The sequence below is a fragment of the Schistocerca americana genome, chromosome 2, assembly GCF_021461395.2.
Source record: "Schistocerca americana isolate TAMUIC-IGC-003095 chromosome 2, iqSchAmer2.1, whole genome shotgun sequence".
In the NCBI taxonomy this organism is placed as follows: Eukaryota; Metazoa; Arthropoda; class Insecta; order Orthoptera; family Acrididae; genus Schistocerca; species Schistocerca americana.
In genome coordinates this window covers 305,611,198-306,761,324 of record NC_060120.1, presented here as the reverse complement: position 1 = coordinate 306,761,324, position 1,150,127 = coordinate 305,611,198, and the positions used below count along the sequence as shown (strand labels likewise).

Sequence of the window (1,150,127 nt, the reverse complement as noted above, 5' to 3'; positions counted from 1 at the left end):
GTTTACTATTGTTTATGCTCTGCTGGAGAATTCCGGAAACAAATCCCAGTTTGATTGCTCTTTTTCCATAAGGGTATCTCACAATCACATCTTAAAAATTCCTCGCAGAGGTATAATGTTAACATCGATTGCCTTTTGAAGGTGGTCAGTGTTAGCATTACAAACCAAACTTTGCATATAATCACAGGAACAATCAGAAACATTAAAACTTTCTGGTTGCCTATTGTCAGCAATATAGTTCACCCATTTTTGCAGTGAGAATCTACTCTCAAGCACTTGATTACAAAAATAACTGGTGATCCTTACCTCCCTATATATGAAGACGGTCTTGAATTCAATAAAAACTGACTTTGCTCCCATCATAAACCTCTGAAAGATGCAAACTTTTTAGTGGGCAACACAGCAACAAGTACAGACCGATGGGCAGAAATATGGCAGAAAAACGTTACCCCAGAAAATCTGAAGATGGCCTGCAATCCAACGAGGCCACCAGGCTTTGAACAGCATCGCTAGATCTTGTCTGCACTGGACAGAATAAGGACAAATTGTGGATGATGTGCTGATTCAATGCACAAATGGAGATTAACAACATCGCCCAGCTGTGACCGTGGCGCAGAACGATACACTGTTCAGCACATCACAGGTGCCCAAAACCATCCCTTCCTGGCGACCCAGAGTAGGTGTGTTGGCAACAAAGATGTCAGCTGTGTACGTTCAGCAGTTGGATATGTTTCTGTGACATGTGCTTTGTAAATACAGTAAACTGAATTAACTTAAAATTTTGATTATTTCTTATCTGTTAAATATGCAGATATGTATTGTTAAAAAAGATGTTTTGTTGTGTGATGTGATGCTGGCCATAAGCTAAATCTATACTAATAATAAACTTCTAAAACCTTCATGTGTGTCTGTTTGTCTTTGACATCCTAATATCCAAAACCACTAGACGAACCTTGAAGGGGTTTTCGCACAAAATGATGAAAGGAAAGAAGTTTATCGCTTACTATATTTTCGCTGTTCACTTTCGCGCCAGGCATGATATTTTAATTTATTACTTGTTTGGTAAAGCGTCACGCATTATCTCACTCCTCGAACCCTCGCTCACAGAGAAAATCAAGGAAGTTCTCAACGTGTCCACAAAGCTGCTTCACGGTCTCCTGACAGCAGTGATCAACAGGTAACGCAACTGGGCGCTTACCGTAAGTACCATTCATTATCTCGCGCTTCAGAAACGTTTGCGCAGTGTGAGGAACGCTTGCATCGTGATCGGGATCGTCACAATATTGCTAAAGTTTTAATACGTGATGACCAATACCAGCGGCGTTTAGAATTAGTAAGGTGGGAAAATGAATGCAAGCGTCAAGATAGTGAGAATATTACAGTGAGTGAAAGGGAAAGAATAATATGAAATACTACAGGAAGAGACTAAAGAAGTTTATCCCTTATCGACGCTTATCGACTTCGACACTCGCTAATTTCATCTGAAAATTCAGAAGAATCTGAAGAAATAATTGCAGAGCATGACCAAGGATGATAAGGAAAACACTGCATTTACATATAACCCTATGACTGATAATGCCACATTTGCTTCATTTGGTGGAATGGTGGTAGTGTACTGTTGATTTTGGAAGGCTCAATGGCGAAAAGAAATGGCTGGAATGTTTTACTCGAATGGAAAAGTGCCTACTGAAATTTTCCGGAACCCTCCTGAGTTTTTAAAATCTGTACAGAATGGTGACCATCCACAACCAAAATACTTTTTAGATAACGTCCCTGCGTACAATTATGCGCTTCAAATGACCTCTTTTGGTACAAAATACATAACGGAAGGACATTCATGTCTACCTTTTAGGTTTAGGGCCAGGTTTACCACCTTATCGGTACTTTGCTACCACAAAATGTTCCCAATTTTCTTCATATATATTTTGTTTCCAATTACGAAGAACAGGCAAGTTTTAGCAACCGAAACTTTCCACAACTTATCAATGATCTGACTGATCTGCCACAAAACACGCTGCTACAAGTAAATCAATATATATTTTAAAGCTGCACTAGAGTCCATTCCGCAGCGGCAAAACAATGGTTATATATTTGTCATTGGTGCAGATAAACGACCCACTGCTGGATACGGCGGCAGACTCTGTGTCCCTGTCACAAATGAAGTCGCAGCTGTTTTGGTAAATCAGGAATGGGAATAGCGTGATATAGTATTGCCCACTCGAGGCGATCGCTTTCAACGCATTTACGAGACGTGTCGATCTTACGGCGCTCTACAATACTCATTAATTTATTGGCAAGGAGAAGATGGACATGATTTTGGATTGTATCAATTCAATCCTACCTAGAACGAAAACAAAAAAGTATCATCCCAATAATTTTATGCTCATGAGCTGCAAATAGATGAAATCGTTTTGTCTGCTTGCAAAGATTTCGTGGACTGTTTAGCCACTTTATCGTAAATATGTACTGGAAATAGAGACCGAGCACTCAGTGTACTTGCGCACCAACCAGAGATGGTTGTAAGCATTAAATATTATTTGCTAGTGGTAGTAGTTTGTTCATCAACAGACAATTTACATTGCACAGATTCCATCAGAAAATACATAGTATATAAAAATAAATTTACAGTCACACATACATACACACATAAGAATGTACAGTATGCCACAAATGCAATTATGCATGGTACCCTACACGAACTTGCATTAAAACTGTATATACAACTTTGATTAATTGCATAAACGATATTTTTCGTGGATTATTGTTAAGAATTAGATAAAAAAACATAATAGTTGCAACACTTCTGTTCAAAATACTAATTCAGATCATAGCAAACTTCTGACTGAAAATTCTGTTGACTTTGACTATCGTGTATAGTATCAACATAGTTCATGAATATATTTTCTAGCTATTAGGTTGTTGAAGGTACCTGATTACACTGTAACAGCAGTTGGTGAACTTGAATACTGCTTCTTTAAATGTAGACAATTTTTTCGTTCCTTTTATATGCACTGGAAGTTTGTTATACAATTTTGTACCTTGAACATTTGTTCGTTTCTGTGTAATAGCCTTGTTTACTCTTTTTAAATGGATATTCTTGTATTATATGATTGCAGATCTGAGTTGGTTTCGAAATTTTCAATGCACCTTTCTATGTTAGTCACACTTTTTTGTATGTTGAGACATAGTAAAGGTAGAATATTTAGCTGTTGAAATAGCTGCTTGGATGCTGTTAGCCTCGAATTGTTTGTAATTATTCTAACAGCTCGTTTTTGTAGTGTGAAGATTGTTTTTAGATTTGTTGTATTATGATCCCAGAGGGTGAGGCCACAGGTAACAGCAGTGTGATGTGAATGTAAGCAAAGTAGATAGTTCTGTTACACTGTTACTAGACACATTACTAATTACACAAAGTGGAAAGCAAGCAGAACTTAACTTGTTAGCGAAATAGTGGATGAGGGCTTTCCATTCTAAATTTTCATCTTCGTGGACATCTAAAAATTTTGTGACAGCTGCTCTCTTAACTTCTTTATTTTGCATTCTGAATTCCAGGTGATTTTGTGACTCTGTTTTCCTGTAATGAATTAATTAGTTTTTGAAATATTTAAAGTTAACATGTTCATTTCAAACCAATTTTGTAAATATTCCAGAACTCTAGTTGCAGATGTTGGCAAGATTTGGTTTACATCAATTACAGCAACATTTGTATCATCAGCAAACAGGGTTGTATGAGTACCACTGATTGGAAGTTCGACATCATTTACATAAATTAGAAATAACAAAGATCCTAGAGCACTTCCTTGTGGTACCCCAATTGTTACAGTTCGAAAATCAGATCTGTAAGGAACACTTCGGCTTTTAATGTTGACTGTGATAATTTCTGTTTTCTGTCTTCTATTATGGAGATAAGACTGGAACCATTTTTTCGCAAGTCCTTGTATACCAATAGCTTCTAACTTGTTTAGCAAGATGTCATGTTGGACAATATCAAAACCCTTCGATTAGTCCAAATTTTTTCAAATTGTATTGTTGTGCCTATCTAGCATCATTCGATATTTTCAGTGAAATGGGAAATAGCTGATTCTGTACTCAATCTTTTCCGAAAACTGTGCTGGTTTACAGAGAAGAGATTGAATGTTTCAAGGAAATTTGTAACTCTGTGTTTCATGACCGTCTCTATTACTTTCGAAAATACAGATAACAAAGCTATTAGTTTATGATTTCCCACTTCATATAGACTGAAGTGCCAAAGAAACCTGTATAAGCATGTGTATTTAAAGACAGAGATATGTAAACAGTAAGAATACAGCGCTGCTGTCAGCAGCGTCTATATAAGACAACAAGTGTCTGGCGCTGTTGTTAGATTGGTTACTGCTACTACAATGCCAGGCTTTCAAGATTTAAGTGAATTTGAACGTGGTGTTACAGTCGGCGTACGAGCGATAGGACACATCATCTCCGAGGTACCGATGAAGTGGGGATTTTCCAGTACGACCATTTCACGAGTGTACCGTCAATATCAGGAATCTGTAAAACATCAAATCTCCAACATCGCCGCGGCCCGAAAAATATCCTGCAAGGATGGGACCAACGACGACTGAAGAGAATCGTTCAAAGTGACGCAAGTGTAACCCTTCCGCAAATTGCTGTAGATTTCAATACAGGGCCATCAACGAGTGTCAGCGTGTGAACCTCCAACGAAACGTCATCGATATGGGCTTTCGGAGCTGAAGGCCCACTTGTTTAGACTTGATGGCTGCACAACACAAAGCTTTACGCCTCACCTGGGCCCATCAACACCGACATTGGACTGTTGACGACTGGAAACATATTGCCTGGTCGGACTAGTCTCGTTTCAAACTATATCGAGCGGATGGACGTATACGAGTATGGAGACATCATGAATCCATGGACCCTGCATGTCACCAGGGGACTGTTCAAGGCTGTGGAGGCTCTGTAATGGTGTGGGACGTGTGCAGTTAGAGTGATATGGGATCCCTGATACGACTAGATACGACTCTGACAGGTGACACGTACGTAAGCATCCTGTCTGATCACCTGCATCCATTCACGTCCATTGTGCAGTCTGATGGACTTGAGCAATTCCAACAGGATAATGCGACACCCCGCACGTCCAGAATTGCTACAGAGTGGCTTCTTGAACAGTCTTCTGATTTTATGCACTTCCGCTGACCATCAAACTGCCCAGATGTGAACATCATTGAGAATATCCAGGATGTCTTGCAACGTGCTGTTCAGAAGAGATCGTCACCCCCTCCTACTCTTACGGATCTATGGACAGCCCTGCCGGATTCAGGGTATCAATTCCCTTCAACACCACTTCAGATGTTAGTCGAGTCCATGCCACGTCGTGTTGCGGCACTTCTGCATACTCACGGGGGTCCTACACTATATTAGTCAGGAGTATCAGTTTCTTTCGCTCTTCAGTGTATATTGTCCTTTTTATACAGTGGTTTTATTTTTGAAATTTTTAATATTTGAGGAAACACGTCTTCCGATAATGACATATTTATAATGTGTGAGAGTGGTTCTGATATGATGCTAGCACATTTTATTATGATTGAAGCAGGTACTTCGTCAATCACTGAAGCCATTTTATTTTACATTGTTTTTGTTATCCTTAGAACTTTTGCTTTTTTGTGGGGCATAGCAATACTGAATTGACACTTTGTTCTCTATTCGTAAGGCAATTTTTTCTCAGGTTGACTGGAGTATTTATCAAATAGTGATTTATGTAATTTGCATCTTTTAAAACAATATCCTCTTGACTTTTTATAGTTTTGTTTATTTCTTTTTTCACTACATTCCGTATTGGTTTTGATGTCTTTGCTGACCCTAAAATTTCTTTGTCGTTGTGAACTGTTTTAGCTTTTTTAATCATGATCCTATATATGTTCTTATACGCCTTAACATAGTCTGCGAGGTGTTGTCTTTTTTTATTTGACTGAGATATTTTAGAGTTTGACTAGATGCTCTGATAGAAGGTGACGTCTACTGGTTGTTGTTCCTTGGCATGACACTGATTTTTGTAACCTTCTTTGGAAAACACATCTCAAATAGGGACATGAAAGTACCAGAAAAAGCATTGTTGTTTTTGAAAATACATTGTCCCAGATTTCCTTTGCTAACATCTAAATAAAAGTACTTACTTTTTCTGTGCAGAAGTGTCTTTTACTTTCCTACTTGAATTTTAGTATCTTGGGTACAAAAGAATTTATACACGTGACGAGTGTGTTGTGATCTTAAAGGCCTAAGTTTACATTTTGTGCGTCAGTGACGCGGTTTTCCATGCTCGTGAAGATATTATCTAATAGGGAAGATGAAAACTCTGCTATGCTACTGGGGTTTGTAAAGAGCTGTTTCATGTGAAAGCTGTTTAGGACACTCAGAAGCTGTCTCTTTTCTTCACTTTCAGTCAACGTGTTAATGTTAAAATCCAGACATAAAAATAATTTCACTTCTTCATTATATAAATAGGTACAAAATCGTTTCAAGACAACATAATAATTTCTTCAGTGTGGATATTCTTGATTATCTCAGAGAGTCACGCCCCAGGCTCGACGAAACTAATGGATTTCACAGTTGATTCGTCATTAACACGTGAAGCAATTCCGCGTCCGTAGCGATCAGCTAGGATGTAAAGCTTCCCTAGGTGATTATGAATCTTTTTTCTGTGACACGGGCATATTTAGAAGTGGTTTTCGAAAATTCTGAGGAACAGCAACAGCTGAATCGCATATCTGTGAACATTCAGTAACATTTTCTGAAGCACATTGATCACTTATTTCGTTAGAAATCTGTTTTTTTAGTGGAACAGTTGTGTTTAGTTGATTTCTGCAGTTCTCACATGTCCACTTTGATAAACCGAAAATGGAACCTAATTCCGCGGATAATGTATATATTGCCATTTCTGCCTAATCTCCGTACTTTTTGTACACGCTATAACTTGAATTTTTGGTACTAAAAGTTCTAGTGCAGTTCACTGTGTGATCCATATGCGATCTCCGCGTTCTGCTGTGTGAATTTACTCTTTTAGTAACACTGCAATAATTTTGCTTGTACAACAGTTCTCCTTGTTTAGTCTATGATCAAGATAGTCCCTAATACATTTTTTGCAGAACCACACTTAACGTTTCGGATCTGCATTAACACATTTATAATAATATATAGTTTTACATATCGGGCACATTATAATTGCATGTTTCTTGCAGTGGCGGGGATCCGAGCCTAATAGTTCACTCGATTCGTCGTAGGACGATGTAGACGTTCCACTCGTGTAATTCTCTTCACGTCTTCTTGCTGATTCTTCACGTTCTGTTGCTTTTTTTGATAATGTAGCATGACAAGCACAAATTATCGCACTACACATCGATTACATTACAAGTTGAACACTTATCCCGCATTCGGCACCATCTTGTGGGACGCTATGCAACATGATGACAGCACGGACAACTTAGGCCGATTATTGATTCTTCTGCTTTCTGTTATGTACGAAAATAGAGAAGGTCTGATTTGCTTATTAGATTCATAACAAATCCAAAGTGGAACGAAATCACTCAAGAACTTTTTGCTGGACAAGGGTGGTATGATTGGCATGATATAATGGCCAGGATTTTCCACTTGAAACTGAAGTTGCGCATCCACCTGGCCACAAAGAAAAGCGTCTTACGGGCATCTCCAGATACATTTTGGAGAATAACGTGTTGTTGTTGTTGTGGTCTTCAGTCCAGAGACTAGCTTGATGTATCTCTCCACAATGGTCCACCCTGTCCCAAGCGTCTTCATTTCCGAACAACTATTGCAACGTACATCCTTCTGAATTTGCTTATTATATCCATCTCTTGGTCTCCCTTTATGATTTTTACCGTCCACACTTCCCTGCAATACTAAACTTGTTATCCCTTGATTTCTCAGAATGTGTCGTGTCAACAAATCCCGTCTTTTAGTTAAATTGTGCAACAAATTTCTTGACAAAATATTACGACTGCTTGCTTCATAGTCTGTCTGCCCGCCCGCGCATCAGGTACACGACAGTTCTTTGGTAGGTTTTTATAGGTATGTGGCATTAGACGTCTACCCACAGGTCATGTAATTCGCGTACATAACGGGCCTCTGATTTGAGTACGAGGTGATAGCGCCCGTTAGCGGCCCAGATGGGTTCCATAGGATTTACATCAGGCGAATTTGGTCGATGAGACATCAACGCGAGTTCACCATAATGTTCCTCAAACCACTGTAGCACGGTTATGGCTCCGAAACACGCACAATTACACTGCTGAAAGATGACTTTGCCGTCGGGGCAGACATCAGGCATGAAGGGATGCAGGTGGTTCGCAGCTGTCAGCGTGTCTTCGATTACTACCACAGCATAATACTCCCATAGCATAATACTACTCCCACCAGACTGCGTCCGTGGCGCCTGCACATTTCCAGCCACCATTCAACTCGATGACGGCGTTTGTGGAGATGGCCAGTTACCTAGTGTAGCACAAATAGGATTCACCCAAAAAGCCAACACGTCCCCATCGATCGAAGGTCGAATCCCATTGGTCCCGCGCCCACTGCAATCGTTTATGATGATGTCGTTGGATCCACATGTGAACACCCAGGGGTGGTCTGCCGGGAAGCTCCATGTTCAACAATGTACGATGAACGATGTGCTCCGAAACGCTTGTGCGTGCACCAGCATTGTGCTCTTTCGACAGAGATGCCACAGATCATCGTCTACCATACTTTACAGAGCAGAGGAGCCTCCGAACCCCATGTTCTGTGAAGAGGCGTGGAAGTTCAACTATTTAGGACCTAGTCGTTTCACTGTACTTCTACCTCTTTCCGTAGATGCTCACGGCAATAGCACATGAACATTCGACTAGCTTCGCCGTTTCAGAGATATTCGTTCACAAATTTTCTGCGTGATAGTAACCTGCCCTTACCACGTATCCTCGCCAAGGTGATTCCCTGTCAGTTTCTGCTCCGCTTTCATACTTTTGTTATCGTGTCATGTGCCTGCAACACCACCAGGTGGCATCCATTGTCGCGGTGGCAGTGGTCACAATGTTTTGGCTTATCAGTGTTCATTGTTGGTAAATAACACACAAATGTCGTGTGACTAGGGTCCATCGTCTGGTAAACTGTTCGCCGGGTGCAAGTCTTTCGATTTGACGCCACTTCGGCGACTTGCTCGTCGATGGGGATGAAATGATGGTGATTAGGACAACACAACATCCAGAGCGGAGGAAATCTCCGACCCAGCCGGGAATCGAACCCGGGCCCTTAGGACTGACATTTTGTCGCGCTGACCGCTCAGCTACCGGGGACGGACTATTGTTGGTCATTTAGCTATTAAATTACAACATTCATCATCAAGCAGAAATTAGTCAGTAGAACTCTTTTGTTGATGGTAGCTTCATGCTTTTCTATGACAGTACACGTTTTTTATATATGGCAGTGAACATTTGTGCATAATTGTCAATAATCCACGTCTTTTCAACAAGTGGGATAGTTTCATATCATAACGAGTTAACGATCAGAGTAACAGCACACCGATAGTCACGAAAGAAATACGAGGAAAAAATTTCTATCCTGTTCAGTGCCGACAACACATGCGCTGTTTCCATTTTGGAGACCCGTCGATCGGCAGCTATGGTAGAAGTAAGGAAGTAAGTTTAGTGTTTTATGTCTCGGTAGCTAAGGTCTTTAGAGACATGGACTTTTTAATATTAGAAGGGAAGTAAGGGGTGCGGCCTTTCCAAAGAACAATCCCGGCATACGCCTGGAGTGAACTGGGAAACCACGGAAACCTCAATTCTATATGGCTGGCTCTGGGGTTGATGCCGGGGTCTCTCGAAACCTAGTCTAGTGCTTTAAGCACAACGCACCCTGTTCTGTGCTATGGTGGAAATGACACACGAAAATTAAATAGTTTCGTAAAAGCACAGAATAGAAAAGTTAATGTTCAAATGTAATATTTATTAAAAGTAGTGAATATGAAATTAAATTAAGCGTATTGCAACAATGTTAGATAGCAAAGGTTGCAATGACGATATTACCGAATCAGACACATTTGGCCTCTTTATTTCATCTATTACTTGTAAAAGTTGTACTGGTAATTTTCTGGTCGATAATCGTCGACAGAAGTCGGCAACTGAGGTCCCTGCCAACCTTAGCAATCAGCTGAATAATTGTAAGTGTTAAAACAGGATTTCATCCTCATTACTGTAAATAAGCACTACATTTGAATGTGCAGATATCTATAGTACCATTTCACGAAACAATTTAACTTCCACACATTCCACGCTACGTCAGAAAACACGTGTTTTACACCTTCCCATAAGCACTGTTTCAAGCAAACATAGTTATTTATTAGTTTTATGGAAATCACTTGATTAACGAGCGTCAGCATTTTTTCCTTTCCATTCAAAGTTTCTTTTCTCAATATTCGTACTCGTCATTGCATTTATTGGTCAGTAAAATCATTCTCTGTATTTTGTTGCTCCGCTGTCATAAACGTGTGCTTCCTGCCGGCTGTTTTATTGACCACTGTTACATCTGACAGTGTGGGAGACGTCAATAGTAAACCAAACACAGTTCAGCAACTTTAGTCAGTGGAAGACAGCGCGACGGCTGAATGTTTTATTTATAGTGAAAGTGTTACAGAAGAGGTACGTCTGACACAGTAAAGGAAAAAGGTTTACGTACGTTTATTAAGAGGATTAAGACGAGAAAGAATAGTAAACATCTTGTTTTGGCGGACTGTACCGCTCCTGTTTTTCATGAGACGTGGCGGAAATCCTTTTGAAAGGGACAATATTCTAGAATGGGCACAGAGGGAAATGAGCCCCACGTTTATCGTTCGTAAGTTGAGAAAATTTACGTTAACAGGAATTTTTTGTTTTTTGGTGAAGAAGCATTACAGGATTACACGAGAAACGAGGTGAAGAAACCGATATAAAAGAAGTTGGTAGTGCCGTTACAAAGTCATTTTCAAAATCAGTAACGGAATGGTGGAAAAAAACAGAATAATTATGGGGGCGCTCAACTAAAAGTTAAAGTAAGACACATGGAAGATTCTCTTGTTGAAGGTAGACACCACAGGAATTCAGCTAAAATCTTTTTCAAATCTGACAGTAGCGCTAAACGACCAAAAGATAATGAGGTATCTGTTTAGGTGAATTTCATTGGTGAGCATTTGGAAGCAAATGAAAATGAATGGCAGTTCGCACTCTTAATACATTCTAAAGAATTGTAATGGATACTTCCCGAAGCTCGAGACGATACAAAAACGGCTATTCTAGAAGTTATATGAAGATCTGTAATTCGTTGGAAAAATAAATCAGCATAACAAAACCACGATAAGCTTTCGAAGCACAAGCTATTTCTTTTTTTTTCCGAAATACTGTATAAGACTAGAATCAAAGGCCAGCAAGAGGAACGGGACTGAGTTGTTGAAACTGCTGCTATAATCGTAGAAGACATTAGATCACGGCTTTATGAAGTGCAGACTTATCTCCCTGAAAGAAAAGGTGTTGGATAAAGTTGAAAATAACATAGAGAATCACTAATTTCTTTATGGGAATGTTCATTTGCCCAAAAATGAAAATAGACGGTTGAAGTCTAGGCGGCAACTAACTGCCTTCCATATTCTGTTATTTCAGTTGCAAAACTGAGGTCCTTCGTTTCTAATACATGACTAGGTAGCCGGCCGCTGTGGCTGAGCGGTTCTAGGCCCTTCAGTGCGGGACTGCGCTGCTGCTACGGTCGCAGGTTCGAATCCTGCCTCGGGCATGGATGTGTGTGATGCCCTTAGATTAATTAGGATTAAGTAGTTCTAAGTCAAGGGGACTGATGACCTCAGATGTTAAGTCCCATAGTGCATAGAGCCATTTGAACCATCTGAAGTAGGTACGGAGAAAAATATGGATGAAGAGAATTTGTCTATGTGATGTCAGCTTTTGAATTAACTCTATAATGGTATCAGGGAGTCTGAAGTATCCACAGCAATAGAAATCTCTCAATACAGTTCTTTTGTATAGTTTGTTGTTCAACAATGCGGGCGTTCATATTGACCAAATTAATAGTGAAATAATCAGCTCCCGTGTAAATAAACTTTTTGTCCTCTATTTAATGAATACTGCTAATTTTATTGTTTCCAAATCGACAATGGTGTACAAAACATCAGAACGAAAGTAAATTTCGGATGATGTGTCACTGCCAAGCAACATAGCTCGCAAAAGTTGTATCATGCACAGGAAGTACAGCTACAGTATAGGGGAGAAGGTAACCGAAAGAAATGCGTAATGAGAGGAATAGAAATGAAACTTTTGTTGAAAGACAATAATTACACTGAAGTCACTGCGATTCGTGATGGTACGCTGGACATTACAGAAGGGGAAAAATCAAATGGCTCTGAGCACTATGGGACTTAACTTCTGAGGTCGTCAGTCCCCTAGAACTTAGAACTACTTAAACCTAACTAACCTAAGGACATCACACACATCCATGCCCGAGGCAGGATTCGAACCTGCGACCGTAGCGGTCGCGTGGTTCCACACTGAAGCGCCTAGAACCGTTCGGCCACAACGTCCGGCACAGAAGGGGAGGCATGGTTCTTAATAGGAGGTGTGATGACCACAGACAGCAACGCATGCTCTTCAACGCTCTCTCATGATGGCCACGGTATTGGCAAGGAATTCTTTGACGTTCCACTCTTCGACCAGCGATGTTGCCAAGTGCTGGATGGTAGTTGCTGTATGTGAACGTATTGCAGTACTTCTCCCCTACGTATCCCACACGTGCTCGATGTTTTTGAATCTGTGAAACGGGCAGGCCAGTCGATTCACCGAATGTCCTATCGTTCGCTCTCCACATGCGCTGTTCGATTTGGTCGAGCATTATCATCCATAAAAAAAAGTCAGGACCGAATTAACCCCTGAAAGGACGCACATAGGGAAGCAGTACACTGTCAGATTTGGCCAGCACGTCCGTTAAACATTATACCACCGACAACGTAACATCAGGGCCAGCAAAACGATCATGTTCGACGATGTTCCTGGGTGCATTACACGTCCCCACTCTCGCCATATGATGGTACGTTCAGCACTGTCGAACATAATCGTTTTGGTGGAACAGGCGTCAGGGTGTGCAGAAGCGTACTGCCCTCCAAGTCTTTGAACACGGGAGACTCACCGATCAACATTATTGTGACAACAACCTTCCCCATACGCGTCTTTTCAGCGGTGCATTCGGCCATGGCGTAATTTTTGTGGACGACAATGCATGACCCCATCGAACAGCGCAGGTGGAGGTGCTCCTGGAACAAGGGGAAAGTCGGCGAATGGACTGGCCTCCATGTTCCCCCGACTTAAATCCCATCAACCATGTGGGGGATCCTTTCGGAAGGGATATCACAATACGTCCACTTGCACCGACGACCATCCTGTAGTTTTCAGCCGCGCTTGTCGAGGAATGCAACCCCCAAGAGTTACTTACCAACCTCGTGACCAGCATGGGAGCACATTGCGGAGATGATATTGCTGTCTGCGGTGATCGCACACCTTATTAAGCACCATACCTCGCCTTCTATCATTATGCAGGGAACCATCATTAAATTCAGTGACTTCAATGATATTATTGTCTTTGAATAAAAGTGTTATTCCTGGTCGTCTCATTGCTCATTTGGCAACGGCCTTGCCGCAATGGATACCCCGGTTCCCGTCAGATCACCGAAGTTAAGCGCTGTCGGGCGTGGCCGGCACTCGGATGGGTGACCATCCGGGCCGTCATGAGCTGTTGCCATTTTTCGGGGTGCACTCAGCCTCGGCATGCCAATTGAGGAGCTACTCGACCGAATAGTAGCGGCTCCGGTCAAAGAAAACCATCATAACGACTGGGAGAGCGGTGTGCTGACCACACGCCCCTCCTATCCGCATCCTCAGCTGAGGATGACACGGCGGTCGGATGGTACCGATGGGCCCCTTGCGGCCTGAAGTCGGAGTGCTTCATTGCTCATTTCTTTCAGTTAAGGTCTAAACTATACTGTAGAAGTTCTTTCTACGTATGTTCAATGTTTCATAGAGCTATGTTACCTGGCAGTGATGCATCGTGCGTAAGTCACTTTCGCCCTTACATTTTGCACACCGGCGTCTTACCTTGATGGATGCGGTTAATTCTACTCTGATGAACGGCGATAATTACCTATCAACTTTGTTTCCGTCACTATCATAGATTATTTGAAAATTTACTTTGATGCTCTACAACTTTTCTCTTCTACAGTCATTTCTCACGTATTGCACATCATGTTAATATACACTCATGCCCATAAATTAAGGATAATGCTGATACATGGTGAAACAACGATCTGGTGTGCGGTTTTCGGGTTTAAATCACCTCGGGGTATGACAATGTGGTGCATTCGACCTGCGGTCGTCGCACGGTGGCGCTGGCGGCAGTCCACATATGCAGAGGTGTTTTGGTGCATGTCAGACTAGGGTGCATCGAGTAAGTGTGCAGACTTTATCAGACGTGCTAATGGTGACTGTGTGTTGAAAATGGCTCAAAGAACACAAACTGATGACGTTGTGAGGGGTAGAATACTAGGGCGACTGGAGGCTGGTCGAACAAAGCAGGTCGTAGCACAGGCCCTCCGTGTGCCACAAAGTGTGATCTCAAGATTATGGCACCGACTCCAGCAGACAGGAAACGTGTCCAGGCGCTAGACTACGGGACGTTCACAGTGTACAACACCACAAGAAGACTGATATCTCACCATCGTTGCCCACAGACGGCCACGGAGTACTGCAGGTAGCCTTGCTCGGGACCTTACCGCAGCCACTGGAACAGTTGTCTCCAGACACACAGTCTACAGACAACTGAACGGGCATGGTTTATTCGCCTGGAGAACTGCAAGGTGCATTCCTCTGACCCCTGGTCACAGGAGAGCCCGTAAATCCTGATGTCAAGAACACAGTACATGGTCATTGGAACAGTGGTCCCAGGTTATGTTCACAGACGAGTCCAGGTATAGTCTGAACAGTGATTCTCGCCGGGTTTTCAACTGGCGTGAACCGGGAACCAGATACCAACCCCTTAGTGTCCTTGAAAGGGACCTGTATGGAGGTCGAGGTTTGATGGTGTGGCGTGGGATTATGATTGGTGCACGTACACACCTGCATGTCTTTGACATAGGACCTGTAACAGGTCAGGTGTATCGGATGTCATGTTGCACCAGTATGTCCGCCTTTTCAGGGGTGCAGTGGGTCTCACCTTCCTTCTGATGGATGATAACGCACGGCCCCACCGAGGAGTACCTTGAAACAGAAGATATCAGGCTATTCTGCAGATATAAACCCCATTGAGCACGTCTGGGATAGTCTCGGTCGACGTATCGCTGCACATCTTCAGACCCCTACGACACTTTAGGAGCTCCGACAGGCACTGGTGCAAGAATGGGAGGCTATACCCCAGCAGCTGCTCGATCATCTGATCCAGAGTATGCCAACCCGTTGTGCGGCCTGTGTACGTGTGCATGGTGATCATATCCCATATTGATGTCGGGATACATGCGCAGGAAACAGTGGCGTTTTGTAGCACATGTGTTTCGGGACGGTTTTCTCAACTTATCACCAATACCGTGGACTTACAGATCTGTGTCGTGTGTGTTCCCTATGCGCCTATGCTATTAGCGCCTATGCTATTAGCGCCAATGAACCATGGACCTCGCTGTTAGTGAGGTGGCAGCATGCCTCAGCGATACAGATAGCTGTACCGTAGGTGCAACCACACCAGAGGGATATCAGTTAAGACCCAGGCAGAAGTATGCTTTCTGATCAGGGGCAGCAGTCTTTTCAGTAATTGCAGGGGCAACAGTCTGGATAGTTGACTGATCTGGCCTTGTAACATCAGCCAAAACGGCGCTGCTGTGTCGGTATCGCGAAGAGTTGAAAGCACGGGGAAACTACAGCCATAATTTTTCCTGAGGGTAAGCAGCTCTACTGTACGGTTAAATGACAATGGCATCCTCTTGGGGGAAATTATTCCGGAGATAAGTCCCCCCATTCGGATCTCTGGATGGGGACTTCTAAGGAGAATGTCTCTGTCAGGAGAAACAAAACTGATGTTATACGGATCAGAGTGTGGAATGTCAGATCCCTTAATAGGGCAGGTAGGTTAGAAAAGTTAAAAAGGGAAAGGGACAGGTTGAAGTTAGGTATAGTGGGAGCTAGGAAAGTTCGGTGGCAGCAGGAAGAGGACTTCAGGTCAGGTGAATACGGGGTTATAAATGCAAAATCAAACAGGATTAATGCAGGAGTAGGTTTAATAACGGACACGAAAGAGGAATGAACGTATTATCGTAGCCAAGATCGACACGAAGACCACACCCACCACTACAGTATAGGTTTACAAGGTTGATTGATTTGTGGGGATGGGTCAAACAGCGGGGTCATCGAGCCCATCGGATTAGAGAATGATGGAGAAGGCAGTCGGCCGTGCTTTTTCAGAAGAACCATCCCGGCATTGGCCTGAAACGGTTTAGGAAATCGCGGAAAACCTGTCAGGATGGCAAGACGCGGGTTTGAACCGTCGTTCTCCAGAGAGCGAGTCCAGTGTGCTAACCACTGAACTACTTCGCTCCGTTCAAGTTTTATGGCAAATAGCTTTGCAGATAATGAAGAGATTGAAGGAATGTGTGACGAGGTAAAAGAAGTTATTCAGATAATTAAGGGAGACGACAATTTAATTGTGATAGGTGACTGGGATTCGATAGGAGGAAAAGGAAGAGAAGGAAAAATATCAGGTGAATTTGGACTGGGCGAAAGGAGCGAAAGAGGGAGCCGCCGGTTAGAATTTTGCACAGAGCATAATTTAATCGTCGCTAATACTTGGTTTAAGCATCATGAAAGAAGGTTGTAGACGTGGAAGAGATCTGGAGACACCGGAAGGTTTCAGATTAATTATATAACGGTAAGATAGTGATTTTGGAGCCATATTTTAAATTGGAAGAGATTCCCGGAGGTAAATGTGGATTCTGACCACAATTTATTAGCTTTGAACTGTAGATTGAAACATAAGAAATTGCAAGAAATGGGACCTGGAAAAGTTCAAAGAAGCAGAGGTTTTTACGAGTTTCAGAGCGAGCCTTGGGCAACGATTGACTATTACAGGGGAAAGGATTACAATGGAAGACGAGTGGGTAGCTTTGAGACATGAAATAATGAAGGCATCTGAGGATCAAATAGGTAAAATGACAAGGCCTAAATCCTTGGATAACACGGGAGATATTGATATTAAGTGATGAAAATATAAAAATGTAGCAACTGAAACATCTAAAACATGAGATTGGCAGGAAGTGCATAATACCTAAGCTGGAATGGCCAGAGGACAATTGTAAGGATTCAGAACCGAATTTCACTAAGGGGAAAGATAGATATTGACTACAGGAAGATTAAAGAGACCTTTGGGGAAAAGAGAATCAGCTGCATGAATATCAAGAGCTCAGATAGATAACCAGTCCGAAGCAAAGAAGGGAAAACTGAAAGGGGGAAGGAATATATACAGAGTCAGTACAAAGGAGATGAACTTGAAGGCAATGTTATAGAAATGGGCGAGGACGTAGATGAAGATGATGTGAGAGATACGATACTGCGAAAAGACGTAAGTCGAAACAAGGCCCCCAGAGCACACAACATTCAATTAGGACTACCGATAGCCTTGTGAGTTCAGCCTTTATAAAACTCTTCCATCTGGGGAGCAAGGTATGTGCGACAGGAGAAATACCCTCAGACTTCAAGAACAATGTAGTAATTCTAATTCCAAAGAAAGCAGTTGCTGACAGGTGTGAATATTACTGAACTATCAGTCTGACACGTCATGGTTGCCAAATACTAACACGAATTCCTTACAGAAGAATGGAAAAACTGGAAGAAGCCGATCTCAGGGAGGATGACTTTGGATTCTGGAGAAATATGGACACAAGTGAGGCAATACTGATCTTATGACTTATCTTAGAAAGAAGGTTTTTTTTGGTTTAAAGAAAGCTTTTGACAATGTCGACTGGAATACTTTCTTTGAAATTCCGACTGTAGCAGAGTTAAAATACAAGGAGCGAAAGTCTATTGTTTTACAACTTGCACAGAAACCAGGCGGCATCGAACGAGGTAGCGCAGTTGTTAGCACACTGGATGCTCATTCAGGAGGACAATTGTTCAAACCCAGGTCTGGTCATCCAGATTTAGATTTCCAGTGATTTCCCTAAACTGCTCGAGGCAACTACCTGGATGGTTCCTTTGTAAGGACACGGCCCATTTCCTTCCCCATCCTTGATACAATCCGAGTTTGCGCTACGTCTCTAACGACCACAGTTATAAGAGTCCAGGGCCATGAAAAGGAAGCAGTGATTGCGAAGGGAATGAGCCTGGGTTGTAGCCCATCCTTGATGTTATTCACTGTACGTTGAGCAAGCAGTAACGGAAACCACAAAAAATTTTGAAGAAGGAATTAAAGTTCAGGGAGAAGAAATAACAATCAGTTTAAACAAGATGAGAATAGAAGCCTTTGAAATGCGGTGCTGCAGAAGAATGCTTAAGCTGAAATGGGTAGATCATACAACTAATGAGGATGTACTGAACAGAACTGAACTGAAGTACTCGTCACAAGAATAACAATAGTAGTGGGACAAAGAGAGCGTCGCACCAAGCTGCATTGTTGCCAAATTTATTCAAGATGGCGGATCCAAGATAGGGTCAGCGGCCTCAGTGAGGACTTCACAGACCTTAATTACCCTCCCAACCTTGTAAAGAAACAGATCTCCCATGCCTTATTTCTCCAGCCACCCACCACCTCCCAAAGTCACACTGTCTGGCCACAGTGCCACCCAGGACTGGAACAACTGAATCACATTCTCTACCAGGGTTTCATCTACCTCTCGTCATGCCCTGAAATGAGGAATGTTCTACCTACTATCCTCCCCACTCCTCCCACGTAGGTATTCCGCCACCCAGTGCACCTATACAATGCTCTTGTCCATGGCCCATATAGACCTTGATGCAAGACCTGTCCCACTGATCCTCCCACCACCACCTACTCCAGTCTGGTCACAAGCACTGCCTATCCCGTCAAAGGCAGGGCTACCTGTGAAACCAGTCATGTGATCTACAAGCTAAGCTGCAATCACTGTGCTTCTTTCTATGTGAGTATGACAACCAATAACCTGTCTGTCTGCATGAATGGCCACTGACAAACAGTGGTCAAAAAATAGGTGGACCACCAAGATGCTGAGCATCGCTGCCCAACGCAACAGTCTTCATTTTAAAGACTGCTTGACGGTTGGTTGGTTGGTTTAAAAGAGAAGGGAGGGGGAAAGGGACCAAACTACGAAGTCATCAGTTCCTTGTTCCCAGTAAAATAATTACACAACGGAAAGGAGAAAAGAAAGGAGATGTACTGCACAATAACAAGAGAAAGTGTTATAACCAGGAATAACACAATAACCTCTTCAGTCTGGTTTATTAAATCACAAATCACTTTTTAACAATTATGTTAGCCAAGCGACTACCCAGGCTCACACTCAGAAGTAATGCATAATTAAAATTTGGTTATACCAATGTCCAAATGTGCATGGTGGGGTGCACGTCCCGTAATTATTCCCAAGTCCAGTGACGTTCAGTCTCTCCGAGTGAAGTCGCAAGATTTCCGCCAAGCAGCCAGGTAACCTCGAGTGGGCGGTGAGTCATCCACAAGCAGCTGGAACACGGCGTACTGCACTTCCCGATGAGAACTGTCGTTTGCGGCGGCGGCCGGGTTTATCTATGGCTTGCTAGTTAAAGGAACCGTCGGCTGGGGTCGCTGTTTTCCAGGGAAAACCAATCGCAATGTTTCCTGGCGTAGCCAATTGCTGTGTGCCGACAAACGCGCGCGCGCGAAGGCGGCCAGCGATGGTAGCCGCGAGCCGCCCGGAGAAGTGCGGCCAACGATGTATTTCTCGGCCACGTAAGGGAGCGTGCGTGTGAAGACGGCCAGCGAAGGAAGCAGCGGGCCGCCCAGAGAAGTGCGGCCAGCGATATATGTGGCGGCCGCGTACTGGAGCGCGTTGTTCGGTGTTTGTTAGAAGTGGTGTATACCACAGAAAGGAAGAACCAGAAGAACGCAGAAGGACAACAAACACTACTATGGACAAAAACAGGAAAAGAAAACCGTAGAGAGAAGCAAGAAACAGGTAGAAGGGGTAAAAACAAGAGAGCAGATGACCGTGGCTGGCCGACCACGAGAATAAAAAGGAAAACCCGCCACTCTGCAACACATTAAAACATCCACCCTAAAAGCATTAGAGCGGAGAACACAAAGGGACAAATGACATGCGCTAAAACTTACCTACTGTCGCATATAAAACGTAGCTGATGAGGCGTTGTCAGTTAAAATTAATGGCAACAAATCCGGTAACTGAAGAGTCCATCGAAGGGCAGCCAAAGAAGGACAGCTCACCAAGATATGGGTCACTATCAGCCAGGCGCCACACCAACACCGAGGTGGGTCATCACGGCGCAGGAGGTAGCCGTGTGTCACCCAAGTGTGGCCAATGTGGAGCTGGCAGAGAACCACAGGGTCCCTTCGAGAGGCCCGCATGGATGACTGACACACATTTGTGATCTCCTTAATGGCACACAGTTTGTTGTGTGTGCTGAGGTTATGTCATGTCGTCTCCCAAAGCCACAAAACCTTGTGGCGTAGTACTGAACACAGGTCAGTTGCGGAGAAGCCGATCTCCATAAGTGGTTTCCGTGTAGCCTGTTTGGCCAGCCTGTTGGCAACTTCGTTTGCCGCGGATTCCGACGTGACCTGGGGTCCAGACAAACACCATGGAACGAACAGGCCGTTATAGGGCATAGATGGACTCCTGGATGGTCGCTATCAAATGATGACAAGGGTAGCACTGGTCGAGAGCTTGTAGGCACTGAAGGAGTCAGTACACAGAAGATACACCTCCCCAGGTTTATGAACGGATGTACTCAAGAGGATCTGAAGTGGAATGATCACATAAAACAAATAGTGGGAAAAGCAGGCGCCAGGTTGAGATTCATAGGAAGAATTCTAAGAAAATGTGACTCATCGACGAAAGAAGTAGCTTACAAAACGCTTGTTCGTCCGATTCTTGAGTATTGCTCATCAGTATGGGACCCTTACCAGGTTGGATTAATAGAAGAGATAGACATGATCCAGCGAAAAGCAGCGCGATTCGTCATGGGGACATTTAGTCAGCGCGAGAGCGTTACGGAGATGCTGAACAAGCTCCAGTGGCGGACACTTCAAGAAAGGCGTTACGCAATACGGAGAGGTTTATTATCGAAATTACGAGAGAGCACATTCCGGGAAGAGATGGGCAACATATTACTACCGCCCACATATATCTCGCGTAATGATCACAACGAAAAGATCCGAGAAATTAGAGCAAATACGGAGACTTACAAGCAGTCGTTCTTCCCACGCACAATTCGTGAATGGAACAGGGAAGGGGGGATCAGATAGTGGTACAATAAGTACCCTCCGCCACACACCGTAAGGTGGCTCGCGGAGTATAGATGTAGATGTAGATGTAGATGAAGAGCACGAGATATAGCCACCAGCTCAGCAGTGAAAACACAGCAGCCATCGGGAAAGGAATGCTGTTCAGTATGTCCTCCGTGGACATACGCAAAGCCGACATGAGCATCAGCCATCGAGCCGTCAGTGTAAACCACTTGTCATGAATCGAGAGTAAGTGGCAGTGGAGAGCCGCAGAGTTAACTGAGTCCTTAGGGCCATATGAAAGGTCCATGAGAAGCTGCGTTTAGTTGTACACCATGGAGGTGTACGTTAATGGACCTCAAGTATAGGTGGTAAAGGCAAGGACTCCGGTTCAGAACGAAGGAATCTGACATGAACTACAATTGGAAGCCCTGACCAGGGCCGCTGATGCGAGAGATTAACCGCCGTGGGTGGGAAAAGGAGTCAGTGATTCGGTTGCACAGGAGAACTACGAATGTGTGCTCCGTAACTGGCCAGCAGTTGTGTACGCCTAACCTGCAATGGAGGCAATCCGGCTTCCACACGGACGCTGGTCACTGGACTCGTCCTAAAAGCTCCTATCGATAGGCGAACGCCACAGTGGTACACTGGGTCGAGACACGCAACGCTAAGGGCGCCACCGAACCATAAACCCAACTCCCATAGTCAAGGCGGGATTGAACAAGGGCTCTGTAGATCTGCAGCAGCGTAGAGCGATCTCCACCCCAGTTGGTGTTGCTCAGGCAGCGGAGGGCACTGAGGCTCTGCCAGCACTTCCACTTAAGTTGATGGAGGTGAGGAAGCCAAGTCAATTGGGCATCGAAAACCAGTCCTAAGAATCGATATGTCTCCACTATGGTGAGTGGATCGTCATTAAGGTAAAGTTATGGTTCCGGATGAACGGTACAATGCTGACAGAAGTGCATAACACACGATTTTGCAGCCGAAAACTAGAAACTGTGGTCAAATGGCAGACTCGAGGGTCACAAGATTATCAGTGGTAGAGCGATCCTGGCGGAAGCCGCCCTGACATGGAGCCAGTAGGTCACGCGACCCCAGGACCCAACCCAACTGCCGACACACCATATGTACCAGCAGCTTATAAGGAACGTTGGTGAGGCTGATGGGCCGATAGCTATCCTAATCAAGTGGATTTTTACTGGATTTGAGCACCAGAATGATGGGAAGACGCACGTGATCTAGTTGAAGATGATGAGGAGATGCTTCTTGTAGTCAGATGAGATACGTTTAATCATCTGACTTTGGCTCTGATCTGGTCCAGGAGTTGTATCGGGGCAATGTTCAAGGACAGTGATGAGCTCCCACTCTGTAAATGGGGCGTTATAGGATTCACTGTGGCATGTAGTAAACGAGAGGATTTTCCCTTTCAGCCGCCGTTTGAGAGTGCGAAAGGCTTGGGGGTAATTCTCCAAATGGTTCAAATGGCTCTGAGCACTATGGGACTTAACTTATAAGGTCATCAGTCCCCTAGAACTACTTAAAACCTTACTAACCTAAGGACAACATACACATCCATACCCGAGGCAGGATTCGAACCTGCGACCGTAGCGGTCTCGCGGTTCCAGACTGTAGCGCCTAGAACCGCTCGGACACTCTGGCCGGCGGTAATTCTCCAAAACAGAGGCTCGAGCATAGTGCTTGGCAAAGTGCTCGGCAATCGCCGTTGGGTCGGTAGATAACACACCATTTACGTTAACACTGGGAACACCTGTGGGGGGTCTGGTACACGAAAACACGTTTGATCTCTGCCCAGACTTTGGAAGGTGACGTTTGACACCCAATGATGAAGTCATATCTCTCCCAACATTCCTGCTTCCGTCGTTTGGTAAGATGGCGAACGCGAGCACAGAGTCGTTTAAAGGCTATGAGCTGCTCCAGGGAAGGGTGCCGCTTATGCCGCTGTAGAGCTCGCCGACGCTCCTTAACTGCTGCAGCGACTTCTGGCGACCATCAAAGGACTGTCTTTTGCCAGAGGCACCCTAAAGAGCGAGGGATCATGTTTTCTTCCACAGAAACGATTGTTGTAATCACCTGATCAACCATCACATCGATGGTCCTATGTGGGGGAGATTCAATGGTGACAGCAGAGGTGAAAGTTTCCCAGTCCTTCTTGTTTAAAGCCCATCTGGGCAGGCGTCCGTGGGCTTGACGCCGGGGCAATGACAGGAAGACGGGGAAGTGGTCACTACCAGGTCGTCATGTTCCCTCCAGTGGATCGATGGGAGAAGTCCTGGGCTGCAAATTGATAAATCAACGGCTGAGTAACTACCTCGAGCCACATTGAAATGTGTGGCGGCCCCAGTATTTAAGAGGCAGATGTCGAACTGAGACAGTAAAGTTTCGTCATCTCTACCTTGGCGAGTAAGCACAGTGCCACCCCACAAGGGGTAATGGGTGTTAAAATCTCCCCAAAGTAGGAAAGGTTTAGGGAGTTGATCAATCAGTGCAGTTAATACATTCAGGGATACTGCACCATCTGGAGGAAGATATACATTGCAGACAGTTATTTCCTGCGTCGTCCTTATTCTGATAGCCACAGCTTCAAGAGGGGTTGGAAGGGGCACAGGTTCACTACAGACTGAGTTTAAGACATAAACGCAAACTCCATCTGACATTCGATTACAGTCACTAAGGTACCTGTAGTATCCCTTACAGCTGTAGAGTGCAGGGGTCCACATTGCTGGGAACCAGCTTTCCTGGAGGGCAATGCACAAAGCAGGTGTAAAGATTAACAGTTGCCATAGCTCAGCCAAGCGGTGGAAAAAACCTCCGTAATTCCACTGGAGGATGACGTCATCGTGAGACTAGGAGGGCATGGAACATTCAATGAGACAGTTTATGCCTCATGGTCACCAGCTGCCACCGGCTTATTGCCTGAGCAGTCTATATCCATTTTGTCTGAGGGTCTGGCGAGATCTAGGTCCTTAGCGGACACCAAAATCTCCACCTCATCCGCAGACACAGAGCTTGGAGGTAGCGGTTGTGCCACCACGATTCCCTTGGTCTTGTGGACCTTATTTTTGGATTTCTCAAGCTGTTCCTTGGGTTTCCATGGCTGGAAGGACTTCACTGATTCAGTCTCAGGGACTGAGGATGAGCATGAAGCCCCATGACGAGCTGCTTTTGGGCTCTTCAGCCCCTGGCAGGTGTCATCTTTCCCACTAGCAGAAACCTGGGAAGGGAGTGACCCAAGGGACCGCTTTCTAGCGAGAGCAGCCGAAGAAGTTGTACACATCTCTGTCTTAGAAGTGGGGACGGATGTCCCCGATGGTTGGGGGGGGGGGGGGGGAGTTGCTCCTGAAGTAGGAAGTAGATGGTGCAGGAGCAAAAGGGAGGGAAGTTCCCCCCCACCATTAATGGGGCTGGTGTAGTCTTCTGGCTCTGAGAAGTGACTGGGTTTGGTGGAGCTGATGGGGCTAGAGCTGTTGTAGTGGTGGCGTAAGAGGATGTCATGCGTACAGGATGTAGGTGTTCAAATTTCCTCTTAGCTTCAGTGTAGATCAGTCGGTCCAGGGTCTTGTACTCCCTGATTTTCCTTTCTTTCAGGAGAATCCTGCAGTCTGGCAAGCAAGGCGAATGGTGCTCTCCACAGTTGACACAGATGGGAGGCGGGGCACATGGAGTATTGGTATGTGATGGGCGTCTGCAATCTCGACATGTGATGCTGGAAGTGCAGCAGGAAGACATATGACTGAACTTCCTACATTTAAAGTACCGCATTGAGGGAGGGATATAGGGTTTTACATCACAGCGGTAGACCATCACCTTGACCTTCTCAGGCCAAGATGAAGGCACCAGTGGCAACCTGATTATCTCTTAGACCCCAGTGGACACACTGAACGAAATGTACACCTCGCCATTCTAAATTGGCTTGCAGCTCATCATCGGACTGCAAAAGACGTTCCCTGTGAAATATGATACCCTGGACCGTATTTAAACGCCCATGACTGGGCAGAGGATGCTGTCTTCTTCAAGACTGACCCAGATCTCATTTTGGACAAGCCTCCCAACTCCCCAAACTTGTCCTCTAAATGCTCAACAAAAAACTGAGGCTTCATCGTCATGAAAGATTCCCCATCAGCTCTCGAACATACAAGGTACTGGGACGAATAAGAGCTGCTGCCATCCTTAGCCTGACGTTCCATCCATGGTGTGGTCAGGGATTGGAACAATTTGGGGTTGTACTTCCATCTGTTGAATTGAGCCCGTGAACGCTTCGAGACTGCTGGTATTTGACCACCAGCAAGAGATGATGTACTATGCTTCATCATGTGTTGTTCACCCTGATGCCACCCACTCTGAACAGGAGCTCTCACCACAGGCACCACCCAGCTGCAGCAAAGACCACCTGGCAGGATGCCCCAGGAACATGGTGCGTGCGAACTGTGTTTGCATGAATGTGTATGTGTGTGTTGTGTATTTCCAAAGAAGGCTTTCTCCTCGAAAGCTTACATGTTTAGTAATCTTTTTGTTATGTCTGTCTGCATTTCAACATCTCCACTATACAGTGAGCAGCAATCTATCCTTTTTGTACTGTTGTCATTATTCCATCCCGGATTTTCCATTGTTGGATTAAACCTCGTAATATATATATATATATATAGTGCCTAAAGAAGCATTTTGCATAGGGTGGCCTTTAGCTGTTCGAAGGTATGGTGCATTTCGGTAGTTCATCTCAGTGAGCTGTGACCAGTGGTGTTGTAGCCTTCTAAAGCTGCAGTTGGGCGTGCCTGAGATGCATCTACTTCTGGCATGTGTCTCTGGTAAAAACTGACTGTTCCTAAGAGCCTTCTTATCTGTAGAGGGGTAGCAAATGGAGTAATTGCACCTTGCTGCATTTCCGGCCGTGTCACTTTGTGTAACCAAACATTGAAAACGTGTGTCATACGATACATGAAATTTGTTTGTAGTGTGTTAGCAGGAGACGAAATTTGGATACATTTGTACAGGCAGAAACTAGGAATAAATCGACTGTCTGGTCGTTATACGAGTAAGATGAACTCAAATCAACATAAATGATTTGTTCGCGAAACATTTCCAAGAATAGAACATCTGATCAAAATGAACCTTACACCCATATGGAATGTGAAATTGACCACTAGATGTCATGAGAGGCAGACCCATGAGTGTAAAAGGAAGTGTGGAATATTGTCTTGTCAGGAGTGAAGCAATAACAACAGAATGGGTAGTCAGGGGAACTCACTGACTTCGAACATTGATTAGTCATAGGATATCATCTGAGGAACAAATCCATCAGGGGCATATCAGCACTTTTAAAGTTGCCGAAATCGGCTCTTGGTGATGACCGTCGATCATTGCGGAGGTAGGCTGTAAAAAGTCACATGAAATCAGCAGAAGGAATCACCTCTGAATAGGCAAGAGCTGCCAGCATCCAGCTAGCACGATAGGGAGTTAAAAAGAATGGGTGCAATGGTCGAGCAGCTCTTCAGAAGCCGCCCTTTTCTGTAGTCAGTGTGAAGCGACACTTGAGGGGGCCACTGGGATGTCAGTGACTGCAAACGAGTAATTTGGAGTGTTGTTTCACGTCATACCCTGTGGCAATCCGGCTGAAGGGTTGGGGTTTGGTGAATTCCTGGAGAACGTTACCTGCCATTATGTATAGGTGCCAACAGTGAAGTACAGAGGAGACGGTGTTACGGTATGTTTTGTTAAACAGTTATACCTATATCTACATAATTACTCTGCAATTCACAATTAACCATTTGGCAGAAGGATCATGGAAACACTTTCAGACTATTTCTCTACCCTTCCAATTTCGTATATCACGTGGAGAGACTGGACCCTTCAATCTTTCTGATTCATATTACATGGTGTGTCTAAAATGTTCGGTAAATGCTATCAGACAACAAACAAAACAAAAGATACAAGCGCAATAGTCGCCACCCGCTACAACACACCTTTGGCAACGCTCGTACAGTTTCTGGAAACTATCAGCAAAGGCCTCCTGCGGAATCGATCGCAGAACGGCTGTCACACGATCTTTGATGGCATTCTCGTCCGCACAAGGTCCACCTATCATGGCCACCTTCAAGCGGGGAAACATGGAGAAGTCCGCAGGAGCTGGATCAAGGGAGTATGGAGGGAATTCAAGAACGGTTACCAACGTCTGCGCTAGAAATTGGAGCACATAGATCGCGGTGTGTGCAGGGGCATTGTCATGGAGCAGCACTCATTTTCAAGTCTTGTGCAACTCTGGCCGAACCCGCCGGATAGGCTGTAGCAATCGGTACAAAACGGACTGGTAAAATGCAGCATTAATGGTTTGAGCTGCAGGAACAAATTCCTGTGGATGATGCCGTTGTTGTCGAAGAAGGCGATCAACAGTGTTTTCACCTCGGATTTTTGCAGATGGCTCTTTTTTGGTCGTGGGGAAGACGGTAAACACCATGACATCGATTGCCGTTTTGATTCCGGATCGAACTGGTAGCACCATGTCTCATGTCCCGCTACGATGGTGTTCGGAAGCAATGGATCGTGGTTACACATGGAAATGAAATCACCAGCAGTTTCCATCCGTTTTTCTTTCTGCTCGTCTGTGAGCTTGTGCGGCACAAATGGAGAGCAGATCTTCCGCTTACCCAAATCATAGCGGACGATAGTGTGCACCGTGTCCTTGCTAATGCCCAATTCCTCCGCAATCAATCTGAGAGTCCGATCTTGCTCCAGCATTTGTCGCACTTTCTCGATCTTTTCTGGGATTCTGCTTGCCGATGGCCGACCTGAACGTGGCTCATCCTCATTTGTTTTCTTTCCTTCAAGAAGGCGTTTAAACCATTCGTAAACACATTTGCTGCTCACGGCTTCCCTCCCGTACACTTGCATCAACATTCCATGTGACTCCGTTGGAGTCTTCCCCAATTTGTAGCAGAACTTGATGTTTACACGTTACTCCATTGCGCTGTGACACTTCCTCTCACGCTGACTACGTTCAACTGGTCGCAGTCTGTATACACACCCAGCCACTTGCAGTGCATGCCGTGTATCGATTCTCCTCAAGTCTCTGAAGACCCATGCGCATGGACGCACACATGTGCCAAGTTGCCATTCAGATCTGACACCATCCACCGAACTTTTTAGACACACCACGTATTTTGTCACCACGGTAATTTCCCCCTGTGTAGCGGAAGTCAACAAAATACTTTGACATTCGGAAGAGACTGATGGGAAATGAAATTTCGGGAAAAGACCTCACTGCAGCGAAAACATCCTTTGTTTTAAAGATTGTCACCTCCATCTCGCTTATCATGTCTATGGCATTCTCTACATTATTTTGTGATAATACGAACGACTCGATGCAAAAAGAAAACGTTTTCCCGTCATTGCTTTTTTTAAACACATGCTCTTGACCTTTTAGTACGTATCCAGGATATCATGTGGATCTCGATCGCAATCTTGTGAAACTGGTGTGACGGTTGCATCGTAAAAAATATCCATGACATAACCATGAATGTGTCAATTGAGCGCTAATGGCTATCGGTTAGCTAATATCTTTTGAGTGGCTGTGATCTACCGCCCATAGCTGCGTTTGTGTGCCTGCTCTGATAGGAGTTGCGCAGCGATAAGTCACACACACACACAAATATATGTAGGGCGCGCTATCGACACTGACCACATAGCGGCCGCCATCCACGTCGCCACCACATCCATCACACACAGGTAGGAAGCGCCCCCTATATCTCTCGTGTGTTCAGCTGATGTTTTGCTCGCTAAGACAACCAACAGAACCTACGGGAGTCGCGGAAATAGTGAAAGAAGATTTATGCCTATGGTGTCTGTTCTTTCGGTTCAAATGGCTCTAAGCACTATGGGACTTAACATCTGAGGTCAAGTTTAGATCTACTTAAACCTAACTAACCTAAGGATATCACACACATCCATGCCCGAGGCGAGATTCGAACATGCGACCGTATCGGCCGCGCGGTTCCGGGCTGAAGCGCCCAGAGCCGGCTGGAGTGGTTCTAGGCGCTACAGTCTGGAACAGCATGACCGCTACGGTCGCAGGTTCGAATCCTGCCTCGGGCGTGGATGTGTGTGATGTCCTTAGGTTAGTTATGTTTAAGTAGATCTAAGTTCTAGGGGACTGATGACCTCAGAAGTTAAGTCCCATATCCCATAGTGCTCAGAGCCATTTGAACCATTTGAAGCGCCCAGAACCGCTCGGTCACGGCGGCCGGCTGTTCTTTCGGACGTGATCCCACAGTCCTATATATACATGACGAAAGAGAAATTCTGACATTAGCTGCAGTCAGACATTGACATCAATAAAAGGCGAAAAGTGGAAATTTGCCCCCGACAGAGACTCGGATTTCCCGCTTATAGCAAGGTATCACCTTAACCACTTCGGCTATCCGAGCATACTTTCCGTCGAACACAAATTCTCATATGTTCCCCGTTACATACGTAGTGTCCCCTGTCCATTACCATCATTGCTTGTAGCCTCATCTGATTCCTGCGAGAGGTCGAACGAAGAGTGTATCCATGCTGAAAGTCTCATTATTTGCCATCAAGGTGCATATATTGTCCGAAAGAACAGACACCACGCATATAAATATTTGCATTCTTGACGGCAACTAATGATACCTTCCGTGCGGACGCATTCTTCGTTTAATCTCTTGTGGGAACTCCGAGCAGAGAGGGTAATGGATAGGGGGACTCTACATACGTAGTGTGCGACATGTGGGAATTTGGGTTGGACGGGACGTGTGCTCGGATAGCCGAACTGGTTAAAACGACCGCTAGTGGTAAATGGAAGATCGAGGTTCGAGTCCCTGCATGGCACAAATTATCAGTTGTCGCCAGATTGCAGTTGACGTCGAAATTTCTCTTTCTCTTTCTTACAGTATTCTTCTTTAAGCTTTATATACTTTGAGATGCGTACGAATGAACTCCAAACATTTCTTCAGCTCTGAAGTCAGTGCACCATAAAGATGGTTTTGAAATGATTGAACAATTTCTTGAGGTGATGAAAATCGCTGTCGTTTCAAATGACGGTACAAAAAGCAGTTGTTAAGCAATAAATCTGGCGAATAGGGCAATGAGACATTGATTCAATTTTTATCTTCGGCAACAGCTGTAATCAGTCGTCTGACGTGCTGTATCACATTGCCACGTCGTGGCGTTTTGAGTTTTTTTTTTTTTTTTCATTATCTCATCGACCACTTGTGGTAAACAAGTTGTCGCAACCTTACCATTCAGTATTAACTGTACTTCGATCCTCTAAAGCAATGATCGTGACATGTCTACCGTTGCCAAAGAAACAAACTACCATTATCTTGGAAATGAATTACTTTCGTTGATTTCGGTTCACCTGAAGGAACGAAACAGTCGATTACTGCGCAGGCTCCGGCTCGTTCGGATAGATCCAAATTTCATATCCTGTTACCTCGCTTGTATGTTTTGAGCATTTCCGTAGGTGCCAACTGACACGAACCAGTCTTGAGCTACCGTCAAATGGAGCGGAGTTCATCGAGAGCAGATAATTTCCACAGGTAAACATTAATGGAAATCGAACATGCCTTCAATATCCCTAAGGATCCCTCCTTCTCGTGGTTAGCCACACACAGTCTTCTTGAATCACGTTCCACACGACATAGTTCTTTTGTTTTGTTTTGTTGAACAACAATCGGATTGGTAGCGCTTTATCAAATTAATCTCGGACAGTAGTACGACCACGACGAAATCCCGCAAACCAGGCGTAAACATTTCTAAAGATGACTGATGACCAAAAGTTGAACGAAGAGATTCGGGACTAATCGGTTTATGCTTTACGAAAATGTACAAAAATTATTTAACGGAAGTCTTCATGTTACACAGTCCATTACTTCAATTTTATCACATTTTTTTCTTTAAACGCTCACAATAAACCGAATACGAGATCAGTTTCTGAGATGCGATAACAAATGACATATTTTACAGTAATAATGTCACCGCTCAGTAGGACTACCAGTGGCACCCTGTAAAAAGGCGAGCTTTGTAATTTAAGGTTTTCGACGTTTGAAAACTAATCTCCAGATTTCCAATTTTATAGACAAGTTGCTATAATTGCTTTACACGATGTTACGGCAGATGAGGAGACTGTTGTAATGTTGCGTAAAACGACAATATTAGCTAGGCTGCAAACTCGAATATTTAGGAGGTTACCGGTTTCGCCGAGAAAGTCTACAGTGATCCACATTGTGCAATATTGGTTAATAGAGATATTGCCATGCCTCGCCTGTTGTGCCGATACAGAGCAATCTGAATCCTTCCGTGATAAAGTCCAGTTGTTCTCCTGTCTTGCGATATTACCTTGGTCTAATCTAAAGTCAAGGCTGCAATCACTTATAATTATTGAAACAGTTTGGCCGTTCTGAAGGAAGCTCTTATCTATCACGGGTGTACTCGAGTGGAAAATATGTCGTCATACAGGAACAGCAGGAGCAATGTACGAGCGGCGTTCAATAAGTAATTAAACACATTTTTTTCTCGGCCAATTTCGGTTGAAAAAAATACGGAATTTGCTGAGGGACATCGTGGAATATTCTGCTTGAGCCCCTGCAGTTTCATGACGTTCCGAGAGGTGGCAGTCCTATACGTAGCGTCTGTAACGGACGTGCATTCCAAGCAGAGAACTGTCATTGAGTTTCCTTTGGGAAAAACCAGAGCGTCGCAGATATTAATAGGCGATTGCAGAATGTTTCCTGAGAATCGTTGGGCTAGGCTCCTGCCATCATCGCAACAAGGTTGCGTGAACCGGCCCTATCTCCCGCATGTCGGCCGGCGCACACAGCTGTGACTCCTGCAGAGCTGGAACGTGCGGACACTCTCATTTGAGGTGATCGGCGGTCACAATTAAACACCTCACTGCACAACTGGACGTCTCACTTCGTAGTACTGACGCACTCGTCCACAAATGGGGGTACTCAGCGTTGTGTACCTGCTCGGTTCCTTACCGCCTAACGGAACATCATAAAGAGCGAAGAAGGAGCATTGTGCAAAATTGCTTGCGCTTTACCAGGCTGATCGTGACAATATTTCGTCAAACATCGTCGCAGGCGATGACACATGGCTTCACCGCTTTGACCAACGAGCGAAACGGCGATCCGTGGAGTTGCGCCATACCACCTCTCCTCCGAAGAAAAAGTTCAGAGCGGCACTCTCAGGCGGTAAACTGAAGGCGACGGTCTTCTGGGACCCTGAAGGAATTATTTTGTTTGATGTGCTTCCTCGTGGTGCAACGATCAACTCGGAAATATATTGTGCAACCCTCAGAAAATTGAAGAAACGACTTCAGCTTGTAATTCGCCACATAAATGCAAACGAACTTTCCCTTCTCTGTGACTATATAAGGCCTCACACAAGTCCGTGGACCCGAGAGGAGCCCACAAGACTTTGTTGGACTGTTCCTCGTCATCCACCCTACAGCCCGGATCTCGCACCTTCCTTCTGTTTGCCCCAATGAAGGATGTACTCAGCGAGAACCAATACATGGATATGGGGAGGTTATTGATCCAGCAAGACGTCGGCTCCGGCGTCGGCCAATAGAGTGGTTCGATACGGGCATACAATGCCTGCCTGTAAGGTGGCGTAAGGCCGATGCGTTGAACGAAGATTGTGTTAAAAATAGGGTTTTGTAGGCAAAAGGGTGGGGAACCTTGAATAAAACCAACCTGCTTTCAGAAAAAAAGTGTTGTATCACTTGCCGAACATCCCTCGTACAATATGGCATCTGATATTTCTGCTGCTGTACAGTCCATTACTTTTGGTAACGTCACACTGAGGGTTATGATACAGTAAAAATTAAGCTTTTACTGAAAAATGTGACGATGTCTCCTCAGAATGTGTCTTCTATCCTTCTATCTGATACTTACAGATTTTAATTACTTGCAGATCTTTGGATATTCCTATTGTTAGATTGCAATTAAGTCCTTAGCTCTGGCACGTCAAAGATATTCCGAAAAGTATACAGAGGATGCATTTTGGATGCTACCATTTGACTTTTTGCCATTGAGTAATGTAAACTGTGTGTGTGAGTACCTAAGGGACAAAACTGCTGAGGTCACGGTCCCTAGACTTACACACTACTTAAACTAAGGTAAACTAACTAATGCTAAGAACAACACACACAGCCATGCCTGAGGGAGGACTCGAACCTCCGGCAGGAGGGACCGCGCAGTCCGTGAGAAGGCGCCTCAAACCATGCGGCCACTCCGCGCGGCGTAATGTATGCAGTCTACTGTGTAATAATGGTTGGCATGCAGCTATTTACGGTTACACACTAAAGTGATCTACTATTGCTAAAGATGAATTTTTCTTCCAAATGTGGATTTCGTCCTTGATGGAGGGGAAAGATTCCTGATATCTGCTTTCTTTTTTGGGAGTTACACAAATAGTAGTAGATTAGCACAAACAAAAAGATATTGGAGAAGCTACCTGAAGTATTAATCATTAAAAATGTTTGGTGATGAGAGCTCCTCAGTGTCTGGTGGTGAAAACATGCTCAGTTTACTGTTGCAGTGAAGGAGGGAAACGGGAAATGTGAGAATTTCCCCTCGTTTTCTGTATGACTTTATTGCACTGGTTCTGGGTAACTGAATCTATTGGTATTTATTTAACTGATTACAGTAGTTTTCCAATAGCCTAACTTCTTTCTGTAGACTTTCGACATTGTTCCTCACAAGCGTCTTCTAACCAAACTGCGTGCCTACGGAGTATCGCCTCAGTTGTGCGACTGGATTCGTGATTTCCTGTCAGAAAGGTCACAGTTTGTAGTAATAGACGGAAAGTCATCGAATAAAACAGAAGTAATATCCAGCGTTCCCCAAGGAAGTGTTATAGGCCTTCTATTGTTCCTGATCTATATTAACGACATAGGAGACATTCTGAGTAGCCCTCTTAGATTGTTTGCAGATGATGCTGTCATTTTCCGTCTTGTAAAGTCATCAGATAATCAAAACGACTTGCAAAATGATTTAGATAAGATATCTGTATGGTGCGAAAAGTGTCAGTTGACCCTGAATAGGGAAAAATGTGAAGTTATTCACATGAGTACTAAAAGAAATCTAATAAATTTCGATTACGCGATAAGTGAGATAAATCTGAAGGCTGTAAATTCAACTAAATACTTAGGGATTACAATTACAAATAGCCTGAATTGGAACGATCACATAGATAATATTGTGGGTAGAGCAAACCAAAGACTGCGATTAATTAGCAGAACACTTAGAAGGTGCAACAGGTCTACTAAAGAGACTACTTACACCACGCTTGTCCGCCCTATTCTGGAGTATTGCTGTACGGTGTGGGATCCGCATCAGGTGAGACTGACGGATGACATCGAAAAAGTACAAAGAAAGGCAGCTTGTTATGTATTATCGCCAAATAGGGGAGATAGTCTCACAAACATGATGCGTGAATTGGAGTGGCAATCATTAAAACAAATACGTTTTTTCGTTGCGACGGGGACTTCTCATGAAATTTCGATCACCAGTTTTCACCTCCGATTGCGAAAACATTCTGTTGGCACCCATCTACATAGGGAGAAATGATCATCACGATAAAACAAGAGAAATCAGGGCTCGTACAGAAAAAATTAAGTGCTCGTTTATCCCGCTTGCCGTTCGCGAGTGGTACGGTAGAGAGACAGCTTGAACCCTCTGCCAGGCACTTTATTGTGAATAGCAGAGTAATCACGTAGATGTAGATGCAGTAACAAAAATATTATCATTCTTCTACATGAGATGAGATACACAGGGATAGGACAAAGATATGAAAACACTAAAAACACAACACAATACAGACTAAAAAGGTGTAGGAGACAGACTGGCATTGAAAACAGCTTCCAGTCCCCTCTAAATGGATAAATGCAGGTCCTGTATGGTTTTCTAGGGAGTCTTATACGATTCTTTCTGCAAAGTAGTGTCAAGTTAAGGTAACGATGATGGAGGTGAATAGCGATCACGCACCCTTCTCTTCAAAGTAGACCACAGACGCACAATAATATTGAGATCTGGTGACCTTGGTGGGCGTGGGAGATGCGACATTTCATCCAGGTGCTCACAAAACCAGTCCTAGACGCTGCGAGGTGCCTTGAGCAGGGGCCGTGTAGTTTTGAAACACAGCATTACTATTTGGGAACAAACATTGTACCGTGGGATGGACCGGCTCAACCCAAATGGTCCCTAAAACCTAACCGTGGGGCCCATGGGATACCATACTATGGCTGTCCAAATCATCACCGAATCCCCGCGATATTTCACTCCCGGTACGTAAACTCCCTTCGTTTTGTTTTGGTGCCGAAAATGTTCTCAAGTGTAACATTCGGGCCGGCCAGAGTGGCCGAGCGGTTCTAGGCGCTACAGTCTGGAACGCGCGACCGCTACGGTCGCATTCACGAGTACACAGAACACTGCTCTGGCCACGACCGAAACTTGCAACTTACTGGGGACCTCGTACAGGCGCTGTTTGTTGTCAAACAAAAACAGCGCAGTCTGCAGGCTTGGCTGGAACCTACATGTATATTCAAGCATGCATTTCTCACGGCTTTTCGAAATTTTTGTCCAGCCCCTGTATAAGCTACAATTGGGCACTTTTAAGTATTGCACAATGTCCCGTATTAAGAGTACTTCGTCTCCACACTTCGCTATTTCACATATGTACTCCAAGGTAAGATGCCCACTGCTTATTGGTGAACCATCTCCCACAACCATCCGACTCCATCTCCTCAAATTCTTTTGTGGCAACAATTCTCTGTCAAGAACGTCAACAAGATATTTGCAGTTCGAACAAAAAAGTGCAGAATAATACACTACTGGCCATTAAAATTGCTACACCAAGAAGAAATTCAGATGATAAACGGGTATTCACTGGACAAATATATTATACTAGAACTAACACGTGATTACATTATCACGCGATTTGGGTGCATGGATCCTGAGAAATCAGTACCCAGAACAACCAGCTCTGGCCGTAATAAGGGCCTTGATACGCCTGGGCATTGAGTCAAACAAAGCTTGGATGGCGTGTACAGGTACAGCTGCCCATGCAGCTTCAACACGATACCACAGTTCATCAAGAGTAGTGACTGGCGTATTATGACGAGCCAGTTGCTCGGCCACCATTGACGAGACGTTTTCAATTGGTGAGAGATCTGGAGAATGTGCTGGCCAGGGCAGCAGTCGTGCATTATCCTGCTGAAATGTAGAGTTTCGCAGGAATCGAATGAAGGGTAGAGCCACGGGTCGTAACACATCTGAAATGTAACATCCACTGTTCAAAGTGCCGTCAATACGAACAAGACGTGACCGAGACGTGTAACCAATGGCATCCCATACCGTCACGCCGGGTGATACGCCAGTACGGCGATGACGAATACACGCTTCCAATGTGCGTTCACCGCGATGTCGCCAAACACAAATGCGACTATCATGATGCTGTAAACAGAAACTGGTTTCCTCAGAAAAAATGACGTTTTGACATTCGTGCACCCAGGTTCGTCGTTGAGTACGCCATCGCAGGCGCTCCTGCCTGTGATGCAGCGTTAAGCGTAGCCACAGCCACGGTCTCCGAGCTGATAGTCCATGCTGCTGCAAACGTCGTCGAATTGTTCGTGCAGGTGGTTGTTGTCTTGCAAACGTCCCCATTGTTGCCTCAGGGGTCGTTACAGCCATGCGGATAAGATGCCTGTCATCTCGATTGCTAGTGATACGAGGCCGTTGGGATCCAGCACGGCGTTCCGTATTACCCTCCTGAACCCACCGATTCCATATTCTGCTAACAGTCATTGGATCTCCACCAACGCGAGCTACAATGTCGCGATACGAAAATCCGCAATCGTGATAGGCTACAATCCGACCTTTATCAAAGTCGGAAACGTGATGGTACGCATTTCTCCTCCTTACACGAGGCATCACAACAACGTTTCACCAGGCAACGCCGGTCAACTGCTGTTTGTGTATGAGAAATCGGTTGGAAACTTTCCTCATGTCAGCACGTTGTAGGTGTCGCCACCGGCGCCAACGTTGTGTGAATGCTCTGAAAAGGTAATCATTTTCATATCACAGCATCTTCTTCCTGTCGGTTAAATTTCGCGTCTGTAGCACGTCATCTTCGTGGTGTAGCAATTTTAATGGCCAGTAGTGTAAAAATAGTAACTCTTAGCAGGTTGTGGTGGTTATTAACAAGAATTTTTTTAAAGGTATGATACACAATTTTAAAAGTACTTTAAGACGACCCAGTATCTTGTAAATTCATAGCCGTGGCGACGAACTTCTTCCAGTCAACATGACATCTTGTCGCCAACCTTTTTTTATGTGTATTCGTTCGCCATTCTGTCCATGCGAACCTTAAACGCAGTCGGCATATTCTCGTAACGATTAACCGTCCTGGAGAAGCATTCATAAATAGTGTGCAGCGGTAAACACGGCAGCGGACACAACTATGTACTATTTTTCAGGATAGCGTCAACAACGCCGATGCGACAGGCAGTTGTTTGTAGCAGATTTAAACGCGTATTCCACATGCAGTGCTCATTTTGGAGTTCTTGTACGGACCAACACTTGCTAATCTCAAAATGCTCTGTTTACGATCCTGTGCGTTTGGATAATTTATAGCCCACAGATATGGGACTCCATACATGTGGACATGGGCCATACAGAGTAGAAGGGAGAGTCGTTCCACGATTCTATATTCATGATATGTCTCTTATCATCTGTGGGAGTCCAACTAAGGCCTCACGTCACGGATTTTCTCTGATGCACTTCATACTTGATGATATTGACAAACACACTGTAGATATCTGACATGATTTTTTAAAAAATAAAGTTGATCGTGCTGATTTCAAATCCGTAAACCGTTTTGCTCTATTACTTCAGTTTTTTTGGATATGGCAAAAATTGTGTAATGGACCTGTTCTTTGCATACGATTTTTTGTACGTGGAGATATATTCAAGTTTAGGTGTGCGATAAGCGTCGAAGTGCTGCACAGCGTTCAAGCAAGACGAGTATTCATCGATTCATCTAAACTAAGTTTGAAGACCTGCTTTGTCACACAAAGTTTTTTTGGGAGGGAGGGGAAGAGTCATTACTCTTGATGCGGCCCACCACGAACTTCTCTCCTATGTCAGCCTCCTTATTTCAGAGAAGCACTTGTAACCAACGTCCTCAACTATTTGCCGGAGATACTCCAACCTCTGTCTTCCTCTACAGTTTTTACCTTCTATAGCTCCCTCAAATGATATGGAAGTTACACCTTTATGACTTAACGCACGTTTTCTTAACAGTGTTTTCCACACGATCCTCTCCACATTTCTTGTTTATGTAAACAGTTCTGGTTAGATATTTCACTCACTTGAAAAATACGTATGAAACGTGTCACTTCTTCTGGCACACACTCGTGATAGCGTATCTGCGACGATAATAAAAGTAATAAGCTCTTTCACAGGAATACACTGCTGTTTTATCTGCAAGTGGGACAGCTCGGGTGCAAACACCACCACGTACATATATTTTTTTCGAGTCATCAGACTTCTAACTGGTTTGATGCATCCCTCCACGAATTCCTTTCCTGTGCCAATCTTTTCCGTCAAAGTAACAATTGCAGCCTACTTCCTAAATTATTTGCTGGATGTATTCCAATTTCTGCCTTCCTCTATAGTCTTTATCTTCTACAGTTACCTCTGCTATTTAATTTTAATTCAAATGTGGCCAGGGATTAGATAAATAATTAACTGTTGTTACTTGCTTTACTACTCCTACACTTGAAGGAAATAACTAAGTAATTATGAAGTTAACTAATATCAAGTTCCTTGAAATTAAATTATTTCGTGGCAGGGGAGGTTCTGATTAAAGTTCAGTTGAGTTAAAATCGTTCGTTATTATCTGTTCAGAGAAAATACAGATTCCCTTCACTGCCTTAAATGCTCTTCATTAGACTCCTTCCTGTATGTCGTTGAAAATTCAACACCCCCGGCCGAGAATTGTAAGGCAGTAAGCTACGTTCACTTGTGTTAACGTGCCACAGCAATGCCTCTGCGACGTGCGTGGCGTCGTCGCTGGCGGCGCAGTGTACCAGTGTATCGCAGTTTGAAGGCGATTGATATTGACTTGGCTGGGCAGTTTAATAAACAGCAGTTGATTGGAGGTCCAAATGTTTTTCGTGGACTCCATCTGCACTTTACCTGTGATGTACAAGCAGTGTTTGGAGGTAGTACCTGGTTGACACTTGCAGTTGTGTGGGGCAATCAAGCAGATTATGGTGGCCTTGAAGCATTTCCAGATGCTAACATTTTGGCATGGAAGACGTGGAGTATTGCTGAGACCACAGGACTGTTGGCTAAACAGCCTTATGGTACGCTTGTTCCAATCGATCTTGTTGTAAAGGAGGAGCAGCAGCTGTATATTGCTGGTAGATTGAGGACTTCGTATAGAAGCTTCGAAAACTGATCCAGTGCAATTTAGTTATCAGGTAGTTCGACGATGCGTAGCCGGACAGCAAACTACTTCAATCATCTCTAAAAACACCTCCGTAGGTATCCGAAGACCGTGATGCAGATTCGTCAGCAACATCACGAACCAAATGTCCGAAGGTTCTATAGAAGCCTTGCACATATGTTCAATCTTGTAAATGCAGGGTTCGTAAAATAAAACCTATTTAAATACCATATAACATCCTCGAGGAAAATTACTGTCTCTTCTCATCAATACTTTGAACACATTCGTCACAACAGCAAAGTAAAATAAAATTGCCTTTAATGGCGGACAACAAGAGTTGCAATTCTGTTCGAGATTTGTACATGTCTATTCTCAAACGCAGATCGTAACAGACCGTGTCATCTAACTCTGCTTTTTGCTTTACATTTAGCTCTCCAAGAAGCAACTGCAGTCCAAAGAGCAAACACATCCTTCTCGCACGTGGGGTAGCGTTAACGCTGCAGAGAGTTCGTTGAATCCATTAGCTGATCGATTTGCTGTACAGACATTAAGTACAACATCGTGTGGTAGCACAGTCTCCAGTCTCCAGGTATTCTATGATGTCTTAACATCCTGTCCCTTCCTCTTGTCAGTGATTTCTCTATATTTATTTCCCCGCCGATTTTGTGGAGAACCCCCTCATTTCTTACCCAGCTTTCAACATTCGTCTGTAGCACCACATCTCAAATGATCCGATTCTCCCCCGTTCCCGTTTCCCCACAGTCCTTGCTTCACTACTATACAATGCTGTGCTGCAAACGTACAGTCTCAGAAACGTATTCATCAAATTAAGGCCTTTGTTTAACACTTGTAGATTTCTCTTGGCCAGGAATTCCCTTTTCTCCAGTGCTAGTTTGCTTTTTATGTACCCATTGCTCCGTTCGTCATGGGTTACTCTGCTGCCCACCTAGCAGATCACCAGTTCTAATATTATGTCTCTCGCTGTTCTCATTTTTGTTGCTTTTCATTACTCTAGTCTTTCTTCGATTTGCTCATTAGACTGTACATTCCACTCAACAGGTCCTGTAATTCTTCTTCACTATCACTGAGGACAGCAATGTCATCAGCGAATCTTATCACTGACATCTTTAAACCTTGAATTTTAATCCCATTCTTGAACCGTTCTTTTGTTTCCGACATTGCTTCTACGACCTATAGGTTGAAAATTAGGTGCGAAAGACTATATCACTGTCTCAACACCCATTTTAATTCGAGCACTTCGTTCTTGGTCTTCCAGTCTTATTCTTCCCTCTTGGTCCTTGTACACGCTGTACATTATCCATCTTTCCCTATAGATTACTCCTATTTTTCTCAGAATTTCGAACATCTTTAGATTGTCGAACGCTTTTTCCAGGTCAACAAATTCTATGAACGTGTCTTGATTTTCCTTAAATCTTGCTTCCATTATCAACCACAACGCCAGAATCGTCTCTCTGGTGCCTTTGCCTTTCCTAAGGCCAAACTGAGCGTTATCTAACATGTCCTTCATTCACTTTTTCATTCTTCTGTATATTACTTTTGTCAGCAACTTGGATGTATGAGCAGTTAAGCTTATTGTGCGCTAATTCTCCCACTTGTCAGTTCTTGTTATCTTCGGAACTATTTGGATGATGTTTTTCCGAAAATGTAATGGTACATCGGCAGTCTCATACATTCTGCTCACCGACTTGAACTGTCGCTTGGTTGCCACTTACCACAATGATTTTAGGAATTCCGATGGAATGTTATCTATTACTCCTGCCTTATTTCATCTTAAGTCTTCCAAAGCTGATTTCTGAGTGTGTGTGTGTGTGTGTTGGGGTTTATGGGCGCTCAACATCGAGGTCATCAGCGCCCTGACACACAGTAAAAGGAACGAATGTGGAGAAACCTAATAAAACTGAAAAACACACTCAAAGCAGGAAAAGAGGGAAAATACGACCTGAGAAGGTAAAACCTAAGGTAAGGGATAACATAGCGACAAGAATGACATAGGAAACCGTCAGTGTCTGGCCACTTACATAAAATATGGGCGAGCTTGTCACACAGGAAACAAGTTAAAATCCCCTAAGATTTCTGAGTCAATCAATGGATCCCCTATGTCTTCTACACAGACTCCTGTTTCTTCTTCTATCAGACAAGTCTTCCTCCTCATACAGGCCTTCGGTGCGCTCTTTCCAACCATCCACTTTCCCTTCCGCATTTCACAGTACACTCTCAATATTAACGCCCTTACTTTTAATTTCACTGACGGGTTTTCTTTTCTGTATGCTGAGTCAGTCGTTTAGACAATAATTTCATTTTAACTTCCTTCACATTTTTCATGCAGCCATTTTTCCTCAGCTTCCCTGCACTTCCTGTTTGTTTCATTCCTAAGTGACTTGAATTTCTGTATTCCAGAATTTCCCTGAACATTTTTGTATTTCTTTTTTCGTCGATCAACTGAAGAACTTCTTCTGTTGTCCACGTTTCTTCGCAGTTACCTTCCTTGCACCTGTGTTTTTCTTTCCATCTTCTGTGATTGCCCCTGTTTGCCTGTTCCTCTTCAACTGAACTGCCTACTGATCTATTCATTCCTCGCATTAGCTATGGCCTCAGAGTACTTCAAGGGTGTCTCTTCATTCCTTGGTATTTCCGTATCCCGCTTCTTTGTGCATTTATTATTCCTGACTAGTCTCTTAAACTTTAGCCTACACGTCATCATCACTAAATTGTGATCTGAATTTATATCTGGTCCTGGGTACACATTAAAATCCAATATCTGATTTCGGAATCTCTGCCTGATCATGGTGTAATGTATCTGAACTCTTCCCTGTCTTCCAGCTTTGTCCAGGTATTCCTCTTTTGACTCTTGAAAAGAGTATTCACTATTTTTTTATTTTTTGTCATCAGTCTACTGACTAGTTTGATGCGGCCCGCCACGAATTCCTTTCCTGTGCTAACCTCTTCATCTCAGAGTAGCACTTGAAACCTACGTCCTCAGTTATTTGCTTGACGTATTCCAATCTCTGCCTTCCTCTACAGTTTTTGCCCTCTACAGCTCCCTCTAGTACCATGGAAGTCGTTCCCTCATGTCTTAGCAGATGTCCTATCATCCTGTCCCTTCTCCTTATCAGTGTTTTCCACATATTCCTTTCCTCTCCGATTCTGCGTAGAACCTCCTCATTCCTTACCTTATCAGTCCACCTAATTTTCAACATTCTTCTATAGCACCACATCTCAAATGCTTCGATTCTCTTCTGTTCTGGTTTTCCCACAGTCCATGTTTCACTACCACACAATGCTGTACTCCAGACGTACATCCTCAGAAATTTCTTCCTCAAATTAAGGCCGGTATTTGATATTAGTAGACTTCTCTTGGCCAGAAATGCTTTTTTTGCCATAGCGAGTCTGCTTTTGATGTCCTCCTTGCTCCGTCCGTCATTGGTTATTTTACTGCCTAGGTAGCAGAATTCCTTAACTTCATTGACTTCGTGACCATCAATCCTGATGTTAAGTTTCTCGCTGTTCTCATTTCTACTACTTCTCATTACCTTCGTCTTTCTCCGATTTACTCTCAAACCATACTGTGTACTCATTAGACTGTTCATTCCGTTCAGCAGATCATTTAATTCTTCTTCACTTTCACTCAGGATAGCAATGTCATCAGCGAATCGTATCATTGATATCCTTTCACCTTGTATTTTAATTCCACTCCTGAACCTTTCTTTTATTTCCATCATTGCTTCCTCGATGTACAGATTGAAGAGTAGGGGCGAAAGGGTACAGCCTTGTCTTACACCCGTCTTAATACGAGCACTTCGTTCTTGATCGTCCACTCTTATTATTCCCTCTTGGTTGTTCTACATATTGTATATGACCCGTCTCTCTCTATAGCTTACCCCTACTTTTTTCAGAATCTCGAACAGCTTGCACCATTTTATATTGTCGAACGCTTTTCCAGGTCGACAAATCCTATGAAAGTGTCTTGATTTTTCTTTAGCCTTGCTTCCATTATTAGCCGTAACTTCAGAATTGCCTCTCTCGTCCCTTTACTTTTCCTAAAGCCAAACTGATCGCCATCTAGCGCATTCTCAATTTTCTTTTCCATTCTTCTGTATATTATTCTTGTAAGCAGCTTCGATGCATGAGCTGTTAAGCTGATTGTGCGATAATTCTCGCACTTGTCAGCTCTTGCCGTCTTCGGAATTGTGTGGATGATGCTTTTCCGAAAGTCAGATGGTATATCGCCAGACTCATATATTCTACACACCAACGTGAATAGTCGTTTTGTTGCCACTTCCCCCAATGATTTTAGAAATTCTGATGGAATGTTATCTATCCCTTCTGCCTTATTTGACCGTAAGTCCTCCAAAGCTCTTTTAAATTCCGATTCTAATACTGGATCCCCTATCTCTTCTAAATCGACACCTGTTTCTTCTTCTATCACATCAGACAAATCTTCACCCTCATAGAGGCTTTCAATGTATTCTTTCCACCTATCTGCTCTCTCCTCTGCATTTAACAGTGGAATTCCCGTTGCACTCTTAATGTTACCACCGTTGCTTTTAATGTCACCAAAGGTTGTTTTGAATTTCCTGTATGCTGAGTCTGTCCTTCCGATAATCATATCTTTTTCGATGTCTTCACATTTTTCCTGCAGCCATTTCGTCTTAGCTTCCCTGCACTTCCTATTTATTTCATTCCTCAGCGACTTGTATTTCTGTATTCCTGATTTTCCTGGAACATGTTTGTACGTCCTCCTTTCATCAATCAACTGAAGTATTTCTTCTGTTACCCATGGTTTTTTCGCAGCTACCTTCTTTGTACCTATGTTTTCCTTCCCAACTTCTGTGATGGCCCTTTTTAGAGATGTCCATTCCTCTTCAACTGTACTGCCTACTGCGCTATTCCTTATTGCTTATTGCTTATGGTGGAAAGATGACTTTGTCACTCTCACGCTATTACTAGCTGAAATTTGTTACAGAACTCAGGTAGTCTTCCTCCTCTCTCATTCCTAACACCAAGCCTGTATTCTTCCGTAAGCCTTTCCTCTATTCCTTTCCCCAAAACAGCGTTCCATCCCCTATAGCTGATAGATTGTCCCGTCCAGTATCCTCATATATTTTCTCTATTCCTTCATCCCCTGTTTTGCGACGTCGGTACGTATACCTGAGCTACTGTTGCCGGTGTTGGTTTGCTGCGAGAACAATCCTCTCGCTGAACTGTTCACAGTAACATTCTGCTCTATCTTCCTATTCGTAACGAATCTTAGTCTTGTTATACCATTTTATGCTGCTACTGATGTTACCCTATACTTATCTGATCAGAAATCTTTATCTTCCTTCCATTTACTTCACTGACCCCCACTACATCTAGATTAAGCCTAAATATTTCCCTTTTCAGACATTTTAGCTCCCCTATCACATTCAAACTTCTGACATTCACGCCTCGACTCGCAGAACGCCTGATGCCGTTGATCACCACTAGTAAGGAGGAATAAATGGTTGATTAGAGGGGAAATACAGCCAAGAAATAGAAAACATCCGGTGGCTGAGAGTGACAAAGTCATCTTTCCACCATTTCTTACAAAGCCGAGGTACTTGAAGGATTCTGTAAAGAATCCAGACAAAGAGTCGGATGTTTTCGGCACGTGTGCAGCCATTGGCTGGAAATGAATTGTACGAGAGAGACAAAGGCGTGTTCACAGGTCCACAAATAAGGGAGATCTCCGCCGAAAGCCACTTACATGTTAGTGAGCGGTGCTGAAAGACATTCGCGGGTAGCATTCAAGTCAGTCGCAGGCAACTTCTCGGAAATTATAAGGCTGCTGCTACATCTTCATCTACATCTACATCTATACTCTGCAAACCACCTTAAAGTGTAGCGGACTGTATTTCTAGTAACACTAACTGTTTCATTTTCACTGCTCCAGTCACAAATGTTGAAGAATTGCCTTTAAACCTCTCCAATTCCTTTGATTTTCTCGTCCTGGTAATTTGGTGAGACATATGTGACAGGAGCTAATATCCTGTTACAGTCTTCTTGAAGGTTAGTTATCCCAGAATGCAATTCCGTACGCCATTACTGAATAAAAATAAACCAGGTATGTTAGATGTGTCCCTCTCCAAGGCATGCAGTAAGACAAAATAGAAAAATGGCCGAACAGGTTTGTTTAAGAAGATGTGAAATATGTTTTTTTTAATGTGTTTTCGCTCTCATTAGTATGCACACTTCTGCTCTTGGTTAAAATTTGTCAGTGCTTTAGTTCCCTTTGATTACCAGAACACAGGCCACGTCTTCTTAAAACTAAGAGAGAGAACGTTTGTGGAAAACTAGTCTACAATATTCTAAACACAATAATCACAATTTTTCTCTCGTTTTTCTCTATTGGTACTAACAACATCTTGTAACATCTACAAAAAGAACTAATCCTTCTTTATGTGTTATATGGAAGATTCCTCACACGTATGAGAAACAACAGTTGATCCGAAATGAACTCTGTGCAATTCCAGTAGAGACTTCTCCCACACCTCCCCGAACCCAGTCAGAATAATATCCCTCGTCTACAGCTGATGAATTATCCGTGCTCGACGTGAGACCATCCTCAATACCTTTCAGCAATCTAGAAAGACGGAACCTATAGTACCTGTTCAGCTGTGTCTACTGCTTGCAAGGTCCCGTCGTTGTTGATGACTAATTCTGTATATAAAAATAACTGCGTTGTAGTTATGGAACAGGTTTTTCAATCTCTCTCTCTCTCTCTCTCTCTCTCTCTCTCTCTCTCTCTATATATATATATATATATATATATATATATATATATATGAGTGTGTGTCTATGGTGAAGAGCTTTTAAAACGCAGACACACAGTACGTGATGCGTTCTTCAGTTCCAGGATGGATCCCTCCGGACGCGTCTGCCTGGTGACTGGAGCGGCTGGAGGCCTGGGGCGGGCCTTCTGCAGAGCATTGATCGCAGCGGGAGCCAAGGTCAGTATCATCAGGGCTGCGATTCTACTTCTCCCCTTGCAACCACAGTGACGCAGCACTCCAAACCTAATTAGTGATATCGACATTCTGATTCGCTACCAAAAGCCAAACGTGTGCTAAGGAGGCATTATTACGAATTTTATACATGTAGATGACAAACATCAGTGGCGTGGTCGAGGAAGGAAAACCATAGCACACCTTTGGCAACACTTGATTCTCGATTGCTTGGGAGGACAATTGTGCCCAGCAGCCGCATCTGGGGGAAGAAAGTGAGAGTGTACTGACACTCAGAACTCGGTCAAGAAGATGAACGTGAGATGAGACTATAGATGTCCTTTTCGGATACACTTGGTTAAGCGGATCCTATTCATGGTGAGACGACAGCAAACCGTTCTCGGTAATAGGACCACATGTCTAAATTTTACTTGGGAATAAAGGTCTTGGGTCTACACAGCTTCGAGAGGGTGGAAAGTCACTTCGATGACTTATGGCATACACTGCGCTATCACATTAGTGTGAGTGCCTATCAAAGGCCTGAATAACCACCTTTCGCAGCACGCACCGCTGTGAGACATGTGGGAAGAGAGTCAGTCAGGTTCTGGAGGGTACCAAATGGGATATGGAGCCTCGTCGACTCCAGTGCCGCAGCCAGCTGCACTAGGTTCCTCGGCTGAGAACCAATGACGCCAACAGCGCAATCGAGATGATCCCACAGATTATCGACTCGGATTAAACCCGGGGAGTTTGGTGGCCAGGGGCTACGGTAAACTCATCCTGGAGTTCTTCGAAACACGCACTTACACTGCGAGCTGTGTGGCACATTCCATTGTGCTGCTGGAAGATACTATCGTACCGAGGAAAAACAAACTGCATCTAAGGGCGGACATGGTCCCCAAGGATAGATTTTTTACTTGTGTCAACCCGCTGTGCCTTCCCGAACGACAAGTTCACCCAGGGAATGCCACGAAAACGTTCCACAGACCATAACGCTCCCTTCTCCAGCCTGGACCCATCTGACGATTGTTGCAGAGTGTTTGCTTTCAGACGTTCCACGCCGATGGAGCACAAAACGTGATTCATCTGAAAAGGCCACCTGTCGCCACTCAGTGGACGTCCAGTCCCGCGGTACTGGCGTGCAAGTTCCGATGAACAGCTGTCAGCAAGGGTGCGTGAAGCAGGCGCCTGATGCGGAGATACATACTCACAAGGGAACCTCCCCATCGCACCCCCCTCAGATTTAGTTATAAGTTGGCACAGTGGATAGGCCTTGAAAAACTGAACACAGATCAATCGAGAAAACAGGAAGAAGTTGTGTGGAACTATGAAAAAAATAAGCAAAATATACAAACTGAGTAGGCCATGCGCAAGATAGGCAACATCTAGGAGAGTGTGAACTCAGGAGCACCGTGGTCCCGTGGTTAGCGTGAGCAGCTGCGGAACGAGAGGTCCTTGGTTCAAGTCTTCCCTCGAGTGAAAAGTGTACTTTCTTTATTTTCGCGAAGTTATGATGTGTCCGTTCGTTCATTGACGTCTCTGTTCACTGTAATTAGTGTCTGTGTTTTGCGACCGCACCGCAAAACCGTGCGATTAGTAGACGAAAGGACGTGCCTCTCCAATTGGAACCGAAAACATTTGATCGTAAGACCGATTCCTCCATAGGAAAACACGTCTGATATATTCTACACGACACTGGTGACGGCATGTGCGTCACGTGACAGGAATATGTTGTCGACCCACCTTAACTTGTACACTTGGCGAATGGGTAAAAAGATTCTTCTACCTTGCCCGATTTAGGTTTTCTTGTGGATGTGATAATCACTCTCAAAAAAGTGATGAAAACATAAAAAATTAAACTTTTCACTCGAGGGAATACTTGAACCACGGACCTCTCGTTCCGCAGCTGCTCACGCTGACCAGGGGACCACGGCACTCCTGAGCTCAGGCTATCCTTGATGTTACTTATCTTACGCATGGGCTACTCAGTTTGTATATTTTGCTTATTTTTTCGTAGTTCCACACAACTTCTTCCTGTTTTCTCGATTGATCTGTGTTCAGTTTTTCAAGGCCTATCCACTGTGCCAACTTATAACTAAATCTGAGGCGGGTGCGATGGGGAGGTTCCCTTGTCAGCAACGTGTGGTGAATGGTCGTTGAGGAGACACTGATGGTCGCCCCTCGGTTCACCTGGGCGGTCAGTTATTCAACAGTTGCACGTCTGTTCGCCCGTACACATCTTCGCAGCCGCCGTTCACCCTAGGACTGGTGGCTATCACGGAAACAACCGATTTGCGATTATATCGTTTTCTTTTTATTTCACAGCAGTGTAAACTAGCTGCAAAAACAGGTCAAAGTAACAGATTTCCGAAATAACCGATTTTCGATTTTTTATTACCATTATTTCCTTTAATAAACATAGAAATCGAAGATTGTAAATTTTTGACTCGCACAGTTTCAAGGTATATATGAGGTGCGACAATAAAGTAATGAGACTGATGTGAAAAAGAAATGTTGCTTACCGTTTTAGTCAAGTTTTAGTGTTGTCTCCTTCAAAGTAGTTCCCTTCTGATTGCACACACTCTTTCCAGCGCTTCTGTCGTTGATGGTAACATTTCTGGAACTCATCTCCTGCAATATTCTCCAAGACCCTCGTCACAGATTTTTGGACATCTTGTGTTGTTTGAAAATTGTGTCCCTCGACCGCCGTTTTGACTCTTGGAAATAGAAAAAAGTCGCACGGAGCGATATCTGGTGAATAAGGTGGCTGTGGTAGTACTGAAATTTGTTTTGAGGTTAAAAATTGCTGTACTGGCAGAACAGTATGGGATGGCGCATTATTGTGATGCAGAATCCAATTATCAGCATTGTTGGCACGGACACGAAGAACTCTTTTTACGAAGTCTTTCTAAAATTTCTTTGTAGTAATATTGGTTCACTGTTTGTCCAGGAGGCACCCACTCTTTATGAACAATTCCCTTGGAACCAAAGAAGCACACAAGCATGATGGTCGTCCACTGCGGTCTGCATCTTCAACATTCGTTCTGCCTTCGCTAAACATTTTATGCCAACGAAAAACTTGAGCTCTTGACATAACCTCCTCTCCAAAAGCCTTCTGAAGCTTACTGTAAATTGTCGTCGCGTTTTCACCCAATTTAACGCAAAAAGAAATGCCATACCGTTGCGCAGTATTATGCAGTTCCATTTCCGTGACGAGAGACACAAACACGTGTGAACTTATTACAGCATAACTCACGACTGATCAGTTGCATCAATGTGACGCTTGGACTAGAAGCAGCTTATAGACCAAGGTCAAAGATATTGTGCCTTGCAAGCCTGCTGGGTTGTCACATCGTTTATAGAAAATCAGTCTCATTACTTTATTGTCACACCTCGTAGAATCAAAATATTAAATTAAATAAGCAAATAAACGAAAATTTAGCCCACCCGTTGTAATCGGAAACTGTAACACTATTTGGGCATAACGAAGAGTCAGTGCTAAAGGGTGAAAACTGAGGTTGGAGAAGTCTGTTTTTTGCGTTGATTTGTCCGCTTTCAAGGGCTATAAGCAGCTAAAGGCATATTGTGAAGGCAGAGGTAGTGGATGCGCTACTTTCTATTTTTATTGCATATTTTTATTGTGTGCTATGAATGAGTTGTTAAGTTTTTAATTTATTGCTGTTACCATAATTTCCTTCCTCTTTTATTATTTCATAGAAATGGCAGACACACCACTTCACAAAAATATTTGCATTTTAGGGTTGGCGCTATTCCGCAACACAAAGATGTCTGGTGATGACCACATAGGCCAGGGGTTGTCAACCTTTTCTGCCTACCGCTGACTTTTGTATATCTATTAGCGGTAAAATTTTGTAACTGCCCACCGGTTCCACAGGGATGGAGAGTTAGAAAATAGGGAAATAACATTACTTTATAAAATTTACAAAACAGAGTTACAGGAAGTTAAACAATATAATAACAATTACTTACAAAAAACTTTTTCAAAATTTTTTGGAAACTTAATGAAAATGTTTTCAAAACCCCTTATGCTTACCGCCCACCTTGATAGCTGGAGCGTCCACTAGTGGGCGGTAGGGATGTGGTTGACTACCACTGGTACAGACCATGCGGGAGCAGATCTCCCACACTGCACATATGTGCATATCTTAAGCCATGGCATACAGCCAACAAGGACAGTATTGTCTCAGCAATGTTGTACCAGTTCTTTTCTCAAGTGTTTGTTGCTCGTTTCTGTTGGCATTGTTATTAAAAAAGCCGTGGTTGCTTTTCCCATTTTCTATAATAATGCAATATTTCAAACCAATGTAAAATAGGTTTATTTAAAAAAGAAAATTTTATACTGCTACTATGGCTAATTGATATTTCGGTTTTTTACACATTTATCAGTAAAATATAAAAGCTACCTGTTTACTGAGACCAAACAAATAATACCGGTTATTCAGAACTCATATACCGGAATCGGTTTTAACCAGTCGTTTTTATCCCACCCATAGTTCACCCCTGTCATCTCTGTCCCATAGAGCACCACCGTTGCTCCTGCGCCAGTTTTAGATAGCGCCATTTTGCCATGCACAGTTTGCTTTAACTCAGAGATGTATCGAGAGGTAGGGGTGGCGAGGGGGTCTATCATCGCCCAGGCGCCACCTGCAGAGGGGCGCCAAATAGCCTCTAAGACTAACATGATTTCCAGTAAATGTGTTACTATTAGAGTAAATTCTATATATCTTATTTGCTGTATGTTGACATCAATAAAGTGTAGTGTCATACCCTGGGCACTGAGGATTTGTGTTTTTATTGCGTATGTGACTGCTCTATGTTTTGAAATTTTGGAAAAACCTTTCTAACTAGAAAGGCTCAGTCGACGGTGTCACATCCAGCTGTGGTTGATAATTCACTGGGTGAGATTCCTACAGTGACTGCTCTAATCAAAGAGGAACATCAATCCTATATTGAAGTTAGACTCCTTGAAGACATCATTGATGACCTGATTCGTAACATTAATGGGACTGACCATCATTAAAGTGTGCTGTGATAGTAAAATATATGCTTGAACTGGCATTTAACTTCGATGGTGTCGAAAATTGTTTAAGGTACTGTTAGTTCATCTACAGGACAAGAAACGGAAAAGACGTTCGGGGCTGTCAATGTCAGTAATGTTACGACTCACCTGTTCACATTCCCACTGGACGGCTGATTTTCAGGTGGTCGCATCGGACATTGATGAGAAGAATGGGGAGAAGTTTGCTGCCGAACTGAGGAAGGAATTTGGTGAGGGAACCGCCATCTTTGTCAAGGCTGACGTTACTAGCTCCGAATCGCTGGAAGGTAAGTGTCAACTGTAGCCTAGTATGGTCTAGCTTAGCCTAGTGCAGTTTCTTAGCAGCTCACAAGTTTGGACTGGATGAGCCTTCCTCTCATGTCCCACGTGGCATCAGATGCCGTTGCCTCAGCATTGAGAACAACCTTGACCCTAGCTGTAGGTTACTAGGTCTGAAAGATGGAAAGCTTTATATTGACACTTACGTTTATATTCCGCAAGTCATTCTATGGTGTGTGGCTCATCTCTCTCTGAGCATGGCAGGCAGCTCAACACCGGCTCTACGGAGAAGTTTCTCTAACCCAAAGAAAATGCACATGCCTCGCCACACACACTGCGCCACCCAAGTAGTTGCTTCCTTCATGTAGTCCTCCTTCTCCATTGACTATTTGAGAGAGATTACGGTTCTCCACATGAGACAGGAGGTCAAAAAATTCCCATTTGAATTCGTCGCAAGATCGTCCAAGAACTTCCACATCAACCAGAGGCCTCTCTTGGATGTATCACATTCAGGATGTCGTGCAGATACCAAATTCTGCTGTCCTTCCTATAAGGATAATCTCCAGTTCTCTGGCACTAAGGCGCAAACGTTGGCTTCCATTTCTTAACCTCGCTCCCTGTTGTGGGCGACCATGAGCGCTCACAGGGAACAATGACAGCCCAGAGTCAGCTGCGGTGCCAGGTCGCACCCTTGCTGCTGGTCCACAACTAAGCGTCCTGTTTCTGACGGCAACTCCTGCCTAGTGGCACCTTCATTTATGAGTTCCAGAATGAGATTTTCACTCTGCAGCGGAGTGTGCGCTGATATGAAACTTTCTGGAAGATTAAAACTGTGTGCCGGGCCGAGACTCGAACTCGGCACCTTTGCCTTTCGCACTCTCCGCTGCAGAGTGAAAATCTCATTCTGGAAACATCCCCCAGGCTGTGGCTAAGCCATGTCTCCGCAATATCCTTTCTTTCAGGAGTGCTAGTTCTGCAAGGTTCGCAGGAGAGCTTCTGTAAAGTTTGGAAGGTGGGAGCCGAGGTACTGGCAGAAGTAAAGCTGTGAGGACGGGGCGTGAGTCGTGCTTGGGTAGCTCAGTTTGTAGAGCACTTGTCCGCGAGTCTCGGCCCGGCACACAGTTTTAATCTGCCAGGAAGTTTCTTCATTTATGAGTTGTTTCATTCTGGCTGTTTAGTGTAGGCTACACTTTTGCTATCGTGGGCATTATCCATGGTAATTCTAGTGAAGCTCTTGCTAATCTACACCAGTTGTTAAATAATTTGTCACTAGTTTTCACTAAGTCTTTCTCTCACACTGAATGTTGCTTTGTGAATATTTTCAGTCTTTTATTTGCAGTTTAAGAGTCTTTAACTGTATTGAGCTCCTCGTCCAGACCCGGAAGCGCAAAGGGTGTCGATCCTGTCATCCTCTGTCATTCAACCTCATGCGGATGTGGTGTAGAACAGCATGTAATCAGCATTCCGGTCTTCTGACTGTTTTGGCGACTTACCAGATTTTGGAGCAGCTACTGATTCAAGTAGTTCCTCGGTTGGCATTATGAGGCTGGGTGTTCCTCCCTGTCAGTCCTCTCACCAAGGAAAAATCTTTGACATCGCAACGAATCGAACGCTGGTCCTCCGCATTTTATCCATTGATGCTGACCACTCAATTACCTAGGCTGGTTACTTAACTGTAACATTCAGTTTCAATAAGCAGAGTGCAAATGTGATCTGAAACATTATGATCACTTCCCTTCACGAGATTGAATGTCATCTGGTGGCACTGTGGTCACATGACACGGTAAGGCAAGCATACAGGGTGAACATTAATAAAACCGACAAGCTGAAAGGACAGATTCATGACTAGAAATGGAGGAAAAAGATCCTATGAACATGTGTCCGCAAATGCATCGTTGCCATGGTAGACAGCGCTGACGAATGACTGATCATGTGCCGTGTGTTCCTTGCGTGTTGCAGGCTGTGTGATTGACAAAGCATACTGTAAGCAGCAGAATGGTCCGGCGTTCATGTTGGTAACAAGCCGAGATGGTGATTCTGTATGGTCAAGCAGATGGAAACGGTCGAGAGACAGCACAGCTGTACCAAAACAAGTACCCTCACAGACACCAACCACATCACATACCATTTTGAGCCCTTTTTGGGCATTCGTGTGATCATGAATCCTTCAGACAGACGAACATGCAGGGAGGTGATGAACTTTGTATACTCCAGATTCAGAGGACCAGGCTCTACCGGGTATGGAGACAAACCCTAGTATAAGCTCCGGCTAACATGGTGTAAGACAAAGTACAGTACTTGTAACATGCATGACAACTGCTACTATACCTATCATGTGCAACGAGTGCAAGTTTTATCGGCAGTGCATTTCCCTTTACGGAAAGGATTTTGTTGGTGGTTTTTGCACCAGACCATCACAATTATGCGATTTCTGTCAACAGTCCTCTGTACCAATGAAGCACCCCTTATTAGAACTAACATCGTCAGTTTGCATAATCGTCATCTGTGGGCTACAGACAATACTCCAGGAATGGCTGAGGCATCTCATCAACAACAGTACAGCATCAGTGCGGGGACAGTGATTCTTAGCGACCACATACTTCGACCAGTTGTTCCACAACGCCTCAGTGGAAGAGTGTATCTGGACTTCCTACAAAATACTCTGCCTGGGCTGCTTGAGAATGTGCCTTTGGAAATATGACGTGTTATGTGGTTTCTGCCTGGTGGAGCACCAAACCACTTTTGCATTATAGTTCGCTGACACCTCAACAATGTCTTCCCCAGACGGTGGACAGGATGTGGAGGCCCTCTAGCATGGCCTGCTAGATCACTGTTCTTAAACCCCTGGATTTTTTTCCTCCGGAGGCATCTGAAAAGTGTTGTGTATGATGAACCGGTTCCTGACGTACAGCCCTTCAACAGCGTGTTCACGACACCTGCGAAGCCATTTGATGCCATTAGGAGAGAGGCTGTAACATACGAGTGCGTCAACCCATGAAGCGACGTGTGAACGAGTGGATAGCGTCCCATGGAGTCCACTTTCAACATTTGTTGTGACATGGATGCGATGCAACCCTCTACTGTGTTTCGGGATACGTGTTGTCGTGCATGCACACCTTCCATTTCTGGACACATGTTCGGGAACATTTTTCCTCCATTTCCAGTTCAGGTTCAAAATGGTTCAAATGGCTCTGAGCACTATGGGACTCAACTGCTGAGGTCATTAGTCCCCTAGAACTTAGAACTAGTTAAACCTAACTAACCTAAGGACATCACAAACATCCATGCCCGAGGCAGGATTCGAACCTGCGACCGTAGCGGTCTTGCGGTTCCAGACTGCAGCGCCTTTAACCGCACGGCCACTTCGTCCGGCCTTCCAGTTCAGGGATCCGTCCCTGCAGTTTGTCGGTTTTACTAATGTTCACACTCTATAAGTGGATCAGAGACGAATGAGTAATCATTATAGCAGTGATACAAGCAGAAAATGGTGAATAGCTCAGTGTCTGCTAATAAGCATCTCGTAAATGGCATAGCTGGTTGGCTGATCATGCGCTACAGTCGTGAGCGTCTAGGGAAGTGACTGAAGGATGGTGAAACAACGATTGGACTGTGAGGTGTTGGCGTTCGTGCCTCATCACAGAACACAGACGTCAGAGGCTTGCCTGCTCTACAAAGAAAGATAGCCAGCCATTTGTGGCAGATTTGGCGACACAGTACAGTGCAAGGCACGTACAAATGTTTTGGAGCACACTGTTCTGCACACAGCAGTTGATCGCTACATATTTCCACGTTGATCCAACAACTTTGCCTGTTACATGTGCATAGGGCATGAGCTCATGGAGAATGGATTGTGGAACAATGAAATTTTTTTATTTATTTTATGTTAGGAAGGAACTGGTAGGTCCGTCTCCCTGTTTCTGCCCTGTCCCAGATTTCGCTGCAGTCTGGAACCGCAAGACCGCTACGGTCACAGGTTCGAATCCTGCCTCGGGCATGGATGTTTGTGCTGTCCTTAGGTTAGTTAGGTTTAACTAGTTCTAAGTTCTAGGGGACTAATGACCTCAGCAGTTGAGTCCCATAGTGCTCAGAGCCATTTGAACCATTTTGTCCCAGATTTATTGCCATTCTGTATCAAAGCATGCCTTTATTTCCTTATTCGATAAGGCTCTTGGGCCCAGTCTAATGAGTCAAACTTCTTACTACACCAGGCGAATGGCTGGTCAGAATGTGCACTGCACCACAGATGCAGGCCGGTAGTGGCAGTATTGTGCTACGGGGGTCATTTAACTGGGCTTTTTGGGAGATGTTCAAAAATGGTTCAAATGGCTCTGAGCGCTATGGGACTTAGCATCTGAGGACATCAGTCCCCTAGAATTTAGAACTACCTAAACCTAACTAACCTAAGGACATCACACACATCCATGTCCGAGGCAGGACTGTAACCTGCGACCGTAGCAGTCGCGCGGTTCCAGACAGAAGCGCCTAGAAACGCTCGACCACAGCGGCCAGCCTGGGAGATGTTACAGGAATCGAAGGCATCATGGTGTCTGCCGACTGCGTGAACATTTTGTGGACGACCTGAATACGTTCATGCCTGACATCTTCCTCTACAGCGATGGTCTCGTTCAGCAAGATAACTGTCGGTACAAGGCTAGAATCACGCTACACTGATATGAGGAGCATGATAGTGAACTCATTGTGATGTGATGGCCACACAGTTCCCTGGTACGAGTCTGGCAGAACATGCCTGGGACATTATTGGTCACCAGCTTCACAACGAGAAACTACCAGCCTATAATTTACAGGAACTGTGAGACCTCTCCATAGACATGAGGTTGCATATTTCTGGAATCCCACAAATGCCTTCCATGCTATGAAGAAACGCTGCTGTATTGTGTTCCAATCGATTATTAAGCAGGTGATCATAATGTTTTGGCAGAACAGTGTACGTACACACACACACACACACACACACACACACACACACACAGACACACACACACACACACACACACACAAAGTTACTGGTGGGCAGTTGAGCAAGCTCATACGTATGATGGAATATGCGCAGAGGAATGGCAAAAGGTTACAAAAGTCTTGAACAACGGTCTGTACAATGTCCGCGAAGTGACATCGCAGATCTTCCTGACCATCCCTTCTTAAGCTTAAAACAACTGGTCTAAACAAGTCTTCACGTTTCAGTGATAGAGAAAGTGGATATTCTTATTATTCTAGTGGCGACAGTAGCATTAAATTTCTGCCCAAGACCTAATATGTTATGTTAATAATTTTTTTAAATCCAGTCCTAAGAAATTTCGCTTCTACGACAGTTGCCCGTCAGAAACTGTGTGCATTGCGTTTTTAGTGTTTCACCCATCTACAGAAGCTTCAGTTGTATACAGGGTGATCGAAAAGTCAGTATAAATTTGAAAACTGAATAAATCACGGAATAATGTAGATAGAGAGCTACAAATTGACACACATGCTTGGAATGACATGGGGTTTTATTAGAACCAAAAAAATACAAAAGTTCAAAAAATGTCCCACAGATGGCGCTTCATCTGATCAGAATAGCAATAATTAGCATAACAAAGTAAGACAAAGCAAAGATGATGTTCTATACAGGAAATGCTCAATATGTCCACCATCATTCCTCAACAATAGCTGTAGTCGAGGAATAATGTTGTGAACAGCACTGTAAAGCATCTACGGAGTTCTGGTGAGGCACTGGCTTCGGATGTTTCTTTCAGCATCCCTAGAGATGTCGGTCGATCACGATACACTTGCGACTTCAGGTAACCCCAAAGCCAATAATCGCACGGACTGAGGTCTGGGGACCTGGGAGGCCAAGCATGACGAAAGTGGCGGCTGAGCACACGATCATCACCAAAGACGTGCGCAAGAGATCTTTCACGCATCTAGCAATATGGGGTGGTTCTAACAACACCCCATGTCATTCCAAGCATGTTTGTCAATTTTTACCTCTCTATCTACATTATTCCGTGGTTTATTAAGTTTTCAAATTTATACTGACTTTTTGATCACCCGGTATATCGAAATAATCAGCAACCAGCTGTATGAAAGAAATTTATTTTCTTCGCTGGCTTCAGGCACATAATGCCCTTCTTCAGAAGGTTGTACCTATCGCATTATTTGCCAGTGTCAACTGACACTCGCAAGTAATGCGATGGATATAATGTTCTGAAGAAGGGCACCAAGTGACTGAAACTCGTTAAGATATTCAATTTCGTTTATGCAACGCATTGCGTTTTGTTGTAGTTTCTATATAGGTAGTCAGATAATGTAGCAGGGAGACGGGCCTAAGTCGCGGCAGAGCTCACGGACGGGGCAGAACACGCGGCTGCTACTCCTCTTGTGTTGCAGAGGCCTTCAAAGCCGCCAAGTCGACGTTCGGCCGGCTGGACATCTTGGTGAACAACGCGGGCATCCTGCAGGAGGACGGCTGGCAGAAGGCGGTCGACATCAACGTGGTGAGTCTCGCCTCGCCCTCTCCTTTCTCGCCTTCACTTCCTTTCTCTCCCCATCGCCTCCGCACTCCGATCTGGCAGCTCACTGTGGCTGCAGGTCAGACCCAGTTAGATGCGGCCTGGATAATCCAGCGTGGCAGGCTGGCGCCGACGTCACGAGAGACTCCTAGCGGCCAGCCGTGACTGTCGGGGGGAACCACTCCAGCCTGACATTCGTACTCTTTGCCATAAGTAAACGTATGTTTTGGAATCAACTATCATTCTTGGCGACGATCTATAAGAGAGGTGTTTATGGTAAGAATATCCTTAATTTATTGACGTGATATTTATGAAGTACTGGAGAAAGCTTGTCAAATGGTTCAAATGGCTCTGAGCACTATGCGACTTAACTTCTGAGGTCATCAGTCGCCTAGAACTTAGGACTAATTAAACCTAACTAAACCTAAGGACATCAGACACATCCATGCCCGAGGCAGGATTCGAACCTGCGACCGTAGCGGTCGCTCGGCTCCAGACTGCAGCGCCTAGAACCGCACGGCCACTCCTGCCGGACAAAGCTTGTCAACCGACATATAAGGCGAGGAATGTAAGACATATCATCTCTTTTATTTCAAGGCTTCGAAACGAGGCTTTCGTCAGACGATAGTAGGCAGAAGGACGCCTAAGTTTGTCGTGTGTTTAATTCTCTTTAATTTGTGTATCAACCGAGATACTAAGGCAAGTACAATTATTTTTAATTGCTTGGTGTACCAGTTTTAAGTCTTAGAAAGACCTTGTGAAGACAAGTACGATAATTCAGCACTTGTTAGTATTGGCTGCGAAACTATTAAAAAAAAGTGTCTGAGAAATGTGCTGCCGGCCGGGGTGGCCGAGCGGTTCTATGCGCTACAGTCTGGAGCCGCGCGACCGCCACGGTCGCAGGTTCGAATCCTGCCTCGGTCATGGATGTGTGTGACGTCCTTAGGTTTAAGTAGTTCTAAGTTCTAGGGGACTAATGACCTTAGAAGTTAAGTCCCATAGGGCTCAGAGCCATTGGAACCATTTGAAGAAATGTGCTAACATTCAATCAAAGCTTTCTTTGCGCTGCAGACACCGCTTATGCAGCAAGAAGACACACCTGCACTACTAAGACGAAACGTATTTCCTCTTGATCCTACTTTATACGACACAAATTCGAGGTCAGCTACGTTTTTGTAAAGGAAATACTGTATATGCAAACTTTTTTTAAAAAAAAATTATTTGCTATTTTCTTTTAGGCCGTTATGTATGTAAAAGAACAGACCGAATGATGCACATGAATTGGCATGAATGTAGCACATATCATTTTAACATAATTAGTAATAACTAAGCATTATGTGTTTGAGAGGGAAAAAAACCTACATAAAGTATCTACATAAAATAATAATAATAATAATAACTTTGAAGAAGTTTGTAGCTTGCTTGATCGGAGGGAAGTATATCATTCTTTTTATTTATTTTATGTTAGGAAGGAACTGGTAGGTTCGTCTCCCTGTTTCTGCCCTGTCCCAGATTTCTTGCCATTCTGTATCAATGCATGCCTTTATTTCTTTGTTCGATAAGGCTCTTGTGGCCAGTATCTCCTGTGCCTTATCATACTCGCGCTTTCTAAGTCAATATTGTGCACCTCTCTTTCTTACTGCTAGGTCTAGCACTAGCCAGCCTAATATCACGAGCACGCTTAACTGCGTGTAACGTGCTTGGTTACCATGCAGCGGGCTCCGGTTCGATTCCGTGCCGGATTGGAAATTTTCTCCGCTCGTGGACTCGGTGTTGACTTTTGCTTTCATCGTTACATACTCATCAATGGAACGTAAGTCGCCCAATGTGGCGTCGTCTGAAATAAGTCTTGCACTCGGCGGCCGAATTTCCCCAGATGGGGGCTCCTGGCCAACGATGCCACACGATTATTTCATTCTTTTTTGTGAGATGCAGGAGTACACTACCCTGTGCTCGCCGTAGAGAATGTGGTGTCATCATCGTTTTGGCTCTATGATCCCAAACGCTCGACCCGTAACCCACAATAGTAAGTAAGATTCCACCGTGGTACGTTCTTAATGCACTTAGTGGCAGCTGAAAACTTCTTTCGCCAATTGTTGCTATTTTATTCAAGATATTAATGCCTCTCTGGCAGACGTTTCCTACATGTGCATGAAAGTTTCGCTTTTCGTCGATGTTAATTCCAAGGCACTTATCTACTGCTTTTTATTTCACAGGTTGGTCATTTACTTTGATTGTGGGATTTCTCGTTTTTGATAACTTTCTTTTTAGTAACATATAAACTGTTTTGTGACCTCCTATCATTAGTTTGTTTCCTACACATCAGTTAATTAGTCTTTCAAAAACGTACCCTACTATTTTCCTCTAAGTTAACCCTTGCGTTGGCAGATACTATAGTTAGCAGATCGTCTGCGTGAGTGATGCAGCCTCTAGTGTTCTTTATACTCTGAAGATGGTTCAGTAATGGCTCTATGCTGACACCCCAGAACTCTATACGAGTCCTGTGGGCAGCCATTTGGGATGTCCTTTACAATTTTCTTTCCAGGGCATACTAACTACAACTGCCTGTGTTTGCAATAACTTCGTAGTTTTTAGAGAGGCACTTAGGACAGTCTACCTCCCTCTTTTGAATAGAACAGGCCACCACAAATTATCAAACGGCCTAGCTACACAGGTCATTATGCCTATAACATACTTGTCGTCTGAGGTGTTCACAGTACTCATTGCGTGATTTATCGCATCTTCCGTGGATTTTCCTTTCCTGAAACCGTACTGCAGGGGGCTCATACCTACTAACTGTCTGTGGTGCCTTAGGCGGCGACACAGCTTTTCCTGTACTGTGGTTGGAGCATTTACCAAACAAATCGGCCCGTAAGATTCCGGTTCTCTTGAGTCTTTGTCGTCCCCTTTTTTGAGTATAATGATATTCGCTATTTTCCAAATTCTGGGCACCCGACCCTGCAAAAGAAATTGGTTTAATAACACTGTTATATAATTTGGTTCACTAGCTGTTGCAGCACTTCTGCCAGTATTTCGGCAGGACCTGGTGCTTTCTTCTTCTTTAACTTCATTATGGCCAGTCTTACTTCCTTCTGGACAAAGAGAATCAAAACACTGTTATTCTCATGCTGCTCTAGTAACTCAGAGCGAAGATGCTGATGGTACTCAGTGTCTTCCACCGTTATATCGTCTGGCAACAAAGCTCTGAGTCTCCCAGTCTGTTGTCATCGTGCTGACGCATTGTCTCAGTGTTGACAATACAGTGGGTGATATATCCTTGTTTGTTGCGAGTTTGTATCGAAATCACCAATATCTGTTTCCATATGGTCCTTTAGGTACACCTCCGATATTACTCCTGTTGTTTGCTGTAGCAGTTCTTTACATTGTTGTTTGAATTTTCGACAGGAAGCTTGGCCTTCTTTGTGGATCTATTTCCCCCTAAGGATCTTTGGTAGTGTCTACTCACCTGCCTTGCTCTGGGTCTTAAGGACTATAGGGCGGACTCTAGGGAATTTTAAACCATTTTGACTTCCTAACAAAATTTGGAATCGCCTTGTCTTGCGCTGTCTGCAACGTTCGCAACAATTCGTCCGCTTAGGCGTCAACATAAAATCCGCTTTCTTGTGGTGATTGTCATCTTTAATTCTGCCTTGAAAAGTTCCCAATTCGCCTTGCGTACACCGTATAATCACTCGGGCTAGATGTTAGCGTCTAAGCCATTATGTGCGTTTGTAATTGTGAAGTAAATGAGACTACGGTCACTTGTAACTCCTTCACAGACCTTCCAGTTGGCAATGTGGACTCTGACTTTCGAGCTTGTGAGGCTGATATCTACATTTGCTGCCACACCTGTGCGATTTTGAAAAGTGGGTGAGTTGAGAGGCCTATTCATGACATGAAGGCCACGTTCTTGTACAGCATCGTGAAGGCAGAGTCCTCTTTCATCCGTGATTCTATTATGTTGATTTCGCGTTTGCATCGAATACGAAAATGTCTCTGTCGTGTCGAACCAGTACTGCTGCTGTTCTTAAATTTTTTATGAGTGGGTGTATCTCCTGACTGTATTGAAAATATTGATTAGTTACAAAAATTTTTCCCAAGGCAGTCATTATTTCTACTGTCACCGCGTGTTCGTCACAAGTTAAAAATCTTTGTCACTGTTATTTCTTTATGTGGTACCACAACTGCGGCCATTGGATGCTGATGTTACGATCTGTGCTGCAAGTGGCATGTGGTGTAACGCCTCGTTTCTGGAATATGGCTCTTGTATACCTCGTATGTGTAGATTCAACTCTTCAAAGTTTCCCTAATTCTTACATCATTTGTCTCTGTTTCATTGCCGTTGGCGAGCGATTTGACTGTAAGTGAAATCTACGGGAACCTAGTGAGCACTTAGCTATGGTGCCAGACTTACCTGTTATCATATACATCGACCATGTGTCATCACTAGTTGCCTGTACAGATGCTCACTATTAGGTGCGTTCTACCTCCTCTTGAAGACGACGCAAGAAGAGCCTGCACTTTCTTTGTATATGTAGGCAAGCAACTGCTACCAAACACTATCTGATCAAAAGCACCTGGATACTAATATGTATTGCGAAATTGACCACTAGGTGTCACTAGAGGCATACCCGCCAGTATATATTTATTTATTTATTTAACCTGATCAGATTAGGGCCATCAGGCCCTCTCTTACATCGGACCAGTGTTCCACACGTGCAGCATTTCACACATCAGAGTTACATCATGAACATAGTTTAAATGAGAAAATTAGCTTACTCTAGTGACAATATGAATAAAGAGTAGTGAGTAAGACCTAATAAAGTAAATGCAGAAGTATTTTTACAACAGGTGCTATACATACAGATTATGATAAAAGCAATAATAATAACAGTAAAACAAAAAATCAAATAATAACGATAAACATGACTAAGACCTAATAAAGTAAATGCTGGCAGTATTTTTACATCAGGTGCTATACATACAGATTATGGTGAAAGCAATAATAATAACAGTAAAAAAAATCAAATAATAATGACAAACATGAGAAAGATTGGCAATAGTAATGAAGGTTTGTGCAGATGTACATTAATATCTTTGTGTGTAAAGTAGATGTTTACTAGTATAGCGAGTTTTGGGTAAGGGAGATTTAAGGAAGGGGAAAGAGGGAAGTAATGAGTTGAAGTGCACTCATGTACAGAGGAAGGCATTACTGTTGCTTAAGTAGATACGTCATTAACTGTTTTTTGAAGCCGGTCATGTTTTTAAGTTCTCTAACATAACGAGGGAGGTTCATCTACATCTACATTTATACTCCGCAAGCCACCCAACGGTGTGTGGCGGAGGGCACTTTACGTGCCACTGTCATTACCTCCCTTTCCTGTTCCAGTCGCGTATGGTTCGCGTGAAGAACGACTGTCTGAAAGCCTCCGTGCGCGCTCTACTCTCTCTAATTTTACATTCGTGATCTCCTCGGGAGGTATAAGTAGCGGGAAGCAATTCGATACCTCATCCAGAAACGCACCCTCTCGAAACCTGGACAGCAAGCTACACCGCGATGCACAGCGCCTCTCTTGTAGAGTCTGCCACTTGAGTTTACTAAGTATCTCCGTAACGCTATCACGCTTACCAAATAACCCTGTGACGAAACGCACCGCTCTTCTTTGGATCTTCTCTATCTCCTCCGTCAACCCGATCTGGTACGGATCCCACACTGATGAGCAATACTCATGTATAGGTCGAACGAGTGTTTTGTAAGCCACCTCCTTTGTTGATGGACTACATTTTCTAAGGACTCTCCCAATGAATCTCAACCTGGTACCCGCCTTACCAACAATTAATTTTATATGATCATTCCACTTCAAATCGTTCCGCACGCATACTCCCAGATATTTTACAAAAGTAACTGCTACCAGTGTTTGTTCCGCTATCATATAATCATACAATAAAGGATCCTTCTTTCTATGTATTCGCAATACATTACATTTGTCTATGTTAAGGGTCAGTTGCCACTCCCTGCACCAAGTGCCTATCCGCTGCAGATCTTCCTGCATTTCGCTACAATTTTCTAATGCTGCAACTTCTCTGCATACTACAGCATCATCCGCGAAAAGCCGCATGGGACTTCCGACACTATCTACTAGGTCATTTATATATATTGTGAAAAGCAATGGTCCCATAACACTCCCCTGTGGCACGCCAGAGGTTACCTTAACGTCTGTAGACGTCTCTCCATTTATAACAACATGCTGTGTTCTGTTTGCTAAAAACTCTTCAATCCAGCCACACAGCTGGTCTGATATTCCGTAGGCTCTTACTTTGTTTATCAGGCGACAGTGCGGAACTGTATCGAACGCCTTCCGGAAGTCAAGAAAAATAGCATCTACCTGGGAGCCTGTATCTAATATTTTCTGGGTCTCATGAACAAATAAAGCGAGTTGGGTCTCACACGATCGCTGTTTCCGGAATCTATGTTGATTCCTACATAGTAGATTCTGGGTTTCCAAAAACGACATGATACTCGAGCAAAAAACGTGTTCTAAAATTCTACAACAGATCGACGTCAGAGATATAGGTCTATAGTTTTGCGCATCTGCTCGACGACCCTTCTTGAAGACTGGGACTACCTGTGCTCTTTTCCAATCATTTGGAACCTTCCGTTCCTCTAGAGACTTGCGGTACACGGCTGTTAGAAGGGGGGAAAGTTCTTTCGCGTACTCTGTGTAGAATCGAATTGGTATCCCGTCAGGTCCAGTGGACTTTCCTCTGTTGAGTGATTCCAGTTGCTTTTCTATTCCTTGGACACTTATTTCGATGTCAGCCATTTTTTCGTTTGTGCGAGGATTTAGAGAAGGAACTGCAGTGCGGTCTTCCTCTGTGAAACAGCTTTGGAAAAAGGTGTTTAGTATTTCAGCTTTACACATGTCATCCTCTGTTTCAATGCCATCATCATCCCGGAGTGTCTAAAATGCTGTTTCGAGCCACTTACTGATTTAACGTAAGACCAGAACTTCCTAGGATTTTCTGTCAAGTCGGTACATAGAATTTTACTTTCGAATTCACTGAACGCTTCACGCATAGCCCTCCTTGCGCTAACTTTGACATCGTTTAGCTTCTGTTTGTCTGAGAGGTTTTGGCTGCGTTTAAACTTAAAGTGAAGCTCTCTTTGCTTTCGCAGTAGTTTCCTAACTTTGTTGTTGTACCACGGTGGGTTTTTCCCGTCCCTCACAGTTTTACTCGGCACGTACCTGTCTAAAACGCATTTTACGATTGCCTTGAACTTTTTCCATAAACACTCAACATTGTCAGTGTCGGAACAGAAATTTTCGTTTTGATGTGTTAGGTAGTCTGAAATCTGCCTTCTATTACTCTTGCTAAACAGGTAAACCTTCCTCCCTTTTTTTTATATTCCTACTAACTTCCATATTCAGGGATGCTGCAACGGCCTTATGATCACTGATTCCCTGTTCTGTACATGCAGAGTCTAAAAGTTCGGGTCTGTTTGTTATCAGTAGGTCCAAGATGTTATCTCCACGAGTCGGTTCTCTGTTTAATTGCTCGAGGTAATTTTCGGATAGTGCTCTCAGTATAATGTCACTCGATGCTCTGTCCCTACCACCCGTCCTAAACATCTGAGTGTCCCAGTCTATATCTGGTAAATTGAAATCTCCAACTAAGACTATAACATGCTGAGAAAATTTATGTGAAATGTATTCCAAATTTTCTCTCAGTTGTTCTGCCACTAATGCTGCTGAGTCGGGAGGTCGGTAAAAGGAGCCAATTATTAACCTAGCTCGGTTGTTGAGTGTAACCTCCACCCATAATAATTCACAGGAACTATCGACTTCTATTTCACTACAGGATAAACTACTACTAACAGCTACGAACACTCCACCACCGGTTGCATGCAATCTATCCTTTCTAAACACCGTCTGTACCTTTGTAAAAATTTCGGCAGAATTTATCTCTGGCTTCAACCAGCTTTCTGTACTCTGTTATTCCAGAGTCGGGTTCCCGGTACTGTAAAGGACTTAGAGAAGGTGACTGAGTGATGCAGTGGAACGGAGAGGATTTTATTATAATGGGAACGTGTGTATCTGTCATGTTGTTCCGACATGAGCGTTAGGGACGAGGAGAGCTATGAGGGACAGTGTACATATAAGGAGCAGGGAGTATCCTGTGTCAGTAGAGAAGCAGTAAGAACAGAATGGATCACTCAGGACAGCTCAGTGTCTTCGAACATGATCCAGTCATTCGATATCACCAGAATAAAAAATCCATCAGAGACATTTCAACCCTCCTAAAGTTGCCCAAGTCGACTGTTGTTGATGCGGTCTTGATGTGGAGATGCGAAGGAACAACACCAACTAAACCGAGATTAGGCAGACCTCGTGTACTGACGGACAGGGCCCATCGAGCATTGCAGACCGTGTTCGTAAATAATCGCACGAAATTAGGGGAAGGAATCACTTGAGAGTTCCAAAGAGCTGCTAGTGATTCATCGAGCACAATGACTGTCTGGGTACGATGGTCGAACAGCTCGTCATAAGGCACGCATTTCTGTTCTCAGTACTAAGCGACGCTTAAGGTGGAATAAAGAGTGGCTCCATTGAACAGTGGATAATCCCCTCTCCTCTACCTCCTGTACACGGCAGATATGCCCCAACCCCCCCCCCCCCCTCCAGTACACCTCTTGCAATATGCTGATGACACCGCATTCCTCGCCCTCACTCCTACCCTCCAACATTCCCAACGCCTTCTCCAGAATCACCTTGACCTTTTTGCTGCATGGTGTAACCAATGGCTCCTGAAACTCAAACCTTCCAAGACCCAGGCAATCATCGTAGGTCGTACCACTCGCTCCTTCCGGCTACTGGATTTCTCCCTTACTGTCTGCGCCCATCCTGTCCGCCTCACCCCCACCCTCACCTACCTTGGCCTCACCATTGACCGTCACCTCACCTGGATACCTCATCTCCGCTCCATCCAATCCAAAGCCCACAACCGCCTCCGACTCCTCAAACTCCTCTCTGGCCGGACATGGGGGTTGCACCCCTCTACCATCCTCCACACCTACAAATCCTTAATCCGTCCCATCCTCTGTTATGCCAGTCCTGCCTGGATATCTGCTCTCCCCAAATTCTATCAGTCCCTCCAGATCCTTGAGCGTCATGCACTCCGCCTCGCCTTCCGTATCCGCCTCCCGTCCCCCACGCAGATCCTCTATGATCTCATTCCTTTCCCCCATCTGCTCCTATTCCTCGAACATATCCGCATCCTCTACATCTCCCGCTGTCTTGAACCCCCTCACCCCCTGGTTGCTCCTCTCCTCTCCCATCCCCGCCCCCTGCCACGTCTTCACCGTTGTGTCCCCCCTACCCTCCATCTCTACACCCTCCATCTCCTTTCCCAAGGTGGCTTCCGTCAACTCCCCCTCCCGGATGATGCCCTCTCTCCCTCCATTTATCCTTCCTATCAACTCTGATCCTCAATCCCCCTCCTTTCCTCCGTCCTTTCCCTGGGCTCCCTCTTCCCCCCCCCCTTCCGTCCTGTTTTTCTCCCCACTAAACCTCTCCCTACCTCCCTTCTCCCCCCCAGTCCTTTTGTATTCCCCTCCTCTGCCTACCCCACTCCCTGTCGCGTCTGCCCCCCACCCCTCTTATGGGTCCTCATCCTCCTTCAGCTCCCTTCCCGGCTCCCCCCTTCGCTTTTACTCTCCTTTCCCCCCTTTTTTGTTTTCCCATCTTCTGTCCAGTTTCCCCCCACCTGCTCTCGACTGTGGTGTCACATTTGCCAACTTTTTAGTGCAGTGTTCCAGTGACTATTCAGTGTTGTTTGTCTTTCTCGTGTTGCGAACAGAAACCATGCTGTCGCTAGGTGTGAATTTTATGTCCTTTGCGAACAGAATCCAGCCTGTCGCCGTTATTTTTTTTTTTTTTTAATTGTCTATTGTTTTTCCTGTCTGCTTCGTATGTATTTTTATTAGCGTCATCATCCCTGTGTTGTTGTTTTAAGTTCCACGATTTCTTTTCGCCTTGTTACTCTCTAAGTCTCCGATTTTATCGCCTGTTTTTTATTATTTGTTCTCTTGATCTTTGTCACACAATCTGTCGGCTGAAGAGCGGCATACTAAGCTGCTGCCAGCCCGCCCCCTTCGGGGGGAATTGAAATTCAATAAATGAAAAAAAAACAGTGGATAAATGGAAATGAGTGATGTGGATTGATGAACCTCGCTATATCCTGTGCTAACCTGACGTAAGGTTTTGGTTTGGCGAATGCCTGGAGAACTTTACCCGCCATCATGTTTAGTATCATAAGTGAAGTACGGAGGAGGTGGTTTTACGGTGTGAGAGCGTCTTGTGTGGTTAGGGTGTGACTTCCTCATTGTACTTAAGAAAACATTAAATGTGGTAGGATATGAACACACTGTGTACAGTAGAGGAACAGTTCAAAGACAATGATTGCATCAGCGTGACTGTATCCTATTATAAAGCAGTATCTGTTATACAATGTTTTGTGAATATTAACGTTCATGAAATGGACTGGCCTGCCAAGATTACCGACTGAACTCAATGGAAAATATTTGGGGCGAATTAGAACGTCGACTTCGCTCCAGACCCTAGCATCCAACATCGCTGCGCTCTCTGCTTCTGGCTATTGAGGGAGAATGGGCAGCCATTACTCCACACACAGACATCTCACTGAAAGTTGCGACCAGCAGAGTTTTAGTTGTCATAAAGACAAATCGTGGACACATCCTCATAATACGTGTCAGGATGTATTTGATCTGGTAGCATAACGGGTTTCGGAAAACTATACCAAATGTCTGAACGTCCTCGACGATAAGTGAAGAGCTGTTGGGGAAATAAGTAAATGCTTTACACAACGCGGAGCGCAGCCTGAAGCGGTACTTGGCAGTGTTTTCTCTGATTCTGAGCAACAACCAATTCCGGACGCCTTCCCTTTCAAGGCTACATTGCGATGTAGTGCAAGATACTCTTGGACGTCAAAACTCAAGTATTGAGTCGTGTTCAGAATGCACCCCTTTAGAAAGAATCTGGACTCAGGTACACATCAATCCTGAACAGCAGTCTGTACAGGACATCACTTTGAATCTATGTTCGTTTGTAAGTAAAGTATCTTTTGATAATTTCGAGTAATTTTATATAAATATTGTGTAAATGTGTCTGAAATGTATATTTTGTCTATATTGTTTAATTTCTCATGGCTGCAAAATATTGACAGGAATTACGTATAGAAGACCGAAAAAGCTGACAGAAGCCAAACTGGCGGAAGATCACTTTCGTTTCCAAAGAAATCTGGAAACATGTAAGGCACTTCTCACGCTTACAAGGAACTCCTTGAGCGCGAGGCCGCAGAAGGGCAATGATGTTTACGGCATTCGACGCCCCACATATTGTTCACCACGCAACCACAATATTGACTACTAATGGAAACACGGGCGGGACCGGAGGTATCTAATGGTGAGCACAGCATGAGGCTACGGAGCATACATGAACTGCTTAATCGACGAGCAACTCACAGTGCTAGAGGTGTTGACAGAAGCAGAGCAACAGCAATGATAAACAAGGCAAACATTGCATTATGCCTACAGCAACAGTTGCCGAAGTTGACTTTTCTTCGGAAAGGAACCCAACGAATTTCGCAGACTGAGAAAGAAATGGCAGATGAAGTATCAGCGTTTCTGCAAGGTGAATCAGTGGAATTGTGGTGTCGTATGTACATGAACAGTACAATGATGACGATACGTGCTTAATAAATGTAGGTGATACTTAAAACAGGTGTCGGGTCATGTAGTTCATCGTCCTTGTTGCACAGGGAGGCACAAATCCCGTCTCCAGTGTAACGTAGTGAACGACAATCGTTGTCCAACTAATGGATGCTAAACATAATTACGTACATGCAAGATCATCCGCAGCATAGTAAGAAAAATTATCAACAGATTTCGAATAAGTGCTTAGCATTCAAATAACTTCCGGGAATTCAGCCAGGTAACACTTTCAGCGACCGCCGATATTTCGGCGGGAGAACACCCCGCCATTTTCGAGGCAAACTGCAACGGACAGGCGGCGTACATGCAAATTTAAAACCTCGGTTCTTGGACTGAAGCAGGAAAGATAACACACACACTGAACACTAGTGCCACCAGAGATGACCAAAGTCAGAGCTATCGATAGTGAGACTATGAATTCGCAGGTGAGGTAGCATTGACTCTGTCCCTCTGTTTTTTGACAAGAGAGAGAGTCGGATTCCAAACAGAGTTTAAACAGAAACCTCCATCCCTGTTAACGAGGTTGCTCGCAAATTTAATCTCAACTGCCTCCCTAATACTCTACCAATAGCTGGACGTGCATGCCAATATCTCGGTGTTATTATATAACATGGGGTGACCAGTATCCAAGCAATGTTCGGCAATAGCAGATCTACTTGGCTGATGCAATCGTGTGTGCCGTTTATGCTCAGTACATCGGTCCTCCACGGTCCTGATAGTTTGACCAATATATGCCATGCCGCAGCTATAAGGAATACGATGCTGTGCACTCCATCGCTCCATATTACTGTCACACTCGAAATGGCAGCTCATTAGTACACAATTGCGGCAAGAGTTGGCGCGCATTTCTGCAGTACGTCATTGTACTACGCAAGTCAAATTACGTTATGGACGCTGCCGCACAGTACATATATTTGTAAAAGAAGACAACGCAATGAATTTTAAATAACAAACCCCTTCAAAATTTGTGAATGGCTAATAACCGACCAACACGTCAATGACAATTGCAAATAAAGGACAAACTTTTCGGATAGAGAGTTTTGCACACTGACAAGCCGGGTGTTATTTTCAGAACAAATTATTAACACCATACAAAGTAATCTTGACCTGGCAGAAAATTTTTGAGAATAATGACAATTTAACTGACCCCCAAAAGTTCATTATTAAACGCAGAAACAATAATAAAATACATTGATCAATATCCAAAACAAGAGACTTAGCTGTATCACAGAGAGGAAGCTGTTCTTCTTGCACCTCTCGAATTTACAGACTTGGCCAAGCAACGCTGGAAACTACACCTTAAACGTGGCCGGGACAATGATGCATAGAACATCAACAGGTTTAATCACGCGCATGCCCGCCCAACTAGGATCCGGGATGTAACGATTTTAGTGCGGCCTATCTAACCTAAGGACATAACACACATCCATGCCCGAGGCAGGATTCGAACCTGTGACCACCTTTACAAATAACTGTTTAGGTGTGACCCAATACATCAGTTGTTTTGCAGTTCCATTGATTAATAGCCAAAGAAGTTGCCCGTGTACTTGCTGACGGGTTCTCTTCAACCTGACACAGTACGGCCTCTTCCAGTTCGGGTGTGCGGCATCTCTTGGAACATTACAGTCACGCCTGCTGACGGTGAAGGTACCCTTTCTCAAAGACGTGGCGTAATTGTGGCGGAAAGGTTACGCGATGGAGTCAGATGTTGTGAAGAACGAACTTGATAAAGGCGACGGGCAGCTCTTCCATTAACGTGAACTTCGCCATTCAGAAGGACAATGTCGTCGTATTCTGCGAACGTGTACTCAACCATGTTGTCTAACACCCACAGACCGACAAGTGAATGAGGCTCGACCCAGGCCAGAGAGGTAGGATAGACGTCAAATGGCATCAGCCGATCCGACTTAGCCAACTCTCCCCCCCACCATGACTATCCTACTGCATACCTACCTAGCAAAAACCTCGTTTCAAACGGCCTGTAGCACGGAAGTGGCACGTCTAGGGATATGGGTTCCTATTCAAAATATTATGAACCCACTCCTGTCTACAAGTCCTTATAGGTTGTAATGGGAATTCCAGAACATCCTGTATTATGTTACTTTTCTTACCCTCGTATTGCGCAACTAGGACCATACAACAACATCAACTGCTCACCTTACAATGCTAAGCATGAATTTGAACTTCATAGATCTTGAGAAAACACGTGCTGCTGTCGGGGAAACAGCTAATAACTTATGTTAGAACTATCGTGAACCTTTACAAGTTGGCAGAATGTGTCATCAAAATGGGGAAAGAAATTTCTAGGGAGGTATTTAGAGTAATTGATGGTTCAGATGGCTCTGAGCACTATGGGACTTAACATCTGGGGTCATCAGTCCCATAGAACTTAGAACTACTTAAACCTAACCAACCTAAGGACATCACACACATCCATGCCCAAGGCAGGATTCGAACCTGCGACCGTAGCGGTCGCGGGGTTCCAGACTGAAGCGCCTAGAACCGCTCGGGCACACCGGCCGGCAGAGTAATTGAAAGCCTGGAACAAAGATGCTGCCTAACTTCCTCACTGTTTAAGATGCATGTGCAGAAGGCGCTGGATGTGTGATATAGAAAGTGAATCGGCATGGGAACGGAAGTAGGGAACCTGTGTATGACACAATTTTCTATACTGTTAATCAGGTCGTCGCAGCAAACGATGAAGATCTTACACGCTTAGGAAGTTGTTGAAGGAATATAAAAAAGTGGGGTTTTGAAAATTAATTTTGAGAAAATGGAATAGCTACGTTGAAGAGACAAGGGAAGTAAAATGCATACGGGGGACATCAAATTAAAGTGTGTGAACAGTTTAAATAAGTGGGTAGTATCGTACCACGTGGTGAAGACAGGGATCCCCAACGAAGGATCAGGCAAAAGGGGGATTACACAAATCCACTGTCGAACTAATAAAAATTTATGGAAGTGAATGTTAGTAACTCACAGAAAGAAAGGGAAATAGACCACTTGAGAAGAGTATGTAGAATTTCGCGGATTGATTGCGTATAAGATGAGGAAATAAGAGAAAAGACGCAGACCCATTGTAGTATTACGGACAGAATAGAAGAAAGACAGCTAGGATGGTTAGGAATGTCAAGAAATGAAATAAGACAGATGGCCAAAGAGAGGACTTTCATCGCAACCTACTAAGAGCAGAAAAGAGGAAGACTGCGGAAACGGCGGCTAAGGGGTATCCAAGAAGCGATGGAGAAAAGAGGAATAGAAGAGGCTGAGGAAGAAGGTGAGATCGAAGCGTTTGGCGACAGAGATGCGTTGACAGCTGTAGGGCCCTCGCGACAAGAAGACGTTGCGTTTTCGTATTTTCCCAGTACTATTCATCTTGTCCTCTTATTGTCTTTTCCTTTACTCCGTCCATGTTGTTCCTGATTTCTTCCTTCTTTAGGTCTAGAAAAGCGTTCTAATTTGTTTCTTTATTCATAAAATATTTTCTTTCTCGTATTTGCGATTACACTGTTTTACATTTTGCTGTATTATTATGTGGTGAGATACAGCGAGGATTTGTCGCGCTGTCCACAGAAAGGCACGGTGCACGGCGTGCTGCTGGCTCTGAAGCACATGGGGAAGGCGGCAGGCGGAGATCCCGGGCTGGTGGTCAACCTGTCGTCCATCGCGGGCCTGCACCCCACCCCTCACGTGCCCATCTACTGCGCCACCAAGCACGCTGTGGCCGGGCTATCTCGCTCCTACGGGGTAAGCACCTCACTGTGACTTGTAAAGCTAAACGTCAACTAACTCCCAGCTAGCAACTGTTTGTGGGTTCAAGCCTGTGGCAGCGGTTCTGCGTGACGTGCATTCGACAAGTCCTTTCCAGAAATATGTGACACTTGTGTCTACACACAGGTCACACAATACTCGTAGATTATGGAGTAGTGGTTTGTGAGCATGGAACTGCCATCCGATGGCAACCCGACTGTGTTCATCGCGTTCAGATCAGCTGCAAAACGTGCGCTGAATGGTTTGCTCCAAAACACTTGTGCCTGTACCAGCGCTGTACTCTGTCACCAGGTATTCCACAGATCTCCACCTATCCTTCTTTACTGAACGGGCAAGTCGACGCCATCAACATTCTGTGATTGGATGTGGACGTCCAATTCCCTGTCGCCCACTCGTTGTTTCACGGTCCTTCAACGAAACGAGCAGGGTACCAGCCCCGTTATGTCCAGGATGCTCATTTCCAGATGCCATTTCATAACAAATTTCCCATCAATGTATTTCGACATTGGCAGCCAGTATCTTTGACAGAATGATTCCCGATTTGTATCTGCTCCACTTATATCGACTGCAACATTACCAGATGGTATTCAGTCTCGCAGTGGGAATAATGTTTTGACTATAAGTCTTTTCCTATGGCTCCATCCACGTATGCACTCAACACATATACTGAGCACAACTCCTCCTCTGCGTCCACCTTTTCATGCCTCTGTCTTTCCACTTCATCCTCCCACCTGTCTATCTATCACCTACTACCCACTCTCTCCATCTCTTCATCTGCTCCTCCTGCTCTCTTTGTCCATTTCCTCCACTCCCTCCATCTGATGATATCTTCCACTCACCTCAACAAATGTGTGTGAAATCTTATGGGACTTAACTGCTAAGGTCATCAGTCCATAAGCTTACATATTACTTAACCTAAATTATCCTAAGGACAAACACACACATCCATGCCCGAGGGAGGACTCGAACCTCCTCTGGGACCAGCCGCACAGTCCACTCACCTCCCTCTGACCATATCCTCCTCTTCCTCTATTTTTCCATCTCCACCACTCCTCTTCCTTTTCACCCGCCTCTACATCTTCCATCTGCCTCATGCGTCTACCCCTCCACCCCACTCTCTGTCCATTTCCTCTTCCCCCTCGCTCTGTCCATTCCCCCCTCTATCATCCCATCTCAAACTGTCCCCAGCCATTTTTGTCAGCATGTATAGCCTCTGTAACACAGTTCAACAAAATAAGCTGATGTTAATCCCACAACATGCCTGTCATCAAGGGCAAGCTATTCATCAGAGGCTTGGAAATCACTTATTTATCCTGCATCTACAGGCTACCATGCAAAGCAGATCGACAAAGCAGGCTGATACTTCTCCAAGACAACTTGCCTCTCATGCAGGGCAGCCTCCATGCTGTGGTCAAGAAACCCGTTTCCTGCCTCTGCCACGTAGTCTACCCTGTGAAGCAGGTTGTGGTAGAGTGCTATTGTTCCCACACAACATACCTGCTATGCAGGGGAGCCTATATACCAGTGGCTGGAAAAACACAGTTTTGCCCATAAATCTTCTCCTATTGGAGCTAGGAATTTATAAACCCTACAATACTAATACTCATAAGACTTGGTGTTTCTATTCCAAACTTGGCTGAAACCAATACAGAGGTTTGGGAGCTAATCCTTTTGTGTATATATACACTCCTGGAAATGGAAAAAAGAACACATTGACACCGGTGTGTCAGACCCACCATACTTGCTCCGGACACTGCGAGAGGGCTGTACAAGCAATGATCACACGCACGGCACAGCGGACACACCAGGAACCGCGGTGTTAGCCGTCGAATGGCGCTAGCTGCGCAGCATTTGTGCACCGCCGCCGTCAGTGTCAGCCAGTTTGCCGTGGCATACGGAGCTCCATCGCAGTCTTTAACACTGGTAGCATGCCGCGACAGCGTGGACGTGAACCGTATGTGCAGTTGACGGACTTTGAGCGAGGGCGTATAGTGGGCATGCGGGAGGCCGGGTGGACGTACCGCCGAATTGCTCAACACGTGGGGCGTGAGGTCTCCACAGTACATCGATGTTGTCGCCAGTGGTCGGCGGAAGGTGCACGTGCCCGTCGACCTGGGACCGGACCGCAGCGACGCACGGATGCACGCCAAGACCGTAGGATCCTATGCAGTGCCGTAGGGGACCGCACCGCCACTTCCCAGCAAATTAGGGACACTGTTGCTCCTGGGGTATCGGCGAGGACCATTCGCAACCGTCTCCATGAAGCTGGGCTACGGTCCCGCACACCGTTAGGCCGTCTTCCGCTCACGCCCCAACATCGTGCAGCCCGCCTCCAGTGGTGTCGCGACAGGCGTGAATGGGGGGACGAATGGAGACGTGTCGTCTTCAGCGATGAGAGTCGCTTCTGCCTTGGTGCCAATGATGGTCGTATGCGTGTTTGGCGCCGTGCAGGTGAGCGCCACAATCAGGACTGCATACGACCGAGGCACACAGGGCCAACACCCGGCATCATGGTGTGGGGAGCGATCTCCTACACTGGCCGTACACCACTGGTGATCGTCGAGGGGACACTGAATAGTGCACGGTACATCCAAACCGTCATCGAACCCATCGTTCTACCATTCCTAGATCGGCAAGGGAACGTGCTGTTCCAACAGGACAATGCACGTCCGCATGTATCCCGTGCCACCCAACGTGCTCTAGAAGGTGTAAATCAACTACCCTGGCCAGCAAGATCTCCGGATCTGTCCCCCATTGAGCATGTTTGGGACTGGATAAAGCGTCGTCTCACGCGACCTGCACGTCCAGCACGAACGCTGGTCCAACTGAGGCGCCAGGTGGAAATGGCATGGCAAGCCGTTCCACAGGACTACATCCAGCATCTCTACGATCGTCTCCATGGGAGAATAGCAGCCTGCATTGCTGCGAAAGGTGGATATACACTGTACTAGTGCCGACATTGTGCATGCTCTGTTGCCTGTGTCTATGTGCCTGTGGTTCTGTCAGTGTGATCATGTGATGTATCTGACCCCAGGAATGTGTCAATAAAGTTTCCCCTTCCTGGGATAATGAATTCACGGTGTTCTTATTTCAATTTCCAGGAGTGTATGTCCGTCTGTACACCAGGGCAAAAATGGCGGTCATACTGCACACCAAAGGGGCGAGATCACGTCCGCAGTCCCGTGATGCCCGTCAAGAATTGTTGAATCGCACAGGATGTGACAACAGTGCCAAAGGTTGTCAAGAATGTCTTCTTGTTGCTCATCGCGCTGTGAACTCTCGTTTTCGACCACTAAACGTGTGCGAATTAACGTCCCAAGGAAAGGAGTGGTTCCATTGACTCCATTTACTGTACTCCCTGAGGCCTATTCGTTTGGATTCTGAGCGGTGGTGTGTCTGAAATGTTTTCCTCGCCGACCCATATGAAAAACGCATGTTTTCAACGCTGAAAGTCGCGGTTCTGACCTCCACCGCGGAGATGTCAGAAGAATGGGTGAAATGTGCGTATGAGGACCTGTGATGACCTTTCCATTGTGTGACACGTACATGGTGACGTTGGGAAGAATAGTGGTGAAATCTGGTGCCAATGTGACGCCATTAATCCACTTTACACGTGACTGAACTTCTGAGCTGAGGCCTTTCTTTCGCAAGTGACGACACTTTGCTGCTTTTAGTGTCGTCGATCCCAAGGCTGCCGTTGCAGTGTGCCACATCTTTGCTCCATTGTAGAGGAAGGTTCTATGCACCTTTGAGCCAAATTTCGAATTTGTGCGTCGAAATGAGAGACAGTTAGGAGGTTTCGAAAAAGTAATTATTTAATGCTGTTGCGCAGTGTAGTTTTAAGAGATTATAGATGCACTTAAGTATAACATCCCCAATAAATCTGCCACGGCTACAGACAACGAAACAGGACATGCTTTTGACAACACAGGTAATAATCTGATAATAATTCACAGACTAAACAAATGCCAAAAACTCGACCTCTATGAAGAACTTGAAATTTTTATTGACAATACAAAACATGGGTAGAACACACCCAATGACAAAGCTGAGGTAGTGAGAATGAATTTCTTTACGAGTTTCTCAAATGAAATACACTGTGCACCATAACTTTCGCCACTCTCTAGTTTTGAATGGTCTAGATCATAAAACAATTCCCAAACCACCAAACTGAAATATAACGAATAAATGTGCTGAAATTGGGTTTGTAAGTTTTTTATTTTTCATATTTTTATTTCTTGTAATAATAATATTCGTAACAAAAACGGTTGTAAATAATCAAGCAATTATATTTTTGTTACCTCTATCTTTGATTCGCAATATAAGCTAGTAATGAATGCTCTCTGACTTACAAGATATTGTTTCTCTACAATATTTGTACTCTGTACACGTTATTAGGTCGTGTTTGTGTGGTATTTAAAAATGAAAAAGAGTATTTATGAAGAACCACAGGGCTAGTTTTGATATGGAATATGCTGTAAATAGCTTTATTATTGTTTAAAATATGTAATCCTAGTGCCATATTTCACCTTATTTGTGGCAAATGAAACTCAGAACAAACAAATCACTACATCCGGAAGACAAAACCTAATGATCTATCTCAAAATGAGGGTGTAAGCCCTCGAAACGCGTCGTGGGGGTATATAAAAAGTAACTGACAAAGTTAATTGTGTTTACTTATCTTTTATTGTCATGTATAGTTTGTTAACCACAGTGCAACAAGGACGACTTAAGAAAGCATGACTTCTTAAGCACCTCCGTCTAATAATTAGAATAACTTTATCTTCGCGACCCTTAGTGAGTGTACTAACATAATCCTAAATTTCTCACTTAAAGCTGAATCTTTGTAAGCAGGTTTTCGCGGAACTGTTTGCTTCTATCTTCAACCGTTTGCCATTTCAGGTTTTCAGGCTTCTCCATGATATACTCCCGTGCGTCAAAGAACCTATGAGCATTCGTTATCCCCCTATTTGATATCTTCAATATGCCCTGTTAATCTTTATTTGGTAATGCTATCGGACACTTGAACAGCACTCTAGCATGAATAGGTTGAGTGATTTGTAAGCATCGCTAAGGCAGAGCTGCAACGTGACTGTGCGTGGAACTGCATCCCAAACAATTATTCAATATTTTTCGACTTTTACAGCAATTGAGAGCAGACTAGGAGAGACTGCAAAGTAGGATAATATATTTTCCACCCAGAACTTTCCAAAATCATAACGTGTTCGCACAGCATAGTGTACGCTGTTGAGCTTGTTAAATTTCCCTGCATAGCAGTAGTGAGTGGAAATCAGAAATCTACTGTACGTATTTTATGTATTCTTAACACTGAACCAATTACCCTGCTATTCTGTCCAGTATTACGAGCTGTCCAAACTGGACCCCAGATATTCACTCTCGGTTCAAACGCTTGTCTCTGAAGAGGCACTTGGGAGACGAGCCGCCCACTAGCAGCTGCAATTTGGCACGAGCGTTGAGCACGTGCCAAGCTGACGTTTTGGCCGTTGCCCGTGAGCAGCAGCTACATGTGTGCCATCTGCAGGAAGTTCGGGCCATATCAGCGGGCGCCTAGCCACAAAGAGAATGCTATGTACGAGGAGCATTGCATAAGTAACCCAACACATTTTTCTTCTCTGCCAGTTCAGGTTAAAAAAAACGCGGAATTTGTTGTGGGACATCGTAGAATATTCTCGCTTCAGCCCCTATAGTTTCGTGAAGTTTCGATAGCTGGCGGCTCTACACGTAGCCTTCAAAACTACGTCTGTTCGGTGGTGCGTTCCAAGCTGTCACTGAGTTTTTTGGTGGGAAAACCAGAGCACTGCAGATATTTGTAGGCGCTTGCAGAATGTCTAAGGAGAGCTGGCAGTGAACGAAAGCACGGTGAGTCGTTGGGTGGGACGTCTGCCATCGCATTAAAGTCGCGCAAACCTGTTCGATCCCCGTGTGCCAGCCGGCCGCAAGTAACTGTGACTGCTGCAACATTGGAACGTGCGGACACTCTCTTTAGAGGTGATCGACGGATCACAATCGAACACCTCGCTGCACAACTATACATCTCTTGTCGTAGAGTTGACACACTCGTCCGCCGGTTGGGATACTCAAAGGTTTGTGCCTGCCGGTTCCTCGTCGACTAACAGACCATAAAGAGCAACGAAGGGGCATCTGCGAGGAATTGCTTGCGCGTTACGAGGCTCATCGTGGCAATTTTTTGTCCAACATCGTCACAGGCTATGAAACACGGCCTCACCACTTCGAATCGAAACAAAACAGCAATTCTCCACCGAAGAAAAACTTCGAAGCGACACCCTCGGCCGGTAAAGTCGCGCGACTATCTTGTGTGCCTCTGAAGGAGTTATTCTGTTCGATGCCCTCCCTCATGGTGTCACGATCAACTCTCAAGTATACTGTGCTACCCTCAGCAAACTGTAGAAACGACCTGAGCATGTTAGTCGCCACAATAATGCACACGAACTTCTCCTTCTCCACGGCCTTGCAAGGTTTCACACCAGTCAGTGCAACCGAGAGGAGCTCACAAAACGCCAGTGGACTGTTCTTCCTCATCCACTCTACAGCCCGGGTGTCGCACCTTGCGACTTTCATCTATTTAGTCCAATGAAGAATGCACTCTGCGGGAAGCAGTACGTGGGTGACGTTGAGGTCATTGATAAAGCAAGATGTTGGCTTCGACGTCGACCAGTAGAGTGGTTCCTTGCCAGTATAAAGGCCATCCCAGTATGGTTGCGTAAGGCCGTCGCATTAAACGGAGATTATGTTGAAAAATAGAGTTTTGTAGCTAAATGAGCGGTAAATAATATGGTGTACTGGAATCCCTCTTAAAACCATCCTGCTTCAAAAAAAAAAAAAGTGTTGAATTACTTATTCAACGCCCTTCATACAACACTACGACTTATCTTAGAAAACAGATTAAGGAAAGGCAACCCTATGTGTCTAGCATTTGTAGACTTAGAGAAAGCTTTTGACAATGTTGACTGGAATACTCTCTTTCAAATTCTGAAGGTGGCATGGGTAAAATACAGGGAGCGAAAGGCTATTTAAAATTTGTACAGAAACCAGATGGCAGTTATAAGGTTCGACGGGCATGAAAGGGAAGCAGTGGTTGGGAAAAGAGTGAGACAGCGTTGTAGCCTATCCCCGATGTTATTAAATCTGTATATCGACCAAGCAGTAAAGGAAACAAAAGAAAAATTCGGAGTAGGAATCCATGCAGAAAAAATAAAACTTTGAGGTTCGCCGATGACATTGTAATTCTGTCAGAGACAACAGAGGACCAGTCCATCCCGGTTGGTGAGTGGTCAGCGCGACAGAATGTCAATCCTAACGACCCGCTCAGGAACTGGGTGTTGTGTTTTGTTCTAATCATCAGCATTCCATCCCCATTGACACGCAAGTCGCCGAAGTGGCGTCAAATCGAAAGACTTGCACGCGGCGAAGGGTCTACCCGACGGAGGCCCTAGTCACACGACATTTACTTTTTTTTTTTTTTTTAGCTAAGGACCTAGAAAAGCAGCTGAACGGAATGCACAGTGTCTTGAAAGGAGGATATAAGATGAACATCAACAAAACCGAAACGAGGATAATGGAATGTAGTCGAATTAAATCGGGCGATGCTGAGGGTATTAGATTAGGAAATGAGACACTTAAAGTAGTAAAGGAGTTTTGCTATTTGGGGAGCAAAATAACTCATGATGGTCGAAGTAGAGAGAATATAAAATGTAGACTGGCAATGGCAAGGAAAGCGTTTCTGAAGAAGAGAAATTTGTTAACATCGAGTATTGATTTAAGTGTAAGGAAGTCGTTTCTGAAAGTATTTGTATGGAGTGTAGCCATGTATGGAAGTGAAACATGGACGATAAATAGTTTAGACAAGAAGAGAATAGAAGCTTTTGAAATGTGGTGCTACGGAAGAATGCTGAATATTAGATGGGTAGATCACATAACTAATGAGAAAGTACTGAAAAGAATTGGGGAAAAGAGATATTTGTGGCACAACTGGACTAGGAGAAGGGATCAGTTGGTAGGACATATTCTGATGCATCAAGGGATCACCAATTTAGTATTGGAGGGCAGCGTGGAGGGTAAAAATCGTAGAGGGAGACCAAGACATGAATACACTAAGCAGATTCAGAAGGATGTAGGTTGCAGTAGGTACTGGGAGATGAAGAAGCTTGCACAGGATGGAGTAGCATGGAGAGCTGCATCAAACCAGTCTCTGGACTGAAGAGCACAACAACAACAACAACAACAACAACATACAACACTGCACACACTGGCCACAATTCCTGATTTTGGCTTTATTCACCGACGTCGCATTCTGAGAAAGTGTGTAAACTCGCTCTACACTCACATCTGGGTAGACGAAATCTGTTATGTACGAGCTGAGAAGAGAAATCAGAGTACACAATTAGCATAAGTAAAGCACAGACGCTTTATTAATTAAGGAACAACTTATCGTTCGTTACTCTCCCCAGCTGTGCATTCACTATAACGCGTGGTTGTTTGATACTTGGTGACCGAATTGTTTCAAGTATACAGGGTGTTACAAAAAAGTACGGCCAAACTTTCAGTAAACATTCCTCACACACAAATAAAGAAACGATGTAATGTGGACATGTGTCCGGAAACGCTTACTTTCCATGTTAGAGCTCATTTTAGTACAGTATGTACTGTACTTCCTCGATTCACCGCCAGTTGGCCCAATTGAAGGAAAGTAATGTTGATTTCGGTGCTTGTGTTGACATGCGACTCATTGCTCTACACTACTAGCATCAAGCACATCAGTACGTAGCATCAACAGGTTAGTGTTCATCACTAACGTGGTTTTGCAGTCAGTGCAATGTTTACAAATGCGGAGTTGGCAGATGCCCATTTGATGTATGGATTAGCACGGGGCAATAGCCGTGGCGCGGTACGTTTATATCGAGACAGATTTCCAGAACGAAGGTGTCCCGACAGGAAGACATTCGAAGCAATTGATCGGCGTCTTAGGGAGCACGGAACATTCCAGCCTATGACTCGCGACTGGAGAAGACCTAGAACGACGAGGACACCTGCAATGGACGAGGCAGTTCTTCGTGCAGTTGACGATAACCCTAATGTCAGCGTCAGAGAAGTTGCTGCTGTACAAGGTAACGTTGACCACGTCACTGTATGGAGAGTGCTACGGGAGAACCAGTTGTTTCCGTACCATGTACAGCGTGTGCAGGCACTATCAGCAGCTGATTGGCCTCCACGGGCACACTTCTGCGAATGGTTCATCCAACAATGTGTCAATCCTCATTTCAGTGCAAATGTTCTCTTTACAGATGAGGCTTCATTCCAACGTGATCAAGTTGTAAATTTTCACAATCAACATGTGTGGGCTGACGAGAATCCACACAGATTTTCTGTGTACGTTTGGGCAGGCATTGTTGGTGATGTGTTGATTGGGCCCCATGTTCTTCCACCTGCGCTCAATGGAGCACGTTATCATGATTTCATACGGGATACTCTACCTGTGCTGCTAGAATATGTGCCTTTACAAGTACGACACAACATGTGGTTCATGCACGATGGAGCTCCTGCACATTTCAGTCGAAGTGTTCGTACGCTTCTCAACAACAGATTCGGTGACCGGTGGATTGGTAGAGGCGGACCAATTCCATGGCCTCTACGCTCCTGACCTCAACCCTCTTGACGTTCATTTATGGGGGCATTTGAAAGCTCTTGTCTACGCAACCCCGGTACTAAATCTAGAGGCTCTTCGTGCTCGTATTGTGGACGGCTGTGATACAATACGCCATTCTCCAGGGCTGCATCAGCGCATCAGGGATCCCATACTACGGAGGGTTGATGCATGTATCCTCGCTAACGGAGGTCATTTCGAACATTTCCTGTAACAAAGCGTTTGAAGTCACGCTGGTACGTTCTGTTGCTGTGTGTTTCCATTTCATGATTAATGTGATTTGAAGAGAAGTCATAAAATGAGCTCTAACATGGAAAGTAAACGTTTCCAGACACATGTCCACATAAGATATTTTCTTTCTTTGTGTGTGAGGAATGTTTCCTGAAAGTTTGGCCGTACCTTTTTGTAACGCCCTGTATAGGGGCCAACAAACAACCGTGTTGCGAAGTAACGGTGGTCTGACAAGTTCGTCTTATTGCTTCAGATGAGTAGGTACGTTTCAGCTAGGACAGTCTGTGATGAGATCACTGGGTCATGTCTCAAGTCAACCAGACTAACAAGACAGAACTACGTCTTTTTCAGAAGCGTTATTCCTACCATATGTGATGAGATGCCACTGGTTATTCGGCAGGTAATGTGGCTGCAAAATGATCGACCTCCAACTGTCTTGATACGATTGTACGGAACCGCATATTGACGGAGTGGTTGTGGGGTGAGGGGGGAGGGGGAGAGGGGGCGTGACACCTATTCCACGACCACCACGGTTATCAGATTCTACACCTCTTAGCTGTCTTCTGTGGGGACTATGACATCAGAGCAAGAACTTATTGAAAGGACTATTTCGCTGCGTATGGCAATCCTTACACTTTACAAACAGTGGTCATCAGCAGCTGCAGAATGAATTTTCACTCTGCAAGGGAGAGACGCAATGGCTGAACTAAAATTATGAGAGTTGGTCGCAAGCCGTGCTTCAGTAGCTCAGTCGGCAGAGCACTTGCCTGCGAAAGCCAAGGATTGTGGGTTGGATTTAAGTCCTGGCACACAGATTTAATCTGCCAGGAAGTTTCTTGGTGAGTAGTTGTTCCACTTTGCGACAGACCTAGGCATAGTATTTCGCCCCTCTCCGAGTCTTGTGCTTCCTCTTTAGTTCCACGTAGCCATTGCTTTCATTCCTGACACTGTCAGTTAGTTGGCATTTTTTTCTTCCTCTCTCTCTCTCTCTCTCTCTCTCTCTCACTTTACCAACCCTTCAATTTCTTATTTCTTGCTGTAGTAAGAATTGGCGCGACAGTATGACGTCTACCCAATTGCTCTTTCTTTTCCTTTTGGAATCAAGTTCATGGTATAAATTTAGAGCCTATGATCAGATGTAAATGTACTGCAGATTGTTTTGCACTCGTTGAGTTACTTAGCAATACGTGGAATGGACACTAATCACCGTTTTCCAATGATGACATCGCACGATGCAAACTGTTACACTCTGGAGACAAGTGCCACCTCGAAAAATTATCAAATTACCATCCTGTGGAACACGGTAAACGTTTGGGAGTGCATTACAACTGGGATTCCACACACAGTCCAAAGAAGCTTTGACACCAGCATTCAGAAAGGTCAACCCACACAGTGTCCAAACTACGCATTACCGACCAGGATTTACCCTCTAAAATTGACCAGTTTCCCATCTTACACAACACACCAAGTACTGAAAATGTTTTTTTCTGTGCGCACTCTATGTATACATTACGAATATTTTGTTTTTCTTACTCATCAGACTTCTGACTGTTTTGCTTCATCTTCTGATCAAATTTTTTCATCTCAGAGTGGCATGCACATCCAATGATTTGTTGTTGTGGATTCCCCTATAACTTTTGCCTCCCGCAGTTCCCAGTAATACGCTGGAGACTTCTCCCTCAGGCCTTCTCTTCCTACCCCTTCTCCTGTTTCCCACACACTCCCTTCCTCTCCTACTTTCCCAGTTCATCATTCACCCAGTTTATTGAATGACTTTGAGTGAAGGCAGGATGATAGCACCCCTCCACTGCCAGACTGCATGCAGTGGTGATATGCGAGATGTAGAGCAGAGTATGGTGTTGCAGGCCGTGATGCACTTGGAGAACACAGGAGTGTCTGTGGTGGCGCTGTGCCCTGGTGCTGCCGACACGCCGCTCACACACAACTCGGCCTTCAACTACCAGCATCCCTACCTCAAACCGTACATCGACCAAATTCTCAAGAGCATTCCCATCTGCAAGTAAGTAGCCATCCAGTCCGGTCGCACAGCCGCACTTGTCCATTGCTCTCGCCTCCTGTTGAGGGAGGTCGGGGGTCAGCCTGCAAGAATGGATGAAAGAAAATTTGAGCACAACAAATGATTTTTCGCCATGCTCTCACCATCAGCGTCATCCCCTTTCCTTCTCCCACCTTCCCAACGTCAACCCTTCCCCTCAAGGTTACCCTCTTCCCACTCCTCCTCTTTCTCCTCCCATGCAGAGTTCTCGTATTCCTGACAAACCTAACCCACTTGCGCAACTTGATAAATTCAAACTATCAGAAATAATCCACTTAAAATGGCAGAATTTGCATTCTGCATCTACTACCTTTTGAGAGATAGCTAACTTGTGCCACTTAAGAATGCAGTTCTTTGAGATTGTGTCAGGATGGCACCGTATCACCTCATATGGATCGAAGTCCTTCACCAAGTAAATGAAGGTACATGTTCCATATAAAGCAGCTTTGCGTCTTCAGAATGTGTTTTTGCAAACTCACAATGAAAACAGTAAATGTGGAACTTTGATAGGTCCAGTACACACTTTCCAACATAAACATGTTTCGTGAATTGTATCGCAATCTTTCCCATCTCCAGAGCCACAAATTTTTTGTGGAAGCTTGTGGCCCATTAAAAACTTGGCTTAGGTATTAAGGCGATTCATTATTTCGCTCACCTCTTCCTCTGTCCCAATAGCTGACTAATTTAATGCCGTGGTGTTTTCGAATTATCTTCATTATTTTTCCAAAAATCGTGTTGTTCACTAATTTATAAAAACATTTCACAAATGCACACTATACAGATTATCCTTTACCAGTGTTTAAATCTATGTATCACTTCAACCAGGGGGTCTGGCTGAACTGAATAAAATGAATGAATATAATCACTTTCATAGTCAAACTGAGACATTGCCATGTACATTTTGTCACCCAGCTTTGTCATCAACTTGTAGATGGGAACACGTCGCGGAAATAGATGCTCTGGACGCAGCAGAAAATCACTACGCTTGTCATGTATATCATTAGGATAGCCAAGCCTACCTTAAGACATATCCTACAACAGAATCGTCTAGACATCTGAAAAATCCATTCCATCAATTTCAGCATGAATCAGCCACCAAAACCCTCCAATCGGTTGAAATTTTTAACGTCAAAGTAAAGGATGGATGGTGATGTTGAACAAGTCACCCACTAATGGGCTATTTACCTTGGTGTGTCTATGAATACACTAAAAAATCCCCCATGAATCCTGCGCTCAAAGAGGAACAATATGTTGACATTGGTTAAAAGGTTGAATTCGATACATTTGATTTTGTGCGTTGCATGCCGCGATAACTCAGACGACAGTGTGACTGTAAGTAAGATCCAAACTGTATGTTGTAAGGCATTTGTTCTGAAACTGTTAAACACATCTGAAAGCAGGTGCACATCGGTGTCCAGGTAAATCTTGCGTATTCAACTGTGTCGGAGATAGAAAATTCCTGAGACACACACATTGGGTGCTCATGTTCTGCATCCATTATGGCATCATAGGGAAGTTTACTAGAGAATGTGGATATATCAGGTAACACAATTTCAAAGAGTCTTTATGCGAAACCAGATATTCTTGTGGGAAGATTTCTTTCTTTGTAACGTATCATATTTTTAACGGATTTTTCATGCTACTCTGCTACTGGAGCACCTCACAATATCATACCAACCTGCCCACACTAGCATATGGACACTGTAACGATACCATTCTTTGGGACAGCAAAGTTGCAATATATTGTAGCAATACACTTTATGGTAGGAAATCATAAGTCATCATGGATCTTGGAAATCTTTCATTTGCAAATAGATTGAAATGCTCTGAGAAGCAGGACTGGATCTTGATACCCAGCCGAATTCTGGATCCAGAGATGCAAGAACTTATCTCTAAGTGTACCAATCACTGTAAATGGTAATTCTATCCATCACATACCTGGTGCACTTAACTGTTGTGACTGTTAGGGCAGGTGAGAACGCCCTGTTGGTCGATGGAGGTGAATTACTATAACAAGCGCCTCTAGATAATGAGGTGAGTGTCAGTTCTAAATTTCAAAGTGACCTGGGTGTGGGCTCTGGCGTCTGTGATGAGTTTCTGGGTGACGAACCTGAAGCCCTAGATGAATTGCTGCATGCCAATTCTGAAGCCTAGTATAAATCAGATACAGACAATGGCATCCGTCCTGGGTTCTTGTCACAGAGGCCACAGCAGCAACTCATCATCCAAAATTCCTGAAAAATAAAAATAGATAAGTGTTGTGTATGCATATTTTCTTTAGGTAGTAACAACAATAACAGCACTGTTACTTATGGAGACATTCTTCATGGAGCAGTGACGTTTACCCTACAGGCTCATCCATTCCCATGCTCTCACACCCAATAAATGTTCTGTTTATAAGGTCACAGGCGCCTCATTCAGCAGCTATCCCCTCCCTCAGCAGAAACAGCTGATTTTCATCGTCATCTGTAATGCATGGAAAGAAACCTCAAATCATATTTATTACTTATCGGAATGCAATTCATAGCCTCTGGCTCTCGAATTGCAGTTACGCAGGTGGCAAGAGGTATGTATATGTGAGCTGTTGATATTCTCAAGGTCCATGTTGTGGACCATTTGTGAATATTACACGTCCACAAAGCTTTCTTAGAACCTTTTACATATGGTACACAATTATTGTACCTGCATGGTCGAAGGTTCTGAGCGCAGTGATCACGTCCACGTAAGTCATCCCAGAGCATTCCAGTTGATAATTACATGTTAATCGTAGGGCTGTTCTCCACATGTTGCATCACTTCAAATCTCTGAACGGTTTCTGCGACGCAACGTTTATGGAGACTTTTGTAACAACATGTCTCACATTTGTGAATGCAACATACCCTATATCTAATGTAATTACGTAGGCTTCCACGGCCAGAGTCAGTCGACATAAAAGTTTTCTGGATATGGTACCGCGTCTTAATGTATAGAACTGCTGCTGCTGTAGTTTTACACATTATGGCGCGGTTCCCTACCCAGAAAACTTTTATGTCGACATACCCTATATCCTTAAATATGAATTATCCACATTCACTGTAGAAACCTTGAGTATCAATACCAATGTTTGCACTTTGAGATATCATATTTAAACGCTTTGGAGCTGCTGCTAGACGTACACATTCATATGAGATTTTGTACAGTTCCTGTAAGCAATATCTATTTAACACACGGTCATTTAGTGTAACACATATCCTGCTGTATTTGATGTGAAGTTTCCTGAATGTTCGAGTTCTACAAAAACTTTGACGGGACCCAGTTTTACACATTGATTCTCGTTCACAATCTACACTCCTGGAAATGGAAAAAAGAACACATTGACACCGGTGTGTCAGACCCACCATACTTGCTCCGGACACTGCGAGAGGGCTGTACAAGCAATGATCACACGCACGGCACAGCGGACATACCAGGAACCGCGGTGTTGGCCGTCGAATGGCGCTAGCTGCGCAGCATTTGTGCACCGCCGCCGTCAGTGTCAGCCAGTTTGCCGTGGCATACGGAGCTCCATCGCAGTCTTTAACACTGGTAGCATGCCGCGACAGCGTGGACGTGAACCGTATATGCAGTTGACGGACTTTGAGCGAGGGCGTATAGTGGGCATGCGGGAGGCCGGGTGGACGCACCGCCGAATTGCTCAACACGTGGGGCGTGAGGTCTCCACAGTATATCGATGTTGTCGCCAGTGGTCGGCGGAAGGTGCACGTGCCCGTCGACCTGGGACCGGACCGCAGCGACGCACGGATGCACGCCAAGACCGTAGGATCCTACGCAGTGCCGTAGGGGACCGCACCGCCACTTCCCAGCAAATTAGGGACACTGTTGCTCCTGGGGTATCGGCGAGGACCATTCGCAACCGTCTCCATGAAGCTGGGCTACGGTCCCGCACACCGTTAGGCCGTCTTCCGCTCACGCCCCAACATCGTGCAGCCCGCCTCCAGTGGTGTCGCGACAGGCGTGAATGGAGGGACGAATGGAGACGTGTCGTCTTCAGCGATGAGAGTCGCTTCTGCCTTGGTGCCAATGATGGTCGTATGCGTGTTTGGCGCCGTGCAGGTGAGCGCCACAATCAGGACTGCATACGACCGAGGCACACAGGGCCAACACCCGGCATCATGGTGTGGGGAGCGATCTCCTACACTGGCCGTACACCACTGGTGATCGTCGAGGGGACACTGAATAGTGCACGGTACATCCAAACCGTCATCGAACCCATCGTTCTACCATTCCTAGACCGGCAAGGGAACTTGCTGTTCCAACAGGACAATGCACGTCCGCATGTATCCCGTGCCACCCAACGTGCTCTAGAAGGTGTAAGTCAACTACCCTGGCCAGCAAGATCTCCGGATCTGTCCCCCATTGAGCATGTTTGGGACTGGATGAAGCGTCGTCTCACGCGGTCTGCACGTCCAGCACGAACGCTGGTCCGACTGAGGCGCCAGGTGGAAATGGCATGGCAAGCCGTTCCACAGGACTACATCCAGCATCTCTCGATCGTCTCCATGGGAGAATAGCAGCCTGCATTGCTGCGAAAGGTGGATATACACTGTACTAGTGCCGACATTGTGCATGCTCTGTTGCCTGTGTCTATGTGCCTGTGGTTCTGTCAGTGTGATCATGTGATGTATCTGACCCCAGGAATGTGTCAATAAAGTTTCCCCTTCCTGGGACAATGAATTCACGGTGTTCTTATTTCAATTTCCAGGAGTGTATTATAAGAATGTGTGTTAACTTCTTAATTCCCATAGATTGAGCATGTATTCAAATTCCTGTTCTTTCAGTCAATCATATAAGAAAAGAAAAATCTTTTAGACATATCAAACAGCAAGCTATGTTATAACTCTATCTTGTTGTAAATTATCATATGAGCGCAACTCTGAATTAAAATAAACTTCGGCATTTGTTAGTTTACAATTGTTGAATCTGCTTGAATCATATTTCATGTTTGTCTTCCTGACAGGCTGCAGAGCGTCATGAATTCAGGCATTTCTATCTGGTTTCTGTTTTAATAGTCGACACTTTTCAGGAGGTAATCGGTAGTGTGGGGTATTCAAACAGTTCCCATAAATGGATATTAAAGGTAATTGAACTGCCCTACCCAATATGTTTAAAAGGCTTAAGCATTCCTCATAAATTACTGAAATGTGAAGAATTTTCAATACAGCGTTACCAATCACAAACTTTATATCTTGGGATGTAGGCATTGTTTGAATGTAAGCACTGCTATAAGTTGCACTTTGCACCAAGATGAATTCTCGTTTCACATTGACGATAACACCGTTCATGTCTTCAAAATATCCCACTAGTGGCCTAAGTGGTGTACATGGGAAGATGCTTTTTCCATCCTGGATTTTCTAAGCTATTCAGGTCCGAATTAGAAGTGGAAATATATGTTTTAAGGGTTAATGTGATCCCTACATTTCTCATATGACTGATTTCAGTACCATTCACTTCATATCTTATTTCCCGAAACACGAATCTGAAGGCATTATGTATAAGATATGATGCTACTGTTGGAGCCCCATCTGTTTTAACAAATGTTCCTTCCAAGCTTAGGAAACTGCTGCTTGGAATTTTTAAAGCACCCTCGGGCTGAATGAGAAACCTTATTCCGTCTTTGTTATTAAATGTTGTTGAAGCAAAGGACTGTGCAAGAAATATTCTTGTTACATAATCCTTTCATCATAGTCCACTGGGGTAATTATATTGAGTGATATCATCACATGTCTTCAGGCTTTGTCATTTAATGAGGCTGTAGTTATTCTGTGTTAGAACATTTTATTTTCGCTGTGTGGCGGTACACTAGTGGTTTTTGTATATCAGACTTACACTGTACCCCCTGCTGCTACAAGTCTAAACATATTATGATTTCTTAATCATAGAAGTCCGCATTATGTCCATATTAGTGTACAGTATTCAACTCGAGACTGTGTAATGTATGAGCAGTGACTGGAAGGTAGATGACATTGACTGGTGTCTCAACGAAATTATATCCTGGACCAACTGTCGGGCAGAATACATAAAATGTGTGAATCAATTTATAATTGAGATATGCATTTGTTGCAATATTGCATTTGATGCAAATCGTGTTATTCGGCAGTATCTCTACTAGGGGTCCTATAGAACTCTTCTGTCCAAAGTCTATTATCTCTTGTGATGTTCTTATTTCAGTTTTAAGTGTAATGATACTTGCATATATCTTGAACCCTTGTAGAATCTACACAAATCAAAAAAAGTTTTGCATCAGATGGCTCTGAGCACTATGGGACTTAACAGCTATGGTCATCAGTCCCCTAGAACTTAGAACTACTTAAACCTAACTAACCTAAGGACAGCACACAACACCCAGCCATCACGAGGCAGAGAAAATCCCTGACCCCGCCGGGAATCGAACCCGGGAACCCGGGCGTGGGAAGCGAGAACGCTACCGCACGACCACGAGATGCGGGCTGTTTTGCATCACCCCGGTTCCCAGAAGTCCTGAAGACAGACGTTGGCTGTGGATATTCTATCACAGGCACAGTCCCTTTGACTGTTCAGAGATGTCACTAAACCCGCCCAAAGATGTAAACAACCTTGCATGAGCAGCGCCTATTGCACGGAGGGGGTCCGACAGCCAATCAGTTCCAGCCATTCCACCAGGAAGGAAGTACATAGCTCCTGTTGCCTGTAGTTCAACCATGCCTAGACGGTAAATACCGTGGTTCGATCGCGTCCGCATTGTTACTTTGTGCCAGGAAGGGCACTCAACAAGGGAAGTGTCCAGGCGTCTCGGAGTGAACCAAAGCGATTCGGACATGGAGGAGATACAGAGAGACAGGAACTGTCGATGACATGCCTCGCTCAGGCCGGCCAAGGCTTACTGCTTCAGTGGGTGACCGCTACCTACGGATTACGTCGGAGACGTGTTTAGAGGCAATCCGGTCAGGCTGAATGCCTTAGACACACTGTCCAGCGAGAGCAGCAAGGTGGAGGTTCCCTGCTGTTTTGAGGTGGCATTATGTGGGGGCGACGTACGCCAATGGTAGTCATGGAAGGCGCCATAACGGCTGTACGATACGTGAATGCCACCGTCCGACCGATAGTGCATCCATATCGGTAGCATATTGGCAAGGCATTCGTCCTCATGGACAACAATTGGCGCCCCTATCGCGCACATCTTGTGAATGACTTCCTTCAGGATAACGACATCGCTCGACGAGAGTGGCCAGCATGCTCTCTAGACATGAACCCTATCGAGCATGCTTGGGATAGATTGAAAAGGGCTGTTTATGGACGACGTGACCCACCAACTACTCTGAGGGATCTACGCCGTTGAGGAGTGGGACAATCTGGACCAACAGTGCCTTGATGAACTTGTGGATAGTATGCCATGACGAATGCAGGCACGCTTCAATGCAAGAGGACGTGCTACTGGATATTAGAGGTACCGCTGTGTACAGCAATCTGGACCACCACCTCTGAAGATCTCGGTGTATGGTGGTCAACAACCAATGTGTGGTTTTCTTGAGCAATAAAAAGGACGGAAATGATGTTTATGTTGATCTCTATTCCAATTTTCTGTACAGGTTCCGGAATTCTCGGAACCGAGGTGATGCAAAACTTTTTTTGATGTGTATATGTTTAATTCATCGAAACTGTATGCATCATAGAGTGTCTGCACAGCTGTCTAGTTTACAGTTTGCTGATTTGATACTCAGAATGCTATTGTATGTCTCCAGACGATTCAATCTGACACTCCCAACTTCTTTGCTAAAATCAGATTGGGCAAAGTAATTTGTGCCTAGAACTGAAGTTTACCCTTTTAAATTCAGAGTGTATGACGTCATACCTAAAGCTCAACTAGTGAATGGAGGTGTGCTGATTGTTTTCTTATATATGGTTCTTCGTCTTCCTTTTTGCAGCTATCAGGAGGAACGTGAGATATATTTGTCAATCCATGTATGTACTGAAGTTCTGGTAGCATAAGAAATTGCAGAACACGTGACTGTTGGTACAGTAATAACTCAGTTATTCACGTGGCTTAAGTCTTCAAATGAATCGAAGTAGTAGACATTATTTCAGTTTTTAACATATGGGAAGCACTGAGTTCAGATCTTCCCAAAACATCCAAATTTACATTTCGACATTCCTTCGTTATTCTCATGATTTGGAGCAACAGTTTTCGTATAAACACTCAAAGAATGAGGACCTTCTTGACAAATTTAAGCACGTCGTTATTTGGAAGATATCTATTGGGTAGTATAGCTAGATGAGTTTTTTTGTCACTCAGAAGTAATGAAAAATCCCAATCCACGTCGGTATAGTTTCAAATAACTACATATCCCATCATCCCATTATGTCTTTTTTGTCTCCTCAAGCTGTTCTTGAGGGCTTTTTGCATTTTTCGCCGTCCAGGTGAATGACCCAACAGCTGGAAACCTTGCCACTGCGGGAATTATGAATGGAAGAATTCCAGATAATCTCATTTGAGGTATCTATGGGACCTGTGGCGTTTTAACAAGTCTTCTTCTTTTTATCTTATTCTTTTCTGTTTCAGACCACGTTTAGCTTCTAACAATAATGATTGAATGCATGATTTTAAACGCTCTTTCTCTCTCTTTCTAGTGGATGATGATCAACGTTCTAAGCTACCGGAAATTTATCTCAGCACCACGTTTAAGTTTGTCTTGTGTTGTTTTATCAATGGCAAATTCAACAATAAGTTTTCCGTTATCAGTATCTCTCCTTGCACATATTTGCTTACCTTTATCAGCTGAGAGTGGATCTGTAGCGTGACATACAGCTTGATCTTTATTTGTGGCACATGCAATGCCGCGTTCTCTGCACGCTTCAATGAATATATCAATTCCTTTATCACCAAAAGCTTGCCATTTTTTCAGCAATAGTTATATATATTGGAATCTGTAACTGTAGAAGTAGTTTGTCGAGAGTACTGTCACTACTGTGGTGTCAACGTTAGACACCACGCTAGAGGTTGCTATAATCGATAGCGGTCCAGCACTTGCAACCTCCCTGGATTCGCTGGCGCTTGCAGTGCCACCGTGTGGCAAGTACAGACTTGCAGATTGCACCGGCCAAGTCAGCTACAGGTCATGAACGAAGTCAGATTAGAATAGCCTTCAGCTCACTTGGTTCGCAGCCTCTAGTTCCCGCATGTATTATGCACGTAATACCAGAATTGAGTTATCTTGCTTGTTGTATAATCCAGTTAATGTTTGTTAATGAGTCATTTGTATTCAAGAAAGAGAGTTGTTATTAGTTATGTTACTCGAGTGCAGTAGCAGGGCAAGTTAAGTAAAAGTTATTTACTAAAGTATTCCAGTACTAATTATTATAGGATGTTCCAGATTCCTACAACCACCCCACACATGCTAGCCTCTATCATCCCACTGCAAATCCCAGGGGTACCGATCGAAAAGCATCCTGCATTTGTGTGAGGTCATGACATGTTGCCATCGACCTTCACATCAACTACCATGTATGACGCACTTCGGGGGTTTGCGAGCTTTGTTAGATACCACGTTTTTGACATTGACCCAATTGTTGTGTGATGAAGCTACAGAAACCATCAGACCACCACCTTGCTCACTAGACGTCTAGTTACATGCTCTTGAGAGACATGTCTGATTTGATGCTTGTATGTAGTTATTCCTGCTGTTTAATTGCCTCTGCTATCCTTTAGAATGTATGTTCTCAGATTTGTCTGCTGCACCTTGGATATTGTAATTATCTGTGTTGACCACTCTGGCAGCCATGACTTCTTGGATGCAGTCCTATATTTTGAAATACGTATCAAATAATCTCAAATTAAATTTCTGTTTGCACGGATCCTGCATTTCGATATGACTGTTTACAGTATCTAGAAGCTCAGTATAATGAATGTCAATTTAGTTCATATTTATTGTTTGGTGTATGGCTAATTTATTCGTGGACGAATGTCTGTCTATTTGTAAGACACACAAATTATTGAAACTCATCTGCACATGGATTCCTATCATTCTTTTGAAATGTTCCACGGTACTTGCTTCATAAGCGGAAATGTTGAATCGTGGTGTATGTCACATCACTCCGATGCTACCTTTAGATGTTTATTATAAAACCCACTCAGAACTCACATGCAGGAGGACAAGTGTTCTAATCCGCGTTTGGCCATCCAGATTTAGGTTTTCCATGATTTCTCCAAATCGCTTAAGGCAAATGCTGATATGATTCCATTGAAAGGGAATGGCCGATTTCCTTCCCCATCCTTCCTCAATACCACATTGTGCTCTGTCTCAAATGTCCTTACTGTCAATGGGACACTAAACTCTAATCCTCCCTTCTTTTTAAGTCCATCGCCTCTACAATTACCTTTCCCATCTTTGCTTTTTACAGACAAGTCCAAACAAATCTGGAATGTGTATCAGTGGACATTGATACGTTTGAAACCTTTATTTTCTCATGAATATTACTTCATATATGTAAGATCAGCTTTCCATAACTCTTTCAAACTTTATATCGTAACACACCTGTTCAGGACTGTTCAGCATGCTGGTCGGGGGCTTCTCAAACGACTATCTTCGTAATTATTCGATAACATGTTTTTCTTTGAGCTCTGAAATGACCGATACAATTTCGTTGATATGAGCAGTATTTCCTTTACATTATACAATACACAGTGTCCCCCAAGAAGCCTCGGCTGAATCAGTTAAAACTAAACTGTATCTGTGAAAGAGGACTAATTGGAAATGCTGTGTACTAATATATGTGAAATGGCATGTTAAGCACCTGATAATGAGTCTTAAGGACTCAAAATAGTCTTGCTTTTGTAGATGAGTGGCTTTCGTTTGTATCTTAGAAGTGGACAATCAGTCACAGATCGAACAAGCAGGTGTTATAGGTAAAGCTTAGATTACTGTAGCCAAGGTCTCACGTGGTTTGAATTTTGCATTGTGCAGTGTGATGATCATACGGTTTGCCTAAATAAAATAAAGCCGGCCTCTGTGACCGAACGGTTCTAGGCGCTTCAGTCTGGAACCGCGTGCTAAGGTCGCAAGTTCGAATCCTTCCTCGGGGATGGATGTGTGTGTTGTCCTTAGGTTAGTTAGGTTTAAGTAGTTCTAAGTTCTAGGGGACTGATGACCATAGATGTTAAGTCCCATAGTGCTCAGAGCCATTTGAACCAAATAAAATAATATGGAAAGCAGGAGCGAAGCAGCTGTGTGTAACTGGTGTCGTCGACGTGTTTGCAGGCCCGAGTTCATGGCAGAGGCGCTGCTGAGGGTGATCCGGGAGGCGAAGTCCGGCTCTGTGTGGCTGGCGGACGACGGTCTCATCGAGGAGGTGGTCTACCCTCCAAACCTGCAGTGAGGGCGCCCGCCGCCTGCTCCATTCTCTCAGGCCTTCCACTGAATCCAAGTTTGCACCAACACTGGCTGTGTACACACACACACACACACACACACACACACGCACACACACGCACGCACACACGCACACACACACACACACACACACACACACACACTGATTTTACGCGGCTCATACTGAAAGTCATCAGCCATCCAATGATTTTTTGGACAGAATACGTACATGAGCATAATCGACAGATTTTTCTGATACTTTTTAATGCCTTCCCAATTTCTCTGCATAAACTTTCCTAATTATTGTGTAAGTTCTAAAATCCTTCGTGTCTGAGGCCATTCTGGCTGCCAGAAGACAGTGTCACACTACTTTCTGGATGTCAGGTATTTCGTAGCGTCTGCCTTGCAGCCAGTTGTTCATGGGACCGAAAAGCTGGTAGACGGTAGGTGTCGACTCAGAAGGACCTAGCTTTGGAAAACTTTCACACTGTGGCACGATTATTGTCCCACTAGTTTGTTTACGTTAATTTGAGCTACGAACCACTTCCTGCACTGCACCGTGCCCTGCAGGCAGTCACAGGTGCTCGAGGACGACCTGGTCAGAAACAGTCTGAAAAGCTTCTAAGGATGTTGCGGGGTAGGTTGCGCAGAGAAATAATTGTGAAGAAAAAAATTCGATACGTTGTGCCGCGGTGGTCAAGGTCCGAACACTACAGAGATGTAAAAGTGTCCGTTTGCAGCTGACGATTGTACCGATCTGTCGAGGTCTGATCATATCGGCCACAATGCAACCCAGAAGACACTACCTCGCTTTTCTTTTTTTATGACGATTCCAAACGGTGCCATTCCCTAATCTGGCGTTTTGTTTCAGACTGGTAATAGCAGAGCCCGTTTTCTTCGCCAGTCTTATGACACGCCAAAAAATCGTCTCCTTAATCCCAATATCTCTGAAAAACAAGTTCATATGACAGTTCACGGAACTTGTCGTCTTTCATCAATAAACATGGGACCATAGGGGTAATAAATTTTCATTAGTCTGGGCTACGAACCACTTCCCGCACTCCCGAGCTACTGTCGCAATTTTCCAGTTTCATGGCCAGTGACGCAACTGTATCCTCAACTCGTCCCTCGCTCAGTGTACCCTGCAGGCAGTCACAGGTGCTCGAGGTCGACCTGGTCAGAAAAAGCCAGAAAAGCTTGTAAGGGTGTTGCAGGGTAGGTTGAGCAGAGAAATAATTGTGAAAACAAAATAATTCGATACGTTGTGCCGTTTCCGAGTTAATTAGCGTTAAAGTTAGCCAATCAGACCACAGCGCGCGCAGATTCAAGCGGCCCGCCAGGTACAATTACTGTCAGTTGTTTTCAAAGCGTAGATGATAGAGCTAGAGTCTGCTCGGCCTTTGGCGCGGGTTAGATTCTCACTACCGTCTCATGTCTAACTGTTGTATCATTGTCTTTTTCGATTTTAGGAAACCAAATGAAGAAGGCTTTTGGGGACAGTGTCTCTGGTAGGTCGCTTTAATTTGCACACACAACATCCTGATTGCCTAACTTCAGTGCTAGGTATCTTTGATACGGCGCACTTGTATCGATTTGTTTTCTTAACAGTTATTTCTCAGTACAAACTACTCTGTACACACAAACACACACACACACACACACACACACACACACACACAGCCCCACATCGGGGGGTTCGTGTTCTGTCCCTCGCATCACAAGTGTTCCCTCACACACATCCGCATGCTCGATCAACTTTCGATTATTATTCGGAGACCGCACCCCTACACCAATACTTGTATATGCTCATTGACATCTGAGGCGGATCTCAGCTGCTCGTTTTTCCTCTTTAACAAGCAGTTCAGGTACAGCACGGTGGCTAAACGAAACACTGATGTCGGCCATTTCGTAAACATAGCCTATGTTAACGTGAAAGAAGTTAATGACATACAGTGTGTGAGCGCAGAGTCTGAAGTCTGAAGATTATCATAACACAGTGGTTTTTATTTCGTTGTAAGAAATGTAGTTGCAGCAAACGGCTGCTTACGACTTTCAGTATGAGGCTCCAATGGAACCGTTATTAGTTCTGTATCTCAATGCAGAAACCGCAGCACAAATACCGATTCTAATTTGAAAAAGTAGCTGTCACTAACATTTGTTTTGTGTTACTTGTCGACTAAACACGCAAGAGTGTAGCAAATATTGTTTTGGTTTATAACATTGCGAAAACTATTATTAATTTTAGTGCCAAAGGTACATGTAGATTAGTTTCAATAAATAAATAAATAATACGGTGTATAGTAATAATACTAACGTTGTGAAAACTAGTATTAATTTTAGTGCCAAAGGTACATGTAGATTTGTTTCAACAAATAAATAAATAATACACTATATAGCAATAATACATGTCTAAATGTCTTTATCTCTACCCTTAGGTTACCCAATCAAATATAAACTAGTAAACCAATTAGCTAAATGTTGCGCAATCATGACCTATATGACTGCCTGAAGCGCTGTTTGTCGCCAGTTGAAGATATTGTCGATTGATATGATACTATTATAAGAGATTTCCAAAATTTTCAAGGTTTAGAGGCTAAATGGATGTTCCAACCGTACTTTTACATCATCTTCCTAAGGTAATTTCTTACAATCACATCCACACGCATTTTCTTCTCCGTAAATAGACGCTCGTTCCTATATCGCAAAAAAAAGCTTGTTTTTACGTTGAAGCGATCGCACCCGATATTTTCGGCGTATAAGCAACTATACGGTACCACAAATAATTCGAATGTTAAATGCTTGAAATAAATACTCGTAAGAGCGAAATTACAAATGAAATCTCACATCTTTGTATTAATCTGCTATCGAATTGATGGCAGAAAAAGAGCGATTTCCGGAAGCATCAGTTTGCTAGCAATTAGCAGACCGAGAACCCACAATCCCGTAACTTGTCTACTGCGAACACCAGGCAGATTGACTAGCGCCTCGGCAGCCTTTGTGATGGTGAACGCACCTGCAGGTCTGTCACTGATTAAGTTTTTTTCCCACTTAGAAAGGCTTTGGCTTGTAAATCGGTTACTAGCTGCTTTAAACACTGTTCTCTGTTCTTGCCTTCACACTTCACTTTCATTGCATACAACTGTTAACGTACGACTTCATACACATGGTAAGAAGAGGTGGTCTACTGTATGATGCAGCTGGTGTACTTCTTTGGGGTGTGTGAGGCTAACAAGTGGAGGGTTTGCTTTGCAAGGACGTTTGACGTTGAAAATAAAAAGACGTGTGTCAGTTGTTTGCTAGACACTCCCTAGTTTTTTAAAGAAATGGATGTCGAAGCTGACGAGGGAAAATAGTATTTTCAATGCTGTACATCGAAAAAACGTCGAAATGTATACGTTTTTTGTTAATATAACATAGGGTCCAAATTTAATATTGTTCGTGTTTACCGTTTTTGTGTTCGTGCTGTAGGTAGGGTACTCATCATTCTATGTGTCTAGCAGAGTGAGTTCGACGGTCGAGTGCTCCCCGGCACGATAGATTATTGTGACCGGTCAGAGGGCTGGTAGTCAGCTGCACGAAAAAATAAAAAAATAAAATAAATAAATAAATAGCGGTCTAGGCTGCTGTTTCTTGCTCGGTTCTTCCTCCATTCGATATTTTTTTCGATATATCTGATAATGTTCTGATAATCGGAATACATTTCTGTCTTTTTTTAAGTAAAACGTCCGGAAGTGTTATTAATAATTAAATAAGTATGTACAGTGTATTGACAGCTAATAATTAAATAAGTATGTACAGTGTATTGATAGCTATTTTCATCGTGATACATGGTGCAAAAATATATCCAAAGTATATTGTTGCGTAATCCAAAGTGACCGTCTATTCGTGAGCGTTCTCGCAGTGTGGTGAAACTTATAATGGAAACAGGCAAACATTAATATTTCTCTCACCATGTGCAACACACGAACGAAATCTCTCTGCATTGCCATGTTTTCTGGTACATTGTTCATGGAAAACATTTCTATTTCACACTGCTAAAAGTAGATCTGTCACATATTAATTTGGATGCTTACCAAGGATATAACAGTACATCTTGAAAGACAGGCGTGGACATTTGGTTAAGCCCCATCATGAAATTCGCTGCTTGCTATGACGTCGCATGATTTTGAAGTTGTGCGATGAAATTCTTTACCTGTTCGAAAAAGTAAATGTCACGCGACTGAAAAATAGAGGTACGTTTCGGTGATATCACTTTCACTGTGCCGGTCGGCTATCATCGTCCACGAAAGTCCTACGTAGCGCGTTATATACCACTATGAAAATAACTGTCAGTACATTACATGTACTTGATTATTAAGGAAAGAAAGGTATGCCCATTGTCAAAACACTATCAGATATACCGGAAAAAATACAGAATGAAAAAAGTCACCGCCAATAATCCAACATGGACCAGCAGTTTGGTAGTTTATTGCCTTGACCGCTCAACTTTCAATCTGGCTCCGCTAGATACCCACAATGAGCATACCCAAGCTACAGCATGAAAACAGGAAAACTTCAATAACTCGAATATTATTAACTTTGGACCCAGTATTATATTAATAAAAGTGTTTAGCTTCACACGATTTTTCAATGTAAAGTATTGATAATATGATTTTCCGTCATTAACTTCTAGTTTTTCGAAAACTAGAGAGTGTCTAGCAAAAGGCCGAAACATGTGTCTCTTTGTCTTCAGTATAGAAGTCCTTGCAAAACCTGACCAAAATCGATGACCCACACGTCACACCCTCCCCTTGTAAGCCAATGAGAAGCGACTACGCGCATACGTTAAGTTTGATTTCCAAGTTTAGAAGGATAACAAAATTGTGTCTTCTTCCTATTCTATTCCTTGTTGTGCTAGTGATAATGTGGATTTTCTTATGATGTCAAATGGTGCGCCATTGAAAGTGGCTGCATTTATTTATACATACTGAGGAAAAGAAAGAGACCTGTATATATGAAAGGAGCAATGATTTGTATGTGTGAAGTGTTTTAGTCCCATATAACTATACACGATCAAAAGGTAATACTTTTCCATTGTCAAATGTGGGGCGAGCCATGTTGGCTTGTCGAGATTTATGTGCCTCAGACACTGAATGTTGTGACGGGATGGTTTCGTGATTAGCGCTGGAGCAGATTACATTCTGTGTATGAACAGTATTTAATTCCGACCGAGACTCGAACTCGGGACCTTTGCCTTTCGCGGGCAAGTGCTCTACCATCTGAGCTACCGAAGCACGACTCATGCCCGGTCCTCACAGCTTTACTTCTGCCAGGTTCTGCAAGGTTCGCAGGAGAGCTTCTGTAAAGTTTGGAAGGTAGGAGACGAGATACTGGCAGAAGTAAAGCTGTGAGGACCGGGCGTGAGTCGTGCTTCGGTAGCTCAGATGGTAGAGCACTTGCCCGCGAAAGGCAAAGGTACCGAGTTCGAGTCTCGGTCGGGCACACAGTTTTAATCTGCCAGGAAGTTTCATACCATCGCACACTCCGCTGCAGAGTGAAAATCTCATTCTAGTATTTAATTCCGTGCCAGGATTAGCAAGCTGGCACTTCATTCACCAGATAGATTATGCATCTTCCATGGTTTTCAAATGTATGTTGATGAACTGATCTTTGTATGACTATGCTCAGGGCAGTACACGTTTCATGTAACTCTAATCGGTTTCGTTTATGTATAACGTTTGTTTTCTTAAGATAGAAAAATAAAGTTAGTTCAAACTTATGTCTTTATTTCAAACTGACATCTTTCGTAAGTTCAGTTAAAGGAAGTACCAAGGTTGTGAGATGATAGATGTGAGCAACGATAAGGCCTTGCATGAATGCCTTATGCAGATGAAACTAAGCTAAATATTTTCGGGTCTGATTAAATCAATATATCACTCTGTATCACTTCTGCTCGTAACGAATATTACTAAGTTATTTTCGGATCATCGGAAGTAAGTTTGCCTCGAGGTCTTCGAGAAGGCAGTTGCGCCACATATTGATTACATATTTTGTGTTACTTTGGTATTACGAGTTCATCACAACGAAATTTGACAATTTTCTATATGAATGCACAAATATAAGTTTATATCTTGCTAATCAGACGAAAATTAATGTTGTTAGGAGGATTCGATTTTCATTCAGTAAAAGGGAACTTAACCGTTCCCATCAAAATATTTCAGTTATTAAATGTAATGTTCATCGTGTTATTTAAGTATTGGTGTCTGAAGAACCAGAAAGGTAAGTCTTACTAATTTTCAAAAGAGGGGCAACCTTTATGTGGACCTAATAGCCATTGGGCGTTGGAGTTCAGTACACAAAAGAACAACAGATACTTAACAGACACTATACAACCAGTACACCCACAGACAGACTAGAGCTGGGTTTGGCGAAAGGTCCATCAAAAAATCCTATCGTTAGATGTCAAATCCACTTGATTGGTTGTAATCTATAGGAAGGTTCCAACTAGAGTGAAGTGAATCCTAACTTCAGATTGGAATATTTATAGTAAGGACAGGTTAGTCGCCAATGGTGGCCCCATGTTTGTTGTAGTAAAGAATACCATAAAATCTTGTGAGGTTATTACGGTTTCCGATTGTGAATTACTCTGAGTGAACTTAAGTATCAAAGATCGGCCAAAAGTGGTAATCAGATGCACGGCCCAGGAGCTCTAATGGTAGAGCGCATCAGACAGAACTTGCAAAACATCGTTAATAATTTTTCTGATCAAGCCGTTGTAATAGGGGTGACCTCAACTAGCCATGTATAGATTGGGAGTGTCATGCTATCAAAACTGGTGCCGAAGACAGGGATTCATGTCACGTAGTTCTCGATGTCTTGTCCTAAAATTGCTTTTGAGCAGATATTTAGAGAACGCGCTAGTGAGGGTAACGTCTTAAACCTCCTGCAGCACGCAGACCTGAACTTATGAAACCAGTTAAAGAAGAGGGAGGTATCAGCGATCGTAAGGCTGCGATAGCGACTATGAAAATGGGTCTTACAAAGAATATTAAGAAAGGTAGGAAGATATTTTTTCTTAGCCAGAGTGACACGATACAAATTTCAGAGTATCTGAGCTGTCAGCGTCAAATATTCGGCGATGAGGACGAAGGAGTCGAGAACAAATGGAAAAAAATTCAAAGGCGTCGTCCAACATGCTCTAGACTATTGCGAGTAAGGTCTTAAGGGATTAGAAAGACCAGGCTGACAAATAAAAGCTGAGCGAAGCGAAAAATGAGCGTAAGGAGAGCAATGAGGATAGCGTTCAATGAGTTTGAAAGTAAAATTTTGTTAACCTATCTGAGTGAAAACCCTAGCAGGTTTTTGTCGTATGTAAAATCAGTAAGTGGGTCAAAATCATCTAGTCATTCCCTCAGTGACCATATTGTCACCGAAACAGTGGATATAAGAGAGAAGACCGAAATACTGAATTCGTTCATCCGAAATCGTTTCACGGCGGAAGATCATAACACTATCCCTCCTTTCAACAGTCGTACGAACGTCGAAATGGCAGATATTGCCATAACCGATCGCGGAATAGGAAAACAGCTATAACCGCTTGGTAGTGGAAATGAGTCAGGACCCGATGTGATACGTAGAAGAGCCTACAAAGATTTTGCGAAATATCTTGCTCCCCTTCTAGCAGTAATTTATCGTAAATCACTTGATCAGTCAAGGGGACCTGGGGACTGGAAGAAAGCACAGGCCATTTTCGTTTTTAAGAAGGGCCGCAGGACAAATGAACAGAATTACAGACCTATGTCCTTGACGTCAATCTGTTGCACAATTATGGAACATGTTCCATGCTCAAGAATTATGACGTTTTTGGAGAATGAAATCTGCTCTATAAATATCAACATCGGTTCCGCAGGGATGCCGCGAAACTCTGCTCGCTGTGTTAATGCATAGGATCCACAGGGCCGTGGACAACGGCGCTCAGGTTGATGCCATGTTCCTTGACTTTAGGAAGGCGTTGGACCTGTCCCGCCCTGCAGTTTAGTGGAAAAAAAGAGCTTATAGAGTATCGGAGCAGATTTGCGATCGGATTCAAAACTTCTCTGCAGATAGAATACAACAAGTCGCTCTTAACGGAACAAAATCGACAGATGTAAAGACAATTTCCGGAGTACCCCAAGGAAGTGTGATAGAACCGTTACTGTTAAAATATGTGTAGTTAAATAATCTAGTAGAAAGCATCGGATGATGCGATAGTCTATAACAAAGTAGCAACGCCAGAAAATCGTAACGACTTGCAGAATGACCTCAGATAACTGATGGATGGTGCAGGCTCTGGCAGTTGAGCCTGAAAGTAAGTAAATGTAACATATTGCGCTTACGTAGGGGAGGAAACCCACTACTGTAAAGCTACACTTTTGATGACAAACCGCTGGAAACAGCATCTACCGTAAAATATCTACGAGTAACTATCAGGAGCGGCCTTAAGTGGAATGACAACATAAAACAAACAGTGGGAAAAGCAGATGCCAGACTCGGACTCATAGGAAGAAGCTTAAGGAAATGTAACTCATCGACAAAGGAAGCGGCTTGAAAGGTGCTTGTTCATCTATCTGGGATCCCACCATGTAGCACTGATAGAAGGGATAGCGAAGATCCAAAGAAAAGCGGCGCGTTTCGTCACGGGATCGTTAAGCCGGTGCGAGAGCGTTGCAGAGATGCTCAACAAACTCCACTGACAGGTGTTACGAGAGAGGTGTTGTGCATCACGGAGAGATTTAGTACTGAAACAGAGGGCTACCGATAATAATTCTTCTCATGCGCTATTCGCGAGTGGAACAGAGTTGGAGGTCTCAGTTAGTGGTATAAAAGTACCCTCCGTCACACACCATTAGGTGGTTTGCGGAGTGTGATGTAGATGTGTAGATGTACACAACCTCTATCGAACACCACATCGTCTCTGCAGAAAGTGTCAGTTACAGGATATCCTAAATTCATTTCTTCAGATAAAAAAAGCAATTTGGACGTGGACAAGAAAGAAATTCACTTTAATTACCGGAACGAGCCCTACCACCATCGACTTGAACATTATTTGCGACCTACTCTGGCACGTGATCCCAGGGACAAATCACCGTTTTTATACTTGCTAAGTGGTTCATTTGACACACTATTCGATAACCAAAGCTACTACGGACATTGGAATTTCAATATTATCTGCAACAGCAACGTTGAGTAACCCGATAAAGGTACTGCAGAAATTATTTTCAGCGGTTCCAAATGTTTATAATCATCTCTCTTGGTTTGCATTGATGAGGAATACAAGTTGGAATTCAATGAGGACTGACGATGCTCTTGTAATGTTAAAGCCTTTACTGGATCAGAAAGACTATCATAATACCTTAGAAGAGGCATTATTTTATTCTTTTTTTCCGTTGTAAACATAAGCATAGTTTCGAAAAATTAAGATTAAAAAAGAAGAAAAGAAAAAAGGGGAAAACCAAGCTGAAGAATGTAGAATGGAAAAAAAGGAATAGCTCAGTCGATAGAGCACTTGCTCACGAAAGCCGAAAGTTCCAAGTTCGCGTCCCGATCCAGCACACAGTTTCAATGTGGCAGGAAGTTTCAGATCAGCGAACATTCTGCTCCGGGATGAAAACAGCCATGTTGGTGTAATGGACAGTTAATTGAGGGTACTCTAGTCTTCACCCCATCCAAAAGGCGCCCCTCCCTCTTCCAGGATAACGCTGAAATGGTTCCTTTCAAAGGCCACGACCAATTTCTTGTCCTGTTCTTTCGATATCTGAGTTTGAGCTCCGTCTCCAAAAGCCTTGTCGTCTTCCTTCCTTCCTCCAGTGCGTCCCAGTTCTTCAAGTTGCTCTTCGTTCTCATGGTGCCTGTTCACAGTCGGTTGAGCGATTTCCATGCAGTCCAGGATTCTTCGTGACCACGTGATGTCAAATAGCGCTAAAAATCACCAATGAAAACAACCCCTGCATAGTCTCAGGCAAAATACTTTTCGACGTTGTAGTCTACATCTGCATGTATACCTTCACACATACTCTGCGAGCTACAATACGGTGTGATGGTGGAGGATAGCTTGTACCACCGCTAGTTACTCCATTTCCTGCGCCACTCTCAGATGGAGTGAGGGATAAATGGCTGTCTATGTTTCGTGCGAGTGATGTTACACGTACGTCTGGATAGGATTACTCGCTGATACGGTCGCATCGATGAGATAGATAGTGGGCGAAAAGCGGACGAAGGGTAGCGGTTTCAACAGCAGAGAGAAAAAAGTGCCAAGACAAGGGCCACGACAAAAGAAAACAACCTCCGCGACAGTTTGGAAGGGTAGTAAGAGCAGTAGCGGATTTCTTGTTGCCTGCCACAGATCATGCAAGAGTAGGTTATGTTAGTAGTGGATATCACGCATCGGTAAGTGAAGTTCTGTGTACTGACTTGGCAGAAAATCCTAAGAAATTTTGGTCTTACGTCAAAGCGGAAGGTGGATCAAAACAAAATGTCCAGACACTCTGTGACCAAAATGGTACTGAAACAGAGGATCGCTCAAAAGAGGAAAGGCCGCTGGACCTGATGGGATACCAGTTCTATTTTACACAGAGTACGCGAAGGAACTTGCCCCCCTTCTTGCAGCGGTGTACCGTAGGTCTCTAGAAAAGCGTAGCGTTCCAAAAGATTGGAAAAGGGCACAGTTCATCCCCGTTTTCATGAAGGGACGTCGAACAGATGTGCAGAACTATAGAACTATATCTCTAACGTCGATCAGTTGCAGAGTTTTGGAACACGTATTATGTTCGAGTATAATGACTTTTCTGGAGACTAGAAATCAACTCTGCAGAAATCAGCATGGGTTTCGAAAAAGACGATTGTGTGAAACCCAGCTCGCGTTATTCGTCCACGAGACTCAGAGGGCCATAGACACGGGTTCCCAGGTAGATGCCATGTTTCTTGACTTCCGCAAGGCGTTTGATACAATCCTGTACAGTAGTTTAATGAACAAAGTAAGAGGATATGAACTATCAGAGCAATTGTGTGATTGGATTGAAGAGTTCCCAGATAACAGAACGCAGCATGTCATTCTCAATGGAGAGAAGTCTTCCGAAGTAAGAATGATTTCAGGTGTGCCGCAGCGGAGTGTCGGAGGACCGTTGCTATTCATAATATATGCAAATGACCTTGTGGATAACATCGGAAGTTCACTGAGGCTTTTTGCGGATGATGCTGTGGTATATCGAGAGGTTGTAACAATGGAAAATTGTACTGAAATGCAGGAGGATCTGCAACGAATTGAAGCATGGTTTATGGAATGGAAATTGAGTCTCAATGTAGACAAGTGTAATGTGCTGCAAATACATAGAAAGAAAGATCCTTTATCATTTAGGTATAATATAGCAGGTCAGCAACTGCAAGCAGTAATTCCATAAATTATCTGGGAGTAGGCATTAGGAGTGATTTAAAATGGAATGACCATAACGGTAAAGCAGATGCCAGACTGAGATTCATTGGAAGAATCCTAAGGAAATCCAGTCCGAAAACAAAGGAAGTAGGTTACAGTACACTTGTTCGCCCACTGCTTGAATACTGCTCATCGGTGTGGGATCCGCACCAGGTAGAATTGATAGCAAAGATAGAGAAGATCCAACGGAGAGCAGTGCGCTTCGTTACAGGATCATTTAGTAATCGCGAAAGCGTTACGGAGATGATAGATAAACTCCAGCGGAAGACGCTGCAAGAGAGACGCTCAGTAGCTCGGTACGGGCTTTTGTTGAAGTTTCGAGAACATACCTTCACCGAGGAGTCAAGCAGTATATTATTCTCTCCTACGTATATCTCTCAAAGAGACCATGAGGATAAAACCAGAGAGATTAGAGTCCACACACAGGCACACCGACAATCCTTGTTTCCACGAACAATACGACACTGGAATAGAAGGGAGAACCGATAGAGGTACTCAAGGTACCCTCCGCCACACACCGTCAGGTGGCTTGCGGAGTATGGATGTAGATGTAGATGTAGATACTGTGTCAAAGCCAAATGTGAGAGCAATCCAGTGCGCTGCTGTGAGCCTTCCGCTGGCGACTTGGCGCAGCATCCGGTTCAAGTTGAACGGCGGCAGCTCGCTGTTGTGCGGCGTCTCTTGTTTACTGCATAGCGCAGTTCTGCTGCAGTTGACCCTCGAACAGGGCTACCTGCTCGACGAACTGCGCTGATGATTCTACGGGGAGCTGCAGGCCGTTCTCTCGCGCTTTGGCGATGAATGCTGTCTTCTTTTTCTTCTGCCTTGGCACGGTTCAGACCCGTGGTTTTCGGCATAGCCGCCGTTGTCGTTGGAGCGCCCTTCTCCTGCGGTGGTGCTGGGGCAGGCACCCGCTCAATCTTCTGCTTATTGGCGATGCTCTTCTGCGTGGGTGCAGGAGCGTTCGCTGTGGTTTGCCTCCCTATTGCTGAACGTAGGCCTTGGGCGAGGACTGCACGCAGTTGCCTCATGGCCTCCTCCATCTCCACAGCCAGGGCGGCTGCGAAGGCGGCCCTCTCTGCTGCCACGACGGCTTCCTCCACGACAACTCGTACATCGCCTCCGCTGCTCTTCTTTGTAAGCCTTACGCGAGATTTATGTTGGCGACAGTAGGATATGCGTAATCTGTTGCAAATGGTGATCCTCTAAACTCCTCAATCGCGTTTCGCAAAAAGGACGTCTTCTTCTCTCCGGGGATTCCGATTTGAGTTAAGGGGGGTAGGACGTCAAACGGGCCGACTTGGAGCAGGAGAGGCACCACAGGACATTTTATTTTCTACTGTCTATACTTTTACAAATAAATTCATAAAACTTTGTCAGCATGACTAGGAAGGATTCGGGATTCACACTCATAGCAGTGAAAGTTCAAAAACATAACAAATTTTTTTTACATGTGAAATTTCATCATTGTTTCGCCTACTATTGGCTGCATTTGTTGCTATAGGTACATTTTTCTTCACGAGTAAGAGAGAGTCTTTGATGAATTTTGCACAGCATACAAACCATACTTACAGGCGTATGAAACTCTAGAATTTTCTAAATTTATTAAAAACTGTGGTAAAAATTGAGATAATTAACTACAAAATTTGATTTTTTTCTAAACATAAAGTTTAAAACGTAACAGCTCATTCATTTTTTCATAAATTAAATAGATTCTAAAGTTTCAGACACCTGTAAGCATGGTTTGTATGCTATGCAAAATTCATCGAACAGTGTCTCTTATTTATGAAGAAAAGTGTATCTATAGCAACAAATGCAGCCAATAGTAAGTGAAAAATGATGAAATTTCACGTGTAAAAAAATTATTTTGTTATGTTTTTGAACTTCCGCTTCTACGAGTGTGAATCCTGAATCCTTCCTGGTCATGCTGACAAAGTTTTATGAATTTACTTGTAAAAGTATAGACAGTGGAACTTAAAATGTCCTGTGGTGCCTCTCCTGCTCCAAGTCGGCCCGTTTGACGTCCTATCCCCCTTAACGTGCTACTTCCGTAATACTAGCTTATTTATCGAACCTACCGGTAACACCTCTGCAGCACATCTCTGAATTGCTGTGCTGTCTTTCTTTGTTCCTACCTTGTAGATATACTATACACTCCAGCATTACTCAAGAATGGGTCACACGAATATTCTGTACGCGTTCTCCTTTACAGATGAGCTCCACTTTCCTAGAGTTCTTCCAATAAACAGAAGTCGACTATTGGCCGTCTCTACAACCAACCTCAGGTGCCGAATACAAAGTTCTTGGGTTTCCAGCCGCGCCAAGTGATTAAAATTGTACGAGCTTTCGATCGAGCACTCCTTAACTTTCGTCAAGTGGTATGAAAATGGCCAAGGAGTGCTTTGAAAGCTCCTGTAATTTTAATCACTTGATGCAGATGGAAACCAAAGAATTTTATATTCAATTTTATCACCAAAAGACTCCGCATTCTTACAAATCTAAGGTGTTCACGCCATTTTATGTCTCTTTCCTACATTATATTTAACAGACCTGACTGTATCAAGCAGCACCCCACTAATACTGTGTCCGCACATTATAGGATCGTCTTTACCTTCTCATCTGCTTTAGTTTACATTTTTGCACATTTAGAACAAGCTGACAAAGCTTTTGACACAGTGAATGACGAATGCCTTCAAAAAATCATGGTACAATTGGCTTTTGGCTCACGGTCTCAACAACATTTTTTGATCGAAAAAATAACTCGATAAGAAAAGAAGAATAAGAATGAGAAGGTCGTACACGTCACCCTTATGCTTTAAACTTGACCCCCTGCTTCCTTCCTAATCGGAAAAAAATGCCAAAATCTGTGGCTTTCTTGTCCTATATAGCTGACTGTCAGCGTCTGAGGAATTTTATAAAATAAACTTATCAGAATGTCTGTTTACGTTTCCTTTACGTGAGGTCTAGGCTTTTTCTTTATTAATGTATTGTAAAATGTAAATACTACTTTGTTTTCTACTATTGTATCTCTTTCATGGGACTATAGCTGCAGAAAAATATTAAGTCCTCATTCGTATCTCGCAAAGGGTCACGAAAATATAGCAAAAGAATCATTAAACAGCAAAAACACAAAATCCATCGATTTATTATGGGGAGGATTTCTGTACCCTTTTCTCAAGGATAGTTTGTGTGACATGATTACTGGGATAACTACACATTTTTGCCACTATTTAACTGATTATTTATTGCTTTTGCGACCTAGTTTTCGGGTTGCTGGCCCATTACCAGGAACTATAGACAGACGGCTAACAATCCCAAAGCTAAGTCACAAAAATATTAAGTAATCAGTGAAACCGTGACTAAAAAGATGTTAGCAGGCTCCGGGGCTGTGTTTGATCAGTTACGTGTCATTGTCATATCGCAGAACCATTCTACTGCCGCCAACGTACATTTTACGCAAGGACTACGACCAAAAGAGAAATTAGGGCTCGTACGGAGGCTTTTACAGGGTGGTACATTGATAGCGACCGGGCCAAACATCTCACGAAATAAGCACCAAACGAAAAAACTACAAAGAACGAAACTCGTCTAGCTTGAAAGGGGGAAATCAAATGGCGCTATGGTTGGCCCGCTAGATGGCGCTGCCATAGGTCAAACGGATATCAAGTGCGTTTTTTTAAAATAGGAACCCCCGTTTTTATTGCATATTCGTGTAGTACGTAAAGAAATATGAATGTTTTAGTTGGAGCACTTTTTTCGCTTTGTGATAGATGGCGCTGTAATAGTCACAAACGTAGAAGTACGTGGTATCACGTAACATTCCGCCAGTGCGGACAGTATTTGCTTCGTGATACATTACCTGTGTCAAAATGGACCGTTTACCAATTGCGGAAAAGGTCGATATCGTGTTGATGTATGGCTATTGTGATCAAAATGCCCAACGGGCGTGTGCTTTGTATGCTGCTCGGTATCCTGGAAATCATCCAAGTATCCGGACCGTTCGCAGGATAGTTACGTTATTTAAGGAAACAGGAAGTGTTCAGCCACATGTGAAACGTCAACCACGACCTGCAACAAATGATGATGCCCAAGTAGGTGTTTTAGCTGCTGTCACGGCTAATCTGCACATCAGTAGCAGACAAACTACGCGAGAATCGGGAATCTCAAAAACGTCGGTGTTAAAAATGCTACATCAACATCGATTGCACCCGTACCATATTTCTATGCACCAGGAATTGCATGGCGACGACTTTGAACGTCGTGTACAGTTCTGCCACTGGGCACAAGAGAAATTAGGGGACGATGACAGATTTTTTGCACGCCTTCTATTTAGCGACGAAGCGTCATTCACCAACAGCGGTAACATAAACCGGCATAATATGCACTATTAGGCAACGGAAAATACACGATGGCTGCGACAAGTGGAACATCAGCGACCTTGGCGGCTTAATGTATGGTGCGGCATTATGGGAGGAAGGATAATTGGCCCCCATTTTATCGATGGCAATCTAAATGGTGCAATGTATGCTGATTTCCTACGTAATGTTCTACCGATGTTACTACAAGATGTTTCACTGTATGACAGAATGGCTATGTACTTCCAACATGATGGATGTCCCAAATATAGCTCGCGTGCGGTTGAAGCGGTATTGAATAGCATATTTCATGCCAGGTGGATTGATCGTCGAAGCACCACATCAAGACCCGCACGTTCAGCGGATCTGACGTCCCCGGATTTCTTCCTGTGGGGAAAATTGAAGGATATTTGCTATCGTGATCCACCGACAACGCCTGACATCATGCGTCAGCGCATTGTCAATGCATGTGCGAACATTACGGAAGGCGAACTAGTCGCTGTTGAGAGGAATGTCGTTACACGTATTGCCAAATGCGTTGAGGTTGACGGACATCATTTTGAGCATTTATTGCATTAATGTGGTATTTACAGGTAACCACGCTGTAACAGCATGCGTTCTCAGAAATTAGAAGTTCACAAAGGTACATGTATCACATTGGAACAACCGAAATAAAACGTTCAAGCGTACCTACGTTCTGTATTTTAATTTAAAAAACCTACCTGTTACCAACTGATCGTCTAAAATTGTGAGCCATATGTTTGTTACTATTACAGCGCCATCTATCACAGAGCGAAAAAAATGGTCCAACTAAAACATTCATATTTCTTTGCGTACTACACGAATATGTAATAAAAATGGGTGTTCCTGTTTAAAAAAACGCAGTTGATATCCGTTTGACCTATGGCAGCGCCATCTAGTGGGCCAACCATAGCGCCATTTGATTTCCCCCTTTCAAGCTAGACGAGTTTCGTTCTTTGTAGTTTTTTCGTTTGGTGCTTATTTCGTGAGATATTTGGCCCGGTAACTATCAACGGATCACCCTGTAGATAGTCGTTTTATCCTCGCTCTATTTGCGAATGCTAAAGGAAAGGGAATGACTAGTGTTGGTACAAGCTACCGTCTGCCATGCACCATATGATGGCTTGCGGAGTTCGCGTGTAATGTAGATGTAGATATCATTACAGTCAAAGCTTTCTTGCAGAGTGCTTGAGGTCATAGAACATTGAAATTTCCCTTAGTCGACAGCTAATGTGAACGGCGTCCTTTCAAATACTGAGTGCCATGTTTAGACGTGAGAAACTGGCTCCATTTTGTTGTTATAATCCGGTTAATTGTACCAGATGGCCCATCGCATCAAATGATTATACTTCGCTGACTAAAAATAACTGCGAGATCGAATGATCGAATGTTGAGAAATATTGTATCTTTGCGTAAGAAACTTTTTCGTTCTTAGTCAATGACGCCATATGAATAGAACCAGCTATTATTTTAAAGTTATTTAGAACACAATACATGATCTCACTGGATGCGAATTAATTGGCTGTGTGTGAAAATTGCTTAACTGGTGGTATAAACCGCTATCGGCAAGAGCGGTCTATGCGCCTCTACTAGCATGCCGACGTGTTTTGTAAGGGACTTGTCTGAGATTGGACGCGTATCGTGAGAAATTGAGCTGATTTCGGCGCGGATGACTGAACACATACAGGACCTCCAGTAACGTTTCTGGGAAGTTGCAAAGACGTAGTTGGTTGTTACATCTCCCTACACAATGGATGTCCCATTTTGTGGTGGGAATGTACACCAGTGTTTGAGCGACACAGAAGCGATCGACAACTTACGATCTGGAGAAAAGCCATTACCTCTTTCCATCAATTGTGAAACTAGGTGGACAACACAACAGTGAACGTCTGTAGCACAGATCGGAGAGTTGAGAATTGTAGGAGATTCTCCACTCATGAAGGGCGAACGTGATTAAGAATATGACAGCAGAAAATAAATTGGTAGAAATGACCATTTATGGCTTTATAACGCTTTCAGTAACTCTAGCCTGTTGTGAAGCCGTTTCATAACGCAACCCCCCCATAATTTAATAGAACACAGACTGAGCAGCGTAATCAAGTGTAGCGGAAAATCTAAGAAATAACGGTAGATGATTCTATTCCCCATAATCAAGAACTAGTGATCTCTATGCTGTAATGTCGCAAACAAACGAAATGTTTTTGCATTTTGGCCTCAAAAGCCTTAAGCCAGATCTATTCCAGATGTCAAATGCAATTAAGAAACTTTTTTTGGCGTCATGAGTCTTCTGACTGGTTTGATGCGGATCGCCACGAATTCCTCTCCTTTCAATCCCTTTCAATGCCTTCAATTATTTGTTGGACATATTCAAATCTCTGTTTTCCTCTACAGTTTTTACTCTCTGCAGTTCCCTATAGAATCATCGAGGTTATTCCCTGATGCCTTAACATGTGTCTTTCTCATCCTCTCCCTTCCTCTTGTCATCTCAAACGCTTCTGTTCTCTTCTGTACGGTTTTTCCACTGTCCCTGGTGCACTACTATGCAAAGCTGTGCATTAAAAATAAAATAGACTCTCTGAAATTTCTTCCTCAGATTAAGGCCAATGTTTGATACCAACAAATATATACAGCTGAAAGCTGTTTGTTTCTGAAGTACGAATATTTCGATTGCGGTTGCCTTCAATAAGATTCTGTTTGTAGCAGTAGACTTCTCTTGGCCAGGAAATGCCCTCTTTGCTTTCAAGGCAGCAGAATTACTTAACTTCATCAACTTCGCGTTCCCCACTTTTGATGTTAAGTTTCTCGCTATTCTCATTACTGCTACACCTCATTACTTTTGTCTTTTTCCCGTTTACTCTCAATCCATATTCCAGCGAATCCTTTCACCCTGATTTTTATCCCACTCTTGACCTATTTGTTTTTTTTTTTTATTTCTGTCATTGCTTCTTCGATGTATATGTTGAACAGTAGGGGCGGAAGACTGCATCCCTGTCTTACACACTTTTTAATCCTTATTATTTCCATTTGGTTCTTGTACATGTTGTATATTACCCATCTCTCTCCAAAGCTTACTCCTATTTTTCCCAGAATTTCACACATCTTGCACCACTTTACATCTTCGAACGCTTTTTCTTGGTGACGAATGGTATTAGCGTGTCTTAATCTTGATTCCATAACCAAGGGTGTAAGAACTGCCTTTTGGTACCTACCTTTCCTAAAGCCAAACTGATCTCTATGTAAATGATTCTCATGTTTCTTTTCCATTCTTCTGTATATTAATCTTGTCAGCAGCATGGATGCACGAGCTGTTAAGCTGATTGTGCGATAGTTTTCGCACTCTCCCAACCTCGCTGTCTTCTTAATTGTGTGGACGATATTTTTCCCAAACTCCGATGGTACGTCGCCAGCCTCATATTCTACACACCAACTTGAATAGCCGTTTGGTTTGCACTTCCTCCAATGATTTTAGAAATTCCGATGGAATGTTATTTATCTCTTTCGCCTTATTTGATCTCTAGTCTTTCAGAAATCTTTCAGATTCTAACTCGAGTACTGGATCTCCTATGTCATCCCTGATGACTCCTATTTCTTCTTCTAATACGTCATCAGACACGTCCTCCCTCTCATAGAGGCCTTCAATGTACTCTTTCCTCATATCCCCTCTCTCTTCTGCGTTTAACAGAGGAACTCCCATTGCACTCTTAATGTTACCACCCTTGTCATTAATTTCAAAGAAGGGTGTTTCGAATTTTCTATATGCTGAGCCAATCCTTCCTACACTTATTTCTTTTTAGATTTCTTCACATTTTTCCTGCAGCCATTCAGTCTTGACTTCCCTGCACTTCCTATTTGTTTTGTTACTAAGGGATTTACTCGTGTCTTTCCCTAAACATTGTTGTACGTCATTCATTCGTCGATCAGTTGAAGTATTTCTTCTGTTAGCCGAGATTTCTTCGGAGTTGTCGTCCTTGTACGAATATTGGTCTGTGAATACCCTTATTATAGATGTCCACTCTTCTTCAACTGAACTGCCTACTTTGGTATTCCTTATCTTAGCATCCACATCTTTAGCGAACTTCAAGCACGCCTCGTCATTCCTCAGTGCCACTTCCTTCCGCACTGATTCTTTAGGATGATTCTCTTAAACCCCAGTCTACTCCTCACCATTACTAAATTGTGAACCAGGTCTATATCTGCATCTGGAAATGCCTTACAATCCAATATTTAATTTCGGAATCTCTTTGTGACCATGATGTAATTCAGCTAGAATCTTCACGTCTGTCTCTGTCTTTCCCAAGTATACTTCCTCCTCTTGTGGTTCTTGAACAGATTATTCGCTATTACCATCTGAAATTTCTTGCAGGACTCAACTAGTCTTTCCCCTCTCTTATTCCTGCTGCCAAGTACATATTCTCCCGTAATCCATTCTTCTGTTCCTTCTCCTACAATCGTGTTCCAGTCACCCTCGACTATTAGGTGTTTATTTCCCTTTACGTACTGAATTACCCGTTCAATATCCTCATATACTTACTCTGTCTCTTCATCTGTTGCTTGCGACGTTGGCATGTGTACCTGAACTATCGTTGTCAGTGGTGGTATGCTGTCGAATCTAATTAGAACAACCCTATTACTAGACTGTTAACAGTAACTCAATCTCTGCCCTATCTTCCTATTCTCAAAGAATCCTACTCTCATTATATCATTTTCTGCAGTTGCTGATGTTACTCTACATTCGTCTGATCAGAAACCCTTCTTTCCCTTCAACTTTAGTGAACCCCACAATATCTAGATCGAGCCTTTGTATTTCCTCTTCCAGATTTTCTAGCTTTCCTTCTACGTTCAGACTTCTGACATTCCATGCCCCGAATTGTAGAATATTATCCCTTCGTTAATTATTCCATCTTTTTCTCGTGGTCATTTCCCCCTTGTCGGTGCCCTCCCGGAGATCCGAATGGGGGACTAGCCCGGAATTTTTTGCCACTGGAGAGAGCATAATGACGCTTTTTCAGTTTCAAGACAGACGCCCTGTGGATACACATTACGTGTTTTTAGTGTAGTGGTTTCCTGTGCGTTGTGGGTCCTCATGTCGTTGATCATTGCTGATTTGGGGGCTGTTTCCCACCTCAAGGACATTTTGATGAACCTCTGTCCGCTTCTACGCTATCTTGAAAAAGTCGTCGGTAGAACGTGGGTGACTCCTTATGCCGGTAGTCTTCGGCCACCATTGCTGAAGATTTTTATTCACAATTTAAGGGGTGGCTAGGTTTGAACCCGAGACCAAGAACGTTTTGAGTAGTATTCAGGCACACTGCCACCCTCCTTTTCTTGTTTGTCATTGTTCTCTGCATTTCGTCTGTTCGGACGTCATATTACACCATTTCAAGTTCATCTTTGATTCCTTCACTCACTTTTTTTTGTTGCGAGTAATATTCACGGCAGTTTTGAAGGGGATCTGCCCGTATTGATAATATAATAACATTAAAATCTGCAAGGTACTTACCCGTACAAACCAGCAGTGTCTCAAAGACGCGTGATCAGATCCGCAAAGTATGTTACGAACTGAAAATCCTATTCTATGCATCCGAATGCTCATCCGAGTGATATTTCTGCTCTATGCAAAGTATCAAAGGATGAAAAGAGGACTTCTGATGTTGGCGGAGCGCAACGCAAGGTCCCGCTGATAATAGGACTTTTACTAGAACTGAAGTGGGCGCACACTGCTGCTACCTAGCCGAAACCATGTAAAACTCGAGAGTTTGTTCTTTCCAGCAGTACATTGGTCTCGCCATCGTCAAATGCTCTGTGCTGTAGGAGAATCCACACCACACCTAGTACGAAACTCATGCTGAGCAGGTATTACTGACCCACACTGCGCAAAACGTGTGTATATAGTACGAGGAGAGGATACCGAACTTTTATAAGGACTTTCACACTCTGAGGAGGGGCTGTTGCTCATTGCCTGTTCTAAGTTTCTCCTCTTCTCTGCTCTACCGTAAGTCCGACCCGGCTAGATATTAAAAATCAAAGTACAGATACATAGGATGAGACCCGAACCGACATAGAAAATAGCAAAACAAGAGGCGAAATATTTAATTTTTCTAATGTCCCTTATCACACGGAAATCAAGTAGTGTTGTCAATCTTCTGTAACCACATCGCTGCAAAGATGAGTGACCCTAGAAATATTCTTTCTTGTTGGTGGTGTGTTTGTGCTGGTGCCGTGTTGGGCTCGGCATTGCTGTGTGCAAACTGTCTGCTACACTTTGGCACTCAAGGCAGAAACGTAATACAAGCTAGTGTACTTGTACAAAATTAAACCAACAAACTTCACAAGTTACAGCAATGAAAACTCTATATCTCAACACTGTGGTAAATGAAAATGATAGCAATATTCTCAATAATCATTAGTTATGTAAATGACACAAATTTTCTACAGCACACATTAAATGTTGCAAGTAGGGGCACCCATTGTACAATGGAACACCTCCACAGTGAAACTACAATTTAGATATGCAAAAGAAGCCGGTCATATTTTTATTTTTTAAATTGGGTTCGCCTGTCCAGGAAAATTGTAGGACGAAAGTAAAAAAACTGTCCTAAACTTCAACGTATGAGGTAATTTTTCTGAACACTGTACCACAAGTAAATAATTAACACTTAACTATTTGAAAAAAAGATGAATATAAATTCACGTAATTATGTAGAAAACGGTAGCTTACTTGAAGCTCACAAATATGATGGCACTCAAAATTAGTTTACTACACTCGAAATTTTTTGTGAATCGGAGTTGATGGATTTATAAATTCAATTCCACGACGGAATATACGTTGATGCACGCCAAACCAAGACGAATGACTTCTCAAGTGAAGCTCAGCTGGTACGGAATGTACTGTTAACCACTGGTAGGTGCTTCAGACTATATGGAAGACAGCTACTGAACCGCAACTGGCTTTCCAAATCTGTGCAGTCGCATACGCAAGTTAAAAAGGATCGAAGATCCAAATAAATGAAACCACTCAAGAAACAACAGGAGTTGTGGAACAGACCTCGCAAATTGTGAGCTGCTCAGAGCCAATTACAGGCCACATGTCCTGTGAATAAAACTTTTTAATGCAGGGGTTTCCATTGACTTCTGTATCCTCATGCCGCTGAAATACAAATTTGCGTGTGACTAGTCGACCAGTCGTCTGTTGCAAGTCTTCTTAGTTGACGCCATTTCGGAAACTTGCGTGTCGAGGAGAATGAAATGATGATGAAGACGAGATCGCCGGATTTCACTCCAATTAAGGAAGTTTGGAGCATTCTGTTCAGGGTCCTGCCACCATGTCGGAATTTTGACAATCTAACACGCCAATGGGACAGAATTTGGCACGATACCCTTCAGGAAGACATCTAGCAACAGTATCAATCAATGCCAATTGCTTGCATAAGGGCCGAAGGTGGGCCAAGGCGTCATTGACTCGGTTCAATTTTTGAAGCTCTTTGCCTTGAATAAATCATCCAATTTTTCTGAAAGTGTTATCATTTATTTGTCTGTACATGTACGAGTACATCGCATCTGCGGATTTCCGTCCCATTCCGATAATTCCTTCGTCGTGCGCCTTTCTTTCGTATTAGAATGTACATTTATCCTACTGTGGACAAGACGGTCACTGGCTCTATAGAGAAATGTTTGCTTTTGCCCGTCATCATCTTGTCAAGGTTGTTTCGACTATGCCATAGATGTTTCGCTGGCAAGCCCTTACATCCTCCATACAGACCTCTCCCCATGCGATGTCCATGTTTTTGGACCCCTGAAGAAAGACATTCGTGGTCGTCGATTTGCTTCGGACGAAGAGGTGCGTGGCTGAGGACAAATATGGGTCCGTTTTTCCATGAAGGCACTGATGATCTTGTCTCACGGGATGTCAAATGTTTTATCAGTTACTTTTGAAATAATAAAGAGTTCACTGACTTTTTTTTCAGTCTGTCTGGTTTTCATTTGATTGTCCCTTCTTCTTCATGAGATATGACATCATAAATATAGAGAGTTCACTGCCTTTTTTCAGTCTGTCTGGTTTTCATTTGATTGTCCCTTCTTCTTCATGAGATATGACATCATAAATATAGAGAGTTCACTGCCTTTTTTCAGTCTGTCTGCTTTTCATTTAATTGTCCCTTCTTCTTCATGAGATATGACATCATAAATATAGAGATGCGTCAAAAACTAAATTCTGCTTATAACGGAGTGCAAATTACCCAAACTATACGCATCTGACGTTTGATAGCTAAAGCACTTAACGTCTTTCAACAAACCCGAAATATAATTTTCGCCTTTTCTAAACGTTTTCCCGCTTACAAAATACTAAGGTCAAATATTTAAGGTATTAACTGTTTTGTAAAGTAATCAGAAGTTTTAAGCTGATTTATACACGATAGTTTGATCCTTCACTGAATCGAGGGTTAACTTGTTTAATACAAGTAAGTACTTATTAGTGGTAGCACAAGCAGACAGATCGGGCCGATTAGCGCACTGTGGTTGGCTGGTGCTTACCTAGTAGAGCGTTCCATCACTCTGTCCATGACTCCCTCATTTCCAGTACATACATCCTGGGGAGACGTAGTAAAGTTCATTTCCAGCAACTGAAGACATTCATCTCTCACGGAGACTTGGTAAATTGAAGAAGACGGAGTGGAATGCAGTCTTCGAAACTGATGGCGGTGCTGGAACTCGTATCTGCTCGAAAGACTCAAGATACATTTATGTTTCTGTTATAATTGTGAGGTGTTTGTTCATAAATTTACTATGAAATGTACATGTTGTGACGAGCAATTTATCAGACGTACTGACGTTTGCGATGTTGTAATCTCTGCTAATGCTTTATTAAAAGTGTCACTAATGAGGTTGTAGTACTCTTTGATGAATGTAATCAAATGTTTCATTTGAGTGTTCACACTGCTGTCGACCCGCTTATGATATGAATATTACTTTAATTGTCATACAGTCAGTCAGTTTCTCCTCGTGGCATGAACGCCGCTGCGTACAGGGACCGACCCAGATGCAAGCATGTGTAACTTTGCAACATACTTCTGTCCCCAACAATGTTCACAGTGATTCGAAAAGAGCATAACTGATTCGCAGACTGCCATCCCGTATTACATCTCTTTGTAGAAATATCTTACAACATATCCGAAGTTCAAACATTATGACCTTTCTCGAATAAAGCAACTACCTTCGTGAAAATTGGCATGCGTTCCGAAAAATCGATCAAGTGGGACTCAACTATCGTTTTCACAGTCCCGCGGGTAGAGAAAAGCACGTTGATTCTGTGCTTCTAGGCTTTCAAAGACGGCTACCAAAGAAAATACGTACCCCTGGGATTTTTAACAGATTTACGACTGGACAAAAAATTGTTCACAGATTCGAAGATCTTATACATCTTTCCTGGTCTACTATGAAAAAGAAGTAATTAAAAATACGCTAAGATCTTACAATATACAACGAAGAATGTACATGATCTGGGAAATTGATGATGTACTTTAAACTACACGGTTCAGTCACATGAAAGTGACCACCGCCTATTTTCGACGTCAACGTGTGTTAAACACACACAGATGGTAGGTGGCAGCACTGGCAGTGGAGGGGGTAGAAAACGTTATCGTAATGTGGAAACGGAGCGATTTATCTCAAGTAAAAAAGGGCATGATCATTGGCTTTGACGCCAAGGCTGGTACCATTTTCAAAACGGCTATGTTAGTAAGCTCTTAGAGCGTCGTCGGGATCAAAGTATACGGTGCATAGCAAAATGGCGCTGAGGCAACTGTACTGCACTATGGGCCAGAGATGACAGGGGTGAACAACGCCTGCTGTGACGTCACAAGTACGTAGGCGAGCTGATCCGCCGTCCATATTGGTACGAGGTAAGATGAATTTATTGTACGGCTGAAGTCTAGCGGGCCAAGAGCTCAGGGCCCACCGTGGCAGATCCAGCTAGGAGACCGGTACGGGCGAGTCCAGGTACAAAGACTAGCAGCGCCTTCGGAAATGGGTAAATCCCAACGCTGGGAAATTGGATGACACGTCGATCGCTTAAGAGGGCAGGCTATTCTCCAGCCAATGGCCTAGTGTCTGACAAAGAGAATGACGGCTTCCAACAGCTCTTTCAGAATCTATAATAATTCACAATCAAGTATTAATGCAAATCTGAATACATTTGAGGTCTCAGAAAAATGAGGCACGTCCAATGACTTAACAATATTTTCAATATCTTTAAAACAGTAGGAGTTAATATTTCACAGTAAATAAACATTTTCACAATGAACCTCTGAATTAAAATATTTTAAACGCCTCATGTGATGTCAGCATGCAGAATCTCTGATGATAGCAGTGCACTATAGTTATTATCTATGAAAACTGTGTTTCCGTATCTATTTTATCTCCTGATTTATTACGCTTTTTATATCTCTTCATAATTCAAACGTTTGTCAGAACAGTGTATCTTCAATAATTACAAATGAATACTACTTGAATAGCCGGCCGAAGTGGCCGCGCGGTTCTAGGCGCTGCATCTGGAACCGCGAGACCACTACGGTCGCAGGTTCGATTCCTGCCTCGGGCATGGATGTGTGTGATGTCCTTAGGTTAGTTAGGTTTAACTAGTTCTAAGTTCTAGGGGACTAATGACCTCAGACGTTGAGTCCCTTAGTGCTCAGAGCCATTTGAATACTACTTGAATACCTCACATTTTGTCATACTTGTGTATTTATTTACAGAACAGTTTACTATTTTACCAGTAACTTTTTTTAGATATTAATTACAACTGATAAAACAAAATCATGGTAATTTAAGAGGTGGTCAATCGTATGTGCTAGCTGACACCACCACTGTAAAAGAGTGACAAAAGATGCTTCTGATAAGCAGACCTAAATAATTGTCTAAATAATAGTTAATGACAATCTGATGTCATTTATCATGAGTACACTTACTTAAGAATTGTGGCTTATATATTTATGGACAAATCTTTATTTGTATCTATTGTGGATGGTTTGAGTGTGACTCAATGTTTATAACAGTTCTCTATTTAAATTCTGATGTAATATACACACATCACAAAAAAAATTTGCATCATTTCGGTTCCGAGAGTTCCGGTACCTGTACAGAAAATTGGAACAGAGATCAACATAAACATCATTTCCATCCTTTTTATTGCTCAAGAAAACCACACATTGGTTGTTGTACCATCATACACCGAGATCTTCAGAGGTGGTGGTCCAGATTGCTGTACAGACCGGTACCTCTGATACCCAGTAGCACGTCCACTTGCATTGATGCATGCCTGTATTCGTCGCGGCATACTATCCACAAGTTCATCAAGGCACTGTTGGTCCAGATTGTCCCATTCCTCAACGTCGATTCGGCGTAGATCCCTCAGAGTGGTTGGTGGGTCACGTCGTCCATAAACAGCCCTTTTCAATCTATCCCAGGTGTGTTCGATACAGTTCAAGTCTGGAGAACATGCTGGCCATTCTAGTCGAACGATGTCGTTATCCTGAAGAAAGTCATTCACAAGATGTACACGATGGGGGTCACGATTTGTCGTCCATGAAGACGAATGCCTCGCCAATATGCTGCCGATATGGTTGCACTATCGGCCAGAGGATGGCATTCACGTATCGTACAGCCGTTACAGCGCCTTCCATGACCACCGACGGTGTACGTCGGCCCTACATAATGCAACCACAAAACAGCAGGGAACCTCCATCTTGCTGCACTCGCTGGACAGTGTGTCTAAGACGTTCAGCTTGACAGGGTTGCCTCCAAACACGTCACCGACGATTGTCTGGTTGAAGGCATATGCCACACTCATTGGTGAAGAGAATGTGATGCCAATCCTGAGCGGTCCATTCGGCATGTTGTTGGGCCCATCTGTGCCGTGCTGCATGGTGTCGTGGTTGCAAAGCTGGATCTCACCTATGGACGTCGGGAGTGAAGTTGCGCATCATGCAGCCTATTTCGCACAGTTTGAGTCGTAACACGACGTCCTGTGGCTGCACGAAAAGCATTACTCAACATGGTGGCGTTGCTGTCAGGGCTCCTCCGAACCGTAATCCGTAAGTAGCGGTCATCCACTGCAGTAGTAGCCCTTGAGCGGCCTGAGCGAGGCATGTCATCGACAGTTCCTGTGTCTCTGTGTCTCTTCCATGTCCGGACAACATCGCTTTGGTTCACTCCGAGACGTCTGGACACTTCCCTTGTTGAGAGCCCTTCCTGGCACAGAGTAACAATGTGAAAGAGATCGAAGCGCGATATTTACCGTCTAGGCGTGGCTGAACTAAAGACAACACGAGCCGTGTACCTCCTTCTTGGTGGAATGACTGGAACTGATCGGCTGTCGGACCCCTCAGTCTAATAGGCGCTGCTCATGCATAGTTGGTTAAATCTTTGGGCGGGTTTAGTGACATCTGTGAACAATCAAAGGGACTGTTTCTGTGACACAATATCCACAGTCAACGTCTATCTTCAGGAGTTCTGGGAACCGGGGTGATGCAATACTTTTTTTGATATGTGTTTTAGTTTAGTCTGGGAAGTGGTCATGTTGAATCAAATCATGTCTGTAGAGCTTAAGAACGTTGCATTTTTGGTGGGGAGGGTTTTCAGCCAACGGAAAAGCAGACAGTAGTGGAAGACTATGAGAATCAAGTGGAGACTGGGATTTTTCGAATACTTCATTCTAGGGAGCGATTCTGGACACTTTTTTGCGAGTTCTGAAAGGAGGCAGAGTTGCCTGTGGTAATGAGAGGTAATCGATCATGAAGCTGGTTGATTATGGGTTGTGAATGGCCACAACATACTTTAAATTATGAGGAGACTTTATATTTCAAGAGGTCTGAATGTGCTCCAGAGCAGGACTCCAACGTTTTCTGCTTGTATTACGTAACTGAGGAAAGATTGAGTATGAGTTACTATTTTTTGTATTGTGCATGGTAATTTGTAAATCATCATGTTGAACTCCTAACTGTTTTGAGCTGCTGAATATTTTGTGTACTGTGTTTACTAAATTGACTTAGTTGCCGTGTATCTTTTATTACAGTTTAGTTGGGGACTTCGTTATCATTCTCATACCGCTCTCAACGTAATTTTGCTGCATTTAATAAAGGTATTTTATGTCTTCATTTTAAATGAATATCGTAGTACCACTTCCCGTTTATTTGAGATGTCATTTCTTGAATAAACATTAGTCAACATAATTCACTGTCGTCTATATAAATTAAAGATGTTAGAATAGAGCCCTTGCTATTAAATTATTCATTTAGCTTCTGTTTTATATTTATTTGTATTTTATTAACTCGTAGTTCTAGCCATGCATACACTATTTAACTGCTGGATCACAGCTACACGTTAATATTTCAACAAATCAGCTGCGGGCCATGAAATCAGACAGTGAAGGCACGACCCTGTGACTACACCGAGCTATTCTTTACACACAGAGCCGTGCATGGCCCAGGTGCCTAAAGTACGATTAAGTGCAGGTATACATGTAACTGGTTTGCTTATATTGGTTGCTGTTTGGAAGAGTATCTACACTAGCAGTAACAGTTAGGTACCGTCGCACTGCGGACAAGTGAACAGGCGAACAGAGGTACAACTGACCGCCCAGATGAACGACAGAGTCTCCTCAACGACAGTTCAGCGAACCTATGCGTATGGGCCTCCACAGTATGAGCCTGGTTGGTCCACCTTTGCTGACTGCTGTTCATCAGTGACGAAGGCTGAAATTTGCACGCTAGTACCGTAACTGAACATCCATTGACTTGCGACAGGTGGCCCTTTGAGATAGATCACGTTTTATGCTTCATCGGAAAGAAAGTCGTTGACGTATACGGCATGAAACGTCTGAAAGGAAACACACTGGAGGAATCGTCGACAGGGTCACGCTGGAGGACATTTTCTGCTGCCTGCTCTCTTGCGGTGAGGTAACAGCACCAGACTGTCTTCTCACCGCGTCAGGTTTCCACACGCCACAGCAACCTACGTGAATCGTTCTAGGAGGGCCTCTCTTAGCCGACACAATTAAAAATTCACGCCATAAACCTCAAGTAGTATGTTTTAAAGGTGGGATGACTGATGTTATTCACTGCTCACCATTAAAATTACAACACCGTGGACGTGGCACGCAACAGACGTCAGTCTGGCATGATTCCAAGTACGTGCTTATGTATGCAACTGATTAGCAATCCAATACAACCGCACAAGCAGAAAGAGGTAAGCTATTACATTCTGTCATAAGGAAACATTACGCTGCAAGTTTCTCATTCAGAAACCGTATTTAGTGTCACCAAGATGTCGACGGCCCCACACAACTAGCGCCAGAAAGGCTCGTGCAGCTATCTCACATATCTTGAGACAGAAAATGGGCTAAGCGTAAAAGCGGATAGTGCAGTGAGTTCTGGAACACCATGGAATGTCAGTGCGGTGACCATTGTTGTGGCTACCCTCGACGCGGCAGCAGAGAAGGGTTCCCCGACAATGGAGCGGTCAGCGCCGACAGTGGACACAGGAGTAGCTCCATGTCGTCTTTTCAGACGAGTTCCGATTCTGCGTACAACATTAAGATGGTCGTATCCGTGTGTGAATGCTCCGAGAAGAGCAAACGTTGTCAGAGTGTACTCGTCATCGTAGTATGGGTGGAAAGGTATGGGAGTGCTGTCGGGTATACAACACGATCACCTCTGGTTCCCACATCCGGACAAATGAGGTTACATTTCTGACGTTTTTAAGCCCTGTGGCTGTGCTCTATCTTCGTGGTGTCCATAATATTAGCTTTCAACAGAATAACACAAGACCGCATGCTGCTTTCGCTGTCGTGTCAGAGAATGTGAACAGTTGGCCCGGTCAGCACATTTCTCATCTCACCCACTGAAAACATCTGGTTTATGAGACTGGCACAGCGTCACTCAGCAGTCAGAACGATCTATGAACTCTGGCATAGAGTTGAACCGGGACGAAACAACCCCCTTGTGTCTAGTACCCAATCTCATTTCGACTTGATGCCTAGCTGGATTAGAACAGTTGTTGGTACCAAAGGCGGCTGCTCTGTATACTGAGTTTCGCATCCTGTGCACACCCAGACAATCTGCAAATTTGCCGGCCGCGGTGGCCGTGCGGTTCTGGCGCTGCAGTCCGGAACCGCGGGGCTGCTACGGTCGCAGGTTCGAATCCTGCCTCGGGCATGGGTGTGTGTGATGTCCTTAGGTTAGTTAGGTTTAAGTAGTTCTAAGTTCCTAGGGACTTATGACCTAAGATGTTGAGTCCCATAGTGCTCAGAGCCATTTGAACCATTTTTTGAATCTGCAAATTTAATAATTATTCAATAACCTCCTCTGTATCAAAATTATAAGGGGCAGCAAGTGTTTTTCGTGATAAATACTCGATGAATTGTTGGCCTGACCAGTGACGCTTTGTTGACGGACGATGACAACATCGAAGCTGTGGTTGGAGAAATTTAAGCCACATCCAACAGAACTTTCGAGTATGTGTTTTTATTACTTATAAAGCCTGGATTCATTATTATATCGTATAAACCAAGAAACAATCGGTACCTTCCGATGAACCAGCTCTAAAGAAGAAGAAAAGCGGCCCTATCGGTCATACAAGTTATAGTGATCGTATTTTGGAACACGAAAAAGGATGAACGATCTCTGGAAAATAGTAAAATGAGATACTGGATCATTTCGATAAGGAATTGAAGGGAAAATGTCCTCATGTGCGTAGAAGAAAGTGCTATTTCACCATGACAGCGCTCCAGTCAATGCAGCAACATGGGAGGTGACATAGTCACAATGTAGGTGATAGCGATCCAGTGTTACGAAATTCTGTAAAAACGACACCAGTCACTGTTCGCAAATATTTATTTATTCAGTTACCGGTTTCATTCATTACGATCGTCTTTAAATTGACTAACTTCATGAAGTTAAAAGATGTAACTTTCTGTCACGTGAAAGGTTAACTGTTATAAATTTCCTGAGTTGGTATGATGCAGGATAGGACTCATTATTTCATCCCGAATCCAGTTATTGTATGGAGATCTGTGTCGAAAATTTCGTTTCAGAGACAAGAAATAATCTCGATGAACTGCTTTTATTATTATTATTATTCATTTGATCCAATTATTCAATTCAATTATTATTATTATTATTACTGATTCAAGGAATTAGTTCTTTAGTATTCAATCTCTCTAAGAAAAAAGTTTAGGTCTTTGAAATGAATAAATAACCACAGATCTCACTAGCTATGTTCAAAGGATTGTGCATGGCTGGCTGTAAGCTGTTCTCGCTGTCTCTGCCGGTCGTCGAACTGCGTGCTGGATCTATAGGAAGCCTAGTCTACGTTAACGACAGTCCAGTTCTCATTTCGAAGCCTGTCCGTCGAAGTGAATTTGTTTAAAAGCCTTTAAATTAATGATCGTATAGAGCTTGCAGGTTCGAGCTTCCACAGTCCAAAGAAACATCTCGTAGGCATGCACAAATATTTGAAAATGTGAAACCATAAGATGAAGAATAATTTACACAATACACACTTTGTTTAAGCTGAGGATAAATTGGTTTATTGGCTTATTATTCTCGTACAAAATCAGACAAACCCTTTCAATTAAAGATGGCGATCTCGCAACAATGCCTTCTCTCTTAAGCCGTAATACATTCGTCCACACTCATCAAGATCAGAAACTAGACCATATCTTTTCACAATAGTTAACATCGAACCGAAGCTTTCCTTTGTTCAAGAAATAGCGAGAGCGTCAGCGATAATGTAGCTTTCTCGCAGTCGGTTAGGCAAGGGTTCGATTCAAATACGATCTTGTTTAACCGCGTGTGTAAAGTTCTTGCGTGGTAAGAGCATAATAAATAAATGTTTGAGTTGGTACGTTATTTACGAATATATATTGTTGAATTCGTTGATTAAGTTTGCGAAGACATATCAATCTGAAGATCACAATAATGGCTGAACGCGCTTATAGAATGAACCCCGGCTGCATCGGCTAATTTCATAATTATAAGCAGAATTCTAGTAAAGCTCAATAACCTGAGTTGTCAGTTCTGGCGCACCCCGCTTATTCATCCGTCCTAGATGCCTGAGGTTTCTTCTTGTTCCTAAACATGAATAAATTGCTCGCAAGTTAAACAAATTTTCCTGAAATAATTAGATCTTCTCCGAGACAGAGACAAATTTCTGGCAACTCGGTGACTCTTATTTTTTGGAAGTATTAAAAATTGTGAGCGAGAGATTGAGAGACATGTACATTCCTAAACTAATACAACTTCGAATAATTCTTTTTTTTTTTTTAATGGCATTTTCGTTTCCGACACGGGTACTCACTGAAACGCCTTGACACGTATTACATGACAGATCAGTTAAGGCGAGTTCCGAGATGGTTTCTCTAAAAGAACACGGCCGATTTCCCTCCTCATCTTCGTTGCAGCTGAACTTTTGGCCTGTCACAGTGACCTCGACCCTTTCGTTCTTTCCCCCCTTCGCCGACCGAAGCGTGTAGAAATGGGAGTGAGAGAAAATTTTCATCCAGTTTCAAAAAATTACAAAGAGGGCGGTCAAACGAAAACGAGACATATGGAAAAAGAGCAATTAAAGTGATTGTTATTTCAAAGTTATCGCCATAACTGTAAATACACACCGAGGTGACAAAAGCTTAAAGATAGCGATATGGTCATATACAGATGACGGTAGTATCACGTACGTCAGGTATAAAAGATCAGTGCATTGGCGGAGCTTTCATATGTACACAGGTGATTCCTGTAAAAAGGATCCCGACGTAACTATGGCCCTTCGACTTTCAGCCCGGAATAGTATAGTTGGAACTACACGCATGGGACATTCCTTTTTGGAAATCGTTAGGGAATTCAATATTCCGATATTTACAGTGCCAAGAGTGTGCTGAGAGTACTAAATTTCAGGCATGACTTCTCACCACGGGCAACGCAGTGGCTGACGACCTTCGCTTAACGACCGAGAGCAGCTGCTTTTGCGTGAGTTATCAGTGCTAACAGACAAGCAGCACTGCCCGAAATAACCGCAGAAATCAATGTGGGACGTACGACGAACGTATCCTTTAGAGTAGGGCGGCGAAATTTGGCGTTAATGGCCTATCGCAGCAGACGACTGACGCAAGTGACTTTGCTAAGCGCACGAAGTAGCCTGTAGCGCCTCTCCCCGGTTCGTGACCATATCGGGTTGGACTCCTAGACGACTGGAGAACCGTGACCTGGTCATATGAGTCCCGATTTCAGTGGTAAGAGCTGGGGGTAGGGCTCGACTGTGGCACAGACCCCATGAAGCCATGGACCCAAGTTGTCAACAAGGCACTGTGCGATCTGTTGGTAGCTGGGCTGTGTTGACGTGGTATGGACTGAGTCCTCTGGTCCTACTGAACCGATCATTGACTGGAAACGATTACGTTCGGCTTCTTGGAGACCATTTGCAGCCATTCATGGACTTCACGTTCCCAAACAAAGATGGAATTTTTATGGATGACAATGCGCTATGTCAGAACAGTCGAGCGAATAATCTGGCCACCCAGTTCGCCTGACATGATCCCACTGAACAATTATGGGATGTAGTTGACAGGTCAGTTTGTGCACAAAAACCTGTAGCAACAAAACTTTCGCAATTATGGACTGCTACAGAGGCAGCATTGTTCAATATTTCTGCAGAGGACTTCCAACGACTCGTTGAGTCCATGCAACGTCGAGTTGCTGCAATACGCCGTGTAAAAGAAGTCCTTTTTTTTTTTACTTTATTGTTATTTTGACACCTGAACAACCAGGTAGGCTGGCAGCGGCACAATACGCCGCTCTTCAGCCGAAGAGAGTGCATGGAGATAAACAAAGAAGAGACATCACTGTGAAAAACGGCGGGAAAAAACAGGAGACACAAGAACATAAAAGCACAAGAAGCCGTTCACACTTGATGACAATTTGTCACGTCACCGTAGTTATCCAGCTGTGAGACAAGACGGTCAGTGCTTTCAGTGAAAACTGTTCGTGGTTGCCTAAAGAAACATGATTTATCCAGCGGTGCACCTCTTCGAGCGAGGTAAATCGACGGCAACGAATGTCTCTCTCCGGAGCTCCAAAAAACATGGAAATCGCATGAGGAGAGATCAGGACTGTATGGCGACTCTTCTTCACCACAGACGAGACAAGCTTGACAACACGTAGTTCCTGGTGAAAGACATTGGTGACCGTCGATTTGCCTCAGAGGAAGAGGTGCATGCCTAGATACGATCATGGTTGTGTAGGCTACTGCAAACATTTTTCCATGAACGTATTGACAGCTTGTGTCACAGTGGGACAAATGTATTAGCAGTCACCGCGATTACTTTTGAAATAATAGACAGTTTTCTTGCCTTTTTTCCCATCTGCATTGTTTTCATCTGATTGTCCCTTATAAAATCAAAAATGAAGTGATCTTATTGGCCACGAAACATCACGTGGTGGAAGTCTTTCTATTTGACGTCGCTTCGGCAACTTGCCCGTTTTCGTGATAAAGATAAGATGAAATGATTGGGGCAACACAAACATCCTGTCCGCAAGAGAAGAAAACTTCCGACTCAGTGGGGGATCGAACCCAGGATGCCGCTATGTACAGGCAGCGACGCTAACACCTAGGCCACGAGCTGGGCACACCAGATCCATGTCTTCTATGTGAATGAACATACAAACTTCTGACAAGCTTTAACTTACGATCCGAAACTAAAAGTGATGTCCCGCACTACATTCGTAGTGCCCCCGCCCATTATACTCATTACTTGCGGCGCTTTGCCGGTTCCCGTAAGAGTTCGGGCACTATTTGTGCATTCGCACAGAAGAAGAAGATGGTCAAGTGGCCGGTGAGCCTTACCTATATATATACTAAGATGGTATCTGTTCTTTCGGACATGTGAGTTTCGCAGGAGGCGTGCCAGAGATAAATCCCTGCAGTCGCGCTATCCTCTGTGTCCTCGGTGGCTCAGATGGATAAAGCGTCTGCCATGTAAGCACGAGATCCCGGGTTCGAGTCCCGGTCGGGGCACATCTGTCCGCCTTGACGTATGTCAACGACTGCAAGCAGCTAAGGGTGTTCATTTCATTTTAATATCATTCTAACGAGCTGCGTGGTCACCGATGGTATCTGTTCTTTCGGACATGTCCGAAAGAACAGATACCATCTTAGTATACTGAGAGAAAATTTGGAATACATTTCACATAAATTTTCTCAGCATGTTATAGTCTTAGGTGGAGATTTCAATTTACCAGATATAGACTGGGACACTCAGATGTTTAGGACGGGTGGTAGGGACAGAGCATCGAGTGACATTATACTGAGAGCACTATCCGAAAATTACCTCGAGCAATTAGACAGAGAACCGACTCGTGGAAATATCTTGGACCTACTGATAACAAACAGACCCGAACTTTTCGAATCTTTAAGTGCAGAACAGGGAATCAGTGATCATAAGGCCGTTGCAGCATCCCTGAATATGGAAGTTAATAGGAATATAAAAAAAGGGAGGAAGGTTTATCTATTTAGCAAGAGTAATAGAAGGCAGATTTCAGACTATCTAACAGATCAAAACGAAAATTTCTGTTCCGACACTGACAACGTTGAGTGTTTATGGAAAAAGTTCAAGGCAATCGTAAAATGCGTTTTAGACAGGTACGTGCCGAGTAAAACTGTGAGGGACGGGAAAAACCCACCGTGGTACAACAACAAAGTTAGGAAACTACTGCGAAAGCAAAGAGAGCTTCACTTTAAGTTTAAACGCAGCCAAAACCTCTCAGACAAACAGAAGATAAACGATGTCAAAGTTAGCGTAAGGAGGGCTATGCGTGAAGCGTTCAGTGAATTCGAAAGTAAAATTCTATGTACCGACTTGACAGAAAATCCTAGGAAGTTCTGGTCTTACGTTAAATCAGTAAGCGGCTCGAAACAGCATATCCAGACACTCCGGGATGATGATGGCATTGAAACAGAGGATGACACGCGTAAAGCTGAAATACTAAACACCTTTTTCCAAAGCTGTTTCACAGAGGAAGACCGAACTGCAGTTCCTTCTCTAAATCCTCGCACAAACGAAAAAATGGCTGACATCGAAATAAGTGTCCAAGGAATTGAAAAGCAACTGGAATCACTCAATAGAGGAAAGTCCACTGGACCTGACGGGATACCAATTCGATTCTACACAGAGTACGCGAAAGAACTTGCCCCCCTTCTAACAGCCGTGTACCGCAAGTCTCTAGAGGAACGGAGGGTTCCAAATGATTGGAAAAGAGCACAGGTAGTCCCAGTCTTCAATAAGGGTCGTCGAGCAGATGCGCAAAACTATAGACCTATATCTCTGACGTCGATCTGTTGTAGAATTTTAGAACATGTTTTTTGCTCGAGTATCATGTCGTTTTTGGAAACCCAGAATCTACTATGTAGGAATCAACATGAATTCCGGAAACAGCGATCGTGTGAGACCCAACTCGCTTTATTTGTTCATGAGACCCAGAAAATATTAGATACAGGCTCCCAGGTAGATGCTATTTTTCTTGACTTCCGGAAGGCGTTCGATACAGTTCCGCACTGTCGCCTGATAAACAAAGTAAGAGCTTACGGAATATCAGACCAGCTGTGTGGCTGGATTGAAGAGTTTTTAGCAAACAGAACACAGCATGTTGTTATCAATGGAGAGACGTCTACAGACGTTAAAGTAACCTCTGGTGTGTCACAGGGGAGTGTTATGGGACCATTGTTTTTCACAATATATATAAATGACCTAGTAGATAGTGTCGCAAGTTCCATGCGGCTTTTCGCGGATGATGCTGTAGTATACAGAGAAGTTGCAGCATTAGAAAATTGTAGCGAAATGCAGGAAGATCTGCAGCGGATAGGCACTTGGTGCAGGCAGTGGCAACTGACCCTTAACATAGACAAATGTAATGTATTGCGAATACATAGAAAGAAGGATCCTTTATTGTATGATTATATGATAGCGGAACAAACACTGGTAGCAGTTACTTCTGTAAAATATCTGGGAGTATGCGTGCGGAACGATTTGAAGTGGAATGATCATATAAAATTAATTGTTGGTAAGGTGGGTACCAGGTTGAGAGTCATTGGGAGAGTCCTTAGAAAAGGTAGTCCATCAACAAAGGAGGTGGCTTACAAAACACTCGTTCGACCTATACCTGAGTATTGCTCATCAGTGTGGGATCCGTACCAGATCGGTTTGACGGAGGAGATAGAGAAGATTCAAAGAAGAGCGGCGCGTTTCGTCACAGGGTTATTTGGTAACCGTGATAGCGTTACGGAGATGTTTAATAAACTCAAGTGGCAGACTCTGCAAGAGAGGCGCTCTGCATCGCGGTGTAGATTGCTCGCCAGGTTTCGAGAGGGTGCGTTTCTGGATGAGGTATCGAATATATTGCTTCCCCCTACTTATACCTCCCGAGGAGATCACGAATGTAAAATTAGAGAGATTAGAGCGCGCACGGAGGCTTTCAGACAGTCGTTCTTCCCGCGAACCATACGCGACTGGAACAGGAAAGGGAGGTAATGACAGTGGCACGTAAAGTGCCATCCGCCACACACAGTTGGGTGGCTTGCGGAGTATAAACGTAGATGTAGATGTAGATACATATAAAAGCGTTCCCTGGCGCCACGTGTTTGCCGGTATCTTCTTGGTTTCTTCTAGCTCACTAGCTCGTTCGTTCATTAGCCAATGCGCGTCGAATCTAGACGGTGGTACAACAGCAATGAAATGCGTTTCGCGTTTGCAATGAGACTTGCGCACTAAACGGTTTCTTAACGAGTCGCCTCAGCGACGGATCAACTGCAAGGGCCGTACGGATCTCGCATTGCTCCACTGGCCTCCAGTATCGCCTCATCTCACGGTAGGTGATTTATTTGTGTGGTAGTTGATGGAAGACTCCACCTTTGTACCTCCTATTCCAACAACTTCGTGTGAAATGCGACGCCGCGTAGCAGCAGTAGAGGAAGCAGTTAACGGCAGACATGCTCGCAAATTATCGGCCGAGTCTGACTCTTGTCTGGATTGTTGTCGAACGTCCAGTGGAGGACACTTTTAACACTTGTGAAAGGTAAATGGAAGTTTTGATTATAAACGTAGATGTAAAAAATATCCCACGTTTGAAAATAAAAACTCCGTAATCCTACAAGGAAGATAAAATTTACCCCTAGTTTCTGTCTTTATTCATGTGTAAGATCAGCTCCTATGAAGTGCACTAAATTTTTTTTAAAGAGCCTGGACAGCAACTCACCTTGAACTAAAACGAAAGACTATAGGTGATGTGGCGTTACTCGCACCTGGCCCCATTTGTCGTGGCTGATTGGGAAAGGGGACAGTCACACAACCAAGGTTCTGACGTATTTTCTACTACATAAAAATTGATTTTTTTCTTTAGATGTAACCCCCTTCCAACATTTTACTTATGATCTAGAGTATTTTTCAGTCTTAATTACATTACAAGCAAAGCAGTTTCTGTGTCAGTCACTTGTTTATTTTGCCACTACGCGTTTCGATGGTTCACACCAACACCATCAAGTGAAGAATTTTTTATTTATATAGCTGGTGTCGGTGAGGAGTACAGGCGTATTTTCGCAGAAGTAGATCAAGGGCAGAGTAGGTCATGTTCCGTCTTTTGTTAATGATAAAAATTATTTATTTAGTAAAGGCACATTTGAAGTTAAAAAAAAATATGAATTTGTGGCAGCGAATTATACTTACAAGGGTAGTAGAATCTAAAAAAGTCTGCATAGTGCTCCTTCTAGTACGCCCCCTCCACTGTACATTTCCTTTACATTGTCAGTTCAAAGATATTGATCTTACAGATACGCTTGTTTACAATGTATAAAAAGATAAAATATTAAATGGTTTCTACATAATAATGTTCTTTCATCAGAATATGGACAAGTGCACAGTTCAATATTATAGTTGGTAATTAGATATACAAGGATAAGAATATGAAAAGGCTGTAGCACTGCACACAAAAATAAGAGATGAAATGGTTTTGTACATAAATATGTTTACCTCTAGAAAAATATGAATGGGATGCTCCAGAATATGGAAATGAGCACAATTAAATTATTGTATTAATTCCTTGTAAAAAAAATTACAATAGTTCATACATGTGCATTGTAGGTTGTACTTATCGAGAGATGAAAGGGAGAGGTTACATTAATCGCTGCGGAGTGAACGTGTAAATTATGAGAATGCTTTAAGTACTTTGACAAAGCTTTCGAAAAAGATGGTTGAGCTTGTTTCGCTTCTGTCGTTAGGTAGATGTTTCCCAAGTTTCTTCCAATGGATTTCTAGTTCTTTATATAAAGACATTCTGTGTTCTTTGTTCAGTGTATGTAATATTTCAATGTTTCTTTCTACATTGTTAAATGGATTTCCTGTATCTTTTATATGGGAGGCTATTGTAGATTTATGTGGCGTGCTGTATTGGAAAGTGCTGATGTGTTCTTTGAATCTGGTGTCCAAGTCACGACGTGTTTGACCTATGTCCTGAGCTGAGCATTTACTGCATATGACTTTTATATATGCCAGAGGATGAAAATTTCTCTTGACTGTCTTTTAGGTTATGAGAAAGTCTTTGGTAAATTTTATTGTTTCTTTGGAACGCAATTCTTCCTTTGTGTTCCTTGAAGATATTGGCAGTTTGGGAGATGTTATGGAAGAAGGCGATGCATTTTGTTGGGTATTTTACTGATTCTTGGTCGTTATTTTGGTCATTTTTAACTAAATTGTTTATTAGTGTGGGTTTATGCCTGTTATCTACAATTATTTGTTTTTTTTTATTTTTTATTCATTCTGGAAGTTATCATCACTCAGTGGTATTTTTAGAGCTCTATGAATCACATAGCGGTATGCTGCTAGTTTGTACCTGTTGGGGTGGCAGGAGGAAGCACGTATGTTTATGTCTGTCACCTGTGAGGAGAAAATAAGTAATACCATTAACTTCCTTGATTTAACTGTCTGCAACCAAGATAAGAAATATGTCTTCCAAACCAACCACCACTGAGAAGCCGGCCGGAGTGGCCGAGCGGTTCTAGAGGCTTCAGTCTGGAACCGCACGACTGCTACAGTCGCAGGTTCGAATCCTGCCTCGGGCATGGATGTCTGTGATGTCCTTAGGTTGGTTAGGTTTAAGTAGTTCTACGTTCTAGGAGACTGACGACCTCGGATGTTAAGCCCCATAGTGCTCAGAGCCATTTGAACCACTGACAAACATACATACTAAATACTCATGACGTCAGCATGTCACATCAAATCAATTTTAGTCATTTTCCCTGAATTCAACAGTTACCCAGTTTAATGTAGTAACAATGAAATCAATACAACCTTACAGATGTGTCTTGAAAACTGATTCCTTTAAATTAAGAATATTTTATCCTCAGTCATCAAAATAAAACATTAAAAATGGCTCAAATATCTCAGGACTTCAGGAATTTGCAAAATTTGATTGTATTAACAAAACACATCGAATCATTACATAAATTATAACAACATACTGCATGAAACTGTATCAAATGTGAATCAAACTCATTCAGCCCAGCTCATTGTCATTACCTCTCCTCAGTGTGTCTCTGTCATTGTTCCCTGGCTCACAGTCACAGTCTCCTCCGTTCTGTCCCACTACTGCTGTGTCCTCTCACTGCCACTGTGTCCGCCCCCGGTAGCTGCGGCTGCGTGGTCACCGCGACGGAATGTCAATCCTAAGGGCCCGGATTCGATTCCCAACCGTGATGGAGATCTTCTCCACTCAGGGATTGGGTGTTGTCCTAATCACGATCATTTCATCCCCATCGACGTGTAAGTCGCCGAAGTGGCGTCAAATCGAAAGACTTGCACCCGGCGAACGGTCTAACCGACGGGAGGCCCTAGTCACACAGTCACTGTCTTTCTCTTGCTCTCTCCTGCTGCTACTGTCTTGTTCATTCCTTCTCACTGCTCCTGTCACTCCACACTGTCACTATCTGTTTCTTCCCCTTTGTCATTGTCATATGCTCTGCCTCCCATTATCACTGGCTCTCATCCACTTCCATTTCCTCCTTCTCTTTATTCCTCTCACACTGTCACCGTCTCCTTCACTATTTGACTGTCAACTATGTTCCTCCTTCCTCTGTGTACCTCTGTTTCTCTCACACTGCCATTGTCTCCTTCGATCTTTCTATACTCAAAGGAAGGAAGGAAGGAAGATTGGATTTAACGACTCTTCGACATCGAGGTCATTAGAGACGGAGCACAAGCTCGGATTGTGTCACGGCTGGGAAAGGAAACAGGCCTTGCCCTTTCAAACGACCATCCTGCCATTTGCCTGGAGCGATTTAAAGATATCACGGAAAATTTAAATCTGGATGGCCGGACGTGGGTTTGAACCGTCGTCCTCCTGAATGCCATTCCAGTGTACTAACCTCTCCTCCCCCACGCTCGGTTTTCTATACTCAACCACTGTCGACCGACTTCCAGTATTTGTTACTTTTCCGTCTCTTTCCCCACTGCCACAGACTCCTCTGTCGATATGGGAAAACGCAAATATGTTGTGGATGCCATAATTTTTAAAGATACTGAGGAAAGTATAATGAGACAGCTGGTACTCCACTTTTCAGTCAAAGTCCTAAGAACACAGTGTTATATTTTGTGCTCCGTTAGAAGCATTCTTCCGCTGGCTCCCATCTTTTTCCTGCCGCTACAGGACTTGTCACTCACATGAAAAGAACTTTACGATTAGTAAAATATGATATTTGACTTACGTGAAATTGAAATAAAGCAAAACTTATTTTGTTTCTCAGACCGAAATTTACGTGCGAAAAAATTTTGCGTATGTTTTAATACTACAACATGGGGTTCCCAGATGATAACGGGGAAACTTCACACGATATTTCTCCGTGCCACGTCACTTTATAAACTACATTTTAGCATCACACAGTATTTTACGTCTTCAAGTAGGCTAACTACGAACTTCTGTATCTCGGGAAATAGATAAAGATACGAAGATAATTTTCAAGTGTGTTCGAGATCGAGACCTTAGGAAGACATCTTAAAAATTTCAGCCATTTGCTATGAATAGCCGTCTTGGAATTCTCGGCTGGATTTTAGTTTGCTGGTAACAACGAAAATATAGCATAAAACCCTTTTTTGGGGTTTCCGGGGAACCAGATATGAACTAACGGTACCTTCAGAAGCCCCTTCAAGCCCCCGTTGACCACATCAAACGCATAAAGAACCAACCGTTTGCTGCATTTGCCTAAGCAGGAGGAAGTGTGTAATATTTATACTCTGACCGTTTACTGTCGCATAGTGGCACTAAGACGATGCTTCCGTTGGGTAGACAAATGGTCCCTAGCACAAGGGCTATGCAAAACACTTGACCCTACTATTTTATTACCAATAGAACGCGAGTCATGAGCACCGGAAAATTCTGTTTTTATGTGCTGCATTTTGGAAGATATTACGCACGCATGCTGTCGCATATATACTGAATATACTGTATGAACACACTGTCTTCTTCTCAAATGCGGGTAGTCCCCTGAAACACAAATATATTAAACACAGCTGTACGGCTGTCCACACACACACACACACACACACACACACACACACACACACACACACACACACACAAGTTAACTCGGTTATACAACCAGCACTTGCTTCGGTAGATCGAACGTAATTCATAGCACTCCTCAGAAGAAAGCACTGTCTGGAATTCAGTCTTTAAATAAGCAGAAATGATTTCTACCAATTTTTTTAAACTGACGACGTGGTATCAACCTTGAACCGTCAAACTGTGCTATGCCGTACGACGTGAATTAAAAAGCAGTAATGTTTAGCAAGAACGTACCGTAGGGATGGAGAATCGAATCAGATCCGCATCACAGAAACATGCGTCAGTAAAGGAGTGACCTGACAACCATCATGCACGAGCGGTCACTCTCCATTGTGCTCCTCTCTACTGCTAGGTCTTTATTCCAACCAAACACAGCCCCGCTTAGCAGTCCTCCGTAATGTGTGTCTGTAAAACTGCTCCCGACCTGCGGACACTCGCCCTCTGTTCCGCCAGTTACTTGCTGGAACATGGGCTAACAGGGTAACGGCCATGCTGCCTCACTGTCCCGAAGTACTGCTTCTTTCTCCTCGAGCTGTCAGTCCGCTCTAGACTCTACTTAAACGATAGACGACTAGCAATCTACACTCCGTCACCACTGTCGGGAATGTACTGACCGTTTCGGCTGTCTGTCCGTAACTCAACGCCCGCGCTCCGCGCACACCATGTGCCCCGTGTGTCACATGATACCGCAGTATCCTTGCCACAGAGTTGATATTTTTTTTCTTTATTGTCATTTTAATACCTTATACAAGGTAGGCTGGCAGTGGCAAAACTACGCCGCTCTTCGGCCACAGATAATACAAGTAGAACATGTAAAGACATAGAAAACACAAAACAAAACGATGGATAAAAGTCAGTAGACACACAAAGCAAAAAACATGGAGCCGTTCACAGGCGTAATAAACATAAAAAAACGTTCAGCACTGGTACACGAACATAGGCGACGGAAATGACACATGTGAAGGATGGTGAATGGATGGTGAAACACTAAGGCACTAACACGATGGCACACAAAAATCCGATGGCGATGATCTCCGGGCGCGAATGTGTACGAGTCCAGGGACCTGCCAAAGGGGTAAAGGTGGGGCAGGAGGGTGAGGGGGAGGGTGCAGATGCAGTGGCAGAGGAGTGGGAAGGGGGGGAAAGAAGGTGGGGGGGTACGGGAAGCCCGGAGGGAGAAGAGGGAGGGAGGAAGAGAGGAAGGAGAGAAGGGAGAGATGGCGCCCTTGGGAAAAACACAGTGGGTGGAAGGTGAGGATCAAAGTTGGTAGGAGGGGTAGACGGAGTGGATGAGGGCATCATCAGGGAGGGGGAGTTGGCGGAAGCCACCTTGGGCAAGGGTATGGAGAGTGGAGAGATGGAGAGTGGGTGGGATGTGGGAATACAGGTACAGCAGCGGATGGGGGTGGGAAAGGATGGGAGAGACAAGTGAATGAGGGGGATCAAGTTTGCGGGAAGTGTAAAGGATCCATATCCGTTCGAGGAAAAGGAGGAGGTGCTGGAATGGAATGAGATCATACAGGAGCCGCATGGGGGAGGGGAGGTAGAGCGCGTGGCGTTCCAGGATTTGAAGGGATTTGTAAAAGGTAGGAGGGGCAGAGATCCATGTTGGATGGGTGTAGCAGAGGATAGGGCGGATGAGGGATTTGTAGGTGTGTTGGATGGGGGGGGGGGGGGTCCAGACCCCATGTGCGGCCAGAAAAGAGCTTGAGGAGATGGAGGTGGGAGCGTGCCTTGGCTTGGATTGTCTGGAGACGGGGGGTCCAGGAGAGGCGACGGTCAAGGGTGAAGCCAAGGTAATTGAGGGTGGGGGTGAGGCTGATAGGACGGCCATAGATGGTGACATGGAAGTCGAGGAGACGGAAGGAGACGGTGGTTTTGCCTATAATGATCGCCTGGGTCTTGGAAGGATTGACCTTGAGCAACCACTGGAAAAGGAGGTCACCAAGTGGTGAACCGGTCAAGATGGGATTGGAGAAGGTGTTGGTGAAGGGTGAGGGCGAGGGCGAGGATGGAGGTGCTAGACCACAGCAGTGTCAAATATCAGCACAACGACAGCAGCAGGTACTGTAATAATGAACCAGTAAGCTTAGCTTTGCTGTTTTGTTATAGATGCGTGCAGACTCCGTCGTATATTCTTGTTTCTTCTTTATTCTGTGCTCAACCCATCTATTCAAGGAGTCGGCACGTAACCATGGAGTTGACAATGTTAGTATCGCCATCCCTTAACCCCCGCTCTTCCCTCCCCTACCCGCGGAACGGAGTGAGAACGTGTTCGAAATGTTCGTGAATCGTGTAAATGAGGTGAGATGTCGGTACCAGCCGGCATTCACCTTGTTGGATGTGGGAAACCTCCTAAGAACCACATCCAGTCAGGCCGGAAAACCGGCCCTCCGTCGTCAAATCCACCGAACGGATGCCATCCAGGGCCAGCACGCCTCCCCGAATCCCGGAAGCGGCGCGCTAATACACGCGGCTATCCTGGCGATTTTCTGACTATCGTGTATGTGCTTCATATCCATCGCGCTACCCCAGTATTAAATATCAGCTGCAACATAAGCAAACAATCTCTCAACTGATTTTCTGTTTATGTTTCAAATTTCCAACTATTGAAAGTTGGACGTTCATCTCTTTTTGGAAAGTTGGCTACTGATTCTGCTGTTACGTGCATACACAGACTCCGATCGCGAGTGACTGCGAGCGAACAGCTGTTGAGAGGAGACGGACGCAGCCTGGCGTGGAGAGAAGTCGCGCGTCGGGCGAGGTCGCAGCCTGCCCTGCTCGTGCTGGTAGCGCCGGAGAAGATTTTGACATTAATCGATGATTTTTGGTAATTTATCTGTTTTTGGTGCGTGTAGTTGTTGCTGGCTTGCGCACTGAAGGGATTTTGTCAGATTTGTGTATGCGTCCATTGAGAGTCATATTCGTATCTTTGTTCTGCCCAGAAACGTGATTATTGATTATAGACTTTGTGGAATAATTGAAGTTTCCAAACAGTTCAAGGAAAAGAAAGATCTGAGTAAAGTTTGTCAATGGATGAATCTTCATTTTCAGAATATGGTAAATTAAAAGTTTTTATTGGTTCCTTTCATTTTTTACACTGTTTGAGGCTTGCGACCAAACCCCTACTGATCATTCAATTTCTACACAAGAAACATAGGAATAGTTGCATCAGTAGCTGTAACCATGAATTGATCTCCGCTTGGATCATATTTCTTTTGAATTATTTTAGGATGTTTCTGGTCACACAGTTGCAGAGGCAAGACGAGGTAAGTTGTCTGTTCCGTACAGGAGCATTGCAGTATAATTGTTAGGGGACGTTAGAGAATATCATAAAATTCGCAGACAGGTACTAGAGAATTGATTTTTCCTGATTTGTAGGAAGAGCAATTAAATTTTGTTTTTGTTCTCTATCAGAATACTGACATGTCCGATGGTAAGAGTTTTCAGACAATTTTTGAATGCTGACATGTCGGAATAAGGGTTTTCATAATACTAGTTGTATGGCTGTATATCAGATTTTATGATAACGATAATAAAATTTCACTATACTGCCATGCAATTTTAGAGAAACAGTATAGGTAACGATAATATTGCCAGAGACAGAGCTTTACACATTTCCGTGCGTCTTTCACCAAGCTAACAATAATTATTACAATTTTTGATAGTTAAAACTAACAACTTTGACTATTAGCGCAGTAAGTACAAGGTAACGATTGTACATCAGTGATCCATTTATTAGAAATACATAGAAAATTGTGCTGCGCCAGGACTCGAAACCGAATTTTCCTCTTGTCGCGAGCGGTCGCCTTAAAAAATGGTTCAAATGGCTCTGAGCACTATGGGACTTAACATCTGAGGTTATCAGTCCCCTAGAACGGCGTCCACCTTAAACACTTCGGCTATCCGAGAATGCCTCCAGGACAGACCCAAATTTCCATTTGTCCTAGTGCCTCTTCCCATATTGCTCGCACATTATGTGACTCCCGCTCAGGGAGGGAGAATGTTTTTCTCGTCAGTTTGCCTTTCCTTTGGTATGAAATACAGTTACTGTAGTACCTGTATTTGACACTGTCTGTGTAGGTTGATGCAACTGTCCTTCACACATGCACGCCTGTCTGAAGAACCGGTCGTGAAGGCGTGCTCAGATAATGAAGTTGAAGGCGACCATTCGCGACAAGCGGAAAAATCCGGATTTCAGTCACGGTCTGGTAAAAATTTTGTTGTGTTTCTAGTAAATGGTAACGCTCATGTGTAATTGTATTCGCAATTTGCGAATACATTTCATGTATTTAACGTGGCTGCAGATCGTCAGCATTGTCTGTTGTAACCAAGGACATTTGCGCCGAACTAGAGAGACACTTAAAAATAGAAAAAAAATTTCAAATGTGTGTGAAATCTTATGAGACTTAACTGCTAAGGTCATCAGTCCCTAAGCTTACACACTACTTAACGTAAATTATCCTAAGGACAAACACACACCCATGTCCGAGGGAGGACTCGAACCTCCGCCGGGACCAACCGTACAGTCCCTGACTGCAGCGCCTAAGACCGCTCAGCTAATCCTGCGCGGCCACTTTAAAATAGAGACAAATGCAATACGGTTATACTGTGCTACTGTTTTTTTTTGGTCATCAGTCTACTGACTGGTTTGATGCGGCCCGACACGAATTCCTTTCCTGTGCTAACCTCTTCATCTCAGAGTAGCACTTGCAACCTACGTCCTCAATTATGTGCTTGACGTATTCCAATATCTGTCTTCCTCTACAGTTTTTGCCCTCTACAGCTCCCTCCAGTACCACGGATGTCATTCCCTCATAGCAGATGTCCTATCATCTTGTCCCTTCTCCTTATCAGTGTTTTCCACATATTCCTTTCCTCTCCGATTCTGCGTAGAACCTCCTCATTCCTTACCTTATCAGTCCACCTAATTTTCAACATTCGTCTATAGCATCACATCTCAAATGCTTCGATTCTCTTCTGTTCCGGTTTTCCCACAATCCATGTTTCACTACCATTCAATGCTGTACTCCAGACGTACATCCTCAGAAATTTCTTCCTCAAATTAAGGCCGGTATTTGATATTAATAGACTTCTCTTGGCCAGAAATGCCTTTTTTGCCATAGCGAGTCTGCTTTTGATGTCCTCCTTGCTCCGTCCGTCATTGGTTATTTTACTGCCTAGGTAGCAGAATTCCTTAACTTCATTGACTTCGTGACCATCAATCCTGATGTTAAGTTTCTCGCTGTTCTCATTTCTACTACTTCTCATTACCTTCGTCTTTCTCCGATTTACTCTCAAACCATACTGTGTACTCATTAGATTGTTCATTCCGTTCAGCAGATCATTTAATTCTTCTTCACTTTCACTCAGGATAGCAATGTCATCAGCGAATCGTATCATTGATATCCTTTCACCTTGTATTTTAATTCCACTCCTGAACCTTTCTTTTATTTCCATCATTGCTTCCTCGATGTACAGATTGAAGAGTAGGGGCGAAAGGCTACAGCCTTGTCTTACACCCTTCTTAATACGAGCACTTCGTTCTTGATCGTCCACTCTTATTATTCCCTCTTGGTTGTTCTACATATTGTATATGACCCGTCTCTCTATATAGCTTACCCCTACTTTTTTCAGAATCTCGAACAGCTTGCACCATTTTATATTGTCGAACGCTTTTCCAGGTCGACAAATCCTATGAAAGTGTCTTGATTTTTCTTTAGCCTTGCTTCCATTATTAGCCGTAACTTCAGAATTGCCTCTCTCGTCCCTTTACTTTTCCTAAAGCCAAACTGATCGTCATCTAGCGCATTCTCAATTTTCTTTTCCATTCTTCTGTATATTCTTCTTCTAAGCAGCTTCGATGCATGAGCTGTTAAGCCGATTGTGCGATAATTCTCGCACTTGTCAGTTCTTGCCGTCTTCGGAATTGTGTGGATGATGCTTTTCCGAAAGTCAGATGGTATATCGCCAGACTCATATATTCTACACACCAACGTGAATAGTCGTTTTGTTGCCACTTCCCCCAATGATTTTAGAAATTCTGATGGAATGTTATCTATCCCTTCTGCCTTATTTGACCTTAAGTCCTGCAAAGCTCTTTTAAATTCCGATTCTAATACTGAATCCCCTGTCTCTTCTAAATCGACTCCTGTTTCTTCTTCTATCACATCAGACAGATATTCACCGTCATAGAGGCTTTCAATGTATTCTTTTCACCTATCTGCTCTCTCCTCTGCATTTAACAGTGGAATTCTCGTTGCACTCTTAATGTTACCACCGTTGCTTTTAAGGTCACCAAAGGTTGTTTTGACTTTCCTGTATGCTGAGTCTGTCCTTCCGACAATCATATCTTTTTCGATGTCTTCACATTTTTCCTGCAGCCATTTCGTCTTAGCTTCCCTACACTTCCTATTTATTTCATTCCTCAGCGACCTGTATTTCTGTATTCCTGATTTTCCTGGAACATGTTTGTACTTCCTCCTTTCGTCAATCAACTGAAGTATTCCTTCTGTTACCCATGGTTTCTTCGCAGCTACCTTCTTTGTACCTATGTTTTCCTTCCCAACTTCTGTGATGGCCCTTTTTAGAGATGTCCATTCCTCTTCAATTGTACTGCCTACTGCGTTATTCCTTATTGCTGTATCTATAGCATTAGAGAACTTCAAACGTATCTCGTCATTCCTTAGTACTTCCGTATCCCACTTCTTTGCGTATTGATTCTTCCTGACTAATGCCTTGAACTTCAGCCTACTCTTCATCACTACTATATTGTGATATGAGTCTATATCTGCTCCTGGGTACGCCTTACAGTCCAGTATCTGATTCCGGAATCTCTGTCTGACCATGATGTAATCTAATTGAAATGTCCCCGTATCTCCCGGCCTTTTCCGAGTATACCTCCTCCTCTTGTGATTCTAGAACAGGGTATTCGCTGTTACTAGCTGAAACTTGTCACAGAACTCAATTAGCCTTTCTCCTCTTTCATTCCTTGTCCGAAGCCCATATTCTCCTGTAACCTTTTCTTCTACTCCTTCCCCTACAACTGCATTCCAGTCGCCCATGACTATTAGATTTTCGTCCCCCTTTACATACTGCATTACCCTTTCAATATCCTCATACACTTTCTCTATCTGTTCATTTTCAGCTTGCGACGTCGGCATGTATACCTGAACTATCGTTGTCGGTGTTGGTCTGCTGTCGATTCTGACTAGAACAACCCGGTCTCTGAACTGTTCACAATAACACACACTCTGCCCTGCCTTCCTACCTTGCTACTGTAGAATCCAATTTACAAATGAACTTTTCTCCGTCACTTAGTGAAGATCAATATTTGACAGGAGAGAGGTAATTACATTTCTTGTGATACGAGCTCCCTCAACGGCTTTATGTTGCAGCGTTAATGACTCCGTATCGCATGTACTCCCAGCGTGATGGAGCACCGCCTCGTCAACGTAGCTGTTATCCATCACCTCTAACGAACGCGCGCGGCCTTGGCTCGCCTTGGCTACGCCGATCCTTAAGCAACGTGGTCAACGGATCTGACGCTATCGTATTTCAGTATAGCTGCTACTCCGATGGCCGAGTTTCACTTGTAAAGAAAATACGTGTGTCACATCAGCTACTTAATAAATATCGTCGCACGAAAAAAATATTAGACTGAATTTGTGTTAGCTCATTAATGCTAGGTGGAAATATTTCAGTGCCCCTCGTCATACAGCAAAGGTGAATATTTCACTGTTACAGGAGCTCCTATGTCACGGAGGTGCTGATGTAGTACCCTCCACTCAACTGCGGAGCCAGGCTTTCATCGTTCAGACAAATACCGCCTTCGTTCCTACTAATTCGACACGGCCGATTACCTTCCCCAACTTACTTCAGTCTGAACTATACTTCACCTCCGCTGAAGAGACGCAAACCCTAGTCATTCTTGCTTCCTTAATAACAACAAAATTTAAAAAGAATACTGAGATGTAAAGCACTGGACTTCTTTGTCTATTTCCTAAACGGATATTCCCTGGAGGTACCATACGTATAGCTTCATGAATCCTCCGCAGCCTATAGTTCACAGTTAGTACAGCAAGAGGAGCAGTTGTTACGGTTAGTGTGTAAGTTTCTCATTAATACATTTACGAGATCTGTCAAATAGTAACTTATCATTTAAGGTGTAAGAGAGAGGAACGTTCCTGAGCCATATCCCAAGGTCCCTGTCAATATGAAAATAAGTGTTCTGGCTAATAAATAAGCCTGTTAGCCGCTTTAGCTCGCTGGATTAGTTGCTGGAATGAGAAACAGCACACGTTTACACTGTGTAGTTTGTAATACAGAGTGATTATAATTAAAGTTAAAGTTTCAAACCGCTGTAGGAATAACTCCACTGGTGACAGTGACGTCAAATTGCAATGAATATTACAGGAGAAAGGGGAAAACGTATGGTAGAAGAAAAATACTTACAAAAGGTAGCAATAGATGGTGCTGTAAGCATAACAATGTGATAGGGGTCGACTGCAAATGACAAATGAATCATACAGCAATGCCTAAGGTGTACGTTTGACGTTAAAATAACTGTACTTCTGAGTGTCCACGAGTGTACAGGTGTAATACTGTTAGTTACTTAAGCCCATCACACTGGCAAGAACATATCACATTGGATGGGAAAACTCCCCCACCCACTATCAAAATGGTGGAGTGTTGTGAACACTTACAGTGAAAAATAGTCAGTCACCAGCAAAAGACCACGACGAAAAAGTCTATGAATTAAAATTCTACAAAAGGAGATCTCACAAATAGAAAGCCCACAAATGGAAAAACCACAAACGACAAGACCACTAAAGAAATACCACAAACGAAAAGGCCACAAACGAAAAGGCCACAAACGAAAAGGCCACAGACGAAAAGGCCACAGACGAAAAGGCCTCAGACGAAAAGGCCACAGACGAAAAGGCCACAGACGAAAAGGCCAAAGACGAAAAGGCCACAGACGAAAAGGCCACAGACGAAAAGGCCACTAAGAAAAACCCCAATATGGACATACCACAAACGAAAAGACCACATACAAAAAGATCACAAACAAAAAAACCATAAATGAAAAGACAAGAAAACAAAAAGACCTCAGATGTCAATACCACAAATTAGAAGACCACAAACGAAAAGATCAAGTATGAAAAGAGTGAGAACTAAATCACCAAGGGTAAAAGAGACCGTAAATGAAATGACACAAAACAAAAGCCCTCAAATGAAAAGATGATAAGTGAAAAGAACATAAATAAAAAGATAACAGTGAGCCGTGGCTGGCTCATGCTATGCGCTGGATTAAACCTTCGTTCCGATTCTGTGTTTAGTCTCCCGCAGTTATCGCGATTATACTGTTATCCTCCCCTTCCGTGGGTGACAGCAGCAGTGTGTATCGATATTCGCATCTTGGACTATCTTAGACCTGGCGCTTATAGTTTCCGGCTGGGCGCTGTCGGTTGGTTGGCGTGGAGCAACGAGGAAATCTCCGTGGGACGTAGTTTGGTCAGGGCCGCTGGCGGTCTCTACATAGTGTTGGAGTGTGTGAGGCTGTTCCCATTGCTACGAGGTCCGTGCTTCACCGACCCTGGACACGAATGTTGAGATTGATTTAATCTACCAGCAAGTCAAGACTGTTCACACTGTGTCGTTTGGAGTTCGTTGTCGGCTGTTGTGATATTCCTGCGAGCAACAACGTGGTTTTCAAGTTCGAAAATTCTAGCCACCCTTTGGTGGAGTTTCACTGTATTTGGTTATTTCAATTGAAGCGCACCAGCGGAATCTTCTGCCTTGTGGCGTTAACATTCCAGTTACCTGCTCTGGCCGTTGACGTAAATGCCAGGCAGTCTAGTTTCCTCATCGGTTTGTTGCTGTCCAGCACGGTGTGTAGTTTGACAGCTACATGTATGATTGGTTGTGGGCGCCAATATCTTCTACGTTGTTCCGTTGATCTCCCTGTTGTGCCCTGGTCGGGCGAAGTGGAAGTTATCTTGTCAGTGGGTCCGTTGAGTTGTCGTCGGATCGTGAATGGTTGGCCAGACTGCCTGTTTCACCTAAGCGAGCGTTAGTGTTTGAATTCCAGGCCGACCCTCGAACATCTGAGCGCCCTTGGGTGTACTGCCTTTTTTATTTTTTCTTGTTGTTTGTACTTGTAAGGCTTAAAGCCGATATTTTTCAAAATAAGGTTGTTTTGCCCTTAAGCCATAAATTTCTTTAGACCTTCAGCCTAATTTAAAGAACTGTTTCACGTAAGGCTTTTGGTATTTAAAAAAGAAAATTATGGAGTTTTAAGTGTTAGGCCTTCAGCCGATTTTAATTTAACTTGTTTGCTGTTGAAGTGTCTGATTCTTTGGGCCTTCAACCTAGCTAAAGAACTGTTTTAAGATAAGGCTTTGCCTTTTAAATTTCTGGTTTGGTTGTGTTTTGCCTAATTAAGAACTGTTTTACGTAAGGCCTTTGTTTTTTTATTTAAAAAAATGTTATTTAGCCTTAAATGTTGGGTTTTCAGCCCATTTTGATTTCAAATTGTTTGCTCTGAAAATCTCAACTTTTTTGGCTCTTTAGCCTAAACAAAGAACTGTTGTAAGATAAGGCTTGCCTTTTAAATTTCTGATTATGCTTGCGTTTTAAGTTATTGGCCTTCAACCGTTTTTAAATCAAAGTGGCTTTTAGGCGGTAATTAAGTCCCAAAGATTAAAGCTGTGTGTTTAAAAAAAATTTTTTTTGGGTTCTTGTAATGTTTGATCAAATAATAAAGTTGTATGTTCGAGTATAACTGACAGTCCATTATTTTGGCCCTTTTCCACAATGTAAACTACCTGTCCTGTCCTGCGGGTTTAGCACGCCGTCTCAAACAGTCAAAATCCCACAAAAAGAATATCTCATGAACAAAAAGGGATGAAACATCCTCGACCGATACGCTGTTAAAAGCCCATGAATATAAAAACCAAGAGTAAAAAGACTGCAAACAAAAAAATCACATAAAACGCTACAAATGAGAAGAGTACAAAAGAAAATCCCACTGTCATAAAGAAGCCCACTAACAAAAGCCACTAAACAAAAGCCCACAAACGAAATGACCAAAAACAAAAATCCTATGTGCCAAAATCTTACAAACGACATGACTGCAAATGAGATTTACACAAAATTAAAAGCTCGTGAACAAAAACCCTATGAAGGAGAATCACATAGAAGGCCACGATCGAAAAGCTCAAGAATGAAAAGACTAGGAATAAAAAGACCAAAAACAAAAAGACCAAGTACAAGAACGTAAACCCAACATTGTAAACACCATGAAATATAAGCCTTGGAAGGTAAGCCCACAAACTAAAAGCCCAGAAATAGAAACCCCATGAACTAAAATCACACAAAAAGCCACTAACGAAAAGACCAATGACAAAAAGGCCAAAAACAAAAACGTCAAGGACAGAAAAAGACCACAAATCAAAAGCGCATGAAAAAAAAAGACAACAAACGAAAACACAACCACTGAAAACACCTCAAACAAACAGCTTACAGTGTACTTGGGACAATATTTAAATACACTCGGTCGAACCCTACCTTTTCGTTTATCAAACAGTTTTACTTTAAATAAAAAAATTGTTCCTCATTTACAATCTACAAGAAGTGAATTCACAGCGCTATATTGCAAGTATCCTCTATTTCCATCGATCGTTATTCGAACTCACAAAACAGACGCATGTCCACAGGTTAAGTACCTACAATTAAGAAACACATTTACTACTCGCATGGTTAGAAAATGAAACAATAAAAATATGTTGGGAAGTTAATGAGCTAGTTTGTGTGTTCCGCTCTTCTAAAACGCCTGTATGCGTTCTTTTTAAAGGCACACTGAGACTTTACATTTGCTGCGCCATTTATTAATTACTGACGATTATATTAAAGGCCTCTTCTTGGATCCGTGAAGGAAAATTTGTTATTGTGAAATAAAAGAAGGCTATTGGAATTCAGTCGAATGAAATAAGGTGATGTGGAGGGAATTACATTAGGGCTAATACACTGTAACACCTGAGTTTTAGACGGCAAAATGGCTGACTACATCTGAAGCAGAGAGAGGATATAAAATGTAGACTGGGGTTAGCAGGAAATGAATTTCTGAAAAAGAGTAATTTCATAACAAGTAACACAAATTTAAAGTTGGGAGGGGGGGGGGGGGCTTTTCTGCTGGTGCCATTAAAATCGAATTTTCAAAGAATCTAACTCCCAAGTATAAAACAGTTTCAAACGTCTGATTTCCTTAGAAACGATATGCGAGTTACATGATGTGGTAGCCCTCTATCCCTCATCCATGAACAACGTTCCTGTTTTTGCCAGAAAGGCGCACTTTTAAAGATATAAGGGCGGGAAAGTTTCGCCCTCTAGAAATTCGAGAGTACGTGGGACCATTCAAGAACATTCGAAAGTACTCGAGAGCATTCCACAACTTTCCAGAATCTTCCGGAATGTTCCACAATGATGTGGGATATTCTGGAATGTTCGGGAATAGTCTTGAACATTCGGAAGATTCCAGGGGTTTGGATGTGTTTATCATTAATGTGTATTTTGTGTTGGACTGTTCATTACTTTGTTACATTTTACCTTTAAGCCTTCATAGAATTTTTCAGATGTTCTATTACTTTTGTATATATCCTTGCACATTCTTGTATTATTATAAAGGAGGCAATTGCGCTTTCAGATATTATTTACATATTTTGTTGTCAAAAATATCGCCTCTTGTATACTTTATTTCCTCTTGGGTTTTGGTAGCGTGTGCAGTCTCTCTGTTTCTTTCACCCATTGATATTAAATGTATAAAAATATAGTTGATACAAAAGTAAAATACGAGGGTTATTCGGAAAGTAAGGAACAATCGATCGCAAAATGGAAACCACACTGAAAATCTGATGAAGTGTTGCACAGTAGTGTTGGGCAGTGTCTCTAGTATGCCCGTCGATCGCGTTACGTCGTTCTTTTTAGCTCTGAGTACACAGGGAGCACATAATGATACCTAGAACATTAGTGTCTCCCGCCAAGTACGAGGGCCTGGTGAGAAATTTCGCCTGAAGCTATGCAGCCAACATTACATAACTGTAGTGCGTATTTTTCTTCTAGACAATTCTCAACCGCATTCTCCAGGGGCAATGAAGATGCTCCTGCATCGTTTTCGATTTGAAATGTTTGATTACCTACAATACAGCTCGTAATTGTCTCCCTCTGAGTTTCATCTCTGCTCACATGAAACGCTGGCAATGAAGACAAAATTTTGGCACAGACAACGAGCTGTCGGCCAGTGTAGAGAATTGGCGGAAAGCACTGGCGGCTGCCTTCTATAACGAGGGTATTGGAAAGTTGGTAGAACGCTGCGACAAACGTCTAAGTCGGATCGGCGACTATGGAGATAAGTAGCTGGAAGTTGAGTTGTAGCTAACTGTTGCAAATAAAACAGTTTTAATTTTCACAGTGGTTTCCATTTCGCAATCTGTCGTTCTTTACTTTCCGAACAGCCCTCGTATGTTAGTGTGTAAACAATATTATGAGAAGGAAAGTTACTACTCACCATATAGTGGAGATGCTGAGTCGCAGATGGGCATAACAAAAAGAGTTTGACAAATCTTTCGGCCAGTGGCCTTTGTCAGCAACACACACACACACACACACACACACACACGCACACACACACACACACACACACACACACACACACACACACACACACAAATACACACACAGTTGGCCGAGGTGGCCGAGTGGTTCTAGGCGCTACAGTCTGGAACCGCGAGACCACTACGGTCGCAGGTTCGAATCCTGCCTCGGGTATGGATGTGTGTGATGTACTTAGGTTAGTTAGATTTAAGTAGTTCTAAGTTCTAGGGGACTGATGACCTCAGAAGTTAAGTCCCATAGTGCTCAGAGACTTTTGAACCATTTTTTTAAACAAACAAACACACACACACACACACACACACACACACACACACACACACACACACACACACGCACGCACGCATGCAAACGCAACTCATACACACGACTGCAGTCTTAGGCAACTGTTGTGCCTATCTGCGACTCAGCATCTCCGCTATATGGTAAGTAGCAACTTTCCCTCTCATAATATTGTTACATTCCATCCTGAACTTTCCATTGTTTAATGTGTAAACATTAATTATGTTCCGTTTAAAAGGTTGCTCCATCTATGGACGAGATTATTTGTAAAAGTTTTGATAAACTTTTACGCTATTAATATTTACGCATTTTATTTTTATATCCATTACACTGAAGCGCTAAAGAAATTGGTACAGGGACGCGTATTCAAATACAGAGATATCTAAACAGGCAGAATACGGCACTGCGGTCGGCAACACCTGTATAAGATAACCAATGCCTGGCGCAGTTGTTACATCCTTTACTGCTACTACAATGGCAGATTATTACGATTTAAATGAGTTTGAACGTGGTGTTATAGTTGGCGCACGAGCGATGGGACATAGTATCTCTGAGGTAGCGATGAAGTGGGGATTTTCCCGTACGACCATTTCACGAGTGTACCGTGAATATCAGGAATGCGCCAAAACATCAGATCTCCGACATCACTGCGGCCGGAAAAACATCCTGCAAAGACGGGACCAACGACGACTGAAGAGAATCGTTTAACGTGACAGTGATGCAACCCTCCAGCAAACTGCGGCAGATTTCAATGCTCGTCCATCATCAGGTGTCAGCGTGCGAACCATTCAACGAATCCTCGATGACTGCACGACACAAAGCTTTACGCCTCGTGTGGGCCCGTTAACATCGACATTGGACTGTTGATGGCTGAAAACGTGTTGCCTGGTCGGACGAGTCTCGTTTCAAATTGTATCGAGCGGATGGACGTGTACGGGTATGGAGACGACCTCATGAAATCATGGACCCTGCGCGTCAGCAGGGGACTGTTCCAGCTGGTGGAGACTCTGTAATGTTGTGAGGCATGTGCAGTTGGAGTGATATGGGCCCCCTGAGACGCCTAGATACGATTCTGACTTGTGACACATACGTAAGCATCCTGCCTGATCACCTGCATCCGTTCATGTCCATTGTACATTCCGACTTGGGCAATTCCAGTAGGACAATGCGACACCCCACACGTCCAGAATTGCTACAGAGGGGCTCCAGGAACACTCTTCTGAGTTGAAACACTTCCGCTGTCGACCAGACTCTCCAGATATGAACCGCAGGATTCATGGTGTTAATTCCCTCCAGCACTACTTGAGACATTAGTCGAGTCCATGTCACGTCGTGTTGCGGCACTCCTACGAGCTCGCTGGGGACCTACATGATATTGGGCAGCTGTACCAGTTTCTTTGGCTTTTCACTGTATATCCATAGACATTATAGAAATGGATTTTGTGTGTCATATCACTTGTTGTCTGAAAAGAATCGCTATGGGGCGATGGATGAAAAAGAAGCATAGCCCGCGGCACGTGAATTCCCAGAATTTGTTGATACAGTATTTGATAATGAGAGTACTTAGCGACTTGTAAAAAGCTTTACACACAATTTGAAAACTTTACACACTTTCTTCTGCTGACTTCCTCAAAATGATGAAAGGAAAAATGTTTTCAACTTACCACTTTTCCTATGTTCATGCAGTAAAACTACCGCATGACGCATGACGTTGTAATTTTTTACTTCTTTATTGCTGACTGTATTTGTGACACATTTTACAGACACCTCTTAATGTAATGCAAAATTACATCATTGTACGACACATAGTTCCGCAGATACGACGTCGTAGAATGAGGTGCATGGAAGACTGCCGCATCGTGCACGACGTTTAATTTTATAACTTTTTTGCTACTAATGCTATTTGCAGTGTATTTTGCAGACAGTATCCACGTATGCCGCTGAATATACCTACTAAATTATGTCACCGCATGACGCATAGTTCAGGAGGTATGACGTCATAAACACAAGGACAAACGCTGCATGGTTCGGACGTGGAAGCACAGTTATAAATACATATCTGACAACCCTGAGTTTCCCCGCTAGTGTGCCATATATTCGACGTTAAGCACGTAACCGAGAAAAATGTTTAGGAAACAATTGAAATGGGGCTTAAAGTTTGTTGTAAGTCGATAAATCCTCTCACTATCATACGCAGGATGAATATAGTCTGCGTAGTTTGCGCTCTGTTTTAAGCAAAAGTAAGTTTTTCACACATCTTAATGTTTATGACCTCATGTCTAGCTATATGTACTACAATCATATAATTTTGCAAGTGTGTTCAGTGGTATACGTGCATACAGGCTGCAAAATGTGATGGGAATAGATTTATTAGTAGTAGTAAAGAAGTAACAAATTAAAATGTTGTGCCAGATGTATAAACTTTACTGCGCGCTATTTTAAGCAAAAGCTACTTTTCCACGCATCGAAATGTTGTTGCCGTATCTCGTGAATCATGTGTCATACGATGATATAATGTTGCAGTTATATTAAGTGGTGTATGCGGATACTGTCTCAAACTGTGTTGTGAATAGATTTAGTAGCGGTGAAGAAGTAATAAATTAAAATGTCGTGTCTGACACTGACGTTTGACTGCACGAACAGTGAAAATGTAGAAAACGAACAACTTTTTTTGATTTCATTATTTTATGGGGGTGGGGGGTGGGGGTGTCAGCGATGAATAGTTTCGTAAAAGTTTGAAATTATGTGTAAAGTTGACTGGAAGTCGCTATGTGCTCTCATTCTCAGTTACCAGATGAATAAAGTCCGGGTATCTGCGCGCGTTGTTAATAAAGGATGAAAAGATAGAGTGGTTGGTGTCAGGTTTGTTAAGCTACCTAAAGACAAACATGCTGTTTCTAGCCGTAATTCTTGTCTTACTGTGTTAAACTTTTAACATACTCTTAAATGAGTAGATTATGAGAGCATTTAAAATTTTTTAATTCTGTCGATAATTACGCAAAGCAATGAAAAATAACTTCTGTTGCCCCTACGCTAGAACTGATACCGCGTTTCGGGTCCCGGGATAGTATTCTAGCACGTAATATAAATCTGACACGAGTGTGGCCTTCTAGAGTAGCGAAACGTGACGATAAACAATTCAGATAAAAGCAGTATAGAAGCTTTTAAATTTTAGTTCTACAAATAGATAGATAGATAGATCGACAGATCGGGTAACTAATTAAGAGGTACTATATCTAATTGAGAAAAATTTTTTTTTTCTTTATGGCAAAACCTGGCTAAAAGAAAGGACCAGTTGATAGGACACTTCCTGAGGCATCAAGGAATCATCAGTTTGGCAATGGAGAGAAGTGTAGAGGGTAACAACAGAAGAGGGGGACCTAGGCATAAACATAATAAGCAGGTTTAAATGGATGTAGGTTGCAGTAGTTACTAGGAGCTGAAGAGGCCTGCACAGGATAGAGTAGAATGAGGAGCAGCATGACACTGGTCTCGGGACTGAAGACAAGTGTGCTAGTGTTGAGCACTGTTCATCTACCGGGCGTTCAATGGAGTGAGATACAGCAGCAATTTTTGTTACTGCTCCATCCTTTTGGGATTCGATTATTACAGAGTCCACGGAGAGACGCTTGGCGGAAACCCTCATTCGCCGGAAAGGCCAACGATGACCATCAGGCCACTGGACAAATGGCTTCAAATGGCTCTGAGCACTATGGGATTTAACTTCTAAGTTCATCAGTCGCCTAGAACTTAGAACTATTTAAACCTAACTAACCAAAGGACATCACACACCCCGGCCGGCGGCACTGGACAGCGGAGGCGCGCACTCCCGAGGCACTGCTCGTTGACAGTGTGGACGATCTTGCAGTTAAGATCTTAACTCTAGCACGTACAACATACAGTGAGCTAATAAACTGCGCCGCACCTACAAAACCATCTAATCAGTCTACCCTTATGCTAGCGTAGATTGATTTTCTACTACAACAAAATTTTACTCCCCTCCCTCCAAATCTTCGAACGCCATACACTCCAAGTCACCTTCCAGTTCCGTCTACCAACACCCAATGCGATCTTATATGAAGTTATTATAGTCCCCTCTCTCCGCGCCGGTTTTCTTACACTTCCCACAAACCTGACACCAACCACTCAATCTTTTCATCCTTTATTAACAACACGCGTTCTCTGCTGCGTCTGTAAGAAAACATCTCCGCAACCTTCCACCTAATACTCTCCATATCCTGTCCCAATGAGACTTCAACCGCTTTCCCATACCATCCGCCCAGAGATCCAACCAACTCTGACAAAGTGCTCTTATTTCGCACACCAAGGCTCCTCATTCCCTCAATTCCCACCTCTCTCCTGCCAAAAGCTTGATTCTGGTCTTCCTCTCCAACTCTTACATCCCACTTTTTTTTTACAAAACACACTCCCTCCAACATCCAACACCCTCTTCACCTACAGTTCACTTCCTGTAACTTCAGTAAAGTGAAGTGCTCCATTTTTAAACACTATCGTCAGTTGACTGTATTTTTTAATACCTTTACTTAAAATCTGACAATTACTCAAATCTTTTGGAAAAAATAGCCAATAAGACTGGCACCAGAACTGCAGTTGGAGAAAAAAATTCATGACAAATATAAAACAGACAAGGGCGACTAGGACTCATGCTCTCAGTATTCCGTACAAACTTAATTTCATGTGGCTGAATAGCCTGTTGCGTTTCTGTCGGACGCCACTTCTGCGACTTGCGTAAACCTAACCTGCCGTAGCTACCCAATCGGGGAAACGGGACATATATTTGACGTGGAATCCGAGCCATATATTCTTCCTGGCAACACTTCACATCATTGACACGTAAGTTCCCCACTATGTGTTTCTGTATGGAATATAGCCCAAATTTACCTCCTTCTCCATAAAAAGTCTACGAATTGTCAAAACGATGTACCCACAAACTGTTATCCAAACTCGTATGCTAACCTTTAACTAAACAGAACCTAACTTGAATTGATCTGTAACTTGTCTGAATACAACTTGTCTTTATATTAAATGCGCAAATGAAGTGAAACAGTTACCTGGCTTTAATCAAAATTTCCACTTACCCCCGCTTCTTGACAACACTGTTGCAGATTTCTCGAAAGCACAACAGCCGACAGCAAGCAGGCAGAGGCCAAACTAGATTTCTATTTTTTAAATAAAATTTCCAAACAGTATTCAAACAGTCGCATACCTTATGATGCAATCTGATAATACGTAATGATAAACCTTCTTTAAACAATGAGATGATGAGAGTAACTATTCCTGTGAAATGATATTCCACGATAACGATTTTAGGATGAAACATGTATTCAAAAAAACAGAGTAAAAGTTCGCGTGATATTCACACGTAACACTGGTTGGCCAATACTATGCTTAACAAAGTGAGCAATGCTTAAAAAAAGTACAATGTTAACAGAGAAATTCCATAAAAATCAAACAGTTCTCATATGCAGGTAAGTGGGATGGCCTTTCTCTCAGTTCTGAGCAAGTGAACGAAGTTAACTAGCCGCAATAAACATTCCAACAAACTAGCTACGCAGTGCTGCTACCTTACTTCAAACTTCCTCTCTTTTTTTAAAAAAAAATTCAAAATTTATATTCTTTTCGCCTTTTAATATACCGTATACATCATATTCACCCCTGCTATCCTTCTTCATCTAGCAGATACCGTTGCAACTCAACACAGCACTACTGAATACGTCCATCACCTACCACACTTCAACTAAGAATATATCAGACTACGCAGAGGTGAAGACTGTGTCACAACAAAAAATTGGAAATATGTGGTAAGTTCCTATGGGACCAAACTACTGAAGTCATCGGTCCCTAGCCTTACACACTACTTAAACTAACTTACGCAAAGGACAACAAACACACACATGCCCGAGGGAGGACTCGAACCTCCGACGAGGGGAGCCGCGAGAACCGTGGTAAGGTGCCTCAGTCCGCGCGGCGTGCCACAAGACCAAAGATTGTTTAATAGTAACACAACTTGCTCTCTCTCTCTGATATACACATCGATAACTTACAAAAATTAAAATGACATGCCGGTCTTACAACGTGAAGGCTACATTAAAACGAAGACTGAAAAATCCAAAAATCCTTGGTCCGACCGTTCCCCGAACGTCGGGGTTTTCAGGCACTCACTTTATCCATATACAATCGGCGCCAAGATGTATGTAGATAATTCATCTATAGCTTTCGATGACTGAGCGTGCGATTATCAAAATGTGTGACATTGATGGCCGTATATTTTGATTACATTTACTTACAAGCTTAAATTTTTCACACCGCCAAGAGACCATAGAGTTTAGTATTTGATATAAATTTCAACTTCATATCACCACCAATTCCTGAGAAAAAGGGGTGTTAAGTGACAGACTGGCAGACAGACATCATAGTGATCCTGTCTGTAAGGGTTCCATTTTTCCCAATTGAGGTACGGAACCCTAAAAATGCAACACAATACGCAGAGACACAAAAAGATAAAACAGAACGAGTTAGTAAAATAAAATATCTTGGAGAAACTTTACAGCATGAAGGACTAGAAAAATTTGCAGTTGATGTAAGAGTTAATAAAATGGAAAGAGCATATGGTTCGACAAAAGAATCTACATTAAGATAAACATATCTAAAAAAAACAAAACTAAAACTCTGTATTACAGTGGTACCGCCAGACGGTTTATATGCATGTGAGTGCTTGACGCTGAACTATAAGCTGACAGAATAGAGGTACTTGAAAGACGGATTATAAAAAAAACGTGGGTGCTATACAAACTACTGGTGGTTGGAAAATGAGAAGTGACGACATCGATAGAAAACGCAGAAAAAATATGAGAAGTAATGGCAAAGTGAAGATTAGTATTCTTTAGGAACGTATGCCGCATGAATGAGAACAGATTAACGAAACAAACAGAAGAAATGAAAAGAAAATACGGAGAGCCGATGAAGTACTGGAAATACAGGTAACAAGAAGGAAAGAAGGAAAACTGAAATTGAAGTTTGTACGAGATGCAAGTTGGTCAAGGTGAAGTATTCTTTTTTTTGTTTTTGTTTTTGATATGTCACCTGAAGAAGTCTGGCAGGTTTGAATAAAATCATTTTTAGTGTCAGGTTGCGTCGTAACTGAATACTAAAACTACGCACCGCAGACGTTTCTGCCGCCTTTCGAGCGGTTTGTCATATGCGAGGCAGGTGAAAAATCCTACTTGATGGTGAACGACGATCGACATACAATCCTGGAACTTCGTCGAACATTTATTTTACTTTCAGTGTGTTCTACTGTCAATCCTTAACGCATGGTTTCGTGTCTTACATTTTTGAGGCGTTCTGCATTGCCTCTCTCTCCACTTGATTACAACGCACAGGAAGTTTATACAACTATGTGAAACTGTGAGGAAACTCCTTCTTTGGGATGCTCTTCAGCTTGCGCTTCTCATTCGCTTCTTCTTCGGTCTTGGCGAACCATCAGAAATCTATTTTGCAATCTCTCGTTTTGTGCTAGGTCCGTACAGATCACAAAAGTCTTGTTAGCCGTGATGATTTTACCAGAAAAAAAAAATTGTTCGCGTCTCATTCAAATAGCGCCAGGCGTTCATGCATTATTGTTTTTGTGCAGGAGTCAAGGTGTGCGCGGCAAACTTTGCATATACATTTTTCTTCTTCGAAACATTCTGGGGAATGCCTTGAGCACTTGACTTAGAGATGTAGCTCCAACGCAATTTGTGACACAACGACTGTGACACACTACGGTCAGACATCCATTACTTAACACTGTCTGCTCAAAAATGACCGCTCGAAAGCACATCTATAGTTTACAATTGTTAGTTTCAGCTGTCCCGTAATTGTTGCACTGACGTCGGATGTACGCCAGGAATAAAAACAGTCTGTGAACTTTATTCTCTTGGATAGCACTAACAGGGCAGCTGAGCTTATGATATGGAACTTTGCGCCGCCAGCTCTCCTTTTCTTGCCGGCCAAATATTGGCAGTGAAAATTTCTTCTGCCACGAGCAGATGTAGCATTCGAACAGGCTCCCTCGATTCGAGTGCCACCGCACAGGCGTCAGTTAGCGACCTTAGCTACGGAGAAGAATTTTCTTCTACTTGTCTGATACTTATACAAGCGTGACAGCTGCAGTACAATATCTAGCGGCATTTGCGAGTGCGCCTGAAACTGCCTCTACCCGCCTGCCTCGGGCGCAGTACGCGTCAACCATACTAACAGGCGTTTCCCAAGAAGTGGCTCTTCGTCGCGTCTAATTTTTCCTCCGAGTAATCGCTTTCTGCTTCTCATTTGATACCGAGAAACCCATCTCAGGCTTTCACAGAGTATCCGCGTGTAAATGTCACCAAAGTACGCTTCCAGCTTACTGTTAATAGAGAAATGGGTGAATCAGAAAATACTCACACTCGTGAGAACGTGAAATGACTTATGTTTTGATGGAACGTCTCCTCTTTAGTTTCTCTCCAACTATTTGTTTTTCCAAGTTTAACTCCGCCTCTGCTCTCTTGCAACAGTGTTTGTTACTTCTACGAATGTACACGGTCTGCTTAGATCGCTATGCAACATATCGCCCTGTTTTCAGAGTGGCGGGTTGCCCACTAAAAGTGTGTACAAAGTATCTACGCGTTTTTAACCGCCTGAAGAGGGAAGTAAAATCCTCTGAAACGTGCAGTGGGAAGAAAAATAAAAGTGGCTTCTTACAGAAATTTGTAGACGGGTGTGAAAAACTTAAGGACGAAAGTAACTTTCGCCTGGTGTGTCACTGGCAAGTACAATTCGATGAAGCTTGGAACTTACATACAAAGAACTGCTACTGTATATTTCTGAAGGTAGCTGAAAGAAATACGCAACGAGACGAATATAAATAACATTTTTATTCAAAGACAATAATTACGCCGGTGTTAACTCGATTTATGACGGTTCCTGGAACATTATAAATAGTAGGATATGGTTCTTAATAGGGTGACTGACATGTGTACCACTTGTTTCAAGGTTACTTGGAGCACGCTGCAGAAGTTTGCGGGGAAGCCCTTACAAATTCTGCATGCAGTCCCCATCTCTTCCCATGCGATTTCCACATTTTTGCAGCCCTGAAGGAAGACATTCGAGGCCGTCGATTGGCTGCAGACGAAGAGGTGCACGCCGCTGTACAAACATGCTTCCACAGGCAAAAACTTTTTTGTATGAAACTACTGATCGTCTAGTCTCAAATTGGGACAAACTTATAAACAGCTTTGGCTACTGCTTTTGAAATAATAAAAAGTTTACTTACATCTTTTCAATCATTGTCGTTTTCATTTGACTGCCCCTTATATACTTCCACTTCCTACTTCTTGGTTTTAAACAAGATTTTGATAGTGTTAACAGAGTAAAACTGTATAAACACTAAAGGAATTACATGTTACAGCTGAAGAGCATTGATTTACGTCAATGGGGAAGTTGAAAATTTGTGTCATCCGGATGGCTCAGTGGTCAGAGCATCTGCCTTGTAAGCAGGAGACCTAGCTTCGAATCCCGGTCAGGTACAAATTTTCAACTTTCCCCGTTGATGTAAATCAATGCCCTCCGACTGCAACGTGTTATAATTCCTTTTTCTCTTAATTAACAATGGCTGATGCATAAAAATGGTGTTTGTTCTTTCGGGTATGTTCGAAAGAAAAGCCACCACATAAATAACTAGAGGAAACGGCTATTTGTGACAAGTTAACAAGTTAGTTGTATAAACAAAGAAGGACACAAAGTTGAAAGTGAATAAGACATTTCTGGAGGCCTAAAATCTGCCCTGTAGGAACCAACATGACTTCTGAAAACAAAGATCGTATGAAACCCAGCTTATTCTGTTCGTCCACGAGGCCCACAAGTCAATAGATGCAGGCGTCCAAGTAGATGCCGTGTTCCTTGACTTCCTGAAGCCATTCGACACAGTTCCGCACTGCCACCCAATGAACAGAATAGGAGCGTGTGGAATATCAGACCAACAGTGGGACTATATTGAAGAGCTTCTAGGCAACAGAACACAGCATGTCATTCTGAACGGAGAGAAGTCTTCAGACGTAAAAGTAACTTCGGCATGCTCGAGGGAAGTGTTATAGGATATCACTTTTCCAATATACTATATAAAAATAACATAGTAGATAACATCGGAAGTTCTATTAGGCTTTTCGTGGATGCTGCTGTTTACAGAGAAGTGCGACGCTAGGAAATTGGAGGAAGACCTGCAGAGGATCAACGCTTGGTCCGGGGAGTGGTAATTGATTCTCAGCACAAGAGAATGTATAGTATTGCGAATACATAAATAGAAGGACCCTCTACTGATGATTACGCAATTGCAGAACAATCACTGGAAGCAGATATTTGTGTAAAATATATAAGAGTATGCGTAAGGCGTGATCTGAAATGGAATGCCAAATAAAATTAATCGCAAGTAAGGGAGGTACAAGACAGATTCATTGGAAGAAGAGAAAGTAATCAGTCAACAAAGGAGTAGATTAAAAAAATCTCGTTGAGCAATACTTGAATACTGCTTGTCAATATGGCATCCGTACCGCATAGTACTGATAGAGGTAATAGAGAAGATCGAAGGAAGAGCAGCGCGTTTAGTTGCAGGTTCATTTAGTAGACACGAAAGGGTCACGGAGATGATCAACCAACTGCAGTAGAGGCGTTCTACATTACGGTGTCATTATTGTTAAAGACCCGAAAGTGTAAGTTTCTAGATGATCCCTTCCTCCCACGTATATCTAGCTATCTTCTCGCGAACCATACGCTACTGGAGCAGGAAAGGGGAAAGTGACAGTGGTACACAAAGTAAGCTCCGCCACACACCGCAGGATGGCTTGCGGAGTACAGATGCAGACGTAGAGGTAGACCAAGTGCTTTACCTTTACAGATGGAATGAAACAGGGTGATGGTTTGCTGCAGTCCTGAATAGATTAGCACTCCATAATCTGACACAAAAGTTAGGCAGGAACGATACAACATGAAACCCAGTCAGATGTCTGCATATGCAGATGATATTACAATTATAAGAAGAGGTATAAATGCCCTTAAAGGAATGTACGATGCAATGGAAGCCGAAGGAGAAAATATTGGACTAACTGTGAAAAATAAGATAAATACATGATAATGTTCAGTTATAAGGCTAGAAGGACACTACACGACCCAAAGGAGACTAATAAATGTCCATTTAATCACTTACACTAATATGGGACAATTTGTTAGATTTTTTGGTTGATTTGGGCGGAGGGGACCAAACAGCGAGGTCATCGGTCCCATCAGAGTAGGGAAGGTTGAGGAAGGAAGTCGCCTGTGCCCTTTCAAAGGAACCATCCCGGCATTTGCCTAAAGCGTTGTAGCGAACTAACGGAAAACCTAAATCAGGATGGCCGGAGGCGGGATTGAACTGTCGTCCTCCCGAATGCGAGTCCAGTGTGCTGACCACTGCACCATCTTGCTCGGTACAATGTATTAGAGACAGGATTCAGACAGGAATATTACGAGAACTTACTGTTTGTTCTTTGGGCTGCTAGGTTACAGTGATGCTGTTTTAACAAATTTCATAGCTATCTTCCTTTGTGCAGACTGAGAAAGGTCTCAGTCTCATGTATAGGCTGAAATCCATGTTCGTGGTCTCTGTGTTTACTAAATATATCCCATATCTTAATTTTATAATAGAGGGGGAAAAATGTTTTCAGTGACTATTCAATCCCCTGGATCCAATTTAAAAGTTCAGTAATTTTACTTTTTCGAAATTTGGAGAGTGCCCGCACTAGCAATTCTGCACAAGGCCATTGAATATAATTCATGATGGTAAATCAATAAATGGGACAGAAACATCTAAATTAACGGGCTGTTATTCTCATAGGAACATGCCCTGAAAGTCACATGCTACAGATTTTCTTAAACGTCTAAACTGTGCAACATTTGCGTTACGAATACTCACGGACTGTGGAGATGAAAATGTCCAAAAATTAACTCACTTTTTGTATTTTCATTTACTAATGTATTGTGGCATCATATTCTGTCAGAAAAAAACGTGTTTATTGCACAGAAGCTGGTAATAACGATAATGTTTGGTGATCACTCCTGAACCACTTGCAGGAAACTGATTAAACAATTGCGCAAGCTGACAACAGCCTCACAATATATTTACTCTTATAATTATGAAGTTTGTTGTCAACAGTCAATCATTTTTCGAAAAACAACCAGTAACGTTAATAAATATAATAGTAAAAGGATCAATGACCTATACTATCCATCACGCAGCCTTAATATGCCACAGAAAAGAGTGCCATAAACGTCTAATAGCAATAAAATAAAACTGAAACACCAAGAGAAAGTTTATCTGCTTGCCTCTCACTCAACTGCATGGAGCAATTTCTTATTGAGTAATAATACAACGTGTCTGTGTGTGTGAGTGTGTGTGTGTGTGTTGTGTGTGTGTGTGTGTCGAGAGGCGTCCACGTGCCTTGCTCATACTGTGGCATCAAGCAGTCAGGCCTGCAAGATGAGTGGTCTGCCAAGCGAGTGGATTCATTCTTATTTATCGAGTAACATGAACTCTCGTACTCACAATTTAGTTACAAATTATCCTCCTGTATGAATAATACGCAACGGAAACACGCATCTGACTATCAGTAATTTACAGAACTCTGACTGTTCACTACGCACTGGCATTACCACGTTTTCTTTCCTTTTTATTTAACGGCTTTTATCAACACGTGGCCATCGCACTGAATATGAGCGGCGCACACATTATAAATTCTGGATATCATGACAACATACAATTCGAAGGAAAAGGCCACCAATCTTTTTCTTTTCACTATCTTATTTATTACGATAAATTCTATAACCTAAACACACAAATTCTATAACCTACAACAATAACACATGAGAAATTCCGCCCAGTGGGCATGGCTTAACATTGGTGATTCTCTACCTTATGGTCTCGTAATTATTTAACGCTACAGTGCACTCTCTGGATAGGATGGTGGATCTTTTATTGTCTCTCACACTTCGACTCTCACAATCATCATCACGAAACTTTCCTCCAGACCCAGCAGTACAAAAGGAACACGCATAACCCACTAATCTTTTGAAACTACCTCGCTACTCTCCCATGCAAACCACACATACCCAAATTACATGACATACACCACACTACAATATGAAATACTACACAGGGAATAGTCACAACATTATCACTTTCAGCTTTCCCACTTCAATTAATATTTATCCCAGTTTCACACGACACTGCCCCACTTCGTAATTCTACTTTCCTACTATGAACTCTGGGGATATATGAACGTCTTCCTGTGCAATGCAAGCCAAGTGGCGTTGCTGGATAGACGGCCGACTCACCTTGCTTCTCTCTCAGAGTTTGAATCTAGCGTCACACGGAATCATATCACGCAAAGTAATATTAAGAACGTATTCATCACACACGCGAGTCCTCAACTGATACCATGGACGAGTACTTCTCTTTATCTTTTGTCTCATACACAGTTTGAGACTCACACAGTACTCACCATGTGGAAGTACTCGTCTCTAATTTCAAGTCCTGCACACGCCATTTCTTAAATATTTCAACTTATGGTACACACGCTATTTCTTAAATATTTCAACTTATTGTACACACGCTAGTAATTCAGCTTAACTTAAGCACATGGAAGTATTTCAACTTATTGCTACACGTGGTTTCATTGTGACCGTTGGTCACTACCGAAGATTACTACAATCCCATTAATATTACCTGCCTGACATTTAATTCTTCCCACAAAAGTTCCTGAAATAGAGAAATTATTATTTCAAACTACTCTTAAATATTCCACATGCATACCATGTCTCCACTCTTTTGTCTTTACGGAGCACAACTAAGACAGGTCTTAACAGCAAAAGATCCAGCGGCAGAGTGCTGAAACATGGCCGTTCTTCAGGTCATCTCGCACCTCTGTCGAGGTGGGGGAAGACCATGCTACCGTATTGGTCAGCCACATTTCAGGCGCTCAAAGCTCAGGTAAATTTCATTTCTTTGGTCCCACCAAAGGTGGCCAAAGTATCGTCTCAAAGATGATCATATATTCACATTCACTATCTGTGGTTAGCAGACGACCATACCTTCATTCATTTCACAGATCTCACCAAACTGGATGTAGGGATTTATTTTGTGGGAGTGCACATGTGATCAATTAAATAAATAAATTGTCATTCTTTCCCACACTAGTATCCGGCTTCGCTGTATTAATTGAAATTGAGTTATTTTACAAAAAAATGTGTTGTTCTGACAAAAATAATGAAGTATGTTGTACCTATTTTCAATGTCGGGCGGTACTGTACCCTTTCAGTGTGTGTGTGTGTGTGTGTGTGTGTGTGTGTGTGTGTGTGTGTGTGAATGAATACGTAAGAGAGACAGAGAGATAGATAGATAGATAGATAGAGAGAGAGAGAGAGAGAGAGAGAGGGAGGGAGGGAGAGAAGGCCAGTCAAGCATAAATCATTGTATAAAACAAAGTTACTTAAGACAATCATTATAAGTTCTATAACGAATCTCTGCTATAGGGGCTGCTGTTCAGTAGCATACGACATTTTCTGCTTAATGAAATCTCCTATTCCATTCAGCTTCTACCTATGTTCATTCGAAAATTGCATACGTTCAAGAAGAAAGCTTTTGAAACCAATGTGTTGTTTGGAGACATTCTTTTGAAAAGTCTTTATTTTTTTATATTTCTTCTATAATATCTTGGAGCCGGCCGAAGTGGTCGTGCGGTTAAAGGCGCTGCAGTCTGGAACCGCAAGACCGCTACGGTCGCAGGTTCGAATCCTGCCTCGGGCATGGATGTTTGTGATGTCCTTAGGTTAGTTAGGTTTAACTAGTTCTAAGTTCTAGGGGACTAATGACCTCAGCAGTTGAGTCCCATAGTGCTCAGAGCCATTTTTTAATATCTTGGAAATTCATTTCTTGTAGTTTTTAACTTTTAAAGTCGTTAATTAGCGTTAATATTCCAACTGTTTCTTTCATTAGAAACTGGCAGACAGTTATGTAGTTAGCGTTATTCAATCACCAAAACTTAACAACAAAATTATATTTAAGACAATATAGTTGTTTTGTCTTTATATTAATTTCTTTATGTCCTAAGTATTATTTTCTTGATAAATGTTGACTTAGGCTTACTGTAAGAAAGACATCGCTGACTCTTTGAATCAACGAGTTGTGATATCTTTGTTTAATTTTTGTCCGCCACGGTAGCTGAGTGGTCAGCGTGACGGAATGCCGTCCTACCGGCCCCGGTTCGATTCCCGGCTGGGTCGGGGATTTTCTCCGCTCAGGGACTGGGAGTTGTGTTGTCTTCAACATCATTTCATCCCCATCCGGCGTGCAGGTCGCCCAGTGCGGCGTCGAATGTAATAAGACCTGCACCAAGGCGGCCGGACCTGCCCCGTAAAGGGGCCTCCCGGCCAATGACGCCAAGCGCTCATTTCCATTTTGTTTAATTTGGTAGAGGGGGCCTTTATAGAGTAGTAAGTGTGAAGGGATGTGAGAAGAAATGACTGGGACATGTTTTTCTGTAAGACAAAATGAAATTGCTTCTTGTGAACTGTGGTCAAAACCGTATGTAACGAAAATATCAGCTTTTGAAAATTATCATTTTTGAGGAGAAATACAAATTCATATGTGATAAAGCCAGCATTGAGAAGTAGATGCATGGTAATGCTGAAGCTGCAAACATACATGATAACTTACATTCTGAACAAAGTAATATCTTTTCGGGCACTTGAAAAGTTTGAGTCTCTTCAAGAATCGTATCCCGAAATGTACTGGAGACGAGCCACGAATTTCATCGAATGTTCCAGGTGAGTATATTCATTGTTTTCTGAGTTATGCAGCAACTAACTTTGGAAGAGATTCTACAGTGTCGTCTTTCAACGAGCACGATGTGTGAGAAATGTAATGAGACTGATTTCTTATCAGCCAAATCTTTTATTTTTATTCAAACAACAATATTGTTCCCTTCGATGTAGCTTCCTTCGGCAGCTGTACGCCGGAAGAGTTGTTACCAGTCTTGGAAGCAGCGCTGGAAGGCTTCAAATGATAAGGGCATTGACATGTCGGTCACATTCTTTTGAATGTTCTCCAGAGTGCGAAAATAACATCCGTTAGATATTTTTCAGTTTTACGAAGAAAGTCTCAGGGGCTCAGATCAAGTGAATAGGGTGACTATGGAACAACAGAAATGCCTTTTGAAGTAAAAAATTCCGTGTTGAAAGTTGCTGTGTGACACGACTGAACCATTCGTGGTCATTGGCCATCCTCACAAGAAGATCAACACACAGGTTGTCGTTCTGCTCAGTTGTGAGGTTTTTCGGCAGCATTTTGGCACAAACATTTCGCATGTGCAAAACGTCAGTCACAATTTGATGTAAAGTGAAAGTGTCTGAGATTAACTGGTCACCCATCTTCTTTATTGTTAAACGTCTGTCTGATCTCTCAGGAGCACGCACACGTTCGACGTTTTCGTCGGTTTTTGAAGGTCTCCCTAAGCGATCTTCAACGTGTTCTCTCCCTTAAAAAACTGTTCTGTACCAGCGAAAAACTTACGCTGTTGATAAGGAATGTTCCCCATGGGCCTTTTTCAACTTTTCAAAGGTCACACTCACGGATTTTCCAAGTTTAACACGGAACTTGATGATGTTACTCTAAATTACGCTGTTCCATTTTCGTAACACACAATAAAAACACAACTTCACTGACGGGGCTCTCAAAAATCATAGCTACATGCAGCTGCAAACTCGGACTGAACTCTAAAAGGAATGAACACACAGGTGTAGGCAAGTAGAACAACACAACGTTGCCAGATCGCTCGCAATGTTGTCAGTGTCATTACTTTTCTCGCACACCTTGTATACTGATTAATATTTATGTGTCTGCTTAATCAGACGAAGATATACTACTTTAAAACTTAAATTTCATCATTTCGTTATCTTCGTATTTTTTTAACGAGGCGACAGGGCTGATTAGAGTCGTCAGTGTGTTGACATATTGTTCATTGTGAAAGTATACTTTAATTATAGTAAAACTGATTCGTTCCGGGTCATTGCAGTTGTTCGCCATAAGCTAAATAAATAAATAACAAGAGATATAAATTACGATAACTGGAATATACAAACAGCTACACTAAACTCAACCTGGTAGTTCTCGGCTCAGGTTATGTTTAGGTAAAGATTAGGTAACAGTTTGAAATTGCGAATCGTTTTTGACTATTATTCGCCTTTTATCGACAGGAAGGTGGAGAAAATAACCCAGTGTTTTGATGGTCTGTTTTACACAAGACTTCTGCTTTTTCATTTATCCAGCCGATCATTTTCCAAGACTGCGAACTACTAAACGAAATGGCGTTAATTGGTTAGATATTGGTTACAGCCACACAGGAGATCATTTCGTACGCGGGAGTCTTATTATTGGACTTTGAAAGCCTGCAGGCGAAACTGTCGTTGATTATTTCGCATCCGTAATTGCACAACGGGTCCGTGGCCAGCGGCCGTGACGCGCGCCGTCCTTGGGTAGCGGCCGCTCGGCGCCAATGGGCGCTGTCGGAGCTGCCCCGCCCCCGAGCCCCACCAATGGCGCGCCGGTTACGCAACGCCGCCAGCGCCACATGCGGACAAAAACAGACGCATCCCGATACGCGAGTTACAGCTGGACAGACGCCAAAGCGGCTCCCAAGCCGAAGGTTGTGTGGCGTGACGTAGGCACTGCGCAGTTAACGCCTCGCGATACTGGCTTGCGAACACTGACCGCACCCTTACAGAAAATTCCATTGAGGAGCACGTGCAACATAATTAGCTGCGCGGAACAGAACGACCTGCCCCCCGCCAACTAGCATCAGTTCCGAAAATACCGATCGTGCGAAACCCAATCAGTGCTTTTCTCACGTCACACCCTGAAAGCCTTGGGATCAAGGCAGTCATGTAGATCCTGTGTTTCCTGACGTCTTAAAATCATTTCACCCAGCATCACACGGCTATCTGGGGTATCACATGAAGACTTCTTGATAGGGAGGTTCTGAAAGTTACCATGGCTACAGAGGCATCAATAGGTAGAAAAAAACTTACGGCTGCCTCAGGGAACTGTTGGAATCTCTGTTCATGTTATACAAGGGTGGGCAGAAATGTGGAAACACCAGAAACACAAGACATAGATTCCCAATTTTTGTTTTTGTTCTTTTTTGTCATCAGTCTTCTGGCTGGTTTTATACGGCCCGCCACAAATTCCTCTCCTGTGCCAACCTCTTGCAATCTACGTCCTCAATTATTTGCTGGATATAGTCCACTCTCACCCTTCCTCTTCAATTTTTGCCCTTTAAAGCCCCTCTCGTACCACGGAAGTCATTCACTGATATCTTAACAGTTGTCCTATGGTCGTGTCCCTTCTCCTTGTCAGTGTTTTCGACACATTCATTGCCGGCCTCAGTGGCCGAGCGGTTGTAGGCGCTTCAGTCTGGAACCGCGCGACCCTTACAGTCGCAGGTTCGAATCCTGTCTCGGGCATGGATGTGTGATATGTCCTTAGGTTTAAGTAGTTCTAAGTCTAGGGGACTGAAGACCTCAGATGTTAAGTATAGTGCTCAGAGCCATTTGAAGTACACGGAATGAATTCGCAACGGCTTTATGCCCTGATATCGACATGTCCTGTACTTAATATCCTATAGCAGTTGGGTACAAACTTGATTGCGCCATACGGCCCGAAGACCAAGAGTCATTTCTTATCTACATCTACATCAATACTCCGCAAGCCACCTGGTGGTGTGTGGCGGAGGGCACTTTACGTGCCACGGTCATTACCTCCCTTTTCTGTTGCAGTCGCGTATGGTTCGCGGGAAGAACGACTGTCTGAAAGCCTCCGTACGCGCTCTAATCTCTCTAATTTTACATTCGTGATCTCCTCGGGAGGTATAAGTAGGGGGAAGCAATATATTCGATACCTCATCCAGAAACGCACCCTCTCGAAACCTGGACAGCAAGCTACACCGCGATGCACAGCGCCTCTCTTGTAGAGTCTGCCACTTGAGTTTGCTAAGCATCTCCGTAACGCTATCACGCTTACCAAATAACCCTGTGACGAAACGCGCCGCTCTTCTTTGGATCTTCTCTATCTCCTCCGTCAACCCGATCTGGTACGGATCCCACACTGATGAGCAATACTCAAGTATAGGTCGAACGAGTGTTTTGTAAGCCACCTCCTTTGCTGATGGACTACCTTTTCTAAGGACTCTCCCAATGAATCTCAACCTGGCACCCGCCTTACCAACAATTAATTTTATATGATCGTTCCACTTCAAATCGTTCTGCACGCATACTCCCAGATATTTTTCAGAAGTAACTGCCACCAGGACTTTTGACAGGAGGACCCCGTTGGCTCTCATTCGCGGCTTGCTTACAGCACGTACTGTTGCCCTTCAATGCAAGCCATCATGGGCTTACATTTCAGAAACATAATGCTCGCCCGCAAACGACGAGAGTTCCTACTGCAGGTCTTCGTGCTTGCCAAGCCCTACTTTGGCCAACAAGGTGTCCGGATTTCTTCCCAATTGAGAACGTTGTTTGAAGCATCGTGGGCAGTGTCTTCTAACCAGTTCGGGATTTTGACGATCTAATGCGCCAATTGGACAGACTTTTTCACGATCTCTCTCAAGAGGACTCGACTAGTCAATGCCAAGCCGAATAACTGTCTGCATAAGGGACATAGGTAAATCAATTCGATATTGACTTGATCAATTTGTGAAGCTCTTCCTCTTTAATAAACCATACAGTTTTTCTGAAATTGTGGTCGTTTGTTTGTTTGTATGTGTACATCTCGTCTACCGTCCCATTTGGATAATTCGTTCGTGGTGCGTCGTTTTTCTTGTCTTATAGTAGGGGAAGGCGCGGCAAGATGGGGAAGCTAACTTTAAACCCTTACAAAAGGGACAAAAATAAACAAATTCAAGTAGGTTTGATTATCATTTGTTTACTTAACCATTGAATTACAATAGCATGCAAAGAAACCTGCAGACTTGTTACATTTAGTTACAAATATCTCGATTTGAAACATAAACTACCAATTCCCCGATTGCCCCATGTGCGGGTTAAGATGGGGAACTACCATGAATTCATCTCTAAAGCTCAAATAAGGAATGGAATAACGAAATCATGTGACAGTAAGGCTTCGAAATATGGTTCTGCGAATTGTAGAATCAGGTATTACGTTTTACTTAGGCCTCTTACTTTCACATAGTACACAAGTGTGGACAGCCTCCTCATCATTACTTTCTGTCCCTGCACAAGTGTCGTGGGCCCAGCGTCCGCAGCTAATACACCGTATCCAGCCTCCTTCAGAGAAGTCATAGCAGTATAAACATTCTTCACTCTCTTCCTCGTTGTCATTCGACCTCAGTTTATTATCCCTTGAACATGAGGGGGTGGTTAAGAGGTCAGTAACGTTCGTCACTCTTTCGTTGTCATTACGTCCTTTTGGTTGTATCCCAGGTTTATTAAACGTCTATGAAAAGAGTTTTCGCTTACATGCAGCACGTTTGGGGACTCCTTTTCGTTTAATTTCTTCAGATAGTTCACTCCTATAAGGAGATTCGGTTAAAACAGCGGGTTTTCCACGCCTGTTGGATGGTTTCCTTCAGGTTTTTTTATCCACCTTTTGAATAGCTAACACCATTTCAGGGCTGGTAACCTGAAAGACGAAACAGAGGCTTGATCGTCAATTGTTAATTGTTCAGGTGTTTTACGTCTTGAGAACATATCTGATATTTGGTCTTCCGTTTCTGTAACTTCAGATGTGTGAGCTGGATGAATGTCTGTAGTTGAACAGGGAAGGTAATCACTTTCTTGAAACACATTTCTGTTTACAGGGCAAATGCCTGTTTTCCGAAACCCGTTCACTGCTGTGGACATTGTAGCTGAATGAATGAAAGCTTTGCCGAATAAACTTGCGATCTGATGCAGCGTAACAACTTTTCCAGGATGGGTGCGAAGCCACGATCTTACTTCATCTGGGTAAAATTTACTGAGAGGTTTCATAAAGGCCACGTCCAATGGTTGAAGACGGTGTGAGCTGTGTGGCGGCAAACACAGCAAGACAACCCCTTTTTCGCGGGCCACATCTATCAGTTCTAAATTCTTGGTGTGCATTTTGTGCCCGTCCAATATGAGAAGTATTGGTCTTTCCTTTGACGCTCCAGTAAATGCAATAAACTTCATAAACCAAGTCAAAAATAATTCCTTTTCGAGGATAAATTAACATAGGTGGTACGTAGCACCCCGACGCTGAAACACAGATTTCTGCAGTCACAGTCTGGCCTCTTTCTGCTGAAGTAACTGTTCCCACCTGTCAGCCCCCTTTCAAAGCAACCACCTTTGTGTGACCTTTTGGAATGACTGTTAAACCAGTCTGATCGCAATTGAAAATTCTGTCTCTCGTAAACTTGAATGTGTCTAATTGACTTTCTGACAGATCGAAAAACCGATCTACAGCATCTCAATTAAACCCCATTGCTCGTGCGATTGATGTGGCCTCTGGTTTTCGTATTGTTAAGGTAGGATTTCGTGCAAGAAAGCCTTTTAACCAATCTCTTCCAGTAGATTTGGAGGCAGTATTAAATGGATGTTTGATGTTGTTTCGTTCAGCTAGCTGAAAAGCAAGTTCACAAAGTTCTTTAAGTGTTAGGCCAAAATACTGTCCTTCCATCTGTGTTAAGTAGTCTTTAAGTTCTGCCTCTTGTTCTGGGTAAACACACTAGTGATTGGTCCTAACCTTTTCACAGCTGTACAGCCAGGATTAGCAAGTTTCTTTGCCACATGTCGTTCAATCGTTGTCTGTGGCACGTTGAACTGTCGAGCAGCCCTGAAAGAACCCATATGACCTTCTATAACAGCATTTACAGTGCCTTCCATTGACTCCAATGATCAATCTTGCCTAGACGTTTGTCGCCGATACTTGCGAACCATCTGAAATAAAACACGTGGAACGTACTATTGAGTCAGATCATTCCTGGTAATCTATATTATATAGTAAATACCATATTTCCAATAGTCAGTCGTTAAAGCATAGCAAGAATACTGACTTTGCACGTTTTGTGTATTTTTATTCACTGTATAGCCTAAGACACAGTTTTGTAATTAATTAGGAAACGTTGGAATAACGAATACCATTCTATTTACAACTGTATTCAACGTATAATGTACGTATAATTGCGTAGGCTTCCGCGGCCATGGTCAGTCGACATAAAAGTTTTGTGGGTTTGATACCCCGTCATAATGTAAAAACTACTGCTGCTATAGAAAAGCCAACGTTTCGGCCACGATTGCAGCGGCCTTCTTCTGGGTCAGAAGAAGGCCACTGCAATCGTGGGCGATACGTTGACTTTTCTATAGCAGCAGTAGTTTTTACTTTATGACGCGGTACCAAACCCACAAAACTTTTATGTATTAATGTACGTGTTCAAAAACCGCAGCGAGGTAAACACATGAGACGATAAAAACGTAATGGTTGTACAAATAGCAGGGGCAAGACGGGGAAGCTCCCCATCTTGCCCTACCCCGTCTTGCACCCTACCATGCTGTCAGGTTATGTTACGCCTACATGAAGACTATTTAGTGAACATTGACTACTGACACAGCAGTTTACTGTTAATAAGACGTACTATTCAGTACTATATATACAGTCTGGACAAATGTTCACGAAACACATGTTTTAGGTCCTTAAAATTCTGCTTATGCGGTCAGTGACCCAGTAACGACCGGTAACCTGACGGAGTGAGAAGGCGGTTCCGAGGAAGACCCTGAGGAAGATCCCAGCAGAGGGGTCGAAACGTCGATCATTTTAGAAGAAACATGACGTGGACTAATAACCCAGAAGATTTTAACTTCAGTGTCAACAGCCACGAAAGCCTGCATACATAAAAAGTGATCTTACTGTTACTACGAAGAAAAAAAATCATCCAAAGGCAAGCTTCAGTACATTTTTATATGGAGCTATGTTTTAGACAGCTGGAAGTATGCCTGTTGGGTTGAATGCGTGGTGTGGCGTGAATTCCGGAGAGCTGCAACAGGCACGCGGGCGTGCATACGCCTGGTACGGCCTGCCAGAATGCTGGAGGGCAGTCCAGAGGCGGAGCCCTGGCGGCCACTGCTGCTGACCCCACGCGACAGCCGCCTATGATAAGCACTGGCGCTCGTGATAAACGTGAAACGTTTAGAATAGCGAGTCCAAACAAGTCGTCACTCCGATATCGTTTTTCGTCATTCCGCTTCCCTCAATCTCGTAACAGAATAAGTTTTCGCAGCCTTCTAAGTTCATAATGTGGTGTGTTAGTTTTCGGGTATAAAGACAATAAATTGCGTCGTGTGGTAGCTATGAATTATTGAAGCCAATACTGGCATTGTGAAGCGACACATGAGCGTATGTACCTATCTGATTACTTAGTTTTTGATAACATACCCGTATTAGTACGTTATGAGCCCCCAGTACACTAGCTGTAGTAAGAGTGCGTTAAGGTGGCCACCGGCCCCCCCAGAAACACAGTGTTAAAAGTCGGCAACATTTGGAACACATCGTGTCGACAGTTCTCTGTTTCAGATTGCTGCCATCCTCAGCAATCTCAAAGTTGTGACACTTTAATCGCCTGGCCAAGTGTTGTTGCGTGCTGTGTGAGCTAATGATTGATTAATTACAGTAACTGCACTTATCTCCATCATGCAGTACGAGACGCAATCACAGAAACTTACTAAAGGTTTTCAATCTCATTTTTCTTCTACTCACTACGACGTATTGGAATACCCTTCATTGATATTCATTGCTATAAATAAGTACCGCATTTGATGAAATGGTTCAAATGGCTCTGAGCACTATGGGACTTAACAGCTGAGGTCATCAGTCCCCTAGACTTAGAACTACTTAAACCTAACTAACCTAAGGTCATCACACACATCCATGCCAGAGGCAGGATTTGAACCTGCAACCGTAGCAGCCGCGCGGTTCCGGACTGAAGCGCCTAGAACCGCCCGGCCACAGACGCCGGCCACCGCATTTGAAAATGACTGTTTCTGTAAGACGCATTCACGAATCCACCTTACTTCCGTGTCAAAATTTATTCCATAGCACCTGATCGGTACGAGTTGCGCAAGCCCCTGGCTTGCCAGTAGTGGAAGACAAACAATAAAACATTTCCTCTCTCACATTCTCTAAGTCCGCAGTGGCAGGGCTGAGAACACTTTGGCCCTGAAATAAGCGGCCAACTTTACTTAGCTCACGACCGAATTCATCAAAGCCAGTTAAAATTAAGCACATCTTAAAATATTACTATTTCTATAACTATATTCGTTTGTTACTGGAATCTTGTGTTATCTGCAAGGTGCCTATTATTATAAAATACGGCTGAGAGCCACGGGTCGCACGAGTACGTGATTCGGACCGCATGCGGCCCGCGAGCCGCAGTTTGACGACCATTGCTCTAGTACACGAAGTGTATTCGCATTTACGGGTATGGACAACCATCAGCTGTATAACGGAAAGGGGACAATGAAAATTTGTGCCGGACCGGAACGCGAATCCAGATTTCCCGCTTATTGCGAGTGGTCCCTGATCCGTGCTCTCTCCCAAATATGCGTTTTCGGGAACTTCGCTGTGTATCTGTGTTTGGTTTCCCACCCTTGTTGCGGTTACGTCGAAGTTCTTCTTCCTTCTACGTGTGGCAGCAGTGATGGGTATAGATATTTGCGCCGTGTACCAGCTTTGGTTTGGTGCATATAGTTTCCGGCAAGGGGGTCTGCAGGCAGTCTGTCGGTTGTTGCGGACGAGGGTAGCTGCCTCCGCGCGGTGCAGACTGCTGGGGCCGCTGGCAGCCCCTGTGCAGTGTCGGAGCGGGTTTGGAGCTGTCCAATCGCTACCAGCTTCTTGGTTCACCGACCCAGGACGTCAAAGTTGAGTATTGGTTTCAACTACCCAAGCCACGTCCATTCATGTTTTGGTGGTTCGTTTCGGTGTGCAACACCGAGTGTTTCTACTGCTGAAATTTAGCCGCCATGCAGTGCAATCAACTATTTTCGTTGACTACAATTCGAGTGCATCAGCGGAATTTTCTGCCTAGTAGCCGTTAGTGTTCCGATTATCTGCCCTAGTCGCTAACGTAATTTCAGGCAGCATCGTTTCCTCACCTGTTGTCGCTGTCCAACATGGTGTGTAATTTTGACAGCTAATACATACTGCATTGTGGATTATCACGTTTGTAACCTTCTGTGTTTGAGTTCTCATGTACTGATTGACGGGAAGCAAGTTGTTGTGTCGGTCGGTCTGTGGCTGTCCCCTGGTTGGGTTCCGATGGATCAAGTGTAGTTGGGCTCACCACCTGTCTTGCTTAAGTGAACGAGGGCAGACAGACCTCCCTGGAGGCTTCTGAGTGCCACCGGTGTTTAATTATGTTTTCAGCTACTTAAAATTTAAGGCTTATGGTTATTTTTTCTTAAAAATTTTGCAATTAATTCTTAAATTTATCTTTCAAGCTTAAACATTGCGGCCTTCTGCCTTTAAAAAATTATCGTAATATATTTTAAAAATTTGAAACTTAATTGTGGCCTTCAGCCATTGGTATTGCACCTAGCATATGCTTGTTCTACCTGCTTTGCCTTAAGGCTTTCCACTTAGCCGTGATATGTTTTTTATTTATTTTATTTGCCTCTTTAATTGCATTTTTATCTTGTCGATTTTTAAGATTTCTTGTTTTTAAACATTCTGGCCTTCTGCCTTTAAAGGTCTATGTTAATATATTCTAAAATTTTGAAATTTAACTGTGACCTTCAGCCATTTGTATTGCACCTTGCTAAGATTTCTTGTTTGGAGGCCTTCAGCCGTGAAAGAGTTGCATTCGGTGAAGGTCCGGCTATGTGCCGATTTGATTGTAAAAGTTATTAAATTACAATGAATTTCAATTAGAAGGAGAAACTGACAACCTATTTGGCTCTTTCCAGAATCCTATTACCTGTTCTGCCCAGCGGGTTTAGCTGGCGTATCAGTCCCCCTTACCATTTGGTTACCCTTACTCGACTCACGGCCAAACCCAAACTTCCATATGTCCTCACCCGCGTCTACAGCCGGTACTCGTAGATCCATTATGTATATTCCCGTACGGGGGAGACATTTTACTTGAAAGTCGCTTGCTCAGAGTCGACGGATAAATACAATATTGCAGTACCTGCATAATTTCGAATTACGCTGCAACAGATAATATTACAGCACAATTCGGAATAACACAGGCACTGCAATATTGTATATTGCTCTAGTAGGTTGTTGAAGAAATTAACCGATAGCGACTCCCGAAGTCTAAGGCGTACTGTACAAAGCTGTCGCTGAATATCACTGAGCTGTTGTGTGAGCCGTGCCGCCTTTCGTTCTATCGATTCTTCTCCAGAGATTGTACCCTTCCTGCGCTCGTGATGCGGTCGCGAGGTGGCGCGCACGAGAGAGGCGACCGACCGAGCGAACGTGCGGAATCGTAGTAAGAGCGTGTGTTTGGTAGTGGACACGAGAGGCAACGTGGGCGGCGAAAACTGTAGCTACGAAATCGTCCATTCGGGTCGGCGCCGGCTGTATTGGGAGCGTTTTGGGATAGACTGCGTAGCGAAGAATTTGTTGGTCGCCAGCCGATTACATGTAGTTGGGGGTCTTGACTCGTGACCTACCTTTCCGATTCTGTTGGACATGGACATCAACTGACGTAATAAGGTCATATCATTGTATTTATGTTATTCGTTGGAGACATATTTTCTGCCCCCCGTGTTGCAGGTGTGATGAACCTGAGAGAGAGTACTGGTTGATTTTCAACCACGAAACTCTGTGCGCAGTATATCTTGTGGCTCGCCACTACGAAACTTATTGTGCCGTTCTGGCTGTAGTAATTCGCGCTGGCGTCTGACGGCGTCGATATTCTGGTTTATCATTTAAACCTTGTGGCTTACTGTGTGTTATTTCTTAATCTTAGTGCTTAGTCTGTTTCAGAAAGCACTGTGTATCACTGAACAGACTGATGCATCAGTGTGTGGTCATTCCGCCAGATCTCTTTGCAGAGTCTTGAATGCTTGGATCCATTACGGACGTGTAATTATTGTACGGCTAATGTATGATTGTATGCCTTTCCTTGAGGCAATCTTATGTTAGATTTGAATTGCTTTTTTTAAAATACCTAGGGTTTGAGTGCGATTTAGTTTCTGCCAGGAGGCAGTGACAATTTGTTTCACGTGTTTAGGTACTAATTTGATGTTGTTTTATCTAATACTGTTCTAAGTGCACTACCTTGGGTTTATTAGGATAAGATTATTTATTTAAGGAGTCTAAGTTATAGTGGGTTCATTATTGTATGGGATCGTAATTTCTTACGATCTCTAAGCCTGGGTTGAGCGTTTGACCTACGCCATCTGCCACTTGTGTGTATTTCTTATTTAGGAGACTCTAACGTTCCATTTATGCTCCTGGTACACTCAATATCAGTTGTCTGTTTTGAAGTTAATACCGTTTGAGGGATATTTGTCAGACAAAGTCGGTCTGAGAGTTGTATATCTCGCACTATTGGTCGGGCCGACGATTGCTGGTCAAGCGGGACAACTGGCCGTTTTCCACGCTGCCTATTGTGTACGACGTTCGTGTACGTACCTGGTTGGCGCCTGGAGCTCAAATATATTTGTAAGATAAGTGTCGCCTACTGGTCAGAGGTTCTCACACTTTAAAGGAATTTCTCTGTATGTAATTATTGCCCGTCCTTTAAGGACGTCAATTAAGTTGTGTTTCAGATGACAATGAAATGAAATGTCGTGTGGCTAGGGCCTCCCGTCGGGTACACTGGTCGCCTGGTGCAAGTCTTTTAGCTGGCGCCACTTCGGCGACTTGCGAGTCGATGGGGATGAGATGATGATGATGAAGACAACACAACATTATTCTGTTTATTCAGTTACGAATGCATACTCCAAGTGTATCATTTAGTGTCTGTAAGTCAATTTTGTACTTTCCAGTTTGTCTTCAATGTCGTCCTAGAGATGCTTAACATCGAAAGCATTTTATTGCAGTCGCGTTACTACAATCCCATGGAATTTGCATTAACGTAAATTGGCTTCTGCCGTTTGTCCAAGGTCCAGTCCTTCTACTTAGACCTTGATGGACGTTTTATGAGGCGCCGATGTATCCCCTTATCATTGTTTACAGAACATGGATAAAAATTCTCTGGTTCCAGCACACCAAGGCGTCCAACAAACAAATAGAGTACGTGGACGTCCTCACAAAGGACGCAGTGCTCAAGGTTCACATACTTATCACTCATTCCATAGCTTCCGCCAATATCCCTGATCTTAATGCGAGGAAACATAACGCATGGAAAGAAGAGCGGGTAGACGGTAACCTACTGTTTGCCAACGATCGTGGTTTACGCATCCGACATGCGTTAGACGATACCTAGCGCCCATCACAAGGGTCACTCACACTGACCTCCACAATATATGAGTAACAGATTCGCCAAAACGCAAGCGTGACCCAGTGTCAGAAGGCAATATAAATAGCATAATCTCTCCGAGTGAACGATATCGCGAACAGCGTGTACTTCGTGCAAAAGACTCTTCAAGTTTTATCGCCAACTTCCATCAATACCACCACTATTCTCCATTCAGAAAATGCAACACATTACAATTAAATAAAAAATGAATTTTGCAACTTTGGTTGTTTTTATATCGAACTTGCAGAGTCAGCACGAACTTTCTAAGAAATTGTACCTTACACGTATCACTGTGTTTCCACGGAGAGGTGCTGCACCATCGTATCCATATCGTTCCATCTTTACCCTATGGAAGTCATTGTGCAACCAGAACATAATGTCGCTATATAGCTTCAGAAGACATTAGTGAATTTGTACTGTTCCTTTTTTAATCGGCCTGTTCATCCCTTCCAGATGCTTATTCCAAGTTCCGCAAAGCCATCACGTGATTTTTTTAGAGTGCCATCAGTGAAGTTGTGTGCTACGAAAATGGAACAGCGGAATTTGGAGCAACGTCATGCCATCAAGTTTTGTGTTAAACTTGTGGAATCTACGAATGCAACTTTTCAAAAGTTGAAACAGACCTATGGGAAACATTCCTTATCAAAATTCGCTGGTACAAATCATTTCTGGAAGGCCGAGAACACCTTGAAGATGCACCACGCTGAGGGAGACCTTCAACCTCAAAAACCGATGAGAACTTCGAACGTGTGCGTGCTCGTGAGCGGTCAGACTGACTTTCAACAATAAGGAAGATTGGTTACCTGTTAAACACTTTCACCGTACATCAAATTTTGGCCAAAGTTTTTCACATGCGAAAGGTTCGTACCAAAATGGTACCTAAAAAGCTCGCAACTGAGAAAAAGACAATCGAAGAAGATTGCCAATGACCACGAATAGTTCAGCTGTGTGATCACAAGTGGTAAACCCTGGACTTTTGTGTACGGTCCTGAGACAAACCGACAAAGTGAGGAGTGGCACACGGAGACATCTCCCCGACCGAAAAAAAGTCGAATGAGCAAATCAAAGATCAAAACAATGCTAGTATGCTTTTTTGGCAGTAGGGGTACTGGGTACTGTACATAAACAATTAGTTCGTCCAGGACAAACTATCAATCGAGTGTTTTACAAAGATGTCCTTGAAAGGGTTAGGAAAAGGGCGAATCGACTGAGACCAGATATTACACACAAGTGGACGCTGCATCACGACAACACCCCATGCCACATGGCCAATTCCATCACGGGATTTTTTACCTCAAAAGGCATTCCTGTTGTTTCACAATCGCCATACTCACATTATCTGAGTCCCTGTGACTTTTTTTCTTTTCCAGAAATTGACAAATACACACATCAAGAAAAGTTTTGCATCACCTCGGTTCCGAGAGTACAGAAAATTGGAATAGAGATCGACATAAACATCTTTTCCGCCCTTTTTATTGCTCATGAAAACCACACATTGCATGTTGTACCACCATATAGCGAGACCATCAGAGGTGGTGGACCAGATTGCTCTACACACAGCTACCTCTAATATCCAGCAGAACGTCCTCTTGCATTTATGCATGCCTACATTCGTCGTGGAATACTATCCACAAGTTCATCAAGGCACTGTTGGTCCAGATTGTCTCATTCCTCAATGGCGATTCGGCGTAGATCCCTCAGGGTGGTTGGTGGGTCACGTCGTCCATAAACAGCCTTCATGTCTGGAGAACATACTGGCCACTCTAGTCGAGCGATGTCGTTATTATGAAGGAAGTCATTCACAAGAAGTGCACGATGGGGGCGCGAATTGTCGTCCATGAAGACGAATGCCTCGCCAAAATGCTGCTGATATTGCACTGTCGGTCGGAAGGTGGCATTCACGTATCGTACAGCCGTTACGACACCTTGCATGACCACCAGCGGCGTACGTCGTCCTGGCACAAAGCAGCAATGTGGACGCGATGGAACCGCGGTTTTGACCGTCTAGACATGGTTGAACTACAGACAACTCGAGCCGTGTACCTCCTTCTTGGTGGAAGGACTGGAACTGATCGTCCATCTGACCCCCTCCGTCTAGCACGTGCTGCTCATGCATGGTTGTTTACATCTTTGGGCGTGTTTAGTAACATCTCTGAACAGTCAGCGGTCTAAGGCGCTGCAGTCATGGACTGCGCGGCTGATCACGGCAGAGGTTCGAGTCCTCCCTCGGTTCAAATGGTTCAAATGGCTCTGAGCACTATGGGACTCAACTGCTGTGGTCATCAGTCCCCTAGAACTTAGAACTACTTAAACCTAACTAACCTAAGGACATCACACACACCCATGCCCGAGGCAGGATTGGAACCTGCGACCGTAGCAGCAGCGCGGCTCCGGACTGGAGCGCCTAGAACCGCACGACCACCGCGGCCGGCACCTCCCTCGGGCATGGGTGTGTGTGTTAGTCCTTAGGATAATTTAGGTTAAGTAATTTGTAAGCTTAGGGACTGATGACCTTCACAGTTAAGTCCCATAAGATTTCACACACATTTGAACATTTTTTTGAACAGTCAAAGGGACTGTGTCTATGATACAACATCCACCGTCATCGTCTATCTTCAGGAGTTCAGGGAACTGGGGTGATGAGACGTCATTTTGGGACTCGGGAAAACATTCAAAACAATGCGACCGAAATGTTAAAGTCCCTACCAGCCTTTCAGCGCTGCTACCGGACGGTGCATAGCTACCGAAGGAAGCTACCTTGATGCGGACAATATTGTTGTACGAAAAAAATTAACTTTTCTCATGCATCTTTTACCTTACCCCTATAAGTTCCCAGGACCAACGTATTACAAATGTCTGTAGGTGAATATAATAGACATTGTTGATAACTTATAATTCTGCTGCTCTCTCCGTCGATCGCTCTCGTTATGAATTTCTAATGCTGTATGCATAATGCATAATAAAAATATTCCATCTTAGACATCTGTAATTTTTTATGAACACAGCGTGTACTCTTTAACGAGAAGAACAGATTAAGATACCTGATTAAATAAAACTAAATTACGGTCATTGTTCGTCTCTGTTTCCCGAGCTGGCAGAACTGCGTCGTATTCAGATCTGTGCAGCATTCCGATGTTGCAATGTCCCGATGTTGGGGACAACATGTGAACGTGAGGGCAGGCACACTTGATGTCAAGTATACATTTGACCACGTGTTATCATTAGAAGCGAGGATCGCCGTTACATTGTAACTCCTTCACATCTGCGCATGCCATCCAAGAACAAGTAATGGACACCCAGCAAAATTTTGTCTCCTCTCTCACCGTCCATGCGTATGTTGCCGTTAAGACCATAATACGAACAGCTGCGTCTGGATTGGGTCCATGAGCGGGAAGCATGGACAGTTGATGATTGACCTCGAATTGTCTTCAGCGATGAATCGCAGTTCAGCAATACTACGGATTACCATAGTCATCGAATATGGCAGCGACCTGTGGATGGGTCCCGTTCTTCCAATGTTTTGGAGAGCACAGCGGTGCTGGTCCTGGCGTCGTCGAGTTGGAAGTGATAGAGGAAACTGGACTGCACAAAGATGCGTCATGGACATCCTGCTTTCCCGTGTGTTACCTGTCATGCGACAGTACCGTGCTGACATTTTCCAGTGTCTCTGTGAACTGTCTGCGTGATATTGTGGTCTTCCCTTGGCCAGCAAGATCCCCAAATCTATCCCCGATAGATCATCATATGTGGGATCAGCTTGGGCATTCACTCCGTTCCAGTTCCATTATTAAGTGTCAATTACAACAGTTGTGCCGGCCGGAGTGGCCGAGCGGTTCTAGGCGCTACGGTCTGGAGCCGCGCGACCGCTACGGTCGCAGGTTCGAATCCTGCCTCGGGCATGGATGTGTGTGATGTCCTTAGGTTAGTTAGGTTTAAGTAGTTCTAAGTTCTAGGGGACTGATGACCTCAGATGTTAAGTCCCATAGTGCTCAGAGCCACTTTTTTACAACAGTTGTGTTGCAATCCCCTTCCGCAAGGCTAAAGGAAATTGACCTTAGAGCCGGTCAAGCTAGGAACTAGGAAACAAGATTGCTAGATTGGAAGCGGCAGAGAAGTTGCAGCATTAGAAAATTGTAGTGAAATGGAAGAAGATCTGCAGCGGATAGGCACTTGGTGCAGGGGTGGCAACTGACCCTTAACATAGACAAATGTAACGTATTGCGAATATATAGAAAGAAGGATCCTTTATTGTATGATTATATGATAGCGGAACAAACACTGGTAGCAGTTACTTCTGTAAAATACCTGGGAGTATGCGTGCGGAACGATTTGAAGTGGAATGATCATATAAAATTAATTGTTGGTAAGGTGGGTACCAGGTTGAGAGTCATTGGGAGAGTCCTTAGAAAAGGTAGTCCATCAACAAAGGAGGTGGCTTACAAAACACTCGTTCCACCTATACTTGAGTATTGCTCATCAGTGTGGGATCCGTACCAGATCGGTTGACGGAGGAGATAGAGAAGATCCAAAGAAGAGCGGCGCGTTTCGTCACAGGGTTATTTGGTAAGCGTGATAGCGTTACGGAGATGTTTAGCAAACTGAAGTGGCAGACTCTGCAAGAGAGGCGTTCTGCATCGCGGTGTAGCTTGCTCGCCAGGTTTCGAGAGGGTGCTTTTCTGGATGAGGTATCGAATATATTGCTTCCCCCTACTTATACCTCCCGAGGAGATCACTAATGTAAAATTAGAGAGATTCGAGCCCGCACGGAGGCTTTCAGACAGTCGTTCTTCCCGCGAACTATATGCGACTGGAACAGAAAAGGGAGGTAATGACCGTGGCACGTAAAGTGCCCTCCGCCACACACCGTTGGGTGGCCTGCGGGTAGATGTAGTATTGGCTTGCTGACTGCACGACACAAAGCCTTACTCCTCGCCTGGGCCTGTCAACACTGACATTGGACTGTTGTTGACTGGAAACATGTTGCCTGGTCGGACGAGTGTCATTTCAAATTGTAACGAGCGGATGGACGTGTGCGGTCATGGAGACAACCTAATGAATCCATGGACCCTGCATGTCAGCAGGGGACTTTCCAAGCTAGTGGAGGCTCTGTAATGGTGTGGGGCATGTGCAGTTGGAATGATATGGGACCCTTGGTACGTCTAGATACGAGTCTGACAGATGACACGTACGTAAGCATCCTGCCTGATCACCTGCATCCTTTCGTGTCCACTATGCATTCCGACGGAGTTGGGCAATACCAGCAGGACAATGCGACACCCCACACGTCGAAAACCAAAATTGCCCCAGCGTGGCTCCAGGAACACTCTCCTGAGTTTAAACAGTTCCGCTGGCCACCAAACTCCCCAGACGTGTACAACATTGAGCATATCTGGGATGCCTTGCAACGTGCTGTTCAGAAGAGATATCCACCCCCTCGTACTCTTACGGATTTATGGACAGCCCTTCAGGATTCATGGTGTCAGTTCCCTCCAGCAAGAGTTCAGACATTATTCGAGTCCATGCCACGTAGTGTTGCGTCACTTCTGCGTATTTGCGGTAGCCCTACACGATATGAGGCAGGAGTACCAGTTTCTTTGGCTCTTCAGTGTAATTGCCCCACTATATGCCATACGCTCTCCAAAGCGACACACGGAATCGTCACAATTTTAGACACACAAGGGTACCTCAAATTAATAGATTGATGAATAAAGAGCCAGAACTTCTCACCATATTATTCTTTTTAAAGGTCTTTGGAAGTAAGGCACAGATGCAAATCCCCTCTCAAGTTGCTCATCAATCCGCCAAACCCTGGCACGCAAACAAACAGCTAGCCGCGCAGCTCGCTTCCGCGCTGCTGCCCGTCCTCGCCACAATCGACTGTCTCCACGCCGACGGCTCCGCACTCGTTCACGTGGTCACCGACTTCCTCCAGGCCACCTCGTCCCAGCTGCCGCCGTCACTCCTCTTCCATACACATCAAAATCACGCGGCAGCCGCGGTGCGCAAGCCCCGTGGGCAGAGACAAGAGAAATCGAATAGCGCAAAATCGACCCGATGCTCGATGGGCAAGCATCACTTACCACAAGAGAGAATACAGCCGCTCCGCTTTATGACACCCTTCCCAATCGAATCAGTTCAAGCACCTAGACCAGTCGGGGTGCAGCCTCATACTGATAAGTGGTTTCATACTGCCAAGTTATATGTCAGATTGACTCGATATTGTAATCTCTGCAATAACATCACATACCCTCTCAATACGTGACGTAACATTTCGTTTCCTACTCCACTTCTGAGATTCATTTGTCTTCCTCTGGCAGAGTATATCAACAATGTAGTCATTTTCCAGATACTGAATAATATACAAAACCTAAAAAAATATTTACTATAACGTCATCAACGTGCATGGCGTAAATAAAAACATTGGTGTATTTGATGGCGGGGAATATTCCCTAATTCGTGACTTCAAGCGGTGGCCTGACCAAAATTGGTTGACTGTGAACAAATATTATTAGCTTTTGGTGGTACCGTTAAGCCATTCTTTAAATGTGTCGATGCCTTACCACTTTTAACTGTGGCTGTGAAGTACGAGTATAAAGGAGGCAATGCTGGTGCACGTTCTTATGGTGATACAGTGTGTGCTGGTTTCGTGCAACAAGATGATAGTGGCTGACAACACAGCGTTAATCTTAGACAGCTAGCAGTTCAGCGCATGACGTCGCCTCTCCGATTATCTCACTTGAAACCCTCAGAAAAAAGAATCTTCTCGGGAGAAGGGGGGGGAGGGGGGGGGGGGGAGACTGATGTGCTCAGTCGTCATGCACTTTTACCACACTAAGAGCTGATTTGCAGGAAGATAGACTTTCACTTTCTATTGACCTCACAGACATCACAGTTTTCAACCTCGTTTACAACTGTATAGTTGAAATCGGAAAATTCGAAAATTCCTTCGTGATGCGTCGTTTTATGCACTCATGCTCATAAATTACGGATAACTGCAGAATGTGGTGCCACACAACGTGACACTATACAAAACTGCCGCTAACAGCATAGGCACAAAATGGTTCAAATGGCTCTGAGCACTATGGGACTTAACATCTATGGTCATCAGTCCCCTAGAACTTAGAACTACTTAAACCTAACTAACCTAAGGACATCACACAACACCAGCATAGGCACATAGGGAACGCACACGACACAGATCTGTAAGTCCACAGTATTGGTGATAAGTTGAGAAAACAGCCCCGAAACACAATGTGCTACAAAACGCCACTGTTTCCGGCGCATGTACCCCGACATCAATATGGGATGTGATCACCATGCACATGTACACAGGCCGCACAACAGGTTGGCATACTCTGGATCAGGTGGACGAGCAGCTGCTGGGGTATAGCCCCTCATTCTTGCACCAGTGCCTGTCGGAGCTCCTGAAGTGTCCTAGGGGTTTGAAGACGTTTAGGTTTGGGTCTGGAGAACAGGCAGGCCACTCCATTCACCTGATATCTTCTGTTTCAAGGTACACCTCCATGATGGCAGCTCGGTTGGGCCGTGCGTTATCATCCATCAGGAGGAAGGTGTGACCCACTGCAACCCAGAAAAGGCGGACATACTGGTGCTAAATGACGTCCCGATACGCCTGACGTGTTATAGTTCCTCTGTCAAAGACGTGCAGGGGTGTACGTGCACCAATCATAATCCCACCCCACACAATCAAACCACGATCTCCATACAGGTCCCTATCAAGGACATTAAGGGGTTGGTATCTGGTTCCTGGTTCACGCCAGGTGAAAACCCGGCGAGAATCACTGTTCAGACTATACCTGGACTCGTCGGTGAACATAACCCGGGACCATTGTTCCAATGACCATGTACAGTGTTCTTGACACCAGGCTTTACGGGCTCTCCTGTGGCCAGGGGTCAGTGGAATGCACCTTGTAGGTCTCCTGGCGAATAAACCATGTCTGTTCAGTCGTCTGTAGACTGTGTGTCTGGAGACATCTGTTCCAGTGGCTGCGGTAAGCTCCCGAGCAAGGCTATCTGCAGTAATCCGTGGCCGTCTGCGGGCACTGATGGTGAGATATCGGTCTTCTTGTAGTGTTGTACGCTGTGGACGTCCCGTACTGTGGCGTCCAGACACGTTTCCTGTCTGCTGCAATCGTTTCCGTAATCTTGAGATCACATTTTGTGGCACATGGAGGGCCCATACTACGACTTGCTGTGTTTGATCAGTCTCCAGTCGCCCTAGTGTTCTACTCCTCATAATGTCATCAATACGTGTTCTTTTAGCCATTTTCAACACACAGTCACCATTAGCACGTCTGAAAACGCCTGCACACTTACTCGCTGCACCGTATTCCGACATGCGCCAACACACCTCACCGTATGTGGCCTGCTGCCAGCGCCACCGTGCGACTACGGCAGCTCAAATTCACCGCATGGTCATACCCCGAGGTGATTTAAATCCGCAAACCTTCCATCAGAGCGTTGTTTCACCATGTATCAGCATTATTCTTAATTTATGAGCATGAGTATAGTATTCACAATACTATAAAATACGACGCACCACGAAGAAATTTTCCGAATGCGACAGAAATCAGTAGATTTGATGTACATGTACAGACAAACAAATTATTACAATTTCGGAAAAATTGAATGATTTGTTCAAGAGAAAGAGGTTCACCAGTTGAGCAAGTCAATATCGTGTTGGTCCACCTTTGCCCGTTATCCAAGCAGTTATCCGACTTGGCATTGATTAACAGGGTTTTTGGATTTTCTCCTAAGGATATCGAGCCACTTTCTATCCAACTGGTGTATCAGATCGTCAAAATCCCAAGCTGGTTGGAGGGCCCTGCCCATAATGCTCCAAACGCTCTCACTCGAGGAGAGATCGGGCAACCTCGCTGGTCAAGGTAAGGCTCGGCAAATACGAAGACAAGCGGTAGAAACACTAGTCTTGTGCGGGCGGGCATTATCTTGCTGAAATGTAAGCCCAGGAGGGCTTGCCATGAAGGGCAACAAAACGGGGAGTAGAATGTCTTCGACGTGGCTCTGTGCTGAAAGGGTGCCCCAGATGATAACCACAGGAGTCCTAGCTTGAAATGAAATGGTGCCCCAGACCGTCACTCCTGGTCGTCGGGATTTATGGCGGGCGACAGTCAGGCTGATTCCCCACCGCTGTCTAGCCAGCCGCTGTGGCCTAGCGGTTCTAGGCGCTTCAGTCCGGGACTGATGATCTCAGATGTTAGGTCCCATAGTGCTTAGAGCCATGTGAACCATATAAACCCACCGCTGTCTGGAGCGCCTCCAGACAAGTCTCCGCCGGTCACCGGGGCGCAGTTTGAAGCGAGGCTTATCACTTAAGACAATTCTACTCCAGTCAATGAGATTCCAGGTCTAAGACGTGTCTGGGGACGCTCCAAACAGCGATGGGATACCAACCTGATTGCCACCCGCCATATGGCCTGACGAATGGGAGTGATAGTCTGGGGAGTGATTTGTTTTCAAAGCAGAAGCCCTTGGTTGTCATCCACGGTACACTTACGGCACAGTGGTATGTCGACAATGTTCAACACCCCGTTTTGTTGGCCTTCATAGCAATCCGTCGTGGGCTTACATTTCAGCAAGATAATGTCCGTCCGCACACAAAGATAGTTTCTACAGTTTGTCTTCGTGCTTACAAAACCGTACCTTGGCCGGCAAGGTCGCCGGATCTCTCCGCAATTGAGGATGAGGGAAGCATTATGGACAGCGCCCTCCAACCAGCTCAGGATTTTGACGATCTAATGCACCAATTGAACAGAATTCGGCACGATATCCCACAAGAGGACATCCAGCAGCTCTGTCAATGCCAATCCGAATAACTGCTTGAATAAGGGCCAGAGGCGGACCAAAAAGTTTTTGACTTCCCAATTTGTGAAGCTCTTTACTAAATCACCCAATTTTTTTGAAATTTTAATCATGTGTTTGTACATGCACATCTAGCGATTTCCTTTGTATTAGGATAATTCCTTCATGGTACTTTTTCTGTCTTAGAGTGTATACATGATGTATTGTGACTCAAATGGTTGAAATGGCTATAAGCACTATGGGACAACATCTGAGGTCATAAGTCCCCTAGACTTAGAACGACTTAAACATAATTAACCTAAGGACATCACACACACCATACCCGAGGCAGGATTCGAACCTGCGACCGTAGGAGCAGCGCGGTTCCGGGCTGAAGCGCCTAGAATCGCTCGGCCACAGCGGCCAGCTATTGTGACTCAGTGTCATCTTATTCCGTACTGAGGATTCTTATAAAAGTAATACTGTGGTGCCTCAATCTGAACTAATGGCGATAGAACTTCAGAATTGGTTGGACTAAATAAAATATAATCGAGGCTAAAAATTAACTCATAAATTTCAGCAACTAATGAGTGGGAAAATTTTTATTTCAATTTTATATGTGATGCAATGGCGGCTAGAGATGATAAATAGATAATGATATTGCATACGTAGATATATAGATATTTTCCTCTGATTTCGGCGAATAGACAACTAGTTGCGTTAAGAAGTTACTAATTATCGCCAAGGAGACCATTTCCATTAAAACCAAGTCGTTTTATGGACGTGAACGCTTTTATGTGCAGGGATCCATCCGCAACGTACAGTTGGCCGTTAGGAAGATGCCAGAGCCCAACTTATCTTACCAGAGTGGTCCCACCTGAATTACTGCAGAAGACATATTTCAATTGGCCACAATAATCAGCGCCATTTCTGTCTGCCGACTGTTAAATTCGGGAGAAGAAGTTTTAAATAGTACCCAAAGTGAGCCATCACTTGCTAAATCTGTGGATCTCTATGAAGAAGACAACACGTGTTCCTGCTATAGGTGCAGTCAGCCTCCTAACCACATTGATCTACAGTTTGGGCTTCATGTAGCTGCAGTATTCCTGAGTGCTGGGGACTCCAGCAAATCATTTTAGCATTTTGTTGTTTGTCGCGACAGCTCTATTAAGAAATGGATTCTAAGGGAAAAAAAGGCGCACCACTAATGGATTATCCAGAGGGGACAGAAATCGTTAGCCGCGCGGGATTAGCCGAGCGGTTTAAGGCGCTGCAGTCATGGACTGTGCGGCTGGTCCCGACGGAGGTTAAAGTCCTCCCTCAGGCATGGGTGTGTGTGTTTGTCCTTAGAATAATTTAGGTTAAGTAGTGTGTAAGCTTAGGGACTGATGACCTTAGCAGGTAAGTCCCATAAGATTGCACATCCATTTGAACATTTTTGAGCAGAAATCGTTAGATATGTACAGACAAACAAATGATTACCATTTCAGAAAAGTAGGATGATTTATTCAGGAGAAAGAACTTCTCAAGCTGACCAAGTCAGTAACGAGTTGGACCACTTCTAGTCATTATGAAAGCAGTTATTCGGCTTGGCGACGATTGGCAGGGTTGACGGAAGTCCTCCTGTGGGATATTGTTCAAAATTCTGTCCAGCTTATGCGTTAGAACGTCAAAATCCCGAGCTGGTTGGAAGACCCTGCCCATAATGCTCCAAACGAGAGAACAAAACGGAGCGTAGAATATCGTCGACGTATCGGCATGCTGTAAGAGCGCCGCGGCTGACAACCAAAGGGCTGACGAATTCTTCTCGGGTTATCAGCCGAGTCTTGTCGCAACGTTTCCGTCGGTTTCGTACCAATCTTCTGGCGAAGATCATGGGTACGAAACTCGTTGAAACATTGCGACAAGACGACGCCACCACTCGGCTGATAACTCGAGAAGGATTCATCAGTGGAAAACGCCCAGAAAGACTGCAATCGCATAAACCAAAGGGCTCCTGCTGTGAAATAAAATGGTACCCCAGACCATCACTCCAGGGTGTCAGGTCGTACGGCAGGTCATAGCTTGCTGTCCCACCGCTGTCTGGGGCGTCTCAAGGTATGTCTTTGCTGGTCATCAGGGTCTGGAGTCTCATTGTCTGGAGTAGAATTGTCTCCAGTTATGAACCCCGCTTCGAATTGAGCCCCGATGACCAGCTAAGACGTATCTGGTGACGCCCCAGTCAGCTACCAAACTAATCGTCAGGAGCCATACGGCACAATAACCAGCAGTGATGGTCTGCTGTGCCATTTTATTTCGTAGCAGGACCACCTTGGTTGCCATCCGCGGCACCCTGACAGCTCAGCGATACGTCGACGATATTCTGCTCCCTGCTTTGTGGCTCTTCATGGCAAGTCATCACGGACTCACATTTCAGTAAAATAATAAAAGTCGCTAGGTCTCTCCCCAGTCGGAGTATTATGGACAGGACCCTTCAACTAGATCAGGCTTTTGACGATATAATGCACCAATCGGACAGAACTCGGCACAGTATCACACAGGAGGATATCTATCAGCTCTATCAATGCCGAGCCGCATAACCCCTTGCATAAGGGCTAGAGACGGACCAACGCGTTATTGATTTTCTCATTTTGTGAAGCCCTTTCTCTTGAGTAAATCAACCAAATTTTCTAAAATTTTAATCATTTCCTTGTATAGACATGTTCATCATATTTAATAATTCCCGTCACATTTGGGTACTTTCTTCGTGGTGCTTCTTGCGTATTACGACGAGAGCTCGAGTGTGCTACCGGAACTGAACCCCAAAGACGTACATGCTGTCGCTTAGGTGATGCTAAAGGTTCTACTTCCACCGCAGCGTCACCGAACAGAATCTCTCACTCATCTGTTTTCATTTTCTCCCATTTATTGTCCACGATTTTCTCTTGTTGAGCGAGCACTGACTACCATTACAGTAACCTGTAAAAGTTGAATTGTTTAATCACGCTTTTTCAATCGTTTCAGTGCTGTCACGTCAATTAATAAAGTGATTTTCGTGTATCTGGATCTGACGGTTTCGTTCATTATAATTGTTTCTTTGAGTCTGTCTATTACCCACATAGCTTTGTGATCTCCCAACCTGTACTTAATTCCGATTAATAACTTGATCGTAACAATAATGATTAACGAAGAGGCCGGCCGCGGTGGTCTAGCGGTTCTAGGCGCGCAGTCCGGAACCGCGCGACTGCTACGGTCGCAGGTTCGAATCCTGCCTCGGGCATGGATGTGTGTGATGTCCTTAGGTTAGTTAGGTTTAAGTAGTTCTAAGTTCTAGGGGACTGATGACCACAGATGTTAAGTCCCATAGTGCTCAGAGCCATTTGAATCATTTTTTGAATTTGATTAACGAAGAGCCGCAGGTTAATAACGCCTGCCAGTGCGAGAGGAAGCTAATGCGCAGATCACGGTCAGGATAGACTGTTGTAAGGTCGGTGTCCATTTGTGAACAGAGGGCACCAGGGTTTGCTGATACAATTTGCCCATTTTTTGTTGTTTTTGTTTCTGAAATATGCTCTTAAATTGCGTACACAATATCACTATGCTTTTGCACATCATGTTTCATACACGCAGCGCTATTTGTTCCAGATACTGGCTATTTTTTATCACGTTCCACACAAGACTATTTAGGATAACTGCTAAGAGTTTTCCTTGATTTGTGGAAGCAGTATATTAAAAAACTATAAACCTAGAACTATATCTTCCCTCAAGACGTTTGCTGTGTGCATTAAACCTCACTAAAATACTCTCCGCCCGAACAGGCCTTGGAAGGCCCAACGGTACCGACCGGCCACCGTGTCATCCTCAGCTCACAGGCGTCACCGGATGCGGATATGGAGGGGCATGTGGTCAGCACACTGCTCTCCCGGCCATACGTCAGTTTACGAAACCGGAGCCGCTACTTCTCAATCAAGTAGCTCCTCAGTTTGCCTCACAAGGACTGAGTACATCCCGTTTAATAACAGCGGTCGGCAGACCGGATGCTCACCCATCCAGCCCTACAGCGCTTAACTTCGGTGATCTGACGGGAACCGGTGTTACCACTGCGGCAAGGCCGTTGGTTATGAAACCTCACCACAAAAATATCCTTACACGCACTACAGGTGAAGCTTCGCAGCAGTAGGGTGGACTTGGGTAGCGATCTGCGCTGATTACAGAGATGCCATTTTCATGTACGTCAGATCTGCAAGTCACTTATCCTAATCCGCATTCGTAAGTCTGTTCTGAATATTTTGAAAATCACTTTAATGTGTCGGTGCACCAGATTTCTAAAAATAGGCATATGCTTTGCCTGAAGTTTCTGCTGCTGAAGTTGAAACGTCTCTGTGGAGTCGTTTCATAAGACATTTCTCACTGGATTCTATACATCCTATTCTGTCCACCACCTGATTGCCATTTAATTTGTTAAATCTCCCAGAAAGACTGAGCAAACAAACTAAGGCTTATTAAATGATATTATGTTTGATTTTTTTTTGTGTTCCATAGGAAATCATGACCTGTATTTATTACGTTTTTCCCGTCACCCTACCCTATGTGTGCGTGAATGTGACTGAATGAGTGTTTTTATGAGTGGTTTCGGGTTTCTTTTGTGGGGGACGCTGAGTTGGTTGTCGTCTGCTAGGAGCAGGTGATGTTTGCTTCTCGTTTGGAGGGTATAAGGATGACCAACTTAGGATCCCAGTATCTGGACAGAGAGGTCTACCCCTTTTAGTCTGAGTTTGGTTTGTCTGTCAGATTGGTAGGCGAAGCCCACCCCTCTGGTAGCTTCTGTTATGCCGGTAGTTAGGCGAAGCTCGGTGGAGAAAGGACACACTGCAACTAGCGGTTGGTGAGTACAGTTCGTAGCTCCTAGAGAGGGTGTCTGCTGATAGGAAGTAGGTCAAATTAGAACTACCCTACGGTAAATTCATGCATATTTAAGTACTTCAGCTTAACTGAAGCGTGTGTAGTTATGTATTTTCGGAATGTAACTAGTTTGTTAAAAATCGGCGATGTGGAAGTTGCTTTGTTCCTTTCGGACAGTCGTGGGTTTTTCCCTTTTAATTGCGCGATTCTACAATTTTTTGCGAATTATTTAGCTAAACTTTTTTATTCAGGCACCAGTCATGAGTATTCATAGGATGTGCATCAAATTCAGTAATGAAATAAATGTGCTACGTGAAAGATAAACTCTGCGGCCTTCATATTTCTCATTGATGCCAGTTTTCAAATTAATTCTCTATTCCCTGACTTTTTTAAGCTAACCTGCTTTCTTGTGATGTACAAAAATGGGAAAAGAATCAAAGTGAACGGTGTACTGTCTCAAAATTAAGAAATTGTCACATTTAATTAAGCACATTGATATACGACATACAACACTGTTCATCTTGTTAGTTTCTTTAAAAAACTGCATTCTTATAATTACATTCTTAATTTAATTAAACTGATAATTTCCAGTTCGGTCTTTTCTTAATTGTTAGGAAGGGCTTGGGCTGGTGGTGACCCCGTAATTTTTAAATTTATAATTATCCTTGTGAGGTGGCTTAACCAGAAATTGCGCACAAGGGTTACAGCTCCATTATTCATGGTACGTAACGATGTCGAGCCATGGCTACGATCCGTTTACAGTTCTACAAACATACTTTACAAAGTAGGATATCCTAATTTACATTTCACTGACTAAGAACGTAAAGACAGATTGTGATTTAAATACAATGTATCCTGTTGTATTGATCACATGTCCCATAAGTTACACTTTTCTGTCGTAATTGCTTAAACCGATTTTGCGATTCTTTTTCCTGCGAAACATTGGCAGGTAAAATGAAGTCGTTGCCATTTGCCACGTGAACACTATAAAAAGGCAGGCAGAATGACCCACCCGGTAGCGAAGAGTTCGACGACAGAACTCAGTGAGCCTGCGTATTGGGTCAGACGGCCTCCGCCAACCAGCAGATGACCACGCTCCTGGGAGTCCGAAGTTTGAGGCAGCGGGACTGTCCGTGGGAACTGTGGACGCGGGGATCCTTCGACGAGTTTCCGCCAGTTGTGCCATAAGCGCCACTCCTGCTTCACGGTCGGAGCATGCGCTCCAATTGACGCCACCGGAGCGCTTCGTCAGCACGCTGCCACCAGGTCCTACAGCCTCTGCTACACCTGGTACGAAGACACCAGTCTGCGTCCACCAGTCGTGGGCTCGCAGCTGTATCTAATCCAGCTTCATGTAACAATTAAGAGTTGCACTGTAATACATCTGTCTTGCTGCAGCCACCCACACCTTCGACTGATGCCTAACTACCTCGCCCTAGTGATCGAATCCACAACGTCATCCTGAGAGACCGAAGCAAAGCTCCACCACTTCGCACCAACGAATCGTCATAATCAGTCCGTTACATTGTACACTGTCTGGCAAAAATGGGGAAACAAAATGAAACTTCGTGGGTTGAGAGGGTATATGTTGTTATTACAGTTTTTACAAAATCCAGTCCCATTTACAAATAATTTAGTAGTATGAGCCAACTTATCAGTATGGCGTTGCATCCACTCTGGGCTCGATGAGTGCACTGGTTCTGTTATAACTAGACCTTGGTATCCTGGACACTGGCATTGCGGTGGAGTTGACGTCTGAGCAGGTGGCCCACATGTGTTAGTTGGTTGCGTGTTCCATTGATCAATCGCAAGGTACGGTAGCTGTTATGATGTGGAACCTGTCAAATGCACAAGAAATACACATATGAAACAAGATTTTTAATATTAATATTTCTTTTATTTACCCCATTCCCTTAAATGGCACAAAATGCATATACTATATTTATAGATTTATTTGTTCCTATTCAAGGACTCATCTATGGTATAGAAGGAGTACTCAATTTATTTTTGAAGCTATTACTGCTGTCTGTCAGACATTTTATTTCATCTGGGAACCTGTCGAAAATTTTTATAGCAGCATATTTTACCCCTTTCTGAACCAAAGATAGGTTGAGTGTAGGATAGTGTAAGTCATTCTTTTTTCTGGTATTATAATCATGAATGTCACTGTTGTTTTTAAACTGGTCCATGTTGTTGAGAACAAATTTCATTAGTGAGTAAATGTGCTGTGGTGCTGTTGTAAGAATTCCCATACTTTTAAAAAGATGCCTACAAGATGTGGGACTATGAACCCCACACATTATTCTAACCACTTTCTTTTTGTCTAAATGTTGAGTTACCCCAAAATATTATTCGGTATGGCATCAGAGAGTGAAAGTATGCAAAGTATGTTAGCTTACTAATTTCTGTATCCTCAAAATTGGCAATTATTCTGTTTGCAAAAGTTGCTGAACCTAGTTGCTTTAGAAGATACAAAATACGAATTTTCCAACGAAGATTCTCATCTATATGTACACCCAAAAACTTTGTATGCTCTACCCTGTCAACTGACTTCTGTTGATGTGTTATATTTATTGAAGAAACTGTACTTTTGCAACAGAAAATTGAATGTACTGATTCTTTTTACAAAGTTTAGAGCAAGCCCATTTGCAGAAAACCAATTAATGACTTTTCGAAAGACCATGTTTGTATCAATTTCAATTGGAGTTTCTTTTACTGGATTAATTATGATGCTTGTATCATCAGCAAACAGTGTCACTTCAGCTTCCTGTTTCAGATATGAAGGGAGGTCGTTCACATACATCAAGAACAGAAGGGGACCCATGATTGAACCCTATGGAACACCTAATGTAATTTCACCCCAGTTAGATGAAGTGGCAAACTTATTTAAATCACTTGACCCACATAAGGAAACTTCTTGCTTCCTGTTCTGTAGGTATGACTTATACCACTCATATGCTATTCCATTTATACCATAGAATTGTAATTTCTGTAACATAATGTCATGGTTCACACAATCAAATGCTTTGGACAAATCACAGAAAATTCCTATTGGTGACATTTTGCTATTTAAAGACTCTATTTTGTGCACAGTGAAATTGTATATTGCTGTCTCAGTGGAACAGCATTTTTGAAATCCGAACTGTGGTTTACTAAGTATCTCATTCCTGTTGAGATGGCTAACCACTCTTACGTACATTACGTTCTCGAAGATTTTTGAAAATGCTGTGAGCAAGGATACTGACCGATAATTATTGACATCTGTGGTGTCCCCCTTTTTGTAGAGAGGCCTGACAATGGCATATTATCGAGGACACACATGAGGATGTTGCTGATCACAGGAGTACCACGACATTACGCAGACAACTCGTATAAACTCGTGCCATGTGTGGACGAACAACTGTTCTATTGAAAGTTGGCACCACGATGTTGCCTTATGGGTAGTTACACAAGAGGATATAGATGTAGATGCAGAGGACGTAGAATGTCTGTGGCATGAGGGATGGCAATTCCCTAATCAGACCAATGATGCAGGCACAATACGATAATCCTTCCCTTGCCGTAGTCAGAAGTAGTCACCGGAAACTTGCCGGCCCTCACGTTTACATGTAGTCCAATATCGGGCCAATTCCACATTCGCATGCGGCACAAATCTGCATATTGCAGGATTCGAGCAACTACCCAAATGGAGACCCACTATGAGGAGCCTTTCAAATTCTGTTAGCTGCCGATAACGCGTCCTCACAAGAGTACGAGGCATCTCGGTGTCCTTCACGTGATCATTCAACATCTGGTGCTCTTCACGACCCTTATGCACTCTATTATCGCAAAATAGGGGAGAGATTGTCAAAGATATGATGAAAGTGTCGGAATGGCAGTTCTACTCTGTAGGAATCAGTTTGGGTTTCGAAAAAGACGATCGTGTGAAACCCTAGCTCGCGCTAGTCGTCCACGAGACTCAGAGGGCCATAGACACAGGTTCCCAGGTAGGTACCGTCTTTCTTGACTTCCGCAAGGCGTTCGATACAGTTCCCCACAGTCGTTTAATGAACAAAGTAAGAGCATATGGACTGTCGGACCAGTTGTGTGATTGGATTGAAGAGTTCCTAGATAACCGAAAGCAGCATGTCATTCTCAATGGAGAGAAGTTTTCCGAAGTGATTTCAGGTGTGCCGCAGGGGAGAGTCGTAGGACCGTTACTATTCACTATATACATAAATGACCTTGTGGATAACATCGAAAGTTCACTGAGGCTATTTGCGGATGATGCTGTAGTATATCGAGAGGTTGTAACAGTGGAAAATTGTACTGAAATGCAGGAGGATCTGCAACGAAGTGACGCATGGTGCAGGGAATGGCATTTGAATCTCAATGTAGACAAGTGTAATGTGCTGCAAATACATAGAAAGAAAGATCCTTTGTCATTTAGCTACTATATAGCAGGTCAGCAACTGGAAGCAGTCAATTCCATAAATTATCTGGAAGTAGGCATTAGGAGTGATTTAAAATGGAATGATCACATAAAGTTGATCGTCGGTAAAGCAGATGCCAGACTGAGATTCATTGGAAGAATCCTAAGGAAATGCTGTCCGAAAACAAAGGAAGTAGGTCACAGTACACTTGCTCGCCCATTGCTTGAATACTGCTCACCGGTGTGGGATCCGTGCCACATAGGGTTGATAGAAGAGATGGAGAAGATCCAACGGAGAACAGCGCGCTTCGTTACAGAATAATTTAGTAATCGCGAAGGCGTTACAGATATGATAGATAAACTCCAGTGGAAGACTCTGCAAGAGAGAGGCTCAGTAGCTCGGTACGGGCTTTTGTATAAGTTTCGAGAACATACCTTTCCCGAGGAGTCAAGCAGTATATTGCTCCCTCCTACGTATATCTCGCGAAGAGACAATGAGGATAGAATCAGAGAGATTACAGCCCAGACAGAGGCATACCGACAATCTTTCTTTCCACGAACAATACGAGACTGGAATAGAAGGGAGAACCGATAGAGGTATTCAAGGTACCCTCCGCCAAACACCGTCAGGTGGCTTGTGGAGTATGAATGTAGATGTAGATTAAAACAAAGGCGTCTTTCGTTGTGGCGCTGTCTTTTCGCGAAATTTCAATCACCAACTTTTTGCTCTGAGCGTGAAAATATTTTATTGTCGCCAAACTACATAGGGAGAATTTATCATCATAATAAAATAAGAGAAACCTGAACAGAAAGATTTGTGTTGATTTTTTTTCATGCGCTGTTGGAGAATTGAACAGTAGAGAAATGGTCGGAAGGTGGTTCGAAGAACCCTGTGCCACGCACGTAAGTGTGAATTGCAGTCATGGAGATGTAGATGTACTGGCCCTGGAAACAGCATTAAACACGTGCAACACTATTTCAATCTGGTGACCGTTTTACCAGTCAGAAAGAGTTGTGTGATCATTAACATATCCACCATTGACGTATAGACGTCCAAGTTATGCTGACATCCGACCGTAGCTTCTGGCTGTTTTACGTTATTTCTCAGGCATTGTCTATTTAAGAGTAATGTTGAGAAATTTACTGATTTTGTACCATACATTTTTTTGTCGTAAATGCAACAGAACCAGGTGTCAGATCACGGAGTGAAGGTCACTCACTTTGTAGTAGCTTTCGCTGTGGCTGTCAATATCCGAAGCCATGCGTTCTGTAGGAGGCATGAGTTCGGCCGAAATTACAGCAGGCAGCTGGCAGATTTGGCACCGACGTACTTCTGAGACTGTGGGTGGAACCAAGTTCGCAAATGAAGCGAAACAGTCATCAGTTATACTGATATATCCTCGTTTCCTCCCGACATGAAAATCGGCTCACTCTGGGTGACCTGAAAATTAACGTGGCATCTGAACCAAAACGTAAAATCCCACTATTGTCACATTTTCTGCTAGACAAAAATGAAGAAGGGACTGGGATTCGAAACTGTAGCTTTTGAATTACAGCTAGACAAACCAAACGGAAATCATGTCATACATATATAAAACGGAATGTGTGGTGTCTTTACAAACGGTGGGAAGATTAACATGAATAAACATAAAATAAGAATGATGGAATGTAGCAGAATGAAAAATTAAGTGATCGTATGGCATTGATGGCCGTGAGTTCCCACCTGGGGTAGTTCGGTCCCCGAGTGACAACTCTTTTCATTTGACGCTACGTTGCACGTTGATGATGTTAAGATGATTGAGACTACACAACAGCCAGTCCCAGAGCGGAGAAAATCTCCCAGGAATCGAACCTGGGCCCGCTGACCACTCAGCTAAGGAGGGCGGACTGCAAGTGCATTAAATCAGACGATACCGAGAGAATTACATTAGGAAATGACGTACTGAAACTAGTAAATGAATTTCACGATTTGGGCAGTAAAATAACTTACATTGCCCTAAATAGAGAGAATGTAAAATGCAGACTGGCATTATTAAAAAAATGTTATCTGAAAACGAGAAATTTCTTAATATAGAATCAAAATTTAAGTGTTAGAAAATCTCTTCTTAAGGTGTTTGTCTAGATAGTGCCCTTTTACAGAAGTGAAAGAATACAACAAACGTTTAAGACAAGGAGAGAACGAAAAATTTTGAAGTGTGGTGCTACAGATGAATTTTGAAGATGGGCACATTAGACTGCTAACGAGAAGGTACTGAGTCGAATAGGAAAAAAAAATTACCACATATCTTGACTAACAGAAGTCATCGGTTAATAAGACCCATGTGGAGCCATCAAGAACTAGTTCATTTGGCAATGATGGGAAGTAAGAGGGCTACGAAATATTAGAGGAAGATCAAAGCATGTGAGCAGCCTCAAGTGGATGTAGGTTGCAGTTATGAAGAATCTTGCTCAAGATAGAGTACTGTGCAGTGCCACATCGAACCAGCCCTCCGGATGAAGGCAACAACAACGCGGTACAGCCTACACAAAATACACTGCCTGACGTAGAATACGGATCACCCATACGGGGAGAACGAAAAAAAAAAGTGTCTCGTGTGGAGAGGGTATGTGATGTTACTGCAGAGATTACAAAATCCGGTCAAACTGTCAGAGAACTTATCTGTATGACGTTGCATCCCCCTCTGGCCTCGATGCGTGCGCTGATTCGTATGTGAAGGGCCTCATAAGGCCATTTATCCTCTCCTGAGGCAAGCTGCCCCACAACTGTTGTAAATGGTCCTTCAAGGTTTATATTGACGGTAACATTTATAAATGTTGATTGTATTAAATGACACACTAAGAAGAGATAACTTTCATTTCATGACGCTGCTTTTTGCTAATGATCACCTTATAGTAGGAGAACCTGAAGAGAAAGCTCAAATTGCAGATGAGTCAAACTGCCACTAAATACACAATGAGAATATCGACAGATAAAACAAAAGATATGGCGTTTCAAGGATTGGAAAGACATAAGAGCTAATACTGTTATAGTTGAACAAGTACTTGAAGAACCCGCTGCGCCCTTACAGCACAACGGTACGTCGACGATATTCTAAACACCGTTTCGTTGCCGTTCATGGCAAGCCACCCTGGGCTTACATTTCAGCAGGATCCCGTACGGGGCTAGAGTTTCTACTATATATCTTCGTGCTTGTCAAATCTTACCTTTGCCAGCAAGGTCGCCAGATCTCAGTTTTGGAGCATTATGGGCAGGGCCCTCCAACCAGCTCGGGATTTTCACAATCTGAGTAGTCAATTGGATAAAATTTGGGACGACATCCCTCAGAAGGACATCCATCAAGTCTATCAATGAGTGTCGAGCCAAATAACTGCCTGCGTAAGGGCCAGAGATGGACCATCACACTACTGACTTGCGCAGTTTGTGAAATTCTTCCTCTTCAATAATTCATCCAATTTCTGCTGAAATTGTCATCCTTTATTTGTCTGTAAATGCGCAGCACATCTACCGATTTCTGTCCGTTTAGGATAATTCCTTCTTGGTGTGTAGTACTCTAGGGCGCAGTTTTGAATTTCCCAAGTCAGATGATGTAGAGCTAACACTGGTCAGATTCAGATATTTTTGTGGAACCATACAACGTACATTAAGAACGTACATTAACACATAATGTACGGAAAACGACATTAATTAAACTTTACAAAGTAACACCCTTGACATTGCTGTTTTATGGTAGCGAATTTCATACCCTAACATCTGATCAATTACGACGAATGGATTTTTAGTGACGAAGTTCCTCCGCTTTGTTGAGAGATGTTCATTATTTACCGCTAAAATAAACACCGATATTAGAAAATACAAAATGTTAAACCAACTATAATTGAAAAATAGAGATTGGACTGCTAAAACTATGTCTAGCATATGTCTAACAATAGGATAACTAAAGTTGCAATTCTATGTAACCCCAGCAGGAAAGAGAAACGTTAGACCTCCCTAAAAGAGATGGTGTTAGCGTCCGCAGACGGAACTGTAGCCCGTTAATGTTACTGGCCGACCATGAATTTAGAAGGATTATAGAATGGTTGGGGTCCATTCGAACTGTAATGAATGAAGACAGCTGTTACAGAATCACTTATTACTGGCATTAGGTTAGTATTCAAAAAGTAGAATTTTCATATTCGCTGTTTAGTGTACATGGCGCGCGGCCTATGAGCTTGCGACAACCGACCGACTGGATTCTTTTATCTATTCATAATTGTTATCCTCCCCAGCGGCAAGTATACCGTTAGGCGCCATCGAAGGGGTGGCCTGCTGGCCATTGTCCTTCAAGCACAAATATCGCCAGACTCCAGAGAGGGCGGCACCCTCCAGTGACTCGGTCGAATGTAGTGACCGAACATACCAGTCGCCAAAGGAAAATGAATTTCTTTCCAAAATAATACAAGTAGCGCTAGTCGGAAAAGAGCACAAGGTAATACACACATCATTGCGTGTTTCAACTGGGTATTCTGTCCACCTTGTGGACCTGCAAAAAGCATTCGACAGTGTACAATGGTGCAAGATCTTCGAAATCCTAAGAAAAATAGGGGTCACCTATAAAGAAAGACGAGTATATATAGGAGCCAAGAGGGAACAATGAGACTGGAAGACCGAGAAGTAAGTGCTCTGATTAAGAAGGTTGTAAGACAGGGATGTAGTCTTTCGTTGCTACTTTCCGATCTATATATCGAAGAAGCAATGACGGAAATAGTAAATAAAAGAAAGGCTCAAGAATATGATTAAAATTCAAGGTGAAAGGCTATCAATGATAAGATTCGCTGGTAACATTGCTATCCTCAGTGAAAGTGAAGAAGAATTACAGGATCTGTTGAATAGAATGAACAGTCTAGTGAGTACACAATATGAATTGAGAGTAAATCGAAGAAAGACGAAAGTAATGAGAACAGCGAGAAATTTAATATCGGAATTGGCGATCACGAGGCAGAAGAAATTAAGAAATTCTGCTACCTAGCTAGCAAAATAACCCATGCTGGACGGAGGAAGGACACTCCTGGCCAAGAGAAGTCTACTTGTATCAAAAATAGTTCTTAATTTGAGGAAGAAATTTCTGTGAATGTATGTTTTGACCACAGCACTGTATGGTAGTGAAACAAGGACTGTGGGAAAACCGGAACAGAAGAGAATCGAAGCATTTGAGATGTGAGTGCTGAAAATTGGGTGGTCTGATAAGGTGAGAATTGAGGACGTTCTCCGAAGAATCGACAAGGAAAGGAATATATAGAAAACACTGATAAGAAGAAGGAACAGAATGATAGGAAATCTCTTAAGACATCGGAGAAAAACTTCCACGGCACTAGAGTGATCAGTAGAGGGTAAAAACTATAGGGGAAGACGGAGACTGGAATACATCCAGCAAATAGTTGAGGACGTAGGTTGCAAGTGCTACTCCGAGATGAAAGATTGGACAGAAGGCGAATTCGCGGGCGTCGGGAACAAGCTAGTCAGAAGACTGAGGACGCAAATAGTTTATAACTGGTGCCTGAAAATCACAATCACATAAAATGTACAGTGAAACAAAAAATGACAAAATGCACTCTGATCATACAATGTAGGCTTTCACGATCGGTATAAACTTCATTTGAAACTTCTGGGTTCACAGGCCGTGATCGATATGTACTACTTTCTCCTAACGTTTTCCCGAGTTCTGACTGCAGTTCGCAGCTTCACCTCGGAGGATATCTCCCGCAACCGGTTCAAATGGTTCAAATGGCTCTGAGCACTTTGGGACTTAACATCTGAGGTCATCAGTCCCCTAGAACTTAGAACTACTTAAACCTAACTAACCTAAGGACATCACACACATCCATGCCCGAGGCAGGATTCGAACCTGCGCCCGTAGCGGTCGCGCGGTTCCAGACTGTAGCGCCTAGTACCACTCGGCCACCCCGACCGGCCCGCAACCGGAAATGAAACCTTAGGGGAAAGTTTTACATATCGATCACGGCCTGTTACCTCGGAAGTTTTAAGTGAAGTACACTGAGATTGCAAGGTACACACAGAACAAAGAAAAAGAAGCATATAATGTAAAAAAAATACATCTCTGTTCAATCTGAGAGATTAGTTCGCTCCATTGTGTAAAAAGTTGCCTAACTGACTTGGTTCAAATGGCTCTGAGCACTATGGGACTTAACATCTGTGGTCATCAGTCCCCTAGAACTTAGAACTACTTAAACCTAACTAACCTAAGGACATCACACACATCCATGCCCGAGGCAGGATTCGAACCTGCGACCGTAGCAGTCGCGCGGTTCCGGACTGAGTGCCTAGAAACGCTAGACCACCGCGGCCGGCCAACTCACTTGGCTCTTCGCAAAATGGAAAGGAAAGAACGAATCTGTCTGTGGAATCTTTCGTCATATGTTCCGCAAAGCGTGCTTCGTACTATTCCTCTTCGTGATGTAATGTTATAACCCCCCCCCCCAGAATTTCTTCAAGTGTTTAAACATCTGTGTCTGTTTTACAAGCACGACACTAACGGTTGCCGTGACGAAATGGTGCTCTCTGCCGTTTGATACGGGCCTGATATGATCCACCGTACTTCTCTCTCCAGAAATACGGGTGAACAACTCCTGTGAATATTGTATGAATCTGCGGGCAAAATTGTGCTCCTAAAGATACATCGATATTACCAGGTGACCAAAACTGTGTATCAGTGAGTTACACATTCGGAAGGTTTCGACAAAGTGTCAGTTACCTTCGGCTACGCTGAACAAGCGACAGACAAGACAGAGTTGCTTATGCAGGAGCCCACTTGTGCAGAGAGGCAGCGCTTTGTTTATGGAGGGTTGTAACTGTTGCCCGACTCGGTACTGTGCTATGCCACCTTTGAAGTCTGAGGCGTTGAGTACACGTTTCCGATGTGAAGCAAGCCTGCGACACAGAATCTAACGGAGCACGGCAGGTCTGCCATTTGCCATGTCTGACTTGGCTGCCTTATTCTCTCTGTCGCAAGGAGCATTCGTTTGCCTGGGCTGACCTTCAGTGAACAATAACACAATGCACTCAATTGATGTTTGCCATTGTGCTCGTGTTGCATGTCACTTGGACCATCGTTGCTTGTCCCATATTGTGCGCACTGTGATCTTGCATGCAGCAGCGTGTGGTGTCGTTTTCCACAAGTTTGATGTATAACGGAGTTGTAATTAAAAGCTGTGTGGTCACTCTTCAAGACAGCAGAGCAAGTTGCTGCGCATCACAATTGAACTGCATTCTCTACATGTGGCTAGTTTGAATTTGCTGCACTAGTGCAATACGTGAGGCTTGTAGCACACGACATATGCAGCATTGTAGAGACGTAAGTCTGCCTCGAATGCCCAAATTCCTTGATGTTAGACCCATTCTGATGTTTATTACCAGATACGCCGTGCCGTGATGGTACTGTAGCCTTGACAGTTTCTAAGGATTTGAATTGATTTTTGGGAAAAGCACACGTTTCTTTGGATGCCGGAAAGCTGATGGAACTCAGACCGGCTTCAGACTCTGCTCTTATAGACTGTTCAGCCCTTTCTAGTAAATTTTCATTGGACACGAGATGGCAGGTATGCGTAGCAGATAGGTGTTGTAGGTGTAAGGAATTTGAACCTTCCGGCAATTTCCAGTAGGTAGTACTTGCTTCAACCGGTGTTGGAGACGAACGTATTCAGTTGTCTACAACTGTCATAAATAAACACGATTAAAGTGTTACGCTTACCATATACCGCGTCACGTCAACTAAGAGACTCATAAAGTGCTAAATCAAGTACTTCAAGTAACAGCCATGCAAGGCAGCGGAAGAAATACAGTTTTGGTTTAACATTAAATTACCTTGAAGTGATCTGACACTGCTGTCAAGGCAGTTGTTGTTGTTCAACGATACCTGTGATTCATGTTGCGAGGCGTTTCTTTGTGCCATAACACATTTCGAGCGTCGAAGCTCATCGTCAGATAACATTAGCACATTACTACTCTCTTCATGATGCGTGACGCAAATGTCGTTGGAAGATGTTTGATATTTGGTATTTAAGTTCTACAGCACTAACTTAAAATATTTCTTATACTCGTTTGGGTACTTGTAAGTCGAGTCATTTTATTACTGCCTCGTGTTTAATTGATGAAGAAGAAAGGAAATTAGGTTTTAACTTGTCGTCATCTGCAAGGTGAACAGAGCTGGAGCATAACCTTGGATTGGCGAATGAAATCGGCGGTGTCGTTTTCACCTTAAGCGATTTGGGAGGGGGAATAACAGAAATGACCGGACGGAGGTCTGAGGCGCCATCCTTGTGAATGCGAGTCTGTTGTCTTACCCGTGCGCCACCTCATTCGGTTTTCATCTTTTGTTCTTTATTCAGTCTAGCACGGGGTCTGCTTTTTCAAGCTTTCGCAAATTTTGCTTTATTATTTAACTTCGTGAAACTTGATAGAATGGGAAAATGACAGCCAGCCAGTTGCAGAATTGGAGATATATTAATCCTTTACCGTGGTTTCGACAAATACGAATTTGTCTTCTTCGGAAGGAAAATGGACTCGTATAATCACATATTGACATAAATGGATGTTGAAGTCATGAGACTCCTGTCTATGGATTTTACGAGTCTATTTTCCTTCTGAAAAAGACAAATTTATGTTTGTCGAAACCATGGTAAAGGGTTAATAGACATTGAATTCTGCACCTGATTGGGTGTTATTTTCCAGTCCTACCAAGCTTCTACGTGCACCGTTGCTGAGGTGCATCCACTTTTAAAATTTTATCGCTGTGACCAGATACGATTCCTGATACTACAGTCGTCAAGGTGACCATACGGCAATCGGTCTTTTGAAATATTTTACGTTTATGGTACGCGAAGTTTTCCGACCGTCCTTAATATGCTAAAGCAAGGCCGGTCAGTAGGTCGTGTGGCTTGGTGTGCAGTGCTCTCCTGCCACATAGGCGTTTTAGATTCGTTTGCCGGCTGAGGAAATGTTTTAAACAGAGTTGCATGTTCTACTAGTAATTCAGCAAAATTTAAGATAAATAAAGATGGAAAAATATCAGTAGCGCTTGAGACTGGTAATCGATGGTTCGAGTCTTGTTTCGGTAATCATTTTTTTAGGTTTTTCGTTCATTTAAATATATAACTCATCAAATATATGCTAATTAACATGTATCTTATTGCTATTTATGCACGTCTTTTTATTTCTAGTTGTAAATCGCACACAAAAATCGAGTTTACATTGCAAACCTAAGTTCTTAACTACTAATCTTTTATAAATGACAGTTTAAAGTTAAAAAATTACAAATTAATTTTTTTTCATCCTTACGTACTTTACTCTTCATGAAAATGTTCATAGAACACGCATATTTGTTTAAAATTTTGGGAGGACTGGGAATCGAACCAGAGAGACCTACGGGGTAGGCGAGCATTCTGTCACACAGTCACACGACCTGTGGAGAAAAATAGACATTGCTTCAGCATATTAAAGGCGGTCTGAAAACTTTAAAGTCGATTTTCTCGAGAATTTTTGAGAGTTGCATCGAAGTATTTTGGCAAATTAATATTTCAGTTATGAATTTGACGTTCCGTAAACAAAACAATAAGTTCAAAAATTCGATTGCCTTGTGGTACCCTTGTAAAGGAGTGGTATGCTCTATCTGGTTGTGAATCAATCCTGTGTGATCGTGCCTTTAACTGTTTGTGTATCGTATTCTTGGAGGAGGAGCTTGAAGACCAGCCGAGCATTTCCCTGAACGAACGTGAGAAACTGTCTTAAAACCCACTCAAACTAATCTGCGTTCCAGGCCATAGTCGTTAATCGGGCGCGCAGATTCGATCCGAGTCTGGCCTACCTACCTGTCTCGGCTGCTTGGGTGTTGAGCGTTACGCTACACGAGCGACTCACTCGTTTTTCACATAAGGAGTTACTCATTTCTTGTCAGTATTTCTGACTGTTCAACAACTGTTTTCCAATGTTTGACATCTCTTACGTCAATATATGTATCGTGTCGTTGCGTGGGATGCCAAAAGCGCCTTTATATGCATCAGGCCCAGTTTCTTTTGTGCATTATGTCGCAGGCAGTCGGATGAGTGCCATGTCCCCTTCTTAAACAATGTGATAGGGCAAGAACTGACCTTGAGCCAGAGAGAACGACTGACAGGTTTTGTCCTTCAGAGGAAGCGTACTGTAGAGCCTTTAGAATGGCAGTCATATCTGTGGTACCACATGGGAGCTTAAAGTTCTGTCCAAGCCGACTTGCGGGTTTACAAGACGTACTGCCAAATCCCTACTCGCTCTTTGATACATCCGTGAATGATGTTTGTGCGCTGTAATCTGCTTGGGAGAAGTGTGGTCGATCTTTCTCGAATGCAAAACCGAGCACATCTACCTCCAGAGTCAATGCAACGCAACTTCTCAGTCCATTTGCTGTTAGTGATATACGCTGTCTTTTCCATAATTTCGGTGATGAGTCGTTGGAGGTTCGTATAAACGCAACAACTTTTGTGTCGCATAGCTTACAAGAATTTGTCCTCTGATAAACCACATCATGTTTGTGTTCCTCTTCTGCTATTTGTATCCCGTATTTCTAAGACGGAAAGGAGTGAGGACGATAAGAGTTTAACATCTTGTCGAAGTCACTGGAGGTGGAGCACTAGTTAGGTGGGAGTGGGTGGGGAAACGATGACTGGACGAGATTCGAAGGTCGTTCCTCGTGGATTTCAGCCGTGTCTGACCACTGTTCCACCTAGCTCGCTCCGGAGACAGCTTGAGTACCAGTCCGCATTCCCCTACAACGTTGTGAGAAACTACAATAAGCTTTCTATAAAAAGTTGTCTGTGTGTGAGAAAACTGAACATATTGATTTCAAAGACTTCCTCCTCATGTAACCTGTACTTTACATATCGTATTCAATTGTTGGCTCAGTGTTGCTGATGTCAATAGTGTCGTGAAATAGAACTTTAAACTTCATGAAATGCAAACTTTGAAGTAAAGAAAATGAATCTAATCAAATCCCAAAAGAAACTAACTGTATGCTCAATGTAGAGTATGTAACTGAAACTCATTACCGAAGTACGTTATGAACATTGCGTGGTGTGAAGTGTAATGTTTGACCTGGAATGTTCATAAATAAATAAAAATTAATGCTCTACTTAGAAGAAGATAATTGCTTGACATTACCAGAACTGTTCGCTGAAAATCAAATTGTTCGCCAGCACGACACCTGACAATCCCCACTACAAACTGTGTGCTCAAGAATGCACGGTGGTATCTGCCCCGAAGTAAAAGTGGCTTACCTCTTGTTCAGCACGCTGTATTTGTTTGTGTAGTACTGACGATCTCGAAAGCAAATACAAATTAGAAGATGCAGCAGCTAAAGGAAAATAAACTACAGACTATTAATTTATTTCTCTGTGATTGTCAGAAAAAATTTGTGACTTCGGGTGGCGTAAGGTGCAATGCACATACGACAAGATATTCATAGAGGTGGGTTTTACTTTAAAGATCGTTCATGTGAAATGAAACTCTGATTATTGACAAAAAGACTGCACAACATGAGGAGACTCTAACAATTACAGAATTCTCTCATTACAAAAAAAAAGGACTAGAAACATTTCAACCAGCTGAGTTATTTGTGACATAATGAAAAACGAAGAGATCAGTTTAAAACTAATCATGAAAGTTCCTAATTATCTGAAGGGCAAAGATTTCATTTAATAGTTCTGACAAACATGTCATTCTTGTGCATGGATTCGTTACCTTTAAAATTCCTCCAAAATCTTCTCCATCGACATAAAGACATAAATGAGCTTTCATCTCCATAACAATGTATTCGAAATGGCTTGTCCCAGAATCATAAAAGACAGGTATCAAAAAATGGTTCATATGGCTCTGAGCACTATGGGACTTAACTGCTGAGGTCATCAGTCCCCTAGAACTTAGAACTACTTAAACCTAACTAACCTAAGGACATCACTCACATCCATGCCCGAGGCAGGATTCGAACCTGCGACCGCAGCGGTCGCGCGGTTCCAGACTGAAGCGCCTAGAACCGCTCTGCCACTGTGGCCGGCAGCCAGATATCGTTCTCTGAAAAACACAATTGCTAGCTACAAAGCCTCAAATAAGAATGCCCCATCATTGACTGACTAGCAAATCAGCTACATATAAAACTAAACACAGAGTCAATGATCTTCTTCACTACTCATAGAGTGCGCTCATTCATTTTCGTCCCAGTACAGTAAAGATAAATTATTTAATATAACAGAAAATATGTGACAACCTTACATGACTTTAAAAATGCTCCGAGGCTCGTTGACTTTTCTTTTGGGGTGATCAGATTTCTGAATGGTTCGATGCGGTCGGCTATGATTTGTTTTCCCGTGCCAGCGTCGTCAACTCAGAGTAGCACTACCGCCAACGTCCTCTGTCAACTATTGGACATACATTGTCAAAAAAAGGTAAATCATCCAGAACGGGAAGAGGAAAAGAAATCACAAATTGAGAGGGTGTGTGATGTTATTTTAGTGACTACAAAATGGAGTCAAATTTATAACCAACTTGGCAGTATGAGCCCGACTCGGCTGCTCTTCTGAGGCAAGTTAGTCCACAGCTGTCGTAACTCGTAACTGGTCCTCGATATCCCGGATGCTACCACTGGGTTGGTGTTGACGTCCAAGACGGTCCCGCGTAGCTATTGGGGGACAACTCTGGGAATCTTGCTTGCCATGGGAGCACCTCAGCACCATGCAGACAGTTCATACAGAAACGTGCCATTTGTGAACGAGCATTGTCCTGTTGAAAAATGCCATCAAAATACCGTCGCGTGGAAGAAAACACCTGAAGACGCAGGATGTCCGCGTATTACCGTTGTGCCATTAGTGTTCCCTCAATCAATATCTGCCCTGACCTAAAGTAACATCCAACGGCTCTCCACAAGACGACGCCAGGACGAACAACACTGTGCCTCTCCAAAACGCTGCAAGAATGGAACCTCTCTCCAGATCGCCGCCATACTTGCCAACAATGATCATCAGGGGTGGTGCAGAACCACGATACATCAGCGAATACAAAGCGACGCCATTCGTCAACAGTTCATGCTTCCCAGTGACGGCATCACTCCAGACGCAAATGTTTATAGCGTGGTGTTAACGGCAGCCTAAGCAATGGACGGTAACTCCCTGCTACTCTCCGACCAGTGGGTGTGGCACGACACAGAATGTAGCAGAGAGCCCGTTAGGTGTTCACGGATGGCAAGCGCAGATGTGAAGAGTTTACGTTGAGCTCGTTGCACAATACGGCCATCCTCCTTCGTCGTAGTCAGACGGGGTCGATCAGAGCTTTACGAAGAGTATGCATGCCCCAATGTTATCACGCAGTCCAATATCAGGCCACTGTCACATCGGAATGGCCCACAAATGTGGATATTGCGCAATTCGACCAGCTGGTCAAATAGAGACCCACAATAAAGCCCGTTTCAAACTCTGTGTTGACAGTGTTATCTCACACGGGTACACTTTATCTCCTTGAACATCACAATGATCACTCAACATCTAACGCTATTCGCGCCTCTTATATAGAGTGAAGAAAAATTTGGACACTCTGACTTCGTTCGTATTGCGATTCCTCACATGTTGGCAATGCAAAAATGTATCTCAGAAATTTTCTTTGTGCACATATTACGTGCAGCAAATGGACGTTAATGGTTGGCAGTCTGGTAACACTGTTATCACGGTGACTACCTCTGTCAGCAGACACAGCAGTGATGTGCAGCTGTTGCAGTCGACAGGTAGCATGTAGGAGGTCGAGGGTTCGATTCTGGGTTTGTTTTTATTTGCTAAAAGTAGTTTGGTGATACGATGTCAGACATCTTAATCGTCATACAGAGATTACAGTGGGTCTCCTACAAAACATTTAGTACCTATCGATAAAACGAACATCGGACTAGACTAATGTGGAACTGCTCTATCGAATGGTCACGTAAAAGTCCGCTTTAGAAACAATTCTGTTTGAAAACAAACCGATACTTTCCGTGGACACTGGTCGTCGCATGAAAGACGTGATGACCACAATTCATCTGGGCTGACTCCAGCTACACAATGCAAAAATGAAATTGCAGATATCTGCTGAAGCACCAGAGAAAATGCGCCTGAGGACTTTGAAGAGAGACACCCTGTATAAACATAGCCTTGTTGACATGATGAATCCTGGTCATGATTAAATATTTCTTCACTTTCTAGACCGCAGATTGGTAATGAAATCAAGTAACAAAACTATAGCTACAACAGACCGTGGACTAGTGTATGACACATGCCAACAATAACACTGAAAACCAGTAACGATGCAGAAAAAATATTTACGGAACCATTGATCATTTAGTAAGAAAAGGCGCTTTTTTTATTTTTGAGCATAGTTAGGCGTTTCTTTTTCTGAACGGATATTGTTACCGAAAATAAATTCTATATTTCACGCGAAAAGAAATAACACGCGAACATTCGTCGTTTAAACATAACGATTAGCAGTAATACGTACTTCTAACTGAACCAGTACCGGTTCAAAGTCGGTATCCAAGAAAAGAGGTACTTTATTTAGTGGCCTCTGCTCTCGTGGTGTCTTCCACGATAGCTGAGAGGTCAGCGCGGCGGTCTGACACGCCAAGAGGCCCAGGTTCGATTCCCGGCTGGGTTGGAGATTTTCTCCTCTTAGGGACTGGGTGTCGTGCTGTCCTCATTATCACTTCATCATCATCAGTGAAAGGCAACGGGAAACCACTACTGGCATCACTTCTCTAGACGCTCATGCGGTGGACCTCTCTAACGAGACTTCCCCCATGAGAAGACCTGCCATAAGGCAAAACACAAAGTTATATATTAGTTCTCGTGATGGGTCGTGCGTCCGTTCGCTGGCACGTATTTTCGCGCACAGCGCAGCTCGCTCGCGTTGACGACTCCGCATCACGTGAGACTAAAAAAGCGGTCGGCACACAGACCGTGCATCCGAACGTTGACCGTTGGGCGTGTCGAGTTTTTCACGTCATAGCGTGGAACAGAGCGTTGGGAAATCCTTCCGAACGTGCAGACCAATATCTAGCATGTCAGATATTCTGAACGTGTGGTTGAACGTTGACCAATGAGATGGCAGAACGCCACTTACGTCACATGCACGCCATCTTCCCTCGGTGCAGAGTTGTAAGGCGCCGTATTGGGTTGCAGTTGAAGCCCGCATGTGTATATGCCATTTCTGAGCACCAGCAAACCGCTTAGTTCCCAAAAACACTCCTTTAGTTGCACGATTCGTTGTAGTAAAATGATAAGAAACATCATATTCGTCGGAAAAGTATTATTGTAACTTGCGCATTATGAGAGTAGGCCATTTGAAATCAACAGCATGTTGAGGATCCATTAACAATGCATAGTTCTTGGTACAGCATGTTATAATTAAATTTCAGTTAGTAATATAGCTATAACAAAATTTTCAGGGTGTATTAATAAGCTAGTTACGGTCCTTAAACAGCCGTAGTCGCGGTAGTGTTGGTGGTTCGCATACAAATACACCTAAACATTTTTTTCTGACCTTCACTTTTTTAATAGGTTCTGATACTTTCTTATTAGTTTAATGTAAGTATACACTATAATACTCGATGGTATATAAATATAAGTGTGAGGGATGAGTTTGTTCGATTGGCTTAATCTATAGAGCACCTTCCACTACTTGCTGTAAGATATTTTGCCCTTTTCTCTTTTAAGTTTTGTAATTCACATGTAAAGATTCTGCTACCGAGTAGAAACAGTAATCAAATAAGAATGATCTTAAGGTTTTACTAAAAAGGGGGAATGATGAAATAACTTTTATCCTTTGCGGAGAACTACTGTAAATTTGTGTCGCACTACTTGTAGTGGAACTATTATAAGCCGATGTCCTTACTGACTGGACGTGTTACTTTCCTTTTTGGCTAATTTTCACGGATATTGGAGTTTTAATTTATATATACTGCAGACAGTACAACCTGACTAGCATATGGACAAGGGAGAAAAGTACGTTTTAAAAGAGCTGATATGGGAATTTTACGCCCGTCCATTTCGTAAACAATGTTATTTACGAGCAAGATATGGCCGACAACTGCTACTGGAGCGCGTTGCGGTCGCGTATACCACGGTGGGGCCCACGCACCGTATGCACAAGTCGCGTCGTTTCTGAGCTGTCAGCAGAATGTTGAACTCGGCACGCTCAACGTTGACGTGCGACAGCACGGTCCGTGTGCCGACGGCTTAAGCGTGCGACTATGGCTGGGTGTAAATGTATTAACTTGTTCTATTACACTCTTCATCATCATCAGTGTTCTGCCAAAAGGCAGGTTTTCACACGGTAGTTCTCCAGGCTGTTCGGTCTTCTGCCATCCCCTTCAGGTCTGCATAATTTCCTCTTCCCTTTATGTCGCCTATCATCTTGTATCTCCTTCTTCCTCTCATTCTTCTCCCACAAACCAATCCTTCCAAAGCATCTACTAGCAAGCACTCCCTTCTCAATGAATGTCCCAACCAGTTCTTTTCCTTTCTCTTACAAACTTCAGCAGACATCTTCTCTCACCAACCCTTTCCAATACTCTTTCATTACTCACTCTTTCCATCCAGCTTATTCTCTCCGTTCTCCTCCACATCCACATCTCAAATGCTTCTAAACTTTTTTCATCCTCTCGTCTCAGCGTCCATGTTTCTGCCCCATATAGTGCCACACTCCAGACAAAACATTTGCCTTTTTCTTAGTCCTTTATCTAATTTGCCACATAAGAGTCTCCGCTATCTGTTGAATGCCTCCTTCGCTATGGCAATTCGAGTTTTCACCTCCTGGTGACATCTCAAGTCTTCAGTTATTGTGCTTCCGAGATATTTAAATTCACTTACTTGGCTAATGGTTGTTGTTGTGGTCTTCAGTCCTGAGACTGGTTTGATGCAGCTCTCCATGCTACTCTATCCTGTGCAAGCTTCTTCATGTCCCAGTACCTACTGCAACCTACATCCTTCAGAATCTGCTTAGTGTATTGATCTCTTGGTCTCCCTCTACGATTTTTACCCTCCACGCTGCCCTCCAATGCTAAATTTGTGATCCCTTGATGCCTCAAAACATGTCCTACCAACCGATCCCTTCTTCTAGTCAAGTTGTGCCACAAACTTCTCTTCTCTCTAATCCTATTCAATACCTCCTCATTAGTTACGTGATCTACCCACCTTATCTTCAACATTCTTCTGTAGCACCACATTTCGAAAGCTTCTATTCTCTTCTTGTCCAAACTGGTTATCGTCCATGTTTCACTTCCATACATGGCTACACTCCATACAAACACTTTCAGAAACGACTTCCTGACACTTAAATCTATACTCGATGTTAACAAATTTCTCTTCTTCAGAAACGCTTTCCTTGCCATTGCCAGTCTGCATTTTATATCCTCTCTACTTCGACCATCATCAGTTATTTTACTCCCTAAATAGCAAAACTCCTTTACTACTTTAAGTGTCTCATTTCCTAATCTAATTCCCTCAGCATCACCCGATTTAATTTGGCTACATTCCATTATCCTCGTTTTGCTTTTGTTGATGTTCGTCTTATATGCTCCTTTCAAGACACTGTCCATTCCGTTCAACTGCTCTTCCAAGTCCTTTGCTGTCTCTGACAGAATTACAATGTCATCGGCGAACCTCAAAGTTTTTACTTCTTCTCCATGAATTTTAATACCTACTCCGAATTTTTCTTTTGTTTCCTTTACTGCTTGCTCAATATACAGATTGAATAACATCGGGGAGAGGCTACAACCCTGTCTCACTCCTTTCCCAACCACTGCTTCCATTTCATGCCCCTCGACTCTTATAACTGCCATCTGGTTTCTGTACAAATTGTAAATAGCCTTTCGCTCCCTGTATTTTACCCCTGCCACCTTCAGAATTTGAAAGAGAGTATTCCAGTTAACGTTGTCAAAAGCTTTCTCTAAGTCTACAAATGCTAGAAACGTAGGTTTGCCTTTTCTTAATGTTTCTTCTAAGATAAGTCGTCAGGTTAGTAATGGTAGATTGTCCTATTTTAATATTGTCCTATTTTAATATTGGACAGTCTGCGTCTTGTACTGATGACCATACTCCTTGTTTTTGCTGTGTTTATTTGCATCCTGTATTTCACACAAGCTTCATACGGATCTTTGACCATGTTATTCACTGTCCGCTCACTTTCTGCCACTAATACCATGCCATCAGCAAATCTTATACATTCTATTCTCTTTGCACCAAAACATATTCCTCTTTTCCCATCTAAGCTTTTCGCAATAATCTCTTCAAGGTATGCGTTAAACAACAGTGGGGAAAGGCAACAACCTTGTCTAACACCTCGTCCAATGCTGCTTCCTTCTGACATTTCATTTCCAATCCTTATCCTTACTTTCTGGTGTAAATATAGATTCTGTATCAGTCGTCTCTATTTCCAATCTGCTCCTTTTCTCTTCAAAATACCCATCAGCTTGTTCCACTGAACTCTGTCAAATGCCTTTTCTAAATCTATAAAAACAGCAAAGGTTTCTCTACCCTTTTCCATATATCTTTCCCCTATAGTTCTTAGCAGGCCAATAGCATCTCTTGTTCCTTTTCGTCTTCTAAATCCGAACTGCTCCTCTGCAATCCCTCTATCCAGCTTGCCATATAACATTCTATTCAACACACTCAGCAAGACTTTAACTGCATGAGAAATTAGAGTGGTGGTCCGGTGCTCTACACATTTTTTAGTGTTTCTCTATTGGCATCATAACTGTTGCAACGAAGACCTCAGGCAATTCCCCTTTTTCATAAATCTCGTTACAGAGGTAGACTATCTCTTTTCTTGCCTTGTTTCCCAGACTCTTCAACAGTTCTGCTGGCAAATCATCTATTCCACATGCCTTCCTATTCTTCACCTCCTTCAGCGCCTTTTCTACTTCTGCTTCCAAGACGGTAAATCACTTTCCATCTTCCGGCACATATTGCTCCTCTTCAACCTTAATTTCGCTTTGCATTTCATCCCCCTTATACAGACATTCAATATATTCTTGCCATCTGTTCAAAACCTCCTGTGGTTCTTCTGCTAGAGTACCATCCGCTCTTTCTATTTCCATGTTATTCCTCTTTCTTTTACGTTCAAAAACTATCTGACTAGCCAGTCTATACATCATTTCATACTTTCCCTCTCGCTCCATTTTCTCTATTTCGTCACATTTCTGTTTCATCCATTTTTCTCTTGCTTCTTCAGTTTCTCTTCTTAATTCTAATTTCTCTTCTTAATTCTAATACACTAATGGAAAAAAATCGCGATACCAAAACACAATGTAGAATAATGGAACTTCGGGAATGTGTGTGTCTAGGCAACATATTTAAGTGATTAACATAACAAGATCACTGGTTAGTGTAAGAGCGAGATACGCCACTACAAATGTGAAATGCTGATACATTTATAGCCGGTGTAACCGCCAGAACGTTGAATGCAAACATGCTAACATGCATGCATTGTGTTGCACGGGTGCCGGATGTCAGTTTGTGGAATGGAGTTCCATGCCTGTCGCACCTTGTATGTAAATACGGGGACGGTCAATGCTGGTTGTGGATGGCGCTGTAGTTGGCATCCGGTGCTGTTCTGTATGTGCTCGATTGGCGATCGAGTAGGCCAAGGCGACACGTCGACACATTGTAGAGCGTGTTGGATAACAACAGCAGTATGTGGGCGAGCGTTAACCTGTTGGAAAACATCCCTCGAATGCTGTTCATGAACGGAAGCACAGAAGGTCTAATCACCAGAGTGACGTACAAATTTGCAATCATGGTGCGTGGGATAACCACGAGAGAGCTATTGCTCTCATACGATGTCGCACCGCAGACCATAATTTCAGGTGTAGGTTGTAATGGTACTTGAATTACGTAACCATTATGGTACCTCACCTGAACCTCTCGATACCAGTAATATTCTACTGTATTTCTGTTAACTACTTAACATATTTCTGAGACAACATTCAGATTTGATTTCACTTTTGATACATCGATATGTTTATATTGCAATGATATTATTCTTATGTGTATTCTTTCTTTTGTCACTGCGATCTTTGACGTACTTGTAACTCTGATTTTTGGGCGCGTAAGCGATAGTTAGTTAGTTGTTAAGTTGTTAGAGTGTCGGACCTTGAAAAGGTGAAGTCTTGAACGTCATGTTGGAAAGATGCATATTGTAGTTGGCTTATAAAATGTGAGGAAGATATTTTCAAGTGTGTTTTGTATTGTGAAGTGATGTTTTGTGTTTACGTGATATTGCAATAAAAGCAATTAAAAGGAAGTGTAACTTAATTTCGGAGTGCTGATTATTTTCTACATCACCATTGTCCACCAAAAGTGTAATCTCCAAAAGTGGTTTGTGAAGCGCATCTACAAAACTTTTGAATATAGCAGGATAAAACCTAGGCCTCTTTGCATCCGAGCTTGGAATCATAACCACCTAGATTTCCATCGATTGAGCCATGATTTTACGACGAGACCAGCGTGGGAAACACAAAAAGTTGAGTGCCTAGTCTTTTGATTATTACATGAAATGACTATTAACTGTACTCTTATGACACCTGCCACATAATATGACTGTTGTTGCCCGAAAATGCAGTATTTAGCAGCGTGAGCAACACCACAATCGTTATTAAAATTTTGACCTTTGTTGTGGTAGGGTTGTTAGAAGGTCCAGTGTGTCTAGCATGCAGACAGGTTGGTTGCAGGCCTTCTATCGGCCTTCTTCTAACCAAAACACGGGTTATTACGGGCGACGAGGTCCGCCCCCGGTAGCTGAGTGGTCAGCGCGACAGAATGTCAATCCTAAGGGCCCGGGTTCGATTCCCGGCTGGGTCGGAGATTTTCTCCACTCAGGGACTGGGTGTTGTGTTGTTCTAATCATAATCATTTCATCCCCATCGACGCGCAAGTCGGCGAAGTTGCGTCAAATCGAAAGACTTACACCAGGCGAATGGTCTACCAGTGGGAGGCCCTAGTCTCACACACACTGGCGACGAGGCAGAAGCCGGTGTCACCAAAAAACGCAACAGACCTCCACGCTGCCCTCCAGTGAGCTATCGTTTGACACCATTGAAGACGCAAATGATTTTGTTTGGTGCCAGTTGAATGCATGCAGCACGGCCGTCTGGCTCGAAGCTTTCCTTGGAGTAACAGATTTATAACAGTTCAAATAAATGGTTCAAATGGCTCTAAGCACTATGGGACTTAACTTCTGAGGTCATCAGTCCCCTAGAACTTAGAACTACTTAAACCTAACTAACCTAAGGACATCACACACACCCATGCCCGAGGCAGGATTCGAACCTGCGACCGTAGCGATCGCGCGGTTCTAGACTGGAGCGCCTAGAACCGCTCGGCCATCCCGGCCTCTGGTCTTGTTGTGGGTCGTGCTTCCGTTGGCTGGCACATTATTTTCGCGCACAACGGAACTCGCTCATGCTGACGATTTCGTATCACGTGAGGCCACAGCATGCGGCTATCGCTGCGTTTAAATGGGTTAACTTGTTCTAATATATCACTGCTGACATAGATTTTCGGTGAGAGTCTTTTCCTCGGACTGTCACGTCCTTAGAAACAAACAGCTTTCTGCACGTCAAATCTTTTGGCAGCAAGTGGCGATGAAAATATCCGCGCGGTACTGATCTGTGAAATGCCTGCCAGTGAGGCAGTCCTTTTAAAACTTGTCACAGATTAAATGCCGCCCCGGCAGGACTTGTGCAACGCTGTGAAAGTTCAGGGCTGGGCAGCCCGCGCCCTAAATTAAGACCCGGGGCTACGGCCATTAATCCGCCACGCGTGTTTGTTTTGGGCGCGAACGCCGAGGTGCGTGCGCCGGCCGCGTGGCGGCGCCACCGGCGTGGCGGGAGGGGTAGACGCGGCGTGTTTGCCGCGGCCAGCTGGCACGCCACTCAGTACACTATAGCAGCGCGCCGCGACCGGAACAGCTGCGGAGCGCGCCACAGCTCCGGACACACAGCGACGGCAGCCCGCCCCCACAGCCCACCACAGGTAAGCGCGGGAGAGTCGCGAGCAGCACCCGCGGATGCCGTAACTTTGTCCCGTCTCGTTTAGTGAACGACGAAAATTTCTTCGCTACTGAAAAGCGAGTGTATAGCGGCTGTCCGCCTGTTTCGGAGGACCACGTGTAGAGTCTTCTGATGCTTCAGTTCTCGTTTCAGACATGACGCGGCTGCAGGCTGAGAAACCTCTGAACTCAATGGAATCATTTATACGGCTTTACGACGGTACAACAGTTTCTTCGGAGTATACGTTTTGGTCATTGTACGGCACGAGTTGAAATTATGTGTCAGACCGACCCGCGGACGTCTCTACACGGCTACACTAGCGCGCGCCACGGACTAATTGAAAGCTGCAATCTGTTCTCCATTCAGTTATTTCCTCAGTAATATCTACATCTGTATACAAACTCCGCAAGCCACATATTCCAATCGCAAATAGGGGGGGGGGGGGGGGGGGGGGGGGGGAACGACTGGCCGGCCGGTGTGGCCGTGCGGTTCTAGGCGCTACAGTCTGGAACCGCGCGACCGCTACGGGCGCAGGTTCGAATCCTACCTCGGGCATGGATGTGTGTGATATCCTTAGGTTAGTTAGGTTTAAGTTGTTCTACGTTCTAGGGGACTGATGACCTCAGAAGTTGAGTCCCATAGTGCTCAGAGCCATTTGAACTATTTTTTGAAAACGACTGTCTAAAAGCCTCTGTACGAGGTCTCTCGCATTTTATCTTCATGGTCCCTACGAGACTTGAACTCGGAACCTTTGCCTTTCGCGGGCAAGTGCTCTACCATCTGAGCTACTCGGTCCAGCACACAGTTTTAATCTGCCAGGAAGTTTAATATCAGCGCCCTCTCCGCTGCAGAGTGAAAATCTCATTCTGGAAACATCCCCCAGGCTGTGGCTCAGCCATGTCTCCTCAATATCCTTTCTTCCATGAGTGCTAGTTCTGCAAGGTTCGCAGGAGAGCTTCTGTAATGTTTGGAAAGTAGGAGACGAAGTACTGGTGGAATTAAAGCTGTGAGGATGGGGCGTGAGTGCACGCTTGGGTAGCTCAGATGGTAGAGCACTTGCCCGCAAAAGGCAAAGGTCCCGAGTTCGAGTCTCGGTTCTGCACACAGTTTTAATCTTCCAGGAAGTTTCATATCAGCGCACACTCCGCTGCAGAGTGAAAATCTCATTCTGATTACATATGTTGTTTATTGATTCGTACTCTGCCGTTTTAAAATATATCTTACTTAACATACAATATCATAATCTGTACTGCTATGTACAAATTTGTTGTTTAACGTGGTTACCAAAAATCTCGGAAAGTGATTGACCGGCTTGCTTCAAGTTTTCACTCGATACTCCAATATACTCTCATGTGGGCATAAGGTATACAATGTTGTAAATAGCAATCTACAGGTTTTCTGTTAAAACCGACTGCGAGAAAGAAAATTCTGTACTGTGCTCTGCTGTGAATATCTGTGGTTTTGGTTTGTTTCTCGCAGACAGTTTTAACTACGATACTAGCGCATTTAAACCATTAGAGAAATTGTTACTCCCATACAGATTTTTCTCATATGTACACAGTGACTGAGAAGTCCATTAACATTTTAAAACACACCAATTCATAGAATAATGTAGGTAGAGACGTAGAAATTGACACGCATGCCTGAAATGACATGGAGTTTTATTGAAAACAAAAACGAGCGACAATGGCGTCGGTCAGCTACACGCCCGTGACGCCGCATGGAAATCTTGGCGGGAGAGAGGTACGCCGACATGTTGCAGAATAGCATCATTCCTAGCCTGCTGGAAGGTACGACTTTCATCCAGGATGGCTCTCTACCCCTCACTGGTGCACGTGTGAAAGATCTCTTGCGCCCATCGTTTGGTGAGGATCGCGTGCTGAACCGTCAATTCTGTTACGTTTGGCCTTCCAGGTCCCCAGACATCGATCCGTGTCCTTATTGATTGAGAGGTTATCTGAAATTGCAAGTCTACTGCGATCGTCCGACGTCATTAGAGATGCTGAAAGACATAATCTGACAGCAATTTCTCACCATATCTACTGATATGCTGTACAGTGCTGTTCGCACATTGTCCACCAACTAGAGCCATTGTTGATAAATGAAGGCCGATATGTTGAGCAGTCGTTCTAAGGAACACATTCTTTTCTAAAAATCACTTGTTATGCTAATTATTGCTTTTGTACCGTAACGCCATCTGTTGGTCATTAATGCACTTTTCTTTGGTTTCAGCAAAGCCCCATATCATTTCAAGTACGTCAGCTTTTACCTCTCTACCTATGTTATTCCATGAAGTGTTGAATTTTCAGATGTTAACGGAATTTCGGGTCAGCCCCTATTTTTAAACAAAAACTGTATCAGAACAAACTGCTCTTGTGTTTTCTTCCTTGTAGTCGGTTTTAATACGAAACAGGAAAGTTGTATTTATGGCTTATCGGTTTATGATTAGAATACTGCTACAGAATCTGAATAGTCCGAAACTACTCGTATGTAAGCCTATCAATTCACATAGCAAAAAAAAAAAAAAAAAAAAAAAAATCGTGCTGAACACTAGTTGAAGCTGCTATTCTCACAGATCCAGCAGCAGAAGAGGTGTCTCTTATGTCCCCGTATACCAATGATGCCAAACGACTTACCTATTCGTTTTCAACGATTTCAATTCCCAATCAAGATTTCGTTTGCAATAATAATAAACAAGGTTCGAGGTCAGATAGAGCGGTAAGACGATAGTGAGACGAGGGAGGGGGGGGGGGGAGGGACACACAGCACATAGGGTGCAGGTGAAAGGGGGTGGGTATATGAATGTAGGGAGGAGTGTATGGACAGAGAGAGGGGGAGCTAGCTATGCACAGGCAGAAGGGAGAAGAGGAGGGGATGAACGAAGAGAGAATGGAGGAGAAGATGGCAGAGTGAAAGAGGGGGGGGGGGTAGGAATTTAGTATGTATATCCAATTCACATACATATCTAGCAACTGACAAGCATCGTCGGGTTCGCTAGTGATCATGTATCTTCCACTTGGCAGTAACAACAATAATACGCAAAATTATAATTATAGTGAAAAGTTGTCATACTTTGAAGTCATAAATGTAGGACGTGTGCATGTAACGCTAAGAGTGGGAAGAAAAGCTACATACAGCATATACCAGCTATATATGTGCCTACCCCTGACGTTTCAGTTGTGGCAACGCATATTATATACATTATATGTATCATGCTGTACCACGAGGATGGAAAGTATTTTATTTTATATTTATTGTGAAGTATGGTTCAAATGGCTCTGAGCACTATGCGACTTAACTTCTGAGGTCACCAGTCCCCTAGAACTTAGAACCAATTAAACCTAACTAACCTAAGGACATCACAGACATCCGTACCCGAGGCAAGATTCGAACCTGCGACCGTAGCGGCCGCTCGGCTCCAGACAGTAGCGCCTAGAACCGCGCGGCCACTCCGGCCGGCTATTGGGAAGTATGCTTTGCAAGTGAAGGACATACTAGATTTAAATTCTGGGCTTGTAGATACGTTTATATGCTGTGGTTTCAGAAGATTTGCTGACTGGTAAAAATTTTGTGACAACGCAGAGAAGAGAGAATGGAGGAGAAGATGGCAGAGTGAAAGAGGGGGGGGGGGGGGTAGGAATTTAGTATGTATATCCAATCACATACATATTTAGCAACTGACAAGCATCGTCGGTTTCGCTAGATATCAGGTATCTTCCACTTGGCAGTAACAACAATAATATGCAAAATTATAATTATAGTGAAAAGTTGTTGACATACTTCGAAGTCATAAATGGAGGACGTGTGCGTGTAACGCTAAGAATGGGAAGAAAAGCTACATACAGCATATACCAGCTATATATGTGCCTACCCGTGACGTTTTAGTTGTGGCAACGCATATATATATATACTTAACGCATATATATATATATATATATATATATATATATATATATATATATATATATATATTACTTCCGATTGTAAAATTTTGACTTCCGGTTTTCCGGTTGTAAAATTTTGCCGGCCGCGGTGGTCTAGCGGGTCTAGGCGCGCAGTCCGGAACCGCGCGACTGCTACGGTCGCAGGTTCGAATCCTGCCTCGGGCATGGATGTGTGTAATGTCCTTAGGTTAGTTAGGTTTAAGTAGTTCTAAGTTCTAGGGGACTGATGACCACAGTAGTTAAGTCCCATAGTGCTCAGAGCCATTTGAACCATTTTTGTAAAATTTTGGCATTGTAGTTTTTGTTCGAGCTTCTGTGGTCATCTTCATCAGCTGAAACACCTCGCCCTCTCCTGGCCGCAGTTTTGTCTGGGATCAGTTTACAGGACGCCACACCGCAATCATAAAAATTCCCTAAGTAAAATAACTCTCCAATGAACAACATCACTAAAAATATGCAAATGTCGCATGACATTGTTGGCTGGATTCAAAGGTTCGGGGCTCAGTCCTGAACAGGGTGGGTTCAACTGCCCGTCGGAGGGTTCTTCCTCCGCACATATTGACTCCTGTTTCCGTGCGGATATGCGGTAGTTGTGCCGTATGTGTATTTGGATGTGTAGGTGAGTCTGATGGATGCGTGTGTAATGTAGTGTTATGTTTGTGTTGTATGACGACGATGAGGGAAGGGAGAGGGTGGCAGCACATAGCCTGTTACTCTAGAATAGTTGCAAGGGAGCCGTCGAGTTTAACCCACGTCCGGCAGACGGATCATGTTCGACAGTGTCATATGATCTAACTTGATGAGACACTGCAGAGAGATTTGGAATTTGAACCAGGACACTGACGCAAAGACTGTGATCAGTACATTACGTCACCACCTCTCCTACCCTTGCCAGCCAAATACCGGCGATTACAATTTCAGCCACCATCATGATTCGAACCGGCGTGCCTCGCCAGTATAGAGCGTCGTCGGCTGCGGATGTGGGTAAAAAGATTACTGATGAAATCCTCGTTCGTGCGACCAGCCTCTAAGTGTTGTTCACTAGTGTGCAACCTTTATCACGTGTGATTCACGAAAGGTATGGAGTAATTCAGAGAGCTGCGTGGTTCGCTGGCGACTTCTTTAGCCACCACTCAGAGCATCACGGCAATTCTCGAAAAACTCAGCGTGAGATGCTACTGGGAAGACGTGCCTCACAGAAGGACATACCTTGAAATTCAGAGGGTTCATTCGAAGACGAGCAAGGAAAAACGTTACTCCCTCTAAAAATATTTCGCATGCTTACCGTGAAATTAAAGTTTGTGTGGATGTTTGCAAGCTGCAGTTGTTTCCGCTAGCCGTCTGCAATGGAACAGGAAAGCGATAATCACGCCACTCCCGCCGCCAATCGCGACGCACGGCAGTTAGCAGGGAGCAGATGTTTTCCTACTGCGAAGTGATGACCAAATCAGAGTGACGGAAGTAGTAGCTGCAATGAAACGCCGCCAAGCGCGCTTGGTTGAGCCACGCCAGACACTGGCGCCAGTGTAGGTGTGGTGCCACTGGACCGCTGGAGGCTGCCGTGGCCAGCAGCCAGGAGGGAGTGGCTAGCCCACCGTCTGCGTGAGGGGAATCTGGAACGTGGGGTGCCGGCTGTGCGGTCTGGCTTCGCAGCCGGATGCGCTGTTTCAGACACACTAAACGAGGCAGTTATGCGGTTGTCGACCTTCGGAACATCTGTTACCGCCTCTCCTATTTCGTCCTCTCTCTGTCCATCTCTTCACCTCCCCCTCTGGTGCCGCCTCAACAGGTTAAGGACTGGACATGGTTGTTGTAACTACTTCAGGTACAAATGGGGCTGGATCAGTTCACCAATGTGTGAATGTAATGAAGAAGAGCAGACAATTGAACGTCTAGTCCAACGCTGTCCACTTCATTCATACCCTGCAATTCCCGACGACTCGTTCACTTCCACACCCAGCTTAATTGGTTGAAAAACACGGACTTTAAGGTTTAATCTTGTCTTATATCATATGTGTATTGTATAAAATCACTTGTCTTATATCGTATGTATATTGTATAAAATCACCATACGTTTAAATAAAAACCCTCCCCCTCCCACCTCTCCCTCTTTTTCCATATTCTCCTTCTCCCTTTCTCTGTCCACCTGTTCTATCCTCCATTCTCTGTCTTCTCCTGGCCCTCGCTCTGTACTTCTCCACCTCTCCCTCTGTCCAACTGCTCCACCCCCGTCTCTTTGTCCAACTCCTTCTCTCCCACTTCTCTACCCATTTCCTCCTCTTCCCTTTCTCTCCCCTTCTCCACGTTATCACCCCAAAGAATTTCTTTCTAGATAGTAAGTAACATGTGTACCAAGTTTGGTTGAAATCAGTCCAGTGGCTTAGGAGAAGATGTTGAACATACATACATACATACATACACACATACTCGTACATACATACACTAATAACTCACTTACATTCCATGAGATTTCAGTATTGCAGCAGGAAACGTCGACATTTTGCTGCGAACATTCAACCATCTTCTAGTGAACTGAAAATGGCCGGGTGGTTGTTAGCCAAAATATCGAGGCAAGACGTAGACATTATTCGACGTTATACGGCTGAAAGACCGAAGCCTCATGGAATACTAACTACGCATGGTAAAATAAAAAAAATCACGACAGACTTTTATCTTTGTTTGTATTGTAATAATTGTAATAAGCGATATGTACGTTCCCTTCCTAGCACGTAGAGAAGTAGGCAAAATGGAAAAAAAATCCCTAATACGTCAAATATATCATACTTACTTTAAAGAATCGGTCTCCCATGTGGAGAACGCGTCGCACAATATTATAATTTTGCAGGCATTTTCGTATGTGGATACTGTCTTCAAAATGTATTGCGAATAGCATTGCTATTAAAGAAGTGATACATTAAAACCTTGCAGCCGTTCTCTGGGGTAGCGTCTTTGATTCATAATCAAAACGTCTTCGGTCCCGGGTTCGAATCTCAGCATAGGCGGCCGAAGACGTCAGCATAAGAAGTCACCCTCATTCTGCCAACGGCCATGTCAGAGAGGGCGGAGAGAGGTTCAGGGCACTCACTTGTCCTAGGGGTGGGAAACTACCCCTAAAGGCGGAAGAATCAGCAATGATCAACGGCATGAGGATGCAGAAGGCAATAGAAACCACTAAATTAAAGACACTTGTTTCCACAGGACATGTGGCCTGTATTTGAAGAAGTGTCATGATGATCTCTCCATTGGCAAAAGATTCCGGAATAGTCCCCCATTCGGATCTCCGGGAGGCGACTGCCAAGGGGGAGGTTACCATAAGAAAAAGATTGAATAATCAACGAAAGGATAACGTTCTACGAGTCGGGGCGTGGAATGTTAAAAGCTTGAACGTGGTAGGGAAACTAGAAAATCTGAAAAGGGAAATGCAAAGGCTCAATCTAGATATAGTAGGGGTCAGTGAAGTGAAGTGAAGTGGAAGGAAGACAAGGATTTCTGGTCAGATAAGTGTAGGGTAATATCAACAGCAGCAGAACTGGTATTACGGGAGTAGGATTCGTTATGAGTAGGAAGGTAGGGCAGAGAAAATGTGTTACTGTGAACAGTTCAGTGACAGGGTGGTTCTTATCAGAATCGACAGCAAACCAAAACCGACAACGATAGCTCAGGTATACATGCCGACGTCGCAAGCTGAACATGAAGAGATAGAGAAAGTGTATGAGGCTATTGAAAGGGTAATACAGCATGTAAAGGGGGATGAAAATCTTAGTCATTGGGGCTGGAATGCAGTTGTAGGGGAAAGAGTCGAAGAAAAGGTTACAGGAGAATATGGGCTTGTGACAAGGTATGAGAGAGGAGAAAGACTAATTGAGTTCTGTAACAAGTTTCAGCTAGTAATAGCGAATACTCTGTTCAAGAATCACAAGAGGAGGAGGTATACTTGTAAAAGGCCGGAGGATACGGGAAGATTTCAGGTAGGTTGCATCATGGTCAGACAGAGATTCCGAAATCAGGTACTGGATTGTAAGGCGTACCAAGGAGCAGATATAGACTCAGATCACAATATAGTAGTGATGAACAGGCTGAAGTTTAAGACATTAGTCAGGAAGAATCAATAGACGAAGAAGTGGGATACGGAAGTACTAAGGAATGACGAGATACGGTTGAAGTTCTCTAAGGCTATAGATACAGCAATAAGGAATAGCTCAGTAGGAAGTACAGTTGAAGAGGAATGGGCTTCTCGAAAAAGGGCTATCACAGAAGTTGGGAAGGAAAACATAGGTACAAAGATGATAACTGAAAAGAAACTATGGATAACAAAATAAATACTTCAGTTGATGGATGAAATGAGGAAGTGCAGCCGGCCGCTGTGGCCGAGTGGTTCTACGCGCTACAGTCTGGAACCGCATGACCACTACGGTCGCAGGTTCGAATCCTGCCTCGGGCATGGATGTGTGTGATGTCCTTAGGTTAGTTAGGTTTAAGTAGTTCTAAGTTCTAGGGGACTGATGACCTCAGATGTTAAGTCCCATAGTGCTCAGAGCTGGTTCTCGTGCAAAAGCACGTTGTATAGCAGATTCATTGCCCCGTGTTTCCTCCACTCCGAGCTTGTGCTCCGTCTCTGATAATCATAATCTCTTTGTCGACGGAACGTTACACTCTAATCGTGCTTCCTTAAGTCGTTAGCACACGGATTGTGCCTTCCTTCGAACGTCAACGTGGAGCGTACCGATTGCAACGTGCTACTGGCCCCCATCAGAAAAGATGCGACATGTGCCTGTGGTACGTGTGCCTTAATGTTGTATACGCGATCGCAGCGCGCTCCAGCGACACTTGTCGGTTGTATCTGGCTCGCAAATCACACTGTTCACGAAACTGACGGACGTAAAATCCCTGCTTTAGCTGTCTTAAAACGTACATTTCCTCCGTTGTCCATATTCCCTCGTTGTTCTGTCTGTTGTACACACAATTAAAAACTTCGATATCCATGAACATGTTATAAGCCAAATGGGAAAGTACCATATCCAGTCAGTAAGGTCGTCGGCTTATTAAAAGTGCCATTACAACTAGTACGACACAAATTTACAGTAGTTGTCCGCGTGAGATAAAACTTATTTCATCATTCTCACCTGTTAGTAAAATCCTAAGGCCATGCTTACCTGAACTGTTCAGTAGAAGAATCTTTACAACACGAGAAATACGAAACGTAAAACAAGGAAGTGCAAATTATCTTTCGGCAAGTAGTGCAAGCTGTCTAGTAGATTATACCAATCGAACAAACGTACTCTTCAGAAAGAGCGCAATTATATTTATATAACATTTAATATTATAGAATTTACTTTTAATAAACTAATAAGAAAGTATTAAAAAGCGAGAAGGTTTATTTTAAAAATTGACTAAGTTGTTGGAAACAGTGATGTGGTCATTGACTTACCACTCCCCCCCTCCCTCCTCCCCCACTCCTGTCCCTCCCCATAGTCATTCTCGTGTGATACTACGAGTTTTTACAGATTGTTTTTATGTCTGATTTGTCAATATTATTTCTACGTCCATTGTAAGTCATGCATCACATTCATGAGCTCTCTTCTACAGATAACGCCATAGGAAAGAGTTAGCTGACGCCTTAACGGTTTACCCAGTGTAAATACTGCAAGATCTTATCGTTCGCGTCCAGTGCCACCTCGAGAGCGAGATAAAGAGACATGAATTAAACCGCTATTACCTACTGGGGGCCCGCCTCCTCCATCAAGGTCGTCGAGCTGTCGCGGAAATCGACTTCAGCAGAGCTGGTTTGTGTACGACGCCGTGGCGCCTCAATATGTGCGAAACTGTTCCAAAGTTGCAGCGTGCGTGGGAGTAGGTGGACGTACAGGGCGTACCGTCGGATTGTACTTCCACCACACAGCCTAGCATTACCGGCAAGACTTCTTATTTTCACTACCCCAAAATAGCACGTATGCAAAATATTATAAATTACTATCACAAATATAAAATGTACAACTTATCTTTAAAACCGACAGCGCAGCACACTGCTTGCCCTCCCCCCCCCCCCCCCCCCCCCCAAAAAAGTGTGAAATCTTATCGGACTTAACTGCTAAGGTCATCAGTCCCTAAGCTTACACGCTACTTAACCTAAATTATCCAAAGTACAAACACACACACCCATGCCCGAGGGAGGACTCGAACCTCCACCGGGACCAGCCGCACAGCCCATGACTGGAGCGCCCTAGACCGCTCGGCTAATGCCGCGCACTGCTTGCTCCGGTGAAGCACTTGTCCTACGGTGGGATAGGCTGGAACCGATGTGCGTTCCTTTTACGTACTCCACTAAAAATAAATCACCAAGTTGATATTTTTTCCATAATTCAGCAGCTACACTGTCATTTTCACGGTAACTTCTATTTATTTTTCTATTATAACGCACTGTGTTAAAGCACAGATGAGTAGCATGTGTATGTAACGTGTTAAGTTGATGAAAGTGTTTTGGTGAGACATCTGCCGATAAAGTACGCGTATAACTACATCGAAATCGCAGATTTTGTTCACAAGTGAAAAATAATATAGTATTTTACAGGTCTACGAAGCAGAACTTCTCGTCTCGCTTAGTTGAAATACCTAAATTGTTTAACTGCTTTAATACCTCCTACGCGCTACGAGAGTGAGTGACCATCTGTTTCCTGAGGGCTCTGTGATGATGATAAACCAAAATTAGCTTTCTCTTTTTTCCGTGTTTCGCAGGTAGCTGACCGACATAATTCTGTTCGTATTATTTTACTAGGTTGCGAAGTTAGTTCTTCACACGCTTTTCTTTTCCAATTATTCCGCATAACATGTGATTCAATAATCCTAGCACTTTTGCTTTCACGATCACGGTGTCTCTTTAACGCACTATTTCACACGTTTCCGCATTAGTCTGTATAGTTGCCACACAATTCTACTCCGTACACCTCCACGAAATGTCACCTGTCCTTATTTTACGCTGCTTTCCATATTTAAAATTGTCCTTAATAATACAATACACTCCACGATTCGTAATAGTTTTTATGAAGTCCATTCTTTAAACGCTTTAGCTGACAATAAATAGATAAATACGCTTCGATATCACTGTCGAGGCCTCGTTCCAACTACCTGCGTAAAGTAGTAACTTGCAAGTGCGTACATATAGAAGCCTAACACACCAGCGGATACAACATGCAGACTTCCACCTCGTGTAGCCCTATCTCAATAGCTATAGCCTGCGGCCATGGAGTCGACACACAATCTTCGATCTAACACCATCTACAAGCAGCAATAGTTATATATGCATAATGGGATGAAACTAATGCAGAGCTGCTAAACTTACTTAGTATGTTACATTAATTTTGCGATATTGAAAATTTATCCTTTAAGGTAATGAAAAATTATTTTTTGCGGTAATAAAAGTTAATTTTTTTCGAAATTTCTTTCACGTTTTTGCGCATTTGGTATCCAGCCCCGGCAGAAACGTCTTCTTGTACTGGTCATCAGGACAGGGATCGCAAAAGTAAGTTACTTGGTTACACCGTCGGATAGTTTCATAAAGACATGGCACCCCGTTAGCAGTCGCACAGCGCTCATCTATACCGAAAATGAAACTGTAAAACTGCGATGCCTGTCAGTTTGTCTGAACACACTAATCTCCAAAACAGCACGACGAATTTTCATGGAGTTTTGACTGCCGATTTTGGCGTAGCTTGGAGCAATGTATAGGTTTCATTTCATCAAAATCGGAGTAAGAAAAGAAGATATATTAATTTTAAGTTTGGTAAATGCGAAACTATTTTTGTCTACTTCCTTTACACACCTAAACCGCTGAACCGATCTGGTCTAATTTGGTATGGAAATAGCTTGAACGCCGAAGCAGAACATAGGCTACTTTAGAAAATGTGTGGTGCAAGATTTTTATGGACCTGTAGAATACTGCGCGAATTATGGAAATTATATTTATTCTTTGAAAAATCTATTTCAAACTATATCATACTCGCGAAATGCTTTTATTGGTTGCTACGTTCTATATAACGCTATTCAACGTACTGAATACAATGCTTACTCAATCGTCGACGCGTTTAATCCATGCGTCCGTACTATAACACGAGCGAAAGTAACGGTTACGTTTGTACGACTACAGCGCTAAATCAGTTCCGATGAAATTTTGTGTGGAGATAGCTTGATCTCTGAGGACGAACACAGGCTACTTTAGAAAGTAGAAAGGAAAGAAAAGTTGACAGTTAAGTGTCAGGTCGAGGATGGAACACATTTTTTCCACCAGTGAACATAAACCGGGTAAAATATTTATTAAATTTGTTGCACAACGCACACATTGTATAATGTATAGCTGCTTCAGTAGCACGGAGCACAGATGTGCGCCCCTACCCACGCCCCTCCGCGTGCACCGCCCAGTAGCAACAATGTATGCGTGACACGCCGTAGTCTGTTGGGGTAGTCGCACTGGGGGCGGGGGGTAGGGGGCATCTATGCATCGTGCTACACTTACCCGAATAAGCAGAGACTAGAGAGCAGCTGACGTTATTGCACTTAAAACAGCTTACTTACTTACCATCACTCATCGTAACAAGCATACTGATATCCGTGGATAGCCGCGCTGAGCAGCTAGTGTGGAATAAGAATGCTGAGCCAACGAGTAAGTTACAGAGATTAAAACGTTTCTACCAATCGGAATGTGGAATCAGTCGATTGCATGTCCGCAAGATTATCTTCGTCTCTAGCAACATCGTCATCGACAGAACGTTAAAATTCAATCTTTCTCCCTTCAGCGCACAACAGGCACTTACCACGATTTAAATGTGTCCGAGCATTTCCCCGAACTTCAAAATTAAGGGCGTAGAAACGCGCAAGAAGAAGAGCAGAAAGCAGTATAGCGACTTATTTCGGCAGCACTATGATCTAAAGATGGTTCAAATGGATCTGAGCACTATGGGACTTAACACCTGAGGTCATCAGTCCCCTAGACTTAGAACTACTTAAACCTACCTAACCTATCACACACATCCATGTCCGAGGCAGGATTCGAACCTGCGACCGCAGCAGCAGCGCGGTTCCGGACTGAAGCGCCTAGAACCGCTCTGCCACAGAGGCCGGCCCACTATGATCTACAGCCTGGTTTGTGGGTGGACATATTTTAGACGATACTGTGAAAGAAGCCGGTGTCTTACTAGTTAATCATCGGTTCTACGGAGTGCTTCTTGAGCTGACAAGGTCCCTTGTTATTTTCCCTGGCACGCCAGATCAAGTGCTGCAGGGAGCCCCATGTAACTATCAACCATCTTTGTGAAACAACTGCCTGCGTAAAGGAGATGCCTGTCAGCCTTCTAGAATTTATCGTGACCGTAATCGTTAGCTTGTGGTGAAAGAACCCGCTGCAATCAATGTAAAAGGTTTCCCCTTCCAATTATCAAATGCAGTTCACAGATCAGGCAAGACATAGTTTATTCGATAAGATATTAAATGAAAGTAATGATTTGACAGTGCAACAAAAATGAATTAGTGCAAAAAATACAGGATCGCCAACAGCGGAAGTCGCAGGACAGTTAATCTCCGAATGTTGGCGACTAAACAGATGACACTACACTAAAGTTTATAAATTGACAACTGAGTACGAAAAAAGAACAGAGGAACAAACACAATTTGAATGTTAAAGAAAAGGATACCTTCCTTTAGCAGTAATAAGTTCGAGGCTATCTCCAGCATGTGAGGTCCCTTCCCTCCTCCTTCAGTCGCCGGGAGGAGACGCGACTAGTAACGAGTTCGCCCCCGTCGGTGTGACGTGGAACAGCACCTGTAACTCTCGTAAGAACACAACTCCTCCCGTGTTTAGAAATATTCTGTTATCTGTCCGCAACTGTCTTCTCAGCTTGTGCGAACTGGTGAACTGCAATCGGTTAGTTCCCTGATGAAATAAAATCTTGATTCTTGATTTCATCATTACGGTCGTTTTTCACGTCATACATAATGAGGATGAAATTTTGCTGACTACTATTCCGTTGCTATGCCGTTGCTTCATCAAGTTATTAACAACGGTCCGACGTAAAACCAGAGATAACGTATGTTGGAGTAAATGTTTTTTTAATACGCTGTGATACTGGTTTAAACTTATCACTTTTCACTGTGCATTATTCATGTACGCACTTAGTCACTTAAAATGTTTAAAGAGTCAACCAACTTGCATTAATACACATAGTATTGTCTATGGCTCTGAGCACTATGGGACTTAACATCTATGGTCATCAGTCCCCTAGAACTTAGAACTACTTAAACCTAACTAACCTAAGGACATCACACAACACCCAGTCATCACGAGGCAGAGAAAATCCCTGACCCCGCCGGGAATCGAACCCGGGAACCCGGGCGCGGGAAGCGAGAATGCTACCGCACGACCACGAGCTGTGGACTTGTATTGTCTGTTTAATGATTTAGGCGACACGTAAGATTTATCTTTTGACTCAGATTTTATTGTTCTTTCTGTAATTAACTGTTTGTCCCTACAACACACGCACACCGACATGTCATTCAAGATTAACTTCTGTTCAGTTCAGTAATCGTGATGCTGACGACAACTTTTGACGAGTCGGCGTACTTGTTTTTCTTCGTATCTTCGTTTTATTATGTCCTACCAAGACTACGAATTGTTTTTCTGTCGTTGATCCATTGCTCTCGAGGTTTGTAACTGTTTATCAGTCCGAAGGCCAAGTCCAATAAACCAATATCACTCAACTTATGTCTAACACTCGTCTTGCTATACCGTCGCGTTGAGAACGGTAAAGAGTAACTTTCATCAGTCGAATGACTGAACAATACTTCAATCTCTATCTCACGAATTATAAAACTTCCAAAACTGAAACAATCTAATAGCGTTTGCGTCCAGACAATTATCGCAAAAGTTCTCTAGAGCGACCCAAGAGCAACTAACGAACTGAATATTTCCATATCCGAGTTGCATTGTAGTCGCATTGAATTTCCTCTTCGATGCGGCTACAACTCTCATCCATGATAAATGTTATCTTTGACTGAATTACTTTCTCGAATTTAATCTTAGTTCATATGATTTTGAATTTATTCTACAGGCGTCTGATAAAGAATCTATGATAATCCTTTCCTTTTATCTCCCCTTTTTGTATGCTATTCTCAGTATTTGAATAATATAGCTGTTAATCGAAATATTACCATTGTAGATTTTATCGTCAATAGTTGCCGTCACTGTCAAGATGACTCACTTCCCTATTTTAAGTTCCCTCAAAGTTTGGTAATTGAGATTTTCTGTCCTTGGGGCGTCACAAGCATTAATTTTTAATATGAGTGAGTATTCGATCCGTTACCCACATCATCCCAAAAGACGAAGAATTCACTGAAGCGCCAAAGAAACTGGTGTAAGCATGCATATTAAAATACAGAGAAATGTAACCAGGCTGAATACGGATTTAAGTGAGTTTGAACTGGTGTTATGGTCGACTCACTAGCGATGGGCACAGCATCTCCAATGAAATGGGGATTTTCCTGTACGAACATTTGACGAGTGTACCGCGAATATCAGGAGTCGCTGCGGCCGGAAAAAGATCCTGCAAGAACAGGACCAACAGCTACTGAAGAGAATCGTTCAAAATGACAGAAGTGCCACCCTTCCGCAAACTGCTGCAGCCCGCCGCGGTGGCCGAGCGGTTCTAGGCGCTTCAGTCCGGAACAGAGCGGCTGCTACGGTCGTAGGTTCGAATCCTGCCTCGGCATGGATATGTGTGATGTCCTTAGATTAGTTAGGTTTAAGCAGTTCTAAGTTCTAGGGGACTGATGACCTCAGATATTAAGTCCCAAGTGCTCAGAGACATTTGAACTATTTTGAAACTGATGCAGATTTCAATACGGGGCCAGCAACAAATGTCAGCGTGCGAACCGTTCAACGAAACATGATCAATATGGGCTTTCGGAGCTTAAGGCCCACTGGTGTACCCTTGACGACTGCACGAACCAAAGCTTTACACTACGCCTGGTCCTGTGAACACCGACATTGGACTTCTGATGACTGGAAACATGTTGCCTGGTCGTACGAGTCTCGTTTCAAATTGTATCGAGCGGAGGGACGTGTTCGAGCATGGAGACAAACTCATGAATCCATGGACCCTTCATGTCAGCAGGAGACTGTTCAAGCTGGTGGAAGCTCTATAATGGTGTGGGGCGTGTGCAAGTGGCCCCCGGATATGTCTAGATACGACTCTGACAGCTGACACGTACATAAGCATCCTGTCTGATCACCTATTCATGTCCATTGTGCACTCCGACGAACTTGGGCAACTCCAGCAGAACAATGAGACACCCCAGAAGCCCAGAATTGCTACAGTGTGGCTCCAGGAATACTCTTCTGAGTTTAAACGCTACCACTGGCCACAAAAATCCCCAGACATGAACATTATTGAGCATATCTGGGCTGCCTTGCAACGTGCTGCTCAGAAGAGATCTCCACCCACTCTTATGGATTTATAGTCAGCCCTGCAGGATTCATGATGTCATTTCCCTCTAGCACTACTCCAGAAATTAGTCGAGTCCATGCCACGTCGTGTTACGGCACTTCTGCGTGCTCGTGGGGACCCAACACGCTATTAGGCAGGTGTGCCAGTTGTTGAATCCTGCCGAGTCGTCTAATATGGGATGTCTCGGATCGCCAGACAAACAATTCAAGCAAATGGTATTAATGAATTTTAATACGAAAAGGAAATGACAATACCGAACTTTGAGAATTACATAGATGTGTCGCAAGCAAAGGACGACAGACAAAATAATAGAGTTTCTTCAGTATAACAATTCCAAGTTTGAGCTACATAGAATGTACGGCCGAAGTAATGAGCTTTGACGCTTCTATTCAGATTGCTGGTTTTGAAGCTTCTCGTAGAAATGTCCGCGACGAGTGAGGCTCGGCGTTTATGTTCTCTCCGCATAGAGGGCTCTGCCGTCGCGTTGTCGTTCTGGAGGAAGGTCGGTCAGCGTGCAATGGGCTGACGTCTTCTTCACAGCCCTCTGCTCTTTCGTTCCCGACTGGCGTGCCGGCTCTTGACCGTAGAACCAGTGTCTTTGGCTCTTCTGTGTTAAATAAGAGGTCTCCTGTTGCTCTTCTGAACTAGCACTCTGGATAGGCGCTGGGACCCTTCTGAGTTTAACCGACTGTAACAAAAAAATCCTTGTCCAAATTATTCCACACTCTTGCGCCATCCTTCAGCATTGCATTGCCGTCTTACCACCGCTGTATCGCGCGCGTGGAGGCCAACGGTTCGGTTGAGCTCAGCCGGAGTGTCGCACAGGCGCTGGCAGGACTGCCCGTATAGCGGCGGTGCTTGAGGTCTCCGCGCTCCATCGTAGCCGTTGGCGTCCCGAAAGAAAAACTTTAAGGCTCAAAACCTGAATGGTCAAGTCATTTGCCGTCCCGGAATAAGAATGCGCAGTCCCTTCCTCTCTACCTTCACCTCTAAACTTTGAGCAGCGCTCACGTGTCTCCCTGGCGGACGAACGTAGGGCAGCCCCAAACCCCCCCCCCCCCCCCCCCCCCCAGTTACAGCAAACAGATTATTATGAATTTTTGCGTCCACCAGAAGAGTAACTTGGACTAACCAATGTTGTATGTCTTCATTCTATTCTTATAGAATGAATTATTCTAGAAATATTTATTCTCATTTCTTCTGTTTATCTGAAAGATTCTGATGATCGCGGTGGTCGAAACGCGTTTAGGCGTATCTAACAACAACAACAAAAAAGAGATATAAAAGCGATCAAGACGGACCATTACATTGACTAACAGTTGTTTACGTATTCACTGCATTTTTGAACACTTTTTCCATTTCATTCCAGGGTTGGTAGAGCAACCGGTATGTGTGAGATTAAGAAACGAACAGTCTTGATTTGCAGCGTTAAAATTTTTTATTACTTCCCAATGACGAGATTCCCGTTTATTTAGGTATCTTGGATTGGCCTAAAGATACAAAATTTGATAATAGAGAAGTGACCCCATTTAATAAGACTGGATTACGAAGAAACTGTAAAATAACTTACTGATATTTGGTAGCAATGGGTACATGAGACATTGTCTGTCGGAATACTTTTTTCTCTTCAACTCAACTGTTTTCATCGCGTTCCTTCTGGATTCTCCGTAAAAAAAAGTAGCGTAACTAGTTTCTCTTGGTTTGTTTTATTCTTCAGACTTACCAGTTTTCGACACACGTGAACGACACAGACAAAATGAAAAGCTACATTTGCTCTGCGACAGTTTTATACAAGTATCGCGGCGGTGAAACGCTCTTGTTCACTCCTTATCCGACGTGGCGCATTTCGTTATTCGGTTATGAAATCATGAACTTCCGCGTAAGGCGTCAATCATTTTCATGTTCAGAACAGATAAATTCTAAATATTGTATCTACTCCGAATCTAACACTCGGACTTTGAAGAGTAAAAGGGCGTTCAATTCGTGTTTCAGAATTACCATACTAGCAGCATAAACTACTGACGGAAGTTTTATTTGCAAAAATGAAGTTGATACGATATCTTAGTAATTAATGTTTCTGCGAAAAGAGGCTGCTTCTTGAATGAAACAACAAGTTTACTGTTATCGGTCACTTTATTTATATCCAGAACGCGATTCAAAGGTTTAAACCTCCCCCATCAGGTGGCTTTGTTCCCGTTAATACGACGTTCATGTTTTGTGTTACGACTTTGACCTAATCTGTGGCACTGTCTCCAGAGGTTATTGGCTCCTGTCTCAGTCTTAATACACCACGTTTAAACTGTCACCCTTTGTAAACAAAGATGGTGTTTGAAAACACTTCTTTGGAAGGCACTGAAGATGCGCAAAGTAATTAGGAGAAATACATTTGACTAGAAACAAAGATAAAAATTCATATGCAAAGTACGAGTCATAGCATCCTTATCTACGACATAAACAGTATTGAAGTAGCAGGTGGGGATGAACAGCAGCGGGTATTAATAGTATTTGAGACGCGCAGAAGCACTGGCGCGGATACTACACTCCTGGAAATTGAAATAAGAACACCGTGAATTCATTGTCCCAGGAAGGGGAAACTTTATTGACACATTCCTGGGGTCAGATACATCACATGATCACACTGACAGAACCACAGGCACATAGACACAGGCAACAGAGCATGCACAATGTCGGCACTAGTACAGTGTATATCCACCTTTCGCAGCAATGCAGGCTGCTATTCTCCCATGGAGACGATCGTAGAGATGCTGGATGTAGTCCTGTGGAACGGCTTGCCATGCCATTTCCACCTGGCGCCTCAGTTGGACCAGCGTTCGTGCTGGACGTGCAGACCGCGTGAGACGACGCTTCATCCAGTCCCAAACATGCTCAATGGGGGACAGATCCGGAGATCTTGCTGGCCAGGGTAGTTGACTTACACCTTCTAGAGCACGTTGGGTGGCACGGGATACATACGGACGTGCATTGTCCTGTTGGAACAGCAAGTTCCCTTGCCGGTCTAGGAATGGTAGAACGATGGGTTCGATGACGGTTTGGATGTACCGTGCACTATTCAGTGTCCCCTCGACGATCACCAGTGGTGTACGGCCAGTGTAGGAGATCGCTCCCCACATCATGATGCCGAGTGTTGGCCCTATGTGCCTCGGTCGTATGCAGTCCTGATTGTGGCGCTCACCTGCACGGCGCCAAACACGCATACGACCATCATTGGCACCAAGGCAGAAGCGACTCTCATCGCTGAAGACGACACGTCTCCATTCGTCCCTCCATTCACGCCTGTCGCGACACCACTGGAGGCGGGCTGCACGATGTTGGGGCGTGAGCGGAAGACGGCCTAACGGTGTGCGGGACCGTAGCCCAGCTTCATGGAGACGGTTGCGAATGGTCCTCGCCGATACCCCAGGAGCAACAGTGTCCCTAATTTGCTGGGAAGTGGCGGTGCGGTCTCCTATCCGTGCGTCGCTGCGGTCCGGTCCCAGGTCGACGGGCACGTGCACCTTCCGCCGACCACTGGCGACAACATCGATGTACTGTGGAGACCTCACGCCCCACGTGTTGAGCAATTCGGCGGTACGTCCACCCGGCCTCCCGCATGCCCACTATACGCCCTCGCTCAAAGTCCGTCAACTGCACATACGGTTCACGTCCACGCTGTCGCGGCATGCTACCAGTGTTAAAGACTGCGATGGAGCTCCGTATGCCACAGCAAACTGGCTGACACTGACGGCGGCGGTGCACAAATGCTGCGCAGCTAGCGCCATTCGACGGCCAACACCGCGGTTCCTGGTGTGTCCGCTGTGCCGTGCGTGTGATCATTGCTTGTACAGCCCTCTCGCAGTGTCCGGAGCAAGTATGGTGGGTCTGACACACCGGTGTCAATGTGTTCTTTTTTCCATTTCCAGGAGTGTAGGTTGCCGGCGCACGGTCGCTTTGTCCCCCCTCAGCAGCTGGCTACGCCACAACACGCCGACTACACGGGATGGAGCAGTGCAGCAGGGTGGCGGTGGCTGCAAGCTCGTACTATAGCGGCAGAGCTTGGCCGCCACCCTGTAGCATACAAAGGGCTGGCACACCCCTGCAGACAGGAATACCGGGGGGCTGTGGCTGCACTGGTCGCACGAGTCTCAGGCCCCTCGCTGGACGTTTTATAGCCGTTTCTTTTCACTCGCTACCTAAAATTTCAACATGGGCTCTTTTAAGTCAACGGGAGCAGCTATGACGACAAAAGTATTGCACACGCCGAGAATTTTTAAATGTTAATGTGTGTGAAATCCTATGGGACTTAACTGCTAAGGTCATCAGTCCCTCAGCTGACACACTACTTAACCTATATTATCCTAAGGACAAACACACACACCCATGCCCGAGGGAGGACTCGAACCTCCGCCGGGCCAGCTGCACAGTCTATGACTGCAGCGCCGAGAATATGTAAATTAGGTAAATACTATAAATAAGAAGCTCGCCAGTTGTGAGTAAAATTTGGAGTACTGAACCGATACACTTTTCAGAGTGCTGTTTTCTTCGCCGTTGAAAGTACGAACAGCGTTAGCTGCTGCAGTCGAGGAAAATTTTCGCATACAAAAGGCCCTTGCACTGAGTAAGAAACTATTGACTGACTAAATTAATATAAATATTAATACGTTGATCATGTTAGACGTTGGAACCGTAACAAACGGAGATGCACAACAGAAACAGAGTCACAGCTGACAACTACTTACTGAGTTACTAAAATCGTCGTGGAGCAGAAACTGGAAAAATGTATGGTATGTCATTCATTGAATTAATGCAAGCTGCGGGTGCATTAGAAAAGAAACTTTTGGAATGGCTTCCATTCTTGTTGCAAGAACACACACACAAACACGCACAAAAGCGCGCGCGCACTCACGCTTACAGCGAGAAAAAGAGAGGGGGAGAGAGGGTAGAAGACAATTATGCCCCATCCTAAAAAATTGCACTCACTTCTACAGTCTCCCTTCGACTAAAGGACGAAACGTCACTTGTTTGTAGTCATCACAAGACAAACGTAATGCAACAGAAGGGCACAACGCGAGAGTTGGCAACACAACAGGCAGAAGAGACGCGTTAACAAATGTACGAATGAAGTATGTAAATTAGGAAACTCACTGTTCCACTCATTGGGCTGCATAGTAGGCAACGACATTTTAAAAAAATACTGTTATTCAGCAAAGTATAATTCCACTGCGGCACATATGTGAAGACGAGATTACACACAGTCATATATGCAACCAATAAGTTTCACAAATTCGAAAACAAATGTGTCAAGTTTTTAGCTGGATAATATAATGCTGCCGCAAAAATATATATACCAAGAAAAGCGTACAAAGAAAAGTGTAAGATATTTGTAATGTTGTGGACCTATAAGCTCTCAGTTGCTATTAATATTACATCTGTGAGTTTTGGGTTAGGATTGTCTGTATGCAAGTCAGCAAAGGAAATATTTGTTTTGCCAGGCACATTTCACCTAATTTTTTCAAGGCGTCATCAGTGGTCGCGTGTGACGATATTGTTCAACGTGCGCTCTCACTGAAATGCTGATGAACCTCTTGTTCTGTCTGTAGCACTAAAAACAATTTTCAGCATAGGACAAAGACTGCACATATTCTCTTCCACCACGATAACCGAAACAGACTGGTTTGATGCAGTGCTCCATGCGGCTCTATTCTGTCAAGGCATTTTGATACCTGCTTAAGTAATACAAGATGCGTATATTTCAAACCGCTTCCCGTATTCAGTGCCTATGCCCATCTAATGATAACCATTCTTCTGTAGCACTACATTTGAAAACCTTCTTTTGCACTTTATCATCCACTTTTGATTTGCATTTAATGTTGTTGTCCAGACAAATACTTTCAGAAAAGACTCCCTAACGCTGAAGTGTATAATTAGTAGTTTTTAACACATTCATCTGTTTCAGGAAAGCTTCCATTGCTGTTCTCTGTCAACATTGTATTCCTTCTTTGCTTCTACTGTCGTCAATTATTTTTGCTGCTTAAACAGCAAAACTTGCCTACCACTTTCTTCGTCTCATTTTCTAATGTTTCCCGCGACATTGCCTGATTTAATTCCACTACACTTCATTACCACTGTTTTACCTTTATTGATATTTGTCTTACGATTTCTTTTCAAAACACTGTTCTGCTCAATTCAGCTTCCAAGTCCTTAGCGCCCCTGACAGAATTGCGTCATCGGCAAACCTCAAAGTTTTTTATTTCTTCGCCCTGAACATTATATTTCTTTGCAAATCTCTCCCTGGTTTCCTTTACCGCTTGTTCAGTGTATGAATTGAGTAACACAGGGGATAGCCCACAGCCCTGTCCTACTGTCTTCTCTGTGACTGTCTCCCTTTCGCGTCCTCCAACTCATAACTGCAGCCTGGTTTCTGTACAACTGGTAGATAACCCTCCACTCTCTAAATGTTGTCCTTGATAACTGCCAAAGTTACCGCCCAGGAATTCTGACAAGCTGTCTAGGCAAGAATCTTGAAATATTCTGCAGCTTAATGCGTACTTTTCCACTGCCACGAGCTGGTGAATGCCCTGTGGAGCAGCAGCTGGTGTCGCCAGCTTGCGTAATACGGGGTGCCACTTTAAATCCCATTACTCCCAAACATTTGTTATTTAGTATTTGTCGTTACTGGGAATCTTTCGAAACTTCTTACGTTTGCAACGTTTGCGTATTCTGAAATATTCTACCTTTGTTTAAATACCACTCTTCGCCCGGGATTTCAGTTCTGTTCTGGCTGCACGCTGGTGTTAGGGATGGGAAATACCGACCAGATAAAACCGGTATAGGTATTTTGGTTTGGAGTAACCGGTATTTGTAGGTGTTTGTTGGTCTCGGTTATAACAGGTATTTTTCTTTTTTACTGATAACTAGGTTTAAACCGAAGTATCAATTTTCCACAGCAACAGTGCTAAAACTTTTGGTTTCAGATAAAACAGTTTTTAAAAAACGAGTCTGATACGAAGCTCTTGGCTTCTGAATGACTGGTATCGTCTTTGAAGAATATTGTTTCTGATGAAAGGAGTCAACACACAGAACAATATATTATAGAATGAATATTTATGAGAAGACTGGACAATAAATATTTGCCATTGGATTAATTCATTATTGAAATTTTAAATATTGTCCGGTAGTTGTTCCTGCTGAATGATATATTTTGTTTACTATCTAAATTGTTCATCTGATGTTTCTGAAAAGAACATTTTTTGGCTTTGTTCCTCAAAAAATTAGTTGTATTCGAATTACCGTTAAAAAATAAAAACATATATTTCACTAAAATGGCTTTTTCATTCGAAATAGTTAAAGAAAAAGAACGCTAAAAATTTTACACAAAAGATTATTATTTGCCTGCCATTTCATTTTTATTATTTCCTGTAATAAACGTAGAAATGAAACAAAGCTTGAAAAATTTTGACTCACTCAGTTTTAAAACACATAAAATCAAAATATTAAATATGTAAATAAAAGAAAACTTAATCCACCTGCCGAGGGCTGCTTCTCTGGAAAACCAGACAAGTGGTTGAACACTACAAAAAAATCACCAGTATTGAACTACTGATTCTAATGTTTTGAAACTCTGCTAGAAAATCATGTTGTAATCGGCTATTATACCATTATTTGGGTATTACGAGTAGTCAACGCTAAAGGGTGAAAACTGAACCCTGCATATTGCAAGAACGTGCGTGCCTTAAGCCACGACACCCGGCAGTAGAGGCATTATTGTCTCAGCAGTGCTGTATCAATTCTTATGCAATGTCTTTGTTGCTCATTTCTGTCGGTATTGGTATTAAAATAGCACTGATCGCTTTTCCCATTATTTCAAATGAATGGAACTTTTACGTAAAGGAATTACTCGCTTTTTGAAACAGGCTTGTATAAACCAAAAATTTTAGCAGTGTTGCTATTGGTAACTGATATTTTGATTACTTACTTGGTTATTAGTAACAAGTAAAAATCACCTGTTATAACCGAGACCCAGAAAATACAGAAAAATTCCGGTTGTTCAGAACTAAAATACTTGGTTATTAGTAACAAGTAAAAATCACCTGTTATAACAGAGGTCCAAAAAATACAGAAAAATTCCGGTTGTTCAGAACTAAAATACTGGTATCGGTTTTAATCGTTCGGTTTTTCCCATCCCCACTGATTGACGATCCTGTTTTCGGCTTTGTACATTATTAACGATCGAGCTACCGGATTTGGACTTGACTGCGGTTACGACATGACACTATTATAGATCACCCAGAGCCATATGAACACATTAGTACGCCAGCTCCATGTGTTTATGGTCCCTGAAAGGAAGGACTTGGTACAATAAAAGCTAGGTTAAGATTTTAATACCGCACACAAGATAACATGTTTCTCCCCAAGAGAAGTTTCCGTACTTTCACTGATGGTATATTTGAGGGTTATCAAGAATAAAACACATATAGCGAAAAGTTGTGTAAGGTTTTGCAGAAACCAGACTATATTTATGAGTCGAGGTACATGAAAGGAAAACAGTAATTTAGCAGGATCTGAGATAGGGTTGTATCGCTTATGTCATGTTACCTGAAATCGCGTAAACAATAAGGAATCTACGGATCGGAGCGTGGAATGTCAGATCCCTTAATCGGGCAGGTAGGTTAAAAAATTTAAAAAGGGAAATGGATAGGTTAAAGTTAGATATAGTGGGAATTAGTGAAGTTCGGTGGCAGGAGGAACAAGACTTTTGGTCAGGTGATTACAGGGTTATAAATACAAAATCAAATAGGGGTAATGCAGGAGTAGCTTTAATAATGAATAAAAAAATAGGAGTGCGGGTTAGCTACTACAAACAGCATAGTGAACGCATTATTGTGGCCAAGATAGACACAAAGCCCATGCCTACTACAGTAGTACAAGTTTATATGCCAACTAGCTCTGTAGATGATGAAGAAATTGATGAAATGTATGACGAGATAAAAGAAATTATTCAGGTAGTGAAGGGAGACGAAAATTTAATAGTCATGGGTGACTGGAATTCGAGAGTAGGAAAAGGGAAAAGGGAGAGAAGGAAACATAGTGGGTGAATATGGATTGGGGGGAAGAAATGAAAGAGGAAGCCGCCTTGTAGAATTTTGCACAGAGCATAACTTAATCATAGCTAACACTTGGTTCAAGGATCACGAAAGAAGGTTGTATACATGGAAGAATCCTGGAGATACTAAAAGGTATCAGATAGATTATATAATGGTAAGACAGAGATTTAGGAACCAGGTTTTAAATTGTAAGACGTTTCCAGGGGCAGATGTGGATTCTGACCACAATCTATTGGTTATGAACTGCAGATTGAAACTGAAGAAACTGCAAAAAGGTGGGAATTTAAGGAGATGGGACCTGGATAAACTGAAAGAACCAAGGTTGTAGAGAGGTTCAGGGAGAGCATAAGGGAATAGTTGACAGGAATGGGGGAAAGAAATACAGTAGAAGAAGAATGGGTAGCTCTGAGGGATGAAGTAGTGAAGGCAGCAGAGGATCAAGTAGGTAAAAAGACGAGGGCTAATAGAAATCCTTGGGTAACAGAAGAAATATTGAATTTAATTGATGAAAGGAGAAAATATAAAAATGCAGTAAATAAAGCAGGCAAAAAGGAATACAAACGTCTCAAAAATGAGATCGACAGGAAGTGCAAAATGGCTAAGCAGGCATGGCTAGAGGACAAATGTAAGGATGTAGAGGTTTGTCTCACTAGGGGTAAGATAGATACTGCCTACAGGAAAATTAAAGAGACCTTTGGAGGGAAGAGAACCACTTGTATGAATATCAAGAGCTCAGATGGCAACCCAGTTCTAAGCAAAGAAGGGAAGGCAGAAAGGTGGAAGGAGTATATAGAGGGTTTATACAAGGGCGATGTACTTGAGGACAATATTATGGAAATGGAAGAGGATGTAGATGAAGATGAAATGGGAGATAAGATACTGCGTGAAGAGTTTGACAGAGGGGAGAGCCAGTCATGACAAAACTCTACCATCTGGTGAGCAAGATGTATGAGACAGGCGAAATACCCACAGACTTCAAGAAGAATATAATAATTCCAATCCCATAGAAAGCAGGTGTTGACAGATGTGAAAATTACCGAACTATCAGTTTAATAAGTCACAGCTGCAAAATACTAACGCGAATTCTTTACAGACGAATGGAAAAACTGGTAGAAGCGGACCTCGGGGAAGATCAGTTTGGATTCCGTAGAAATGTTGGAACACGTGAGGCAATACTAACCTTACGACTTATCTTAGAAGAAAGATTAAGAAAAGGCAAACCTACATTTCTTGCATTTGTAGACTTAGAGAAAGCTTTTGACAACGTTAACTGGAATTCTCTCTTTCAAATTCAGAAGGTGGCAGGGGTAAAATACAGGGAGCGAAAGGCTATTTACAATTTGTACAGAAACCAGATGGCAGTTATAAGAGTCGAGGGGCATGAAAGGGAAGCAGTGGTTGTCTGTGTATTGAGCAAGCAGTAAAGGAAACAAAAGAAAAGATGGGAGTAGGTATTAAAATTCATGGAGAAGAAGTAAAAACGTTGAGGTTCGCCGATGACATTGTAATTCTGTCAGAGACAGCAAAGGACTTGGAAGAGCAGTTGAACGGAATGGACAGGGTCTTGAAAGGAGGATATAAGATGAACATCAACAAAAGCAACATGAGGACAATGGAATGTAGTCGAATTAAGTCGGGTGATTCTGAGGGAATTAGATTATGAAATGAGACTCTTAAAGTAGTAAAGGAGTTTTGCTATTTAAGGAGTAAAAGAACTGATGATGGTCGAAGTAGAGAGGATATAAAATGTAGATTGGCAATGGCAAGGAAAGCGTTTCTGAAGAAGAGAAATTTGTTAACATTGAGTATAGATTTAAGTGTCAGGAAGTCGTTTCTGGAAGTATTTGTATGGAGTGTAGCCATGTATGGAAGTGAAACATGGACGATAACCAGTTTGGACAAGAAGAGAATAGAAGCTTTCGAAATGTTGTGCTACAGAAGAATGCTGAAGATAAGGTGGGTAGATCACGTAACTAATGAGGAGGTATTGAATAGGATTGGGGAGAAGAGAAGTTTGTGGCACAACTTGACTAGAAGAAGGGATCGGTTGGTAGGACATGTTTTGAGGGATCAAGGGATTACAAATTTAGCATTGGAGGGCAGCGTGGAGGGTAAAAATCGTAGAGGGAGACCAAGAGATCAATACATTAAGCAGATTCAGAAGGATGTAGGTTGCAGTAGGTACTGGGAGATGAAGAAGCTTGCACAGGATAGAGTAGCATGGAGAGCTGCATCAAACCAGTCTCAGGACTGAGGACCACAACAACAACAATAAGGAAACCTTTTTCTTACAACAAAATAATTTGCAGAAAAGGGGTTTTAATAGGTTCTTAAAATCTGTGCCATACCTTTCAACTGTATCGCGGCACTCCTAGAGAGCAAGCTTAATTCGCTCTCTGTTTTCCTTCATTGTTTTTATTTCCTTTTTTTCCCTATATTCATAAAGCTTAGGTATTTACAGACAAATCCTTTCAAAATTTACACTGCGAACGTGTGATTTAGGTTTTTGATCGAAGTTCTCGAAGTTTTCGTCGGATCGTTGAAATAATCAACATGCCTCTCGACTTTAATTTTCCTTTAGAGGGACGTCAAAAGATACAAAAAATACCTAAGTGGAACTTTTATTCACTGTTAGCATCACTATTTCAGCAGAAAGCTAACTGATCCAGGTGGTAGCTCTTTCGCAACCTCCGCTGAAAATCGCTGTACGTTATCTTTCAGAATGACGGAAAGTGGAAGGGCCCAGTGAATCTTGAAGAGAGGAAGGCAAATACTTTTGCATATATACTCCGAAAGCCCCAGTACTGAAAGAAGGAATGATGATTATAATTTAACATACCGTTGACGACGAGGTTCGTTATAGATGGAGCACAAGCACGGATTAGGAAAGGCGGTGAAGAAAATTAAGCGGTGCCCTTACAAAGGAAATGATCCGGCATTCCCCTTAAGCCATTTCCGGAAGCCGCGGAAAACCTAAACATGGAAGGCCTTGGTAGGGATCTGAACCGCAATCCACTCTTATACGACTCCGGTACAGCACCTCCGCTTTTGGTGGTCTGCGTTGTTTTCGTTGCATACGTAATAGTGACGCGTGTAGTGTTGAAGTTCAAATTGTAGAGACTATTGGTTTCCATTCCGATGAAAGGACCTCTTCGAGACCTCACGACATCCGCTACGAACCGGATCTGTGGAATGTCTGGCTGGGGAATAGATGGAGCGGGAGAAGGCAGCTGTCGGACTGGGCGGCTATTCTCGCTTTGCTTTCGTCCTGTATTTGTACGCTGCAACAGGGCCCTCGCGTCCCAAGTGTTCTCTTTTATCCTCCCTCCCTTTCTCCCTCCCGCCCCCCACTCTCTCTCGCTCTCCTGTTCTCCTTCTCTTGTTCTCTCTCTTTCTCCTTCCCTCCCTCCCTCCCTCCCTCCCTCTCTCTCTCTCTTTCACTCTCTCTCTTTCTCTCTTTCTCTCTCTCTCTCTTTCTCTCTCTCTCCCTCTCTCTCTCGATATTATTGTCTTCCTGACCAACATTCACATTAAGTGGTACTTGACGGGACTCGCCACTGCAGATGGAATTAGTTAAGTGTGTGGAGTGTTGTTTCACTAGAGTTACAGATGGTGGCGACCCGTAGAATTCTTAGCGTTCCTGAGAATGATGAAGAGAAACGCGATCCACTTCTGGTTGGTTAGCATCGCACAATGCGTAACGCGAGATGGGCGCCCACTTGTCGTTCAATTGAGCAGACGCGACGCCACACACAAGTGTTTTCTGGAGCGCATCACCCGGTCGGTTGGTAAAAGCTTGTAACGTTCTTTTTTAAAATAAAAAAAATAAAAATAAAAAAAGAAAGAAAACTCTACGATTGCGTTGAATGAATGTCTGTACTGTGGTATGGATACAAAACTCGAATTGTCGTGTAGCGTGTAGTAACTCCATATGGTGTGTTTACTCTGTGTTATTGTTAGCAAAACTTTACACGAGTTGATTGGGCACTGCAACTCCCAATACCAATACAGAACTATAGTCACTGCAAAATACATTCATCCCCTTAGGCACTGAATTCTCTGCCCCTGTTCAAACCTGATAACTTTGGTCCCTGTGCACATCACCAATAAATTAAATGGTCTTACCTCTAAAGCAGCAACAGTGGAACGAGATATATTCTGGTCTCACACAAAAAATATAAATAAATTAGGTACTGGCTCAGCGATGTGCAGTGCTGGCTGTAATAGTTTGAAATGCACATGAAATTGTTTTGGCCAATAAATGAAAACATTTAAGAAAAATCTAACTTCTTTTAAATACATATGACCTGGACAGGGAGAGGGTACTGCTTGTGGTGAATTACTAAAATAGATTTTATAGAAATTATATTGTAAGTTAAGTTCGTCTTTTCGAAAACAACAGACAACTGATGTTACATTACTCACAACTGAATCACAAACAATGAGATTTAAACGGCAATTATTATCTAACCACACTAATCCAACATAAACGCAAATCAACAGATTACATATAGCTCTGTTAATAAGCCAGCCGGGGTGGCCGAGCGGTTCTAGGCGTTACAGTCTGGAACCGCGAGACCGCTACGGTCGCAGGTTGTAATCCTGCCTCGGGCATGGATGTGTGTGATGTCCTTAGGTTAGTTAGGTTTAAAGTAGTTCTAAGTTCTAGGGGACTGATGACCTTAGAAGTCAAGTCCCATAGTGCTAGAGCTATTTTTTCTGTCAATAAATCTTAGAACCATTACAAAAGTGAAATATCTAACTAGCCTTTTTATCAAATCAGTTTACATATGTTCTGGGGTTACTCAATAATTACAAATTACCAGCTAAGTCATCTATACTAACGCGCTGGCAAAACAAAAATCATAATTATTTAACATCTTTACCTTGCTTGTATGAAGACTTCTGCTTCCATGTTCAACAATATTGACGTACCTACATTAATCTAACACTTGGTGCCTTCACACAGAACACCACAAAAACTGCTTACTCCAGCGTCTTACGCTCACAGACAGCTACCCGGCAACTGTGTCTTTGGCTCTGCGGCCGAGCACAGTCAGCGATCCGCATTATCAAGCCTATCAGAGACATACAGTACAACGTTTATAGTATACTAGTTTCATTTTAATTTATACTAATATTCTTATCTTATTCTGGTGCCGCATGCAAGTGTGCCCCAGCAGACTCTTCCAAGCCTCTGTCTGTTTACAGCTCTGTGCAAGTACAACTTTCAATCTTACTCTCCCATTCGTTGATGATCTGCATTACATGCAAACAGTAAAACGTAATCAGTAAAATCATCCTTTTTCCTCAACTTAAGGACATGACAAGTCCTCTAGTATTGCAGAGAATAGTTATGGAATACCCTTGCCTGAATCCTGCTTCTGTACTGAATTTATCACTGTTTGATGGGAGCTTTGGCATTAATGTGCTGTGAATGAACAAAATACGGAAACATTTAGATAAATACATGCTCTAACATTAATGCAGTTTCTGGCCAAGCCAGCAGGTTGCATAGTTGTATTTGACTACGAACAGGTCCCGTACAACGTCCTAAATACGTCAGTCGTGGTTGGCACAATGTTCTGTATAGTTGCGAGTGCATTACGTCGGAGCTGCGTGAATTCGAACGTGAGCAGATTGTTGGTGCTTGTATCTGGTTGAAAGAATGTTCCACGAGCGTTCCATCCCAGAAGACACGTAATTTCTTTGAAGCCTCACGATTTCTCAGGTGGGAAGGACAAAGTTGGGATGTTGATGCATTTGGCTTGAGGTGCTTAGCCTTATAACATGTGCCAAGTTTCTTCAGAGCGGTATCAAGAGTGAGTTCTACTTCTTCGACGGCAGTGCAAGGCTAGTGCACGGTTATTTGCATAGATAAAACTTCTTGTGGTGTTAGTGTAAATACTGAACAGTAATCGAGATAGCACACTTTCTTGGGGCTGTCTATTTTTCTGCATCTCCATTTACTTTATTGACCTCGACTGTCAGTAAAAATACCTGCGATTCTGTCGCAAGCTTGGGATAAATCTGGCAAGTTTGGAGTCCTTCGTGAGGGCAAACTTCTTCTATAACAACACACTGTGGTTCACTGTGTAATATGCAGCAGTGAAGTTAATGAAGGCTACTCCTGTGATTTATCGATTTTCAACACCATCCTCAATGTGCTGAATGGCGTTGAGAACTAGTGCGACAGCACCTTTGGTTGGTATAAAGCTTACCTGTTATTGAATAATGTGTTGCTTAATAGCCTGGGTGCGTCTGTTGATGATCATCCTTTAAAAATCTTAAATAGGAGACAGAGGAGAGATATTGGTAAATTTTTTTCCTTGGGTCTCTGCTGTCCTTTCCTGGCTTAAGAACAGCAATTACATGAGCTTTCTTCTATACTTTTGGAATGTTATTAAGCTGTAAGTACCTATTCAGTCGTAGACCTTACGAATTTCCTTATTTGTGCAGCCCGAATATCATCCAAACTGGTAGCTTTACCTAACTTGCACAGGATTGTTGCATTGTCAACGAGACATGAAACGCTGATCCTGTAGCCTGCTGTTTATCCGTATCGTGCTGGACTAACAGACGACAACGGCAGCGGCGACGGCACCAACAAGCATACACGATGAAGGGCGGTGCGCTGTCATAGTGCTGTAACAGGTTCAGTGTGATTGCTATATTGCGACGCTATTACTGTAAACTATCAACTGGCAGAAATGGAATATCGCTCTGTTTTCGGGACAAAATGTGGGAATCTTCTTCATACACCCAAATATCGTAGCCGTGGAGACGGTGAAGACACAAATAGAGTGTAATCAATGATTTTTTACAACTCTGCATTCGTAAATGGAATGCGTAAATAAACGCCTGCTTTCTAGAGTAGCTGATACAAGTAAATACTCTCAAGGGTAACGCAACAAAACGCTGGTATAGTATTTCAGTGTCACCTGAAAAAATGGTTCACATGGCTCTGAGCACTATGGGACTCAACTGCTGTGGTCATCAATCCCCTAGAACTTAGAACTACTTAAACCTAACTAACCTGAGGCCATCACACACACCCATGCCCGAGGCAGGATTCGAACCTGCGACCGTAGCAGCAGCGCGGCTCCGGACTGGAGCGCCTAGAACCGCACAGCCACCGCGGCCGGCTGTTACCTGAAGAGTACGTGAATGATCTCGGCATAAATCCGGGCCGGCCGGAGTGGCCGTGCGGTTCTAGGCGCTACAGTCTGGAGCCGAGCGACCGCTACGGTCGCAGGTTTGAATCCTGCCTCGGGCATGGATGTGTGTGATGTCCTCAGGTTAGTTAGGTTTAATTAGTTCTAAGATCTAGGCGACTGATGACCTCAGAAGTGTAGTCGCATTGTGCTCAGAGCCATTTGAGCCATTTTGAACCCTAAATACGGACGCTGGCGAAGACCTCAGAACGTTTAGTACATCAAGAGTAAGCGTTGTTAGCATGTGAGATCCCAAGCTGTGAAGCAGATGCGGTAGCGTCCTTAACGTAACCCCCTCCTAACATGCTGTTTGATTCTTTTTTGTGGAGTGTGAACTTGCGATAAGAACTCTTCAGTTTATCGACAGTTCAAAGTTGTCAGCAACTGGAAAAATCCGAAGATGTGTAGACACACACTCACTCACACACACACACACACACACACACACACACACACACACACACACTGAAACAGTGCCGTTGCCGTTTGTGTCGGCCGTTGCTTCATCGCTCTGAGCCGAGGGGCTACAAAAACTTCATTTTGCGTCCAGCACACGACGATGCGGTTTCTAGCCCAGCCGGCGAGGTCGTCGATGCCACAGGTGTGAGCTGACTCCAAACCACGTGTTTCCGGTGCTAGCACCTCTGCAAAGCCGCGACGAGCGTGTTTTGGCGGTGGTCAACACGTGGTCCACGCAACTGAGAGGAGCGAGATTCAAATCTCCTTGCGGCCTCCTAATGTTACGGATTATTTCAAACGAAACTGGGAAGGTTCCTCCAACAAAGTTATTTTCGATTTTGGCTCTCATTAGTAGTCTGAGCTAATGCTCTATCGTAAATGACACCGATGTAGGAGGAGACATTGCTCTTACTTCTTGTGCAGGGTCGCAGATAGCAAATGCATCGTCATATTTCCGGCACTAGGAGACCGGGCTCAGTGTTTTCACAATTCACATTGTGCACTTTCTCTCTATATCTACATCTATACACAACAAGTATTCTTATACTCCTACCGACCGTACTTCCGCGGTCACTTATTTCCTCCCTCTCTTGTTCTATCCGGGATTGGTGAATGACAAGAAAGTGGACCTGTATACCTCCAATGCGCTCAAACTTCTCTAACTTTGCCGTTGTGGCCATTCTGCAAGAGGTATGTATGTCGAACTAATAAATTACCCAATTCTTCCTGGAACGTACGCTCAGGACGTATAATAATATATCTCTCCGTGATATATCCCTCTCGTAGCGTCTATCACTGATATTTTGATTAAGCCTCGCCGTAACATTCTTGCTCTTACTGCACGAAACCATAACGAAACGCTCCCCCACTCCTTAGATCTGTAAGGATGAACCACAATTCCACCATTAAACTTCCAGAGATGGTAGTATGGACGAAACCAAGAAAAAAGTCCAGTAAACATGGTCTCTAAAATGCACACCTTAAGAGTTGCGAACACTTGTTCATTCTCTCTAGTGTGAAGCGCATCTCATCCACTGCACAAGTGCTCATAGCTATCAAGGTATGTGTTTTAGAGCCGATGTGTGCTGGACTTTCTTTTCTTGTTACGGTCCGCACTACCTTCTTCCAGAATGTGGAAAGCAAAGAGGTTGCAGTAGAAGAAATATTTCACAGTATCGACGATGAACAAGTGCTTATAGCTCTTAGCCGGCCGCGGTGGTCTCGCGGTTCTAGGCGCGCAGTCCGGACCCGCGCGACTGCTACGGTCGCAGGTTCGAATCCTGCCTCGGGCATGGATGTGTGTAATGTCCTTAGGTTAGTTAGGTTTAAGTAGTTCTAAGTTCTAGGGGACTGATGACCACAGCTGTTAAGTCCCATAGTGCTCAGAGCCATTTGAACCATTTTTATAGCTCTTAAGATATGCATTATAGAGCTCATGTTTATTAGACATTCATTCTTCTTTTGGTCCATACTACCACCTCTGAAAGTTTGTCGGTAAAGTTCTGGTTCACCTTGTATTTCCTCTATTGACCCTATCTGGTGAGAGCCCCGGGCTTACGAGCAATACTCAAGAATCATCCGTAGTTGAGTTCCATTTGCTTAGGACTCTCCCGGTGTATCTAACCCTGATAAGTGGTTTTTATACAGTTGGTTTCATTTTTTATTTTCTTTCGCGTCTAGTTCGTTCCGCAGGACCAAATTGAGGAGCAAAAATCCATGGTCATAGAACGTATCAGTACATGAAGTTACAACAGAAAAGTAGTAATAAGTAAAATAAAATGTTTATGAATGCTAAAAGGACGACAAGCTACAAGTTTATACTGTATAAACGCAGCCAACAATGTAACGTGGGATTTAGCTTAATTTTTCAAGGAATAGAAGGAGTGACCCATGAAGAGACTCTTCAGTTTACATTTGAAAACGCATGGATTACTGCTAAGATTTTTTAATTCTAGCTTATTGAAAATGAATGCAGCAGAATACTGTACGCCTTTCTGCACAAGAGTCAAGGAGGTCGATCCAAATACAAATCTAATTTCTGTCTAGTATTAGCTGAGGGAAAGCTGCTACTTCTTTATATAATTTTCTTTTTCTTGAGAGGACAATAATGCCAGAATACCCAGACTGATGAATTATTACCCGAACCACCAGTTTCTGAGCCAAGAATACCCTTTGAGAATGGGAAAAGTTACCCCAAAATATAATACCATGTGGCACAAGAGAATGAAAATAAGGGAAGTAGACATTTCGTGTCGAGCTGTCACTTACTTCAGATACTGCTCTAATAGTAAAAATGACAGCGTTAAGTCTTTGAAGAAGATCCTGAACATGGGCTTTCCACGACACCTATATCTGAACACCTAGAAATTTGAATTGCTCAGTCTCAGTGATCATATGCCCGTTCTGTGTAGTTAGTTCGTCAAGTTTTGTTGAACTGCCTATTGGAAACTGTAAGTCTTCCTGTGATTTAGCGTTAATTTATTTTCTACAAGCCATTAACTTATGTCTTGAACTACGTTATTTGAAACAGTGTGAACGGTGCGTACAACATCTTTTACTATCAAGCTAGTGTCATCAACAACCAAGTATTTTAGAATCACCTGCAATACTAGAAGATGTATCATTTATATAAATAAGGAACAGGAATGGCCCCAGCACTGATGCCTGGGACACACCTCCCCCCCCCCCCATTTAACCATGACCTACTCCGACCCCACAGCATAGCCATTCTCAACATTGTGAATAATGACCTTTTGCTGTCTGTTGCTAAAGTAAGAGGTGAACCAATTGTGAGCTACTCCCCGTATTCCATAATGGTCCAACTTCTGGAGCAGTATTTTGGGATCAATGCAATCAAACGCCTTAGTTAAATCAAAAAATATGCCTAGCATTCGAAACTTTTTATTTAATCCAGTACCTCACAGATAAAAGATAATATAGCATTTTCAGTTGTTAAACCACTTCTAAAAACAAACTGTACATTTAACGGCAAATTATGTGAAATAAAATGATCAATTATCCTTACACAAACAGCCTTTTCAATAACTTTGGCAAACGCTGATGGCATAGAAATGGGTCTAAAATTGTCTACATTACCCCTTTCTCCCTTTTTATAAAGCGGCTCTACTACTGAGTACTTTAATTGTTTAGGAAACTGACCATTCCTAACGGAAAAATTACAAACATTGCTGTACAGGGATAACATGTGCAGCACAGTACTTTAGTATTCTGCTAGACACCCTGTAATATCCATAACTATTGACTCAGTCTCCCCTTGTCAGTACCATGGAGGAGTATTTCCGATATCAGTCTCGGAAAGCAATTTTCCAAGAGAGATATATGATTCCCTGTAGAAACTAAGTTTTTATTTAACCTACCAACTATGTTCAGAAAGTGATTGTTAAATACTGTACATGTATATGACTTATCAGTAAAAGATACCTTTTTACTAGTTACTGACTTTATATCCTCGACGTTATGCTGCAAACCAGAAACTGCCTTTAAGGCTGAGCATGTAGTTTTAATTTTGACATGTGAATTAGCTATTCCGTTTGCGTGCCACATACTCTTTGCCTTCCTAATGTACAGTACAGTATTGTTTGTAATAAGCTATTGTCGCTCGAATGTAACTACTCCTAACATTTTGATATGATTCCCATTGTGCTCTGCATGATATTCTTATCCCACTAGTCATCCGTCCAGTCTCCCTTTTACTGCTAGTATTGTTTTGCAAGTTCTAATGGAAAAACAACTTTCAAAAAGCATGAGAAATATATTAAGGAAAGCATTGTATTTGTCATCAACATTATCATCACTAAAAACATCCTATCACTCTTGTTCGTAACTAGATTTAAAAGACCTTCAAGCCATTTCTCTACTGTTCCACTCACGAACAGCGCGCGGAAAAAAGAACATTTAAATCTTTTCCTGCGAGCTCACGTTTCTCTTGTTTTGTTAAGTGAGAATTTCTCCGTGTGGGTGGATGTCAACAAAATATTTTCGCGATCAGAGGTGCAAGTTGGAGATTGAAATTTCATAAAAAGATCTCGCCGCAACGAAAAACGTATTTGTTTTAATGATTGGCACTCCAACTTGTGTATCATGTCCGTGACATTCTCACCCCTGTTTCACGACAATGCAAAACGAGATTCCCTTCTTTGAACTTTTTCGATGTCATCCATCACTCCTGTTTGGTAAGGATTCCTTTCTGCACAGCAGTACTCTAGCATAGGACGGACAAGTGCAGCATATGGAGTCTCTTTAGTAAACCTGTTGCAGATTCTAAGTGTAAAATAAAATACAATTTTTGGTTTGCCTTACCCACAACATTATTTATGTGATCTTTCCAAGTTAAGTTGTTCGCAATTATAATTCCTAGGCATTTAGTTGAACTAACAGCCTTTTGATTTGTGTAGCCGAACTTTACCGGATTCCTATTGGTACTCATGCGGATGACATCACAATTCTCATGATTTAGGGTCAAATCGAACCATACAGATTGTTGTTGTTGTTGTTGTTGTTGTGGTCTTCAGTCCTGAGACTTGTTTGATGCAGCTCTCCATGCTACTCTATCCTGTGCAAGCTTCTTCCTCTCCCAGTACTTACTGCAACCTACGTTCTTCTGAATCTGCTTAGTGTATTCATCTCTTGGTCTCCCTCTACGATTTTTACCCTCCACGCTGCCCTCCAATACTAAATTGGTGATCCCTTGATGCCTCAGAACATGTCCTACCAACCGATCCCTTCTTCTGGTCAAGTTGTGCCACAAACTTCTCTTCTCCCCAATCCTATTCAATACTTCCTCATTAGTTATGTGATCTACCCATCTAATCTTCAGCATTCTTCTGTAACACCACATTTCGAAAGCTTCTATTCTCTTCTTGTCCAAACTATTTGTTGTCCACGTTTCACTTCCATACATGGCTACACTTCATACAAATACTTTCAGTAATGACTTCCTGACACTTAAATCTATACTCGATGTTAACAAATTTCTCTTCTTCAGAAACGCTTTCCTTGCCATTGCCTGTCTACATTTTATATCCTCTCTACTTCGACCATCGTCACTTATTTTGTTCCCCAAATAGCAAAACTCCTTTACTACTTTAAGTGTCTCATTTCCTAATCTAATTCCCTCAGCATCACCCGACTTAATTCGACTACATTCCATTATCCTCGTTTTGCTTTTGTTGATGTTCATCTTATATCCTCCTTTGAAGACACTATCCATTCCGTTCAACTGCTCTTCCAAGTCCTTTGCTGTCTCTGACAGAATTACAATGTCATCGGCGAACCTCAAAGTTTTTATTTCTTCTCCATGGATTTTAATACCTACTCCGAATTTTTCTTTTGTTTCCTTCACTGCTTGCTCAATATACAGATTGAATACCATTGGGGAGAGGCTACAACCCTGTCTCACTCCCTTCCCAACAGATATCCTGTCTAAATTATTTTGGAAGCGGTATTGATCTTCTTATGACTTTACTACACGGTAAATGACAGCACCATCTGCAAACAGTCGAAGAGGACTGTTCAGACTGGCTCCTAAATATTTTATATGAAGGGAGGGCTTTATACACTTCCTTGGGGAACTCCAGATATCACTTCTGTTTTACTCGAGTTACTTTTGTTTATGCGAAAGACTCTACACAATAGTGAAGAAGTTTGTAATTTTCCATTGTTGGTCGTGGAGCACTCTCAAAAGATTCGACTGTTTTGTGGTCAGAGCTCTTACAATGCGCCGATAATAGGTGGCATTGTTGTTAACAGTCGCGAGCGATACATTGTCTTCCAGATCTGATGCTGTGGCACAAATCACACGACCAGTATCTTCCATTCGAACTGGCTTCCTGTAGGTACCTACGTGGACGAGCAAAAGTACTGTGACGTGGTTGCCGTCGCTGCAGAGAAACTCAGCGTAGCTGGTTGTACCGCTCTTCCTTTGCATTCGGTGAACCTAGACATGAGGCGTAGCACATATCGGCCAACTTTGCGTCAGTAAACCTATCCATACTGGTGTCATTATCACTGTACGATTGATGCTGCCAGAGATAAGGAACAAACTGAATGCAGGTGAGGAGAAGAGTGAAGCGGGGATTACTGTTGTCAACAGCAAGTACTGTGATTCAATGGAACAAATGTTTGCACACAAGACATACAGCGCGTGTCGTCGACATTTTGGAGTGTCGCAAACTCATTTGCGGCACTTGTATTTTCCACAGATACCGATCCAGTGTACACGGTTCAGTGACATTAATGTGACCACCGCGTATGTTCGACGTCAACGTGTAATAACAACTCACAGGCGCCAGGTGGCAGCACTAACAGTGGAGTGTGTCGGAAAAGCGCGGAAAACAGTGCAGTCGTTGTCGTAATGCGGAATCGGAGCGATTTATCAGCCGTCCAAAGGGACATGATCCTTGGCTGTCGGGCCAGGGGTGGAAGCATTTCTGGAACGCCTAATTTTGTAAACTTTTCATGTGCCGCTGTGGATACAGTATACCGAGCAGGGCAAAATGGCGCCGTCCAAACCCGGCAACTGTAACGCATCGCGGGCCAAAGATGACAGGGGCGAACGACTGCTGGGTGGATGTGTACGGGCGAATAGATGTGCAACTGTTGAGAAAATGATCGCCTAGATGAACAAAGGCGCTATCAACAGTGCCTGCTCAACGACCGTTCGGTGAACGTTGCTGCATACGAGCCACTGCAGAAGGCGCGTAGTTCATGCACCCATGCTGACTGACTGACGACGGCGAAGGCTAGAATCTGCACGCCAGTATCGCAACTGCACGTCCACTCAATGATGACAGGTGGCCTTTTGAGAATAGTGATGTTTTATGTTCCATCGCACAGACGTCCGTTGTCGTGTACAGCGTGAAACATCCGAAAGCAAACATCCTTAAATTATCGTGGTAAGGGTCCAGGCAGGAGGGCATTCCCTGGATAATCTCGTCATTCTTGAAGGCACAGTGAATCAAAACAAGTATTCATCTATCCTTGTGGACCATGTTCACCTCTATGTGAAGTTTGTTTATTCTCGGTACGATGGGATCTACCAGTAGAACAACGCAACGTGTCACGAGCTCGCAGTGTTCTTGCGTGGTTCGAAGAGCACCAGTATGAGTTTACCGGTCTCTTCTGGGCAGCAAGATCCGCGAATTTACACGCAATCGAGAATCTAGGGGACCACCTCCATCGATCTGTTGGCGCCATGGATCCTCAACCGAGAAACCGAGAGTAGCTGTACGCGGCGACGGAGTCTCCATGGCTCCAAATCCCTGGCAGTAGCTTCCAGTATCTCACTCACTTCCTGCATGCTTCGCTGCAGTAGGTGATTATTCAAGCTTTTGACAGGTGTTCACATACATGTGACTGGACGGTGTGTGTGCCAAGGATTTTATCATTATTTAACGTATTTTAAAATAGGAATATCGCCCCTTTTTTGTTACTACAAAAGATATTGTGTTCTGTTTTCATGTTACCGCCGAGTACCAGGAGAATCGGTTACGTCACCGTCGATCAAGTCAAGCAAAGTGGCCGCTAACCGCAGGAACACCAATGGCCGTCGCTCCACGGAGAAGCGCGTACACATTCGAAAGGGACGTTTCGAGAAACGCAAATAATAATGATGTGCTGTATAATTTTCCTGTTATCGAAAGGTTTATCTTTTCCGATGGGAACCAAGATTATTAGACCTGTGTAGAAGTTAATAAACGTATACATCACTCGCAAGTTAGCGCTTATTGTTTCACAAAAACTAAAGTTCATCCCGGAATGATTTGCAATGGTAAAATCTGGTATCGCAGGACAGAGCGGATCACGTTGTGGAAAGGGGCCAAGATCAATTACTGTTAGTTATACAAGAACACACACAACTTTATTCCTGGAACCAATGCACAGTTTTCTCTTTAAAACAACAAAGATCAATTCACTGCTGATGGTCCAAGTAACTTCTCCAGAATAAGTTTAAATGATTGCTTTTAAAACACCAGGATTCAGAGTAACGGCTGAAGACCTTTCTTAAGTAAAATTACAATATTTTCTCGGCTAAAGGCCGAAATACTATTCCAGATCAGCTAAGGAAATTCCTTAAAGGCCAAGCATCTACAAAGTCCGGCTAAAGGCCATATTCAAGATAATTCTTCGGCTGAAAGCCCAATAAAAAAATTTTCTTTACGCAATAAAAGAGAAGCTTTAAATATAAGTATTTACACAGTACAACAGGAAAACATCTTAAGAAAACTTGAAATATCTGGTCGGCTGAAGGCCCAAACTATTACTCAAGAATAATGAAAGACAACCTTAAGATAAACATTTACAGAACACGGCTGAAGGCCGTTTCAAGAATTCAAAATAATTAAAGAGAAATCTTACAGACAAGGGTTTACATATTAAAGCCACAGATTCTGAAACAAACGCAGCTGAAGGCCTAAATACAGAGCAACAAGAATTTTAAATGAAACACGGCTGAGAGACTAATGTTAAAATAGTTGTCATGAAGTTCGGCTGAAGGTCATATACTAAACACAAAACAGACAATATTAATACACGGCTGAAGGCCTGGCACAGTACCTGCGACCAAATAAAATGACAATCACAAGCAACAGTGGTGCTCAGAAGTGTTCCAATGGTCGGCCTGGGGAGGAAACTAACCACAGCTTACGTGAGACAGGCACCCAAGCGTAACACTAAACAATCGGGTTGCAACACGACCTACGGATGGCTGAAGAACCAACCGACAACCTAATCAATTCCACTCTGTCGCAACCGACCAACTGCCTATTCCAGTACGCAGACAGCTTTCATGTGCTCAGTGGAAATCACAGACGCTACACACTGCTCGACGTACATGCACTTGCACAAGAACTCTAACAATCGTAAAAGCAATCAATGTGGAACCACAAGGACGATCAATTCGACACAGAGAGTTTCCACAAGCGGTCGGCGACCAAATACACGTCGTCCTATGAGACGACCGACCGAACGACCAACCCAGGTAGTTCCCACTCAAGTTACGTGTCGGCGACGGTAGCGCGAGTCTTGGATGTCCGAAGCTGACTGCAACTCCAACCCGACTCAACTCGATGTCCGTTCGGAACTCGAAGACACGGCGACCCGGGCACCCTGGCTCGGACCCATCCATGCAGAGGTAACTCTTGCCCATTGGCCACGACATCTCTGCACAAGGAGGGAACCGACCCACGTCCGGCAAGATGGCCAAGTGACGAGGCGCAGAAAACGGTCAAAAGACCAAATACACGTCGCCCGATGAGAAGACCAACCATCGGTCGTCCCCGCTCAAGTCTCCTTCCGTCGGACAGTGCATGTGTTTCGCCAGCGGTCGGGCGAGTACTGGCTGCTGCTCCTTCCCCGACTGAACTCCCGCACCCGACTGACGGCAGACACACGGCGACCCGGAAATATTAGCGGTCGCTCCACAGATAGTACGACAGTGCACTTTTCGATAAGCGCTGCTGCCGCCACTCACGGGCAAGCAAACCATCAACCTAGTGACGCCAGTAAATCGAATTGAAAGAAAAACGAGGCGACAGAACCACAAAAAACAGGATGACGAGCAATAAACGGCATGTGCTCGAGCCGCGCACGGCTTAAAGCGATCTCTCATTTATTTTTGCCTGTTTCTAAGTCAGAAGAGAGCCAGCGGAATATGTCGATTGGATATGAAGAGCGATCCTCTGCTAAAGTATCAGATCATATTTTTATTCGAAGAGAATTTTTTAGTATTACTGAGAATTTTCACAAGGTGTCTCATGAACGCGTTTTGTGCCGATCAGAGGCTGAGTTTCAAGTTCATTGACGGCAGCATTATGTAAAAATCGTTGTTCCAGCATTGCTCCTATAATTTCTTTCTCTCTCGCCCTGCAGAGCAACGAACTTACAGTCGCCATTAATCACTAATTCAGGAAAGAGATTGGAGAGTAACTGTTCAAGTGGCTCGATCCGTCACAGGACTGAGAATCAACGCAAAACTGCAATTTGCACTGTTGTACAGATATCTTTAGTGCAATACACTTACAAAGCCGAATGGGCATAAAAAAATTAAACGAAATGCGTTTAGCCTGTAACGACCCACCTAATGCCACGGGTTCCTTGTACCAGGATATTCGTTCTCATAAAAAAAAAAAATCCCCTGAATAATCTCCGAAATTATGTTGATGTCGTTTGGGATCATCCTATGAAGGACGGATGCAATGGCAGAAGTAGCCAACTGCATGAAGATTACTATTCAGCCAGTATGTCGAGAAAGCAATGAAGCAAGTAAAAAATGGTTCCGAAGTAAGATTAAAATTCAGGGTGGAAAGATATAAATGATAAGATTCGATGATACTGTTGTCTTCTGTGAAAGTCAGAACTTCAGGATCCGTTTAATGCGATGAACTGTCTAATGATAACAGGATACTGATGGAGTAAACGAAATAAAGAATAAAATATTAAGAAGCAGCAGAATAGAGATCTAAACTCCTCTGCAGTTCTATGACCTTTCATCCAAATAAAAACATCTACAGCTCGACCAAGTTTTCTTACATTACGTGTAGATAACACCAGTGACATATCACTAGTATAACGTCATTTACCAAAGTACTTGTTAGCCAGCTCAGACATATGTTTTATACAGAATAAAATATCTCTCATTGAAGTTCTCAAGTACAGGTAAGGCAGCAAAAGTATCCACAATAATCCAACCGTTACCATGACCAAATGTTCCAGTACTATCAACACTGAAAGACATCCTGCGAGAAACAAGAACACAAGGACCACACATGAGAGTGGTTTGAGCAGTTCCTCTGACAGCTTTATTATTTATGCTCAATGCACCTGATGTCAAGTCAACTCTCTTGATAAGCTTGTACACTGCAGACCACTGACGTTGACGACGATGACGTACACTCCAACATCCACACTGCGGACCATAAAACTGATGATGCGAAGAAATTCTCTACTTTGGAAGCAAAATGACGTGTAATTGGCCAAGCAGACCAGTACAGGCAAATGAAGCATTCTTCCATTAAAGATGTATGCTAGTACCAAACACGTCTTAATCTGAGAAAATAATTTCTCAGGCTTTAGGAAAACCTGAAAATAACAAAATCGAACCGTTTGGATCACTATGGTGTTACAGAAGGGTGCTGAAAATTAAAAGATTGACGAGGTACAAAGAGTTCTTCGCAAAACAAGCGAGAAAGGAATATTGGGAAAACTCTGACTAGAAGCAGGAACAGGGTGATGAAGAATAACTGCCATGGCACTAGTAGGAGATGAAGGGAACGACTGCAGGAGAAGACAGAGACTGGAATATATACAACAAATCAGCGAGGTCGTTGAACTGTGGCTGTTCGGAAATCAAAAGACTGACAGAATGGAGGAAATAGTGGCGAACCGCATAAAACAAATCGGAAGACCGATTACAAAAAAATTCCTGCATTATTCAAAAATAAATGTAGCTGTATAGGTAAAGCATTCTTTCTGTTATTAACTTATTGCACCTCCCACAGACATTCTATCCTTTACGTAGGGTAGCTTAGACCTTCGCTTGTCAGGAAATGATAATTTTGCTTGGTAGATAATCGTCGCTTGTGAACAAACATTAAGTGTAAAGTACATGTCTGAAGCTACAATTGTCATGAAGAATATTGGGAGATATTTGTGCGGGACAGTTGATTGTGTAATACCTTTGCATTTAAAGGACCAAAGCGAGACAAAAAAAAAAAAAAAGCCGTTCAGTAGAACACATTTACGTGCATATAACACACACACTTTATATTTTTCCAATTGCATGCATATTAGCATTTTTTTTATATTTACAAGTAATCCACACAATAATTCTGTGCAGTACGGGGAAGACGACATGCTTCTGACGACTCTGATACTGTACTGAAACAAATGCATCTTTCTGAAGAGAGACATAATGCCACGAATCCGGTAATGCAATTAAAATGAATCTCTCTGAACAGTTTGTATCCAATAGAAAACTCGTAGTCTACGAGTTCAGATTGTTAGTATTTAATAAGGTTCGTCGTATTTCCGATGAACGAACAAAGATTAGGATTTAACCTTCCGTCATCGATGTTATTAGTGACGGAGCAAAAGCTCGAAGCGATAAATAAAATCAGTCTTGCCCTTTCAGGGCAATGATTCCGGCAGTCGCCTTAAGCGGTTCAGAAAAACCACTTAAAATCTGTATCTAAATGATGAAACTGGGGTTTTAACCGCTGTCCTACTGAATGTGATTTCAGTATCACCACCTCGATCAGTCCAGTCCATATTTTGGGTTCAAAGAAATGGCATTTTATGTTTAAAATTCTCTGCCTCAGCGCCGGATTCCATCTTCCGCCATACTTCGATGAGGCAGCTATCTGACAGTCGTAAGTGGTATATAACGTACAACTGAATGTGTTTGCGCGGGTAGTTAACCGGCTGCGTCTGTCATTAATTGAGGCAGATCAATCATGTGTGGCCTCTTTCTAGTTAACACCGATCCATTCCATGCGACCCCACCCGCTCCGATCAAGCAAACAGCCAGAGGGTCCCTGTACCATGGAAGAAGTTATTTGGCTCGAAGGCAATAATTCATTGCAGGAGATAAGAAATAAGCTGCGTAAGCTGCCAGGATTCCTAGCAGAGATGCTCTATATTCGCGACGTCATTTACAACAAGGCCGATTACCGACTGCATCTCTAGACCGTGTAGATAGATAACTGAATTTTCCGAAACTGAGCATCGAAACAATTTACCTCACAGACAGTAGATTGTCCAGTAATGTAGCTGCCTTTATAAAACCCTCAAGTAGTGTTGCCACCTTGCCTTATACTGAGCAGAGCCTACTCTTTTAGCTGCGTTTGTGTACTGTCTTTATTTAGTTGCGAGCTGTCTGCGACAGGTGACAAGTACTACAAAGAAGAATGCAATATAAAATGGCCATTGAATGTCAGTGATTTTTTAATGCACAAATTTTGGGAGCAATAGCGATCATTAAGTGTGATTCGTCTGTGTTTCACGGTGATGCGACTATAATTCAAAGAGTGGTAGATATTAACGGACCGGCCTCCGACAGTTCTTGGAAACGAAAATTGTCCCCATAGATGTTTCAACAGGTATACCAAACAACATCATTCTCACCTTATTTTATTAGGTGCTTTGATGGCTAGTCATTGTAAAGCATTTGCCAACTCCTTCACGTACAATGTAACATATTATGTAAAATTTCCCTTCATGTGCACAAATGTTTCATAATATAACATACACAACTAAACTATGTTTTCACATTTATGGAAACTGAGAAATAATTCATGGTGTAACACAAACAATAGAACTATGTGAGAATGATTATGGTGTTACACGTCCTTAAAACAAGTATATTTCTCCATGTTTCGTGAATAATGATGTACATATGACCAACAAAAATTTACGGTAAAAATAATCGTATTCCTATGACAAATCTGTTCTCAAAACCTCATACGCGGTTGGGCGAAACATTTGCTTGCCATAATTTTTACGAATTTTTTATTCTCATATGTACATTTCGTTAAGATGGAGACTCATAAACACTCCATATGTCAATACTCATGAACGGTACTGCAAGTTCGTTAAGCAAATGGTTCTAAAACACTATATTTCTTCTTTATGTTGCAGGTTAATACTCGGCTCCCATAGATAATGTCAAGTTCATTAACCGTTTTAGATAAATGGCTTACTTATTTAATAAATGAAAGGCACTATATTGCTTATGTTCTACAGGATTAAATTACTCAGTTAACCGGTTTTCGGTTACAAGGCGGCGAAGAACTTACAACATATGAAAAGATTTTCCTTATCTACTTGACAGTAAATGTCATCTTTGAAATGCAGTGGTAATGCAATTTAAAAGGTAAAAAGGTGAACAATAAATAAATATGTAGGAAGCAAACAGGAGAAACATTTACTCTAAACTCGAAAACCAGAGACTGTATAAGAGTTTACGTTAAACAAACAAACTCAAGAAAGTAAAAGAAAGTTAGTACTTGACAATAGCACATCAAGAGGTGTTATATAGAAAGTGATACAGTAACCAATCAAAAGAAAGAATTAACAATTATAACAACAGAATATATTAAGTACATGGGCAATCACAAACAAATAAAAATAAAATGAATAAATACAGGAAAATTCCTTCATTTTCGGCTGAGTCTGGAGTCGCGCACTGGTGTGGCAACAGCTGCAATCTCTTCCACGTCACTGTCTGATGGGGACAACAAATACTAGAACAGGGAGCACTTTACCGTAACGTCCTGTTCGTATAATCTGTATTGGTGCATTGTTTTTCAAGATCATTATAGAGAGCTTTAGTTGATGTGAAGTAAAAGAGGAAACATTTGCTATGCTTCCTCCTAGTGAAAAAGGTAGATAACTTTTCCACTTCGCATCATATTACGAGGTACGTTAAGTAAATTTGGGTAGGAGCACCATGAGGCCACTTAATTTATTGTTTGATCCGTTACAGTGGTCAAATAAAGTCTACTAGGTGTCTTACATCTTACGTTTTACGATTCAGACATACGTACTTTCACAGAACTAATGGCATCAGTATGTTATCATTACGTTACTGAAATAAAAACGAGATGAAATAGAATCTGGAGGAGGAAGAGGGCCGCGCGGGATTAGCCGAGCGGTCTAGGACGCTGCAGTCAGGGACTGTGCAGCTGCTTCCGGCGGAGGTTCGAGTCCTCCCTCGGGCATGGGTGTGTGTGTTCGTCCTTAAGATAATTTAGGTTAAGTAGTGTGTAAGCTCAGGGACTGATGACCTTAGCAGTTAAGTCCCATAAGATTTCACACACATCTCAACATTTTTTGGAGGAAGAGGACGAGGAGGAGGAGGAGACGAAGAGGGAGGATGGAGGAAAGGGGTGAGGATTAAATTGCGTCTAACACTTGCCTAAAAAATTTTGAGAGATTATGGTTACTGATTTACACGGATACAGAACAAAGTTAAGCGTAAGCTGTCATTATTTCTTGAGTTAAGCAATTAATTACAATTCGTAGTTTCTCTGAGGGCAGAGTATCCCACAGTATAGTGCTCGCAACACCTCTAGCATGAAAGAGGCACAGCCGATAATTGAGCCTGTAAGAAAAGTTTGTGTTTCAGTGATATTTCTTAGAGTTCACTTTTGTGTGGTACGGGGGTATGAATGGGGTATATGTTGAAACTGCCACGTCTTTAACGTTTATGTTTAAAATATTATAAATTTTATTTGAAAAAATGAAATAAAATTGAAAAAAATTGTGTGTCATTGGTATTACCGTTTCGAAAGGTTTCATTTGAGGACAAGTAAGCAGGATTGTTATCACTGAAGGGATTATGGATAAACATGCCGTGTAGCCATCTCACTTTCAGGCAGTACAGCATCTCTATGAAAGAGGGTGAAGGGGGGGGGGGGGTGATGGTAAACAGAAATTTTGAAGAGAAGGCAGTGGACGACGCAATGTTTCACTTCCCTCATTCTCACAACGGAATCGCACGTCTAAATTTAGTTCTACGTACATATCTCGCAAGCCATTATGCTGCGCATGGTGGAGGGCACGACGTACCACTATTATAATCCCTTTCCTGTTCCACTCTGAAAGAGAGCAAGGGAAAAACGACTGTCTACATACCTCAGTGCGAACCCTAAGTTCTCTCATATTCTTGGTCCTTACGCGAAATTTACGTTGACGGTAGTACAATCGTTCTGAAGTCAGCTTCAAATGCCGGTTCCCTAAATTTCCTCAGCAGTGCCTCGCGAAAAGAAGTCACTTACATATACAGCTCCGCATGGCACGCAGTACACAGGTCCGAAGGAATACAGCGCTGATAAAATGCTTACACTCAGATCATTTCAAGAAGGCGATATGGAATTCCCGCCGTGCCCCCGGAACTTATTACTATAAGAGTGGGTTTTTCACTTCCATAAACAATCCTTACGTAACTGATGATCGATGCTCTGTGATACAGAATGAACCAGAAATTCTGCGATAACTCAGAGGAATCACACACGCCTTCTGACGCAATCTGTTCTACTGTGCCATTTTGTGTGAAGTGAAGATTATAGACGGGGACAGTCTCTTCACTTACGATTTTGTTTCTTTTTATATTTCCAATGTAGAACAAGTAACATTTTGATGTAAATAAGTAGCCTTCTGCGGCATAGGTCAGTTTCATTAAAATTCTTCTATCGTTTTCGTCTGGAAACAAGACATTAGCTCGTATGTCATTCAGTAAACCACACTAGGGCATTTTGTCAGGAACTGATTGCATTCACTGCACTGTCGCAGCAGTGACCGACTGACATGACTTTAGAGATTTACATTAAATTTATTATAAGGCGTTTCCTTCTGCAAGTTGCCGTAGTGCACAGGACACTGCTGATAATCAGTTAATTAATTACGTATTTCACAATTCATTGGTACGATTCTTTTCGAAATTATATGGAGGCGGACACGGCGCTACGTACGCTGCCTCAAGGTAGACGCCCTACGCCGGCTTTTGCAGTGGCATGCTATGTTCTAGGAGCCCTGACCATCAAGCGGCATCTGGAGCTTAATGCCACTAAAAGCCAGGCTGTGATTACTACACCGCGTAGAGTGCCCTTTGACCTTCAGTGGGTGTGGATCATGGGAGTCCGCATCCTATGGTCCTGCACCGCCAAGTACCTTCGCGTAATACACGATAGGCAGTGCCGGATTAAGCAAGTACGGGACCCGTAGCAAATTCTGACACGGGGCCCTTGGTTTGTTTAGGTTGTATTGTTTAGGATATAAAATGAAACAAGAATCAAATGGCTCAAATGCCTCTAAGCACTATGGGACTTAAAATCTGAGGTCATCAGTCCCCTAAACTTAGAACTACTTAAACCTAACTAACCTAAGGACAGCACACACATCCATGCCCGTAGGAGGATTCGAATCGGTGACCGTAGCAGCAGCGCGGTTCCGGACTGAAGCGCCTAGAACCGCTCGGCCATCGCTGCCGGCTGAAACATGATTGTTACGTATAAACATTCGATTTAATTTCGGCAAATTTAAAAATAATGCAAGTTACATCAAAGTCTCTGAGGAAATCGTATTTAATGTTCATTATACTTAGGTAATTTCGACGTTCCTGTCCCATCGTATTTCTTAATTCATTTTCAATGCGCTTTAACGTTCTCCACTGCAGTTGGTGATCATTAAAGATAAGTAAATGCGTAAGGCTATTTCTAAATTTGGAAAACACGATCCTAACGAATTTCCCAATAAAAATTAGTAGTTCCAAAGCTTCGTTCTTTTTTTATGTCAATGGCAGCAGCGATATCAGTTTTCAGCAGCTCAGCGAATTGTACCAGTTCGTCGCCTAGCAACTCTTCTAAATCATCAGCGTAAGCATTCACGACATCAGGAATTCTTTTCAAGACCTCTTCTGCTGTAAGAGATTTAAAGTCCCATAATATTCCAAAAACATTAGTCAGGTGATGGTATTTGTCCATGAGTTTAACAAACGCAGCCAGTACATTATCAGTTAACACAATAAACACCTGAAATTCAAAATGTTCTCCAGGTGTATGATTTTCTATTTCACCAAGCGTTGTCGAGCCACTTCGTATTTCGTACTTCGTATTTCGCTTGTGTCGTCTATTCTTCACAGTTAGTCGCCAGGGATTTGGCTTTTGCCTCAGTCTCTGAAAATGTGAACCTCATTGCTTGGATATATTCATGTAAGGATTTATAAAGTGCATATCCGGTGCTCAGACGACTGTGGTGAAACGCTAGTTGCTTGCAAGCGTTCTAGGATTCTGTTCCATGCGACACACATTATTCCCGTTTATAACTTTCTCATTTTCTAAACCACTCCGTATGCCTGATTGCGGCACTCTACCTTTTGATGCATATTAGTAGATATGTCATTCAAAACTTGAATGAGATTTTCACTCTGCAGCGGAGTGTGCGCTGATATGAAACTTCCTGGCAGATTAAAACTGTGTGCCGCACCGAGACTCGAACTCGGACCTTTGCCTTTCGCGGGCAAGTGCTCTACCGTCTAAGCTACCGAAGCACTTGCCCACGAAAGGAAGTTTCGTGTCATTCAAAACCTATTTGATCGTATGAAAACAAGTAAAAGCGCCTTTGTAGCATCAGCTCTGGCCGACCACTTCGTCTCCGATAACCTTTTCAGAATCGGAATTTTCGTACTATCATTTATCAGCACTTTCAAAAGAATGCCCCATCGATAGGTAGAAGTGTAAAAAAAAAAATGTACAGAGGCTTTCAAGGAAATAACAGAAAGTGGGTGCTTCTGTACAACATTCTGCAGCACACTTGGCGACCAAATTTAGCAAATGTGAAAAACAGGAAATATATTCAGCGTACTTATTTACAACTTTAATTCGTGCTTCTAAGCCGGTATACCTGCCATTCATAGCTTTGCCCACGACAATCTTTGATATTAATGCCATTCTCTGTTAAAAAAGATAGTAAGCTTTGGGAGAGTTCTTCCGCAGTATGACCTTCCATATCCAAAAACTTCACAAATCTTTCCACTGGTTCGGATGGTAGGACATAGCGCACTATCAAAGTCTGTTGGCCTACGTGAGACATCTCGGAAGTAGAATCCATTGAGACTGAATAGTATTTGAATCTCTTAATTTCGCAAACAATATGATCCAGTATGGCTGATGCAATTAGATGGATAAATTCGTCGCTCATTGTTTTTCACAAATATGACGTATGTCCCTTTCCTTTTGAAACGTCCCCTTAGAAAAATTTATACATGACTGCTTAAACTGACACACAATATTTTTTAGCGCAACGCAATCTGACTTTCAAAAATCCCTACAAAAGAATGGCCCTGACTAACATTAACCTATACCTTTCACAAATCACTTACCTCACCAAAAATCTTCGTTACTCGAACTACTGCAATACAGCGAGCGCCACTACTGCCAGCTAAATAAAAGATTCAAATTACTGAAGGCACTAACTACTAATAGGCATAGTTAGCAAATGAAAGATTTTGATAGAGACCAACAATGTATTTACCTCAATAGTGTTCAAAAGTCATAATGTATATAGCAGTTCATGACATGCAGTCTTACAAATTTCAAAACTCCGCCATCTCTCTCCCCATATCCACCACTGCTGGCGGCTCACCCCCAACTGCGCAATGCTACGCGTTGTTCGCATCCAGCTGCCCAACACTACAATGGCAGACAACAATGCAAACTAGCCACAGACTGCGCACAGCACAGCCAGTGATTTTCATACAGAGCGCTAAGTAACGTTGCTAATAAGAAAACATAAACAGCCTACTTACATAGCCCCCATGCACCCCACAAAAAATTTTACAAATTGTTTCGGGCAGTGGCCAATAATGATTTGATAAAATTTTTCATAATTACACTAACAAAGATATCAAATGCACACACTTATTGATGCAATGTTGGTCAAAAGCTAAAATTTTCTCACAGTCCATAAAGACAGTCCTGATCATTCATCACAGTAAAATTGCAGTGTTTTTTTCAAAGTCTGAGCAGTAAAAGAATGCACATGGAAGTAGTGGATTTCCATGCAGTCTTGAAGAAGTAGTGTTGTCCTTCCAACGGAAAGACAGTGCTGACTCTTGACATGCAGACAGGTAATGGGCCACAACAGAGCAAACCCACCACAGAGTCAGTCGAAGTTTTGAAGAATATTGGTAGGTAAGTCATCACAGAGGAAGTGATGTAGTCCTGGTAGAGAGTATGGTATTGGTGGGCCACCAGAGGTGCAGACCCACTGCAGTCCTTGTAGAGATAATGGTATTGGTGGGCCATCAAATATGCAGATCCACTGTACTCCTTGTAGAAATAATGGTATTGGCGGTTCATCAAAGATGCAGACCCTCTGTACTCCTTGTAGAAATAATGGTATTGGTGGGCCATCAAAGATGCAGACCCACTGTAGTCCTTGTAGAGATGGCCAGCAGCCATCTATTTGACTGTGCAGGTGCACAATCACCATTGAAGAGTCTTGCGGATAATGTAGCAAGTCCATGAACCACCACTTGTGCACTCACAAAATTATTTTGAAATGTCCTCCGAACCAGCAATGCTGTTATCCAGTCCCTTGCTGAATTATTAACACACGTGCAAACACTATCAGTCCCTACTTCTCACATATTGTCCATATACTATGACCAACAGAAACGTGTGCGGTGAAATGTAACTTACAAGTTACTTAATTGAGCTGGTGTCAATTACAATTTTATAACATAAGAATACAATTACAAAGGTACAGAATACATCATTAAAGAACATAACAATACAGATAACATTTTTAGTAAAACAGGCTTTACAAAAGAGTAGAAACAAACATGTACATCACTGTTACAAGAATTATGACATAAGTACATACATAAAAGATCAGAATAACTTTTGAAACATCAACTTCACACATGAGCAACAAAACAGAATAAATAATGTCTAAACATCTTTACAAAGTAAATAACATAGGATTAGAAAAATTCTACAACATATCTCTTATCAGATAAACACATAAAGACAGGAAAAACACAAATACACAAGAGTACACAAACACATACCAGAATAACACAGGAGGAAAGGACAGGGTTCGTTTTCAGTGTAACATTTGGTACTGCAGTCCAACCCAAAACTTCATTCCATAGATCTTTCGTCTTATTTCAAACACTGGACTCGCATTCGGGAGGACGACGGTTCAATCCCGCGTCCGGTCATCCTGATTTAGGTTTTCCGTGATTTCCCTAAATCACTCCAGGCAAATGCCGGGATGGTTCCTCTGAAAGGGCACGGCCGACTTCCTTCCCCATCCTTCCCTAATCCGATGAGACCGATGACCACGCTGTCTGGTCTCCTTCCCCTAAACCAACCAACCAACCAACCAATCTTATTTCAACATTTGTTTCCACCAAAAAAATCCTATCCAAGCATGCTTTCTGTATTTATATGTTCACATATTTCTTACCTCATTATGTATTTTCCGTTATCTTACCTCATCATTTATTTCCAAGAAAATCCTACCTAAACCTGTTGTCCCTAAACCCTACTTTTTTGTTCATATCCTCTTTCAAAATACTTTTTTGGCCAAACCATTTTCTTATAGCTTCTCAATGCATTTCTTCCAATTCATCACAACTTGTTCTCTTATATAGCCTACCCCATCTTAAGCTAACTTAAATCTACTGAGCTCAGATGCTAAACTAAGGGACGAGGCAATGCAGCAGCACAAAACAATTAATACAAACAGCAATGAAAAAAATTCAAATTGGCAAAGCAAGCAGCATAAATTAGCAAAGCAAATGCAATATTACAACTAATATAAGGCAATGCGCAGCAAACAAGAAAAATAAATCCGTAGTAAAACCGGCTTAACAGAGTAATACATAGTGAAATTCAGTAGTACTATGCCTGGCAAACAGCAGCAGCAAATGCAAGAACTTATACCTAAATATGACAAAGCTCAACCGAAAGAATATTACACTAAAATGGCCATGTCTAATACCTATGTCACATCTTAACACTAGAGTGATGCATCACTGTAACTTGCTCTAGCAGACAAGTTACCAAGTCACTGACAAAAATTATGTATGCAATTGCTGTGAAGTGGAAATGTCTTTTTGTGCTCCCTCATTTTTTTGGAGTACATCCATCATAAAGTTATTTTTTACTGGATCTGTAGGCATAAAATATCTATATTAGTACATCTATAAAATTTTATTTTAACCAATGCTGCAGTGCAGCTAGAAACTAGATATTAAACAAAATAGGCAAAGCAAGGCGTGAAACGTCATTCACTAGCCATATGGCATTTCATAATGTAGTAAACAATCTTTCAACTAGCAAGACAATAGACATGAAATGTTTCTCATCATTTCATTTCAGTAAATATCATGAATTACGAACTCTACAGTGTAATCATGTTTTCAAGTTTGAGCGTGTCGTATATGCGTTGCTTTCTACAAAGTTATGTCGATAGCGAGGATAATGGCCTCCCCCTTTTCTTTTTCTTCACCTGTGCCTCTGAAAGGCACACACTAATGGCTTTTTTCCAGGCAATTGTCACGCAGCTGGGTGCCCACGACGCATTACGTGATGGTGGTCACTTAACTTTCTTACCGAAATATTTACGACAGCAGTTTCCGCTACAGTGGCAGTCTCATATAAAAATTTCACAGGTCGAGAATTTACATTACAAATGTGTAGAAACAAAATCTTGTAAATATAACAGAGTCCAAAAAATTGTCGTCGGCTTTGTGGTACATTCACGCATTTACACACATTTCATAACTCTTAAAGTACGATTCTTGGTTTCCAACATCCTTTTTCACAAACCAGAGTCCCTAACCACTACTCATTATTCCTTACCTTATTACACATATACATATTCGTCGACATTTCTTCAATATTTCATCATAATAAATACATAGCATAATCAAATTCCTCATATATCATCAGCTTATTGATCATAAACATACCTCAACAGCATAATACATATCGTCGTTGTAATAATATCATAACATCTCAGTCAATTCTCAAAATCGTCGTAGCTTCCTCCAATAATTTCAAAACCTAAAAAAAATTCTCTGCTCATTTCAATAGTGTCATCTACCTCAAACGTACTTTAAAATCATGATCCCATACCAAATGCGACATTCAAAGCTCTCATAGTATCACAATGGTTCCAAATAAAAATATGAACAGTTCACAAAATACAGACAAAATACAATTTCATAAGTGTGAAGTTATCCAACTGTGTAATTACGTAAACATGTGTCACTGACGTAGTAAAAAAAATGTTTGTTTCTCTGTTAAATAATCAGATAGCTGTCTAATTCTGTGTTAGAGAAATATGGTACCAACGTGTAAAGTTGTATAAGCAAATACCATATTAGCTAGGGCTCCTTGTGCTTGCAACACACATGGTACACAAAGTAAGCATGTACCCCCCTGAGGATTAATGTAATTATACCCTCAGGTGTTACAGATTACAGCAATGGAATGAAATGTATCACAGAAAACTTTTGTATCTTTGTAATTCCAAAATCTTTAAAAATAAATGGTTCAAGTACCAAATTAATCACTCAAATGCATAAATGGTTCAAGTACCAAATTAATCACTCAAATGCATAAATGGTTCAAGTACCAAATTAATCACTCAAATGCGTGTCCTGTAGCGCTAAATGTGCGTCTTGCTGTAAGATAATTCTGTGGAAGTGTCGTAGTTATCGTCCTCTGTAAGCAAAGTTCTGCTGAAGTCAATGTACTTACCTCATCATAAACGAAAGTGAAATGCTTTGCGTATAGATATCGTAGTTATTACGTACCTTACAGTGATCAAGAAAGTACTATAATGTAACATATTGTTGTGCTACGAAAAAGGCTGTCTCATTGTAGCTATACCACAAAAATTACTACTAAAACATGTTTTACTTTCCAGAATAATACAGAAAAACTGTGCAGATATAAAACAGATACACCGCAAAAACAACATTGTAAATTGTCGCTCATTAGTAGCGTCGTGATAAAATCGTGTAGCTGTCACATAAACTAACCACTGTGTCATCTGGTATCTCACAGAAAGTACTTTAAATCCAGAATGTATTTTCAAGTAAACCAAAATGTTGCATTAAAATCTCATTAGCAGTACTGATAAATGTTCTAAGTATGTGAGCCTTATAGTCGTTGCGTAATCGTGCAACTAACAAGCAAGAATGTACACACACAATAACACTGTGTCGTCTGTTCACAATAACAATGCATTCGTAATTTCTGTTTAAATAAGTTCTCTTGGTTCTTGACTGGATATTTAACTTCAAACATTGTTGCATGTTAACAGTTTCTCAGTGTGACAAATTGTACTAGCAGCGTGAAGTGAAAAATTTTATGGCAAAGACTAAGTTAAAAAATAGATTATCTCTCAGTAAAGTGTGGTGCAATCCTTTACTCTTCATAGTACTCAGAGTTTAAACTTGAATGCATTTATCATGCGGTATACGTCGGTAAAGAATCCTGGAATTTTTCTCAAGGTTAGCATCTATGTTATTTTTCGCTGAGCCAGCCGGCGCACGTGGCTGCCTGCAGTGCGAGTCATTGTCTGTCTCTTTGTTGGCGCGCGTCGTTATTGGGATTAGGAGACCTAACTTCTACAAATTCACCTTGTCGAGAGGGCCCTGCTCTGTTTGAATCCCGCCAGTTCTGATGCAATTCAGGTCTGTCGTTACGATCATATCGTCTGTCGTCATGTCGGTAGATTCCATAGTTTCTTTCTTGTCGGTCACGTGGTGGAGAATTTCTCCTTGAATTATCACTGCACGGTGGACCGTTGCGTCTGAAGTTATTCTGTCTCCTGTGATAATAGTAGTTCTGGTTGCCAAATTGTCTGTTTCTATGATTGTCTCTGTCATATTCATTATTACGGAAATGTGATCTTTCTCTGTAACTATTACTCTGCCAGTGGTTGTCATAAGGGTGGTGTCTGTTTTGGTCACGTTTTCCGTTGTGAGAATAGCCTTGTCGTGTCCAGTTATTATTTCTTTCATCGCGGAATTGTGATGGATGTGACCTGTAATTGTTGTGTTCCTGTTTTCGCGTTCCGCGATTGTCAGTGTCAATTTCTAATTCTTGTAAGAGTCCCTGAAAAGCTTCAATGTCGTCTTTGCAACGTCCTGCTAAAATAATATTTCTTAAATGATCGAGCAATTTCTTTAAGCAAATGCGGATGAGTTCTGAAGGGCTGTATGGGTTTGAAAGATATTGATTCTTATGCAACATGTCTTCAAAATATTTGACAAGACTGGAAAATTCTGATTGTTCAAAGTGTTTCATCATGATGATGCTATGTTTTACTCGGTCTTGTGTAGCTTGAGACCAATATGCTGAGAGGAAGGCATGATAAAATTCTCCTTCACTGTGACAATCGTGAATAACCGATCGCATTCTTACAGCTGGTTCATTCTCCAAGTAGCCACACACAAATTCTAACCTGTGCTCCAATGACCAGTTGGGAGGAAAACAATGAGAGAATTGATGGAGCCACGCTTGTGGATGAATGTCGTTGCCAGAATTCTTAAATGTTTTAAATTTACATGTAGTAATGAACAGCTTATAGTCAAAATCATCATGTCGGCGAGTCACATATCGGTCATTATTATGTCGTTTCGGCGGTTCCATTTCAAAATTCGGTGCACCTTGCCAATTTCTTTCATAATTTCCGAAATGTCCTGTGTTATTGTTTTGTGGTTGTTCCGTATTTCTATGTTCCTCTTCCCATACTGGAGCACGAGTGTCCTCTGAGATATGTAATTCTTGTATTACTTGTGCCAACTGATCTTGTACTTCCCGGATTTCTCTTTTGTACTGTGTATTGATTTGATTTTGATTTTGTTTGAATTTTCTAATTTGTTCATACTCTTCTGTGTCCATGAAGGCTACAGGTCTTGTGTCATTCAGATCATCATCTACCTTTGTAGATAAGTTAGTGAACTGATCTGAAAGTTCAGCTACTTTACCCGTTAGTGAAATTATTTCCTCTGTGTGTTTTTCTGAACCAAGTTTCAGAGTGTCCATTTGTGTTGAAATCGTATCTACTGTGTCCTTTAAGTTTTCCTGAGTTTTTGCAAGTTGCGTAACCAAATCGGTAGATGCAACTGAGTCAATTTTAGCTTGCAAGGTGTCGTGATTTTCATGAACAACAGTTTGCAGTTCTTTTATGGCTGCTTCGTGATTCTGTAATGCATTTTCATGATGCGAAAAAATGAATGAAAATGCTCACAAATTTGTGTTTTTACGTCATTACAGACTTTTTGACATTTCGATTCAATGTTATGTAACTCAGTAGTTAAATCTTCACATGTTTGTTCAAGTGTGGTGTCTAACTTCCGAAGATTTTGTTCCATTGTGTCTAACTGTTGCTGTGTTTGTCTCTGGTATTGTTCCATTGTGTCTAACTTTTGAAGATTTTGTTCCATTGCATCTAACTTTTGTAGCTTTTGCTGTGTTTGTCTCTGATTTTGTTCCATTGTGTCTAACTTTTGAAGCTTTTGTCCCATTTGTTGCATTAATTGTGATAACAATGCACTGGTGTCTGAAACATGTTCCTCAGTGCTTTTCGGCAGTGAATTTACACCGGCAACATTCACATTTTGACAAGCGGAAAATGAGTCTTGACTCATTTGAGAAAACGGTGAGAACCCAAAACCAGAGTCTACAGTATTTGCATTATTGTGTTCTGTCATTCCCGATTCCTGAGGCGAGCTGTTGCCGACCGATCGATCGATCGATAATGCTTCCCTGTTCACTACCTGTTTCACTGTCTACACCATTATTTGACGCCCTCTCCATTTCCCTATGCACAGTTACCAAATTACTACTTTGAATATTTGTTAATTCATTACATGGTGGCGCTAACACACTGCTTTCGTCTTCATTGTCATTTCTCAGTTTACTTTGGAGCCTAGTATTATTGTTTCACACGCCATTATTGTCACAATATTTCACACAACAACACAGAAAAACACAATTTGAAGAGCAAAAATAAGAGAACGCATTAACATAGCACTGAAAATAATATCTAGTTAATTGCAAGCGCAGCTGCGAAATACTTGGTGCAAATTTACATGTGTGCCACTCCTGTTTTACTGTACAACAATGAAAGACTGCAACTACAAAGGAGATTCTCTCTACAATTACGCGCTAGCAATAAACAAAATCTACACTAATTACACAAACTACAAGAAAAAATCAGAAGATTCCAGTGAGGTATCCTCGGCTAAGGGTCGACACATGAAACGTCCCCTTTGAACATTTTATACATGACTGTGCTTGAACTGACACACAATACTTTTTAGCGCAACGCAATCTGACTTTCAAAAATCTCTACAAAAGAATGGCCCTGACTAACATTAACCTATACCTTTCACAAATCACTTACCTCACCAAAAATCTTCGTTACTCGAACTACTGCAATACAGCGAGCGCCACTACTGCCAGTTAAATAAAAGATTCAAACTACTGAAGGCACTAACTACTAATAGGCATAGTTAGCAAATGAAAGATTTTGATAGAGAACAAACAACGTATTTACCTCAATAGTGTTCAAAAGTCATAATGTATATAGCAGTTCATGACATGCAGTCTTACAAGTTTCAAAACTCCGCCATCTCTCTCCCCACATCCACCACTGCTGGCGGCTCACCTCCAACTGCGCGACGCTACGCGCTGTTCGCATCCAGCTGCCCAACACTACAATGGCAGACAACAATGCAAACTAGCCACAGACTGCACACAGCACAGCCAGTGATTTTCATACAGAGCGCTACGTAACGTTGCCAATAAGAATTTGCATGAATACGTATATGTTGGGCCAGAATCACATCAAATTTGACTAGTAATTCTAATAACCCTAAATAATTTCCATATGGGGTGAACCAGCAATTTCATCACTACCTCGAAATGCTAACCCTCGCTGAGTTAAAAGACTTATAACTGCAACAATTCGTTCTAAGAGTGTTCGCCAATACTTTTGTTCCTTCTCAATTTGGCTTATAAGATTAGAATCGGCACGTGCATCCTTCTATTTTAGAATTAACAGGAAAAATTATCGCTTTTCTAAGCGAACTGCTTTCTTCATGTCTTATCAGAAAAATATCTACATTCTTCCAGTCATCTAATCTGTCTTTCGTAAACTGTGGCGAGCCGTCAGAATCTGCCACTTTGCAAACAAAACAGAACAGTCGCCCTTTGCTTTCTGAATAGCACAACCAATTTCTCATGTAAGTTTTATTCGTTTGTTTATGTTCATAGGTGAAAAATGACTTTCTACAGAATCCTGGCTTTTTTCCTTCTCATATATTTTCATTTAAGAGAAAAAACTACTGTTCATATGCTGAACTGCGCTACTTTCTTTCATAATCCAATAATCTCTGTCAAAGTTGTTTTGTCACTCACTAGTATCATTAGAATACATTTTATTTCCACTTTGTGTTCCACTTGTACAAGATGCAGTAACATCAGAAGCCTGTAACATTTTTTCGATTCTTATTTGTCTTGAAGACAAGGCCTCTGGGCTGATAGGACTTCTTATGCTTTTCAGTTCAATTTGGCTTGGAGACACTATGTCTGAAATGGGAAGACTTGGCGTCTGTTCACATGCTGTATCACGTCTGGAAAACGTAACTACATCGGAAAAAGTTGCATATTCTGATGAATCTTCTGCAGTATAACTGTCATCCTTACAAAAAGCTACAGCTTTTGTATTTTGTGCTTAATTTTCTGTATATTCGGCAAAATCATTCTGAACATTAAAAAACTCGGACAGTTTACGTGTTTTAGATATAACAGCATGTATCTTTCTCTCCTTTTCATCTCTTGCTTTACGCTTTGCACTACCAGTAGAGTAAATGGCGTCCAGGGCATTACCTAGAGCTGTGTAGAAGGGAAAATAAATCACAAAATAGAATGGAACACTACTATTTAATCGGATTGCGTAACGAGTAAGTATCATAAATAATATACGTCTATTTTCTATTGAAGCTAGTGCCAGCAAATGCTATGTTAGTTTTTCACCCATAGAGGTTTTGCGAATGATACGTGCCGTGTAAGCAGAAGCGAGAGCCTGGTCACTAGCACTATACGAAAGTGGGGCGAAACAGACAGTCGCCTTCCAAGAGTTTAGACTACTACAGCTTCCCGCCTATCGAGATCTATTGAATCTCTGCCCATAAAAATTATGCAGGAAGAAGAAGAAAGCGAGTTGAAAGTGACGTCTCAGCTGTTATCTACCCAGCAATAAAAACTCAGGCACGTCTTTAAATTATTCATAGCGCTTTCAACAAAACATCATCCACTAGGCTTCATGTTTTATATTTAACAAGGGAAGCACGTTGGTAAAATGTCGGCTCCCACAAACGACCTAGTTTGAGAAGGTGGGCAACTTAGTCAGAGTATGCAATTAAGACCTGACTATACTCGAGCGCACTGGTTAATCGTCACTCGCTCTGCCACACTGCAACCATTTTAAGCTTAAGCGCGAAGTACATAAAGTTGACTCTTGGCGCGCTGGCTTATGGGAGCGGCCGTTAAGTGGGAAACGCCTCTGCAGTCGCTCCCATCGGCGCCAAGTGTCAAATTCGTTTGCGCGTACAACACGTAACCTCGACTTACGGGCTCCCCACGAGCTACAGTGCGGCAGTTCCTGGATTTGAATGGAAAGACGGTCAAATTGAGACGGTTGACTGTAAAATAGCGAGAGCTAGTAAAGACATGACTGACTAAAATCATTATTTTCCGGCTATTTCATAAACAAATTGAAGTGTATGGGCTTTTCTTTGCGCTCTTATATATACGTTTCAGTTTCGTTGCAGATATCATAGACAACTTTCCAACTGAAGATGCTAACTATGGACTGACATTGGATGCTTCTTTACAACCTCCAGTGGAGGTAAGGACAATGGGCGCTAAAATGAGGAAGTAGGTGATAATGAAGACTCTTCTGAAAATTTAAAATCATCAGTAATAGCTTGAGATGATACCGAAGAAGTATACGAAACGGTCTGTCACTTTCTGGAAGACTAAAAAGAAGAGAATCTTTCAGGGTCTTTACGAAGGTTTTTAATTATTATAACAAAAACGATCTGTAAATTAACAGTAACTATGGTAGAAAGCGATGTGTGCGTATGCAAATGTTTTCAAAGGTCAACATAATCAATCTACATAAATTTAATATCGTATGATACAATAGCGTGACGGTACGCGACGTTAACATATTGAGCGATGGGACGTTATAGCCACGTTACAAGCGGGCCCAATTTTTTGAAATGACGTATTCAATAAGAGTTCTATTGTGGTGCGAAAGGTAACCATTCTTATTACAACAAAACAACTAGTTATCGTTACAAAACAGTCATATTTACTGTGTGTGAAGAATTTTTCAACAACACCCTAGCTACAATACCTATGTGATTTTACGATAGACAGAATATGTATAACCGTATTTTCATACTAGAAATCACGTATGATCGTCGTCCTATCAAAAAGGGACGAAAGAGGACACTCTCGTGCAGTCTGTCCATCAGTAATACTATATAACGCTAAAGAACACGCCAACGTTATCCTCAGATCGACACTTGCTGTCGCCTCTGTTTCTACACTACCGGCCATTAAAATTGCTACACCAATAAGAAATGCAGATGTAAACGGATATTCATTGGACAAACATATTATACTAGAAATGACATGTGATTACATTTTCACGCAATTTGGGTGCATAGATCCTGAGAAATCAGTACCCAGAACAACCACCTCTGGCCGTAAAAACGACCTTGATACGCCTAGGCATTGAGTCAAACAGAGCTTCGATGGCGTGTACCGGCACAGCTGCCCATGCAGCTTCAACACGATACCACAGTACATCAAGAGTAGTGACTGGCATATTGCGACGAGCCAGTTGCTCGGCCACCATTGACCAAACGTTTTCAATTGGTGAGAGATCTGGAGAATGTGCTAGCCAGGGCAGCAGTCGAACATTTTCTGTATCCAGAAAGGCCCGTACAGGACCTGCAACATGCGGTATGGCATTATGCTGCTGAAATGTAGGGTTTCGCAGGGATCGAATTAAGTGTAGAGCCACAGGTCGTAACACATATGAAATATAACGTCCACCGTTCAAAGTGCCGTCAATGCGAACAAGAGGTGACCGAGACGTGTAACCAATGGCACCCCATAACATCAAACCGGGTGATACGCCAGTATGGCGATGAGGAATACACGCTTCCAATCTGCGTTAACCGCGATGTCACCAAACACGGATGCGACCATCATGATGCTGTAAACAGAACCTGGATTCGTTCGAAAAAATGACGTTTTGCCATCGTGCACCCAGGTCCGTCGTTGAGTACACCATCGCAGGCGCTTCGGTCTGTGATTGAGCGTCAAGGGTAACCGCAGCCACGGTCTCCGAGCTGATAGTCCATGCTGCTGCAATCGTCATCGAACTGTTCGTGCAGATGGTTGTTGTCTTGCAAACGTCCCCATCTGTTGACTCAGGTATCGAGACGTGGCTGCACGATCCGTTACAGCCATGCGGATAAGATGCCTGTCATCTCGTCTGCTAGTGACACGAGGCCGTTGGGATCCAGCACGGCGTTCCGTATTACCCCCCAAAACCCACCGACTCCATATTCTGCTAAGAGTCATTGGATTTCGACCAAAGCGAGCAGCAATGTCGCGATACGATAAGCCGCAATCGCGATAGGCTACAATCCGACCTTTATCAAAGTCGGAAACGTGATGGTACGCATTTCTCCTTCTTACACGAGGCATCACAACAACATTTTACCAGGCAACGCCTGTAAACTGCTGTTTGTCTATGAGAAATCGGTTGGTAACTTTTCTCATGTCAGCACGTTGTAGGTGTCGCCACCGGTGTCAACCTTGTGTGAATGCTCTGAAAAGCTAATCATTTGCATATCACAGCATCTTCTTCCTGTCGGTTAAATTTCGCGTCTGTAGCACGTCATCTTCGTGGTGTAGCAATTTTAATGGCCAGTAGTGTACTTTTAAAAGAAGCGATGTGCATTGTAGGGGCATGAGATGAACGAAGTTTGTTTTCCGGAGATCATATTTTAGCAGACAGGTCATTTTATAGACAAGGAAAACTGACGGATGCCGCGAGAAGACGTGTTTTCTAAAATCATATAACAAAAAATGGTTCAAATGGCTCTGAGCACTATGGGACTTAACTTCTGAGGTCATCAGTCCCCTAGAATTTAGAACTACTTAAACACAACTAACCTAAGGACATCACACACATCCATTGCCGAAGCAGGATTCGAACCTGCGACCGTAGCGGTCGCGCGGCTACAGACTGTAGCGCCTTGAACCGCTCGTGCACCCCGGCCGGCAATCATATAACATTAAAGGAGATTAGTTTTCATTCCGTAATAGGTTTCATGCCACTAAACCTTGTCAATGAATGTAGAACATGGAACTAAAGAGTTTGCCGTTTCCGGAATGACGATAAAAGCAAGTGGAAGAAGATTGCCTACTGGTTTAGTGTTGTCACAAGTCTGGCTTTCTCCGGATTCGTTTTCACATAGCCCGCATCCAAGGCTGTCCATTGCGGGTAGGGACTGTCTGAGATAAGCCCGGACGTGTTTCCGCTGTCGATGAAATTAGAGTGATTGAAAACAAACATTAATAAACACTCTTTGCTAAAAATTTACTAAATGGTGACAGTTGTGTGTGCTGTTCGTTCAACGGGCATTTAAAAAACAAAAATTAATGCCACGCACACTTAACCGCTTTCCTGTACACGTATTTTTCCGCCACTTCCTGCGAAAATAGTTTTGAGACTGTTCACGTGCCTTATTAGTCTGTAATTGGTACCAGAGACGTCTTTGCTTTGTACATTTTATATTGCGACTAGCTTTTACCCGTGACGTCGTCCGCGCATAAAAAACTTTAGCGCGGACGGCGGCTCACAGAGCTTTGCCGCCCTGCCGGCACATTTGATTGTTTGCAGCAAGCGACAAGTCCTATGGTGTGTAAAAGCACATGCTTTTATGGCAAAACCGCGATAACCTTGATTCTACCCGGCGTGTCAAAATGAAAGCTGTATCACATTTTAAGTTAGATCTGCAAAAATACAACTGAAAATCGCACCAATTCCGTGCACCAGTTTTTGCGTGGTGCGCGTACAGACAAACACACAAAAATTCCAAAAATAATTTTTTTCGCTTCGATAGCTGTTATAAAAAACACCCTTATATTCAGTTTTCTTAAATACCTCCTACGTACAGACATATTCAAGCTACAATTTTATTATGTGTGTAAATTCACAGTGCAGTGGAAACCACTGAGTGTATCGTTCAAAGAGTATCGGCTTATATGCAGCAAAGCTATGTCCAACATTGAATGATTTTCGCTGCCAATGTGTTGAGTAGCTGGGTGGACGTCGCTCCAGATCAGCGTCATTTGAAAAATTGTTATAGGTACCGTTTAGGAAACACTTCCTTTGAATTGTAAAGCTGACAACATTAATGTGAAGTACACATGCAAGAGCTACACAATTTTTCAACGCTACGTATTTGTAAATTGAAAATTATTAACCTGTTATTAAAATAATTGTTTAAGCAATTAACTGTGTTCGTGCTTCATGCCTTACCATTAAGAGGATACAGTGGAGATGGGTACTGCAACGTGCTAATGCTTAAAATGTACATCACAGATGGTCAAAGTTGCGCACTATCAAAATTATTGCTCAAATTTTGACGCAAAATCGATTGCAAGGATGTTATTTCACCAGCGTTCTGTTTTCCTCTTTAAAATGACTTCAAGTCGATGACGTTCCATTACGGCATTAAAAACTCTCAAGGATATATCAACACTAAGGGTTAACAAATTCTGGCTGTTAAATAAATGTCTGCTGTATTCGAAAGCATCCAGATAAAAAGTACAGTGTTTTATGATGACATCAAACACAAATAGCTGATTCCTACATAGTTACACACCGAGAACCAACATACTTTTTTATTGTTTAAACTCCGGGGTATATATGAACAAACAAGGACCCTGCCTTATGCTTCAGTGGTTCCCTCTTTTCAGTCAGCAACTTTGGAATCACTATATAGAATCGATGTCATCGGCTTAAGAATCTTCTACTTTGTAAAAGAAGCTGCCGATTGGCTCCAAGCACCGATTGTCAGATGTCTGTACCTCTCGGGACTTGTGTCGACTGCCCTTTTTGAATCGCCTTTGCCAACGTCAACACTTCCGCGCTTTTACATTTCTGATTGTTGTGCTGCGTGGCATTGGTTTTATGCATGTTGGTTTGATGCATAAACTAAATGTCACTAAGAAACTATTGCTGGCCATCGAAGTTAGCTCCGACACATCGACTACTCTGTTCTTCATCGTGCCCAGCGGTTCTAGGCGCTACAGTCTGGAACCGCGCGACCGCTACGGTCGCAGTTTCGAATCCTGCCTCGGGCATGGATGTGTGTGATGTCCTTAGGTTAGTTAGGTTTAAGTAGTTCTAAGTTCTAGGGGACTGATGACCAAAGAAGTTAAGTCCCATAGTGCTCAGAGCCATTTGAACCATTCTTCATCGTGATGCCACAAACATTATTAATCAATTGGCAGAATGTCGCGTACTTAACCAAATGTTGATATAATTCACCTTTTTCACTAGTGTACTTGCAACAAATAAATGCTATATTTGAAATGACGATCAAAAAAAGAAAAGAAACCTCTAACTTGTCAAGAGCTTTCGCGCTCAGGCGGGAATAGTGCAATACATTTCTTCTGCACAGACAAACAGCCGAAAAGGACTATCTAATCAGGTGAAGAGCGAGCGAGGCGATGTATACGTGATTGTGTGTATGAATGCATGGTAGCCATCCCTAAACAATCACAGTACCTTACAAAAATGGCTTTGAGCACTATGGGACTTAACGTCTAAGGTCATCAGTCCCCTAGAACTTAGAACTACTTAAACCTAACTAACCCAAGGACATCACACACATCCATGCCCGAGGCAGGACTCGAACCTGCGACCGTAGCGGTCGCGCGGTCCCAGACTGAAGTGCCTAGGACCGCTCGGCCACTTCGGCCGGCCACAGTACCTTACATATAATAAGAAACGAACATACTGCTCTTTGTCACTAATCATACTCGTATCACAAATGAAGCATTCATTTAATAACAATGAAAAGTTATGTGTACTACACTGCATACGCTACCACTGTTTAACTACACATTGACTTATGGAATGGAAGGAGTTATTCAGAAAATGTGATTTACGATTATGTTTATTTGCTGTTTTTTAATTCTTGCGACCTGGGGGACTCAAGTTTAATACCGACGTGTTCTGAAGCATTGCAGGTATTAGGAGTGGATGCAACGACAATGGATCTTCTAAGCAATGTTTGGACTTTATGTATCAGGCCGTGATGCTCAATTTGCGTTTTTGCCGTTGTGGAGGGTGTGTTTATAGTCATGTGTATGTCCACATAAATAAATACTGTGACTAAAATCTTCCTGTGCATGATGGCGATTCAAAAAAATGGTCAAATGGTTGTGAATTCCTAAGGGACCAAACTGCTGAGATCATCGGTTCCTAGACTTACACACTACTTAAACTAACTCAATCTAACACACATACTCCATGCCCGAGGGAGGACTCGAACCTCCGGCGGGATGGGCTGCGCAATCCGTGACATGGCGCCTCAAACCGCACGGCCACTCCGCGCAGCGGCGATTCGTGACACTCGAAATAACAAAGAAATAGTTCATCAGGTTACCTTCCATTCAGAAAGCTGTTGCACTCAGCGACTGTTACATTGACTTGTAAATTATAGATTGCAGCGATCAGTTGTCCTTTTTAAATTTTATTGTGCAAATCTAGATTTCGGCTAGTATTTATTGGTAGTATTCATTGAACTGTGGATGAAGCCCTACCAACAGGCATTACATGCACTGAGCGAAAATAATAGTGCATTCAGAATCGCTAGCTTCTAGCCGAAATCTAGATCTGCACAATAAAATTTAAAAAGGACGACTGATCGCTGCAATCTATAATTTACAAAGAAATAGTTACTTTTAGTCTCTCCATCGCTGTTTTATCATCTGGTGCTTACCTGTTTGAAGCTCTGTCGCCCTTCTTCAGAGCATATTTGTAGCTATTGTATATAACTGAAACTGGATGTTTCATTATGTGGTGATTACCTGTTTCAGGCATTGTTGCCCATCTTCAGGTCATATTTGTAGTTACTGTATATGACAGTGAAACTGGATGTGTTTCTGTAAGACGGGTTACTGTATAACTACGTTTGATCTGAAGATTAACGACTGTGCCTAAAACCCGTAGAAAAGAGATAATAAAACAGCGCCGACAGACTCAAAGTAAGTGTGTTTTCTAGAAATGATGATCGCGATTTCTGCTTTTTGGCACGCGCGTCTACTATTGAGAAATATTCAAGGTTTTTCATAGCAACGGTAAGGGTACTATATGATTTTTTTTCAAGCATGTGGTTTGATCTTTTTAAATATTTAAATAGATGCTGTTTCACTAAGAGTAATGAAAATATTATTTTTTATTCCTGTATTTATATCACCTGCGAAAAGGACAAAATTTTCGTCTTCTGACAACCTAAATGAAAGATCATTTATGCGTATAGGGTATCACAGAGGGCCCAAAATGGATTCCTGTGGTACATCATGCCGGGCTAACTAAATTTCAAGTGGCTATTGCTATGTGATACACATGGAACTCATAGAATCTATTTTCTCTCAAGCAGAATACGTAAAAGGATATATATAGTGACCGGGCCAAATATCTCACGAAATCAAACGAAAAAACTAGAAAGAACGAAACTCGTCTAGCTTGAAGGGGGAAACTAAATGGCGCTATGGTTGGCCCGCTAGATGCGCTGGCATAGGTCAAACGGATATCAACTGCGTTTTTTTAAAAATAGGAACCCCCATTTTTTATTACATATTTGTGTAGTACGTAAAGAAATATGAATGTTTTAGTCGGACCACTTTTTCCGCTTTGTGATAGATGGCGCTGCAATAGTCACAAACATATGGCTCACAATTTTAGACGAACAGTTGGTAACGGGTAGGTTTTTTAAATTAAAATACAGAACGTAGGTATGTTTGGACATTTTATTTCGGTTGTTCCAATGTGATACATGTACCTTTGTGAACTTATCATTTCTGAGAACGCATGCTGTTACAGCGTGATTACCTGTAAATACCACATTAATGCAATAAATGCTCAAAACGATGTCCGTCAACCTCAATGCATTTGGCAATACAATTCTAACAGATCGCGATACGGATAGCGCCCAGTTACTGATAGTTGCGCTACTCGTTTCCAAAAGGTATCTCGGGCAGTTTATTGCATCAACAGCCACTGTCCACTTCCCACGTCAAGAGCCGAATTCGCAGATGTGTTGCCGACTACTGGGACCTCTGAAGGCGTGGCAGTACACGTGACACTCCCGGACAGAGCTGTGAGGCGTTGAACGTGGCCGATTAGCATACTGCTTGCGCAACCTTGCATGGCGGCCCTGCGATACGAACCAAGCACCGACTGACTCCTCAATAATATTCTGGGAGGCGTGGTAAAGGAGAGCCGGCGCGGGTGTGGCCGTCGCAAATTGTCTAACGCGTTCCAGCATTACTGCATAGCTGCTACTGGATGCTGCACAACGGGACGGGCGTTTCTGGCTGTTTTCATTGACACGCTTACCTTCGTGAGTTTCCGGAAAACCACGATCTACACAGAAGAGGCGTGTAATTTGGTTCAACGTGGTAAAGCTGTTAAAAAAACAGGCACCACTTTACGTGTCCTGATACAGAGAGGACCCTTCATCATAGAGCCAACTGAAGTTATTTAACGAAACAAGTTTTAATCTGAAATGGTTGTGCTATGTTTCTGATTTGAATAATGCATTTGTTGCTATCAAGTCCGTCTTTACACAGCTATAGGTGCGAAAACACATGTTCCCTTACAGTTTTCACAATCATGTTCACGCACATAGCATTTTCTCTCTATGGTAGTCAGTGCAAGCATAGGATCACGACCTTGTGGGTGAAGAATCACAACTTTTAGCAGCCAATAAGCGTTTTGAAAGTTCAACGACGGTTATCAGTTTTTTCTTTTTTTTTTATTTTATTATTTTTTTTTTTTTTTTTTTGCATGCCCAACACTGCATAGTTCACCGATATTCAGGAATCTGAAGTCCGGAATTACGATTGCAATTTTAAGCTCACCGGAAGACAGTCATACAATTCTCTAAAATTCGCCGTAGAACGATGGCGGCGCCATTGCAAAGGAGTAGGCATCCTAGGCTGGGACCTGGGACTGGACCTGGGACTGGAAAACCCATCCAGCCCCTGGTATGGACGGCCCAGATGTAGCCGCAAAAACTGAGGCGGGTGTGGTTGGAGCCATCTGGAGCATATCTGTAAGGAGAAAAAGGTATAGTATTGTTGTATAAAAAGACAGATTGTCATTGGCAATGGATACACAGACCAGCATGGATATGATTTTCATGCATCGATTTCTCGGAGGGAGGAATCGTGGAAGTCCAATTGGTGACCTTCTTAGGTTGGCCTGGTGCGAAACTGTAACCACCCTGCGTGATGCCTGTGGTCGTCCGTATAGTCGTCCACTTGAAGATTCTTGCAGAGCTGACCAGACAAGTGTGTTGTAGAGAGGGACCGATGGACGACTTGTTGCTGCTTGCCATGACAGTTTAGAGGAAGGAAGAGGGAGAGGAAGAGGACGTAGTCCACCCAGAAAGGAACTGATTGTTGGAAACTGCACCAGAGGGATTTGAACGAGGGTTAAGCCAGTAGTACCTGGTAAGGAAATTATTTGGAGATGTTGTGCCCAGAGGTTAGCAGGAAGGGTCGACAAGAAGCCCTGTAGCATCGGAAAAACGTCTTTGAATATGGAGTGTACATGAGCAGAAAAATTGTCCCTAGGAATAGAATAAGCTAAGGTATGAGTTTCGACTGTTGTGGTCAGCTGTCGATATAGGCAAGGAACTTCAGCACCTGAACTAGTTAAGAAGAAAGCTGGTTGATCAGTATCACATGAGCGCCCATATTTGCAGTTCCAAGTGTGTAATTGAGATGGCCGAAGGTCCTGTTACCTCGCCGGAAGTGGGGAGCGACGGAGGTGCCCTGCGGAGCCCATAGACCCTGGAGGCATTTCAGGGAAGACTGTTGGCTACCTCAAATTATGTGGCTAGCTTCACCACTATTATTTCTTCTGTTTCATTGAGAAAGATATTGTGTTGTCACATCTATGTTTAATTAAACGTTAGAGCACCAGATGCTTGAAAGATTGTCTTGTGAGCACCACCTATCTTGAAGGCTATAAGAACGCGTGACGGTACAAACCCCCGTTACTAGATGAATAGGTCTAGTATGCAAGGATTGCTTTGTGGAGAGCGAGCGCGCGACACGGTGCGCCATTCGCGAAATTGCGTCGGCGGGATGCCTCCGCTGCCAGGCGGCCACGTGGCCCGCAGCTTGGGGCATTGTTTGGATTTTCGCGCATTACGCGAAAACTATGTAACTTAACGGTGAAGAGCGATGCGGCAGTGGATTGTGCTCAGCAATATGCACCTTCTGAAAGATCGATCTTATAGTAACTTGAAAATTGTTTAATAACACGAGTACTGAAAGATTAATAAAAATAATAACAGCTCACAGGGATGAGCGAGCGCTCATTAAAAACGTCTCATCATAGCAGATCGAGTGCCGTAGTCATATGTTAAGATTCATAAATAATGAAGCTCGTGAAGAGCAATAAACAAAGTTTGATGGGAAATTGTTTATAAAATTCAATAGAAAATCCATGACGTAATGAATGGCACTATATAATATTTTGGGTGGCATCACACGTAGTTTAAACTAGTTAAGTTATACTATACACTTGCTATAGTTTTCATTGTTTGCAAATTATTATTAATATTTATCGCACGTGATTATATAATTATTATACATATGAAGATTTTGAGCAGCGCAATGTGTACATCGCTATATATTACGTCTAAAAACAGTGCTATATGCTGTTTTATGTTAAAACTTTGCAGCACAGATGTAAACAAACAAATTTGCGCTAAATGGCGAAATTTTGCAAAAACTAAAACTTGATTTACGGGCGATAGAATAATCCTAGAAATTAATGTAACATGGTAAATAAGATGTACTTTTTAGCGCGGTTCCGATGGTGTACTTATTTCTGTTGAGGGATGTATGTGTAAAAATTTGTAACCTTAACTGGTGAAATTGGTACTTGCATAACGAGGGGGGTGGGGGGGGGGGGGGGTAGACATCCGAGCCTATATAAGCGAGCGGCCATCTTGGCCAGGGGTCAGTCGTTGGGGAGTTGGCCGGTGGGTGGCGAGCGAGCCCCACTTGAGTGTGGCGCACGTGGTCGTTTGAGTAAGAATTTTTCGCGCCGATTGATTTCGATTTATTTAATAGTGAAAGTGTGCAAGCATATATTTGGTGAACTGGAAGTGCTACGATTATTTGTGTGAGTACGAATTACAAGGTATACATCGGCGATCTGTGATTTCGCCCCAAAACTGTTAGAACAAAGAGGACCGTGGGACTTGTGGTTCTGTTCGAATTGATTGAGTGATTTTCAATTATAGCAGCCTATATTACACCTATTGTCGTCTCGGAGTCAAATTATTGTTAAAGTAAAACTGTAAACCGTCTCATCAGCGCTAATTTCATTGTGTGAAAGAAAAGGACGACGCCAATAAATAGTGATTGAACTGTGTCATGAGAAATGATTTTGCTATAATAATCGCCTGATTTTTTTCCCTAGCATAAACTGTACTCATGTCTGAGTGAATATTAATTCAAAAACTATAACTAATACGCCGGTGTGGAACAGTGTAATAATGCACCAAGTGTGGAAATCATCCCCTGAGACTTATGTGAGAGCCAAAATTTGCACTAACATTTTTAACGAACATTTGTATATGCACATTCGTGTGAACGCTTCAACTGCACTTATTTTGCCGCCCCGTCGCAAACGTTTTCCATAAATGACTGAAAAACTTTCTGATGTGTCCAGGAACGGATTCACAGAGAAAGAACTGTTCCCCAGGTAGACTATCAATAGTAAAAACTTCACTATCGATAACATTAACAAAGTCACATCTTATAAACCACAAGGGATGCCGTTAATTAAGTCGCAGAATACAACAATTGTCCAGGAGAAGCCTCGGCTTCAACTGGGTCCTGATTCGACCCTGGAACTGCTGGCTCTATGGACGCTTTGGAGAGATGATTCTTGGTTACCTCAGTTAAATGAACCGTCCTGTAGTGGCCAGACGGCACCCTAAATAACTGCCTGCTGGAAGGATATCTGCTCATCGCTCAAAGGGCTCGTGATTTGTGGAGGCAAGATATGGCTCGCGATTGCAGTGCTGTTAACGGCAATACTCGCCCTGTTGCTGACGAGGCTGGCAACTCTAACGTCTAGTGTAGCATCGCACGTTTCCTTGTCAGCTTCACGTGATTCCTTTGACACAAAACCAGCCTATTGATGTTGTTGTCCGGAATGTTCCCATAGACACAGTGCAAGTGCTTGCCAGTACTTTGATCGCTCGCATGTGTGCTGGCTCCGGGGTGAGACACTTGCGGTACTGGTGCACGGCCACCCGCTGTTCATCGGTGTGTGCTGGGTAGCTGTGGTGGCACGTTAATAGCCAGGCTATAGCAGATTGATGTTTGGCAAATGACCTTTTGACCTCACAGGTCTGTTGTAATTTAGACGATCTGCAAAGAGTAAGCATGAAAGTAGGCCTGCAACAGCGAGCGAGCACAAAACAACAGATGGCACACTCACTTCTGTGAGAACCTGCTCAGCAGATTTAATATTTTTGTGGGATCTGAAATTTAAAAACCTCTCTCACACCGGCCTGATTTAGCTTCACTGATCAGGATAGTAAAAAACATGCATATATTAAGGGAATTTTCATTCACAAAGCAGGCTTATCACTTTCACACAGTTCAGTACTGTTCTATCCTGATTAAATTGAGCTTAACTTAAATTCCATAAGGCAGTGAAGCAATTTCGAAGTCTCGGTGCGACGAAAATTGTCAGTCGATCTCCTGAAATCATTTGTAATAATTATTAACTTTCGGTGATCACATGGGGAAGACCGGAGATCTGCTGGTAAGACCGTGTTAGCCCATTTATTGAAAGTAATAAACTGGATATCTTGAGCGTACAAAACGGCAGGTTCGTCCAGTGTAAATCAGACGTTGCCCATTGATCCCGTGCAACACAGCGTAGTAAGCAGACACTGTCAATAATAATCAGTTAAATAATACGCGAATACACTTACTTTAGTTTAGTCTCATAGAGAATCTCATCAAGATGGCGACTAGCTCAACAATACGTACATATACATCTTCGTTCTTTCACGGCTAATCGGCAAGATCTGAATCCTTCTTTTCATAAGAGAAAACATAGATAGCAGAGAAGCTGTTCCATGGAGTAAATGCACGCTCCAAGGAATAATAGGGCTTCAAACTACTTTGCGTTGATAATCATCGTATATTAAAGTTTAGGAATCGGTAAGATAAGAAGAGATATTTCGAGATATGTACTGAGTTATATAATTTATAAAATTTCTGAAAATATCACGGAGAGACCGTTGCAAGAGACATTACACAGAGAATCAGAAGGCACTGAGATGTATCTAGCAAATACCAATGCATCAGTGCATATTGATTCACGAGTTAGCGGTGGTTATTGCTAAGACTGACCAGGAAAGGTATGAGTGGTAGACATAAACCTTTAATTATCATTTAAAAAAATCAAGCTGCACTCATAGGATGTGATCATGGTATTAGTTTGCCTCTACATATTCACCCTTCCATGCCACACATTTTCCCAATGATGGATGGCATGGCAGAGGCGTTGCTTGTGGAAGACCACATTTTGAAAGATCATAAAACGTTTCACATCGAAAGTAAGTTACTCACAATTCCGGAAATGCGTGATACACAATGGTTTATTCATCCAAAGAAAAGAGGAGTAAATCAATAGGTACCATTTCAGGATAATGTGGGAGTTGGGTAAAATTTGAATAGCCCAAAGAAGGAGCATTTGTGATTGTGTCCTGTGCAGGGTGATCTGGGAAGGAAAAATAATCATTAGGCACATCCCATTATACTTCGTTTTTCATATCCTTCTGTAACCTCGACAAGAGATTTCGAAACTATGCTCCTGTGACAGTGTAAGTAGGCTGTTTAGGTTTTTATGTTGGTAACGCCACGTAGCGCTCTGTTTGAAAATCACTGACACTCCTGCGTGCAGTCTGTGGCTGGTTGGACTCATTGTTGGAATATTCGCTTGTGTAGTGTTGGGCAGTTGGAGGTGAGCCGTCAGCTGTGGTGGATGTGGCGAGAGAGATGCCAGAGTTTTGAGCGGACGATCTGGACGTGTGTCCGTTAGAAAAAGGAAATTTGTTTAATAAAATGTCACATATATATATAATGACTTTTGAACGCTATTAAGGTAAATACATTGTTTGTTCTCTATCAAAATCTTTCATTTGCTAACTATGCCTATCAGTAGTTAGTGCCTTCAGTAATTAGAATCTTTTATTTAGCTGGCAGTATTGGCACTCGCTGTATTGCAGTAGTTCGAGTAATGAAGATTTTTGTGAGGTAAGTGATTCATGAAGGGTATAGGTTATTGTTAGTCAGGGCCATTCTTTTGTAGGGACTACTGAAAGTCAGATTGCGTTGCGCTAAAAATTTTGTGTGTTAGTTTAGTGATGATCAGAATGAGTAAAGAGAAAACTGAGTTCGTTGAGTTTTACTCAGCTGTTTCTGTTTCAAATAACGTAAGAATTTTTCCAGCACTGTCATTCATAATTTTTCTAAGGGGACGTTTCAACAGTTTCAGCCATATGAGCATAATCTGTTAGCACCAAGCCATGCCACTCCTAAAACACACGCAGCATCACCTTACCCTATGATTTATGGGTCTTTGCCATTTACTGTGGTGGTAAAAACCACATGTTTCCATGTTTCCAATCCTTGCTTTGCTCCTTTCTCTTGAACTCATATAAATACATCCAGAACTCATCCAAAGATACAGAAATCTCCCGTACAACTTCCCTACCATTCGTTCCTTGTGGAAATTTCTTGCTATTGGGACTTCTCTCTTGTTTATGAGTATTACCTAGCATTTATCAACATTTAAGGAGAGCTTCTATATCACACGCACATGAGAAATACTGGCCAGATCATTTTACATCTTCTTACAATCTTCCAGCCACGATACATCGGATCAGACAATAATATAGTCAGCGAACAATTAGTTTGTTGGCTCCATATTAAGTACGAGGAGTGAACAGAAATATGAAAGTACGAAAAAGTCAGCACATTAACAAGATTAACACATTGTAGAAAACCCGCCGGCACTCAAAACAGCTCCCAGTCGTCTCGTAATGGATACATACAGATCCTGCAAAATTCTCAAGGAAATCTTATATCATTCCTCCTGCAAAATAGTGACAAATTTAGGTAACGATGACAGAAATGGATAGCGATCGCGCACGTTTCTTTCCAAAACACACCACAAAGGCTCAACAGTCTTCAAATCTTTTGACTGTAGTGGCCAGGGGAGACGCAGCTATTCATCCTCGTGTTCACAAAATCAATCCCAGACGACGCAGGTTTTGTGAACAGGGGACGTGTTGTCTTGGAACACAGCTTCATCACTGGGTAAAAAACATTGTACCATGTGATGGGCCTGATTAGTCACATAATCCTTGGCAGTAATGCGACCTTAAAAATGGCTCTGAGCACTATGGGACTTAACATCTGTGGTCATCAGTCCCCTAGAACTTAGAACTACTTAAACCTAACTAACCTAAGGACATCACACACATCCATGCCCGAGGCAGGATTCGAACCTGCGATCGTAGCAGTCGCGCGGTTCCGGACTGAGCGCCTAGAACCGCTAGACCACCGCGGCCGGCAATGCGACCTTACATAATAACAATGAAGCCCATGAAATACAACGCAAATCATCATCGAACCCTCGCTATGTTTCACTCTTGGGACGAAGACTCGGCCAGAATTTGGCCGACAAAATAATTTCCTACATTGCTCCTTTTCCGAGGATTTATGGGTTCGACGCCACGTTTTCCTCTTACTGGAATTTGCATCACTGATGAGTGGCTTTGGAATTTCACCTCTCCTGCAATTCCCAACCTGTGGAAACATCACACACTTTGTGCTGTTTGAGGCTTTCCCGGCGCTGCATCTGCTTGATAGGTTCCTGGGAATTACGCCGGATAATATTGTAGAAACCGCACAACATTTCAGCAAGGTATTTTGGCAAGATGATGGACTTACTACAGGATACAGCGTATCGTCGTCTCCAGAAAGATCCGACGGATGTCGTACAACGGAAGACCAAATCCAGCCAACTTCCTGACCATCTGAAGAAGAGTTTAAGAGAACGAGCACCAGTTCCGCCTCGACTTTATGGCCTGCCAAAAATACATAAGGAGAATGTTCAGCTTCGTCCTATCGTCAGTAATATAGGTGCCCAATCATACCACCTAGCTAAACATCTGGCTTCTCTTCTGAGTCCCATGGTGGGGAAATGTGAACACCATATTCGAAACTCAGAAGATTTTATACGGCGACTGAAGAACCTGCGCCTTGAATCTACCGACTTACTAGTGAGTTTCGATGTGGTTTCTTTGTTCACACGTGTGCCTCTGATGGCCTCATTACAACTCATAGAGCTAAGCTGGAAGAAGACATCTTACACCTTTTCAAACACGTGCTTACCTCGACTTACTTTTTATTCAACGACTAGTATTGTGAGCAGACTGACGGTGTTGCTATGGGTAGCCCTCTGTCTCCCATAGTAGCTAATCTTTTTATGGAAGATTTCGAGGACAAAGCACTTCAGACGGCAGTTTTAAAACCCAAATGTTTTTGGAGATTTGTAGATGATACGTTAGTGGTATGGTCGCATGGGACAGCAACGCTTCCTTCTTTTCTGGAACATCTGAACTCCCTCCATCCAAGCATCTGTTTCACCTTGGAGATAGAGAAAGATGGTGAGCTCCCGTTTCTGGATGTTTTGGTTCGTAGAAAAGGTGACGGCTCTTTGGGTCACAGTGTGTTCCGGAAGCCTACGCACACAGACTTGTATTTACAAGCTACGAGCTGTCATCATCCCTTACAGCGCAGCGGTGTATTACGGATGCTAGTGCATAGGGCTAGAGCCATCTCAGATCAGGACAGCTTATCGTGAGAGCTTAGCCATCTCTGCTATGTGTTTGCCCAGAACGGGTACTCCGAGAAGCATATCTGGAATGCATTTCGACCAGCACGCTCCAAACCTCAAGAACAGCCTGAAGAAGCAGAGAACACCATGGGATTGATTTTTCTACTGTATGTCGGTGGCGTGTCTTTTAAGATGGGCAGAATTTTCAAGAAATACCGGATTAAATGTGTTTTCCGGCCGCCAGCACGAGTGCAATCAATGCTGGGCTCTGTTAAAGACAACCTCGGCCTGAGGAGACCAGGAATATATAAAATCCCGTGCCACTGTGGGAAGTCTTATATTGTCCAGACGTGTCGTACGGCTAAAGACGGATGCGACGAACATAAACGTCACACGAGGTTCGGTCAGCCAGAGAAATCTACGATTGCTGAACACTGCCTTGACAGGGGACGCGGCATGAACTATGAAGAAACCGAGATCCTCTCGTATGCTTCCAGATACTGGGACTCCATCATCAAAGAGGCTCTCGAAATACGTATAAGCAGTGACCTAATAAACAGAGACACGGGGTTTCACATGAACAAAGCCTGGGAGCCAGCCTTGGAGGCACTAAGGAATCGTCAGCCGCAGATTAGCAACTGAACCGAGTCAAGGCAGATGGGAAGCCTTAGCGCAGATGCTTATATCGCGCGCCAACACCTCGCGCGCGCGAACGGGGTCCGTCGCTCCCGGCCGTATTTTCCCGAGCCGCGGCGCGCTTCCGCAGACCGCCACCCGTTTCTCCAGCAGAGGGCTCTGGTATTCGACACCGTTTACGATTGGTCTTCGATGACGTTATGCCCCCGCTGGCGCCTGCGCTGTTCTAGAAAGCCAACATATAAATTGGCGAGCTTCTCAGCGACGCGAATCCCTCCAAAACCCAGGCGATCATTGTAGGCAAAACCACCACTTCCTTCCGCCTCCTTGATTTCTATCTCACCATCTACGGCCGTCCTATCGCCCTCACTCCCACCCTTAAGTACCTTGGCATCACCCTCGACCGTCGCCTCTCCTGGACTCCCCACCTCCGGACAATCCAAGCCAAGGCACGCTCCCGACTCAGTCTCCTCAAGCTCCTCTCTGGCCGTACGTGGGGTCTGGACCCCTCCACCATCCTCCACGCCTATAAGTCCCTCATCCGCCCTATCCTTTGTTATGCCCATCCGGCTTGGATCTCCGCCCCCCCTACCTTTTATAAATCCCTCCAAATCCTTGAACGTCATGCTCTCCGCCTCGCCTATCACATCCGTCTCCCCTCCCCCACGCGGATCCTGTACAATCTCATCCCCTTCCCCCACCTCCTCCTTTTCCTTGAAATGATACGGATCCTGTACACCTCCTGCAAACTCGATCCTCCTCACCCGCTCGTCTCCCCGATCCACTCCCACCCCCGCCCGCTGCCGCGCCTGTATTCGCACGTCCCACCCGGTCTCCATCTCTCCACCCTCCTTACCCTCTCCCAAGGTGGCTTCCGCCAGCTCCCCCTCCCTGATGATGTCCTCCTCCCCTCCATCTACCCCTCCTATCGGCTTTGACCCTGCCCCACCCCCCACTTCTGGTGTCCTTTCCTTTAGGCACCCTCCCTCCCTTCTCTTCCCATCCCTTCTCTTTCCTTTTCCCCCGTCCCCTCCCTCCACCCCTCTACCCCCGGGCTTCCCCTCCCCCTTCCCCCCTCCCCCCTATCTCCCAGGCCCGTGGCATCTGTGTTCTCCCCTCTCGCTCTCCCACTCCCCTTCCTCCTCCTCCTCCACCTCCTCTCTTGGCAGGTCCCCGGACTCGTACACGCTCAGTGAACATTCGCGCGCCGGAGATCATCGCCATCTGTGTGTCGTGTGTGTGCCTCGATTTGTGTTTAGTGTTCTGTGACCGTCACGCATCAACTGTTCACGTGTGCCGTCGCCGTCATCCGTGTTCTGTGCGCCATGTCACCAAGTGTTTCCTGTTTTTTCGAGTCCAGCGTGAACGGCTTCATGTTTATTGTTTTTTAAATCTCCTTTTTTTGCCCGCCGTTTTTACTGTAGTGTCTGTATCACCCATATGTCTTGTTATTGTTCCGCTTAAGGCTGAAGAGCAGCGTACTATGCTGCTGGCAGCCCGCCTGTATCAGGTGATGAAAATTACAATAAAGGAAAAAAAAAAAAACAGCGACGCGACATATAGCACCTGCAGATGGCGGGCAGTTGTCTCGCTGAAATATTGTGCGGATTCTACAATATTATCCGACGTAATTCCCGGGAACCTATCAAGCACCACACACTTTGGCTGCCTTGGTTACGGAAGCATCCACCATACGAACACCGACAATTCGCCTAAGTTCGAATTCACTTAGTTCCGACAAACGCACGCACAACTACACAGAATAGTGTTCTCACCACGACTGATACTTGCTACGTACTGCGGACATTGTACAGGTGCCTCCGTGGTCAAATGCACCAGCGCAACCTGCAGGCTTGGCTAGCACCTGCATTTCTGTCCAAGCATGCATTCTTGCAGTGTTTCCACTTGCATCATTTGAATACACAAAGGGCATAGGCGTTCCCGCAACACCTGCCCTGGGCATATCTGATACTACTGTATTTTCTGCACAGCACACTAAATAACACTGTGCGTTCTGTTAATCAAAATTTCTTGTGACTAATTGCATATTTAGGACATTCAGTATAATCGCGACTTTGTTGTCAGTTGACAGTGGGATCAGTGTCTCTCGTAAGCCTAGGAAGACGGAACGTAGCTGTTTACCTGCATCTAATACATGCAAATAAATATCCTGTGTGAAGGAAGCGCGATGTTTTCCATGTGTGTTTGCTGAAACCCTGCTGATTGTTTTACAGAAATTTCGTTCTCCAGAGGAATTTCGTTAAGGTCGAGATTAGACTATAAACTTAGGTATGTAATTGCTTACACCCATTTATACCCCGCAAATAAGACTGACGTGGCGCTCTTTCCCAGACAGACAGAACTGTTACTGCACAGAATATATTCTCGAAAAAATAGAGATAGAAAAGGGACAATACTTCAACTTTAGGCAGTGTAACATCTCATAGTATGAACAATTCTTGCGTCTGGAGTTTTTTTCGCTTTGAACAGTTCAGTTAGTTCAAAAACTGGCTCTGAGTACTGTGGGACTTAACATCTGAGGCCATCAGTCCCCTAGAACTTAGAACTACTTAAACCTAACTAACCTAAGGACATCACACACACATCCATGCCCGAGGCAGGATTCGAACCTGCGACCGTAGCGGTGGCGCAATTCCAGACTGAAGTGCCTAGAACCGCGCGGCCACCCCGGCCGGCAGTTCAGTTAGTTTTTCAATCCTGGATGCTTAGATAGGTACTGTCTGTTGTATGTTGTGCAGGGATCGTGAGCTTGTAGGGCAATATAACGATGGAAAATCCATGAAAGCGCATGCGGAAGGATACGATCTGAGGACTGACATAGCATTAGAACTTCCAATGATTTCTGAAAATACACTATGTGATCCAAAGTATCCGGACACCCCCAAAAACGTTTGGTTTTCATATTAGGTCCATTGTACTGCCACCTACTGCCAGGTACTCCATGTCGGCGACCTCAGTAGTCATTAGACATCGTGAGAGAGCAGAATGGGGCGCTCCGCGGAACTCACGAACGTGGTCAGCTAATTGGGTGTCACTTGTGTCATATGTCTTTACGCGAGATTTCCACACTCCTAAACATCCCTATGTCTACTGTTTCAGACGTGATAGTGAAGTGGAAAGGTGAAGGGACACGTACAGCACAAAAGCGTACAGGCCGACCTCGTCTGTTGGCTGACAGAAACCGCTGACAGTTGAAGAGGGTCATAATGTGTAATAGGCAGACACCTATCAAGATTATCGCACAGAAATTCTAAACTGCATCAGGATCCACTGCAAGTATTATGAGAGCTAGGCGGGAGGTGAGAAAACTTGGATTTCATGGTCTAGAGGCTGCTCATAGGCCACACATTAAGCTGGTAATTGCCAAACAACGCCTCGCTTGGTGTAAGGAGCGTAAACATTGGACGATTGAACAGTGGAAAAATGTTGTGTGGAGTGACAAATCACGGTACACAATGTGACGATCCGATATCAGGGTGTGGGTATGGCGAATGTCCGGTGAACGTCATCTGCCAGCGTGTGTAGTGCCAACAGTAAAATTCGGAGGCGGTGGTGTTATGGTGTGGTCGTGTTTTTCATGGAGGGGGCTTGCACCCCTTATTGTTTTGCGTGGCACTATCACAGCACAGGCCTACACTGATGTTTTAAGAACCTTCTTGCTTCCCACTGTTGAAGAGCAATTTGGGGATGGCAATTGCATCTTTCAACACGATCGAGCACCTGTTCATAGTGCACGGCCTGTGGTGGAGTGGTTACACGACAGTAACACCCCTGTAATGGACTGGCCTGCACAAAGTTTTGACCTGAATCCTACAGAACACCTTTGAGATGTTTTGGAATGCCGACTTCGTGCCAGGCCTCACCGACCGACATCGATACCTCTCCCCAATGCACATTCCGTGAAGAAAGGGCTGCCATTTCCTAAGAAGCCTTCCAGCACCTGATTGAACGTATGCCTGCGAGAATGGAAGCTGTCATCAAGCCTAAGGTTGGGCCAACACCATACTGAATTCCAGCATTACCGTTGGAAGGCGCCACGAACTTGTAAGTCATTTGCAGCTAGGTGTCCGGATTCTTTTGATCACATAGTGTATATTTCACCAATTTCTACTGTGGAGTCCGTTGCAGCAGACAAGCTATATTAATAAATTTTCTCTTTCACTGGTTCTACATGGAAGATAAGTACTGTATTTGGAGGACACTGAATTTTCGCAACATTCTTCGAATTGTAACATTTAATCAAGGAGGGTGCCGCCTTCTTTTTTTTAACCTTATTTGACAGCTGTTTGTCTAGAACACGACGTATTATGTTGCAAGTGCTTGCTGCAACGCAGCACTCACCACGATGTTGTTAAGTGTGACATGCCAACCAGCGTGCGTGAGCCAGTGTAAAGCGGTAGTCGTGTGAGAACACAACCTGCTTCCAATCCGCGTGTCATTGTCTGCATTCATGCGTTCACTGTGAGTATTTCAGGGTCATAGGAGTTATAAGGAAGAGAACGTATGCTCTGTGTCAAGTGCAGACAGATAACTGGTTTAGGAAGTGCTGTGCCTAAGCTACGCCACAGGCGTACACGGCGTTCTTAAGGGAGTGAAACTGTCGACTGTAAAAATAAATTTTTGAGTACCTCAGGGGATTTCAGAAAGGGCCATTACAGCCCACTCTATGATCATAGTCTCCAGTATGTTAAGCTCCCAATGATTCGACGTCAGAGGATCGCAAAGTCTATCTACCTTCCAAGAAATTTGAAACCTGGTACTAACGACATTATCATCATTTCTTTTCGGCTGGAAACAGGCTGGGTTAAAACACAAAGTACCCTATGGAGTCAGACCACATGACACTATTGTGGATATGCATCAGTCGGATGGAGACGGTAAATTTGTCAAGCATGGATGCTTCTCGATAGTAGTAATTTACGTGCCGGTTCCCGCTTTCACCGTCTCCTTTCCCTATATTTCGTTACTGGCCTGTAACAACAAAAATAACAAAACTCCACAAGTAGTCATCGCAGTAATCAACACTACTCGGATAATCTACACTTCCTTTTTGAAAGGATGTGTTCCGTCCTAGAGTATTTGGAAACACACAATTTGTACAGCACTCTGCAGTAGTTACTAAAAGACTGAAAAGGAAATGAACGCAAGCAGTTTGTTACATTCAAGTGGTTTGTATAGTGATTTATGTTTCCTGTTATTAAATGAAATCGCAAAGAGGGACGGGCAGATAACAGTTGTAATCATTTCTTCGTCTTTCTGACAGTTATTTGTGCGAATGTTTCTTAAACTTTTTTTTAGAATAGTCAGGAAAGTTTGTGGCGATTTCAGAAAGCAACGATCTGACTTACTGAAATATTTACGGCAACCAAAATACGTGAAATGAAAGATAATTGTTAAAATTACGTAGACACGATGATGGGATTGCTCGTCCTATGTGACGGATTCTGTTAAGAGATGATGCCGGTAACGGCACTTTCAATGGTAGATGTGCGCCAAATTGAATAATAGGTAACATAATGGAGCTCTGAACATAGGAGATGCGGCAGGACTATGAGGCATGGGCGATGTGATGGACTGATGTGAACTTAAGCACGAACAGAAATAGCTGTTCTTATTTGTTCCATGTTGCCGGAGACTTCACGAATGTCGGTTGCTTAGTGTAGAGGAGAGACTTTTTTTTCTTTCTCTTCAGGTATATTAGCGCCAGTTTTACACATCACCGATTTCGAAGCTAGACAGTTTTATGTTTAGGTACCTCGATAGGGGGTATGTCTCATTTAACATACCAAACCTGTGGTGTCTCACGTTATACTCCCGATCTGCACGTACCTATTTTACTTGAGAAAAAAGTGGTTCAAACGGCTCTAAGCACTATGGAACTTGACATCTGAGGTCATCAGTCCCCTAAAACTTAGAACTACATAAACCTAACTAAACTAAGGACATCACACACATCCATGTCCGAGGCAGGATTCGAACCTGCAACCGTAGCGGTCGCGCGGTTCCAGATTGAAGAGCCTAGAACCGCTCGCCACCACGGCCAGCTTACTTGAGTAACAATATAACTGTAAAACTGCTGGACAATCCTGACACAAATGGTTAACACTGGGGCGACGCGATAGAACTACCTGGAGGTGGAGCTATCTAACTTCGAGATCAATAGCGTGAAAAACTAACATCAACCCATCGGAAAGAAGTAATCAAGAATGAGTTTCATCGGAAATGTTACGGGTGGTATGAAAGATACACAGGGTGAATCACCTAAAACGTGCACCGCAAACATTGCGGAAACGGGAAGAGCTATTGATGCGTGGCTTTAGCATAATTGATTGGTGGTCAGGGGCCCATATCGTTAGTCAATAAACAGATTGTAATAATGCTTAGAAAGAGTGCTTTTTGTGCCAACGTACCCTTTTTTTAATGGAACTTTGCCCATTTACATTAACAGACTGAAAGTGGGGTAAATTAAAATGTCAGTGGTATTTGTAGCGGGATTCTAGTGCGAGTCGTTTACGAGGTGTCGTATTTTGAAAAGTTTCCGCACAGGCACTTGTTTGTGCCATTCAACCTGCGTGGTTGCTAGATACGATGTTAAGTTTGCTTACAGTGTGTTTGTGTGTTCCTAGAGTGCATTGCGACTTGCTAGCCAGTTGACGTGTGGCAGTCCAAGTAGTAAGGCGTAAGCAGACGATGCGATTTACCAATGCAGAAAAAGCCGACATGCTTATGGTGTATGGAGAGTGTAGGAAGAATGCAGTTCGTTCTTGTAGTGTGTGCGACAAAATATCCCATTAGACGTCACTCACTTCAGCATTTATTTATCAACCTCTTCAACCAGTTACGTAAAAGTGGTAGTGTAACATCTAAACAACGTAACAGAAGGAATCATGTGACGACGGAAGAGAGGGAAATTAATGTTTTTGCTGCTGTTGCAATTGATCCACGAGTTAGAGCGCGCGCAATCGCTCAAGGAAGCGGCATGGGTCAGGCAAGTATCCTGCACATTCTCCATGGACATAGGTTCCTACCCTACCCGATCTCTCTCCATCAACAGCTGCATGGAAACGATTATGAGAATCGTTTTAACTTCTGTACATGGGCATTAAGGAAGGATACTCCCGCTGTGTCTTGTATTTTGTTTAGTGATAAAGCCATATTTACCAATCATGGCTAGGCAAACCGCCGAAACATGCTCTATTGGTCTGTTGATAGTCCCCGTTGCCTTCTTCAGGTGGAACGTCAACGTCCTTGGGCTGTAAACGTGTGGTGTGAGATAGTGAACCATCGGCTCCTAGTTACGTGCTTCATACATGGAACACTGAACGCGCAGAAGTATCGCAGCGCCCTAACAGACAATCTTCCCCTGATGCTCGAAGACGTTCCTCTGCAGACTAGAAGGAACCTGCGGTACCAAAATGAAGGCTGTCCAGCCCACGGTGCACGTAGTACTACAGCATGTCTTCACGAATTGTTTCCAAATCGTTGGACTGGGCGCAGAGGATATGTACTTCGGCCGACCCGTTCCGCGTATTTGACATCTGTAGATTTGTTTCTGGGGGGAAAGCTGAAAGACGCTGTCTGCAACGATACACCAACTACACCCGATGATTCACAACGACGTTTTACTGCAGCCTGCCCGGACATCTCCGCTGAAGTGCTACCACGTGTGCAGCGGTGGTTCCACGCTAGACTGGAAGTGTTAATGCCGCTGCCAGTAATCAGTTTGAACACAACCTGTGATGGTCAATAGTCTCATTACTGGTCAGAATCTACATAACCAGTGAAAGCACATGCACTGTTCTTTAGTGTGTGATACCACAGGTATTGTACAAGTGTCGGTGTTGGAACTTTTCAAGTACGATATCTCGTGAACGACTCGGACTAGAATCCTGCATCAAACACCACTGACATGCTCATGTTCCCTACTTTTAGCTTGTTAATGTCGATCGACATTGTTACACATAAAAAAGGTATGTTTGTACAAAAAATAGGTTTTCACAGCATTATTACAATCTGTTTATTGGCTAACAATACGAACGCTTTACTACTAATCAATTCTGTGAAAACCACGAATAAATAGCATTTTCCATTGCCGCAATATTTGTGGTGCAAGTTTTTGGTGATTCACCCTGTATATAACGGGACACGGGAGTTAGTTCTACACTGACGATAATAGTGAGTGGTACAGCAAGAAGCACCAGTCCGATATTTACCAAACTTTGTGGTGATATTCATCACATAACGGTTATTAAATGATTAAACTTTCACTCAACTACGTACCGATGGCCATCATCAACATCCATTTGCATTCGTTGTGGTACGCAAGGAACAAATACGGATCCTAACCACTACTTCACAATATATCTTTGCAATCATGACATTCATGCTTCACCATCCTTCTCAGTATGAAACAAATGAAATGTACCATCACCATAACACAAGGAGGAAATGTGACGCACACTGTGACCTGAAAAATCTGTCCCTGGTGCAAAAAGGTGTGAAATACACAAGCACAAAAATCTTCGATGCACTTCCAAATAATACAAAGTGTCTACGCGATAAAAAAAGCACTGTTTAAAAATAATCTAAAGGAGTTCTTGCTTGAAAAAAGTTTCTATTCTCTAAAAGAATTCTATAGCAGAGATAGCTAATTTTATTTCCCAAATACTATTGTATATTCCTACCTCAATATACCTTGCTGTGTTAATCATATTAATTGGTGATCTGTAAAAAATTGTTTGGACAAAAGCAGAATGTTGTATCCGGAACTCTGCTTGTGAATGTAAATTTTACCTTACCGATTGTGTTTTCAACTTGTATTATTAATCTTTGTTTATTGTCCTTATGGAAACTAATGTAATAATGAATTACATGTGATCTGTAAAAAGTTGTTTGGACATAATCAGAATGTTGTATCTGGAACTCTGCTTGTGAGTGTAATTTTATCCTACCGTTTGTGTTTCCAACTTGTATTATTAATCTTTGTTTATTGTCCTTATGGAAACTAATGTAATAATGAACTAAATGTTTTTGACTCGTTCCACATCCAAGCGTTAACACGCAGAACTGGATCTACAGAATACGTATTGCAATAAATAAATAAATAGACGGCCTCCGAATGCAATGTTAACCCTTTCACTGCTGCTGCAGGCGGTGAGGAGTTCTGTCACTCAGGCCTAACCCGACTACCTGCGCCCAGACCCCTGCCTGGGGGACTTCTTCCTGGTCGCTGAAAAACTTGCGCCGGCATCCTGGCCTTGTGCTGAATATTTCGGCCCCAGCTTGTGACTTGCGAGCCAAACACTGTTCAGTTCGCTCACCTGCTCTGTGCCCTTGGTACATACTAGCACAATAAGTCATTCACAAACAACCCGCAAGGGAAATGAAGTGCCTACTGGAGCAGACTTTTGATGCATCTGAATACCTTACCAGTACATAAATAAAATTACTTGTACTGAGGCAAACTTCAAAGTCAGAAATGAAAATTTTCCAACATAAAATCTGTCCTTCACTTCACAATAGTTTGACCACGCCGTAAAGAGATGAATCGGTATTATTTTTTATTATCTATGGCTGCTATTTACTTGAGTCACGGAATAGATATTGCTGCATATGGAGAACCAGGTCCACCTATAACCATCATACACTTCCTCTAGAGAGGCGCTTCAATCTCGGAATCCTTTAGCGTTTGAATGCTTTTCATAATGTGCAGTATGAATTTTCTACCGCTTTCACGTCCCTAAATAAAGTTCACGGAAAAAATTAAAAAAAAAGAATATCATTAATTTTTTACATTACTTGGGAATAATTTTGGCGTATCGTAAAAAGTTGAATATCTTCAATTTCTGTTTTATTTGAGTAATGTATTATGTGTAATCACGTCATGCACAAAATAGATATAGCATAATCTGAAACAGTAAATTTGTTTGGTTAAAATAACAGTCTAGACTGCAATGATATTATAGAACCAGATCGCTGTTCTCGTATGGACAATGCTACCTAAATTTATTAGCAAGTATTTTTGTTGTGCAGCATACTTCTTCATTTGGAGAGATACCCGAACATGCGGAAATTTAATTGTTTGAATACTTTGTACAGTACTTGTACGTAGTTTCAATTCTTGTTAACGTTCTTGGTGAGTTTTCACTGCTCAAAAACCAGGGTACCCTATCACCTTAGAATAATTTCACCACACTGGAAAAGTATTAATATTTACAACTTTTATTTAACTGGCGAAATTAATACCGTGTGTTTCCGTCATGTGCAGTATAGACATTTCGCAATTAAAAATCGGGATATCCGAATATAACTGTCTACGTTACGTTGCAATAATTTTGGCGTATCGTAAGTAGATGAAGGTGTATAAGTTCTGTTTTACTGGCGCAGTATATGCTACGTAATTACATTATGTACAGAATAGATACTGTACCTTCTGAAACACCAGATCTGTCCGTTTGCTAGCTAACTACTTTATCTGAACAGATGAAATCGGTAACTATTTCAATATTTTTAAAAACTATTCTACATATTTTCCATTCTCTTTTTTGGCGCGGGATTTCAACCTCCACTGGTGAAGTTAAAAACAAATTATATATTTTATTACATTTTTGCGTTTTTTCTTTTTTAAATAGTGATTCAGAAGTATTAATTAATTTCAGTAATCCTTCTTAGTTCCCGAAGATGCTTCTTTTTACGATAAGCTCGAAACAGGCTACAACATATAATGATAAGTTGCAAGCTCTGCATCTGTGACGGGTTTCTCGGAGCACCTTGTTTCGTGTAAACCATGCATTTGAAAGTTCACTCACAATAAGATAAGGAAAATGCCTCCCTGTAAATCATTCCTCCGCCAGTTTTTCTCTATTCTGTTGGATATTTTTCTACAATTTCCCTACCGAGAGAGAGGTGAAACTTAGCAGTTGCCAGTTTTCGCCCTGTAACCGGACTGTGGAGAGCATGAGCATTTAAAATGTACAAATCTAGAAAAACACAAAGAAAAAGTTTTGGACCGGTAATGATGAAAATAAAGAATTAAGAGAGCTTTGTAAACACCGTAACATCGTCGAAATGCTGAAGAAGAGAAAGTTGAACTGGGCAGGGCGTATAGCAAGAATGACACGCTACGGTCGCAGGTTCGAATCCTGCCTCGGGCATGGGTGTGTGTGATATCGTTAGGTTAGTTAGGGTTAAATAGTTCTAAGTTCTAGGGGACTGATGACCTCAGACGTTAAGTCCCATAGTGCTCAGAGCCATTTGAACCAAGAATGACACAAAATAGACTACCTAAAATAGCAATCGGTAGGACAATAGTCGAACGAGAAGTAGAAGAAGGTGGCGAGATAACGAGGACATAGGACGAACATGGACACCGAATGTACAAACACTGCAATATCTGATGTTCTGTACTGCGCATATAAAATTTACTGGACCAAATAAAAAAATACAAAATAGAAAAATCACTCAACAGAAATAAATGGAAGAGGCTCTTAGAGCAGGCGTATGGTCGATTAGACCTTTGCCACTTGTGAAGTAAACAAAGACGACGACCTAATGGAAGGTGCGAGGATTCGAAAACACGCTGGGTCAGTTATGTGAAGAAGGCTAGAGGAGCTCTCTATCCAGCAGCGGATGTGGAATGGCTGATGCCGATTATGAAATACCATTAAGGGCCATTGCGTTGCAGAGCGAGTGATTTATTGCTGAGTATCTGTTTCGGTATCTCTGTTCCTTGAGTCATCTGTCTCATGACAGATGTGATGCGAGCGAATATCTTGTGTCGATCTCTTCTTCTCAGAGTAGCACCTACACCAGCGTCCTCAGTTACTTGTATATATTCCAATCTCTGTCATCCCCCTGCAGTTTGACGCTTTACACCTCCGACTTGTACCATGGAAGTCATTCCCTGATATCATAACACGCGTCCTATCATCCTGTTCCTACCTCTAGTCAGTGTTTTCGACCTACTTCTTTCCTCACCAATTCCCCGCAAAAACTCATTTATTATCAATTCTTATATTTTTCAGCACCTCAGATGTTTCGATTCTCTTCTTTTCCAGTATTCTCACAACCCGTGTTTTCCTTCCACATAATGTTGTGTTCCATAAATTTTCAAATATTTGTTTCTTAAATGTAGCCCTGTCCTTAAAACCAGCAGACTTCTTCTTGGTGAAGAATGCTCTATTCGTCTGTGCTAGTCTGCTACCTTTATTCATCTTTTACACGGCCGCCGTTACCATGGCAAGTGTGTCGTTAACCTCACTTCTGTTGCTACTCAACGCTTTTGTCTTTCTTTGATTTCTTCTCAGTCCACTTTTTTCGTTATTGTTCCTTATGAATAACTTAATCAGAAAAAGCGTTCGAAGACGTACGTTATGTACAGAGAGACGGGTGTAAGGGAGGGGGGAGGCGGGGGGGGGGGGGGGGGAGGCAGGCGACAGCGGTGTTTGCAGCTGGCAGCGCCAGCCAGTTCTCCGAGTACCTGGCAGGTGTCCAGCAAGGCCAACCACCACCGCAAACAAACACAGTCTGTCGCTGCCATTTCTGGCGTGCACTTCTTGTTCTTGCACTGCAACACGTATAGTCTGGATCGCACTGACGCTTTCCGATACTTCCCTGAGCCACCTTCGACAAGTGCGAAAAAAAGTTTAAAATTAATGTCTATACTGTGCTTGTTGTTGTTGTTGTTGTGGTCTTCAGTCCTGAAACTGGTTTGATGCAGCTCTCCATGCTACTCTATCCTGTGCAAGCTCCATCTCCCAGTACCTACTGCAGCCTACATCCTTCTGAATCTGCTTAGTGTATTCATCTCTTGGTCTCCCTCTACGATTTTTACCCTCCACGCTGCCCTCCAATACTAAATTGGTGATCCCTCGATGTCTCAGAATGTGTCCTACCAACCGATCCCTTCTTCTAGTCAAGTTGTGCCACAAGCTCCTCTTCTCCCCAATTCTATTCAATACCTCCTCATTAGTTATGTGATCTACCCATCTAATCTTCAGCATTCTTCTGTAGCACCACATTTCGAAAGCTTCTATTCTCTTCTTATCCAAACTAGTTATCGTCCATGTTTCACTTCCATACATGGCTACACTCCATACAAATACTTTCAGAAATGACTTCCTAAACACTTAAATCTATACTCGATGTTAACAAATTTCTCTTCTTCAGAAGCGCTTTACTTGTCATTGCCAGTCTGCATTTTATATCCTCTCTACTTCGACCATCATCAGTTATTTTGCTCCCCAAATAGCAAAACTCCTTTAATATTTTAAGTGTCTCATTTCCTAATCTAATTCCCTCAGCATCACCAGATTTAATTCGACTAAATTCCATTATCCTCGTTTTGCTTTTGTTGATGTTCATCTTATACTCTCCTTTCAAGACACTGTCCATTCCATTCAACTGCTCTTCCAAGCCCTTTGCTGCCTCTGACAGAATTACAATGTCATCGGCGAACCTCAAAGTTTTTATTTCTTCTTCATGGATTTTAATACTTACTCCGAACTTTTCTTTTGTTTCCTTTATTGCTTGCTCAATATACAGATTGAATAACATCGGGTACTCTGCTTAGAGTATGTATATGCTACGTTTGTAGCATATCACAGGTAAAGTCATTCCAGAACCAGATCTGATACGGTTTGTAGTGCCGACAAGAAGTCCAAAACTGCGAGGATACCTCGATAACACAAGTATAACAGTATCGATACTTACAGTATCGTAAGGCATTAATTTTTAAGCTTTTAATGTTTTAAAATTCACATTTTTTAGTTTAGAGACATTTCGAGCCGTAAGAATAAATTTTCGAGTTGACACAAAAAACTTATTATACCCCTGAGAATTAATGGTTATTCCCCTGTAGAGCGGAGGGGGATGGGGGAAGCACCTCTTGTGGGGGGTTATGCTTATACGTCCATATCCTGGAAAACTAATCTGAAATCCATGGTAGAGGGTGCTTTTCAAGTACGTGTTTCTACCCATTTTATTTACGTATGGAGTGCAGGAAGAATGACTGCTTAAATACCTCAGTGCGCTCTGTAATTAATCTCGTCTTCGTGATCTCCACAAAGCGATACATACAGCGTTGAAGATCCTTCACTTGAAGTTGGTTGTTGAGACTTAACAAGTAGATTTTCGCTGTGTAATTGGCGTCTTTCTTCACGCCATTCTGGTGATGCTGTTCCACGAATCAACAAATCTGTGACCATTATACATTCAGTATCCTCCTTTAGTAATGCTTACTACGGTTTCCACACATCTGAACAATATTCTAAAATGGTAAGGTTTTTAACATGGCTATCAATCAGCGACTGTTGTATAAAACAAAATTTTGAAAAACACAGCCCTCAGTCGCGAACACAATTAATTTGTGAGCTAGGTTTCGGTGTCACAAGGGACACCTTCTTCGGACAAAATTAAAAATAAATGTTACAGCATAACGTACCAAAAAATACGAAAGCTGCGGTCATATCTGACAGCGTCAGATAGTCAGAATTAAAATAAAAAACAACACAAAACTGTAGCAGAGGACACATGGCAGCCCCTAGTGGCTTGCACCTCTGTTGCATTTTATTTTAATTCAAACTATCTGACGCTGTCAGGTATGACCGCAGCTTTCGTATTTTTTGGTACGTTATGCTGTAACATTTATTTTTAATTTTGTCCGAAGAAGGTGTCCCTTGTGACACCGAAACCTAGGTTACAAATTAATTGTGTTCGCGACTGAGGGCTCTGTTTTTCAAAATTTTGTACTCTAAAATGAGACGGACGAGCGGTTTGCAAGCAGTCTCTTTTTGTAAACGACCCTCTTTCATAGTACTTTGCAGAACGCCGCTTTACAAATATGGAATTAATTTTCTTCTCGATATGAGCCTTCTATTTTTCGAACGATGTGCTCCCTAATATCACACTGTCTATTCCATAATAATCAGATGTTGCGAGAAATGCTGTGAGTATTTTTGTTATCGAATTTCTGTCCTCAAATGGGACACAATTTAATTCTCTCACAATTGTTGGCCCTTCTAATACGAGTACAATGAAAACACACGGCGCTTCGAGATGTGTGCACTCGAAAACTTGCGGAACTCTTTCAACACTTCTCACACTTCCATTCTTGAATATTAACGCTATGAAGGACAACAGTATCTTTCCCTCTTCTTCCGATGTTAGAACTAATTTGTCGAGTTTAACTTTTATGACACTGCAGCTTGCCATTTTTCACATAAATAAAAAATTAAGTAAACTATTATTTTAGAGCATGGAACCCACAGTTTTGCAACAGTAGCACCACTGGGAGCTTATTGTTATATTTCGTAATACATATGTAAACAACGAGTATGAAGTTGACTGGATCTCACTTTCAAAGAACGAAATTGCAGTAAATGCAGCAACTGAAAATATAATGGCTTTGCTTTAATTTGTCTGCTACAGAGCTACCGCGGTTTAGAAGCACAATACCTTGACAACAAAGACATATGCCGGTACCTTCGGTAGTCCAGCTTGTCTTCTCTTCTAACTATAGTCTAGACGCCTATTGTTCCGTAGGTCCTCTCACTGCTGCAGACGATTTTAAACGCGCTGAACCACAGGTACTCGCGTACGCTAGATGTGTTGAAACGCAGGGTTGAATCTTCGACCGTTCTTCCAGATATTTTCAGAGTTCCGACTACTTAGTTCAAATGTGCGTCTACTTTTGCTGCTGTGGTCCCCCACTGCATATTTCGTCTTTGCTTTGAGGGTTTTTGTCAGTATCAACTTCACGTTCTTCTGTTCTACGAGAGAACTGTTACATCGCCGTAGTTGAACAGATACAGATATGCTAAAGTTGTTCATTAGAAGTGACAGAGAGCGTGAATTCTCTGATGCCGGTAGCAGTTATGAGTCTTCCACAGAATCTCAAAGTAAAACTTCTCAGCCCTGTACATCAGCTGGCACAGCAAACTAGTTTGATTTTTCTACAAGAAGCGCAGAATCCGAAGCTCAGGAAATTTTAGCGAAGCATTTCGGAAAAGTGCGCGCCTTTTGATTGGAAACAAACCGATTTACAGCCATTAAAGCGTGCGTTGATGGGCCGGTTTCAGGGCACAAATATCAATTGGTTAATGACTCGAACACTCTGGCATTTCTCATGGTATTCCTATCAGAAGACCTCATTATTTAGCAATGTCTGTCAGTATCTGTTATCGAAAGTCTTATTGAAATCCAGAAATAATATGTGGATATCTGCAATGAATCCCAGGCCCTCTCATCTATTCGTATTAGAGTGAAGAAATGATCTACTATGAATCTATTTCTGGGGGAACCAAATTGGTAATCACCTATTAGTTCTTAATTTATTGGGATCAGTCAGTCAAATAGTCACATCGCTAGGGTATCATCCACTAAAGAAATTCATCTTCACTTATCGCACAGAAAGGATCATTCATTTCCAGCTTGCAGGTATGGTTTCTTTCTTCCAAATCGTTTCTAATAAAGACTGTAGTTTTAATTCCGGTTGTGGTCCTCCATTTTTTAACACCTTATCGTATTACTGATGTTCATCGCAAGCTTTGTTGTTCTTTCATTTCATTATTGCTTGCTGTATTTCATTTACTGACGGTGTGGTCCTCTAGATCTTTTTTATCTCTTGTAATCTAGTAAAGATCTTCTTGGTCTGGCTTCAATTTAAGCACCTCTCTACTTGTCATACTCTAGTAGTTCCGTTTTTATTACAGGCGTAACTAAGTCTGCCACACCTTTCTTCTCCCTTATACATCGCTTAGTTTTCCTGTGTGTCTAAACGTTTCTCATCTTGTATCCTCCATTGTTCACTGAAAAACCTCAGCTTTAATATCTCTGTTGAATTTACCATGATCGTTCCAACCCAATCTTGCTCTATTGCTCATTTCTTTAACTGAATATTAACGACCTATGCAGAATCGATATCGAGGATAGGAAGGACATTCGTGATTTTCGTCCCGAAAGCCCATTCTTGTAGTTTTATTTTCATGAGATACACAGCGCCCTTTTTTTAGAGTACCTTCCAGTTAAGATTTTCAGCATTTCTGTTAGACAGTTCCACCAGCCAAACTTGCCTGTAATAACTCGCGCTTCCCCTCTTTGGTGTAGTTCCCCGTCAAGACACAGTCGCTGACCGGGTATGACCTTGCTTGTACACACACACACACACACACACACACACACACACACACACACGGTAAGACGCTTGGAACGGCGCCGGGTGTTCTGGCTGATGCAATGATCAAAGGGATTGCGCCAAGCAACGAAACATTACTAAACCCTAACTTGTCTTTCTGGGGTTGTAGATCAAATAAATCATTTCTATGTCAAACATTGTGCAGGAAACCCACCAAACACATTTCAGCTAGCTCTACCCTGCGAGATAATGAGATTCGAGCCTGACGGCGCTCGTCTATGACGACGGTAACATACTGACAGAACTGTATTTCCTAAAAAACACTTTCATTTTTATCAAGAACTACAACAAGAAGGAGATTGTAAATACGGCGATTGTACCGAATGGTTCAAATGGCACTAAGCTCTATGGTACTTAACATCTGAGGTCATCAGTCCCCTAGACTTAGAACCACTTAAACCTAACTAAGCTAAGGACATCACACACACCCATGCCCGAGGCAGGATTCGAACCTGCGATCGTAGCAGCCTGCGGTTCCGGACTGAAACGCCTAGAACCGCTCGACCACAGCGGCCGGCTTATTGTACCGAACCGTAACGGCAAGAACAGGAACCAGTGAACAGGAGATAGCCTTCCTACCTCATGTCGGTGCTGTCTCGGTGTAAAATGATCGATCCCTGACGATAGATAGGGTAAGCCTGGTTTCGTTCCCATGTGCTACTATCATTACTGATACTACAGAACTGATTTGCTTTTCAATGAAACTTCTTCCGAAGCTGGTTGAATTCTGAAATACCGGAACTTGAAGAGATGTGTTTGAAAAATTGTCTAGAATTAAAGATAATTTCTTAGATGTAAGACGTGACGAGTATGTACACGGTCCATTCAGATTAATATGACCACCCGTCAAAAGCCTGAATAACGACCTTTCGCAACGCGAGATGTGCAGGAAGAGACTCATTGAGGTTCTGGAAGATACCGACAGTGATATGGGGCCAAGCCAACTCCAGTATCGTGGCCAGATGCGCTGGGTTTCTCGGGTGAGGATCCACGACTCGAACAGCCCGATTGATGTGGTCGTACAGGTTATCGGTTGAGTTTTCATCCGGAAAGTTTTGTAGTCAGATGAGTACGGTAAATCATCCTGGTGCTCTGCGAACCAGCCACATACACTGCGAGGTGTGTGATACATTGCATTGTCCTGCTGGAAAATGCCATCATGCCGTGGTCTCCAAGGATAGATGCGCCATTATGCCTTCCAGAAAGCCGAGATCACCAAGGGGATGACACGAAAACATTCCGAAGACCATAGCACTCCCTCCTCCGGTCTGGACCCTTCTGACGGTTATTGCAGGACGTTTTCTTTCATACATTTCACGCCATAAACCCCAATGAACATCTATGGAGCATAAAACGTGATTCATCTGAAAAGGCCAACTGTCGCTTCTCAGTGGGCGTCCAGTATTGCTGTGCAAATTCCAGTCTTCATTGCCGATGAATAGCAGTCAGCGTGTGTGTATAAACGAGGCGCCTGCTATGGAGGCCCATACGCAGCAACGTTCAGTGAACGGTCATTGAGGAGACATTATTGTCAGTGCCTTGGTTCATCTGGGCGGTCAGTTGCTCAAGAATTGCACGTGTTTTCGCCCGTACACATCGCCGCAGCCGTCGTTCGCCATTGACGTCTATGCCTTGTGTTGCCCGGCGCCGGTTTTGGACAGCGCCATTTCGCCATGCACGCTATACTTTAGCCACAGAAGCATGCAAACAGTTTACGAACTTAGCCGTTTCCAGAAATGCTTCTATCCTTGGCTCAAAGGTCAAATAATTAAGCTCTTTTGCACTTCAGATAAATCGTTCCATTTCTACATTACGACGACGACTGAACCGTTCACTGCATGCCCCCAACACGCTTTACATACCCTCCACTACTAGTACTGCCACCCGCCGTCAAGTTGACGTCGAACAGAGGGGGTGACCATGTATAATAAGAACCAGCTAAATAATAGACGTCTGCCTAGCAGTAATTGCGACCCAGATAGGTCCTGTGGACGACGACCACCACGACTACATGCGGCACGGACTGAAAACGACACGGAGTGCATTGTGAAGCCATCCCATCCACGAAGTTGTTGACCACAACTCTCGGAAATTGATCGAACGTAGTTCCTTTCGTCTCATATGTTGATCTGTGGTGTCCTACATACCCTCAATGTGTCTGAGACCAGGTGGGGGTCCGTACTAGCATTCTCAGGTCCGTGGGACATTGTCTCAATGGAGGTTAACGTCGTCTGTGGGGTTCTTTCGATGAATAAATGGATGTGCATTACCGGAGAGTATGTTTCTGTACCATGCGTTGCTGAAAAATGGTGGCAGACTTGCCAGGGACCCCATTTCATCCAACGCAGCAGAATAATTTCACCACCTAAGTGACTAGCATATGCGGCTGGCGTCTCACCGTATGGCTTTCGGACTGTGCAGATCCAGAAGGGTGCGGTCCATAAGAACGCAGAGTATCGAGCTCGGACTCCAGGACAGTGGTCTGGTGAAACGCCCGAGGGCGTCAGTGATAGAGTTGGCTGTAAATACATTTGTTTTTATAATTCATACAGTGCTGATAGCTCCTCCGTGGCGTTGACGGAAGCGACGCTCGTGGCCGGGAGATACCGATTAGTCCAGCTCAGTGTAGCGTACGTCGCATGTCCTAGGTCGGAACTCGCACCTTCAGCAGGGGTGACGTCGTGCAGGATGCCGACCCGGAGCTCTGCAGGCGTCGCCAACCCAGCCGGGACGCTGGCGGCGTGGCGAGCCGACGCTCTAGAAGACATCGGAGTTCGCGCTCAGGCCATCGGCCAACAACTCCACAGAGGATGACGGTAGCCATGCACATGTATACCCTAGCCTGCCAGTAATAGACGACTAAACCCGGTAGCCGCTCACGGGTACAGCCAGGAGCAGCACGATGTGCCTCTCCCAAGCAGTGAATGTGGCTGGCAGCTAGCAAGTCACCCTCGATTGAGCCCCAGCGAAATGCTGATCTAAGACGATCAGACCTTCACAGCAGTGGCAGCAGCGGCACTGCAAGGCAGTGGAATGCTTCTGGCTGGCTGGTGCCGCTTAGTTAAACTTACCAGCCGAATATTAGGCGGCACATCATGGAACAGCCTTGATGTGAATTCTCTGTGACTCACAAGACTGTCACACAGATTGACAGCTGACTGGTGGCAGCTGAATAGAATCGAATGTGTGCTACTGATGGCACTTATCGCTGAAACAACCGGTTTTCGGTTGTATCATTTTTTCCCCAACCCAGTTTAACCTGACTGTTAAAAACGCTCAAAATAACTAGTTTCTGAAATAAGCGATTTACGGTTTGAAATGAAGAAACAATCAGACTTGGTTGCACTGTTAAAGCCTTTTATTAATCCCCTATAACGCGTTTCACTTTTATTTAGGCATCTTCGGATAGGCTGATATTTAGTAGCAATGGGTACATGGAACACCGCGCATAAAATATCCCGGCAGGTAAATGACGCTTGTCAAAGCTTTCAAAAACACTGCGTGGTGTCCTTATTACGACATGCGGTGCAGTCCAATGCAAACAAAACGGGGTAATTTTTACATCAGTAACAGACCGGAAGAATAGTGCACACTCTAGCTGCACACATCACACTGTGTGAAGAGTTACCACATACAATTATTCCGAAAAGGGTTAATGTGGGGAAATATCTAAAATATGCAAAGATTCTGATTTCTGTATTTCCAGAACTAGAAATTATGCAAAGAGCAAGCCTTGCTGGATGTAGTTCTTTGAGTAACTCAGCTATATGATTCTTCCCGTTCAGATGTTCATTGATATGTACACTCAATGGAATATTGTACCATCTGTAACAAGTCCTGTTCACTTGCTATGTAGAGGGTTTGTTACAGAGTTGTCGGTAACCAATGCAGTAACTTGTGATACACATCCTTGTGCTAAAGCAAGGCGCCTATGTGGTTGCGTTACCGGCAACACACCTGCGGAAGATGTTGTTGTTGTGGTCTTCAGTCCTGAGACTGGTTTGATGCAGCTCTCCATGCTACTCTATCCTGTGCAAGCTTTTTCATCTCCCAGTACCTACTGCAACCTACATCCTTCTGAATCTGCTTAGTGTATTCATCTCTTGGTCTCCCTCTACGATTTTTACCCTCCACGCTGCCCTCCAATACTAAATTGGTGATCCCTTGATGCCTCAGAACATGTCCTACCAACCGATCCCTTCTTCTGGTCAAGTTGTGCCACAAACTTCTCTTCTCCCCAATCCTATTCAATACTTCCTCATTAGTTATGTGATCTACCCATCTAATCTTCAGCATTCTTCTGTAGCACCACATTTCGAAAGCTTCTATTCTCTTCTTGTCTAAACTGTTTATCGTCCACGTTTCACTTCCATACATGGCTACACTCCATACGAATACTTTCAGATATGACTTCCTGACACTTAAATCAATATTGGATGTTAACAAATTTCTCTTCTTCACAAACGCTTTCCTTGCCATTGCCAGCCTACATTTTATATCCTCTCTACTTCGACCATCATCAGTTATTTTGCTCCCCAAATAGCAAAACTCCTTTACTACTTTAAGTGCCTCATTTCCTAATCTAATTCCCTCAGCATCACCCGACTTAATTAGACTACATTCCATTATCCTTGTTTTGCTTTTGTTGATGTTCATCTTATATCCTCCTTTGAAGACACTGTCCATTCCATTCAACTGCTCTTCCAAGTCCTTTGCTGTCTCTGACAGAATTACAATGTCATCGGCGAACCTCAAAGTTTTTATTTCTTCTCCATGAATTTTAATACCTACTCCGAATTTTTCTTTTGTTTCCTTTACTACTTGCTCAATATACAGATTGAACAACATCGGGAAGAGGCGGAAGATAAAGAACATCATACGGTCCAGTCACATTAACGTGTCCGCCTGTCAAAAGCCTGAATAACCACCTTCTGCAGCGCGGACCATTGCGAAACGTGCAGAAAGAGAGTAAACGAAGTTCTGTAAAGTACCGACAGAGATGTGGAGCTATGCCGACTGCATTGCAGTGGCCAGCTGCGCTAGATTTCTCGGGTGAGAATCCGTAGCGCGAACAACCCTATGGAGGTGGTCCCATCTATTCTCGACTGGATTTAAATCCGGTGAGTATCCTGGTCAGCGAACTACGGTGAACTCATCCTGGTGCCCTTCGAACCACACACGTACAGTGCGAGCTGTGTGACAAGTCGCATTGCCCTGCCAGTAGATGCCATAGTGATAATGAGAAAGGAAACCGCATGTAGGGGTGGACATGGTCCCCAAGGATAGATGCATCTCTTGGTTCATCTGGACGGTCAGTTGCTCGACAGATGCACGCCTATTCGCCCGCACCCATCGCCGTAGCCGTCGTTCACCCCTGTCCTCTATGGCCCACGTGCATCACAGTTGTCTCGTCGTCGGCTTTGGACAGCGTCATTTTGCCATACACGGTATACTTCAACCACAGTGGCACGCGAACAGCTTATGAACTTAGCCGTTTCGAAAATGGTTTCACCTTCGGCCCGAAAGCCAATGATGACGCCCTTTTAGATGCCAGATAAATCGGCCCGTTTCCGCATTACGACAACGACTGTACTTTCTCCACGTCCCCCGATACGCTTTATGCACCCTCCACTATTAGTACTGCCACCGGCCGTCTGTGAGTGGTTATTGAATGTTGCCTTGGAACATAGGCCGTGGGCACATGAATGTGACTGGACCATTTGTTATCCCACGGTCATACAGATAACCCCTATATAGGGCGTCACAAATCCTTGAGGCTATAATTATACAAAACTATAGAGTATCGTGAAATCAGTATTTCGAGATAAGGAACCAACAATCGGAAATGAAATATTCTGGCGTTACGAAGTCTTGAATCATCAATACGAGTATGAGGCACATGTTTGTTAAACTGCTAATTTTTGTAATAACCAATAGCATGTCACATCGACGTTTTTGACTTTACCTTGAAAGACAGTAAACAACCGTCTGAGTCGTGAGCAGGAGACAGATTACGACTGTTCAAACGGTTGTTAAAGACTGAGCTTTAGGCTTTGTGTCAACTTGCAGCCACGTATTAAATGCGCAGTGTAGCTTGGTTTAGTGTCAGGAAAGTCTAAAGAAGGTGCAGAGTTAAGTTTCGCAACAGGCGTCATATTAATTAGAAGAAATTTATCGCAGTGGACAGAAATTTAGGAAAAACTGGTTCCTAGAAGCCAAAGGAGGGCCGGCCAAGGTTCCCCACAAAGTATTGTTCGGGCTGTAGAATTTGAGGGGATGGTATTTGATGGTGAAAGAGGTAATTCATATATAAGCACCTGTCGTCTTTCCTATGAAATGCACAGTTCCAACAATAGTGTGAAGAGTAGTGGTGGAGTGGTTTAGTATCATAAACAAAGGGGATAAGCGATTTTGAACCAGTTTTCATTCCTCTTTGTGGATGACCCAGCGCAGTGCTAATGTGGTATACCTGCTATAGTTTTTATTGTTCACATGTGAATCCTTTTTCACCATCGGTGGGGTGGTTTCAACAGCCGTAGTAACCACGTCTGGACTGACAGCAAACTATCTATTCTCTGTCAGCTTGTGGGCTGTAATTGCGCAAGATCAGCTAATGCGATCTTATTTGCTGCCACATCATTTGAATAGTGAACGTTATGTGGTGTTCATTCAAGATATGCTTCCACAGCTGTTGGTGGCTTTGCCTCTATGACGCCCGCGAGGGGATATGGTTTCAGTACCGTGATGCACCATCCTATCTAAGTGTTAATACCCTTGCGCACCTAAACCATAATCTTAGGTTTGGAAGAGGAACTCCTATTCAAAGCTTTCACTCTTGTTAGACCGCACTTCCAGGGATTCTTTCCTGTGGAGTTGCAATAAATCATTGTTGTATGAAACCAGAGTACAAACTGGAAAGGGTCCTGGTCGCCTGTCTAATCGACCAGTGTACAACAGGCACGTCTGAGAAAGTGCAAAAAAGTTTTAATCGCCGTTGTTTACACACTGAGACTGATGCTCGTTACTGCGAACTGTTGCCCAGGCTTCAGTTGTTGCTCTACGGTATAACTCGTTTATGTCTATAAAAGGCTAAATATTAATGGTAGGCACTGAGAATCTCTAATTCCATCTGTCTGTGAAAATCTCGTTATTCCAGTATCCAACAACTGCATCATCAAAGAAAGATTTGAAAGTGCATGAATTTCTCTAATCTGTCAATAACTAGACTTCCACTATATAGTTACACATGGAGAAACTTTATCTATATTATTTATTATTACTTTTTAAAAAATGTTTTTGCTTCTCTTGTAAAATTTAACAAAACGACGTTAAGAGATTTTCATTGCCTACCATCGATATGCATTTCCAACCTTTAGTTCTGTTTAGCATCTCCAACGACCTGCATAATTTTGAGCCTTTACGTTTGTGACGCCCGTATATCGTACACTATACTTGGCAGAAAATTTATAACATTCAGCATGTGCAGTCAACTGCATTTGGAAACTAAGTGAAGCAGGTAACAAGGAAACGTAACGAAAGTTTTGGCGAGGCTCTTTCCTTAGAATGCGATGGACAAGAAGCGCTAAGCGATTATCTTATCAACTCCTACATAGTTCAGCAACGCTTTTTTGCAGAGCTTTTACCGCTCTGGAAAACTGGAACTGATTAGGACTGGTCATTCCTTCCGGGTCTTGTGTATTGCTTTCTTTATTTCCAGACATCTGTATTACAACTTGGAAAGAGTTCTAAACCGCCTGTTAGAATTAGTGGAAATTATGTGAATAATCCCGTGTTGCTGTGAAGTTGATGGGCGCACGAAAGCAGGTTGCCAGCAATACTAACGAAATGGAAAAGAACTAACAGTGAAGTTGTTGTTGTGGTCTTCAGTCCTGAGACTGGTTTGATGCAACTCTCCGTGCTACCCTATCCTCTGCAAGCTTCTTCATCTCCCAGTACTTACTGCAACCCACATCCTTCTGAATCTGCTTAGTGTATTCATCTCTTCGTCTCCATCTACGATTTTTACCCTCCACGCTGCCCTCCAACGCTAAATTTGTGATCCCTTGATGCCTCAGAACATGTCCTACTAACCGGTCCCTTCTTTTTGTCAAGTTCTGCCTGTAACCTCCCCCCTCACTTATCGACCTTAATGACAGTGAAAAATTAAACCGCGTGTACCTAATGGAAATTTGGGAAAAGCAATCGTCACCGAAGTTAATCTATCGGTAAAGAGGGAGGAAAGGGTTACATCTAAATGAAAGGAAAAATGCAAATGAAACTGGTGGAAATTAATTTTGAAATGGGGTAAAGTTAATAAAGAAAGTAAATGTGCGGCCGTTACGTTAACAATTAACTAGCGGTAATTAGATATTTGAGATTTGGGGGAAATCACGGTCGCCAGTCCTAAGGACAATTACTATAGTAACTGAAAAAGAAAGGTTATTACACATATAATTAACACTAGAAGCGTGGCAACTGAAGGTTGACACGTGTAGTGTGAAAACTGAAAGTTTGTCAGAAGTAATAAATTTCGCTACACTCTGACTTAATTTAGCAAAAGAATTAATAAAACCGGAAAATCGAAAGTTAATTTAGTGACTGAAGTTAATAGTGAGCTTTCTTTCTGAAGCACATCGAAATCCAGTAAAATACGGTTAGTCTTGGGCTACCTCAACAATCATTTCAAAAGCAACTTGACTCTACGCAATTTAGAAACAAGAGATTTAACTTTGAACTTGAATTAAATGATTCTGAACTATTAACAATAGTAAAATTTAGTACGTACCAAGCTGAGCTGCAGTCACAGGTAAGCTAAAATATGCTAACAAAACTCGCACTCTAAATTTGTGCTCGTGTAACCTAAATATTGTAGCCAGCTACTGAACTTTGAAATTAAAGCAGTGAAATCTAATTATATTATTTTAATGCTGGCGTTTGAATTTCAACGACACTCGGGTTCATTTCGGAAAAGGAAGGGACCCTGCTTGGCAATGAAATTGGGACAATGAGCAACAAAGGTTCATGCTAAGTTGCTGTAATTTTGCGAGGCAAATGGAACAATTTGAAAAGCTGAGGTCTGCCATACAGTTCTGTAACTTTACGTGATTTTAGTCTTCCTTGTTGGTTGATTGAAGGTTTGAAGCCGTCGATCGAGGAGGTGGCGACAGTCACTCATTGTCGGCCGTCGCTGTTGCAGAAGCTGGATGTTGGCGCGCCTTCTTCTCGACACGGTCACCAGGCGAAACGGACTCTTGATGTGCGCCAGCTAATGCTTCCCGTCCGCGACACCATGTCAGAAACTATCATCGCGAGTCGAGCGCAATTACATGCTGCCAAACCCCGAAAGCGCGGCAACTCGCGGGAGCGTCACACAACACCTGCTCCACTCGCTACTCCCGCCAGACTCTCACTGTCCGCGCCCCACGCGGCAGAGTTAACACTACCAAAGATCCTACACACTTTGAGTCTTCACACGACCCATCGATGTAATCGTTCGATAGCAGTTTTCCCTAGGCAAGACCCAGCGTAAAAATACAAATAATATTTACGAAACAAACCAATTATAGATCGACATAAGTGCATAAATATTTATATACAAACAGTAAAACAATTACAATATATAAAGAGACAGAAATGTCATATCTTGAGGTAACAAAACAAGGAAAAAAAATAATAGTACAATAGATGAAAATAGGAGGATATGCATTTCCGGCGTTACATGCCACATACTCTTCTTCTCCCCAATTCTATTCAATACTTCATCATTAGTTACGTGATCTACCCATCTAATCTTCAGCATTCTTCTGTAGCACCACATTTCGAAAGCTTCTATTCTCTTCTTGTCCAAACTATTTATCGTCCATGTTTCACTTCCATACATGGCTACACTCCATACAAATACTTTCAGAAACGACTTCCTGACACTTAAATCTATACTCGATGTCAACAAATTTCTCATCTTCAGAAACGCTTTCCTTGCCATTGCCAGTCTACATTTTATATCTTCTCTACTTTGACCATCGTCAGTTATTTTGCTCCCCAAATAGCAAAACTCCTTTACTATTTTAAGTGTCTCATTTCCTAATCTAATTCCCTCAGCATCACCCGACTTAATTCGACTACATTCCATTATCCTCGTTTTGCTTTTGTTGATGTTCATCTTATATCCTCCTTTCAAGACACTGTTCATTCCGTTCAACTGCTCTTCCAAGTCCTTTGCTGTCTCTGATAGAATTACAATGTCATCGGCGAACCTCAAAGTTTTTTTTTCTTCTCCATGGATTTTAATACCTACTCCGAATTTTTCTTTTGTTTCCTTTACTGCTTGCTCAATATACAGATTGAATAACATCGGGGAGAGGCTACAACCCTGTCTTACTCCCTCCCCAACCACTGCTTCCCTTTCATGTCCCTCGACTCTTAAAACTGCCATCTGGTTTCTGTACAAATTGTAAATAGCCTTTCGCTCCCTGTATTTTACCCCTGCCACCTTTAGAATTTGAAAGAGAGTATTCCAGTGAACATTGTCAAAAGCTTTCTCTAAGTCGACAAATGCTAGAAACGTAGGTTTGCCTTTCCTTAATCTTTCTTCTAAGATAAGTCGTAAGGTCAGTATTGCCTCACGTGTTCCAACATTTCTACGAAATCCAAACTGATCTTCCCCGAGGTCGGCTTCCACAAGTTTTTCCATTCATCTGTAAAGAATTCGCGTTAGTATTTTGCAGCTGTGACTTATTAAACTGATAGTTCGGTAATTTTCACACCTGTCAACACCTGCTTTCTTTGGGATTGGAAATATTATATTCTTCTTGAAGTCTGAGGGTATTTCTCCTGTCTCATACATCTTGCTCACAAGATGGTAGAGTTCTGTCAGGACTGGCTCTCCCAAGGCCGTCAGTAGTTCCAATGGAATGTTGTCTACTCCGGGGGCCTTGTTTCGACTTAGGTCTTTCAGTGCTCTGTCAAACTCTTCACGCAGTATCGTATCACCCATTTCATCTTCATCTACATCCTCTTCCATTTCCATAATACTGTCCTCAAGTACATCGCCCTTGTATAGACCCTCTATATACTCCTTCCACCTTTCTGCTTTCCCTTCTTTGCTTAGAACTGGGTTTCCATCTGAGCTCTTGATATTCATACAAGTGGTTCTCTTTTCTCCAAAGGTCTCTTTAATTTTCCTGTAGGCTTACCCCTAGTGAGATAAGCCTCTACATCCTTACATTTGTCCTCTAGCTATCCCTGCTTAGCCATTTTGCACTTCCTGTCTATCTCATTTTTGAGACGTTTGTATTCCTTTTTGCCTGTTTCATTTACTGCATTTTTATATTTTCTCCTTTCATCAATTAAATTCAATATTTCTTCTGTTACCCAAGGAGTCCTACTAGCCCTCGTCTTTTTACCTACTTGATCCTCTGCTGCCTTCACTACTTCATCCCTCAAAGCTACACATTCTTCTTCTACTGTATTTCTTTCCCCCATTCCTGTCAATTGTTCCCTTACGCTCTCCCTGAAACTCTGTACAACCTCTGGTTTAGTCAGTTTATCCAGGTCCCATCTCCTTAAATTTCCACCTTATTGCAGTTTCTTCAGTTTTAATCTACAGTTCATAACCGATAGATTGTGGTCAGAGTCCAAATCTGCCCCTGGAAATGTCTTACAATTTAAAATCTGGTCCCTAAATCTCTGTCTGACCATTATATAATCTATCTGAAACCTGTCAGTATGTCCAGGATTCTTCCATGTATACAACCTTCTTTCATGATTCTTGAACCAAGTGTTAGCTATGATTAAGTTATGCTCTGTGCAAAACTCTACCAGGCGACTTCCTCTTTCATTTATTAGCCCCAGTCCATATTCACTTACTATGTTTCCTTCTCTCCCTTTTCCTACTCTCGAATTCCAGTCACCCATGACTATTAAATTTTCGTCTCCCTTCACTACCTGAATAATTTCTTTTATCTCATCATTGTTGTTGTTGTGGTCTTCAGTCCTGAGACTGGTTTCATGCAGCTCTCCATGATACTCTATCCTGTGCAAGCTTCTTCATCTCCCAGTACCTACTGCAACCTACATCCTTCTGAATCTGCTTAGTGTATTCATCTCTTGGTCTCCCTCTACGATTTTTACCCTCCACGCTGCCCTCCAATGCTAAATTTGTGATCCCTTGATGCCTCAAAACATGTCCTACCAACCGATCCCTTCTTCTAGTCAAGTTCATTATAAATCCTGCTCCTGCATTACCCCTATTTGATTTTGTATTTATTACCCTGTATTCGCCTGACCAAAAGTCTTGTTCCTCCTGCCACCGAACTTCGCTAATTCCCACTATATCTAACTTTAACCTATCCATTTCCCTTTTTAAATTTTCTAACCTACCTGTCCGATTAAGGGGTCTGACGTTCCACGCTCCGATCCTTATAACGGCAGTTTTCTTTTTCCTGATAACGACGTCCTCTTGAGTAGTCCCCGCCCAGAGATCCGAATGGGGGACTATTTTACCTCCGGAATATTTTACCCAAGAGGACGCCATCATCATTTATGCATACAGTAAAGCCGTTCGCAGTACCAGCACAGCAAGGCCGTTTTGGTTAATGTTGCAAGGCCAGGTCAGTCAATCATCCAGACTCTTGCCCCTGCAACTACTGAAAAGGCTGCTGCCCCTCTTCAGGAACCACACGTTTGTCTGGCCTCACAACAGATACCCCTCCGTTGTGGTTGCACCTACGGTAAGGCTATCTGTATCGTTGAGGCACGCAAGCCTCGCCACCAACGGCAAGGTCCATAGTTCATGGGGAAGAACAGTGAAGAGCCTACTAAAAATTACGAAATGTTGGTACGGGCTGTTTTAGAATGAAAAAAAAAGGTCGGAAAATCTGACTTGATGGGGGTTACGTCGTACTAGAAGAAGAATAAAAGAAGAACTGAACTGAACGACATCACCATGCAGTCCAGTGACGGAACACAGCAGTTGAATCATGAGTCTGAAATTGCATCTCAGCATTTAGGGCCAGAAATGTAGTGCTTATTAACTGTGCAGTAACAGGCCAATCACTGAACAGAGTTACAGATTTTTATCAAGAGAGCGCCCTGAACTACGTCTGCATCTGTCGTAAGACACCGAAGACACCGCATGCCCACCTACAGCAATCAGGTCACAATCCACCAGAAAATGGTTCGACCGAAATGGTAAGTGATGCACACACAACTCCCATCCGTTCCAGAGAACATTTTCGAAAAAAAGTGGAGAAGGAATAATAGCTGTACATAGTAAATAAGTGACCTATGTTAAGGACATAGTACATAAAAAACTTACGTTCCAAGATGATTTATGGATGTCATTCCGTCTAGACGTAAGTATAAATAAGATAAAATCTCACAGTATTATTACAGAGACGTAGAAGAAATTGATACGTAATTGTAACGTGAACAGGAGCATTTGATAATGGCATATGTGCCGAAACAAGCTTCTCTTGAACATATGTAAACAACAAGAATCTTGCAGCAGTGACAGCAGCAACTACCACCACCTGAAGATGTCGAGCAGCTGCATCGATGAAATATTGTGGGATTTACACAATGCGATCCGGCGTCAAATCCGAGAAGTATATATGCAACAGATCCGCCGAGAAAGCTTGATAAGTCCCAAGAAATAAATTTGCAGCTAATTTTTTCAAAAGTATAAAGGAGACGTCATATTATGACCTTATATAAGCTCGGGTCCAGCAGAGAAGAAGATATTTAAGTTAGGAAGCTGTGAGGCCGAGACTGGGGTCGTTGAACGAGTGGCAGCAAACGATGCGGTCGCTCGGTGCACGGGGAAGTCCCGCCTGCTGCCGCCTGCAGTTCCTCCAGGGCGAAGAGCCATCGAGCAGAGCCGTGCTCACTTCCTGGTCTGGCCTGGCAATCGTAATATTTCGCCTGCTCCTCTCGAATAGCACCAAGAACGCCACGGAGTCGAACGTACACAACCGACAGTCCGGTCGCAAATCGTCATCCGATGAGATGCTGCAGAGAAATTTTGGATTTATTTCGGAACGTAATCCCACTGTCTGGTGGTCAGGAGCCTTACGAAATGATTTTTCCTAGCTTTATTGCCAACACCGCAATGATGGGACTGTCTGAAATGTTGTGCAAGATTAAAACGGTGTGCTCCACCGCGGCTCGGCTTTCGCGGTAAGCGTTCTTATCGATGAGCTGTCCATACACTAATCACGACCCCCACTCTCTGTTTCTCTTCTGCTAGAATTTCTTTTCTACTTCCCGAATTTCTGAATATCTTGAGCGAGCCGGCCGAAGTGGCCGAGCGGTTCTAGGCGCTACAGTCTGGAAACGCGCGACCGCTACGATCGCAGGTTCGAATCCTGCCTCGGGCATGGATGTGTGTGATGTCCTTAGGTTAGTTAGGTTTAAGTAGTTCTAAGTTCTAGGGGACTGATGACCTCAGCGGTTAAGTCCCGTAGTGCTCAGAGCCATTTTTCAACCTTGTTGCCTACTCTTGGTTTCACCATCATTAAACCACTTTCATACATGGTCACAGCAGCAGCAGACAAACAAGCGACCAGGCGCCGTTTCTCTGTTTCCCAGATGTCGTGCCGTAACATCTGCCCTTTGTCAAAGCAGCTAAGGTCTACTTCACAATTAGCGGCCGGTATCGTCGCTATAATGATCCCCCTTTCGTCTCTACTCCGTTTATATACACTGACGCAAAAAATCCCAACAGCAAGACATAATTAATGTGGACTAAGGAAATTTAGGGAGTACATTTGTCTAGGTAACATATTCAAGGCATTAACATTGCAAGATCACAGGTTAATGTAAGCGGGAGACAAACCATTGAAAATGTGGAATGCTGGTACGTTAATAACCGGTGTAGCAGCTAAAATGTTGAATACAAGCAAGCAGACGATCATGCATTGTGCTCTACAGGTGCCTCATGTCAGCTCGTGGGATGGAGTTCCATCATACCTGTGTTGCACTTAGTTGATCAATACAGGGAGGGTTAATGCTGTTGGTGGATGACGCTGGAGTTGTCGTGTGATGGTGTCCCATATGTGTCCTATTGGAGACAGATCTGGTGATCGAGCAGGCCAAGGCAACACAGCGGTATGTGGGCGAGAGTTATCCTGATGGAAAGTACCCTCTGGAATGGTATCATGAATGGCAGCGCAACAGGTCGAATCACCAAATTTACAGATAAATTTGCAGTTAGGACGCGTGGCATAACCACGGGACCGCTCCTGCTGCCATACGAAATCGCACCACAGACCATAGCTCCAGGTGTAGGTGCAGTGTGTCTAACACGCAGACAGGTTGGTTGCAGGCACCGAAACAGAAACAGTTTTGCAAATGAAATGACACAATTTCAGAGATTTTACTGATCTCAAACAGATATGATTTTATGTCTACAGACTGAAAAGGCAGTGAAAATTTGTACCAAGACCGTCAATCGAACCCGGGCCTCCTGCTTTCTAGGCAGGTGCGTTAGCCCACTAAACCACTTTGTCACAGCGGTTTACACGACTGCAGAGATTATCCTTGCACGTCTGCCTCTTCGATCCAAATTCTCACTTCCCCCCGAATCTACTTTAAACGTGTGTATGTACCGTAAAATCCCATTCTTATGTACTGCGTTTTGGAACATGATAAAGATACGCATGCTGTCGCATGCATACTGAATATATTACATGAATTCTACTTCTGATTTCTTCAACACTGTCTCAGTACTTGTCAGCCGTATACGTTCCCTCTAACGGGAAATATAGGAATCTAGCCTTGGTACTCAGTGTTGGTATCGGTCACGAGAATCATTAGTCTCACAGTGTCTCTCTTGACCTGTAACTTTGTAGTTAGTATACAACGGAACACATATTATACACTGTTGTGTATCCCTGACTGTGTGATAAATCGACGTGTTCCTGTTTAAGATTAACCAGGAGCAAATAACTATCACCTACACTGGCAGTCCTCAATACCGTGCACGGGAAACAGGCCCGAGAATCCGCCTTTCGGTTATAAACTTTGAAACAAACAGGGTGTACAGGAGCATGTATACTACCTAAAATTCTGAGGACTTATTCTGCTCGTGGAATATGAGAGAAATATTTATAGTATTGGAATTCAGGTTATTTTATGAAAAATGAAAATAGTTTCTACGAAGTAAGGAGCGAACTTGAAACTGACTCTGTAAATCAGCAGTATGGCGCAGTCACTACTCCGGCATTTCACCATCTAGCCACTTTGTTATTGTCACTACAAGATGAGAAACACCGAAAACACTCATACCTAATTTTTCAAAAGCCTGTGTACTTAACGGCGGCAAGTTTTATTCAGTGAATAACATGGCGGCAGTAATGGGAAGCGACATTATCATAATGATGTTTTTAGTTATGCCCAGATGCTGGTAGAAAAAAAGTGAGCGCAGTATAGAGGCAGACGAACTCGTGGAGGAGTTCACGATGCCGCATTCATGTTAAGCAACAGGTCTGTGAGGGCAGAGCAGGTACGTGGCGGCAGCCACAGGTTGCAGGAAGCAACAGGTGCCACCAGCTGGATGTTGACATTGGCGCGAGGCAAGGGCCCTTGCACAACTTCAGCAGGACAATAGAACCTCGAAAGATGAATTAGGGGCACGGTGAAGGCTGTTACAGGGGACTTAAAAAGTAAACATTATTATGGCAGGCCAAGTAACTTTTATTGAATGCTCCACTACACTTCAAAGTGACACAGGTACATGGCACTATTTTCCAACGTACATACATTAAAAAAAAGTTTTGCATCACCCCGGTTCCCAGAACTCCTGAAGACAGACGTTGACTGTGGATATTGTATCACAGACACAGTCTCTCTGACTGTTCAGAGATGTCACTAAACCCATCCAGCCGCGCGGGATTATCCTAGCGGTCTAGGGCGCTGCAGTCATGGGCTGTGCGACTGGTCCCGGGCATGGGTGCGTGTGTTTGTCCTTAGGATAATTTAGGTTAAGTAGTGTGTAAGCTTAGGGACTGCTGACCTTAGCAGTTAAGTCCCATAAGATTTCACACACATTTGAACATTTTTTTGAAACCCGTCCAAAGATGTAAACAACCATGCATGAGCAGCGGCTATTAGACGGAGGGGGTCCGACAGCCGATCATTTCCAGTCATTCCACCATGGAGGAGGTACACGGCTCGTGTTGTCTGTAGCTCAACCATGTCTAGACGGTAAATACCGCGGTTCGATTGCGTCCGCATTGGTACTTTGTGCCAGGAAGGGCTCTCAACAAGGGAAGTGTCCAAGCGTCTCGGAGTGAACCAAAGCGATGTTGTTCGGACATGAAGGAGATACAGAGAGACAGGAACTGTCGATGACATGCCTCGCTCAGGCCGCCCAAGGGTTATTACTGCAGTGGATGACCGCTACCTACGGATTATTGCTCGGAGGAACCCTGACAGCAACGCCACCATGTTGAATAATGCTTTTCTTGCAGGCACAGGACATCGTGTTACGAGTCAAGCTGTGCGCAATAGGCTGCATGATGCGCAACTTCACTCCCGACTTCCATGGCGAGATCCATTTTTGCAACCACATCATGCATGCCGAATAGACCGCTCAGGTCGGCATCTCGTTTTCACCGATGAGTGTCGCATATAACCTCCAACGAGACAATCGTCGGAGACCTGTTTGGAGGCAACCCGGTCAGACTGAACAGCTTAGACACACTGTCCAGCGAGTGCAGCAATGTGGAGGTTCCCTGCTGGTATGGGGTGGCATTATGTGGGGCCGACGTACGCCGCTGGTGGTCATGGAAGGCACCGTAACAGTTGTACGATACGTGAATGCCATCCTCCGACCGATAGTACAACCATATCGGCGCCCCAATAGTGCAAATCTGGTGAATGACTTCCTTCAGGATAACGACGTCCCTCGACTAAAGTGGCCAGCATGTTCTCCAGTCATGAACCCTGTCGAACATGCCTGGGCTGGATTGAAAAGGGCTGTTTATGGACGACGTGACCCACCAACCACTCGGAGGGATCTACGCCGAATCGCCGTTGAGGAGTGGGACAATCTGAACCAACAGTGCCTTGATGAACTTGTAGATAGTATGCCACGACGAATACGGGCATGCATCAATGCGAGAGGACGTGCTATTGGGTATTATAGGTACCGTTGTGTACAGCAATCTGGACTACAACCTCTAAAGGTCCCACTGTATGGTGGTACAACATGCGATGTGTGGTTTTCATGAGCAATAAAAAGGATAGAAATGATGTTTATGTTGATCTCTATTCCAATTTTCTGTACAGGTTCCGGAACTCTCGGAACTGAGGTGATGCAAAACTTTTTTTGAAGTGTGTATCAGTCCAGTCTCTGTAAACAATGGTCGGAACGTTCTACCAATCATTCAGTTCCTCGACGAAGTTATTCGAAAACCGCTGTGTGAATGTTCTCATTGTTGGAAAATTTGAGATCACTGCGCATCAGTTCCTCGATTGGCTAGACAGTGTCGTCCGTAGTCGATGTCGATGGCCTTCCTCCCCAATCAGCGTCACCCACATCTTTGCAGCCTTTGACAAATTATTAACACCATTTCACTACGGATGCGACACTGAGTTAAGTCCACATACCGTCAGAATTTCACGGTGAATCTGTGTCTAATTTCGATGTTTTGCATACAAGAGTCGTACTGTCCCGTTTACTTCAACTTTGGAGCACGTTTCCAGGTGCCATGCCACTTCACTCCCACAATGTGATGCACCTGCTATCCGTAGTGAAGCAAAATTGTGTCTGCGGGAAACCGAGAACACGTACTCTCTTGTGACAATACGCCATTCTTTTTGGGGACAATCTTAAGCGCAAGATGACATGTGTAACTTAGTTTTTGACGTCCCCTTGTTTGAATGCCGACCAAAACGTAAACTGAATTTCTTTCCGAGTGGTTGGAGCTCCGATAGTGACGAGTTGCCCCACTACATGCCTCTACTATTGAAACGGTTGATCAACCGACAACCATGCGGAAAAGTCAGTTGAGTTGTTTTCGTTAGCGCTGTTTCACGTGTGCGGTGGTTCTTGTTTCACTTCTTTTATGCATTTAGTATACTACATGAAGAAATTCTGCTGCCTTGGAAGAAAATTAACAAATTACGAAGCAAGGGGTACTTAAAAAGCAGACTTGGACAGGCAAAGAGGTCATTCCTAGACTAAAGAAGTCTACTAGTATCAAACATCGGCTTTCATCCGAGGACGAAATTTCTGACAGTGGACGCTTGGAGCACAGCGTTGTACGTAAGTGAATAATGGACTGTGATAAAACCAGAAAAGAAGAGAACTGAAGCGTTTGAGATGTGGCGCTATAGGAGGACGTTGAAAAGTAGATGGATTGACAAGGAATGAGGAGGTTCTCTGCAGAATCATTGAGAAGAGGAAAAAGTGGGAAAGTGAAAAGGGCTAGGGACAGGATGATAGGACATGTGTCACGACATCAGGTAATAAGTTCTGTGGTACCAGAGGGAACAGTAGAGGATAAAAAACTATAAGGAAGACAGAGATTGGTATATATCCAATAAATAATTGAGGACTTAGGGTATAAGTGCTACTCTGAAATGAAGAGGTTGGCATGACAGAGGAACCCGTGACGGCCTGCATCAAGGCAGTCAGATGACTGGTAACGAAAGAGTGCACTTTTAGGCCTCTTTTCCACTTTTTTAGCTCAAGTCTTTCAACTGTTTTGGCATTATTCTCCATATGTTCCAACCTTACGCTAGTCTTTTTCATCTCTATGTACGTATTACGTCCGACGTCGTCTTTAATCTGTCTTATATATTCTAGTCTTGGCCTGCACGAAAACAGTCTGGGTTGTTTGCGCTCCATCCTAAGTAGCTTTCTAGACATCTAAATATTTATGACATCGTATCTCCTGAACTGTGTGTCGTACAAAGATATAATTTAGCAGGTACATTCAATCGTATATGTGGATACTGTCTGCAAACAGGGTTGCGAATAGAGTCCACATTAAAAAAAAACTCACTTCTGATGCTGATGTTTTACTCCATGAACAGGGAAAATGTAGCAAGCGACAAACTTTTTTCCTTTAGTAATTTTGTTAAGGTGCGTCAGGGAGAAGAAAACTTCTTAATATATGAAATTACGTGCAAAGTTTGTTGGAAACGGCTGAGTGGTCTCATTCTCGAATACTGGATGGATATAGTCCGGGTCTGTGCTCCACCACTTACATTGCCTCAAGACAAACACACAGTTTCTAACTATAATTCTAGTCTTATGGTGTTAAACGTTTTAACATAAGATTATAACTATTGATGAATATGTTATGAAACGTTTTAAATTTTGAAGTTCGGTCAATAACTATGCGAAATATTTAAAACCAAATTTTTCTTTCCCCTAGAAGCCATTAAATAGGCGACGTCCAACCGGTACCAGTTCCGGATTCTGTGGTAGGCGAGAAAGTGATTTTTCTCTTATAGGGGCTTACCCAGTCTTCGAAATACACCTCTGTTTTTGCGAACTTTCTCCCTTTTACATGCTTAACGTCAGATATTTAACACATTAACTCGTTTGTAAAGTAATCAGACGTATGAAGCTGTTTTATACAAGCGAGTTCTGATCTTAAAATAATCTGAGGTTTAGTGGTATTCCATAAAGAAGACTAAATAATTGCTCACACTCATTGTCACTTGCATGGGTGCGGTGGGTGTAGAGAGATTCATGCGCTGCGGTACCAGTCTTTGGATACTCGTTCTACACAAGCACTAACATAAAAAATTCTTCTTAGCTCCACATTTTAGGTTTTCTCCCCACCTAACATAGTCACACCTTAAAAACGGCTGCTCGGCTTGCTATCTAGTACCTGAAGACTGTCCTAATCGTCAGATGCTCTCGTGAATGAAAGTTCGACTTTGACACTGACGCTTATGCACAGGATTGCGACGCTGGAGTAACATCGATCTGCTGCCGTAACAAGAGAGGTGCTAGCAGGCCTGGGCTGCCGGTAAGGCTCGTCTGGCTCAGTAACACGTCAGTCAATGACTCTGTGATTCAGAGTCCGATCATCGGTTGGCCGTAGCGTTTGTTTGCGATAATTCAATCGACCTTCAACTGCGCTAGTGTCTAGCGTATACAAAAATTATCAAGGCGCACCATTATTGAGATTCTACTTTAAATTTACATCTGACTGGTTGAAAAAGTTCCCAGATTTGAAGAAGACAAGATCGAACCAACTATCTCACTCTGATGTGTGGTAAACGGAGGAACAAGGCACCTGGAGTGGACGACATTGCCTCTGAATTATCGAGGTCCTCAGGAGAATATACCGTGACAGAACTATTCCATCTCTTATGTGAGATATACCAGACAGGGAGAATACCTTCACACTTCAAGAAGAATGTAAACTTTCTGGTCCAAAGAAGAAAGTTGATCACTGATGTGAATGGTGGCGAAGCCTGTTTACCAGTAATAAGTCATGCTTGCAATATTGTGGTATATATAATACACACAGGCAAAATTGCTAGAAGCTAATCTCCAGGAAGACCGCTTTGGGTTCCGGAGAAATGTAGGAATGCACAACGTCACTTAACTTAAAAGACAGCTTAAAGAAAGACAAACCTCCCTTTATAGGATTTCTAGATTTAGAGAGAGCTTTTGATAATGTTGACTGGAATATACTTTTCAAAATTGCGAAGGTATTAGGAATAAAATACAGGGAGTAAAACATTATCTAAAACTTTCACAGAAACGAGACTGCAGTTGCATTGTTTGAAAATCTTTTCTGAAGGTAATTCCACCACAGAAGTGCAGCCTTGTACGTAATGAAACGTGGACGATAAACAGTTTATATAAGAAAATAAAAGCATTTGAAACGTGGTACTACAGAAGAATGCCGACGATTAGATAGGCAGGTTTAATAAGTAATGAGGGGATAGTGGATCGAAATGGGGAGAGAAGAAATTTGCGGTACACTTTCATTACACGAAGAGATCCGCTGCTAGGATGCATCCTGAGGCATCAAAGGATAGTCAGTTATTTGAATTGTGGATGTTTGTCGAGGGGGAGGGGGGGGGGGAGGATTAGGAGGGGGGATGATAAAAACTGTAGAAGGAAACCAAGGCTTGAATACAGTAGGCTGGTTCCGATTGTGAGTTACAGAGGTTATCCAGAGATAGAGAGGCTTGCACAAGATAGATTTGCGTGAGGAACTGCACCAACGAGCCTCCAGAATCAAGACGACGGCGACGATGACGATAACAACAAAAAGAATATATAAGAAGCACCACAGTCGCGATTTTGTTGTTGTTGTTGTTATTGTTGTTGTTGTGGTCTTCAGGCCGAAGACTCGTTTGATGCAGCTCTCCATGCTACTTTATTTTGTGCAAGTCTCTTGATCTCCCAATAACTACTGTAATCTACATCCTTTTGAATCTGCTTACTGTATGCATCTCTTGGTCTCCCTCTACGATTTTTGCCCCCCATACTTCCCTCCAATACTAAATTGGCGATCCCTTGTTGTCCCAGAGTTTGTCGTATCAGCTGATCCCTTCTTTTAGTCACGTTATGCTACAAATTTCTTGTCTCCCAAGATCTGTTCAGTACCTCCTCATTAGTTACGTTATCTACCAGTCTAATCTTAAGCATTCTTCTGTAGCACCACACTTCGAAATTCTCTATTCTCTTCTAGTCTAAACTGTTTATCATCGATGTTTCACTTCCATACATGGCTACAGTCCATAATACTTTCACAAAAGGCTTCCTAACACTTAACTTTATATTCGATGTTAATGAATTTCTATTCTTCAGAAAGGCTTTTCTTACCATTGCCAGTTCATATTCTTTATCGTCTTTGCTTCTGCCATCATCGGTTATTTTGCTGCCCAAAACAGTAACACTCATCTACTGCTTTAAGTGTGTCGTTTCCTAATCTAATAATTCCCTCAGCATCACCTGATTTAATTCGACAGACTCGATGTCTTTGGGAAAAAAATCATCATTCTGCTAGGCTGTATTTTAAAATATTATTTTGTTCATCGCTACTAGTTTCGAACGTTGCTCATTTTCAAGTGCGCCTACAACAAATGTGGAGACACCATCCTCGTCAAAGAGGAATCACGTGCCACGCCCAAGTGGTTCTAGGCGCTTCAGTCCAGAACCGCGCAGCTGCTACGGTCGCAGGTTCGAATCCTGCCTCGGGCATGGATGTGTGTGATGTCCTTAGGTTAGTTAGGTTTAAGTAGTTCTAAGTCTAGGGGACTGATGACCTCAGATGTTAAGTCCCATAGTGCCCATAGGCATTTGAACCATTTGAACGTGCACGGGTAGTTGTGCGTAGCACGGTCGTCAGTGTGCCGATCTCGCAACGCATAGCCCCAAAGAAAATCTACACACGGATGCTCACAGTATCGCCAACCTTTGGTATCCAGTAAATCACGAATATTAATGCGGGTTATATAATAACGCCGCTACCCATCTTGACATCTAAGATCACTGTTACGGGCAATAAAATAGGCTATCAGTACTCGAAATGAATGCAGGTAACGAAAATGAAACTTCTACCAGATTCCGGCCGGGTGCCGCCACATGGACCGGAGCGCAGAAAACTGCACTACATCACAAGTACATTTGCATGGCGGCGTACTGCGTGAAACTCACCACTCCCATTATCGGTGTTCGGTAGCGGCTGATACACAAGATAGCGGGCAGGCGCCAGCGAGTTGCGAAAGGCAATATAAATTTCGGACGGGAGTGCTGAGCCAACACGTCCGTCGGGAAAAAGCAGTGGCGTGGTTCACGTTGTGATAAACTGCTATCTGGAACCTCTCCACGCTTGCTGTGGTGGTAAAGAGCATGACATCATTTTAGAAGGAGGCACAGATGTTAATTCTCTGTACTACGCTACAGACCCGAAGACACTGATTGCATGTTAAGAAGCTACAGTAGCGATTTTACAAAAATAGTGCGTTATATCGTGGAGGAGGCACAGTGATTGAAGACAGATATTCACGACTGTGGGTCTTGACCGTTACTAACAGCCAGTCTCAGGTTGAAAACCGACGTAGCATCACATCTTCGTAGCAAGTTACAACATTGTCTCATGGAAAGTATCGGGAAAGCCGTTGGTGGATAAGAATACATGGTGTGTCCACACGTCGCCTTTATGACGGCTTCAACTCTGCAGTGGACAATTTCAGTGAGGTGTCTGAATGTCTGTGGAGGAATGGCTCAGTCTTCCTCTGGAGCTGAAACCGAAGGAGGTAAAGACGTTGGACGCGGAGTCTTGACCGGAGTCTGAGTTGTATCTCATCTCAAAAGTGTTCCATCTGGTTCAGATCAAGAAACTAAGCTGTTACATTCATGGCTTTACCTCTGATTTCTCGCTATACCTAAGGCGTCCTGTCCTCAATTGCTTTCCTCTTCATTACATTCCAATCGTCTCTTACTAAGGTATTACCAATGCTTCTACCGCGGGCCATTTATCACTGCCTCATATGAAATGCACTAGGATTGATTCTGTGTTAAATTTTCAGTGCCTCTCTTCATTATACACTCCTTTTTATAATTTATCATCTGGACTTTTATCCGCTATTCTTCACTACTAGATTGTTTATATGTCCGCTACAAGTATCTCGATTTACTTTTTTTTTTTTTTTTTTTTTTTTTTCAACCACGTTACATGTCAGGCTCAATACTAGGTTTTGCAACGATCTTGGTTGAATTAAGGATTCCATTGGGTGTTGATGAATTCTTCTTTATGGCTGTACGCTGACACATAAGCTAATGTATTACAAGTGTTTTCCTCATTCCTGTTGTGTACTAGATTAGGGACAGCATTCCCGTTTGCCTTCTTCCCGCAAAACTACGGAATTTTAAGCTTGTTAACCGCTTTACATAATTAGTGTCCACGACGTTATCTGCCCATAACACAAAATGTAGCTAGCGTAAGTCGCTAATTCTATGGTCACGTTAAAGTATTCGCTGCTTTGAAAGCTGATGAATCATTTCAGTATATCAGGTGATACAGTCATATACAGGCACGATAAAACATTCATACAATAAAGTCAGCGACACGTACGTAGCATTTCTCCACTTCTAAATGTTTTTCGGCTTCTTAGATATTTAATCACCTAGTCGGTATCTGGTACACAGAAGGATGGAACATTCTGGTTTAAGATCCCGTCTGCATCGAAGTCACCACTGATACAGGACGATACTTCTATTGAAATACTCCGTGCTTGACGTTTCAGTCACTCGTAGTCGGTTCTGGAGGGTCGCGAGTCTGCAGTGTTGCCCGTTCAGTGGGTACGACCCACGCGCCGGCAACATTGTTTCTAGCAACAGCGATCTGTCAGTCACAAAGTTTTGTTATTCGAGCTACAGCTGGATAGAACAAGGAGGTGCTATAGGTCAAGCTGCGTATTCATGCTGCGATAAAACATCGAAATGTATTCCCGTCGGCTCCATATAGCGCTAGTACAAAGCGTATGTAGTTAGCGGCGAATATATGCGATGATAGGAGCTAAAGACTTGAGGATCAAATGGAGGGCGTCTATCCACGCCCAGAAACGTCCTCCAGCGACGCTACGGAGCGCCGAAGTTAGAGGGGCCAACGCTTGCTGCCAGGCCGCCCCTTCGGCGGCAAACGCAGGTGTGTGCAATGACTGCAAGCGGAACTCCTCACAATGGGTCCGAGCGCCTCCAGGGCGTTTGATGTCGAAGCTCTCCACGCCGATCACAACTACACTGAAGAGCGCGAAAACTCACGTTCGCCGCCAAACGGGCGGTCTGGTAGTAGGGGAGGACCTCACTAACTTTGGTGCTGTGTAGCGTTCTAACTTCGATACTCTGTAGCGCCGTTGAATCACTTTCTGGATTTGTACACTTGTCCTCAGTTTGATCCTCAAGACAACCTCCATAAACCACTGAAGTTTGTTCGTACCGTTCTACATCTACATCTACACGGTAGCTCTGCAATTCACACGTAAGTGCCTGGCAGAGGGTGCATGGAACCATTTCCATACTGCTACTCTACCATACCACTCTCGACTGGCACGTGGGAAAAAGGAACACCTAAATCTTCCCGTTCGAGCTCTGATTTCTCTTATTTTATTATGATGATCATTTCTCCCTACGTAGGTGGGTGTCAACATTCACATTCAGAAGAGAAAGTTGGTGATTGAAATTTCGTAAATATATCTCGCCGCAAAGAAAACCGCCTTTGTTTCAGTGACTGCCACCCCAACTCGTGTATCATACCAATGATACTCTCACCTCTTTTGCGCGATAACACGAAACGAGCTGCCCTTCTTTGCACTTTTTCAATGTCCTCGGTCAATCCTACCTGGTAAGGATACCACACCACGCAGCAGTATTCCAGCAGAGGACGGACAAGTGTAATGTAGGCTGATCTTTAGTGGGTCTGTCGCATCTTCTAAGTGTTCTGCCAACAAAGCGCAGTCTTTGCTTCGCCTTCCCCACAATATTATCTATGTGGTCTTTCCAATTTAAGTTGCTCGTAATTGTAATTTCTAGGTATTTAGTCGAATTGACAGCCCTTAGATTTGTGCGATTTATCATATACCCAAAATTTATCGGATTTCTTTTAGTCAAAAAAATGGTTCAAATGACTGTGAGCACTATGCGACTTAATTTCGGAGGTCATCAGTCGCCTAGAACTTAGAACTAATTAAACCTAACTAACCTAAGGACACCGCACACATCCAGGCCCGAGGCAGGGTTCGAACCTGCGACCGTAGTGGTCGCTCGGCTCCGGACTGTAGCGCCCAGAACCGCACGGCCACTCCGGCCGGCCTTTCTTTTAGTACCCATGTGGATGTCCTCACACTTTTCTTTGTTTAGTGCTAATTGCCACTTTTCGCACCATACAGAAATTCTCTCTAGATCATTTTGTAATTGGAATTGATCGTCTGATGATTTTACTAGACGATAAATTACAGCGTCATCTGCAAACAATGTAAGGGGGCTGCTCAGATTATCGCCTAGATCATTTATATAAATCAGGAACAGCAGAGGGCCCATGACACTAGCTTGCAGAACGCCAGATATCACTTCTGTTCTTCTCGGTGATTTACTGTCATCACTACGAAGTGTGACCTCTCTGAGGGGAAATCACAAATCCAGTCACACAATGAGCCGATACTCCATAAGGACGCAATTTGATTAATAGTCGCTTCTGAGGAACGGTATCAAAAGCCTTCTGGAAATCTAGGAATATGGACTCGAATCTAGGAATTTTTCGTTAGTATAGATCCGTTCTCTCTCCAGAGAGAAGTCATCGCATTTTCTGTGGTGTTTGGCACAAAGTTGTGATACCCTTTTTACAGTGTGTAGATGAAGTCACCCTAATCACGTTTTTCATGCCCCCCCCCCCCCCCCCCCCCGGCGTTACTGGAAAATGTCGGTTTCCTTCTCGCAGCAAAAAAAATCTTTCTTTGGTTTAACTTCATGCGCCCTTGTCTGAATTATGTTCTTTATGATCAAAGAGTGCCAGTGTGGCACATGCGTGGTGGTGCACCGGCACACTGTCAAGTGGGTATTAGGGAATACGTAGCACGCGTCTTCAACAACAAGTTTAGCAATCCTGACACGCCGAGCGGAGTGGCCGCGCGGTTTCAGGCGCCATGTCACGGACTGCGCGGCCCCTCCCGCCGGAGGCTCGAATCCTCCCTCGGCCATGGATGTTTGTGTTGTTCTTAGCATAAGTTAGTTTAAGTAGTGTGCAAGTCTAGGGACCGATGACCTCAGCAGCTTGGTCCCTTAGGAATCCACAAACAATCCTGACACGCCAATACCACAACCTTTCAGATCTCCCGACAGAGATAATTAAAAGTTTTGGTGTATTCCAGCCCTGTTGATAGTGCCACAGAACTCCGGGAACGCTTTCTGGATGGTCGTCAGTGCATTCAGAACAAGCCTCGAATTTTTGAACGTGTACAGGAATCGATGAGTAGACGTGCGTAAGCCTACCTTCGCATGATCGGTGCCCGTGCGGAGCACCTGTTGCAATGAGTTTTTCGTAAAGTGTACATCTGCAGTTCGCTCCTCGGGGGCTCTGTAGTATACCGATGTGAAAAAATTCATGGGATACATCGTGTCGCACCTCCTTTCGGCGGCGTAGTGCAGCGACTCGACGTAGCATGGAATCGACAAATCATTGGAGAGAGAATGAGATTTTCACTCTGCAATGGAGTGTGCGCTGATATGAAACTTCCTGGCAGATCAAAACTGTGTGCCGGACCGAGACTCGAACTCGGGACCTTTGCCTTTCGCGAGCAAGTGCTTTACCAACTGAGCTACCCAAGCACGACTCACGCCCCCGTCCTCACAGCTTTACCTCTGCCAGTACCTTGTCTCCTACCTTCCAAACTTTACAGAAGCTCTCCTGCGAACCTTGCAGATTGGTTGGTTTGTGGGATTAAAGGGACCAGACTGCAACGGTCATCGGTCCCGAACCTTGCAGTACTAGCACTCCTGAAAGAAAGGATATAGCGAAGACATGGCTTAGGTTCGCAGGAGAGCTTCTGTAAAGTTTAGAAGATAGGAGACGAGGTACTGGCAGAAGTAAAGCTGTGAGGACGGGGCTTGAGTCGTGCTTGGGTAGCTCAGTTGGTAGAGCACTTGCCCGCGAAAGGCAAAGGTCCCGAGTTCGAGTCTCGGTCGGGCACACAGTTTTGATCTGCCAGGAAGTTTCAAGTCATTGGAAGTCCGTTGCGGAAATATTGAGCCATGCTGGCTCTAGAGCCGTCCATAATTGCAAAAATGTTGCGTGGGCGGGATTTTGTGCACGAAATGGCCTCTCAATTTTGTCCCACAAATTTTCAATGGGATTAATGTCGGGCGATCTGGGTGGCCAAATCATTCGCTCGAGCTGACCAGAATCTCCTGCAAACTAATCGCGAGTAGTTGTAGCCCGGTGACATGGTGCATAGTCATCCATAAAAATTCCATCGTTGAATGGCTGAAAATGGTATCCAAGCGGCCGAATATAACCACTTTCAGTCAATGACCTGTTCATTAGAACCAGAGGACCCAGTCCATTCCATGTTAACACGGCCCACACCGCTATGGAGCCACCGCAAGCTTGCACAGTTGACAACTTGGGTCTATGACTTCCTGCGGACTGCGTCACACTTGAACCCTACCAGCAACTCTTACCAACTGAAATCGGGACTCATCTGACCAGGACATAGTTTTCCACTCGTCTAGACGTCCTACCGATATAGTCACGATCCGAGTAGAGGCGCTGCAGACGATGTCGTGCCCTTAGCATAGGCACTCTCGTCGTTCGTCTGCTACCATAGCCAATTGACGCCAAATTACGCCACACTGTGCTAACGGATATGTTTGTCGTACGTGTGCGCTGACATGCGCTTCCTGGCAGATTAAAGTTGTGTGCCGGGCCGAGAGGAACTTGGGACCTCCGCCTTTCGCGGGCAGGAGCTCTACCATCTCAGCGACCCAAGCTTTAATCTGCCAGAAAGTTTCGTATCAACGCACACTCCCCTGCAGAGTGAAAATCTCATTCTGTAAACATCCCCCAGGCTGTGCCTTAGCCATGTCTCCGCAGTATCCTTTCTTCCAGGAGTGCTAGTTCTGCAAAGTTCGCAGGAGAGCTTCTGTGAAGTTAGGAAGGTAGGAGACGAGGTACTGGCAGAAGTGAAACTGTGTGAACGGGGCGTCAATCGTGCTTGGGTAGCTCAGATGGTAGAGCACTTGCCTGTGAAAGGCAAAGTTCCCGAGTTCGAGTCTCTGTCCGGCACACAGTTTCAGTCTGGCAGGAAGTTTCAGAATAGGTGTGTTTCACAGTAGCGAAGATGAAGACATATTCATATCCCTTAAGGTGCGCACTTTAGAGCCCACGTTTACTGGACTGTCTTCTTGTTTTTCGTCCATAATACCACCTCGAAGTTGGTTGGTGGAGTTCTGGTTCCACCTGAATGGTAGCGCTTGCGATTTGGGGCGTGTGTAAAGAGGAAATTGGGCGGTGGTACCGGAGAAGACTGAAAAGGAAAGGGGCTTCGGTGCATAAGATAAAAGAAAAGTATGCTGGGACGGATTTTACCGCTTGAAACTGAGAGTACGACAAATTTTTTTGACAGGAGCTTTGTTGTGTTCATAAGTGGAAGGTCGCGAGGACAGAGAGATATAGGAGCGAAAGAAAACCCGAAATGGAAATTGGGGGGAATGAATAGGATGTAGTTCTAGTTTTGAATTTTCTTCTATTTCTGCAGCAGACAACAGAATGTTCTCTTACTGGCCCATCGGTAAGCGTTCTTCGTCACTTCTTCATTGTATACAGAATGCCAAAGAGGATTTCCACTATATTTCCGCCTATTTGAGATAATAGCCAGGTGTTACGTATATCAATGAAAAGCGAATAGGAACAGGAAGATTCTATGCTGAATTTGACGGAAAGCAGTCACGTGGTAATACTGACGGAAAAATATTCAACGTATGTTAGCGTTTAATGTAGATGCTTATGACCTGTGGATACAGAGAGTAATGTCGTGTTTGTTGTTGGTCGGGAATGGAGAGGGTCATGTCTTGTGACTGCCACCCAAATTACTGCTTTCGAAGCACACCATGGGGATCGCAAGGATTAACGCCCTCTGGCATGTAGATTACCATCGACAGCTTCATATCCCCTCAGACTGTGTGTGCCAGCGACCAGTGCTGTGATCGGCAATTACAAGAAACCAGCTCTTTTCCCGTTGTCGGTCAAATCTCGGCGCTGAAAACTTCTTGCATCATCAGAATTCGAACAGGCTCTCTCCGGAACGCGAAAGTCGGTCGTTGGCGCACTGTAGCTGTGGGAGAGCGAAGGCGGGGACAACAGCCGTGGACCACTCCACTCAGCAGCGTCGGCGGAAGGCGCACGCGGGACCCGGGAATAGCCGTGCACAGCCGGACCTAGACGTCGCAGCTAGGAATAGTCTGCAAGCGGCCCACACGCCAGACAGCGGCGCCTCCTGGGCCACGGTCACTGCAAAACACGTAGCCTCAAAGGAGCACCGCCTGACAGACTTCAGGGACGCGTCTAAACTCGTGAGGTGCTGAACTCGAGCTATTTGAGTGCACCCTCATGGAAAACGAGTGATCGCGGGACAATAAAACTTGGCGAGAAGAATTATAAGTGTATGCGGATTTGCATACACGATAGCCTGGAACCGTACAAGAGACATCATTTTACAGTTGTTCGCAGCACTTTTTGAACGGTGGACCGTGGAATGTTCAGCTGTTATGGCACAGCTAGAAGATCGCGCAGTGTTCCCAGCCACGGGAACAGTAACTTCTTCAGCTATTTGTGGCGCAAGGGCCCGTCGGCCTCTCCTAGGAACAATTCCCAAATCGCCAGTTAACTCGAACTTCCGAGACATGTTCTTTAACCTCAGAGCGGGAAGAGGACCTCTCCGTATTTTTAACGCGTCGATACTCGCGGACAGCTTCAGCAGTATTGCTGTTTATCAGATAAAACAGCTTCGCAGGTAAAGCCTTGGCCACCTTGTCCACACCGACGTTGACTGTCTGCAAATGTGATGCACACTGATGCTTATTAGAGATGGGCAAAGTCGTTCATCCTCGAGAACTACTTCACTGGTGATCGCTCTTTTTTGGGAACCGTTTATTTTTACTCGTTCACCGTTGATTGTGCTTGGTATCTGCTTCTTACGAAAAATTCAAAATTAGTAGCATAGGTGACTGAAGATGAAAGGCGCCAAGACGGGGCACTTGCCTCCCCCCCCTGGAGTACACAGTTTTTATTCATAACAGAATTCTCACACACTTGTAATTTTCGTGATTCTGCAAAACATCTCGTTTAGCCAACGGCAGCGTTATGAGGCTGATCGCAGTGAAATAGTATAAGGTGGCGCACTAAAACCGGCCCCGAGTACGGACTGCTCGCTAGTTACGCACGACTCGTTGACCGCTACGAGCAGAATAGATAAACGTGTAATAATTAGGCAGTGAAGAAATACCAAATAAGCTAATGCAAACAACTTCGAAACAATAGATGACGATTGGTAAGCGACAACGAGTAGTCTAGTACTCGGGTCCGATTTTTCGTGCGCCGCCCTGTACAACTGAAACAATATTGTAGGAGTTATCGTGTTCTCTTTACAAAATGTGACACCAGGCACTCGATTATGGAGCGCGGGCTTCATTCGGTTGTAAGTCGGTCTGCCTTCTTTTACCTTGGATCAAAAAAAGACGGCAATGTGCGGTGCCGACGTCCTTTGCATGTGTAATAACAAAAAAATCTTGCTCTTTTACAAGTATTTCTTCTGCTGTTTATCGAAATAGTGAAGTAAGCTGATACGCCGTTTTGTTACCTGAAAGGATGTATGTATTACATACCACATAATTTTTATGTAATTTACATAATTATAAAATACATTTCAATTACCGGACATGGACGCTGAATAGAATACGAAAAGAACCAGAAGTTGAGAGTTCGAAAGAGGTGTCAAATAGAACTAGAATGGGCGTGCGAAGCGAACGAAACGAGCAACAACAACTCGATACTGAACTATGAGCAGTCGGCAGTGGAAGTGCGATGAGTGGCAACACGAAGTGAGAGTCCGGCCGAGAGAGGCCGAGACCGAGGCAGACGGGAGCGCTACCGAGGCTGGAACGAGACCGGCCGACGTGCCGTTGCGTGAACGAGACCGACCGTTTCCCGTTCCCGGCAACTATGAGTAAAGTAGAAAGCTGCGACAGAAGTGAACTATGAAAGACCGTTCCTTAGAATTCGTTCCTCGCTCGTTCCGTTCATCTTGGTGAGCCGTTCCTTTGGACCCGTTAATTCGCAAACGACCCATCTCTAATGCTTACGTTTCAACCCTACATAGCTGAACTAATATCGGCACTCACGGCAAGTCATGACACTAACACTTCTAACAACGCAGATCCTGCACCGCACAATCTGAACATCAATCCTATAAAGCTGGGTACCAATACGGTTAAGGTTTTTGAATCTACTTTGTGTCAGGTAGCGAAAGTTTAATTATGACCACATACCTTTCCCATAGCCTGACAACATTTACGGTGTATGAACATCCCAACGGAATAACTATATACTGGACATCGAGGCGTGAGAATACCACATGAAAAGGAAGGCAGGTATTGAACGTCCCGTGAGGATTGAGACCGTCGGAGGCTCAGCAAAAGGTCAAACTGTATAAGGACGACGAAGGAAATGGGCGTACGATTTTCAAAGGACCCATCCGGACATTTGTCTTAGGTTATTAAGGGAAAAACTCATTGAGGGAGGCCAGTTGGGGATTCGACTCTCCTCCTCTCGGCTATCAGTTCACTGCGCAGTACCAATTACCAACGTGAATGCTAAGACATAAAAAGGTCATAATAAGGGAAGGGTTGAGAAGCCATAATTGACAGATAATCTAAAATTGATATTACTTACGTGTGATGTGATGATCAGCAGCCTTATGAAATATTACTTTAAATTATTCGCTGAATGCGAATTTTATGACATCAGCTGCAAAGAGTGTGGACGTATTACTCCACGTGACAAATGAAAGTTTACGCCGGAATGCGTCTCAAACCGGATTTCTCGCTCATCGCCAGCGGTAGGCTTAACCATTTCGGCTATTCGTGTACGTTACCTAACCCCATCCACTTCACAAGACTATGATATAGGGAAGTGGGCAGTTAAATATGGGAAGTTGGATGAGGCTGGGGAGCGTGCACTGATAACCGGAATGGTTGAGGCGGCCGCTGGCGATAAGCGGGTTCAAAAATGGTTCAAATGGCTCTGAGCACTATGGGACTTAACTTCTGGGGTCATCAGTCGCCTAGACTTAGAACTACGTAAACCTAACTAACCTAAGGACATCACACACATCCATGCCCGAAGCAGGATACGAACCCGCGACCGTAGCGGTCGCGCGGTTCCAGACTGGAGCGCCTAGAACCGCTCGGCCTCACTGGCCGGCGCGATAAGCGGGAAATCAAGGTTCGAGTCCCGGTGCGGTACTAATCTTCACGTGTCACCACTGGGTAACATATCTGTGGCATCGTCCGAAGGACGATATTACAGTTGGTACTTCATGACGGAACCATAAGTAAGGACAGTCGCTGCCTGACGCAGCAACGAATGAGAGACGTCGCCGTAGACGCACCCTCAAGAAGTAACATACGCCGCCGCTGCCGGAAGATTACTAACGTCAGAGCGCAGCGCCGCTCACTCACTCTGCAGTCATCGCTTACAGTGACAGCATTGTCTTAGCTCATCAGAATCGGCTGCGACCTAACAGAACTATAGTCAGAACTGCATACAAAAGTTTATAGTAAATTGTACTTTGGGAGGAGATATCATTCTGTATTTTGTCAAGTGATGACAGTCATAAGAGTTCAAAAATGGTTCAAATGGCTCTGAGCACTATGGGACTTAACTTCTGAGGTCATCGTCCCCTAGAACTTAGAACTACTTAAACCAAACCAACCTAAGGACATCAGACACACCCATGCCCGAGGCAGGATTCGAACCTGTGACCGTATCGGTCGCGCGGTTCCAGTCTGTAGCGCCTAGAACCGCTCGGGCACACAGGCCGGCGCCATAAGAGTTCAGCGACAGTGACAAATACAGTTTGTCACTGTGGATATGGATTGTTTGCAAGTTAAGTATTTAATATTGTTCAGATAATAATAGTGATCTAATATGTTTGTGTTTTGCAGTACCTGCTTGACCTACTGCAGCTGTAAATCGAGACTTGCTACAACACTCCACAATGTCGACGAGGATGTCGCAAATATTTTTTTGTCCGTCACTACAACATCTACACCCATTGCAGCTGATCTCACGAAATTCGCATTCCGTGAATAATTTGGAATGAAATCTATGTCGTACATTTCAGAAAATTTTGCATAGATAATGTTGTAGCCGGCCGCGGTGGCTGAGCGGTTCTAGGCGCTTCAGTCCGGAACCGCGCGACTGCTACGGTCGCAGGTTCGAATCCTGCCTCAGGCATGGATGCGTGTGATGTCCTTAAGTTGGTTGGATTTAAGTAGTTCTAAGTTCTAGGGGACAGATGACCTGTGATGTTAAGTCCCATAGTGCTCAGAGCCATTTGAACCATTTTTTGATAATGTTGTGTACAATTTCATACACAGTGGTAGGAGAGGTGGGCCAGAGAGCGGTGCAGCAATTGTCATCGTAGGAAAGCTGGACAGAACCAAAAAATATATGCCAACAAGTTATCATAGTAGACAGAAGATTTACTTAACTACTATTCCTCCAAACATATGAAGACTCATAACAAATAAAGCAGCAAGAATCCAGTAAATACAACAGCAGCAAGGATGAGGCTGTTTGAACTAAAGCACAAAAGATGATGTCGGAGCGACGACTGGGTGGTGTGTGTGTGTGTGTGTGTGTGTGTGTGTGTGTGTGTGTGTGTGTAGCATCACATAGTTAAGTGCCTCTGAATGTGAGTGGGTGTGTGTTAAGTCCCATAGTACTCAGAGCCATTTGAATCATCTGAACTGTACAGGGGCAATAAGTAAAATTTCTTTATTTTCTGAACTAGTTGGTGAAGCAGTTTCAATGGCCAACAATTTAGTTCCTTTCTAAAGCAAGCAATCCTTTTTGTTTCGGTCAGACCTCTCATATGATTTATTTGTCGTGTTTCGTGATAAGACACAGAACTTCCTTACCAAAGTTCCTGTCACCACTAGCCTCTGCCTGTGAAATTGTTTATGCACATCGTCAGCTGTTGACTCTGGTCCACCTTGAGATGTGTTTTCGCCCGATGATGCTCTTGGCGTATGTATCGAGACCGCCGGCGCTGTCGTAAACAGCTTACCGCCCTGCTTAACGCCAGCCTGTTTGTTCGTCGCTTGTGCCAGATTTGTTGCAAGTGCTAAAAGGGACGTTTACGTCCGGGTACGTAATGTATTTGCTGTGACGTCTGCCAGTATCACATGTGCACTGGTGGCTCAATATGATTGTGGTCAGGTGACCTGAGGGACCACAGGAGTACCCTCACGCCCGTAGAGGATTCCTTCAACCATTGGGATACGACTCAGAAGCGATAGGTTGATGCATTGTCTGCGGGGTTTTGTAGGCGACCAAAGAGATGCACGTGACTGGGCAGTAGTTATCTGAAACATTCTCCTGTGAGACACGATGAGACACGTACGTACTTGCTCCGTTTAATTCCAAGTTAACATCCCCCACCCGAGTTACCTTCGTCACTTGCTTGAACACTGTCCAGTTGTCAAGCGATGAGCAGCGCCTCATGTGGTTTTAGACGTCGTATAGCCCACCATGCAGTAAATGAAGCAGGCAAAAAGGAATGCAAACGCCTCAAAAATGAGATCGACAGGAAGTGCTAAATGGCGAAGCAGGGATGGCTAGAGGACAAATGTAATGGATGTAGAGGCTTATCTCACTAGGGGTAAGATAGACAAAGTTACAGAAAAATTAGAGAGACCTTTGGAGAAAAGAGGGCCACTTGTATGAATATCAAGCGCTCAGATGGAAACCCAGTTCTAAGCAAAGAGGGGAAAGCAGAAAGGTGGAAGGAGTATATAGAGGGTCTATACAAGGGCAATGTACTTGAGAACAATATTATGGAAATGGAAGAGGATGTAGATGAAGATGAAATGGGAGATACGATACTGCGTGAAGAGTTTGACAGAGCACTGAAAGACCTAAGTCGAAACAAGGCCCCGTGAGTAGACATCATTCCATTGGAACTACTGACGGCCTTGGGAGAGCCAGTCCTGACAAAACTCTACTATCTGGTGAGCAAGATGTACGAGACAGGCGAAATACCCTCAGACTTCAAGAAGAATATAATAATTCCAATCCCAAAGAAAGCAGGTGTTGACAGATGTGAAAATTACCGAACTATCAGTTTAACAAGTCACAGCAGCAAAATACCAACGCGAATTATGTACAGACGAATGGAAAAACTGGTAGAAGTCGACCTCGGGGAAGATCAGTTTGGATTCCGTAGAAATGTTGGAACACGTGAGGCAATACAGACCCTACGACTTATCTTAGAAGAAAGATTAAGGAAAGGCAAACCTACATTTCTAACATTTGTAGACTTAGAGAAAGCTTTTGACCATGTTGACTGGAATACTCTCAAATTCTAAAGGTGGCAGGGGTAAAATACAGGGAGCGAAACGCTATTTACAGTTTGTACAGAAACCAGATGGGAGTTATAAGAGTCGAGGGGCATGAAAGGGAAGCAGTGGTTGGGAAGGGAGTGAGACTGGGTTGTAGCCTCTCTCCGATGTCATTCAATCTGTATATTGAGCAAGCAGTAAAGGAAACAAAAGAAAAATTTGGAGTAGGTGTTAAAATCCAGGGAGAAGAAATAAAAAGTTTGAGGTTCGCCGATGACATTGTAATTCTGTCAGAGACAGCAAAGGACTTGGAAGAGCAGTTGAACGGAATGGACAGTGTCGTGAAAGGAGGGTATAAGATGAACATCAACAAAAGAAAAACGAGGTTAATGGAATGTAGTCGAATTAAGTCGGGTGATGCTGAGGGAATTAGATTAGGAAATGAGGCACTTAAAGTAGTAAAGGAGTTTTGCTATTTGGGGAGCAAAATAACTGATGATGGTCGAAGTAGAGAGGATATAAAATGTAGGCTGGCAATGGCAAGGAAAGCGTTTCTGAAGAAGAGAAATTTGTTATCATCGAGTATTGATTTAAGTGTCAGGAAGTCGTTTCTGAAAGTATTTGTATGGAGTGTAGCCATGTATGGAAGTGAAACTTGGACAATAAATAGTTTGGACAAGAAGAGAATAGAAGCTTTCGAAATGTGGTGCTACAGAAGAATGTTGAAGATTAGGTGGGTAGATCACGTAACTAATAAGGAGGTATTGAATAGGATTGGGGAGAAGAGAAGTTTACAGCACAACTTGACTTGAAGAAAGAATCGGTTGGTAGGACATGTCCTGAGGCATCAAGGGTTCACAAATTTAGCATTGGAGGGCAGCGTGGAGGGTAAAAATCGTAGAGGGAGACCAAGAGATGAATACACTAAGCAGATTCAGAAGGATGTAGGTTGCAGTAGGTACTGGGAGATGAAGGAGCTTGCACAGGATAGATTAGCATGGAGAGCTGCATCAAACCAGTCTCAGGACTGAAGACCACAATAACAATAATAATAGCCCACCATCGACGGGTGCAAAAGTGCTCCAAGAGTCAACTATCAGCCCAACTTTTTCCGTGCGTAGAGATTTGTTGTTCTTATGCACGAGCTATCGAATTCGCAGTGCCCATGTACAACACTTTCTATAATTCCTCACTTACCCTTCCAAAAATTTGTGTCATTTCACCGCCAAGCACAGTATTTCCTACATGAATTCTGCAAACTGGGGTTAATAATAAAGTTTCCTTTAATACTTAACGGACACCATGCTCCATGGTTAGTGTCTTTGACTACTAATCAAAACGCCCCGAAAACTTGAATGCCGTCGTGAAGGTCACAGTATATGAGTCGGAGCGTGGAATTTCATAAATTTGGACGTGGTAGTGAAGCTAGAAAATCTGAAAAGAGAAATGCAACGGCGCAGTCAGTGAAGTGAAGTGGAAGGATGGTGTAAGCATTTCTGTCCTGATGTATAGCGGGTAATATCAACAACAACAGAAAATGTAAGAACAACCATTTGCTGCGCATAGCTGTATGGGAATCCGCGGCTCGATTTTGGTACCCAGAAACGATGTTTTTGGGGTGTTAATAACAGATAAAGATTTTTGAAAACGGAACATGGCACTTCTAGATAAATGCCTAGAAAACATACTGTTAAAATTTTGGAACTTTTCAGTGGTTAGTTATTCAGTTATCCGCTGCTGACGACGAAGAAACGGTGAAAAACGCTTTTCTCGGGTTTTCGCAGGAACCCACTATGAACTGAATAGTGCCACCATACACCCCTTAAGGATCACCGCAGACTATACCTAATGCAAAAAGATAACACCCGATTTGGTTCATTTGCCTAAGCTGGAGGAAGTGTGTAATATTCAAACTTTGACCTGCTACTGTAGAATAGTTACTGTAAGATGAACCTTCTGTTAGGTATCCAAATACCTCCTAGCCCAAGGGTTTTCCAAAACCCTTGACCCTACCTTTCTATCACCAATAGAGCCTGACGTATGAACCCCTGTAACCCGTTTTTATGCGCGGTCTTTTGGAACATACTGGCAGCGTATGCTGTCGCATGCGTACCTATTTGTACAGGAACCATGAAGGAAAAATAAGAACTGAAGACCAAGAATGAAGTATTCGGATTAGAAAGAGTATAAGACAGAGATGAAGTTTTCTCCGTTGATTCTCAATCTGTAAAGTGAAGAAGCAATGACAGAAATAAAAGAAAGATTTAGGAGTGGGATGAAAATTCGAGAGAAAGAGTACGTATGATAAAATTCATTGATGACATTGTATTGCTATTCTCGTGGAAAGTGAGTCAGGGTTGCAGGATCTGTTTAACGGAACCACGAAGTAAACGAAGTGAAGAATTCTGCCACATTGGAAGCAAAATTGCACAGGGAATACGAAAGACGCATACTAGCACAAGCAAAGAGGACACACTTCGCCAAAAAAGTTTAGCAGTATCAAATACAGGCTTTGATTTGAGGAGGAAATTTCTGAGGATTTACGTTTGGAGCGCTACACGGAGTGATATGAATCAAAGACTGAGAAAACCAGAAAAGAAAAGAATCGAAGCGGTTGAGATGAAGCTCTATAGAATTATAGGGAACTCACTGTAGTAGTTGTGCGTCGATGGAAAGATTGGAATAAAATAGAAAGAGATGGAGAATAGCATACAGGACTGACTACTAAAAAAAGAAACGTTTTCATAGCGATGTCATTGATGTTTGTTGATAGTACCAATATGAATGCAATAACATACAAGTAGCGAGGTAATCTTAGTAATGTTGATGTTACTAGACGGGACGAAGCGCTACAAGCTGCAGGAATTAAGACTGGCATGTTACGCAGACATCACTAATTTGAAGCGGGCGCTATCCGATATTTCCGACCATAAAGATGGATAATGCTTAACCCGACTCTAGAAGCTATTTACGTTATTGCGTTGTGGAAGGTTGGGAGATCAGTGAGTTAAATTAGCTTCAGTTTTGCGCAAATTGAAACAGTCACAGGCATACTGCTGTTCCTAGAACAGGATAATTGGATTAGCTTCATAAAAAAAAGATAAGATTTGCGAAAAGCAAGGGAATTCGGCATGCGAAATACGAGTAGAGAGCACAGCGGTCTAGCACATATAGAAGAAGTTGGACTAAGACAGTGGAAATCCGGACGTCGTAGAACACGGTTTGTAGTTGGGGAAAACTGTGGATGGACCGATCCTAGATGAACTCAACGACCAATAAATCCACTCAGCTCCATGCGTCCAAGTAAAGATTTCCAAAAATGTACAAGGAATCCCATTCGTATCGTGTACACAGTCGCGATTCCGAACTCGTTGTGGTTATGTATGACCCGTAGTCAGACTCCATGGTACGTCAGTCAACAACAGTAAAGGAGGCAAGGAAACATAATTATTTGTATGTCATAAGCTTTGCTGAGTGTGTTTATTTTATGTGGCTATTTCTGCATTTTGTTTGTGGGATAAGAATCTTACCTGACATTTATCTAAATGGCGATTGTCTCAAGTGTTTAATCATTTCGTTGTTCTAGGAAGAAACACTTAAACTTGTCAGAGATACGTTAATGTTGAGAGCCTGTAATGAGAACTTTATCAAGCAATAGTAACGAACCGCTACTGACTTCTTGTCTGCATGTAGTTTTCCAAGTACTCTCTCCCTCCCTCTTTCGCTCACTCTCTCTTTCTTGTTGACATGAAGCATAACTCGGATAGTCGCACATTGAGAAAACTGGAAGATAAGATAAGGTCACGCTGTTGGTATTTTAGTGCCAGGCGGAAGTTATGGACGCGAAGAATGCAGGTCAGCATAAGGCCAGCTCAGATTCTCATCTCTAGCTCCATTTTAGAATTTTATTCCAGAAGGACGCAGTACACACAACTAAAAGTATAAATGACGTCTTTTAAAAATTAAGAGAGAACTTTTGACTCTTAAGACTTCTTATGTCCTGTAGGATGTCATTACTTTACGAAATTTCTTTTTTGTAGGCTTACTTATAATATTTTTTTCAGTTCTCGAATCTTTTCTGACCACCTTAAACGGCTCCACTTAAAAAATTGTAGCTTAGAACGTAGTTTTGTTGCCGCGGAATTTGGTCTTTAGGTAATGAAAAGAAGAATTCTGGCATTCTTCCATTCGACGGAGAGAAACTGAATGATCTTATGAGAACATTTGTATGTCTGTTGTGAGCTAAATATTGAAGCCAGTATGAGAGTAAATGTGTGGCGTTCGCTGAATCAAACACATTGTGTAAATATGCAGTTGAAGCGATGATGTGACAGATATGAGTGGGGATAAATGTTTTGTCAATTGTATGTAGAAAACGATAACCGCTGCACACACTCGGTGACATTTCGTTGCCATCTAATCATAGAAACACAAATTTTCTGATACTTAAGCGTTTACTACATGCCTAAATTTTCTATCGTTAGTCGTATACCGAAGTCCATTAGTTCAATAGTACTTAGTAATAATTGTGAACATTATCTCCTGCTGATAACACAAAATTAACAAAGCTTTTTATTTGAATTTCAGTGCGTTTGCGATCGCTGAGGAGCAAGAGGCGCTACATTTAACACCAGTGGAGAAAGGTAGGTCTTCCAGTCTCCTTCTGCGTTACCTTAAAACGAAAAGTTCATACTGCGTTTCACATACGCAGCAGTAATCAGTGTGGTGATGAATATAAATAAGTACCCCATACTCTTTACAGGAATAAAGAATCTCAGTTACATATTCACGAAAGAACTGACAAAGAATGGCGGCAGAAATTGAAAATTCTCCTAAGTAGCAGTACGTGATTGTTGTTTTAAGGTTTATGAGGTGTTAGTTTCAGTTTAACCATTTGTAATATCAAGTAGTGTCAAGATAGAACGCAACCAGCCACAAATAACTTTAAGAAACTTTATGTTATTGCTGTGATTGTTATCGGACCATTATGCCTATCTTCCTATGCCTACACTTGTTTTAGCACAGTACCAGAATCGTCAGCAGCATATATTCTGCTACTGAGGTTTGTTCTAGTGGACGATTTTTTCCCCTTTTTGCCCTTACGTATTTCTGTGAGGAAGTAAAACGGGCAAATATAAACAGCACGCTCACATTACGCAATGGAGTGTGGTATACTAGCAAAATGGGAAGAAAAAAATAAGTGAGAACGAATGTTTGTGTCCGTCTTGATGGCATGGTGCAATGGCCAAGTTGGTCAATGTGACTATTCGAGATAATTAGTAGATCAGAGTTATAGTCCCAGACTTGTACAAATGTTCACTTGTCGTGGCATTCTTCTCTGATATTATTTCGTGTTATAGCATTTCACTGATTTTATCCCCGTTGATTCCATTAATTTCGTTTCAGTGAATGTAATACAGCAGAGGTAAAACGATTGTATATCTTCTTTTGCTATACACTGAAACAGTTTCCGCTTCCATATATAGGGTGAACCAGAACTCCACCGACAAATTTTCAGAGGTTGTTGATAGGCGTCTTCTGAGTATTTCGATATCAGCGGCCCACGTCTCTGGCGGCTCGATACAGAGGTATTGTTTCGTTTGGTTTCTTGCCCCAGTCAGCTTTGTATCTGTACTGCAGTGAAAATAGCGTACGTTAGAGCAAATGTCGACAGAATGCTGTTGACAAGGGAAGCACCCATTTTACTCTTAGCCTTCAGGCTATCATTCAGTGCTGTTTGGTTCTGTCTTGTATTTGTTTTCCCGGCATTGGTAGTTTACGTTAGCAGTACTACTCAGCTGTATAGGTAGGTTTACTGATAAAGTGCTGGCGGAGGTGCATGTCGTGTATGGACTCACTGAATGCAGTGGAACAGCTGCACAGCGTAACACAGAAACAATGGTAATTGCGGTAATAAACAGAATAAATCATAGTGACATTATTGCTCTGTAGCGGGTCGTGGATCCTTTACACCAAAATACTCAGAAGTTATCCCTGACGTCGATGAAGTTTGGTTCACCCTGTATACCCACAAGTTGGAGGCGACTTAGATCTGACAACAAACGGTCCTGACATTTTTGATTAAACTGACATAGAGGAGGTAACAGTAACCACGACGCTGTTTCTCAGTAACTGCAAGCAATGAAGAAGAGTTTAGAAATGTCGGAAAAAAATTTCTGACTAGCAAACGCAACTGGAAACCGAATGGTGATTACTTGAAACAGCAAGCATCAAACATCTGGAAATGGTGACCTGGAGAGTCAACGGCAAACATTCATTAGTATTATATAACGCATATTAAAAACAGGGGATGGGTAAGAATATGGAAACACGAAAAACGCAACACATTACCATGTCTAACAGGGTGTAGGAAAACCGGTGAATTTCAAAACGGCTTCCAGCAGTCTCGGAATGGATAAATACAGCTTATATCTTGTTTTCGAGGGAATATTATACCATTCTTCCCTGCAAGGTAGTGATAAGTTCGGGTAACAGTGATGGATAGCGATCACTCGGGAGAAACACCGGCAAACCTTCAGTAGTATTATACAACAAATATTAAATAAATAGGGTCGGTAAATATATGGAAACGCCAAAAATGCAACACATTACCATGACTAATACGATGTAAGAAAATTGTTGAATTTCAAAACAGCTTCTAGCAATCTCGGGAGGGATAAATGTAGGTCATGTATAATTTTCAAGGGAATCTTATACCTTTCATCCCGCAAAATAATAGTAAGTTCAGGTAACGATGATGGTGGATAGCGATCACGCACCCTTCTCGCCAAAGCAGACCACAAAGGCTCAACAGTACTGAGATCTGGTGAAGTGGTGGCCAGGAGAGACGCGACAGCTCATCCTCGGAATCACGCAACCAGTCCCGAACGATGCGCGCTGTGTGAACAAGGGCCCTGTCATTTCAAAATACGGCATCAACATTGGGGAACAAATATTATAATATGGAACGGATCGGATCAGCCAAAATGATCACATAATTCTTGGCAGTAGCGTGACCTTGCAGAGTAATCATGGGACTCATGAAATAACATGACTGCCCAAATCTTCACCTAGCCCCTGCCACGTTTCATTCTTAGGACGTAAACTGGGCCAGAAGTTGAAAAGAGTGTGAAGCAAGACTCATCCGGCGAAATGACTTTGTTCCATTACTCCACAGTCCGGGTTATATAGCTTTAGCACCTAGCACCACGTTTTCTTGGTACGAGCATTTGCCTCACTGATGAGAGGTTTTGGAGTTCTAGCTCGCCCTGTGATTCCCCGTTCATGGTGCTTCCTTCCCGTTGTTTTAGTACTGACAGGAACTTTTGCATCTCTCGTCCTCTCATTTTTTGTCACAATCCTCTTCAGTGACCGTCTGTCACGATCACTCAACACACATTTTCGTCCGCGTTGTGACTTAACGAACGACGTTTTTTCCGCTTTCCCTGTGTGCGTACAAGTCTTCGATACTATACCTACTGAAACACCAAATACTTTGGCTACCTTGGTTATGGAAGTACGTAGCATATGAACACAAATAATGTTCCCACGTTCTAATTCACTTAGCTCCCACATAATGCACTCACAACTACAGAGAACACTTCTCGGACCACGACTGATACTTACAACGCATTGATGTTATTGCACAGGTTCCATTCGTGCTACAATTCAGCAGCGCAACTTGCAGGATTGGCCAGCATCTGTATTTATGTTCAAGCACGCATTTCGTGGTGTTTCTATACTTTTTTTCAGTCCCTGTAGCTACGGTTTGAAGTATGTTGTGAGTGATGGTGTCCTTGACAGAAGACTACTACGAAAGCAACGACACCTTCAGCACAGATTGCAACACAGGATAAGCCTTATTGATAAACACTGAAGCTTTCGAAATAGCTCCACGCTTTTGATTACCGAACAAATGTTTCCTTTCCCATTCTTCCTTATTCCAAAGTTTTGCTCGGTCTCTAATTCCCTTGTTGTCGAAGGGACATTACACTGTAATCTTCTTCCCTTCCCGAAATTATTGGAAGAATCATAAGGAAGTGTAATTCATCCGAGCAGTTACTGAATATCGTTCGGCGATGTGGTTCCCTCGGCGGGAGGGATTGTAGATCCAAAGAAGAGTGGCGAGTTTCGTCACCGGTTCGTTAAATTAGCGAGACAGCGTTGCGGTTACGGAGGCCCTCTTCATACTCCAGTGGTAGACGCTGTAGGAGGGACGTTCAGCATCATGGGTGCTCACTTTAAGGCCAAGAGACGTCCTGCCACATATGTCATGTAATGACCATAGAGAAGAAAATCAGAGAATCTGGAGTTGCTTGCCGACTTGTTCTTTCCAATTGCAGTTAGAAAATGGAACAGGAATGACGTGGTGTTTAGGATAACGTTGGCACGTACTCTGTGGTGGCTTGGTAGATGTAAAGGTGAATGTAGATGCCTATAAAATGAATTACTTCAAGTAGCTCTCAACCAAATATGAAATAAACAGTCTGATGCGCACTGAGGTGACAGAAGTCTAATATCGTGTTGGACTCCCTTTTGCCCGGCGGAGTGCAGCAGCTCCACGTGGCATTCACTCAACAAGACGTTGGAAGTCGCCTGCAGAAATATTGAGCCATGCTGCCTCTACAGCCGTCCATAAGTGCGAAAGTGTTGCCGGCCCAGGATTTTGTGCACGATTATGTTCCCTAAATGTTCGATCGGACTCATGTCAGGCTCGAACCACTCGCTCGAATGGTCCAGAATGTTCTTCAAACCAATTGCGAACAATTGTGGCCCTGTGACATGGCACGTAGCCATCTATAAAAATTACATCGTTGTTTTTCGGGCTGGCCGCGGTGGCGAAATATTCGGTACAATCAGCCGGCCGCTGTGGCCGAGCGGTTCTAGGCGCTTCAGTCCGGAACAGCGCTGCTGCTACGGTCGCAGGTTCGAATCCTGCCTCGGGCATGGATGTGTGTGACGTCCTTAGTTTGGTTAGGTTTAAGTAGTTCGAAGTCTAGGGGACTGATGACCTCCAATGTTAAGTCCCATAGTGCTTAGAGCCATTTGTTTTTCAGAACAAATACCGAACATACACATTTACAGTCAATGATCGGTTCAGGTGGACCAGAGGACACTGTCCGTTCTATGTAAACACGGTCCAGACCATTGTGGAGCCACCACCAGTTTACACAGTGCCTTGTTGACAATTTGGGTCCATGGCTTCGCAAGGTCCGCTCCACACTCGAGCCTACTACCAGCTCTTACCAACTGAAATTGTCGCCTGCTGCCATGTCTCATTACCGCCAGATCTCCCCACACTGTCCTAATGGTTATATTCGTCGTAAGTCCCATACTGATTTCTGTGATTATTTCACGCAGTGTTGCTTGTCTGTTAATACTGACAGCTCAACGTTGCTCTCAATCGTTGAGTGAAGGCCGTCGGCAACTGCGTTGTCCGTGGGGAAAGGTAATGTCTTATATTTGGTATTGGCGGCATGTTCTTGTCGCTGTGGATCTCGTAATATTTAATTCCCTAACGATTTCCGAAATGGAATGTCGCAAGCATCTAGCTCCAATTGCCATTCCCCTTTCAAAGTCTGTTCATTTCCGTCGTGCGGTCATAGTCACGTCGGAAACCTTGTCAGATGAATCACCTGCTTACAAATGCAGCTCCGCCAATGGACTGCCCTTTTATACATTGTCGTCGGCTGATACTCGTATCCGAGTTTTCATTTCTCTCCTGAGATTTCCTTTGTCACGGTTCAGGCGTGGAAGTGTCGTTGATGGCTTAGCAATCCAATCCTAGCGTGGAACAGGCGGCCACAGACATTACAGCTGATGGAAGGTGGAGGACGTGGCTGAGCCTGGAGGAGTTTACGTCTCTGGCGTTTGTCATTCTCCATTCTTCGACGTTCCAGCTCAAAGTTTTGAAGAGCATTTGAGGTAACTGAGCGCCAGCGACTTCGGTCTTCTGCTATTGTGGACCAGTTACTCGGATCGATGTTCAAGTTTTTCAGATTTTTCTTGTACTGATCCTTATAACGTTTGAGAGGGGCACCTCGTGGCCTTTTACCTGTGCTCACTTCGCTGTACAGCATTTGGCGTGGAAGTCTGTCATTTTTCATCCGCTGGACATGTCCGACCCATCTGAGTTGATGCCCAATGATAAGAGCTTCCATGCTATGCATTTTTGCTCTCTCTAGAACAGCCGTGTTGGATATGAAGTCATCCCATTTTAGGTTCATGATATATCTTAGCTTCTGTTGGTTGAAGCGTTCTAGTTTCTTCAGATCGCAGCGATACAACGTCCAGGTTTCGCAACCATATAGCAGGGTGGAAATGACTACAGCTTTGTACACCATCAGTTTGGTGTACAGTGTTAGGTCTTTATTCAGGAAGACACGCTTTGTAAGACGACCAAATGCTACATGTGCAGCACGTATTCTATTCTCCACTTCTTTTCCAGATGAGCAGTTGGATGACAGTATGCTTCCCAGGTAGAGGAAATGGTCCACTTGTTCCAGGAGTGTATCATAGATGGATATGCTGAAGTCAGGAACGGAGGAGCCAGGAGTTGGCTGCGCCATCACCTTTGTCTTTGAAATATTGATGGAGAGACCAAATCGTTCGTACGCCCTGCTGAAGGAATCAACTGACAGCTGCAACTCTGCAGGTGAATGAGCTGGAGAGGCATTGTCATCAGCATACTGCAGCTCTGTCACACGAGTGGTACTGGTGAACCTTTTTGAATGGAGTCTGGACTGGTTGAATAATCCTCCATCAAACCTGTACTTTAGTTCTATTCCTGCATTGTTTACGGTTGTCTCGTAAAGCATAGCTGCCAGATACAATGCAAATAATGTAGGTGCAAGAACGCATCCTTGTTTAAGCCCACTTGTTATTGGGAATTCACCAGTCATTTCATTCTGGCAGAGGACCTGTCCAGTCATATCAACGTGGAGAGCTTCAATCAGGTCAACAAAATGTTCAGGGCAGCCGAAGCGTTTTAAGACCATCCACATGGCTTCTCTGGGAACTGTATCAAAGGCCTTTTCTAGATCGTAGAAAACAAGTAGTAAAGGCTTTTGCTGTTCTCTGCACTTCTCCTGTAGTTGTCGTGCACAGAAGATCATGTCAATTGTCCCTCTTGAAGGTCGAAACCCGTATTGAGACTCAGGTAGTATAGTCTCTGAAAGTGTCTGGAGGCGATTTAAAAGGATTCTTGCAAAAATTTTTCCAGTGACAGAGAGTAGAGATATTCCCCGGTAGTTACCACAGACGCTTTTGTCGCCCTTTTTGAAGATGGTGACAATTGTGGAGTTCTTCAAGTCAGCTGGTACCTTGCGGGTTTCCCACATTAATATAATAAGTGAGAAGAGTCTAGTTTTTAGAGGCAAGCCGCCACCCTCAATAAGCTCCATCGGGATGCTGTCAGGTCCAGGAGCCTTCCCAGGTTTCACACTCTTGAGTGCCTTGCAAAATTCTTGAAAAGTTGGAGGATCAGCCAGACAGGGTTTTGGAGGGTGCTGTGGTACATTTTTGAGAAAATCTCCAGCGGCAGTAGAAGGGCTGTTTAACAGTGAGCTGAAGTGCTCTTTCCAACGATTTAAGATGTCCTGACTTTCAGTAAGAATGGTGGAGTTGTCAGCAGCTTTAAGTGCTCCTGATGATGAGCGGATAGGTCCATACAGCTCTTTAATACCAGCATAAAAGCCACGCAGGTTCCTTGCATCAGAAAGATTTTGGAGTTCTGTGGCTTTCTGTTGCCACCATTTGTTCTTGATTACTCGTATTTCACTTTGACATTTCTGCTTGAGTTCTAGAAAGTGTGCTTTTTTTCTGCGCAGGATGGATCTTGAGCAAGGGATAGGTAAGCATCCCGCTTTGCATTGATGATGGCTTGGATTTCTCCGTGGTTGTCATCAAACCAGTCACTTCTTTTCCGTGCACTACAACCAACAACATTCTCAGCAGTTTCTTTGATGATGTTCTTTAATGTGGTCCATTCTTGTTCGACGTCATCTGTGGTTGCTGGAGCTTTGTTAAGTTGTTCGGACAGTATGTCTTGGAAGTGTGAGCGAACATTTTTGTTGTTCAGGTTGCTTATGTTGAATTTTCTGCGTGGTGGGTTTGAAAAGTGGGATCGTGGCTTGCGATACTTTGGTACTCTCAAACGGCTGACTAAAAGTCTATGTTCCGTCCAGCACTCATCGATGTTTAGTGCTGCTTTTGTGATGAGAATGTCTTTCTTGTCACGCTGTCGCGTAATAACGTAGTCTATAAGATGCCAATGTTTGGAGCGTGGGTGCATCCATGTGGTCTTATAGCGGTTACGCAAACGGAATTGGGTATTGGAGATGAAAAGCTCGTGCTCAGCACACAGACCAAGAAGTAGCAACCCATTTGCATTGCAGTTTCCCACCCCTTGTTTACCCATGACATCTCTCCAAAAACGGTTGTCCCTTCCCACTCTGGCATTGAAATCACCAAGTAAAATTAATTTATCTTGAATGGGTATTTTAGAGAGAGTACTGTTCAGTTGGTGGTAGAACTGATTCTTTGTGTCTTCATCACTGTCTAAAGTAGGAGCATATGCAGAGACGAAGGTGATGAATCTGTCTGAACCAATGGGTACTCTAAGAGTCATCAGTCTTTCATTAATTGAGACAGGTGTAAGTCGAAGATCTTTCACTATTTTCGTTTTTACGGCAAATCCTGCACCATGGATGCGTGGTTCTGCTGCATCCTTTCCCTTCCAGAAGATGGTGTACCCTGAACGTACCTCACTAATGTGTCCCTCACCTGAGAGTCTTGTCTCACTCAAGGCAGCAATGTCTATATCTAGACGGGCTAGTTCTTGGGTGATAAGAGCAGTTCTTCTCTCTGGCCTGTAATTGTTCACGTCCAGGAGGGTCCTGACATTCCATGTCCCTATTGTCATAATCATTTCATTCTTCTTTTGTTTACGTCCGCAGTATAAGGAGTGACCTACTGGGTGCGGATTCCCAGCCCGGTTCAAGTGTGACTTCCGATGTTTAGCCCACATTTTCTAGGGCCTTCCCCATTCAGGGTGGGCAGCGGTCATCCTAAATAGGCCTGCCCAGTCGCAGGTGCAGGACCGGATTCCCGAGTAGTCACACGGGTTCTCAGGAAGGCGACCATCACACACCTGCCGCCAGTGTGCAGGTCCAGACTAGTAGCTTCCAGCCTCACTCGGAGCCTGCTACCATCGTCCTTATCCCATCGCCATTGGTCTTTAGAGAAAATGACAGGAGAAATTGCCATTTGCGTGAATTTGTTTAAGGTGGATTACAGCTTGCGAGGAAGTGACCCACACACTATGATTCTGGAACAATTCATCACGGCACATATGTATGTGACATGTGACTTCCGGTACCAGAACTGCAACGAACTGCCGCGAGCTCAATGATGGCTGAGCGGCGCCTTTACAGCCAGTTCGTCTGGCATGACCTCTTCCGCCTCCACGATCTTTGAGAACCTGGGATATAAGATTCTTCTTCCGCTCGCTTCGCCGTTGGGTCGGAGGGTAGATAATAGATACTAGAGAGGAAAGTGAAAGACACCCTTGGGCCTCGGAAACCTAATACCGTTGGGGTCGAAGAAACCAAGAGTTGGCCGATGGGGGCCGGATAGGAAAGGAAACAGGAGGAGCCTGACACAAGTAAGTGGAAGTAATGCCAGGCTTAGCTAAGGGCCCGTGTGGATGCCACCCACATACTCCCAAGACGGGAGCCCCCTGCGGAATTTATACATTGTATACCCGATACTACCGCCATCTGTATGTGTATATCGCTAACCCATTGTTATGTCACTTCATTGTGTACCCACGGCTCCAAGAACGATGAGAGAATCAGCTACGCATTCATTTATCGATAAGAGTATAAATGAATAACATTGCCTTCCTAGAACTAGGGATAGCAATGTGCATAGCTCCAGCACTATGAGAAAGGCGGATCTTCACTACTTTGGTACAGAAAGGTGCGAATTATACTGCTACAAAAATCTTTGGTCACTTATCAAGTAGCGTTAAAAGTCTGACAGATAGCCAACCAACACTTAAAAAGAAACATTTTGTTAAATTAACATGTTCCACATCATTACGAAGGGTCGTATTCATGATCTATGGAACAAGTATTAATCTAATCTATGCAGCTATGCAGTTTCTACACGGTGGACTTAGAACCAATGTACAGAGCTCTGAATTACAGGCAGCCTCAGCTTTTCGGAAATACTCTCCTGTCCAGTGCCTCATCACTTTGATGGCAGCTGGAAATCAAAGTCATCTGTTCGTCGCCTCTGTTCACAGGACCCTCCATGGTATTGTTCTGTACCCGTAGCCATGTGGGCACCCCAGGCCGGCCGCTGTGGCCGAGCGGTTCTAGGTGCTTCAGTTCGGAACCGCGCTGCTGCACGGTCGCAGGTTCGAAACCTGCCTCGGGCATGGCTGTGTGATGTCCTTAGGTTGGTTAGGTTTATGTAGTTCTAGGTCTAGGGGACTGATGACCTCAGATGTTTAGTCCCCTGCTGCTTAGAGCCATTTGACCCATTTGATGACACAATGGCTAAAGGTGCCTCCATAATTGACTTGCTGCCACTATAAACTCAGACGCCGTATCTCACAAAAATAGGAAGAAGAGTGGCTGATCAGCATGCGACTTCGATCGAAAAAGCTTTCATCACGAAGTGTAGAACATCACTTCGCTACTGTCGAAGAGAGTTTGTAGTTCTATGTCTCATCCGTAATAGTCCTAATTACTTCCCCCTCCCCCCTCCCCCCCCCCCCCCCCCCCCCGCACACACACACGCACGCACACACACCAAGGGAGCCCTGCTCATTGCATCTGCAGAAATTACTCTGACGTCTGCCGCATCTTAGACTCACTTGACCTGCGGCGTACATCACATGTTGACGGTCATTGCCAGATATCCTAGCTGGCGATGGAAAGATACGAGCCTACGTTTTAATCTTTCTGCGGGCAGATGGATACTATACCTCTCCAACATCACCCCGGGAGTCAGCTATTAAAATGCGTTATTTCAAACATGCTAATTAGTTGGGAGTTGGCCGATGGAGGGAGTCTCATGACTACAGAGTTTCTTCGATCAACTAACGCGTTTATCACACTGTACAATTAGGACACCAAATATGGACTCGTGTCGTGCTGGTCAGTATGAAATTACTTTGACTGTGTAAGCTGCCAGGTGATCGGTAATTATGGCCTATTCCTGTTTAGCCTAAAGCCATTTCATTATTATATATTCGTACTTCCCCCATTGACGACGTATTGTTACCACTTTTCGGGTGTACAGTTCGTATAACAATAAGAGAGTGAAGACAGAAAGTACTTAAAGACATTAGCTGCCAGTGAGCACTGATTTATATCAATGGGGCAAGTTGAAAATTTGTGCCAGACCATGATTCGAATCCATGTCTTCTTCTTACTGTAACACCCCACCCGTCACTTATCTGCTTTTGGCGTGTGTTCACCCCAGTTAATTAACTAACAGATCAACAGATAGTGCAAAACTGCCGCAATATCGGATAACGCAAAGAAAGTAATAAGGCCCCGTGACTCCTGAATGAACTGTGGTGGCAGTGTTGACATTAATTGCTTCATAATTGATCACTTTTAATTAAAAAGGGGTGCACATTGATGTTAAATTCAGCTATTGAACACCAGATGCAAATGTTGAACATAAAATTAATTACGAAAGTGACTTGGGATTTCAACTACATGATTGAAAACAGATGCAGTCGATTAGCAAAAATTAATTTTAACTCCCGACCTTCAATTATCACATTACGTGACTCTCCTAACAGGCAGTAGTAATAAATTGCGTTTATGTGGAGTACAGCGCGATAAATCAAAATTAATTCCTATCGACTGACCCAAGCGTAATGCGAAGTGTGAGAAGAATTCCCCAATACATGGCCCATGAAACCCTTGTGGAAACTTTGCCGACGTGATCCAACAAATTAATCAGTGGCCTAATTCAAGCCGGAGCGGGTGCAATATCACCGAATTCTGCGTGGTGGGGCATCGTCCTTGTGAGGACGTCGGCCGGCCTCGTGGTGCTGCAAGGCTGCGCTCATCTATTCACTCCTAGCTATCTTGCTCAGTACATAGCTGAACCAAAACTTTCTATTTCCAAGCTCAATCGTTCCATTTGCTAAGTCCTAAACTGCAGATATGCTCACTCTCTCTCAGGCAAGCTGAGTAAAGAACGCCACGTCCGCACTCTAGGCAAGCTGGGAATGGAAGACCATTACGGGGACTTCTGCTAGTCCGCTCTACGCCTCGGTTTCCCCTCCAGCAAAATCACTTACGCCAATTGCAGCGCAAGTCTCGTTAATTATGCATCGCTTCCCAGCGCTGACCAATGCCTGCTCTGGGAAGTGAACAAATTCCCACAAAACACCAATTTTTCCGGAATTCTGACTCCCAGGAGAGTACTTCAAATTCCTTGGTCCTACGTTCCCATCGGAGGCCAGCGTATTTCATTCTGTCGCTCTTCACCTGATTTACTTCAGACTCTGCAGACTGTGAATTCAGTGTGAAGTTGTTATAGTCACAAACAAGCACATTTTGGCCTCTGTTGACCGCTCCACCATAGCTTTACGCGGCTTTCTCGCGTGTTTCGCCGAAAACGGGATGACAGACATTTATCAACAGGTGTACAAGTTCTCCATCTGCTTCCCGGTACAACAGCGTGGGGTCAACCACCCTCTCACTGTCACTCATATTAAGGCAGCTGGAGGCCGCGCCCCGTTACCACTTTCTCAGAGTTTGAGCTGTCCTAAGCTGCCTATTGTTGCTTCCCTTCGCCGCTCCCCAGCCCGGCCGCGGTCAACTGTGAATACTTCTTTGGGATAAAAGAGCCTTTAGTAAATCGACGCGTTTCCACAAAGTTTTCACATCGCGTGAATTACTTTAATACCATCACCCAACATTAATTATTCCAATATGTCCATACTATACCCTGTACAAGATGCATTGTGCCTTGTCAGTCATTTTTGTTCAGCCCTACTGTTCGGTCAACTTGAGTTCGGTGATCATTAATGACTTCATGTAAGGGGCATAGTTCTTGCCATCTTACATTACTAGGCAGATGCGCTGACCACTATGCCATCCAGACACGGTGGTCACTACTACCGCATGGTCTACCATAGCACGCCTCCCGTCAGACTCAAATTCTCAAGTGATGTAGTGCCCCTGCTCACTAGCCTCATTACTCACGGCATCTCACCGATTCCCGTAAGTGCTGGAGGTTGGTGTGTATCTGCACTGAAGGGATCATTGGCCGTCATCGCCGTAATTATACATGTGGTGTCTGTCCTTTCGGACATGAATAATACGGTAGGTATTTGTAGGTATTTGTGTACAGTGGGTAACAAATGCGGTTACTTGTTACATCTGCGGGCTAATCCTGTGAAATTTGTAATACCTTATGTAATAGTATCTTTCTGTGTATGTACTTAACCACTTGCAATGGACTATGTTTAACACACGAAAAAATAAGATAATTATATCGTATATTAACGATACTAGTTCCTATTGATTCCAGTTACTATCATTCCATCCACTTATGTCCTGACAGCTGAACAACACACCTAATTTTAGTCCATGATCATCTAACCCCTGTAGTATAGAATAGTAATTTATTATGCTTTGGTGCCTTCTAGAATAAAACGTCACCCGGTTTTATCACAAGATTCTGATTTTGTCCTTAACACCAAAAATGGTCGGTGGGAGTAGAGTGTGGAATACACACTCTCGTTGTAAATGAATCTCAACTAAAAAATATAAACTGTTTGCCAACATTATATGACCTAACGTGTATAAGTTAGATAATACCATTGTACTAATGTTTTTGCTCATGACAATTCAGAGTTGTTATCTCACGTACAGTCTGGCTTGAGCATGAGAACATTAATCTGATCTCTCTACCGGCAGAGGTCAAACTCATTTAGTCTATGAGTATGCTGCTGTATTGTGTATCCATTGCTGCAGTGTAATTCTGAAGTGTGTGTAGGTGTATCTCAAGATGGGACTGGTAACTCTTAAATCGATAATGTAATAAAGAAATTTCAGACTACTTCTTTCACCGTTCCCGCCTTCCATAACAATGAAAAATTTGAATGTAACTGAATGCATCCTATCAGAGATTCAAAACGGGTCTCGTCAGGGGGAATCATGCAGAAATTGTACTAGCAGAAAAATGCTCCTATCGAAGCACGAAAAAAGCGAATATGCTTGTGTTTAAAAGACTCTGACTGCAGAGTGGGATACCAGCTGCCTCATTGTACTTTCCTCGGAACCTTTAAAAATTTTAACGTCCGAACATATTCGCACTCTTTTTAACAAGCAGCTCACCTCTCACTCGCATAAGCTCCCTAACAGTAATTCGCTCACACCCACTAGACCATCGCTATAAGTCGCTCATACCTATTCATTCCCACTTGCCCATTCTCATTCCAACTCATTGCCATTATCTCCTTGTGTGTCTCTGTCACTGCTCGTGCCTTACAGCCACAGTCTCCGTCGTTCTGTTCCACTCCTACTAGCTCCTCCCCCTGTCAATTTCTCCCCTTGCTGTCTCTTACTGCTGTTGCCTCATTGATCCCTCCCCACTGCTACTATCTCTTTTCACTGTCACTATCTCTCTGTTCCTCGTTGTCATTGTCATAGACTCTGTCTCTCATTATCATTGGCTCTCGCTCACCGCCACTTTCTCCTTCTCTTTATTCCTGTCCCATTGGTACTGTGTCCTTCAGTCTTTTCCTAGCATTGTTCTGCTACCGTCAGCTATGTTCCACTGTCATTGTGTCCCTCTCTTTCTCTCAGACTGTCATTATCTCCTTTGCTCTTTTTATACCACAACCACTTTCTACGATCTTCCAGTATTTATTACTTTTCCGTCTCGTTCCAATTGTCGTTATTTCCTTCTTTCTCAGCTTAAAAAAGCCCGAGTATGTTTGCATACCAAAATTTTTAGGAATAATTTTAAAGGTGCTGAGGAAGGTAGAATGTGACAGTTGCTACCCCACTTCTCAGTCAGGGACTTTTAAACAGTGGCATATTCGCGTTTTTTGTGCTCCGATAGGAGCATTTTTCTGCTAGTTTCATTCTTCTCCTTGCTACAGTAGGGCAAGTCACTCATAAGAAAAGTAATTCTCGGACCAGTAAAACTTCAGTAGTTTGCTCATGTGGAATTAAAATAAACCCAAATTAATTTTATACCTCAGACCGGATATTACGAACATAAAAATTTTTCATATGCTCTATTACTACAACATGGTGTTCCCAGTACCCTTCTGATGATAACGGAGACACTATATAGCATGTTTATTGGCTCTACGTCACTTTATAAAATACGTTTTCGCCTCGCACTGGATTTTACGCGCGTATTTTACGTGAACAAGTAGGGTAACTTTGATCCGCTGTGTTTCGGAAGCGGATGAAGATATGTAGACAATTTTCAATGATGTTCTAGATGTGAATCTTAGGAATACATTGTAAAAGTTTCAGCAATTTGCTATGTACAGCCGTCTGGAAAGTCGCGGCTCCGTTTTGGTATTTCTCGATAATGGATAAACATATTTGAAAAAGGTAAGATGGCACTTCTAGGTAAATGTCTAGAAAACATAATATCCGCTGCTTATAGCAAATAGATGGTGAAAAACACTTCTTTCGGGTTTTTTCAGAATCCGCCTATGAACTAAACAGTGACTCCATAAGCCCTTTAAGGCGCACTGTTGACCACATCTAATGCAATGCGGACAAATCGTGTCGCGGATCAGATCAGCGACGAACTTGCACCCGACCAAATTGTCACCAGTTTAGACCTGCCTGACTGAGAGTCGGAGTTAAGAACTCCACTCATGTTGATGCACTCCCTTGGCACTTGGCACTGACGCAACATGAGGCTACCACTACCCGCCTGTTTGTAATATTTGTGAAGCACAGTGTACGCAGCTGGGCCTCAGACACTGTGGGGGAACGTCGGATGTTACTTCCACAGCTGGCGAGGCCTTTGAACTGTCGCTACAAGGAAAGTAGCTTACTTATCACGCTTTATTGCGTGCCTTGGTAGTGCGTACATCGGATCAGGACACGCTTCCTGCTGCCTTCGCTTCGTGCGGCATTTCTCTGCAGGTACAAACACATTCATATCGCACCAAAAGACTTCCCGGATGTGCAGTTCACTAAAGAACGGCCGACAACAGGCATCTCATACAACGTTGCAAAATCAACTTCTTTGTGTTAACGCTATTAACAGAGCTTCGATTCTGGTGACACGTAGCTTTGTAAAAAGATGTATTACTTCCGGAAGTCGTTCAGTGTACCAAGTCTTTCTTACCGAACAGGAATCTACATTCGAAAAAGTATCTCCAGGTAGAGCGACTGAATGGAGCAGAGATATTTAGTGATCGGTTGAATCCAACGCAAAATGGTGCTCACAATACAAAACCACGTGTTCATTGTTGAGTGTTGTGCGGATTACAATTCGTCAAAAACGTGTTTGCACAATAGTTTAAGATTGGAAATGTTTTGGCAAAGCCTCCAGCAAAGTCTGAAATGTAAACGTTATGTGTTAGTGGCAAAATGACGTGAGACGGGATTTGTAGTGAATAATAACCGTAACCATCTGAAAAGAGTTCTAACACCAACAGGCAGTGGTCGAGTGAAGGAAAGTCTGGAGCATAGTCCTACGAAATATCAACGCCGTTTATCTGTGCAAGTGGGAATTACCAGATCGTCGTTTCTATACACACGATCCAGTCACACTAGTGTCACCACCGTCTGTGTTCGGCAATAACGTGCAGTAACCACTTACAATCGGCTCGTGGCAGCGCTTGAATTTGCGCGCCAGCAGCCTGACTGGCTAACTTCAATACCAATGAACTGGCAAACGACGCAACATATCGAACTTTTTTCTTAAGACTTATTTTTCAGCACAATCCATCCTGAAACAGCCTTACAATGTTTACAGACTGTTTCTGACCCAGTATTCCAATAAAATTATTTTTGTTGTGCACTACTGGCCATTAAAATTGCTACACCAAGAAAAAATGCAGATGATAAACGGGTATTCAGTGGACAGATACATTATACTAGAAGTGACATGTGATTACATTTTCACGCAGTTTGGGCGCATAGATCCTGAGAAATCAGTACCCAGAACAACCACCTCTGGCCGTAAAAACGGCCTTGATACGCCTGGGCATTGAGGCAAACAGAGCTCGGATGGCGTGTAGAGGTACAGCTGCCCATGCAGCTTCAACACGATACCGCAGTTCATCAAGAGCAGTGACTGGCGTATCGTGACGAGCCAGTTGCTCGGCCACCATTGACCAGACATTTTCAGTTGGTGAGAGATTTGGAGAATGTGCTGGCCAGGGCAGCAGTCGAACATTTTCTGTATCCAGAAAGGCCCGTACAGGAACTGCAACATGCGGTCGTGCATTATCCTGCTGAAATGTAGGGTTTCGCAGGGATCGAATGAAGGGTAGAGCCACGGGTCGTAACACATCTGAAATATAACGCCCACTGTCCAAAGTGCCGGCAATGCGAACAAGAGGTGACCGAGACGAGTAACCAATGGCACCCCATACCATCACGTCGGGTGATACGCCAGTATGGAGATGACGCTTTCAATGTGCGTTCACCGCGTTGTCTCCAAACACGGATGCGATCATCATAATACTGTAAACAGAGCCTGGATTCATCAGAAAAAATGACGTTTTGCCATTCGTGCACCCAGGTTCGTCGTTGACTCACCATCGCAGGCGCTCCTGTCTGTGATGCAGCGTCAAGGGTAACCGCAGCCATGGTCTCCGAGCTGATAGTCCATGCTGCTGCAGACGTCGTCGAACTATTCGTGCAGATGGTTGTTGTCTTACAAACGTCCCCATCTGTTGACTCAGGGATCGAGACGTGGCTGCACGATCCGTTACAGGCATGCGGATAAGATGCGTGTCATCTCGACTGCTAGTGATACGAGGCCGTTGGGATGCAGCACGGCGTTCCGTATTATCCTCCTGAACCCACCGATTCCATATTCTGCTAACAGTCATTGGATCTCGACCAACGCGAGCAGCAATGTCGCGATACGATAAACCGCAATCGCGACAGGCTACAATCCGACCTTTCTCAAAGTCGGAAACGTGATGGTACGCATTTCTCCTCCTTACACGAGGCATCACAACAACATTTTACCAGGCAACGCCGGTCAACTGCTGTTTGTGTATGAGAAATCGGTTGGAAACTTTCCTCATGTGAGCACGTTGTAGGTGTCGCCACCGGCGCCAACCTTGTGTGAATGCTATGAAAAGCTAATCATTTGCATATCATAGCATCTTCTTCCTGTCGGTTAAATTTCGCGTCTGCGGCACATCATCTTCGTGGTGTAGCAATTATAATGGCCAGTAGTGTAATTACTGTGTAAACTAATAACTATTGATGACAAAGTAGATAGAACGCTTAAATGCGATTTCATGTACAGGAGTAACAGATTGAGGTGTGAGAATTCAGTACCAGGTATAAGACTGGGACTAGTAATTGTGGAACCACTTATCCGACATGTCTCTTTTTTTTTAACTTGGTGTATGCAATCACATTAAACCCGTCGAACACTTTAATTATACAAAAACTGTAGAGGGCAGTAATGTAGAGGGTCACCAACACTTTTATTAAACTTTAATACTCGCTCTGTAACTTAGTTCCCGTAGACTAGATACACTGTTGGCCCAGTGTATGGATTTACACATGAGCCATGAGAGTAAGAACATATAAATCTAATTAAAAGAAAACAAAAAAATCTGTGCCGACCATACAGTTTACGCGAGCCATTCAGCGGGCGGTAAGCTAGTCCGTAATAATTACCGTTGTGGCAAGGAGCGAAAGGAAAAGGCAGTATCTACGCTGCTTGACAAAAAAGTGGAACACCCAGAACACATGATCGGATGACAACCGATCTTCGAACTGATACCCACCATCGGTGCTACGCAAATCATTAGAGGTGCAATTCTCTGCGACAGCTAGAATGGTCACCAAAGTGCATTCGCGTCGTTCGTGCTTAGTGTTGTTACCAGGACTGGTCGGGTGTACAGGGGCCGTTAATATCGTCAAAATGACTTCAAAATCGTCAGATGTTGAGTGGCCGTTGTGAAGGACATGGAGATGCCAAGTACTCGTGTGAGACAGCGCTATCAGTCACAGACTTCGAAAGAAGCCTCATTATAGGGGTCTATTTGGATGGCTGATGGAATCTGCAATATCCAGATTTGTGGGGAATTCAGATGTAACATTGGCCCAATGTTGGATAGCGCGGGAACGTGAGGGCAGGTTATTCTCGTCGTCAAGATTTCGGTCGTCCACCTCTGATTAGACAAAGGAGGATCACAGTATTGTGCACCAAGTACAGAGTAACAGCTTCACACCTGCTCCTGCCATCTGAGAACAAGTAACCACTTCCCGAAACATTGTTCGAATACTAGCGAAGCACTGTGCCACGCGTAGCCTGCTGTCGACACAAGAACATAGACAGCTGCGCTTGGAGTGATGCCGCGACCACGAAGCGAAGAATTGCGGTTCTGCTCCACCCCGGATGACTATCGTTGGCGATTGCGGTGGCAGCTAAAGAGAGGTCCCTTTCCATCAGTACTCTGGAGAGGCACAGTGGTGCTACTCCTGGCTCCATGAGGTGAGGAACCATCGGGTATGACGTCAGGTCACGCAAGATTGGTACAAGGTCTACAACTTTGCTTCCGCCATTTTTCCCCCAACATTTGAGGTTGTAATGAAACAAATTGGTTACACATGAATCATTCAAAGTATTTTCTATCGCTGGCCACTACTTTCTCCCAACTTTCGGGCAATGTACGAATCCCGCGTCGAAAAAATTGTTCATCTTTTGAAGCGATCCACGAATCGATCCAATTTGTGACTTCTTCATGAGATCGGAAGTGTTGGTGAGCCAAGCCATGTGCCATTGATCTAAACAGGTGATAGAGGGATCAATGTCTGGAGAATACGGCGGGTGGGGTAGGACTTCCCATTTTAACGTTTCCAAGCACGTTTTGACCTCTTTTGCCACGTGGGGTCGAGCGTTGTCGTGCTGCAACATCACTTTATCGTGCCTCTCGCTGTATTGCGGCCCTTTGTCTTTTATTGCACTGCTCAAACGCGTTAACTGTGTTCGATAACGAGCACCTGTGATTGTTTCACTTGGTTTTAACACCTCATAGTACACGACGCCGAGCTGGTCCCACCAAGTGCAGAGCATGATCTTGGAGCCGTGAATATTCGGTTTGGCCCTCGACGTGGTAGCATGTCCGGGATATCCCCATGATTTTTTGCGTTTAGGGTTATCGTTATGAACCCATTTTTCGTCCCCGGTCACAATGCGATGCAGAAATCCCTTCCGTTTTTGCCTCTGAAGCAACTGTTCACAAACACACAAACGCCGTTCAACGTCTCTTGGTTTCAGCTCACACGGGACCCAAGTTCCTTCTTTCTGTATCATGTCGATAGCCTGGAGACGTTTTGAAATGGCTTGCTGTGTCACTCCCACTAATCGTGCCAATTCTTCTCGAGTTTGACGCGAGTCTTCACTCAGCAATGTCTCCAATACTGAATCTTCGGAAACATTCTCTCTTCCACCACTATGCCGGTCTACGACGTTAAAATCACCGTTCTTGAAGTGTTGAAACCACTCACGGCACGTTCTTTCACTAATAGCTTCCTTACCATACGTACTTGAGAGCATTCGATGAGACTCAGCCGCTGTCTTCTTCATATTACACAAAAAAGTACAACTTCTCGCAAATGACTTGAATTAGGCTCGTAAAATTACATTTTCAGTCAAGAAGAACTTTATGATGCAGACACAAATCGACTAATGTTGACCGAGGTCCAAGGTAACTGCCTGACGTCTGAGATCTGTTTCTTTCGACCGCTACTTACCGTTGTCGCCACCTATGTGAAAAGGCGGAAGCAAAGTTGTACACCTTTTAGTAATTGAGGGAATCCTGACGGTACAACGGTACGTGACGAGCATCCAATGTCCACATGTGTTACCTCTCATGCGACAATATCGTAGAGCCATTTTTGAACAGGCAGTGTTCGTTCACACGACAGCTGTGTCTATGAACTGAACTGTCTGCCTTATGTTAAGATACTCCCGTGGCCAGCAAGATATTCAGATCTGTCTATGTCAGAACATATGTGGGGCCATCTCGGACGTCAACTCCGTCGTGACGCAGTACCAGTGCCCGGGATACGAAGGACCGGTTGCAACAACTGTGCGCCAGCTTGCCACAGGAGAGGACACATCGACCTTATGACACCCTTCCAAAGAGAATCACTGCATGCATTCAGGCCACAAGGGGTCCAATCCGATTCTCATAAATGGCCTCATACTGACACGTTCTTTGTAAATTTTGCTCGGTGTTGTAATCACTGAAATAAAATCACATATTCTCTCAAATGGTGAAATTACATTTCATTGCCTTCTCTCCTTCAGTGCTTCGCATTCTCTTCTCAGGCAGTGCAAGTTGCAGTATACGGTCTCACCTGCACATTGCAATTTATTAACTACCAGTTTTACATCTACATCTACATCCATACTCCGCAAGCCACCTGACGGTGTGTGGCGGAGGGTACCTTGAGTACCTCTATCGCTTCTCCCTTCTATTCCAGTCTCGTATTGTTCGTGGAAAGAAGGGTTGTCGGTATACTTCTGGGTGGGCTCTAATCTCTCTGATTTTATCCTCAGGGTCTCTTCGCGAGGTATACGTAGGAGGGAGCAATATACTGCTTGACTCTTCGGTGAAGCTATGTTCTCAAACTTCAACAAAAGCCCGTACCGAGCTACTCAGCGTCTCTCCTGCAGAGTCTTCCACTGGAGTTTATCTATCATCTCCATAGCGCTTTCGCGATAACTAAATGATCCTGTAACGAAGCGCGCTGCTCTCCGTTGGATCTTCTCTATCTCTTCTATCAACCCTATCTGGTTCGGATCCCACACTGCTGAACAGTATTCAAGCAGTGGGCGAACAAGCGTACTGTAACCTACTTCCTTTGTTTTCGGATTGCATTTCCTTAGGATTCTTCCAATGAATCTCAGTCTGGCATCTGCTTTACCAACGATTAGCTTTACATGATCATTCCATTTTAAATCACTCCTAATGCGTACTCCTAGATAATTTATGGAATTAACTGCTTCCAGTTTCTGACCTGCTATTTTGTAGCTAAATGATAAGGGATATTTCTTTCTATGTATTCGCAGCACATTACACTTGTCTACATTGAGATGCAATTGCCATTCCCTGCACCATGCGTCAATTCGCTGCAGATCCTCCTGCATTTCAGTACAATTTTCCATTGTTACAACCTCTCGATATACCACAGCATCATCTCCAAAAAGCCTCAGTGAACTTCCGATGTCATCCACAAGGTCATTTATGTATATTGTGAATAGCAGCGGTCCTACGACACTCCCCTGCGGCACACCTGAAATCACTCTTACTTCGGAAGACTTCTCTCCATTGAGAATGACATTCTGCGTTCTGTTATCTAGGAACTCTTCAATCCAATCACACAATTGGTCTGATAGCCCATATGCTCTTACTTTGTTCATTAAACGACTGTGGGGAACTGTATCGAACGCCTTGCGGAAGTCAAGAAACACAGCATCTACCAGGGAACCCGTGTCTACGGCCCTCTGAGTCTCGTGGGCGAATAGCGCGAGCTGGGTTCCACACGACCGCCTTTTTCGAAACCCATGCTGATTCCTACAGCTGGCAAACATCCGATATTAGATTTCCTACAAGATAAATTTAAGATTACTGAAATTAGTATTCAAATACTATAAAAATCTATTTTCATAATCGAAATGATTGAATATTTACAAACGGTGATAAGCTAATATATCGTCACAGAGATTTTAGAGCCGGCCGGTGTGGCCAAGCGGTTCTAGGTGCTGCACTCTGGAACCACGCGACTGCTTGGTCGCAGGTTCGCACCCTGCCTCGGCATGGGTGTGTGTGATGTCCTTGGTTAGTTAGGTTTTTAGTTCTAAGTTCTAGGGGACAGATGACCTCAGATGTTAAAGTCCCATAGTGCTCAGAGCCATTTGAACCATTTAGAGATTTTACACAAATTACAGTGGTTTTACAAAGAATTTATACTATAATACGAAAGATATTTACAAACGGTAAATATTACAAACGGTGATAAAGCTAACATATCGTCACAGAGATTTTACATAAAATTTACAGTGGTTGTACAAAGAATTTATACTGTAATACGAAAGATAAAGTTATAGTAGTCACGACGTAGAAATGTGGGGTTCAAGTATCACATACGACGAAAGAATGTAATCTTAATTGGTTAATCAGCAAGGTGCTAAGGCCCTCTTTCCTCGTCTGTGTCAACAGGCAAAGACAGTCTTCACATTAGAGTTGCTGTAGCTCTTTATTCGTCTGCGGTCATAACAGATATTTAGAAAGACGATGGCCACAGGTCCCTCGTATTGCGTCTTTCACGTTAATTAGGTGAATTTTTTTTCGTGGCTTGTTTGCATACCGAGTCCGAAACACTACTTTTTCTTTTCCCACCACAGTAGCCTCTTAAAGACGTAATAAAAACTGCTCACTTTGCAATCATCCTGTCCGTTTATTAGTGATTCAAATTGTCTTCTTTTGGCTGCAATACACGGCGATGCACGGGTATTAGTACCCTTTCATTTCGTTATTATAAGGAATGACATATATTTACACGAATATAATTTGTACATAACTTACCGAGATCAGGCGTTGCCCGCAGGGGAAATAGCGACTGTTGAAGTTATTTTTCCAGGACCGGTAACTGTTCGACACCCATCGCCATTACTAAAACACCAAACACAAGATCATTTCTTAAAGAGTACATCGTAAAAATGACTTCAGTCATTGGTGACGCATTGCTGAAGACGTCCGCGAAAGCTCCTTATTACGTTGCCAGTCATTTCCCGGATTGCGACTTTCGACTCATCAGCACTGTAGACTCACCATCAAAAAGAACTTTGTTCTTGAGATGACCACACAGAAAAAAAATCAGGCGCTGATAGGTCGTGTGATTTCGACAGCTATCATATACCACCGAATTATGAGAGTAATCGGCGTGCAAAGCGGTGCTTCGGAACAGTCATTGACTCACGGGCCATATGGACTGTGGCCCCATCTCGCTGGAGTCATATTGCGTTTTATCATGGTCGCTTAACGCTCGGAATTGACATTCGCTGGCCAGCCGTTGTTGTCTTAAAAGGATGGTGCAGCGTTCCAGAGGACTGTCCAGAAGAATATAGACGACGAACTGTGGACTCCCTGGGCTTTTTCATGAATGAGCCGCACATTTCCATCAGAGTAATATCGGAAGTTTTGTTTAGTGGAAATCCAATTCAGATGGAGGTTTGTCTCATCAGACATCGCGAGATTTATCGCAAGTGCGCCATCCTGGTCATTTCCGTCCAGTAACGTTGTGCACAAAATGCATCTATTCACTTTATCTCCCAGCAGTAACTGTTGACCCATTTGCAGCTTATAAGGATGAACTTTAAATCCGGTTTCATAACCCTCTGCAAAGGAGTGCGAGGGATTTGTAATGTTCTGGAATGGCGACGGACAATTCGCTGTTCGCTTTGTTGCAGAGCTGCACGAACTCGTCAGATATTTTCCGGCCTTCGAACTGTCATTTCAAGCCCCTTGTGCTTCACGTTTACAGAACCCGTCTCACGCCATTGTTTTACCCATGTGATGTTGTTCTTTTTGTCTGGAACATGGAAATGACGGTCTCTTTCAGGGCGCAGCGCTCTGCATACGACAGAGATCCTCCACGGTCTCAATACGCACGTGCACTGGCCAGAGTTCCATACTGAACTGAATAACAGATTATGTGGATCCGATTAGATCAGATGGTGCAAGCACATCTACATCTTAGCACGGAGGCCAACTCTCAATGAACTATTTCCCCCATATTCTCATTTCCTCAACTACACCAAGTGCTTGCTCTTTTCTTTACAGCAGGTGCTGACAGCTGTGAATATTACCGAAGTGTTACTTTAATCAGCCACGGTTGCGAAACACTAACACGAATTATTTACAAATAAATGGAAAAACTGGTAGAAGCCAACCTCGGGGAAGATCAGTTTGGATTCCAGAGAACTGGAGGAACTCGCGAGGTAATACTGACCGTTAGACTTCTCTTACAAGATGATTAAAGAAAGGCAAACCTACTTTGGTAACTTCTGTAGATTTGGAGACAGCTTTTGACAATGCCAACTGGAATACACATTTTGAAATTCTGAAGGTAGCAGGAGTAAAATACAGGGAGCGTAAGTTTATATACAACTTGTGCAGAAACCAGACGGCTATGATAAGAGATGAGGAACATGAGACGGAAGCAGTGGTTCAAAAAGGATGAGACAGGGTTGCAGCCTATCCCCGATGTTATGCAATGTGCACATTGAATAAGTAGTGAACGAAATCAAAGAAAAATTTGGAGAAGAAATTAAAGTTCAGCGAGAAGAAATAAAAACTTTGAATTTTGCCGATGATCTTGTATTTCTGTCAGAGACAGCAAAGAACTTGAAAATCAGTTGAACGGAATGGACAGTGTCTTGAAAGAAGGACGTAAGATGTACATTAACAAAAGCAAAACAAAAGATAATGAAATGTAGTCCAATTAAATCAAATGATGCAGAGGAAATTGGAGTAGGAAAGAAGACACTGAAAGCAATATTGAGTTTGGCCATTAAAATTGCTACACCACGAAGATGACGTGCTACACACGCAAAATTTAAACGACAGGAAGAAGATGCTGTGATATGCAAATGATTAGCTTTTGAGAGTATTCACACAAGGTTGGCGCCGGTGGCTGACATAAGGAAAGTTTCCAACCGATTTCTCATACACAAACAGCAGTTGACCAGCGTTGCCTGGTGAAACGTTGTAATGCCTCGTGTGAGGAGAAGAATTGCGTACCATCACGTTTCTGCCTTGATAATGGTCAGATTGTAACAAATCGTGATTGCGATTTATCGTATCGCGACATTGCTGCACGCGTTGGTCGAGATCCAATGACTGTTAGCAGAATATGGGATCGGCGGGTTCAGGAGGGTAATACGAAACGCCGTGCTGGATCCCAACGGCCTCGTATCACTAGAAGTCGAGATGACAGGCATCTTATCCGCATGACTCTGAAACGGATCGTGCAGCCACGTCTCGATCCCTGAGTCAACAGATGGGGACGTTTGCAAGACAACAACCATCTGCACGAACAGTTCGACGACGTTTGCAGCAGCATGGACTATCAGCTCGGAGACCGTGGCTCCGGTTACCCTTGACGCTGCATCACAGACAGGAGTGCCTACGATGGCGTACTCAGCGACGAACCTGGGTGCACGAATGGCAAAACGTCATTTTTCGGATGAATCCAGGTTTTGTTTACAGCATCACGATGGTCGCATCCTTGTTCGGTGAACGCATATTGAAAGCGTGTATTCGTCGTCGCCATACTGGCGTATCACCCGGCGTCTCGGTCACCTCTTGTTCGCATTGACGGCACTTTGAACAGTGGACATCACATTTCAGATCTGTTACGACCCGTGGCTCTACCCTTCATTCGATCCCTGCGAAACCCTACATTTCAGCAGGATAATGCACGACCGCATGTTGCAGGTCCTGTACGGGCCTTTCTGGATACAGAAAATGTTCGACCCCTGCCCTGGCCAGCACATTCTCCTGATCTCTCACCAATTGAAAACGTCTGGTCAATGGTGGCCGAGCAACTGCCTCGTCACAATACGCCAGTAATTACTCTTGATGAACTGTGGTATCGTGTAGAAGCTGCATGGGCAGCTTACCTGTACACGCCATCCGAGCTCTGTTTGCCTCAATGCCCAGGCGTATCAAGGCCGTTATTACGGCCTGAGGTGGTTGTTCTGAGTACTGATTTCTCAGGATCTATGCACCCAAATTGCGTGAAAACGTAATGACATGACAGTTCTAGTATAATATATTTGTCCAATGAATACCCGTTTATCATCTGTATTTCTTGTTGGTGTACCAGTTTTAATGGCGAGTAGTGTAACTGCTGATGGCCGAAGTAGAACGGATATAAAACGTATACTGCCAATGGTACGAAATTTGTTAACATTCAATATAGATTTAGGTGTTAAGGTACGTTTTCACCTGTGCCCCTCGCTCCTAGTCGCCGTGCGGCTGTGCTTGCTCCACATCCAAGTAGAGGCACGTGTTTAACTGCATGTGTGTTCCACAACGTTTGCGCACAGTGATTCCAGTCGCATCTGTGTTCACGCTGGGCGCCTCTACTTCCGATTGGGGCAAACACAGCTGTACGGCAACTAGCTGCAAGGCGCACGGGTGTAAACGCACTGTTAGGAAATCTTTTCTGAAGGTACTTGTATGGATTCTCGAGTGAAACATGGACGATAATCAGTTTAGACAAGAAGAGAATAGAGGCTTTCGAAATGTGGTGCTACCGAAGAATGCTGAAGATTAGATGGGCAGATGAAGTTACTAATGAGGAGGTACTGAACGGAATTGAGGAGAAAAGAAATTTGTTCCATAACTTGACTGGAAGAAGAGACCGGTTGATAGCGCTCATTCTGAGATACAAAAGGATCTCCAATTTAGTATTAGAGGGATGTGTGAGGGGTAAAAATTGTAGTAGGAGACCAAGTAATGAATACAGTAAGCAGGTTCTAAAGGATGTAGGTTGCAGCAGTTATTCAGAGAGGAAGGGACTGTACGGCATAGAGCAGTGTGGCGAGCTGCATCAAACCAGTCTTCGGTCTGAAGACCACAACAAAAACAGATCCATTAAACTCATTTGTATGTTTCTACTGTCGCGGCCTACATTTCGGAAATGGATACCATTCGTACATTTCTCAGCTTTACTATCTCTCGTGTGCTTCCTGCATCGTATTTTGATGTTCCGTTCTGTTTGGTGCTCGTTGTACGTACATTTAAACTGTAGTATAATAAATTACTTTTCGAAAGGAAAAGGAAATATCGGAATTTATGGTAAATATTACGGTTTAAACATACCAGTAGGGCAGTGGGGAACCGCATAGCTTGTTCACTGTGAAGATTCAGCTTATTGAGTGGGGAGCTGGTTGACGCTAATGTACCGTTCCTCGTCTGCACTGTGAGTGCAGCTGAAATGGTTAGATCCATTGGCGTCTGCGCTGAAGCCGCGTCAGATAAGTGCTGTGTATAAATAAGGCAGCTGGTGGACAGCTGGCGCCGGCATGCCCCTTGATAACCTGCAGACAGCAGCCGGCAGGCCACGAGCTCAGCAGCACATCATACGACAGCCACGAGTCACCTGATGTGATGCTTTCCGATTTTAAAACGTCTGCGGTTACAAAATAACACGCTGCTAACCACTGCTCTACTGTGAACTAAGTAAGATTTCATACAGCCACTTATCGCAAATTTCGTAATGAATGTCATTCGATTACGATTCCTCAATATCTTAGCTACGTGCGGCGTTCGATAAATAAAGCAACATTTTTTTTTTGCTCGGGGTCTTCATGGAATATTCCTGCTTCTGTTCCTGTTTCATGAAGTTCCTATAGATGGCAGCACTATACGTCGCTTTGAAAATGGCGTCTCTAACGGAGACGCATTCCAAGCAGAGAGCTTTCATTGAGTTTCTTTTGGCGGAAAACCAGATCAGCGCAGATATTCATAGGTGCTTCCAGGATGTCTATCAAGTCCTGGCAGTGAACAAAAGCACGGTGAGTCGTTGGGCGAGGCGTCTGTCATCACCGCAACAAGGTCGAGCAAACCTGTCCGATCCCCTGCGTGCCGGTCGGCCGCACACAGCTGTGATTCCTCCCATGTTGGAACGTGTGGACACTCACATTCGAGGTGATCGACAGATCACAAACAAATACCTCGCTGTTCAGCTGGACGTCTCTATTGGTAGCGCTGACATACTTGTTCACCAACTGCGGGACTCAAAGGCGTGTGCCCGCAGGGAAATGGAAGAAACGACTTCAGTGTGTTAGTCGCCACAAAAATGCAAACGAACTCCTCCTTCCCCATGACAACGCAAGGCCTGACGCAACGCTGCACACCCGTCAGAAGCTCATGAAGCTTCACTGGACTGTTCTTCTTCATCCATCCTACAGTCCGAATCTCGCACCTTCCGGCTTCCGTCTGTTTCAGGAAGCATTATGTGGATGATAGGGAGGCAAGTGGGCATAGAGACCCTCCCAGTAACGTGGCGTAAGGACGTCGCACAGAACGGAGGTTATTTTGAAAAATAGGGTTATGTAGCCAAAAGAGTGGGGAATAATATAGTGTATAGAAATTAGGAATAAAACCAAAATATTTTCAGAAAAAAGTGTGTTGCATTATCTACTGAATGCTACTCGTACAATGGGTTGTCGCTATTGGTCGCCAGTGGCGGCAGAGAATGTCAACGTTGATGCCGTTAAAGATGACGCAGTAGGTGAACTTTGACGTGAAAGAGTAGAAAAGGCCATCTTGTCAAGGAAATTGCTCCGGTATTGACACTGAAAGACCTTAGATAAGCATAGTAAATTTTGCTGATATGTTGAAACTAGCAACTACACAAAATTCTGTATCCAGACACTCGTGCACAAACAAAAACTGATGTCTAAATTAGCGAAACAAAAACCGAAATATCGATTTGTCTTCAAGTGTTCCATCTTTCACAAAGGGGGGTAAAGAAAAGTTGCAATTATTCAGTAGCTGTACAATAGCAAAGACGCCCAAGAGAAATGTTCGAAAGGAAGGAGGAAAATTAGGGTTAAACGTCCCGTGACAATTATGTCATTAGAGAGGAAGCACAAGCTCGGGTTGATTAAGGGTGGGAAAGGGACGCGGCTGTTCCCTTTCGAAGGAACAATCTCGACATTTGCCGTAGAGATTTAGGGAAATCAGGGAAAATGTAAATATTGGTGATCGGACACGGATTTAAACCTTAATGGGCATTCAGTGTGCTGACAATTGCGTCACCTCACTTGGTTGAGGAAATGTCCGCGGTGACTAGAAAGTGGTACAGGTTTCATCCATCTTGAAAAGGGGATTTAAAGTGATACTTGTAACTACTGTCACTCACGTTGAAAATAACCTTCCTTATTTAGTGAAATACCATTCGTAGACTTTACATATGATAGCCTCCGTTCCACGTACGTAAGAGTTTGCTGAGCACATTGAAGTAGTACCTAGTGTGTTCGAAGCAGGTGTAATAGGATCATTTCTGTTCTTATTATAAGTTAATGGGTTAACGAGTAGTATCAGTTACAGCCTCATAGTTTTCGCAGATGATGCTGTTGTGACTTTGCACGACAGCCAAGTCACAACGAGAGGAAGCCGAAAGGCACGCGTTAAGCTCACGCAGATTGGCGTGAGGTCTGGAACAGTTAAAAGGAAATGAGAACTTAGAAAATGGACGCAGTTGCTGTAATACTTAACTTTAATCCACATTTGTAGAACATCGCTCTTGATAATACATGCTTCACAATATTAATTATCAAAGCTATGGCGCCTTGCTAGGTCGTAGCAAATGTAGCTGAAGGCTATGCTAACTATCGTCTCGGCAAATGAGAGCGTATTTGTCAGTGAACCATTGCTATGAACTTCGGCTGTACAACTGGGGCGAGTGCTAGTACGTCTCTCTAGACCTGCCGTGTGGTGGCGCTCGGTCTGCTATCACTGACAGTGGCGACACGCGGGTCCGACGTATACTAACGGACCGCGGCCGATTTAAAGGCTACCACCTAGCAAGTGTGGTGTCTGGCGGTGACACCACAGATGCCGTTTATCTAAGAGGAATTTCTACGGGCAATAACTGCAGTGTTATCCAGTTAAATCTCGATAAAATATCAATTTGATGCTATGATTGGCGACTAGTTCATAAAGTAGACAGTGGCAAAGTACTGAACTTCAGCAAACGTAAAACTAGGATATCCTTTAATTATTGGCTTAAAAAGTCACAACTACTAAGCAATTTAAAGGACATGTTTTCGATTAACAATGTGTAGATACATAAAGACCACCTCATACATACAGGAGATGGGAGACTTTGGTCCGTCAGTAGAATACTGCCTGCAAGAGAGATTATTTACAAAACACTTGCGGGGCCGATTCATGGCGGGCCAACACTGGAAATCGAGTGTATTCAAGGATGTGCAGTACAGAAATGTTGAAAAATCTTAATAGGCGGATACTGGAAGGAAGATACTGTAGAACTCGATAGAACCTGCTTAGAAAACTCGCAGAACTGACTTTTTGGACAAAAACTGTGAACATCCTTCAGTCCCATATACAGCGATGGTATAGATAAAACAAGACAACGGCACCTTGCACGGTGTAGTAATATTTTGCTTGAGTCCTTTTTGATTAGCCCACTCGTAATCAACTTGAAACATTAATTGCTGGAGATGGTAGCTGAAGTTCGATTTCCTGGTCTGAAGCTTAGACGTAATTTATGATCGTCCTAATTCAGTTGGTAGTTATAGCTTGAGAGCATGGAAGATGTTATTAATGCTTAGGAAAAATAACAGTGGCCCTAACACTGATCCTTGGAGGACGCCTGACGTTATTCCTCGAGTTCCTTTCCCTTCATTATGCATCATTGATATACTGTAAGATATGTTTCAAACCATTTCTTGGGCGCGATAGAAAACCCTAAAATTTGCATTTTCGCAATTAGTATGTCGAAATCGACAGTGTCGAGTATTTTCATGAAAAGAAATAGGATGATTATTCGGGGCAGTTATAATTAAACTTTCGCTCCTTGACCCGGTGTAGACGCGGAAACTATTTACAGCCTGGGTACCTACCTTCATAGGAATGACATTAAATGAATTCTCAATTGCGAATAACAACAACCATAACCTGTGAAATGGAATGGCGACAGTGAAATTTGTGGTGGACCGGGACTCGAACCCGGATTTCCCGCTTATCGCGGGCGGTCGCCTTACCATTTGGCTATCCGTACACGACTCACTGCCAGATCCAAACTTCCGTATGTCGTCAACGACCTGTACTCGTACATCCATCATGTATATTACTGTACAAGTCAGACGTTGTCGCTTGTCCAGTATGGCAGATAAATTGCATGCCCAAAGGAATTTTGCATCGTAATTAGAATAACACAGGCACTGCAGTATCGTAAATATCGTATCACAGGAATAATGTCCAGACTGTGCTTTGCAGGATTTGCGTTGTTAGTAGTGTTAGAGCCATGACTTCCTGCTAAGCGCAGGTACTGGTACGGCGGCGTAAGGCTGAAACATAGGCATCAGTGTGCATTACAGTTGCAGATAGTCAACATGGGTCAGGATAAGCTGAGCAGGGCTTTGCTTGTAAAGTTGTTTCGTCAAAACAGCAGCAGTAGTACTGCTGCTCTTCGCTAGAACCGACGCGTCAAATGATTACGGAGAGGTCCTCTTACCGCACTAGGGTTGAAGAACATGATTCGGAAGTTAGAATTAACTGGAGATTTGGGAATTGCTTCTGGGAGAGCCAGGCCCCACAATGTTTGAACAGGTTACTGTTGTCGTGGCTAAGAATTACGGGAACAACGTGCGATCTTCAAGCAGGACACTTGCTGTCTCACGACAGCTGAACCTTCCGTGGTCCATTCCACCTGAGATATTTCGGGCAGCAGTAGAGATGTAGTGCGGCTCCAGTTGTCATGGATACAAGTGGTCGTGACATTGAGCAACGTTTGTAACCTGGAACGCAAACATGATACGCAGTTAATCAGCATGGTTTCAGAAAACATCGTTCTTGTGCAACGCAGCTAGCTCTTTATTCGCACGAAGTAATGGCCGCTATCGACAGGGGATCTCAAGTTGATTCCGTATTTCTAGATTTCCGGAAAGCTTTTGACACCGTTCCTCACAAGCGACTTATAATCAAGCTGCGGGCCTATGAGGTATCGTCTCAGTTGTGCGACTGGATTCGTGATTTCCTGTCAGGAAGGTCGCAGTTCGTAGTAATAGACGGCAAATCATCGAGTAAAACTGAAGTGATATCAGGTGTTCCCAAGGAAAGCGTCCTGGGATCTCTGCTGTTCCTGATCTATATAAATGACCTGGGTGACAATCTGAGCAGTTCTCTTAGGTTGTTCGCAGATGATGCTGTAATTTACCGTCTAGTAAGGTCATCCGAAGACCAGTATCAGTGGCAAAGCGATTTAGAAAAGATTGCTGTATGGTGTGGCAGGTGGCAGTTGACGCTAAATAACGAAAAGTGTGAGGTGATCCACATGAGTTCCAAAAGAAATCCGTTGGAATTCGGTTACTCGATAAATAGAACAATTCTCAAGGCTGTCAATTCAACTAAGTACCTGGGTGTTAAAATTACGAACAACTTCTGTTGGAGAGACCACATAGATAATATTGTGGGGAAGGCGAGCCAAAGGTTGCGTTTCATTGGCAGGACACTTAGAAGATGCAACAAGTCCACTAAAGAGACAGCTTACACTGCACTCGTTCGTCCTCTGTTAGAATATTGCTGCACGGTGTGGGATCCTTACCAGGTGGGATTGACGGAGGACATCGAAAGGGTGCAAAAAAGGCCAGCTCGTTTTGTATTATCACTTAATAGGGGAGAGAGTGTGGCAGATATGATACGCGAGTTGGGATGGAAGTCATTAAAGCAAAGACGTTTTTCGACGCGGCGAGATCTATTTACGAAATTTCAGTCACCAACTTTCTCTTCCGAATGCGAAAATATTTTGTTGAGCCCAACCTACATAGGTAGGAATGATCATCAAAATAAAATAATAGAAATCAGAGCTCGAACAGAAAGGTTTAAGTGTTCGTTTTTCCCGCGCGCTGTTCGGGAGTGGAATGGTAGAGAGATAGTATGATTGTGGTTCGATGAAGCCTCTGCCAAGTACTTAAATGTGAATTGCAGAGCAGTCATGTAAATGTAGATGTAGATGTAATTAAAGTTAAACTCTCACGTGGGAATTAAAATATACACTACTGGCCATTAAAATTGCTACACCAAGAAGAAATGCAGATGATAAACGGGTATTCATTGGACAAGTATATTATACTAGAACTGACATGTGATTATATTTTCACGCAATTTGGGTGCATAGATCCTGAGAAAACAGTACCCAGAACAGCCACATCTGGCCGTAATAACGGCCTTGGTACGCCTGGGCATTGAGTCAAACAGAGCTTGGATGGCGTGTAGAGGTACAGCTGCCCATGCAGCTTCAACACGATACCACAGTTCATCAAGGGTAGTGACCGGCGTATTGTGACGAGAGAGTTGCTCGGCCACCATTGACCAGACGTTTTCAATTGGTGAGAGATCTGGAGAATGTGCTGGTCACGGCAGCAGCCGAACATTTTCTGTATCCAGAAAGGCCCGTACAGGACCTGCAACATGCGGTCGTGCACTATCCGGCTGAAATGTAGGGTTTTGCAGGGATCGAATGAAGGGTAGAGCCACGGGCCGTAACACATCTGAAATGTAACGTCCACTGTTCAAAGTGCGTCAGTGCGAACAAGTGGTGACCGAGACGTGTAACTAATGGCACCCCATACCATCACGCCGGGTGATACTCCAGTATGGCGATGACGAATACACGCTTCCAATGTGCGTTCACCGCGATGTCGCCAGACACGGATGCGACGATCATGATGCTGTAAACAGAACCTGGATTCATCCGAAAAAATGACGTTTTGCCATTCGTGCACCCAGGTTCGTCGTTGAGTACACCATCGCAGTCGCTCCTGTATGCGATGCAGCTTCAAGGGTAACCGCAGCCGTGGTTTCCGAGCTGATAGTCCATGCTGCTGCAAACGTCGTCGAACTGTTCGTGCTGATGGTTGTTGTCTGGCAAACGTCCCCATCTGTTCACTGAGGGATCGAGACGTGGCTGCACGATCCGTTACAGTCATGCGGATAAGATGCCTGTCACCTCGACTGCTAGTGATACGAGGCCATTGGGATCCAGCACGGCGTTCCGTATTACCCTCCTGAACCCACCGATTCCATACTCTGCTAACAGCCATTGGATCTCGACCAAAGCGAGCAGCAATGTCGCGATACGATAAATCGCAATCGCTATAGGCTACAGTCCGACCTTTATCAAAGTCGGAAACGTGATGGTACGCATTTCTCCTCCTTACAGGAGGCATCACAACAACGTTTCACCAGGCAACGCCGGTCAACTGCTGTTTGTGTTTGAGAAATCGGTTGGAAAGTTTCCTCATGTCAGCGCGTTGTAGGTGTCGCCACCGGCGCCAACCGTATGTGAATGCTCTGCTCATTTGCATATCACAGCATCTTCTTCCAGTCGGTTAAATTTCGCGTCTGTAGCACGTCATCTTCGTGGTGTAGTAATTTTAGTGGCCAGTAGTGTATTTCTCTCAATGGGTTATTCAATATTTCTCTTCCACATGTCCTTTCGTTTCAACAAAGTTTCATTGTCTTACACGTACTCGTTTTTCGTGAGGGCCCCCTCGAGGAGCGAAAGTTTTGTTATAACTACCCTGTAGTTTATACTGCCGATCACTTGCATAACAGCAGTCGTGACGGTACTATGATTTTTCCGAGAACGTTACGCACAGTGTATGTTCTCGTCCTGCAATTGAGTGGACGCTGGGAACGGGATGATTTTGGTAAGACAAGTCCACGACATCGATGCAGCTCCTGTGGCCGGCGCGAGGCGACTGCGCTGTTGACATGAGAGTGAGTCCTGCGAGTCAGCTGACGGGTGGCAGCTGGCGTTGGGCACCTGCCGGCCCTGAGCAGCCAGAGAAAGCGACCGGCCGCCGTCCCAGTTGCAGCGCATGCGCCACCCGTAACTTGCGTCATGCGCTCAGCGAGGCCCTCTTCTGTTAGCGGAATTCTGAAAGCCTCATCCGATTACTCTCGGCAGGGACACCCATATGTCAAGGCGTTACGACACACTGTGCCTCAGCTACACCACACTTCTGAAAAAAAAAAGGTTCAAATGGCTCTGAGCACTATGGGACTTAACTGCTGTGGTCATCAGTCCCCTAGAACTTAGAACTACTTAAACCTAACTAACCTAAGAACATCACACACATCCATGCCCGAGGCAGGATTCGAACCTGCGACCGTAGCAGTCGCGCGGTTCCGGACTGAGCGCCTAGAACCACTAGACCACCGCGGCCCCCCACACTTCTGATTTTGAGACTGGGTTTTTAGTTTATAAAAATTGGGTAGCTATGGAATGACGTTACGAGACGAGCACTGCCATCAGATTTACATGTATTTACCAACGAGATAATTTTCTACACAATAGTTGCTGACTTTTTCCCATTTTTCGCGCATTCATCGATTTAGTTAGACTGACCACTCTCCAGAATGAATCTTGCTCTCTACATCGGAGTTGTAATAGCGCAAATCGGGCATTTGCACTATGCACACTAACAATTGTTGAATAGCGATGAGACAAACTGTAGAAGGGATTCAGTTCAGCCGTGCAATAAAAGTCATTAATGTACATAAAACATGGAAATTGCTGCAGTAGTCATTAATGCATCGCCGTGTACTACGTGTATCATTAACGTTGTCCCGGTTGATGTGATGTAGAGATTTTAGTTTGTTAGATTTTTCTTCATTAAAAGACAAGCCGTTAGAAAACACTATATCGATCGTTATTATAATGGTATAACTTACAGCTATAACAACTTTTGAAATGTGGTGCTACGGAAGAATGCTGAATATTAGATGGGTACACCACGTAACTAATGGGGAGGTACTGAATAGAATTGGGGGGAAGAGGAATTTGCGGCACAACTTGACTAGAAGAAGAGATCGGTTGGTAGGACACGTTCTGAGGCATCAATGGATCACCAATTTAGTTCAAATGGCTCTGAGCACTATGGGACTTAACACCTGAGGTCATCAGTCCCATAGAACTTAGAAGCACTTAAACCTAACTAACCTAAGGACATCACAGACATCCAGGCAGGATTCGAACCTGCGACCGTAGCAGTCGCGCGGTTCCGGACTGCAGCGCCTAGAACCGCGTGGCCACCGCGGTCGGCACCAATTTAGTGCTGGAGGGAAGCGTGGAGGTTAAGAATCGTAGAGGAAGACCAAGAGATGATTATACTGAGCAGATTCAGTAGGGTGTAGGTTGCAGTAGTTACTCGGAGGTGAAGAGGCTTGCCCAGGATAGAGTAGCACGGAGAGCTGCATCAAACCAGTCTCTGGACTGAAGAACACAACAACAACAACAACAACAACAACTTCTTCCCTTGCTGTGTGCATCTACATAAAGAACGACCTTAACGTGTTATATATTAAGGGGAATTCATTTGCGTAGATGAGACATAGAGGTGGACCTAAAATGGAAAATATTTTTCCTACCCTGTAGAATACTCCATGACCACATAAACTCAAGGCGGAAGATCCGGGTTGTACACTAGCTGGTTCTGCGAGTAGTATCGAATGTAATACAAACAGGGTGCCGTGATCGCCGTGTAAATCGCCTCATTATGAGAACAATGCCTTTGAGTCCCACGCCTCTTGTTTTTTCACGACTCTGCATGATGAGCCCAGTGTGCGTTGCTAAGTAGCAGGCATTAATTGTTTGCGAATGTGATATCCTTCGCTACGGGACATCGGGACATTAAGCTTATTGTCTTTTTCTTTTTTTCTATTTTTTGGCGTATTACAAAACGTGCGTTCTTCTTTTTATCTTCAGATAACAGAAAGTCTGCTGAAAGCCTCAGACACGCATTTACAGTATGTGTCTAAGTCGAAAAACAGTATTTTGTATCTGCGCAACATTTTGTTGGGCAGCCTGTATCGTCGTTTACAGAAGTCCGTCATTTTTCTGAATGATATGACGCGGTCCGCCAGGAAATCCTCCTGTGTCAGCTTCTTCAGCTCAGAGTAACACCTGCAACCTGCGTACTCAATTATTTGCTGGATGTATTCCAATTTCTACAGTTTTTATCCTCTACAGCTCCCTCACATACCATGGATGACGATGAAGATGTTTGGTTTGTGGGACGCTCAGCTGCGCGGTTATCAACGCCCGTACAAATTCCCAACCTTTGCTCAGTCCAGTCTCGCCACCTTCATGAATGAGGATGAAATGATGATGATAACCGGACACCCAGTCAAATACCATGGAAGTTATTCCCTGATGCCTTAACAGATTTCCTACCATCCTGTCCCTTGTCAGTGTTTTCCACATATTCCTTTCCTTTCCTCTCCGATTGTGCGGAGAACCTCCCCATTCCCTACCTTATCAGCCAACTTAATATTCAACATTCGTCTGTAGCACCACATCTCGAATGCTTCGATTCTCATGTCTCACTGCGATACAATGCTGCACTCCAAACGTACATTCTCAGAACTTTCTTCCTTAAATTAAGGCGAATTTGATACTAGTAGACATATCTTGGTCAGGAATCCCCTTTTTGCCAGCGCTAGTCTGCTTTTGATGTCCACCTTGCTCCGTTCGTCATGTGTTATTTTACTGCCTAGATAGCAGAATTCCTTTACTTCATCTACTTCGTGATCACCAATTATGATGTTAAGTTTCTCGCTGTTCCCATTTCTGCTACTGCTCCTTGCTTTCGCCTTTCTTTGATTTACTCGCAAATCATATTCTGAACTCAGTAAACTGTTCATTCCATTCAGCAGATCCTGTAATTCTTCTTCACCATGACTGAGTATAGCTAGGTCATCAGCGAATCTTATCATTGGTATCCGTTCACGTTGAATTTAATTCCATTCTTGAACATTGCTTTTAATTGCCATCGCTGCTTCTTCGATGTATAGATAGTCCTTACTGAGACTAAAAGCACTTACTGCCACCTCTGATATAAGTTCGTGTTGCGTTGTCAAAACAATACTCAAAGCAGCGTATTACTTCCCCTTAACATACCTCGTGAAATGTCCATGACAACCTAACACCACACCACGGCGCACAACGCCTCTGTTTTAGTGCTCGTACGTCTCTAATGACCGCGGTGTCGATGGGACATTAACTCTAATCTTCCTTTCTTTTCCTGTTGTGAAATTCTCTTTTGGCTGTGACTCATATAAAACATAAAAGAAGATAATCAATCAATCACTTAATATTCATTGACAGCTTTTATTTTTTTCCAAAGATATAATTTTTACTGTAATGAGAATGGAGATGGTAGATACACTGACGAAGCTCTTTGCTGAGTTCATAGAAAAAGGAAAAGGCTGAGATGATCCAAAGTAAGGTGGCTAGAAGACATACACACGAGAAGCGTGGATGCGTATTGCTAAAGACTGCAGTACACGTAAAAGTGTAAATGGGCGTTCCTTCCAGTAGTTTCTTTCAGATGGTTCATTATGATGATGACGTCGTCGAAGATGATCGAATAAATTCTAGAATGAATCTAAATAGTGATAGATATTATTTCCTTAGCAAAACTAACGTAAAGTTTTCACTGAACCATTATCAAACCGGTTTTGCTTTTATATCACCTAAGATATTCTGTTACTAACCAGGCGGCAGTTCTAGTTCTACATCTACACTCCTGGAAATTGAAATAAGAACACCGTGAATTCATTGTCCCAGGAAGGGGAAACTTTATTGACACATTCCTGGGGTCAGATACATCACATGATCACACTGACAGAACCACAGGCACATAGACACAGGCAACAGAGCATGCACAATGTCGGCACTAGTACAGTGTATATCCACCTTTCGCAGCAATGCAGGCTGCTATTCTCCCATGGAGACGATCGTAGAGATGCTGGATGTAGTCCTGTGGAACGGCTTGCCATGCCATTTCCACCTGGCGCCTCAATTGGACCAGCGTTCGTGCTGGACGTGCAGACCGCGTGAGACGACGCTTCATCCAGTCCCAAACATGCTCAATGGGGGACAGATCCGGAGATCTTGCTGGCCAGGGTAGTTGACTTACACCTTCTAGAGCACGTTGGGTGGCACGGGATACATGCGGACGTGCATTGTCCTGTTGGAACAGCAAGTTCCCTTGCCGGTCTAGGAATGGTAGAACGATGGGTTCGATGACGGTTTGGATGTACCGTGCACTATTCAGTGTCCCCTCGACGATCACCAGTGGTGTACGGCCAGTGTAGGAGATCGCTCCCAACACCATGATGCCGGGTGTTGGCCCTGTGTGCCTCGGTCGTATGCAGTCCTGATTGTGGCGCTCACCTGCACGGCGCCAAACACGCATACGACAGTCATTGGCACCAAGGCAGAAGCGACTCTCATCGCTGAAGACGACACGTCTCCATTCGTCCCTCCATTCACGCCTGTCGCGGCACCACTGGAGGCGGGCTGCACGATGTTGGGGCGTGAGCGGAAGACGGCGTAACGGTGTCCGGGACCGTAGCCCAGCTTCATGAAGACGGTTGCGAATGGTCCTCGCCGATACCCCAGGAGCAACAGTGTCCCTAATTTGCTGGGAAGTGGCGGTGCGGTCCCCTACGGCACTGCGTAGGATCCTACGGTCTTGGCGTGCATCCGTGCGTCGCTGCGGTACGGTCCCAGGTCGACGGGCACGTGCACCTTCCGCCGACCACTGGCGACAACATCGATGCACTGTGGAGACCTCACGCCCCACGTGTTGAGCAATTCGGCGGTACGTCCACCCGGCCTCCCGCATGCCCACTATACGCCCTCGCTCAAAGTCCGTCAACTGCACATACGGTTCACGTCCACGCTGTCGCGGCATGCTACCAGTGTTAAAGACTGCGATGGAGCTCCGTATGCCACGGCAAACTGGCTGCCACTGACGGCGGCGGTGCACAAATGCTGTGCAGCTAGCGCCATTCGACGGCCAACACCGCGGTTCCTGGTGTGTCCGCTGTGCCGTGCGTGTGATCATTGCTTGTACAGCCCTCTCGCAGTGTCCGGAGCAAGTATGGTGGGTCTGACACACCGGTGTCAATGTGTTCTTTTTTCCCATTTCCAGGAGTGTATACTACACAAGTCACCTAAAGGTGTGTGTAGTTGTAGCATTAGCTCTCTACACCTCCACTCCCCCCCCCCCCACCCCACCCCACCCAAACCCGCATTTCTGTTCCCCTCGGGAAGAACGATTATTGGTAATCCTTTGTGTGACCTCGAATAATTCCGACTTTACCTTCGATGTCTTTTCAAGGCCGGTCGAAGTGGCCGTGCGGTTAAAGGCGCTGCAGTCTGGAACCGCAAGACCGCTACGGTCGCAGGTTCGAATCCTGCCTCGGGGATGGATGTTTGTGATGTCCTTAGGTTAGTTAGGTTTAACTAGTTCTAAGTTCTAGGGGACTAATGACCTCAGAAGTTGAGTCCCATAGTGCTCAGAGCCATTTGAACCATTTTTGTCTTTTCAGAAAGTACACTTATGAGGAAGTAATATATCTGTTGACTCTTCTAGAACGTACGCTCTCGGAATTTTAATAGTAAACCACACCCAGAACGTCTCTCTTGTAGTGTCTGCTACTGGAGTCGGTTGAGCCTCTCCTTGACACTTTTGCATATACTGAATGGAAATGTAACGAAACGTGCTCCTCTTCTTTGGATTTTGTTTATTCATCTATCAGTCCCAGTCCAAGGATTCTTCCAATAAATCTCAGTCTGGCATCTGCCCTACCTCCGATTGGATTTACGTAGTCGTTCCACTTTAAATCGCTCCGGGCGTATACTCCTCGAAATTTTAAGGACGCAATTGCTTCCACTAACTGTTCTGCAATCGTGCAATCATACAACATTGGATCCCTCTTCCTACGTATTCTCTATATGTTACATTCGTTTATGTTGAAAGTCAAAAGCCAATCCCTACACTAGGCGTCGATCCTCTCTAGGTTCTTCTGCATTTGGCTGCATTTGCCTAGCGCTGCGATGTATACAGTAGCATCATCCGCGAAAAGCTTCATGGAACTTCCGACATTATCCGCTGTGTCATTCATACATATCACGAAAAGTATAGATAGTGTTATTGCCAGGTACAGAACCATAGCATTTGCCAGTTTTGTCAGTGGGTTACAGACAATTTTTGTAGTAGTATTCAGACATTATAGTGGATACTGGAGGGCTGGTTGATGGATCTATTACGTTACACTTAGAGTAGGAGCATCTACGGAGTGAGTGTTCAGATGGGCAGAACATAAATTTTATCGCCAACATACATTGTCTCCAAAGCCGTGTTACTATAGCGCCCCGTAAGGGTTGTCCTTAAGCGTTCAGCACACTTCGAATGTAATTTCATCGATACTACAGACTGATCCTGTTCAAAGTACCGTACATTTTTTCACACGTTGCATAGGCGACTTAACAAAATGCATTCGATTTCTGCAGTGAACTCGGCTTTAAGCTTTGAAAAAAATGAATGCGGAGGCAATTTGCTTGTATGCGACAAGTCGCACAGCTCAGATGTCGCTGTTTTGTTGTTACTGGAAAAGAAGGGGTAGCCCCCGCTACTGAATAGGTTTTGTAATGCACTTCATCGTATTGCGAAGTCTCTCTTTTAATAAATTATGCTGCGGCTTTCTAGTAAACCACAGCAAAGTGTCGCGAAGAACATTGAATTTAGAGTAGTGGTTCATGTTTGTCCGTTACGTTTTAGCCTATAGATTTTTCTGTTTATGGTAGGGAAGCACAAGAACAATATTTTGAATATTACCATACTTACTTAGCGCATTTTTGTACAAGTGTCACTGCATTACGGAGTAAATGTTATACGAAAAAAGGTGAAACTAAAATATTATTTTCACACAGTCATTCTGCACATCGTATGTACTAGTAGTACAGTCTCCAATTGTGACTACTTTAAAATGAGTACAATGATTTGAAAGTCTGTGTAATGCGGCCCAGGACTGTACATGTAAATTTTAACTACAGGTGAAAATTGCTTGAAATATAATACAGGTGAGTACCGTCATTTGCGACTGTAATAAAACAACAAACACGTTTCTTTTTCTTTTAAAACTTCCTCAGTGACGATACTTTTTTGTTTTTTACGTCATTCTTAGCCTTCTTCTACCAATATGTATCAGATTTTTGTACACAGCAATTTCACTGATACGAAATGTATTAACGTTCTTTTGTTGTGTAGGTCCGCTGCCACCACGCCGTTTCATATGCTTTGTTTTGATGTCGCGTTGTTTGGTTTTATATCACAACAAAGTACACGAAAATGCGTGATGGCAGCACACTTACACAACATGAAAATGTAAATATATTTAGTATCACTGAAAGTGCTGTGTTCAAAAATCTGACACGTGTGGGCAGAAGGACGTTAAGAATGACGTAAAAACCAAAAAGCCTCACCACTGAAGATGCTTTTAAATAAAGCGAAACGCGTTTGTTCTTATTAAGTCTTTTATTAGAGTCGCAAAATGCAGTACTACTCTATATAACTTGTATAACTACTACTGCGGAAAGTGGCAGTAAAACAAAGAAGACAACGTGATTCAAAAGCATATACATTCAACGGATTGACTGGTGGCACCCTTCCACATTATAGAACTTCGTCCATACGTTCACATAAATTAGCACTACAGTACAGTATTTTTATTACACTGTGTCTCATTAGGTTTGAACAAATGAAACGCCTTTTACTAGTAAACGAGGGCGTTCTCAGGAAATTTTAATTTTCACCTCGAAAAAATCAAGCTGCGATCACGAAACTTGGTGTTGTCAGACCACCTCTACATACTCACTCATCAGTGCTACACATTTTCCCAACGTTAAATAACTTGATTTGGTTGTAGAAGTTTGCATTTTAGCTGTTTACGAAACGTCGCACCTCGAAGGCCACCTCGTCTTCATTCTGGAAATGCCTGCCTACAATGGTTTCTTCATCTGAGGAAAGAGGAAGAAATCCCTGTGTGCTATATCAGAATATTACAAAATTTGATAGCTCAAAGAAGCAGCATGTGTAACCGCGTACTATAGAGAATGAGATAGAGAGTGCTGTCGCGGAGTAAACATTCCCCTTGGGCAGCTTCCGGCGACAAAGTTAACACCACACCATGGCAGTCCCAAAAAACACACAACGTTACTTCGTCCGATGATGGTTGAGCTTTCGCCTTTTCCGTCGGTGGATTCTTTCCGTCGGTGGTGAATCCAATAGTTTCCACTGCTCTCTTTGCCTCTTTGTCCCTTGGTTATTGTGATTCACGTAAAACTCGTCCTTGGTAATTAGGCTGCCAAAGAGGTCATCTGCATTGGTCTGGCGCCGCTCCAACATTGCCCCCCACTTCCTCGGTTCGACGGGCTTTTTGTATGGGTGTGGGCAGCCACGGAACCTAGCAGGCGGCGACGTTTGTCATGTTCAAAATGTCGTGCAAGATATCCACGACTGATTTTCACTTTTTCCACTACCACTTTCTAGTGGGTTGCGCCGTATTGATTTTGCACGTGCACAGAACCGTATGTTCACTCACATGTCGGCGGCAGAAGTATACCAACCGGACGTGCCGTTGGTTGTAACATGTGAAGTACCTGTCTCTTCATGATCTTTGCGTACGCTAGCATATAGATTCAAAATTTTATAATAAGAAAGAATATGAATGTTATTGCTTCTCGGTTCACTCGCAGAAATTTAAGGTGTCCTCTTCGATTCCTGGCTCGGAAATTGTCCCGTATTTGAAAGTAAAGAGCCAAATACTTGTGAGAAGGAACGACATGAATCTTACCGCTCCTCGTTTCTCACGCAGCAATTAAGGCAGTCGTCTTCGGTTTCTACCTAAACATACACACTTAAATCGCCACATATTTAGAAGGAAGAACCAAATATTTGTGAGAAGCAAGAACAGGAATTTTATTGCTCCTCTTTAACTCGCAGCAACATAAGCTGTTCTCTTTGGTACGTGCCTAACCACACAGTCGGACGTTGCCGCATATTTACAAATAAACAGCAAAATATCTAGTTCATTCTTCGTCCCCTAAGCAGATATAAAAGTAAATAATATCGATTATTGCGGAACATACTTATATTAGATTCATAAGGAAGTCTCAGAATGTATTAACAACTCCAAGATAAAAAAAAATAATTGTGTATGCCATGACGCAGTCTACATATTTCGACTCCGTAATCCGTAGCATTATCCATTACGTAAAGTCTGGGTCATAACGGTTTCGTCTCCAGTATCGGTTATCATAGTATCTCTTGAAGGCTTATATTGTTGATATTTTATTAACTGGCATTTAATTATAAGGGTGACGTATTTGTGATAAATTTTCAATGCGCCGTTGCCTTGAAATGACATACTGCAAGTGATGATACAAGAAAGTGAATATGCCAAAATGTATGTGGCGCCCACTGCATCGAGTCAATGATAATACTAATACGTCGTAATAGTCTAACTCTAAACGGAAATGATATAATTCGGTCTTTAACCATAGAGATACACGAGGGCTGTTCGCGTTACGTCGTCCTTTTTAGTTCTGAGCACACAGGGAGCACATAAAGATACCTGGAACGATAGTGTCTCCCGCCAAGTACGTGGGCCAGGTGAGAAATTTCGCCTGAAGCTATGCAGCCAACATTACATAACTGTTGTGCGTTTTCTTCTTCAAGACATTTCTCAGCCTCATTCTGCAGGGACAATGAAGATGCTCCTGCATCGTTTTCAATTGGAAATGTTTGATTACCCACAATACAGCTCGTAATTGTCTCCCTCTGAGTTTCGTCTCTGCTCACATGAACCGCTGGCTATGAAGACAACATTTTGGCACAGACAACAGGCTGTAGGCCAGCGTAGAGAATTGGAGGAAAGCACTGGCGGCTGCCTTCTATAGCGACAGTATTCGAATGTTGGTACAACGCTACGACAAACGTGAAAGTCGGATCGCCGACTATTGAGATAAGTAGCTGGAAGTTGTAGCTAACTGTTGCAAATAAAACAGTTTTGATTTTCACTGTGGTTTCCATTTCGCGACCTATCGCTCCTTATTTTCCGAGTAGCCCTCGTACAATAAGTGGACTTGTCGTGAGGTCACACACTTGAATCCAACGTCCGCCATGTTTGTTGCCGCAAACTGTAGCTTCTGATGGAAGTATTTTGATCAAAAATGCCAGATTGTGTCATTTACTGGTGTACTAATAGTTCTCATTATAGTATAAAGTCTAAAGGAATCACATTTCATTCGTAAGTGGATTTGTCCAACTGGTATTTTCTTTTATACTCATGACTTTTGGTTGCGCTGTTTACTTTTACTGTAATGGTTTTTTGATGTCATTTGATTTTAGATTTCCTATCAGTCCAACTCGAGAAGCTCTCTGGGTGAACGCTATGAGAAGGAAGGATTAGAAACCGACCAAACATAGGAAAATACGGTCTCATCATTTTAGAAAGAGGACGTAGATCGAACATCAGTTTCGTAAGGGAAGTGCTGTACTACGAAAGCAGTCTTTTCACGTCATACCCTTCTTTTCTTAGTTATTCGAAACAAATAAAAAAAAGAAAGTTACATTAACGAGGCGAAATACGTCTTATTACTAGATCGATTATGTGTTTATGACCAGGAAAACCTATGAAAGTTCCTTTTTGACGGTGTGTTATTCACGAAAACTCTGTAACATTTTCTTTTTAAAACAACTGCTGCGTGTGCACTATAGAAAGTGAGAACAAGTAGCGATTGTGAACTGTAGTTTGCTAATATTTTGGGGCATCTAATATTGCGACAAAAACAACGTACAGTGTAAGTTTGTAGTGCCATCTTCTCTTGCTGTACCTCCATGCCGTTAACGTATACTTGTTACTCCATGGACATTGTGACTCTGTCGCGTTGTAGTCGGGTGCTGTACAGTAGAAATATCTGTGGATTGAGATTTGCGTTTTGTGCATCTTGTCAGTATTAAACTAGAATTGTCACCTGATCTTAGAATAACGCTGTTTATTTACACTTTCCACAAAGTTCGAAACTTTACTATTACACGTATTTTCTGAGATTTTGCAATTTTCTTATTGGTAAAAACGATGGTAAATTACCAATATTTGAACATATGGGATGAGTAGTGTTTGTTTTTAAATGGCGCACACAGAATGTTTGTGTTTTATGAATAGTTTGATGTACGGTATTCTGCTGTTCTGATTTCATTCTGAAAAACTGTTTTAAATCTGTTGTTATATGTGCAAAATGTGTAAGAATGTTAAGTCTTCGGCTATCTGCAGCAGTCGTTTCTAATAGTGAATTCCATCTTGTTGACACCTGCTGAAGTCGACAACTTGAAATATGTACATTTCTTTTGTCTGTGGTGAACATCAACGGAGAATGCGTAGGAGTTAGGCGATGTTTCTCTTAACACTAACTTAATTTATGGTCAGTTTTGTTATTTTGAACTAGAATATGATTAGCATATTGCGTTCTGTAACATAAACAAACAGTTCTCTGTTTCATTCAAAACCAAATTGTTTATGCAATATTTTTCTCTTGCCCCAAGGGGTTTTTGCACGCCAGAGGAGAAAAATGATCCACTTGTTACCTATATTGTAATGTGTTGGGCGCTAGCAAATAAAATTCGCTAAGTGCGTCAAAGGGTTATCGGTAAGCAAAATTCTGTGGTAACCTGAAAAAAAGAGATAAATGTATACACAAAAAAACTGAGAAAAAATCATGTACGAACAATTAGAATAATCGCTAATGTGCAAATTCGGCGTTTCTCGGGACACTTTCCAAAATATTGGCAAGTCTATTTGCAGTATCCTTGAATGCAAAATTTTACGGGAACAGTCTGAGACATACAATAAAGTGCCTCAGAAAAAATTAAAAGTAGTGGTGGATGGCCCACAAATAAAAAGGGTGCATCTGACTCGTATTTGAGACTTGTTGCAAAGAAGTGAAATGCCACTTCACATTGCTCTTCAAACTTAAAAACCCAGTTTATTCGAGGTATCTAACGCAAACTGTTATAAAGCTTATCAGACGCCTATACCATATCCACGGCACCCAACAAGGAAATCTGTCTGTGGTATATAGCGATGTAATCACATTCAAAATCTACAAGCTGCTTTACGGGCAAACCTACGCCCTCTCAAGGTCACGCACCTGGGATAGCAAGTACGTTGACAACACGAAGTCTGTTTTGCGAACCTGAACGCTCAGTCCAGAGACATTTCTACTCTGACAGTCGTAGACAAGTGACAGGCTGGTGATGGCGGTGGGGGCGGCGGCAGCAGCGTTGCTCGTTAGAAAGGCGGCAGCTGCTGTCGGGAATACTAAAGCCAACGATGAGGAGAAGGGGGCGGCGGAGGGGGGGGGGGGGGAGGAGGGCATATCGCAGATATGCCGTCGCCGGAAGTGCCGATAGCGTCGGTTCGCTCAGAGCTGTAGCGCTACATCGCACCTCTGCCGCCAGCGACAGCTGAACTTCTAACAAGCAACACGTAGCTTTCTTGAGACGTATCAAATGGTTCAAATGGCTCTGAGCACTATGGGACTCAACTTCTGAGGTCATCAGTCCCCTAGAACTTAGAACTACTTAAACCCAACTAACCTACGGACATCACACACAGCCATGCCCGAGGCAGGATTCGAACCTGCGACCGTAGCGGTCACGCGGTTCCAGACTGTAGCGCCTAGAACCGCTCGGCCACCCCGGCCGGCTGAGACGTATCGACACTGGTCAGCGTGCAGTTGTGGCTGTTTAGCTGACTCGTTAGCCTGAGTGTTTGGCTTCATCATGATTGTCTGCGACGTATAAAGTCAGTTTTTTATTACACTTGTGGAAGGAAAACATGAAGGAACAGATAGTAAATACGATTACTCTCTATAAATGACAAATGTTGATGATGTTAGGACAGCAACCAGCCACCAATTTACTTTCAGTTCCTTTATTATAGGGTACCGTTACCGATTTCGAATCGTTGTGATTCATCCTCAGACGGTTTACATGCTTTCTTTATGACATGTGGTGTGTTTTTTACATATTAATTGTCCTAAAATATAAATAATAGATAATTATAAACACGTCACACACAGATGGTTGCGTTACAGATTTTCGTTGCATGTGACTTACGTGAAACGTTAGTTTGGAGTGTTTGTTTTCATAACATTCGTCCAACAGATGTTTGTTTTCATAACATTGGTGCAACAGATGTTGGACGAATGTTATGAAAACAAACACTCCAAACTGACGTTTCACGTAAGTCACATGCAACGAAAATCTGTAACGCAACCATCTGTGTGTGACGTGTTTATAATTATGTATTATTTATATTCTAGGACAATCTGTAAAAAACACACCACATGTCATAAAGAAAACATGTAAACCGTCTGAGGATGAATCACAACGATTCGAAACCGGTAATGGTACCCTTTGAATATAGGAACTGAAAGTAAATTTGTGGCTGGTTGCTCTCCTAACACCATCAACATTTGTCACAAACAACAGCCACGGTCTCCATCATGTCATCATATGAAAAAATTGCGTTCTATAAACTGAGTTGACAAAAACGTGATGTAGCTTCAGTGTGATGACAACCTAACAGTATGTAGATTTCTCCTTACCGCTGCCGACTTGTGCTAACTGCCGAGTCATCAAATAGTAGAAAACAGACCAATGGGTTTCTCTCAAGCCAAACCATAAATGAAGATTGCACTATACAGATTGATAACCAAGTGTGGAGTTGAAAGAACTACGGCATCGCCATCTCCATATAGAAAACAAGGAGCTGTATTGTGCGTTTTTGCCAGCCAGTTCAAGTCAGACGTGAAAATTTTTTATGCTGCCTCTGTCGAATACCTGAAGAAGTTGTATTTTCGTAACGTTCTTATGTCAGATACGCCCGCCTCCTTGGCTGAGGTGTGAGCGCAGTTGGCTGCCAAGCGGAGGACCCGGGTCCGATTCCCGGTAGTCCCAAGGCTTTTCCTTTTGTCGGGAGACCGACCGGTATGGGGTGCATTCAGCCTCGTGATGCCAACTGAGGAGCTAGCTGACGAGTAGTAGCGGCTCCACGGTCCGGGAAGTCTGCAAAGCGATTGGTAGAACTGTGTGCTCACCACGTGCCCCTCCATACAGCACCCCATTATAACATTACAGGTCGGGATTGATCTATGGGGCCTTGAATATCTTATTTGTATCTGTCGGTTGGTATGAAGAAATTGAGATTTGGGAGATTTCTTTATATACTTTTGCGTGATTAAGTCCCGACGCTATGCAAAGCTGTCATTTAGATACGTGTGATTTGCGATGTGTTGTATGTTACTTTCCGATAATAAATCATATTTTTTCTGATTACCATTAAAACATGTTGTTGTGGTCTTCAGTCCTGAGACTGGTTTGATGCAGCTCTCCATGCTACTCTATCCTGTGCAAGCTTCTTTATCTCCCAGTACCTATTGCAGCCTACATCCTTCTGAATCTGCTTAGTGTATTCATCTCTTGGTCTCCCTCTATGATTTTTACCCTCCACGCTGCCCTCCAATACTAAATTGGTGATCCCTTGATGCCTCAGAACATGTCCTACCAACCGATCCCTTCTTCTAGTCAAGTTCTGCCACAAACTCCTCTTCTCCCCAATTGTATTCAATATCTCCTCATAAGTTATGTGATCTACCCATCAAATCTTCAGCATTCTTCTGTAGCACCACACTTCAAAAGCTTCTATTTTCTTCTTGTCTATGCTATTTATCGTCCATGTTTCACTTCCATACACGGCTACACTCCATACAAATACTTTCAGAAACGACTTCCTGACACTTAAATCTATACTCGACATTAACAAATTTCTCTTCTTCAGAAATGCTTTCATTGCCATTGCCAGTCTACATTTTATATCCTCTCTACTTCGACCATCATCAGTTATTTTGCTCCCCAAATAGCAAAACTCATTTACTACTTTAAGTGTCTCATTTCCTAATCTAATTCCCTCAGCATCACCCGACTTAATTCGACTACATTCCATTATCCTCGTTTTGCTTTAGTTGATGTTCATCTTATACCCTCCTTTCAAGACACTGTCCATTCCGTTCAACTGCTCTTCCAAGTCCTTTGCTGTCTCTGACAGAATTACGATGTCATCGGCGAACCTCAAAGTTTTTATTTCTTCTCCATGGATTTTAATACCTACTCCGAACTTTTCTTTTGTTTCCTTTACTGCTTGCTCAATATACAGATTGAATAACATCGGGGAGAGGCTACAACCCTGTCTCACTCCCTTCCCAACCACTGCTTCCCTTTCATGTCCCTCGACTCTTATAATTGCCATCTGCTTTCTGTACAATTTGTAAATAGCCTTTCGCTCCCTGTATTTTACCACTGCCACCTTCAGAATTTTAAAAAGAGTATTCCAGTCAACATTGTCGAAAGCTTTCTCTAAGTCTACAAATGCTAGAAACGTAGATTTGCCTTTCCTTAATCTTTCTTCTAAGATAAGTCGTAGGGTCAGTATTGCCTCACGTGTCCCAACATTTCTACGGAATCCAAACTGATCTTCCTCGAGGTCGGCTTCTACCAGTTTTTCCATTCGTCTGTAAAGAATTGGCTGGTTCTTAAAGTCTCAAAGGTTAAGTGAAGAATAATAGCACACTTAAATAACGCAGCATCGAAACCCACTATCTTTATACTATATTAACTAGCTATTCTGGAATCAGGTGATAGCGTGACCATGTAGTTGTGTATTGTCGACAACAAATAGGTAAACACAAACAACTTAAGTAAGGTAGCCAGAAAGGTGGGACTGAGGATCGCCTACAACAAGACAAAGACATCAAACACCACTGCAGACTGGGAAACACCGGAAGCCACTGTGAAAATGGTGGACAAATTTAAATACCTGGGAGTATTTATAACAGAAAGGAACAGGAGCAAGGAGGGAATAACAGAGGATAAAGAAGATGAGGTCAGCCTTCTGCATATACAATGAAAAGAATATATCCATAGAGGCAAAGATAAGCCACTACAAGGCAACAGTGAGGAATGCAGTATTATATGCTGCTGAGACGACGACACTAGGAAGAAATGGGGCAGAACAACCAGAGAAAGAAGAGAGAAAAATACCAGATCCCAAAAGAGGTGGAGGGAGGTGGATGCGAAAACCTCGGGAAGAACTGTACCGGAACATGAGAACAATATCCGGGGAAATCAGACTCAAAAGGGCAAGGTTTGCTGGGCATGTAGTTAGGATGAGTATGGACAGAATGACGAAGAGAGTGTGGGAAACAACAGGGAGGACAAGGGGAAAGACAGGAACCAAGTGGATTGTTGAACTTCGGAAGGACTGGTTGGAATTGGGGATCAAGGTCGAAGGAAAGTAAAATTGGAGGAACAAATATACACCGACAAATATGCCGGAGATCAATGACAGAGAAGAATACAGCAAAAGATTAGAATGTCACCAGTGGAGCCGCCAGGAGAAACGGAAAATGAAGATCTCGGAAGAAGAGAAAGAATGAAGAGGTTCTGGGAGAAGAAGAGAAAAATGCAGTCCACGAAGGGGCTACCCGTGGTCCTACAGAGGCCGTAACGTAAGAAGAAGAAGAAGAGGAAGCGTTAGGTGTTCATTATCAAGGACAGGCAGATGCCTCGTACTCGAGTGAGACAGAGTTAGCGGCACCTGATAGAATTTGAAAAGGGCTTCATTGTGGGACTCGATTTGGTCTAACCGTGCATACCCAGATTTTCCTGGCAGTCAAACATGACTGTGGGCCTGCATAGGGACGTGAGGCATAGTATTCATCGTCAAGATTCCGGTTCGACCATTACAAGGAAGTATAGTCATATTGTGCACCAAGGCCGCCGTAACCTTTCAGATTTGCACCTGCCATCTGATGACGAATAATGGACTCCCTATAGCGTTCCTTGTCATCCCGCAACATTGGTCGGAGACTAGCAACAGCCGGACAAGCGAATTAGCGTCCCATGCGTAGACTGTCATTAACACCGCCATCGGAGTGGTGTCCTGTCCGGGATGCATGGACTCCTGATAAATGGCGTCGGTTTGTGTTCAGCGATGAAACGCGGCGCTGCACTCCCCTGGATGACCGCCGTCGGTGAGTACGCCGTCGACATGGGGGGAGTGCCAGACTTGCAGTGGGTATGACTTCTTGTCACGGATGGTAGTGACTGAGGAAACTGGTGGCACAAAGGAACGTTGCGGGCTTCCTGGGTCCTCATGTGTTACCTCTCACGCGACACTATTGTGGTGCAATTTTTTAACAGGATAATGTTCAACCACATATGCCGCGTGTCCCCGTGTGCTGTCTGCTTGATGCTGAGGTGCTCCGGCGTGCAGCAAGATCGGCAAATCTATCCCTGCTACAAGATGTGTGGGACCAGCTAGGCCGTGAAGTCCGTCGAAGTGCCAGCATCAAGGATACGAAACACCAGTTACAAGCCTCAGCAGAGAATACAACTGCTTTATGACATCCTTCTCAACGGAATCGGTGCACGCATTCAAGCCAGAGGTGTCCGATATCTTGATAAGTGGGTTCTCACAGCCAAGTTCTTCGTGAACATGACTCGATTCTGCAATCAGTGAAGTAACATCACATTTCGTCTCAACCAGTGAAGTTTCATTGGCTTTCCTTCTCGTTATTTGTTGTCAAGCAGCGTATTTTGATTTCTGCTTCATCTCTTAAAGTAACTCTGTATATTTGCTTCAAACACTGAAAATAAAGCTCTTTTCGGCGCCGCTAAAGCTGTTCGGCTGTGGGAGGGGCGATAACCTCAAAAGGCCCACAAACAAAACTACAGTGGCGGTGCCAAACACGGGCACAGCACGCCCATTAATCTTCGCGTGCAGAAACTGCTGCATCCTGTCCTCTGAATGAAGAAGATCCACACCCAGGGCGACACGGCAGATCGCGGAGGGCAAACGGGCTGAACAGCAAAAGAGAAACAGAGCTGCTGTAATAACTGCATCGAGGGCCATATCGCGTGTACTAACCTGTACTAACGGAAGACGTATTACTTACTGCTTAACGCGCATAGCGCCGCTAGTTCGCGAGATTGGGGGTTGAGCCAGACTCGGGTCGAAGCTGCACGCCGGGTTTGTGACTACTGGTCTCTAACACCGGCTTTTCAAGAATGTGGTTTTTAGGAGGTTTCTCAGTCTTATTTAAGTAAATGTCGGGCTTGTGTTTCCAGAAAACACGATGCACCAACAACTTACAATAACGCAAAATATATTTACACGATTTACACAAAGATGCTGCTTACTACTTTCCGCAGTTACGATAACTAAGACTACGGCTGCAAGAATGGCATTCGGCCACACAGTTAAAAACAATTTACAGGTCATGAAATAAAACGCGAGTTCCGTGGCAACGGGGTGAATCTCTAAGAAGAGGAACCCTCAGTTATTGCGAGAAGCAGAGGCAGATGAGTCGGCGCACTTCGTAGTACTAGTTATGCTGGTGGTTGTGGTAGTAGTAGTTGTTGTTTATTCATCCATAGTTCACTTTTACAATGATATTGGACATGATTAGCTATTACAATTTAAGAACTATATAAAATGGGCGATCAGGAAGTTTGCGTTCGAAGGCTGTATAGTCCAGAATCAGTATGCTGTTCAGTAAAACACCGTGTCCTGCTGCGTAAAGAAGTCCGTAACCGTCTGCTGCCGTCCTCGTCCCACGTGAATCGTCCACTCTTCAACGCCTTTTCTAAGGGTCCGAAGTTTTGATATCGCGTGGAGAGGGATCAGGACAATATGGCGGGTGGTCGAGTATCTCACACTTGAGTTGGCGTAACTTCTGCCTTAGGCATTTACGATGTGGTAATGTGCGCTGCCATGAAGTAGTGGCACCCCTTGATGCACCATCCTACAACAAACGGTGGTTTTCTACGGACATCCTTCCTCGCATAGTCTTCGTTCTCTAATGGATGTCTACTGCCGTTTGTCCTTCGGCAGCCAAGAAAAAAATAACACACATTCGTCCTGTTTAGACGCATTTGGTAATAATGTCGCCGTAACTGTAGTTATCGCTTTTACCGCACGCACCTCAGAAAGACACAAATGCCACACTAATCCCTTGCCTTCATGTCAGTTCTTATATACCTTCTTCAGAGTCGTGCTGCAGCAACACCCTATGACAAAAATTATAAAGTGTTCAGACATATTAATGTGACCACCTGTCAAACACCTGAATAACCACTTTTTACAGTGCGAGAAGTTCAGGAAGAGAGTCAGTAAGGTTCCGGAATGAACCGACAGGGATATTGAGCCAAGCTGAGTTCCTTGCGATGCCCAGCTGTGCTATGTTTCTCGGTTGAGGGTCCATGGTGCGAACAGTGAGATCCTGGTAGTCCCACAGATTGTCGATTGGGTTTACTTCCGGGGAGTTTGGTGGCCAGGGGAATACAGTAAACTTATCCTGGTACTCTTCAGACCATACACATACACTGCAAGCTGTGTGACACTTCGCATTGTCCTGCTGGTAAATGCCATCATGCGGAGGAAAAACAAACCGCATGTAGAGGTAGACCTGGTCCTCAAGGATAGATACATTTGTTGATCCATTGTGCCTTCCAGAATTAAGAGATCGCCCAGGGAATGCCCTTTGGTCCGGACCCGTCTCATGGTTGTTCAGGATGTTTGCTTTCAGGTGTTCCACACTGTAATTGTCAACACCCATCTGTCTGATAGATCGTAAAACTTGGTTAATCTGAAAAAGCAACCTGTCGTCAAACGGTGGACGTCCAGCTGCGGTATTAGCGTGCAGATTCCAGCCTTCATTTCCGATGAACAGTCAATCAGCCTGGGTGCATGAATCATCACTTTCTGTGTAAGGGAGTTCGCAGCCCGTGGTCGTGCGGTAGCGTTCTCGCTTCCCACGCCCGGGTTCCCGGGTTCGATTCCCGGCGGGGTCAGGGATTTTCTCTGCCTCGTGATGACTGGGTGTTCTGTGGTGTCCTTAGGTTAGTTAGGTTTAAGTAGTTCTAAGTTCTAGGGGACTGATGACCAAAGATGTTAAGTCCCATAGTGCTCAGAGGCATTTGAACCATTCTGTGTAAGGGACGCTCATGCACAGCAACATTTAGTAAACAGTTGTCGCTGGGATACTTCTGCTAGCCCCTGGGTTCATCTGGATACTCAGTTGAAGAACAGTTGCACGTCTATTCGTCCATACATATCTCCACAATGGTTGTTCACCCACGTCATGTATGGCCCCATGGTGCACCGAAGTAGCCTCAGCTCCTGCTTTGGATAGCACCATTTTGCCACCCACAGTATACTTTAATCACGGCGGCAAGTTAACAGTTTAAACTTAGCCTTTTGGAAATGTTTCCTCCTTTGGCTTGAAAGCCGTGCAGATATTTCTATTGGTGACTGACCAAATGCATTGGTCTCTGCGGGGCAGCGGAGCTTTCCTCCACCAGTGCGTAGTTTATGAATACATAACGGTCGGTCGTAATAGTTTCATTCCTTGGCTTCTAGGAAAACATGCTTTTGCAGACTACATGTATGATGATACAAAATGCTCAATTTTCAGAATCTATCGATTCCGTCAATTATGAGTTGACTGAACTTCGGGGATGGTTTACTCAAAAAGTGAGAGTATTGGGTAGAAACGGAGTCTTTAATTTTAACGTGACAAATATCAGCCGAATCGCTTGGCCGTGTCTGAAGCCCCCCCCCCCCTTGTCAGCTTCGCTTTTACGTTACACTCTTCTGACATTCTACCAAGCAACCTCCTTTCATCCTGCTTACGGGTGAATAGTTCCTCTTCGTATCTCCTTAACACTTTCGCTGCCGTTCCCCAGATGTGAGGATGTGTGTGTGAAATCTTATGGGTCTTAACTGCTAAGGTCATCAGTCCCTAAGCTTACACACTACTTAACCTAAATTATCCTAAGGACAAACACACACACCCATGCCCGAGGGAGGACTCGAACCTCCGCCGGGACCAGCCGCACAGTCCATGACTGCAGCGCCCTCGACCGCTCGGCTAATCCCGCGCGGCAGATGTGAGGACACGTGTACGCGCGCCACGTATGGTTCCTACAGTGCTATGGACGTTTGTACGCGTCCTGAGCTGTCGACCACTCACTGTTGCGGTCGAGTTACTTCCATGTCTAGGTGAATAAAAAAAATTGGAGTATTTATCATACAACATATGTGCATCATTAGGTGCAATCATTTGCAAAAAGCCTCGTTTATGAGATCTGACGATTGAGTTGACCACATGATTCACGATGCGCAAGGACGTGAATGGGCGAGACACGGGTGACCGTCCGTCGGATATAAAACCCAAAATTCGAAAACGAAATTAGATATTGTTCCGCTCTTAATTTTAAATAAAATTTCGATATCTTTCTTAAATTTCATCAAGTGCAATGTATGAACTAAAATCAATGATACCGAAAGGTAACGCAATACGGTTTTACCGCAAAATCTTTAAAATTCCGCGCGATTTTTACATAATTTGATGTTGCGCAGTAACCGCGGCATACAACGAAAAGAAATTCTGTCCCTTATCGAGCGAATATCTCAGACTGTAAGGTGCACAAAATCAAATTTTTGCGGCTAATAGTTTTCGTAAAACCGGATGATAAATGTTTCGTATCGGCCGTCTCTCAGCAGAGGCACCGCCGGCTTATGGCGAGTGTACAGCTATAACAAAAGCCACCCCTAGACACGGAATGTGGAAGTGACGTTTATAGCACTAAACAACTTCCGTTCGCCCTGTTTACGGCTGAATAGTTGCTCTTCATACCTTCTTAATATCGCCGCTGAGTGCTTAACTTGACGTTTTCTGAGATGCGGCCGCTACTGTCAGCGAGCGCCAACAACGGTGCTGCAGTGCAGCCCAGCCGGTATTCTGCATGCAAGCAGATAGGATAGCGGAGTGTTTGCGTAAGCAGCCCTCCGCCGCTCGTGTCACCAGAGGTCGAGGCCGTATCGTCCGCTGTTCGAACACTACCAGACCACAGTGCGGAGAGCGCAATCGTCCGAGATATAGGCGCACCGTAAACTGGCTACTTGCCGACAAACAGCGAAAACATGCCTTCAACCTTACTGGCGACAAGAACTTAGAGACACCATCTCGCACCCAAATAGGCAACACTCAGAATGGTGTTTTCCACATTTGTAGAATAACTAGCTCGCATAGCAGTGGTATTGTTATGGCGAGTTGTGGTGAGCTAGTATGCCAGTAATTTATGGATATCGGGGTATTTAGTGGTGCAGATATGTATGTGTGTATGAATATACAATGAAGCGCCATAATAACTGGTGTAGGCATGCGTATTTAAATACAGAGATATGTAAACAGGCAGAAGACGGCGCTGCGGTCGGCCTCGCCTATGTAAGACAACAAGAGTCTGACGCGGTTGTTAGATCGGTTGTTGCTGCTACAATGGAAGGTTATCAAAATTTAAGTGAGTTTGAACGTGGTGTTATAGTCGGCGCACGAACGATGGGACACAGCATCTCCGAGGTAGCGATGAAGTGGGGATTTTCCCGTACGACCATTTCACGAGTGTTCCGTGAATATCAGGAATCCGGTAAAATACACTCCTGGAAATTGAAATAAGAACACCGTGAATTCATTGACCCAGGAAGGGGAAACTTTATTGACACATTCCTGGGGTCAGATACATCACATGATCACACTGACAGAACCACAGGCACATAGACACAGGTAACAGAGCATGCACAATGTCGGCACTAGTACAGTGTATATCCACCTTTCGCAGCAATGCAGGCTGCTATTCTCCCATGGAGACGATCGTAGAGATGCTGGATGTAGTCCTGTGGAACGGCTTGCCATGCCATTTCCACCTGGCGCCTCAGTTGGACCAGCGTTCGTGCTGGACGTGCAGACCGCGTGAGACGACGCTTCATCCAGTCCCAAACATGCTCAATGGGGGACAGATCCGGAGATCTTGCTGGCCAGGGTAGTTGACTTACACCTTCTAGAGCACGTTGGGTGGCACGGGATACATGCGGACGTGCATTGTCCTGTTGGAACAGCAAGTTCCCTTGCCGGTCTAGGAATGGTAGAACGATGGGTTCGATGACGGTTTGGATGAACCGTGCACTATTCAGTGTCCCCTCGACGATCACCAGTGGTGTACGGCCAGTGTAGGAGATCGCTCTCCACACCATGATGCCGGGTGTTGGCCCTGTGTGCCTCGGTCGTATGCAGTCCTGATTGTGGCGCTCACCTGCACGGCGCCAAACACGCATACGACCATCATTGGTACCAAGGCAGAAGCGACTCTCATCGCTGAAGACGACACGTCTCCATTCGTCCCTCCATTCACGCCTGTCGCGACACCACTGGAGGCGGGCTGCACGATGTTGGGGCGTGAGCGGAAGACGGCCTAACGGTGTGCGGGACCGTAGCCCAGCTTCATGGAGACGGTTGCGAATGGTCCTCGCCGATACCCCAGGAGCAACAGTGTCCCTAATTTGCTGGGAAGTGGCGGTGCGGTCCCCTACGGCACTGCGTAGGATCCTACGGTCTTGGCGTGCATCCGTGCGTCGCTGCGGTCCGGTCCCAGGTCGACGGTCACGTGCACCTTCCGCCGACCACTGGCGACAACATCGATGTACTGTGGAGACCTCACGCCCCACGTGTTGAGCAATTCGGCGGTACGTCCACCCGGCCTCCCGCATGCCCACTATACGCCCTCGCTCAAAGTCCGTCAACTGTACATACGGTTCACGTCCACGCTGTCGCGGCATGCTACCAGTGTTAAAGACTGCGATGGAGCTCCGTATGCCACGGCAAACTGGCTGACACTGACGGCGGCGGTGCACAAATGCTGCGCAGCTAGCGCCATTCGACGGCCAACACCGCGGTTCCTGGTGTGTCCGCTGTGCCGTGCGTGTGATCATTGCTTGTACAGCCCTCTCGCAGTGTCCGGAGCAAGTATGGTGGGTCTGACACACCGGTGTCAATGTGTTCTTTTTTCCATTTCCAGGAGTGTAATAACTCTTTGACAACGCTGCGACCGAAAAAAGATCCTGAAAGAACGGGACCAACGACGGCTGAAGACAGAAGTGCAACCCTTCCACAAATTGCTGCAGATTTCAATGCCGAGCCATCAACAAGTATCAACGTGCGAACCATTCAACTAAACATAATCGATGTGGGCTTCCTGAGCCTAAGGCGCACTCGTTTACCCCTGATGACTCCACGACACAAAGCTGTGCGCCTCGTCAGGTCCCGTCAGCACCGACATTGGACTGTCGATGGCTGGAAAAAAGTTTCCTGGTCGGACAGTCTCTTTTCAAATTGTACCGAGCGGATGGACGTAAACGGAGACAACTTCATGAATCCATGAACGTGCATGTCGGCAGGGGACTGTCCAACCTGGTAGAGGCTCTGTAATGGTGTGGGACGTGTGCAGTTGGAGTGATATGGGACCCATGATACGTCTAGATACGACTCTGACAGGTGACAGATACGTAAGCAACCTGTCTGATCACCTGCATCCACTCGTGTCCATTGTTTATTCCATAGGACCTGGGCAATTCCAGCAGGACAATGCGACTTCCCACATGTCCATAATTGCTACAGAGTGGCTGCAGGAATGCTCATCTGGCCACCAAACTCCCCAGACATGAACGTTATTGAGCATATCTGGGATGCCTTGCAAAGTGCTGCTCAGAAGAGATCTCCACCACCTCGTACTCTTACGGATTTATGGACAGCCCTGCAGGATTCATGTTGTCAGTTCCCTCCAGCAATACCTCAGAAATTAGTCAAATCTTTGCCACGCCGTGTTGCGGCACTTCTGCGTGCTCGCGGGGGCCCTACACGATAGTGGGCAGGTGTACCAGTTTCTTTGGCTCTTCATTGTATATTTGTAGTGTTGTTATATAGGTACGTAATGAATATTCAAAACCCTCTCTTTTCCCACACCTTCGATATTATTACAGCTACAATCTGCTTCTTTGTTGATGAGTATCTGGTAGAAGCCATGAGCTAAGTCGGATGTAAATTTGATCTTGTACGGTAAAAGTCGTCGAAAAACCTGGCGCGCTCTGCCGCCAATTTTTCTCCGTCTGTGGCGCATCCCAGGATTCAGAAATAGTGTACAATGATGAATTAATGGATGCTGGTCATGTAGGCTTTGCTTATACTCAGGCGGGACTTGAATTGTTTGGAACACGCTCCTTCTACGGGTGAACAAGTGCTCATGCTTCTTAAGGTATACTTTCAGAGCACATGTTTGCTAGACAACTTCTTCCTGTTTTGGTCCATGATACCTCCTCCCCTGAATATGGAAAGCAAAGAGCCTGCATGAGAAGAGATACGTTTCACAATATCGAAGACGAAGAAGTGCTCTTAGCTCTTAAGATATGCATTTTTGAGACTATGTTTGCTAGACGTTTTGCTTCGAATGGCCATTCTTGTCACATCCCTGAATATTGACCATTCCTCCTGGGACATCCCAACATTATTTTTAAATACATACTGATAAAGTCAGAAAAGTAATATAGCTGGAATTGAGTACTGTGAAACAATAGCCCCTTATAGATTTTAGTTCTGACAGTAAAACACAGACATTGATGGTCGTTAAACGCCTCCTTCATGATAAGATTTTTGGGGCCTGCAACGGTGATCTTTTACATTCTATTCGCACTTCGTTCAGTCTGTTGCCAGGTAAGGCAAATTACAATCAACTGCATTGTTTTTATAATGAATAAATGCACGTGCAAGACGGTTGAAATTATTGGTAGACTTCACTATTGCTGGATAAATGACATTATTATATACCGACTCAAACGGGAAAATTTCACGAATGCTGGATTATATCATGGGTGGTTGCAATATCTGTGTTTACACAGGAGTCTGAAGGACGTTATAATGTGGAGATACAGACACTGTATAAACGTAGACTTTGTAACCATTCTTGATCTATTCATGCCTCGACGGGCTCAAATGAAGATAAAATAGTTGTGTCTCCCTGTACGAGAATTACGAAATACGTGAGTGTGACGGTTTTGGACTCCGTGATACGTGAAAGTTTGGGTCGGTCGTGGAGACGTACTCGGATAGGCGAAGTGGTTAAGGCTGTAAGCGGGAAATCCGGTTTCGAGTCAAGTGTCCGGCACAAACTTTCATGCGTCGCAAACAGCTGACGTCAGTCCAGATTGGCGACATGCGACATGGATATGTCTTGGTGACAAGTTATCTCAAAGAGTGAAATCTGTAGCTATAACACTGACAAATAAGGTTGATATGGAATGGGTCCGCAGCCTTCATGAATTATTAAAATGGTAATTACAACTAATAGCTACCAAAAAATTATTTTTTACAGTTGCAAATTCAGCTATTCCCATTTTTCAAGCAAAACTCACAAATTCAAATATGCACTTCATTTTTTAATGATGAATACTTGAAATTCCAATCGCAACATACTCATATAAAAGTTTTTTAACACCTGGAGTCGGTTATTACAGTCCAGAATACATTTTCAATCCGTAGTCGAGTGTGTACTGATTTGAAATTTTCCAGCATATACAAACAGTTTGCCGGATCTGCACTCGAACGTAGGACCCTGCCTGAGCTACCCGAGCACGACTCTCAACTCCTACTGATAGTCTCACTTCTGCCATTTCCTCTTCTCCCACCTTACAAACTTTACAAAAGTTCCTCCACATACCTTGCGAAAGTGGCACTGCCTGAGCGCTGCAAAAATTTTGAAAAAATGTTTGTGACAGCGTGCGACGATTGTTTTTGGAAACCGAAAAAACTCCACTGTAGGAATAAAATATAGTTTCCGCAGGGACCGATCGTGTCAAACTCCACAAGATTCAGGGGGATGATACAGGTTGATTCTGCATTTCTTGTCGTCCTGCAGTTCTTCCATACAGTACCGCTACGTCACCGAGTAAGCAAGATGTGTGCGGAATAATTTTTCTCTCATCCATGGAGCATGGGATATTCTGGAACATCTCGACACATTAAAACTGTGTAGCGGCCCAGGACAGTGCAAATAGACGAATTTGTTCTGGAGTGATTCTGCGGCACTATCATCTGATTATACGATGCTTTTCAGTTTAGGTAATACGTAGATGCTCTATCGCCTAATAGACAATTCGTGCTTTGTACAAATGTTCTCCGTGGAAACAGACACTCAATGATATGTGTAGGCTACAGTCTCATAAAAAGTACATGATGATTTGTAAATTCTTGTATCTTCTTAAGCGATTGGTGATATTACTCGTTTGCATAGAGTTATTTGCCGGTGGCTAAATCACTCCCACGATAAGAATACGTGGTTTGAATCATTTCCTGATGCTGAACAACACGACCAAGGTGGGGAGCCTCTAACGTCTTTCCTGTGAAGGTGACCTAGAAGGTTTGCTTGATAGAAAGGCTCCACGTTCGATAAGTCTGCTGTCCAATACATAAACTACGATCCCATGGGGAGTTCGGTTAACATTATAGCGCAGGTATGTTTCTACATACTCTTCTTTCCAAGCATGATAGAAGTTCTCGCTGTAGGTTCAGATATGTAGGTGGATGCACTAAAACTGAAGAATAGGAGCACCAGCCGGAAAATGCTCCTATCAGAGCAAAAGAAAGGCGAATATGCTCCTGTTTATCAATAAAAGACTCTGACTGAAAAGCAGGGTTCCAGCTGTCTCATTCTACCTTCCTCAACAGCTTTAAAAATTGTCCCAAAGGTTTGTCATGAGAACATATTAGCACTCATTTTAACATGCAACTCACCTCTCACACCCACAAGCTCCCCCAACTGCAACCCGCTCGCAGCTGCTAGTCCATCGTTGTATGTCCTCATACCCATCCGCTCCCAGTTGCCCTTTCTCACTCACTCGTTCAGCTCAACTGTCACCATCTCTTTGTGACTCTTTAACTGCCACTGTCTCAGAGTCACAGTCTACTTCGTTATGGCCTCCTACTGCTGCCTCCTCTCAGTGTCGCCGGCCGGAGTGGCCGTGCGGTTCTAGACGCTACAGTCTGGAGGCGAGCGACCGCTACGGACGCAGGTTCGAATCCTGCCTCGGGCATGGATGTGTGTGATGTCATTAGGTTAGTTAGGTTTAATTAGTTCTAAGTTCTAGGCGACTGATGACCTCAGAAGTTAAGTCGCATAGTGCTCAGAGCCATTTGAACCATTCCTCTCGGTGTCACTATTTTCCTCTTGCTCTCTCCTACTGCTACTGTCTCACTCATTCGTTCCCACTGCTGCTGTCTCTTCACACTGTCACTATCTCTCTCTTCCCCTTTGTCACTGTCACAGCCTCTGTCTCTCGTTATCACTGGCTCTCATCCACTTCCACTCCCTCCTGCTCTTTATTCCTCTCCCATTTGCATCTTTCCTTACTCTTTTCCTCTTTTATGTCAACTATGTTTTACTGCCTCTGTGTCCCTCATTTTCTATCATACTGCCATTTTCTCTTTCGCTCTTCCTATACCACACCCACTGTCTACTATCTTCCAGTATTTATCACTTCTGCATTTCTTTCTCAGTGCCACTGTCTCCTCCTCTCTCAACATAAAAAAGCGCGAATATATTCGCATACCAAAATCTTTGAGAAAATTTATAAAGGTGCTGAGAAAACTAGAATGAAACAGAAGCTACCCCACTTCTCAGGCAAAATTTTTCAAACATAAGCACACTCGCCATTTATGTGATCCGATAGGAGCATTTTTCCGCTGGTTCCCTTCTTTTCGCTGCTACAGTAGGGCATGTCACTCATATGTAATAAACTTTTGGGTCAGCGAAATTTTGATAGTTTATGTGCAGTTGAAATAAAACAAAACTAATTTTACATCTCATACCGGATTTAATGTGCACAGAATTTTTGCATATGCATATGCATTTGGGTTTGACAGAACCCTTCTGATGATAACGTAGACTCTTTATAGCATATTTCTCTTTGCTACGTCGCACTATAAACTACGTTTTTGCTTCATACCTGATATTACATGAACAAATGGGGTAACTTTGAACCTCTGCATCTAGGTAACGGCAAAAGATAACAAGAAAATTTTCAAGTATATTCAAGATCTGGATTTTCGGAATACATCGTAAAAAATTCAGCCATTTGCTATGAATAGGCGTCTCGGAATCCGCGGCTCGGTTTTGGTAACCAAAGAACAAATATTTGTGGTGTTTTTCGATAACGGTTAATGAGTTTTGAAAACGGGAAGATGGAACTTCTAGATAAATGCCTAGAGAATGTACCGTTAAAATTTTAGCAATTTTCAGCCGTTAGTTATTTAGATACCCGCTGGAGATTGCGAAAAAATGGTGAGAAACACTGTCTTCAGCATCCTTCTGTGACACTACATGTCAGACGCTTCAGTTCTCTTCTGTCCCAGTTTCCTCACAGTCTATGATTCACTCTGCTAAATGCCATGTTCCAGACGTACACTCACTAAAACTTCTTTCTGAAATTAATGCCTATGTTTGAAGCTACTAAGACTGCTTGCAAGTCTGCTTCTTAAGTCTTGCTCTGTTTTGCTTCAAAGGTTGTAGAATTCCTTCACTTCGTCTGCTGCGCGCACTGAAAATTAAAGAACAGAACATGATGCTTTCCAGGTTTTATGTCTAAGTCATTCTGTTACGAGAGGATTGTGTTACGAGAGGCTGAGAAGGAGATAGTGATGCCGCAACGTTAATCCTCCAGATAAGCGAGTCTGTGTGGCTTAATCCTCAGTTATTGCACTACAAGGTCTCTTGAGTATGTGTCACTTAGCAAGGCTCTACGCGTCAGTATACAAAAGCTCACCATATCTTGATCTGCTAGAGTTAACGCTATAATGTTGAGAGTGATACGGTGATCTGTCGCTTTTGAATGCGTTTTTATTTTGTATTATGACTGACTTTTTCTTTACATACACATTCTAGTCAAAGTACAGACCTGAGGGACTTAGTGGATATCTGTCAGTACAGATCAATGTCATTTTATTTTCTGTCTACCTGGCGGCACTGGCGGGAGAAACGGTGCTGTTTCGGCAGACTTTCACCTCACATTAGCACGTTTCCCCAAAATTTTTGTTTAAAGTTTCACTACGAATATCTATGTGTATCATTCGTTTGTGACCATCTTTACCCGAATTAGCGAAGGTTATCTGCGGTTCACATCGCTACACTTTAGAAAAATTTAGTCGTTTCAGTATTTCAGTGAATAATAAACGTTATGAATCTTACCCAAACGCAACACAATATATTAGTATTATCATTTACCGAAACTTTTTTTCATTTATCTCGAACTGATGTGAAATATTGTAGGTTTACGCGTTATGTCAGAAATAAACTGTATAAGTGGACGAAGTGTTCAACGGAGGAAAAGTGTGAAACAAAAGTTGGAAAGTCACTCCTGAACAACGTTATTGGTGTCGCCACGACTTAATAGTCTGCACCGTGCAAGACCAGAAATGTGTCCACAGCCCAGCGAAAAGAACTAAGGTGTACGAGAAGTAATAACAAGTAGGTGCTACTTGCCAGTCGGGAACCTCATCACTTACATTCGTGTGAATTCTTCACAATAAAAGTGTGCTTCCAGCGCATTCTGCTGAGAAGGTTGAGATCTCTAAATGTTTCACTTCATTTATATACTGTTTCCAAGGTGATCGACCCATTGGTCGTCAGTCATATAGCACTTCTAGATGAAGATGCTCCTGAGGTTACCCAGTGCTTGAGAAGGCTTCCTGCGGCGACGCACTACAACTTTCAGCTCGACCCACGAATACTTAAGTATTAGTTCCATGTCAGCAAAAAAATGGTTCAAATGGCTCTGAGCACTATGGGACTTAACATCTATGGTCATCAGTCCCCTAGAACTTAGAACTACTTAAACCTAACTAACCTAAGGACAGCACACAACACCCAGCCATCACGAGGCAGAGAAAATCCCTGACCCCGCCGGGAATCGAACCCGGGAACCCGGGCGTGGGAAGTGAGAACGCTACCGCACGACCACGAGATGCGGGCTCCATGTCAGCAGATGTCAGAGGCCATTCCATTCAGTTGATAACTGCTTCTTGCAGCTTCGCATGGTTGTAGCGATATTCTCGTGCGTTATCGTCCTGGAAGATTAAACACTCGCCGAAACATCGGTAGGGCTGGACAGTAGCCTGGAGGATCAGGTTCCGATATTGCACAGACTCCAGTTTATCCGCGACAGTGATGAGAGACGTTCGACTGTGATACTGACCCTGAACATGACTAGCCCACTTCTCTTCTCTACTTATCTGTACCTGGCCAGTACTACACTTTTATACAACTATCATCAGGCGTCAGTCAAGTCCTGCTCTCGTCAGTGAAGGGACACCTAAGCCATTGACCCAATTTCTATTCCAGGCTTTCCTTTGCGCAACTTCATCTTGTTTGACAGTGGTAAGTGATTTGTGCTTGTACTGCATGAAAGAGAGTTTGAGTGCAGACAGTAGGTGTCCATCTACGTCAGAAGGAGAGTTCGAGCACAGACGATAGAGGTCCATCTACCTTAGCGTATTGAAAGTCTTCATGCAGAACAGCCCATTTGTGCTTCAAGATGTCTGATACGCCTGGTTAAATCCGCAGGACAGAACAGGTAGTTGGAATTGTGGAAAGGGGCCAAAAATGAGCGGCTGTCAGTTACACTCGAACACACATCACTTTATTTGGTTGCCCAAACTTTACAGCGCAAATTTCCGAGCTTAATTATCGACTGAACATGTCACACAATCTTATGGCTTAAGGGCACAACCTCTTTAATTTTTAAAACGGCTGAAGGCCCATGATTTAAAACACAACTACAATAAATTTTCAAAAGGCAGAAAGCGCAAGGTTTTATCCTTAAATAATATTTCAAATGAGGCTGAAGGCCCAAACAATCTAAGACTTGACAAGTAAGGAATTTTAATTTTAAAACGGCTGAAGGCCCATAATTGAAAAATACAACTACAATAAATTTTTACAAGGCAGAAACCCCAAGGCTTTATCTTTAAATAATTTTTTTTTAATGAGGCTGAAGGCCCAAACAGTCTAAGATTTAACAAGTAAGGAATTTAAATTTTAGGACGGCTGAAGGCCCATGATTGAAAAACACAACTACAATAAATTTTCAAAAGGCAGAATGCCCAAAGCTTTATCCAGAAATATTTTTAATGAGGCTGAAGGCCCAAACAATAAAAGACTCGACAAGTACGGAATTTTAATTTTGAGACGGCTGAAAGCCCATGATTGAAAAACATAACTGCAATGAATTTTCAAAAGGCAGAAGGCCCAAAACTTTATCCAAAAAATATTTTAAATGAGGTTGAAGACCTCAAACAATGCAAGACTTGACAAGTATGGAACTTTCAATTTTAAAACGGCTGAAGGCCCAGTATTTAAAACTCAACTAAAAGCATACAAATTCAAACCCTCGGCTATGAGCCATTAAAATACACAATCTAACACCAGTAAGAAAAGACAGTACAGCCAGCGGCGCTCAGAAATTTCCGGGGGTCGGTCTGCACTTGAAATACACTCCTGGAAATTGAAATAAGAACACCGTGAATTCATTGTCCCAGGAAGGGAAAACTTTATTGACACATTCCCGGGGTCAGATACATCACATGATCACACTGACAGAACCACAGGCACATAGACACAGGCAACAGAGCATGCACAATGTCGGCACTAGTACAGTGTATATCCACCTTTCGCAGCAATGCAGGCTGCTATTCTCCCATGGAGACGATCGTAGAGATGCTGGATGTAGTCCTGTGGAACGGCTTGCCATGCCATTTCCACCTGGCGCCTCAGTTGGACCAGCGTTCGTGCTGGACGTGCAGACCGCGTGAGACGACGCTTCATCCAGTCCCAAACATGCTCAATGGGGGACAGATCCGGAGATCTTGCTGGCCAGGGTAGTTGACTTACACCTTCTAGAGCACGTTGGGTGGCACGGGATACATGCGGACGTGCATTCTCCTGTTGGAACAGCAAGTTCCCTTGCCGGTCTAGGAATGGTAGAACGATGGGTTCGATGACGGTTTGGATGTACCGTGCACTATTCAGTGTCCCCTCGACGATCACCAGTGGTGTACGGCCAGTGTAGGAGATCGCTCCCCACACCATGATGCCGGGTGTTGGCCCTGTGTGCCTCGGTCGTATGCAGTCCTGATTGTGGCGCTCACCTGCACGGCGCCAAACACGCATACGACCATCATTGGCACCAAGGCAGAAGCGACTCTTATCGCTGAAGACGACACGTCTCCATTCGTCCCTCCATTCACGCCTGTCGCGACACCACTGGAGGCGGGCTGCACGATGTTGGAGCGTGAGCGGAAGACGGCCCAACGTTGTGTGGGACCGTAGCCCAGCTTCATGGAGACGGTTGCGAATGGTCCTCGCCGATACCCCAGGAGCAACAGTGTCCCTAATTTGTTGGGAAGTGGCGGTGCGGTCCCCTACGGCACTGCGTAGGATCCTACGGCCTCGGCGTGCATCCGTGCGTCGCTGCGGTCCGTTCCCAGGTCGACGGGCACGTGCACCTTCCGCCGACCACTGGCGACAACATCGATGTACTGTGGAGACCTCACGCCCCACGTGTTGAGCAATTCGGCGGTACGTCCACCCGGCCTCCCGCATGCCCACTATACGCCCTCGCTCAAAGTCCGTCAACTGCACATACGGTTCACGTCCACGCTGTCGCGGCATGCTACCAGTGTTAAAGACTGCGATGGAGCTCCGTATGCCACGGCAAACTGGCTGACACTGACGGCGGCGGTGCACAAATGCTGCGCAGCTAGCGCCATTCGACGGCCAACACCGCGGTTCCTGGTGTGTCCGCTGTGCCGTGCGTGTGATCATTGCTTGTACAGCCCTCTCGCAGTGTCCGGAGCAAGTATGGTGGGTCTGACACACCGGTGTCAATGTGTTCTTTTTTCCATTTCCAGGAGTGTATTAACGTTCACAGGGGAGACAGGTAGTCGGCCCAACTATATCCGATCCGCCGGCAACCCAACCAAGAGACAGTCAACGGACCCACTGACAAGACGACTTGCTTTCCACCCGACCAGTACACAAGGAACTCCAAAGCCAAAACGTTAAATGCGTAGCCGCCCACAACCAAGTATGCACAAGCTGTAAAAACTACACACACGTGTTGGACAGCAACAACACAGTGAGGAAAGGACACTGCCTGAATTTTACGTCAGCGGCCAGGCAACCGGAACGCTAACGGCCACAAGGAAGAAAATTCCACTGGTGCACTTGGACTTCAAATAACCAAAATACAGTTAAACTCCACCGGATGGTGACCAAACTTTCGCCAACTCGAACACTCGCTGTTGCTCACGGGAATACCCCCAATAACCAACCATAAAAACCAACGGCACAATGTGAAGAGACTGGCTTCGGTAATTAAATCATCACTCAACTTTGATGTCCTGGGTGGGTGAGCCACGAACTTCGTAGCAACGGAACAGCTCCCACACACTCCGACTTTGCGTAGAGACCGCCAGCGGCCAAAACCCACTACGCCGGGCGGAGATTTCCTGGCTGATCCATACCAGCCGACCCACTGCCGCACACCGGCTAGCCGGAAACTATAAGTACCAGACCAAAGATAGTACACGGTGCGAATATCGATACACACGCAAAGAGGAAGAACCACGACATAACCGCAGTAACCGTGGGACACCAAACGCAGAGTAACAGTCAAGGTTTAAACCAACGCATAAGCCGGGGCCAGCAAGGCTCAGAGTCGGAAATTTCTGAGTCGACGTCTTTGATACATCTAATATTATGTTGGAGGTAACACACTTGTGCTCCTTAAAAATTCAGGACGGTGGAAATAGGTGGCAGAAGTGGCCAGTGCCACCGCCAGCACCTCATCCGTTCCATAGCGGCAGTTCTTTCTTTGGTTGATCTACAACTGTGTAGCGCACCTGCATGAGCTGATAAGACCCGGAACAGATCTACACTCTTTTTGTCTCGCAGCCGCTTGCAAGTTTCGACTTGCTCATCCCCTCCCACCACCAATCCTCTACTTGCTAGATTGCTTAAAATAAGTTATCCTCATTGCTATACCCCAACTGACTAATCCATCAAGACCGTACATTTTGTTTCATCCAATAAGAAAGCGAGATTTGGAGAGAAATTTGAGACATTTCACGAACCGTGTTACGAGTGGAGGCCGAAATGCACGCGTTTTAGCTCACGCAGGCTGGCGTGAGGAGGGAAGAACTATACTGACGTGAGGTCTGCAACATGACAAGGAATGAGAATTCAGAAAGCGGACGTAATTAGTTTGATACTTAACTTTAATCCATTAATGATGAACGTCGCTCTTGACGGTACATGATTGACAATAATATCTGTTCACAATACATTCTGGAAGATAGTACTTATAGTAACTGAATATGGCGCCTTCCTAGGTCGTAGCAAATGACGTAGCTGAAGGCTATGCTAAACTGTTGTCTCTGCAAATGAGAGCTTACGTAGACAGTGAACCATCGCTATCAAAGTCGGCTGTACAACTGGTGCGAGTGATAGGGAGTCATCGGTAGACTAGACCTGCCGTGTGGCGGCGCTCGGTCTGCAATCACTGACAGTGGCGACACGCAGGTCGGACGTATACTAACGGGCCGCGGCCGATTTAAAGGCTACCACCTAGCAAGTGTGGTGTTTGGCGGTGACACCACAAATAGTGCGGGATTTTGTCTATCGTGCTGCGTGATGGTTCACGATCATAGTCACTTTCATAGACGTATTCAAGGCACGTGTAAGACTCAGTCTGCTTTGCTGGACGACCATCATAGAAGTCGTATGTGGCGAAAATTCATTTAAAAAATAATGAAACTTAAAAACTATTACTTTTGTTTCTTCTTCTCCCAAAATGTTGACAGCATATATCATGCACATTACCTTAATTTTCTGGTTGGTTCGACTTCCATATTGTTCACGCATACATTACGTAACGATTTTTCTAACAGCTTGTGAAAGAATTATTACAGTAACTTGAAACACATTTAATATTTTTACAGTATTCTGTGTACGCCTACTGAGCCTAAGGCGAAACTAATTTCTGATACATTAGAAGATGTAACTGCTAAGTAACTACAAGTTTAAATTATTTCAGTTTGCACTGAACTGCTCCATTTATTTTATAGCTACATGTAATAACATCAGCTTGTCAACTAGTCTTTCCAGCATCGTTATTTAGATAGTCTTTCTAGACGGGACATACAACCTTTGATTACTTCAGTTTCTTGTACTGCAACATCGTACATCCCTGATCGCTTTATCCTATGAAACATCTTGGCGCCGAGAGCCAAGTGTAGTATTCTCTACATTACCTTCAATATCCACAATCTCTGCAGGACAATGCAGCATACTAGATGAACGTTCTCACTGACTGCAGTCTCTCACGTTCTGATTACGTAAAATTTCACGTACGTGTGTGTGTGTGTGTGTGTGTGTGTGTGTGTGTGTGTGTGTGTGTGTGTGTATCTCTGGATTCATAGGAGACACCTCCCGATACTGCGCTCTGTATATCCAGTAAACTTAACAGTGGACGTGAAATGCGAACATGTGCAGCAGGTGAGGTATGAATTTAACGGAAAGGACACAGATGTACAAATCCTTGCAGAGATATGCAAGCAATGGGTCTGGAGCCTATGTAGCGTGGGATGCAACGCTCAAAAGCTTATGGAGCTTTGAAGTGATGTCGACATGCTGGTGTTCTCTTAAGGCAGGTTTAGTTGACGACATTGTCTATTTAATTATTGACATGCCGAGGCAAGTCCATTATAATTATCCGGGCTGTTATGCCGTGGTCGGTTGATGAATTCTGTCGCTACAGTCAGTAGCGAGCCAGTGTGTGTGTTGGACCTTCCATCAAGCTACGGACCCCCTTGAAGATGTCTCCCGCAGTCGGAGACGAAACGTTGGGAATCACCACAGAATTCATCAACCGACCACGGCATAACAGCCCGGATAATTATAATGGACATGATATTCCGGCCGTGAAAGTTTACATTTTAGTATATGCCGAGGCAAATAAATCACGAATAGATGAATTGTCCAACAACGCCATCGATTCAAGCTAAGTCCTACATTTGGATGTTAACAATTTTTACTGGTTCACCATGCAACAATTTCTGTCATTGGAATCCAACATAAATATACAGATTTTTAAGGCATGATTTTGGTGCAGAGTACGTCTAGGCATCTTCTAATAGTTTGCTGTCACCAAGTTCTGTGGGGTCCTGATATATGCTGTTACTCTCTCCTGCAAAATCTTCAGAATATTTAGTTATTTAGTGTTGTATACGTATTAAACTGAAGATGATTACAGCTACAGGTATCATTTCGACATCTCCCACTTTTTGGCCTCTCCATTCTATATTGCAGCATGAACTTATTTGAGAGCTAGTGTTTACATTGTTTATTCGATCATTCACTTTGAAATTTGATGCATAATTTGCTATGAATAGCATGTTCGTCCTTCCTCTGTTACACAAAGATTTCGGCATCTCGGTGCTGTCGTGAGTTCAGATGAAGCTCACAGACATAATGAATTTATGTAACTCCTTCTTTAATGGCTGAAGACGCGAAGCTATCTCTCAGGTATTAGAAATTCTCACTTGTTTTACCGTTACGTAGTGCGTGGCACATGAAACACATTAAATTTATTTTTTAGTAAACCTGTCCCGTTTAATTAGTTGTGCTCTGACAGGAAATTATCATATTCCTACTATTACAACAGATGGAAAGTGTTGTTAAGCGAGCTTCGAAAGTTTAGAAACAATACAGACTTACGTATCAATGAAGGAGCTCCTATGCCTCTTCGAGTTACAGAAAAGCTACTTATTTTTTCACACAGTGGCTGAGATGTCTACAGATCTTAGGAAGATTCTTTGTTCAGAATATGCTCTAATATTCTGCTACAAAACGTTACCATTGTCAGCCCTCATTTGGTACGTGGTTCAATGTCTCAGGCTTTCTTAAGTCACTGTGTTGGAAAATTATAAAACAAAATGGCGTCTCTTGATATAACTGCTTCAGTCCAGTATGATGAACGCATCATGCAGTGAGTATATTTCTCTCATAAAGCATTATTTTATAGCTGCTACTACATATCTGTGGAATATTCTTGAAACTCTCATACACATCATCCACTGCAGACACCATTTGTTCTCTTCTGACAAGAGTACCATATCTATTTCCTCACCGACACTTGTTATACGTGGAATTAAGTTGACTGAATGACTTATTACTACTGACATGATCGCCGCATAGCATGCAGCTGCAACCATAATAATTCTGATATGTTTGCTACATTTCGTACATGCCACTATGTGATCAAAAATACAGCAGATACTCGTCGGTGACATTTTTCAGTGTACACTCTATGAAATATTTGCAGTGGGTTATTTAAGTCCAAAATTTCGTAATAATTATGAGCAACAACTAAAAGAGAATCATTTCGCTATGAAACTAGGATGTGAAGCTATAAGATGCAAACCCTCCCCCCATGAACCATGGGACCTTGCCGTTGGTGGGGAGGCTTGCGTGCCTCAGCGATACAGATGGCCGTACCGTAGGTGCAACCACAACAGAGGGGTATCTGTTGATAGGCCAGACAAATGTGTGGTTCCTGAAGAGGGGCAGCAGCCTTTCCAGTAGTTGCATGGGCAACAGTCTGGATGATTGACTGATCTGGCCTTGTAACACTAACCAAAATGGCCTTGCTGTTCTGGTACTGCGAACGGCTGAAAGCAGGGGGAAACTACGGCCGTAATTTTTCCCGAGGGCATGCAGCTTTACTGTATGATTAAATGATGATGACGTCCTCTTGGGTAAAATATTCCGGAGGTAAAATAGTCCCCCATTCGGATCTCCGGGCGGGGACTACTCAAGAGGATATCGTTATCGGGAGAAAGAAAACTGGCGTTCTATGGATTGGAGCGTGGAATGTCAGATCCCTTAATCGGGCAGGTAGGTTAGAAAATTTAGAAAGGGAAATGGATAGGTTAAAGTTAGATATAGTGGGAATTAGCGAAGTTCGGTGGCAGGAGGAAGAAGACTTTTGGTCAGGTGAATACAGGGTTATAAATACAAAATCAAATAGGGGTAATGCAGGAATAGGTTTAATAATGAATAAAAAAATAGGAGTGTGGGTAAACTACTACAAACAGCATAGTGAACGCATTATTGTGGCCAAGATAAACACTAAGCCCACGCCTACTACAGTAATACAAGTTTATATGCCAACTAGCTCTGCAGATGACGAAGAAATAGAAGAAATGTATGAGGAGATAAAAGAAATTATTCAAATAGTGAAGGGAGACGAAAATTTAATAGTCATGGGTGACTGGAATTCGGTAGTAGGAAAAGGAAGAGAAGGAAACGTAGTAGGTGATTATGGATTGGGGGGAAGAAATGATAGAGGAAGCGGTCTGGTAGAATTTTGCACAGATCATAACTTAATCATAGCTAACACCTGGTTCAAGAATCACAAAAGAAGGTTGTATACATGGAAGAAGCCTGGAGATACTGACAGGTTTCAGATAGATTACATAATGGTCAGACAGAGATTCAGGAACCAGGTTTTAAATTGTAATACATTTCCAGGGGCAGATGTGGACTCTGACCACAATCTATTGGTTATGAACTGTAGATGAAAACTGAAGAAACTGCAAAAAGGTGGGAATTTAATGAGCTGGGACCGGGATAAAATGACTAAACCAGAGGTTGTACAAAGTTTCAGGGAGAGTATAATGGAAAAATTGACAGGAATGGGGGAAAGAAATACAGTAGAAGAAGAATGGATAACTTTGAGGGATGAAGTAGTGAAGGCAGCAGAGGATCAAGTAGGTAAAAAGACGAGGGCTGGTAGGAATCCTTGGGTAACAGCAGAAATATTGAATTTAATTGATGAAAGGAGAAAATATAAAAATGCAGTAAGTGAAACAGGCAAAAATGAATACAAACGTCTCAAAAATGAGATTGACAGGAAGTGTAAAATGGCTAAGCAGGGACGGCTAGAGGACAAATGTAAGGATGTAGAGGCTTATCTCACTAGGGGTAAGATAGATACTGCCTACAGGAAAATTAAAGAGACCTTTGGAGAAAAGAGAACCACTTGTATGAATATCAAGAGCTCAGATGGAAACCCAGTTCTAAGCAAAGAACGGAAAGCAGAAAGGTGGAAGGAGTATATAGAGGGTCTATACAAGGGTGATGTACTTGAGGACAGTATTATGGAAATGGAAGAGGATGTAGATGAAGATGAAATGGGAGATACGATACTGCGTGAAGAGTTTGACAGAGCACTGAAAGACCTGAGTCGAAACAAGGCCCCGGAGTAGACAACATTCCATTAGAACTACTGACGGCCTTGGGAGAGCCAGTCCTGACACCACCTGGTGAGCAAGATGTATGAGACCGGCGAAATACCGTCAGACTTCAAGAAGAATATAATAATTCCAATCCCAAAGAAATCAGGTGTTGACAGATGTGAAAATTACCGAACTATCAGTTTAATAAGTCACAGCTGCAAAATACTAACGTGAATTCTTTACAGACGAATGGAAAAACTTGTAGAAGCCGACCTCGGGGAAGATCAGTTTGGATTCCGTAGAAATATTGGAACACGTGAGGCAATACTGACCTTACAACTCACCGTAGAAGAAAGATTAAGGAAAGGCAAACCTACGTTCCTAGCATTTGTAGACTTAGAGAAAGCTTTTGACAATGTTGACTGGAATACTCTCTTTCAAATTTTAAAGATGGCATGGGTAAAATACAGGGAGCGAAAGGCTATTTACAATTTATACGGAAACCAGATGGCAGTTATAAGAGTAGAGAGGCATGAAAGGGTAGCAGTGGTTGGGAAGGGAGTGAGACAGGGTTGTAGCCTCTCCCCCATGTTATTCAATCTGTATATTGAGCAAGCAGTGAAGGAAACAAAAGAAAAATTTGGAGTAGGTTTTAAAATCCATGGAGAAGAAATAAAAACTTTGAGGTTCGCCGATGACATTGTAATTCTCTTAGAGACAGCAAAGGACCTGGAAGAGCAGTTGAACGGAATGGACAGTGTCTTGAAAGGAGGGTATAAGATGAACATCGACAAAAGCAAAACGAGGATAATGGAATGTAGTCGAATCAAGTCTGGTGATGCTGAGGGAATTAGATTGGGAAATGAGACACTTAAAGTAGTAAAGGAGTTTTACTATTTGGGGAGCAAAATAACTGATGATGGTCGAAATAGAGAGGATATAAAATGTAGACTGGCAATGGCAAGGAAAGCGTTTCTGAAGAAGAGAAATTTGTTAACATCGAGTATAGATTTAAGTGTCAGGAAGTCGTTTCTGAAAGTATTTGTATGGAGTGTAGCCATGTATGGAAGTGAAACGTGGACAATAAATAGTTTGGACAAGAAGTGAATAGAAGCTTTCGAAATGTGGTGCTACAGAAGAATGCTGAAGATTAGATGGGTAGATCACATAAGTAATGAGGAGGTATTGAATAGGATTGGGGAGAAGAGAAGTTTGTGGCACAACTTGACTAGAAGAAGGGATCGGTTGGTAGGACATGTTCTGAGGCACCAAGGGATTACCAATTTAGTATTGGAGGGCAGCGTGGAGGGTAAACGTCATAGAGGGAGACCAAGGGATGAATACACTAAGCAGATTCAGAAGGATGTAGGTTGCAGTAGGTACTGGGAGATGAAGAAGCTTGCACAGGATAGAGTAGCATGGAGAGCTGCATCAAACCAGTCTCAGGACTGAAGACCAGAACAACAAGATGCAAACAAATCGATTTCTTTTATTGAATTGTTTCCTCAAATGAGAAAGGTTGTATAACGGAATCCAAAACAGTGGTTGCTAATTTTTTCCTGAAAAGTAAAAGTTTTACTGGGAAATTAACAGCAAACACAGATGTAGCCGTGCTTCATATACCGGGTGATCAAAAAGTCAGTATAAATTTGAAAACTGAATAAATCACGGAATAATGTAGATAGAGAGGTACAAATTGACACACATGCTTAGAATGGCATGGGGTTTTATTAGAACCAAAAAATACAAAAGTTCAAAAAATGTCCAACAGATGGCACTTCATCTGATCAGAATCGCAATAATTAGCATAACAAAGTAAGACAAAGCAAAGATGATGTTCCTTACAGGAAATGCTCAATATGTCCACCATCATTCGTCAACAGTAGCTGTAGTCGAGGAATAATGTTGTGAACAGCACTGTAAAGCATGTCCGGAGTTACGGTGAGGCATTGGTGTCGGATGTTATCTTTCAGCATCCCTAGAGATGTGCGACTTCAGGTAACCCCAAAGCCAGTAATCGCACGGACTGAGGTCTGTGGACCTGGGAGGCCAAGCATGACGAAAGTGGCGGCTGAGCACACGATCATCACCAAACGTCGCGCGCAAGAGATCTTTCACGCGTCTAGCAATATGGGGTGGTTCTAATAAAACCCCATGTCATTCCAAGCATGTGTGTCAATTTTTACCTCTCTATCTACATTATTCCGTGGTTTATTAAGTTTTCAAATTTATACCGACTTTTTGATCACCCGGTACATAAAACAATTTTTTTAGAGATATGGTAGCTGAGTCGATATTTGGCTCTCTGCGTTCTGTTCCTCAGCTCGCTGCATGGCTACACGACTCCTGATCTCAGTGCAATATGTTTTGTATTGCGGAAACATTCCACCACAGTGCTGAGTCAGTAAAGAGGTGGTGCTCATGAATAATTTGAAACTTGCAGTGGGCTCGTTCAGACCACCTGGAAGAGGAGTAGGGTGGGATGAACAAGTCATCACGTCCAGAGAGCTTGTTCAAACCAATTTTTTTGGGGGGGGGGGGGGGAGGGAGGAGTGAACAAATAAAAAATTATCACAAGTGGCTGCTGCATGATAGGTGCTCTGCACAGTCACAGAGCATTCAGAAAAATGGCTGGAGATCCCAGCCATGGAGCAGGATGGATGCAGCCAGCGGCTCCGGTAGTGCGGTGTGGGTCGACAAACATCTCTCAACTCCTTTGCTCCGTGGGCGCGGATGCTGCCTGCTGCAGCGTAATTGTTTATAAATAAATAATAAAACTTCAGTGCCTGCGGGAGCCTATTACCACCATCTTGAATAATAAAATAATAGTTATGATTCCATCAGAACAGCAGGCCCAACGGTACCGACTGACTGTTGTGTCACCCTCAGTCGAAAGTCGTCACTTGATGCTGGTATGGAGAGGGATATGGTCAGTACATCGCTCTGCCAGTTGCCAACAGCTCACGCTAGACACCCATCCAATTCCAGAATGAGACTTTCACTCTGCAGCGGAGTGTGCGCTGATATGAAACTTCCTGGCAGATTGAAACTGTGTGCCGGACCGAGACTCGAAATCGGAACCTTTGCCTTTCACGGGCAAGTGCTCTACCATCTGAGCTACTCAAGCGCGACTCACGACCCGTCCTCACAGCTTTAATTCCGCCAGTACCTCGTCTCCTACCATCCAAACTTCACAGAAGCTCTCCTGCAGACCTTGCTGAAGTTTGGAAGGTAGGAGACGAGGTACTGGCGGAATTAAAGCTGTGAGGACGGGTCGTGATTCGTGCTTGGGTAGTTCAGTTGGTAGAGCACTTCCCCGCGAAAGGCAAAGGTCTCGAGTTCGAATCTCGGTCCGGCACACAGTTTCAATCTGCCAGGAAGTTTCATCTATCCAATTGCTAGACAAGCCCGACACAGCTTTACTTTGGTGACCTGACGGGAACTGGGTTTACCACTGTGGCAAGGCCGTTGATCTAAAATACATAAAAAACAGATTGGGCCAATTCAGACATCCACTCTTTGTTACACTTTTATTTTAACTATTTCTGTCATTTTGAAGCAGGTGGTTTATATTAGCCATCTTGGATTTACATTGCATGGAGAGTGGGAGGGGATGGAGAAGGGGGAGGAGAAGGGAGAAAGGGGGAGAGCGACCTTGATCTTGAGAGGGAGGGGGCGGGGCATTGAACCCTCAACATACTGACATGTCAGACTTCTGTTGTTTGCACTCGAACTCTCTATCATCCACTACGAGTACTGTTGTTCGTAATGGACGCCTGGAGGCCGAATTGACCGTATGAAGGCGGTTGCGAACCGTCTGGGTCGAGGCATTTCTCTCTGTCCTCTTGACTGACAGTGCGAATTATGGAGCATTCTTCTGAGGGCTACTACAAGGCGTAATTAGCAGGTATCTGTCGTCAGCTGATGTTGTTGACCGCAGTCGACCGCTAGGAGGCAGGTCTTCAATATTCTGTCTACCACAATAGTGACTGAACACTGGAATGACGTCGCTGTGGCATACGCCTGTTCGGAAACAAACCTACCACGATGGTAATTCATCTCTCCTTGAAGCGAGACTGCTCATACGATCTAAACTAGAAATGATCCTGCGAGCCATGTTGGCAGACTGCAGTGTAAGCAAGATGCGATATACCTTCCACGATTGGCGACACAGCGCTCTCTGTTGAACTGCACTGATAATGAAGGTTTATTTTTCCCTTCAGTACTTTCATGTAATCAAATGAGTATTGACAAAGAGGTCTCCGATAAAAATCACGCATAGCAAGCAAGTCATATAAAATGGATATTAATTACACAACTTATACACTTAAAAAGGCAATTACTTTATGTCTTTATACCAGTTTGTTTTTAGTTCCTACATCAATTGTCTGTATGTATGTTTTTACATCGATGACTGGTTTGGGAGCTCTCGTAGCCCAAGAGAAATGGCAGGTGGTTGGATTAAGATGGACTCATGTGCTTGTCGGATAACGTTTCGCCGGCCGCTGTGGCCGAGCGGTTCTAGGCGCTTCAGTCTGGAACCTCGCGACCGCTACGGTCAAAGGTTCGAATCCTCGGGCAGGGATGTGTGTGATGTCCTTAGGTTAGTTAGGTTTAAGTAGTTCTAAGTTCTAGGGGACTGATGACCTTAGATGTTAAGTTCAAAATGGCTCTGAGCACCATGGTACTTAACTTCTAAGGTCATCAGTCCCCTAGAACTTAGAACTACTTAAACCTAACTAACCTAAGGACATCACACACATCCATGCCCGATGCAGGATTCGAACCTGCGACCGTAGCGGTCGCGCGGTTCCAGACTGTAGCGCCTAGAACCGCTCGGCCGCTCCGGCCGGCAGATGTTCCATAGTGCTCAGAGCCATTTGAACCATTTTTTGATAACGTTTCCCAGCATCTCGTTGCTGGATATCTATCAACAAGTGACTTCCATGGCGTGATGGATTTCCCTCGTTTAGCAGATGATCCGTTTACAACATAAAGTGCTAATCTCGTGAAGCAAAAGCAGCAGTTTTGCAAGTTGCGTGTTTCACAACTCTCGGTTGCGTTTGCTTGATAACTAAGCATGTCGTTTTGAACATGTTACGCAAATGAGATTACAAATGGGCATCGGAAGCAACAAACACCAGTCAACAAGGAGAAAGATTAATGTAGAAAGACCTCGGCTTACGCAGCCGATCAAAACTAACGTCACTGTACGCGGGACATGACGAAACGAACCTTCCCTTATCTGTATTACTTGTATTTTCCTTTGTTTCTAGTACATCTAGATCGGAAATAGAAACTGCGTCAAAACTTTGGCAGCAGCTTTACTATAGAAGTAAGGAGCTTATATAGAAAATGTAGATGCTGTGGAATGCAGATGTAGATGTTAAATTTTTCGAAGATAGTAGCCGGTAACGTGTAAGTGTATGAAGTGTATAACACAATCATATTGCTATTTTTTATAGTCACGACTAGATATGGTTTGGTCCAAAAATGTTTTAATAAAGCTGACCCCCTTTGGATAAAAATTTGAATAAATCTTTACTACAGGGGAAAAACTGGGGTGTTACTATAGGAGTTACGGTTATTCCATTGGCCTCAATCTTAAGGTAAGTAAAAAAAATATTGTAAATAAACTGAATGGACCAACATGTTTACTCATCGATTCAGAAAAACAGACACATATGGAAACTCCCATATTGTAAATAAAAGTTAACCTCATGGCAAAGTTGTAAATTAAAATAGTTTGCGCTATCTGAACGTTCTCCCAGTGTGAACGACTTTACTACACTGTTATTGTTGAAGATGGCCTACTTAATGGCAAGTGCTGTGGACCACGAACATTTCTTAAAGAGAGAGAATGTTGTCGCACTAATTTCTATACAAATATATTACGTTATCTGAAACAGAACAGAATAGAATCTTCCCTCCTATTACTACCCCCCCGCCCCCAAAAAAAAGGGGATACGCGCATGTGATGTCATTACTGGAGAAAGACGACACAAAACTGAGGTCACATACAGGGTGGTCCATTGATCGTGACTGGGCCAAATATCTCACGAAATAAGCGTCAAACGAAAAAACTACAAAGAACGAAACTTGTGTAGCTTGAAGGGGGAACCAGATGGCGCTATGGTTGGCCCGCTAGATGGTGCTGCCGTAGGTCAAACGGATATCAACTGCGTTTTTTTTTTTTAAACAGGAACACCCATTCTTTATTACATATTCGTGTAGTAAGTAAAGAAATATGAAAGTTTTAGTTGGACCACTTTTTTCACTTTGTGATAGATGGCGCTGTAATAGTCGTATGGTTATTGTGATCAAAATGCCCAACGGGCGTGAGCTATGTATGCTGCTCGGTATCCTGGACGACATCATCCAAGTGTCCGGACCGTTCGCCGGATAGATACATTATTTAAGGAAACAGGAAGCGGTCAGCCACATGTGAAACGACAACCACGACCTACAACAAATGATGATGCCCAAGTAGGTGTTTTAGCTGCTGTCGCGGCTAATCCGCACATCAGTAGCAGACAAATTGCGCGAGAATCGGGAATCTCAAAAACGTCTGTCTTGAGAATGCTACATCAACATCGACTGCACCCGTACCATATTTCTATACACCAGGCAGGAATTGCATGGTGACGACTTTGAACGTCGTGTACAGTTCTGCCACTGGGCACAAGAGAAATTACGGGACGATGACAGATTTTTTGCACGCGTTCTATTTAGCGACGAAGCGTCATTCGCCAACAGCGGTAACGTAAACCGGTATAATATGCACTATTGGGCAACGGAAAATTCACGATGGCTGCGACAAGTGGAACATCAGCGACCTTGGCGGATTAATGTATGGTGCAGCATTATGGGAGGAAGGATAATTGGCCCCCATTTTATCGATGGCAATGTAAATGGTGCAATGTATGCTGATTTCCTACATAATGTTCTACCGATGTTACTACTAGATGTTTCACTGCGTGACAGAATGGCGATGTACTTCCAACATGATGGATGGCCGGCACATAGATCGGGTGCGGTTGAAGGGGTATTGAATAGCATATTTCATGACAGGTGGATTGGCCGTCCATGGCCCGCACGTCCGTGGTAAGGGAGCCATAAAGCCGTTGTATCCTCCACTGAGGCAATCTGGACCACAACTCTGGTAATTAGTACTTGATATCCTGCATACTTGCACTGGAACGGGGTCACGTGTTAGCTGGTTCACAAGTGTTCCACCGGGGACAGAACTGGGAATCTTACTGGTCACAAGAGTACCTCAATATCACGCCGAGATTTCGTAGAGAAACGTCCCATGTGTGGAGGAGCAAATTTCCGGTTGAAAAATGGCAACACGATGCTATCGCATGAGGGGCAGCTCATAAGAACTCAGATTTTCTGTGACGCCTCGTTGTGCCATCACTATTTCCTCGCACCTGATCTACTTTACATCTACATGATTACTCTGTAATTCACAATTAAGTGCGTGACAGAGGGTTCATCGGACCACCTTCAAGCTATTTCTCTACGGTCCCACTCTCAACAGCGCGCGTGGGAAAACGCGAACTCTGATTTCTCTTATTTTATCATGATGACCATTTCTCGCTATGTGGATGGGAGCCAACAGAGAAATTTCGCATTCGGAGGAGAAAGCTGGTGACTGAAATTTCACGAGAAGATTCTGTCGCAATGACAATCGCCTTTGTTTTAATGACAGCCACTCTAATTCACTCATCATGTGCGTTGCACTCTTTCCCGTATTTCGCAATAAACAAAACGAGCTGCTCTTCATTGAACTTTTTCGATGTCCTCAGTCAGTGCCACCTGATGCGGATCCCACACCGCACAGCAGTACTCCAGCAGAGGGCAGACAAGCGTGGTGTACGCAAACGCTTTAGTCGATCTGTTGCATTTTCTAAGTGTTCTACCAATAAATAGCAGTCTTTGGTTTTCTTTACCCACAACATTATCTACGTGATCGTTCCAGTTGAAGTTATTCGTAACTGTAATCCCAAAGCATTCAGTTGAATTTACACCATTTAGATTTGCGTGATTTATAGTGTAACTGAAATTTAGCGGATTTTTTTCAGTACTCATGAAGATAACTTCATACTTTTCATTATGTAGAGTCAATTGCCTCTTTTTGAACCATACAGATATCTTGTATAAATCATTTTGTAGTTGGTTCTGATCATCTGATGACTTTACAAGACTGTAAATGATAGCACTTTATTTTACAGGTCCGTCTTGATCACACAAACTTTTACACTTCACTATTACCTGTTTCGACTACTACCATCTTCAGATCATAAAATATTCTGATGTACTGTGAACGTCAAACTAAACATATAGGTTACTTAGTAAGTGCCTGCATGTTTAGTTCGACGTTGATATTACATCAGTATATTTTATGATCTGAAGATGGCAGACGTCCTTGCATAAACCCTAACAGAATGACTCCGTGAAATTACGAGCGTATGAATGTGAAAAGTGTGCATCGCGCACGGTAAATACAACTTAAAAGAATGTTTGGTTATCGTTACAATTACTGCAAACGATTTAAATAAAGGGTAACAGATGTAACAGAAACATATCCATGTTAAGAAGTTCATAAAGTAGCAGATGAGCCTTCCGGGCTGTAGGGCCGTAGTCGAAGAAACTTTTTTGGTTCATAACGTTTCGTCCAGAGTTGCGCTGGACATCTTCAGAAGTGCTCCTGGCGGCTGGCGCCGCTGATTCTTGCCGACTGACTAGGAGGACGTCGGAGAGCGACTTAAATACAGTGTAAAATGGGCGTGGCCTAGTTTAGACGCGATCGGCAGAGACAATCCTTGTCAGAGATAAACGTTAACTATCGAATAAGGCCTGTCAAGGATAAAATCTTATCTATCGATTTTGCACATCCTTTGTCCATATATCATTTCATGGGTTCTTATTTTCTTTTAAAACTATCCTCATGCATATTTATTTCGATGGCTTCTCTATACAGCCGCGGATAGTAATTTGTCACTGTAGATAAAATTTTGATTTTAGAAAACTTCACTTCGTGGTTTCCTAACTGAAGAACAACCTGTGCTACAGTTGAATTTTCTGTTTCTCTCGTCGCAATGATTTTTGTGTTCTTTCACTCTTGCACTCACGTGTCTCTTGGTAGGTCCAATGTAGACCTTTCCACAGGTACACGGAGTCTTATGTAACCATCATACCGACAGAGGAGGACTTTACAGATCGGAGCGCTTGACATATTTTCTTAGCTGATCTAAAAACCGGCCTGATGTCGTGTTGCTGTAATCATCCTGATCCGACCAGTTACTTTCTTGATAAAGGGGAGAGAAACCGTGTTTTATCGTTGTACTAAAGCCTACTGTTATTGGTCAATAATGACATCTATTATCTACGGCTTTTCAGACAAGCCATCGAAATATAGAAGCATGGGCATAGCTTTAACAAAAAAGTAGAAGCCATGAAAGTTAATGATACATGGATAGTGGCTCTGCAAAACTGATAGAGAAACTTTTATTCTTGACAGGCGACAATAGATAAGTTTCATCTCTGACAAGGGTTGTCTCTGCTGAGCACTAGGCCACGCCCATATTACACAGTATTTAAGTCGCTCTCTGGCAACTATACCGAGATACACAGGACAGAAGAACCATGCATTGTATGGCAAGAGAAATAATGTCAAACTGCAACTTCTTCGCAACGCCCGCTGGCAGAGAAGCCCGGAACAAGCGGAAAACAACCAAGAACTCTTCTGGCGGATTGCTAAGGCTCGACCGCAACGCCAAAGAACTGTAAATCCCCTACATGGAGAGAACGGCATCGTTCACACTCCGGAGAAAAAGACGGACGCCATGGCAAACACGTTAGGATGCCAGCTAGAGGAAAATAACTTCGACGACGACGAACCCGAAGAGGAAATGCATCGCACTGAGAGAGAGGAGAACTACGCCACCTATCTCAAACATTGCGAAACAGACTTGACACCTCGTTCGCTGTAGCAAGCGAAAGAACAATGTTCTTATCAGACGAATCGACAACGCAAAATCACCACGTTTCGACAATAGAAAACCACCTTTCCTGAAAAACCTCCCCCCCTCTGCTATCGCGCACCTCACAGCACAGCAGCAATTTTCCTGTACGCTGATATAAGGTTCGACCGTCTTTGGCATGGCGGCCTGCTATACAAGAAGTCGCAGTAAAACTGTCCGCTCCACGTAATGAAGATGATAAGATCCTTTCTGTCAGGAAATAATTTTGCTCTTCTTTGGACGGAGCGGACAGCTCAGTCAAGAGCATCGAGGTGGAAGTGCCACAGACCTGTGTTAGCTCTCTGCTTATACCTAATCTTCACAAACGATCTGCCAAATGCGCCTGTGGGACATATAGTGCTCTGTGCCGACGACATAGGGCAGTATCATAGCGAGCACAACATAAATTACATAGCCCTCAGGCTCCAGCGACTCCTGGATGAGGTAGTAAAATGATGCAACATCTGGAAGACAAAGATAGACTTTACCAAATGCCAAGCCATAGCCTTCACATTCAAAAAGAAAGCCGCCCATCATCAACCTGAAAATATCGGATCAAGAGCTCGCATGGACAAACACCACCACATACCTGGTACTCAAACTTGACAGTCAACTAATCTTCAAACAACACATAAAAGAGGCGATCAATAAGAGGTATGCACGCCTCTTCCAGCAGTACGCACTGTTCAAAGATAGAGGACTCTGTCGAAACAAAATTGAAGCACTGGAAAACCACCATCCTACCTGTCATACTCCACAATTTTGAAGCGTGGAGTATGGCAGCAGATACAATTCTGACTCAAATTGAAAGAGTCCAAAACAAAACACTAGGATTCCGGATGAAACTGGTACACGAGCAACGAAGAAATTCGAACCCAACTCGGACACCCAGCCCTCTATGAAATCATCACCCAAGAATCCATCAACTCCTATGTGTTATCCAAAACCTCATCTCATGACCTCATAAACTTACTGGGCCAGAAAGAAGATCCAAACTTCAAAACCCCCATAATTATCCTCCATCGCCATTTTAAAAATTAAAAATTCAAAACAAAACCACAAAACATATCATCCCTTGATATATAGGACTAAACCGACATCACTAAAAAAGAAAAATACGCGCGTGCAAAACCCGCCAAGTAGCTGGAGACAGCGTCAGTGGACGCTGGATCTTCTAAGACCGCAACAGGGATAAACCGTAGGCAATCCGAGTAGCAGCAGCAACCGACTCGTCAGCTGGCAAAACTCAGCCTCGCCAGGAGCGCCTCCGAAGATTACCAGCGCAGCTCTGGATGAAATGTCAGGAACCAATATGTTTCTTGTATGTCCATTCTTTATGATTGGAGGTCTGAGGGACTTCGAGCGTTTACTTATGTAAGGAAATAAAACTCCTGCAACCGTCCTTATGATGTCATTTATTCAATGGCTACCAGTTTCGTTGCTTCAGTGCACCATCTTCAGGTCTTAACTGACGCTGAAGGGGTTAACAACATCCGTATACACTATCCAACAGTGGTCAACGTCTATAACTGGTTTTCGCAGACTACCTGTAACAGCGATGTTGTCACTCCAAGCATTAACTATCAACTGGAGAGACAACAGCGCTGTTACAGGTAGTCTGCGAAAACCAGTTATAGACGTTGACCACTGTTGGATCGTGTATACGGATGGTGTTAACCTCCTCAGCGTCAGTTAAGGCCTGAAGACGGTGCACTGAAGCACCGAAACTGGTAGCCACAGAATAAATGGCATCATAAGGGCGGCTGTAGATGTTCCACTTTATTACAAAAGGTTTTTGGATCACGGCCTAACAACCCGGAAGACTCACGAGCAACTATGACATCCGGTCGTTATAACCTTCATTGCATGAATACAAAGAAAGCTGCTGCCCAGCGCTGAGGTAGGCGTTATTGACAATTGGAAAACCTGCACAGAACCAGAGATGCACATTACACAGTTATACACTACTGGCCATTAAAATTGCTACACCACGAAGATGACGTGCTACACATGCTAAATTTAAGCGACAGTAAGAAGATGCTGTCATATGCAAATGATTAGCTTTTCAGAGCATTCACACAAGGTTGGCTCCGGTTGCGACACCTACAACGTGCTGACATGAAGAAAGTTTCCAACCGATTTCTCATAAACAAACAGCAGTTGACCGGCGTTGCCTGCTGAAACGGACTGATGACCATAGATGTTAAGTCCCATAGTGCTCAGAGCCATTTGAGAGCCTGGTGAAACGTTGTTGTGATGCCTCGTGTAAGGAGGAGAAATGCGTACCATCACGTTTCCGACTTTGATAAAGGTAATTGTAGCCTATCGTCATTGCGGTTTCTCGTATCGCGACATTGCTGCTCGCGTTGGTCGAGATCCAATGACTGTTAGCAGTATATGGAATTGGTGGGTTCAGGAGGGTAATACGGAACGCCGTGCTGGATCTCAACGGCCTCGTATCACTAGCAATCGAGATGACAGGCATCTTATCCACATGGCTGTAACGGATCGTGCAGCCACGTCTCGATCCCTGAGTCAACAGATGGGGACGTTTGCAAGACAACAACTATCTGCACGAACAGTTCGACGACGTTTGCAGCAGCATCGACTATCAGCTCGGAGACCATGGCTGCGGTTATCCTTGATGCTGCATCACAGACAGGAGCGCCTGCGATGGTGTACTCAACGACGAACCTGGGTGCACGAATGGCAAAACGTCATTTTTTCGGATGAATCCAGGTTCTGTTTACAGCATCATGGTGGTCGCACCCGTGTTTGGCGACAACGCTGTGAACGCACATTGGAAGCGTGTATTTGTCACCGCCATACTGGCGCCGGTGTGATCGTATGGTGTGCTATTGGTTACACGTCTCGGTCACCTCTTGTTCGCATTGACGGCACTTTGAGCAGTGGACGTTACATTTCAGGTGTGTTACGACCCGCGGCTCTATCCTTCATTCGATCCCTGCGAAACCCTTCATTTCAGCAGGATAATGCACGACCGCATGTTGCAGGTCATAATACGCCAGTCACTACTCTCGATGAACTGTGGTATCGTGTTGAAGCTGCATGGGCAGCTGTACCTGTACACGCCATCCAAGCTCTGTTTGACTCAATGCCCAGGCGTATCAAGGCCGTTATTACGGCCAGAGGTGGATGTTCTGGGTACTGATTTCTCAGGATATATGCACCCAAATTGCGTGAAAATACAATCACATGTCAGTTCTAGTATAATATATTTGTCCAATGAATACTCGTTTATCATCTGCATTTCTTCTTGATGTAGCAATTTTAATGGCCAGTAGTGTATATTCACAATTTCTCACTGTCTTCGAGATCGTTTGCTGCAGGTTTCAAGCGAATATTGTCAGATACTGAATTCTTCCGTCTGCTGCGAGCACCTGTTATACGTTGTTTATCGGTATTTCAGGCTCTTACCGGTGAACGTTGGAGGACAATAGCTCACACAAAATCGACCACTTTAGGGGTTCCGTGCCTAAGTCGGTAAAAACGGAACCGTTATAGACTCGCTTTGTTGTCCATCCGACCGTCTGCCTGCATGTTAAGAACCCTTTTTCTGAAGTTTAAATCTAGTCACACACTAAGGTCTATGGCTCGTTGGCGGTGTAAAAATATTAAGGTTCTAAGTCAACGCAATCAAAAGATACGGCAATTTATGTCACACATTTAGATACTCGCAAACTCACTCACAAAAATCTATAGCGTACGTCCCATTAACCTAGCATCATGGAATTTGGCAGGAAGCAAGGTTTCACAGTACAACTAAGAGAAAAATTCGAAAATTGTTAAATTGTAATTATGTCACATACAAACATCTTTTTGCGATTAAAACTCACATTGCATTCTTCGTCTGTCTAAAGTGTAATAGAAAACTATTTCTGCATGCAAACATAAAATGTTTGTAGCAGCTTTTAGTCAGTAAATAAAAGTATTTTATTAAATCTTCGCACTTTACTCATACAAATTGGAGTCCCCTTCTAGCTTTTTTTTTATGTTCGTACTAGTCTCAGGAACTACTGTAGAGAATCTCATACGGTCTTGGAATCCCCGGGACCGATGTCTAGCCAGTATCGATACCGAATCGTGGAGCTTCTCGATTCCCGGGATGGTTGAATTATCTGTATACATAAGGAAGCCTACGTGCCCGCACTTGGCGAATTTTTGTTATGGAATATATTCCTTGTAACCTGTTTTTGAGTGACGCACATGAGACAACGATATTGTTGTAAGTATGAACAACAAGTGTACTCAAATTTTATTAAAATTATAAAAATAATAGTAATTATAATAAATAAACTTACAGCTTGCCTTCAAACTGCGCTGAGCTTTAAGAAGTTCTTAATACTGAAGCAGTAATAGTCTGTCTAGCATGATGGGAATCATTTAGGTATCGTGGAAGTCATGATTGCTACTGACAATCAAATCTGTCGCGATGATATTTGGTATGCTTTACCATTACATTTTTGAAATGGCTGAAAAAAAAAACGACGACCTATCCGTTGTTTCCCAGGGCCAGGAGTTCCCTGTGTATTAAAACTGGACGATGTGACGCGTTCTGAGACAGTTCGGGAGGAAAGCGACTCAAATACGGCCGTTAGGGTTTACGCATTCTGTGGTTTCCATAAAAGGCAAAGGCCGCGATGATTCCTTTGACAAGGACACTGCCGATTTTCTTCCCTGCCTTCAACACAACCATCACTAATGACCTCTTCATCGACGGGACGTTAAACCCCGAGCTTCCGTTTCGTGCATTAAGGCTGAAACGTGGTCGAGCACCATCATGGTTGCTGATGTAATGGTTGCTGCGTACAGCGAGCAGTTTCGCGTCCAGCATTTCAACAGGTATGCTATGTAAAACCTGATGGGAAGCTGTTCCACTGCAGTGTGGTGCCTTAGAGGACTGTTAATAACAAGTCAATCAATAATACATTCTCCGTTGTTGTTAAAACTTCTTTCCCAATATTCAACGAGCTGTTCAATATCTCGATGGTAAAAATCGCCTGGTTTCCATTCAAAGAACTCGTCCAACCACGCCTTCAATTATACGTCACTATTGAGCGAAACGCCACGAAATGCATTCGAGAGGGATCGCAACAGGTGGAAATCCGAAAGTGCCAAGTGGAGAGAATACGGAGGATGTGGCAGCACTTCCTAACCAAGCGTTTAAATGGATTTCTTGACGATGTGAGGGCATTGTCTTGCTACAGAAGAACGCCATGTCATCGATAAGGTCGTTTTTGCTAGATAGCCATGTTGGGTCGTTGTATTTGTTGGGCCTTAAGTTCTTCATTCACTGTTTGGATCCGATCAAGCAATTCGCTACGGATCATGCACGTCTTTGATGTCGAAATTGTCTTCTTTCAATCTCTTAAACCAATTTTAAACCTCCTAAGAGCTATCGCTTCTTCGACAAACACTTCACAAATCTCTCGAGCAGCTTCTGTGGCTTTGACACCTCGATTAAACGAAAAAAGCAGAAGGCTTCGAAAATGCTCTTTCGTGTCGGCTTGACAACCGTTTTAAGGACCTAAAAAAGACCAAAAGATATATCAGCATTAAAAGCTAAACACGCTATTTCGTGGAGCATATAATTCTCTATCGAATAACGTGAAACAAGTGCCAAAACATTTTATTTTCCACACAAAATTTTCACTTAAAAAAAAAAGCCAGGACTTATATGGGCCAACACAATACCATCATAAATATTCAAGGAAAATCTTTGTTTATGATATGTAGGAGCACTTTGGTTACCAAGGACCCAGGTGTGATTATTTTGGTAGTCAAGATAAATGGTGTAACTGTTATGTGCTGTAAATGAAAGTTGTATATGAAAGGTAGTGTCATTAGGATTTTGATGAAGAAACCACTGTACAAATTCCGTGTGACGTATCAATGTATGTGGTCTTAATGCTTACACCCTCTGAACACAGTGCATATAACGATGTACTAATTACTGATCTCTGAGCGAGCGAGGTGGCGCAGTGGTTAGCACACTGGACTCGCATTCGGGAGGACGACGGTTCAATCCCGCGTCCGGCCATCCTGATTTAGGTTTTCCGTGATTTCCCTAAATCGCTCCAGGAAAATTCCGGGATGGTTCCTTTGAAAGGGCACGGCCGACTTCCTTCCCGATCCTTCCCTAATCCGATGAGACCGATGACCTTTCTGTTTGGTCTCTTCCCCCAAACAACCCAATCCAGCCAACTGATCTCTGGTGAGTCTTGGATAGCTGTAAGCTTGATACTATGCCGTTGAATACCTGAAATAACTGACGCATCACATATTGTGTGTGTCAACTCAGCTCACAGCTTATTCTTCTTGACTTCCCAGGCACCGATTGTAGTTCATAATAGTGGTCTCTTCTACTAGCACTTAAGTCTAGCCAAAGTACATAATACAAAGTTGGAAGGAATATCGTAGTTGGTAATCTAGGTAAACTCTTATCTATTTGAAACGAATAAACAGATCTTTCTTACATATGAAGTTGCTGCAATTTCTTTATTTAGAATCTTAAGTACCGCTCGTAGATCACAACCGTGGGCTATGAGCCGTCAATTACGGGTACAAAAATTACTGGAAAAAATTTCTCACACAGCTACGGTTTTGAAAAAGAGAGTTCTGACGCTTTCGTCAGTTGACTCTCTGACTGTGATGCTGCCACAAGAATTTAGATAAAATTTCTATTGGAAAAAAGTAAGAAATTTTAGCTTTGGCCAGAATGCAATCGCTTGCACAGGCTAATTCAGAGGTCTTTGTCCTAGCCACTGGGTTAATAAGCTAGTATGGTAACATGCTCTAACGCGAGCGCAAAATCCATTTCTCACTTGCTAACTGCGATGGGCTCAATTCATGCTCAGCTCTCGCCCCAGCAGAAGGCGACAGTAGAACGGGCTATCGTGGCGCGGGCGCCTTACTTCAACGAATCACAGCTTGGTTCTCTCCTTCTGGTATGAGAGTCGGGACGTCTGTAGTATCCTTGTGCTGTTGTTCACACGGCCTGCCCTGACACACTGAAAAGTGGTAGTCAACCTATTTACGCATTCCCAGTCTCCAGTCTGGCCACTAACATGATTTTTTAACTATGACTCGAATTAAACTTTGCAAACGAACTTGTATTTTAATAATCTGTTTTGTTCGTTCAGTACTTATTGGCACTCCACTTTAAGTCCTGCAAAGAAACGTGTGTCGATGTATGCGTGAAGACAGACTATAGTGCTGTCTATTGCCACCACATAGCGTGGCTGCTTCCCATAGTTGGCGCATTGTAGCACCATTTGTTCCGGCTTGCGAACGCGCCGGTGAACATCGATAACACGACATGGAAGCAGAAAAGCAATGGGCATCGGTGGACAGTGTTGACTTCTTCAAATATCCACAGCAGGTTGCTGGCTACATGTGGCAGATCCGTGTTTCGTTGGGTATTAGAGTTCAGTTGTGCGTCCAACAACTCGACGCCAACCAAACAATTCCCAGCCTGTCAGTGACTTGATAATGCAGCACAGGCGAATCACGAACTAGAGAAGGCAACAGTCCTATCACGGGGAGCCTCCACAGCAGCGTCCCCGAGGATTTGAAGATGAAGAATGGGTGTAAACAACGGATGCTCCATTCCTTCAAGAATGGTTCAAATGGCTCTAAGCACTATGGGACTTCACATCTGAGGTCATCAATCCCCTAGACTTAGAACTACTTAAACCTAACTAACATAAGGACATCACATACATCCATGCCCGAGGCAGGATTCGAACCTGCGGCCGTAGCAGCAGCGCGGTTCCGGTTCCTAGAACCGCTCGGCCACAGCAGCCGGCCCCATTCCTTCACCACTGCACAGAAAAAAAAGTGTGTGGAGATATCCCATCAGTTGGGGCAATAGTACAGTGCAAATCCAGCAGAATTCTTTGAGCGTCTGGTCACCGTCGACAAGTCATGGTCCTTTCACGAGGATCCAGAAAAGAAACGCCAGTTTATGAAGTGGAAGAATACTGGAGGTCCTCGTCCTAAGAAGTCATGGGCGAAGCTGTTCTTGCAGAAACAAATGGTTACTGCGTTCCTGAATCTCTAACATTCCCAAAGAGTCAGAACATTATTCATGATTGCGACTTAATGGAAATAATGTCTGCACCGTTGAACGGATTTACTAGGTCTTGCAAAAACCAGTCTTAACCAGTGCGCTCATAACAGGCACGGAAAACAACGATACGACTGCCGAAATCATTAGAAATCTTCGCTGTTCTTCGGGCACACCTTGTTGGCAAATTGTCGGACCACGTGTGTGTGTGTGTGTGTGTGTGCGTGCGTGTCCCAGGTCCCAGTCGCCCACTCTACCGTTGAGTGTAAACACGTGACGTAGCGGCTGTTGGTGAGCCCTTGGCCGTCCTTGGCCCCGCACACATACATACAGAGGCCGCCGTTTCCGGCGTCCGACTGCTACACGCGCCGCTTTTCGCTTACTGCAGTCCCCCTGCCACAGTACCGTATTACTGAAGTTGCACTCTGCCAAAGCTTCGGTTGGGTAGTTTTGGTACAATACATAGATGATGTAGTAGATGGCAGGATTACCGGTAGTATTGGTAGCATTTTTAGGCAAAGAAACATAAATGAATGCATAAGAGAGAAAGTGGGAGCCGGAGACTTCTGTTGTTGCTTCTCTGTCTTGCTTGGTTGTTTGCTTTGCACATAATTAGAACTGTGCATTATTCATTGTTAGTCCATTGTGTGTTTTATATCTTTACAGAACATTTTATAAGTAAGAAAAATTTGTTGATCGCGTAACTTCTGCGCTGTTATGCAAACAAAGCAATTACTTTTTATGCAAATAGTTCGCATGAACAAACATAAAAAGTAGGTATATATTGTTATTATTTTGTACTCAACAGAGCGTTCTTCATCATGATCAAAAGCAAGAGTCTCTTGTTATTATTGATAATGTGACAGTTGTTTATGAATAACAGAAACATGTTTTATATAAGTTCGATGTACTGAAGCGATGCGTGATATATTTTTTATCAGTGTTTTTTTATTATTTTAGGGTTTTGTTGAGAAAATTGCGTTTTCGAGTGCTATATGATAAATCTGTATTGTTTTCTATATTTATACTACAACGTCCCTCAGTTTCACGTTACAAATCAATAATTTTCGAATTAAACCTGAATTAAACATAAACAGTTTCAATTTTGCTACAAATACTGTAACAGACAGGAGGATAACTATGTAGAACAAAAATGTTCCGTAGTTTATCCGACCCTTTGTGTATTCTCACTCAGTTTCTAGGCGGTCCACCGGTTTCGGATTTTAGGGAATCTTGTAAGATGCTGATCACATTCGTGAAGAAAACGATCGTTTCTAAGGAGCGCCCGATAAGTATGCAACAGACCTAACGTACAGGTAACGCGGGTACGACCTTAACCGACCAAAGCTACTAGGAAAGCTCCCGTAGTCTAAGCTTACAGCCAGCCGCTGTGGCCGAGCGGTTCTAGGCGCTTCAGTCTGGAACCCCGTGACGACTACAGTCGCAGGTTAGAATCCTGCCTCGAGCATGGATGTGTGTGATGTCCTTATATTAGTTAGGTTTAAGTAATTCTAAGTTCTAGGGGACTGATGACCTCAGATGTTAAGTCCCCTAGTTCTCAGAGCCATTTGAACCATTTCTACGCCTACGATAATGTACGGAAGCCTATGGTAGTTTTACAATTCTGCGTATTACATGTATGATGCACACTATGTTGACCCTCTTGGATAGATCGAAGAACCAATAAAATTTTTTCTTGCTTACAAGAGCGATTAAAATTCCGATTTCAAGCAACATTTAGGATGGTGCGCATCATTAATTACCACGGTGTCTACCGATCACATTGATGTGGGAAATGGAAAAGGTGACGAATGGTGTGCACAATCAACGCCACCGAACGCGATGGCGCCGTGGTTAGCACACTGTGAAACTACCTCTTTAATTACTTTTTCAATTAAAGACTGACCTACAGAGTTTTCCCTGACAAAGACAACTCAAACTTAACCTATTCATTTACTGCCCACAATGCACAAGCCCAACGCAGTCTGATATACATTGACAACATGACATCCAATAATTAGCACAAAAGAATGGCCCTGAATTGCAAAAAATCCTAACAATAATACAAATATGAAATTAAAGAAACAAGAAACTATCTGCAACTCTGTTAATTGCCTAAACTCATTTCAATCACGAATCCCGGTAATGAAAACCCCATTCTTTTTCATAAGAAAATCTTCATAATACGAACTACAGTAATTACAGCAAGTAGCAACAACAGCCAAAAAAATGGCTCTGAGCACTATGGGACTCAACTGCTGTGGTCATAAGTCCCCTAGAACTTAGAACTAGTTAAACCTAACTAACCTAAGGACAGCACACAACACCCAGCCATCACGAGGCAGAGAAAATCTCTGACCCCGCCGGGAATCGAACCCGGGAACCCGGGCGTGGGAAGCGAGAACGCTACCGCACGACCACGAGATGCGGGCCAACAACAGCCAGCTAAATAAAATGATTCTAACTATTATAGACTCTAACTGCTAGGAGGCATATGGTTAGCAAAAAGAAAGATTTTGTTGAAGAGCGAACAATTTATTTACAAAATTTCACCTTATTCATGTGACATCCAGTTCCAGAAATTATATAGTTATCAATAATTCCACTACCCAAACATTAACAAAGACATTCATCATCACACATTTCCTTCCATATTTTCTTATAAAGACATCATTTCATCTCACTTTACATTGCGTGTCCTACCAGCACAGAGTCTCCACTAAGAATATCATGTCCAGACACTCCCCTATCCACTCACTAACTGTTAGTCCGTCCAACCCCAGAATCTCTTGCCGAGGGCGCAGAGCTCTGTCAGCGATATTAACACAGTCTATAGGGCTGCCAACATACAAACAGGCTACTTGCAACTGGACTAACATTCGGGAGGAAGACGATTCAGAACTTCGTCCGGCCACCCAGATTTACGTTTATCGTGGTTTCCCTAAATCGCTCCTGGAAACCGCCGGGGTGGTTCCTTTGAAAAGGGCACGGGTAGTTTTTTCCCCATCCTTCCGTGATACGAGCTCGTGCTCCGTTTCTAATGACCTCCTCCCGATGGCACGTTGAACTCTAATTTTCCTTCCTTCAAGGAACGCCATATCGTGGTATATTTGAGTAGCCTAAATATCCCACGTGATCTCAGAGGACTTATCAGGCATTGCCCACTAAAAATAACCGTCTCTCAAAACAGCGCTGCTTGTAGCCTGTCAGTCAGGTACGTTCGTCAAGGAAAGAAAGACAAATTAGCAATCTCTGAAGACAATTTCGGAGAATGCGGTATCTTTGATTTTGAACCGACTTGATGAAGTGCAAGGCCAGTGGATGTTGGGACAGTATAGTAAGGTCATCGAAATTAGAGTAATGATGGCTTTGTAAACGAAAACTATGGCAAACAACTGAGCCCTGCTTGGGACCGTTACTGGCCCCACCACACTGCGAGCGGTCCCAGCCGAGAGACATCCAGACGGATTAACGAAACGTACACGTTGATTGCGTACCATGTTTACTTTCCAGCTTACAAATGTTGTTCAATGTGACGACCATTTGCATCCATGACAGCCTGGAACCGAACTATAGATACCATTTCACAACTGTTTGCAGCGCTTTTCGAATGGAATATTGGGCTGTCTTGACACAGCTCGTGCACAGTTTGAAGATTGCACATTACGTCCAGCATTGTCAGCCGTGTCAACAATAATTGTGGCGCAGTTGGAAGTCGGCCTCTCCCAGGAGCAAGTTCAAAATCGCCAATTAATTCGAACTTTAGAATCATGTTCTTCAACCACGGTGTGGAAAGAGGACCTCTCCGTAATCCTTTAGCGCGTCGATACTCGCAAAGACGAGCAGCACTGTTGCTTTACGAGTAAAGCCGAGCACTCCTTGTCCTGGTCCATCTTAACAGTCTGCAGCTGTAATGCATGCTGATGCTTGTGTTTCAACCCTACTTTGCCGTGCCAGAACCAGCGCCTAACGGCAAGCCATTACACTAGGACTAGCAATAAATCATTTCCTGTAGCGCACAGTCTGAACATCATTCTCATAAAATTGATTACCCCTACGGTAGATAGTTTTCCATCTACACTCGCTCAAGTAGTGAAAGTTTAATTCTAACTACACCGTATACCGTATAAGCAGTGCAGAGACTAAAAGGCAATTATGCTATCGGCGATACGGGCCAGGCCGGCCGGTGTGGCCGAGCGGTTCTAGGCGCTTCAGTCTGGAACCGCGCGACCGCTACGGTCGCAGGTTCGAATCCTGCCTCGGGCATGGATGTGTGTGATGTCCTTAGGTTAGTTAGGTTTAAGTAGTTCTAAGTTCTAGGGGACTGATGACCTCAGAAGTTAAGTCCCATAGTGCTCAGAGCCATTTGAACCATTTGATACGGGCCATAAATGGGAAAGTCCATCGATGTAAGCCACTTTGACAAACAGCAGCTTGTTAAGGCACGATGCCTGGGAACGATGCCTCGGCGGCTGAATGGTTAGCGTAGATGGGTTCAATTCCCATTCCTGGTATAGTCAAGGATTTTTCCTTGGTGGGAGGACTAGCGCGGGGTGGACTCAGCCTCGTGATGCCATTTGAGGAGCTACTTGACCGAGTAGTAGTGGCTCCACGATCTGGAAACTCTGCAGAACATGCCCCTCCACACCGCATCCACATGACGCCGCAAGGCAGATGATGGCACAGCGGCCGGTGGACATCCCTTTGGACTTCACGGCCTGGCGACGAGCTCGTCGGGGAAGAAGCGTCTCGGAAGCGACAGAGAAGATCGGCTGCGGACTTGTTACTGTCGTGAGCATCTATGGGAATTGGTTGAAGATCAGTGAAACCACGAGCAGGCGACAAAGTCTTAAGACGCCCACGCCTCATCACAGAAAGTTGACGTTGGAGGCCTCCCGCTCTGTGGCAGATTTGACAACAGAGTGCAATGCTCGTGCATGCACAAGTGTTCCGGAAAACATACTTCAATGCACGTCGTTGAACATGGGGATCCGCAGCAGACGGGTTTTACGTGTTCCCATGCTGACCCAGCGACATCGTCAGTTACGAATTCGTTAGTGCAGGGTCATACAGACTGGACCGTGGATGAAAGGAAACGTGTCGCTGGTCGAGTGAATCACATTTCTTGCAACCACATCGATGGTAGGTTCCGGATACACCGCCATCATCGTGAATGGCGGCTCGGAACAGGCACCATGCCATGGACGCTAGTTGGTGGGGGCAATATTACGAGGGGCGTTTGAAAAGTCCGTGCAAAAATAAAAACTACTTACGTGTTTGGGGTAAACCTTTTTTATTTTTCGACATGGTCTCCTTTTAGACTTATACACTTCGTCCAACGCTGTTCTAATTTGTTGATCCCTTCCGAATAATAGGAATTGTCCAGGTCTGCAAAATAGTTATTAGTTGCTGCAATCACCTCCTCATTTGAATAAAATCTTTGTCCCGCCAGCCATTTCTTCAAACTGGGGAACAAATAGTAGTCCGAGGGAGCCAAGTCTGGAGAACAGGGGGGATGTGAAACGAGTTGAAATCCTATTTTCAATAATTTTGCGACCACGACTGCTGAGGTGTGTGCTGGTGCATTGTCGTGTTGGAAAAGGACATCTTTGCGGTCCAGTCGCCGGCGTTTTTCTTGCAGCTCGGTTTTCAAACGGTCCAATAACGATGAATAATATGCACCTGTAATAGTTTTACCCTTTTCCAGATAGTCGATGAGGATTATCCCTTGCGAATCCCAAAAGACAGGCACCATAACCTTCCCGGCCGAAGGAATGGTCTTCGCCTTTTTTGGTGCAGATTCTCCATTGGTAACCCATTGTTTGGATTGTTGTTTGGTCTCAAGAGTATAGTAATCTATCCATGTTTCATCCACAGTGACGAAACGACGCTTAAAGTCCTGCGGATTCTTCCTGAACAGCTGCAAACCATCCTTGCAATACTTCACACGATTCCGTTTTTGGTCAAGCGTGAGCAATCTCACACACCTTAACTCTTCCGTCATCCATCACCATATCATGGATTTTATCAGCGATTTCTGGAGTCGTAACCTCCACAGCGGGTCCAAAAAGTTCAGCATCACTTGTGCCCATCTGGTCACTCCGAAAATTTTGAAACCACTTATAAACTGTTCTAATCGAAGGTGCAGAGTCACCGTAATGTTTATCAAGCTTCTCTTTAGTCTCCTAAGGCGTTTTGCCTTTCATAAAGTAATGTTTAATGACCACACGAAATTCTTCTTCGTCCATTTTTTGACAATCACTCGACTTCCTTGATTCACACGAATGCCAAACACAAAGAAATAGACCAATATAGCTGAAACTTGGTGTGCATTCTTTCCAAAGATGCTGCTAACTAAACATAGCCTCGATACGTGCCGGTGGTGCCATCTCTAGGACTCTGCGCCGACTTTTCAGACGTCCCTCGTACTTAATAGGGATGTTCACCTGGGCTGCTGTTGGACCTGTGGCAGTAATAGAAGGCACCGTGACGGGTGTGATCTACGTAGGCCTTATTGTGGACCACCTGCATCCCTTCATACCTGATGTCTTCCCCACTGCCGATGGCGTCTTCCAGCAGGATAACTATCCGTGTCACTAGGCTACAGACGTGCTACGATGGTTTTAGAAGCACGATAGTGAGCTCACGTTGATGTCTTAGCCATTAAATTTGCCCGATCTCAAATCGACGGACGACATCTGGGATGCTGTCGGGCATCACCTACGGGGCCTCAAACCATCGGCCTGTAACTGACGAGAATTGCGTGCACTGTGAGTAGGAATCCAGGGCCCACATACCTAGGTAAACGTACCATGGAACTGTCAGATTCGTACCACGCAGAATCGCTCCTGTACTGCATTCCAAAGGTCGCCCAACACCCTAGAAATCTGGTGCTCCTAATGTTTTAGCTCGCCAACGACTTTTTTTTTGGCTGTTTATCTTCGTGGGCTCTCAGAGTTTTGTGCGTAAGGTTCTATTCGATGCACAGCATCTTCCTTGTAGGTTCTCCCACAGTAGTGTCTTGAGAACTTTTGTGACTTTCTCTCGTTGACCAAACGAACCTGTGACGATGCGCGCAACTCTTCTGTGAATATTCTCTCCGTCTTACACTATTTCAACTCGTCAGTTTCAATCTTTGAAGCAACAGAACTGATCGAGCGCGCATTTGTAAGCGACCTTTACGTGAGTGAATTACACTTTCTTAGGGCTCCTGCAGTAAGTGAAAGTCTTGTTGGTATCTATTTTCCTTATGACTGGATGCATGTTGTAGTACCATCTTAAAACCCACAGCAAAGATACGAGGCCATAGATACTGAATGTTTGTGGTTGATTCCATTCAGATATCGCAGATTTTTGCGTCCGCTTACTTGTACATTAGATTACTTTTGTATTTATTGGGTATCAGCTATGAGTATTTTCACCAGGGTCTGCTCTACGAGGGCTTGCTGAAAATTAATGCCTCCGAATTATTTATTGTGTTCTTAATATTGGTTGAAGTATTACAAGTTATGCACATTGCTGGGTCGACTTCCCGCTTCGCTGATGCAAGCTGCATCGCTCTGCCGCCAGAGGGCTCCGAATTGTAGCGCATAACATGGCAGTGTGCAACGCAGCTACACTGCTGAAGCGGTGCGAGCTGAGGGGAGGTCGAGGTTCCGTCAAAAACATTCTATAGTAACGGTATCAACAACCCGATATGTCACTGGCAGAAATGTGTTCGTCGCCAGGGTGACTATGTTGAGAAATAAATATGTAGAAATAAAAAATAAAGATGTAGAATTTTATTAAAGTCCGTTTATTTAAAAATCATTAAGATTTTTCACATAAAAAATAAGAGGCATTAGTTTTCAGGACGCCGTCGTACAAATCGCTCTACATTTCGTAACAATTTCCTGGAGATATCGTCCACCAGTCACAACAACTGCGTTTGCGGAATATCAAAAAAATTGCTCTGAGCACTATGGGACTTAACATCTATGGTCATCAGTCCCCTAGAACTTAGAACTACTTAAACCTAACTAACCTAAGGACAGCACACAACACCTAGTCATCACGAGGCAGAGAAAATCCCTGACCCCGCCGGGAATCGAACCCGGGAACCCGGGCGCGGGAAGCGAGAACGCTACCGCACGACCACGAGCTGCGGACTGCGAAATGTCGTGAATACGTTTCCTGATCATGCATGTGTAACAGGGGACTGGTTTCAACTTACCACGTTTAGAGTGGGAGATTCATTCTATCAAAACTGGTACCAGAGATAGGAATTCGTGTGACATTATTCTGAATGTCTTGTTCGAAAATACTTCGAGTAGACAGTTAAACAACTCGTAAAGTAACGTCTCCTAGCAAAAAACAGACCTGAACTTCTCGAATCAATTAACGTGATTACAGTATCAGCCATCATAAGGCAGTGATAACATCTATGACTACAGCTATTACCATGAGTATTAAGAAAGGTAGGAAAATATTTCTGCTTAGCAAGAGTGACAGGGTGCAAACTGCACAGTAACTGATAAGCCATCGTCGAACATGTTGAGCACAAATGGAAAAGCTTCAAAAGAATCTTTCATTTGCCTTAGACAAGGATGTTCCCAGGAAAGTATTAAGGGATGAGAAAGACCCACCATGGTTTAATAGCCATGTTAAAAAACTGCTGCATAAACAAAGAAAGCTTCATCACAGATTCAAGGGAAGTCAAAACCTAGCTGACAAATAACAGCTGAACGAAATGAAAATGAGCATAAGGAGGGCAGTGAGATAAGCATTCGTTGACTTTTAAAGTAAAATTTGCCAATCGTCTGACTAAAAACGCAAAGAGGTTTTGTCCTTACGTAAAATCAATAAGCGGTTCGAAATAATCTATTCAGTCACTCGGTGAACGTAATAGCGGCGAAACGGAAGATAACAGGTAGAAGGCCGAAATACTGAATTCGGTGTTCCGAAATTATCTCACCGAGGGAAATCGTAACGCAGATCTTCCTTTCGGTCATCGTACGAACTTCGAAACAGCAGATATTGAGATAACCGCATGTGGAATATAAAAACAAATACAATGGCTTTGTGGTGGGAAGGCATCGGGACGAGGTAGGATACCTGTAAGATTCTACGGAGATTATTCGAAAGAATTAACTCCCATCTTAGCAGCTGGAACAAAGAAGGGTGCACAGCGCTGAGGTTGACGTTCATGTTTCAAGACACGCTACCTACTCCGTTCACCCTCTCCACCTGCCACCACTGGAGAATAATCTGAAGATGGTATGCAAATAGACTGAAAACGGCCACCATTGTAATAAATGTTTTTATGCGATCACGACTGTTTTAATTTTTAACTTTAAAGTTTTTGAGATTGTTATTGTACCAAGGGTGTTTACGAAAATCACTTATTGTAAAGATTTTGCGGGCTAGTTTTATTTTTTCCACCTTGTATATGTAGATGAGGAGAATCGGGAGTATCCTGATATTATAGGGACTTCAACACTTAGGCAAAAGCAAATTAGGAACAAGTTCTTCGTGAAATAATTTCCGCTGTTACTCGTGACGACCTCCTGGAGATATATTCGGTGAAAAAAAAGAACGTAAAACTCTACGTGCATTCGTAGTCTTGGAAAGTACCGGTCCAGATGAAACAACGAAAGATTAGAACTAAAAATCCACACCCTTGGCAATCGCGGCGCTAGGAAGTCCTGTGGCGGCAGCGGCGGAGTGCCTTCTCAAATGTTCTTATCGCAACCTTTATGACTGTATATCTGCGTCTGACTTTACTGCCCGACATCTAGGCATTATACTGGTGCTTAGCTGGCCTTTGAAAATGACAGGTAACTCATTTCCTGTAAACCAAGACGTCGAACTTTGCTGTCTATATTGTGCATGAAATTAAGACATTCTCACACGGCATGTGTTTCTCATCGTGAAGCAAACCAATCTTGGTTTCCGTCATGGCTGGTGCACGTGCAGAAAGGAGCGGAATGTGCTCCTCATCGTTATTTGCGAACGCCGCGCTCTCGCCTGTATCTGACGCGTAAGGCAAGCAGTTCGTTTACGAAAACAGACTCGCGTGAAATTGCTACGTCAGCTGTATAAAATAGCACATTTTCTGCCTTGCACATACTCTAGCCATGTTGTTCTGTCCGTAGTACACATTAATAACAACTTCAAGATCTGTGAACACGATACAAGGCCAAAAGAGAAGATTCATGTTCTTTCAATACATCCTTTATAAATAGTGTACCCCAAATTTTCGATAATCTTCCACATAAGATACAAATTATTTTATCATTATCACGTTTTATGAAGGTTGTAGCAGTGCTATTATGGACACCATAAAAGTGCTTGGGAGTCACAGGTTGTGTAGTGACTGCTTTCTTTAATTACGGTAAGTTTTTCTATTTATACATCATCATCAGTTCAATAAGGCTTGTTTGGACACGTCAAACGTGTGCAGTCATTCATTTTATCCAAGACAATGCAAAAGCAATGGATAATATACATGACTTCATACCTATGCATGATGTGTTCACCCAAACCACGATTAAACTGATGATAGTGTATAAATCTAAACGCGTAACTAAAGGAAGTATTCATTACACAACCTGTGGTTTCCATGTACTTTTTTTGCGACCATAATAGCTCAGATACAAGCTTAAAATTACCTCTTAGCTCTTAAGTGACTTCACGTCACACCTGTTATCACGTTTTAGTAAAATCGTAAAGGCATCTTTACAAGATCGCTGCTTTTACTCAGCTTCAGAATTGTGAGAGCTTGTGATATGCAAGAGACCTAAAAACAATAAAGTGCAAAATATCTATCACTGCCAGCAGTTTTGAACGAATAAATAAATACATACTGAGCTGAGAGTGAATCATGCAGTGACGTAGGCAGGGACCTTGCAGTTCATTGGCTCATGTTATCTGGCCATTTCACAAAGTCGAACGAAAAGCTCTCCTATGTTTTCACTAGCAATCCCACACTTGAATAAGTGGGCTGTAAGGAATTGAAATGACACAGAATGGGAAAGGGATAGGAAGTAAATAATGACTTCAGCCGCAAGGAGCGCTGCGGCAATGCACATGGAAAACAGTGACTAGAAGAAGGAATAGGATGATACGACATAGGCTAAGACATCGGGGAATAATTGCCATGGCACTAGAAAGAACTGTAGATGGAAAAAGATGGAGGTGAGATAGGCGTACTTCCTTTTGTATCAATGAACGAGGTGGTATGTAAAGCCACTTGATCTGGGGGCAGCTCTGAATGGCGGCTGCTTAGAAAGGATGCGCCGACCTCAGTTGAGTGCAGTGTGGTCTAGTCGCTTCCCCGTCCCCTTGTGGCGTGTACGCGTGGCGCCACCAGACGGAGAGCAGTGATGGGGGATTAGCGAGCACGATCCGGAGGCGCGCTGGCGGGAGGTTCAGAAGTGCCGTCTCCCGCGTAGCTGTGACATTTTCCTACGTTTCTCAACATTCCTTGTCATACCTTTGGTTATGGGTGCTATCACTGCCTTATGATCACCGATACCCTCCTCTACGTTAACTGATTTGAAAACTTCAGGTCTATTTGTTGCTAAGAAGTCTAAGACATTACGTTCTTTAACTAGCTGCTCAAAGCAATTTTCTGACAGCGCAGTCAGAATAATGTCACACGAATTCCTGTCTTTGAGGCCAGTTTTCATTGCATAACTTTCCCATTTTATATCTCACAAGTCATCACGTATTACTGAGACGTAATGTTTCTAAAACAGAGGTAAGCCTGTTCCACCTCTCTAATCGCCTTTCATCAGCGAAGATCAGCCCGCAGTACGGCCCTCTTTGCACAGTCAGATACAACGAAAGCCCAAAATACCTGGGAGTCACTCTGGACAGAACTTTAACATTCAAAAAACACCTTTCCAAATTGGCGAAGAAGATACAAACACGAGTGAACCTTGTGAGAAAACTGGCAGGCAGTACTTGGGGAGCAACCACATCAGTCCTCCGAGGAGCATCCCTTGCACTGGTATACTCCGCAGCAGAATACTGTGCACCAGTTTGGCTCCGAAGCGCCCACGTAGTGAAAGTAGACGTCCAACTGAACTCAGTTATGAGAGTAATTAGTGCTACAGTCCAGTCTACACCTACTTGCTGGCTACCGGTGCTTTCAAACATCTGTCCACCAGACCTCCGTCGAAACGCTGCTCTTTACAACCTCTGTCAACAAGTTTCTGAAAACAACTCGATCCCTCTTCATGACGATTTGCTGTCACTGCCCAGGAAACGCCTCATATCTAGAAGACCAGCATATGAAATGGGAGTCCAACAGGATTCGACCAGGACGCAGAGTGGAAACGTGAGTGGCAAGCTACAAGAACCCGAAACCACGAACTTGTAGATAATCCAGCAGTTCCAGTTCCAGGCTTCCACCAACCAAGGGAGGTGTAGGTGCAGTTAGACAGATAAGGACTGAAGAGGGTAGATGCAAATACAACATGCACAAATGGGGCTTTTCAAGTGACAGTGTGTGTGACTGTGGTGACACCAAAACAATGAATTCAGTGAATGAATGTCGAATCAGACGCTTCTCTGGTGGCATTGAGAAGCTCCGTCAAGGATCCCACGAGGCACTCCGCTGGATCGAGTCCATCAGCATCCGAGTGTAGTCTGAGCCGTTTCAAAACTTGTGTACTGTATATAATTTCACATGTTCATTCTTATATGTATTTCTTTGTTTTGCTAAATGAGTATTACTGTAATTGATGCATACTATAATAACAATAATAATAATAACCACGTATTACAATAGCATGGCCAGGAAACTTATTTACCAACCGAGTACCAATTCTGACCCATCTTTGATGGTTAATATTACCCAAATTAATTCACATTCGGAATCTATGATAATATCGCTAGATATTATCGAATTCTTTACTGCAATAAATATGCCTCCACCTTTTGGGTCCAACCTATCCTTACGGTAAATATTCCAATATGAATTTCGAATTTCGCTGCTATTCACTTCTGGTCTCAACCAGCTTTCTGTTCCTAACACAGTTTCGGAATGACTAACTTTAATAAGTGATTCTAATTCTGGGACCTTATCATCGATGCTGCTGTAGTTTCCCAACATCCTATTAACCTTGTCTATTTCTGATCCTGAGGAAGAGCATTCGCTGAGAATAATGTGGCTGATTTTTCTTCGAATGCGGCAGTTAATTGATCTCTGACCACAAGGGAGGGGGGTGAGAGGTCTTCTAACCTTAAAACATGTGCATGCCATACGTATTCCGCTACCCTAGTGACTGCTTCCTGCGGGTAGCGCACGCCTGACCTGTTAAGAGGGGCCTATATTTCTGCACCCGAGAGGGGAGGTCGAGAAATTCGCATCCGATACCGCCGCAGAATCGTCTGAGACTCTGGTTTAGACCTTCCACTCTCCTCAAAACTAGAGGACTGCGTCAACCCTGGACGTAATGCTACAAATGATAAACTTAGCCCACACCCCACATGTGATGCTAGCTCCCATCGCCAAATGAGCCATCTGGCGAAAGGAACCGAAGATGACCTCAGAACCCAAGCTATAGGCGTCATTCGTGCTGATATTAACCACGATAGATGCACTGAGATAGAGACACGATAGGAAGTGAGTCGAAGCAATGATTCCGTACATGATGTTACCGTGTTGATAAATCGAACTTTAAGGGCCACTGAAGAAGGGCAAATGTGTCAATTTGAATTGAAAATCACCAGTGAGGTGACAACAGAGTGGCCAATTACGCAGTCAACTGTGTTGTGAGATAACTCTGGCGCTAGAATACGAAAGCTTACAAGTCGTCGTTTGTATGATGTGATAAGCTGATTTATGATGTAGATAGCAGCTTACATAGTATAATATAGGCGTATCATGAAGACACCTGTTTCATGGCGGGATCGTTCATGTAATTTCACCTCATTGGGTTTCTCCATGTGTAGACACGTAAAAATATTCTGAACAAGACACTTGCCTGTACTGAAAGGGATTTCCTTGCAATAACTTTCTCTCCCTGTGACATTTTTCGTACATGGCTGTTTGAACGATGACGACTTTTGAGCGAGGATGTCATACCTGAAAAGAATTTGTAATGCAACTTGGTTACAACTGTAGTGGATATAGCACATAGTGCAAGTTGTCCAGATAAATAAAATTATTTGAAAAATATTTACGAATGAAAATCACAGTATTGTGTATGTTCTGCAGAATTTAATTATTTTGTTAAGGCCATCACCAGACTTGAGATATCGTCGTCATAGGAGGTCTCCTTAGCTGACGACAGTCAGTTTAAGTCTGATGATAGTCCTCACAAAAAAACTAACTTTGTAGAACGTACACCATATTGTGATTTTCATTTACAAACATCTTGTTCTACCAAGAGCGAAGGAAGAATAAGTTAACACGCAAAAAATCTACTTCGATTTTTATCGTCGTCAGCAGGCAAACGGTTAATTTGTATTTTTTTTTTCTATTTACGATGGTAACTTTCGACTCATTCGCATCCAGACATTCCGTCTCAAGCTGATGCACCTGCTCTTCAAGACCACATCTGAAAGTATGGATTATCATCCTCCCATGCCAAATCTGCTTCTTTGAAACTGAGAGAGGTTGTACAGTAGTGTAAAACAAGGACTCACATTCGAAACGACTTCGGTTCAAATCCCAGTCCAATCATTAGAATTTACTTACACTCCTGGAAATGGAAAAAAGAACACATTGACACCGGTGTGTCAGACCCACCATACTTGCTCCGGACACTGCGAGAGGGCTGTACAAGTAATGATCACACGCACAGCACAGCGGACACACCAGGAACCGCGGTGTTGGCCGTCGAATGGCGCTAGCTGCGCATCATTTGTGCACCGCCGCCGTCAGTGTCAGCCAGTTTGCCGTGGCATACGGAGCTCCATCGCAGTCTTTAACACTGGTAGCATGCCGCGACAGCGTGGACGTGAACCGTATGTGCAGTTGACGGACTTTGAACGAGGGCGTATAGTGGGCATGCGGGAGGCCGGGTGGACGTACCGCCGAATTGCTCAACACGTGGGGCGTGAGGTCTCCACAGTACATCGATGTTGTCGCCAGTGGTCGGCGGAAGGTGCACGTGCCCGTCGACCTGGGACCGGACCGCAGCGACGCACGGATGCACGCCAAGACCGTAGGATCCTACGCAGTGCCGTAGGGGACCGCACCGCCACTTCCCAGCAAATTAGGGACACTGTTGCTCCTGGGGTATCGGCGAGGACCATTCGCAACCGTCTCCATGAAGCTGGGCTACGGTCCCGCACACCGTTAGGCCGTCTTCTACTCACGCCCCAACATCGTGCAGCCCGCCTCCAGTGGTGTCGCGACAGGCGTGAATGGAGGGACGAATGGAGACGTGTCGTCTTCAGCGATGAGAGTCGCTTCTGCGTTGGTGCCAATGATGGTCGTATGCGTGTTTGGCGCCGTGCAGGTGAGCGCCACAATCAGGACTGCATACGACCGAGGCACACAGGGCCAACACCCGGCATCATGGTGTGGGGAGCGATCTCCTACACTGGCCGTACACCACTGGTGATCGTCGAGGGGACACTGAATAGTGCACGGTACATCCAAACCGTCATCGAACCCATCGTTCTACCATTCCTAGACCGGCAAGGGAACTTGCTGTTCCAACAGGACAATGCACGTCCGCATGTATCCCGTGCCACCCAACGTGCTCTAGAAGGTGTAAGTCAACTACCCTGGCCAGCAAGATCTCCGGATCTGTCCCCCATTGAGCATGTTTGGGACTGGATGAAGCGTCGTCTCACGCGGTCTGCACGTCCAGCACGAACACTGGTCCAACTGAGGCGCCAGGTGTAAATGGCATGGCAAGCCGTTCCACAGGACTACATCCAGCATCTCTACGATCGTCTCCATGGGAGAATAGCAGCCTGCATTGCTGCGAAAGGTGGATATACACTGTACTAGTGCCGACATTGTGCATGCTCTGTTGCCTGTGTCTATGTGCCTGTGGTTCTGTCAGTGTGATCATGTGATGTATCTGACCCCAGGAATGTGTCAATAAAGTTTCCCCTTCCTGGGACAATGAATTCACGGTGTTCTTATTTCAATTTCTAGGAGTGTATTTAGTCTAAATCGCTTGAGCCAAATACGACAGTGGTTCCTTTCAAAAAGAGATGGCCGATTTCCATGACCATCCTTTTTCCAGTCCGTATTTGTGCTCAGTCTGCAATGACCGCGTCGTGGACAGAACGTTGAAATCTTCCTTCACTCGTCCATCCCGCAGCCATACCTGCTCACGCAAAGGATAATTTCATGATGTATATCACAATTGCAGACTGGAAGACTGCTAGGCTCCAGCTATTGGAATTGTCTGCCTTGGGATCAGCATCCCTGTAGTCGTCCACATTGTAGTATGCAAACTGGTGAGCTGGACGCCGACTACTCCATTAATGTGGACTAATAGGACAACACAGATCGAGCTAATTTCGTGGCTGCATTAAAGTGACGGACGCAAGAGGGTATTACTGTACCTATGCAGCAACTGCTACTTAGATATTGCCATATCAGAATCTGTTGGGAAGGTGTGAAGAGGGTTGTAAGCGAAGAACAGAAATGTGAGGTGCACAAGTGGGCTATTTACGCAGCTGTATTCATTAAGATAACAGCAATGCCCCTGACAGGGCCAAGCCCCACAGATTACTATTTCTTGTTTATTTACTTATTTTATTAGTCGACCAATGAAAGACCACGTTAAGTTTGCAAGCATTATGACCGTTCTACTCAGTTCTTCGTTTTTCGTTGATGCCAGATATTTTTCATCCATACAATGTATCTGGCACGGCAATCATCCGACGAATTGGCACCAGTTGTTCATTTCTCATCTCATAAAATTTCAAACGTCGCTACAGCTGCGGCCGAGCGGTTCTAGGCGCTTCAGTCCGGAACCGCGCTGCTGCTACGCTGGCAGGTTCGAATCCTGCGTCGGGAATGGATGTGTGTGATGTCCTTAGGTTAGTTAGGTTTAAGTAGTTCTAAGTCTAGGGGACTGATGACCTTAGATGTTAAGTCCTATAGTACCTAGAGCCACTTGCACCATTTGCTACAGCTGCTCTGGAGATGTGCCGGTCTTGCGGTTCTGTATCGATTTCACCCGTATCTTTTTTACGCTCATGTTCAACGCCGTTATTAATATCGCAGCAGTATATCTCATAGGTGTGTGTTGGTACTGTGTCACAGTACGAATTCGAACTATGGAAGTGATCTGTGGATGTGAAAAATTGCAAGTTGTGATTCGGAGTCCGTGTTAAACAGCAGGTCCTCAAATAAGTAGCTGGGTAAGTAAACCAAAGATCGGAAAAGGCAATTGCATAAGACTTCCAATATAGCCCGGTACCATACAGTGTTTGATCAAAAACCGAGCGGGGTGGCGCAGTGGTTACACACTGGACTCGCATTCGGGAGGACGACGGTTCAATCCCGCGTCCGGCCATCCTGATTTAGGTTTTCCGTGATTTCCCTAAATCACTCCAGGCAAATGCCGGGATGGTTCCTCTGAAAGGGCACGGCCGCCTTCCTTCCCCATCCTTCCCTAATCCGATGAGACCGATGACCACGCTGTCTGGTCTCCTTCCCCAAACCAACCAACCTTGATCAAAAGTACATGCCACCTAGTAGTGGACATTAACAAGAAGTATGTCGACACTTCGCCTTTATGATGGTTTGAACTCTGCTAGGAACACATTCAGTGGGGTATCTGAATGTCTGTGGAGGAATGGCAGCCCATTATTTCTCAAGAGACGAAACCTGAGAAGGTAGTGATATTGGACGGTGGGTCTGGAGTGAATTCGACGTTCTAACTTCCATTGGGCTCAAGTCGGGACTCTGGGCAGGCCAGTCAAATTCAGGAATAGCACTGGCCGTAAACCATCGTGTCACAGATGCTGACGTATGACAGGGTGCACTGTCATGCCGACACAATGATCGTCTCCGAATTGTTCCTCTACTGCACGCAATACGAAATGCAAGCAATTGTCAAACCTCTTCATAAGAAAGGAGACAAGAGTGACTTAAATAATTATAGACCAATCTCATTGCTGACTTCATTTTCTAAAATATTCGAAAAAGTTATGTATTGAAGAGTAGTCTCACATTTAAGTGAAAATAATTTACTTAGCATGTCACAGTTCGGATTCCGGAAGGGTTACTCGACTGAGAATGCTATCTACACATTTACCCATCAAATAGTACAAGCCGTAAATAACAAGTTATCGCCAGTTGGTGTTTTTTGTGATCTCTCCAGGGCACTTGACTGTGTGGATAATGTCACACTCTTATAAAAACTCACGTTTTATGGAATTGAAGGCTATACACAAAGCTGGTTTGAAATATACTGAATGAACAGAAAGCAAAAAGTTGTGCTGAATAGCACAAATAATGTTGGGATGGTGGTAAATTCTAGTGAATTGGGAGTTATCACAAAGGGAGTCCCACAGGGTTCAATTTCAGGTCCTCTGCTGCTTCTTATTCATGTGAATGACCACCCACTTAATGTTCAGCAAGCGGAATTAGTGCTTTTTGCAGATGACACGAGTGCTATAATAAATCCCATTCCAGAAAAATCAGCTGAAGGTATTGTTAAGGATGTCTTTCAAAGAATTATTAAGTGGTTCTCAGAAAATGGACTCTCCCTTAATTTTGAAAAAAACACACTATAGCCAGTTCTGTACAACGAATAGAGTCATACCGACAATTGATGTAGCATAAGAACAGGGCTCAGTTAACAGGGTAGATTTCTTCAGATTTTTGGGTGTTCACGGTGATGACAACTTGAAATGGAAGAAGCATATTACTGAGCTTCTCAAACAATTAAGTTTCGCTCCTAGGATAATCGCTAGTGTTGGTAATAAACAGATCAGCCTTCTAACGTACTTTGCATATTTCCACTCAATAATCTCTTATGGAATAGTCTAAGTGGTAACTCACCTCTTAGACATAAAGTATTGATTGCACAAAAGAGAGAAGTGAGAATAATTAGTGTTGTTCACCCAAGGACGTCATGTAGGCACCTTTTCAAAGGATTAGTTATTTTAACTGAACCATCAAAGTACATATATTCGCTAACGAGGGAAAAATGACCTTTCCTATCCGTTATTGAAGCTATCAGTTGCTCAAAAGGAACTACATTATTCAGCAACAAAAATCTTTGATAATTTGCATAACAACATAAAGTGTCTGGTAGGTAGCAGATCAAGTTTTAAATCTAGGTTAAAATCATGTCATTTGGACAACTCCATCTATTCCATGCGCGAGATTCTGTTCCAGAACTGGTAAAAAAAATTAAAAAAGATTTACCTCTAAATGTAGTTGCATGGATAGAACTAAAAATTTCAGTAGTATTAATATTATCACTATATGTATAATCTTGTAATCTGACTTGATCCACATGATATCGATAAAATAATCGAGAAAATGATCTACGGAACATGACATAACTAAAACTAAGCTTTAGAGTGGGCTCATATCCTTCGACATTTAGCGTTTTCTTAAGCAGAATGTGGGGACCACTCCCTAACCAAGAAAAACACCCATGTGTCGTAACGCCACCTCCTCTTTACTTCTCTGTTCGCACTACACGCGGCAAGTAAAGTTCTCCAGGCATTCGCGAAACCCAAGCCCTTCCATCGGACTGCCACAGGGTATAGCGTGATTCATCACTCCAAATCACTCGTTTCCAGTCATCCGCCGTCCAGTGTAGTCGCTCTTCACACCACCTCAAGCGTCGCTTAGCGCTGGCTACAGAAATGTGTGGCTGCTCGACCACTGTATCCCATTTTTTTTTACTTCCTAAGCACAGTTACTGTGCTAACTGAATTGCTGTTAGCTCTTTCTAGCTCACGATTTATTCCTCCCCATGATCTCACGCGGTGTTATACAACCATCTTCCGCAATGCTATACCTTGTCTTGGCTCATTTGTGGTTATTCCTTCGCGTTTCCACTTCACAACCACATCTACATCTACATGGTTACTCTGCAATTCACACTTAAGTGCCTGGCAGAGGGTTCATCGAACCATTTTCATACTACTTCTCTACCATTCCACTCTCGAATGGCGCGTGGGAAAAAGGAATACCTAAATCTTTCCGTTCGAGCTCTGATTTCTCTTATTTTATTATGATAAACATTCCTCCCTACGTAGGTGGTTGTCAACAAAATATTTACACATTCGGAAGAGAAAGTTGTTGATTGAAATTTCGTAAATACACTCCTGGAAATTGAAATAAGAACACCGTGAATTCATTGTCCCAGGAAGGGGAAACTTTATTGACACATTCCTGGGGTCAGATACATCACATGATCACACTGACAGAACCACAGGCACATAGACACAGGCAACAGAGCATGAACAATGTCGGCACTAGTACAGTGTATATCCACCTTTCGCAGCAATGCAGGCTGCTATTCTCCCATGGAGACGATCGTAGAGATGCTGGATGTAGTCCTGTGGAACGGCTTGCCATGCCATTTCCACCTGGCGCCTCAGTTGGACCAGCGTTCGTGCTGGACGTGCAGACCGCGTGAGACGATGCTTCATCCAGTCCCAAACATGCTCAATGGGGGACAGATCCGGAAATCTTGCTGGCCAGGGTAGTTGACTTACACCTTCTTGAGCACGTTGGGTGGCACGGGATACATGCGGACGTGCATTGTCCTGTTGGAACAGCAAGTTCCCTTGCCGGTCTAGGAATGGTAGAACGATGGGTTCGATGACGGTTTGGATGTACCGTGCACTATTCAGTGTCCCCTCGACGATCACCAGTGGTGTACGGCCAGTGTAGGAGATCGCTCCCCACACCATGATGCCGGGTGTTGGCCCTGTGTGCCTCGGTCGTATGCAGTCCTGATTGTGGCGCTCACCTGCACGGCGCCAAACACGCATACGACCATCATTGGCACCAACGCAGAAGCGACTCTCATCGCTGAAGACGACACGTCTCCATTCGTCCCTCCATTCACGCCTGTCGCGACACCACTGGAGGCGGGCTGCACGATGTTGGGGCGTGAGCGGAAGACGGCCTAACGGTGTGCGGGACCGTAGCCCAGCTTCATGGAGACGGTTGCGAATGGTCCTCGCCGATACCCCAGGAGCAACAGTGTCCCTAATTTGCTGGGAAGTGGCGGTGCGGTCCCCTACGGCACTGCGTAGGATCCTACGGTCTTGGCGTGCATCCGTGCGTCGCTGTGGTCCGGTCCCAGGTCGACGGGCACATGCACCTTCCGCCAACCACTGGCGACAACATCGATGTACTGTGGAGACCTCACGCCCCACGTGTTGAGCAATTCGGCGGTACGTCCACCCGGCCTCCCGCATGCCCACTATACGCCCTCGCTCAAAGTCCGTCAACTGCACATACGGTTCACGTCCACGCTGTCGCTGCATGCTACCAGTGTTAAAGACTGCGATGGAGCTCCGCATGCCACGGCAAACTGGCTGACACTGACGGCGGCGGTGCACAAATGCTGCGCAGCTAGCGCCATTCGACGGCCAACACGGCGGTTCCTGGTGTGTCCGCTGTGCCGTGCGTGTGATCATTGCTTGTACAGCCCTCTTGCAGTGTCCGGAGCAAGTATGGTGGGTCTGACACACCGGTGTCAATGTGTTCTTTTTTCCATTTCCAGGAGTGTAGATCTCGCCGCAAAGAAAACCGCCTTTGTTTCAGTGACTACCACCCCAACTCGCGTATCATATCAGTGACACTCTCATCCCTATTGCGCGACAACGCGAAACGAGCTGCCTTCTTTCCACTTTTTCGATGTCCTCCGTCAATCCTGCCTGGTAAGGATCCCACACGGCGCAGCAATATTCCAGCAGAGGACGGACAAGAGTAATGTGGGCTGTCTCTTTAGTGGGTTTGTCGCATCTTCTAAGTGTCCTGCCAACAAAGCGCAGTCTTTCTTTCGCCTTCCCCACAATATTATCTATGTGGTCTTTCCAATTTTAGTTGCCCGGCCGGGCGGAGTGGCCGTGCGGTTCTAGGCGCTACAGTCTGGAGCCGAGTGACCGCTACGGTCGCAGATTCGAATCCTGCCTCGGGCATGGATGTGTCTGATGCCCTTAGGTTAGTTAGGTTTAATTAGTTCTAAGTTCTAGGCGACTGACGACCTCAGAATTTAAGTCGCATAGTGCTTAGAGCCATTTTTTAAGTTGCTCGTAATTGTAATTCCTGGGTATTTAGTCGAATTGACAGCCCTTAGATTTGTGCGATTTATCGTATACCCAAAATTTATCGGATAACTTTTAGTACCCATGTGGATGACCTCGCACTTTTCTTTATTTAGTGCTAATTGCCACTTTTCGCACTATACAGAGACTCTCTAGATTATTTTGTAATTTGAATTGATCGTCTGGTGATTTTACTAGACGGTAAATTTCAGCGTCATCTGCAAACAATGTAAGGGGGCTGCTCAGATTATCACCTAGATCATTTATGTTATTCAGGAACAGTAGACGGCCTATGACACTACCTTGCGGAACACCAGATATCACTTCTGTTCTGCTCGATGATTTACCGTCTGTCACTACGAATTGTGACCTCCCTGAGAGGAAATCACGAATCCAGTCCCACAACTGAGACGATACTCCATATGCACGCAATTTGATTAATAGTCGCTTGTGAGGAACGGTATCAAAAGCCTTCTGGAAATCTAGGAATATGGAATCGATCTGAGATCCCTTGTCGACAGCACTCATTACTTCATGGAAATAAATAGCTAGCTGTGTTGCACAAGAACGATATTTTCTGAATCCGTGTTGATAATGTATCAATAAGTCATTTTCTTCAAGGTGATTCATAATGTTCGAGTACAGTATATGCTCCAAAATCCTAGTGCAAATTGAGGTCAGTGATATGGAACTGTAATTCAATGGGTTACTCCTATTTCCCTTCTTGAATATTGGTGTGACCTTTGCTACTTTCCAATCTTTAGGAACAGACCTTTCGACAAGTGAGCGGTTGTATATGAGATCACCAACAGTCGATTTCGACAGCTTTAAAAGAGTTGATTTGTCGCTAATGGATTTGTTGCTCCGGTGATCTGTTGCTCAGGTGATATCCATTGATTAATCTGCGTTTGAAGTCACTCCTGGCCGACCGATTGTATTGTTTCTCTACTAAGAACGCAATACGTACAGTCCGCCACCTTTTACAGTGGCGGGACCCCCATCGTGACATGTAGCGGTCAACTGGGCGTATACCATATATCAGACAGCGTACGAAATACAGCAGTGTGATATCGAAAATAACTCTCCGGTTTGAGAACACCTTAATCTCCTTATAACATATGTCTGTAACACGACAAGTAAACATAAAGATCCTTCTCTTTTTGTGATAATTTCTTTTGTTACTAATGGGTGAATTCTAGTCAGATTCACGATATTTCAATATTCATCGTAACAGCGATTCTGTTGAAGATTAAATACATCCATGCAAGAGCTTATAGTACACGCATGTTGACACAGGTAAGCGTATTTGTACAGTAAAAAATCAATTCACTTAGCTTGTTTCCGATCAGATCTTGTAAAACATCTCCGTATGGTATATTGGCTGTGTTTAGTCTGAGATCATGATTAATTCTTGCTTTGCTGCAATAAGGTCGTGGGTTTACGCTCTTGTACGATGCTAACCACACGAAAAACTAGTTTCCGATGTGAACTGTGTTTTAAACTTAATTTTGTTCTTCTGTTACGATCAACTAAATGCCATATGTTAATGATACTATGAAGAAAGAACTATCATTCACAAAGCCTCTCGACACATCCACCAAACATCCTAACACGTAGCAAAAAGGGCCATGCGCCTCTCTGCCTGGATACATAAATGCTGTGATACATGCAATTCCGAAGATGATAAATGCGATACATCGATTATCGAAGCTATATTTACAAAATTTTTCAAAGTATATTTCATATTCTATTTTCTATGTCACTTCTTCAGATTTAAATCTGAAATAAATATAGTGATTATTGATATAGTTGTCAATTAAAGATAAGACACAAGTACACTACTGGCCATTAAAATTGCTACACCACGAAGATGACGTGCTACAGACGCGAAATTTAACCGACAGGAAGGAGATGCTGTGATATGCAAATGATTAGCTTTTCAGAGCATTCACACAAGGTTGGCACCGGTGGCGACACTTACAACGTGCTGGCATGAGGAAAGTTCCCAAGCGATTTCTCATACACAAACAGCAGTTGACCGGCGTTGCCTGGTGAAAAGTTGTTGTGATGCCTCGTGTAAGGAGGAGAAATGCGTACCATCACGTTTCCGACTTTGATAAAGATCGGATTGTAGCCTATCGCGATTGCGGTTTATCGTATCGCGACATTGCTGCTCTCGTTGGTCGAGATCCAATGACTGTAAGCAGAATATGGAATCGGTGGGTGCAGGAGGGTAATACGGAAAGCCGTGCTGTATGCCAACGGCCTCGTGTCACTAGCAGTCGAGATGACACGCATCTTATCCGCATGGCTGTACCGAGCGAGGTGGCGCAGAGGTAGCACACAGGACTCGCATTCGGGAGGACGACAGTTCGATCCCGCGTCCGGCCATCCTGATTTAGGTTTTCCGTGATTTCCCTAAATCGCTCCAGGCAAATGCTGGGATGGTTCCTTTGAAAGGCCACGGCCGACTTCCTTCCCTAATCCGATGAGCCCGATGACCTCGCTGTTTGGTCTCTTCCCCCAAACAACCCAATCCAATCCAATCCATGGCTGTAACGGATCGTCTCGATCCCTGAGTCAACAGATGGGGACGTTCGCAAGAGAACAACCATCTGCACGAACAGTTCGACGACGTTTGCAGCAGCACGGACTATCAGCTCGGAGACCATGGCTGCGGCTACCCTTAACGCTGCATCACAGACAGGAGCGCCTGCGATGGTGTACTCAACGACGAACCTGGGTGCACGAATGGCAAAACGTCATTTTTTGGGATGAATCCAGGTTTTGTTTACAGCATCACGATGGTCGCATCCGTATTTGAAGACACCGCGGTGAACGCACATTGGAAGAGTGTATTCGTCATCGCCATACTGGCGTATCACCCGGCGTGATGGTATGGGGTGCCATTGGTTACGAGACTCGGTCACCTCTTGTTCGCATTGACGGCACTTTGAAAAGTGGTCGTTACATTCCAGATGTGTTCCGACCCGTGACTCTACCCTTCATTCGATCCCTGCGAAACCCTACATTTCAGCAGGATAATGCACGACCGCATGTTGCAGGTCCTGTACGGGCCTTTCTGGATACAGAAAATGTTCGACTGCTGCCCTTGCCAGCACATTCTCCAGATCTCTCACCAATTGAAAACGTCTGGTTAATGGTGGCCGAGCAACTGGCTCGTCACAATACGCCAGTCACTACTCTTGATGAACAGTGGTATCGTGTTGAAGCTGCATGGGCAACTGTACCTGTACACGCCATCCAAGCTCTGTTTGACTCAATGCCCAGGCGTATCAAGGCCGTTATTACGGCCAAAGGTGGATGTTCTGGGTACTGATTTACCAGGATCTATGCACCCAAATTGCGTGAAAATGTAATCACATGTGAGTTCTAGTATAATATATTTGTCCAATGAATACCCGTTTATCATCTGCATTTCTTCTTGGTGTAACAATTTTAATGGCCAATAGTGTAAGTTTCGTATTTAACATTTAAATTAAAACTGTTTTAGAGTTAGTATGTTGGCAAGATAGTTTGTTATGGTTTAATTGTGATGACAAAACAAATAATTAGTATATTTCCAGAAAAATGCCTTATGTACTGCCGGCCAGAGTGGCCGTGCGATTCTAGGCGTTAACAGTCTGGAACCGAGCGACCGCTACGGTCGCAGGTTCGAATCCTGCCTCGGGCATGGATGTGTGTGATGTCCTTAGGTTAGTTAGGTTTAATTAGTTCTACGTTCTAGGTGACTGATGACCTCAGAAGTTAAGTCGCATAGTGCTCAGAGCCATTTTGAACCTTATGTGCTGCGAAGTCTTACACTTCCAATATCGTGAGATCCACTACTTCTAGTATCGTATACTATTATATGTAACGAAACAAGTTCTGTTGGCCAGTTCCATTTCGGTGTGAACGTTTGTGCCGCACGGGTACAGCTCCAAGACGGCGGCAGGCGCCGCCCTGCACAAGGCTTGTGCAGTGTTAAATGCCGCGGAGCACGACTTCCCGGGTGCCCTCCAGAGCGGTACGGTAAACACTCCCCATTGATTGTGGTCCGGCGAAGGGGCCAGCGCTAACACAGTGGGCACACACGTGGCGTGACGCACTGACCCGTGTCTGCGTGGTTCCAGGCGCCGCCGCGCACCGCAGCAGGAGGAGCCGCCAGTAGTGGGCGCACCACGCAGCCGGCAGCACCACACGACACCAGCAACAGCACCCAGCAGGCGACGCCATGGCGGGACCCGCCAAGGGACGAAAGCTGTCCGGCCTCAGCGGTGAGTGTGTCCGTTCAATCTGTCATTCAGTCACTCACCATAAACATCGTGTTCTATGCGTCTCTTTGCAAGCTAACTACTTTCTTTTGGAATCAGGACTTTAATAAAAATGTCAAGGTAATGTTAATCAGAACACAGGGAGAAGATTTATTCTTTCTTAACATCACAAGACAAAACAAAAATGACTAAACGTCACACCAACATTGTCACTTCACAAGCGCTTTCACTAATATGTGGTCTATGGTGGACAAAGTGATCAGCTGGGGATCGACACATGACACTAACCAGAACACTAATCGCTCTATCTGACTTCATAGACGTGAATCCGGGGTATGGTACAACAACTACCCCACAATCAAGCATCTATACTCTACTGTTCCAAAAAAAGAAAAATATTGTTCGAAAGAAACACATATCGGAGCCCTAAGCCGTAGCAGCGAATACTTTACCCTTCTGCTGGACAGGGCGTCACATCACGATGCGTTCGGCGACTGAAGTCATGGACGGCCGCTATCTGTTATTAATGGCGCACGCCCGAAAAATGCAAGTACGTGGTCTCGCATTCAGTTAATTAGGAACTCAGGTACTTCCCTATGAGCCTCTGAGACCCCGGTGGATTCCATTGTGCACGTGGACCCGTTTGCTGGTCTGCCAAATCAATTTGACCCCGTGCCATGACTATATGTGACAGAATATGTGCCGGCCGAAGTGGCCGTGCGGTTAAAGGCGCTGCAGTCTGGAACTGCGAGACCGCTACGGTCGCAGGTTCGAATCCTGCCTCGGGCATGGATGTTTGTGATGTCCTTAGGTTAGTTAGGTTTAACTAGTTCTAAGTTCTAGGGGACTAATGACCTCAGCAGTTGAGTCCCATAGTGCTCAGAGCCATTTGAACCATTTTGAACAGAATATGTCAAATGTTTAGGCAGCCGACTCAAGACAAATGAGTACACCCACGCATCACTCGTTGTGTGGGTGATGCTGTAAGCAGTGCCTCTGACAGTCCAGAAGGTGACTGGCACAGGCTCTAAGTGGCACACTATCAAAGGGCACACGTCTCACCGTTTAGGTAGAGACCTGCAGTTCTTTACTAGCGAAGCGCCAGTGCAAGGGTGACCTTTTCTTTCTGTCTGCTTTCCTCCTCAGCTCGGTAGCAAAAGCCCATTTACATCTTAGACTTCCCCCACTTTAACACAAGGCAATCACGAGCTGGAGCGCGGCATTCGAAGCTCGGATAGCGCCCCTTGCTCTGCGTACACTGATTTGACCAGTCAGAGACTTTAAAGTTAATTGGGAGAAAAGGAAAAAAGATTCAGCTTTGCAGGCCCTTTCCCACTCGTTTACTTCATGTCTTTTGCTAACAACACGACCAGGGTGGAACCACACCCCTCCATAAAAAGCTTGTTATCTCCCCTGTTGAATCCATTTGGAAGTTTCCAAAGAATGGCCATAAATTCGCTAAAAGCCTCGTGCTTTCACAAATATGTTTTGTAACAGAGTCTGGACGTCTGGGTGCCAGCGACCTGTCCCACGGAAATTCGCAGAACGCTCACAGTTGTCTCATCGGCTTCCTGCCTAACAAGGGCCCAGCCTCTGCTTTATTGCCAGTCTACAATGCGCTGACCAATGCGGCGGCGACTTCTCGGCACTAGTCAGTCCACCTGGACATGGATGCCGACCGACTGGCGCCAACCAACGTGTGTGCACAATGAGACCGCAGACTCGGCCGTCCAGAAATGTTTCCACCCAGGTTCTGCAGAAAAAAACGCGCTTCCCTTGGCTGCAGTCGCCGTGCTTTTACTGCAGCCATTTAAATCGGCACCCCATTCCTTTGATTACAGGTAAAGCTTACCGTTATTCCTTCCCTAGAGTAAGCAAGCAAGAGTACTAACTACTACCCACCATTTCATCATGATGTATGAAGCCAAATCGTAATAGAGATGATCTTCCCTAAGAACATGAAGCAGCATAACACCGAATCAGAAGTGAGAGTGCCCTGCAATCTCTCATCTTCACGATGGAGATCCTCTGGTGATGTGAAACAAATCAAGTTATTTAGTAACAGGCAGAAGAAACCACTGCGAGCTATTTCTGCAAAGTATGTTAGGAACAATTATGACCAGCGCCAAGACTAGGAGTGTGAGAAAAGTACTGAGACTGATTTTTTATCTACCAAAACTTTGTTATTTCAAACAAAAATATTGTCCGTCTCAAAGTAGTTCCCTTCAGCAGCTCTACACTGGGCTTAGCAGCACTGAAAGACTTAGGCTGCTATGGCGTTTAACGTGTCAGTCACATTCTTTTGAATGTTCATGAGAGTTCCAAAATGACGTTCTTTTCAGACATTTTTCAGTTTTGAGAAAAGAAAAAAGGCACAATGAATCAGGTCACGTGGACAGGGGAACTGTGGAACAACAGGAATGCCTTTTGAGATCAAAAATTCCGTGATGGAAGTGGACGTGTGACATGGGGCGTTGCCATGATGCAGCATCGTCTTGTCTGCAATGTCCGGTCTCATTCGATTCACCCTTTTCCCAACCCTTCCAAGGATGTCTTCGTAAAACACATGGTTGACAGTTTGTCCTGGAGGAATAAATTCTTTATGCACGATACCGCTAGCGTCAAAAAAGCAAAGCAGCGTTGTTGCGACCTTTGATTTGCTCATTTGATCTTTTTTCGGTCGAGGAGATGTCTCAATGTGCCACTCCTCACTTTTATGCTTTGTCTCAGGACCATAAAGTCCAGGATTCATCACCTGTGATCACACAAATGAACCATTCGTGATCATTAGCAGTCCTCTCAAGAAGATCACCGCACACGTTTCTTCGATTATCCTTCTGCTCAATTGTGAAGTTTTTCGGCACTATTTTGCCACAAACCTTTCACATGTGCAAAACTTCGGTCGAAACTTGATATATGGTGAAAGAGTTTAACAGGTCACTCATCATTCTTATTGTTAAAATTCGGTCTGATCTCACAAGAAGACGCACACAACAGACCTTCTGCGTCAGTTTTTAAAGTTGAATGTGTCCCTCAGGGATATTGATCTTCAACGCGTTCTCGATCTTCCAAAAATGATTTGTGCCAATGTTCTTGATAAGGAACAACTTTTCAAAGATCACACTCGCAGATACTTCAAGTTTAACACAGAACTTGATGGCATAACTTTGCTCTAAATTGCGCTGTTCCATCTCGTAACACACAACAAAAACACATCTCCACTGATGGCGCCGTCAAAAATCACGTAATGGCTGAACAGTGCTGCAACTTGGACTGCGCATCTGGACGGTATGAACACACCTGTGTGTACAAGTAGAACAACACAGCGTTGCCAGATTGCTCGCGACATTGTCGGTCTCATTAGCTTTCTCACACATCTCGTATAATCCCACTGATAAGTATTTGCTTGTGCATTCTATGAGACAGGCCAGACAGGGTTGATCACTTAAGTTGTAAACCCCTTTTTATTTCCCAAACGGCTCAAGATATAGAAATGAGGGTTTCAGCAAGAGGGACTAGACAGAGGGGCACGTGATTTTGTTGTATGGGTAATAATAGCTACTTTTAACTCTTATATCAAACGAGATATTAAACCACATATGAAGCGTGGAAATGTCAAATGCTACTTTTGTCACAAAACACGTTTACAGTGCTAATGTGTTCTTGGAACTCTGTTACCTCTCCCTAGACTTGTTGCAAGTGTAAGATCCCCAAATGCAATATGATCAATGTGTCTCATACCCATCCATCTCAAAATTCTTGCTTTGAAACGGAAGACTTGAAAAATGCCAATGTATTCAAAAGACGAAAAATCATGGCTGATGTAGTGGGTGCAGCTATTCATAGAGGTCCATAGTGGGCTGTGAATATCGTACGGCAGCGAAACTTGGTAGATATTCTGACGCGTTAATGTGGAACCGATTTACGCTGGAAAAAATTAGTCCCAATTTTAGCCACCAAGTCCAAATCTGACGCTGTACAGCATCTAGTCGCCGTCTCCGGTGCTCGTATTGATCAAATTCTGTAAGCGGCATTTGATAATAACATTAACATTATGCCTCTCTCAATTGTTTCACCTTTTCTGCCCACGTCCCGTTCCTAATCCAGCTAACAACGACAAAGCTAAACAAGGCTCGTTTCAGAAGGTGTAAGCTTTACGATCACACATGCTGATATCTCACACAGACTTTATATTGTGGTTTCTTCATCGAAATGCTAATGACGCTACCTTTCATATTTACACTGATGTTCGGAAAAAACAGAACGCTTTGAACAAGTAGATATAGGTCGTTTATATTCACAGGACATGTACGTTAGTATATTCTGCAGAAATGTGAACCATGTCGGCCCGCGTGTTCGAGGTCAACACCGATTTCGCGGCGCAACACCATCTACCGGTAAAATGTGCCTGCGGCTCTCGTTGTCGCTATAAACCGACGATACTGGAGCAGACGTGCAGAATGCCTCGCAGACGTACACGCGTACTGTACCGTTAAACCAGTGAGTTTGAAAGAGGACGCATTATTGGCATGAGAGAGTGTGATACATCCATCCGGGAAACAGCTGCTCGTGTGGGACGAAGCCTTTCAGCAGTGCAACAGGTGTGTGCCGAATGGTTCACGGAAGGCTGTAGGAGCCGGCCGGGGTGGCCGAGCGGTTCTAGGCGCTACAGACTGGAACCGCGCGACCGCTACGATCGCAGGTTCGAATCCTGCCTCGGGCATGGATGTGTGTGATGTCCTTAGGTTAGTTAGGTTTAAGTAGTTCTAAGTTCTAGGAGACTGATCGCCTTAGAAGTTAATTCCCATAGTGCTCAAAGCCATTTTTTTGAAGGCTGTAGAACACAGATCGGGTCATGTCGCAGCACCCAGATCATCCCCCGAGGAGATCGACACCTCATGCGAATGGCGTTGCAGGACAGATGTGCGTCCTCCTCGGCTCTGGCGTAACAGTGGAACACATGGTACACTATCAGTGGTGACAGTCCGTCGCCGTTTACTACGGCATGGATTACGTGCGCATCGTCGACTTCTCCGCCTATGTTTGACGTATGTATGGAAACATGCTAGACGGCAATAGTGTATGAAACAACATTACTGCGGTCATAAATAGCATCAGACAGTGTTTCCAGACGAATCCAGGTTTTGTTTGTTTGAAAATTATGGCCGAATTTCGGTTCGCCGCAGACCGGGGGAGTTGCATCACAGTGACTCCATTCGCACAAGACGTACAGTGCCATCTCAAGGCCTTATAACATGGAGTGCTGTTGCGTACAGCCACAGATCACAGTTGGCGCGTGTCCACGGCGCTGTGTGACCAGTGTGACCACGTGAATGACATCCTGCGACTCACAGCCATACCCTTTCTGCACAACACGCCAGACGCCATTTTACAACAAGCCAATGCACGGCCGCATGTTGCTGCACGATCGCGTGCCTTCTTGGTGTCACAGGATGTCAGCCTTTTTCCCTGACCCGCCAGATGACCAGACTTGTCGCCAATAGAAAATGTGTGGGATATGGTGGCACGACAAGTGCAGCGCTGTGACCCGGTGCCATCCACCAAAGACGAACTTTGCAACCAGGTGAATGCAGCAAGGATGACTGTAGCACAGGACGCCATTCACGCCTTATTCGGTCGATTCTATCACGCAAGGAACAAGTTTCAGGGCACATGGCGTACCCTGTGCCTACTAGGCAACACGACACATGCTGACCAGGTGACTGAAATGCTAATCATTTCTGCATAACATTCCAATGTACATGTCCGGGGAATATGAACGTCCTATCTCTACTCGTCCAAGGTGTTTTTTTTTCTGAGCGTGGGTGCATGTTTCATTTAGAGCACACAGTAGTTACACCAGCTGTCTTGACTATCAAGATAACCACACTTTGGACTGCGTGAAACAACATGCTCCTGAATGTCGTAGACAAAAATTTCCCTTGAATATTTGTGATGGCATGATTATCCCTCTAGCGCAGCACACTTCAATGGAACAGCTTCTTATTAGGTTTTGCACAACACACCTGTTGGAATCATGGACGCAAAACCGCACACTTTGCGAAGCAATCGCTATGTCAACAAGCTTGATGGTGCTCCTCCACATTTCAACTTTAATGCATGAAAAGGAGGCTTAGACTTAGGGTCCCATCGACGACGAGGTCATTAGCGTTTCCTTTATCAAGCGCGAATGCGCCTAGTGAATGCTCAGCCAAGTACAATGGCAAATGCTGCAAGCGAAGCATTGTGCATAGCGGTGTTGTTTATTGTTAAACCTCTGATTCTTCTTAGTGTATTTCACGAAAAGGCTATCGAGGTAAGACCAGAGAGACTAGAACTCTTAGCTTACAAATAATCGTTCTTCCCGAGCACCGTTCGCGACAGAAACAGTACAGGGGGAGCGCAGAGTCACTGATACACAGAGAACCCTCCGTAAATACCATAGAGCGGCTTGCAGAGTGTACCTGAAGATGCAACGGTAGATGCAATGTTTTAGCAACTGCGCCATGTCTCTTGGCTTCGCTGTTGGTGTTTTGGCTCGAGCTGTGTATGCCATCTTTACTCGTACGCTGTTGTTTTCGATATTTCCTCTGCACTGCTATAGTCAGATACACTCAATCGCTCGAATCATCATCGCTCCGGCCAACTACGTCGTTGGAGTCAGAGAGGTTACCATTTTACCTAAGGCACATGTGGCCAATTCCACGGATGAGTTCTTTTCTTAATGTATCTCGCAGTAGGAAACACTTCTCAGCACACGAATAAAGTTAGATCTATGCATAAAATGGCGAATTCTGGAACACAGTTATGCCCATTATTCGATAATTTTTTCTTTGTGACATTGGGAGGTAACGACGATTCCTATCAGAATATGACTACGCAGTCACGACTGTTATAAAAGCACCTCCGCTGTGTTTAACTACATAGTCGACGTTGTAAGCCCTTGGGAGTCCTAGATGTGTGTATAGGAGTCCTAGATGTTTGTATTAGAGGGAAGTGTTTTCGGCGTCTATCTCCAGATAATATTTTAATAGATACAAATATTCCGATGCTGAGTGGAGCTAAAACGCTGAGACGCAGCTTATCGCCTTACGAGAGAGTTATGATACACGAAGCAGCGACTGACCATAAACAAACGTTAACTGACTAGGACAACATCGCAAACCAGACAGTGTTTAAAGAAGAAAAAATAAAGGGTAATTTGTTGCTCTCCTCCTCAGCGTACAATCTCTTGAATTAATCATTTGTTGAACATTTTTGTTTGTTTACGCAGAGTGTGTTTTCCAAACCACGTCTGGTCATATAACACTTCGCCGACGTCGACTCTTGTTGTGTCTATTATTAATTCTCATGAAACCTGATGATCTCATTGTTAGTGTTTGCACTGCCCACAATAACCGAAAAATATTTGCAAAATAATGAAATTACAGACGCTATGTATGAATCCCTTTCTTTCTGTTGACAAGATGTTCTGAGATATGTTCAAATAGTAGTTCAAATGGTCCAAATGGCTCTGAGCACTATAGGACTTAACATCTGAGGTCATGAGTCCCCTAGAACTTAGAACTACTTAAACCTAACTAACCTAAGGACATCACTAACATCCATGCCCGAGGCAGGATTCGAACCTGCGACTTTAGCGGTCGCACGGTTCCAGACTGAAGCGCCTAGAACCGCTGGGCCACACCGGCCGGCCAAATAGTAGTGGTGGATCAAAATTAGAATATGCAAGGCAGGCTATGCATGATGGTGGGTGTAGCTATTAGGTAGAGATGGAAAGATGCTGGACAGGAACAATCCGAAATGAATTGTAACTCTGTAGCGGAGTGTGCGCTGATATGAAACTTCCTGGCAGATTAAAACTGTCTGGCGGATCGGGACTCGAGTATGGGACCTTAACGCCTTTGTCTGGCAAGTGCTCTACCGACTAAGCTACCCAAGCAGGAGTCATCGCCCCACTTCCCCCTTCACAGTTTTACTTCCGCCAATACCTCATCTCCTACTTTCCAAATTTCAGGAATATCTCCCGGACTTCTTGCGGTACTAGTACTCTCCAAGAAAGAACATTGCGGAGATATGACTTCGAGCGATTCCCCATGCTGTGGCTAAGCCATGTCTCCGCAATATCCTTCCTCGTAGGAATGCTAGACACGACCTAGTAGACAGTGTTGGAAGTCCCATGAGGATGATGCTGTAGTACCTGTAGGAATCAACATGGATTCCGGAAACAGCGACCGTGTGAGACCCAACTCGCTTTATTTGTTCATGTGACCCAGACAATATTAGATACAGGCTCCCAGGTAGATGCTATTTTCCTTGACTTCCGGAAGGCGTTCGATACAGTTCCGCACTGTCGCCTGATAAACAAAGTAAGAGCCTACGGAATATCAGACCAGCTGTGTGGCTGGATTGAAGAGTTTTTAGCAAACAGAACACAGCATGTTGTTATCAATGGGGAGACGTCTACAGACGTTAAAGTAACCTCTGGCGTGCCACAGGGGAGTGTTATTGGACCATTGCTTTTCACAATATATATAAATGACCTAGTAGATCGTGTCGGAAGTTCCATGCGGCTTTTCGCGGATGATGCTGTAGTATACAGAGAAGTTGCAGCATTAGAAAATTGTAGTGAAATGCAGGAAGATCTGCAGCGGATAGGCACTTGGTGCAGGGAGTAGCGACTGACCCTTAACATAGACAAATGTAATGTATTGCAAATACATAGAAAGAAGGATCCTTTATTGTATGATTATATGATAGCAGAACAAACACTGGTAGCAGTTGCTTTTGTAAAATATCTGGGAGTATGCGTACGGAACGATTTGAAGTGAAATTATCATATAAAATTAATTGTTGGTAAGGCGGGTGCCAGGTTGAGATTCATTGGGAGAGTCCTTAGAAAAACTAGTCCATCAACAAAGGAGGTGGCTTACAAAATACTCGTTCGACCTATACTTGAGTACTGATCATCAGTGTGGGATCCGTACCAGGCCGAATTGACAGAGGGGATGGAGAAGATCCAAAGAAGAGCGGCGCGTTTCGTCACAGGGTTATCTGGTAAGCGTGATAGCGTTACGGAGATGTTTAGCAAATTCAAGTGGCAGACTCTTCAAGAGAGGCACTCTGCATCGCGGTGTAGCTTGCTGTCCAGGTTTCGAGAGGGTGCGTTTCTGGATGAGGTATCGAATATATTGCTTCCCCCTACTTATACCTCCCGAGGAGATCACGAATGTAAAATTAAAGAGATTCGAGCGCGCACAGAGGCTTTCCGGCAGTCGTTCTTCCCGCAAACCATACGCGATTGGAACAGGAAATGGAGGTAATGACAGTGGCACGTAAAGTGCCCTCCGCCACACACCGTTGGGTGGCTTGCGGAGTATAAATGTAGATGTAAAGTATGCGGGAGATCTTGTGTGATGTTTGGAAGTTAGGAGACGAGGCACTGGTCGAAATACAGCTGCGAGGTCAGGTTGTGAACCGTGCTGGATCGGTAAGTCGGTAGAGCACTTGCTCGCGAAAGGCAAAAGTCCCAGATTCGAGTCCTGGTCTGACAAACATTTTTAACCTGCCAGGAAGTTTCAGCAATAATCCAATCGTAAGACTGATGACTGAATGAAAGGATATACATGCTCGAGCAACTGAATTAGACATCTGTGTAGTAGCGTGTAGTGTATACACTCCAAGACAAAAAAGAAAAAACGACGCACCACGAAGGAGTTATCCGAATGGGACTGAAATCAGTTGATGCGATGAACATGTACAGACAAACAAATGATTATAATTTGAGAAAAATTGGATGATTTATTCGAAAGAAAGAGCTTCGGCCGGCCGTTGTGACCGAACTGTTCTAGCCGCTTCAGTCTGGAACCACGCGGCTACTACGGTCGCAGGTTCGAATCCTGCCTCGGGCATGGATGTGTGTGATGTCCTTAGGTTAGTTAGGTTTAAGTAGTTCTAAGTGTAAGGGACTGATGGCCTCAGATGTTAAGTCCCATCGTGCTTAGAGCCATTTGAGCCATTTTTTGAAAGAGCTTCACAAACTGAGCTAGTAAATAACGCCTTGGTCCACCTCTGGCTCATGTGGAAGCAGTTATGCGGTTGGCACTGATTGACAGAGTTGTTGAATGTCCTCCTGAGGGACATCGTGCGAAACTCCGTCCAATTGGAGCGTTAGATCGTCAAAATCGCGAGATGGTTGGAGTGTGCTGCCCATAATGTTCCATACGTTCTCAGTTGGGGAGGTAACCGACTACCTTGCTGGCCAAGGTGGGATTTGACAAGCACGAAGATAAACAGTAGAAACTCTTGACGTGTGCGGGCGGACATTATCTTGCCGAAATGTAGGCTCAGGGTGGTTTACCGCGAGTAACAACAGAACGGGGCGTAGAAAATCGTTGACGCACAGCTGCGCTGTAAGTGTGCCAAGGATGACAACGAAAGGGATCCTGCTATGAAATAAAGTGGCATCCCAGATCATCACCCCTGGTTGTCGGGCCGTATGGTGGACGACAGTTGGGATGGTATCCCACCACTGTCCGGGGCACTGCAGATATATCATCGCTGTTCATCGGGGCTCAGTTCGAAGCGGGACTCATCACTGAAGACAGTTGTGCTCGAGTCAATGAGATTCCAAGCCGAAGACGTGTCTGGAGACGCCCCGGACAGCGGCGAGATACCAACCCGACTGTCTCTCGCCGGCCAATCAGGAGGTATGGTCTGGGGTGCCATCTCTTTTCATAGCAGAACCCCGTTGGTTGTCCTCAGCGGCACACTTATAGCACAGCTGTGCGTTGACGATATTCTACGCCCTTCTGAGCATGTCGTCCTGGGCTTAAATTTCCGCAATATAATGTCCGCCCGCACGCGGGAAGAGTTTCCGCTGCCTGTCTTCGTGCTTGCCAAATCGTACCTTGGCCAGCGAAGTCGCCGGATATCTCCCCAATTGAGAACGTTTGGAGCATTGCGGGTAGGGCTCTGCAACCAACTCTGGATTTTGACGATCTATCACACCAATTGGACAGAATTGGGCATGATGTCCTTCAGGAGGACATCCAACAACTCTATCAATGACAAGCTGAATAACTGCTTCCATAAGGGCCATAGGTGGACCAACACGTATTGGATTGCTTAATTTGTGAACCTCCTTTTCTTTAACATATCATTCAATTTCTTTCTGAAATTGTAATCACTTGTTTGTATATGTTCATCACATCTGTCGATTTCCGTCCCATTCGGATAAGTCCTTCTTGAAGAGTACTTTCACCCTTACTACGGCAGCTACGCACGCGTCGTGGTATGGACGCAAACAATGATAGCGTTGGGGAGCCATCCTAGCCCACGGTCGCTCAACGCCCGCTCACAGCTCGCGAAGATCCACTAAAACTTGATCCGATATCCGCGCAAGAATTTTCAGGTGACCTCCGTGGAGTGTCCTTCCTATCATTAATTTGAGAGCGATGGGACAGTGCATTTCCTCGCAGAAAATACGTATCACGTGCGAGGTGTTCTTGATTGGTCAATTACCGTACCATTCAGCAGTTAGAAACGACGGCTGGTCTCATTTCAGTCCATGTAAACATCTCCAACAGCCTGTACGTCTGCCGCCGGAACGCAGGTGAGAGATCAATTTGTAACATGCTGTGGATCCAAACTAAATCAATGGTACAGCCAGGAAGTTTTCCGCGGTAGCAGGATTCAAGTGGAACTCCAGTGGCCGTATTAGATGGAGCGCCTCAATCGCGGTGGCTTCTACACACGCCTGTCAGACGCAGGAGTTTACTTCTCTGTGCTCGCCGATGAGTCTGCGCTGTCTTTACCTTCCTGGCTGTGTGAGTCCCACTTAGTAGCATCAGCTTTCATTCCCGTTTATGTTTATATCAATGTGCTTATATATTTCTTTTCTCTTCAATCGTTGGTGATTTATTCTGAGTATAGGGTTTCTCAATCATGATAACGTTCCTTTTAGTAACCTAAGAGCAGTTTTGTGTGCTGCTGCAGATAATTTATTTTCTACCCAGCAATCGCTTAGTGTTTAGAGGACTTTCCTACTACTGTTCTAATTTTGTTCTTGTGCTTGTAGGTGCTATTATTAGATCATCTGCGTAGGCGAGCAGCCTCTAGTGCCGGTCATATCTTGAAGCTAGTTCAGTAGTGGCTCTATGCCAACATCCCAGACTTCTGGACGTCACACAGAATCCTTGAGTACCCTTTGGTAATGTTTCTCATTGTTTTCTTTCCAGAGCGTTCCAGTTTGACCCGTCTGTATCTGTAGTAATATCGGAAGCTGTTATGAGGTATTTGAGACAGTCCATCTGCTTCATTCTTTTGAAAAGGGCAGATCACCATAAATTATCGAACGCCTCTGCAGTATCAATCATCGTGCATATAAAGTGCCTGTCATCTGAGGTGATGACTATATTAAATGGTCGTCGTCGGTGGATTTCCTCTACCTGAAGACCTTCTATAGGGGACTCATGTCAACCACCTGTCTGAGATCCCTCAGGCATAAATATTTACCTGTAGCTTGACTATAGCGTTTCCCAAACGAATCAGTCTACAAGAACGTAGTCTTTGTCTCTTTTTTTTTAGTGTAATTATATTCGAGATCTTATACATTCTGGGCTCCCGTCCCTGCAGAACACATTCGTTAGCAAAATTCTGAAATATGAAACAATTTGGTCTACTAGCTGCGGCAGCACTTCTGCCATAATTCTGTACGGTCCAGGTGCTCCCTTATCCTTTAGCTTAGTTATTGCCAGCCTCACTTTTTCCTAGTGTGAGTCTTCCAGCGTCGTATCGTTCGACAGCATTGTACTGGACTGATATACCCCAGCTTACCGTCATCGTGCGATTGGATTTTCTCTAGGTACACAAGACCGTGGGTGATCGAACCTTGGCCGGCCGGAGTGGCCGAGCGGTTCTAGGAGCTACAGTCTGGAACCGCGCGACCGCTACGGTCGCAGGTTCGAATTCTGCCTCGGGTATGGATGAGTGTGATGTTCTTAGGTTAGTTAGGTTTAAGTAGTTCTACGTTCTAGGGGACTGATGACCTCAGAAGTTAAGTCTCATAGTGCTCAGAGACATTTGAACCATTTGATCGAACCTTGTTTGTTGCAATCTTGTTATTGAAAATCACAGTTACCAACTTGGTTTTAACGTATGTCGCCCACTTTATAGTCATATTTAATTAATAATACTCTATACTTTATACCAGAGGTTGAAAATACCGCTACAGTTGTAAGGTTCTTTTATTTAACACACGACCGGTTTCGGGCTCTCATACGCCCATCTTCAGGTCTCTTAACTCGGTGCACCAAGGTACGAGACCTGAAGTTGGGCGTATAAGAGCTCTAAATCGGTCGTGTGTTAAATAAAAGAACCTTACAACTGTAGCGGTATTTTCAACCTGTGGTATAACGCCCAGTTGCGGATGTTCCTCCGATAGGATTATTTGTCCATACATTGTTATTTGACTGTTGGATAGGACTTCAGTCTTATTTTTCTTTCCATTGTCTTACTGAACAAAATCCGGTTGGTGAGGAGCCATGAGTTTCCTATGCTACCTATGCGAACGCGGGAAGAAAAGAGCAGTCAGTGGTGTAGGGTCACATCTTTCCACTCAACAAACAACAAACAGACAAAAAGAAAATGAGCTCCTAACTCTGTCAGCCATAAATGTTATGGTTACAGATTTTTTTAAAGCCAAAGGAATCTTGTTTGTCGATTTTATGAAACCCGAAAGGACAATCAGTACCCAAGCTTACTGTGACATTAAGAAAACTGAGGAAAGCCATTCAAGAAACTGGCCAGGTGCTAGTTGGATTTGCGCACTGAGGGTTCCGTACAAACTTAATTACGTATACAGAGAGTTATTCCGGAAATCTATGATCTCGATGATTTTTGTCTGTTATTGACATTGATACTGGCAAGATATCGGTCCCATGGATTCCAAGGTGGCCAGCCGGAGTGGCCGAGCGGTTCATAGGCGCTACAGTCTGGAGCCGCGCGACCGCTACGGTCGCAGGTTCGAATCCTGCCTCGGGCATGGATATGTGTGATGTCCTTAGGTTAGTTAGGTTTAAGTAGTTCTAAGTTCTAGGGGACTGATGACCTCAGATGTTAAGTCCGATAGTGCTCAGAGCCATTTGAACCATTTGACTCCAAGGCTTACGAGAATGTTTTAATTTCAAGTTTCAAGTCACTTAACAAATGACAAAAGAAATATTTTTGCTGTGTGATATTAGTACAGATGAACAACTTCGAATTTATTTTTACTGAGAATCCTTTCTTCTTGTCAAATTTCATGATTTTACACCAACGGAAAGTACCCTATAAGTTTTAATGAGTGGATTTACGGATATTAATATATGTGACATAAATGGCCGTATCTTTTGATTGCATTGACTTAGAAGCTAACTTTTATTCTACCACAAGGGACCATAATCCTTGGCATGTGACGTAAGTTTCAACACGATACGTCTACCCTTCCCTCAGAAAAAGAGGACAGACGGACAGACAGTCAGTCTAAAACAAATGACAAAAATTTTTTGTGTGATATAATATGCGATATAATTACAAATCAACAATTTTCGCATTTTTTCCATAGGTTTACTATGACATCTTGCTCCTTGACAAATTTTGTGATTCTAGACTAATGGGAAGCATCCTACAAGTTTTGATGAGTGAGTTTGCGAATATCAAAATACGTGACGCAAATGAGTGTCTCTTGGCTTGACTTAGAAGCTCCACTTTTTTGCGTTGTCAAGGGACCGTAGACCCTTTATACGTCTATCCGTTCCTCAGAAAAAGCGTTTTGAACAGTTGGACTACCAGACAGGCAGACGGAGAACGAAGTGTTCTTATAATGGTCCCGTTTTTACCGACTGCGGTACGGAACCCTAAAAAGCGGCGTGGTGTCTCGAATATCGGTGTCCTATTGTTGCACGACAGTGCTCGGCCCCACTGTGGCCAGCCTGCAGAAGTAATGTGATGTCAAGCCCGCCCGGCTAGCCGTGCGGTCTAACGCACTGCCCCCCGAGCGGGAAGGCGTGCCGGTCCCCGGCACGAATCCGCCCGGCGGATTAGTGTCGAGGTCGGGTGTGCCGCCCAGTCTGTAGATGGTTTTTAAGGCGGTTTTCCATCTGCCTCGGCGAATGCGGGCTGGTTCCCCTTACTCCGCCTCAGTCACACTATGTCGGCGATTGCTGCGCAAACACTGTCTCCACGTACGCGTACACCGTAATTATTCTACCAAGTAACCCTTTGGGGTTACACTTGTCTGGTGTGAGACGTTCCTGTGGGGGTTCACTGGGGGCCGAACCGCACAATAACCCTTGGTTCGGTGTGGGACGGCGGTGAGGCGAGTGGACTGCTGTAGCCTGTCTAGGGGGCCCCTTGCCACGGTTCGCGCGGCTAGCCCCGTCGAAAGTTCGAGACCTCCCTCGGGCATGGGTGTGTGTGTGTGTGCTGTCCTTGGCGTAAGTTAGTTTAAGTTAGATTAAGTAGTGTGTAAGCCTAGGGACCGATGACCCTAGCAGTTTGGTCCCATAGGAGCTTACCACAAATTTCCAAAATTTCCTGTTGTGGGGTTGTGAACCAGTGAGGGTTACGGCGGGGACGAAGCCTCTCCGTCGTTTCTAGGTCCCCATCTCAATACAGTACAATACAATGTGGTGTCAGTTCCAATTGGATTTTTCGATATTCACCCTGCAGCCCAGACTTAAAGTGATTTCCATACGAAAACGCTGCGTGGCCTCCAACCATTTGACTCCAACGAGGATCTCTAAGATGCTGTTATGGGTTGGCCTCAAAATGAGGCGGCAGAATTTTATATGTAGAGAATTTATCAACTCATTAAGAAGGATGATAAATTAGAGTGATTATCTAGAAAAGTAATTAAAAGTTGTTGTTTTAAGGTATTTCTAATAAAACTTCTTTAACTGTTACATTATTTTATTTATAGCGTAACGGAGATTACTTGCCGCGCATCCCTCGCAATAGCCAAAAGTGCGCGCTTGCCTGTTGACTCCTCGTTGCAATGTGACACGCGAGAACGAGTGTGGTTGCTTAAGCTCTTTGTGGGTGCCACACGGAGGCTACCAAAGGAGAACCGATTAGACAGACGGGCCCTGAAGAGAAGTGAGCTGCCGCCGTCTCTAATCTGGCACAGCAGCTGCTTCGTAAACCCTCCACGCCCCCACAGGCCGGCGGAAGGCCGCACAAAAATAACGAGGGAGGCGCCACGGCCTCAGAGCTGACGTCACTCGGCCGACGGAATGTGCGCAGCGCATAGGCACAGAGGCTGACGAGCTACAGCACGGAGGCTGTCATTTACCTCACTAATGTCGTAGTTGAGCGTCAAACGCAGAGCGTGTGGAGGGGTGCTGCTGTGAATAAGACACGAAACGCAAAGGCCATAATTGGCTCTGAGCACTATGGGACATAACTTCTGAGGCCATCAGTCCTCTAGAACTAACTAAGGACATCACACACATCCATGCCCAAGGCAGGATTCGAACCTGCGACCGTAGCAGTCGCGCGGTTCCAAACTGTAGCACCTAGAACCGCTCGGCCACCCCGGCCGGCAAGCCATAGTTCAGCATCTACATCCAGTAATATGGTGAACAAAAGACGAGCGTACCGAGTTTCGGACCAGATCTGTGATTTGATTCAGGACTTCCTAACAGATGGAACTCATCACGTCGTTCTGAACTAAACGTAATCTACAGGTGTAAAGGTAATTTCGGGAGTACCCTGAGGGAGTCTTGTGGGGCCGTCCCAGTTTACACTATACACCTCCTGACAAGAAAAGTGAAACACCCATAAGCAGAAGAGGAAACGAAATGAAACTTCACGGATTGAGAGCATATGCCATTTCAATAATTTCAAAAACTAGTCAAATATGCAAATAACTTGGCAGTAAGAGCCTGCTTGTCAGAATGACGTTGCATACCCCTCCTCCCCCCCCCCCCCCCCCCCCCCGCCCCCCGCCCTGGATGCAAGTTCTGATTCGATACAGAGGGATGTCATAAAGCCGTTCTATCTTCTCCTGGGGGAAGCTGGGTCACAACTGTTGTAACAGATCCTTCTTATACTCGATGCTTGCATTGGGACGGAGATATTGTCAGAGCTGGTGCCACAAATGTTCTATCGAGGCTAGATCTGGGAATCTTGCTGGCCACAAGAGAGTCCCATCATTACGCAGACAGTTAATAGAGACGCAAGAGCATTAGCCTGTTGAAACATGGTACTACGATACCGCCGAAAGAGAGGTAGCACTTGAGAAAGCAGAATGTCCGCGACGTGCCATAGTGCCCTCAGAGTTCCCTCAATCACTACCTTCCATGACCTGAAGTCACACTCGATGGCTCTCCACACCATGACGCTAGGAAACACCGTTGTGCCTCTCCAAAACATTGGAAAAATTGGACCTCTCCCAGGTGGCCACTATGCTCGTCGACGATGGTCATCCACCGTAGTGAAGAACCGACCGTCATCGCTGAACACAGTGCGACGCCATTCATCAGCAATCCATGCATCCCGTCACCACATCACTCCAAACGCAGGCGTTGTGCTGTGGAGTTACCAGCAGTTTACGCAAGGGATAATACATTCCTTAGTCCAACTCCTGCCAGTGTCCGACCAAAGGTGCAGGGCGACACAAAATGTTGAAAGGAGTCCCTTACTTGTCCTCGGATGGCAGGCGCTGATGAGAACGCTTTACCCCATGTGCTCAGTACGCAGTACGGCTGTCTTCCCTTGTGGTAGTTGCGGGCTTTCAAAAAAAACTACGCATCCTTACACTCAGAGTTGAAGCATTAAAGTTTTGGCTGGTTTCGTTGTCTAGGGGCTGGGATACGTAGTTGCCGCATTACAGGCCAAATACTGCTGAGTCTATAGTATACGATAAGAATACACAAATGAATCGAATGGTCAAAGGTTTCTATCACTCGGCAATTGCGAATTATGGAAGTAACATACAGATTTCTAAACGAAAGATTGCAATTAAATAAAATCTGCAGGTACTATCTAAAGGACTTTAAATGATGAGTATGATAGTAGAAGTACTTTTGAGAATGCGGTATATTTCTGCAAAACACTTATTGGTTTCGATGGTCCAGCAATTAAATAAAATATAAGTTGAATAACAGGGAAACAATGCAGGGTGTCCAAAAGTCCGAAACACCCTGATAAAATCCAAATGGAGTAGCAAACAAGGAAACAGAGTCCCTGCACACGAGTAACGGGAAGGGGGCCATCTTGAAAGCCGCCATTTTGGATTCAACTCCAAAATTTCAAATGGGAATGTGGTCATGTGACATATCAAACAGATACAGAATTTCACCAGAAAAACAATGCCGTTGTTATTTTAATCATAGCTTTATTCATTCTCGGGTTATAGGCAATTACTTGCGGCAGAGTGAGATTTAATCATTGTTTCCTTATTTACAGGTTACAAAATGTCCTTAACACATGAAGAACGCATTGAAATCATCTTGATATCAGGAGAAAGAAGCACACGGGTCATTGCTGAGGACTTCAACAGTTGTCACCCAACCAGACAGCCCATCACTCACAGCGCAGTTGCCAAGCTTTTGGCCAAATTCCGAGCAACAGGTTCTGTTGCAGATAAACCTAAGGCTGAAAGACCAAAATCCGCTACCGATGAAGCAACAACAGTGAGCGTGTTGGCATCATTTAGCAAGAGTCCGCAACGGAGTACTCGTCGCCTCCCACGAATGTGGGAGCCGTACCTCCATACAGCAAATTTTATCGCAGCACAAAAGGCACCCGTACAAAATTCAGCTGCTTCAACACCTGAACAAGGATGACCCAGACCGTCGGGTACAGTTCGCAGAATTGGTGACACAGCAGCTGCAGATAAACCCACGTTACCACTACCAGGTGCTGTTCAGTGATGAAGCCAATTTCTTTATCAATGGTGAAGTGATACTGGTCCACACAAATCCGCACTGGATTGATGCTTCCAAAACGGTCGACTCACAAAAAGTGTTGATCTGGTGTGGTGTGTGGGGTACCAAAGTCGTTGGACCTTTTTTTATTCATGGTACGTTAACAGCCAACGGTTATCTGAGGTTATTGAATGAAGAAGTATTTCCCTCGTTGTTAACGGAGGACGGGACATTTCCGGAATTCTTCCAGCATGATGGAGCCCCACCGCATTATGGGCACAATGTGCGAGCATACCTGGATGTGCAGTTCCCTCAAAAATGGGTTGGTCGTAGGGGTGCTGTGGAGTGGCCGCCACGTTCACCAGATATGACTCCTTTGGATTTTTATCTTTGGGGTCATGTCAAAGCACTGGTTTACTCTGTGAAAATACGGGATTTGCATCATCTAAGGCAGCGCATTGTTGATGCGTGTGGTCATATTCAGCCAGATGTGCTGGTCAAAGTTCATCAGGACTGGGTTCGGAGGATAGCATTAACAATCCAACATAATGGACAACATATCGAGCCATTCCTATGACTGTTGGTGGTCTCTCGGGAATGTGTAACATCGGCGTAATGTCTCTTCGGCACATAACACACATGCTGCCGAGCGTCCCACCGCTGCCACATGTAATGGCTATAACCCGAGAATGAACAAATCTATGTTTAAAATAACAACGGCATTGTTTTTCTGGTGAAATTCTGTATCTGTTTGATATGTCACATGACCACATTCCCATTTGAAATTTTGGAGTTGAATCCAACATGGCGGCTTCAAGATGGCCGACATGTTGGTGGCATAGCCTATAAAGTTTCCCCCTTCCCGTTCCTCGTGTGTAGGGACTCTGTTTCCTTGTTTGCTACACCATTTGGATTTTATCAGGGTGTTTCCGGACTTTTGGACCACCCTGTAGATTCCTACTTCACGTAATTAGTTACGAACAACAACTTAGCTCGCGAGATATTCACTTCTGAACGCATACTACGACTTCACTGCAGAAGCCACGGAAATTACACAAGCGCACAGGTCGGCACTGCGAAATATTTCTATCCCCCGCGACCACGCGCAAACTACTCCTCTGTCCGTCCGTCGCGCCGTCTCGTCCAGCACTTCCCGTGTCCTGTGCGACTGTCCCTCGCGCCGCACTATTCCGAACTCGCTTCCATCCAGTCTCCCCATTCACGAGCTCTGTGATTAGCTAGAGCGCTCGCGCCATCTCTTCAATCCAACGCACCCACACAAACATAATGAAACGCATTCCAAATACTGCATTTACATTTAAACAACTAGAAATTAAATAAATATTCCTACAGCTGGACCATAAACACGCTCTAACACACATTATTAGATACATAAACAAATTAAATAAACATATATCAAAGGAATAGAACAAAAGGTAGGCCAGTAGCCTAATGTCTCCGTGCTTTCTAACACACAGTAAATATTTAACCAATTTCTTCATGAATAGCAGATATCGGATATAAACAAAGACATAGACGAATAAATACACTTATAAGCATGCTGCTACCGTTTTTTCGTGTAACTGTGACCTGACGCGATTAGTAGTAATCGGCTACTTTGACATCCAATAACTCATGTACTATTCACGTTAAATGCCTGTAATTCATACCAATTTAGGTTTACACTAATAGCTTTCTAAAGACACGTAGATCGAAGAAATCGGATGAATCCTTTAGATTTTGGAAATTCGTTGCTGCGTGTTACTTGTATAATTTACAGACAGATACTAGACTTTAAACTAATAAGGATATTGAAAATCTGATTACAGCATCAGAATCGTCGTGCAAATTATACTAATGTACATGTTTCCTTTTGAGTTATCATGATTCATCTGGCTACTATTAATTTCTATATGAAATGTGAAATGTCTGCCATTAAGGGTTCACAAAGTCCGCCATCTTTGGCACTCCCAGCGTGTCTCCTTCATCGATACAGCGTCACAATGGAATTCCCAGCCATGCGGCTGGACCATGCACTGGGGCTACCCCTCTCGTCCGGCTAACGTTCGGCACCACGTGTTTGCCAACTATCTCGGCCCTGCCGCGCGGCCAGAGCGGTGGCCGCCAACTCTGAACTTAGAATATTTCCAGGGCGCCGCAACTCGCCCCTTACCTCACATAATGAAACGAGCTCAACTGGGACCTTGAAGACGAGTGTGCGCTCCCATGCAGTCCAGCGTCAGGTCACTGTCAAATCCGAATGCCCGACAAATCTGGATGTTTTTCAACCAGCCACCCATATGAGGACGCATACTGAGACCCCTTTCAAACTCTCTCAGGTGCTTATAATGTCGTCAAACACGGATATACATCTCCCAGTCCTTTACAGTCATCACTAAAAATCTGGGCCGGCCGCGGTGGACGAGCGGTTCTAGGCGCTTCAGTCCAGAACCACGCGGCTGCTACAGTTGCAGGTTCGAATCCTGCCTAGGGCATGGATGTGTGTGATGTCCTTAGGTTTAAGTAGTTCTAAGTCTAGGGGACTGATGACCTCCCATGTTAAGTCCTATAGTGCTTAGAGCCATTTAAACCATTTTTTTAAAAATCTGGCTGTGTTCATGTCCCTTACACACGGTACCACGCCGGGTAACAAAACAAAACACGGAAAACACCTAACGCACTCTGGGTGTCATTCTAACAGCGCCATTTAATTCAAGCTCTAATCATTTACATGGCCGGCGATCGTATATACTTGTACGATGGTACATTCACATCCGTCCATTTACTCTGGGTGCTTAAAAAATATATATATATAATAGAGGGAAACATTCCACGTAGGAAAAATATATCTAAAAACAAAGATGATGTGACTTACCAAATGAAAGTGCTGGCAGGTCGACAGACACACAAACAAACACAAACATAGACACAAAATTTTGTGTGTATGTTTGTGTTTGTTTGTTTGTGTGTCTATCGACCTGCCAGCACTTTCATTTGGTAAGTCACATCATCTTTGTTTATATATAATCAGGTATTGTATATGAATCATACAACACTGGAAGCTCCATGAGGCTTTTCACAAAAGATGCTGTTGTCTATTGGAAGGTTGCAACGCCAGAAGACCGTAAATGCGTAGCGAGATGCAGGGCGACCTGCGGAGGTTCGTCAATTGGAGCAGGGACTAGCTGTTGACACTGAGCTTAAATAAATTTAACTTGTTTCGCATAAACAGATGAAGAGACCTACTTATGTTCGATTCTGCTGTTGACAATAAATAACTGGAAACAATAACAAACTTAAAATACCTACGTGTAACCGTCTGGTGAGACGTAAAATGGAATTTCTTTACTGCGCAATAGCAATGGTAATGTTACCGAAAACAGTGCCGTCAAAGCGGTGTTACTAAATACGGTTTCCTGAAATTTCTTCACAAAGAAGCTGAAGTAAATATTCCAGAATTCGAGTCAAGAGCAGCTCCCAAACGGGTAACTTAGTAGACATCCTAGGCGTAGCAGTAGACATCCCAGGCGTAGCGAAGCGCCTTATATCATTTAATAAAGACATGCCTTCTGGTACAGATTGTATCTAATTAGGTTCCTTTCAGAGTGTTCTGATAGAATAGCTCCATACTTCGTATTCATGTAAAACCCTTCGCTCGACGAAAGATCTGTACTTAAGGACTGGAAAGTTGCACAGGTCACATCGGTACTCAAAAAACGAAATAGGATCAATGCGCTGAACTGCAGTTCGATATAACTAACGTCGATTTGCGGTAGGATTTCGGAACATACATTGTGTTCGAACATTATGAATTACCTAGAGAAAAGCGATTTATTGACAGAGAGTACTGATTCAGAAATTGTCGTTCTTGTGAAACCCAACTAGTTCTTTACTAACGCAAAGTAATCAGTGCTGGTGACAGCGGATCTAAAATTGATTCCATATTTCTACATTTTCATAAGAATTCCATGCCATTCCTGACTAGCAACTTCTAATCAAACTGCGTGCCTATGGAGCATCGTCTCAGTTGTGCGACTAGATTCATGATTTCTTGTCAAAAAGGTCACATTTCGTAGTAAGTGACGGAAAGTCATCGAGTAAAACAGAACTGTCGTCCCTCAAGGAAGTGTTATAGGCCCTCTGCTGTTCCTGGTCTACATAAACGATTTAGGAGACGATCTGAACAGTCCTCTTAGATTGTTTGCAGATGACGCCCTCATGTAGCTTATCCGTCCCCTACTAGAGTTTTGCTGTGCGTTATGGGATCCGTATCTGATAGGATTGACATCGAAAAAAATTCAAGACGGGCAGCTCGTTTTGCATTATGGCGAAATAAGGGAGACAGTGTAACGTGTATAATACGTGAGTTGGGGCGGAAATCATGAAAACAAAAGCGTTTTTCGTTGTGGCAGGATCTTTTCAAGAAATTTTGGTCACAAGCTTTCTCCTCCGAATGCGAAAATATTTTGTAGGCGCTCACTTGCAGAGAGACAAATAATCATTGAAATAAAATAAGGGAAATCAGAGCTCGCATGGATATATTTAAGAGTTCGTTTTTGCCGCACGCTGGTAGAGAGTGGGATATTGGAGAGATAACTTGGAGTTGATTCAATGAAATCTCTGCCAGGCACTTACCTGTGATTAAGTTTGTTGACATTTTCAATCAGAAGATACTCAATCTGTCGTAAATTTTTTATTTATGTTTGGGATTGAAAACCCATGAAGTCAACATCTCATATGAAAGTTTTATTTGGATTGATTGCTAGTTTCGGCTAACAATCTAGCCACCTTCGTATCGTAAAATATTATTGATTGGTGTTGGCGCCATTGCGGCTTCACACATCGTTAAATTGTTTCTCAAAATGACAACATCAATATATGACACACTTTGAAAGAGCTTTTCATCGTTCGTGACCAGTGTAATTGAACTGTGTTCATAAAACAAAGGCGTTATGCCCTTACAACTCAATAACTGATACAGTCAGTATTTACATTATTTCGTAACAGAAATCATCATACACACTGAAGAGCCAAAGAAACTTGTACACCTGCCCAATATCGTGTAGAGCCCCCGCGAGCACGCAGAAGTGCCGCAACACGAGTGGCAAAGGCTCGATTAATGTCCTGAAGCAGTGCTGGAGGGGACTGGCACCATGAATCCTGCAGGGATATCCACAGATCCGTAAGAGTACGAGGGGGTGGAGATCTCTTCTGAACAGCTCTTTGCAAGCCATCCCAGATATGCTCAATAATGTTCATGTCTGGGGAGTTTGGTGGCCAGCGGTAGTGTTTAAACTCAGAATGTTCCTGGAGTCACTCTGTAGCAATTCTGGACGTGTAGACTGTCGCATTGTCCTGCTGGAACTGCCCAAGTCCGACAGAATGCACAATGGACATGAATGCATGCAGGTGATCGGACAGGATGCTCACGTACGTGTCACCTGTCAGTCATATCTAGACGTATCAGGCGTCTCATATCACTCCAACTGCACACGTCCCCCACCACGACAGAGCCTTCACAAGCTTGAACAGTCCCCTGCTGACATGCAGGGTCCACGGATTCCATACCCGTACACGTCCGACCACGCAACATGTTTCCAGTCATCAACAGTCCAATGTCGGTTCAAAATGGTTCAAGTGGCTCTGAGCACTATGGGGCTTAATATCTGAGGTCATCAGTGCACTAGAACTTAGAACTACTTAAACCTAACTAACCGCCGGCCGGGGTAGCCGAGCGGTTCTAGGCGCTACAGTCTGGAATCGCGTGACCGCTACGGTCGCAGGTTCGAATCCTGCCTCGGGCATGGATGTGTGTGATGTCCTTAGGTTAGTTAGTTTTAAGTAGTTCTAAGTTCTAGGGGACTGATGACCTCAGAAGTTAAGTCCCATAGTGATCAGAGCCATTTCAACCTAATTAACCTAAGGACATCACTCACATCGATGCCCGAGGCAGGATTCGAGCCTGCAACCGTAGCGGCCGCGCGGTTCCAGACTGAAGCACCAAGAACCGCTCGGACACAGCGGCCGGCTCCAATGTCGGTGTTGACGGCCCCAGGCGAGGCGTATAGCTTCGTCTCGTGTCATCAGGGGTACACGAGTAGGTCTTCGGCTCCGAAAGCCCATATCAACGATGTTTCGTTGAATGGTTCGCACGCCGACGTTGTTGATGGCCCATTCTCTTCAGTCGTCGTGGGTCCCGTTCTTGCAGGATCTTTTTCCGGCCTCAGTGATGTATGAGATTTGATTTTTTTTACCGGATTCCTGATATTCACAGTACGCTCGTGAAATGGTTGTACGGGAAAATCCCCACTTCATCGCTCTCTCGGAGATACTGTGCCCCATCGCTCGTGCGCCAACTATAACACCACTTTCAAAGTCACTTAAATCTAGATAACCTTCCATTGTAACAGCAGTAACCGCGCTAACAACTGCGCCAGACACTTGTTCTCTTACACAGGCGTTCCCGACCGCTGCGCCGTATTCTGCCTGTTTACATATCTCTGTATTTGAATACGCATGCCTATACCAGTTTCTTTGGCGCTTCAGTGTATATGTTGCCGTGGCTTCGTACATGAAGCACATCAGGCACGTATGTATCCTGCTCAAGGGATGTTGTCGGTAGTACTGATTGGACTAGACGCTTTTCCACCGTGTTCGACGTGTATTCAATGGAATGCTGGTCTGGCACTCAAGTCAGCTGCAGTATCTGACGAAGGTGAGAGCGCGTTGCGGCAGTGACACTGTGAGCGTGGGCCTTACGCTGCCGGAGGAGCACATGAAAATACCAGACCACACACGAGCGCTGTTTCACTCTCATCGATCACCCTCATAGATTCCCAATTTGGCCCCATCGGATTTTCATCTGTTTCCAAAACTTAAAGAACACCTTCGGGGACTTTGTAGTTATGAGCGGTGCAAGCAAAGGTGAGGATGTGGCTCCAACAGCAGAGTCAGACATTCTATAGTGACGGTATCAGCAAATCGGTCTCTCGTTGGGAGAAATGTGTTCTTCGCCAGGGTGACTATGTTGGCAAATAAGTATGTACTCATGAAGAATAAAGGTGTAGAATGTTAATAAAGTTTGTTTTATTTAAAAAGCCTTAAGAATTTTCACACAAATTCGGAGCCATTACTTTTCAGCAGGCATTCGTAGTATACGGTAGGTGAACGCTTCGTCTAACGAAGCGCATAAAACATGAACCAGTTTTCAATAAGTGAGGAATTTAAGCAACTTTGAATGTTAATCGCAAAATAAATCTTATAAAAATTTCCAAAACCTCACATGACCTTCTGATCACATATTAATAGCTGTCCAGTGACCTCTTTCGAAGATATTAAATTAAATGTTCTCAAGCCTATTCCAGACACTATCTCACTTTGCAACTCTTTCAAGGTCGTTAATAATTCTTTTATGGGTATCGTAACAACGCTAATGCGAGAGAAAAATTTGTCTGTTACTTGTATGCATCAGATTTCGTCTTACTCCTGTCCCCATACAATATTGTAATGGAGATAAAGCCCGGGCCCTTCATACCCAGAGAACTTGTTTGCTGCAGCCAATCCATCATTCTCGAATGTCAGGATTCTCTTGGCTCGTCACCTCATAACCAGAATATAGAAGGACTTCATTGTGGCAAAATAACACGTCCTGCAGCAAACGATAATTTATTAATAACAATTGTTCATACTACGGGAAGTTAATACATAAACCATTCACTTTGCACCATGCTTTAACTGTACCATGGTGAACGTATCATGCTTGTAAATCTGTAACTATACATAACGCATTATTATAACTCACTTCGGTCACACAGGAGTCCTAGTTAACTGTGAACTAAAGCTCATCACATATTGATGTAAGAGCCATATTGATAGGATCACAAATGAAATTGGTTTGATTAGTTAATGGTTTAGTGTGAATAATCGAAGACCAGCAATTACAGAACGACGAAACTTCAATCATTGCATCGTACCTCTTTTGTCAAAGTTTCATCCAACTTCTTCGCATTATGCCTATACATACCTAAATTTCGATAATTACTACTATTTTTAGGAAGCACACTGAAACTTCAACAGGCAAATACTGTGGGGGCTAGAGATATCTTAACACATATTTTTTTCGTGGTTTATGTGGGAAAGCGATGAACTGTACGCATAACTCTGGAATGCCTAGAGCAATTTCTACTTGGTACTGTATGATATCGTATCTGGAAAAATACATTGTTGGAGTAATACTGCCCTGTCACCCTTAAGGGTGCAATGGGGGTGTGTAGTGGATGAAACGTAAACTAATCGGAAACTAAGTATGTTAGTGTCGAGTCTCTACGCTTCAGAGCCAGTACATTTAATCCCCAGGGACGGTGGCAGTAGGAAAGGGTTGCTCTGGAACACTTTGAACGATTTCAGCCAAACGTGGTATACATAAAGCTTGTTAACAGGAGGAAAAGTACACTGTGACTAGGGCTTCCTTAGTACTGTATTCCTAGGTATGGATGTAGAGGTAGGGGACGGAAGAAGATGGCATGCTAAGCATAACCCCGGAACACACGAAGAAATATTATCTAAAATCTATACAAGGTAGAAAAATAGTGGAGGTGTAAGAAGCAGTCTTTCGCCAGTGCCGTTTAGTGTACGCATCAGAGAAGTAATGTCGGAAATAAAGGATTCATGGTGAAAGTATATAAATGATAAGATTCGTTGAGGACATTGCAGTCTTCAATAAAAAGTGAGGAGCAATTGCAGGAACTTTTCAATGTAATGAAGAGTGTAACGAGTACAGAACATGAATTGAAGGTAAACCAGAGGAATACAAAACAAACGGGGACAAGCATAAATGAGGTAACGATAAACTTCAGAACTAGTAACCAAGAAGTAGACGAAGTGAAGGAATTCTGCTACCTTTGAAGCAAAATAACATGGGTAATTGACCAAATGAAGTCTACTAGCATCAAACATCGGCCTTAATTTGAGGAAGAAATTTGGGAGAATGTACTTTTGAAGTGCTGCATTGTATCGATGTGAGTAATGGATTGTGGGAAAACCGGAAAAGGAATGAATCGAAGCGTTTGAGATGTGGTGCCTTGGAAGACTGCTGAAAATTAGATGGACTGATATGATAAGAAACGAATAGGTTCTGGACAGAATCCGGGAGGAAGGAAACGTATGGAGAATACTGACAAGAAGAAGGGACAGGCTGATAGGCCATTTGTTAACAAATCTGAGAATAACATCTACTTTATTAGTAAGGTAAAAACAGTAGGGGAAGACAGAAATTGGAATGTGTCCCCCAAATAACTGAAGAAGCTGGGTACAAGCTCCACTCTCATATTAAGGTATTGGCACAGGAGAGGAAGTCGTAATGGGGCGCATCAAACCGATATGACGACCCAAGAAATAAAAGATTAAAGAAACGCTCCCATCGCCAGCAGAAGTGTGAATGAAGGTTGGAAGGATACGAAACATAAAAGTATTGAAAACGACCAATGTTAACGCAGAATCCCTACCTTCTGGTGTTCCCAGGATGATTAGCGACATCTCCAGAGATATCTCAGCCCTAGTTGTGTGAATTAAGTTTGGTGTCAAAATTATATTGATCAGCCATAACACTATGACCACCGACCAACAATCGATATAAACCCGTCCAGGCGATAGCAGCGTCACATGGCGAGGAATGACTGCTAGTCAGACATATGCGCGGTGAATGTAGTATCAGTGAGCATGCTGTCCGTGTGTAGTATGGGGAAGGCTCGTGATCTGTCTTTGACTGAGGGCAGATTTTGATGGCCTGAAGGCTCGGCACCAGCATTTCAGAAACTGCACGACTTGTCGGGTGTTCGAGGAGTGCTGTGGTGAGCGTGTTCAAGGCGTGGCGAATCCAAGGTGAAAACACGTCCAGACTGCGCAGAGTCGGACGGCCACCCATCATTACAGGTGTCGAACGTCGCAGACTGAGCAGTCTGATAAAACAAGACTGGCGGTGAACTGTGGCGGAACTAACACCAGACTTTAATGCTGAGCGGAGTACGAGTGTGTCTGAACACACAGCGCACGATGTGCGTCTAAAGATGAGTAACCGCAGCCGACGATCAGTGCACGTGCCAGTGTTAACATCACGGTATCGGAAACTATGGCTGAAATGGGCACGTGATCATCGACAATGGACTTTGGCGCAGTGGTAGACTGACGCATGGTCTGACAAATCCCTGTACCTTCTTCATACCTATGGGAGGGCCCGAATTCGTCGTCTTCCAGGGAAACAGCTCCTTGACACCTGTACTGCGGAACGGAGTCAAGCTGGCGGCGGCTCCATTACACTCTGAGGAATATTCAAGTGGGCATCCACGGGTCCAGTGGAGCTCGGCAAGGCATCATGATGGCCAAGGAGAATCGTACACTGTTTTCAGACTACGTACATCCGTTCATGACTATCATGTTTCCCGCCGACAGTGGCATTTTTCAACAACATAATGCGCCATATCATACGAGCAGTAGTGTCATGGAGTGATTCGAGAAACACAGTGGCGAGTTCCAGTTGATGTGCTGGTCCTCCAGCTCGCCAGATCTGAACCTGATCGAACACATTTGGAATGTGGTTGAACGTGGCATCAGAGTTCACCGCCCCCCTCCTCGAAATTAACGGGAAGTAGGTGGCTTGTGTGTGTAGATGTGGTGCCAACTCCCTCCAGCAACCTAGCAAGACATCATTATTTCCATGCCACAACGCGTCGCCGCTGTTATCCGAGGCAAAGGTGGACATACCGGCTGTTAGGTAGGTGGTCATAATGTTCTAGCTGACAAGTGTATATTACAATGATTTTGTAAAAGATTTGTACATTGTATTCACACTTTTAAAAACATTCAAGTAAAGTAAATTTGCTTTTAGCTTATAGACAGATTTAATTCCTTTTTTATACATAATACAAAACTCCGATAAATAAGTAAATGGGCTGCCCCAAGTAAACATCTATTTAAGTATAAAGCTGAACAGATCTGCCCTTTGGTTCTGTGCTGGCCTCGTGGAAACCCAAATCTCAATACGTCATAATAGGGCCTTGTCTACTATCTCCATGGAGCCCAGTGTTTTTGTGGGACTTGCTAGAGACCAAATAATAGGCATAAAGTTGCTTCTGAGTGATTTTCCTGCGAAAGATCCCTGATGGACTGTCGTCTGGTACAAGACGAAAGAGAACGGACAACCCTTAACAGTGTAACAGGGACTTCATACAACGACTATACCGCCAGGATTCAGTAAGAAAGTTCCGTGAGACCAGTGTGCACTTGTACATTTACGAGGGGGGTTCAGTAAGTAATACAACACAGTTTATTTTTCTAAAAGCAGGTTAGAATTCCAGTACATCATATTATTCCCGTCAGATCACCGAAGTTAAGCGCTGTCGGGTTTGGCTAACACATAGATGGGTGACCGTCCAGGTCTGTCAAGTGCTGTTGGCAAGCGGCATGGACTCACCCCTCGTGAGGAGCTACTTGATTGAAAAATAGCGGCTCTGATCATAAAAATTGACAATGTGCTGAAGAGCGGTGTGCTCATTCATATCCGCCGAGGATGACGCGGCGACAGGTCGTCATGGTTGGGCCTTGTGAGACCTATCCGGACGTCTATTTTTGTATTATCCCCCCTCTTTTGGCTACAAAATCCTATTTTTCAACATAACCTCCGATCAATGTGACGACCTTGCTCCACCTTATTTGAAGGGCCTGTATGCCCCCATGGTATCACTCTACTGTTCGACGTTGGAGCATTATAAAAGCACATGACGGAATTTGGAAGCGGCCTCAATGTGAATTTCCATTTGACCGGCTGGTAGAATCATGCAATATCTAGATTTATGGGAGATTCGGATGTGAGCAGTGAGCAGATGCTGGACTGCACTGGCATGTGACGACAGGCATACTCGTCGTCGAGGTTCCGATCGAACACGTCTGACCACCACACGGGAGGAACGCCATATTGTGCACTAAGTACATCGTAACATCTCCACGATTCCGCTTACCGCCCCTGCAACATTCTGTGTCATCCCGTAGTATTGATCAGAGACTAGCAACAGCCGGACTAGAGAATTACTGCCCGCTACGTAGGCTGATGTTAACATGGCAACACAAACGGTTGAATTTGGACTGGTGGCACGACCAGCAAGATTCGGTTGACGATGAATGGTGTCGTCTTCTATTCAGCGATGAATCGCGGCTCTGCACAACCTCACATGACCATCGTCGACGAGTATGGCAGCATCTTGGGTTGATATCACATACTTCCAATGTTTTGGAGAGCACAGCGGTGTTACTTCTCCTGACACGAAGTGAGGAGCCTTCGGGTAGGACTTCAAGTCACGGCTGGTAGTGATTCAGCGAACTCTGACGACATAACGGATCGCAACACACATCTTGCATCCTCACGTGTTGCCGCTCATGCGACAGCATCATGGTGTCATTTTTCAATAGGACAATGCTCGTCCAAACATCACCGTAAACTGTCTGCGATGTACTGAGATCTTGCTGTGGCCAACATGATTCCCAGTTCTGTCCCCGACTGAACACGTGTGGAACCTGGTCAGTCGTAAACTCCATCCCAACGCTGCTGGAATCCAAGATATCAAGAACCAATTACAACAGTTGCGGACCTGTTATCCTCCAATAGGGTATAATGGGTTTTTGGCAGCCTTTGCCAATAGAATCAGTGCTAGCATGCGGACAAGTGGGGGCTCATACTGACTAGTTCTTGGTACATTTTACTCTATTTGCAATCATTGAAATAACATCACATACCTTCTAAACCCGTGAAGTTTCATTTGTTTCTTCTTCCACTTCTGGGTTCCTTAGTATTTTTGCCAAATAGTGTAGTTTTCACGTTTCAACGGCATCATAAAACAAAATGGTTCAAATGGCTCTGAGCACTATGGGACTTAACATCTGTGGTCATCAGTCCCCAAGAACTTAGAACTACTTAAACCTAACTAACCTAAGGACATCACACACATCCATGCCTGAGGCAGGATTCGAACCTGCGACCGTAGCAGTCGCGCGGTTCCGGACTGCAGCGCCCAGAACCGCACGGCCACCGCGGCAGGCACGGCATCATCCTCGAAAAGCCTCACGTCATACGTTATTCACCACAGTATTTATATTGAGTGAACCGTAAGAACTCTATAACTTGCAGTACTATACTAGATTTACATCTAGCGATTACACCTCTTTAAGCTACGACTCGCATGAACCGCGGCCAATACCAGCTTTATAGGGGACGCTGCTTCAGATCCTCACGCCCCGTATGCTCGTTCCTTGTGGTACTTGGTACTGAACGGCAAATTCGCCACACGCCAGCGCCTCCATTCCGCCATCTCACTGACGAACCTTTCTGCCCGCACTGCGCAGTCGTCGATTCGCACTCGCACCGCTTGACATGTGCTGTGATGGGCAACTGTTGGGGTCTTACACAGCGTATGCTGGCGCTCCTGTTGCGACGACAGCCAGAGTCTATCACGCCGCACGAACTCCTATACCCAGATACTGCTTACTTTTCCACTACCAGGACGAACGCCGTCAGCTGGCTGAAGGGCAAGGTGCTGTAACACATTTTGCAAGCCGCGCCCGAAAGCGCTCTCGAATTGTGACTCCGCCTAATGGCGACCCATGAGACGTTCCGCCGCCATGCTGTGTATCGAAAATGACTATTGAATTATCTAGGCGCATTATTCGAGGGTCCTCCTATCAATAGGAGCGTTCCGAGAAGTAGAAGGCACACTTGAAGACGATTCAAGGCACATGATTGACCCTCTGATAAAACGGTTTAGAGTTAGTCCCCCCTCCATTCATTACGCGAAGACGACTCCGAAGCTTCTGGTGGTGGTAGTAGGTCCAGTTAAAAATTATATATATACACTCCTGGAAATGGAAAAAAGAACACATTGACACCGGTGTGTCAGACCCACCATACTTGCTCCGGACACTGCGAGAGGGCTGTACAAGCAATGATCACACGCACGGCACAGCGGACACACCAGGAACCGCGGTGTTGGCCGTCGAATGGCGCTAGCTGCGCAGCATTTGTGCACCGCCGCCGTCAGTGTCAGCCAGTTTGCCGTGGCATACGGAGCTCCATCGCAGTCTTTAACACTGGTAGCATGCCGCGACAGCGTGGACGTGAACCGTATGTGCAGTTGACGGACTTTGAGCGAGGGCGTATAGTGGGCATGCGGGAGGCCGGGTGGACGTACCGCCGAATTGCTCAACACGTGGGGCGTGAGGTCTCCACAGTACATCGATGTTGTCGCCAGTGGTCGGCGGAAGGTGCACGTGCCCGTCGACCTGGGACCGGACCGCAGCGACGCACGGATGCACGCCAAGACCGTAGGATCCTATGCAGTGCCGTAGGGGACCGCACCGCCACTTCCCAGCAAATTAGGGACACTGTTGCTCCTGGGGTATCGGCGAGGACCATTCGCAACCGTCTCCATGAAGCTGGGCTACGGTCCCGCACACCGTTAGGCCGTCTTCCGCTCACGCCCCAACATCGTGCAGCCCGCCTCCAGTGGTGTCGCGACAGGCGTGAATGGAGGGACGAATGGAGACGTGTCGTCTTCAGCGATGAGAGTCGCTTCTGCCTTGGTGCCAATGATGGTCGTATGCGTGTTTGGCGCCGTGCAGGTGAGCGCCACAATCAGGACTGCATACGACCGAGGCACACAGGGCCAACACCCGGCATCATGGTGTGGGGAGCGATCTCCTACACTGGCCGTACACCACTGGTGATCGTCGAGGGGACACTGAATAGTGCACGGTACATCCAAACCGTCATCGAACCCATCGTTCTACCATTCCTAGACAGGCAAGGGAACTTGCTGTTCCAACAGGACAATGCACGTCCGCATGTATCCCGTGCCACCCAACGTGCTCTAGAAGGTGTAAGTCAACTACCCTGGCCAGCAAGATATCCGGATCTGTCCCCCATTGAGCATGTTTGGGACTGGATGAAGCGTCGTCTCACGCGGTCTGCACGTCCAGCACAAACGCTGGTCCAACTGAGGCGCCAGGTGGAAATGGCATGGCAAGCCGTTCCACAGGACTACATCCAGCATCTCTACGATCGTCTCCATGGGAAAATAGCAGCCTGCATTGCTGCGAAAGGTGGATATACACTGTACTAGTGCCGACATTGTGCATGCTCTGTTGCCTGTGTCTATGTGCCTGTGGTTCTGTCAGTGTGATCATGTGATGTATCTGACCCCAGGAATCTGTCAATAAAGTTTCCCCTTCCTGGGACAATGAATTCACGGTGTTCTTATTTCAATTTCCAGGAGTATATATATATATATATATATATATATATATATATATGTGTGTGTGTGTGTGTGTGTGTGTGTGTGTGTCTGAATAGAACATTGAGGCCAGGCCTCGCAAGACGCCAACTTTTTGCCCCCGACCCTCCTGTCGGGTCAATAAGGTTAAGAAAGGAAAAAAAAGCAGGTAAGCAGTTGGGGAAAAAAGCTCGACGAGCTTACTTTTATCTGCTAGGGATTCCTGAATCAAACCGAAAATCTAACAAGAAATCCATTTTGTTCACTACTCGACCGTGCGGAAGTCTACCGAATGCCTCTACATCTACATCTACATTCATACTCCGCAAGCCACCTGACGGTATGTGGCGGAGGGTACTTTGAGTACCTCTATCGGTTCTCCATTCTATTCCAGTCTCGTATTGTTCGTGGAAAGAAAGGTTGTCGGTATGCCTCAGTGTGGGCTCTAATCTCTCTGATTTTATCCTCATGGTCTCTTCGCGAGACATACGTAGGAGGGAGCAACATACAGCTTGACTCCTCGGTGAAGGTATGTTCTCGAAACTTCAACAAAAGCCCGTACCGAGCTACTGAGCGTCTCTCTTGCAGAATCTTCCACTGGAGTCTATCTATCATCTCCGTAACGCTTTCGCGGTTACTAAATGATCATGTAACGAAGCGCGCTGCTCTCCGATGGATCTTCTCTATCTCTTCTATCAAACCTATCTGGTACAGATCCCACACCGGTGAGCAGTATTCACGTAGTGGGCGAACAAGTGTACTGTAACCTACTTCCTTTGTTTTCGGACTGCATTTCCTTAGGTTTCTTCCAATGAATTTCAGTCTGGCATCTGATTTACCGACGATTAATTTTATATGGTCATTCCATTTTAAATCACTCCTAATTCCTACTTCCAGATAATTTATGGAATTAACTGCTTCCAGTTGCTGACCTGCTATATTGTAGCTAAATGATGAAGGATCTTTCTTTCTATGTATTCGCAGCACATTACACTTGTCTACATTGAGATTCAATTGCCATTCCCTGCACCATGCGTCAATTCGTTGCAAATCCTCGTGCATTTCAGTACAATTTTCCATTGTTACAATCTCTCGATATACTACAGCATCATCCGCAAAAAGCCTCAGCGAACTTCCGATGTTATCCACAAGGTCATTTACGTATATTGTGAATAGCAACGGTCCTACGACACTCCCCTGCGGCATACCTGAAATCACTCTTACTTCGGAAGACTTCTCTCCATTGAGAATGACATTCTGCGTTCTGTTATCTAGGAACTCTTCAATCCAATCGCACAATTGGTCTGGTAGTCCATATGCTCTTACTTTGTTCATTAAACGACTGTGGGGGACTGTATCAAACGCCTTGTGGAAGTCAAGAAACACGGCATCTACCTGGGAACCTGTGTCTATGGCCCTCTGAGTCTCGTGGACGAATAGCGTGAGTTGGGTTTCACACGATCGTCTTTTTCGAAACCCATGCTGATTCCTACAGAGTAGATTTCTAGTCTCCAGAAAAATCATTATACTCGAACATAATACGTGTTCCAAAATTCTACAACTGATCGACGTTAGAGATATAGGTCTATAGTTCTGCACATCTGTTCGACGTCCCTTCTTGAAAATGGGGATGACCTGTGCCCTTTTCCAATCATTTGGAACGCTACGCTCTTCTAGAGACCTGCGGTACACCGCTGCAAGGAGGGGCGCAAGTTCCTTCGCGTACTCTGTGTAAAATCACACTGGTATCCCATCAGGTCCAGCGGCCTTTCCTCTTTTGAGCGATTTTAATTGTTTTTCTATCCCTCTGTCATCTATTTCTATATCTACCATTTTGTCATCTGTACAACAATCTAGAGAAGGAACTACAGTGCAGTCTTCCTCTGTGAAACAGCTTTGGAAAAAGACATTGAGTATTTCAGCCTTTAGTCTGTCATCCTCTGTTTCAGTACCATTTTTGTCACAGAGTGTCTGAACATTTTGTTTTGATCCACCTACCACATTGGCATAAGACCAAAATTTCTTAGGATTTTCTGCCAAATCAGTACATAGAACTTTACTTTCGAATTCGTTGAACGCCTCTCGCATAGCCCTCCTCACAGTACATTTCGCTACGTGTAATTTTTGTTTGTCTGCAAGGCTTTGGCTATGTTTATGTTTGCTGTGAAGTTCCCTTTGCTTCCGCAGCAGTTTTCTAACTCGGTTGTTGTACCACGGTGGCTCTTTTCCATTTCTTACGATCTTGCTTGGCACATACTCATCTAAAGCGTATTGTACGATGGTTTTGAACTTTGTCCACTGATCCTTAACACTATCTGTACTTGATACAAAACTTTTGTGTTAAGTCGTCAAGTACTCTGAAATCTGCTTTTTGTCACTTTTAGTGAACAGAAAACTCTTCCTACCTTTTTTAATATTTCTAGTTACAGCTGAAATCGTCGATGCAGTAACCGTTTTATGATCGCTGATTCCCTGTTCTGCGTTAACTGTTTCAAATAGTTCGGGTCTGTTTGTCACCAGAAGGTCTAGTATGTTATCGCCACGAGTCGGTTCTCTGTTTAACTGCTCAAGGTAGTTTTCAGATAATGCACTTAAAAAAATTTCACTGGATTCTTTGTCCCTGCCACCCGTAATAAGCCTCTGAGTCTCCCAGTCTACATCTGGCAAATTAAAGTCTCCACCCAGAACTATAACATGGTCGGGAAATCTACTGGAAATATTTTCCCAATTTTGCTTCACGTGCTCTGCCACAAGAGCTGCTGAGCCAGGGGGCCTACAGAGATATCCAATTACCATGTTTGAGCCTGCTTTAACCGTGACCTTCACCCAAATTATGTCACATTTCGGGTCTCCGTCAATTTCCTTCGATATTATTGCACTTTATATCGCTATAAACACGCCTCCCCTTTCACTGTCCAGCCTGTCTCTGCGGTATACATTCCAATCTGAGTTTAGAATTTCATCACTGTTTACATCTGGTTTCAGCCAACTTTCTGTCCCTAGTACTATGTGGGCATCGTGACCGTTTATTAATGAGAGCAGTTCTGGGACCTTTCTATAGACGCTCCTGCAGTTTACTATTACCACATTAATATTGTTATTCCCTGTTGCGTTTTGCCTACTACTACCTTGTCGCTTCTCAGGAGGCGTCTTGTCGGGCCTAGGGAGGGAATTCTCTAACCTAAAAATCCACATGTGCACTTCACACGTACTCCGCTACCCTTGTAGCCGCTTCCTGCGTGTAGTGCACGCCTGACCTACTAAGGGAGCCCCTACATTTCTCCTCCCGATAGCGGAGGTCGAGAAATTTGCGCCTCAGATCTACGCAGAATCATCTGAGCCTCTGGTTTAAGCCTTCCACTCGGCTCCAAACCAGAGGACCGCGATCGGTTCTGGGAACGATACTACAAATAGTTAGCTCAGATTCCACCCCGCGAGCGAGGCTTTCCGCCTTCACCAACTCCGCCAACCGCCTGTACGAACTGAGGATGACCTCTGAACCCAGACGGCAGGAGTCATTGGTGCCGACATGAGCAACAATTTGCAGTCGGGTGCACCCAGTGCTCTCTATCGTCGCCAGCAGGGCCTCCTCCACATCTCGGATGAGACCCCCCGGCAAGCAGGCAGAGTGAACACTGGCCTTCTTCCCAGACCTTTCCGCTGTTTCCCCAAGGGGCTCCATCACCCGCCTAACGTTGGAGCTCGCAATCACTAATAAACACCTCCCCCCGTGTGCCTGCTCGGACCTTGCTGAAGGAGCGGCCACATGTCCACTCACAGGCAGATCGGGCAATGCCACACGACCAGCCTCCACATTGACCCTCCGCCTCGTGGGGCGCGAACGCCTTTGAACCCGCCACTCCCCTTGGGGAGAGGGTGGCCCAACCGCGCCCGGTACCCGCGAAGATGTCTCGACAGCAGGGACCGTGGGTGAAGCGTGTAACACCTGGGGTGTACCACGCGACGCACCAGACTCCCCACTGCCACTACACTCCGAGGCAGCAGCCTGAAGACGGCTGACCGCGGCCATCAACACGTTCAGCTGTTCGCGAACAGTGGCCAGCTCTTCCTGCGTCCGTACACAGCGGTCACACATCCTATCGATCCTAAGAAATCAACAATGTACTGCAGAAAGTTAATCAACTTTTAACTAGACTGCTAATTCACTAAAGCCAGCTGACAGGTGACTAAACTGTGGTTACTAGACACTTCTTGTTGGAAACAATGAAAATAAGGACTAACTGTCTCTGGATTGTATTCAAAACAAACACGAAATCTATGGAACACTATTACTAGTACTCGAAAAGTAAAGCTTGCTGAAAGCAAAACACACGGAAAAAGAATTGACAAGTAAGAAAAACACAGTTAATATTTAAATTAACGTAGCTTCTGCTCATCAGATGTGAAGGAGACGGCAGTTACGACGACACTGCTATCCAGAAGTTGATGAATTCGGTATCACTCTTGGCGCCGTTCTGTGAGTCCTTTTGATCTGATGTACGAAAGAGCAAGCTGAATTTCAGAAGATCTCTGTTTTCGGGATTCGCAGTGATTCCTATAGAAGGGATTTATTTTCACCATAACTGTCACGACACGCGAGCATAAATTGTGCTCCATAGCTGTACAGCAGATCGGCGTCCGCTGACCCTTCTTCGCTTCTTCCCGCAGGCTGCCTGTCATGCCGGCAGGTGCTCAACATCATGGTGATCCTGGGCTTCATGTTCAACTACATGCTGCGCGTCAACCTGACGATCGCCATCGTGGCCATGGTGCTGCCCACCAACCACTCGCAGGCCGCAGCCGGTAACGCTACGCTCGGCTCCTCGCCGTCCACCGCCCTGGACAACACCACTCTGGCTGAGGTACGCATCTCACCTCTGCCACAATCTCTTCTCCAATGTCTTGTCGTAGGTGGGAGTATCAAATTTAAAATTTTGCAACTCGGCAGTCACCGAGTTATTAGTTAATCTCTGTTCTATATCTTCATTCTTCTAATTTTTCCTAGCGTTTATCCCCTATCTTCGCGCGCCCGGCATGTCAGCTGCAATCGTCTGTCAGCCCGAATTTTTTGTCCCCCGTCTGCCTGCGTCTAGTATTATCCCTTGTGGAAGTGTGAGAACATTTTCTAAATATTTGTGAATCCTGTAACTGAGGCGGTACGTTCGTAGTAGCCCCGTGCTCGCCTAATTGGACGTGTGATACCGCCTAAAAACCACACACAGCGTGACCGGCACACTGGCGCTCGTCGTTAATCTGCCGCACCGATCCGACTCAGAGTCAGCGTGCTTCCCCGAATCCCTGGCATGCATATGTGCGCGGCTATCCAGGCGGTCCTAAATACAGACAGAATTAAGGGACTACTTTTTCGAAACCCCTTGTAAGTCTTCCACTGCAACGCATATGTTTGAAATTTGGTTCAATGGTGCCTACAACCCTCCTCTATAATGGTACAGAAGCATGATGCCCTGCGATGTCACCCTAGGGCTCTACGACACTTCAGACAAAAAGGTGTCGACACATGTCTGAAGTAGTGCTGGAGGGAACTGACACCATGAATCCTCCGGGGCTGTCCATAAATCCGTAGGAGTATGAGGGGATGGAGAACGTGCAAGGCATCCGAGATTCACTCAATAATGTTACTGTCTGGGGGTTTGAAGTCCAACGGAAGTGTTTACTCTGAAGGGTGTTCCTGGAACCATTCTGTAGGAATACTGGCCCTGTAGGGTTTCACAATTTCCCAAGTCCGCCGGAATGCATAATGGACGTGAATTGGTGCAGGTGATCAGACAGGTTACATACGTACGTGTTACATGTCAGAGTCGTATCTATACGTATCAGAGGTCCCATATCACTCCTATTGCACGCGCCCGACACGATCACGGAGCCTCCACCAGCTTGAACAATGTCCCGCTGACATGCAGGATCCATGTATTCATGAGGTTGTCTCCATATCCGTACACGTCCATACAATTTCAAACGAGTCTCGTCCGAGCAGGCAATATGTGTTCAGTCATCAACAGTCCAATGTCGGTGTTGACGGACCCAGGCGAGGCATAGAGCTTGTGTCGTGCAGTCATCAAGGGTACACGAGTGTACCTTCGGCTCCGAAAGCCCTTCCGATGATGTTTCGTTGAACGGTTACCACGGAAATCTGCAGCAGTTTGCGGAGGGGTTGCACTTCTGTCGCATTGAACGTCGTTGGTCCGGTTCTTGCAGGATCTTTTCCCGGCCGCAGCGACGTCGTAATGTTTTATCGGATTCCTTATATTCACGGTACACTCGTGAAATGGTCGTACGGGAAAATCCGCACTTCATCGCTACCTCGGACATGCTGTGTCCCATCGTTCGTGAGCCGACTACGACACCACGTTCAAATTCTCTTAAGTCTTGATAATCTGCCATTGTAGCGGCAGTAACCGACCAAACAACTGCGCCAGACACTTGTTGTCTTATACGAGGTGCATTCAAGTTCTAAGGCCTCCGATTTTTTTTTCTAATTAACTACTCACCCTAAATCGATGAAACTGGCGTTACTTCTCGACGTAATCGCCCTGCAGACGTGCACATTTTTCACAACGCTGACGCCATGATTCCATGGCAGCGGCGAAGGCTTCTTTAGGAGTCTGTTTTGACCACTGGAAAATCGCTGAGGCAATAGCAGCACGGCTGGTGAATGTGCGACCACGGAGAGTGTCTTTCATTGTTGGAAAAAGCCAAAAGTCACTAGGAGCCAGGTCAGGTGAGTAGGGAGCATGAGGGATCACTTCAAAGTTGTTATCACGAAGAAACTGTTGCATAACGTTAGCTCGATGTGCGGGTGCATTGTCTTGGGGAAACAGCACACGCGCAGCCCTTCCCGGACGTTTTTGTTGCAGTGCAGGAAGGAATTTGTTCTTCAAAACATTTTCGTAGGATGCACCTGTTACCGTAGTGCCCTTTGGAACGCAATGGGTAAGGATTACGCCCTCGCTGTCCCAGAACATGGACACCATCATTTTTTCAGCACTGGCGGTTACCCGAAATTTTTTTGATGGCGGTGAATCTGTGTGCTTCCATTGAGCTGACTGGCGCTTTGTTTCTGGATTGAAAAATGGCATCCACGTCTCATCCATTGTCACAACCGACAAAAAGAAAGTCCCATTCATGCTGTCGTTGCGCGTCAACATTGCTTGGCAACATGCCACACAGGCAGCCATGTGGTCGTCCGTCACCATTCGTGGCACCCACCTGGATGACACTTTTCGCATTTTCAGGTCGTCATGCAGGATTGTCTGCACAGATCCCACAGAAATGCCAACTCTGGAGGCGGTCTGTTAAACAGTCATTCGGCGATCCTCCAAAACAATTCTCTCCACTTTCTCGATCATGTCGTCAGACCGGCTTGTGCGAGCCCGAGGTTGTTTCGGTTTGTTGTCACACGATGTTCTGCCTTCATTAAACTGTCGCACCCACGAACACACTTTCGACACATCCATAACTCCATCACCACATGTCTCCTTCAACTGTCGATGAATTTCAATTGATTTCACACCACGCAAATTCAGAAAACGAATGATTGCACGCTGTTCAACTAAGGAAAACGTCGCCATTTTAAGTATTTAAAACAGTTTTCATTCTCGCCGCTGGAGGTAAAATTCCATGTGCCGTACGGTGCTGCCATCTCTGGGACGTATTGACAATGAACGCGGCCTCATTTCAAAACAATGCGCATGTTTCTATCTCTTTCCAGTCCGGAGAAAAAAAATTGGAGGCCTTAGAACTTGAATGCACCTCGTATAAGCGTTGCCGACCGCAGCGCCGTATTCTGCCGATCGTGCAGCCACGTCTCGATCCCTGAGTCAACAGGTGGGGACGTTTGCGAGACAACAACCATCTGCACGAACAGTTCGACGACGTTTGCAGCTGCGTGGATTATCAGCTCGGAGACCATGGCTGCGGTTACCCTTTGCGCTGCATCACAGACAGGAGCGCCTGCGATGATGTACTCAACGACGAACCTGGGTGCCCGAATGGCAAAACTTCATTTTTTCGGACGAATCCAGGTTCTGTTTACAGCATCATGATGGTCGCATCCGAGTTTGGCGACATCGCGGTGAACACACATTGGAAGCGTGTATTCGTCATCGCCATACTGGCGTATCACCCGGCGTGACGGTATGGGGTGCCATCGGTTACACGTCTAGGTCACCTGTTGTTCGCATTGACGGCACTTTGAACTGTGGACGTTACACTTCAGATATGTTATGGCCCGTGGCCCTACCCTTCATTCGATCCCTGCGAAACCCTACATTTCAGCATGATAATGTACGACCGCATGTTGCAGGTCCTGTACGGGCCTTTCTGGATACAGAAAATGTTCGACTGCTGCCCTGGCCAGCACATTCTCCAGATCTCTCACCAATTGAAAACGTCTGGTCAATGGTGGCCGAGCAACTGGCTCGTCACAATGCGCCAGTCACTACTCTTGATGAACTGTGGTATCGTGTTGAAGCTTCATGGGTAACTGTACCTGTACACGCCATCCAAGCTTTCTTTGACTCAATGTCCAGGCGTATCAAGGCCGTTGTTACGGCCAGAGGTGGTTGTTGTGGGTACTGATTTGTCAGGATCTATGCACCCAAATGGCGTGTAAATGTAATCACGTGTGAGCTCTAGTATAATATATTTGTCCAATGAATGCCCCTTTATCATCTGCATTTTCTTCTTGGTGTAGCAATTTTGATGGCCAGTAGTGTAAGTTTAGAACCAGCCTTCGTTTTACTCGTGTTGAGCCTTCTTGCAGAATGCAGCTACCTTCCCTCTAGCAGCACGTCTTGTTTCAGGCGGCGGCGGAGGGCGGCGTGGAGCAGACGCGCTACGACTGGGACGAGTACTGGCAGAACATGATCATCGGCTGCTTCTTTTGGGGCTACGTGTGCACCGAGTTCCCCGGCGGGCGGCTGGCCGAGCTGATCGGCGGCCGGCGCGTCTTCGGCACCTCCATGCTGGTCGGCTCCGTGCTGACGCTGCTGACGCCGCTGTCCGCGCGCCTCGGCATCGCCGTCGTCATCCTGCTGCGCGTCGTGCTGGGGCTCTCGCTGGTCAGCAGCTCACTCCCTTCCTCCTCAGTTTCGTCCTAACTCAGTGCTACGCTTCACCGATTCTCCTTCCTCAAGAGTCTCCTACTTTCCGAAATGTTATCCATCGCCCTCCGTTGTGGCCGAGCGGTTCTAGGCGCTTCAGTCCGGAACCACGCAGCTGCTACGGTCGCAGGTTTGAATCCTGCCTCGGGCATGGATGTGTGTGATGTCCTTATGTTAGTTAGGTTTAAGTAGTTCTAAGTCTAGGGGACTGATGACCTGAGATGTTAAATCCCTTAGTGCTCAGAGTCATTTGAACCATTTTGTTATCCATCCTATCCATCCTCCTGTACGTCATGCTGTTAATAACCTGTCTTCAACACCTCCCCCCAAAACCTCCATTCGTTAGCACCAACAGGAATCTAACCAAAAGGAGCAAGATTTCAAAATTACCGTTATTCTTGTGTAGGACATTTTAGAATTCCTGTTGCAGGCTAAAAATAACTGAGGGGGGGGAGTGGGAACAAAATTATTATTATGATGTTTGGTTTGTGCGGCGCTCAACTGCGCGGTTATCAGCGCCCGTACAAATTGCCAACCTTTGCTCAGTCCAATCTCGCCACTTTCATGAATGATGATGAAATGATGAGGACAACACAAACACAGAGTCATCTCGAGGCAGGTGAAAGTCCCTGGCCCCGCCGGGAATCGAACCCGGAACCCCGTGCTCGGGAAGCGAGAACGCGACCTCGAGACCACGAGCTGTAGACAAGTGGCAACAAAGCGACTATTCAAGCTGGTGTGTAGAATGTATGAGCCTGGTGAAGTACCATCTGACTTTCGGAAAAATATAATCCACACAATTCCGGAGACTGCAAGAGCTGACAAGTGCGTTAATTATCGCACAGTCAGCTTAACAGCTCATGCATCCAAGTTACTGACAAGAATAATATACAGAAGAATGCAAAAGGAAATTGAGGACGTGTTAAATGACGATCAGTTTGGCTTCAGGGAAGGTAAAGGCACCAGAGATGCAGTTCTGACGTTGCAGTTGGTAATGGAAACAAGTCTAAAGAAAAATCAAGACACATTCGTAGGATGTCTCGATCTGGAAAAGGGGTTCGACAAAGTAAAATAGTGCAAGATGTTCCAAATTCTGAGCAAAATGAGGGTAAGCTATAGGGAGAGCCGGGTAATACACAATATGTACAAGAGACAAGAGGGAATAATAAGTGTGGATGACCAAGAACAAAGTGCTCGGAATAAGACAGGTGTAAGACGAGGATGTAGTCTTTCGCCCCCCCCCCTTGTTCAATCTGTACATCGAAGAGCAATTATAGAAATGTTTAGTAGTGGAATTAAAATTCAAGATGAAAGAATATCAATGATACCATTCGGTGATGATACTACTATTCTGAGTCAAAGTGAAGAAGAATCTGTTGAATGGAATGAATTGTCTCATGAGTACAGAATATGGACTGAGAGTAAGTCGAAGAAAGGCAAAAATAATGGGAAGTAGCAGAAATGAGAACAACGAGGAACATAACATCAGGATTGACGGTCACGAAGTAGATCATGTTAAGGAATTCTACTACCTAGGCAGCAAAATAAATAATGACGGACGGAGCAAGGAGGACATCAAAAGCAAACTAGAAACTAGCACTGGAGAGCTTCTGCAAAGTTTGGAAGGTAGGAGATGAGGTACTGGCAGAAGTAAAGCTCTGATGACGGGGCGTGAGTCGTGCTTGGGTAGCTCAGTTGGTAGAGCACTTGTCCGCGAAAGGCAAAGGTCCCGAGTTCTAGTCTCGGTCCGGCACACAGTTTTAATCTGCCAGTTTCTTAGCACTGGCAAAAACGGCATTCCTGGCCAAGAGAAGTCTACTGCTATCAAACGTAGTCCTTAATTTGAAGGAGAAATTTCTGAGAATGTACGTTTGGAGCACAGCACTGCATGGTAGTGAAACAGGGACTGTGGGAAAACCGGAACAGACGAGAGTCGAAGCATTTCAGATGTGGTTCTACAGACGAATATTGGAAATTAGGTGGACCGATAAGGTAAGGAATGAGGAGGTTCTGCGCAGAATCGAATAGGAAAAGAATGTGTGGAAAACACTGAAGGGAAAAGGGACAGAATGGTAGAACATCTGTTAAGACATGAGTACTTCCATGGAACTAAAGGGGGCTGTAGAGGGCAAAACCTGTATAGGAAGACAGAGATTGGAATAAATCCAGAAAATAATTGGGGACGTGGTTTGAAAGTGCTACTCTGAAATGAGAGGGATTCGTGGCGGGATGCATCAAACCAGTCGGAAGACTGATGACAAAAAAAAAGAGTGATTATAGAGGGGAGTTACAAGCGGATAGCGCCTACTCGTCGTCACCGATTTCGTCCAAATTACAGGTCTTGGCCAGTAATGACGTTGAGCTATGTTAGCTTGGTTTCCAGGTAGCAGTTGGAGCATCAGAATCAGTACAGAACGATAGTGAGAGACTCGTGGGTTTGAATCTGAATGCGGAAATTCCTTTTTTATTTTCAACTTTTACGTTACTTACACGGAAAATAAACAGAGATAATGTTTAACATACTGCATTCGATGTGATTAAAGCCTATGTGTAGCTGAGAACAAATTTCTTATGTTCGTTTGACTCGTGGGCAGGACAAACAAATCCACAGTTAGCCGACGAGACTTTTGAAGATGAATCGCGTAATATTAAAGTGATTCCCTCCCCTCAAACGCACACTGCTAGTACAACCCTGTGATGTTTATTTGCATCGTCAGCTAAAAAATTTGGTCAGAAAGCTTCAAAACTGCTCTCGTTGAGAGAGAGAAAAAAAATCACATCCCGAAGAGACTGAATGAATATACATTCCTTTGTAAATCACAACTTATCCTCACCAGTATTTGGCGAAATTGTGTGTTACGCGTGGTTTAATGCCAAACTGTGCGACGAGGGAGAACCTTTTATGAATGTAAACCAAGACGGTTTTTGATTAGAAGCTTTAAACGAAGCTTGTAATTGTAAAAATGCGACAGTTACAACTTGTGCAAGATGTCGAAGTATTACCGTTTCTTCGGTTTTTGCGATGAATATTACCCTACCACTTGTAAATCATCAACTGTAAAATAACAAAAATATTTAAATTTATGGAAGAAGCTCTCGTGTAAGTCTCATAATCCCTTCTTCGATATTTCTTTTCAATCCCAATTTTTTCTTTGTTTTTCCTTTTCATACCTTATTAATAAATGCTATATACTGAGAATTATCTCGGTTTCTTTGCAGTTACGTAAAAATCTAAAATAAAAAAAAGACTCCAAATAGGGACTCGAACGCCGGCTCTCGGATTACCTTTCCATTGCGCCAACAGCTTCCTGTAAACTCCGCTAACGTAAATGATTAATGGCTAGCCCGGCCCACGCCAAAGAAGTTATTTTCTCTAAACGCTTCGCCATCTGGAGTTCTCATTCCTGTTACTTTCAGTTCTGACGAAACCCTGCATATATTTCGACGAAATCGGTGATGGCGTGTAGGCGCTGTCCCCTTGATAACCATAAGGTTTTGTTAAGGAGTCCATGTCTGGAAATGCACCGTTTGAATGTAAAATAATTTTGAAGATCGGATCAGTTTCAATCTCCCGGATCGCTACACGTGCACACTGGAGACAATGCGCTCTGACCTGTGTGCTCTGCAGCGCCCATGGCATGGACAGTGTTTCGAGTACTCGTCGTCGGGTTCTCTTTTAGGCTGTTCAAAGTCGAGAGTGCGGCGCGTCGGTGGACCACGACAGTCCTCCCTGCTAGTTGCGAACGTCCCCGTTTCTCGCAGCTGTTTTTGTAGCCCGACGAAAGTCGTACGTGATGTCAGAACTGCAACGGGGACTGACATCGGCATTCTCTTCTTACTTTGTGTGCGTAGCGTGAAGCGAGATTTTGAAAGTGAACCGATCTTTAAACTTATTTTTTATCGTAACACTACATTTCGGACATGGGTTCCTTGCCAAAACTTGATCTATTCAGTCCCCTTTACAATCCATAGGAGCCTGTAGCAGATATCGCGAAATGCCCTGTGTAACTCATTCGGCGATCTTAGGAACGTACAGCAGCCCAAAATCAAATGTAGCATGAATTATATTAGAAGTAACAGACAATTGATAGTTCCAACTCAATATTTTCTGGACGTAGATTACCTTGATACCTAAAAAGTAAGCATACTTCATTAGTACATGAAAATTACACATTTTTGTAATATCAATTTCAATATGCATAACACCACTTTGATTTAACTATCCAACATTACATCCCAATTGGTGAAATCCATTGTATCGGACAAGTTAGGAAATAAAACTAAAAATACTAACAACAATATTTTTGTTCATATTCGGTAAAGTTATCCAGAACTTTAAAAACCTGAAACGAAAAAAGGTTATTAACAAAATTAACCTACAAAAATGTCACTCACTTGCGTGCCACTCAGGAGAGACAGAGAATGAACTTTAAAAACGCTTTTCCAGTTTTTATTTTATCTATAGAACTTTTTATTTGCTTACAAAACTCCACATCTGATCATGATAATGGATTTATTGCATTATTTTTATGTCTTCCACTTCTTAGAGTTCTTTGGCATAATTGACGTTTAATGAAATGTGTTTTGAAGGCTAAACTTTTGGCTTGTTTGCGTAAAGTGCAACCCAGACCACCAGCAGACGAAGACGGGTCTTGTCTGCAGAGCTTTACACATAATTTTGCTGCCATGCCAACTGGACTGCTGAGGTCGTGATTCCATGAGTGCATGTTATGCTGTGTTACACGCCATGGAGTTTGATAAGGTCCCGATTCCTGGAGTGAACATCTTTTCGACCATCAAATTACGAGCTTGGAACAGTCGCCAGAATCCGTGCGACCGTGATGGACTGGCCCCTTTCTGCAGCTGGACAAGAGCTGTAGGTGGAAAGAACAGAGAATAAATTGGGGGCTATTTTGGAAATGTTTCTTAGGTTTTCGCATTCGCGTTGATTGCAGGACAGTGCTCGAAACCACTACCGCGCCAAGGAAAAAGCATAATTTGCTGTGAACAGTCTAACAACCAACCAAGCCCAAATTAAGCCTATATTGTCTCGTAGCACTCTGCAGTTCTAAAACAACTGTTTAGTGCAAACATAGACAATCATAACTAGAAATGTTTGAGACTTCTATAAAGAATAAAAAGCCTGTACCTCAGATTCCAAGAGGGTGGAAGTGCCTTACAAGGGGCTTGTTCGACCGATTCTTGTGTATTGTTCATCAGTTGGGATCCTTGGCAGGTAGAACTGATAGAAGAAAAGATCCAACGAAGTGCGACGCGTTTCGTCATGGAATCGTTTAGTCTGCGCGAGATCGTTACAGATACTCTCAACAAATTCCAGTAGTAGACGCTGCAAGCTAGGCGTCGTGCATAGCAGAGAGGTTTGCTACTGAAACTTCGAGAGAGCACTTTCTGGGAAGAGTCGAACAACATATAATTTCCTCCCACACACATCTCCTAAAATGACACGATGTGAAAATTCGAGAAATGCGCTCTAATACAGAGACTTACGAAATTCGCGAGTGGAACAGGAAAGGGGAGAACAATTACTGCTACCAGAAGTACGCTCCGCTATAAACAGTCAGGTGGCTTGTAGAGTATGATGTAGATCTACACCTTCTACTCCCATTGTCCGTCTCTTTTAACTCGTGTGTCACAAGGTATTCAGTTACAATCCTCTCTAACTCTCTCCAAAGATCGACGTTCCTTCATATCTTCCCCTTCTCATGTTTCTTACCGTCAACACTCACTCCTTTTTTTTAACTAACTGACTAGTCTCTCGACTGATTCAATGATGTCTTCCGTCTGTTCTTCATTTATGCGAATCTCCTCATCTATGTATATACTATTACACTAAACATTTTCTATAATCTGCCTGGCACATTCTAGTAGCCCTTGTCTGACCCTGCCATTTTTCTGTGATCTTTCCAGCACCTCGTCATCTATCCTTGTACACTTTAAGCCGTTGGTATGCGGGACAAGTCAGTTAACGTTGACATAATGCTCTACTAGTTTTGCTTGGTACTTCCTGCTATTTCTCGTTGGGGAGCCGTTTCATCGTGTGAAACAGTAAATAAGTTCTGCGACATTTCGGCATCATGCCACATAAGGTAGAACCAGTGGGAAGCAAGAACGCTCCCTGCGTCTCAAGCAGAAAGCAGGGCGCCATACTGTATTTGTCCTGTGCAACAGAAGCCCATATTCGGTGGTCTTTATGTTATGCGTTACACCCCATGCATGTTTACTGTTTTTAAGCATCAGCACATTGAATGACTCAAGAAGGAATAGTTATTGGCACGATTTGTTGTAATATAACGATGGGAAACGTCATGTTAGCGGTTAAAGAATTTTCGTATTTAGTTATTTTAGCGTTATAATCCGCTTGTTATGAGTGCAAGCCCTATTATGGCAACGACCCACTGAAGATTCATGAAAACGTGTTGCTGGTCTTAGGATTTGTTATAATTAAGTGTCAATAACGTTTCGGCGATTAAAGCCTTTAGCGGATTATAATAGAAAATAAGAGGCCAATAGAAGCTGAATTGGTTATGGCGCCATGCTCTAGAACCAAGGGTGAATTGGAAGAGGATTCGCTACCCGCTATACCCAATCACCTTCGTGTTTTCTAAAAAGTTGTAAGACTTTCCTATGAAATTAATAGAGATAATTTATGTAATATTTGACGTTATGTAAATATAAGTGGCTCTCTGTCAGGAGTGAATCTGTTCGATTGGGTGAACTTTTACAAGCTGATGCCCGAGCGGACATGTATCTTTCATTTTTGTATTATTACACGTTCACGGATCTTGAAGTTTTTATTTATGTACTCCACGACGAATCGACATGACTAGCGTATGATCAAAAAAGGAAATGTGCGTTTTAATAGAGCAAACATAGTAATTCTGCGCGTGTCCATTTTCATGAACAAACTGTATGGTTTGCGAGCCAAATAAAGCCGACAAGTACCGATAGAGAGCGCTGAGAGCGTAAAATCACGTTAACCATCTCGTGACGTGTGCCGACGGCCCCGTGACGTGGGATATCCAGTCTGTGTGCACGTGAATGTTACCTGCTGCGTCCCTTGTGCCGACGGCTTTAGGAGCTTGTTGCAGCTTGCGTACCAGCTCGGGGCAACCGGGTTGTCCCGGGCACAGGTGGGCAGAAGTGGACGAACGGCTGATGTGCGGGCAGTTTTTCACTAATGTGCTTGATCGTACTGCTCTGGCCCAGTGCCTGCGGGCATGGGGTAGCCAAGCAGCTGGTGCACGCGCACGGCGCACGCAATACGGCCTTCTGGCGCACAGCCTACACCATCTGCAGAACGAAGAGGACAGGCATGGGCGCCTTGCACCATGGGGCAGTGTTGCAACAGACTTTAGCAGATGCCCCACTAGCCTGTACCGTCTTCTGGCAGGACATTCCAAAGATTTCTTTTGCCCATCTACTGCATAACCCATTTCATATTTTACTTGTTCACACAATTTTAACAGCCTTCGATAGCACGATACTACAAACAATTCGAACTTATTCTTCTTCGGGTTTCTGATGGTCGACGTTCCATTTTCGTACAATGCTTGTAACGTCCCCCTTAGAAATATATGACCGTGTAAGCATGTGCCTAAACAATTGGAATAAAATTTTGAAAAGGCTATCGTTCCGAAGATTCAGTATAAAGTCGATAAATGTGGGGGAGGTTAACAACAATATGCCTTCTAGGGCAACCTAATCCGCCTACTTAATTACTGTAATACTTAGAATGGTTGTTCGAAAGGTTTATGCTATCATTCACGTACTGTGCCAACGAGAAGGTGTATCACGTGGATCGGAAAAGAATAATAAGAGTTACTGAAATAATTATAGCTAAAAGAAATACGGTCGCCAGACCAAGTGGGCAAAATTTCTGTTCGGTAGGTGAATTAATGAGCCGAACAGTCAATGTCAAGAATTACTCGATCACGCGCGGCAACAGAGGGCTGCACGCACGTTAGCAAAAACAATTGAAACATTTACGTAATAATGCGAGAAAGAAAATAGTTTGCAATCGAAATATCATTAACTAATAGAGCTAAAATTTTGCCAACATACAAGATAACACTTAGATTAATGGTTACTTACTGTTGTGACAATGGCCCTACCTCACAATAACGTCTACTAATTTCATATGAATTTTGGAAAATCGCAAAAAATAATTAAAAGAAACTCTATTGACTTCTGAACAGGGAAGTAGAAATTGATAATTACTGTATCAAAAGGTAATTATTATACTTTAGCACGACTGAAAGTCAAAGTGTGAACCAGGACAGGATTACAATAATCACTGATATTTGCACTCACGCATTAATTCTAGTTAGTGCTTTCGTTCACAGTGCCAGGAATCATTTTAATTTTATTAGTTGATTAACTATTTGCAACAATTAGATCGCCTCAGATTGAAGTTCAAATTTAAAGTTAGTGAGACTGAAATTACTGAATGCTATAAGTTCAAATCTTTAATCTAACTGAATCATTTAGTTCATAAGCAAAATTAACTGGCACTGCAATTTTCATTTTTCATAAACGGTACTCGGATTATTGTAACAATAGGACAGGACAGGAACCTACTTGGTGAATGATTTTAGAAGAATCACGGGTAAACAGTTTTGACTAAACTATGGTAATTATTCACTCGCAAAACACCACAAAGCTGAGTAACGCCGTTACAAAAGTAGTTGACAATAAGCTGTGATGCAGCAATCTTACATCAGTCCATTCTCGCCGTGACGAAGTTGCTCACGACGATACTGCTGCTGGCTCCTTTCCATGATAATTAGCGAGCACGGGAGTTATTGGCAATGTTATTGGCGTGGCGGGTTCTGCTGCAGCCCATATTTCCACCGCCCACGCTCATCACTTGCCACGTGCCGCCAAACAATCACTTCTCCAGTACAGTGCACGCCATCCATGCGTCCGCACTTCACCAAGTCTCACACAGAGTTCTCTCTCTGTGTAGCGCGCGCTCTGACGTAACATCCTCCCGCGTCCAGAGACGCCACTACTCCCCGATACTTATTCGTTGACAAAGACCTAACGTTTCCCTAGCATTCCCTCAGTGATTACTCAGCGATATTTACATAATATACATAATTGATTATACAGCAAAATAAACAAATTAATTCATACATCGTGTACATATAAATTTACATAAAGATAAAAGCAAGTATATATACAATAATAAATGGTCAAAGAGCACATCGGCATGAAAGTGTTACATGCTGTGCCCCAGATATTCGCTTTCTGTGAATTTCTTCCTCACTTCCGTTTCGATACCTGCTACCAGGAGACATCTTTTATAAAAAGACTATTTCTTTTCCCGTCCTTATCTACATCTAACGTGTTGCTTGTTTCAGCCATTTCTGTGTAATCTTACTTCTTCCATTACTGTACCGTTCCCAATTTTGATGTTAACTATGTCGTACTACTGTTTATCTGCCCCTCTTTGCAATATTCTAACTATCCTGTTCACACCACTTCTTCTAGACGCTCCTTATATATGGCTAGAAGGGCAATGTCGTGTGCAAACCTTAGCACTGATGTCGGTTGCGTGTGCACCTCCAACATTTTCTTGCAGTTTCTTCTCCTTCTCCTTCGATACACGCTTTTTAACACAACTTGTCGTTCGTGATCTTCCATTATTATTACGCCCCCCCCCTTGGATTTTATAGGTGCTGTAGATTATTCGTTTGCCTTACATTGTCAAAAGCTTTCTGTAAGTTCACATATTCTAGGACCATGTCCAGACTTCAGTCTCCCTTCCACTGCTAAGCGCAAGTTCAGAACTGTTTTTCATGAAACCAGACTGTTCGACGTTCGGTATGTCTTCTGTCATTCTGTACATTAATCTGATTACAGTTTACAGTTGTGACTTGTCAGACCAACTGTCCGATAGTTTTTGCATTTATCCACTTGTGCCTTCTTTGTCCATGTGACGATAATACTTTCACAGAAATTTAAAGTTAAGTCACCCATTTCATAGATTTTTGACGCATATTCAAATTACTTGAAAGTTCCTACGTCGCCCACAGATTTTAGTAGCGCAGGAGGCATGTTATCATCTCCTGCTGGCTTATTTAAGCACATATCATTCAGTCCTCCGCAAACACACTCATCGCCTTACTGGATGACCAGATTCTTCCTCCTCTTCTAGCACGTTCTGGGACTGTCTTCTCCATTATACTACCTTCTATGGTTAGATGTGATCTCAGCGTCAAGAAATTCTCCTTATACGGTTTTGATGAAAGAAATTTATATCAGTTCCTAGTGCATACGACGTTTTTTTCTGTAGTTATTGTGACCCCTTGTTAACTCTTCTCTGTTGTATACATTTCGATTTGATAATGATCGCCTACATTCATAAAGCACTTGTGGTACTTACACAATGAAGTTACTTTAATTGCATGTCACTTTGTGGACAGCATCCTGGAATTGTAGGCCAAATCCTCTTGAGATTCTGTAATATTGATTCTGAAAGAGATGACCTCAGTTTTCACCAAACACACATTTTTAATCGCCAAGCTCATGTTCAGCTGCTCCTGGACTCCTTTTGTCGTTAATATCTACATCATAAGGGACTTACAAATCATTCAAGAGCCATAATAACAATGTCAAACTTGAAAACGTCCTTACGCGTCGACATTTTAGATAAATGTTTTTAGAGTATCTTTCTGTGTCAGATTTGTTTGTAAACTCAGGTTTTCAACGACTTACTCTGTCGTCACAGGAAGGGTCGTGGGTACACAAGGTATTCAGTCCATTTTCTGACCACCCAAGAAAATTCAATAACTGATGCGCCCAATAAATGACAGCCTTGGTCTCAGAGTTTGGAAAATTCCTTGTGAAAGAGGTATCAATTACGTTGGTCACTCTACTATAAGTACAGCTTCCAGAAAGCTGCGCAGAGCACTGGCGCGACATTAAATATTGCGATTTCGACAAGTCTACTGTTACTGAACACAGCGTCATAGCAAACGTACCATGCATCTATTTATGGGCATTCCGTCATAAAAGAAGCCGTTGAAATCAGAATGTGCAACAATAACAGAAAGTGGGACAGTTGCTGTACGATTAGTAGTGCACGGAGACGAGTGCCCGACGTTGAAACGCTATAGAGAAACAAGCGAGTTCTCCACCATCAACAGAATCAGCATCGCTACTAATGTTCCTCAGTCACAGATATCGACATAATCTCTGGTAGATAATAGAAGATTCGTGACTTCGTTGCGTTCCCAAATATAGTTTGATCTACTAAATACGAAAGTGTCGCACGGCATATTTGTACCATAGATAACTCCTGAGGATAAAGGCAGTGGAAGTCGTTGAAAGCTTGAGTTTACAAAAAAATCTGACGCGACAAAAAATCCAAGCAACATCCTGTGTCAGACTTGGTAGCTGCTATGGTTCAGTCAATATTTATATATTGATTGTTTTAAAGAATTGTTGTTACTTGGACTCCTGACATCAGCGATGAACCAAGCTATATAACAGCTAAAGTTAGAATCGAATACATTCCATTCCATGAATTACTTTGTATTATATTTAGAGGACACGCACAGGAATGACACAGTCATAGTCATACCTGACAGGGAAGCGAACACACGATGCTTGCTTTCCCAGATACATACGCTTCCCCTAAACAACGGAATCGGCCACGAGATAGCTTCGGGCCCAACATTCATGCCGATCAACGTATAGTAGCTAAAAAGTCTGATATTGTTGTACGGCAGCCATAAAGGTAGCACCTCTTAATGGTTTCAGTAGCATTAAATTCGACAGTCCGTTATAGATTCAACTAAGATTATTACTATTATTATTATTAGTAGTAGTAGTAGTAGCAGTATTAGTAGTAGTAGTACTGTATATGTTTTCATTCAGTTAAATTGTACATTTTAACCATAAACGTGGGAGTAATGTTTCATCTATAACAAAGTTACGTATGATGTCAGGATACATGAAAGAGAAAGTCTCATGTCTTAACATTGTTACCAAAGGAAGTGGTAAAGAAAAAAAATGCATTGTAAATCAGATGAGTAAATCTGTAATAAGGGAGCTGATAGTACCATACGTTGTTATTCTAGTTTCTAGTTTTCTCAGGTAAAAGAGTTACAGCTCTGTAATTGTTGTATGAATACCGTCTCCTGTTTACAGGGAGTAACGTGGCCGTCCATTCACCCCATGGTGGCCAAGTGGATTCCACCTATGGAGCGCAGCAAGTTCATCGCCAACACCATGGGTGAGTGCACACCAGAAGGTCTACTGGTTTTGTGGGACATACGATGGGTAAAGCAAAGAGGGGGGGGGGGGGCGCGGGGGGAAGGAGATGCAGCAAGATTAGTAGCCAGAGAGATTGTAGTGAAAGCTCGTTATTTGACTTACAGTTTGGAAACAGCTGACTAAATGCCATCTTTGAACGTAAAAAGCTTGCGTGACATGTATTTATGCTTTACAGAAATGCGAGTTATTCTTACAACAAACTCACATTAACCGAAGAACAATATTTTTACTTTCTCAGCTGTGCGGGGTAGCTGCGCGGTCTAGGGTGCCTTGCCACGGTTCGCTCGGCTACCCCAGTCGGAGGTTCGAGTCCTCCCTCAGGCATGGGTGTGTGTGTTGTCCTTAGTGTAAGATAGTTCAAGTTAGATTAAGTAGTGTGTAAGCCTAGGGACCGATGACCTCAGCGGTTTGGCCCCAGAGGAACTTACCACAAAAATTCACTTTCTGAAATCTCAAAACTCACTGTAAAGCATGATCCGAGCAATATTTCCAGTCAATACCTGTATTTGAAATAATTCATAGGTAAAATAGTTTAACTTTCTGTTAGCAAATAATTGCAGGCATAAAAAATTAACTAAGCACAAAGATAATATGGAACAGGTAATATAAAACTGGCCTGGAAAAATTTCCTGCGCCTTAAGAGAGGTATACCAAATTACATCAACTGCTCCAGCTGCGGATGGGGTATGTAGGGTTGGCTATATTACGGTATATGAAATTTTTCCGGGCCAGTTTTATATTGCCCATCCTCTATTATTCCCACATTTACTTATAACTACACAAGCCGCTGTACAGTGCACAGAGAAGGCCACTTTGGGCCAAAACAAACGAGTTACTATCATACTTTATTCCTGCATGAAGCGAGGGAGAAATGACCTTCTGTATGCCTCGGCATCTTATTCACATCATCCCTGCGTAGGATATCCGATGGAAGTTACAGAGTTATTGTACAGTCTTTCTGGATACCAGTTCCACAAATTTTCCCAACAGAGTTTCACAAGAACTTCTTCGTTCTGAGACTCGCGCTTAAAGTGTAGCAGCCTCTCTGTTGGGATTTCATACGCTCTGTACGTAGCTAGTACGATCCTATCGGCGCGACTCTGGAATCTCTAATGTTTGCACCGAGCGAGGTGGCGCAGTGGTTAGCACAATGGACTCGCATTCGGGAGGACGACGGTTCAATCCCGCGTCTGGCCATCCTGATTTAGGTTTTCCGTGATTTCCCTAAATCGCTCCAGGCAAATGCCGGGATGGTTCCTTTGAAAGGGCACGGCTGACTTCCTTCCCTAATCCGATGAGACCGATGACCACGCTGTCTGGTCTCCTTCCCCAAACAACCCAACCCCCATCTAATGTTTGCTGTCAAGTAGTCTTTATAGGAGATCGAAATGCTAGAGCAATATTCTAGAATTTCTCGCACTAGTTTCTTTCATATGACTTTTTTCCCAGATGCACCACACTTTCCTAGAACCTTATCAGAACCCCTGAGCTTTCCATTCGCCTTTCTTTTAATAATTTCACGTATTAGACTAAGTGGTATTGCTACTGGATATTTAAACGACTTGAAGGATTCTGGAACCTTTTGTCGAATTTTTCATTGTGATACTACTTGTCTTTGTTATGAGCATAGTACTGCATTTATCGAAACTTACAGTGTTGTCACACATTGCATCAAATGGAAATACTGTCCAAGTCGTTCTGCATGTTCTTACGCTCACCTAGGCAATATACTTTCTTGTAGATGAGAGCATCTTCAGCGAACAGTCTGACACTAACTTATAAATCGTTTACGGTTCTATGAGGCCTACTATTGGTGGCAGTATAATAAAATTTGCTGCGATTTTAAATACATTGTTCGTAGAATTGTAAAAGTATCGAAACTTGGAAGACATGATTGTAACACGCGTTCTCAAGCGCAACCACTAGCTTATGTTGCATTATTCTCACGTTTAACGCCGTAATCGCCGCTTCACAAAAGCCTTAACGATAGGCGTGTTGCATATCCGTACATACGCAGGGGCTCTTTCAATTGCCTCTTGGTCATCTCTAGACATACACGTTACAAATGGACGTTTGCTTCAGTAGCCTCGGTGTCCATCTATAGTTTACTCCATTGTGATTATGCAGTTGAGTGGGAGCTATTTTCTAGAGTGAACTTGCTCCCTTCTAGCAACATAAAGCCTTCAGTTCCACCAATCAACGAGGAGGCAGAAAATTATAGGAATCCACCAGTATCGAAGAAGTCTCTTCTAAGAGAAGAGTATCATTGGATCGGCTGAATTCCCGTGATTTTATAGAACAAGCAGTACGCCATTTACATTGCCTCTCCTGCGTTCTTTAGTTTTACTTTGGCGAGTTTACTGCGTAACATATTTAGATGCAAGTAGATCTGTGTAGAAATTGGTTTGAGTTTGTATTTGAGTTTCCTACTATTTTATTATTCCCTTTTTTTCTTTCTTTTATGCAAAAAAATCTAATGATGACTTTGTAAGCAACCGAAACCGGTTATGATACCATCTGTGTGACTCATGGCTGTATAAATACTATAAAATAATATTATTAAGTTTTCTTTCCGATCTTCATTAGGGGCAGAGGTGGCGAGGGACGAGGGGCGGGATAAAATGGTGGTGACAGGAAGGACACCTGGCTGCCCTCTAACATTAATAACGCCAAATGCAATAATGACCACGCCGACGTTATGTAGGTATGCGATTAAGGTAAAAGAAGGAATGAAGTGTATTACAGACGCGTAGTAGCATTACAATGTTTTTTTCATATCTACCGCCTGAGACGACGATCTTAAAATGAAGCATTTAAGTTTTTCAAGGAAATTATCTTCTGATATTTCTCTTCTGTTTCCATAACAGATAATGTTAATAAGGAATAAATTTAAAGCCACTCTGATACGTCTAACCGAACTAATGGCTGCTAGCAAAACTAAGCATTCTTTTCCCAAGCTACAAACACTTCTTAAATGGTCGCGCAGTGCTGTCAGTAAGAGAAGGCTGGCGTGAATGGTCACAGGCCTCTCCAGCCGGCGGTAGAGTGTGACAGAGGTGTTGGAACATCTTAAGTAGCAGTACTCGAATCAATACGCGGCTCATCTCTCAAGAACGCCTTTGGAAAAATCCAAGACATCTTTCACAGCAGAAACCACGAATGTTCCTCAGTCCCCTAGCAGCTATCCCACAGAGATCGTGCGAATAAAATAATAGAAATGAAAGCTCGCACAGTGGCGCGGAAGCATTCATTCTCCACACGATCCGTCCACGAATGGAACGGGAACAGACTTTAATGTATGGTTCAACAAAAAGTGAACTCTGCCACGCTATTTGCAACGAGATATAGATGAAAATGTAGACCAGGGGTGCCCAACCTGCACCTCGAGGGGCCGCAGGTGGCCCAAAGCAACTGTCAGCTAGGCCCAAGAAGTTGACATCTATCACACGATCGCCGAAAGAAATATTCTATGAAATTCCGTTTATATAAAGTTATGATAAATCGAATACTTTCAATTTGCTATTATCTCCTTGTTCCATCCCCCCCCCCCCGGACACACACACACACACACACACACACACACACACACACACACACACAAACACACACACACACACACACACACACTTATTTTTTTGCTCAGCGATTATTGTTAGTGTTAAGCATATTATGTGTGGCTCAAAGATACTTGTCTTCTTCCAATGTGGCTCAGGTAATCAACAAGGGTTGACATCCCTGAGGTAGGTGTCTAAACCTATGCAGAAACTGAAAGACAACTGACATGTGATGTTTCTAAAATAATAAACCATTTTGCATATACAAGAAGAACGTAAAACTCAGTTAATTAAGATAATTATTTACCTCACTAACATACATTTCATTAGCAGCTCACATTTTTACAAGGATTTTTAAACTGAAGAACTATTTTGAAATTACCTATATGTACTTGTTTTGTCGTGTAGCAGAGTATTAAATTTTTGACTTTCTGCGAAATTATTCAATTTTTTTCCCTTTATTGGTGATTCATGCTTTTGTTCTGAACGTAAGAGGTTGTCTCACTAGTTAAATAAAAATTATCATAAAAAATAGTCTGATTTTATATTTCATTGACTTTACCTTGGGTAGTGGGCAGTATTTGTTACGTACAAGATGCAAGGACGAATAACTGTTTCACGGACATTCAGGGAAGAATTGGTAAAATTATATTTCACTTCACCAAAATATTTAAAATAAAATAGTGACTTTTTTAAGTTTTTCTTACTTATTTCACTTTTTACTTCGAGAGGGAGGGGAGCAGCTAGGGTAATGGTGTATTGTAGTGTTTGCATTGGGGGGGAGGGGGGGCTGGCTGTGAGAGACTACGTGAGGGCGACGTTTTGTTGAGTTAGCAGTGGAGTGGAGTACAATGGGGGTGACCATGCAAAAGAGGGAGGGGAGCCCACTTAATGTACTTGCCCCGGAGCCACCATGATTGTACTTAGGTCTCTTGTAAAAAGTGAAGGGACGTGCAAGCAAAACAAATTTGATTATGTCGATGGCGTGCAATGTAATATCCGATCATTTGTAAGCATTTGATGAGACACAAGATAAGATTTCAATGTACTGCATGTCACGACCTTGCTGTTCAAAGTACTTAAACTTGCTGCTTGGTTAAGTGCGGAGTCGTGGGAACTGTAGAGGGTAGCAGCGGAGTGGATGCTGGGGTGGGGAGGGAGGTTAAGTTGGAAATTTTGGAAATTTGTGGTAAGTTCTATGGGACTAAACTGCTGAGGTCATCGGTCCCTAGGCTTACACACTACTTAATCTAACTTAAACTAACTTACGCTAAGGACAACACACACACTTATGCCCAAGGGAGGACTTGAACTTCCGACGGGGCTAGCCGCGCGAACCGTGGCAAGGCGCAGCTAGACCGCACGGCAACCCCGCGCGGCGGTAAGTTGGAGGTTTGTTATTGGACGCACACACAAAGCATGGGAAATATAAACGTAAGGGCATAAACGCAGTCCTTTATTTGCAACTATGAGGCCGTGCTAAGAAGAAATGCCTCCGAATCATGGATATAATCGGTCAATGTCTCCGCTTTGCTGACGCAGGTTGCGACCCTCTGCCACTAAAGGGCTCCGGTGCAGCATGGCGGTGTGTAATGTAACTATGTCGGCGTGTGAGAGACCCTTAGAAAACTAAAAGCACGAATTTGAATAGTTCGTCCACACGTGGACCACTCTCTCCTTCAGCATGACAATGCCAAACCACACACAAGCGCTGTGACATATGCTACAATACGACGCCTAGGGTTCACTGTTATTGGACCAACTTCCACATATTCCCGACACGGCTCCACCCGATTTTCATCTGTTTCCAGACCTTAAAGAACAATTTTGAGGACTTCACTTCAATGATGATGAAGCGGTGTTGGCAGATGTGAGATTGTGGCTCTGTCAACGAAGGTCAACATTGTACAGTGACGGTATAAACAAACTGGTCTCTCGTTGGGAGAAATCTGTTCGTCGCCCAGATGAATATGTTGAGAAATAAATAAGTAGACATGGAAAATCAAGATGTAGAATGTTAATAACATGTGTTTTGTTTAAAGAGCTATAATAGTTCTCGCATACAAAATTCGGAGGCATTACCTCTCAGCACGCTCTCGTAATGTAAGTGCAAAGGTAACCCAAAAGTGCTCGTAGGAATCTCAGAACACAGTATTTATAGTTAAACAAAAACTACAAAGCTGTGGCCGGGCGGGGTGGCCGAGCGTTCTAGGCGCTACAGTCTGGAACCGCACGACCGCTACGGTCGCAAGTTCGAATCCTGCCTCGGGCATGGATGTGTGTGACGTCTTTAGGTTAGTTAGGTTTAAGTAGTTCCAAGTTCTAGGGGACTGATGACCTCAGAAGTTAAGTCCCGTAATGCTCAGAGCCATTTGAACCATTTATAAAGCTGTGTAGCTTTATTTTCAGTCTTGGTACACAATGAAATCTTCGCGTACAGTGCCGTCGCACAACGCTAGAAGAACCAAAATAATATTGCGTATCCCACCGATGAAGTGAAATATCGGGCGGTAATTAGTTTTCTGCATTTGAAGTGGGATAACATTGCAACAATCCGTGCGAAGTTGGTGGGAGTGTACAGCAACAGTGCACCATGATACGGCAATAGTTAGGTGGCTCAAAGCTTCCAGTGTGGTCAAAAAAGTCTGAATGAAGAAGAAGGACGTGGCAGATTATGTCTTTTTGATGAACCGGGAATCACAACAGAGGTAGAGGCCCTGGTACTCGAAGATTGTCGTACCACAATCGAAGGCAGGACACTTAAAAGATGCAACAAGTCCACTAAAGAGACAATTTACACTACACTCGTTCGTCCTCTGTTAGAATATTGCTGCGCGGTGTGGGATCCTTACCAGGTGGGATTGACGGAGGACATCGAAAGGGTGCAAAAAAGGCAGCTCGTTTTGTATTATGACGTAATAGGGGAGAGAGTGTGGCAGATATGATACGCGAGTTGGGAATGGAAGTCATTAAAGCAAAGACGTTTTTCGTCGCGGCGAGTTCTATTTACGAAATTTCTGTCACCAACTTTCTCTTCCGAATGCGAAAATATTTTGTTGAACCCAACCTACATAGGTAGGAATGATCATCAAAATAAAATAAGAGAAATCAGGGCTCGAACAGAAAGGTTTAGGTGTTCGTTTTTCCCGCGCGCTGTTCGGGAGTGGAATGGTAGAGAGATAGTATGATTGTGGTTCGATGAACCCTGTGCCAAGCACTTAAATGTGAATTGCAGAGTAATCATGTAGATGTAGAGGTAGATGTAGAGATGGTGCAAAAAGTTAAAATCAGTTATGGACCAATTTTCAACATTTTGCACGTCATTTTGACATCACAAACGGCGCCGCTCGCAAGGTTTCCTGACTACTCACGCCCGTTCAACGTCTATCGAATCGAGGCAGTAGCAGAAATGTTTTACGTGTTTCAGGCAAAGCCAGATGTCTTGTTTGACCCACCTAATCACCATGGACGAGTCCTGGGTGTACCATTACCAAGCCGAACAAAAGGAACAAAGCAAGCAGTGGAAACAAATCGATTCACCACCGCCGAAAAACGGTGAAAACACAACCATTATCAGGCAAGGGTGATGCTTAGTGTTTTTCAGAACTTCCATGGTGTGTGGTGCTAACAGATTACGCTGGTAAGTTTCCACAGGAGCATACCATCGAAATGTCCCGATGAGGTTACGGGGGCCTAAGGCGAACTGTTGCAGGAAGCTTTCCGAGGGGGTGTTTCTACTTGGATGAAGAAACCTCTGTGTGCGTCAGGCTTTTCCAGAATGAAGAAGAGTTGAATTTAGAAGTGGAACGCTAACTGAACAAGCAAAGCACAATTCCATCTTCCACCTTGGCTGTTATTCCTGTATAATCACTGTTATTTACATCAACAACGCCTAATTTTGGCCATTAGCCATTTTCAAGTATATACTCCATGATTTTTGGGTACGAAATGTACCAACTGTGGGGATGATAATATTTTTCATGGCAGATAGTCTAAATTTTTACCACGTACTTCACCGCTTCATACTTCTCCTCCAGTATAGTCGAGAGAGCCGTATAGAGGCGTAATGGTTGCAGTTGTGCAGCAATACGAATCTGAGTGGTCGTTTGTTTCTGTTAGTAATTTATTTACTCGTTCGGCATTTACGGAGGCATTCGTCACATAATGTATTAACTAAAATATTTTAATAGCTCTATACTGAGTTACAACATTCTTCATTCTTGAGACACTCTGTGACTGAGTCGGGGAGTCTGTGCATGTCCTTCAGCTCACCTTCATATTCATGCACTTCACACACGAGTAAATGGGCTATAGACTGGATTTCCCCGCACTCACATTCAGGACTGCCCAGTAGGCACCGTTTGTTCGTTACACCTACACTTGTTGTTTACACTCGTACTCACACGGTTCAAAGCTGTCCACAGTTTCCTCGGGAGGTTGAATCCATCGATCTTCTTGTTGAGGTCGTCCACAAAGTTTCGGTTCTTATGTCCACAAGCTGTCTTCGAGTAGAAGCTTTCAATTCCCGCCGATTTTCCATAAAGATGACTCTGAATTAAGCCTGTTTGTAGGTGCTAGGTCCTGGTGTATTGTGAGTTCTGGGGTGTCTAGGAGTTTTCTGTACTATCTTGTGGCTAACTGTGACCGCCTAATTTCAGGGGGCTCTATGTTTCCTAGAACGGGGAGCCAGCACATGGTGTGGCCTTGAACGTTCCCTAAATATCCGCAGCGTCTCCTTCAGTTGGTCGTCCACTTTAGCTAGATGTGCACGTCTCATCCAGACTGGCGAACAGTATTCGGCCACGTTGTACACAAGGGCTGCTGCTGAAGTCCTCCATAAACCCATGTCGATCGATATAGTTTAAACACGACAGCGTTACAGGATTTTAATTTTGTTTTGTATCTTCTAGATGTGAGTTATACGTAAGACTGCGACCTAATTAAACTCCCAAGTATTTAGGATTATCCTCATGCTTGAAGCGTTGGCCATTCACAGAGAGTTATGGTTTTCTATTTGTATCTCTATTGTTGAGAAGCACTATGGTGCTGGTCGTCTTGTTAGGGTCTGGATGTAGGTGCCACTTGGAATAGTAGGTGTACAGTACTTCTAGGTCTGCATTCAACATTTTGTCGAAGTCGTTAAAATTTTTGCTTCTAAGTCCGTTGGCCAGGTCACCTGTGCACCCAGTTTTATCTGATTGTGTGTCTGGCATGTCGGCGATACAATTCGTAAATTGAAAAGAATGAGCGTTCGTGTAGAACCCTGTGGCAAGCCATTATTCAGAACCACGCTCTAGCTGCCCACATCATGAAGTGAAACCTTGATTTTTCTGCCTGGTAATATGTTTTTGATTAAGGTGTAAGTCTGTTTCTACCTGATTATCTCAGTCAGCTTAAACAGTGGCTCCTCAGTCCATACTGTATCGAAGGCTGCTGTAAGATCTATGAGAACCACGCCGGGTTTCATCTTGTTTTGGAAGCCCTTCTCAATATATGTTGTGAGGAACAGCACTTGATTGCAAAATTGCTGCTGTCAGTGAACAATCTTTCGGTTCGTACTTACGCATCCTAAGCTTGTGAAGAAGCTCGCCAACATCTGTACAGCACACCAAGTCCTTTTCTTCTGGAAAAAAGTTGAACTCTTTATGTATGTTGCGATAGAAAGCGACTGTCTGAAGATTTTTTTCTCTCAATCTTGATGCCAACAGTTAGGCATAGGATTTTGACAACCTGACAACACAATCTATACCAATGCACTCCAGTTAAGAAAAAGGAGCTTCCCTTCCTTAACCGCTAGCGGAATTTCCTCACAATGAGCTGCAGGACGAGTTGACGATGCAAGATCAGAGTATGTGAGGCTGTTCCGTTTCTTTCTGTTGATCCTAGGCACATCAATAGCGCAGAAGTAGTAGTCTGTGGCAAGGACTGTCCGCTCCTCCAAACCGTGGGAATTCTAAATTTCAAAGAAATTTGTTCCCCTTGGTCCACTTGCTCAAATACATGGTCTATGTCTTGCCCAGAATATGTGGCGCGCAAGCTTTATCTTGGTCACCAATCGGCGTACCAAAGTAAGTTAGGTAAGCACGCTTTATGAGCCTTGAAACTGCATTTCCCTTAGTGATCAGGTTATTTCATCCGCAGATGTAGCAGGACACAGGGAGCTCGGGGCGGAAAGTGATATTTAAGGTTTAATAATTTTCGTAAAATAATGGAAAACTAGAAAATGCTTGTTAAAGGTGTAAAACACCTAATTAACTATACTTGAAAATCCCTTAAAACTGTATCTAATGTATTGTTTACGTTTTTCAAAGAAATTCCCGCATGTTTAAGTTCTGCCCCACCCACGAGGCAGGCTTGAATAAGGCAGTTTTTTATGAAATCACTGCATAAACATTGTAATTATTAAGAATAATCTTAAAACTAAAATACAAAGTTGTTTAATAAACGATTTAGACTAAGGAATATCGCAAATTCGTTGTTGTTGTTGTTGTTGTTGTGGTCTTCAGTCCTGAGACTGGTTTGATGCAGCTCTCCATGCTACTCTATCCTGTGCAAGCTTCTTCATCTCCCAGTACCTACTACAGCCTACATCCTTCTGAATCTGCTTAGTGTATTCATCTCTTGGTCTCCGTCTACGATTTTTACCCTCCACGCTGCCCTCCAGTACTAAATTGGTGATCCCTTGATGCTTCAGAACATGTCCTACCAACCGATCCCTTCTTCTAGTCACGTTGTGCCACAAACTCCTCCCCAATTGTATTCAATACCTCCTCATTAGTTATGTGATCTACACATCTAATCTTCAGCATTCTTCTGTAGCACCACATTTCGAAAGCTTCTATTCTCTTCTTGTCCAAACTATTTATCGTCCATGTTTCACTTCCATGCATGGCTACACTCCATACAAATACTTTCAGCAACGACTTCCTGACACTTAAATCAATACTCGATGTTAACAAATTTCTCTTCTTCAGAAACGCTTTCTTTGCCATTGCCAGTCTACATGTTATATCCTCTCTACTTCGACCATCATCAGTTATTTTGCTCCCCAAATATCAAAACTCATTTACTACTTTAACTGTCTCATTTCCCAATCTAATTCCCTCAGCATCACCCGACTTAATTCGACTACATCCCGTTATGCTCGTTTTGCTTTTGCTGATGTTCATCTTATACCCTCCTTTCAAGACACTGTCCACTCCGTTCAACTGCTCTTCCAAGTCCTTTGCTGTCTCTGACAGAATTACAATGTCATCGACGAACCTCAAAGTTTTTATTTCTTCTCCATGGATTTTAATACCTACTCCGAACTTTTCTTTTGTTTCCTTTACTGCTTGCTCAATATACAGATTGAATAGCATCGGGGAGAGGCTACAACCCTCTCACTCCCTTCCCAGCCACTGCTTCCGTTTCATGCCCCTCGACTCTTATAACTGCCATCTGGTTTCTGTACAAATTGTAAATAGCCTTTTGCTCCCTGTATTTTACCCCTGCCACCTTCAGAATTTGAAAGAGAGTATTCCAGTCAACAAACTTTCTCTAAGTCTACAAATGCTAGAAATGTAGGTTTGCCTTTCCTTAATCTTTCTTCTAAGATAAGTCGTAGGGTCAGTATTGCCTCACGTGTTCCAACATTTCTACGGAATCCAAACTGATCTTCCCCGAGGTCGGCTTCTACCAGTTTTTCCATTCGTCTGTAAAGAATTCGCGTTAGTATTTTGCAGCTGTGACTTATTAAACTGATAGTTCGGTAATTTTCACATCTGTCAACACCTGCTTTCTTTGGGATTGGAATTGTTATATTCTTCTTGAAGTCTGAGGGTATTTCGCCTGTCTCATACATCTTGCTCACCAGATGGTAGAGTTTTGTGAGGACTGGCTCTCCCGAGGCTGTCAGTAGTTCTATTGGAATGTTGTCTAATCCCGGGGCCTTGTTTAGACATAGGTCTTTCAGTGCTCTGTCAAACTCTTCACGCAGTATCATATCTCCCATTTCATCTTCATCTACCTCCTCTCCCATTTCCATAATATTGTCCTCAACAGCATCGCCCTTGTATAGACCCTCTATATGCTCCTTCCACCTTTCTGCTTTCCCTTCTTTGCTTAGAACTGGGTTTTCATCTAAGCTCTTGATATTCATGCAACTGGTTCTCTTTTCTCCAAAGATCTCTTTAATTTTCTTGTAGGCAGTATCCAACTTACCCCTAGTGAGATAAGCCTCTACATCCTTACATTTGTCCTCTAGCCATCCCTGCTTAGCCATTTTGCACTTCCTGTCGATCTCATATTTGAGACGTTTGTATTCCTTTTTGCCTGCTTCATTTACTGCATTTTTGTATTTTCTCCTATCATCAATTAAGTTCAGTATCTCTTCTGTTATCCAAGGATTTCTACTAGCCCTCGTCTTTTTACCTACTTGATGCTCTGCCGCCTCCACTATTTCATTCCTCAAAGCTACCCATTCTTCTTCTACTGTATTTCTTTCCCCATTCCTGTCAATTGTTCCCTTATGCTCTCCCTGAAACTCTGTACAACCTCTGGTTCTTTCAGTTTATCCAGGCCCCATCTCCTTAAATTCCCACCTTTTTGCAGTTTCTTCAGTTTTAATCTACAGTTCATAACCAATAGATTGTAGTCAGAGTCCACATCTGCCCCTGGAAATGTCTTTCAATTTAAAATCTGGTTCCTAAATCTCTGCCTTACCATTATATAATTTATCTGAAACCTTCTAGTATCGCCAGGGTTCTTCCATGTATACAACCTTCTTTCATGATTCTTGAACCAAGTGTTAGCTATGATTAAGTTATGCTCTGTGCAAAATTCTACCAGGCGGCTTCCTCTTTCGTTAACAATAAGAAAATATTTCAACGTCATTGTGAAAAATGTAGAATTATTTTTAATGCTTAATACGAAGTTACTGTTACTTTATTGAATCCCATCGCTCGTGCTCCAGGTGTATCTTTTCACATGCGAATAGGCAACACAGTATACCTAGTAATAAATCTATAATCCATTCCTGCAGAAAAAGGCAAGTTTCTCTGTCAAAGCTGTGTTGTAAGCCATTTGTTTCTGCCTCCTCGTAGCCTAATGATGTGACAGTGAGATGTTGCATCGTTGGAGTAAAAAGTCTTCTCTCCGTTGACTTCAGGTATGCTGCTAGTTTGGCTTTTTGTTCTGCTGTGAGGACATTTATATTTCCCATCTGATTTGTCACTTCTGTTGTTGGTATTATTCTTAGCTTTACGAACGTATCTTTCCAACGTTGATATGGGCACTTGAATTCCGTAGATGCTTTTAATACTCCAATTTCAGAAGATAACGCGGCTGATAGTGATATTTCGATTGATTTACTATATCATTGTTGTCTATTAGTCTTTCCAATGTAAGTTCACTCCGTCTGGAAAAGCAAGGAAAAAAAGAAATATGTATTTCGAAATCTACTTGCACCAAAAAATCAAGGGACAGAACGGTACACTATCCCATTCTACCCCGTTCCATTCCGCCCCATGAGCACATTTCAGGTAAACAACTTTTATGGAAGATAATAACTGACAGATGTAAACGTATTATGTAACTAAAGTATAGCGAATGGCATACACTTTAAGATTGCCTATCAATTAAGGGGATAGAATCAAGATTTGTCAGTTTATCTTGCGTTTAAATTCACCTAAAATTACAAAAACCCAAATGGTTCAAATGGCTCTAAGCACAATGGGACTTAACATTTGAGCTCATCAGTCCCCTAGACTTAGAACTACTTAAACCTAACTAACCTAAGGACATCACACACATCCATTCCCGAGATAGGATTCGAACCTGCGACCGTAGGTTCCGGGCTGAAGCGCCTAGAACCGCTCGGCCACAGCGGCTGGCTACAAAAACGCAACTGGAAACGTGAAGGACGGCCGTTCGCTTACAAGTCTTACTCCAAACTGAGTCAAGATGGCTGCCCCATCTTCCTCTCCATTTAGAGACATAGCTACATGTCACTACAGTAGGTTTCAGCATTCTACGGTCTACAAAACAGCACAACACTACTGTATCCCGCTCTCCCGTTCTCCCGCGAGTTTCCCAATCGGGATTATTTTAGCACCGTCTTCTTTCTGAAGGCATTTCTTTTATCTACAAATAAAAATACCAAGTTTAATGTAAAGAAGTAAATTGTGAAATAATAAATTAGTGTTTGCTCAGCGGTTTGCTATGTTTGTCATAACAAAAGAAAATTCAGTAATTCAAAAATTTGATCCGATTGACCAAAACCAATGTCATTTTTGAAACCAGTACATCGTAATTACACCAAATCAGCGAAACAGACTTAGACTACTTATCCATCGCTACCTAGTGCAATGCATGCGTGTATGTGTGTGTTCAGCGTCGGCGCTGGGCGCGGCCATCACGATGCCGGTGTGCGGGCTGCTGATCGCCTCCTTCGGCTGGGAGTCGGTCTTCTACTCGACTGGCCTGGTGGGCACCGTCTGGAGCATCGCCTGGTTCTTCCTCATCTACGACTCGCCTGCCCAGCACCCGCGCATCTCGTACGAGGAGCGCGAGTACATCGAGAAGGCGATCGGCTCCACCACCAAGAAGGGCAAGGTGAGCCGACCTTTCCTGTTCCACGCAGCCCTTTCAAGACATTGCCATCAGTTCATATTTCTCGGTTTCTTCATTAGCTGAATAAACACTGTCGGACTAAGAACCAACATCGGTTTGTTGCAGGATTCTCGAACATATTCTCAGTTCGAATATAATGTATTTCCTTGAGACAGAGAAGTTGCTGTCCATGCATGAGTACGGCTTTAGAAAGCATCGCTCCTGCGAAACGCGACTCGCCCTTTTTCCACATGATATCTTGCGAACCATGGATGAAAGGTATCACACGGATGCCATATTCCTTGATTCCGGAAAGCATTTGACTTGGTGCCGCATTGCATACTCCTAACTAAGGTACGAGCATATGGGATTGGTTCCCAAATATGTGAGTGGCTCGAAGACTTCTTAAGTAATAGCACCCTGTACGTTGTCCTCGATGGTGAGTGTTCATCGGAGGTGAGGGTATCATCTGGAGTGCCCCAGGGAAGTGTGGTAGGTCTGCTGCTGTTTTCTGTCTACATAAATGATCTTTTGCATAGGGTGGATAGCAATGTGCGGTTGTTTGCTGATGATGCTGTGGTGTACGGGAAGGTGTCGTCGTTGAGTGACTGTAGGAGGATACAAGATGACTTGAACAGGATTTGTGATTGGTATAAAGAATGGCAGATAACTCTGAATATAGATAAATGTAAATTAATGCAGATGAATAGGAAAAAGAATCCCGTAATGTTTGAATACTCCATTAGTGGTGTAGCGCTTGACACAGTCACGTCGATTAAAATATTTGGGCGTAACATTGCAGAGCGATATGAAGTGGGACAAGCATGTAATGGCAGTTGTGGGCAAGGCGGATAGTCGTCTTCGGTTCATTGGTAGAATTTTGGAAAGATGTGGTTCATCTGTAAAGGAGACCGCTTATAAAACACTAATATGACCTATTCTTGAGTACTGCTCGAGCGTTTGGGATCCCTATCAGGTCGGATTGAGGGAGGACATAGAAGCAATTCAGAGGCGGGCTGCTAAATTTGTTACTGGTAGGTTTGATCATCACGCGAGTGTTACGGAAATGCTTCAGGATCTCGGGTGGGAGTCTCTGGAGGAAAGGAGGCGTTCTTTTCGTGAATCGCTGCTGAGGAAATTTAGAGAACCAGCATTTGAGGCTGACTGCAGTACAATTTTACGGCCGCCAACTTTTATTTCGTGGAAAGACTACAAAGATAAGATAAGAAAGATTAGGGCTCGTACAGAGGCACATAGGCAGTCATTTTTCCCTCGTTCTGTTTGGGAGTGGAACAGGGAGAGAAGATGCTAGTTGTGGTACGAGGTACCCTCCGCCACGCACCGTACGATGGATTGCGGAGTATGTATGTAGATGTAGATGAACGGCATTGTAGACGTATAGTAAGATGAACCACGATCTCTGTTATACACTTCACATATCTGAAATGTACGCTAAGCAATAACTTCTCGGCTGTTAAAAGTCTCCAGCCCTGATACAGTCTCCACTTTACCACCACGAACTAGAGCCACAGTAACCACACCATTACCATGTACATTAGCATCAGTATTAGTAAGTGTAAAATTCAGACTAGTTATGCCGCGTTATTTTAGGAGGAGAAGGCGTTCGCGCCTTACAGTGTATAAAGGTATTGATAATGTATCTATGACTACGAAGAGCGGAGTAGGTGCGCAAGTTATTCTTCATGGTCCTTCAGTGCTTTCTGGATGCGTACTGAGTTTTACGCTTATTAATACAGATGCTAGTGCACATGGTAATGGTTGGGTTACTGTGGCTCTAGTTCGTGGTGGTAAAGTGGAGACTGTATCAGGGCTGGAGACTTTTAACAGCAGAGAAGTTATTGATTATCGTACATTTCAGATATGTGAAGTGTATAACAGACGTCGTGGTTCATCTTACTATATACCTACAATGTCGTTGGTTCTTAGGACGAGGAATCGTCGTAAAGTAAATGAATCAGAGTCTGTGTCCGTATGGGTTAAAGGTACACTCAATTGTGCAGAGATTAAAGTTGTCGGTGATGTCACGCATTATTATAGAACGACAATCAAAGGGCTACTTTTTCGAAACCTCGTAATTGTCTCTCATTGTGGCACATAAGTTTGAAATATGACTCAAAGCTGCCTACAACTTCTGTCCGTAATGGTGTAAAAGCGTGGCGCCCTGCGACGTCACCCTCAGACTCGCCGACGCTTCACCCAGCAAAGGTCGACACATGCGAAAAAAAGCTCAAGCTCAGACGTTCATGGGATATGCAAGGTGGGTTAAATATGTTCCCACCTAATGGGTGTCAAAGAGTTTCCCTGCCTTCAGCAGCTAGAGCAGCCGCGAGGCTAAATGGTTATCGAAGTCTGCGACAAGTACATTTCTAACTCGCTTTATAAAGGCGCTTGGGTGGCACCGAGGGTGTTGCCGAAGTGTGTGTGTGTGTGAGTGTGTGCGTGCGGGGGGGGGGGGGGTCTTAGAGATACCCTTTACCATTTTATTCACTCACATGTTAATGTTGCACGCCGCCACAGGAGGGCGCGAAACAGAGGGCTAAACAGGCACAACTTCGTCAAATGGTTTTTAAAGGTGCCTAGTAGTTCCACTCTGAATGGCAGAACAAAAATTGCTGTAGCTTTAGCCTCTAAAAGGATCAGATTATAACCAATAGGGTTGCAGCTCCAACGCCGTTAGAGCGGGGTTGAATCGCCCCGGGAGTGGCAGCAGCGTCAAATTTTGCTTGGTGCTCATCGCACTGTGAACTGTCGTTTTCGGCCGCAAAATGTGCGGGAATCAACTGCCCAAGGTAACGGGTGGTTTAATTTACGTCCTTTGTGCCACCTCATGAGGGCTTTTTGTGTCCATTCTGAGTGGTGGTGTGCCTGAAATGTTTTTCCTCGGCCACCAAGAACAAAACTGCGTGATTTCGACGCTGGGTTCGGGGTTCTGACCTCCATCGCGTAGGCGCTGTGTTGTTTGGCATCATTACATAGGCGCGGCCTCTGATGATATTGCAATGTGTCCAGAAACTCTTCGCATCTGAATAAAGAGATTAAAACACGCGGATGAAAGTGTTACCATTAATTCTCACAGACTTATTGGTATGTTAGTGTTATTATTTTTCCCATCATTTGTCGAAGGTGCTTATGATAATGTGACTCTAAAATGATTTACAAGAGGCGATGCCTATATGAAGTAGTCTAATGCCAGACTACACCCCGCAGTTGTCTCGCATATGACACATAAGATCGAACAAACAGACATTTTACGGTCGCCCATTATAGATAGAGAACAAAAGCGGTAGTGTCACACTTCCCTGGGGCACTCCCGATGATACCCTTGTCCCTGATGAGCGCTAACCGTCCAGGACAACCTATTGGGTTCTACGAGGGTCACTCCAAAAGAAATGCACACTATTTTTGAAAATAATACAGTTTTCATTCTGCATGTGTGAAAGTCTTACAGTGTGTAGGTACATCCTTCCTGTTTTCAAACTTAGTTCAACCTGTTCCCGTGAGTGGCGTCGTCACAGCATGTCTTCAAGATGGCTGCTACACTTGAAGTTTGTCAGAAGCAACGTGCTGTCATAGAATTCCTGTGCAGTGAAAACGAGACAGTGGGAAACATCCACAAGAGGTTGAAAAAGGTGTGTGGAGATGCTGCTGTCGATCGCAGTACAGTTAGTCGGTGTGCAAGCAGGTTACGTGATGAAAGCGGGCACGGCAATATTGAGGATTGTCCTCGCAGCGGCAGGCCTACTACTGCATACACTCCAGACACTTTGCAGAGAGTTAACGAATTGGTGACTGCTGACAGACGCAACCCAATGAACGAATTGTCACGCTACGTTGGGATAGGGGAAGGAAGTGTTTGCAGAATACTGAAAGTGTTGGCGTTAAAAAAGGTTTGCGCCAGATGGGTTCCGAGGGTGTTGACAGTGACTCACAAAGAAACAAGAAAAACGGTATGCAGCGAACTTTTGGAACAGTACGAGAATGGTTGAGATGAATTTCTTGGAATATTTGTGACAGGTGATGAAACGTGGCTCCATCATTTTTCACCAGAGACGAAGAGGCAATCAATGGAGTGGCATCATGCAAATTCACCCAAGAAAAAAAATTCAAAACCACACCTTCTGCTGGAAAAGTCATGGCTACGGTGTTTTTCGATTCCGAAGGACTCTTGCTTGTGGAAATCATGCCAAGTGGAACCACCATAAATTCTGATGCATATGTGAAACACTGAAGAAACTTCAAGCTCAACTCAGTCGTGTTCGACCACATCGGCAAAAGCAGGATGTTCTTCTGTTGCACGACAATGTACGGCCACATGTCAGTCAAAATACCATGGAAGAGATCACAAAACTCGGATGGACAACACTGAAACACCCGCCGTAGAGTCCTGACCTGGCTCCAGATGACTCTCATCTCTTTGGGAAACTGAAAGACTCTCTTCGTGGAACAAGGTTTGAAGATGATTACTCCCTTGTGCACGCTGCCAAACGGTGGCTCCAACAGGTTGGTCCAGAATTTTACCGTGCGGGTATACAGGCGCTGGTTCCAAGATGGCGATGCAAATTATGTAGAGAAATGAAAATATTGTTCCTGAAGGATGTATCTACACACTGTAAAACTTTCAAACATGTAGAATAAAAGATGGATTTAAAAAAATAGTGTGCATTTCTTTTGGAGTGACCCTCGTATAGCTTAGCAAGTCTTCTAGTCCCTCACATATCTGGGAACCTATTCCGTATGCCCGTACTTTCGACAGCAGTCTGCAGTGGGGCACTGTGTCAAACTATTACCGGAAATCTAGGAATATGGGATCTTCCTGGTGCCTTCATGAAAGATTCGCAGGACAGCGTGTGAGAATAGAGCAAGCTGAGTTTCATATAAGCGATGCTTCCTAAATCCATGCTGATTTGTGGACAGTACCAACCGGCCGTTGTGGCCGAGCTGTTCTAGGCGCTCCAGTCTGGAACCGCGCTACCGCTAAGGTCTCAGGTTCGAATGCTGTCTCGGGCATGGATGTGTGTGATGTCCTTAGGTTAGTTAGGTTTAAGTAGTTCTAAGTTCTAGGGGACTGATGACCTCAGGTGTTAAGTCCCATAGTGCTGAGAGCCATTTGAACCATTTTTTTGGACAGAACCATCTCTGTCTAAAGGAAATTTATTTTATTCGAACTTAGAAGATTCTCAAGAATTCTGCTGCAGAAAATTGTGATGTACGTTGGTTTGTAATTCTGCGGGGACGTTCTCTTACATTGCGCATCTCTTCCAGCAGAATTTACAGTAGTTTCTAAGAAAGCAAGTTCGTCCTTTAAACCTGGATGGAAGATCATGAGTCCCTAACAAATAGTCACAAAGAATGGCGACCTAAACATTTTCAAAGTGGGCTCGTGGCTAGCCGTAATCTCTGGCTTTTTCCGCCCAAAGCCAGGATGGTTTCTGTCATGTACGAAGATGGTGTGACACACGAAGTTTCTTTCCCTTTTATTATAAAGGTAACTGATCAGACTGGAAAGATTTTACAGAAACAGAACACCAGACCGCGTTTTAGATCAAGAGAGAACATTTGTGAATACTCCGATCTGCGAGGATAAACGTCGTCCTTTCTTGGCATGCGGGATATGTAAATTTCCGTGTATGTATGATAAGATCTATAATGGAACTACCAAGAGAAGGCTGATACATGGCTGAACGAACATAAAAGGCTTTTCAGGCTAGGAAAAATACGAGGGCTATTCGGAAAGTAAGATCCGATCGGTTTGGAAATTGATATCGCTGTGAAAATCAAAATTATTTCATTTGCGCTGTTAGCTACACCTTCCAACCACTTCTCTGCAATACCCTCATCATAGCCTCCTGTGCTTTCCAACAATTCTCTACGCTGGTCTGCAGCTCGTTTTCTATGCCAAAATGTTGCCTTCATAGCCAGCGGTCCATGTAAGTGGAGTTGAATGTGAGAGGGGCAGGGGATTATGGACTGTGTTGTGTGTGATCAAACACTTCCCATCGAAAACGCTTCATTGCTCTCCCAAGTGCGTCCGAGAATTGTCATAGAGAAGGAAACGCACGACAGTTATGTTATGTGGGCTCCATCACATCAGGTTGACATTAAGAAATAGATTCGCATTCTGCTACTATACGAGACTGGAATAGAAGGGAGAACCGATAGAGGTACTCAGGGCACCCTCCGCCACGCACCGTCAGGTGGCTTGCGGAGTATGGATGTAGATGTAGATGTAGAGGTGAAATCTTTCATCAGGCAGTCAAATTGGCGGCAGATACTATTTTCTAGGGATCTTTACATGCTCACTGGACACTCATAACTGAAAAGAGCGATGTGACGCGATCGATGGGCGTACTACAGATGCTGCCCAACATATCTGTGCGAAGCTTCATCGGGTTTTCACTGTGGTTTTCCCTTGGCGCTCGATCCGACCTCACTTTCCGAATAGTCCTCATAGAAAAATCAGCTGCAGCAGAGCATGCTCTTCAGTCAGGAAACCTTAAAGTGAAGTTTTCCTGAACCAAAACTTTATCCACAATGATGAAGTATCATCCAAGGCTCTACAGAGAAGTCAACGAAACATATAAACATGGCGATAATTTTAACAGAAAACACGACAGAATCGATAGATAAGATTTCCATTCGACAGGTGACAGTCATAGTTGACATTGAGAAATAGATTCGCATTCTGCTACTATGCATTGACGTCAGCTGTTGCAACACATGGAAATTTGTGTCATACCGGGATTTGAATCCGAATTTTCTACTTACCGCGAGCGGTCGTTTTATCCACTTCAGCTATCCGAGCATGCCTCCCGGACCCATTCAAACTTCCATATGTCACCTAGTAACAATCCTTAAGCTCGTACAATATGTGATTCCCACTAAGGGAGCCAAATGTTATATCGTCATTTTAACTTTACAGTGTGTTTATACAGTGTCTGTATCTTCACGATACAATGTCCTACAGACATTCGACGGGCTAATATTACGAAATAATGTTTGTTTCCTTGTGCGGCATTCGCGTATGGTGCGAGCATAAGGATTGTGAATACGTGACATATGGAAGATTGGATCTTTCCTGGAGACGTGTTCGGATAACTGAAATGGGCAACTGCTGGCGATAAGCGGAAAATTCAGGTTCGACATAAATATTCACGTGTCACGAACAGCTGACATCAATACATAGTCGCAGAACGCGAATCCGTTTCATAATGTTTACCATAAATGCAATCGTCGGTGACGGTGTCTGTTCCTTCAGAGATGCATGCATCTCTGGTGGACATTTTATTGTGAAGATACAGACGCTATATAAACGCAGATATTGTAACCATCAGTTATAGTTAAGTATTATCACTGACAAGGATTATCCCTGCCGATCAGATGTAAATTTCAACCACATCCCTTACCCACAATGTTTATGTTCCTTTCCAACGTCCGACCCCTCATTCGGCAAGGCACAGCAGAATCAGGAGAACCCCTGAAGATATTCAGCGCACTGGACGAAACGTTAGGAACGGAAAACTATCACGAACTATGACCATATGGCCATACAACCCGAAAGATTCGTCAGCAGCTAAGAACGCCCGGTCTCGAAAGCCTTCATTGTGTGAACGGGTGGACAAAATGAGGTAAGCACCGAACAACAGACTGTAGTAACAATTAATACTCATCCCTGAGCAACAACTGCATCTGCATGTACGTGGCCACGCGGGGTAGCGACTCGGTCTTAGGCGTCTTGTCATGGTCCGCGCGGCTCCCCTCGTCGGAGGTTCGAGTCCTCCCTTGGGCATGGATGTGTGTATCGTTCTTAGTGTAAGTTAGTTTCAGTTAGGTTAAGTAGTGTCTAAGCTTAGGGACCAATGGCCTCAGTAGTTTGGCCCTGTAAGAACTTACCACAAATTTCCAATTTGCATCTACACTAATGGCAATTGAAATTGCTACACCAAGAAGAAATGCAGATGATAAACGTGTATTCATTGGACAAATATATTATAGTAGAACTGACATGTGATTACATTTTCACGCAATTTGGGTGCATAGGTCCTGAGAAATCAGTACCCATAATAACCACCTCTGGCCGTAATAATGGCCTTGATACGCCTGGGCATTGAGTCAAACAGAGCTTGGATGGCGTGTACAGGTACAGCTGCCCATGCAGCCTCAACATGAAACCCCAGTTCATCAAGAGTAGTGACCGGCGTATTGTGACAAGCCAGTTGCTCGGCCACCATTGACCAGACGTTTTCAATTGGCGAGAGATCTGGAGAATGTGCTGGTCAGGGCAGCAGGCGAACATTTTCTGTATCAAGGAAGGCCCGTACAGGACCTGCAACATGCGGTCGTGCATTATCCTGCTGAAATGTGGGGTTTCGCAAGGATCGAATGAAGGGTAGAGCCAGGGGTCGTAACACATCTGAAATGTAACGTCCCCTGTTTGAAGTGCCGTCAATGCGAACAAGAGGTGACCGAGACGTGTAACCAATGGCATCGCATACCATCACGCCGGGTGATACGCCAGTATGGCCGTGACAAATACACGCTTGCAATGTGCGTTCACCGCGATGTCGCCAAACACGGATGTGACCATCATGATGCTGTAAACAGAACCGGGATTCATCCCAAAAAAAGTACGTTTTGCCATTCGTGCACCCAGGTTCGTCGTTGAGTACACCATCGCAGGGATACTGTCTGTGATGCAGCGTCAAGGTCTCCGACCTGATAGTCCATGCTGCTGCAAACGTTGTCGAACTGTTCGTGCACATGATTGTTGTATTGCAAACGTCCCCATCTGTTGACTCAGGGATCGAGACGTGGCTGCACGATCCGTTACAGCCATGCGGATAAGATGCCTGTCCTCTCGACTGCTAGTGATACGAGGCCGTTGGGATCCAGCACAGAGTTCCGTATTACCCTCCTGAACCCACTGATTCCATATTCTGCTAACAGTCATTGGATCCCTATCAACGCGAGCAGCAGTGTCGCTATACGATAAACCGCAATCGCGATAGGCTACAATCCGACCTTTATCAAAGTCAGAAACGTGATGGTACGCATTTCTCCTCCTTACACGAGGCATCACAACAACGTTTCACCAGGCAACGCCGGTCAACTGCTGTTTGTGTACGAGAAATCGGTTGGAAACTTTCCTCATGTCGGCACGTTGTAGTTGTTGCCACCGGCGCCGACCTTTTGTGAATGCTCTCAAAAGCTAATCATTTGCATATCACAGCATCTTCTTCCTGTCGGTTAAATTTCGCGTCTGTAGCACGTCATCTTCGTGGTGTAGCAATTTTAATGGCCAGTAGTGTACGTGACTGCTCTGCAGATCACGCTTAAGTGCCTGACAGAGGTGACAGAGGTGACCCCGTATCACGCTCTCGATATTTGCTACTGCGTCTGATTATGGCTGCGAGCTTTACCTGCGGTGTGTCCCACATGTCCACTGCTTCGGGCTGCGACTGCAGGAGACGGTGTGTTGCAGGCGCTGCCGCTGCCGTGGCGACACGTGCTGACGTCAGGCCCCGTCTGGGCCATCATCATCGCGCACGCCTGCAGCATTTTCGGGTACTTCACCGTCATCAACCAGCTGCCCACCTACATGAAGTACATCCTCGACTTCAAGATCAAAGAGGTAAGTACCAGCCGCGCCTTGCTAGCTCCGTGTCCTAGCGCCCGATCACTCACATCCGTACCACACATAACCAGAATATAATACTGGGAGATGCATAAAACTGGTCCACTACAAATAGTTTAACTCTTTTTCTTACAAAACTGATACTACTAAATTCCAGACAGACGAAAATTACTTATGTGTAGCAGAGCACAGGAAATGAAACTATTTGCTTAAAATTCGTAGGCAACCACCTGAGTAAGAAATAGTGGCACTAGTGAGTGGATGATCTAACGAAAAAGTATAGCACTGCACGTTTGGGAATTAAAAATCGCTCTCTCCTGCGTATAGAATTCCTAATACACCGTCGGAAAAAAATTAGTACACCCTTTTAGATGTTTCCAGTTCACTCACGATTTATTGTCACAACAGCGCATATGGAGTACATGAAATGATTACATTTACAGACCGGTAGCACAAGGAGTTCCTAGGTACCAGGTATCGACCCATGCTGAAATACCCATTTTGGTACATGGTATAATCTCCATGGGCGGCAACGCAAGCACTGATTCTGGCATCCCGTCGATCGTACGGATGGTGAATACTGTCCTGGGATGCAGCTACATTATATGCAGCTACATTACAGCGTATTGAGCAAGGTTTGAACGACGGGCCGGAGGTGGCGCCCAGGAAAATTGTGCGAATCGATTAGTTCCTTTTGCAAAAGATTTTAATTATGCTGAAAGTAATGCTCAGCTAATGGCACATTCGCATTTTACGTGCAACAACAATCACCACTAAATAATACCGAACTGGAGCGAGATTGTTGCTTCAAATTTGGTTCACCAGTGTATCAGGCCTTGGTCTAAGGTCAGTTTTAACCGTTTGAAAAAATCTTGCTTCGCTTGTATTTCATGCGCAAATACACGTTTTTCTGGGAGCTCTTCGGAGCGCGCCGCATCTATGTTTCAAACTTGTTCGTTCCGATTGAAAATGTTGACGTAGGTAGGTAAATGGATAAAGTCAAAAAGGAATATTTTATCGAACAGTCTTTATCCGTTGTCGAGATATTATGGTTTAAAGTTGAGCTACACTAAACAACATACTTAAGACGCAACATTCTCTTAGCCCAGAAAAGATGTACAAAAGGTGCAAGTAAAAAAGTGTTTCTACAGAATACGCAACATACGGAAGACACAGGGACTTCAAATAGGATACAGGACAGACAACACAACACAGAGAAAACTCAGAACACAGGAAACACCCACAGATAAATTCTACAAATCAGGAATACACGAACTCAGATGCAACATTTGTCAATCAGTATATACAGGACGAACATGCAAGAACTTTAAATCGAGATGCTCAGAACCGCAGAGCCCTAAAAAGTAAGAGCATCTATAGCACATTTGCTGACCACCTAACAACCCATAACCACCACCCAACACCAAAAGCAACAGATTTAAAAATACTGAAAACCAGCCACAGCCTATACCACAAACTGACAATACAAGAAAACTTCCAGATACAAAAGGCAACAACAGAAGGCAAACAAGTTTTAAATGAAAACACTACATTCTGTAAAGGCACATTATTTAAAAGGAACTATACAGAAAAGAGATCACAAACAGCTAAAGGAGCTTACACACACACACACACACACACACACACACACACACACACACACACACACACAGAGAAAGAGAAAGGGAAGTAAACAAGATTCAAGTTCGGCGCGAAATTCTCTCGGGAACAAATGAACGCCGACGGGGTTAGGAAACACAACATAGTGCTCACCGCGTTTTGCGAAGTAAAAACGCGTTTATAAAGAAAGAAATTACACAAAGCACATTAATACGTGTGTGCAGTGTCCTCGGAACACAAAAGGAGGAAGATCAGTCACAACAAAACGTGGGTAAAAAATCGCAACGCCAAGAAGGAGTTGTGCGAAATGACGAAAGTTGGTAGGAGTGTGTCTTCACCTGAAAGATAGTAAGGTGGCTATAATTTCGCACCTTACAAGCACTCTTCCACGTACTTTGCCGTGATCTACAAACACAATTAGGTATCATGTGATAGGTTGTACATCATATGTATGAATATATAAAGAAGACTGACATTGTCACGTACGTCTTGTAAATAATTGTTAGCGGTTATTGCATGAAAGGTGACGCAGTGTCTTTATAAAAACGGCGTAATGAATGATTGCCTATACTAGTAGAGATTGGAACGCCAGTGGGAATGAAACGACTGGCGTAACTGAAGCCCTGGGTGGAAGACCCACACAGGTGTGTTGGTCCGGCTTAAACACAGGAAACAGCAAGACGGTCGTGGTAGCACCTAAGCGCTGGAACACTACAGAGTCACGAGCGGTCGGTATCGTAGCCGAACCGGAAGGAATATACTTCGGAAACGCTGAAAATCTTGGACGCAGGTGAGAGGAACGAAGAAGCGGCACTTCGAAAACCACGCAAGCTGGGTTATTTCCAAGGAATTTTACTCAGAAGCGTACCATTGTACGAGTATAGGTTTCCCCTCGCAAATTTTCCGCGCTGGACGACAAAAGACTAAAATAAGGTTGGTCGGCGATCGGAAGAATCTGTAGAGAGGAAGAATATTCCGTGGTTTCGGGAATATGATTCGTTTTCGTAATTACGAGGGTAGGGAGCCAAGCCTTGCTGGGAAGCCAGCGCTGGAGAGAAGAGGTCTTCCGTTTCGAGCTCCCGTGTGTGACGGTCGCTCAGTATGAGCTTCTTGTTGGTACGGACGGACTTGCTGTCTTTGCTCTCACGAAATTTTATAGTTAGAACGGTTAGGCACTGTACTGTTGTGAACTTATAAGATTCTGTACTTCGCCTCCAGGTTGGAAGTCGTCGTTGAGTATGCGGCTTTCAGTGATTGAGAGCACTTCTTCTGCCTATACATAAGTTGAGACGTTATCTGAACTCCGTCCTTGTGGCTGGGAGTTCGCGTTTCTCGTCCGTAGAACACAGAGAGGACAAGACAGTATTAGAGTATAGTAGTCAGAGGACCGCCTTCAGCCGTCCAACTCTCTGAAAGAATTTATTTTGTGGCTGGAGTTCTTCCATCGTCGCAGACGTGTACGAGAACCATCACTCTGACGCACCGAACGCAGTACATACGCTGATATTGCTAATTGCTTTTAATTGTTACGGGCTATAAGGCTAAACAGCTGTGTTCACGTAGGATTTATTTCCACTGACGTTGCACTCCATTGTAGATCATATTTAAAAGTAGTGTCTTCTTGTGTTTGGTACATACATGATGTCAGTCATTTCGCGTTATTTATATTAGATCGCGCAGTCATAATAAAATGGCAGAGTTGTTCAATGGATCAGTAATTTTAGCTAGGAAATATAAACATTTGTAATAAAGATTGTTTTTAATATACAATAAATGTATAAGCAGCAACAACGTTTATCATTTAGTATAATTAGTTCCCTTAATCATTCATTTCTGTTTAGGTTGGAATTTATATGTTAAAGAGCATTAAGAGATCCTAAGATCTGCTTCAGGGGGTAGTCAGACAGGGCCAAATCTTCATTTTAGCGTTTATTATTTTCCGTTGCGTACAGTCATTTGACAGTCGCCTGCAGTAGCATCTTGGAAGATGATGTCTGTTAAGATATCGCGCCAGTCGCATATGTAGCGTTAGTAGCACCGCTATGAGGATGCAAATCAGATTTGCTTTAAATATACGCTACAGCGGTTGTGTGAGCGGTAGTTACCTTTGAGACTGGATGCAGTGGGTTGATATTAGTCAAGAATGTCTTCAAGGCGTCAAAGACGCTATCATCAACACCTCACCAAGTTTGAACGCTGTCGTGTAATAGGGCTACGAGAATATAAGAGAAGCTTCATGCTTCTTCTGCGATATTGAAGAAAGACTTGGGAATAATACAGCCACTGTACATGACTGCTGTCAGCAGTGGTCACGAGAATGTACGGCCGCAAGCAGACGGGGTTCCGGACGGCCACGTGGCACTATCGAGAGGGATGACCATCGTCTTCGGCGAATGGCTCCGGCCCATCGTATGCATCTGCAGCAGCCATTTAAGCAACAGTTGGCACCGCAATGACACAATGAACTGTTACAGATCGGTTACTTCAAGGACAGCTCCGAGTCAGACGCCCTGCACCGTGCATTCCAGTGACTCCAAACCACCGCCATTTTCGACTTCAATGGTGTCAAGCGAGAGCTCATTGGAGGCCAGGACGGATGTCTGTTGTGTTGCGTATGATGAACTCTGGTTGCGCCTCGGTGCCAGTGATGGCCGTCTGCTGGGTTAGAAGGGGGCCAGTTGAGAGCCTGCAACCAGCCTGTCTACGCACTAGACACACTGGACCTACACCTAGAGTTATGGTCCGGTGTGCGACTTCGTGTGGCAGTAGGGGCGCTGTCGTGGTTATCCGGCGCACCCTGACTGCAAATTTATACATCAATCTGATGATTCCACCTGTCGTACTGCCATTCATTAACAGCATTCCAGGGAGTGTTTTCCAATAAGTATTGGTTAAAAAGAGTCTTGGTTGTAATTTTAGTTTTTTATTTTTCAACGACACGTTTCGCCTTCTTTAGTCATCTTCAGGTTATCAGTAAAAACTGAGATTAACGAAGGCGATGTTGGCCTGATATATTCGACGATGTCCTTTGGCTACACTGACTAAAGGATTCTTCTAAGAAATAACCAAATTAAGATAACCTGAAGATGCTTACATAAGGCGAAACGCCTCGTTGAAAAATAAAAGACTAAAATTGCAACCAAGACTGTTTTTAACCAATACTGTTAAGCACTGGTTTGCTGTATGCCACATATGGATTGGAAGTTTTCCAATAAGGTAACGCTTGCCCACAGTGAAACAGGCACGGAACTCCATCCCAACAACTGATATCAGGAACCTGTACAACAAAACGCATGCACATGTGCATGCTTGCATTCTCTTCCGCATGTCCTTACAAACGTTTCCACAAAGTTTCATTGCCGGCCTTGTGGCCGAGTGGTTCTAGAAGCTTGAGTCCGGAACCGCGCTGCTGCCACGGTCGCAGGTTCGAATCCTGCCTCGAGCATGGATGTGTGTGATGTCCTTAGGTTAGTTAGGTTTAAGTAGTTCTAAGTCTAGGGGCTGATGATCTTAGATGTTAAGTCCCATAGTGCTTAGAGCCATTTGAACCATTTTGAACAAAGTTTCATTTTCCTAAGATCGGTCGTTTTTCATAGGTGAGCGACAGTTGAACTATCTTGTATGGTATTAGGTCTGAACTTTCGAACATGTCGTGGTTGCATATAATATACACAAACTGTTCCCTCAAACTATAAGTTTCCATTGTTTAATTCCGAAAATAAATTTAAGTATAAATAGAAGTATAACATCTGTATGCGCAAACGCAAGTTTTCTGGTGAAAGTAAATCTTTAGACAGAAGTTGCGAGGTTTAACTTTCTTAAGTAATAAACGAAGAAATTAACTACTGCACGTATCCGCTTCAGCCTACTCCCCAACTACCTAGACATTTTAGTTGACAATTAAGCACTGTACATATTATTTACACGTCAAGCAGGCCTGGCCGAACGAAACATTTTTGTGCAGAAAAAGCGTAATTTAATTCGCGTTTGCAGCATCGCTTGAGGTGGTGTTTCTGTTCTATTCCCGCGTTGAAGTCCCCACTGTTCTGTTGTGATCCACGAACATGCTGCGAATGTCAAGTTCGTTTTGTAACTGACCTTCAAATTTTTCCACTCCATGCAGCTCAATTTTCATCGACAGTAAAACTTTTCAACAAATCGTCTTTGTACGATCTGTGTCCTTTGCATTTGTCAACTTCAGATTTCATCAACGAACGAGTGCACACATTCGTGTCACGCAGCATTACGTCGCCTGTCCATTCTACACACTATGAAATTTTTATGAAGTGTAGTATCAATACTTTGACGCTAACACATTTTGTACCTAAGTCACAAGGCACTTTTTAAGTTAAATGTTGTAATTAACAGGTTATACGGTAAACGCTAGTTGGCATATAAGCTAGCTCCGCAGATGATGAAGAGACTGAAGTAATGTATGATGAGATAAAATAAATTACTCGGTAGTTAAGGGAGACGAAAATTTAATAGAGATGGTGGCCTGGAAATCGATAGTAGGAAAAGGAAGAGAAGGAAAACTGAAACATCCCCTTAGAAAAATTAAGAATGAATGTGCTAGTAAACCTCTACGCCGAGCGGTTCTAGGCGTTTCAGTCTGGAACCGCGCGACCGCTACGGTCGCAGGTTCGAATCCTGCCTCGGGCATGGATGTGTGTGATGTCCTTAGGTTAGTTACGTTTAAGTAGTTCTAAGTTCTAGGGAACTGATGACCTCAGATGTTAAGTCCCATAGTGCTAAGAGCCATTTGAACGATTTGAAACCTCTACGTTATTTGATTTTTAAACAGCTGAGCAAAACTGAACGTACTCTGACTTTTCTCTCTTTACTTATTCCGATCAACACTAAACTGACACACAATATTTTTTAGCGCAACGTAATCTGACTTTCAATAATCCCTACAAAAGAATGGCCCTGACTAACAATAACCTATACCTTTCATGAATCACTTACCTCACAAAAATCTTCGTTACTCGAACTACTGCAATACAGCGCCAATACTGCCAGCTAAATAAAAGATTCTAACTACTGAAGGCACTAACTACTGATAGGCATAGTTAGCAAATGAAAGATTTTGATAGAGAACAAACAACTTATTTACCTTAATAATGTTCAAAAGTCATTCCTGATATCCAGTATTACAAATTTACTCTTTCTAATGGACACACGTCCAGATCGTCCGCTCTCAAAATTCTGCCATCTCTCTCCCCACATCCACCACTGCTGGCGGCTCACCTCCAATTGCACAACACTACGTGCTGTTCACATCCAACTGCCCAACACTACAATAGCGAATATTGAAAGAATGCCAACCAGCCACAGACTGCACACAGCACAGTCAGTGACTTTCATACAGAGCGCTACGTGGCGTTACCAACATAAAAACCTAAAACGCCTACTTACAAAACTAGGCCAAAGGGAATGAAAGAGGACGCCGCCTGGTAGATTTTTGCACAGAGCATAATTTAATCATCACTAACTCGGTTTATGAATCATGAAAGAAGTCTGTATGTATGGAAGAAACCCGGAGACAGTAGAAGGTTTCAGACTGATTACATAATTGTAAGACAAAGATTTCGGAACCAGATTTTAAATTGTAAAACATTTCCAGGGGCAGATGTAGACTCTGACTACAACTTATTGGTTATGAACTCTAGACTAAAATTGAAGAAATTGCAAAAAGGTAGGAATTTAAGGAAATAGGACCTGGATAAAGTGAAAGAACCAGAGGTCGTTGAGAGTTTCAGAGAGATCATTAGAGAACGATTGACAAGAAGAAAGAAATGAATACAGTAGAAGAAGAATGGGTAGATTTGAGAGATGAAATAGTGAAATACTAACACGAATTCTTTACAGAAGAATATAAGCCGAGGTCGCAGTAGATCAGTTTGGATTCCGGAGAAATGTAGGAGCACGCGTGATAATACTAGCCCTACGACTTCTCACAGAAGGTTAGGGAAAGGCAAACCGAAGTATGTAGCATTTGAAGACTTAAAGAAAACTTCAGACTATGCTGAACGGAATACGGTCTTTGAAATTCTGAGGATAGCAGGGGTACAATACAGGGAGCGAACGGCTATTTACAATTTTTACTGTAACCAGATGGCATTCATAAGGATCAAGCCAAAGAAAGTGGTATACCTGCCTAATATCGTATAGAGCGGCCGCGAGCACGCAGAAGTGCCGCAACACGACGTGGCACGACTCGAATAATGTCTGAAGTAGTGCTGGAGGGAACTGACACCATGAATCCTGCAGGGCTGGTCATAAATCCGTAAGAGCACAAGGGTGTGGAGATCTCTTCTGAAGAGCACGTTGCAAGGCATCCCAGATATGCTCAATAATGTTCATGTCTTGGAAGTTTAGTGGCCAGCGGAAGTGTTTAAACTCAGAAGAGTGTTCCTGGAGCCATTCTGTAGCAATTCTGGACGTGTGGGGTGTCGCATTGTCCTGATGGAATTCCCGAATTCCTTCGAAATGCACAATGGACATGAAGGGATGCAGGTGATCAGACAGGATGCTTACGCACGTATCACCTGTCAGAGCCGTATCTAGACGTGTCGCGGGTCCCATATCACTGCACACGCCCCACACCATTACAGAGCCTCCTCCGGCTTGAACACTTCCCTGCTGACATGCAGGGTCCATGGATTCATGAGGTTATCTCCATACCCATACACGTGCATCCTCTAGATAGAATTTGAAACGAGACTCGTCCGATCAGGCAACATGTTTCCAGTCACCAACAGTGCAATATCGGTGTTGACGTCCCCAGGCCAGGCGTAAAGCTTTGTATTTTGCATTCATCAAGGGTGCAAGAGTGGGCCTTTGACTCTGAAAGCCCATATCGATGATGTTTCTTTGAATGGTTCCCACGCTGACTCTTGTTGATGGCCCAGCACTGAAATCTGCAGTAATTTGCGGAAGGGTTTCACTTCTGTCACTTTAAACGATTCTCTTCAGTCGTCGTTGGTCCCGTTCTTGCAGGATCTTATTCCGGCCGCAGCGACGTCGGAGATTTGATGTTTTACCGCGTTCCCGATATTCACGGTACACTTGTGAAATAGTCATACGTGAAAATCCCCACTTCATCGCTACCTCGGAGATGCTGTGTCCTATGGCTCGTGCACCGATTGTAACACCACGTTCAAAGTCACTTAAATCTTGATAAGCTGCCATTGTAGCAGCAGTAACCGATGTAATAACTGCGCCAGACACTTGTTGTCTTATATAGCCGTTGCCGACCGCATCGCCGTATTCTACCTGTTTACATATCTCTGTATTCGAATGAGCATGCCTATACCAGTTTCTTTGGCGCTTCAGTGTATGTCCTCCTTGCTCCGTTCGTCATGCGTTATTTTGCTGCCTAGGTAGCAGAATTCCTTAAATTCATCTGTTTCGTGATCACCAATTCCGATGTTAACTTTCTCGCTGTTTCATTTCTGATAGTCCTCATTACTTTCGTATTTCTTCGATTTACTCGCAGTCCGTACTCTGTACTTATTAGACTGTTCATTCCTTTCGACAGATCTTGTAATTCTTCTTTACTTTGACTGAGAAGAGCACTGTCTTAATATTGTTTCGAAAAGGTGGAACTTCAATAGTGCTGCACTGTGTAGTTACATAACGTGAGGATGATTAAGCAATACATCGATGATCGTTCATCATTTTGTACCTTGAAACGGAAGGCTTAAAACTGATATCCTTTCACATCCAATTTTAATCCCACTCTTCAACCTTTCGTTTATTTCTGTCATGCCTCTTCGATGCAGAGAACAAACAGTATGGGCGAAATACTACATAATGTATCTAGCAACAAATACTCTATTCAAAATTAAAAGTGTAGGAGTAGAGAAAAATCTTGTCAATACTATATATAATAGTGTGTGTTACATTATTACTCTCCAATATACCAATAACCAGTAAGTGAAATCAAATTAAGAAGAGGTATTATCAAAAACCAATTACAAGTTTAAAAGATTTGAAACAGGAGATATTGGCAACTAACACATATTTCGAATTTAGAGGCAGAGAAAATTGTTAAGACATTAAAAAGCTAATTTTATTTGCTAATATCAAATGTGGCGTGGTAAAAAAGCCTTCCGTTTTAAGGTACAAGATGGTGCACTATTTGGCAGTGTTAGTGTTAGGGATGGCCGGATGCCCTTCCTGCCGCCACCCCGTACCCCCCAGAATCGAATCAGTGTACGCCAACTGTCTGCGTCTAGTGTAAATCGTGAAATAGTGCGGGCGTGTTGCAGATGTCTGCTACACGCGTAACTGAGGCGGAACGTGGGGACCAGCCGGGTATTCACCTAGCGGGATGTGGAAAACCGCCTAAAAACCGCATCCAGGCTGGCCGGCACACCGGCCCTCGTCGTGAATCCGCCGGGCGGATTCGATCTGGGGCCAGCGCGCCTACCCGTGTCCAAGAAGCAGCGCGTTAGCGCTCTTGGCTACCCTGGCGGGTCTAGAACCTTCCTCTGTAACGGTGCAAAATCGTGGCGCGCTGCGATGTAGCCCTCGGGTTCAGTAACGCTCCAAACAACAAGGAGTAGGCACATGCGAAATAAAGACCACAGCTCGGAAGTTCAAGACAGGTGTAGAGTGCGTTAATGATGTCACATTGACACCAAATTTGTCCACAATTCTGCCCGACGCCACCGTGCACCTGCCACGCGATGGGAAGGTCGTCACATCGCCTCTTGCCCACATTTAACCCCGTCTTCTGTTTCCTCTGCGATGGAGGTCAGTACGGCGACAATAGCGTTTAAATCACAAAGTTTTCTTATGGGTGGCAGAGGAAAACATTTCAGAAACACCACCACTCAGAATCGACATGAAAAGCCCTCAGGGGGCTGCATAAATTGCGTCGATGAAAGCACTCCTTTTCTTAGAGCGCTGATTCCCACTCTTTTCGCAGTCGAACAGTAAGCAACAGGGCGAATTTTTTTAACTACTTTGTCACTGCTGTCCTCCCATCCCCCCGACGACTCAACCCTCCTCTAAGGATGTCCGAGCGTAGGTACATTATAGTGCAGCACAACCACAATTTTCGATGTGATGAGCAGGATGGAACCACTGCAGACCACTGAAAACATTCTACGAAATTTTAATGTGTTCCAGACCAGCGAAGGGTGATTATGCTTGTTCAGCTCCTCCGTTTCACACCCACCTGTGGCGTGATTATTGGGGGGTGGGGTGCCATTGACTCATCCATTAATAAAACAGCGAAGGGTTCTTCTAAGACCCTCCAGCTTGGCAACACCCTGGTGTCAACTGCGCACCACTGTTGAGCACTTTAAAAATAGGTCTATACAGAGAGAATCTGTGACAAAGTCCTAGACGCCTGCAGGCAGGCAGTCCCCTAACAACTTTCCAATTCCGCATGCCCCGTAGCAGGGGCTAGAGCAGCAGTGTAGCCTGACTACAGGCAGCTAGGACTCCATCGCAGGTTCTGTCTGTACAATTACATTTTTGAAGTGCTCAGGAAAGGGACACAGGTGACATATGGGTGTTGCAGAACTCTATCTTCCTACAAGGGGAAGGCCTCAGACACGGCCAACCGATTCGGCTCAAATTTGGCAGGTCGCTTGTGTACAACCTAAAACAAAGGAATCTAAGATATGGGGCAACCCCCCCCCCCCCCCCCCCCCGCTTTTGAGAAAATCAGCGCTAAAGGTTACGACGAGCAATCGACTCAAAATTGGCGGGATCGATAGATAATTGTAAACAGAGTATTTTTCATCATCAGATATGGGGTCCGAAAACGCATACTTTTCCAGAAATCGAGGTAAGAAACTTTTACAACTGCCGCTTCTGGTAAATGCTATTCAGCAATAGCACCGATAGCGCAACGGCCAAGGTAACTGGCTGGGAATCGGAGAACCCGGGTTCGAATCTCGAAGAAACCTAGCGGATGTTTCTCTTTACGTATGTATTTTTCCATATCTCAATTGATTGGGATATGAGGGTTAATAAGGTAAGTAAATCAATAAGGAATGATGATAATAATAAAGTAGGCAAATAAATTTCTCAAACCTCTTGGGGCCGTCCGGGGTGGCCGAGCGGTTCTAGGCGCTACAGTCTGGAACCGCGCGACCGCTACGGTCGCAGGTTCGAATCGTGCCTCGGGCATGGATGTGTGTGATGTCCTTAGGTTAGTTAGGTTTAAGTAGTTTTAAGTTGTATGGGACTGATGACCACAGCAGTTAAGTCCCATAGTGATCAGAGCCATTTGAGCCAAACCTCTTGGGATAGTAAACAACTAAAATGTTGCTCCAGATCGCTTTACAATGGCTCTTCCAGTCACTGTTACATGTCCTCACTTTTCTTCGAACAACTTGATGGATGGTACTTGTCATATAACCATTCGAAACAAATATACTCACGGCACCAAGAACATCTAATGAATGCAATCTTTCGACAGCCACACTGTTGCTTCCGAAGAGTCGGCGGAAAACAAACTCGGTTTACATTTAAAAATATGTCTTTTTCGGAAATTAACTTTGATACGTACCACGCATACGATATCATTGAATGAAAAATCGGTGCTGAAAGTTGGTTATGAATTATGTTGTGAATAGTTATTGTATTTGTGCGGTTGTTCAAGTCCTGCTGGGTTTCCAGAAGCACACTGCAATTCTGAAGCCTGGAAATAAAGTTTTTAACCTGGCGACAGAAATAAATATCACACAGCTGGCACACGGGTGTGCAGTTTGGCGGTATTACTTTTACTGTGCACGTCGGCTGACCCTCGACATCTATAAACATTGCGTCATATATTGTAGTATTAATTTGTCCACTCCAGGAATCCAATATTAGACAAAACTTGTTATCAGAAACGTATGGTTTTAAAACACGTTCAAGAAATGTTCTGTAAATTGCATTCGTCAGTTACCCGGATTTGGAGCAGGTAATGTAAACATTTTTCAACGAGTCGGTTAAACGATTGACCTCTTCTACAACCCGAGAACCAAATGTAGCATTCGTTTCTTGTAAACACAAGAAAACCTTAGGCAACACTTTTCCAGAGGCTGTGATGGCATATAGCGCCGTGTACGGATGTGTTAGTTTGTTTTTACTACAAACTGCGATAAGGGTTCGTTTTTCTCCCTTATGCGATAATGTGCGTCGAATGTTCAACCGAGACTCGCATCCTGTTTGATCGGTGTTGATCACGTAATCACGATTAAAACCGGTCGTAAGTGACGCCGTTTTCGTGCTGAAAAGAGCCGCCACTTTCTGTATATCTTCTATATTTTGTACCTCCTTATGAGAGACGTATTTAGTAACGTGCCGTTGACGAATTTTATACTCCGATTTGAAATTTCTTGCCCAAGATAATGATGCAGCAAACGTAAAATCCTTGTTGGTCGTATATTTAAGCGCTGCACCTGCAGACCACTCCTGAAGTACTCTCGTTGTTACATTCTCGTTACGACAACGAAATTCGACAAATCGGTCGTATGTCCACTTATTTATCGCCTGGTATTTCTCGTATCTTGTCCCTCCTTTAACGATATCACTTTCCCATAATTTCAGGTCCTTCTTCCTTTTCAGGGCTGTTGTTGCTCTATTCTTTTGCAGTGTTTGTAAGTTCCAATTTGGATGATTCCTGGCTAGCGCCACCGCCTTTACTTTTTCTTCAAGGGGTATAGTACCGTAGTTCAATAGTTTAGTAACCGGTTCGTAATAGTCATGGGAACAGATGAAGCACATATACCCAGTGACGTGGAGATTTCCAAAGTGTTATGACCATTTTGCGTTCACTAGTCGGGTTATCTTCCACTGAATCACCTTCTGCATCGTCTTCATGGTATAGTACTTCAGGATCAACAAAAGTCATTTCGTGCTCCAGCTCCAAAAATCACTCGACGATAGTCGCCCCTATCAATCTGGAACGCCGAGAAACAGAACTGCCTGATTCCGGTAGGGCATTTACAATGCATCTGTCTTGCAACACTTTTACAAACCAAAACATACCGCTTGCCATCGTCTGTGACAGGCTCGTAACTATGTTCAAATGGTTCAAATGGCTCTGAGCACTATGGGACTTAACATCTATGGTCATCAGTCCCCTACACTTAGAACTACTTAAACCTAACTAACCTAAGGACATCACACACATCCATGCCCGAGGCACGATTTGAACCTGCGACCGTAGCGGTCTCGCGGTTCCAGACTGCAGCGCCTAGAACCGCACGACCATTTCGGCCGGCTAGACGAGCTAATTACTACAAACTACATACAGTACTCGTCATATGTTACTTACGGAAGAACACTGTATTCATTCACAAAACGTATTTCATTCGGCGCATTAACGATGGAAGAATCACTACATGTATCCGCGACGTTCGCGGCAGCCTAATGACGGAAAACAACTCTTTCCGATTGACTTCTATAAGGCTCGTGCTGGACACCTTCACTCTTCCAGGTTCACAACTATGATATGACGAAGAAGCAAGCGGGACAACATAACTCTCCCCGCGTGCATTCTGTCCCGTGCCTCGCTGTAAACAAGCTTCGCACGGTTGTCTATCTGTGATCCCTCGTGAGGAATTCGCAGCACTCTTACTCGGAGTTGTTTTCTTGTGGCAAGGCTTAAAAGTGTACTATTTTACTATCTCACGGCGTTTGGGAAATTAGTTTGCCTACCTTATTGTTAACATTCCTTATTCATTTACTTACCTTATTAACCCCCCTATCCCTATCAATTGATATATGGAAAAATACAAACGAAAAGAACAATATCCGCTAGGTTTCTTCGAGATTCGAACCCGGGTTCTCCGATTCCCAACCAGTTACCTTGGCCGTTGCGCTATCGGCGCTGTCGGCAAAAATCGTTTACCATGTGGGTACAGAAGCGGCAGTTGTAAAAGCTTCTTTCCTCGATTTGTGGAGAAGATTGCGTCTATCGATCTCGCCAATTTTGAGTCGATTGCTCGTCATAACCTTTAGGACTGATTTTCTCAAAATTGCGAGGGTATTGACCCAAAATATCTTAGTGTCCTTCGTTTTAGGTTGTACACAAGCGACTTGCCAAATTTGAGCCTAAACGGTTGGCCGTGTTCGAGGCCTTGCCCTTGTTAGAGGAACCCTTTGCCGCTTTATTCACACATGTGCCAATGTCATATCTTCCTGCCCCAGCCCCTTCCTCATGACCACCTCACAAGAGGGTTCAATAAGCATGAGTACCCTTTCTTGCTTCGGATCACGTTCAAATTTCGTTGTACGGTTTTGAATCATCATTAGCGGTTCCATCCTGTATATCAACGGAAAAATTGAAGTTACACTACACTCCAAAGAGTGCAGTCATTTTCAGTGGGTTACAGGCCCACGATGTCCTTAGAGAATGGTTGGATCATCCACAGTGTGTCAGCAACGTCGCGGCTTATCGAGAGTGTCGTCTGTTGATTATCGCTCTCGAACTGTTGTTTTCGACCGCGAAATGCGTGGGAATCAACGCCCCAAATGAAGGAGTGATTACATTGACGAGCTTTATGCCGCCTCCTGAGAACTTTTCGTGTCGGTTCCTATCGGGGATGTGTCTGAAATGCTTACCTCGGCCACCCATAAGAAAACGTCGTCATTTTAACACTAGATGTCGCGTTTCTGACCTCCATCGCAGAGGCGCCAAAAGAGGAAGTGAAATATGGATAAGAGACGGCGTGATGACCTTCCAATCATGTGACACGTCCCGTGGCCTTGTGCAGAATTTGGGTGAAATTTGGAGCCAATATGACATCATTAATCTACTTTAAAAGTCGCAGGAATTTCTGAGGTCTGGCTTTTTTTTTGCATGTGTCAACATCTTGCTGTTGGAACCGTCGCTACGCCCGAGGTTGACGTTGCAGGGCGCCACGCTTTTGCTCCATCACAGAAGGTTGTAGGCACCTTTGGGCTAAATTTCAAACTTCTGCGTCTGACAATCACGGGGCTTCGAAAAAGTGATCCTTTATTTTTGCTGTGCATTGTAGTTTCACAGTACAAATACACAGGATTTTACTCACCATAAAACTCTGTAGCTGGAGAATTGACAACAGCCTCAAAGCAGCTTTAATATGTTATACGGCACTTACATACACTCTTTGATCAAAAGTATACGGACACCCCCAAAAACATACGTTTTTTCATATTAGGTGCATTGTGCTCCCATCTACTGCCAGATACTCCATATCAGCGACCTCAGTAGTCATTAGACACCGTGAGAGAGCAGAATGGGGCGCTCTGCTGTACCTACGGTCTTCGAATGTGGTCAGGTGATTGGGTGTCAGTTGTGCCATACGTCTGCACGCGAGATTTCCACATTCCTAAAAATCCTTAGGTGCACTGTTTCCGATGTGACAGAAGTGGAAACGTGAAGGGACACGTACAGCACAAAAGCGTACAGGCCGACCTCGTCTGTTGACTGACTGACCGCCGACGGTTGAAGAGGGTCGTAATGTGTAATAGACATCTATCCAGGCCATCACACAGGAATTCCAAACTTCATCAGGATCCACTGCAAGTACTATGACAGTTAGGCGGGAGGTGAGAAAACTGATTTCGTGATCGAGCGGCTGCTCATAAGCCACACATCACGCCGGTAAATGCCAAACGACGCCTCGCTTGGTGTAAGGAGCGTAAACATTGGACGATTGAACAGTGGAAAAACGTTGTGTGGAGAGACTAATCACGGTACATAATATGGCGATCCGATGGCAGGGTGCGGGTATGGCGAATGCCCGGTGAACTTCATCTGCCAGCGTGTGTAGTGCCAACAGTAAAATTTGGAGGCGGTGGTGTCATGGTGTGGGCGTGTTTTTCATGGAGGGGGCTTGCACCCCCTGTTGTGTTATGTGGCCCTATCACAGCACAGGCCTACATTGATGTTTTAAGCACCTTCTCGCTGCCCACTGCTGAAGAGCAATTCGGGGATGGCGACTGCATCTTTCAACACGATCGAGCACCTGTTCATAATGCACGGTCTGTGGTGGAGTGGTTACACGACAATAACATCTCTGTAATGGACTGGCCTGCACCAAGTTCTGACCTGAATCCTATTGAACGCATTTGGGATGTTTTGGAACGCCTGTAACGTGCGCGTGGGGCACACAATACTCATTAAAGCCTGTACTATGGTAAGTGAGTGGGGTTTACCTTACGAGACAGGATTTTTGTATAGATATTGACCGTGTGTACCTGAATGGTGGCAAATCAGACTTACACCCACTCTGTAATAACAATGATACGTCAAGCAAGTTCGAAATGCAACTACACGTCAGGATGGACAAAAAGCAATGCAGAAGATGCTACCAATTTGTTAATAATACGGTCGCCAGCCTACTTAGGCATTAACTGAGTTTCTTCCCTGTACAAGTTGGTGTGTATTCATGCAAAACAACACGTAGTAACACTGCATAATATAGTAAATTTTAGAACCAGAAAATCTATTGAACTGATAGTTTCACTTTCTGTACTGATATGGAAAAACCATGAAAACATAACACTACACTATAATGTATACTGCAAAACTTCGTACTGTCTATTGATCTGATTAAAATCGGGCATAGGTTATCCTAGAAATAGCACTTTCGAGCCACACACAAAATGTCAATTTTGATAAAGATAAAACACTGATAAATTTTGACTTATATATTGACTTAACTTTTGCTGGTCAAACCAATGTGGAACACTTCAGAATTCAAATGAATAAAAAGGGGGAGGGGGGGGACCCTGAAACTGTTATGATTACTATATTAAAAAATTGATTACTGAAATTATCATGCGTTCAAGATTTCCAGTATATGAGTTACTACTCTTTTTATCTTATTTACTGCTCATTTAAATATCTTTATATCTGTCTCGAAATAATTAAACTTCATTACTATATCAATATTAAAGTTATCTTTCAACTTCGTTAGACCTTCGTTATTCATTTACTGGTTCATTAACAAAACAGTTCTTTAAACACCATTATAACATAGCTAGGTCTGCAAGTAATTATTGTTAACACCAAATTTAATTTTTCATTTCGGGACACTCGGATTGCACAACATTTGGAAAGGACCCTATCTAGGTTAGTTGTGAGGATAATTAAATGATAGGAAAGTTCTGGTAAAATTTAAGTTGTTATTGAATAGTTCACTCTCTGGCCATACGAATACAGTACTAAAAGTTTCAACCTGCTTGTATCGATGCGGCGGTCGGCGGGCGGCGAGATGGCGAGGCACAGAGCACACATACAACCCCAACTATGGCTCTTGACGTATCGGCACTTTAATTCTTCTTAGCGTCGCAATACTTTTCCTTTTAGTGCCTATGGAATTTTGCCATGCTGTGTGGTCGTTGGAACGACATACCCGAGGCTCAATGAAACTACGTCTTCCAGGAGAGCCTCCACGCTCCAGAACGTGTTGCTCAGACCAATGCCAAACTCCAACTACTACTGAGCCCGTTGTGCCGTGCAGTGCCCGCGTGCATTTTCCCGCACTCGCCTGCCATCCACCTTTTACCGCTCCCTTACAGACAGGGTATTCACCCGAGGTTTTGCATTCTACATATCCTAACACATTGCCTACGTATGGACCAGACGCACAGCTACAATTTTAAATATGTTACAACAGTTTCAACGTTTCTTACATTTCAATTCTGTTACAATATTGCTTGACATTTGACATAAACATTAATATTCACATTGAAACGCGTTTACAGTTTTCCTAACACAATGACATGAAACAAAAAAGAAATGAAATCAGAACATCAATTACACTAGTTTATCGAAAAATCAGAAGAAAAAAATTACTTATATGTACAATAGTACAGCGTCGTTGTTGTTACACGCCGACTTCGTCCCAGGTCTCACCGACCGACATCGATACCTCTCCTCAGTGCAGCACTCCGTGAAGAATGGGCTGCCATTTCCTAAGAAACCTTCCAGCACCTGATTGACCATATGCCTGCGAGAATGGAAGCTGTCATCAAGGCTAAGGGTGGGCCAACACCATATTGAATTCCAGCATTACCGATGGAGGGCCCCACGAACTTGTAAGTCATTTTCAGCCAGGTGTCCGCATACTTTTGATCACATTATGTATGTAGAACTTGTAATATTTACAAACGCTGCAAAAAACAAAACTCCATGTCTCACAAAAAAGTGGAAAATTTCGGAAAATGCTTATGGCGGTCTCTGCTGTGTTTTCCCTCATGTAGTCTAAAATCGGTCACTAGTTTGAAACAGCGGTCAGGAAATATCATCCTAGGTAGGCTATCCTCCGGGTACAACACTCTCCCCTTGAAAAACATTCAGTTCTGGAATGTCTCGTTCACACGCAGCATCCCACGGGGAGCTTCTGATTTCTGAATAAACATGTTATGAATATTTAACTTTCCGTTGAGATTAAACGTCTCTTCATGTCTGAAGGCGTCACCATGAAGAACATCTTCTTCACGCAACAGCCTTTCATTTTGTTGCTTGGCGTGTAAACCATTGCCAGAGACTTGCAGCTTACTACAGCCATAAATGACACGGATGCCATAACAAACATTTGCCTAAAAGTTTCGTCGCATGCATCACTGGAATTCGCAATTTATGGCTAGTCCTCCAAACAATTTTCTTAGCGCTAAGCGCGAAAGATTCTCTCATGGGTTCAGTTCAGTCACCCTTGGTCGACCAGTATTACTCCTCATCCCCTTACAAAGAGATTTTGTGCTTTCAGACTGATAGTATCATTTAAGGAAGATCGCGGTACCACAATCGAATGGCGTACACAACGCATGTTGAAGTGAAATCCCAATTTACTGTGTTCGGCGCAGTTTGTATATGGAGGTCGCATTTTTAGAAAGCTGTTGCGAAATGTGCTAAGGCATAAAGATGATCAAAGTTTGGTCCTAAAAGCAGCTGCTCACCCTCGCCGTAAACAAATAGATATATATATATATATTGTTGAAGGATGGGATTTAAAATGGTACTTGCACATAAATCTGTGGGGATAGCAGATATCACACTGAGCTGCTTTGCTAGATGTAAATCATCTGCGAGATCGTTCAAATGCATACAGTTTTACTCTGTGGCGTCGTTAAAAGATGTGACCCAACACGCTACTTCGTTATTTAAAGACTGACGGTAACGGGGATTAAAACCACGGACCTGTAGAATCTAAGACTTTTCCTGCTAAGCAAACTGACCTGTCGACACACGCGCTCTGAGGAGAAACCTGTCCCGCTTAGTCAGGACCTCGCGTGGCATCTTAATATGCGGAAGAAACAGGTTACAGATACACGGTATGCGGGCCCATGCCCGCCCTGCTGGTGCAAGCACATACCTACCTACATCGGTTAGGACAGTTTGTAGCATTACTATTCCATATCACTTTCACTGAGGAATAAAATGCAACAAAATAAAAATGTCTACGCTTTATCTTTACGTATACATAAGGAACGAAAAAAGTTTCCGTCCGAAGGTGGAACAGTCCAGAATCGGTAAGTTACGCGGGCAAAATCGCTGTGAACATTGAGGCAGTCGTCCCACCGACGCACCAGTCTGAAAATACCCGTTTGGTGAAATCCCGTATCCCGCTGCGTGGAGTCCGTAACTGTCTGTTGCACATCCTCGTCCGAAGAGAATCGTCGACCCTTCAAGGTCTTTTGTAAGGGACCGAAGGGGAGAGAGCAGGACTATAGAGCAGTTGATCGAGTGTCTCTCGCTTGCGTTGGCGTAACTGCGTTACGACATTCGCGATATAGGGGCGTGCGTTATCGTGAAGCAGCAGCACCCCTTGCTGCAGTTTTCTCGGGTGTTTCACATTAACACTATGCCGTCCGGCGACACCACAGTGGTGTCGTGCGCGAAATAGCGGTCAACGGCCGGCGACACCACAGTCATATCGTGAGCATAGTATCGCTCAGTGACCGGCGACACCACGTTAGTATCTTTTGCATTCTGTTGGTGTTTTGTTTAGGTAACAATAAATTAACACGTCAACAAGTGTTTTGTTTTTATAAGTCCTTGTGCCCTTTCATCATGGCGGACGAAAGAGACAATAGGATTATTTACAATGAATGCGCGGACGTCTTGTCTGACGTTCCGGCCGACTTGGCCGATTGGGAAGAAGACACTGGATATCAAAAAAATGAAAGTGAAGCAGAATCGTAGGACGATAGTGAAATAAGGCCAAGAAGAATTCGGAGAACGCTACGGTTGCCAACTGATTCGGCTGAATCAGACGAAGAAGACAGTGCACAGTGGTCAGACTTGATTTACCGAGGACCAATAATAAATTTGAAGGATCCTCGGGTCCAAACATATTTCCCAAAGATACACAGAGCGTCGATGACTTCGTACAATTATATATTGGGAAAGATCTATTTGAATATATTAGCAACGAAACCAAAAAGTACTACAGTCAAAATTGCAATAGAAGGAAACTGAATTTTTAAAATGCCAAATTTGTCGACGTTACGGGACCCGAACTTAGAAAATGGTTTGGGCTTGCTATCCTAATAGGAACTGTAAGAAAAGCAAGGATCAATGATTACTGGTCAACGAATCCGTTGATAGACACACCGATATTTCGCAAAACGATGTTCCGCAACCGATTCAGACAAGTATTATCATTTTTACATTTTTCCGACAGCAACAATAAACTGGGTAATGCCGCCCGGCTTGTCAAAGTGCACTTCGTAATTGATTATTTTTCCAAAAAGCTTAAATAAACGTTTGATCTAAGTCAAAACGTCTCAGTTGATGAAGGAATGATACCTTGCCGTACACGGTAAATTATAAAGTTTGCAATCCGTCGAAAATTACGAAATACGGCACACTCATTAGGATGCTGTGTGATTCGAGTACGGGATACATTTCCTCATTCAAGATAGATATATTCCGGCGTTGGACAGCCTCTAGCAAAAACAGTTATGGAACTATTGACCCCTTCTGATGGAAAGTGACATCACCTCTACGTGGATAATTACACTACTGGCCATTAAAATTGCTACACCACGAAGATGACGTGCTACAGACGCGAAATTTAACCGACAAGAAAAAAATGCTGTGATATGCTAATGATTAGCTTTTCAGAGCACTCACACAAGGTTGGCGCCGGTGGCGACATCTATAACGTGCTGACATGAGGAAAGTTTCCAGCCGATTTCACATACACAAACAGCAGTTGACCGGCGTTGCCTGGTGAAACGTTGTTGTGATGCCTCGTGTAAGGAGGAGAAATGCGTACCATCACGTTTCCGACTTTGATAAAGGTCGGATTGTACCATATCGCGATTGCGGTTTATCGTTTCGCGACATTGCTGCTCTCGTTGGTCGAGACCCAATGACTGTTAGCAGAATATGTAATCGGTGGGTTCAGGAGGGTAATGCGGAACGCAGTGCTGGATCCCAACGGCCTCGTATTACTAGCAGTCGACATGACAACAGGCATCTTATCCGCATGGCTGTAACGGATCGTGGAGCCACGTCTCGATCCCTGAGTCAACAGATGGGGAAGTTTGCAAGACAACAACCATCTGCACGAACAGCTCGACGACGTTTGCAGCAGCATGGACTATCAGCTCGGAGACCATGGCTGCGGTTACCCTTGACGCTGCATCACAGACAGGAACGCCTCCGTTGGTGTACTCAACGACGAACCTGGGTGCACGAATGGCAAAACGTCATTTTTTCGGATGAATCCAGGTCCTGTTTACAGCATCATGATGGTCGCGTCTGTGTTGTATTCGTCATCGCCATACTGGCGTATCACCCGGCGTGATGGTATGGGGTGCCATTGGTTACACATTTCGGTCACCTCTTGTTCGCATTGACGGCACTTTGAACAGCGGACGTTACATTTCAGATGTGTTACGACCTGTGGCTCTAGCCTTCATTCGATCTTTTCGAAACCCTACATTTCAGCAGGAAAATGTACGACCGCTTGTTGCAGGTCCTGTACGGGCCTTTCTGGATACAGAAAATGTTCGACTGCTGCCCTGGCCAGCACATTCTCCAGATCTCTCACCAACTGAAAACGTCTGGTCAATGGTGGCCGAGCAACTGACTCGTCACAATACGCCAGTCACTACTCTTGATGAACTGCGGTATCGTGTTGAAGCTGCATGGGCAGCTGTACACGCCATCCAAGCTCAGTTTGACTCAATGCCCAGGCGTATGAAGGCCGTTATTACGGCCAGAGGTAGTTGTTCTGGGTACTGAATTCTCAGGATCCATGCACCCAAACTGCGTGAAAACGTAATCACATGTCAGTTCTGGTATAATGTATCTGTCCAATAAATACCCGCTTATCATCTGCATTTCTTCTTGGTGTAGCAATTTTAATGGCCAGTAGTGTATTATAACAGTGTAGAACTTGTAGAGAAGTTACTTGAAAAGAAAATACGATTTTGTGGAACGATACGGCAAAATAGAGGAATTCCGGAAAATTAAAGCGCGCAAAAGTCAATGTGTTTGAAGCTTGTCATCAACGGAAAGGTGACAAGCGGCCGGCGACAAGCCAAGTAATCCGACTTAGCGCTGCCGGTGCCAAGCGAATAAATTTGTACGAGACGTGCGGACGGCAAAGTGTTACCTGCACGCCCTAATTTCCCCAGTGTTGCTCAGTGCCGTTATCCAGTGATGAAAGTACCAGATTCCTTGAACGCAATGGGCAATAGGCCCCTCTAGTCAAAGAACAGGCTAAGCATCACCTTTCCAGCAGATGGCTTTGGGACGACGAGACGATGAGTGGCACCACTTCGAGCATCGTCAACGCTTTACACTGCTGTTCCTAGTGATGGCACCAGATTTCATCGCCTGCAACAATGCGCTCAAAGAACATGTGACCTTAAACAATGAAATTCATCAAGTGTTTCAAGCAAAGAGTCATCAGGTTTACTTTTTGTTAGGGGTTCAAACCCGTGGCATCCACTGGCTGCAGAGCTTACGGCGGCCCAACTCTTGCCGGATAGTGTGTTGCACGTTACTGAAGTTGATGTCGAGATCTTCGCTGGCGCACGAATAGTTATGTGCCGGTCCGCCCTAATCGCATCGTCAACCGCCGGCTTGTTGTTATCCGTAATGGGCGAGACTGCCCTCCCAGACTGACCGGCGTCTTGTACCAAATCGCAACCAGCACGGAACTTGCCGCACCATTCCACAACGGTATTTTTCGACAGATATGCTATCTGACACACACATTCTCCGTTCTCCGATGGATGTCTAGCGGTTCTTCGGCAGCCAAGAAAAGAATAACAGCACGATGGTTTTGTTTGAACGCATTTGGTAATAACGTCGCCATAGTTTACGTTTCTTCATTTACTGCAAGCACGTCGAAAATGCCCAAATGCCACAATAATCCCTTTCTTGCATGTCGGTGCCTGTATACCCTACTCAGAGTCGCGCTATGTTGCACATACGCTGCAGCAATGCCCTCAAACGGAGACTTGTTGATTGTTCACGTCATTCCTTGGCAGATCTACATGTGTAACATTGACCTGCTCACAGTGAAATGCTATAATTTACGTAATATTTTCCAAAAGTAAACCAACCAAACTCACTGGATATCTGTGCTACACTTTCATGCACACCAATAACAAATCACATACCTTTTCTCTGCGTCTCGTTAACGTGATAAGCCATTTCTGGGACTGCATAAGAATATTATACGCAACATTCTGTGTTAAAAACTACGTGCTTCCTAACTTAATTCTTCCAGTAATTGTCGAAGTGATTGCCTGAGTGTACAAGGTCAATGTTTACTGTTCTTATGATCAAACTGCCTGGGTGGCTCCATGTATTGTTAAAACACCAAATTTTTTGAAGAGATCTCTTCAGGATGTTCTAGAATTAATACCTAATAACATTCTTATCGTAAGCTGAATTCCCAGAATTATTCCCTAACTAATTAGTGAGTGGGCATAAGCAGAATAAACTAGTTTATCTTTTTTAAACCACCTATTGAAATAATCACACGTAACGCAAATATATCTCAACTAAAGTGCTTCATCAATTCAAATGTATCTCAACGAAGGTGCTTCATTAATTATAGGCAGTGGGTTTTACAATTAAGACTATGATCTATCTGTAATTCCAACAACTTAACGGTTATTGGTGCTTCTGTCTCATGATTTGAGGAGACACGTGATAGGAAACACTAGCTACAAAAATTAATTACTGTTTTGTATGTACAAAGCCTTGCTAGAATTCAAAGACAATCAGTTTGCTTTGAACCACCTGTTGATGTTTTCAAATACTTTGTTTGCATGAAGGTATAGTAAGGGGAGTTTTCGTGACATCACAAACTTGAAACCGACGTCCCTCTTATTAGTTGCCTCAAACATTAGCTTCTGTTGGAAGTGTTTTGATAAAAAATGACAGAATGTGCTATTGAGGGTGTACTAATCATGCAGATTATATTCTGAAGTGTAATAACATTGCATTCGTAAGTGGAATCGTTCAAACGATATTTTCTTTTGTATAAATGAATTTTGTTTGTACTGTTTACTTTCACCGTTGCGATTTTGTTTCCGTGATTTGACTTTAGAGTTCCTATCAGTCCAACTGTGAATGGTCTTCGGGTGAACGCTGTGAGCAAGAAAGATTGCAAACCGACCAAACATTTCAAAATACACTAAAGGAAAAGAATGCAACAACACGAAATAATTAGTGTAGAATAATGAAATTTTGGGAACACATTTGTCTATGTAAGATGTTTAAGTGATTCACGTTGCAATATCGCAGGTTAACGTTAGCGCGAGAAAACGCCACTGCAAATGTGAAATACCGGCCGTTGTGGCCGAGCGGTTCTAGACGCTTCAGTCCGGAACCGCGCTGCTGGTACGGTCGCAGGTTCGAATCCTGCCTCGGGCATGGATGTGTACGATGTCCTTAGGTTGGTTTAAGTAGTTCTAAGTCTAGGGGACTGATGACCTCAGATGTTAAGTCCCATAGTGCTCAGAGCCATTTGAACCATTTGAAATGTGAAATTCAGATACATTAATAACCGGTGTAACCGGTTGAATGCAAGCGTGCAAACGTGCGTGCCTTGTGTGATACAGGTGCCGGATGTCAGTTTGTGGAATGCAGTTCCAAGCCTATCGCACTTGGTCGGTCAGTACAGAGACGGTTAATGCTGTTTTTGGATGACGCTAGAGTTGTCGTTGGATGATGTCCCGTATGTGCTCGACTGAAGACAGATCTGGTGACCTAGCAGGCCATGGCAACATGTCGACACTCTGTAGAGCATGTTGGATTACAACGGCGGTATGTGGACGAGCGTTATCCTGTTGGAAAACACTCCCTGGAATACTGTTCACGAATGACAGCACAGCAGGTCAGATCATCAGAGTGACGTACAATCTGCAGTCCGGGTATGTTGAATAACCACAAGAGTGGTCCTGGTATCATACGGAATCGCACCCCAGACCATAACTCCAGCTATAGGTCCAATGTGTCTAACACGCAGACAGGTTGATTGCAGGCCCTCAACTACTCCCTGCTAGTCAACACACGGCCATCACTGGCACCGAGGCAGAATCATTGTTCATCATAAAGCACAATAGAACTTCGAATTACCCTTCAATCAGCTCTCGTTGACAGCACTAAAGTCGCCAACAGCGGTGGCTGGGGATCGGCGGAATGCACGCTACAGTGTGTCTAGTTCGGAGCTGTCACTGAAGTAATCGATCTGTAACAGTTTGTTGCGTCACTGTGGTGCCAACTGCTACTAGAATTGCTGCTGCAGACGTAGTACCATGTGCCACAGCCATACCGCCGAACACGATGGTCTTCGCTCTCGGTAGTTCCACCTGTCCATCCGGAGCCCGAACCCTTTGTGATCGTCCCTCCCCTTAACCACTGCTGCCAGCAGTAATGTATAGCGGCTACATTCCTGCCATCTCATTCTGTAATATCGTGGAAAGAAAATCCAACTTCTCGTAGCACTATTACGCGACCTCGTGCAAACTTAGTGAGCTGTTGATAATGATGTCTTCGTCGCCTTAAATGCATTCTTGACTAAAATCAGCTCACTACATCCAGTCTCAAGGGTAACTAACCCTCACAGTCGTTACGGTGAATATTTAAAGCAAACCTGATTTGCATCCTCATAGTGGTGCCGAGAGAACCACTATTCTGTGACTAACGCGAGATTTGAGTAGATGTTATCTTTCAGATGCAGAAACAGCCTTCCAATTTTCGTTTATGTCGCACATTTCCTTGTTGGTGTTGGGATTTTTTCCATCAGTGTATCCTTTCAGCATTTTCCGGAAGAGAACATAGACCAAACATCAGTTTCATTAGTCCGTATCAAGGTAACTGCTATATTACGAACGAAGCCTCTTCACATAGCATGCTTCTTTTCTTGGTTATTCAGAAATTAAGAACAAGAAGGAATCGTAAACAGTACTCTGTTAATATTTTGGGGATCTCACATAGCGGTGCCGACTTCAAAGCTACGTACACCATAAATCTGTAGCGCCATTTCGCTTTATTATACCCCCAATGTCAGCTGCCTTTTTATCTCTTGACTCCTGTGCACCTCGTTACAGACTCCCTTACAGTGCCTGTTATTTTATTTATTTAATCGTGTCCAAGCCACAGACAACCCACATATTACTTATACACACAAATACAAATACAATACACATATGTATAAGTAAAACAAACCCAAAATGGGGAGTCACATTACAATATAAAGACCAACATAGTATATATATCATATCACGTCGCGCCAAAATTCAGCGCATTTAACTGCCACTGCCGTAGCGTTTGCCAGATCTTCTTTCCTGCACACTTCCCCCAAGTTGCTGCATTCCAGGAGGTGGTCCATTGTTTGGGTCTGTCCGCACTGGCACGTGTCCGTCCCGTCTCGGTATCCCCATTTACACACGTTTACGTTGCATCTGCCCACCCCAGTTCGTAGGCGATTGAGGGTTCTCCATAATGGCCATTTTAGTTCATTTCCAGAGGCCAGTTGTTCGTTGGGTGAGATTAGAGGTGCCTGGTCTCCCGTAGGCAGTGTTGCTTGCCATTTTGACAATCTGGCCTTTTGTTTTGAGGTTTCGAGCGGTTGAACTGAGGTGAGGAAACTCCGTTTTGATTTTAGACGTGTGTGTGGAGGGTTTTGTCCGAAGAGAGGATGGCGCTGGTCGCGCAGCTGCTTGAGGCGCTCTGCTTCGCTTGCTATAGCTCGTCTGATGTTGGGTGGAGCTATGCCACTAAGCAAATAAAGTTGGCTAACCGGGGTGGGTCTTAGGCATCCCGTGATTACGCGACAGGCATCGTTCAGCAGAGGATCCACTCGTTTCGCATGCGCTGATCTTTCCCAAACTGGGGCAGCGTATTCAGCAACCGAGTAGCAGAGTGCAAGTGCCGACGTACGTAAAGTATGTGGGTCGGCACCCCATTTTGTGGAGGTGAGCTTACTCAGGAGGTTGTTTCTTGTTGATAGTTTGCCCCTGACCTTGTCTACATGATGTCTGTAAGTAAGTGTGCGATCAAGGGTGACGCTTAAATAACAACAGCTGGGAAGATACGTGAGCGCTCGTGTGTTTCAGAACGGGCTGCTGTCCAGCTTGCCGTACCTGGGCAAGTACCTGTTCGCCGTCGCCATGAGCGCGCTCGCGGACCACCTGCGCCAGTCGGGCCGCCTCAGCACCACGGTGGCGCGCAAGCTCTTCACCACCATCGGTAAGTGCCTGTCGACAAGCCGAGCTAATCTGGGACTGTGCCCTCGGATTCTTCCGCGTTGTCATGCTTCAGTAAAATCTTCTCGGTTTAAAAGTCGCATCACTCGGAATGAAACACTCGAAACCTGCCATGATCACCAGGAGTTACAATCGCTGGCTGTCGGGGCTGTTAAAGTTTTCTGTTTATATACTGTGTGCTCCATTTTAATCCATAATGGGAAATAACTCGGGATAGAAATCAGATACGGCAAAATGTTTTAATAAAGTTGTAGGTAGCAAAGATGGCCACGCATTGCTACTGTTGGCCGTGACCTTGATTTGCAGGCTAAAGCGATTTTTGTAATGGAAACCCTTATATTTGATTTAAAATTTGAAAAGAACGTAAGATTTTACATGTGAAATTAAAGATCCTGGCAAAGGTAAATTAAGGTTGAAATGGTTCAAAAATGGTTCAAATGGCTCTGAGCACTATGGGACTCAACTGCTGAGGTCATTAGTCCCCTAGAACTCAGAACTAGTTAAACCTAACTAACCTAAGGACATCACACACACCCATGCCCGAGGCAGGATTCGAACCTGCAACCGCAGCGGTCGCGCGGTTCCGGACTGAAGCGCCTAGAACCGCATGGCCACACCGGCCGGCTAAATTAAGGTCAAATAAGAAAACATACGTATGTTTTTGGATAGAGTCCGCCTTTAGCAAAACACAATTTTGTTTTTTAACCCAAACATGTTTCACTGCAGTTGCAGCATCTTCAGTGGGCTTTTATTTTTCATCTTTTTACCACATGGTGTGGTTTTTCTGATGTGTTGTGTTTCTACAGTGACTGTTTCGTTCCACAGTTTGTCATCTGCAACCACTTATACATTTTCTTGCTATTCATCTTCATCACTGTCAAACACGATGTATTGAGTTGAGTTACCAGCTGGTAAACAGTCACAGTGACAGTGGCAACTCAGTATATAGTGTTTGACAGTGATGAAGATGAATAAAAAGAAAATGTGTAAGTGGTTGCAGATGACAAACTGTGGAACAAAACAGTCACTGTAGAAGCACAACACATCAGAAAAATCACACCATGTGGTAAAAAGATAAAAGCCCACTGAAGATGCTGCAACTGCAGTGAAACACGTTTGGATTAAAAAACAAAATTGTGTTTTGCGAAAGGCGGACCCTATCCAAAAACATATGTATTGTTAAAGCAAACACGGAAAAAAAGAGCTTCAACCCCAAGATGATTAAGCAAACATATCTTTAGTTCTAGTAGGGATGAACTAGAAATAGAGGAGCGATACAGAAAAACATAAAATTAGATACAAATTGGAAGGAGATAAGGGGTCACATGTCATTATCAAAAACTATGATCTTAGGGGAAAATTATCAAAGGTCATTCGAAGGTTGGGTTTTGTTTCATGGACCACTGTTTGTGAAATCGGATTTGGAAAAGGCGAAGAGAGGTTTGGACTTTAAGTTTTAAGTAATGTGTTTACTGGCAAGAATAAATACGTCAAAACATATAAATATTATTTTTACATGTGCAAGACAGGGTAAACATAAATAAAGCGTAGACCATTGGTTTACAAGTCGTTGAGTGAGTCCCCTCACTACTCATTCCTCGGGATGCTCCTTCCAGTTTGTATCTAACGTTGTAAGTTGCTGTGTCCCTTCTCTATTCCGAGTTAATCCCTTATAGAACTAAAAACGTACGCTGGTGAGTCAAAACAACATGTCCACTGCCCACTGCGACATTGCATATCGCCTGGTGGCGTTGCGGGCATGTGACGCGGTAGCAAAAGTATTTAAGCGGAGCAGACACGGACGGCGGATCACCATAGCGAAGATATTGGTTGCAAATGGGGAAATTAATTGACATAAGTGACTCTGAGAAAGGGCAGATTATTATTACGCAGAGCCTGCGAACGGGTATCTCCAAAAGGGCGAAGGTGGTCAAATGTTCACGTGCTACTGTCGTGAGCATCTACGGAAAGAGGTAGAAGGATAGTGAAACTACCAACAGGCGCTAAATGGTAGGACATCCACGACTCTTCACAGAACGTGGGGTTCAGAGGCATGTCTGCCCTGTAAAGTAGGATAGAGGGTGATCTGGGTATCTCTGCAGAAAAAGCACAATGCTGGTGCACGCAGAAGTGTTTCGCAGCGCACCGTTCATCGGACATTGTTAAACATGGAGCTCCGCAGCAGACCACCCCTACGTGTTCACATATTGACCCAACGACATCGTCAGTTATGATTGCAGTGGGCATGGGACCATCAGGATTCGACCGTCGATAAGTGGAAACGTGTCACTCTTCTGGTGAATCAAATTTTTGCTACATTAGGTCGCTGATCGACTCCACAAACGCCGCCATCGAGGCTGGTGGGAGCAGTATTATGCTATGGGAGACATTTTCCTGCGCTTGCAAGGGACCTGTGGCACCTGCGAACCACCTGCTTCCCATCGTGCTTGATATCTTCGCCGACGGCGACGTCATCATTCAGCAGTATAATTGTCCGTGTCTCGGAGCCAGATCCACGCTGCAGTGCTTTGAGGAGCACTTCGAGATCTCGGTGACAAAATTCGCCTGATGTAAATCCTATGGAACCCATCTGGGTCGCTGTCGCGCGCCATCGCCACGTACGAAAATCAGTGGTCCGTTATTTACGCGAATTACATAACCTGTGCGTAGATATCTAATGCTACATATATGCACAAACCTACCAACAAACTGTCGGATCCCTGATAGGCATAATCTGGTATGTATTTCGTTCCAAAGGCGGACAAACAAACTTTTGGTCATAATGTTTTGGCTCATTAGTGTATTTGTTTATTTGACCTTCATTGAACCTTGCGATGACCTCGAATGTTGTTGTTCTGGTCTTCAGTCCAGAGACTGGTTTGATGCAGCTCTCCATGCAACTCTATCCTGTGCAAGGTTCTTCATCTCCCAGTACCTACTGCAACCTACATCCTTCTGAGTCTGTTTAGTGTATTCATCTCTTGGTCTCCCTCTACGATTTTTACCCTCCACGCTGCCCTCCAATACTAAATTGGTGATCCCTTCATGCCTCAGAATATGTCCTACCAACGGATCCCTTCTTCTAGTCAAGCTGTGCCACAAATGTCTCTTCTCTCCAATTCTATTCAATACCTCCTCATTAGTTACATGATCTACACATCTAATCTTCTCGAATAATGTATCATTTTATACACTATTGGCCATTAAAATTGCTACACCAAGAAGAAATGCAGATAATAAACGTGTATTCATTGGATAAATATATTATACTAGAACTGATATGTGATTACATTTTCACGAAATTTGGATGCGTAGATCCTGAGCAATCTGTACCCAGAACAACCACCTCTGGCCGTAATAACGGCCTTGATACGCCTGGGCATTGAGTCAAACAGAGCTTGGATGGCGTCTACAGGTACAGCTGCCCATACAGTTTCAACACGATACCACAGTTCATCAACAGTAGTTACTGGCGTATTGTGACGAGCTAGTTGCTCGGCCACCATTGACCAGACGTTTTCAATTGGTGAGAGATCTGGAGAATGTGCTGGCCAGGGCAGCAGTCGAACATTTTCTGTATCCAGAAAGGCTCGTACAGGACCTGCAACATGCGGTCGTGCATTATCCTGTTGGAATGTATGGTTTCGCAGGGATCGAATGAAGGGTAGAGCCACGGGTCGTAACACATCTGAAATGTAACGTCCACTGTTCAAAGTGTCGTCAATGCGAACAAGAGGTGAGCGAGACGTGTAACCAATGGCACCCCATACCATCACGGTGGGTGATACGCCAGTATGGCGATGACGAATACACGCTTCCAGTGTGAGTTCACCGCGATGTCGCCAAACACGGATGCGACATCATGATGCTGTAAACAGAACCTCGATTCATCCGAAAAAATGACGCTTTACCATTCGTGCACCCAAGTTGTCGTTGAGTACACCATCGCAGGCGCTCCTCTCTGTGATGCAGCGTCAAGGGTAACCGCAGCCATGATCTCCGAGCTGATAGTCCATGCTGCTGCAAACGTCGTCGAACCGTTCGTGCAGATGGTTGTTGTCTTGCAAACGTCCCCATCTGTTGACTCAGGGATCGAGACGTGGCTGCACGATCCGTTACAGCCATGCGGATAAGATGCATGTCATCTCGACTGCTAGTGACACGAGGCCGTTGGAATCCAGCACGGCGTTCCGTATTACCCTCCTGAACCCACCGATTACATATTCTGCTAACAGTCATTGGATCTCGACCAACGCGAGCAGCAATGTCGCGATACGATAAACCGCAATCGTGATAGGCTACAATCCGACCTTTATCAAAGGAAACGTGATGGTACGCATTTCTCTTCCTTACACGAGGCATCACAACAACGTTTCACCAGGCAACGCCGGTCAACTGCTGTTTGTGTATAAGAAATCGGTTGGAAACTTTCCTCACATCAGCACGTTGTAGGTGTCGCCACCGGCGCCAACCTTGTGTGAATGCTCTGAAAAGTTACTCATTTTCGTATCACAGCATCCTCTTCCTGTAGGTTAAATTTCGCGTCTGTAGCACGTCATCTTCGTAGTGTAGCAATTTTAATGGCCAGTAGCGTATTTAAAATTTTCTGCCCTTTTCAGATCTTAAATTAAATATCAGGTTTTCCATTTTAAAAAATCACATTAACCTCCAAATCACATTGAAAATAACGTTCAAGGTCACGGCCATTAATAGCAACGCATAACTCTCTTTGATACCTCCAACTTTTATCTAAACATTTTTGTTGTATCCCATCTCTACCACGAGTTATGCCCCATTATGGATTAAAATAGTCCATCCTGTAGATGCCACGGCAGCGTTTGGAAACATCCAGAAAGGGCTGAAGTGGTGCATGTGCAGAAGGCAAGTTGAGAAGCTCACAGCAGCACCGGCCAACGGTGGGACCGAGGTCCACGAGAAATACGGGCCTCGCAATGAACTTGTGACGTCACACTTCGCGAACGCTCGGCTCCGTGCAGGGCCCCTGGGAAATGAATATGTAACTGAAAAGGTATCCACTAAAAGTATTATCTCTGACATGTGCTTTCGAGAGCTTGTATGCATTTAAAGCTCAGTCAAGAATTATTAAACTCGTCTGAAATAGTTACTCGATCCCCGACGGAGACGGCTGCTGATACTCAGACTTGCAGAGTCACGTCCTGTGAAATACGCTCCACGGCCTGTCTTTCTCGTGGGCCTCGCGCGGCACCGAATGACGTCAGGGGGTGCGTGGGCCGGCGCTAAGTTTGAAACTGATGCTCCCGCCTCCCTACAAGCGTCAAGCCTATGTCTTTGCTTTCGCTCAATGCCCACAGCTCGCCTCCATGTAAGAGTGTACTCCTGGTCTCTGTGAAACTTGTTGCTTTTTATTCTAATTTCGGCTGCTTCTTTTGTAACAGAATCCCAGTATGATAGTGTCTGAACCAAAACTCTCGGCTTTCCAAATTTTATTTTATGCCCAATTAGCCACGGAAGACAAGCGTATGGTGTCCCTGTAATGTGCTAGCATTTACGTAGGTTAAATTATTCACACTGTTGCTGAGCATTGTGCGTATCATTAATGACATATTAAACAAATGGAACTTGAGCAGTTGGCCTTGGCTGAACATTGTTTAGTAAGCAAGCATAAGATACAATTTGAAAAGACGTGAGTTTTGGCTCAGCCACTATCATACTGGGATTCTGTTACAAAAGAAGCGCTGAAATTAAACAGCAACAATTTTAACAGTGACCAGCGGTACACATTTAGTAGGTCATGGGGTAGGCATTGGACATTGAGCGAAAGCGAAGAGGGAGGCTTGACGCTTGTAGGGAGGCAGAAGTGGCAGTTTCAAGCGTGGCACCGGTCCATCGCTCCATCTGACGTTGCTCGATACCGCTGTAGGCCGCAGTTGATTCTGCTCTACTTGCTTTCCGCGTATACGTCACTCCGCTCTCTCTGGAAGGCTCCAGATGCTGTCATTGCATCCATGCAGGGTGTCTCAAACCTTCTGGATCAAACAGAAACAGGTTAGTGTGCAGAATGAGATTTTCACTCTGCAGCGGAGTGTGCGCTGATATGAAACTTCCTGTCAGATTAAAACTGTGTGCCGGACCGAGACTCGATCTCGGGACCTTTGCCTTTCGCCGGTAAGTGCTCTACCATCTGAGCTACCCATGCACGACTCACGCCCCGTCCTCACAGCTTTACTTCTGCCAGTACCTCGCCTCCTACCTTCCAAACTTTTCAGAAGGTAGGAGACTAGATACTGGCAGAAGTAAAGCTGTGAGGACGGGGTGTTAGTCGTTCTTGGGTAGCTCAGATGGTACAGCACTTGCCCGCGAAAGTCAAAGGTCCCGAGTTCGAGTCTCGGTCCGGCACACAGTTTTAATTTGCCAGGGAGTTTCAGGTTATAGTGGGTCCACACCCGATTATACTGATTGTGTAAAAAATATACACAGCATACACCGCATAACAAAAATTGTTCAAAGCGACGACCGCCAGTCGTAGTGCATGTACGGCAACGGCGGGTACAGTTCTGTCGCACTCTCACAAATATCCCGGGTGTATGTTGTACACTGGAACAGGCAGCGGGTGATAAACAGTGTATGCCCTCGACCACCCAGCACTCATACTATACACAACTTAGATCATAGCACTTGTGTCATGTAAAGACCGCACGCATCGCACCTTAGCCTGTGCCACACCTGGTGTCAGTTGTCCATAGCATCAGAAAGCTTGTGATGTGTCCATGGTGAGCTGCGTTACTGTGCATGCCGCGTAGTCAAAGAAGGAACGTTACTTGTCACGAGAGTTGGAAGCCATGAATTTAAGATACGATGCGGCAGGATGTAGTGCCCGTAAAGCAGCACGAATGTACAGAGAACGCTTTCCCAACAGACGTCATGCTAACTGAAGAAGTTTACCTCTGTGGATAGCAACTTACGAGAGACGGTGTCGTCCACGCCGCAGAGAGCCGGCCAAGGTTCCTGCCAGAAACATCCGAATACAAGACTTTGGTGTTGGATCGTGTGGCCGACCACAGAGTAACTGTCAACTTGCCCGTAAAAGGGACACTTTGAAGGACACAGTATAGAGTACTGGTGGAACATGTATTCCACCCCTATCATAAAGAACGTGTTAAGCACTGGGACCAACGGATTTTGAGCCCCACGTTCACTTCTGTCAGTTGCTTATCCAACGCAGTGCTGTAGTGTTGAATTTCGTACAGTTGTATTGTTCATGGATGAGGCCCCATTCACCCGTAATTATGTTTTCTACAGCCGTTACGCCACGTCTGGAGTGAGGACAATCCCCACGCCACCCACATCGATGGCCACCAGCAACGATTCTCTGTCAACATATGGGCAGGCGTTGTCCAAGATCACCTAATAGGACCTTATTTCCTGCGCCCTCGTTCGACTGGTCCACATTACCTGGTGTTCCTGCGAGATGTGATGCCAGAGACTTTCCCCTTGTTGTCCACGAAATGATGTGGTTTCAACACGACAGTGCACCAGCCCACTTCGAATTTTAATGTCCGCGAGCACCTGAACAACACTTAACCTCATCGTTATATTGGAGGGAGAGGTCCCGTCCCATGCCCAGCGATCGCCGGATGTACACCTATGGATTGTTTCCTCTGCGTTTACGTCAATACGTTCGTGTATGAGACCACCGTAGAAATACATGACGACCTGCTTGCTACAGTCCAAACTGCCTGTCTCCTGGTACAAAAGGGATGTTTGAGAGAGTGTGGCAGAACTCCATGCGCTGTTGCCACGCATGCACTGAGACCGGCGGGCATGGTTTTAAAAAATTACTGTGAGCTATCTTGTTGTTATGCGGTGTATGCAGTGTATGTCCATAACACAATAAATACGCATTTTCGACCATTGGTTCACTATTTCAATATAATCGGCGTGGATCCACTATCACCTGTTTCAATTTCACCCCGAAAGTTTTGAGACAGCCTGTATAAGCAGAACACCTTGCCAGCCCAGGCAGTCAGTGATTTCAACTTCTGATGACGTTCGCGGAGACAGATTAGATTAGATTAGATTAGATTACTACTAGTTCCATGGATCATGAATACGATATTTCGTAATGATGTGGAACGAGTCAAATTTTCCAATACATGACATAATTAGGTTAATTTAACAACATACTTAAGTTAATATAACAACTTTATTTTTTTGTGTTTTTTTATTTTTTTATTTTTTTTTTTAATATTTTTTTTCTTAATTTATATCTAAAAATTCCTCTATGGAGTAGAAGGAGTTGTCATTCAGAAATTCTTTTAATTTCTTCTTAAATACTTGTTGGTTATCTGTCAGACTTTTGATACTATTTGGTAAGTGACCAAAGACTTTAGTGCCAGTATAATTCACCCCTTTCTGTGCCAAAGTTAGATTTAATCTTGAATAGTGAAGATCGTCCTTTCTCCTAGTATTGTAGTTATGCACACTGCTATTACTTTTGAATTGGGTTTGGTTGTTAATAACAAATTTCATAAGAGAGTATATATACTGAGAAGCTACTGTGAATATCCCTAGATCCTTAAATAAATGTCTGCAGGATGATCTTGGGTGGACTCCAGCTATTATTCTGATTACACGCTTCTGTGCAATAAATACTTTATTCCTCAGTGATGAATTACCCCAAAATATGATGCCATATGAAAGCAATGAGTGAAAATAGGCGTAGTAAGCTAATTTACTAAGATGTTTATCACCAAAATTTGCAATGACCCTTATTGCATAAGTAGCTGAACTCAAACGTTTCAACAGATCATCAATGTGTTTCTTCCAATTTAATCTCTCATCAATGGACATACCTAAAAATTTGGAATATTCTACCTTAGCTATATGCTTCTGATTAAGGTCTATATTTATTAATGGCGTCATACCATTCACTGTACGGAACTGTATGTACTGTGTCTTATCAAAATTCAGTGAGAGTCCGTTTACAAGGAACCACTTAGTAATTTTCTGAAAGACAGTATTGACAATTTCATCAGTTAATTCTTGTTTCTCAGGTGTGATTACTATACTTGTATCATCAGCAAAGAGAACTAACTTTGCCTCTTCATGAATATAGAATGGCAAGTCATTAATATACAATAAGAACAACAAAGGACCCAAGACTGACCCTTGTGGAACCCCATTCTTGATAGTTCCCCAGTTTGAGGAATGTGCTGATCTTTGCATGTTACGAGAACTACTTATTTCAACTTTCTGTACTCTTCCAGTTAGGTACGAATTAAACCATTTGTGCACTGTCCCACTCATGCCACAATACTTGAGCTTGTCTAGCAGAATCGAAAGCTCGAGTATTTTATTCGAAGTGACGCAGCTTGTAAAGTACGAAGGTTTTATTGATTAATGTGGGATTGTCCTGAATTTCCTGCTGAAAATCCGGCTCTCGGTTAAATCATTTTAGAGATACGTAAAAAACCATATTACATCCAAATGGGTATTTAACGCAATATGTTCTTTTCAGTAAGCTAGTAGTTACACTCTTTTATCTACAGTGTGTTACCAAACGTTATCGACAAACTTCGATGGGTTATAGAGGGTTTCTTAAGGAACAAATTGAGGACAGGAAACGGCGCTCGGAAACGTCATCCAAAGGCGCTACAGACATCGAAGTTACAGGCGCTGGCGCCTGCCATTAGGCCACCCCTACGGCAGTAAACGAAATCTTTAGGCTAGGCGCAAATTGAGACGCGTATAGCGCGTGCGGCGCGACGCAGCGCAGCGCGCATTTTTGTAACGCCACAGGTTCAAGTGGGACCGCGCAAATTGCGACGCGACGCGACTGGAACGCGACACGCGCCTGCGCCAGGTCGTGCGGCGTTGTGGTTGTGCCACAGTTTCTCGAGCCGCGCGTCGCGCGTGCCTCGCCAGCACCGTGGGAAATATGAGGCGCGGAGCGGAAAAGTAGCCCGGCCACATGCTCACATCGGAACGGCGCGTATTAGCAGTGGTAGTATTGCCAATACGATAAATTTTGCCTTACTGTGTACTGATTTTTATTGCCTTTGGGTAGTGTTTCGTTTTTCGCCATTTAAACGCTCCAGCTTTCTTCGTTAGCACGTTATACTTTTCTATTATTTACATCTGCATAGTTTTGTTTTGTTTTTCTTCTGTCAAGAAAAATGTATACTTCAGTAACTGATGAGCCATTGGCCGCTGGAATTGCACCATATGCCTCCGTGATGTTTTCAGATCGCAAGAAGGGACAGAGGGTAGTGAATAAGGAAGCAAGGTATATTATAAAATCGTGTGATTAAGAATCAAGGCAGGAAAGTAAAGCAAGGTTATATTCTCGCTGCCTAGTAAGCTAGCGTATCTGTTACAAAAATTTAGAAAGGGATAATCTCCACAGGTGTGATCCCTTTGTGCTTGTGGTAAAAAGCGTCCAAGATCTGAAGTATAGAAGTTTCACTGTGATTACTCTGATATGGATGTAATAATGTAATACGACACACTGTACTACATGCATGTGAACAACGTAAGCTAGAAACAGTCGAAAATCAGTCACAAATAACAATGTTTTAATTCGTTCGCTGTGATGAGAAAAAGCATTTCAATTGTTGCATGCACATTATCAGCAGTAATAAACTAATTATACAATAACAGGCTACACAAATGAAGAAAATGGTCGGTATTATTACGAAAGTAGGAATATCCTAAAAGAGAGTTATGATTAGATATATTTAATTTGTTGAAATGTGCTGCTGACAAAGGCAGATCTACTTTCATGACAATGTTTTTCGAACTCCATTTCACAAGGCACACATGGCTAGCTTGTGCATCCCTGTCGCGCGCATTATCCTTCGCTGCTGACAATACATTGACCATTGTGTTGTGCGACAGATCAATTGTTTATTTTTCTCAATAACAACTATTTTATTCGCGATCACACATTGTCAGTTTGGCAAGCCCTAGGTGAGTAAACAGTACCTGGCATGTGCCTATCATTCCGCCTGAAGGAACGTTCGTCATTATTTTAATACTGATCAGATCAAGAGAAGGAATAAAATCCTTTGGCAAGTTTCCATTCCAGTCGCTCAGTGTTAAAATTACGATGGGTTACGGGGATTCCACCAAAATTCCAACAGAATTGCCAATCTGTTTTTGTGTCAGTTGTTAACCTTTTCTCATTCGAAGAAGCATCACCATTTATGAGTAAAGGCCGCATTTCTCTTGGTGACTGGGTTAATTGTACTTCCTTTGTCACAATGTAATTTTCCAAACTCATCTCACAGCAGCTATTGAGACAGAATTCCGAAATGGAGGGCCTCATTAAACAAGTAATTGGCAATCACAGAGCTCAATAGCTTACGAAAAACCTCATAGTATCGGTTTGCAGTAACATAAAAGAAGAAATTTCATGTTTATTTTCATACTAGAAAGTTCTTGTTTCGCTAGCTGTCGATAACTCTTAAAAAATTACAGTCACTGGAGTGAAATAAATAAAAAAAGAAGTGTAAGTAGTGATATATCGCCATAGATAAGAAAGTTCCGTGTGTTTAATAATTGGCAAAACACTCTCCTCCATTCGCCAAACTTTCGTTTCGATTTCTCGAGCGGTTTAGGAGATACGAGAGATGTTGCGAGTATTTCATTCTCGCGGGCGTGAGATCGGAAGTGAGCGCGCTACATGGGATCCATTTTCTCGAGATCGGAGGCAGATAGAGATCTCCTCCCAAGTCTAATCAGAAATTCAGCATGTTAGCTAAATTTCATACGCAGCAGCATATGGTGTAATACGCACCAAACGCAAAATCATAGCGACCCCTAATTTTCGTTGCAAACTTTTTAAGTTTTGCGTAGTGTCTTACTAAAATGTGTACATCACAATAAGAATGGTCATTAGCGAGTTGATGGGCACTTCGTCACGAATCTGACATATAACGCTACAAGTAAGGCAAAAATCATATTTTTTAGAGAATAGTTTCTGTAAAATCGTTTGAGAAAGATAATAGGTTGCGCGCGCTTCGGTTCAGTCAGCGCAGAGCTTTGCCAGTCGGCGCGTGCGAAGTATGGACCCGCGCGACTCGTGCGGCACGTGCGTGTCGCGCTGTAGTGTCGTGTCACGTCACAAGTGCTATACGCGTCTCAATTTGCGCCTAGCCTAAAACGCTGACGGACCGCAGTCGGAACACCTCCCAATGTAGCAGGATTCTGGACGGTAGAGAGCGCGTCCAGGCCTGTCACAACAGCTCTAGACACCGCCAACAGCAGTGGCGGCAGAGTGGAAAGGTACACATACGTGGTAGATACATAGCGCTCATTCGTAGTTTCTCTCGTGCTGTTGCGCCGCAACATGGAGAACTTCACTTGGTGCGAGCAGCGCGATATGCATTTCGTTTGTATGCGTCTACGTGCCGTGATATCCAAACATGCATCAGCCACACCGTTCTACGTTTGCGGCTATTCGTAAACGTCTGGATGAAACTAGTGGTTCCAAAGGACGTCAAAACGGTGGAGGTCACTTGTGAAGTATAAGCACGCTACAGTTTGAGAGGACGTTTAGAGAGATTCGACGCAGGCCCATCCAGAAACACGCGGTGGCACACACGTTGCAAGGCAATTGGGGATGATTCCTGAGGACGGAAGGCATTCATTCCGTTTTCAGGAGGCACAGGCGCAGATGGAAATGACATTGCTCTGCGTGTGGAGATCGGGCAGTGATTTTTGTAGCGTTAGGCCACCCATCCGTATTACGCTACATATGTTTTTTTCCGAATGCTGACGGACGACCAAGCGGTTGCATGCGTGGCAACTTTCCAGACAACGTTGACGCGCGATGACTGCATGAATGGGACTTTCTTTTCGTCAGTTGCGAGGATGGATGATACCTGGATACCGAAATGAAGTGCCAGTCAGCTCAGTGGAAGCAAACAACCACACCACCACCAAAAATATTTAGGTTAGTGGCCATGTTCTGGGACAGCAATGGCGTAATCCTTACTCACAGTATACCGAAGGACACTACGGCGACAAAAGTTTTGAAGAGCAACGTCCTTCCAGCATTGCGTTAAAAATGGCCGGAAAAGGCTGCTCGTGTGCTTTTTCATCAAGACAACGAACCAGAGCGTCGGGCGAACGCAGTGCTGTGGTTTCTTCGTGACTACAACGTTGAAGTGATTTCTCGTTCTCCCTAATAACTTGACCTGGCTCCTAGCGAGTTTTGGCTGTTTTCAATGATGCAAGACACTCTCCGTGGTCGTAGATTCACTAGCCATCACGGCTATTGCAGTAGCGACATTCCAGTGGCCAAACCAGATTCCTTGAGAAATGTTTGCAATCACAGCGCCCCGTCATTGTGACAAATGTGTAGGGCTGCAAGGAGATTACGTAGAGAAGTGACACAAGTTTCACAGTTTTCGTGTGATTAGTTTGTGAGAAAAAAATCGTACATGCATTTTTGTTCTCTTAAACTAATATGTAGTAGTGACCTCGTTAACTTGTAACCTCCCCACAAAAATTTACAAGACAGAAATATTATTTAAGAATGCTAATGGACATTGCTCTAAGTGTAACCTCTCCACTGAAATTTTAAAGACAGAAATAATAAATGAATAGGAGCCAAACGTAACCTCCCTAGCAATTAAATTTAATGACAATGGGAACAAAAATGTGAAATTCGCAATCTGACTCTGGTGTAAGCTCCCACTAAAATAATGAAAGTCCATTCAGTGATAATGATTATTCAATTAAACCGAAATATCGGTCTTTGGCCCTGTGCAAAAAAAAATCAAAATTAAATTCTTACCTCATTGCAACACCTAGTCAAATTTCTGCTCTTGTTGTTGCGCACCGCTTGGAGGAACTGCATTGCAAATAATAATATTCCCTTTTTTTTTTTTTTTTTTTTTTTTGTAATCTGCTTGAAAACTGAAACTTTTGTTTAGGGGAAGTGGAACGAAATAGTTACTTCAATTAAATGAAAATTTTATGTAAAATTGCTTTTGAAATCAAAGTTATTATTGGGGGCACTTGTTGAAAATTAGTTACAATAGTTAAACTTTACATTATCCGACGATTATCTTAATTAACAGTATACCTCATTCAGCATCTTGACCAGTGTTGTCGCCAGACCACATCACGCAATCCCACTGGACTGCTACCACTGACCGACCGCTCTGCATGACGACTACTAGCCTACTGCACGCGACGACTACTGACAGAGTACTGCCCTCAACTAGACAGAGCTACAGACTCGCAACGACTACTCGACAGACTCGCAACGACTGACTGACAGACTGAGAACCGCTCGCAACACTCGCGCGGTCAAGCGCATACTCTCTGGTCACAGATGCTACAATGCCTCGCCATCGCTGCTATGTTACATACGTGTTTCATAACCCTCCACTGGGGGGGCAAAAATTTGGCAGCGATGGTGAGTCATTTGGACTTGCCAAGCGCGGCAAAATTTTTCTTTAATTAACAAAATTCTACAACTTACAGAATATTTAAATGTTGTGCACACGCACTAAGTACAAAATATATCAGACAAAGACAAAATGTGAGTACAAAACATAGTAGCAAATCAGAAAAATGTATATACAAATTATTTGACAGATAACAAAGTGCACAGGCACTGAAAAAAATTCTTTAGCGTATTCAGAACAAATAAACAGACTGGCAAAAAATATTATGTTGACAAGTGACATGAGTGCACATGCACTGCAGTTGAGAACATATCAGTAATTGATGAAATGTATGTACAATTAGTAACAAATGACATAAGTGCATTCGCATTAAAGTATTGAATATACATAATAGTAGAAATCATATTGAAAAATGAGAAAAGTGTACAGGCACCGAAGTTCAGTAGAAAACATATTAACACCTAACAGAAGTGCACATGCACTGTAGTTCAGAAAATAAAAAATGTATATACAATATAAAAGACAAAAGTGCACACATACTGTACTTCAGAACAAATCAAAAAAATGTCTTTAGCATTTTGGCAATAAATAAACATCATAGCAAAAAATCATGTCGACCAGTGACATAAGTGTACTCGCACTGGAGTTCAGCGAATTGAAAAAAATGTATAGCCATGAACATAAATAATGTTAGCAAAAAATGATTTTCACTATGTGACAAGAATTAGGATAGGAAAGGGAAGGATTGCATCATGGTTGTAGCACTTTAGATTGCACACAGCTGTTCTGAAAGTCCATATCTTTCCACAGAAGTACAACACCAAGTGACACAACTTGAAGTTCTTTTCCCCTCAGAATTTATCAGCGTAGCCAAGACACTGAACTGTCGTAGTAATATTCCATTTTTTTATTTTGGCAGTATATTAGGTACACCAAACAGTGGGACCATCATAACGTCTTCATCGCTCACGGTGATGGACAGCATGTCATGTCGACACCACGCTCTTACAAGGCACGCCAACGTAGAATTAGTGCAAAACCAAAGATAGTGCTCCATGATCACTAGGATAAACAGGACAAATGGACATGGCAGTAATTCAGGGTAGTTAGCTCATAAGGTGAAGGACATTAAGTCACATAATATTGTCAATTACAGTAGTAGTTTGCGGCATTCATAGCCCAGTTATTGAACATTTCTGTACCATGTATGTAGTATTACAGAAAAATGTTCATTAATTATTTTACATAGAATCAGTAATCTTCTTTTCCTAGTTACAAAGCATTATTAAATAATCGCATTCTTTTCCAGTTACACAGCATAGCATAGTTAATTAATCATTTGTCATTCCAATATAGTATTAATCATTAACCTTCTCCTAATTACAAAGCAACATGAAACAATCGCATTCTTTTCCAGTTACAAAGTATGGCATAGTTAATTAATCATTTGTCATTTCAATAGTAATAATCATTAACTTTTTCCTAATTACAAAGCATTATGAAACAATAGCATAGTTAATTAATTATGTGTCATTCCAATCTAGTAAGAATCATTAGCCTTCTTCTAATTACAAAGCATTATTAAACAGTCACATTCATTTCCAATTACAAAGTATGAACATTGAAAACAAGAGCTAATTAATGGCATAATTAATAACAATTCATCGAGTGACATTAATTATTGGCACTCAGTGGCCAGCAAGTATTGAATAGAATAAAACATTGTTCATCATTCAGTATTATTCAGATCATTACGAAGTCATTATTAAAAATCAGTTAATTACAGTCATAGCATTAATAATCATGGGCATTATAAGTAGTCTCATTACAATAAACAGTGTTCCTCATTCAGTAGTATTCAGATCATTACAAAGTCATTATTAAAATCAGTTAATTACAGTCACAGCATTAATAATCATGGGCATTATAAGTAGTCTCATTACAATAAACAGTGGCAGTTATTAGCTAGTGACAAAGCATTATTTTATATATATACCCTTTTTTTGTCTCATTAAGAGGTCATTACTCAAGTGACATACTATTCAGAGCTGATCAGCATTACTCAGAACTTTCTCAAACTGGTATCACTATTTGGGACTGGTAATACTTTTTTTTTTTAGCAATGCATTGCGTTGGGATCGATAATTAATTGGTGATGCATAACACTATTTGCTTTTGACCTATTGCTGCAAATGAGGATAGTAACGTCATTCGTCATGAGTCAGCTGTAGCAAGGTTATGTAACAAGGCAGTATATGTGATCACATTTATAAATGATAAATACAAATGGGTAAAAAAATAAAAATGCAAGTACTAGAACAGGTATAATAAGTAACAGGTTTAGTAAGTATCATGAAAAGCTTCTCCTGGAAAAAATACAAAATGGATTATTGACCTGAAAGAAGAAATGCACACTATGCTGAAAAGTAGTGAACTTCGAATTAACAGGTAGTGAAATGTGTATAAAAATTTGTTCCATAGCTGTCCTTTCCAAAACTTTCCGTCATCCTACTATGCAATATAACACCTGCTGTCGAAACAAACTGCAACAATTACTTAAATAACTACATAACATAAATACATAACTTCAACATTATCGTCATCTGTAAAGAAAACTTCATTATCCATATCATCATAACTTCACTATTATCATCACCTGTAAAGAAAAAGTTCATTATTCATAATACCATTTCCTTCATCATTATTCATCAGTATTCATTATCATCTGCAAAAATCACTTCATTACTCATTACATAACTATTCCTTATCTCTAGCATATTTCATCACTAAAACTAAGATGTGTAGTTCTGTCTGACAGCCTGCATCAATCACCTTGTATTCTGAAAGAAAAAATTAGTTAAGACTGCTATTCTACGATGAGTATAGTATATTCTTGTTAATGCCTGCCAATCCTGATCCATTTACTCTTCCTCATAAAGTTATTACATCTTCTTTCGTTTATTCCGTAGGTGAAATTCCCATTTCTGTTGAATTTATTTCTTACACGCATCATTTCTTTCTGAAATTGATGAACAGAGATTAACGTCCTGCATTTAAATCATATACCCACTAAATAATGACTGGTTTATGGTGACACAATTAACCATACAGCATAACATGACAGAAAACGTAATATGTCAAAGACATTGACAGTGTTCGAAGCCAAAATGTACAGAGAATATCACAATGCAGCAGAAAAATGTAAAACAGTCACGATGTTGAGATGTCATAAGGCAAAAAAAAATGTCAAAGTCACTGGTGTGTTATATCTTAACTATTTCACAGTGCATACAAACAAAACTGGAATACAATCACACACACAAAAAAAATGGAAAATGTGCACGGTCTGATGTGTAACGACAAGAAAAGCGACCTGCTAACCTTACCTTGCCGGGCACTTGCCAAGAAAAAATGCGATAATCATCAGTAATTAGTCAGGTGAAATAATTGCATTAGTAAATGACATCATAGTGTGTTGAATCATAAAGTGTCTTCACTCAATAAACGGTTTAATGTTTGAGATATGGTGGTTGCCTTTCGATTTTCTGGTTCTCAAAGTTTCGACGTGTACAACATTGGGGTGAGGGATGCTGCGAATCCGATATGGACCTGCGTATAGAAGTTCAAATTTGCTGCACTTACCTTTTAATTTACTGGATAAATAGTGTGTACGTACTAATATCTTCTGTCCAACGTGAAAGTCGCGGCGTGTACAAACCTGTTTTTGCTGTCTTCTCCGGCGCTCTGCGGCACGTTTGATGTTGTTCAGCGCAATGTCAATTATTTCGTGGTGTCTTAGTCGACGACATTTAGGGAAGTTTACTAATTCTTTAATTTTGTTCGGTGGTTCAACGTTTTTCGGTATAACAGACGGAGATAGCATAGTGGATTCATTTGGAATGGAATTAATTACATCTTGGAATGAGAGTATGTGTGTATCCCAATCAATATGTCTTTTGTGGCAGTATATTCGGCACAGCTTACCAATTTCTTTCATTAATCTTTCACAGGGGTTCGAAGAAGCGTGGTACTTGGATATATAGATCGGAGAAATGTTTCTGGCTCGTAACATGCGTGTCCATATGGTACTACGAAATTGAGATCCATTGTCAGAAATTACTCTCATCACATGCCCTACATGAAATAGAAAATGTTTTACAAATGCTTTCGAAACAGTTTTAGCAGTAGCTTTACGTAACGGAGTGAAAGTAACAAATTTTGAAGTGAGTTCAACAGCGACAAAGATGTAGCAAAAACCTCTGTTAGTTCTCGGAATTGGACCAAAAATGTCTACTGCGGCCATATGTCTTAATTTAACAGGTATAATGGGATATAAAGGAGGAATATGTGAAGTGGTGTCTGATTTAGCTTTCTGGCAAATTTTACAAGACGCTAAAACTCGTCGTATACGTTTCTCCATGTTGGTAAAATAACAGTTCTGTCTCAGTATAAGAAAACATTTTCGTGCTCCGTAATGTGCGTAACTTAAATGAGTGTACCAGATTAATTTGTTAACCAGTTCGTCAGGAATGCATAATAACCAATTGTTGCTGTCAGGATGAGATCGGCGAAACAGAATGTCATTGCGTACAGTGTAATGATTTCTAATCGTAACATTATTCTTATCTTGCCAAAGGTGTTTAATTTCTTTCCACACGTTGTCTTTATTTTGTTCTTGTGCTATGTCCTGTAATGACGATGAAATAAAGTTTTCAAATGCAACTTGCTGAATGTACATGACACTGAAATTTGTTTTGCAGAAGTTGGTTGCTACGTCTTGCTGATTGTTGCCGAGAGAACGCGATAGTGCGTCTGCTATAACATTTTGTGTGCCGGGAATGTGGACAATCGTAAAATTAAATTCCTGTAAATACAGTTTCCATCTACTTAACCTGTCGTGAGTGAATTTAGCCGAAAGTAAAAATTGTATTGCTCTGTGGTCTGTGTAGACGGTGGTATATCTGCCATAAAGAAAGTGCCTAAATCTCGTAAAAGCCCATACAACACATAATGTTTCCAATTCTGTAACAGAATAATTTCGTTCAGCAGGTGACAGAATGCGACTTGTAAATGCGATGTTTTTGATAACTGTTGAACCATCTTCTTCAATTTCCTGGAAAATATGTACGCCTAAAGCGGTGTTAGAACTGTCGGTGGCAATGGAAAAATTTCTAGTAAGATCGGGGTGCGATAAAAGTGGAGCATTCAGCAAAGCATGTTTCAAATAACATTCTCGTGAACAAAATTCTGCGTGTCAAAAGTAATGTTTGCGTTACTGTAATATGCAATCTGTGCTGTATCTGGTTAAAATCTATCGTACTTCCTGTTATTTACGGGAGGATGCTGTGGCATTTCGACTATTTGAACTGTTCTGTTAACTCTTCCTGAAGTACACTCCTGGAAATGGAAAAAAGAACACATTGACACCGGTGTGTCAGACCCACCATACTTGCTCCGGACACTGCGAGAGGGCTGTACAAGCAATGATCACACGCACGGCACAGCGGACACACCAGGAACCGCGGTGTTGGCCGTCGAATGGCGCTAGCTGCGCAGCATTTGTGCACCGCCGCCGTCAGTGTCAGCCAGTTTGCCGTGGCATACGGAGCTCCATCGCAGTCTTTAACACTGGTAGCATGCCGCGACAGCGTGGACGTGAACCGTATGTGCAGTTGACAGACTTTGAGCGAGGGCGTATAGTGGGCATGCGGGAGGCCGGGTGGACGTACCGCCGAATTGCTCAACACGTGGGGCGTGAGGTCTCCACAGTACATCGATGTTGTCGCCAGTGGTCGGCGGAAGGTGCACGTGCCCGTCGACCTGGGACCGGACCGCAGCGACGCACGGATGCACGCCAAGACCGTAGGATCCTACGCAGTGCCGTAGGGGACCGCACCGCCACTTCCCAGCAAATTAGGGACACTGTTGCTCCTGGGGTATCGGCGAGGACCATTCGCAACCGTCTCCATGAAGCTGGGCTATGGTCCCGCACACCGTTAGGCCGTCTTCCGCTCACGCCCCAACATCGTGCAGCCCGCCTCCAGTGGTGTCGCGACAGGCGTGAATGGAGGGACGAATGGAGACGTGTCGTCTTCAGCGATGAGAGTCGCTTCTGCCTTGGTGCCAATGATGGTCGTATGCGTGTTTGGCGCCGTGCAGGTGAGCGCCACAATCAGGACTGCATACGACCGAGGCACACAGGGCCAACACCCGGCATCATGGTGTGGGGAGCGATCTCCTACACTGGCCGTACACCACTGGTGATCGTCGAGGGGACACTGAATAGTGCACGGTGCATCCAAACCGTCATCGAACCCATCGTTCTACCATTCCTAGACCGGCAAGGGAACTTGCTGTTCCAACAGGACAATGCACGTCCGCATGTATCCCGTGCCACCCAACGTGCTCTAGAAGGTGTAAGTCAACTACCCTGGCCAGCAAGATCTCCGGATCTGTCCCCCATTGAGCATGTTTGGGACTGGATGAAGCGTCGTCTCACGCGGTCTGCACGTCCAGCACGAACGCTGGTCCAACTGAGGCGCCAGGTGTAAATGGCATGGCAAGCCGTTCCACAGGACTACATCCAGCATCTCTACGATCGTCTCCATGGGAGAATAGCAGCCTGCATTGCTGCGAAAGGTGGATATACACTGTACTAGTGCCGACATTGTGCATGCTCTGTTGCCTGTGTCTATGTGCCTGTGGTTCTGTCAGTGTGATCATGTGATGTATCTGACCCCAGGAATGTGTCAATAAAGTTTCCCCTTCCTGGGACAATGAATTCATGGTGTTCTTATTTCAATTTCCAGGAGTGTATTACGCTATGGATGACACCTATTGTCTGGATCATTCATGATAATGTGTTGTTGCTGATGTTCTTGCTACTGAAAGGAGCGACTGTTATTAAATGTACGCTGAAAATTGTGCTCATCATTTTTTTACGTCTGTCATGATAGTAATTTCTATACGGCGCATTGCGATACGAGTTGAAATAGTGTGTTATCTGTACGTAGTTATTTCTTTGCTGCCATGCGTTACTATTTGTTGGAGCTGGGACTATACGTGCACGCGGCGAAACATTAAAGTTTGGTTGACCTTGTAGACTGCATTGTTGGTTAGGTATGCTAAGCGGCTGACTTTCATGCTATTGCGGTGGAAAACCTCTATTGTTATAAAAATGTGGTTCCGATTGCTCAAAATTTTACACATACTGATGATTACGATTTTATCTGTTATTAAAGTTACGGCGGTAGTTGTCATTACGGGAGTGCCTACTGAAAATTGTCACATTCGGTAAAAATTTGTCTGATCGGGTTTTCATTACTCGTTTCTTAATACTAGGTAGAGCAATAGTTAAAGAGCAGTTTTGATAGATATAAAGGATTGTAGAAGAGAAAGCAGCAGTGCAGAAAACTAAAGATGAAATAGCACTACTACAGCTCGGGGCCCTATGCTCGCTATGGCACATATTCATTAAAGCGTAATGAATCCCCTGAGGTCAATTACGCACTGCAAATAAATTTTAGCTTTTGCGTTGCAGGCAATGGCGGTAAAATTCCAAAACCAAATTGTTGTAACCATGTTAATTCCAATTTCTGCATAATAGATAATGCTGATGAAAATACAATAGCAAATTGTCGCCTCAGATTCAAAGCTAGTTTCTCCATTACAGATAATAGCGGTGAATGTACAAAAACAAACTGTCGTATATAGTTCAAAGCGTGTACCTGTGTTCTGTCATTATTAAATTCTTTACATTTTCTTACAAATACAAATTGCTTATTATCAACGCTCTCGTCACTGAATTTGAGAACACGTTCAGGTTTGTGTGTGAATCTGTTCGTCTGTGTCATTTCGGATTTCAAGTTGCGTAGCTTTTCGGATTTCAAATCGCGTAGCTTTTCGGATTTTAATTCGCGTAGTCTCTGTAAATTGCTCACATTATACGCGTTGCGCGAGTCTGACAAATGTTCATAAAGTGGTGTCTGTTGTGGCATGTTATTAACTGAAATGTTTTTCATCTCTGTTACTTCTTGTTGTAAATTTGATAACTTCCTACGTAACGTGTTGTTAGATGAATCGATCTCATTAATTGTCTGCTGTAAATTTTGAAATTCAGGTGTTTGGATAAATGAAACCGGTGCAATATCGTCTGATTTATTGTCATTAGTATTTTCGATAACATCAATACGACTGGCCAATTCATCACATTTTTCAGTCAGTATTTTAACCTGATCATCGGTTTTAGAATCAGACGCATTAATCTGTTTTTGCAACTTACGCGTAGTTTCGCTCAGTTTTTTAACATCAGCTTTGATGACATCGCAATCCTGTGTTAGTTCTAATTGTTCGAATCTATCTGTCACTGTCTGAATATTTACTGTGTGTGTATCTGTTTTTGATTTAAGATCAGAAATTTCATCCCTTAATTCCGCGTTCAATTGTTCTATGGTATTAATTTTGTCGGACACTGTAGTAATATTATTGTCTACATACGTTTTTGCTTTCGCGAACATTTTACGTTTGTCCTCTTGTCTTTGTGCAGTGATTGTTTCCGTGACTTGTCGTTTTACTTTGTTTTGATCTTGAATAAATCTGCGGAAACGCGTATCACTGTTCTGTATGTGCTGATTAAAGCGCTCGTTAATCTGAGTGTTCTGTTGTTCGAATTTCGCGTCTATCTTTGCGTCCATTGTGCGCGAAAGTTCTACCGTCATTGCTTTAAACTCATCCCGTAATTGTGTAGCTTTTTCAGAGCATTGTTTAGCGACTCCGCTAATTTCGTCTCTGAGTGTTTCTGTTGCGGCTGTCTGCATTTCCCTTAATTCTTGCGCAACAGACTTAATTTCTTCGCTATTTTTTCGTGAACAAGCCTCAATTTCCACGCGCAACTGTTCCTTAGTGTCATGGCACTGCGCGGCAACGGCTCTAATTTGTTCACTAAGCTGTCTGGAATTGTCGTCTAATTTTTCATTCTGTTGTCTGACCTGTTCACTAAGTTGTTTGAGATTTTCGTCATTATTGTCAAGTTTCTCATTTAAGTGTTTGTTATCTTCCCTAAGTTGTTTGACCTGTTCATTAAGTTGTTGTTTGAAATCTTCACTCTGTTTGTCTAATTTTTCATTCTGTTGTTTGTTTGATTCAAGAATTTGTAGCAACAATGCCTTAAGTGGATCCGACACAAAATTAGCATTTCTATTCTCCGTGCTATTTAATGGTGGATCTGAAATTGTCTTGTTTTGCGTGACCATTTGGTCATTCTGTAATTTACAGAAAGGTTTATCAGTCGGATGTACACTGTCAGACACTATTTCGGAATTAAATAAATCCGTCGTACTTTCACTACACTGACCATTTTCATTCGAAAAATTTGTCTGTACATTACTTGGATTTTCTAAATCGGGTGTGTTAAGCTCGGCAGCGCTCATTACTATAGACCGCTCCGCGTCATCAATTGTCGTCAAATTAACAGACGAGACAATTGAGTTCGTTTGTTCATCATTAAGGCAAAAGTCATCATTAGTGGTTGGAATGCACTGATTGTTAGTGAACGCAGGATTGTCATCATTACACTGCGTGTCACAATTACTATCGGTCACGCTGTTTAAGTCGATAATTTCATTCAAAATACCTCGCGATACACTATTCATAGTCTTTCGCGGCATTTTCACAATAGTCACAATTATTCACAAAAGAAATAAGCACAATGCAAAAGCAACACACAAATACAACAAAGCAACAAATTGCCGTTGACCTGTAGAAAGAAAGTCACAATATTATTAAAAGCGTTGCGCTAAATCCTAATTATATCTAAGCAAATAAGAGCAGATATCTGACTGTTGCTCAAAAGACTCTCAACGAAATACGATCCTGGCAGGGTCGCCAAGTGTAACCTCCCCACAAAAATTTACGACAGAAATATTATTTAAGAATGCTAATGGACATTGCTCTAAGTGTAACCTCTCCACTGAAATTTTAAAGACAGAAATAATAAATGAATAGGAGCCAAACGTAACCTCCCTAGCAATTAAATTTAATGACAATGGGAACAAAAATGTGAAATTCGCAATCTGACTCTGGTGTAAGCTCCCACCAAAATAATGAAAGTCCATTCAGTGATAATGATTATTCAATTAAACCGAAATATCGGTCTTTGGCCCTGTGCAAAAAAAAATCAAAATTAAATTCTTACCTCATTGCAACACCTAGTCAAATTTCTGCTCTTGTTGTTGCGCACCGCTTGGAGGAACTGCATTGCAAATAATAATATTCCCTTTTTTTTTTTTTTTTTTTTTTTAATCTGCTTGAAAACTGAAACTTTTGTTTAGGGGAAGTGGAACGAAATAGTTACTTCAATTAAATGAAAATTTTATGTAAAATTGCTTTTGAAATCAAAGTTATTATTGGGGGCACTTGTTGAAAATTAGTTACAATAGTTAAACTTTACATTATCCGATGATTATCTTAATTAACAGTATACCTCATTCAGCATCTTGACCAGTGTTATCGCCAGACCCCATCACGCAATCCCACTGGACTGCTACCACTGACCGACCGCTCTGCATGACGACTACTAGCCTACTGCACGCGACGACTACTGACAGAGTACTGCCCTCAACTAGACAGAGCTACAGACTCGCAACGACTACTCGACAGACTCGCAACGACTGACTGACAGACTGAGAACCGCTCGCAACACTCGCGCGGTCAAGCGCATACTCTCTGGTCACAGATGCTACAATGCCTCGCCATCGCTGCTATGTTACATACGTGTTTCAAACTGCAGGCGGTTTACCATTCCGGCAGTGTGCGTTCCTCTGCATTTGTTTCTTCTAAGAGACCTAGTCCTAGTCATAAGCTAAATAATGCTAATTTATTTGTTAGAAATACCCATTAAGACTACCTTCCACCTAACAGTGCAGAAAAAACTAACAATAAAAATGAGAGATAGTAATAAAAATAAAAAGTGAAGGAGTGGGCGTAGAAAGCAGAATATAAAAAAGAAACATACAAATAATTTTTTCAATGCTATCAACATACATAGAAGAGGCAACGACACTATGACAGCTCTTTGAGTAATCCTGTGTAATCTCTTTGGCTAGGGCGTTCTACATGCAGTTTCCTTTCGTTGATCCTAAAGCTAGTCGACGGTATACTAGAGTAATTCTCATTTTACAACCTGTATGGAAGGTGAGGTACTGAAGATAATGTCTCCTTTTCAGACTCGATTTCGTATCTAGGTCAAGTCGGATGGCCTACTAAACCCTTTTCCCTCCACTCCTATCCTGTAATCGAACCATTCGCTCCGTGGCACATCCATTCCTTCTGCGCTGGGCTGTCTATGAGAAGACTGAATACATTTCATTCAAGAATCCAAAATTTAGTTCACTGAGGGTGCGTTCAGCTGTATCTATGGCTCCATAATCACAGTTTCTCTGTTTGTTTTTTTGGATTCTGTGTAGCTAATCCGGGTATAGAGCATGTCCTGACAGACAGTGTACAAGACGAGCGGTTAGTTAGCGTGATCCACTTGGAGACGCTGCCTGACATTTGAGGAGAAACAGTATGTCCGCCTTCCAGTGGTAGAAGAGTCCCGTCTCTCCTGCCAGAGATCCATAATACGCTCTCTCATGGGTGTACAGTTACTCCCACGAACACTAAGTATTTAATTTACTTTTTGCGGCCAGTTTTTGTTTCTACGGTTAGTAGATGACACGCAGATCAAGAGGCAGGGCGCTATTTGCAAAGCGTCAGTTGACGTACTAAATGGCCCCGTACCACAGACAGTTTCTAAGTCTCTGGTCACTCTCTAAGTGCCCACATAACCATTATGGCTCCTAGTACCGCCTCATGTGCTTAATCTAGAAAGCAGTCTTGTAAACGTAAGAGCCGAGTGGGCACACCCGAACTCAGCAGCCAGTATGTCGAATTTGCCACCTTCCAGAAGCGAGCCAGACATCGATTGATACAATTATTGGTTTGTACTGTGGATTTTGCAGTTCATGAAGTATTTACAAATAGATGCATCATCAGACAGCGAAGCTACTAAAGTGTCAGTGGCTAACAAGAAGAAAAAGGTGAAATTTTAAATAAGATAAATAATGAATGGTATAAGATAATCACGATTTAACAAGGTAAAGATATTTATAACGTTCACAAAGGCGAAAATAATTCTAAAAAACAGAAGTCAAATGATCTCGGCTTCTTCATTTACTTGGTATCAGCTTCGAACAAGCATCCAACCTTGTTTGGAAAAACCTGGCAACCCTGCTGTCGCCAAGAATGGTTCAAATGTCTCTGAGCACATTGGGATTAAACTTCTGAGGTCATCAGTCCCCTAGAACGTAGAACTACTTAAACCTAACTAACCTAAGGACATCACACACATCCATGCTCGAGGCAGGATTCGAACCTACGACCGTAGCGGCCACTCGGTTCCAGACTGAAGCGCCTAGAACCGCTCTGCCACAGAGGCAGGCCTGCTGTCGCCCTGTCAACGACATTCTGCGACGTAATTACACAAAGTTATCATTGATCTTATTTCAGTGAAACAATTATTGATTAATAAATAAATTCGTGAATTATATATTATTTATTTAGCGTATGGCAACATAAACTGAATTCCAAATTACATACATGAATTGCACGATTTCAGAAAATGAATGGAATGGGCAATATTATTCCACTTTCTAACCACTTTCTGCTCATATTGAAATCCGATGCATGTAGCGATTCTGCTAATATTTTGCCTGGATTTTCATCGGCTCATTTTAAGTGCGGGCACGTCATTAACTTACTCATCAATACCTATAGGTATTCTCGTTGACACAGAATCGTGAAATTTGGCAAGAAGCAAGGTTTCACAGTACATGTAAAGGAATAAATACTAAAATCGTTAATTTGTAATTATATCGCATGAAAAAAATTTGTCATTTATTATCCGACGGCCCTTCTGTTAAGATCCCTTTTTTCTCAGAAACAGATGGATGTGTCAAGTTGAAGTATATGTCACGTACTAAGGTCTATGGTTCTCGGTGGTGTAATAAACGTAAGCTTCTAAGTCAATAAAATCAAAAGATAAGGCCATTCATGTCACACTCGTAAACTCACTCATCATACCGTATAAGGTACTTCTCGTTGAAGTGCAATCTTGAAAGGTGGCAGGAAGCATGGTTCTCAGTACAAGTAAAGGAAAAAATCCGGAAATCGATAATTTGTAATTATATCACACGAAAAAAAAAAAATATTTTACTTAGACATTTGTCCCCAATGTCTGTCTGTCCGTTTTTTAAGATCCCTTTTTCTCAGGAACAGATCTGCTTCTTCTTCTTCTTCTTCTTCTTCTTCTTAGAGCGTTGATAGCAACAATTAAATGAAGTGTAGTGCCTCAGCAAGGTGCACTTGATTTTGGGCGTCCTGATGCCACATTTCCTTGCGTCATGATTCCTGAGGAGATAGTGTAGACATGGCGATGAAGGAAGTGAATTATCGTCTGCTCAACACCGCACGCACGGAACACGTCTTGTTTATCGCAGGGTGCCATAACATGGCAGTCTTACTTCGGACACGATGACAACCAAGGATTTCACGGACCGGTATACTATCTACATAAATAATTAAGTTTGTACCGAACCCTCAGATCGCAAGTGCTACTCGCATTTGGCCAGTGTTTAGCTCTATACCTGATTTCCGATTTTGGCGAGAAGATTTACTATAATTTCTGTACTTTGCTTTTGTAACTATGTGTTTTATTGAGAGTGATTGGCTCTAAATGGTGTTTCGTTTTTTCTGTCAAGTAGTGAGTACTGGTAACTATTTTCATCTCTTAGATAAAAGTGCCGTTCTAATTATTGCTTTGAGGGATGAAGTAGTGAAGGCAGCAGAGGATCAAGTAGGTAAAAAGACGAGGGCTAGTAGAAATCCTTGGGTAACAGAAGAAATATTGAATTTAATTGATGAGAGAAGAAAATACAAAAATGCAATAAATGAAGCAGGTACAAGGGAGTACAAACGTCTCAAAAAGAGATTGACAGGAAGTGCAAAATGGCTAAGCAGGGATCGCTAGAGGACAAATGTAAGGATGTAGAGCCTTATCTCGCTAGGGGTAAGATAGATATTGCCTACAGGAAAATTAGAGAGACCTTTGGAGGAAAGAGAAACACTTGTATGAATATCAAGAGCTCAGATGGAAACCCAGTTCTAAACAAAGAAGGGAAAGCAGAAAGGTGGAAGGAGTACTTGAGGACAATATTATAGAAATAGCAGGTGATGTAGATGAAGATGAAATGGGAGATATGATACTGCGTGAAGAGTTTGACAGGGCACTGAAAGACCTAAGTCGAAACAAGGCCCTGGGAGTAGACAACATTCCATTAGAACTACTGACAGTCTTTGGAGAGCCAGTCGTGACAAAACTCTACCATCTGGTGAGCAAAATGTATGAGACAGGCGAAATACCCTCCAACTTCAAGAAGAATATATTAATTCCAATCCCAAAGAAAGTAGGTGTTGACAGATGTGAAAATTACCGAACTATCAGTTTAATAAGTCACGGCTGCAAAATACTAACGCGAATTCTTTACAGACGAATGGAAAAACTGGTAGAAGCCGAGCTTGGGGAAGATCAGTTTCGTTTCTGTAGAAATATTAGAACACGTGAGGCAATACTGACCCTACGACTTATCTCAGAAGCTAGATTAAGAAAAGGCAAACCTACGTTTCTAGCATTTGTAGACTTAGAGAAAGCTTTCGACAATGTTGACTGGAATACTCTCTTTCAAATTCTGAAGGTGACAGGGGTAAAATACAGGGAGCGAAAGGCTATTTACAATTTGTACAGAAACCAGATGGCAGTTATAACAGTCGAGGGGCATGAAAGGGAAGCAGTGGTTGGGAAGGGAGTGAGACAGGGTTGTAGCCTCTCTCCGATGTTACTCAATCTGTACATTGAGCAAGCAGTAAAGGAAACAAAAGAAAAGTTCGGAGTAGGTGTTAAAATCCATGGAGAAGAAATAAAAACTTTGAGGTTCGCCGATGACATTGTAATTCTGTCAGAGACAGCAAAGGACATGGAAGAGTAGTTGAACGGGATGGACAGTGTCTTGAAGGGAGGATATAAGATGAACATCAACAAAAGCAAAACGAAGATAATGGAATGTAGTCGAATTAAACCGGGTGAGGGAGTTAGATTAGGAAACGAGACACTTAAAGTAGTAAATGAGTTTTGCTATTTGGGGAGCAAAATAACTGATGATGGTCGAAGTAGAGAGGATATAAGATGTAGACTGGCAATGGCAAGGAAAGCGTTTCTGAAGAAGAGAAATTTGTTAACATCGAGTATTGATTTAAGTGACAGGAAGTCGTTTCTGAAAGTATTTATATGGAGTGTAGCCATCCATGTATGGAAGTGAAACATGGACGATAAATAGTTTGGACAAGAAGAGAATAGAAGCTTTTCAAATGTGGTGCTACAGAAGAATGCTGGATAATATGGGTACATCACATAACTAATGAGGAGGTACTGAATAGGATTTGGGAGAAGAGAAGCTTGTGGCACAACCTGACTAGAAGAAGGGATCGGTTGGTAGGACATGTTCTGAGGCATCAAGGGATCACCAATTTAGTATTGGAGGGCAGCGTGGAGGGTAAAAATCGTAGAAGCTGACCAAGAGATGAATACACTAAGCAGATTCAGAAGGATGTAGGCTGCAGTAAGTACTGGGAGATGACGCAGCTTGCACAGGATAGAGTAGCATGGAGAGCTGCATCAAGCCAGTCTCAGGACTGAAGATCACAACAACAACTAATTATTGCAGAAAATAAGTAACCTTGAGATGAAATTTCAGACCTTTGTAGCGAGAGTGTGAATGTATGTGTGTGTGTTTGTGTTGGTAGCGCTGGTGATGCCGGCAATAGCGATGGCAGTGCAGCTGCTGCTGGGTGAGCAGCGCGCCGCCGCCGTCGCCTGCTTCACCATCGCACTCACCTTCAACGGCGCCGTCACCGCCGGATACCTGGGCAACGGGCTCGACATCGCCCCCAACTTCTCAGGTCAGCTCACACCCAATATTATTATAAGGCGCACGCGTTAATCCAAGGAGAAAGGAGTGTTGATCCACTCCTCCCTTCCCCCAAAACACGTTTTGGTAGAAGCTTTTATATTTTTACATATGTAAATTCCCGAATTTCACAGCGAAGTTATCGAGAATGAAGTAGCATGAAAGCTAATTATGTGAATTACGAGCAACATTTACCACACAAAGTACTTTTCAGTTCTTTGTATGAGGTCTTTCCACATGCATTAGCTTACAGTCTGGCCGGTAACATTCTCACATTCCCAGGCCGTAACTGCTATCAATAACAAACCCAACACCATTGATCTGATGGAATTATATTTTCCTTGAGACATATGAGTCCCAACATTACCATCGACAATGACAGAAACTGAACAAATAAATTAAAATTTCTGCCACGGCCAGGACTTGAACCCGAGTGTCTAGGCAGGTGTGCTAACCATTAACACACTGTAACAATATGCCTAACACAACTGCAAGGACTACGTTAGTCCAATGCCCTCCCTGAAGGCATGGATTGAAGTATGTGTTATTGAAAGCATTGGACTAGGGTAGTCATGCAGATGTTAGCCATACTGCTACGATGATGCACATCAGCCTAGTAAGCAGGAGACGCGCGTTCAAGTCCTTGCCTTGGCAGGTAGACCTGACAAACTGCAGGATGATGAGTAAGGGAAGACAGGATGAGGAAGACTATCCACTAAGAATAAAACTAAGGATAAAAAACAAGTGGAAAAATGCTCCTGCCAGAGAGAAGAAAAGGCGAACATGTTCCTCTTTAAAAATCTGACAGTAAAAATGGGGAACCACATGTCTCATTCTGCTTTTCTCGCCAAAAATTTTGGCATTTGAACATATTCACGCTCTTTTAAAACAGAACATTCTAAATCCTTTTACGTAGTATCTCTTTGTAATTAGGCCATCTTGCCCAGCACCTTCCTCTCGCTACCACAGTCTATAAATGTCTCTCTCCAACAGTCTCCCTTTTCTCCTATTGATTTACAGTATATCCCACTGTCACTGCCTCCTCGCTCACTTACACCATCACCCGTAGTCTTTCCTACTGACTGCTACTGTCTCCAGCAGACCATTCTGGACGATCCAACTTACATTTTCCCCTGTGTCAATGTGTTTAAAATTTTGGTGCAAAATGTGCCTTCCCCTATTCGTATGTGTTAAAGTTCGATGGTCTGGAAGGGTCCAGATCCCACAAGCCTTTATATGGTCTTCACACATCTGTATTTCTCATTTTTATTGTGTCCTCTATCTTTTGCTCCTACTGCTTCTGTCTCCATGTATCACTCTTTCTCTTCTACTGCCACTGCCTCTCACTGATCATTAGCATTTCCTCTCTCTTTGGCTCTCCACTGCTACTGTCTTCATACTTCTTCTTTCACTGCCTCATTTTCACTGTTTCCCTCTTTCCTCTCCCACTGGCACTGTCTCCTCTCTCTTCCAATGCTCTGCTACTCTCTTTCAGCACAAAAAGCGTGAATATGTTAGCAAGCCAACATTTTCGGTGAGGGAGGCACAATAAGGATTGAGGCACCTGGTTCCCCATTTCTCTGTCAGAGTCTTTCAACGAGAAACATATTCGTCCTTTTTAGCCTTCAACAGGAGCCTTTTTCCATTGGTTCCCCTCTTATTTCTGCTACAGCAGGGTGTACTGCTTATATAAAATGAATTCTATAGGTCAGCAAAGTTATGACATTTTACATACTTGACATGTTTTATGTACTTTGATACATATAAGCAACAGATAAGTACACACAATATAAGGTTCACCCAAACCAGTTTTCTTTACCTTTTCTTTTTCATTCATTTATTATTTATTTATTTATTTATTTTTGTTTTTACTTTACTCATCAATCACAAGTCATCAAAAATGCCCAGTTTATGCCTTGTGCCTTCAGAGTAAAAATTTTATTAGAAATATTGTACTGAACTTACAGTCTTCACAGTTTTATGTAATTTTTTGCAGACATTTTAAGTTCTTTTTACGTATGTCAAGACCCTTCTTTGCCCACTTCTTTGTCACTGAACACAATTTGATGACCTCAGAACACTTGCGATTAGCTACAATCCTTGCCACGTGTTCACTACACAAGTTAAAACAAGTACATTGGTTAAAACTATACTTACACCTCAGAATGGATATTATGTGCAGAAGTAGGTGGTAACTTTGAACCTCAGGATCTCGGTAACGGTTAATGATATCAAAAAATGTTTCAAGGTCCCCTGTGAACATCATCTTAAGAAAATATGGTCAAAATTTTGACTTTTTGCCATGGATAGATATTATAGAAGTGCCTGTCCCCACAACTGGTGCTTTTGGTACCGATAAATAATGGTTTTTGGGGTGTATCTTGATAACAGATACAAATTCTTGAAAACAAGAAAATGGCATTTCTATATGAATGTCTATTGAATGCACAGTAGGATTTTGGTACTGGATACTGACAAGTTATTGAAAAAAGTTTCAAAGTTCCCAGAGAATATCATCTTAAGAACATACGGAAAAAATTTTGACGATCTGCCATGAATAGAAACTGTAAAAGCGGTCATCCCCACAGCTGGTACTTTTCAGACCCAAAAATCATAGTTTTTCAGGATTTTCCTAGGAGACATCTGTAAACAAATGATGCTTTTATGGGCCACCTAAAGAGCACTCTAGACCACACCTAATGCAAAAGAACCAACCAACTTGCTCAATTTTCCTGGGTTGGAGAAAGTATGTGAAGTTTAAATTTTAACCCAGTACTGTAGAATAGCTACAGTATGCCCATTCTTCTGATAACTATACAAATGGTCGCTAGACCAAGGGCTATCCAAAATACACACATCAAAAAAGTTTTGCATCACCCCAGTTCCCAGAACCCTTGAAAATAGACATTGATTGTGGATATTGTATCACAGACACAGTCCCTTTAACTGTTCACAGATGTCAACAAAAATGTAAGCAACCATACATGAACAGCACCTATTAGACAAAGGGGGTATGACAGCCAATCAGTTCCAGTCATTCTACCAGGAAGGAAGTACATGGCTCATGTTGTCTGTAGTTCAACCATGCCTAGGTGGTCAATACCACGGTTCAATCCTGTCTGCATTGTTACTTTGTGCCAGGAAGTGCTCTCAAAAAGGGAAGTGTCCAGGTGTCTAGGAGCGAACCAAAGCGGTGTTGTTTGGACATGGAGGAGATACAGAGAGACAGGAACTGTCGATCACATGCCTCGCTCAGCCCACCCAAGAGCTACTACTGCAGCGGATGACTGCTCAAAAGAACCCTGACAGCAATACCACTATGTTGGATAATGCTTTTTGTGCAGTCACAGAACACTGTGTCATGACTCAAACTGTGCACAATAGGCTGCATGATGCATCCATGGCGAGGTTCATCTTTGAAGCCACAACACCATGTAGCGTGGTACAGATGGGCCCAACAACATGCCGAATGGAACGCTCAGTATTGGCATCACATTCTCTTCACCGATGAGTGTCACATATGTCTTCAAACAGACAATCCTTGGAAACATGTTTGGAGGCAACCTTAGACACACTGTCCAGTGAGTGCAGCAAGGTGGAGTTTTCCTGCTGTTTTGAGGTGGCATTATGTGGGGCCTACGTACGCCACTGGTGGTCACAGAAGGCGCTGTAACAGCTGTATGATACGTGAATGCCATCCTCCGACCTATAGTGCAACCATATTGGCAGCATACTGGCGAGGCATTCATCTTCATGGACAACAATTTGTGCCCCCACCATGCACATCTTGTGAATGACTTCCTTCAGGATAACGACATCACTCGCCTAGAGTAGCCAGCATGTTCTCCAGACATGAACCATATTGAACATGCCTAATATAGATTGAAAAGGGCTGTTTATGGATGTGACCCACCAACCACTCTGAGGGATCTATGCTGACTCGCCATTGAGGAGTGGGACAATCTGGACCTACAGTGCTTTGATGAACTTCTGGATAGTATGCCACGACGAATACAGGCCTGCATCAATGCAAGAGGATGTTCTACTGGGTATTAGAGGTACCAGTGTGTATAACAATCTGGACCACCACCTCTGAAGGTCTCACTGTATGGTGGTACAACATGCAATGTGTGATTTTCATGAGCAATGAAATGGGTGGAAATGATGCTTATGTTGATCTCTATTCCAATTTTCTGTAGAGGTCCCGGAACTCTTGGAATCAAGGTGATGCAAAACTTTTTTTGATGTGTGTAGTTGACCCCTTATTGCTGTGATCAACAGAACCTGAGATGCTTTCTGGAAGAAGCAAGAATAACACAGAAATATGACTTCCAGAAAATAGGTGGACGTGACTGAAAGGAACAACATGCATGTGATTTATAAACGTGTGTTGTCATTTTCTTGAGACCTGTGTTGACAGTCACACTGTTAAGAGAAATTCTGATAATGGTCAGTCCACATTTTGAATTTAAGAGTGACAGTAATATTTTTGGGGAGGGTAGGAAAGCCACTGACAAATTGTGACACTCCCACCCCACATCCAAACCCTAGATCAACGACTCATTGCTGTCAACTGCAAAGGCATGAGATGAACAACAATTAATAAACATTTTTGGGATATCATAAACTCTTTAGGTATTAGAAATGGTTTCAGTTGCCTGAGACTGCAATCGTGTGTATGAGTTGCGTTTGCGTTTGTGTGTTTGTGTGTGTGTGTGTGTGTGTGTGTGTGTGTGTGTGTGTGTGTCATCTATTGTTGACAAAGGCCTTAATGGCCAAAAGCTTTCTTTGTGACAATGTTTTTGTTGTGCCTATCAGCGATTCAGCATCTCTGCTCTATGGTGAGTAGCAACTTTCCTTTTCATAATACTGACACATTCCAAACTGGATTTTTCATTGTTTGATTTTTGCTACGGAATAAATATTGCAGTTAAATTAGTTGGGAAGGCTTTCCTGGAGGTTTTTGGCTGGAACATAGCCTTACACAGAATTGAAACATGGATGATAGTTAAAATAAGACTGCTAAGATTAGATGGGTAGATTAGATAATTAATAAAGTACTAATCAAACAGAGGAGGAAAGAGAAAATTATGGCACAACTTGAACAAAAGAAGGGACTGGTGGATGGTTCATATCCTGACACATCATTTCATAAATGGAGGGAAAGTAGTGGAAGGGGTAGAAATTGCAGTAAGCAGGTTCAATATTTGAATGAAGGTTGCAGTAGTTATGCAGAGAATAGGAGACAGCTACAGTGCACTTATGGTGTCAGTAGGTCTCCACTGTGTGCTGCTGTTGGCAGTTTGTGATCATTGTTATTAGCTAATCAGATGACAGTATGTGGTAGACAAGAATAATTGCTCAGTCTTGTAATTTTTGTTATCACAAATACATGGCTATATTTTCTGGATATGTGATGATTTCTGAGGTTGTGGTTAGGCAGGAACCTAAGAGCACAGCTTAAATTGAGCTGCTCGGGGGACAAAATGGTAAGCGCCAAAATCACAGTTTCGAGATACAGCGCATCTGAAGTTTCAATTGATCTGCAAATCTGAATAATTTTTTTTGAACAGTCCTTTTATTCTGTAGTGATTCTAACATCTATCTTCTACTATACAGACATAAATGAAACTCAGAACTGACTAAAACAAATGAAATATACAAAAATTATTACATTACCATACACCATTAACAACACATAGTGATAGAACATTACATATTAAATTTTACAGTAAGTCCAACACTTTACTGAAACTGCAAAATCATTCATCACTCTCATTACTAATGTCTTTTTCATCCAAAACTGTTGGCCTTAGTGACAGGAAAAACCCATGGTGGACAGGAGGTATGTAATTTAGGAGCGACAGGACATCAGCAACTCTCTTCTTTTCAATAAGCCTTGGCCCATTGTATTTAAGTTGAAGCGTAGGAACTGGCCCTTGCCTTCCACATTTCCTGAAGCTTATTTCATGACAAAATGTCTCGCTGATGAATAAAGATGATGGCTATTCAGAGGTCACCTTCCACCTACATACTTTCCTTAGGTTGACATCTCGACCATCAACTGTCTTCTTTCTGAAGACAAACGCTTCTTTAGAGTGTCGTATTTGATAGAAATCCTCTCTTTTGCATATTATATACAAGCAATGGATTCTTCTTAGCTGACTTCTTGATGATCTCGCACCACAGATCTGGACTGTACACATCTTGTACTTGTCGGCGAATGTAATTTTCAATTGTCGCGAAATCTCTATCGGATGGCAACATTGTGTGCCCGCTCATGGGGAAGTGGTGTTCAATCACATGAAATCTACCAGTTGAAATTAGATATTTCCAAAACAGTACCATGTTCCAGTTCTTATTTTGGCCATAGCAGTTATCAGATATCGCAATGAGAGTCTCTCCTTTTATGTCATTTTCCTCAAAGTAATGTAAAAGGCAGCTCAAAATTTCCTCTGATCCACGGGCAGCAGTAGTCTCATTCCACAAAAAGCATTGCCCTTTCTTCTTGACACAATCATGAACATTGGGATTATACAACCAAATCTTCCTTTTGTAAAAAGCTGGACCACAACTTAACTTAGGAACTGCGAGAGTCTGCTGCAAGTCAAAATTCACAACATGTAGATTACTGTCTGCTTCTGCTCATTTTGTCTGGATGGCAATGTTAGCTTGTCCTGCTTCTGCCCAACGTTGGTGTAATTCCAACTGATGCTCCAGACTTACTTTCAGTTGGGGGGGCATCAGTGCTCTCAATTTGCACTTTGAGCATGTCACAAGTCTTACACGTGTCATTCTTTGGTGACTTTACTCCTATGTTATACTCTTCAGTGAAAATTCGCCTGTACTTGTCTGCAGATACAGGCTCATAGGACATCTCCTTGCAGAAAACATTCTTATAGTGCTCGTAACAGGAAGCGATTGTTGCACCCGTGCCCAGGTACAATCTGGTACGACTGTTTGAGCGTCTGTAATGACTCTCATATTTCGGTATTTTGTCGATGTGTTCCCTGACATGGTTAACACTAGTTTCAGAGTAAGCATGCGGACGTACGGTTTGCTTGCCCCGTTTGTCCTGGGGTGGCGTGGTCGATCTGGATGCGAGTTTCTTCTGTATATTTTCGACACGACTGCAATTGTTATGTAGACCATGAATGGCAAGAAAAGCTTTTTTGCATACTTTTATACCACTGCCACTAACTTTTACGCTGCAGGAAATAGTACATTTTCTCCGGGAATTTTCTCCAGCTGCTTTTTGGCGATGTGCAACAGTATTAGAATTCATTGCACCAAATAAGTAATCATTTTGAATGTTAAAATCACCTACTTCCCAAAGTGTTTTGAATAGTTTCATCACATTCAAATCTCCTACTTTTTCAAAACATTTACGAGGGCACTGGCAATTAAGTTCCACAGTTGTTTTACTTACAGTTGCTCCTGTGCGAGAAACATACTCTTCACCCAAATCATGCCTCTTCTGTTTAATTTTGCTTTGAGAACCGATTCTCAGCCTTTTCCGAGACGACCTCTTTGTCTGTTCGAGAGCCCCTTCCTGAATGGTTTCTGCAGGAGTGATACACTGTTCGTTGTTTTGGGCAATATGATCTGATTCACTGTTAACCCGTATAACAACAAAAACTACTATTACCGTTACCATTATTATTATTACATGTAACAATATAAATGAGAATTGCGCATTCACACACCACTTAGCCAAAAAAATGTAGCCATTCTAAAATAACCTCAAAATTAACGTACTTCAGGAACATAATGGTATGTACATGCACTTACCATTATGTTCGAGAAACGTACTAAAGACAGTATATTTACAAAATAACATACCTCTGAGTCATCTGAATCATGAGGAATGTATTCTGGATCCCTCTCGAAGATATTAGTATCATTGGAAGTATATTACTCGTCTTCTGCCATGTTCACTGTTGCCATAGTCTCGGAGATGTTTTTACTTGCCGCCATTCTCTCTGTCACTTACCATTATGTTTCTGCAACAGACGGACAGTGGAGCTTACCATTAAGCTCTGCCCTGACATCTGTTGAGTGAATTTGGAACTACTAGTAAGTTTACTGCATTGTGCATCCCACAGGTGGTGTCATTAGCCATCTATCGCAAAATACACAGCGATGGCGCTTACCATTGTGTTCCCCCGAGCAGCTCAATTCCTGCAAGAGAAATTAAATATTAGCTGATTAAATTGCTGTGAGTGAAACAACATATCAGCTAACTTCGTTTACAAAGCAAAGGAAATTATGAACAAGAATTTCAGTGGCTGTCTATATCTGACACACGATTCATTTGAGCATAGTTATGGAGCTATAAACATGTGAGTTTACAGACCTACCCAGAGGCAATTACTGTTATGGCAAGACACGCTTAGCTTGGAGCAATTTTTGGACAAGATACTATGGGATTAAGGCACCCCTGACCCCTGGCATTACAAGGGATGCACCTGGGGGATGAATATTGGGGGGGGGGGGGCACAAGTAAACATAACTCTGAAGCAATCAAACTTAATATACCTGAAACAAAACAAGTACTGTTTTTAATATGTTTCATTCTCTGCCTCAAAGGAGAGAACAAGCTGTTTGAGAGCATTGTAGAGTTCGGTTCTTTTCAGCTAAATCCTAGTGAGCTGGGAATGGGGCAAAGTGTTTCCCAATTGGTAATACGTAAGAGGGGATTACCAGTTTTGACATTTTCCTTAGAACCAAGGAAACTGGTGGGGTTGTTTGTTCATTGTAGACTAATACGTCCCACGTAAAAAGACAAAAATCCAGTGCATGTGTTTGTGTAACTGGCTATCTGCATAAGAAAGTAAGGTCAGTTAGTTGCTTGACATATGCTGCATACTTACGACTCGTAATAAACATAACTAATAAGGCTAGCATATATGAGAGAAAATGAGGAATGATTGCAGGAAATCTCAGAGAAAAAGAGGGGATCGAGAGCGAAATGAAATGTTATATAAAACAGAGTGCTGCTTCCCAAAGAAGAAAAGCCTGGAGAAAAATGAGGAATTATTGCACAAAGCAGAAGCAAGTCTGTGATTAATTAAAGAAAACAATGCATAGGATGTGGATTCAAAAGCAAATCTAGAGTTATAGCTCTTCAGGAAGTTTGTAGATTGTGGATATACACTGAACACATTTTGTCGGTCATTATTTATTTAAAACTCATAACTACTATCAAGTGGATAAATTGCTTATCATCAAGTGGCTTAAAGGAGAAAATGGAGGAAGAGGAGGAGGATGACGAGGAGGATGACGAGGAGGAGGAGGAGGAGGAGGAGGAGGATGATGATGAGGAGGAGGATGACAAGGAGGAGGAGGAGGAAGTTGAGGGGGGAAAAGAATATATATCCAGTCAAGTGTCAGTGAATCTGTCATATCTTCTTAGAGTTGAGACTAAAGAAAATATTTGATACCAAAGAAGCAAATTGGGAATCACAATTATTTCTCTTCAGTCTGCTTCATGTGTGCAGTCTAGACGAGTATAGCTCCTTTAGTGTCTGTATGCAGTGCTAATTGCAGGTGCAGAGTTCAACCATTGTGTTACCACTACTGTGTATTCCTTCAAAGACTTCCTAGAGAGGGTGCTAGATTTAACTGGTGATCTGTTAGCTACTTCTACATCTGCATGACTATTCTGCAGTTCACACTCACGTTCCTGGCAGAGGAAATTAAAATAAGATGAAATGAGATTTATCTGTTGGGTAGTCTGAAGAAAACACTTCCACAGAGCCTTAAACAAAAACTGTGTTTATTCACAAAAAAGAGTTACTTTATTAAATTTTTTAAGAGAAAATGAATAGTGCTCAAATTCAGATTAGAATTACAACTAGCATTGTGACAAAAATTCAGCTACAAAACAAGAAAATTACACAATAAATAAAACCACAAATAATAAAATTAGCTCACTTGTTTACAGTAAGTCTGTATCCTATTGGACCAACACAAAATCAGATTCCATTACATGCTATCTCTGTTCCAGGAACCATCTTCGGTATGGCCCAGACTCTGTCTTCTTTCACTGGTTTCTTGTCATCAGCCATGGTGGGATCTCTGACGCAAGGCAACGTGAGTATCAAACTGAACAGGAGCTAGTGGCCGCCATCTCATCTTATATCATTCCCTTATCCTGTTAAATTTTATGTAGACAACAACACTCTTTCAGGAAAGCTTATGTTTTATAGAATAAATGATTTTACAAACAATTAGTGTGAATAATGTTGTACAACAAAAATAATGTATTAAACTCTAATAAATAATATGAACGAGGGAAAAAAAGGAGAACCTTATGGTGACTGGAGAGAGGTTATGAATGTATGAATGGAGTCCCTATAGGGCACTGGATCCACTAATATTCCAAATATATATAAATGATCTTCCACTCAACATACATCAGGCATAGTTGGTCCTGTCTGCAGATGACACAAATGCTAAAGTTTGTCTGTATAGAGAGACAGAAATAGAAGAAGATTAGTATTAATAATACCTTTTAAATTATTAACAAGTACTTCCATATCCTGAAAACTGACCTTTCCTTAATTTCAGTAAAGCATAGTTCATTCAGCTATGTAGAAACAAACAGAATAACACCAATAATTAGTGCAGAGCATCCACAGGAGTGAATAGGGTATAATACTCACAATTTAGTAGCATATATTAATGAAAACATGAACTGGAGGGAAAACAATATTGTTCCATTCACAGTAGTTAGTTTTGGGGGAAAAAATAAAAAATAAATCAACATATTAGTATATTTCCTTCATGTCTATTCATTAATGTTCCATGATATAATTTTATGGGCGAACTCATCTCTTAGGAAGAAAGTATAGGTCACAGAAAAGCGAGCAGTGAGATTAATATTTGCTGATCATACAATGCAGGATTTCAAAGTGGATATTTACATCCATATGAGATATGAATATATTTACATCCATATGAATAAAATTACAAAGGATGCATTTTGTGTTATCCACACACAGTCACTTTGCCTTCTGAAGGGCTTAGGCATTCTGTTGTGCCCTCCTATAATGTTTTGTGGTTCCTGGCTGGATGAGGAAAGGGTAGTATGATAGGTAGGTGGCCGGTTTCCTCTCACTACAACACAAAATGCGTAGGTTGTTAAAATACACTTTATTACAGGAATCAGTTGAGTAGTTAACTTCAATCATGTCAAGTCTGAAGTTCTGCAGTTAACAGGAATCAAATAACTTGTACTGATTCTTGAATCTTGTCAGTGTCCATATCACAACTATATACAATGACTAACAATCCCTCATAGCCACCTACGGTGCGAGGCAATGACTATCACTGTGGAAGACTAGAGCACAGTGTGACATATTGAAGTGCAATGCGAACTGAGTCCCAATGCAATGTACTGAGGTTCTGAGAGTGAGACAGCTCGGTCGGGTTGGCAGTGGCGGCCTATATGCTCACTGCCCAGGGGGGCATTATCGGCGCGTAGCTTGGGGGGGGGGGGGGGGGGCGGCATGTCTTCTTGGTCTTCTCTTGTCATAGGCGCAACTAGTTCAGCACGTGCTATACAATGTTTCCTAGTGCTGACTGGTGTGCCGGTGAAGGTGTATGCCAGCACAGTAATGAAATTTGTCATAAATAATCCATCACAATTTGAGAGCAATAGTATTGTCCTCAGCGACAACAGAACCACACCTGGTCATCATTTAAGTTGTCCGTGGCTCAGAAATAACTCAACAGCTGGAGACAACAACTTTTATCATTTGTCCAAAAACATGAAATGTCTGAAAAAAAATTTCAAATCCTACCTGAACTCATTTCTTCTGGAACACTCCTTAAATTCCCAAAAGACTTTTTCCTCTCTAAAATACTGCAGAACTGTGGACACAAATGAACGAAAAGCAATTGTCCTGTTCTGTGGACAACATTTTATTAACCACTAGTAGCAAGTTTTGCACAGTAGACAAAATGTTTGCTTATGTATACATGGTTTGTAGACTGAGTCACTCCAAATCATTTCAGGGGATACCATCCAAATAATGTATGGAACATTAATTAACATCCTGAGAAAAAGAATCTTATCTCAAAAACAACAAAGAGCATGGCATACTGTGATGTGGGCCCATTATAAAAACTATGTAGCAACAAATAATAATTTTCACAAAAGTTTGATTTTGTTCTGTTAGCAACCATATTATTATTTTTTTTTAAAATTAATACATTGCTAGGCATGCTTTGCGCATCGTCAGATGTTTTGTATCCGCCACTATGAAGGACATGCGATTTGTGTCAGTATATCAGTTATCTCTTCTGCCAGTGTTGGTATTTGTGGTATTAACAGCTAGGTCGTCATTTATTTACCTATGAAGTGACTTACACCGTTTGTAATAAATAGGGCTTAAGACTAATGAAGAATTTTGAGCTTTTAAATTCATTTATTTCATTTAGAGGGTATGCTGAATAGTAAGGTCTCCAATTTTTTTATTTGAAAACTTTTACAGCTTTTTAAGTAAAACAAATGTTATCAACATTCTAAATCTTTATCCTCCAAATCTACATATCTATTTGTCATCATAGTCACCCTGGTGATGAACACATTTCTCCCAACAGCGACCAGTTTGTTGGTACTTTCACTGTCGAATGTTTGACTTTTCTGATGGTGCCACATCACCACTTCTGCTTGCACCGCTTCATCACTATCAAAGGGAAGGTCTTGAAAGGTGTTCTTTACATTTTGGAAACTGATGAAAATTGGATGGGGCCATGTCTGGACTGTATTGAGGCTGATCAATGACAGTGAACCAAAGGTATTGGATTGTTGCAGATGTTGTAGCGCTCATATGTGGTCTGGCAGTGTTATGCTGAAAGTGAAAGTGGTCCATGTGTGGATGTACTCTTAAAATTTGAAACTCAACTACAGCATACTGTTTCTCACACAAACAACATAAAGGATCATTAAAAAAGAGCACTAGTTTTGAAAATCTGGTAAATTTTTGTTTGTTGGTTGATGACATTGTTTTGATTCATTTCTGTTTCCAGAAACATTCCAATTGTTGACTCAGTCTGAATTTCATGCATTTGGTGTCTAACCATAGAGCAGTTCTCTTGTACACAATGAGTGCTAATCGTGAAAACATTTTATCGGAATGGAGAAAGTTATACAGCAACTATCAAGCAACTTCACACGATTCTAGGGCACCATGAGACACTGAAATGAATCAACAGTTTGCAGACAGATGAAAAAGTTCTTTGAGACAGGTTCCACGGTGATCCTTAAGTCATCTTGGTGTTGTCATTTTGGCCAAAGTGTCCATAACATTGCGGTGGTTCGTGACAGTGTGGCTGTTAGCCTAATGAAATCAGTTTGTCACTGTTCCCAACAACTGGGCTGTTCTTCAGTATGGAGAATTCTCCAGTATGATCTCCACTACTACCCCTATAAAGTTCAGCTGACACAGCAGCTGAAAGTGATGGATCACCAGGATAGACAACAGTTTCTTGACTTGGTTCCAGAGGACAACAGGACGATGACAGCTTCACAAACAAAATCATCTTCAGTGATGAAGCACACTTCTACTTAAATGGCTTTGTGAATACGCAGAACTTCCATACCTGGGTTCAGAAAATCCTTGTACAATGCAAGAAAGGGAAATTGATCCACAAGAAGTGACAGTTTGTTGCAGCTTTTGGTCGGGCGTTGTCGTTAGCTGTTATTGCTTTGAAGACGAGGCAGGCCAAGCTGTGACATTCAATGGAGAATGATACTGTACAATGATGAAGAAGTTTTTGTGGCCTCATTTGGATGGAATGGACATTGAAGAGTTGAGGTTTCAGCAGGATGGTGTCACTTGCCATACTTCCTGCAAAAAAATTCAGTTGCTCCATGAGTGGTTCCCAGATCACCTCAGTTTGTGCAATGTTGTTCATTAATGGCCACCGAGGCCATGTGATTTAACGCCTTGTGACTTCCCTTTTTTTGGCATCTCAAGTCAGTGGTGTATGCCAATAAACCTGAAACATCCATGACTTGAAGGAGGATATTGGAGTTGTCAGTGTAATGGATGTGGAAATTTGTCGTGCAGTCATAGTGAATTTCATGGACAGAGCTCACATTTTTCATACATGAAATGTGAAGATTAGATGAACATGTTTATGTACTTTGCGTTTTTTATAAAAATAAACTTCTTACTTTGATATACCAAATCTGGCATTCTTTTTGAACCATCTTAAAGTTACATTATACGCAAAATGTAAAACATTAACAATATCAGGAAGAGGATAGATTGCTACTTAACACATTATCTTTATGGTGGGCAGAAAGCTTTTCCCTACATTTTTTTATATTCCAACCTTCAGTTTTCATTGTTTGATGTAGAATGTTGATAACATTTGTTTTATTTAAAAAGCTTTAAGAGTTTTCACATAAAAAATTCAGATGCATTACTTTGCAGCATGCCCTTGTAGAATAGATACGACGGCTACAGGTGATGCCAAGTGAGGCCAGATTTGTACATGGGCATTTTAAATTCTGCCCTTCTACTTAGGCCTCTTTCAGTTTCAGTTTTTTATTTTATAAGTACATGATATATCTTTCAGTGTGAAGTCTTTCAGTGGGCTTCCCTTAACAAGTCCTGGGTCTTGTTTGTAAATGTTATAGTTAAAAGAGAAATAATTATGTGAGAGTACCAAACAAAGCATATCCTCAAATTCAGTTATTTCTGGCCTGCTCATTACTTCTTTTCATTAAATTATTTTACAGTCTCATCTAGAGGTATGCTGCTGCATAACTTTTCAGTATCAAGGAAGAGAAATTTGATGTGAGGTGACACATATAACACCATCTATACTCTTTATGGGTTCATAGTAATTATTTATGGAAAATGATTTTTCAAATGTGTATTTTCCAGTTAACATGTCATTAATTTTTCTCATTAACTGTTTTGACAGCTGGCCTGATAAGATGTCATGTTATTTTGAGCTTCTGGCTGTACTCTGAGTCTGGGAGATTTGAGATTAATTACAATCTGGGCTTCATTCTTTGTGAAACAAAAGTCACTTTTATTGAGAAATTTTCTTCTTTTAACTTGAAATTTTGTTGTAGGGTCAAGAAGGATTCCATGTAAATGATTATTTGAAAAAAAGTATTTAGTAAATATTTATCTTCTTTGAGTATGATAATCATTAGGGAACCCTTCTCTGCTTTAACAGCTAAGGCATCATGGTTTGTGTAGTGAGCAAAACATGTTTCAAGTGTGTAGCAATTCATTAAATTAAAAAATAAATAAACAATGTGACAGGTAGCAGAACAAAACAAATAATATATTTGTACCAGTCACTATGACTGCAGTCAACGACTATAAGGCACAATCAGACACTTGTTAACTCTGTACAGTACAAAACAGGCAGTTATAAGTCTAATGTAGGACTATAACTAACTTCCCAACTTAATATACAAGGAAACAAATTAACTCATTGTTTAGAGTACCTGGTGTGATATAGAGCTTACAAGCTGCAGTCTCAATAAAGAAATGTCATGAAATTAGCAGTGATGCATTGCTGCAACATATGATTTCCTTAAAGGTATGTTTTCACAACTTCAGGGAACTAATCAATTTGCATGTATTTATTGATCTGAAAATGCTTAGATACATCCCTAAACATTGGTCACACTGCTCATACAAGTCTTCTTATATGATCTCATCTTAAGACAAAAGAACTGTATACACAACTAAATCTTATACATTCTAAAAGACAAGGTTACATGTTCCCTCAGTAACTGATAACATTTTTGTCTCATGAGTAACGCACTAAAATTGTAACTTCTACATAACATTCTTTGCAAATGTGGCTTGCACCACAGATAAATTACTATTCCTACATTTAATCATTTGGGACCCTAATGGCATTGCTTTGCATGTTGACAGCAAACGTTCGGCCAGTGGCAGAAGGTGTTTGGGATCCTAGTGGGCACATACACAGCAGGAGCACTGGCCTATCTGGTGCTAGGATCTGGAGAGCTGCAGCACTGGAACAACCCACCAGGCAGTACCGCAACCGCTAATGGCAAGGACCTTGCTGATGAAGGGGACGCTGAGGAGGAGGCAACACCACTGCGAAAACTCTAAGCACAACAAATCTGCCATATCTGTAGCCCAAAGGCAACAAGACTACAATTGCAGTCTCTCAGATTTGCGTATTTTGCCTGCTTGGTACAATTAGTAACATTAAAGAGCTAAGATACTCACATAGCAACTGACAGACCACTCTGAAAACTATGAAGTTGTGAATTGTGAATCCTGCAAATTTTGTTCATCCAAGATTTTACACAGACAAATCTACTATTAATAATGGACTTTATTAATGTGTGTTTAATCCCTTTCAAGAAAGAGTTATCCTTCATAAATTTGGTGTTTCTATTCTGAGACGCACAATACACGTGTCACCCACATTTTATATTATGAATGTCAAGTTTTGCAAACTTAATTACACTATTGAATATTTGTTTCCAAGGCACCTCTTGGATTTTAACCTAGGGTGATTTAGAGATACAGATCATGAATCATAGTGAAGGAAGCAAGCAACCTTGGAATGGAGTGTGGAAGTAGCAGCAGCCATATGGTTAGACTGCATATATGAGTGAGAATGAGGGGCAAGGTAGAATATTTTAATCATTCATTTGAAAGACATTTAATTTTCATGATGTCATCCTATTCAAATTCTGACTCCAGCTGCTTATTGTATCTAATGCAGGCGCAGTTTATGAACTGAATTCAGCAAAATGTTACACATTTCTTTGAATTTTGAATCTTGCTTAAAGTCAAACATGATTCACACAAATACTCAATGAGCAGCTGCCAGGCCAGTTATACAACAGGGGAAAAACTTTTCACTTTTGAACAAACACAATCAAATCTCATGTGACTACTCAACAACTGGCCATACGTGAAGTGGATCTCCTAAAAACTTTTAAGTGTGATTTTGATAACAGCTGAGACAAATAGCTGTTATTCAGTTAGTGAACACACTCATCAGAGTCAGCTGTTATATGTACATGTATACCATAGGTCTTAGCGACAGTGTAAAATGGTTTATATTGGAGATGTATTCAGTAGTGTGTTCATACAGATCACTAATTCTTGTGGAATTCATATTACTTTTCAGATATGTTTCATGATACGTGGACTGCACTTTCTGTACTGGCACCTTTCAAAGTTTAATATTCGTAATTCTCCATTGACACTTATATCAGTTGTAATTCTGCACATTTAACCCATGTGCAAACAGTGCATTCCATTTATTTACAAATTTCTGTCAGTTATTCCTCTTACTATTCCATTTATTTCTGACTAAAGCCATGAGTTTGTGATGACTAAAGTGCAATATCTTGCATGATGAAATCTAGATAAATACGTATGAATACTCACTGCCACTTTGGCAAAGATTTTTTATTTTTAGTCCTTCCATTGCTCTGAATAATAGACAGAATGGAAGTCACAGTGTAAAGTTAAATAAACTGTAGCTACTGATCAGAGAGAGAAATACATTACTGAAAAATGTTTGTTTTAATAACTACCAAAATTAGGGCTTATGAGATTCTTTTCCCTCTTTAGGTTGTGAGCAAGTATCTATTTCCTATCTACTTACAGAAGTTATAATTGTCTTTATTATAAGTGAGGATCACATATCTCCTGTCTGCATTGTGATACTTAACAATTCTGCTCGCTTAATTTCTATTGTGGTTTTGTGAAACTTAATTTTTTTAAAATTTTGTTTCTTCTTACTGTAACTTTTTAGCAGCAAGCCATGTAAATGAAACTACAGCAACTCAGTATGATGCTATAAGCAGTGTTATGTTACATTAAGGCTCGTGATGTGAGTTCACGTTAACAATGGGAGTCATATTAATGTTGTATCCAACTGTTGTTAGTATTGTATTTCAGTACATTATTTGTGATATATTGCTTGTGAATGAAGACATTTGAGAGAGAGAGAGAGATATCAAAGTTCATCTTAGGCTTTCTCATACTCTGTTACAGAAAGAGATACTGAATGAGTAAAAACATTTGCCATTGTGATTCTGTTTCACAGCTGAACCATCCATGTCTTTACTTTTTGTGTATACTCAGTTTTGTAAGGTATGTTATTAGTTATAAATTTATGCATACATTCCACGATCTGACATGTGTAAATAATAAAAACATGGTGTGTTCTATATACAGCCAAGACATTACCTCTACATGAAAAGTTGTGTAGTTGTTTTTCCATCCTATGTTACCTTCATATGACCGTTTTGTAGACCTATCCACGAAACGGTCTTGTGCCTCCTGTCTCACAGCCCCCTCCCCCCTCTCCCAAGTTCCTAGGAACCAAACTGTGAATGAGCTTGCCTGATTTTCTTGTGTTGCAACAAACACAGCATATCAAACATACCTGTAAAGGATAGTGTAACACTCACAACTATGCAAACGGTGCAAGAACAGTGGTTGTAAAAGTACCCTAACCAACATGGACCAGAGACAAGTATCACTCCTTGTCAGTGACAGTCAGTTTCAAACCCAATAGGACTTGATGCTGTCAGTGAATGCAGGTCCATCTCAACCAGTTTCCAAGCAAACATCGTGAAGGTAACTGCATGCAAAGGAAATCCGGATTTTTTTTTTTGCCTCACAAAACGCCACTGTTCACAGTGCAGCATTAAGTTACATATCTTCAGTGAGCCAAACAACACAGAAACTTGACTTTCCCTAACCTGAGGCATGTATTTGTTCCTTGAAGAGCCATGATTTTCTTTTGTAAAGATGCAAGTGATAGAGTGCACAGACAGGCCAACGAGGAGTCTAGTTCCCAGCAAATGGATGGTGAAGTTCAGGCCGGATGTTGTTCTGCAATATTGTGATGGGGTTTTTTGTACCACGAATGGCTCGTGTTCAATTTACCATGAACATCAACCAGGCTGTTTATTTCAACATCCTCAGTGGCCAGGTGTTGCTCTTTCTCCTACAGCTTCACAATGAGTATACTGTGGACACTTCATATATTCCAAGATGACAACTGCTTTGTACACAAACCTTCAGATATACATTCCTAATTTCACAAACCCTATTGCACATCAACTGGCCTTATAAATCACCTGATCTTCATACCTTAGAAAATGTCTGGTACTATCAGAAACAGCAGGTGGAACATAGCAATAAAGATAGATGCAATTTGGTAGCTCTACAGGATCTAGTCATCAAAGAGCGCCTTCAGTTCGATATGATATACATGAAGATACTTGAGAACACTTTTCTCAGAGGCCATTGCCAATTATTTGTTTGTATCTTGTGAAAATCGATCCTTATGTTACAACCAGCTAAACCATACCCCACCAAGATATGTAGCTTGTAAGTATTTCAGTTTCTTGTGTTTTGGGAGAATCAGTGAACTAAATGTGATGTTGCTATACAATTTATGAAGCCTTCAGGACAACAGCTGCCACTCTATTGGCCCAAGTGAGAGGATATTTTTCCGGTTCCCAAACTCAATGGCTTGCAGTTTGTATCAGCTGTAAGAACTTACCAATTTCAATGGAGTATATATGCTCTATTCAGAAAAAAATGTTATAGTTACAAATAGTGCCTACTGTATACAGTGTGTTTTAAAGAAACTGAAATAGCTTGAACTTTTTAAAAATATCGTTTGCCGAGCCTGTACCATTTATAAGTTGAATCATTCAAAATTTCAGTTGGGACAAAACTATATTGTCTGGGGAGCCTTAAATTAAAAACTATTCCACAATGAAAGTTTCACTGTGCAGCAGGGTGTGCACTGATATGAGACTTCCTGGCAGATTAAAACTGTGTGCTAGACCGAGACTCAAACTCGAGACTTTTGCTTTTCACTGGCAACTGCTCTACCGACTGAGCTACTTAAGCATGACTCAAGACCTGTCCTCACAGCTTTACTTCCACCAGTTCATCTCCTACCATCCAAACTTCACAGATCTTCCCCTGTGAAACTTGCAGGACTTGCACTCCTTGAAGAAAGGATATTGCAGAGACATGGCTTAGCCACTGTCTGGGGGGTGTTTACAGAATGAAATTTTCACTCTGCGATGGAATGTGTGCCGATTCAAAACTTCTGCCAGATTAAAACTGTGCTGGACTGAGACTCAAACTCGGGACTTTTGTGAGCAAAACATCTCTTACAAACTACTATCTGTTACAAAACAAAAAAATACAAAAGAACAGAAAACATATTTTATTTGAGGAACTATCACTTTCAATATACTGTGCGAAATTCACATGATTTGTAATGTTTTTTATCTCAGTTCAAGATCACCTACGATTCCAGAGGCATTACACGTGCAAAATTTAAACTCTCTGTTGACCTTCTAATTTGCTCGCAGCATTACAAGAAATTACAAAATGATATACAGCCACTTCTATGTCCATTTTGTCCCCATTCTTTCCCTTGGCTGATGATCATAAAAAAGGTAAATGTATTAAGAAGAATAATTGATTATTTAACAAAAATTCATAAATCATTGTTCATCAATCAGTACTATGCCAGCATCACTTTGTCTTGTTATGATAAAAAGTTTAGTGCTAATGAAATATTATAATGTGCGATGTATTTAAATGTCTGTCTAGTGTGGCTAGTAATTGAGACAGTATATGTTTTTTTTTTGTTTTTTTTTTTTTTTTAATGATGCTTGTACTACAGAGTATATAACCTCCAAATTCCATGTTGTTTTGGATGACAAAAAAGGTAATTTATTTTTTTAAATGTTAGCAAGTGTCCTTTTGTGCCATAACATTGTTAAATAAGAACCAAACTTTCTAACATTGAAGTACCATAAAATGGAAACACACAGAGATAAAAATGCTAAAATTTTGTATGATTTCTTATCTCTACAAGCTGACCAAATAGGCTAAGTTTCATCCAAATCTGAGATAGTGGTTGAGATGGCCTGAATGACTTGACCCAATGCATAAACTTTCAGGAAACATTCCTCACACACAAAGAAAGAAAATGTGTTGTATGGACATGTGTCCGGAAATGCTTACTTTCCATGTTAGAGCTCATTTTATTACTTCTCTTCAAATCACATTAATCATGGAATGGGAACACACAGCAACAGAACGTACCAGTGTGACTTCAAACACTTTGTTACAGGAAATGTTCAAAATGTCCTCCGTTAGCAAGGATACTTGCATCCACCCTCCGTCGCATGGAATCCCTGATGCGGTGATGCACTCTTGGAGAATGGCGTATTGTATCACAGCCGTCCACAATACGAGCACGAAGAGTCTCTACATTTGGTATCGGGGTTGCATAGACAAGAGCTTTCAAATGCCCCCATAAATGAACGTCAAGAGGGTTGAGGTCAGGAAAGCGTGGAGACCATGGAATTGGTCTGCCTCTACCAATCCATCGGTCACCGAATCTGTTGTTGAGAAGCGTACGAACACTTCGACTGAAATGTGCAGGAGCTCCATCGTGCATGAACCACATGTTGTAACGTACTTGTAAAGGCACATGTTCTAGCAGCACGGGTAGAGTATCCCGTTTGAAATCATCATAACGTGCTCCATTGAGCGTAGGTGGAAGAACATGGGGCCCAATCAAGACATCACCAACAATACCTGCCTAAACGCTCACACAAACGTTGCGTGCGGATTCTCGTCAGCCCACACATGTCGATTGTGAAAATTTACAATTTGATCACGTTGGAATGAAGCCTCATCCATAAAGAGAACATTTGCACTGAAATGAGGATTGACACATTGTTGGATGAACCATTCGCAGAAGTGTACCCGTGGAGGCCAATCAGCTGCTGATAGTGCCTCCACATGCTGCACATGGTACGGAAACAACTGGTTCTCCATACAGTGACGTGATCAACATTACCTTGTACAGCAGCAACTTCTCCGACGCTGACATTAGGGTTATCGTCAACTGCACAAAGAATTGCCTTGTCCATTGTAGGTGTCCTCCTCGTTCTAGGTCTTCCCCAGTCGCGAGTCATAGGCTGGAATGTTCCGTGCTCCCTAAGACGCCGATCAATTGCTTCAAACGTCTTCCTGTCGGGACACCTTCGTTGTGGAAATCTGTCTCGATACAAACGTACTGTGCCACGGCTATTGCCCCGTGCTAATCCATACATCAAATGGGCATCTGCCAACTCCGCATTTGTAAACATTGCACTGACTGCAAAACCTAGTACTGTAGAGCAATGAGTTGCATGTCAGCACAAGCACCGAAGTCAACATTACCTTCCTTCAATTGGGCCAACTGGCGGTGAATCGAGGAAGTGCAGTACGTACTGACGAAGCTAAAATGAGCTCTATCATGGGAATTAAGCCTTTCCGGACACATGTCCACATAACATCTTTTCTTTATTTGTGTGTGAGGAATGTTTCCTGAAAGTTTGGCCGTACCTTTTTGTATCACCCTGTATAGGCATTGCCGACCACAGTGCTGTATTCTGCCTGTTTACATATTTCTGTATTTGAGTACATATGTCTATACCAGTTTCATAGTGCTTCTGTGAATCACTTCCACAACAGTAACATCTCCGAATCTTGTTGAGTTGGATTCAACCCATCTGTAATGTTGGAATATTAGGACCGTTCTACTAGAAACAAATTGGGGACTCTCAAATGAAAACTGCTGAAGGGATTGACACGCCATCACCTAGCAAAGAATGTATGGTACCTATAAAAGTGCTGATGCCCTAACTCGTCTCTAGAATGACATGGGCTCTTTCTCACGTGACGACAGAGCGGGCACATGCATGCATTGAACATCCTCTGCACTCATCATGCTGAAAAACAGAAATAGAGTCTTCAAAAGAACAGCAAAGGGGTGCAGTGCATTTCCTGACAACAGGAGTGCAGGAAATGGAAATTCATCAAAGAATGGCCGAGTGTATGAAGATCACTTCATGTATATTGCAAAAATCAAGGCATGGCACAAGCAACTCTGGAAGGAAGGATGTCAATTGGCCACTTATGAACAATCTGCAATGCCACACTACGTTATCAATACCACTGACCAGCAGGTGGATACCCTCACTCCAGGAGACCAGCAAGTTAAAGTGGTAGCAGTTGCCCCAGAGGTCAGATTAAGCAATGGATGCTCAGTGCTCTATCTGCAATTGGGCACTCTTTCTGCTGTAAGGAAATGCACTACATGCTTTTGGTCTTCTTTTGAAGTCTCTAGTTCTCTGTTTTCAGGTCTGCTGAATACCATGGATGGTCACTGTGTGCCTATGACCAATCTACTGAGAGGTTGGTGTGCACCTATGTCATTACAGAAATGTGTTAGGAACCTCAGCATTCTTATACGGACCACACATTCCTTTATAGGCAATGGCATTATATCCCTTCAGCAGTTTTCATTTTATAGCCTCTGGCTTGTTTCTTTTTGAACTACCTTAAAAAGTGAGAGCAGGGGCAACTTTTTGGTCTTCAAATATTAATTTAATTATCAATGGAAAATTTTAAGTTTTGCACCAATAAAATTATGACACAATATATAAAAAAATATAACAAAATCTTTATTACAAGTCACTTTCAATTATTTACATACAAAACAAATCAAGTGACTAAAGTTAAAATTTGTCTACAAGCTGGAGTATATGTTGCTGTTCGACATCCCTCCAATCCGTATCGCCTGCATCTCCAAGGTTTCCTGCATACTCTGAAAGAAGAAAGGGGGCATGGTTAATTATGACTGTTTATCTATAAAATATAAGACAACAATGTTGCTGCTATTTCCATAAAATACTTCAGGAGTCACACCTGCTCTTTATTCAAACGTATTACATGTATTAGATACATCTTTGTACCTGAAAAACTTCCTTTTGTTTTCATACCTTCTTCATTTGTCCCTGGAATTAACTGCAATCACTACATCTCAGTAAAATGAAAATCCTTCTCTTCCCATCTTAGGCACTCATAGTTTTCCCCTGCTGTATTACTCACTGGTTTTTACGGGTGATATTTTACATACAAAGGCAGATACACCAGCGCGGTTAAACTGCTGCACATCTACACAATTACTCTGCAACTCATACAAACGTGTTTGGAAAAGGATTCATAGAACCATTTTCAGACTCTTTCTCTACTGCTCCACTCTTGAATAGCACTTGCAAAAACTGAATGCTTAAATCAAACTGTGTGAGCTCATATTTATATTATTTTATCACAATGGTGTTTTCCGCCAACGTAGGTGGAAGTCAACAAAATGGCGTTCAGAGGGAAAAAGATGACGCTTGTAATTTCATTAAAAGATCTTGCCACAACGAACAACACCTTTGTTTCAGTGATTAGACAACGGAAAGTCCAGGATAGAATAACAACAATATGGAAATGACAGATTACTACTCATCATTAAGAGGACACCTTGGGTCAGATCGAGGCACAAAGAAAAAGAATGTTAAAATATTTAAGCTTTCAGACAAAGTCCTTCTTCCGAAGGAGATCTCTCTCTCTCTCTCTCTCTCTCTCTCTCTCTCTCTCTCTCTCTCTCTCTCTCTCACACACACGGGGGCACTGTCTCCAAGTGCTGCCACCTGACTTTGACTGGCAATCTATCCTTTCCATATTTTTGTTAGTTTCAATTATTGGCACCCCACCTCATTCATCACATCTGTGACATTTTCTCCCCAACGCCATGAGAATAGGAAACAAGTTGCTTTTCTCTGAACTTGTTTGATGTCCTCTGGCAATCCTATATGCCTAAGATCACATACTGTGCAGAAATGCTCCAGAAGAGGGCAGAAAAGCAATTGCAAGCAGCCTCTCTAGCAGATTCGTTGCATCTTCTAAGTGTTCTGCCGATAAATGCAATTTTTAGTTTGCATACCCAACAAAACTTTCTATGTGATGGTTCCAATTTATGTTGCTCATAAATGTAATCTGTAGGTATTTAGATGAATACACAGCCCTTAAATTTATGAGATTTACCATCTAACCTAAATGTAACAGAGTTTTTGGAGTACTCGTATCGAGGACCACACACTTTTTATTGTTCAGGGTCCATTTCCACTTTTCATACCATAAAAATATCTTGTCTGAACCATTTTGTAATTGTTCTGATTTTTGGATGACTTTACTAGAAGGTGACAAACAGCATCATCTGCAATTTGTTCAGTGTTTCTCATATTAGAACTGTATAATTTCATGTAAACTTGCTGTACATTATTGTCTTAGTTCTCATTAATTACAGCTACCTTCAAGTTTGTTATACAGCTTAGTAACTGCTGCAAACAACCCTCACACACTGAAGTGATGAACTTTGCAGGATGTCTAGTTCACTTACGGGCTTCAATTGCCACTTTTTCTGGCCTCTGACAATGTTTCACAAATTGGAGTAAGCCAGTAGACATGGCTACAACCTGAAGAAATATGTACTGATGATGGGGACAGTTCTTGTCATAAACATAATTTGTTTCTTAAAGCAGATGACTCTCAAATGGCATAAAATGTGGTTAAACAATGGAAAGTCTGGGTTGTAATATCATGCCCTGAAATGATGGACATCCTACCCGGGGCTTTCCCCAGTGCCCCTCCTACCTCCACAACATCCTAGTCCATCCCTACACTACTCCCAATCTCAAGCTCTTGCCACTGGAATCGTATCCTATGGAAGACCCAGGTGCAAGACTTGCCCAATCCACACATACAGCACTTCCTATTCCAGTCCTGTCACAAGTTATCTTACCCCGCCAGAGGAAGGCAACCTGTGAAAGCAGCCATGTCGTGTACCAGCTCTGTTGCAGCTGCAATCCTCACTCAGCTTTTTATATTGGTATGACTACCAACAAGCAGATGACATGCTCTTCATTGTAAGTATTGAGTCCAGAAGATTTATAGAAGACAAATGCAATGCAGCACTTCACGAACTTGAGGGCAGGTGTTGAAGTGTTAAATTGTCACCAGCCCCTCACAAAACACCGTACGTCCTGCTGAAAGTGGACCTAATAAGAAACCCTAAAATAACATTAAATGATGCAACAATTAGGAAAAGTGTAGTAATAAGGTATCTAGGGGTATTTCTGGATGAATGTCATAACTTTGCACATCATGTAGAGGAAGCAGGCAGGAAAGATACCAACATGATGAATGATGTTATAACCATTGCAAATAGGCAACTTTGGCTTCCCTTGAAGACAATCAGAATATACCCCCAATCTATATTAGCAACAGCCGTAGGATATGGCGTGAGCATCTGGGCTCATAGACTGCAGTTAGTGAAGCCAGCATTAATAAGTGAGAAGAGTTCAATGAGGCATGCTACTGAAATTAACGGGCGCGTACTGCACTACCCCGAATGATGCTTTGTTAGTAGTTCTAGGAATATACCCATTAGACATGGAAATTAGAAAAAGGGGGTCTTTTACTGGTTAAAGAAAGGCAATCAAATGGAAGCACTACGGGTGCTTGGAACTGAGGCCAATTCGAAAAAGGCAATAAAAGATCGCATATTACAACTATGGCAAAATGAATGGGACACTTCACACACTGGCAGGAAAACATATGAATTTCTCCCTATCATGATGCAGAGATTAAAAATTAAATTTCTCAACCAGTCAAGTGGATTGATACACTACTGGCCATTAAAATTGCTACACCAAGAAGAAATGCAGATGATAAATGGGTATTCAATGGACAAATATACTATACTAGAATTTACATGTGATTACATTTTCATGCAATTTGGGTGCATAGATCCTGAGAAATCAGTACCCAGAATAACCACCTCTGGCCGTAATAACGGCCTTGATACACCTGGGCATTGAGTCAAACAGAGCTTGGATGGCATGTACAGGTACAGCTGCCCATGCAGCTTCAACACGATACCACAGTCCACCAACAGTAGTGACTGGCGTACTGTGACGAGTCAGTTGCTCGGCCACCATTGACCAGACATTTTCAATTCGTGAGAGATCTGGAGAATGTGCTGGCCAGGGCAGCAGTCGAACGTTTTCTGTAACCAGAAAGGACCGTACAGGACATGCAACATGTGGTCATGCATTATCCTGCTGAAATGTAGGGTTTCGCAGGGATTGAATGAAGGGTGGAGCCACGGGTCGTAACACATCTGAAATGTAATGTCCACTGTTCAAAGTGCCATCAGTGCAAACAAGAGGTGACTGAGACATGTAACCAATGGCACCCCATACCATCACACCAGGTGATACGCCAGTATGGCGATGACGAATACACACTTCCAATGTGCGTTCACCACGATGTCGGCAAACACGGATGCGACCATCATGATGCTGTAAACAAAACCTGGATTCATCCGAAAAAATGACATTTTGCCATTCGTGCACCCAGGTTTATCATTGAGTACACCATCGCAGGCGCTCCTGTCTGTGATGCAACGTCAAGGGTAACCACAGCCATGATCTCCAAGCTGATAGTCCATGCTGCTGCAAACGTCGTCGAACTGTTGATGCAGATGGTTGTTCTCTTGCAAACGTCCCATCTGTTGACTCAGGGACCGAGACGTGGCTGCACAATGCGTTACAGCCATGCGGATAAGATGCCTGTCATCTCAACTGATAGTGACACGAGGCTTTTAGGATCCAGCACAGTGTTCCGTATTACCCTCCTGAACCCACCGATTCTGTATTCTGCTAACAGTCATTTGATCTCGACCAACGTATCAATGTCGCGACACGATAAACCCCAATCATGATAGGCTACAATCCGACCTTTATCAAAGTCGGAAACGTGAAGGTATGCATTTTTCCTCCTTACACGAGGCATCACAACAACGTTTCACCAGGCAACGCCGGTCAACTGCTATTTGTGTATGAGAAATTGGTTGGAAACTTTCCTCATGTCGACACGTTGTAGGTGTCGCCACCGGCACCAACCTTGTGTGAATGCTCTGAAAAGCCAACCATTTGCATATCACAGCATATTCTTCCTGTCGGTTAAATTTCGCATCTGTAGCACGTCATCTTCGTGGTGTAGCAATTTTAATGGCCAGTAGTGTACATTAGCAGACTGGCCATGGCCCTTATGCCACATATCTATGTAAAATCAGAGGACAGATGAATGATAGCTACACTTGTGGCAGTGTGGGCATACCAGAACACACATTGTGGAACTGCACGCTCTATGAAGATGCAGCGGATAATAGACATTAGGAATTAAGGATATGGGATCCCAAAGCAGCGCTAAGGAGAGAGTCAACCTGCTACATTTAGGATGATACTGCAGCCACAGTATCCAAGAAGGCCAAGGAAGGCTCCACGAGGCATTCAACCATAAGAAATCAAGCTGCTGCCCAGGCTAAACATACTCTGTAGATGGAGAGAAGATGATTGAGGTCAGCTATCTCCAAGTGAAATACTGCCCCAAAAATCTATATTGCGTTGGTGAAAATGATCACAGAATTGTGGACTTTAAGAAGTAACAGTGATGGGTGGAATTACTCGCTACAGTGAAAATGCTGCTGACATGCGCCTGACGCCTAAGGAATTCAGCAGATTATGGCTGTTGACCAGGGTACCATGAGGGCGGATCCAGTGGCAGAAACAGCCATCTAAAAGTTAAATGCATCAAAATAAATGAACAAACAGAGAACAAATTCTGTAGTGTTTGTAGTAGACTAGTAGCTGGGTAACTGTTTAAGGGTTTTAATGTAGTTTTGTAGTAGTAGAAGTTGTAGTTTTTTAATCTTTCTTTTTTTTAAAAAAAAAAAAGAAAGAAATTAAGTATCGGAAATAAATAATTAATACATAAATTATAACTATGCAAGGAAATGCAATTTGTATGGCCTATTTCAGCTTTTTAGATAATAAGCTGTAATTACGAAGAATAAGCAAATACAATACCAACAACCGGTCTGCCAGGATGAATGGCCACTGCCAAACTGTTGCCAAGAGCAAAGAGGCCATCCCGTTGCACAACATGCAGCTGAACATAACTTGCCTGATTTCAACTGCTGCTTCATAATCCGTGCCGTCTGGATCCTTCCCTTCATCTCCAGCTTTCATGCACTGTGCAGATGGAAGTTATCCTTACAACAAATTCTTCACTCCCAAAATCATTCTGGCCTCAACCTACAGTAACCTAATGTCCCCACCATCTCCACCCAGCTGTATTCAACCACTCTGTCCTGCCATCTTCTCCCGATTCGCATCGCTGCACCCTCATTGTGCACTATTCCCTGCTGGTGCATCTGCTAGTCTTTTCCCCTTATCTGCTACTCTCCTTTCTGCTCCCCACCCCACTCCCCCCTCTTTCCCCACAGTCTCCTGATGCTGTGCTTGGCAATCTCGTCCTGCCACTTCTACTCCCTGCACGCTCTGCCAGGCAGTGCTGATTGCTGATTCCTCCTTCCCCACCCGTACCCTGCTATCCCTCCCCCTTCCCTGCTCCACTCCAGACTGTTGCTCCCATTTGACACAATTCAGTTGTCTTCTGGCCAGAGTGGCAGAAGTGTGTGTGTGTTTTTGTTTTTCTTTTCTGAAGAAGGCTTCAGTTGAAAGCTTATGTGTAACAGTCTTTTCATTGTGCCTGTTTGTAACTCAACATGTCATCTTTATAGTGAGTAGCAATTTATCCTTTCATAATACCTTAAAATATGGTTATACTCATCAGTGCCAATTGCACTGTATTCAAGAGTTACTAAAATAGTGATCAAATTCGTACACATTTTTTAACTAGCACTTGCCAATGAAACCATCTCACAGCCAAGTAAAGATTATTTGCAGCTGACATTAGTGAATAATTTAATTATACAAGATTGAATAAGTCAGAAAGTCACAATTATGAAGGAATTCAATGTAGTGAAACATAGTTCAGCTACTTAGCTACAGCCTCAGGGACAGTTACGCCTGGCTGACAGCAAATCAGTACTACCATAAAAAAATAACGTGCATGTTGTCAAACACACAGCCTGATTCAGAAAAAGATAGGAGTTACAATGTGGAGCGAGGACATGGTGAATTATATACTGAATGGATGAGTTTATATTGACAATCTAGCAGTCTCTTGATGAAATGGTGACATTGGTGACTTCAGACACACAACCCAGATTTCCTACATAAATGACAGGTGCTGGGTGCCAATAGGAGAGAGAGCAGCCAGCCATCGGGCACTTTACACGTGGACAGCATAAAGGATGCAGCTGACAAGCAGAGATGAGACATGTAGGTAAGCTGTCTATGCTGGCCTTGATTGTGTTTTATGTCATTTGTTGCAGTGAGGGAATGAAAATTTAATGAAGTATATTCTTTTCTGTAGAACATGCAGAACAATTAGTAAGTCATATATTTGTCAATGAGTTTACTACCAATTGGTGCTTGTTTCTTTGCTGAACAACTCCGGGGCTGTTATGTGTTCATCATTTTTTTAACGGATTATGTTGGTGGGAAACTTCTGACTCGTTTGAGATTCACCTACACAGCCTGCCAATCAGTATTCCCTGATTCTTCATAACATTTATCATTTAACCAGAAAGCTTTCCTTCCTGCCACTTTCAATTACATTACGCAATTAAAGAAAGTGCCATGTGGCCTCCAACTCTCCACAAAAAAACAGTGAATGGATATGATGTCTTCTCACTAAACAAGAGAATAAATTACATAAATCTGTAGAACTAGAGACAAACTGTTTCCAGAATATAACAAGGGCTGTGAATATAGAAAAAATATGTCAGTAAACTCATTATTGGTACACACATCATATGATGGCATGTTTATGTCTTCTCATAGCATTGGATTAAACTTACCTCTCATAACATGCCTTATTGTTTTCACTGAGCCACCCCTCAAATTCAGGATCTGAGTTACTCGCTGCTTGATGGAGCTGGGACCTCCTGTACATACTTCCAATATAATATAATCTACAAGCTGTAATGTGAACAGACCACCTTCAAGTCGCCGCAAGTAATTGCTGTCATCATCTTCATCCTCACCATCCTGAAAAGTAATAACAATATTGCTTATGAACTTCATGAATACTTTAGTGAAATGGTAACCTTACAGAAGATGTCTATCAAAAAAACGTGGATACCATAATTTTACGTGTGTATTTGCTGAAAACTGGAACGTTGCCACAGAATGGTTTTTAAATGTTATGTAAATTTGTTATAAATTAAAGATTGGTATATTGTTCTAAACAGCAGGTAAAGAACATAAAATTACTGCATTCAGTTTCACTTATCTCAAGCATGAATAGCAAAAATGGCTGTGATAGATAACCCATAGTTCTTAGATACAAGTGAGTCTTATTTTCATGGGTTTCACAAACTGTTTTTAGTCAACAGAACTCAATATTGTATTTCATTGTATTTTTTATAGTATTGTCTTTTAGTGAATTATTCACTGTAGGCTGAAGACTATATTGAAATGAATGAAGGAAGATTGGTATGTAATGTTTAACAACAATGAGGTCATTTGAGATGGTGCACAAGCTTGGACTGGACAATGTCGTACAGATATGATCCATTAACACACATTGCTTTGTTTTCCCCATTTAAGGACTTGGTATCTTCTTCTAGGACTGCTGAGAAAACTTTTGGTGATAAGGGATCTCCTTGGCCGACACCTCTTTCAATTCTGAACTGCACTATTATGCTGAAGTCAGAGGGAAGCTGTGAAATTAGCACAATATACAGTTACACAGAGATTCCACAATCAAGCATACTCAGTAACTGATACAGATTCGGATAACAATTTAGTAAGGATAACAAATAAAATGAATTTTAAGAGACTCGCCCTGAAGAATCATTGTGGAAAGAAGTGGCATACTGAAGCACTGTGGAATGATAAGATGTGCATGATATTCTCCAAGGCTGTAGGTACTGCCATGTTGTATGCCACAGATGGCAGGCAGAAGTGGAATGGATGTCTCTCCATATAGGGAGAACAGTTGACGCATTAGTACAATGAAGGTAAATGCAAAGAAAACTTGAACAACAGAATAAATAATTCAGTAGATCGACAAAAGAAGAAAAATGTTTGGAAAAACCAAAATACAGAATTATAAATTGATTAGGAATGAAATAAATAAAACTGATTAGGAATAAAATAAATGAGAAGTGAAGGGAAGCCAAGTTGAAAGAGCTGCATGGGAAAGGTGAATAAATTGAAAAGGAAATGGTCACTGGAGAGATTGATTTAGCACACAGAACAGTCAGAACAACATTTGGGGAAATTAAAAGCAAAGGTACCAACATTAAGACCACAATGGGAAGTCCACTGCTCAACTCACAGTAAAGTGCAGATAGGTACAAAGAGACCCTTACAAGGGGAAAGACTTGATTGACGACATGACAGAAGATGAAGAAATGTTAATCAATACGGAAGACAAATGGGATGCAGTATTAGAGTCAGAGGTCAACAGAGTTCTGCAAGTCTTGCGATCAAATAAGGCAGAAGGGATAGACAATACATCATCAAAATTTCTAAAATCGTTGAGTGGTAAATGGCAACCAATGGACTACTGAAGTTATTATGTAGAATCGATGAAGATGGAAATATATCACCAGACTTTCAGAAAAATATCTCCACAAAATCCTGAAGATAGCAAGGGCAGATAAATGTGAAAACTATCGCACAATCAACTTAACATCTCATGCATCCAAGTTGCTGACAAGAATAATATACAGCAGAATGGAAAAGAATATCAAAGAGCTGCTAGATGACATTCAGTTTGGCTTTTAGGGAAGTGAAGACACCAGACGTGTTGTTCTGACGTTGCACCTATTCTGATAATGGAAGCAAGGCTTAAGAAAAATCAAGTCACGTTAACTGGATTTGTCGACCCTGAAAAGTGTCCAGTAATGTAAAATGGCATAAGATATTCGAAAGCCTGTGAAAAACTGGATTAAGCTATATGGAAATATGGATCACACACATTATTCACAAGGACCAAATGGGAGTGAAATACCAAGAATGAAGTGGTAGGGTAAGAAAGGGCATAAGACAAGGATGCAGCCTCTCTCTCCTAACATTCAATTTGTACATCGAAGAAGCAATGACAGAAATAAAAGAAAGGTTCAAAAAGGTAATTAAAATTCAGGTGAAAGGATAACAGTGATAAGATTCACTGATGACATTTTATCAAAATGGGTGTCTACAAAGCAAAGTAAGGGAATAACATATACCAGACAAAGCGAGGACATGAAAAATTACAATAGTACATGCAAATTGGGCATTCCAGGCCATAAAAATTCAAACATCAAACAGAGGCCTTAATTAGTGGAACAAAATTTCTGAGAATGTACATTTTAAGCACAGCACTATACAGTAGTGAATCATGGACTGAGGGGACAATGGGAAAGAACAGAATCAAAGTGTTTGAGATGTGGTACTATAAAACAATGTTGAAAATTAGATGGACTGATACGATCAGAAATGAGGCGCTTTTCTGCAGATTCGAGAAAAAGAAACATATGTTCAACATTGACAAGAAGACAGGACAAGGACATACGTTACAACATCATCAGATAATTTTCATAACACTAGAAGGAGCTGCAAGGGTAAAAACAGCAGAGGAAGACAGAGATCAGAATACATTCAATAAACAAATAAGTCATTAGGTCCATATGTAGTCCCAATTTCGTTTTTCAAAGAGTACTTTAAGGCAATGGCCCGTTACTTAGCTTGTATTTATTATGAAGCTCTAGCCCAGTGCAAATTCCCAAGCAAGTTTCCAGTCTCTCCTGTGTATAAGAAGGGCAAACTAATGGACCCGCAAAATTACAGGCCAATACTCCTTACATCAGTTTGCAGAGAACCTTTATGTCCATGAATCAGCATGGTTTTACAAAGCATCATTTGTGCGAAATTTGAGTTTGCCCTTTCCTCATGATATACTGTGAACTACAGATGAAGGACAACACACAGATCCCACATTTCTAGATTTTTGGAAAGCATTTGATACACTGCCCCACTGCAGGCAGTTAGAGAAGGTACGGGCATATGGAACAGGTTCACAAATATGCGAGTAGCTCGAAGACTTACTAAGTTACAAAACACAGTATGTTGTCCTTAATGGCGAATGTTCATCAGAGACAAAGGTATCATCAGGAGCGCCCCAGGGAAATGTGATAGAACCACTGTTATTCTCTGTATACACAAATGACTTAGTGGACAAGGTGGGTAGCGGTGTATGGTTGTTTGCTGATGATGCTGTGGTGAATGGTAAGGTGTCAAAATTGAGTGATTACAGAAGGATACAACATGACAGACAAAATTTCTATTTAGTGTGATGAATGACAGCTAGCTTTAAATGTGGAAAAAATGTAAGTTAATGTGGATGAGTAGGAAAAACAAACCCATAATTTTGGGATACAGCATTAGTAGTGCCCTGCTTGACACAAACACATTGTTTAAATATCCGGGCTTAATGCGGCAAAGCAATATGAAATGGAACATGCGTGTGATGATTATTGTATGGGAGGCAAATGGTCTACTTCGGTTTATTGGGATAATTCTAGGAAAGTGTGGTTCACCTGTAAAGGAGACCGCATAAATGTGGAACCTATTCTTGAGTACTGCTCAAGTGTTTGGGATCTATTCCAGGTCAGATTAAAGGAAGACACCCAAGCAAATCAGAGGTGGGCTGCCAGATTTGTTACTGTTAGATTCGAACAACACAGAAGTGTTACAGAGATGCTTCGAGAATTCAAATGGGAATCCCTGGAAAGAAGGCGATATTCTTTTCGAGGAACACTATTGAGAAAATTTAGACAACCAGCATTTGAAGCTGACTGAAGAATGATTCTGTTGCCTCTAACATACCACAAAGATAAGGTACGAGAAATGACGGCTCTTAAGGGGGCAAATAGACAGTCGTTTTTCCCTTGTTCTATTTGCGATAGGAACAGGAAAGGAAATGACTAATAGTGGTACAGGGTACCCTCTGCGATGTGCCATAAAGTGGATTGTGGAGTAACGATGTAGATGTAGATGTAGAAATAACCGAGGATATAGGGTGGTTGCTATACTGAGGTGAAGAAATTAGCACAACACGAGAATTTGTGGCGGGCTGCATCAAACCAGTCAGATGACAGATGACTTAAAAATAAATAAATACATAAACATGTATTCAATGTATTAGCATAGGCTGATCAAATTTACTTCTCCTCAGAGATTGGCAGTACCAATATTGTTGACCAAGGAGTCAAAAGCCTTCTCAAAATCGGACTTTATAGTTCTACTCACTGAAATTTGGAAGGCAGGAGACAAGGTACTGTCAGAAGTAAAGCTGTTAGGACAGGTCGTGAGTCATGCTTGGGTAGCTCAGTCGGTAGAGCACTTGCCCTCGAAAGGCAGGTCTTGAGTTCGAGTCTTGGTCCAGCACACAGTTTTAATCTGTCAGGAAGTTTCATAACCTGTTCAGTGCTTTTAAGTAGTCCATTATGCTGCATCCAATTCTAAAGCTGGCTTGATACTTCCTATTTTTAAAATTCACATTTTTCTCTCCACAGTTGGTAATAATTTTAGTTACTACCGTATATATTATGAATACGAAGCTGATAGGTTTGTAGTTATCTGTCTTGTTTATCTCCTGACATGTGAATGAGAATAATTACAACAATGTTCCAGTTTCCTGGCATTATCATCTTTCTTAAATATCCTGTATATAATTTTGCAAGTTCCTTTTGCATAACTTTTCTGTCAGATTTAATTATGTACACTGAAACATCACCATCTCACATGTACAGAACAGACAAACATAAATATGAAGTGTGATCAAAAAGTAAAGGGAATTTTTGTTTTTCTTAAAGAATCTTCATTTACTCATCAACAACAACTTCGTCCCCTTCAAAGTAATATTCCTCAGATATAATAGACTTGTGCCAGTACTTTTTCCACACTTGTAAGCACTCCTGGAACTCATTTTTCGTTATGGTGTCCAGCTTCTTTGGTGATTCTGTTTTTATCTCATCAATGATGGCAAAACGACGTCCTTTCACAATTCTCTTCAGCCTCAGGAACAGAGAGAAATCACAGAGGGCATGTCCAGTGAATACAGTGGCTGAGCCAACATAACGTTTTTGCATATTTTTGTTTTTGCCAAAAAATTACAAACAAGCACTGAGGTGTGAGTGGGAGCATTATCATGAAGCTATTTCCACAAGTGGTTTTGCCACAATGCTGGCTGTTTTCTTCGGATTCCTTCAAACAGCTGCCACATAACTTTAAGGTAGTATTCATTATTGACTGTACAACCATGAAGCAGGAATTCATGAGGCACTATACCATTTTAATTGAAGAAAACAGTGAGAAGAACCTTCAAATGATTGAATTTGTCAAATTCTTTTTGGTCTTGGCTCTTCAGGCAGTTTCCATTGGGACAATTGGGCCTTGGTTTCGACATCATTACCCATATGCTCATGTTTTGTCACATGTTAAACCTTCTCTAGAAGTTCTGGATCACTGTCAACTTCATTCAGCAACCCCTGAGCAATATACACGTGGCGTCGTTTTTGGTCAAAATTCAACAAGTTCAGAACAAACTTTCTTGCTACACATTTCATGCCTAAAACATCCAAAACAATTACTTGAAATGAGCCAAAGGGTATGTCGTCATCTTAGCAACCTCTCCGATGGTGATTTGGCGAATTTCCAGAACCATTTTCTTTACTTCTTCCACAATGTCATCAGTATTTTATGTACTAGGGCATTCAGTGTGGTCGTCATCTTCAATATCTTCTTGACCCTGTTTGAAACGTTTATACCACTCATAAACTCTTGTCTTACTCATAGTATGTTTGCCAAAAGCCACAGGCAACATTCTGAATGCAGATCTGCGCTTTATTACATTTTTCGAGTAAAATTTAATGCATATTCTTCGATCCATCTTACTCAAAAGTAAAAATTTGCTGAGTACTCGAAAACATGCCTAACCTTTTGAGTGTCAACACTAAACTAAATACTCAAAACAGCTGGAAATGTAAATATACATCAGGAGCATGTACACCAAAAGATGAAAAAAACTGAAAATCAGATGTATAAGGTCTACAAAATTAAAACATTCCTGTTACTTTTTGATCACATCTCGTAAGTGAAAATGTTCTCATTCATCTGGTTTTCATCTATTTTTGCTACGTGTCCATAAAATTTCAACTGTCATTTCTGCATTGTGTACAAGATCTATTTGGTCTACTTGTAGAACTCCTCATTTTTCCATTCGTCTAAGTTTTACAGTAGTCTTCTGGCACCCCAGAATTTCCGAGATACTTCCTTTCCTTCTTTTCAAATCCTTTCAATTGTCTTTTCATTTAAAATAAGATGCTTCGAAGCAGAGTCCCTCTGGTTTTAAAGCTGAATTATAGTGCCTGATTTTGGCCTTGTAGGATATTGCTCACTTTCTACCTGTTCTGTGTTAGTTTGCAAGCAAAGTCCAATTTTCTGGCTCTTCCTTTGACAGCCTCTTTATCCAGTCCACTGGATTGACTCCGTTCTCCTTGGTCTGTCCTGTTAATCTTCCCATGTTTTACATTCAAGTATTTCTTCCCATGATGTCTCCTGTGTTCCATATATTCTGTCTTTTCACATGAGCCTCTCAGACCTGTTTTCCAGCAATTTCATGCAAGATCTCCAGCATTCTTTGCACATCCTTCTTGTTTTCAGGCTGAAAGGGCAAGGTCATTGGCAAAAGCTAATCACTTATTTTCCATGTTGTTTCCTTTTTCCCAAGGGGTATTTCACTTAGTCCTTCCAACTTCAGCACTTTTTCCTAGAGTTTCATTATTTTCTACAGGACAGTATTGAGGACAATTGGGGATAATTCATCTCCCTGCCTGTCCCCAGTCTGTATTTCAAAGAGATCACAGATTTCTGCAAAAAGTGTAACTTGCTGTCAGAGTTTGTTTTCCTACCTGTATGTAACTCTAATTTCATTTTAGATGTCATCTTTCTGATACAAATATATTCTTTCAAACACTGATGATAAATCTTGTATATAGAGTAGGAGTAGAAGTAGTAGTAGTAGTAGTAGTAGCAATGTTGTTGTTACAGACAACATATCAAGTAAAATTAAAGAAACTTTTAACCTATTTCATTATAAAGTTGATGAGAATTTGTATTTCATTCCATACCTTTCGCTCGCGGTCTAGCTCTGCATCCACCTGCTCAACCTTCTCCAGATATTTAAAATGCAGTTCTAAAAGTCGATCGACTTTTTCATGATCATTCTCCGTAAACTTATTTAATAATCTTTGGCGCTGTGGTCCCCGACAGTTGCGCAGCATACTTGCAATAATTGAGACCACGTGTTCTGTTGGAAGTAAGAAATAATATTTTTAACCTCAAATACACCATATTAAATAACTACAAATTTGCTTTTTCATAATTACCAGTGCAACTCCACTTTATATATAAAATTAAATAATTTCAAATATCCCCAGCTAATGCCCCCCATTTACAGTTAATTACTCTCTGTGATAAGCTACATATGATTGCAGATAACATTTAGAGGCTATATAAGAGCAAAGCCTGGCACACACATGGTATTAATATCATTGAAATTTTGTCTTTGTTACGTTGATACATTCTGGAAATAATGTAAGTCAAGTTCAACTTATCTGCAAAATAGTTTAAATCATTCTACTTTCTAATTTTTATTTTGTGTGTATTTTATTTAACTGGATACACTGGAATAAGGTGCTGTGGTAAAATTCTTTGTCACAGCTGGATTACGGAAACCAAGAACTCAGGAGTACGCTCCGTCACTGTCAACAAAAAGGTGGCAGAAATCAAGGATGATCATACTTCACTTCAAGATAATTCCTCTGAAAGACGCCTCAAAACTGCAACCACACAATGAAAAAAATCAATATAGTGTATAACATGTTATTGGACAATTATTGGTTGCAGATGTATGAAATAGCTAATACCGTATGCACACAAGAAGCAAGAATAAAGTATTTTTTCATTTTAATTAACTAGGAGAAAATTCCCTGCAAGACATGTGATGCATTAGTTGACTTCTGATGAGTAGCAAATACAGAAATAATCTTCTCAGCCAATGCATGGATTATTTAAACATGTCAAGTCAACTAATGTCATGTTGCAATTTGTCACTGCAGAATATAACTGCAATTAAAGATCCCGTGTGGTAGTCACTGGAGAGAGAGAGAGAGAGAGAGAGAGAGAGAGAGAGAGAGAGAGGGGGGGGGGGGGGGGGGGAAGGGGGGAGGGGGGGGGGAGCAAGTAAAAAACAGAAAGGTTGTGGCCACTCGATTTTGGGCTGTAGAAGGTATTTTTCCTTCTTAAACTCCAAGCAATGGGTAAAACAATTAGTAGCCGCTGGACCAGTGAGATGAAAATTTAAGCGAAAAAGGCTAGATTGCAGAAAGAAAAATAAAATAGACAAATCTGGACAACACACCTGCCTACAAAGGTGTTCTGGTGTATGAAAGACAAGTAATTCATAGAATGTACTATAAGAGTACCCATCCTGTTCACCAAATTTGTCATCTTCTTGACTTTCACCGAAGTTTGGGTTGGAAAAAATCGAGTGTTCAATCCAGTGTTTTGTATCTGTACAGACATGACAATGCCACAAAATCATGACTGTCGGCACAAAATGGCCAATGGTGGCCCGAATACGAACCTGGGGAGCTGAAACAGGAAAGAGGGAAAGAAACTGGATATGTGAATCAATCTCCAGGAGAGCAGAGCATCCCAACATCACATAGAGATGAACATGAAGTAAACAAAATGCCATCAGTGTGAGTGACAGAGTAAACTAAGCACATGGAAAACGGAGCATGGCGCAAGGTAAAGGCCACATCTGAGGTAGTTGATGTCTCATAAGAGCTACTTGATCAGGCCTAATGAGGCCAGCAGGTGATCACCTGGGAGAGTGGTTTTGCCCATACAATGCCTTGTATACACTCTAAGTGACAGTGTTCTGTACTGTTTGGCTGCAATATCCATGCCAGCTCATCTGCATCCATCTCAGTATCTGCTGGTGGGGATACTAAATAAAGGTTACGGCAACTGAGCATGGGTAGTTCAAAAAGTTTCCAGAACTACACATTATGTATAGAATCTACTCACTGGGAACATTAGCCCCAGTGCACAAAGAACTGACGTACAGGAGAAACAGACCAAAAAATAAACGCATCTGTTTACCTAAACAAAGCTCTTTCATAGCCAGATCAAGAAAAATATCCTTGTCCTCCTAGATTGCTTTTATGGAAACAAATAAATACTTTCATGTGCTTCAATTTTGCTACATTATGTATGAAGAGTGTATGTGAGATAAGAACTGGGGGATGAATCAAATCACAGAGCACAGACAATATAACTGTGCATTTGCATGTGTGTTCTGTATTAATTAATTCTGAAGGAGGACATTGTCTGAAAGCTCAGTAAGGTTTTGTTCATGTGCCTGTTGATTGTTCAAAGGCCCAATTACATGGAAACTGTCTACATTTACTCCTTCCATTATTTGTTTTTAGAAACTGTAGTATAAGCTGGAATAAATATAATGTTCATAAAACAACAACAAGCACTATCACTTTTTAAAAATGAAAAAACTTAATAAGAAGCATTAATACAAACTTTGAAAGTTTCATGTTCAACCTAAATTTTGGAGATATCCATAATAATTTTGATCCAATACAACAAGAATGACAACAGCTATGAGATATGTGAATGTATACTTTCCTGGCATATACTGCTGACAAAAGTTTGTTGGGCTTCCATTTGAGCGAAAGAACTGAAATTCTGCAATGTATCAATGAGTGTCGCTATTATCATCTTCTGGCAAAGATAAAGAGGATGATGAGTGACATTCATTGAAACATCAAGTATTTCACAGCAGCCACCCAGATGGAAGCCCAAGAACATTTCGTCAATTATGAGACATATAAATACTGAACTATGATTCTGTAAACATAACAAATTATGAAAAAGAAATGCATTATTAATTTGGTTGGAATTAATCAACTTTATTTTACTGAGCAACAGAACAAAATGGTGTTTTAAAAGGCATTAACAAAAATATCAATTTACTTTGTATTAATCTGATAAGTATGATGAGAATGTAATAATAATTTGTTACCCATAGCAAGCAAGCTTTAGTCTTCTGAAGTATAAATAATCAATACCTTACACAGAAATGGAAAACAACCTAAATATTAAATGCCAGGAAACATTGGGTGGAAAAGCAAGTTTTAGCAATTTCAAATGAATGGAAACTTTACCTTCATGTTCTTCAGTGGTCAGTATACGCTTGCGATTTTTCTTTGGAGTTTTCATAAATAATGGAAAGATTGTTCGGAGTCCAAGGATATCTACAAATTTATTACAATTTTCTTTTCCATCTGGTCCAGACATGGCATGATCAAGTACTTTCAGCGAGCCATTTCGAGACAGTTTCTTTTCCCTGAAATGTATGTTTCCAGTAAGAAAATGCAAAACACACACACACACACACAAGAAATTCAGCTAAGTTTTGCTATGTACTGAAAACACATTATATCCCAAACCAATGAGTTCATCATGTTGTCTAAGCTGACAAGTGCTTTCCAATAAGTTTGGAGATTACAACAGCCTTAACTGACTTCAAGGAAGCAGAAGAGCACGGCCTCCAAAAAAAGTGTTTTGTACGTCTATTACTTGTATATGAAAAGAACTATAACAGTTAAAGAATTTAACATATACAAATATTTTAATGGTATGAAGTAACTCACTAGATGGTAAATCATAAAAAGAGAAACATACACCATTCATTCACAATGCCAGAATAGCATTCTGGTCTGAGCTGCTGGAGTTTGTGATCATGAGTGTGTGAGGTGTGCTTGCTTGTGTGACTGAATGATGTGTGGTTCTCTCTTTCTGACAAAGGGTGAGGCTGAAAGCTTATGTGTAAGCCTTTTTTAATTGTACCTGTCTGCAACTCAGCCATGTTATCCTTACCACAAACATGAATCTATCTTTTCCTACATTGTTGACATTCCTACCTGGAGATTCCATTCTTTCATGAGTTGGTAACAATTTTATGACTATTACAAAATATTTACACACTGACTGCGTGTCACACTGCTCAGCTAGTATCCACATTAGAAATATACACCAATAAATACCCATCAGCTGGCATCTATAGTGTGTTGCAGGAGAAATGGTCAATTTTCAGGGGTATAATAGGAATGGTCATTTGAAGCAAAAAGGTAAATTTGGATATAGGCCCTAGTCCGAATGGTTTCTGAGACAGAACACACTTAATGCATGTTCTTATTTATTTTCAGTATTGTTCCATACACTGTCCGGTTTACACATGTGCACCAATTATTAAATATTAAACATGCATTTTACAAAGTATCAACTGAAAAACACATATTTTTTAAACGAATGTTTAAAAGTACTATCATTCACATCACATTACAGCTGTAGTACAGTTCACAATAAATGTTCAAATATTCTGTCGTCAGCTTCAGTTCATTTTTGCGTTCTTGGGAGAAAATGTTGTGTTGCTTGTCTGAGTGCCTCTGTACATTCCCTAATGGGTGCAGCAACATCCATAATGTAACCAGATAGTTCCTCTCATGTATTCACCGCTCATTTGTACACCTCAGATTTCTTTCAACCCCATAAACAGAAATCTAATGGCTGAAGGTCTGTTGATCGTTATGGCCAGTCAACTGTACTATCATGGCCAATCCAGAAATTTAGATAAATGCAATTGAAATATTCCCTCACACATCTGGTAAAATGTGGACGGACTCCATCATCCTGGAAGTACGATGCAGTCCGTGTGGCACGTTATGACCTCAAGGTGCTCAAAAAAAAAAAAAAAAATTTGCAAGTAATTATGGCCCATCATTAAATCTTCTCAAACAACTGGACCTATTAATATATTATTGATCAAGCTTCACCAAACATATATTGAAACACAAAGTTCGAAATTGGTTTCACTATAGCTTGTGAATTTTCCTGTGATCACATGGTTATTACATGTGATGTTGATTCCATTTTGTGTGTGTAAATGTGGCTTCACTAGTGAATGGTATTAATGGAAGCAAATGATGTATGGTCATTTAACCAGTGACAAAATTGAAGTTGTATGGGATTGTTGCCAATGCAAATATTATGGACACCCCTTATCTGAAATGTGTACAAGTTTTGCACACACAATGTTTGCCATACACAGCTTCTTGGGACATTGATACATACAGAAAGTTGCCATGTGCTGGTAGAAGAACTACGCTGTACCATTTCAACAACATATGGCTGTTCCTGCACAGTTTGGTGAAATAACATTCAGAAGAAAAATGCGAAGAATACCTATTTCACGCAATGTGCTAAATACTCTGACAAACACTCTACAATCAGGAATTACACAAGTTGGAAAGCACTAACACTATTCTTCAACAACAGCAAAAGCACTAACATCAAAGAAGCCATTAACGTACACCTTATCAGCATATTCTTCATTGGCGTACATGTGCAGCATTTTAGTTAGCACGTGTAAAAACAAAACGAACAAATCCTTCTCTAGCTGATACATTCCCAATCCCTCACACTACTTTGCTCACAACATACCATGGACAACAGCATATTCAACAGGCTAGTTTAATGGCATAAAGACATCCTGAGCAACGAGGCTGAAAGCAACACAGCAGGGTGGGCTAGAAGAAATGTCAACGCGGTTGGCTGAGTAAGACACACACATGCATGCCACTAGCCCATAAACAAATGTACATACATTAAATATGTTCTATCTTGAAACTATTCGGCACAGGGCATATATCCGTATGAAGTTTTTTTTGTTGATCATTCCTGGCATATCCCTGAATATTGGCTGTTCCAGCTGGGACCACCAGCATATGGAAGTTGATGGGTGTTTATTAATGAATCTTCTCCCACACAATCCAACACCATCTCCTCAAATTCTACTGTGTGAACAATTCTTTGTCAACAACTCTGGCCACCAGCTCTCTCTGACTTGAAAGTCAGTTTCTCATAAATTTTTATCCATGGAGATAAATTTCTCCAAATTATGACAACATGTTACAAAAATGTTCTCTCTGTTTTCATTCAGCTATTCAAACACTACAACCTGCTGTATCCGTACATGCTATGTATATCTACAGTGCTATGGATCTCATGGAGGAACAGAGTAAGCTGAGTTTTGCAAGACCCCTCTCTGCAGAATCTATGTTGATTTTTACAAAAGAGACTTTTGGTCTCCAAAACGTTGTAATACATGAGCATAAAACATGTTTCATAATTCTATAACAGATTGATCCCAACAATACATGCATCTGTCCTATGACACTTTTTGAAAACGGAAACAACTTGCACTTTTTCCACTCACTAGATATCCTTTGTTGCTCCAGTGGCCTACAAAAAACTGCTGCCAGAAGGAGAGCAGGTTCCTGTGATGAGTAAATCTGCATCATTAACAAGTCATGAACTTTTAACACTAAAACTCCACCAGGGATATATCACAGATGATTGTGTATTGTTAGGGGCAGGCTGCTAAATGCTTTACTGGTACGTTCAAACAACATGTAAATATTATGGAGATGTTTCAGGAACTTAAATGGAGGGAAGGTGAAATTCTTTCCGACGAACATTATTGAGAAAACTTAACAAACCAGCATTTGAAGCTGATTGCAGAAAGTTTCTACTTCCGCCAACATACATTCCACATAAGACCCACAAACATAAGGTATGAGAAATTGGGGCAACATATTTTTTCCCCATTCTATTTTTGAGTGCAACAGGAAAGGAAACAACTAGTAGTGGCACAAGGTACCCTCCACCACACACTGTACAGTGGCTTTCAGAGTACATATGTAGATGCAGATGTAGAAGTAAATGTGACTGAAAATTTTCTCTATAAAAATCAACGTAGAACCTGCAAACAGAGATCTAGCAAAACTCAGCTCGTTCTGTTACTCCACAAGACCCACAGTGTTCTTCAACATCTAGAACGTATTTTGTCACTTTCCAGCACTGCCATTAAGAAAAAATGAGCTTCCCAAATATCAGACCAGATTTGTGACTGGATTCAAGACTTTCTTACAGACAGAACTCAACACGTCACTCTTAATGGAACAAAATCGACTGATGTAAAGGTAATATTGGATGTGCCCCAAGGAAGTGTGATATGACCATTACTGTTTACATCGTACATAAATGATTTAGTAGACTGCTTGGAAGCTCTATCAGGCTGTTCACAGATGATGCGGTTGTCTGTAAGATGGAAGCAATGCCAGAAGACAGTGCAATTTACAGGAGGACCTACAGAGGATCGATGAATGGTGCAGGGACTGGCAGTTGACACTGAACGTAAATAATTGTAACATAGTGCCCATACATAGGAAAAGAAATCCACTACTGAACAACTACACTATGACAAATTGCTGGAAACTGCAACTACTGTAAAATATCTAGGAGTATCTATCCAAAGTGACTTTAAGTAGAATGACCACATAAATCAAATAGCACACAAAACAGATACCAGACTCAGTTTCATAAGAAGAATCTTAAGAAACTGTACTTCATATACTAAAGAAGTGCTTGTAAGGTACTTTTCTGACCAACTCCCGAGTATTGTTTATCAATCTGGGACTGTTACCAGGTAGGACTGGTAGACATAAAGAAACTCCAATAAAAAGCAGCATGTTTCATCATGGGATTGTTTAGTCGAGAGCATTACAGAAGTGCCCAACAAACCCCAGATTAGAGGCATCATGCATCACAGAGAGGTTTACTATTGAAATTTTGAGAGAGTACTTTCCAGCAGCAAAACAACATATCACTTCTTCCCACACACGTCCCACAAAATGACCACAACGAAAAAATTTGGGAATTAGAGCTAATAATGAGGCTTACAGATAATCATTCTTTCCACACGCCATTCGCAAATGAAAAATGGATCAGTTAGTAGTACCACAGTATCCTCTGCCACGTGCCGTCTGGTGGCTTGTGGAGTATTGTGTAGATGTAGAATTGTACATAGTTTACAACATGTGCATTACACACATTGCTTACTTGGACAACATACAGCATGAAATATTCATTTCAAACCATTTGTTCTTCATCTCTGAATACTCCGTTTGGAACCCTCTACTGTTTTCATTATTTTGACCATATAGGTTTGGCTCATCCTGTCAGTGGCACTACACAGTGAAGGACACTATTTGCAAGGTACACAAGAACAGTCCACAATACAAATTGCAGAGATCGCCCAGAAAGCGAGAGGAAGATGGTGTTATTATTAAAAGAAATGACATTATTTCCATACAGGTTGCATATTTGCATAAAAAATGTATATTTACTCGACTGGTAGTCAATTTTAGCTGTACAGTCATCTTTTAATGGACATTTCCATGAATAGTTGGAAGTGTCCTCCTTAATATGGCTTCTACTCTAAATTGACCAAGAGTGATTTGTGTAAATACTGTTCTATTCAAATATACAATCTCAGCAGGAATAATATCATCTTTTAAGACTTCTCAAACACTGTGGAATGAATCTGCAAAAAAAAAAAATTTTTTTGCATTGGCATCTGCTGTCTTTTTCTCCCTGAGATCAATTTTTCTTGTAATAGTATGTACGTGTGAAATGCATACAAAAGCAAGCTTATACCAAATAAAACATGTGTATAATTCATTTATTTTTAAAGAAAAGGTACTCACCTCAGCATAAGATTCATAAGCTGCAAGCCTTCTCCACGTAGGAAACGTTCTCTGTTTGGTGCATACATCAGGCTCGAACAAAGGCAGTTAAATAAATTCTCCATCATTTCATGTTCTTCATTTGAAGTTGGATCATGCCTTTTGTAAAACTAAACACAAACAGAAAAATAGGGATCAAAACTATTCAATTCTGATAAGATGATGATTTTTTAATTAATTAAAACATTGATAGAGCTACACTGATAATGTTGCTAAACTTTTCCTATTTAATATCAAATTTCAGTTTCATAATAGTCTGATCAAATGGTGATATTTGCTATACTTCACAGTATCATTATGTACCATTTTTATTTTGACATTTTTGTAGTGATTTTGGTTTTTGTATGTTTTTAGCTCTTCCTCCACTTCTCAATCCAGTTCAATCAGTATATTATAAACATGATTTGCATACAATCATAATCAGAAATTTGTGAGGGACTGCCAGTTTCATCTGAATTCATTGAATTAACTGACTACTTAGTCATCAACATAACTTAAGCTTAAATGACACTTCATTTGATTGATACGACAAATTATAATCTGATGTAGAGCTTGCCTGATGCCATGGGAATGAAATAACTAGCCACAAGAATAAGCGCAGCAGCCTAAGCTGAAGAGGGGCACTGGGCGTTTGGTGGTGACAATCCTGACAATACCTACAGGCGTAGCAAGCCGATGGTTTGACATTCAATGATGTGCTTACACTTCCAATATGGTGCTGTACTGTTTTTCGTCTATGGTGAAGGAGGCTACACTGAGACAAGATATTTCAGTTCACTGATCTCGTTATTCTTTTTGTACTGACCAATAAAAACAAACATTGTTTGTGCAGATGGATATGTGTGTGTGTGTGTGTGTGTGCGCAAGTGAGTGTATACCTGTCCTTTTTTCCCCCTAAGTCAAGTCTTTCCGCTCCCGGGATTGGAATGACTCCTTACCCTCTCCCTTAAAACCCACATCCTTTCGTCTTTCCCTCTCCTTCCCCCTTTCCTGATGAAGCAACAGTGGGTTGCGAAAGCTTGAATTTTGTGTGTGTGTTTGTGTTTGTTACTGTCTCTTTCAACATACCAATGCTTTTGTTTGGTAAGTTACATCATCTTTGTTTTTACAAACATTGTTTTTGTTTGTTAGTTATAAAGTTAAAGCCATTTTAACAATACTGCATGAAAAAAGGAAAATACTCAGAAAACACAGTTAGGTATCAGTGTAACTTCGTACATATATAAAACACGAGTGGGTATATAAATGATTAGAGCTGCAATTCTCTGTGACAGGTAGAACGACCATCAGATTATATTAGTGCTGTTACTAGTCCTGCTAGAGTACATAAATAAGGAGGTGGGCAGCATCAGATGTTGAGTGATCTCAGAGAGGACATGGAGATGCTGTGCACTCGTACAAGACAGTGTTATCAACACCTGACAGGAGTCTGAACAGGACATCATAGTGGGTCTCCATATAGCCACTGGTCAAAGATGACAATATCCAAATTTGTGGGCCTTTATAATGTGACAGTGGCCCAATATTGGACTGCACAGGAACAAGAGGGCAGGGCATACTTGTCATCAATGTTCCAATTGACCACATGTAACGACCACAAGCAAGGATAGCTGTATTGTGCAGTAAGCACATCGTAGCCCCTTCACATCTGAGCCGGTCATCTGAGAACAAATAATGGACTCCCTGTAACATTCTGTGTCATCCTGCATCATTGGTAGGCAACTTGTACCAGCTGGACTAGGGAATTACTGTTCCATGCACAGGATGCCGTTAACACCACATTACAAACAGCTGCATTTGGCACCGTGCCGTGACTGGGAAGCATGGACTGCTGGTGAGAGGTACTGAATTGTGTTCAGGGATGCATCACAGTTTTCCAACACTGTATGACCAGCGTCAGTGAGTATGGTGACAGCCTGGGGAGAGGCCCCCTTCTTCCAATGTTTCGGAGAGGCACACTGGTGTTAATGCTGGCATCACGGTAAGGGGTGGCATCTTGTATGACTTCAGGCCACAGGTACCAGTGATTGATGGAACTCTGATGGCACAACAGTATGTCACAGACACCCTGCATCTTCATGTTGCACCTCTCATCCCACATTACCGTGGGCCATTTTTCAACATGACATTGCTCTTTCATACATCGGTTGTGCCAGTATACACTGTAATTATGATGTTGAGTCATTCCTGTGAACAGTAATATCCCCAGATCTGTCCCCAATAGGATATCTGCGGGACTGACTCAGATTTCTACTCTGTTCCAATGCTAGTATCCAAGATATCAAGGACCAGTTATAACAGCTATGGTCCAGCTTGCCTCAGGACAGTACAATGGCTTTATGAAACTACATCTACATTTATACTCTGCAAGCCACCCAACGGTGTGTGGCAGAGGGCACATTATGTGCCACTGTCATTACCTCCTTTTCCTGTTCCAGTCGCGTATGCTTTGCGGAAAGAACGACTGCCGGAAAGCCTCAGTGCGCACTCGAATTTCTCTAATTTTACATTCATGATCTCCTCAGGAGGTATAAGTAGGGGGAAGCAATATATTCGATATCTCATCCAGAAACGCACCCTCTTGAAACCTGGACAGCAACCTACACCGTGACGCAGAGTGCCTCCCTTGCAGAGTCTGCCACTTGAGTTTGCTAAACATCTCCATTACACTATCACGCTTACCAAATAACCCTGTGACAAAACGCACCGCTCTTCTTTGGATCTTCTCTATCATCTCTGTCATCCCAACCTGGTACAGATCCCACACTGATGAGCAACACTCAAGTATAGGTCGAACGAGTGTCTTGTAAGCCACCTCCTTTGTTGATGGACTACATTTTCCAAGGACTCTCCCAATGAATCTCAACCTGGCACCTCCCTTACCAACAACTAATTTTATATGATCATTCCACTTCAAAACATTCCGTACGCATACTCCCAGATAGTTTACAGAAGTAACTGCTACCAGTGTTTGTTCCGCCATCATATAATCATACAATAAAGGATCTTTCTTTCTATGTATTCGCAATACATTACATTTGTCTATGTTAAGGGTCAGTTGCCACTCCCTACACCAAGTACCTATCCGCTGCAGATCTTCCTGCATTTCGCTGCAATTTTCTAATGCTGTAACTTCTCTGTATACTACAGAATCATCTGCAAAAAGCTGCTCTTCCCAATTGAATCAGTGCATGCAGTCAGGCCAGAGGTGGTGAAGGTCATACTGATAAGTAGCTTCATACTACCAAATTCTTTGTAAATTTGACTCCCTTTTCTATTCCAGACTGTCAGACAGTGTATATATATATCACCTTGCAAGCATGTACAACAAATGATTATAAGTATATCCACAGGAGTTGTGGATTTGGAGTCTACCTTATTACCGAGTTCAAATTATTGTTGTCTAAAATAAATTATAAGTAGATCTCAACACAGACAAATAAAGAACATCAAATACAAATTTACACAGCCTTAGTAAGCCTTCACACCTATTGTGAAAACATTTGTTGTCATTGTATGTCACCAATACTTTTTTGAATGCGAAATTATTTTACTTTATTTTTCAGTCTCAGGTTCCACAAACGACTCCTTAGCAAGTCATCACCAAACGCTCTGTTTAAATTGGAAGGAAAAAGAAAAGATAAATCCACTTGCACCAGGCAGTTGAACTCCCGGAAAGAGGACTTATGACCAAAGTATACCACACGTAAACTTCATTTTCCTGGTATTTTACAAACTTCTATAAACAACTAGATGCATCTGAATACACTGCATAATAACTTAAGCATGTTAAATAACACCCACCTACAGGCTAGTGGCAAATGGGTCACCAGCAGTTGCAAGTATGCACTACACAGCAAGTGTGAACAACTTTTACATCAAGCAACTGCTAAACAAGTCACACATCTCATCTCTAAGCAAGTGCCACTTAATCTGTTTCTGGTAGACATCTAGCTCACCTACAGTAGTAGTTATGTGGGGTGTTTTTTTCTTTCTTTCTTTCTTTCTTTTTTCTTTAAATACAAGAAGCTTTCAATTTCACAAGGGTTTATCTCACAGTTAATTTTATATTGTGAATATTTTAATCTTATTTTTGTGATTTAAAACTTATCAACTATACACTATTTTGTAGTGAAATGTAGATGTCAATGCCAACAATCAAGGGTCGATAGTGTTGCTTTGACAACATTTTTCCACACAATCAACTTATGATTTGGCACCCCCTTTTCCTGCGTACACTTTCAACCATGTCAGTTTTCGCTGCTGTGATATCCACTGCATACAAATCTTGTACTGGCACCCTTCTCAGCTTTGCACCACAGGTTGGGTTTGTGTCACTTGAGCATTAAACTGGCCCTGAGTGTTGATATGTTTACAACGTGGGTGCCCAATCCTGGCCAGTTCAGTTCTGCTCTGTGATGTTACTATGAAATGTTTTTAAGTTTGTATAGTTGTGTACAGATGTTAGTTTGAAACTGTAATTTAGCTTCCTAGTATTTAACTATCCCTCTTTTTGTTTCTTTTTAAACAGATAATGACCTGCAACAATGCTGAAACCATTTAAAATACCATTAGTGTGATCTTAAGACTGGAAAATACATTCCAAAAGTTTCATCTATGAGATAATCACCGTCTTCTTTGACAGTTGTGGTCTGTGGTCTAAGACAGGGCTTCCCAACCTTTTCAGCTGGCGGACCCCTTCTTCAGCCAAAAATCCATGGCAGACCCCTGGCCAGTCAAGAGCACAGTAACTTTATATTTCAGAGCGAAACCCATGGGAACCGAAAGCCTCTTAATGCAAGTGCCATGTTCCCAATGACCCCCCTCCCCCCATCCCTGAAGTATCATAATCTTTGGTTTAGAGATGAATGAAAAAAAACTTGAAATTAACGATCCAATTTGAATTCCCACTGTATCCAGACACTTACTAGTGGATTTACTCCCTTTGTTCAACACACTATAGCCTGATTAAAATTACTTGGTAATTGACATTTCACACATTGGAGCTGCCTTCCTCCAAGAGCAATCAGCGTCACATCCAAGCTGTTCGCTGTTGACAAGTTGGCACTTGTGGTCTGTTCACTTCCACTGTTTGGCTACAATCGTGTAAGGAGCATGCATATTTCGTAACAGTCATGTGTGTGTGTGTGTGTGTGTGTGTGTGTGTGGTTTTTCGTGAAATCCGAAGAAAAATGTTCAAATGTATGTAAAGTCTATGGGACTTAACTACTGAGGTCATCAGTCCCTAGTCTTACACACTATTAACCTAAGTTTAACTTCCGCTAAGGACAAACGACACACACACACACACACACACACACACACACACACACACACACACACACATACGAGGGAGGACTCTAACCTCCTGCGGGAGCGGCCGTGCAATCCACGACGACATGGCGCCTGAGACTGCGCGGCCATTCCGCGCGGCTGTGAAGAAAAGAGGCAGACCCATGATTAAGTTGTGACATCTGTTGTGCAATGTGTGGGAATACATTCACCCAGTTTACATGCATTTCCAAAATCTGATTTCGTTAGCCGATGTCCCAGTTCCGCTTTTGGTTGGTCATATAAACACTTCAAAATCGATTCTGGAAATCTGCTTTTATAAAGCCATTTTCCAGTTCAACAATCGATTTTTGTGCCCATGTAAACAGATCAGAAAATCTAGTTATTTTTATGTCTTTGTGTATCTACTGAACGGCACCTGTCAGTCCATAGCCGGCAGCTAGCAGGCGGCGTTGCAACAGTTGGTAGCTGGCAACTGGCAGGCGGCGTGACAACAGTTTAGCCACAGCTGACAACTTCAACTACTACTTGGACACTATATTGTGGCAGTCAGCCTCGACTGTAAACAAATTAGGAAAACAAACAGACAGACTCTCTTAATCAAAATATCCACGGGTGTACTGCCAGTCTACAGTGTCCAACGGGCACAATATTTCGGCAATCATACATGTTGCCATCATCAGGTGAACTGACGGACTGAACTACTGTGAACGTGCTGGTACGTCCGTCTGTCAGTTCACCTGATGATGGCGACATGTATGATCGCCGAAATATTGTGCCCGTTGGACACTGTAGACCAGCAGTACACCCATAGATATTTTGATTATCAAATACACCAAGAGAAACTCAAGAATCAAACAGAATCTCTTATTTCTATATAAGAAGGCAAAGCATTTCACAGAATGTAAGACTTTTTTCTTAAAGGAAACAATTCTGGCAGAGGTGGTTTACCTTTTACAAGGTGGCACGTGGAAAGTCATCATTTGTTTACACTCGCAGCCAGTTGCCACAATATAGTGTCAGAGTAATAACAAGTAATTGTAATTGAAGTACAGGCAGGCCATATTTTTAACTGAGGGGACGGTATATTATATAAAGAAAAGAAATTAGCTTTGGAGATCATTTTAATTTTCGGAACAAAAATATCAATGCCAACAGTATTCAATTAATAATTATTTTGTAAGTGATAGAAGACAGAAACAAAATTCCTACAGAATTATAGTTCAGGTATTTTTCTTCGTAGATGCTCAGTGAAATGAGCTTCTATGAAGAAAAATGCTTTCTTCTTTACTATAGATGAGTCTGTAGGAATAATAATGGAATCCTCTTGTGATGGTTGAGGGTGCTTCTGCTGACACAATTTTGAAAAGTTAGTTTCAGTTCTTGACAACTGGAGACGGATGTCGGGTTCCGCATCTGGACAGCTTAGGTACTTAGTTTTGTGTGCAGCATAGATCGAGAATCCAGATTCACACATGTATGTTGTGGCAAACCAGAGAAGTACACATTTTTCCTTTTCAACAAGGGGGTAGTATTTCTTGTTATCCAAACGGATCCAAAAGTGTGAGTAACCGTCACTGTCAAAACTTGATTTCAAGGTAGGGTCTGTGGCAATTTCTATCAACAACTCATATTCATTTGGTAATAGAATGTTTGGCTTTTTGAATACAGTGAATGGGTTGACCACCCATTCGTATTTCTGCAATTTCTCGTCTTCAGCTGTTGGGAAATAATGCTCCAACAATGACATTAAGCTTCGGAGATGTTCCAGAATTTGCTGAAACTAATTCTTCCCAAGCGCCAATGTTTTGTTTTTCAAAAACTCCTTGAGAAGAGGAAAACACTCGACCTCCCCCTCCTCGACACACTCTGCCCAAAAATTGATTTTCCTCTTGAATGCTCGAACATTTTCGATAGCAGTGACCTTTGTTTCACTTTGCCCTTGGAGTGAAATATTCATTTCGTTCATTTTGAAGAAATTATCTGACAAATAGGCAAGTATACACTGCCAATTTTTGTCATTAATAAGGTCTGCTAATTTGGTGTTATGCTATAAAAGGAAAGCTAAGACTTCCAATCTTAATTCGTACAACCAAGAGAGTGCATTCCCACGTGAGAGCCACCTCACTTCTGTGTGGAGAAGCAGGGAAGGATGAAGGCTTCTCATATCTTCACACAGTATTGTGAAAAGTCTTGACTTCAATGGCCTTGATTTTATGTAGTTAATGGACTCATCTAAAACTTTATTGAACGAAACAGGCATTTGTTTCGTAGCTAAAACGTATCTGTGGAGAGCACAATGACTACTGCTGCAATTCTTGGCATTTTCTTTAATTTTCGTTATTGCTCTGACTGTAGGACCCGTCATAGCTTTTGCACCATCTGTTCACACATCTATGCAATTAGGCCATGAAACTTCATTAGTCCTTAAAAAATCATCCAACAGACGGAAATTTAAGCACCTGTTGTGTTGGCGGGTAGTGGTCTGCACAATAAGAGGTCCTCCTCAAACATCCAGAATATTCATAACGGACAAAAGCCAATAAATTCGCTAATCCTGCAACATCAGTGTATTCATCTATCTGCAGAGAAAATGAATTATGTTGGATGCGAGAAACAAGGGTGTCTTTCACATCATTTGACATGTCAACAATGTGTCTCCTGACAGTATTGTTTTATAATGGCACTGAAGATACAAGCTCTACCGCGTTTTCGTCTAGCATGCAAGAAACAATATCATTAACACACGGCTTTGTGAGATTTTCTGCAATGGTATGGGCTTTGCCTGTTTTTGCCACTCGATAACCAACCAAGACAGAAGCTTTTAATGAATTTTCATTAATTGTTTTTGCATGAGTTTTCATGCAATGCTGTGAAGCAGCTGGTTCAGCAGTCTTCCTTTTGAAAAAATCGATTTCTTTAGCCTGTAAATCCGGGTGAGTACCTTCAAAATGGCAGCGCAATTTAACTGGAACCATTGAACTGTTCGGAAGGACTCGGGCACAAATTACACACTGAGCTTTACCCTCCTTTGTCTCCATAAAGCCCATTTTTAAATAGCTTTCGTTGTACTTACGCTTCTTGGTTATTCCACTTCCACAGGATATTGCAACCAATGGAGTTGGTTCTAATGGCTCTGAGCACTACGGGACTTAACTTCTGAGGTCATTAGCCCCTAGAACTTAGAACTACTCAAACCTCACTAACCTAAGGACACCACACACATCCATGCCCGAGGCAGGATTCGAACCTGCGACCGTAGCGGTTGCGCAGTTCCAGACTGTAGCGCCTAGAACCGCTCGGCCGCCCCAGTCACAACCAATGGAGTTCTTGCAGTGTTTTCACATAATAAATCCGGCTGTGGAGCTTCTTGTGATTGTTCTTCCTTTGGTCATCGTCCTTCCTCATTCATTTCAACTGGAAACTTCCTTTGTTGTGACGGCGATGGAGAAACTGCACCCTTCTTCAATGATCCTGACGGCAGCCACCGATCCATGTTAGAAGTAATAACTGGTCAAAAATCGACTTATGAAACAGGTAGTGCACTGGCAAAGCAAGTTTAACATTTAATGATGTCTGGGGCCGTATACATGCCAGCGAGCGCTGTGATTGGTCGACAAAGCTCGCTCCTCGCATGCGTAAAAGGTTTCAGCGCATCTAGCGCCGTGAGCCAGTGCACAAACGACCCCCGTAGTGTTGGGAAACAGTCGATCAGAGAAGCCGCATTCTCCAGCACTAAACTGTGTATACGTTCTCACTTAGGAACAAAGGCTGCTTGGGAATACGACCTGAAGTAAAAGTACACGTTTTTCACACAAAAAAAGAAATGGCGATGAATTTGATTTCAAATTTTTATTCAATAATTTTACTCATTATTTTACATGATTTGGTGAAAGGTGGCCACGGACCCCCTAGAAAGAGCCGGCAGACCCCTAAGGGGTCTGCGGACCACACGCTGGGAAGCCCTGGTCTAAGAAAATGTTTATCACGTAGATGAAATTTTGTATCCACATTTAGATTGTTGGAATGTTAAGCACAACTGTGTGGTTCTAAAACATACAAATCTGTCTACTGGGGGAGAAATAGCTAATATTATCCTACAACAGCATTTTAGCTGAAGCTTATCAAAGATAGACTTAACAATGAAGAAGCTAACATAGCACCATCAGCTTATTTTGCCCTTTTTCGAATGATAAAAGTAATAGTACTTATTATCACATAACAACTCTCTACACAGAAAAATTTTTACTGAGTTGACGGATAATTCTGTACCATTTTTTCATAAGTTTAACAAAGGAAACAGATACACATTACAGAGACTTTAGTCATCAATATATATTCTCCTTCATTATTTAAAAGAGTCTGCCAACTCTGGCATAACTTTTCCATTCTGCGACTGTAGGAATCACATGGTTATGACATGAAGAACTTGCCGAGAAGTGCTTGGAGCGCATTTTCATTTGGAAAGCAAGTTCCTTGAAGATTGTTCAACAGAGAGCGGAAATGCTGAAAATCTAATGGTGAAAGACCAGGGGAATAAGATGGCTGTGGAATGATTTCCGAACCAGACTCCTGTATAGTGGTTTCTCATCAATCTTGCAGAATGCGGGTGGTCATTACTGTAGAGTAGCATCACTTCTCGCAGTCTTCCTGATTGTTGTTCTTGGATTGTGTCAGCAGTGATGGTTGCACCTCGAGAATGTAATTCATAGTACACCATACCGTCACTGTGTCACCAGATTCATAACATTACCTTTTGTGAATAGGCGCAGGTCTTTGTACAGAGAATTGCTGCTTTGTTTGGGCTCCACCATTACTTTCTTTTCCTTATGTTAGCATGAAGTCACCATTTCCAGTAATGACACAGGATAGGAATGGTCTGTGTTGTTCACTGTCCAGTTGATGACAAGAAAGCAGAGGTACACATATGGCCACCTGCTGATTTTTGTGCTTTTGGCTGAGAATGTACGGTATCCTACACCTGATTTTTGTACCTTCCAGATTGTGTGCAAATGTCGCACGATGGTGGAATGATCACAGTTCATCATATCTATCGGTTCTCGAGTACACTGACATGGATTATTGTGGATTAATGTGTTTAAATGACTTTCAACAAACCCTGAAGGTCTTCCTGAACATGGGGAGTCACTAATGTCAAAACAATCCTCCTTAAAATGAGAAAACCATTTTCTTTCTGTGCTCTGGTCCAATGACATCATCTATGGACACAGCAAAAATCTTTCTGGCTGCCTACACTGTTGTCAGCCAGCTAGTGAAATAAAACATAAGAATATGTTGGAAATGTTCCAATTTCTCCACTTGACACTCCATTTTCTAGCATCCACAGCTCAACTCACTATCTCTAAATGAGGAAACGACAATATTTAAACTCAAATAGCAACAATTAATTACAAATAAAAAATGGCAATTGATAAATCAACCCACAGCAACCGGAATGCCAATATGCGAAACAAAAAATTTATGAACATATGCACCAACTTAACAGATTAGGTAGAAAAAAAAAGTTTCTTTGCTTAAAAAATCAGAGTTTAAGAAGAATTTGTTGACAACTGCTTTGTCATAAAGAGAGTAACCAGATTTTTAAAGTTTTTCTTCAGCTTTCAGTGACACATGTAGTTATTTATTTATTGCAGGTCACTATACTGTCACTTCAGTGTTGTTTCGAATGTTGAAGAATACGTCTGAATGCATAGTTAAAAGCAATTTTATTACTTTATTTAGGTAACATCATAATGTTATAATGTGTATCTTAGCTGAAAGAAAAAATGCTAACTCTTTATTTTCTCTTTTCCCAGGAGAGACACAGAGTGTAGGGAGGAGGGAGGGGTGAGGTGGTCAGAGAGAAAGAGAGAGAGAGAGGGGGGGGGGGGGGGTGGAGACAAGGAGATGGACAGGGAGAGGGGGGGAGAAGGAGATGGACAGAGAAGAGGGCGAGGGAGATGGACGGATCAAAGGAGGAGGAGGAGGAGGAGATGGACTCACAGAATTATAATAAATGCAACACCAGGTACTCAGCTAGTAATAAAATAATAATAATAAAAAAAGAAACATAAGATATTGATGTGAGCCAACTCTAACTGAATTACTCACAACCTAACAGTAATTATTATACCTATTTTTTTTATACACAGGAGAGAATATTTTCAATAGGAGTTTTGTGATATCTGTCACAGTTGTCTTTAAAAGTACATGTGATCAATGAGCTAAGCATTGATTTACGCGAGTCTAAACACACAAACCCAAGGACATTTCATGTCTGTTATGAAAGACAATTAATAAATGCTCAGAATTTTATTTATCACTGGAGTGGAAACATTATTTAACACACACTCATTAGAGTTTTAAAGTTATTTTATTACTTTATTGCTGATTTTTGTCATAGTACATCAGTGGGTATAAATAGCTGCCATTTTAAGAGTTTGGCAATTTCTATTATGACTAATAGTAATAAAGCGTAAGAAGGAATCAAGACCAGCGTTTATGCGGAACAGTTCTTCAATTTTCTGTAAGTTACGCCATTCTGACTACATCACCCAACTACTACCAAACCTTCCTAAGATAAATTGCATTTCAGTAAATAAATAAAGAACTCATTTCATATTTATTTATTTTACAATTTTTTCATTATGATCTGCATCCAAGACATTTTCACAAATGCTGACTACTAGGAGCAGCTGCATTCGGAAGTCAAATTAGTACTTTTTTACTCTAAGTGCAGATCCATGTATTGCGTACAGTGAAAATTTGAACTTCTCACTTCTTCGAACTCACAGCAACCCAACAATTTGTGGAAGTAAGCAAGGGCTGGGAGCTTTACTTCTGAATATACCGCATTTTAATAAAATCAACATGTTCTTGGCTCTGAGTAGACACTGACTTGTACACCCTGTGACTAATAGCACATATACAACAGGAGGACTGGTAACTGGTTTATACAGTTTTTTATGCTTTATGGCATGTGAAAGTAGATTTATTTTTTATTTTGATTTATTATGAGGTTAGATAACAAGTGTTGGGCAAAAAGATATTATAGTGTATTTTTCTTTCAATGTGTGTCTAGGATTGTGTGTGTGTCCAAGGTCTGCAGTCATCGATTTCACTGAAAATATTCCTTGAAACTGATCAGGTGTAATATACAAATGTGTGAATATTGTTCTGCTTAATGTGAAATTATGTTCAGAAGCTAAGCGAGATCGATCACACACTTATGTTCACAAGTACTACTCTCTACATATGGTATAGTTCATGATTTCCAACTAATATTGATTAACTTAAAGTCATTGAAGGCAAACTGATTGACATACCATCTTAAATATTTGTCATTATTTCAGAAAGTTTACATTACAGATATCCTTCATTACTAATGTCATGAGTGAAAATATCTTTCACCTCTCAACAAGTTTCCATGAACAGGACCGGTTTAAGAACATTTTCTGACACACGTGACTTATCATGTGGCATCCCCTCTTTCCCTCATACTATTTCAAGTGTGTCAATCTTTGGTACTAATTGTAATATGCACTGAGTAAAAATCTTGCACCTGGGTGTCTTTGGCACCTCTCTCAGCTTGACACATCAAGTGGTGGCTTGTGTCGCCTCAGCCTTAAACTGGCCCATAGTACGAACATGGCAGTAAATACAGTTATGAAATTGTGCCTGTGATAAACCAATTTAAGGCAAAATTTTAGGGAGCATGTTTAAGCAGGAAGTAGAATGTGTCTGGATGAAATTTGGTGCTGTAGAAAGGGAGGCATTTTTGGAAATAGCATCTCCATTTAAAGCAGCACAGATTGAGTTAAATTCTTGAAACTGTGTTTTAAAGATGGTGTTTTTTGGAATTTTGTTCTGTGTAAAGTAAATTATAATAATATTGGTGCCAAACAACAAAAGGAGATCATACTCTATCAATGAAGAGAGCATTTGGCTCCTGTAAAAATATACTACGTGTAGGGCAGTGTGCAATCACAGTTCATTTCCATTCAGCATGCACAGCCTTCCAATTTCATTTTACTTTTTCTGTGAGTGTAGTAGAGCGCCATTTACCGGGTGTGTGTAATTACAGTGTACCTACTCATGCACATTCAGTGCTGGCTGTAATTATTGTACTGCAGCTAAACTTTGCAAACGTGTAATGCATTAATGCAGACCTGATTTATGCTGGAATAAAAGAAGTTCCAATTTTGGCCACCAGATGCAAATTTGGTACTGTGCAGAATCTTGTCAACGTCTTCAGTGTTCATATTGAACAAACCATGCAAGTGGAAGTTAATAATATAATCAACATTACGCCTTTCTCACTTGTTGCACCTTTTCTGTCCATTTTCCATTCCTAACCCACTAAATACGGAAACATTTCTATACACATTTCTTGCATTCACGGTGCCACATATGCACACGATGGCAATAATTGGAACTAATTTTTTCCTGCATAAATCAGATTTACATTAATGCATTAGAATATCTACCAAGTTTTGCTGCCATACGATAATTACAGTCCACACTGGTCCTCTGTGAGTAGCTGCACTTTAATTATAACTACCCAGTACATACAATACACAATATGCAGTCAAACTCATGAAGTTCCACTGCAGGACTAGTGAACAAGTTCCCTGATATATGAAACCAGTATGAAGTTGAATGTTACAATTTACTCAATGCATTGCGATCAGCTCTTCCAATGGCAGCAAAATTATAACTAAAGCTCCTGCTGGTGTACAATTTTTTCCTAGGTCTGTTCAGACTCTTGGCAGCACTTGGCAGAGGCAAGACTCAACAGTGATAACAACATTAAAATTGTATTCTACAGGGACATGTTTGATCTAATGCATAATATTTGTGGGGTTTTTCCCTTCTGTGTTACAGTTTCTATTGAAAAAACTATGATGCATTAATTCATAAACCATCTTATGTTTCTCAACAAATTCTTTAAAGACAGGGGAAACTGAGATTATAATGAAACCATCACAAACCACATATAAAACTTTGCACACAAAAGTCCTGTCACAAGATAATGTTTCAAACACTGGATTAATAGAAGATCTAAAGGCAGGTTATCTAGTAAACATCCAGAAGCATCACAAACCACATATAAACCTTTGCAAACAAAATAATGTATCAAACACTGGGTCAATAGAAGACCTAAAGGTAGGTCATCTAGCAAACATCCGGAAGCAGTAATGCCACACACAAGAATGAAACTAGCACACAAAGTTGCAAGGAGCAATAAACAGGGAAATTTCTCTGAGGTTTCAAGGTTTTTCCAGGTTGAAATTTCAAATTTCTCTGAAGCAATCTTTGACAAATGTGAGTAGAAGTTTTACTTAACTAGTTTTCATAGCTCCCAATGAAACTTTTTGAATTGTCATTCAGTTATTAGCGTTTATATGAAGTTCATATAGGACTGAAAACAAAATATATATGAAACTTTTTTTTTTTTAGTCCGTAACATAACAGATAAAGCAAATACATTTAAAATGGAAATTCGACTGTTAACTTTTATCTGTCACCTTTATGTACCATACCATGTCACTGTGTGATAACCTGAAATTATAAAGAAATCATTACAGGAATACATTTTGAAATGTTATCCCTGGAATGTATTGCCAACAGTCTTTGGTAGCAACAACGCATCATGTTTCAAGCTGGATTCTCTTCCCACTAAAGTCACTGTTAAATGAAGCATGGCACTGCAAGAAACTTGGTAAATATACTAATACACACTGGAATTAGCAAAAACAAATCAACAGTGCTGGTCTACAATATGTCAATGCACTTCTGTACCTTCTTGAAAAGACCCCCCCCCCCCCCCCCCACAATCAACTATTTCCAAAGTAGAATCTCACAGTGGTCTGTAACAATCTTTCCATCAACAAACTATTTATCTCCCTGGAGCCTCACAAAATTCCCCACCCCTGAATCTTTCATAATTTGCTTAAATTTCCCTAATTTTCAAGTAATTTCAATACCTCTGAGAACTCCAGATTTTCCAGACATGTCACCATCCTGATTATGTTTCCAAGCAAGAATAGTTTTAATCTACGGCAGTGAAACATGGAACTTTGAAAATCGAGAGACAAAATGATGGAAGTAATGTTAAAGAAATTTAATCTTGAAATTATGAACAGTGACTTAAAGGGAACAGGGTAGATGATGTGAGAATAACAATAGGGCATAATTGGGTACATAATACTGATGTATGAGGTTTTTGCAGATGTCAGAGTGGCCCTTATCTGGCAGTGGATGAAAAACAGCAGGTGAAGATATGGATGACTCATTACAATACATAATAAGTACTCTGATAATATCAAGTACCCAAGAACTGCGATGGATACTGTGATAACTTTTCCCAACCATGAGGAGGAAACTTTTACCAGTAAATGACAATGCTAGAAGAGTACATCAGTCTATGGCCGGAAAGATTATGTAGTATAGTAATATATCTAATTATTCAGAAATAGTTATTTGTTTGTCCTCAGTACATCCACAATAAATTTCACTTACCGCAAGTTGTTGCAATAATACATCAATGCCTTCAAGATCTCCCAATAACTGTCGATTCTCTGGAGTATCCTGCAACAGTATGCTGAGCATCTCACTAGCATATAACTTATTGCCATCAAATGGGGCTTTCACGCGAAGTCGGCGTAACAGCCACTGCATGAGACCCTGTTTCGCAGCATCAGCACAAACCTCTGGACGAAATTCTGTTATATTTTCAAATATTGCTAGAAAACAAAGAAATACACGTATTACACGTCTGCAAGATAACAAATGAGCTGTGAATTTTATTGCTACATTATTTGTAACAGCAGAACAATACGACTGAGATCAACACATTCAAACGGTTTCTTCCTGAAGTTATGTAAGAAAACCCAAAAATGAATAATTTTACAAGAAATAAATTTTCCCAGTCATCCCAGCTTATCCCCCAGCTTTCTTAACAAATAAGAACTGTGTAACTGCTTCTGCAAAACAAAAACTGGCAATTTATCACCAAAACATCAGAGGCTTCTGCAGTAACATCAATCAACTTATAATCAATGTCTATGAACCACGGGATACAGATAATGCCTAATGCCCCTGTTCTGTGCTTTAGTGAGCACCATATTACTTCCTGTATAGAAATAATTATTACTTAGTAACATCATTCCGAAGAAAAAGGTGGTGTTGCTAAAAACAATGAGCAACTGATGTGTGAATTATTGTTTAGGTCAACATTTGGAAGTGTCTGCCGTACAAAAGCCTTTCAGTAATTCTCATATATCAGTAGTAATAACATACAGAGCACACTCAGGGAATTTTAGTCTCTTTTGGAAGCAGTCAGATGCTCTCCTTGAGCTGTGAAGGCTTCATTTTATCTTTTCTTCGCTGTTCATTTGCTCATGCCCCGCTAGGTGGCAAGAATCACCCTTAGCTTCCCGTGTGTTATTGCTGGTGAGTATTCTTGAAAATATGCTGGAGCATGTGGAGTGGGGAAGTGCCTGGGTAAGTGGCAAGAGGGCAACATACACAGTGGTCGGCCCGTTGGATGTGTGAGCCATTGGCTCTGTTAGTGAGAAGACTAATTACTTATGAGTAAACCATTAGTGGCAGCACGGAAGTTTTCACTATGCCCTTCAATGTGCTTCAGTGAACTGTCTTCCCTTATGTTCACGCTGAGAACTTTAGTATGCTGCCATTTTGCATTGAGCTTGTGCTGTAATAGGTCTGCCTCTGTGACTCTCACTTTATGGATCTCAAAAAATTTTTCACCAGTTGTAATTATTGTTAACATCAACTGGTCTGTTTGAGTGTGATCCATTTAATGGTTAGTGCTTGTTCTGCACGTGTAACATTGGCTGCTTGCCATTATAGGTGTTACTTGAAGTTTTGCTTTACTGTTACTTGTTTACCCCACAATCTTTCTGGTATGCAAATCTGGTGGCTTTCAAATCAACGTTATTTTACTGTAAGCCATCAGGCCATTTGTTGTTAACCTAGTGTTTAATGAAATTGGGAATTTAGTGCTGTTAAGAAAGCTCTGTGATAAATCTGGTTTATAAAGTGGTTGTTTTTAACACCTTGAGATATTTTCTTGGATTTATTATTTAATCTTTTAATTATTTTAAGGAAATTTGTTGAATTAATGTACGTCATTCAAAATGTGTTTTAGATCATTCTGAAATATAGGTGCCATGGAAGAGAGCCTTACTTGTAAATGCTAGCAATTAAGTATCATCTCAAAGAGGTAAGTTTCTGTTTCTCATAAAAATTTCGGTTTGGCACAAACAGCTCTCTGGCTATGTAGCCTAGGTGACTTATTGACTGTTTTTCTATTTGAAGTAAGTTTCTGAGATTAATGATTTCACCCTATTCTGTCAAGTTGTTTTGTGGGTGATGTTTATTATGCCACTGTTTTCCCATTTTATGTTACTGAGTGCTGTTTGCTGTATGGAAATTTGGGTAACGTTACTCTTTGATTATTCTGGTAGATTTGAAGGTTTTATGTCATTAAGCCATTAAAGCATGGGTGAATTACATTTTCTTAACTTGTATCTTTTAGCTCATATTTCATTTGAGTGGTGTTTATTAACAGCTAGTAATTTTATGAGTAGCGAGCCTGGTGTATGGGCAGCACTTGGCTGAGGGGATCTGCTTCTGTTAAGCACCAGCATGGTGTTTTTCAGGAGTGTTTGTGGCTGCCCAACATTGCCTTAGTGGAGCTGTTCGCACTAGCACCATTTTCTTAAGTTTGTTTAGTTTATACCCTTATTTACAAGCTCTTATGTACATATTTTCCACCAAATATTTTATGTGTCTCCTGAAATGGGTGATAACATCCAGTTTATTATTAACCTTCAGATTTTCTACAGCAGATTATTTCAGTCTGCACTTATTATGCTAATATTTGGGAACTTTGAACTTACTTGCTCTAGCGGTCAGTATTTGAGATTTTTTATAATTATTTTGCCATTATTTCCATGTTGTATTCATTCCAAGTATGTAAAAGAAAATCTTGTAGATCATAACTGTTGGCACTTACCTTTCATGGTTGGTCTGTTCTGGAAATTGAATGTTTACTTGTTATTTGGTAACTAGTAATTGCAGACACAGATGTTCCCTTCAAAGGCTAGTCTGATTAATACTGAAATTAATTTAATTTTTTTTTAAGTCTTTTAAGAGACGTAAGTGGGACTCGTTATTATAACAACAACAGTTCTGGTGCCCATTCTATGGTATGGTTAATATTGCCACCTAACAGGACACCAGCAAATGGAGGGGGAAGAAAAGATGAACTGAAGCCGCCATGGCTCACTCCTAATACACATCTTCAAACACAGAAGAGATGTGATAGAGCTTGGGGACTTCAATGTAAACTTTATAAGAAATTCCAGAGACAGATCAGACCTAGAAAATTTGAAGTCCACATATAATTTTGCTACTATAGTTAGTTTTTCTGCTAGAATAACTTCATGTACAAGCACACTAATTGATAATATACTTTTAGACAAGACCAAAACAGATGATACAACTACCATCCAAGTACTGGATGGTCTCTCTATGACAAAGAAAGACTTGTTATTAACAGTGCAAGTATATATGAGAATCACTGTGGCTCCCACTGGAAAACAGCTAGAATAATTAATGATGAAACTATCCAGACTTTTAAATCACATCTCCAGACATAGACTGGAGACCTGTGTATAATTTAGATAATGCCAGTTCCAAGTGCAGTCTTTCCAGTAATGAAGAGGCACTGATATTTGAAGATCTGGATAACCACTGGTATTAAGATTTCAGGGAAAAGGAAATGAGAGCTAGACATCACCTCAAAAAATTCAGTCAACCCTAAAAAGTTAAATACCTATAAAAAAATTTGTAAAATGCTAAGTTATTCAGAAGTCACAACGTTTGTTGCAAATTAATACATGTAGTAACAAAAACAAAACTTTATGGAAATTGAAAAGGAGTGAGACTGGTGCATATTATCCCCATTATTATAACCTCTAATCGCCAATAATTGCGTGGATATTCAAACACACTCACTTAGAAACAATAGCTCGTTACATGATAACAACTCAGTATCTCTTATTCGACTCCCGTGCCGTGACATGCGGCTGGCGCCGTTCGTAGCTAGGTGGCGCTCCCGCGCTCAGCCGAGTTGCGAAGTGCCTCTATCGCTGTTTGCACGTACTGTCGTGGTGGCACTGTTAAATGTCGTGGCACTGTCACAACACTTTTCCCCCCTTGGAAAAAAAAAAACAACAACAACAACAACACTCACTTCCTTGGAGACATGGACAGTGCGGAGACATCCATGGCCTCTTGTGAGGCCCCGAGAAGATCCCGAGGAGAGACACGAGAGTATGGTCGAAAATGTCCAGGACGGAAGCTCGTGCGTGGAATGTGCCTCCTGGACGAGATGATGGGTGAAAACTCCGGAGCAGCATCCATAGGTGTCGTGGACCTGGGGGTGTGCTCTAGCGAGATGGGTCCCGGAGAAGGTGGCGTCGCGACCGGGGCCGGTTCCGGCGTACTCGGAAGCGGTAGCGACGTCGGCTGCATCAACACGTACGGTAGATCGGCAGCAGTGACAGGACTGGCTTCTCGGGCTGGTGGAGGCGAAGGAAGGGGCGGTGGCAACGGCGTGGCCACCACTCGTGGGCGCATCTGGTCGTAATGGCGAACAACCATGCCGTCATCCGTACGTATTTCACAAAGCCGGCGGCCGCGAATAGCCTTGACCACCCCTGGAATCCATTTAGGGCGAGATCCATACCCTCGTGCCTACACGTCGGTGCCCACCGAGTATTTTCCCGCACTAGGGGACACAGCACAAGGCCTGACAGGGTGAAGCAGGTGCAGTAGAGTGCACGGTTGGCAGCCATGCAAGAGTTCAGCAGGGCTGCGATCACCCAGAGGCGTGAAGCGATAAGAACTCAGAAAATGCAGCAGAGCATCATCTGTGGAAAAATCACTAAGGAATTTTTTCCTCTGGCTTTTGAAAGTGCGGACAAGGCGCTCGACCTCCCCATTCGATTGCGGATGGAAGGGCGGTGCTGTAACATGATGAATCCCTTGTCCAGGCCTGCGAAGAGAACTGAGGGCCATTGTCCTTGACGATCGTGGATGGAAGACCTTCTAGCGCAAAGATTTTGGACAAAGCCAGCGTCGTCGCCGCAGTGGTGGGCGACGGACATCGAACAACAAACGGAAACTTCGAGAAGGCGTCAATCAACAGTAGCCAATAAGTACCGAGGAAGGGGCCGGCAAAGTCAGCGTGCAGCCGTTCCCATGGCTGCGCCGGGTCAGGCCACGGAGAGGGCATAGTACAAGGTGCAGCCAGTTGTTGAGCACACTGACCACACGCAGCAACCATGTGGGCGATGTCCGAATCAATACTGGGCCAATAAACGTGCCTGTGGGCCAGGGACTTAGTCTGAGAAATACCCTAATGGCCTTCATGCAACAGTTTGAGAACATCTTTGCGATGAGAGGCTGGCACCACGACCTGTGGAGATGCGCCATCCGTGGCCAGAAGAACAACACCATCACGAACAGACAGACGAAGGTGCAAGGCATGGTAGTTGCGAAGGGGATCCGACGCCCGGCCCTTGGTCCTGTCCGGCCATCCCCGTTGAACAAAACCGATCACCTGACGCAGGACCGGGTCCCGCGCAGGAGCCGACGCGACCTGCGAACCTGTAAGTGGAAAACCCTCGACCGCACGACATTGTTCCTCATCAATGTGGAAATAGAGTAGTTCATCACGATCGAAAACCGGGTCGGGGCCCATCGGCAATCGCGATAGTGAATCTCATAGTGAAAACGAGACAAGTATATGGCCCAACATGGCAGGCGGTGAGCTGCCTTATCTGGAAGCGACGCCGATGGGCTGAACAGAGAGACCAGCGGCTTGTGGTCGGTGATGAAGTGAAACTTAGAACCATACAAAAAAAATGCTGAACTTTTTTAGAGCATAAATGATAGCGACCGCCTCCTTTTCAATTTGAGAGTAACGCCGTTGCGCATCGTTGGGGGTCTTGGAAGCATAGGCGATGGGTCGTTCCGACCCATCCTCATACTGATGGGCAAGAACAGCCCCTAGGCCATACTGTGACGCGTCAGTCGCCAGAACCAAGTGCTGACCCGGACGGAATGTGGCAAGACAAGGCGCCGACTGCAAATGAGCCTTCAGGCGGACAAAAGCCTGCTCACACTCGTCGAACCAACAGAAAGGGACATTTTTGTGTAACAGCTGATGGACAGGATGAGCTACCGCCGCCACGGATGGAATGAACTTGTGATAATAAGCAATCTTGCCTAGAAACGCCTGAAGTTCTTTGACCATAGACGGCCGGGGTACAGCGTTAATGGCCGCAACGTGCTGACGTAGAGGACGTATACCCTCACGGGACAAGTGGAAACCAAGATACACAATGGAGGGTTGGAAGAACTGTGAATTGTCCAGATTGCACCTCAACCCAGCCGAATGCAAAACCCGAAACAGTGAACGCAAATTGCGAAGGTGCTCCTCAGTGGAGGCTCCCATGACAACAATGTCATCCAGATAGTTTATGCAGCCGGGAACGGAAGCCGTGAGCTGTTCCAAAAACCGCTGAAAAATGGCCAGCGTGCTAGCGACGCCAAATGGTAACTGCTGGTACTGATACAACCCACAAGGAGTGTTGATGACGAGAAATTCCTTGGAAGAAGCATCCAACGGCAACTGGTGGTACACCTCCGATAAGTCAAGTTTGGAAAAGAACTGGCCCCCAGCGATCTTGGTGAATAACTCCTCAGGACGGGGAAGAGGATAAATGTCAATGAGGCTCTGAGCGTTGACAGTGGCTTTAAAATCACCACACAATCGCAGACTCCCGTTTGGTTTAGAAACCACCACGATTGGCGATACCCATTCGCTGGAGGTAACAGGAAGGAGAATCCCTGAAGCTGTTAACCTGTCTATCCCAGCCTTGATAGGTGCACGCAACGCCACCAGAATAGGGCGTGCCCGGAAAAACTTAGGGCGAGCTGTAGGTTTAAGAGTAATGTGGGCTTCAAAATCCTTGGCACGACCCAGACCAGCAGAGAACACGGACGAAAATTCAGAACACAATCCATCCAGCTGTTGATACGGAATATCCTCAGATATGAGGTGCACATCATCATCAATGGAGAACCCGAACAACTGGAAAGCATCATAACCGAACAGGTTTTCAGTGCCCGCATGATCCACCACATAAAACGTGAGGGGGCTAACAACAGACTTGTAGGCAGTGGAAGCATCAAACTGGCCAATGATAGGAATTTTCTGTTTATTATAAGTTCTCAGATTTCGCGTAACTGGAGACAAGGGAGGGGAGCCCAACTCCAAATACATGCAAGAATTAATGAGAGTTACTGCAGAGCCAGTGTCCACTTGCATGCGAATGTCTTTATCCAGAACACAAACAGTAACAAACAATTTGTGTGTTTGAGAAAGCACACAGTTAACATCCATGTCCGATGCCTTGTCCTCGTCGACAGGAACTTCAGGGGACTGACACACAGAATCAATGTGGCCTTTTTTCCTACATGAATTACACGTGGCCCAACGTTTTGGACACGCGGCCCTGACATGCTGTACGAAACAACGTGGACAAGAAGGAAGTGCGGAACGAACCTGCTTCTGTGGTTGTTGTTTTCGCTGCGAGCGTTGCGGCCCAACGCGACGTTGTTTACGCGAGTGAACCGCCGCCACATCTTCGTTTTCCTGTGAAACAGGCAAATTGTCCGTGTCGAAAGTTGACTGTACAGCACCTACATCACACCACGCGTCTATTTGCGTGCCAGCAGCGTGAGACACTTCAAAGGATTGAGCGATGCTTAGAACTTCCAACAACGATGGGTTTGGCAGTTATAGGGCACATTGCCGAACTTCTTTATCAGGAGCAAGCCGTAGAACAGCATCCCTAACCACTGAATCAGCATAAGACTCATGATGAGTGTCCGTGACAAACTGACATTTCCTACTCAGACCGTGTAGTTGCGCCGCCCAAGCCCGGTAAGATTGATAGGGCTGTTTACGACACCGGTAGAATGCCACGCAGGCGGCAACGACGTGGGTGTTTTTCCGGTAATAGTTAGACAATAAGTCACACATTTCTTGGAAGGACAGAGAGGCAGGTTCCCGCAGAGGGGCTAACTGAGATAGCAGCTGATAGATCCGTGGGAAAATCCAAGATAGAAATAATGACTTACACATAGGAGCGTCGACAACACTGAAAGCCAAGAAGTGTTGCCGCAAACGCTTCTCATAATCCTCCCAATCTTCAGCGGCCTTGTCATAAGGAGGGAATGGAGGCGGAGAAGAGGAAGACAGACGATGAGTAAGTGACGTTGACAACGCCCGAATAGCAGCTGTCAGCTGTGTTTGTTGTGCCTGAATAGCAGCCGTCAGCTGTGTTTGTTGTTCAATGAGCGCTTGCATAAGCTGTTCCATGTCTGCCCCGTCACGAACACACAAATCCACAACGCAGTGAAAATATCCCATCCTCGTCGCCAAAAAGTATTATAACCTTTAATCACCAATAATTGTGTGGATATTCAAACACACTCACTTAGAAACAATAGCTCGTTACATGATAACAACTCAGTATCTCTTATTCGACTCCCGTGCCGTGACATGCGGCCGGCGCAGTTCATAGCTAGGTGGCGCTCCCGCGCTCAGCCGAGTTGCGGAGCGCCTCTATCGCCATTTGCGCGTACTGCCGTGGCGGCACTGTTAAATGTCGTGGCACTGTCACAACACCCATAGGATCCAAAACAAAGTTCTCAACAATGAAGGTAGATGGGTACAAAATCAAGAGATCACAGCAAAAATTTTTAATGATCATTTTTTAAGTATTGCTGAGAAAACAGGACACAAATAAAAATAATATCCCAAATTCTTTAGGACAGCCTAAACCGCACAGGAAGTAAGAAAAACTATAATTTCTTTAAAAAGTAAAAATTCAACTGGTGGCAACAACATTTCTAGCAAACTGGTAAAAGCCTGGTGTAGTCCGTTCATTTAAGTGCTAGCACATATATTCAATGCCTCTCTCAAACAAGGCATCTTCCCTGACAAGAGGAAGTATGCTACTGTAAAAGCTCCTCTACAAATAAGATGACATCTCAGATGCTACAGCATTTTCTACAGTCCTCAAAAAATTAATATCACCCAGGACAGTCAACCACATAAAAAACTTTGCAGTAATTAGTAAAAACCAGTTTGGATTCAGAGAAAGTATCTCCACAACCGAAGCAATATTTTCATTGGCCAGTAACATTTTCGAATGCCTTCACAAGACGACATTGCCTGTTGGCATATTTTGCAACCTGTCAAGGCTTTCAACTGTGTCGATCAGAGTGTACTTGTAGAGAAACCATGCCACTGTGGAATATGAGGATAAATGGGCAACTTGCTCAAATCTTACCTGCAGGGCAGACAACAGAATATAGTGTTAGATGGTTAATGCCACACAAAGTACGAGGCATAGTGTCCGACTGGGGAACAGTACACTTTGGAGCCGCATAAGTTTCTGCCTTTGGTCTCCTGCTTTTACTCATAAATATTAATGACCTACCTCTGTCCTCCAACAAGCAAGCAACTTTACAATGTTTGCAGGTGACAAAACAATTGTGCTAAGACAGTAAAACATCCACAGACCTGGAGTTAAATTCCAACTAACTGCCTGCAAATGTTCTCAACTGGTTCACATCATCTCTCTATCAATAAACCTCAGCAAAACCCAACATATTCATTTCCATTATGATCACAAAAGCCCACAGAAGATAAACATTGCACATGACAGCCAGCGAATGCAGAGCGTGCATTGTTTGAAATTCTTAGGCATTCCTATAGATAGCAAGCTTTGCTGGGAAAATCACATCCACTAAACCACAAAAAGGCTTAGCACAGCAACATTTCCCACCCAGATAATCACCAAAATCGTAGATACCAATGTCTAAAAATCTGCCTACTTTGACTACTTCCATTCAATTATGTTAGCGACTGGAAAATGTTGTATCTATTTTTTTGCAAAATTCACATCTATTTTTGTCAAAAATCATATCTATTTTCTGTTTGTTAATGATTAGATGCACAAATTTAAAAGGTTGTCACATGACATGCGTGAAGACAAACAAAGCCTTAGTTCTTTGAAGCTGGCTGTAAAAAGGAGTGGTGATTGGAAACTTTTTGACGGGAATGTTTGCTTTTGCAAAAACTTCAATAGTTTCTTTTTTCTGAAATGGCCTTTGTTTCTTTCATCTGGCTGTATTTAATCTTTCAACAAATGATTGTTCTGCTGCAAATCAGCAGCATTTTCCCACCAGTGAAGTGAATGCATCTCTGATTTAAAGTGACTGCTGGTATTATTTGTTTTTTCCCTGCCCAATTTTAGGATAACAAAATCTGCAGAATAATGATTTACACTTTTCATGGCCATTCATAGCTATGCAACCCACACTTGACAATGCTACAGACAGAACTGACAAGATACTTAGTGTAGAACTCGAACATAAAATAACTCTATTCAAATGCTAGGGGAAGACTTTCTGCACAGAAGAAATATAAGAGATTTAGTTTCCCAATTGCTACAGCGCACAGTGCGGGCACCATATACTAATGGCACCCAGCCAAGAGCATAAACAAACCAGAATTTTGACTACCAGAGGGGAGAGAAGCGGTATGAGAAGCCAAGCCCCGCCTCCCTCTTGCAGTGCAGCAGCCTACACTCTTGCTCCACAAAAGCAGAACTGTCACACTATCACAGAGATCGCCAATCCCATCTGATGTTGTGAGGGTTGTAATTGAGACCCATAATGGGCCAGGATTATTCACTTCACTTATTTCAAAATAAGAAAAGAAAACAATGACCAATGCATAAGACAAAGCATTTGGAAGTGGCTACTACACAAGTACTTGTTGAGGTTTGCAGAGTATTTCTGACGAGGTAGTTCAGGCCCAACCTCTAGCAGTATTTGACGCAACCACAGTTCAAAACATCTACTACCTAATGTAAACAATGGAAAATCCAGGATGGAATGTAACAATACCAGAGAAGGGAAGTTGCTACTCACCATATAGCAGAGATGCTGAGTCGCGATAGGCACAACAAAAAGATTCACACAATTAAAGCTTTCGACCACACACGTCTGCAGTCTCAGAGAGCTGAAACTACACTGCAAGCAGCAGCACCAGTGCATGATGGGGAAGTGGCGACTGGGTGGGGGAGGGATAGTATGGTGGGAGTGGCGGACAGTAAAGTGTTGCAGTTTAGACGAAGGGCAGGAGAGAAGGTGCGGAGGGGGGAGGGAGTAAGTAACGGAAAGGAGAGAAATAAAAATAAATTAAAAGACTGGGTGTGGCAGTGAAATGACAGCTGTGTAGTGCTGAAATGGGAACAGGGAGGGGGCTGGATGGGTGAGGACAGTGACTTCGTTAGTCTTGCTTTACGATCCTTCATAATATAAAATGAATGAGTCATGCCATCAGCATGACACAAGAAGGAAACATGACTCAGACTGTGACCTGACAAATTTGCCTCTGGTGCAGAAAGGTGTAAAATACATGAGCATAAAAATCTTCAAAGCACTTCCAAGTAATATTAAGTGTCTACAAGGTAAAACTAATCTGAAGGAGTTCTTGCTTGATAAAAGATTCCATACATCTACATAGATACTCCGCAAGCCACTGTAAGGTGTGTGGTGGAGGGTACCCAATACCACTATTTGTCATTTCCCCTCCTGTTCTACTCGCAAATATAGCAAGGGAAAAATGACTGTCTGTATGCCTCCATATGAGCCCTAATGTATCATATCTTTGTTGTCCTTATGCGCGATGTATGTCGGTGAGAGCAGAATCATTCAGCTGTCACCTTCAAATGCCGGTTCTCTAAATTTTCTTAATAATGTTTCCCGAGGAGAACACCACATTCCCTCCAGATTCCCATTCGGGTTCCTGAAGTATCTCCGTGACAGTTCAGTTTTGTTCAAACCCGTCAGTAACAAATCTAGCAGCCCTCTTCTGAATTGCTACGACGCCTTCCTTCAATTCGACCTGGTACGGATCCCAAACACTCGAGCAGTACTCAAGAATTGGTCGGACCAGCATTTTATATGCAGTCTCCTTTACAGGTGAACCATTCTTTCCTAAAATTCTCCCAATACATTAAAGTAGACCATTTGCCTTGCCTACAGCATTTTTCACATGCTCATTACACCTCATATCACTTTGCAATGTTATGCCCAGATATTTAAACAACTTTGACTGCGTCAAGCTGGACACTAGCAACATTGTATCTGAACATTACAGGTTTGTTCTTCCTACTCATACCTGTTAACTTACATTTTTCCACATTTAGGGTTAGCTACCATTCATCACACCAACTGGAAATTTTGTCTAAGTCATCTTGTATCTTCCTACAGTCACTCAACTTTGACACCTTAACATTCACCACAGCATCATCACCACACAACCATACACCGCTACCCACCTTGTCCACCAAGTCATTTATGCATATAGAAAATAACAGTGGTTCTATCACACTTCCCTGGGGCACTCCTGACAATATCCTTGTCTCTGATGAACACTCACCATCAAGGACAACAAACTCGGTTCTATTATTTAAGAAATCTTCGATCTATTCATATATCTGTGAACTTATTCCATATGCTCGTACCTTCGTTAACAGCCTGCAATGGGGCACCACGTCAAATGCTTTCCGGAAATCAATAAATATGGAATCTGCCCTTCATCCATAGTTCTCAGTATATCATGTGAGAAAAGGGAAAGCTGAGTTTCGCACAAGTGACACTTTCTAAAACCATGCTGATTCATGGACATAAGCTGCTTAGCCTCAGCCTCAGGGAAGTTTATTATATTCGAAATGAGAACGTGTTCAAGGATTCTGCAGCAAACAAAACTTAAGGATATTGGTCTGTAATTTTGTGGGTCCATTCTTTTACCTTTCTTATATACTGGAGTCACCAGCACTTTTTTCCAGTCACTTGGGACTTTGTGCTGGGCGAGAGATTCCAGATAAAATGATGGTCTAATGATGGGATGTTTGTATGGATCTCCTGCGTGAATGGTTTCTTGAACATGAAATTTACAACTTCGACTTTAGTTTTCCCATCTTCAAGTACCACACCAGACTCATCATCAACGGACTGAATGGAAGCCTTAGACCCACTTAGCAATTTTGCATATGAACAGAAATTTCTCAAATTCTCTGCCAGATCTTTTGCTAAGTTGTGATGGTGGTAGTTGTTGTATGCTTCGCACATATATCTTTTCAAACACACACGAATCTCTACTAACCTTTGCTTGTTGTCGTTTGTATGTGTCTCCCCTCCTGGACCTAGAGTGCAACAGCCTCTGCGTTCTCAGCATCTTACGAATTTCGTTATTATACCATGGTGGGTCTTTTCCATCCCTTATTCACTTACTAGGCATGTAATTCTGCAGACCACGATCTACAATCTGCTGAAACTTTGCCCATACTTCCTCTACATTCATCTTGCTGGTACTAAGTGACACCAATTCACTGCCTAAGTAAGATGTTAATAACTGCTTATCTGGAAGAAACTCTCTCCTAGCCTTCTTGACTGATTTATTAACTTTCATAATCATTGTTGCTACAATGATATCATGATCGCTAATCCCCATTTCTATACTGACATTGTTGATAAGGTCCAGCCTATTTGTAGTTACAAGTTCTAAGATATTTCCATTGTGCGTGGGCTGCCGAGTTAGCTGCTCAAGACAATTTTCAGAAAATGTCTTCAAAAGTATATTGCATGACTGTCTGTCTGTACCCCCGCAACGAATCCGTAGTCATCCCAGTCTATACTCGGCAGGTTAAAGTCACCTCCAACTAGTGCCGCATGATCTGAGTATTTACACGCTACTGACCACAGACTTTCTTTGAATGACTCTAGAACTACCACAGCAGAATTGGGTGGCTGGTAAAAACATCCAACAATTAACTTGGTTTCACCTACATGTCTATGCGACAAGAAGACTTCACTATCACACTCAACTTCGACCTCAATAGAGACAATTTTTCTTGTTAACTGCAATGAAAACTCTCCCTTCTGTGGCCTCTAATCTTTCTTTCCGATATACGTTCCACAACTCGCTAAATATCTCAGAGCTTTCCACTTTGAGTTTCAGTCAGCTTTTGGTCCCAAGAATAATTTGAGCGTGAGGATTTTCCTGGAGGGCAGTAAATTCGGGAACTTTATTTCGAATACTTCAACAGTTTACTGATAAAATTTTGACAGTCAAAGTTTCTTTATTCTGAAGGCTGTTAGACTCCCCTTGCTGTAATCAACTGGCGAGTGTTCATCAGAGCACCTCAAACAACCCTCATGTGTACTCCACAAGTACTCTGCTACCAGAGTAGCTGCCTTCTTTGTGTAGTGCACCCCTAACCTGTCAGGAGGAGTCCTACAAATCCCAATACAATAACACAAGTCCAGAAATCTGCAGCCAAGACCATGACAGAGTCGACAAAGCCTTTGGTTGAGACCCTTCACTCGGCTCCAAACCAAAGGATGCCGATCAACTCTGGAAATGCGAGGCCAGCAGTCTTCACCACCTCCACCAGCTGCCTGTACGAACTGATGATCACCTCAGAACCCAAGGGACAGGCGTTGTTGGTGCCGACATGAGCCACAACTTGCAGATGACTGCATCCTGCACGCTCAATAGCCGTCAGCAAAGCTACCTCCGCATCTTGGATGAGGCCCCACTGGCAGACATACTGAGTGAACATTGGCTTTCTTTACAGCCTAAACACTATTTGCCTAAGGGGCTCCATAACGCATCTAACACTTAAGCTCTGAATAACCAGTAAATCCCCCACCGGGTACCTGCTGAATGAAGGAGCATCCATCTGTCCACTCACAGGAAAAATAGGTGAGGCCAGGCAGCCAGTATCCACATTGGCCCTCCGCCTCTAACGACGCGACCTGCTTTAATGTATATTGCTGTTTTAATTACATTAATTTGTGTTCTGTACATCAAGCAGATGGTGTTTTTTAGTTTATAAATAACTGCTTAGATAATATCTGAAAATTGTATCTTAACCTCTGTTTGTGAGTATAATTAGAACTTTTTTATTATTGTTTTCTAATTTGTATTCTAAATCTGTTTTTGTGGTCCTTAATGCTACTAACATAATAAAGGATTAAATATTTTGACTTGTTCCATGCTCACACGTTACCACACAAAAATGGATCTATGGAACATGTTTTACAATAAAAAAAAACTAAATAAGTTCTTTTCAATTAGGGACAGTGAAATGCAGCTTCTTAGCAACTTATCAGACAAAAATTATAACAGCTATTTTTCGCTTTCTAAAAACAACAGATTTGGTAAATGGACTGACATTTATAACTTAAATCGCAGATCAAAAGATTATAAAGAAGATGGAGAAATCAAGATGGAATGTAATACATATACGAGGATGTATCACTGGTAACTGCACTGAGATGTGGTTAAGCACACAGAAAAGATGAAACCTTGTAATATTTTCTAAGCATCTGTCCAATCATCATAATCTATTTTGTAGCTAGTTATCTATCCTGATACCCATATTAGGTTGTAACAATGATGAATTTTGGGGTATAAGACAGCAGGAATCTAAAATCTTTTCCTATTTTTTTTTTAAATTCACAGCAAAATATTTTCAAGAGCTACAGTAAGACTGAAGAGTGTACAGCTTCAAAAAGTCAGTGCTTCTACCTAAAGTATTGTGCACGCCATCTGCCTCTTCTTTAACAGATTCATCCAAACGTTCCAGATTTTGAACAAGAAGGGCACAAATTTGCTGATTCAACAATGCATCTATTAAAGCCTCAGCTCCTTCCTCACTCTCATTAAGGATATCAACATCAGTGAGTTCCTGAAAGTAAGAAAGAAGAAATAACTATTTTTTATAATACTGACTTCATAAAACAATGAAAAACAACTTGTAAATCTCTTTAATATGAAGTGTGTTCAATAAGTAGTGCGACACATTTTTTTTTCCTCGGCCGATTTTGGTTGTAAAAATGCGGGATTTATTGTGGGGCATCATGGAAGATTCCTGGTTCAACCCCTGCCTTCTTCTGGCAGGTGGGTTGAAGGGGAAGAAAGAAGGGGTGAAGGGAAAGGAACTGGAGAGGTTCAGGAAAAGGGGTAGAGTTTGGAAAAGTCACCCAGACTCCCGGGTCAAGGCAGACTTACCAGACGAGATGGGGCCAAACACAGTCTTTCCTTCTCATTCCATCCGGTAAGTGTGCCCCGACATGGAGTCCAATGAAATTTTTGAGTTCCTCTCAGATTTCAGACTTGTGTGCTGCCTTGTGTTGTCCAGAGAAGAAGTTTGTATTTTTGTGGTAACTAACATACTGAAGTCCTTTCTTCATTTCCTGAAGGTAGTGCAATACAATTAGAGCTGATCCTTCCACCATGAGAGAGAACATCAAACAGAATAACCCCTTCAGAGTTCCTGGAGACCATTGCCATGACTTTAGTGGCTGAGGGTGTGGCTCTGAACTTTTTCTTCAGAGTAGAGTTGGTGTGGCGCCACTCCATGGATTGCAGTTTTGGTTTTGTTCGAAGTGATGAACCCATGTTTCATCACCTGTGGCTATCTTCTCGCACCTTCTGACTTCCATCTGGTTTGGCACAATAAAGTATGCATTCTGCAGGAAGCATTTCATGGATAATGGGAAGGTTACTGATGCAACAAGACATTGGCTCCAACGACAACCTATACAGTGGTACCATATGGGCATACAGACCTTCCCAGTAAGGTGGTATAAGGCCATTGCACCGAACAGAGATTATGTTGAAAGACAGTGTTTTATAGCCAAAAGATTGGGGAATAATATGATGCATCGGAATGGTATAATGGTAAGATAGAGATTTCGGAACCAGATATTAAATTGTATGACACTTCCAGGAGCAGACGTAGGCTCTGACCACAATTTATTGCTTATGAATTGTAGATTAAAACTAAAGAAACTACAAAAAGATAGGAATTTAAGAAAATGGGACCTGGATAAACTGAGAGAACCACAGGTTGTATAGTGTCTCAGAGGGAGCATTAGGAAATGACTGACAAGAACAGGGGAAAGGAATACAGTAGAAGAAAAATGGGTAGCTTTGAGAGATGAAATAGTGAAGGCAGCAGAGAATCAAGTAGGTAAAAAGATGAGGGCTAGTAGAAATCCTTGGGTAACACGAGATATTGAATTTAACTGATGAAAGGAGAAAATATAAAAATCCAGCAAATGTAGCAGGCGAAAGGAAATACAGGGTGTTCAAAAAGTCTCTCTACAGTGAGGATTGTTAGCCGCGCGTGCCGTATGATTGTTCACTTGCCTGGGTTACTACTAAAATGCTAACCATTGAAGAATGTGTGTTTTTAGTTGAATAAGTGTTCAAAGCTAGTGGAGACAACACTCCCACATCGTGATACTGTGCGAGATTTGATTAACAAATTTTGAAGTACGGGTTCATTGACAGATGCACAGTGGTCGTCCTAGCATTTTGTCTGAAGATAAACTACTCGATATTTCCGATAAGATGTCCATGAGTCTGAACAAGTCAGTAAGAAAACTCGCCCAGGAAATTGATATTAGTGTCAGAATGGCCCACACAGGAGTATGGAAAAAATTAGAACTTTTCCCACACAAAATGACAGTCGTGCAAGAACTGAAAAATACTGATCACGGCAAGAGACTGCATTATTGTCAATGGATCAAAACTTTCATTCAACAAAATGGAAGTGATATTCTTAATGAAACGTTTTTCACTGATGAGGCGTGGTTTCATTTATCTGGGTACATGAACTCACAAAATTCTCTTATGTGGAGTACTGCAAATCCATTGTGTATTCATGAGGAACCACTTCATTCTGTGAAAATAGGAGTTTGGATTGCAATTTCTAGACATTGGATTGTGGGCCCCATATTTTTCAACAAAACACTAAATGCACAACGATACTGCAGTGATATTCTATACCCTTTCATAGGAGAACTTGTGTTAAGTGAAATACTGAACGATTATTTTCAACAAGATGGTGCAACCGCTCGCATTTCGGTGTCACTGCTTGCTGATGTTCTGGCGATTGCATAATTTCACAGGGACTTTGGCCTCCACGATTGCCTGACCTAACACCACCTGACTTTTTCTTCTGGGGTGCAGTGAAAGCAACTATCCTTAAAAACCATCAAAAATCCACTGATGAATTGAAAACTGCAATAACCACTTTCACTGCTTCTATAACAGAAGAAATGTTTGAGCTTGTGTTTGGAAACATGATTTTTGAATTGAATTGTGTATTCAACAACAGGGGGGGGGGGGGGGGACACTTTCAACATTTAATGTGAAAATTTCTAAGTAAAAATGAATATTCAATAAATTAATAGCTTGTATTTCACTGAGTTTCATTTTGGTGTATTCACTGCGGCATATGGCACGCGCGGCTAACAGTCATATGGCACTTTCTGAACACCCCCTACAATTGTCTAAAAAATGAAACTGACAGGAAGTGAAAAATGGCTAAGCAGGAATGCCTAGAGGACAAATATAAGGATTTAGAACCATATATTGCTAGAGGAAATATAGATGTTGCCTACAAGAAAATTAAAAAGGCCTTTAGAGAAAAGACAAGCAGCTGTATGAATACCAAGAGCTTAGATGGAAAAGCAGTCCTAGGCAGATAAGGAAAAGCTGGACGGTGGAAGGAGTATGTAGTGAGTCTATACAAGGGAGATGAACTTGAAAGCAATATTACAGAAACTGAAGTGGACATAGATGAAGATGAGATGGGAGATACGATACTGTGTGAAGAATTTGACAGAGCTTTGAAAGATTTACGATGAAACATGGCCCCTGGAGTACACAACATTCCATTAGAACTGCTGATAGCCTTAGGAGAGTCACCCATGACAAAACTGTTCCATCTGGTGTGCAAGATGTATCAGACAAGCAAAATACTCACAGACTTCAAGCAGTATGTAATTATTTAAATTCCTGACAGGTGTGAAAATTACCAAACTATTGAACTAAGTCACAACTGCAAAACACTAACACGAATATTTTTACAAACAAATGGAAATACTGGTAGATGCTGATCTTGGGGAAGATCAATTTGGATTCTGAAGAAATGTAGGAACACACGAGGCAATACTGACCCTACAACATTCTCATAGAAGATAGGTCAAGGAAAGGCAAACCTGTGTTATAGCATTTGCAGACTTAGAGAAAGCTTTTCACAATGTTGCTTGGAATACTCTCTTTCAAATTCTAAAAGTGCCAAGGGTAAAATACAGGGAGTGAAAGGCTATTTACAATTTGTACAGAAACCAGATGGCAGTTATAGGAGTCGAGAGGCATGAAAGGTTAGCAGTGGTTGAGAGGGACGTGACACTGGGTTATAGCTCATTGCCGATGTTTTTCAATCTGTATATTGAGCAAGCAGTAAAGGAAACAAAAGGAAAATTTGGAGCAGGAATTCAGGTCCAAGGAGAAGAAATAAAAACTCTGAAATTTGCCGATGACATTGTAATTCTGCCAGAGACAATGAAGAACTTGGAAGAACAGTTGAATGGAATGGACAGTGTCTTGAAAGGAGGATATAAGATGAGCATTAACAAAAACAAAACAAAGGTAATGGAATGTAGTCTAATTAAATCTGGTGATGTTGAGAGGATTAGCTTAGGAAAAGACACACTTAAAGTAGAGTTTTGCTACTTGGGCAGCAAAGTAACTGACAATGGTTGAAGTAGAGAGGGCATAAAATGTAGACTGGCAATGGCAAGAAAAGCGTTTCTGAGGAAGAGAAATTTGCTGGATTTAAATGTCAGGAAGTCTTTTCTGGAAGTATTTGTATGGAGTGTAGCTATGTATGGAACTGAAACATGAATGATAACCAGTTTAGACAAGAAGAGAATAGAAGCTTTTGAAATAAGGTGTTACAGAAGAATGCTGAAGATTAGATGGGTTGATCATGTAACTAATGAACAGAATTGGGGTGAAAAGAAATTTGTGGCACAACCAAACTAGAAGATGGGATTGGTTGGTAGGACTCAATCTGAGACATCAAGGGACCATCAATTCAGTTTCGAAGGGAAGTGTGGGGGGTAAAAACTGCAGAGGGAGACCAAGAGATGAATACAGTAAGAAAGTTCAGAAGGATTTAGGTTGCAGTAATTACTCAGAAATGAAGAGGCTTGCACAGAATACAGTTGCATGGAGAGCTGAATCAAACCAGTCTTCAGATAGAAGACCACAACAACAACATTGGAATCTTGAATCAAGCTAACCCGTTCTCAGAAAAAAATGTGTTGCATTACTTACTAAAATCCCCTCGCAGAAAAGTGTACAAAAAAAGTATACTCACAAAATTAAAAGGAAGTGTAGCATATTTACAAAAATTTTAATACCATGAAAATAAATTGTAAAAATTAAAGTTTAACTGCTTTCAGCAAATGAAAATACAAGGAGGTAACTGTGAGGAGAAATAACTAAGATGTAGAACAAAACTGATGTTCAAGCAAAGGAAATGACAGGTTTTAGACAACAAAAAATTCTATAGCAGCCAATTGCCTTGTTCATTCCTTCCTCCCCACTCCGTATTAACCTATTATTTTGCTTATCTTCCTTTTCCTACTTTTGAACTTCAGTCCCCAATCACAATTAAATTTTCATCTCCCTTAAATATCTGAATAATTTCTTCCATCTCATCACACATTTCTTCAATCTCATCATCATCTGCATGGCTAGCTGACATATAAACTCGTACTACCATGGTGAATGTTGGCTTCGTGTCTAACTTGGCTACACTAATGGGTTCACTATGCAGTTCATAGTAGCTTACCATCATTCATACTTTCTTATTCATCACTAGACCTACTACTGCATTACCCCTATTTGATTTTGTATTTATAATTATATACTCACCTGTCTGGCAGTTCTGTTCCTCCTAACACTGAACTTCGCTGACTCCCTTAATGTTTAATTTCAACCTATCCATTTCCCTTTTTAAATTTTCTAACCCATCCGATTACGCTCCGAGCCGTAGAATGCCAGTTTTGTTTCTCTTGATGACATCCTTCTGCAGTAACATATTCCCCTATTTGGAGCTCTGGGCAAGGACTACTGAAGCTGTCAACAACTGGAAGGTCAGTTTGAACAAAATATTACTTTATTAGGCGCACTCCTGCCTTCCTATAACCTTGAAACTGTCTTATCCAGCCAGAATCTGAATCACAATGCAGCTAGGCCATTTTCGCACACAAAAATCACTGCAGAAGGAGGAAAAAAGTGATAGATGATAGGAAAAAAAAATCTTAGACCAACCACAGATTTAACTCTGGACCCTTGGATTATTAGTCTGACAACAAAAGGAGAAAAGTAAAGTAAGATGGAGTGTACAGTTATAATGGTGCTCATGTAAGAAGGCTGCTGTGTGAAGCATTGCTTCTGCCTCTGACTCTCTTCAAGAAAAATTGTATAGTTGGAAATTACCACTGTCAGTTGTTAATGTAACCCTTTGAATCACCCACAATGAAAACTACTGTGGCTAAGAACCCACAGCATGCCTAAACTAACATGAAAATCAATCCTAAATATTCTATTGTGTACCCCAAAGTGCATGTTACAGACCGATATGGCACAATGATGCTACTGCTTGGTGCATTATATAGTATACTGTTCATTGGCACTGCACATCACTTCACCACCCAACTTCTTAAGAGCACACAGTTGCAAGAATAAGACACTCCAAATATACTGAGTGGAGGGCAGGCAGGAAGTGCACAGTAATGAAGGAAGATTAGGTGAAGGAAGAATTATTTTGCAAAATCACTGATTAAAGTGAGAATGAAAACTATCAAGAAATAAAATTTTGCTCTGCAGCCAGCTAACACAATTGCATGAAGAGCAAAAACCTGAACAATAAGACAATAAGAGCATGATCAGGAGCTACCCACTTAACAACATCTACATCTATACTCTGCAAACCACTGTGAGGTGCATGGCACAGGGTACATTCCATTGTACCAGTTATTAGGGTTTCTTCCTGTTCCATTCGCGTATGGAGAATGGGAAGAATGATTGTTTGAATGCCTCTGTGCATGCATTTAAATCAAATGCGTTATACGTTCGGCTGCATGGTCTTCTTTGCGCTTGGACACAGTTTAGCGGTGCCCGTTCATCCTGGTGGACTGCTGGTTGGTCATCATATCAATATAAAAAGCTGTGCAATGATTGCAGCAGAGGCAGTAAATAACATAGCTGCTTTCACAGGTTTCCCAGTCCCTGATGGGGTAGGATAAACCTGCGACAGGGCTGGAATAGGAAGTGCTGGAGTGTGGATTGGGCAGGTTTTGCACCTGTGTGTGTGTGTGTGTGTGTGTGTGTGTGTGTGTGTGTGTGTGTTGCGATAAGTGAAGAGAGATGGAGGGGGGATGGATTAAATCGCAGATCAAAGATTGATGTGGCATGTGGAGGAGTGGAAAACAAAATGCTTAAGTTGGGGGGGGGGGGGGGGCGGGGGACAGTACGTTACCCTAGGTTGAGGCTGGGATAATTATGTGAGCGGAGAATGTGTTGTAATGATAACTCTCATCTGCGCAGTTCAGAAAAACTAGTGGTGGAGAGTAAGGTCGGTTAGTGAAGCAGACACTGAAATCCACACAACAGTTTCCACCCCATCTGCCCTGTCATCTCCTTCCCATTCTCAGCTCCTGCCCTGTTTATTTGCAGCCCTCAACCAACACATCCGCCTGTATTTCTCCCACTCGTTTCCTTTTTTGGTCCTTTTTCCCCCCACCTCCCTGCCCTAACCTCCTGAGGCTGTGCCTGTTGGCAGTCTAGTCCCTGCACACTCCACTAGACAGCATTCGTCTCTCTCCCCACCCATACACTACTATCCCTTCCCCTTTCCCACCCTATCCAGACTGCTGCTTGCACCCCACATGATGTTGCATTCCAGCCTGAGATGCTGGAGTTACAAATCATATTTTTCATGAAAAAAAAGAAGGAAAAAGAAAAAATATACACTAGACTTACATGTTTAAACTTTACCAAGGATGAAAATAGAGTGCAGTATTAAAAGAAAAAATATTATTTGGTCCTGCTTTAGAGAAGTTAGATACTGTATCCTATTTTGGCACCTTGCAGTGTACAAACAACGAAGATACAGTATTAAAAAGAAAATATTTTATTTCAAACTTTATTCTGCTTTAAAGAAATCAGATAATTTGATTTGTTTCAATTCTCATGCATTAAATATATACACCTCATTTTGCAAACTTGTTAATGAATTCAGAACTTTTTCACTACAACTTGCTTTAGTGCCTGCACACATCGACTGCACTTAACACTTCATTCAAGTCGTCATCTCCATCTCTGTCACTTGAAGCACACATCAGCAATAATCTCATCATTCTGTAGTTCTGCAGACATGGTGAGATTATGATCAAAATGTACAAACCTGTCAAAATCTGCACCCTCTAGTAGAGCTAGCTCATTACCAGACATGACCTACCAGACATGACTTCGCAATCATCACTGCCATCATCAGTGGCTGTCTCTTCAAGTAAGTCACCACCCTTAGACAAACAGTGTTTGATTGTGGAGGATGATATCACTGCCAGCCAGGCAAAATACATTCCATGGCTTGTAGCAAGTTCATGGACAGATTTTCATTCCATGTGTCAGTCAGTGCTATCAAATGTTGAACCAGTTCATTTCTATAATTCACTTTAAAATTTGCAATAATGCCCAAATCAAGCAGCTGTAGAACACTGTTACAGTTTAGAGGGAAAAATTCCACTCAACCATTTTGCAAAATTACTTGGGGTGAATGTGCTGCACATCTATTCATAAGAAGAACTAGCCTCTTTTTTTCTCTCTCATTCTAATCTCCAGTTTTTTTAACCACTTTTCCATAAAATCATAGCCATCTAATAATTTTTGTTGGATTCATATTCACGGGTTTTAGCTTTACACCTACGAAACACCTCTGATTCTTAGATTTTGCTATCACAAGTGAGAAAAGTTTGTCAGATCCATCTGCATTCATAGCAAGAAGAACTGTCATGCAAATTTTACTTTTCCTCCCTACAAAACATGAGTCACCCCTTTCAGCTAATGTTTCACTACGAAGGAGACTGTAGAATATATTGGTCTTGTCACAGTTGTAGGTGTTTTGAGGTTGAAAATCCCTTAAGATACCATGCAGAACTTGCATCAATCCAGTGTTCACCGTGACATTGTCCACTGGTTCTGATTCACCAGAAACTGTTCTCCCTGTGATTCCATGACGATCTTTAAATCCTTGTAACCATCTTGATGAAGTCAAATCAGCAGTGATGTTCATACTTCTAACTAAATCTTCCACCTTCACTTTCAGCATGTCACCACTGATCAGTAGAGCTGCAGCCCATTTTTGTTGGAACCATCTAAAAACTGCCTTTTCCAAATCTATGCAACTCCTTTCTTGTTGACGGCTGTGCTTTCACAATTTTGCACCCAATTTTAAAACTTCTTTCAAAATACTGTTTCTTCTGCTACTGACTGTACATAGTGTTGTATAGGCAATTCTTAAATCTGAAGCAATTTCACATATTGTTATGTATGGATTAGCATCCATCTTTCTTTTATTGAAAACAACAGTGCCAGGAGTGTGTTTGTTTCCATGTTGCTCACTCTTGTTAACTGTGTCTTTGTCCCTTGTCTCTGGGGCACTGCCTGCTCACTGTATTTCCATACATCACCAAAATCAAGGAAAATATCATACGGCTTCTTTTCAAACAACAATACTTACTAGTTATGCAACACTCAAATTACTTCAGTGGAATTTGTTACATGTAACAGTGAATTACTTAAAACGGCCTTATGTATATATACAGCTTAATTGACATGTTTTTACATTATATTTTGCTGGGAACAACAAAAATGTATGTATAAATACGAATTATGCAGAACAGAGTTACGTATAAATCACATTCAACTGTAGCAGCAAAACTATTCCTTTGCTTTATTATTTAACTATATTGTGACTGGATTATTTTGTGATGAGTGAACAGCAAAGGCAACTGAAAGTAAATAAACAGAAAACATATCAACATATACGTACATACATACCTGAAGTAAATCAACCACAGCCACTGCCATGTCAGTATTCTCATGCGCTAGAAGTTCAAGCATGGAGGGAACAGCCTGCAGTTCAACCATGATAGGATATAAGTCAGGTACAGTAGCAATTGCATGCAGCTCTTGAATTGTTTCATGTAATTCTACCTCAGATTCCATAAATCTGTAAATAACCCAAAACATGACTAACCTGAATTTCAACATCTCGTCAATCCAATTATGTCCTAAAAATGTATTCACAAAAATGGAAATTTAACAGACATAAAGCTACAACAATATTAAGTGTACTAGTGTGCTGTTTCTTTGCCCTTTTATGTGACTGATTTTTTTTATACACATTGCACAAAATGTGTTTTTGTAAGGACTTTAAAATATATGAAAAAGTACTGTTACACCAATCATACTTTTCTGGCATGTCAGGAAATTTAATTCTCATTTCCTGATTTTTCAGTGCTCTCTTTTCAAATAGCAGAATCATCCGTTTTAGAGTTGCTTCATCAAGAGGCTCTCCCTGAAAAAGAGAAGAAATTTGGAAAGTTACATTTTTAACTACTGGGCAGCGGGACATGTGACATATTTAGTCAGGTACAGCAATGGATATTTTCTAAAAAAGAAGTATTTTTCCAAGAAGGAAGTCTATTCTCAAAATATTAATAAGAACATGTGAGAAACTTATCAAAAATTTCAAGTTATCGAAGTACATGAAAAATGTTTTATCATCTGGTAACTACAGTCACGGCAATATGTTTAGTTTGCAACTGAAAGATTACAGTTTACTTACACTTTTATGTTACTATACATTATTCTCCACAAACGAATGTCAATTTTAGGTATCTTACATTTGTTTGAGGGACAATACTGGACTTTTCCTGACTACTGATTGTAACTTAGGGGGAACTGATATTACGATCTGTGTCAATGCACTATACTTTCATTTCCAGCCAAGGTAGCACAATATTTTCCTAGATTTCTACCAAATAGTAAACTGGTACCCAGACTGAAATTTTCACTCTGCATGGAATGTGTGCTGGTATGAAACTTCCTGGCAGATTAAAACTGTGTGCCGGACCGAGACTCCAACTCGTGACCTTTTGCCTTTCGTGGGCATGTGCTCTATCAACTGAGCTACCCAAGCACGACTCATGCCCCACCCTCACAGCTCTACTTCCACCAGTACCTCGTCTCCTACTGTCCAAACTTCACAGAAGCTCTCCTGTGAAGTCTGGAAGGTAGGAGACGAGGTACTGGCGGAAGTAGAGCTGTGAGGCTGGGGCATGAGTCGTGCTTGGGTAGCTCAGTTGGTTGAGCATTTATCCGCAAAAGGCGAAGGGTCCCGATTTCGAGTCTCTGCCAGAAAGTTTCTTAACAAACTGGTATGTTATTGCTTGAATTGCTGGTAGTAACTGCATTGTTCTTCTTCTCAAACTGACCAAACAATGAAATTGTTAGTCATATAATGTAGTCAGCAACTTGGATAGAAAGAAGTGAAGTGTTTTCTCATCAAATGTTTCCATAAACATATCTTCAATGCTGGCAAGAGCAACACCATCCATGTGTCGGTAAATTTTATCTTTCAACTTTAATAAAATGGCTGACACATATCACAGCACTATAAAAGCAATTTCCTTACGTAAACAAAGCTATTACAATGATACTTACAAATAAGTCCTAAAGTGAAATTCACTGGCCTTCTAAAACACAAAATACAGAGCACAATGATATTACCACCACAGATGCATAATTTAGCAAGAGTTAAATAGGCAAAATATTTCAATTAAGCTGCTTTTGGGTACACTTTCTGCACATTAGACACATAACTACATTCAGATTCCGAGTAGGACATGTTGTATCACCAGTAGTCCTTCTTATGAAGGCTGCCTGCAGTATTATCAGAAAAATCAGTTTCCATGACAGACTACTGTGTGTTCTTTCACACATTTTACTGTTTCAGGTTCCTGCTGTGAAAGTCTTCATCTAAGGCATGTGCATTAATTTCACATCATGTATTCAACAATTTCTTCCTCACTTTTAGTGTAAGATTGGTGAAGCTGCTCTGCATCCGGAAATTATCAATATCCTCTCACTCATAATTTCTGCCTTTGAACAGTATGGTACAAAAAATGTCAAATATCTTTCCACCATTAAGAGTTCACTATTATTTATGTCTCCTTTTCTTCTGCATCGCATACATTGGATATTAAATAGTTTTTGAGACTATCTATGGGATTTCCAGTCAATATCAATTTTTCTTCTGAGAAACCAATTTTCTGGTACTCTATCACATGCAGGGACAGTAAGAGATACGCTAACAATGGTTATTTGCTTGGAATAAGCTGTGCACTGATGGATGAGACTCCAAAAAAATATTCTCCACATAAAAAGTGGGTCTGATCTCCCTTAGCACATCAACACAATATGAGATGCCATGCCAGTAAGCCTAAACTCCATTCAAGTTTCCTTGTAATTGACATATTTTGGTGGTGATGGGACAGTGTTGCCAGTGTGCAGCCAAGAAAGCTTCACAAGGCAGTGCTTGTAATTACAAAACAGACAACACAGTGAGTATGTGGTGCTTGAGAAAGAACTACGATTGGCTGCTGGCAGGCCCCTACCACTTGACTCACTGAAACATCAATCACAAAGTAATTTTAATCGGAGTACAGTTATGAACTTAACATTAAACCTAAATATTCGATCAGGTTTGACTTAAGTTAACACTGTTAATAGAACTTATTACTTACCTCAACTGTTTCGGTCTCCACTAGTTTCAATATTTTCTCCCTTTCTTCTTCAGTGATATCAGGATTTAGTATTTCTTGAGGTTTCTGTATTTTCTTTTGTTTATCAGACCTGTCTATTTCAATTTGGTTATTCTTCGACACCGATACCTTTTTTATTTTACGGTGCCTTTCAAATTCATTTTCATAGTCTTCTTCTTCATCATCATCCTGGAGACGCTTTGGAGTGTTTGGAGGCTGAAAGTACATTCATTTGATAATTCACTTACATAATGACCTATATTAATACTTTTCACACACACACATATATACTAATGGCTTGAGGTTTCTCAGAGAAGAGTTTCTTTGCCTGGATTTGAGCCAGGAGGAGCTGATAAGCTCTTTGGATTATAGTATTATATTACACATCACATCAGAAGATAGTTTATGAAGAGACAGAGAGAATGATAGAGAAGCACAGAGCAGAAGAGGTCCACTTATTTGAGTTGGCAGAGAAAAAGACACCTTCCACATTGACAATTCTTACGAAGTGCTTATGCAGACAACAATGGAATAAATTTTATTGTACACTGAAGAACAGTTATCTGTGTCCAAGAGTAAACATCTAGAATAGAACCAGTGATGTACTTACACGTTTCGTGGAGGAATGTTGTCAGTGCTTGCATTAGGTATGATAGAAACAAAAGAAGGTGGCTTAGCTGTTTAAGTTACACAGCCAATGAGAGAATAGCAGGCAGACACCCAGTGTTTCGAAGTAATACATTTGGAAGAAAGGGTGAAACATTGCCATAAATGAGGTTTATAAATTTAACTGCTCATTGTTTGAGTTGCAGCTATTTAGAACTATGCTAGTTTCTGCAAGCCAAGGATAGTGTTACAACCCATGATATATTCGAAAACCAGTGAAATATTTCTCTGTTGTGTTGCAATGCAATCAATCTGTGCGAGCACACGGTGAAAGTGGATCAATGTTCTTTAATTAAAAATCATGGGAGGAGGCAGGTAGATCAAAGTTTTTTAATCAAATCATGAGAGAAGGTAGGTAGATCAATGTTTATTAATATATCGAACATGTGACTCTGTTATTGATAAACAATGATCCACCTACTTACTCCCTTGACTGAATTAAAAAAACACTGATCCACTTACTCAACATGATTCTATCTACACAAACCTTTGACTCTTTCAGTCATTTCATCACCACATTTGATACATTTTCATGTCTCTGCAATTAATCTGTGAGATATGCACCAATGGACGACACTGCCGTGCAGAACCAAATCACTTAAATCAGTCAACATTATAACACACGCTGCCATAATCACAAAATATTTCTCTTGAAACTCACAAACAAGTCATAAAACAGCAAACTAGACAGTTGTTTCAATTTCGTCGCTAGAAATACATTGCCTCTGTTCTCACTTCTCTCTGGTTATGTCAAAGAATCATCTCAATGGTTATGTAAAACACATGTTGCCAACCTACAAGCAATACATAAGCACTGCCATGACTGCCACTTCCCCTTATCTACGCTTATTTTATTAAGGTACCCAGCACTTGGGGTGATGCATGCACAGAACCAAAATGTAGGTTGCCTACCAAAGTAGCAAGCACTGTAATACCATTTAACAGTTGATAATGTATACACCACCTTAGCATGCAATTAAATTGGATATCTCAATAGTTACAGGTTTTTGGCATGCTTTATGAGCAGAAAAGTACATCAGGAACTGTGAAATGGACAATAATAGTTAAAAAGTTTGAAGATTTTAATAGTCTGATCTTGGATAAGCTGCAGCATGCTCATTTTCTACACAATGAATTAAATACACTGGCTAACAATAAAAATAATTTTTCAAAGAAACCTGAAATAATTTTTGCCTGGCAACTACAATTCCCATTCAGAAGAATTTACATTATACTGTATCTCAACACTTCACAGTCATCACCATAGCAGATCTACAGCTTACAGTACTTGAAGACTACATGCAGTCACTACTTATAGGGCTGTATTACAGAGCTCTATGGACATGGAAAAATTTAGCCCATCCACATGTATACAGTGAAATGTATATAAAAAAGAGAAATGTTACCACAATGAGTACGGCATTGATAGAAAATTAATGAATGGTCTCTCTTAATAAGTACATGTAAACAAAACAGTTAAATACTTCTGTGAGGTTCTACAGCACATGGCACTGAGCAGAGAATACGTAAAAGTTCATTTCGACAATTGTAGGCAACAGCTGCTTCTGTGAATTTAAATCCCTTCCTTACATATGTGTAAGTCATTTTACTTGAGCTACTCACACTCACTAGCAACATGAAAAAAGGCTACACATGAATTACAAAGGTTGCAAACTATGAGTACAATCTGTCCTATAAACTAACATTATCTTAGGTAAATATATTTTCCAGTGGGCTCTTTATTCACCTAACAGTACCTATAACATGTCAGTGGCAGTGTGTTTATGCTTCCATTTAAATTTCATTGTGCAATGGACTGCATGTGTTGGTAAATTAATTTAGCTGATGTTAGGAAAATATTGCGAACCAAATGTGATAATCAGTACATATCTTTCTGGTTAGTGATGTAGGTGTACAACAGCTATCAGCAATACTGGATGATTCCTTGATGGTGTCACAAACTTTTAGGATGATGGAGAATGATAAATGTATCAATTTGAGGTAAGGATACCTGTACCAGAAACGAATGAGTTGAAAGTTATAAGCAAAAAGCACTCTGATACCTCCGACAGTGAAAGACGTGTACTGGTACATAATGTTAATGCTGAGATTGTAGGGTAGGCAATTTTCAGGCATGGTGGTATGGACCAAAATAAGGAAAAAAGTCCAGTAAACATGGTCTCTAAAATACCTCAGGAGCTATGAGCACTCGTTCATCTTTGCTACTAGGAAATACATCTCCACTATTGAACAAGTGCTCATTCTTCTTAAAGTATGCTTTTAGAGTACATGTTTACTTGTAACTTTTTTTCCTTGTTTTGGTGGATGCTATTACCTCTGAAAGCGGCCTATCATATAATCTTAGTAACAACAGTACTAGTACATGTATTCCACTGTAGAGGTATCAGAACAGTTTTCACTTATAACTTTCGACTCATTCGTCTCGGATACAAGTATCCTTACCTATAGTTGACACATTTATCCTTCTCCACCATCCAAAAAGTTTGTGACATCATCACAGAATCATCCTGTATACACATGCATCTACAGGCACAGGTGCCTACAACTTTGATGCTTTGTAGTGTTGTTGGTCGAAGTTTCCACACATCGGTCCCTATTCAAAATATTATGTACTCACTCCTCTCTATAAGTCCTAGAAGTTTGTAATGGGAATTTCCAAACACCCTGTATTAGGGCAGTCAAACACAAATGAGACAGATGGAAAAAAGTGAATAACCTATTTATCATTTCAAAAGTAATTAACATAGCTATTGATACATTCATCCTACTGTGAGACAAGGTGGCCAGTGCCTCCATGGAAATACGTTTGCAGTCTCCTACAGAACAACAATTTTACCTACGCATGCACCTCTTCATCTGAAGCAAATTGGCAGCCACGAATGTCTTTCTAATGTGGGCTCCACAAACAAGGAAATCACATGGTGAGAGATTGGAACTACATGGAGGATGAGTAAGGGATTACTAACAAAACTCCTGCAGCATACACAAAACAACCTTTGCAACAATACAGTATATTGTAGGAACTCAGAATGAACAGAGTACAGCAGGACTGAATTTCTTTTGCTCGCAGGTGTACGAAATGTAATCACACAAATACAATTTAGCACAATTCTGAGGATCTAAAATACTCTTTTGTTTCATTTTCATTATGAGAATTTGAATTACGTAACTCTAAACATCAATTTAGAACTGTTTTATAACGAAATAAAAAAATCAAAACCAATACTTTCCTTGGTGTAGACACACACGACTGCAAGGAAACTGGCTTGCCACCCCTACCTGACTGGTTGGCTGGTTAGTTTAAAGGAGAGAGGGAGGGAAGGGACCAAACTGTGATGTCATCGGTCCCTTGTTCCCAGTAAAATAATTACACAAAGGAAAGAAGAAAAGAAAGGAGATGTACAGCACAACAACAGGTGAATGGAAGAACCAGAAGAACAACAGAAGGACAACCAACACTACTGTGGACAAAACAGGAAAAGAAAAACCACAGAGAGAAGCAAGAAACAGGTAGAAGGGATAAAAACAAGAGAGCAGATGACCGTGGCTGGCCGACCACGAGAATAAAAAGGAAAAGCCAGCCATTCTGTGACACATTAATACATCTAGCCTAAAAGCATTAGAGTGGAGAAAGGATATGCACGAAAACTTATATAGAATGATAAAACCCACCGTCTTGTATAAAACATAAAACTAAATTATCCAATGAGGCACTGTCAGTTAAAATTAATGGCAACGAGCCCGTCCTTCGCAGCCAAAGAAGGACAGCTCACCAAGATATGGGCCACTGTCAGCCAGGTGCAGCACCAACACTGAGGTGGATCATCACGGCACAGGAGGCAACTGTGTGTCACCCAAGCGTGGTCAATGCGGAGCCGACAGAGAACCACAGAGTCCCTGCGAGAGGCCCGCGTGCAGGTCTTCCATACATTTGTAGCCTCTTTAATGGCACGCAGTTTGTTGTGCGTACTGAGGTTATGCCATTCCGTCTCCCAGAGCCGCAAAACATTAGGGCGTAATATTGACCACAGCTCAGTTGCAGAGAAGCCCATCTCCATAAGTGGTTTCCGCATAGCCTGTTTGGCCAGTCTGTCGGCAAGTTCGTTGCCTGGGATTCCGACGTGACCTTGGGTCCAAACAAGCACCACTGAATGACTGGACCATTCCAGGGCATAGATTCACTCCTGGATGGGTGCTGCCAAAGGATGACAAGGACAGCACTCGTCGATAGCTTGTCGTCTGCTCAAGAAGTCAGTACACAGAAGAAACGACTCCCCATGGCACGAACGGATGGTCTCAATAGCACGAGATATAGCCACCAGCTCGACAGTGAAAACATTGCAGGCATCGAGCAAGGAATGCTGTCCTCCGTGGACATACACAAAGCCGACGTGATCATAGCCATCGAGCCGTCGGTGTAAACCACTTCATGGCCTCGGGACATGTCAAGAATCGAAAGGGAGTGGCAATGGAGAGCTGCAGGGTTCACTGAGTCGTTTGGGCCATATGAAAGGTCCAGACGAAGCCGTAGCCTAGGTGTACACCATGGAGGTGTATGAGAATGGACCTCAAGTATACGTGGTAAAGGCAAGAACTCAAGTTCAGAATGAAGGGATCGGACACGAACTGCAACTGGAAGCTCTGACCTGGCGCCACTGATGCAGGAGTTGAACCGCCATGGGTGCGAAAAGGAGATGGTAATTCGGATGTGCAGGAGAACTATGAACGTGTGCATCGTAACTGGCCAGCAATTGTGCAAGCCAAACCTGCAATGCAGGGACTCCGGCCTCCACCAGGACACTGGCCACTGGACTTGTCCTAAAAGCTCCTGTCACTAGGCGAATGCCACAGTGGTGCACTGGGTCAAGTAAACACAACGCTGAGGGTGCGCCAAACCATAAACCAGACTCCCATAGTCAAGGTGGGATTGAACAAGGGTTCTGTAGAGTTGCAGCAGCGTCAATCTGCACCCCAGTTGGTGTTACTCAGGTAGTGGAGGGCACTGAGGTGCTGCCAGCACTTCCACTTAAGTTGACGAAGGTGAGGAAGCCAAGTCAATTGGGCGTCGAAAACCAGTCCTAAGAATTGGTACATCTCCATTACAGTGAAGGGATTGTCATTAAGGTAAGTCCATAACACACGACTTTGCACCCAAAAACTGGAAACCGTGGGCTAGGGCCCATTACTGCACCTTGAGGATGGCTCCCTGTAGGTGCTGCTCAGCAACACCAGTACTGGTGGAGCAATACAAATGCATAAGTCATCTGGACATGGAAAGTATGCAGGGTGTATACGTGGATGAGGAAAAAAAATTCCTGGATTTCCCGGTTAAAAATACACTTTCTCCCGGATGAAAATACACTTTCTCTGTGTTAAGTAACAGTATACTTTTCCTCGGAACTGTAAAACTTATCAGTCCTTTCGACGGTTGTGGTTTTATACACTAGCGTAGAATTTCCCGGCACTTTAGTAAACGAAACTCAGGGAAAAAACACGTTTTGGAAAGATGTCTGATGTGCAGCAACATGTACACTGCATATTTTCGTATTACGAAAGTATAGATTCGAATTCCAGCAAACACCACATGTTACTTTCCGACAAAAATAACTTCATTGTTCTGCAAGGCGATTAACGCTTGACTGTCAGAAAGGTGGAAACAAAATAAAATCCGAAACTAATAACATATTTTAGCCTTCCGTAATTATGTGAGTGTATTTTAATTCACTTGATAGCTCCCGGCCACAAAAATCCGTTTGGTTTTCATTTGACGTGAGAGCAATAAACGAAGAGGAAACAGCAAAATCACTTAACATAAATGAGTCCCGTGGAGACTACCCACCTCCCCACTACAACTCAGACTGCTCTGTGCATCAGGTCCGGATCTACGATATTTCTGATCCGGGGCAATATTGGATAGTGGCGCTTCCCATCCCTCCAGCGTTTCAGGTAGGACGCCAAAAATTTAAATATCGACTTTTTAAAAAATCTTCATTTTGTAACGCACAACTTTCTGAAGAGCCTGATATATAAAACATATATGTTCGAGGGAAACGTACGACATGTTATTTGGTCTGCGTGCTGAAGTGCAGTGCCACGCCTCTTCACACAGCATTCTTCCATCGCACGTGTCTGTATTTCGCTCTATGGAATTCAAACGTGTAATATTTTGTAATGGGTGCCATCAAACTATATTCAGACCAGTGAAAATTAAAATGTCCTGTGGTGCCTCTCCTGCTACCAGTCGGCCAGTATGACATCCTGCCCCTCTTTTTAAAAATCTCGCAATTAATACTAGATAGGATTATCTGCAACCGGCAGAACAAGAACTCTTCACAAAATTTGCAGTCTTTACTGCCTATTAGCTAATAACTTGCTGTTTTGTGTGACATAAAATTAAATATAGGATACATAAAACGAGTAAAGACATGATACAAGCAAGACGGTACACATTTCTTTAATGCTCAAGTCCTTGATTTTTTTCTCTCTAATCCTGCCACAGCTTTATATGGCATACTTTCCTTTCTGGAAAAGATTCTATTACCTCGTCAAAGTTCATCAATGTTTTGCTACGTGAAAAAACGAAATGTCATTGTCTAATACTAGAAAAGCTGTTAATACAAATAATACCCAAGACTGGTGTGGTTTCTCGATCTGTTTACGTGTATTTTGTCACTGCTAGGTAAAACGAAATAGGCTGGCCTAATATTGCAGCAAATGTTACACACACCACATAAACGAGACTATTTTGGCACAAATGGTCATTTTTATAACACGACAGGATATAATGAACGAATTACCAATATCAAATGCCTATCAGGCCTACTACAAGCAAAAAGTTTGATGTTAGGAAATAGTTTCACATTTTATTCGTACTCTCTAGCATCTGAAGAATAATATGAATTTGCCCCCCGCCCGAAACTGCCACCACCCGAAACTCCCACCACCCGAAACTGCCACCTGGGGCAGATACCCCGGTTTGTCTCCGCCCCCTAGTTCCGGGCCTGTTGCGCATACACGGATCTGGCAGCTTAGGCGCATCATTAAAATTTTTACGGATAGCAACTGGCTGCTTGCTGCTATTGCTTATACAGATAACTGCCACACTTCTGTAGCCAGAAGCGGGAGAAGGTACAACTCATACACGACTCAACTGCACATGCGCATAAGCTCGCTTGCAACCGCTCAAATGAATCTAATGTAAACAGTTGTGACGTCACGCTCATCAGTGGCAATTTGTTGTTATGAAACACTGCATACTCTTCCTAAAGCCTTTGACACATTTTGCTGTTGGCAGATGCTTGTATGAGCACTGTGTTTTGTTCTTGTATATGGTACATTTCCCTTGCAACTTAAGTTTTATTTTCGTTTTTTCTCTCTCGTTCGTGTTTTATTGGTGCAGTATTATTCTGCAGTAGCGAGATACAGTAATATTCTTTCTTAGAGTATTGGTTCTTACCAGCCAAAGTTACAAAAATTTTAAGGGAAAACTAAAACAATGAGAAATTCTCGGAATTCTAAAAAATTCCCGAATTTTTCCCGGTTTTCTCCCGGATGGAAAAATTCCCATTTTTTTCCCGAATCTCCCGGTTGTCCTGGGTCGTATACACCATGGTATGAAGCGACATGAAATTTTGCATAAAAATCGGAGCAGGCCTTGGAGACCCCACTCGTACAATGTGGCAAGGATATGATGTCGTCAGGTCATGTTGTACGCTTTTCGTAAATCAAAAAAGACGGCAACCAGGTGTTGGCGTCTGGAAAAGGCTGCTCGGATGGCAGATTCGAGGGACACAAGATTATCAGTGGTAGAGCGACCCTGGTAGAAGTCACCCTGACATGAAGCCATAGGGCACGTGACTCCAGGACCCAACCCAACCGCCGACACACCATATGTTCCAGCAGCTTACAAAGAACATTGGTGAGGCTGATGGGCTGATAGTTATCCACATCAAGCGGATTTTTACCGGGTTTGATCACCGGAATGAAGGTGCTCTACCTGCCATTGCGATGGAGAGATGGCACCACACCAGATCCTGTTGAAGATGACTAGGAGGTGTCGCTTGTAGTAGGATGAGAAATGTTTAATCATCTGACTGTGGACCTGATCTGGCCCAGGAGCAGTGTCCGGGCAATGTGCAAGGGCACTGAGGAGCTCCCACTCTGTAAATGGGGCGTTATAGGATTCACTGTGGCGTGCAGTGAACGAGAGGACTTTCCCTTCCAGACACCGTTTGAGAGTGCGAAAGGCTGAGGGGTAATTCTCCGATGCAGAGGCTCGAGCGTAGTGCTCAGCAAAGTGCTCGGCAATCGCAATTGCATCAGTAGATAACACGCCACTTACGTTAACACCAGGAACACCTGTTGGGGTCTGGTACCTGAAAACATGTTTGATCCTTGCCCAGACTTGGGAAGGTGACGTATGGCACCCAATGGTCAAGACATATCTCTCCCAACACTCCCGCTTCCGTTGTTTGGTAAGTTGGCGAACACAACCATGGAACCGTTTAAAGGCTATGAGGTGCTCCAGAGAAAGGGTGCTGCTTATGACACTGTAGAGCTCGCCTATGCTCAATAACTGGTTCAGTGACTTCCGGTAACCACGAAGGGACTGCCTTTCACCGGGGGCAACCTAAAGAATGAGGGATCGCGTTTTCTGCCACAGAAATGATTGTTGTAGTCACCTGCCCAACCATCACGTCGATGTTCCCTTGCGGGGGAGAACAATGGTAACAGCAGAGGTGAAAGTTTCCCAGTCCGCCTTGTTTCAAGCCCATCAGGGCAGGCATCTGCATCTACATCTACATTTATACTCCGCAAGCCACCCAAGGTGTGTGGCAGAGGGCACTTTACGTGCCACTGTCATTGCCTCCCTTTTCTGTTCCAGTCGCGTATGGTTTGCGGGAAGAACGACTGTTTGAAAGCCTCCGTGCACGCTCGAATCTCTCTAATTTTACATTCGTGATCTCCTTGGGAGGTATAAGTAGGGGGAAGCAATATATTCGATACCTCATCCAGAAACGCACCCTCTCAAAACCTGGCGAGCAAGCTACACCGCGATGCAGAGTGCCTCTCTTGCAGAGTCTGCCACTTGAGTTTGCTAAACATCTCTGTAACGCTATCACGGTTACCAAATAACCCTGTGACGAAACGCACCGCTCTTCTTTGGATCTTCTCTATCTCCTCCGTCAACCCGATCTGGTATGGATCCCACACTGATGAGCAATACTCAAGTATAGGTCGAACAAGTGTTTTGTAAGCCACCTCCTTTGTTGATGGACTACATTTTCTAAGGACTCTCCCAATGAATCTCAACCTGGTACCTGCCTTACCAACAGTTAATTTTATATGATCATTCCACTTCAAATCGTTCCGCACGCATACTCCCAGATATTTTACAGAAGTAACTGCTACCAGTGTTTTTTCCGCTATCATATAATCATACAATAAAGGATCCTTCTTTCTATGTATTCACAATTACATTTGTCTATGTTAAGGGTCAGTTGCCACTCCCTGCACCAAGTGCCTATCCGCTGCAGATCTTCCTGCATTTCGCTACAATTTTCTAATGCTGCAACTTCTCTGTATGCTACAGCATCATCCGCGAAAAGCCACATGGAACTTCCGACACTATCTACTAGGTCATTTATATATATTGTGAAAAGCAATGGTCCCATAACACTCCCCTGTGGCACGCCAGAGGTTACTTTAACATCTGTAGACGTCTCTCCATTGATAACAACATGCTGTGTTCTGTTTGCTAAAAACTCTTCAATCCAGCCACACAGCTGGTCTGATATTCCGTAGGCTCTTACTTTGTTTATCAGGCGACAGTGCGGAACTGTATCGAACGCCTTCCGGAAGTCAAGGAAAATAGCATCTACCTGGGAGCCTGTATCTAATATTTTCTGAGTCTCATGAACAAATAAAGCGAGTTGGGTCTCACACGATCGCTGTTTCCGGAATCCATGTTGATTCCTACAGAGTAGATTGTGGGTTTCCAAAAACGACATGATACGCGAGCAAAAAAACATGTTCTAAAATTCTACGACAGATCGACGTCAGAGATATAGGTCTATAGTTTTGCGCATCTGCTCGACGACCCTTCTTGAAGACTGGGACTACCTGCGCTCTTTTCCAATCATCTGGAACCTTCCATTCCTCTAGAGACTTGCGGTACACAGCTGTTAGAAGGGGGGCAGGTTCTTTCGCGTACTCTGTGTAGAATCGTATTGGTATCCCGTCAGGTCCAGTGGACTTTCCTCTGTTGAGTGATTCCAGTTGCTTTTCTATTCCTTGGAAACTTATTTCGATGTCAGCCATTTTTTTCATTTGTGCAAGGATTTAGAGAAGGAACTGCAGTGCAGTCTTCCTCTGTGAAACATCCGTGTGCTTGATGGCGGGTCAATGACAGGAAGATGGGGAAGTGGTCACTACCACACAGGTCGTCATGTGCTCTCCAGCGGATAGATAGGAGAAGTCCTGGGCTGCAAATGGATAAATCAATGGCCCAGTAACTACCATGAGCCACACTGAAACGTGTGGCGGCCCCAGTATTTAAGGGCAGAGGTCGAACTGAGACAGTAAAGTTTCGACATCTCTGCCTCAACCAGTAAGCATGGTGCCACCCCACAAGGGGTTCTGGGCTTTGAAGTCTTCCAAAGGTAGGAAAGGTTTAAGGAGTTAATCGATGTTCCATTGTGGGAACAAGACAATTATTTCCTGCATTGTCATTCTGACAGCCACAGCTTCAAGACGGGTTTGAAGGGGCACAGTTTCACTACAGACAGTTTAGGACATAAACGCAAACTCCATCTGACACTCAATTATATTCGCTGCGGTTCCTGTAATATCCCTTATAGCCGTGGAGGGTAGGAGTCTGATTTTTGGGAACCAGGTTTCCTAGAAGGCAAAGCAGAAAGCAGGTGTAAAGCTTAACAGTTGCCATAGCTCAGCCTGGTAGTGGTAAAAATCGCCGCAATTCCACTGGAGGACGACATCGTGAGACTGGGAAGGTTGGTTGGTTGTTTTGTGGGATTGAAGGGACCAGACTGCTACGCTCATCGGTCCCTTTTTCCAAAAACTTCAAACACCCGCACAGAATAAAAACGAACAATGGAGATGACAAGAGACGACTCAGGACAAGAAAGATTCAGACATAGACAAAAGGAATTAAAATCACACAGAGTGTGACCGTGGTTGGCCAACCATAGAGACAAAAAAGGAAAATCCAACCACCCAGAAACACACTAAAAAACCCAGTCTAAAATCGTAGACCAAAGGCCAGATTCAACACAAAAAACTACAAACACTTAGATTAAGTGATAAAAGCCCCCTGCTTGAATAAAATGCAAAACTAAGCCTGCCATAGCAGTGTCATCTGTTAAAAGGGCAGGGAGCGTATCAGGCAGTGCAAACGTCTGCCTGAGCACAGTTAAAAGGGGACAGGCCAAAAAAAAGTGGACCACCGTCAAAGCCGACCAGCAGCGACATAGAGGCGGGTCCTCACGGCACAGTAAATGGCTGTGTGTCAAGCGGGTGTGGCCAATGCGGAGCCGACAAAGGACAACTGAGTCCCTGTGAGTGGCTCGCATGGATGACCACCACACTTTCATCGACTCCTTGATAGGACGGAGTTTGTTTGGTGTGGTCAGGTTGCGCCATTCAGTGTCCCAAATCTTGAAATATTTGAGGCGTAAGACTGCTTGCAAATGGGTCTCCGGGAGGCCAATGTCCAGAGATGGTTTACTGGTGGCCTGTTTGGCCAGTTGGTCAACATGTTCATTGCCCGGTATCCCAACATGGCCTGCGGTCCAAATGAAGGTCACTGAGCGTCCACTCCTGCAGAGGACATAAAGAGACTCCTGGATGAATAATACCAAGGGATGCCTGGGGAAACACTGGTCGAGGGCTTGTAGGCTGCTTAAGGAGTTACAGCAAATGACATAGGACTCACCAGAGCAGGAGCAGATATATTCAAGAGCGCGATAGATGGCAACCAGCTCTGCAGTGAATTCACTGCAGCCAACCAGCAAGGAGCGTTGTTCTGTATGGTCAACGTGAGCATAAGCAAAGCCAACAAGACCGTCGACCAGGAAGCCATCAGTGTAGATTACGTCTGAGCCCCCAAACTCGCCAAGAACAGAGAGGAAGATCCGGCGGAGGATCTCTGGTGGGACTGAGCCTTTGAGGCCAAGCAATAGGTCCAGCCGAAGCTCCTGCCAAGGCATTGACCATGGAGAGGTATGGAAACGAGTCTGCAGGAAAGGGGGTAGGGGGGAAGCGTCAAGGTCATGAAGAAGTGACTGGGCACAGACAGCTAAGGGTTCTGCAATTCCGGGCTGCCGTTGTGGGAGATGGACCGCCGTGGTGGGAAAAAGAAAATCGTAATTTGGGTGGCGAGGTGAACTATGGACATGCGCGGCATAGTTTGCGAGCAATAGTTGCCGCCGGAGCCGCAATGGAGGGACGCCCGCCTCCACAAGGAAGCTGTTCACAGAACTAGATCGAAAGGCTCCCATAGCGAGGTGAACTCCACAGTGGTGGACAGGGTCTAGTAGATGCAGTATAGAAGGGGCAGTTGAACCATACACCATGCTTCCGTAATCAACACGGGACTGCACAACCGCTTGGTACAACCGCAATAGTGTACGACGATCAGCACCCCATTCAGTGTGGCTCAGGCACCGAAGGAGATTGAGATGCCGCCAGCACTTGTCTTTAAGCTGACGAATATGGGGAAGCCAACTTAAGCGGCCATCGAAGACCAGTCCCAGGAAGCGGTAAGTCTCCACTACGTCTAGTAGTTGGTCATCAAGGTACAGTTTGGGATGGGTGTGGACGGTAGGGTGACGGCACAAGTTTCAGCAGCCGAAAACCGGAAGCCGTGGTTGATGGCGCATGATCGCGCCTTCCGTATAGCTCCTTGCAGATGGCATTCAGCTACAACAGTAGAAGAGGAGTAGAAAGAAATACAAAAATCATCAGCATAGAGGAGGGGAGAGACTGACGATCCTACCGAGAGCGCAACACCATTGATGGCAATTAGAAAGAGTGGGACGCTCAGGACAGAGCCTTGCAGGACCCCATTCTCTTGTGTATGGGGAGTGCTATGAGAAGCATCAATGCGAACTCGGAAAGTGCAATAGGGTAAAAAATTCTGTATAAAAATCGGGAGTGGTACCCAAACCCCACTCATGCAGAGTACCGAGAATGTGGTGTTGCCAAGTCGCATCGTAGACCTTTGTGAGATCGAAAAAGTCAGCGATGAGGTGTTGTCGCTGGGAAAAGGCTGACTGAATGGCAGACTCCAGGTACACCAAGTTGTTGATGGTGGAGCGTCCGTTGTGAAAACTGCCCTGGGACGGAGCCAGGAGGTTCCAAGACTCAAGGAGCCAAGTCAACCGACGCCTCATCATATGTCCGAGCAACTTGCAAAGAACGTTGGTGAGGGTAATCGGGCAGTAGCTGTCCACCTCCAGTGGGTTCTTGCCAGGTTTCAGAACGGGGATTACGATGCTTTCCCGCCATTGCGATGGGAACTCACCGTCAACCCAGATACAGTTGTAAAGGTCTAGGAGGCGCTGCTGGCAGTACACCGAGAGGCGTTTGAGCATCTGACAGTGGATGTGATCAGGCCTGGGAGCCGTATCAGGGCAAGCAGCTAGGGTACTTTGGAATCCCCACTCACTGAACCGAACATTGTACGATTCAGGATGGCGCATATGAAAGGAAATGCTCTGACGCTCCAACTGCTCTTTCAGGGAGCAGAAGGCCAGCGGGTAATTCGTTGAAGCAGAACACTGAGCAAAATGCTCTGCTAAGCGGTTTGCAATGGTGCCAGATTTAGTACAGACTGCTCCATTCAGTGATAGCGCAGGAACACTGACGGGGGTCCGATAGCCAAAGGTCGATGGCTGGGTACATGCCATGTGCCACACTGAAATGAGTGAAGGCACCATCATTTAAAAGCGAAAGGTCGAGCTGTGCCAATACATGCTCAATGGTGCTGCCTCGGCCTGTTGCCACTGATCCACCCCACAGAGGGTTATGGGTGTTGAAGTCGCCCATTAACAGAAAAGGTGGCGGCAATTGGGCTATCAGTGCAGCCAGGACATGCTGCAGGACATCACCATCCGGTGGAAGATACAGACTGCAGACAGTAACAGCCTGACGCGTCCACACCCAAACAGTGATAGCCTCTAAACGTGTTTGTAGAGGGCAGACTCGCTGTGAAGGGAGTGAAGGACGTAGATGCAGATGCCACCAGGTGGAAGATACAGACTGCAGACAGTAACAGCCTGAGGCGTCCACACCTGAACAGCGACAGCCTCTAAAGGTGTTTGTAGAGGGACAGACTCACTGTGAAGGGAGTGAAGGAAGTAGATGCAGACGCCACCAGATACCCTTTCGTAAGTTGCTCGGTTCCTATAATAACTCTGATAGCCACGGAGGGCGGGGGTTCGCATTGCTGGAAACCAAGTTTCTTGAAGAGCAATGCAGAGGAAAGGGTGAAGGCTGAGAAGTTGTCTGAACTCAGCAAGATGGTGGAAAAAACCGCTGCAGTTCCACCGGAGGATGACATCTTCTATGGCCGAGAAAGGTGTGAGAGGACCAAGGAGGCAAATTACGCCGCTGGGTCACTTGCTGCCACCGATTGAATACCCGTGCGAGTGACATCCATTGCGTCTGAGGGTTCGGCGAGATCTAGGTCCTCAGCGGACGCCAGAATCTCTACCCCATCCTCAGACGCTGAGTTGTAGGAAGCGGTGGGATGGGTGTCACCGCAATGTCTCGATTCTTGGGAGCCTTTTTCTTTTTCTGCTTTTCGAGCTGTGCCTTCAGACTTACGCTTCTCCGTCTGGGAAGTGGGAACTGATGTCCCTGATGGTTGTGGGGCTGTTGCTCCTGAAGTAGATGGAGCAGGAGCGACAGGGAGTGAAGTGCCCCCCACCATCAAGGGGGCAGGTGGATTCTGACGGATCAGAGATGTAACTAAACGCGTCGAAACAGGAGACGGTAGAACTGTTGTCGCAGCGGTGGCATAGGTGGAGGTCACTGGCACAGGATGGAGTCTCTCATATTTCTGCTTAGCCTCTGTGTAGGTCAAGCGGTCCAGGGTCTTATATTCCATTATCTTCCGTTCTTTCTGGAAAATCCTACAGTTCGGAGAGCAAGGGGAATGGTGTCCCCGCAGTTAACACATATGGGAGGCGGGGCACATGGAGTATTGGGAAGTGAGGGACATCCACAATCTCGACACGTGACACTGGAAGTACAGCAGGATGAAATATGCCCAAACTTCCAGCGTTTAAAACACCACATTGGAGGAGGGATATATGGCTTCAATCCAAGTAGTAAACCATCAGCTTGACCTTTTCGGATAAGGCGTCACCCTCGAAGGCCAAGATGAAGGCACCGGTGGCTACCTGATTATCCCTCGGACCCCGATGAACGTGGCAGATGAAGTGAACACCTCGTCGTTCTAGGTTTGCGCGTAGTTCATCATCTAACTGCAGAAGAAGATCCATGTGGAATAAAATACCCTGGACCATGTTTAAACTCTTATGGGACGTGACGGTAACTGAAACGTCCCCCAACTTGTCGCAAGCGAGCAACCTCCGTGACTGGGCACAGGATGCTGTTTTGATTAGAACTAACCCAGAGCGCATTTTGGCCAAGCCCTCCACCTCCCCGAACTTGTCCTTTAAATGCTCCACAAAAAACTGAGGCTTTGTTGACATAAATGATTCACCATCAATTCGCGTACAGACAAGGTACTGTGGTGAATAAACCTCACTGCCTTCTTTAGCCATACGTTTCTCCAATGGAGTGGCCAGGGAGAGAAATGATCTCGGATTGTACTTCTTGCCATTGAGGTTAGACCTTGATTGCTTAGAGACTGCTGCTGGAGGCCCACAAGCGAGAGATGATGTACCACACTTCACTGCGGGCCATCTGCCCTGATGCCACCCACTCCGACCAGGGGCTCTCCCCACGGGCGCCACCCAGCCACAGCAAAGACCACCTGGCAGGATGGCCTTTGCCAGGAGTCCTGATGCCCCAGACAGATAGGCATCTACTCCTGGGCATACATGGGGAGGTAGCAGTTCAGGCATCAGCAGTGCGATCCCTGTGTAGTCAGGCGGCTACCACCAAGAGAGTACATGACGACCCCACCACAATGGACTGGCTACTGTGCTGGATGTTGGGTGTCGAATGTCCATTTATATAGGGAGCGAAGACGGAAATGCACAATGGAGGGAATGTATGCGACCCAGAACACACTGCAGCCGATGTGGCCGGAAGCTCGGTGTAAGTCCAACTCCATGTCAATATCGAATGTGCCAGATCTTAGGGCAAGATGGATTTATGATGCACCACGTAAGGCGTCCTTCCCCAAATGGTATGCACTAACAGAAAATTTTGAAATGTAGTGGTCAAATCCCTTAGGGGACCATCACATTCAGGCCGAAACGTTGGAGACTCCTTTTAGTCGCCTCTTACGACAGGCAGGAATACCGCGGGCCTATTCTAACCCCAGAACCCGCAGGGGACAGACTGGGAAGGCATGGAACATTCAATGAGGCAGTTTACGCCTCAGGGTCACCTGCTGCCACCGACTTATTGCCTGAGCAGTCTATATCCATTGTGTCTGAGGGCCCGGTGAGATCTAGGTCCTCAGCGGATGCCAGAATCTCCACCTCATCCATAGACGCAGAGCTTGTAGGTAGCAATGGTGTGAATGCCACCGCAATTCCCTTGGTCTTGGGGATCTTCTTCCTGGATTTCCCTGGCTGGGAGGACTTCACTGATTCAGTCTCTGGGACTGAGGATGAGTGCGAAGCCCTAAGATCAGCTGCTTTTGGGCTCTTCAGCCACTGGCAAGTGTCATATTTCCCACTAGCAGAAACCTGGGAAGAGAGTGAGCCCAAGGGACCCATTCCTAGCGAGAGGAGCCGAAGAAGACTTACGCTTCTCCAGCGCAGAAGTGGGGACTGATATCCACAATGGTTGGTTGAATGGGGGGCGGGAGGGGGGGGGGGTTGCTCCCAAAATAGGTGGTGCAGGAGCAACAAGGAGGGGAAGTGCCCCCCACCATCAAGGGGGCCGGTGTAGTCTTCCGGCTCTGAGAGGTAACAGGGTTTGGCGGAGCTGATAGGGCTAGAACTCTTGTAGGAGTGGCGTAAGACGATGTCAAATGTACAGGATGTAGGCGTTCAAATTTCCTCTTAGCCTCAGTGTAGGTCAGTCGGTCCAGGGTCTTGTACTCCATGATTTTCCTTTCTTTCTGGAGAATCCTGCAGTCAAGCGAGCAAGGCGAATGGTGCTCTCTGCAGTTGACACAGATGGGAGGCGGGTTACATGGAGTATTGGGATGTGATGGGCGTCCGCAATCTCGACATGTGACATTGGAAGTACAGTGGGAAGACATATGGCCAAACTTCCAGCGTTTAAAGCGCCGCATTGGGAGAGGGATATAGGGCTTTACATCACAGTGGTAGACCATCACCTTGATCTTCTCGGGTAATTTATCAGCCTCGGAGGCCAAGATGAAGGCACTGGTGGCAACCTTATTATCCCTCGGGTCCCAGTGGACATGGCAAATGAAATGTACACCTCACCGCTCAGACTGCAAAAGAAGGACCCTGTGAAATATGATAATGCTGATTTCATCAAGACTGACCCAGATCTCATTTTGGACAAGCCCTCCACCTCCCCAAATAAGTCCTCTAAATGCTCAACAAAACACTGAGGCTTCATCATCATGAAAGATTCTCCATCAGCTCTCGAACATACAAGAGCAGCTGCCATCCTTAAGCCTGACTTTCTCCCATGGTGTGGCCAGGGAGTGCAATGATTTGGGGTCGTATTTCTGTCCGTTGAATTGAGGCCGTGAACGCTTTGAGACTGCTTGTGTTTGACCACCAGCAAGAGATGACGTACTATGTTTCAACATGTGTCATCTGCCTTGATGCCACCCACTCCGACCAGGGGCCCCTCCCCACGGGCACCATCTGGAAGGATGGCCATTGCTGAGAATCCCGAAGACCCAGGGTGACGGGCATCTACTCTTCGGTATACATGGGGAGTTAAAGGTGCAGGCAACAGCAGAGTGATCCCTGTGTGGTCAGGGGGCTACAACCAACATGGTACATGGCGGCCCCACCACAACAGCCTGGCTACCGTGCTGGATATCAGGTGCAACCAAGCAAACAAGTCCATTATCATCATCAGCGTAGAAAGCGATACTGCACAGTTGATGGAAAAATACGCACCCGGGAGGGTTACCTCGCCCAACAGTTGGAATCTGAGCAGAAGTGCAGATCACCCTCAATGAAGGATGTGAAAGGTCTCAGCGCATGTATGACATGATGTAAGGCGCCCTTCCCCAATTGGTTCGCTCTTCAGGAAAGTTTTGAAAAATGGAGGTAAAACCCTACAGGGAACCATCACATAACAGATGAAATGTGTGAGACTCCTTTTAGTCGCCTTTTACGACAGGCAGGAATACCTCGGGCCTAATCTAACCCCCAGACCCGCAAGTGGGGCTCTGCCTGACAGCTCTCTGCACTTCTTAGAATTACAACCAGCTGATGTGTCTCCAGAGCACATAAAATGATACAGTATACAGTCATATGAAACACAGTCCACTTTGGAAACCATCCTAGCTTGAATGAAAGTATCATACATGATACATAGGGTTGCTAGATGTCAAGTATGCAACAACTTCATCATCTTAAAAACTGAATGTTATAAAGACATAAACAAAGGGGAGAAAATTATTTAACAGAAGTACTTATGCAAATCGCTAAAGATATGTACAAACGAAGAAAGCAAAAAGAAAGAAAACCTCTGGTGATATTAGCAACTAACAGAGAGAAGGTGGGAATTTAAAGCTAATGAAGATGATGTTTTTTAATTTGATACAATATGAAAAGTTAAACAAAATTATTTGGAAATGGTTCAGAGAGGATGTAGAAGATATGATGTAAATCTCACACAGGAAACAACTGAAAACAGTTTGAGAATAATGGGGGAACAGATAGTTGCAGTTAAACGCCAATACTTCATTGACAGACATGGATGGGAGTGCGATCTGTCGTGACAGCTGAAGGGGGAGGACACTCTGGGTGTGGTCACAAGAGTGCAGCATACATTAGGAGGTGGAGTGGCTTTAGCCACTTAGTCTGCAGCAGCCAACAAATAAACTCTGCAATTGGTAGAAGCTAGAGCCTGTGAAACAGTGTGGCAATCAGAAGGTAGCAGGTAGCAGAGTGAGTTACTTCCAGCTTTACTGATGCTGGTAAATCTGACCATTTGTCATTTGGAAAATGTTCTCACATTTACACATAGTTTTACTCTACACACAGACAGATGGAGTACATTGATTCCATCCTGAATGGAAATGTTGGCATCAGGACGGGCATTCAGTCACCAATTGCCACCAAAATTGGCTCAATCAATGTCACAATGCCAATCTCGTAGTATGATTGGGCAGAAGCACATGAAGAAGGAGAAGAAGAATGAAAATAAAGAATGCTGGAATTAATGTCAGAAGACATGTAGGAAGCCAATCAAGAAACGGAAACAGAAAGGAATCGGTGAAGAATGATGTTTGACACCTTACTGATTTTTTATTGAGAAATGAACACTACAGCAATCAAAGAGCATAGTAATGAGGCTTTGAGAGAGCACACAGACAAAGAACTTGATTGTTCGGGAAACTCTGCTGAAGAGGTACAAATATTTCTATGCCTTCTGTGCTTTCATCCTCAATTTTAATGAGCCCCCAAAGGCTCAGTAAAGTTTATTTAGTTAGTTCCATGTCACGGTTGCATACATATTCCTTAATGATGACTAGTTTCGAATTTGTCCATTCACTTTTAAACCACTGTCTATGCCAAAAGTACATCACTGGTAAAAATATAAAATATGAATAATAAAATATGTGGTGTTAAAAAATAAAATAAAAAATTCATATTTTGAGAGGTGCAGTATGGACCAAAACAAGATAATAATGTCCAATAAACATGGGCTCTATTTGCATACCTTAAAAGTTATGAGCACACGTTCACCTCCACTACTGTGTAACACAACTCTTCTACTGCAAGCACTTTGCTACTACGAATGCTCTACAGAATGCAGTAAACAAATGAGAACACATTATTCTGTTATTATGAAACAGCAAAGCTTCTAAAGTCATTGTCTTTCTATTACATATGGCCTGCACCTTGTAAGCCATCACTAAAGGAGGTGTTCAATACTATATTTGTGCTACCACTGAGCAAGTTGCAGGCTGTAACATGTTTGTGTCACTCGATGTGGAGCATCAATGTTGCACATGGCCATCTTGCCTTGCCCATTCACCCTGTGAGTGGACAAGTGGGGGTTCGAGCAGAGGGGAGGGGTCTGCTAGCTTTCATGAGCTACACTGTTAGGCCTTAGGGAAATAGTGTCCAGGGTTGGAAAGATAAACAATGTTCACTCAGTATGTTTGCCTGGGATCTCATCTAAAATGTGGAGGAAGCTACTGATGGCACATTGGGCAGCCATCCTCAAGTTGCAACTCATGACAAAACTGGCAAAACCTGTTGGTTGGGATCTGACACCATCTTCTGTTCATATGGGCAGCTAGTAGAAGTGGTGAACTGTACTAGCCTTACTAGTGGGAAGCAAGCAGAGCTTGTAATTTATAGTACTTTATCCCGAATTGACTGGGGTCCTTTGGTTTGGAACCAAGAGGATGGTCTCAACAAGAGGCCCTATCAATTATATGATGGTCTCTGTGTTATGGGGTGGAGAATTGTAGGTCCCCTTGATAGGTCACGGGTGCATCACACAGAGGATGTAGTTACTTTGTTAACAGATTATTTCTTTTTCTTTTTTTCTTAAGGCTAGGCATTAGTTTGAGGTCCTTTGAGGGATGCACACAGGTCAATACGCCGAATGAAATCAGATTACATACAAAATGAAGATACTGTGTCTCTCAAAATGTTAACAGTCAATTGCTAGAATTTTACTGCTCAGCAGGATATTTGTCACACTCAAATTGTACTTGGAACTGAGAGTCAGATGAAACCCAAGCTACGAAATATTTAATGAAGCATGGGATGTATACAAAAGGACAAGTTAGATGTCATAGGAGGAGCTGACAAAAATATTGTGTCAACTGAGGTCAAAATTCAGTGTGACTGTGAATATCTGAAAGAGAGTTGCTGGCCTATGTGAACTTTACCAGCCACCCAATTCTGCCATAACAACTGTACAATAATTCAAAGAAAGTCTACACTCAGTACCATGGAAGCACCTTGATCGAAGAGTATTAGTTGTTTGAGACTTTACCATATCAAGTGTAGACCAGGAATCCATGGATTCAATTGTTGATGTACAAAGTCAGTCACGAGAAGTAGTTCTGACGATGTTTTCCGAAAATGTGTCTTGAGCAGCTATTTCACAACCCACACACAATGGAAATATTTTAGACCTTGTAATAATAGTTCCAACATTACTGACAGTGTTAGCAGTACAGGCAGGGATTAGTTAATGTGATGTCACCTGTAACAATAATGTTTACTGAAGTTTGTAAGCCCATCAATACGACTAGGAGAGTTTTTATGTAGAAAAGAGCTATAACTGAGTAGCGATGGACCAAGCGTTATTAATTTCACAGCCGGTCACTATGCTGCTGCAGGATGCTACACAGGGCAGCAGGTATTAAGAACCAGTTCCTCAGCTGTAGAGTTAAAATAACAACTTGATTTATTTAGCAGAATTCATACTGCTGAATAGTCAGTGCCTCAGTGGTGCATGTTGAGCCTGGGCAGTGATGCTTGCTTGTGACAGCAAGAGAGGGCTACCAGCACAAAGATGTTGGGCTGGACTGGTGGCAGTGCAAGAAACAAAAGCAACATCTTGGCAAGCACAGAGCTGTGGTAGGCCTGCAACCGTCAGGCATGCAGCGGCACCAGACTCCATTGCAGGCTGGTCATGCTGTTAGGGGCAAATGCAGTGACCAGTTAGCAGCTCGCAGTGGATGCAGTTCAGGAGGCATCCAAGAATGGACTGCAAACCAAGGACACACAGAAGGTGCCCTCAGGTTGGTTGATGTCAGTCAGTAGTAGATCTCCAGCTCGAAGGCACCAGTTCAGCTCCCGGCAGCATCAAGACTACACGTAGCAAATAGACCAGAGGCTAGCAGAGGCAGCATCTAGTAGTATTTAAATAGTGGATGATCCACTTTGGGTCTACGACTGCTGTGGAATACTTTTCAGTGTAGGACCCAGTCGACAACAGAAACTGCATTGCTGGGGCAGGTGGGTGCTCCATCCATCTCGGTTATGATGGGACATCGCTTTTAGTCATTTAACCAAAGAAGCGGCACCACATCAGGCCTTAGGAAGGAGTAGTCCAGATCGTCACTGCAATGGCCTGATCCTTGTAATATACTGCGTCCCTGACAGCAGGTAGCAAGGCCCTGTGTGTGGTAACCGAGCTCACTTCAGTGCCAAATAGAGGCTTCCGTCATGTCTGATCAGCATCTTTCCAATTTCTGCAGAGGAATGTTGTGAGCACCCTTCTGGCTCACCTTGCCATAGGTTATGAACACCGATTTGTATAGGTAGTGACATAACATTTCTCCTCTCTTTAGATGGTCTGGTCTACCAGATTGTGATTTGTATTACTGATGCAAATCACTTAACTTTACATTTAAGCATATGCTCCATTCTAACACACCTATTTAATGATGGTTTAAACTGATCGTAAATTGCACTCTTGAAAACTATGTGCCAGCAGTAGAGTAAGGCTGGAAATGACCCCACCGTGGTTTAATAACAAAATTCGGAATTTCAGACTATGCTGTGAAAGCACAGATTGCTGCACCTTTGGTTCGAAAACAAACATGGAAATGTCAAAAGGCAAAAGTTAGCAAAAAATTGTGCAACTGTAAATAGATTGATACACAAAGCACACAACCACTTCCACAATGATACCTTAGCGAAAGATCTCACTGCATTTAATAAATCATTCACACAGGAAGGTCACACAGACATATCATTATTTGACTGTTGCATCGACTCCCATATGGAGGAAGTACTAATAGGCAGTCCAGGTGCTGAGAAGCAACTGAAAGAGTTGAAAACAAATAAGTTGCCAGGCCCAGACAGGATCCCAGTTTGGTTTTATTGAGAGTACTCTTTAGCATTGGCCCATTAGTTAGCTTGCATCATCACAAATCTCTTGGCTAGCACAAAGTAACATGTGACTGGGAAGAAGTGCAGGTGACTACTGTATACAAGAAGGATAAAAAACAGAACCTCAAAATTACAGACCAATATCCTCAACATCAATTTCCTGCAGAAATCATGAATATAAACTATGTTCAAATACGGCAGAATAATTTTTTTTATTTTTTGAGACAGAAAAGCTTCTGTCTACAAATCAGCACAAATTTAGAAAGAACACCTCATGTGAAACTCAGCATGCCCTTTTCTCACATGATGCACTGCAAACCATGGATGAAGCTCAACGGGCAACATTCCATACTTCTACATTTTTGGAAAGTGTTTGACACAGTGCTAAGCAGCAGACTGCTAATGAAGCTCCAAGCATATGGAACAGGTTCTTAGGTATGTTAGTGGCTCAAACGTTTCCTAAGTAATAGAATCCAGGATGTCTTCAAAGACAAGGATATAGTCAGGAATGCTCCAGGGAAGTGTGATAGGAACTCTACTTCCTTGAATACATAACCAATCTGATGGATAGGGTGAGTAGCAATCTGCAACTGTTTACTGACAATGCTGTAGTATATGGGGGGAAAATATTGGCATTGATTCATTGCAGGAGGATACAGGGCAACTGAGAACTTTTTTTGGTGTGATCAATGGGAGCTTCCTCTAAATGCCAATGCGTAGGAAAAACAATTCTGTAATGTTTAAATATAATATTAGTGGTGGACTGCTTGGCACAGTAACATCAACAAAATATATAGGCATAATGTTGCAAAGCAACATGAAATGTAACAAGTGCCTAAGGTCAGTACTAGGGAGGTGACTAGTTGGCTTTGTTTTATTGGGAGAATTTTAGGAAAGTGTACCCCCTCTACAAATAAGTCCACATACAGAACATTCGTGCAATCCATTCTTCAGGATTGCTCTAGTGTTTGTGATCCCAACCAGGATATATTAAACGAAGACATTGAAGAAATCCAGAGTTGTGCTGCTAGATTTGTTACTGGTAGGTTCAATCAGCATGCAAATATTATGGAGATTCTTAATGAGCTCAAATGTGAATCCCTGGTGGGAAGCCAATGTTTTTGCGAAACACTTCAGGGAAAATCTAGTGAACCATCATATGTGATTAACTGCAGAATAACTCTACCTTAAATGTCATATGAGGACCACAAGGACATGATAAAAAATACTAAGGCTCATCAAAGGTTTTTCCTTCACACCACTTGCGAGTAGAACAAAAAGGGAATGACAAATAGTGGTCACTTGTGGAGTATATATGTAGATGTAGAAAGAATCCTCTCTTGTCCTGATACTGAACCAGATATTCCTGGCACATTCCTATGTGTAAGGCTTTCTACTCATTATACACGTGTTAGAGTACCAATTTAGCGCACAGTTTCTGATAACACAATTCTCTGCACACCATCTCCTTTAAAAACACATTCACATAAGAATTTGTTTTAACATCAATAATGGACTCCTATCCCATGGGACAAAAATCTACTGCACCACATTAGCCCCTCCAAAATTGGGTACACCACTTGAACATTTTACTAGATTTGAATTATGTTTCTCTAACATGGTTGACATTTGATGATAAATGTCAAACTCTGTTACATTTTATCTGGACAAAAATGGAATAACACCAAATAGAGCTTGCTTGATGCCTCCATCACTGCTGGCACAAATGGTTGTTATACATAGCACAGTTTTGTCTGGAAATTCATATTTTCTGCACAGTGGAGTTAGCTCAGCAACACTGCTATCATATGGTCAAGTGACCCTTTACAGACTTTGCGGTCAGGTTCCTTACACCAAAGCATGAAAAACATGTCTAGAAAACATATGCATCAAAATACATATCTTGAGATATAGGAGTACTACTTCATCTTTAATACTGTAAAACATCTCTTCTACTGCAAGTGCTGTGCTTTACACATTTTGGGGCCAGCCGCGGTGGCCAAGCGGTTCTAGGCGCTTCAGTCAGGAACCGCGCTACTGCTATAGTCACAGGTTCACATCCTGCCTTGGGCATGGAAGTGCGTGATGTCCTTGTTAGTTAGCTTTAAGTAGTTCTAAGTTCTAGGTGACTGATGACCTCAGCTGTTAAGTCCTGTAGTGCTCAGAGCCATTTTTTTAACACATTTTGGGAGGAGGTATGGACCAAACGATGAAAAAAAGTCTAATAAGCATGCGGGCTAACAACTATGAGCACTTTTTCATCTTCTCTACTATGAAACATGTCTCTTCTATTGAACAAGTGCCCACAGCTCTTAATGTATTCATTTTAAAGCTCATGTTTACTATACTTTTTTTCTTATTTTGGAGTAAGGAACCTGTCCTCAAAGTCTATACAAGGAATTTAGTTGCACCCTGTATAGCCCAAGATATATTTTAATTCTTGTATAACACAAATTTCGTTGTGAATTGCAAACTGCAAGATACTTTAAGAAAAGCGGTACTCTATTATATTCAAATCTCTGGCAAGAATTTTGATGCACATTATGAAGATGTAGGCCTATTGCACACAATCTGTGAAATATGTAATGCAGGCGTGGGCATTTAGTAAGTCTTACCCTTATTTACAATGTGAATGTTGCCAGTGGAGGTAAAAAAACCAAATTACAAAATTTTGCTTATTCTGCTTGGTTGGACAACACTTGTACTCTCAATTTTTCAATAAAGCCATGGATCAAGTAAAAAGCCCGGCCAACTCGTCCATTTTTCAATTAATTTCTTAGAAGAACTAACTGGTGTATAGAATTAATAGGCCTAACATCAATATGTAATGTGAGTTATATATACATTTTCTGCGCATGTTAAGTACGTTAATACAACTCAAAAACTTTACACACCTTTCTTTTAACAGTCCTTTCCACAATTCGTAAGTACAAGCGAATATATTACTACGTTTTTAATGCTGTTATTTGTTAATGAAAATGTGTTCCGCTGAGTTTATTTACTGGTTCTAAATTAATATAAGTAGCAACACCTGTAATGTTGAACGCTTAGCAGTACGCAAACTCACAAAAAAATTGTCTATAGTTTTCTTGTATTCACTTCAACTCTACTCGTAACCTACAACGAATGTTGTAGAATAATGACAGGCAGACATTAACCAGTAAATTATATTGATGAGCAATTGAATATCGTTAATCTAGAACTGATGTTTGAATAATATGAAGTACTAAAACTGTTGTACACAAATGAGGTTTATAGAAATTTGTTATTATCTTGCTTTAGTGAAACTAATTCTACTCACTGTAACAAGATCAACCGAGGAATGAATGTTTACAACTAATGTTTACTCCTACAAAGTAGACCAACTCTAACCTCCAACTTCGAAGCGTCTGTGAGTAGAAGACAGTTTAAGTCACAACGCTAAAAACTACATGAAATTATCAAGCAAAAAATGACGGAAACAAATATTATTACAGTAATATAACCTTGTATGATAGTAACTCTCCAATGTCCATCGCTGCAGCACTCTTCCCATACAACTTCGGTCTCGCTTGTTGCTATTGTTTTGTTTACTATTAGTTTCTGGCTTGTTCGCTGTACAGCGCTACGTGTTGAAGGCTTGAACAATAACCATAGAGTCGTCCTCACTCTCAACTTGGCAAGTGACGAGGAAGGGTTAAGGTGGAAGTGCTCGAATAGTAACTGTGAGTTACGCGATATAACAACAGTCTGCGAAGAAATTGTAGTTTGTTAATCCTCCACCCAGACGCGGCAAATTCCAACAGGTAACATCCAAAATCATGCTTTTTTAATCATTTTGCAATTAACCAGCTATTATAAATTATAGTAACAGCTTGTTTTGCCGGCAGCTGCGCGTTCACGCTTTGTCAAGTTTGTACGGAAGAATGTGGGAGATTTCATCAATGGTAAGAACACTTTAGTAATGTGACTGTACGCTTGCCCCTATTATATGCGTTGTATTACCATATATGAGCATGACATAACGAAGTTTTATTAAATTGACATGAACGCGCTTTTAAGCCCGTAATTAGCTCTATTCAATTTGCGATGCTGTTCTTACCTCATTTAAGATTTGTCACAAAATAACCCTTCGTGTACTGCAACAAAATTTCATATTCATTTGTATAACACCAATTAGTAAACTAGGAGAGCAGTTATTAATTACAGGCATTGCAACAAAGTATATAAGTTCTTTATTTGGGCATGATGAATAGGGACATTGTAATTATCGCTGTACTGTAATAGCTGGTCAATTAAATTGCGAACTTACGCGCACAATCACAAACAATACATACAACATGTAAAAAAAAAAGCTGAGTAAAATTCCCGTTGCACGCGTAATGAAAGGTTTGCTAAGAATTCAGTAACGTAAGTTATTTGTATAGTGCATTGTTTAGGTTAACTTTGGCACACGAATCACCTGAAATGGTTTTTTTTTACACTCGTTAGTTGTGATGCATTGTTGGCCTCGCCCTAAACACTTTTTGGCTAGGTTTAGCTCTCTTGGGTAGCTTTATTGTTGTATTGTTTTTGAGCAGTTTTTTTCTGAACTGTAGAAAAATTAAGATTTTCTAATATCTTCTGTTAATATCTTTTTACGAGTATTTAAAGTAAATGAGATTTAGAAAGAATTCTGCAAAGGCCACGCCAGTTCTATGAGGCCCAGTGGATATTGCCACTCGAGCGGCAATAATGTCGCAAGGATATTTTCCACACGAGGGGTAATAATCTTGCATTGTTGTTGTTGACAAAGCCATTTTTGCATAAAAATAAATGTTGCCCCGTTTCATGAATTGTGATACGATCAACGCTATTTTAATGTTAGTCGACGCAATTTATCATTTTTCCCCCAAAATTCGATTAAGTTTCCACACGTTACAACGAACGTGAGAATGGAGGCGTCGCCGAAATGTCCTAGGAAGTTACATTCATGACCAAGTACATGTCTGCATATTATACGTATTGTTTGCTGTGAAAGTTGCATCTGTGTATATACGTATCCAATGATGTTACGTGTGGAAGTTGGAGATCATGGATTTTATTTTATAATGGGATTAAATCGGATGATAGGTTCTTTCTTCTTTTGAGGAGGATGTAAAAATCGTGAAGTTAGCATTTTTCTATAAGAGTGTAAATAATTCAGTCTATGGCACGTATGCTCCATTCCACATGCTCACGGATATACGAAGGGTATCCTACCATAATCACTTTTGAAATAACGGAGCCCAAGACAGTTTTGGTCGAGTAGCCTTGAACTTCCGGCGCTTCACATAAGTTTCATATTCTAGTATCGTGGGACTTTTACAGTCCCCATATCGTGCTAGTGATCGTACGCTGCAGCCAATGTATTCAATTTTTACGATGCGTGACGGCAATATAGCCATATTCTTGTCAGAAGAGTGCATGATCCACATCTTGCTCTGGTTCTGTGACCGAAAGTGCGTCTCATCCCTATACAGGGTGAGTCACCTAACGTTACCGCTGGATATATTTCGTAAACCACATCAAATACTGACGAATCGATTCCACAGACCGAACGTGAGGAGAGAGACTGGTGTAATTGGTTAATACAAACCATAAAAAATGCACGGAAGTATGTTTTTTAACACAAACCTACGTTTTTTTAAATGGAACCCCGTTAGTTTTGTTAGCACATCTGAATATATAAACAAATACGTAATCAGTGCCGTTTGTTACATCGTAAAATGTTAATTACATCCGGAGATATTGTAACCTAAAGTTGACGCGTGAGTACCACTCCTCCGCTGTTCGATCGTGTGTATCGGAGAGCACCGAATTACGTAGGGATCCAAAGGGAACGGTGATAGACCTTAGGTACAGAAGAGACTGGAACAGCACATTACGTCCACATGCTAACACCTTTTTATTGGTCTTTTTCACTGATGCACATGTACATTACCATGAGGGGTGAGGTACACGTACACACGTGGTTTCCGTTTTTAATTACGGAGTGGGATAGAGTGTGTCCCGACATGTCAGGCCAATAGATGTTCAATGTGGTGGCCATCATTTGCTGCACACAAGTGCAATCTCTGGCGTAATGATTGTCGTACACGCCGCCGTACATCTGGTGTAATGTCGCCGCAGGCTGCCACAATACGTTGTTTCATATCCTCTGGGGTTGTAGGCACATCAAGGTACACATTCTCCTTTAACGTACCCCACAGAAAGAAGTCCAGAGGTGTAAGATCAGGAGAACGGGCTGGCCAATTTATGCGTGCTCCACGTCCTATAAACGCCCGTCGAACGTGTACCTCACCCCTCATGGTAATGTGCATGTGGGTCAGTGAAAAAGACCAATAAAAAGGTGTTAGTATGTGGACGTAATCTGCTGTTCCAGTCTCTTCTGTACTTAAGGTCCATCACCGTTCCCTTTGGATCCCTACGTAATTCGGTGCTCTCCGATACACACGATCGAACACCGGAGGAGTGGTACTCAAGCGTCAACTTTAGGTTACAATATCTCCGGATGTAATTAACATTTTACAATGCAACAAACGGCACTGATTACGTATTTATTTATATGTTCAGATGTGCTAACAAAACTAACGGGGTTCCATTTAAAAAAACGTAGGTTTGTGTTAAAAAACATACTTCCGTGCATTTTTTTATGGTTTGTATTAACCAATTACGCTAGCCCCTCTCCTCACGTTCGGTCTGTGGAATCGATTCGTCAGTATTTGATGAGGTTTACGAAATATATCCAGCGGTAATGTTAGGTGACTCACCCTGTGTATTATTTCCCCTAAGCTTATCAGTCGCAATTACTGAGGTGAAAAGACTTCCATCCAGTATCACTGTACTCAAGCAGTAATAGTAAATCTCTTGCCTCAGGTCAGTGTCAGCAGGCAGATACTTTGGATCCGTAAATTCTCGACCACTGTAAGGGGGAAATTCAAATGCCTTGCCATCCTGGTTCTGATCGGTAGACATCAAGAACAGTTTCTAAATTCGTGCCGTTGCCGTTTACGGGATTTCTGTTAAAACAGGCCGAGAAACAAAGCAAAAATCACTTTTCAGTTTTATAATTATCGCTTTAAAACGATATTTTTTCAGAATTACATCTTATACAGTCCCTATGTGATTTCAATATTTCTGAATCGTTAAATACAATGAACCTGCACCGTGGCCGATGACGCGCACAGAATGAAAATGTCCATTTAACGCATTCTGAGATTGATTTTTTAATTTACATCCTTTATTAATTTTATATAGCTGTTTATGTATGATGACATTTAGCTTGACCTGTGTGAATCAAAAAGTGAACTGAATTATCCATAACAATGCGTGAAAAGTGACTTCTATTCGGCTGAGCAAGGTAGTGCACTCAACGACTACCAGTTGGTTGCTGGTAAGGAGTGGGTATCAGATCCCCATTTGGGTCAAGTTTTATGTAGTTTCCCTAAATAGGAAGATTCTGCCGCCTGCTTGCTTCAGAAAGGTTGCTACCTACGTTCTGTCCCGTTTACACAGAAGTGACAAAAATCATGGGATGCCTGCTAATATCGCGTCGGACCACCTCTTACCCGGCATAGTGCAACAACTTCGTTGAAAGTCGCCTCCAGAAATAATGAGCTATGCTGCCTCTATAGACGTCCATAATTGCGAAGGTGTTGCCAGTGCAGGATTTTGTGTACGAACTGACTTCTATGTTCCATAAATGTTCCATTGGGCTCATGTCTGGCGATCTGGGTGGCCAAATCATTCGCTCGAATTGTCCATAATGTTCTTCAGACCAATCGCGAACAGTTGTGACCCTGTGACATGGCACATTGTCATCTATAGAAGTTCTGTCGTTGTTTGGGAAGATGAAGTCCATTAAAATGGTCTCCAAGTAGTCCAGCACAACCATTTCCAGTCAATGATCTGTTCAGATGGACCCAGTCTATTCCATGTAAACACAGTCCACACCATTATGGAGCTACCACCAGCTTGCACAGTGCCTTGTTGACAACTTGTGTCTGTGGCTTCGTGGGGTCTGCGCCGCGCTCGAACCCTGTCATCAGCTCTTGTCAACTGAAATCGGGAATCATCTGACCAGGCCACGGTTTTCCATTCGTCGAGGATCCAATCGATACGGTTACTAGCTCAGGAGAGGCGGTACAGACGATGTCGTGCTGTTAGCAGAGGCACTCGTGTCGGTAATCGGCAGCCGTAGCCCATTAACGCTGGATTTCACCGCACTGTCCTAACAGATACCTTCATCGTACGTCGCAAATTGATTTCCGCGGTTATTTCACTTAGTGTTGCTTGTCTGTTAGTACTGACAACTCTACGCAAACGCAGCTGCTCTCGGTCGTTAAAGGCCGCGTTATCCGTGGTGACAGGTAATGCCTGTAATTTGGTATTTGCGGCACACTCTTGACACTGTAGATCTCGGAATATTGAATTCCCTAACGATTTCCGAAAGGGAACGTCCTTTGCGTGTAGCTCCAACTACCATTCTGCGTAGTCTTAATTCCCGTGGTGCGGCCATAATCACGTCTGGAACCTTTCCACGTGAATCACCCCAGTACAAACGACTACTCTACCAATGCACTGCTGTTTTCTACGTTGTTACGCAATAAAAAATGGCTCTAAGCACTATGGGACTTAACATCTGAGGTCATCAGTCCCCTAGACTTAGAACTACTTAAACCTAACTAACCTAAGGACAGCACACACATACATGCCAGAGGCAGGATTCGAACCTGCGACCGTAGCAGTAGCGCGGTTCCGGACTGAAGCGCCTACAACCGCTCGGCCACAGCGGCCGGCTGTTACACAATACTTCCGCTCTGTATATATGCATATCGCTATCCCATGACTTTCGTCACCTCAGTGTGTATTTCACAATGTGAACTTGGGTTTTGTATTAGACGTCATCAACAGAGCAGTAAGCCATATACCTACGTTTTCTATTTTAATGCGAAAAGAACACTACGTTTCTTTTAAAACTGTAGAAATGTGCCCCGTATGTGCCACGTATAGCTAGCATTGAAATTTCTAGGACCATAATGAAAAATAATTGCCGGCTGGTGTGGCCGAGCGGTTCTAGGCGCTTCTCTGGAACCGCGCGACCGCTACGGTCGCAGGTTCGAATCCTGCCTCGGGCATAGATGTGTGTGATGTCCTTAGGTTAGTTAGGTTTAAGTAGTTCTGAGTACTACGGGGCTGATGGCCTCAGATGTCAAGTCCCACAGTGTTCAGAGCCATTTGAACCATTTTTGAAAAATAATTTTGTTTCTAGCACCTTTCGTTTTCACAAATAAGGAAAGTAACCGGCAGAATTGTTGAGATTGTCTGTTGTCTAGCGATACTACGGGGCACATTTCTACGTTACCATCTGACAGTCTGCGTGACGAAAACTCATCCGTACCTACTGTATTTGTGTTAATAAGCGAGCTGTTATCTAATTCGTTTATAATTGGATACAAAATACTTTTACAACCTCACTGAGCAGTAGTCATTTGGATATTACGAATAACTTTCTGCAAAATCAGCTTCCCCTACGCTTTGCGTGTTCTATCTGTGCTTCGATGCATCATATTTGATATGTGTACTTTGTTCTAACGGGAGTGGCGATGTGCAATAATGACGTGACCACTCACTTGCCATATGGGTGAGGAAGCAGATAAAACTCTATGGATGCAATTTCTGATGATGGTTTCAAGTGAAAATAAGCCATGCGATTGCCCTGGTTGTTCCTCGAACTTCTTCGAAGTCTTTGAGAAAATCTTTAAGTCGTGTGCATGATTTGTTCTGTTAAATTGTGACTAGGCCATTCGTGCAGGTGAAATTTAATTGCCACAGGCTCGATTGTTAGTTTTGTTTTCGAAATGGACGCTCCATTTATGTTCCAGGTCTGCCTTAGCAAACGTGTAAAACTAGTTTCCCTTAAAAATATAGTTGCCGTCACTTAAAATGACCAGAAGAATTTATAAAATGGGTAGCTCATGACGAAATGTGTTGTTTGCCCCTGAAGTTTAGGGTGCTTTAATCATAAATTCAGCACACTTGTCGCGCACGCACGCACGCACACTGTTTATCCACGTGTGACGCAGAACTTTCTTGTCTTATTTAGCTAGAATTTGTCTGTTTTCAAACCAAAACTGTAATTTTGTACAAGATTTTTGTGATTGATAATAGAACATAATGATGTTCGTCAACCATTTCCTACCGCTTTCAGCATAAGGAGGCTGCATACTACAGAGGAAATTGTGTTATAGTACTGTTGTGTGATTGGACGCTGCTGCCTGTTCCCACCTGTGACCGGCGTGTTAATTATGCCCTATTGTTCTCCCCCGTACGTGCTGTGATGTCATACGCATGAGACGGAAAGCAGCGCGATAGCCTGTCAGTCATTTGCTCCCAGTGTCATATATGCCGGGTTATCGATTACTAGCACTTCGATGAGGGGATCACCGGTGTACAAAGGTGACATCTGTGTCATTAGTTAGCAGAACCGTCATTGCAAGCCGTTTGCCGTCTATGTAAGGTCATCCCAGCTTTTTGAAGTTACCTAATTCTTGTCCGGGTTTTCCATTCAAGCGATGTACTAAATGATTCATAACTATTGAACTACATACGTTTTGGCTGAACAGAAACACGGTTGTGTTTAGAGGCTTTCCCAATATTGTCAGTACCCAGAAGGGTGACTAGCGCAAATGCATGCGTCCATATAAACACGATGGAATGAATAAGACGTTCTCTTAGGCGTTTTCATTTTTTTCTCGTTTGCCCATAACTATACAAGCATGAATAAGACTTACGTAGTATCATTGTTAGGACTTACGTAGTATCATTGTTAGGACTTACGTAGTATCATTGTTAGGACTTACGTTGTATCATTGTTAGGACTTACGTAGTATCATTGTTAGGACTTACGTAGTATCATTGTTATTACTTATTCCACTATATTTTTTAATTATTTCACTGCAAATTTGGACAAGAATAGAGGAAACGGACCATTGCTTATTCAAAACAACCATCCTGGTATTCGCCTGGATTCATTTAGGTGAACTATGGAAAATAAATGACGGGAATGAAAGGTTCAGGAGTGGAATTAAAATTCTCACTGAACTCGAGTCTTTCCCTCTACCATCTTTCCTCCGGGTCCACTCACGTACACCTTCATGGTCCACACGTCAGCCACAGCTTCGTCTGGATCTATCGCAAGGCACAAAAGACTCAGTTCCTCCAGAGGCCGTGCGCCGCCATTTTTCTCTATTCTTGGCGAGTTCTAGGGCTCAGAAATACTATACACTGATGGCTTTTTCACTGCAGAGTTGGTAGCCATCTCTCGCCCTTGAGCATATCCATTCCTGTACATATGAATCCCTCCTCATCTGTAGTGACTCCTTAAGCAGCCTAAAAGCTCTCAACCAGTGCTGCCCTCGGAAACCGTGGACGTTCAGTGGACTTCATCGCGGCCTCAGGACATATCGGAATCCTGTGAAATGAACTTGCAGACAGGCTGGCCAAACAGGCTACCGGTAAACCGACTCAGGAGATCAGCACACTTACCTCCGATTGGCCTTAAGCCGTAAAGGATTCGGTATCTGGAATACCGAATGGCACATGTGAAGTACGTCAAATAAATTGCTTGCTATAAAGGAGACAACGAATGTGTGGTCATTCATGCGAACCACTCGCAGGGACTCAGCATCGACCGTACCTGGCTGATTCACGGTCACCTTCTCCATCGCGAGGCACCACCCAATATCGCTGCGGCTCTCCATTGACAGCAGTCCACATCTTGGTGGACTGTCCCAATCTAGCGGCACTGAGGCGGTCTTTTAATCTTCCTGACGTACTACCTGCGGTGTTAGATGACAATGCCTCAACGGCTGATCTGGTTTTAAGTTTTGTTAGAGGAGTTTTTATCACTCAATCTAAGGGTGCGCGTTTGGCCTTTTGTCCCAGGGCTTCACTCTGCCTCCATTTTAACTCTCCTCGCTCCATCTGGTGCTGTCTGTTCGACTTCGCGTTCGTCTTTTCACCAGCTGTGTTTCACTTGCCTTGGGTTTTTAGGCTGGAGATTTTAGTGTGTTGCAGGGTAGCTGGCACATCCTTTTTTTATTCTTGCGATCAACTAGTCCAGGCCACCTGCTACATAGTTTTAACACATTCTACCCTACGGGAGGCCCTAGTTACACAACATTTATTATTTAACACATTCTACCGCTTTTTTCTTTAGTTAGTGTTTTCACTTTTGGCTTGCATCTTTCATTTTCTTCTACAGTGTGGTTGCACAGTTCGTTTTACATATTTTGTTCCTTTCCTGAATTTCAGGCGATAAGATTCTTTTGGGGTATGGTTTTAATTTGAGAACTGTGTGAATAAGAAAAAAATGGACTGATAACCACAGAGTTTAGTCCCTTTAATCTACAAACCAACAAATCAACCAATTGTTTTGGCCCATAATATGAACAACAAAGAGCTTACAATAGAAGAGATTTGTTTCACAGTATCGAAGATGAAAAAGTGCTCTTAGCTCTTAACGTACTTATTTTAGAGCCCGTGTTTACTATACCTTTTTGCTTCTAGTATCGTATACTTTCAGATGTATGTGTTTACTCCATTAATTATGCTACACCCTTTATCAGCATTTTCGTGAAAAATTCTGACGTGAAAGAAACATCCAATGGCAAATAATACAGTGTATACTGCTGCGCGATGTTGGAACGCGGTAAGAGGGCTGTTGATCTAAAATTACTACATAACAGCAGACTGCCGTCATAATTTCAGTAATTTATATCTTCAATGTTTTTATACCTATCTTTGATCACGGAAATCTTCAGCATTCTTCTGTAGCACCACATTTCGAAAGCTTCTATTCTCTTCTTGTCTAAACTATTTATCGTCCATGTTCCACTTCCATACATGGCTACACTCCATACAAATACTTTCAGAAACGACTTCCTGTCACTTAAATCAATACTCGATGTTAACAAATTTTTCTTCTTCGGAAACGCTTTCCTTGCCATTGCCAGTCTACAATTTATATTCTCTCTACTTCGACCATCATCAGTTATTTTGCTCCCCAAATAGCAAAATTCATTTACTGCGTTAAGTGTCTCATTTCCTAATCTAATGCCCTCAGCATCACCCAATTTAATTCGACTACATTCCATTATCCTCGTTTTGCTTTTGTTGATGTTCATCTTATATCCTCCTTTCAAGACACTATCCATTCCATTCAACTGCTCTTCCAAGTCCTTTGCTGTCTCTGACAGAATTAATACTATTGCCCACGAAAATCAAAGTTGCGGATGGAACACACTATACAGTATTACAAGGTTAACACAAAGTTTCGAAATGCCTGATGTTCTAAGCACTGCCGCATTCATTCAGACCACATTGTGAAGGCGTTTTTTGGGAAGTCCTTTAAGCACTCATCATACGTAGAGAACGCTGCTTGTGGAACCTCATATCGACGACCGCGGATGGTTTTTATCGCTGTGGATGACAAAGAATTGTTTAGAGCTAGACAGGAAAGGGTTGATCAGGATGTGCTTGGATACAACTGTGAGGTAGCGCCTTATCATGATTGAGCAAGGTACCATGCAGACTTGATTAGATTATTTATCCCTAATTTAATTGAATAATACGAGCAGGCAGACACCCGGTTCTCTTTCCTCAATTCTCGCTTTCCAGATCTCGGATGTGTTCGTTTCCGTTGACCAAAATGGAACCAGAGGTATATATTGGCTCTCGAACTTGTATTCGTTCCCATTTCGTGCCTGCTGCCGGTTACTGTAAGAACAGAGCAGTGTGATTTATTTGATGTTATAAAGATAGGACATTGAATTCAGAGATTTTTAAGACATAGTTTTGCAACAACTACTACATCGAATTACTCTACGAAATGTTAACAATCAAAATTGATTACGAAAACGCAAGAGAGTAAAATATTTTGAAAAAAAGTTGAGATGAAAATAATAAAGTTGCTTAAGGGGGGTTGGACGTCAAACGGGCCGACTTGGAGCAGGAGAGGCACCACAGGACATTTTATTTTCTACTGTCTATACTTTACAAATAAATTCACAAAACTTTGTCAGCATGACCAGGAAGGATTCGGGATTCACACTCATAGCAGTGGAAGTTCAAAAAACATAACAAAATAATTTTTTTTACAGGTGAAATTTCATCATTTTTCGCTTACTATTGGCTGCATTTGTTGCTATGGATACATTTTTCTTCACAAGTAAGAGAGATTCTTTGATGAATTTTGCACAGCATACAAACCATACTTATAGGTTTATGAAACTCTAGAATTTTCCAAATCTATTAAAAACTGTGGTAAAAATTGAGATAATTAACTACAAAATTTGATTTTTTTCTAAACATAAAGTTTAAAACGTAACAGCTCATTCATTTTTTCATAAATTAAATAGATTCTAGAGTTTCAGACACCTGTAAGTATGGTTTGTATGCTGTGCAAAATTCATCGAACAGTCTCCTTACTTATGAAGAAAAGTGTACCTATAGCAACAAATGCAGCCAATAGTAAGTGAAAAAATAATGAAATTTCACATGTAAAAAAACCTTATTTTGTTTTTGAACTTCCGCTGCTACGAGTGTGAGGAATGGTATGAGAAGCGGCAACGATCTCTGTGGGTGTCCTCAAATACTTCTAAATGCCACCAGAGAACGTCACGGTGCTTGGTTGCTGCCTTCATAACTGGCATCCGTAGGTTTGGAGTAGCGAAGGTAGCGGGCGCTCGCTCGCGCGCGTGTGTGTGTGTGTGTGTGTGTGTGTGTGTGAGTGAGAGAGAGAGAGAGAGAGAGAGAGAGAATATGTGCTGCAACTAAGTAGGATCAGAATTAGTGTTACCAACGTCGATTTCAGTTCTGGTTTGTTTTTGTGTGTTAAAACACATATAATGGCTAATTTTACAGTGAGATTGAACTGAAAGCCCGTATGCATGTTTCCACATTCCTCTGGAGGCTTGGAGCAACATCTGTAAAACACGTCACGCATAGCACCTAGTATGTGGACAAAAATACTGAGTCCTGCCCCGACATACTTCTGCTGGTGGGTGGCTGGCCGATTGACAATACATTTATTCTTAAAAAAAATAAAAAGAAACTAGTCGAATAGACTACGTACAACACTTTGAAAATTTGTAGATAGGAACGAAACCCTCTAAAAGCTCCATAACAAACTGAAATGCAAGATATTTTTCAACCCTGTTATGTTCTCAGAAGTCGATCACCTTCCTAAACTCAAATACATAAACTATCATTTATACAGCGCCAATATCCAGGATTATGACATAAAAGAACATTTGAAGCAAAAAACTTAATGTGGACACATGCCCTATTCTAAATGGATTCCTAGATAGTGCATCTTTAATGTACGTTGTTCATTTTCTGTATTATTCAATACACTGGCAGGTTTATGCGTCTACAACAGTTAGTAAACATTACAACGTGCGTTTTCAAAGTATCAATTGAAAAATACATATTTTTAACACGTTCACCTATTAGCATTATCGTACACGTCACGTAACAGCTGTCGTACAGTTCATAATAGATGTTCGAATATCCTACCGTGAGCTTCAGTGCCTTTGCACGTTCCTTAAGGAGGGCAGAGCGTTCACGATGCGAGGAAGCAGTTCATTTCGCTTGTTCCCTTTCGTTTATGCATCACAGACTTCTTCTGAGCCCATAAACAAAAGTCTAATGATGTAAAGTATGGCGCCCTTGGTGACCAGTTAATTGTACTGGGGAAAAATCCCACATGGCTCAATTTTGGTTCCACACCTTTTCCTTATAAATGCACTGCGTTACATTCAGAGTGGGGCATATGTCCATATGAAGTTTTTTGTTTCAAATGAGCGTTCCTATCATATTCCTGAATATAGAGCGTTCATCCTGGGACACATTGTGTAGGGTGGTTGGCGAAGCCAAAAACTGCTGAAAGGGGCGCAAGTAAATTACAGATACGCAATTAGATCTTAAAACAAAAGAAACAGATCGTTGTACTCGTTGAAGTTCTAGGATGAGAGCATTTAATTCGTTTTGGTTCTTGTGAACAGAGTTGTTGATTCTTCGAAGTTCTCGTTTTTACCATATCTAATTTAATGTAACTTTCATTTATCCAAAACTACTGTGATAATGATGCTACTTACCGCGAAGAATGCAGACACCATTTTTTCCGTCACTTCATAGTCCTTTCACATTGCTGGGTGAACTACTACTGGGAAGATCCAAACGGGACGGAAGATTTAAAGCTGAGTGTCTCGTCGACGACCATATAATTAGAGATGGAAACTGCCGAACACGACACACAATTTTAATGACTTTAATCGTATGGCAATTGTAATCCTATTACCACGTATCATTTGCGCATGAACAAATTGTAAAATTTGAAGGAAGTCAGGCACCAACCACTGTATTGATAGCCGGTAGCATTATCGTTTAAATTGCAGCGGCGATACTGGGCTGTAAATCGTTGACATATTTGTCACTGCGTTACAAAAATAGAATTTACAGAGAAGACATTTCTCGTAAGCATGGTATTCTCACACACCGAAGCTGCATATTTGGCATCAGCTTTAAATGATTGCCCCCGGCTGTGGAACTCATCACGTATGACCTGTTTTTACGAATGGGATAGCCAATGCACTGTGTTGAAAAGGTGTCAGTAATTGGCCATATTTGAGAAAAACTCAATTGGTACAATGCGGTATCTGTCTTCTCCATTCTGGGCTTTGGAGTTAGTCATAACGCAGTCTTGTAAAACGGAAATTGGGCCATTTCACGATGCAGTTAAGTTTAAAGTAGGAGAGGAAAGTGAACAACATAACGCAAATTCAGCAAAGCATGTATCCTTTCCGGGGGGGGGGGGGGGAAGAGATGAACTGTAACCGGGAATCCGAGAGTGGAAAATCCGTATCCCTAACCCTGACTGGTTGTTGTGGTAAGTGATGGTGGTCATTAGAGGTTTGGCACTAGCTCAACTGGACAAGGATGTGTTGTAAATCAACCAAGCTCTCCGTGAGAGCGTCATCCAGATTTGTTTACTATAAGACTGTGGCACAATCGAAATATGTTACTATTCAAAAGTAATTTGGTTGTTTATTATTCAAAATTGTGATTGAGATATTTGCTTGTTGGGAAACCGTAGGCTCTATGACGCGACATTATTGAAGATCGATACGTTGGATTTCCAGAATGCAAGGTTTCGTCTGAAGGAATTGAAGAAAACCGGGGATACACCAATAAGAATGGTTGTACGGGATTTAAATGTTGCGGTCCCGTGCAGGACTCGAATGTCTTCACGAGATCTCGGCGTACCGCTCAAATTCGAATTTTAATGCCACCGTCGTATATCTCGCTAACGGAAGTGGCCCATGATGATCTGTTATCCTGTAAATCAGCTGCGCGAACAAGACACAAAAATGAATTGTGCGGGGTACTGCGTTCAGTCAGCGGAAGACATACGCACCTACTAGTTTTAATTTTTGTTTCAGTGAGGACAGGGAAAGTAGTTCCCAGCCCTCGCAGATAACGTTTCAGCTGTGACAGATTTTCTGTTGTCACCTAAGCAGAATTTAATTCTATAATGTAACCCCGTTCATGTTCGACGAGTTCTTGCAGCATGCGAAACGATTGGCGTGGGTCAGCTAACAAACAACACACCGGAGTGGGAGGTGTGACTCACAGAGCGAGCCCATACGTTACGAAATCAGTCCTGTGCCGGCCCCTACTCAGTGCTGGCTCTCAGATTAGGTGCTCGTGTTACCAATTCGGATGTGGTTTCATGCTATCAAAGAAATGAGTCGTTAGGTGAAGCCTTGCGCACATGCTCTTTAATCATACATGTTTATATTAACAACATTAGTGGGGAACGTCGCCGAAGATCTCTGGACTAATAGCGAGATTCACTCGCCGAATGTTCTCTCGTAGTGTTAATATTTCAACCAAAAGATAACCACATTCATCTCACCTTCATTTACGTATTCCATTGATCATTCTGTGCACTTCAGGTGACCTGCCCATAAAACTAACGCTCGGATTTTCGCTGATCTCTTCTGACATTAAAATTTTGTATCTTATTGAGTTTCGAATATGAATCTCGATTGTAATTCACCAGAAATGTTCATTTAAGTGCAGATCTTGCATGCAAAGTGAACGATTTATTGCAATGACTCATCGCCTGTCACGTAGAAGCATCCGAAACAGCCGCAGATTTTCTGGTTTTAGAAGTAACAAGTGTCACTGAAGATAACATGAAATGCTACACTTATTACTAGCGAGTGCTCTTGAATATATTGGTGTCATATGTGAACTTAATAATTTTTTAAAATTATTTTTACACACCCTCTAACTACACAGCTGTCTTGTTATTTGGTGTGTTTAAAAACTAAATAAGTATTTGATATGTTTGCTGAGAATTTTCGATACATCGCTCTTACCGTTCTTAATTACACATCGTCACGCTTAATAACACAGACCTACCTTAGTTTCTATCATACCTGTCTTGTATGATGATGATCATAATATAGGCAATCATATGACGCTTGTGGTAAGTTTTGTAGGAGCCACTATTAATGATATATAGTTAATTGAGACTAGAAGTTAACACTGTGAATGCAAATACTAAGATAAAAAGACTCCAGGCGACTTCGTCTGGCTGACAGGCATACACCTACCTTGCAGTCGATTAGCTGATGCGAAAGATGATATTTGCAAAATGAAGAGGTTCAAACTGTGTTTTTGAGGAAGTTCTTATTAATCGTACTACATGACGTGGAGCAATTTTAAACTTTGAACATAATGTTTTCTTAGGAATGAAGGTCGAATCCATGCGGAGTATCTTCCCATATTAAAGGTTCGCCACTAATCGAATACCCTTTCTTTTCTGCAAAGTTTTGAAGTATGATCAGGAGAAACCTACAATCATAGGTGTCCTCTGGGGTGGCAAGAGGAGCACTTGCCCTCTGGAGAGTCGGCGCAGAATACCGTGGCCGGTAGATGCTAAGTCGGCAGCGCGCGCGTTGGGAAAGCGGTAATAGTGGGAGTTGAGCCTAGTTTACACGACCACACTAGGTTGCAGGCAATTGTGCTAGCGGCCACTGCGCATGCGCGCCGCGCGTTTACACAACTCATTGGTGAAATTAAACAGTTTCGGCGTGTTCCAACTTTGGCGACACTAGTTGCGTAAGTTTTGAGGTTATGTGTGTTCGTAGAATGTAGACAAACTGAAATATGAAGTAGGGAAAGGAGAATAATGTTCGCTGTTTGTATACAGGGTGTTACAAAAAGGTACGGCCAAACTTTCAGGAAACATTCCTCACACACACAAAAAAGGAAATGTTATGTGGACATGTGTCCGGAAACGCTTACTTTCCATGTTAGAGCTCATTTTATTACTTATCTTCAAATCACATTAATCATGGAATGGAAACACACAGCAACAGAACGTACCAGCGTGACTTCACTTTGTTACAGGAAATGTTCAAAATGTCCTCCGTTAGCGAGGATACATGCATCCACCCTCCGTCGCATGGAATCCCTGATGCGCTGATGCAGCCCTGGAGAATGGCGTATTTTATCACAGCCGTCCACAATACGAGCACGAAGAGTCTCTTCATTTGGTACCGGGATTGCGTAGACAAGAGCTTTCAAATGCCCCCATAAATGAAAGTCAGGAGGGTTGAGGTCAGGAGGGCGTGGAGGCCATGGAATTGGTCCGCCTCTACCAATCCATCGGTCACCGAATCTGTTGTTGACAAGCGCACGAACACTTAGACTGAAATGTGCAGGAGCTCCATTGTGCGTGAACCACATGTTGTGTCGTGCTTGTAAAGGCACACGTTCTAGCAGGACAGGTAGAGTATCCCGTATGAAATCATGATACCTTGCTCCATTGAGCGTAGGTGGAAGAACATGGGGCCCAATCAAGACATCACCAACAATGTCTGCCCAAACGTTCACAGAAAATCTGTGTTGATGACGGGATTGCTCAATTGCGTGCGGATTCTCGCCAGCCCACACATGTTTGTTGTGAAAATTTACAATTTGATCACGTTGGAATGAAGCCATTTGCACTGAAATGAAGATTGACACATTGTTGGATAAACCATTAGCAGAAGTGTACCCGTGGAAGCCAATCAGCTGCTGATAGTGCCTGCACACGCTGTACATGGTACGGAAACAACTGGTTCTCCCGTAGCACTCTCCATAGAGTGACGTGGTCAACGTTACCTTTTACGGCAGCAACTTCTCTGACGCTGACATTAGGGTTATCGTCAACTGCACGAAGAATTGCCTCGTCCATTGCAGGTGTCCTCGTCGTTCTAGGTCTCCCCAGTCGCGAATCATAGGCTGGAATGTTCCGTGCTCCCTAAGACGCCGATCAATTGCTTCGAACGTCTTCCTGTCGGGACACCTTCGTTCTGGAAATCTGTCTCGATACAAACGTACCGCGCCACGGCTATTGCCCCGTGCTAATCCATACATCAAATGGGCATCTGCCAACTCCGCATTTGTAAACGTTGCACTGACTGCAAAACCACGCTCGTGATGAACACTAACCTGTTGATGCTACGTACTGATGTGCTTGATGCTAGTACTGTAGAGCAATGAGTCGCATGTCAACACAAGCACCGAAGTCAACATTACCTTCCTTCAATTGGGCCAACTGGCGGTGAATCGAGGAAGTACAGTACATACTGACGAAACTAAAATGAGCTCTAACATGGAAATTAAGCGTTTCCGGACACATGTCCACATAACATCTTTTCTTTATTTGTGTGTGAGGAATGTTTCCTGAAAGTTTGGCCGTACCTTTTTGTAACACCCTACATATTTACTTTGCATGGGTGTTTGTGGGATTTCAGTGATGCTGATTACAAAAATAAGCAACATATTGCTGCTCCTGAGACCGTGATGTGCTATATGAACATAGTTTGACAATATCTGAGCTGCAGGGCAAAATTTATTCAGTTAGCAGCATATATATATACAACTGAATTAAGAAAAATACAAGTAAATGCAATTCTAGCTTTAGAAATGCTTTATTTTTTGATTTTAGGAATATTGGTGACAGGAGGGAAGGCTACGCAAATCAAGAAGCTACATTCTTTTTTCAGTATCCATCTATTTAAATCGTCGAAGCAGTGCTGCCCATTCACATATGTCTGACTTTTGAAACAGTCATCTTCAAGATAGTAGTTTGCAAACCATTCTCTTCTTAAATGCGGCCTGTTTCGAACATTTACTGCTGTTAATGTTAATAATTATTACTGTTAATAATTATTGGTGTCACTGAAAAACGTCATCACCATCTTATAACATACCGAGTGTTCCCGATTATAATGCATGCAATGTGATGTGTAATTTCAGTTCTGGCGACAGTGCTTCATGCATTACAATATCTTTATTCCTTATCACGCAATTTATTCTATTTAGAAGAAACGTTAACAGTTCTGGTGACATTCCAAGATAATTAAAAGAACTTCTTGGGTCTTCCATTACAAATTATTTCAGCAAGGATGCTGAGCTTCCGAGCTGATGTATTTTCTTCATCCAGTCACGAATCGAAACACGTTTCTTATTTTTATCTTATGCAGCGATTCCACGCAACAAGTCTTAACTCCATCACAACTCGTGCGACGTCCAGCTGCCAGAACTTTCATTTCAGACACGACTTAGGAACCCACAAAACGACGAAACTGAAGTACAGGGTTATTACAAATGATTGAAGCGATTTCACAGCTCTACAATAACTTTATTATTTGAGATATTTTCACAATGCTTTGCACACACATACAAAAACTCAAAAAGTTTTTTTAGGCATTCACAAATGTCCGATATGTGCCCCTTTAGTGATTCGGGAGACATCAAGCCGATAATCAAGTTCCTCCCACACTCGGCGCAGCATGTCCCCATCAATGAGTTCGAAAGCATCGTTGATGCGAGCTCGCAGTTCTGGCACGTTTCTTGGTAGAGGAGGTTTAAACACTGAATCTTTCACATAACCCCACAGAAAGAAATCGCATGGGGTTAAGTCGGGAGAGCGTGGAGGCCATGACATGAATTGCTGATCATGATCTCCACCACGACCGATCTCCTGTTTAAGAAATGCCGAACATCATGATGGAAGTGCGGTGGAGCACCATCCTGTTGAAAGATGAAGTCGGCGCTGTCGGTCTCCAGTTGTGGCATGAGCCAATTTTCCAGCATGTCCAGATACACGTGTCCTGTAACGATTTTTTCGCAGAAGAAAAAGGGGCAGTAAACTTTAAACCGTGAGATTGCACAAAACACGTTAACTTTTGGTGAATTGCGAATTCGCTGCACGAATGCGTGAGGATTCTTTACCGCCCAGATTCGCACATTGTGTCTGTTCACTTCACCATTAAGAAAAAATGTTGCTTCATCACTGAAAACAAGTTTCGCACTGAACGCATCCTCTTCCATGAGCTGTTGCAACCGCGCCGAAAATTCAAAGCGTTTGACTTTGTCATCGGGTGTCAGGGTTTGTAGCAATTGTAAACCGTAAGGCTTCTGCTTTAGCCTTTTCCGTAAGATTTTCCAAACCGTCGGCTGTGGTACGTTTAGCTCCCTGCTTGCTTTATTCGTCGACTTCCGCGGGCTACGCGTGAAACTTGGCCGCACGCGTTCAGCCGTTTCTTCGCTCACTGCAGGCCGACCCGTTGATTTCCCCTTACAGAGGCATCCAGAAGCTTTAAACTGCGCATACCATCGCCGAATGGAGTTAGCAGTCGGTGGATCTTTGTTGAACTTCGTCCTGAAGTGTCGTTGCGCTGTTCTGACTGATGTGAGTGCATTTCAAGCACGACATACGCTTTCTCGGCACCTGTCGCCATTTTGTCTCACTGTGCTCTCGAACGCTCTGGCGGCAGAAACCTGAAGTGCGGCTTCAGCCGAACAAAACTTTGAGTTTTTCTACGTATCTGTAGTGTGTCGTGACCATATGTCAATGAATGGAGCTACAGTGAATTTATGAAATCGCTTCAATCATTTGTAATAGCCCTGTATATACTGGTTTCGCCGTGCCTAGAGTCAAATATGAAACCATTTGCGTGCAACTCATTCCATGCAACGAGTGGCGCAACCCAATGTCGTCGTGTAAACTAGGCTTTACGGTCAGGCGCTGTAGGGGAAATGCCAAAGGCTGGAAGGAAAGTGCCGCTCTGTAAACTGAAGCCTACGCTCAAATATTTTTGTAAATATTGAAGTTGAGCCTCTCCACACCTGCACTTGCATGGTGACCATTCAGAAATATTCGCTTTGATTAGTACCAAAAAAGAGTTTCGCTGAAAATGCAGCGATTTATTTTTGCTTGGCTTGTTAACCATTTGTAACTGTAAAACTTACACAATTCTCTCGTTGCCATGTTAAATGTTACTTCTTTTGCCAAAACACAGCGGAGTTTACCCAGTGTCACCTCTCTAACATCTTTAAGACTACCGAGAATGGTTTGGCGAATTGTAACCTCCTTGTCTTACTCCTCTTTAAATCCTGAATTTGTAGGTTTCCTGACAGTCTAATTAAAGCTGTAGCATTGTGCTGTATGTTCAGTAGCAATTCCCTGGTTCTGAAAGGATGTTTTACTGAAAGTAAGTCAGATCCTCTGTCTCGCAGAATGTGGTAATTCATAAACATTGATGCGTTTTATAATTTTGAACGCCGGCCGAAGTGGCCGTGCGGTTAAAGGCGCTGCAGTCTGGAACCGCAAGACCGCTACGGTCGCAGGTTCGAATCCTGCCTCGGGCATGGATGTTTGTGATGTCCTTAGGTTAGTTAGGTTTAACTAGTTCTAAGTTCTAGGGGACTAATGACCTCAGCAGTTGAGTCCCATAGTGCTCAGAGCCATTTGAACCATTTTTATAGTTTTGATCATACGTGGGCCGTTGCCATTTGGGGCAGCGGTACCCAACGCACTCTCCTAGACTTGCCTCACTTCATCTGGTCGGGTTGATCACCGAAATTGCCCTCAGTAAACTCGTGTTGGACATGATGGAATGTGTCTACCTGACTCCTCTTGGAGCGTATATGTGCGACTGCAGGGCTGCGTTGTGGATAGGGGATCCTATACAAGACTTGAAATTTGTTGAAACTTCTTGTCAACGATATTGCGGAAAAGTCTGGTACCAGAGACAATCTGTCCACGACTCTGTGTTTATTTTTTCATAAAGTGCACAGCCTGTGCAATCTATGTCTAATAATAAAGCTGTAAAACGGTCGTGTCTGTATGCGTGTCTGAACACGCCCATCTTCGAAATAACTAGACGAATTTTCATGGGGTTTTCGCCGCATGAGTGTTACTCGGACAACACCTAGGCTTTATTTCGTCAAAATAGGAGTTCGAAAGACAGATACCGTAATTTAAAATTTTATCTAAAATCGTTTGCTCCGGTTAGTAGTTGGCGTGGTACGCCAAAGAACCAGTAGATGTCACTGACAGTGATGTATTTCAGAAGTTTACATCAGTTACAGAATTAAGCGCCGCTGTCTTATCTTTACAAATACATACTAACAGCGAATTTATTTGGGAAGGGTATATGGATTTACTGGTTTCACTCTGTGTATGAAAAATTTAACGACACTGCTTTGCTTCTTTCGATAGGTTTTATTTATGTATTCTTGCTAGGAAAAATGAACTTAAGATTGTTTTGTGATTTGGATGCCTATGCCTATACATTACCTTTCGGTTTCGTTTTGTTTACGAATAAAAATACCTATAAAATGGACGAGTCTATCTGTATACACATGAACGGCTATGTGATCTCAAGAATCAAATGACGATTGTGAGGCGAGACTTGCTACGGCTCGAGAACGTCAGGCATTAAGTCGCTCTATGGAAACTCCTTCCGAAAGCGGGGCGCGAGCTAAGTCTGATCGAGAGCGTCATACATTATCTTGCGCCTCAGAACCTTTAAATCACAGAGGCCTAACGTTACTTCTCACCATTGTAACATTTTAGGAGCGGAAATTCTGACAAGAAGTAGGGCAGGCAAGCGAGTTTTCATACACAGAATCCCACCTATTCTTAACAGTTCACCATTCTGCTTTGGACAGTTCGGAGTGGCTTAAGTTATGCCATGACTATAAACAAACCAAAAGGCCACACACTGCTAATTGCAGGCCTGGGTCCTAGTGTCAATTGCTTTTCGCACGGCCAGCTCTACATGGCTCTCCCGTGTTAGTGAAGCAAACAAACTCTTTGTTCGTGTCTACAGTCATATTACTAAGCGAGAAGGCGAATTGGTTAGCACACCGGACTCGCATTCGGAAGGGTGACGGTTGAAACCCGCGTCCGACCATGTTTTCCGTGATTTCCCCGAATCTCTCCATGCAAATGGCGAGATGGTTCCTTTAAAAGGGCGCGGCCGATTTCCTTCCCCATCCTTGACATAATCCGCTTGTGCTGCTTCTCTAATGACTTCGATGTCGACGGAACGTTAACCCCTATCTCCCTTTCTTCCTTCCAATCATACTACTTCAAACATTGTATACAAAGAAGCTTCGTAAGTCAAAAATAAATTTCGCACATATGAAGTCTCGGGCACGGCTATAAATAAAAACCCGGGCAATGCCAGGTTTCTCAGCTAGTGCATAATAAAACACCATTTACGTTAATTTCTTTAGGATGTTCTGTTGTCGTTTTCACACAAGCGTTTGTTATACTCCTGGAAATGGAAAAAAGAATACATTGACACCGGTGTGTCAGACCCACCATACTTGCTCCGGACACTGCGAGAGGGCTGTACAAGCAATGATCACACGCACGGCACAGCGGACACACCAGGAACCGCGGTGTTGGCCGTCGAATGGCGCTAGCTGCGCAGCATTTGTGCACCGCCGCCGTCAGTGTCAGCCAGTTTGCCGTGGCATACGGAGCTCCATCGCAGTCTTTAACACTGGTAGCATGCCGCGACAGCGTGGACGTGAACCGTATGTGCAGTTGACGGACTTTGAGCGAGGGCGTTTAGTGGGCATGCGGGAGGCCGGGTGGACGTACCGCCGAATTGCTCAACACGTGGGGCGTGAGGTCTCCACAGTACATCGATGTTGTCGCCAGTGGTCGGCGGAAGGTGCACGTGCCCGTCGACCTGGGACCGGACCGCAGCGACGCACGGATGCACGCCAAGACCGTAGGATCCTACGCAGTGCCGTAGGGGACCGCACCGCCACTTCCCAGCAAATTAGGGACACTGTTGCTCCTGGGGTATCGGCGAGGACCATTCGCAACCGTCTCCATGAAGCTGGGCTACGGTCCCGCACACCGTTAGGCCGTCTTCCGCTCACGCCCCAACATCGTGCAGCCCGCCTCCAGTGGTGTCGCGACAGGCGTGAATGGAGGGACGAATGGAGACGTGTCGTCTTCAGCGATGAGAGTCGCTTCTGCCTTGGTGCCAATGATGGTCGTATGCGTGTTTGGCGCCGTGCAGGTGAGCGCCACAATCAGGACTGCATACGACCGAGGCACACAGGGCCAACACCCGGCATCATGGTGTGGGGAGCGATCTCCTACACTGGCCGTACACCACTGGTGATCGTCGAGGGGACACTGAATAGTGCACGGTACATCCAAACCGTCATCGAACCCATCGTTCTACCATTCCTAGACCGGCAAGGGAACTTGCTGTTCCAACAGGACAATGCACGTCCGCATGTATCCCGTGCCACCCAACGTGCTCTAGAAGGTGTAAGTCAACTACCCTGGCCAGCAAGATCTCCGGATCTGTCCCCCATTGAGCATGTTTGGGACTGGATGAAGCGTCGTCTCACGCGGTCTGCACGTCCAGCACGAACGCTGGTCCAACTGAGGCGCCAGGTGGAAATGGCATGGCAAGCCTTTCCACAGGACTACATCCAGCATCTCTACGATCGTCTCCATGGGAGAATAGCAGCCTGCATTGCTGCGAAAGGTGGATATACACTGTACTAGTGCCGACATTGTGCATGCTCTGTTGCCTGTGTCTATGTGCCTGTGGTTCTGTCAGTGTGATCATGTGATGTATCTGACCCCAGGAATGTGTCAATAAAGTTTCCCCTTCCTGGGACAATGAATTCACGGTGTTCTTATTTCAATTTCCAGGAGTGTATTTCGGAAAACGAATTTTTGCTTTGATTGGATTACATCGTAAGTGATACTTACTAGACGTAAACACAAACCAGTGACTGCAGTGTTCCCTCGTCGCACGCCGAAGACCGTGATTCTTCATTGCCTCGTATGCAATGTACGTACGGCAATCTCGCCTCTCCTCCGCCCCCCCCCTCCCCCCCAAATCAGTGACCAGTGACGACAGGGTACGTCATCGGTCAGTGACAGCGCAGGACTACTGCTAACTTTGAACGGCATTCACAGCGAAATGAGTCAGTTTTGCCTGCAACTAGTAAGGGAGACATACACCCAAAGGGTCACCAATTTTGTTTATTTTTCGCACGGTTGTAGTACGTACTTAGCTGTAACAAATGCTACTCCAGTACGAACCAAGCTAAAGCGTTTGAGGAATCGAGGTTCAGTGTTGTACGAGCCTGTTGAATACCACACTAGAGGGCCAGCCGTCGAGCAGCTGTTACTGCAGTCGGCTAATGTGGGTAGACCTTAGAGGGGTTGGACAAAAACAAGGAAACACAGCAAGAAGTGTGGGCTTGAACATAAATACTGATGCCTGCCAAGCTTACCGGTTGCGCTGTTGTTTGACGACGAACGGGGCCAGTGGAAGGTCCTCAACACTTTGCATGTGCCAGTCGTGGTCAGAAAACTGTTCAATGTGGTTGTGAGTGCATTGTGTCGGAGTCACGAGAATTTGAAAGTGGGCATATGGTGCGTGCTTCCGCAACCAAGGTAGCATAATTGTTTTATGTATCAAAAGGCACCGATCGAAGATTTATAACGTATACAGGGAAAACCGAAAAGTCTTTCGCTATTTCACAACGCGTACGAAAATGTGTGTTAAGTGATCGAGATGGACGGTCGTGTCGCACTTGTAAACGCGCTCTCCACAAAAACAAATCGAAGGGAGCTCCATAAGCAAAGAACTGCAGAGCGAGTTGGAATTCCAAAACCACTCACCAGTGATGCAAATGCCCTTAACAGTAAAACATGGTGCCGAAGCCATAAAACTTGAACTGTGGAACAATGGAAGAATGTCATTTGGTCGGTTGAGTTTTGTTGCACGCAGTTTACGTCCAAAGAGTGAAACATTGTGGGCTTTAGTGGTTACTTGGGCATCCAAATCGTGGTATTCCATGGGCTCCCAGATTACTCTGGAAAGTTGGAGTGCATTACTGCCAAAGATTATGTTACCATTTTGGTTGATCAGGTGCATCCCATGGTTCCCCAATGCTGATGCTGTACTTGAAAACGACAGTCCCTATTCTCGCAGCTCAGATGGCCCAGGACTGGTTTTGTGAACACGATGATGAATCGTCGCATCTCCTCTGGCCAACGCTGTCACCAGATCTCAGTATTATTGACTCTTTGTGGTCTGCTTTTTTAGAGAGAAGGGTGTGTGATCGGCACCCACCTCTTACTATTGCTGCCCGAACTTGGCACTATTTTGCAGGAAGAACGATGTAAGATTCCCTTGAAAACAGTACAGGACCTGTACTTATCCATTCCGAGATGACTGGAAGCTGTTTCGAACGCCAACGCTTTTCCTAGACCGTATTAGGCGTGATAGTGTGTTCCTTGTGTTCCCATATGTTTGCTCAACCCCTGTAAGTCTGCACATACAGCGTTCCAGTCTAGACTATTTTTTTCAGACGCATTTATCGCTGCAAGGAAAGGAACATAATAAAAATTTTAATAATAATAATAATAATAAGGATCGAATCAAGGCGTGGTATACTAGAGGTATAGGAATAAGTGAAAATTTATTTAGCAATGTATTCAAAATGTTATCGCAGTGAAGACACTGCAGGCATTCCTCGTCGTCATTTGTAGGCTGACCGCATTTGGAGTGGTATCTTTCATAAAATCACGGAAAACATTGTACAGACTAGCAACGAACACATTTTATTAATACCACTGATACGCGCATTTGACTTAATAATGGTAGCTTAAAACACCTCATCAATGTTTAAAAACAATGGCCGTTCAAAATTTATGACGCAAACCATGCGATTTCAACCATAGAGAAAATATCTCTGGAGTGAGCATTGCGTTCTGCGCATGTTGTCAACATTAAACCAGGATTGTCAAGTGTTTTCGGGACTTCACTGTGCGTGTGTGCTTTCTGCAGCGTTTGAAGTTTATAATAACAGTTTTTGTTGTGTTTCACCATTTGTTGATAGTGTATTAGCGATGGTGAATTACTGTTGTTGCTACGGATGCAAAGAAAAATATGTGAAAGAAGGGATAGTAACTCTTCATGGGTATATACCATGTAGCTCTAATTATAGTTATCATATTAGTGACACTGTATATGTTTAAAAATTTCGAGACGCATTATAATTAAGGCTTGATTCTGTAGACCTATTTTTCTACGATTTTATGACTATATAATAGATGTTACGGCTCGTACAAAAGCTTACAAAAAATCGCTTCCTCTCGTAAATTTGCTAGTGGAACAGGAAAGGGAATGGTTAGTTGTTTTAGCAAATACTATCCTCCATGCATTTATCAGTGACTTGTCAATTACGTATATAGATTATCAATCTACTATTTATTTAATAAACTGGGATAAAGTACGTAAAATGCGTTAAATAAATACTTCAAAGTGTCACCAGTAAGAAAAATTGTGCTTTAGGTCGCAAAAACGAGAAAATAAATACGCAGAAATAGCAGAAAAAAGGACGAATTAGGAGTGATATAATCGCTAATGTGTGGCAAATTCGGTGTTTTTCAGACACGCAAGAGTACTAGCGTACTGTCAAGTCGTTTTGCAAGACTATCAGTGCAAAAATGTACGTCAGGCTCTGTAATACTATAAAGTGCCGTTGTTGTTGTTGTGGTCTTCAGTCCTGAGACTGGTTTGATGCAGCTCTCCATGCTACTCTATCCTGTGCAAGCTTTTTCATCTCCCAGTACCTACTGCAACCTACATCCTTCTGAATCTGCTTAGTGTATTCATCTCTTGGTCTCCCTCTACGATTTTTACCCTCCACGCTGCCCTCCAATACTAAATTGGTGATCCCTTGATGCCTCAGAACATGTCCTACCAACCGATCCCTTCTTCTGGTCAAGTTGTGCCACAAACTTCTCTTCTCCCCAATCCTATTCAATACCTCCTCATTAGTTATGTGATCTACCCATCTAATCTTCAGCATTCTTCTGTAGCACCACATTTCGAAACCTTCTATTCTCTTCTTGTCCAAATTATTTATCGTCCATGTTTCACTTCCATACATGGCTACACTCCATACGAATACTTTCAGAAATGACTTCCTGACACTTAAATCTATACTCGATGTTAACAAATTTCTCTTCTTCAGAAACGCTTTCCTTGCCATTGCCAGCCTACATTTTATATCCTCTCTACTTCGACCATCATCAGTTATTTTGCTCCCCAAATAGCAAAACTCCTTTACTACTTTAAGTGCCTCATTTCCTAATCTAATTCCCTCAGCATCACCCGACTTAATTAGACTACATTCCATTATCCTTGTTTTGCTTTTGTTGATGTTCATCTTATATCCTCCTTTCAAGACACTGTCCATTCCATTCAACTGCTCTTCCAAGTCCTTTGCTGTCTCCGACAGAATTACAATGTCATCGGCGAACCTCAAAGTTTTTATTTCTTCTCCATGAATTTTAATACCTACTCCGAATTTTTCTTTTGTTTCCTTTACTGCTTGCTCAATATACAGGTTGAACAACATCGGGGAGAGGCTACAACCCTGTCTTACTCCCTTCCCAACCACTGCTTCCCTTTCATGTCCCTCGACTCTTATAACTGCCATCTGGTTTCTGTACAAATTGTAAATAGCCTTTCGCTCCCTGTATTTTACCCCTGCCACCTTTAGAATTTGAAAGAGAGTATTCCAGTCAACATTGTCAAAAGCTTTCTCTAAGTCTACAAATGCTAGAAACGTAGGTTTGCCTTTCCTTAATCTTTCTTCTAAGATAAGTCGTAAGGTCAGTATTGCCTCACGTGTTCCAGTGTTTCTACGGAATCCAAACTGATCTTCCCCGAGGTTGGCTTCTACTAGTTTTTCCATTCGTCTGTAAAGAATTCGTGTTAGTATTTTGCAGCTGTGACTTATTAAGCTGATAGTTCGGTAATTTTCACATCTGTCAACACCTGCTTTCTTTGGGATTGGAATTATTATATTCTTCTTGAAATCTGAGGGTATTTCGCCTGTTTCATACATCTTGCTCACCAGATGATAGAGTTTTGTCAGGACTGGCTCTCCCACGGCCGTCAGTAGTTCCAATGGAATATTGTCTACTCCGGGGGCCTTGTTTCGACTCAGGTCTTTCAGTGCTCTGTCAAACTCTTCACGCAGTATCATATCTCCCATTTCATCTTCATCTACATCCTCTTCCATTTCCATAATATTGTCCTTAAGTACATCGCCCTTGTATAGACCCTCTATATACTCCTTCCACCTTTCTGCTTTCCCTTCTTTGCTTACAACTGGGTTTCCATCTGAGCTCTTGATATTCATACAAGTCGTTCTCTTATCTCCAAAGGTCTCTTTAATTTTCCTGTAGGCGGTATCTATCTTACCCCTAGTGAGATAGGCCTCTACATCCTTACATTTGTCCTCTAGCCATCCCTGCTTAGCCATTTTGCACTTCCTGTCGATCTCATTTTTGAGACGTTTGTATTCCTTTTTGCCTGTTTCACTTACTGCATTTTTATATTTTCTCCTTTCATCAATTAAATTCAATATTTCTTCTGTTACCCAAGGATTTCTACTAGCCCTCGTCTTTTTACCTACTTGATCCTCTGCTGCCTTCACTACTTCATCCCTCAAAGCTACCCATTCTTCTTCTACTGTATTTATTTCCCCCATTCCTGTCAATTGCTCCCTTATGCTCTCCCTGAATCTCTGTACAACCTCTGGTTCACCGAAAACTACAAAAAAGTCCAGTGCATCTGAACTGTGACACCTATCGCAAAGAAGAAGGCTGTAATTTCACTGCCCTTAAAAGTTACGTAGCTGGTTTATTCCCGGTGTCAAATGTATACTGTTAAAATGTCTGCGCAACATATATAAATAATCCACGACACGTACGAAAAGAATCCGTCTGTACTAGGGATGTAGTGACATTCTAAATATACAGGGCGGTGTACTGGCATACACACGACGTCACGAGAACACGTGACCAGGCCGACAATGTATGTTGACAACACAAAATCTGTTCTGCGCATGTGAATGCTCACTCCAGAGATATTTACTCCATGATTTCAACACACGTGCGAATACCGGAACTGTGAGCGGGTGCAGTACTAGGAAGCGAAGAGTAACGTAATCTCAAAGAGATGAAATGTCTCCCTGGCCCTGCGGCAATGGAGAATCGTTCCGAAATCACATGAGGAAGTTCTCGTATGTCATTAAACAGACCCGTAAATGTTTGAAGACAGATTTCCCGAAAACGGTTGAGAAGCGTAACGTACTAGAGCAGCATCTGTTAGAAATGTGTACTGTAATCGTTCGAAACGTTAGCAAAATCTCAGAATTGCCGAGAATATGTTTCTCAGAGTGAAAGGAGAGGCACTGAGTGATAAGTTGTGTTGATCGTTTTACGTTACAGTGACAACACACCTTTTTTTTGTAGTTTCCACTTTACAGTCTAAGCGTACGACAACTCTTGTTTTTATTGCGTATTTAAATATTTCATTTATTCGCGTTAGTGTTGCGTGAGCGCCGATATTGGAGGCACATTCTTGGACAGGAATGTACTCCATATCCTCCCCTATATGCGTCCGCCGGTCGGAATTGGTTTGGAAACGTCTGCGTTCGATGAAGCAGGCAGCAGGTAGCATCCGGAGGGAGCACCCTTCGCCCTCGCACGTTTCCTCCTCGCGGACGAAGATTGGGGCATCCTGAACAGCGCGGCCGGATATGGCGTTTCCAGCAGCCGTTGCTACGCAGCCGCATTCCTACCCTCTCGCAACATCTGCCACACGTTCTGCATCTGCATCAACATGATTGCTCTGCAGTTCATGCTGAAGTTCACGCATGGTTCATAGAACCACATTGTCTATTTCTGTACCATTCCAGTCTCTAATATCGCTTGGAATAAATGAATACATATTTTTCATTAAAAGTGCAAGTGAAGTGTTGTAATAAATGTCGGAGAAAAAACGCCAGAAACTGGCCATCTGGAGTACGGGGACCCAATGAACACATCTCCAGGACCACACAAATGGGCTATAAAGACTGGAAATTGCCACAGAAGATGCTTCATAAATAAAAGTTGCTAAATGCATATGGCAAAAATAAACTGCCTTTCATTTAGGTGCAGAAACGGAACATACTTCAAATAACATAGAATGTCTTGACAGATAGCAAGCCAAGCTTTAAATCTAATATAAAATCATTTCTTCTGGTAATTCCTATTCCAGACACGTTTTTTTATTTAAAAACTGGTGCCTGTAAAAAGAATATAATTCCTAAGTGTAGTTGCGTGAGTAAGACTGAAAACATATGTTCATTAATGTTAGTTATCATGTATACATATCCTGTAAACTGATGCATTTTTCATCACTTCGATAAAAAAAAAAAAAATTCAAAATTTTTTCGAACATTTAACGACTTTGCTTATGATATCCGTGACACTATCTCCCTAGTTCGTGATAATACAAAACGAGCTGCCCTTTGACTATGTTTCCCGTCTATCCTGTGTGGTAAGGATCCTATATCGCACAGCACTACTCCAGAAGTGGTCGGAAAAGCATGATGTAGGCAGTCTCTTTAATAGATCTGTTGCGTCTGGTAACAGTTCTGCCAATAAAACGCACTTTTCAGTTCACTATCCCCACATTTTCTGTGTAATGGTTACACTGTTAGTCACTCGTAACTTAGCAAGTTTGTGTGATTTATTGTTGTTGTCGTCTTCAGTCCTGATACTGGTTTGATACAGCTCTTCATGCTACTCTATCCTGTGCAAGCTTCATCTCCCAGTACCTACTGCAGCCTACATCCTTCTAAATCTGCTTAGTGTATTCATCTCTTGGTCTCCCTCTACGATTTTCACCCTCCATGCGGCCCTCCAATACTAAATTTGTGATCCCCTGATGCCTCAGAACATGTCCTACCAACCGATCTCTCCTTCTAGTCAAGTTGTGCCACAAACTCCTCCCCAATTCTATTCAATACCTCCTCATTAGTTACGTGATCTACCCATCTAATCTTCAGCATTCTTCTGTAGCACCACATTTCGAAAGCTTCTATTCTCTTCTTGTCTAAACTATTTATCGTCCATGTTTCACTTCCATACATGGCTACACTCCATACAAATACTTTCAGAAACGACTTCCTGACACTTAAATCTATACTCGATGTTAACAAATTTCTCTTCTTCGGAAACGGTTTCCTTGCCATTGCCAGTCTACATTTTATATCCTCTCTACTTCGACCATCATCAGTTATTTTGCTCCCCAAATAGCAAAACTCCTTTACTACTTTAAGTGTCTCATTTCCAAATCTAATTCCCTCAGCATCACCCGACTTAATTCGACTACATTCCATTATCCTTGTTTTGCTTTTGTTGATGTTCATCTTATATTCTCCTTTCAAGACACTGTCCATTCCATTCAACTGCTCTTCCAAGTCCTTTGCTGTCTCTGACAGAATTACAATGTCATCGGCGAACCTCAAAGTTTTTATTTCTTCTCCATGAATTTTAATACCTACTCCGAATTTTTCTTTTGTTTCCTTTACTGCTTGCTCAATATACAGATTGAACAACATCGGGGAGAGGCTACAACCCTGTCTTACTCCCTTCCCAACCACTGCTTCCCCTTCATGTCCCTCGGCTCTTATAACTGCCATCTGGTTTCTGTACAAATTGTAAATAGCCTTTCGCTCCCTGTATTTTATCCCTGCCACCTTTAGAATTTGATAGAGAGTATTCCAGTCAACATTGCCAAAAGCTTTCTCTAAGTCTACAAATGCTAGAAACGTAGGTCTGCCTTCCCTTAATCTGTCTTCTAAGGTAAGTCGTAGGGTCAGTATTGCCTCAGGTGTTCCAACATTTCTACGGAATCCAAACTGATCTTCCCCGAGGTCGGCTTCTACCAGTTTTTCCATTCGTCTGTAAAGAATTCGCCTTAGTATTTTGCAGCTGTGACTTATTAAACTGATAGTTCGGTAATTTTCACATCTGTCAACACCTGCTTTGTTTGGGATTGGAATTATTATATTCTTCTTGAAGTCTGAGGGTATTTCGCCTGTCTCATGCATCTTGCTCACTAACTGGTAGAGTTTTGTCAGGACTGGCTCTCCCAAGGCTGTCAGTAGTTCTAATAGAATGTTGTCTACTCACGGGGCCTTGTTTTGACTCAGGTCTTTCACTGCTCTGTCAAACTCTTCACGCAGTATCTTATCTTCCATTTCATCTTCATCCTCTTCCACTTCCATAATATTGTCCTCAAGAACATCGCCCCTGTATAGACCCTCTATATACTCCTTCCAACTTTCTGCTTTCCTTTCTTTGCTAAGAACTGGGTTTCCATCTGCGCTCTTGATATTCATACAAGTGGTTCTCTTTTCTCCAAAAGTCTCTTTAATTTTCCTATACGCAGTATCTATCTTACCCCTAGTGAGATAAGCCTCTACATCCTTACATTTGTCCTCTAGCCATCCCTGCTTAGCCATTCTGCACTTCCTGTCGATCTCATTTTTGAGACGTTTGTATTCCTTTTTGCCTGCTCCGTTTACAGCATTTTTATATTTTCTTCTTTCATCAATTAAATTCAATATTTCTTCTGTTACCCATGGGTTTCTACTAGCCCACGTCTTTTTACGTATTTGATCCTCTGCTGCCTTCACTATTTCATCCCTCAAAGCTACCCATTCTTCTTCTACTGTATTTCTTTCCCCCACTCCTGTCAGTTGTTCACTTATGCTCTCTCTGAAACTCTGTACAACCTCTGGTTTAGTCAGTTTATCCAGGTCCCATCTCCTTAAATTCCCACCTTTTTGCAGTTTCATCCGTTTTAATCTACAGTTCATAACCAATAGATTGTGGTCAAAGTCCACATCTGCACCTGGAAATGTCTTACAATTTAAAACCTGGTTCCTAAATCTCTGTCTTACCATTATATAATCTATCTGATACCTTTTAGTATCTCCAGGGTTCTTCCATGTATACAACCTTCTTTCATGATTCTTGAACCAAGTGTTAGCTATGATTATGTTGTGCTCTATGCAAAATTCTACCAGGCGGCTTCCTCTTTCATTTCTTAGCCCCAATCCATATTCGCCTACTACGTTTCCTTCTCTTCCTTTTCCTATTCTCGAATTCTTCACCCATGACTATTAAATTTTTTTCTCCCTTCACTACCTGAATAATTTCTTTTATCTCATCATACATTTCATCAATTTCTTCATCTGCAGAGCTAGTTGGCATATAGTACTACTGTAGTAGGCGTGGGCTTCGTGTCTATCTTGGCCACAATAAAGCGTTCACTATGCTGTTTGTAGTAGCTTACCCGTACTCCTTATTTTTTTTTTATTCATTATTAAACCTATTCCTGCATTACCCCTATTTGATTTTGTATTTATAACCCTGTATTCACCTGACCAAAAGTCTTGTTCCTGCTTGATGGGATTTAAGGCCGCGCGGTATTAGCTGAGCGGTCTATGGCGCTGCAGTCATGGACTGTGCGGTTGGTCCCGGCGGAGGTTAGATTCCTCCCTCAGGCATGGGTGTCTGTGTTCGTCTTTAGGATAGGTTAAGTAGTGTGTAAGCTCAGGGACAGATGACCTTAGCAGTTAAGTCCCATAAGGTTTCACACACATTTGAACATTTTTTGGGATTTAAGTCGGGGGAACGGTCAAGCAGTTTCACACGGCTAACGGGTCAGATACCTTAAATGTAACCGAATAGTGTAGGTGGGTAATGGGTGGAGAGGGAGAGGGAGAGGGAGAGAGAGAGAGAGAGAGAGAGAGAGAATATACGCCACTGCAATCGCATCAAGGAAGTCGCCACAATAAACGACCCCATCCGACAAATTGATTACTTTCAGCCGTTGTCACATGTCTTCACTACATGATACCATCCTGCAGTTCTTTCTCAAATATTGTAATATAATAAATGGATAACTTAATGTCAACAGTTAAGTAGGAGTGTCACTTCTACCAGTGGCAAACATAATGTCAAAAATTCTCGTGGGCAGAACTGGAGAAACTTTAGACAAGCACTTAGGAGAATATCAGGAAGGTTTCTGAAACGGAAGACCCAGTACAGGACAGATTTTTAACTTAAGATCAGAAATTCGTCACAGAATGTTAACCATGGATGACCCTGTATTTGGTCCCCTTTTCTCCAACCCAACCCAACCAACCAACAAAACGTTAGCCAGCAACCGTATAATATCATTTATTGATTTCAGAAAAGCATTTGATTCAGCAGGCAGAGAAACAACAGATAAAATCATTAGAAAATGTGTGGTTAAAGCAAAATTAGCAAACATACTTCGTGAAACTTTTACAACTACGATATCTAAAGTTAAATTTATTCGAGAAGTATCTCAGCGATTTGAAATAAAAACTGGTGTTAAACAGGATGTTTTATCACCTGTACTGTTTAACTGCATTCTAGAAAAACTTATTAAATCCAACTGAACCAATAATTCTACGACGGAAAACATATGGAATTAAAGTGCTAGGTTTTTACAGACGATTTTGTAATAGTTTCAGAAAATCTGACAGTCGCAGTTATTGAAATAAATCTTCTGGAGGAAACACTAAATACAACTGGTCTCAAAATTTCACCTGAAAAAAAATTGACTGAAATGCACCAAAATTCATAGAAAGTAAATTCGAATCTCGTGGAGAAATTATTCAACAAAATGGACTAGAAAAATCTGGAGTAGATCTAAGAATTAACAAGATTGAGAGTTCACATGGTTTTGCAAAGAATATTTACAACAAGAAATACATATCTAGAAAAACCAAACTGAAACACTGTACAACAGTGGTACGACCAGGAAGTTTATATGGCCGTGAATGCCTAACAATGAACTATAAGCTGGACAGAATAGAAAAATAATGGGTGCAATACAAATTACAGATGACTGGAAAATGAGAAGTAATGTAGAAATCTACAAAAATAAAGATATCAGAAGTAATGTCTAAAAGAAGATAAATATTTTTTGGACACTTCTACCGAATGTATCAGAACGCTCACGCAACTAATATTCTGGTGTTTCTGGAAGAAGAAATCGACGGTAGCATGGATTACAGAAGTACGAATAGATCTAAATAGAAACAATATCAAAAGTCGTAAATACCAGACAAAAATCTTTTTAAGAACAAAATATAGATCTAGTGGGCTTTCAATACAGAAGAAAATAAGAAATCGGGAACAGAAGAAAGGGAAAGGCAAAATGGGGAGAAGATTGACTACTGAAAAAATAGAAGAAAAAAAGGGAAAGAGGAAGAATTGAGGTTTTTGTATGATACTAGTTAGTCAATACGAAAATTTAAAAAAAGTGAATAACTTTGCTTTGTATCAAATTTTTAATTTCAACTGTTTCGGGCTTTACATATGTAAATGTTGGAAATAATTCTGAGGCTGGCTGTGTGGATGATGTCCTAAAACAATCAATGAAGTAAAATTTAAATTAAAAAAAGTCCGTTGAGCGTTGTGATTTATTAAAAGTGTTGGTATACGCCTGATAACTAGTAGCTGCAGACCGGCATCAATCCTCCATTTGCCGGTCAAAAATTGGCGACGACAATATTTTCCAGCACCGGGATTCCAAGCGGCTACTCCCATTCGTGCTACCTCACAAGCGTTTGGTAGCGATGCTGCGTACGGAGGGCTGTGACACAGTGATATTTGAATACAGGTACAATCCTGTTGAACTACTATCAGATTTCTGCTGAAGTTGGTTGCGTTTTTGTTCGTTACGTGTTCGTATGACGTTGGTTGACAGAAATAGCTTAAGATGGAATGTGAAGTGGAAGAAATATAAATAGGTACGAAATACCTTTCCTGACATTTTGAGTAGCAAGGGCATTGGAAATCTCAAAAACGTTTGTCCCGTGCAAGATGAAAATTGCCTCGACATAAGTCAAAACCAAGTATACCAGTGAGAGTTGCCATTTTGTGTGTCTTCTGTTTCCTAGTTATTTCACAAATAAAATGCATACCTGCCCATCCGATATTATTATTGTTAATGTAAACCTGATGCTTTTATCATGATAAGAAAAGAATGGACTGAAAGCACAAGTTTAAATCAACAATAACAGTATTGGGTGGGCATGTGTGGATTTTATTCGCGAACTGAATGATGGTTAGGAAACAACTTTGCTACTCACGTAAATAATAGGAAAAGAAAGTTAATTCGTAAGTATCTACACTCCTGGAAATGGAAAAAAGAACACATTGACACCGGTGTGTCAGACCCACCATACTTGCTCCGGACACTGCGAGAGGGCTGTACAAGCAATGATCACACGCACGGCACAGCGGACACACCAGGAACCGCGGTGTTGGCCGTCGAATGGCGCTAGCTGCGCAGCATTTGTGCACCGCCGCCGTCAGTGTCAGCCAGTTTGCCGTGGCATACGGAGCTCCATCGCAGTCTTTAACACTGGTAGCATGCCGCGACAGCGTGGACGTGAACCGTATGTGCAGTTGACGGACTTTGAGCGAGGGCGTATAGTGGGCATGCGGGAGGCCGGGTGGACGTACCGCCGAATTGCTCAACACGTGGGGCGTGAGGTCTCCACAGTGCATCGATGTTGTCGCCAGTGGTCGGCGGAAGGTGCACGTGCCCGTCGACCTGGGACCGTACCGCAGCGACGCACGGATGCACGCCAAGACCGTAGGATCCTACGCAGTGCCGTAGGGGGCCGCACCGCCACTTCCCAGCAAATTAGGGACACTGTTGCTCCTGGGGTATCGGCGAGGACCATTCGCAACCGTCTCCATGAAGCTGGGCTACGGTCCCGCACACCGTTAGGCCGTCTTCCGCTCACGCCCCAACATCGTGCAGCCCGCCTCCAGTGGTGTCGCGACAGGCGTGAATGGAGGGACGAATGGAGACGTGTCGTCTTCAGCGATGAGAGTCGCTTCTGCCTTGGTGCCAATGATGGTCGTATGCGTGTTTGGCGCCGTGCAGGTGAGCGCCACAATCAGGACTGCATACGACCGAGGCACACAGGGCCAACACCCGTCATCATGGTGCGGGGAGCGATCTCCTACACTGGCCGTACACCACTGGTGATCGTCGAGGGGACACTGAATAGTGCACGGTACATCCAAACCGTCATCGAACCCATCGTTCTACCATTCCTAGACCGGCAAGGGAACTTGCTGTTCCAACAGGACAATGCACGTCCGCATGTATCCCGTGCCACCCAACGTGCTCTAGAAGGTGTAAGTCAACTACCCTGGCCAGCAAGATCTCCGGATCTGTCCCCCATTGAGCATGCTTGGGACTGGATGAAGCGTCGTCTCACGCGGTCTGCACGTCCAGCACGAACGCTGGTCCAACTGAGGCGCCAGGTGGAAATGTCATGGCAAGCCGTTCCACGGGACTACATCCAGCATCTCTACGATCGTCTCCATGGGAGAATAGCAGCCTGCATTGCTGCGAAAGGTGGATATACACTGTACTGGTGCCGACATTGTGCATGCTCTGTTGCCTGTGTCTATGTGCCTGTGGTTCTGTCAGTGTGATCATGTGATGTATCTGACCCCAGGAATGTGTCAATAAAGTTTCCCCTTCCTGGGACAATGAATTCACGGTGTTCTTATTTCAATTTCCAGGAGTGTACATTACTCCCACTATACATTCTATCGTCTTCAGACTCAATAAATAAACAGCAACATTACATAATAATGTGCACTTGGTCGAGACGTCAGGTGATGGGTACTGTGCGTTAATCTCAAGGACTGCACCCTTGAACACTAACCTTTATTGTAAACAAATCTGACGCCTTGCAAACGCAATTGAAAGAAAAGTATTTATTGACGCCAACGCGGCGCTTACGTGAAAGCATTTATGTAACGTGTTTGGGGACTCCATTAATTACGTAAGGTGTTTTCTTTAAAATCTGCAACCCTTTCCCCCTTAGTGAGCTTTGGTGGAACCTCTCCACCCCCACCCCCACTTCTCACGTGATGTTTAGTCCATAGACAGATAAAAGCCATGTTTTATAAATAAAATGTATTATACACTGTTTTTAACACGTGGTTAAAAACACTTTTTTAAACATGCCATGTGTGAGTGTATTAGAACGAACAGACTCACAGACGGACAAAAAGGCTCCACGAAAATTTAATATTAAACTTTTTGACTGATCCCTAAAAATGTGACCTTTTATTGGTATATTACTTACATTAAATGTCACTGAACCTTCACTTACTTTGCAGATGAACGAGAAGTGTTTTTACCTTCCTTTGAACCGTGTGATTACGTAACTTTTCAATCTCTTGACGTGTTCTTCATTTTCTGAGCATGTTGCGTAACATAGGTATTGTAAAAGTTTTGTAAAAATTCATGTTGCACGTTATAACATTGGCTTTATATGCATTGCAGAATGCTTCGACTGTCTCACTGAGTGAGACGCAGTGATTTCGACCGGCGCGTCAGAGAACTCTCTGAATGAATGAATGAATGAGTGAAATTCAACACTTAAGGGCGGCATTTGTGTCAAAACGGGGAACCCAAGATATGCGCACGTGTAAAGCATTCAGTTCACTTCGGAGATCATAAAGATTGGTAGGCACTTTAAAAGTGTCTCTGCTCGGTATTATATTCTCTGAATTAAAAGGTTGATGTGAGATTTTCATTGCCTTCCGCCGCCGTTAAATGAGATCTGATGTTTTGCCTGACTCTCCCTCTCCTCCACCCCCGTTTTGAGCTCACGTAATTAATGGATGTCCCCGATATCGCATCCCTCCTTCCGCTTGTTCTTCCTATCTTTCACCCCAAACTTAAATTGTTTCTGTTAACTGGCTGTCATTTGTGGAAGGAATACCCGCGAAAACTAAGCTTTGGTAGGGTCGGCTAGTAGACAGCTTCAGCTCCAAACGAACAATTTTTCTCCAACGTAGAACCAAGATGCTACTCCAAACGGAAGACCAAAAGCCAAAAATAACGGCGATGAATGCATTACTGGTTAATTTCTGTATTTAATTAATCGTATATTTAAAAAAATCACAGCTGAAGTCACTAAAAACGCTTGATCAATCAAATGGTTATTTTCTATAACATGTTTGCTTTTTGGTATGAGTCAGTTGTCACTGGAAAGAGAGGAGAAAGACTGAAATCGAGAGCACCGGAGTTCGAATCCTCGTGTATCCATCCAAAATTAGGTTTCCTTTGGTTTCCCTAAATCGTTTACGGGAAATGCCGCCACAATGGCACTGCTCCGTTTCATATGATATCGTCCTGTGCTGCACGTTAAACACTAACCGTCATTCTTTCTTCAGTGAGACTTGAAGGAAACCCGATAAATCTGTGATTATTTGCAGCACTGAGAATGATATACGAGTGTTAAGTCATCAGCTAGAAGCAAAGTTGACTACTAAAGTCTTCTGGGATATTTTGTGTCTTCACGGTTTGGAGCTAAGGTGTCACATAGATTTAACGTACTGTCGATGACGTGGTCATGAGAGATGGGGGATAGGGTTGGGGGGATGAAAGGAACCTGCCATCGTCGTTTTAGAGGCACCATACCCGTATTTGTCGTAAGCGACTTAGATAAAACATTGCAATAAAGTAGGCATCCGTTTATACAGTATTTACATACTCATATAGTTTTGAACTGTTCAGAGTAGCAACTGCCAGCTTTATTTTCTATGTGATGAAAAGTTTGTGCTTCACTGTAGAGTCGTCGCGTTTTAACAAATCCAGTGTTTGATGGATGACATGTCACTTTTGTTTCCTTGGCTTGGAAATATAATGCCGATTAGGTTAAGAAAATACAATAATTTTGGCGGTTTTATTTAGTGATTCGTTTATCCAGATATCCAACGTTTATTGGGAGAAATGAAATAAAGTTAATTTTTCGTCGTGTCTCTTGAAGAAATTTCTTCGTTATCATTTTTATTTACATAATCTTTCCTTGTGCAAGTTCTGTTTCAGTTCACGCAATATTCAAAACATATCTGCTATTGACTAATATTCATCTTGAGTGTAAAGCACTTTTGGTACCAGTGTTTTCTTTCATATAAACAAGTTTTGAAATAACATTCTACGTGAGCAAACACAATTTTCTTCTTTCATCTCGTAAATGTTTGAGTGAAGTTTCACCATCATCAGTAGGTTCCTTTTTATTTTTCTAATTGCACACGCTGTTCATGTAGCTGTCATCCTCAGTACAGCTGATATTTCTACACAGTTTGTTACCTGCAATTTCAGTTGCTTCCACTTTGCCATAATTGTGTGAAACTGTACTGACAAACACGCACTCACCACTGTGTTTTGTACAATAAAAGAAAGTCGTGTAATACTTCAGAAGGGGCGCTTTAAAAAAAATCAAAAATGAATAGGTAAAAAATATCTGAATTGGATCTCGTAAGTGTTTTGTTTATTATAAACATTAAATTTTTATGGCTGCTGAAAAAAATGGACACAATAAAAATTTGTAGGGCTGCGTAGTGTCCCATTGATGCCTCTAAGGGCAGTTTGTCATCGGACCTTCGTCGAAAAAAGGTACACACTGTTATTGGGATCATTTATAAAATATAGTGGGTTAAATACTTGGGAAAACATCACTATCAACGTTCGATGGAAATCGATTTTGAAGGTTGCAGAGACACACTGACAATAATTTTGTGTTTGCATATCACTAGCAGCTTCTCCCTAGCCACTCGACAATGTCCTGCGTCTGACAATGTGGTGCCTGACGCATTGTCAGAGACTCCGTTGTCTGGAGATTGCAGCCTGCTTGTGGAAGGCAGACACGTAGTATGTAATTAAATGGCTTTGACCGTCAGCATATTGTGGGGCTACTGGAGATGGATCTATGTTTGGCAGAGTGGAATTTGACATGGGTCGTGACGTCGGCCTTCTGAGTGGCAGTGTGACAGATAAGGTCACGTACGTAGTAGTTCTGTGGAGCGCTTTAGTACAATTGCTTGGCCAGCCAGTCAACCAACCAGCACGCCAGTACTGAAAGACTGTCCCTGTTCCATGTGGTTTAAGAACAATAAGCGCGACGGGACGGAGGCATTCTGTACTACAGGAAATGGACAAAAATGTGGAAACAACGCGAGACTCGCATGGTTGATAATAAGTGCAGACGATAGCCAAACCTGGAGGTTGCGCTGTTCTATTGGACCACAGACGGCACCTGTGCAATGTCCTTAATACATCGCAAGTGTCAGCCGTGGCCAGAAGAGTGTTCTGTGTAGTTGTGAGAGGATTATGTCGGAGCTTAGTGAATTCGAACTTGAGCTAATTGTTGGTACTCGTAATGTGGTTGCTTCCGTAACCAAGGTAGCCGATGGGTTTGATGATGACTCAGGAGGGGCCGGCCGCTGTGGTCGAGCGGTTCTAGGCGCTTCAGTCCGGAACCACACGGCTGTTACGGTCGCAGGTTCGAACCCTGCCTCGGGCATGGATGTGTGTGATGTCCTTAGGTTAGGTAGGTTTAAGTAGTTCTAAGTCTAGGGGACTGATGACCTCAGATGTTAAGTCCCATAGTGCTTGGAGCCATTTTTTGATTCAGGAGGCACCGTATCAAAGATTTGTACCACTTACAGATAGAACGGAAGAACGTCATCTGTCAGTCACAACGCAGATGAAAGTTTGTGTTGAGTGATCGTAAGAGTCATTTGAAGAGGATTGTGACGAAAAGTAAGAGGACGACAGTTGACAGTCACTGCAGAACTGAATGTCCCACTCACGAGCCTAGTCAGATCTAAAACAACACACAGGGAGCTCCAGAAGCAAGAAACTGCAGGGCTAGCCGTAATTCCAAAACCACTCATCAGTGATGCAAATCCCAGTGACGGGAAAACGTATGTGATACGGAAGCCATAAAACCTTGACTCAGGAGAAATGGAAGAAAGTCGTTTGATCGAATGAGTCTTGTTGCACAGTGTTTCCAACTTTGCGCTAGGTTTACGTCCAAAGAGTGAAACATTTCGCGGTTTCGGTGATTTAGAGATCACGATCGTATCGTGGTATTCGATGGTCCCCATGGTTACTATGGAAGGTGGCATTACTACCAGGGGTTATGTGACCGTGTTGGCTGATCACGTCCATCCCGTGGTACAATGTGTCCTCCAGCCATGCTGTGTTCCAAGACGACAGGGCCCCTGCCGACAATGCTTGCATCTTCCTGGGCTGGCATTGTAAGAGGTTGGTTGTCGCGTTTCGCCTGGCCACCACAGTAGCCAGAGATCATTGTTATTGCCGGCCGGAGTGGCCATGCGGTTCTAGGCGCTACAGTCTGGAGCCGCGAGACCGCTACGGTCGCACGTTCGAATCCTGCCTCGGGCATGGATGTGTGTGTTGTCCTTAGGTTAGTTAGGTTTAAGTATTTCCAAGTTCTAGGGGACTGTTGATCTCAGGTGTTGAGTCCCATAGTGCTCAGAGCCATTTGAACCATTATCATAGTTATTGCGCCTTTGTGATCTACTTACATCTTGGGAACACTGTACAGATGCCGTTCGTAGTCTAATAGGACAGCACAACCAGCAGGCTTGGCTAGCATCTGTACTTAACGATCAGACATGCAATTCTCGCAGTGTTTAATGGGAAAGCGATATGCACGTATACAGATGTAGGTAGTATCGCGTACACAAGGTATAAATGGGCAGTGCATTAGCGTACGGTAGCTGTCATTTGTAGTCAGGTGGTTCGTGTGAGGTCTTTGACGTGCTTATGGCCGCAGGGCGGGAATTAAGACTTTGTACGCGGAATGGTACTGGGAGCTAGACGCATATGACATTACATTTCTGAAATCGTTAGGGAATTCAATATTCCGAGATCGACAGTGTCAAGAGTGTGCCAAGAAGACCAAATTACAGGCATTGGCTCTCACGACGTACAACGCAGTGGCCAAAGGCTTTCACTTAAGACCCAAGAGCAGCGGCCTTTATGTGCAGTTGCCTGTGCTAACATGCATCATAACGGCCTGAAGTAACCGCAGAAATCAATGTGGGACGTAAAACGAACGTTCCGTTAGGACAGTGCGGCGAAATGTGACGCTAATGGGCTGTGGCAGCAGATGACCGCGAGCGCCTTTGCTAACAGTACAAAATCGCCTGGAGCGCCTTTCATGGGCTCGTGACCATATCGGTTGGACGTTAGACAACTGGAGAACCGTCGCCTGGTCGGGTGAGTCGCAATTACAGATGGTAAGAGCTGATTGTAGAGTTAGTGTGGCACAGACACAAGAAGCCATGGACCCAAGTTGTCAACAGGGCACGGTGCAAGCTGGTGGTGACTCCAGAATGGTGTTGGCTGTGTGTACATGAAATGGACTGGACCCTCTAGTGCAACTGAACCGGTCATTGGCTGGAAATGATTACATTCTCTGCTACGTGGACACCATTTGCAGCCGTACATGGACTTCATGGGCCGGCCGAAGTGGCCGTGTGGTTAAAGGCGCTACAGTCTGGAACCGCAAGACCGCTACGGTCGCAGGTTCGAATCCTGCCTCGGGCATGGATGTTTGTGATGTCCTTAGGTTAGTTAGGTTTAACTAGTTCTAAGTTCTAGGGGACTAATGACCTCAGCAGTTGAGTCCCATAGTGCTCAGAGCCATTTGAACCATTTGGACTTCATGTTTTCATGACAGTTCGCCACGTCACCGGGCCACAGTTGTACGCGATTGGTTCGAAGAACATTATGGACCTTTTTTTCTTTAAAGTCAGTACCGCCATTTGACTGTTTATTTGCAGTGTTACATTTACACGATCATGATTTCGGCTTTAAAGTGCCATTATCAATTGTTTTAATGTTATTCAGTGCCAACTTAAGGTTCTCGTTAAATTGTACAAACAATGACATAGATTGCCGTAACACTATGAGCAAGTCAGGTTATCTCAATCTTTCAAAGAATCTTGCAAGACCTCTGACACAGCAGAGTTGTTTCAGTATGGCCTCACACTGTAGTTACACGATCTACTCTGTGATAATTGTCTCAAATCGTCTTCCACATGCAGAATTAAGTCCTTAACTTTGTTCAGCCTACCCTCAAATACAGCTCTCTGCGGTATATACTAGAATATTATCAACAGTATTTTTCTCGTGACGTCGATGTATAGTAATAATTGTCGACCTCGTTTTTTGGGAGACGTGTAAGAAAGTGTAGCTCACCTATAAAGGAGACTACTTAGGAAACGCAAATGCACCCATTCTTGATTCCTGCTCGAGCGTCTGGGATAACCACCAGGTCGGATTAAAGGAAGATTTTGAGGCAATTCAGAGGCGTGCTGCTAGCTGTTACCGGTAGGTCCGATCAATACGCTTGTATTACGGAAATGCTCTGTGATCTTAAGAAAAACGACGCCCTTTTCGAGAAATACTATTGAAAAAAAAAAGAAATTGCCGGCCGGTGTGCCCGTGCGGTTCTAGGCGCTTCAGTCTGGAACCGTGTGACCGCTACGGTCGCAGATTCGAATCCTGCCTCGGGCATGGATGTGTGTGAAGTCCTTAGGTTCGTTAGGTTTAAGTAGTTCTAAGTTCTAGGGGACTGATGACCACAGATGTTAAGTCCCATAGTGCTCAGTGCCATTTGAACCATTTTTGAAAAAAATTTAGAGCCGGTATTTGCAGCTGACTGCAGAAAGATTCTGGTGCCATCAACACACGTTTCACGCAAGGAAGCATAAGACGGAAAAGATAAATTAGGGCTCTTACGGAATCATATAAGCAGTTGTTTATCGTCGCTCCATTAGCGAATGGTGCAGGAAAGGAAGAGACTACCCCATGCAGCCTACAGTGGCTTCCAGAGTATTTATGTAGATCTAACCTGCATTTTCCTGTAGCTTTTTCAGAAAGTACATAAAGATATATTTCTGTTCCCACTTTGTGACCTATTCCTCTGTCGATCCCAAAAGTAAACTACTTCGCTATGTGGCACAGTAGCAAGACACCGGATTAAAACGCCAATTTAAGTCCATCCGGATATCTAGACTTAAATTTTCCATGGTTTCTCGAAATCTCTTAGGGAGAATGGTGGGATATAATTCCTTTGAAAGAAACGGTCGATGTCCTTTCTCAGCCCTAAGCTTGTGGCCATTCCAAAAACCTCTTCGTCAATGGAACATTAAACCCTATTTTTCTTTCCTTAATTCAGTATGTTCGTGGGAAGATAAGAAGCGAGTAGAAAAATGCATGTTATTCTGAGAACCTTCAGCATCGGAGAGGGTCAGCAATCGTTGGTTAATATACAGGGTGTTACAAAAAGGTGCGGCCAAACTTTCAGGAAACATTCCTCACACACAAAGAAAGAAAATATACTATGTGAACATATGTCCGGAAACGCTTAATTTCCATGTTAAGAGCTCATTTTATTACTTCTCTTCAAATCACATTAATCATGGAATGGAAAAACACAGCAACAGAACGTACCAGCGTGACTTCAAACACTTTGTTACAGGAAATGTTCAAAATGTCCTCCGTTAGCGAGGATACATACATCCAACCTCCGTCGCATGGAATCCCTGATGCGCTGATGCAGCCCTGGAGAATGGCGTATTGTATCACACCCGTCCACTATACGATCACGAAGAGTCTCTACATTTGGTACCGGGGTTGCATAGACAAGAGCTTTCAAATGCCCCCATAAATGAACGTCAAGAGGGTTGAGGTCAGGAGAGCGTGGAGGCCATGGAATTGGTCCGCCTCTACCAATCCGTCGCTCACCGAATCTGTTGTTGAGAAGCGTACGAACAAATGGTTCAAATGGCTCTGAGCACTATGTGACTTAACATCTGTGGTCATCAGTCCCCTAGAACGTAGAACTACTTAAACCTAACTAACCTAAGGACATCACACACATCCATGCCCGAGGTAGGATTCGAACCTGCGACGTAGCGGTCAGGCGGTTCCAGACTGAAGCGCCTAGAACCGCACGGCCACACCGGCCGGCCCGTGCGAACACTTCGACTGAAATGTGCAGGAGCTCCATCGTGCAATGAGTCGCATGTCAACACAAGCACCGAAGTCAACATTACCTTCCTTCAATTGGGCCAACTGGCGGTGAATAGAGGAAGTACAGAACATACTGACGAAACTAAAATGAGCTCTAACATGGAAATTAAGCTTTTCCGGACACATGTCCACATAACATCTTTTCTTTATTTGTGTGTGAGGAATGTTTCCTGAAAGTTTGGCCGTACCTTTTTGTAACACCTTGTATTAAAAAATCTTAATCGAGGCGGGTTTTTAGTTTTCTAATGCATGTTATTCTCCTTGTTTGCTTTTTCGTGTAGCTTTTCCGTCTAAAAGCGAATCTATCCGGTCTGAGGTCAACTTTTAAGTTTCGTTAGTTGACAACTGCTGCGTTATACGAACAGATCTGTTTGCTTCGTCATTAATCATTTCAGGTAGCAGTTATAACTAATAGAATCAATAAATTAGACAGCAATGTGGTTCTGTATGAAATCTCGATGGAACATCAGCCCTTGCAGGTATTCTGTTTCCGCGTCTCAGTGCTAACACTGGTGTGGAGCACCGCCAAAAAGGCTGGTTTCATTATCGTGAGGATCACGAGATAAGCTCTATTCGATCCTACAGATTTACTGTAGCCTGTATCAGCGCAGCTGCCTGAATAACTGATTACGTCGCGTCCGTTCGCAACGAGCTTCGTTAGCAGTCGAACATCAGCGTGTTACATAGATGGCTGAATCCCCGCACTGAACCGCAGTCCACAAGGGATCTTAAAGCCGGGACAGGAAAATGCAATTAACGGCAGCCGGTCTTAGAGCATACAGATGTCTGTAGTGGTAATTAAAGTTGCATGATGCCCTTATTAGCGCGTTAATGTCTACCAGCAGACACGGCTGTCGAAATAGTAGGCATCTAACCGCCTCACTTTTTTCGCTTCGCATCGTTCAGTTTAGAAAGGTTAGTATTTATTGTCGCGTCGACGTAGAGGTCAATTGAGACGCTGGCAGATACTCAGTCAGACAAGGCTAAGATGGAAAATCAGCCGCTCTCTATTTGAAATAATACATTTAACTTATTTCGTAAATACGCAGGAGCCGGCCGGAGTGGCCGAGCGGTTCTAGGCGCTACAGCCTGGAACTGCGCGACCGCTACGGTCGGAGGTTCGAATCCTGCCTCGGGCATGGATGTGTGTGATGTCCTTAGGTTAGTTAGATTTAAGTAGTTCTAAGTTCTAGGGGACTGATGACCTCAGCAGTTAAGTCCCGTAGTGCTCAGAGCCAAAGACGCAGGGTGTATGATTAAAGATACCTCGCGGGCTTTGTACCCCGCACCTTTCGAATACAAGTCAAGAGTCGTAATCATTGTGGCATAACGCTCGTTAAGTTTTTATTTTCACGCCTTATTGGCTGTGGACTTAGCTTGATGACTGTCGGCGAGGATGCGATGAAACAATGCGATGTAGCAACCTTTCCCGGCTGTGCTGAGACGTTGCTTATTCTCGTCCCTGTTTGTTATCTTGCCGGCACACTGCTTCGGCCTTCTCGGGGTAGCTATTATTTCCGGTCGCTCTTAAATAAGCGACTCTCTTGTCACTGGGCTTAGCGTCCGTGAGCTGTCCTCGCTTACTCGAGCGTAATTTCAGGTCTTATCTAATAGCAACATTTCACAGGAATTCCGCTTTTGCGCGTATGTTTTTCTAGTTTATGAAAAAACTCTATTGTCAACCTGAAAAGACCGTGGCAGTTGTCACAAAGATGGAAGCAAACGAGTAATTAAACTATATTCGAAAGGAAAAGCGTAAAGTTTTCCTTATGAACTTCTCCCAAAAATCGTGGGGCGTTCCACAAGAAAATTGAGCTAACTGCAAATTTATATAGTTCATTGCTGGACTTACTTATTCTTATATTGATCTCCTGGGTTTAAAACGGCAACAAACAATTAGGTAATAGAAAAATACACCAGAAAAGCCTACTAGTTTTCACCGTCTCGCAAAAAAAGCATTTACCACTGTTATTCGAAGTGTGTGGACCATTACGGATAGGGGGCTTCCAGAACATGTTATACACGATTTGAGGAGTTTATACATAAAAATATCCAGCTCTTTGGGTGCAAGTGGCCATTTGACAGCAGTGTGTAACAAGCAAGAGAATTAGTCCGCAAAGTAACATGTCGTACGCACGTTTCAGTTAGTAGAGAAATAGAAATATCGATACTTGTGAACTGATTCAGAAATGGAAAACTCATTGTAACACATACGTTGTGATGAACTTTCATATAGATGTGTCGTCAGAAAATGATGAATATTTACGAAAGGAAATTTATCTTCTGAGCAACGTTTTGTTAACAATGTGATTTAAAAATGACTGCTATCAGCGGAGGCCTCAAAGATTCGAAAATTGTTATAAATTAGTAACTCATCCTACTTTGTCATTTTAATTACGCGAGCAGTGATACGCCTTCTGAATATAAAGTAATCCATCGCCATAAAACGGGATGGCTCGCATTTCTATTTCTCGTGGTTTGTTAATACGTGGTAGTTTGAAGTACTAGAACTGTGTCCTTGCACTGTGATCTCTTCAGTAAAAACTGCTCAACACAATAGCAGTGTACGACTTGCTCCTTACATACGTGATCTTTCGCTCCTACGATGGAGAAATGTGTAGCCTTTCTTTAAAGGCGATCTGCACTACTGATCATATTCAATGAAACATATATTTACAGCATGGGTTTGTTTTCTTTTGTGACCCACTAGTTCGCAGACACGCTTCCGTATAATATTGCTCTCCCACTGCAACAGATCTGATAAATTTTGTTGAAACTTGTAATAGTCAGAGAACGATGTAAAAGGTCGAATAAAGTGAACGAATCTGGCAGTAACAGACCACGACAAATTGTTCTAAACAATTTTTCAAGCTCTCTTGTTTCTTTTATCTAGAGGTGATACATTAAAAACTAGGAAGAGATTAAAAACTAGGAACAGTTACGAATTATGTAGTATGTATGTAATTATAGATTCGAGAGGAATAAAACCATGATTAACTTTTTTCCTTCAGTGTCTACTAAGGGAGTGTTATGTGAAAGCGAATTCGTGATCTGAAAGATTAACCTAGAAATACTGTATTTGCATGTTATGAACAGAGCGCGAGATATTGACAGACCAATAAAACGTTGGCTACCATAACAAACAAAGAGAAGTGAAAATTATTACGATTTCCTTGGAGGTATAATTTTTGTCTTGTACTGTTTCATGCTGTCACTCTCTATGTGCTGGATCCCAGTAACCCCAAGCACAGAATGATTACAGCAGTGACACCGTATACACACATCAAAAGAAGTTTTGCACCACCTCGATTCCGAGAGTTCCGAAACCTGTACAGAAAATTGGAATAGAGATCAACATAAACATCATTTCCGCCTTTTTTGTTGCTCATGAAAATCACACACTGCGTCTTGTACCACCATACAGCGAGACCTTCAGAGGTGGTGGTCCAGATTGCTGTACACACCGGTACCTCTAATACCCAATAGCACGTCCTCTTGCATTGGTGCATGCCTGTATTCTTCGTGGCATACTACCCACAAGTTCATCAAGGCACTGTTGGTCCACATTATCCCACTCTTCAACGGCGATTCGGCGTAGATCCCTCAGAGTGGTTGGTGGGTCACGCCGTCCATAAACAGCCCTTTTCAATCTCCCAGGCATGTTCGATAGCGTTCATGTCTGGAGAACATTCTGGCCACTATAGTCGAGCGATGTCGTTATCCTGAAGGAAGTCATTCACAAGATGTGCACGATGTGGTCGCGACTTGTCGTCCATGAAGACGAATGCCTCTCCAGTATGCTGCCGATATGGTTGCACTATCGGTCGGAGGATGGTATTCACGTATCGTACAGCCGTTACGGCGCCTTCCATGACCACCAGCGGCGTACGTCGGCCCCACATAATGCCACCCCAAAACAGCAGGGAACTTCCATCTTGCTGCACTCGCTGGACAGTGTGTCTAAGACGTTCAGGCTGGCCGGGTTGCTTCCAAACACGTCTCCGACGATTGTCTGGTTGGAGGTAGATGCGACACTCATCAGTGAAGAGAATGTGATGCCAATCTTGAGCAGTCCATTCGGCATGTTGTTGGGCCCATCTGTACCGCGCTGCATTGTGTTGTGGTTGCAAAGATGGACCTCGCCATGGACGTCGGGAGTGAAGTTACGCATCATGTAGCCTATTGAGTCGTAACACGACGTCCTGTGGCTGCACGAAAAGCGTTAATCAACATGGTGGCGTTGCTGTCAGCGTTCCTCCGAGCCATAATCCGTAGGTAGCGGCCATCCATTGCAGTAGTAACCCTTAGGCGGGCTGACCGAGGCATGTCATCAACAGTTCCTGTCTCTCTGTATCTCCTCCAAGTCCGAACAACATCGATTTGATTCACTCCGAGATGCCTGGACACTTCCTTTGTTGAGAGCCCTTCCTGGCACACAGTAACAATGCGGACGCGATCGAACCGCGGTATGGCATGGTTGAACTACAGACAACACGAGCCGTGTATCACCACCTTTTTGGAATGACTGGAACTGATCGACTGTCGGACGTACTCCTTCTAATAAGCGCTGCTCATGCAGTAGCTTACCTGTCACTAGCGAGCCTGGTAACGCTTTGCAATTACTAAATATGTATGGGAGTTGGACATGCGCCCTGTATAATCTGAGGTATCTCAGGGAATCGTGGCAGGACGCAAATATTGGCTTCTCGTTGCGACTTAGCACATTTTGAAGATGCGGAACTCTAAATTATGATACATCGACTAGATACGAATGAAAAAGATACCTGAATGTTCTTGACAAGTTGACTTCAAATTTTTACTCGATACTCAAATATTTGAACGTGTATAGGCTGTAGATATTTTTTAAACATCAATGTACAAGTTTTCTGTTAAAACCGACGAGAAAGAAGATGCTGTGCTGTTCTGTTTAATTTTCCTTCCCTGTAGTCTGCCTTAACTACAAACCTGGATATTGTTGTTAAAAATATTTAGTGCTTTTTCGTCCGAATGTTTATTAGTAACGCGTAAAAATGTGAAATAAATCTGCCAATAGCGGTGTGAGATTTTTGCAAACGTTTGCCCTATGTACAGGTGTGTCAGAAGAAATGGTCAGTATTCAGGGGAAGGATACAACGTATATTATGAACACATGTCCTATTCCGAATGGTTTCCGAGATGGAACACATTGAACTTTTTTTTTTTTTTTTTTTTGTTCAGCATAATCGGCAAAATGTTGATAGGTCCAATCATTTTGGAAGAGCGAATGACGGGATAGAATGACGTGCATTTTTTTTTTTTTAATTCGTTCGTTAAACTTTGAGTGTTCCTTTGGCCACTCGGACTGCAATGTATTTCCAACATGACGGAGCCGCTCCAAATTTTATTTTATCAGAAGTGTGAGGGAACGTCATAACGTAATCGCTGGGTTGATCGTGATAGTGTCAGATCTTACGTCATTAGATTTTTATTTGTAAGGTTTGATGGAGTCTGAGGTGTACAAACGGAAGGTGAATACACGAGATGAGCTGGTTGGTCGCATCACGGACTCTGTTGCCCTCATTGCGGAAAGTGGAGAGGCGCTCAGACAAGAGAGCATAAATGCGTTGAAGTTGACAGAGATAATCGAAAAGTTGTTGTGAACTGTACAACAGCTGTAATTCGACATGTACGATAATGCTTGGAGATGAATGTGTGAAAAATGTTCAGCTGATACTTTTTAAAACACATGTTTTAATGTTTACTAACTTTTGATATGTATACTTGTGTAAACCTGACAGTGTATTGAATAATACAGAAAATAAATAACAAGTTTCGTCTAAGGTGTACAATCTTGGAAACTATTCGGAATAGGGCATATGCCCGTATGAAGTGTTTTGCTTCAAACAGCTGTTCGTGTCATATCTCTTAGTATTGATCATTCCTTCTGGGACATCCTTTATATTAGCATACAGTTACCAATTGAGAAGCAGGCCAGTCCTCAGCGTATCTACATTTACATGATTACTCTGCGATTCACGTTTAAGTGCTTGGCAGAGTATTCATCGAACCACAATCATACTATCTCTCTACCATTCCACTCCCGAACAGCGCGCGGGAAAAACGAACACCTAAACCTTTCTGTTCGAGCTCTGATTTCTCTTATTTTATTTTGATGATCAATCCTACCTATGTAGGTTGGGCTCAACAAAATATTTTCGGATTCGGAAGAGAAAGTGGGTGACTGAAATTTCGTAAATAGATCTCGCCGTGACGAAAAACGTCTTTGCTTTAATGACTTCTATCCCAATTCGCGTATCATATCTGCCACACTCTCTCCCCTATTACGTGATAATACAAAACGAGCTGCCCTTTTTTGCACCCTTTCGATGTCCTCCGTCAATCCCACACCGCGCAGCAATATTCTAACAGAGGACGAACGAGTGTAGTGTAAGCTGTCTCTTTAATGGACTTGTTGCATCTTCTAAGTGTCCTGCCAATGAAACGCAACCTTTGGCTCTCCTTCCCCACAATATTATCTATGTGGTCTTTCCAACTGAAGTTGTTCGTAATTTTAACATCCAGGTACTTAGTTAAATTGGCAGCCTTGAGAATTGTACTATTTATCGAGTAATCGAATTCCAACGGATTTCTTTTGGAACTCATGTGGATCACCTCACACTTTTCGTTATTTAGCGTCAACTGCCACCTGCCACACCATACAGCAATCTTTTCTAAATCGCTTTGCAACTGATACTGGTCTTCGGATGACTTTACTAGACGGTAAATTACAGCATCATCTGCGAACAACCTAAGAGAACTGCTCAGATTGTCGTCCAGGTCATTTATATAGATCAGGAACAGCAGAGGTCCCAGGACGCTTCCCTGGGGAACACCTGATATCACTTCAGTTTTACTCGATGATTTGCCGTCTATTACTACGAACTGCGACCTTCCTGACAGGAAATCACGAATCCAGTCGCACTACTGAGACGATACCCCATAGGCCCGCAGTATTTACTGATTCTACACTGAGCTCACAAAATTCATGGGATATAGCGTCGGACCACCTTTCGCCTGCTTAGTACAGCAACTCGATGTGGCATGTTCTCAAAAAGTTGTTGGAAGTCCTTGCAGAAATATTGCGCCATGCTGCCACCATAATTGCGAAAGTGTTTCCAGTGCAGGATTCTGTGCACGAGTCGACCTCTCGATTTTGTCCCATAAAAGTTCAATGAGATTAATATCGGGCGATCAGTGTGGCCAAATCGTTCTCTCGAATTACCCAAAATTTTTTCCAACCAGTGCTAACAGTTATGGCCTGATGACATGGCGCGTTGTCATCCATAAAAATTCCATAGTTGTTTGGGAACGTGAAGTCCATGAATGGCTGTAAATGGTCTCCAGGTAGTCGAACATAACCATTTCCAGTGAATGAGCGGTTCAGTTGGGCCAGAGGACCCAGACCATTCCATGTACACACAGCTCCCACCCCCATCTCAGGAGCTCACAGCTCTTTTGTGAGGACTTTTTGTCTACCATGGGCCCCCAGTCTTTGCAGCGTTATTTCCTTTCCATGCTGCAAGCTTCTACTTCCACCATTTATTTCTCTCTCTGCTTCTCCATCAGTCAGTTTCCTGGGTGCAGACCGTGCTTGGGCCTGGTTTATGATTTGGGACTTGAGTTTCCACTTTTCTGCAACTTTTCATCAAACACATTGTCCCCATTGTTGAGTTTGACCAGCCACCAGTTTTCAAAATTCTCCAGAAGTGCGGATCGTGCAGGGAAAATCTTTCAAAGCAGTGTTTGCTTCATCTTTGTTCCTTTCCAGCCTTGCTGCACCCTTCCCAAAACCCAAAATGATAGCTGTCCCATTTGGGGGGGGGGGGGGGGAGGGGGAGGGTTGTCAAGTACCTGACAACGCAGAGATCGCTTTGTTTGTGCCTGAGCTGGCAACTCCCTCACATATGCCAAGGAGTAGGAGTAAGTGGCGACCGGGGGAGGGGGCTCTGAGCAACGGATTACTGGTCAAGTAGCCATTGCTGAGGCTGAGTGGCACCCATGGGGAGAAACCCCATTCGGAGTGGGTAGCACCATGGTTGGTGAATCACAAATGAAGAGGATAAGTTATCTCCTGCTGGTGGCTACATGGCCCCAGCAGTGTCCATGGAAGGAAAGTCCTCATTTAATGCAGAGAGATATGACCCTAAAACGTTCCCTTCCCTGGCTTGGCTACTCAAAGACAGGAACATTGGTCTAAGCATAGGGCAGAGAAATACATCACGCAGTACTTGGTTTGCACAAGGATTGATGGTGATTCATTCTTGGCCATAAAGTCCTTATTCTTCGTGGAGAATTTAGAAGACAAGATTGGGGAAGTGGCAGCTGTCTCCAAAATGAAAAGTGGATCAGTTTTGATCCCCTGCCTAGTCACAGGCGCTGCTCGCTTTTAACAGTTGGGTGATATACAAATGGCTGTCACTCCGCATAATAGTGTGAATATTGTTCAGGGCATCATTTTTCACAATGACCTGCCCTTGCAATCTGATTGTGAGCTACATGGAGCGATGGGGTGTAGACTTTTTGTTGTGTCCATAGGGGGCCAAAGGAGAACAGGGTTGCTATTGATGCTTTCATCTTGGCCTTTGAGGACGATTCATTACCTGTAAAGGTCAACAGGTAATAAAATGACAAAAGCGAGAATACTGGGAACGGTACGTTTTAACCATAAGACCATGTACTTCTCCTTCAAAGGTTTGGGCAGAGATCAGAACTTCTCTACAGATACCACACACCTGCAGGTATACCTGGTATTACCTCAAATGGCGCTGTCTACACTGACGCAGACGCCGTTGTCGAACATTTTGCTCTGCATTATGCTCGAGCTTCAGCGTCTGAGATTTGTTAACCTGCCTTTCGTGTCCTAAATCAGTTGGTGGAGCGAAAGCAATTATCTTTCGCCACACGCCATCTGGACCATATAATGCTCCAGTCAGTGAGTGGGAATTAGTCAGTGTCCTAGCTCATGGCGTTGATACAGCCCCAGGGCCGGACTGCATCCACAGTCAAATGACAAATCACCAAATAGTGGACTGTCAGCATCATATTCATGCCAATTTTACCTTTGTCTGGACTGAGGGCCATCGAAACGGCGAGAAAGCATCATCGTCCTAATACTGAAACCGGGTTAGCATCCTATAGAGATGGACAGTTATCGCCCAGTAGTCTTACCAGTGTTCTCTGTAAGTTACTTGAACACATGGTGAGCCAGCAGCTGTGTTGCCTGCTTGAGTCTCGAGGTCTTCCAGCTCCGTCCCAGGGTGGTTTTCGCCAAAGCCGTTCCACCACTGATAACCTGGTTTACTTACAAACTGCCATCTGAACAGCTTTTGCCCGACGTCAGTACCTTAAATCCATCTTCTTCTACTGGCAAAAGGCTTATGATGCCACATAGTGACTCACATCCTCGCTATCTTACGCAGATGGTGTCTCTGGGGGTCTGCTCCCGATTTATACCCAGAACTTCTTGTCACACCGTACTTTTCAGGTTCAAGTTGGTGTATCGACATATAGAAGAGAATGGGATCCCACAGGGCTCTGTGCTGAGTGTTCCTCTCTTTCTAGTAGCCATCAATGTTCTAGCAGCAGCTGTGGGGTACTCAGCATCACCCTCCTTATATGCTGACGACTTCTGCCTCTACTACTACTCTTTAGTGTGGGTATCGCTGACTGTCGACTGAAAGGCGCCATATGAAAGGTGTGGCCATGGACCCTCACCCATGGCTTTGTTTTCTGTCGCCAAGACTCACGTCATGCACTTCTGTCAACATCGTACCGTTCACCCGCAACCAGAATTTTATCTCGACGACCAACAACTGTGTCATAGACTTCTCATCTATTAGGACTGGTCTTATGCTCAGTTGATTAAGATTCCCCATCTTTGCCAGCTTCCAGGCCTCTCACAAGGACTCTACCATCCTTTTCCGGCTCCACATCGGCCATATTCTCTGACTCCCTACCTCTGGTGTTAGTAGACAATGCCCCAACGGTGACTTAGTTTTACATCTTATTCATGAAGGGAGCTTATACCATATTCTTTAACGGAGAGCCACTTAACCTTATCGGCCCATTGAGATGTTGGCAGAACATTCTGTTGCCTTCTCTGCCCAGATAAGGCTGCAGCTGTTTTTGCTTGGTGGTCCACCCTGGCCTTCACCCTAACTGCTCTTTCACTCTTCTTTGCCCCCTCTCGCATTGTCTGTTCGACTTATTTGTCATTTGTTGACCTGTACTCCTCCTGCTCTCTCCATTTTGCTAGTGTTTTCCAGGCAATTTCTGATTGGGGTGCCTTTGGTTAGTAGCAGGGGGTGGGGGATGCGTGTCCCCTCATTGGATTGGTTTCAGCGTCTTCTAGCTGCTTGCTAGAAAGTGCATCTCCCTTGCCTTTCTTCCTATATAACCTGTTTCCCTAATATGGCCTTGACCTTTGGTAGAACTCAGGATTTTCCTTTCCTTTGTTTTGTGCGGTAGGCCATCTCCGATCTACAGTCACGTAGACCCGTCTATTCGAGGAAAAAGGGACTGATGACCTAGTAGTTCGGTCGCTTTAATCATCCAACCAGCCAACAGCCGTTACCATAGAGCCACCACAGTTTACATAGTGCCTTGTTGACAATCTGGTCCATTGCTTTGTGGGTCTGCGCCACACTCGAACCCTACCGTCAGCTCTTACCAATTGGAATTTGGACTAATCTGATCAGGCCACGGTTTTCCATTCGTCTGTGGTCTAATCGATGTGGTCACGAGCCCAGGAGAGGCGCTGCAGGCGACGTCGTACTGTTAGCAAACGCACTCGCATCTGTCGTCCGCTACCAGAGCCCATTAACGCCAAATTTCGCCGCACTGCCTTAACGGATACGTTCGTCTCATCTTCCACATTGATTCTGTCGTATGCCCCACATTGCAGTGTTGCTTGTCTGTTAGCACTTACAATTCTATAGGCAGTCGCTGCTTCACAGGTTATAATTCAGATGGATCTACCAAGCAATCACTCATAAGCTGCTGCTTTTTTTTTTTTTAGCTTATCTTATGCACATCTTATCAGCAACCCCGCGTCTTCGTAGCTGAGTCCACTATGGCATAATACTGCTTCTCAGCTTATCAGTTCTCCTGCATGCTTTGCGGAACTGACACTCCATGTGGACGATCGTTGCCACGGTAGATGGCGCTGATGAATGACAGTTCCTCTGACCATGTGCCATGTGTTCCTAGCGAGTTGCCGACTGCGTTTGACACAGTGTACTGTAAGCAGGATAGTGGTCCGGTATTCGTGCCGGGAACAAGCCGAGGTGGAGTTTGTGTACGGCTAAGCAGATGGAAGCGGCCGAGAGGCAGTACGACTATACCAAAATAGGTACCCTCACAGACACCACTCACATCACACAGCATTTCAAGCCCTTTTGGGCCGTTTACGTGATCATGGGTCCTTTCAGAAAAACGAACGTCCAGAGAGGCGGCAGACTGCGTTTACACCAGATTAGGAAGAACGGGCTCTACAGGATATTGAGATGGAACCTAGTACAAGCTCCAGACAAATGGCCCGCCAACATGATGTAAGCCAAAGAACGATTGTGTGTATCATGACAATCGTAACTATTCCTGTCACCCGCAATCTCATGGAGGCCACTTTGAACACCTGTTATCACGTCCATGCGATGCAGCTCTGTACTGTGTTCCGGGACGATTTGTTGTCGCACGCACACCGTACCTTACGGGACACATTCTCACAGGACCTTTTCCCTCCATTTATAGTCAGGAATCCGTCCCTGCAGTTGTCGGTTTTATTAATCTTCATCCTGCATACGCAGAGCACTTGATGAGAACAGCCGGATTAGATGAAAAGAAACCGGAGTTAAAATAGCTCGGATGACTATAAATAACCTTAGATACGCGGATGATACAATACTAATGGTAGAAAGTGAAGCTGAGTTGAAGGTCCTCTTACTGATGGTGAAAGAAGGAAGTACAAAAGCTGGTCTAATGCTGAAACGAAATTATGGCAACTACGTGTATCACTTTTTAATATTTCTAAAATTTAAAGAACCTCTCTCACACCGGCCTGATTTAGCTTCACTGATCAGGATAGTAAAAACATGCGTATATTAAGGGAATTTTCATTGACAAAGCAGACTTATCACATTCACACAGTTCAATACTGTTCTGTCCTGATTAAATTAAGCTTAACTTAAATTCCATAAGGCAGTGAAGCAATTTCGAAGTCTCGGTGCGACGAAAATTGTCAGTCGATCTCCTGGAAACATTTGTAATAATTATTAACTTTCGGTGATCACATGGGGAATACCGGAGATCAGCTGGTAAGACCGTGTTAGCCTATTTATTTGAAGTAACTGGATATCTTGAGCATTCAAAACGGCAGGTTCGTCCAGTGTAAATCAGACGTTCCCCACTGATCCCGTGCAACACAAAGTAGTAAGCAGACACTGTCAATAATAATAATCCGTTAAGTAATACGCGAACACACTTACTTTAGTTCATGTATTAAATTCCTTCTCATACAGAATCTCATCAAGATGGCGACTCGCTCAACAATACATACATATATATCTCCTTCTTTTACGACTAATCGGCAAGAAGTTCTGTTCTTTTCATAAGAGAAAACATAGATAGCAGAGAAGCTATTCCATGGAGTAAATGGACGCTCCAAGGAATAATTGGGCTTGAGACTATTTTGCATTGATAATCGGTAAGATAAGAAGAGATATTTCAAGATATGTACTGAGTTATATAATTTATAAAATTTCTGGAAATATCGCGGAGAGACCGCTGCAAGAGACATTACAACTTCATGCCATACAGGAGGAGAAACAGTGGAAGTAGTTTCTGTGTTCAGTTAAAATAGACACGTTTGGATTGTGGTGTCGGAGGAAACTCCTTGGAGTTCCGTGGGACACAGAACGAATTGGTCAGCATTACAGCAAATAAACCCAGATTGCTCCTTGCAAGGTCTGATACTGAAACAAAATCAAAAAAATGGTTCAAATGGCTCTGAGCACTATGGGACTTAACATCTATGGTCATCAGTCCCCTAGAACTTAGAGCTACTTAAACCTAACTAACCTAAGGACATCACACAACACCCAGTCATCACGAGGCAGAGAAAATCCCTGACCCCGCCGGGAATCGAACCCGGGAACCCGGGCGCGGGAAGCGAGAACGCTACCGCACGACCAAACAAAATCTGTAATACTTTGGGCACATTATGAAAAGATATAATCCGCTGGAAAAGACGTTAATGGTAGGAAAGATCGAAGGCACAAGAAGAGCAGGGCGGCATCGCAGAATTAATTGATTCCAACTCGAAACGTTTGCGGTAGAAAGTGCAGGACAGAAGAAATTAGCGTGCTTTAATTATTGGGAGTCATGTAGAGTCGGAATCGAGCAAACGAATGTAGAAACACAACGTAGGATGCGCCAGCGCGCACAGCTTTCACCTATAGGGCACAACTTCACGTCTGATACTACAGTCTCATCTCGGAGGGAGGCACTGGCACGCCTTCCCCACTGGGATTTTACCAAGAAAACAGGTTCAGATTATCATATTGTTAGTCTTCTTAGTTCCATTCCTAGAAATATCTCTCATTTTATTGCTTATTGCTGGAAACGCCTCTGATAAATATCTTTAGACCAGGATAGATTAGCATGGAGAGCTGCATCAAACCAGTCTCAGGACTGAAGACCACAACAACAACATAGACCAGGAGTAGTCAGCCGTTTTTACCTACCGCCCACTTTTGTACCTCTTACAGTAGTAACATTTTATAACCGCCCACAGCTTCAACAGTAATGGTGATTTAAGAAGTTGGAAAGTAACTTTAGAAAATTTATAAAGCAGAATTATAGCAAGTTAAAACGTATAATAATAATTACTTACCAAACACTTAATGTCAAACTGTTGTGAAACCTAATGAAAACGTTTTTAAAATCCCAACCGCCTGTCGTCCACCATGAAAGCTGGAACGCCCGCTAGTGGGCGGTTGGGAACAGGTTGACTACTTCTGTTTTACTGTCCTAAATTTCAATGAGTGAGAAGTAGAGATGATGTAACGTCTAGGCCCAACAACTTTTTAACATAATTCCTCCACGAGAATCCCAGTTCCTTTTGTATTCTGCAGTCACTATATATCACAGACGTCATGAAAACTGTTGTTTGTCAAAGGGCCTTTGTAGTACTTACAGTCCACATTCACCAGCGCTACCAGGAGCTACTTCGTTTATGCTGTTGCTGCGGTTTCAGTAAACAGTTTTGCTGGTTCAGAGGCCTGTGTTCTGCAGCCAAACGCAGGGAGATAAGCTTGTTCATTCTGGATGTGCGTCACACTAGTAAACACGCGCGCGTTTCCCCTGGAGCCGCCTCCTTATATTATCTGATTGCAGTAGCGATTGCTGCTCATCCTGCCGGTGTCACTATCTCCACGTAACTTCACTGCATCTGGGTCAGGGTAATTCTCAATTTATCAGTAGCTTAGTCGATGTTTCCTCACCAGGGAACGCTCATCTTAATAACTAGTAGAGGGAGCTTCTGGCATTGCCAGGGATCGTGCTCGATAGCCACTGAAAGAAAAGTTGAATCAGGGGGCACATAACGATACGATACATATACCGCACTTCCATTTCCAAACTGCATAATACGAGTAGGAACTAACGGAATTTTCAGTGTGTGATTTGTACAGTGAATGAGGGACAGAAATCATGCACCAGGCAGAGGATATAACACTGAAAAACTTCCGTTCTAACGTTGTTTAATATAGAGGTTGTTCGTAGTGCAGTCTTGAGTCCAACGACAGTCAACATACATCAAATATTACGAAGGCATGCTGTAAAGTAATGCCTCTGGATTTTTTATGTGAAAGCTCTTCAAGCTTTTTAAGTAAAACGAACGTTTTTAATATCTGCATCTTTATTCTACATCTGTGCATATTTGTCGCCTTCCGCCACTAGAGGGCTCCGAACTTTGACGTGTAAAATGGTGGTGTGCAACGTAGAGAAACATCGTGCTGTAATCCAGTTCGTCCACACATGGCACACCTTCTCCTTCCGCATTTCGTTGCCATACCACACGCGAGCACTGCAACAGTCTGTCTTTGAATTCACTGTCATGGATCATCCTTCATACAGTCCTGACTTGGATCCATCAGATTTTCATCTGTTTCCGAAACTTAAGGAACACATTCGAGGACTTGACGTTGGTAGTGATGAAGAGGTGCAGGCAAAGGTGGGGTTGTGGTTTCTTCAACGAAATCAAACATTCTACAGTGACAGTACCAACAAACTGGTCTCTGTTGGGAGAAATATGTTCGTCACCAGGGAGACTGTGTTGAGAAATACATATGTAGATATGAAGAATAAAGATTTAGAGTGTTAATAACGTTTGTTTTATATAAAAAGTTTTAATGATTTTCGCGTAAAAATGGTTCAAATGGCTCTGAGCTCTATGGGACTGAACATCTATGGTCATCAGTCCCCTAGAATTTAGAACTACTTAAACCTAACTAACCTAAGGACAGCACACAACACCCAGTCATCACGAGGCAGAGAAAATCCCTGACCCCGCCGGGAATCGAACCCGGGAAGCGAGAACGCTACCGCACGACCACTAGCTGCGGACCGCATAAAAATGCGGAGGGGTTATTTCTCAGCACCCCTCATATGTTTGACGAACTGAAGATGCCTGGTCTGGTTATATATGGTCACTCTATTCTGCATATTAATTTCTTGTATGATAATTGAATGTGCTACAAATTTTTCACTTTTTAAGTGGTGAACCATTTGTCTGTATGCCTTTATATAAATGATAACGAACGGAAATACCCAATAGAATTTGTGTTTAGATTGGTATTATGTAGGTGCTGTCGATGACACTGAAGATGTGATGGTATAAATTGAAATAATGTATTTCCGAAAATGCCATTTCTTACAGTTGTATCAGTAGGAACATCGAGTTTTCAACATGGACATTACATGTAGAAGAAATTAGGATGACGTAATAATGTGTTTTATACACTGACAGAAAAAAATTGCTACACGAAAAAATAATTAATGTAGAGTAATTACATTTCGGGAGTACATTTGTCTAGGTAACATTTCAGTGATTAACGTTACAAGATCAACGGTTAATGTAACCGCGAGATAAGCCGTTGCAAATGTGAAATGCTGGTACATTAATAACCAGTGTAACCGCCAGAATGTTGAATGCACGCACTTTCGTGCAGGTGTCCGATGTCAGTTTGTGGGATAGAGTTCCAGGCCTGTTGCACTTGGTCAATACAGGGACGGTTAGTAGTTTGAGGAAGACGCTGGAGTTATCGTCTGATGATATCCCATATTTGTTCAATTGAAGATAGATCTGGTGATCGAGCAGGCTAAAGGAACTGTTGTGCATGATGGCTTACGTAGCGGTATGTGGGTTAGCGTTATCCTGTTGGAAAACACCACCTGGATTGCTATTCATGAATGACAGCACAACAGGTCGAATCAGCAGATTGACGTGCAGATTTGCAGTCAGGATGCGTAAGATAACCCCGAGAACGCTCCTTCTGTGAAACGAAGTTGCCAGCCAGACCGTAACTCTAGGTGCAGGTCCAGTGTGTCTTGCACACGGACAGGTTGTGTGCAGGCCGTCATTTGGCCTCCTCCCAATCAACATAGGGCCATTACTGACACCGAGGCAGAATCAGCTTTCACCAGAAAAAACGTTGTGTTACTGTTGTGCCAACTGCTGCTCAAATTGCTGCTGCAAATGCAATACGATGCGCCAGATCCATATGCCGAACACGATAGTCTTCCGTATCGGCAGTGTCACTTGGTCGTCCCGAGCCCGGTCTTCTTGCGACCGTTCATTCTCGTGACTACCGCTGCCAGCAGTCGTGTAAAGTGGCTACATTCCTGTCAAATCTTCCTGCAGGATCACAGAAGGAACATCCTGCTTCTTGTAGCCCGTTTACACGACCTCGTGAAGTGTTGGTTATGGTGTCTTTATCTCCTTACAGGCATTCTATATCAGCTCACCACATCCACTCTCAATGTTAACTAAAGCTCATGACCGGAACAGTGTATATTTAAAGCAAGCCTGATTTGTATCCTCATAGTGACGCTACTAGCGCAACTCTTCTGCGACTGGCTCTAAATATGAATAGATATCATCTTTCTAATGTAGAAACACGCCTACAAACTTTCAGTTTAGTCGCACAACACCTTGATGTAGTGATTTTTTCCGCCAATGTATTTTATAGAAGCTTTATACATGTTACTTGTCACATGGTACATCTGGTTCTCATTACGAAGCGTAAGACATTACGAAGCGTAAGACATTACGAAGCGTAAGACATTACGAAGCGTAAGACATTACGAAGCGTAAGACATTACGAAGCGTAAGACATTACGAAGCGTAAGACATATTCCACCTGAAATAACATGCAAGGAATACAGAATTCCGCTTTAAGTCATATTTGCTAATGTAAATGTAGGAGCTAACGATTTGGACCGACACTTCTCAGTTTCTCTGAGGGTATGGTTGTCGCATAACACATTCAGTACTTTCTCTCATTTTTCTTCCGTGAAAGGAAGCTAACCGAGACAAAATACGGAAATGTTTTGCATGTGTTGAAATTTCTTGTCTTCTGAATTAATTTTTTCTAGCTACTGCTGTAGCAAACGTTTCAGTCAAGACTGCTTTGATACAGCTTTCAACGCAAGACAATCCTCTGTAGGCGTGTATGCCTTTGGATTGCTGTTGCAATCCATTGCTCTAGTTCCCTTCCAATATCAAATGGACTGTTCACTAATACGTTATGATGATTCCTTTCAGACGATCCTCTCTGTTAATCAAATTGTGCCAGATATTTCTTTCCTACTGAGCTATATTGAGTACTCCTCACTGGTTTTCCAAGCTATCCCGATAATAAATGGAAAGCTTGTAGCTATATATCAGTAAGCACTGGGCTACATGACGTAAAGTATTGCGCTAATCAACCACCCCGAACAAACTTGAGAGAATACACGTATAATCTTCAGCATGCTTCTGTAGCAGCACAATTGAGCTGTTTCTCGTCCACTTTCCACTGCCGCGCTAGTCTACACCCTAGGCGTATGTCTTCAGAAAATATTTATAACATTTCAACTTATATTCGTTGTAAATAACTCTTTTTTTCAAAAATCCTTTGATTGTTATTGTTAGTGTACATTTATATCACCCATCACTTATTTTTGTCCAAATAACAAAACTCATCGACTTCTCTTGGTGTCTTATTTCCTGATCTAATTCCTTCATCGTCGACTAATATAATAATTCGGCTAGTTTTTATTGCCCAGGTTTTATTTTTCGTTATATTCATAGTATGATTTGTTTTCAACACGCTTTACATTGCGTTCAGCTGATCTTCCAAGTCTTTTGCCGTCTGTGTCAGGATTACAATGTCACCGGGAAACGTCAAAAGTTTTACTTCTTCTCACTGAACTTTAATTCCCTCTCCAAATTTCTCCCGGGTTTCCTTCACAGAGCGCTAAACGTACAGATTGAATAACATTTGGGGTGGGTTACAACCCTGTTTCATTTCCTTATAAACTAGTGGTTTCCCTTCCACACCTTTAGACTGTTTATAAGCTCATCCTGGTTTCTGTAAAAGCTGTAGATTACTGTTCGCTTCTTGTATTTTACCCACGTTACCTTCAAAATGTTGAAGATTGTTTTCTAATGGACATTGCGAAAAACTTTCTCTGAATACAAATGCTATACACTTGGGTTTGCCTTTCTTCAGTCTATCTTCAATCCCCCACGTGGGAGGTTCGAGTCCTCCCTCGAGCATGGTTGTGTCTCTTGTCCTTAGCGTAAGTTAGTTAGATTAAGTAGTGTGTAAGCTTAGGAACCGATGACCTCAGCAGTTTGGCCCTATAGGATCTTACCATAAATTTTCAAATTTTCTATCTTCTAACATAGTTAATATAAGCATAAGAGATGGCTCAGAGGACTTTCACTGCGCTCAGTAGAAATTATTAGAGTCTGCGGGAGACACTTCATTACCGAGCGAAGTAGTGCAGTGGAAAGACACTGGGGTCGTCTTCGGGAGGTCAGCGGTTCAGAACCTCGCTCGAACATCACGGTTTTCGTTTCTCGTGATTTTCATAAATCGCTTAAGGCAAGGACTGGAATGGTGCATTTGAAAAGGACACCAAAGATTTCCTTGCCCACACTTCACCTGTTCTAGTCTGTGCTCCTCCGTCTCTGGTCACCTCAACATGTCCATTGTTATCAATTCTCACATCGCTAGGAATCTCGTATTTTATCTTATTTATTTATCGTATGGCAACACCAACTGTAACATACCTGAGTTGCATAATTTGACAAAATGAATATAATTACACAACGAAGCCTACAAATTAATATCTAAATTTTCAGTCCATTCGAGGACTGCCTCCTGTGACTTAAAAGGAATCTTGTAGATTCCCGGCTAAGCTTGTCTGCTCTAGCTTGTTACAATGTGTTTGCTGGTCTAATGTTCATCGCCAGTCATATTGAGCAGATGCAGCCTTTTGTCAACAGTGGAAGCTTTCTGCACTGATGCCATGGTCTGTACGAATCCTGTTAATTGTTTTCCCAGCACATCGTGGTAATTTCATGCCTGCTGGTCTTGTGCTAGGTCTTCTGAAGGTTTGATATCCCTCAGGGACGTCGTCGTTCGACGCTCCTGAACACTTCCTACTCCTGCTAAAATCCACTGTTAGCAATGATTCTGCCAGTATGATAGGTGACTGCCTGGATTTTAATAAATTTTTCATATAGCTTGCAAGTGCGTTCTGTCTTCGAAGATGTGGTGGCGCAATTTGGTTTGCATGTGGTGACCAGTGAGGATAGATAGATCTGATGCAACGTTTTATTTTCCTCATTGCTGCATTTAGCTAAACATCGATTGTTCCCACATATGAACTATTTTGACACAGCGGAGGGCAGTATTCAGTACCAGAGTAAACGAGTCCTAAGAATGAATATCGTAGTGTTGCAGCTCTTGCACACCATGACGTACCACTCAGCTTGTGCACGTTATTGCACGATTTCAGCTTCGCTGTACGACGAGGTACTATGAAAAGTGACTCCTAGATACTTTGGGAAATCTTGGTCGTGGAAGATTGTCATTGAAGGAGACACGCTGCTGTGCAGTGGCAATCCTGTTGTTAAGCTAAAAGCAGTTAACTTCGGTTTCCGTTGGGTTTGGTGTTGATCTCCACTTTTTAAAGTAGGCCTAGATCCGCAAGTGTCTCTCTTCATCAGCTTCTCGACTTATGCTGAGTGACCAAAGCTAGTGCGTCCACATAAATGAACTACCACGACTCTGTTGGAGTTGTTTATGTTGTTTGTAGTTTGACAACATATGTTCCGTCTTCCTCAAAATTTTATTTCATGTAATGATGATCTATTACGGCGGTAAGTTATATGCCAATTTTGTACGGTTTGACAAAATGGTACATTCAGCCATTCTGTTGCTATAATATTGTCGTCATATTTTCACGTAGTCCTTTTCACCTTGTGAGGGATTCACTGATTGGCAGGTTATCAGATGTCAAGTTAGTACCTGGGACATGATTTGTAGTGCTGATTGGACCTGTGTAGTAATCTTTTCCTACAGCTCCAGCACATTTTACGATGTGTTCACGACTGATGACCTCATACTAGTTTAGTCTTCACAGAGGTGAAACTCATTTAGGGACTTGTAGTGGCGCAGTGGTTAGCACACTGGACTCTCATTCGGGAGGACGGCGGTTCAAACCCGCGTGCGGCCATCCTGGTGGTTCCTTTGAAAGGGCGCCGCCGACCTCCTTCCCCATCCTTTCCTAATCCGATGTGACCGATGACCTCGCGCTGTTTGGTCCCCTCCCCCGAATCAGTCAACCAACCAACCAACATGTGGTAACAACCCCTTTGGTCGCTGCCACGCCACTTGTAGCGCTGCAGGTTTGTCAGTCCATCACTCCTTTTCTTATTGGCTGATTTTTAGTTTTCCGTGTTTGTTTTCGTTTCATAGGTGACAGAAGTTGGTTTCATCACATTGTGCTTCTGATTACAACTTCTCGTGTGTATTGCTCTCTTTGAACTGCGTGGTAACTATCTTACTCATATTCTGATTGTGTTCTTCTCACTTCCCGTAAAATGGGGTAAATTACAGATTTGTTTTTGTTTCGTATAAAGGAGAAGCTGCTTTCGTTGTTGCATGGTGTTCTGCGGACTTACGTGTATTTGTTGTTGCTTAAGGATCTGAGTGTGAACTGCACGATTTAAATGCAGTGTAACTATAGTGCTTGCATCCGTTTTTCGTACTTTCCCGCATTTAATGGAGAACTTCATATTAGCAGGTTTTGACAGTATTGATATTCAACTTCAAAATATCTTGGCAAGGAATGAGTATGTAATTCTGATTTGAATGGTGTTGCTTCGTGCGACTGAGGGTCATGCATTTCACAATGTGCTGCAGAATACATGGATGTAGATGAGTAGGCCTTATGCTTTGTAGTCTTGGTGACAAAAGCATTCTTCCTTGAAATGCTGAAAATGCCACAGTAGTTACGTAAGTGTTCTCACACATTATTAACAGGCACTAGAAACAGTACATTTTAGCAGAAGCCAGGGAAAATTTCGGTGGCCTCCATTAAATGCGAGAGTACGAAAAACGGATGGCGACAAAAATGACGTACAGTGCGATCAACATATAACGGTGCATGTAAATCGAGCAGTTTGCATACGGAATCGTAGGCAGTAACAAAGAGACATGAATCCGTAGAATATCATGTCAAGAAATCAATTTCTCTTTCATATGAAGGGAAAAAAATGACAATTTACCCCACACGATATTACGGATGAGAACAGAAATTAAGCAGAATACGAGTAACAACTTTACGTTTCAATTCAAAGAATGCCCAAGAGGGTCGTAATCAAGAACATAATTTGCAATTGAGAACAGCCACACGATCGAAATTAATATTGTGTTTACAAATAAATACTTAATCACCAGACCCACCCATACAGAATAAATAGAAAATATTGTCATCTAGTACTAGTATTTCGAAAGCAGTAATACGGATTTCCGCGACTTATTTCCTGTATTCAAAGTTCACTAGGACGCCACTTGGAGCCGCTGCTGTCGTTCTTGTCAGTCTTGCCACGTGCTTCGCCACGGATCTACTATGTTACAGGTTAATTTACATGTTCGTTTATGATATGATGCTTGTTAATAGTTGCGGTTTGTCGCACTTCTTATGTTGATGTTACATTGTAAGCATTCAGTAGATTATTAGTATTTGGCGATTGTTTTTTATAATTATTCACTATCCCTTAGTTTCTGGTGTGAAAGGATCAGCCGCCAGAGAAACCTGACGCCCAGGGTACGCCCGATTGCAAGTCTTATCTTGGTCGGAAATCATTGCAATCTTCGTGGAGGCTGGTTGATCACAGGTTGCTTAAGACCTCCCCCAACTGATAAGCTCTACTGCCTGGTTGGAATAGCGCCACCATGGATACGCAGAACAGTGGCTGCCAACAAGGAGAGACTGAAAGTGGAACAGGACAGTGCCCATCCACTGCACGGACATAATCCACCACAGCAACGGCTGAGATCGCGAAAGAACTTCCTGAGAACATCCGAGAAGCTCACCATTTCACCAGAGAAGGCAAGACTGGAGTTATGGAAGAAGTCGACGCCTCACCTGCAGACGCCAGAAGCTGAAGAACTACCACCTGGACACAACGAGAGCTGGCTGGTGTGGAAATCTTTGAACAGATTACGATCAGGAGTTGGACGATCCAGAGACAACCTGAAGAGATGGGGCTTCATAACAGAAGATACGTCCTGTGATTGTGGACAAGAACAAGCCACATGCTCCAGTGCCTTTTGTGCCCTACATCCTGCGCGAAGATTGATCTCCTGCAAGCCACTCCAAGCGCCTTGGAGGTTGCAAAGTACTGGGCACATGTAATATAAATACAATTTGTGTATACATATGTACATATTTATTGATGTGTATGGCTACTGTAAATTTGTATGTTTCTGATTCGAGAATAAATATATCCCTTAGTTTTGCCCTGTTTGTGCTATGCAGGCCCTAGAGGATGGTCTGTTTCAGATCGAAACTGGTCGTTTAATGAAGTGACAATACAGCTGTTTGCAAGCCGTTATTTTTTAAAACTAGAAGGTGTAAATCACCGCCTCCTCAAAATAATGAGGACGTTAAACCGTGACCATCCGTTCTTTTCCTTCCCGCGCCCGTAGCGTGCTTCTCTGCCGAGTTTGAAATGGTAATGAATTGTTGGTATAGCGGGGAATCTTGAGGTGGTCGGGTCGCGTGTCGGCGCTGCTAGGGCTTCTGAAACTGCGCGGGGGCGCGCTGGCGAGGCCGGGATGAGAGTACGGCTTCAGCGCTGAGAGGGCGCCACCGCTGCCTCGAGAGCCCTCCGCCCGCCGCAGCGACACGCAGCCGCGCAAAAATACCGCAAGCTCGCAGCTGACCGCCGTCGGCGTTCGTGTCGGCAAGAGGAAAAGGTACAGTGCACAGTAGCTATAAACAAGTCGCCGGATGGATCAATATGTAAGATCTCCTTTGAGATGTGATCCCCCTGTGCAACTCAGAAGACTTATTCTTCAAGCTTGCAGTAAAATTACTGAAGACATGTGTCGTAGGGTAATCACTAACTTCAGTGTTCGTTTGAAGGAAGTTAGGAAACGAAATGGTGGATATATTGAGCATGTGCTGAGTTAGAACAAATCTCCATGGACGGCTCTTCATGTTATGTTCCTTTTAGATTGTATTGTCAAAGTTTATATTCAAAAGCAAAATGGTAAGACATTTCGTGCGCCACCCTGTGCAAATACAGAAGACTGTAACCAGTCACCGTTTTGCAGTGCTCGTAAATGTAAATACCAATCAGGGAATAGACCTTAGGTCTGTTAGATTAGCTGACTGCTGCATACAAAGCAGTATGAGGAGCGATCTATGGACATGTTGGGCATGTGGGCATGTCTAAAAGTTTTTAGCCTCGATTTTTTTCTTATGATTTAGAGTTCCTTTTTCTCAGTGTTTTCAATGTCAGTTTTCCTATTCAGAATAGGTTGTTCTGATCCATAGAGGTATTCTGGTTTAATTACTATATTGTAATGCCTTGTTTTGTGTGCTTGTAGATATTTCTGGCCAGTCGGTGGAGCAGTTGCCATCTCTTGGTGTCTGACTTCGTTTCTCTGCCGTATTATTATTATTATTATTATTATTATTATTCTTTTCTTGGGAATGTGGCCCGTCTGTGCGACTAAATAAAATGCCGTTTGTGTATATGCTATAGGCGTTTCGCCACCTTTTATTCGCAAGGTATCCTCAGTGACATTAATACATGTTTGTTTGTTAATATTTCCACTTATGTTACTCTATTATAGTTTTTCGTTACTTTCTTATTCTTAGGTAAGAACCATTTCTTTAGCACAACTTTCCTACTGTTAAATTAGTTCCTTTCTGCTTACGTTCCTCGAGTTCTCATTATCAGTGTCGCCTTGAATTGTACTTCGTTGCCCTGTGTATATCAGAATTTCGTATTTTCGACGTGTGTACACATTCCACTTGTAACCACTTTCACTGTGTTAGTTTTTTTTTTGCGTATGTCGGTTGTGTGTATTTACCTTGGTGTCTACTGTTTATTGTGTTGCCAACTGTCACTGTGTTTTCTGCGGTCATCTTTTCCTTGAGTTGAGGTATCTTCAAGGGTATCTGTATGCAGTTTGATATTCGTTTGTTTGTTGAAACTTGTTTCGTACCTATCAGTATGGCGCAATAACAAACAGGTCCAACATTTTGTTGGGGAAGGACCAGCAACTTAAATTTGATAACTTTTTATTTAAATTTCTGTCACAGTCGCGTGTAATTTATCTTGGTGAGTATTTATGATCAGTCGTTTCTTTTCAAACCAGACCTGCACAAGAGCGCTTATAAAAGCAAAATTCCACTGGCACATTTGGGCAACGATTACAAAACAGTGTCATACAACAGGTATAGCGTATTCCTGTTACATGCGTGATGCATCCAACAGTTTCATTTGGTGTCTGTACCTCGCATGTAGTAAGTCACCAGTATAAATTAGTCAACTGTGACAGAAATTTAAATAAGAAACACAATAACACCTATGCGTCGTGTTATAAAGACATGGATAGACGTGTCGGAAAGCACGATTAAATGTAGAACACAACACAGTAAGCTGAAGTGAATTCGTATTCAGGGACCAATGGAACGTTGTCAGTGTGAAGGCTTATGTCATAGTGCGGTAAATAAGCACACAGATTGTGAAGTACACCGACGGAGACGTGCGCCTTTACTGCAAGTGTACAGAAAAGGAGCCGTGAGCAGAATATGTGTGTGCCCCTCCGAGACGGAAAGGAAACTGTTGATGGGAGACACCACGCTCTGTGCTCGACGGAACAAGCTTACCGGCATACGACTTATACCCAATGCAGTCTGTACCTAATCTGCTTGACGAACTACAGTTTTGTGTGTCCAGTTAAACATTCTATTACCCAAGTGTAACATTTCGGCCACGAACTATCATTACAATGGGGAAGAAAATATTTCGCGATTCTGCGCCTGCCGGCCGAAGTGGCCGCGCGGTTCTGGCGCTGCAGTCTGGAACCGCGAGACCGCTACGGTAGCATGTTCGAATCCTGCCTCGGGCATGGATGTGTGTGATGTCCTTAGGTTAGTTAGGTTTAACTAGTTCTAAATTCTAGGGGACTAATGACCTCAGCAGTTGAGTCCCATAGTGCTCAGAGCCGTTTGATTCTGCGCCTACATGAATCTGTTACATAGCATATTCCAGACTTAGATGGTGTCAGTTCTGCTGTATTTTTTCAAAACTCTAGTGTGATCCAGACATTGATAGCCTAACTAGAAAATGTATTCTCTTATCTTCATGTATGCATTACTAATACTTCCCATCACTGTCGTGCGAAACAAAGCCACGATATGTAATAGAAATCAATAAATTAGAGGCCATATTAGTCAAATTTTTTCTCGTGGTTCTTATTTACGATGATGTAAGTAGGTTCACAAATAAGACGTGTTTCCTATGAGAAAAAGTCTACGTGCCTAATTTTTCGTTTTTATCATAGTATACATCAAAATGTGGTAAATGTAACCTGTGGCACAATGCAGACACCCTGCTTGAACGAAGTTGACATCGTCTGCCAACTATGCCACTTCTGATGATAAAAATTACGAATGAACTGAAATATAAATTGATATTAAAATGTATGAGGACACTTACTTCTCAGTCTACAGTTTAAAAATTTTTGTGTAAGCGTTCTCAGGCACGTAGGCCTACTCCAAATTCGGCAATGTATTTACCTCAAGTGGACGTTCCATACCAGATTTCCAGGAAGATCATCTGCGCTTCTGGGTATTAGATGTGGTCTATTTTGACAGTAGAGATTCTTTTACAAGATCACAAATAAAGGATTTCGGTAATAGTGTTACAGATACTTGTTAGTGTCTTACACGATATACACAGTCGAGATACAAATCATACTAAATATTTCAGAAGCACTAAAATTTTTGTTATAGGCGCTGGAACAAAATCTGAAGAGTGATAGTAAAATTTGTGACCCTGTGAGGGCATTATTCTATTTATGTGGGCATCTCTTATAAATAACTGCAGTCTTACGCCGATATGGTAGGTCCCTGGTTAAGATACTGAGACAATCAGTGACAGGAGGTTTATATCCAGAAATAAATGTTAATCGTTGGTCACACAGTGGCCGATGGAAACTTTTTACCATACTAGAACTTTGCGGAGGTCGCAGACGACAATCTGTAGGCGAAAACTCCAAATTTTTCTCTCCAGAGATGACGGGATACGGTAGATCGTGAATTCTGGGTCCGAGAAAGATATGAGAGAACAGGGAATTAACTGACGTACCTGCGCCATTTGCAGAGACGGAAGAGCTCTTCAGATTCGTGCCGCTCAGTTGTATGACGAATTAAAGGTAAAAGAGACGAAAGATGCTGTTGATTTCGTTGACATGCTCAAGCGACATCTTTTCCGTAATCCACCAGCACAGGAGAAAGAGCAAAGTAGAGCGAGACCTGCAAACAAATGCAGCGTACTGCGAATAAACTGGATCAATTGCTGTTCGATTACACTATTGGCGATGAATCACTGCAAACAGTAATAACCGTTAAATATCTGCCAAGCATTTTTGGTGGCAGCACTATGAAACACTTATGATAAATAAATGTCTTGTTACTGACGGAAAATATTTTCGTGCTTTACATTCATCCAATACATAAATGTCTGTTGTGACGCATCATCCACGGTATGCGCAGTAATTGTTTTGCTTGTGACCTAATCGTACCGGTGGTGTAGATAAGATTGTAAGAGTTAGGTTTGTGTAAAGACACTGATTCGGATGTCACTGTGAAGAAGTGCTTCCGGAGCGCTACTTGGAACCGGGGTGAGATAATAGAAATATTGGCGGGATTGGAAGTGAAAATCAGTATCAAAATACCAAAAGGTTGCCTAATGTGCACGGAATTATAGAAAATTCAAGTAAGAGGAAATCTCGCGACGAAGGGAATACAAAAAGCACATAGAGCACTGTGCGAAGCGAATGCGACAACTACGGCAGCGTCGAAAAGAAAATTGAAAAAAAAAAGTGCGCAGAGCGCTTACGTAACTAGTCCATCGGTCACAAAGCGGCCAGCGAGTCCAAACCTGTAATTTATCTGTTGTGTAACCATTATGCTATTCTGTATAACCATTGTCTTAAGGAGATTTATAATTAAATTACATGTTAATACGAAAGACTTTTATTCCGACGTTTTCACGAGAAATCTTTGTATACAGAACTTACAGTTTTTGCGCGCTGCTAAAAGTGCTAGAGTGGATAACGTTCCACATACAGGTTTGACACGTTTGGTATGTCAGACGTCAGGACGCCCCAAGCAAAAGATAGCACTTAATATATTGAAAGTGCAATTATTTTCATCCTCACATCAAAACTAAAATAGAAATACCATATTTGAAACTTTAAATGTTTGAACTTAACGGTGTCTAAGTATATACTGGTGAAAATCGATGAGGCTGGGGCAGGAACTGCTTACCCTCTAAATCATTCTTTACGAAGTGAGCACATTATTTGCATTTGACTTCCTTCGGCTTTCATTTTTACTATCATAATTATCATTAAACTCATTGCCACTGCTATTTGTATGTCCGCTGAGGATTTTAAATATAAATTGGACTTCGTGAATACCGGAAATCTCAGTAATATTAATGTTTTGCTCATACGGAACAGCGAAAGTATGAAACATGTCAATACTCCTTCATTCGGTCACTGCTTCTACAATACTAACGACTGTATTATGAAAACGAGTCGGCGAAACAATTAACTTTCAAACCAGTTGTTTTGTTGCGCTCGTGTATTTTACACACATTAGCTTTGGCTAACTAGAATAAGACAAACTTAAGACTATAACATTTAAAATTACTCATTAAGATATAAAATCAGGAAGCTGGAAACGTAAACCAAAGAAGTAGGGATTTGGGCGGAGGACCATCATATCGATCTAGAGACACGGGACAGATACAGAAAAGTAAGGACGATCCTTGCAAAATCGGGACTGTTGACCAGCCTATTTACATAACGAAATGCTTATGGAAACTGTGTATTACCAACTTACAAGGAATACAAAATAGTCATATCTTCATCTCTCTCGGTAATGTTTCTTAAGTATTTTTCGTGCATGATAGATCTCTCATATTAAGCGCTTGCGTGATATTACTTGATGTCACGTAGGTTGTTCACAAGACACCTGGAAAGTCGAGGAAATCCCCGAATGCAATGGTTCTACGATTAAATCTGTGCTCTTGCATGCTAACATGAAGTGCATAGTAGAGCGTACTTTTTATTGTACCACGTATTAAGGTTTCTCCCCGTTCCATTCACGAGTCGAGTGTGGGAGGAATGAGTGCTTGTACGCCCCTGTGAGAGCCGTTATTTACCTAATTTTATCTGTAGGACCTCTACAGGATCGATATGCTGGGCCTTCGGAATATCCGCAGTTCCTGCCATGAAAGGCGGTTCATGGACTTACCTAAGCTGGGTGTCACGAATTTCTCGACAGCTTTGTTGAATTGTATGCCAGTAAAGACTTCACATTTCGTATAGACTCAGTCCCCGGAAAAAAGCGCGTTACAATTCTCTTTTTCTTACCCCTGTTAGTCCTTCGTGATACGTCCCATACTTCAACATTTTTCAGGTAAGGGCTGTCCTAGTGTTATTTATGCATTTTCTTTTATAGACAAATATACAGTTTCCGAGTTTCTTACGAATGAATGGAAGTGTGCTATTTTCTTTACTATTAACTACGCCAATATTGTTGTTCCCCTTCGTATCTCTAAGCATTGTTACTCCCAAATAAATGTTCCACATGCCCCTACAGTTACTGCTCGTTAATCTTTTAATCAAAGGATACCACGCTTTTATAATTCGTGAAATCATTCCCTCTGCATTGAGAGATAGTTGCAAGTTGTCTGTGGTGTTGCGCATAGTTTTACACACTGCTATTGTAATCAGGATTATTAAAAAGTAGTGTTTCAGTTCCCACAATCTCTCTCTCTTGAAGTATTCAACGTTTAATGGCTCTTGCTCTTTTAATTTTGCGATGTTTCTACTCCACTGTATGATACCGGTTTATACGCATAACAACCACATAATTTTGCTGATTTTTCGAAACTTATTTTCAGTTAATGTATTATTAGTGTAGATGAAGTAAGTATGTTCATGCAGCGTCGTATAGAAACCTTAGTTTACATTGCGATGTATGGCCATTTTTTATAGTGCCTCTAAAATCAGAGATGATATTACCTTAATTGATGCGTCGAAATATTCTTCTATGTTTCTGTACTGTTTCGCTTTAATAAAATTTAAAGATTACTTAGCTCTTCCAGCCAAGTTCCTTTCAAGCATTTAATTAGAGGAGACGTGGATATTTTTGATGAATTAACACTTTTATTCTCCTTAAGTTGTTGCAAAGTAAAATTAAACTCCTCTATAAATACCTCAGACGTAAAGGTTTCTACGCAATACAAAGGGCGATCAAAACGTACAGTCCAGTGTCGGTATGCCAGTCAGGTAAAATCGCCGTGAGCATTGAGGCAATCATCTCATCGACGCACCAGGCTATATATACTAGTTTGGTAAAACACCGTGGCCTGCTGTGTGAAGAAGTCGGTACTGCTAGGTACACGTCTTCGTCCGATAGGAATCGTAGATTCTTGAAGGCCCTTTTTAAGAGACCAAAGTCGTAATAATCGCATCAGGTCTATAGGGCTGGTGCTAGTGTGTCTCCACTTGAGTTGGCGTCACTTCTACGTTACGAAATTTGTGATATGGGGAAATGCATTATCATGAAGCAACAGCAAAACGGTGATTTCAGACAGGTGTGCTGCCACGTACACATTCTTCATTATGAGATGAATGTCTACTGGTGGTTGTCCTTCGGCAGCCAAGAAAAGAATAACAGCAGCTTGGTCCCGCTTGGACGCATTTGATAATAACGTCGCAGTAGCTCACGTTTCCGTATGTATTGCTCGTACATCAGAAAGACACGAATGCCACACGCAGGAGAGCTTCTGTAAAGTTTGGAAGGTAGGAGGCGAGGTACTGGCAGAAGTAAAGCTGTGAGGATGGGGCGTGACTCGTGCTTGGGTAGCTCATGGTTACAAAGTGTTGTTATGCAGAAATAGGAGTTGAAAGCTAAAAAAAAAAAAGGTAGAGGACGTGCCCGCGAAAGGCAAAGGTCCTTAGCTAGAGTCTCGGTCCGGCACACAGTTTTAATCTGGCAGGAAGTTTCATATCAGCGCACACTCCGCTGCAGAGTGAAAATCTCATTCTAAAAAGGTCACTTTTTAATAAACCAATAAGTACTACACTGTTTATGCAACAACTGTGTTGTCAGGACACAGTTTTATGTAACCTTGCACAGATTTGAGCTGTAAATATTACTTTGAATTAAACTCAAAGAACTTTTTAAAACCAGTTAACTTACTGAATTCGAAATAAATCTTTTTACTACGTTTTTGTTAGGTCACTTTTTGTCTGCCTGTCTTTTTTATATTGTTTTCAAATTTCCAGTGAACTAGAAACTTCAAGATTTAAACATAACTCACAACTGGATGACAGTGAAATATTAACTCGCTTTGTTGTCGGTGTGCTCTGTAGGAGCGAGGGAGGGAATGATCTGGAAACACCAGATATGTAGGCTTCCCTGTACAACCAGTGTGTATTTTAAATATGGCTCAGAACTGGATGACAGTGCAGTATTAACTCGCTTTCTTGTCTGGTTTGTGGCGGAAGGTACTTGTTTACCACTGTCATTTTCCGATGAGATAGAGACTTGAAACCTTCAGCATAGCTGACAACTGGATGAAAATCCAATAACAATTCGTCAGGGCCGGCCGGTGTGGCCGAGCGGTTCTAGGCGCTTCAGTCTGAAACCGCGCGACCGCTACGGTCCCAGGTTTGAATCATGCCTCGGGCATGGATGTGTGTGATGTTCTTAGATTAGTTAGGCTTGAGTAGTTCTAAGTTCTAGGGGACTGATGACCTCAGTTGTTAAGCCCCATAGTGCTCAGAGCCATTTTAACCATTTGAATTCGTCTGGTGTGCGTACCACTGCTATTTCGCGTTTGGTCCTTGGGAAGAATGGTTGCTGGTAATACTCTATGTGAGCTCGAATCTCTCTTGATTTTTACCTTCAGTCTTGTCGCGAGATGTACATAGGAGGAAGCAATGCATTAGTTGGGTCAGCGTCACACACAAAATTAAAAATCAGAAAATAATTATGTAAATAAAAATGAACTTTTGATATACCACTTTTTAAATCACACAAAAAAATCTTAAGTAATTTCTCCTAGCCATATACAGATTCCTAACCCCATACAGATAGTCCTGAAAATTTGTGATTCTGACTTCGTAGTAACTATGGAAATATTTGTAAGATTTAAAACGAAAAACTTGGGGCACATACAGTAAATAACTGATGCATTAATAGTTAATCTCCTTACTATTACTTACTGCATGCACCCCGCGTTATCCGTTTTGAATCGTACAGTTATTTTCATAGCTATTAAAAATACACAGTCGCAAATTTTCATGACTGTATGCGTTTAGGTATATGTTTAGGGCTCTGAGAAATTATTGTAGACTTTTTAATTCAATTTAAAAACTTGGAAAGATATAAATCACATATTTGTATAGTTATAATTTGTTACTGTCGTAACAATTCCCAACAATGACGCAGTCGAGGTCCATTCTGTCGCGATCATCGGACGGCTAGTTCTACGTGTTGGCTGCAGGTCGTTTCGGAGATGGTCGCTCGGCTGCCATCTCACACGGTGAACTTGCGACAGAGAACATAGTACAAGATATGTATCATTATTCAAAAAAATAATAATAATAATAATAATAAAATACAAATAAAACATTTAATTTACCGCTTGTGTTTTAAGCCGGAAAGTATAAGTATCGCACTTCATGTTTTGTGATACTACACTTTCCACATTACTGCTGTGGATATTATTACAGTTTTTACCGAATATAATTTCCTCATAGAGACACCAAGGCCGTGCTGACGCAATTTGTATAGTTAACATACTTGTGGTCACATCGAGAAATTTATGCAGTTAGTCCATTAACATCAATAGTAAGTTATAATTAGAAACATGCCTGTCTACTGTTTTCCTTGTGTTGTGGAAACCTGTAATAATAATCGTGGAATACCCTTACAAAACTACTACTTTGTCAATATCCTGTTTTTCTTCGTAGCTTCCGGAATCAAGCATAGCCAATTGCCGTACAAACTTTGTCTTCTCGTCATTTAAAGCGTTTCTCTCCATGAGAGTCAAAAATGGCTCTGAGCACTATGGGACTTAACATCTATGGTCATCAGTCCCCTAGAACTTAGAACTACTTAAACCTAACTAACCTAAGGACATCACACAACACCCAGTCATCACGAGGCAGAGAAAATCCCTTACCCCGCTGGGTCCATCCGAGTCAAAGTGGTTTCCACATGACAGTAAATATGATCAGGCGAGACGAAGGAGAGAATTATCTAAAGCAGTTCTGAGCAGTTATTGTATTTTCCTTTACGTTATGGATTTAACGAACACTACTGCGTTATTATGAAGAAATTAGCAATACGATTGCTGTAGTCCGATTAAAATTACTTGTTAGTTGACGTCTGTCAGTCTGCCACTTGCTGCAACAGTGTTGCAACGTCGGCTGCTGGCTACAGTACGATTGTAGGCGACACACAAACATGGCGGGTCCAAATCCTCACATTAATACGGTGCATTGTTGGAAGCGACCGCCGTGAGAGGTATGGCATGACCGGAACGCAACACGCTCAGTCGAGAGATGATTTTAAGCGCCCAATAACTGAACTGCAGCAAACGAAGCGTTTTGTAGTCCTGAATTTAAAACTCGTGTTCTAACACAGTGATGTGCAGTGCATCTGAGAAAATGACGACCAGCAGCCTGAGGCAGAACTAGTAATCAAGGCGATTACAGCGATTAAAGCTAACCTCTACGAGCAAACTCGACACGGAAAAATTTGATTGCTAAAAGCAGAAGCAGACTGTAATTTCTCGTTACGCATTGGTTACCTGAAATATTTCACACAGGCTGAATGAGCAATCCTGGTTACAGGTTATAGACTACACATGCAGATTCCAAACGGAAAAAGAGAATGATAGGAAGAAAAGAAAAAGACCAAATAAAGTCAGTACAACGATGAAAATGACACTGCAAATAATTAGAAATAAAATTACATTAAACCAATTTGTTAAATGGAAATAATAATGTCGTTATGATAATGTTTCGAAATAAAAAGATTCGCAGTATGTGACGAAAGTCGGACAAGCGACCTCCTTCGCGTCAGGATTGTATATTAACCACAATGGTATCCAATCGTCCTACGGTACTCTTACATTTATGACTTTCCAGAATCAGCCTCTACGATGAATTGCTGCCTTCATAAAGTTCGGCCTCACGTACGAAGCTTACAATGTAGGCCAGTCTGTGGTGGTAGTGGTGAATAGCGTCTAGCACGAAATGATCCAATAGTGTTTGGTTAGTGCTGCGTGTGAAGGAGTATTTCGTTAGCGTAGTTGTGTGCATGATATCATGTCAGATGTAGTAAAAAGGGTAGGCCCAGAACCTGAATCCAAAATTACAAACATGTCAAGAAAGGAAGCAAGCCGGAGAAGGTCTTGGAAATAAACTGACCAATTGTTTGCAGTTTGGCAACGACAAACAGTTGCACAATAATGATCAAAGCAGAAGAAATGTATTAAAATTTGTGCTGCGGTCAGGACTCGAACCCGGGTCTTCTTGCTTGCTAGGCAGAAATGCTAACTATTGCACCACCACAGTACAGTGCTTAACATTGCTGCACGAACTACCCAAGTCGAGTGCCCTCCCCAACACATTTCTTCTGCTTCGATCATCATCGTAGATAATGAAGAGACTTAAATGTCTCGGGGAAATAATTATAATATCTCCTGTGATACAGGACTATCTCATTACGTCCAACGCTGGGGTCCTATTCCAGTGTCGTAGAGCCCTGGCAGTAGTGACAATGTAAAGTAAAATGAGCAGATATGAATTGAAGTTTGTATTGGGGAGGGCACTCAACTCGGGTAGCTCATGCACCAGTGTTGAGCATTGAACTGTGGTGGTGTAATGGTTAGCATTTCTGCCTAGCAAGCATTGAGACCCGGGTTAGAGTCCGGCCGCAGGTACAAATTTTAATTCATTTCTTCTGCTTCGGTCATTATCGTACATAATGAACAGACTCAAATAACTCATGGAAACATTTAATTATAAGACGAACAGTTGCGTCGTGACGGTGAGTGCACTGATTGGAGGAAACCAGTTTCATCGTATGAAGTGTCAACAACAAGTAATCTTAGACAATAGCACGTGTCACTAAAACAGTCCATTTTAGGTTGTACGTTAGGTGCCGATCGCCAAATTAATAGTTATGAACAGTATAATTATATGAAGCAGGTTGTTTGGTTTGGTGTTTGAGGTTTCCTTACCTGAAAGGTAAGTAACCTGTAGACTGCCTAAACTTGCACTAGGATTTGTGTAATTATAGCAGCTTGTCAGTTTACAGTAATTTTATCAAAAAGTGTGTCGTAATTACTTGCACCATCCTTGTAATATTGCAACTATTTGTAGCAAATATGTCAAGTGCATGGATAAGATCGGATGTTGGGAGTCACCGCCAAGATTTCTCAATTATAGCATCAGTTTGTTTTTTTATTTTACAGCTGTGTTTTCTTGTCGTAACGATATTATGCTATACTGTCGTTACAAATCGGTTGCTACATGTCTGTGTCATCAACATAAAAAGCAAAGCCAGTGCTATAGATAGAAACCAAAGTCAGACCTTAAAAACATAACGCTATGTGGAATTCTGTAGCAGATGTTGCGTATTGACCATTAAATGGTGGTTCGTTTCGTCGCTGTCATCCTGTTTGTCCCACAGGTAGCGCAGTGGTATGACACACTCGTACCAGGCAGGACAGGGTTCAGTTCCCCACCCAGTTATACAGGTTTAGGTTTTCCGTGGTTTTCCTAATTCGCTTAAGGTAAATATTGGGACGGTTCCTGTGGAAAGCCAATTCGAACTCGTGCCTTTTGGGCTCGGCTGAAGCTGGAGCTGAAGGGCTTTTATTTTGTTGTTAGTCTTCTGTTTTATTGTTCTTGTAGCCAATATGTTGCACTTGCGACCCTCCTTTCCTATTTATACAAAGCGAAGAGATGCTCTCAGCAAAAACACCGAAGTAGCATGCACCAGAAGTGAGATTTAAATCCCCATCTCACTGTCCAAATGAAGGTTTTCTCTAGTGCCACGATTGCTCCAACAAGGCCACCGCTTCCGCTCTCCCCCCCCCCCCCCCCCCCTCATCTTCTTCTTTCCAACTGCTATCAGGCTGAATCCTTACGTCCCTAACCAGTTTTTATTTTTCACATGTTACTGCATCGTCACGTAGAGGGCTTCTCTGTTTATTCTTTAAATTGTTTTCTTCGACTCCACTATTGTTGCTGTTCGAATAATCCCCTTTCAACACCATGCGCCTTAAAACTTAATTTGTTTGTTTTTCAGAGGATGGTTTAACGTTTTCAAATGAAATTTATTGTCTTAACAAAATGGATATCTCACTAAACAATTCCACGATTAGCGCGTTCCTTTATAGCCATTTCGTAAGGACAAAACGAAGAAAGTTATAATTTAATGTTAAGTTGACTACTAGATCGTTATACACGGTACACAGACTCGTTTTGGACGAGGATTTGGAGGTAAATAGATTATGTCATTATTATTTTCCTTCTGATTCAGTGGTATAAATATTCATCACACCATAACTGGTGGTGGAGTTGCTGATACATAATAAACTAGGCAGGTTTATTCATTACTATTCCCAAAGAGTACTTACTGACATGTATTTCATGCTGTAAAAAAGTTTGTCGCCTTTTGTGCTGCTTACACCCTTGGTTATCAGCCCCAAATGTAATACAATAACTTGGCTCAGACGCCAAAGACTGGTGCATTTTTGACCCACTTCCCATGTACTAAATAAACAGCCATATGAAGTTCAGGGTCTTAAAACTGCGTCTTCTGAAAAAGTATTTTTTCCTACGTTTATTCTGTAACCGAACATTTTTCGACACGTATCAGTGATCTTTAGTTTGTCTCGTTTCATTCCAGAAACTGTTGTCAAGCAATAAAACACATTAACCGTAGCGACACCAAAGCATTTTTCAGTAACGTGTAGGCCTACTACTAAGGAGGTGAGTGCGGGTGTAAAAAGGTGGACATAAAATACCCCGCCCTCCCCCTGCGAGGGTTAAAGAACGGCCACCTTCGCGATCCAGTCTTTAAAGTTAATGCAGTTTCAGAAATAAAGCGAGATCTACTGAGGATGACACACATCGGTGTCGACATAGGCTTGGATAAAATATGAAAAAAGGAAAAACATTGTATTTTGCATAAGGCAGTTTTCAGAACCCATATGTAATTTACAAACATGTAAAAATGGCAACACAATATTCCAAGGAAGGAAGAGTAAGATATAACGTCTCGTCGACAACGAGGTCATTAGAGGAGCAGCACCAGCTCGCATTTTGAGAGAATAGGGAAAGAAATCGGGTGGACCCTTTCAAAGGAACAATCCCGTCATTTGCCGTGATGCAACGTAGGGAAATCACGGGTGACATATCTGGATGACCGAACGCGGTTTTTAACCGCGTCGTCCCGGGTTGAGTGTGCCAACCAATGCGCCACCTCGCTCGGTAAAAGCTTCCAACCCCAGCAATACGATTATTTCATATGAAATTACAGACGTGACTAGTATTTTTAGAATCGAAGCTGTGTGCCACATACACGTTTATTTTGTTTCACTCGGGTCAGTTTGCCTGAAATGCAAATAGTTGAGTGACGCAGGATGGTTGTATCGTGCACCAATTCTGCGCCTTTTTTCCTTCAAAGGCGTGACCTTTACTCTTTTCCAATAGCTGTGTTTCGAATATTTGGGAACAGTTTCCTGCTCAAGGGATCTACGGTAAACTGTGGTTAAAAGTAGAAAATTTATGTGCAAATTCTGTGCTGTACGCGACGAGAACTTGGAGGGTGCTGGAACAAGTTCAGTTAGGCGATTTCCTACCAGTCAGTGTCTTGGTCAGATGTATCTTATTAAAATTTATAATCGATTTAAGCTTTGTAGCCACCGCCAGATCTAAAAATTGCAACGGCCGCTCCATTAGACATTTAGTTTTATAATCTAATCCGTTGCAAAGGTCATCGGTCTCTCCTGTGCAGGTCCAAACAGCCCGATCCCACGATTTAACTACCTCTCATCGCCACCAACATTTAACTTCGCAGTGGTTTGTGATGAACGCGAAACACGCGCGCACCAGCCTGTGGAGTGTAACTCGTCAGAGCAGCAGACGCCTCTGCAGTCGTCAACCATGCAACGTGCAGGTTCGTTGTTTCTGGCGAGTCATTTTATCTGACGAACGTGCCTGAGGCCCGGTGACGCGCAGAGCGCCGTCTTAATAGCTCGTACTTGCGGACGTTGCGCATAGTCGTCACAAAGACGTCGTTGAGATAAACCGATGATGTTGTGCAGTGGTGGTGCTCCAGTGCACTGTCAAGGGTCATAGGTAAAAATTTCTGTCAATTCTACAGCCACGGCATAACGAGACTAATTTTCTGTGTTCATCGAGCTCAAAAGAAATAGAGCACCAACAGAGGCGGACAAGATTGGTCGAAAGGGATATTGCATGGCCTCCCTAAAGTAACCTCCCCGTACGTCGCACAAGTCATTTGACAAACCATGGCATATCTTAAGAGGAGTTTGAATCTCGCTACTCTTTCACACAAGCCTAGTATTTCAAACTACCGCGAAACTTAACCATGTAGAAAGACTCAAAAGGCGGGAAAGCGGTAAGTCGGGAATCGTTCGGCTACAACGATGAAAAACAACTTGTAGGTCTAATTCTATTTCATTGAAGCTTCTAGAGCTAATGCATAATGCAGTGCTTGACACTTTTTATTTGCATTGAGTAGTCTCCCTAGCCAAAATACCGCGAAATAACATCCTTATTTAAGCTCTGAAAATGTAACAATTCTACACAGGTCTGCTTTGCTGCGAAGCTGCTTAAACGCATAGTACTGATGGCAGTCTGTTCGGTCGAGTTTGAGCGACTGGATACAGTATGGAGATGATTGTAAACGTGCCTGTTACCCTTCCTTGGAATCAATTAAAAGAGAACAGCCCTCGGTCACTAATTTTTAACGAATTAACCGAGTTTCAACACTGCTAGGAGTGTCTTCCTCAGAATTTAAACCAAAGAGTGGTCTATAACATGGTCACAGAATTATGACTAAAAACGTATGATACAAATTATAAGTACGGAATTATCGTGAAAGACTGGCAGTACTTATGTCACTTATAAAATAATATATATGCCAAAAGGGCATTAGTCACTGAGATATTTAAGATAAAAAAACTGTGATGGCGAGCCACTAAGGGCTGCTCGTTAGTTGCGTGGTACAGGTTGTAAACGTTTACAACCTGTCTGAAGAGGACACTCCTAGCAGTGTTGAAACCCGGTTAATTCGTTATAAATTAGTGACCGAGGGCTGTTTTCTTTTAATTGTAACTATTGACGGTCTCTGAACGTGCAATCATGTACAAAATTTTGCTTCCTTGGAATTTTGTGTTGCCATTTTTCCATGTTTGCCAATTAAATCCGCATCTACATGGCTACCCTGCAGATCACCTGTCTGACTGTTCACCGAGCCACCTCCACAATAATCCTATTGTTCTACTCTCCAAGTGCGCGCGGGGTAAAAAACGGATACCCATATCTTTCCATGCGAGTTTTGAATTCACTTATTTTATTATGATGATTTCTTCCTATTTTATTATGATGATTTCTTCCTATGTAGCTCGATCTCAAGAAAATATTTTCGCATTCAGAGGAGAAAGTTGGTGATTGAGAAACGCCTTTTTTTAAAATGATGTCCACCCCGAATCCTGTATCATGTCCGTGACTCTCCCCTATTTCTCGATAGTACAGAACAAGCTACCCTTCTTTGAATTTCCTCGATGTAATCCGTTAATCCTATCTGTAGGATCCCGCACTGCTCTGCAGTGTTCCAATAGCGGACCTATAAGCGTTGTGTAGGTGGTCTCTTCAGTAGCTCTGTTGCCTCTTCCAAGCGCTCTGCCAATATACGCAGTCTTTGATTCGCCTACCCCACAATAATTTCTGCGTTCTTTCCATTTTAAGTTGTTCGTAATTGTAATGGTATTTAGTTGAATTTACGGCCTGTAGACTTGATTGATTTATCGTGTAACCGTACTTTAACGGATTTCTTTTAGCACTCACGTGGACGACCTTACACTTTCTATTATTTAGTGTCAATAGCCAATTCTCGCATCATACAAACATCTTATCAAAATTGTTTTCCAGGGGGTGTGGTCTTCTGATGACTTGACTAGACTAAACGTCAGAATCATCTGAAAACAGCCTACGATGGCTGCTCTGATTGACTCCTAAATCATTTATGTAATTGGGAACGCAAGAATTAACTGTTTTACTCCATAACTTTCCGTCACTTACTACGAACTATGACCCTTCTGACAGGAAATCATAAATGCCGTCGCTTAATTGAGACGATATTCCGTAATCACGCAATTTGACTACTAGCCGCTTGTAAGATGCGGTACCTAAAGCCTTCTGGAAATCTAGAAATATGGAATCAATTTGAAATCCTTTGTGTGATTAGTGGTCTAGGTGTGTTTAACAAGAACGAAGTTTCCTAAATCCGTGTCGACAGTGACCCAACTGACCTTTCTCTTCGAGGTAACTCGTAATGTTCGAAACAATGTGTGTTTCAAAATCCTGCTGCATGTCGACATTAATGATATGGCCTTTAATTTAGTGGATTACCCTACCTTTCGTGAATATTGGGTGACCTGTGCAACTTTCCAGTCTTTAGTACAGATCTTTTGTCGAGCGAGCAGTTGTATGCGTTTGCTAAGTATGGAGCTACTACATCAACATACTCTGAAAGGAACCTAATTGCTATACTGCCTGGTCTGGACCGGAAGACATGCTTTTATTAAGCGATTTAAGTTGCTTCACTACACCGAGGATATCTACGTCTAACTTATGTTGGCAGCTGTTCTTGATTCGAATTCTGGAATATTTACTTCGTCTTCTTTGGTGAAAGAATTTCGGAAAGCCGTGTTTAGTAGCTCTGCTTTAGCAGCACAGTCATCGATATGTTTCCATTACTATCGCGCAGAAAAGGCATTGATTTTGTCGTTCCGCTAGCATACTTCGCGTACGACCAGAATCAGTTTGGATTTTCTGTCAGGTTTCGAGACAGTTTCGTTATGGGAACTATTATAAGCATCTCGCATTGGAAGTCCGCGCTAAATTTCGAGCTTCTGTATAAGATCGCAAATCTTTCGATCGTTTAAATTTGGCATGCTTTTGTCGTTTTTTCAGCAACAGTGTTCGGAACTGTTTTGTGAACCATGGAGGATCAGCTGTGTCATTTGTTAATTTATTTGGTATAGGTGTCTCAGTTGCTGTCTACAGTATTTCTTTCAATTGAAGCCGCATCTGGTGTGCACTTACAGTGTTAATTTGGAAGGAGTGGAGATTGTCTCTCATTAAGGTGTAAAGCTAATTGTTTTTTAATATGTATATACTTTTATTTTTAGTGGATTTGAGAGTTACGGTACTCTGTCTGGCTAGGTCAGCCCTGTGTTCACTAATTCCTGTATCTTCTTTGATGCTCGTTATTAGCTCAGGATTATTTGTTGCTATGCGAGTGGGCTCATGAACTAATTGCTCGAAATAATTTTCAGAGAATGCTTTCAGCACAACTTCGGATGATGTTGCCTACCTTCGGATTTAGACATGTATTTTCGCCAACATATCTAGGGTAAATTGAAGTCACCAACAACTATAAATCTGGGTTTTTAAAACTCTGCGTTTTGCGAAACAAAGTTTTTTCCTTTTTTATACCTTACACAGACGTCTGTCAAAAACTGTCATCGTCAGCGGGTCTCCTTTTATTTCTGAAATTGCATTAATCTTTTAAAAACTGGATCGCAGATTCGCAGATGTTCAAATGTTGGCCTTCTTTAACCCTCGCAATGTGTGTGTGTGTGTGTGGGGGGGGGGGGGGGGGTACATTTGATCACCTTTTGAAAATATTTTAATCTACTCAGACACTTTATATTGTAAAATTTTGAAAAAAATATTTGTTTTCGAGGAAGTCTGCTGCAAGATTCCATAAGTGTTACAAATTTTTCAGTAGAACATAGCCCAAAATTTAAGTGTTACAGGGAAACTCCCTGTCGCGCACCAACCACAGATTTAGTGGACAGCCCGTCAAAAACTGAACGCTGTTAGAACATGAAAACAAGGTGTACTGAACTGTGGGGAAAAAAGCAAAATACAAACAGTGAACGTCAAAGGACACGAAGTACTATATGGAGCACCATTGGAGAAATGGCTAGAAGCACTATGGGACTTAACATCAAAGGTCATCAGTCCCCTACAACTTAGAACTACTGAAACCTAACTAACCTAAGGACATCACACACATCCATGCCCGAGGCAGGATTCGAACCTGCGATCGTAGCGATCGCGCGGTTCCAGACTGTAGCGCCTAGGACCGCTCGGCCACACGGCCGGCGCACCATTGGAGAGCAGTGGCGTCGTGATTAAGTGTCAGTGTTGGACTGCCAACCGGGCGACCCGTGTTTAAAACTCCCCCGTGCCGCCCTTTTTTCCACTGTATTAAAATTTGTGTCTGTGTCGTGGTGTAACTTCCGTTTGTAACAGCGAGGTGTAAGGTAGGGACCTACAATGACATTTGATTCTACACTACTTTATAGCAGCCGAAATAAAGTGACTTTTGAATAGGAACCGTAAAGTTTGATGACAAGGCTAAAAGTCAACCGAATCCTCCACCAGAAAACACGTAGTCTGATATGCCACACATGGCAATAGTGACAGTACGTGTGTCATGTGACGGGAATCTCTTATCGACACACGTAATTTGTACGCCTGGTGAGTGAGAGAGATATGCCTCCTTGCCCGACTTACGTTTTCGTATGAATGTGAATGTGATCACTCCCAAGGAAATGATGAAAACGTAATAGTTCGTCACATAAGCTGCAACAAATGAACGCAATAGTTTCACAATCGCACAGTTTCTCTGTGCTCTTTCAAAACATTTGTTTTTAACGTTTTTGAAGTTGCATTCCGTTTTGGAAGTTTTGACTCTTGAATTCCTTTGTTGTAACATAGTACCCACCCATGCAAAAACTGTGCCATTTCTCTTCGAATGCAAGCCGGAAATCTCACAAAATTGCCCCATTTCTCTTCAGATGCGTGTTAGTATCCAATAAAAAAGGATGTAAACATGTTTTGTTGCACACTCCGCTGCAACTAGAAACCATCGTCGAGCACTGAAATGATAGCCACGCTGCGATCAAATCAGAGAAGGGACTCAGCTTTCTGTTTCACTGTGCATACTCTGATGTGACATCATCCTTGTCGACACTGAGAGTGCTACGTTGCTCACTGCAGCAGGTCAGTATTTTTATTTGAAAGTGTTTCTAAGCACTGTGCAAGCGACATGGCGAAGTCTGTAGATGAGCTGCCAGAGAGGCCCTTTTCCAGTAGATGTTTTGAGGAGAAAGTAAGATTTAGTGTGTTAGGTAGACATTAATACTAGTTGTCATATTAAAATTATTTTTCAGGTAACTATGATTTAGAAAAGTTACTGCATTTGTGAAATCCTGGTTCTATGTAAGAGAGGGCTTGAAGCCCCTAATCAGGTTAAATAAATAAATAAATACATGCTCCAAATTTAATTGCAACAAGGGGAGTGCCTTATACAGGAATCACAGATTTGCCTCAAATCGTTAGAGTAAATGCAGGTAGATGCCGCTTTCAAGTTCTTAGGCTATTTCTCCTCGATAGACCTTGGGAAAGACAAAGCACTCTCTAGCGATTTGTGCGTTGAGTATGAAGGATTTTGTTGCTGCAGTTGACGTAGGGATAGTGTGGTGCAGTGGTCAAATGCATAGACTGGCAAATCGTCCGCTTGGGTTCGAATACCACTGTTACCGGCCCATTTTTTCATTTTATTTTATTCCTTATTCCTCGTAATGTTGAATTACTAATTGTAAAATTAGAATATTCTCAAATAGTTCAATTTATGTAAGCTATATAAAATTAATATCTAAAACTTAGTTAAAAGTCTATAGTAGGTGGTAAATAAGCGAGTATATATAGAAATTTAGCATGAAACTGTAATAAAATATTTGGATCTGTAGATGTGATGTTAGCGGTGCACTTTCTTACTTTACACGTTATTCGGCAACTGTGGTGTATGGGTTAGTGGGGAGTGAAAGATGAAGCACATTGTAACGCAGTAATTAAAAAGAACTTAGCGGAAACCATAAACATATATAAACAATATGCTTGATCTTAGTGCATTAGGTAAAGCCAATATCGCAACAATATTAAATCGCGCCCATCATGACGACATAGTGAAACAATCCTTTTATTTTTGTAATATTGTAGCACTTTGGAATAACTTCGCACGAACCGCCACTGGTGTGATATTTCAATAACTTCAACTTTTGATATCCATAGAGGAAGAACGACTAGTTTCAGGTAATTCCCTCTTCTTGCAATCGATAATACTGCATTTTTGTGAAACTATGATGACAGGTTTTCAAGGTGTGAACACATTTAGCCATTCATGTATTATGATGGTTGGAAGAAGCATCGTACACGCATTTTTTACTTTTAAACTTGTGTTATTTCGTCAAGCCTTATGTTTGTGAGATTAGGACTGTGTTGAGCACCACACTAAACCCACTGTTCGATTCCTATTTCCTCCAGGAACTTTTTCTTGGTGGAAATAATGAAACAAGGTCCGGAGAGCCTCCTGTGTTCTAATTTGAGTCAACTCCGGTGTCGGCTGTCGAACGAAACCCTATGTTTTAATGTGTGTGGTTATAGTTGTTTCGTTGCTGCTCTCGCGCAGACTACATTTGCTTTGGTAAGGTACATTAGCAGTTTACAAATTGCGAAACAGGTTTTCGTTTTGCACTGTATAATTTCAATTGACCACACGTTATTGGCTCTCAGATGCTCGGTAGTGTTATCATACAAAATCTACGTAGTATCAGCGTTGGAATATATTGATTGACGCCGGCCGCGGTGGCCGAGCGGTTCTAGGCGCTTCAGTCTGGGACCGCGCGACCGCATCGGTCGCAGGTTCGAATCCTGCCTCGGGCATGGATGTGTGTGATGTCCTTAGGTTAGTTAGGTTTAAGTAGTTCTAAGTTCTACGGGACTGATGACCTAGATGTTAAGTCCCATAGTGCTCAGAGCCAGAGCCATTGATTGAATTGAATAAAGCGATAAAGAGACTGTTGTATGGATGTACCAATCTCCGTATACCAATCGGCGGAACATTTTGAAGACCTGACCAATGTGTTGTTACAGACTCTTGCCGGAAACTGTATGTTCGCAGAAATTCTGGACTTTCCATTACTTATACAGGTTGTTACAAAAAGGTACGGCCAAACGTTCGGGAAACATTCCTCACACACAAATAAAGAAAAGATGTTATGTGGACATGTGTCCGGGTACGCTTAATTTCCATGTTAGAGTTCATTTTAGTTGGTAGAGGCAGACCAATTCCATGGCCTCCACGCTCTCCTGACCTCAACCCTCTTGACTTTCATTTATGGGGGCATTTGAAAGCTCTTGTCTACGCATCCCCGGTACCAAATGTAGAGACTTTTCGTGCTCGTATTGTGGACGGCTGTGATAAAATACGCCATTCTCCAGGGCTGCATCAGCGCATCAGGGATTCCATGCGACTGAGGGTGGATGCATATATCCTCGCTAACGGAGGACATTTTGAACATTTCCTGTAACAAAGTGTTTGAAGTCACGCTGGTACGTTCTGTTGCTGTGTGTTTCCATTCCATGATTAATGTGATTTGAAGAGAAGTAATAAAATGAGCTCTTAACATGGAAATTAAGCGTTTCCGGACACATGTCCACATAACATATTTTCTTTCTTTGTTTGTGAGGAATGTTTCCTGAAAGTTTGGCCGTACCTTTTTGTAACACCCTGTATATTAGATGAAATCACCTTGTTCGGAGCCATTGCCTGTAAGTACAGATATGTCTTACGCAGTTGTGATAACCCTTACGGCTCCTCTGAAATTGTCTATAGCAGCTGAATCTCTCTGAACCTGGACGTTGTGAACTGCACGTGTTAGAGGTTTGAAACACAAACTTCAGAAACTGTAAAGGTGCACTATTAATCTGTGAAGATCGAACCTACGTAATGATATTTACTTTGATAGTTTGTTCCTTCCTATTTGGACGTTTCGTTTTAAAGAAGTCTTAGTCTAGAGGTTGAGACACTGTGATTTTGGTTAATTTTTGCAGGCCGAAAAGTCATATTTTCACAAAGCAAAGAATTGAAATACCGCAACGCAATTTACACCTTATTTCTAAAGTATTTCATCAGATTGTTCTCTCACACTCTTCCTCTATTCCTGTTAGAATTCCCGAAGTGTCCATCTATCTGATAGTGTGAGAGGGCGTATACTAAAAAAGTATTGGAAAGGTAACTAAATACTTTTTATTCAGGAAATAGATTGTCATCGCTTGTGGAACGGCAACTTAGTGTTTTTCGAGATACTATGTCTCGTTGGTGTTTCGTTTGTGTGTGTGTGTGTGGGGGGGGGGGGGGGGGGGGGGGGGGCGTAAAATGGAGTCTTCTCAGCGTCTTTAAAACGTTTGTGGATCTCGTTAATTGTTTGCTCAATTAGTTACGTGTTCCACAGACCATACTCAACGACACTCGTTATGAACCATAGACCATATTAACATTGACCGCACATGTCCCTATCTGCCGTGTTACCGCTTGAAACCAACATCTAAGTCACGTGACTCGGTGCAGAAAGCAGTTCCAGTTATTACCTGCTGTGTGAAGAGCTGACAGCTACATTGTTTCTTTTACAGCACTGATTTTGACAATTCAACTAACTGTTGTACTACTCTTACACATGTAGTAGCGCAGTTATCGTAGTTTCTCCGAAATTCCCGATAATAAAACAGTGGTTACCGTTTTTACATGTGGTGAAGTTAAAACGTATTGACAGCTCTTCTATAAGCGACAGAATGATTGTTATTTAGTGAATTCTTTTTAGTTTCACTGTGAAGTCTTGTAGTTCGCTGCTTCCACAGAAGTGGAAGACGAAATAACAATTTCGAACGCAGGATTAGTTTTTAACGATTCCACAAGAACGTGTATTATGAAATGCTTTAGTAAGCTCTTGTAAAAAATGAAATTCGTTTATGTGCATAATATCAGGTATTTACACAAAATAAACACATCTGACTACTGCTTAATCCAGAACAGATACCGACACGATATCATGATAGGAAGCGTAATATATTACAAAACGTAGATTATGCTGGTGTAGTGAACTAGATATTAACTATGTATGCTGGTGTAGTGAGCTAGATATTAACTATGTATCGCCTCAAAATCTTAGTCATTCACAAACTTTTACATCCAAGGACCAACATCCAGACTTACTTTCAACTTATGAAAATACCTCTGCAGGTAATTTAAAGCAATTGACTTACACATCTGAGATATTCGTCACTTTACTTTACCTGTAGAATACAAAACAACTATCTAATCTGAGCATATGTGAAGGTCTTTATTTCTGAATCTAGTAGAAACAACAAAATTTGATCTGTAACAAAAATGTGCACAAATTGTGCGCTATAAATGCTTAATGACATGATCGGATTTGTGCCCCGAGTCACGTGACTTAGATGTTGGTTTCAGTAAAATTACGTCTTTCGCAGTCCATGTTATCTATTGTCTGTGTTATAAACGTAGAACGTGTTGACAGAACGAACAAAGAGAAAAATATGTAGCTGGCTACATACTTGCCATCTACTGTTTTTTTGTCTATATAAATTACTAATTAATTCTATTCCATCCTATCTTTATGGTATAGAACGAGTTGAGGAGAAACATCTTTAATTACATTTGAAAACAATTGAGCTGTCGTACATTTTATTTCTGTGGATAGATAGTCACAGTTTCATGACACCGTATTTCACTCCATTCTATGCAAAAGTTAGATTCATTAAAATGTAATGTGGATAATTTTTTCATTCTATTGTTGTTCTTGTGAATATCTGTTACTCTCTCATGTGTATTGTTGATAACAAATTTCTTAAGTGAAAAAGTGTACTGTGAGGCGGTGATTAACGTTTCAAGCAGGTTAAAGAGCTGTGCGCAAGATGTACGTGTGTGAATCCCATATGTAATGCTAATTTCTTTTCTGCAGTGAGCCCCTTTTGCCTAATTGAGTATTTCCGGAATGTTATCCCTTAAGACATCAGTTAATGAAAATGTGTAAAATATAGTAACCCATAAACTTGTGTATCCCATCGAGTTTGCAGAGACGGAGGTCCCTTGTACTAAGGAGAATTTGTTGTCTTCTCTTAAACTATAAACTTTTCAACATCGAAAAATTGTTACTTGATCTGATTGACCCCGTTATCCTTTTTACTGAGTGTCCTTACAGAATCGCCAACCTCCACCTATACATAGCTCCTTCCTGCCGCAAGTTCGTTGAAATATATGCGACGAGATAACTTCTCCATCCAGTCTAAGGTATTTGTATTGGGGCCACGTACTCATTGTGCTTACCCGAATAAATCATGACGCATTTCGTGAGTCTTTCCCATTCACAAATGTGCCTGTGCGTAAGAGGCTTCTATCATTTCATACTTCTGCAAGAGTTATTTGCCGCAAGGATATTTCAAAGTAATTCTACCATCTGTCTAGTCTGTCTAGTGAGACGCAGGATACAGTTTATCTGCGCAGACCTGGGTTACAAATCCAAGCGACTGCACAAGCTTTGCATTCGAGTAACTTTGATGCCAGTCAAGTGTTCGTAGTGATATCGAGGTCCGTGCTCACGATATTGTGTAAAAGCCATGTATATAAAAACCTACGTTTTCAGCAAACTGAATAACAGCGAGCATCTCACATTTCAAACAGTAGTAACAAACAGTTAATTCCAGGGAGTAGAATTTAGCGATCTTCGTCTTAAATGCAAGCGAATAACAGGCAAAGTTCTAGAAACATTTGAAGCTCATGAAATAATTATACATACCACGAGACAAGCATTGTACGGATACGAACAGCACTACTAAATTATTAAAAGAACCGTAGATAGACAGATGTTAATACAAATGGTCACTACTACCTGAAATACAGTGCTACTGCACCATATCAGCTGTAAGCCCTCGGCCTAAAATGACAACAGATCACAACATAAGTCTGGTGGCACAGAAATTGGGACGGAGGTACTGACGACATGGGAACAAAAATTGTAAATTTCGAAATGAAAGCTGAAATGACGGAACTGTTTTCAGTTATTTTTTCATACAGGAACGTAGTGGATCACTTCCCCCCCCCCCCCCCCCCCCCCAATCAAATTAGTGTAATACTATAAGAACGAATGAAATAGAACACGAATGGTACTGACAAACTTCTGACATGTCTAAGGCCCAGCAAATTGCGATTTACTATGGTCATTAGGTATTTTAGGATCAGTTTGTGTAATCTAAACATTTGGCGTAGTCCAATCAAACTGTTGCTTGAGGACTTGCAACGAGGTGTAATTAATAACTGCTATTTGTAAAATAAAGCCCATGAACCAAGTGCGTCAGTTGGATCAAGGTCGTTAATTAGTAGTCTACACAGATGAAATGGTAAGAAGATGGATGAATGTGTGTTCGATCCGACACTACGACACCAGCATCAAACCATCGCTATTGAGTTAAGGATCACATGTTGGCCCTGCGGCCTGTAGGATGAATTTTCACCGCAATGCCGTAATATACGCCCTGCTGGTAGCAGCAAGAAAGCAGCCCATGTAATATAACTTCAATAAATAAATTTGAAAAAGAAAGGTAGGGAAAAGCTGGATAAAGTGGCCACCGTAAGGAAAATGTTGTTTCTCTCTGACACAGTATCACAGATAAGCATATGGAATATATCTGTGTAATCTGTTTATAAACAGGTGTATCATTACTTAAATCATCCTTTTGTACTAGAAAAGTTTGCTTAAGTGAAAGTCTGCAAAATGGCCACTTTGCCCCCTAGATAGAGAAAGTGGCAAGAGACATAAAAGGAAAAATAAGACTCGAAGTGAAGTCTCGTTTTCTAAGGTTTATATTTAAATGTCTCTTCCTAAACTTTGTCGCCCAATCCGCACCTACCGTCTTTTTCTCTTTGTTGAATGGCTGTGGTAGATTATTCCTCGTAGCAAGCTGAAATGCCAAAGGGCGTAAATCAGTTATTGATTTGTCATAATATCTTCGTTCTACGTCAAATAAGTTGTTAAGAAGTTCTTCCGCTTAGTAATGGCTGAACGCACATCACGTATTTTAAGAACTCCTCCTGGTGTGTTTCTTGAGACGCTGAATAATTTGGCTGCTATAGCAAACGACATCTTTTCTTACAGTGACCAGTGCATAGCTTGAAAACCCCAAGATGTGGTGACATTCTTAAATAATTTGAACGCATCTTAACTCGCAAACCTGTAATAACAAAACAGCTTTTTATCAAGTTGTTAATTCACTAATTCCTTAATGGACTTAATTTATGAAGTACTGTTATCAATCACATTGTTTTGAAACAAGGTAAATTCATTGCAAAATATGACATTTCGGACAAAGTGGCCACTTAGTTACTGTGCCTTCCCAGGCTACGGGCCGCTATGCCACACTGAACGCTATTACGTTGAATGTTGTCTGAAAACTGAATACGTGACGAAGACAGATAATAAAAACGAGGTTTCGAAGGCAAACAGATAACATTTTACCACAATTGTGGCAAGTAACTGTCTGTCTGTCTGTGTGTGTGTGTGTGTGTGTGTGTGTGTGAGAGAGAGAGAGAGAGAGAGAGAGAGAGAGAGAGAGAAAATATGAATTTCTCACTTGCTACAAATTAAACGCAAAGAAAATGAAAAATATTTCACTGCAAAGAAGCGCGCAGTTGTCGCCACCATACTTGCCCCCAAAACCAAAGAAGTCTCGTTGAATAGCTTTAATTTCCGCCGCTAGGCTGCAGCAGTCTGTTAGAGGTAAAGCGAAGTGGCCACGTTATCCTCCGGGGCCACACCAATAATCGTCATTTTAAATTTATTCCTGTGGAAAAGCGCAGTTGATTTCATTTTTCTGACTTCTTTTATTTATTGTTATTCTGACAGTGGTCTTTTTTATGATTTCTAAAGTATCTAATCCCACTGACACGAACGTGGCCTGCGTGTCAAACAAATATGTCAGAAGGTACGGAACGTAGGGTAGCTAATTTGAGAACTTAGAGATATAAATTCCAAGTTGCAGAGGGAAGTGGAAAGTTTAATGAAATGAAGAGTCGGTCCCTCCATGCATTCAGCTGGGCGGTAGCATTGCAGTCGTGCACTAAGTAATAACTTGCCTCTTTCTTCAAGGGAGTTAAGACTAAAATCTGCGTAGGATTCGCAATTTTACTTCGTCTGCGTATTTACAGGTGAATGCAACTCCCCAGGAGAGACTCTGTGGCAAGTTGAAGATTACCTCCACTGCTCGCGGCGTTTCCGAGTAACTCTGAGAACTTTCCTCCAGTTCGAGGTACCATTCACTTCCTATATGAAGCACAGTTTTAATTATCAATTAATCATCGAGGTACTGCTCGGATATTACTCTGTTAATATTAGACATCAAAGGGATAATATCTTACGAAGGAACATCATAATTTAACCCAAGTAGATTATCGGCTTTAGATCAAATTGCATCCCACCAAAGCTCTCGGTTGCATCTGGCCTTAAACACTTGTAGAGGACCGATCAATAGTACTAATGCCGCGCGGGATTAGCCGAGCGGTCTAGGGCGCTGCAGTCATGGACTGTACGGCTGGTCCCGTCGGAGGTTCGAATCCTCCCTCGGGCATGTGTGTGTGTGTGTGTGTGTGTGTGTGTGTGTGTGTGTGTCCCCTTAGGAAAATTTAGGTTAAGTAGTATGTAAGCTTAGGGACTGATGAACTTAGCAGTTAAGTCCCATAAGATTTCACACACATTTGAACATTGTTTTGAATAGTACTAATAAATCACGAGGTGGGAATTAAGTTTCCCGCAGGCAGAGCTAGAATCGTCCTTCCTAACCCACAATGCTTTCTGTACTTGCACGTGTTTGCACCTCTCTTTGTTCTAATGTTGTGTCTTAAACATTTTAGTATCTTTAGCACATTGATGATTACACGGAAATGCTTGTATTTGTGTTATTTTCGGAAGATGGAAGTAGCAATCTTCTCTAGAGTAGCACCTGTCTGACCTCCAGAATTTACCTTTAAGGCCTATTCGTTCCACATACTGACTACCATTGGACTTCAAATCAGCCCATTAATTTTCAGTCCAGGGCGCAGGAATTGCAGGTCTTTACATCTCTTCCCTTTACCTGCCGGAGTCTTGTGGTAGAAGTTTCTTCAGCCAACAGAACTGTAACGAGCTATCACCGATTCGGGTGCTACTGAACTGACACATTTTGTAGATACATAACTTTACTTGCGAGACATGTACGCCGTTGATGTACTCGTTACACTAGAAGAAAATAGTGTTCCAAGTCAAGGAACACAAAATATACTTTTAACAGTAAAGGCTTCGGTTAGCTTCCCGTTGTTCCACAAATTTGCTAACAAATGTAATTCGCCATACCTCTCAACTGGTTCAGCTCTTCGCTCTGTAGACGTACGATGTGATTTCTTCGTCGTAAATCTAATACGAAGAATTTCACGGAAATTGGTTTAATGGTTTGGTTTTTGTAGGCGTATAATGAGCTTGGCAGCGACACCGCCCATTAGGTACAAGATACGCGTGTCTTCATTGTGACGTTCCCCTAGACATCACAGAATATTTTGACGTATAGAAAGACGGGACACTCGATCAAGTCAACAGTATCACATTTCTACAATCGTCACTAACAAATTCTTTGGCTCTCTCCCCATGCGGCCGTCCACATTTAGGGTTGGTTCACTGTAGGCCAATTATTTAATTCAGTAGAAAGTGATACAGTAACTAAAAATTTTCGGACAGTATTGTTTAAGAGAGCAGGTTAGTTATGTGACTTCATGGGCTCAACGAGGACCGTGGACAGTAGCTGTTGGGAGTAGCATCCTTCACCCTAAAGGTGCCCATCTCAGCTCACCAATGGGACACCTCTAAAAGAAGCCTGGCGCCGTCTGTTTAGTAGAATTGATGAGTATCTCATTTCGCGTTCTGTAATAAATTTATAAGGCTAGGTCACTGTCTTTGAGAGGTAAAGCTACTATTATTTACGGTAGTCGCAGCTACCAAATGATTCAGGCAATAAGGACCAGTTTCGACGGTCAGAGGCTGTCTTCAGCTCTGTGTTGTTTGGTTGCAGTATCGCTTTCGTCGCCTTGGACGGCTGCCTCAACATTTAAATATTTCGGCATAAAAATACCAGCAGAGCCATCCATTGCGACGAAGATGGCTTGATGCGCTGCAACCAAAGATCTCTTGTGTCTATCGAGACCGGCGCGGTCAGCTAAGACAAGAGTTTTAATAGCTGTTCCGTGATTTCAAATAAAAATATAAGATTTTGGCGTGTAGAAAGACATGACACCCGATGGCTCTACATTCACCAGGATCAGTGTTGCTTTGGGTAACAACGTCGATTAAAAACTGTTTTCAGACTAGGAGCAGGAGCAGAACATAAATCTTTGCCTTTCACGGACTGTGCTCTTCCAACGGAGACATCCGATTATGCCTCGGGACCTGCTTTACATTGATTTTATCCACAAGGGGTAGTTCGCGGTTGTTAGTCAATACTGAAATGACGTTTCAGTCGCCTATTTACAGTGTAAAAAACACTAAAATTTACGCACTTCGAAGTTCATACCTTCGTCAGCAGAATTGTTGTACAAGAATCTCTAGAAGCTATGAAGATTAAGTATAAATAAGAATAGTGAAGTTACATGGTCACTTCCCATACAACCTTGAGTAAATATTAATGGTTTTTTTCACTATAAGTGGGTGGTTGAGCAAAAATTTTCATATTGGCTTGTTTTACACTTTGGAGCATTGGATAGGTTTCAGGTACTTTCTCTAATGAATTTAAAGGGAATAGCAGTGGCTGATAGAAAATAGGTTGCATGGTCAGATGGCTCAGTTGATAAAGGGAACCTTAATGGTTAGCGCACTCTGACGACGAGGTTTTTGGGAACGGAGTAGAAGAGCAGATACGGAAAAAAATGCGTTCTTTCCCAAGGATCCATCCAACTGTTCACATTAATTAATTTATAAAACTACGCTGATTTCAGCCTCGCTCTTCCAGAACGCTAGTCTGCACCACCTTGTTCGGCACCTTGCCAGGGCGTTACCCACTAAAAGCAAATATAAACGCTTGAATCCAAAAGCGGCTACTCATTAATGTACTTGAAGAGAATACAGCCGCCGGCCGAGGTGGCCGAGCGGTTCTAGGCGCTATAGTCTGGAACCGCGCGACCGCTACGGTCGCAGGTTCGAATCCTGCCTCGGGCATGGGTGTATGTGATGTCCTTAGGTTAGTTAGGCTTAAGTAGTTCTAAGTTCTAGGGGACTGATGACCTCAGAAGTTAAGTCCCATAGTGCTCAGAGCCATTTGAACCATTTTTGAAGAATACTGCCAGTGTCATAAAGCTGTGTCGAATATATAGAATGAAGATTGTAACGGTGGAAACAGCTCATCTTCATGATATGAAGAGTGTATAACTGACTTTCACGCCTAAAACCAAGTTCAGTTAACGTTGTAAAGAACTACCAGGTTAAAAAGAAACCGTAAATGTTTTTGGTTATCGTATTTTAATTTGAACTATTTCTGTATCTTGCACAAATTAAGCTAGTTGTGCTTACGAGAAGCTTTACAGCAACAGCCTTTAGAAGTAGTATTTCAGCAAGTCAGAAAATTACAGCTTTGAGATAACGACCTTATTTGTAACTTTTCATTGCCTGTTTTGGCAGTTTCTTGAATTTACTAAGAGAGGCGATAATTACCTGCGGAGTAAGTACGCATTAAAAAAATTACTAGCAAAATTGATGGAATATTAGGTAACTTTGCAGAGGGAACTGCCTCGCGTACACAGCTGCTTATTACAGTGGCGAATCTCTTGGCTTATTTCTGTAATGGAATCGGTTCTTTGCGAATTATTACCCTTGAGGAAACAAGACTGGAGATGAGAAAAGTTTGCCTTTTGAGAGTCTTGCAACCGCTATGCGCCCTAATATAAGATAGAGAGTAGTTACGTCTTGTTCATTCCAGACGGTAATGTTGTGCAACGTCGCGGCAAAAAGTAAGATCCTAAGGGAGAAACCTTAATCTCTTCTTAAACGAAAAGAAATGTGACAAAGAGTTGCAAATGTGATGGCAAAGAGTTGCGATATGTAAATTACAGTGGGTTTATCTAATCATATTCATATATACAATTCAATACAATAAATCTGTGCCTGCAGCAACGTCACTCACTTATTCTTGTAGGTATTCCAGTAGAAGACGTTAACCCAAACAGACTTTATGTAAATAAGTTACTGTAGTTGCATCTTAGCAGCTAAACAGTCTGAAGCAAAAGGCAGGTTTGTTGATTTAAGATTACTTATTAGGTGTCCTGTTGGAGGGAGACTATATGTATTTTTTCGCTTGCTTCAAAACAGGTAGTAGCATAACTGAAACACACTGAAGAGCCAAAGAAACTGGTACACAAACCTCATATCGTGTAGGGCCCCCGCGAGCACGCAGAAGTGCCGCAACACGGCGTGGCATGGACTCGACTAATGTCTGAAGTAGTGCTGGAGGGAATTGACACCATTAATCCTGCAGGGCTGTCCATAAATCACTAAGAGTACGAGGGAGCACGTTGCAAGGCATCCCAGATATGCTCAATAATATGTTTGGAGAGATTGGTGGCCAGCGGAAGTGTTGAAACTCAGAATAGTGTTCCTGGAGCCACTCTGTAGCAATTCTGGACGTGTGGGATGTCTCATGGACCTGCTGGAATTCCCTAAGCCCATCGGAATGCACAATGGACATGAATGGATGCAGGTGATGAGATAGGATGTCACGTACGTGTGACCTGTCAAGAGTCGTATCTAAGATGTATCAGGGGTCACATATCACTCCAAACGCACACGCCCCACACCATTAGAGCCTCCACCAGCTTGAAAAATCCCCTGCTGACATGCAGGGTCCATGGATTCATGAGGTTGTCTCCATACCCGTTCACGTCTATCCGCACGATACAATTTGAAACGGAGCTTGTCAACCAGGCAACATGCTTCGTCATCAATAGTCCAGCGTCGGTGTTGACGGGCCCACGTGAGGCGTAAAATTTTGTGTCGTGCAGTCATCAACGGTACACTAGTGGTCCTTCGGCTCCGAAATCCCGTATCGATTATGTTTCTCTGAATGGTTCGCACGCTGACACTTCTGTCCAAGTATTGAAGGCTGCAGCAATTTGCGGAAGGCTTGCACTTTCGTCACGTTGAACGATTCTCATTCGTCATCGTTGGTCCTGTTCTTGCAGGATTTTTTCCGGCCGCAGCGTTGTCGGAGATTTGATGTTTCCCTGGATTCCTGGTATTCACGGTACACTCGTGAAATGGTCGTACGGGAAAATCCCCACTTCATAGCTACCTCGGACATGCTGTGTCCCATCGCTCGTGCGCCGACTATAACACCACGTTCTAACGCACTTAAATCTTCATAACCTGCCCCTGTAGCAGCAGTAACCGACCAAACGACTGCGCTTAACACTTGTCTTATGTAGGCGTTGCCGACCGTTGCGCCTTATTCTGCTTGGTTACATATCTCTGTATTTGAATACGCATGCTTATACGAATTTCTTTGGCACTTCAGTGTATATCGTGATAGTGTCTAATTACAACGCTAGACAACAAAATTTTAACTTTTTGTGTTCCGCAATGGTTAAAATAGTTTATTTATATGGATTTGAGTGTGCTGTAGCTGAAAATGACAAAAATCTAGATTAGCTGAGGTTTGGACGTTATTGAAAACTGATTTGGTCACATATTATAATGGTCCATGGTCTAACAAGCGTAGCACTGCCAAACATACATTTACTTACCAAATGTTTGACAGTTGTTTTGGGGTTAGTTCGATACAGTGATCATAAATGAGTCAATTTTTCTATATTGGCTTTAGTTTTTTAGGTACAGGGTGTTAAAGTTTATATTTTTACTGAAATACTAGTACATAAATTTGTCATATTCTATCCAAAGCTTTCAATAACGGTTAGAATATCTGAATGAATTTATGCAATTTAAATGGTGCGGAATCCATACATCACATCATTTTTTCAGGTAGGCTCTAGTTCTTTAGATATTTGGAAGGGTGCGTCACTGTATTATGAGCAGGGCAGAATCGTAAAGGCAAACATATTCACAAATCATGTGGAAAAATAAAGTATTCCAGACTAAGTACATAAAAAGCAGCCGTCAATTTAGTTCAGTGAAAGATACACTATTAACAACCACGTTGTTCATAACACGTGTTCTCTCTTTTCCGCTTACGGGGAAGATGCGTGTCTTTCTGCAAAGTTCAGAATTGTCAACATTGAAGCTTTGAATATTTCGTGGTATCGCTGTTCCATTAGTGAGTTGAGTTGTTGGTGAAACCTCCCATAATGTTCATCACTAAATGCTCCATAGTCTCCATGGAAAAAGTAGATGTATGAGTGAATTAAGTGAATTTTGAGTGATTTGTTGTGTTTTTCTCGTAGGCGCATATAAGGTTATCCACAAGTTCAATGTAATTTTGCGTCTGTTCGCTTTCTTCATCCAAAAACTGGGCTTCCACATATGTAACAAAAATAGTTGTGGTTATTAACTCATCTGCGGGGCATAACAGCAGTTCTGATTCCACATAACAATTCAGCAAGTCACGTAAAAGTAACAGTACACAATGCAACGCTCCGGAAGGCTAGCAACCTCAGACTGTGTCAGCTAGAAACAAAAGATTGACCTAATAATCACGCGGAGCACATCGATCGATATATGAGAGGTTGTGGTCCAGGACGTGACTTAACATTTCAGTGTGCGGATCTTACAACTGCGTGAAACACATAATTCACATGTGATTTCATTGACTTTCTTAATATAACAAGAAAACGAGTACTAAAAAAGAGAAATAAGGACGTAAAAAATTTAATATAGCATGAAAACGGAGCTAAAAATTATTTTAAAATTCAGTACCAAAACCGATACCGGTATAGTTTGGGGAGTTTTCTTTATGTAAAACTTTCATTGTGGAACACTGTTATCAGGCCAATGGTGGTGCTAGAAAGTGAAATAAATAATTTATCGTTACAAAATTTCCACTGAACGAACTGGCAAAGTATCCATACTGTAATCGCGTTTAGGATAAGCAGGTTTCAAATCCCCGACTGCCCGTTCTTAAATAATTTTTTTTCCGTGGTGGCTCAAAATTATTTGTGATTAATACCGAAATACAGCGGAGAACTCTGTCGATTTATTTTTCCTGTCTCTAATGATCACAGCGCTGCTAAAGATTTTACCCAGATCTCTGCGCATGCGTTCTCTTTATACTATGTGAAAGCAAAATTTTAGAGTGTGTCTCTGCGCATAAAAAATACTTGATGCATAAAACTTCGTTGTTCCCTTTTGCGTATACGCTTATAACCGTATAATTTCGCAGCTGGCCATTAAATCATATTTAAAACAAAACCAACTTGCAAAAGTCGCAAGTACGCTATTGTTTTCGTAAGTGTTCGGATATAATTTTTTTTTTTCAGCTAACACGTTACCAGAATTCCTCTCGCTTTCGGGGCTTGTGATTAAAAGCAGTGTAATGGTGTCCTTGCCAACTGCCTTAGCTAACAGCTAATTCAGGGCACTTTTGTTTTTACTTTTTGTGGAACTACAAGCAATTGCCGTAAGTTATTAAATATTTTTGCAAGGATTGCCACATGTTCCACGATTCATTTGTGAGCTATTATTACGTGGTAATCATATACAGATACCGTTGAATCTCTTTGCGGATGGTGGTTTCACGTCGCAGCAGCTCCATGTATGATGTGAATGGTCAGTAACAAGTTCGAAGTTCCGTAAAATTATATAATTTTTGTTCTCAGTATTTCAAATCTTTTTACTTCCTATTTCCGTACATAATTCTTGTCTCTTAAATTAAAATGAAAAAACTACAGGAATTGGCAATGCAAGTTTTTGATAGAAACGTAATTCCAAAGAGTTAATTTGTTGTTGTTGTTGTTGTTGTGATCGTGGTCTTCAGTACAGACTAGTTTGATGCAGCTCTCCATGCTTCTCTATCGTGTGCATGCCTCTTCATCTGCTGGTAACTACAGCAAACTGCATCCTTCAGAACCTGCTTAGTGTATTCGTTTCTTGGGCTCCCTCTACGATTTTTATCCTCAAATACTAAATTGATGATCCCTTGATGCCTCAGAATGTGTCCTACCAACCCGATCCCTTCTTCTAGTCAAGTTGTCACAAATTTCTCTTCTTCCCATTTCTATTTAGTACCGCCTCATTTGTCACATGATCCACAAGTCTGATCGTCAGCCTTCTTCTGTAGCACCGCATTTCAAGACCTTCTGTTCTCTTCTTGTCTAAACTGTTTATCGTCAAAGTTTCACACCCGCACATGGCTATACTCCATACAAAGACTTCCTGACAGATCTATACTCGATGCTAACAAATTTCTCTTTCTCAGAAACGCTTCCCTTGCCATCGCCGGTCTGCATTTTATGTCCTCTACTTCGACCACCATCAGTTATTTTGCTTCCTAAACAGCAAAACTCATCTACTGCTTTAAGTGTCTTGTACCCTAATCCAGTTTCTTCAGCATCACCTGATTTTATTCCAGTAGTCCATTATCCTCGTTTTGCTTTTGTTGAAGTTCGTCTTACACCCTCCTTGCAAGTTACTGTCCATTCAGTTCAGCTGTTCTTCAAAGTCCTTTGCTGTGTCTGACACAATTACAATGTCTTTAGCAAACATCAAGGTTTTTTTTTCTTCTCCCTGGATTTTAATTCCTACTTTAAACTTTCCTTATGTTTCCATTACTGCTTGCTCAATATACAGATTGAATAACATCGGGGATAGGCTACAACCCTCTCTCACTCCCTTCTCAACCACTGCTTCCCATTCGTGCCCCTCGACTCTTGTAACTGCCATCTGGTTTCTGTACAAATAGTAAATAGCCTTTCACTTTCTGTGTTTGATTCCTGCCAGCTTTCGAAACCGAAAGAGAGTATTCCAGTCAACACTGTAAAAAGTTTCCTCCAAGTCGGCTATAAACGTAGGTTTGCTTTTCCATAACCTATCTTCTAAGACAAAGCGTAGGGTTATAATTGCCTCGCGTGTTCCTACATTTCTACGGAATTCAAATTGATCTTCTCCGAAGACGTCTTCTACCAGTTTTTTCATTCGTCTGTAAAGAATTCGTGTTAGTACGAGTGTTAAATCAAAAGTAATGCCTCTACCTTAGTTAATTAGGTTTGGATGGGAATATTTTAATAATTCAAACGCAGAAATAATCCTTAGAATGTGATCTTTAATTGCCAATATTCACTTTTCCACATAATCACCAGCCAATTGGATACATTTCTGCAAACGATGAACAAGTTTTGTGAAGTTGTCACGGAAGAAGTCGACACTTTCCGCAACGACTGTCTCACAATTCTCTCAACGTCTTCATCATAAGCATAATGATGTCCAAGTTCGTCTTTCATTATCGGGAACAGATGGAAGTCAGACTGTGCTAAATCTGGACTGTATAGAGGATGCCGTACGGTGGTGAGATTCAGTCTCTGAAGTTTAGCTGTGGTGGCACGTGAAATGTTCGGTGTGGCATTGTCATGCAGCAGGAAAACATTTCCCTTTTCCTGTCGGACCCTTGTCAGCCATCTTTTCAGAGTTCGTAGCGTTATGTACTCGTAACGCTCTAAATTTTTGTTCCACGATCAAGGAAATCAACATCGATAACACCGTCTGCGTCACAGAACACTGTGGCCATGATTATTCGAGCTACGGGCTGCGTCTTGAATTTCTTTTCCTGGGCCGAGTCTTTGTGTCGATATTACATAGACTGCCGTTTCGTCTCCGGGTCGTAATGGTGTACCCACGTTTAGTATCCTGTCACAATTGAATGGAGAAAGGGGTCACCTTCATCCTCGTAACGCGAGAGTCTGTGCGCTTTCATTTCATTAGTCAGGAATTCGGTGTACCCATCGTGCACAGATCTTCCAATAGCCAAGCAAATCAATAATGTGACCCACACGTTCTTGTGAAATGCCGATTGTGCTTGCAATTTCTCTGAGTGATACGATGATCGTCCTGAATCAATCTGTCAACATTTTGATTGTGAATCTCGGTGGTTGCTGTCACAGGACGTCCAACTCTTTGCCTGTCACGCAGGCAGATTTTCCCACCTCATCATCTTTAAACATACTCGCCCAACGACTCACAGTACTCACATCATCACAATCACCATAAACTGCTTTCATTCTCTGTTGAATCTCCTTTTGGGTGACACCTTCTGTCAAGAATTCAATGACTGCACGTTGTTTAAATCACATTGACCGACCGTCTGCGCAGGGTTCCATATCTTACACCTTACAGCTTACACTGTAACAACACAACCGTTCAATGCTAAAGCTTCCCGCCAACTGGAGCTGCAGAGAAGAGGCTACGGAACAAGCCAGTACCTGCCGCATACCAGTGCTGGCAACTGTTGAATTTACGAAGGTGGAGGCATTAGATTTCAGTCAAAACTCGTATTTTGCAGCCGTGACTTATTAAACAGAAAGTTCGCCAATTTTCACACCGATCAACACCTGCTTATTTTTGGATTGGAATCACTATATTCTTCTTAAAGTCCGAAGGTATTTCGCCTGTCTCGTACATCTTGCTCACCAGACGGAAGAAGTTTGTCATGGCTGGCTCTCCTAAAGCTATCTGTAGTTCTATCAGAATATTGTCTACTCCCGGTGCCTTGTTTCGACTTAGGTCTTTCAGTGCTCTGTCGAATTCTTCACTCAGCATCAAATCTCCCATCTCATCTTCTAGGTCATCTTCCATTTCCATAATATTGCCCCAAGTACATCGCCCTTGTACAGACTCTGTATATACTCTGTCCATCTTTCTGCTTTCCTGTCTTTGCTTGGAACTGGTTTTCCATCTGAGCTCTTATTATTCATAGAGGTGGTTCTTTTCTTCAAAGGTCTCTTTAATTTTCCTGTAGGCTGCATCTGCTTTTGCCCTAGTGATATATGCTTCTACATCCTTATATTTATCCTCTTGCCATTCAAGATTAGCCATTTTGCCCTTCCTGTCGATCTCATTTACCTACTTGGTCCTCCGCTGTCTTCACTATTCCGTCTCTTAAAGCTTACCCTTTCTTCTTGTACTGTAGTCCTTTCCCCTATTTTTGTCAGTTGTTCCCTAATACTCTCTCTCAAACTCTAAAACTTCTGTGTCTTTAAGTACGACAGAAACCAAAATGCCTTTAATTTTGAAGCAAAGACGGAACATACCTCTTAGAATATTTTTTTGACAGCCTCTTCTTATCCACACTTTTTAAATGGCCTTTAAAAGTAATCTTCCGCTTTCTCATTGTACTTCCCATGTTACCGGGTTTTTTAATGCTTTGGACCCTAAATTTTTCGAATTATTTTTTCCTTGCTTCTTGTTCAAATTACTTAAGTTTAGCTGTACTAGTGACAAATCATTCGGGTGCATACAGAGACACGGTTTAAATCACCATATTGTAATGCTTCACATTTTTATTTTTATTTATTTTTGACGTTCCGTGGACAACGTGATCCCTAGTTACCATGTCACCGAACGAATCGGTACATAGTTCACAGAATGTGGAACAGAAAATGTGAAAAACAAAATAAAGAAGTGATGAAACACGAAAAAAGATTTGGGGGGGGGGGGGGGGAGAGAAGAGTATGCGAATAAACAGCGCATACTAGAGAAAAGTTTTAAACTAGTACGTGAAAATACTGTACAGGACTGGAGCGCGCACTTTTAACTTTGATTTTACTACTTCAAGCTTAACGCTCAATTTTTTTTTCAGTTCTGCCGGAAACCTACTGAAAATGAATCCTGCTGAATAGTGCACAACTTATTTCAAAATGCAACTCGTTTTTGTGTCTAACGTACCATGAATGAAAGTTGCAGTTTCTTCTGAACGAATCAATATTGTCCCCAACTCCCGTGATGGGACTCTGTCCTACCACTCCAAAACTTTGAGACTGGATTAACGAAAATACAGAAACATTAAAATGGTGGTTTTAACGCTTCAGGCCTTCCATGTAGTCTCCCCCCATTTGAGTACAATGCACAGCACGTTCTTACAACCACGTAAAACTATCAGAAAAAATCCTTCTCTTGTATGTTATTCAACTCGCGCGTCATACTGTCGCTAATATCGATTATGTCGTCAAAGCGTTGAACTTTCGTGAGAATTTCTGCTCTTTGTCGTGCGAGGTGCATTCAAGTTCTAAGGCCTCCGATTTTTTTTCTAATTAACTACTCACCCGAAATCGATGAAACTGGCGTTACTTCTCGACGTAATCACCCTGCAGACGTACACATTTTTCACAACGCTGACGCCATTGATTCCATGGCAGCGGCGAAGGCTTCTTTAGGAGTCTGTTTTGACCACTGGAAAATCGCTGAGGCAATGGCAGCACGGCTGGTGAATGTGCGACCACGGAGAGTGTCTTTCATTGTTGGAAAAAGCCAAAAGTCACTAGGAGCCAGGTCAGGTGAGTAGGGAGCATGAGGAATCACTTCAAAATCACGAAGAAACTGTTGCGTAACGTTAGCTCGATGTGCGGGTGCGTTGTCTTGGTGAAACAGCACACGCGCAGCCCTTCCCGGACGTTTTTGTTACAGTGCAGGAATGAATTTGCTCTTCAAAACATTTTCGTAGGATGCACCTGTTACCATAGTGCCCTTCGGAACGCAATGGGTAAGGATTACGCCCTCGCTGTCCCAGAACATGGACACCATCATTTTTTCAGCACTGGCGGTTACCCGAAATTTGTTTGGTGGCGGTGAATCTGTGTGCTTCCATTGAGCTGACTGGCGCTTTGTTTCTGGATTGAAAAATGGCATCCATGTCTCATCCATTGTCACAACCGACGAAAAGAAAGTCCCATTCATGCTGTCGTTGCGCGTCAACATTGCTTGGCAACATGCCACACGGGCAGCCATATGGTCGTCCGTCAGCATTCGTGGCACCCACCTGGATGACACTTTCCGCATTTTCAGGTCATCATGCAGGATTGTGTGCACAGAACCCACAGAAATGCCAACTCTGGAGGCGATCTGTTAAACAGTCATTCGGCGATCCTCCAAAACAATTCTCTCCACTTTCTCGATCATGTCGTCAGACCGTCTTGTGCGAGCCCGTGGTTGTTTCGGTTTGTTGTCACAAAATGTTCTGCCTTCATTAAACTGTCGCACCCACGAACGCACTTTCGACACATCCATAACTCCATCACCACATGTCTCCTTCAACTGTCGACGAATTTCAATTGGTTTCACACCACGCAAATTCAGAAAACGAATGATTGCACGCTGTTCAAGTAAGGAAAAGTTGTCATTTTAAGTATTTAAAACAGTTCTCATTCTCGCCGCTGGCGGTAAAATTCCATCTGCCATACGGTACTGCCATCTCTGGGACGTATTGACAATGAACGCGGCCTCATTCTAAAACAATGCGCATGTTTCTATCTCTTTCCAGTCCGGAGAAAAAAAATCGGAGGCCTTAGAACTTGAATGCACCTCGTATTGTATTGATAACACCGAGTCTCCCCAGTCGTGATGATTTTTTTTTTCCGTAAAGGAATTGGCCGCGTTTTGAATTCGTCAAATCGCGGCAAGGGTCCGAGCGACGTTGTTTTTGTTCGCGAGTCGATGTGTACAGGATAAACTATGCAGACACTTCATCTTCAAAACATTCTGGAGAATGCCTCGAACACTTTAGTGATGTTGCTCCATTGATTTCTCTGACAAGTCTGACACACTATGGTCGCAGGTACACTGTTAAAATTTTGAGACACCTGCAGAAAGGCCTATCCTGTAAGCTTATAACAGTCTGTGAGCCGGTATAGGTAACCCGGCATGGCATGTTAGCAACAATAAGTGTCACGTTGAGCTGGGAACTCGAGACCCAATGATGTCAGCGGGTGGTATCGCAACGCATTCGATACCGTCGAGCGTATCGCAGCACCATAGGACGGACCTGCTGACCAACACTGAGGCCACTGCCATCAAGCTCTGCTCTTCAAGTTACAAGTGACACAACAACGCTGACAAGGTTGGAGCTACCTGATCTGTAGTTGTGCGCATGAATCGCTGAAGAGCAGTTGTCCTTTACTGTATGATATTCCCGAAGGAACGTAACTACGCACTAGAGGAAAGAGCCCCTTCGCATGACACAAATACACTGATGGAAAAAAATCTTAGTCCCAAAAAATAGTTAAAGTAATGAAATTTTGGGACTACATTTGACCAGGTAACATGTTTAAGTGATTAACATGGCAAGGTCACAGATTAACGTAAGTGCAAGATTTGTAAATGGGAAATGATGGTACATTAATTACCGGTGTAGCTGTCAGACTGTTTAATGCAAGCAGACGTGCGTGCATTGTTATATAGGTGCCGGATGTCAGTTTGTAGTATGGAATTCCGTGTCTCTTGCCCTTGGTCGGTCAGTAAAGTAAGGTTAATGCTGGTTGTGTGTGACGTTGGAGTTGTCGTCCTATGGTGTCCCATACGTGCTCGATTGGAGACAGATTTGGTGACCGAGAACGCCAAGGTAACATGTCAACGCTCTGTAAAGCACGTTGGGTTACAACAGCGGTGTGTGGGTGAGAGTTGCCCTTTTGAAAAACACGCTCTAGAATTCTGTTGATGAACGGAAGCACAGCAGGGCAAATCGACAGACTGATGTAGCAATTAAGAAAACTTAGTGGATTTACTCGGTTCCCATACTAAACTTGAAATCAGGAAAAAGGTGCAAAATGTCAAAGGTTTCAAGAAGAAAACGCAAAGAAAGAGAGGAGGGACACGGGCAGAAGAAAGAATAGAACAGAGAACAGGAATAAAGAAGTATGGGGAAGGCACGAAAAAGTAAAGGAATATAATGTTATGCGTCATCTGTTTAGCGTATCCCTGCGTCTCCCAAATTCTAATAATCGTGATTAACAGTCAGTGACAGAGTTTGGTTAACTTTTACTTATAATATTACATTGTTTTTAAGACATACCATGTGAATCATTATTCGAATACTTCTGTCGATCTCTACATATGTAACGTGAACGATCCTGTTGAGAGGAGTGATCTGTAAAATATGGCCACGCTAATCTATTAACCAGCATTCCATTGACAGTTCTCCCGGAATTTCGTAGGAGCGTGTTGTATAATGTAGTTAATATTGATACGAAAGGCGGTCGTAATCTCTCTTTAACCTTTACAGCTATCGATTGCCTCGGTCTGTTGGTATCCCACTGATCGCTGCAATAAAGAATGCGTGTAGTGCATTCAAAACGGCGCTTTGTTTCGTCTGCACAAATGTTAATCCACTAATAACAGACTCGCACACATCTAATCCCCGTATAGAGTATTGTCACTAAGTCCCTAAAAACTGGCGATACAATAAAGACCAAATGTACGCTCTATTAAACGACGCGCGCCAAGACGTGGGACAACTACAAACTGCAGTAGAAATAGCATACACATTTTTGTAGAATTATGCTTTAGATTGGCAGAGCATCTGCACACATTTGATTTTGAATAACGAAAATACTATGCATAAGTCAGGTGGACTCCTGAGTATCATTTGCTTCTTTAATATTGAGGTCGACATTATTATAGAGAGTAAAGCTAAAGATAAATCAAATAGCTGGCGAGGAATTGCAGCTAATATCTGTCGATCATTCTCGAACTTCGCTCAGCGGTTGCCTTCAAGTATAACTAATTTGTTCTTGCACAATCAGTGCTAACAAATGCCAAACGGCTTAATAAGTGTGCAGCTTACACACTGAACTAGCCCCCCAGTATTGTACTCTTCCGCACTTCACAGGCCACATTCGAGAGTCTGGCGGACGCTGTTTGGTATCAATGTCGCAGTTTGTCACTTCTTATATTCAGGGATGTGACATTAAAACATTTCACAACATTCCTCTGAAAATTACTCTGCGTCTACTTGACGTATAGTGGCAGATGATGATGGATGTATCATGTCTTTTAATTTCGCCGTTCTCTCTTGAATTTTTCGGAACCGCTGTACAAATACTCACACTCGAACGACAAGAGTACTCAGGATAGATGGACGTGTTTCGTCATTCTTCTGCCTTGAAAGCATGTCGTGAAACACAACTTACTAATCGAAGCCAGATTTTAGTAACGATTTTAGGAGATTGACGATCGGGACTCGATTCCAGTAATATATTTGTGAGTCTAAACACGACAGTAGTTCCGCGAAGCTCATGAACAAGAGCACGGCTCTTTAAGGTGTTTAAAATGGCCGTCGTTGATTTTGATGCATCGTCTCCTCGCTGTTTAGATTACATTGTCACTAAATGACGAAAATACTTTTGGAGCCAGATATATTTTGTCCGCTTGATTTGCAGAGTTAATTGTACGAGCCATGGTCAGGCTCCGTTAGTGAACCTACAGAGACAGGCAAAATGTTTTCTGGTAGCTTATGTTGCTATTTTAACCAGTTCGATAGTGCAAATGCTTGTTTCTAAAGTCAATAGGACGCGTTTTTGTCAATTTTCTACCCGTCGTTTTCAAGCTAATATTAGTAGCAGAGTGGATAAGGGAGTGTATACGCTGCCCGCGGAGGCAGAAGCAGCTATGCTCCATTAGCACGGAGACGTAAGAGATTTTACTGAGAAACTTGTAAACTCAGAGAGGCACGTAATCCGAATACGACAATAGCAATATTGCACCGGATCGGATATGCCGATGAGACGCATATCTTTTTAGATGTGCCGAACAAAACGATATTGTGCTATAAATGGACAAAAAGTTACTACGAACAGCTGTAACGAAATAAATAAGAATCAGCGTGATGTTAGCAGTTACTGCAGAGGGAGGAAAGGCTTTCTTATCCTGAAGCCTAAACCTTTGTCCAAGTAAACTGCCCTATGAGGTTGATGATTTGTTGCCACGAAATAGACTGTATGATACAAGGATGAATGTTGCGCTGGCCAGCTGCTGTTTGGAATCGCAGATCTGGTGGTGCGTAACACATTTATAGAACTAAAGGTCACTTCACATGTGAAGTACAAAACGAAGTTGCATTGAAGGCAGACTTAGTTGCTATATCTGAAGGTAAGGCTTCAAAATAGTGCCTTATGTATTCGTAAACAAGCCGTCTAAAGACTGTGTCCGAAGACTGTATTCCGACTGTGTTTTAGTAGGGAATCATGCACTCAGTCCATGTGCCAAGATTAAACCTATAAATCAGCCTTGTGTGTGAGCGGATTCTCTCTTCGTGGCGCACAATATCACCGGATTCTGTCATCAAAGCGTTCGACAATTGCTGTGTTCCCTTAGCTTTGAATGGTAGCAAGGACAAAATATTTGGAAAGAACTGTAGTGAATGAAATTAGTTTATTAGGGTTCTCGTTGGCGAGTCGTCCGCCGCCGTAGCCAAGCGGTCAGTGTGTCTAAGTGGAGAACCGGGGTTCGGTTCTCGGAACTGCCAGGAATGTTTCTTTGGTGAGAGGACTGGAACGGGGTGCACTTTGCCTCGTGAGGCAAATTGAGGAGCTGCTTGATGAGTTAGAAGCAGTGGCTCCAAGATCAAGGAAATCGACAACAACCGAGAGTGCTACGTGTTGACCCCAGGCCCATCCATACCGTATCCGAATGACGTCATTGGCAGTGGATAACACGGCGGTCGGTCGTTACTGGTTCGCCTTTGTAGCGTACTGCCCTTTGTTGGATTTTTGCTTCTCCTGCAACTGACGACTCAACGTATAACGTAACCACTTGGTTGGACTACAAAAGTTAATGCTCAGCTTTTAATTTTGGGTGTTTGAAGATGTGGTGTATCTCTTCGCTGCAGATTACTCCACCTGAAAGTAGTGCCTGGTTTTGCCGTTTGTCAGACAGATTATGTCGTAGTTAATATACTTCTGCAGATATAATGTACCCGAAACGAAATATTTTGCTTTATAACACATTTGACGCACGACAAATGACGTGACAGTTGGGTTGGGTTATTTGGGGGAGGAGACCAAACTGCGAGGACATCGGTCTCATCGGATTAGGGAAGGATGGGGAAGGAAGTCGGCCGTGCCTTTTCGAAGGAACCGTCCCGGCATTTGCCTGGAGCGATTTAGGGAAGTCACGGAAACCTAAATCAGGATGGCCAGACGAAGGATTGAACCGTCATCCTCACACTAATGGAATTTTGAGTACAAGCACTGCTTAAAGTGCTAATTTCGTAATATTTACAGTGAAAAGTTCAACAGTCTTCGAGAAAGTTACAGAATTTGGATTTTTAAAACGTTGCAGTCATCTTTGAATAATAAAGATACCGAAATAATATGGTTAATATTTCCAAAACAGAAAAAAGTCATATTGCAATAATGTTGACGCTAGAAATCGAAATAACTTTTTAAATACAGTTTGGAATTTGATGCTGACATATTTTCCAGATCTTTTCATTAAATTGGACAAAAATAACAATTATGTTTCTCCGTACAATTTTTGTAAGTGTTAAGTGTTTAAAGTGTGCTCCACATGACTTGGTGAGTAGCCAGACTGCGCAGCCAGCATTTAGTGGTGGTGGGCTCGTGGAGGAGCCATGTGTGCCTTTAAAATACGGGACTGCATAAAATGTAATGTAGAAAAATAAAAATGCACAGTAATAGGATGTACAGTGAGAACAATAATAGGTTTGCATAGTTTGTCGCTTCTGTCGATTGATGCAAGAAAATACCACAATGAGTATTTGGCAGAGACTGCGGCCCATTTTATGCCTTTCCTATTGAACTCGGATACGTCTTGCAAAATAGAATTTAAAAAGGAGAATAAAATAAAATTAACGAAAAATGTATATTTACTGACACATCTTGGACCACCAGTGACGTTTGGCTATCCTCAAACAATTTTTATAATACTTATAAAATGTGTTGCAGTCAGTGATTAATGAGGCGCATGCAGCGCATTTACGAGCATTTATCTCTCCCTTTCGAACCCAAGGATTACGTTAAACTTGTAACGGCTTGCAAACTGCAGTCACAATTACTTATTTGGAGGTGTAGGGCAAATATGAAATTTATACTTGTCATTTTTTAAGTAAATTAAGCAAATGTCTGTGCGATTCATATGTACAGTATATTTTCTTCACATAGCTGAAGAATCTTATTTCAGAAAGTATAAAAAAGGACTGTCATACATTTAAAAAACTATTATTTAATAAAGCAATGACGTTTTCTGTTTCTACACACCTCATTCATAACACGTGTTTTATAATTGCCGATATTGTCTCTATTGTACATAGGTATTACCATACACGATATAAAATAACTGCTAACTAATTGTTGTTAGCAGTTAATCTCGGGAAAGAAAGGATAGATGTAGATAATCTTTCCAACAGAATTTTGGAAGGAGATATTGGAATATTTAATTAGGGACCTATGATGTAGAATAAACGAGTAATAACTGTTTAAAGTTAATACAGAAGTCCGACTATCATAAATACAAAATAAATTTTATGTATTTTTAGGTTTAGGCATCAAATTTCATGAGTTCACAACAAAACCGGCGAGTTGTTCAAGCTTTAAACAAAGTCCTCAACGGAACTGCATGAGGAATAAAAATCTTCTTACCAGTCCGTTACCAGCCAAGTAAACCTAGTCTCAAGGTACATAATATAGGTTTATGGTGTACGATGTATTTTTAAATGCGGTAATAAGCAGTACTGACACGGTTTACCCCAAAGCATCGTCTTCACCCTCGCTGTCTCACGTAGACGAATCAGAATCGTGAAGACGATTTATGAAAGGTTCCATCAGCGAGTCTGTGGATTTCCTGTTTAAAAACTTGCTGCAGTGTTTCTGAATATCTGACGCGTTTGCCCATGCAGAAATACACTGTGTGATCAAAAGTATCCGGACACCCCCAAAAATATAAGTTTTTCATATTAGGTCCATTGTGCTGCCACCTATTGCCAGGTTCTCCTTATCAGCGACCTCAGTTGTCATTAGACATCGTGAGAGAGCAGAAGCAGAACTCATGGACTTCGAACGTGGTCACGTGATTGGGTGTCACTTGTCACACTTATGTACGCCAGATTTCCACACTGCTAAACATCCCTAGGTGCACTGTTTCCGATGTGACAGTGGAGTGGAGATGTGAAGGGAACGTACAGCACAAAAGCGTACAGGCCGACCTCGTCTGTTGACTGACAGAGACCGCCGACAGTTGAAGAGCGTCGTAGTGTGTAATAGGCATACATCTATCCAGACCACCACACAGGAATTCCAAACTGCATCAGGATCCACTGCAAGTACTATGACAGGCGGGAGGTGAGAAAACTTGGATTTCATGGTCGAGCGGCTGCTCATAAGCCACACGCCTGTAAATGCCAAACGACGCCTCGCTTGGTGTAAGGAGCGTAAACATTGGACGATTGAACAATGGAAAAACGTTGTGTGGAGTGACGAATCATGGTATACAATGTGGCGATTCGATGGCAGGGTATGGGTATGGCGAATGCCCGGTGAACGTCATCTGCCAGCGTGTGTAGTGCCAATAGTAAAATTTGGAGACGGTGACGTTATTGTGGGGTCGTGTTTTTCATGGAGGGGGCTTGCATCCCTTGTTTTGCGTGGCATTATCACAGCACAGGCCTACATTGAGGTTTTAAGCATCTTCTTCCTTCCCACTGTTGAAGAGCTATTAGAGAGTGGCGATTGCATCTTTCAACACGATTGAGCACCTGTTCATAATGCACGGCCTGTGGTTACACTACAATAAGATCCCAGTAATAGACTGGCCTGCACAGGGTCCTCACCTGAATCCTATAGAACACCTCTGGGATGTTTCGGATCGCCGACTTCGTGCCAGGCCTCGCCGACCGACACGACACCTGTCCTCAGTGCGGCACTTCGTAAAGAGTGGGCTGCCATTCCCCAAGAAACCTTCCAGCACGTGATTGTGCGTATGCTTGCGAGAGTGGAAGCTGTCGTTTAGGCTAAGGGTGGGCCAACACCATACTGAATTCTAGCATTACCGATGGAGGGTGCCACGAACTTGTAAGTCATTTTCAGCCAGGTGTCCGGATACTTTTGATCACATAGTGTACATATGTTGTTCACTGCTTCATATGTGTCTTTAAACGTAAGCAATCCGGAGGGTGCTACTTATTTCTGCGATATGGTCAGTAACTTGTGCCTATACCAGCTCAATAGAATTGTAGTGGCAGTGATATGGTGGTAAGCTGACTTTACAGTGACCATGCTGTCCCGCAGGTTCATCTCTCTCTTGTAAGTGCGGTATTTGGACTTGTAAGCGTTTACGAGCCTGACTAACTCTGGCTGGTCTATGTCGCAGTGTGAGGAACTCAGTTAGACTACAACCATTACAAAATTTCGTCCTTTCTGGTATTTAAAGTAGGAGCCTTATTCACTTGCACACAGTGCACGCTTACGTTGTCCATGACAGTAACAGAATTCTCTGCCCGGTACGGAAATAGCAGTTTTACGAACCGCCGCTAGAAACACACAGCATAAGTCAGAGTGCTAGTCATCTGAATGCTTTGACTTCGATTCTATAAATATTAATTTACTTTTCTGGTATGGAGCCTGTCTATGCAGAACGAGCGGGACGCACAGTAAGCGTTTCCCTTTTCCCACAAACCTTCAGGCCTCCAATATCCTCACATGTCTTCCAGCACATTAGTCTTTCATGGTAATGAATCACGTATGTGCCATCGGGGTAATAAATATGTGATTTTTCCGACTTGTTTTATCTCGTGCATTGATCTCAAGAACATAGTTCTTGCTACTATGTCACTTCTGTCCAAGCGCAGTTTTCTTCCGTCGTTGGTCTTTTTGTATTTAAATCCCACGTCCCTTAATATTCTGAGCATGGTAGATTTGCTGCCGTTGAGACTGTCAGCTTCTTTCATATATGAGCATAGTTTATCTGCCGTAAGATATTGACACCTATACTGTACATGTCAAATATTTCGCGCCGTAATACATTCTTGCTGAAATCGTCGGGCTCATCCACAAATTTGTTCAAATTTCGGCAGGCGACTTGAAAATAGGTGATTGCCTTCACTCACGATCCCGTTACTGCACGCCTCAGCTGTTCGTTCTTGTTACTTGACAACACCGGGAGACGCTTTGTGATCACACGTGGATGCCGATTCCGACTTCTGTCTAAAGAACTGATACACACGAAAAATTACTTTTCTCGCGTGCTTGTGTAATACTGGGCGAGATTTGCTTTTCCCACTTATGATTGTCTCGAAATCAATTTTCGAAAAAAGATCAAGCAGAATGCTAAAACCAATCGTAAACTCGCTCCGCACAGTAAGAAATTAACGGTGGCGCACACTACGGTTGACAGACTGCCATTAGTTGGCACGTCACATCTGTGATTCTGCGCTTCGAGACCTCATCCGCCATCTTATGTGGCGTGTACTGTAGTATTTGTTTACAGTCATTGAGCATACATTTGAATAGAAACTAGATTTCATGTCAGTTCGTCAGAACTATGCCCTAATACCACTATTTCAGCAGTTTAGTCAATTAATAACATTGCAACATGTACTCATTAAAATTCGATACGTTACAAAGCGGTATCGTACTGTTCAGTTGATCGAGAATCGTTGTTTTCATTAAAGGTCAGCTCTTTGTTACTTTACAATTGCATAACAATGGGGTCCGCTCATTAGCATCGTAGCTAAGGTAATAATAGACTACTGAAAAAACTACACGATTCCCTATATTAATTTGTTTTTCGGTACACTGTTGAAAAAGATGATCTTATTATGACTGAATGACTTCATCGTGTTCTTGGTATGTATAGGTGGTAACACACACGTTTTGCGTCATTGCTCGTTGCTATTGTGGAACCGTTGTATCAAGGATAAAGAAACGACACGCAGGTTTTATTGTCTAAGGTAAACAGCATTCGTACGGCAGAAACAATGACATAGCAGCTGCGCAGGTACTGCCAGTGGGGCGCTTTGCTAATGAGTGGTGTGTGTACTGGAGCAGGAATTCTTTCATTGTGTAGCGCGGTCGATGATGCGCCCGGGGCAGACAAAGCTCGTGTGAGGCGCGGGCGGAGTGTTTTCAGAGCGTGCCTGCCTGGAGGACTGCGCTGATTACGCGCCGTATCGACTGCGCGTAGCCGCTCCTCATAACGCACCGGCCGCCGCTATTATCTCGTTCGCAGATGTGCTCGGGGCCGGCCGCGCCACGCTGCCCCGATGTGCACGGGACACGTCATGCGTGCAAACGCGAACACGGCGTGCTTCATGAACAGCGTGTTGGTGTGGCCGCAGGGCAAGATAAGGCTTAACCGTGCGACATTTCGCATACCTGGAAGTCTTGAAGTGTTCATTATCACCTTGAAAACATCAGGCTGCTATCATGAGACTGAGCCGTTCCAGCAACGTCTCCCGCCTTTCGATTGCAGAGAAGTCTTGCAGCGAGTTCTCTTTGGCTGGTTACCTGTGGCCAAGGAGGTGAGGATGTGATACAGTAGCGTCGGCTAGTGTGTAGTCTCAGCTATAGTTGCCAACTGTTGGGGCATGTTTCTACACTTAGGTCCTTTTGGCTCTTTTCCGAAACGTAGGGACGGATTTCCGATCCCTCTGTAAAACGTAAGGACTTCTTGACAAAGAGAGAAAAATTACAAAATAGGAAATTAAGAAAGAAGTTGCCAAACTGTATAGATTTTAAACACTTGTATACATCTGTCACCACTTCGTAAAGGAAAGTTAGCCTATAAGGACCTACCTCAGGGACGAAATGTGATGCAGAAGGAAAGTATTGTAGTCGCCCTCTAGCGAGGGTACGCGACACGGGAAGTATTGCTGTGGTTATTTAGCGCTTCTTGTGCCGATGAGCTGCCCAGCATAAGGTACAAATTTTCTGCGGAAGTAACATAGATTCGGAAATGCGCATTACCTAGGAATAATTTCCAAATGCGATACTTATTAGTAGCTAAGAACGTAAATTACAATAAAGTTATTACAATACAACGCAATGATTAGAAGAAAAATTGCCATTTTTTAGGAAACCGTGACACTAGCAACAATCGTGAATAGAAGACAACGCGGAGTGCTCCGAATGGGGCAGACGTGTGACGACCGAAACCAAGGCCCCACAATGCTAACTTCAGCGCTTCTACTGCAATCTCTGCGCCATTTGTACAGTTACATTCTTAACTTTAGCGGCGATTGTGTTTCTATCTTAGTCGCAGGTTCGCTTGTTGAAAATAAAGAATAAACAGCTCACATAGATCAGTTCAGTAGCTTTAACCTTAATATAAAAATGAGTCTTTCCTTTTCAGACACCTCCAGTGGAGAACTGGAAACAGTGCGTCATTTCCAAGAGAGGCTGCATTTCGCTGCGTCTGTTGGCGCCTTGTAGGAAGCACAAAATTATGTGCTGCCGCATATGGCGTAGAAACGAACAGCAGTAAGCTTCGAAATAACATTGTGACTACTTTGTTTGAAAACAGAGACCGTTCAGTGTATGGAATTGTTCATAAAGGGGAAATGATGCACCCAACACGTGATAAGTCTTTTTTTACGTCAGTCTAGATTTTTTTGCGTCTGCAGGGACTGTCAAGATGAACGCAGGGACTTTCACGTGTCATGTACGGACATGATCGAAAACGAGTTGGCAACACTGATCTGTCTTTATGCTGCCCGGGATCGAAAAAGCGAAGACACTGTCGTCTGGAATGCGTTGTGGAGAAACTACTCTCTGTACTGCAATCACGGAGGCCCGGCGGCTAAGCGGTGAGGGCACTCCGAAACTACGGTACGGAGTGTGCAGGCCATTTGCCTGCCACTTCTCGCTGCCGTGTATTGAGTGCGGCACAGCCATGCCTAGCCTGGAGTTACAAGCAACGGGTGCAGGCTGTTTGCCTGCCAGTTCTCGCTGCCATTTAAGGAACACGACGATCGGTGAGATGTAACCTGTAGCTTGTCCAGAGGTACATATTCCACTTTTTCCTTGATGTTAGAAGAAGAAGAAAGAAAAAGGAAAAAAACGAGGATCGCATAAAAGCGTAAGTACCTCAGTAGTAGGTGGGGGCATTCCACTGCTTGAGGTTCTATAATTTGTAGTTAATGCCCATGAAACGGGGTGCATACAAAATGTCTAGAAGGCGTGATGGCACCCTAGCAGACCTAGACCTACTTGCTGTGTGGAAGTTTAATTGTGCTGTGCCGTCACTGCTTGAAGATGTTTTGGACGTCTCACAGAAGAGGAGCCATCAGCCGTTGTAAAAACAGAATAGGACGGAAAAACGATTTGTTCATTCATTACGAAGTTGAACTTATATCACTAGACGTGACAGATATCACTAGACGTGACAGGTATATTTAGATATGTATTGATGTAATGACTTGAAAATTGCGAGATCTGTTACAGCATTTTTGTATGATCATTCAAGACGATTTAAAACACAAGTTTTCTGAGAGAATGTTGAGCCATAATTTCGTAGCTGCTGGACGCATTTAGAACTTTTTTACAGTCTTCGCACTAACACAATCGGAGAAGAGCCGTACATGATAACCGGCAGCATTGATTAGCAAACACACAACTTTAAGAAACCACCAGAAGGCAACCTTAATTGAGGAGAAGTCGAAGTAAAACTTGGGCAAGCTACCAAAAGGTGAGAAATCTTAACACCATTATCAGCATTAATATTATACATCTCAAAAGGAAACAACGCACTGGACGGATGGTGCGGAGTTACAGGCAACAATTTCAGGTTGTCTGCCTGGTATTTCTCGCTGCCGTGAACGGAGGGCGGTGTCAGAGTGAATGTCACGTTCCATAAGGGTGGTTGCAAAAGTTCAAAAATGGTTCAAATGGCTCTGAGCACTATGGGACTTAACATCTGAGGTCATCAGTCCCCTAGAACTTAGAACTACTTAAACATAAGTAACCTAAGGACATCACACACATCCATACCCGAGGCAGGATTCGAACCTGCGACCGTAGCAGTCGCGCTGTTCCGGACTGCAGCGCCTAGAACCGCGTGGCCACCGCGGCGGCACGGTTGCAAAAGTGACAGGATAGGATAGTGTTAGTATTGTGCTTAGCTGTGGTTGCAAGAAGATACGGTATTCAATAGTTTCCCTCATTGCTGCTATGAGCTGGCGCAGCAGTGTGACGGGTATGCTTCCTCAGTGCTTCAGCGACATTTTTTGACAGAGATTATCGTTGATCCGTATTTGAGTTGTGTGTGAGGGACGTTGCTTTGGCTGTCATTTTGGTTCGTTATGGCGTTGTCTTCTTAGTTGTCTCTTACGTCACATTTATGTCATTCGTGGGGTTGAGTTAATGTTGCCACGTCGCGTGAGCTTGTGTCCTTGCTAAACTGTGTATGTCAGTTCATTGGCCCCTACTGTAAGTGAATGGCTTGCTCTGAATGCCAGAATCCCTTCTTGTCCATCCCCTGTTTTAAAATTAATGTTAAGTTTGTCTTGTCGTTTGCTTACCACGTGTCTTTTGAATTATGCAAAGGACTGATGTTTTATTAACGGCTTAATTTCGGAATCTTCTCATCGTTAAACTGCTTTCAAATATTTATTGCGTTGGTAGCACAGGAACCCGCTTCCATAGTTGAGTAATCAGCATATATGGCTGCTATGCGGAGAACCCGGGTTAGATTTCCGGTACTGCAAAGGATTTTTCCTTGGTGGAGGACTCGTGACGCCAAGTGGGGAGCTACTTGATCGAGTACTAGCGGCTTCCAGAGTCTGAAAAAGTCTGCCAAAACAGTCGGGAGAGCGGTAAGGCAATCAGCGTATAGCATTGATGGCTGGGTAAGTTCGGCTGTCGAGTTGAAAGGCTTTCCAGTTGGATGACTTCAGTGTCGATGATGATGATGATGATGATGATGATAACAACACATCCACGAGCGGTGAAAGTCTCCGACCAGGCCGGGAATGAAACTCAAGCCCGCTGCATGGAGGTCAGACGCATTGATCACTCGGCTAAGGAGGCGGACGGGAGAGCGGTGTGCTACTCACATGCCCTTCCATAGCACATCCACAAGGCAGAGGATGACACGGCGAGCTGTACACATCCCTTGGGCTTTCACGGCCTGAGCAAGGAGCTCGTTTTTGCTAGCGTCGAGACTAACAGCTGGTTAGATATACACTGAGGCAAAAAGTGGCCACACCACGGAGGAGTTGTGCGATATAAACGATAGTTGTAACCAAGTTTATATGTCTGAAATACGATGTCTCTTCAAATTTCGCACCAGTCGCATGATAATAGCGCCACTATGGGGGCACTAAATCAAGTTTGCTAAATATACGCTGTAACGGTCGTGTGCGTCAGTTTTTTGACATTGAACGTGATGAGATGGTGTTAGTCAAGGATGCCTTTAAGGCGAAAAAGACGCCGCTACCAGCAGCTCACATAGTTTGAACGAGGTCGTGTAATAGGGCTAGGAGAAGATCGGTGTTCCTTCTGCGACACTGCAGAAAAACTTGCCAGGAATGTAGCCCTGTATATGGTTGCTGGCAACGGTGGTCACGAGAATATACGGTCTCAAGGAGACTGGGCTTTGGACGGTCACGTGGTACTGCCGAAGGAAAGGTCATCTAGTTTGGCGTGTGGCTCTGACTGTGACACAGCGAACTGTTACAAATCGGTTAAATAAAGGACAACTATGAGACAGACGCCCTGTAAATTGCGTTCCACTGACCCTAAACCATCGCCATTTGTGACTTAAATGGAGTAAGCGAGAGCTCATTAGAGGGTGGGTGGAGGTCTGCTGTGTTTTCTGATGAAAGCTGGTTCTGCCCCGGTGCCAGTGACGGCCGTGTGTTGGTCAGCAGGCGGCCAGTTAAGGGTCTACAACGAATCTGTTTGCGCGCTAGACATACTAGACGTGCACCTTGAGTTCTGGTCTGGGGTGCGATTTCGTATGACAGCAGGAGCATTCTAGTAGTTATCCCACGTACCCTGACAGAAAATTTGTACGTCAGTCTGGTGATTTGACTTGTGCTGCCATTTATGAACAGCATTCCAGGGGGTGTTTTCCAACAGGGCAACGCTCGCCCACATACCGCTGTCGTAACCCAACATGTTCTACATTGTGTCGACATGTTACCCTGGCGCACTCGATCACCAGATTATTTCCAGTCGACAAATGCATGCACGTTTGCCATGCTTGCATTCAACATACTGGCAGTTACACCATTTATGTATTAGCACCTCACGTTTGCAATGGCCCATTTCCTGCTTATATTAAGTTGTGATCCTGCAAATAATAATGACCAATTATGTTACCTAGACAAATGTAGTCCCAAAATTTCATTACTCTGCATTGTTTTTTGATGTTGAAATTTTTTTCCGTTCTTTTCTGTGAAGTTGTTCTCCGATTGCTATCGTTTGATGTGTAGATTTTAGTGCTCCAGTTGTGCCGAAGTTGTTTGAAGATTTCAGTATGTGCCAGGTTAATTGATTTATATTTTTTATTCATGTTTCTGAGTGTTTCCTGCCGTGGATTTACTTTTAAAGAAATTGCTAACTATTCGTAAATGTATTTTGTGATTCCCAAGGGGAAAGAACCATTGATTGCGTAGTTGCTGTAACTTTAACAAAATTTGTCATAACATTCTTTATTTTGAATCGGTTCATGAGATTGCAGTTTCGTTATCACTTTTGGTAAATGATAGTGCCTTTTGTAGTATATTATGTGACTGAGTGGTGGATTTTTTATAACATTCTAGAATGTAATCATTCACTATCAGCTATAAGAGAAAAGACTCGTTTTCTTCTTGCCAAATGTGATGAAATATACCTGGAGATTAAGCTGTGTTATGATCAGCTGTGGTGAAACTTCACTTGCAGTGACGCGAAGTGTTCAGATTGTTTTTTATTAATAGATTATGAGTTTGCATTAATCCATTAAAACCACCAGTAAGCTCCACTTTCCCTCTCCAAGGTTCATAACGCATCAGAAACATGTTTATGGTGTTACCAATATCCAACTTTCAGTACGACAATTTTCACAACTGTGCATGACTTGACAGATGCCTTGAGTATAGAAGTCTGCGTTTCGGCTCTTCAGGAAACGTTCCACCCCGGAAATCTCCTCGTCGTCATTCTGGAAATGCCCGCATCTCATTGATTTCTTCATACGACAAAAGAGCTAGAAGAAATTGAGTACCACGCCAGGAGAATACAGTGGGTGAGGCTAAATTTGACAGTTCAAAGAAGTAGAATGTGTGCGCCCTGTGCAGAACTAGCCGGGACTCTGTCGTGGAACAAACGTACCCCAGTGAACAGCATCCCCCCCCCCCCCCCTGTGGCTAATTCGACAGCCTCCCTTAAGTTTCGCAAAGTAACATGCCACCGAGCAGAAACGCATTCTCGTTCGTGAGCGCTGTGCGATTCCACCCGTAACTCGAGAACGGTGGCCATCTCAGATGGCACGTAGAACGTTGTTTTTGCTTCCTCTTTACTGCGTTCCATGGCGCCGGAGTCTTCACCAGAGGTGTAGGTAAATGTGTCATTAAATTTGTGACGGAAGAGGCAAACAAAGAAGCGAAAATCTCATTAAAAACTAAGCAGCTTTTAGCTGTCCCTCACTCAATAAAGAAAATAAAGGAGGGGGCGGGGAGGCTGGTGGAAGTACGTCCCAAGGCATCACTACTTTGGCAGCATACGTGATTAGCACAAAATTTTTTAGGTAATATTACCCATATGGTTTCAAGACACTGACACATACACTTAGGTAACAAAAGTCATAGGATACCTCCCATTAAGTCATTGGAAGTCCCGTGCAAAATACTGAACCATGTTGCCTCTACAGCCGTCCATAATAGCGAAAGTGTTTCCGGTGCAGGATTTTGTGCACGAGCTAACCTCTCGATTGTGTTCCAAGAATATTCGTTGGGATTCATGTCGGGCGATCTGAGTGGCAAAGTCTGAAATTTTGTATTCTCGGCCCACTCTGTGGATGTAGGAATATTGAATTCTCAAACGATTTTCGAAATGGTATGTCCCATGCGTCTAGCTCCAACTACTGTTCAGCGTTCGAAGTCTGTTAATTCCTATCATGCAGGTATAATCACGTAGGTAACCTGTTCACATGAGTTAGTTGAGTACAAATGACAGCTCCGCCAATCATTGCTCTTTTATACCTTGTGTATGCGTACTACTATATGTGTGCATATAGCTATCCCATTAATTTTGTCATCTCACTGTAAATTCCACATGACATTTTCTTTAGTTTACATTGCCAATATTGCAGGAAGTGACTTCGCTACAATGCATTCCTTTACACTTTGTTTTATGAGATTTCCTTCTGGTGGCACGTTGCCGATCTTGTTCTGCTTTCGCTGACTTTTTCTTTTCTATACAACTATTTTTTTTTCGTTACTCTAGAGAGTGAGTGTTGACTTTTAGCGTCATTATTTGTCGTAATGGCATACGCTGTTAATATGAAAGTTTGCAGCCCCGCTAGCTATATGAAACTTCCTGGCAGTTTAAAACTGTGTGTCCGACCGAGACTCGAACTCGGGACCTTTGCAGGAGAGCTTCCGTAAAGTTTGGAAGGTAGGAGACGAGATACTGGCAGAAGTAAAGCTGTGAGGACCGGGTATGAGTCGTGCTTCGGTAGCTCCGATGGTAGAGCACTTGCCCGCGAATGGCAAAGGTCCCGAGTTCGAGTCTCGGTCGGGCACACAGTTTTAATCTGCCAGGAAGTTTCATATCAGCGCACACTCCGCTGCAGAGTGAAAATCTCATTTCGCTAGCTATAGCTTACAAGTTATTAAAGATACACACTGATGAACCAAAATATTATGACCATCTGTTTCATAACTTGTTTGTCCGTATTAGGAACGAAAAACGTCGCCGATTTTGCGTATCAACAAACATTTTGTTGGTAGGTTTGGGGAGATATGTAACATTCGATGTCTAAGCACAGGTCATGTAACTCGTGTAAATAACGGACCTCTGCTTCGCGTACGCGGTGAGAGCTACCCAGATGGGTTCCATAGGATTTACATCAGGCGAATTTGGTCGCAGAATCAACAACGTGAGTTAACTGTAATGCTCTTCAAACCACTGTAGCACGGTTCTGGACTGGAACACGGACAATTACACTGCTGAATGATATCGCCGTCGGGGAAGGCATAAAGCATGAAGGGATGCAGGTGGTTTTACAGCTGTCAGCGTGTCTTCGATTACTACCACAAGTCCCATGGAAGCGCAGGAGAACGTCTCCCATAGTATAACAATGCTCCCACCAGCCTGCGTCCGTAGTGCGGTGCACGTTTCTAGCCACCGTTCAGCTCGATGACGGCGCTTGTGGAGACGACCACCGACCTAGTGTAGAGCCGACACGTTTCCATTGACCGACGGTCGAATCCCGAAGGTTCCGTGCCCACTGGAGTCGTAATTGAAGTTGTCGTTAACATGTGAACACGTGGGAGTGGTCTGCTGAGGAGCTCTATGTTTAACAGTGTCCAATGAACGGTGTGCTACAAAACAATGGTGAGTGCACCAGCATTGTGCTCTTTCGGCAGAAATGCCACGGATCACCATCTATTCTACTTTAGAGCAGACAAGCCTCCGAACCCCATGTTCTGTGAAGAGTCGTGGACATCCAACCGTTTAGCGCCTAGCGGTAGTTTCACTGTTCATCTACCCCTTTCTGTAGATGCTCGCAACAGTAGCACGTAAACTTTCGGCCAGCTTCTCCATTTTCGAGATACTCATTCATAGGCGCTGCGTAATAATAACCTACCCTTTGTCAAAGTCGCTTATCTCAATGGAAGTCCCCATTTGCAGTCCACATCTTCGATGGGGTGATCCCCCGTCGTATCTGCTCGCTTACGTACTTTTGTTATCGCGTCACGTGCCCGCAGCGCCACTACGCGGCATCCAACGTCGCGTTGGGCAGTAGTCATACAAATGTTTCGGCTTATGAGTGTACCTTTTGTGCATATGAGCTGGCGAACTGCTGCTCCCCCACATCACGGTGATATTTCACAGCAGAGCCCCCACCACTACTACTGTCTATTCTATCATGCACTCTCCTCGGCTGTGGGCCAAGTTACTTTGTGCGCAACTTACCTCGTTAGGAAATTCGGTAGTATGCTTTCGTAACCGTTTTGTCCCCTACGAGCGTAATCTGCTAGCACCACACAATAAAACACTCAGTTTCGCCTTGCCCGTTGGTTGTTTGGTCGTCACATTTTTTCAGCAGTGATAAATCCACACGTATCCAATGCTTGCTTGGCTCCTTTGTCTCAGGGACGTAGTAATACATACAGAACTCGCCCATGGTGGTTAGGTGGTTAAAGAAGTAATTTGGATTGGCCTGTCACAACTGCAACATTTCCGCTGCGCCTCAGTTAGGCGGGCTTTTTGTATTGGAGTGAGCAGTCGCGGAACCCAGTGGGCGCAGACATTTTTCTTGTTTAACCATTTATGTACCAGTGGCTTCTAGCTGAAACCACCACTTTATTAATTTTTTTTAAAATCAAGTGCCTTTCTCACGAAACAACCGAACGCTATTGCAAAACGAGACGTCTAGTGGTACACTGAAGTACTTCTATGAATTTAGTGCACTGCAGCTGTCACTTACGCCATGCTACACGGGCGATGACCGTAGCTACACGGTACGGGAATTGACGCACATTTTCGAAGGACAGGCGCTTTAAGGCCGTACCGCAGACAGATGGTCCTGGGCCCATTTTCTTGGTCAGAAGGCACGATTTGTAGCGGCTAGTGTATTGAAGAACACAGTGTTCTAGCCGGCGGGTACTGGTGGCCACAATTGCTAACGGTTGCTCTACTTAGGTCGCAGGTTCGAATCCTGCTTCGGGCATGGATGTGTGTGATGTCCTTAGGTTAGTTATGTTTAAGTAGTTCTAAGTTCTAGGGGACTGATGACCTCAGATGTTAAGTCCCAAAGTGCTCAGAGCCATTTGAACCATACTTTCACCGAAGTAGGCGTGGACAGTCAGACATTCACAATGGAGTTTGCAAGTGAACTGCTTGTAATGGAGGCTGACAAGCACAAATGTTTATATGGAGTTCGCGACACTGGTTAAAAAAATCGGTATAACAAATAAGATTCAATTCCGACAACTCTCGCAGGTGGTATCTCTGCGCGTAAATTTTCCACGTACTGCAGAAGAAAGACAATCAGATGATTGTAGTGACATACGATGATTATCAAAATACGAATTTGGATAATTTTCAGTCTTTCATCTATATTTATCAACTTTCCTGTTCGAGGCCTGTTCAAAAATTATTGGATTATCCAGCACTTGTTCTGATTTCTCTGTTGCCATTATCTGACTACCAATAACGAAGTACTCACTTTTGATGTTGTTCCAATTCTGTCGTTGCTTTTCTCAATTCTCATACTGACTCAGGTCGGTGAACAATGGACCGTGCTGAAAAGGAAACTACGTTAACAATAAATCATGTAGCAGGCGTGCTCCCAAACCTGCGTCATTTACCGCATAAAACTTTGCGTTATTTAACATATGGTGTAGTCAGGTGCCTGCGGTAAGAAAACTTTGCCGTAATTTCCGTAAAATTTTTGCGTCAAAATACGCCTGTGTACCGTAGTCGACGTGATGCTTGTGCTGCGGGGTTGCAGAACATTGTGTCGTTTGTTTTTTATATGTATAGTGATGACATTGAAATCAATAACGGCGAAAGTAGGTGTATCTAAAGTTAATGTAACATAAATTTGAGTTCGTACTACTGCTGTTTCCAGTAGTTTCGAAATAAAACCACAGAAGCTGTATGTCTAAATTTTATGCCAATTTTTGCTTGTTGTTCAGGACCAAAATTCGCTTGCGTTATCAATGCATAGAAATTTCGAGAAGTGGGATTGTTTCTAGGAAAAATGAGAAATTGCCTTCAAATATCTTTCATGAAATGATGTGTGGCTGAAAACTGTATGTGCCAGTGGTTCCAAAGTGAAACCAAACTTTCAGATAATTGTTTACTTTTTGCCAATTTCTTCTTGTTTTCGTTGCTTACTGTAATAGTAAAGGTTAATTTTGTGAAAAGTTTTAAAATGAAATGGACACACTCCTTAATGTAATAGATTGATTACTTCTTGCGAACTTGTTGTTGTATTTGTTGCGTAGCATCATGTTAAAGGTCAATTTTATGTACAATTTGAAAATCAATTTTTGTTACATTGATTTGGCTCAAATGATTAAAAAGTCGTGCAGGATGTAGAAAACTGTCTTATTTCCTCATTTTTCCAGTGTCGCCTCGATTTTGATACGCAGGTCTTCGTGCACCGGCGGGCCTCAGATTTTCTTGGCGATACCGGTCCTTCAGGGAGAGATTGTCTGCATTCACACTTGTCTGACCACACTTGTCTGACCACACTTGTCTGACCACACTTGTCTGACCACACTGAAAGCTCCACGCCACCCAACACTATGCTAAATGATGCTACGTTCTTGGCATACAGCTTCACTTACATGATGTGTTGCTGCGTTGTCCCCTTCAAATAAAGAATACGAATTCCTGCACGATATTCCACTTCTGTCTGTGGGCTACGGTACTGTGGTGCGGGGGTTTCAGTGATTAGCAGGGCTGCTGACGTGTACCTGCAAACAAACAAACAAAATTAATTTGCTAACTTTATTATTTCGAGGTGCTAATTAACTCTTTAGCCGGCCCATGTACAGCAGAGGCCTAAAAAGCTGTTATGAAACTAAAGATATGTTGTTCGTTCGGTCGTCTGCTCTAAAGCTACTTTCCCATTAGGACGTAGATACGAATGCCTGCCGCGCTTTCGTACTTAGCTCGTTTTATTTGGGGGAATGATTCCAACAGACGTGGGTGGTTCACACGGACTGAAGTATGTACAAAATAGTTGTTCACAAGAGACACTCCCCATCGCACCACCCTCAGATTTAGTTGTAAGATTGTCCAGTGGATAGCCCTTCAAAAACTGAACACAGTTCAAGATGTGCAACGTCGAGCGAATTTGAATAACAACGGTGTCCTGGTTATGTGGTTGCGGTGTTGGACTGTGCCCCATTTTTTTCCTGCAAAATTAGAACAGTCCGTTCGGCCGTTGACAGGGGCACGAGTGAGATTTGAACACGGATCTGCGGCTTTGCAGTCCAACACCGTGATCACGATGCCGTAGTTTCTGCAGCTCGCTCGATGTTTTTTTTTTTTTTTTTTTCCACAGTTTGGTAAACGTCTTCCTGTTTTCATGCTTGATCCGTGTTCAGTTTTTGACAGGCTATTTTACGACTAAACCTGAGAGGTACTTGTCAATGTCAATTAAATTCTCTTACAGCCGTGTAGCTTAAGATGTTTTATTTTGAAGGCTACCTGTTTCAACATTTCACTATGCTATCTTCAGGACCCATATGCATCTTTCCAAATAAAAGAAAATGTAAAATAGTGCCATAAATCCATGGATGTTGTGAATTCAATCGTTTCGTTAGTGCTTCATTCGAAGTTGCTATAAAGTCACTAGTGAAACGATAATTCACGACATCCATGAATTTATGGCGCTATATGGCATTTTCGTTTATTCGGAGGAATGCATATGGAGCCCGAGGATGGCATAGTGAACTGCTGAAACTACTAACCTTCAAAATAAAATAACACCTTAAGTTAAACGGCTGTTGGAGAATTTCGTTGACATTGACAATTACTTAACTAGCCGATGCCCGCTGTCCATGATGGGCCAACAGAGAAACCTGAGGGGTATACGATAATAAGTTTCTCTTGTCACGTGTTTGCGGAAAACCAACTACGAACGATTTTCTCATAGAAAATAATGGTACAGTGAGTTCTGTTTTTGCTTCTATTTTAGCTCAGAGAATGGATCGACTGAAGGGAGAGTGGATTCTAAAGAGGAAATAAGGACACATAATTTGGTTGACATGGAATGCAGAAATGTTGTCAGTGCCACATGCTGACCGCTCACTATCGGCTATTTCGGCAACTCCTGCCAGTAACTATAATTCTTTTTTTGTAATTACCTGACATTGTCAGAAGGTGAGGATCTCTATATCAATGTAAAAAGGCTTCCTAAACAGAAGTTTTATTGCCCAGATCGCAATTGATACATATCCTCATTACTAGTTCCAGCAAAGTTATATTGCCGCCTTCAGATCATTGGACAATTGAATTATAAATCCTGTAAGTGTGGCACATTGCCATCTGCCCATTGTAAACAAGGAGGTAAACTCATACAAAAGAGACCTCCGTGCAACACAAAGAACTCTAAAATAAATGCCATAACTGTATCAACAAAGGACAGAGGTGTCAAATACATCGGCTGAGCACATCCAGTGCTGTCAGATGTGTTATGTTGATAACCGGCTCCGTATTTGCTAAAAACTTGTCGCCTCTCGGACTCGCCTCACGATTATATTCTGATGGGGCATATTCCTAATCAAAATAACATGGAGTAGTGTGTCCGCACCCAGTAAAGTCAGGATTCATCAACGGAACTTCCTTTTCGGGTGTTCTACTGTATCTGCACTTTAAAAGGAGAACCATGTGATAAACAGTGAGGACCAGGAGGTACTGTCCCTTAAATCAAAGTTAGCTGTAGTCACGACTGCGCACTTGGCTTACTAATGTTAAGAACGTGCGCACTATAGCAATACGCATTAGGATACGGCCTTGAAGTTAATTGCTTGCGATCTGCAGCGAGGATAGAGTGCAGACGTAAGCAGTGCTGCGAGAGCAAAAAGCTAGTTCATTCACAGAGGCGAGGCAAGGCCCCTCTGCTGTGACGTACTCTCTGCGCAATCATAACGCGGCAGCCCTGTCTTAAGCGGATCACGTGTGTTCACGGTGGAACACACACACACACACACACACACACACACACACACACACACACACACACACACACACACGGTGACGGGAGAGGCACGGAGGGGGGCGATACTACATGTATACTATATCATCTTCGTAATATTTGTAAATGGCTTTTGTCTTCTTTTCTCTGTAGATACAGCGATACTGAGTCTGATCGTAATGTGTTCACTGTGTAGGCCAAATGTGAGAGTAAAAAATAATATATATATATATATATATATATATATATATATATATATATATAGTAGAAGAAGAATGGGTAGCTTTGAGGGATGCAGTAGCGAAGGCAGCAGAGGATCAAGTAGGTAAAAAGACGAGGGCTAGTAGAAATCGTTGGGTAACAGAAGAAATATTGAATTTAATTGATGAAAGGAGAAAATATAAAAATGCAGTAAATGAAGCAGGCAAAAAGGAGTACAAACGTCTCAAAAATGAGATCAACAGGAAGTGCAAAATGGCTAAGCAGCGATGGCTAGAGGACAAATGTAAGGATGTAGAGGCTTATCTCACTAGGGGTAAGATAGATACTGCCTACAGGAAAATTAGAGAGACCTTTGGAGATAAGAGAACCACTTGTATGAACATCAAGAGCTCAGATGGAAACCCAGTTCTAAGCAAAGAAGGGAAAGCAGAAGAGTAGAAGGAGTATATAGAGGGTCTATACAAGGGCGATGCACTTGAGGACAATATTATGGAAATGGAAGAGGATGTAGATGAAGATGAAATGGGAGATATGATACTGCGTGAAGAGTTTGACAGAGCCCTGAAAGACCTGAGTCGAAACAAGGCCCCCGGAGTAGACAACATTCCATTGGAACTACTGACAGCCTTGGGAGAGCCAGTCCTGACAAAACTCTACCATCTGGTGAGCAAGATGTATGAAACAGGCGAAATATCCTCAGACTTCAAGAAGAATATAATAATTCCAATCCCAAAGAAAGCAGGTGTTGACAGATGTGAAAATTACCGAACAATCAGTTTAATAAGTCACAGCTGCAAAATACTAACTCGAATTCTTTACAGACGAATGGAAAAACTAGTAGAAGCCGACCTTGGGGAAGATCAGTTTGGATTCCGTAGAAATACAGGAACACGTGAGGCAATACTGACCTTACGACTTATCTTAGAAGCTAGATTAAGGAAAGGCAAACCTACGTTTCTAGCATTTGTAGACTTAGAGAAAGCTTTTGACAATGTTGACTGGAATACTCTCTTTCAAATTCTAAAGTTGGCAGGGGTAAAATACAGGGAGCGAAAGGCTATTTACAATTTGTACAGAAACCAGATGGCAGTTATAAGAGTCGAGGGACATGAAAGGGAAACAGTGGTTGGGAAGGGAGTAAGACAGGGTTGTAGCCTCTCCCCGATGTTATTCAATCTGTATATTGAGCAAGCAGTAAAGGAAACAAAAGAAAAATTCGGAGTAGGTATTAAAATCCATGGAGAAGAAATAAAAATGTTGAGGTTCGCCGATGACATTGTAATTCTGTCAGAGACAGCAAAGGACTTGGAAGAGCAGTTGAATGGAATGGATGGTGTCTTGAAGGGAGGATATAAGATGAACATCAACAAAAGCAAAACGAGGATAATGGAATGTAGTCGAATTAAGTCGGGTGATGTTGAGGGAATTAGATTAGGAAATGAGACACTTAAAGTAGTAAAGGAGTTTTGCTATTTGGGGAGCAAAATAACTGATGATGGTCGAAGTAGAGAGGGTATCAAATGTAGACTGGCAATGGCAAGGAAAGCGTTTCTGAAGAAGAAAAATTTGTTAACATCGAGTATAGATTTAAGTGTCAGGAAGTCATTTCTGAAAGTATTTGTATGGAGTGTAGCCATGTATGGAAGTGAAACATGGACGGTAAATAGTTCGGACAAGAAGAGAATAGAAGCTTTCGAAATGTGGTGCTACAGAAGAATGCTGAAGATTAGATGGGTAGATCACATAACTAATGAGGAAGTATTGAATAGGATTGGGGAGAAGAGAAGTTTGTGGCACAACTTGACTAGAAGAAGGGATCGGTTGGTAGGACATGTTCTGAGACATCAAGGGATCACCAATTTAGTATTGGAGGGCAGCGTGGAGGGTAAAAATCGTAGGGGGACACCAAGAGATGAATACACTAAGCAGATTCAGAAGGATGTAGGTTGCAGTAGGTACTGGGAGATGAAGAAGCTTGCACAGGATAGAGTAGCATGGAGAGCTGCATCAAACCAGTCTCAGGACTGAAGACCACAACAATAATATGAAATGGAAAAAAGAACATATTGACACCGGTGTGTCAGACCCACCATACTTGCTCCGGACACTGCGAGAGGGCTGTACAAGCAATGATCACACGCACGGCACAGCGGACACACCAGGAACCGCGGTGTTGGCCGTCGAATGGCGCTAGCTGCGCAGCATTTGTGCACCGCCGCCGTCAGTGTCAGCCAGTTTGCCGTGGCATACGGAGCTCCATCGCAGTCTTTAACACTGGTAGCATGCCGCGACAGCGTGGACGTGAACCGTATGTGCAGTTGACGGACTTTGAGCGAGGGCGTATAGTGGGCATGCGGGAGGCCGGGTGGACGTACCGCCGAATTGCTCAACACGTGGGGGCGTGAGGTCTCCACAGTACATCGATGTTGTCGCAAATGGTCGGCGGAAGGTGCACGTGCCCGTCGACCTGGGACCGGACCGCAGCGACGCACGGATGCACGTCAAGACCGTAGGATCCTACGCAGTGCCGTAGGGGACCGCACCGCTACTTCCCAGCAAATTAGGGACACTGTTGCTCCTGGGGTATCGGCGAGGACCAATCGCAACCGTCTCCATGAAGCTGGGCTACGGTCCCGCACACCGTTAGGCCGTCTTCCGCTCACGCCCCAACATCGTGCAGCCCGCCTCCAGTGGTGTCGCGACAGGCGTGAATGGAGGGACGAATGGAGACGTGTCGTCTTCAGCGATGAGAGTCGCTTCTGCCTTGGTGCCAATGATGGTCGTATGCGTGTTTGGCGCCGTGCAGGTGAGCGCCACAATCAGGACTGCATACGACCGAGGCACACAGGGCCAACACCCGGCATCATGGTGTGGGGAGCGATCTCCTACACTGGCCGTACACCACTGGTGATCGTCGAGGGGACACTGAATAGTGCACGGTACATCCAAACGTCATCGAACCCATCGTTCTCCCATTCCTAGACCGGCAAGGGAACATGCTGTTCCAACAGGACAATGCACGTCCGCATGTATCCCGTGCCACCCAACGTGCTCTAGAAGGTGTAAGTCAACTACCCTGGCCAGCAAGATCTCCGGATCTGTCCCCCATTGAGCATGTTTGGGACTGGATGAAGCGTCGTCTCACGCGGTCTGCACGTCCAGCACGAACGCTGGTCCAACTGAGGCGCCAGGTGGAAATGGCATGGCAAGCCGTTCCACAGGACTACATCCAGCATCTCTACGATCGTCTCCATGGGAGAATAGCAGCCTGCATTGCTGCGAAAGGTGGATATACACTGTACTAGTGCCGACATTGTGCATGCTCTGTTGCCTGTGTCTATGTGCCTGTGGTTCTGTCAGTGTGATCATGTGATGTATCTGACCCCAGGAATGTGTCAATAAAGTTTCCCCTTCCTGGGACAATGAATTCACGGTGTTCTTATTTCAATTTCCAGGAGTATATATATATATATATATATATATATATATATATATATATATATATATATATATATATATGTGTGTGTGTGTGTGTGTGTGTGTGTGTGTGTGTGTGTGTGTGTTAGTTGCGTTAACTTAATTCTACTAATACTGACGTGGTCCATAGCACAGTGGCATTACTGCTATTGTACAATGTTGGACATTACATACAGTTTCGAACGATGCCTCTTTGGGATGTCGTTATCTGCTAATCCCTAACGTTAAATAAAGATTCCTGGATTCAGTCTACAAAAGCTTCTGTAAAAATTTTGATTCATTTAATTTTTATTCAAGTGGAAATTGTGTTAATGATGATCTTACAAAATAAGTCATAAGGTATCCAGAACTTATTGAGAGAAAAGAAAACAGAATAATAAAACACACGAGTATAATATCCCTGAACTAATGTAACGATGTAAACATTAACAGTACGAGGTGTGGCTAGAAAAAAACCGGACTAGTACTGGTGAAACAATAAAACGAATGCAATAAGGCTGAACGTCGCGTGGCCTGTCACGTGTCTCTCGCTCCGCCTACTGCTCGAGTTTCATCTGCCTCCTGCACTCAGTCTGCCCGTGGCGTCTGTTTTAAGTAGTTGACGTTTTGTCTGTGCGTCGGAAAATGTTGAGTGTATAGAAAGAACAGCGTGTTAACATCAAATTTTGTTTCAAGCTAGGAAAATCTGCAAGTGAAACGTTTGTAATGTTACAACAAGTGTACGGCGATGATTGTTTATCGTGAACACAAGTGTTTGAGTGGTTTAAACGATTTAAAGATGGCCGCGAAGACACCAGTGATGACACTCGCACTGGCAGACCATTGTCAGCAAAAACTGATGCAAACATTGAAAAAATCGGTAAACTTGTTCGACAAGACAACAAGTCAACTCCTGTTAACTCAGACACTGCTCTGATTGTTAAACGGCGTCTTGTCGAACAAGTTTACCGATTTTTTCAATGTTTGCATCAGTTTTTGCTGACAATGGTCTGCCAGTGCGAGTGTCATCACTGGTGTCTTCGCGGCCATCTTTAAATCGTTTAAACCACTCAAACACTTGTGTTCGCGATAAACAATCATCGCCGTACACTTGTTGTAACATTACAAACGTTTCACTTACAGATTTTCCTAGTTTGAAACAAAATTTGATGTTAACACGCTGTTCTTTCTATACACTCAACATTTTCCGACGCACAGACAAAACGTCAACTACTTAAAACAGACGCCACGGGCAGACTGAGTGCAGGAGGCAAATGAAACTCGAGCAGTAGGCGGAGCGAGAGTCACGTGACAGGCCACGCGACTTTCAGCCTTATTGCATTCGTTTTATTGTTTCACCAGTACTAGTCCGGTTTTTTTCTAGCCACACCTCGTATAATATAATAATAAATGTGCAATATAAAAATTTACTTCACTTTTCAGATCTAAGCTGAACGAAAAGGGAAGATGTCGATAAGTGCTCAGGCTGCATCCTTTACTTGCAAATAATGTGAATATTCAATTGACCAAAAAGTGTCGCTGTGAAAGACAACATATCTCAAACCAAAATATTTATGCGTTAAACAATTATTCCGTTGTCGACCCTAGAAGAAGCCGAAAACAATTACGTGATAAATAATGACTAACTGAAACCCTCAGCTGCCGACAGGTGTTGTTGATATACCTCGAAGTGGACAGCTGAAAATGTGTGCCCCGACCGCCACTCGAACACAGGATCTCCTGCTTACATGACAGACGCTCTATCCATCTGAGCCACCGAGGACACAGATGAATAGCGCGACTGCAGGGACTTAACCCTTGCACGCTTCCCGTGAGACTCACATTCCCAACTGTCCACAATTCTACATATATAATTTACCTTATAGACATTTGCCCATTCACTAATTACTCGCGCACGCTTTGGCGATTCCAACTATTCATCTGTGTCCTCGGTGGCTCAGATGTATAGAGCGTCTGCCATGTAAGCAGGAGATCCTGGGTTCGAGTCGCGGTCGGGGCACACATTTTCAGCTGTCCACATCGAGGTATATCAACAACACCTGTCGGCAGATGAGGGTTTCAGTTAGTCATCATTTATTCCAGGGAAAAGCTTCAGGTCAACAACAGTAATCTGTTCTGTCGAGAACAGTTACTGTCTTCATATATACAATTACGTGAGTCACTTTCGGTTAAAAACTAAAATACAATCCAGGTGCAAACAGTTATTTTCATCTATTTAATAAACTGCGTTGAACTAGCAACTAAGAAAGAATGACAGCAAATACTTACGCTATAATTTATAATGTACTCAGATGAGGAAACCCTGCATTGCCGTCCTGGACAAGGTCCTAGTTGAGGTCCTCTGCTGTTGCTTGAGTGTGATCTGCTATGAATTTTCACGGGTGTGCCTGTGTCGTGGTGATGACTGTCCAGTGCTTATGCAGTATGGTGTTGTATTTGTGTTGTTACGGATGAAGGGAAGGGAGAAAGGGAAACCCGATGTCAACGCAGAGCTTACTCCTCTCGAGTAGTACGAAGGCTGCCGCCAAGTTTAACATCCCCTCCTCACCCGACGAACGGATCACCGTCAGCAGTGTCGCATGCGCTCGTTCTGAGAAACACGATAAGAGGCTTGAAATTCGTCAACGCCATTGGTGCGAAGTCTGGGTGTCGAGACATTTGCACCACTACTTCTCCTCTTGCCGACCAAATACTGGTGTTGAAAATGTGGGATTGGAACCACCCCCTCAGAGTCGAGTGGCGCTGACCGAGCGTGCCTTAGGGACTGTGGTTCAGGGACGAATGTCAGAAAAGTACAGATCATCGCTTGTAAAAGAACCACAGAATATCAATAAATCTTACCCGACAACGTAATACAGACACACCCAGTTAGTAATAACACACTTGTTAGTGGAACAACACAAAATTTTAACGATATTGAAAAGAAGGCGCCCATACTCTATCTGATCAAAAATAACAGACTCCTATATATTAGGAAATCGATCACAAGATGAGGACCCGCCAATATGAAAAGAAGTGGAGTATTGTGTTGCCAATTGAGACACAATATCACCACCCCTCAGAAGATCTCAATGACTTCGCACGTGGACTAGTCATTAGATGTGACCGGAAGAAAAAGTCCATCAGGAACAGTTAAACCAGTCTAAAGCTGCCCACGTCTACTGTTGATGATGTGTTTGTAAAGCGGAAACGTGAAGGAACATATATAGTTAAACAAAGACCAGGCAGTCCTCATCTGTTGACGGAAAGGGACAGTAGGGCATTGCGGAAACAGTCGGAAGGAATTACACTTGAGTTTCAAAGTGGTATTAACAGTTCAGATAGCACAGTGAATATGCGTAGAGAATTACAAAGCATTGGGCACAATGATCGAGCAGCTCCACCTCCAGAGAAGCCAAATATTTCTGTAGTCAGTGCTAAGCAAAGCTTGAGGGGGGTGAGAAGATTGACGGCACTGTACAGTGGATGATTGGAAACGAGGGATTTGGCTCGATGAATCGTGCTAAACCTGTGGCAATGTGATGGTAGGGTTTGGGCTCGGTGAACGACTAGAGCACGGAGGATTTGGTGTTACGATATAGGGGTGTTTTTAGTTGTTAGGTTGTGGTCCCCTTAATGTGCTAAAAAAAGAAAGCTAAATGCGGAAGTATATGAATACATTTTACTACATTGTATACTGCGTGCTGGAGAAGAACAGTTCGGAAACGATGATTGATTGTATCAGTGTGGTAATACACCCTGTCTCATAAAGCAGCATCTGTGAGACAGTCATTTGTTGCCTATAACATCTCTGTAGTCATTTCTGTATTCAGTGCTAAACGACACAGGTGGTGGTGTGGAGGAAGATGTTCCTGGACAGTGGATGATGGGAAGCGAGTGTCAGTCCGCTCCAGGAGTTTGGCTAATGCTGGAACTGGTCGTAGATGATGATGATGATGATGGTACCAATATGACAGTGCACCCTGGCATGAAGGAGCATCTTTGAGGTAATGGCTTGCACCAACTTGGAGAAACTAAACCTCTAAAAAAAAAAACTTACTTAAATATATTCCAGATGAAAAGTTAATATTTTCAAAGAGGGCATTTGCCTGTGCTAAAATTGGTGACCCCCTAACCTCACCCCTTCCACCTCCCACACTCCGTGGTGAATTAGCTTTTTATTTTTAAATGGTAACTTTTTTACAGTGGATTCGATTTCTATGCCAAAATATACCTCAGGTTTATTCGAAACAGTCTTTACAACTCGTGGTAGATGGGTCTGTAATTGGCGCGAGAGTTACGGCGGTTGGTGTGGAGAACACACCAGAACGAGTCATCCTGTTCGTGAGATTCGAAGGGACTCACAGAAATCAACCCCGAAGGCAACAGAAAATTAAGTTAAGTTACAAGTTTATTATTTGCCAGACTTCTACATGTCTAAACGAAAAAGTTTTTCTGTGCAATCAAATTACTAAAACTGAATTAAATTTTTAACATTAATATCAACTGTTTTAGAACAAAATACTTCACACATTTATGTAAACTGTAATTAGAACCCAATTTATCGGTTCTTCATTGCAAACATCGGAAAATTGAACTTCGTCGATTACAGTTCCATTACCACGAATGGCAAAACATGTTTTGGGTCAACCGCAAGCATTTTTTGGGGTAGAACACAAATAAAAAGTTGACTCCCGTTTGGAGGGGGGGGGGGGGGGTAGTCACTTTCAGCACAGACCGATGTCCCCATTGAGAATATTAACTTTTCATCTGGCACATTTTTACACACGACGCGTACTGTTTTTTCGAGATATTTAATTGTTCCGAGCTAAGACTGAGAACTACATATGCAATGTAATGCTGCTTGTGAAGAAATCATCAGTGTGCAGATATAATAGTTGCGTTTATCCTGCCAGGTAAAATAAAACGTATAAATATGGACATTGGGAAACATATCTGGAGGCAACATACCATACCATGCCTGCTTTGTGACTGTAAACATACTTCAGACACTATCATGCGTTCTTTTGATCATGGACGTGCTGCGCCGTTATGTTTGATTTTTACGGTAGCAATCTTTTAAAATATTCTCTTAATTACAAAACGAAATATATTCAAGCGAGTTTCTAATGAGATTTTTAATGAAATTTTATTTTCAAAATGCTTCTTGCTCCTCCACGACGTACGCAGGCACTTGAACAATTGTCTCTGGCAATGAGTTCCGCAGTGCTTTCATTCTGAGCTGCCTCTGCCCTCGACAGTGTTGTAGAAATTTCATCACGAGAGAGCCAGCCGCAGACCAGAATTAATCTGTCGGAGAAAGCGCGACTGAGAACCAGGCACAATGTTGGCGAGAACAAATGCTTTGTACAATAACGGCATTACGTTTCGTGTAGGCTCTCGCTCGCTTAAGTAAAACAAAGAGGACCACAAATTCTGCAATCTGACAACCCTAAAAGTTAAGTCCTAACCTTAGACGATTAATATAATTGGCGCTCAGTATTGAGAATTACCCAAACTTCCGATGTCTCAGTCCTGGAAAAATGCTGAGCGTACTGTCAAGAAAAGAAGCACTCTTCCGTAATTGTAAATGTATTGATTCGTTACTTGAAAGTGGTGGACGACACTAAAGTGTTCTCCCTTCTAGTTTCGGAGCGCTGGTGTCGGTCAGGTGAGGCACTGAGTACACTTGCTAGCAGTAATGTTTATTAATCAATATTCCCATAAACATTCCTGTAGCTGTACCGATTTCGATAGCATATTTTACAGGGCCCTATAAAGAAAATTAATATAAAACTGTATGATAAGTAAACATATTACGCCGATAAACTACAGAAGTACACTATGTGATCCAAAGTATCCGGAAACCTGGCTGAAAATGACTTAAAAGTACGTTACGCTATCCATCGGTAATGCTGGAATTCAATATGGTGTTGGCCCACCCTTAGCCTTGATGACAGCTTCCACTCTCGCAGGCATACGTTCAATCAGGTGCTGGATGGTTTCATGGAGAATGGCAGCCCATTCTTCACGGAGTGCTTTGAGGAGAGGTATCGATGTCGATCGGTGAAGCCTGGCACGAAGTCGGCGTTCCAAAACATCCCAAAGGTATTCTATAGGATTCAGATCAGGACTATGTGCAGGCCAGTCCATTACAGGGAGGTTACTGTCGTGTAACCACTGCGCCAAAGGCCGTGTATTATGAATAGGTGCTCGATCGTGTTGAAAGATTCAATCGCTATCCTCGAATTGCTCTTCAACAGTGAGAGCAAGAACGTGGTTAAAACATCAGTGTGGGCTTGTGCTGTGATAGTGCCACGCAAAACAATAAGGGGTGCAAGCCCCCTCCATGAAAAATACCACACCACACCGCACCACACCATAACACCACCACCTCCGAGTTCTACTGTTGGCACTACACACGCTGGCAGATGACGTTCACCGGGCATTCACCATACCCACAACCTGCCATCGGGTCGCCACATTGTGTGCCGTAATTCGTCACTCCACACAACGTTTTTCCATTGTTCAATCATCCAAAGTTTGCGCTCCTTACGAGGTGTCGTTTGGCATATACCGGCATGAAGATGTGTGGTTTATGAGCAGCTGCTCGACCATGAAATCAAAGTTTTCTTACCTCCTGCCTAACTGTCATAGCACTTGTAGTGAATCCCGATGCAGTTTGGAATCACCGGCCGCTGGAGCCGAGCGGTTCTTGGCGCTTCAGTCCGGAACTGCGCGACTGCAGGTTGGGCATGGATGTGTGTGATGTCCTTAGGCTAGTTAGTTCTAAGTTCCAGGCGACTGATCGACTGATGACCTCAGATGTTAAGTCCCATAGTGCTCAGAGCTATTTGGACTTTTTTTGAGCGCCCCATTTCTGCTCTCTCACGATGCCTAATGACTACTGAGGTCGCTGATATGGAGTACTTGGCAGTAGGTGGCAGCACAATGCACCTAATATGAAAAGCGTATGATTTTGGAGGTGTCCGGATATTTTTGATCACATAGTGTATGTTTTAAGAGTGGTACCATGGGTTATGTCTTGGCCTAAGAATGTGTCGTAAAATTCGTAGCGTCGTCATACAGGTGAGGCTCTAACGATAAGACTGACTAAACCTAGCCTTTACGAGTTGTATTTGTGTAAGTTTTGGGTGTAGTAAACTTTATATTCTGCAAAAGTTGCTGCAATTCTTCATTGCATCTAGAGAAAGACATCAGTCACGAAACCACCAAAGGTGCTATAATGTATGTTTATTTGTCGATAGCCAGCTTCGGTCAAGCGATCGCCTTCAAATCAAGGATATCATTACCCACATAAAAGGAATGTATTGTAGCGATCGCCCCTCGGACCAGATTTTGGGCGCGAAAGTTGTGCAGGTGAGGTTGTGACTCTACTGGTGCACGAGGCCGACGTCAAGTGCTGGAGTGGATGACTAACAGACGCCCTACGGCGTCAGTGAGACAGCAGTATCTGGAGTGACGTATGTTTACTGCGACCGTGTACAGAATTAAGTCTTCTGAGCTGCAGTCGGTGCCCAAGCGCCAAGCACGCGTCACGAAGTAGTGCAGACTTGATAGGCACATCATGTGCAAGCCGCATGTACGACGGAAAGCACACGCCCACTTAAAGGCGATTCACTCATTGCTTAACCACAAATCAACGCACCACCACACACTGGCGTCGCGTTATATCTGGCACTGATAGACCAGTGCTAGAATACGCGTCCGCAGTGTGGGAAATGCAGTCGATTGCCACATACATCGTCTCCAAGGCGTGCAAGGTTGAGCCCTGTGACTAGACTTGCACCTTTGGAGAGACTGCCCAACCAGAGTCCTGCATGAAGAAATGGGAATTCCCGTGATTAGGGCCCGTGGTCTAGGGGTAGCGTCTTTGATTCATAATCAAAACGTCTTCGGTCCCGGGTTCGATCCCCGCCACTGCCTAAATTTTGATAAATAATCAGCATTGGCGGCCGAAGACTTCCGGCATAAGAAGTCAGCCTCATTCTGCCAACGGCCTTGTCAAAGAGGGCGAAGGAGCGGATAGAGGTTCAGGGCACTCTCTTGTCCTAGGGGTGGGAAATTGCCCCTAAAGGCGGAAGAATCAGCAATGCAGAAGGCAATGGAAACCACTGCATTAAAGACACGTAACGTGTATCCACAGGACATGTGGCCTGTATTTGAAGAAGTGTCATTATGATATCTCCATTGGCAAAATATACCGGAATAGTCCCCCATTCGGATCTCCGGGAGGGGGCTGCCAAGGGGGAGGTTACCATGAGAAAAAGATTGAATAATCAACGAAAGGATAACGTTCTACGAGTCGGGGCGTGGAATGTCAGAAGCTTGAACGTGGTAGGGAAACTAGAAAATCTGAAAAGGGAAATGCAAAGGCTCAATCTAGATATAGTAGGAGTCAGTGAAGTGAAGTGGAAGGAAGACAAGGATTTCTGGTCAGATGAGTATCGGGTAATATCAACAGCAGCAGATAATGGTATAACAGGTGTAGGATTCGTTATGAATAGGAAGGTACGGCTGAGGGTGTGTTACTGTGAACAGTTCAGTGACCGGGTTGTTCTAATCAAAATCGACAGCAGACCAACACCGACAACGATAGTTCAGGTATACATGCCGACATCGCAAGCTAAAGATGAACAGATAGAGAAAATGTATGAGGATATTGAAAGAGTAATGCAGTATGTAAAGGGGGACGAAAATCTAATAGTCATGGGCGACTGGAATGCAGTTGTAGGGGAAGGAGTAGAAGAAAAGGTTACAGGAAAATATGGGCTTGGGACAAGAAATGAAAGAGGAGAAAGACTAATTGAGTTCTGTAACAAGTTTCAGCTACTAATAGCGAATACCCTGTTCAAGAATCACAAGAGGAGGAGGTATACTTGGAAAAGGGCGGGAGATACGGGAAGATTTCAATTAGATTACATCATGGTCAGACAGAGATTCCGAAATCAGATACTGCATTGTAAGGCGTACCCAGGAGCAGATATAGACTCAGATCACAATATGGGAGTGATGAAGAGTAGGCTGAAGTTCCTGACATTAGTCAGGAAGAATCAATACGCAAGGAAGTGGGATACGGAAGTACTAAGAAATGATAAGATACGTTTGAAGTTCTCTAACGCTATAGATACAGCAATAAGGAATAGCGCAGTAGGCAGTACAGTTGAAGAGGAATGGACATCTCTAAAAAGGGCCATCACAGAAGTTGGGAAGGAAAACATAGGTACAAAGAAAGTAGCTGCGAAGAAACCACGGGTAACAGAAGAAATACTTCAGTTGATTGATGAAAGGAGGAAGTACAAACATGTTCCGGGAAAATCAGGAATACAGAAATACAAGTCGCTGAGGAATGAAATAAATAGGAAGTGCAGGGAAGCTAAGACGAAATGGCTGCAGGAAAAATGTGAAGACATCGAAAAAATATGATTGTCGGAAGGACAGACTCAGCATACAGGAAAGTCAAAACAACCTTTGGTGACATTAAAAGCAACGGTGGTAACATTAAGAGTGCAACGGGAATTCCACTGTTAAATGCAGAGGAGAGAGCAGATAGGTGGAAAGAATACATTGAAAGCCTCTATGACGGTGAATATCTGTCTGATGAGATAGAAGAAGAAACAGGAGTCGATTTAGAAGAGATAGGGGATCCAGTATTAGAATCGGAATTTAAAAGAGCTTTGGAGGACTTACGGTCAAATAAGGCAGAAGGGATAGATAACATTCCATCAGAATTTCTAATATCATTGGGGGAAGTGGCAACAAAACGACTATTCACGTTGGTGTGTAGAATATATGAGTCTGGCGATATACCATCTGACTTTCGGAAAAGCATCATCCACACAATTCCGAAGACGACAAGAGCTGACAAGTGCGAGAATTATCGCACAATCAGCTTAACAGCTCATGCATCGAAGCTGCTTACAAGAATAATATACAGAAGAATGGAAAAGAAAATTGAGAATGCGCTAGGTGACGATCAGTTTGGCTTTAGGAAAAGTAAAGGGACGAGAGAGGCAATTCTGACGTTACGGCTAATAATGGAAGCAAGGCTAAAGAAAAATCAAGACACTTTCATAGGATTTGTCGACCTGGAAAAAGCGTTCGACAACATAAAATAGTGCAAGCTGTTCGAGATTCTGAAAAAAGTGGGGGTAAGCTATAGGGAGAGACGGGTCATATACAATATGTACAACAACCAAGGGGGAATAATAAGAGTGGACGATCAAGAACGAAGTGCTCGTATTAAGAGGGGTGTAAGACAAGGCTGTAGCCTTTCGCCCCTACTCTTCAATCTGTACATCGAGGAAGCAATGATGGAAATAAAAGAAAGGTTCAGGAGTGGAATTAAAATACAAGGTGAAAGGATATCAATGATACGATTCGCTGATGACATTGCTATTCTGAGTGAAAGTGAAGAAGAATTAAATGATCTGCTGAACGGAATGAACAGTCTAATGAGTACACAGTATGGTTTGAGAGTAAATCGGAGAAAGACGAAGGTAATGAGAAGTAGTAGAAATGAGAACAGCGAGAAACTTAACATCAGGATTGATGGTCACGAAGTCAATGAAGTTAAGGAATGCTGCTACCATGGCAGTAAAATAACCAATGACGGACGGAGCAAGGAGGACATCAAAAGCAGACTCGCTATGGGAAAAAAGGCATTTCTGGCCAAGAGAAGTCTACTAATATCAAATACCGGCCTTAATTTGAGGAAGAAATTTCTGAGGATGTACGTTTGGAGTACAGCATTGTATGGTAGTGAAACATGGACTGTGGGGAAACCGGAACAGAAGAGAATCGAAGCATTTGAGATGTGGTGCTATAGACGAATGTTGAAAATTAGGTGGACTGATAAGGTAAGGAATGAGGAGGTTCTACGCAGAATCGGAGAGGAAAGGAATATGTGGAAAACACTGATAAGGAGAAGGGACAGGATGATAGGACATCTGCTAAGACATGAGGGAATGACTTCCATGGTACTAGAGGGAGCTGTAGAGGCCAAAAACTGTAGAGGAAGACAGAGATTGGAATACGTCAAGCAAATAATTGAGGACGTAGGTTGCAAGTGCTACTCTGAGATGAAGAGGTTAGCACAGGAAAGGAATTCGTGGCGGGCCGCATCAAACCAGTCAGTAGACTGATGACCAATAAATAAATAAATAAATAAATAAATAGACTGCCCAACGGTTCTATGAGATGTCGCAGCGGTCTGAAAATAGGCTAATTTCGAGTCAGGAGTTTCAAAACGACGTGTCACGCGCTCACGACACAGGAAGAGCAGGAACAGTTTCAAAAACTTAATAGTGCTCAAACAATACAGTCAGGACTGTCATTTAGGAAAACAGGTAGTAGCCTTCTCAGAGTCGTGACGTCACTGCCAGGCTCCTACGGCAGCGTGCTGGGGTGGTGGCGGCGAGGAGACGCCACTCGCCCAGACGTTCCGCTATGACCTAATGTGGTTTCCACGTCGGCGTTCTCGCAGATAGACGTGCGCTTAACCTTCAATTGGGGATGTGGGGTGTTCACAGCACCCCAGGTGTAAAAGTTCACTGGTATTTAGTGAAATATGTTGGTCACACTGTTGAGCGCCTTTTTACCTTTGTTCAAAGGGATGCGCATTGTTGGGAAACCATTGTTAATGTTTTTAAAAGTACGCAACACTGTACACAACAAGGTTTTAAATGATGGGGTGCTGATAACACCCCACCTACCTAGTTGTGCGACTTCCTGTGTTGAGCAGTGTACATCATGATGTCACATGAGGAGGAGCAAAAACGTCTTAGAAGGCTGTTGGAGGAAGTTTTTAATGAAGATGAAGACTGTGAGAGTTCAGAGTTTGAAGATTCGGATGACAATGAAGAACAATGTGATGAAAGTGATCATGCAACTGCAAGTGATCAATCTGATAAGGATGCTAGTTCAGATACAGCTTCCCTCCTTTCCAGTAACACCAGAGAGGTTTATGCTTGGTAAGTATAAAGTAACTAAATGGATGACTACACCTAAGCTTAATAATATCAGAATAAGGAAGCAAAATATGGTAACTCTGCTTCCTGGTGCCAAACTAATTGCTAAAGACTACAAGACTGCTGTAGAATTCTTTGATGTGTTCATAAATGAGCAAATAATTCGCCCAATAGTAGAGTGCACCAACCTTTATATTGATCGCATTGAGGCCTTCTACAAGAACAAAAATGGATGTCAGAAAACAGATGTAATAGAAATACGATCTTTCATTCGGCTACTTATAATTGCTGGTTCTTATAGAGCAGCTAAAATGAATTTACTTTTTTCACAGGGACTAGGAGTAGAAATATTTCACACTATGTCACTGGGCAGATTTTTGTTCCTCATGAGGTGTTTGAGATTTGATAATATTCATGATAGGGGGCAACGTAAGGAACTGGATAAAATGGCTGCAATACTGGAAGTATTCACCTTGCTCAACGAAAACTGCAGAAATGCATACAGCCTGGGAAGTTACACCACAATTGATGAACAACTGGTTCCCTTCAGAGGTAAACGCCCCTGTTTTGTGTGTATTCCTAGCAAACCTGCTAAATATGGAATAAAAATACAGACATTATGTGATGCAAGGATTTTGTATACATCTCAAATGGAAGTACATGCGGGAAAACAGCCTGAAGGACCTTTCCAAGTTTCTAATACAGGTAAAGATGTCGTTTTGAGACTTACTGAGGGGATACAAGGAAATGGAAGAAATATAACAACAGATAACTGGTACACTAGTATCTTGCTTGCTGAAGAATTACTGAAAAAGCGCTAACACTTGTTGGCACAATGAGAAAAAAATAAGCCTCAGCTTCCTACTGAAATGATTGTCATAAATGGGAGAGAAACTGCAAGTACAATTTTTGCTAAGGGGACATCACTTGCCTTTCATATGTACCTAAAAAAAGGTAAAAATGTTATACTGCTGTCAACAATGCATCCATGACCTTCTACAACCTTACAAAAGGTGGAGCTGACACAGTTGACATGTTGTGTGCAACAAACACCATAGCAAGAAGAAGAAACCATGGCCATTAGACGTGTTCTTTCAAATGGTAGATTTTGCTTGCATTAATGCTCGAGCTATAATGAAGAGCAAAATCCCCAGTTTTGCTATGGAAAGAAGGCAATTTATAAGACAGGTGGAGCAGGAGCTTGTGCATCCTCAGGTTTTAAAAAGAGCTTCAAAGTCGGCTGTACCAAGATCCATCCAGCTGAAGGATTTATTCCAGCAGTTCAAAGTAATAAACACACATCAGGAAGATGAACAGTTTGTCCAAGAAATGCTGACAAAAACACCAAGTTCTTCTGATTCAAGTGTAACCAATTTGTGTGTTTAAATCATATGAAAAAACATTTGCAGTAAATGTATCAATTTAGAATATTCTTCCAGTGATGATGAAAATGTTCAGTGTTCAAATGTGATTTTTCTCTAGACTTTAGACATGAATGATTGTTTTAAGTTATTAATGTCTGTTGCTTTGGCTGTTAACATCTCTCTAATTTTAAAATGGTTATAGCTTTCCTTATTTGATTTGAAAAATGGTATGTATACAAAACAAAATACAAAATGGTATGTATACAAAACCATTTCACACATGCTATTGGTTTATCAGTTACGGATAATTATTCGAGTATCTAAGTGATTAAAATTGTACTTAAATGAAATAATAAGACTAAATGCAATGTTTATTCTATAATAAACAATTTAAAAAATCGAAACCTCAGTATCATATTTCTGTAGGGTGCTGTGAACACCCCACGAGTCTACTTACGTTATAAATGCTCACTTCCCCAGTTAAAGGTTAAGCGGATGTCATGAAGACGAAAGCCCAGATCGGCGACACAGGGTACAACCAGTAAGGCGGTGCTATGCTCCGCCAGACGGCGGTCATCCGGTGTAACGCCCAACAGGTTTTAGGCGAAAGCTTGCAGTCACTCGGTACGGCCTCTCACCGCGGGAAGCTGCAGGTTCGCTCACATCATCTTCAGCCATTTTTGTGGCAGCCATGCAGCCTGCAATGGCAGCTTTCAGTGGCTAAGTTCCACTACAGTTGGCTGGCTGTGTTCTCGGACACGAAGTCTTTTTATGTAGCAGGCAGCACATCACCATTCACCAGTCGGGTTGATCGGTAATTAGCGAAACTGTCATTCAGTCGGAATCAGTAATAGAGACGGAACAGTCAGACACTAACAATGAGGCTTTGGACACGGTCGTATTTAAAGCAGTCATTTTCTCCCATTATTCGGAGGCGTCGGTGGACGTGTCCCCACTGTGGTGTCTCAGTTATTGCCCGTTCCACTTTTCTTCACATCTTCCGCCCGTACTAGGATTCAGTGGAACGGCAGAGCATGGAGGTTACATGTTAATAGCTCTGTAGTTCAAGGCTCGCCAAGTAACGCTGTCGGTGCTGTCATGCTGCGCAGTTCGTGCTTCTTGATTACAGCTCGCCTGGACGTGCCAAGTGTATAAAGAGCGACGACGCTCTACCCTCAGCAACTCAGAACTCCTGGCGTGCCCCAGATACCGATTGTGACACATGGTATGAGCCAGAACTGTCTCTCTGCCGTCGTTGCCAAGTAATAACTTTAAAATTTATTGCGCACCCAGGAATCGAATTTGCTATGCAGCAGTCTCCCTCCTTCCAGAAACTAGTCCTGGATTTTGGTTTGGTGGACCCAGAATAACTGCAGGCACGTAGATTGCATTGACACTAGTTCATACCGTGCAACCCCGCTTAATATTTCTTTGCTGGGTTCTGCACTCTAATACGGCCGAGATTCAACTCATTGCATATGCTATCATTCAGTTACAAATGTTGATACAATTTAGTTCCTATATCTTAGTTGTGGCGTCAGGCCATTCGACGGGGATATGGTGCAAACGTAGAGACCCGGAGGATTGGCAGGTTTAAGCCTCAAGCTTAGGTAGGGCACACAAGTTGCTATAAGTAACACGGCTATGTTAGTAGTAGAAAAACTTTAGTGAAATGACAGATGTGTCCGAACATCAGTTTCGTATTAAAACGCTCCTTTTCTGATGCAATTAGGTTGTCTCTTGAGTGTAGAATTCAGAGTAGCATTAAGAAAGGTTAGATTTTGGATGGGTAAGATATTCCAACTTCTTCTGTCCAATTTAACATTGGTGTTGGTAATTTGATACTAGTTATAGTTAGCCCCAAGTCGTGCCATTCTGATACCACTGTTCTGAAACTCCATTGTTGCCCCTGGGTTTCCCATCTACATTAACAGCAAATGATTACAGTCTGCGATGTGAAGACTAAGTAACTCCAGTAGATAACGCTTTTCTGAAAATGTTCGCATCGAGCTCACAGCTGAACCAAGCACGATAGCGCTTCTGTGCAGATCCTTCTAGTCGGACAAATGGTGGAGATTGCTGTTCCGGAGCCTCACAACTCCTTCAGTGTCATAAGGGCACGTGCATCTCCTCGACCCGAGATCACGAACACTTCCTCAGACTGTAGTTTCTCTCACTTACTCATGGCTTCCCGTTCATCGATCATGGATGGACGGTGTAAACTGATAATTAGCGTTTCTACTGACTGCCGGGAATCCTTGCTTTCTGTCTTTATCTCTACAGTTGCCATGTGATGGAAGAGAGATAGATTCTCATGTGTTACCTACGCTGAAGAGCCAAAAAACTGATACATCTGCCTAATATCGTGTAGGTCCCCCTTCCCCCGCGAGCACGCAGAAGTGCCGCAACACGACGTGGCGTGGACTCGACTAAAGTCTGAAGTAATGCTGGAGGGAATTGACCATTAATCCTGCAGGCTGTCCATAAATCCGTAAGAGTACGAGGGGGTGGAGATCTCTTCTGAACAGCATGCTGGAAGGCATCCCAGATATGCTTGACAATGTTCACGTCTGGGAAGTTTGGTGGCTAGCGGAAGTGTTTAACCCCAGAAGAGTTTTCCTGGAGCCACTATGTAGCACTTCTGGACGTGTGGGTGTCGCATTGTCCTGCTGGAATTTCCGAAGTCCATCAGAATGACATGAATGGATGTAGGTGGTCAGACAGGATGCTTACGTACGTGTCACCTATCCGAGTCGTATTTAGACGTATCAGGGGTCCCGCATCACTCCACCTGCAATTGCCTGCAAACGCCCCACACCATTACAGAGCCTCCACCAGCCTGAACAGTCCCCTGCAGGGTCGATGGATTCATGAGGTTGCCTCCATACCTGCACACGTCCATCCTCTTGTTGACAGGAACAGACGTGTGGCGTAAAGCTTCGTGTCGTGCAGTCATGAAGGGTACACGAGTGGTCCTCTGGCTCCGAAGCCCATACCGATGATATTTCGTTGAATGGTTCGCACGCTAACACTCGTTGATGGGCCAGTGTTGAAATCTGCAGTAATTTATGGAAGGGTTGCATTTGTGTCACGTTGGAAAATTATCTTAAGGCGTTGTTGGTCCCGTTCCTGCAGGATCTTTTTCCAGCCGCACCGATGTCGGAGATTTGATGTTTCACCACTTTCCTGATATTCACTGTACACTCGTGAAATGGTCGTACGGGAAAATCCCCACTTCATCGCTACCTCGGACATACTGTGTCCAATCGCTCTTGCGCCGATTAAAACACCACGTTCAAACTCACTTAAATCTTGTTAATCCGCCATTATAGCAGCAGTAACCGATCTAACAACTGAACCAGACAACTTTATAGCAACTAGTTTAGGGGCATTCATTATCATTGTGTCTTATACGGAGAAACATAAGTTTCGCGACACACCCGACATGTATTCGCGAGAAACGGTGGACTGGGGGAACTCGGCAGCCATTACAGTCACGACGACATCGTGGTGAGAGACCCCTTAAATGATGCTGTGCTGGGGTGAGAAAGGGTCATGTTGGATGGCCATTCAGAGCTTCACATTTTCGTCGGTGGTCGGCGAAATTTTGCTGTCGCCTCATGTGCTAAGCTTTAGAGGTGCAGCCGGTGCATACTTGATTTTCTAGGAGGAGAGAACGGTATGAATATCAATGGTTCAGATGAAACGCCAGTACTAAGCAAATAAGGGAAAACTGAAAGGTAGAAGGAATATATACAGGGGGGGGGGGGGTCGATAGGTCGATATCGGGGAAACAAACTTGAGGAGGTATCTTTGCTATTTAGTTCACGTTAAAATCCATATCGGTTCGATCAACTTGCACAACGTATTGGTTGGAATTGTATTTGAACTTACAGTAAAAATATTTGGAACAACCATCCTGAAAGGGTATCTTATGACAGACGTTCATATGCAAAGACGAGATGGCAAAGGACGATGCTGATATTACCGGGTTGTTGATTAACCCGACTGGCTGTGCATGGAGCGGAATAGTTGCGCATGAGATGAGTGCACAGGTACGCATTAGTTGCTTTGACAGCTGTTAACCCGGCGGCCACGTGATCGCGTGTCGCTGGTTCTGGAGGCCACTGTGATCCACACTTGCCTTCTGTAGCGCTGTTGCGCTGCTGTCTCGGGGCCAGTGAGATATACGGTTTCTGCATCGAAGTAGTGACGTCACACTAGTCGGCCTGTCCGCCACACTTAGCAAACGCTGGGCTCCGTGCAGAGCCCACGGGAAATCAAGTCTATTGAAAAGGTAGCCACTAAAGGTCTTAATTGTGTCGTGTGCTATCGAGAACGTGCATGCATTTAAACACGCAGTCATGAATTACGAAACGCGTCTGAAATAGTTACTCGCTCCCCGCCGGAGATAGCTGCTGGTACTCAGACCTGCAGTGTCACGTGCTTGTGACGTACGCGCCACAACCCTTCTTCGCGAGGGCCTCGTGTTGTGAGGAGTGTTTGGACTTGATGTAGTCGCCGACTTCCGTAATGTGAGAAGCACGAGTAATAAATTTTCTTTTTGATACGGCACTGACGACAACTTGCAAAAATTCACCTATCGAACAAACCAGAGTGATCAAGGTGAAAGAAATCCGGTAAGTAAAATTAAAGTTTGTCATCGTTGTGGGCATTGGAGACGAAGGGCAAGTATGGGGCAAATATCGGCTGTATCCTTTTGAGAAAAACACCTCGCCTTAAATACTTTTGAAAATCTCTAGAAATCCGATTTTTTATCTGTGCTTGGAAATTTTAACGCCGAACTTTCAGAATGCTAGTCCTGTGTGATCCTAAAGTTGTGCGCTAGGGTAGTATGCAGAACAGTCTCCGTCCGGGTATGCGGATATCTAAGGGTTTCTTAAGCAAGAAGTCCTCAAGCGCTATTTTTCTCCATCCTTAGCTTGTGCTCCATTTTAAGTTACCACTATGTTAAGAGACACGGTCGAAGCGGTTGAAGACACGTTTGTACTCAGGTCTTGAAGATGGTCAAAAAATGGCTCTGAGCACTATGGGCTTAACATCTGAGGTCATCAGCCCCCTAGAACTTAGAACTACTTCAACCTAACTAACCTAAGGACATCACACACATCCATGCCCGAGGCAGGATTCGAACCTGCGACCGTAGCGGTCACGCGGTTCCAGACTGAAGTGCCTAGAACCGCACGGCCACACCGGCCGGCGAAGATGGTCATCATAGAATTTAATTACCTGGTGGAAAATGTTACCCGTAACTTGAAAACATTTTAAAAATTTTAAAAACTTCCCTGAATCAGTGCTACTACAATGTCGCAACTCCTTAAACGCTGTTACCTTCCTTCGTCTCAGAGCGGGGTGCACAAAATCTTTGTAGTACTCAGTACGTACAATTACAAGAGAAACTCATTCGTCATGCTTGTCACTGAAACAAAAACGGATTGAAATTTAGAGCAGGTTAGATAGATAATCACTGCACCAACAAGTTTGTGGGGTGGTAATCCAAATGTGTTGCGGACATCTGATCAATGAAATTATGTCTGAACGAAAAATTCGCGCCTGAACGACCGTATCGTCGTGCTATCAAGCGTTGCTCTCCAGTATATTACACAGGCGCGGATCAAAGGTTCGGCTTTGATGGGGTGGGGTGGGGGTTTACATCAGTGCGCAGAACATCGGTTTAACATAGCTTTCAAGATTGCAGTTCATAAATATTGCATAAGTTGGTATTATTGTGGTTTGTTTGGTGCAGCAACAATGAAAATTGCGTCAGAAGTAGTTGGGAGCTTGAGGAAAAGGCACGTGATTTTTCGCTGTATACTCAAACATAAAATTGGCAAGATACAGAAATGGACACTACGGGGGTCTCTGGTACTGTGACTGTTGAAAACCAGAGGCCGCACGCACATAAAGATCGAAACTTTACGCGGCAAAAACCCGTCAGGAGGCTACAGTGCGTTAAGTGAAGTTCGTGGTGAGTTTATAGTGGACCGTAGTATAGTTCCACGTTGGGTTGATAGTTTTCTTGACTGTAAAATAGGTATATACGAAAATCAAAGACCCGGAAGGCCAAGAACATCAACAGATGAACCAAGTGTGAAACTTGTGACAGATGCTCTTGAAGAAGATCGCAGTGCGTCGTGTGAGGAACACTCTGAAGCCACGGCAATTCCCCCCCAAAATCAGTATTACATATCCTGACAAATGATTTAAAGAAGAGGAAAAATTTCTGCGAGATGGGTGTTGAGTTGCCAGACGTGCGGTATTTCCCGGGACGCACTGTGTTTCCTGCCAAATTTTAAATGTCCACCGGGACAGTCTGTCCCGTATTTCAACCATGTTCGATTATTATTATTGCGAAATCTTTCGCGCTACAGCTTGTAAATACCTTTTATGTACGCGCGTACCGCATGTAGGTACGACTAGATGGGCTATCAGTCTGACAGTGCCGTGCGGGGACGATAATCACCGATTCCCACCAAAGCGCGCCGCGTCTCTATTTGTCTTGTTTATTGACCGTCTCACTTTCATTCTACGATTTTGTATTCAGCATTTTTGTTTGTTTGCTGACTCGTTTAAATGCTATGTCAACGCATGTTAACACTTCTGGAAGGATTTTTTAATTCCATTCTTGATTGTCATTCTAGTTTAAAACTTCGTTCATTGTTTTGCGAGAACTGCTGAATGTTGAACGCGTTACGCTTGTAAATTATTTCTAAAACTGTAGACAGGATAAATGATTTAAGTGACCGTGACCCAGATAATTCGTCTAGAAATGGAGTAATACCTTCCCAAAAAAAGGCTTACTAAGTATAATCCGAACTCGGAAAATAGTTATTCCTGGTTAAGACAAGTAAAAGGAAACTCCTACAAGACGCAGTGATTATCTAACCTGCTCTAAATTTCAATCCGTTTTTGTTTCAGTGACAAGCATGACGATTGAGTTTCTGTCGCCTGTGCAATAAAGATTTCTCGTGTGCTCATGGAGGCATTGTTGATGTAAAACATGCATGTACTAAATGTCACATGACTGCAAGAGCAACGAAGCATGAAGTACTTTACCTAATATTTCTCGAAGCCTGCCTCGGAGACGGAAAAGATTACTGCTGGAGAACTCGCATCTGTTTATCGCACGTTAAAACATCCTGTTAGACACAATAGTGTGGATCTGCAGTGAAACAAAAATAGTTCAAAGTTTTAATTGCAGAAGAACAAAAGCGGAAGCTAGTGCATGCGAAGTATTGGCCAAAGGATCTGTTAAAAATGTTTTGAAGAAAAATCTATACTTCTCTATAGCGACAGGTACAAATAATAAAAAAAACCAGAACATTTCCAATTTCCTTATGATTTTATTATTATGATACTTGGGTTTAAACCGTCTACTGGAATTTGTAGAATGAAATAATCTTGCAAACCAAGTTACAAAGTAATTAAGACATATTGGAGAAGATTGTCTTCATTTAAAGTTTCGGCTTTCGCCGCTGACAACACTGATGTAAACTTTAATAGAAACCATTCCATCTATATACTTATTTTAGCCGAAAATGATAAAGTTGTCAAAGTAGGTTTCCCGGTCAATATTCTTCACAATGCAGCAAAATAAAGTCCTGATAAACTTGAAGTGGATGTAGAAAGATTGATACTGAAAATTTGCAGTCACTTCAGTATATCTGCGAAACGAAGGACGGACTTGAAACTCCATGTTGAAGCGAATGAGATGCAACGGGATTGTGTGTCACTTGTGTCATACATCTGTCCGCGAGATTTTCACAGCCCTAAACATCCCTAGGTCCACTGTTTCCGATGTGATAATGAAGTGGAAACGTGAAGGGACACGTACGTACAGGCTGGCCTCGTCTGTTGACTGACAGAGACCGCTGACAGTTGAAGAGGATCGTAGTGTGCAATAGGCAGACATCTATACAGAGCATCACACGAAATTCCAAACTACATCAGGATCCACTGCAAGTACTATAACACTTGGGCAGGAGGTGAGAAAACCTGGATTTCGTGGTCGAGCGGCTACTCTTAAGCCACACATCTCGCCGGTAAATGCCAAATGACGCCTCGCTTGGCGTAAGGAACGTAAACATTTGACGATTGAACAGTGGAAAAGCGTTGTGTCGAGTGACGAATTACGGTACACAATATGGCGATCCGATGGCAGGGTGTGGGTATGGCGAATGCCCGGTGAGCGTCATCTGCCAGCGTGTGTAGTGCCAACAGTAAAATCCGGAGGTAGTGGTGTTATGGTGTGGTCGTGTTTTTTATGAAGGGGGCTTGCACCCCTTATTGTTTGGCGTGGCACTATCACAGCACAGGCCCACACTGATGTTTTAAGCACGTTCTTGCTTCCCACTGTTGAAGAGCTATTCGGGGATAGCGAGTATAAGACGATCGAACACCTGTTCGTAATGTACGGCCTGTGGCGGAGTGGTTACAAGACAGTAACATATCTGTAATGGACCGGCCTGCACAGAGTCCAGACCTGAATGCTGTAGAACACATTTGGGATGTTTTGGAAACGCCGACTTCGTGCCAGGCCTCACCGACCGACATCGATACCTCTCCTCAGTGCAGCACTCCGTGAAGAATGGGCTGCCATTCCCAAAGAAACCTTCCAGCACCTGATTGAACGTATGCCTGCTAGAGTGGAAGCTGTCATCAAGGCTAAGGGTGGGCCAACACCGTACTGAATTCCATCGTTACCGATGGAGGGCGCGACGAACTTGTAAGTCACTTTCAGCCAGGTGTCCGGATACTTTTGATCACATAGTGCAAATTAGTAAGTGGATGCCGTGTTTTTGAAATACCTTGCCATTTTCGAGACTTCGTATTCATGCTACTTTATTTGCTGAAATTACGAAATGGATACATATAATAATATAAAAGCTTCAATTTATTTTCTGTTTTGCGGGTCGTCATGACACCGCACTTTCCTCAACGTCCCGCCGCCCCATCCCCTTCGCACTCCGGTACTTAGGTAACATTGAGCGCTTCGTTGTTTGCTGAGTACTCGTGACTCGACGGACGGGCTTACTGCTGTGTACGTCTTTCGAACGGGTCGTGTTTTGCTTTATAAGAGCAAAGAACGCTTTCTTGTTGTAGGCTAATACTTTTTGGAACCTGCGTGTAAAGGACTTCAGTTACTAATTTGAGCGATAGTTGGCAAACGCACGGAAGGACCTGAAAGAACTGCTTTCAGGTACTTTATCCCAGTTGTCGTGCTGTACTAGCATATTCGTTCCTGAGAATTGAACCATGTAAATATCTTTCGATAACATTTATTGTTGTCAGTTTATCATTTCATATCTTAATTTGGATATCCTTCGCTGCCTTCACGCTGCGAATATTGGATGGCACTCACTAAAACTACTTTCAAAATATCTTCTGGCAGTTTCCGAGCAGAGGCTGTGGAATGACTGTCTTTGTTCAGGAGATATAAAACGCCCTGTTAAAAACACACGTGGCTCTGTGAGGCTCTTCTCAATGCAGGTCTACTGTTTAAAAAATGTCGTAACTTGAAGATGAACACCGCCCTGTGCAAAGTATGAGAGCTGTTGCTAACATAGATATAATGTGATGCGCGCTGGCGAAATGACTCTATATCATTTGTGACCAGTCGTTCACGAGAGTCAGTGCATCTTTCGAAATTCTATGAGAATCAGTCGGGAACAATTTAATAGGCAAGGGGACAATAAAATATCCTTAGGGAGACTGTATACTAATATACAAAGGGAAGCCTTATTAGCAAAAAGCTCGAAACGTTCATGAACGATTTGCTTCAATTTTTAATTGGTACCATAAGAAACATTCGCACGGACGTAACTACATGCTGGTTGATTCAGTTGGCCATACCAATGACGTTTAATCCAACGCGTAATGTTATATCTGGCCTTTAAAAACTACGCGCGAGATTCTGATATTCTCTCGCTCGCTACGCCCCAGCAATTACTCCTACGGAAAAATCAGTAGGACGTTTTTGTACGACGGACGTTCAGTAAGTAATGTAACACATTTCCTGGCCAATTTCGGTCTTAAAAATGCGAAATTTGTTGTGGGACATCGTGGAATATTCGCGCAGCCACAATACTTGCACGAACTTCCGATAGGTGGCAGCGCTATACGTAGCCTTCAAAATGGCGTCTGTAAGGAGGTGTGTTTTAAATAGTTTCTGGTGGAAAACCGGAGCATCACCGATATTCAGAGGCACTTGCTGAACATCCACGGAGAACTGGCAATGAACAAAACGACTGTTGAGTCGTTGGGTGAGGCATCTGTCATCGCAACAAGATCGCGCAAACCTGTCCGATCTGCCTTGAGCCCGCCGACCGCACACTGCTGTTACTGCTGCAAAATGTTAGTCACCACAAAAATGCAAACGAACGTCACCTCCATGACACCCCTAGGCCTCACATGTCTTCGCACCCGAGAGGAGATCGCAAAACTTCATTTGACTATTCTTCCTCATCCACCCTACAAGATGGATCTCGGACTTTCATTTAGGCCCAGTGAAAAGGTGCACTCCGCATGGAGGAGTACGTAGATGATGGGAAGGTTATTCATACATCAAGACGTTGGTTCCACGTTGACCAGGTAGAGTGGTACCATGCAGGCATACAGGCTCCCCCAGTAAGGTGGCATAAGATCGCCGCATTGAACGGAGATTGTATTGAAAAATAGGGTTTCGTAGCCAAAAGAGTGGGGAATAATGTAGTATATCAGAATCCTGAATAAAAACAACCTACTTTCAAAGGAGAAAAATATTTCCATTACTTATTGAACGCCACCTGTAGAAAATTTAATTGTAGTTAAATTTTGTACTGGAATATGTTTTCACTGGAGGCCACGATTTGAGTTATTCAAGAAAAACGTACAGAAGTGACATTCAAACGCACCTCGACCCCCACGCTCATCCCTCACAAGTCAGGATTTCTAGTATGTTGTGGCACTCCCTCCTGCCGCTGTACAAAAACTTTCCGACTACACAAACTATTACCGATATTCGATCGATTTTGTTCTCTGTTGACTGGGTTATTATGCCACCACTATAATCGCTTTTAACATTATTAATTTAAAGGTGCCCGTGAGGGTAATGAAAGATGAAAGGCATCTGTAAATGTTACACTAAAATTAATTACGTTGACATTTTGAACCAGACTTAACCCTTACAAGCACAGTAGTTTCGTAGTCAGAAAGCCTGACGAACAACGCGGTGTAATTGATTACTTTAAAATTCACGAAATTTCCACCATACTGCAGTAGCTGACAAATCCACCATCGCCCGGGTATTCGTTTTGCTAATATTCTATCTGAAGCGGAAAAACTAACAATAAACTGTGTTTTTGGTGTAATATCATGAAAATTTTATTTCCGTGTATTCGTGTAAACACCTTTGAAATTATGAAACATTCGTGCAAAGAAAGATGTATAATGTACAAACGTATAACGAATGTAGGCGCATTGTAGTCACAAAACGAAAATCGAGTGATAACATGTTATGTTGCAGATACTAAAAGCATAACGGTAAAGACCTGGTGTTGCGGGTGATGTGTTGTATGCTGTCAGAACTCGAATTCAGTGAAACGTAACCCAATACAGAGAGACGTTCTCCTTTGTGAGAGCACAGCTGTAATGAGCTCGTTATTTGCAACAAGCCAAACAATAAGAATCCTATCACAGTCAAAGCAATCATAGCGTCGCTAGTTTGCAAAATGATTCCCATGTTAAATTGGATTATTAGATAGACATCCAATAGAAACTTTAACAACGTGTAGTGCTTCGTACACTGTTGGTCACGAGGACTACCAGAAAATTTTCAAATGAGAAGAAATAAGTCATAACTGCTATATTACTTACGTGAAATTAAAAGACTGCTTTCAGTTTAAAATTTGAATTCTAGAATGGCTGAGCTGTAAGGTTACAACGTTATCTTAGACTTCCAGTGCGTGAATAAAGTTGTGTGTGAGCCATTTGCTATGAAATATACAGGGGTAACTGCTTCCCCAGTAACATAACCCAAAAGAACATGTGCCCTCACTGTACTGGTTTACGTGATCAAAAATTAATGGAAGCAAATGAGAAGAGACCTACGAATAAATAAAACACACACACACACACACACACACACACACACACACACACACACACACACACACCTGATTCTCTTAAGAGACTGGGACAATAGGAATCATCATAAGATTTACCATCTAGCTTAATCAGTACACAGTTTGAAAATGCTGAACCATACTACAATCACAACCCTAGGGTGCATATACACCACTGCAAGATTTAAAAGGTGAATAATTTTTTTTGTCTATACTGGTTACCTTGTCAGATGAGAAAAGTTTGCAACAGAGATATTAAATGTGAAATTTGTTGGCGGTGATCATGTTCTGAAACTAAAAGAGACCTAGATAAAATTAGATTTTATGTCTTCATTTTTGTGGCCATGAACTCCGTAGGTGGTGTATCACCACATAAGGTATTTAAAAATTCGACGTTGCAATTGCTAAAACTTTGTATTTACTCTAAACGTACGGGTTTTATTCATTTAACAATCATCAGTGGTCTAGAATTAAACACATTTGCAGTTTTGGTTTTGGTTCTATATGTAAAAAACTGTTATTTCCCGAACTGCTAATGTGTGAATTTTTGCTACTGCATTTTCTTCTGATTTTGGGGCGTCTCAGGAAGTATCGTTTATTAGCATGGGAGTTAATAGTATAGTATAGAATAGAGCCTTTTGCGTGGGGTGGGGGTGGGGGGGGGGGGTGTTTAAAGACCAGCACAAAGCGACGAACACCGAACACAAAGTAGGGAAGAGGAGAGTGGGGTAGTTGACATGAAGAATGTGGGGGACTTTAAGGGGTAAGTAATAACGAAATAGAGAGAAGTAGATGTAGTAGAGAGAGAGAGAGAGAGAGAGAGAGAGAGAGAGAGACTGGAAGGGAAAGAGAGGGGGGACCGTTTCTTGTGTGTTTGCTTAGGCGGTGTGCTCAATGGTTTGTATATTGTTTGGTTTCAAATGTTTATTTGGTCGTTAATATGTTTGTTGTGTTAGTGCTCTCTCTTTATGGTAAATTCCTTCAAATGTAAAGAGATGCTCAACATTTTCTGTTGTAATTTGGCCTGTGCGATCCTGGTTAGGATGGTCCACGTACGTCGAGGAACTTCCCCTGTGCTTCCATAGCTTACACCGTGTGCCAGAGATCTGATTCCACGTATTTATACTGGGATACTACAGTATAACTGTAAATAAGTTTCCAGCTTGTTGACAGTCTTACTTCACAATCTCTCCGATTATTAATTACATTTTATGAATTTTTCCCTTCCCTAAACGAAGACTTATTCATTTCCTACATCCTTCATATTTGAAAGCAATGTATGAATGAATGAAAGATTCGCTTAGACAAAAGTAACCAGTAGCACTGTCGTAAATTCATTGTATCATCCCAGTACTGAATGAAAGTATGTGTATTTCGTTACTGGGTAGCTCAAGACATGTGCTTGTCCTTAGGTAAAACAAAGTAATACCATAGTTTGCAATGCGGACGGAAGCGTGAAGCGGGAGCGGTCGGTGTTGCTGGGTTGGGCGGAGGACAATATAGGGGGAGCGATCGGTAATGCTGACGGACGACATCCTGCGGATAACGCTTGCAGCTTTCGCCAGCTTAACGGTGCGGCGAGTGATGCGAGGCTATATCAAACAGTAAGTCGTACAGTTCGTTGCACTGTGTCGCTCAGTTCTGTTTTCCTTAAAAAGCCTTTTCTCTTAAAGTACAATCGTGTAGTCGGGTTAGCGTTTGAGAATATTAAATTTTTCATTTGCGTGACCATAATGTTCGTCATTGTTGATACTGCTTCCTCTGTAAACACTAAATGTAGAAGGTGCGTTAAGTGACCACTCTAAGGAAAATGGAATTTTTACCAGACCATGGTTACTGTCGGAAGCCTGCCACATACGCGCGTTTTGAATTGTATTGCAAGGTATCACAACACACATTTTAAGTAAAATATAAAATAGTATAATAGGAACAGTATGCATTTGTCTAAAATCGTACAAAGGACACTTCTCCCCATCTAAAGGATTAATGAGGCCTCTGCCATCACGGCAGCATTCCATCCATGTTTGCTATATTGATTTACGGACTTACTTTCTAGGCATCTTGACGCCCTAGGATTTGCAAAAGTACCTAGCGGCTGCAGCAGCACGCCGTTTCCAGTTAGATTTTTGTATTGGGCCAAATACACTGAAGATCCAAAGAAACTGGTACATCTGCCTACTAACGCATAGGCCCCACGCGAGCACGCAGAAGTGGCGCAACACGACTTGGCAAGGACTCGACCAATTTCTGAAGTAGTGCTGGAGGAAATTGTCACCATGAAACCTGCAGGGCCGTCCATAAATCCGTAAGAGTACGACGGGGTAGAGATCTCATCTGAACAGCACGTTACAAGGCATCCCAGATAAAATCAATAATGCTCACGTTTGGTGAGTTTGGTGGCGATCGGAAGTGTTTAAACTCAGAATAGTGTCCCTGGAACCAGAATGTAGCAATTAGGCACGTGTGGAGTGTCGCATTGTCCCGCTGGAATTGCCCAAGTCAGTCGGAATGCACAATGGACATGAATGGATGTATGTAATCAGACAGGATGGTTACGTACGGTTCACCTGTCAGTCGCATCGAGACGAACTATGGGTCCCATATCACTCCAATTGCACACGTCCTACACCATTACGGAGTTTTCACCAGCTTGAACAGTCTCCTGCTCCGCCCGTCCACTCGATACAATTTGAAACGAGACTCGTCCGACCAGGCAACATGTTTCCAGTCATCAACAGTTCAATGTCGGTGTTGGCGGCCCAGGCGAGGCGTAATGCGTTGTATCTTGCAGTCATCAAAGGTACGCGAGTGGGCCTTCGGCTTCGAAAGCCCATATCGATGATGTTTCGGTTAATGGTTAGCTCTGAAATCTGCAGCAATTTGCGGAAGGCTTGCACTTCCGTCACGTTGAACGATTCTCATCCGTCATCGTTGGTCCGTTCTTGTAGGATCTTTTTCCGGCCGCAGCGATTTCGGAGATTTGATGTTTATCAGAGTCCTGATATTTACAGTACACTCATGAATGGTCGTACGGGAAAATCCCCACTTCATCGCTGCTTCGGAGATGCTGTGTCCCATCGGTCGTGCGCCGACTGTAACACAACGTTTAAACTCACTTAAATCTTGATAACCTGCCATTGTAGCAACAGTAACCGATCTAGCAACTCTTGTCTTATATAGGCATTGCCGATCACAGTGCCGTATTCTGCCAGTTTACATACACTGTGATCAAAAGTATCCGGACACCTGGCTGAAAATGACTTAAAAGTTCGTGGCGCCCTCCATCGGTAATGGTGGAATTCAATATGGTGTTGGCCCACCCTTAGCCTTGATGATAGCATCCACTCTCGCAGGCATACGTTTAATCGGGTACTGGAAGGTTTCTTGGGAATGGCAGCCCATTCTTCACGGAGTGCTGCACTCAGGAGAGGTATCGATGTCGGTCTGTGAGACCTGGCACGAAGGCGGCTATCCAAAACATCACAAAGCTGTTCTGTAGGATTCAGGTCAGGATCTGTGCAGACCAGTCCATTACAGGGTGTTATTGTCATGTAACCACTCGGCCACAGGCTTTGCATTTTGAACAGGTGCTCGATCGTGTTGAAAGATTCAATCGCCATCCCCGAATTGTTTTTAAACCGTGGGAAGCAAGATGGTGCCTAAAACATCAGCGTACGCCTGTGCTGTGGTAGTTCCACGCGAAACGACGAGTGCAAGCCCCCTCCATGAAAAATCACACCATAACACGACCACCTCCGAATTTTACTGTTGGCACTACACACGCTGGCAGATGACCGAGCATTCGCCATACCCACATCCTGCCATCGGATCGCCACATTGTGTACCGTAATTCGTCACTCCATACAATGTTTTTCCATTGTTAAATTGTCCAGTGTTTACGCTCTTCACACCAAGCAAGGCCTTGTTTGGCATTTACCGGCGTGATGTGTGGCTTATGAGCAGCCGCTCGACCACGAAATCAAAGTTTCCTCACCTACCGCCTAACTGTCGCAGTATTTGAGCAGTGAATCCCGATGCAGTTTGGAATTCCTGTGTGATGGTCTAGATGGATGTCTGCCTATTCCACATTTTTAATGAAAAGAGGAAGTTTCAAAGTTTTTGGCGGGCGGCGACGGGCGGACGGTGATAGTTTCAAGAAGCAGCCGGTAGAGTTCGCGCGGCAAAAGGGCCGTCATTCCGTTTCACTGTCAGTTGCGAGAGAGATGGCGACTGTGGAGCAGGTGGTTTTCTGCGTTCTTGTTCGCGAAAAGTGAGTCGCAGATTGCAGTGCAGCGGGCATTTCGTACGGAATTCGGTACTCAATCACCAACTCGCAAAAGCATTAGCCATGGGTTTAAGCAATTTAGCAGACTGGGAGTGTGTATTACTTTGTTTTACCTGGGGACAAGCACATGTCTTGAGCTACCCAGTAACGAAATATACATACTTTCATTCAGTACTTGGACGATACAATGAAAAAAGCACATACCTACAGCGGGTATGGGAGGATGATACCCGACGGATTCAAGAATATTTTGTGCGCATTCCCACTAAGTCTACCAATAGAGCCAGTCAAGGACTTTGGAATACCCCAACCAACTGTTAGGAAAGTTCTGAGAGGGCGTTTGCTGTACAAGCTCTACCGATTACAACTTGTGCAGTCTCTCAACCACAATGACAAAGAGCAGCATCTCGCATTTTGTCGTTATACGAGGTGCATTCAAGTTCTAAGGCCTCCGATTTTTTTTTTTTCTAATTAACCACTCACCCGAAATCGATGAAACTGGCGTTACTTCTTGACGTAATCGCCCTGCAGACGTACACATTTTACACAATGCTGACGCCATGATTCCATGGCAGCGGCGAAGGCTTCTTTAGGAGTCTGTTTTGACCACTGGAAAATCGCTGAGGCAATAGCAGCACGGCTGGTGAATGTGCGGCCACGGAGAGTGTCTTTCATTGTTGGAAAAAGCCAAAAGTCGCTAGTAGCCAGGTCAGGTGAGTAGGGAGCATGAGGAATCACTTCAAAGTTGTTATCACGAAGAAACTGTTGCGTAACGTTAGCTCGATGTGCGGGTGCACACGCGCAGCCCTTCCCGAACGTTTTGGTTGCAGTGCAGGAAGGAATTTGTTCTTCAAAACATTTTAGTAGGATGCACCTGTTACCGTAGTGCCCTTCGGAACGCAATGGGTAAGGATTCGCCCTCGCTGTCCCAGAACTTGGACACTATCATTTTTTCAGCACTGGCGGTTACCCGAAATTTGTTTGGTGGCGGTGAATCTGTGTGCTTCCATTTAGCTGACTGGCGCTTTGTTTCTGGATTGAAAAATGGCATCCATGTCTCATCCATTGTCACAACCGACGAAAAGAAAGTCCCATTCATGCTGTCGTTGCGCGTCAACATTGCTTGGCAACATGCCACACAGGCAGCCATGTGGTCGCCCGTCAGCATTCGTGGCACCCACCTGGTTGACACTTTTCGCATTTTCAGGTCGTCATGCAGGATTGTGTGCACAGAACCCACAGAAATGCCAACTCTGGAGGCGATCTGTTCAACAGTCATTCGACGATCCCCCAAAACAATTCTCTCCACTTTCTTGATCATGTCGTCAGACCAGCTTGTGCGAGCCCGAGGTTGTTTCGGTTTGTTGTCACACGATGTTCTGCCTTCATTAAACTGTCGCACCCACGAACGCACTTTCGACACATCCATAACTCCATCACCACATGTCTCCTTCAACTGTCGATGAATTTCAATTGGTTTCACACCACGCAAATTCAGAAAACGAATGATTGCACGCTGTTCAAGTAAGGAAAACGTCGCCATTTTAAGTATTTAAAACAGTTCTCATTCGCGCCGCTGGCGGTAAAATTCCATCTGCCGTATGGTTCTGCCATCTCTGGAACGTATTGACAATGAACGCGGCCTCATTTTAAAACAATGTGCATGTTTCTATCTCTTTCCAGTATGCACCTCGTATGCTAGCAAAGACGGAGGAAGACGCATTTCTATAGCGTGTAATTTTTAGCGATGATGTGGCGTTCCACCTTAGTAGAAAAGTCAACAGACACAATGTTAGCATATGGGCTTTTGAGAACCCACATTCACCATTGCAACAGGGAAGAGACTCACCGAAGATCAACGTGTTCTGTGCCGTATCTCCTACAAAGGTTTGCGGACCATTTTTCTTTGCGGAAACAACTGTAACGGGAATCACGTATCTGGAGATGTTGGAAGAATGGCTGTTCTGTTAAGTTATGGAAGATTACCAGGAATTCATTTTCCAGCAGGATGGAGCTACGCCCCATTGGCACCGTCATGTATGAGGCTTTTTGAATGACTTCCTTCTTCAGCGCTGGATTGGTTGCAATGGACTTAAGGACCTGGCTCTGCACTTCTGGCCACATTCTTATGGATGGCTGCGCGACCGCATTGAACACCGCAGGTGGGGTAGCTGTTGGCACGCGAAGATATTCGGCGAACAGGTTGGCGAGCCCGTTCCCCCGACTTAAATGGTTCAAATGGCTCTGAGCACTATGGCACTTAACTTCTAAGGTCATCAGTCCCCTAGAACACACATCCAGGCCTGAGGCAGGATTCGAACCTGCGACCGTAGCGGTCGCGCGGTTCCAGACTGTAGCGCCTAGAACCGCTCGGCCACCCCCGACTTAAATCCATGGAGTACGTGTGGGATGCGTTGAGCAGACGTATTGCAGCACGCCTACATGCGCCAACAACTATTCAGCAGTTTGCAACCGCGCTGATGGATGAATGGAACTTCCTACCATTAGAACAGCTAACCAAACTTGTGGCCGGCATAGGAGCACGTTGCAAACCACGCATTGCCGTCCGTAGTGATCAGACCTCCTATTAAGAACGATGTTCCGCCTTTTCTTGCTGACTGCGGTATAAATTTTGTATAATTTTTGCAATGTACGGCTTTATGGCGACGACCAAATTCCAACAATGAAAGAAAGTGTCTAGTTATCATGAGGTCGCTAATTCGATTCTCAGTGGTAGTAACGTTTTTTGTTTTTAAACTTATATATTTATTAACAAAAGGAAATGTTTATCAATAATTATTAAATCAGTGTTTTCAAAAAAAATAACACTTCTTACTAATTACGTGAAAGTAAATTAGAATTCGATAGAGACATAACTGCATCGTTGTTAAGTGAAATATATACATCGACAATACTGTTCAATCTCTGGATCTAAAAGGGTGTTTTACTTTCTGATGTTTCGCGATTTTAATTCACTGTGAATACAGGCATTTTCATTCGATCAGTAGTAAAAAATAAAAGGTAATTTTTATTAAAAACTATTAATTCAGTATTTGTAAACTAATATTTTCATTTGGTAATAAATCTGGAATCTAAATAAAAGAATACTATTTGCTAAAGCCAGAATTGAAATAACGAACTCTCAGTTACAGACGTCATATGTTACCCACTCAACTACTGGGATTGGCACTTAACCGCGCTTTGGAGTATTTTTGAGAACTGCTTCGTACTGTTTCGCGAAATTCATGTCCGAGCACTAACCTTTAAGTATGAAGGAAATCGAAGAAATCCCGGCAGTAGGATTCTCTTGTGAGATAAACTGGAAGGATCCTGAGCAAACTATAGTCCGCTCACAAACGGATATGTTACAAAACCGTCGTTCGACCGATACTTGAATATTACTCGCCAGTCTGGGGCCAGTACCACGTAGAATTGAATCAGATTTGTTTAGTTTGCGGGAAATCGTTACGGAGATGCTCGTCCAGTTCCAGTGGCAGAAACAACAACGGAGGCATTGAGATTCAGTGGCACGCAAAATACCCTCCGCCATACGTCATGCAGTAGCTTTCATAGTATAGATGTCGATGCAGATCTGGATAAATGCATAATAATACCCATAACAAAGAGAGAGAACACAATAATATCCAATTGCGAGATTAGGGATGGCCATCTGGAGCATATCACATAGTGCACTATCTGATCAAAAGCATTCGGACACCGATTAGTGGACATCAATGTGGAGTATGTCCACCCTTTGCCTTTATGACGGCTTGAACTCTGCCGGGGATAATTTCAGCGAGGTGCTTGAATGTTTGTGGAAATATGGCAGCCCATTCTTCGTCAAGAGCCAAAACCAGAGTAGGTGCTGTCTTGAACGCTGGGATCTGGGGCGACGTCGAAAGATGTTTCATTTGGTTTAGGTCGGGACTCATTCAGTGAACATTGTTGTCCCAAAACCATTGCCTCAGAGATGCTGCTTTATACAGGGTGCATTGCCATGCTGATACAGTCGTCGACTGCAGCCTGCTCCCCTACTATACTAGGTAAGGTTAATACTTGGGCAGCATCCACGTCCCGTCTGAGATACACGCTATGCAAACATTTAGAAAGCGTTTTCACCCTTGCACTTGAGATTTACTCTAGAAAGAGAGAGATGAGATACACAAACTCGACCTCGAGGGGAGCGTTTGCATCAGGAGGGGCGTACTGTACACATTATACAATGCTGTGAAATGTGTTCATATCCTTGTACATTTAATATTTTCTTAAGCACAATAAGGGGATCACACCATTCCGTAACACCACTTCATCCGTACTTCACTGCTGGCTCTGCACTTGTTGGCTGCCCATACAAGAGATCTTCCTGGTTCTGGTGTAGCTGAGGTTGTTGCTTCGCGCTTCCACCCCATCATCACATCACCAACAGTCGACTTGGGCGACTTCAGAAGGGTTGAAATGTCGCTGATAAATTTGTTACTCACGTGACATCCAATGCGTAATCTACGTCGGAAGCCACTGAGCTCTCTTGGCTGACACATCCTGCTGTCGCTGCTTCTCTGCTGTCAGGATTATAAGACCCGCCTACTTTTATACTGACCTGTCCGCCTCTCGTAAAATTTAGTGATCAATTCTGCGTTATATAGAACTTTCCGGATAGTTTTGATCAGAATTTGGATAGTCACTTTTTGCTCGGCAGTTGCACAGAGAGAACAGAAAAACAGTTCGCTGATATTGATGTGAACTACCGCCTGTTACACGCTGTACCGCGGCTTGCATATTAATTAGATGTAGATATAGAGTGAACTTTTCCGAGTGCCGGGAGGAGTTGACACCTCTCTGTGCCGTCCAGGTGACGACAGTGAAGGTAACGAGCGGACGCGAGGGTAGTGGCAGCTGGCATTGGGGCCGAGTTGTGAGCTACGTAAGAGGCTGTTACCCGTAACGAGGGTCCCCAGCCATTCACTTACGCAACGCTCTCAAAGGGAGGCCTAATCCATAAAGCAGCGGTCATTACACCCCGCTAAATCCAGCTCACAACCAAAGGGCAGGCTCTACACTACTTCTCCACTGTCACTGCTCGGAAATTACGCCAGAGAGAACGGAGATAAAAAAAAAAATAGCACGGTAAGTGATTCGCATTCATCCGAATAAAAATCCAGTGTAGTGTTGGAGAAACTAGAGAATTTCAAGAAATTTATAACTCTGTTCCGGGAGGTCAAAAGGAATGGAATTCACGTCCCAGATATTTAAGTGCAGCCTACTTGCTTGGGACATCGTATACAACAGCCATGCAGCCGTAGAAGTCCAGCGTGCCTGCGTCCATACACGTCATCTACTGCACCTCTAATGAAAATAGTTGTATGTGAATGCTCAACTGCGTCCGCTCTTTACTATGGGGTAACGTATTTTAGCATAAAAAGAATTAAAGCATTGTTCATGGATGTTGCTTGCTGTGCAGTTTTTCTCAAGAAAACTATAAAATAATACTCCTACAATTATTCTTAAGATTATTATCGCGAAAGAAGGTGGCTCAATTCCTATTTGAAACAAGGATCACGAGGAACAATAACAAATTGTTGGGCAGCGTGTATGTTGGAACATTTCTCACACTTTCACCTATGGGCACCTGTAATGCAAGTATTTTATAATTCCATTTTTAAATGATGGAATACACATTTTATGTGCTGCAGTCGTTTTCTGAAATTACAAAAATTACTCTGGAAAATTACGGGTTTTCCAAATGTGAAAACATGGGTATGTATCAAGGAATAAATATGCTATTGGAATTTAAAAGCGTGGTAAGCAAGTAAATTTGGTACGTGTTGCATTTAATTGTTTATCTGTTACAAACTCTTCCATCTTGTGTGCGAGATGCATCATAAAGAAGTAATAATTCGAAACTTCCTGGCAGATTAAAACTGTGTGCCCGACCGAGACTCGGAACTCGGGACCTTTGCCTTTCGCGGGCAAGTGCTCTACCAACTGAGCTACCCAAGCACGACTCACGCCCGGTACTCACAGCTTCACTTCTGCCAGTACCTCGTCTCCTACCTTCGGTCGGGCACACAGTTTTAATCTGCCAGGAAGTTTCATATCAGCGCACACTCCGCTGCAGAGTGAAAATCTCATTCTGGAAGTAATAATTCCATTTCCAAAGAAAGGCTATGCTGACAGGTATAAATATTACCGAGCTATCAGTTTAATAAGTCATGGTTGCAAAATACTAACACGAGTTCTTTATAGAAGAATGGAAAAACTGATAAAAACTGACTTCGGGGAAGATAAATTTGGATTCCAGAGAAATGTAGGAACACTAGGTTCCTACGACTTATCTTAGAAGATAGGTTAAGGAAACGTAAAACGACGTTTATAGCCTTTGTAGACTTATGAAAAAGTTTTTACAATGTTGACTAGAATACTCTCATTGAAATTATAAAGGTAGCATGCAGCATACATAAAATAGAGGGAGTGACAGGCTATTCACTACTTGCACAGTAACCAGACGGCAGTTATCAAGAGTCGAAGGGCCTGAAAGGGCAGCAGTGGTTGAGAAGGGAGTGAGACAGGGTTGTAGCCTATCACCAGTGTTGTTCAATCTGTACATTTAGCAAGCGATAAAGAAAACAAAAGAAATATTTGGAGTAGGAATTATTCTTGGGAGAAGAAATAAAAACTTTACTTTGAGGGTTGCCGATGCCACTGTAATTCTGTCAGACAGCAGAGGACTTGGAAGAACGGATGGATGGAATGGACTTGAAAGGAGGATGTAAGATGAACATCAGCAAAAGCAAAACAAGGATAATGGAATGTAGTAGACTTAAACCAGGCGATGCTGAGGGAATAAGATTGGAAAAAGGCACTTAAAGTAATAGATGCATTTTGCTGTTTGGGCAGCAGAATAAGATATGGCAGAAATAGAAAGGATGCAAAATGTAGACTGGCAATGGCAAGAAAAGCGTTTCTGAATAAGAGAAATTTGTTAACATCGAATATAGACCGAAGTGTCAGGAAGTCTTTTCTGAAAATACTTGTATGGATTGTCGCCATATGGAATTGAAACATGGACGATAAACAATTTAGACAAGAGGAGAATAGAAGTTTTTGAAATGTGGTGCTAAAGGACAATGCTGAGGATTAGATGGGTAGATCACGTAACTAATGAGGAGGTACTGAATAGAATTGGGGAGGCAAGAAATTTGTGACACAACTTGACTAGAAGAAGGGATCAGCTGGTAGGACACAGTCTGATATGTCAGTGGATCACTTAACAACTGATCACTTAACAACTGATCATTTAACAACTGATCATTTAACAACTGATCATTTAACAACTGATCATTTAACAACTGATCATTTAACAACTGATCATTTAACAACTGATCATTTAACAACTGATCATTTAACAACTGATCATTTAACAACTGATCATTTAACAACTGATCATTTAACAACTGAGAACAGCGGCGTTTACCTAGAGTTGTCAGTACTACAAGACAAGCAGCACTGCGTGAAATTACCGCAGAAACCAATGTAGGACACGCGTCGAACGTATTCGTTAGGACAGTGCGGCGAATTTTGGCGTTAATGGGCTATGGCAGCAGAAGACTGACGCGAATGCCTTTACTAACAGCATGAAATCGCGCAGCAGACGAGCGACGCGAATGCCTTTGCTAACAGCACGACATCGCTTGCAGCTCGTCTCCTGGACTCGTGACCATATCGAATGGATCCTGTACAACTGGAAAACCTTTGTCTGGTCATGTAGGGAGAACTGACGGTAGGGTTAGAGTGTGCCTCAGACCCTGCGAAGCCAAAGACCCAAGTAGTCAACAAGGCACTGTACAATCTGGCGGTGGCTCCATAATGGTGTGGGCTGTGTTTACGTGGGATGGACTGGGTCCTCTAGTCCAGCTGAACTGCTCATTGACTCGAAATGGTTATGATCGGGTACTTCGAGACCACTACCAGCCATTCATGGACTTTGTTTTCAAACGACGATAGAATTTTTTATGGATGAGATTGCGCCATGAGAATGTGCCATTGCTTTGAAGAACATTACCGACAGTTCGTGTAAATGAGTTGGTCACCGAGACCGCCGACATGAATCCCATCGAACATTTGTGGGACATAATCGAGAAAAATTATGCACCTGCAACACTTTCACATTTATAGGCTACTATAGAGGCAGCATGGCTCAGTATTTCTGCAGGGACTTCCGACGACTTGGTGAGTTCTTGACACGGTAGAGTCGCTGCACCACGCCAGGTAAGAGGAGACTCTACATGATTTTGGGAGGTAGCCCATGACGTGTCACCTGAGCGCATAGTGGGTTAAAAAAAATGGTTCAAATGGATGAACCATGGACCTTGCCGTTGGTGGGGAGGCTTGCGTGCCTCAGCGATACAGATAGCCGTACCGTAGGTGCAACCACGACGGAGGGGTATCTGTTGAGAGGCCAGACAAACGTGTGGTTCCTGAAGAGGGGCAGCTGCCTTTTCAGTAGTTGCAGGGGCAACAGTCTGGATGATTGACTGATCTGGCCTTGTAACAATAACCAAAACGGTCTTGCTGTGCTGGTACTGCGAACGGCTAAAAGCAAGGGGAAACTACAGCCGTAATTTTTCCCGAGGGCATGCAGCTTTACTGTATGATTAAATGATGATGGCGTCCTCTTGGGTAAAATATTCCGGAGGTAAAATAGTCCCCCATTCGGATCTCCGGGCGGGGACTACTCAAGAGGATGTCGTTATCAGGAGAAAGAAAACTGGCGTTCTGCGGATCGGAGCGTGGAATGTCAGATCCCTTAATCGGGCAGGTAGGTTAGAAAATTTAAAAAGGGAAATGGATAGGTTGAAGTTAGATATAGTGGGAATTAGTGAAGTTCGGTGGCAGGAGGAACAAGACTTCTGGTCGGGTGACTACAGGGTTATAAACACAAAATCAAATAGGGGTAATGCAGGAGTAGGTTTAATAATGAATAGGAAAATAGGAATGCGGGTAAGCTACTACAAACAGCATAGTGAACGCATTATTGTGGCCAAGGTAGATACGAAGCCCACACCTACTACAGTAGTACAAGCTTATATGCCAACTAGCTCTGCAGATGACGATGAAATTGAAGAAATGTATGATGAAATAAAAGAAATTATTCAGATTGTGAAGGGAGACGAAAATTTAATAGTCATGGGTGACTGGAATTCGAGTGTAGGAAAAGGGAGAGAAGGAAACATAGTAGGTGAATATGGATTGGGGCTAAGAAATGAAAGAGGAAGCCGCCTGGTAGAATTTTGCACAGAGCACAACATAATCATAGCTAACACTTGGTTTAAGAATCACGAAAGAAGGTTGTATACATGGAAGAACCCTGGAGATGCTAAAAGGTATCAGATAGATTATATAATGGTAAGACAGAGATTTAGGAACCAGGTTTTAAATTGTAAGACATTTCCAGGGGCAGATGTGGACTCTGACCACAATCTGTTGGTTATGACCTGTAGATTAAAACTGAAGAAACTGCAAAAAGGTGGGAATTTAAGGAGATAGGACCTGGATAAACTGAAAGAACCAGAGGTTGTAGAGAGTTTCAGGGAGAGCATAAGGGAACAATTGACAGGAATGGGGGAAAGAAATACAGTAGAAGAAGAATGGGTAGCTTTGAGGGATGAAGTAGCGAAGGCAGCAGAGGATCAAGTAGGTAAAAAGACGAGGGCTAGTACAAATCCTTGGGTAACATAAGAAATATTGAATTTAATTGATGAAAGGAGAAAATATAAAAATGCAGTAAATGAAGCAGACAAAAAGGAATACAAACGTCTCAAAAATGAGATCAACAGGAAGTGCAAAATGGCTAAGCAGGGATGGCTAGAGGACAAATGTAAGGATGTAGAGGCTTATCTCACTAGGGGTAAGATAGATACTGCCTACAGGAAAATTAAAGAGCCCTTTGGAGCTAAGAGAAAGACTTGTATGAATATCAAGAGCTCAGATGGAAACCCAGTTCTAAGCAAAGAAGGGAAAGCAGAAAGGTGGAAGGAGTATATAGAGGGTCTATACAAGGGCGATGTACTTGAGGACAATATTATGGAAATGGAAGAGGATGTAGATGAAGATGAAATGGGAGATATGATACTGCGTGAAGAGTTTGACAGAGCACTGAAAGACCTGAGTCGAAACAAGGCCACCGGAGTAGACAACATTCCATTCGAACTACTGACGGCCTTGGGAGAGCCAGTCCTGACAAAACTCTACCATCTGGTGAGCAAGATGTATGAAACAGGCGAAATACCCTCAGACTTCAAGAAGAATATAATAATTCCAATCCCAAAGAAAGCAGGTGTTGACGGATGTGAAAGCCACCGAACTATCAGTTTAATAAGTCACAGCTGCAAAATACTAACACGAATTCTTTACAGACGAATGGAAAAACTAGTAGAAGCCAACCTCGGGGAAGATCAGTTTGGATTCCGTAGAAACACTGGAACACGTGAGGCAATACTGACCTTACGACTTAGCTTAGAAGAAAGATTAAGGAAAGGCAAACCTACGTTTCTAGCATTTGTAGACTTAGAGAAAGCTTTTGGCAATGTTGACTGGAATACTCTCTTTCAAATTCTAAAGGTGGCAGGGGAAAATACAGGGAGCGAAAGGCTATTTACAATTTGTACAGAAACCAGATGGCAGTTATAAGAGTCGAGGGGTATGAAAGGGAAGCAGTGGTTGGGAAGGGAGTAAGACAGGGTTGTAGCCTCTCCCCGATGTTGTTCAATCTGTATATTGAGCAAGGAGTAAAGGAAACAAAAGAAAAATTCGGAGTAGGTATTAAAATTCATGGAGAAGAAATAAAAACTTTGAGGTTCGCCGATGACATTGTAATTCTGTCAGAGACAGCAAAGGACTTGGAAGAGCAGTTCAATGGAATGGACAGTGTCTTGAAAGGAGGATATAAGATGAACATCAACAAAAGCAAAACAAGGATAATGGAATGTAGTCAAATTAAATCGGGTGATGCTGAGGGAATTAGATTAGGAAATGAGAGACTTAAAGTAGTAAAGGAGTTTTGCTATTTAGGGAGTAAAATAACTGATGATGGTTGAAGTAGAGAGGATATAAAATGTAGGCTGGCAATGGCAAGGAAAGCGTTTCTGAAGAAGAGAAATTTGTTAACATCGAGTATAGATTTAAGTGTCAGGAAGTCATTTCTGAAAGTATTTGTATGGAGTGTAGCCATGTATGGAAGTGAAACATGGACGATAAATAGTCTGGACAAGAAGAGAATAGAAGCTTTCGAAATGTGGTGCTACAGAAGAATGCTGAAGATTAGATGGGTAGATCACATAACTAATGAGGAAGTATTGAATAGGATTGGGGAGAAGAGAAGTTTGTGGCACAACTTGACCAGAAGAAGGGATCGGTTGGTAGGACATGTTCTGAGGCATCAAGGGATCACCAATTTAGTATTGGAGGGCAGCGTGGAGGGTAAAAATCGTAGAGGGAGACCAAGGGATGAATACACTAAGCAGATTCGGAAGGATGTAGGTTGCAGTAGGTACTGGGAGATGAAAAAGCTTGCACAGGGTAGAGTAGCATGGAGAGCTGCATCAAACCAGTCTCAGGACTGAAGACCACAACAGCAACATGGCTCTGAGCACTATGGGACTTAACATCTGTGGTCATCAGTCCCATAGAACTTAGTTCTACTTAAACCTAACTAACCTAAGGACATCACACACATCCATGCCCGAGGCTGGATTCGAACCTGCGACCGTAGCAGCCGCGCGGTTCCGGACTGCATAGTGGGTGGACTAGGTGTATACAAGTATATACATTTGTTTCACCAGTTGTAACCTCTACCACGCTGTGTTAAGTGTTAATGCTAAAATGTGAAAAACATGAAATTATTGGTATTAAGCTTTTATCTTTTGGAAATGAGTTTCGAGACCGAAACATTATCCCCTCAGAAAACTTCGTGCTAGTCCTCCGGGGGTAATTGGCTGCTGGCTGGTTTTACGGGGTCAGCATTGTTATATGCGTTGAGGAAATGTTAGTGGTAGCTGGTGGCCAGACGCCCTTCATGACGCAAACGCTCCCCTCGGGGTCGAGTTTGTGTATCTCATCTATCTGCTTCTAGAGTAAATCTCAAGTGCAAGGGTGAAAACGCTTTCTAAATGTTTGCATAGCGTGTATCTCAGACGGGACGTGGATGCTGCCCAAGTATTAACCTTACCTAGTTTTAAACAGGAAACAAAGCGGTCTTTCGAAGTGTTGTTATGCATATAGAGAAACGAGAAGAAATAGAATCGGCAAATTGTATTGTCATTTCATGAAAAAAATTAGAATGTATCAAGCAGTGACTAGAATTTGGCTTGAATGAAGTAACTTCTGTTTCAGAAAAAAAAAATAAAGGAACAATGGACAATTTAGGATTGTAACTAGTGAAATATGCGCGTCTCATATCAATGTAGTAACAACAGCTACGTGCCTTGACAGTATCCAAACACCGACGTTAATAGTAAAATTGCTTCATACTTCTGGAGTAGTTGCGGGCTTAAATCATGCCTATCATCTAGAAATATGTACACACCTTCCAAAGGTTCTCGTGGTACACAAAGAGGAGCAATTAAGAATCTGTTCCGTTTCGCCAACTGTGAACACGATCTAGAGAGAGAGATCTCGGCTGAAGTTAAGTTGCTATAAGGACGTGCTGAGAACTAATGCCTCCTGTATATGAAAACTCTTAAAGCTTTTTAAATAAAACAAACGTTATAGACATTGAACATCTTTATTCTTCATGTCTACATATGTACTGCCTTCTGCCACTAGAGGGCTCCGAATTGTAGCGCGTAACATGTTAGTGTTCAGCATAACTATGTCTGTGTATGAGAGACAGCGTGCTGCAATGAGTCTGTTTCGAAATGTTCGCCCACACATGGAGCACCATGTCCTTCAGCATGACAATACCAGACACACAGGAGCTCTGTTACATCTGCAGCAATCCGACGCCCTGGTTCCCCTGTAATCGATGATCATCATCCGTACTTGGCCTCATCCGATTTTCATCTGTTTCCAAAACTTACAGAACGCCTTCGAGGGCATCACTTTTACAGTGATGAAACGTTGCCAGCAGAGATGAGGTTGTGGCTCCGTCAACGAAACCAAACATTTTATAGCGACTATATCAACACAAACTGGTTCCTCGTTCGGAGATGTGTGTTCGTCTCCAGGATGACTATGTTGAGAAATAAATATGTAGACATGAAGAATAGCGATGTAGAATGTTAATAACGTTCGTTTTTTGTAAAAAGCTTTAAAAAGTTTCACACAAATTCGGAGGCACTACTTTCCAGCACGTCTTCGTACAACCTGTAAATAACTACCTAGTCAGCTACTGTTTGCACCAAGTGCAGACTATCTCCCAACAGTCATCGTAAAAGTACAGTAGGATCTGAATGCCTGTGACTTCTCTCTCATGGTAAATGGGCCAGTGCCGAGCTTAAATACAAACAACTCCAGTAACCTCAAGTTCTGTTGAGAATTCAAGCTGAAAATGGCAGTAAAGTCTATTTTCAACTAATTTAGATTCTCGGCTGAGTTGTGGGTGAGAGGTCACCGTATGGTGTTGAGCTACATTTATGACGCACTGAGTTGGTCACATATTGCTTATATATCTTTCATATAAAACAGTGCTCCTCATTTGCTATCATTTTATGTCCGTATTTTCTCAGCGGTACATTTCCAATTTGGAAAATTTTTTCTCTCTTCGACGGCCGCTATCATGGTCTAATCTCATCAATTTTTTTTCCAGCCTGTGTTGTGTGTGTGTTTCGTCAAGTCTGGAAACCGTGAAGACTCGTCGTGACTCATTTCTAGGTAGCTCGAGTGGTAAGAGCAATACTGACAAGAGTCAAGAATCGAGTTCCGGTTCGGCACACAGCTTAAATTTTCCAGAAACTTTCACACCTCTGTAGAGTGAAAGTCTCGTTTCGTAAACAAGACCTGTAATTTCGGTTAACAGAATCAAAAATACATTGCGTCTAAACGTCCAAATTTTGGCAGCTACACACAAAATTCACGATGCGCACCGTTTGCTCGGTATCTCATAACGCAAACCTACCTTCGAGCTTACGATCAAGACGTTAGTGAACCTGCAGATAACTGAACAATATTACAATCATTGCTCTTTATAGTAGACGTATTAACTGCTAACCTTTTCTAACTCACGTAGGTATGCATTCCTGCCTACTTACGGTAGTAATGTGTGGCAAATCTGAGGTGCTGGCAGTACCCTGACCCACTTAACTGTCTTTGAACTTAGGCTGATTATCTAATAGAGCCTATTTATTATAGTGATGGATCGCTCGCTCAGCGTTCGGCGCCCCGTTGTACCCCCGGGTAGGGCTGCCACTGATGCTATTATGGTACCGTAAACAAAATCCAGCTCCCTTACCGCACGCCCGCGGCTATACCGTCGCGTTCTTAAGTGAGTCAGTTAAGTGAAACAAGAGTGGGAGTCCGGCATGGCTTCCTACACGCGGAGGCAAGGTGCTGACGCCAGCATGTTAAGTCAATTTAGTGAAGCAGGCAGCGGCTGTTGAACGAACTCAACCCACTGTTGTAACGACCCATGAATCACAGCTTCGTCAGAAAGTCTTCCGTTTGATTTTGTTTCATTAATAGCAAGTTCCTTTCCCAGGTACCTCGCTGGTGAACTAATTTAGTGAAACCATCACGAGAAACGCAAACATGGTCTTGCAACTTCCTCCTGACTCAGCTTTCAATTTCACCTTTTGTACGGTTGTATTGTAATGGTTAAGCATTAAATTTACAGAAATAAGATTAACACCTGGAAAAGTGGACTATAACAAAAAAAGTAAAGTGTTTTGGGTGGAGTGATTTATCTTTTAAGGGGACATGGACGACAAGATAGGACGATGGAAGATTAGAGGCCTAGGTGAGATTTGTGTATGTATGAAGTTTGATTATTAGCTGGATAGAAAAAGTTGAGAGTAGGGAACTACGAAACACAGGATGGAAGAATAAGGCAAATAATGAAAATAATTTGATCAAAGATGTTGATGATAGGTCATTGCCTGTTGCCAATCGAGGCGGATCAATTATATGAATGTGTAGGTTTGTTCCTTCGGACACGTCTGATGTCCGAAAGAACTGACACCACGCATTTATTTAGTTAAATAGAAAGGCTGGGAGCCACACAATGTATATACTTACAAGGGAACCTCCCCATCGCACCCCCCTCAGATTTGGTTATAAGTTGGCACAGTGGATAGGCCTTGAAAAACTGAGCACAGATCAATCGAGAAAACAGGAAGAAGTTGTGTGGAACTATGAAAAAAATAAGCAAAATATACATACTGAGTAGTCCATGGCAAGATAGGCAACTTTAACGAGAGTATGAGCTCAGGAGTGCCGTGGTCCCGTGGTTAGCGTGAGCAGCTGCGAAGCGAGAGGTCCTTGGTTCAAGTCTTCCCTCGAGAGAAAAGTTTAATTTTTTATTTTCAGACAATTATTATCTGACAAACTCTTATGTTTTCATCACTTTTTGAGAGTGATTATCACATACACAAGAAAACCTAAATCAGGCAAGGTAGAAGAATCTTTTTACCCATTCGCCAAGTGTGCAAGCTAGGTGGGTCGACAACATATTCCTGTCATGTGATGCACATGCCGTCACCGGTGTCGTATAGAATATATCAGACGTGTTTTCCTGTGGAGGAATCGGTTGACCTATGACCTTGCGATCAATTTTTTCGGTTTCCATTGGAGAGGCACGTCCTTTCGTCTACTAATCGCACGGTTTTGCGGTGCGGTCGCAAAACACAGACACTAAACTTATTACAGTGAATAGAGACGTCAATGAACGAACGGACAGATCATAACTTCGCGAAAATAAAAAAAATTAAAATTTTCGCTTGTGAGAAGACTTGAACCAAGGACCCCTCGTTCCGCAGCTGTTCACTCTAACCACGGGACCACGGCGTTCCTGTACAAACATGGTCCTCAATTTTGCCTATCTTGCTCATGGACTACTCAGTTTGTATATTTTGCATATTTTTTTCATAGTTCCACACAACTTCTTCCTGTTTTCTCGATTGATCTGTGTTCAGTTTTTCAAGGCCTATCCACTGTGCCAACTTATAACTAAATCTGAGGGGGGTGCGATGGGGAGGTTCCCTTGTTAGTATGAACGACATCGGTCGCATCACAGTTGACAAGCAGACGAGTAACTGTTTCTTCCTCCTTTCTCTGATTCTTAATTTAAACGATACAGTACGCCTATTAGCAAGTGTTTTGATTACTCTGTCGTAGATGCGCTGCAGATTTTTTAAAAAACTAAAATAAAAAGGCTTCAGTAAGACGCGTTTCCCCTTGTTTCTAATAATGTAATATTGTAAACGGTTTCTGTATATCATTCTTCTGAATAATTGTATCAACAATAGAATTAAAACCGGTTTTGTTTAGAAAGTTTTTTCCTTCAGTTACGTGCGACATTTATTACTTTTTTTCATACTTGATGGTGATATGATTTTCCTTGAAATGTCAGGTGGGATTGAAATTTAAAACTTGGTAGCATTTCACTACTTGTTTTCTCACGGATTTTATGGGAACACTTCATGGTCTTGAATTACATCTGCTGCTTATGGGCACTTTATTTGTAAATCGTAAAACTTTATATACTTTACTCGACAAACACAAAAAACGCATTTGTTACTAACCAAAAACTTATTACTTTGAATTTCCTATACTTCGTTGTAAATGTTGTAGACCACGATTCAGCGTCGTTTGAAGGGCTTTACTTCATATTCCTGGCAGGGGGAGGTAGAGAGGAAACGAAGACAATTTCTTGCAAAATAAAACGGAACTATTTCAGAAACTGCCTATTGATCGCCCTTATCTCAGATGATGGGTATTTCCTTGGTAATACTACCACTTTATACGGGGTACTTACTACAAATAATGTTCTTACATGAGAGAGTATAGTCTCTATGGCATTTGCATATATTACTTTGCAAGTAACTCGTGTAAAAGCTATCGTGAATTGAAATTGGGAAGCTAGAGGAACATGTTAGAACCCAGATCCATGTTGCATTTCCAGGGGATGGAGAAATAGCGGCGAACGGTGAAATAATGTTGAGAATCAACTATAAATGATTCTGGATAAATTAGCTTCTAGTTATTGTCCATTACATGTTCTGGCTTTCTTGAAACTGCTATCGAATTGGTGCGTATCAGTTTGTCGGGGCAGGAAGCGAATTTGATTTATTAAGATCGTTTTTGTTTACCCTCGGTGGGGATTAGGGATGAGCGCGGACACGCGGGTATTTCGTTCAAATCTGTTAACTAACATCGGCGGACACTCTTCTAAGGTGGAAAAAAAAGTTCAGCGTTTGAAGTGCCACCGACAGCGAGACCAGTAGAGATGGAACACAAGCCTGAGTTGGGGGCGAGGAGGGGGTCAACGAGAGAAAACCGAACGTGCACTTTCAAAGGAACCATCGCTATATTCGCGATTTAGTGTCATCACGGACAACCTAAAGTATGTTCGCTCGGCGGGTGTATTAGAACTGACGGCATCCGGAAAACGCAACCATTAGCTCTCTTACATGATGAGTGTGTGTATCTATTGTTTTACCATACTTTTTCATAGAACTCTCATCCATTTAATTTAAGATCGCCGAAACTAGAGCGTCGCTTTGACTGTCGACCGCGAAAGATAAACACGAACATTTTCAGTGTAAACAATTGAAGAGTAAAAGGTGCTTTGTGATTTAAAAAGATCCCTGCAGGAATGTGCGAAGCGGTTTGCACTTGTCGGGCTACTGTGGGGCTTCGCGCGATGGCGGTAGCTGTACTCTATAGCAAGAATCATCGCCGCCTTATGGTCGCATTCTAAAGGCTTCCCACAACTGTTTTGTTTCGTATTTTCTTCCTCCGCTCATTGTGCTCAGCAGCTAAATCAAAGTTCCTTCTGACGTAGGAGTGAGACGTGTATTGCGGCCTGGTGGGCAACACGTCCCTCTGACGTTTCCTGTTGTAACACCTAGCGGTGGGTAGCAGCGCGTTGCGGGTGTTCTGCAACTAACAGCGTAGAAAAAGTCGAGACCGATATAATTACAAAGATATTGATTGCTTCCTGGACGTTCATTTGCCTCCTCCATCCGGAGACGAAGACGGCAATAGATCAGCCAGTTTTGTTTCACAGTCTCAACTGAAACGAGGTAATAACACAGACTAACATATACAGTCGCGACACTCACTGCTGTGAAACGTGTTACGTTTTGACTGTTGGAACGACACTAGCGCCTATAGCGGCGAGAAATACAGCCAAAGATAGTTTATTTTTAATTGTTTTTCTACTTAATTAACGAAATAATTGTATTTTTTGCGTTAAAACCATTAATAAATTTTCAAGAGACATGGATTAAATGTAAAAGCAGCCATATTTCACTGATAGTGACATAAGATAAAGCTTATTCATGATAAAGTAGTTTCGAATGTGTGTGTATCTGCTTCATACGCCGCTGAAAGCAAGATAATATAAACACACATTTCTTGCATGAGAAGCATCGGTCTGTTTCGAAGATCCTTGTTGAAGGAATTCCGCAAGGTTCGGTCGTTTCGCCATTACTGTTTAATTATTATGTGTAAATGACCTTCCAACAAACCCCATCATCGTCTACAATCTTTACGCTGACGACACGGCCTTTTTTATATGCGATAGGAACATAGATCAACTGCTTACACGAGCGCAACGACAAAGCAGCGCCATTGAGGCATAAGTGTCTACTAATAGGTCACCATCAACCCGACAAAAACGGCAGTAGTATTCTTTACAAAAAAAGGGGCTGCCTATTCTATGATTCCAGGTCAAAGTTCTTCGTCAGCCTATTCCGTGGTTGTCCTCAACGAAATATTTGTGGGTCATACCCGACAGGTCGCTTAAGTCCACACCCCATTCGAAGGAATGAAAGTACGCCTTCAAGATGATAAACACTCTCATTCCTGTCTTTGTCAGTAAGGGTCTAAATACCTAAACGAATCTTGCCTTATACCATTTACAGTACCGGTGTCTGCAGTGGTCGCTAGGGATACCGCGCTGGACCAGGACCAGGGAAATTTATGCTCTCCTTGGGGAGCCATATCTCCAAGAGAAGATTGAGGGATGCTCAAGGAAGATTTTTTCGGAAAAATCGCCAGGAAGATTATTTTTAAATAGATTTATTTTACGTTTATTTTTGATGGATTTGGATGTTACGGTAGTAATCTCGCTACAACCGCCTTTTGGTCACCTTTTCAAGACAGATAACTTTAGAGTTATCTTTAGAGATTCTAACCCTCTAATCTCCATACGTTCACACACATGTATGGGGAAGGAAAAAGTTTTGCGTCCGATGTAGAGGTAATGGCATACGGTGAAGGCTATTTTACAGGATTTCCAGAATCGTTTTTAAAGATAAAATCTAGTCACCTTAAAGATGTTGAATAAAGTGCGTATGTTTAAAAGGGGAATACATCGAAATATGGTTGTATTTTCAATCTGAAAAACACTTTCATTGCCAGCCCGAAACATTTTCGCCTTACGAAAATGTGTAACTAACGCTCATTCTGTGAACGAAGTTACAAATATGCATATTTGTTATTCCAGTAGACTAGCTGCGTTATGAAATGCCGAAACTATATGGCGGATATTTTGTTCTAGTAGGTGCTGGTAATAGAAAGAATGGAACATTCCAAATTGGAAAGGGTTCGGTAATTCAGAATTCCGGGGTTCGCGATCCATGGAGTGTACATAGTGAACAGCGTTACATCACTTCCCGTCATCCGTAGCTGGCTGGCCGACCACACCTGTATAATAGCTGCGACCGGCAAAGAACGCGCAAGGACGTCCGTGCTAACAGACCGTCGGCACTGCGTCATCTAATGAACACATTGAACGAGGGACGTGAAGGAGAGATTTAAAGTAAATAAGTGCAGCATCATACGACTTTGGCACATTATAGCAAAGGATCCGTAAGAGACCCCGTACCATCACGGCACTAAAACCAATTCCTCGTTTAGGTACGTGGACGCATTCTTTCGATCCGAAAAAAAACCGGAAATATGTGGCTTTGTCCGATGAATAGTGAATGGTGTTGCGAACGGATGGTGGGTTAATCCGCATTTTACTTCAGCTGTGGCGCAGATGTCATGGTGCTTTACATCGCAGCCCAGCAAAAGACTGCGTAACATAGCGATAAGTCAGAGTTGGTAAGGAGCGAGTATCACAACATAGCTGGATTCCTATGGTGAAATTCTGAAGGCGACATTCTTAGCGGCGACGGTGCCGTAGCGCAGTACTGAGGCGCTGGATGTAAAGTCCAGTTATCTTTCTTTACTAATAACGTAAGTTATCTGACGATGGCCTAAGAAGCCGAAAGGCGATTCATAACGGTCTATTAAATAAAAATTATTGTGGTATATTAATACTGTGTATTAAAGTTATTAATCTCTATTGTCCCCCAAGAACCGACAAATATTACAAAAACATCTTTCTGTACATTTTCTTTTGCTCTGATTTGCTAGTCGAATGTTGAAATCAATTTCATAAGGGTTTACACATTTTTTAAAAAAATAGTTTAACTTTGCGATTGAGGACCACTGGACGCTTGATAGCGCTGTAGAGGGTGTAGAACGGGTACCAGATGGTCAATCTCTCTCTTCTCTAATTCCTTCCTCTTATTGGAAGTTGTTGAGGTGAAGGTTGTTGTCCCTTGGGGACATTTCCTTCGCTGTGACTGAGTGTGTTGGGATGTGCTATATTTTTGTTGTTCTGTTGTGCTGAGAGGTGTGTGTTCCTTTTGCTATACTCAGGAGAGTATTCATTTAGGTCGCTTGTATCTGTCGTTTGCTTGGTCGTATTGACCTAATGTGTTTATAAGCTGATTGTGTGAGGTTCCGGCTGTGGCATAAGACTGCTCTGCCAGGTGTCGGAACCGTGTTTGGAGTGTTTCAATGTCCGCAGCAGCATGCAGATATGCTGTGGGAAAGCGTGGGGGTACGTGTAGGGCCCGACGGAGGGCTCTGTTTTGAATTTTTTGTAGGCGGTCTATTGTCGATCTGGCTGCATAGTCCCATACTGGGCATGCGTATTCCAGTATCGGCCTAATAAGGCTGCTATAGACCGCTACTCCAGTGCTGGGGTCGAGTGAACTGTGTTCATTCAGTATGGGGTAGAGGACTTGCATCCTGCCAAGGGCTTTTCTGCGGAGTTCCTCGATGTGGCACTTCCAAGTTAGTCGCTTGTCCAGCGTCACACCGAGGCATCTCGCAGTGTTTCTCCAGGGGAGATTTCGCCCTGGTAGCTGCAGCAGTTGGATGGGTCGTCTTAGGGGGCGGTGTTTTCCGAGACGTCTTGTGATCATCAAAGCCTGTGTCTTTTCGGTGTTCAATGAGATGCGCCATTTCTTGGCCCATGTGTCTGTAAACGTCTCGTGACCAGGTTCCTGTTGGTGGAGCAGGAGAAGAATGCGGTTTCGTCTGCGTATTGCGCTGTTTGGACGTGCTGCGTGGCAGGGATGTCGGCATTACAGAGGTTGTGCAGGGTAGGACCCAGTACGGACCCTCGCGGCACTCCGGCGCGTATTCTTCTCCTGCTCGACTGTGATCTATCGATCTTAACGGAAAATGTCCTACCGGTTAGATAGCTATGTATAAGTTTTACTATCTTCCCTGGGAAGCCTTGGGTGTAGATTTTATACAAGATTCCGGTGTGCCAGACTGAGTCAAAAGCTTTGGCAACGTCTAATAAGACAATCCCGCAGTAGCCCTTTCGGTTGAAGCTTTCTGTAGCTGCTCCAACTTCCCTCATTATTTGTTTGGGGGGGGGGGGGCGAGGCGGGGGCGGAGTGTTGTTGCTGGAATCCGAATTGAAATTTTGGCATGATTTGCTCTCTTCTGAGGTGATCTTCAATCGAAGTGAGTTTCTGTTGCTGATATAAGATGGAAGTGAAGTGGTTTCATATACTAGTCGGCTATGTGCAGTCAGCGCAGCGAGATGGGTCTACGTGGCCTCATGAGAGAATGGCAGATTAGAAGTGTCGTGTTGGGATGTACCCATGTCCACACCATCAGTGAAGTTGCCTTACGTTTCGGGGTATATAAACGGACTAATATATATAATGTATGTCTCATAGGACCAAACTGCTGAGGTCATCGGTCCCTAAGCTTACATACTTCTTAATGTAACTTTAACTTACGCTAAGGACGACACACACACACACACACACACACACACACACACACACACACACACACACACACACACGAGGGGGAACTCGAACCTTCGACGGGGGAAGACGCCCTAGACCACTCGGCTAACCCGCGTGGCTGACGGACTCTCCAACGTATTTCCTATGAGAGGTAAAACTCCTTAATAACGCGTAAAAACAGCGGTCGTAAGATGATCATAACCGACAGGGGACAGTGTTAAGTCTTGTGAATGGCAATCGGTTTCAAACCCAATAGGAATTCCTGCTGATAGCGAATGCAGGTTCCTCTCAACCTGGTGTCGAGCGAAAATTGCGAAGAGAACTGGATGCTGCAGACATCTGGAACGAGGTACCTCGCGAAAGTGTCACAGCGGAACTTTCAGTTGCACATCTCCAATGGACCAAACAACACACAAACTAATTTAATGTGGTTCGACGTGTCGCGATTCTGCCTGTTTTCGGATGATGCAAGGTGCCTCGTGCACTGACAGCCTATTGAGGCGTTAAACCCGCAATGTGTGGAGGGTATAGTTCAGGCCGGAGGTGGTCCTGTAATACTTTGCTTGTGTTTCTCGTGCTATGGCATTGGCTCTCTTATTCGAGTTACCGTGAACATTAACCAGGACGTTTAGACATTATCTGGGCCGAAGTGTTGCCCTTTCTTCTACGTTTGCAAGAGGAGTGTTGTGGACACTCCCTTCCTCCAAAATGACAACAGCTATGTTAACGTGGGAGCACACATACGTTCCTTGTTTTGCACCTTTACTGTCCCGCTAAATCACTGGAGATTAATCCTATAGAAAATGTCTTGAAGTGTTTGGAACAGCCGTTGTAATAGAGGGTGGTGTCAATTTGACAGGTATTGATTGGAACAGTCATGGTATCGAAGCTGGTGCCACAGACAGGAATTAATATGACATAACTTTGAATGCCTTGTCCAAAAATTACTTCGAGGAGATAATTTACGGAACCGACTCGAGAAGGTAACGTCTTAGACCTCCTTGCAACAAACCGACCTGAACTTAATGAATTAGTTAACTTAGAGTAAGGTATCACTATCAAAGGCTGTTACAGCGATTTTGGCTACGGGTGGCACATTGAATGTTATACAAATTGCAGAGTATCTGAGTACTCAGAATCAAATAATCAGTGCTGAGGACGAAGATGTTGAGCACAAATGGAAAAAATTCAAAAGCGTCATTCAATGCACCTTAGACAAGTATGTTCCGAGCAAGATCAGGGATGGGAAAGATCCACCGTGGTTTAATGGCTCGTCTAGAAAACAGTTATGTAAACAGAGAGCTTCAGGTCAGATTAAAGAGAAGTCAAAACCTAGTTGACAAACAAAAGCCAAACTAAGTGATAATGAGCGTAAGGAGAGCAATGAGAGAAGCATTCAGTGATTTTGAAGGTAAAATTTTGTTAACTGTTCCAGGTAAAAACCCTAAGAGGTTTTGGTCTTAGGTAAAACCAGTAAGTGGTTCGAAATCCTCTGCTCATTCGTGTAAACGTCTATGTAGGAAGGGAAAAGGATGCGTGGGAAATAGAGACGGCTAGCTGCACAGGGCATTATGCTAATGCAATGGCTGAAATTAAAATTGTTTGTCGGACCGGGGCTCGAACTCTGACTTATCGCTACTCGTGAGCGATTGCCCTAACTGTTTCGGCCATCCAGACACGGACCCTGACCAACTCAGATTTCGAACTTACCGTATGCTGCAATGCAGCCTCTCTCGTATGTTAAACGCTCAACTCTCAAATCTTGATTTCCGTGGGAGTTCGGGCGATATTTGTGCATTCGCACTGAAACAAACGTCGAGGAGACGACCCCTCATTCTCAGAATTGTGTTTGAGTGGTGTCCGTTCTGTCGGGCATGTGCTCAGTCCACCGCTCTCCCAGTCGTTTTGGCAATTTTCTAGACTGTGGAGCCACTACTTCTGAATCAAGTAGCTCCTCAGTTGGCATGTGAAGAGGTTGAGTGCTCCCTGTTCCAGCCCTCCACTAAGGAAAATTCCTTGGCAGTACCGGAAATTGGACTCGTCCTCCGCAAGACAGCCATATCTGCCGCCCACCCAGCTACGGCGGCCGATAAAAATATAAAAAACGCCGCATAATATGGTAGCTCTAAGAGACCTAATCATTAATGAGTGGCTTCAGCTGTACTACGTATATATTGCTGAACGAAAATATTATAGCAATTTACTTACTAGCTTGTTGGTCCATCTTTGGAATGCAATACGTCACCGTATCATGTATCCGACAGTGTTGGTAAGTTTGTGCAGGTATGTGGCACCAAATGTCTACGCGCAAGTCAGGAAATTTCCGTAAATAACGGGCCGCTGATTTTTGTACGCTATGATGGCACCTAAAAGCGGCGACCCAGTTGAGTTCCATCGGATATTCAGATCAGGTGAATTTGGTGGTAAAGTTCACTATCACTCTCCGCAAACCTTTACAGCACATTTCTGACTCTAAGGCACGACAGTTACTCTGCCGAAAGATGACATCGCCGTCGGGGAATGCATCAAGCATGAAGGGGTGCAGAGTCCGCAGCTGTCGGCGTGTCTTCGATTACTACCATAAATCCTACGCAAGCACAGCAGAATGTCTCTTATAGCATAATATTGCTCTCAGCGGCCTGCGTTCGTGGCACGGCAGACGACCACCAACCTGGTGCAGCAAGAAACGTGATTCGTCCGCTCAGGTGACACGTTTCTGTAGATCTACAATGCAGTCCCGGTGATCCTGTGCTCGTTGCAATCGTAACTGACGATGTCGTTAGGTCAACACATGAACACGTAGGGGTCGTCTGCTGCGGAGCCCAATGTTCAACAATGTGCGCTAAGTGGTGTGCTCCGGAACATATGACCATGCACCAACACTGTGCTTTTTCATTTCACCAGAGATGCTAAAGATCGCCATCTACCCTACTTTATGGAATAGACAAGCTTCCGAACCCCACGTTCTGTGAGGAGGCGTGGACGTCCAACCATTTAGCGACTAGTGATAGTTTCACTGCCCTTCTACCACTTTTCATAGATGCTCACGAATGTAAGCTTCGCCGTTTCCTAGATACTCGTTCACAGGCTCCGTATAATAATCTGCCTTATAAAAGTCGCTTTTGTCAGTGGATTTCCTCATTTGCGGCCCGCATCGTCGCTAAAATGATTTCTCATTCGTCTCTGCTCTGCTTACATACTTTTGTTACCGTGTCACGTGCCTGCAACGCCAGCAGGCGACATACAACCTCGCTGTGGGCAATGGTCATAATGTTTTGGCTCATACGTTTACGTATAAAGAAGAGTGTCCGTTTGTTTGTAATTAATACACATCTACAATTTTATTGAAATCTTGATGAAATTTTGCACACTTCACCTTCAACATAAGAGGAAAATCACTGTTTACATAAAATTTAATGTAATACATAAAGAGGAAAGGTCGTTACCAAAAATCTCCAAACGTTCTTGGACGATTTACTTCAGATTTCTACTCTGTGACGTAATGATTATTTAGGCGGACACCGGCTGTATATTTTTTGAATATATACAGTACATAAATATGTATAAAATATACACGAAGGAGAAACGTTATTACAAAATATCTCGAAAAAGTACGTTATACTTTACCGATATATTACTTTAATTTGTAGTCTAAAAAGGAATCAAAGCATAATCTATGATGTAATTATTACTAAACTTTTGGTTTCAAATTTGTGTATATTTGCAAAAGTCAGTACCGGAAGCCCAGAACCTGATTTTATGAGTGCCGCAGGTGAAAACATAATTCTTCACATTGCGTTGACACCCCATTGATTCAAACATGCACTTCGATTTAAAGTGATAGCGGTTTCCCATGCGGCTTGCATTCGTTGTGGTTGTCAACAAAGCTCAGGCCCAATCACTTTGTGTGGCAGATATTAAATATCCCGGGCAACGTTAGGCGGTGCTGCTAGTAAGACGTCCTGAAGAAAGTTATGGATACTGTTCCCTACCGAATTGAGGCTATTCTCTAGGCTAGAGGCGGCGTTATTTTCTGTTTGTGAAGACATCGTGGGGTGACTAATTTTGCATTCGGTGTGCTAATAAAAGCAGTGGCGTTAAGCAGTATTAGTACGGGGTGGAGATCACTTCTGAACAGCACGTTGCAAGGCATTCCAGGTATGCTCAATAATGTTAATGTCTGATGAGTTTGGTGGCCAGCGGAAGTGTTTAAACTCAGAACACTGTTCCTGGAGCCACTCTGTAGCAGTTATGTACGTGTGGGATGTCGCGTTGTCCTGCTGGAATTGTACAAGTACGTCGGAATGCACGATGGACATGAATGGATGCAGGCCATCAGACAGGGTCCTTACGTTCATGTTACCTGTCTATCGTATCTAAACGTATCAGGGGTCCCATATCACTCTGCAACTGTACATGCTCCACATCATTACAGAACCTCCACCAGCTTGAACAGTCCCCTCCTGACATACAGGGTCCATGGATTCATGAGGTTGTCTCCATATCCGTACACGTCCATACGCTCGATACAATTTGAAACGAGACTCTTCCTACCAGGCAACAAGTTTCCAGTCATCAGCAGTGTAATGCCGGTGTTGAGGGGCCCAGGCGAGGCGTAAAGCTGTGTGTCGTGTAGTCATAAAGGGCACATGAGTGAGCCTTCGGCTCCGAAACCCATATCGATGATGTTTAGTTGAATGGTTCGCACGCTGACACTTGTTGATGACCCGGCACTGAAATCTGCAGCAATTTGCGGGAGGGTTGCACTTCCGTCACGCTGAACGATTATCTTCAGTTGTCGTTGGTCCCGTTCTTGCAGGATCTTTTTCCGGCCGCAGCGATGTCTGAGATTTGATATTTTACCGGATTCCTGATATTCACGGTTCACTCGTGAAGTGGTTGTACGGGAAAATCCCCACTTCATTGCTACCTTGGAGATGCTGTGTCCCATCGCTCGTGCACCGACGACTATAGCACTACGTTCAAACTCACTAACCTGCCAGTGTAGTAGCAGTTACCGATCCAAAAACTGCACCAGATACTTGTTGTCTTAAAGCGTTGCCGACCGCAGCACCGTTTTCTGCCTGTAATTAAATACGCATGCCTATACCAGTCTCTTATATATATTAGGAAAATTGTGAAAGTCCGCAGCTCGTGGTCGTGCGGTAGCGTTCTCGGGTTCGATTCTCGGCGGGGTCAGGGATTTTCTCTGCCTCGTGATGACTGGGTGTTGTGTGCTGTCCTTAGGTTAGTTAGGTTTAAGTAGTTCTAAGTTCTAGGGGACTGATGACCATAGATGTTAAGTCCCATAGTGCTCAGAGCCATTTGAACCATTTTTTTTATTTTTATTTTTTTATTTTATTTTATTTTATTTTATTTTTTTTTTTTTGAAAATTGTGAAAGCGTTCAGACAGCACTTAGGGTGGAAAAAATCAATTGTAACCAGCAAGGCGCCTCGTCTTAATCGTAAACAAACTTCGTTACGAAGCAAAGAAATTTGCGCTAGTGTGCAACCAAATTTCCACGAACTACGGAATCTGAGAAGTACGTACTAACGTGTGCAGTGTTCTGTGAACAGTCTGGCTGGGAAACTAAGCAGGCGCGGCACTGGTGACACTGACGTTTGTATATTGTGTATCCTTCAGTCTCGATCTTAGTCAGCGTCAGCTCGGAGATGTCCGGTTTAGTTCAGACGGAAATAGCGCCGCGTGCTTGCGTCACAAGCGGCAGTTCAGGTGTACTCGCGAGGAGCGCAGGGGCAGTGCATTGTGAGAACTGCGCCCTCCGCGCTTCGCGTTTCTCCGATGAAACTCATAAACTGTTTATCATCTGCATCGCGTTCAGACCACAGTCTCAGAACAGCAGTGAAACTGGTCAGTGTAAAGCACGACATAACATCCGGTTTCACTAGTTAGGTAAGCAGTTTTTCTGATGTTGGTTATTGTGGGATGCTGTTACTGGCGACTTTTGTTCAGAAACGCGGTATGGGGACGTAGTAATGATATGAAATAAAAGCTGTGCTTGCATTAGTATTCAGTCCAGCTCTTCATTGTGTAAGCTGTCACTGGATTTAGATACGTTGACACAAAACTAAAAGTATTTTTGTGCAAGAAAGCAGTTACGTGTTTTTGTAGCGGAAAAAGACATAAGAGGCAGTAATGAAAGTTAACTAACAAAAATCACGTACGCCAGTGGAAACTTTGGTGTAATGCAGAAAACGAACCTTTGAAAATATGAAACAGTCTTTGCGTTGTCAAAAGTATATCTCCTTTCATAATATTTTTAAGGCATAGCTCACGGCAGTGCTTTGCGACAAGAATGCAGACAGGCACATATGCGATAGTTTTTAAGTAATTCTGTTTTATTTAATTTTACGCTAAAGGTCTTTGCTGCTGCTTCAAAGCCCACCCAGCTGAATGTTACCCCCTTTCGATGTCCTTGACTGACAGCAGAGAGAGATGTGAGCTTATAAAAAAATTCTCAAACTTCAGTTTCAGGAAATATAGCGATGCCGGGAGCTCCTGTGGAACGCCTGGCCTTGGCTTTCCTCAACACAGCTTCTTTGCTCGTGGCCCCTCCCCCCCCCCCCCCCCCAACCGCCCGATTCAATATCACACACAATTATATGACAGAATACATTTTGGTGAGATTTGAAGTAAAGTGGTGTTTTTCATGAAACTGCGCATTACCATTAACGCGTGGTAAACTTTGCACCTGTTGCCAGATTTATGCAGCCTGGCTAGAGTTCCATATCAGCCGGTGTGAAATACGTATCTCAAAAAGAACGAGAGGTATATGTGCAACGGAAAAAACGCCTCTTTGATGATGTCCAGAAGCAAATAACGACATAGCGCTAATCCGGCTAATGATGTGATTATGCACCGTCACATGTGGAAAGGCTGTGACTTAAACACGGCATCTGCCATATTTCTCCTGTGAGTAACCATATCCAAGTCTCAACTGTTTTCGGCTCTCGCCTACGGTGTACGATATTTCGCTTTCATCCTCAAACGCGTAGTAGGTGGCTTAAAAATACGATATTCCTGTTGATAACTTCCTGTGTTTCATTTTATATTTACTATTTGTATACGTTTTTGAACATTCTGGACTTCAAAACAGTTTCTGATGGTACTTAACGATAATAGTACGAAGCCCTACGTTTCCATTACTGACCGAGCATTCCTGTTCGCACATTGCAGCCGATATCTTCCACGGAAGAAACACAGTACTTCATCATTGTGTAACAACAAAGTTTTTGTTGGTGTTGATAATCATAAGGTGCAACGACAGTCAACACATTTAAAGTTCAAAGGGTTTTATTTCTTGGTCACTAGCTGAGACGCGCTGATTGGTGTGGGAATTGTGTGTGTGTGTGTGTGTGTGTGTGTGTGTGTGTGTGTGTGTGTGTGTGCTGCACTGTATTGCAGCCAGTACAGTCACAGTCTGTTATTTTCTCTTTCAGTACATTTTTATTTCAATAATTATCCTCAAAAGTAATATTTTTGATTTGTACCAACGGCCTCTTCTGTGATGATATTCCTGATTACTTATATGTAGTTTTCTCTGTTATAGGACCGCACTAACACGTGTTAGAACATTAAGTTAATCTCTGCATGTTCTTTTGTAATCTGTTCTTACTCCTACAACACTCCACGAATTTAATCACCGCATCGTATGCGTACTTTTGTGAAAGCTGCTGAATTTTTCTGATACTGAAGGTTACGTCTACAGGGCGGTTATAATTATACTTTCGCTACTTCAGCCAGTGTATACGGAAAATTATTTACCTTGTGGGTACTCATCTGAATAGGGATGATATTCAGACAGTGCGCCGCAGGGTTTGCATTGTTAGTTTGTTAGTTTTATGACTTGGGTTAGTCGTTGGTACTGTTGTGGTGACGCAGAGTTGAAATAAAACTTCTGTGTGTATTACAGTTGCTGTCAGTCGACATGGGTCTGGACATGATGAGCAGGGCTTTACTCGTAAAGCTGTTTCATTCGCGGGTATCAACGAGGAGTCTTCTTTCCGCATTGGGGCTGAAGGACATGATTTGGTAGTTCGAAGTAACTAGCGATTTGGGAATTGCTACTGGGAGAGGCTAATGCGCTACAAGCTCTTGGCGAAGTTGCTGTTGCTATGGCTGAGAATGCTGGACGCAATGTACAATCTTCAAACAGTGCACGGGCTGTGTGACGACAGCAGAACATTCCATGGTATACCGTTCGAAAAAATGTTGTTGTTGTTGTGGTCTTCAGTCCAACAACAACAATATTTTTTCGAACGGTATATTTCGAAAAAATGTACGTATACAAAATTTTAGATTGTTTAGAGGACAAAATAATTGTTCATGCGACAAGAATGTCAGAAGCGCACCATTCCCCCACTACGGGCCCACGAAAATTTTGACACTAGCGATGTTCGAAGTGGGGTATGATAAATATTGTTTTAGATATATTGCTAAAAATATTGTCGGTTTACATTAATTCATAACCTGCATCTGCGTGCTAATTATTGTTTTAGACGCTCGAAACAATCAGGTGTTTCACAAATTATGGCTACATCTACTACCAAACGGATACTCGCCTCTTTTCGATTGTCTGTCGGTGTCTCGTACACCAAACACTTCATCTCTCTCCCCCCCCTCTCTCTCCCCCCCCCCCTCTCTCTCTCCCCCCCCCTCTCTCTCTCTCTCTCCCCCCTCTCTCTCTCTCCCCCCTCTCTCTCTCTCCCCCCCTCTCTCTCTCCCCCCCCCTCTCTCTCTCTCCCCCCCCCTCTCTCTCTCTCCCCCCTCACTCTCTCTCTCCCCCCTCACTCTCTCCCCCCCCTCTCTCTCGCCCCCCCCCCCACACAAGCATAAAAAGAAATCCACAGGAATGAGATTGCAAAAAAAAGAAACAAACAATTGGGAAAACATCTAAATGTTCTGATACCAACGGCAAAGTGCGGTAATTGTTTCTTGATCAGCATTCTAGTAAACGGAACACGCGTCCGGAAGTTTGGGATGTTTACAGTGTTTAGTAGATATCAATGGCAGAATTCCACGACCTGAGAAAGTCATCAGCTGATAGATCTTGGATCTTCCGATACTTAAATAGGCGTCTCGTGTAGGACTGATTTTAGATTCTTGGCCATGTTTTGTGTGCTGGTGCTGCGATTGTCATTTCTCTGCAGCACAGGTTCCTCAAACAAAAAGCTTCTCACACTAAGAGGGCTACCGTTCTCCCATCGGTGCATATAAGGGGTCCTGTTCCACAAAGATGACAATTAATACATGATTTAGTAACCTCCTCCCCGGAAATCGTTATTCATAGAGGCTGCTGCTTGCTCAAATGCTGCCGGCCGGAGTGGCCGAGCGGTTCTAGGCGCTACAATCTGAAATCGCGCGACCGCAGCGGTCGCAGGTTCGAATCCTGCCTCAGGCATGGATGTGTGTGATGTCCTTAGGTTAGTTAGGTTTAAGTAGTTCATAAGTTCTAGAGGACTAATGACCTCAGAAGTTAAGTTCCATAGTGGTCAGAGCCATTTTTGCTCAAATGCTGGGTCGTGCCTCCACATAAACTCCGTTAGAATGTAATCAGCTGTTAATATCCTGAATCATCATCAGAAACTTCCATGTAAACGTAACGTAACATAAATACTAATAACGCAACAGTTTATCCAGGGACGCGGACACTGCTAGCAGTAATGAAAACATATTCTTCGTAGCGATAAGATGTGATTGTATTGTAAATGAGATTCCTGTGTCAACGTGTTACATACGAAGCAGTCAAAGCAACTGTGAACAATACGTAAGGGAAGGAAACTCTACACCTCTAACATTCGTCTCAAGTAACGTGTTTCTTTGTATATATATCCTCTAATAACTACAAATTTTTATATGTAATTTTTATACTCTTTATTTACACAGTTAGCACTCGATTCAATAACACACGAAAAAAAAGTTCTTCCCCCAATTAGCGAAGAACAAAACTTGATTTTCACAGACACTGTGCGGCACCTCTGTTGGTTGGCACTTTTCATTGAAAATACAAGAAACACGCAAGCATTTTTTAACAAACTAGTTTTTTCTTCTTTGTATCATTTTCTCCACTCTGTCAAGATTTCAAACTTGAAATGTATTACCGAGCAAGGTGGCGGAATGGTTAGTACACGGGACTCGCATTCGGGAGAACGACGGTTCAAATCCGGGTCCGGCATTCTGAATAGGTTTTCCGTGATTTCCCTAAACCGCTTCAGGCTAATTCTGGGATTGTTCCTTTGAAAGGGCACGGCCGATTTCCTTCCCCCTTCTTCCCTAACCTGAGCTTGTGCTCCGTCTGTAATGACCTCGTTGTCGACGGAACGTTAAACACGAATCTCCTCCTCCTCGAGACGATCAAAGTACCCTAAATCTCTGATGTTACATCCATGTTCCCAAACCTGTGGAGTATGACCCTATACGTTTTCACGACATCAGTATTAACAAGACATATTAAACTAATCATCCTTACTGCGCTTGAGCAGCTCCCTACGCCCTGCCCTCAGAGTATTTCATCTGGATACCACCGCCACATCCTCCGACAAACACTCCAGTTTCACTCTCCGTCATAGGTTCGTTTGTTTGATCTCATACTCGTGTGGCGTCTGCATTCATACTGCGCCCAACCTCGTCCCAGTCGCAGCAAAATCCTGGTCCTTCAACGCAAACTTCACACCACCATTTCCAGTACTATCGCAGTCCTTCGTCACTTAGCGGCAGGGTAGCGCTGTGGTCAGTACCCTGGACTAGCACTCGGGAGGACGACGGTTCAAACCAGCGTCCGGCCATCATGATTTAGGTTTCCGTGGTTTCCCTAAATTACTTAAGGCAAATGCCGAAATGGTTCCTTCAAAAGGGCACGGCTGCTTTCCTACTAATACCTTACCTATTACGAGCTTTTGCTCCGTGTCTAATGACCTCGTTGCCGACGGGACGTTACACTAATCTCCTCCTCCTCAAAATCTCCTGCTTAATATACGTATACAATCTTCTTTTACAGCTTCCGTTTTCAACATATATATGGTCGAAGGGCAGAAAGTAACTGCTGCCATCCCTCCACGGCCAGGCCATGAAATACGATAACGAAAATAAATAAAATACAGATTATAGCTTAAAAGGAAGATTGGGTGCTCAAATGGCACACGCTGCAGTTGCTTAGGAAAATAGCCTTGCATACAGAAATTGCGGGGATTGTGTGCCAAAACATGTTGTTTCCATCTTGCGAAGAGAAGGGGGAGGGGTTAATCTTTCTGTACGGAACCTGGACTTACAGTAACGGACATAGTCTAATATGTCATAAGTGTAATATGTCATAACATTCGTATAATCGTCGGTTGTAAGTACGTCTGCCTATGCTATCCGGACAGGCTAGCCGAGAGCTGCTTATTGAAGCCGTACATGCACGAGGGTGGAGCGTGATTTGTGGCAGACGAATACAGATGGCTGGCTGACACGTGCGGAAGGCATATGATTCTTTCGGATCCGTTTCTCTGGCTAGTCTGGAATGTTCCTATTCCCTCGAAAATCGTTTTCTCCTCCGCTCGCCATACATCAACGTCCACAACACATATTGTTTCCCCGATAATGAGGTGAATGCACGGCGCCTCAGCCGTGAGTAATCTTTGAAAGACTTATTCATGCGTGCGGAGCTATGATAGAGGACACGATCGATGTTGTGCGCTCGCGTTATACGGCGGCCGCCAGTGTAAACACTCTTCCTGTGATCATAACCTGTGCTCGTAGCGGAAAGACATGTGCACACGATGTTCTTCGCGGGCCGCTTCCTGGAAGAGATGCGTGTGTGCTTTGTGTAGCAGTGTGTGTGTGTGTGTGTTTTGTCGGGCTAACATGTCTAGCAATGGGTGTGACGGTGAGACATTAGGAATGCCTGGGGTAATATAACCCAAAATTGTAGGAAATACTGTGGTGGTGGTGGTGGTGGTGGTGGCGGCACACACATACCACCACTAGGGAAGGACTCGGAATGGGAATGTCATGGTAACTGAAATTAATGGAAAATTTTGTACATTTGTGCTTATCTCATAAATAAGATACTGCGTCATTTGCAGCTGATTTTTTTTTTTTAATGTCGACCCAACATTTTTCGCATATTCTCAATAGACAAAAGTGTTGTGGAAACTGCGCGAGAATTGCATGCTTGAACATACAGGGTGTTTCAAAAATGACCGGTATATTTGAAACGGTAATAAAAACTAAACGAGCAGCGATAGAAATACACAGTTTGTTGCAATATGCTTGGAACAACAGTACATTTTCAGGCAGACAAACTTTCGAAATTACAGTAGTTACAATTGTCAACAACAGATGACGCTGCGGTCTGGGAAACTCTATAGTACGATATTTTCCACATATCCACCATGCGTAGCAATAATATGGCGTAGTCTCTGAATGAAATTACCCGAAACCTTTGACAACGTGTCTGGCGGAATGGCTTTACATGCAGATGAGATGTACTGCTTCAGCTGTTCAATTGTTTCTGGATTCTGGCGGTACCCTGGTCTTTCAAGTGTCCCCACAGAAAGAAGTCACAGGGGTTCATGTCTGGCGAATAGGGAGGCCAATCCACGCCGCCTCCTGTGTGTTTCGGATAGCCCAAAGCAATCACACGATCATCGAAATATTCATTCAGGAAATTAAAGACGTCGGCCGTGCGATGTGGCCGGGCACCATCTTGCATAAACCACGAGGTGTTCGCAGTGTCGTCTAAGGCAGTTTGTACCGCCACAAATTCACGAAGAATGTCCAGATAGCGTGATGCAGTAATCGTTTCGGATCTGAAAAATGGGCCAATGATTCCTTTGGAAGAAATGGCGGCCCAGACCAGTACTTTTTGAGGATGCAGGGACGATGGGACTGCAACATGGGGCTTTTCGGTTCCCCATATGCGCCAGTTCTGTTTATTGACGAAGCCGTCCAGGTAAAAATAAGCTTCGTCAGTAAACCAAATGCTGCCCACATGCATATCGCCGTCATCAATCCTGTGCACTATATCGTTAGCGAATGTCTCTCGTGCAGCAATGGTAGCGGCGCTGAGGGGTTGCCGCGTTTGAATTTTGTATGGATAGAGGTGTAAACTCTGGCGCATGAGACGATACGTGGACGTTGGCGTCATTTGGACCGCAGCTGCAACACGGCGAACGGAAACCCGAGGCCGCTGTTGGATCACTTGCTGCACTAGCTGCGCGTTGCCCTCTGTGGTTGCCGTATGCGGTCGCCCTACCTTTCCAGCATGTTCATCCGTCACGTTCCCAGTCCGTTGAAATTTTTTGAACTGATCCTTTATTGTATCGCTTTTCGGTCCTTTGGTTACATTAAACCTCCGTTGAAAACTTCGTCTTGTTGCAACAACACTGTGTTCTAGGCGGTGGAATTCCAACACCAGAAAAATCCTCTGTTCTAAGGAATAAACCATGTTGTCCACAGCACACTTGCTCGTTGTGAACAGCACACGCGTACAGAATGGCGCACCCACAGACTGCGTTGTCGTCTATATCTTTCACATCACTTGCAGCGCCATCTGTTGTTGAAAATTGTAACTACTGTAATTTCGAAAGTTTGTCCGCCTGAAAATGTACTGTTGTCCCAAGCATATTGCAACAAACGGTGTATTTCTATCGCTGCTCGTTTAGTTTTTATTGCCGTTTCAAATATACCGGTCATTTTTGAAACACCCTGTAAATGCAGATGCTCGCCAAGCCTGCAGGTTGCGCTGTTGCATTTGACCGCGAGCGGCACATGTGCAATGCCCTCAATACGTTGAAAGTGTCGGTCTTGGTCAGAAAAGTATTATGTATAGCGCATTGTGTCGGAGCCAAATGATGTCGAATGTGGGCTAATTGCTGGTGCTCGTATGGTGGGTGGTTCTGTATCTAAGGTAGCCGAATTGTTTGATGTTGCAAGAGGCACCGTACAGGGAAAGCGGAAAAACATCATCCGCCAGGTTACAACGCGGACGAAAGTGTGTGGTGAATAATCGTAATGAACTTTCATTGAAGAAGATAATGACGAAAATAGGGGGACGAAGCTGCCAAGGTCACTGCAAAATTGAATTTCGCACTTGCGAATCCATCAGCATCCAACCAACATGAAGGGAGCTCCGTGCGTAGGGCATTGCTGGGCGAGCAAGATAAATCCCATATCAGGAAAACGTTGTGTAGATGTCGTAAAACCTGGACTATGGAACAATGGAAGAATGCTATTTGGAAGGATGAGTGTTCTTTCAAATTGTTCTCAACTTCTGACAGAGCCGGCCGCGGTGGTCTAGCGGTTCTAAGCGCTCAGTCCGGAACCGCGGGACTGCTACGGTCGCAGGTTCGAATCCTGCCTCGGGCATGGATGTGTGTGATGTCCTTAGGTTAGTTAGGTTTAAGTAGTTCTAAGTTCTAGGGGACTGATGACCTCAGATGTTAAGTCCCATAGTGCTCAGAGCCATTTGAACCATTTTCTGACAGAGTTCTACGTCCCGAAGTGTGAAACTTGCTGCGGGTCCGGTGTTGAGTTGGACAGCCGTATCGTTGTATTCCATGGATTCTACAGTTACTCTCCAAGACCTTATCACTGCTAAAGATTATGTGATCATTTCGGATGATCACCTCCACGCCATGGTGCAATGTTTGTTCCCCAATGGTAAAACTGCATTCCAAGACGATAGGGCCCTTGTTCACACAGTTCACATCATCCATTACTGGTTTTGTGAGCACGAGGATGAATTGTCGCATCTTCCTTGGCATTCAGTCATCATATTCAAAATTGTTGAGCCTTTGTGATCTGCTTTCGTGATCGCTATCCAGCCCCCCGCCCCTCCCCCTCCCAAAATCATTACCTATTTGGAGGAAGTGTCCCTTGACAACCATGCAGGACCTTCTTTTATCCAACCTGAGTCTGATGGAATCCGTTTTGAATACGAACATCTACCTTGCGTTAATTTGGTTTTTCATAATTTTTTCCATCCCCTGTATATAATATACCCAGAATTATTTAATTATTCCTTTTTTGATAGGAGATGATTAGTGATAGCTCATTTATACTATACAGCTGTTTGCAAATATGCCGCTCTTCATGCTGTGCAGACCTCGTCATCCCTACATTCATTTCAACCTGTGTACTATAGTCATCACTTAGTCTCTCTCTACAGTTTTGATCCCCAATCACCCTTTCCTTCCATTACGAAGTTGGCAATCCCCTGATGCCTCAGGTTGTGTACTGAAAATCCCTTATTTTAATGTTGTACCTTAAATTTCTTTTTCCTGAATTGGATTCAGTACCCACTAATTTATTATTCGATCAGCCCATGTAATTTTCTAAATTCTTCTGTAGTACCACATTTCAAAAGCATCTCTCTCCACCACTGCGCAACACATTTAGACGATCACCTTTTTGAATCCCCGTAATTGTCTACCACTGCGATGTGAAAGTTCGAAGTCTGGCTCAAAGCTGCATACAATCTTTCTCTGTAATGGTGCAGAGGTATGGCGCTCTGCGACGTCACCCACGTTCTGGGCGACGCTTCAAACAGCTATTTGTTCCCCTGAGACCCCCCCCCCCCCCTTCCCCAGTTCGGCAACACTCTCCATACCACCCACGCACTTTGATGAGCACGTTAAGAACCTACATATCAAAGACTGACACCCATTCAGTTGAGTGGCGCCCCGCTGCTGCTATAGCACCTAAGATCAGGCAACCCCTTGGATATCCCTTAGGCGGGGTTGCCTGCTCTGTGCAAAATTCTACCAGCCGACTTGCTCTTTAATTTCTCCCACTCCCCAGTCTGTTTTCTATTTTTTTTCCTTGTTTCCTTCTTCCTACTATCGAATTCGTCACCCATCAGAATTAAATTTTCACCTCCCTTAATTATCTGAAATAGTATCCTTTTTGAAATAGTATCTTTATCTCATCCTGCATCCTCTGAATCTCATCATCTGTGGAGGTACTTGGCGCAAACGTACACGATTGTGATGGTTGGCATTGTGTCTATCGTGGCTATAATAATGTGTGTATTGTGCTGTTCGCAGTAGCATTGATAACGCTGTACTGTCTCCACCAAAAATCCTGTACTTTGTGTCACCACAGTTCACTAATTCCCACTAAATTTCAATCCGACCTATGTACTTCCTTTTTTAAATTCTCAAATCTACGAGGGCTTTCTGGAAAGTAATGCCCCCGAAATTTTTATGCGAAAACTTTTTTAAAATAGAACAATCGTTATTAATATTCTATATCTTTATTCTTCATGTCTAGATATTTATTTCTCGACGTAGTCTCACTAGCCACGAACACATTCCTCTCAACGAGAAACATGTTCCTTAATACCGTCACTATAGAATGTTTGACTTTGTTGACGGAGCCACAACTTCATATTTACTGGTAACGCTTCAAGTTATCAAACATGTTCTTGTAGTTTTGGAAACGGATGACTATCGGATGGGTCCAAATCGGGAATGTATGGAGGATGATCGATCACAGTGAGCCCAAGGCGACGGGTTGTTGCAGATGCAGCAGCGCTCGTGTGCAGTCTGGCATTTTCACTCTGAAGGAGAGGGTGCCCCATACGTGGACTAACTCTTCCAGTGCACAACTCGTCTACAGCACGCTGTTCCTCATACACTGATCTAGTTGCGTTACACAATGCCGTGTTACACGCTACAATTCGGATCCCTCTAGTGGCAGAGGACTGCAAATATACACACATACAAACAAGATGATTAAAGCTGTAGAATGCTAACAACGTTTTCCTCATTTAAAAAAGCTATATAAAAGTTTTTTCATTAATTCGGAGGAGTTACTTTTCAGCTCGCCCACGTAGTTACCCGATTAATGGAACCAGCATTGCACACTCCGATCCACAGAATGTCAGTCTAGTATTGCTGATTGTGACACTTGCTGAATAGTCTCTGTCGAATAGGGGACTGTTTTACCTCAGGAATATTTCACCAAAGAGGATGCCATCATCTTTAAGCCATAAATTAGAGTTGCATGCCCCTCGGGGAAAAAAATCACGACTGTGCTTTTCCTTTGCTTTCATCCGTTCGCAGTACCAGTACAGAAAGGCCATGTTAGCTAATGTTAAAAGACCAGATCACTGAGTGTGTTACCCGTGCAACGTGTTATTGTGCCCTCTCTATAGACAGCCCTCCGTAGTGGCTGCACCTACGGCACTGCTATCAGTATCGTTGAGGGACACAAGCAACCCCACCGTGGCAAGGTCCATAGTTCACGAAGGTCTGTATTGGTTATATACAGTGAAATGTCTGAATGTGACTTACCAATTGTAAATCTGTACTATGTACATCTAAACGCATGGTTCATGAAAAGGAAATAAAAATGAATATCAGTCTAAAAAGACCAAAGCCATATATTTGTAAATAGATAATTTAAATGAACTCCCAAGAATCGTACAGATATCCTATCGAGCTGTGTATAATTAAATAATTTTCTTTATACTGCAGACAACTGAAGATGCTTAGTAGAAAAGGCGAAACGTGTTTGGTATAATATTCAGTTGCAATGGACAGATTTTTCGCTTTTCAATATGATAAAGCACATTTGAAGTAGCAACAAAGTACTGTTACTACATGCACCCATTTGTTTAAGTACAGGTTGGTGCAGGTAGAAGTAGCCCGTGTAAGTATAAAGGTAACGCAGTGAAATTACAGAAACGAATAACGCAGTGAAATTACAGAAACGAAGAAATGAAATGGACTTGCAATTTATTTACAGTGAAATCTACATTTATAGAAGATATTGGAAGTTCCACCTGCAACATGGGTACACAGTTCCGCACGTTTAAGCATATACACCGGTCGTAAAGTTCGGATATCGATGGCGGCAACTTCACGGCTGATGTTGTCTTTAAATTCCTATATTATGTGTGGGTTTGTTTCGTAGACTTTGCTCTTGAAGTGTCCCCACAGGAAAAAATAACATGTTGTTAGATCCGGCCGCCGAACATGGTGGTCCTAAATTTTTGCCGACAGTTCGTTCCTAAGTGAAGACGTCATGGGTTCGTTCCAAGGATACCTTAGACTCGTGGTATGTTGCCCTATGTAGCAGGAAGAAGCAGTATTGTTTTTCATATTCAGTTGAGTTGACCACAGAATGTATCAAAAATTTCCATGTAACCAACCGTGTTGAGGGTAGTGTCCAAAAATGTCTGTCCAATATTGCGCGTTCCTGTCCACCGCACCAAAAGCAGATTTTTCCCTTCATGGAGCGGCCGTTGACACAGTGTTACGGTTCTCTTTTGCCCAGTATCTTGTGTTCTGTGAATTCACGTGACCGGAAAGATGAAACCATACTTCATTAATCATGATTTAATGGAATGGGTTTAACAAACTGTCGTTAATTTTAATAAAAAGCGAAGTAATCTGCGCATTTCTGACAGTCATTCTACGATAATCGCTGCGCACAACCGTCACGCGATATGCCTTCAAAATGAAGACTTTACAATAACCTCTGGCAGCACCTCCTACTTATATGCGCCTGTTGGGCCAATTTACGAGCGGACTTCTATGGACACCGAGTAAGTCTTAGACGAATGTCAGCAGTAACTTTTGGTTTTTCGAACTGAAGGAATTCCTTGTCGCTTTACATTTTGCACAGATCCGTATGTGCGCCAGTTTTTATACAAACATATTATTGCTCTCTTTGCTGGTAGTCTATCCAATGCTTGACTCAGAAAGTTTGCGAGTTCTATTAATCGAACCTGTTTTCATATATGCTTCCACAATTTCAATTCTTTCTTCAATCGAGAAAATTATTTTGCAGACTACAAAGAGAAACGTGTAACTTCACTCATGGAAATACACTGAAATCAGGATTGTGATATCCAGACAGCGCGATTCTCGTACCAACCTCATGAAATTCTCGTATTTTAGTAAAAATTCTCGTACGTTTTGAAAATTTTTAAAACCTTATTTACAAATGAATAAAACTATGAACAAGAATTTGTAATTATGAAACAAATTCGATGTCTACATCTTCTTCTTCCTGTTTCGTTTTATAGGGTGTGTCCGACGTCATTTTCTCGTACATTTCGTGTGTTGGCTCAAAAGTTAAACATGTTCCGTTGTTTCCTGGTCGTTCTTTAATGCATTCAGAGGCAAGAAGTTCTCCATTCAGTGTACTAGTTTGGAGTCTGTTCCTAATTTTGGTTTTCATGAGGTTTACCTGAAGTTGAACATGAAACTTCAATAACCTGACAAGTATGAAATCATATTATTAACTAGTTATTAGCTTCATTGCTTTACATACCTTAGAAAAAACTCTTTCGCAGTCTGCATTTGAATGAGGTAAACTCAAAATTGAGAGAGCGAAAGCGCTCTATTCCTTAAATTCTTCAGATTCGTTATTTAATATATTCCACATTTTATCCGGTGACTGTTCCTTTTGTAGTGAGCCTGGGAGACAAGCCAAAACCAGAGGGAGACGCCTCCACTGGTCTTCTGTAGTTTGTGCTAAATCGAGATCTGAGGGAGGAATTATACGTGGCAACAGTTCCATTAAAGGCATGAGTGAAGGTGGTGTATCTCGGAAACTTTGTGACAGGGCATTTGTAGGTTTGAGTGCCGCTAGTTTGGACAGCACTTTATCTTCCATATCATACCGTAATTTGATCTGGCACGAAGCTGTCTGTAATATTTGAGAATTAATAGCACTCATTAGGTATGCCACACATAAACACACAAATGTATAGAAAACAATAAAACACAAATTATATATGATTTCAGGCAAACGAGGTGTACTCACCACAAGAAATTTCCTGCATCGATGATAAGAATCCTTGATAAGATGTGGGTGACTCTTTATCTCTGGTGTGCCAACGTTCTTCAGAATTTTCACACCCAAATACAGTTGTGAATCTTCCAGATGATGAGCTGCATTGGGTCAACATCACTGAGATTTTTTCCCATGACATAAGTGCGTTTCATGAAATACAGAAATATTTCTGTATAGAGAGCTCTAATCTTGCCATGAAGGTCAACAGTTACTACTGCTCTAGACTGGAAATACTTGTTGAAAGTAGTAAATTTGGGTAGAATCCACTCTAAGAACACATAATACATTTTTGCAAAGGCGTCATGCAAACAGTTAAAAACTTGTTCAGCACTTAGAACTCGCTCAGAAAGCCATTTTTGGTTAAAAAAGAGCATTAGAGCACCCCAGTTTTCCAGCACTGTCCTAACAACCGCGATCATTGACAGCCAACGTGTCTGTGATGGATGTAGTAATTTGTGTGGTTCCAAGTGTAAAAATACCTGGAATAAAACATAATGTTTAGCCTATTTCCACACGATCGGACGTAAAATAAAGTCTATGAGATAAAAAATGCTACAATACCTGAAATTCCTTGAACTCTGCCTGCCTCTTCGCACTGAGTTTGAAAAAAACCATAAATATTCCTCGCGAGGTCCTCACAAGCTCTTGGAAGGTTCTTGCACGCCTCGCTTGCGCATATATGCACCGAATGACAAACACACTTCATTAGAAAAATTCCCGGGCAGCTATCTCGGAATCTGCTTGCTACACAATTATGAACTCCCATCATAGTATTGCAACCATCTGCTCCAAAGCCAATAATCTTGGCAAATGGAATGTTATGCTGTTGAAACGTTTTTAGTACACCATTGTAGAGATTTTCTGCAGTAGAAAATTTCTCAACATTTAAATCTCCATCTTCATAAACTTTATATAGCTCCCAAAACTTACTTTCAATACAGCCTGTAAAAGGAGAAGTGATACAAAGTGGTAACTTAACAGAAAAATTTATTTTAGAATTAATTTGGTTATTATTTCAAAACTAGCTCTTATTATTACTCACCTGAATCTTTGTCATAAAAGCGGATCGCCACGCAGGAATTTTTTCACAGTTCCGATATCGGTGGACTCGTCCGTCATTATGCTAAATTTGGCGTGTTGTAGTTTTTTCGCCAACACTTCTTTGTGTGACGTCCGACATTAGAAACAATGGTACGTGCTTTGTGCCGTTTAAGAGTCATTGCCCTTGCAATATCCGAGTCTGGAAAAATATCTTTTGACAAACCGGATAAATGGTCAGCAGCTAAAAATGCCACATTGTTCTGCTAAGAATGCTGATAATTTGGTTTCAGCTTTAGCAACCTTCCTCTTAACTGGATGTGCGTTTGTGACAAATTGAGCAACTGAAGGCTGTCGCACGGTAGCAAACTGCACCATGTTTAGGTGCTTCTTACTTCTGGGATGGTTTTTAATATTCTGGATTTCGGAAACCATGCTGGTATTGCAATATCTGCATCGTGCCCTGAGCGGATCACTATCGCGCACCAGCCAATTACGTAAACCTGGCATATGTAGCCACTCATCACGAAATTTTTGTTGTCGATGGACAGGCCGTTCTGTCTTCGAGATTTCACCTCTTTTTAGACGTTTTTTCTCCGGCGTGCACGAAAGTTTCGTGCTTGTGTTTTCATATTCACTGTCACTTCCCATTTCTTCACTCACAGTAACACAGTAACCCGAAACACTTACAAAAAGAAACTACATAGTAAATGAATTCAGCTAAACGTACTCGTAATGACTATACGCGAAATACGCATTGTTAAGAGTATCGTTTGTTGAAGACGAAACAATACCGTCTGATGAAATGTCTTTCGTTTGTACTTAACAATTCCACAGTATTGTAGGTTAATTAGGTCTACTGTTAATTGCTTTCCAACAATATTCGATTAAAGTTCCATTTAGTGCTTTGAGATTCGTTGGCCGCTCTATTTCTGAAACTTAACATTCGAACTAAGTGAAATATGTCATGCAAAGCAAAGTGATTCGTTATTGTTAGCCTATTTAATTTATTTTCCAGGGCCAGGCTTTGAACTAAGCCTCATTCTCGACTTTAATCGTTTTGTCATGTCGGTAGTTTGGCGCTCTCTCTCCTGCCTGAAATTTGTTGATTGACAGAGATTACATGGATTCGTAACAGTTTCTAATAATTTTTAAAATATAGCAGATGAATTGATTATTTTCCAAACAAATGTGTATAATGTATATTTGGTAAAAAATTTGGACCCGCCTCCATAGCCACACTGCTTGGTGTGGTGTCACGAGCCCGCAACTACTAAGGTTATAGTTCCCCCGTGGGCATGTATGTTTCTGTGATGTCTGTAGACTAAGTTAGGATAGGATAGGGTAGAGTAAGTCGTCTATAACGACTCCAGTTATCGATCGGATTAAACGCTAAAAAAAAAGTTTTAGGCAAAATTCTCGTACATATCACAACCTTGACTGAAGTGCTGACAGAAGAACGCTAACAATCGATTATTGCAGAAAACTGTCCATTGTTGTAGCTATTTACTCTGTTTGAAAGCAGAAATATTGCAATTCAAAGGGGAGGCGGGTTACCTTTCATTGCGACAACCTGGGCCGTGGAGGGTAAAAAATGTAGAGTAAGACGTTGGAATACACAAACAAATGGTGGAGGAGGTACAGTGTTATGAGGTTGGCACGGGAGAAGAATTCGTGGCGGGCCGCTTCTAATCAATTGGAGGACTGGTGACTCAAAAAAGCTGTTGCCGACAATCAAATGACAGAACGCGAAGTTTAGTCAAATAGAACGATTAGAATCTTCCGATTGAAGATTGTCATCAGGTATAAAATTATTTACATCAGCCTGTATGAATTATGCCATGGAGACTGGTGTAAATAATTTTATGATGCTTAATAATAGATTGAACGAAAGTGGTAGTGAGGAAGGTAGAGGTCTCTCATATCCCGTATACTAGTGATCCCAACCGATTTACCCAGTCATTTTAAGCGATTTAAACTCCCAGTGTACCTTTGGCGATAACAATAAACGAGACCCGAGGTCAGAGAGAGGGGGACGAGGAGATGGTCAGAGGTAGGGTGAGGGAGGAGGTGGAGAGAGAGATAGGGAGAGGGAGGAGGACAAGTATTCCGCAATTGCGAAGCATTGGAAATCGGGGAGGGGGGGGGGGTGTTTGCTAGTTTTGAATAATAGTTCGCATAACCATATTAGGCAGGCGCACAGCGATACAGCCGTGAAGTCTAAGTGTAAACTGGGCAAAGTGCAACCACTGTTTGCGGGTTTTATCACTATGCTAGATGCATAACCAATAAAGGCGATTTCAAGTGTTTTCGACGACTGCACAGTAACTGGAGGATCTAGAAACCCTGCTACCAAAGAATATACCCTTCTGTAGATTCTTATGCGTCGAATGCTATGTGCACCATGACAACCGTCGTTAAAAGCTAGAACCGGACTTGCTGGACAGGACAAAAAGAAAAACATAGTCTTGCGCAGCGCTGTGATTGGCAGTATAACCGCAAGTAACTGTTAACGCTAAAGCAAGATAATCGCGTTGGACCTAGCGACGCCAGTTTCTGATTGATCTGTAATTATTTTCTCGTATGAAAAACACATTAAATTTCTGCTAGTTGCATACCGTGTTGTGACCAAAATAACGATGATAGCTCTGTAGGTTGCACGAAATGGTGTCACTGGCCTTATTCGCGTCACGGATTGCCACCACTGTTCTAGGTAAACTAAAAATGCAACAGAACTTTATATCCTCTGAAAATAAGTCATTGCATAACGTCATGTACTCCGCTAAAGCTTCTGCATCCTCCCAGCTAGTACGGTTTTACAATATACACTGTGATCAAAAGTATCCGGACACCTCACTGAAAATGACTTAAAAGTTCGTCGCGCCCTCCGTCGATAATGCTGGAATTCAGTATGGTGTTGGCCGTTGATGACAGGTATACTTTCAGTCAGGTGCTGGAAGGTTTCCTGGGAATTGCAGCCCATTCTTCACGGAGTGCTGCACTGAGGAGAGGCATCGATGTCGGTCGGTGAGGCCTGGCTCGTAGTCGACGGTCCAAAACATCCCAAAGGTGTGTTCTATAGGATTTAGGTCAGGACCCTGTGCAGACCAGTCCATCACAGATACGTTAATGTCGTATAACCACTCCGCCTAAGGTCATGCTTCATGAACAGGTGCTCGATCGTGTTGAAAGATACAGTCGCCATCCCCGAATTGCTCTCCAACAGTGGGAAACAAGAAGGTGCTTAAAACATCGGTATAGGCCTGTGCTGTGGTAGTGCCACGCAAAACAGCAAGGGGTACAAGGCACTTCCATGGAAAACACGACCTCACTATAACATCACCGCCTCTGAATTTTACTGTTGGCGTTACACACGCTGGCAGATGACGTTCACCGGGCACTCGCCATAGCTACACCCGGCCATCGGATCGCCATATTGTGTATCGTGATTCGTCACTCGACACGTTTTTCCACTGTTCAATAGTCCAATGTTTACGCTCCTTGCACCAAGCGAGGCGTCGTTTGGCATTTATCGGCGTGATGTGTGGCTTACGAGCAGCCGCTCGACCATGAAATCAAAGTATTCTCACTTCCCGCCTAACTGTCATAGTACTTGCAGTGGATCCTGATGCAGTTTGGAATTCCTGTGTGATGGTGTGGATAGATGTCTGCCTATTACACACTGCGACTCTCTTCAACTGTCGGCGGTCTCTTGTCAGTCAACAGACGAGATCGGCCCGTACGCTTTTGGACTGTGCTTGTCCCTTCACGTTTCCACTTCACTATCACATCAGAAACAGTGGACCTAGGGATGTTTAGCAGTGTGGAAATCTCGCGTACAGACGTATGACACAAATGACACGCAATCACCACATTCGATGTCCGTGAGTTCCGCGAAGCACCCCATCCTGCTCTCAAGATGTCTAATGATTACTGAGGTCGCTGATATAGAATATCTGGCAGTAGATAGCAGCACAATTGACCTAATATGAAAAACATGTGTGTCCATATACGTTTCATCACTTGTGTATCATGAAATAACAAGTGCACATTGCGAAAAAAGCAAAATAGTAATATCGTACAGGGGTCGCGGAAAAATTAGACTTATATTAATTTATATAGGTTGGGGCAAATAAGTGGTCCGGACGAGTGGATACGATTGGACGTGAATTCGTGGCAACATTAGCGGGGGAGGAAAAGACAGTTGGTTCCAACAGGATGGATAAGTGCCCATACAGGCAGCCGAAATTTAAAGCACAACCTTCATGCCTGACAGAGCTGTTAGCAGAGGCCAGTCTGCAGCACAACATTTCGGATGTGAATGCAGCAATCCCAGCATCTGCCTTCAGCAACTTGCTGACTAGAGCCGCAAAGTGGCAAGAAATGGTCACTTTTACCGTCTGCTATAGTAAAAGGTTAGTACTGTCTTTTCTTTGCTCTGCTGTGTTTCTTTGTATCCTTGAACTCTGTTCTCCGGATCAATTTTAGTTGCCCCATCCTATAGTTAGTCCCGCCATTGGCTGGTGGCAGTTGATATTGCTATGCCGCTGAAATATTTCACCTCCTTCACAGCTTTCACCAGTACAATTTTGAGTGTGAACGAAAAATTTAATTTTAACTATGATTAATTCATCTCGCACCACCATAGGTTGCGACGCGCTGAAAGTGTGTCCGAATTTTAGCTGCCGCACAGCGACAGACGGGCAACCTTTTAATTAAAAACCGCCCGTGTAGGCTGCTTGTTTCATCGTGACTGTGTAAGATAATCATCCAATCAAAGTGCTTTGCAATTACTGAGTGATTATCTTATTAAAACCTCTACTAGAAGCTGAACAAGAACTTAACTGTTAGGTGTTCCTTCGTTCTTGTGATAGTCATTAGGCTGTAGACGCAATTTGAGCTACTATTGTTCTCCTCATAAACCATAAATACCAAGCAATAATAACCAGAGTTATTAATCGTATTTATAAGAAACCTGCTATATTATTTTATTAGGGCTTCGGCGCCGCCGCACTATAGAGCTGTCCCGTTATACAATGAAAATAGAATTAACACAATAAATTGACAACAGTTATGTCAGAGTATGTTGGGATGAAATTGCATATTTCTACTGTGCCGTAACTAAGTACACATGAAATATTGGTAGTACGTCAGCAGACATAGCCAAATTTAAAAGTGTATAACTTAATGTATAGTTTTCATAAATCAAGGGAAGTATCGCAAAAAATGGTAATCATCTGTGTTAAAAAATTGATCCTGTCAAAACAAAATTTGGAGATTTTCCAGAGCTGTTATTACTCGGGGGGGGGGGGGGGGGGGGGCATAATGCGTGCGCTGAACAGAGATTTTTCGCCGTACTGCGCATGACGTCAGCGTCGAGAAACTCCGCTCAGTTCGCGCGCGCTTTATTATGTGTTGAAGCAAGTAAGTTTTGTGTTGTTGCTGTTTGTTATCGTGTTGAATCGAGTTTATTCTTTCTGCGACACTTTAACAATGCCGAATTGTGCCGTGGCTGTGTGTGAAAACTATAATCAGAAGACTAAAGGGAGTAGTATTTCCTATCATAAGTTTCCGACAGATCCTGAAACATGTGATCGGTGTGTTCAGCTCTGTGGATGAAGTGATAGTATTAACATTAAAAATGCTACTATTTGTAGCGTACATTTTAAAGAAGACGATTATTTACGCGATCTCCAAGCTGAATTAATGAAACTTCCGCCAAAGAAGATCTTAAAGCCGACTGCAGTTCCTTCATTGTATCTCATTAAAGCCACGTCTGCTGCTGCTGCTGCTTCGTCTTCTGTCCAAGAAAGAAATGACAGAAGGAAACCGAGCAAGGTGGCGCAGTGGTTAGCACACTGGACTCGCATTCGGGAGGTCGACGGTTCACCCTCCGGCCATCCTGATTTAGGTTTTCCGTGATTTCCCTAAATCGTTTCAGGCGAATGCCGAGATGGTTCCTTTGAAAGGGCACGGCCGATTTCCTTCCCAATCCTTCCCTAACCCGAGCTTGCGCTCCGTCTCTAATGACCTCGTTGTCGGCGGGACGTTAAACACTAACCACCACCACCACCACAGAAGGAAAGATCGTGAAACACGTAAACGTGCTCTTAACAGACTAGCTTCACTGTCACCAAAGAAAAAAAAAAGTGGATCAAAGCACAGAAACTGAAAAAGGCCGCATCGAGTATGAAATGAAGAGGCTTCATAAGGAATTATCGCTACAGACAGAAAAAAATAAGCGTTTGATAGCTGAAAACAACACGCTGAGAACGAGAAACAAATTACTGGCTCATGCATTAAGCAGACAGAGAAAGCTATGCCAAAGCCATCAGTATCAACGAAGTACAAAAGTGACAACTAAAGTACACAAAGTTTTAAAAAAGTGTTTACGAACGCACAAATTGAATGTCTTCTGAAATCAAAGAAGAGCACCCATTGGACCCAGGAGGATATAAGCAAAGCCTTGCTTCTGCGCTCTCTGTCCAGAAAAACTTATATTTATTTAAGAAATATGATATCTACGTTAAAACGATGGATATCCAGTTCTTTTCGTTGTGTTCCCGGAATTTTGACTGATGTATTGTACTTAATGAATAAGCAAGCAACAAACTCAAGTCAAGCAGAGAAGCTGTGTGTGTTGAGCTTTGACGAAATGAGTGTGGACAGTCGCATATGCTACGACCAAGAAACTGACACCATATACGGACCACATAGCCAGGTACAGGTTGTTATGACACGTGTTCTGTGTGGAACCTGGAAGCAGCCCGTATATTATAACTTTGATACTACGATGAATCGGGATTTACTGACCAGTGACGTCAGAGAGACGCAGAAAGTGGGATTTGTCGTAGTTGGTATAGTGTCTGGTTTGGGGGTAAAAATGGGAAAGTGTGGAAGGAATTACACATCGACTACACAAACACGTGCTTCACCAACCCAGATGATGAAACGAAGCGTGTTTGGGTATTTGCTGATGTACCACATATGGTGAAACTTCTCAGAAACCACTTTTTAGATGATGGTTTCTCATTAAGTGACGGAAGAACGATAACAAAGCGCATAATCGAGCAGCTATTGTCGAAAGATAATGGAAAACTGAAACTGTGCCCTAAGCTTACTGCTCATCATCTGACAGTTTGTGGAAGAGATCGACAGCGCGTTTATCTTGCTTGCCAACTCTTTTCCAACACTGTATCAGAAGCAATTTCTTTTGTAATGCCTGAAGAAAAAGACACGGCAGAATTCTTCAAATTGGTGAACGACACTTTTGATGTTATGAATTCGAGGGTACCTGTCGGCAAACGACCAATTTCAAGTGCTTTTGGATTGTGTAAGGAGACGCAGGAAGAAGTTCTTCCCAGATTCTACTCCGTCTGTGAAAAAATGAGTGGGGAATCATAAAACTTTACTTCCTTTCCAAAAGGGATTACTCACCTCGATTCGGTCACTGCTGGGTTGTTTTTCGGATTTAAAACATGGCTACGGTTTGAAGTATGTATTGACCTCAAGGTTCAACTAAGACTGCCTTGAAAACTTATTTTCCCAGGTAAGAGCAATTGGCAGAGTCTATGATCATCCCTTACCAGTGGAATTTAAAAGCCGTTTGCGTATTTTTGTTATGAGAAAAAGTATTGCTGACATTCAGTTACGCAGTTCTTGTCCAGTCTCAGCGGAAAGTGATACAAATTATTTGACTTCCAACCTGTTTACAGGACTTGTGCCGGGCATTGAAGAAGCGTTGTCAATGACAGAAGGTGATCAACAAATGAGGGACATTACACTACATGACTTAATTGTTCCACCTTTGATAGAAGATTCAGAGTGTTCTCTAGAAGGTCTCCGCTACATCGCTGGATATATTGCCTCCAGGTGCGTCTCCATTGACAATCACTTGGTCATCCTAGTGGTAAGACACTCGAAGTGTCGAAAGACCATGCAAGTTCTGGGTGGATTGAGAAACTGTCTCGTGGTGGCTTAATCATCCCTTCAGATGAGTGGTTTGATCTTATTAAGCAGTTAGAGGTGCTTTTTTTTTTAATTTACATGGCAGCAGTCTGTGTAAAGACGGCAATGTGATCAGAAACCTGACGAGACTTTTAATTGGGAAGTTTCCAACTATTCCTCAAGAGGTCATCGCAGTGCACGCTAAAACCAGAACCTTCATCCGGATAAGGCACTTCAACACATCTGCAAAGGCACAGAGGGCCAAACAGCAGCAGCAGAAAGCAACAAACAGGTGAAGAGCTTCTGCAGTCCGCTCCAGATCTGATTAAGGTATTTAAATTATTCTTAAAATTTTTGAATGTAAGTTCATTAAACCGGGCTTCTGTATCATTATGTGTAGTAATGTCTCAACTAACTAGACGTATGGTTGCTGCTTAATACCTACATGAAAAAGATGGTACACACTGCTGCCGACTGTGATGCACAAAATGTGTTTAGTAAACTGAAAGCTCTTGTAATTGTTGCGTTTCCAGTACTATTAAAAATTGTGAAATATATAAAAAGGGACTGAAGCATACCAGATTGTTGTTATCTAACAAAAAATATTGAGTAATAGAATATAAATTGAGGGGGAGCCACAAATCCGTAGTTTTACTTTTGTCATTACCAGAGAGACAATATAAGAGTTTCACAGCCGTAGCAGGTATTAACATTCAGTCCCTGTATTGGTAAGCTTCAATCGAATCCATAACTCATTATATTGCCCTTCACTTTTCGTAAATTAAGGTTAGTTTAAGCGCAATAGTGCCGTATGCGAATGTCTCGCGCTGCTGACGCTTCTCGACAGTGACGTCACACGGAAGCGCCCGATCGCTGCCGAACACATTGGCCCAACCTTCTATGTAGCAACCTTGGTTATTACTGTTGTCTACAATATAATATACCTCGCTCGCTTCACATTCATTTTTCTGTGTTGGGGCTTACGTGTTTTCGCGTCGAAAATGTGACAGCCACTTGTTTCGTCTTTTCTATCAAACATGGTCTTCTCCAAAAATATGATCCTTCTAATTTTTAATGTGGCGTTGATCAAACGCAAGAAATAGTGGTCGGTTTGGATCATTTGCGTGAATAATTAGTAACTTCAAAATATCACCTTTGGAAAGGCGTCTCATAATATTTTCATTGGTCTTATGACAGTATCCAGACGTACTATAAGAAATCAGCACGCCTTGATATGTCTGAAACAGTGTCAACGTACATATGTAGTTCCTTGTCTGAGATTCGTTTGGTGAAGGAGTACGCAGCAGACAGCTTGCATTGAGTACATAAGCCCTCTATCATGAAACATGGTAAATTGTTGGCGAGAATTCCACATTCGCTCACATTCTTATAGTTCTTAACTTCGGATGTATTGTCGCTAATATTACGATAGCGCGTGTCGTTTTATGACCAAAGAATGTAGCCAGCTTTCTGTCACATTGTAATAATTGTTCTATTGCAGTTTCACCCACTATCAAGGAACAAAATATTTTAATATCATTCAAACATTTAGCTTCTAAGGTTAATTTATCTTTTACAAGGTTCGTAACTCTTTCGCTTGAAGTATTACCCAAATAGCGGGACAGTGTGCTCATAGAAGGAAACTACAAGATATTTTTTCTAGCGTACCTGTATGCTTTGGGTGATACTGATCCCAACACAACATTACGTTTCATAGTGTCTCCTGTGCTCTGCTGCTTTTAATTATATGTGACAAAGTTTGTGACAAGTTGTTATAAGACCACAACACACGTGTGGTTTCATTGAGTTTCTTTTTAAAACGTCAAAGGTTAACCCACCCTCTCCACAGTTTCACTCACAATTTATTTTGTTCTGTTTTGATCACCTTTTAGTCTAAAATGTAGCACTGGCTGTGAATGGAAGAACGGCAATTATTATTGACCTGATATTCGTGCAGGGAGACAACTCAACGCATTGATCATGGATTTGCTCAGTGCTTTCATATACTCGTTTCTTGTATGTCACATTCAATGAATGTTTGGTAATGGGCCTACGTTCTTGTTTGACTTGTTCGACTTAATAAGCTGGTTAAAAAGCTAAAACCGTGGGAACGACAACGACCTGCAATTCCTAATTTTTAATCCGCTTCCCTGAATTGAAGACTGCACATACCACATATGATCTAATGTTGAAATTGGATGTGAAACGTGCTCTTGATATTGCTTTAGGCCATGTTCGCTGAGATTACGTTGGCTGGGAAATTCGTGAAATGAAACCCGTTTCACTTTGCTACTTCGGCTCGTGCAAAAAGGCACCGAGCAATACACCATTGCTGTCGGAAACGTGAAACCCGTAATGACGCATTACAGTGTTAATGTAATGTATGGCAAGATCATAAGAAATAACTTACTGGAGCAGATGTACCGATGGGGTGGAAAATTAGAAAGAGCATGTGAAACATGAGATGTACATCGGATTTACACAAAGTCTGTAATCGTTTCTTATAGTAAATTACTAAGGTTATAGACCTCTTTGTAATGAAATAGATCTACGGTAATTCCTGTATCACACCTCAATACTATAAATAATATAGTAAAATAACCTAGACAGAGAAACCCCAAAGCACTATGTTTAATCAGTTTGTACTGTTGTTTCTGATATTAGTTCAGTGCGGATTTACTACACGCTACTCAGAGACGTTCGCTGTATTGCATGCAAGCCGAGCTAAGTGGGGAGGCTGGTAGAATACTAGCGGGCGATAGTATGGCTCTTTTGAACTCATTGATTCCACATTGTCATGGCAGACGCGGGAGCCCGAAACACTAGCAGAACGATGAACCACAGTCTCGGGAGCCCACGTGCTGATAGGCACTTCTCCTCGTTACACGAAGCGTAGCATCTCATAAACAACCTACTTTCGAATGCGATTTGTGAATGAGAATCGTGCTGCTTAGTCTTTTCTTATATACAGAATGTATATGGTGTTTCTCCTACCTACTTTGTACGAATGCCCATGAATGCTAATCATTTGCACATCCAAGCGTTTGGCACGCTTCATGTAAATTTCATATGTGCTGCATCCTGCCGTCATGGTGTTAGAATTATAATGACCAGCACTGTATCAGTGCTACGGCATTATGCGGCCTTACAGGGAGGGCCAGTATGCACGTATGGTACCACTCTACTGGTCGACGTCGGAGTCATCGCCTTTCTGAGTTAGTAACCTCCGCATCATCCTCGTGCTGCTTCTCGCGGAGTGCTTCCTTTATTTGGGCAAACAGATGGAAGCCGGAAGGTGGGAGATGCAGGCTGTAGGGTGGATGAGGAAGAACAGTCCAATGAAGTTTCGTGAACTGCTGTCGGGTGCGCAGACTTGTCTGAGGCCTTGCGTTGTTGTGAAGTATTTCGTTTGCTTTTTTGTGGCGATGAACACGCTGAAATTGTTTTTTCAATTTCCTGAGGTTGACACAATACACTTTAGAGTTCATCGTTGTACCTTGAGGAAGGACATCAAACGGAGTAACCCTTTCAGAGTCACAGAAGACCGTCACCCTGACTTTAGCGGCTGAGAGTGCGGCTTTAAACTTTTTCCTCGGAGGAGAGGTGGTGTGACGCCGCTCCATGGATTGCCGTTTCGTTTACGGTTCAAATGGCTCTGAGCACTATGGGACTTAACTTCTGAGGTCATCAGTCCCCTAGAACTTAGAACTACTTAAGCCTAACGAACCTAAGGACATCACACACATCCAAGCCCGAGGCAGGATTCGAATCTTCGACCGTAGCGGTCGCGCGGTTCCAGATTGTAGCGCCTAGAACCGCTCGGCTTAGTTTACGGTTCGAAGTGATGAATCCATGTCTCATAGCCTGTGTGGAGGTTCGACAAAAGAACTGTCACTATCAGCTTCGTAATGCGCAGGCAATTCCGCAGATGGCTCTTCGTTGCTCTTTATGGTCTTGTGCTAGGCGGCGAAGTAAATCAAAGGACACACACTTTTAAGTAGCCCAACTGGTGGAAGTGTGTGTCAGTGCTACAGACATGACGTCCATTTGTGTAGCAACGTGTCGATCACTTACAATGAGAGTCCGCACGTTCAAGTATTGCAGCAGTCACAGCTGTGTGCGGCCGGCTGGTAAGTCTGAGATCAAACAGGTTTGCGCGACCTTCTTATGATGAGACACCTCGCCCAACGACTCACCGTGCTTTTGTTCACTGCCAGGCCTTCGTGTACATTCTGCAAGCACCCACGAATATTTACGGCGCTCTGGTGTTCCGCCGAAAGAAACTCAGACGGCTCTCCGCTTGGAACGCAACTTAAGTTACAGACGCCGTTTTGTAGGCTACATATAGCGCCGCCAGAAATTCCGCATTTTTTCAACCGAAACTGGCCGAGAAAAAAGGTGTTGCGTTACTTATTGAAAGCCTCTCGTATAAATACGACCGTTGGTTGACGTGCTTCCTGATCAATAACCTTTAGTGAACAACTGAGAGATTTCGGTGTCTGCGCAAACGCCGCAAGTCTAAGCGACTGAGTTTTATCCTTTGCCTTTGACAGCTTATAGACTGACAAGGCCGTGCTTACATCGGCTGGCTAATAAAACAGAAAGGAAAATGTGCTGTGCTAATTACAGTGTGGCACGCGTGCGGCGTCCTGGCGCTTCCGTCAGAACCCTGTGTGTCGACGCCGCCTTTGCTTCGCCCCCGTCTCCTCACCCAGCGCAATTTCGCTGTGTCGCAGTCCCTTGTGCGTATTTTTAACGCTACTCACAGTCCCTTGCAACCGCTTCTTTAAAGGGGAGGTGGCGCCAGCTCTCTGTGAACTAAGCACCTTTCCCGGGGAGAAACTTTTGTACTGCCAAAGCAGAATTCGTATTGCTGAAAGTAGATTGAGGCAATACCCGCCAGCAACATTTGTAACAAAACGAATTGCGGACACGTGATAGGTAACATTGCTGTGCTGTAGGTGCGGCAATATACAACGGCTATCCGGAAAGTAAGGAAAGACCGGTCACGAGATGGAAACCACAGAAAAAAGCCCATGAAACTTTGGACAGTGTCCCTAGTATGTCCGTAGACAGCATCACGTCGCCGTTCTCACTTCTGACCGCAGATGTTAGGACAGTAGTGACTTCTGCCAAGTATGGGTGCTGCAGGGAGATTTCATGCAACTTAACATAACGTGACTGTCACACAGTTCCTTCATCACAATACGCTATTTTCTTATGTTAAAAATATGCTTCGTATTGTTGTTACTCTGATCGACATTTAAATGGCATTTACGGTCCATATTCTCACAAAATGTTTTTATGTAATTAAAGCTTAAAAGTCATTAAATATGATCGGAAACGCTCTGTTATTGGTTGATGTTTCGGTGATGCCACAGGCTAGGAGTGAGACGAAGCTATTCTTGTGTTTTAGGAGCATTAGCCGAGTTTACGAGGTTTTTACGTACTTTTACTGCAAACAGTTCAGCTATTTAGTGATTGAAAACTCAATTACAACTTCTGAACAATAATAGAAAGGAATTTTATGAACGCTGGTAGTGGAAGCCTTGCGAAAGTTGGTGCGTTTATGCTCCACCTATTTAGAGCTATGATATGTGCAACGTAGGACATTCTCTTCCCTGCTCCCTGCATCGTTAAACTCGCTCAGTACTAAGGAACTGTATAACTTTTGCAAATGGGTCTGTACAATATAACTGCATTGTTGACTGTCAGTCGACCCAAAGCACAACAAAATTGTCCTTGGCAAAACTTACTGCTGATTTCCCGTGTAGAAGGCACTCAGCAGAGATACTGTATCCGTCAGGCAACGGATAGTGCGTTCGAGTGCAGTGAAAGAGGTCACATGTTAAGAGTTTTACACGAAATACGAAAGCAAGAACTGTTTATAGCAATTGTTTAGATTGTGGGATTTATTATACGCTATGTGATCAAAAGTATCCGGACACCCAAAAAAACGTAAGTTTTTCATATTAGCAGAATGGGGCGCTCCGCGGAACTCGCAGACTTCGAACATGCTCCGGTGATTGGGTGTCACTTGTGTCATTCGTCTGTACGCGAGATTTCCACATTCCTAAACATCCCTAGGTCCACTGTTTCCGATATGATAGTGAAGTGGAAACGTGAAGGGACACGCACAGCACAAAAGCGTACAGGCCGACCTCGTCTGTTGACTGAGAGACCTCCGACAGTTAAAGAGACTCATGATGTGTAATAGGCAGACATCTATCCAGACCATCACACAGGAATTCCAAACTGCATCAGGATCCACTGCAAGTACTATGACAGTTAGGCGGGAGGTGAGAAAACGCAGATTTCATGGTCGAGCGGCTGCTCATAAGCCACACATTACGCTGGTAAATGCCAAACGACGCCTCGCTCGGTGTAACGAGCGTAAACATAGGAAGATTGAACAATTGAAAAACGTTGTGTGGAGTGACGAATTACGGTACACAGTGTGGCGATCCGATGGCAGTGTGTGGGTATGACGAATGCTCGGTGAAACTCACCTGCCAGCGTGTGTAATGCCAACAGTAAAATTCGAAGGTGGTGCTGTTATGGTGTGGTCGTGTTTTTCATGGAGGGGGCTTGCACCCCTTGTTTTGCATGGCATTATCACAGCACAGGCCTACATTGAGGTTTTAAGCATCTTCTTCCTTCCCACTGTTGAAGAGCTATTAGAGGGTGGCGATTGTATCTTTCAACACGACTGAGCACCTGTTCATAATGCACGGCCTGTGGTTACACTACAATAACATTTCTGTAATGGACTGCCCTGCACAGAGTCCTGACGTGAATACTATAGAACACCTTTGGGATGTTTTGGAACGCAGACTCCGAGCCAGGTCTCACCTCTCTTCAGTGCAGCACTCCGTGAAGAATGGGCTGCCATTCCCCAGGAAACCTTCGAGCACCTTACTGAAAGTACGCCTGCGAGAGTGGAAGCTTTCATTAAGGCTAAGGGTGAACCAACACCATATTGAAAACTAGCATTACCGATGGGGGGCGTCACGAACTTGTAAGTCATTTTCAGCCAGGTGTCCGGATACAGTATATGTAGATTCACATTAGTCTTGAGAAACGGACAACAAAGAGTAAATGCATTTACTTGGCGAACAAACAAATCACGTTTTTCAAAAGCATTGCTAGTAGTGAAGATATCACCATACTTCCACAGTACAACTAGGCGTAGGACGATGATGGTGTACGGAGAGATGTACAACATGCAGGTAACACAAACGTAAGGGCTGTTACGTTTATGAGTGTTAAGTTAGCCTCTGAAGCTGACTTACTCCATCTTTATGTAATTTGATGAAACCGGAAAAGTTTAAACAATGCGGATGCTATCTAGAAAGTACGAAGGTAAAAAGTGTGTGGTCACATTAACTAGGAAATATCTTTTCGAACGTGATTTGTATCGAAAAAGATTGCAAATGTAAGCTCATGTAAACAACAAGGAAAACACAATAATATTCTGTTCCTGATCGGTGTAGTGAAGTTTTGTAGTTGTGATTTGGTTTTCATATGAGAGCACTGTCGAGTCGTTTTACAAATAAGTTTAAATGTTATTTCGGGTTAGATTCGAACCAGCTATATATGGACATGTCGTATAAAATTCGACGGTTTACCGCTCTAACAACTGAGCTAACGAATATTTATAGTTAGGTAAAAAGAAAATTTTCACCTTGAGTTTAATTTCGCTGAATGACGCTATCTTTCGTTGTAACAGTGGGAGAGCATATCTCGGAGATAAGTTAATGTTAACAGTGCAACACATTTTTAATTAAGTTTACTTGTGCATCGACGTAGTGGCAATTTGCCAGTACAGTGCAAGAATACTGAAATTAGAGGAAAAATAGTGTGTTACGAGCATAAAATGACATAATGAATCAAGACAATTTCTAGAAAACAAATACGCTATTCTCGGCCGCACACTGCAGGAGCCATGAGGACAGTGTACGGTCACCCACCATACAGCCCGGACTTGGCTCCTCCTGATTATCATCCTGCTCAAAAGAGCCGCTGGCCATGAAGACACCATTTTCTCTCAGACAACGAGCTGCAGTCCAGCGTAGCAAATAGTCGGAAAGCACAGGAGGCTGCCTTCTATGACAAGGGATTGAAGAGAAGAACGCAGCATGTCATTCTCAATGGAGATAAGTCTTCCGAAGTAAGAGTGATTTCAGGTGTGCCGCAGGGGAGTGTCGTGGGACCGTTGCTATTCACAATATACATAAATGACCTTGTGGATGACATCGGAAGTTCACTGAAGCTTTTTGCGGATGATGCTGTGGTATATCGAGAGGTTGTAACAATGGAAAAATGTACTGAAATGCAGGTGGATCTGCAGCGAATTGACGCATAGTGCAGGGAATGGCAATTGAATCTCAATGTAGACAAGTGTAATGTGCTGCGAATACATAGAAAGTAAGATCCCTTATCATTTAGCTACAATATAGCAGGTAAGCAACTGGAAGCAGTTAATTCCATAAATTATCTGGGAGCAGGCATTAGGAGTGATTTAAAATCGAATGACCCTATAAAATTAATCGTCTGTAAAGTAGATGCCAGACTGAGATTCATTGGAAGAATCCTAAGGAAATGCAATCCGTAAACAAAGTAAGTAGGTTACAGTACGCTTGTTCGCCCACTGCTTGAATACTGCTCAGCAGTGTGGGATCCGTACCAGATAGGGTTGATAGAAGAGAGAGAGAAGATCCAACGGAGAGCAGCGCGCTTCGTTACAGGATCATTTAGTAATCGCGAAAGCGTTACGGAGATGATAAACTCCAGTGGAAGACTCTGCAGGAGAGACGCTCAGTAGCTCGGTACGGGCTTCTGTTGAAGCTTCGAGAACATGCCTTCACCGAGGAGTCAAGCAGTATATTGCTCCCTCCTACGTATATCTCGCGAAGAGACCATGAGGATAAAAGCAGAGAGATAGAGCCCACACAGAAGCATACCGACAATCCTTCTTTCCACGAACAATACGAGACTGGAATAGGAGGGAGAACCGATAGAGGTACTCAAGGTACCCTCCGCCACACACTGTCAGGTGGCTTCCGGAGTATGGATGTAGATGTAGATGTAGAAAGATGGTAGAAAGCTGCGACAGATGCCCAAGATGGAGCGGCGTCTACATAGAAACGTAGCTGGAAGGCGTAGCTAACTGTTGCAAATAGAACAGTTTTGATTTTTGCTGTGGTTTCCTTTTCGCGACGGATCCTTCCTACTTTCCGAATAGCTCTCGTACTTCCGAATCAGAGTTGTGCGAATGCAAACTGTTGAACGTGATGCACTTCTCCTGATACTCCAACTTACACTTAATAATTTAATACAAGAGAGAAAGAGAAATCGAGCTTAAGGATGTGTTAAATTAAGCGAGCTGCTTCGAAAAGTTTTAATTCGTGAACTTGTAGCGTTTCTCCAATTAAAAAATGTTACATAAAAAAAGAGTATTTCCTGCTGTGACGCACTACTTCTTATTTGTGGGCGGTTGCATATGGAGGGCTTCGTTGAATGAACCGACGAGGTAAATTCTAACAAATTGCTTTTGATTCTTACCTAAATTACCTCAGAATATGTTATAAAGATGTTTCTACTGAATTTCTTCTCCCTAGGCTGCGGCTTCTGTCGTGCGATTTAAAACAGTCAAATTTGGAGTGGCTTTTGTGAATGCTACTGCGACACTACAGTAATGTCTCAATACATGAGGTGACAACTTATTTATTAATCCAAAATTACATCACCGTATCATCGCGGAATATGATAATACTTCGAGCATTACAGTATTCACAAAAGACTGCACAGTATGTTTCCTTATTTCTTCACTTCAAGCGAACATTGCGTTACAAAAAACATTTTCTTAAGTAAAATGAAAGTCATGATAAGCTTGACAGCCTTACTGTTTCCATATAGCTCGCGCATGGCGTTCTTTCATGATAGGTCAGAAATGTCCGTCAACTTTCGTACCATCAAATCAATTCTTCCGTTAACTCCAGCAAGCCCTTTTTTAATAACTGAAATTGTGGTTATATAGTTGTCGTTATGGGTAATATCTTCAGAATTGTCAGATTGGTTTCTTATTTAGTTAAACCTTAAATGTTAGTTCTGGACGTTAAGCTTCTTGGCACCAAATTAAGACTTTCCTACGATATGTTGTCGTTCATGGACAATTTCGACCACTCGCGGGCTATATTGCATGATAATCAGTCACTTGAGGAATGGTAACCTGTCTTTTCTACCGGTCTGCATCGTCACAACAGCGTGTGCAGTTCTCCGCACTATGATAAATCATAGCCCGCAAAATGACATAAACGCCACTGCCGTGCTGTATATCCACATTTTGAACAACATTGCATCTCGAAACAGGATTTTGAATACCGCGTAAATTAAACTGGTTACTTATGAGAGATTACATATAAGTTAGGAGATTCGTGATGAGCCTTCAGGTGGCAATATTTTTCTTCGTCCTTGATTGTTATCAAATATTTTTAGTATAAATTCCAACTTCTGTGTGTAATACGTCGAGTGAATTCGAATAAGTTGACTAGGAATCCGGTCCTTTTTTATGCCACCTGAGAACCACGTCGAGATAACTGTTTCTTAATTCAACGTTCTCCAAAACTTTCATTTTCTCATAACGAACTCTCTTCTTATCTCATCTGGCCATCTGACTCATATTATTTTTCTTTTTATATTCCTGAAAACCTCGAATTTCTTGACTTTTAGTCTGAATTTGTCTGTGTTAAGCAAGGTCTTCTGTTCAGTTCACATTTCTTCTAAGTCCTTTTTTTATCTTGGCTCCACACTAGTTTCTTCATCAGTTTTCTTGTTCAGGAAGGAAAAAGGAATTTTCTTTATTAATCTGTCTTCTTTTTTTATAGAGAGTAAGACGTCTTTTCCAGATCTCGTCTATTATTTTAGGGCAAAATGAGTAATTTCCTTATTTGGTCTGAAAACCCATTTGGATCTTTATTCTAGATTGGGCGTAATATTTTTCGCAAAATTCTTCTCTGTCGGCTCAGATCTGCTAATGCTATTTTTCATCCATATAGAAGTAGTGTTCCTGATCCGTAGAGGACTTGGAGTGCTAAAATCTTTACTCTGATGTCTTAGTTTAAAATCTTCAGAAAAAAAATCATTCTACAAATTTCTCTCTGTGGTCTTTCATTTTTCAGTTCTGATTTCAGTTGCTTCCATTCAATTTTCATGCTTATATTTTCACCCATATGTTTAAAGTACACGGTTTTGTTGTTGTCGCCATAGTTGGTTTTTAAAATTCGTCGTGAATTACGTTGAGTGATCTGTATTCCGTCTTTCCAAACGACATTTGTAGACCTGCCTTTTTCGCCGTTTCCTTCAGACGTCCTTTCACTGAAACACCGCCACAGTAATAATGTTAAATCAGTTGGCCACAGGAACGAAGGATTAAATACCTGTCATCTAAACACAAGGTCTCATTTCTCTAGTATCCTAACAGTGCATATTCATAAATACAAAAACATTGGGACATTTCTTCCCTGTTGCTGCCGTCCATCTCTAGAACTGGCAACCCAGAAGAGACCAGTAATGCTCCGTATATTAGCTGTAAACTCGCCGGCGAGTCCTGTGATGTCAACTCTCCGTCGCCTTGTCAGGGTAGTGCATCAAAGAGTTTTCCATATTGTGTTAAACATGGAGGGATTCAAATATGAATGAGTAAACTCTATGAATGAACCATGTTAACTATGAGGATGAATCATACCTCTGTCGGTAGTGCTAAATTCGTCCGCCTCTGTAGCTGAATGTCCGGCTCGTCTCTGTGCCATTCAGACGATCCGGTACAACCAGGGAGTTTTCCTTGGTAAGGGGACTCGTGTGGGATGTATTCGGTCTCGTGAGACCGCAGGAGCTAATCGACCGATCAGTAATAGTTCTAAGGTCAAGAAACCCGACAACAACCGGGAGAGCGGAGTGCTGATGACGTGACCCTCCATACCACATCCAATTAACGCCCTTGACAGAGGATGACACGGCGGTCGGTCTGGTCTGAAGGCACTTGTAGCGCCAAAACGTGGAAATTTGCCTTAACTTTTTACACTGAAGAGCCAAAGAAATTGGTACACCTGCCTAATATCGTGTGGGGACCCGGCGAGCACGCAGAAGTGCCGCAACACGACGTGGCATGGACTTGACTGTCAGAAGTAGTGCTGGAGGGAACTGGTACCATGAATCCAGCAGTGATTATGGAAATCTGTAAGAGTACGAGGGGGTGGAGATCTCTTCTGAACAGCATCCCAGATATGTTCAATTATGTTAATGTCTGGGGAGTTTGGTGGCCAGCCGAAGTGTTTAAACTCAGAATAGCGTTCCTAGAGCCACTCTGTAGCAATTCTGGACGTGTGGGGTGTCGCATTGACCTGCTGGAATTGCCAAAGTCCGTCGGAATGCACAATGGACATGAATGGATGCAGATGATGAGACAGGATGCTAACGTACATGTCACCGGTCAGTCGTATCTAGACGTATCAGACTCCAACTGCACAAGTCCTATACCGTTACAGAGCCTTCACCGGCTTGAATAGTCCCCTACTGACATGAGGGTCCATGCATTCATGAGGTTGTCTCCATACCCTTTCACGTCCATCCGCTCGATACAATTTGAAACGAGATTCGTCTGACGAGGCAACATGTTTCCAGTCCGATGTCGTTGTTATCAGGCCCAGGCTAGGCGTAAAGCTTTTTGTCTTGCATTCGTCAAGGGTACACTAATGGGCCTTCGGCTCTGAAAGCCCGTATCGATGATGTTTCCTTGAATGGTTCGCACGCTGACAGTTATTAATGGCCTGGCACTGAAATCAACTGCAATTTGCGGAAGGGTTGCACTTCTGTCGCGCAGAACGATTCTCTTCAGGCGTCGTTGGTCCCGTTCTTGCAATATCTTTTTCTGGCCGCAGCGATGTCGGATATCTGATGTTTTGCCGGATTCCTGATACTGACGCTAAACTCGTGAAATGCTCGATCATGAAAATCGCCACTTCATTGTTACCTCGGAGATACTGTGTCCCATCACTCGTGCGCCATCTGTAACACCACGTTCAAACTCACTTAAATCTTGATAACCTGCCATTGCAGCAGCCATAAGCGATCTAACAAATGCGCCACACAGTCGTCGTCTTAGGTAGGCATTGCCGACTGCAACGCCGTATTCTGCCTGTTTATATATCTCTCTGTTTTGAATACACATGCCTATACCAGTTTCTTTGGAGCGTCAATGTATGTTCCCGTTTAATCGCACTCCTACGTTACCGATGTAACATCGTATTTTGCGATCGCGCCCCCAGTTCTAGGACATTTTCGTTCTTTACGTGTCGTTTTGGTTTCGTACTCAAAAGTTAGAAGTGAACGTTTGACAGCATTCAACGAAGGACGGGAAGAATTTGTACAGTCTACGACAGTGCACACTGCGATCGTCAGGAACGATACTCGATGGTGTTTATTTACGTACTTTATCCACTTTCACTTGGTTATGTAGTCACTAATTTCCTGTGTTACTCTAAGCTACGAATCACCAACAAGCGTTGCAGGTAACTATGCCAATGTTATTTATGAACTCAATGTTTATGGCGGCAATTCGAAGAGCTTTTGTGCGTCCAGTGTCCTAATTTCTCGGTTTGCACAGATAACAATCACGTAATTAGCTCCAGGTTTTCACAGGTTTATGAATATAGAACGTTGGACATAAATGGGCAAAATAAACGGATTGAAAACGTAACAACGTATAGCTCGGCTAAATGCAGCACGTTCACAAACTGTGGTGTTCAGCGGAAAGTGAGGAAGTGCTTCCCGAAAAACTACTAGTGACATGGCGTGTTTGTCAACATTTCAGGACAGTATCTGCCATTTTAATTTCATAATTATTTGCGCGTTAATATTTATGATGAAAAATTGAAAGGATCACTGAATGAAATGATTTTTCTAATTTTAAAATTTTTTATTAACTTTCAAAAAAAACAAGGTGCTCCGTCAGAGTATTCTCAAAGTGTTCTGTCAGAAGAGTTTGCAAACATCTGGCCTAGAGCGATAATGGCACATTTTCGAACTAGGGTTTTTTCGTGCCTAGTACAATCAGTAGTGCTGAACAAATAGAACAGGGCGTTTCCGTGACAGTTAAAACTACTTTCACGGACTTAACGGAAAGGAAATTCATCAATTGGATGTAGAGAGTAACGGTCCGGAAACCACTGAGCCGAGTGTTACAAGGGAAAAATGAGAATTTCACATCTTTTGCTAGCGATTATAAAAACCCAAGCAGACATACTTTTGTTGGGTTGTTTTTTGGGGGAAGAGACCAAACTGCGGATTAGGGAAGGACGGGGAAGGAAGTCGGCCGTCCCCTTTCAAAGGAACCACCCCGGCATTTAACTGGAGCGATTTAGGGAAATCACGGGAAACCTAAATCAGGATGGTCGGACGCGGGATTGAACCGTCGTCCTCACGAATGCGAGTCCAGTATGCTAACCACTGCGCCACCTCGCTTCGTTTTTTTTATGGACGAGTTGAATTCACAGCAGCCGTTCTCTGTGGCCTCGTCTATCTTCTGTGAAGGGGTAACATCGTAGCACAAAGGCCTGTCGTACCCAGATGATCTACTACGGAAATCTAACAGTGTTTACAGGTGGTAAAAGTCATTGCAAAGCGATTCCTGTTAAGTGCGGCATTCTCCTACGTGGACCGTTAAACGTCGTCACAAAGAGCTTAACGACGTGGTCACGAAAAGACTTCCCTGTTTTACACACTTATTATGGGACATCTGACGAAGGTGTTCACAAGCAAGGTGTGCAAAGCGACCTGGGGCACCATAATGTTGCAACCATATACATCCATGACGGGATGTCGGTACAATGTGTCAGAAACACTGGTGCACTGAACCAGTGAGGAAACAGATACTGGCCTGTTAACCAATCGTTGCTAGTAGCCGCTTAAAAGTTTACTGCAAATTTGCCAGCGATCCATACGACGATACTGCGGGGCTCAGCTCACGTATGCCTGCTGCTGCTGCTGCTGCTGCTACTAAGACGGCTTGCTGAAAAGCAGTGCCTCTGAATTTTTTTATATGAAAATTCCTAAAGCTTTTCAATAACTTCTTTATTCTTTATGTCCGCGTATTTATTTTTGAACAAAGTCATCCTGGCGAAGTACACATTTCTCTCAAGGAAACACCAGTTTGTTGCTACCGTTACTGTAGAATGTTTGACTTCGTTGACGGAGCCACAACCTAACCTATGCTTGCATAGCTTCATTACTATCAAAGTGTAGTTCTCGGAGGTGTCCTTTACACCAGGAGCTCTGTCACACACATTGAGTGTCCGCAGCTCGTGGAGATCATCATCATCCTCATCCTCATTCGTGACAGTGGCTAGATTGGACTGTGTAAAAAAAATTGGGGCTTTGTAAGGGCGCTATTGACCGCGCAGTTGAGTGCTCCACAAACCAAACACACGTTGAGGTTAACACCACTGTTTTCTTCATTGCGTCGCACATTACTGATGTTCATGGCCATCTCACCGTACACAGTTTCATTCTTCTATGGATGTTGTTGGTACATTTTATGCGGTTAGAAACTAGATTACAGTAGAGAGGATGAGATTTTCACTCTGCAGCGGAGTGTGCGCTGATATGAAACTTTCTGGCAGATTAAAACTGTGTGCCGGAACGAGACTCGAACTCGGGGACCTTTGCCTTTCGCGGGCAAGTGCTCTACCAACCGAGTTACCCAAGCACGACTCACGCCCGTCCTCGCAGCTTTACTTCTGCCAGTATCTGGTCTCCTACTTTCCAAACTTAACAGAAGCTCTCCTGCGTATTAGATTACAGTACCCTGTTCTCACGTACCAACATATGTAGTTAGGTTATACACCGCCATGTCACGCGGTACAGTTCGGAGCCCTCTGGCGGGAGAGGGTTGCAACTAGCGTCAGCGAAGCGGTAAGTCGACCGAGTAATATGCATGATACGTAATTACTCAACCGACATTGAGAACAGAATAAAAAATTCGGAGGCATTTCGTTTTAGCACACCCTCGTATTGAGTGTTGTGTCCCTTGTGGAAAAGACATTGCCCGAGAAAAGTAAACTACAGATCTGCTATACTCACACCAGGAAAAGGCTTAGAAACATGTAGGTGTTCCAGTTGTAGTCGACGCTATAGCGTTAACTGTCGACATTCACACTCTTATCTCACTAATAATGGGACGGCTGATATTTACCGCATCAACTGCAGCATCTATAACCCTCTAAAGCTGTGTTCGTTTTCAAGGGTGTGACTTAAATTTCGTCCTGTGGGCTTACGTGGTTTGCAAATATTGTCTCGCACATAGTGCGTTGTAATATTAAAATACTGCCTTTCTATACGTGATAGGCGAGCCTGAAAATAGGGTTGCGCCCTGCTTGGACCATAGAAAGGGACATAATAGACCATTAATACCGACGCTCTCTGTCAGTAAGTAATTGGCCTTTTTCTCGAACTTGCATTTGCATTTGCAGTTCTCAGAATCTGCAGACCTTTAGTACACAAATGTGCGCTGAAAAAAGAAAGATGGTTGTGGGTGTACGGTTGGTGGATTCTTTTCATTGGGCAGTGCGCTGTCCACGGAGCAGCTGACTGGAAAAATCGGCGGCCGCGACCCACCCCTTTGAAGTGAGCCGCGCTACACCGCGCCGCTGCAGACCGGTGGGTCGCGGGTTTTGACGACTCTGCGCACGGGAAGCACAGGCCAGCAGCAGTCGGGACGCGGCTGTTCCTCTCAGGGGACCACTTCAGATTCTACTGCAGCCACTCACTTCCCCGCCGCATTTATTTAAACACTTCCTGTTCAAGTAAACTTGACTCGCTTTGACTGAGACACCACAAGCGGCAGTCAAGAAGCGTTAAGTGTAAACTTTCCTTCCTTCAGGAGACTAACACTTTACCTGCAAAAACGTGTGTTGTGTCTGAAGTTGAATACATTTAAAGATGTATATTCAGTTAGTTGACGATGAATATTTTATTTTGGCCAGAAGTTCACACGAAGTTTGAATGCTTGCGATAACATACTAGACTTCTTTGCAGCAATCGTGACCAAATAGAGAGCGTCATGACTGATACAGGAATCAGTGATCACATGGTCGTTGCAGTCAGAATGAATACCTTAACATTCAAATTCACCAAAAATAAACGCAAAATATATTTACAAAAGCAGATAAAAAGTTGCTTTGCGCCTTCCAAACTATGTAAGCGTCGACCAGATGTGGTGCAAATTCAAAGAAATATTGTTTCCCTAACTGAGACTTTATTACAAGGTAATTAACAATAGGCGGAAACGATCCCCCACGGTACACAAAACAAGATCTGAAAGAATACGAAATATCCAAGATAGACCGGCGACGTTTCACAAAATTTCGAAGCTTTTAAAAGCTCACATAACAGAACTGTCAAGTGTGTCTGGTCGTATGTAAAGTATGTCATCGGCAAGACAAAGTACTTTTCTGTGCGATAGCAGTACTAATGTTACCGATGACATCTCCACTAAAGCGGAGTTCACTAAACAAGGTTGTCCGAAATTCCTTCACCAAAGACGATGCAGTAAATGTCCCAGAATTCGAATCAAGAGCAGCTGCCAAATGAGAAAGTGGGAAGTAAGCTTCGGTACACAATCGGGACCGCAAATTTTATCTGAGTATGCTGATGTAACAGTTTATTAGCAATCATATCCAACTGCTCGCTCGACGGAAGATCCGTAACCAAAGGATGGAAATTTGAGCCGGTCTTGCCAATGCACAAAGAGGAAATAGAAGTTATACACTTATAGACCTATATCATGGAGATACATTTACAGTAGGGTTTTTGGAACATATACTGTTTTAGAACATTATCAAACATAACTGGCTCTTTGTTCACATGTGAGTGCTGTCGACAGGGATCCCAAATTGATTCCATACCCCGTCAGTCCAAAATGTTTAGAGACTGTATTAATAAAAGTAGAGAAAATTTGGTATGGTTATTTTAATGCTTCAGTTCTATATAGCCTCTCCCCATACAGAACGTTTACATTACACGTTAAAATAAAAAATTCCTACTTAGAGATGATGATCAACTCGCGCGTCACATTGGCTTGAATGTCGGTCATGTCAATGCATTGACCGACTCTTCATGTGAATTGCTGCACATTGTCGTATTGCGGTGGGTTTGCATTGATAACACCAAAACTCATCATAATTGGTCATTTTTTCTGGAAGAAAATTGCTCGTGTTTTGCATTTCAATCCAGTGGCGCCGAGGCATTCACGCGTCATAGTTTCCGTTCACGCGTCGTTGTTTCCGTTCATGAGTCATGGTGTGCAGAACAAACTTTGCACACACTTTTCTTCAAAACATTTTGGAGAATGTCTCGAACACTTGATTCAGAGATGTTCAGTTTGTCGCTCCATTGTGGTTTGTGACCCAACTTTCGACTACAACGGCGGCACGTCCACTACTTAACACGGTCTGCTCGCAAGTGACTCGTCGAATAAATATCTATTTACAGTTGTTAGTTCAGACTGCCACCTGTTTTACTGCACTGACGTCGCTTACAGCCCGGGAAAAAATTCCGTCTCGGAATTTGTTGGGCGCACGGTGCATTTCCTTATTTCAAGATGTCTGTCGACACGTTCAAGAACAAGTGACTTCTAATCAAATTGCCTGCCTGTGGAGTATCATTTCAGGTGTGCCACTGGGTTTGTGATTTCCTTTCATGCAGTTGACAGTTCACAGTAATTGACGGGAGGCCACCTCGTGGAACGGAAGTGGTATCTGAGGTTCACGAAGATGGTGTTATTCGCCCTCTACTGTTTCTAATGCATATAAACAATTTAAAAGGACAATCTGAGAAGTCATCTAGGATTGTTTGCCGATAATGATGGCGTTTACCGCCTATTTCAAATGGTTCTGAGCACTAAGAGACTTAACATCTGAGGTCATCAGTCCCCTAGAACTTAGAACTACTTAAACCTAACTAACCTAAGGACATCACACACATCCATGCCCGAGGCAGGATTCGAACCTGCGACCGTAGCAGTCGCGCGGTTCTGGACTGAAGTGCCTAGAACCGCTCGGCCACCGCGGCCGGCTTTACCGCCTAGTAAAGTCATCAGAAGATCGAAACCATTACTACATGATTTTTACACTATATTTGTGCGGGTGGAGGGGGGGGGGGGGGGTTACAAGCAGAGAGCTGTCATTGAGTTTCTTTTGGCGGAAAACCAGAGCATCGCAGATACTCGTAGGCTCTTGGAAAATGCCTACGGAGACTTGGCAGTGAACAAAAGCAAGGCGAGTCGTTGGGCGAAGCGCCTGTCATCATCCCAACAAGGTCGCGCAAACCTGTGCGATCTCCCGCGTGCCGACTGGCCGCAAATAGCAGCAGTATTGGCACGTGTGCGATCATAAACAAAAATCTTGCTGGTCAACTGGATGTCTTTGTTGGTAGTGTATTATGCTACCTTCATAAAATTGAACCGGCTTCATTATCTGCAGCGCCACAGAAATGCAAACGAATATCTCCTTGTCCATGACAACGCAAGGCCTCACAAAAGTCTGCGCACCTGAGAGCTCACAAGAATCATTGGACTGTTTTTCCTCATCCACCCTACAGCCCGGATCTTGCACCTTTCGAGTTTTACCTGTTTGGCCCAATAAAGGATGCAATCCGCCGGAAGCAGCTTGTGGATGATGGGGAGGTTATTGATGCATCAAGACGTCGGCTTCGACGTCGACCCGGGCGCTGATCACCGCGCAGTTGAGCGCCCCACAAACCAATAATAATAATAATAATAATAATAATACCCGTGGAGGCCCGGGAAAAGAATAGGCCTCCGGTATGTTATGCCAGTCGTAAAAGGCGACGAAAAGAACAAACCACTAATAGGGCTAACCCCCTTTTAGTGTGATTAGTTGGTTCAGGGCAGAGCTAATGAAGCCTCGGACAAGCGCTGCCATGGTCGGGGACGACGCTTGAACCCTATGCCCGTCCACAATGGTAACGACACTGCTTGCCACACGGAAAATGATTTAAATCCAAATAGAGGTGTTTTGCAGGATATGCTTCCTGCGACCACTCTAGAAGGAAAACAAAGACAGAAGATGAGATGCTCAGATGAAGTTAACAGACAACTCATGCTCTGTTATTACCAAGCAACAAACTTAGGAACAAACACAACTGGATACAGATCACAAGTATACACAACATTTATTACCAGATACCCATAATTAAAAATTTTAACAGAACAACGACTAGCTGATCAGATCCGTGTAATAATCAAAAATAACATGATACCCCAGTCAGAATTAGAAAACATCAAACAAGTGCAACAAATACTAGAACAAAATAATGTGCAATCAGAAGAAGAAGGAAATACAGTAATGGACTCAAACATCCCAGAGCAAACAAAGAACAACACGCATCAATTAAACCATCAGAGGAAAACGAAATCTTAAGACAGCCACCACATGTTCACACATGTTATATATAGAAGAAAAATTTCAGCTGACATATACAGGGCGTTTCAAAAAGAAAGAGCAGATTTCAAACATTTATTTCTCAAAAACTACAAATGATAGAAACACAATTCAAACGTTTCTTGTCAGAGAAAGGTTCAAAGTTTTTCAATGGTCCGCGCAGAAGTTCCATGCAAATCCGCAGTGGCGCTGGCGTTTGTTTGTAGGAAAATGGCGACGACACCACAGGAACGATCATTTTGTGTGCTGCAATTTGCAAAGTTAGAGTCCATTGTTGGTGTGCAACGTGCATTCCGCCGTCAATTCAACAAACAGCCGCCTCGTCATAAGCAAATTTATGAGTGGCATCACAGATTCGTAGAAGATGGTTGCATCTGCAAGCGAAAAAGCACGGGTCGTCCACGCACATCGGATGAAAATGTCGAGCGTGTCCGTGCAGCTTACGAAAGGAGCCCTAGAAAATCCACGACACGGGCAAGTCACGAACTAAACATGTCTAAAACAACGGTATGGCGCGTTCTGAGTAAGCGTCTGCACATGAAGCCGTACAAACTGCAGTTATTGCAAGCATTGCGTCCTGACGACCACAACAAAAGGTTCGAATTTTCAACTGCAATTCTACAGGACATGGAAGAGGACAATTTTGCCGAACGATTAATTTTTTCAGATGAATCAACGTTTCACATTTCTGGTAAAGTTAATCGGCATAACGTACGAATTTGGGCGAGTGAAACTCCGAGGGACGTTATTCAACATGAAAGAGACTCACCAAAGGTTAACGTCTTTTGTGCAATTTCGGTAAACAAAGTTTATGGACCTTTCTTTTTCATGGAGAAAACTATCACAGGAACCATTTACCTGGACATGTTAGAAAACTGGCTATTTCCTCAACTTCAGGAAGATTCAAATCACTTCATCTTCATGCAAGATGGCGCCCCACCACACTTCTCTGAACCTGTACGACGGTACCTAAATAACACCATTCCAGGACGGTGGATTGGAAGAGCAGGAGCACAAGATCAATGTCATCGTCTGTGGCCTCCCAGGTCACCAGACCTTACTCCCTGCGATTTTTATTTGTGGGGGTACATAAAGGACTGTGTTTATGTCCCACCTATGCCCGCTACTCTTCAAGAGGTACGACATCGAATTGTTGCGGCCGTGAATTCGGTAACTAAAGACCAGTTGCGTCGTGTGTGGCAAGAAATGAGATACCGGTTTGATATTTGTCGTGTAACAAATGGTGCTCATATTGAGGTACAGTTTTGATATTTGTTGTGTAACATTTGGTACTCATATTGAGTGAAGGACCGTTGGAATTGTGTTTCTATCATTTGTAGTTTTTGAGAAATAAATGTTTGAAATCTGCTCTTTCTTTTTGAAACGCCCTGTATATAGAATACAAAGACACAAATGCAGACATTAGACCATTCTTGCATAGACCACCAAATAACCCACGAGTCGAAACAACAACAACAACTATCAACACAATCATACACAACAAAATAAATGAAAATGCAACTATGGAAGAGTTACAACTACTGATTTATATAGGAGCACTCACTACACTAAATATACACACTAGGCAGAGATCAGAACCAACCAACACACAGAAGAAGCCGACAAAACCAGCATGGCAACACAGGCTACAGATCAGAATAGAAAAACTGAGAAAAGACATCAGACAACTAACACAATTTATAAGAAATGAAATATCAGACAAAAACGAAAAAGGTTAGGTAAAATCTCACAACAAGAAGCGATAGTGAAAAGAAGCAGAAATTACAAGCATTGGCCAAACGACTTAGAAGATACAAAAAAAGTGAAAATAGAAGGAAACAAAACCAAACATTCAACACAAACCAAAAGAAATTTTACCAGACAATAGATAACACACACATTAAAATAGACAATCCACCAATTATAACAGACATGGAACACTTCTGGAGCAACATATGGTCAAACCCGGTACAACATAACAGGCATGCACGGTGGATACAAGCAGAAACAGACACATGCAAGATGATACACAAATGCCTGAAGTGATAATTTTGCAACATGAAGTCACCCAAGCAATTAATTCTACTCGCAATTGGAAAGCTCCTGGAAAAGATAAAATAGCAAATTTCTGGCTAAAGAAGTTCACCTCAACACATTCACATCTAACTAAATTATTTAACAGTACATTGCAGACCCATACACATTCCCTGATACACTTACACGTGGAATAACTTATCTGAAACCTAAAGATCAAGCAGACACAGCAAACCCAACTAGATATCGCCCCATAACATGCCTACCAACAATATACAAAATATTAACTTCAGTCATTACACATACAAACACAGAACAAAATTATAAATGAAGAACAAAAAGACTGTTGCAAAGGAGCACGAGGATGTAAAGAGCAACTGATAATAGATGCAGAGGTGACATACCAAGCTAAAACTAAACAAAGGTCGCTACACTACGCATACATTGATTACCAAAAAGCTTTTGATAGTGTACCCCACTCGCGGTTACTACAAATATTGGAAATATACAAAGTAAATCCTAAATTGATACAGTTCCTAAACATAGTAATGAAAAATTGGTAAACCACACTTAATATCCAAACAAATTCAAATACTATCACATCACGTCCAATACAGATTAAGCGTGGAATATACCAAGGAGACTCATTAAGTCCTTTCCTCTGAACCCACTATCCAACATGCTAACTAATACAAATTATGGATACAATATTACTGGAACAAACCAACACAAAATCACACATTTGCTATATATGGATGATCTAAAATTACTGGCAGCAACAAATCAACAACTCAACCAATTACTAAAGATAACAGAAGTATTCAGCAATGATATAAATATGGCTTTTGGAACAGACAAATATAAGAAAAATAGCATAGTCAAGGGAAAACACACTAAACAAGATTATTACATATTGGATAACCACAGCGACTGCATAGAAGCGGTGGAAAAAACAGATGCCTATAAATATCTAGGATACAGACAAAAAATAGGAATAGATAATACAAATATTAAAGAACTGAAAGGAAATATAGACAAAGACTAACAAAAATACTGAAAACAGAATTGACAGCAAGAAACAAGACAAAAGCTATAAATACTTATGCTATACCAATATTGACCTACTCATTTGGAGTAGTGAAATGGAGTAACACAGACCTAGAAGCACTCAATACACTTACACGATCACAATGCCACAAATATAGAATACATCACATACATTCAGCAACAGAAAGATTCACATTAAGCAGAAAGGAAGGAGGAAGGGGATTTATCGACATAAAAAACCTACATTATGGACAGGTAGACAATTTAAGAAAATTCTTTATAGAACGAGCAGAAACTAGCAAAATACACAAAGCAATCACTCATATAAAGACATCGGCTACACTACTACAATTTCATAACCACCTCTACAACCCTTTAGATCACATAACAGCAACAGATACGAAGAAAGTAAATTCGAAAGAGAAAACACTACATGGCAAGCACCCGTATCATCTAACACAGCCACACATCGATCAAGACGCATCCAACACATGGCTAAGAAAAGGCAAGATATACAGTGAGACGGAAGGATTCATGATTGCAATACAGGATCAAACAATAAACACCAGATATTACAGTAAGCATATTATTAAAGATTCCAAAACCACAACAGATAAATGCAGACTTTGCAAACAACAAATAGAAACAGTAGATCACATCACAAGCGGATGTACAATACTAGCAAATACAGAATACCCCAGATGACATGACAATGTAGCAAAAATAATACATCAACAACTTGCCATACAACATAAACTAATAAAACAACACGTCCCCACATACAAGTAAGCACCACAAAATGTACTGGAGAATGATGAATACAAATTATACTGGGACAGAACCATTATAACAGATAAAACACCACCACATAACAAACCTGACATCATACTCACCAATAAAAAGAAGAAATTAACACAACTAATCGAAATATCCATACCCAATACAACAAATATACCGAAGAAAACAGGAGAAAAAATTGAAAAATACATCCAACTGGCTGAGGAAGTCAAGGACATGTGGCATCAGGATAAAGTTATACCAATTATACTATCAACTACAGGAGTCATACCACACAATATCCACCAGTACATCAACGCAATACAGCTACATCCAAACTTATATATACAACTACAGAAATCTGTAATTATTGATACTTGTTCAATTACCCGAAAGTTCCTAAATGCAATGTAACACATACCGTACAGTTAAAAGGAAGTCACGCTTGATCAAGATCCGCGCCACTTTCCATTTTTAACCAGACATAACGTCTGAGAAAGAAAAGAAATAATAATAATAACCATAATAATACTGATAGTCGTCATCAGCATCATCTACGTCGACCATTAGAGAGGTACGGTGTGGGCATAGAGACCTCCAAGTAACGTTGAGTAAGGCCGTCGCATTGAACGGAGATTATGTTGAAAAGTAGGGTTTTGCAGCCAGAAGGGTGGAGAATAATATGGTGTATTGGAATCCTAAATAAAACCAACCTGCTTTCAGAAAAAGTGTTGCATTACTTATTGAACGCACCTCGTATATGGTGCGAAAAGTAACCATTGACACACAACAATAAAGTGTGTACGGTTCTCGACAAGAGTTTAAGGAAAAGTCAGTTAAATCTCGGCTACACGATTAATTACAGAAATTTAAATGGGGTCGGTTCGACTAAATATCTCGCGATAACAAGTACAATAAATTTACCCGTCTTCTTTTTTAGTATCGCTGCAGGGAAATGAATCCTTGCTAGATAGGATTGATGGGGGACGTAGCAGGGATTCAATGAAGGGCACGGATATGATAAGTTGTTTGAGGTGGCATTCATGAAAGCACTGGTAGTTTCTGTTGCGGCGAAATATTTCACGAAGTTTGTCTCGAACTTGCTCCTCCGAATGCGAAAATGTTTCCTCCCATCTACGTAGGGGAAAATTACTATCATAATAAAATAAATCGGAGCTCGCACGAGAGTATTTAGGTGTTCATTTGTGTTATTCGTGAGTGGAACGGTTGAGAAATAGTCTGAAAGGTGTTCAGAGTATGAGCCCTCTGCTGAGTAGTCATGTAAACAGTCAGCGTTGATATTCCAAACAACCGGTATTCTGCTGGGGATGAATTCGTAGCGAACCTGATAGTGATAGTGAAATTTTAAACAGTTCCTGGTAAACGGAGCTTTTCAAGTTTCTTGAGAGATGCTGCAGGAGCAGAAAACAGAGATTCCATAGCAGTGAAACTTATCAATTGCCGAACTATGCGGATGGGGGTATTCATGGTGACCATTGCCCGTTTGACATCCCCTGCAGCTAATGCGTCCATATGGTACCTGCGTGTTTGTAAGTCATCCACCCACTTTCCGCCAGGTCGCTTTCTTAGTCTTTCATTTCCTCCTGGAATGCAACATGCCTCAGAAGCGAAAGAATCGGGCATCTAATTGCTGACCCCTCTCTACTCAAATCCATCTACCCAGAATATTCTGAATTGATTCAGTTACTCATAATGGAGTCCCATGAAACCTTTTCGTTCCTCAAACATTGCTTCTGATTAATCATGCCAATAATTTAATGAGTACAGCCGTGCTCCACTTGAGCCGTTATTGTTGTTCGTCGTAATACGCCAAAGTGCTACAAAAGGATGAACATGTATCTTGGTTGCGATACCATCGTGTCTGCCGGTTCAACTCTTACTGTATTGTATTTGTAGTGAGCTACAATGTGTTAAGACTATCATGATATGTTGTTAGTACGTCATTATAATTAATTTTAATCATCGGGTATGCTACGTATGTAATAAGATACTGGACGCTTATGTACACAAAAAACCAATACAGTTAAAGAAAATCCATTTCTGTGGACCGACGATGTGGCTCAGTGGTAAAAAAATTCGACTCAGACCAGAGAGACTTCGGGGTTCAAATCCCCACGGTCCCATCCAGATTTTGGATTTGCCAGTGTTACAGTGTACTTAACGTGTTGTATGTTTCATTGAAAACTAATAAGCAGATGTGAGCTATAGGTGACGCAGCATTGATACGTGTAATAATTTTTTTTGATTTGATCACAAAATGTATTCAACTTTCCATCCGTGTGGACCAGTATAAGCCGAAATGAAGTTAATGGACACGGGTTAAACTAGACCGCGATTTAGATGGTCAATGATACACCACCATAAATGTTTTTTTACTTTCATAATTTGTTTTCGTCATATGCGACTTTTTTGGTTTCGTTTCGTGCATGTCTCTTTCTGCTCTTTTGATATTGCTCTGCTTTGTACTGTCTTTCACGTTAAATATTCTCATGAAAGAGCTACAAGCATTTGTTTTGTACATTGTTGTCCAGTAGGATGGGGTCGTATTTTTAGAAAAGATTGCGCTCTGTTTTTCCAAAACAGTGAGTCTCATTTCATTTTCATTTTGGTGCATATACAGACGCAGCTCTGTTGTTGAAAATAGGCAGTTTCAGGTCAGGATTGAAAGCGGAAATGCAATTATGATGAGCTGCTTTCAGTTCGTGGAAACCGACCGTTGCTGCATAGCCTGCCAACAGACAATACAAGCGCGGAAACTAAATTAACTCTCTTTACAGAACATATCCTTTCAAGAAACATTCATTTGCCCCCGTGCGCAAACACATACACAGTGTGTAATTAAATCAGACGTCAGAACTGCGCTGATTGTGCCGTTAATTGTGGGGAGAAATTGAATGGTAATTAGCTTTCATGAAAACTCACAGTAGTTACTTCTCGTCCATGCGACACACATTTCTCCTTGCACACAAGGTAAGCAATTAACTTCACGTAATACGTGAAGTTCACTAGTTTTGGGACTCTTAATTCCTTTATGGCCTGAAAAGTATGGAATAAGCAATTAATACGCGGTGATGCTTTTATAAAGCGCAACGTCTTAGAATATATCTTACCATACAGTCGTGTATCCGTGTATTGAGTGTGCAGTCAAAAATTTACATCTACGTTGACCTTTTGATTATCTCATATTTTTAACCAATACAAGCTTCGAAAGGTTTCATCTCGGCTTAGTAATGTTTGGAGAATTATACGCAGTAACTTTCTCCATTGCACGCTGTGGACAAAGGGCGATACGTCGCAGCAAGCAAACTTTTTTTAATGTTCTACCTTTCTTGGTTTGCAAGTACTGTGGTATTGCCTTCGGAGGCTACAAGTTATGTCACTTGACAAGGTTAAATTTAATGACCCTCGATTATAAGCCTTCTAAAAAGGAAAGATTTCGATTTAATTTGATTGTCACACTGGTATCAGTGCTTGTATGAACAGTCAGTCCAGAAAGCTTAGTCTGGATTAGTAATGAATGGAGAAAAGTTAAGACAGGGCTTTTAGTGCTTAAAGTGTTTTAGATTGCCTCCCTTTTCTTAGGTACAACGCACAGCACCATGTAAAACAATCAGAAATGTCCCTCTTTGGGATGTTGTTTTAATTCGCTTCAAATGTGGGTTACGTCGCCAAAGCATTGTCCCATCATGTGAATTTCTGCACTTTGTCGTTCTGTGTTAGGTCTCTATTGACAGCACACCCGTCTCTCTACCCGTGATGATCTTTTTCCAGAAAAGGATTGTCAGCGTTTTACACTTACCCAGTCGCGGCAGGCGTCCAGGCATCATTGTCTTTGTTTTGGAGTCAAGGGGTGCGGAACAAACTTTGCTCACACTTTTCTCTCCTTCAGAAGATACTGGAAAATATATTAACATTTGATTTAGAGATATTGCTCCATTGCCATTTTTGGCAGATCAACGTGACATAACTACGGCCTCACATCTATATTGCCTGCTTACAACTGGTCGAATACGCATCTGTTGTTTACTGCTGTTGTTAGTTAACGCTGCCACCGTAGTTACTTCCTTGCACTCCATGAATAAAATACGTCTCGGCACTAGACATCATGAACGGAGCGAAGGCGAGTCGTATGTTCGGGTTGCATACGTTACAAATCAAGGCGTCGTTGTTGCATCAGTGCTAATGAGTTTCCTTGGTCCGCTCTGTAGTTAGTGAGTACGGCGAATCTGAGAACTGCGGCGCTGCTGTCACTTCATACCCGTGGAGTTGTTCTCTCTTACTGAAGCATGCAGGAGTGTAAGGTTAGTCGTGACTTACTGACATTACGGAACATGAGTATCCGAACTGCTGTTGTAAAGTACCACTGACAAGACGAAATGACCGATTGTTGGGCTCAGTTGGACGTTCAACGAAGCTGTATTTTTTCGAGACTGTGGAGAGTTTAAGACGAAATTTTATTGATGCAAAGTACAGAATGGCAAATGTGTTCCATGAGGGGAGGAGTGACATCTGGAACAAGTTTCACTCTTCATACGACAAACGTACAAATTTTCTTCCAATGCAGCGTCCGAGATAAAACTGCGTTTACGAAATAACAGTTATGCAGCTTATGATTCATTTTTGTAATTTATTTTAGCAGTTAATCACCATTCAGAGATTGCACTTCATCCTTGTCATATCTTCCGGCACTGTCGTTACATACTCGTAATACCTCGACAATGTATATGGATAGAGGTGTATATGGATAGATATTAAACATTAAAATAAATTTGTTCACTGCTAACCGATCAGTCTTTTTTTTATTTTTTTTATAAATAATAGGCAATGTCCTGACTGACTGACACATCATCGCCTAGCCCAAACCGCTAAGGATAGAACTTGAAATTTGGAGAGGGTATGGATCTTGTACTGTAGACATCGTTTAACCCGTTACTGCCCGAAACTCTATCGGATCATTTTTTGCAAACTTTTATACATAAATACGTTACATTGAGTGATTAATTGAATAAAAAGTTGTTTTGAAATTTTTCAGTTTATTAGAACAAAAACTACAGGCCGTCCCATTTTTGGGACATTGGCCAAATGCGCTATCCAAATTCACAACCTTATTCTCCATGCATAATACTGTAAGAAACAACACAAATAATAAATAATGAATGTTTTAATATTATTGAATGTCTATTCAGTATGAAATGAAGCAAAACACTTGTCGTGTACACCAACATTGCACTTATTACCATGTTTTTTCTTGCAGTAAGCACATCTCTTCTGTGTTTTACTCTCTTCTGTGTTTTACTTGTCACAATGAAATGATTTCCCGGATCTAGTTGTACATCTGTGCTCACCCGTCCTCCCATCAATTTGCTTCCTTGTGGTATTTTGCGTTTTGTTACTGATCCTGTTTTCTTTGATAGGTAAAACAACACTGTTCTGTCGGACATCCAAAAGTGAGAGCTTCTCTTTAAAGTACCGTCTACATCCTGTACAACAGTCTCATTGTTCAATACATTTTTGTCAATGTCTTCATCTGTTATTACATCTGCATCGGGTGGAATAATCGCCAATTCTGCGTCATCATCTTCATCGTCACTCTCTTGATGGTTCGCTATTTCTGCTAGAATTTCTTCAAGTGTAAGTCCACGCGGCATGTTTGTATCCTGTTGGAATCGTAAAATTCGAATAGAACATGGAAAAAAGCAGATATAAAGAACGTAAAATGCAGTTGTTCTCTGTATAATACGTGTATTCAAGAATAGGGCACATCAACAATTAATGATAGTGTAACATGCCATTGTCCCATTATTGGGACGCATAAAATATATCGATAGGCGAACGGTCTACCCGACGGGAGGCCCTAGCCACACGACATTTCCATTTCCATTGCACTTACTTGAAAAAATCTGAAGTATACTTAATCTTACATGGACATCCATATGTTCTTAACAAACACGCCTAGACAACTAAATCACAGCTCATTGTCGTCCAGGAACTACCCAAGTGCGAGAACAAAAAAATCGGCAAGTTTATAATTTTCCTGACGTGAAGTACTTAGAAACAAGTTATTTATTTAACATTTACAGGCATTATAGCAGTTTCAGTGTTTCTGGAAATTCAGCCCCTGAGCGCTTGCAATAGGGGTGAAAATTTTTAAGAAAATATTTCGTTACATTAAAGAAATTTTAAAGCTACATTTATGAAAAATGGTATTTCACTTCTCGGTTAGATATAAGGAAATATTTGTTATGGGATGAAAGTTGCTATGGAAATATCTCCATAAGAACTCAAAAGGCATGATTAACAAAAATTATGGCCTCCAGTAACCAGAATCGCTTTTCGGCCAGAAGTACATTCGGAAAAGACCGTGCCTGTGTGGCCTTAATTAGCGTAGATGATGTTGCAATTTCTGAAGAACATAAAAATTCGAATAAATGAACAAAAATTCTTTGCGGGCCATACAGTGTACGCGAGCGAAGCAGTGGGCACTAAGCTAGTATTGGTATACAAATTGCTTTTATCATTTAGGCAGGTCGGAAATTTTGTGAAATTCTACTTGCTCTCGAGAATAGCTATAAAGCCGACATCGTCATTGTGTGAAATAAATGACTAGTAATTTACAGTTTAATGGTGGACATTTCTTTCAATACGGTTGTGTATTCACCAGGAACACAACGAGTCTGTTGTTATACTTGCGAACTCGTGTACAGGCTCTTCTTTCTGAGCGAGTCGAGTCCAATTGTAGCCGACACAACAGGCGCGGGTGACGAGTAGGTTTGCCGCGGAGGCTCACGAGTCGATTTCCGAGCGTAAGGAGACGGCGAATACGGGGGTGACACTACAGGACTCGCTGGCGAGTTTAAAGCGAGTATAAGGAGCTCATTTCTGGTCTGTATTCGGAACTTTTTGGACGGACTGTTGTTTACCTTTGGTCCTGTTTACAAGTAAGCTACGAGACGATAAACTATCACTAAAATAACTGTTACATGATTACTCAAGCACTTATTGATTTTTGTAGCCACTATTCAGATTTAATGTGTTAATAATTCAAACAGTATTAAACTTAGTTTGTAGACAACACTTCGTTTTTACATAAGGAAACTCATTCGGCTACTGTGTTCATCATAAAAGACACATATGACAGGGGGTGACTGTATGCGAAGATACTACAGTCCTGTGTCCGCTGACGTGTAATTGTAGCTAAAACGATTGCTTCTGTGTAGATTTCAGAGATTACTTATACGTTGAGCATGCTTAATAATGGAAATTAGCCCTCCATGGCTTGACGTGCATCATGTATCTCCATGAATTATTGACTTGTGGCTAAAGGCAGACTTATTTCCGTACCTTACTGAAGGCCTTTACCTTTTGCTTGCTTGCTTCCATTGCTAAATCTTGTATTTTAAACAGGTTTCCTATAGCTGAAGTTGTTTGGAGAGTAGCGACGTGTTTGTATTGAGCTATAACAAAAAACACCAAACCTAAACATTCATTCCGTAAAATAGCTGAACTATAAACCAGGACGGTTTTGGGAGACCAGAAGTCATTAGTAACCCAGAAAATATATGTTTAAGAAAGTGTTTGCGCACTTCATTCGTGTTTAGTAACTAATGTTGTATAATCATACATTTGTTGTTGTTGTTGTTGTTGTTGTCTTCAGTCCGAATACTGGTTTGATGCAGCTCTGTGTTGTTTTATCCTGTAAAATCCTTTGCATCTCCGAATAACAACTGCAACCTACATCCTTGTTTATCTCCCTTTATGATTTTTATACACCCCAATTCCCTCAAATCCTAAATTGGTAATCCCATGATGTCTCAAAATGTATCATCTACGCAGATACCTTTGTTTAGTCCAGTTGTGCCACACACTACTTTTCTCCCCAATTCCTAGTGTCTCCTAACTGGTTAAGTGATCTACTCATCTCATCTTCAGCATTCGTCTGTAGCACCATATTTCCTTTCAAAAGCTTCTTTTCCTGTCTGAACTGTTTTTTCGATTATTCACTTTACTACAGAACCACACCCCAGCCAAATACTTTCAGAAAAGACTTCCTAGCACTGAAAATTATACATTTTGTCAGTGCTAACAAATTCCTGTTTTTCAGATATGCTTTACTTCGCATAGCCAGATATCCTCTCTACTTCGGCCATCATCAGTTACTTTGCCAGAATAGCAAAACTCATGTATTGCTTTGTCTCGTTTCTAATCTAATTCCTTCAGTATCATCTAATTTTTCGACTATTTCTCATTAGTCTTGTTTTACTTAGTTAATGTTCACGTTATATCCTCCTCTATAGATACTATCCATTCTGTCCAATTGCTCTTCCATGTCTTTTGCTGCTTGATAGAATTACAACGCCACCAGCAAACTTCAATTTTTATTTACTGCTTACTCATTGTACAGATTGGATGGCATCGGGGATAGGTTATAACGCTGTCTCACTCCCTTCTCAACCACTTCTTCCCATTCACGCCCCACGACCCTTATAAATGTCGCCTGGTGTTTGTTAAAGTTGTAAGTGGGCTTTTGCTCCCTTTATTTTACCCCTGCTGCCTTCGGAATTTCAAGTAGGGTATTTCAGTCAACATTGTCAAAAGCTTTCTGTACGTCTACAAGTCCTATAAACGTAGATTCGCATTTCCTTAACCTACCTCCTAAGAGAAGTCAAAGGGTTAATATTACCTCGTGTGTTCCTACATTTCTTTAGGATCCAAACTGATTTCCTCGGGCCGGTTCTCGTTAATTTTTGCAACCATGATTTAGTGAACTTATATTTCAGTAATTTCATATGTCAGTAACTGCTTCCTTTGGAATTCTTCCTTTGTAATTGGAATTATTACATTCTTTTTGAAGTCGGGAGGGGGGGGGGGTGGGGGTGTATTTCGCTTCTCTCATACAGCTTGCACTCCAAGTGGAGTAGTTTTGTCATGTCTAGCTCTCCCAAGGTAGTTCTGACGGAATGTTGGCTATTCCAGGGGCCTTGTTTCGACAATGGACTTTCAATGCTCAGTCAAATTCTTCTCACAGTATCATATTTCCTATCTCATCTTCACCTACGTCCTTTTCCTGTTTCTGTAATAACGCCTCGACGTTCATTTCCCTTGTACAGCTCCTCTATACACTTCTTTCACCTTTCCCTTCTTTTCTTGGTTCTGGATTTCCATCTGAACTCTTTAAAAGCTGCTTTTCTCTATCCTAGTATCGGGTGTCTCTCCTGTGAGTCGTCAGGCGCATTTTCTCTAGTGTTTCGGTAGACGTTTGCAGTTCCTTTTTTTGCAACGTGTAGCTGGAGCCAGTCAAAACAAACACTGCTCATCGCGTCTTTCGTGCGTCGCCCAGCATGTAGATTTGTTTCCCATTACGAACAAAATTATTCTTAAAGTGGAATATTACGTGACCATTCGATGGCGCGATCCCAAATTCGTCTGGTGTGTTGTTCGTTTATCTGATATGTATTAACAGGACAGTAAAAGACAAAGAATAACCACTGCTCCAGTGGCTAGTGAGCAACGCTTCTGCACGACAGTAGCAGCCAGCGCGGGCCAGGGCGGTGGAGTCGCTGCTGCGGTATCGATATTCTAGGTGTTTTACTGTTCCTGGCAATAAATATCGATGAAACGAATAACGCAAGAGCCTATTATGGAAGTGCCCTATCGAACAGTCACCTAAAATTCCACTTTAATCATCATCTTGTTTGTAACTGGAAATAAACCACGCTTTCCATCGATACTGGGCGCCCAAAAAAGTTGATGAGAAGCATTTGTTTAGGCTGACCCAGCTACACGCTGCAAAAAAGGAAACATCAGAGAAGACTCGCCTGACGAGTAATGATTACTACTAGGACTTGTCTTGTACAGGGTGGAGCAAATACAAGTGGCTCTGAGAACAGTTCCAGGATACAAAGAAACACAGCAGAGGAAAGAAAATACATTTCTGACCTGACTATAGCAGATGTTGAAAGTGACTCTCGGCACTTTCGGGTCCTGGTAAGCAGGTTGCTGAAGGCGGATCGTAAGTTTTAATAAGACTTTGTGAAAGGAGGAGATAAAATTACTAGTTTCTGCATGTTCGGAGACGGCTGTTGTTCCGCAACTGGCAGTCAACGTGTTGATGAAATGCGGCTATTCATGGATATACATTCGTTAAAATAAATGTTGCATATCTCCGAAACTTTAAAATTGAACGCTGTCGAACAGAAATACGTCTTGATATCAGTAGATTGGTTTGTTTGTAATGTAATTCTAAAGGAAACCTTTCATCTTTCTACTGTGAGGGAGCAGTATGTGCAGGCTATCGCAACCGTGTCACGTGCACACATTGCTGTACATTATTTGTGTGTTATTACGAGAGTTGACGTTGCTTCAGGATGGTTACAATCAGATGCTGCGTGTAGTCACTCAAATGGAGCAAGGAATGAGACAGGTAGACGTCGCAGCGAGTTTCGCTGATAGTGTGAGGTCTCTAGAATCTGGAACAAGTTTCCACCGACAGGATCAGTGAGGATTATCATAATAAATGGACGCAAAAGAAAAAAAAAATGTTGTTTAGGCCGTGTATCTGCGTACAAGACCAAGCAGAAACCCGCAACACCAGGCTACACATCTGCGGCGGTAGTTCCGAACAGCTACAACATTGCAGATGTCTAACACAAACGATACGAAATAGGCTCCACGAGCAGGGATTACGTACCAGAAGACCTCTCAAGGCCCCTCCTCTAAATCGTGTTCTAAGAGGTGCTAGTGTAGCATAGGCACGAAACCACCATTTGTAATTAGTAAGCAGTGGGAAACATCGCACTTTTCTAATGACCCCGATCGTCTCCACCCTAACAACACTAACATTCGTGTGTTGAGGCAGTTTCCAGAACCCCCCCTGCGGGTCCAGGGTAAGAATAGGCCCGAGGTATTCCTGCCTGTCGTAAGAGGCGTCTAAAAGGAGTTTCAACCGTTTCGGCCTTCTATGTGATGGTCCCCCTTGGGGTTTGACCTCCATTTTTCAAAATTCTACAGAAGTACGAGCCTTTTGGGGAAGGACACCTTACATGGTGTACCACTGGTCCTAAGTGCACTAAGACCTTGGCACTCAGCATTGCACCGGCGTTGTAACCATACCCACTATTCCTCAAATTGGGCCTAAACGCCTGATGGGTTGTCCAAGTTACGCCCATAGTGCATCTCCATCTGCACCAGCGATCATGATGGACTTTCCATGGCACCAGAAATCCAGCACGGTAGCCAGCCCGTTGTGGTGGGGTCGTCATGTACCCTCTAGGTTGTAGCCCCCTGACAACACAGGGATCGTACTGCCGATACCTGAGCTGCACCCTCCCCACGTTGGCCAAGGAGTAGATGCCCGTCTCCTTGGGGCATCAGGACTCCCGGCAATGGTCATCCTGCCAGGTGGCCCTTGCTGCGGCTGGGTGGCGCCCGTGGGGAGAGCCCCTGGTCGGAGTGGGTGGTATCGGGGCAGACGTTTCGCAGATGAAACGTCAACACGTATCAGGTCGCTCTGCGGCCGAGTCTTTCAAAAGAAAAGGTACCGTTTCTAGTTCTGGTTCTCCTGCCCTTTCCCCCTTGGCCACTCCGTGGGAGGAGGGACAGGCCCGCCGGCTTGCGGCGAAGTACTTCCCCCGCTATTTGGTCTGTTCTCGAACCGATGGGGGGACGTTCGCCACCTCCAAGCCCATGTTCTTTGTTCAGCACGTTGAGGACGTCTTCGGGGAAATCGAGGCTCTCAGCAAGATGCAATCAGGGTCCGTTCTTATCAAGACCACTTCTGCCACACAGTCGGCGGCACTCCAGGCGTGCGACCGCCTAGGGGACATCCCAGTATCCATTGTCCCACATCTGGCACTAAATAGGACGCAGGGGGTTATTGTTCAATCTGATGAGGAGCTCAGGGCCAACCTGGAGCGCCGCGGCGTGCATTTCGCCCGGCGAGTCCAGCGCGGCCCCAAAGACCGTCGCATCGACACCGGGGCCTTTATCCTCGCCTTCGAGGGGGACGTTCTCCCGGAGAAGGTAAAGGTGATGTGCTACCGGTGCGACGTGCGACCTTACGTCATGCCTCCTATGCGCTGTTTTAGATGTTTGCGCTTTGGGCACATATCGTCCCGGTGTGAGGCTGAGCCCCTTTGTGGCGATTGTGGACGTCCTCTTCGTGAGGAACATACTTGCACCCCACCACCTCGGTGCATTAATTGTCCTGGCGTCCACTCGCCTAGATCCTCAGACTGCCCCGCCTATCAGAAGGAGAAGAAGATACAAGAAATCAAAACTTTGGATCGGCTCTCTTATTCTGAGGCCAGGAAGAAGTATGACCGCCTTCATCCCGTGTCACTGACCACTTCGTTTTCTTCAGTTGTGTCCACTCCTTCCGCGGTATCCTCACCCCTATCCTGTCCCCCCTCCGCCTCCTCTGCCCATCAGGGGGCTCTGCCTCCGCCTCCCAAATCCCTCCCTTCCAAATCCTCCTCCCCCGTGGCCCCCACCCCCTCTGCCCCAGGGGCCACCCTTCCTCCTCCTCCTCCTCCCCCCACGCCACCTGAGAAGCGATCCTCTTCTCAGGCGTCCATCGGGGAAACGTTCCGGACCCCAGCTTCCGAGGTCCGGCGTTCCAAAACGGACTCCGCGCGTGAGGACCTTCTTCGGGTCCAGCCCACCATCCCTGTGCCTCCTCGGCCTTCCAAGAAAGCCTCCAAGAAGAAGTCTCTATCCCCCTCTCCACCCCAGCGCGTTTCGTCTGACGCTTCATCCGTGAGTCGCTGCTCCCGGCCGTCCTCAGTTTCGCCGGGACGCTCTGCTGCCAGGCGCTCCGCCGGCCTTTCGTCGGCAAATGATGCGGCCCCTCCTACACAATCAGGGACAGCGGCCGCAGCTGGCGACGAGTCGATGGAACCGGATCCGCCTCCCGTCGGTTGTAGCGTTGTTCCCTCGCAACCTGGCCCTCTGCGGCCATCGAGGTGACCAGCTCTTCCCCGTCTCGTTCCCCCAACTTTTTGACTAGCAATGGCGTTGTTTCATTGGAACATAAGAGGTATTCGATCTAATCGGGAGGAATTACAACTGCTCCTCCGCCTGCACTGTCCGCTCGTCCTTGGTCTCCAGGAAACCAAGTTGCGCCCGACTGACCGTATTGCCTTTTCCCACTATACCTCGGAGCGGTATGACCTCACCCCTGTGGACGGTATCCCAGCTCATGGTGGGGTCATGTTGCTCGTTCGGGACGATGTCTATTACCATCCCATCCCATTGACCACCCCACTCCAAGCAATAGCTATCCGCATTACTCTTTCTGCTTTTACTTTTTCAGTTTGTACCATCTACACTCCACCGTCATCTGCTGTTAGTCAGGCTGACATGATCCACCTGATCGTTCAGCTTCCCCTGCCGTTCTTATTGTTTGGCGACTTCAATGCCCATCATCCCCTTTGGGGCTCTCCTGCATCCTGTCAAAGAGGCTCACTCTTGGCGGATGTCTTCAACCATCTCAATCTTGTCTGCCTCAATACCGGCGCCCCGACTTTCCTCTCGGACTCTACTCATACCTACTCCCACTTGGACCTCTCGATCTGTTCTACCACTCTTGCCCGTCGGTTCGAGTGGTATGTCCTTTCTGACACCTATTCGAGCGACCACTTCCCCTGTGTCGTTCGTCTCCTGCACCACACCCCATCCCCACGTCCTTCGAGCTGGAACATACTGAAAGCTGACTGGGGACTTTACTCCTCCCTGGCGACCTTTCCGGACCACGATTTTCCCAGTTGTGAAAGTCAGGTCGAATACCTCACGGCTGTTATTATCAATGCTGCCGAACGTTCCATACCTCGTACTACTTCTTCTTCACGTCGCGTTTCCGTCCCCTGGTGGAACGAGGCTTGTAGGGACGCCATCCGTGCTCGACGACGTGCTTTACGCACCTTTCGCCGCCATCCTACGTTGGCGAATTGTATTGAATACAAACGACTCCGAGCGCAATGCCGTAGAGTCATCAAAGACAGCAAAAAAGCTTGTTGGGCCTCTTTCACGAGCTCCTTTACCAGTTTTACTCCCTCTTCCGTCGTTTGGGGTAGCCTGCGCCGGCTGTCGGGCATTAAGGCCCACTCCTCGGTACCTGGCCTGACCTCAGGTAATGAGGTCCTTGTTGATCCTGTGGCTGTCTCCAACGCCTTTGGCCGCTTTTTCGCGGAGGTTTCAAGCTCCGCCCATTACCATCCTGCCTTCCTTCCCAGGAAAGAGGCAGACGAGGCTCGGCGACCTTCCTTCCACTCGCTGAATCTGGAAACTTACAATGCCCCCTTTACTATGCGGGAACTCGAACGTGCGCTTGCACTGTCCCGGTCCTCTGCTCCGGGGCCAGATGCCATTCACGTTCAGATGCTGGCACACCTTTCTCTGGCGGGCAAAAGCTTCCTTCTTCGTACCTACAATCGCGTCTGGACCGAAGGTCAAGTCCCCATGCGTTGGCGTGACGCCGTTGTTGTTCCTATACCCAAACCCGGGAAGGGTAGACACCTTCCTTCTAGTTACCGCCCCATTTCTCTTACAAGTTGTGTCTGTAAGGTGATGGAGCGCATGGTTAATGCTCGGTTAGTTTGGATTCTTGAATCTCGACGACTACTTACTAATATCCAATGCGGCTTTCGTCGCCGCCGCTCCGCTGTTGACCACCTTGTGACCTTGTCGACATTCATCATGAACAACTTTTTGCGAAGGCGCCAAACGGTAGCCGTGTTCTTCGACTTGGAGAAGGCTTATGATACCTGTTGGAGAGGAGGTATCCTCCGCACTATGCACAAGTGGGGCCTACGCGGTCGTCTGCCCCTTTTTATTGATTCCTTTTTAACGGATCGAAAGTTTAGGGTACGTGTGGGTTCCGTATTGTCCGACGTCTTCCTCCAGGAGAACGGAGTGCCTCAGGGCTCCGTCTTGAGTGTAGCCCTTTTTGCCATCGCGATCAATCCAATTATGGATTGCATTCCACCTAATGTCTCAGGCTCTCTCGTTGTCGATGACTTCGCGATCTACTGCAGTGCCCAGAGAACATGCCTCCTGGAGCGCTGCCTTCAGCGTTGTCTAGACAGCCTCTACTCATGGAGCGTGGCAAATGGCTTCCGGTTCTCTGAAGAGAAGACGGTTTGTATCAACTTTTGGCGATATAAAGCGTTCCTTCCGCCATCCTTACATCTCGGTCCCGTTGTTCTCCCATTCGTGGACACAACTAAGTTTCTAGGGCTCACATTGGACAGGAAACTGTGTTGGTCTCCACATGTCTCTTATTTGGCGGCCCGTTGTACATGTTCCCTTAATGTCCTCAGAGTTCTTAGCGGTTCATCTTGGGGAGCGGATCGCACTGTCCTGCTTCGCTTGTATCGGTCCATAGTCCGATCGAAGCTGGATTATGGGAGCTTCGTCTACTCGTCCGCTCGGCCATCCCTCTTACGCCGGCTCAACTCCATCCACCATCGGGGAATACGTCTTGCGACCGGAGCCTTCTACACTAGTCCTGTCGAGAGTCTTTATGCTGAAGCTGCCGAGTTACCATTGACCTACCGGCGCGACGTACTGCTGTGTCGGTATGCCTGCCGGCTGTTGTCTATGCCCGAACACCCCTCTTAAAAGTCCTTCTTCGCCGATTCTGTCGACCGTCAGTACGGGTTGTATGTGTCTGTCCTGCTGCCCCCCCGGAGTCCGCTTCCGTAGCCTGCTTCGACAATTGGATTTTGCCCTCCCTACCACCTTCAGAGAGGGTGAGAGCCCGACACCACCTTGGCTCCAGGCTCCGGTTCATATTTATCTCGACCTCAGCTCACTCCCGAAGGAGGGTACTCCGGCTGCAGTGTATTGCTCACGGTTTGTCGAACTTCGTGCTCGACTTGCCGGTCACACCTTTATTTACACCGATGGCTCCAAAACTGACGATGGTGTCGGCTGTGCCTTTGTCGTCGGGGCCGCCACCTTTAAATACCGGCTCCTCGACCAATGTTCCAGCTTTACGGCCGAGCTTTTTGCTCTCCATCAGGCCGTTCAGTATGCCCGCCGCCACCGCCACTCATCGTATGTACTCTGCACTGACTCACTCAGTGCTCTTCAGAGCCTTGGGGCTCCCTATCCGGTCCATCCCTTGATTCAACGGATACAGCAGTCCCTCCATTCTTTCGCTGATAATGGCGGTTCTGTCAGCTTTCTGTGGGTTCCCGGACATGTAGGAGTGCCTGGGAATGAGGCTGCGGATGCTGCAGCCAAGGCTGCAGTCCTCCAGCCTCGGCCAGCCTCCCATTGTGTCCCGTCATCTGACGTTTGTGGGGATGTATGTAAGAGGCTTGTGTCCTTCTGGTGGGATGCTTGGTCATCCCTCCAAGGAAACAAGCTTCGGGCAGTAAAACCGCTCCCAACTGCTTGGACAGCTTCCTCCCGATCATCTCGGCGCGAGGAGGTCCTTCTGACCAGGTTGCGGATTGGGCATTGCCGGTTTAGCCACCGCTACCTGCTCTCCGGTGACCCAGCCCCGCAGTGCCCTTGTGGTCAGGCATTAACGGTGCGCCATGTTTTATTGTCGTGTCCCCGTTTTAGTCAATTTCTTGTTGTCCTGTCCCTGCCATCTACCTTACCGGATGTTTTAGCTGATGACGCTCGAGCAGCTGCTCGTATTCTGACCAAAGACATTTAACCTTTTTACTTATTTAATCTGCATCTTTGTCAGGTCCTTCTGGTGTCCCCCCATCCCCTTGAGTTGTAGCAGATTCCATGTGCTCTAACACCAGTGACTGGGCGCTAGTGACCTCAGCAGTTGAGCGCCCTTAAACCCTACCAAAAAAAAAAAAAAAAAAAAAAGTTTCCAGAACAAGATTTTCACTCTACAGTGGAGTGGGCGCTGATACGTAACTTCCTGGCAGATTGACTGTGTGCTGGACCGAGACTCGAACTCGGGACCTTTGCCTTCCGCGGGCAAGTGCTCCACTGACTGGGATACCGAAGCATGACTCACGATCTGTCCTCACAGCTGTATTACCGTCAGTATCTCATCTCCTGCCTTCCAAATTTCACGGAAGCTCTCCAGCGAAAGACTTTCACTTTCGGAAGAAAAGATATTGCGTAGACATGGCTTAGCCACAGCCTGAGGGATGTTTAGTGGAGTGTGCGCTTATATGAAGTTTCGAAGGTAGGAAGTGAAGTACTGGCGGAAGTAAAGCTGTGAGGGTGGGTCGTGAGTCGTGTTTGGGTAGCTCAGTTGGTAGAAAGGCGAAGTTCCCGAGTTACGGTCTGTCCATCACACGGTTTGTCTGCTAGGAAGTTTGACCACAAAGGCTCAATAATGTTGATCTTGTGATCGTGGCGGCCAGGGGAGATGAGAAGATTCAATGTACCATCATCATTTGGGGAACAAACATTGTACCGTGGCATGGTTCTGATCAGCCAAAGTGGGCAAACAATCCTCGGGAGTAATGCAGCGTTGCAGAGTAACAATAGGATCCGCGGAATACCATAATATGGCTGCCCGAATCATCACGGAACCCTCTCCATGTTTCACTTTTGGGACGTAAACTTGGCCAGAAGTTGGAAATACTTCGAAAAAAGACTCATCAGACCAAATTACATTATTCCATTGTCCAGTTTTTATGGCTGTGGGCACAAAGTTTTCCTGTTACGGGTATTTTCATCACTGATGAGTGTTTTGGCATTCCAGCTCGACCTGCAGTTCCGCGCTTACGAAGCTCCCAGTGCAGTATTCAGTTCTGCAGCGACTCTGCAGCTGTTGTCTCATTTTTCGTCACAATCCTCTTCAGTGACAGTCCGTCACGATCACTCAACACTCACTTTCGTTGGAGTTGTGACTTAATGGGTGATGCTTTTCTGCTTTCCCTGTATGCGATATAAATCTTCGATATGGTGCCTCGTGAAAAGGCAAATACTTCGGCTACATCGATCACGGAAGTACCAACCAACAATGTTCCCAAGTTGGAATTCACTTAGGTGGGGCATAATGCACTCACAACTAAACAGAACGCTGTTCTGACAGAGACTGACACTAGCAACGTATTGAGGACATTGCACAGGTGCCGTCGATGGTCAAGTACAACAGTTCAATCTGCAGGCTTGGGTAGCATCTGCTATTATATTCAAGCATGTTTTTCTCGCTGAGTTTCTTTTTTTCCCCCTGTATATCATCACTGCAGTCCCTCTAATGTTCATAGACTCCGGTAGTATGGAGGTGATGAGTCGCGTCCATTGTAGGTTGTAAAGGTATATATTTCTTACTGACTGGTTTTACTACTCGAAGAATTTTGCTTATGTGATCAGGAACTCTAGAAACGAACGGTAGCCTTACAGATTAAGTGGTTCATTATTCTTTTACCACTACTTCGTATGAAGAGTCCATCCAAGGAAAAACACTCGTAGTCATTTGGCATGAAAATTCAGCTCCAATTCAAAGCTGTTATGTCGCTGAGACGGAAGGCACGCGAAGACACAATGTGTTGAGCACCGCTTGCTTCTGAGCCAGGCTAGTTGTCCGAAGTGGTGTTTCGACTTCGCTCTCTGTCCCGAAGGTAAAATTAATTTTGGGGTGAATATCATTTAAGAAACTGCGGTTGTGACTATGCTCTTCACCTCTCTTATTTGCGGGTGACCAGGCAATATTATCTAAGTGAAAAGGATATGCAACACTTACTGAAAAAGCTTAAAGAGTGTGATAAACCTTTTGCATTTCCTTCGTTTTTCTTTAAAGGCAAAGAGAGAAGATGAAGCGGTAGCTCATCATAGAGCCTATGCCTACCGTCATGTATTTTTGACTTTCAGTTGTTAAGACAGAGGATTTTTTCTGGTACCAGTAGATGCAGGTGTTGACAGATGTGAAAATTACCGAACTATCAGTTTAATAAGTCACAGCTGCAAAATACTAACGCGAATTCTTTACAGACGAATGGAAAAACAGGTAGAAGCGGACCTCGGGGAAGATCAGTTTGGATTCCGTAGAAATGTTGGAACACGTGAGGCAATACTAACCTTACGACTTATCTTAGAAGAAAGATTAAGAAAAGGCAAACCTACGTTTCTAGCATTTGTAGACTTAGAGAAAGCTTTTGGCAATGTTGACTGGAATACTCTCTTTCAAATTCTAAAGGTGGCAGGGGTAAAATACAGGTAGCGAAAGGCTATTTACAATTTGTACAGAAACCAGATGGCAGTTATAACAGTCGAGGGGCATGAAAGGGAAGCAGTGGTTGGGAAAGGAGTGAGACAGGGTTGTAGCCTGTCCCCGATGTTATTCAATCTGTATATTGAGCAAGCGGCAAAGGAAACAAAAGATAAATTCGGAGTAGGTATTAAAATTCATGGAGAGGAAGTAAAAACTTTGAGGTTCGCTGATGACATTGTAATTCTGTCAGAGACGGCAAAGGACTTGGAAGAGCAGTTGAACGGAATGAACAGTGTCTTGAAAGGAGGATATAAGATGAACATCAACAAAAGCAAAACAAAGATAATGGAATGTAGTCAAATTAAATCGGGTGATGCTGAGGGAATTAGATTAGGAAATGAGAGACTTAAAGTAGTAAAGGAGTTTTGCTATTTAGGGAGTAAAATAACTGATGATGGTCGAAGTAGAGAGGATATAAAATGTAGACTGGCAATGGCAAGGAAAGCGTTTCTGAAGAAGAGAAATTTGTTAACATCGAGTATAGATTTAAGTGTGAGGAAGTCGTTTCTGAAAGTATTTGTATGGAGTGTAGCCATGTATGGAAGTGAAACATGGACGATAACTAGTTTGGACAAGAAGAGAATAGAAGCTTTCGAAATGTGGTGCTACAGAAGAATGCTGAAGGTAAGGTGGGTAGATCACGTAACTAATGAGGAGGTATTGAATAGGATTGGGGAGAAGAGAAGTTTGTGGCACAACTTGACTAGAAGAAGGGATCGGTTGGTAGGAAATGTTTTGAGGTATCAAGGGATCACAAATTTAGCATTGGAGGGCAGCGTGCAGGGTAAAAATCATAGAGGGAGACCAAGAGATGAATACACTAAGCAGATTCAGAAGGATGTAGGTTGCAGTAGGTACTGGGAGATGAAGAAGCTTGCACAGGATAGAGTAGCATGGAGAGATGCATCAAACCAGTGTCAGGACTGAAGACCACAACAACAACAACAACAACAACAACAACCACCAGTAGATGGAAGGAACTCAGCTAGTGGACGAGTGTGAAGCACGCCATTTTTAGCGAGTAATTATAGACCGCCATTTTGGGGTCGCCATGAATAAGTGAGGAGTATGTATTTCATATGTGCACCGTTTAGAAAAATACAGTGCTGTTTTATTAACAGAAAGGTCGCGTGAGTTGTTATTTCAAATAGTACAATAATTACAAGAACTGAAGCCCACCTGTGTACTTTGGAAAATTACGAAGATCCGATAAGCTTAATGGGAACACGGTCAAGACTTCAAAGGTGAACACGGCGACCAAACGTAGCATTATAAAGAATGGTAAGCACAAATCTACAGCGGAGAAAGAAACTACTTCGCCCTGCAAAATAATATGAAGTAATACGATTTCCAGGCATAGCTCAGCTTATTGTGCTTGTCATTCATGCCGAAAAATTAATCTCATTAATTCAATACATTTTAAAAACCCACGCATTTCAACATTTTATTATCATCGATTCCATTATTTTATTATATTATAAGAGTAGTACAGAGAATGGGGTTTGAGAGTAAATCTGGACAAGGAGTAGTGTATGGGACAGGATTTGGTGAAAATTGACACAGAGGAAGGACAAATAAAATCTTGTAGAAGCTACAACTATTGGCAACCATAGTAGACAATTCCGGCATGTGTGAAAAGATTATTAGTTCCAAAATAACAGTTGGGGGCAGAGCTACTAAGGCTAAGATACGAAATGAGGAAGTACTGAGGTGGATGGAGGTAACATGGTCTATAACCAAAACTTGGGAGAATAGAGCGTTTCAGTGGTACGGGCACGTACAGAAAACTCCTAATAGTAGGTGCCCGAGTGAGATTTTAAATTGGCAGCGGCCCTGGAGGAGGAGAGAAAGGCCAACGCTAACACGGGAAAAATACGTAAGCAAGAAATGAAAGACTAGAACGAAAGAGACTGTAGTATCCATGTAGCTCTTCTTTATTTTGTGGCGATATGGCAAATGTCGTCCACATAGCCGAACCGACAGGAAGACTTGTGGCGCTTTCCTTAATGCATGTTCGAAATATTCCGTAAAAATGTCGTTGTTTTCCTCAGCAGCTTACTGTGTCTTTGTCGCTACTGGCAGCTTGAACAGTTTTTCGGATGGCTGTACGTGTCGAAAAAAGAGAGACTAGCTACCCTATGTAAACAGAGCTTCACTCATGCTTCTCCTTAAAAGCTTCCTCGTGAAGGTAATTATTCATACTGTAGAGAGAGGTCAGAAAAGCCCTCGTATCATGAAGAGCCATGTTTCAGTGACCTTCCTTTGGGGGGAGTAATATATCGCTGGTGAGGGATTGTCTTGTGTAAGGTTAGAAGCGCCCGACTAAACTCCGCGACGGCGAGCAGCGGGTGTGAGCGATGTGCTGTTGCACGCTATGCCACGTCCTCGCCTCGGCCAAATGAGATCACGAATTGATTACCAATTAGTGGCCACTGCGGCATCGCGTGGACGCCCGCCTTGCCCGTCAGCTTGTGTGGCTGTGTACACTCTGTTATACAATGCTTGCCAGGCGCCCATTAGATACCTGATACGTGGTTGCGTTCCGGGATCATTTTCTTTGTGGTTTCAAATCTCATGTTTGGTTTATTGAACAAGGCTCACCGCCTCCGCACCTTCGCAGTACAGTTCTGAATACGGCATTCGATTTATCTCTCTTTGAATAACTATGCATTTTCTGTTCCCTTGGAATAATCAAATTGACTTGTAGTCAAGCTTTCTTCGTAGTTCCAAATAGTCAGGTTCTGTGTATATATATTTTTTAACACTTTAAAGAAAATTATAGCATTATCACATTTTCTGAAATTAGCGCAAGTAGTACATAAGAAATAGCGAATGAACTGTGAACTAGAATGACTCGTCTGAAATCCATTCTTCGAGAGTATAATAAAGTTAAAAGAATTACAAAAGAAAATCCGTAAGGTTCGCTAATGGGTCCTTTGCTGTTCTTACGGATCTAACATTTCATTATAGCCAGAAAACAGAAGCATCAACAGATAACTTCCTCATAAATATGACCTTAGTTTTTTTTTTAAAAAAAGGATTGGTCAACTTGGTTCTCTTTAAACTTTACAAGGTAAAAAAAGTTAGCTTTCATCTTGCGAAAAAACTTAGCACTTTCGATAAATAAGTTCCACGGGGAATGAAAAATAGAGTAGTGTGTTCTGTGTTCTTGAGCATGTATATTGATGAAAATATAAACTGAGAAAGCTATACACTAGATATAGTATAAGTGTCAGAACATTAATTTTCAGTTACTTTCCCATAAATATAGTAGACAACATTGATCGCAAATTAATCAGAAAACTAGGATATTGTGTATGTTAATCATATTTCCAGCGTTATCAGTTCCAGTAGTATTTTTATTTCTTTCCTAATTTTTTTCTTTCATTTCCTTAGTTTATAACTAACAGTGTACAATGGAAATTTAACGGTTGTGTAGGCTAAGTGTCATACTGTTGTTTCTTCAGTCCTAAGACATATTTGATGTACCTCTCCATTTCTGAATAGCTAGTGCAACCTACTCCCTTTTGAACCTGCTTACTCTATTCATCACTTGGTGTCCATCTACAATTTTTACCCCGAACACTTCCCTCCAGTATCAAATTGAAAATTCCTTTATCTCTTGGATTGTGATGTGTCAACCGATCCCTTCTTTTAGTCAAGTTGTGCCACAAATTTCTTGTCTCCCCAATTTTATTTCGGTACTTTCACATTAGTGTCGCGATGTACACATACCAATATTCAGCATTTTTCTGTAACACCACATTTCAAAAGCTTATATTCTCTTCTTGTCTGAACTGCTTATTAACCACGTTCCACTTCTATATATAGCTATACTCGAGACAAATGCCTTCAGAAAATATTTCCTAACAGTTAAATTTCTATTCGGAGTTAACAAATTTCTATCTTTTTTGGCCCTGGCAAACTACATCTTTTATCCTCTTTACTTGTGCCAACATTTATTTTACTGCCTAAATAGTAAACCTCACCTAGTCCTGTAGTGTAGAATTTCCTGCCGTAATTCCCTCAGCATCGCCCGATTTAATTCGACCATATAACCTTACCGTTGTTCCTCGATCGTATTCAGTCTGTACATTCAGTTGTCACACTATATAATCATAATTACAGGGTTCGAACCGTAGTCGAACACAGAATTTTTATGTCACACGTCACTTCTTTCACCCCCGGCAATGATTTGCATTTGCGAAAAATGGCAAATAGCTCCGTAGTTCGGAGTTGACGTTAACCCTTTAAGAGAGCAGGCATCCTGTGGTTTTATAGCTATTAGGAATGAAGAGTTGCAGGCCTGCAGTTATAATGCTATCAGTTAATGTTTCTTCCAGTAGAATTTAGATGGTTTTTCTAGTCGATCAGTTATAACGTTTTTCATTTTTTTGTATTGATAAACACAAATTATGGTGGTCATTATTTGTGAAGAGAAAATGACTTTTCGAATTTTTTGGAGCATGCTCGTGATTTGTTCGGAAAATGTTACTTACCTCGACAACTGGTGCAGTAGTCTAGATTTGGTTGATAAACTAACGAGGAAGAATACCGATGCTGTCGGCACAATGCGATGAAACAAAGTCGTTTTCTGACTTCATGAAAAATTAAAAACTGGAGTAGGGCGAATACGTGACGCTGCACAGAAACAAGCAGATGTTGATGAAATACAAGCACATGAGAGACGTCGTAATAGTCAGCACATTCCATGACTATACATTTCAAGAAACAAATTCAAAGAATGGCGTCTTGCAAAAGCCAAGCGTTGTCGTGTATTACAGCAAGTATATGGGAGACGTAGTTATGAACGATTCATAGTTGCAAAGCTACCAAATGGCGTGGGGCAGAGTGGAAAAATATTATCAGGAGATTTTACGCCATTTATTGGACATTGCATTTTTAAATCCTGTACAAAAAAATGTGGTGGTGAAGAACAAGACTGAAATTCATGACCAGAGTATGGAAACAGTTAGACTGGTGACCCTTCTTCTGGAGAAGATACGGCTAACGTCCACGTCCACCACCAAAAGCGACTCGTCTTACATTCACACCGGCACACCGAAAAGAACATCAACAAGGAGACATTGAAGTTGTGTACAGAATGTGAAGCGTTTTAAAATATTTCACACAAAAAACTACCTAATATTAAGTAAAAAATTGATTTCATTCTCTTTTTTAATACATTCTATTCTACACTAAGCCACTTCAGTTTTGGCCCGCAAACGAATATCAAGGAAGAAATATTTTAACGAATGAGCAAACAAAGAACAGCGTTTTTAACGGTGTGAATTTTATGTGGACCAGCAGCAGTTATAAATTGCTTTGTGACATTTTAGATCAAATTCAGTTTAGAGTTTAAAATTTGGATAGCTCTATGTGCAGTCCTGTCATTGGCTACCCTCTTCGTTTTCTCTCTTTTCCTATCCTTATACTGTCCTCCATCTGGTATCTTTTGCGTTCTCTTTTTCTTCTTCTCCCATTCACAATTTCTTCCATAACATCCATAAGCAAACAATCTCTTCTCATCCAGTGTCCAAGCCAATTGTTTTTCCTCTTCCTGATTACCTTTAAAATTTGTCTCTCTTCCCCCACTCTTCTCAACACCTCATTCCCACTCTACTACCCATTTTACCCCTTCCATCCTCCTGCAGATCCTCACATCAAGTGCTTTTATTCTTTCTCTCCCTTCCCTCAGTGTTCGTGTCTCAGCTCCGTATAATGCCACGCTCCATATGAAGCACTTCGCCAATCTCTACCTCAGGTTCCTGTCCATGTCCCCACATAGAAGCCACTTGTTCTTATTAAATGCCTCCTTGACAATTGCTATACGTATTTCCACCTACATCTCATGTCGTCCGAAATACACTCCTGGAAATGGAAAAAAGAACACATTGACACCGGTGTGTCAGACCCACCATACTTGCTCCGGACACTGCGAGAGGGCTGTACAAGCAATGATCACACGCACGGCACAGCGGACACACCAGGAACCGCGGTGTTGGCCGTCGAATGGCGCTAGCTGCGCAGCATTTGTGCACCGCCGCCGTCAGTGTCAGCCAGTTTGCCGTGGCATACGGAGCTCCATCGCAGTCTTTAACACTAGTAGCATGCCGCGACAGCGTGGACGTGAACCGTATGTGCAGTTGACGGACTTTGAGCGAGGGCATATAGTGGGCATGCGGGAAGCCGGGTGGACGTACCGCCGAATTGCTCAACACGTGGGGCGCGAGGTCTCCACAGTACATCGATGTTGTCGCCAGTGGTCGGCGGAAGGTGCACGTGCCCGTCGACCTGGGACCGGACCGCAGCGACGCACGGATGCACGCCAAGACTGTAGGATCCTACGCAGTGCCGTAGGGGACCGCACCGCCACTTCCCAGCAAATTAGGGACACTGTTGCTCCTGGGGTATCGGCGAGGACCATTCACAACTGTCTCCATTAAGCTGGGCTACGGTCCCGCACACCGTTAGGCCGTCTTTCGCTCACGCCCCAACATCGTGCAGCCCGCCTCCAGTGGTGTCGCGACAGGCGTGAATGGAGGGACGAATGGAGACGTGTCGTCTTCAGCGATGAGAGTCGCTTCTGCCTTGGTGCCAATGATGGTCGTATGCGTGTTTGGCGCCGTGCAGGTGAGCGCCACAATCAGGACTGCATACGTCCGAGGCACACAGGGCCAACACCCGGCATCATGGTGTGGGGAGTGATCTCCTACACTGGCCGTACACCACTGGTGATCGTCGAGGGGACACTGAATAGTGCACGGTACATCCAAACCGTCATCGAACCCATCGTTCTACCATTCCTAGACCGGCAAGGGAACTTGCTGTTCCAACAGGACAATGCACGTCCGCATGTATCCCGTGCCACCCAACGTGCTCTAGAAGGTGTAAGTCAACTACCCTGGCCAGCAAGATCTCCGGATCTGTCTCCCATTGAGCATGTTTGGGACTGGATGAAGCGTCGTCTCACGCGGTCTGCACGTCCAGCACGAACGCTGGTCCAACTGAGGCGCCAGGTGGAAATGGCATGGCAAGCCTTTCCACAGGACTACATCCAGCATCTCTACGATCGTCTCCATGGGAGAATAGCAGCCTGCATTGCTGCGAATGGTGGATATACACTGTACTAGTGCCGACATTGTGCATGCTCTGTTGCCTGTGTCTATGTGCCTGTGGTTCTGTCAGTGTGATCATGTGATGTATCTGACCCCAGGAATGTGTCAATAAAGTTTCCCCTTCCTGGGACAATGAATTCAGGGTGTTCTTATTTCAATTTCCAGGAGTGTAATACTACTCAGATTTTTGAAAGTACTAACTTGCTGTATCTTCCCGTCACAACTTTATAGTTGTTCTTACTTCTCTTGCACTTACCACCACACATTTTGTGCTTTTCATATTTTCATCCTGTATTCCTCACAGGTCTTATTTAATTCTTTTAACATTGCAGTAATAGTTCTTTCGCTCTCTGCCAATAACACTATGTCAACCGCAAATCTAATACATTCTATCTTCCTACCACGACCCCGCGCTCCTCCATTTTGTTTCTAACATTTCTGAATAATATGGTCCAAACATACGTTAAACAGTATTTGGGAGAGACGGCAGCATTGCCTCACTACCCTTCCAGTTGTTTTTTCCTCTCGACATCTCATTCCCAATCTGTACTCGTATTTTTTGTAGGTATAGGTTTTTAATTACCCTTCTATTCCTCCATTCCTTAGAATGTCCATTAATTTATTCCACTGTACTCTAACAAAGGCTTTCTCCAAGTCAATGAAAACCGTATAAACTCCTTTTCCTCTTTCGGTGTCTCTCTCATTTATAATTTTCATCTTTCCCTCTTCTAAATTCACCTGTTTCTCTGCAATACTTTTCCAGTCTTCAGAGCTGCGTGAGACGTCAATCTTATAGTTCTAAAGTGCTGACATTTCTTGGCAATCCTTCTCCTCTCACTCGGTATCATTACTGCCGAGAGAAAGTCATCCAGCTATTCACCTTTTTTCATATATCTTATTACATAGATATATTAACTCTCTCACGCCACAACTCCCAAGTCTCTTAAATAAGTCTGCTGGTAATACATAAATTCCACTTGCTTTATGAATCTTCATCTCTCTTAAAGCTCTTGCTACTTCTCCTTCCAAGTTGCAGCCTCCGTTGACCTCTTTTATAATTCTCCCCTTCTAATTTAATATCTTTTGGTGTTTGATCAACATCATATGGAACTCTGCATGGTTTATTAGCATAGAGTAAATCCAGCCGGGATGTTTCAACATTTTATAACATGTCTTTACAGAAGGAAACAAAACCGGCGTATCTCTACGCACAAGCGATGTGCTACGTCACGGAGGAAATTACGTCTAAGGTGCGCACTCTCAATCTGCCGTTATTGGAACTACGTAACGATCCAAAGGCGCGCTTCAAATACGTGACGGTGAGCCGGGTCCGATCGAATCCTCACGCCACCTTAGCCAGCGTCCACGGGATGCACCAACCGGCACGTACGCTGGTATTAACACGTCTCATTCTTGAAGCCGCTTAAGCCTCTGACGGGATTACTCGCCATTTCTCTTTCACAGAACTTCGCAAACCGTCAGAGTACAGTCCTTTACAGAGTGAAGAATTTTTCGACCGGAATATTATTTGGTGCTATATAAGAATATACAGCCTACAGTTGCAGGTTAACTTTATCGTTTACCTAGGTTTCAACGTTAGTAATAACGTCTTCTTCAGAATCTGCAACAAGTTAATATTATAACGCGCTAGTAAATTAAGGACAACGACTTTAGTAAACACAAATACTCAAACCCAAGATCAGACCAAGAAATGGTTGTCGGTTCCTTATATAGGTAATGTCTCCTACAAGATAGGGCGCCTGTTGAAAAATTCAGGTTTTAAAATTTCCTGCTCGACGAGTAATAGTTTAAAGCAAAATTTGGTTCATTCCCTTGAGAAAGACTGTGACAAGTCAGCGAAATCAGGCGTATATAAGATTGTTTAATGATTGCCCATGTTATTACATAGGTAAAACAGGCAGAGCTATAGCAGTAAGGTTTAAAGAATATCTTCCAATAAAGGGCGTAGGAACACGGGGTCACCTTTGCGGAACATCTGGTGCAAATGGCTCATACACCTAAACCTTTACATGACATATGAAGTTAAGGGATATAGACTCGACATGTTTGAGGAACTACAAATTTATGCACACCTAATTACAGATAGAGGCAATTTACTGAACGATCAACTGTATCGAAAAAAAAGGGCATACTTCGAAGGCTTCCAGCCTATACTAGGTTTACAGTAATCCATAATGCATGTGACCTCACAGTTTCTGTAATAATAGATCCTTTCCTACAGATGTTCGTACAAGATTTGTTGGTCAGTTTATAAGGCTCTGTAGTAGAATGTAAAACGTAGTCATGCTGGATACTGTAATTAACTTACAATAGTAAAATATAAAATTAATTCATAGCAAAAAGGTTATCTGACGCGTGCGTAATAAAGTGTTTGATTCTATACGCCTCGCGCATGCGCGCCGTCCTCTGTGAGGCAGACAGCGAAGCCCTTGCGGTCCGCAGTCTCTAGTCACACGACGAGGCCCATACAACGGGCTTAGAGTGAATTTGCTACAGCTTGTTTAATAGAAGTGACAAAACCTTATGGTTATGCATCAAGTTTTACAAAGCTGACTTAGGACATGGCCTGTTTTAGGCCAACATTTAAATAATATTTTATGTAAGTACTACACGTTGCATCCTGTAGGATGACCATATCTAATATAATTTACTAGCGCATTATAATATTAACTTGTTGCAGGTTCTGAAGAAAACGTTATTACTAACGTTGAAACCTAGGTAAACGATAAAGTTAACCTGCAACTGTAGGCTGTATATTCTTGTATAAACAATATCAGTTGCTGTCGCTGCATAAAAATGTTAAAAATTACTTGGTGCCATTCGTCAGTGTGAGAGACGGCACTCGTAAACGTCGCATTAGAAAGAAGTTGTGCTGGCCAGTTTCAAGTGTCACTGAGACATGTATAGAAAATACCGTGGCCTGGCACAAGCGGCCGGCTGATTCGCATTGATAGCCAATGGAAATTTTAGTATATTACTTAGAGTATCACTTTCTCTCTCCTCTACACCAAAGCGGCACCTAATTATCACATAGACTACGAAGAAACTGTCATGTGGACATTAGAGTGATAATTACTGTAAGGGGTGTCCCATTTATCTTGACAATCTCAAACGTTTTTCCAGCAGCAAAATCAAAAATCAAGCAAATGCAGTTACGCTACCAGGCGGACATTAACGTACAAGATCGCTTGATTTATATCTTTGTCCGTTACCTATATATGAATAGCAATTCGTCTTTTTTCAATAGCACCATATGTTTTTTATTTGTTAATCCATTTCCTCTCCGCAAGACCTGTTCAAAAACAAGACATAGCGTACCATTCACGTTAACCTGAGGTTATTTAAAACGCCGTTCAGATACTCTGGGTAACGTAACCCGTGTACTTGCTGGAGTAGACAGGAAACAAAAGGAAAATGTATGCCGGACATTCAGGCAGCCCCCTTCAGTTTAAGGTTTACATGAATAATTGGCTCTGATCACTATGGGACTTAACATCTGAGGTCATCAGTCCCCTAGAACTTAGAACTACTTTAACCCAACTAACCTAAGGACATCACACACATCCATGCCCGAGGCAGGATTCGAACCTGCGACCGTAGCGGTCTCGCGGTTCTAGACTGGAGCGCCTATAACCGCTCGGCCACTCCGGCCGGCTACATGAATAATTGGGCTGAAAGAAAATGGGGTAGGAAATGGATAGGAGGGAAATAATAGTTTGCAGCCGCACAGGACACTGGCACAAATTTCCAACTCTCGCCATTACATTGCCGCAGATTTGACTCGAACCTGGATGCTTCGTTTCTCTAGAAACGTTGCCTTAACAGCCTCGATCATATGGACACGCTTTCCGCAGCCCCAAATTCCTAACATCCCGCTCGCCGCACTGTAACGGCCTCGGTCTTTTAACCCCTACTCATAGATTCCTGATTCCCGTAAGGGTTCGTACGTTGGTTGTGCATCCGCACTGAAACTTTTCATCAAACAGACGACGCACCCATAGACTTACAGATATGAGTGGTGTATGTTCTGTCGGACATGTCCGACAGAACGACCACCACCCATGCAAGCTTAATGTTTGTGTGAATACAATGTACACCAACGAAGACAATGTGAACACGCTGCTCATCTATGGAGAATATAAATCAGCAGAACAGTGATTGTGTTTCCATTTCTTTATTGTCAGCTTCAGCAAGTGTAGGTAATCGTGCTGGTTAATATCACCCTTGTAGGTAAACATCATTTACTTTACACACTTTTTTATTTTGCTTCTGGACAAAAAGTTATTGGGTGGGTCAAGGTAAATGGAACACCATGTGCGAGAGTCATTAAAAAGCTATGGTAGCCCGTGTGTGTGTGTGTGTGTGTGTGTGTGTGTGTGTGTGTGTGTGTGTGTGTGTGTGTGTTTTAACTTTGACTACCCAAGTCTTTGATGTGGTACTAATTTTTGAATCTACCCCCTAATTTCCTGTTGGTTTCGTTGTCTTGCGACCGCTACCAGAAGCAGAAAGGTAGTACTTCAGAATGACATCTGATATCGAGCTGCATATAAAACAGAGGTACGTCGTCAAATTCCTCACTGCTGTACAAATTGCGCCAACTGTAGTCCATTGACGCGCACCAGATGTTTATAGGGACGACACAGAAGACGTGAGTAACGTGAGGCGGTGCGTTTCAGTAGCGGTGAAAAGGATGTGCAAAACAAATAATGACCCACTCGGCCCTAGTCTAGTGCCAGCCTCATTGTATCGATCAATTCATCCTTGATGATCGGCATATTACTACTGAGAATTTGAGTGCAAAACTGGATGTTGTCAGTAATGCCTTAGACGAGACTTTGCGCAACGTAACTCGTCCCAAAGTGTGTGTGTGTGTGTGTGTGTGTGTGTGTGTGTGTGTGTGTCCTCGGACTCTTACACAAGACCAAAAAGCGTCAAACGGAAATTTGTCTGGAGCTGATGGACCAATATGAGGCTGTAAGTGACGATTTCGTGAACACCATATTCAACGAAGATAAGTAGTATCATTACTAGCTGGAATACAAAACACGTTCTGTGTAGTGAATCCTCGTACAAAGTAGTTAGAAAGGCAAGATCGTGTTCTTCAGAATATCTTGGAACCTAAATCATTTACATCTACAACCGTACTCCGCAAGCCACCACGTGGTGCATGGAGGAGGGCACACCCTACCACTACTAGTTACTTCCTTTCCTGTTCCACTCGCAAAAAGAGCGAGGGAAAAGACTGTCTGTATACAATTGTATAAACAGTATGTTACAGTTCAAGCTAAAATTTGTGAAAAGGAACTACTTTATAAAATATTTTATATTTGATATTATCGATAAGTACTAGTTCTGAATGTATAGCTAAAATTAGTTTTTTAGAAACATTTGAAATTACGAGTTATTTGCAAAGTTAACATTTCTATTACAAATTACGCAATCCTGTACTGTTCACTATGTTTATTTCTAGATTCATTTATGAAATAATAATCGAAATTAATAATGTACGAAAACTAGTAGGAATTAATATGTTAAGAAGAATTGTAAACCCTTTGGAATACTGTTATTTCCGCAGAATGTGTAGTCGTAAGCTTGGCTCTGATGTGATCGGACGTGTTTTTCTACAGTAGGTGCAAACAGTTTAATTTCGGCTTTGTTAATGTGAAAAATTAAAATACTGTGTGATATACTAAAATGTGAGGAAATCAGTGCAACATAAATTTACGTAAAAAAAATTCTGCAACAAGTCTTCGAATTTATTTAGTTCAAATCAACCGTGAGGACCTGATGTTTGATTTTCAGCTTCAAGAATCAGACCCCTAGACAAGAACAATTGGAGCCATCTGAACGTGACAAACTAAGTAAATCAGAAAGTTTATTGTAACCTTCGCTCCTCTCAAATCTTCATAAAAAAAACTTTGTTCATTAATTACTTGGTTCGAGCGTTGTTTAAAGCGGACAGTAGATTGGAGGAGGGGGAGATAGCAACCTTACGCGAAATGTGCATTTGCGGCAATAGTTCTGCAGTCTGCTTCAAATACTGGCGCTCTAAATTTTCTCAATAGCTTTCCTTTAAAAGAACATTGCCTTCCCTCCAGAGTTTGCTATTTGAGTTCGGAAGCGTCACCGTAATACTTGTGTGTTGATAGAAACCTGTCGGTAACAATCTAGCAGCCCGCCTGCGAATTGTTTCGATGTCTTCCTTGAAGGTCGGAGGGCTAAAAGATGCCATTGACTGGGCTGAAAGCCAAATTTACGAAGTGAGGCCATAAAAGAATACAAACTTCCACTTGCAACTATATAACGCTAGAGCTCAACAGTTCCACGACCACTGAAATCGTGGCTAATTTTGGCTAGATTATCTTAACACATCCGGCATACTGAAGTGTGCGTTTGCACTCTGTAGGTTGAGTGGTTCTGACGACGTGCAGGGAGGTCCGTGGATACGCTACTGACAGACAGAAACGCTTTTATTCAACTTGAGCATTGTGTGGTTGGCTGAGTGAGGCGCACACACACCTGACTCAGTCCGCAGCTCTTGTTCTAGTGGCTAGCGTTGCTGCCTCTGGATCACGGGGTCCCGGGTTCGATTCCCGGTCGGGTTGGGGATTTTCTCTGCCCGGGGACTGGGTGTTCTTGTTGTCCTCATTATTGCATCATCATTCACCATCATCATCATTCACCATCATCATCATTCACCATCATCATCGTCATAATCATTCGTGACAGTGGCTAGACTGGACTGCGAAAAAAAAAAAATTGGACTGTGTAAAAATTGGGAATTTGTACGGGCGCTGGTGACCGCGTAGTTGAGCGCCGCCGCCCCCCCCCCCCCCCCTCCCAAGGCAAACATCATCACACCAGACTCAACTGACCTTGGCCGGCGCTGGCTCACGGACGGCCGCTTCCTCCGACGAGGAGTGCTCACGTAGGCTCCCTGCGATGCTGACGATATGCCGGAGGAAGGCCGACAGCCTCAATAGGCCGTGGTCCTGACGTCAGCGGCTCTGCATTGTTGCGCCGGCGTTGCTCTGGAGAACCTCTCCTTGCGACACAGTCCTGTACGAGTTCACCACGGTGGCATGTGGTGGCTGCTGTGTGTGGAACATGACCCACTGCCTTCCGGCAGAGATACGGCGGCTGGTTTGGACGGCAGGTCTGCGGCACTGAGGCACAAAGTACCGCAAAGAGTGCTGGCGGCTGGCCCAACCCGTACTCGAACTCACAGCTGCTGCTGCTGCTGCTGCTGCAGCGCTGGCCACCAAACTCCCCAGAGTTGTAAACCATCCTAAGTATGCTCAGTGATGTTCTTGTCTGGCTAGCGTAAGTGTTTAAACTCAGAAGAGCCACTCTGTTGCAATTCTGGATGTGTGGGATATCGCATTGTCCTGCTGGAATCGCCCAAATCCGTCGGAATGCACAATGGGCATGAAGGGATGCAGGTGATCAGTTGTCTCGTCGGCTGGCATGGCCCTGTAGTTGTGGCTGCGGGACCCACAGAGTGTCTGCCTCACAAGTCAGGCCTATTTATAAGGACCTGGTGTCCATTTGTTACGTCAGAACCAGGCAAGAAGCCATGTAGCCTTTGTCTTGTCACGGTGTGGTGACACTGACCCGCCGCTACGGCTATTACAGCCACACGGTGCAGTTTTCCGCAGAGTGCTGCTGACCCGTGTCTGTCCTGCGTACATGTTACTCTCACCCACATGTCGCCACAATGTAGCTACCAGCCCATGACTACTATTGCGATACTTCACGGCGGCTTTGTTACCACTTCTTATTACACTGAAGCTCCAAATAAATTGGTACCGGCATGCATATTCAAATACAGATATGTAAACATGCAGAATACGGCGCTGCGGTCGACAACGCCTTATGCAAGTGTCTAGAGCTGCTGTTAGATCGGTTTCTGCTGCTATAATGGCAGATTAAGATTTGAGTGAATTTGAACGTAGTGTTATAGTCGGCGCACGAGCGATGGGACACAGCATGTACGAAGTCGCAATGAAGTGAGGATGTTCCCGTACGACCATTTCACGAGTGTACCGTGAATCCAGTAAAACGTCACATCTCAGACATTGTAGCAGCCAGACAAAAAATTGTGCAAGAACGGGACCAACGACGACTAAGGAGAATCGTTCAACGTGACCAGAAGTGCAACCCTTCCGCAAATTGCTACAGATTTCAGTGCTGGGCCATTAACAAGTATCAGCGTGCGAACCGTTCAACGAAACATCATCGATATGGGCATTAGGAGCCGAAGGCCCACTCGGGTACCCTTGATGACTGCACGACACAAAGCTTTATGCCTCGCCTGGGCCCGTCAACGCTGACATTGGACTGCTGATGACTGGAAACATGTTGCCTTGTCGGACGAGTCTCGTTTCAAATTGTATCGAGCGGGTGGACGTGTACAGGTATGGAGACAACCTCATGAATCCATGGACCCTGTATGTCAGCAGGGGACTGTTCAAGCTGGTGGAGGTTTTGTAATGGTGTGGGGCGTATACAGCTGGAGTGATATGGAACCTTGGTATGTCTAGATGCGACTCTATGGCAGGCGACACATCCGTAAGCATCCTGTGCGATCACTTGCATCGATTCATGCCCATTGTGCATTCCGACGGATTTCGGCGATTCCAGCAGGACAATGCGACATCCCACACATCCAGAATTGCAACAGAGTGGCTCTTCTGAGTTTAAACACTTATGCTGGCCCCCAAACTCCCCAGACAAGAACATTAGTGAGCATACTTAGGATGCGTAACAATGTGCTGTTCAGAAGAGATCTCGACCCCCTCGTACTGTTAAGGATTTATGGACAGCCCTGCAGGATTCACGGTGTTAATTCCCTCCAGCACTACTTCAGACATTAGTCCAGTCCGTGCTCGTCATGTTTCGGCCTTTCTGGGTGTGCGGGGCAGCCCTACACAATATTAGGCAGGCGTACTATTTCTTTGGTTCTTTAGCGTAATTCCACTAAAAAATAGGTAGCAATACTACATTGCCCACTGCACAGAGAAGACTCAGCGCCTCAGGTCTTGTTAAGACCTCATTGTCCACCATAACTACTTCCACCCTTATTGTCCACTAAACTTTCGGTAATTTGTTCTTGTGACACCAATTCCTCCTATGCTTTCTCAGCGAACATATTCCCAAAAATACCCTTACGCATGCTCCGCTACCATTCATAACACGTAGACAGCTGCTCCCGTTTATTCCTCCCATTATAGCGCTCATTGCGGACTGAATTATCCTCGAAATCCTTGATTTTGCGGTACACCTGCTCACCCGGAACGACTTATTGGTGCCTGGTGTTACTGTACTATCCGAATTACGCATTTGTGTTTTTGTACATGGTTCAACTGGTTTGTCTTGTACGACAGATGCTCCTCGTGGCAGCTCTCCACTGGCAAAAAACTTTCTTTCGCTGGAGGTTAACTTTGGCACCATGTTCAGTCAGAACGTTTACTTTCAGGCTCTTCACCTACTTCATGTACGTAGCGCACAGTAAACAGCTCGCGGCGCCCGTCAGCTGCTTGCTCTCCAGGACTGTGACCCAGTACTTGCAATCACATACTCAGAAAAATTTCACTCTGTGACCTTCTCATTTAACGCAAAATTGGCTCGTATCTGACGTGCCCTGTACCTCGTATAAAATTGAGTGATTGACAGATTGCAATGGCTGGGGCGCTTTTGCTGTTACGCAGCCTGCCACTCTTCAAAGGGCTGCTGCGTGTAGCTACAGAACAGGTAACACAGCGAGCACGTGGCGCTCGAGAAAAAACTGTGACCGGTTATCCCCTTCCACTCTGCCCCCCTGGGAAGTTATTTTAGTCAAATTATACTAAAATTTTTTGACGTGAAAGGCTGCTAATCTAGAAATAGTCCAACATGAAAAACGAATAAAGGCTGTAGCAGAAGAGTCGTTAGCTAAACACCTTGGAACACTACCTGTATTATTCTTTCCCTCTTTACTGAGATGCTGTATTTAAAGTTCCATGTATTAGTAAGATTACACACTGCTTATATCATTCCGTAATGCATTGTCTTTCGATGACACCCATTTATTTATTCTCCATTGACCGCTTTATAAAACAATAGAGCAATCAATATTGTGAGGGTGTGCTGAAAAGTAATGCTTGCGAATTTTTTATGTGAAAACTCTAAAAGCTTGACTGAAACGAACTCTGTTGACATTCTACGTCTTTATTATTCATGTTTACGTATTTATTTCTCAACATAGCCCCTCTGGCGACGAACACATTTCTCCCAACAAGAGACCAGTTTGTTGATATCGTCACTGTAGAATGTGTGACATTGTTGGCTGAGTTACAGACTCACCTCACTCACAACCTTGCCTCTGCTTACACCTCTTCATCACGATCTAAGTGCAGTTCGCGGAGAGTTTCGGAAACGGGCAAAAATGGGATGGGGCCAAGTCGGGGCTTTGGAGGATGATCGACGAGAGTGAAGGCATCGGATTGTTGTAGAAGTCGCTGCGCTTGTGTGCCGCCTGGCATTATCATGCTCAAGGAGAGGGATTCCAAATGTGGACGGACTCTTCAGATTTGCGCTTCCAGTTTTTTGTTTTTGTATTGTTGGAGTGACCTGTCCAACTACACAAAAACAACAAAAACACGTACGGCACACAAATAAAAACCAACAGCAGCTCAGGACGAGCTAAATACAGCAGTGGTACGAAAAAGGGGCATATGCCATAATTCTTAACGGAGTATAAATACCTTTCAAATAGGTAGATTATAAGCAAAAATTCAGTTCAGACGATATCGTAACGTCCCGTATGTTTGCAGATGACATGGTGTACTAATTTAGACCTGCGACTGATTTCAGTTGGCAGCCACAGGACACACACAACGTAAAAAAAAGTACGTATGTAATTTAAATAACAACAAAATCCGATGTAACGTATTTCCTAATCTAAACATGATCCGTATGTATGTATTCCAGAAAAAGAAAAGAAAAAGCCCACCGAGGATGCTGCATCTGTGATACAATTTACTTGGGTATTAAGACAAAACAATAATTGTATAACCTAGTGGCAAAAGGCGGACCCGTCTTAATTCATTATTACGAGGGCGTGCTGAAAAGTAAAGTCTCCGAAATTCTTATTTTGTGCTCAATGTCGGTAGAGGCATTACATGTCATGCATATTATTCGACAGACATTCCCGCATCGCTGACGCAAGTTGCAACCCTCTGTCGCCAGAGTCCGAATTGTAGCGTGTAACGTTGCGAGATGTAACGTAGCTGTGTCGGTGCATGAGAGATCCTCAGGAAACTAAAAGCTCGAAATCGAAGAATTCCCCCTCTTCTTTAGCATGGCCGGACCACGCACGAGCGCTTACTCTCATCGATCGCCCTCCATACAGTCCCGACTTGACACCAACCGATTTTCGTACGTTTCCAAAACTTAAAGAACATCTTCAAGGACTTCAGTTTGATAGTGCTGAAGCGGTGCAAGCAGAGGTGATAAGGTAGCTGCGTCAGGAAAATTAAACACGTTCTAAAGTGATGATATCAACACATTGGTCTCTCGTTCGGAGAAATGTGTAAGTCACCAGAGTGACGGTCGAGGAATAAATATCTAGACATGAATAATAAAGATGGAGAAATTTAATAACGTTTGTTTCATTTAGAAACGTTCAAGCGCTCTCACATCAAAAAAATCTGAAGCATTACTTTTTAGCACGCCCTCGTAGTTTTTGCGAGCGCTAGAACTGAGATCAAAATTCCAGTATAGTATCAGTGAAGTCATAGAACGTTGACAACTGTTGGCTGGATAAAAAAGGAAATAAATGCAAGAGCAAAAATGACTGCGAATCCTGTTCATTTAGGCTTAGTTGTCAAAACGACGATCCCGATGTGTCTGAAAAGGAATTGTCAATCTTCATTACTGGTTATGACTTGACCGCGAAACAGGGTTTTCAATGTGAAAACTAAGGGTTGCAGTGCCAGCAATGAAAAGTCATGTTGATAATAACGAGAAGCAGCAGGAAGACTAAAGGATGAGGGAAAACACAAGGTATAGGGAGCTCATTGTTAAATTGAAACGGGGTTAGGTTGTTCATACAGCGGGATAAAGTTACGGGAAAAGATCACTACTAAACACTTTGATTGTGTAAGAGACGAAATACAATACAGGCTAATGGAAGATCGATAGACCATGTTACAAAGCAGGTTGGACAAAATTCTAAGATGATTTAGGTAGAAGACGTGAAAGAGGTCCTGACCCGACAAATCGTAATGAATGAGTGGATGAGGGTCTGCATAAACGTCTATACAGATACTCCGCTACCCACCGTACGGCGCGTGGTGGATGGCACGTTATACCATCGTTAGTCATTTCCCTTCCTGTTCCATTCACAAACAGAGCGAGGAAAGAGCTCCGTAAGAGCCCTAATTTCTTACATATTATGTTCGTTGTCCTTACGCGAAGCCTACGTTGGTGCCAGTCAAGTTCTACAGTCAGCTTCTAACGCTTCTTCTCTAAATTTTCTCAATAGCGCCGGCCAGAGTGGCCGAGCGGTTCTAGGCGCTACAGTCTGGAGCCGCGCGACCGCTACGGTCGCAGGTTCGAATCCTGCCTTGGGCATGGATGTGTGTGGTGTCTTTAGGTTAGTTAGGTTTAAGTAGTTCTAAGTTCTAGGGGACTGATGACCTCAGATGTCAAGTCCCATAGTGCTGAGAGCCATTTTCTCAATAGCGTTCTTCGAAAAGAACGTCACTCCCACTCAAGGGACTCTAGTTTGAGTTCCCAAAGCATCTCCGTAATACTTGCGTGTTGATCGTAATCATTATAGAAATAAAATTTTGTTTACAACGTAGTTGAATGTGTGATTAGTGTAAGCATTCCGTTCTCGTCAGAGATGATTATTTAACTGATTATCTATTCTCTTCGTGCACTTACCTGAAGTAAAGCAGAGACATGTTAAGATTTATTCATTACCACTGCTATGGGAATGTGGAGGTACAGTTGTACTGTTTTCAGCAACATATCTCACGGAGCGTTTTCATATCTCTATTCTTAATCCGCTGTCCAGCTATAGGATTCGCATCTCGAAACTTCGTGCCAGATGATCCTACAAGGCAATATGCTCCCCCCCCCCCCTAATTTTAATCTAGTTTGAGCTTAAATTGTATGCTTTCCATGGATTCCTGGCCGGACATGTTCTCCTCTTAAGAACCCTATGAAAGCTGCTAAATGCTCTCTGAGAGACCTATATTGCTTTCCTGGTTACTTATATTGCTTATATGAGCTGGAATGCAACTTTGTTTTATGCTTTTGTACTGACCTATTCTGACGTCTTATAAAAATTTTAAGGAAACCCAAGTTTCTTGTGAAAATTATTTCCCTGTTTTTATCAGGACTTCTAGATCCACAATGTTCATTTGATTCCAAGTGATGAATGTGTGCTGAATTTTTGTTCCAAGTTACACATATTTTCGTATTTGCTTCGTTTTATGACTGACATAGTCACTTGCTCATCATGTATGAAGTAATCCTACAACCGAGAAATTATTTTTAATTTAAAGATACTTCGGATTAACAAAGTATGAATAATAATTACTAAGGGACAATGCCATATCACGCTTCTATCCATATTCCCTGTCACACCACAGAAAGCGGATCATCTATACATTATGGACTGAATCCGTAGACACGGAGGAACTACTTTCAGACGTTGCAGGCAGCTCTGGTGGCCCATGTAGCTTAGCTACATTACTGCGGGTAATCTCACTGTCGTAAAGCATGTAGTTTGCCGCTTTGTGTCCTCTCAACCTGAAGTAACCCGATAAAGTCTACGAAGCACTTTGCCGGAACGAAGGTCATAGGTTGTCATCGTGCTATTGAAACAGGATTCAAGAACTTTAGAAACAGTTCTTGTGTCTTGAATATGAGTTGCTTTAAGTGGGTTATACAAAAGCGTAATTTTGTTTGCAGACTGTAACTCTAGAGCACAATCGACACATTTCACCTTGACGTTTCTGACACAGAGTGTACGATCAAAATTGAAATAAAAAAGTTTTTTTTCCGCTTTAGTTGCATTCTCTTACATTACAACTGTGAAGTTGGGATGCTTGATTGCAACATAAGTCGTCGTCTTTTCTCCCCACCCCCACCGTCCTCGTTCAGGCCAATATAAGAAAAAACTATTGACAGATTCCACGGACCGTTCAAAAAGCCGTTTCCACTGGTATTCCTATACAGGGACATCAGTTTTGATGTGGAGTACCTTCCTGTGCCAGGCAACGACCACATTCCTCTGTTCGGTCTTTAAATGTAGAACTGAACATATTACACGCAGGAAATATCTATTGTGTGTTGTTATTGGCAATACTTTTCATTTATTTTCAAACATAAAAAAGAAGCAAATCCCGTTGGCGTCGCGTGTATTTTCTCTGATAAGGTGGCAGACAACCACTTCCTACCCCTAGTCTGTATTAAGCGTTATAGAGTATGTTAGTAGCCAAACGATGGTTGTAGTCTGTTACTGAACTGAATACTTCGAACAGTGTTAGGTAGATTCCATTGACATGTTGCAAATGTAGTTTGTCTTCTAGATCTTGGTCGGCAAAATAATTTATAGGATGTCTCTCGTAAGAGTCGTCAGGCGCATTTACTGTGGTGTTCCAGCAGATATTTGCAACTTAGTTATTGCATTGTGTAACCGGAGCCAGCCCAAACAAATAGTGCTCACTAAGTCTTTCATTCGACGAGCAGTGTCAAGACAAAGCGTCGGTTTGTTTATCGTTACAAACAAAAATATTTTTAAAGCGGAATATTACGTGCCCGTTCGATAGAACGATACTAGATTAGACTAGTGCAGTGTTCGATTTATCGATGTGTGTTGACAAGGACACGAAGACAAACCAATACTCTTGCAACGACATCACTCCCCTGACCCGCGCTGTAACTGCTACCGCCAAGCATGCAGCAAGACTGACAACGAGTCACCGCTGGACTGCTGTTGATTATTAGTGTTTCACTGTCTCTGGTAATACAGGATAGGTTACTAATGTTGGAGCGCTCTGTCGAATGGACATGTAAAATTCCGATTTAAAAATAATTTTGTTTGTAATGGGCAACAAACCGACGCTTTCTCTTGTCACTGGGCGTCCCATGGAAGTCGTCACGAGTCGTAATAAAACGAAATTGCAAATATCTGCCGAAACGCGCCTCAGGAGAGACACCTGGTATAAACGTCTACTAGGTTTGACCGCACAGATATGTGATGAGGAAATGATATACATGTAGCTCATGTTCATTGATGGTTTAGCGGTAGTGTGTGAGTGTGTGTGTGTGTGTGTGTGTGTGTGTGTGTGTGTGTGTGGAGGAATTCAGCTCTAAGCAAGTAGGATATGTAGAATAATCGGAACAATTCTCTATTAAATGCACTAAGGTAAGCATCTCATGCGTAAGAAAATGGAATTCCAGATGCAGCGAACGAGCTGGCAGTCGTAGGAGGAGAGATGGGCGACTGACACGCCACTAGCGCGCTCGATGTCAAGCACTTTGGCTGATTGCTGCTTGCTGGGACTGTGTATTTATGTCTACGTCTCTTGCCTGTTCTTTCCCATTCTCTCTTCCTCCAGCGACCCTCCTACGCCTTTCTCATTTTGTAGTAGCTATGCAGTCCATTACGTTAACAGTTTGCGACGTCTAGCAAATTCAGCTATGGTGAAAACTTTTCCCAACCACTAATGTTTAGTCAACTTTTGCTGTTGAATTTTAATTGCCTGAAGAGATATTGGGCTAGTAAACGTGTAAGTGCAATTTTTGGCACTTAGTTTTAACGCCTCGTCGACAGCGAGATCGCTATGGACAGAGAACTATTTTGGTTGGAAAAGGTGGGAGAGTGAATTGACTGTGGCTTTATCGAAGGAATTAGCAAGGGATTTGCCATAGGGAAATCTCAAACCAGAGTTGCCATGGGATTGAACGCGATGTGTTCTGAATTGTTCAATCAATTAAGACTGTGTTGCCGTCCACAGTACGGCTGCTAGTGTGTAATGAAACGGAATTTATTTTATATGTAGACCAAATACTTACCTTTTATGCTAAGTGCTAAGATACCTCACCATAGCTTTTTGTAATCTTCTTTAGTAAAATTTCGGAGTTTTTTCGATGAAAAAGTCAACCAATATATTTTAATACTCTCTTCTTCAGTCGTTAGTTTTAAAACAGCTGACAATTGAAGACTGAACGGCAGCATCTTCGTTTAGTATACGAAATGCTGCAAAAAAAATACCAAATATACAAGGATTTCGTTTGTATGTTTCATGACGGTGGAATAATGCAGAGTATTTTGACCCATTTCCACATGAAGAGCCTTCCAGGATGATAATAATAATGCATTTTGTTTGTTTTTAATACAGCGTAAATTTCAACATGGAAGCATTATGTATGCACTCCTTACCAAAACTTCTCTGAAGTAGGTGTGCGGACTAAGAGGCGGCATTAAAAAAATCTATATTGTTGTTCCTGAGCGAGCGTTCGAGGAAGCGTGGTTGGGCTTTACTTCTTGGCAGCGCTAACGTCTAGCGACCACACGCACACGCACACGCACACGCACGCACACACACACACACACGCACGCACACACACACACACACACACACACACACACACGCACGCACACACACACACACACACACACACACACACACACACACACAATTTTCGCAATTGTACTTTATAATCAATATATCTACAATCAATAATTAAAAATGTTCAGGCAGAAATGTTGTATGCAGTGAATAAAAATTATGTAATTTTAACAGTACACTCGAATTTTTTTGTTTAAATAAAAAACAGTTTATTGTTTTGGTTCCTACACTGACTCAACGACTGTATGAAAGATCTAAAGCAAAACAAAACCAGAGTAATGTATCACGTTAACTAACGTGTAAATTCCAGTAAAACTTCAAAAAAAGTTCAGAGTTCATCGGCATATGTTTTAAAAATAAAGTTCCGCCAATCAAAACCACAAGTACAAATCGCTTTCAAAATAGTCGCAAAATATCTTTGAGTTTTTGTCCAGTTTCACCTAGCGTGAATTATTCAGACTTCACAAGCTAGCTAAATCGCCGAAATATTCGCAAGTATTCGCTGCCGAGACGGGTGGGGGAGAAAAGAACACAGGTCCCCGCTTTCGTACTGTTTCGGACACCACTGAAACGCGCCCTGCTCCAATTCTGACCACAGAACACCAAAAAAGTGCATGGCCCATGTTACGATACGGAAACTTGACAGCAGCGCACCTAGTGTCCTGGCAGCAATCTCCGAATACGAGGAAATAAAGATCGAAAATCCGTATTTTCAATTCGAAATAAGCGAATTAGATAACACATTTTTTTTTCATTTATACCTATACCATGTGGGTGGGCCTCGTAGTCGAGTAGCAAAGTGTGTGCCTGGAATATATTCGTGAAACCTCAAGCAAAAACAAAGATTAACTTCTCATAGCTCGGGTTCAGTCAAGTGAAATTTTGTAAGTGATGTCGTGGTCACCTTTTGACTGTAAAATTATTTATTTTTAGATCCCAGTATTGCAGTTCTCACTATAAAGTAGAAATAATTGCGCCTTAGCAGACGTCGGTGGTTAAAAATTATCTAACATGACATGACGCGACACAGCATCTGGTTTCACTACATTGTGTTCCTGTTTAGGTGTTCTTGTGTTTGTGACCTTCGAATTAAATTGTGAATATTTGACTCGTACCATGCTTTATTTCTGCATGCATCTCTAATATTGAGTGGAGTAAATGATTCCATTTTATTTTTGTTTCTTATAAAACATAAGTTGGTTTTGTAGCATAGTGTTCGGCGGACAGTTGTACCTGTCTACAGATTCGTGTGGGAACTGCTTTTATTTAAGTCCACGTGCGTTTTTCGTACTTTCTCGCATTTAATGGAGAACTCCATGTTAGCAGCTTTTGACAGAATTGGTATTCAACTATGTCACAGGTTGTCACGGATTGATTAGGGCCCGTGTATTTCAGCTTTGAATGGTGTTGCCTCTTGCAACTGGGAATACTTTGTACTCTTATTGTTAGTGAATAAGGCATTCTTCCTTGCCATCGGTAAAACCGAAACCGTAGTTACCCAATTGTGTTAACACGTTGTTACCAGTTGTACAAACATCGTAACAGAAATCAATATACTATAATCATCCTCCCACTCCACGAAAACTTAAAAACAAGTAACACATACTGTCAAGCTTTCGTCGTTAGATCTACTAATGAATTCTGTTCAATTAGAATTCACTTAATGCAGTAGCATTCAGAACGATGGAAGTACGTTCGCACTATACGACACAATCCCATGTATAAATATGCACATCGATGTTATTATTTTTGCTGCATAATAATTGGCACACAACTGCGTACTGTGTCACTAATACTACAACGCATAATCAGTTGCAAGAAGCAACACCACTCAAAGCAGAAATAAATAATAAGCTGCTGACATAGAATTCTTCGTTAAATGTGAGGAAGTATAAAAAACGGATTGGACGTTTGCAAAAATTGAAACGTACCATGAAGTCCAGAAGGCCAGTAATGTTGACGAACGCGATCATTCTGCTGCAGGATAATACAAGCAGTTTCCATACTTTTGGATTCGTGAAGAAAGACTGTTGTCAGTCGTCCATTTGCTTCGGTCGAAGAGGTGCTCGCGTAGCTACAATCATGGTTCCGACGGCAACCGCAAACATCTTTCCTTGAGGGCAATGACCGTTTTGGCTCACAGTGGGATACGTGTACGAGGAAAGTTCAATAAATAATGCAACACACTTTTTCTCGGCCAATTTCGGTTGAAAAAACTCTGAATATGTTGTGGAACTACGTGGAATATTCTCGCTTTAGCCCCTATAGTTTCATGAAGTTCTGACAGATAACGGCGCTGTACGTAACCTTCAGAATGGCGTCTGTAACGAAGGTGCCAACATGGGAGCTATCATGCGTTTCTTTTAGCGGAAAACCAGAACATCGCAGATATTTATAGGCGCTTGCAGAAACTCTACGGAAGCGTGGTAGTGAACAAAAGCACGGCGAGCCGCTGGGTGAGGTGTCTGTCGTCACCGCAACAAGGTCGCGCAATCCTGTCCGATCTCTCACATGTCAGCTGGCCCCATAGAGCTGTGACTACTCCAGTGTTGGAAGTTGCGGACACTCCCACTCGAGGTGATTGACGGATCACAAACAAACCCCTCACTGACAGCTGGTCGTCTCTGTTGGTAGTTCTGACACTCGTCCACCAGTTGGAGAAGTGGAAGTTGTGTGCTCGCTGGGTTCCTCGCTGCTTAATAGAAGACCGTAAAGAACAACGAAAGACCATCTGTGCTGAATAGCTTGTGCGTTACGAGGCTGATCGTGACAATTTTTGGTTGAACATCGTCACAGGTGATGAAACGTGGATTTATCACTCCGAACCGCAAACAAAACGGTAATCCATGGAGCAGCGTCACACCTTCTCTCCTCCGAAGAAAATGTTTAAAGCCAAGCCCTCAGTCGCTAATGTCATGGCGAAGATCTTCTGGAACTAGCAAGGAATTACTCTGTTTGATGTCCTGCCACATGGTGTAACGATCAAATCTAAAGTGTCGTTGTGCAGCCCTCGGGAAACTGAAGAAATGACTTCAGAATATTTGTCTTGACAAAAATGCAGACGAACTTCGCCTCCTCCATGACAGCGCAAGGCCTCACACAAAGTCCGCGCACCCGAGAGGAGCTCACAAAACTTCGTTGTATTGCTCTCCCTCGTCCACTCTACAGCCCGGAGCTCGCACCTTCCATCTGTTTGGCCTAATGAAAGATGCACTCCGCGGGAAACAGTACATGGGTGATAATGTTATCGATGCAAAAAGACGTTGGCTCCGACGTCGACCAGTCAAGAGGCACCAGCGGACATGCAGCCCTCCCAGTAAGCCGGCGTACGGCCGTTGCATTGAACAGAGATTACGTTGAAAAATAGGCTCTTGTAGTCAAGAGTGGGAAATAGTGTTATGTATTGAAGTCCTGAATAAAACCAACCTGCTTTCAGAAAAAAAGTGTTACATTAGTTATTGAAAGCTCCTTTATAACAATTACGGCGATTGCTTTGATAAAAATAAACAATTTACTTACTTTTTCCATTTGACTGTCCCTTACATTTCCTTTGTCGCAGGCGCAATGTCTCGTACGCATTCGGTTTAAATTTCTCTTTTTAAAAGTGTTATTGGTTTTTCTGTAACAATCTTCGACAGATTTTTATTGAATATGTAACTAATTAGTAGTTATTTTGGTCACTCAGTTCTGTCATGGCGTGTACTCATGCCCCTCGACAAAGGCTAAGTGTACCAGGCTTTTTCCAGGTGCCGAGCGAAAGCATAAGCTTACGTGCTTCTGTCCTGCAGCTGTGGGATTTCCCATACTCGTCCGCCAGTCACCGAGTCCGAATACTGTAGTCACCAGCTGGGCATTGGCGAACGCTATAGCCGCTGAGTTCAGCTAGTGCAGCAGGCACGTTCCCACAGCCGTCGCGCACACGGTGGCACAATAGTACTTTGCTGTCCCGTCACAATAAAACGCGCTCGCACAGCAGCATGTGATTTTTAAAGTTCTGGTTTTCAGCATTATAGGGCTGTACCCTCAAATGCCCTCCTTAACTTTATTTTCCTGCCCCCAAATGTCTATCAAAATCTTTCGCTTTTTCCTCCAAAGTTCAGTGTCAGAGGCTTTGAAATGAGTTAACCAAGGAGATGGGTTTCCACTGGTCGTTTTCATGTTGGTTCTGGATGAAATTGACAAATAGAGGAGACTGGCGAACATACAAATTGAGTACAAAATAAAGCTTAACACCATAATAGACTGCCCCCTTCTTCGAGAATGAAGATACAAAAATGACAGTGATAAATCTTCATAAAATTGAAGTGCAAGCTGTCCTGAAGATTGTGTACACTAAGACTCGGATATTGAATGTGTAGATGGATTGGGAAATTGAAAGTCAAGTCGTAGAGAATGTAGACTGCCTCCTGTGTCTGAGGAAGGACATAATAGGTAAGCTACAACAGTCGAACAAGACGTTAATGTACAGATAACTAATACATCAGAAACTACGATACGTTGCAAAGGCAACCTGTATAGAGAAGGAATAACCCATTGAGGAACACCAAAGCGCAACTATGTAGATAGAAATAGACCTGACTGTGTTATGCGGAATGAGAGACTCCTCTTGGACAGGAGACTTTTAAGAAAAGGTATGACCGAGCAAGGTGGCGCAGTGGTTAGCAAACTGGACTCTCATTCGGGGAGACGACGGTTCAAACCCGCCATCCTGATGTAGGTTTTCCGCGATTTCTCTAGTCTCTTTAGGCCAATGCCGAGATGGTTCCTTTGAAAGGGCACGTTCAACTTCCTTCCCCCATTCTTCCTTAATCCGATGGAACCGATGACGTCGCTGTTTGGTCCCCTTCCACAAATAAACCAACCAACCAAACGATATGACCTGGCACCTGGGAACTAGCATCTCAGAAACAGCGATATTGCTCAACTGTTCAGGTATTGCTTTCGTGATCATATGTGGAAAGTGCTTGAAGGACAGTAAGACTACGAGCCGGTGAGAGGGTGCTGGACCTCCACGTCTTGTCACGGAACGTGAAGGTCGGTGGCTTGTCTGTTCTGTACAGCAGGACAGGCGGCAATCTAGGCAGATGTGATGACAGATTGCTATTTTGACGCAGGCACTAGAGTGGCCATCACGAAATTAGACATCACAACAGACGACTCCTACGTGTTTCCATGTTGATCCAACAGCATCGTCACTTAAGTTTGCTGTGTGGATGGGATGAGCTAAATTGGGTCATGTCTGGATACGCCGTCACCCAGGTGAACGGCTACTCGATACACGCACCGCGCCACGCTCACAAGTCGGGTGGAGCAGTATCGTGCTCTTGGGGACATTCATCTGGATTTGTCTGTCTTGTGCTGGTAATCGACGGCACCACAACTGCTTTGAACTTCGTGAACATTATTGCGAACCACTTGCATCTATTCGTGTTTGATCTCTTCCCTGACTACGATGACATTTTCCAGTGGGATGATTGTCTGCTCATAAGGCCAGAATCATACTACAGTGGCTTGAGGAGCATGATGATGAACTTGCCGCCAAACTCGCCTGATCTGAACGCGATGGAACACACCTGGGGTGCTGTCAGGCGTCAGCCCCGCGTCCGCAAACCACCGGCCCACATTTTAAGTCAAGGACGTGATCTGTGTGTAGACACCTGGTGCCACGCGTTTCCTCAAGCCTACTAATAAGGACTTTTCGAATCTATGCCACTCAGAATCGCTGTTGTATTGCGTTCCTAAAGCGGACCAACCTAGTATTAAGTAGGTGGTGAATGGTCATTATCTCATTAATGTTTTGGCTCATCGGTTTAAATCCACATTACGCACAATAATTTACATCGGCTATTGTTGGCGTAGGCGTAATTGATGTTGCTTGCTTTTATGCCACGTTCCGATTTTTTTCTTCAGAATATGCCCATACGTGCTTGTGTTCGTTAGACAACTCTGCAATTTGTATGTCCTCTACTCTGTGTCTGCATTTACGGAGAAATGTAAAGCAATTTTTTCATCAGAAGTGTTACTACGTTCGCTCATGCTCTAATTTATGAATGTGAAATCCTGCGTCATGTAGCGTATACATGTCCATATATTGTTCAACGGTTTCTCACTGAATTGGCCATGAACTCAGTTTATTTCAGATTAATCTGAGATCAGTGTAGTACGTAATATAAAAGAACTCCTGACTACTGCTTCTCGTAAGCGTTCATTTTCTTTGTTTCTTTTTACTGCGGCCAGCATTCCACTTTTTTTATCTCCCGTCCTCGTCATGTCTTCTTAGCTAGCATACCACAGATGACTCACAATTTATTATACGGCACTCTCTTGTCTGCTCAGCTCCCATGACTACTCGTAAGACCTTGGGCACAGTAATACACTACTTTACGTACGTCGTAGCCGCGCAGTTATTGCACATTTTTATTGCTCTGTCCCCTGGTTGATAGGCGGTCGTAGCTGAAGCAGCGCTTATTATATTGGAAATCGTCTTCCTTCTCAACCACACTGTTTTAGCCCAAACTATACACCAGGTATGTTTCATAAGTCTTCAGGCGCATTTTCTATGGCACTTGGTCAGATACTTGTAATTAAGGATTTACAATGAGTAGATGGAGTCAGCCCCAACAATTGCTGCGCATCGCCTGTTTCTTGCGACGATCATTGTGAATGAAGAACGTCGGCTTGTTTATAATTACAATCAGAATGTGTTTTTTTAAGTGGAATTTTATGCGCCTGTATGATAGATCGGTGCAAGATTAGTCTATTGCGATATTAGATCTAACGGAAGTGTTTTCAAAGACAGAAGATTAACCAGTAGTCCGGCAGCGTGAGTGTATCTGCTGTAGGGCGACAGACAAGACAGCGAGACACAAGAATAGATTTTGGCAATACAGACGTGGTGAGCAAATGTGTGCCGATTCTTTGGTGTCTTTGGAGTCTTTGGTGTCTTTGGTTGTTGCAGACAGCATCAGAAGAGAATTGTCAAGAGGAAGCAACGTAACCGCGGTACTAATGCAGCACGGTACAGAATCGCAAGGTATTTTCCGCATCTCTAACATGATAACATCTACTGTATTTTACTACGTCTCGGAATTAAAAATACTGCCAGCTCCAGTGCCCTTTGTCTGTTGTCAAACAGTTTGCCGGCCATTGTGGCCGAGAGGTTCTAAGCGCTTCAGAACCGCGCTGCTGCTACGGTCGCATGTTCAGATCCTGTCTCGGGCATGGATGAGTGTGATGTCCTTAGGTTAGTTAGGTTTAAGTAGTTCTAAGTCTAGGGGACGGATGACCACAGATGTTAAGTACCATAGTGCTCAGAGCCATTTGAACCATTTTTTTGTTAAGTACCGTAGTGCTCAGAGCCATTTGAACCATTTGTCAAACAGTTTACAATTTGTTGCCCTTTCATCTTTGTCCAGATTGCCGCCTCGCGTTTCGTGCGGCGGCCTGCGGCGCGCCGGCTGCCCCGTACCTCCATGCAGCAAAGCAACCCAGTTTCTGCTGGAATTCTGCTTATCCTTTGAGTGTTGCTGTCCCTGTTACTACACACAACATTGCGACAGTTCTAGCGGAAGGGTACATGAAATTTCAGTCGCACAAAGCACGTGCTTGAACTGAATATTTACACATGACAAAAACGAAGTTGCAATTTTCTAGCGTGACATGAGAGAATAGAGATCCGGTGTTCACAAGGAGAAGCACGTAACTTCTTGACTTTTGACTACTCATGAAGATAGTGCAATTTCTTTTCGCCAAGCTGAATAATGTACCATTGGGTTCATGAGACAAAGACCAACACGTTTCCATAAATTCGTCAGCCTCGAATAAAGGCATTAATTTAGTTTTTTTGACAAGAAATTACTGAATATATATCCAGTGAATGTAGGATTTTCGTGCTGTTGTTGCGATCGTTTGAACGTTGTGCCTTGCGAAAGTTTACTCCAGTCTCCGTGACGTAAACGTCACATATAGCCTATTTCGACAACAATTCCCGTGGACAGTGGCATAAACTTAGGGCGACGCGCCAAACAGCTTCTATAGGAGCTCAAAATCCCCCCCACCCCTTTCATTCAATGGAATTTCAGTCCGTAATTTCTTGTCAGAATTACAAAAGAGAGATCACTGAATTTGTTTTATATGTAAGTTATCAATAATTACTTTTTCTAAGTAGCATTAATGTGTCGAAGGTTACAGGTTTCTCACCTAGTCCACCCACAACATACATATGTTGTGCTTTGAGTAGTCCAGAAATTGCTTCATCACTCGCTTCAAAACAGAACGACACAGCAGTAACTGCCTAAGGGCTCCTATATTGCTGTACATATTATTATTGTTGTTGTTATTTATTATTATTGTTATTAGTGGTTTTGGTAAGACACAAAGCATTAACAGCTCGAAAACTTCCAGTTTCTGCCAGCTCAGAAGTAAGAGTGGAGGCGATCAAGTGATTAACGAACGGTTTCGTTCACACATTTTAACTTGGTTGATTTAAAATGGGGTTACAGTGTACAGGTCAAGCAAGTGCTGCAATGGAGAGGAATAATGCAGGGGAAATATGTTTTGTAACAAGTGTCTACCCTTACTGCGGATATCTTAGCCGAAGAGGAGTTGCAGGTAGCTTTTGCAATGCACCACGAATTCCTTCGTCAGTCATTCTAACACACACACACACACACACACACACACACACACACACACACACACACACACACACACACACTAGATATCATTCATCTTTCATCATTTTAAAAATAAAAGTTCCACGGAAAGTCTTTCAGTCTACAGTTTATGTAGGTGCTAAAATTGGTGATAATGTGAGGGAGGGGAGTGTACTAGCTAATATCTAATTGCACTCAGGGGTAATGGTCCTTTCAGATCCCTTTAACCGAATCGGAAGTTAGTAGATTGTGTGTGTGTGTGTGTGTGTGTGTGTGTGTGTGTGTGTGTGTGTCTGTGTACGCACACGCGTGCGTCCTTCCGTCCGTCCGTTCTACTGTGAGCTTGACACAAACTGTTCAACCTCTCAGTTTAATTTAAATTTCTCAGGCATGCGTAGTTCATTTGATTAGAACCTTACGGCTAAATTATTCTTATTTAGCATTCTTCCAGATTATTTTTCGATTGTGAGACATTGCGGCAGTTGCTTGCCGGTATATGTATTTTATGCCTATTTACGTCTACTATTTAAAAAAATGCATTTGGTGACAGCTTCCACGGGTTTCAGTAAAAAGTGATGCCGTATTTCTCAACACTTACATAAGGATATGATAAGCTATGTACAGCTGCAGTCATAAATATAATTGTAAACAGAGAAGTGACAGTCATGTTGTCGTAACTTCAGAGTCGTGGTTGGGAGGTGCACGGTTGAAATCCCCTTCCTGCTGTTCAGATTTAGCTTGTCAGAACCTTCTGTGAAACAATTCAGGTTACTGACAGGATAGTGCCTCTAGAGCAGGCTACAATCGATATCCTACCGCATCATAGTGCTTAGTCTCGTCTATTAGGTCTGAGACTCTGACCTTCCTTCCCATTAAAGTTCATGGATTTGTGTGAGAATTATTCGTAGTGGACGGAGTTCACGTCAAAAACTATAACAGTTGTTATATCACAGTTGTTATATCACTAAGCTTGTCATACAAAGAAGCGGCATTTCTACGTAAAATTAGTGACACAAAATACAATACTGTGAAAAGTAAGTGACAGTAACATACTGCCAGAGGCCAGTGTTCCACTACCCTGAGTGATATCTTCATAGCGAATATGTACGATTCGCGTGATTTGAACTTAAGGCTCTTTTTTCCATGGCTAGACCTTCCCTCACGGTTACATTGTATCGTACGGATTACTTTATACGAGTAAATGTAGAAAATCAGTTACTTGTGATACTGTGCACACCATTTTTATTTAGAGACCTTAACTCTCTTGAGCTCGAAACCAAGTGTGTCAGTTTCTCACGTTGTGGAATTTTAAAAATCTGGACTGGAGATGATCCTAGGTTATAACTGCAACCAGTAAAAGAAATGTCTTGTGCAAGCTCTTCTCATAAAAAGGATCTCATAAAGTAATTATGCCAGTTGAAAGAACGACTTCCTCACAAATTTCAGTACTTTCAGCATACATTGGAAAGCCTGTCTCTTGCCTTAATAATGTCCCCTGAGAGTTCATCGCCTGCCCTGTTTAATCTGATGTTGAAGAGAAAGTGGAGGAGGAGTAAAACAGTAAGGTGAAAGGAAATATATGTATATTTTCGAGTATGCCATTGATCGCTTGGCTAAAACTAATGCGGTGGATCGTCTATTCTATTTAATACGAAACACCAATTAAGTATAGAAGAGCGAGGTGGGAGGAAACTAAGAAGTGATAAGCCGGAATTTCAAAGTTGAACTTCGACTGAAATAACAATGGGACGTTCTTATTTAGAAAATAATATCCTTGAGACAACCAAGGCAAATGAGATATAATGGTATAATTGGTAAAACGAACGATACTTTCCTCAAAAACAAATTGGCTTTCCTCAAAAACAAATCGGCTATGGCATTCGACTCACCTGTAGAATCAGGGAAGATAAATTTTAAAGGCACTCGTTGTAAGATACACAACTGAGAGAAAGTGCTTTGGGGACATTTACAATGATATACAAAATCAGGACGTTAGAAATGAAATTGTTGGAACACGTTCAAATGTAGAACGAAACGTTTGTCCACACAGGTGAGAGAAGTATCAAGTTGATGAGGCAAGTTGTACAGCATCCAGGTTCAGCATTATGGTACCGGACTGTGTATTGAAGAACGCGAGTTTCAGTAAAGGCATGTGTTAAATTATGTAACATGGACTGATGTTGATGGTAACAGTTCAAACATGAAAAAAGGGCCCATGGAAGGACGTTTCAAAATACAGAATGTATCAAAAAGAATCATCCGGTTTAAAAAAATGTCATAACTATTATGTTATTGATGTGCGTGAAAAACGTACTGTTTGAAAGAGGAAACTCGCAGGTTTTGCAAGGTTCCCACTAGGTAGATGCAGCGTGCGCCCACTTCAGTTCTAGTAAAAATGGTCTCGGGACAAGAGAAAGCGTTTTGTTTTCTACGTTTTGCGCAGTGTGGATTACTAATAACTGTTCAGCGTGACTTTTCGTTCTAGGTATGGTGTGGATCCTCCTACAGCACAGAGCATTAGACGATGGCATGAACAATTCCGAGAAACAGGTTGTTTGTGTTAAAGGCAAATCCCCTGGCCGTCACAGAGTGTCTGACACACACGTCGAACGCATCCTCCACAGTTTCACAAGGAGTCCGCAGAAATCCGTTCGCAATGCTGCTTGACAGCTCAACATGCCCCCGATGTCCGTCTGGCGTGTGTTGCGTCGACGTTGACACATGAAACCACACAAAATTCAGCCGCTGCAAGCTCTTCGTGAAGGTGACAAACAACAACGTGTGGTGTTCCGTAATTTCGTCATTCGCAAGATGGAGGATAAGTTTACTTCCACGCTTAGTGTGTAGTGACGAGGCAACATTCCATTTAAATGGAAAGGCGAACCGTCACAATGTGAGAATATGTAGCACGAATGAATGAGGCACGGAACAGCGCATGAAGTCGTACAGCAAGAGAGAGAGAGAGAGAGAGAGAGAGAGAGAGAGAGAGAGAGAGAGAGAGAGAGAGAGAAAATTTAATGTGCTTTTTGCAATTTCGCGGGAAAAGATGTATGGTCCATTTGTCTTTGCCAGAAACACTGTTGCAGGAAGCACATATCTCGATATGCCTGAGAACTTTCTTTTCCCACAATTGGAGACTGATTCGAACGACTTCCCTTACCAACAGAATGGGACACCGCCACACTGGCATTTGGAACTGCAAGAATTTAAAAAAAAAAAAAAAAAAAAAAAAAAAAAAAAAAAAATCAATGTATATGTTTATTAGTTTCTGAAATATAGACGTGCCAAATCGGATTGTTCTTTTTGATACGCCCTGTAATATATATCTGGTACACCAGAGCGCGCAAGATATACCTAAATTTTTAAGGAGCGCGCGTTACACTGTAGTGACCTGACGCCAACAAGCCAGAATTCACAGAGGGGCTCCATCCACAGTATCAAGGGATCGGATCTCGTAAGAGCCGCGTCAGGAGTATCCGTCCTTCACTTCGACTCGTCTCTCCATCAAGGAGCCGATCGGCGGTAGAGCTTTGAAAAACCGATACTAGCCTTCACTGAAAGCTATCTCCCCATTTTCGGTCTTGCACCGAGCGAGGTGGCGCAGTGGTTAGCACACTGGACTCGCATTCGGGAGGACGAAGGTTCAAACGCACGTCCGGCCGTCCTGATGTAGGTTTCTCGTGATTTCCCCAAGTCACTTCAGGAAAATGCCGGGATGGTTCCTATGAGCCGATTTCCTTCCGTCTTCCGACGGGACCGATGACCTCGCTGTTTGTTCCCCTCCTCCAAATCAACCAATTGGTTTTGCTTCACGATAAAAAGCTAGGTTACATTAATACAATATTTAAGAAAGGGGATCGCAAAATTTGTTCAAACTATCGAGGAATTTGTGTTACAAACACATTAATGAGAATTTTTGCGAAAGTAATTAAAAACAAACTGGAAAAAAATTTTAGAACCCAAGAAGAACAATGTGGATTCACGGCTGGGAGATCATGTGTAGACCATATTTTCACATTACGACAGATTTTGGAGAAACAGGGAAAAATAAAAAAAATTAGGATTAATTTTCATAGATCTAGGAAAAGCGCATGATACTGTTCCAAGAAAATTACTTTGGAGAGCACTACATATGGCAAACATAAACCCTTCCTTGATTAAAATAATACAACAGATGTATAAAGATAACATTTGCCAAGTGAAAGTTGGTAATAAACTTTCACAGAAATTTGGAACAAGCAAAGGCCTTTTACAGGGCTGTCCCATGTCACCATCATTATTTAAAATCTATATAGATATTAGCCTTAGAACATGGTCTCGTAAATGTAATAGTATGGGATTAGAAATAAGAGATGGAGTTTACCTACATCATTTATTATTTGCTGATTATCAAGTAGTCGTAGCAAAAGATGGGGAGGATGCTAACTATATGTGCAATCAACTAGCAGTAGCATACAAAACTTGGGGTTTGAAGATTAATTGCCAGAAACAGAATACTTGACTAATGATTCAGATGAGCTATACATTGAAGAAAAGAAAATCAAAAAGATAAACACTTTCTGTTATTTGGGATCCATTTTAGAAATCGAGGGAAAATCAGAATCAGAAATCAATAAAAGAATTAGTAGCGAACGGAGGGTCATTTGGATGCTTAACTCAGTCTTATGGAGCAGGAATGTAATGAGCAGAATTAAAAAATTAATATACAAATCCATATTAGAGAGTGTGGTTCTGTATGGAACGGAGACCTGGACAATTAACATGAAGCACATTAAAAAATTACAAGCTCTAGAGATGGGCTTTTGGAGAAGATCGGCAAGAGTCTCCAGGAAAGAAAAGATAAGGAACACCGAAGTAATAAGGAGAATTGAAATAAAAGAAAGAATATATGACGTAATGGATAGGAAGAAATTACAGTGGTACGGCCATGTACGACGAATGGAGAAAACCAGAATACCAAAATTGATACTGGAGTGGGAACTGGAGGGGAGAAGAAGAAGACGACGACCTATGACCACCTGTCTCCAAAATGTACAGCACACAATGAGGAGAAAGGACGCAGAGGAAGAAGACACACAAGATCGAAACACCTGGAAGAATATTTTGAGAATATAGTTTAAGAACGTTGGTTGTTTGTATTGTAATTTCCAAGTAAGTTATTGTGTTGGAGATAAGCCTCTGTAATGAGGAAAAGCTCAAAATAATAAATATAAAAAATAACATGAAAATTTGTATCAAATGTTTCTTTCATGCTCTTATGTTGAAAAGACCAATATGTTCGAGGTGGGTCTTCGTGTTTTCAGTAGAACACCTAAGTAAACGTCTAGAGTAGGTAATATAGACCATTCTGAAGGTGTGATTTATGTAGAGTCCTCAGTGGTTCGCGAGATATTTCTTTAAAACGAAATTATTAAATCAGTTTATTGCCGATTTCCCTTAATAGCTAGTCTACAAAAGGTGTATTCTTTAATACGCTCAGGAGTAGTCACATCCTCCTTTGTTTGGATTCTTTATTCTGTAAACTGTGCGTTTCAGCCAATCTGAAAAACTATTATGTAGTGGAGAAAGGCTGAGTGATCTTGTGGCTACGCAGTCTCGACACGGCGAACAAAGTGCACAGTGAAGGTTTCACGACATGAACTACCATTTCGACTACTAGTCGTGGAAGGTGTGAGGATCTCTGTGGCATTAAGGGGACTGTCGCCTGAAAACAAGGGGAAATCTTGAGGAAAAAGTCAGGTTTTTAAATAGAGTAGCTCAAAGAACAAGAGGTGTAAGTCCATGTAATACTTACCATCTTTTAACAGATCTTTTGGGATTATTTTTATGTATGAACGTTTTGGTCTTAAATTACTTTCTGAATTTTATATGGTGTTGCAAGTGAAATATAACGTGTTAATTATTGATGTACAGTTTAGGTAAGATACCTCGAAATAAAACCAAAGAAGGAGCTTGATTTTTAAAATTCTTTACGCTATTCTCTTTATGGCAGACTTTTAAATCGATGTTTCTGTCATGAATAATGATTAAAACGTTTAATAATGATTATCAAAAATTCCAGTAATTAACTCAGTTTTTCTTTAACAGATTTCAGTTTTGTCATAAGGTTACTGTACGTTTTAATTAAGTATGTTTTATGACAGTATACAAAATTTCAGCCCTTTATCTTCAACTGTTTTGAACCAGTGTTACCAGAACACCAGAAAAGTGAACTTACGGGAAATTAAAGTTAACTCCTTTTCTTTTTAAACTGCATCACATTCATACATTCCAGGTCAATATTTATCTTTTTTCTGTTGTTCTTCTTCCTCTAGTTCCATTTTCAGTCTAGTTCTTATTATTCTTGCTTCTTCGGTGGCTTCCAGCGGTGATTTCTCTGCTTCGAAGATTCTCCTGCAGTCATCGGCGGTTAAAGCTCTTGCATATTTTGTCCACCAGCCACTCCCATCAGTTCCGTAACATTACCACTGCATCATCATTGAAACAAGGCAGAACATCCAAGACACCTATTTTCAAAATACTTAGTGCTACCACAACTCTTTTTGGTGTCTGATCCCATAGACAGTTGTTAAAATTCTCATTTGAGGTTTTGAGTACTGTCACGTAAATACACCCAAGTAATTCTATGTCAAATGGCACAGAATGCTTGAGGTGAGAACAAAATTAAGTTTTTAACAGAGCAGTCTTCGTGACGTGGGGAGTCGTCATTTGTGCACCCACTTTGTTTCCTCTGATTTGGGCTTTTTTCGGTACAGTTTTCTCTAGGCAAACTTTTTCTTGTTCAGGAAATTACAGAGAATTTTTAGGGCAACATTTAAAGGAAAAAGACTTTTTGACACTTGCTTACGTATTAGCCCCCTTAAAGTACATTGTTGTTATGGGAACGCCAGACAATTACTCCGGTAACAGATTTTGGGGAAATTGTAGCTATAGTGCCGCGTTAACATAGGACTCCTCAACGTGTAGACTCTCAGGCAGTGTGGTTATCTAGATGCCACAGCACATTGAGTACTACCGTAAATGAAGAGGCTAGCGTAGGATAGAATTGCACGGAGAGTTGCTTCATACAATCATCGGACTGAAGACAACAGCAGTAACAACGTGTCGAAGATATTCGAAAACAATTTTTTGTGGGATACTCTCCTTTCATAAATCCGTGAATGGGATTCCTAGTAATAAATCTATAATTTACATTGTGACGTCGTAGTGTACACCGTGGCATATGAAAACTGTGCCATACCGAGATCCATGGCAATGCCGTTACCGATTGAAATGTCCAATCACGAGTTACGCCCCACCTCATCTTCCACTAGTACCTCTCGTATCTTCCGTACCCCAGACCAGATCTCTTGCTTTTTTTGCGGGGATAGCACTCGTGGAGGAAAGAATATTAAGAAATGAAAGATTCATTTTGGAAACAATTCCTTAAAATGTAAGCCATTTCTCCGCAATATCCTATCTTGCAGGAGTGGCATTCCTGCAAGTTAATGTTATCATTTAGTACCGTACTTTAAACGTAAGTTTAAGTACTGTAGTACAGCCAGATTAATCTTTGGAGCTGTCAGCCAATGTTAACCTGCATATTCACATGATGCTGTTGTTCATTTGAAGAGCTAAACCGGCCAGTAAAAAATACTTGGGGCTGTTCTCGAAAACCTGTTATTAAATATTAGTACTGGACGCTATGCATCTTGGCGCCAAATGTGATACGGAATTTCCTACGATTTTTCGTCGTTAAAAGACAACTTAATCCACTCGCTTCACTTTCCCACGCCCCTGGTCCACATCACATGATCATTTGTCACTTGTTGAGTGAGTAACCTGTCTTTCCTACCGGTTTACATCGTTACAACAGCATTATGATAAATCGTAGCCCGCAAAATATCGTAAGCACCGTAATGAGTCATGCCTGCTAGCTCAGCCGGTGCAGGGTATTGCCCGCAAAAGAGAAGGGTCCGCCCATAATTTTAATCTTCCAGTAAGTTTCAAAATAGCTCACACTCCGCTGCGAAGTGAAACATTCATTCTTTTACCTACCCACTTTGCAATACGTCATTTTCAAGGTATTTTCGTCTTTCTAATCCAGCAAAGTATTCCCTTGCTTCATAGAGTATGCATTCAACTTGGCCATATGTCCCGCTACCTCCATACCATTTGGATTGTAGTCATAATTATAGACGTAAAGCAGTAACTCTGATTTTTGGGCGCGTAAGCGATAGTTAGTTTGTTGTTAAGTTGTTAGAGAGTCGGACCTTGGAAATGGAAAGTCAAGTCGTGGACGTCGTGTTGGAAAGACGAATATTGTCGTCAGCTTATAAAATGTGAACTCTAACAGTAACTGTGAGGAAGATGTTTTCAAGTATGTTTTGTATTGTGAAGTGATGTTTTGTGTGTTACGTGATCTTGCAATAAAAACAATTAAAAGGAAGTGTAACTTAAATTCGGAGTGCTGATTATTTTTTTTACATCACTATTGTGCTAACTTTGAAAGGTTTAATCTCCAAGAATGGTTTGAGAAGCGCAACTACAAAACTTTTGAATATAACAGAATAAAACCTAGGCCTCTTTGCATCCGAGCTTGGAATCATGATGACCTAGATTTTCAACGATTGAGCCATGATAATACGAGACCAGCGTGGGAAACACAAAAAGATGAGTGCGTCGTTTTTTGATTATTACTTGAAATGACTTTATTAACTGTGCTCTAATGGCACCTGCCACATAATATGACTGTTGTTGCCCGAAAATGCAGTATTTAGCAGCGTGAGCAACACCACAATCGTTATTAAATGCTGACCTTTGTTGTTGTAGGGTTGTTAGACACTCCATTCCGTTCCCTGAGCCAGTTGTTTGCTTTGCCATTTCTTCTAGTAGCTCCCAACATGCATGTTTCCGTCGCTCTCGAAGCTATAAAAGCTTGAAATTATTATTACAGCCATTGGAAGAAAATTTAAGAACACCACATATCACTTACCTCCATGCTACTCTTAGACTAAATTCTGATGTACTTTCACTTGAAATTTGTTTTTTTACGCCTTGCTCGCTAAAGTTTTGCAAAAAGAAATTCTCTAACTCAAATGGTTTAGGAATTATTAAGTTTCTGAATAATCACCTAATTTTAAAGGGAAAAAATAGTCTAGCTCAAACTGGCTAATCATGGGACCGCGAGTTTTAGTAGAAAAATGAAACATAAGGTATTTAGTATTGTGCATTACAAAAAAAATTGCAAGGTTTATTTTACCCCAGTTTTTGGATTTTTAGTTCTTAAAATGGCACCTCAAAACAGCAGATAACCCATTAATAATAGAAGATATGTGTGCCATAACACTTTCAGAAGGTGTAAGACATCCCGAATCTCTGTTCCCAAAATAAAATCAAGGCGGGATATTCAAAAGGCGTTCGATAAAAAAAAAATCAAGAAAAAATAATTAAATTTAAGAACCAAAACACCGAAAACAATGAGTTCAAACAAGTCCTGTGGTGAGCCACTTTTCAGCTATACCATTTTTCGCCTTAAAAAATTAGGTGATCGTCTTTTATGAAAACGCAAAACGTTAATAACTTCTAAACCATTGGAGTTGGGAACTGTTTCTTAAAAAATGTTTCGCTAATGAGGCATAATGAAACAAACTTGATACGAAAGTAAATTAGAAGTATGTTAAAGAGCCTTAATTTTTATCCAGCACTGTATTTATGGTATTTTTAGAAATGGGGAACACTTTCTCTTAACCAAAGAGAAACGTAAGACCGGCAAACAGAAACAGAAATCGATAGAGGCGTTATTCGTTTGTCAGAGGTGGCACTTTCGGAGCGCAACGCGCGGTCGCCAGCGCGCGGCGGTAATAGTGTAAACAAGTCGGCGACGGAGCTGCCTGTTCACCTGCGCGCGGCGCCGTAAACAGCGGCCGTAATGAAAAAGCGGCGCGCGCTGATCAAATTTCGCGCCACAGACTCGCGCCCTCACGGCCGGCTCGCTCGGCAAACTCAATCTCGCCGCCATTAATTCCCGCGGGTCGTCGCTGGGGGTGCAGCCTCACCCCGTGTCACCGCAGCAGGACGCCGACCCCGACCCCGGCTCGTTTCGCTGTCACAGGAAACTGTCACATTTTATTCATTCTTATTGCAAGTGTTATCTCAGCACTGACCGAAAAATCAATTTACGCCCTCTTCCCTTTTTCAATAAAAGAAAGCGTCCTGCCTTCTCAGAAGTGATGCAGTACTGGTCGTAACTACGAAATCATGTAAACGTATGTCCAGAAACAAACACTTCATGAGATGTGGGCAATTTTACTAGTGTCGAGAATGATCAACAGTCAGTGGCGTAGCCTTTCTTCCTGTTGACGTCCATTTCTAATTGGTTGTTTTTAACTTCGTGCACAGTGCTCTATCGATGGGGCCGCACCTCTCATCACCGATTTCGTTCAAATTTATTGTAAATGCAGGACTTCACCAATGACGGAGGTGGGAGCTTCAGATGGCCAGGCGGTAGGGGAAGAAAATGGCCAAGTGGCTAGTAAGACTCGCGCACTGAGGGTTCGGTGCAAATTTAATCTCTATTTGAAAGGCATTTCCTGACTGACTCCATGGCCTTTTTAGGGATACAATAAAAGATCCACACCCTCTCCAAACTGGAAGTTTCTATCCTTAACGGTTTGGGCTAATTTCAAACTTGAAATTTGAAGATTGTATGGATCGTACACTGTAGGCTTCATGTTAACTGAATCTTCTGCCGGTTCTAGGTAGAAGAATATTATAATAAATGCAAAGCGCTTGATTGTTTTTGCTCTACATATTAATTTTATTGTGTTAACCGGTTTTCGGTTGACAAGGCCATCTTTTTGTTTACAAACATTGTAACTTCTTTAGTGACAATACTCAGTAAATGTCTGAAGATGGCCTTGTAAGCCGAAAACCGGTTAACACAATTAAAGTAATACCGTAGAACAAAAGCACGCTAGCCCTTTTCATTTCTTATACCGTAGGCTTCGTTTGAGAAAAGATTTTTCTAAATTCGAACCCTAAGTGGGTGAAATATGGGATGAAGGATTTTTTGAAAAATGTCGATATTAAGGCAATTTTCAAGCTACACCCACAAAATTGGAATTTGGTTTCTCGGTCAGAAATAAAAAAAAGTGTTTCGACGTTTTTGAAATTTAATCCCTAGGGGGTAAAATAGTGGGCGAAAGATTTGGAACTAGAAGTTCTTTCATAATGATAATAAAGTATTTATAAAGCTACATCTATGAACACTGGTATGTGACGTCTCGGGTACAAATAAAAAAAATGTTTCGGCTGTTTTTGGACATCCAGCCGTTAAGGGGTGAAACGTATTTACAAATATTTCATAGCGAAAGCAATTGTAAAGCTAAATATTTCAAGGCTGGTGTTTGGCTTCTCGGTTAGGGATGAAAAAATACGTGTTTCACTGTTTTTGGGAGTAGGGTCAGACTGTCACTGGCTCATCATCGCCCACCCCAAACCAGTAAGGATAGAAACTTAAAAAGTTTGCAGAGGTTGTGGGTCTTACACTGTACCAGAATTCCCACGTGCCTTAAAGCCCTAAAATGGCCTTAATTTTCAAAATCCTTTGTTGGGGCTCCTAAAAAGTCCGCATTTTAGAGTGTAAGGCCCTAAAAATTATATAAAAGCTTTTAAGTTCCATTACTCTTTCTCTCAGTGTACTTGTGCAAGTAATCATTCGTATATGAGACAACAACTAGGAAGGAAAGCAAAAGGTTATCGCTAATACATAATTTGGCTAAGGAAAGAAAGCAGGTGGACACCGTGTGGGGGAAACGGGGGATGTATGGACGGTCGCGGTGACAGCACCAACAATGCCGACATTACACGAAGAACAAGCAACTGCCTTTCCGTAATCAAACTGTAGAGGGCCTGCCTAATTCGAAGGCGAATTGCTGGAATGCATGGCGTTGCATTCCTTCTGCCCTTCCACAATGGTTTTCTTCGTATCGCTACTGCTGTTAGATTTGGACTAGTAAAGAGGGCACGTGTCTTCATCGATTTTCGACAGATCTTATGTGTGATGACAAGAATAAATGTCGTACTGAATCATGCATTGCCTTTCCATTCAGTCCTTTTCATCCGTGCCCTGTGGGCTAGTGCCTTTTTTGGTTCTTTAACGCAGATTTTGTTGACTGCTCCTGCCCTTCAAAGAAAATTTAAAAGTTTCATAATGGGCACGTGTGTTTCTAATCGTCACTTGCTTAGGAGATCAAAGGCGCCCACGAGGATAAGTGGCTATTGTTTGTTGGCAATAGTCACTACTTAGTATGCCAGAGACGCTACGGATTATACGGCAACTATAGGCAAGAAACAATAAGCGCAAACGCTCATGGTGTCTTCGATCTCAGTCTATGCATGTAACCTCAGCGCGGAATCTCCCTTACCCGGCGTTCCCCTATTAACAGTCTTTGTTAAAAGATGAAAGATGTTGAGTCGCTTGTTAGATGTTACCGCCCATAAGTGTCCACAATGGGTAAACGTGTTTCTAATCGTCTTTGGTTAAAAAAAGATGAATTCAAGAATTGGATTACACTATCTGATGACAAATTCAAAGCAAATTGCACTGTGTGCAACAAAGACTTTCCGCTTGGAAAGATGGGAGAATCGTCTTTAAAACTACATATGAGTAGTAAGTACATTTTCCATCGTTTTCCCCACACGTATTTATCTTATTATGGTGACTAATATTTTACAGCAGAATAAGTTTGTGATCAAATAACTAATACAGAACAATCACTCAGATGTGGAATGGGTCGGTGCTCGCCGATTATGAGCATAAGATAATTCCGGATATGAAAGAGGAGAATAACACTTGAATTAGAGACTATAAACATCATGGGTATTTCCGCAGACAAAGAGGGTTTCGAGATATCCCACTCGGCGGCATCGCGCATCGATTGGTTGGTGCTAGCTTGTTCACATTCGCTCGTAAGTGACAAGATTCTTGCAGTTTATGACAGGAACAAAACAAACGGAAAGTAAAATCATTCTTGTTGTTTTTGTTTAAAATACCGATCTGCATAGTTTCTGGTTCGCATAAGTTGTTCTTCCGGCGCTCGTTCCAGGCGATGGTCACCCTGTTGTAAAAAAATATCTGAATATGTATTCTTCCTGGAAGATGCTAGTTTCTTTTCCAGTTTTCTGACAGAAGGACTACATAGAAATATATTTTTCTTTATCTGTTATTGTTATCGTTAATGCGAGAATCTGAAAGAGCTAGCAATCGACCAACGTGCGCAACAGCAAGGGAAATATCTCGAACACTCACAGCAAGAGAGAGACCATAAAAACTGTTTCAATTTTGTTATACGAGCGATTTTTTCTCAAATCCTATAAACCACCATGACTATGGATAGTTATAAGGTTCATTTGCTCTAAACCTTTATAATGCTGGAGCCGCACCTGCATCTATCGTCACGAAGCTTCGCGCAGCCATACAATACACGCAAATGTAACCAGCCATTGTCGGCTATCGCCGCAAATATTCGGACTGCGCACCAGCTATCGCCCCGCTGGCGAAAACTTAGTGGCTTAGCTCGCTAAATATTGTGCTGCGTGGACGGATTAGCGTTGCTCAATTCGACCGTTGTTCTCGGTCTGACTACGCGTTCTGATCAAATGAAAAGTAGTTATTTTACTGCATTCATACTTGCATGAAGTAATTTTTAGCACGCCTATAGAATTAAAGAAACTCGACAAAGGTCTGGAAATTATATTGCGATCATCTTGTATAATTGCAAGATAGAATTACAAAGGCGCTAATGTGACCACCGCTTCTTAGCAAGCAAAATGTACGTAACTTCAACACACATTGCTTCGTCACGATAGACGCAGGTGCGGCCACAGCATTATAATTGCTTTGCCCAGCGGGTATGCGTTAAGAGTGTCGATGCCACACTGAATAACTTGCTACGCCAAAAATTTTGGCCCAAAACAAGCAGTTTCGTAAGTATTATAGTTTCGTCGGGTGCATTTGGATGGCAAAAATTGATAGCAAGTTACTGAGGCAGGAAAACCGTGAAATAGAGCACAAATCGTTTGACTGAAGCAGCACACGCAATATGACCGATCGGCAGCAACCAAGAGCCAAGAGGAATAAAGTGGATTCACGTAACACGAGAACTGCGCCTCTAGCTGATGAAACTGGAAACAGCGACGCAAAAATTTATGTTCGGTGGGGGGGTCGTAAATCTCGTTGCAGTCATTTACGGACTGTAGGAAATAATTTATTAAATTGGAAATTTGTGGTAAGGTCTTATGGGACCAAACCGCTGAGGTCATCGGTCCCTAAGCTTACGCACTACTTACGCTAACTTTAACCTACGCTAAGGAAAAACACGCACACGCGCGCCCGAAGGAGGACTCGAACCTCCGGCGGGGGTGGCGCGGACCGTGACAAGGCGCCCTGACCGCGCGGCTCAATTTATTAATTTAGCAGCACTGTACAGAGGACATTGGGATCGTCGGCTTGAGTCCGATTTGAGAAGTTGCACTATACTATAGAAATTTGATGGAATGATCGGACTGCGTGATCTTTCAGAAAGGGCCTTAATAGTAAATATGTACCCAAATTTAACGTTCCTTCCATGAAATTGCATGTACATACTAAATGAAAATTACATTTTTACTTTTTTAAGTAAAAGACGTATGATGTTAACGATGGCGAAAGAAACAGCTGCTATGAACTTAAAATCACTTTTAACCAAAAAATAAACGAATAAAAACACAAATCTGTAGGTCCTATACGAAAAGAGAGAAACATTAATGAAGCAGTAAAACATGTGACTATCAAGAAGTTTTTAAAAATTCAGTGTTAGATGCTGAAATAATATGGGCATTTAAATGTGACTAATAATTTTTCGTACAAGTCTTGTAAGGATAACAGTAATGTTTTTCAGCAAATGTTTCCAGACAATAACACTGCAAAAACGGTTTTTATATGGGCCGACTAAGTGTGCATATTTGGTCAGCTTTGGGGTAACACCCTCATGTCGGGAGGATCTCTTAAAAATGTCAACCAGTAAGAAAGTACCAAGTAAATTTTGTGCCCATAGATGGCTTGAAAGTATTCTGGCAGTGGAGAGGACCTTACAGACATGGAAGGATGTGTAACATTGTTTCTTGTGTGAAAAAAAGCAGTTTAACAACCCAGGTCCAAAATATGAGACAGTGGAAAAAGCTACCAAAGGGGAATTTGTGGCACAACTTGACTATAAGAAGGGATCGGTTAGTAGGACATGTTCTGAGGCATCAAGGGTTCACCAATATAGTACTGGAGGGCAGCTTGTAGGGTGAAAATCGTAGAGGGAGACAGAGATGAATACACTAGGCAGATTCAGAACGATGTAGGTTGCAGTAGTTACTTGGAGATGAAGCTTGCACAGGATAGAGTATATATATTTTAAAGTGACTCATAATGCCTTTTGATTGGTTTTGCTAAACAAAAAAGTTATGAGCAACTAGTGAATATTTTATTTTATCTTAAATTTGCAGCTTCTTTCTTTACGTTTTCTCTTTAAAACGGATGTGTTCGCAGGCCTTAAAAAAGCCTAATTTTCAGACCATGATAAAGGGTGGGAACCATGTATAGCCATCGTTTAAGAAGGGATTGTCCGAAATTTCACTCCAAGGGAGGTGAAATAGGGGACGAAAGGCTTTTTGGAACTATTTCACTATTAAGGGAATTTTGAAGCTCGAACTAGGAAACTGGTATTTGGTTTCAAAGTCAAAAAATAAAAAATGTGTTTAAACACTTTCGGAAGTTGAACCACTATGGGGATGGAATAGTGAGTGGAAGTTACTTTGAAAATAATTACTTACTAAAGAATTTTCAAGACTACATCTATGGCGATACATATTTGACTTCTCAGATAGAGATTTAAAAAAATACGAGTTCAAGTGTTTTTGGAAATTCGACACCTAAGTAGGTGAAATAGGGGATGACAATTTTTAAGAAAATATTTCGTTACTTTAAAAAATTTCAAAAGAAATGTATGAAAGTTGATATTTCACTTCTCAGTTACATATAAAGAAATATTTATTAGGGGATGAAAGTTACTATGGAAATATCTGCATAAGGACCCAAGAGTCGTGATTAACAAAAATTTTGGACTCCAGTCGCTCCTTGGCCAGAAGTAATTTGGAAAATACCTTGTTTATGGCCTTAATTAGCGTGAAAAACTTAGGTGTTGCAGTTTGTGAACGTAAAAATTCGATTAAATAAAAACAAAAATCACTACAGGCCGTACAGTCTACGCTAGCGATGTTGTTGTTGTTGTTGTTGTTGTTGTTGTTGTTGGGGTCTTCAGTCCTGAGACTGGTTTGGTGCAGCTCTCCATGCTACCCTATCCTGTGCAAGCCTCTTCATCTCCCAGTACCTACTGCAGCCTACATCCTTCTGAATCTGCTTAGTGTATTCATCTCTTGGTCTCCCTTTACGATTTTTACCCTCCACGCTGCCCTCCAATACTAAATTGGTGATCCCTCGATGTCTCAGAACATGTCCTACCAACCGATCCCTTCTTCTAGTCAAGTTGTGCCACAAACTCCTCTTCTCCCCAGTTCTGTTCAATGCTTCCTCATTAGTTATGTGATCTACCCATCTAATCTTCAGCATTCTTCTGTAGCACCACATTTCGAAAGCTTCTATTCTCTTCTTGTCCAAACTAGTTATCGTCCATGTTTCACTTCCATACATGGCTACACTCCATACGCTAGCGATATATATATATATAAAACACACACACACACACACACACACACACACACACACACACACACACACACACACACACACACAGAGAGAGAGAGAGAGAGAGAGAGAGAGAGAGAGAGAGAGAGAGAGAGAGAGAGATGATGCAAATTTGTTTTATGGTAAGGGGAGATAGCTTTTTGCGCGAATGGCGGTATTTTGTTTGTACTGATTGTTTTTATATTTATTATAACATTTGCCTTTTTTTAGGCACAACTTACAATAAATGAGTTTAAGTAAGTACAGCAATATTCGGAAAACGTAAATAAATTGATACGAAAGTTGAGGATGTTGACACCACAGCAGTGCTCCACAGTTCAATCTCATACGAACTAGCACAGCTTCAAAGCACTTACATCTTCAGTTCATAGCGGAAAACTGCGTATTTGAAAATAGGGCAATAACTGATAAAAAGAAGGTAGCTGAAATAGTGTACGTGGCCAAACGGTGACGATGTGTAACTGCTGGAAAAACCGCGTTGGTGGCAGTTGGCAGATTGGAGAAAAGTCCAAACCTGGAGGTGGCGTCCAGGTAGTTCATTCTATATACAGGGTGTCCATAAAGTCCCTTTACAACTTCAAAATTTTACCACAACGGCAGTTGTTGAAATATTTCAACGACATTTCTTTTATTGTAATCAGTGTTCATAAAAGGTTTTTTGACAGTGTTTAATAGACCTCTATATGGTCGCCTTTAGTTGTACGATACACATAAAGACGGTACTCGATTTCTTGCCATGGTCGCTGTCGCATAGCGTCATCAATGGTGGCAATGGCATTACGAATCCTGTGCTTCAAGTCAGCAATGTCCCGAATCTGTGTTTGATACATGATATGTTTTACATACCCCTGTAAAAAAAGTCCAGGGGAGTGATATGTGGCGAACGCGGTGGCCAACGAATTTGCCCATCCCTCCCAATCCATCTGCCTGGAAATGTTTCATTGAGGAACTGACGAACATGCAGTCCCCAATGTGGTGGTGCACCATCTTGCTGGAAAATGATGGTTGTAAGTCAGTCAATTGTGGTGCTACATATTCTGTCAGAAGGCCGAGGTAGTTGTTGACTCGTTGAAGAAAAATGGACCAGTTATTCGCTTGCACATGATACCACACCATACATTCACTTTTGAACTATCCTGGTGAAGCTCCCTAGTCACATGGGGATATTCAGATCCCCATATTCTTACATTGTGTCTGTTTAATGCCCCAGAAACATCAAAGTTGCCTCGTCACTGAAACAAACTCGATTGAGCAATGCTTCATCCTCAGAAAGGCGTTCCATTATGTTGAGTGCAAACTCTGTCCGCTTTGGCATGTCATTGGGCTAAAGTGTCGGTAACAGTTGCACTTTGTAAGCATACAACGATAAGTTGTTGTGGAGGACCTTATGCACAGTTGAACGTGGTAGTTGCAACTGTCTGCCACCAGTGCGGATGAACGAGTGAAGACGTTTAAAACGCGATCGATGTTTTCCTCGGATGTTCTCGGTCGCCCGCTCCTCCCTTTGTCCAACACTGTCCCTATCTCCATAAATTTTTTGTGCTATGCACGTATTGAAGGGCGCAATGATGGATCTCTTCATATTCTTTCTGAAGTTTCATTGAGTCTGAACATGTGATTTTGTCTCAACAAACCAGGACACAATTTGTGCCTTCTCTTATGAAGCTGCCATTTTTATAGAGGTTCAGTTCCTTCCAGCAACAGAGTATCTGAAACACAAACTTTTAGTATACGAGCCGTGTTTTTTAAGTAAGCACCGTTTTGAAATAAAAAAAGACGTGCTAAGATACCTCAATAATTTTATTTTTACGTGAAAGCCTGTACCTTAATCTACGCCCTGCGCCATTACAGTCTTATTCTCTCTTGTTTACGTTGTGTACTGAGTGTTTAAGATGCCTCCGATAATCATGAGTCCCGTCGACTGTGAAGTACGGGCTGTTACACGATTTCTTAGTGCTAAAGGCGTAAAAGCGATCGATATTCATCGTGAGATCTGTGCAGTTTACGAAGAAAACATTGAGTGATGGAATGGTAAGAAAATGGGTGAGAGTATTTAAACATGACCGCACAAATGTGCATGATGAACAACGGAGTGGGCGTCCTTCGGTCGTTAATGAAAGTTTGGTGCAGGAAGGGGACGCTACGGTCGCAGGTTCGAATCCTGCCTCGGGCACGGATGTGGGTGATGTCCTTAGGTTAGTTAGGTTTAAGTAGTTCTAAGTTCTAGGGGACTGATGACCACAGATGTTAAGTCCCATAGTGCTCAGAGCCAGGAAGTGGACAATAAGGTGAGAGAAAACAGACGCTTTACGATTTCCTCCTTGCGGGATGACTTTCCTAATGTTTCTCGTAGTGTTTTGTATTGCATTGTGACCGAGCACTTGAATTACCGAAAATTGTGCACACGTAGGGTACCGGCTCATGTTGACGGATGTGCACAAAACCAAACGTTTAGACAGTGCATTGACTTTCCTTGAGCGGTACCACAACGACGGTGATTATTTCTTATGCCAAACTGTTACGGGCGATGAAACATGGGTGGCCTACGCCACACCAGGATCAAAGCAACAGTCCATGGAAGTTGAGCAAGGGCATCGTTTTGCTGCAAGACAATGCCCGTCCGCATGTGGCGAATCAGACCAAATATCTCATCACAGCTTTTCGATGGGAAAATCTAGATCATCCTACGTACAGCTCCAATCTTGCGCCTAGTGACTACCATTTATTCCTGCACTTGAGGAAACACCTGGGCGGTCAGCGTCTTCAAGACGATGACGAAGTCAAAACAGTGGTGATCCAGTGGTTAACAAGTCAGGCGGCAGACTTCTATGAGGAGGGTATTCAAAAACTGGTACAACGTTATGACAAGTGCCTCAATATTGACGGAAATTATGTAGAAAAGTAGATTAAGGTACATGGCTTTCATGTAAAAATTATTGAGATATCTTAGCACGTCTTTTTTTTAATTTCAAAACGGTACTTACGTAAAAAAAACACGCCTCGTGTATAAAAACTTCAGTAAACGGTGATTAAAATAAAACAAATTTTGTTAAAATATTTCAAAAACTGCCGTTGTAATAAAATTTTTTAAGTTGTAAAAGGACTTTATGGACACCCTGTACTAATTGTCCAGCATGGGGTCTCCAGAGACTGCAGTATCAATTGTGGTTTGACTGGCGGCGCAGGAGCCAATCCTGTACCCTTCTTTCACAGCATTGCCGATCTGTCAGTCGCAGACAGCATGTTTGATAAGTCTGCTAAAAAAGCAAGGAAAATGTTTTTTTCCGAAAAAAAACTCACTCTACCTCGCGACGTAGTCTTCTTGGAAGGATATACACTAGGTTCAACGATCCTCCAGCTTTTTCGCCCCATTTAAAAAATAGGTTCGATAAAACGCTGCAAATACTGTTTGACTGTAATTATCACTTCCTCATTCGATAAAAACGTCTTCCCAGCAAGCCAAGACTTCGAGTTGGGGCCAAGTCTGGTGAATAGGGTAGATGAGAAACTAACCCAAAGTCCAATTCATGCACTTTCGCCATCGTTATCGCTGATGTGTGGGGTGGTACATTACAATGGTGAAAGAGCACTTATTTGCATGCCAACATTAGTCTTTTTTGAGCCAACGCAAGTTTCGAACGATCCAACAATGAAACATAATAGGGGCCAGTTATGATTCTGCCTTTTTCTAAATAATCTGTGAGGATTATTGCTTGGGAATACCAGCAAGCGGTGGCCATCACCTTACCAGCTAACACGAGGGTTGCGTTTTTCGGGGCACTTCCTCCGTACATGGCATTACGGTCTCGGTCAGTTGAGGTGCCTTAGTCTCAGCAAATTCACGTGAAGTTTTAATCGGTGGCCTTGCGTTACCATATCATGGATTTTTTTCCTTTGTGCTTACTTCAGTTAGGACAGTAGGAGCGCGCTTCATCTTCAGTGCTTGTCCGACCATATTTAAATTCATTAAGCCGAAAGTAAATGGTTTTGGGCATCGAGTTCTGTTTTGATTTGTGCGGCAATCCAACCCTTCAAATGAAAATTTATAACAGCGCGAAACTCGGTTTCACTAACAAATTCAGACGGCTCTGTACAATGATATGTAGGCTGTAGATTGTTGAAATTCTTTATACGGTCCTTGGAATAATCATACTTACCAACTATGAAAGCGCAAAAAAAAGTTCCACTCCTTCATGGAAATTTACGAGACTTATCAACCATACTCATATGCAGACCGCTCTGCGGACTGAGTGTGAATCTCCGACACAGTGGCGACTTCTCAAAGACGCAGTTGATCGGATAGTTACCTGGACCGTGAAACGGCGCCCGGCATTCAACGCACATAAAAGCCAAACCGTTACCTTGAGCTGGTGGAACATACCTGTCAACATTCAGTTCATTCAGTTCATGCATGTTCATAGAAACCCAGTGCGTTGGAGCAGACCTGCACGATACCTAGATGTGACGTTGGACTCCCAGCGAATGGGACTTTAGCTCGTTGAGGAGCTGCGGAGGAAGGCACTAAGTCGCCTTAAGTGCCTCTACCCGGTGCTAAATCCTACAGGAACATTTTGGTGCCATCCTGTACAGTTCAGGAGCACTGCTCCAGTTAAATTCTTACAGCACTACAAAGATACAGATATTAGGCTGAGGCGTTGAAAGAAGCTGAAAGAAGCCCCAAAGCCCGATGGATTCCCTATCAGTCTGTACAGAACTTGCGGCTGAGTTAGCGCCACTTTTAATCGTAATAATCTAATATCCGACAAACAAACAAAAAAATTGTGCCCACAAGGCTGAATAAAGCGCCGATCACATTGGTCAACAAGAACGTTAGCAGAAATGACCCACGAAACTAAACTCCAGATTTTTTGGCATCCATTTGTTGTAGGATCTTAGATTATATGAGCTCAAACGTAATGAGAGCCTTTGAACAGAATGACTTCATTCATCATAACCAGGATGTATTCTGAAAACGTTGGTCATACCAACGCCTATTAAAGAAAGTACAATTATACAGGGTATTAAACGAAATATGTGACTGAATTGAGGATTTCTTGGCAGGGAGGACGTGGACGTAGGATGTTATCTTGGATGTAGAGTCATCGACAGATGTGGAAGTAACCTAGTGCATATCCCAGCGAAGTGTGTTGCGGTCCTTACTGTTCATGCTGTATATTAATGACCTTGACAATATTAACCTCAACCATTTTGCAGACGATGCTTTTATCTGTAATGAAATTCTTTCTCAAATCTGTTAAAGACGTAATCCAGTATTTGTGCGGTGCTCTTCTTTCTGGGTTAAAGATTGGCAACGTGCTAGGAATGTGAGTTCGGTTCATTGGTGGGATACTAGGAAAATTTCGCCGGGCGACAAGGTACATAGTCATACAAGAGAGGGTGACACACGGCGAGACTATCATGCAGAGCGGCGCAACATAATTACGAAACTTCCTGGCAGATTAAAACTGTGTGATGGACCGAGACTCAAACGCGGGACCCTAGCCTTTCGCGAGCAAGTGCTCTACCAACTGAGCTATCCAAGCACAACTCACGCACAGTCCTCACAGATTCATTACCGACAGTACCTCGTCTCCTACCTTCCAAACTCCACAGAAGCTCTCCTGCAAAACTTAGAGGACTAGCATTCCCGGAAGGAAGGATACTCCGAAGACATGGCTTAGCCGTGCAAGTTTCGCGGGAGAGATTCTGTAAACTTGGAAGATGAAGTACGGGCGGAAATAAGGCTATGAGGACGGGTCGTGAGTCTTGCTTTGGTAGCTCAGTTGGTAGAACACTTGACTGCGAAAGGCAAGGATCTCAGTCTCGATGCGGCACACAGGTAATCTGTCAGGAAGTTTCAAGTCAGCGCACACACTGTTGCACAGTGAAAATTTCATTGTGGAAACATAGTTACACACAGGCGCTCTATAGGGAGCTCGCAACACGGACTATGTTATACTTCCACCTAACGTCACGCAAATAGTTCCCAAGTGGACGTTAGTGCGCCAAACGCGTATTTGAGCGGACGCACGGCTCCTTTGACACTGTGTATCAAGAGCTAGTTCGACAGTGTCAACATCGTGCCACAAGGCAGCATCCGGACTTACCCACAGTCCCCGCCATGTGGAAATCTGCTGGATATTCTAGCAGTTGTACTAGACATCATCCACTGGATTCAGGGCTTGAGCAGTGTTCAGAGATGGATCAGTGCGTATGAACTTTGACATTGCCAATCATGCTCTTCACATTCAAGTAACGCAAGGTATAGTTCCATTTAATAAATCATTGTAAATTGTTGCTAATCTATTTTACCATAATTTCTGCATAGTTTGTCTAAACCTATTTGACCGTGTGACGAAGGCAAGAGTTGCTGCGTGGAAGCAAGCAAGAAAGAAAGAAAACAAGCAAGCAAACAAGCAGCTACTTTCGGTGGTAGGGGGCTGGTGAATAGAAAGAAATGTTTGTATAATATTGTAAACACTCATGCGACCTGTTCCAGATAGGACTAACAGGGAATAATGAATGAATGTATACGAAGGACTACGCAAATGGTTAGAGGTTTGATTTATAGAAGAGCTTCACTGTGATGCCGGAATGGTGAACACAGATACCTGAAACAGTCAAAGAGAATGGTTTCGAGGTACGTACTATCAAAAGAATTTAATGTAAAGCTAAGAATTTGTGCTACAAAAAGAGTGTGCGTAGCTGCTTTCGGATGTCCAGTGTGAGCTGTAATTATCGTATGGCGGCGAAACTTGGTAGATATGCCAGTGCGTTAATGCGGAACTGATTTACGCTGGCACAAAATTAGTTCAAATTTTGGCCACCTGGTGCAAATATGGTGCTATACGCTGTATGACGGTATGACATCCACGCTGTCATTTGATTAGCCTTGACGTGAGTGAAGTATTAGGCATGGCGTGAGTGATAATTAAATTTGGAAAGTCGGGTGAGCTTGGTGTGGCACCAGAGAGAGGAATGCGTCGACTTCCGGTGTAAGTTATTGAAGAGGTTACAGCTGCTGCAACTGACCAAGCGGCTCGTGTCGTGAGAACTGTCCATCCCATGGTTAACAGTACGGATAGTTTTGCGGTCTATTTTACGAGGTCTGCCCAAAAAATTCCTGCGCATTCGTAATTTCGCTCCAGTGGTGTATGGAACGAAAATGGCCGGACGGAAGTTAAAGATGACCCTCGTTCAGGACGCCCTTCGACCTCTACCGACGACGCTAATGTCAGGAACGTCAACGAAACTGTGCGTACCAGTCGAAGACCGACTGTCCGAGAGATTAAAGAAGAATGTAACATTTCAGTTGGATCATCTTATAAAATGCTGACACAGCATCTTAGATGCATCGTGTTGCCGCCAAGTTCGTCCCACGCCTCATGAGTCAAGACGAGAAAGACCTTCGTCTCGCAATCCGTGAAGAGCGTTTGGATCACCCAAATTAGAATGAGATGTTCCTTGAGAGAATCGTATGGCCCCTGCGGCCTTTTTGTATTTGCGAAGTTGAAAACGCCGTTGAAAGGACGAAGATTTGCGACGGTAGTAGAGATAAAAGAAAATTCGCAGACGGCAATTCGCGCGATCCAGCAAGAGCCGTACCAAGACTGCTTCCAGAAGTGAAACCGCGTTGGGAGCGGTATACCAGTTGTGGAGGAGAGCATTTCGAAGACCATGCACATTAAGTAAAAGGTAAGCGCAGAAAAATTTTGTGGACAAAGTTCCGGAATTTTTTGAACAGACTTCGTACACAAGTTCCTGTAAAAGCTTCAAAAGGTGCAGCGAGTGAAACCTCATGATTCGCAGCAATGTTCTGAATTTGTTCTTAGGGTACTGCACGGACCGAAGTTGATGACTTGTGGCCGCGCAATATTCTTGGAGTGTAAGCCACATTTTGCACTATAGGGTGTGGTGAATACATAGAACTTCGGAATTTGTGCACGAAGAGCTACTGCACTCGCTGTATGTGACATTGTGCGGTGTGTGGATTCACAAGCATCATTATTCGTGAATAATGCAGACGAGATACTGGCAGACGTAAAGCTGTGAGGACGGGGCGTGAGTCGTGCTTGGGTAGCTCAGTTGGTAGAGCACTTGCCCGCGAAAGGCAAAGGTCCCGAGTTCGAGTCTCGGTCCGGTACACAGTTTTAATCTGTCTTTGAAGAGAATACGCCCAGAAGGCCTGTCGGGTGTAGTGTCACATGTGCACGTTATCGAAGCCTCCTTGTGCAGCACGTGAATGCTGCTTTGGAAGAGCGCAACTGTATGGAATTCATTGATTTCATGAAGAGATAGGGAAACACCTCAAGTCACTCGTGAAAGGTCTGCTTAATGCAACCTTCCACGAACGAGCTTTTCTAGATGCATGGTCTGCAAGATCACCTGATCTGAATCCATGGGACTTTTGTCTCTGGGGATGTCTAAAGGAACGCATTTCCAGGACACGTTTGGTCTCCATGCGATCTGATATGATATTACAAAGAAATAAAGACCTTTAGCTGCTTACAGACATTGATATTTATCAACGGGGGCAGTTGAAAATGCGTGCCCTGACTGGGACATGTCCGAAAGAACACGTACCATGGTCATATAGATAAGGCTTACCGGCCAGTGATCTTCGGTGCGGATGCTCTTACATTGCCCGAACTCTTACGGGAATCGGTAGATTGACTGCCGCGAGTTTGAGGTATGGTGGACAGCGATACAGATGGCCGTACCGTAGGTGCAACCACAACGGAGGGGTATCTGTTGAGAGGCCAGACAAACATGTGGTTCCTGAAGAAGGGCAGCAGCCTTTTCAGTAGTTGCAGGGGCAACAGTCTGGATGATTGACTGATCTGGCCTTGTAACACTAACCAAAACGGCCTTACTGTGCTGGTACTGCGAACGGCTGAAAGCAAGGGGAAACTACAGCCGTAATTTTTCCTGAGGGCATGCAGCTTTCCTGTATGACCAAGAGATGAATACACTAAGCAGACTCAGAAGGACGTAGGTTGCAGTAAGTACTGGGAGAGGAAGAAGCTTGCACAGGATAGAGTAGCATGGAGAGCTGCATCAAACCAGTCTCAGGACTGAAGACCACAACAATAACAGTGGACAAGGGCACTACAAATGTAGTGTGTGGACAGTAAGATGGAAATGTGGGTCCCACGGGGAGCGTGCCAGAAATAAGTCCGTGCAGTCGCACTATCCTCTGTGTCCTTGATGGCTCAGACGGATAGAGCGTCTGCCGTGTAAGCAGGAGTTCCCAGGTTCAAGCCTCACTCGGGGCACACATTTTCAACTGTCCCCGTTGATATTTATCAACGCCTGTAAGCAGCTTAAGGTCTGGATTTCATTGTAATGTCATTCTTAGAGAGCTGCAAGATCACCAGTGGTATCTGTTTTTCAGACATGTCGGACATGTTCGAAAGAACAGATACCATCTTCATATGATCTGGTATAGGCACACGTCGCTCAGATTCCACTGGAACCGCTGAAAGCAACTGCTTATAACGTGTTACGGCTGCAGCATCTCGTCGAAATCTCCGGAGCTCATATTGAACAAATTGTGGAAGCGGCGGTTAATTACTTATTTGACGTTTCTTGTCCACGTTCCGTTCCCAGTCCGTTACAAATCAAATGGCTCTGAACACTATGTGACTTAACATCTGAGTTCATCAGTCCCCCTAGACTTCGAACTAGTTAAACCTAACTAACCTAAGGACATCACACACACCCATGCCCGAGGCAGGATTCGAACCTGCGACAGTAGCAGCAGCGCGCTTCCGGACTGAAGCGCCTAGAACCGCTCGGCCACCGCGGCCGGCTCCAATCCTTTACATGTGAAAATAATTCCACACTTCTTGCATTCACAGCGCCAGATTTGCACCTGATAGCCAAAATTGGAACAAATGTTTTCAGCCTAAATCCGTTCAGCATTAGAATATCCACCAAATTTCGCTGCCATACGATAATTCCAGCATCCACTGTACCTCTTGAACAGCTGCACTTTAATTATAACCACTCTGTGTTTATGGAGGAATAGTGAACTTAGGTGACTAGAACAAAAAGCAGAAATTAAGGAAATAATTTTACAAAAGAACAGATAAAAAGAATGATTTCTGTATAGGTAGAACGTGTATAGCGAAAGGTTGACGGAATATTTTAAAGAAACTAAGAGACAGAAAAGTTTAGTTCCAAGGGAAAGAAAAAAATATAGGTAGATAAGTTACGTAAGTATGAATAATGCGAAAGTTAACATTGCAGACCAGTGTGTTAATCTGTGTGCAAGAGAACTCAGCTGTGGATAACATTTTGACGTTTATTTTTGTGAAAAAGTTTTATTTTTCAAATTTTTTAAATTTTGGTTTCATGACCATACAACCAGCCGTAGTTAATATACGTCAGTAACAACTGTCAGTTTTGACTTGTCTGTGTACAAATGTCAATTACGGTTGTCTGTGTGCATTAAGTATACAATTGTGAACGAATATACTTCATTGCGTATCGGATTTGTCGTCTGATGTGCTTGGGGTCCGTCTCCAGACAATACAGTTCTTCGTGTGGCCGCTGTCGCCTGTGGTCTTATGCTGCCGGTCTCTTCCTCGTCCCTGCCGTGCTAGTAGGATCTAGATACTGATGTGGCTGATTATATGGTCCTTCCGAATTCTTTGAGAACTGCGTATATGTGTTTATGGATCTTAACTTTTGATGTTGCCGAAGGAGTGGTAATGCAGTGGAGGTCCTTTGTACTCAGTTGATTTAGTGCCCCATCTATCCTATATTGCCTTTCCGGGACATCCTAATATTATAAATCATGTCATCTTCTCCTCACGTACGAAGAGAGTTGTCGATCAGTCACAGGTTACTGAACGTGCTTCATATACCAATGCGTTGACGGGATCGCTTCATAATGTTTCCCTTTTTCGTTGATTTGTCTGCTCATTTCATCATTGTACCTCGTTCGCGTCGTCCTTTGAAGTCGTCATATGATCGCGCTACCCTCGAATGGCATGGCGTTCCTGAAGCTGCGCCTTTTTTATTCGGTTGGTCGTCCTATCGTTGCCGCGGATGCTGCAGTGTCCTTTGACTCAGATTCATGTTACTTCATTTCGTTGTATTTGTCTATTTGTCGCATATTGGCTTGCTGCATAATTTCATAAACGACTGGGTTGTTATATATTTGTGTATAAGGGTTTTTCAACATCACGACTGCTGCTCGGGAATCGATTAAGATGATAATTTTTGCCCTCATTGCCGGTTTCTTCCTACTTAAGTGGTTCTAAAATGGCTACTATCCCTCCCATCGTAATAGACATTTTCTCATGTAATTTAGAACATCCCTTTGTCTGGTCAATGAATGCACTTCCGATGCCATCTGCATTTTGGGCATCATCTGTATACAGTAATTTGGAATCTGTTATTGTGTCCTAAGACTTGTTTTATCGCCATCACTTGCTTTTGGAGGGTTGTCGTAGGTATCGCCATCACATGCTTTTGAATAGTTGTCATACGTATCATTCATATCGTTCACTTTCATTTGAGCGAGGGACATATAACAGTTTTAACGGGGTAGAGCTGTAGCACGCACCACTTTGTGCTAGAGTTCTTCTGTTTCAAAGCAATCTACATGAAATGTCGCGATGCTTGTTTGTACATCCAATAGCGTCCGGTAAAGTGGTCGATAACCACCGTTCGGATATTCTGCATAACCGACGATCTCGCAAACTGGCTATGTTTTAACATGAATTTCGAGGCAACATCTGTTGCGTAAAAGAGCAAAAGTCTAAGATTTAAAAGCATTCACTATCTGTTCGACTCAGTTTACCACACGAACAGTGTTAATACATTCTCTGTGACATTTAATTCCCTTTGTTTTTTGCCGTTTGACTAAATCGTAGGTACTTGAAGTATCCTAGTAATTACATTAAAACAATTTTCGTTTTAAGATGCTATAGATTAATGCAGCTTGGAATAGTCAGCTTAAGAACAGTGGTTATCTTGGTTATTAAACCTAATCTCAGTGTACCGTTTGCTTGGATCCCTATTATAAATGTGACGCTTACTGTCCTGATCCGATCGGCGAACGGTGGTCATTCGCGCATGTCGAGGCATGAACGGGGATTGCATTGTTAGCGAATCTAAGCGGCAGTTGCGGTATGCGCATGCTTTCCGTTTGAAGACAGCGTATATCCTGCAAATTGTGTGTCTCGCTTGCGTATGCAAAAATTATCACTTATCATCACCATCAGCGATGACAGCTCGCAACAGATGCAATATAAATTCAACAAACAACTTGAGTGTTTTTTTAATTATTTTGCTGTATGTCGAATTTGAGAGCATGCATTATATTTTCTAATTATGTTTAAAAAATGTCTCGATTGATTACATTCGTGCAGAAGTAGGTTGTTTAGGGGTTTCTCTGGCTCACTTTGTACATGATGTGAGATTTTTGTCGCTAGAGCAACACGCACCAACAGTTTTTCCTTGCCATTTTAATGCGTTATGATGCCTACATTTTCGATCCATCACCCTATGTTGACTAATTTACGATTAACATAGTTAATAGATAATAATCAAGAACAGCCTCCCCAAAAGCTTCCCGCGTTCCACATGTAAAGATACGACTCTGTTTGCCGCACAGCCTTTAAACGTCGCCGTGGTTGTGAGTCTTAAAGTGTCTTGGAAGCTGTAAGAGACGCGTGACGCTCAGCGTCTGAATTGCGACGGGCTTGGGACTGTCCTAGTGTCTTGCAGCCTGCGTGAAGCTCAGCATCCATGTTCCGCTGGACATGAGATTGCTCTGAGCTTTGCCGGATTCGAGTAACATTGGCAGCTTGAGCTCTTAGAAATATGTGCTAAAGCAGACTTACGTTTGCGAGTCTAAATAATGATAAGTTTTAAATATGGTTCTCTTGCTTACTGGCCGATTTTATTGTATCTCCTCCAGAACTCTCCAGCAACGCCAGGTGGTGTAGCAACTCAACGTCATAAACTACGCGCACAGTAACATTGGATTTGCACTGTCACGGAATAATCTGTCAGGGTCGTCTGCATGCCACTCGCGTGTACCGCATTTAAAAATGTTAATGATACTCAGACACTACTTTCTAAAGTAGTCTATGGTCTTCCTCAGGATTCAAGCGGTCTCCATACCAAATACCACCGGAATCGGTTCAACGGTAGAGTCATCAAAACGTAACAGAATGAATTACTTTCGCAATTAAGAATACTGGTATTAGTATGGAATAAACACATTGAGAGTTGAATAAGCATTGTATTGATTACGTTGAATCACATTATATAAAATATATCAATCATTTTCACAAATATTATAAAGTCCAAAAAGGAAAGAGTAATCATTTTTCCTTAAATGGCGTAATATTCATTAAATCAATAAATATCTTCTACTACACACTTTTTAAAATAGTCTATCTTCTTAATCAGGGTTCAACCTACTTCACGCCAAATTTCATGCGTGTCGGTTCAGCGGTTTGGTTATGAAAATTTGACAGAGCTACTTTCGCCTTATAGGATTAGTACCGAAATATGAATTCGTCTGGATTAAATGCATTGATAGGTGTGTAAGCACTGTATTTTAGCATTCTAGCCGCTACCCGCGGCTCCGTTGGCGTGTCAATAATATCAAATGAATTGTGCGTGTGTTACTTTATTGGCCGGAAGACCTCGGTTGGCATGTTCGGGAGCTTGGTGCCAGATTTTTTTTTTTTTTTTTCCTTCGTTGACTTGCACGTCAATGATGATAACGCACTTGTCCAGACACAAGCAGAAAAAAAGGCGTGAATCGAACCCAGAAACATTATGCTCGTGATACATTGACGCTAACCGCATGACTAAGAGCTGTTGACGCTCAACATCTGAAGTGTGCGGGGTTTGTGATTGATATTAGAATGAAAGTTTGGTTTAAACACATAGAGGATTGTATAATCATTGGATTCATTACGTTGAATCGTATTGTGTAGAACATGTCAAACAATAAAAGCATTTTCACAAATATGATAATGTTCAAAAGTCAAAGAGTAAATACACTCCTGGAAATTGAAATAAGAACACCGTGAACTCATTGTCCCAGGAAGGGGAAACTTTATTGACACATTCCTGGGGTCAGATACATCACATGATCACACTGACAGAACCACAGGCACATAGGCACAGGCAACAGAGCATGCACAATGTCGGCACTAGTACAGTGTATATCCACCTTTCGCAGCAATGCAGGCTGCTATTCTCCCATGGAGACGATCGTAGAGATACTGGATGTAGTCCTGTGGAACGGCTTGCCATGCCATTTCCACCTGGCGCCTCAGTTGGACCAGCGTTCGTGCTGGACGTGCAAACCGCGTGAGACGACGCTTCATCCAGTCCCAAACATGCTCAATGGGGGACAGATCCGGAGATCTTGCTGGCCAGGGTAGTTGACTTACACCTTCTAGAGCACGTTGGGTGGCACGGGATACATGCGGACGTGCATTGTCCTGTTGGAACAGCAAGTTCCCTTGCCGGTCTAGGAATGGTAGAACGATGGGTTCGATGACGGTTTGGATGTACCGTGCACTATTCAGTGTTCCCTCGACGATCACTAGTGGTGTACGGCCAGTGTAGGAGATCGCTCCCCACACCATGATGCCGGGTGTTGGCCCTGTGTGCCTCGGTCGTATGCAGTCCTGATTGTGGCGCTCACCTGCACGGCGCCAAACACGCATACGACCATCATTGGCACCAAGGCAGAAGCGACTCTCATCGCTGAAGACGACACGTCTCCATTCGTCCCTCCATTCACGCCTGTCGCGACACCACTGGAGGCGGGCTGCACGATGTTGGGGCGTGAGCGGAAGACGGCCTAACGGTGTGCGGGACCGTAGCCCAGCTTCATGGAGACGGTTGCGAATGGTCCTCGCCGATACCCCAGGAGCAACAGTGTCCCTAATTTGCTGGGAAGTGGCGGTGCGGTCCCCTACTGCACTGCGTAGGATCCTACGGTCTTGGCGTGCATCCGTGCGTCGCTGCGGTCCGGTCCCAGGTCGACGGGCACGTGCACCTTCCGCCGACCACTGGCGACAACATCGATGTACTGTGGAGACCTCACGCCCCACGTGTTGAGCAATTCGGCGGTACGTCCACCCGGCCTCCCGCATGCCCACTATACGCCCTGGCTCAAAGTCCGTCAACTGCACATACGGTTCACGTCCACGCTGTCGCGGCATGCTACCAGTGTTAAAGACTGCGATGGAGCTCCGTATGCCACGGCAAACTGGCTGACACTGACGGCGGCGGTGCACAAATGCTGCGCAGCTAGCGCCATTCGACGGCCAACACCGCGGTTCCTGGTGTGTCCGCTGTGCCGTGCGTGTGATCATTGCTTGTACAGCCCTCTCGCAGTGTCCGGAGCAAGTATGGTGGGTCTGACACACCGGTGTCAATGTGTTCTTTTTTCCATTTCCAGGAGTGTAGATTTTTAAAAGAGTCGTTATTGTTCCTTATTTCGCATTATATTCTTGAAATCAATAAACATGCTGTACTAAAGTAGCATGTGTTCTTCCTCAGCGTTCAAGTTATCTCCATAGTAAATTTTATCAAAATTAGTTCAACTGTTTAATCGTGAAAGCGTAACAATTACTTCCACATTTATAATAAGAGTATGGATACTGCTCCTTTTCTTTATCTAGGAGTGTGAACAAGTCCGATCCGCTGGTAAGGAATGACGTCAAAGACGTTCTTGTTAGCACTTAAGCAGCAGCATTGCACGTGCATTCGTGTACTACTCCGACACACACAACCGTGCAATAACGCCGTCAAAAAATAAAAAGAAATGAAGCCAGATGAAAAAAAGTTCAGAAACTTGCGCCTGGCTGTTGGCCTGCGTCCATAGTTCTCAGGACAACATGTGTGAAGAGAACGAGCTGTGTTTAGCACTGGCGATTCTCTCTAAATTCATGCTGATTCGTGGGCAGAATTTTTCCCCCTCGTTAAACCTTATTTTATTTGAACAGATATGATGTTCAAGGATCCTGCAGCAGACTGACGCTGAGGATACTGATCTATAGTTTTTCTCAGTCGCGCTTTTGCCTTATTGATGTACAGGAGTAACAGGCAATTTTTTCAGTCGCTTGTAACTTCTCGCTGTACAAGAATTCACGACAAATGCCAGCTAAAAAAGGGGCGTATGTCGCACAGTGGTTTTTCTCTCTAAAACTGAGCAGGAATTAAGTAAGATCTTCAGCCTTTTTTTGTTTTCAACTGTTCGAATTACCTCGGACGGTACGAATAAAGTGGTCAAGTCAACTCAATGAGCGAGGCCTCGCCACAAACTCCACCCAACCTCCGCCCACCGAAGTGAAGTTACGCAACAGCGAGTATTGACAACGGCAGTCATGAGCAGTTTTCCTCTCCGCTGTAATCTAGTAACGAACATGCAAACGACCCATCTCTTAGGTGGTGTTCTGCACCGTTTACACGTGAGACATACGTCTAAGCAAATGTCGTTCAAACAATCTCCATTACACTTCGCACAATGGTCGTCAGAACATTTTCACTTAGAACAGTGGTTCCCACCATTTCTTAGACCATTACTCCAAAGTGTAATCAGACATAAGCGAGTAACCCCCCCCCCCCACAATATTATCCCTAACTTTAGCACCTAACTAAACTGTAGATGTAGAATGAAAGATTTTTCTTAGAACACTTTCATTTTTAAAATGATGATGATTTGTGTGTGTGTGCGTGGGGGGGAGGGGGGGGGGTTAGAATGAATGAAGAAGGAATTCGTGGTGGTGCATCGCAAGTGCTACCCCACAACTCTTCCTCAGGTAAGAAAGCTAATAATCCACGGTGAGGGTAGACCCTTGTTAGAAAACATATTTCCCCTGCATTACTCTTCTCCACTGCGTCACTTGCTTGACCTGCACACTACAACACAATTTAAAATAAACCAAGATAAAATGTGTGCACTCCTTACTTCTGAACTTGCAGAAATCGGAAGACTTCGGGCTGTTAATGCTTTCATAAATTAAAGCAGACCTGAGGTCGTGGTAATAATGTAAGAAGAAATAGTAGAAAGAGAGAGACCAGAATAAAAGCAAAAGGTTTGGAGGATTTCCAGGAAAGCAAAGAAAAAGACGGGTGCAATATGGGCAGAAGAAAGAAAACATAGGGAAAGAATGAAAAATTACTGCAAGTAAAGAAAGGAGAAAACGGTTCGGCGGAGCTCCACGATTTGCAGCGATCGGGGAGATCATCCACGGCTGTCATACCTGACCTAACCCCCACGAACTTCCATTTATTTGGACCATTAAAGGATGCCATTCGCAGAAGACATTTCGAGAACGATGAGGTGTTTGTTCATAAAGTGAAGCACTGGTCTCGCCATCAGGACAAGGATTGGTACCCGACAGAGCATTTACGCAATTGTTTCGCGCTGGAGGAAGGCCATAGAATGATATGAAGATCACGCGGGAAAATAGGGTGTGTAGATAAACCATTCTTTCGTATGTGTAATTCTCATTATGTTCAGTAAAGAATTGTTGAAGAAAAATGCGCGGTGCACTACTTTCTGGGCAACCCTCGTAATGCTTGAGAGACAGTGTTACACTTTTGACGAAAGAGTGTACCTGTTAGTGAGTGAGTGGATTATTATAGCATCTTAAGTTTTTTCTTAAATCCTGGCGACACTTATTTGAAATGCTGAAAACCAATTTTTTTTGCCCGTAGAAGTCGTTAGATAGACAAACTGTAACTGGAACCTCGTTACCCATAGCCGTTTAACGTTATACCAATACTTCTACATGGTTACTCTGCATTTCACACTTAAGTGCCTGTCACAGGGTTCATCGAACAATTTTTCATACTACTTCTCTACCATTCCACTCCCTGAATGGCGCTCGGGAGAAAGGAACACCCAAAATTTTCCGTTCGAGCTCTGATTTCTCTTATTTTATTATGATGATCATTTCTCCCTACGTAGGTGGGTGTCAACAAAATATTTTCGCATTCGGAAGAGAAAGTTCGTGATTGAAATTTCGTAAATAGAACTCGCCGCAAAGAAAACCGCCTTTGTTTCAGTGACTGCCACCCCAACTGGCGTATCATATTTTTGAAACTTTCACACGAAACGAGTTGCCCTTCTTTGCACTGGTACCAAATCTTTTGGTACGCATAATTCGCGAAATCAAATCTGGTAAACAATGCAGACGTTTCCGCACACTTCAGATAATAACCACACGAAATATTTCAGAGACCAAATTTTCTGCGCTATTTGCAAGACAGAAAGTAAAATATTTAGCTCTGAGGAAGGAATTGTTCTGGTTATGTGAGCGTCTTCTCATGACATCTTTCAGCCTTGTGCTGAAGTGATAAATCCCTACCTCATACACTGTTACAGTCCGTGACATAGTTTATAAACAGCGCTACATAAATAATCTTTAATCACGGGTAGACTGATCGCAAAGTTTTTGCGTAATTATAAGGGTCGGTCAAATGAAAACAGGCAGATGGAAGAAGTAAGACAACTTTCATTTTTTCAAAATTAATCGCCTTAACTGTTAATACATTATTCCCACTGTTACACATGACGGTCACTGCCTTCATAGAAAAATGTTTGCGGTTGCCTTCGGAACCATGATTGTATCCAGACGTGCACTTTATCGTCCGAAGTAAATCTACGGCCACGAATGTCTTTTCAGAACACCAGAAATGTGGAAATAGCACGGTAGAGATTGGGACTCTATGGAGAATAAGGTCTTCCATGCGAGACTTCTGCAGCGTAATCGAAACAATAGGCACGCCAGCTCCGGGAAAAGTTGATTTTTTCTTTGGCTACAAGGGCCCGCTGCTGATTGACTTTCTGGAACACGGCGCCACAGTTAACGCACAGGGTTACGTAGACACGTTGCAGAAACTGAAGTTCAATTGAATTTTATATTAGGCACATAACCATTGGTAGTGACCACATCGGTTGGACGCTTAAACGACTGGAAAACCTTGACCTTGGCCTGGTCAGATGACTCCAGATTTCAGCTGGTAAGAGCAGATGGTAGAGTTCGGATGTGGCGCAGACCCCACGGAGCCATTGACCCAAGTTGTCAGCAAGGCAGCGTAAAAGCTGGTGATGGCTGCATAATGGTGTGGGCTGTGTTTACAAGGAATGGACTGATTTCTCTTGTCTAACTGAACCGATAATTGACAGCAAATGGTTATGTTCGGCTACTTGGAGACTATTTGCAGTCGTCCATGGACTTGGTTCTCAAACAACGATGGAGTTTTTATGGATGACAATGCGCCAAGTCGCTGAGCCACAGTTGTTCGCGATTGGTTTGAAGAACATTCTGGAGAATTCGAGCGAATGATTGAGTCACCGAAAACGCCCGACATAAATCCCATCGAATATTCATGGGACATAATGCTGAGGTCAGTTCGTGCACAAAACCCTGCACAGGCTGCACTTTCGCATTTACAGACGGCTCTAGAGGCAGCATGGCTCAATATTTCTGCAGGGGACTTCCAACGACTTGTGGAGTCCACGACAAGTAGAGTTGCTGCAGTACACCGGACAAAAGGTCCGACACAAATTAGGAGGTGCCTCATGTCTTGTCACTTCAGTACGTTACTGCTGTCAAATCTTAGGCAGTGACAGCTCTTGATTATGTCTGACATAAATGTTAAATCAAGAAACGTGATTGCCTAAGATTTGACATAATATGCCAGTGATGATGGGTTATAAACCCGAAAACTGGTTTTGGCAACTAAACATTTGCAATGCAGCTCATGGCGTACAAAAAATATCTTTTAATAAATTTCTGTTGACACTTAGAACGTTCTTAATACATTCTTTTTTTCCAATTTCTCATTGTTTGGCATAGATGAGGTGAGCAGAATATTTCTGTCATGTCAGGATACCTACTCATTTTTTGAATACTAAAAAGTTGTATGCAAAAAGAGATTGGTTTTTGTTTCTCCTGACAAATTGGGGATTGGGCACTTAGAACGTTTGAAATCTTCACATACATAAGCTTAGCTCCCGCTGCTTCGCTCTCGCGCCCTCTGTGTGGTCTGATTTTTTCGTTTTTCTTTAATCAAAGTTTTATGCTGTTCACAAATGGCAAAAACTTCAAATTTCTTCACGCTAATTCAGGCCATAGAAGAACGGTCTTTACTGAATGTACTTATGACCAAAAAGCGATTCTGGTAGCTGGAGTCGGGTTTTTGTTAATCATGTCGTTTGGGTTCTTGCGATGATATTTCCGCCGGAACTTTCATCAATAACACAATTTCTTTATATCTAACCGGGAATTGAAATACCAATTATCATAAATCTTGCTTTTAAAATTTTTAATATAACGAAATATCTTATTATAATTTTCAGCCTCTTAAGGGGTGGGATTTCCAAAAGTAGTGACGCGTAATTTTTTATTTGAAATAAAGCTACCAAACAGTAATTTTGATAGATGTAGTTTCAAAAATGCTTGCACAATGAAATATTTTCACAAAGAATTTATACTCTATTTTACCCCCATTATGGGTGGAATTTCCGAAAACAGTGACACACACATTTCTTATTTGTAACCGAGAAGCCAAATGCAAATTACCATACATTTAGCTTTGAAAATGCGTTCGTAACAAAATATGTCGTAAAACATTTCATCTCCTATTTCACCCCCTTGGGGGCTGAATTTCCAAAAACACGTATTTCTGTAATAGAGGCTGAAAATACATTACTTAAACCTGTATCGGTTTCGGAGTCTTACATACCTATCATCAGGCGTGATAGCGAAAATAAACAAGAGAGCGGTATCACATCTGATGATAGGCATGTAGGACTCCGAAACCGGTCGTGGCTTAAACATTGTAAAATAAAAAGAACCTTACCACTGAAGCGGTATTTTCAACCTCTACTATAATGCTCAGTTGCGGATGTTCGTCCAGCAAATACTTTAGTAGTTCTTTAACAACGATACATTAAAAAAACTTTCACCCAAAGTCACCTCCATACGGGTGAAATTTCCAAAAAAGCTGAAACGCGTATTTCTTTATTTCTGGGCGAGAAACCAATTAACCAATTTCCGTAGGTCTAGCTTCAAAATTGCCGTAATAGCAACATAATTTCAAAAACCGTTCATCCCCTATTTCACCTACTTAGGGATCGAATATCAAGAAAGCACTTCTTAAACGACGCCTACAGTATAAAATCAACACCCTCCGCAAATTTCAAGTTTCCATCCTTAGTAGTTTGGGCTGGACGATGACGATTCAGTGAGTGAGTCAGTCAGTCAGTCAGTCGGCACATTGATTGTAAAAAATAACTGCTCTGACTTCAGTCGATTGCGTCGTGTTTTTAATTTCTTTCCAAAAATTTTTCTCGGCGTTGCGTTTTAAAACCATCATGCTTGGCATGAAGAGCGATGACTGGTGGCGAGTATGTGGAAATGTAGAGTATCGATCTCTGTTGTCGGTTCGAGTGGCCGGAGCGGCGCTGGCTCGGCGCTCGGGGTGTTCCTCTGGCGCGGCGGCCACGGCGTCTGTTCACGGCAGGCTGCGACGCCGCGCCGTGCTGTGCTCCCGATGAAAGTATCGAGCGCGCCTCAGTTGCAGCAGGGTCGATATCCAGGGCTCCCGGCTATCACTCGCTGGACCGCCGCGTTGAGGCAGAGCACGCACGTGCTCCTCCTGGTCGTCTGCCTCACGGTCAACTGCCAACTCGATGGCCGAGTTGGTGCTACTGGGTTGCGGTGGACCGGAGGCGGTTATGTCGGAACAGAAGTCGGAGCAGGAGGTTGCGCAGTTGTATTGTGGAAGCGGGAAGTGCAGGCGATATTTATGTAAATATCTTTTCTGAATGACAGCAGTACTGTGTGGTATAGGCGGTTCATTTATTTCTATAACGAAAATAGTTCTTTGGCAAATTAGCGACAACAAAATAATATGTAAATACTTCTTTTGAAAATATAAATTTACTGGGTGGGCATCCCCAACCGAGCTTTTGCATGTTGCTGCAGCTGTTTTTAATCCTTTATAAAGGCACGACAAATTTTGTAATTTCAAATTACCATCATCAGGTGCAAACCTGACTAAAAAGGAGAGACCGTAAACAATTTTACGCAGAGACCTAGTGATAGTGACATAAAGTGTCCGGGCGACAGAATACTTAAATTAAGTGGTCGGACCACTTTACAGTTCGGTCCCCACCGTTTTTGTATTTTTTTTTTTTTTTTTTTTTGTTTAATTTAAATTGGGAAATTTCGCAAGAAGCGATAGTCATGGATTGAAAGACGCGGCCTGAAACTGGGAACAATGAAATAATGAGACAAGAAGAAAAGATTATAAAACGCACCGAAAAAGGGGGAGGAACAAAGTAAATAACACCTCAGCTGAAGCAGCGCCAGGACGGAACGCTGCGACTGCCATACACGGACTGGCTGGGTATCAAAACATAGGCCGCGAGGGAAGCGGCGCAGGCGTGAAAGTGTGAATAACCACCGATAAACCTAAAGGAAATGGATGGGAACCTGGCGTACAAAAATAAACGTACTAATAAAAACAGCAACTGTCAAGGGAATAACGTATACATATGAGGATAAAAGCCTAGAACCAGTTATGGGTCATTTATAAACATATTTAGAGTTGAAAATATTAGAAATTGTTACGATGCCTTTAAAAAAGGTAAAAATGGTTGGTTTAAAAAAAATATTTAAAAGGGGGAAAAGCCCTAATAACGACACTAAGAGTAGGTAAAATGGGAGGAGGCGGATGAGCAAGGCTATACAGATAAGTATGCAGAGTTGGCCAAAATGGCGTTATGCCGTAACTCAGTTTGAGAATTAAGTGTTTGTTTTGAATATCTTCGTAACGTACGAAAGATCTCCAGCTCTTCCGAGATATTAAGAACGTTAGCCTGGCGTTGCGTATGTAAAATCGAGAGATCAGATGTAATACGAAAACCTTTTCGGATAACTTGACCAGGTTTTTCTGGCTCAAACATTTTTAGCCGAGTAATTAGGTAAAAATTTCAAAGACTCAGTTCATCTCAGTATCTCTAGTAGAGAAGAATTAATTAGCAAACTACGGTGTACATGATTCTCCAGGTACTTCCACGATCTCATTATACATCAAAAACATCTATTCCAGCATCTCCACAGATCGGGTTAAAAATATTGTCTGGGACAGTCTCAAGCGGTACAGTGATAGGCTGCTACAGGAAGAAGAGACTGTATTGCAGGTCGTGAATTTAGTTTTAAATTTCAACTCTTTCAAGTTTGCTGATGATGGGTACTTTCAGAATCACGGCCTGGCTGTGGTTCTCCTTTGTCGTTTTGTTTGGCAAACATAAATATGACAGGTTTAGAACATAAGATTTCCAGTGGGTTAACTGTGTACTATTATTAAGTACTGCTATTGTCACGTTATATCGATGACATCTTTCTTTTATATAAGGGTGCCGTCTTGGGTGTGAAGATTCCCTCCATCGTCTTAATAGTTTCAATGACCATGTAAAATTCACAATCGAACACCATGTAAATGAGACGTCTCTTTGTCAGGGAATTCTGTTGAGCATGACATCCATAAGAAATCAGCGACCACGGGTTCAGTTATTCGTAGTCCTTCCTCCAACCCTCTACAATATAAAAAGGCAGCTTTTCGATCAATGCTTTATAGATTACGTAATACCTCGATATCTGAAGTATCATATGAACGCGAATACATGGTCATCTTGTTCGTAACACGTTCTGATGGGTACCACGCATATTTTGTCCTGAGTATTAACAAAAGTATTTTAAAAAAGGTAAGGGAAAAGAGCTACATGATAGCTCCGGCTCATGGTCAACACGATATTGCGCATACATTGCTCCCCGTGCGGGAGAAGGACCCTACAAACGTTTCTTACCAAACGATTTCGTACTATGGATAGGTTTCGCACAGAATGGGTATACAGTTGGCTACAAAAGATGTCGTCTCAGCATATTTCATTCTTAAGAATAGTGGGCTGAGGTTTAAATATAGAGAGACAGAGAAACGGGAGCGCCCCAACTCTTCAGGTGTTTACAGCCAATCTAAGTATATACTCCAGACTGGAATATTCTTTAAAGTTAGGTTTAGGGAACATATTTCTGTTTCGAGTTCCAGTGATGGCTTGAGTTCGCATTTATCTGTAACGAGTCAATTAGTTTCTCGTATTATATCTGGTCTCACAATTTTGCATACGGAGCGCAAGGGTAACGTTATTAATATATTGGAAGAGCAGGAAATCTTTTTGCGGTAAGAAAAATCTTCAAACGAAACACCAAATTCTCAAACTGAGTTAAGGCATGAAGCCATTTTGGCTAATTTTTTATTACTTAAATGAATTGCCTGATTAACCCCTCCCCCCACCTCTACCTCCGTCATGCCTTTTAAATGCTTTTTAATTGTATTAAATTTTTAAAATTTGTTAACGAAATTGTAACAATTTTTAAGATCTTAAATGTAATATTATCTTTATAAATGACCCACAACAGGTTCTAGGCTTTTATCTTCATATGTAAACGTTATTCGTTTGACAGCTGCTGTTTTTATTAGTACATTTATTTCTGTTCGCCAGGTTCCCATTCATTTCCTTAACGTTTATTGGAAGTTATTCACACTTGCACGCATGCTTCGCTTCCCTCGGGGCCTGTGTTTTCATATCTAGTCAGTCCGTTTTATGGCATTTGCAGCGGTCCGTCCCGGCGCGGCATCAGCTGAGGTACTATTTATTCTATACTTTGTTCCTCTCCCCCCCCCCCCCTTTTTCCGGTGCGTTTTATAATCTTCTCGTAACATTTGTTCATAGTTTTCAGTTTCACGCCGCGTCTTAATCCATGACTACCGCTTTTTGCGAAATTCCCTATTTTTTTAAAAAAAGTGTTGGATCTGACTGTAAAGGGAGCTTGACCACTTAATGTGAGTATTCTGGCCTCCGGACACTTTATTTTCGCTATCATACGGTCTTTGTGTAAAATTATTTACGGGCTCTGTCCTCTTTTTATTCAGATTTGCACCTGATTTTAAAATTACGAAACCTGTCGTGTATGTTTAATAAAGGATCTGTAACAGCTGCTGCGGTTTTTATTCAAAATGAAAAAGTTGTCATAAGACCCGTCCGAGTAGCTGTGCATGTTCGTGTCGCTGTGCATGTTGGTGTCGCTTTCAGAGCAGGGAGGTCGGCCGGCACCGGATGAATCCGTCCGACGGATTATAACGCCTTGAAGTGCTTTTAGGCGGTTCCCACGTCCCACTGGGTCAATACTGCCAGTAACACAAATATTTTATATCTCGTGGTTGAAAAACTGCTTGGAACTTAGTTGTAAATTTAATAAGATGGAAATACTTTAGATTACTCGTTCACACGCAGTAAATATACACACCAAAAAAGTTTTGCGTCACCTCGGTTCCGAGACTTCCGGGACCTGTACAGAAAATTTGGAGAGAGATCAATATAAACATCATTTCCGCCCTTAATATTGCTCATGAAAAACAACACACTGCGTGTTGTACCACCATACAGCGAGATCTTCAGAGGTGGTTGTCCAGATTGCTGTACACACCGGTAACCCTAATACGCAGTAGCACGTCCTCTTGCATGATGAATGCCTGTATTTGTCGTGGCATACTACCCACAAGTTCATCAAGGCACTGTTGGTCCAGATTGTCCCACTCCTCGACGACGATTCGGCGTAGGTCCCTCTGAGTGGTTGGTGGGTCACGTCGTCCATTAACAGCCCTTTTCAATCTATCCCAGGCACGTTCGACAGAGTTCATGTCTGGAGAACATGCTGACCACTACTCGAGCGATGTCGTTATCCTGAAGAAAGTTAATCACAAGACGTGCACTATGGGGGCGCGAGTTGTCGTCCATGAAGACGAATGTCTTGCCAATATGCTGCCGATATGGTTGCACTATCGGTCGGAGGATGGCGCCTTCCATGACTACCAGTGGCGTACGTCGGCCCCACATAAAGCCACCCCAAAACGGCAAGGAACCTCCACCTTGCTATACGGACAGTGTGTGACTCCGACGATTGACTGGTTGAAGGCATATGCGACACTCGTCGGTGAAGAGAACGTGATGCCAGTCCTGAGCTGTCCATTCGGCATGTTGTTGCGCCCATCTGTAAACGCTGCATGGTGTCATTGTTACAAAGATGGACCTCGCCATGGACGTCGGAAGTGAAGTTGCGGACTATACGGCCTATTGCGCTCAGTTTGAGTCGTAACACGACGTCCTGTGGCTGCACGAAAAGCTTTATTCAACATGGTGTCATTGCTGTCAGGGTTGCTCCGAGCCATAATCCGACGGTAGCGGTCATCCACTGCAGCAGTAGCCCATGGCGGCCTGAGCGACGCAGGTCATCAGCAGTTCCTGTCTCTCTGTCTCTCCTCCATGTCCGAACAACATCGCTTTGGTGCACTCCGAGACGCCTGGACACTTCCCTTGTTGAGAGCCCTTCCTGGCACAAAGTAACAATGCGGACGCAATCGAACCGCGGTAATAACCGTCTAGACATGGTTGAACTACGGACAACATGAGCCGTATACCTCCTTCCTGGTGGAATGACTGGAACTGATCGGTTGTCGGACCCCCTCCGTCCAATAGGCTCTGCTCATGCATGGTTGTTTACATCTTTGTGCGGGTTTAATAACCTCTCTGAACAGTAAAAGGAACTGTGTCTGTGATACAATATCCACAGTCAACGTCTGTTTTCAGGAGTTTCGGGAACCGGGGCGATGAAAAACTTTTTTTGATGTTTGTATTTCCTATGTTGACGAACTTTTGATCCGTAGTCATTTATGATAGGCGAAACCGTGTCAAAATTGTACAGACTGTACGGAATCCTAAATTTCTTGTTCAGCGTATGAAGCATTGTGGGGTAGGTTCGGCAACTGTTGTATTGATTTGCAGTCGTAGTATTGATTTGCAGCCATTTAAACGCACTAGTTGCAATTTCATTTTTCTTTTAATTGACACAACCGACTTCGATCCCCAGTGCCATTTTCTATTGGCTATATGTCTGTCTCTGTACTCTCAGGACTGTAGACAAACAGCCGCTGGAAACTGGCACTGTGGGCCAAAACCGGTGGTGGCAATTAAAAGATAAACGTACCAGCTGCGCTTTTGTCTATCTGATTGCGAAGGTGTCCTGAATTTTTTATTTTGAGAAACGAACCACTGATCTGAAATGAGTAATTCAGGCTGTACGACTGTTCAGTGAGGGGTGTGTGTGATGCGCATATTTGTAAATTGCTTCCATTCAGCTGACTGATGTGAAACTTCTCGGGAGATTAAAACTGTGTGAAGGACCGAGTCGAACCTGGGACCTTCCTGTTTCGCGGGTATGTGCTGACGTACTAGGATATCTCAACCACGATTCACTATCACTCCTCGCCGAAGAGGTTACTTTTTCGTGTCCAACCCCGGCACACAGTTTTAATCTGCAGGAAGTTTCAAATCAGCGCACAGTCCGCTCCAGAGTAAAAAATTTGCTGGCTGGTGCATCGATGTCGAGGGCGGTGCTACTTTGAAAAACAATACACTATAGTATGTGATGCGCACTCGGAGCAGTTTACTACTGTTTACATTTCATAACTAGTTGTCGGAGATGAAACAGTGTTCGTTAAGGTCGCTAGTAGGTGCGTATTTAATGTATGGCGCAGCAGGATGTAGTGCCTGAAAAAGCGTCATCGTAAATGGAAAAATTCATCGCTGTCAGTATTAATTTATGAAAAGTATGGTCGTTCTAATCATAGAGAACTGGCAAAGTTGTCGGCAAAGAATTGTTCGCACGATAGAATTCGAGGAGATGGTGTCGGATCGTGTGAGAGAATATTCATCTATAAGCACCCATAAACTTGTCTGTCAGATGCACACTTCCATGAATACAGTGTGATGAGTATTGGTAGAGCAGCACTCGACACCTCTATGGCAAGCGGTGTGTGCAAGCAGTGAATTCAGATCGTTTCAGTTCAGTCACTGTCGCTATGAGCTTACGTCGTGGTTGTTCGATGTAACGTCTTTATATCGGTAAAAGAGAGAATATTCGTGTCAGACAATTAGTTCCGCATCTCAAAGTATTCGGATTAGAATGCTCCACCACAGACATAACCCTGATTCTAACGGATAGGGCAATCCGTGTATTCAGCATCAAGGCCTTGTGAAAGGGAGTATGCTGTAATACATAAACCGAGTAGAGCAGCAGAAGTATGCGACAAGAACGTGATGTGCCACCATCTGGTCGGTTCTGCCATGCGGAGCTTAACTGCTGCAAACAGCGCCGAGCGGACGTGACTGACGTGAGCTGCCACGGCCGCTTCGGCTTGAAGTAAGCTTCCGCTGCCGTAAATGCGGCCGTAAACTCAGTGTACTGCAGTTCGCATTCCATGTTACACTCCTACTTCGCAAAGGAATACGTCAGTCAGTATCCAGCATTGTATCTGAAAGAAAATGCTATGCGTAGCATACTGTTGTGCATAGCTGTAGATCTTGTAACTAGAGGGAGGACGCTTATTTTCTAATCTCGGGCTAGTCATTATTTTCATTACTTTTCCTACGTAACGCTGAGTAAAAAATAGGAAAATTAATCTTAATGGTCTGTCGCCAGTGACGTCAACGCCTTGGTTGAACATGGCTGAGGCAGAAAATTAGCCGTGCCCTTCTCATAGGAACCAACACAGCGTTCGGCTCTGTTGTTCTGAAGACCTAAATCTTCTTTATCTGCATATACATCTACATTCTCAATTAAATGCCTGGCAGAGGGTTCATTATACCATATTCAAGCTTACCGTTCCACTCTACAACACTTAAATTTTTTAATACGGGCTCCGATTTATGTTACTTTATTACAGTGATTATTTCTTTCTGTATAGGCGGGCGCCAACAAAATATTTTCGCATTCGGAGGAGAAAACTGATGATGCGGATTTCGTGACGAGAACGCCTTTGTTTTAGTGATTGCCCCTCCCCCCCCCCCCCGCCTAACTCGCGTATCCGTGACACTTACTCCCTGCTTCGCGATAATATAAAAATAGCTGCCCTTGTTTGAACGTTTTCGATGTCCTCCGTAAACCCCATCTGATACGAATCCCATAACTCGCAGTAATACTCCAGAAGAGGGCGGACAAGCGTAGTGTAAGTAGTCTCTTTAGTAAATCTGTTGCATCTTTTAAGTGTTCTACCAATATATACCAGTCTTTGGTTAGTTTTCCCAGTAATATTATGTATGTGTCTCATCTGTCTCGTTTTATTTGTCTGCCCTTATACATTCAGTAGGGCACTCTCTGGCAGATAGTATTTTATGTTCAAACTGGAGGGCAGGAACATACCAACTGATGATCTGACCTGTGTTTTAGCAGACGAGGAGTCGTTTTACCGTGGGAATTTTTAGTTTCTATGAAGTTCCCGACCAGAACCCTAAATTATTAGGGAGGAGTTTGCTCATAATTTCTTAATCCAACCACAGGTAAGATTGCGTTTACAATTTTGGCAGTTTTAGCGATTAGAGCTAATGTCAAAGATATGAGAGGAGAGAGCCTGATTTTTGATCGGTAAACATTTCTTACGATGTTTTGTAAGATTTACACTTTTAGGCACGTTTCTTATATTTTCCCTTAAAAAAAAGAAAAGAAAAAGTGCTTCCCCACTGAGCACCCTAAATCTAAATCACTCCCCCTCACCCTCGCCACTCAAACACACGTCAACACAGCATCTCCGCTGTGAAAGGGTCTTCTTTAATGTCCAGCTGGCTACCTGCACCATGAAGAATATGTTCGGAATAATACTCTACATCACGGGTCCCTCAACCAGATACATCCGGATCTCGTGAACTGGACGATGAATGTAAATTAATCTCGCGTGGGAGGTCGAGAGGTTAACTTGCAGGCCGCAAGTGGTCACGTATGCCATAAGCCAACCATTTTTGTTCTAATATGATGAGGCACCAACAAATTACATCAACCTTCCTCTGGCCAGGTTAGGCTCCGTCTCTCTCTCTCTCTCTCTCTCTCTCTCTCTCTCTCTCTCTCTCTCTCTCTCGTTGATGTATCGTAGTAGACTTCCTTTTGTTTTCTTGGAAGCTGCTAACGGATTTACAGAGGATGGTGTCCGTAAATATGTACGGGAGCGCAAATTCTGTCTCTGGCAGAGAAAAATTGTTTATTAGGTGAAAAATGCTCTGTTTGTTCTTAAGTGTTGAAAACAAATGAGCAAAATCTTTAAAAGCCTCCATGAACTGCGGGTAAATTTTCTTTGCCAGTAAACCGTCCAAAATAACTAAACATATGATGATTCGGCATTCCCTTTTATCCGTTTCACTGAATTATCCACACGACTATTTAAAAGACTTATACACAAAACTATTCCGCAGGTCACACGGACACTGAACTTATTGCACAGTATATACAAACATAGCAAAAATATAATTGATACCAACGCCATCTTTGTATTAAACCTAGAATTTCTGATCTTGCTATGTTGTTTGCCACCTTGGAGTTTGTAGGCATTTTTGCACTTATTCATTGCAGAACATTCATGATTACTGAAGAGTAAAATTACAGTTGATCGTCGCCAGAGACATAATTTGTGATGTGGATGGTGATAAAAAAAGTAGTTGCCTAGAGACAACAGAAATGTGAAAAGGGAAGAAACCCTCCTCCAAAATGTGTTGTGAAACTCGACTGCACATTTTTTGGTCGAGTTATAGAGAGGTGAATGTGTTCCAAACTTCAGCCTAATAAATATGGAAAAGACAACACACAACTTAGTAACCACACAAATTATAAAATTAGGTATCGAGCTTAGTGGTAGGATTCGCTGGGCTATGAAATTATAGAGATGCCTTCCTATCTTGTTATTGTGCCACGCGAATCACCGTCGTTACAAAATCCTGTCTCCGTTGTGCGCAGTGAGATTGAGTTACTTTACTTATTCAGTAACAAAATGGACCTACAGTTAAACCTTTGTAAGAAAATAATACGTTATCGTCGTGAAAGATTAATTCTTGCCAATTCTGGGTAATTAGGACGAATCTGCCGGCCCACACCCTCGCAACTCTCAAGAGGTACAATTTATGCACATAACAAAACTCATACATGCATTTCTTACTACTGATGTACATTATTTGTCACCTATTTCAGGCATTAACCAACAGATAGCACTAGATTCAGGACAGAACATGAAAGAAGATCTCTTCAGTAAAAGAAATTGCAAACTGAGCAAGAGCTAAAACCTAAAATAAAGGGGACGTGATTATTTCACTTTTTTGCGACAGATTGCGAATTTGGCACTCATAAATAATATCCATTGCAGTCAAGGCAGCTAGAATAGCGATTTGTACACTGTTCAGCGTAACACGTTGGTGAATGTCTCGTTAGTTTTGTGCAGTAAAAACTCGATGGTCAGATTTTGTACGAATTATTCGAAAGACGCGTGTGATGTGATGTTTTACCTTTAATTTTTGTAAAATAATGACTGACATTACGGTTGTACAAATTGTGAGTGGATATAAAACGTTATTCATTAGATTTCTCAGATACAGCAAAATTAAACTGACGCTAAATATTACGCCTCTGGTGGACACGTACGTACAATCCTCAGCAACAGCTTCAGTCTTTGCAAAGAGCTCTGCCAGCAACAGTTCAATGGCAGTAGTGTCTTCTTTTCTCAGCAGTGCCCAATGGTGGTTGGGTTTAAACGAAAAACAAAAACAAATCAGAGGATTAGTTCCCCTCACGTAAGTTCCGCCAAGTCGTCTGCTGCTGGTGGTGGTGGTGGTGGTGGTGGTGGTGGTGGTGGTCGTCGTCGTCGTCGTCGTCGTCGTCGTCGTCGTCGTCGTCTACAGTGTTTGATGCAGCTTTCCGTGCTACTGTCTTGAGCAATTCTCATCATCTACGAATATCTGCTGCAACCTACATCCGTTTCAGCCTGCTTTCTGTATTTATCTAGGTCTGTCTATAGTTTTACCCCCCCCCCCCAAATTCTTCTCTCTAATACTAAATTAATGATTTCTTGATGTTTCAGAATGTGTCCCTTACAGCTTGTTCAATGTACAGATTGAAAAACATCGGGAATAGGCTACAACCCTGTCTCACTCTCATGTCAACGATTGCTTCCCTTTCAGGCCCCTCCACTCTTACGATTGTCATTTGTTTTCTGTATGAATTCCAAATAGTCTTTCGCTCCATGTATTTTACCCCTGCCATCTTTAGAATTTGAGAGAGTATTCCAATCAGTATTTTCAAAAGCTTTCTCTAAGTCTACAAATGCTATAAACGTAGGTTTGCCTTTCCTTAACCTATCTTCCATGAGAAGTCGTAGGGTCAGTATTGCCTCGCGTGTTCCTACGAGGGTTGCCCAGAAAGTAATACAACGGATTTTTTTTTCTCAGCGGGAAACAATGCTACGAATGCGAAACATTACATACGTATTATTTGAAGTCTCCCGAGTGAGTGCACGAAGTTACCGTCACTTCCGATAGACAGCGTAGCCGCAGGATAGTTTCAAAATGGCGTCTGTAGGTGTCACCTGACATGTTGCAGCGAGCTGATGAATTCACGAGGACAGACGCATTACGACTCGCCATTTTGAGGACGACGTGGAGATGATTTACACAGTGAAGCACTGGCTCCACCACCAGGACGGGGATTCATACTGACGGGGTATACACGCCTTTGTTTCGCGCTGGAGGAAGGCCGTAGAACGGGATGGAAATTACGTGGAAAAATAGGGTATGTAGCTAAAACACCATTCTTTCGTGTGTAATTCTCATTATGTTCAATAAAGAATTGTTGAAAAAAATAATGTGGTGCATTACTTTCTGAGCAACCCTCGTACGATTCTCTGGTATCAAACTGATCCTCTCCGATGTCGGCTTCTACCAGTTTTTCCATTCTTCTTCTGTAAAGAATTGTTAGTATTTTGCAGCTGTGGCCTATTAAACCGATAGTTCGGTGATTTTCACACACGTTTCAGCACCTGTTTTTTTGAAGTTGGAATTATATTATTCTTGACGTCTGAGGGTACTTCGCCCGTCCTCCTTGTGCTGGGGAAGGGAAGCAGGCTTCGGAGAATGGCATGCTGACTCTTTGTCGGAGCACTGATGGCCATGTTGTTGAGCGTCCCACATCCAAAACCATCACCAAACATCCTTGCACACGAGGTGGAGTACTTGTCATCGCTGGCTCTCCCAAAAGTATCAATAGTTCTGATAGGCTGTCATGTACTCCAGGGGCCTTGTATTACTTACGTTACTGTAATCAACAAAACTAGCAAATATTGTGGCGCAGCTTGCCCCGTTTGTGTAATGAACCTGCAATTAACATTGAAGAAGTTCCCTTGCAGATTCGCAGTAATGTTAAAACACTCGTCTTGAATCTGGTCTTTTTCCAGTTTGTAATTAAGGCAATCGTGGTTTTATAGGCACGAAAGAAATAAACATGCTCCTACACCCTCTCAGAACAGAGGAGTGGCAGTTACAGAGAAACAAGTGACGCGATGCTACATTTTACTGGCCAGTTAAGGTAACTGCTACATAAACTGAGACTAAAGAAAATACATATCGCAATAGTTCATCTGCCCAGAAACCACAACGCTGTGCTTTTACTTCGCATGTTTCTCGTATCGTGTTCTGCCGCTGTCTCCACTTCTTGCGCCCCTACTTCCTCCTCTCTTCCTCCAGTCTCGCCGATTCCAGTGTTGTGCGATACAAGTAGCTTGGAGAAAAAAAACTGTACGTAAACAATCCAGATGTCTGAGATAACTGAATTTTAAACTGCTAAGAGCCGGCCTCTGTGACCGAGCGGTTTCAGGCGCTTCAGCCCGGAAACGCGCTTCTGCTACGGTCGCAGGTTCGAATCCTGCCTCGGGCATGGATGTGTGTGATGCACTTAGGTTACTTAGGTTTAAGTAGTTCTAAGTCTAGGGGACTGATGGCCTCAGATGTTAATTCCCATAGTGCTCAGAGCCATTTGAACCATTTTTGAAACTGCTTAGAGCACTCTGTGCTGCATGTTAGCGCTGTTTTGTCATACTGGTTCTAAGAAGCTTCTAGTCTATCGGCGATCCGTTTGATTTTTACCGAGTCATTGCATTTCTAGCATCAGGTTAATTGAATTTGGACAGTCGTATGGACGTCGCCTAACACCAAGAAAAATTCCACAGACGCTCTGTATACACCGTGAGTCAGCTGCCCCCAAGCTGTTGGTTTTATGCAACTCGCCACGTCTTCAAATACCACGTGCAAGATTTTCATATTCTCTCGTTCACTACACGCAAACTGTTAATCCTACAGAAAAATTGAACGGTATCTTTTTGTAGGATATTTAATGTAGTCAAAATATACAGGGATACGTTTTCACTCTGCCTCAGTTTTCAAAATATTCAAGAAAAAACGTTAAATATTTAAGAAAATGTACAAAAATGGCCTTCAAAGGCGTTTTTCATTAATAAATCGAAAACTGTGGCCTCCAGTAAAAACATATCCCACTAAAAAATTAACAACATTAAACTTCCTACAAAAAGGACATGTCTGTTTTTTCTGTAGAATAAATAGTTTGCACGGACCAAACGAGAAAATATGAATATCTCATATGTGGTTTTTGAAGGTGTTGGGGTTGCATAAAACCCAAAGGTAGGGGAAGTTTACTCACCCTGTCCACGATCCCATCATCTGCAAAGATGATACGATTCTCCCAGGAAGTCCTATGGTGTGAGGGAATGGTATTCGATTTGTGTTTGAACTTTAGAACAGGAAATATAATTTTCACACTCCAACGACGGCTTGGCGATGTACGAGTAACTACTGTTAAATACTGCACCTTACTTCAAAGAGGCACAGATAAAGTACACTCTCTTTCAGTAGCCAACAGGTGTCTACAAACAACGGTCGGAACGTTCTACCAATTGTTCAACTCCTCGACGATAGAAATACGCTCCTTGGTCACGGAGTAGTTAGAGAACCGCTGTCTGTTCGCCGTCGTCGTCGTCGTCGTCGTCAAACTAGATTGCTGCGAATCAGTTCCGCAGTTGGCTGAACGTTGTCTGCGGCCGATGTCGATGGCCTTGCCGGTCATCACCCACGTCTGTGCGACCTTGGTCAAATTGTTGCCACCAGTTCACTACGGCTGGATGCGACATTTCATTTGATCCATATACCGCCAGAATTTCACGGTAGATCAGTGTGCATTTTAGACGTTCTGTCCACGAGGATCGTACTGTCTCGTATACTTCAGCTTTGGAGAACCTTTCCAGTAGACGCGCGGTTTCACTCGCACACTGAGATGCACAGTACGGCAGCAGAAATGTGTGTGTAGGAAGCCTGAAACACGTACCCTCTCCTGACAGTGCGCCAGACTTGTTACGCAGTAGTGCGGCATGTGTAACTTGGTTTCTGAAATTCGTATGAACCGGTTGTTATAATTAAAGTGCTGCTACTCACAGGCGTCCAGTGGGGCTGTAATCATCGTATAGCAACGAAACTTGGTAGATATTATAATAAGTTAATGTAGAGCCGATTTACACCGAAAGAAATTAGTTCAAATTTTGGCCACAAGGTGCAAACCACACTGTGGCTGCGAGAAAGACCTATACGAGGGTAATCCCAAAAGTAAGGTCTATTTTTTCGTAAGTACAGAACTCCGTGTGGCAGTTCGTCACACTGTTATGAAGGGTGCTTCTCGCACTGTGTGTAAACGTGCGCACGCCGCGCTGAGGCGCTCAGTCTTGGCTTGGCAGCCGTTGAGAATAGAGCTCCCGTTGGATGTTACCGACAAGTGCGAATTGCGCGCAGTTATTTGGTTTTCGAACGCAAAGGGGACTGCGCCGATTGAAATCCATCGTCAGTTGACGGAAGTGTATGGTGAGTCGTGCATTGATGTCAAAAATGTTCGTAAGTGGTGTAGAGAGTTTGCAGCTGGTCGGACCGAAATTCACGACGAACAAAGGAGCGGGAGACCGTCATTTTCTGAGGAGACAGTGTTGAAGGTTGAGCAAAGCATGCGTGAAGATCGGCGGATCACTCTGGATGATCTCTGCACGTTGGTTCCTGAGGTTTCCCGAAGCACCCCTCACAGAATTTTAACTGAAACATTGAACTACGGGAAGGTGTGCGCAAGATGGGCGCCACGCATGCTGACTGAGGACCACATGCGGCAACGAGATGATGCTTCCCGCGCATTTCTTCACCCCCTGCAGCCGAACAGGACAATTTTCTGGACTCAATTGTCACAGGTGACGAAACCTGGGCATATCACTTTACGCCTGAGACCAATTACAATCACGCCAGTGGCGGCATCCTCCTTCGGCAAAGCCGCGGAAATTCAAACACAATCTGCCGGTAAAGTCATGACAACCGTTTTTTGGGATCAGAAAGGAGTATTGTTGGTCGACTTTATGCAGACTGGGACCACAATTAACGCTGACAGATTCTGAAAAAACTCAAACGGGCACTTCAGAACCGGAGAAGAGGAATGTTGAGCAAGGGCGTACACATTCTCCATGACAACGCTCGCCCACACATCGCTCGGCAAACCGTTGCTCTACTGTAACAGTTTCAGTGGAACATAATGACCCACCCATCCTATAGTCCTGACTTGGCGCCCAGTGACTATCACCTGTTCCCTAAGTTAAAGGAACATTTGGCCGGAAAGCTATTCAGCTCCGACGACGAAGTGAAAGAAGAGGTTCATAACTTTCTGAACAGCATGGCGACGAGCTGGTATGACATGGGCATACAAAAACTGCCACATCGTCTACAAAAATGCATCGACAGAAATGGTGATTATGTCGAAAAATAGCTAAATGTTCAAGCTCTAAACTGATGTAAACCATTGTAGAAATAAACAGGTCTATGAACTTATAAAAAATAGGAGACCTTACTTTTGGGATTACCCTCATAGAAATGTTTCGTATGTAATGGATTAGGAATGGGTCGTGGGCACTGAAGATGAAACAAATGAGAAAGGCATAATGTTGTTTAGCAAGAGTAATAGAAGGCAGATTTCAGACTACCTAACAGATCAAAACGAAAATTTCTGTTCCGACACTGACAATGTTGAGTGTTTATGGAAAAAGTTCAAGGCAATCGTAAAATGCGTGTTAGACAGGTATGTGCCGAGTAAAACTGTGAGGGACGGGAAAAACCCACCGTGGTACAACAACAAAGTTAGGAAACTACTGCGAAAGCAAAGAGAGCTTCACTCAAAGTTTAAACGCAGCCAAAACCTCTCAGACAAACAGAAGCTAAACGATGTCAAAGTTAGCGTAAGGAGGGCTATGCGTGAAGCGTTCAGTGAATTCGAAAGTAAAATTCTATGTACCGACTTGACAGAAAATCCTAGGAAGTTCTGGTCTTACGTTAAATCAGTAAGTGGCTCGAAACAGCATATCCAGACACTCCGGGATGATGATGGCATTGAAACAGAGGATGACACACGTAAAGCTGAAATACTAAACACCTTTTTCCAAAGCTGTTTCACAGAGGAAGACCGCACTGCAGTTCCTTCTCTAAATCCTCGCACAAACGAAAAAATGGCTGACATCGAAATAAGTGTCCAAGGAATAGAAAAGCAACTGGAATCACTCAACAGAGGAAAGTCCACTGGACCTGACGGGATACCAATTCGATTCTACACATAGTACGCGAAAGAACTTGCTCCCCCTTCTAACAGCCGTGTACCGCAAGTCTCTAGAGGAACGGAAGGTTCCAAATAATTGGAAAAGAGCACAGGTAGTCCCAGTCTTCAATGTTTTTTGCTCGCGTATCATGTCGTTTTTGGAAACCCAGAATCTTCTCTGTAGGAATCAACATGGATTCCGGAAACAGCGATCGTGTGAGACCCAACTCGCTTTATTTGTTCACGAGACCCAGAAAATATTAGATACAGGCTCCCAGGTAGATGCTATTTTCCTTGACTTCCGGAAGGCGTTCGATACAGTTCCGCACTGTCGCCTGATAAACAAAGTAAGAGCCTACGGAATATCAGACCAGCTGTGTGGCTGGATTGAAGAGTTTTTAGCAAACAGAACACAGCATGTTGTTATCAATGGGGAGACGTCTACAGACGTTGAAGTAACCTCTGGCGTGCCACAGGGGAGTGTTATGGGACCATTGCTTTTCACAATATATGTAAATGACCTAGTAGTGTCGGAAGTTCCATGCGGCTTTTCGCGGATGATGCTGTAGTATACAGAGAAGTTGCAGCATTAGAAAATTGTAGCGAAATGCAGGAAGATCTGCAGCGGATAGGCACTTGGTGCAGGGAGTGGCAACTGACCCTTAACATAGACAAATGTAATGTATTGCGAATACATAGAAAGAAGGATCCTTTATTGTATGATTATATGATAGCGGAACAAAAACTGGTAGCAGTTACTTCTGTAAAATATCTGGGAGTATGCGTGCGGAACGATTTGAAGTGGAATGATCGTATAAAATTAATTGTTGGTAAGGCGGGTGCCAGGTTGAGATTCATTGGGAGATTCCTTAGAAAATGTAGTCCATCAACAAAGGAGGTGGCTTACAAAACACTCGTTCGACCTATACTTGAGTATTGCTCATCAGTGTGGGGTCCGTACCAGATCGGGTTGACGGAGGAGATAGAGAAGATCCAAAGAAGAGCGGCGCGTTATTTGGTAACCGTGATAGCGTTACGGAGATGTTTAGCAAACTCAAGTGGCAGACTCTGCAAGAGAGGCGCTCTGCATCGCGGTGTAGCTTGCTCGCCAGGTTTCGAGAGGGTGCGTTTCTGGATGAGGTATCGAATATACTGCTTCCCCCTACTTATACCTCCCGAGGAGATCACGAATGTAAAATTAGAGAGATTAGAGCGCGCACGGAGGCTTTCAGGCAGTCGTTCTTCCCGCGAACCATACGCGACTGGAACAGGAAAGGGAGGTAATGACCGTGGCACGTAAAGTGCCCTCCGCCACACACCGTTGGGTGGCTTGCGGAGTATAAATGTAGATGTAGATGTAGATTTTATTCTTAACCGCCGCTTATACAATTTGTTCAGTATGATCACCGGAGACATCAACGAGCTGCTGTACAGCGCCAGATTTGCATCTTGTGGCCGAATTTAGAACTAATTTTTTTCCATCGAAAATGTTTCTTACCAAGTTTTGTTGTCATCCGATAATTACAGCGCACACTAGACCTCCGTGAGTAGCTTCACTTTGATTATAGCCGGGTATAAACTAGAATGGTTGGCCGGAGGTTTGAACTCGGTTCCCCCAGTGGCTTAATCATTTCGGAACCGCATGGTAATAATACGAAATTTGAGTCCTGCAGTAAAATAGTGTATTCAGCGAGGACCAGGGGAAGGTAGGCCTCCCCTTTCCCACCAAAGCAGAAAAAATCTCGGCAAACAAAATTCGCATGCTGTATTGCCAAAGAGACAGATGGTTTGTTCGACATGCGTATTGAAAAACATCGGTAATTCGAGGTGATTGGGACGGAGTAGAGCTAGGATTTGTGGAAACTCGAATTACGCAAAGAATGACAATTGAGAACTTTCATTTAGAAATAAATTCAGAACTTGATGTTCACAGTATTACATTAAACAAATTTATTTCATCAGTAATTGTATTACTTTGAGCTTTTTTCGAAATAATGATCTAGTAGCAGCTCAGATTTTTACTGGAAACTCATACTTACTACTTAAACTACTATACAGTTCGTACTACAGCACACATTTTACTTTCGGAAAAAAACTAAAGTTTCTAGTTTTTGTGAGGAACGTCTGTTTTTTACAGCGCAGTTTCGCCGTCTTCGTAGAAGCATGACTTCAGATGATGTCGCCACAGTCTGTTGTTCCACGCAGCACAGTGCTAATTGTAGTGCCGCTCTTCCATCACTGTGACTCACTTTACTGGCGCTAACATTGTCCTTCTACTCTTCATCACTAGAATCTCTGTTTCCTGTATATACAGTTTCTGTCACTTCCTGCTGATCGTCTTGGTTCAACCACAGTTGCACTTCGTTGTCGTCTCACTTCCAGAAAGATGTCCAACGAGATCTAACAGCTGTTAATTTTCGTTTTCTTCCTGTTGCGCGCTCTCTCTCTCTCTCTCGCGCTCTCTCTCTCTCTCGCTCTCTCTCTCTCTCTCTCTCTCTCTCTCTCTCTCTCTCTCTCTCTCTCTCTCTCAGAAAATTTCCCGAGCTGTTTCAACCCAGTAGACAACATCCTTCAGATTGTTTTCAAACTAGCTTCTATTGATTAGGGCTCACTTTCTGTGGAGTACAGAAGTGATCGCAACAACTTAAGCGGGTACCTGTTTTTCAAACACGTTGGAGCGTAGTATTTGGGGGTTAAAAATTGCTTAAATGTCTCGACTACTAAGTTCTTTAGCTTCGAGGTAGCATCCTGTATTGTCTAGGTTGAAGGGTACTGTGAGTGGTAATGATTTGCTTCTTATGTTTTTTTCTCTCTCTAATACGAATGTGTCGAAATACCACTCCTCTAGTGGAGATATCCGTTCTTGCAATTTTAAGCACAAATTTACAACGATTACCTGCTTTCAGCCAATGAGTACAATAAAACTTCGGTAATTCGAGTCCCAGCAATCCATTTAATCCGAGGTGGATGACGGATGACTACTACGTAATTTACTAGAAGCTAGGAATGAAGCTTCCGCTCCCGGTTATAAGAAATCAAAAGACACAGCTTGCAGCAGCACCTCTGGAGATTATAAATTGTCGCTTCTGTTAATCAGTAAGACTGGCAGATCAAGGGCATTCAAAAAAATATAGATGTAGTCCTTACCAGTTTTATATAAAAAAAATCAATGCTAAATAAAAGGTAATATAATATTATGAGGCTCTGTTTTGTATAATGGGCACTTAAAGCATATACAAATATGCCCAAAGTGGTACTGCAGACTAAAAAGGGTCTTAACTCTAACATTTTCGAATAAAATGAGTGCCAAAAATTATGTAAAACTAGAAAGACTGCAAATACAGTAAAATATTTCTCACGACATTTTTACTCTTGTATGATAAAAAACATAATCCGGGCGTTTTCGATGATTTGCGATCAATGAGCAGTGTTGAGACAGAACGGAAAGCAAACGATTTTGTATTAATCTTATATTGTGCATACTTTCTTATTGTTTATATTCGTCAACGTATACAAATGTGTCGAAGTATATACACACATCAAAGAAAGTTTTGCATCACCACGGTTCCCAGAACTCCCGAAGATAGACGTTGCCTGTGTACACTGTATCACAGGCACAGTCCCTTTGATTGTTCAGAGATGTCACTAAACACGCACAAAGATGTAAAAAAACTATGCCTGAATAGCGCGTATTAGACGGAGGGCGTCCTACAGCCGATCAATTCCTGTTATTCCACAAGGAAGGAGGTACACGGTTCGTGTTGTCTGTAGTTCAACCGTGCCTAGATGCACAATGCCGTGGTTTGATCGCGTTCGCATTGTTACTTTGTGCCAGGAAGGGCTCCCAAGAAGGGAAGTGTCCAGGCGTCTCTGAGTGAACCAAAGCGATGTTGTTCGGACACGGAGGAGATACAGAGAGACAGTCACTGTCGATGTCATGCCTCGCTCAGGCCACCTAGGGGCTACTACTGCAGTGGATGACCGCTACCTACGTATTATGGCTCGGAAAGCAACGCCACCATGTTGAATAATGCTTTTCGTGCAGCCACAGGACGTCGTTTTACGACTCAAACTGAGCGCAATAGGTTGCATGATGCGCAACTTCACTTCCAACGTCCATGGCTAGGTCCATCTTTGCAACTACGACACCATGCATCGCGGTACAGATGGGCCCAACAGCATGCCGAATGGACCGCTCAGGATTGGCATCACTTTCTCTTCACCGATGAGTCTCGCGTATGCCTTCAACCAGACAATCGTCGGAGACGTGTTTGGAGGCAACCTGGTCAGACTGAAAGCCTTAGACACACTGTCCAGCGAGTGCAGCAAGTTGGAGGTTCGCTGCTGTTTTGGGGTGGCATTATGTGAGGCCGACGTACGTCGCTGGTAGTCATGGAAGGCGTCGTAACGGCTGTACGATATGTGAATGCCATCCTTCGACCGATAGTGCAACCATATCGGCACCGTATTGGCGAGGCATTCGTCTTCATGGACGACAATTCCCCCCCCTCCCCCCCCCCCCCATAGTGCACATCTTGTGAATGACTTCCTTCAGGATAACGACATCGCTCGACTATAGTGCTCAGCGTGTTGTCCAGACGTGAACCCTATCGCACATGCCTGGGATAGATAGAACAGGGCTGTTTATGGACGACGTGACCCACCAACCACTCTGAGGGATCTACGCCGAATCGCCGTTGAGGAGTGGGACAATGTGGACCAACAGTGCCTTGATGAACCTGTGGGTAGTATACCACGACGAATACAGGCATGCATCAATGCAAGAGGACGTTCTATGGGGTATTAGAGGTACCGTTGTGTACAGCAACCTGTATCACCACATCTGGTTTCGCTGTTGTAAAACAACACACATGCAGAGTGTTGGTTTTAAGAGGAATAGAAAGGGCGGAAATGTTTATGTTGATCTCTATTCGAATTTTCCGGAACTGTCGGAACCGAGGTGATGCAAAACTTTTTTTGATGTGTGTAAATAAACTGCCAAAACTTCATTGGCCTGTAGGATTCGTTTTATATAAGCTGCATACGATGCTGTAGTAGAGAAAAGAAGGGAACCAGCGGAAAATGCTCCTGTTCGAACACGTCAGTGCGAATATGCTTTTATTGAAAAGAATGACAGAAAAGTGGCAGTCAGTTGCCTCAATCCTCATTCCGCTTTCGTCAACAAAAATATTGGCAGGCGAACATATTTGCCCTTTTTTGTGCTGAAAGAGGATAAGAGAGAAAGTGACAGTGGAAAAGAGGGGAGACAGTGCCAGTAGCAAAAAAAGAGAGAAGACATTGATGGTGTGAGGGATAAGTGTCAATGAGAATGAGAGAGAGAGAGAGAGAGAGAGAGAGAGAGAGAGAGAGAGAGAGAGAGAGAGAGAGAGAGAGAGAGAGATATGGATTAAGGCAAAGGCAATGGCAGTGAAAGAGAGAGGAGATACTGGTAGTTACTGAGAGACAGTGGTAGTGAAAGAGAACAGGAGCTGTTTGGGGATAGAAGCAGTGGGAGGAAAAGACGAGACAATGGAAATGAAACACAGATGAAGGGACACATAGGCTTTGGGGGGAGTGGGGGGGGGCTGGAACCTCCTATACTGACGTACGTTAACACCTAGGTATAGGGGAGGGTGCATTTTGGAACGAAATTGTAAACACATGGGTATAGTGGAAAAGGTTAGTTGACCTCCCCACAGAATTTTTGATTTGCTGACATATGGTGCAGATAGTGGCAGTGCAGAGGAGGACAAAAGGGGGCTGTGTAGAGGAGAGGACACAGTGACAGTGGCACACACTGTAAATCAGTGGGAGAAAACTGATTGTGAGATAGTGGGAGAGAGCACCACCATCTCACTGCCACTGTCTACGTCTGAGTATGCAGGCTTCACCACAAAGAGAGACTGCCTAAAATAATTATAATGTTCTGTGTTAAAAGTGCGCGAATATGCTCGCATGCCAAAATTTTCGGTGAGGATGGTGGAATGAGGACAGAGGCAGCTGGTTCCCCCACTTTCCTGTCAGTGTTTTCAGGAGGAACATATTCGCCTACTTGTGCTACAACAGGAACATTTTTCCGTTGGTTTATACTACGGCGTTAGCCGTTTAACGAGATACTGCTGACGGAATTAGAGCGAATTAACAGTTGTTCATGGTGCAATAAGTTAATCGGAGCACGCGGTAGTAACACACACACACACACACACACACACACACACACACACACACACACACACACACACACATCATCGAGCCGCTATTAGCAATATTTCGTTGCATGTTGGATGCAGTGTTACCTAATATTATAGAACATTTGAATATTCGGGAAAATTACATAATTTTCTGATGTCGATAAGAAGCGCCAAAGAAACTGGTATAGGCAAACGTATTCAAATACAGAGATATGTAAACAGGCAGAATAAGGCACTGCGGTCGGCAACGCCTATATAAGACAAGTGTCTGGCGCTGTTGTTGTATCGGTTCCTGCTGCTAAAACGGTAGGTTATAGAGATTTAAGTGACTTTGAACTTGTTATAGTCGGCGCACGAGCGATTGGGCAGAGAATCTCCGAGGTAGCGATGAAGTGGGGATTTTCCCGTACGATCATTTCGTGGGTGTACCGTGAATATCAGGAATCCGGTAAAACATCGAATCTCCGACATCGCTGCGGCCGGAAGAAAATCCTGCAAGAACGGGACCAACGATGACGGATGAGAATCGTTCAACTCGATGGAAGTGCAAGCCTTCCGCAAATTGCTGCAGATTTCAGTTCTGGGCCATCAGCAGATGTCAGCGTGCGAACCATTAAACGAAACATCATCGATATGGGCTTTCGAAGCCGAAGGCCCACTCGCGTACCGTTGATGACTGCAAGACACAAAGCTTTACGCCTCGCCTGGGCCGTCAACATCGACATTGTGACAGTTGGTGACTGGAAACATGTTACCTGATCGGACTAGTCTCGTTTCAAATTGTATGGAGTGGGTGGCTGGACGTGTACGGGTATGGAGGCAACGTCATGATCTCATGGATCCTGCATGTCAGCAGGTGACTATTAAAGCTGGTGGAGGCTCTGGGCAATTCCAGCAGGACATTGCGACAACCCAAATGTCCAGAATTGCTACAGAGCGGCTAGAGGAACACTCTTCTGAGTTTAAACACTTCCGCTGCCCACCAAACTCCCAAGACACGAACATTATTGAGTATATCTGGGATGCCTTGCAAAGTTCTGTTCAGTAGACATCTCCATCCCCTCATACTGCTACGGATTTATGGAGAGCGCTCCAGGATTCATGGTGTCAATTCCCCCTCCATGCCCCGTCGTTTTGCAGCACTTCTGCGTCCTCGCGGGGGCCCTACATGATATTAGGCAGCTGTAATAGTTCATTTGGCTCTTGATTGTCTTACTTAATAATACAGTGTCTGCAAATGCTTTTGCTTCAGCTGTTGTTCTTACCACGGAAACAGTAAACTATTGAATTTGGTTTGTTACTATTCATCACAGAATATCTTCTATGAAATTTGTTGACTTAGTTTCGCGGATTAAGCTAGGTAACATCGCTTTTCTACAAAAGTGGAGAAAGACAGGCTTCCTGATCACAGAAATGATACTGAAGTGTCTGCTTCCAGTGAGTAATATTTTTCCGAACACATTTCCTGCCTTCACATTTCTGATTTTCACCCACATTTTTAATCAGAATTAGTCGATTTCGGTACCTACCAATTTAAATAATATTTACAAATATATTTGCAATTTTCATTGAATTCAATTACAATAACTTCAGAGAAAGAAAACAGTAGCACACCTGCGTGATGTGCCCTTGCTAATATCATGCTCTAACTTTTACACTGATGTTGCAGTGAAGTCCTGTCAGCACTTTTATTGCAATATACAGTTTCCTATGACAATATACAGTTCCCTTCATCCCAGTGCAAGGTCAAAACGACGCATTATTGGACATTGCTTCATTAAGAAAAATGTTTAATTCCATGCCCTCTATTATTGCAGAAAACTAGTAGTAGCTATTATGATATACTTTGTATAATGTGCCATTACAGTCCAAATGATTTGGAATGTAGAAAAAACAAAAATTTGTCACAAACCATGTGTACCGTTTCCTATTGCGGCTTTGAAGGAACTAACACCCTAATCAGATGAATCATGAATGAACGTGCAAAGGGTAAACATGTCGAGAAGGAATACTAGCTATGACGCGTTGTAATGGAGTATAAGACTGAAAAATGGTAATAAATTATTTTGAAAAGTAGTGACGAAGACAATTGTGAGGATCCGAAGACCACCACAGCTAAGGAACTGGAACTGAATGATAGCTCAATCATGACGTCCTCCATAACAAGGGAGACAACTGATATGACCGAAAAACTTACAGGTTCGGCCCCGGATGCTACTCAATAATGAGTTATTGTAAAATGTGTGTGCGCTCCCCTTCCCAATGAACCACGGATCTTGCCTTTGGTGGGGAGGTTTGCGTGACTCAGCGATACAGATAGCGCAACCACGGCGAAGAGCTATCAGTTGAGAGGCCAGACAAACGTATGGTTCCTGAAGAGGGCCAGCAGCCTTTTCAGTAGTTGCAGGGGCAAGTCTGGATGATTTGACTGATATGGCCTTGTAACTTCAACCAAAACGGCCGTGCTGTGCTGGTACACGAACGGCTGAAAGCAATGGGAAACTACAGCCGTAATTTTTCCCGAGGTCATGCAGCTTTAATTTATGTTTAAATAACGATGGAATCCTCTTGGGTAAAATATTCCGGAGGTAAAATAGTCTCCCATTCGGATCTCCGGGTGGGGACTACTACAGGATATCGTTACCAGGAGAAACAAAACTGGCGTTCGAAGCGTCGGAGCGTGGAATGTCAGATCCATTAATCGGGCAGGCAGGGTAGAAAATTTAAAAAGGGAAATGGATAGGTTAAAGTTACATATAGTGGGAATTAGTGATGTTCGGTAGCAGGAGGAACAGGACTCCTAGTCAGGTGAATACATGTTTATAAATACAAAATCAAATACGGGAAATACAGGAATAAGTTTAATAATGAATAAAGAAATAGGACTGTGGATAAGCTGCTATGAATAGCATAGTGAACGCATTATCGTAGACAACATTGGCATCAGACCCATACCCACCATAGTAATAAAAGTTTGTGGCGACTATCTCCGTAGATGGTGAAGATATTGAAGAAATGTATGATGAGACAAAAGAAATCATTCAGATAGTTAAGGGAGACGAAAATTCAATAATCTGAATTCGATATTAGGAAAAGGAAGAGAAGGAAAGATAGGTGAATGAATATGGACTGGGGGAAAGGGATGAAAGTGGAAGTCGCTTAGTGGAATTTTGCACAGAACATAATTTAATCATTACTGACACTTGGTTTAAGTATCTTGAAAGAAGGTTGTATACGTGGAAGAGGCCTGGAGACACCGGTGGGTTTCAGATTCATTATATAATGGTAAGAGAGAGATTTCGGAACCAGATTCTAAATTGTAAGACTTTTCAGAGGCAGATGTGGACTCTGACCACAATTTATTTGTTATAAACAGCAGATTAAAACTGAAGAAACTGCAAAAAGGTGGGAATTTAAGGAGATGAGACGTGAAGAAACTGAAGGAACCAGAGGTTGTAGAGTGTTTCAGAGGGAGTATTGGGGAACGATTGACAAGGACAGGGGAAAGGAATACAGTAGAAGAAGAATGGGTAGCTTTGAGAGATGAAATAGTGAAGGCAGCAGAGGATCAAGTAGATAAAAAGATGAGGGCTAGTAGAAATGCTAGAGTAACACAAGAGATACTGAATTCAATTGATGAAAGGAAAAAAAATGTAAAAAATGAGGTCGGGAAGCACAAAATGGCTAAGCAGGAATGGCTAGAGGACAAATGTAAGGATTTAGAAGCATATATCACTTGGGTAAAGATAGATACCGTCCACAGGAAAATTAGAGACCTTTGGAGAAAAGAACCACCTGTGTGAATATCAAGAGCTCATATGGAAAATCAGACCTAAACAAAGCAGGGAAAGCTGAAAGGTGGAAGGAGCATATAGAGGGTATATACAAGGGAGATAGATTTGAAAGCAATATTATAGAAAGGGAAGTTGATGAAGATGAGGTGGGAGATATGATACTGTGTGAAGAATGTGAGAGAGCACAAAGACTCCTCATACAAGATAGGTTAAGGAAAGAGAAATCTATGTTTATAGCATTTGCAGGCTTCGAGAAAGCTTTTGACGATGTTGACTGTAATACTGTGCCTCAAATTCTAAAGGTGGCAGAGGTTAAATACAGGAAGCGAAAGGCCACTTGCAATTTGTAAGAAACCAGACGGCAGTAATAAGACTAGAGGACCATGAAAGGGAAACAGTAACATCCCCGATGTTATTCAATATGCATATTGGGCAAGCAGTAAAGAAAACAAAAGAAAAATTGGGAATAGGAATTCAAGTCCAGGGGGAAGAAATAAAAACTTTGACAGAATAAAATTGTCATCGGCAAACCTCAGAGACAGCAAAGGACTTCGCAGAGCAGTTGAACGGAATGGACAGTGTCTCGAACGGAGGAGATAAGATGAACATCAACAAAAGCAAAACGAGGATATGGAATGTAGTCGAATTAAATCAGGTGACACTGAGGCCATTAGATCAGGAAGAGAGACATTTATAGCAGTAGATATGTTTCGTTATTAAGGCAGCAGAATAACTGAGGCTGAAGTAGAGAGGATATGGAATGTAGGCTGGCAATGGCATGAAAGGCGTTTCTGAAGAAAAGAAATTTATTAACATCGAATTCTGACTTGTCAGGAAGGCTTTTCTGAAAGTATTTGTATGGAGTGTGGCCATGTGTAGAAGTGAATAACGGACGATAAACACTTTAGACCAAAAGAGAATAGAAAGTTTTGAAATGTGGTGCTGCAGAAGAATGCTGAAGATTAGATGGGTAGATCACGTAGCTAAAGAGGGAGGTACTTAATAGAATTGGGGAGAAGAGAAATTTGTGGCACAACCTGACTAGAAGGAGGGATAGGTTTGTAGGACACATTCTGAGGCATCAAGGGATCATCTATTTAGTACTGGAGAGATGCGTTGGGGGTTAAAATCGCAGAGGGAGACCAGTAGAGGAATACAGTAAGCAGATATATCATAATCTACATGCATACAACACTGTCAGTGGCAATCTGCGTCACTTTCTTTCGGGAAATGTTTGAATGATAGCATAAAGTCTAGTTGCCTTGCCAAATTATATTCGGTCACCAAGGTTCTCAAATCTTTGATGCCTGGTTGATCTGAGACAACTTTTTAACCCGGGTCAGAGTGCTGTATAACCTTTGTGGTTCAGATGCAGTTATCGGAAGAATGTAATCTATGCGCATAGCTACACATACGTTTGGAAACAAGCTTAAATTTTTAAGGTTTTGCATTTTATGCAAGAGCATTTCCATGAAACCCAAACGTTTCGTCTAAAATCTTCACTATTTCATATTTGGTTTTCAATGTAGACACTAGATTGTGAATAATGACAAAAAATACTTTTATCTTGAATAAATCTAATGAATGCACAGCAGTTACTTCATTCTTGGTTTCATCATGGAATGACTTCCTCTTCTTAGTGCACACATCTGGAAATTCAGGATCGATATTGATACCACTGAGAACTACTTTAGATCAAGGAGGATGGAGTCCCAATTTTCGGAAGGTATTTTAAGTCATTTAATAAGCTCTCAAAATGTCTTACCTCAACATCAGTGGCAGTAGTTCAAGCTTGTAATAATTTGCTCCTGTAGTCAGTTGGTACCAATAACTGTAGCTAAACGGACGCCATGGTCAAGTACTTGAATGATCTCATATAAATCAAAACACTCCGCTATCAAAGAACGTAACAGCTGAAAAATTTAACTTGGTGAGAGTTTCAACAGCAATGGCAATCTTATCCAAGTGAGCTGCAACTGATATTGTAGAGTCAACCCGAGCACTCAAACGCTTAGCAGACTTAGAATATTAAGAATTTCCAACACACTGTTTCAGAATTCCCCATCTACGTGGACTGCTGCTGAACGGGTTGTAAAGAAAGAATCATTCTGAAGAATGTGTGTGCTATATGACAACTGTCAGCTGCGTGTACTCGATAAGGCTATCACACGCGCGCACAGAAAATTTTGCAATATGATTTCACTGAAGAAAATGTATCTGAGGTCCTTCATGATACCGTCTAATATTCCTGTTAGCAGAGCCGGCCGAGGTGGCCGAGCGGTTCTAGGCGCTACAGTCTGGAACCGCGCGACCGCTACGGTAGCATGTTCGAATCCTGCCTCGAGCATGGATGCGTGTGATGTCCTTAGGTTAGTTAGGTTTAAGTAGTTCTAAGTTCTAGGGGACTGATGACGTTAGAAGTTGAGTCCCATAGTGCTCAGAGCCATTTGAACCTTCTTTTTTTTGAAAAACCTTGTTCGTGGCATTCACTGATTGCAATTGTTTCACAAGTGTTGATCGAATTAAGCATCTCTCGTTCTCTGATTACAATCTACGATTCCTGAAACCGATAACTTATTTCATATTTATCAATTTCCTTCTTGAATCAAATATAATGCAAGATGAATGTTGTTTCTTCCTGGCAGATTAAAACTGTGTGCCGGACCGAGACTCGAACTCGGGACCTTTGCCTTTCGCGGGCAAGTGCTCTACCAACAGAGCTACCCAAGCACGACTCACGCCCCGTCCTCACAGCTTTACTTCCGCCAGTACCTCCCCTCCTACCTTCCAAACTTTACAGAAGCTCTCCTTGGTAGAGCACATGCCCGCGAAAGGCAAAGGTCCCGAGTTCGAGTCTTGTTCCGGCACACAGTTTTAATGTGCCAGGAAGTTTCATATCAGCGCACACTCCGCTGCAGAGTGAAAATCTCATTCTGAATGTTCTTTGTTCGATAAGGCTCCTCACATTCTCTCGCTTCCAAGACAGTACTCCTGACATGACGGGCAAAACTACAAATAAATTCTTTCTGGGTATCACTTAACGGACAATGCACTTGTAAACGCTTTACAGCTGCTTGTCGGTCTCTTGAACTTGCTAACGTGTTTTGCAAGTACTAGATCATAGTGACCCAAGACCTCGGAAATGTTGCGAGGAAATGCCATTTAATTGGATCTCCAATTTTGGGAGCCGTACCTCTGAAGGCGAAGCATCTTTGAACAAGAAATAATGTCACATGAAATAACACGAGATTTCCCATGTATTTGGCTGTTCTATGGACGAACAAAAGAACATCATTACCTCGTTACTTCTGATCATCAGCATGGTCAGTGTACCTCTTAATGTCATTTAATTTCTTCACTTTTACGCTTCTTCCAGGGCAGCTGTATTTAGACAGAAATATTTTAGTCTGTGTTTACTCTTGAATGCAAAATATTTTCTGTATACTGGTGCACGTTGGCCGCATAAAATCACCTTGTGATGGAATCAGAAGTACCTTGTCTATGGATGTTGTTGACAAACCTACGAAATTCTAACCGCTGTTGCCATGTGCATTTGTTGGGGAAATGTATTTATATGATTTCCAACAAAATTTAAAGAAGTCACATTATCAACTAAATCACAAGGTTGTTGTATTTCACGATTGGGAAAGAACATATCGTGCACCCAAGATTACACACGAAATAGAATTGTATGCAGTTGGCATGTATGACTCGCAAACCAAAACTGAAGTGGAAAGGAAGAACTAGATTGGTTATGGTGGTGCTGGGTTAATGTTCTTGTATTTATTATATGATACAAAATTTATTTTACAATAGCAGAAAGGTATTTGCGAACTTAGCACCCACGGGGATTCGAACCCTTGAGAGGCTTGGGCCTCCGGGATTTTGCCCCCCTCCCATTCCATCCCGCCCTCTCTCGTCGGGCCTGACAGAGTGTGAAATACCTTTTCAGGAAAATTATTTACAGTTGCAGGTGCTACATGTTGTAGATTTTGAGAACATGATTCCAAATACTTTCCAGTTTCTTGCAGGTTATATACAGTAATGAAGTGTTGCAATCTTCTGCTGATCTGATAATTCCCTGCTTCAGGCACTGTAATAGTTCACATACATAAGGCTTATAATCTGATATGGGTAAATAATCCTTAATCTCGTATAGATGGATCGAAATTTTTGTGAGACGGAGACGATAGAAATTCGCAGGCACGCTGCATTTCTCTACTCAGAGACCACACAGTTAGTGTAAAGACGTGTGTTCTAGGAGGAACAATTCGCTATCGGACACTGATTTCTGTTCAAAATCAATTGTATACCCTGGGCTGTCTATAACTCTGAGAATCTGTAAAGGGAATTCAGGAACCCGTCGTATATCTCCTTGCAACGATAAGTGAATAGTATATTTATAGTGACATTTGTACTGGGGCCTCTCGAGTAAAAATTATCTATTTCCATCTACTGCCTGCGAAATGTCTGTTGTACATTTCGTACATGAGACAAATGGGATCTTGATAATAACGAAATAGTACTAAGAAAAATCTGCTGTAAGAACGTTCGAACGGTTGCCTAAGTTGCAGGTGGTACCAGTTAAACGGACCATTACGTGTGTACACGGCTCACACCATACCGAGCACGAATGTCAGTGAGCTAATGTGTGACTCACGCTTAACACATCAGGTGGAGCACGAGGGTCGTTACATTATCTGGCAGTTTTACGTTACCTCACTCGGGGGACTCGTACTTACTGTACTGTTGTGACTGAGCGACTAGCACTTGTCGCGAGCGCCATTCTGAGCAACGGTCAGCAGGTGCTACCTGGTGGCGAGTTTTGTTACTATGACAGTAGAACCGGAAAAAGCAATGAGGGGCATTGGTGTTGGGGCACCTGTTATATTGTAGCAGGAAGCGCGGTGGGAGAGCGACGAGGTCTGAGCGCGTGTGTGTATGGCGTGCGGAAAGCGAGGTGGCACGACAAGCTTCGCTGGCGGGACGTGCGGGCGATGAAGCCGGACGCGACCCACAACAGGGCCGATGGCGGTGGCGGCGGCGAGCGGCGCGCGACGCGCCGGCCGCAAAGGGCCCGCCGGCTGACGCGCCGAGCAGGTAGGACGGACTACCCCTAACCTCGCTAACACGGCTGCTCTGGCGCATGGGGCTTGGTCCTACTAAAGTAGACGAGCTACACAAAACGCTTACTTTCTGCATGGCAAAACGCTCCAGGAGACTCTTCATAGTAATCAAGAGGCTTTCGTTGTATTGATTTTCTCTTGTAACACATCCGAATCTTACACGTTCATCTACATTGTGGAAGAGTACAACAGTCCACTGATATTAGTAATTATTTCAACATTAAATAAATGCGAAGAAAGTGCGACTTTCCTCGCATCGTATTCAGTATGTACCACGTATCGTAGTTAGCGCCCGTGTTTCAAAATATTGAAGCATTGTTATGAAAAAAACATTCGGAGCACTTAATTCAATGACAGCTCGTTTTGAAAACGAAACATTCTACCAAAAGAAGCAGCAAATAACGACTCACGCTAACTTCTTTGTGTTGTGCGAAATTTACGCTGCAGTTGAACAAAAATTGCGATGTGCGAGCAGCCTAGGTCTCTCTGGGTCGGTTTCACCACAAGCATTGATACGTATTAAACCAGTACACTTCTCGTTGAAAACGGTACTTGGGTACAAGTAAAAGATTCGTAGTTGGAAGTCAGGCCCCTTTCGCTTGTCGAAAAGTTGGGTGCAGTATCTTGAAGCGGTTATGAAGCATTAAAGAGGTTCATATTTTCCGCGGGTCATACACCACAGGCAAACGAAACATCGCTTCGTCTTTTCAGTATTACCTCTGCAGTAAATTGCCAATACCAGCCACGTCGGTGAGACTTTCGTTCAAAGCGATAAGAGAGCATTGTGACTCATTGTGGCGTGCTGAACAGGCGCTGTTCTTCAGAGTATTGTGAATAGTGGGTATTAAGAACCGTCAAGGAAATTTAAATTTGACATACGTACGTCGCGTAGGGCTACCGATTTTAATGCACTTAAAGACGTTATATTTACATGTTTCTTTCACATCTCATTATAGTATATTCCTAAAACGTACTAATCTTGCCTGCATACATGCCATAGAAGTGCTAACACGATAAAATGAGATAAATTAGGGCGATACAGAAGTGTACAGGCTAACTTTCTCCTCGCGCGCTTGCATTACCGAAGGCAAGAAAGTAACAAAGTAACAAGCCCCCCTCCGCTGTACACGTTACGGTGCGAACGAGCGTGTTCTAATCGACTAAACGACCTAAAAGCCTCTGAAAGAAATATGGATTACAAATATGGCTTGTAGGTAATTTGGTAAATTCAATTTCACGTTGATTGGTAAATTAGAAAATGACTGAAACCCATATCTAATTATAGTTTTAACGTTCTACAGTGACAAGTGGATTTGACTTCACAAACCATTCAGCAGTAATTGAAGTTTACCCAAGGAGGAGCAGAAAGAAGCACTTTGCGAACAACAAGAGAAATGAGAGTGAATTAATGGCTAAGTGGAATGACAGGTGTTTGGTATCTCTTGCGGAACTGAACTGAAAACGGAGTATTTTGTGACAGTTCCCTTGTATATCATTGTTGTTAACAAAATGAAATTTTCACTCTGCCGCGGAGTGTGCGCTAATATGAAACTTCCTGGCACATAGAAACTTTTTGCCGGACCGAGTCAGTAACTCACGACCTTTGCCTTTCGTGGGCAAGTGCTCGCTCTCCCGACTGAGCTAACCAAGCTCGACCCACGACCCGCCTTAACAGCTTTACTTCCGCCGGTACCTCATCTCTTACCTTTCAAACTTAGAAAAATTTTCTTGCGGAACTAGCACCCCTGAAAGAAAGGATTATGTGGAGACATGGCTTGGCCGCAGACTGGGGGATGTTATCAGAATGAAATTTTCACTCTGCAGGAGTGCTAGTCCTGCAAGTTTCGCAACAAAACTTCTGTGATGTTTGGAAGATACGAGATGACATACTGGTGGTAGTAAAGCTGTGAAGGCGGGGTCGTGAGCCGTACGTAGGTAGCCCAGTCGGTGGAGCACCTGCCTACGAAAGAAATACGTCCCAAGCTAGAGTCTCGGTCCGGCATACGGTTGTTACCTGCCGGGTAGGTTCAACATTGTTCTTGATTCGAATAGAGAATAAAAGGCGTAAAACTTCTAATATTACGTGTGATACAATACGGTAATAATACACTGAAGCGCCAAATAAACTGGTATATGGGCAGGCGTATTCAAATACAGATATGTAAACAGGCAGAATACGGCGCTGCGGTCGGCAACGCCTAAATAAAAGTGTCTGACCCAGTTGTTAGACCAATTACTGCTGCTACTATGGCAGGTTATCAAGATTTAAGTGAGTTTGAACGTGGTGTTACGCACGAGCGATGGGACACAGCTTCTCCGAGGTAGCGATGAAATGGGGATTTCCCCGTACGACCATTTCACGAGTGTACCGTGAATATCAGGAATCCGGTAAAATATCAAATCTCAGACATCATTGCGGCTGGAAAAAGATCCTGCAAGAACGTGACCAACGACGACTGAAGAGCATCGTTCAACGTTACAGAAGTGCAACCCTTCCGCAAATTGCTGCAGATTTCAATTCTGGGCCATCAACAAGTCTCAGCATGCGAACCATTCAACAAAACATCAGCGATATGGGATTTCAGAGCCGAAGGTCCACTCGTGTAACCTTGATGACTGCACGACACAAAGCTTTACGCCCCGCCTGGGACCGTCAACACCGACATTGGGCTGTTGATGATTGGAAACATGTTGCCTGGTCGGACGAGTCTCGTTTCAAATTGTATCGAGCGGATGGACGTGTACAGGTATGGAGACAACCTCAAGAATCCATGAACTCTGTAATGGCGGGGGGCGTGTGCAATTAGAGTCGCATCTAGACGTATCAGGAGTCCCATATCACCTGCATGCATTCTTGCCCATTGTGCTTTCCGACGGACTTGGGCAATTCCATTAGGACAATGCGACGTCCCACACGTGCAAAATTGCTACAGACTGGCTTGAGGAACACTCTTCTGAGTTCAAACACTTCCGCTGGCCACCAGACTTTCCAGACATGAACATGGGATCCCTCGCAACGAGTTGTTCAGAAGAGATCTCCAACCCTTTGTACTCTTACGGATTTATGGACAGCGCGCGGGGCCCTATATGCTATTAATCAGGTGTACCAGTTTCTTTGGCTCTTCAGTGTAAATTTCTTTGGTATAGTAATGCTTAATTCACAAGCGAGAAATTTAACGCAGAAATACTTTTCAATTTGCTCAACGAGAGCTTTTTTCGAAATAAATTACGGAAATTACTTTAGGGTAAAGGAAAACTTGTGTATTTTGCGGACTGATAAGATTCCGCAAAGTGTAAAGACAAAGGTCTGTTTGTGGGAAGAAAAACTGGATAGGTATCTTTTAAAATATCGTGTACTATAAGCGGGTGTAGGATTCTATGTGCTAGTCCAGAAGATAAAACGTGCATGAAGAATCGTACACTTAATTAGTTCGCGTATATGACAGCAAAATTGTGAAATCTTGGCAAAAATGATTTATATAATATAAATCAGAGACCTGTAGCAAACGTTTACTCGTATTTACGATGTGTAGGTCTTGTTGGGTCTCGTAATGCGTCTTGCGAGTCGTCGCCCGACTGTATCGTCCAACGGTGACGGCGGCGCTCGTATCTTTCGTTGACAGGTCAATATTATCTCGGCAGGTCGTGTCACGGTAGAAAATGCGAGAAGTCAGAATACTTCCAAGCTCTTCTCTCACTCGCCTCGCACGCGTTATTTTACGCATCGTAAAAAGCCTGTTACCTCTAGCAGGCCCTGTTTACATAGCAGGCACATGTATCGCCACACGCACATAATCCACTGTTTGTTAGATGACTAATGCTTCACGTATTGTTTGATTGATAAACAGAAGGCGACGCACATAGTACGCACTTATAACACAACGATATGCCGCTTACTAACGAAACATGCACACACTTTACGAGAGCATAATAAGTGTTAGAGTAGCTGCAAGTTGACCTAACGGATTTGCTAACTTCATTCTTACTGCATGTGTGACTTTCAGTAGGCTCACCGCAATTTGGTAGACACGTGAGATTTTGCTCTCTCTTTTCCAACTGAGATTAATGTTGTTGTGACAGCTGGTTAAATCTTTCTCTTTACCATTTTTTAAAAACAGTGTAGATGTTCATTCCATGAACTAACCTTGAAGATAAGCAAAGAAGGTACTGGTACAGTTAATTATTTCATAGCTGACGGTATGACACAGAAGCAAAGAAGGTACTGGTACAGTTAATTATTTCATAGCTGACTGTATGACACAGACTTAAAATCTCCTCAGTATTATTATTGTTTTGTATCTTGCTAAGGGCAGCTAAGTTCTTGAGTCAACAGTTTGGTAAGTCTTGTTAACTTAGCGTAATCTAACGTTTGATCATACAACCAGGGCACAAAGGTGGCAGCATCCGACACTTACTCGAATGTGCATCTCCAGCTATTAGGCCTATTTTCAGTACTAAATAAGTGTTTCTCTAGGGGAAAGTCATAAGATTTCTTTTTGCATGGTCGTATCCGTGTATTGTTGCACAAAATGAGATCGACGTTAAGTCGAGACACCGAGAGTCTGAAGGAACTAGGAAAAGTTCTCGATCAATTTATTCAGGTGAAAATCGCAAGTCATTTCTCTGTTTTGCTTGCAGCTATCGCTTTCTGTTGAACCGTTTGTCTGTTGACTATAAGTCAAAGCGGAAAAAGAGAGGTAAGCATTGCTATATTGTTTGGCATTTCCAAGAGCAGGAATTGTGATTCCAGCTTACTTGTGGCGTTTTACAAAACAACCAGAGCTAAAAGTCCTAAATTTTTGCTCTTGCCATCGTTGCTAAGTACATTAGCTTTAAAATCGTCGACAGCAGACGCAGAAGACATCACTGACGTAAATAACTGACCTAAATTAATAATGTCGACAGGACAAAAACGAGGAGACTTCGATATCTGCATATTGCACTGGTGTATTTCTTGACAGAGAAAGTGCCCCACGATGACCAGTCTTAAAAAAAACCGACTAATTGTTGCTAGGTGCCCCCAGTGACAACGCCAAATTTGTTGGAGCAATGCCTGCCACACTGACTAGGTCCGTGGCCACAGTTTCGTACCAATGACTGTTTAATGACACTGATACGCTACTTAACACGCTTGTGTATTGGAGCCGCGTGACGCACAAGCAGGTGTAAGCTTATGTACTTAACGCCAACATTCCGGCAGTTTGTTCGTCAAGTGTCGTATGTGCACGTGACTGACGAGTTCTTGTGGAGTGATTGTGCTACTGTTACTGTTGCTGTTGTGCAGCAGATGGTGGTGATGGGGTTGGAGATGGTGATCGAGCGGACCGGTGTTGGTCGATAGGCTACTCTTCTCGAATAACATCAAAACCAACGGACGACTATCAATCGCCGGCCGGAGTGGCTGAGCGGTTCTAGGCGCTACAGTCTGGAACCGCGTGACCGCTACGGTCGCAGGTTCGAATCCTGCCTCGGGCATGGATGTGTGTGATGTCCTTAGGTTAGTTAGGTTTAAGTAGTTCTAAGTTCTAGGGGACTGATGACCTCAGATGTTAAGTCCCATAGTGCTCAGAGCCATTTGAACCATTTTTGACTATCAATCATATGCTCTCACTCCATTAGTGTCGTAGGAGTGTTTCGAAATTTAGTCCAGGACATTCGACAGCAGAAAGTTTCTTCTTCTTGATTGTCGCGTCCTCCACGGATCCTGAGAGGCCTACTCGCAGTAGTCCTTCCTGTTCCATCCTAATTAGATGCCCAGCCCACACTATTCCTTCCTTCATTCTTCGGCCAGTATCAGTTTGTGAGTGTAGATCAGCCAGCCACAATTCTTTAATGACCTCCATTCCTGAAACTGGCGGGGTCCCTCCTTGGGTCAAATACTTTCCTTTAATATCTTTCTCTCGAAGACTAAAAGTTTTGCCGCGCGGAGTGGCCGCGCGGTTTGAGGCGCCATGTCATTGCGCGGCCCTTCCCGCCAGAGGTTGGGGTGTGTGTGTGTGTGTGTGTGTGTGTGTGTGTGTGTGTGTGTGCGCGCGCGCGCGCACACTTCGTCAGCTATCAGATGGGATACCATCATTAAGTGCCTTTCTCACAACCATATACGTTATTGCCTCCTCGATAATTCGTAATCCTGCTTTCCTTGCGCGCGCTTTTGTTGTTGTTAGCATAAGTTAGTTTAAGTAGTGTGTAAGTCTAGGGACCGATCACCTCAGCAGTCAGCAGTTTAGTCCCCTAGGAATACACACACACACACACACACACACACACACACACACACACACACACACACAAGTAGTTTTTGTTCGTCAGGTTTTCTTAATGTAAATGTTTCAGACCCATATAGAGCTACCGGGAGAACTATACTCTGGTGTAGTCTGATTTTAAAACTTCTCGAAACTGTCGGCTTCACAGAATGTCCTGTTAGCAAAAATGTGCTGTTTGCCGCTGCGGTCGTTGTCATAATCTCAATTTCCATTCTTTTATGCTCCTAAAAATACTCAGACATTTAAATGTGTGTATTCTTTTAAAAGCGACTTCGTCAGCTATCAGATGGGATACCATCATTAAGTGCCTTTCTCACAACCATATACGTTATTGCCTCCTCGATAATTCGTAATCCTGCTTTCCTTGCAATATTTCATTAAGAACTTGTCATGTGCTCAGAGTCCTCTTTATCACTATTTATTAGATCATCTCCCATATATACTAGGCGACTTTTTGTGTTGTTAACCTATCTTATTCCACTGCGTTTAATTTTTGTGTACTCTATCTTTTCTGGTATTAAAATATATGGTTGATGGAGATAATGCGTCTCCTTGTCTAAGAACAATTTTGACTACAAAATGCTCTGTCACTCCTGTAATAATATTTACACTAAAATAGGTTTTGTCTAAACGTGTCTGTACTAGATAGACTGACGACTGACTTTCGTGGAAACTGATATTCCTTAAAAACATTGGTGATTGTGCTCCGCTCCTCCCCGCCCCTCCTCCCCCCCATATATGTTGTCATAAGCTATTTTGAAGACAACTAAAACCATGTGAATGTCAACGTTTTTGTTACCAACCTTTCTATGTTGCCTGTCTGTTAGTAACAAGATAACCTGAAGTTCATCTTTTCTTCCTGAAACCGCATTGATAGTCGCGTATAATTCACACGTACCGTTCTTTCTTAGTATAGGACAGATTACTGTCATTTTCCAGTCGTTGGGCAATGTTTAGTATTCCCAAACATTCCGTAACTGTTTCATAATCGTTTTAACGAATAGCGACCTCCATTCTTTATTGGCTCTCCTGCAATTTGATCTCCGCCAAAAGTCTTATTGTTTTTAAGATTTGTGATTTGCCGTATTTCTTCTTCGTTGGGGGGGTATCTACTTTGCTGTCTACAAAGCCTGGTACCTCACACGGAAGAGACAATCCTCCAATGTGTGGTGCTTGCGGCACACAGATCACTATGCGCCAGATTTTATTAGTCTGTCTTATATTCCGGCCAGAGGGCAACGGAAGATTTACCGACAGATGTGCCATCTATTTTGAGTAACGTTCAAACGAATGGGGTGAGAGTTTTAAGGTTTTGTGATTTGTTCCAGTTTCCTCATATTTTAGGGAGATTCTCTGAGTTTGTTGACAGAGTGACTGGGTCACCCATGTATTTTGTAAGTGGTCAGCCTGTCACATTTTCATGTGCCTTTCTTTACGTTCTTCTGTCATTTTGCTTCTGCTTAATCCCAGGTGTAGCATCTTTCCCCGTTGTCTTAATGCATGCGAGAGTGATTGTATGGGTCAACGCAAGTGAGGTGGGGCTTGGTGCATGAGTGTCATTTTATAGGTCTTCTCCTCATTGCGTGACAACAATTTTAGTATTATCGACATTCGTTTCTCCTAATGTGTGTAAGAGCGCTGGTAAGCTTGCCGTTGAGTCCTGGTAAGCCATTCATTCTCTCTCTCTCTCTCTCTCTCGTTTTTCTTTCGCATATTTCTGTGTTACTTTCTTTACTTTTTGGTACATTTGTCTTTTCCTGTGGCGGATAAGCGCTCTTCTGCTTCTTCTACTAGCTCTTTTTAATATTTCTCCTGTCCTAGTAAAGTTGCCGTTTTCTACCTTATTCTGATAAACTTGTCTCGTAACTCCTGATCCCTCATATTTTCTAATCACCTCTTCCTAACTACCCCTCTCTCTCTCTCTCTCTCTCTCTCTCTCTCTCTCTCTCTTCTGTTTTTAGATGGCACGCTTGATTTGAGTCACACCTCATCTAACCTCTTCAGTTTGCCTAAAATTTCAGAGGTTACACTGTTTACTGTTTCCGTAATTCGAGACCAGTCGTGGTTGATACTAGTCTCCCACCATTTCTTCACATTTAGTTAGGTTGTCTGCTAGTGTTGACTCGTAATTCTATTAATCTCTCTTTGAGACTAGTTGTATCATAATATTTAGTCTGTCTGTTCTCTATGCAGCTTCTTTATTTTGATGTTCAGAACTTTAGACTACAAAGCTGTAACCTTTATTCAGCTCTGTTTTCCAGCAAGTTATTGCCCATCCGTATAGTCGCAACGTTTGGTATCCAACTTACGTTTGTTTTACATTCTGTTCGGCGTGTAAATTGGACATTATACACACTATTGCAAGACCTAACACTTATCGACCAATTCACGCGTGACGTGAGAGTACATAACTGTGGAGAAATTGTGTGTATTACGTCCAGCCTTGTCGTCAGATATTCTCTCTCCATGCTCATCGTCAAGTATGGGGTGTACAGGAAACCTGCTTTCTTGGATCGCTAGACAACATTCAACCAATTCGTATTAATGAGTTTTGTTACAAAAAGTAAATGACAATACTTTAATTTGACAATACTTTAATTTGACAATACTTTAATTTGACAATACTTTAATTTGACAGCACTTTAATTTGACAGCACTTTAATTTGACAGCACTTTAATTTGACAGCACTTTAATTTGACAGCACTTTAATTTGACAGCACTTTAATTTGACAGCACTTTAATTTGACAGCACTTTAATTTGACAGCACTTTAATTTGACAGCACTTTAATTTGACAGCACTTTAATTTGACAGCACTTTAATTTGACAGCACTTTAATTTGACAGCACTTTAATTTGACAGCACTTTAATTTGACAGCACTTTAATTTGACAGCACTTTAATTTGACAGCACTTTAATTTGACAGCACTTTAATTTGACAGCACTTTAATTTGACAGCACTTTAATTTGACAGCACTTTAATTTGACAGCACTTTAATTTGACAGCACTTTAATTTGACAGCACTTTAATTTGACAGCACTTTAATTTGACAGCACTTTAATTTGACAGCACTTTAATTTGACAGCACTTTAATTTGACAGCACTTTAATTTGACAGCACTTTAATTTGACAGCACTTTAATTTGACAGCACTTTAATTTGACAGCACTTTAATTTGACAGCACTTTAATTTGACAGCACTTTAGTTTGACAATTACACAGATATGTCGCAGGCAAAGGGCGACATACAAAATAATGAATCTTCTTCAGTATAAACAATTCCTAGTCTGAGCTACATAGTGTGCAGGCAAAGTAACAGGCGTTGCTGCTTGTATCCAAATCGCTAGCCTGGAAGGTGCTATTCAACTGGGGCGTCGCCACTTTTTTCCCCACAAAAACAGTAACAGAAATGGCTACAATGAAATGACATAAATAAGGTGACAGATAATTGCAGTCATAAATCACAGCATTCAAAGAATGAGTCTTTAGCAGTAGCACAACTTAGCACCTTCACTGTCACCTTCAACTGGTGGCAGTGCAGCATGCACATTTTCTTCTTCTGCAGCCTGAGGTTCCTCATCATTATTTCCCAGACCCAAGATTAATCATTCAGTAAATCCTTGATGTGTGTTCCTTCCAGGGTAAATTACATGGACAGAAGAGAAGTCCCGAACAGCGACATCGCAAAATACTTCACTGCCTTGTTATTTTTGTCAGTTCCAGCCTTCTAAACACATCCATAGGGAGTTCAAGATCTTCCTTTATATCAGACACCAGATGTTTGTCGCCATATTCTTGTATCTGCTGTACTACTGATTTATTGTTCATGTGTGACTTGCTGGTAAGGTTAGGGTCGGGAACGTGACCCAACCCATTCCCTCTCTACTAGAGATCCAGTTCCTAACCTATACCCATTCTGTTGAAGACAATTCGGAGCATGTTACCATATTTCTTATTGTGATTCTGATATTTAAGTATTTTCTCGAATTCATTTTCCATATACATCTTGTATTCAATCTGTTCATCGTTCCCAATATTGTTAAAACATAACTTGTATCGGTCGCGGCGCCTATAACCTCTTCCCATAGGGGCCGCTGTTGTCGCTTTGTCGTCCTGGAGAGGGGTTACAGCCATCTCTTCTCCATCGTTACCGACGGGCGTGCCGGCGTTTAACTTTACGCCGTGTTAGTGTGTAATGCAATTTGAATAACTACTGTAGCACTTCCGTCGTCATACTTACTCAACTTTTTTTTTCTCGAAGTTCAAACACTGTGTGAGAATAAGCCGTGTAGGATGGACTTCGAGTATTCACACATTTAACTATTCCTCAGAGTATTCACTCATTTAAGTATTCCACACACTATTCGTCCTTTGAATTCTAGAGTTGAAACAGGGAACGCTACCATCAGTACCTTTTTTCCATTTTAATTTTGACGTTTCAAAGTGTATTTGACTGTGAATCATCGCCTCGAGCTACTGAATTTAACATTTCCTTTGAAACGGACACACGTTGAGTCAACGGATTAAGATACTGAAAAACTTCTCTGGTCGATGAAAGTTTGTTCTGGCAACAACAACAGCTAGCGAAGGAAATGTTTCGTGGTTGGAGGTGGTTAAAGAGGACGTGAATTTTACCTGAATGGTCATTCGGATGTGATCTTGGAATGTGGTCTGTAGTGGTCACAAAATTCTTACACGAGAGGCTTCATTCAAGAAAAATATGCACACTCTGGATTCTATAGTGTCAACACGGGAAAATAATAATCGACGTTTCGAATTGTCAGCAGATAGATGCTTGACAGTTTATTAAATTTCTTCTGTTTTTACTGCTGCGGCATCGTATAAAATACTGCTATAACCTACGTGTTTAGGCCTTGTTACAGCGGCCTTCTTCAGTGTTTCCCCCGGCGTGTGCAAATTACGTCGCTACCGGTTTCATAAGACTACAGACCAGTGACCTCAGTGAAACTGACGTAGGTCGTGGAAGTTTTACATGCTTGTTTTTTTCCCTGTCATGTTAAATATTTGGCATCTGAAAAATTAATGTACCAGTTTCATCTAGAGATTAAACTGCAGGCGGTCATATCGCCATAATCACACCTGAGTAAGTCGGTTCAATAACCACAGATTGATAAACTGAATACGTGTTTTGAAGGTTAAACCCAACTACGACCCTGCGTAAGTTAATGTTCCGCAATAACACAGATGTCCACAGACGAGCTTAAAACGTTTTTTGTGGAATCAGGATATCTATAGGCCATATTTTGCATCGTATAATCTGTTTCTTCTCACAAAAGCGAAAGAAACCACCAGCACACATTGGTTTGCTCCCTAGAAGCTACTGCACCTGTCCAAATTGGTTTTGAGTACCCTTCGCGAAGCCTGAGGTGAGGTGGTTTGCTTCAGAGGGTGCCATGGAAAGTGCAGCTTGAAGAAAGCACTGTGTCAGGTAATAGAGAAATTTCACTGTAGCCTCAAATCCGTCAATATGGCTCTCGTACAAGATCTGCCGGCACTGATTCTTCACTGTTCTCTAGCAGTTGGTACCAAAATAGCAGCGTGGCAGGTTGTACTGCTAGAGAACACACAGCACCTCCTTTATTCGATACACGGTGTGTATAAGCTCCTAATGGTCCACAGGAGAAAGATATTGAGCCACTCACTGCGCCTTGTGTGTGATAAAAGTTTGATTACCTAAACGATTGCTTCACGTTGGTTGTTGCTGCGGTGCTCAGTCCGAAGACTGGTTTGATACAGCTGTTCACGCTAATATATCCTGTGCAAACATCTCCATCTATGCGCAACTATTGTATCCTATATCCATTTGATCCTGCCAGTCGTAGTCAAGCCTTGGTCTTCACAATTTGTAACCCCTAACTTGCATCCCTTACCAAACTGACCACACCTTGACTCCTCAAGATGTTACCTACGAGTCGAACATTGCTTTTATTAAAGTAATGCCGTAAATTACATTTCTCCCCAGTTCGATTCAGTACCCAATTAGTTATCCGATTTACCCACCAAATCTTTGGCGTTCTTCTGTAGTCACACATTTCAGAACCTTTCTTTCTGTTCTTGTCTGAACTACTTACCGTCCACGTTTCACTTCCACACAAGGCTACACTCCGAACAAGTACTTACAGGAAAGACACCCAACAGTTGAATTTATGTTCGATTTTAAGAAATTTCACTTCTTCAGAAATGCTTTTCTTGCCATTGTCGGTCTGCATCTGCATTTTGAATCCCTTCTACTCGGTGATCGTCAGTTACTTTGCTGCTCAATTAGTAAAATTCTTGTACTATTTTGATTGCCTCATTTACTAATGAAATTCCCTCAGCATCGCCTGATTTAATTCGATTACTCACCATTATCCTTAAAGTTGTAGACAACTTTTCGCTTCTTGTATTCATCCCTGCTCTCCCCCCTCCCCCCAGAATTTCAAGGGTGTACTCCAGTGAATATTCCTTAAAGCTATATGACAATGCAGTATTGCTCGATGAATTTCATAATCAAGCCAAGAAGTTTTAAAAAATTCTCAGTAGCTTTGTCCAATTCTCCATATGTTACAAACGTTTGCTGCCTTTCTTTAACCTATCTTCTGAAGGTCAGTATTGCCTCGCTTGTTCCCACGTTTTTCAGGACACCAAGCTGGTGTTCCCCGAGTCTGGCTTCTACCAGTTTTTCCCTTCTTCTGCAAATAATTTGTGTCAGTCTTTTGCAAGTATGACTTATCAAATTAATATTTGGGTAATGTTCACACCTGTTTCCGTGACGAAACTGTTCCACATGATGTGCAGGATAGGCAGCCAGACGAAATACCCTCAGAGTTCAAACTTATGTAATAATTTCGTATTACATCAGTTTGAACTCTTGACGGTATTTCGTCTTTCAGTGTATCTTGCACATTACGTGGAACAGTTTTGTCACGTCCGGCTCTCCCTCGGATCTCAATACTACTTAGGGAATACTGCATAATACAGCAGCCTTGTTTCGCCTTAGCTCTTTCAGTGCTGTGTCAAATCCTTTTTGCACCACCACATCTCTCATTTTCTTGTTCTTCCTCTCCTCTCCTCTTTCCATATTATCATCAAGTTAATTTCTAGTGGATTAGCCTGTACATTTTTGTACTATACATATTTTTTCCCAGTGCAATATATCTGGTTACATGTTTTTCCCTGTGCAATATATCTGAGGCGGTGGTGGTGTCGTCATCTCACCGAAGATACAAATGTATTACCGAAGTTGAGGATGGGCAAAGGACAGAAACGCTACAGAAAAATAATTGGCTAGTTGCTATATTTCTTCCAATAATCCGATCAGCAGTCACGGAGCTCAACCGCTATAAATTAACGGGGCATTGTGCGACTAATTAATTTTCCATGCAGTGTTACTTAGTTTTCATTCTCAGAAGTCTACATTGACGTGTCTTCATTTTGACCACGAGTGTGCTCAATTTCGCAGTCCGATAGTCTCTTGTGCAGCTGTTCAACTTTTTTCACTTTTCCTCACTCCCGTTTCAGTTAACGGTCTGTCGAAATTAGAATCATGTGTAGTTGCTAATAAATGAAAGTAGTCGTGGCGCACTACTAATTTTTTGAATTTGTGGATAGTGCAGGGGCGTGAGTCGAGATGATATTCAGCCTTTCGCGGTCAACGAATGACTTCTGACTCACTGTATTGTTTCTAGCTTATCTTACGCAGTCTTTTTCTAACTTGTGTTTCTATCTGTGGATTAGCCAAATTGTCAGAGAATAATCCCACTTACATAAATTACCTTCCTGTGGTAGACAATTATTGTTCCCGGACAAACCTTCCACGACGGAATTTCAGACAGAACTGAGGCCACATTCCCAGCAGCAGTTAGCTAGATGTACGTGACACGGTATTAATTCTGTACATTGACTACCGTAACTGGCAGAACGGGCCAGCTACATAACCTGATATCTTGAGTGAATTGAAAACAAATAGAACGACAGGTTCAAATGGAGTAGCAATTCGGTTTTACTAAGAGTACTCTTTGGCACTGTCCCATTAAGGTTCGCCTAGCGGAAAAGACTCCAGCAACTATAAAGAATAAATAAATAAAATTTCGGGTGATTACCTTATATAAGAAGGGTAAAAGAACAGACCCGCAAAATTAGACCAATATTCTTAACGTCGGTATGTCCCAGAATTCATGAGAATCTTCTTACATAATAAATTTCCTTGAGAGAGGAGAGCTTTCATCCACATATGAACATATCATTCTAGGAAAGTGTAGGTCATCTATAAAGGAGACTATTGCGACCCTTTCTTGAGTACTGCACGAGTGTTTGGTACCCTCACCATGCGTCGGATTTGAGAAAGAAATCGAAGCAATTCAGAGGTGATGCTAGATTTGTTACAGGTATGTTCGATCAACTTTATTGAAATTTGCAAGAGTGATGTTTTTATAAATAACGGGAGGAATATTGCCAACATCATGCAGTGCCGTATCATATTTGTTGCTATGTAAAAACAAAGAGTAAACACAACTAACAATAACGTGAACAATAGACCCCTGTGCGTGTATGTTGAGTACTTTAGGCGGAAACAGGTACGTTTTTGAAGAGGATAACTGTAAAATGATAGATATAAGAATCTGCACTATTCTCAACCGTTTCAGAGATACAGCCATTGAACGCATGATAACTGTCAGAAATGAAATCATGATAGCGCAACACCGAACTAAAGATTCGACCTTTTTCTGGAATTCCATTCACAACTTGCGACGTAAAAAAAAAAAATAAACAAAATGCACTCTCCCACTGCAACGCATTTTATTCTTCGCGTAGTGTTGTTACACTTCGTTTTGAATAACGATGAATTAAGTACGTGGAAGTACATTCCGAATGAGAACCGAAATAACTATTTGCTTTTGTTTAACACAAGTTAGTGTGATGTCCTCTCGACGAAATTTCATATGAAGTGTGGTACGCTGAGAATAACGTAAGAGAAGAACCGGGAGATCATAATAATGAAAAACAGGTTACAGCAATTACTGTGCGTGCCTGAGCCTAGGATAGCCAAAACAGTTTGGCTGTACAAACCAGTAAATCGACGAAGACTGGATGCCACCGGGAAAGTTGGCCTTACTGCCAAAATTCTTTAATCCGGTGCTAATAATTTCCTACTTTCGTGATTTATGTGACTTGGGTACCTGTCTGTACAGTTTCCTGTAAAACATCAATGGTATATTCTGAGGTAGACTGCAACCCACGTACCGTATCTTCTTTGCCAGAAGGTTAGCCACGTCATGTGTTTGGTTGACCAACTGAAAACTACCAGTTTAAGTGTAAACAATTCTTAGGAGGTCCTCAGAACACGTTGGCTACAGTTCCCATGAACAACTGTTTTAATTACTTTTCATTTACTGTTGTGAATATTAGATTCTATTTTAATGACGACGTCTCGGTGTGTTGCAGTCGTGAAGATGCTGTCGGTGATGGAGCAGGCAGGTGACCCGGTGCAGGAGTTCCTGACGTCCGGGCGCACTGGGCGGCGTAACGCGCTGCCAGACATTCTGGGCGAGCATGCGGCCACCACCACTGCAGACCTTTCACACTGCTTGCAGAAGCTCACGACGGCTGATCTTGATGGGAGACACCCCTCAACTTCTGGTAACAACCCCTATCCCCCTCCCCCCAAAACACACACACACACACACACACACACACACACACACACACACACACTTATGAGGCAAGATTGGAAAGTAACTCACAATAATTTTACTACCAAAAAGTTTAGTAGATAACAAAACAAAAAAATCACATATTAACTTACATCCTTTACCTATATTTCTTCATGGTTAACAGTGTTCACAACATATTTCTTCCACCGTGGTACCAGTTTCAACATGCCCTGTTCGTAGAAGTCCGTTAGCGTGGCGTATAGTCATGGGACAAAACAGATGTAAGTCCAACAGTGCAAAGTCTGGACAACGTGGGGGCAAGCATTGTCATGAACAAGTTTGACACCGTCAGCATTAATGCTGTGGCGTTTGTCACGCAGGACGTAACAAAATTTAACCTAAGTTTTAATCTAGCCTGCAGCATTTACAATGGTCCTGTGCACAGCAGAGTTCACCAATAACACACAGCGGCTATCCCAGAATGCTGACACAAGCACTTTTCTAGAAGACTGAGTCTCTTTGAATTTTTTTCGTACTGGGGAACCATCATGTTTCCACTCTATAGAGGCCTGCTTGGTTTGAAACATGTAGTGGTATGCTCACAACTCGTCCCTAGTGACGATTCCTTTTAGAAACTCATGTCCTGCAACATGATAGGTTAAGTGACCCAAGCTTATCATTCGCTGGCCCTTTTGGTTGCTTGTCAGATTCGTAGGCACACAGCGAGCACTAACTTTACAAAATGTCAGCATGTCATGAACAGTATGGTTCAGTAGGAAATGTTGAACTGCTGCAGTAAGATTCGCAGTTGCATCGCCGGTCATTCAAAATGGCTGCCTCAATGGGTCCAACATTCTTCAGGGCTGCGGCTATTCCTGGCCACCCAGACTGTGGCAAGTCACAAAGGTTCACATGGCCCTCTAGGAACAATGAACACCACCTGGAGACTTTGCTACAGACAATACAGTCGTCCCAATACATGTCACGTGTTTCCCTCTGAATTTCACTTGGTTTACGCCCTTATATCGGACTAAACTTTGCTGCTCTTCACAAGTTAACAGTACCATGGACGCCATATTTATTTCGTAGTTCAAGCTTCTCTCTCTAGAGCTGCACATGAAAATGAAATGCCCTCTGTAGTGCCAACTTCAAACTATATTGTTGAGAAATTTCAACATTCCAGCTGCAGTACCAAGGAAGAAAAAATTATTGTGTGTTACTTTCTGATTCTTCCTCATCAATGCCTTTGAAGGTATCTACTGTGATGCACCAAAAATATTTATGCTAGACCAGTACAGATATACCTTGGGTCATCATTTTGTGCAATAAAAAAGATACAGCATGAGACCAATAACTGAACTAATAAATCAGCTGGGTTCTGTCTTCAAGTTTGGAATCTACTTCGGAGCAAATGAGTCCCCATAAAATTGAAACAGATCATCCTCCTCCTCATCCTCTTCTCGTATCTTATCCCCATAACAATGTCTGGCCTAAAGACCTGCAGAACAACCAAACTGGTCAGTAACAGACTGCAAGCTGCAGAAATGAAAGTTTTATGAATTATGGTTCAGAAAACTAGGAAGAATAGGGTAAGAAATTAAAAAATCAGGAGAGGAACTGGACTGTACACATCCTTGAAAATAAAAGGTGACAAGGGCCCATTTGAGATTGTTTGGCTATGTTAAATGAGTGGTCAAGGGAAAGATAACAAAACAGTGGCTTCACACAAGTTTGACTGATAGGAAGACAAAGGAAGTGTTGACTGGACCAACTGAAGCAAATATAGGAACAAGAGTAGTCAACTGGGATACAGTTGAAATCAGCCTGGTGAACGACTTGTGATGCCAGTTTCAGTTGTGACAAATCGCACACTGTGGCCCTCATTTGGATTGGCTCTCAAAGACTTTTCTATAGTGGTGTTCCATTCATAGGGAATTATATTGGCAGGTTGCACACATTTGATCACTAAGCCAGCTATAAAAAAGTTGATGTAAACTACTTTATCAACCAGTAAATATCTCTGAGGTCATAACTGTCTGGGCTGCATGTGTCATTGGACAGCCAAGTGTAAATGGACAGAAACATATGCTGCAGCTTCAGTATGTAGGATCATTCTGAAGATAATTGGAAGGTACATGGTTCAAGTATCAGTGGAAGAATTTAGTTTCTACAATGTAATGTCTGAAATCTAATGGATTGGTCAGTGCACATTAGAACATACAGATGCACATAAAGGAGGCCTCTGTTTTATAAGAGTATAAACTTTGAATAATTCTCAGGCAGTTCATTATCTACATCCACATCCTATTCAAATAAATCTCCATCACACATGTCGAGAAATATTGGTGATGGTGGTTGTGGTCATCATCATCATCAGGATCATACATTCATTTCACAAGCTCTAACCTCCACTACATTGTGTCACACTTTAAGGCTATTATTTGACAAAAAATACAATTATTGGTAACTCATGTAACCAATATTACAGTCTTACAAAATAATAATTGTAACAAATTCAAAAAGTAATTTAGTTTTATGACCAAAATGCAAGTGAACCTTTTCCTTTTTACCCCTCATTTTATCCTTCAGGGGTAATTACCCCCTGGTTGGTAACTACAGGTGTATAATGACATTTTGACATAGAGTGCACAATACTATCAATGCAATGGTAGATATTACCTGCTTCATTGAAAAAAAAAAAAAAAAAAATTCGATGTTGCAGATTCCATTGTAATTTTGTAACTTAACCTGTGCCAACCCAGGCTACGAAGTGATAAAATCACAATAAAACAATTTTTCCAGATAAAAAATGTTCCATGGGATGGAAAGTAAATATTGGTCACCTGCATAGCTAAAATGTAGAAGACCAAAACAAATCGTAACCCTTAAAATGTTGACTGCCACATGAATAGTGACGCATGTTAAACGGACAGGCCACAGCACTAGGCTCTGTTGTGGCTGCCACCAACCACACAACAGTCTACTTGTTGAGTAACTTTACAGGCTGTGGTGTTAGCCTTTTTGGGGCATTCGAAATTTTTATTGTCAATTCATTCATCCAGTCAGTAAATCTCAAGAGGTGCATGTGCTGCAGTCAAGGATGTCATACAGGCAGCCTGAACAAAGAAAAGGCTGTCCTGTTGAGCACAAATATTTTTCCAGCCATCACTCCAGCAGACCATGGCTTCACACAAGTGTCCGTTGTAAAATGCAGTGCATGAGGTATCTCACTATTCATTCCCAAGACTTATTAACGAACAAAGCTCTACTGGCCTACTAGATTGTGTCGTGCTCATGCCATTGCCAATTACTACATTCATGCAGTGCTGCATCTTCGTAACCACCTGTTGAATTCTTTCTTTGCTGGGTCTTAAGTTGGTTTTCCCTTTGTAAAGTTGATGCTATGAATGAGTAGATATCCTTTGAGCAGTTAACATTGTCCACCCTATAAGTTCCTCGGCTGTTATCTGCAATGAAACAAGTTCACAAGTTTTATTTAGTAGAATGCAGATGAATGCACAAGTCAGCCAATTCAGAACAGAGATCGCATTTATTCAACAGCAACATGCAACATTTTTCATAATATTTATTGGGTCTTGTATAAGCAATACACAAAATTTAAGTGTATTTCTCAGCATATGTGCTCGCCCACTCCATACATCCATGTAGACTTACTTTCTCTCACATGTTGCTGCAGCATGCTGGTGCATTCCTAAACCCAGCCAATTGTTGTGACAAACACAAAAAGCAATGCATTCCCACCTTCATGCAAAGAACCACATATACCTGGAAATGGAAAATTTTTAATCGTGCAAGTACCTCTCTGTCGTTGCTGGTCCAGCACTCCTTGGAGAAAGGATGTGGTAGAGAATGGCTCAGCTGTAGTCTAAGTGTTGTTTTCAGAATGAATCTTTCACTCTACAGTATTGCACTTGACACTATGATAATTCATAACAGGACATTTTATACATTCAGTGGCCAAAAGCGTCTCCTCCACTGTGTAATTGCGTTTCTCACCAGTGATACAATGGATGAGCAGTGAGTGTGCACACTGTGTACTATCCACACTGTGTACTATCAATCATTTTATTCATTGAGATTAAAAAATTAAAATTTCAACAATATGTGTGATGTAACGAGAACACAGCCCATAATCCTAACATACTGAGAATATATATATCCATGTGTTCAGTGTCAGTCTATCCAAGAATACAAACAAGTTTGTATGTATATTTGTGTAACTGTGAAGAAAATTTGAATTTTTGTGTGGCACTGAAACTGGGTCTCGGTGCTGAAACCTGGAATGAAACAAACAAACAAGGAAGGAAGGAAGGACAAGTAGAAGAAAGCAGAAGTTACATAATATGATTGCAGAAAAGGGCTTCTGACTTTTTGTTGGCTCTGCTGCATTTTGTTAATGCAAAAAAATTGCCTTTAATAAAAAGCAAGATTTTGCACTTGCTCCAATATGCAGCTTGCTAGAAGAAATCTGCAATGCAGTGAAGATCTTATACACTTGTATTGCAGGTCTAGCAACCTATGTCTTGCATTTGTATCTACCGTCTAACTAGGCATTGGAGAAAATGGTTGAATTTTGGCCCTGAGTTAGAGAAATGATTTAACAGCTGGCCAGAACAAATTCCTTTTCTCCAGAAAATAATATCAAAATTGCTTTGATACAATAGGACAATAGAATGTTCAAAAAATTGAGAGATGCATAGAGGGTGGGTTTAATAATTTTAGCATCTTTCACTAGTACAGTAAAATATTAAGAAATGTTCCGCATTTTATTAATATTGTATCACACGCATGATAACTGCTGTTACAGGAGTCACCTGCCAGGGGGCAGTTGCGAGTACGAGTACTGCTGCGAATGGGAGTGGGACTGCTTCAGATGGAGCCTCATCAGGAGTATCAAACATGGAGACTGACATTAGCCAATCTGGCAGCAATGTGCACAGTTAATGTGGCAGTTAATGTGGCAGTTTATGAACAGTTGGTGTGACCCTGCTGTGAAAATTTTAATTTAATTTTTGTATACACCGTTGTATCAAGTCTGTTAATTTTGTGATAAAATACTTGTCAAAAGCTGCTACATGTAAAATCAGCTTCACTAGGTTGACATTAAGCACATATTGAACAATTAAGCTTAATTATTTGTATGAGACTGTGAGTGTGGTGGCAGCATCTGTGGCATATTCCTTTCAGTACCACTTCAATACAATGTTAGAGTTAGAAGTAAATTTAGTTTCCTCCGTTGTTTGTGGAACAGCGCCATAACTTCATTTGAAAATAAGTAAGTATGTGATGTTTTTAATATTTTACCAACTTACAAACCAGGTAAAAGTGTTATTTGTGATGCAAAAAAGATATTGCTTGTGTTGAAAATAAGTAATTTTGTTACTGGACAAGTAAATTTTTAAAAAATTGTCATAATGTGCAGGTATTTTTTTAATCTTTGTCAGGCTGAAGCAGGTGCAGATGAGAAATTCAAACTAAATAATCTTATGTTAAGAATTGTGACATTTTAAAATTTGTTGACAGCATAATTAGAGATTCTTAATAAACAAAATAAACATGTATACTCCACTGTGTAACACCAATTCTAGTACTTGTGTATTATGTGATTAGCCAAGGACTTCCTGGAGACTTTTAACGATTTTCTTTCACTCACAGCTTCATTGCTGTCCAACATCAGCTGAATCAATATTAAAAGTGGGAAGAAATGAAGACAATAAGAATGTTTCATATTACTAACAAAATAGGTAGTACATTCTTCTATATACGAACTTTGACTGATTATTGGTGATGATTATAAAGCAAATCAGTTAACAAATGTTGGAAGAAACAAAGATCCGTACAGTATTGTGGTAGGTCTGGGACTTGCTTCCTGTGGACAGCTACCCCACTCTATGCAAACTGTTCAGGCCCTGTGCTAATTAGAAACCAGTTGTCAATTTCAGTTGAAATCACCTATGTTAATTTTCAGAAACCATTTACAAGAAAAATTTATGAACGGTATGCTCTCCTTTACATATCAGTACTGCAGCTTGAATAAAATGACTTTGTGGTTGACAGATGACAATAGTGGGGTTGGGGGTGTGGGCAGTGTCGCTGGCATTCAGCAAGCCACACTTGACCAGGCTCTTCAGGTATCTACAAAATAGGCAACACAGCAAGCCTGTGTTACTTGAGAAATAACTGATTGGCTTGTGGCTGGCTCCTACCACCTATCCCACAACGTCAATCACTAAGTTATTTAAACCTAAGTGTAGGCAGGCTTGCGGAAACAATTTTCATTAATAGTTTCCTTGAATGCTCATTTTATACAGATATAGATCATCTCCAGACCTGAAGGAATAATGAAATAAAGAGTAAAATAAATACTGTACAGAAAGAAAAAATGAAAAAGAAAACCAGCTACTGCAAAAAATAGCTTGTCAATGGGTGCTGTTAACTGTGTGGTGCACACAGTTCAAACTGAGGAAATTGAGAACAATTAAAAAAAATACAATCCTACAGTACAGTGGTTCCCAACCTTTCTGAGACCATTACCCCCAAGAGCAATGACATGTTAGCTATTCCTCCCTTCCCCATCTGACTCCGAACCTGCACCCCACCATCAACATTGACACCTACCTAAACTTTAGAATGAAAAAGGATTATTGGTTTAAGGGCATTTATGATGTCATCTGCTCCTATTGGCATTTCATTTCATTTCATTTTAGTTTGCCGTAGCCAATCGGGTGACAGTAGACAATAGTGCGTGAGAATCTCAGAATCTCATTTCTTGGGATATTGTTTTGTATTCCAGTGTTAGAGTTTTGGTTGTGAGATGGCAAAGTCAGTGAATGTGACAGGAGGAAAACTGGCTGTGGTAACAGACTGACCAGTAGTGTTGTCTGTGTTATGGGCTAGCGTGAAATGATAGTTTAGTTGTGAGTTGTCAAAGCCAACAAATGTTACTGAAGGAAAACTGGCTGTGGTGACGAACCTGTTGTAGCATAGCTGGATGACAATTTTGAAAACTTTTTAGGATATTTTTGAAAGCCTCGATTTCCAAAGTTGTGGTTGCGCAGGATCCTAAGAGTACAAACATTTACAGAATTTTCTGTTTTATATGACAACATTCTGCATAACCTACTCAATTATGCTGCATCTCATAATTTATACATTCAATATCATGACAACATTTATCAAACAGTATTTTCTCATTGGTTTCACTGTCTTGTTTAATCATGCAACTCATCATTTGTCCTGTTCACTTCTCATCATTAACCATGCAAACAGTTTCAAACTACAGCATGCAATGCAAAAGCTGCCAGCACATAAGTGCACTTTTATTTAAAATGAGAAAAGGCAAATGATATCTAGTTTGTAGGTGTTTTATCAAAACTCAAACTAATAAATCAGTGACGCAATTGGTTTGAACAAGCTTTTCTATAGACTGCTGAAGCAATCCTCAGTTCATTGCAAGTGTTACTTAAAACCACCACTTAGAAAAGAAAAGTAACTATCCATATTGAGGGTAGATGCTTGGTACAAAACCTGCTTCCTGCACACCACTCCCCTTCCTAGTTACACTTGCATCAACAAACTGTGCACCACCAATTAAAATTATGCAAATTAAAATGTGTGCAGAGTACTTACAAGGGGAGGCCGCCAATTGTGAAATTCAGAATCGATTCATACTGCGCATAATAAAAGCTCATGGCCAGAGGTGTAATGTGGCAAAGCACCAAGATGCACCTCTCAGCCGTTGTCGAGAAAATCGACAGTTAAAAGAAATCATTGCGGTGAAATACTCTCTACGATTAGTGATATTCTACAGCGTCGTGGCGCAGCGGTAAGCGCTGGAGTTCGTAATCCGAAGGCCGCCGGATCGAATCTCGCGGCCATGAGCTTTTATTATGCGCAGTATGAATCGAATCTGAATTTCACAATTGGCGGCTTCCCCTTGTTAGTTAAGAAGCAAGGGCTCCAGCAATCAACTGATTTACAAAAAGAAGGCCTAACAGAAATTGGAAGACTTCAGGCTGGCATTGTTTTGTGTGTTTCCCCTGCCATTAATACCAATTCTGGTATCCCAGTCGGACAATTTTGACAGCCCGCCACAAGGCATGAATGTAGATGACAACCACTAGGCGGGCCCCAATAATCTGTGAGCACTGCTGTCACAACCACAGCACTGTGTGCTGGCTATACCTGCCACACCAGCCTATCAGCACTCACGGTGGGCCCTATAAAGCCGGCAGGGCATGGGCTCCGAAGTCAGTCATGTTCTGACTGCGCTCTTGTGTTGTTCATCAAACTCTGAGAAGGCATTTTCATGAGAGATTTAAGCACATGTGATGTATTTGTCTCAATGTTACTGTGATAGGTGCATGTACAGAGCACAAAGTATGCATTAGTAGGTGGACTGTGTGAGGAAGATGTTCCTACATTTGTTTCACAGGCTGTGAGCCCTGCAACATTGTTTCATATATGAATGTTAGTGTTTAAAAAAAAAAAGTAATCATTTGTAACTTACTTATTCAGTAATGTAGTCTTAACAAAATTGTGATAATACAGGACCTAGCAGAATGAATTGTAGGTTGTGAGTCACATGGTACAGTGTCACTTTTGTGCCTGCATGAAATAAGTATGCACTTGTTGCATTGGTGAAGGGTGGTTATTTGTAATACTATGGCCTCAAGTGTTCAGAGGTTTGAGGTATATTTAAAAAATAACGATTATCCCATCACTGTTCAGTGACTTTATTCACCGTTTTGAGCTGAAATAACATGATGAAGTCTCAGATTATTTGCAAAAACTCAGGACTACTGCATCTTGTGCAAAGAACAAAACTTCAGGCACCAAAGCGTACAAACTGCACGTACAGACTGCGCGCACAGTGGAGGAGGCACATAAAGCAGTTGTCCCAAGTTCTCACTGTTCTGATGCCAGATTTGCTTAGGTAATAACAATTTCAGAGCATACCCTTTGGTGTGTCATCTGTGACAACCTGCGCTTACACCCATACAAATTCCAGGTCACATAGAAACTAGTCAAACGAGATAAAATTGCTTGATGAAACAAGGCCTTGCATTTCCTGGAGCTTTATGCAGCCAGCCCACATATGTGAAACAACCAATACCAATATCGGGCCCATTTTCGTCCAAACGGAGGTGTAAATGAACAGGTTTAAAGCAATGGACATGACGTAGTCAAACTAATGCTTATTGGCTGCATGAGCACCCATGTACTGTGAATGGGTGACTGTGTGGTGCAGCATGGCTTTGTTTCACACAATCGGTCAATATTTTTTGAGGGTATTTAGGATCGTGCAGTAACAGTTACTAGTGATTGCTCTGTCCAATTTTAAATGATTTCTCCTTCCAGTGATGTTCGACGTAGTTTAAACAGGATGGGGCAGCTCGTAGGGCCCACGCGTCCATGAATGTCTTGTGGTGTCAATTTCATGGTTGGTTGGTTGGTTTCCAGATTTGGAGACATTCACTGACCAGCAAGGTTGCCCAATTTGACTGCCACTGATTTCTTGTTGTGGGAATACTAGAAGAATCAAGTGTATGCTACACATCCTCATACCAAAGCTGAACTCGAAATGATACATATACCTGTGAAAGGGAACCCCATTGAACAAGCTGAATTGGGTGATGAAAGATTTTCTTTGCCTCCTGGAGGAATTCACAGAATGTGATGGCAACCATCTGTGTGGTGTTTCGTTCAAAACGAAGTAAAGAGCATACATACATACATATATATGGTACACGTTTTTCTTTGTTTTCATTGTTTGTCAGTTTGTTTCAAAATTCTGTTCCTTTTTATATCCTAATATTCATTATGCACAACCTTGTACTAATAATCACAATAAGCACATCCTAATACATAAACACAAGATTATATTTGAACATACAGAAATTCTGGCTCATGCTTTTCAACCTGTTGGAACTTTGTGATTAGAGAAGCAGTGGAAATTAGACATGGGCTAACTACTTCAATGAACACATACATGAATGAATTTAGCAAAGCATGGATGTGTGGATTCAATAAAGCTAACAGAGAGAGACTTCACGTAGTTTACTGGCACTGCAAGTGATACTAGACAGGGAGCAGAAACGTAATCTGTAATCACAGAGGGCACCATCTCAATGTGCACCACATCCCTGACATAATCTAGCCAATCTGATGTCACCATCTTCGCATAAAAGTGGGGGCCTCGCCAGTTTCATGACTGTCAGAATTGGCCCTGGAGGCACTAATCAAAAGCTTTGTATTTTATCTGAATTTGACACAGTAAGTTAACTGAGAACTTTTTATCCAAGAACTCCCTCACTAAATAACAACATCCCAAGTGAATCTGAATTGTGAAGCAAGTGCACAAAAAGGGACTGAAGGCTGGTAATGCCAAGGCATGTCTGATGTGAAGGTAGCCCCTTATGGGGACACTCATCACTTTAGGCCTCATTCTTGGTGCTATCTGGCAGCAGCACAAGCTGGATTTGGGCAAGAAACAGTGCTGTTAGCAGTGATACCTGGCAGCATCTTTTCATACTCCTTTTCGTTGCAGATGGTGAGATACAGGTGTGCCATATAATGCACATAACTTTGTTATGGGAGGTATTACAAGCAATCCCAAGTGCCTCAGGGACCAGGAACTTGATGTCAATGGTGAGGTAAACATGTGGTAGCTCATATAGTGGATCTGATGAACACCTGCCCCAAGTGCCTGACACACTGGGATAACAGGAAAAAAGTAAAAATAGATTGTAGATAATACATGTTCAGCTGAGAAAAACTACAGTGTTTGTCAAGGCATCAAACAAGTTGGTTAGTTACTTACTGTTAATAGTTTATGCAGAGGAATTTACGATTTTAAGTTCCTTGAACCTTCATCAGCTAGCTAGAAATTCTTCTTAATAAAATCCTCAGTATACCTTAGGTAAAAAATCTGTTAATTTCAGCCTAAAAAGCTATGGCTTCTGATTCCGGGACTCAAATATTATATTCCACAGGCACCACAGAATATATTATGTGGTTGATGTCTGTAAAATCTGTCTTATCATGACATCACCGGTTGTGTTGAACTCCAGACAATAAGACCAGGCGTAGGTTGAGTCTAAGGGAAGTAGAGGAAAAGAGCCTTCTCAGCTACTGGCCGAAGAAACCAAACGGAGCAGAGTATAAAATTGTGATTATTTTGAATGAATAATGTTTCCATTTCTGGTGCCCTTTTTTGAATCTCACTTGCCTATTATTGATTCTGGAAAATCAACTGAGTCTGTTTCTGAGAGGATAGAGATGACACATTTACTGCATCTTGTTGTAATATCTAATAAGAAATTTATAACAGGTGCATTTATTCAAAGACACTAATGGCTTTTGTTCTTATTGTGTTAATGACTTGTGAAATTTCAGTGCGTCAGTAGTAGTAGCAGTAGAACATGTTCTGCGACTATGACAGTCATTTCATGAAAAACATTATTCATGAGCAGAGCAATTACAGTTTTTCACTTGTTCCAGCAAATATATTAAAAGAAGTTGGAACTAATCATTTGCCTGAGAAAAAGTTCCACTCAGTGTCTTTTAAGCTGGCCTATCAGCTCCCTAGTCCTGAACTGGTAGAAGTTAGTAGCCTTTGGAAGACTTTAGCCAGTAATAATTTTCTTTTTGGCGGCAGCCAGCATTACCTAACTGACAATAGTATGGAGTTAGTCATTGTTGACTGTTGTGTTACTGTATTGTGTGTCACTGTGTTTAATACTGTTTCCTTTCCTGGTGATAAGTGTACATCACTGTTGCAGTTAGGATCGCTATTAAACATGTCACTACACAAGACAATTTCAGTTTTGATTATGAACAACATGTAAGAGATATTTACTTCCACGTGTTACTTATGCTTTTGTGGAAGCATGAGCCACAGATTAAAGTGCCTACACTGTGGGAGGCAGGCAGGGCTTGTCCTCCGTGCTGTCCCCACACTTTGCAGTCTATGTGGACACCAGGATCACTTCCTCCACTTGCCACAACTCTCCTCTGGTATTGAGCAATTCACAGTTAACACATTGTCCATCAGATGGCAGCTGTCTAAGGTATCATCCAGGTTCAGAATGTAAGTAGTATTCTGTAATTTGGCATAACTCAGATAAAATCTGATTATTCGTCAATTTTCAGTGTAGGCATGAGACTGATTTATAGACAAAGTGTATTAGGTCTGTGTGGAACCTACAGGATCTGTAAGTATATTTCATGTTTGAAGGCTGGCAGAGAGAGAGAGAGAGAGAGAGAGAGAGAGAGAGAGAGAGAGAGAGAGAGAACTGTAATGGAGTATGGAGGAAAGAGGTCTTCTCATGCAAAATGGAAAGGATGGGGGAATCCCCTCCCACATTACTAATTATTACAAAGCGTTGATGTGGGCAGCAGTGAAAAATTGTATCTTCACTGGAAGGTTGCCATGGTGCTGTCTAAAGGTGAGCAGCTATCAGCCAGTGTTACTCTCAGACAAGGGCGTATAAGGACAGTGTTTGCATTCGTAGCCACAGAATGGTAAACTTTGTGTGTTACTGGATAACCAGGCATTTACAAGGAATGCATAAAGGTCTGGATCCCTTCTGATTGTAATGAATGACAAAACATGTTGATGAAGTGCTTCTTATTCATTATTGCATGAAAATTCGCAAATCAAAATAAACATGTTCCCCCATTTAATGTAAAAACTACTTGGCTGTATGGCAATGCGTATAGTGGGTTGATGACAGACGAGCAACTTACTGGCTGCCATGAAATATTAATTTATGTCAAAAATAGTACAACTAACATGGTCATGTTCAAGTACAGAAGAGCACTCAAGAAAGTACAAAGATCCTTACCTCTTTCAACCAGCTATTCTGTCGAGCACTAATCTCATTTTTCATGAAAACAGATAGTGGTCCCTGAAAGTGACGACCACCTAAGTAAGCACGCAGTACAATGAGTCAGTTGAAGCAAAGCATACACAGCACAAAGAAAAGAAAATGTACAATGTGTAAACATAAATATACTTTTCACTATAGGTAAAGGAAATAGTTTCCAGATTGGTCACTAAAAACCCCTTGGGGTACACGAATAGTGACCCCACACTCCATTCCGTCATAACCAGAGTTTACTCCTTCAATCTCTCTCTACTGTGTGGTGGCTCACTGCCACTGGGTCCAAGTCTTTTTTAGTTGACACCATTTAGGCAACCTGTGTGTTGGTGATGATGAAATGATGATGACAACACAACACCCAGTCCCTGAGTGGAGAAAGTCCCTGGCTCAGCCTGGAATTGAAACTGGGCCTCTGCTGGCATCCAGCCATGTTGACACTACAGCTACTGAGGCGGATACAGGTGAACATTGACAATAGGATGGGTATCCATCATCTCCCGTTATCGCTTGCTCTGACAATCCTATTAGATATCTATTAGAACACTGGTCATTTACATGCAAAGAAAGTTTTTGTTTGGTTCCCTGCAAGGACTGTGAACTGTTTGTCTGTTTATGATATCAAACAGTGTTGGATCTATGTTACTATCCAGAAATTAATCACTTACACAGGTTGTCAAAAAAATATTTTTTGAAAGTTGTTTGAAATTTGAATGTGAAATGGTGGAATGAACACCTTTTTGGGATCCATAAGGCTTTTCCTCTCAACATTTTTAACCCCTACCTCTAAGGTTTTTCTCAAGGGCCAAGCTCTTTTTTTTTTTTTTTTTTCTCTACTGTCCCATTCACAGAAGAGAAAGCAAGGGAACTTTGTATAGCCACTTTGTTGGCCAAGCAGCATTGAAATCACTTCTAAATCACAACATAGTGTCCATTTGTGGTCTGAATAGCAGAGTTTGCTTAAAACCAGTTCAAGGTTTTCATAACATTCTTCTAAGTGAACCAAGTGTCCAACTGGTACAGAAGCATACTTATTGCCATTGTGTAGAAGTACTGCTTTAAGACTTCTTTTTGAAGAATCAATAAAAAGTCTCCATTCATCAGGAGCATATTCTATTTTGAAACATGCCATAAGTCCAGGAACATCACCACAAAACACCAGGTCACCTTCTCGAGAGAAGAAAGATACGAAATCCTTGTCCCTCGATCGATCCAAGAAAAGGATGTACCCAGAGCCAACATAAGTTTATCTTTCAATCTAGATCCTAAAACCTGTGCCGTTTTTTTAGAAAGGCCTAGGTCTCTAACTAAATCGTTCGGTTCAGATCGTGAGAATGGGATTGGTTGTGCCAGGACCATAGCAATCTCGGTCTTCTTCACTATCTCCTTGCTGAGCCAATGGCTCATGATCATCTATATCATCCAAAGAATCTGGAGGAGGGGGTATTGGTACTTCAGGTCCATGGGGAATAGGGTGATTGGCTGATTGAATGTTAGGGTAAGAAATATTCTTTTTGTTTTCCAGATTGAAACCTCGTACGTTGCAAGAACAAAAATAGCAATCGTCACTATGATTTTTGGGCGTCCTCTGAACGATTGGTATTCCAAAATGTAAGGACTGCTTTTTATGTTGAAACCATTGCCTCAGTTCTTCAACACACACTGAACAAACTTTGTGTGGGGCCCAAGGCTTATCTAGATCGCCTTACTTTATACCAAAATAGGCGAAATATACTTTTTCAACAAAATTGGAAATGTTTCTTTGTTGATTTTTAATGGTATAGCTACCACAAATGTAGCAGAACCAATCTGGCGAGTTTATACATCCTCTGATAGCCATTGTTCATTGTACATAAAACAACTTCACAATACAAGAGAACAGCACTTTAAAGCACTAGTAACATGTGAACAGCACAGAGTGAAGAGGTACTGTGAACTGTAGGACAATGGCAGCAGCTCACTTCTTGGTGATGGTGGGGGAAGGGGCAGCGCGACAGACACTGACATGAAAATACTGCTGGTTTCTCCTAGTTACTCTTTATTTTACGCATATCTAGTATAAAAAGGCTAAGTAACAGTTTATGGAGATTCTAAAAACCAAAATTCAAACTCACTAGAGTGCTGAAATATATTTTAAAAAAGCTAGAACCAGACAAGCAGTTTGTGAAATAACTGTACGTGATGGAATTTTTTCACTATTTTTCCCAATATCACCATTGAAAGCACCATAAAAATCACTTAATAAATTTGAAACAATTTTTATGTCGCAGACCTGTTTTATTAGCCTATTGACATTTTTGGGATATATTTTTCCTTCCAGCCACAGGATACGTGTACCAACCAGGCCATGGTTTTGCCGCTAAATGCTGTACATGTAGCACAAAGCTGACACAAAAATGATCTCTTTTGTAATCAGGCTGACCAGCAAGTAAAACTTCAAGTGGGAAACACCCAGTGTTACCCCCCTGCGGGTCCGGGGATTAGAATAGGCCCGCGGTATTCCTGCCTGTCGTAAGAGGCGACTAAAAGAAGTCCATCCCCCTCACGGGGGTAGTTCGCGCCTGCGTCCGGAGACGGACGGTTCCACGACCTATCATCGTGATCCTTTTGGTTTTTTCACTTCTCGTTTCTTCCTTCCTTTTGTTGGTTCCTTTCTTTGCTCTTCTCCACCTCACTGTCTTCCTTACTCTTTCCCTTGCCTTCTCCTTGCCTTCTCATTGCCTTTTTCTCCTTGCCTTCTCATTGCCTTCTTCTCCTTGCCTTCTTATTGCCTTCTTCCCCTTGCTTTCTCATTGCCTTCTTCTCCTTGCCTTCTCTGGTCTCCGCCTCGGCGTTTGAGACAGTCTGTCCTCTTTCTCCCTCTCTCTCTTCTTTTTCCTCTTCTTCCTTCCTCCCTGTGCGTGTCTGAAGGCCGACCCACACGTTCGCACGCGTAGCCGGTGACGGGGTAACGCGTAAGTCCCCGCCCTGGGTAGACATGTAAGGCACGCGCGTACCCCCTGGTAAAGGCCAGGCCCGGGGAGGGGTGATTGCCTGAGCTGATACCTTCTGACCATGCCGATTGGTCCCTCCGTCTGTTTCTCGGGAGGTGTGACCTGAGGTGTAAACATTCACCTAAGGCGGGAGTGCCCTCTGAGAGGGTCCCCACAAGGAAGGAGCGCGCCATCGGAGACGCTGGCAATCATGGGGGATTCCTCCGCAATGGATTCTACTCCATCTCTTTCGACTTCGACCCAAAAACGGAAACGTGACCAGCCAACAGTGACAAAAGTACTACCGCCTGCCCCACAGTTCCTCGTAGTTTCTCGAACTGAGGACGGAAAGGATTTTTCCTCTGTCAACCCTTTCGTTATTCAGAAGGGCGTAGATGCCATAGCCGGATCTGTCAAATCCTGTACCAGGTTGCGTAACGGCACCTTATTACTGGAAACTGAGAATGCCTTTCAGGCACAAAAACTGCTTCGGGCCACCCTCCTGTACACGTTCCCTGTCCGGGTGGAGGCCCACCGAACTTTGAATTCGTCTCGTGGTGTGGTCTATACTGACTCCCTCGACGGATTGACTGACGAGGAGCTTCAATCATTCCTCGCTGAGCAGGGCGTGACGGCTGTCCATAGGGTCATGAAAAAGGTCAACAATGACCTTGTACCGACCCGGACAATTTTCTTGACCTTCGATAGTGTTAAGCTGCCATCGCGCATCAAGGCGGGCTACGAGGTTATTTCTGTTCGCCCCTATATCCCGACACCTACGCGCTGCTACCAGTGTCAGCGTTTCAATCACACTTGACAGTCTTGTTCCAATGCGGCTAAATGTGTCACCTGTGGCAGGGATGCCCATGAGGGTGACTGTCCACCTCCGTCTTCTCGTTGTGTGAACTGTCAGGGTGACCATGCAGCATCCTCCCGCGACTGTCCTGTCTATAAGGAAGAACGCTGTATCCAGGAAATTCGGGTCAAAGAGAAAGTGTCCACCTCGGCTGCTCGCAAGCTATTGGCTAGTAGGAAGCCCACGCTGCTCCCAGCGGGGAAATACAGTACTGTCCTCGCCTCTCCTCGGACTACCCGGGAGGTAGCAACCCAGACATGCGATCTGACCTTCAGCACCACGGTCGTCCGTTCGGCCAGTGCTAAGATCGCGCGGTCGACGTCTCCTCTTCCTCCCATCACCCCACAGGCACGAGCACCTTCTTCAGCTTCTGCTAAAACGAAGACACCGAAGTCAGATGCACGGGCCTTCAAGAAGGAACCATCCCGTGCAGACTTCCTCCGTACCTCGACCTCACAGCCTTCGACCGGTACTTCCACTACACGTCCTTCCAAAAAGGCGCATAGGAAGCACAGTTCTCCTTCCCCGCCACGGCGCATTTCTTCTCTTGCGCCACCCAGCGGCTGCCGCCCCAGGCCGTCATCCGTTTCGCCTGGCCGCACCGCTGGTCGCCGTACATCTGGCCGTTCACTGGCGGAGGAAGCTCCCCCTCCCGGCCATCCTCCCGAGATGGCCGATGACCCTATAGACCCAATGGACGATGACTGTCCGCCTACTGATAGCGGCGGCAGTGCTCGCTCGAAGCCAGGCCCTAAGCGGCCTTCGAGGTGACCACTTCTCTCATCTTTCCTTTCTTACGATGGCACTTATTCACTGGAATATTCGCAGCATTCGCTCCAACCGAGAGGACTTGAAGTTGCTGCTCCGCTTGCACCGTCCGCTTGTCGTAGCCCTCCAGGAAACGAAGCTACGCCCATGCGATCAAATTGCCTTGGCACACTACACCTCTGTGCGTTTTGACCTACCCCCTGTGGTAGGTATCCCAGCTCATGGAGGGGTTATGTTGCTGGTCCGGGATGATATTTACTACGATCCCATCACGTTGCACACCGGCCTGCAGGCAGTTGCCATCCGCATTACTCTCCCCACTTTTACGTTTTCCTTTTGTACCGTTTACACTCCATCGTCATCTGCCGTTACCAGGGCAGACGTGATGCAACTTATTGCTCAGCTACCTTCACCATTTTTGTTAACTGGAGACTTCAATGCCCACCATCCCCTTTGGGGCTCTCCAGCATCCTGCCCGAGGGGCTCCTTGTTAGCAGACCTTTTCAACCAGCTCGATCTTGTCTGCCTCAATACTGGCGCCCCTACTTTTCTTTCGGACACATCTCACACCTATTCCCATTTAGACCTCTCTATATGTACTCCCCAACTTGCACGCCGGTTTGAGTGGTATGCACTTTCTGATACATATTCGAGCGACCATTTCCCGTGTGTTATCCATCTCCTGCAGCATACTCCCTCTCCGTGCTCCTCTCGTTGGACCATCTCCAAGGCAGACTGGGAGCTCTTCTCTTCCAGGGCTACCTTTCAGGATCAAACCTTCACAAGCTGCGATCGTCAGGTCGCACACCTCACGGAAGTCATTCTCGCTGCTGCTGAATATTCCATCCCTCACCCTACTTCTTCTCCACGTCGCGTACCGGTCCCCTGGTGGACCGCAGCATGTAGAGATGCTTTACGTGCTCGTCGACGTGCTTTACGCACCTTTAAGCGCCACCCTACAGTGGCGAATTGTATTAATTATAAACGATTACGTGCTCAGTGTCGTCGTATTATTAAAGAAAGCAAGAAAGCCAGCTGGGCTGCTTTCACAAGCACCTTCAACAGTTCTACCCCTTCTTCTGTTGTCTGGGGTAGCTTGCGCCGGCTATCTGGCACTAAGGTCCACTCCCCAGTTTCTGGCTTGAAGGTCGCGAATGAAGTCCTTGTGGCCCCTGAGGCTGTCTCCAATGCCTTCGGCCGCTTTTTCGCCGAGGTTTCGAGCTCCGCTCATTACCACCCTGCCTTCCTCCCCCGCAAACAGGCAGAGGAGGCTAGGCCACCTGACTTCCGCTCCTCGAATTGTGAAAGTTATAATGCCCCATTCACCATGCGGGAACTCGAAACCGCACTTGGCCGATCACGGTCCTCCGCTCCAGGGCCTGATTCTATTCATATTCAGATGCTGAAGAACCTTTCTCCTGCGGGTAAAGGTTTTCTTCTTCGTACATACAATCGCATCTGGATTGAGGGACATGTTCCCGCATGCTGGCGCGAGTCTATTGTTGTCCCGATTCCTAAGCCGGGGAAGGACAAGCACTTGCCTTCCAGTTATCGACCTATCTCGCTTACCAGCTGTGTCTGTAAAGTGATGGAGCGAATGGTTAACTCTCGATTGGTTTGGCTGCTCGAGTCTCGACGCCTACTTACCAATGTACAATGTGGATTTCGAAGGCGCCGCTCTGCTGTTGACCATCTGGTTACCTTGTCGACCTTCATTATGAATAACTTCTTGCGGAAGCGCCCGACCGCGGCTGTGTTCTTTGATTTGGAGAAGGCTTACGACACCTGTTGGAGGGCGGGCATTCTCCGCACCATGCATACGTGGGGCTTTCGCGGTCGCCTCCCTCTTTTTATTCATTCCTTTTTAATGGATCGACAGTTTCGGGTACGTGTGGGTTCTGTCCTGTCCGACACCTTTCGCCAGGAGAATGGGGTGCCACAGGGCTCAGTTTTGAGCGTCGCTCTCTTCGCCATCGCGATCAATCCAATAATGGATTGCCTCCCAGCTGATGTATCAGGCTCCCTTTTCGTGGACGATTTTACCATCTATTGCAGCGCGCAGTGTGCACGTGTCCTGGAGCGCTGTCTTCAGCGTTCTCTTGACCGTCTTTACTCCTGGAGTGTCGCCAATGGCTTCCGTTTTTCTGCCGAGAAGACGGTCTGTATTAACTTCTGGCGCTACAAAGAGTTTCTCCCACCGTCCTTACGACTCGGTCCCGTTGCTCTCCCACTCGTGGAGACAATCAAATTTTTAGGCCTTACCTTTGACAGGAAACTTAGCTGGTCTCCACATGTGTCATATTTGGCCGCCCGTTGTACCCGTTCTTTAAATGTCCTCCGTGTTCTCAGTGGTATGTCGTGGGGAGCGGATCGAACCGTCCTACTTCGTCTATATCGGTCGATCGTCCGCTCCAAGCTGGATTATGGGAGCTTCGTATACTCCTCTGCACGGCCATCCATCTTACGCCGCCTCAACTCCATACAACATCGGGGTTTACGACTTGCGATCGGAGCATTTTATACCAGTCCCGTAGAGAGTCTTCATGCTGACGCTGGCGAATTGCCACTCACCTACCGGCGCGATATACTGCTTTGTCGGTATGCCTGTCGGCTACTGTCAATGCCCGACCATCCGTCTTATCGTTCCTTTTTTGACGACTCTCTTGACCTTCAATACGGGTTGTATGTCTCTGCCTTGCTACCCCCTGGAGTTCGCTTTCGTCGCCTCCTTCAACACCTTCATTTTTCACTCCCTGCAACCTTTCGAGTGGGCGAGAGCCGCACGCCACCTTGGCTCCAGGCTCAGGTCCGCGTTCACCTCGACCTCAGCTCGCTCCCAAAAGAGGTCACCCCCGGTTCGGTCTACCACTCCCGTTTTTTGGAACTTCGTTCGAAGTTCAACAACATGACTTTCATTTATACAGATGGCTCTAAGACCAATGACGGGGTCGGGTGTTCCTTTATTGTCGGGGCACAAAGTTTCCAATACCGGCTCCATGGCCATTGTTCGGTCTTCACAGCTGAGCTCTTTGCCCTCTACCAGGCTGTTCTTTACATCTGCCGCCACCGACATTCTGCTTATGTCATCTGCTCAGATTCCCTGAGCGCCATCCAGAGCCTCAGTGATCCGTACCCGGTTCACCCTTTCGTACACCGGATCCAACGCTCTCTTCAGCAGCTGGTGGACGTCGGTACGCCGGTTAGCTTTATGTGGGTTCCTGGCCATGTCGGTATCCCTGGGAACGAAGCTGCAGATGCCGCGGCCAAGGCTGCGGTCCTCCAGCCTCGGACAGCTTCTTGTTGTGTCCCTTCGTCCGATTTTAGCAGGGTCATTTGTCGGCGCGTTGTGTCGCTGTGGCATGCCGATTGGGCTGCACTTACCGACAACAAGCTTCGGGCCTTAAAACCTCTTCCCGTGGCTTGGACGTCCTCCTCACGCCCTTCTCGGCGGGAGGAGGTCGTTTTAGCAAGGTTAAGAATTGGACACTGCCGGTTCAGCCATCGCCATCTGCTGACGGCTGCGCCGGCGCCGTTCTGCCCATGTGGGCACTTGCTGACGGTTAGACACATTTTAATGTCCTGTCCTGATCTTAACACACTGCGCCTCGATCTTAACCTGCCTAATACTTTCGATGCCATTTTAGCGGATGACCCACGAGCAGCTGCTCGTGTTCTTTGTTTTATCAATTTGACACACCTCGCTAAGGACATTTGATGATGTTTTTTAATCCTATGCCTGTCAGTCTGTCTTTTATTGTGTTTTCCCTTTTAGTTGTTGTTGTCAACTTGTGCCTCGCGGTGCATTCTTAGAGTAGTCAGGGCGCTAATGACCATTGAAGTTGTGCGCCCGAAAACCAAAAAAAAAAAAAAAAAAAAAAAAAAAAAAAAAAAAAAAAAAAAAACCCAGTGTTACAGCATGTTGATTATATACAGCACAAGTCCAGCAAAAAAGTTCTGCTTTGGATGTGTTGTAGATGTAATAAACAGATTAAGCCTTCCATATTCTTGTACGTAACAGGAAGCATCCTGAATATGTTCTTCCGTATTGTGGGTTGTTGTTGTTGTTGTTGTTGTTGTGGTCTTCAGTCCTGAGACTGGTTTGATGCAGCTCTCCATGCTACTCTATCCTATGCAAGCCTCTTCATCTCCCAGTACCTACTGCAACCTACATCCTTCTGAATCTGCTTAGTGTATTCATCTCTTGGTATCCCTCTACGATTTTTACCCTCCACACTGCCCTCCAATACTAAATTGGTGATCCCTTGATGCTTCAGAACATGTCTTACCAACCGATCCCTTCTTCTGGTCAAGTTGTGCCACAAACTTCTCTTCTCCCCAATCCTATTCAATACTTCCTCATTAGTTATGTGATCTACCCATCTAATCTTCAGCATTCTTCTGTAGCACCACATTTCAAAAGCTTCTATTCTCTTCTTGTCCAAACTATTTATCGTCCATGTTTCACTTCCATACATGGCTACACTTCATACAAATACTTTCAGAAATGACTTCCTGACACTTAAATCTATACTCGATGTTAACAAATTTCTCTTTGTGGGGGCAGCTGGTAAAAGTGGACAGAAGAATCAGTAATCAGGCTAAGTTGTGCATCCTGTCACATAATACCCTGCAAGTGCACATACAGCAGTGGCATTAATTCTGGACACTTTGTCGAAATGTTCATTCATTTCAAGATCACCTATTGTATTGTGTATTTAAACTGGGGACCTAGAAACGGTGGAGAGGTTTTATCCCACTGTAGCCCTCAGTGGTTCACAACCCCCCAACAGGCTAGAGCAGTAGCAATTAAGATTGGTAGGCACTGGTATCAACAAGCTTAGAGCGATCACATGTTTATGTGATCGCTCTAAGCTTATTGATACCAGTGCCTACCAATCTTAATTGTATATTACAGCACTGAGGATAGTCACTAAGTGACCGAAAATCGATTTTGCGGATAATAAAACAAAAAAACACGACCAATGCTGTTTCTCCTTCCAATTATATCCATTATCTGGTCGTGGTGCACGGAACACTCCATGGAGTCACCAATCAATAAGTTTGTATCTGGTACAAATAAACTGGGTCAGTCAAAATTGCTCCAAGAACCAGCAGAAAACCAATACTGACTAATCAAGATTGTCATAGAATCTCTCATCTTCCTCTGCAAGGTCGTCAGTGCACCACAGAAGACATAAATGCAATCTTGAAGACTTCAAGGGTTGAAATTTCTGATTGAATCATTAGACAGAAACTTTGCGATAATGGTTCGTGACCGAGGACTGCCTTATCTGAACAAAATGTAGAGTCAGAAACATGTGCAATGGGTGTTATTGCCGCAGTGCACCACTGCCATTATGAAGCATCCCATCAGTGTTGTTGTGTGTGGCTGCGTGGCAAATCGTGGCATTGAATGTCTGGCATTATTACAGTGCAACATTATCGCAAAAAAGTACTAATATATTGAAAATAACCCAGTCATGGTTGTGAAGTTATTTTTATTTAAAACTAATGCATATCGGTATGGTTAGGCATTGTCATAACTTTTCAACTGTGATTGTTTTATTTTCAATATAACCATGAAATCCATGTATCAGGTAGCTGCTGATGGAATGGAGTGAATGTTACAAAAAGTATGAAAGCGAAGTCTTAAGAGTTGAACTTGCTGCCCTCTACCTGCAATTTGAAATAACAATCAATACATCTTTCAGCAAGACAGTGTGCCATGTCATACCACAATAATCAATAAGAAACAGTTTGATGATCATTAGATCAGTGTGTTGCCTTGGCCTGGAAACGGTCCCAATCTAACCCAACTGAGAAATTGTGGTCAAGGCTTCAAATCATGGTTTCACAAAAGAATCCCAGTAATAAAAGGGAACTCTTAGATGATGATTGGTGTGTGGGGCGCTCAACTGCGCGGTTATCAGCGCCCAAGGATATCCCACAAACTACTAAAAAATATTGCAATAACTTTTGTTCGGAGTAGTAACATCCTGGAATTGTTGGGTTGTAAGTATTTTGTTTGATGTTCTTAAAATTTTTAATTAAATTTATATATTTGAACTTTATTTCCCAAATAATGGGCATTAAGGCATGCTTTTTGTATGTTGTTGTTGTTGTTGTTGTGGTCCTCAGTCCTGAAACTGGTTTGATGCAGCTCTCCATGCTACTCTATCCTGTGCAAGCTTTTTCATCTCCCAGTACCTACTGCAACCTACATCCTTCTGAATCTGCTTAGTGTATTCATCTCTTGGTCTCCCTCTACGATTTTTACCCTCCACGCTGCCCTCCAATACTAAATTGGTGATCCCTTGATGCCTCAGAACATGTCCTACCAACCGATCCCTTCTTCTGGTCAAGTTGTGCCACAAACTTCTCTTCTCCCCAATCCTATTCAATACTTCCTCATTAGTTATGTGATCTACCCATCTAATCTTCAGCATTCTTCTGTAGCACCACATTTCGAAAGCTTCTATTCTCTTCTTGTCCAAACTATTTATCGTCCATGTTTCACTTCCATACATGGCTACACTCCATACGAATACTTTCAGAAATGACTTCCTGACACTTAAATCAATACTGGATGTTAACAAATTTCTCTTCTTCAGAAACGCTTTCCTTGCCATTGCCAGCCTACATTTTATATCCTCTCTACTTCGACCATCATCAGTTATTTTGCTCCCCAAATAGCAAAACTCCTTTACTACTTTAAGTGCCTCATTTCCTAATCTAATTCCCTCAGCATCACCCGACTTAATTAGACTACATTCCATTATCCTTGTTTTGCTTTTATTGATGTTCATCTTATATCCTCCTTTCAAGACACTGTCCATTCCATTCAACTGCTCTTCCAAGTCCTTTGCTGTCTCTGACAGAATTACAATGTCATCGGCAAACCTCAAAGTTTTTATTTCTTCTCCATGAATTTTAATACCTACTTTGAATTTTTCTTTTGTTTCCTTTACTGCTTGCTCAATATACAGATTGAATAACATCGGGGAGAGGCTACAACCCTGTCTTACTCCCTTCCCAACCACTGCTTCCCTTTCATGCCCCTCGACTCAACCACTGCTTCCCTTTCATGCCCCTCGACTCTTATAACTGCCATCTGGTTTCTGTACAAATTGTAAATAGCCTTTTGCTCCCTGTATTTTACCCCTGCCACCTTTAGAATTTGAAAGAGAGTATTCCAGTCAACATTATCAAAAGCTTTCTCTAAGTCTACAAATGCTAGAAACGTAGGTTTCCCTTTCCTTAATCTTTCTTCTAAGATAAGTCGTAAGGTCAGTATTGCCTCACGTGTTCCAGTGTTTTTTGTATATTTGTACTGAATGGTATTGTATATTTCAACTAAAATAAACTCCTGAATGCAATATTCACTGAATCTTTATAAAGTGTCCAGAATTAATGGCACTTCTGTAATCTTCAGCACATAACTGTCCCTGGTTGTTGCATCTGTACAATAAGCACTCTGTCTCAATTTTGGCATAAATATCAATGATGAGTTGGCTGAACAGTCAACGAAATCTTTGGAAGTAGGCAAAACGATTTCATCTTATTTGCAGCTGGTGAGCATAAAATTATCAGGATTTTTTTTTATGTTGGCAGCAGTCTTGTAGTAATGATGACCAGCTTTCAGCATAAGGGTGACAGGTTGTCTTCCCTTACTACAATCTGTGTGTCAGATTGCGCATTCTGATTAGGGGCTGTCCATTTGGCCACTGCCGCAGGTGCTGTAGATAGTTGCCAACCAGGACTGCCAAAAGTTCTGGAGCTCTTGCAGCAGTAGTTCACACATTGAGAGCAAGCTCAGTCTGGTTGTGCCTAGCTCTAGCTCTGGGATACTCATGACTGTGGCTCCAATCAGGAACTGACCTGGGATGACATTTTGGGGATCAGTAGGTCCACAAGCAGGTGTGTGAGAGGACGAAAATTTAAGCAAGTAGTAAATTGACAAGTCAGTATTGTCAGCACTTTGTATGTTGGACATAAGGTTCCAGTCATTCACTGCATGTCATCTGAAGGATTTCCCTCCTGCATCTCCTATTCCACCAAAGTGTGGTTATACAGGACGAATACTGTGCCAGTCGATGACTTCTTTGTTCATAAAGGTTTTGACCTTTCAGATAATTAATTCTTACAGCAGCTTGTACCTCACGGACTGAAAATGAATGCTCACAGCAGATTGTACAGCACGGAGTGACAATAAATGCTCACAGAAGCTTGTAACTAATAGAGCTTCTGACTTGTTCCAGCAAAATTTGTCTTTGGACGGATAAGAGTGCTTCAGCAGCCATGTCACTAACTACCTCCAGATGCTCTACTCATGTCACCAGGCACAGAAGTAGGACAACGTAACACTTTTCTTTTAGTCTGGATTTCTGTGAGCTGGTTTTGACGTAGAACAGTCCTGTGTAGTCACTCCCACAGTTGTAGAAAGGCCTCACAGCTTCTAGACTTGGACACACAAAGTCTCCCACAAGCTACCGTGCAGGCTTTGCCTTGAGTCACTGGCATGTCGAGCACTGACGCACGTAATGTCAGAGGGCATTTATCTGTTTGGTATCCAGTGTTGCTTCCCAAACGATGTACGCAGCAGTTGACAAGTGGGCAGCAGTTGACAATTGGCAGGGGGGAGTTGATGATGTTCATCCTTCCATAATTAGTCTTGTCAGATGATGGTGAGATGGCAGTACGAGTTGATGTTTCTCCTCACATGACAAATCAGCATTTTGTAGCCTGCCTCCAACAAGTAGTAATCTCATGCCATCAAGGACAGGATGCAGTGCTTTGAGCTAGCTTTTCTTGTCTATTAACTTCTTGTCCTTCAGTGGGTGGATTTTCCTTGCTTCTGTGGCTTGTTTTGCTATTCTGATGCACCATAGTAAAGTGTATTGCAATTCACTGAGAGAGTGTTTAGCAGTTACTCTTGTTTCTATTGTAGTCTTGCAGTTATTAACGAACTGAAACAGTATGTCATTACATGCTGCAATCATGATAACTTTGAAAATCTATAGATAACTTCATCTTGGATTGTTGTGCTGGTGTAAGACTTAAGCTCCTTTTTTCTGGTGCCTCCTGAGTATATAATACAGGCTGTGAAGTGATGTCTTTTTTTAACCAGGCTGTTTTCCTTGAAAGTCTGCTGGAGACTCTTCACAATGTCAGATTAGCTACATTTTCCAATTAGATATACGATTTCATGCCACAGCTGCTGTTATTCCCTGTATCTCAGACAAATGTTCCCCATGAATGTTTTCCATCACTGAGAGTCATGAAAGCATGATGGATGAGCAGTCCACAGGTAAGTTTGTTCATTGTCTGTAACCAGCGAGTTAAGTGTGCAGCATTGGTGTACGCAAGACAGCCCCACAGACCCCTAAGTAAGGTAACAACAGCTTTTTAAGTAGAGACAATTGTATTTTGGAGCTTAATAGTTTGGTACATGACTCCATGCTGATTAGTTTATCAAATGTACATACAGCAGTCGTACAACCTTCTCTGAAGCATTGCAGAATCCATGCAGTTGAGTACTGAAAGATGTTCTCTCTTTAACAACTTGGTGATCAACACAAATATTCTCTGCTGTACAAATCTTACTGTGAGTTTGGGGGGTGGGGGATGCTGCCAAAGATGTTTAAAAAAATATCTGTAATGCTACCACAATGTAACTAATTTATCAAACCAAAGGGTTTCTTACAACTCTGAAGGGATATTTTCCAGTAGCTATGCCTGTTGCTGCACCATATGGTGTTGTCTTTAGTATTTATGAATATGTAAGTTTAGGATGATTAAGAATATTGGTAGCCTCCAACACTGAACTGCTAATTCTTGATTCAGTATTCAGACAGACCATGTAGATTAAATAAGTTGGACTTCTTTTCTGGGACAGATGTTCCTCTGTTGGACTCTGCAATATTTGACAATGTTGTTGACTTTCTAAAAATTAACAGAAAGTACTTCTACTGAGGACCATTATATTATGCCTTCTGTTACAATTGGTGAATATAAAGGAACACTGTATATACAATTAGCGTTTCATACATTAGATATGATTTTTCTTCCACGAACTCTGACAGGACTGCATGACAGTTGTAGCACATTTGACAAAGAATGAAACTCTTTGTTGGTTTCCCTGCTTCTCCAACCTGGGACACTGCAGAACAGAATAACTGCCAAGGCAGAAGGTACCACAATGTGCACTAACCCGCCATTGTTGTCACACCTTGGAGACACCTGGTGCCTGTCCATACCAGTTTAGATGCACAAGCAATAGCAAAAACTTGCAAACAGTTTGTGATCTAAAACTATTTAACCAATGAAAGATACTTTTAACTGTTGTGATCATCATTCATTGGTTAGACAGACATTGGATAACATATTGCTTTACCATAGTGATATATTACAACACAGTCATATCTATAATTATAAATCACCTTTCTTCAACAGCTTTGTGACATTAGGCTGAACCTTGACTGCAGCCCTACTATACCACAGCTTGAGATAAACCATCCATATAGAAGTCATTAGCAAGAATGTCTGTAGTCTTGTTGCATTCACTCTGTCTGTTAACCGATATTCCTGAAGCAGTGCATATATCATCACTCCACAATATTCATTGGAAGGTGCGATCTTCATCCAATACCAGAACTTGGAGATACAGCTTCTCTACCTCACCTCTGGTAGCAGTGTGATGCATACAAAAACATAATTTTATGCAACACAAATCCTGTTGAATGGTTGCTCTGACCATTAACAAACTGTTCAGTGATAAATTAGTGCTCATTTTGGCTCAGCAAACAAACACTACCCTTGTTTTGGTAGCTGAACTGGCTTCATTAATAACTACATGATTGGGCATGTAATTTGAAATGACAGCAGATGTGTCCTAAGTCTTTGTATTCTGGTGTAGCTCTCCTTAAACTTTAGTTGCCTCACTAGTTTCTGTTCAGTTTGAGAGAAGTTTTTTTGTTGCAGTGTGGAAAGAGTCACCTAGTAGATTTGGCTGTTCGTGAGATGGAAGATGAACAACAAATCAGCATATGGAATCCTTCGTTGTGTGTTCCATGAAGTGCGGCACACACAGTTCTTATTTGATCACTGTAATGTGATTTGACTCTTCTATCTCCCAGGACTTTCTTTCAGGGTGTTTGAATGTGAGTGTTGATTTTTAGAAAGCATAACACAACATGTCACTGTCATGAACTGGTGTGCTCAGATATTTGATGCTGGCCTGAAATGATCCAGCCTAACTCTTTCTCTTGAAATAATTGATGATCATCTCCTCTGGAGACAGCCATTTACAAGCATGAACAAAATTCTGCTCCTAGTACTATGTCAGTCTTGCCAGGTGCCCAAAACTGTGGATCATTTGGCAAGTTACACATACTGGGCTCAATTGTTTGTTCTGGCAAGATGTCAGTTATTTTCAGCAAAACGAAACATTTGACAGACAACACGAAGTTGCTCTTTAGGAGCCCACTAGTACAGACACATGGTGTTTCATTTCTGAGAGGGTTTCACCTATTCCTTGAACCAGTACTTCTGTGTGTCACATATGAAGCCTGAGACATGCACATATTTCTGATTTGAAGGATGATTTCCATCCAGAAACTAATAGAGTACAACAAGTCTGCCATTTGTCACAGCTACTTGCGACTTCATCTTCACTGTTACAAGGGGCATGCAATTGTCTGGTCTGACCTTTAGTGAACAATAACTTGATTTGTGTTTGCCATTGTGCTCCTGCGTGTAGCATCATGTGGTGGTGTTTTCTTCTAGTATAGCAGCTAATGGATTTGCAGTTACAAGCCCTGTCGTCAATGTACAGACATTTGTAGTGCAAACTTGCACATCACAACATGTGAGGCTGGTAGCACATGACACACGCAGCACTGGTAGTGGCCTAAGTCTGTCTTGGAACACCCAAACCACTTGGCATTGGAGGCATTCTGCTGTTTAATGCCATGTATGCCGTGATGTATTCTACTGTACCCTTGACAGTTTGTAGTAGTGATATGCATTTTTTTTTAATGTCAGAACCCCGTCCAAACTCGGACTGGATTCAAACTCTTCTATGCGGAGGAGCTGTGACATAATTGTGTCTTGCAAGGAGACATCTAGCTGTAATGCCATTAGTGTTAGCACATTGGTTGAAGCTTCATTCAGCAGTGCATGAAGTTCGCTTGCAGATAGCTGCTTTTGTCCTTGATGGCATCGTTAAGTTTCTTTAAATGTGCCAGTGTAATCAATCAAGGATTGTTATACCTGTTACAAACCAAATCAAAAACTACCTTACATTCAATCAGCAGTAGATAAGCAATTTCAACTGTTAATGAAATAAGCAACTGATGAAACTTAGCAATGCCCTCTAGTTCCTTATTATTTATGCCAAGACAAGACTGTCATAAAAATGCCGGAACTGCATTGTGTCAATGTTACATGATGGCAGGTTTATAACTGGCAGCTTGATACTATGTTTTGATGGACCCAAGGCAGATACAGCATCTAATACATGCTTGTCTGCTGCACTGGTGTGATTCAGCTGAATAGCATTTTCTCATATTTTTGAAGGTCTCTCTGTCCTCAGCATGTAGGTCTACACATTCAGAAACTTCAAACTGTGACTGCACTTCTTCATATTTCTCCATTATCTTTGGCAGGTTTCTTTCATAAGACTTCGTCCATGGTGCAAAGCTATCGGTGGCAGGCAACAGCATAAGCAGCAGTTAGAATGAATGGAATGACAAGAAGCAGGATAGGCAGACAAGGAACTCAGGTTATACATGCATCATGTTCAATGCTCCTTTTTTGAAACTCATCACTGCTGTTCAGCTGATGGTTGGTTATCACTGCACATTTATTTGCTGAACCCATTGCAGTCTGACAAGGAGGACCAAAATGTTTGTGTCTGTAGACAGAAATATTAAGCTCATTGTTAGAGGACTAGGAATTGGGGTAATGAACAACAAAAGGTGTTTTCAGATTGTAATGAATCACAAAAGGTGTTGGTGAAGCACTTATTGTACATAATTACACAAATATTCGCAAATTGAAATGGACAAATTCACTGTTTAGTGAGCAAGGCTCTTACCTGCCTGGTGATGCATGGACCACTAGTTTGAGAAAGACAACCGACAGGGGTAGTGGTCAGTGCTGGTCTCCCCCAGAGTACAAGTGCACTGCTGTGTGCCCTTAGATGAGGTTACCTGCTGCCCATTGTCCCTCAGGTACAAACAATTCACTAGGCAGCACTTTCCAGTGACTGTTAAAAATAGCAATCAAATAGAGGCTAAACCTCATTGCTTGCCAGTGTTTGCTGGAGATGGCTGCACAAAACAGTACAGGAGGACACCTTCCAGTGTGACGCACATTGTAACACTTCTTGTCAGTATTCATAGCTACTTTGGTATCTGTAGGAAATATTCAAGGCTGACAATTCCAATGTGGTAAGGAGGAAGGGGGAGCACGAAATGGTAATTGGTTGTAGCAGTATTTTGTGCTTTCACTACAATCCTGATCTCTACTTCTGTTCCTCTGATAGGATTATAGATTAAATGCTTATAAGTTTATATTTTTAAAAATGTCATCATCAGGATGGGAAGTTCTGGATCTTGATACATACTGGAGGCAACATGTATGTTGGGTCAGTGGCACTCACTCACCAGCTCTGAAGCATCAGGAGAATGTAACTGTATCTGTTGTTGTTTATACATACTCTGAAGGAAATGTAAAGCCGAAAGCTACATTACGATCGTTTATATTTTCTACATTGGCTGTGA

The 1,150,127-nt window shown here is 43.0% G+C and overlaps 4 protein-coding genes and 1 pseudogene across 4 annotated transcripts; 4 read left to right on the top strand and 1 right to left on the bottom strand.

Moving 5' to 3' along the window:
• Window positions 1–13,697: 13,697 nt before the first annotated feature.
• Window positions 13,698–13,815, top strand: LOC124597021 (annotated as a pseudogene).
• A 15,407-nt stretch (window positions 13,816–29,222) lies between these two features.
• LOC124595950 (15-hydroxyprostaglandin dehydrogenase [NAD(+)]-like) lies at window positions 29,223–99,478 on the top strand. Its single transcript, XM_047134871.1, has 7 exons — window positions 29,223–29,253; window positions 46,895–46,994; window positions 52,211–52,334; window positions 58,711–58,817; window positions 74,197–74,370; window positions 86,173–86,327; window positions 97,634–99,478. Exons 2-7 carry the CDS (start codon window positions 46,902–46,904, stop codon window positions 97,749–97,751), a joined length of 771 nt encoding a protein of 256 aa, XP_046990827.1. The 5' UTR covers window positions 29,223–29,253; window positions 46,895–46,901; the 3' UTR covers window positions 97,752–99,478.
• Window positions 99,479–224,806: 125,328 nt separating this feature from the next.
• On the top strand, window positions 224,807–640,167 carry LOC124593717 (sialin). The gene is made up of 12 exons (XM_047132029.1): window positions 224,807–224,910; window positions 363,499–363,554; window positions 483,578–483,721; window positions 522,609–522,802; window positions 526,763–527,020; window positions 539,240–539,324; window positions 553,292–553,512; window positions 563,009–563,158; window positions 591,323–591,455; window positions 621,769–621,924; window positions 631,942–632,027; window positions 637,856–640,167. Exons 3-12 carry the CDS (start codon window positions 483,679–483,681, stop codon window positions 638,054–638,056), a joined length of 1,527 nt encoding a protein of 508 aa, XP_046987985.1. The 5' UTR covers window positions 224,807–224,910; window positions 363,499–363,554; window positions 483,578–483,678; the 3' UTR covers window positions 638,057–640,167.
• A 5,286-nt stretch (window positions 640,168–645,453) lies between these two features.
• Window positions 645,454–739,352, bottom strand: LOC124591344 (beta-catenin-like protein 1). The gene is made up of 11 exons (XM_047131726.1): window positions 739,204–739,352; window positions 711,822–712,055; window positions 709,485–709,591; window positions 709,072–709,243; window positions 699,670–699,829; window positions 684,411–684,634; window positions 668,559–668,707; window positions 663,114–663,295; window positions 659,997–660,175; window positions 652,674–652,863; window positions 645,454–645,617 (listed from the first exon to the last, which is right to left on the bottom strand). The coding sequence occupies exons 1-11, from the start codon at window positions 739,231–739,233 to the stop codon at window positions 645,529–645,531; spliced, it is 1,716 nt and encodes a 571-aa protein (XP_046987682.1). The 5' UTR covers window positions 739,234–739,352; the 3' UTR covers window positions 645,454–645,528.
• A 195,051-nt stretch (window positions 739,353–934,403) lies between these two features.
• On the top strand, window positions 934,404–1,124,498 carry LOC124591360. Its single transcript, XM_047131727.1, has 4 exons — window positions 934,404–934,491; window positions 1,102,697–1,102,900; window positions 1,118,634–1,118,828; window positions 1,123,671–1,124,498. The coding sequence occupies exons 2-4, from the start codon at window positions 1,102,798–1,102,800 to the stop codon at window positions 1,123,805–1,123,807; spliced, it is 435 nt and encodes a 144-aa protein (XP_046987683.1). The 5' UTR covers window positions 934,404–934,491; window positions 1,102,697–1,102,797; the 3' UTR covers window positions 1,123,808–1,124,498.
• Window positions 1,124,499–1,150,127: the final 25,629 nt, after the last annotated feature.

Bases quoted from the DNA above. Each gene is read 5' to 3' on its own strand.
- LOC124595950 (XM_047134871.1), top strand. From the start codon at position 46,902: ATGGATCCCTCCGGACGCGTCTGCCTGGTGACTGGAGCGGCTGGAGGC. The intron at 52,335-58,710 runs GTAAGTGTCAAC...CTTGTGTTGCAG, and splicing joins TAGCTCCGAATCGCTGGAAG to AGGCCTTCAAAGCCGCCAAG. The intron at 58,818-74,196 runs GTGAGTCTCGCC...CGCTGTCCACAG, and splicing joins AGGCGGTCGACATCAACGTG to AAAGGCACGGTGCACGGCGT.
- LOC124593717 (XM_047132029.1), top strand. From the start codon at position 483,679: ATGGCGGGACCCGCCAAGGGACGAAAGCTGTCCGGCCTCAGCG. The intron at 522,803-526,762 runs GTACGCATCTCA...GTCTTGTTTCAG, and splicing joins ACAACACCACTCTGGCTGAG to GCGGCGGCGGAGGGCGGCGT. The intron at 553,513-563,008 runs GTGAGCCGACCT...GGTGTGTTGCAG, and splicing joins CCACCACCAAGAAGGGCAAG to GCGCTGCCGCTGCCGTGGCG.
- LOC124591344 (XM_047131726.1), bottom strand. From the start codon at position 739,233: ATGGACATTGGAGAGTTACTATCATACAAG. The intron at 709,592-711,821 runs GTAAGTAATAAG...TCTCTTTTTCAG, and splicing joins TGGAGACCGAAACAGTTGAG to GGAGAGCCTCTTGATGAAGC. The intron at 709,244-709,484 runs GTATGATTGGTG...GGTTATTTACAG, and splicing joins TTTCCTGACATGCCAGAAAA to ATTTATGGAATCTGAGGTAG.
- LOC124591360 (XM_047131727.1), top strand. From the start codon at position 1,102,798: ATGAAGCCGGACGCGACCCACAACAGGGCCGATGGCGGTGGCGGCGGC. The intron at 1,102,901-1,118,633 runs GTAGGACGGACT...GGTGTGTTGCAG, and splicing joins CCGGCTGACGCGCCGAGCAG to TCGTGAAGATGCTGTCGGTG. The intron at 1,118,829-1,123,670 runs GTAACAACCCCT...CTGCTGTTACAG, and splicing joins GAGACACCCCTCAACTTCTG to GAGTCACCTGCCAGGGGGCA.